Source organism: Bos javanicus, chromosome 12, assembly GCF_032452875.1.
Source record: "Bos javanicus breed banteng chromosome 12, ARS-OSU_banteng_1.0, whole genome shotgun sequence".
Taxonomy (NCBI): domain Eukaryota; kingdom Metazoa; phylum Chordata; class Mammalia; order Artiodactyla; family Bovidae; genus Bos; species Bos javanicus.
This window is the reverse complement of record NC_083879.1, coordinates 13425308-14578740: the sequence shown is the minus strand read 5'-3', so window position 1 is coordinate 14578740 and position 1153433 is coordinate 13425308. Positions and strand designations below refer to the sequence as shown.

At 42.7% G+C, this 1153433-nt stretch overlaps 4 protein-coding genes and 1 long non-coding RNA gene across 22 annotated transcripts; 3 read left to right on the top strand and 2 right to left on the bottom strand.

The window, feature by feature from the left end:
* The first annotated feature begins 34482 nt into the window (after positions 1 to 34482).
* On the top strand, positions 34483 to 52945 carry SMIM2 (small integral membrane protein 2). Its single transcript, XM_061434414.1, is given in 4 exon segments — positions 34483 to 34487; positions 52582 to 52612; positions 52615 to 52759; positions 52762 to 52945. Coding segments are annotated over 4 exon segments (327 nt in total). The 3' UTR covers positions 52908 to 52945.
* A 290461-nt stretch (positions 52946 to 343406) lies between these two features.
* LACC1 (laccase domain containing 1) lies at positions 343407 to 359995 on the bottom strand. Of its 3 annotated transcripts, none has more exons than XM_061434513.1 (7): positions 359908 to 359995; positions 357520 to 358124; positions 356691 to 356869; positions 353317 to 353482; positions 350795 to 351020; positions 350207 to 350367; positions 343407 to 349295 (listed from the first exon to the last, which is right to left on the bottom strand). In XM_061434513.1, exons 2-6 carry the CDS (start codon positions 358067 to 358069, stop codon positions 350208 to 350210), a joined length of 1281 nt encoding a protein of 426 aa, XP_061290497.1. In that variant the 5' UTR covers positions 358070 to 358124; positions 359908 to 359995; the 3' UTR covers positions 343407 to 349295; position 350207. The 3 variants fall into 3 exon arrangements, with proteins under 3 accessions (XP_061290497.1, XP_061290499.1, XP_061290498.1); XM_061434515.1 differs by lacking the exon at positions 359908 to 359995 and adding an exon at positions 359815 to 359897; XM_061434514.1 differs by lacking the exon at positions 359908 to 359995 and adding an exon at positions 359517 to 359681.
* Positions 359996 to 360378: 383 nt separating this feature from the next.
* CCDC122 (coiled-coil domain containing 122) lies at positions 360379 to 425714 on the top strand. Of its 3 annotated transcripts, XR_009739851.1 has the most exons (7): positions 360379 to 360457; positions 367935 to 368082; positions 368594 to 368709; positions 375701 to 376099; positions 376840 to 376956; positions 393460 to 393667; positions 425627 to 425714. XR_009739851.1 is itself a non-coding variant. In XM_061434516.1 (6 exons), the coding sequence occupies exons 2-6, from the start codon at positions 368040 to 368042 to the stop codon at positions 393607 to 393609; spliced, it is 825 nt and encodes a 274-aa protein (XP_061290500.1). In that variant the 5' UTR covers positions 360379 to 360457; positions 367935 to 368039; the 3' UTR covers positions 393610 to 394475. The 3 variants fall into 3 exon arrangements, 2 of the variants coding, with proteins under 2 accessions (XP_061290500.1, XP_061290501.1); XM_061434516.1 differs by lacking the exon at positions 425627 to 425714 and having other exon boundaries at positions 393460 to 394475; XM_061434517.1 differs by lacking the exons at positions 360379 to 360457; positions 425627 to 425714 and having other exon boundaries at positions 366961 to 368082; positions 393460 to 394475.
* Positions 425715 to 432618: 6904 nt separating this feature from the next.
* ENOX1 (ecto-NOX disulfide-thiol exchanger 1) lies at positions 432619 to 1112727 on the top strand. Of its 14 annotated transcripts, XM_061434501.1 has the most exons (21): positions 432625 to 432707; positions 450364 to 450488; positions 549183 to 549306; positions 551286 to 551361; positions 570951 to 571027; positions 769427 to 769570; positions 805708 to 805854; positions 858773 to 858916; positions 859922 to 860059; positions 924738 to 924911; positions 926140 to 926346; positions 930478 to 930711; positions 943656 to 943868; positions 967776 to 967882; positions 971806 to 971923; positions 999581 to 999765; positions 1038686 to 1038793; positions 1042629 to 1042685; positions 1074699 to 1074801; positions 1091135 to 1091220; positions 1111773 to 1112727. In XM_061434501.1, exons 7-21 carry the CDS (start codon positions 805767 to 805769, stop codon positions 1111902 to 1111904), a joined length of 2094 nt encoding a protein of 697 aa, XP_061290485.1. In that variant the 5' UTR covers positions 432625 to 432707; positions 450364 to 450488; positions 549183 to 549306; positions 551286 to 551361; positions 570951 to 571027; positions 769427 to 769570; positions 805708 to 805766; the 3' UTR covers positions 1111905 to 1112727. The 14 variants fall into 14 exon arrangements, with proteins under 14 accessions (XP_061290486.1, XP_061290482.1, XP_061290490.1 ...); XM_061434502.1 differs by lacking the exon at positions 450364 to 450488 and having other exon boundaries at positions 432619 to 432707; positions 570951 to 571016; XM_061434498.1 differs by lacking the exon at positions 450364 to 450488 and having other exon boundaries at positions 432619 to 432707.
* Positions 655198 to 661940, bottom strand: LOC133258188 (uncharacterized). Its single transcript, XR_009739852.1, has 3 exons — positions 661699 to 661940; positions 655596 to 655831; positions 655198 to 655318 (listed from the first exon to the last, which is right to left on the bottom strand). It is a non-coding gene; the product is annotated as an uncharacterized LOC133258188 (long non-coding RNA).
* Positions 1112728 to 1153433: the final 40706 nt, after the last annotated feature.

Below are 1153433 nucleotides of genomic sequence, written 5' to 3'. Positions count from 1 at the left end.
GGCTGTGAGGCAGAGTGCCTCTGCAGGTGGGTGCGGGTGGGGAGGCCCCGCGGCAGTGATGCAGGGCCCTGAATGCCGAGCCCAAGAGCAGACCTTACCCCGCGACCCTGGGGACAAGAAGGTCCTTAAGCAGGAGACTGACTTGATCAGATTTATACATCTACAAGGTCACTCAAGCTTCTGTGTGACTAAGGCAGGGAAAGCAGGTCAGAGACTATTAGAGAATTTAAAAGCCGAGACTCACGAGGACTTGAATGAGAGCAGTTGCCCTTGAGGATGAGAGAGGAGGGAAGATTTTGAGATAGTATTAAGTGAAACCCCTTCTGTGACAGCATTTGACCTGCTGTTGGTCACTGATAAAAGGGCTTATCACTAAAACTCAAACCTTTTGGTGGCTTGACATTGCAGATGCTTCCAGAGGTCTCAGAACATGACTGTCTGCATTTCTCAGTGGCCTGAGGTTTGCTATCTGTTAAATCAGTGTTTCCTTTGAGGTGAGACTGAGCAGAGTAAACCTAGCCAGCAGGCTGCGAGGGGACCTAACGGGCTGGGTGCTGACCCCTGAGCTGAATGACTTCAGAAATTGTGTGTGTCTCAACAAGAAAGCATGGGCCACGGACGGTCCTAGACCCGTGCAGACGTTACATGCTGACTTCAGATGCTCCCTTTCCACTCAGCTCCAGCAGATCTGAATCCACAGACTCCATCAGATGCTGCACACCCCACCCATTCTGCCTGTTCTGCTCTCTTCTGGGCACCTCTTGACCTGCTACCAAGACCCTCCGTTTTGGTGGAGGATCAGAGGAAATGGGAAATGTTCCCTCCTCCTGTTTCCAGACTCAGCCTTGGACAGATAATATCCAGCCAACCGTTCAAGGCTTATTCCCACATAGGCCCCTTGCTCCTGACCCTTGCCTTGGTTCCTGGGTATAAGAAATAGTCAGGACTGAGATAAGAGAAAAGAGAACAATACTGTGTTTGAATTTGTTCAGCAAAATATAAACGAGGGACATAAAACAAGACAGTTGACAATACATTTCAAATGGTATCATAGAAATCACGTATAACTAAATATTGGCAGTCACTGCCCTCTGAGTCATCTGTCTTTTGCCACGGCCCCTTGTCCTCAGTCCATCTGGGACAGGCTGGGACCTGGACCATTTGCTGCAGTGCTTGCACCTGGCCAAACATCTCCTCGAGCCACAAAATGCCAATAAACTATAAGGGACTAAGAATAACTGCGTGCATGCACCATTCATGTACCTTTGGGGCAATTTATGATACAAAAAGACCAAAAAAGTCCAACTGCCACTTTTGAAGAGCTGGGAGCAAAAACAAGGTGTTTGGAGCAAAACCAGGGTACTGCGCATACCCCCTGCACTCAACACTATCAAAGGAGTGGCAAAACACCCCAGCCATCCCTCCTAGCAGACTCCTGGACCTGCCCTGACCCTCACCCCATATAAGGAACAAGCTAGCGGCCCCTTGAGGATGGAGTGAGCAAGGGATATTGTTCTTGTTTCACCCTGCCCACTGCTGCAGCACAGGACCCAATAAATCCTTGCCTGAATTTCTTGTCTGGCCTCTGATCAATTTCTATTGATTAAGGAGGCCAAGAACCCTGATGGGTAACACACAGAGTCCGTATAGATATATGCTCCTGAGAGTGCTGTCCTGGGCTCTATTTTCTTTTCACTTTAATCATTATGCGGAGGGCTACCGTTTACTCCCTGATGGCATATATGATCCACATTCTGATGGTTCTCAAGTCTATTTCTAGCCCCAGGCTCTCTGCTGTGTTTCTGACCACTCAATTTAAATGTCCATTGATCAGTTCTAATAGCCTGTCTCACAGATACTGCAAACTTACCCCAAAGGTGCCCACCCACATGGCACCTCCTTCTCAGCTCCTGACTGCAACAATGGCCACACCTTCCAGACCCAAAACCAGAAACCTGGGCATCATCCTTGACTTCTGTGCTGAAATCCCACCAGCCACCAAATCTGTTGACTGCCTCCCAAATGCCCTTTTGAATGTGTTGACTTGTCTCCCTTCCCTTCTACAATGCCCTAGTTTACCATTCACTGCCCAAATTATGTAACCATTTCCTATCCATTCCCCTGGTCCAGTCTTTGCTGCCTCCAAATGATTGCCACCACCCTACAGCCGTAGCAATCTTTTGAAATCTGATGAACTGAACTGAATGTCCTTCCATTGTTTAAAACCTTTCGGTGCCTCCCCATTTGACTGCTTGGAATGACTTTCTGTAGTTACAAGGCTATTTGATTTGGCCCCTTCTCCAGCTGCTTCTTTTACCCTTTCTCCTTATACATTCTTCTGCAATTATATGAGCTTCATTTAGTACCAGGAATCCAGGAGGCTTAACTTTGTATTGGGATCTTCGCACATGCTATTTCCAGAAACGTTTTCACCACCATCACCCCCTTCTTTTTCTCTTTTCCTGGCTTATTCAGCTTAAATGTTATTTTCTCAAGAAGCCTTACCCCAGCTCCCCAGTGTGAGGTTAACTGCCTCTGTCATATACCCACTACAGTGGATTAAGTGATGACACTCCCCCACCCCCATCCCCCAAATATAAGTCCATATCCTAATTCCCAGAACTTGTGAATGTTATACCTTCACAAGAAAAAAAGAGTGTCTTTGCAGATGTAATTAAGGATCTTGAGATGAATCATTCTGGATTATCCAGGTAGACCTTAAATATGTGTGTGTGTTCAGTCACGTCTGACTCTTTGCAACCCCATGGACTAATAATAGCCCAACAGGCTCCTCTGTCCATGGAATTTCCCATGCAAGAATACTGGAATGGGTTGCCATTTCCTACTCCAGAGTATCTTCCTGACCCAGGGATCGAACCCTGCATAGACCTTAAATATTTGGTTGGCCAAAAGTTCATTCAGGTTTTGGCCAGCCCTATACAATGTCAAATGTCTTTACAAGAAACACAGAAAAGAGGGAAAGGCAGCATGAGGAAGGAGACAAAGATTGGTGTGATGCTGCCACAAGCTAAGGGATGCCGGGAGCCACTAGAAATGTCTTCTGGAGACTTCAGAGGCTCAGACAGCAGAGGCTCTGCTGACCCCTCGATTTCAGACTTCTAGCCTCCAGACTGTGAGAAAAGAAACTTCCGTAGCTAATAAACCACAAAGTTTATGGCAATTTGTTACAGCGGCCACAGGAAACAAACACAGCCTCCCCTCCTTTCACGAGACCTCTTATCACAGTGCTTCCAAGTGGCCTTTTTTACATGTTGGCTCTCCAGACTTGTGAAGTTTCATGAGGGTAGAAGTGTGGGTATGTTCACAGTTGTATCCCAAACACTGGCTCAGGCTATCAATAATCATCTGGTGCGTGAATAGTGCACTCTTGGCTGATAAGACACAGGATAAATTTGTGGAGGAGGTAGACTTGAGCTGGTGTGATAAATTGGGCAGGATTTGGGTAATACTGAAGAGGGGAGTGATTATTCCCAGCAACAGGAACTGTATTCGTGAAGGCCTGGAGATGAGAAGGAGAGTAAAGGACTCATAAATATTGGCATGATTGCAGACTGGGGTTCCTAAAACAAAGCCTGTACCATCTCAGCCAGCAGGAAAGCCCAAAACAAAGCCGGGTGAGCACTAAAGTGAACTAATAGAACCTTCTGCAGGACAGAGCTTTCCTAGAAGGTGAACTAGGCATCTTTGTGGTGCTATGAAAGGATCACAGTTTGCCCGATATCTGCTCTCCCCGGAATGGCTGACCAGGGTCTGGGGGTTCAAAGCAGCCCACTACAGCTTCCATATCTTATCAGGTTCTTTGTGTACCATGGCTTAAAAAGGGCAGGGAAATACTGCCAAAGTTAGGAACCATTAAAGCTTCTGGAAATTGAAACATGAATAGGACCAGCTACGTAATTTGTGGGCCCCAATTCGAGCCTACAATCCAAAAATCATGCAGAATTTCAAGATGGCCATAGCAGGGCATTAAACCAAGTGTGGGATCCTTCTAAATGTGCGGTCCTGGGTAATTGATTGCAAGAAGCCGACCTTGATCACAAAAGAAAGATTTGTTGAAAATGGATATGAAGTTGTTGTGTGAAATGGGCTGATTGGGTAGGGCAGGAGTCCCCAAGTTCCCGGATCTAATGCCTGATGATCAGAGGGGGAGCTGATGGAATAATAATAGAAACAAAGTGCACAATAAATGGAATGTACTTGAATCATTCCGAAGCCACTCCCCCACCTCAGTCCATGGAAAAATTGTCTTCCATGAAATTGACTTGTTGCTGTTCAGTCGCTCAGTCATGTCAGACTCTTTGCGACCCCATGGACTGCAGCACGCCAGGCCTCCCTGTCCTTCACCATCTCCCAGAGTTTGCTCACACTCACATCCATTGAGTCGATGATGCCATCCAACCATCTCATTGTCTGTCATCTCCTTCTCCTCCTGCTCTCAATCTTTCCCAGCATCAGGGTCTTTTCCAGGGAGTCAGCTCTTTGTATCAGGTGGCCAATGTATAGGAGCTTCAGCTTCAGCATCAGTCCTTCCAATCAATATTCAGGGTTGATTTCCTTTAGGACTGACTGGTTTGATCTCCTTGCTGTCCAAGGGACTCTCAAGAGTCTTCTCCAGTACCACAGCTTGAAAGCATCAATTCTTTGTCTTTCAGCTTTCTTTATGGTCCAACTCTCACATCAGTACATGACTACTGGAAAAACCACAGCTTCGACTACACGGACCTTTGTCAGCAAAGTGGTGTCTCTGCATTTTAACACGCTGTCTAGTTTTGTCATAGCTTTCCTTCCAAGGAGCAGCCGTCTTTTAATTTCATGGTTTCAGTCACTGTCCACAGTGATTTTGGAGCCCAAGAAAGTGATGTCTGTCACTGTTTCCATTTTTTCCCCATCTATTTGCCATGAAGTAATGAAACTGATACCTGATACCAAAAAGGTATCAGGGGACCACTGGGGTAAGGGTGTACCAGGCACATGAGGCAAGGGTTGATGGCGATAACCCAGGAGGTGGAAGTGAGGAGACCCCTGGCTAAGGTGGTTTCATGGCAGTGATAAAGGAGGAAACAGGCAAATCTAGGAAATGGTGTGTGCTCAAAGGCAGGGATGCCTCAGGGTCTTACTAGATTTAGAGCAAGGAGAGGCGTCAGGGAGCCCTGGAAGAATCTGGAACATCCTGTGTCATTGACATTGTCCTGGGAGCTGCATTGGCAGGAATGATTAGAACTAAACGGAGACCAGAGTGACCAGGACACTTATTCCACAAAGGAACCATATACAGCTGTCAGTCTGCAGCCTAGCAACTCGATGCCTCTAGTGAAGGTGATGGATGGAAAAGCTGTTGGGGGAGAGAACCCACCCTCAAATGCTGCCATACATGTTATGTGGGAGCACAGGGCCAGAATGGCCAGAGCTGCAGATTTTTAAAGAGAAGCTGGGGAACCCGAATTGTGAAATCTTCCATTCTTAAGTGTTGATAACTAAGTTAAATAGATAAATATTTTCCTATAAATACAGTAAGCCAAACTAAACACACCCACAGGCCAGATCTGGTTCCTGGGACTCAGCTTGCAGCCACTGTCCAGGGCGAAGAGGGTAAGAGTTGAGGGCAGGGACTCAAATTCTGCCTCTGCTGCTTCAGCAGCCAAGCCCATCTAAGCCTCACTTTTCCATATAATGGGGACAATTCTAGGATCTACCTCTGTGGCAGTAATGAGGAATAAATGTGTCTCTTAAGTAAAGCTCAGATGACAGTAACTGGTATGTAAAACTGTGCTGCACAGTTTATATATTCTACTGTATTTTAGGATTGATTCCCTGGTTGCTCAAATGGTAAAACGTCTGCCCACAGTGCGGGAGACCCGAGTTCGATCCCTGGGTCGGGAAGATCCCCTGGAGAAGGAAATGGCAACCCACTCCAGTATTCTTGCCTAGAAAATCCCATGGATGAAGGAGCCTGGTGGGCTACAGTCCATGGGGTTGCAAAGAGTCGGAAACGACTGAGCGACTTCACTTTCACTTTTCACTGTATTTTTAGGCTCACACCACACAGTCAAGTAAGGCTTATTACAAGAGACCCATTTCCTAGAGAAGGGTGGAAAGAAAGGCTGAGAAATATGAAGTCACTTGCCTCAAATCACTCACACCAAGTCTGAGCAAGCCTTCAAATCTCATTATTTCTGCTTCCAAACGTATTGTTTCTTAGCCCTGACATGCATACCTATCATGTGTAAAACAGATAACTAGTGAAAGCTGCTGTATAACATAGGAAACCCAGCCTGGCACTCTGTGGTGACCTAGAGGGGTGGGATGGGAGGCAGACTCAAGAGGAAGGGAATGCAGATATCATTATGACTGATTCACATTGTTGTATGGCAGAAACCAGCACAACACTGCAAAGCAATTATCCTTCAAATAACAATAAATAAATAAAAAGTCTCTCTTACCCTGTACTGACTCTTGTATTTTATTTCAGAGATTGCTAGAAAGAATATTCTAGCCAAGGGCATTTTTCAAGAAAATTTTAATAGCAAAACAAATTCCAAAAAGGGAAAAAAGTCTCTTCCTCCCCACCTCCCCCCTCCACACACACTCAGTCGTGTACACACATAATCAAAATAAAAGTAATGAAAGTTGGGCTCCCCTTGTGGCTCAGTGATAAAGAATCCACCTGCAATGCAGGAGACACAGGTTCAGTCCCTGATCCAGGAAGATCCCACATGCCGCAGAGCAACTAGGCCCGTGCACCACTGAGCCTGTGCTCTAGAGCCTGGGAGCCTCAACTAATGAAGCCTGAGTGCCCGAGAGCCCATGCTCTGAAACAAGAGAGGCCACCACAGTGAGAAGCCTGTGTACCACAAGGAAGACCCTACTTGCAACAACGAAGACCCCGTTTGGCCAAAAATAAATAAATAAAATTATAAAAAGAAAGTAATGAAAGCTGCCAGAACATCCCCCCTCCCCACCCCACCACCAATCCAGTGGACTCTTAGATAACGTTATTTGAGGGAGTACATTATTCTTTGTATTTTCTCAGTTTCTCAGGACAACCACGATAGTCCTCTGCTTCAATGTTTTAATTTTATACAATTTCTAAAAGTTACTTTCCATTTACAGTTACTGAGAAATATTGGCTATATTCCCCATATTGTGCGTTACATCCTTGAGCCTCTCTTATACTTAACAGTTTATACCAGCTACTTCCCCACCCCTGTATTGCCCCTCCCCCTTCCCACTGGTAACCGTTAGTTTGTTCTCTATATGGTATCTGTGAGTCTACTTCTGCTATGTTATTGTATTTACTAGTGGTAATTTTTTAGATTCCACATATGAGTGGTATCATACAGGCTGCAAACCTGTTCTGCCTCAGAAGGGCAGGAGCTGATAGTACAGCACCAGGGACCCACGCATAGGCCCTAAGGCAAGAGACTAACAGGCAGGACCCTAATGCCTTTCTTGAGGCAACTAGGCCCTTAGGTCCACTCAGCAGTGGTGACAGATATCAGCACCAAACACAGGGCCCTACCCTGGAAGGCAGTTAGACATTTGCTCAGTGGCCTGTCCTTCACGTACATCCTCCAGTCCCACAAACCGATCATTCCATCTCCTGTTTCTCCTCGGGGCGTTTATCCTCTGGAGCTGTCTACCCAGATCTTCCAGCAACCAGAACTTCCTTTCTTAAAAAGAGTAGATGAAAGAAAAGATCTGTCTTGTTCGTATGTCTGAAAGTAGCATGAATTTTAACCTGTTCCTGGAATAAATTCTGGAACATTCGAATTGGGAGTAGCACTGGGGTCAGGGTGGGGGAGGTCCCAGCTGGGAAAATCAGAGTGATAAAAGTCATAGCCAACAGCTCTGTTTGGTTCTTCTGAGCACGGCCCAGGCAGTGGGACTGACAGCACAATGTTCTCAATAACAGCCTTGACAATAACGTGATTTGTTTCCCTTTCGGAGCTGAAAAGGGCATCTCAGCCTGCAAAGGGGAGCTTTCTTCTGAACCCGTGTGATGGCAGAGCCGATGTCAGCCTCCAGACTAGGAAATGAAGACGTTAAGGAGGGTGGACTCGAATTGAAATACCATCCGGCCATCACACTCGCGCAAACAATACATATTTCATTTTGTATTCTGGAGGAACGTCTCTTCAGTGTTTTCACGGGTAGGATTTCAGACTAAGATGTTCATCTTTTCTAACCACCAGATTGAAACTGAATATTGCCTCAGTCCACAGGGGTACAATGGCTTTGTTTATTTCTGTAATTCACAGCAGAAACTAAGTCCTGAAGCCTGACCCAAGCCAGCTGACATTTTCAGGCCCCGGACTGAGACCTACCAAATGGTTTTCCTTTCTTCACGCTTTTCTGGATTCTTTTGGTGAATTGAGTGAATGTAAAGTAAGCCTCAGTGCTTTCTCAACAGAGAAAACTGAAAGCTAATAGGCATTTCTACCATTAAGATGAATAATGGCTCCAGTTAGCTAGCAGTTAATCATGATGGTAAGTGATTGCAGATCTTGAATGATACAGACAGAAACAAATGAGGGTTCTGATGCTTTCTCCATTGGTGAAAAGCACGGATCAAGCTCAACACTGGCCAAAGCCGGGCTCTAGTGCTGTAGGGAAACAGTGAGTCATCGAAGATGTGATCCCTGCCCCGACCGAAATTACAGGAATGCAAGAGCAGGGTGCCCACAGGCACACACATGCACACACCTGCAGTAGTAGCACAGTCTCCCAGGCATGCTTGGGAGTACACGTTCATTTACAAATCAATGGCTTGAATTCAGATTGCACTTGGCAAAGTAAATTAGACCCTGAAGGCTACATAAATTCTTGGGCTGACATATCTCACCGTCCCTTTGCTTCTTCAGACCACTGTAGGATTTGTCTGCCTTCTGCAACATTGTTTCTATGGACTAATGGATTGATCCCCATAGGCCTGATAACAAATTCCAGAAGCTTCATGTCACCACCCTGCTGGAGAGAATGTCCCTTCCTCTCTCCTTTTACTGGGATTCTGCTTTCTTAAGTGCTTCTGTGGGGGTGGGGCAATATACCTGACTGTCCGGGAGGTCTCCAGGGCATTCAGAGAGCACGGCATCTTTAGGAAGGGGTTTAGACCTTAGCTGTGGCACTTATTAGTCCTGGGGCCTTAGGCAACACCTTCTTTTTTTAAAATTTATTTTTAATTGGAGGATTATTGCTTTACAGTATAGCATTGATTTCTACCAAACATCAACATGAATCAGCCGTAGGTGTACCCATCTCCCCTTGCACTTGAACATCCCTTCTACCTCCCACCCCATCCCACCCCTCTAGGTCGTCACAGAGCCCTGGTGGTTGGAATTCCCTGAGTCATACAGCAAATTGGCTATCTATTTTGCATATGGTAATGTATGTTTCCATGTTATTCTCTCCATACCTCCCACCCTTTCCTTCTCCCCTCCCTGCGAGGCAGCAACACCTTCTTGATGAGTCCTTCAGCCCTCAGGGACCTTTTGACTCTCAGTTTCCACATCCAGAAAATGGGAACAATAGTAACACAGACGTTCCCTTTAGGGGGTTGTTGTGAAGATAAAAGCTGGGGTCTGAGAAAGCACCTAACGTGATGCGCTATCCCAAGGTGGGCATTCAGTAAACACTGAATTTGGATCTGTGAAAGGAAGGGATGGCATGTACAAAAGTTTAAACAAGTACAAATACATCGAATGCAATGTATCGGAGTTATGGGGAGATGAGGTCATTTGTGGACTGGCAGATAAATCTATCCGGGGAGATTCTGAAACTTCTGCATGGATGCCTCTCTCCAGGATGTGTCTCTTAGCAGGGCCTGGCTTTTGAGGTTCTTTGTAGTGATGTGGGCTTGGTCAGGACTTCCGTGTGAGGCTCTTGGCTCTGCTTCTGTTCCCACTGATAAGAAGGAGCTCAGCCCCACCCATGTAGGGCTGTAAGATTTATCAAGCAAGACTGCAGAATGCTCAGCTAAATGTGAATTTCAAATAGACAATACAAAATTGTTTAGTATAAGTATGTCCCATGCAATATTTGGGGGGTGCGTGAGCTCTCAGTGGTGTCCAACTCTTTGCAATCCTATGGACTGTAGCCTACAAGGCTCCATTGTCTATGGGATTCTCCAGGCAAGAATAAGGGTTGGAATTTCCTCCTCCAGGGGATCTTTCTGACCCAGAGATCAAACCTGCGTCTCCCGCATTGGCAGGCAGATTCTTTCCTACTGAGGCACCTGGGAAGTCCTATTTGGGATGTACTTTTACTTAAAAAAAAAATCCATTATTTATCTGAAATTGAAATTGAACTGAGTGACTTGTATTATATTTGGAGACCCTACCCCTGTCACCCAGAATCTCAAGGGACTAAGGGCAGAAGTCAACAGGATACTCCACACTGACCTGTTGGGGAAGAGAAATTAACTACACCCCGGGTAGTTGGATAGATTCAGGAAAAATGGTGAGAGCAGTGCTGAGGGACAGGAAGGATTTCTGTTGTCAAAAAAAGTATCGAGGACTTCCCGGGTGGTCCAATGACTAAGACTCCGAGATCCCAATGCAGGGGGCCCGGGTTTGATCCCTGACTAGAGAACTAAATCCTGCACGCCCCAGCTAAGAGTTCTCACGTCACAACTAAAAGATTCTGCATGCCACAATTAAATAAGACTCAGCGCAGCCAAATACATCGATAAGTATTAGGGAAAAAGGCTCTGTCACCTCCCCTCTGCTCGACTCTCCTCTTTGGATCAGGAACTCTCCGTGAATGAAAACCAAGATTGATGCCCCTGGACTGTGTAGCTTCGGGATTCAGCCCCAGAGGGAGAATGCTTGCCTGTCCCGGATACGGATCTGAGAGGAATTACATGTGGCCTGAGGCCAGGGTTTCTCTAGATGCTAATCAGTCCTCTGCCTCAGAGTCAGGCTTTAGAGCACGGAATCCACTGCTCCCCTCAGCACCCACCATCTTTATGCTTTCCTGCTGGAGACACAGGGTCCTGTGTTCTGAGGAGATGGAACTTGATAATTCTTAGGACAACAACATGGCTTGAAGAGAAAGATCTGAGGAGGCAAAGAAAACCTTGAAAATATAAAAATAATTACATTAACTGACAGAAGCTTGGAGGGAGGTGATCTTAGAAGAATGGAAAAGCACTAGCTTCTTAACCTTACATAGTGGGGAATGAATCAGTGCTATTGAAAGCTGGTGGAACAAGATTCAAGGACATAATTTTGAGTTATACACATAATTAACAGAAATATTTTAAAAAGAATAATAAAACTAACCAAACTCAAGAAATGGGAAGCAATGCGAGAAAGGCAGAGAGAGTAAAGAGGTATTTACTCTTTTTTTTTTTGGAATAGAAAGTTAAAAAAAAAACTGTTAAAAGTTTATAAATAAAGGCATATAACTGTATCAGTCAGCTTTCAGTCAGTTATAATGAGATAACAAATAATGGCTGAAACAATGGTTTATCATTTTGCTTTTATCTCATGACTGTGGCTGCCAGCCTCTGAAATGGCCTCGACCAGCCTTGGCTCTTGGTATGTATACCCTTCTGTAGTCCCCTCCCACTTGGTACTGAGAATTGGTCTATGTGACCAGTATAATACTAGAACAGTGATGAGATACAACTTCTGAAATTAGGTTATAAAAGACACTGTGACTTCCATCATGGGCACATGGCTTATATCACTCTTTCTTGGATCCCTTGCTTTGAAGGAAATCAGTTGCCATGCTGAACAGCCCCATAGAGAGGTGCCTGTAGTGAGGAGTGGAGACACGCCTCCTACAGATAGCCACATGAATTGGTCCTCTTGGGAGCAGATCCGCCAGCCCCACTCAAGTCTTCAGATTGCCCCACACCAACCTGGCTGCTTAACAGCTGCCTCATGAGACTGAACTGGTATCGCCCCACTAGATTGCTACCAGATTCCTGAACCTCAAAAATTTTGTGAGACAGTAATACCTACGTTGCTCTAACCCTCTGAGAAGGTGACTATACTTGAAGATAAGGTCTTTAGATTGCCATTGTTTAGTCGGTAAGTGGTGTCTGACTCTTTTGCCATCCCATGGACTGTAACCCTCCAGGTTCCTTTGTCTACAGGATTTTCCAGGGAAGAATACTCGAATGGTTGCCATTGCCTTCTCCAGAGGATCTTCCTGACCAAGGGATCCAACCCTTGTTTCCTGCATTGCAAGTGGATTCTTTACTGCTAAGCCACTAGGGAAGCCCTTTAAGTAGATACAGTACCTACTAAAAATACTTACTTGAAATGAAAATTTAAAGTGGGGAAGGGAGTGTAAGACTTCTATTTTGAAATAAGTCATTACTGGGGAGACAATTGGAGAATCACTAGTTATTTATGGAGAGTGAAGTGAGGGTAAGGCAGGAGAAGTGAGATGCTTAGATGTTTCATTTAGATCCTGTTAGGTACTTTTTAAAATAAGACAAACTTCTGCTTCCACTTTTGCCCCCTATTTCCTCGCCAAGGACAACTAAAATCCCTGGACATTATATTTAAAACAAAGATTAGATGATACTGAAAGATAGAGAGATGTAGACAGACTGGCTAGGCATCTAGGGACCCAAGAAGTGACATGGTCAGGAGTTCCCTGAATTCTCTTTTTACCTCATATACCCCAGACTTGGAGCTGAAGAAGCCAGTGACAGAAAAAATTTTCACTTATTGAGGTATGAACAGTTGTTCTGATTTATATGTGATTTGGCTTGAACATTATGCTAGCTGCAACAGCCTGTCTTTTGGCCTGTCAAATACACATTGTACATTGGCTTTAAGCATTAAAAAAAAGAATGTAGTTAAAAATCAAAATGGGGTAACTGTGGTTTGAGCATTCAAAGAGAAATTGGGTGGCCATTGTGGATGTGGTTTCAGGACACGTTCCTGCATCTCTGAGAACTTGACTCTTCTGAACTGTATCAGACTCAAGGACACCACCAACTGTTCTCAAAGCAATACCTGCTGGCAGCTACCAGCTGCCACCTTATGGTCACAAGTTCTCCCCTTGTAACTATGCCACCATTTCAGACCCCAACCAATTCTTACTGTTGAACAACACCCTTGCTTCTGCACCCTTACTTCTTGCAGTTGTCTACTCTTGAAAAGGGCTTCCCTGGTAGCTCAGTTGGTAAAGAATCTGCTTGCAATGCGGGAGATCCCAGTTCAATTCCTGGGCTGGGAAGATTTGCTAGAGAAGGGATAGACTACCCACTCCAGTGTTCTTGGGCTTCCCTTGTGGCTCAGCAGATAATGAATCTGCCTGCAATGCGGGAGACCTGGGTTCAATCCCTAGGTTGGGAAGATCCCCTGGAGAAGGGAAAGGCTACCCACTCCAGTATCCTGGCCTGGAGAATTCCATGGAGTATATAGTCCATGGGGTCAGAAAGAGTCAGACACGACTGAGTGACTTTCACTCCTGATAAACAACTCAAGTAACTAACTGTAACTTTGTGGGTTTTGGCTAAGTAAGCCTCCCCCATTTTGTAGTACAATGGAACATACAATTTAAACGTTTCTTGAATCTGTGTCTCACAGGCTACATCACCTTGCAACACAGGGGACTTGGGTTTGATCCCTGGTAGGGGTGGCTCAGAGGTTAAAGTGTCTGCCTCCCATGTGGGAGACCTGGGTTCAATCCCTGGGTCGGGAAGATCCCCTGGAGAAGGAAATGGTAACCCACTCCAGTATTCTTGCCTGGAGAATCCCATGGACAGAGGAAGCCTGGTAGGCTACAGTCCATGGGGTTGCAAAGAGTTGGACACAACTGAGCGACTTCACTTCACTAGGGGAACTAAGATCCCACATACCTCAGGGCAACTAAGCCCACACGCCCTAACTATGGAGCCCACACAGTCTGGAGCCCGCAGCAGCCAAATAATTATATAAATGTTTAAAAAAATACTCAATTTGGATCAAATAATTTTGATCCATCCAATATACATTAATACATTGAAGACTATCCAAATAGCAAATGTTCATTAAAATATAAATAACAGTACCTACAAACAGGTAGATATGATGGAATATTATATATATACACATATTAATATATAATATGGTCATATATTATATAATCATATATAATATATAATATAGTCATATTTAAAGATAATAAAATGAGCATATCTTCAGTTCAGTTGAGTTCAGTCTCACAGTCGTGTCTGACTCTTTGCGACCCCATGAATCGCAGCACACCAGACCTCCCTGTCCATCACCAACTCCCGGAGTTCACTCAGACTCACATCCATCAAGTCAGTGATGCCATCCAGCCATCTCATCCTCTGTCGTCCCCTTCTCCTCCTGCCCTCAATCCCTCCCAGCATCAGAGTCTTTCCCAATGAGTCAACTCTTCGCATGATGTGGCCAAAGTACTGGCCATATCTTAGTAAGTGGGTTACTTGTTAGTGCTTATTTTCTCCTTTATACCAAACTATTTTCAAAAGTCACACACTATTTTCATAGTCATAATACAGCAAGTCTATTTTAGGAGGATCCTGAGTAAATTAAACCTAGAAGATCAAGATAGCCCCAAGGAGATTCAGTGAAGCAATGAGAATGCAGAGTGTCACTTAGGAAAGTGGCCTTCACAGGATGTGGGAAATGATTCCAGCATTTAAGAATAACACCAGCACTGGGCCTACGTACCAGGCTGAAAAACACGGTCACCTTGCTGTTCTGTTTTCAGAGTGGCTCCTTGACAGCTAGAATATGTGAGGTATGTCCTTAATAGATTATAAAATGCCATGAACATGTTGGCTATCACTCTCAGCAGAAGTGGCCACTCCACACTGCTGAGATGGGATCTGAGGGTGGTTCTGGAATACCAGCAAGCCAGCTGGATCCTGGGGGATCGTGAATGGAGCACGCTGGTGCTCAGCTCACATCCAGCCCTTTGGCCAGCCTTGGGCTCTGCGCTGAAATGTCACGTGGTGTCCGGCCCAGAGCAAACATTTGGGCATTGTTAAGACATGGGATCAATTTCTGCTGACCCGTTCACATCAGGAAACTTGGGCAAATTGTTGCAATCCCTCTATCTGTTTTCTCCACTTAGAAGTGAAGAAAAGAATAACTCTCATGTCACAGGACTGTTCTGAAGTGCTGATGAAATGGGACAGGTGAAAGTGGTTTACAAATGCAATATTCTGCAAAGCTCAGGTACGCCCGTGGAAGAGGCATCATTGATACTAGGAAAGCATCGCTTTTGCAATATGAACCCAGAGTGGCCACCTGTGGTCATCTTACTTAAACTCTTTAATCTTCTGTTTCTTTATCTATAAAATAAAAATTATAATAACTTCCTTAGAGTGTTTTTTTATGCAAACTAAATGAGATGGTGATGTAGGGAGGGAAACACAGTTTTGAGCATCTGCTATGCTTCATGCCCACTGTAGGTGCTTTTTTAAATAGCAAGTTTTGAAAAAAAATAATTTTATTTCTGTATTTACTTATGGCTGTGTTGGGTCTTCGTTGCTGGGTGGACTTCTCTCCAGTTACAGCAAGTGGGGTCTACTCTTATTGCACCGTGCAGGCTTCTCATCACGGTGGCTTCTCTTGTTGCCGAGCACGGGCTCTAGGGTATGTGGGCTTCAGTAGTTTTGATACATGGGCTCAGTAGTTGTGGCTCCCAAACTCTAGAGCACAGGCTCAATAGTTGTAGCGCACGGCCTTAGTTGCTCCAAGGCATATGGGATCTTCCTGGATCAGAGACAGAATCTGTGTCTCCTGCATTGGCATGCGGATTCTTTACCACTGAGCCACCAGGAAAGCCCAGTAGGAGCTTTTTATATGATAGTAAATAAATGTAAGGCATATTTCCCTCCAAATTGCCCTTTGATATGAGAGTTGTGCCTTTCTTTCAGGTCCTTATAATTTTCCTTGTATTATGGGATGTTCTCTCATTTTATTTTTGAACAGCAAAGTACCATTTGAGAAGTAAACACTGACTTATCAAAATGACTCAATGGATGTTGGTTTTGAACACAGAGGTCATCGGACAGAATCTGTGAAACAAGGAAGTAACGTTCCAGGATGGTTAACCAGCACATGACATGCTTGATCGTGAGTCAGCATCTGCAGAGTGGTTATCTAGCATTCACCATCAGTCAGCTCAGTGCAGCCGCTCAGTCGTGTCTGACTCTTTGTGACCCCATGAATCGCAGCACGCCAGGCCTCCCTGTCCATCACCAACTCCCGGAGTTCACCCAAACTCATGTCCATCGAGTCGGTGATGCCATCAAACCATCTCATCCTCTGTTGTCCCCTTCTCCTCCTGCCCCCAATCCCTCCCAGCATCAGCTTTTCCAATGAGTCAACTCTTTGCATGAGGTGGCCAAAGTATTGGAGTTTCAGCTTTAGCATCAGTCCTTCCAGTGAACACCCAGGACTGGTCTCCTTTAGGATGGACTGGTTGGATCTCCTTGTAGTCCAAGGGACTCTGAAGAGTCTTCTCCAACACCACAGTTCAAAAGCATCAATTCTTCGGTGCTCAGCTTTCTTCACAGTCCAACTCTCACATCCATACATGGCTACTGGAAAAACCATAGCCTTGACTAGACAGACCTTTGTTGGCAAAGTAATGTCTCTGCTTTTGAATATGCTATCTAGGTTGGTCATAACTTTCCTTCCAAGGAGTAAGTGTCTTTTAATTTCATGGCTGCAATCACCATCTGCAGTGATTTTGGAGCCCCCAAAAATAAAGTCTGACAATGTTTCCACTGTTTCCCCATCTATTTCCCATGAAGTGATGGGACCAGATGCCATGATCTTTGTTTTCTGAATGTTGAGCTTTAAGCCAACTTGTTCACTCTTGCCTTTCACTTTCATCAAGAGGCTTTTTAGTTCCTCTTCACTTTCTGCCATAAGGGTGGTGTCATCTGCGTATCTGAGGTTATTGATATTTCTCCTGGCAATCTTGATTCCAGCTTGTGCTTCCTCCAGCCCAGTATTTCTCATGATGTACTCTGCATAGAAGTTAAATAAGCAGGGTGACAATATACAGCCCTGATGTACTCCTTTTCCTATTTGGAACCATTCTGTTCTTCCATGTCCAGTTCTAACTGTTGCTTCCTGACCTGCATATAGGTTTCTCAAGAGGCAGGTCAGGTGGTCTGGTATGCCCATCTCTTTCAGAATTTTCCACAGTTTATTGTGATCCACACAGTCAAAGGCTTTGGCATAGTCAATAAAGCAGAAATAGATGTTTTTCTGGAACTCTCTTGCTTTTTCCATGATCCAGCGGATGTTGGCAATTTGATCTCTGGTTCCTCTGTCTCTTCTAAAACCCGCTTGAACATCTGAAAGTTCACGGTTCACGTATTGCTGAAGCCTGGCTTGGAGAATTTTGAGCATTACTTTACTAGCGTGTTAGATGAGTGCAATTGTGCAGTAGTTTGAGCATTCTTTGGCATTGCCTTTCTTTGGGATTGGAATGAAAACTGCCCTTTTCCAGTCCTGTGGCCACTGCTGAGTTTTTCAAATTTGCTGGCATATTGAGTGCAGCACTTTCACAGCATCATCTTTCAGGATTTGAAAGAGCTCAACTGGAATTCCATCACCTCCACTAGCTTTGTTCATAGTGATGCTTCCTAAGGCCCGCTTGACTTCACATTCCAGGATGTCTGGCTCTAGGTGAGTGATCACACCATCGTGATTATCTGGGTGATGAAGATCTTTTTTGTACAGTTCTTCTGTGTATTCTTGCCACCTCTTCTTAATATCTTCTGCTTCTGTTAGGTCCATACCATTTCTATCCTTTATCTAGCCCATCTTTGCATGAAATGTTCCCTTGGTATCTCTAAGTTTCTTGAAGAGATCTCTAGTCTTTCCTATTCTGTTGTTTTCCTCTATTTCTTTGCATTGATCACTGAGGAAGGCTTTCTTATTTCTCCTTGCTATTCTTTGGAACTTTGCATTCAGATGCTTATATCTTTCCTTTTCTCCTTTGCTTTTTGCTTCTCTTCTTTTCACAGCTATTTGTAAGGCATCCTCAGACAGCCATTTTGCTTTTTTGCATTTCTTTTCCACTGGGATGGTCTTGATCCCTGTCTCCTGTAGAATGTCATGAACCTCGGTCCATAGTTCATCAGGTACTCTGTCTATCAGATCTAGTCCCTTAAAAATATTTCTGACTTCCACTGTATAATCATAAGGGATTTGATTTAGGTCATACCTGAAAGGCCTAGTGGTTTTCCCTATTTTCTTCAATTTAAGTCTGAATTTGGCAATAAGGAGTTTGTGATCTGAGCCACAGTCAGCTCCCGGTCTTGTTTTTGCTGACTGTATAGAGCTTCTCCATCTTTGGCTGCAAAGAATATAATCAATCTGATTTTGGTGTTGCCCATCTGGTGATGTCCATGTGTAGAGTCTTCTCTTGTGTTGTTGGAAGAGGGTGTTTGCTATGACCAGTGTGTTCTCTTGGCAAAACTCTATTAGCCTTTGCCCTGCTTCATTCCATATTCCAAGGCCAAATTTGCCTGTTATTCCAGGTCTTTCTTGACTTCCTACTTTTGCATTCCAGTCCCCTATAATGAAAAGGACATCTTTTTTGGGTGTTAGTTCTAAAAGGTCTTGTAGGTCTTCATAGAACCGTTCAACTTCAGCTTCTTCAGCATTACTCGTTGGGGCATTGGCTTGGATCACCGTGATATTGAATCGTTTGCCTTGGAAATGAACAGAGATCATCCTGTCGTTTTTGAGATTGCATCCAAGTACTGTATTTTGGACTCTTTTGTTGACCATGATGGCTACTCCATTTCTTATAAGGGATTCCTGCCCACAGTAGTAGATATAATGGTCATCTGAGTTAAATTCACCCATTCCAGTCCATTTTAGTTTGCTGTTTCCTAGAATGTTGACATTTACTCTTGCCATCTCCTGTTTGACCACTTCCAATTTGCCTTGATTCATGGACCTGACGTTCCAGGTTCCTATGCAATATTGCTCTTTACAGCGTTGGACCTTGCTTCTATGACCAGTCACATCAACAGCTGGGTATTGTTTTTGCTTTGGCTCCATCCCTTCACTCTTTCTGGAGTTATTTCTCCACTGATCTCCAGTAGCATATTGGGCACCTACCGACCAGGGGAGTTCCTCTTTTAGTATCCTATCATTTTGCCTTTTCATACTGTTCATGGGGTTTTCAAGGCAAGAATACTGAAGTGGTTTGCCATTCCCTTCTCCAGTGGGCCACATTCTGTCAGACCTCTCCACCATGACCCACCTGTCTTGGGTGGCCCCACACGGCATGGCTTAGTTTCATTGAGTTAGGCTGTGGTCCATGTGATCAGACTGGCTAGTTTTCTGTGATTATGGTTTTAGTGTATCTTCCCTCTGATGCTCTCTCACAACACCTACCGTCTCACTTGGGTTTCTCTTACCTTGGACATGGGGTATGTCTTCAGGGCTGCCCCAGCAAAGTGCAGCAACTGTTCCTTACCTTGGATGAGGTCGCCCTTCCTGACCTTGAACGTGGAGTAGCTCCTCTTGGCCTTCCTGCACCCGCACAGCCACTGCTCCTTGGATGTGGGGTTGCTCCTCTTGGACGTGGGACTTCCCTGGTAGCTTAGATGGTAAACGTCTGCCTACAATGCGGGAGACCCAGGTCCAATCCCTGGGATGGGAAGATCTCCTGGAGAAGGGAATGGCAACCCACTCCAGTATTCTTGCCCCCTCAGCCAAAAAAGAGGGGAGGCAGTTAGCATATCTTTAGTGAAATCACTTCTATGATACAAGAAATAGTGTCAAGACTAGTGATCGGTTAGGCATAATGTACAGGTTGCTCTCAGCCCCTGTCCTTTTATAAACAAGACATAAGAAAGTGGCAGATGTAGGCCTTCCAGCAGTCCCTTGGTCCTCTGTCCTTCCCTTCACTGGGGATCCTGTTTCCTGATCTGACCCAGACTGTCCAGTGTTCTCTAAGAACATTGCCGTGATCGCCCCACTGCCAGCCTTTCACGCCCAATGCTCACTGAGTAAGTTGAACTCCTTGTTTGCACTTGCTTGTCAGTACATGCCTGTTTGTCTGGTGGGGTTCAGTCCAACATTTTTGAGGTTGTGGGAGAGGGGACTTATAATTCCCCACATTCCCTTTATCTGGAAGAAGTTACCAGTAGTTACCAAAAGAAACTGATGCTTTCCGAATGACAAACTTTGCTTAAATCAGAAGGCAGTGTCCTTGTCTCTCTCCCCCAGACCATAAAGTCCTTTAAGGAAGAACTATGCCTCAAGATGCCTTGTGTAGTGCTTTCTGCCAAAATGATGCAGGAAGCGAACAGGTTATTTGGAGTAAAGCTACTTATGTTCAAATCCTGGCTCTTGCATACATTGAGAGTCTTTGGGGAAGTTACTTAATCTCATCACGCCTCAATTTCCTTTTCTGTAAAATAGAAAGGGCCACCGTGTCAACCACTCTGTAGGGCTCTTGTGCAGACTCAGGTAATAGATATGAAGAGTTCAGAAAAACACTTGATTTTCAATAAACATTAGCTCTTCTCATTAAGGAGGTGGAAAATGTTTGTTATGTGAAGTAGGAGTATAGGATTCTGGTATCTGCACTGAAATCTGCCCAGACCAGCTATGACTGTGTAATCAGTTGCTATAAATCTGCTAACCTTTCCAAGAAATACGTCAATGAATGAATCTACCTGCACTGCACTTGAAGCTGCCCCAGTAGGGCTGGAGGCAGGACACACGGCCAGACCCTCCATCACCCCATCCTGCTTCTCAGTACAAGCCCCCAGAACACTTTCTGAGAGGGCCTTTGGTTCTGAGACGAATCTAGTTCCAACTCGTCCCTAATGGGCCCTATTTTTTTTCCCACACTGAGTGCCCTTCCCATCACCATGTTGCCTCTGATAATTGGTAGATCTCCTCTTGGTTTCATTCCATCTCGTTACTTCATGCTTCTCCTTCCCCCCAGCGATGCTTCGTGGTTCCCAGAGGGTGAACTGGAATGAGAACAGAGCACTTGTCGAGTCTTGGAAAAGAACGGCTTTTCCCATCAGAGTTGGGTTTGGCAACTGTTCTGTGGTTAGGCTGACATGTGTAGTGCTTGTATGGTTTGCAGCAGCACATGAATCTCCACATGCGTGCCCGGAGCCACTAGCACTCGGATATGGATCTGCGTGAGGCTGTGCATGCACCCCATGTTCATTCACATGTGTTCATTCACAAGGCCCTCCCCTTCTTCGCACAGATTTCCCACTTATCCTGAAATGGCCTGGCCCGGGGAGAGAAGGGGGGAAGCAATCCACGTTCATCCTGTCATTATGTTTGCCAGATTCGTTGCTGTTGATGTTTTAGTCACTCAGTCGTGTCCAATTCTTTGCAACCCCATGGACTGTAGCCCGCCAGGCTCCTCTGTTCACAGGGTTTTCCAGGCAAGAGCACTGGAGTGGGCTGCCATTTCCTTCTGCAGGGGATCTTCCTGACCCAGGGATCGAACCTGCGTCTCCTGCATTAGCAGGCAGATAATTTACCACTGAACCACCTGTTTGCTCTGTTTGGCAGACAATTGTTTGGAATACTGGGCCCCTCCACTCACATTTATTCCTTTCTTCTCTGCCCTCTGGGTTTCATTCCCTGCCTCCTCCACCTAGAGAAGATTCCAGCTGGGTGGATAAAGCCCAGGTATATGAGCATGTGCTGTGCTCAAGGTGATGACTTGCTCTAAATGCAACTTTGCAGGCCCTTTATGTCCAACCAAGAGGAAGTCAGGACATTGTCCTACCATCCTGACTGTCCTCCCCGTTGGCCTTGGGACTGCGGTGGTAAGGACAGTCGTGGGGAATGGAGCATTCCAGATTTGAGGACTGAGATTCCATTGTCCCTGGGCTGACTTTCTATCTTGGTTGCTACTTCTCTCATGAGAATGTGCCCCTGGAATTCTGAAGCATTTACAGGCTGTTGCCACCCATTTCCTTGAGATGGTCCAGCTTATTCAGCAAATCCCTGGGTTCAGTTCACATCAAGCACCCTGGAACTGGCTTACATGGCGTGTCTTGCATACCAAGGGAGCGAACATGCCCGTGGCATCCCTCATGATGAGGACGTCCTCTCTTCCTCATGCAGGATGGTGACAACATGACCCAACCCCTCCCACACAATGGAGGCTATTTATAGCTAAGTGTGTGTCTATACATAGAACTTTCTAGAACAACCTTCCAAGTAAATTTATCTGTTTAAGGGACTTATCTGTCCCTTAAATAATATTGACTGATAGGGAGAGGCAAAGTTATATTAGCTTTCCACCAGCAAGCAGAAGGCATGGCTGATCAACCCGCCAGGTGAGATGTTAATGAGTTTGTGTAGGTGAACTCCCGGCCAGAGGGATGAGAGATAAATACCGTCTAAGAGATGTGAACTCTCACCCAGTACCTGTTTTTTTTGTGTGTGTGTGTTTTTCTCCACTAATTACGCCCTGGCTTCAGAAAAGAGAGTAGATAATGCAGGTAAAATGTGCTTGTATCCTGGTTGTCAGGGAGATGGGGAAATCTGTTTGCTTAAGTCTACACACAGGCAGACTTCGTAAGCACAGCCCAACATTTAGATTTCTGGATTTTTATCAAATCGCTGCATCTTTGCTTCAAAACTCTGTTGAGTTCAGTGACTTGTGGCATGTTCTTTTCCTTCCATGGTTTTCTTCTCTCTGCCTCTCCCTCAGCCAGGGAAACTACTGACATACAACAAATCTCCTGTGGAAGGGGAGCTTCGCCAGGCTTCCACGTCTGATGTCTTTGAGCCCCTAGGATGACAGAGCTGGGCAAGGTGTCCATCCGCAGCCCAACTCCCACACGCACTCCTCAGGACAGGGAAGTAGAGACCTTCTCAGCCTACTGACTGGTTGGTTCAAAGGACAGGTGATTGAAGTAGAGAAGTGTGATTTTGGAAGGCTGGAGTCAAAGGGGTTTGGAGCCAGAGAAGAACACACTGAGACACGAGGGCAAGAAAGCTGAACCACAGATTTTGTTGACCTGTTTCCATGTCAACCAACTGTTTCAGATCCAGGGGCTGGAATGACAGAGTTTTCCTGGCAGAATGGTGGGGAAGCTTGTGGGACCAGCCAGGCCAGGATGAGCTTTGCTGGCTGTTCTGGTTTTTTTCCTGGGATCGTTTCTTGGTAAGCCTGGTCCCCTTTGGTTCATCAGTGTTAAATCATTACAGAGCTACAACTGGGGTATGTGTGAAAACTCCCCATGTTCTTTAGCCTTGGACACAATTGAAATAGTCAGACTTTTAGGATCAAACTTTGCTCACTCAGCTGTGTCCCCCATGGGGCTTCCTTCAGTCCTTGCCTCTCCAGTCTCTCTGAGCATTCCGAGGCAATGTCTTATAGCCTCCATGGTCCATCTGTATGCAAACAGCAGCCTGTCACCTGTGAGCTGCTGTTTGAGGGGGTTCCCTGAAAATTTGTTGGAAGTTTAGGAGGTCAGGGTGAGCTGCGTCTGACCCTTTCACTTCCGGGCACATCCCTTACCACCAAAGGGGATGGTTGGGGTGAGTCCAGCAAAAGCCATCCATGCCTTTCACTCACATGGTTCTTCATCCCTGGGAAACATTCTCCTCAAGGAGGCAGCCACCCTTCCTGTGGTTTGCCTTCTTTTATCCTTGCCTCTCTCATTACAGTTCACCAGTCAAAGAGGCAAAGTTCAAAGAAGTAAATCATCTTTTTTGAAAATGAATGAATCAAAAAGGACAGATGAAAGTAAACTGATCTGATTGCAAGTGTGAGGAGGAGGGCCTGGGGGGACCAGGTGACGGGCAGCTACGGGAAGTGCCCTGGGAGAGGTGACTGGAGCCACGAGGGAGCTCAGAAATGGGATTATGCAGACATGGGGCAGGGGAGGGGGGAGGATGTTCCAAGTGCTTCCATAGCAACCGGGCTTTCCTTTGAATGGACTCCCACAATTATAGTGCCTTGTAATTGCTTTCTCCGTGTCTCTCCACTAATCTAGGAGCTTCAGAGACTGAAGCTTTAATCTCTGAATTCCCAGAACCCAGCTCAGTTCCTGATATATAACAGGTGTTCCAAACACAGAAGAATGGCTCAGGTAAAGATCTGGAGGGGAAGCAGGCGCACTGTGGCCCACAGCCGTAAACAAAACTGCTTGGTTTAAAATGATGGGTGTTGTAAATCGACTATACTTCAGTAAAATAAAATGTAGTTTGATTTTTTAAATTATGGATATATATAGGGAAATGACTCTTATAGTCAGCCTTGAGGACCTTGGTTTTATTTAACAATGAGTTGGAAGCTGAAATCAATCCCTGAGAGTGATCCCAACAAGGCTTGAGAATGAATTTACAGAAGTTAGGTGTAGAAAGGCTGGGGTTGAGGGAGAGGAGGAAAGAGGTTGTGGGCTGAGGGACTCACCTAGAAGGTGTTGTAGGTAGTCAGCCAGTGACCCGAGAGGGAGGAGCTGAAGGTCCATTTACTGGAAGACAGGGCTGAGCAACGGGGGAGGGGCACATTGGATGAGCAGGAATTAGGCTGGACCAAATGAAAGACTTCTTGGCACAGACTCATTCCTTTGCTCCTTTGTCCATTAACTCATAAGCTCGTGCAGGCTTCATTTAGCACTGGGTTGTTCCCTTGCCCTCGCTAAGCACTCCACTCTCTTCATGGTCAGATGACAGCTGTAGGTTTCACTGCAGTCAGGGTGACCTCACAGCAGAGTCTGGGCCCCGGATTCAGAGCATGCTGCTTCACATCTGGATTCTGCCTGCATGCGGTGACGGTTTAGTCGCTCAGTTGTGACTCTTGTGACCCCATGGACTCTAGCCTGTTAGACTCTTCTGTCCATGGGACTCTCCAGGCAAGAATACTGGAGTGGGTTTTGCCATTTCCTTCTGCAAGGGATCTTCCCGACCCAGGAATCGAACCTGGGTCTTCTGCATTGCAGGCAGATTCTTTACCAACTGAACCACCAGGAAAGCCTGCATGAGTCTCAGCAATTTATTCAACTTCTCTGAACTTCACTCTCCTCATCTGGGAAGGGGGAATAATGACCTACCTCAAAGTTATTGTGAGAGCATTGCTTGAGATGATACAACGCACTAACAAAGGCTAGCTGGCAGATGATAAGTGAATATTTCTTAAGCACCGTGGTATTGGGATATGGAGACAGATAGGATCCCATCTTGTCCTCTAGCACCCAAAGACAGCGTTGTGGGGGCGGGGTAGGGAAATTTGTAAACTGTCCTGTGTTGTCTAATATGATAACCGACCTAACAGAAGGATAATGTTAGGACCGTGGAATTCAGACAAAGAGATGAATGATGCCTGGGGAGTTGAGAGATGCCATGGAAGAAATGGTAATTGAACTGGGTTTTGAAAAGGAGTAGAAATTTGGAAGCTGAGAAGAGGAAGGAAGAAAAAGAACTTAAGGCAAAAGGAACAAATGGACAAAAGCACAAAGGGTAATGACACTCCTCTCTTGCAGTTGCTGCAGGATTGACTGAAGTGAAGTGAAAGTCTCAGTCGTGTCCGACTCTTTGCGACCCCATGGACTATACAGTCCATGGAATTCTCCAGGCCAGAATATGGGAGAGGGTAGCCTTTCCCTTCTCCAGGGGATCTTCCCAACCCAGGGATCGAACCCAGGTCTCCCGCATTGCAGTTAGATCCTTTACCAGCTGAGCCACCAGGGAAGCCCAGGTAAAAGGAGCAGAAACAACCGGCTTCATGTCACATAAGCTGAGGAAGGGCAAGTTAGGAATTGGGCCAACTATGTGGTCTGTAACGAGGGGTCAATAAAGGACTGACTGAAGCACCATCCACTCCCAGCACCAGGGTCTGTGAGGCCATAGCAAGACTAGATGCATCAACATTCATTCACTTCTTCCTGCCCTAGCTGAATCCCACCTGTCTCTTCTCTAGACAACTTGCAGCTAGACCGAGAAAACAGAGGAACATCTCAGAAAAGAGAGGAGAAAGAAGGTGGGGGTTCTAAGACCAAGGCTTTTATGACCAAGGCTAATGAATAAATGGAGAGAGTAAAATGAGAGTCTGCAAAGGAGGCTGACAGAGGTCAGTCTGGGTAAAAGGAGCAGGAACAACAGGGTTCATGTCACATAAGCTGAGGAAGGGCAAGTTAGGAATTGGGCCAACTATGTGGTCTGTAACGAGGGGTCAATAAAGGAAGAACATCTCCAGGGCCGTTTCCAGCGGTCGGCAGCATCCCCCTCAGAGGTTTCTATGGTAACAGCTGTGGCCACTCCGGGCTGGCTCTCCGGTGGCAGCCTGCAATTTCAAAAACATTTCTTCTTCCCTCCAGGTCCCTGTTGCCCTCTGTATCCCCCGCCACGCCAGATCCGCAGGTCACACAGATCCCAGTGAGGGGGAGCAGGAGGGCACAGGGCTCTACTGGGGGCCACTCTGCAGGCCACGCCACTGTCCCCGACAGCCCCGCCAACCCCCAAGCCTTCTGATGGTTATGGTTCTAGCAGGAGAGGCCTGCCGTCATGAAGGGCAGCTGCCTGTCAGCCTGGGGTGAGCCTCCAGGAGGAATTCAGTAAAGCTGAGATGAAGCAAAACAGACTTCCTGTGTCACTCTTGCAGCTGCGATTGGTCTGCAAACTACCTGCTGGTGTCATTCTCCCAGGAGATGACCTTAAAAGACTCAGACCTCAAATATTTAATGACAAACAAGTATGGTTGTCAAGATAAAGTCCTATGATACTGGATCATTCACAAACGCACTGGTAAGCAGTGAGGGCCACACTAAACTCTGCCAGCTGTTGCTGCTGCTAAGTCACGTCAGTCGTGTCCGACTCTGTGCAACCCCATAGACGGCAGCCCACCAGGCTCCCCTGTCCCTGGGATTCTCCAGGCAAGAACACTGGAGTGGGTTGCCATTTCCTTCTGCAATGCATGAAAGTGAAAAGTGAAAGTGAAGTTGCTCAGTCACATCTGACTCTTCGAGACCCCGTGACTGCAGCCTACCAGGCTCCTCCATCTATGGGATTTTCCAGGCAAGAGTACTGGAGTGGGGTGCCATTGCCTTCTCCGAAACTCTGCCAGAGGTCCAATCTATTCCAGCACCTAAAATAAAACTTGGGAAATGTGCAGTTCCTAAAAACAACAGATGAGTAGGCCCACCTTTGCTTGAACTGTATGCCAGTGAGTCCAGACATGGGTTCCCTTTGGTCTATTTATAGCTGAAACTTTGTCCAGTGGAATAAAATAGTACTTTCTCCTGAAAGAACAGTAATACAGTGGAGAAGACAAACATGGTAGGAGATTTCCTGTTTTCTCTTACCTCCTCTTTGCCTCATATTTTCTAAAACTTAGATTGTGAATGAAATCTGAAGAACTACCGTAAGACAGCAGGCTAAACTAACAGGGTTAAAGTTTAATTTGCTTTTGGTTGATCAGGACTTTAAAACTTTGAACAAACTGGACTTCACTAAAGATAGAAGGTGGAAGAAGACGTTAATACAATTTTGGGGTAGAAACAGGGCAAAAGCAAGTCATTAAGGAGGAACTAGTTTGTAAGGAAAAACAAGCCACATCCAGGGGTTGGTGAACAGAGTAGGGAGAGCCAAAATCTCTGCTTTATGTAAACGAAGCTCTTGCCTCTTCTTCAGGGACTGGGCTGTGTTCTCACTGTACCTCATTCTGCTGGACCTTCCTCACGTCATGCGCAGTCAAAACTTGCCAGTTGGTCACCAAATACCAATCTAGGACCTACTAATTGAATTGCTAAGCAGAATACTTAGCATAAGGGGGTATAGAAAGTAGTCCATGCAACCCCATGGACTGTAGCCCACCAGGTTCCTCTGTCCATGGAATTTTCCAGGCCAGAATACTGGAGTGGGTAGCCTTTCCTTTCTCCAGGGGATCTTCCCAACCCAGGGATGGAACCCAGGTCTCCTGCATTGCAGTCGGATTCTGTGCCATCTGAGCCACCAGGAAAAGCCCATAGAAAGAAGAATATTCTAAAATCTTCTTCATCATTTTTAAAAACTATTTTATCTTTTGGCCATGCTGTGTAGCACGTGGGGTCTTAGTTTCCCAACCAGGGATCAAAACCCACGCCCCCTACATTGGAAGCATGAAGTCTTAACCACTGGACCTCTGGGAAGTCCTAAAGCCCTCTTCATCTTCATCTACTTGAGATGACTCTGACCCCCGGACTAAGTGTGGGACCCCATCACATGTGTGTACAAAACCTCCACTTTCTCTTTCACTCCATCTCGTGTTTACTTGATGAGTTATCTGTCTCCCTACAAACTATAAGCCCCAAGAGGGCAGTGACTCTTGGGGAGCTGATCCCATCTGTATCTGGAACACCTAGCATAGTGCCTGACACAAAGGGTAGGTCTTAAACACATTATGAATGAATGAGTAAGCAATGGAAGGACAAGTACCATTCCTGTGCCATTGAGAGTATCAGTTCATCCTTCTTTTGGAACAGCCATGGAAGAACGCCATTCAAATATCAACTCACTCTCCCTCCCTTCTCTTTTCTCTTTCTGCCTCCCGGCTTACTGCTGCATGCTTCACTCCTCACCCCTCCTATCAGCCCCTCAAATATTGAAAGAACAACTTCAATACCCCAAAACGCATTCTGAGCCCCTGCCTCACCGAGGAGGTGGTGGTGCTGCTGTGGGCTGCGTGGACAAGCCCACGTCCTCAGCTGCGCTGCCTGGGGTTTTTATGTAACAGGAACATGTCGATTGGCACGCTCTCAGCGTGGAAAGAGAAACCATGCCTTGTTGTGGCTTTGAGTTCGGACCAATCTTTCTTCATCTTTGAAGATGAAGAGCCCTACAAGCCAAGCCAGTCAAAACGAGCCTGAATGCTTCAAGGCAGCAGGAAGAATGCTGTGCAGTGATATTGTTTAGAAAGACTTGGTAATTGCCGTGCTGGAGAGCCGACATTTGCAGAACTCAATTGTGTGGCGTCCGACTGAGTAAGTTAGCAAAATAAAGACAGATGGCAATGGATTAACTCCAACCCGCCCACCAGACAACAGCAGCCAACGTGGAGAACGGTGGAGGGCTCTCAAAAAGCGCTTTCTGGAAGAGTTTGCCAAGCGCCTCCAGGAGATGCCACCTAGCGACTCACCCAAGCATCGCATCCTGCACAATCCTATAGAGGAAACCGCTTAAGGGGACTGCGGCCCTTGGCTTTGTTTAACAGGAAAAGACAAGAGGGAGAGATACCAGGTCATGGAGGCCTTGAAAATGTATAGTAGTTTAATGCTCAGTTCAGTGAGAAGTAATGGCTGAATTCTGTATTTTGCCTTGTACGTTTAGGAAAAAAAAGAGATAAAGAGCACAAATCCTACAAAACAGGCAGAGATAAATGACCATCCAGAAATAAATGACCCAGAGGGAAATATAAGATACAGGATAGTTTATGCATTGGGGTGGGCTTCCTTGGTAGTTCGGATGGTAAACAATCTGCCTGCAAGGCAAGAAACCTGGTTTCCAGTCCCTGGGTCAGGAAGACCCCTTGGAAAAAGGAATGGCTACCCACTCCAGTATTCTTGCCTGGAGAATCACAGGGACAGAGGAGCCTGGGCAGGGCTACAGTTCATGGGTTGCAAAGAGTTGGACACAACTGAGCACACATGAGTGTATTGTGGGCTTGGATTTATACAACTAAAACCTAGGGTATGGATCATTCATTTCAAGTGCCAGCTTCAGTGGTCTAGCAGAAGCTCTTGGGAAGATGTGAGGGGGGCCCCATGCTCATGGTTGGGAACTTGTGGGTCCTTGAGGTTGTCTGCTGCAGCTGCAGGCAAGGGACTGGTAGTGTCTGGGTCTGCATTAGACAACCATATATATATCAGGCTGCCAAATACCCTAATTTTTTTTTTTTTTTTTAAGAAACTGTACTCCTGACTATCGGAAGAGAGGAACTGAAATGTACATAGAACATATAGAAAAGGTGGTGGTTTCCATGTAAAGGAGAGATGAACAAGTAACATTTGTAGTTTTGTTAATTTCTACAGAACTCGGGTTTCAGTGTGTTTGTCCTCCATTGGGGAAGGTGGTGTTTGAAGTGTAGTTTACACCCTGGCATATATAATTTAGGGCTTATAGCCCTTGAATGTGTGCCAAGAACTTGATGCTGAAACACTGATTATTCTTAACTGTAGATGTATTTTATGAGTGATGGTCTAGACAATTTCACTACAGGCTGACCTCAAAGATATCACAGGTTCAGTTCTAGACGACCACAATAAACGCAAATATTGCAGTAAAACAAGTCACATGAATTTTTTGGCTTCCCAGTGCATATAAAAGTTATGTCTATGTTATACAGTAGTCTGTTAAGTGTGCAAGAGCAGTCTGTCTATAAAACAAGGTACATGCATTCATTTCAGTTCAGTCAGTTCAGTCGCTCAGTCGTGTCTGACTCTTTGCGACCCCATGAATCGGCCAGATAATGGTCAGCAAGTTAAAATATTTTATTGTTAAAAATTGCTAACCATTATCTGAGACATAGTAGTTAACATCAGAGATCACCAATCACAAATTGCAGTAAAATATAACAATAATGACAAAGTTTGAAATATTTTGAGGATTACCAACCTGTGACACAGAAAGATGAAGTAAGCAAATGTTGTCAGAAAAATGTTGCCAATGGGCTTGCGGGATGCAGCCCAAACCTTCAATTTGTAAAAAAATGTGAAGTTTTATAAAATGATGTAGTCTATTCATTGTCACATGCAGCCAACTCACTGGAAGTGTCTAGAAGGGTAGCCCAAAGTGGTTGGTGAACACATCTTGTTCACTATTCTAGGGGTTCAGGGACACAGAGATGAAAAAGAACCACAACTTGTGCAGGAGAAGTTCGTGTTTTAGTGAAGAGACAGACATGCATAGATAAATCCCCAATATTATGAGAGATGCTATGACTGAGGTCATGGCTGAAGGATCTGAAAGCTCAGTGCAGAAGGTGAAAATTTATCTCGGTCTTGAAGGATAAGGTACAGTTGAACAGGCTGAAGATGACAGACTAGTATTTTCAAGGGCAAGGTCACTCAGAAGGGCAATGCGCAATTGGAAATAATAAGCTCCAAGCCAATCGAAACACAGGGCAACAAGAAGCCACTGCTAACAAAATCACAAAGGTTTTCATGTCTTCTCTGCTTTAACATGAGTTTCATGTCTGGAGTTTATTCTGTAGGCCAGCAGTCCCCGATATTCACTCTTAAGAACTTTTTTATACTTCCTTTCCAGTGGATCATAACTTCAGAGATTTCTTTTCAGAACTTCCCCAATCCTACAGTTCAGTTCAGTTCAGTCATTCGGTCATGTCCAACTCGACTCTTTGTGACTTTATGGACTTCAGCATGCCAGGCTTCCCTGTGCATCACCAACTCCTGGAGCTTACTCAAACTCATGTCCATCAAGTCAGTGATGCCATCCAACCATCTCATCCTCTGTCATCCCCTTCTCCTCCCACCTTCAATCTTTCTCAGCATCAGGGTCTTTTCCAATGAGTCAGTTCTTTGCATCAGGTGGTCAAAGTATTGAAGTTTCAGCTTCAACATCAGTCCTTCCAATGAATATTCAGGACTGATTTCCTTTAGGATGGACTAGTTGGATCTCCTTGCAGTCCAGGAGACTCTCAAGAGTCTTCTCCAACACCACAGTTCAAAAGCATCAATTCTTCAGTGCTTAGCTTTCTGTATGGTCTGACTTGTCACATCCATACATGACTACTGGAAAAACCATAGCTTTGACTAGACGGACCTTTGTCGGCAAAGTAATGTCTCTGCTTCTTAATATGCTATCTAGGTTGATCATAACTTTTCTTCCAAAGAGCAAGCATTTTTTAATTTCATGGCTGCAGTCACCATGTGCAGTGATTTTGGAGCCCAAGAAAATAGATTCTGTTTCCATTGTTTCCCCATCTGTTTGCCATGAAGTGGTGGAAACCCGTATGCCATGATCTTAGTTTTCTGAATGTTGAGCTTTAAGCCAACTTTTCACTCTTCTCCTTCACTTTCATCAAGAGGCTCTTTAGTTCGTCTTCGCTTTCTGCCATAAGGTTGGTTTCATCTGCATATCTGAGGTTATAGATATTTCTCCCAGCAATCTTGATTCCAGCTTGTGCTTCATCCAGCCTGGCATTTTGCATGATGTACTCTGCATAGAAGTTAAATAAGCAGGGTGACAATATACAGCCCTGATGTACTCCTTTCCCAATTTGGAACCAGTCTGTTGTTCTGTGTTCAGTTCTAACTGTTGCTTCTTGACCTGCATACAGATTTCTCAGGAGGCAGGTTAGGTGGTCTTGTATTCCCATCTCTTGAAGAATTTTCCACAGTTTGTTGTTATCAACACAGTCAAAGGCCTTGGCGTAGTCAATAAAGCAGAAGTAATGTTTTTCTGGAACTCTCTTGCTTTTTCGATGATCCAATGGATGTTGGCGATTTGATTTCTGGTGTCTCTGCCTTTTCTAAAACCAGCTTGAACATCTGGAAGTTCATGGTTTACGTACTGCTGAAGCCTGGCTTGGAGAATTTTGAGCATTACTTTGCTAGCGTGTGAGATGAGAGCCATGAAAGAGTTGGACACGACTGAGTGACTGAACTCAACTGAACTGAACTGAGATGAGTGCAACTGTGTGGTAGTTTGAGCATTCTTTGGCATTGCCTTTCTTTGGGATTGGAATGAAAATAGTCCTGTGGCCACTGCTGAGTTTTCCAAATTTGCTGGCATATTGAGTGCAGCACTTTCACAGCATTGTCTTTCAGGATTTGAAATAGCTCAACTGGAATTCCATCACCCCCACTAGCTTTGTTCATAGTGATGCTTCCTAAGGCCCACTTGACTTCACATTCCAGGATGTGGAATGAGCTCTAGATGAGTGATCACACCATCATGATTTTCTGGGTCATGAAGATCTTTTTTGTACAGTTCTTCTGTGTATTCTTGCCACCTCTTCTTAATACCTTCTGCTTCTGTTAGGTCCATACCATTTCTGTCCTTTATTGAGCCCATCTTTGCATGAAATGTTCCCTTGGTGTCTCTAATTTTCTTGAAGAGATCTCTAGTCTTTCCCATTCCATTGTTTTCCTCTATTTCTTTTCACTGATCACTGAGGAAGGCTTTTTTTTTTCTTTTTTTTAATCTCTCCTTGCTATTCTTTGGAACTCTGATAGAAAGTAAATAATTTGTTTCCTATTTCAAAAAAAGTCATCTAACCTCCGTGACATTTAGCAGATAACATGAGATAAAGGGACTTCCCTGGCCATCCAGTGGTTAAAACTTCACCTACCAAGGCAAGGGTGTAGGTTTGATCACTGGTTGGGCAGCTAAGATCCCACATGCCTCCAGGCCAAAAACCAAAACATAAAATAGAAGCAATACTATAACAAATCCAATAAGGACTTTAAAAATGGTCCACATCAAAAGAGAATCTAAAAAGAAAAACAGAAAACAAAAACTGAGTTGATAATATACCATTCAGGAGAACAGGCACTTTCTTATACAAAAAGCTATATGATGGCTCGTGTTGGTCATATATAGAACATTCGTTGCTGCCGTAGATAAGACCACCAAATCTCATTGTTTTAAGACACAGGGGTTATTCTGCTCAAGTGAGGGCCAGTGCATGTAAAAGCTGTGTCTACACTATACAATAGCCTCCCTTCATGTAACAGTAAAGCCACTGAGAACATTGTCTCCCAAGGTCCCTGCATCAGGGGAAGAGAGAGCCCAGAGGAGGCATCCTGTCTCAGCCTGTAGCTTGAGCCTGTAGGTGACCTTGTTACTTGTAGTCACCATTTATTGGATAACACTAGTCACACGCCAAGACACAGCATTAGTATTCTGGGTTTCTTAGTGGCTCAGTGGTAAAGAATCCACCTGACGGTGCAGGAGACACAAGTTTGATTCCTGGGTTGAGAAGATCCCCCATCAAAGGAAATGGCAAACACTCTAGTATTCTTGCCTGGGAAATCCCATAGACAGAGGAGCCTGGCTGGCTACAGTCCATGGAACCCTAAAGAGTCAGACACCACTTAGCGACTAAACAACAAGTCACATGCCCCAATCTAACCACAGGGGAGGGTAGAAGGCGTGGGAGTGAGCCATTTGCTCATCATTAACGGCCTCTGCCATGTGTCATGCATGTGTGAGTTTGCTCCTGGGTCTGTGGAGCTCAGAGGAACCTCCGGTTGAGAACCACAGCCATGGCAATAGGAAACAGGGGAGTACAGCATTGGTTTCTTTCTCAGAAAGCTCTCACAGGTGGGAGTTCAGTGAATGGACTCCAGTAAGTAGACTGGAGACAGGAAGACCAGTTTAGGAGGATGAGGGCCTGGCCCAAAGCAAGGGGTGGAGCTAGGGAATGGGTTCTAAAAATAGTCTCAGGGTAAGATTCCTCTGAGTTGGGGCCAGATATGATGCCTGAGGGAGTCGGAGGTGTCAGCATTGGTTCTCGGGCTTCTAGCCTGGGTGAGTCAGAGGCACCACGACAGCCATGGCGTGAGTCAGATGGGAAGTCGGGCCAGGGAGGCAGGATCCCCTTCTCCAAGGTTGCAGCATAATGGTTGCCAGTCATCCCCTTTTGCCTGCTGACCTAGTCATTTGTCCTACCCCTTCCCCACCCAAGAAAACACCAGGTTTGAGTCATCAGAGTTAGGGCAGGTGTGGCCGAAAGTTTCAGACTCCAGCCCAGGAAGTGAAGCCTTCCCAGCTCTTCCCATCCTTGCTTAGGTGCTCCCTTACGTGTTTGGGCCAAACAGCACTTAAAGCCACCACTATGGGGGACTTCCTTGGTGGTCAGCAGTTAAGACTCCGTGTTTCCACTGCAGGTGGTGCTGGTTCGATTCCGGGTCAGGGAACTAAGATCTCACATGTCCTATGGCACGGCCAACACATTAAAAAAGAAAAACAAAACAAACAAAAAACACAACTACTGCCATCGCTCAGTGCTCCTTCGTCTATACTTTTCCTTCATCAGATATTTTCCCTTCCAGATGCTTCTCGGTTACTCCAACCGACTTTGCCAATTTGTACCAAGAATTATAGCTCCCTGTTCATCACTCTGCAGACATTGTAATCAAATATACCATGCACTTCTTGTCCAGCCTGTCCTGTCTCCCGCTGGACAGTGACTTCCTCCATGGAGGAATCACACCTTCCCAATTGCTGTGAATGAGCAGAAAGGGGCAAACGCCACCGCTTTCAACAATGCAGCTACACTCTTTCATAAGTTGGCCTTCTGTGGACATCAGGGCCTTGAAGGCAAAAATCTATCTGTGTTCCCCTATTTGAAGCAGCACCTTCTTAGCAGAACCTACTGGAATATGGTTTCTTTAAACTTTATAAGGAGAATTGAAACAACCTTTTGAGAAGAACTGAAACTACATTTAGGGGAAAAACACTACGTTCTGTGTACTAAAAATCTGTTCTGTCTACTCAATACCATGAACTACCAATGAGTAAGGGGCTATTATCTGGAGAAGGAAATGGCAACCCACTCCAGTATTCTTGCCTGGAGAATCCCACGGACAGAGGAGCCTGGAGGGCTACAGTCCATGGGATCACAAACAGTTGGACACGACTGAGCGACTAGTACTACACTAAGGGGCTATTATGGTGGATAGCAGGAGAGAATGGGTTTAGCATCAGGGAGAACTTGGCATTGGGTTCTAAATTCCCTGATAGCTCAGTTGGTAAAACAATCTGCCTTCAATGCAAGAGACCCCGGTTCAATTCCTGGGTCAGGAAGATCTGCTGGCGAAGGGATAGGCTACCCACTCTTGGGCTGCCCTTAATGCTCAGCTGGTAAAGAATCTGCCGGAGAGCCTGGGTTCACTCCCTGGGTTGGGAAGATCCCCTGGAGAAGGGAAAGGCTACCCACTCCAGTATTCTGGCCTGGAGAATTCCATGGACTATATAGTTCAGAGGGTCGCAAAGAGTCGGATACAACTGAGCGACTTTTACTTTCACTTTCTAATTTACTGCATGTAGAGCTTAGCTCTCTTCATCTGCAAACAAGGGGTCATAAGAGGCAAAGGCAGTGCTGTTCTACGCCTTGAGTCATGCAGAGTACACATTGCAGCTTTGCACGATAAAAGCCACTCATTAAAGAGCAGCTGGTACCACACGATTACCATTCAGTTCCCATCCTATGACATTTGATGCTACAACCTGGAATGTTTCTGCTTTTTCCTTTCTTCCTTTTCTTTCTTATTTATTTTTGGCTGTCCTGAGTCTTCATCACTGAGCATGGGGTTTACTCTAGTTGCGGTGAGCGGAGACTGCTCTCTAGTTGCGGCACGCAGGCTTCTCATTGTAGTGATTTCTCTTGTTGCAGAGCATGGGCTCTACAGCACAGGCTCTGTAGCTGTGGCACACGGGTTTAGTTGCCCCTTAGCAAGGGGATCTTCCTGGACCAGGGATCGGTCCCATGTCCTCTGCATTGTCAGGCGGATTCTTTGTAGAGGATCATGTCATCTGCAAACAGTGAGAGTTTTACTTCTTCTTTTCCAATTTGGATTCCTTTTATTTCTTTTTCTGCTCTGATTACTGTGGCAAAACTTCCAAAACTATGTTGAAAAGTAATGGTGAAAGTGGGCACCCTTGTCTTGTTCCTGACTTTAGGGGAAATGCTTTCAATTTTTCACGATTGAGGATAATGTTTGCTGTGGTTTGTCATATATAGCTTTTATTATGTTGAGGTATGTTCCTTCTATTCCTTCTTTCTGGAGAGTTTTTATCATAAATGGATGTTGAATTTTGTCAAAGGCTTTTGCTTAGTCTACGGCCATACCACCCTGAACGCGCCGGATCTCATCTGATCTCGGAAGTCAGGCAGATTCTTAACCACCGCGTCATCAGGGGAAGTCTCCTCAGCCTTTTTTCTTGTCTAGGTCCCCTTTGCATTTTATCTTCCTGATCTTGGGTCATTCACTGAGCCTCATTCATGTATCACACAGAACCTTGCTGGGCTCATCCCTTCTTAGTCCTACTAATAGTATTAATTGTGAAAGGCGGTCAGTATTTTGTTTGCTTAAAAGTTGAACATAAAGTACTGAGTTTGCCTCCCCTGCTTTTATAAAGAGAGCCTGAACTATGGAAGTTTCCATTTGCTGTTCTATGGGACCATGCAAAGGCCACTGGACTTGCTTCTGATTCTCTGAGAGCTGCCTGGGAGTATCATCTTGTGGTCAGAGAAGGCAAGCCAGCCCCGATGCTCCTTCTGCCAGAAGTTCAAGAGGTCTCCTGTCCTTTCTGCTTGAGATGATTATACTGCTCAGAAGTTAATTACTTTGGGATCTGACCATTGTCTGACCATGAGTTTTCCCTCCTCGCTGCAGAAGCTGGGGTTCGAAACTGCACTGTTGCTGCCTGACCGTGGATTTGCTAGTCAAGCATGTCTCACCATCTGTGTGTGTGGTGGCAGCAAGTGCAAGGCTATGTGTACTCTGGGAAGTACTTTCTGTTTGACATGTCTGATGCATTCCTGATGTAGTTTGAGAGTTCAAAGCCACTTCACGTAACTCTTTTTTTTTTGCAACGTGGGCTCAGTAGTTGCAGCACCTAGGATTAGCTGTCCTGTGGCATGTGGGATCTTAGTTCCCATCAAGGGATCAAACCCACATCCGCTGCATTGGAAGACAGATTATTAACCACTGGACCATCAGGGAAATCCCTCCACGTAGCCTTTTGAGGAAAGGAGTTGTAAGAATACACCCAAACAAACAAACAAACAAAAACATATTAAATGGCATATTTTTCCATCTGGGCCTGCATTGAGTGTTAGGGCATCTTTAGGGTATCAGAGTGTTGGGGTTTCCTTCTACCTTTTGCAAATGTTTGACCAGAGCATGGAGGTAACCAAGGTGAAAATAAAGGGAAGAGGTTATAGCTTGGAAGAGGTCCTATGGCTGGAGAACGTAAGAGTGCATGGTAGAGGGGGAAGGAGTGGAAATATGCTGTTGTCTACTCAGCTGTGTTTCCCCCAAATCCATATGTTGGGGTCCTGACCCCTGAGAAGGTGACTATGTCTGGAGACAGGGTCTTTGAAGAGCTGTTGCTTAGTCACCAAGTCATGTCTGACTCTTTTGCGACCACATGGACTGTAGGCCTCCAGGCTCCTCTGTCCATGAGATTTCCCAGGCAAGAATACTGGAGTGGGTTGCCATTTCCTCCACCAGGGGAATCTTCCCAACCCAGATGGGATTGAATCCGTGTCTCCTGCATTGGCAGGCAGATTCTTTACCACTGAGCCACCTGAGAAGTGCCCTTTAAAGAGTTAATCAAGTTAACATGAGGTCACTAGAGTGGGCCCTAACACAATATGACTGTTGTCCTTGTAAGAAGAGGTCAGGACGCGGACACACATAGAGGGCAGACTACATGAAGACGTGAGGAGGAGAAGACGGTCATCTACAAGCCAAGAAGGAAGGGCTCCAAAGACGGCAACTCTGCTGACACCTTGGGCTCGGTCTTCCAGCTTTCAAAACTGTGAAAAAAGATATTTCTATTGTTTTATCCACCTAAGCTTGTCCTACTAGAAACAGCTGCATGCATGCTAAGCAGCTTCAGTCATATCTGACTCTTATGGAGTCAGAAAAGAGTAGCCCACCCAGAGGAGACCTATGAACCATAGCCGGCCAGGCCTCTCTGTCCTTGGGATTCTCCAAGCAAGAGTACTAGAGTGGGTTACCATGCCCCTCTCCTGGGATCTTCCTGACCCGGGGATTGAACCTGCGTCTCTTAAGTCTTTTACATTAGCAAGCAGGCTGTTTACCACTAGCAACACCTGGGAAACCCCCTAGAAATGGATAGGTTTGCCTTATTCATGCAGAGCAACAAATGAACATTTCACAAGTAAGGGAGTTTAGGAAAGCTGGGATAAAAGATTACATATCTCTAAAATATTGTGTATAGGTATGTTGGTATTTAAAGTTGCCCTATACCTCTTACTCCTGAAATGCTTGTTCAAGTTTAAATTGTTCAAGATCTTGGGGTCAATCTCGTTCAGAATCATACTCAAAACGCCTCCATTTAAAAGGACATTAAATGGGTAATATTCAAACTCTTCTATCTGGGTATTTCTAAAAACAAGTAAGAAGAGGTAGATCCAGGGACTTCTCTGGTGGTTCAGTGGCTCAGGATCCACCTGCCAGTGAAAGGGACAGTGTTTTAACCCCTGGTCTTGAAAGATCCCACGTGCCAGGAGGCAACTAAGCCCGAGGGCCATAACGACTGAAGCTGTGACCCACAACCAGAGAGTCTGTGCAACGCAACCAAAGATCCCGCATGGATCGTCCCTTTAAAAACCACACACCCAGGGGCCAGGGTTTGGGTGGGAGGCTCTTGCCAACCAGCCCTGTGGAAGCCTCTTGTTCCTGCTTCACTGCCTTGCAGGGTATACCGACAACAGACTAGTAAAATTCAGGGTTTGCAAGAGGGCTGTATATATGCTGATGACTCAGTTGGTTTACACTTATAACAGAAGCTCATATAATCTAAAATAAAGCTGCCTGTGTTAAAAAAAAAAAAAAGATCCCACATGGCACGGGGATATCCCGTGTGCCACAACTAAGACCTGACACAGCCAGATAAATACAGGATATATATATATATTTTAGGAGTAGATGCAGCAGTGAATTAGCCTGCACCAGGAGCCTGGAGTAACCTGATTTTTTTTAAAGTCAGGTTTATTAAGATGTGATTTACATAAAGTAAAATTCATCCTTTTAAATTGTAGAGCTAATTACGTTTTTACAAGTATATATAGTCATGTACAAAAAGATCTTCACGACCCAGATAATCATGATGGTGTGATCACTCACCTAGAGCCAGACATCCTGGAATGTGAAGTCAAGTAGGCCTTAGAAAGCATCACTATGAACAAAGCTAGTGGAGGTGATGGAATTCCAGTTGAGCTCTTTCAAATCCTGAAAGATGATGCTGTGAAAGTGCTGCACTCAATATGCCAGCAAATTTGGAAAACTCAGCAGTGGCCACAGGACTGGAAAAGGGCAGTTTTCATTCCAATCCCAAAGAAAGGCAATGCCAAAGAATGCTCAAACTACCGCACAATCGCACTCATCTCACACACTAGTAAAGTAATGCTCAAAATTCTCCAAGCCAGGCCTCAGCAATATGTGAACCGTGAACTTCCTGATGTTCAAGCTGGTTTTAGAAAAGGCAGAGGAACCAGAGATCAAATTGCCAACATCCGCTGGATCATCAAAAAAGCAAGAGAGTTTCAGAAAAACATCTATTTCTGCTTTATTGACTATGCCAAAGCCTTTGACTGTGTGGATCATAATAAACTGTGGAAAATTCTGAAAGAGATGGGCATACCAGACCACCTGACCTGCCTCTTGAGAAATTTATATGCAGGTCAGGAAGCAACAGTTAGAACCGGACATGGAACAACAGACTGGTTCCAAATAGGAAAAGGAGTACATCAGGGCTGTATATTGTCACCCTGCTTATTTAACTTATATGCAGAGTACATCATGAGAAATGCTGGACTGGAAGAAGCACAAGCTGGAATCAAGATTGCCGGGAGAAGTATCAATAACCTCAGATATGCAGATGACACCACCCTTATGGCAGAAAGTGATGAGGAACTAAAAAGCCTCTTGATGAAAGTGAAAGAGGAGAGTGAACAAGTTGGCTTAAAGCTCAACATTCAGAAAACGAAGATCATGGCATCTGGTCCTATCACTTCATGGGAAATAGATGGGGAAACAGTGGAAACTGTCAGACTTTATTTTTGGGGGCTCCAAAATCACTACAGATGGTGATTGCAGCCATGAAATTAAAAGACGCTTACTCCTTGGAAGGAAAGTTATGACCAACCTAGATAGCATATTCAAAAGCAGAGATATTACTTTGCCAACAAAGGTCCATCTAGTCAAGGCTATGGTTTTTCCAGTGGCCATGTATGGATGTGAGAGTTGGACTGTGAAGAAAGCTGAGCACCGAAGAATTGATGCTTTTGAACTGTGGTGTTGGAGAAGACTCTTGAGAGTCCCTTGGACTGCAAGGAGATCCAACCAGTCCATTCTAAAGGAGATCAGTCCTGGGTGTTCACTGGAAGGACTGATGTTGAAGCTGAAACTCCAATACTTTGGCCACCTGATGTGAAGAGTTGACTCATTGGAAAAGACCCTGATGCTGGGAGGGATTGGGGGCAGGAGGAGAAGGGGATGACAGAGGATGAGATGGCTGGATGTCATCACTGACTCGATGGACATGAGTTTGGATAAACTCCAGGAATTGGTGATGGACAGGGAGGCCTGGCATGCATGGGGTCGCAAAGAGTCGGACACGACTGAGCAACTGAACTGAACTGAACCATCATCACAATCAAGATATAGAACATTTTCAGCATCCCCAGATTTCCTTGTGTACCACTGCAATTTCCTTCCTCCGCTCCTAGCCCCTGGCAAGCACTGAAATGAATTTTATGCTTATAATCTTCTCTTTTTTAGAATGTCATGTAAGTGGATTCACATGTCTGGCCTCTTTCATTATTCTGGCCTATTTCATTATTCAATATTCCAATATTTAGGTTCTAAAATTTGTTTGAATTTTATATTCAATACTGATATACATGATATATACACATTTAACACATATATTTAAAATGCTGAATAATATATCCACATTTGTTTTAATACTGGGAAACATTTAAACCTACCTACACAGCTAGATTCCTTAAATGTAACCTGATAATAATTAGATAAAGTGAATACCCCATGAAGATGCCCCATTTTCTAATTTAAAAAATATCAGTTAATTATAAAGATGTTGGGTTACAAGAGACCTCCAAGAAAGTTCAAAGAGGTATTCATTAAATACTGAAAAAGTATGGAACAGGGAATAATGAGAGACAGCCTCCTCCCCTTCTGTCAGAGGCTGAGATCAGAAATGCCTTCTTGGGGTTTGAGAGAGAACACTTTTTATAGGTAAAATCAATGGAAAAAACCTTAATAAGAAAGATATCCAGTGGGCTTCCCTGGTGGTCCAGTGGTTAAGAATCTGCCTTCCCATGCTGGGGACGCAGGTTTGATCTTCGGTCGGGGAACTAAGATCACCTGTGCCAGGAGCAGCTAAGCCCCACGCACCACAACTACTCAGCCCATGCACTCTGGAGCCCATTCACCACAACCAGAGGGGAGCCCACACACTGGAGCAAAGGGCCTCCAGCCCACAACTTAGATCCTGCGTGCTGCAACTGAGATGCCGCCATGCAGCCAAAAACAAAGCAATTAAATAACTTTTTTAAAAAGAAAGATATAGAAGCAGGCCACCTGATAATCTCAATAGTGATGTATCATTGAAACATGCTGACACCCGAGAGTTCACCACTGCATGAACAGAAGTCGCTGTGGATGTGGGGTCCCTGCTCCCCACATCCAGAGGCTTTTCTGGTTGGTTGTTTCCCTGGGCCATGATGCATTTGTAGAACATGCTTGAGATCTGTCTTTAGATTTCTGATCAGAAAAAAGATCTTGTGCAGGGGCTCCCCTGGTGGTCTAGTGGTTAATAATCTGCCTGCCAACACAGAGGTCATGGGTTCAATCCTTGGTCTGGGAAGATCATACCTGCAGAGGGCTAACTAAGCCAGAGCACCACAATGACTGAAGCCCGAGCACCTAGAGCCTGTGCTCTGCAACAAGAGAAGCCCTTGCATCACAATGAAGAGTAGCACCCGCTGGCTACAAATAAAGTCCATATGCAATAAAGACCAAGTGCAGCTCCAAATAAAAATTAATTAATTGTTTTTAGAGAGAAATAGTTCTTGTGTTAAAAATAAAAGGTTCTTTTAATGCAAGGTCTAGGCTTTGGATAAGATCAACGCAGAGAAAGAGGAGAGGAAGAGGCTCCCACTCGGTCAGCTAGACAGTGTACTTTCTGGGCTGTCTTTCCATACTCTCCTTACTGAATTCTTCAAGATCCCACTCAAATACTTCCTCTTTTGTGCCCCCATCATGACCTGACCCCTAACGCAAGGCAGAATTGGACCTCTTATAACACTTGCACATAGAGTTACCACATTTTATGACAATTTGGTTTTTTAAAATATTTTATGTGTATATATCATATGTGATCTACCTGCAATGCGGGAAACCTGGGTTCACTCCCTGGGTTGGGAAGATTCCCCTGGAGGAGGACATAGCAACCTACTCCAGTATTCTTGCCTGGAGAATTCTTATGGACAGAGGAGCCTGGTGGGCTACAGTCCATGGGGTCACAACAAGTCGGACACGACTGAGCAGCAAAGCACAGCACATATCACGTGCTATGTCCTAACCCTTTATCCGTAGATCCTGACATTAAACCAAATGCTTGCCCCTTACAATATATGATATGCCACATGAAACAGACCTACCTCAATTAGACTTTGGAGAACCAAGCACTGGACTGTGCAGATGAAGAGCTAGTCTCCATTTTAATTTGTGTATCAGGCTTCATGTTTCCTACCAGTTTGCCAAGCTTTTGACCTAGATTCCTTCTCTGAGCCTATTTGCTTGGTCCAAGTGCAAACATAATTCCTGCTCTGACCCAGATCCACTGCTCCTACTTGTTTCAGCTCACCAGGGTCTCCTGCTTTGGCCTCATCTATGAAACCTGATGTGTGACTAAGGCAACCCTGGGGAAGAGCCAGGTGGGGCAGGCTGGCACTGCGAGGTCCCAGGGTGACATCCGACTCTCCTGGATGTCTGCAAGGCCACTGGGTGGGTCAACTGGAGTACACTTTCACGGGCTCCAGTATACACCATGCTGCCTGCAGCAAATCCTGAGGTAGGGAGCAGGTGCAGATGGGGGCCAGAGTGGAGCCTGGAAGGAGCTGATTGGTCGGTCAGGATGTCTTGCTTGCCCCTCTGTCTGTTAACATCCCATGAAAGAGGTCTGGATGAGACTAGAATAAGTGTGTAGGGGAAAGGAAAAGCAGATACATGTAGGTTCTAGCAAGGTTAAGGGATGAATTCTGTTTAGAACCAATTGCACGGGCATGTGTGCATTCTCAGTCACTTCATTCATGTCTGACTCTTTGCAAGCCCATGTGCTGTAGCCCCCCAGGCTCCTCTGTCCATGGGGAGTCTCCAGGCAAGAATGCTGGAGTGGGTTGCCATGACCTTCTCTAGGGGATCTTCCCAACCCAGGGATCGAACCCAGGTCTCTGATGTCTCCTGCATTGGCAGGTGAGTTCTTTACCACTAGCACTATCTGTGAAAGAGTTAGAACCCATTAGGGCTTTTTTATTTCTCCTAGTGGGTTGACAAGGCTGCCCCAAAAGATATATCTATGTCCTAACTCCTGTGAATTTGAACCTATTTGGAGAAAATTGTCTTTGCAGATATAATTAGGTTAAGGATCTCAGGATGAGGTCTTCCAGAATTTAGGGTGAATCTTAAGTCCTATGACAGGTGTCCTTAATAGACCTGGGTAGAGGAGGATTTGTGACAGAGATGCAGAGAGGGAGAAGGCCACATGAAGATGAATACAGAGACTGGAGTGATGCTGCCACAAGCCAAGGAATGCCTGGAGTCACCAGAAGGTGGAAGAGGCACAGAATTCTCCCCCAGAGTTTTCAGAGGGAGATGGCCCTGCCAGTACCTTGGTTTCAGACTTCTGATTCCAGAGCTGTAAGAGAACAACTTTCTATTGTGTTAAGCCACCACGTGCGGGGTACTTTGTACAGCAGTCCAGGAAAATTAATACACTCCTCCTTTGTTCACTTATGAGAGAAATAGACATGCATTTGAATGTTTAGGTCTATGAGGAAGGTTTTCAGAGCATTAAGGAAAGAAGACAAAGCACAAGGAAGAGACTGGCTCAGAATCACACAGAAAAAACTCCTTTTCTCCCCCAAACATCAGTAGAGACCCAAAGCATCCATTGGAAGAAAGTTTCTATTATTCCATTAAGTTCACCCTAAGAAAGTATTGAGTTGGCCAAAATGTTTGTTCAGGTCTTTCCATTACATCTTATGAAAAGCCCAAATGAACTTTTTGGCCAACCCAATTATCTTCCACTTACAAAGGAAGTGATGATAATAGAAATATTAATAATAATTACAGGGAGTATGCCATATGTTAGGCACTAAATCAAGTGTTCTGCATATATCCTTTTTTTTTTTTTTTTTTTTTCTGGTGAGGCTCGGGATAATTAGGTATACCTTTACATTGTACTTAGGGCTTCCCTGGTGGCTCAGTGATAAAGAATCTGCCTGTCCATGCAGGAGACACAGCCTCTATCCCTGGGTAGGGAAGATCCCCTGGAAAAGGAAATGGCAACCCACTCCAGTATTCCTGTCTGGGAAATCCCATGGAGAGAAGAGCCTGGAAGGTGACAGTCCATAGGGTCAAAAGAAGTCAGACACAACTGAGTGACTAACACTTTTCCTTTACATTGTACTTACTATATGCCAAGCCCTGTTCTAAGAATTTTACAATTATTAACTCATTCAGTCCTCATAATAACCCTGTGAAGGAGAAATTATTTCCATCTTACAGATGAGAAAAACCAAGGCCCAGAGGGAAAGCGTAGGAGCTAGAATTCAAATCCAGAAGTCTTGCCCCAAAGATTCTGCCCTTACCTAAAATTACCCGATGGCCATAGGTAAAGGAATGGCAAGTTCATTTGACCCAAATCCCATGTATATTCCATAGACTATACTGTATCTTAAGAAAAAGTGTGGAATCCCATTGTGAACAGTGGTCCTGTCCACATGACCAGCCCTGTCTGCCCTCTCAGTTACAGGTTCTGAAGCCAGAAAGGAATTCCTCCCTGTTGCTTACGTAATCCTGAGCACAACAGCCAATGTAGATGGAAGCTGAGACCTTCCTCCAGGCAGAGACTGGCACTGCCTTCAAGGGCCAGTCTCTGGGAGATTGGAGGAGAGCTCTAGCCACCTCCCCCCTTCCCCCTCCCCCATGCTGTCCTGGCCATGTTTACCCAGTTGTGTAACTGAAAATTGTACTGTTTCAACAAATATTTACCAGGCATTTACTGCATGGTCTGCAGTATGGCAGATGGGATAAAGGCCAAGACCTAGGCAAAGCATGCACGGTCTCCAACTCAGAATGACAGGTGCCGTCAAGGGAAAATAATAGTAACAGCCAATATTTGCAGAGTATTTGTTATGCTCTGGTCATTATATTGGGTTGCCCAGAAAGTTCGTTTGGGCTTTCCTATACGATGTTACAGAATATCCAAAAGAACTTCCTGGTCAATCTAATACAATCCTGGGCTTCCCAGGTGGCTCAGTGGTAACAAATCCGCCTGCAATGTTGGAGGCCTGGGTTTGATCCCTGGGTGGGGAAGATCCCCTGGAGAAGGAAATGGCAACCCACTCCAGTGTTCTGACCTGGGAAATCCCATGGACAGGGGAGCCTGGTGGGCTACAGTCCATGGAGTAGCAAAGAGTAGGACAAGACTTAGCAACTAAATAACAGCAACAGGGGAGAGTATGGTCGGTTCCGGAGGCGGTTATCTCTTTAAGCCTCTCAATTTTTCTCCGCTTGAGAGGCTATTTCATGGTCCAGGCATGAGGAAACAGTAGCTTGGGAGACACAGCAGTAAGGAAGAGACGTGGGGAGATTTGGTGTGAGGAGCCTCAGATCTTGGTGATGTTTTTATTTAGAGATTAGGAACAAGAAAGGGAGAACAAAGGGTCAAAGACAGGCACTGGGGGCTTCCCTAGTGGCTCAGTGGTAAAGAATCCAACTACCAATGCAGAAGACACTGGTTCAATCCCCGATCTAGGAAGATCCCGTGCACCACACCTATTGAGCCCGTGGTTTAGAGCCAGAAAGTCACAACTACTGAGCCCACGTGCTACAACTATTGAAGCCCAGGCACCTAGAGTCCGTGCTCTGCAACAAGAGGAGCCACTGCAATGAGAAGCCCACGCCCTGCAACTAGAGAGCATCCCCTGCTTGAAACAGCCAGAGAAAGCCCGAGCAGCAACGAAGACCCAGCACAACCAAAGGAAAAAAAAAAAAAAAGATGGGCGTGGGAGTTCTTCACACTTGTTGTAGTGATATCTGCACACCCTGCAGTTTTATCTTCAGCAGCTTAATGAAGAAAGTGTTAGCTGCTGTGTGTCCAACTCTTTGTGATCCCATGGACTCTTAGCAAGCCCACTAGGCTCCTCTGTCCATGGGATTCTCCAGGCAAGAATACTGGAGTGGGTTGCCATTCCCTTCTCCAGGGGATCTTCAGACCCAGGGATTGAACCCAGGTCTCCTCCATTGATGGCAGATTTCTTAATTGTGAGCCACCAGGGAAGCCCACTTTCTTTCTCTTTCACTATAGTTTCATTTAAATAGAGGCAAAAGAAAAATTTAGTTCCACTCTTTGCAGTGTCAAAAAGATGATGATGAAGAAGTTATAAAAAAGAGATTAATTTTGGGGGGAAAGAGGGGTGGGGTGGAGAAGGAAATGGCAACCCACTCCAGTATTCTTGCCTGGAGAATTCCATGGACAGATGAGCCTGGTGGGCTCCCGTCCATGGGGTCCAAAGAGTCGGACACGACTGAGCGACTATCACTTGGGGGAAAATCCCCCATCTCCACTCCACACATTCTTCCCTCTAAATATTGCTCTTTAGGTTAATTGATTGGCTTTGTTGAAATAACCACATTTAGGTATTAAAGGAAATATATATTTAGAGGCTTAGGAAATTACACCAAGGGATTTTTCCATGCTTTGGGCAATGGGAAGCATAGCCACCCGGCATGCTAAATTTTGCAAAAGGAACTTTGTGGCTGGTTTCACCTTGGCCCTACCTCTTCTAAACAGAGTCAGGAGATGGCAGCAGTCGGAAATGGTCCCACTTTCCTGTTGCTCTGATTGGCTGGCTCACAGTTCACCTCATATTCTTGGCATAATGACTGTGTTGTGGGATCTGACAGTTGCGACATCTAATCTGCCTCAAAGACTTTCCTCATGTCCAGGGAGTTCCACGGGACCTCCCTTAGTCTGCTGTAAGATCTAACCACAACCTTAATTAGTAGTCTTGGGAGAACCAGAGAGACGGTCTCCCACACCATGACTGTCCACGCAGCCCTGAATGAACAATTCAGCTCTTTACAGCTAACTCCCAAACAAGTGTCAAGCCCCAAGCATGAGTAAACTAATTCTGTGCTTTGCACAACACAGCCCAGGCATGCCACTCCTATTTTGCTTCTTAGGCAGTGTTTTACACTCATTTGCAGCCTGAGTAAAACTTTCTCTGGTACCTTCTCTGACTCACAAGAGCACCAACTTAATCCACAGTAATAATAGAGTTTTCTATTTAGCTGTACTTGTGGAAGAGGCAGCATCAAGGTTGCTTAGCAGCAGACATTGGTTTATTAAAAACAACTGTCTGTCTGGGAGGAAATCACCTCCTCATTTTCCTATGGATTCACGTCTTCCATGTGATTGTTAACTGAATTGCTAAAAAGAGTTTCTCTTTGGATGTGAAGGGAGTGGGGGGCGGGGGGGAACTGAAGAGCAAAATGGCCAGGAAAGACTCAACATTAGAAAGAAGTTGAGATGCCTTGAAGCAATTAGGGGGACTATATTTCCCCTGTCTAAAAAGTCAGAGGACCTCAGCACAGCTGTGTGTCCCGTGCTCTGCCATCGGGTTTCAAGTGAGCTCCAGCAGGAGGAGGGAAAATCTCAGAGAGGGAGAAGGGGCAGCTCAGCGGGGACTTGAGGAAATCAAGCTAGGAAAGGATGCAGACTTGAGTTATCACCTCTGACCCCAAGGACCAGAAATGCCAAACTCATTTTGTTGAACTTCTTAGACTAACAGTTAACAGTTACGCTCACGGGGCTGGGAAGGTATGGAAAATGGTAAAGCTACTTGTGTCAGGGGGTGGAGAGGGAGAACCATTGACATTTATTGGACGATTGTCATGAGCTAGCCACTTTTTAAAGCGCTTTTGGTACATAAAAATAATTGCTATTAGTTTAACATTGTCTTAAAAGATGAGAAACCAAGACTTTGAGAGGTTAAGTTCATGAATTTGGTACTTTGGCCACCTCATGCGAAGAGTTGACTCATTGGAAAAGACTCTGATGCTGGGAGGGATTGAGGGCAGGAGGAAAAGGGGACGAGAGAGGATGAGATGGCTGGATGGCATCACCGACTCGATGGATGTAAGTTTGAGTGAACTCCAGGAGTTGGTGATGGACAGGGAGGCCTGGCATGCTGTGATTCATGGGGTCGCAAAGAGTCGGACACGACTGAGTGACTGCACTGAACTGAACTGAACTGAAGGAGCAGGGATGGGATCTGAACCCTGACAACCAATATTCCTATCCACTTTACCAGGTAGGCCCTCAGTTATCAGATAATTGTGACCATGGTGTATATTGTGGTCCTCAACTGTCAGATCTTCCCATTTTTTCAAGCTTCTCTGAATTTATCAATGAGAAAATTCTGAATTTTTTAATTGTTGGAAATATCTTTTTAATGTTTTTGTAAAACTAATTTCAGGTTAGCAATTGAATGCAGATTGAATGGGATCAAGGATTACTTCCTGCCCAAATTCATTAGGTCATTGCTCACACTACAGCCCCATTTACATGCTGGGGAAGCCTGTACCAAGGAAGCAGAAATGGAAACAGGAACCTACACACTCCCGTCCCATTGCAGGAAGTGCCCTTTGGGGAAGCACTGAAACATTAAATCATCAGAGGGAGTTTATTCACCTAGGCTTTGCTAATTTCACCAGAAACCTAGGGGAATTGTGGATTTTAGATTTGCAATGGAGTAGAGTCTAGACCTGTGGTTTAGACCACACTGCCATGATCCCATAGTTCAAAGGGGTCAGAGAAAGCTGTGATGCTGACTAGGATGGATCAAGTCCTAGGACACTGAGAAACAGGTAGACCCATGATAGAGACAAAGGAAGTCTCACTTCCCGTATCAGAGGAAAACTTCTCATTATGGACAGTCACCATTTAGAAAACATTTTTACGTAGAACAACAGCTTGCAGATTGACATGCATTTGAACACAATAGTGTGGCATTTGAGCAGCCTTATGCAATCTTGGGAGGCAGGCATCAGAGTTCCTATTCTCTCCATTCTATAGATGAGAAAACTGAGCTTTCAAGTAGTTTAGGTCACAGAGCTGAGTCTTGGACTCTGTTCTCTTGAAAGTGAAAGTCGTTCAGTTGTGTCTGACTCTTTGCAACCCCAGGGACTATACAGTCCATGGAATTCTTGAGGCCAGAGTACTGGAGTGGATAGCCTTTCCATGAATCTCTGGAAACTCTACAGAGAGGGGGGGAAGGGGTGTCAGTGGGGTCTTATCACTGAGCAGCCATCTCAGAAGCTGGAGCCCTAGGCATGGAGCATTAGGGACCCCTGAAACATAGACTGGAGCAGAGGCCTGGGGTTGTGAATGCCATGAATGTTGGGGCACCAAAGAGGTACATTAAGGACTTGCCTAGTGGTCCAGTGGCTAAGACTCTGAGCTTTCAATGCTGGAGGCCCAGGGTTCAATCCCTGGTCAGGGAACTAGATACCACATGCTGCAACTAAGATGGAAGATCCTGAGTTCCACAATTAAGACCCAGAGTGGCCAAATGAAATAAATAAATACATACTTTTGAAAAAAGAGATACACTAGATTTGGGGCTTCCCTGGTGACTCAGACGCTAAAGAATCTGCCTGCAATTCAGGAGACCCAGGTTCTATCCCTGGGTGGGGAAGATCCCCTGGAGAAGGAAATGGCTATCCATTCCAGTATTCTTGTCTTGAGAATTCCATAGACAGAGGAGTCTGGCAGTCGGATCAGACAGGACTGAGCAACTAACACACTTTTCCAACACACACTAGATCTGAGGGTAATCTGTGTGTGTGCCCTCTGCTGGGGCTGTGTCCCTGTGGTCACATCTCCAATCTGATCACTGCTCGTCTCCCTCATCCTGATTATTCCCGGCTGGTGCTCTGGGATGCCATTGGAACAGAAATGATCTCAGAGTCCTGAGAGGACTCATAGTTTTCTGCTGTGTGCTACCACATGAAGCAGGATGATATTGTATCACTTTTGATGCTGTTTAGATGGCTTGTCCACTATAGATGTTTATTCCACGAGTAGACCTGTAATATATTCTTATACATCTGAATTTAATTAAGAACTTTTATCTCGCTGGCATGGGTGTGCGTTTACTGTTTCTGGCCAGTTCAGACAAAGAAGTTGGAAGACAGATTTTTGAATTGTGGGCTAATTTCCCCGATCTTTTAAACCTCGGGCCCCAGCTCTGAGATGGAGATTTATGATGTTGACAATGCTGTCTTCAACCACTCTCTGGTCACCAGGTAGAACAGAGAGCAACTGCTCCCAGGAGTCACAGTTGTCCCCTGCAACATCACCGGGATCCTCATGGGATTCAGAGGATGGCTTAACTTTGAATATTCAGAGGATCTGGGTGCCAGGATCACCCCAGCTTTTCTTAATCATCTCATGACTTGGGAGGGCTGGTGATGAGATTCAGCCTTCTGTACTGTGGTCCATTTCTGATGAGTTTGGTCTTTGGAGCTTCAAAGGGCATTGTGGGCTCTACTTTTTGTGTTCCAAAAGGACTCAGACCAGAAGCTCATGTATTGGGTTGGCCAATAATTTCGTTCCCATTTTTCCATTGAATCTAATAAAAAGCCCAAACGAACTTTTTGGCCAACCCAATACTATTTGTGCTGTAGTTTCTCTGTTTAGCAATACCTCATCTTTGATGCTGATACTGTTTAAAAATAAGTGAAGGTTCAGGAACACTGACAATGGTTACCAAGCGCACTTCTCACAGCCCTTGCCTCTCTGCATATGTGATGGCCACATCAGCTGCACCCTGTAATCGCCTTGCAAGTGCTCACCCCAGCTGTTGGCTCAGACTTAAACATCCAGGTTAGGGAACATTGCCTCTCTGGTGCCTGCAGTAATTAGGAGATTAGGGCTCTCTTGAGATTCTGGACTTCATTTAGGGTGGAGAGTTTGGGAAGCAGGGATGAGGGGACGGCAGCATCAATCTGTCCATCTCTTCACACATCAGTTCAGTCCTCTCTTACCTAGTGATTGGGTACCGTGTGTGTGCCATGTGCTAAGTTGGGTGCTGTGCATTCAGTGGTGAACAGAGAAGACCCCCATCTCAAGGAGCAGCTTCTGTTTCAGTAGAGCAGCCCGAGGAACTTCATCTGCTATTACTTCAGGTGTGTTCATTGCCAAGCGTCCGTAGGTGTCTAGGGACTTCATTAAAGTTTTGGACCTCAGTAAGCTCTGTATCCTCTCTGCTCCTTTGGAGCCCCGCCCTTGGGTGGGCTGGGCCCTCAACGTGCCACCGTCAGCACTTTCCAGATGGGGAGGGCCTCCAATGACTGTGTCATCCCCAGCTCTGGCCACAGAGGCTTCATCATAGAGGGAGGTTGAGCTGTGAACATGTTGCTAGGCTGTGGCTTTTTTTTTTTTATAAACGAGGCTTGGGCTTAATTTAGAAATCTGCTTTTGCTTTTTCTTTCTTTTTCCCCAGCATCATCTGGCTGTCTGGCACTGTCAGAGAATTGCATTTCTGACCCAAGTAGAGCTCCTGAGCGTATGGGGGCAGGAAAGAGTTTGGGGAGAGGACTGACGCCAGCCGAGGCTGCCTCACGGGGAGGTGGAAACACGTGGGCCTGCTATTAGCATCCTGTTCGGGTTTTGGACGAGTGTCATTTGTGACACCTACATAGTCCTCTCTTGGAACAAGAGGATTCAAAGCGGCCCTGGTGCGAGCGCCTCTTCTGCTAACCACACCCCGGCATACAGCGGAACAGAAGGCAAAGCTGCACGAAAGAGGGCCAGAGTCAGGTGCCAGAAGCAGACGACATCCAGACTTTCAGCTCTTTGGATGCAGCTATTTCAATAAAGTCACTTTTTGTGCAGCTATTTTAACATGAGGATATTTCGATTTGGCCTAAAAATTCAGCCAATAAATGTTAGTTTTTCAGCACAGGGAATATAGCCAATATTTTATAATACCTTTAAATGGAGTATAGTCAATAAAAGGTCTTCCCAGGTGGCTCATGGGTAAAGAATCTGCCTGCCAATGCAGGAGATGCAGAAGACGTGGGTTCAATCCCTGGGTTGGGAAGATCCCCCTGGAGTAGGAAATGGCAACCGATTCCAGTATTCTTGCCTGAAAAATTCCAGCAGGAATTTTTTGACAGGAAAAATTAGACAGAGAAGCCTGGCGGACTTCAATCCACAGGGTCACAAAGAGTCACTCACAAAATCTATAAAAATAATTGAATCAGTGTGTTGTACACCCGAAATTAATATGACATTGTAAATCAACTATACTTCAATAAGAAGTAAGTTTAAATAAATGATGAGTAAAATGGGCATTTTATACTCCATCGGTGAGTTTTACCCTAACCCTGAGATTTGCTCTATTGCCAATCCTACCTCTAGGCATTACGGTGTATGGATCTAGTACAGGTAAGGGAAAAGTGTGGTTGAAGTTCAAAGTGGGAGCAATATCAGGATCAGGTTATGGTCCAGGAAGGAGTGAATGTCAGGAATAAGGTGCCCGTAAGAACTGGAAGCAGATCAGGAGTAGAGAAGCATTGAGAGGTCTCTAAAGTCAATGAAAGGGTCAATCCAACTGAAATAGAAGAGTCAGAGGTTGAGTGAGGGCTGGGGAATTGTTTAGAAACATAAAATTCTGTGAGCTTGCATTTTGGCTTGCTTGTTTTGAGGCTGTGTTAGAACAGCTGCATGAAATTGTTGGGCAAGAAAATAGTTCACTTAGGATTCAGAACAGCTCATTTTGGCTCCTCCAAGGGAAGAGTCTGACTCATAAATGTCTATGCATTTCACTCAAGGGCTTGTTTGAACCTTAATTTCTCCATATACCAGGCAGGTGATTGTGTCTACCCTTCCTCTCTCCCCACCTGTGTTCTTCCTCCAAGAGACAGAACTCAGAATGAGCCAGCAGCTCGTAAACTCCTTCGAGGCATTTGGAGAAGATGCTTGCGTAACTAGTGGGCAGCTAGTCTGAATGAGTGCCCCATGAGTCAAGGGTTTCCGAGTCGGGCAAGCGTAGCCGTCCCTGCCGGGTGATTCATGTGGACACAACGATGCCTTTGGTTGGAATGTACACTGTTGGTGATGAATCTGTTCTTGCCAGTGCACAGAATTCCATCTTTATCCAGATGCTATCAGCGTGAGGCTTCCCAGGTGGCGAGTGGTAAAGAACCTGTCTGTCAATGCAGGAGACGTAGAGACGTAGGTTCCATCCCTGGGTCAGGAAGATCCCCTGGAAGAGGAAATGGCAGCCCACTCCAGTATTCTTGCCTGGGAAATCCCATGGACAGAGGAGCCTGGCAGGCTACAGTCCATAGGGTGGCAAAAAGAGTCGGCCGTGACTTAGGGATTTAACAACAAAATCAGCATGAGGAGTGTACACACGAGCACTCAGAGATTAGATGGGGGGAAGAGTTGAAAAGAATCTGACACTTGTTCCTGCCTCTAAACCTCCACTGTACAAAGAACCATGGCAGCATGTTTATGCCCAGCCATCAACTGCCCTTGGCCAGTGAAGAAATTTTTCCAAATTCTTCTGCCATTTGTCAAACTTGCCAAAGTCCCTGGAGGCAGATCTGGTGTAACTGAAGGTGGAGGGAAGAGAGGACTTTCTCTGCCAGGTTTCCCTAGTTCCTGTGTTGATCTTTTCACATCACACAGTGAAGCCTCACAGAGGTGGGGATGGTGTGTCCTTCCAGGATTGGCGCAAGCAGGCAGCAGGTCTGCGGCCTCAGCTGCCAGAAGCCTGACCTGGGGCCGCCACGTGGCTGGGCAGGGACCCTCCTCTGAGCCCTCAGAGTGGAGGCCAAGGGCAGGAAGAGCCCACGTGTCTCTGCATCTCGTTGACCCAGCCTTACCTCCAGGTGCTGGGTGCCCCATCCCTGCTCTAGGAGCCAAGACACCAACCATCTCCCTGGTACAGTTAATCTTCGTTCCTGCCACGAATCCATTTTTCTTTGTTACTACTCACCCTGCCCCTGGCTGCAGATTTCTGATGGATGCCTTTCTCAGGCGTTGTGTTTTGATTCTCTCCTCACATTTACTCCCAAGTGCCAAGAACAACTCTGTTCTGGCAGAAGGATGTTTTTGGCTTATAAACAAGAGGGAGCAGTAGTTTCTCCGCATGAGCATTCTTGGGATTTACGTGCAGATTAATTCTGGGCACTGTCTAGAGGCTCCTCCAGGTCTCCCCACTAAACAGCATGTTTCTGTTGCAGAGAATTACTTTGCGTTCACTGCTTGTAGCTGGAGGATGATAGGAGCTTTTCTTTCAGAGCCCAGTAGAAGGACTCAGCACCCCATACTACCCCCAGACCTTGGCTGAGTCCACACTGAACAACAGGATGTGTATTGTTACCATGGTTACAGCTCCACACCTCGTCCCTAGTATTTGTGAGCTAAACCTTGAGACCTCTTCTGAAACCCTTGGTTTTTCCAGCCCTGGGCGTGTGTGTGTGGCATCACCCCTTGGCGCTGCCCTCCCTGAGCCACTGACAAGCCCTCTCGGATATATAGCCAGAGTCAGGTCCAACTGACGCTAGATTCTCTGTTGTCTTCGAGTCAGACTTAATGACACTTGCTAAGCACAGTAGATGCCCTTCTCGATAGTCCCCATCGTGGTTTGGGAAAAGTTGTGTTGCCTGATCTGCCGCTTTGTACAGTAATTCAGGAATTTGCTGCTGTACATAGAACTAAATTTAGAGACAGGAGGGGTCATGCCTCACCCAGGCAGTATGCAAGCCTTCCTGCCCTATCCTGTCCCCAGATGGGGGACTGCAACCTCCGAGAGTGGCCAAGTCCTAGATTTGCTCTGCCTGGATCTCCTGCAAACAAAGGCCTCATCCCGTCTAGACCAGAAGACATTCTCCCCTCCCAGAACAAGGTGCTGCCCTTGGGGGTGAGGCTGTGAGAGGTCGGCCAGCAAGACTCCCTGCCTTGGGGGCTAAAACCAAGACATGACCACAAGGCTGAACAAGAGCCACCTTAAGTATGAAGGTGCTTCCAGGGACACAAATTGGCTCCTTTGAGTCCCAACACAGCTCTTGGAGGTAAACAAGGCAGGTGTTATTACTTCGATTTTACCGATGGGGAAACTAAGTTTCAGAAAGTTTCATTAACTTCCTTAGGGTCTATAAAGCAAATCACCGGTGGACTTGAGAAACCTCAAATTCCTGACATCTGCTCCAGTTTTTTCCATGACTCCATGCTGCACTTCAGCAGGGCTTCAGCAAGCATCAAACGGCGCAAGTTCTGGCCCTTCCAGCTGGGCAGGGGCTGGCTGGAAGCTGGCATGGGCTTCCATCGGTGGGGCCAGGGCCCCGGAGGCTGTCAGTGCAGCTTCCACTCGCTGTACAGTGAGGCGAGGCTGCCTGCCTTGGAGGGGCTGAGACCGTTTAGGTGCTTGCTGTTTATGAGGCTGTAGTGAGAGGGATGGAATTGAAAGAGAGAAAGGTGGACCAAGGAAGAGAGTGTGTGTGTGCACTTGTGTGTGTACACACACACACCACACGCACAGAGCCTGCATTCACAGGTGAAGAACAGCTGCTCTGCTGTGATGGCCGTTGAAGACAAGTGGAATAGATCCCCTTGGAGGTCATCTGCTGCTCCTGGAGGGCACACTGTGGCTTCTTGCCTCAGGCTTCGGCAGCCCCCGCCTGAAGGGCTTCCTCTGGCCATGGGAATTTGTTGGGGTAAAGAATTCACCTGCCAATGCAGGAGACTTAAGAGATGTAGGCTTGATTCCTGGGTTGGGAAGATCCCCTGGAGAAGGAAATGACAACCTACTGGAGAATCCCATGGACAGAGGAGCCTGGCATGCTGCAGGCCTTGGGGTGGAGAGTTGGACAAGACTGAGCGACTAAGCATGCAAGCACCTGAGTGGGGCAGCCTAAAAAAGCCCCAGAGCTAATGGTCCTTATTGTTGTGGTTAGTCGCTCGGTTGTGTCTGACTCTTTGCAACCCCATGGACTGCAGCACGCCAGACTTCCCTGTCCTTCACTATCTCCTAGAGCTTGCTCAAGCTCATGTCCATCGAGTCGGCGATGCCATCCAACCATCTTATCCTCTGTCACCCCCTTCTCCTCCTGCCTTCAATTTTTCCCAGAATCAGGGTCTTTTCTAAAGAATCGGCTCTATGCATCAGGCGGCCAAAGTATTGGAGCTTAAGCACCTATCCTTCCAATGAGTATTCAAGGAGTTGATTTCCTTTAGGATTGACTGGTTTCATCTCCTTGCAGTGCAAGGGACTCAAGAGTCTTCTCCAGCACCACGGGCACTGGTTAAGACCCAATGAGGAGGAGGAGCCAAGATGGTGGAGGAGTAGGACGGGGAGAACACTTTCTCCCCCACAAATTCATCAAAAGAGCATTTAAACGTCGAGTAAATTCCACAAAACAACTTCTGAATGCCGGCAGAGGACATCAGGCACCCAGAAAAGCAACCCAACTCTTCGAAAGGAGGTAGGAAAAAATATTAAAAACAAAAAAAAAGAGACAAAAGAGGGAGGGACGGAGTTCCGTCCCGGGAAGGGAATCTTAAAAAGAGAGAAGTTTCCAAACATCAGGAAACCTTCTCACTGCCGAATCTGTGCCGAGCTTTGGAAGCACAGAGGGCAACATAACAGGGAGAAAAAATAAATAAACAATTTAAAACTCGCAGATTGCGAGCCCTACGGTAACTCCCCCAGCAGAGAAGCAGCGCAGACGCCTGCATCCGCCATTAGCGAATCGGGGCTGGGCAGGGAGGCGCGGCGTGGGCTGCATCGCTGAGAGTAAGAATCTGGCCTGAATACCCTGAGCGCTATCTGAGCGAAATAATTTGGGCTAGCAAACCAGACTGTGGGATACCTACCACGCGAAAAGCCAGCCCTAACCTAAGACCGCCAGGCCCGCGCACGGAACAAAGGACTGAACAGAGATAGCCGGCTGCAGATCTTCCCTCCGGTGACAGGCAGCCAGAGCCGGAAGGGGGCAATCGCAGCCCCAGAGAGACATTATCTATAAAATTGTAAGCAGGCTTCTTTGCTAACTAAAACTTCTTGGGGGTCTGGACGGTCAACATCTGCCTGAGAAGGTGCGCCGGTTTTACATCCAGATAACCGAGTGGCGGGGAGGCGATAAGTCGCAGCATTGGCGCTCGCCTGGGAAGAGCAAATTGGCGCTCGGACCTGGGAAGAGTACAAAACGCAGGCCCAACTGAGTCTGCGCCTCTGAGGACTACCCGAGTGCCTGAACCTGAGCGGCTTGGACCTGGGAGGTGCATGCAGCCCAGGGCCAGCCTCGGATTGTTCCCGGCGGAACAACCTAGAGTCCGAGCAGTGTGGACAGGGAGGCTACACGCGCCGTGAGCGGGGGCAGACCCAGGGTGGCTGAGGCACTGCGAGCCCACGCCAGTGTTATTTGTTTGCACCCTCCCTCCCTCCCTCCCCACAGCGCGACTGAACAAGTAAGCCTAAAAAAAAAAAAAAAAAAGTGTCCTCCACCGTGCCCTTTGAGTCAGGGCGGAAACCAGATACTGAAGAGACTAGCAAACAGAAGAAGATATAACAGAGGGAAACGCCTTGGAAGCTACAGGCAATAGATCAAAACCCTGTGGTTACTACGGACTACATAGGAAGGGGCCTATAGATCTTGAGAAATATAAATCTGACCAAGGAACTAGCCAAAAATGAACTGAACCCACAACACCCACAAAAAAAGAAACAAAAAAGTCCTAGATATATTTTTATTATTTTTACGATCATTCTTTCTTTTTTTTTTTTTTTAAGAGAAAAAAAAAATTTTAAGTCCTCTATTGTTCCTTTAATTTTCACTTTTATAACCTATTACTTTGCAAAAAAAAAAAAAAAAAAGACCCTATTTTTTTCTTCTTCAGCAAACTTCATATATATATATTTTATAATTTTTTGACCTTGTTTTTTTTGTTGTTGGTTTTTGTTTTTTTCTTCTTTTCTTTAACATTATATTTTTGAAATTCCAAACTCTACTCTAGATTTTTAATTTTCGCTTTTTGGTATATGTTATCAATTTTGTACCTATAGTTTTTTTTTATATAATTTCTGTGATTTTTTTTTTTTCTTCTTCTTCTCTGTTTCTTTCTCTTCTTCTTTTATATAACATTGTATATCTGAAATTCCAAACTTTACTCTAGATTTTCAATTTATGCTTTTTGGTATTTGATATCAATTTTGTACCTGTATTTTCTTTATAATTTTTGTGACATTGTTCGTATTTGTTTGTTTGTTTTCTCTCTTTATTTTTCTTCTTCTTCTTTTTTTTTTTTTTAACATTGTATTTTTGAAATTCCAAACTCTACTCTAGATTTTTAATTTTTGCTTTCTGGTATTAGTTATCAATTTTGTACCTGTACTTTCTTTATAATTTTCACGACCTTGTTTGTTTTTGTTTGTTCATTTTTTTCTCTTTCTTTTCCTTCTTCTTTTCTTTAACATCGTATTTTTGAAATTCCAAACTATACTCTAGATTTTTAATTTTCGCTCTCTGGTATTAGTTATCAATTTTGTACCTGTACTTTCTTTATAATTTTTGCGACCTTGTTTGTTTTTGTTTGTTCGTTCTTTCTCTCTTTCTTTTCCTTCTTCTTTTCTTTAACATCGTATTTTTGAAATTCCAAACTCTACTCTAGATTTTTAATTTTTGCTTTTATGTATTTGTTACCAATTTTGTACCTTTAAGGACCCAATCTTCAGGACCCATTTTTCACTAGGGAGTGAGATTACTGGCTTGACTGCTCTCTCTCCCTTTGGACCCTCCTTTTTCTCCACCAGGTCGCCTGTGTCTCCTCCCTAACCTCTCTCTACTCTACCCAACTCTGTGAATTTCTGAGTGTTCCAGACGGTGGAGAACACTTAGGGAACTGATTACTGGCTGGATCTGTCTCCCTCCTTTTCATTCCCCCTTTTATCCTTCTGGCCACCTTTGTTACCTTCCTCCTTCTTCTCTTCTCTGTATAACCCCGTGAACATCTCTGAGTGGTCCAGTTGTGGAGTGCACATAAGGAAGTGACTACTGGCTAGCCCACTCTCTCCACTATTGATTCACCTCATCTCATGTGGGTCACCTCTAACTCCCTCCTCCCTCTTCTCTTCTCCATGTAACCCTGTGAACCTCTCTGAGTGACCCTCACTGTAGAGAAACTTATCATCTTTAATGTAGATGTTTTATCAATGGTGCTGTATAGAAGGAGAAGTTTTGAAACTACTGTAAAAATAAGACCGATAATCGGAAGCAGGAGACTTAAGTCCAAACCCTGACTCCAGGGAACTCCTGACTCCAAGGAACATTCATTGACAGGAGCTCATCAAATGCCTCCATACCGACACTGAAACCAAGCACCACACAAGGGCCAATAAGTTCCAGGGCAAGACATACCAAGCAAATTCTCCAGCAACAAAGGAACACAGTCCTGAGCTTCAAGATACAGGCTGCCCAAAGTCACCCCAAAACTATAGACATCTCATAACTCATTACTGGACATTTCATTGCACTCCAGAGAGAAGAAATACAGCTCCACCCACCAGAACACCGACACAAGCTTCCCTAACCAGGAAACCTTGACAAGCCACCTGTACAAACCCACACACAGTGAGGAAACGCCATAATAAAGAGAACTCCACAAACTGCCAGAATACAGAAAGGACACCCCAAACTCAGCAATTTAAACAAGATGAAGAGACAGAGGAATACTCAGCAGATAAAGGAACAGGATAAATGCCCACCAAACCAAACAAAAGAGGAAGAGATAGGGAATCTACCTGATAAAGAATTCCGAATAATGATAGTGAAATTGATCCAAAATCTTGAAACTAAAATGGAATCACAGATAAATAGCCTGGAGACAAGGATTGAGAAGATGCAAGAAAGGTTTAACAAGGACCTAGAAGAAATAAAAAAGAGTCAATATATAATGAATAATGCAATAAGTGAAATTAAAAACACTCTGGAGGCAACAAATAGTAGAATAACAGAGGCAGAAGACAGGATTAGTGAATTAGAAGATAGAATGGTAGAAATAAATGAATCAGAGAGGATAAAAGAAAAACGAATTAAAAGAAATGAGGACAATCTCAGAGACCTCCAGGACAATATTAAACGCTACAACATTCGAATCATAGGGGTTCCAGAAGAAGAAGACAAAAAGAAAGACCATGAGAAAATACTTGAGGAGATAATAGTGGAAAACTTCCCTAAAATGGGGAAGGAAATAATCACCCAAGTCCAAGAAACCCAGAGAGTACCAAACAGGATAAACCCAAGGAGAAACACCCCAAGACACATATTAATCAAATTAACAAAGATCAAACACAAAGAGCAAATATTAAAAGCAGCAAGGGAAAAACAACAAATAACACACAAGGGAATTTCCATAAGGATAACAGCTGATCTTTCAATAGAAACTCTTCAAGCCAGGAGGGAATGGCAAGACATACTTAAAATGATGAAAGAAAATAACCTACAGCCCAGATTATTGTACCCAGCAAGGATCTCATTCAAGTATGAAGGAGAAATCAAAAGCTTTTCAGACAAGCAAAAGCTGAGAGAATTCTGCACCACCAAACCAGCTCTCCAACAAATACTTAAGGATATTCTCTAGACAGGAAACACAAAAACGGTGTATAAACTCGAACCCAAAACAATAAAGTAAATGGCAACGGGAACATACTTATCAGTAATTACCTTAAATGTAAATGGGTTGAATGCCCCAACCAAAAGACAAAGACTGGCTGAATGGATACAAAAACAAGACCCCTACATATGTTGTCTACAAGAGACCCACCTCAAAACAGGGGACACATACAGACTGAAAGTGAAGGGCTGGAAAAAGATTTTCCATGCAAATAGGGACCAAAAGAAAGCAGGAGTAGCAATACTCATATCAGATAAAATAGACTTTAAAACAAAGGCGGTGAAAAGAGACAAAGAAGGTCACTACATAATGATCAAAGGATCAATCCAAGAAGAAGATATAACAATTATAAACATATATGCACCCAACACGGGAGCACCACAGTACGTAAGACAAATGCTAACAAGTATGAAAGGAGAAATTAACAATAACACAATAATAGTGGGAGACTTTAATACCCCACTTACACCTATGGATAGATCAACTAAACAGAAAATTAACAAGGAAACACAAACTTTAAACGATACAATAGACCAGTTAGACCTAATTGATATCTATAGGTCATTTCATCCCAAAACAATGAATTTCACCTTTTTCTCAAGCGCACATGGAACCTTCTCCAGGATAGATCACATCCTGGGCCATAAAGCTAGCCTTGGTAAATTCAAAAAAATAGAAATCATTCCAAGCATTTTTTCTGACCACAATGCAGTAAGATTAGATCTCAATTACAGGAGAAAAACTATTAAAAATTCCAACATATGGAGGCTGAACAACACGCTGCTGAATAACCAACAAATCACAGAAGAAATCAAAAAAGAAATCAAAATTTGCATAGAAACGAATGAAAATGAAAACACAACAACCCAAAACCTGTGGGACACGGTAAAAGCAGTCCTAAGGGGAAAGTTCATAGCAATACAGGCACACCTCAAGAAACAAGAAAAAAGTCAAATAAATAACCTAACTCTACACCTAAAGCAACTAGAAAAGGAAGAAATGAAGAACCCCAGGGTTAGTAGAAGGAAAGAAATCTTAAAAATTAGAGCAGAAATAAATGCAAAAGAAACAAAAGAGACCATAGCAAAAATCAACAAAACCAAAAGCTGGTTCTTTGAAAGGATAAATAAAATTGACAAACCATTAGCCAGACTCATCAAGAAACAAAGGGAGAAAAATCAAATCAACAAAATTAGAAACGAAAATGGAGAGATCACAACAGACAACACAGAAATACAAAGGATCATAAGAGACTACTATCAACAATTATATGCCAATAAAATGGACAACGTGGAAGAAATGGACAAATTCTTAGAAAAGTACAACTTTCCAAAACTGGACCAGGAAGAAATAGAAAATCTTAACAGACCCATCACAAGCATGGAAATTGAAAATGTAATCAAAAATCTTCCAGCAAACAAAAGCCCCGGTCCAGACGGCTTCACAGCTGAATTCTACCAAAAATTTAGAGAAGAGCTAACACCTATCCTGCTCAAACTCTTCCAGAAAATTGCAGAGGAAGGTAAACTTCCAAACTCATTCTATGAGGCCACCATCACCCTAATACCAAAACCTGACAAAGATCCCACAAAAAAAGAAAACTACAGGCCAATATCACTGATGAACATAGATGCAAAAATCCTTAACAAAATTCTAGCAATCAGAATCCAACAACACATTAAAAAGGTCATACACCATGATCAAGTGGGCTTTATCCCAGGGATGCAAGGATTCTTCAATATCCGCAAATCAATCAATGTAATACACCACATTAACAAATTGAAAAATAAAAACCATATGATTATCTCAATAGATGCAGAGAAAGCCTTTGACAAAATTCAACATCCATTTATGATAAAAACTCTCCAGAAAGCAGGAATAGAAGGAACATACCTCAACATAATAAAAGCCATATATGACAAACCCACTGCAAACATTATCCTCAATGGTGAAAAATTGAAAGCATTTCCTCTAAAGTCAGGAACAAGACAAGGGTGCCCACTTTCACCATTACTATTCAACATAGTTTTGGAAGTTTTGGCCACAGCAATCAGAGCAGAAAAAGAAATAAAAGGAATCCAAATTGGAAAAGAAGAAGTAAAACTCTCACTATTTGCAGATGACATGATCCTCTACATAGAAAACCCTAAAGAGTCCACCAGAAAATTACTAGAAATAATCAATGACTACAGTAAAGTTGCAGGATATAAAATCAACACACAGAAATCCCTTGCATTCCTATACACTAATAATGAGAAAACAGAAAGAGAAATTAAGGAAACAATTCCATTCACCATTGCAACGGAAAGAATAAAATACTTAGGAATATATCTACCTAAAGAAACTAAAGACCTATATATAGAAAACTATAAAACACTGGTGAAAGAAATCAAAGAGGACACTAATAGATGGAGAAATATACCATGTTCATGGATTGGAAGAATCAATATAGTGAAAATGAGTATACTACCCAAAGCAATTTATAGATTCAACGCAATCCCTATCAAGCTACCAACAGTATTCTTCACAGAGCTAGAACAAATAATTTCACAATTTGTATGGAAATACAAAAAACCTCGAATAGCCAAAGCGATCTTGAGAAAGAAGAATGGAACTGGAGGAATCAACTTACCTGACTTCAGGCTCTACTACAAAGCCACAGTTATCAAGACAGTATGGTACTGGCACAAAGACAGAAATATTGATCAATGGAATAAAATAGAAAGCCCAGAGATAAATCCACGCACATATGGACACCTTATCTTCGACAAAGGAGGCAAGAATATACAATGGATTAAAGACAATCTCTTTAACAAGTGGTGCTGGGAAATCTGGTCAACCACTTGTAAAAGAATGAAACTGGACCACTTTCTAACACCATACACAAAAATAAACTCAAAATGGATTAAAGATCTAAACGTAAGACCAGAAACTATAAAACTCCTAGAGGAGAACATAGGCAAAACACTCTCCGACATACATCACAGCAGGATCCTCTATGACCCACCTCCCAGAATATTGGAAATAAAAGCAAAAATAAACAAATGGGACCTAATTAACCTTAAAAGCTTCTGCACATCAAAGGAAACTATTAGCAAGGTGAAAAGACAGCCTTCAGAATGGGAGAAAATAATAGCAAATGAAGCAACCGACAAACAACTAATCTCAAAAATATACAAGCAACTCCTACAGCTCAACTCCAGAAAAATAAACGACCCAATCAAAAAATGGGCCAAAGAACTAAATAGACATTTCTCCAAAAAAGACATACAGATGGCTAACAAACACATGAAAAGATGCTCAACATCACTCATTATCAGAGAAATGCAAATCAAAACCACTATGAGGTACCATTTCACACCAGTCAGAATGGCTGCGATCCAAAAGTCTACAAATAATAAATGCTGGAGAGGGTGTGGAGAAAAGGGAACCCTCTTACACTGTTGGTGGGAATGCAAACTAGTACAGCCACTATGGAGAACAGTGTGGAGATTCCTTAAAAAACTGGAAATAGAACTGCCTTATGACCCAGCAATCCCACTGCTGGGCATACACACTGAGGAAACCAGAAGGGAAAGAGACACGTGTACTCCAATGTTCATCGCAGCACTGTTTATAATAGCCAAGACGTGGAAGCAACCTAGATGTCCATCAGCAGATGAATGGATAAGAAAGCTGTGGTACATATACACAATGGAGTATTACTCAGCCATTAAAAAGAATACATTTGAATCAGTTCTAATGAGGTGGATGAAACTGGAGCCTATTATACAGAGTGAAGTAAGCCAGAAGGAAAAACATAAATACAGTATACTAATGCATATATATGGAATTTAGAAAGATGGTAACAATAACCCGGTGTACGAGACAGCAAAAGAGACACTGATGTATAGAACAGTCTTATGGACTCTGTGGGAGAGGGAGAGGGTGGGAAGATGTGGGAGAATGGCAATGAAACATGTAAAATATCATGTAGGAAACGAGTTGCCAGTCCAGGTTCGATGCATGATGCTGGATGCTTGGGGCTGGTGCACTGGGATGGCCCAGAGGGATGGTGTGGGGAGGGAGGAGGGAGGAGGGTTCGGGATGGGGAACACATGTATACCTGTGGCGGATTCATTTTGATATTTGGCAAAACTAATACAATTATGTAAAGTTTAAAAATAAAATAAAATTGGAAGAATTAAAAAAAAAAAATACAAAAAAAAAAAAAGAAAGACCCAATGAGGAATGGAGTTGGGGGGAAATGTCCCCAATTCCTTGCCTGTTGATAAGACAATTGAGGTGTTTTCGAGAAGGATCCCAGTGGGAGTGAACCCTAGTGCTCTGAGCAGCAACTTGCTTATAATGTCAACTTTTTGGCTCTTCCCTCTTATATCTTGCTTCCCAATCCTTCACTGTGTTTCTAGGAATCATCTCCCCCAAAAGCTCTGTGCAACCAGATTCCTGTTTCAGGCCTGAAAACTAAGACCGTGGGCTCCTAACAAGCTTCTGCCTCCCAGAAGTACCTTGTATATAGTGGGCTTTCAGCACAGCCAGGATCCTGCTGGAAGTAGCAGTGTGCATTTCCTGGCGGGCACTGTTCCTTTTCAGTCATCAGATAGGCAGCCTGTGGTTCTGCTACAATGATGGAGTTCTTTAAGTTGGAAGAGTCTCTTTGCCTGTGTATCCAGGAAGGGCCCCTGAATCGGGGCTGTGTGGGGAAGAAACAGAGAACTGGGGTTGCAAAGAGTCGGACACGACTGAAATGACTTGGCATGAGTAGCGCCATAATCACTCCCTTTCCTGGGCAGGCCTGCGTCATCTTGCTCTTTGCATGCGTGTGTTCTCAGTTGCTCAGCCGTGTCCAACTCTTTTTGACTCTATGGACTGTAACCCGCTGGGCTTCCCTGTCCATGGAATTCTCCAGGCAAGAATACTGGAGTGGGTTGTCACACCCTTCTCTGGGGGAACTTCCTTACCCGGGGATTGAATCTGCATCATCTGTGGCTCCTGCATTGCTAGCAGATTCTTTACCACTGAGCCCCCGGGGAAGCTCCGCATTGCTCTCTAAATTCCTCTTAATGCAGCAGCAAATCTCGGTAGCGTGGGAGGCAGAGCCAGGGCTCTCCAAGGGGGAGCAGCTCCTGGATGCCACTGAACCATGTGTCCTTCTGGGTTCCAGCAGACAGTGGATCCCACTGGCAACCAGGCAGACACGCGAAAGCAAGCGTGCACTTCTAACATTTTGTAACGTGCCTCCCACAAAGCAGAAGGCACGCTTTCTCCTGCGTTGTTCCCTGCCTTGTTCTTGACATTTTTAATGTGCTGAGCTTACAGGCAACTCTGCATTCCTGCCACCACCCACTTGAATTGGCTCCTGGTCGCTCCAGGCCTGAGGATCCCAGCCATGTGCTACACCCCAGAGAACACTCTCCCACTCCCCAACCCCCTTTCTGGGCGAGCCTCCCTCCTCCTCACCTTGACATTTAGGGCCTGCTGCTTTTTCTCCTCTCCTCCTCCAATAAATCAGGGCCAGTCAAGTCTCACTGTACCCTTGGCAGGTCTAGGGCAGCTGCTGCTGGGATAAGGCGGCTTTGCTGCAAGCCTCTGATGAAAAGCAAACACAGCCCGTCTGCTCCTGTTGCCTGGCTTTGCAGCCGTGTGAAACCCGAAGCAGAAGGCCCAGCTTCCATTTCCAGGCCCTTGTCTGACCTGCCCAAAGCCGAGTGGAGCTTAAACCAGATCTAGCAATGCCGTCCCTCTCCTAGGTCCTTCCTAGTTTGCAGCCCAGATTGAGCTGCTGGTTGAGCTTGCTCACCCTCAGCAGGGCTGGCGTGGAGCAGTGTCCTCAGCAGCCTAAGGATCACAGAGGCTGGGCCATTTCTGCCTGTCCCCCACAATCTCCCAGGGCCACATTCAGGGTGGGGCTTTTGTTCAGCCTGTGAGTGAAAGGGAAGCCTTTTTAGCCCAAAGTGTCAGACACTAAGCAATGCCTGAGGGTATGTATGTACAAGATGATAAAGTCATCAAATAGGTTACCAGGATGTATTGTACAATGTGGGGAACATAGCCAATATTTTGTAGTAACTGCAAAAGGAAAGTGACCTTTAAAAATTGTATACAATTAAAAAAAAATAGGGCAAAAGGAGAAAAAGGGACACAGAGTAAATGGGAAAAAGATGGGAAAGGAGGAAAAGCAGTCTACAAAGTCAGAGTGATGCAGAGGAGGGGCTGAGCACCACCCACAAGGCTTTGAGTGGCACCAATGCCATCTGTCACCCATCCCTGCTTCAAAGTGGCATCAGGAGCTGGTGAGTACATTCACTGGCTCCATAGAAAACACACAGCTCTGATTGTAGAACCATGTTGCCTCCAAGGGTCCTTGGAGTGGGCACAAGTGTGAACTTCCTTACTCAACCACAAGACCTCTTAACCTAAGGACTTTAAAATGCTTCAGAAAACATGAAACCACTTGTGTAAATGCAAGATGGTATGTGTTTTCCTCTGATCTCACTTTAAGACCTGAACACATACTATGTGAGCACGCCTCAAGTTTCCTTTAAGAATACTTAGAAGATGGTTAAAGGCTTCGCTGGTGGCTCAGTTGGTAGAGAATCTGCCTGCAATACAGGAGACCTGGGATCAATCCTTGGGTTGGGAAGATTGCCTGGAGAAGGGAATGGCAACCCAATCCAGTATTCTTGCCTGGAGAATCCCATGGACAGAGAAGCCTGGTGGGCTATAATCCATGGGGTCGCAAAGAGTCAGACACGGCTGAGCCACTAACCCTTTCATTTTCAGGAGATTGTTAAAGGAGGAAACCATGACAGTTGTGTTGAACTGAGTGCCTGGCACATAGTAGGTGCTCAGTAGATGTCTGAAATCGAATGAGGGAAAGAATGAATATGAGAGACATACAAAGAAGACTATTTTAACAAGAAGATACTTGAATATTCAGCACTGACTCCTTTCCAACACATTTCAGGCCTTTCCTTCTGGGCCCCGAGGATCAAGGATAAGTGTGCGCTCTACATGAGTACTCACTGGTGAGAGCTGTGATCACACGTGTACACTGGATTGAGGTGTGGACAGGGCACAGGGATGGGGATGGTTGACACCACCCAGGAGATTCTGCAGAGGTGTCTACCTATGTGGGTTCTGAGCCTACCCAGGAGACCTCCGCAGACAGACCACTTGGAAGACAGAACATGAGCATAAAGGGATGAAACAGCCTAATGTGTCAGATACCTGCATATTGCTGGGCAAATGGAAGGGGTGTGTGTGTGTGTGAGAGAGAGAGAGAGTTGGGGTTGAGGGAAGGCAGGGGCAGCATAGAGAACCCTGAATGTCTCTGATAATCACCAGCTTCTGCGGATCACCAAAGATTTCAGAATGTCTTCCGTATGACCAACCACCAGCAACAGCAGTGCTGCTCTGGAGTGGCTAAGTCATGTCTGATTCTTTTGTGACCCTATGCACTGTAACCCGCCAGGCTCCCCTGTCTGTAGGGTTTTTCAGGCAAGAACACTGGAGTGGGTTGCTGTTTCCTTCTCCAGGGATCTTCCCGACCCAGGAATCGACTGCACTGGTAGATGGGTTCTTTACCACTGAACCACTTGGGAAGCCCCACTGGCAACAGTCGGTTTCACTTTTTCAAATCTTCCTGGGAAGCTGAAACTGCATGGATCAGCTGTTGCTTGCTCGCTGGGGGAGAGTGTGGGTGTCTCCATTCCTCCATAGGACAGCCCCCCCACCCAACCCAGCTGATGGTAGAGGGCTATGATCTCTGCCCTTCTAAGCACTCATGGTATTTGTGTGGTTTCTGGTCTGCATTCTCTGCACTGAACTACCTCTGGGCAAAATCTCCCTATTTTCTGAGTAGACTGAATACAACAGTGTTTTCCTGGAAGGATGGATGGATAAACAGATGGACAAGTGGATGCTGAGTCCTACAAAAGCCTTTAAGCCCCACCATTCTTCTTTAAGGGTAAAAAATTCATATTTCAATGACTACTTCTTTATTATTAACCCTGCAAGTCTCCCATGGGCCCAGAGCCCAGACAAAACCAGTCCAGAATGAAAACAGACAGAGTGGGAGTCTCCAAAGAACTTAGCGAGAAGCCAGATCAAGGCTTATCAGAAGAGTGGCCAGCACAGGCCCTGAGACCTGGGAGGAAGAGGACAGGCTGGGAGCCTCTGTGGTCACTCAGGCTCCTGGACCCCTGGCAGTGCCAGCAGAAGTGGGCCCAGTGCTGGAACACCATGAACGCTTCTGCTTCAGGATGCCCTGGAAGCAAGAGGATTCAATAAAGCCCAAAGCAGAGCAGATAAACAGCAATTCTGGGAGAGAACAAGATGGCGGAGGAGTAGGTGGACGTGGAACACATCTCTCTCCACGGATACATCAGGAATACACCTTCAGACACAGAGGTGCATGCAGAACACCAGCTGAGAGTGGACAGGAGTACCTGACCGGTGGAAAAGAATATATACAGACGCAAAACTCGGTAGGACGAAGGAACTAGGGGGAAAAACAGGAGTGTTAGTAGGACTGGACCTGCCCTCGGCAGGTGGGGGAACTGAAGCAGGAGTCTGATCCCCACATCGGCAATTGTCTGAGTCAGAGGAGAAACATTTAAGGCTGAGAGGGAAAGAGCTGAGCTGTGGCGGCCTAAATGGAGTGAGAATCAGACAGTCCTTGCCACAGCCATACATACCCTGGACAGGGACGCAGGTCCCCTGGAAGGTGCAGCAGCTGGGAGCTGGAGTTTAGGGATTGTGGAGCAATCCCAGGGAGAGGGCTGCTGTTGACTGCAGAGAGACGGATCAAGGGGATGTGAAGGAGGATATCATGCTGGAAAATGCCTGTGGAGCAGAGCTGGGCAGCCATGGAAGCAAGGCAATACTGCTGAGTCATGTGTAGCCATCACCATAGTGTCTCTCTCCCCACATGCCAGCATGGGCAGCTGAACAATAGAGGCTGGCCCATCAAACACCTGATGCACTGAACTACAGTGTAGAACCCCACACAGGGTGCCCCTATAAGTGCCTGACATGCTGATCTACAGCATAGGACCCCAGGTGGTGGCCCCTCTATGTGCCTGATGCCACAAACAACAGAGAAGGACCCAGGCAAGGAAGCCCTCTAAGTGCCTGAACAGGTGGAGCTGTGGAGAAAGACTGGCCAAAGAGATCTTCTGATCACCAGCTACAAGATGCTTGAAAATAGACCCTAACAGGGCCATAACTGTGGTGTTGGGGAAGACTCTTGAGAGTCCCTTGGACTTCAAGGAGGTCTAACCAGTCCATCCTAAAGGAGATCAGTCCTGGGTGTTCATTGGAAAGACTGATGCTGAAGCTGAAACTCCAATACTTTGGCCACCTGATGTGAAGAGTTGACTCATTGGAAAAGACCCTGATGCTGGGAGGGATTGGGGGCAGGAGAAGGGGACGACAGAGTTTGAGATGGCTGGATGACATCACTGATTTGATGGACATGAGTTTGAGTGAACTCCGGGAGTTGGTGATGGATAGGGAGGCCTGGCGTGCTGCGATTCATGGGGTCGCAAAGAGTCGGACATGACTGAGAGACTGAACTGAACTGAACTGAACTGAGGGCCATAACTCCTGTGGCGGAGGCAGTCTGTGTCCCCACACACTTGGCACCACCAGGGTCCCTCCAAGCTAAGCAATTGCGCCACCTTCACATTCAACTCTCACTGGGGCAGAGCTGCCACAGGCAAAAAAATCTTGCTTCTATGCACGCAGGGTCGCTTCGGTCATGTTCAGTTCTTTGCGACCCTGTAGACTGCAGCCTGCCAGGCTTCTCTGTCAGGGAGGGTGTTCCCCAGGCAAGAATCCTGGAGCATATTGGCCAATACTGGTTGCCATACCCTTCCAGAGCACTATATTTCCTGCTGCCCTAGCCGCCAACTCCCCTGAGTACCTGGTGCTGCCAGAACCCTTGTGACCCAAGCAGCTGCACCACCTCCACACCTGGCCCTCACAGGGGCAAGCCCAAGTCCTCCAGGGCAGCCTCAGGAGCAAACCCCAGTGAACAGCCCATATCCAGAGGTGGAAATAAAACCACAGTTGAAATCCAGGGGCAATGTGGCTAAGGAAGAAGACCCAAAACATTCCCACCAGCTGTACAAGCTACAGATTAAATCCACATGATCAACTAGGCAGACTCTGTGTCTATGGATTATATAAAAGGACATTGAGAGCTGCCACAAAAGAATGCACACTAGTTCTGATAGCTGTGGACATTGGAGGCAAGAACACACAGGAGTAGAAGCAGATTAGAATCTGAGCTGCCCCCACAACAGGTCCAGAGATCAGCATACTGTTAGAGGGCATCCTAGGGAGGTGAAGTGGACTGTGACTCCCAGTGAGGGAAAGGACTCTGACAACAGTGACTCAAGAAAAACATTTATTACTCTTATGTTGTGACTTGTTCTGTAGATTCTTTTGGATTTTTTTCTTTTTCCCCTCCTTTTTTCCACCTCTGTTGTAGTTGATTTTATTGGCACTATGAAATCTAATTAAGCTTTTGAGCTTTTTTTCTTTTTTCTCAGTCACATTTTTTATTGTTGTTATAAACCCCTGCCTCTATGTTGGGCTTCCGCAGTTTTGTGACGTTTTCTCTTTTTTTGTTTGTTTTTAATTTTAATTTTTAAACCTATTATTATTTTCTCTACATTTATTCATTTGTTTGCTTTTTCTGCTATTCTTTTCACCTTGCAGTTAATCTTTAATATATATTCCCGACTTGGCACCTTCCTTTCATTTTGCTTTCTGGTTTGTGCTTTAGTTAGTTTTGTCCTTAACAGGTAAAAGTAATCTTTTATTTCCTTTGTTCATCAGGTCAATCTATTGTACTTTATTTTAGTTGGACTGTTTTGACTTTGCATAAGGCTGTATATGTGTATATTGCACTATTTTAATTATTATTTGCCAGATTTAGTAACTGCCATTTCTCTGGGGTCCATCTTTGGTTTCTCCTTCTTGGGTATTTGTTTTAATCTCACTCAATGCCATTACAAGCCACTAGTGGAATTTTCATTCCTGACCAGAGATAAAGCCCTGAGCCTTCAGAATAGGGGCACTGACTCCAAGACCCTAGACCACCAGAGAACTAACCCTAGGGAGTATCAAATAGTGAGAACTCACGCAAAGGAAACCACTTGAAAACAAGACCTTGCATCACCCAACCACCAGTAGCACCTGTGCACCCTCATCTAAACAACAAACAAAACAACACAAACCAGTCATCAGCGGACAGGATACCACCTCACTCAGCCTGCCCATCAGAGGAAAACAAACAAACAAAAAACTCAACACAAATCTCACCCCATAGGAAGCTTACACAAACCACTGAACCAAACTTGGGAGGGCAGAAACCAAAAGGAAGAAAGAATTCAACCTTGAAGCCTGGGAAAAGGAAACCTCAAACACAATAAGTTAAAAAAAAAAAAAAAGAAAAGGTGGAAAAATACTACATAAATGAAGGAACAAATTAGAAACACAGAAGTCCAAATAAATGAAAAGGAAATGGGTAAACTACCTGGAAAAGAATTCAGAACATTGACAGTAAAGATGATCAAAAACCTTGAAAATAAAATGAAGAAAATGCAAAAATCAATTAACACAGACCTAGAAGAATTAAAGAATAAACATACAGACACAAACAACACAATTACTGAAATTAAAAGTACTCTGGAAGGAATCAATAGCAGAATATCTAAAGCAGAAGAACAAATCAGTGAGCTGGAGGATAAAATGGTGGAAATAACTTCTGAAGATCAGAATAAAGGAAAAAGAATGAAAAGAACTGAGGATAGTCTCAGAGACCACTGGGACAATATCAAATGCACCAACATTCGAATTATAGGGGTCCCAGAAGAAGAAGAGAAAAAGAAAGGGTATGAGAAAAATTTTTAAGAGATTATAGTTGAAAATTTCCCCAACATGGAAAAAGAAATAGTCAATCAAGTCCAAGAGGTTCAAAGAGACCCATACAGGATAAACTCAAGGAGAAACACACCAAGACACATACTAATCAAATTAACAAAGACTAAACACAAAGAAAGAATATTAAAAGCAGCAAGAGAGAAGCAACATATAACATATAAGGGAAACCCCATATGCTTAACAGCTGATCTTTCAGCAGAAACTCTGCAGGCCAGAAGGGAATGGCAGGATATATTTAAAGTACTGAAAGGGAAAAATCTACAATCAAGATTACTGTACCTGGTGAGGATCTCATTCAAAATTGATGGAGAAATCAAAAGCTTTTCAGACAAGCAAAAGTTAAGAGAATTCAGTACTACCAAACCAGCTTTACAACAAATGTTAAAGGGACGTCTATAGTCAAGAAATACAAGAGAAGACAAGAGATCTACAAAATCAACCCCAAACAATTAAGAAAATGGTTATAAAAACAAACATATCAATAATTACTTCAAATGTAAATGGATTAAATGCTCCAACCAAAAGACACAGACTGGCTGAATGGATAAAAATACACTACCCATATATACGCTGTCTACCAGAAATCCACTTCAGACCTCAAGACACATATAGACTGAAAGTGAGAGGATGGAAAAATACATTCCATGCAAATGGAAAGCAAAAGAAAGCTGGAGTAGCAATTCTCATATCAGATAAAATAGACCTTAAAATAAAGAAGATTACAAGAGATAAGGAAGGACACTACATACTGATCAAGGGATCAATCCAAGAGGAAGACATGACAGTTGTAAATATCTATGCACCAACATAGGAGCACCTCAATACATAAGACAAACACTAACAGACATAAAAGGAGAAACTGACAGTAACACAATAATAGTAGGAGACTTTAACACCCCACTCACACCAATGGACAGATCATCAAAACAGAAAATTAAAAAGGAAACACGTCTTAAATGATACATTAGATGAGATGGATCTCATTGATATCTTCAGGACATTCTATCCAAATGCAGAAGAATACACCTTCTTCTCAAGTGCACATGGAACATTCTCCAGGATAGACCACATCTTGGATCACAAATCTAACCTCAGTAAATTTATGAAAATTGAAATCCTATCAAGCATCTTCTCTGACCACAATGCTATGAGACCAGATATCAATTACAAGAAAAACTGTAAGAAACACAAACAAGGAGATTAGGCAATACATTTCTAAATAACCAACAGGTTACTGAAGAAATCAAAAGGGAAATAAAAAAATTTCTAGAAACAAATGACAATGTAAACACAACAACTCAAAACCTATGGGATGCAGCAAAAGCAGTCCCAAGAGGGAAGTTTATAGCAATACAATCCTATCTCAAGAAACAAGAAAAACATCAAATATACAGCCTAACTTTACACCTAAACAACTGGAAAAAGAAGAACAAAAAACCCCTCAAAATTAGTAGAAGGAAAGAAATCATAAAGACCTGAGCAGAAATAAATGAAAAAGAAATGATAGAAACAATAGTAAAGACTAAAAAAACTAAAAGCCAGTTATTTGAGAAGATAAACAAAATTGACAAACCCTTGGCCAGACTCATCAAGAAAGAAAGAAGAATCAAATCAACAAAATTAGAAATGAAAGAGGAGAGGTTACAACATACAATGCAGAAACACAAAGGATTATAAGAGACTATTATGAACAACTATATGGCAATAAAATGGATAACATGGAGGAAAGGGACAGATTCTTTAAAAAGTTCAATCTTCTAAGACTGAACCAAGAAGAAATAGAAATTATGAACAACCCAACTATAAGCACTGAAATTGAAGCTGTGATCAAAAATCTCCCAAAAAACAAAAGCCCAGAACCAGATGGCTTCACAGGATTACTATATCAAACATTTAGAGAAGAGCTAATGCCTATCCTTCGAAAACTCTTTCAAAAAATTGCAGGGGAAGGAACACTTCCAAACTCATTCTACAAGGCCAACATCACTGTGATGCCAAAACCAGACAAAGACAAAACAAAAAAAGAAAACTACAGGCCAATATCACTGATGAACATTGATGCAAAAATCCTCAACAAAATTTTAGCAAACAGAATTCAGCAACACATCTAAAAGCTCATACACCATGTTCAAGTTGGGTTTATTCCAGGGATGCAAGGATTCTTCAATATACACAAATCAATCGATGTGATACACCATATTAATAAATTGAAAGATAAAAGCCATATGATCATCTCAATAGATGCAGAAAAAGACTTGGATAAAATTCAACACCTAAGTGTGATTAAAACTCTTCAAAAAATGGGCGTAGAAGGAACCTACCTCAACATAGTAAAGTCCATATATGATAAGTTTACAGCAAACGTTATTCTCAATGGTAAAAAACTGAAAACATTCCCCCTAAGATCAGGAACAAGACAAGGGTGTCCACTTTCACCACTATCAGTCAACATAGTTCTGGAAGTCCTAGCTACAGCAATCAGAGAAGTAAAAGAAATAAAAGGAATCCAGACTGGAAAAGAAGAAATAAAGCTATCACTGTTTGCAGATAACATGATACTGTACATAGAAAACCTTAAAGATAGTATCAGAAAATTACTAGAGCTAATCAGTGAATTTAGCAAAGTTGCAGGATACAAAATCAATACACAGAAATCACTTGCATTTCTATACGCTAACAATGAAAAATCAGAAAGAAAAATTACGGAATCAATCCTATTCACCACTGCAACAAAAAGAATTAAACATCTAGGAATAAACTCACCTAAGGAGACAAAAGAACTGTATGCAGAAAATTATAAGATGCTAGTGAAAGAAATCAAAGACAACATATACAGATGGAGAGATAGTCCATGTTCCTGGGCAAGAGAATCAATATTGTTAAAATGACTATACTACCAAATGCAATCTACAGATTCAATTTGATCCCTATTAAATTACCAATGACATTGTTCACAGAACTGGAACAAAAAATTTCACAATTCATATGGAAACAGAAAAACCCCAAAGAGCCAAAGCAGTCTTGAGAAACAGGAATGGAGCGGGAGGAAGCAACCTTCCTAACTTCAGATTATACTATAAAACTACAGTCATCACACAGTATGGTACTGGCACAAAAACAGAAATATAGAGCAACGGCATAAGATAAAAGCCTAGAAATAAATCCATGCACCTATGGGTACCTTATTTTTGACAAAGGAGGCAAGAATGGGGCAACAATGGGGCAAAAACAGCCTCTTCAATAAGTGGTGCAGGGAAAACTGGACAGCTACATATAAAAGAATGAAATTAGAACACTTCCTAACATCATACACAAAGATAAACAAAATGGATTAAAGACCTAAATGTAAGACCAGAAACTATACAACTCTTAAGAGAAAAACAAAGGCAGAACACTTGATGACAAATCAAAGCAAGATCCTCTATGACCCACCTTCTAGAGTAATGGAAGTACAAACAAAAGTAAACAAGTGGGACCTGATTAACTTTGCTTTTGCACAGCCAAGGAAACTATAGGCAAGGTGAAAAGACAACCCTCAGAATGGGAGAAAATAATAGCAAATGAAACAACTGACAAAGGATTAATTTCCAAAATATACAAGCAGCTCATACAACTCAGAAAAACAAACAACCCAATCAAAAAGTGGGAAAAAGATCTAAACAGACATTTCTCCAAAGAAGACATACAGAAGGCTAACAAACACAGGAAAAGATGCTCCACATCACTCATTATTAGAGAAATGCAAATCAGTACAATGAGATATCACCTCATACCAGTGAAAATGGCCATCAACAAAAAGTCTACAAACAGTAAATGCTAGAGAGGGTGTGGAGAAATGGGAATGCTCTTGCACTGTTGGTGGGAATGTAAATTGATACAGCCACTATGGAAGATGGTATGGAGATTCCTTTAAAAACTAGGAATAAAAGCACCATATGACCTAGCAATCCCACTCCTAGGCATATACCCTGAGGAAACCAATATTGAAAAAGACACATGTATCCCACTGTTCATTTCAGCACTATTTACAATAGCTAGAACATGGAAGCAACCTAGATGTCCATCAACAGATGAATGGATAAAGAAGTTGTGGTACATACACGCAATAGAATATTCAGATCAGATCAGATCAGTCACTCAGTTGTGTCCGACTCTGCGACCCCATGAATCGCAGCACGCCAGGCCTCCCTGTCCCTCACCAACTCCCGGAGTTCACTCAGAGTCCATCGAGTCAGTGATGCCATCCAGCCATCTCATCCTCTGTCTTCGCCTTCTCCTCCTGCCCCCAATCCCTCCCAGCATCAGAGTCTTTCCCAATGAGTCAACTCTTCGAATGAGGTGGCCAAAGTACTGGAGTTTCAGCTTTACCATCATTCCTTCCAAAGAAATCCCAGGGCTGATCTCCTTCAGAATGGACTGGTTGGATCTCCTTGCAGTCCAAGGGACTCTCAAGAGTCTTCTCCAACACCACAGTTCAAAAGCATCAATTCTTCGGCGCTCAGCTTTCTTCACAGTCCAACTCTCACATCCATACATGACCACAGGAAAAACCATAACCTTGACTAGATGAACCTTTGTTGGCAAAGTAATGTCTCTGCTTTTAAATATGCTATCTATGTTGGTCATAACTTTCCTTCCAAGGAGTAAGCGTCTTTTAATTTCATGGCTGCAGTCACCATCTGCAGTGATTTTGGAGCCCCCAAAAATAAAGTCTGACACTGTTTCCACTGTTTCCCCATCTATTTCCCATGAAGTGATGGGACCAGATGCCATGATCTTCGTTTTCTGAATGTTGAGCTTTAAGCCAACTTTTTCACTCTCCACTTTCACTTTCATCAAGAGGCTTTTGAGTTCCTCTTCACTTTCTGCCATAAGGGTGGTGTCATCTGCATATCTGAGGTTACTGATATTTCTCCTGGCAATCTTGATTCCAGCTTGTGCTTCTTCCAGTCCAGCATTTCTCATGATGTACTCTGCATATAAGTTAAATAAGCAGGGTGACAATATACAGCCTTGACGAACTCCTTTTCCTATTTGGAACCATTCTGTTGTTCCATGTCCAGTTCTAACTGTTGCTTCCTGACCTGCATACAAATTTCTCAAGAGGCAGATCACGTGGTCTGGTATTCCCATCACTTGAAGAATTTTCCACAGTTTATTGTGATCCACACAGTCAAAGGCTTTGGCATAGTCAATAAAGCAGAAATAGATGTTTTTCTGGAACTCTCTTGCTTTTTCCATGATCCAGTGGATGTTGGCAATTTGATCTCTGGTTCCTCTGCCTTTTCTAAAACCAGCTTGAACATCAGGAAGTTCACGGTTCACATATTGCTGAAGTCTGGCTTGGAGAATTTTGAGCATTACTTTACTAGCGTGTGAGATGAGTGCAATTGTGCGGTAGTTTGAGCATTCTTTGGCATTGCCTTTCTTTGGGATTGGAATGAAAACTGACCTTTTATTACTCAGCTATAAAAAGGAACACATTTGAGTCGTTCCAATGAGGTGGATGAACCTAGAACCAACTATAGAGACTAAAGTAAGTCAGAAAGAGAAAGATAAATATCGTATTCTAATGCATACATATGGAAACGAGAAAAATGTCACTGAAGAATTATTTATTTACAGGGTGGCAATGGAGAAACAGACACAGAGAATAGACTTATGGGCATGGGGAGAGGGGAGGAGAGGGTGAGATGTACGAAAAGAGAGTAACATGGAAACTTACATTACCATATGTAAATTAGATAGCCAACAGGAATTTGCTACATGGCTCAAGAAACTCAAATAGGGGCTCTGTATCAACCTAGAGTGGTGGGATGGGCAGGAAGATGGAAGGGAAGTTCAAAAAGGAGGGGATATATGTATATCTACGGCTGATTCATGTTGAGGTTTGACAGAAAACAAAAAAATTCTGTAAAGCAATTATCCTTCAATAAAAAAATTAATTAATTTAAAAAAAGAGGAAACTGTGTTCCCATGGCCTGGGCTCCTGCCACCCTGAGGCTCCCTGGGAATATACTTGTGGCGTTTGGATGTTTTTCTTGCAAAGGCCTAGAGAAGAGAAACAGGCACTCAACATCTAATAAATTATCCACCGTGTCACAGCTTCAGCTGGCTGTGTTCTGACACTTCTCCCCTTCTGAGGGTAGACAATCACCCTTCTCTAATTTCTCAGTTCATCTTGCTCATGGAGCTACAGCAACAATGGTACACTTTCAGTCATTATTGTTTGTTCAGAATGATTTTTTTTTTTTACCATTTTTAATGTTTATTGAATTTGTTACAATATTGCTTCTGCTTGATGCTTTGTTTTTTGGCCCCAAGGCCTATGGGATCTTTGCTTCCTGACCAGGGATTGAACCTGTAACCCCTGCATTGGAAGATGAAATCTTAACCACTGGAGCACCAGGGAGGTCCCTAGTATGATTTTGAATGAAACCAAATTATGCCTCAGTTTAGGCATGATTCTATTCTGAAGAGCAGAACCCCTTCCCCTCACCCAACAAGACTTCTGTCTTGGCCCGAGGGCTGCACCTGTTTTCCAGGAGGTCACAAAACAGCCCCTCCCCATTTGGGACCTGGAAATGAGGTCCGCGTGTATCTGGGGGCCATGAGCCGGCAGTGGATGGAGAATAACTGCAGGAAGGCGGTGAGTTCATGGAGGTCCCTACCCCACTAATCAGTAGATTTCCCTGGAATTCAGACCAGCCTTAGATCCTGCCCATGCTTATCTTTTTTTTTTTTTTCAAAGCACAGAATTAAATGGCTGGAAAATAGGGCGAATTGTTGACTAAATGAAATAGTATTTATTAGCCATCCCATATTCATTTGCTTGGTGTTTTACAGTTTTGGGGAAGCTTACTTCCTGCACCGTGAGTACAGGTTATGCTCAGTAGCCATCATGAATATACAGAATATGTGGAAATCTGAGGCAACACAGCAGGGAGCGCTGATTCTTGGAGCAGCAGTGTGTGAAGAACGCGTGAGAGAAATACCTGAGTGCGAGCTGGACATCAGGCCTGGCGATCTAAGTTGCTTAAGTGATTACTTAATTCATTTGTCCAACCCCATGTATTGAAGACTGATTAAGTAACAGGTACCAAATGAGGCACTTAGAGTTTAAACAATAAACCACTGCCTGTAGCTTTGAGGAGTTCGTACTCTAGAGAGAATTGATAGGAAGGGCAGGGAAGCCTGGCGTGCGGCAGTCCATGGGGTCACAAAGAGTCGGACACGAATGAGCAACTGAACAACAACACACTATATAAGTAATTAGAGTACGTGGTACATAAAGAATAGAAATTATTGGGGAGGCATCAAGGAAGGATGAATGGACTCAGACCGAGGATATGGGATTCGGATTTGACTGGAACTTGTGGGGCTGCCTCTTGAGAAATCTGTATGCAGGTCAGGAAGCAACAATTAGAACTGGACATGGAACAACAGACTGGTTCCAAATAGGAAAAGGAGTACGTCAAGGCTGTATATTGTCACCCTGCTTATTTAACTTATATGCAGAGTACATCATGAGAAACGCTGGACTGGAAGAAACACAAGCTGGAATCAAGATTGCCTGGAGAAATATTAATAACCTCAGATATGCAGATGACACCACCCTTATGGCAGAAAGTGAAGAGGAACAAAAAGTCTCTTGATGAAGGTGAAAGTGGAGAGTGAAAAAGTTGGCTTAAAGCTCAACATTCAGAAAATGAAGATCATGGCAACTGGTCCCATCACTTCATGGGAAATAGATAGGGAAACAGTGGAAAGAGTGTCAGACTTTATTTTTCTGGGCTCCAAAATCACTGCAGATGGTGACTGCAGCCATGAAATTAAAAGACGCTTACTCCTTGGAAGAAAAGTTATGACCAACCTAGACAGCATATTCAAAAGCAGAAACATTACTTTGCCAACAAAGGTCCATCTAGTCAAGGCTATGGTTTTTCCAGTTCATGTATGGATGTGGGAGTTGGACTGTGAAGAAAGCTGAGCACCAAAGAATTGATGCTTTTGAACTGTGGTGTTGGAGAAGACTCTTGAGAGTCCTTTGGACTGCAAGGAGAATCCAACCAGTGCATTCTGAAGGAGATCAGCCCTGGGATTTCTTTGGAAGGAATGATGGTAAAGCTGAAACTCCAGTACTTTGGCCACCTCATGCAAAGAGTTGACTCATTGGAAAAGACTCTGATGCTGGGAGGGATTGGGGGCAGGAGGAGAAGGGGACGACAGAGGATGAGATGGCTGGATGGCATCACTGACCTGATGGACGTGAGTCTGGGTGAACTCCAGGAATTGGTGATGGACAGGGAGGCCTGGCGTGCTGCGATTCATGGGGCTGCAGAGTTGGACATGACTGAACGACTGAACTGAACTGAAACTGAACTGTGGGATTGGGGAGCTCCTGAAAGGTCTGTTGAGGGTATTTCAGGCCTGGAAACCAGAAGAACAGCAAGCAGTTAAAGGAATGTGAACAGTTGTTTGTGACCAAAGAATTCAAGGAGGGAATTTGAGGAGCTGGTGAGAAGATGATGCTAGTTCAGGAAGCTTCTGAGTGTCCTGGGAAGGATGTGGGCATTTACATCGAAGGCTTTAAGTGTGGAGAGGACATGAAAAGACTGAGTCTGCCAGCGTGGAAGGGAGTGGATAGAAGAGGGAGGGAAGGAAGCAGAGACACGTGAGGAAGTGACAGAATTAGTGGGGCTGGCTCAACATGGGGTCTATCTCAACCTCGTGCTTCCGTCTTTTCTCTTTTCAGTGCTTTTTGCGGCATTACTACACAGAGCTGTTTTATAATTTGACCATCTTAATCTGCGCATTCTGGAAGCATTTCCCCACATTTTTTCACGGGTCCTGAGATTTGTCCTTTATTTCTGCCAGTCAGGGTGCACAATATTTTCTGTCTTTGGTTAGGGCGCACACCTTAGGTTAATGGAAGTTTCACATCACAGGCTGGACTCAACTTGAAGTCTATGTTCTAAATAATTAATACATGTTTTCTCTTTTCAAGGTGATAAATTCTCACTAGAAGCTAGAGTTACCATGTGAAGACCTGGATCTTTCTCTACTTTCTCTATCAAGGGTGTTAGTAGTCCAGAGATCAAGTCTCAGCCAGCATTTGAACATGTATTTGTTAGACACCTGCTGTTTATACTCCACATCACTATTCCAGGGTGTGTTCAAGAAAGAGTCTGAGTGTTGTTCAATAGCCAAAGTTCCTCATGGTTCAGGCCATGGAGGAAGGTTCAGGCTAGGTTTTTAGGCAATAAGCAGCCCCGGCCTGGTGCTGAACTCGCCAACCTTGGGCTAATGGTGGATGTCTGTCCTTCTCCAGAGCCCTGTTTATTTGCTTGGTGTTACTAGGATGACTCAGCGTCCTGACTCCAGACGCACAAACATCTGCCTCCAGGGCAATCACCATAGTTGTTTCCAGTTCACTTCTGAGAAAGGTGATAAGTACAAGTGCTCTCTCGGTGGCCTTGAAAAGAGCTCTGTTCTAAACCTGTACCTCTCCTCACTTTCTCTACCAAGGGTGTAAATGATCCAAGGGTCAAGAGTCTGCCAACCTGTGGTCAAAGATTTACGGGATGCGTCCTGCTTATATATCACAAGCTATTTTAGATTGTGTCCAAGAAAGAGTCTAGACTCTGAGTCTCAGCAAAAGTCCCCTGTAATCCCTCCTACTGCCAGCAATGCTTGTGGCTGGCTTGGGGCAGGCTTCCCATGTGCTGTTGTGAAAACTAATCTCTGTAAAATACTTGCAAAGGCTTGATGCACATCAGTCATCTGGACTCCCAGCTTCCTACTGACAAGAGAAACAAGAGAAGAGCTAGTCTTTGGAATGCTCTCCAGACCATAAATCTCCAGCTATATTGAGGAAGCAGCCTCTCCCTTGTGTGTTAGTTGCTCAGTTGTGTCCAACTCTTTGTGACCCCATGGACTGTATCCCGCCAGCCTCCTCTGTCCATAAAGTTTCCCAGGCAAGAATACTGGAGTGGGTTGTCGTTTTCTCCTCTGGGGGATCTTCCCAACCCAGGGCTCAAACTCTGTTCTCCTGCATTGCAGTCAGATTCTTTACCATCTGAGCCACCAGTGAAGCTCAGCCTCTCCCTTGGAGATGGCAAATTGATTTGCCTAAAAACCAACCAACCCAACAAAACTGCATTTGTCTGAGCCTGTTTCTCATGTCCCAAAGAAAGCATATTCTGGAAGGGGAAGAAAAGGAAAATAAATAGATTTATTCAGCACCTCCCATATGTATAATCTCTGTTAGGCACCATTATAGGTACTATGTGTATGTATATAGTATCAGACTCTCAGTCATGTCAGACTCTTTTGACCCTATGGACTGTAGCCCACCAGGGTCCTCTGTTCATGGAATTCTTCAGGCAAGAACAATGGAGTGAGTAGCCATTCCCTTCTCCAGGGGATCTTCCTGACCCATGGATCCAACCCAGGTCTCCTGCATTATAAGCATATTCTTTACCATCTGAGCCACAAGGGAAGACCTACAGGTACTATAGGGTCACAGAAAAACTAAGGCTTGGCCTCTGACCTTGTGGAGTTTATATTCTACTTGGGGACATACAAATGAATACCTTTACAGGCTCTAACATGAAAAGATATGATCCCTACCACCCATGTACAGGTTAAAAAAAATTAAAAACCTATAGTGTAAAACACAAAACTTACGTGTAAAAATTCTGGGTTTTCTGGTGGCAAAATTTTGGACAAGTTGGTTGAATTTAAGAGGAACTTTTCTTAATGTTTTTGTGCTCTTGTTTTATTGGTTCCTTAAGCACAGTTTTCATCTGCCTACTAGTAACTAGACAGAGGGCCATAACTATACCAACAAGACGCAAGACTATACCCACTAGGCAGTATTAGAAGGAAAAAAAAAGACATGGTGGTTGGTTCCCTGTGTCATTCAGGGCTCTCAAGAGAAAAAGAGCCAGGAAATTGTATGTGTGTGTGTGTGCATGTGTGTGTGTGTGTGTGTATATATATATATATAGAGAGAGAGAGAGAGAAACACACACATACAGAATTATTTGAAGGAATTGACCTAAGTGATTATGGGGGCAGCTGGCAAGTCTGAAATCCATAAGGCAGGCCAGCGGCAGGCTGGAAACTCTCACATGGGAGCTGATGCTACAGTCAGCAGATGGAATTTATTCTTCCTCTGGAAAACTTCAGTTTTGCTCTAAAGGCCTTTCAACTGACTGGATGAAAGCCACCCAGATTATCAAAGATAGTCTTTACTTAAAATCAGTTTAAGTAAAAATGTTAAGTACATCTACAAAATGCCTCCCAAGTGACACTTAGACCAGTGTTTGGATAACGGCTATAGCCTGGCCAAGTCGACACATTACCCTGACAATCACAGTCCCTACAAAAGACAGAACCATAATCAGGGTGGGTCATCAGAAGAAGAAATCCCAGGATGTGAGAGCCAGAAGAGGATTTAGGGCTCGCCAAATTCAGTCTCTTCCATGCACAGGGAAGGGATCTTCAGTGTTTGGTTGTACATGATCTTGAAAACTGATTTTTCCAACCTAGCGATCTGTTGCAAGTAAAGAATTCAAGGGAATTGCTGTAGAGGCCTGGGGTTGACATCCTTTCTTGATTAAAGCTGGATGCAACAGAATGTGGGGACTTCCCAGGTGGTAAAGAACCTGCCTGCCAATGCAGAAGACACAAGAGATGCAGGTTTGATCCCTGGGTTGGGAAGATCCCCTGGAGGAGGACAAGAGTAACCCACTCCAGTATTTTTGCCTGGAGAATCCCATGGACAGAGGAGTTTGGCAGGCTATGGACCAAAGGGTCACAAAGAGTAAGGTCACGACTGAAGCGACCCTAGGGTGCATGCACAGAACAGAATGTACACAACAGGTGTTCTAAAATATTTTTTAGTTGCATCACAGGGGTATTGGAACTGGGCCTAAGGTGAGTCCTACTCTTTGAGAGCAGGGTCCAAGCCATTCAGTTCACTGATATGTCCCTAGCCCAGCCTAGCTATGCATGGCATGCAAAAGTTTCTCCAAAGCACTGGTAGGATTCATGAGTTGAATGAATGCATAGAATTCAGGCCAGTTGGATGTATAATATCCTGATTCTATCCATAAAAATGTAGACACCGAAAGGAAATATTCTAAGCATGAAGTATGGTGCTTTCTGAGTTTCTTCATCAGTCCAATGGAAATGGGACTAATAGGTGATGGTATAAAGCCTACCTAATAGCTATATTCCAAAGATTATATGAGCATATATATACATATATGTTTTATATGTATATATAGCATTTAGCACAGCATATGGCACATAGTAGGTGCTCGATAACTACGATCAGCATTATTTCACACTATCTATTTCCTGGAGACACTATTGGTATCACACCCATACTATTTTTTACCAGTCATGATATGTATGGTAAAAGTACCAGCTCTGAGTGTTGAGCACCAATGACCCACAGATGCCCCTGGAGAGGATTAATGTCTACTAAAACAAGATCTATTTCACTAGGCAGATAGGGTTTCTGGCCCTCAAGTGACAGCCCACAGCCAATGACTGACCCATAAAGAGAGACAAAGAGTTAGCCTCTTTGCCTTAAGGTGGGACCAACTCCAAAGCTCATGGTGATAAAGCTGCAGCTAGTCTCCAGCTGAGCTCACATCCTGGCATTTCCCCTGCTGCCTTCTGCTCCTCACACTCCCTTTCTCCAGGGAGAATGCCCTCACTAAAAAAAAATTTCTTGGATAGAGTCCTTGTCTCAGGATCTGCTTCAAGGGAACCCAACTTAAGACATGAGCATTTACTTGGAGAGAATGCCCCTTCGCTGCCTGTGCAATAATTTTGCTCATGGGATTCTGCTATTCAGATCCCCGGTGAGCCTCTGTCACATGCTGTTCCTAGCCAGAGGAGAAAAATGGCCTTGCTTCTGCAGCTGGCACCTGGCTCATCCATATCAGACCTCTCTAGGCTGGTGCACCGAGTCCTCTTTTTCTCACATTTTGCCTAATTCTTCCTGGCCAAGTCTATTCAATTAGTCTTTCCTGTTTAAACCAAATAATCACACTTTCAATCACTAAAGCTTGAATTTTAGGGAAAGCATTCACTCACCCACCCATCCAGCCAACCAACAATTATGTAGTATTGTCCTTGTAGCTGAGTGCTGTGTTAGGTGCTAGGGATGTGGCTACAAACATAAAGATACAGTACCTAGCCTCCAGGATTTTACAGTCTGGAGAGAAAAACGGACAAATAGGCAACCGCAATGGAGTTTGTGATCCACTAGAACAGAATGCTACAAGAACACAGAGAAGAGGCTCCCAAACCAGGCTATTGGTTCAAAACGGTTTGGTCTTCATCGTGATTGATCTAAACAGAAATATATAGAATGGATATCCCTTTAGCACACTGTAAATCAAAGTGGATTGCTTCAGAGAATAAGGTGTCATATGTAGAAAGATGTGCAGTTTTAAGCACAAAGAATGGTTGCCTAGTGATGGACAGAATAAAGAGTCATAAATGCAGAGGACTCTGCCTGCTGTGTTATTACTGCTATTGCTTTTCTCCCACTCAAATGGTCCCTTCCTGGGGACCCAAAGAAAGAGCAGCTGAATTAGATGTTTCTGCCTGGGGACTGGTGAGATCAGTGGCAATCAAAATTGAGTTCTTCCACTGTGTGTTCACCTGATGGCATGGCTGATCTCCCCAGGCATGGCCAGGACTCAGAGGTCTCACTGCACGCCTACCTTATTGCTGCTTAATCCTCCCAAGACATTCATCAATCTATTCCTGCAAGACATGTGTAGGTTGTAGCCTAACCATGAGGTTAGGAATGTTAATTGTTCTGGGCTGATATGAATGTGGCTGATGCTAATGGGAAAATAATTACTACTCTGTGCCTTTATGGGCATTTTCATTGCCCTCTGGTGGTTACACAGTTTGGCTATAGATGGTAATGGAGCTGTTATTGCTTCAGCTATACAACGGGGAGGTGAGGGCGGAGAAGGAAATGGCAACCCACTCCAGTATTCTTGTCTGGAGAATCCCAGGGATGGAGGAGCCTGGTGGGCTGCCGTCTATGGGGTTGCACAGAGCCAGACATGACTGAAGCGACTTAGCAGCAGCATACAACTGGGGAGGGTCAGATAGGAGGAGGTGTTTGAAGGGCTGGGACTTAATAAACAATTCATTCCTCTTGAGACTTTTTTTTTTTTTTTTTGCAGAGTTCTCTTTGCAAAATTTCTACTTAAAATTCTAAAAACACCTAACATCCTAAAAATCCAAAAAACTTGGTGATTCAAGAACCCCAGCATCCCATTCCTAAGTCAGCTCTGTTGGTGATTTTGTGCTGGAGTCTGATAAGGAGTATCCTTGTCTCTCTGGATGCCTCCTATTGCCTAGGTTCCTAAGTCACAAGCCTTGGGGTTGATCTAGATTCCTCCATCTCTCTTTTTCTTCTGTGCCTGCCTCCAGTCACTCTCAAAGCCCATCAGGTGCATCTCTTGAGCATCCCGCTCCTCTCACCTCTTCTCAGGTCCTAATCATGGCTCTGGTAGCAGGCCTGGGCATTTGTCTCTTCTTGGACTGACAACTGTCAATCCAACTCTTCTTGGATTGACAACTGCCGCCTTACTAGTCTCCCACCTCTGGTCTCAACCATTTCAGCCCACCAAGGATGCCACTTCCTTGTTCAAAATTCTCACTGACTACAGGATAAAATAAAAAGTTCTTTCTGGACTTCCTTGGTGGTTCATTGGTTGAGAATTTGCCTGCCAATGCAAGGAACATGTGTTCGATCCCTGATCCCGCCCGGGGAAGATTCCACATGCTCAGTTCCACAACCACTGAGTCTCACTCTAGAGCCCTCTAACTGCCAACTGCTGAAGCCTCTGTGCCCTAGAGTCTGTGCTCTGCAACAAAAGAAGCCATCACAAGGAATAGTCTACGCAACGCAACTACAGAAAGCCAGCACACAGCAGCGAAGACCCAGTGCTGCCAAAAATAAACTAAATAAACATTTAAAAATAAAAGTTCTTTCCAAGATGCTTCAAGATCTAACCTCTGCCCACCTCCTTTCACACTTTCTTCTCCTTCCCAGCCCTGTGTATGACTCCTGACTTGCTCTTCTCTGATTACATCACCTTCTCCTCCAATGCCACTCCGATGCTCTCATCCTTTGGAGGCTACTTTGTCTGAGAGCCTTCCTGCCTTGCCCAGGCAAACATGACCATACCTTCCCTGTGTCCTACAGGTGACACCTCTAGCACAGAAATGACCATCCTGTAACGTGGGTTGGCTCATCTGTTTTCTCAGAAGACTATGAGTTTCCAGAGTTTCACGAGGTTTTTCTCTCCTTCATGTTCAGAACCTCGCACAATTGCTACACATAGCAATTATTTAACATATGCTTAATAAATGAATGAAGTGGTTTTCCTCCTCATGAGGTAGGATCTTCTGGACTAAAATGACAGATAAATCAATTAGTCTTCAGGAGAATCGTATAAGATTATTATTATCAACTTATACTCACAGTCACACAGTCCCACCTGTTAGAAAGTGAGTCTCCGCTTCTTTATGTCCTAACATGTGCTGTTCTTAGAACATACTTTCTTCCTTGTCATGATTTCAGCTTGAATGTGTATTCCTTAAACAAGTTTACATTGAGCACCCTTCCAACGCCCATCAAACTAGGTTAGGCCCCCAGTTATATGTTCCCATGGCATCTGAATGTTGGTTTTCTGTTTTATTTACCCCAATTATTATTAGAAAATATTTGTTTGATAACTGTTTTATCTATTAAATATTAAGCTCTTTGAAGGGCAGGGGCCTTATTTGTCTTATTCATTGCTGTGTTCCTGGGCCTGGTATATCACCTTACCTACACAGAGTGTGTAATACAAATTCAAAATAAGGAACTGAAAAAGCTTCTAAAGCAAGACATTCTTTTGACATCTTCTTTATGCACAGATTAACAGGTTACATAATTGCACCTCTTCCCTGAGATAGGCTGAAATGCATGTTTTCTTGCAAAACATTTTAAGCAACAGGTTGAGATTTCATTAATTCAAACTAAGAAGAAGAGAGGAGAAGACAGGGTCTTTTGAATGTGCTGTTAATTTCAATTTCAGCTTTTTTTCCAGGTCAGTTTGGCTCAACATCTCCTGAGCACCTACTCTGTGCTAGGCACTATCTTGGACTCAACACCTGGTATACAAACATGAGTAAAACATACTCTCTGACTCTCCGATGCTTAACGTCCTTTGAGAAATGCCTTTCTGTAGATTTAATCAAATTTAATTCATTTTAAGCACAACCTGTTTCTTTGAATCATGTGGTCATCTCTCCCCAGTTCTGTCTGTAGTGTTGTTTACGGTCATAACCATTTGGTTAATCACTATTTCTCTCTCCTACATCAAAACTTTTGATTATGATCAAACTGCTCCTTCTTCAAAATCATTGCTCCTTCTCTGTGCTGCTCTGTTCTCCCAGGACTAGTCTTCATAACACCATCCACTGCATCGTCCTTACTCCTTCATTCCTATTCTGTGTGTGCCTGCAGGGCAGGAAGCATCACTTCATTCTGTTTCTAGCGCAGTGATTTAGATATAGGAGATGCTCGACAATTTTTTGGCCACCTGATGCAAAGAACTGACTCAATGGAAAAGACCTTGATGCTAGCAAAGATTGAAGGCAAAAGGAGAAGGTGGTGGCAGAGGATGAGATGGTTAGATAACATCACTGACTCAATGGACATGAATTTGAGCAAACTCCAGGAGATAGTGAAGGACAGAAGAGCCTGGAGGGCTACAGTCTACAATGTCACAAAGAGTTGGACATGACTTAGTGACTGAACAACAACAATGACTTTTGCTATTGTTACAATGAATGAATAAATGAATAAAACTCGTATTTTTAACTAGAGATAGTGCAAGACTCTTTCTAATGGATTGTTTGCAGTTAGTGATACTCACTCCTACAAAGACCTAAACAAAATTCCTGTTTTTTTCTCCCCTGCAGTCAAGTAAGTTAAATATCCCGTATCATATCCTATATCTCAGGATTCTGTAAGATTCAGTAATATGAAGCTACTGTTTCTGTGTATCAAAAACAATTGAATATCAGTACTTCACGTGGCTCAACCTAATACTTATCCGTTCATGAATGACGGTGCCAAGGTGAACATCAAAGTCTACATTTAAATGTTTCAGATTCCAAAAGAGAGGACTGTTTTCCTTATCTCATTCCAGATCTTCTCCCTGGCTTATGTCTCCAAAGTTATTCAGGAGTGTCTGCAAAGACCACTGCTTCTTCCATTTTCCCTGAGATTATAAATGTTTGGCACATGGTGCAGAAATAATCATTTTTAGGATCATTTAGAAAAGGTTAGCATTTATAGCCAATTAGCAAAAGCCCAACACAAAGTGTGTGTTACAATAAATGTCTCAGAACAAACACTGAGCAGCACAGTGGATATTATTCACATAATGATGAGAATGTCAAGGTGGTTGGGATGAAGGGCTTGATGGATAACGGTTTTGGTGAAGCCTCTTCTTTTCTGGAATGAGAGACACACTTTATGATTATTTGTTTCTGGGCCTTTAACCCACTGCCCTGCCCTCATCTCACGTGTCCAACACCCACAGAACAAAGCAATCCTCTGAACCGTCTAACCCACAGTGTCTACCTGAGACTCTATTGACCATTCCATGTTTTATTCCATTTCCTAAGCAAATGGCGTCATTGGCTCCCAGTATCTTGCCCCATCTCCTGTCTGTGTCTGTATGTTCACCACTAGAATCACACAACCAATATTTCTCTCCCAGAACTGCCCTAGATTTCCCTCTTTGATGGGCTTCCCTGGTGGCTCAGATGGTAAAGAATCTGCCTACAATGCAGGAGATCCAGGTTTCATTTCTGGGTCAGGAAGATCTCCTGGAGAAGGAAATGGCAACCCATTCCAGTACTCGTGCCTGAAGAATTCCATGGACAGAGAAGCCTAGCGGGCTATAGCCCATGGGGTTGCAAAGAATGGGACACGGCTAAATGACTAGCACTTTCACTTTCACTTCTTTCCCTCTTTGACAGAGGCTGCATTTTCTCTGGTCACTCTAAATGTCTTCTTAGGATACTAATGGAACCCTTGGGACCTAAGCCCCACACTATCCCTACTCCCTTCTCACACTCAGTATGTTCCAGGCTTACCTGAAAAGGCAGAGGAACAGAAGGCAGAAGAGAGAGGGGTGAAGCCCAAGAACCTGGGTACTTTTCTTGATCAAGAATCAGGACTGCTCTGGATTAACAGAGGCTGTGTAAGAAAGTGTGCTGTGTAGTTCAAGGCCACCAGAGTTACAGAGGTCAAAGTCACTTTAGCAGGAACCTTATCCTGGCTTCCAGGAAAATCTGCCTCCAGCTTTCCCTTACAGACATTAGCCCTTTTTGTCTGCCAGGCAAATAAATCCCTGCTCCCATCTTATAGTATTTAATCTTCAGTTTGAGTCCTTGGTCCCCTGAGGTCTACCAGCTCCCATGTCCTTCCCTGTCTTTCTTTTTCCCTTGTTTGGTGACATCTGTTGGATGAGGCACACAGGATTTGCAGTCACTGCAGCATACCTTGTGATTGTGAGGTAACTGGATGATATTATCACCTTCTCAGAAAGTCTTCAACACTATCACGGGGAAGTGAGGCATTGCTCTCCTGGCAGGTATCTGTGTGGTCAGTTAAGATAACCACTACATTCCATTACAATCACATCATTCAGCCATTTTTTTCCACAGTGGGCATGTCCACAGAGACACTGAGAGTCCAGAGCACTCAGCTAAAGTACAATTCCAGACACAGCACCCACACATGGGTTTCTAATTATCAGTCAGCAAATAGTCTCTCCATAACGCAGGACTTAGGTTCCACTCACTGTATTGTCTTTGTTTTTTTCCTCCTGCCCTTTGGGAATTTTAAAAAGTCAAAGGCATCTTAGAGATAGTAACAAAAGTATTCATTATCAAAGAGAGCTGTTTTATATAGCACAAATATTAATGTGTGTGACTTTACGAGCTAGATTGACTGGGTATAATCCAGCTCCAACAACGTTTAGCTTTTTAAACATGAGAGGTTACTTAAACACTCTGTGCCTCAATCACCTCACCTGTAAAAAGGGAATTATAATAGGATGCACCTCACAGGCCATTGCTAAGATTAAATGACATTGATTATAAAGTACTTAAAACAGTGCCCGAGAAGAGACTAACCCAAAGATGTACTGTTATATTAGTAGTAGCAGTCATAGAAATAGTGTTTAGCATCTGACTTGGAGGAATATGTTTTCCAGCAGTGTGTTTCTCCTATGTAAGAACTCACTGATGCCCTTGAGTATGTCCCTGGGCCAACCTGAGCTCTCTGGACTTCTGAGAATCATAGGTTTTCCATAAAGAGTCCCAGACTAGAAGTCAGACGACTTGAGAGGGTGCTGGGTGGGTTCAGTAGTTACCTATTTTCTATGTAATTCATTCATAGCCTACACGGACTAGTCCACATACCGGGTTCTTCTCTTGTTACTTTGTGTATTCTTCACACCAGTTCTGCATGAATAAGCTCAGATCTGTTTAACCACTGAGTCGATGCTATGGAAAACGCAGGCTCGAACCAGCACGTGGTTCTACGGAAAGTTTTTAAACCTTTGAGACCCTTTATTTCTCCTGCCTGTAAAACTGGAATCTCCCTCCCAGGTCCATCTCACAGGGTTAGACTCCAAAGGAAGTGTCTATGCATTGGAATCCTTACTCCAAATAGAAAGAAGCACTTGGAAGAAAGAACAAACGGAAAAAGTACGATAACACGGGGAGGGGACTCGACAGCCCATTTCCCGCCAGGCACTCAGATGAGTGGCAGGAATGTTGGCCAATAGCGCTGAAGGAGGCGGTAGGGGCGGGGTTGCCCCTCGGCCCTAAAAGGCTTTGTGGGAAAAGAAGCGGTCGCGCGCCTGCTGTGCCGGATGTCAGCTCTGAGGAAGCCAGAGGAGCTTAAAGGCCAAAGCGCTAGCTCCCGGCACTGAGAGGCCTGGCCTTAGTGTAAAGAGCCTGGCGAAACCTCATTAGGAAGAAGAGCAGGCTGCTGGCGAAGTTACTACATGCTGCGAATGGCCTCCTCTGCCCGGCTCTGGAATCCAGGCTTTGGGACAGTTGATTTCTGTGACCAAACCCCGGCCTACTGATTCCTCTCTCATTCCCCAATGTTCCAGGGGCAGGGAACAAGCAGAGGCTGGAGAAGGAGCAGGAGAAGGAGTAGGGACTGTTTTCCTACCAGAAACACATTTGCAGTAGTCCAAGAAGGAGCAGTTCAGAACAGTAGGATTCGAGGAAACAGTGACACCTTGGTTCACACATTTGGATGCGAGCCATTCACTTTGCTTCTTAGGCTGCCGCACGCGATCACGTGCTTTGTTGCCATCCTTCCGACTGGTTTCCTGCTTCAAGATTTTGCTGGTTTCTGCGGTGCCCACCGCAGCCCAGAGTGATTGCTGCCAAATGCTGAGGACATTCCCCTACATGAAACTCAAGAAATTTTCCATTACTCTCAGATAAAGACCTAACGCTGAACTTGGCTTTCAAGGCCATGGGGTGGTGGGTGACCTCTGATTACTGCCCCAGCCCCTGCTCTAGACACCTTCCACTGCCTTTCTTCAGTTAAGGGTTTGTGAAAGGAATACATACATAAATGAGTTATTTCTAGAATTTTCAACAGTATTATCAGAATAGAAGCCCTCCATAATCTGAGGTGAATGCTCAGTAATTGCTTCAGATTGGCAGTCAGCTCCACCTTGGAGTCCAGGAAACCTGAAGGCTACCTCTGGCCCCACTGCTGATTTTACTGTGTAATCTACCATACCTTGCTTCCAGTCTCTGTTCCTTATTTTAAAAATAGAGCCAGTGACCTAACACTTAGTTTTATATTTTTACCTTTTAAGCTTACTTTAATGATAAATATAATTGTACATGGAGAAGCACTCTACAAAGCATTATTAATACATGCCCCTTGTATCACGTTGGACACCTTAAAAATAGGCCATGTAGAACCTGTATTTTATATGCAGTATGTAATACCTAAGATTTATTTTTGTATCTGACATGGATTTAAAGCACCTCAGATTCCTTTTCCTATGGCTGTCTGAGGTATCCACCTCACTTGTAAGTCTTGCCTACTTCTGTTCACCAGTTATTGTACATTTTAGCAGAAGGGCCTTGAGAGAAGGTGAGATAAAAGATGTTAACTAGGGAGTCCTGCCTGAATTAATAAAACTGGCTCTGTCTTAAGGAGACCTTATAAGGCAACGTGTGTGTGTGTATATGTGTGTGTGTGTGTGTACCACATACAGTGATTGCCCTCAAAGGAACTGGAATAGCTTATAAAATAGAACATGGTATCATGGTATGTTGTACGTTCCTCCACATACCATGCTCTTAATTACCTCATTTTCTCTGTCTTCAATGCCCAGTCCCAGTCTGGAGTGCCTCTCTTCTTACCCCAAGCTGCAACAAACATATACTTTTCAATTCACTAAGTGAAGGTGTTAGTCACTCAGTCATGTCTGACTTTGCAACCCCATGGGCTGTAGCCCGCCAGGCTCTTCTGTCCATGGAATTCTCCAGGCAAGAATACTGGAGTGGGTTGCCATTCCCTTCTCCAGGGAATTTTTTTGACCCAGGGATTGAATCTGGGTCTCCTGCATTGCAGGCAGATTCTTTCCTGTCTGAGCCACCAGGAAATCTAATTCTTGGAAATACAACACATACTGCATGAAGAATGAAGAAATGAAAGGATTATAGATGGATTGATGTTTGGACACCATGGACATTAAGTCAGAAGAGCGGGATTCTTGTTTGGACAGGCACAATCATCTTGTAAAGTAAGTAGAGCAGAAATTACTGGCCCCATTTTACAAATGCTAAAATTGAAGTTCAAAAGGTTAAGTGATTTGGTTGAAGAGATACTGTTACAAAGTGACAGAACTGGCCCTTAACTCTTAGGAATTTTTCTTCCCACAACATCATAATTCTTGAAGTCAAGAAAGTCTTAATTTCCATATTTTAGGCCATGTTTAGAGAAAAGAACACTTATATGCCTGTCTCCTTCACCACCTCCTCCTCCCCTAAGCAAAGCATTTCAAGGCAAGCTAGTCCTTGGGTTAAGTTTAAAGACAGGTCGGGAAAGTGATGGCTATTAGGAACATGGTGAAGAACTAGACATTATGAGATTTTGGCTCATTTTTGCACAGACTTTTAATGGGTGACAGTACAGTTCTCTGCTTGTGAAAGGAGCCTGATTCCATAGCAAGGGTGGGACTGAGGGAGGAAAGAGAGAAACAGTAGAGAGTATTTTCTCAGAATCATTTCTCCAGATACAGTGAACAATTCAAAGGCAAGTGCAATTCACTGATGAGGAGTTTAGCAAGGGTGAGCTCTGAGAAGTAGAACAATTCTTTGGGTCTCACCCAAGTGACAAGATCAGTGAGAAATGTGGGCATAAAAATGCTTTATTGAGCACATGAGCCTGGCCTATTTCATTTTGTCTGGCTTCAGTTCAGTTGAGTTCAGTCGCTCAGTTGTGTCCGACTCTTTGAGACCCCATGAACTGCAGCACACCAGGCCTCCCTGTCTATCACCAACTCCTGGAGTCCACCCAAACCCATGTCCATTGAGTCGGTGATGCCATTCAACCATCTCATCCTCTGTTGTCCCCTTCTCTTCCTGCCCTCAATCCCTCCCAGCATCAGGGTTTTTTCAAATGAGTCAGCTCTTTGCATCAGGTGGCCAAAGTATTGGAGTTTCAGCTTCAACATCAGTCCTTCCAATGAACACCCAGGACTGATCTCCTTTAGGATGGACTGGTTGGATCTCCTTGCATTCCAAGGGACTCTCAAGAGTCTTCTCCAGCACCACAGTTCAAAAGCATCTGGCTTACATCTCTCCATATAGACTGAAGCTGGACATCCTGGGTTTTAAACCCCAGCTCTACCAGTAGCTAGAGTCTTAGGTATGATTCCTAAACTCTTTGTCTGTTCCCTTCTGTAAAATGGGGATAATAATAATTAACACCTCCTGTGTAGATTGTTGTGAGAATTAAATTAATTAGTTTATTCTAATACCCTTAGGTCAGTGTCTGGCACATAAATGCTGCTGTCATCATTACAGCTGCCTCTTGATAAATGAAGGAGGGCATATACATTAAGACAGTTATTTTCAATTAGGTCACAAAATAGAGGAAAGAAAAACAGAGAAAAAAGAGTAATGCGACCACCTGGGATATGTATACACTTTCTAACCCCCTTCTCCATCTCCCATCCCTAACCTTCTGGAAATCCAGACTCATTTGGTCTGGGAATAGACACAGGCATTGTGTTTTGAAAAGGCAGATGTAAAATGCTTTCTTTCATTCTCTTTCCAACCTTACACCCCAACAGAATTGGAACTTTAAGGGACTTCTCTAGAGGTTAAAAGGTATTTTTACTTTGTGAGGATTACAGCATAATATAAGCGTAGGCAAGGCATGCATGCATTATTAAGTCCATACAAACTTGATTGAAACCAACCCAGTTCAGAATTAAACTGTTTTTACATTGTGGATAAGCTGATGAGCCCTCCTCAGACTTACAAATGATGTTAATATGATACTCTTACTAAAGCCCTAGTAATTTAAAGCTGGATCATACAGTATTGTGTTTATTATACCTCAACTGACTTTTTTCACTTAATAACATGTGGACATACTTCCAAGTTCATGTATCTAGATCTAACTCATTCTTTTTAATAGCTGTATAATATTCCATAGTTTTTTCTCCCATTCATTCTTCAAGCATTTACTATTGTAGGAAATACAGATTGTCTGCCTAGATTTTTACCACTGAGCAACAAGCACCTTTGCACATAAATCCTTAAATACTAGGGCATTTTTTCTTTCTTCTTAGGATAGAATAACAAAAGTATAGTGGTCAGATCCGTATGTATATTCGTGATTTTAGACGATATCACTAACAAGGTTAAAACGCTTCACCACTGCCCCTCCCATGAGCTTCCCCAGAGCCTATTCTGTGTAATGTGGGAAAGGGTCAGGCTGACCTAGAATATCTTCAAGGAGATGCAGCTGTGAGTACAAGTCTATGATTCATGATTTGTAAAGTATTTTTGATTTTATGAGTCAGCTAAATTCTTATTAGGTAACATACCTAACATGCCACCTGCCCTTTTCAGAATATAACTGTGTCCTTGATATGGCCGAGCGTTTTACCCACCCTTGTTTGGCCACAAGTATCGATCTGCCTTCCATTACTGCTCCCAGTTTTGCATGGAACCTGCTTGAGGGAGAGCGGAAGTGGGCTGGAGTAGATGCAAACCAAGTACAGGGGGAAGTGAAAAGAATTGTTGGGGTGGGAATCATCATAAGTCAACTGAGAGACCAAAGGAGAGGTGTCAGGCAGCAGGATAGAATCTGTTTCCTTATTTCCATGCTCTCTCTCTGCTCAGAAACATTTTCCATGGAATAGCTGCTGACTTCTATAGCACTGTCCTGTAAACTCTTGAAAATCTAGTGGACTCTGTATTGTCGCACTTCATCAGCTGTGTTATAATTCCTAATAACTGGCACACAATTGACATCCTATCCCTGAAAAGCTGGCCCCAAATAAATGGCTTCCAAGGGCTTAATGATAAATCAGAGACGCTTTGAATGGATTCTGAACATTTTCTAAGTCAGGACAAATCCTCCCTAGAAGCCAATTTGGCTGCTTCATTACTGGTTCTGTCTCCTGCATGCAGAAAGATGATAAACAACATTGTAAAGATGTAGATGAGATTGGCTTTTGTGACCTAATGTTTCTGAAGAGAGAAGTACATATTGTTAAAATGGAAAAAATGCACACAACCCGCTGGCAACAGAATATTACAAGCTTCATTTTGAACAGGAATCTTTTGTGATTTTATTACTTTGGAGACAAAGACCTGACTGCTTCTGAATTTTATAGTGGTTTAATTAACCTTTGTGCACAGAGAACTAAAAAGCACTTAAAAAATTGAAAGTTGCCAGCTATTTCTTACAGACCCAGACCAAGATTTTACAGGGGTAGATACAGGAGTGATGAAATCAGGGACTAGACTGGTGGTCTAGTGGCTAAAACTCCACCCTTCCAATGCAGGGGGCCCGGGTTTGATCCCTGGTCCAGGAATTAGATCCCACATGTCAGAACTAAAGGTGCTGCGATGAAGATTGAAGATCTCTCATCCTGATGAAACCAAATAAATAAATAAGAAATGAAATAGGAATGATGAGGTCAAACCTTTCCAGGTCAGGCTCTGGGGGAGTTGAATTCCAACAAATGACTGAACTTCCCTGTGTCTCAGTTTCTTCATTTGGAAAATAGGCTAATAGCAGTTTGCACCTCATTTTTTAAAGTAGTGCTAAGAAGAACCAAGAAACAACCAAGAGAGGTGTATAGGCAAGGAGTGAAAGTTTAATTAGGAAATTTAGCCACAGAGAAATCATTAAAGACTGTTGGAGTTTGGCTGTTAACAAGTTTAGAGTATTTAACAAGTTTCAATGTAAGGTGTTGGGATTGACTGTATAGTACATATGTTGTTTCTGTTCATGACCTTTGGAATTAGACAGACCTGGGTTTATATCCTTGCTCTACCACATAGCAGCTGTGTGACCTCAGTTTCTTCATTTACCTTATGGGGAACAAATATCACAGAGTGCATAGCCAACACATTGTAAGGATACAGTACATGGCAGCTAAGATGATTATTATGCTCTTAACTATTGGCTGCCATGTGTTGATCCTTGTATTAACTTCCTGTTGCTGCTGTAACAAACTACCACAACTTTCATGACCTAAAAACAACAGAAATTTACTCTTTCACATTTCTGGAGGCCAGAAATCTGAAATCAAGGTGTCAGCCAGGCCACACTGGCAGCACAGGCTCCAGGGGAGAACTAGTTCTTTGCCTCTTCTAGCTTCTGGTGCTGCCAGCATTCCTGGTGTTCTTTGGTTGGAGGCTGCATCACTCTAATCCCCACCTCTGTCTTTCTATCACCCTCTCCTCTGTGCATGTCTAATCTCTTGAAAAGACACTTTTGGGTTTACAACCCACCCAGATAATTCTGGATAATCTCATCTCTAACTCTTTAAAGTAGTCACATCTGCTATAAAGTTATAAAATAACATCCACAGGTTCTACGGTGTAGGACTGATATCTTTGGGAGCACCACGAAGTCCACTGTAATCCCTTGCCATGTGTCAGGCTATCTTGGGTTTCTAGGAATGTTTCTCATTTCTAGCTGAGGAATTGAAAGCGAAGCAACCACAACTTTTTAAACTAGAATGCAGAGAGAAATAGGAAGTATTTATCAATTGAGGACAAAGTAAAAATTTTGTTTCTGTGTTACTGGGTCATCATTACTAACATAAATAATGATCTGCACAGGTGATAAACCTTAGAGATGGAGACCCTAGACCCTGGACCCGAACCAGCATTTCCTGCATTTCCAGCACTGCAGGCAGATTCTTTACCCCTGAGTCACCAGGGGAGTCCCTGATGGCTTATAGATTAGGTGTAACTTTGGGAAATTATGCCTCATTTTCCTTAGCTATAAGATGAGTTCAGTTAGGGTACCCACCTCAGGGAGGACTGAAAGGGGTCCAGCTTGCAGTAAATATTATGTGTTAGCTGTTATCATGCATTTCTGTGGATGTAGAGGAAAAAAAGATCTGGGACCATGTGGGACACATGCTACATTTCTAGGATTTGAAATCCCCACTATCAGCATTTTTTTTTTAATTCCAGTTTCATGACTTGCATCTGAGAGCCTTACGCCGAGAACATTCTGATTAATTAAGAATCAGACTTATCAGGCCCCTCATTAATTGAGATTTCCTTTGTAATTATCACATTGAACATGTGCAGTACATGAGGGCTGTGCTGTGCTTAGCTGCTCAGTCGTGTCCGGCTCCTGGCGACCCCATGAACTATAAGCTGCCAGGCTCTTCTGTCCATGGTAGATGTATGAAAAGGCAGATGCAGCTTTGTGGGCGCTGAAACTTAAAGAACATGGGGACCTTTTTGACGAAGAGGAACACAAAACCACAGATGCGAAATTAGGTACGAAAGTGAGTATTTGTTTACAATGAGAAGAGAAAACACAACAAATCAACAATTCATGCTGGTCACAGAAGGCAAAGAAATGCAGATTTCAGGGCCTGTGCATATGACTGTGATCTGGGTGGTTAAAAGCAGCAGCTCCAGAAGTGGTCTTGGCACAGTGGATAACTTGATTAACAGCCCTCCTCTCCCGGACCATGAATTAATAAAGTTAAATTCATTAATAAAGGAAATTTATTATATGTAAACTAAAGGCAATTTATTTTCCTTTTTTAGACTTCATAGGACAAATTGACATATATGTCTGAACCAACATTCCAATTCGGAATTAGGAAATTTGGTCCTGTGTTTCCTTTTATGTCCTTGGTCTTACTCTAGAAAAGAATCCTTCTTCAGATTCTAGGTCTTATTTGGATGGAGAAGGGTGTCTAGAAAAGAGGACCTGGGGCATTACCAAGGTCACAGTATCATCTGCAGCAACGTACTTTTGTTTTGATGTTCTCCTTCTCTGTTCTTTATACACACACACACACACACACATAAGTTTGTTTATTTATTTTTGGCTGTGCTGGGTCTTTGACGCTGCACTCTGGCTTTTCTTTCTGTGGTGAGCAGGGGCTACTCTTCTTTGCGGTGCGCAGGCTTCTCACGGTGTTGGCTTCTCTTGTTGCAGAGCACAGCCTCTAGGGTGCTCCGGCTTCAGCAGTGGCAGCTCCTGGGCCATATAGCACATGCTAAGTCGTCGTGGTGCATGGGCTTAGTTGCTCCTCAGCATGTGGCATCTTCCAAGCCTAGGGATCAAACCCATGTCTCCTGCATGGGCAGGCGGATTCTTTACCATTGAGCCATCAGGGAAGTCCTCTCTTATTTCTTCAGTACTTGAGTTTTCAGGTGCTGTGTGGCTGAGAGAGAAAGTATGTATTTAAGAATATGTGTTGTGAGGGACTTCCTTTGTGGTCCAGTAACTAAGACTCCGAGCCCCCAGGGCAGGGGGCCTGGGTTTGGTTCCTGGTCAGGGAACTAGATCCCACATGCTGCAACCAAGAGTTCACATGTCACAGCTGAAAAATCCCACATGCCTCAACAAAGATTGAGGGTCACACGTTCTGCAGTTAAGACTTGGTGCAGCCAAATAAATAAATAAATATATATTTTTTAAAGATGTGTTTTAAGTCCTGACCTGCTGGGCTTTTCAGTATTGTCTGTTTAACTTTGGAAGCACTAAGGGTATTCTGGAAAGTATCGCCCTGCACTGGGACCACGAGAAGAGACACCAAGTCTTTTTATATCTCCTTCCCATTTCTTTTTCTGTCTTCTTTACCTATCCCCCTGCCCCATATTGCAGAATCCTACACAGATACCAGGTAAAGAAAGCACTCAATAATTGGAATCCGAAATACTCAAAAGTATGAATAGCTAATGATGACAGAATTTTGGGTACTATGACAGGAAATGGAAAGCTCAGTGGGGAAGCTGTGGGATGAGAGGCTTCAGGCACTTGCCAGATGACTCAAATGCCATGCCCACTCAAATGCCCACTCTTCTGACTCACAGGCCATTGCTGCCCTTGGAGAGAAGCTGACCCCTATATAGTGGGCAGTGCAGCTGAGCCAGCTCTGCCAGGCCCAGTGACAGTGGCATGCCCACACCAACCTGTCCACACCTCCTCCTCAGCTAGAAGCCACAGGACATGGAGGAGTATTGTGGATTCCAGTGTGGGTCATCAGAGATTTCATGCTTCCTGAAGTCCAGGGTTCATCTACAGACCTCAGCGACGAACAGAAAGGTAAGAACAAAACCGGCATCAACCCCTTGATGATAAATGAGACTTGATTTTGTTGAGTGACTCAGGGTTCCATCCTGTTAACAGATATGTGTAGTAGTCAGTTATTCAAATATTCATTCAGCAAATACTTCTTAACACATGCCAGGCACAGGTCAAAGATACAAAGAAAAAGTTCACAAGTATAAAAACAGATATGAGTATACCAGAAATAATGTAGTGTAATGGGATAATTGCTATAATAGAAGATAAATAAAAGTTTAAGGAAACCAAGAAATAGGAATGATTAATTGTATATGTGTTTGTGTATGTGTGTGTGTGTGTGTGTGTGTGTGTGTGTGTGTGTGTAGGAGGTTGTCATCCAAACCAGAGAAATGTGGTTTGTTTTTTTTTTTAATATGTATGTTAACCAAGTTTCCTAGTGTCTCCTACCAGCACAGCCCTTTCCCCTGTAGGAAATAGCATTCCTTCTGCCTTCCTGTCAGGTTCACCTTCTTCAAATGTATTTTGAATGAAAAGGAGTCACATTGTGCCCATTCACGAGCTGGGATGGCCCATGCTTCAGCCTTCTCTCCACTGTAGCCTGTTCTTAATGGCCAGTCACAGCTCTTGCAATTGTTGACCTATCCTTCCTTCCCCTCACACTGGGCAACATCTCTTTTCATCCCCAAAGCACCCCTCAATCAAAGCTTTTGTGTGTAATAGACTTGCAGAGTGGTTGGAGGTTATAGGAGGCATCACAAGAAAATGAAAAACTATTTAAAATAGAAAATAAAAATGCCACTGTTCTGCAAAATGCTGTAGCCATTCTTGCCCCCAAGCAATTTTTCACAACCCTTGTTGAACCTTAAGGCCTGCTACCTTCTGTTATCTCTCCAGGAACCACTGCCTTTTCTTGGAGACTAAGACCCTATGGTGTCACTTGGCTTCCCTGAGGAAACTCAGATTTTTGGTAACTTTATGAAGCAGAAGTTTGGTGCTTCTATGTCCTGGTCTCTGTAAGTCAAACCAGGTCATTCTTGAGGTCACTTTTATGGATCAAGGCCATACCTTGGGGACTTCCCTGGTGGTCCAGTGGCTAAGACTCTGTACCCCCACTGCAGGGAGCCTGGGTTCGATCCCTGGTCAGGGAACTAGATCCCGCACGCCACAACTGAGTGTTCACATGCCGCAGCTGAAGTCTTACATGCTGCTATGAAGATTGAAGATCCCTTGTGGTACAACTGAGACCTGGTACAGCCAAATAAATAAAAATTTTAAAAACTGTCTAAGAAAAGAAAGCCGCACTCTGATGCCTTTTCCTCTGAGAAGCTTCTCCCCAACACAGAAGAGCAGCAGTCATTTTTGTTGTTGCTAAAGCATTTTGTTTTCATGCCCTTGAATATGAGAGGTGGAATAAAATGAAATCTTGTAGACTTGAGTCTTCCAATGGAGCCCCTTATCCAAGGAGGTGGGGTAGAGATGGTGGCCAGAGAGGCAGTTCCCAGAGAGGGATGGCCACTTGGGGTAAAGTTTTGCATCTCTGTCAGGAGTGTGTCCTGGACAGATTCCTTGAATCCTTCCACTCTTAAGCACTATGGATTTGATGTTTTCTCTGTTATTAATACTTCAGACTTGTGATTTGAAGTCATGAAAGGACCAAAACATTGCTATACTGACAGCAGCCTCTAGTTTTGGTGTGAATGGCAGCACAGGCACATGCTTGTCCCTCCCACACTGACTTGATCTGTTTGCCAGCTCAGCTCAACCAGGTAACCTGCTCAAAATAGGTCAGGTAACTCAAAGTGAGAATTAACGAGGAGAAAGGAAAACAAAAAACTTGCTTTGGTTTCAATGACCTAAGCAATGTAAAACAATTTTTAAATTAGATCATCCAGGAGGTTGGTCTTCTTGAATGGGCTCTAGGAATATTTTTTTCTTCCTGCTCTGATAGATCATTTAGCTTATTCCAAGGGCTATGAATTTGGCTCCAGCAACTGCTGCCAGTCAGGCTCCACAGTCATGCTTAGGCATCCACCCCTTTGCTTTCATTGTCTCCTCATGGCAGATCTTTGTGAAGCTTTATTGCTTTATTTCCCAGCACTTGGCAGGGAGGGGCTGTCCTCTGAGGCAATACTGGGGTCAGTCAGGCTCAGTGGTCCACTGGTTGCCTGTCTGGCAAGCATTACCACCATCACTCAAGGTCAGGGATCACACTGGGTTGGTTGCATGAACAAGAATGTTTATGGTCATGCTTAGCATCTGGACTGTAGTTTGCCATCCAAGATAAAAGATGAAACTGAGCAGAATGGAGTGTACATCTATGGAGACAGGATATGCCACACGTGGCCTCCAAGGGAAGAGGCCAGGGGGATATTGGGAGCAAGAATGTCGTCGCTTATGAGCTTTAAGAATTCAGAGGTAATTCCACGGGGGAGAAATGAGTGTAAAGAAGTCTAAATTAGCAAGAGGCAATGAACACAGAGACTGATAGACAGCATTTGCCAACTCCAAGCCCTGCCTCCAGTCTTCACCGATCTCCCCCTTTTCTGAACCCCTATCACGTGCTCCATCTTAATTACAGTTTGACATTTATACCATACTCTGTCTTATGTTGTTTCCCAACTGTGGCTTCATGTAGAAACATTATCTCTTCCCAACTTGACTATAAAGTCCTGGAGGGCAAGACCGTACTTGACAACTGGCAAAAGGTATGAATGAAACTAATTTTTAAAACTTGTGTATTTACTATGAGAGGCAATAAAATCGAGTTGCATTGTGCATGGAAGTTAATTAAATAATAATTACAGTAAAGAAGCATACCAGCACTATTAAAAAGCACTCTCTACCTAATTTCCACCATGCAAGGCCACCCAAGACAGATGGATCATAGTGGAAAGTTCTGATAAAAAGTGATCCACTGGAGAAAGGAATGGCAAACCACTCCAGTTTCCTTGCTGTGAGACGGCAAAAGGATATGACACTTGCAGATGAGCCTCCCAGGTCAGAAGGTGTTCAGTATGCTACTGGGGAAGAGCAGAGGGCAGTTACTAACAGCTCCAGAATGAATGAAGAGACTGGGCCAAAGCAGAAACTCTCAGTTGTGGATGTGTCTGGTGGTGAAAATAAAGAATCTGCCTGCAATGCAGGAGACCCAGCTTCCCTGGTTGAGGAGGAGCCTCTGGAGAAGGGAATTGTGCTCACTTCACCTGTTAATAAGGTTATACTCAAAATCCTTCAAGTGAGGCTTCAGCAGTAGATGAACTGAGAACTTCCAGATGTACAAGCTGGGTTTAGAAAAGACAGAGGAACCAGAGATCAAATTGCAACTTTTGTTGGATCATAAAGAAAGCAAAAGAATTCCAGAAAAACATCTACTTCTGTTCCATTGACTGTACTAAAGATTTTGATTGTGTGGATCACAATGAACTGTGGAAAATTCTTAAAGAAATGGGAATACCAGGCTACCTTACTTGTCTCCTGAGTAACCTGTATGCAGAACCAGACATGAAACAATGGACTGGTTCAAAATTGGGAAAGGAGTATATTAAGGCTGTATATTGTCACCCTGCTTGTTTAACTTCTATGCAGAGTACATCATGGGATATGCAGAACTGGGTGAATCACAAGCTGAAATCAAGATTGCCAGGAGAAATATCAATAACCTCAGATATGCAGATGATACCACTTTAATGGCAGAAAGTGTGTGCATGCATTCATGCTAAGTCGCTTCAGTTGTGTCTGACTCTTTGTAACTCCATGGACTGTAACCCACCAGGCTCCTCTGTCCCTGGGATTCTCCAGGCAAGAATACCGGAGTGGGTTGCCATGTCCTCCTCCAATGGCAGAAAGTGAAGAGAAACTAAAGAGCCTCTTGATGAAGGTGAAAGAAGAGAGTGAAAAAACCTAAAACTCAACATTCAAAAAACTAGAATCATGGCATCCAGTCCCATCACTTTATGGCAAATAGAAGGGGAAAATGTGGAAACAGTGACAGACTTTATTTTCTTGGGCTCCAAAATCATTGCGGGTGGTGCCTGCAGCCTTGAAATGAAAAGATGCTTGCTCCTTGGAAGGAAAGCTATGACAAACCTAGACAGCACATTAAAAAGCAGAGATATCACTTTGCTGACAAAGGTCCATGTAGTCAAAGCTATGGTTTTTCCAGTAGTCATGTTGGATGTGAGAGTTGGACCATAAAGAAGATTGAGCACCAAAGAATTGATTCTTTCAAATTGTGATTCTGGAGAAGACTCTTGAGGGTCCCTTGGACTGCAAGGAGAGCCAACCAGTCAATCCTAAAGGGAATCAACCCTGAAGAGTCATTGGAAGGACTGATGCTGAAGCTGAAGTACCAATACTTTGGCCACCTGGTGTGAGTAGCTGACTCATTGGAAAAGACCTTGATGTTGGGAGAGATTGAAGGCAAAAGGAGAAGGGGCTGCAGAGGAGGAAATGATTAGATAGATTCACCAACTCAATGGATGAGAGTTTGAGCAAACTCCAAAAGATAGAGAAGGACAAGGAAGCCTGTCATGCTGCACTCCATGGGATCACAAAGAGTCAGACACTACTTAATGACTGAACAACAGCAACCTAATTTCCTGGTCAAAAAATTATTTTAAAGGCTTTTAATAATTAAAAAGTTTAACATATTGTTATAGTAGGGAAAACAGTTTTATCCCCATATAACTATCACCTGGAGTCTAGAATTTTCAGGTTTTCACCACTGTTATTTCATTCTGTTTTTTAAAAAATCTGGGTTGATTTTACTTCTGTTATCATTTCCATAATTTCTATCTGTAGCATAATAGCTATTAGCATATTTCATCAATCCAGATTAGCAACAACAATAAAATTGAGGCAGACAAAGCCATTTTTACCTACGGTAATTAAAAAATTTTAATTACAAATCCCAGATATGTTATTTATCTCTATATAGTTAAAATACACCTCTAAAAAATATGGACATTTTATTTCATAACCATATGCATTCATCAAGCTGATTCAGTTCAGTTCAGTTGCTCAGTCGTGTCCGACTCTTTGCGACCCCATGAACTGCAGCTTGCCAGGCCTCCCTGTCCATCACCAACTCCTGGAGTTCACCCAAACTCATGTCCATCCAGTCGGTGATGCCATCCAGCCATCTCATCCTCTGTCGACCCCTTCTCTTCCTGCCCTCAATTCCTCCCAGCATCAGAGTCTTTTCCAATGAGTCAACTCTTCACATCAGGTGGCCAAAGTATTGGAGTTTCAGCTTTAGCATCAGTCCTTCCAATGAACACCCAGGACTGATCTCCTTTAGGATGGACTGGTTGGATCTTCTTGCAGTTCAAGGGACTCTCAAGAGTCTTCTCCAACACCACAGTTCAAAACCATTAATTCTTCGGCACTCAGGTTTCTTCACAATCCAACTTTCACATTCATACATGACCACTGGAAAAACCATAGCTTTGACCAGATGGACCTTTGTTGGCAAAGTAATGTCTCTGCTTTAGAATATGCTATCTAGGTTGGTCATAACTTTCCTTCCAAGGAGTAAGCATCTTTTAATTTCATGGCTGCAGTTACCATCTGCAGTGCTTTTGGAACCCCAAAAAATAAAGTCTGAGACTGTTTCTATTGTTTCCCCATCTATTTCCCATGAAGTGATGGGACCAGATGCCATGATCTTCTTTTTCTGAATGTTGAGCTTTAAGCCAACTTTTTCACTCTTCTTTTTGACTTTCATCAAGAGGCTTTTGAGTTCCTCTTCACTTTCTGCCATAAGGGTGGTGTCATCTGCATATCCGAGGTTATTGATATTTCTCCCGGCAATCTTGATTCCAGCTTATGCTTCCTCCAGCCCAGCGTTTCTCATGATGTACTCTGCACAGAAGTTAAATAAGCAGGGTGACAATATACAGCCTTGACGTACTCCTTTTGCTATTTGGAAGCAGTCTGTTTTTCCATGTCTGGTTCTAACTGTTGCTTCCTGACCTGCATATAGGTTTCTCAAGAGGCAGGTCAGGTGGTGTTGTATTCCCATCTCTTGAGGGATTTTCCACAGTTTATTGTGATCCACACAGTCAAAAGCTTTGGCATAGTCAATAAAGCAGAAATAGATGCTTTAAATAAATAGAATAGAAATAAATAAATAGAAATAGAAAAATCTGGAACTCTCTTCTTTTTCCATGATCCAGCGGATGTTGGTGATTTGATCTCTGGTTCCTCTGCCTCTTCTAAAACCAGCTTGAACATCTGGAAGTTCATGGTTCACGTATTGCTGAAGCCTGGCTTGGAGAATTTTGAGCATTACTTTGCTAGCGTGTGAGATGAGTGCAGTTGTGCAATAGTTTGAGCATTCTTTGGCATTGCCTTTCTTTGGGATTGGAATGAAAACTGCCCTTTTCCAGTCCTGTGGCCACTGCTGAGTTTTCCAAATTTGCTGGCATATTGAGTGCAGCACTTTCACAGCATCATCTTTCAGGATTTGAAATAGCTCAACTGGAATTCCATCACCTCCACTAGCTTTGTTCGTAGTGATGCTTCCTAAGGTCCACTTGACTAATCAAGCTGATTAGTGTCAACTTAAAATTAACAATAATTCCTGTAAATCATCTAAACTTCCCTAATTGTTTCCAAAGAGCAAGAACATCATTTAAAAGAAGGCCTTTTTCTCAACCTGTCACAGGGAGTCATGCTAGAAACTGACAAAAGGCAATGATTAAATTCAAGGTCAGTTCTTTTCTGCACGTAATAGCAAAGTCTGAGAATGACAGTCACAAGCTAGAGATGGGCTGCTCTCTAACAGAGAGGACTGGCCTGGAATCCATCTTTCTGGAGAGAGGATGTTGGGTTCTAGAGAACTAATGCTATCTCAAAGTGTGTGTGTATGTATTTAGATAAGGGCCATCTTTGGGGCACTGAAGTGGAAATAGATTGCAGGGAATTGTGTTGGAATTCAGGGGGAGCTATGAATTTAGATGGAGAAAAGGGATACGTCTTAAGATTTTATTATCCTTTAATGGAAATTCATAATTCTTTTTAATTATAAATATAGGCAGCAAAGCAGAGAAGGCAATGGCACCCCACTCCAGTACTCTTGCCTGGAAAATCCCATGGATGGAGGAGCCTGGAAGGCTGCAGTCCATGGGGTCGCTAAGAGTCGGACACGGCTGAGGGACTTCACTTTCACTTTTCACTTTCATGCATTGGAGAAGGAAATGGAAACCCACTCCAGTGTTCTTGCCTGGAGAATCCCAGGGCCAGGGGAGCCTGGTGGGCTGCTGTCTATGGGGTCGCACAGAGTTGAACATGACTGAAGCGACTTAGCAGCAGCAGCAGCAGGGGCAGCAAAGCACAGAAGTATTCGTATCTGTGGCTTTGTCACCAATGGAAATAAAAATACTTTAATATCACATTCAGTTGTCCCAGATATCTTCGAATATTGTGAAGATTCATTATTACTTTGAAATTATCTTCTTTTCCCACCTCTAAGTCTTATTATATGTCAATAAGGAAGTAAATACATTCAGTTCAGTTCGGTCGCTCAGTAGTGTCCGACTCTTTGCGACCCCATGAATCGCAGCACGCCAGGCCTCCCTGTCCATCACCATCTCCCGGAGTTTACTCAAACTCATGTCCATCAAGTTGGTGATGCCATCCAGCCATCTCATCCTCTGTCGTTCCCTTCTCCTCCTGCCCCCAATCCCTCCTAGCATCAGGGTCTTTTCCAGTGAGTCAACTCTTTGCATGAGGTGGCCAAAGTGTTGGAGTTTCAGCTTTAGCATCACTATATCATAAATCTAGTTTGTTTTGTTTTGCTATTTGGATAACAGTATTTTTTATGTACTTGATTTCCTTTGTAGTCCTGTGTATTTTATTTTACACATTTTAAAGCAGTAGTCTGAGAAAGAGTCCACAGACTTCACCAGACAGGCAAAGGAATCCATGGCATAGAAAGAATAAGCCCCTTGAAATAGCCTGTTGTAAATACACAGAAAGCTAAGATGCTGTGAGTGATGTTAGGGAAGAAAAGAGAATTTCCCCCTGACTAGTTCATCATATTTTTGAACCCTGAACATAATGGCTGGACATGAGAAATTAGCCCATATAAGGAGCCTGGAAGCCACCACAAGAGCCGTATGAAGGCTCATCTCCAAAGCCACATTTCTTCTAATGCTGGCATATGAGTCACAAGCTTTGGCTGGCTCTTCTAGAAGGATGCTCAAAGTCCTCTACAGCACAGCAGAGTACTATAAAAGTCTAAGGTATTAATAGAATTCCTCCCACCTCGAGGCTGTGGTTCTTCCCACGAGATCTTTGCAGCAACATACAGGGCACCTGCCAGGCTGACTGTGTGTGGGGCAGGGGCCTGCTGGAGACAGCTCTCAGCTCAGTCTAAAGTTGATATTGACTTGCTATCATAAATAGGACAAGAGGGAGGTGAAGTGATTTGCCTAAACTCCTTTTTCTGGAACATGCCACTTGCCACCTACTTAACAGTTTTAAGTTGATCAGCACAGTATATATGTTAAATCCTAGGAGTGTCACATTATCGTATCATGAAAAAGTTATCAAGTTTTGCTAAAGGCAGAGAGTAAAGATAACCGACTGTTGCCGAGATCATATCAACTCTTATTCTTTACCTCTAAATTCATCAATTTTGTTTTCTTCTCACTGGCTAATGACTTATTAGCAGTATACTGTGAATTGCACATAACTGCCTTGTACAGTAACCATACCTTTAAATTTTCCAAGCCCGGAAAAAGACCTTTCATAATTATTTTTGCTTCATATAGCCATGACGGACTTCCCTTAGATAGCTAGATTGGTAAAGACTCCACCTGCAATGCAGCAGACCCTGGTTCAATTCCTGGGCTGGGAAGATCCGCTGGAGAAGGGATAGGCTACCCACTCCAGTATTTTTGGGCTGCCCTTGTGACTCAGCTGGTAAAGAATCCACCTGTAATGCAGGAGTCCTGGGTTCTATCCCTGGGTTGGGAAGATCTCCTGGAGAAGGGAAAGGCTACCCACTCCAGCATTCTGGCCTGGAGAATTCCATGGACTGTATAGTCCATGGGGTCGAAAAGAGTTGGACACGACTAAGCGGCTTTCACTTCACTCACAGCCATGACAGTTTATCAGCTTTTGAGTTTCACATTCACATTTGGTGTGGCTTCTGGCAGGAGTATGTTAACAACAATCAGACATTTGAAATGGCTGGCAGCCATTCACTTTAGCTCCAAACTGGAAATGACCCAAATGTTCATCAACAGGAGAATGAATTGTTTGTGATGCATTCCTACAAGAGTGGACTCTACAGCATTCCCTGATGGCACAGTGGTTGAGGATCTGCGCACCAGTGCAGGGGATGGGGGTTGATCCCTGGTCTGAGAGGATTCCACATGCTGCAACTTCTGTAGCCCTTGAACCTAGATAGAGCCTATGCTCCACAACAAGAGAAGCCACTGCAGTGAGAAAGCTGAACACCACACACAGCAGTGAAGACCCAGAACAGCCAAAATATATATATAAATAAAATTTTATATATATATATATATATATACTGCTAAGTCACTTCAGTCGTGTCCGACTCTGTGTGACCCCATAGACGGCAGCCCACCAGGCTCCCCGTCCCTGGGATTCTCCAGGCAAGAACACTGGAGTGGGTTGCCATTTCCTTCTCCAATCCATGAAAGTGAAAAGTGAAGTCGATCAGTTGTGTCCGACTCTTAGCGACCCCATGGACTGCAGCCTACCAGGCTCCTCCATCCACGGGATTTTCCAGGCAAGAGTACTGGAATGGGTTGCCATTGCCTTCTCCTATATGTATGTATGTGTGTGTGTATATATATATATATGAAAGGATGAAGGAGCTATCGCCACTGGCAACAATCTGAATCAATATCACAAATGGAAGGTTAAGAGGAAGAAGCCAGACAGAAGAGAGTTCATGCTAAACGATTCCACTTACATAGAGTTCACAACGGAGAAGGCAATGGCACCCCACTCCAGTACTCTTGCCTGGAGAATCCCATGGATGGAGGAGCCTGGTGGGCTACAGTCCATGGGGTTGCTAAGAGTTGGACACGACTGAGCGACTTCACTTTCACTTTTCACTTTCATGCATTAGAGAAGGAAATGGCAACCCACTCCAGTATTCTTGCCTGGAGACTCCCAGGGACAGAGGAGCCTGTTGGGCTGCTGTCTATGGGGTCGCACAGAGTTGGACACGACTGATGCAACTTAGCAGTAGCAGTAGAGTTCACAAACATTCAAAGTGAGCCTCGGGCATTAGAAGTCAGAGTAGAGGTTGTTTGTAGATGGCAAGCAGTGACTAGAAGCCATGAAGGGGTCCCTGGGGTATTAGGACCAGGTCTGTTTATTGACTTGAGTGCTGGCTACTTGGATGTATTCATTTTGTGAAAATTTTTTGAGCTGTACACTTATAATTTGTGTAGTTTTCTGTGTATTTGTTATAGTTAAACAGAAATCCAGAATTAAAAAGTTTGACATGTACAGGGTCCCAATATGTTTTCTTTCTAATACACCCTCCTCCAGAATGCATTTCTTCTTAGAGAATTGGTGATATTTTAAAATAATGTTAAGAAGTCTGAAATTTTTAATTGGGGTTTATGGGAATATGCAAATAACCAGAAAATAAGCTATCCTGCCAGCCCTGCAATCCCTAATTGGGTTATAATTCTTTTTATTGACATATTTGTTCATCCTAAATGACAGATATCACAAAACCAACTGTGATCTGTTCTAATGATGTGTTAAAGTGACCTCAAGTACACTGAGCAATGGTGAGGACAGCCTTACCAGAAGCAGGCTCAAGGACAAGGACACCTTACCAAGCAGATGTAATAGCCACTGGGATCCCAATGCGGTGTGTGAAGCAGGAAGAAGGGCAAATGTCTTCTAATTGGCCAGTCCAGAGAGTGCATTGTTTTCTGATTGGTGGACCCAAAATGTGTACTGTTTTATAGAGAGGACTAGGTGCAGCCCTTCTTCTGTTCCCCTGGGGATGATTTCTTCTGCTCACCACTATTGATATAGATGGCGGTCCCTCCCTCCTTCCTAAAGAAGGTTGCCTACCTTCTTTCTTCCTTGTTTTTACATAGCAAGCCTTTGGGAACCATCTTCTTTCTTCCATGTTTCCTTTTCATCCCATTCCAATTCCAGAGCAGAGCTTAACTGTAAGTCCCTATGTTTCACTGTTAGCTTTGTAGGCATTAAAGATGGGAGCCCTGTTTACCAATCATTGAAATCCATCACTTGGCGTCTAAGAAGAATTTATTAAACATTTGTTTAAAGAAGGAACTGCAGATTCTTGGTTTTTAGGCATCCATTCTTCTATCTGTTCAGTGCAGTTCAGTTCAGTTGCTCAGTCGTGTCCAACTCTTTGCGACCCCATGAATCGCAGCACGATCACTGCAGATAGTGACTGCAGCCATGAAATTAAAAGATGCTTCCTCCTTGGAAGAAAAGTTATGACCAACCTAGATAGCGTATTGAAAAGCAGAGACATTACTTTGCCAACAAAAGTCCGTCTAGTCAAGGCTTCTATCTGTAGATACATATAATTCTTCTAAATTTATCTGATGTAATTATATAAAGTATTATATGTTTGCTATTATTATTAATCATAATGTTATAACTATGCATACCAAGAAATGTCTGCTATAAAATTTTAACCATATATGTATATAGAAGTGTTTATATTATGATCATTTCTAGGGATAGGATTTGGGGTAGGATTTTCAATTTCTTCTTTAATTTTTTTCTATATTGATTGAAATCTTCAACAGTGATTATCATTCATAAGAAACATTAAAATATTAAAAGACTTATAAACTAAAAAAAAAAACATAGACAAAATGGAAAACTATCAAATGCCAAAATTAGTATTAGAAATAGGGAACTTGAATAGACCAATACATTTGAAAGAGGTTAAATTGCAATTGAAAACCTCCACTCTCGGAAGACTATAGACTTAAATGGTTTTTCAGGTGAGTTTTACCAAACTCTTGAGGAATAATAAGTTTCCAAATTACTCCAGAAGAGACAAAAACAAAAGTTAATCAAGATCATTTCATATTGGTACAATCAGATGAACACATTATAAAAAAAAAAAAACTCTACCCTCTTTTAAAAAATATTTTGAAAGATGAAAAATCTTTGAAAATACTAACTAATTGATTCCAACAGTTTGCTTTAAAATAATACAGCTTGGTTAACGAATGGTTCATCATTAGGGATTCTGCCAACATAATTGGAGCATTAATAGACTAACATTTTTTTTAAATCCCATAATAATTTCAATTGATACAAAAAAAGCATTTGATAAGTTCTTTACTTATTTATGATAAATATCTTAGTAAGCCAAGAGTAAAAAGGACTTCTTTAATTCCCTTAGTGGATTAAGTGCCATTTAATCCGGAGAAGGTGATGGCACCCCACTCCAGTAATCTTGCCTGGAAAATCCCATGGACATAGGAGCCTGGTAGGCTGCAGTCCATGGGGTCTCGAAGACTTGGACACGACTGAGCAATTTCCCTTTCACTTTTCACTTTCATGTATTGGAGAAAGAAATGGCAACCCACTCCAGTGTTCTTGCCTGGAGAATCCCAGGGACGGGGGAGCCTGGTGAGCTGCTGTCTATGGGGTCGCACAGAGTCAGACACGACTGAAGCGACTTAGCAGCAGCAGCAGCAATCCCTTATTAATTAATTAATCAATTAATATTGTCATGTAATCCCTTAAATATACCAAAACCCTCAGTAGATTACTTATTGAAGAAATTTTAAGTACATTCCTATTAAGACTGGAAACAAATATTCTTAAGTTAAAAACCACTGTTATATTATAACCAATACTACAATATTGGAAATCTTGACCAACACTGAAGAAAAGAAAAAAATAAGCAGCTTGGAAAGGAAGAAATAAACCATTGGTTTTTTCAGGGTGATATACCTATTTACTTTGAATAACTGATAGAATCAACAGGTAAATTATAAGAACATGGTATATGTATGATCAAGTTATAAGTGCATTTCTAAGAGCAAACAACTAGAAAATATTATATAAAAAAGCAAGATACTATCATATAACAGCAACTAAAAACAGTCTGGTAATTAACTGAACCAAAACATATAAGGCTTTCTGGAGAAAATGTAAATATTATAATAAAGAACATAGAAAAAAATTTTTGAGTGATAAACAGATATTCCATGTTCTCAGAGGAGAACACTTAATAATATTGTAAAGATATCAGCTTTCCCCACATCTAGTACATGCAAAGTAATTCCACTAAAATTGTAGTTAGACTTTTGAGATACATGATACATGTATTTTAAAATGTATATACTGATGAGGCAGTATAAGACCTCTTAAGCAAGAACTTGAAAAATCATGTGGTGTATAGTTGATTATTGAATACATCAAAGTTAAGGATTTCTATTTTATAATAACAGGCATATGAGTAAAGTTAGAAACAAATTTCACAATGGGTGAAGAGCCTTTAAAATGTTGATAAAGGACTGACAAGTGGACATTGTTGACAAGTGGACAAAGGATTCCTATCTAGACTGTGGAAAAACACAAATCAAACAAGAAATCAAATCAACAAGAAATCAAATAATACAAATCAACAAGAAAAAGACAGTAATTCAATAGAAAAATGGGCAAAATATCAATAATTTATAGAAAATAAACTCAAAAGGCTAATAAATCATAAGTAACTCACCAAATTGACAAAACATTGAGATATAATTTTATACTTATTTCTCTGGAAAAAATTAGAAAGGTGAATCCATGCCTTGTGTTGGCTGGATATGGGAATAAGTCCTGCTGGTGGGAGTAAGGACAGACCCAGTCAATGAGAAGCACACTCTGTACTATTCAGACAAAGTAAGTAAACCTGTGTCTTATAAGATGGCCAGACTAAAAGCAGGGTAAGGAAATAAGAGGAGTAGAGAAAACAATAAGGTTTCTGGCTTAATCCCAGACTTGGTAGATTCAGGTGACAGTGCCCAGGAGAGAGAATGAAAAGGGAGGATGAGCTGCTTTGATGATAAAGTTGATGTTTTCTGTTTTGGACCTTTTAAGAATCATGAACTTATGAGACACCCTGATGGTACTCAGTTAATATTATAATCTTCTTCATCAAATAAAGTCCCTTTTTCTTCTGTGTTTAGAAAAGATTGAATCTTTTTTTTATTAGTTCTGTATTTTTTAAAATTTATTTGTTTATTGAAGGATAATTTATTTACAGAATTTTGTTGTTTTCTGTCAAACCTCAACATGAATCAGTCACAGGTATACATATTTCCCCTCCCTTTTGAACCTCCCTCTCATCTCCCTCCCCATTCCACTGCTCTAGGCTGATACAGAGCTCCTGTTTGAGTTTCCTGAGCCATACAGCAAATTCCTCTTGGCTATGTATTTTACTATGGTAATGTAAGTTTGGAGAAGGCAATGGCACCCCACTCCGGTACTCTTGCCTGGAAAATCCCATGGATGGAAGAGCCTGGAAGGCTGCAGTCCATGGGGTCGCTGAGGGTCGGACACGACTGAGTGACTTCACTTTCACTTTTCACTTTCATTCATTGGATAAGGAAATGGCAACCCACTCCATTGTTCTTGCCTGGAGAATCCCAGGGATGGGGGAGCCTAGTGGGCTACCGTCTATGGGGTCACACAGAGTGGACACGACTGAAGTGACTTAGCAGCAGTAGCAGCAGCAGAATATAAGTTTCCATGTTACTCTTTCCATACATCTCACCCTCTCCTCCCCTCTCCCCATGTCCATAAGTTTATTCTTATGTCTGTTTTTCATTGCTGCCCTGTAGATAAATTCTTCAGACCATTTTTCTAGATTCCATATATATGCCTTGCTGCTGCTAAGTTGCTTCAGTCATGTCTGACTCTGTGCGACCCCATAGACGGCAGCCCACCAGGCTCCCCCGTCCCTGGGATTCTCCAGGCAAGAACAATGGAGTGGGTTGCCATTTCCTTCTCCAATGCATGAATGTGAAAAGTGAAAGTGAAGTCGCTCAGTCGTGTCTGACCCTCAGCGACCCCATGGACTGCAGCCCACCAGGCTCCTCCATCCATGGGGTTTTCCAGGCAAGAGCACTGGAGTGGGGTGCCAGCACTTTCTCCGATATATATGCCTTAGAATATGATATTTATCTTTCTCTTTCTGACTTACTTCACTCTGGATAATAGATTCTAGATTCATCCACCTCATCAGAACTGATCAAATGCATTCCTTTTTATGGCTTATTAATATTCCATTGTGTATATGTACCAAACTTCTTTATCCATTCATCTGTCGATGGACATCTAGGTTGCTTCCAGTTCTGCTGCTGCTGCTAAGTTGCTTCAGTCGTGTCTGACTCTGTGCGACCCCATAGACAGCAGCCCACCAGGCTCCCCCATCCCTGGGACTCTCCAGGCAAGAACACTGGAGTGGGTTGTCATTTCCTCTCCAACACATGAAAGTGAAAAGTGAAAGTGAAGTCGATCAGTCATGTCTGACTCTTTGCCACCCCATGGACTGCAGCCTACCAGGCTCCTCCGCCCGTGGGATTTTCCAGGCAAGAGTACTGGAGTGGGGTGCCATTGGCTTCCAGTTCTAGCTATTGTAAATAGTGCTACAATGAACAATGGGATACATGTGTCTTTTTCAACCCTGGTTTCTTCAGGGTATATGCCTAGGTGTGGGATTGCTGGGTGATATCCTGGAAAATCCCATGGACAGAGGAGCCTGGTAGGCTGCAGTCCATGGGGTCGCTAAGACTCGGACACAACTGAGCGACTTCACTTTCACTTTTCACTTTCATTCATTGGAGAAGGAAATGGCAACCCACTCCAGTGTTGTTGCCTGGGGAATCCCAGGGACGGGGGAGCCTGGTGGGCTGCTGTCTATGGGGTCACAGAGTCGGAAATGACTGAAGTGACTTAGCAGCAGCAGCAGCAGCATGGTGGTTTTATTCCTAGTTTCTTAAGGAATCTCCATACCGTCTTCCATAATGGCTGTATCAATTTACATTCCCACCAACAGTGCAAGAGCGTCCCCTTTTCTCCACACCCTCTCCAGCATTTACTGTTTGTAGACTTTTTGATGATAGCCATTCTGACCAGTGTGAGGTGATATCTCATTGTAGTTTATATTTGCATTTCTCTAATAATGGGTGATCTTGAGCATCTTTTCATGTGTTTGTTAGCCATCTGTATGTCTTTGGAGAAATGTCTGTTTAGGTCTTTTTCCCACTTTTTGATTGGGTTGTTTGTTTTTCTGAGTTGTATGAGCTGCTTGTATAGTTTGGAAATTAATCCTTTGTCAGTTGTTTCATTTGCTATTATTTTCTCCCATTCTGAGGGTTGTTATTTTCACCTTTGCTTATAGTTTCCTTTGCTGTGCAAAAGCTTTTAAGTTTAATCAGGTTCCACTTGTTTACTTTTGTTTTTATTTCCATTACTCTAGGAGGTGGGTCATAGAGGATCTCGCTTTGATTTATGTCATTGAGTGTTCTTCCTATGTTTTCCTCTAAGAGTTTTATAGTTTCTGGTCTTACATTTAGGTCTTTAATCCCTTTTGAGTTTATCTTTGTGTATGGTGTTAGGAAGTGTTCTACATTATTTCTTTTACATGTACCTGTCCCGTTTTCCCAGCACCATTTATTGAAGAGGCTGTCTCTGCCCCGTTGCATATTCTTGCCTCCTTTGTCAAAAATAAGGTACCCATAGGTGCCTGGGCTTTGTAGTATAATCTGAAGTCAGGAAGGTTAATTCCTGCAGCTCCATTCATATTTCTCAAGACTGCTTTGGTTCTTCAGGGTCTTTTGTGTTTCCATTTAAATTGTGAAAATTTTTGTTATAGTTCTGTGAACAATGTCATTGGTAATTTGATAAAGACCAAATTGAATCTGTAGATTGCATTTGGTAGTATAGTCATTTTCACAATATTGATACTTCCTGCTAAGGAACATGGAGTATCTCTCCATCTGTATATGTTGTCTTTGACTTCTTTCTTTAGTGTCTTATAATTTTCTGTGTACAGTTCTTTTGTATCCTCAGATAAGTTTATTCCTAGATGTATTCTTTTTGTTGCAGTGAGGTGAATGGGATTGAGTCCTTAATTTCTCTTTCTGATTTTTCATTCATTGTTAGTATATAGAACTGCAAATGATTTCTGTGTATTTGATTTTGTATCCTGCAACTTTGCTAAATTCACTGATTAGCTCTAGTAATTTTCTGATACTATTTTTAAGGTTTTCTATGTAGACTATCATGTCATCTGCAAACAGTGAGAGCTTAACTTCTTTTCTGATCTGGATTCCTTTTATTTCTTTTTCTTCTCTGATTGCTGTAGCTAGGACTTCCAGAACTATGTTGAATAATAGTGGTGAAAGTGGACACCCTTGTCTTGTTCCTGATCTTAGTGGGAACGTTTTCAGTTTTTCACCATTGAGAATAATGTTTGCTGTAGATTTATCATATATGACTGTTACTATGTTGAGGTAGGTTCCTTCTATGTTCATTTTTTGAAGTGTTTTAATCATGCATGGGTGCTGAATTTTGTCAAAGGCTTTTTCTGCATCTATTGAGATGATTACATGGTTGAGATGATTATATGAATTGTCTTTCAATTTGTTAATATGGTGTATCACATTGATTGATTTGTGTATGTTGAAGAATCCTTGCATCCCTGGAATAAACCCAACTTGAACATGGTGTTCAAGAGTCCCTTGGACAGCAAGGAGATCCAACCAGTCCACCCTAAAGGAGATCAGTCCTAGGTATTCATTGGAAGGACTGATGTTGAAGCTGGAGCTCCAATACTTTGGCCACCTGATGCAAAGAGCTGACTCATTGGAAAAGACCCTGATGCTGGGAAAGATTGAGGGCAGGAGAAGGGGACAACAGCGGATGAGATGGTTGGATGGCATCACTGACTCTATGGACATGGGTTTGGATGGATTCCAGGAGTTGGTGCTGGACAGGGAGGCCGGGCGTGCTGCAGTAAATGGGGTCACAAAGAGTCGGACATGACTGAGCGACTGAACTGAACTGACTGACTGAACATGGTGTATGAGCTTTTTGATGTGTTGGTGAATTCTGTTTGCTAAAATTTTGTTGAGGATTTTTGCATCGATGTTCATCAGTGATATTGGCCTATAGTTTTCTTTTTTTGTTTTGTCTTTGTCTGGTTTTGGCATCACAGTTATGTTGGCCTTGTAGAATGAGTTTGGAAGTGTTCTTTCCTCTGCAATTTTTTGAAACAGTTTTAGAAGGGTAGGCATTAGCTCTTCTCTAAATGATAGGATTCTCCTGTGAAGCCATCTTGTCCTGGACTTTTGTTTTTAGGGAGATTTTTGATCACAGCTTCAGTTTCAGTGCTTGTAATTGGGTTGTTCATAATTTCTCTTTCTTTTGGGTTCAGCCTTGGAAGATTGAACTTTTCTAAGAATCTGTCCATTTCTTCCAGGTTAGCCATTTTATTGCTATATAGTTGTTCATAATAGTCTGTTATAATCCTTTCTATTTCTGCATTGTCTGTTGTAACCTCTCCTTTTTCACTCCTAATTTTGTTGATTTGATTCTTCTCTGTTTTTCTTGATGTGTCTGGATAAAGGTTTGTGAACTTTGTTTATCTTCTCAACGAACCAGCTTTTAGTTTTATTCATTTTTACAATTGCTTCTTCCATTTCTTTTTCATTTATTTCTGCTCAGGTCTTTATGGTTTCTTTCCTTCTACTAATTTTGGGGTCTTTTTGATATTCTTTTCCCAGTTGTTTTAGGTGTAAAGTTAGGCTGTCTATTCAATGTTTTTCTTGTTTCTTGATGTAGGATTGTATTGCTGTAAACTTCCCTCTTAGGACTGCTTTTGCTGCACCCCTTAGGTTTTGAGTTGTCGTGTTTACATTGTCATTTGTTTCTAGAAATTTTTTGATTTCCCTTTTGATTTCTTCAGTAACCTGTTGGTTATTTAGAAACGTGTTGTTTAATCTCCATGTGTTTGTGTTTCTTACAGTTTTTTTTTTTTTCTTATAATTGATATCTAGTCTCATAGCCTTGTGGTCAGAGAAGATGCTTGATAGGATTTCAATTTTCTTAAATTTACTGAGGTTAGATTTGTGACCCAAGATGTGGTCTATCCTGGAGAATGTTCTATGTGCACGTGAGAAGAAGGTGTATTCTTCTGCATTTGGATAAAATGTCCTGAAGATAGCAATGAGATCCATCTCATCTAATGTATCATTTAAGACTTGTATTTCCTTATTAATTTTCTGTTTTGATGATTGGTCCATTGGTGTGAGTGGCGTGTTAAAGTGTCCTATTATTATTGTGTCACTGTCAATTCCTCCTTTTATGTCTGTTAGTGTTTGTCTTATGTATTGAGGTGCTCCTATGTTGGGTGCATAGATATTTACAACTGTCATGTCTTCCTCTTGGGTTGATCCCTTGATCACTATGTAGTGTCCTTCCTTATCTCTTGTAATCTTCTTTATTTTAAGGTCTATTTTGTCTGATATGAGAATTGCTACTCCAGCTTTCTTTTGCTTCCAATTCGCATGGAATGTATTTTTCCATCCTCTCACTTTCAGTCTATATGTGTCTTGAGGTCTGAAGTGGGTTTCTTGTAGACAGCATATATATGGGTTGTGTATTTGTATCCATTCAGCTAGTCTGTGTCTTTTGGTTGGAATGTTTAATCCATTTACATTTGAAGTAATTATTGATATGTTTGTTTTTATAGCCATTTTCTTAATTGTTTGGGGTTGACTTTGTAGATCTCTTGTCTTCTCTTGTATTTCTTGACTATAGACGTCCCTTTAACATTTGTTGTAAAGCTGGTTTGGTGGTACTGAATTCTCTTAACTTTTGCTTGTCTGAAAAGCTTTTGATTTCTCCATCAATTTTGAATGAGATCCTTGCTGGGTACAGTAATCTTGGTTGTAGATTTTTCCCTTTCAGTACTTTAAGTATATCCTGCCATTCCCTTCTGGCCTGCAGAGTTTCTGCTGAAAGATCAGTTGTTAAGCATATGGGGTTTCCCTTATATGTTATATGTTGCTTCTCTCTTGCAGCTTTTAATATTCTTTCTTTGTTTTTAGTCTTTGTTAGTTTGATTAGTATGTGTCTTGGTGTGTTTCTCCTTGGGTTTATTCTGTATGGGACTCTTTGTGCCTCTTGGACTTGATTAACTATTTCCTTTTCCATGTTGGGGAAATTTTCAACTGTAATCTCTTAAAAATTTTTCTCATACCCTTTCTTTTTCTCTTCTTCTTCTGGGACCCCTATAATTCAAATTTGGTGTGTTTGATATTGTCCCAGTGGTCTCTGAGACTATCCTCAGTTCTTTTCATTTTTTTCCTTTATTCTGATCTTCAGAAGTTATTTCCACCATTTTATCTTGCAGCACACGGATTCATTCTTCTGCTTCAGATATTCTGCTATTGATTCCTTCTAGAGTATTTTAATTTCAGTAATTGCATTTTTGTCTCTGCATGCTTGTTCTTTAACTCTTCTAGGTCTTTGTTAATTGATTCTTGCATTTTCTCCATTTTGCTTTCAAGGTTTTTTTTTATCATCTTTACTATCATTTTTCTGAATTCTTTTTCAGGTAGTTAGCCTATTTCTTCTTCATTTACTTGAACTCCTGTGTTTCTAGTTTGTTCCTTAATTTGTAGTATTTCTCTGCCTTTTCATTTTTTAAAAAAACTTATTGTGTTTGAGGTCTCCTTTTCCCAGGCTTCAAGGTTGAATTCTTTCTTCCTTTTGGTTTCTGCACTCTAAGGTTGGTCCAGTGGTTTGTGTAAGCTTCTTATAGGGTGAGATTTGTGCTAAATTTATGTTTGTGGTTTGTTTTTCCTCTGATGGGCAAGGCTGAGTGAGGTGGTAATCCTGTCTGCTGATGATTGGGTTTGCATTTTTGTTTTTGTTTATTAGATGAGGTATCCTGCACAGGGTGCTACTGGTGGTTGGGTGATTCTGGGTCTTGTATTACAGTGGCTTCCTTTGTGTGAGTTCTCACTATTTGATACTCCCTAGGGTTACTTCTCTGGTAGTCTAGGGTCTTGGAGTCAGTGCTCCTAATCCAAAGGCTCAGGGCCTGATCTCTGGTCAGGAATGAAGATTCCACAAATGGTTTGTTAGGGCATTAAATGAGACTAAAACAAATATCCAAAAATGAGAAATCAAAGATGAACCCCAGACAAATGGCAGGTACAAAATCAGGCAAATAATAATTAAAATAATGGAATATACACATTTACATATACATCCATGAGCAAAGTCAAAACAGTCCAACAAAAATAAAGTACAGTAGATTGACCCAGTAAATGAAAGAAATCAAAATTTATGTTTACCAGTTAAGAACAAAACTAACTAAAGCACAAACTGGAAAACAAAATGAAAGCAAGATGCCAAGTGGGGAATAAAGCAATGAAAACAAAACTAAGAAATCTGTTGAGAGGAATGGGAAGAAAGAAAAGAAAGAATAGATATATTAACTTAAATAGAGGTAGATGAAGATTTATATACATTAAAGATTAACTTCAAGGGGAAAAGAACAGTAGGAGAGGCAATCAAAGGAATAAATGTAGAAAAAATATAATAGGTTTAAAGAAATTAAAGGTTAGAATTATAAAAAACAGAAAAGATAAAGGAAAAAAGGAAGAAGAAAGAAAAAAAAAAAAGGAAAACTCCACAGAACTGCAAAAGCACAACGTAGAGGCAGAAGTTTATAATAACAATAAAAATTGTGACTGAATATACACATATATGTATACACTGATAAGCAAAATCAAAACAGTCAACAAAAATATAGTACAATAGATTGACCCAGCAAACAAAGGAAACCTGAAATTATATCTACCAGAACAAAACTAACTAAAGTATAAACTGGAAAACAAAACTAAAGCAAAGTGTCTAGTGGGGAATAAAGCAATGAAAACAAAACTAACAAATCTGTTGAGAGGAAAGGAAAGAAAGAAAGAATAGATATGCAAAGTTAAATAAAGGTAGATAGAGAAGATTTATATACATTGAAGATTAACTGCCAGGGGAAAAGGACAGTAGGAAAGGCAAACAAAGGAATAAATGTAAAAAAAATAATATAGGTTTAAGAAAATTAAAAATTAAAATTATAAAATAGATAAAAGGAAAAAAAAAAGAAAGGAAGAAGAAAGAGAAAAGAAAAAAAGGAAAACTCCACAGAACTGTAAAGGCCCAATGTAGAGGCAGAAGTTTATAACCACAGTAAAATGTATATACATATACATATACGCCCATAAACAAAATCAAAACAGTCCAACAAAAATATAGTACAATAGATTGACCTGGCAAACAAAGGGAACCAGAAGTTATGTCTACCAGAATGAAACTAACTAAAGCACAAACTGGAAAACAAAACTAAAGTAAGGTGCCAATCGGGGTATAAAGCAATGAAAATAAAACTAACAAATATGTTGAGACTAAAGGAAAGAAAGAAAAGAAAGAAATCATAGATATGCAAAGTTAAATAGAGGTAGATAAAGAAGATTTATACATATTAAAGATTAACTGCAAGGCAAGGGGAAAAGAACAGTAGGAAAAGCAAGCAAAGGAATAAATGTAGAAAAAATAATAATAGGTTTAAAAATTAAAATTTAAAACAAAGAGAAAAGAAAAAAACAAAAACAACTCCCCAGAACTACAAAAGCCCAATATAGAGGCAGAGGTTTATAACAATAAAAAATGTGACCGAAGGAAAAAAAGAAAAAAAAAAGAAAGCTCAAAAGCTTGGTTAGATTTCATAGTGTCAATAAAATTGACAACTACAACAGAGCGGTTGGGTAGGGGGCATGGGGGAAGAAAGAAAAACCCCAAAGAATCTACAGAAGAAATCAAAACATAAGAATAATAAATGCTTTTCTTGAGTCACTGTTGTCAGAGTCCTTTCCCTCACTGGGAGTCACAGTCCACTTCACCTCCCTAGGATGCCCTTTCACACTGTGCTGATCTCTGGACCTTCTGCGGGGGCAGCTCAGATTCTAATCTGCTCCTACTCCTCTGTGTTCTTGCCTCCAATGTCTCTTTTCTTTAGTGGGAGCTCTCAGTGACCTTTATATATTCCACAGACACAGAGTCTGCCTAGTTGATCATGTGGATTTAATCTGTAGCTTGTACAGCTGGTGGGAAGGTTTTGGTTCTTCTTCCTTAGTCACACTGCCCCTGGGTTTCAATTGTGGTTTTATTTCCCCCTCTGAATATGGGCTGTCCACTGGGGTTTACTCCTGAGGTTGCCCGATGAGGGCCAGGTGTGGAGGTGGTGCAGCTGCTTGGGTCGGAGGGGTTCTGGCAGCACCAGGTACTCAGGGGAGTTGGTGGCTAGGGCAGCAGGAAATATAGTGCTCTGGGAGGGTATGGCAACCAGTATTGGCCAATATGCTCCAGTATTCTTGCCTGGAGAAGCCCCCAACAGAGAAGCCTGGTAGGCCACAGTCTACAGGGTCGCAACAAGTGGGACCTGTGCACCCAAGCGACCCTGTGCACATAGGCTCAAGAATTTTTTTGCCTGTGGCAGCTCTGCCTCAGTGAGAGTTGAGTGTGAAGGTAGCGCAGCTGCTTGGCTTGCGGGGACTCTGGCGGCGCCAAGTGTGTGGGGACATGGACTGCCTCTGCCACAGGAGTTATGGCCCTATCAGAGTCTTTTTCAAGCCTCTTGTAGCTGGCGATCAGAAGGCCTCTGGCCAGGCTTTCTCTACAGCCCCACCTGTTCAGGCACTTAGAGGGCTTCCTTGCCTGGGGTCCTTCTCTGTTGTTTGTGGCATCAGGCGCATAGAGGGGCCCCCTGCCTGGGGTCCTACTCTGTAGATCAGCATGTCAGGCACTTAAAGGGGCACCCTGTGTGGGGTCCTACTCTGTAGTTCAGTGTGTCAGGTGTTTGATGGGCCAGCCTCTATTGTTCAGCTGCAGATGCTGGCATGTGGGGAGAGAGACACTATGGTGATGGCTCCACCCCCTACACATGACTCAGCAGTATCGCCTTGCTTCCATGGCTGCCCAGCTTTCCTCCACAGGCATTTTCCAGCACGATATCCTCCTTCACATCCCCTTGATCCGTCTCTCTGCAGTCAACAGCAGCCCTTGCCCTGGAATTGCTCCACAGTCCCTAAACTCCAGCTCCCAGCCACATACATAGTAGTGTATGTATGGCTGTGGCAAGGACTGTTTTCGTCTCAGCCTTAGATGTTGCTCCTCTGACTCAGACAATTGCCTGGTGTGAGGATCAGACTCCTGCTTCAGTTCTCCCGCCCACTGAGGGCAGGTCCAGTCCTACTAATTCTCCTGTTTTTCCCCCTAGTTCCTTCGTCCTACTGAGTTTTGCGTGAGTCTATGTATTCTTTTCTGCTGATCAGGTATTCCTATCTGCTTTCAGCTGGTGTTCTGCATGGACTTTTGTGTCTCAAGGTGTATTCCTGATGTATCCACTGAGAGAGATGTATTCCATGTCCACCTACTCCTCCACCATCTTGCAATCCCAAGATTGAGTATCAATTTGCAATTTTCTTCAACTTAAATTCTGTTAACTTTTGTAGTTGAAGGACCAATATTTTTATTAACCCCTTCTCAATAATAAATAGATAATGCTGATTTTTTAGATCATCAAAACTTTTAAGCCAACGTTAGGAACCAAGTGAGAAGATACCCTTGTTTTTTCCAAGTCACTGAATGTTGACATTTTGGACATATTTTTTAAAGTGAAGTCACAAAGAGTCAGATACGACTGGGTGATAAACACACATACACACAAGGAATGCTTAAAAGACGTAATTCTAAAAACCTCATGGCAACCAAAAATCTACAAGTGATTAATACACAAAAAAGAAAAAAAAAATCCAAACATCACTAAAGGTAGACATCAAATCAAAAGAAAAGAAAGCAGAAGAGGATGGGAGGAAAAAAAGACCTTCAAAAATAAATCCAAAACAACTAACAAAATGGCAGTAAGAATATTCATATTGACAGTTACCTTAAATGTAACTGAATGAAGCAACAGTTAGAACTGTACATGGAACAAACTGGTTCCAAATAGGAAAAGGAGTACGTCAAGACTGTATATTGTCACCCTGCTTATTTAACTTCTATGCAGAGAGTACATCATGAGAAACTCTGGGCTGGAGGAAGCACAAACTGGAATCAAGATTGCTGGGAGAAATATCAGTAACCTCATATATGCAGATGACACCATCATTATGGCAGAAAGTGAAGAGGAAATAAAAAGCCTCTTGATGAAAGTGAAAGAGGACAGTGAAAAAATTGGCTTAAAGCTCAACATTCAGAAAATGAAGATCAGGGCATCTGGTCCCATCACTTCATGGGAAATAGATGGGGAAACAGTGGAAACAGTGGCTGACTTTATTTTTCTGGGCTCCAAAATCACTGCAGATGGTGACTGCAGCCATGAAATTAAAATACGCTTACTCCTTGGAAGGAAAGTTATGACCAACCTAGATAGCATATTAAAAAGCAAAGATATTGTTTTGCCAACAAAGGTCCATCTAGCAAGGCTATGGTTTTTCCAGTGGTCATGTATGAATGTGAAAGTTGGACTGTGAAAAAAGCTGAGAAGAATTGATACTTTTGAACTATGGTGTTGGAGAAGACTCTTGAGAGTCCCTTGGACTGCAAGAAGATCCAACCAGTCCATCCTAAAGGAGATCAGTCCTGGGTGTTCATTGGAAGGACTGATGCTGAGGCTGAAACTCCAATACTTTGGCCACCTGATGTGAAGAGTTGACTCATTGGAAAAGACCCTGATGTTGGGAGGGGTTGGGGGCAGGAGAAGAAGGGGATGGCAGAGGATGAGATGGCTGGATCACAGACTTGATGCATATGAGTTTGGGTGAATTCCGGGAGTTGGTGATGGATAGGGAGGCCTGGCGTGCTGCGGTTCATAGGGTCACAAAGAGTCAGACACGACTGAGCGACTGAACTGAACTGAAAGCGCTCCAACCAAAAGACATAGACTGCCTGAAGGGATACAAAATCAAGACCCATATATAAGATTTCTGCAAAAGACCCACTTCAGATCTAGGGAAACATACACAGTGAAAGTGAGGGGATGGAAAAAGGTATTCCATGCAAATGGAAATCAAAAGAAAGCTGGAGTAGCAATACTCATATCAGTCAAAATAGACTTTAAAATAAAGAATGTTCAAGAGACAAAGAAGGATACTGCGTAGTGATAAAGGGATCAATCGGATAAGACCCTTCTTTCAATTTTCTGTAGACCCTTACCTTCCATTTTTCTCTTACTAATTCTGCACAGAGTAGTCTACATTAGTACTGTCCATAAGAATATAATGCAAGTCATATTTGTTACTTAAAATGCTTAGTAGCCATATTAAGAAAATAAAAATAAACAGGTTAAATTGATTTTAACAATAGACTTTATTTAATGCAATATATACAGAATACAATTTCAACATGTGGCCAATATAAAAGTTATTAATAAGATATTTAAATCTTTTTTATTGTTTCAAAATATTATGTATATTTTATACTTAGAACATACCTCAATTCAGATGAGCCACATCAAATGCTTACTAACCACATGTAAGCGGTAGTGGCTGTCACTGAACACACATGTCTAGATACAGTGTTTAAAATCCTTTATTATTTAAACATTCTTTTTAAAATCATTAAGTTCCTCTCAATCATTCTCAGAAACTAAAAGTCTGTCTAAAAAACAATACAGCATTTTTTTCCCCACCCCAGTCATTGGAAACGAAGAGTTCTTTGAAACAGTCTTTAGGCCTTTAGTGCTTTTGGCAAGAAGGTCTTTGCAAATGCCCCCTCCTTTCCTCCACTCTCCGGAGCCAGGCTGAATGGGGCCTTGGAAGGAGCTCTTTGCAGGAGTCCACACCGCCGTTTTGGCTGCTTTATTGAGGGATTGCAGGTTTTCTGACTCTTCTCCTCAGCATTCAGAATATGAATTCTTTCTTTTTTAAATTGGTTATTTATTACACCTTGTGCTTATACAAAAGAAGCCAGAATATGAATTCTTAAACAAATGGTATTCCATCCCAGACCTGGGAAGATCCAAACCACACTAGCCATTAAACAAATGGGAAGAAGGAAGACGACTTTTTCCATTTGGGGCTCACTCACGTTCCAGTGCAGTCAAGCAGCTCTTTTGTTCTGTTTGGAATTGGTTTGGAATGAAACAGAGAAGAAAGAAACACATATTGCATAAGCTTATGGTAGCCACAAGTTGGGTAAGGCAAATATTAACAATACTTGAAGCAAATGAAAATGTTTTAAATTATTTCCTTTCTCTACCAAATCTAATACAATGTTCTGCTTTGGGTGGGAGGGTGACAAGATGACTTCTCTCAAACCCATTTTAAATCTCGTTTTGTCTACTTTTTAAAATAATTATGTAAAGATCAGGGTTTTTTTTTTTTTTTGGTGTGTGGGATAAAAACACATACCATGAACTTTACCCTTTTTTATCAATTATACAGTTTCGTAGTTTTAATATATTTACATCATTATGAAACAGATCTCCAGAACTTTTTCATCTTATAAATCTGAAACTCTATACACATTAAATAACAATTCCTTTTCCCCTTCTCCTCCCAGCTCCTGTTAACCACCATTCTAAGAGTTTGATTACTTTAGACACCTCATATAGATGGAATCGAACAGTATTTGTCTTCTTATGACTGGTTTATTTCACTTAGCTTAACGTCCTCAAGGTTCCTTCATGTTGTAGAAACATTTTTTTATAGTAAGATTTTTTAGAGTTTAGTATCCTAGATTCATCATAAAAAAAGCACATTCGATTTTTTTCACCAGACGTACTGAGCAACAACTGTATGCCGTACACATGAGGCTTATCTTCCTGTTGAGGAGCTAGAAAGCTCGTATCTTCAGTCTCAGGTTAGCAGAGCTGCGAATGGGACTTCCTTGAGACTCACTCCAGTAAGCTCTAAAGAACATGCTGGGGAATAGACAGCGTTATATCCAATTTAAATTCTACCCACACCCCTCAGCCAGGGACTTCATTACTCCACTTTTTTTCACTCTCCTAGGTGATGAGTCAGGTCCACAAACTATGGGGAATATAGGTAAAAGTAAGCATAGAATATGTGTGCAGCCTTGAATGAAGTGGAAATCAATCATAAGCTCGATATTTCATGCTCAGTGATTTGGGTGGGACACAGGCTGGTGATGGAGACGGTGGCCCATCGGAAAGAATCCCCCATCATCAAACTCTGTCTTTCCCATTCCCAACACTTTTGACTCCTCCAGAGCAGCAGGAAATTCAGTCCTGCCATGTGTATCTTAGGTCAAAGAGAAAAAGAATAGAGCTCCAATGTGTAATTTCCAGCCTGAAAGAAACCAAGTGTCTTCTGATAAACAACACTTGAGGTTTTTTTTCTTTTTAATGAAGGCACTAAACTGACCTTCTTTTAAAATGGCCTAGAAAGGATAAACAGGAGAGATCTTGTTTTCCCTTCATCCTGGAAAAATAACATTTCTCCCTTTCCAGCTCAGTACAGTTGACTGAATTGGAAAGGAATCTATTTTCTCTGGAAAGATTTATTTGCCCAACAGTCGTGTTTTTGTATATGTGTGTGTGTTGGCAAGAGGCGATAGATTTTCCAGAACAAGGGTCGTCTTGTTCACAGTTTAAAGGGGCCCAGAAGTTGACTAAGGAATTTAATGTTAAGGAAAGCTTTTGCTTTCCTTAATGCCATGTACAGACTCCAAAGCATCTCAAGTTGTCCTGGGCTTTAGGATGCAGAGGAGAGTGTGCTGGGGCATGGCTCAGTGCTACCACCCCACTCATTCGTGAACAGGTGAAAACATTTCCATTTTCCTCACCTCTATCTCAAGGCTTGTGACAATAAGGGTCTGTTAGGAAGCATCTGTGTTTCTGTTTTTCAAATAAATTGTTTCTCAAAAAGTTAAACAAGTTTTGAATAAAGCCATGTGGAAAAGCAAGGAGTGGCATTACCCTTTCTCCCCACAACCGGACTTCTTTTCCCACCTGGGGACACATGTTTTGAATCAAGGAAAGATGTAAATTCCTTTCTGGCCAAATTAGAGTGAAGACTTAAAGGGATTATTAAGGTGCTCCTATCTCCTCCTCTACTTAGCTTCACAAAGGACTGGCATCACATTAGAAATTTTAAAGCAAATCCTTTCTACTTTACAGGGAATTGTTTTCGCTACTTTTAGTTTTCTTGTATTGTAGGCTAGGCATGAATACAATATACAATAAACTTGGATACTTTTGGACATGTCCTTGAGAACATTTCTTTGAAGGTGAATGACCTACTTCTTGTCAAAAAAGTTGAACATATATTGTTTACACATGATACACATAATTAATTGTATATATTAGTTAATATATATATTCTAACACCAGAACTGCAATCTATCTTAAACTAAAGATTCTTTCCCCAGATTTTTTTGTTTCCAAGTCACTGCTTGCTGAGCTCAGCTGACAGCTCAGCTGGATTTTGCAGAAGTGACTTTTCACTAAGCTGGCCTTTGCCTTGCCAGGTGTGGCTGGCCAATGTAAAGGAAAGGAAAGGTGTTTTTCCTTTTAGCATGAATGTTAACACTTTTACCATATTTTCCATCGCCCAGTGTCTGTTTTCAAGGAAGCATGGATCTGCAGAAAACAGAGGCAGCTGAGATTTCTCCTTTGTAGATGTTGGCTCCCAGCCGCTTGGTGCATTTAATTTAGCAAAAGTCCATGTAATTAAATGAGGGGAAAATAGAATTTTTCTTTGATGGCAAAATGATTTCCATGAGGAGAAACTGGCTGATGGTGTTGACTCTGAAGTGTTGCTGGAAGGCTTCACAGCAGACAGGCACCCTCCTTCAGAGCCCAGACGGTACACACTCCCAAGGGCTGACTCTCCTGGGGCTGAACAGCTTTCTACTTAGGAAGTGTATGCCTTCTTGAGACATTTTTTACTTTTGTGTGCAAAGTCCATGTATTTGGCACAAATGGAAATTTTACCAATCCCTACATTGTCCTCTATTCCCCCAGTTTGAGGACAGATGGGACTACATCTGGGTGAAATGAGTTTCCCACTTGCTCTCAAGTATGGCTGCTGTAGATAAATCAGCTGTTGTCTTTGAGAAAGACCCCAGAAGCTTCCCAGGGCAGGGTCCAGGCTTTTCTTCTTAGTCTAATCTTCAAACATCTACCCTATGCTTGGTGTTAGATAAATATTAATTGGAAATGCTGACCCTGAGATAAAAGACATGGAGGAGGGAAGACAAAAATGGCAGCTTGCTGTCCATGACCAAAGGATAAAAGAAGGGTAATCACCCAGTAGACCCAGACCTGATTCTCAGTCTCCAACTTATTTTTGCAGGGCCCTCAGGCACCTGAGACTTCCAGGTCTTTCTCTGCCATGATCCCTTCTCTGATTTACCCCTGGTGGTACCCCCTAAACTCTGCTCATGCATCCTTCCATCAGCACCCTTATTTGCCACCCAGTGGTCCTGAGATCCCTTCAAGATGACACTTCTCTTGCATCACTTCCAATCTCTTCTTCTTCAGCCAATGGCCTCTGGAGTGGGGGGAGGGGGGAATTAAAAACAGCTTCACCAAAAATCAGTACCTCTGGGTTGGAATATTATGTCAGGTTGGATGGATCCCACTCTCCAGGCTTCTGCATGTAGGACAAGAGGCAGAAGGAGATTTGAGGTGGGATGTTAGAGAACTTGCCGCCTAATTGTCAAGGCTGGTTGTTCACAGAGATACATTTCTCACTCAGGTTGTGGGCAAGCTTAATGGAACAGAATGGGAACAGACTATCTTACCACCTGGCCTCAGAATTTCTCTTACCTTGGTGAGCCAGCCTGAAGTGAAAAGTTGAGCAGGAAAGTTTGGACCCAGGTAAGTTTTGAAAAGAAAAGATAGGAACAAAGAGAGGGCTGATTGCTCTGTATATATAAAGCATAATACTCTTTGCTAGTAAGAGTGAGGATAGGAAGGAGGGAATAATGTGATAGTTGGTCTCAATTGATAGAAATATATCGATATCATATCAATAGTAATGACTTTATTTGTTTGCATGGGTCTGATATAGATGCCTGTATTTAAGTCTTCAGTAAAGGGCATAAAGTACTTATAAACTATAATCAGTGTATATAAGACAGTGTGTGTGTGAGAGAGAGAAAATCAAGGGACCATTTTGGATTTTCGACATGTATATCCCCTTGTTAGAGAAAGCCCTCAATGAGGTGACCCACAGGTTGATGCACAGAGTCAGTGTTTCAATGGGAGGAACTGGAACTTGACCAGCAGTATCAAAAGGTGCACCTTCCTTATGCATCCAGAGTCCAGGAAGCACAAGAAGTGCAAAACCCTTCAAATGGGAGTGTAGGGCAGTTCATTTGAGATTCAAAAGGCAGATTTTCTCTCTGAAACTTTGGTTAAATTAAGAGCCAATTTAGCAAAGTTGGGGGAGGAGGGTAGACAGCTATTTACTGGCTTGATTTAGGTATACTAGTGTTACCTGGTAAAAGAAATCAGACCAAAAGAAATTTAAATGTCTAACATTTTGTATGGATCACAACAGACTGTGGACAATTCTTAAAGAGATGGGAATACAAGACCACCCTACCTGTCTCCTGAGAAAACTGTAATGCGGGTCAAGAAGCAACAGTTAGAACCCTACATGGAACAACCAACTGGTTCAAAATTGGGAAAGGAGTACATCAAGGCTGTGTACTGTCACCCTGCTTATTTAACTTCTATACAGAATATATCATGCAAAATGCCAGGCTGGATGAATCACAAACTGAAATCAAGATTTCCGGGAGAAATATCAATCACTTCAGATATGCATATGATACCATTCTAATGACAGAAAGTGAAGAGGAACAAAGAGCACCCTGATGAAGGTGAAAGAGGAGAGTGAAAAAGCTGGCTTGAAACTCAACATTAAAAAAAACTAAGATCATGGCATCTGGTCCCATAATTTCATGACAAATAGAAGGGGAAAAAGTGGAAGTAGTGACATATTTTATTTTCTTGGGCTCCAAAATCACTGCAGACGGTGGCTGCAGATGGTGACTGCAGCCATGAAATTAAAAGACACTTGCTCCTTAGGAGGAAAGCTACAAAAAACCTAGACAGTGTATTAAAAAGCAGAGACATCACGTTGCTGACAAAGGTTCATACAGTTAAAGCTATGATTTTTTCCAGTAGTCATGTATGGATGTGAGAGTTGGACCATAAAGAAGTCTGAGCACCAAAGAATTGATACTTTCAAACTGTGGTGCTGAAGAAGACTCTGAGAGTCCCTTGGACTGCAAGGAGATCCAACCAGTCAATCCTAAAGGAAATCAGTCCTGAATGTTCATTGGAAGGACTGATGGTGAAACTCCAATACTTTGGCCACTTGATGCAAAGAGTGGACTCATTGGAAAGACCCTGATGCTGGAAAAGATTGAAAGCAAAAGGAAAGGAGGAGACAGAAGATGAGACTGTTAGATAGCATCACTGACTCAGTGGACATGAATTTGAGCAAATGACAGGAAGTAGTGGAGAACAGGGGAGTTGGTGTGCTGGAGTCCATAGGGTCACAAAGACTCAGACACGACTTGGTGACTGAACAACAACAACAAACCAGCATTTTGATCTTTTTAAATAGAGATCGTCAACATTCTTTATGAAGATTTATGTATTACAGACATGAAATCACCCAAAATGTTAGTCATGAACCCAAATGTGGCAAGGGCCGTAGAGCATGCGAATCCAACCTCTGGTACCAATGATCGGGACTTGACCAAACTTACTTGTAAGCGACTTTATGCAAGTTCCTTAACCTCCCCGTGCCTCAGTTTCCTCTTCTGGGGATAATCTTAAATCATGAGATCCTCAAGAACATTAAGAGAGTTAGTGTGCATAAAGCATTTGGAAGAGTTCTGGCACATTCCGAACCTGAATTATTATCATCTTGCCTTATCATAGGAAGTTGGGAAGAGGAATATGCTAGGAAATTTATGTACTATTTCAATCCTCCCAGCAATGAATTTTCATAACAATGGGACATTATTAAAACTATTTTCTCAGCTGAAGACTTGAGGTCAAGAAAGAAAAGTAAATTTTCTAAGGTCACACAGCTGGTTAGAAGCAGATGTCTCTGTGGATCATTTGTTACACACATTTACACAGCAAAATTATAATGATTGATTCTAGCTTACACAGGGAATAGTGCAACACCTTATATAGTATTTACAGAAATGGAAGGTCTTCCCTGGTGGCTCAGACAGTAAGGAATCTGCCTGCAATGAAGGAGACCTGGGTTCGATCCCTAGGTCAGGAAGATCCCCTGGAGAAGGGTATAGCAAATAGAAATGGGAAACCAAATAGGAAATAGCTATGTTATGTGCATTTGGCTAGCCACACACCATTTTAAATGGGGAAGTGTGAAATGAAACCATTACAGTTTATCTCTGAGCAGAAAGTCCATCGGATCAGGAGCGTGGCTGTGGTAGCATGTCTGCTCAAGTCTTTATTCTCATGTTGTCTGGTCTGCAGTTGCTTAAATTTTTTAAAACAATATTAAAAGTTGATTTAGCTAACATCTCAAATATTAAAATATGTTCATATTAGTTGAAAGAGAAACAATTTTTCTCCTCAAAGTGGTATCTAAAGTCTCTTTTCCTCAGTTCAGGCAAACCCGGTTTACTGGCGGTGAGCTTTCATGTGCCCCCGCCTCATCTTCTGATGTGGATCCCAGTTCTGGGAGATGGGCTGGGAGGTCTGAGAGAGTCCTTTCTTCTTGAGCGCCTCCTATTGTTAGCACCGTGATGGAGACCTGGTATCCATCATCCCTTCCAGTCCCCACCGCCATCTTCTGAGGGTGGTACTCTCATCCTCTTTTTGGAGGAAACCGAGGCACAGAGAGCTTATTTATTACTTGTTCACTAAACACTGACACTACTTGGAGGAAAACAAAGGCTCTAATCTCAAAACAGTGCTTCTCTCGCTCTTCTTGTGTGAAAGAGGTGGTGTGTTTTGTTCTAATGAATGACATGCTCCCTTGGGCACATGCAGGGCTGTAAGAAATTTGCTACATCTACACTCTTTTCTTTTCCACTTCAGAAGGCCTATCAGAATGCAAGTTATTGGAATCATAACTTTGAAACTACACTCATTTATAAAAATAATATATATTTTGCTAACTTTAGCACACCTCCTCCATTATTGGTAGTAAACCATATGCAAGATACCAAAGAACTGATACTATGATTGTTTAAATCAAAATGAAGCAGGCACGGTAGGTATATGGGTCGGCACATTTCTGAAGGGACAGTTCTGCACTTTCCTCTCTTTCCTCCTTTCTTTTTCTGAGGATCCCTTCTGTGTTCCCTTTCCATCTATAGAACTAACTAGAGTCATCCAAACCGAGCCACTCAGGGCCATTTCAGTGCCTCCGTCACACTTCACTGTTTCCCTCGCATCTGTTGCTTTTCTCCATCCTTAGTCCAGGTAGTCACTGTACTACCTCTGGGCCATTGTTCCCTTGTTCCCTGCCTCTTTTCTCTTTCCCCCATAATCTTTTTATTTCATTGCTGCCAGGTGAGTGTTCCCAAAACACAATTTAAATCCTTTTAAATAATTTTATTGTAACGGAACCCTAAATAGCTTCTGAGATCCAGTGCAAACTCCTCTCCCATCCCCCAATAAACTTTGCCGTACGATCCCAAAAAGTTTTCCAGTTTTACCTTCTACTATCTACCCTATGGATAAGGCGATGGCACCCCACTCCAGTACTCTCGCCTGAGAATCCCACGGACAGAGGAGCCTGGAGGGCTGCAGTCCGTGGGATCGAGAAGAGTCAGACACGACTGAGCGAGTTCACTTTCACTTTTCACTTTCAAGCATTGGAGAAGGAAATGGCAACCCACTCCAGTGTTCTTGCCTGGAGAATCCCAGGGACGGGGAGCCTGGTGGGCTGCCGTCTATGGGGTCGCACAGAGTCAGACACGACTGAAGTGACTTAGCAGCAGCAGCAGCAGCAGCATCTACCCTATGCCCAAGCCAAAGTATAATAGATAACTAGTGCCTGTGTTTCTCTTTGCTCATCAATTCCTCATTTTTTTTTTTTTAATTAAAATGCTAGCCATCCTTCTAGGTCCTATTCATCCTTCTCCAAAGAAATCTCTCTCAATTCTCTCAGTCTGTCATCATTTTTCCTTTGAACCTGTCTGTCATAAAATGAGCAGACATTTCTGTATATTTTTATCTCTAGTTCTCGGGTCTCTTGTCCTCCACACTCCCCAACTACTCACAGACACACAGACACACACACACACACACACACACACACACACACACACTTGTCATTTCCTTGGCAGTTGGTACTTTGTGTCCCCTATAGTTCTAGTAGGGTCTTTCCCATGAAGTGGTATTTGCAGTCATAATGTTGTTAAGAAGAAAAAGAAGGAGGAGGAGGAGGGAAGAGGAGAAGAGGGTAAGAAACTGGGAGGAAAGGATGGTGGAGAATTCTTTCACTTCTCCAGCCATTGTGGTTGGACAACTCTAATTGTTGGAAAGTTTTTCCCTATATTCATCTGAAATCTGCCCCTTTGAAAAATTGAGTTCTATAAATATTTATTTATAGATAAATAATAACATATATATATGTTATTATATATATATATATATATAATAAATATAGGGGTCGCACAGAGTTGGACACGACTGATGCGACTTAGCAGCAGCAGCAAAAATCATGATTAAATCTTCAGATATGTGAAAATTACCATCCTATTTCCCAGAAACGTTCTTTGGAAATATTTATTTACTTTGGAAGCTGAGAGTGGAGGGATAGGTAAAGATTCTTAGTACAAATACCAGAAGAGGGGTTTAAAAGGGATGTACTTAGAAAGAGAACTTGTTCATTATTTTTACATTAGAGGGACAGGGAATGTTCTGAAAGTCAGACTATATGATTGTATCAGTTCTTGGTGGCACTCCTACATAGCTGGCAGAGAAATAGACATAACTTCAGTTTCATAGATTCATCATATGAATTAGACTTTGTTGTTTGTTTCTGTTTGGTCGCTAAGTCATGTCTGACTCTTTGTGACCCCAAGGACTGTAGCCCACCAGGCTCCTCTGTCCATGGGATTTCTCAGGCAAGAATATTGGAGTGAGCTGCCATTTCCTTCTCCAGGGGGTCTCCTGCATCTGCTGCATTAGTAGGCAGATTCTTTTACCTCTGAGCCAGCAAGGAAGCCCAGACTTTGTTGTAGGTAGTTACTGAGCAATGCATGATCTGATTTGACTCTTGGATCAGCCAAATCCACCAATGTGTTCCTTTCTATCACTGTTAGCATTACCCTCGTTGTCTATTTCCTGGACCATGTGATGACCTCTAGCCAGAATCCTTGTCTCCAGTTGCTCCTCTCTCCAAACCATCCCACACAACACAGTGTGGGCGATCTTGCTACAATGCAGCTCTAATCATGTCCCTGGCCCAGTAGTCTTGTTTTCTTAAATCTCAAACTTCATTGCCCCCTCCCACCGCATCCCTGGTGGTATTCCTAAGCTCCATATAGAGTTGACCACCGTACATTTTACCTTTCAGTCATAATACTTATGACCCTTTACTTCTTTATATCTCTCTCCTACTTCGAAGACTGTGACTTACCTTTGCATCCCCAACACCTCCCACAGTGCCAAGCACCCAGTGAGTGGCTAATATCTTGTCCTAAGGATGACAAACTTGGGCAAACTCTGGGAGATGGTGAGGGACAGAGAAGCCTGGCATGCTTCAGTTTATGGGGTAACAAAGTCAGATATGACTTGGCAACTGAACAACAGCAGGATGAATACAGGCATACTTCATTTTATTGGACTTTGAAGATGTTACATTTTTTAACAAATTGAAGGTTTGTGGCCACCCTGCATTGAGCAAGTCTACTGGCCCCATTTTTTCCAATAGAATTTGCTTACTTTGTGTCTTTGTGTCACATTTCAGTAATACTTGCAATATTTCAAATATTTCATAATTTTATATTTATTATGATGATCTGTGATCAGTGATCTTTGAGGTTGCTATTGCAAAATATTATCACTCACTAAAGAGTCAGATGATGGCTAGCATTTTCCAGCAAAAAAAATATTTTTTAATTGAGGTATAAGGCTATCGCACACTTAACAGACTACCCTATAGTGTAATCATAACTTTTATATGCACTGGGAAACCAAAAATTTTGTGAGACTCACCTTATTGCAATATTTGCTTCATTGGGGTGGCCTCAAACTGAACCTACAATATCTCCAAAGTCTGCTTATGTAGCATAAAATCCAGTCTCCTTGATACAGCACTCTAGGCCTTCTGTAACCTTGGCCTGTCCCCATTTGTCCAGTGTGCCTTTTCATGGCCCTATTCCATTATAAATCACAGAGCAAACCTTTCCCCGAACAAGGCTTGGATTTTCCCACTTTGATAGGGAAAGTATCCAGCTGTCCCATCTGGTGTTTTCACTTGACCGGCCCTTTTGCCTTTCTCTGCTTGTTGAAACCTACTCATTTTTTTTTTTTTTAAGACCATCCGGTTATCCCTTCTCCTTGAAGCCTCCACCTGCTCTGGTAACACCTGGTTAATCTGTCTTTGATAGCTTCAACCAAACACTTACGTCATGACCTTATCCTATTTCATTTTCACCACAGCATTTAGAATGGAGATTTGGTCAAATAGATGCTAAGAAAACTGGGTGGCATGGAAATAATACAACTGCCTATCTGCGGACTTTGCTGAGCACTCAGCCCTGCCCAGTGTGTGTACATCTCGCTACTAAACAAGTACTAGAAAATGGTACATCAGAGGCACAGGGGCGGTTAGAACACGATTAGACCAAAGTCTTTTCCTCTCTTAATCTTCTCTGGAGGAACAGCGAGCTGGGCTGCAGAACGTCGAGCTTCCCAGCCAGTGTTTCCCCAGCAATGGTTTACAGGTCTATGGAGAGAGATTCCTCTCACTCCTCAGGGTGGCAGGGCCACACTCAGAACCACCTAAACCCCTGGGCCAGTGGTCTGGCTGTTAGCCAGGTGTGCCTCACAGACACGGGAAATGGGCCCTGTTATAAACAGAGTTTGGGGACTCTGACCTTAGTCTAATTAGGACAAGACCACAAACGTGGGTGCACACACACTGCGGTGGAAAATGGCTCTGTTTGGGTTTAGCATCATCTCTGTGGGCACAACAGGAAATCTGCCCCTTTAGGTCTGGGTTGGTATAGATTCACAGATGACTCTGCTCATTCAAAAGAGAGAGCTAGGTCAAAAAAAAAAAAAAACCTTCTAAAGTCTCTCTTTCTGAACCTGGTGAGTAGTCAATAAAGGATGGTGGAACCTGAATGAATTACAGGATTCAGAATCAAGCCTTTTAGCTAAGCTCTGATTCCTTCTAAGAAACAAATTTTTAGATACTTTTAAATTCATGCTTTCTCCTGTGGTTTGTGCTTTATGAAGGTTTGGTTTTCCACATCAGGATTTTTTTCATTGGCATGGACATTCACCTGGATCTTGACCACAACAGAATTCTGCGTGCTGATTCAGAAACCAGTCCTTGAGGTCAGAATTCACTTACTGAATGAGGATGCCTTCTAGGTGCAAGGCATCTCCTTCACCATTCACAAGCATGATTTATTCACTCATTTCCACACTGGCTTCTGTCTCAATCCACAGAGTTAGTAAAAGGGGTCTTGATTGTATAAGGGCATTATAAGCTGAATCCATCCTTGCAAGGTCTCCTCCCTTGCCAGGGGAAGGACTCCCAGACACACTCTGTGTTGTATAAACCCACATTTTCATCACCTGGCACACCTCCTCCATTTACAACCTGTGAATTCCCTTCCTTTATTCTAATCTGGTAATGCTTCTTGCTTCACTTAAAAGTGTGATTGGGTTTCTGGGATCTTCTTTCTATTAATGCTCAAGCATGGTAAAGTCCTATGTAAATACAAGCTCATCCAAAGCCTTCACTGACCCCCACTGTGGAAATAAGCTCTCCTTTCTCTTGGCTCCTGACATTTTTTCGTAACTTTTCTACTTACATGTACCACTTTCTCAAGTGATATGGGATCTTCAGATCCCCAGCAGGCTGTGAGATGATTGAGGCATTTGCCTCAGATGCAGAATTTAAGCATTCCCCGCCCCCCAAACCAAATAACAATACATAACATCACAGTTTAAAAAAATAAAAATTAGTGCAAAAATCCACGATGAACAAATATCAAAATTTTCAATAAAGACTAGATCAGTATTTTTCCTTTTATTTTCATTTTGTTTTTCTTTCAGATTCTTCCTTTGGCCCCAGAATTCACTATGATCCAGCACTGTTACTGATTCTATCTTTTTTAGAAGTTTTGATATGTTGTTCATCATAGATTTTGGCATTAATTTTGATTTTTAAAAGAATATTGCATTCGTGTGTTATTTATCCTGATTCCCAAGTGTTATGGTGTCACTGAATGTTGTGCTTCAGGCCAGTGCTCATTTGCCTTTCTCTGGATTCTGGCTCTGATCACAGTAGCAACTAGCACAACCCACTGCCCATTGATAGGCACTCAATTTATATTTCAGGAATGAATGAATGAGTGAGTACTAGTAGAGATATTTTAGGTGTTCTTTCCCTTTTTTTTTCTTAAAGGCAAAATGACACCTTGCTCACAATCCAGCATCTGCCTGACATTTAGACAGACAGCTTCACAGATATGTTGTAGTAGTCTTAAGTTGCTGCATCTTGTGCCCGTCAGCTGTGCTCACCAACTAATATGCTTGATCCTGGACCTCTTTTGCTGTCACAGAGTGTCCCCTTCCAGTCTTGCTTTATCTCATAAACAATTTTCAAGAAGCTAAATAGCTGTGGATGTATAGAATCATCTTTTGCCTTCTTCTAGTAAATTGTACACCACTAACAACAAAAATAACCTGTTTGGAAGTCCAGAATCCTGGGGACAAGGGTTCTGTTGATGGTTTCTGCAGGAGCTTCAGTGGTTTCGTGGAGAGGAAGGAGGCAAAGGGCTGGAAGAACAAACATGATGGAATGGGGTCTGCCCCTCAAAATAATACCCAACGTGGAGGAAAGTAAAATGTTATTGCATTACAATGGCACGACGCAGAGGAGAGGTTCCCGTTTCGCAGGGGAAAAAGACACTGATCGCGGAAGTATTGAGTCTGAGTCTCACACATGCTCTAAAGTTGATTCCTCAGTAAAAAATAAATATGATCATTCACAAAATCCTGTCACAAAATCAGCTTTAGAAAGATGAGCCTGTAATAACAAAACTGTTTCTCTGCCCTGGTAGATGGCCTGTGATAATAATGTTTTTTATTTAGTTACAGGAATTCTGTTCAGCAAACAGTGCTGTTTAAGTGTTTTCTCTGGGTTCTGTCCACATAGTAGTCACTGTCCTGAAGTGGGGAAAATAGATCTTATTCTGTAATAGTGATTATGATTTATATTTTTTGTCCTGTCAAAATGATCATTAGCCTTTACCTATCCTCACTGCTTCTAACCTTAAGTAGTCCGAGGGTAAAAATGGATAACTACATTAACTTTCATAAAACTAGTGTTTCTTAGCAACTGCCTCTTTGTTTCACTGACAGTCTTCAAATCCCTTATTTTCCCATCTTGTTCTTTGCCGTTTCATTGTGATGTGACCAAAACTTCACTTTTGGTATGCCTCTGGAAATCTGGGGATCTGAGACCTGGAAATGTGCTCATTTTAACAAATTATCTTACAGGGAGAATATTTAGACACTTCTTAGACTATTAAGGAGACTCACTAACACTAGGTTAAGATTTCACTTTTCATGAGGGCCTATTGTGTGCCAGCCACCATGCTAGGCAGCTTTCCCATGTTATTTCATCAAACCCTTAGAAGAGTCTGGCAGGAGAGCAAGTATTGTCAGCCCATATTGAAGAAATAAAAACCAAGACTCCAACGGGCTGTGATGTGCTCAGGTCACAGGACTATGAGGAGCAAGTCTGAGGCTTGGCTCAGGTCTCGTGCTTGTTGTATTGCCTGCAACTGTCTGGTTATTGTTACAGGAGAAAATGTGTACCTCTTCTGCTTCAAGAGATGCTGAGAATATGTTTATCCAACCCAATTTGTCATATGGTTAGTTTCCAAGGTGAAATGAAATCAATCCTAAGGTTTCAGATATTATTTAAAACTGTATGAAGAGACAAGCACCCTGTGACCATGTCTCTAGGCCCTGTGTATATTTTCCCTGAAATTCCATATTTTTTTTCAGGGAAACTTCTCCCTTTTCAAAAAGGTCACCCTAGCTTCCAAAAAGACTCACAAGGAATAGGTTTTAGATCACCATGGAAGAATTGGTGAGGTATGGGAAAGATATGGACAGGAAAGAGAAAAATTTGATTCTATGAAATGAAAAATGCATCAGAGTTTATTGCCCTGAGTTTGGAGGGGTGTATGTGGGCATAGTTGTGTGTGTGCTGGGGGTTGGAAGAGAATGTATGTAACAGAAATTGAATGGTGCTGGAAAAGACATTACTCTGAACCATATTTTTGATGAAGAAACAATCAAGTATTCATGGCTACAACTCTAATGGATAAAATAACTCAAAAATAGCACAGGGAAGTAAGAATAGTACAGCACAGTGGTTAGAACTATAGGCTCTTAAAATCAGTTGCAGGAGTTTAGATCCCAGTTTTGCTACTTCCTGATTGTGTGACATTTGATAGGTCACTTAAAAACAAACAAGCAAACACCGCATGTTCAGTATTCTCATCTATACAGTGGACAGTAACAGTAAGTACACATCAGGATGTTGTAAAAATTAAACGAGAATGCCTATAAAGTATCTAACTCTTCATAAAAATGTGCTATTATCAAAAGGAGGGCATATCTAATATTTTTGAGCTCCTTGTAGTAGAACAGTCTACTTCTCAGGTTCAAGACATTGGAAAGAGTTAATCCGGACAGAAATTGTCACCAAGCTTAGCAATAGAGCAAGTGATTTTATTAGTGGAAGTGAATATGACCCCCAGTAACCAGGCCTACAAAACATGGGGAAGAGGACACCTGACCAACAAGTAGCAATAATCACAAGATTGTCGGCAGCTGAGCCCTCAGAACATCTGCATTCCTTTAATAATTAGTAAGCAAATAACCCTGCTCAGTGGCAGCAAATCTGTACCAAGCATACAAGCGGCGCCTGCAAAACTAGAAAAAACTAGCAGATGCCCCTTGCAGGAAATTTAATTAAAACGGAAAGGCCTCTAATAATGTTCCCATTGTGCTCTTGACTTCAGTTGGAGAAGGCAAACATTGTGCAAATTCTCCAGACCAGGAGGCTGGTGTGGAAACAGCCAGACCCGTGGGCCTCCTTGGCTCCCGCCAAGAGCCCTCGCGGCTGTGTCGATTGATAACCACTTCCCCAAAGTCACACAGTACTTTCAGATCAGCACAATTCTGGGTCACAAAATGGGTGGGAAGCCACAGAGTTCCAGGTCCTTTAAATAAAGTTAAAGATTACACCATTTGTGATGAAACACCTTTGTGTTTCCTCATGGCCTCAGTTCCTTAGTCACTGATAATACAATAAACTCAGATAATTCACGGAGCTGAGAAATGAAGCCTCACCCTCACGTTCTGAAGTTAGCCCTCACTCTGCCTCTTGGAAGGAGGATGGAACATCTAGTTACATCCTCAACCTGTGACATCTTCTTGCCAACGTGGAGACTCTCAAGTTGTTGGAGGCAGCACGCAACAAGCAGAGGGTACAGTAGGTGCCTGCCTGGAGCAGCAGTGTTCGCCTGCGCATGTGGCTCAGGGCACAGCTCTACGGCCCTGGGCAAATGGCTGCGTTCCCTGTGCTCCTCAGTTTCCTCATCCACAAAATGGCAGTAACGATAGCGCCTTACGCATAGTGTAGTTGTGCCGGGCACACTGTGTACTAAATAATTGTCAGCTATTATGCCCATTCTCAGGGAAGGCGATGGCACCCCACTCCAGTACTCTTGCCTGGAGAATCCCATGGGCGGAGGAGCCTGGTAGGCTGCAGTCCATGGGGTCTTGGAGGGTCAGACACGACTGAGCGAATTCACTCTCACTTTTCACTTTCATGCATTGGAGAAGGAAATGGCAACCCACTCCAGTGTTCTTGCCTGGAGAATCCCGGGGACAGGGGAGCCTGGTGGGCTACCCTCTATGGGGTCGCACAGAGTCGGACATGATTGAAGCGACTTAGCAGCAGGAGCATCGTGCCCATTCTTCTTAGTAGTTAACGATGGTCTCACCCTGTGAAAGTCTGGCAAAGAATTCTTTGAAGACAATTATAGTGACCAGTTAAATGAATCTTTTATAAAGTATCTTATTTTGAATCCATACCCTGAGGTGGGATTGCTGGATCATATAGTGGCTCTACGTACACTTTTCTGAGGAAGCTCTACACTGCTTTCAGTAGTGGCAGCCCTATTTTATACTCCCACCAGAAGTGCACAAGGGTCTTGATTTCTCCACATCCTTGAAAACACATGTCTTCTTTTTTTTTTTTTTTCAAGTAATAGCTATTCTAACTGGAGTGAGGTGATGTATATATCGTAATGATTTTGTTTTCTTTTTATCAATTATATTTCAACAAAGCTGTTTTTTAAAAATCTAACATTTTACCTTACATATTGTAGGCATGTCATACAAGAGCTCTTTGATTGCTATGTAGAATAATAACATGTGTTGCTTCTTCTCAAATTATATTCCGCTCCTTTGGCTTCTCCACTGCTTTGTCCTTTTCCGGTAAACCTGTTAAAGGATTACAAAGATCTGCATTTGGCAAGTCTTTACAGGGTTTATTTGAAATGCAAACACCCACTTGATGTTAAGAATAGAGAAGGAAGAGGCACAGACAGGAGTGTGGATAGGGTCCCTCCTTAACTGAACTTAAATTCTGGTTGAACAAGTGGTAACAACAAAACCTGAGAAGTGTTAGGATCAGAAACTCAGAGTGAGGGAATTATGTGTCAGGAACTCACAGGAGGAGGAAGGAAAGACTTCCTTAAGGAAATGAGAAGTGAAGGATTCTAGGCATAAGCTGCACTTGAGAAGGTGCTCCAGACAGGTGAAAGATTGTGGTTCCAAGATCTGGAAGGAAAAGAGCTGGTAGCGGGGAAAGATGGAAAGGTGGTTTGGTGGCCAGATTCTGAAGTCGGCTTGGAGGCCATGTCAAAGGGTGAGGCTTGATCCTGAGAATGATGGGGGATTTGCTGGAGGGTTTCAGGTAGGGAGGGGAAATGTTCCCATCTGAAATTAGGAAGCATCATTCTGACTGCTTTGTGAGGCAAGAGGGAGTGTGGGGTCCTGCTAAGAGGCATTAATGCATCATCTCTTGATGATTCTGGTCCCAACTTGGATGAAGGCAAAGAAATGGGTGGCTTTGAAAGAAATTTAAACAGTAGGCTTAAAACCCAAGCTAACCTCATCCCGCCACTCAGATAGGGACAGAACAGGTAAAAACCTTAACCTTCAGGCTGCTCTTCTGTAAGGAACACCCAGAACATATTTAGTCTGAAGAAAGACAGTAAACTTATATCCAAAGTGGAACTAGGGTCTGTCTACACATGTCAATTGTCTGCACTAATCTACTTGACCCATTGCTTCAGGTAATGAAGGGCTGCACGCCTGCCTTTCACCCTAATTATGCTTATCATCCAGGGCCCATAGATGCCAGGAATAACTCAACACCAGTCCCTCTAGCCAAACAATCAGCAAACAAAGATAAGTTTAAAGAGTGTCAAACCCAACTTTATGACTTCCGCGTAGGCACCAAGGGCACTGTCTCAATAGCCTAAGCCACCAGACAGGATGGCCCAGCGCTGCTTGTTAGTTGACCTGCCGGGACCAACTGTGACTCATCTGTTTACTGCAGAGCAAAGGTACCTTGGGATGTAAAAGTAGACAGCTGCCTGCCATTGCACCTGGAAACGAGGGCACTGGGCTCTTCAAATGGAAGTGTTTCCATTGGCACAGACCCAGGCTGGATGAAGCCTGCTGGGTGAGAAGTCACGCCATGGGATGTGTGGGAACGCATGCACATATTTTAAAGAATGTGGTCTTCACAGCTGACTGGCTGTTTCAGGTCACTTTCATTGTCTCATGGAGCAGCTTAGAGGCCAGTGATAATCACTTGTAAGTGTTTTTGTTCTTTACAATTTCAATATAACCAGAATTCTTTTCTTGGCAGAAGTAAGGTTATGAGCAGGAATAATGAAAGAGTAATAATAGTATTAATACTATTGGTATCATTTATTATTGTTTAGAAGGTGCTATGTCATTCAATCTAATGATAACAACCTGGGTACCCATGTGAACTACCTGGGGAACTTTAAAATATTGATACCTGGGCCCACCCGCCAAAGGTTCTGACTTCACTGATTCGTGAGAAGCCCAAGCATTGGCATTTTAAGGCTCCCCAGAGAATCCTGGGCTTCCCAGGTGGCTCATCAGTAAAGAATGCACCAGCCAATGCAGGAGATGAAGGAGATGTGGGTTTGATTCCTGGCTTGGGAAGATCCCCTAGAGGAGGAAATGGCAACACACTCCAGTATTCCTGCCTGAAAAATTCCATGGACAGAGGAGTCTGGCGGGCTACTGTCCATGGGGTTGCAAAGGGTTGGACACAGTTGGATTCTCACACACAGAGAAATCCTAATGTGCAGCCAGTGTTGAGAACTATGGCTTTAATGATGATGACAGCATGCAACATTGGGATGTTCAGCTTCATCTGATAGATGAGAAGGGGAAAAAGTAGAGACAGAGAGAAAAAGTAATTTGCATAATTGCAAGATCAGGCACTTGATCCTTAAGTCTGTCTAGTCACCAACCTCCCTCGAAATTATTTCCCATACTATTCAGTGGGTCCTTGATAAGGAGTGCACAGGGAGAGTGCACAGCGGAAGAAGGAAGCCCAGGGCCAAAGCACCACACAGGTACCTGAAACTCTGTGTAGGAGGCGCTGCCTTGCTCTGAGGCAGCTCTGCAGCCATAGATGAAGATTCATAAAGGAGAGAAGCCAAGTAGGCAGATAACCCACCCTGATGGTGGCAGCAGCTCCCGCCTCTGTCTAAGCCCCTGGGAATGGCTCTCAGGAGATACTTGGCACAAACTCAAAAAGGGCACAGCTGGCAGGCAGCCCCTTTGCCATAACAGCCTGCAATAAATATAATCAAGTAGGATTCTGAAACCGCATTCCTATTCCTTCCAGCTGGGAAGACAAGGACTAAATATTTGAGGAATAAAATATGGCAGAGGATGCTGTATCTGGAGCTAATTGAACATATCTGGGCTTCTCTTTGGAGAAGGCAGTGGCACCCCACTCCAGTACTCTTGCCTGGAAAATCCCATGGATGGAGGAGCCTGGTGGGCTGTAGTCCATGGGGTCGCTAAGAGTCAGACATGACTGAGCGACTTCTCTTTCACTTTTCATTTTCATGCGTTGGAGAAGGAACTGGCAACCCACTCCAGTGTTCTTGCCTGGAGAATCCCAGGGACAGGGGAGCCTGGTGGGCTGCCGTCTATGGGGTCGCACAGAGTCGGACACGACTGAAGTGACTTAGCAGCAGCAGCAGGGCTTCTCTTGTGGCTCAGCTGGTTAAAGAATCTGCCTTCAATGTGGGAGACCTGGGTTCAATTCCTGGGTTGGGAAGATCCTCTGGAGAAGGGAAAGGCTACTCACTCCAGTATTCTGGCCTGGAGAATTCCATGTACTGCTAGTCCATGGGGTCGCAAAGAGTCAGACACGACTGAGTGACTTTCACTCACTTCACAAGCATGGGCCTGTCATGTTTCCAAAAAAAAAAAAAAAAGATACAGAGTGAAGCATGGATACAAATGGCAAGTTCAGCTCCTTTATGTTCTCTCACTTGGGAGTGGCTGGGAAAGAATAACACTCTGAGGGAAGAAGAAAGGAGGGGAGATGGTTCTGGAATCTGGGTGGGAGGTATCTGGCCTGCTCAGTAATTCGCATCTGACTCCTACTGGTACACTCCCCACAAAGCTTTGGACTAGCCACCTTCATTCATGTATTTACTCATGTAAACAGTCATTAAGGGTTTAAAACTCTCGGGATTCTTAGAGGAATACGACCCATCCCTGACCTTGAGTAACTCACAGTTCAGTAGGGAAGGAGTCACAGGGGCCTGGAGGGGCAGCTTCTCATGTGGGCCGTCCTGACTGCCTCACGGGATGAGCCAGTGGAGAGAGGGGAGATGGTGTTCTCAGTGAAGCAGGCAGCTTCCACCGAGGGACAGAGATGCCCTCCTCTGCCTCAATAAAAGATGTGCCTTATTAAATAGCTACATAGGCTTCACTGCAGAAACTTCCTTCTCTAGATTTCAAAGACTTGGACTTCCTTCTCTCTGTTCAAGCCAAAGAGCTGAGTGTCCAAAGTGAGACTGAATTCCTTACTCAGATTTTTTTTTTTTTTTTAACAGAAGCACTCGATTCTGAAGGCCTGCCAGCCACACTAAAGAGCTTTTCTCAAGAAGGCATGGGCCAGGTAGAGGCGGCTTTGCAGGGGGGCGAGTGTTAGGTTTTGGACTAAAATAAAAATCCTATTCACATGAGGTTAACAGTACACAGAACACAGGCACTGCCTGAAGGAGTCATTTCTCCCCTTGGTAAACATTCTGTTTCATAACATCAAATGTCATAACAGGGCATAACGAGGGCAAACACACAGATCCTTGGAGGGAGGTATTCCTGGATTTCAGTCCCGACACTGCCATGTAAGATCATAGATGACCTCCTGCAGGTGTCTGAGCTCCACTGCTTCTCTGTATAAAATAGGGCTGTAGGGGTCCCCCCATCCACTCTGGTGGGGAGAATTAGGTGGCATGGCAGCAGAAGAGTCCTTGGGCTTGGCACAGAAGGGGTCTCAGCCAGTGGTAGCTATGCTTCCTGCCCTCCTGATGTGACCTCCTGTTTCCAGTCCCCCTCACCATACAGCCCCCTTTCAAGTCTCTAAACTCAGTCATCCCTGCTCTCAGAAATGTCTACCTTTTTCCAAAAGTGGATGATTCACTTTTTGATCCCTTTCTGCTCCTCAAAACAAGGCAACATAATCCCTCCTTAAGCTCTTCAGTTGGATATTCATAGATCCATCTGTGTTCAGTCAACTTATACTGAGGTCAGGATGGCAAGGGCTGGGCTATGGTTCCAGAATCAAGGGTTAAATGTGAAGGTTTCTCAGCCTTCCTCAGTGACTCAGTGGTAAAGAATCTGCCTGCAGTTCAAGAGCCACAGGAGACACGAGTTAGATCCCCAGGTTGGAAAGATCCCCTGGAGGAGCGCATGGCAACCCACTCTTCTTGCCTGGAGAATCCAATGGACAGAAGAGCCTGGTGGGCTACAGTCCATGGGGTTGCAAAGAATTGAACACGACTGAAGAAACTTATATGCAGAGTACATCATGAGAAATGCTGAGCTGGAAGAAGCACAAGCTGGAATCAAGATTGCCGGGAGAAATATCAATAACTTCAAATATGCAGATGACACCACCCTTATGGCAGAAAGTGAAGAAGAACTAAAGAGCCTCTTGATGAAAGTGAAAGAGGAGAGTGAAAAAGTTGGCTTAAAGCTCAACTTTCAGAAAACTAAGATCATGGCATCTGGTCCCATCACTTCATGGCAAATAGATGGGGAAACAGTGGCTGACTTTATTTTTGGGGCTCCAAAATCACTGCAGATGGTGACTGCAACCATGAAATTAAAAGATGCTTACTCCTTGAAAGGAAAATTATGACCAACCTAGACAGCATATTAAAAAGCAGAGACATTACTTTGTCAACAAAAGTCCGTCTAGCCAAGGCTATGGTTTTTCCAGTGGTCATGTATGGATATGAGAGTTAGACTGTGAAGAAAGCTGAGCGCTGAAGAATTAATGCTTTTGAACTATGGTGTTGGAGAAGACTCTTTAGAGTCCCTTGGACATCAAGGAGATCCAACCAGTCCATCCTAAAGGAGATCAGTCCTGGGTGTTCATTGGAAGGACTGATGTTGAAGCTGAAACTCTATTACTTTGGTCATCTGATGCGAAGAACTGACTCATTTGAAAAGACCCTGATGCTGGGAAAGATTGAGGGCAGGAGGAGAAAGGGACGACACAGGATGAGATGGTTGGATGGCATCACCGAGTCAATGCACATGGGTTTGGGTGGACTCCAGGAGTTGGTGATGGACAGGGAGGCCTGGCATGCTGTGGTTCAGGGGGTCTCAAACAGTCAGACACCACTGAGGAACTGAACTGAACTGAACTGAAGCTACTTAGTGCAAATGCATGAAGGTCTCCCAGCTCCATTTCTGTCTCCCTCTCCCCTGAGAGAGCCACCCCAAGTCAATTAATTTCTCCATCACATGATCTTCGCTTTGCCATTTTGGAACACTCACTTACCACTAATGCTCAGAAATGTTTTGTTTCTGCCTGTGCTGAGTCTGCCTATAAGGCAAATCATGATCTTTGTCATAGTTATGCTCTTTGCTTCCTGAGTGAAATAGTACCAGGTTTGATTATATTTTATTATTTACAATTAATTATATCCTATTATGTATCTCTCTTTGATGGTGAGTGGCAGAGGCATGCATTTTAGTTGCTCAGTTGTATCCTACTCTTGGCGACCCCATGGTCCGTAGCCCTCCAGGCTCCTCTGCCCATGAGGTTCTCCAGGCAACAATACTGGAGTGGGTACCCGCTTCCTTCTCCAGGGGGTCTTCCCAACCCAGGGATCAAACCTAGGCCTCCTGCAGGCAGATTCTTTACCAGCTGAGCCACCAGGGAAGCCCGTTAAAGGAGATGATCCACATACAAAGTCACCCACAGGTGTCAGTGGAGATGCCGCCAGATGGGAAAGGCCCCTGAGCCAGGTGCCCCTGAGGCCTGGGATGTTGGGGGTGACTTGGAAGGGGTCCGGCCTGCTCATTCCTGCCTCCACCTCACAGTCCAGGCTCCGCAACTCGCCCTGCGCCCCAAACAGCACCTGGAGCAGCCGGCTCTCCAGCTGGAACAGCCCGGGCCGCGCACCCAGCCTAAGCTCAGAGCCGGTGCGAGGAGCGCGTCACTGCTGTCCGGCGAGGGTAGGCGCAGCGACAGCACGGACGAGGAGACTGAGGACAGCAGGCCCAGGGTGAGGACCTCGCCGGGCACTTGGGCCACGCCGCTGCAGCGTGCCGAGTCCCTGGACCACCGCAGCACGCTGCATCTGCGGGCCCCGTGGCCGGCCGCCCTGCTGCCCACCAAGCTCCACGACTGCAACAGGCAGGCGCAGCCTTGCCCAGCGAGCTCTTCCTCCGCATTGAGTTTCACGACAACGGGTTTGCTGATTCATCCCATTCCAATATTTTATAAATAAGCTCTCAGAATCAAGACCATTTTATTATCTTCTTCTACTTGTAAATAGATTTTTTAATACTCATCAAGTTAAAAAAAAAAAGCATGTATAAATATCTATGCTGCTGCTGCTAAGTCGCTGCAGTCGTGTCCGACTCTGTGCGACCCCATAGACGGCAGCCCACCAAGCTCTGCCGTCCCTGGGATTCTCCAGGCAAGAACACTGGAGTGGGTTGCCATTTCCTTCTCCAATACATGAAAGTGAAAAGTGAAAGTGAAGTCGCTCAGTCGTGTCTGACTCTTAGCGACCCCATGGACTACAGCCCACCAGGCTCCTCCATCCATGGGAGTTTCCAGGCAAGGGTACTGGAGTGGGTCGCCATTGCCTTCTCCATATAAATATCTATAGTCTGTGATATAATGGCGAGAGGGGGAAATCTGAAACAAGAGGCCACAAGAATATTTTAGAAGACAGTGCTTGAACACAAATCCTTCCCTTCTCTTCCCATTGTTGCCAATGGGTGTGAGGCCTTGGTCAGCTCATACCAGAACTGTTACAGAACTGTCAAATTTATTCTGCAGCCTCCAGCCTCTTTCCCCTGCAGTCATTGCTGCCCAGGTACTTCAGTCCTAGTGTGACAGATCACTTGTTTCCTAATAGCTCCCAGTGATTGCAGGATAAATTCCATCCTCCTCAATGAGACATTCAAGGTGCTTTGCTTCTCCTGACTTTCCAAGGACCCCATTGCTGCCAAATGGATCTACGCATTGTCCTCTGATAGTCCTGAAACAGCTTCACTTGACCTTTGGAGATTAATATGATATCCCGGGGCAGAATGGTGCCCCTGAACCCCACTTTCCCTTTGACTTTTCCCTGGCAATTCCACTATCCATCAGCTTCTCTGCTCTGGCTGTTTCACAGTCCTCCTTCTTCACAAACCCAGAAATAATGTAATATCCCTAAGATATTGCTCTCTACTACAATCTATGTCCAAGCACATTTTTATATACTTTTGTCTTTCCCATTGTGCACCTGTCCTTCAAACACACCTGAGCAGGTAAGGAGAGAAAAGGAGAGAAATTCCTGATGTTTACTGTGGATCTACTGCACACGGAACATGAACACATTGGGATACATTTAAATTCACCTTCAAATTTCAAAAGGACTACCCTAGTGTCTCAGATAGTAAAGAATCTGCCTGCAATGCAGGAGACCTGAGTTCAATCCCCGGGTCGGGAAGACCCCCTGGAGGAAGGCATGGAAACCCACTCCAGTGTTCTTGCCTGGAGAATTCCATAAACAGAGGAGCCTGGAGGGCTACAGAATGTGGGGTCTCAAAGAGTCGGATATGAATGAGTGACTAACACTCAAACTTATATGGAGGTATTTTAGATTCACACTTTCCAGTGAAGAAACTGAAGCTGAGGAGGGGTTAATGACTTTCTCAAGGATAGTTATATGGTGCCAAAGAGAAAAAAAAAAAAAAAAAAAGAGTTGTGGAATGGAGCTCGTGAAGACAGGCTTCACAGATGTGGTGGGACCAGAGCCAGACCTTGGTGGGGTGGGCAGGAGGGGAGCGTACCATGAGTGTGAGCAGCATCTCAAAGACTCCAGACTCACCCTGACAGTGGGGTCATTTACAGCTTTTAGAGATTATACCTGATTTCCTTTAAGAAGGCAATATTAAAGTTAATTGCCTGATTTTGAGCACACAAACACTGAAATTCACTGGAAGAGCCAAAGTTCAGGGGTAAGTGAACTTTACTGCAGCACGTTGAGAACAGAATAAATGCTGATGAAAAGGCAGAGGTATTTTTAACTGCAGGTCAAAAGAGGGCTTTTAACACAAGATGGCTGAAATTGGGCAAACACACAATCCCAGGTGGTTTCATACAGCAGGATAAAAATGAATGAGTCTACATGGGTCCATGGGTAATAACAAACTGCGTGTATGTGTGTCTGAGTGTGTCTGTCTGTCTGTGGAGGGTATACTTTCTGCTCAGTTTTGCTTGGAACCTAAAACTACTCTAAAAAATAAAAAAGCCTATTTAATAAAATGAAATAACTTTAAACATTTTAAAATAAATGAGTCCAGATCCCAAAGCTGTCCTCTGAGACATAAAAGGAGGGGAGAATGTGCCCTCCTTTTGGTGCATTGGAGCACAGACTCCTGCTCAGTTGTTGTGTTCCATGGCCTTTTATTTTTCCATTTTTCTCCCCAGTGAAATGCTTATGAGCACTGAAGACTCGAAAAGCAAGATATGGAAATAAGAAAGAGGTGGAAGGGGGACAGCAAAGAGAAGGAATAGCTTACATATTGAAAATAGAAAACTGGCTGCATGTTTCAAAAGCATGATAATTAAGCATCCATGAAGAGTTTTACAGAACATCTATTATATGGTAACCCTGGGAGGCTGCTCACTTTTCTGATTGTCTTCTAATTTCTTCTCTGAATCAGGCATGACAATACTTGCTTTACATGATTATGATGAAGATTAAATAGCATAACGTGCTTTAAAGTCTTAGCCCCAAAACCTGCATTCATTCATTGAAAATAGTTGTTGAGTGCCTAATACGACCTAGATATCAAGGGGATAGAAACAGATGTGATTATTCTGGGCTCACTGCATTTACAGTCTAAAGGGGGAGACAGATGTCAAACAAGGAAACATAAAACTAATCAGTTACAGTTGTGGAGAATTCTACAAAGGGAAAAGCCAGGGTGCTATGCAAAAATAATATGGCCTCTGAGTAAATGATCAATAAATAGTAGTTAAAGACAGATATTACTCTGTAATAGGACACATTCATTTTTATCAGACAAACCTATCCACAAAGAATAATTGAGAGAAACTAGATAAAATATTTTTTTAAAAATCTGAAGGAATATAAGAGCTACCACAGCAGCAAGGTTAGACAGGATTCCAGAGAGAAGGCAAATACAAAGAAGTAAGATTAAAAAGCAGTTCTGCTTTTTCCTGGAAACATTTGCAAGATGGTAAATGGCTGAAGATAGTTTTCAGCAATCTCATGAAACAAAATTAAGAGTTCATGGCCCACTAAAGAAGAGGAACACTGTCAGTTTTCAATTTCAAACTCTAGAGGGCGATGCTGTGAGTAAGGGCAAAGTAAGTACAGATTGCTGCTACTGCTAAGTCACTTCAGTCGTGTCCAACTCTGTGTGACCCCATAGACGACAGCCCACCAGGCTCCCCGTCCCTGGGATTCTCCAGGCAAGAACACTGGAGTGGGTTGCCAGTTCCTTCTCCAATGCATGAAAGTGAAGTCACTCAGTCGTGTCCAACCCTCAGCGACCCCATGGACTGCAGCCCACCAGGCTCCTCCGTCCATGGGATTCTCCAGGCAAGAGTACTGGAGTGGGGTGCCATTGCCTTTTCCAAGTACAGATTAGCTCTCACAAAAACTAAAAGCAGCCTCGCCCTAGGTTGGATTATGATGATTTGCCTAGCTTAACCACCTAGGCCACCCTATGAGGAAAGATAATCACCCAGGGCCTCAAATTATCTCTATATTTTTTCATAGAATAGTGTCTAGTATTCAATTTAAAAAGTTCTAGTGTGCCAGGAGACAAGCCAATGACCAAAAATCATTTGAAGGCAATAGAAACAGATCCATGGTAGCTATAGATACTATATAGACACTGGAGTTATCAGACATACACTTTAAATACTATTAATTATATTAAAGAAAATCAATGACTAGATGGATTTCAACAGACAATTGGAATCTGTAAAAAGAGTAATAAGGAGGTCAGAGAACCAAAAGAAAATACAATAAATAAAATTTAAAATTCAATAAATGAATTAAGAGCACATTAGACACAGCTGAAGTTCACTATCTCCCAGAGTTTGCTCAAACTCATGTCCATTGAGCTGGTAATGCCATCCACCCATCTCATCCTCTGTCACCCCCTGCTCCTCCTGCCCTCAATCTTTCCCAGCATTTTTTTTTTTTCCCAGTGAGTCAGCTCTTCGCATCAAATGGCCAAAGTATTGGAGCTTCAGCTTCAGCATCTGTCCTTCCAATGAATAGTCAGGGTTTATTTCCTTTAGGATTAACTGGTTTGATCTCCTTGAAGTCCAAGAGAGTCTCAAGAGTCTTCTCCAGAACCACAATTCAAAAGCATCAATTCTTCAACTCTCAGACTTCTTTATGGTCCAACTCTCATATCTATACATGAGTACTGGAAAAACAATAGTTTTGACAATATTGACTTTGTCAGCAAAGTGATATCTTTGCTTTTTTAATACGCTGTCTGAGTTTGTCATACTTTTCTTCCAATGAGCAAGTGTTTTAATTTCATGACTGCAGTCACTGTCCACAGTGATTTTGGAGCCTAATATATAAAATCTATCACTGTTTCCACTTTTTCCCCATCTACTTGCCATGAGTGATGGGACCAGATGCCATGATCTTAGTTTTTTTAGATGTTGAATTTTAGGCCAACACTCCTCTTTCACTTTCATCAAGAGGCTCTTTTAGTTTCTCTTCGATTTTGGCCATTAGAATGGTATCATCTGCATATCTGAGGTTGCTGATATTTCTCCTGGCAATCTTGATTCCAGCTTGTGAGTCTTCCAGCTCAGCATTTCGCATGATGTATTCTGCACATAAGTTAAATAAACAGGGTGAAAATATATAGCCTTGACGTACTCCTTTCCCATTGTTCCATATCCAATTCTAACTGTTGCTTCTTGTCCTGTATACAAGCTTCTCAGGAGACAGGTAAGGTGGTCTGGTATTCCCATCTCTTTAAGAATTTCCAGTTTGTTGTGACCCATACAGTCAAAGCCCTTAGCATAGTCAATGAAGCAGAAATGGATGCTTTTTTTTAAATTCCCTTGATTTTTATGTAACCCAACAGATGCTGGCAATTTGATCTCTGGTTCCTCTGCCATTTCTAAATCCAGCTTGTACATCTGGAATTTCTTGGTTCACATACTGTTGAAGCCTAGATTGAAGGATTTTGAGCATTACTTTGCTAGCATGTGAAATGAGCTCAATTGTATGGTAGTTTGAGCATTCTTTGGTACTATCATTCTTTGGGATTGGAATGATTATCATATATAAACACGTAATTGTAGTGCCATGAAGAGAGAAAGAGAATGGGTAGGAACAATATTTGAGGAGAGTTTTCCAAAACTGGTGAATGACTCAAACCACATATGGAAATGGCTCTGTGAAACCCATGATGGACAAATACAAGTAAACTATGGCAAGACGTACCATAATAAATCTGCTGAAAATTGGAGAAAAGATAAAAATGTTAAAAGCCGCTAAAGGCTAAAAAGACACATTATCTTCAACCAGAACAATAAAACTGATAGCTGAAGTCTAAGAAAAATTAGGAAAACAAAGGACATTAGTATTCCATTCTAAGGTGAAAAATACCACCTTCAAACTGGATTTATAAAAATTATTTTTCAATATTGAAGATAGAATTTACTAATTTTAAATTTATTTCGATTTTGTATATTTTAATTATCAAATAACATATACATATGGAAAACACACAAAACAAAGGTATAGTTTTAGAAATTATTTTAAAAGTAATACCTTTGCAACCACCATAAAGAAATAAAACTTTGTCAGCTACTCAAAAACCTCGCTTTACGTGCTGTTCCAATCACAATGCACTATCTTCTCTAAGAGCAGCTCTTACCTTTGTATCAAACTTTAATTGTCATCTCTTTCTTGTGTTTATAGTTTTGTTATCCAATATGCCTCTCTCAACACTATAGTCTATTCTGGCCCACTAAAAAACTATGTTTGATATTTTAATCTAGTGGGGCTTCTCCATTCCTTTCTTCTGTAGGGACTTTAATCTGTTGAATATCTTGGCCTGTTGGACCTATAGAATTTCCCAAAGCCTGGATTTTGTTAAACTCATAATTATGGTGACTTTTAATAAGTCCCTCTCATCTCTGTTGTTCTTGAAAATTTTTAGCTGGATCCAGATACTTGAACACTGTATTTTCTGGAAGAATTTGTCACCAACACCTGCAGGGAAGGAAATATACAAGGGAGATCTTCAGGCAGAGGAAAAATGTTGCTAAGTGACAGTAAAAAATTACAAGATAGAGTAAATAGGAAAATATGTATATGTAAATCTAAGTAATATTGAATCTATAAAATATGAATGCTGTCATATGAGGTTTTAAATATTCATAGAATTAAAATATGTGACAATGATAGCATGAAAGTCAGAAAAAGATAATAAGTAAAGTCAAAGTGTTCAAAAGTCCTTTCATTGCACAGAAACTGCTTTTAAAAATACTACTTTATATTAAACTTTAATAAATCCAGGATTCATGTTAAATCTCTAAATAATCTCTGAAAGAATGCCAAAAGATTATATAAGTGCCAATATATGAAAAAATGGAGTATTAAAACTCCATTTAAATACTTGACTGACCCTAAAGAAGATAAAGAGAAAAAGGAACTTAGAATGAATGGGAGAAACTGGAAAAAATTAGTTACGATGGTAAATCTAAACTCAAGTGTTTCAACAATTATATTAAATATAAACAATTGTTAAATTTTGTACTGTCAGACTGTGTTAAAAATATCAAGACCAAATAGTACAATGTTTATAAGAGATGCATCTTAAATAAAAGGATATGGAAAGAATAAAACTAAAAGAATGAAGAAAGATAGACCATACAAGCCATAACCAAAAAAAGCTGACATAGTTATATTAGTACCAAGTTAAATTGTAAGACAAAGGATCGTATAAAAATGATAGAGGTCATTCCAGTCCAGTTCAGTTCAATTCAGTCACTCAGTCATGTCCGACTCTTTGCGACCCCATGAATTGCAACACACCAGGCCTCCCTGTCTATCACCAACTCCTGGAGTTCATTCAAACTCATGTCCATCAAGTTGATGATGCCATCCAGCCATCTCGTCCTCTCTCGTCCCCTTCTCCTCCTGCCCCTAATCCCCCCCAGCATCAGTCTTTTCCAATGAGTCAACTCTTCGCATGAGGTGGCCAAAGTATTGGAGCTTCAGCTTCAGCATCAATCCCTCCAATGAACACCTAGGACTGATCTCCTTTAGGATGGACTAGTTGGATCTCCTTTCAGTCAAGGGATTCTCAAGAGTCTTCTCCAACATCATAGTTCAAAAGCATCAATTCTTCGGCAGTCAGCTTTCTTCACAGTCCAACTCTCACATCCCTACATGACCACTGGAAAAACCATAGGCTTGACTAGATGGACCTTTGTTGGCAAAGTAATGTCTCTGCTTTAGAATATGCTGTCTAGGTTGGTCATAACTTTCCTTCCAAGGAGTAAGCATCTTTTAATTTCATGGCCACAATCGCCATCTGCAATGATTTGGAGCCCAAAAAAATAAAGTCTGACACTGTTTCCATTGTTTTCCCATCTATTTCCCATGAAGTGATGGGACCAGAAGCCATGATCTTAGTTTTCTGAATGTTGAGCTTTAAGCCAACTTTTTCACTCTTCTCTTTCACTTTCATCAAGAGGCTTTTTAGTTCCTCTTCACTTTCTGCCATAAGGGTGGTGTCATCTGCATATCTGAGGTTATTGATATTTCTCCCAGCAATCTTGTTTCCAGCTTGTGCTTCTTCCAGCTCAGTGTTTCTCACGATGTACTCTGCATAGAAGTTAAATAAGCAGGGTGACAATATACAGCCTTGACGGACTCCTTTTCCTATTTGGAACCAGTCTGTTGTTCCATGTCCAGTTCTAACTGTTTCTTTCTGACCTGCATATAGGTTTCTCAAGAGGCAGGTCAGGTGGTCTGGTATTCCCATCTCTTTCAGAATTTTCCACAGTTTATTGTGATCCACACAGTCAAAGGCTTTGGCATTGTCAATAAAGGAGAAAGAGATATTTTTCTGGAACTCTCTTGCTTTTTCGATGATCCAGTGGATGTTGGCAATTTGATCTCTGATTCATCTGCCTTTTCTAAAACCAGCTTAAACATCTGGAAGTTCATGGTTCATGTTTTGCTGAAGCCTAGCTTGGAGAATTTTGAGCATTACTTTACTCGCATGTGAGATGAGTGCAATTGTGCAGTAGTTTGAGCATTCTTTGGCATTGCCTTTCTTGTCAGTCCACTAGGATTTAAATTTGTAGTATTTAATAATTTAGCTTCAGAATATATGAAGAAAAAGTGATAGAATTAAAAGAGAAATGGACAAATGCCTCGTCACAGTGGAAGCTTTTAAACATAGTTCACTGAAACTGACAGAACAAAAAATAGAAGTTAGAAAAATCAGACACAGTCTCTGCCTATATTGAACTTGCACTAGAGTAAAGGATACATATAATAATCAAGTGAGCACATGAACAAATGTGAAATTGCGTTAGCTGAGTGCTCTTAAGGGAAGGAAGACAGTTTTATGACAATGAAGATGATTTCAGATAAAAAGATATGACACTGAAAGACGAACTTCCCAGGTCAGTAGGTGCCAATATGCTACTGGAGAAGAGTGGAGAGAAAACTCCAGAAAAAATGAAGAGACAGAGCCAAAGTGAAAACAATGCCCAGGTATGGATGTGACTAGTGATAGAAGTAAAGTCTGATACTGTAAAGAATAATATTGCATAGGAACCTGTAATGTTAGGTCCATGAATCAAGGTAAATTAGAAGTGGTCAAACAGGAGATGGCAAGAGTGAACATCAGCATTTTAGGAGTCAGCAAACTAAAATGGACTGGAATGGGTGCATTTACTTAAGATGACCATTATATCTACTACTGTGGGCAAGAATCCCTTAAAAGAAATGGAGTAAGCTTCATAGTCAACAGAAGAGTCTGAAATGCAGTACTTGGGTGCAATCTTAAAAATGACAGAATGATTTCTGTTCATTTCCAAGGCAAACCATTCAATATCACAGTAATCCAAGTCTATGCCCCAACCAATAATGCTGAAGAAGCTGAAGTTGAACAGTTTTATGAAGACCTACAAGACTTTCTAGAACTAACACCCAAAAAAGATGTCCCTTTCATTATAGGGGACTGGAATGCAAAAGTAGGAAGTCAAGCGATACTTGGAGTAACAGGCAAATTTGGCCTTGGAGTAGAGAATGAAGCAAGGCAAAGGCTAACAGAGTTTTGCCAAGAGAACGCACTGGTCATAGCAAACACCCTCTTCCAACAACACAAGAGAAGACTCTACACATGGACATCACCAGATGGTCAATACCAAAATCAGATTGATTATATTCCTTGCAGCCAAAGCATATACAGAAGAGAAGCTCTATACTGTCAGCAAAAACAAGACCGGGAGCTGACTGCAGCTCAGATCATGAACTCCTTATTGCTAAATTCAGACATAAATTGAAGAAAGTAGGGAAAACCACTAGACCATTCAGGTATGACCTAAATCAAATCCCTTACGATTATACAGTGGAAGTGACTAATAGATTCAAGGGATTAGATCTTATAGACAGAGTGCCTGAAGAACTATGGATGGAGGTTCGTGACATTGTACAGGAGGCAGTGATCAAGACCATCCCCATGAAAAAGAAATGCAAAAGGGCAAAATGATTGTTTGAGGAGGCCTTACAAATAGCTGAGAAAAGAAGAGAAGCAAAGAGCAAAGGAGAAAAGGATATACGCATTTGAATGCAGAGTTCCAAAGAGTAGCAAGGAGAGATAAGAAAGCCTTCCTCAGTGATCAATGCAAAGAAATAGAGGAAAATAATAGAATGTGAAAGACTAGAGATCTCTTCAAGAAAATTAGAGACATCAAGGGAACATTTCATGCAAAGATGGGCACAATAAAGGACAGAAATGGTATGGACCTAACAGAAGCATAAGATATTAAGAAGAGGTGGCAAGAATACACAGAAGATCTATACAAAAAAGATCTTCACGACCCAGATAATCATGATGGTGTGATCACTAACCTAGAGCCAGACACCCTGGAATGTGAAGTCAAGTGGGACTTAGGAGGCATCACTATGAACAAAGCTAGTGGAGGTGAAGGAATTCCAGTTGAGCTATTTCAAATCCTAAAAGATGATGCTGTGAAAGTGCTGCACTCAATATGCCAGCAAATTTGAAAAACTCAGCAGTGGCCACAGGACTGGAAAAGGGCAGTTTTCATTCCAATCCCAAAGAAGGCAATGCCAAAGAATGCTCAAACTACCGCACAATTGCACTCATCTCACACGCTAGTAAAGTAATGCTCAAAATTCTCCAAGCCAGGCTTCAACAGTACGTGAACTGTTAAGTTCCAGATGTTCAAGCCGGATTTAGAAAAGGCACATGAACCAGAGATCAAATTGCCAAAATCTGTTGGATCATCAAAAAAGCAAGAGAGTTTCAGAAAAACATCTATTTCTGTTTTATTGACTATGCCAAAGCCTTTGACTGTGTCAGTTCAGTTTAGTTCAGTAGCTCAGTTGTGTCCAACTCTTTGCGGCCCCATGGACTGCAGCACACCAAGCTTCCCTATGCATCACCAACTCCCAGAGCTTGCTCAAACTCATGTTTACTGTTTGGCTCACAACAAACTATAGAAAATTCTTCAAGAGATGGGAATACCATAACACCTTACCTGCCTCCTAAGAAATCTGTATGCAGGTCAAGAAGCAACAGTTAGAACCAGATATGGAACAACAAACTGGGTCCAAATTGGGAAAGGAGTTCATCAAGGCTGTTTATTGTCACCCTGCTTATTTAACTTCTATGCAGAGTACATCACGTGAAATCCTGGGCTGGATGAAGCACAAGCTGGAATCAAGATTGCCAAGAGAACAGATATGCAGATGACATCACGTTTATGGCAGAAAGTGAAGAGGAACTGAACAGCCTCTTGATGAAGGGGAAAGAAGAGAGTGAAAAAGCTGGTTAAAACTCAACATTCAAAAAACCAAGATCATCACATCCTGTCCCATAATTTCATGTCTAATAGATAGTGAAACAATGGAAACAGTGACAGACTTTATTCTGGGGGGCTCCAAAATCACTGCAGATGGTGACTGCAGCCATGAAATTAAAAGACATTTGCTCCTTGGATGAAAAGCTTTGACAAATCTAGACAGCTTATTAAAAAGCAGAGACATTACTTTGCCAACAAAGGTCTGTCTAGTCAAAGCTATGGTTTTTCCAGTAGTCATGTATGGGTGTGAGTGTTGGACTGTAAAAAAGCTGAATGCCAAAGAATTGATGTTTTTGAACTGTGGTGTTGGAGAAGACTCTGGGGAATCCCTTGGACTGCAAGAAGATAAAATGAGTCAATCGTAAAGGAAATCAGTCCTGAATATTCATTGGAAGCACTGATGATGAAGCTGAAGCTTCAATACTTTGGCCACCTGATGTGAAGAACTGACTCATTGGAAAAGACCCTGATGCTGGGAAAGATTGAAAGCAGGAGAAGAAGGGGATGACAGAGGATGAGATGGGTGTCTGGTATCACCCACTCAGTGGCCATGAGTTTGAGGAAGCTCTGGCAGTTGGTGATGGACAGGGAAGCCTGGCGTGCTGCAGTCCATGGGGTCGCAAAGAGTAGGACATGACTGAGTGACTGAACTGAACTGAGGCGGAGGAAATCAAGAAAGGCTTTCCTGAGAAAATGAAACTTGACCTCCGACTTGAAAGATCTCAGATCTTTCAGATCTGAAAGACAGTAGGGTTAATTAAAAGTTGAAAGTGGACACATAAAGCGAAGAGCATTAGATATTGGGCTTCATGACATCTGCAAAGATCCTGTGGTAGGAAGAAACATATGAGTTTAAGGAACTGGAAGGTCAGAGTAACCAAAGAACAGTGTATGAAGGAAAACTGCTCAGATCAAGCTGGAGAGAAGGGTAAAGCCAGAACATTGAGAATTTTGTGGGTTGTGTTAAGGATCTTGGGGTTTATCCAGAGCATAATGAATGGGAAGGCAATTGGAGCATTGAAGCAGCGTGTGGAGAAAAGGGAACTCTCCTTCACAGTTGATGGGAATGGAAACTGGTGAAGCCCCTATCCAAAACAGTATCCTGGTTCCTTAAAAAACTAAAAATCAAGTTGCCATACAATCCAGCAGTCCCACTCCTGGGCATACTTCTGGAAAAGATGAAAACTAACTCATAGAGACACAAGCACCCCATTGTTCAAAGCAGCACTATTGACAGTAGCCAAGAATGGATGCCGTCTTCAGTGTCCAACAGCAGATGAATAGAAAAAGAAGATGTGGTACGTATAAACAGTGGAATACTACTCAGCCATAAAAAAGAGTGAAATAATGTCATTTGCAGGAACATGGGTGGACCTAGAGAGTATTATACTAAGTGAAAAAAGTCAGACAAAAAAGATAAATATCATGATACTGCTTATATGTGGAATATAAAAGACCATACAAATGAACTTATTTATAAAACAGAAATAGACTCACAAACATAGAAAACAAATTTGTGGTTACAAAAAGGGAATGGTAGGAGGGGATAAATCAGTAATTTGAGATCAACAGATGCACACTATTATATATAAAATAAACAACAAGGACCTACTGAATAGCACAGGAAACTATATTCAATATCTTGTAATAACCTATAATGGAAAAGAATCTGAAAAGGAATATATACATTTGTGTATATATATTATATATATGTATATACATGTAAATTATATATATATATATGTATATATATATATATGTATATATGAATGCATGCTCAGTCACATCCAACTCTTTGCAACCCTATGGACTGTAGCCCCCCAGGCACCTCAGTCCATAGAATACTGGAGTGGGTTGCCATTTTCCTCTCCAGGGGATCTTCCTGACCCAGGGTTTGAACCCACACCTCCTGTGTCTCCTGCATTGCAGGCAGATTCTTTACCACTTGAGCCATTGAAGAAAGATTTCCCAGAGAAGGATGGCGACCCATTCCAGAATCATCTTTTCCAAACGGGTATACAACAAAGTGATTCAGTTTGTATAAGTTTTTTATATGTATACTGAATGTATATGTATGCTGAATCACTTTGTTGTATATTTGAAACATTGTAAATCAACTGCACTTCAATAAAAAAAAATGTTAAAATAGGTTTATATTGTTATTGGATTTATGTTTGGAAAAGATTATTCTAGCTGTGGCATGAGAATCAGTTGTAGAAGGTGAAGTGAGAGGAAGCTAAACCACCCAGCAGTTTTTAACCAGGGGAGATGATGGTGGTGGAGACAGTGGAGATGGAGAGGTGTCAGATTCAAGAGACATGTTAAAATCAGCAGGTCTTGGAGAAGGATTTTACATGGTGACTGAAGACAAGGGAGACATCAAGGGTGTCTTCTCAGGTCCTTGCTTGTGCAAATGGGTCTGACTGACAGTGATGCCATTCTCGGAGACAAGAAACACGGAAGAAGGCCAGGTTTTGGAAGGAAGATAATAAATTCAGTTTTGGGCACATTCAGATTGAGGATTTTTTTTTTTTTCTGTAAAAGCTTGTTCTATAGAATGTCTTTTCAAGATTCTTAATTGATTATTCTCTGTGGTGTTTGTTTTACTTATTTTTCTTACCTCCTCCAGTCTAACACTTGAAGAAATGCAATCACAAGTTCAGACCATGGCTGTTTATCATGTCTCTGCATCCAAATATTGATGCTTGCCTAATTTGAACCTTCCTGGGGAGTAATGAAAACAAGAGAGAAGATGGAAAATTTGTGGAGATTCCCCAGGAGTGCTTGCAGGATGTCAGACACTGACCCCAGTTAGACTCCAAATGTGTCAGGGAACTTTCCTGGCTCTGGCTATCAAAGGCCACCTATTGAGGCAAGATTGCTTTTCTTGAAGATGCTGCACAAGGATGAACAAGCCGAGTTTAGCAGACTTGGCTCTCAATACACAGGGCCGTTTCAGAGAAACACTAATGATCTTTTCCTTCATTGAAAATTAGATCTGTCAAGGATATGAATCAGGTGTCATGTGAAAGAGAAGCCAATCAGCTCTTTCAAAGCAATTTCCTGTTAGAGCTTCTGGATGGGAGATGCCATTTCCCTTGTTCCAGGCTGGTTGAGATCTGGTTGGCAAGTTGTCTTGAAATCCTTCCCATGACAAAGCACACAGTGCAGATGACAGGCTGTGCAAGTCAGTTACCATCCAGTGAAAGGGACTATGTAGTCATGATCTACACACACTCTCTCTCTGGCACTGACTGATACCTTATGAGGATATATTGGACCTTTTTTCAGCACATTTTTATTTTCTTCTGCCTGTATATATCCTTTAGTTGTGTTTGAGGCTTAAAAGATGAGATTGGATTTCTGTCTTTAGACATCTGATTTTGAAAAATTTGATTATGGTACATGATTAGAATGAGCTTTGTAGATTTTATGAGGATTAAATTATGTGTTATTCTTTAAGGCAGCTTAAATTAAAATTTAATTTTGCCCCAAATCATTATTATTAAGTTTGCCTAAAGTTTCAACCTGGGCTTCCCTGGTGGCTCAGTTGGTAAAGAATCTTCCTGCAATGCAGGAGACCCATGTTCAATCCCTAGGTCAGGAAGATCCCCTGGAGAAGGAAATGGCAACCCACTCCAGTATTCTTTCCTGAAAACTCCCATGGATTGAGGAGCCTGGCAGGCTATAGACCATGGGGTTGCATGAATCAGACATGACTTAGTGACTAAACCACAACCACCACAATTTCAATAGTTGGCAATTCTTTACTTGGAATAGAATTTTGAGTTTTGTAACTGTATGAAGAAGGAGGAGACAGATGATTTATACCTGTTTCGCAAGCTATGAACATAATTCAATTGTCAAAGAAAGAAATGTGGTAGATGTTCAGGAACTTGTTCTTCTATGTGATTTCTGTATTTCTGATTTGTTTGATTATCATCTTAGAAATTTATAAATGCTATATATAGTAGCCTGGGTCAAAGAGCCAGTTCTAACTTAGAACTTAATACCAGCCTTAACTGGCTTTAAGCATAACTTTGCTTAATACCAGTGCAAAAGTCCACATACTCAAAGCTATGGTTTTTCTAGTAATCATGTACGGATACGAGAGTTGGACCATAAAGAAGTCTGAGAGCTGAAGAATTGATGCTTTTGAGTTGTGGTGCTAGAGAAGACTCTTAAGAGTCCCTTGGACTGCAAGGAGATCAAACCAGTCAATCCTAAAGGAAATCAACCATGAATATCCATTGGAAAAACTGATGCTGAAGTTGAAGCTCCAATACTTTGGCCACCTGATGCAAAGAGCTGACTCAATGGAAAAGAGCCTGATGCTGGGAAAGATTGAGGATAGGAGAAGGGGGTGACAGAGAATGAGATGGTTAGATAGCATTACTGACTCAATGTGCATGAGTTTGAGCAAACCCCTGGAGATAGTGAAGGACAGGGAGCCTGGGGTCCCATGCTACAGTCCATGGGGTCTCAAAGAGTCAGACATGACTTAAGGACTAAACAACAGCAACAACTAATGAAAAACACCACAAAATATTTTTTTAATTAATTAATTTTTTATTGAAGGATAATTACATAATTTTGTTGTTTTCTGTCAAACCTCAACATGAATCAGCCATGCTATGCCATGCTAAGTCACTTCAGTCGTGTCCGTCTCTGTGCGACCCCATAGACGGCAGCCCACCAGGCTCCCCCGTCCCTGGGATTCTCCAGGCAAGAACACTGGAGTGGGTTGCCATTTCCTTTTCCAATGCATGAAAGTGAAAAGTGAAAGTGAAGTCACTCAGTTGTGTCCGACTCTTAGTGACCCCATAGATTGCAGCCTAACAGGCTCCTCCGTCCATGGGATTTTCCAAGCAAGAGTACTGGAGTGGGGTGCCGTAGGTATACATATATCCCCTCCCATTTGAACCTCCCTCCCATCTCCTTCCCCATTCCACCCCTCTAGATTGATACAGAACCCCTGTTAGAGTTTCCTGAGCCATATAGAAAATTCCCATTGGCTATCTATTTTACATATGGTAATTAAGTTTCCATGTTACTCTTTCCATACATCTCACCCTCTCCTCCCCTCTCCCCATGGCCATATGTCTGTTCTCAATGTCTGTTTCTCCATTGCTGCCCTGTAAATAAATTCTTCAGTACCATTTTTCTAGATTCCATAGATGTGCCTTAGAATACAATATTTATCTTTATCTTTCTGATTTACCACTTTGTATAATAGGTTCTAGGTATATCCACCTCATTAGAACTGACTAAAATGTGTTCCTTTTTATAGCTGAGTAATATTCCATTGTGTATATGTACCACAACTTCTTTATCCATTCATCTGTTGATGGACATCTAGGTTGCTTCCATGTTCTAGCTATTGTAAATAGTGCTGCAATGAACAATGGGATACCTGTGTCTTTTTCAATTTTGGTTTCCTCGGTGTATATGCCTAAGAGTGGGATTGTTGGTGATTTTATTCCTAGTTTTTTAAGGAATTTCCATACCATCTTCCATAGTGGCTGTATCAGTTTACATTCCCACCAACAGTGTAAGAGCGTCCCCTTTTCTCTACACTGTCTCCAGCATTTATTATTTGTAGACGTTTTGATGATGACCATTCTGACCAGTATGGGGTGATATCTCATTGTGGTTTTGATTTGTATTTCTCTAATCAGTGATGTTAGAGAAATAACAAGTCGAATCAAGGCTATGGTTTTTCCTGTGGTCATGTATGGATGGGAGAGTTGGACTGTGAAGAAGGCTGAGTGCCGAAGAATTGATGTTTTTGAATTGTGGTGTTGGAGAAGACTCTTGAGAGTCCCTTGGACTACAAGGAGATCCAACCAGTCCATTCTGAAGAAGATCAGCCCTGGGATTTCTTTGGAAGGAATGATGCTGAAACTGAAACTCCAGTACTTTGGCCACCTCATGCGAAGAGTTGACTCATTGGAAAAGACTCTGATGCTGGGAGAGATTGAGGGCAGGAGGAGAAGGGGATGACAAAGGATGCTTGATGGCATCACTGACTTGATGGACGTGAGTCTGAGTGAACTCCGGGAGTTGGTGATGGACAGGGAGGCCTGGCGTGCTGCGATTCATGGGGTCGCAAACAGTCGGACATGACTGAGCGACTGAACTGAACTGAACTGAATAAGTGATGTTGAGCATCTTTTCATCTGTTTGTTAGCCATCTGTATGTCTTCTTTGGAGAAATGTTTGTTTTAGGTCTTTTTCCCACTTTTTGATTGGGTTGTTTGTTTTCCTGGTATTGAGTTGTATGAGCTGCTTGTATATTTTGGAAATTAAACCTTTGTTGGTTATTTCATTTGCTATTATTTTCTCCCATTCTGAGGGTTGTTTTTTCACCTTTGCTTATAGTTTCCTTTGCTGTGCAAAAGCTTTTAAGTTTAATCAGGTCCTGCTTGTTTACTTTTGTTTTTATTTCCGTTACGGTCACACAGATTCGGACATGACTGAAGCAACTTAGCAGCAGCAGCAGCAGCAGGAGGTGTAACCGCAGATATGCAGATGATACCACCCTTATGGCAGAAAGTGAAGAGGAACTCAAAAGCCTCTTGATGAAAGTGAAAGAGGAGAGTGAAAAAGTTGGCTTAAAGCTCAACATTCAGAAAACTAAGATCATGGCATCTGATCCCATCACTTCATGGGAAATAGATGGGGAAACAGGGGAAACAGTGTCAGAGTTTATTTTGGGGGGCTCCAAAAATCACTGCAGATGGTGATTGTTGCTATGAAATTAAAAGACGCTTACTCCTTGGAAGGAAAGTTATGACTAACCTAGATAGCATATTCAAAAGCAGAGACATTACTTTGCCAACAAAGGTCCATCTAGTCAAGGCTATGGTTTTTCCAGTGGTCATGTATGGATGTGAGAGTAGGACTGTGAAGAAAGCTGAATGCCAAAGAATTGATGCTTTTGAACTGTGGTGTTGGAGAAGACTCTTGAGAGTCCCTTGGACTACAAGGAGATCCAACCAGTCCATTCTAAAGGAGATCAGTCCTGGGTGTTCTTTGGAAGGAATGATGGTAAAGCTGAAACTCCAGTACTTTGGCCACCTCATGCGAAGAGCTGACTAATTGGAAAAGACTCTGATGCTGGGAGGGATTGGGGCAGGAGGAGAAAGGGACAACAGAGGATGAGATGGCTGGATGGCATCACCGACTCGATGGACATGAGTTTGGGTATACTTCGGGAGTTGGTGATGGATAGGGAGGCGTTGCATGCTGAAATTCATGGACTCACAAAGGGTTGGACACAACTGAGTGACTGAATTCCTCAGTGACCTACCTGAGGAGGTAGGTCATAGAGGATCTTGCTTTGATTTATGTCATTGAGTGTTCTACCTGTGTTTTCCTCTAAGAGTTTTATAGTTTCTGGTCTTACACTTAGGTCTTTAATCCATTTTCAGTTTATCTTTGTGCATGGTGTTAGGAAGTGTTCTAATTTCATTCTTTTACATGTAGCTGTCCAGTTTTCCCAGCACCATTTATTGAAGAGGCTCTCTTTGCCCCATGTGTATTCTTGCCTCCTTTGTCAAAAAACAAGGTACCCATAGGTGCATGGGCTTATTTCTGGGCTTTCTATCTTGTTTGATTGGTCTATGTTTCTGTTTTTGCGCCAGTACCATACTGTCTTGAGGACTGTCACTTTATAGTATAATCTGAAGTCAGGAAGGTTGATTCCTCCAGCTCCATTCTTCTTCCTCAAGACTGCTTTGGCTATTTGGAGTCTTTTCTGTTTCCATATGAATTGTAAAATTTTTTGTTCTAGTTTTGTGAAAAAAAATGTTATTGGTAATTTGATAGGGATCACAGTGAATCTGTAGATTGCATTTGGTAGTATAGTCATTTTCACAATATTGATTCTTCCTGCCCAGGAACATGGAATATCTCTCCATCTGTTTATGTCATCTTTGATTTCTTTCATCAGGGTCTTACAATTTTCTGTGTACAGTTCTTTTGTCTCCTTAGGTAAGTTTATTCCTAGATATTTAATTCTTTTTGTTGCAATGGTGAATGGGATTGAGTCCTTAATTTCTCTTTGTGATTCTTCATTGTTAGTATATAGAAATGCAAGTGGTTTCTCTGTATTGATTTTGTATCCTGCAACTTTGCTAAATTCACTGATTAGCTCTAGTAATTTTCTGATACTATCTTTAGGGTTTTCTGTGTACACTATCTGGAGAAGGAAATGGCAACCCACTCCAGTATTCTTGCCTGGAAAACCCCATGGTTTTTCTATGTACACTATCATGTCATCTGCAAACAGTGAGAGCTTAACTTCTTCTTTTCTCATCTGGATACCTTTTATTTCTTTTTCTTCTCTGATTGCTGTAGGGAGAACTTCCAGAACTATGTTGAATAATAGTGGTGAAAGTGGACACCCTTGTCTTGTTCCTGATCTTAGTGGGAATGCTTTCAGTTTTTCACCATTGAGAATAATGTTTGCTGTAGATTTATCATATATGGCCTTCACTATGTTGAGGTAGGTTCCTTCTATGCCCATTTTTTGAAGAGTTTTAATCATACATGAGTGCTGAATTTTGTCAAAGGCTTTTTCTGCATCTATTGAGATGATCATATGGTTTTTATCTTTCAATTTGTTAATATGGTGTATCACATTGATTGATTTGCATGTAGTGAAGAATACTTGCATCCCTGGAATAAACCCAACTTGATCATGGTGTATGAACTTTTTGATAAAAACGCTACAAAATTTTGAAGTGGGGAAGATATTAAGCCATCAGGTAATCCAGGGCTCACTGGAGGGCTGCACTTAAGGATCCTTGTTTTAATCCTCCTACCTCTCAGTACCTACAGGGAAACAAAGTCTAAGGGGAAGTGACAAAGTCTAAGAGGGGAAGTGACAATAAAAATCATGTGATTTGTATCTCAGCATTCACCTTCTTATGAATTTTATTCAAAGAAAAGAACCAAGAACTTGAGCTAGTCTTTACTCTAACTGGGTGATGTGAAATATTACAAAGAAAAAATCTCAGATGATAGCACTAGAAGAACTATTTGACATGAAGTCCCTTTCCATGGGTTCTGCACTTTGAAGTGCTTAGGCCATTTTATTTCCATTTTGGATTCCTGCAAACCCTGCAATTAGGAGGAAGCCACTAGCTTCTTGCAGCTGAGTGGAATTGAGGGGAATGAGAAGAGGGATGCATCTCAGCGCATGTCTAAACTTACCCCTTACTTTGGATCCCTTCTGTACACAGAGTATGCCGCTCTTGAGCTGATAAACAAGGACCTTGAACAAGAGTGTTTTGCTTTCACATTCTCAAGCTTTCTGTTTGTTTCCTTTCCTCTAAGAGAACACTGGCTTACTCCCCATGTGGCCCCCAGTCACATATTGAGATATATAGGCCAAGTCTACCTTTTAATAATTTATCATGTTGCTTGTACTTAAACTTGATGGATAAAACAGATGACCCAGAGTTTGTGATTAATGGAACCCCATCTCCACTCCATCCCCTACTCATTAACCAAAGAATTCTACTTATGCCTCCCATATTAACAAATATGCCAGAGGTCTTAATTAAATCTGGAGCTAACCTGGTGACCTTAGATGTAATACTCTGATTCATTCTGAACAACCATTTGGTAGAATAACCTTGATTTTCCTATCTGTAAAATGAATTTTATGTTGGCAATGCTGGTGTTAACATAAAATAACTTTAGGAAAACTGCTGAAGGCTGTGACATATTGACCTGGTGTATTATCATTTATAAATGGAGAGTTCTAGCTACTAAAGAGAAGAGCTATCAGTTGCTCATGGCATTGCTGAAAATTTATTATTAATGATTTCTAAAAATTCCAGCACTGCAGGAAGCTTCAAGAATCATTACTGCATCACATTTTGCTTTCATGTTAATGGACAGCTATTTTTCATTGTCACTTTCATGAACAGCAAGAGAACACAGATTAACAATTTTAGCAAATGTGGACAGTTGAGAACATATTCCAGGCTTTGTCACTTATTAATAATTGAATGATCAATTTCAGCTTTACCAGAACTAAGAATTTCCTGGACACAAACAGCAACCCATATACCCTTACCAGTTCCCTTGCTATATCACACCCACTCAGAAGCAATGGTCAGGAAACACTGAATTCTGTTAGCACTTTTATACTTAAAGAGTTGAGAAATCCACATCATCGATTTTTTGCTTTTTCATAACTGAGAAGAAAAAAGTCATGGTATAATTTCAGGCAGTGGAAAAGCTTCTATTCAATTCAGCTTTATTGTAGATTAGAGGAAGGAAGCATTTTTGATGTCACCAAAGAGATCTTCTCCTTCCAGGAGGCTTTTAAAAATATGTCTCCCAGAGGGTTCTCTGGTTTGCAGTCATCTTATAGAGGTAAAGACTCTCTGCTTGCCCACAATCTGGAATAATCTAAGTCAAGCCCAGTTAGCATACTGTAGGAGCAAAACCATGCTAAACCCTGTCTAAATCACTATATATATACATTACTCCACATTTCCAGCTTGTAATCTTCACAATGTTTGTGTCCTTGGGATGGCTGTATCTGAAAGTGCTAACAGTCAGCAGGGACAAAGACATCAGGGCTCTTGTTCTGTCTCCTCCCTTCCATCCTGTCCTTTGATTAGTTGGTGCTGTGAAAACAAATTTACATGCTGAAGGGCACATTTTCAAAGGAATGAAGAATGCCAAGACAATAGCTATCTGCAAATGTGGTGCAACTGGCAGATGTGAAAGGTGGAGAAAGGAGATATTTAGCATGTTTACATTTATTAATAGCTTAGAGCTAAGCAATTACATATTTTGTTTTGATATCTTCTGACCTCATTCAGTTTTCCTTTATTCAGTCCAAGCATGTGCAATAAATACCTTCTCAGCCAGTTGCAGATACCAGTGTATTTTTTTTTCCCAATCAGGGTCCTTGGTTCTCTAGTAGCAGTCAGGAGAAACAAGGACATCAGGTGTCTTGTTCTTCTCTCCTTTTATTTTCCATGCCTGCTCTTTGTTGTTTGGCTTTAAGTAATTTGATGCCGAGTAACAGCTCTAGATGCATTATATTTTCCATCCATTAACCAATGCTAATCCAAAGTAGAATGGGGCATAGACAAGGCAGGTCTCTTTCCGTCCCTTAAAAAACAAGTCACTGTTTATTCTTGGAGTCTGTTCTAGACAAATTAAAGGACAAAGAGGCTGCACTATCCATTAAACATCATGACAAACTGGCTGTAAAACCCTACAATTTGTTCAGGGTCAGTAAATGGATATTGTGATATCTCTTATCTGAATAATGGGTTAGTAAAGTATTTCCTAAAGGGCATTTCACAGAAGAGAAGCACTTGGAGGTGCTTCAGAGAAGGGATTCTGGAGTTCATTAAGATTTGGAAGCGTTTCTTACAGGAATGCCCTCTTTGAAATTCACAATGCATAATAGGATTTTACAGCTCTGACAACTCATTCTGTTAAAAGACAAAACAAACAAAACTATTATACTTGGTATAACCCAGAACTTTTAAAATTCATTTGATCACAGAGCACATTTTAAAGCTTATTTTTTTGGAATGGGGTGGGGAATATATGAAAGCCATTAAGTGAAGCAAGTGATCTGTAAATTATAGTTTGAAAGCAGATCAGTACTTTTATTTAAAAGATAAAATTTCTAACTCAAGGTCTACAACTGATTTGTAATAAATCACAAATCACCATCATATCCTGCTATACCCCATCAATAACTTACTTTTAAGAGAGAATTTGTTAAGTTCTTATGATATGTCAGACACTATACTTAATGTGAAAGTGAAAGTCTCTCAGTCGTGTCTGACTCTTCGTGACCCCATGGACTATGGGACTTTGCGACTCCAATGCAATAAGATATGTATAAAGTATTAAAGTATTTGGGCTTCCCTAGTAGCTCAGCTGGTAAAGAATCCACTTGTAATGCTTTATATATCATATTTAATCTTTAAATCCGCCTGCAATGCAGGAGGCCCCAGTTCAATTCCTGGATCCGGAAGATCTGCTGGAGAAAGGATAGGCTACCCATTCCAGTATTCTTGGGCTTCCCTTGTGGCTTAGCTGGTAAAGAAACCACCTGCAATGTGAGAGACCTGGGTTTGATTCCTGGATTGGGATGATCCCAAGGAGAAGGGAATACTCCAGTATTCTGGCCTGGAGAATTCTGTGGACTGTATAGTCCTTGGGGTCACAAAGAGTCGGACACAACTGAGTGACTTTCACTTTCACTTTCAATCTTTAAACTTGTGTTATTTTCAAATAAACCTATATAGTGTAAGAATACATTCTCTTACAAAAAAACAGAAATGTAAAGAAAATTCCTTAATTTTAGCATGTAAATATACAAATATTTTTCTGTGCATTTATATTACTGGTGAATCTTTGCAAAGTATGTACATGTTTTATTATTTAGATAAAACCAATTATATTATGCATACTTAGAGAAGGAAATGGCAACCCACTCCAGTATTCTTGCCTGGAGAATCCCAGGGACAAAGGAGCGTGGTGGGCTGAGGTCTATGGGGTTGCACAGAGTCGGACACAACTAAAGGGACTTAGCAGCAGCAGCAGGAGGAGCATTATGCATACTGATGAGTGACTAGCTTTTTCATTTAAAAGTATATGTTAGAGATATTTCTGCGTTAGGGTATGTGCATCTACCACATTACTTTTAATGGCTTCATGACATTTATAGTGTATGAGAAGTGAAAGTATTAGTTGCTCGGTTGTGCCCGACTCTTTGTGACCACATGAACTGTAGTCTGCCAGGCCCCTCTGTCCATTCAATTCTCCAGGCAAGAATACTATATACTATATATACTTTATATACTCTTTATACTATATAAATAGGTGGGGAAACAGTGGAAACAGTGTCAGACTTTATTTTGGGGGGCTCCAAAATCACTGCAGATGGTGACTGCAGCCATGAAATTAAAAGACGCTTACTCCTTGGAAGGAAAGTTATGACCAATCTAGATAGCATATTGAAAAGCAGAGACGTTACTTTGCCAACAAAGGTCCATCTAGTCAAGGCTATGGTTTTTCCAGTGGTCATGTATGGATGTGAGAGTTGGACTGTGAATAAAGCTGAGTGCTGAAGAATTGATGCTTTTGTTTTTATTTATTTATTTATTTTTTTAGGGTTAATTGTTATTTTATTTTATTTTTTGAACTATGGTGTTGGAGAAGACTCTTGAGAGTCCATGAACTGCAAGGAGATCCAACCAGTCCATTCTAAAGGAGATCAGTCCTGGGTGTTCTTTGGAAGGACTGATGCTAAGGCCGAAACTCCGGTACTTTGGCCTCCTCATGCGAAGAGTTGACTCATTGGAAAAGACTCTGATGCTGGGAAGGATTGGGTGCAGGAGGAGAAGGGGATGACAGAGGATGAGATGGCTGGATGGCATCACCGACTCGATGGACGTGGGTTTGGGTGAACTCCAGGAGTTGGTGATGGACAGGGAGGCCTGGCGTGCTGCTATTCATGGGGTTGCAAAGAGTTGGACACGACTGAGTGACTGAACTGAACTGAACCATGAGGAGAGGGGAGTAGAAGGATGCTCAGATTAAGAAGGAATTTTGATTTCACAAAAAAAGCACATCTCTTTGAAAAATAAATATGAAATACAGAAATCTTTGTAGCTAGTTTTGGACAGGGCTTCCCTGACAGCTCAGTTGGTAAAGAATCCGCCTGCAATGCAGGATGCCCGGGTTTGATCCCTGGGTTGGAAAGATCCCCTGGAGAAGGGAAAGGCTACCTACTCCAGTATTCTGGGCTAGAGAATTCCATGGACTGTATAGTCCATGGGGTCGCAAAGAGTAGGACACGACTGAATGACTTTCCCTTCACTTTCCTTTCACTTTTGGATTGGATTGAGTCTGTTTCTGGTTTCCTGAATATCATTTAGATGAACCTTCTTCATCATATAAAACTGATACTCCCCATCAGATAAAACTGATTGGCCCCTTCAAGTCTCCAGTGCATTCTGTGTAATACCGAGTACACTTGGAGATATTGTGTTGAACAGTTATTGATGGAGCAGTTATTGATGGAAATAGAGAGCTGTAGTAGAGCTCAGTGTGCCTTAAAGTGCTTTCAGGAAGTCAAGATTTTCATCTTAATACAAATGTGATCTTTTGATTCTTTTGAGACTGTTTAAGAGTGTTGGCTCAAAGATACAGAAATCATTTAATGTAGAAGATTATATTGTCTGAAGATGTGTTGATATAAATATATCTGCTATAATTATGTCTTTCAAATAATTATTATATTCTTGGGCCTTTCTAATTTGAAATTTCTGTCTGGTTACATGTTTCATTACTCAATTTAATTAAATCAAGTACATGCAGGAAATATTTGAGGAGCAGCAAATATAGGCCTTTCATGTTCAAAACTAGAGAATAGAAAACTCCAGTGTGCTTTAAAATAGAAACTCTTTCGATTAAACCCACTCCCTCCTACTCAAGAAAATCCATCTAAATCAAATTTGATGACAGTACTTCCAACCTGTAATAAATGACTGTAAATAAGCAATCTAATTTTCAGTGCTTGCAACATGAAATGTAATTAACCTAGCATAAGTTTCATTATAATATCTGTCACATATTGAATCAAGGTTGTCAAAATGGCCATTATTTATAGTGACAGAAGCCATTCATTTCTGACTTTTGTTACTCCTGCATTTTAAACCAATGGTCCATTGTCTACAGATAAATTATATTTTAAAAGCAATAAAATAACGCAATATAATACTAGTTGCTGAAATACAGGATATGAAATGTATTATACATGAGAGAAGCTTAAATAACATAGCAACTGGATTCCATTTGAGAAATCTGTTATTCATTCATTGTGAGGCTTGGACACATACTTTACTACAAGAGTGCTTCTGTTCTTCTGTCTATAAAATAAACAGAGAAGAAATAGATGTTCACCCATCCAAATGAAGCATATTGGAATTAAATAAATAATATTTCAGTAGTCCTTGCTTAATTGCACACTAAAATATTACAGCAAAATGAACATTTTTGCCTGAAAAGTTTGGACCAATTTGCAACTAGTGTTAGAAGATGATGCTCAGAGCTTCACACAAAGATAATACTAACTTTGTTTATACAGAGGTTTTTTTTTTTTTTCTTATTCAGTGTATTTCTGGAAAAGGGGAGACAGCCAAGTAAATAGAAGTTCTTTGGAAGAATGCTGACGTTAATCGGATATGAGAAAATTGCTATCACTGAATCTGAGCACTCTTGTGTTCTGGGGACTGAATTGAAAGAATTGTTTATACTAAGAACCATACTAATTCTCACATCAGGTTAGAATCAATAACAGATTTACAAATAGAAAAATAATGAAAGCTATAGTTTTTTAATGCAAATATAAGGAGACATTTACAGATTTGATTTTTATTAATTGAAGTTCTGATTGGCATAAAATAATTGTAAGCCTCACTGCATTATACACACATTTCTTATTATATCGTATTTAAGAAATGATCTGGACAATCTGGATGATCAGTAGGGAGGAGAGACAGTCTTAGGACCCAAAGAACAGAAATAATCCCCTGTGTCTCCAGAGTCTCTTAGCAGTACAGGGTGTTCCTCCAAATGTCTCCACTGCCCTTCCCTGATATCAATCCATTTTTCCCCAAAATGTAAAGTGCAGCACTTCTTTTTTTTTAATGTCTTAACAAATTCACCAACAGTCTTGATCTGAAAGGTTTTTAACATAATTTGAAAATTATCTCCAATTTTTATAATGGTACAGATAATTTTTATTTATTTATGCTCTTCAGTTCACAAAATTCCACCTCAATCACTACCTATGAATCATATTTCACACCCACAGCTTACCCAACCTGATAATTTCAGCAACTTTTACTGTAGAATATAGTTCCCATTCCACTCGTATAAATATAAGTGCATGTAAGACAAGTTTCCTAAAATGCTGCTAGTATTATCCACTTAAGTAAGGAAATGTGAATAAGTAATTGACAAGTTGAATTTATATTAAGCAGTTTTTCCCTTATTGATTAAATAGGAAGAGTAGGCTTTCTGTGGCAAAAAAATCACAATTTTTTGAGAGATTAAATCAGTTGCTCCAGGGAAGGAGAACTGCATTAACACCGAGTTTCTATCCATGGTTCAGTTCAGTTCAGTCGCTCAGTCGTGTCCGACTCTTTGCGATCGCATGAATCGCAGCACGCCAGGCCTCCCTATCCATCACAGGTTCACTCAGACCATCAAGTCAGTGATGCCATCCAGCCATCTCATCCTCTGGCGTCCCCTTCTCCTCCTGCCCTCAATCCCTCCCAGCATCAGAGTCTTTTCCAATGAGTCAGCTTTTTGCATGAGGTGGCCAAAGTACTGGAGTTTCAGCTTTACCATCATTCCTTCCAAAGAAATCCCAGGGCTAATCTCCTTCAGAATGGACTGGTTGGATCTCCTTGCAGTCCAAGGGACTCTCAAGAGTCTTCTCCAACACCACAGTTCAAAAGCATCAATTCTTCGGCGCTCAGCCTTCTTGACAGTCCAACTCTCACATCCATACATGACCACAGGAAAAATCATAGCCTTGACTAGCCGGACCTTTGTTGGCAAAGTAATGTCTCTGCTTTTGAATATGCTATCTAGGTTGGTCATAACTTTCCTTCCAAGGAGTAAGCGTCTTTTAATTTCATGGCTGCAATCACTATCTGCAGTGATTTTGGAGCCCAGAAAAATAAAGTCTGACACTGTTTCCACTGTTTCCCCATCTATTTCCCATGAAGTGATGGGACCAGATGCCATGATCTTAGTTTTCTGAATGTTGAGTTTTAAGCCAACTTTTTCACTCTCCACTTTCACTTTCAAGAGGCTTTTTAGTTCCTCTTCACTTTCTGCCATAAGGGTGGTGTCATCTGCATATCTTAGGTTATTGATATTTCTCCTGGCATAGATAATTAATATTTGTTATCTCATTTAAATCTGGAAGTGTTAGTAAATACCTGACCCAAGGAAAACAAAGGTTGCCAAATAGTAGTCTGAAACAAAGCCAAATCTCTGCTTAGTTTCAGTTCAGTCGGACTCCTTGGGTAGAAAAGAAAAAGGCTAGATTGTGTTGTCTAATAGAAAAACAATCCAAGCCATATAGATAATTATTTCTAGTACCTACATTAAAAGGGTAAAAATGAAGGGAGTAAAATTAATGTTAGAAATATATTTTATTTAACTCAATATATTGAAACATCTCGATTTCAACATGTAAGCAATATAAAAATTATTAATGAAATATTTTGCCCCTTTTTTGGTACAAAGTCTTCAAATTCCATTGTGTGTATTATATACTGTGAACTGTCTCAGTCTGAACTAGCCCATTTCAAGTGCTCAAGAGTCATACATGGCCATTGGCCACCGTGTCAGACAGCATGGAGCTCTAGAACAAGCCAAATAAGAGAAGGACAAAGTTCAGTTTTCTGAACGGCTCATGAGATAAATTGTAAATGCTTCTCTGGAATTAGTTGTCTTCAGTGTTTGAGACACCAAAGCTGGGAAGCCTGGCTTCAAAGAGTCTGTACTAAGATTCTAGCCAGCCAAAGTCAATCTGTGGATGCACTTGGTTAAACACTGTTGAAACTTGGCAGCGATTTCTTTTTGACATCCAAACGAGTTTGCAATCTGCCACAGATGTGAACTGGACTTTTTTTATTGCTTCATCAACCACACTGATCTTCAGTTAGGATGACTGTAGATATTATCAATCATTAGATTGGGGATACTTTTTTAAAAAAGTTTATTGAAATATAGTTTATTTTTTTAAATAAGAGCTTGATTTATTATTATTATTTTCTTTTTTTTTTTACTTTACAATATTGTACTGAAATATAGTTGATTTACAATCTTGTGTTAATTTCTGCTGTACAGCAAAGTGATTCAGTTATGCATATATGTATTCTTTTCTTATTCTTTTCCATTATGGTTTATTATAAGATATTAAATGTGCTATATAGGAGTTGATAGACAGGGAAGTCTGGCATGCTGCAGTATGGGGTCACAAAGAGTCGGACACAACTGAGCAACTGAACTGAACTGTGCTGCTATACAATAGAACCTGGTTGTTTATCATCCTATATGCAATAGTTTGCATCTGCTAATTCCAAACTCTCAGTCCTTCCCTTCCCACCCTCCCTTCCTCTTGGCAAGCACAAGCCTATTCTCTGTGTCTGTGAGACTGTTTCTGACAAACAGGAATAGTTTTGAGAGAGAAAAGAGGTATTCTTAAAAATTGCCCTGGGACAATAGGCGTAATGCAAAGACTATCCCTCCTGGCAAATCAGGACACATGATTACTCTACCTTTTGTGAACATACCCCAAAGAAGTTGGGTTACTGCCTGTAGGTACGTGCATTCAGGATATATTCAACTCAATAAAGAGAAACTAGTGCCCACAAGAGCCCTGTACACAAAGCCCTAAACTCCTCCTATAGAGCTTAGTTCTTGTCCCAAGAGCCAGCATCATAAAGGGTCTTTTACTCCAATGTATAATAACATTACTTTGATGTAATTTGCAAGCTTCCTGTTTTGCAATTTTCCACTCTTGGTCATGCTTAAATTGGGGGTTTAATGAGAAATGGCTGTTGTCAGCTAGATGGAGCTTCTTGTTGGCAAGGTCTCCCAAGAAAGCTAGAGGACCAGTAAGCAAAGCTGTGTGTATGGGTGGCCAGGAGATGTCTTTTTTTGGGAGGGCAGGGTAGGTCCTTCTCTTTTAAAATTTCTTTTTCTCCTATGTAAAAAAAGAAAAGAAGTAGAACAATCGGCAGTGACAGCCGAGGGAAATGTTTCACAGGAAGTAACAGATGGCTCAAAGCCACCTTCATTTCTGAGTGAGAGAGAGTGCCTGTAGGCCTGGAAAATTGAAGGTTTGGAAACTAATTTTGTTTGACTCTTTAATCCATTTCAAACATAGGCTCCAAAATGGAAGATTAAAGGATTTCACTTTTGCTGCTGAGGACGTTCAGTTTAGAAGGGTGAAAAATACAAAAGTGGAGTGACTTCAGATGAAACAAGAGGAGACTGAACAGAAAGAGCTTATCTTCATTAGTCCCACGGTAGTTGAGTAAAATCCTCAAATTAGGATTTTGCTGTTATTGTTTTAGTTGTTTATGTTAAGACTGCAGTGTTTTATGAAACTAGAAAACACTGGGTCACCATGCAAGTTTATATTTTATGTATGAATCACAGGTCAGATTATTTAGAGCAAAAAGTCATAAGGTTAAGATTTGAAGGTTGGTTAATATGAGCATTCCAGCAAGGGTAATGAAAAGCACAAAGGACTCAAGCCCATTCATTCCTTTGTCTAGTATTTACTGAGCAGGCAGTGTTCTGTTTCAGGCTCTAGGATTACTCATGTATGAACCAGGTGTACAGTGTAACATACATTACAACAGCAAGACACTGACAACAAAGAAATAGATAGTAGTGTAATTTCAGAGGAATATGAGCACATGAAGAAATCTTAAAAGGGAGAAAGAACAGAATGGAACTGGAGTACTTTAATTAATGTGGTCAGGAAAGACTTCTCTGAGGACGTGTTATTTAACCTAAACATTGAATGGTAAGAAGGAGGCTTGGAGGTGGCAGAAATGAAGTGATAGTCACTCAGTTGTGTCCGAATCTTTGCGAGCCCATAGACTTTCCCAGGCAAGAATACTGGAGTGGGTTGCCGGGTTCAATCCTTGGGTAGGGAAGATCCCCTGGAGAAGGAAACGGCAAACCACCCCAGTATTCTTGCTGGAGAATTCCATGGACAGAGGAGCCTGGAGGGCTGCAGTCCATGGGTTGCTATAGTCAGACACGACTTAGCGACTAAACCACCACAGAGCTTATATTTTAGTGGGGCTGGAAAATAAATATGAGCTAAATAGAAAAACTTGGCTAGGAAGTACTCGTTCATGTTAGTCAGGAAAGGTGATCATGGCTTAGGGAAGGTTTCACTTGCTACCATTTCAGGCCTTGACTTTGAACAAGGACCTGTAGGAGATGGCTTCCCAAGGGGCTCAGTGGGTAACGAATCTGCCTGCAATGCCGGAGACACAGATTCCATCCCCGGGTGGGGAAGATCCCCTGGATGAGGGCATGGCAACTCTGAAGCAACTGAAGTGACTGAGAACACGCACACTGTAGGAATGAGCTATGCAAATTTATGGGAGAATGACAAGTTTTCTAGACAGAGGGAACAGTCAGTGCCAAAGTTTCAAAAAAAAAAGGATAGCTTATTTGAGTAACAGCAAAGAGGCCAATGTAGATACAGTTAATCCAGGAAAAGGACAAGAATAACTTATACTTACTACTAGAATATGGGGGTTGCTTGGTCAAAATTATAAGACTTCATGATTATCAATTATTAGCATGTTATTTAATCTTCAGGTCTTTAGGGGACTTCCAAATATCTTTCTGTTATTGATTTCTATTTTAATTCGTTGTGGGTAGAGAACAAACTTTGTATGACTTAAATTATTTTATAAATAATGAGATTTGGTTTATGGCATTCAATGTGGTCTTAGTGATTGTCCTGTGAAAAGAACACATGTTCTGTTATTGGGTGGAAGTTCTACTACCAATGTCAGTTATATCACGTGGATGATAGTGTTGTTCAATCTTGTATGCGTTTGAAGATTTTTCTATCTAGTTGTTTTCTACAAATTAGGGAGAGAAATGAGTCAGAATCTCCAGCTCATGTAACTGTGGATATGTTTATTTCTCTTTTGACTTCTATCAGCTATTTCCACTTCCTGAAAAATTATTTTAAATATTTATTATTGTGTAGTTTTGCTGGTACTTAATACTTCCAGATGTTCAAGCTGGTTTTAGGAAAGGCAGAGGAACCAGAGATCAAATTGCCAACATCTGCTGGATCATCGAAAAAGCAAGAGGGTTCCAGAAAAACATCTATTTCCGCTTTATTGACTATGCCAAAGCCTTTGACTGTGTGGATCACAATAAACTGTGGAAAATTCTGAAAGAGATGGGAATACCAGACCACCTGACTTGCCTCTTGAGAAACCTGTATGCAGGTCAGAAAGCAACAGTTAGAACTGAACATGGAACAACAGACTGGTTCCAAATAGGAAAAGGAGTACGTAAAGGCTGTATATTGTCACCCTGCTTATTTAACTTATATGCAGAGTACATCATGAGAAACGCTGAGCTGGAAGAAGCACAAGCTGGAATCAAGATTGCTGGGAGAATGATCAATAACCTCAGGTACGCAGATGACACCACCCTTATGGCAGAAAGTGAAGAGGAACTAAAAAGCCTCTTGATGAAAGTGAAAGGGGAGAGTGAAAAAGTTGGCTTAAAGCTCAACTTTCAGAAAACTAAGATCATGGCATAACAGTGGAAACAGTGTCAGACTTTATTTTTCTGGGCTCCAAAATCACTGCAGATGGTGATTGCAGCCATGAAGTTAAAAGACCCTTACTCCTTGGAAGGAAAGTTATGACCAACTTAGATAGCATATTAAGAAGCAGAGACATTACTTTGCCAACAAAGGTCCGTCTAGTCAAGGCTATGATTTTTCCAGTGGTCATGTATGGATGTGAGAGTTGGACTGTGAAGAAAGCTGAGCACCAAAGAATTGATGCTTTTGAACTGTGGTGTTGGAGAAGACTCTTGAGAGTCCCTTGGACTGCAAGGAGATCCAACCAGTCCATTCTAAAGGAGATCAGTCCTGGGTGTTCTTTGGAAGGACTGATGCTACAGCTGAAACTCCAATACTTTGACCACCTGATGCTAAGAGTTGACTCATTGGAAAAGACCCTGATGCTGGGAGGGATTAGGGGCAGGAGGAGAAGGGGACAACAGAGGATGAGATAGCTGGATGGCATCACTGACTTGATGGACATGAGTCTGGGTGAACTCCGGGAGTTGGTGATGGACAGGGAGGCCTGGCGTGCTGCAATTCATGGGGTTGCAAAGAGTCAGACATGACTGAATGACTGAACTGAAATCAACTGAATGCTCTAAGATTTTGTATGAAAATACACAGGGGGAAATTAAGATTTCCCCTTCCTTTTTTAAGAATATTTCATTCAATATAGAATTTTAGGTTGAGTGTTATTTTGTTTCAGATTATATATAGATGTGACCCCACTGTCTTTTGACTTCCGTTATTTCTATTGAGAAACCATCAATTTATAATTGTTACTTTGAAGGTATGAGTCTTTTTCTTTCAGCTGCTTTTAAATTGCTTTTGTTTTTAGTTTACAGCAGTTTGACTACATTGTGTCTGGGATTGGGTTTTTTTTTTTTTTTTTTGTATTTGATCTTTTTGGGTTCTTAGAGCTTCCTGAATGTGGATTGATATGTTTCTTCATGTTTTGGAAATTATCTCTTCAAATATTATTTCTTTCACAATTTTCTCTTCTCTAGGTCTGTAAATTCAATCTCAAATGTTTAGTCTTTTTTTTTTCTTTTTGTATTTCATATACTCTACTGTCTTTCTGTGTTTTTCATCCTCTTTTCTCTCTATGGTTCAATCTGAATTTTTATTCACTTACCAATCTTCTAGTTTGCTATTTCTCTCTTCTGCTCTAATTTTGTGTTAAACTCATTTATTGAGTTGTTAATCTAAAATACTGTAGTTTTCAATTCTAAAATTCCTATGTATTCTTTATTTAAAAGATACCAGTTTCCTATTCTCCAGCTTGTCATCAGTTTTCTCAGAAATATGGAGTGCAATTAATTTTAAGTTTTTTCCTGATAATTCCAATAACTGAGTCTCTTGTGGATCCATTTCTATTGTTTTCTTTCTATTTCTTGGTTTTCAATCATTTAGTCCTGTCTCCAGGAATACCTAATTTTCAATCAAAAAATGAGTACTACCTATGAAAAATTGTAGACTTTTGTGATATTATCTACTTCCATAAAGGGCTTATTTTCCTTCTAGTAGGCAGTTAGGGTATTCCCCGATGGCTCAGTGGTAAAGAATCTGCCCGCAATGCAGGAGACAGGAGATGCAGGTTGGATCCCTGGGTCAGAAAGATGCCCTAGAGAAGGAAATGGCAACCCACTCCAGTATTCTTGCCTGGAAAATCCCAGGGACAGAGGCGCCTGGCAGGCTACAGTCCATGGGGTCACAAAGAGTTAGATGCGACTGAGCACGCACACATACAGGCAGTTCGAGTAGGACCATGTAATCTTGATTCAATGAGGGACTAGGAGAAATTGACTTGAATTTCCATTCTTGTAAGGGCTTGTCTGTTTCCAGTTTGCCTTTACTGTCAGAATATAGTCAATTATTCATGGATCTCAACTAAGAGAATAGAATGTTGACCACTGCTCCTCCTCCTTGGTTGGAATTTAAACTCCAAGTTGTGTCTTCCCAGTATCATGATATCAACAGAAGTTTGCTAGGCTTTTTAACTTATTTTGTGTGCAATGACACTGGATTGTCATTGCAAAAATGCTTGTCTGCTACTCCAGTAGTCTCCAGCTTTTTTGGCACCAGGGACTTGTTTCATGGAAGACAGTTTTTCCACAGATCAGGATGTGGGGGATGGTTTCGGAATCTTTCAAGCAGATTGCATTTATTGTGCACTTTATTTCTATTATTATTATATTCTGATACATGAGGAAATAATTATACAGCTCACCATAATGCACAATGAGGGGGGAACCCTGAACTTGTTTTCCTGAGCTCAGGCAGTAATGTAAGCAATGGAGAGCAGCTGTAAATACAGGTGAAGCTTCATTCCCTAGCCTGTGCTCACCTCCTGCTGTGCACCCCGATTCTGCAGGTCAGGGAGTGGTAGAAATCTGTGGTCCAGGGGTTGTGCTAATCTTTTCACCCTACACAGTTTATCATTGGTAAAATGTCTCAAAGGGAAAAGCAACAGAGTGTCAGCTTGTCTCATGGTATTTTCTTTCTTTCCAGGTTATTTGTCCCCTCCCTCCTTACCCCCTTGATTATTCTCTAATGCCTTCGAATTGCTACATTTTAGTATTTGTCCAGCTTTCATTGATGTTATCAGAGAGTCAGCTGATTTGATATTATAAGTACTCTAGGATTCTTTAAAATGTAAATGAATTCAACTTTTACTTTTTTTTCTTTTACTTCTAAATATCATTTTGATGAAAAACATTTAAATATCAAAGAAGCGTTGCATTTCTTCTGTCATGTAAAATAACAAGCTGAAGTTAAGACACTGATTACTTGACAACCACATTTTTAATAGATGACTACACTGTAGTCATGCTGGAAACCAAGTGATAGGAGGAACAAAATAAACCATGAGATAATATTACCAGCAAGATATTAGTTGAAACCAAAGGGAATGGTACTGGAAAACAAGTTCTGCAATGTCAGTGTGGGTGTGTATAAGAGGAAGAGAACCATTAATAGCTCATTCATTTTTAGAAAGTAAGTGGGCTGTTATTTCATTCTAAAAATATGATCATTTATCTAGTAGCACCACCCTTATGGCAGAAAGTGAAGAAGAACTAAAGAGCCTCTTGATGAAAGTGAAAGAGGAGAGTAAAAAAGTTGGCTTAAAGCTCAACATTCAGAAAACTAAGATCATGACATCTGGTCCCATCACTTTATGGTAAATATATGGGGAAACAGTGGAAACAGTGGCTGACTTTATTTTTCTGGGCTCCAAAATCACTGCAGATGGTGATTGCAGCTATGAAATTAAAAGACGCTTACTCCTTGGAAGGAAAGTTATGACCAACCTAGACAGCATATTGAAAAGCAGAGACATTACTTTGCCAACAAAGGTCCATCTAGTCAAGGCTATGGTTTTTCCAGTAGTTGTGTATGGATGCGAGAGTTGGACATAAAGAAAGCTGAGTGCTGAAGAATTGAAGCTTTTGAACTGTGGTGTTGGAGAAGACTCTTGAGAGTCCCTTGGACTGCAAGGAGATCCAACCAGTCCATCCTAAAGGAGATCAGTCCTGGGTGTTCATTGGAAGGACTAATGCTGAAGCTGAAACTCCAATACTTTGGCCACCTGATGCTAAGAGCTGACTCATTGGAAAAGACCCTGATGCTGGGAAAGACTGAAGGCAGGAGGAGAAGGGGACGACAGAGGATGTGATGGTTGGATGGCATCACTGACTCGATGGACATGGGTTTGGGTGGACTCCGGGAGTTGGTGATGGACAGGGAGGCCTGGTGTGCTGCGATTCATGGGGTCGCAAAGAGTCAGTCACGACTGAGCGTCTGAACTGAACTGAACCATGATCTTTTAATGTAACATGATAAAAGAAGGTATGATTGAGAGGCAGGTACAATTAATCATTTTATACTGAAAATTTGAAAATAAGGTGGCAGAACTGAGTAGCCCCTTTTCCTCAGCTATTGAAAAGTCGCAGGTGCATCATTTATATGAGAGCACAACGTGGTAGCCTCGGGGGGAAAGCACCGTTCTGCGTACAGTCTATAATAAGTGGTCATGTCAAATGAGTGAATAAGGGAGGAAATGAACAAACACAACCACCTGACTGTTTACTTGGGTTATTGGCCTAAAGCAAACCACCCACCTGCCCTTCCACAGTAAAGATACCAACCCAGTAGACAGTGATGCTGTAATTCACCAAGCAGGTGGTACCAGAGAGTATATGGAAAAAACAAAGGAAGAGTGCAGGGGTGAGAAGGTGTCTTGAAGTCATGGCAACTAGGATTCAAATTCCCAGGTTCTGTCACTTCTCAGCCATGTGGTCTTAGCTATGTGGTTTGAGTCTCTGCTTCTTCATTTGTAAAATGAGGATTATAATGCCTAACTTGCAATGTTGTTGCACAGGTTAGAAATTTCCTGGCAAAATGATTGACATAAATAGGGTCTCAATAATTGGTATTCTTGTTATCTCTTTCTCAAGATCTCCAGGATAATCATGTGTATCTTGTTACATATTGTCATGTAATCATTTACATGGAAGACAATTTGCCTTAGAAATTCTCTCAAAACGAACGTTCAATGTCTGTATTAGAAGAGTTGTATGAAATTAGCAAAAGGGGGAGAAAATGCTTTCAATAAAAGAATTCATAATAATTGTCCCAGGAGCTATTAGTAGTTTCTCATGGGTAAATGAAACAATTAAACATTATAAGGTTGAGAAAAAAAGAAATCAAAATCAAATGGAGTGTGGTTTTTGTAATTATGACTTGTATTCCATTTATCATTTGAATGCAGTAAGACTTCAATGTAGCTTTAGTTCCTTGTCATTGTGATTAGAAATGCAGAATTAATTTGCGGCATAATGACCTGGACACAGATCAACAGGCTCTTTCTATCACAACTTTAAAGATTATTCACAAATGAGAATCTCTATTGTATAGACCTTACCTCCAATGTCACTGCCTCCATATCCTAAGTTACCTCACTGGATTTAGAATCCATGGCCCATCATTAGAATTGCCTGTCCCTTCCCTTCCCATCCTGAAGGCCTGGCAAAACACCAACCTTCTCACCCTCACCCCATTTCTCTTTATAGAAAACCTTGAGTTTTCTATGTGGTTCTTCCCACTCCCTCTCCACTCATTTTCACTTAAACTCATCCAGTTTGGCTCTTGTACACACCACTCCTCTTAAATTGTTTTTATCAAAGGCACCAACTGTCATCTTACTCAGCAAGTGGTAATTTCCTATTTTTGAGAAAACCTTCTTTAATTGGCTACAAAGACACATAATGTCCTGTCTGTTTCAGACTTTAGAGGCTACTACTCCTCAGTCCTCTCTGATGGATCCTTTCCTTTCCCTGATTTCAGAATGGTGGAGTGCACAAGGGCAAGTCATCAGACTCCTCTTTATCTATATTCACTCCCTTTTGATCTCATGCAGGCTATGGCTTTGAGTGACATCCACATATTTCATCAAGCCTAAGATTCTGAGCACAAGCTGGAATCAAGATTGCTGGGAAAAATATCAATAACCTCAGATATGCAAAAGACACCATGCTTATGGCAGAAAGTGAAGAGGAACTAGAGCCTTTTGATGAAAGTGAAAGAGGAGAGTGAAAAGCTGGTTTAAAATTCAACATGCAAAAAACTAAGATCAGGACATCTGGTCCTATCACTTCATGGCAAATTGATGGGCAGACAATGGAAACAATGTCAGACTTTATTTTGGGGGGCTCCAAAATCTCTGCAGATGGTGACTGTAACCATGAAATTAAAAGACACTTGCTCCTTGGAAGAAAAGCTATGACCAACCTAGCATATTAAAAAGCAGAGACATTACTTTGTCAACAAAGGTCCATCTAGTCAAAGCTATGGTTTTTCCAGTAGTCATGTATGGATATGAGAGTTGGACCATAAAGACAGCTGAGCGCCAAAGAACTGATGCTTTTGAACTGTTGTGTTGGAGAAGATTCTTGAGAGACCCTTGGACATCAAGGAGATCCAACCAGTCCATCCTAAAGGAGATCAGTCCTGAATATTCATTGGAAGAACTGATGCTGAAGCTGAAGCCCCAATACTTTGGCCACCTGATGCAAAGAGCTGACTCACTGGAGAAAACCCTGATGCTGAGAAAGATTGAGGGCAGGAGGAGAAGGGAACAACAGAGGATGAGATGGTTGGATGGCATCACTGACCCAGTGGGCGTGAATTAGAGCAAGCTCCGGGAGTTGGTGATGAACAGGGAAGCCTGGTATGCTGCAATCTATGGGGTCACAAACTGAACTGAACTGGACTGAAGATTCTGAGATAGGCTGAATATTGGCCCCCCAAAATATCCAGGGTCTAATCCTAGGAATTTGTAAATGTTCCCATATAAGCCAAAAAAGACTTTGCAAATGTGATTTAGAATCTTCAAGTGGGAAGATTGCCCAGGATATTCAGGTGGGCCCTAAATAAAATCACAAATATCCCTGTAAGATGGAGGCAAGTACAGCAGAAACCAGCACAACATTAGCTTTCCTCCAATTAAAAAATAAATGTAAAAAAGGAAAAGGAAAAAAATTGGAGGCTAGGGAGATTTGACTGTAGACACAGACGGTAATGTGATAATTGAAAGAAGACACTGCAGCTAAAGAAGGAGGAAGGGGCGACAAGCCAAGGAACATAAGGATTGCAGTTCTAAGAACTGAAAAAGGCAAGGAAATGAGTTCTCCCCTAGTGCCTCTGAAGGAATATGGTTTTGGTTTCAACCTCATAATACAACTTGGACCTAAATTTCTGATGTTTTAAGCCACCAAGTTTGTGGCAATTTATTACAATAATTGTTGGAAATGGACATAAGGAAAGGAAAGTGAAGTTGCTCGGTCATGTCTGACTCTTTGCAACCCCATGGACTATAGCTTACCAGACTCCTCTGTCCATGGGATTTTCCAGGCAAGAGTACTAGCTGCTAAGTCACATCAGTTGTATCCGACTCTGTGCGACCCCATAGACGGCAGCCCATCAGGCTCCCCTGTCCCTGGGATTCTCCAGGCAAGAACACTGGAATGGGTTGCCATTTCCTTCTCCAATGCATGAAAGTGAAAAGTGAAAGTGAAGTCACTCAGTCGTGTCCGACCCTCAGCAACCCCATGGACTGCAGCCTTCCAAGCTCCTCCGTCCATGGGATTTTCCAGGCAAGAGTACTGGAGTGGGTTGCAATTTCCTTCTCCAGGGGATCTTCATAACCCAGGGATCAAGCTGGGTCTCTGGCATTGCAGGTAGACGCTTTACCTTCTAAAGCACCAGGAAAACCTGGAAATGGAAATAGATAAATTTTTTCTTTACATTTTAACATCTTTGAGATTGGGATACATCTAACAATCATGTCATCTGAGAACTGTGACCTAGTTGGCATAGCTCAGTAGTGTAAGTACATTCACACTGTTGTGCAACTCATCTCTAGCACCCTTTTTAACCTGCAGAACTAAAACTGTCTGTCTATTAAACAACCATTCCTCATTGCCTCCCTCCCAGCCTTGGGCTACTACCCTTCTACTTTCTGTCTATGAATTGGACCACTCTGGGTACCTCATGTTAGTGGAATCACAGTGTTTGTCTTTTTGTGATTGACTTATTTCCCTGCTGGCTCAAACGGTAAAGAATCTGCCTGCAATGAAGGAGACCCAGGTTCAATCCCTGGGTCAGGGAGATCCCCTGGAGAAGGAAATGGCTACCCACTCCAGTATTCTTACCTGGAGAATTCCATGGACAGAGGAGCCTGGCAGGCTGCAGTCCATAGGATCACAGAGTCGGACACAACTGAGTGACTAACCTTCACTTTTATTTCGCTTAGCCAATAATGGTGATGATATCATCAAAGTTTATCCATGTCGTAGCATGTGCAAAAATGTCCTTCCTTTTAAAACCTGAATAATGTTGCATTGTATATATACCACACTTTGTATGTAATGTATACACCACATTTTGTTCATCCATTCATCTGTCTGTGGACACTTGGGTTGCTTCTCCCTTGACATTTTGTCATGCTTGGAATAAATCTGGAGTTCCTATACAGCTCGCATGGCCTTATATGATCTGATCTCTAGCCATCACTTTGGCTTCTTTGCATAATAAGCTCCTCTTCACTGCTCCGCAGCCACACAGTCCCGCATCATAAGGGGGCTTTCTTCTCTCTCTGCAGGACTCCAGGCCTTCTCTCTGAGTGGTCTTCTTGGCTTCTCTCTCACTTCCTCCCTCAGGGCCACCCTCACACATCCCTGCTGGGAGCACTTCCCTGACCACCAAATCTAACACACACGGCTTCTACCTCCCCTGCCTGTGCACTGTGCTGATCTATATCCCTCCATAACATTTACTGCCTGACATTATTTGAGTTTTTACGAATTGATTATCTGTTTCCCAACCAGAAAAAAAACTCCAAGAAGGCAGGGATTTTGTCTCTAACCATTGAGTCCTGAGTGTCTGAAATAGGAAATAGCATGCAGTGGAAATTCAATAAATGTCCTGGAATATTGAATAAAGTACAAGCGATCAAATTCAGCAATTAACCTTTGGAATATCTTAATTTTTTTTAACTAAAAGACTTTAGTTCTTAGAGCATTTTTAGGTTTACAGAAAAATTGCATAGAAAGTACAAAGCCCCCAATTATTCCCTTTCTTCCCTCCAGTTTCCCCTATTATTAACCTTTTTCATTGATTTGGTATATTTGTTATAATTGACGGACCAATATTAACACATTATTATTAACTAAAGTCTGTACCTTGGGTTCAATTTTTGTGTTGTACATTTCTGTGATTTTACAAATATGTAATGCCATGTATCCACATGAAATTATCATACATAATAGTTTCACTGCCTAAAAATTCCCTAAACTCCACTTGTTCATCCCTCTCTCCTTCCCAGCCCCTGGCAGCTACTGGAGTATTTTAATTTAATGTGACTACATGACTAGACTCTAGGACCGACAGAAGAAAACCCATGCTTGAGTTTTCCGTTGCTCCTGACATCCTGCCTTCATGTTTAATGTTCTAGCTTTTCAAAGCTATTAAGGAACCTGAGTACACTTCTGGGTTAAAAAAAGAAAAGAAAAAAAGTCGCCTAATAATGTTCCATCTTGTACTCCTTTCCGAATGATTGCTCGGTTCCTAATTATCACCCAGCCGTGGCCTCTGAGGCTGCCGCCTGAAAGCTGTGATTAATATGGGGGCTCACTGGGAAAGAGTTTCTCACATGGACTCATTTCCTCTTTCTAGGATTCTCCCCACACCCACTTTTCCCCCTTCTTGTCTTCATTTTCTAACAGCTCTGAGTTACTGCAATTTCTAAATTTGTTTTTGTGTAATGCCACTTTAATTAAGAAATGGCCACAAGCAAATTGATTTTTCCCATCAGTCACAGGGGAAAAGCTGTGCCTAAAAGCTTCCGAACGGCAGAGGCTCCGACACTGGGGGTCGGGTGGGGAATATGGAGCGCTACCAGGGGGCTGGGGGCCTTCCTGTGGGGATGGCAGGTGACTTCTTTCCTGGTAAGAAGAGGATCTATATCGTATATAATCCCTGATTATCTGTGAAGGCGGCTGAAAAGTGATAAGGGGAAGTGAAGCTTTGTGGCCTCAGTTTGGCTCCTGGGGGATTCCTCTTTCTTTTACTCATATGACCACTGGCGTTGGATCACTTATTCCCTTAGCCTTTAATTCTGCCTCCTTGGAGAATCTCATCAGTTACAAAATCACAGCTATTGCTAAATGCAGAGAAGTCAGCTCTAGGGAAGAAAATGTATTCGAGGTGTATACAATGTATGCAATATGTTTATTGTAGAGTTCATCAGTTCAGTTCAGTTCAGTTGCTCAGTCGTGTCCGACTCTTTGCGACCCCATGAATCACAGCAGGCCAGGCCTCCCTGTCCATCACCAACTCCCGGAGTTTATTCAAACTCATGTCCATTGAGTTAATAAGAATGGTCTATTTCACCAATATCTTGTTATTTCCCCGGCACACAGTTCTTTCTCTCACATGTTTTCCATGTGTTCATCCCCACATCAGTGTTACCTTTTCTTTCTCTCTCCCTCCTTACCCTCTGAGATGACCTCTCTGTGGCCCCCGGGGTGAGTCAATCACTCCTTGCTTGATCTTCCCATAGTTCTTTATACATAATTTTAATATAACACTCTTTACTCCTCTACTAAGTGACCAGTTGTTTCTTGAAGGCAAGAAGTTCATCTAGAGAACCGTAATTTATGGCTAGGTGCTCAAGAAACTGTGGACTGAAAGCCTGAACTCAGGTCTTTTCACCGTGGTGTGGCAGGAATCCTGGCTGAAGTGTGAGCTGTGGACCCAGTGGCCAGCATGCCTGGAGGGCTGATGGAATGAGCCCATGACAAGCTGTTTCTGTGAAGACTGAGACTCTCTGGAGAAAGAATTAGTACTATAAGACTGGTTCTTGGAAAGACTAATCTCTCCTGCCTCCGGGCCTCTACACATGCTTTGCACATGTTTTGCCTGAAACTCTCTATCCATGTATTTACTGAACTAACTTCACTTATATTTCAGAGCTGAGTTTAAATATCACTTCACCAGGAAGCCTTCACTGGAGCCCCTCAGATTGCCGGCTCCTTCTGTTCCTCCCTCCCTAAACCCTCTGATTTTCTACATCAATACCTACGTCATGTTAGTTAGTTGTTCAGTATCTGTTCTACTTGCTTGTAAATTTCATAAGGCCAAGACCACCGCTGTTTTGTTTATGGCTCTACTCCCAGAATCCAGCCCAGTTCCAAAGCACAACAGAGATTCCAAAATATTGTTAAATAAACAGATGTGTGTGTCTGTGTGTGTGTGTAATCCTTAAAGGGTTGTTTTTTTCTCTCCCTTTGGTTCTCAATGTAAATGTCATTTCCTGAATGAGGCCGCATCCTGGCAGTCCCATCAACTCTTATTCCTCATCACAGCACCGTGACTATTTCCTTCTCAGCACTTCATGTCGGTAATTGTCCATCTATTAGCTTGTTTGCTTGTTGGCTGTCAGTCTACACACAGGATGTAAACTCCATGATGCTTACTTGGCCGTAACTATACACCACGAGCCTACTTTGGGGCTCAGTAAATAATAGGTTTTCAATGAACACTGTGGACTGAAAGAATGGACAGTGGTTGAAGAAAGCTCATGTTCACTTCACGCCACTTCATGGCAAACAGATGGGCAAACAGTGGAAACTGCGACAGACCTTATTTTCTTGGGCTCCAAAATCACTGCAGATGGTGACTGTAACCATGAAACTAAAAGACTTGCTCCTTGGAAGAAAAACTATGACCAAACTAGACAGCATACTAAAAAGCACAGACATTACTTTGCTGACATAGGTCCATCTGGTCAAAGCTATGGTTTTTCCAGTAGTCATGTACGGATGTGAGAGTTGGACTATAAAGAAAGCTGAGAGCCTAAGAAATGATGTGTTTTAACTATGGCGTTGGATAAGACTCTTGAGAGTCCCTTGGACTGCAAGGAGATCCAGCCAGTCCATCCTAAAGGAGATCAGTCCTGGGTGTTCATTGGAAGGACTGATGTTGAAGCTCCAATACTTTGGTCACCTGATGCAGAGAGCTGACGCATTGGAAAAGACCCTGATGCTAGGGAAGATTGAGGACAGGAGGAGAAGGGGAGGACAGAGAATGATATGGTTGGATGGCATCACCAACTCGATGGACATGAGTTTGGGCAAGCTCAAACAGGAGTTGGTGAAGGACAGGGAAGCCTGGTATGCTGCAGTCCATGGGGTTGCAAAGAGTCAGACACGACTGAGCAACTGAACTGAACTGAACAAAGCTCAAGGGCAATGAGGTGGAGACAGAGCTGCTTTGAGGACAGTACAGGGTCTGTCATGACTGACAGCTGTGACCCAGATATTCATTCCTTTTACCTTGGTCACCGTCAGCCTCACTTTGGACATCTGGAACAGTCAGCCTCTCTGGTGGGCATTGAAGGCCAACCTCTTCCCTCAGGCAAAGAAGATACAGCACATGGAAGTCTGGGCACACTGGGGTCTCATAAGGGCCAAGAAGGTTAGTTGTTTGAACCCTTGGGATGCACCAAATGGGAAGAATTTGAGCCTTCTCTAAGACCCTCACTGGACGAATTTGAGGGGGTTGAAGACTCTACCGAGAGTGTATGAGGGTAGAGCTAGAAAAATGCCATTTTGTGAGGGTTGTGGCCAAGGACATGCAGATTTGAATTGCCTAAGTCTTTTAAGCCTTGTCTCTCAATTGGTAACTTATGTGGGTTTTGATTTTTATCTTTAAGACATTTAGAGTAGGCTGTATTAATAACCACTTAACATCAATAGTGATGGAAGATGGACTCAGGGAGTTAAACAAAGCCACAGTCCCACTGGTGGTAGTGGTTACAATTTTATGAAGTCACATTGGAAGTACATTAAAAAGCAGACACAAAAGATCTGTGAGCCATGTTCCAGCTGTTGTAGAAAACCCTTCAGGTATTTATGTCAATGAGTACATTAACAGTCTTAATAAGTCACAGGTGGCTGCCTTTTATTTTTTTTTAAAGCCTTCTTACAAGGCAATCCAGTTTAAGTATACATTTGGGCCAAATTCTCATCCTTTATGGCTCTATGGGGACATGAATTCATTAGTGAAAAGGCATAGAGTTCTTTAAAAGGAACAATTGTCTACCAGTTAGTGAGTTGGCCTAAAATCTTAGAAGCTCCATATCCTCTTTCTACTCTGTTCATTCTCAAATTATTTCCTTCAGTGGGGACTCTGGTTTTTCTCAGGGCTGATGTTTCTTCTTGTCATCCCCAAAGTGAGTTCTGGGTAAGGAAAATGAGATCACAGGAAAGCAACATGAATTAGTCTTGCCCAACATCCAGCCTCTCCAGGCTTCTCCCTCCATAGCTGAGGTTACTTATGTCCAGTTTCAGGCTCAACCTTCTGAGGTTTAAACAGCAACAAGAAGTTCCAGAACAGACCCTGAGCCTCTGCACAAAGTTACGTGTTTCCCAGTCCAGCTCTGCCCTTGTACATAGATCCTTCTATCTTACCCTAAGAGCTAGTCTCTACCTCAGGTGCCAGTTCTGAGAATTTGGTTTCTCCCTTGTCCCTAGTGTCTGAGTTCCTGCATTGGAAATCTTATGCTTTCTATATTAAAATGTTTTTTTCTTCTTTTAAAATGTTTTTGTTGCAGTAGACGTGACATATAATCTATCATTTTAATCATTTTTAAATGCACAGTATCTTCATATTGTGCATTCATTCACATTGTCGAGCAACCATCACCACATCTACCTTCAGAACTTTTTAATCATTCCAAACTGAATTTCTATACCCATGAAACACCAGCTCCCCATTTCCCCTTCTCCACCACCCCAGGCAGCTCGTGTTCTACTTGCTGGCCATTGTCTCTTGCACCATGCCCTGCCTTACTCTTGCCTGCCCACCTCTTTGTTCCCAAGCCACAAGGGTGAGTCAGAGACTAGAGTCTTGCTTTTGAACTTTGACATAGAAGGTGAAGCCCTGCTACTTGCTAAGAGATTCTTTATATTTTCTGCCTGCCTGGACTTCTCAGTATCCATCCCTTCATACTGCAATCTTCACAGAGTTCCTCTGCCTGTCTCTCATGACGCCCCTGCTCTTCTGCTTTGAGCTCCTCCTCTACAAGACAATCTTCCTGCTTCAAACGCCCCTGCCCATACCCATGGCTTATTTCCATATGCTCTGAGACAGCATTCCCTCTGTTAGGTTAACTTCTCAGCACTTGTAGGTGGACCCTTCTCCCTGCCTTCTCATTCTAAGTTTTTAGCCCTCCAAGGTTGTTCTTCCCCAGCTTACCTGGCAGCCTCTGAAGGCAAGAGAACATTGCCATTCAGTGCCTGGTCACATGGAGGCAAAAACCAGTGGCTCTACAGCCTTTAGAAGTATAAGACTCTCTCAGTCTTCCTAGGAGCATGTAGGCTCGAATTCAGAAGTAGAAGCCAGAAGTGATGAGAAGTGCCAAAGCATCTGGCAACACAGATGAGTTTTAATGGACTGGGGTGAACCAATACAAAATTTCATTTGATACATAGATTTAAAAGACTGACTTCAAAAGTCATCAGTTCCGTTTCCCAAGGCCCTCCACACTGTCATGTGATATGTGAGTCTCTTCCACAATAACCCCAACAAAGATAGGAACTATTAATAAACACATCTCATAATGCCTTCTACCTTAATAGGTTAGATTGTTAAAACCCAAGATCCCTTCCTAAAGAAAAGCTTGTTTTTCTAATGTACAGTATTATTTTTCTCCCCTGTTAAAGTCTGATTTGAAGAATTCATTTCTATGCCATTTTAATAGTATTTTTAAGGGTCAGTGAAATATTACTGTGAAACTGAAGATAATGACCCAATTCCTCATCTCCTTCAATAGAAGTGGCACATATTAAGACTTATCTCCCCGAAAAGAGAGATGAAGTAGAATTACATGTTCATAATAACTGTGAATTCTCAAGTACTTCATTTTTCAGTGAACTTTTAAAAATAGTACAGAGAGCCTATTTGAAATGGCCTTTGGGTCATCTCTAACAGTCTAATGCTCTTTGTCATGTATCACTCTTGGTCAGGACCAAGGCAAAACAGGGACAGAGACCAGTGTCTCAGTATCAGGCAAGTGAGTGAGAAATTCAAAGCCGAATTTTCTGCTGTAAGATAAATAAGATCTGAGGATCTAATGTAAAAGACGTGACTATAGTTGATAACACTACACTGCATAATTGACATTTGCTAAAAGAGTAGAACTTAAATGTTATCACCAAAAAAAAAAAAATAGGAACAAAATTTTAAAAAGAAAGCTAAATTATGGTATGAAGCAAGATCAAGTAAGGCATAGAGGGACTGCTTACCAGCTGAGCAGGAATAATGAGACCCAAAGATCAGATCAGACTCGTACAAGCAGCAGAGACAATGAGAGCCTTTGGGGAACAGGTTGAAAGAAGAAACTAAATGACTGAATTGAGACCGTGATAGGCAGAAAAAAATTTGAGGTTTGTACCCATGCCCACTTAGAAGGCCAAAGACCACCTGTGGTGTTCTCACTCAACAGATGACACTTTGTTCTAAATGCCTGGTATTTTCTAACATGTGCCAAAGGACAGAACAAAGGCTTTCTCAAAACACATTTTAGTTGTAGAAAGGGTATTAGGTGTTAATTCCAATTCCACTACCGTTTAGATGTATGGTGGTTTTGTCGCTAAGTGTCTCTGACTCTTGCAACTCCATGGATTGTAGCCACCAGGCTCATCTGTTTGTGGGATTTCCCAGGCAAGAATACTGGAGTGGGTTGTCATTTCCTTCTCCAGGGGATCTTCCTGACCCAGGGACTGAACCCTCATCTGCATTGCAGAAGGATTCTTTACCAGCTGAGCCACCAGGGAAGCCCACTGTTTAGATGTATAGTCTGTGCAAATTACTTACTGTCCCTGAATGTGTTTCTTCCTCTAAGTAATAACAAAACCCACTTCACAAAGTCCTTTTAGGCATCAAATGAATTAAGGAGCCTTTGAACATTGGACCGCATTCTACAGTTATTAAAGCTAGTTTCCTGAAAGAAACATCTTGCAGGCTCTACAAAGAAAAATCCAGCCATTTGTTCTTAGGAGATGTCAGCTGCATACAGAAAACAAAGTCGAGAGCGTTTGTATTTTCCTGTTTCAGTTCTGTTCAAGGGTTCCATGTCATGTTTTCTCAGCTGTTAATAGTGGAAATTTCTGCCCAATAAGTAATAGTGATCATTCTAACTCAGCCTTTTCTGGCTGCCACTTTAGCACTGAAGCAGTACAGAGCCGCAGGGAACACATTTTTTCTGGAATTTATCTGTATGCTATCAGTTCAGTTTATCCCAGACTCTTCTATATATTTCTCCCTTGATCAGTCTTATACTATCACAGAAAAAAGAGTAAATTTTTTGTAACTAATCTTTATTTTTAGAACAATTTTAGGTTTACCAAACACTTGTGAAGGTGGTTCAGAGAGTTCTCATATACCCACACTCACTTTCCTCTGTTAACGTCTTATATTAGAGTGGTGTATTTGCTGCAATTGATAAGCCAGTGTTGAAACATTATTATGAACTAGAGGCCATCATTTAGTTTTCTTAGTTTTTACCTAATTTCCTTTTTTCTGTTATAGAATCTCATCTGGGACACCACATTACATTTAGTCATCATGGCTCCTGAAGTTTCTTCTTAGCTGTGGCAGTTTTTTAGACTTTCCTTGTTATAGATGACAGTTTTGAGGAGACTTTGTCTGGTATTTCATAGAATGACTCTTAGTTGGAATTGGTCTGATTTTTTAAAATTTGTTTTTAATTGAAGGGTAATTGCTTTACAGTATCGTGTTGGTTTCTACCAAACATCAAGATGAATCAGCCGTGGGTTTACCCATGTCCCCTCCCTGAACATCCCTCCACCACTCTCCCCATCCTACCCCTCTAGGTTGTTACCAAGCAGGAATTGATCTGATTTTTCTCTCATGGTTAGATTGGGATTATGGTTTGAGAGAGGAAGACCAAAGAGATTAAGTACCATTTTTCATTACATTGTATTAAGAATCGTATCAACATAACATCACTGTTGTCATTAACCTTGGTCACCTGGCTGAGGTCATGTCTATCAGGCTTCTGCACTGCAAAGTCATTTTGTAAGTCCCTGTTTCATATTGTACTCCTCTGAAAAAAGGCACCATGTGTAGGCTATACAGCCACACTAAAAGTGTGGGAGAGATATGCCCCAATTCTTGAGGACAGAGTATCTACATAAATTATTTGGAATTCTTCTGCATAGGAGACACTTACCTTATACCCAGTAATTTATCCATTCAGTTCTTTATATCAATATGTGCTCACAGACATTTATTTTGCACTTTGAATTATAAGGCAATACTTCTTATCTGATTTTTCCCCCAAATGGTTTCAGCACTGGACATTGGGAGCTCTTTTAGTTGACTCCTACATCCTTTATTGTGGGGTTTTGTTTGTTTTGCTCTCATTTTCATTTTTAGGACACTTCCTTACCTTCCGGACTATAAGATGCTCTAGGATCATCTTGTTGACCTAGCCTTAGAATTAGCCATTTCTCCAAGGAGTTCTAGTTCCTTTTATTGGGAATGGTATTAGAAACCAAGATTTGCATACAAGGTGTGCTTATTGCTACCGGGGTGTTGGTGCTTCTGGAGCCTTTCAGCAGACAGAGCAAAGGAATCTATGCAAGTGTACTCATCTATGTATTTATACATATTTAAAATATTTTGTTATATAACTAACTGTATCTTTATTAAGCTAAACACGAGTTCATACTGATGTCACCAAACCTGATCCATTCATGGTTCATTGTGGCCTTCTCCCCTTGCTTGTCTGTTAACATCCGCTGTAATAGTGAGAAATCGCGCTCTCATTATCCATCATCCATTTACTTGCTTGGTCAACTCCAATATACATGTAGTAGTTTCCGAATCGTTAGTCCACGTCCCTATTAGAAACAACTTTACTAGTCAAGAGTACAGTGCTTATGTGCAAATTCTTTCTCCTTTAAGTCTTACAGACTCCACTCATTCCCTAAATTACTAAGGTCAGCACCTCTCCTTTGCTCTTAGTGAGGTTGTTTGATACACTGTGACATAGTTAGAGTCTCTTGTCATAGTTTGCATTACTCCTTGTATCCCCTGACATCTTAAATGATTTCTTAAAAAGTTTACATAAACCGAGTTTCATTCTTCATGGTTTAAAGTTCACTGGGTTTGGACAAAATGCATAGTGGTGTGTACCCACACTTTCAGCAACATACAGAATAGTTTTGCCACTTTAAAACATCCTCTGTGCTTCACTTATTCAATACTCCCCCACCACGACCTTGAACTCTTGGCAACCAGTGATTCTTTTCTGTTCAGTTGCTCAGTCACGTTCAACTCTTTGCGACCCCATGGACTGCAGCGTGCTTCCCTGTCCATCTTCCCTGTCCAGTGATTCTTTTACTATCTCTGTAACACTGACTTTTCACATGGTACATAGCTCTTTCAGCTTGGCTCCTTTTACATAGCTATATGCAGTTAAGATGCATCCATGTCTTTTTGTGTCTTGACAACACGTTTCTATTATGACTGAATGGTATTTTATCATATGGCTATACTGTAGTTTGTTTAGACATTTGCCTCTTAAAGAATATCTTGGTTGCTTCTAGTTTTGAGTTTTAAAAAAAGATGTTATGAACATTCAGAAGCATTCATTTTTAGCACATTTTCATCAATGAAAAAATTCCCTTGAACTATTTTCAGATAATCCCTGATATCTCCCTAGCCCCAAGCTTTTTTGTCTTTTTTAGAAATTATTTAAAATGTAATCATTATAGCTTAATGCATTTGGCTTCTTTTGTTTCCCATTACGTTTGTGAGGGCTTCCTCGGCGGCTCAGTGGTAATGAGTCTGCCTGCCAATGTGGGAGACATGGGTTCGCTCCCTGGGTCAGGAAGATCCCCTGGAGAAGGAACTGGCAACCTACTCCAGTATTCTTGCCTGGGAAATCCCATGGATGGAGCAGCCTGGTGGGCTGCAGTCAATTATGTCGCAAAATGTCGGACACAACTGAAGCGACTTAGCATATACGCGTGCATGCAATAAGTGTGTAGTTGTATCTTGAAGTTTTAATTTGCGTTCATTAATGACTGGTGGCATGGAACATATGTGTTTATTAATCATTTGTATGTCTTTCTTTAGAGAAATGTCTATTCAAATCATTTCTCATTTTTAATGGTTGTTTGTCTTATTGAATTGTAAAAGTTACTTGTTTATATGAAAGTCCTTTATCAGATGTTTTGAAACTATTTCCCTCTGTCTTGTCTTTTCATTTTCTTAGTAGTGTCTTGTGAAGATGTGCTTGTGATGTCACATCTAAGAAATATTTACTAATCTAAAATCACAAAGATTTTTCTCCTGTGTTCTCTTTGAATTTCAACTCTTCAATTTCTGTGATCAATTTAAAGTTATTATTATTTTTTTTGCCAATAGATATCCAATTATTTCAGGTCCACTTGTTGAAAAGACTATTTTTCTCCCTTTGAATTACCCTGGCACATTTGTTGAAAATAAATTGAACATATGTATGTGGTCTTATTTCTGGACTATTCTGAACCATTGATTTTTATGTTTGCCATTACCGACATCACACTGTCCCGCCTGCTATTGCTTTATGGAGAGCTTTGAAATCAGGTAGTGTTCTTTCAACTTTGTTCCTCTTTCTCAAAATTGTTCTGACTGTTCTATGTCCTTTGCTCTTACATATGGTTCCTAGGATCAACTAATTGAATATAATAAAAGACCCAGCCAGAATCTGGTAGAGATCATTTTTAATCTCTGGATCAATTTGTGGAAAGTTGACATCTTAATATCAAGTTACACAACCCATGAACATGACATATTTCTCATTCATTTAGGTCTTCTTTAATTTCTTTCAGCAATGTATTATAATTTTCAATGTAGAGGTCTTATCTTTTTAAAGAAATAGAAATTATTCCTAAGTATTATGTTCTCTTTTATATTGTGGTGAGTGGAATTCTTTTATTAATTGTATTTTTAGGTTGTTGCTAGTATATAAGAATACGTTGCTGTCTGTGTGTTCATCTTCATGTTACCTTGGTAAACACTCACCATTAGTTCTAACAGCTTTTTCTTAGATTCCTTAGGATTTTTTTTTATACAAGATCATTTCATCTGTGAACAAAACATTTTACATCTCCCTTTCTAAACTGTATAACTTTAGGTTTTTCCTTGCTTTACTTCACTGAATAGAGCGCCCAATATACAATTAATGTGCCAGTCTAAGGGAGAGAAAATTTAGTCTTTCACTAAGTATGATATCAACTGTAGGGTTGTTGTGTTTTCTCATAGATGCTCTTTATTAAATTAAGGAAGTTCTCTTTTCCTCCTTGTTTGTTGGGAATTTTAAACACTAATGGGTATTGTGCTTTTTCTAGTTCTTTTTCCTATATTTATTGAGATGTTTATATGGTTTTTGCCCTTTTTCCTAATATTGTGTATTACACAATACATTGATTTTTTTAACTTAAAACTACTCTCGCAAATACTGCTTTACATCATTTATAGTTCTTTTTTCTTACATCTGTGAATTTGATCTGCTAATGTTTTATAAATAAACTTTGTTATTATTCCATAGTTAAAACTAGTAAGTGACTGTTATTATTCCATAGTTTTATTTATTCACTTTTTTAATGATAACTGTCTTGCTTTGCCATCAAAGGAATGCTGGCCTCATTAAATAAGTGGATAAGTATTCCTTCCTTTATTTTCTGAGTGTGTGTAGAATTGGTGTTATTTCTTCCTTAGAAGAAATGACTTGATAGATTTTACCAGTAAAGTCATTTGGTCTCAGATTTTCTATATGGAAAGAGTTTTAATTGCTAATTCAATTTAATTACTTGATGTAGATCCATTCAGATTTATTATTTCTTTTAAAGTCAGTTTTAGTAATTTGTGTCTTTCTTGGAATTTGTCCATTTCATTTAAATTGTCTAGTTTGTTAAATAAAGCTATTCATAATATTCCCTTATAACTATTTTAATTTCTTCACAGTTTGTGTTAATGTATCTCTTTTGTTCCTATTTTGGCAATTTATGTCTACTTCCATCTTTCCTTGGTCAGGCTAAGTAAAGGTTTATGAATTTTGTTAATGTTTTCACAGAACCAAAATTTAGTGTAATTGAAATTGTTTTTCTGTTTTCTAATTTACTAATTTCCAACAACAGACTGGTTCCAAATAGGAAAAGGAGTATGTCAAGGCTGTATATTGTCACCCTGTTTATTTAACTTCTATACAGAGTACATTATGAGAAATGCTGGACTGGAAGAAACAAAAGTTGGAATCAAGATTGCCGGGAGAAATATCAATAACCTCAGATATGCAGATGACACCACCCTTATGGCAGAAAGTGAAGAGGAAGTAAAAAGCCTCTTGAGATGAAGGTGAAAGAGGAGAGTGAAAAAGTTGGCTTAAAGCTCAACATTCAGAAAATGAAGATCATGGCTTCTGGTCCCATCACTTCATGGGAAATAGATGGGGAAACAGTGGAAACAGTGTCAGACTTTATTTCTGGGGGCTCCAAAATCACTACAGATGGTGACTGCTGCCATGAAATTAAAAGACGCTTTACCCCTTGAAAGGAAAGTTATGACCAAACTAGATAGCATATTGAAAAGCAGAGACATTACTTTGCCAACAAAGGTTCGTCTAGTCAAGGCTATGGTTTTTCCTGTGGTCATGTATGGATGTGAGAGTTGGACTGTGAAGAAGGCTGAGTGCCGAAGAATTGATGCTTTTGAACTGTGGTGTTGGAGAAGACTCTTGAGAGTCCCTTGGACTGCAAGGAGATCCAACCAGTCCATTCTGAAGGAGATCAGCCCTGGGATTTCTTTGGAAGGAATGATGCTAAAGCTGAAACTGCAGTACTTTGGCCACCTCATGCGAAGAGTTGACTCATTGGAAAAGACTCTGATGCTGGGAGGGATTGAGGGCAGGAGGAGAAGGGGACGACAGAGAATGAGATGGCTAGATGGCATCGCTGACTTGATGGACGTGAGTCTGGGTGAACTCTGGGAGTTGGTGATGGACAGGGAGGCCTGGCGTGCTGCAATTCATGGGGTCGCAAAGAGTTGGACATGACTGAGCGACTGATTCAGCTTTTTATTATTTTCTCCTGCTCCCTTTGGGTTTGATTTACTTTTCTTTTCCAGCTTCTTATGATGGAAACTTAGATTAATGATTTTAGATCTTTCTTTTTAATTCTGTGTAAGTATTTATCACTAATTTTCCTCTAAGCACTATTTTAGCCATAGTGTACAGATTTTGATATGATTTGTTGTCATTTTTAATTAGCTCACAATATTTTCTAACTTGTTTTGTGACTTATTTTTATAATTAAATTTATTTATTTTTAATTGAAGGATAATTGCTCTATAATATTGCGTTGGTTTCTGCCAAACACCAACATAAATCAGCCATATATACCTATGTCCCCTCTCTCTTGAACTTCCCACCCACCTGCCTCCCCATCCCACCCCTCTTGGTTGTTACAGAGCCCGAGGTTGAGGAGGTTTGAGTCCCTGAGTCACACAGCAAACTCACATTGGCTTTCTGTTTTACTTATGGTAATAATGTTTCCATGTTCTTTTCTCCATACATTCCCACTCTCTCCTTCCTCCCTGGCCCCATGTTCATAAGTATGACTTCTTTTTTGAGACATGAGCTATTTAGAATTGTGCTGATTAATTTCCAAATTTTGAGTTCCCAGATTTTGTTTTGTGATTTAGTTTTTAATTTAGCTTCATTGTAGTCATAGAATTACTTAGTATAATTTTAATCCTATTAAATTTATTACTATTTGCTTTATGGAATTGTCATAATATCTATAATGGAAACTTCTCCACATCCACTTGAAAAGAATGTGCATTCTGCTGTCGGTGATGGAGTGCATTATATATGTCAACTAGGTCAATTTGGTTCACATTGTTCAAATCTTTCTTACTGATCTTTCTAATTCTGTCAGTTACTGAGAGAGGAGTATTTAAATCACCAACTGAAATTGTTGACTTGTGTATTGCTATGATCATTTTGTCAGTTTTTGTTCCATGCATTTTGGAGCAATCTCTGTTGTAAGGAGCATAATATACACTTAATGATTATTATATCTTCCTGTTATATGTTCTTGTTTCCTTTTATCATTACTAAATCCCCCCTTTTTTCTCTAAGAATATCCTTTGTCTTAAAGTCTATTTTGTCTGATGTTAGTGTAGCCACTCCAGCTTTCTTTTGGTTACTCTTTGCATAGTATATCTCTCTAAAATGTGTCCCTTGTAGCATAAACCTGCTCTAATTCACTTTTCATTTTCTCCATTGTTAGGTATCAGTGTTAAGCTCTGTTTTATAGATAGTTTCCTTCCAAACATTTAACTACTCCCTTAGAATAAGAAATTCACTTAGTTACCATTCTTCAAAAAAGAAATGTTTCAAGTTTTTTTTCATAGTTATATAGAGATTATTTTTATGCTTGGGAAATTACAAATTGATGACAGTAAAAATTATTTTTAATGGAATTGCACTATATGCTTTAAACTTATAATTTAACATAATTCTCAAATCAATCCAGTGATGTAGGTATTTTTATTCTTTTTACACCTGAATAACCTAAGGATCATAGAGAGCAAATAACTAGTTCAAGCATACAAAACAAGTGTTGAATGAAGGACCCAGAATTTGGATCCAGTCCTGTTAGACTCAATATGGTACTGTAGAGTTTTTTCCAACCCCTTCTCTCTCTTTTCTTCCCACCATGCTCTCCTCACTCACATAATTTTTCCTTCTAACATTCCCCATGCAGTTCATAGCAAAATCTATCTCTTCTGTCAAAACTCAGAGACTATGATAAACTCATTCACAGTTGTCAGTAATTAATTGTGAGCTGCTTTATATAAAGATATGGCCAAGTGTGAGAATTTTATCCTTTAAGAACATTATCTCTAATTTTATTGGTGGATGACCCATAAGAGAAACACAGATGAGGAATAAGGAGAGGGGAGTCATTTTCATTGTTGCTATTAATTGTGTGTGTGTGTGTATGTGTGTGTGGTATCCTATGTATTCTCAACTAGGTCTTCTGAAACTATCAAATCCTGTGTATCTAGGCTGAGGAACAATATCTCTTTGGGATATAAATTAACATTTATCACATATCACTTCACAAGAGTTTCTAGGAGGATAATCAAAACCGATGTTGAAATTACAGAAAGAATTGGCAAATAGATTGATGGCTGTAAAATCCTTATGTGAGTAACTGTAGAACAATATGGGGAAAGCAAAGAGAAATATAGTCCAAATGAGAATCACTGAAGAGATATAGATATAACCTCTCTATTCCATGCCAAAATAGCAATGACCTCTTCAGCATAAAATGTATCACTCAGCATTGATCCACATCAATAAATCCAAATCTTATGGTATCACCAAAAAATGTTCAAAAGTTATTTACCCTTTTGTATTCTGTGCCAAAAAAAAAAAAAAAACACGGAAAAGGCTGAACTTTAAATTTTCGCAGATTAGAAGTGCTTGAGGAATTTTATAAATGTTATAAGTAATTTTAGATCCATACAGTGTTATTCCATCTTAATACTTTCCCAGAGCCTCCATCTTTTTTTTTTTTTTAATCTTTCAAAGTGATATAATGATGATCTTTTAGAAATGTTTCTTTCTCCTAGAAAGAAGGCAGTCTGTCATGGAAACAGTAGCAAATATAAGATGTGTAGGCAATTACAATTTCCCACAGTAGTTAGAATTCTCAAGTTCTGTACTTATACTTTGTAATGGTGGGAGAACCTGGCAGAAGGCAGGATGAAGGGAGTGTTCACACAAAGAAGAATATCTAGAAAAGACTTCAGCACATTTCAAATCTCTGTATCTCATTGGGCTTATGCCTTATTGCTAAAGACAAAGAGTAAGATGTAGAATCAAAGAGGAGACTGCTAGTGGAAAGGTTAGCACTTCCCTGGGATTCTTATGTAAGGGATAATGTGGATGTGATAAGTTGCTCAATGGTGTCCGACTCTTTTCGACCCTATGGACTGTAGACCATCAGGCTGCTCTCTGTTCATGGGATTCTCTAGGCGAGACTACTGGAGTGGGTTGCCATGGGATCCCTGGGATCCCATATCCAATCCAGGGATCAAACCTGCAGCTCCTGCAACTCTTGCATTGCAGGTGGATTCTTTACTGCTGAGCCACCAGGGAAGTCCAGGATATAATATATACATGTACATATAGTGCATACGTACGTGCACACACCACATTGTTTTTTAACTGGAAAAGTCTAAGAGTGTTCAAAGTCCTAAAAGTTGGTCTTAGGTAACCGATAACAATGCCTATTCTTCTCCACTCGATACTAAAGAAATTTTGTTTACTTAGGGACCAGGAAAGTCTTTTATCTCTTTCTCCCACCTGCCTTCATACCCACACCCTTTATGCACATGGCTCTTTGGTTGCTGGCTTTTCCAAGTGATTGACCTGGACAGGGGTGGCCAGGCAGGTCAGGAGCAGAGACAGGGCTGGTGTTAACTGTATAGCAGTTGACTTCTCTCTTTCCCACTCTAGGGCCATGTTTTCTGGAATGTAAGATGTGTTGGCTTTTAATTCTGATTTCCCAAACCCAACTGGAAAATTTGAATGTAATTGTATCTCCCCTTTTTCTGGGTGTCTAGAGGGTTATCTGAGGGAGTCAGAAGTAGAATTGACTTACCAGAGACACTACACTCTCAATTCTTTACTTAATTCTCACGAGAATAATCAAATATTCAATATAAGGTGTTCTAGACCAGCATTTTACTTTTGCCGATGAGAAAACTGGTTGAGAGGTTGAGAGGTTTTTTCAGGTCTCACAGCAAATCTCCAACCATCTGGGACTTAAATTTGCTTCTCCGGCCTCTCAGGCCAACATTCTCCCTACTCTGCTATGCCACCTCCTTGATGGATGCTAGCAGAAGAACATTCTGATGAAAAGGACCTTAAATTTTTACAACAGCTGCTTAAATTTTTTTCTTTACCACCATGCAGTATTATGAGTTAGATTTTGTACTTAAATGTTACTTATATAAGTTATTTAGTATTAGTTACTTATTACTAATAATAAGTAACTAACTACTTATAGTTAGTTACTTATTACTGGTGGACTTGTATCTCGTTTTAGACATAAGAAAACTGAAGAGCTAGGTTGTAGCAACTCCCAAGGAGTCTGAAAAACACACCTGAGACAGCTTTTCACAGGGCAGGTGCTCAACACAGGCTTCCAAAACCAGAGGAGTGTGGCTCAATCAAGAGGCATGGCTGCCCATTCATGATGAGCCTAAGGGCACAGCATTCCTTCAACAGTCCAACCCCCCAAATAAATCAGGATCTAGCTTGCCAAAGGCATCCACAGGCGATGATGCTGAGACTGCCTGACACGAACACCACACTTTGATCACTCAATCGTATCCAAAAGCGTTTATTCAGCATCTGTGCGAGGCTCCCTGCTGGCCTTCACTTTGTGTCTGTGACGTTCACACTTCCCTGCTTCTCTCCCGTGGCTCTTCACCCTTGCCCAAAAACTCCCCAGTGCTCACTTGTCTCACTGCTGGTGTTACCCTTGTCACAGCAAGAGCAGGACCCCTTTTTGATTCCTTTCAAGATGCTACTCAAAGTCCAGGGCAGAACGGTGAGCATGGGTCCAGCCTTTATTCCACTGTAGAATCTATGCATCCCCCTGCTTTCACGGATTCTGTGTGAGAAGCACCCTAGACAGTAGTCAGAGCTTATCAGGGTGAATTTTCAGCATCTGTTTTCTTCTTTCAGAATGCAGAGTGAACACTTAGAAGGGTTTTTAGGAAAGCAATTTACAGCCAGGAATTGGAAGTGCTGAAGTGTTTTCGCAAGACCCGTGTCTCAGATTACAGGTTTATGATTTGTCTAAGAATAAATCATTTGTTTCAGAAAATAGACTTAGACTTTAGAAGGAAGAAAAATAAAGCCTTAGAATGATTTTCTTCAAGTTTCCCCGTGACATTCTTTACATCAGGAAGAGAGAAGGGAATCTAGAGAAAAGGGGAATCCAACACTATTTTTCTTCAGATCATTTATGAGATTACATTTTCCTACCATATACACTATTTCCATTTTATGACTCACTCAGACAATTTACTATGTTTAAGATTACATTAATCTCTTTTTGTAATGCTTAGGTCAAATATACATTCCGTGTGTATCACTGGAAATTCTACCTCATATATTCAGCTCTTAGTGTGGATGTTGTTTTTGTGTCTTTGTTGCTATGGTGACTAGAAAAGGTTAAAGCCAAAGTCTCAGAAAACAGAGCGGATGTGCAAAAAAAAAAAAAAGAAAGTATCATAAATATGTGTGTGCTTCTTAAAATATTCTTTGCAGATATGGATAAAAAAGAAAATCTCTGATCCACTGTCTTAAAATTAATTTTCCACTTCTAGCATGCAGCTTATTACCTGAAAAGAATATTCTCAAAACAATTTTTTTTACAACTCACCCCCTTTCTTTCTCAACTGTAACCTAATGGATGTTTATCTCAAAAGACAGATGGTGTAAATCATGAGAAATGCTGTCGGTGTTTGATATGGAGGAGAGTGAAGGGGAATGGCATTGTTTTCCAACTGAAGCACGCTGTCTTTTACAAATTCCCCCTTTTAAATCCATTTATACAGGAATAATAAAATATTTTCCCCAGTCTGTTTGAGAACTTGGTAAATAAACTTGGGCAACCCTTGACAGTGCCAAGATGTTAAACATTTACCGGCTGTAAGAATGCAGGCTCTTCTTTTTATTGGCTGATGGCCCTCGGGTCCCCAGCTAACCCCTTTTATTTCCTCATACATTTTAACTATCCAGTGAGATGGATTTTAAGGGTTTAGCTTCAAAAGTAACAGTAAATAGGAGTAGAAAATGTAATTCCTGTAAGACCTGGAGCCATTACAGTACTGGATAAATGAGCATTTCTCATATCCACTTGTCTTTCTTATTATATTTCCAAATGCAAAGGGAGAGTGGATGAACCCATTGACTCATTCTCCTGTCCCCAGTAGCCATTTCATCAGGATACCACAAAGAGGATTAATATATCCTTTGGTCTGTCATCCCTGGCTTAATTTGTCATCTCCAACCTAAATTCTAAGATTCACCTAAGTTCTCTACAGCCTTTTCTTCATTTCCAGATATTTCCATCTGCTGCTGCTGCTGCTAAGTCGCTTCAGTCGTGTCCGACTCTGTGCGACCCCATAGACGGCAGCCCACCAGGCTCCCCCATCCCTGGGATTCTCCAGGAAAGACTAGGACATATAATAAAAATAAAATCATAGCAATACATATCACAGTTTATTTCCTGCCTTTGGTACATCTCGTATTTAATAGCTAAGAATCAAAATTATCTCACGCTTAGTTTCCTGGCCCTTCTTCTGCCATCTGGTGGAGAAATAGGGAAGCAGTGAAATTAAGGTGTCTTCACTGAATCTGTAAATGCACGTCAGCAAATGTTTATCGGGCTGTTACTACTATGCATTCTTTTTATTCAAATAGTACTCTTCGAGGGAGGTACTTGATATCAGTAAGCCCAGTGCACTTCAAATAAGCCAGACTCTGTCCTTGGCCCCGGTGTGTGCTCAGTTGGTTCATCTGTGTCTGACTCTTTGTGACCCTATGGACTGTAATCTGCCAGACTGCTATGTCCATGGGATTTTCCTGGCAAGAATATTGGAGTGGGTTGCCATGGCCTCCTCCAGGGGATTGTCCTGACCCAGGAATCAAATCCCCATCTCCTGCATTGCAGGCAGATTTTTTTTTTTTTTTTTTTTGCTGAGCCACCAGGGAAGCCCTCCTTGGCCTCAGAAGGGCTATGAATTAAAATCTTCCCCACAGTTTAGTATTTTCCAGCAATCAGTTCAACACATATGACAAGGCAGAGACTCTTTAAGACACTGAGGTACCATTTAGCTCATTATAGTGGTAGTGTACTTTGTAATGATACTCTGACCCTGTGATACTCATGCTTTTCTGAGCATTTTCTAAAGAGAGAGAGAGAAAGAAAAAAAGAGGGTGAGAAACAGGGGACGGGGGTAGGTGGGGTGGAGAAACTCTCTTATGCCTTATGAAGCAAAAAATTAAGTTTGGCAACATTTTTCAGTAATCCATTTAAAAGTGCCTAAAAGAGAAAGAAAAATGAGAAAAAATAACATCTCTGTGAACTGTCTGCATTCTTACCCATTCCTAATTTACAGACTATGGAGAATAGAGATGTGATAGTAATCATACTGACACAGTCTCGAGGGAAGTGACAGCCTCCTCAAATTAGCATGACCAAAATGATGCCACAAGCCTGTTGAATTGGCCCATATATAGCCAAATATGAATTCCCTTCTTCCTGCCAAAACCCACAGAGAAGAGGTAGCCATAAATCATGCAGGAGATGCCATGGTTGTTACTAAATGTCCTGTGGATTTCAAGGAAATGTGGCTCTTTATGCTATGGGTTCTGGGGGAAGCCACTCAAGTCAGAAGGATCATTCCACTTTATGTTGAAAGAGGCTAAGGGCTTGGTTTGTTCCATATGCTCTTTGGTTTTGAAGGACATTGAAATCTAAGAAAGGTCCTTCATAGTATTCCAGAGTCATTACTATAGCATAGAGGAAAAAATAATGCTGATGTAACCAACATACTCAACTCAGATGGCCCTAGCAGGGGATGTGGGTGGAGCATAGTAATCTCCAACTCCTCTTTCCTACCTCCTCCATTCAGCATACTCTTGGACCAAACCTAGGATGAGCAGTCTGCCAGAAATTATCCTCCTGCTTAAACAGGGGATACAGGCATCCCTAGAGGTATACCTAGGACATGCCTACTTATAACTGTCAGTGGCTATAGTTTGAATACATATGGATATGGGATGGCTTTTCTAAACAAAATGAGAATTTATCTCATCCAAAAATATAAATATAAATACTTTAAAAATATACCGTCTGGAGTTTTAGTAGCTGCTTCTCTCCCATAACTCCCATCCTGCAATGCATCCTGATCTGCTGCAGCAACCTGAAAAGTCAATGTAGATTCATGATTGCCTCCCAGAAATTCTGCTCCCACTGGAGTGTCTACAAGAGGGCTAATCAGACATGTTGCTCAGAAAGGGAGACTCTGGAACCTGTGGAAGAGGAGCTGACAGTTACTGAGAGCCAGTGCAGTTCCTTAACATCAAGTTATATCAGTCTAAACTCATCTTTCATTGAAATTGTTTCTATAGTGTAAGTGCAGTGTACCTTGTTGACAGCAAATATCCCCGAAACCTTCCTTATGACAAAGATGAAGGAGAAAAATTAGCTGAATCTAAATACATTTGGATTAATACATATTGAGAGATAGATACCAAAAAAGGATGTTTCTGGAAGAAAGCTAAAATATTCTGTCCTTTTTTAACATTTTAATCAAAACTTGAAAACTATGAGGTATGTCTTTCAAGTTTGTCCAATAAACATTTACCTGAGTATGCTCTAAACATTCAACTGAGTATGCTCTAAACACCAGGCCTTATGCTAGGATTTGGGGAGATTGGACATGAGTGATGCAGAAAGCCTTACTTCTGGAAGGCTAAAGTCAGATTCATTGATTATGCTGTTAGTAGAAAGCTGGGGGAACTAAAAATTTAATGACATTGTCACAAGCAAAAAATCATGCTGACCTTCAATGGGCTTAATTTAGTATGGATATATGTGAAATTCTGAAGAATCAAAAAATATAATAACCTAGCAATGCCATTACAGAATGGGAAGACAGGGCTTAGCAGCTGCTTCATGAAAAAGACTTAATGGTTTGAGATGACTGACATAGGGTGACAATGTAGTGCAGCTCCCCCAGAGCCAGTACAATGTTGGGGCACATCATATAGATATAAAGATCCAGAAAAAGTTGGCAACTACCCACTTGCATTCTGTGATGGCTCTACAGATACCAGAGCATCCTACACTGGCTACTGAATGTTAGTTGAGCCGGAGGCAAACAAGAGATCCATTGAGATGGTGATGAGCTAGAAACTAGAAACTATTCCCCAGCAAATGTTTACTGAGTGCCTACTTTGTTTTTGTCACTGATTTTGGTGCTGGGAATAAATGGTGGGCAAAACACACAAGGTACCTGTTCACACAGAGGTTGACTATTTAATGAAAACGGAAGATAAACAACCATATGATTATCTCAATAGATGCAGAGAAAGCCTTTGACAAAATTCAACACCCATTTATGATAAAAACTCTCCAGAAAGCAGGAATAGAAGGAACATACCTCAACATAATTAAAGCTATATATGACAAATCCACAGCAAACATTATCCTCAATGGTGAAAAATTAAAAGCATTTCCCCTAAAGTCAGGAATAAGACAAGGGTGCCCACTCTCACCACTACTATTCAACATAGTTTTGGAAGTTTTGGCCACAGCAGTCAGAGCAGAAAAAGAAATAAAAGGAATCCAGATTGGAAAAGAGGAAGTAAAACTCTCACTGTTTGCAGATGATATGATCCTCTACATAGAAAACCCTAAAGACTCCACCAGAAAATTACTAGAGCTAATCAATGAATATAGTAAAGTGGCAGGATATAAAATCAACACACAGAAATCCCTTGCATTCCTATACACTAAAGATGAGAAAACAGAAAGAGAAATTAAGGGAACAATTCCATTCACTATTGCAATGAAAAGAATAAATGCTTAGGAATATATCTACCTAAAGAAACAAAAGACCTATATATAGAAAACTATAAAACACTGATGAAAGAAATCAAAGAGGACACAAATAGATGGAGAAATATACCATGTTCATGGATCGGAAGAATCAATATAGTGAAAATGAGTATACTACCCAAAGCAATCTATAGATTCAATGCAATCTCTATCAAGCTACCAATGGTATTTTTAACAGAACTAGAACAAATAATTTCACAATTTGTATGGAAATACAAAAATCCTCGACTAGCCAAAGCAATCTTGAGAAAGAAGAATGGAACTGGAGGAATCAACCTGCTGGACTTCAGGCTCTACTACAAAGCCACAGTCATCAGGACAGTATGGTACTGGCACAAAGACAGAAATATAGATCAATGGAACAAAACATAAAGCCCAGAGATAAATCTACACACCTATGGTCACCTTATCTTCGACAAAGGAGGCAAGAATACACAATGGAGAAAAGACAATCTCTTTAACAAGTGGTGCTGGGAAAACTGGTCAACCACTTGTAAAAGAATGAAAATAGAACACTTTCTAATACCATACACAAAATAAACTCAAAATGGATTAAAGATCTAAACATAAGACCAGAAACTATAAAACTCCTAGAGGAGAACATAGGCAAAACACTCTCCAACATAAATCACAGCAAAATCCTCTATGACCTACCTCTCAGAGAAACAGAAATAAAAGAAAAAATAAACAAATGGGACCTAATTAAAATTAAAAGCTTTTGCACAACAAAGGAAACTATAAGCAAGGTGAAAAGACAGCCTTCAGAATGGGAGAAAATAATAGCAAATTAAGCAACTGACAAAGAATTAATCTCAAAAATATACAAGCAACTTCTGCAGCTCAATTCCAGAAAAATACATGAACCAATCAAAAAATGGGCTAAAGAACTAAACAGACATTTCTCCAAAGAAGACATACATATGGCTAACAAACACATGAAAAGATGCTCAACATCACTCATTATTAGAGAAATGCAAATCAAAACCACAATGAGGTACCATTTCATGCCAGTCAGAATGGCTGCTATCCAAAAGTCTACAAGCAATAAATGCTGGAGAGGGTGTGGAGAAAAGGGAACCCCCTTACACTGTTGGTGGGAATGCAAACTAGTACAGTCACTAGGGAGAACAGTGTGGAGGTTCCTTAAAAAACTGGAAATAGAACTGCCATACAACCCAGCAATCCCACTGCTGGGCATACACACCGAGGAAACTAGAATTGAAAGAGACACGTGTACCCCAATGTTCATCGCAGCACTGTTTATAATAGCCAGGACATGGAAGCAACCTAGATGTCCATCAGCAGACGAATGGATAAGAAAGCTGTGGTACATATACACAATGGAATATTACTCAGCCATTGAAAAGAATACATTTGAATCAGTTCTAATGAGGTGGATGAAACTGGAGCCTATTATACAGAGTGAAGTAAGCCAGAAAGAAAAACACCAATACAGTATACTAATGCATATATATGGAATTTAGAAAGATGGTAACGATAACCCTATATGTGAGACAACAAAAGAGACACAGATGTATAGAACAGTCTTTTGGACTCCGTGGGAGAAGGCAAGGGTGGGATGGTTTGGGGGAATGGCATTGAAACATGTATATTATCATATTTGAAATGAATTGCCAGTCCAGGTTCGATGCATGATACAGGGTGCTCGGGGCTCATGCACTGGGATGACCCAGAGGGATGGGATGGGGAGGGAGGTGGGAGGGGTGTTCAGGATGGGGAACACATGTACACTCATGGTGGATTCAAGTCAATGTATGGCAAAACCACACTACAATATTGTAAAGTAATTAGCCTCCAATTAAAATAAATATATATTGAAAACAAAGAAGATAAACAAATAGTTGATAACATTACATACTGATAAGTGTTTTTTGTTTAGTTGCTAAGTTGAATCTGACTCTTTGCAAGCCCATAGATAGACTGAAGCCTGCCAGGCTCCTCTGTCCATGGAATTCTCCAGGCAAGAATACTGGAGTGGGTTGCCATTTCCTTCTCTGGGGGATATTCCGGCACAGGGATTGAACCTGCATCTCCTACATAGGCAGGTGGATTCTTTCCCACTGCGACACCTGGGAAGCCCATACCAATAAGTACCATTTTAAAAACCACCTAAACCAAGTCCCATCAAATACATTGGAAGGGAACTAGAGACATGATGTTTACATTGGAAAGGGGGAGATAAAAGAAATATGCAGCTTCCTTGAAGTGAAAGTGAAAGTCGCTCAGTCATGTCCAACTCTTTGCAACCCCATGAACTATACCATGGAATTCTCCAGGCCAGAATATTGGAGTAGCCTTTCCCTTCTCCAGGGGATCTTCCCAACCCAGGGATCGAACCCAGGTCTCCCACATTGCAGGTAGATTCTTTACCAGCTGAGCCACAAGGGAAGCCTTATTACAATGTAAAGAGGATTTTCTGTAAAAGAGAGACTAAATATATTCTATCAAGTTTGAACTGAACAAAGAACCAGGGCCAGTGAGCATGAAGACAAAATCAGCTCAACATAAAGTTAAACTCCTATAAATCTGGTCACTCCAAAGGAGATAGCGCCTCTTGAAAGAAGAAATGCTCTTCATCAATGTACTCACCAAAGCAGAAACTTCACAACCCCTAGTTGTGCCGGAGTTGGAGGCTCATGGCTGGTGTGTCCAACATATGTGATCCTCCAGCACTTTGTAGGTGCCTCTGTTAGTACTTTTCACACACTTTACTTCTCTATTACCTGAAGTTTCATTAACATCACTGAAACCATTCTCTCTAGCCTCAACTCAGGGTCTCGCCGTTTTTACCAGATTATCTTATTCAGGAAAAGCTAACCCCAGTTTGCTCAAGCAAAAAGTAACTTTTTGATGCATGTTGTTTCAACACAGCTGAATCTAGGTCCTAGATCCTAGGGGGCTCAAAGAATGTCAATAAACCTCTGTTTTCCCACCTTTTAATGTATTTTCATCTAACTGGCTTGATGATCAAAGGGACCTCTGTATGTAGCAGGAGAGGGGGCTTCTAGATATCAAAGCCTGCATCCTTTCATCAGGAAGGAAGGGAAAACAAAATAAAGAAAAAGAATTCTACATCCAGAAGTCCGTGTGTGAAGTTTCATGAGAGAAGCCTTCTGCTCTGTGCTGCTCAGATTAGGTGCCCATCCCCAAACCAATCATAATGAACCAGGACTAGGGTACCATAATGGGCTGGGTTTGGGTCCTATGTCCACTCCTATGAAGATGGGCCAAGGGTTGATAACCAGGCAGTTCTCTTCCAAAAAGCAGATGCTAGACAGAAAACAAATAAATGAAAAAAACATGTTAAATGTCTTCTGCTGCTGCTAAGTCGCTTCAGTCGTGTCCGACTCTGTGCGACCCCATAGACGGCAGCCCACCAGGATCCCCTGTCCCTGGGATTCTCCAGGCAAGAACACTGGAGTGGGTTGCCATTTCCTTCTCCAATGCATGGAAGTGAAAAGTGAAAGTGAAGTCGCTCAGTCGTGTCCGACTCTTAGCGACCCATGGACTGCAGTCTACCAGGCTCCTCCGTCCATGGGATTTTCCAGGCAAGAGTACTGGAGTGGGGTGCCATTGCCTTCTCCAAATGTCTTCTGTAGTCATATTATTTCAATAGCTTCCTAATTGCCCCATGTCCATGCTTTCCTTTGCTAGAAGAATAATCTTCCTAGATAGCAATTATAATTCTCTGCCTTCTTTCCTAGAAACCCTAAGTAGCTCCTATTTACCTGAAAAATAAAGCCAAAACTCATTAGAATCTGGACCCTGCCTACCTACCTCTGTCTTATTTCTCCCCTGGACTGCTCTCAAGGCATAGCTCCAGCCATTCTGAATTACTTGCAGTTCTCCAAACATTCAAGATCATTCTATGCCTTGAGTCTTTACTCACATTGTCCCCTCTACCACCCTAACCCAATCCCACTAATTTCCTTTCAAAAAGTCTCCCAAGCATCACTTTCTCTCCAAGCCAGTCCTGCTCTCCCTCAGGTAGCATTTATTTGCGTGGGCCTTGTGCATGCCTCTGTCTCTTTGCATGTGTGTGTGTTAGTTGCTCAGTCATGTCCAGCTCTTTGCAACCCCATGGACTGTAGCCTGCCAGGCTTCTCTGTCCATGGATTTCTCCAGGCAAGAATACTGGAGTAGGTAGCCATTCCCTTCTCCAGTGGATCTTACCAACCCAGGGATCGAACCTGGGTTTCCTGAATTGTAGGCAAATTCTTTACCATCTGAGCCACCAGGGAAGCCTGTATGTCTCTATCTTCCCTGTTTGCTTACATGCCATATCCCACTTGATAACCTGTAGGCTCCTTAGAGAAAATGTACTGAGCCTTTGACTCAAAAGCTAGAGCCTTTGAATGTGTGGATCAGAACAAACTATGGAAAATTCTTAAAGAGATGGGAATACCAGACCACCTTACCTGCCTCCTGAGAAATGTGTACGCAAGTCAAGAAGCAACAGTTAGAACCAGACATGGAACAACAGACTGGTCCCAAATTGGGAAAGGAGTATGCCAAGGCTACATATTGTCCCCTTGCTTATTTAACTTATATGCAGAGTACATCATGAAAAATTCCAGGCTAGATGAAACACAAGCTGGAACCAAGATTGCTGGGAGAAGTATCAATAATCTCAGATATGGCAGAAAGCAAAGAACTAAAGAGCCTCTTGATGAAACTGAAAGAGAGAGTGATAAAGCTGGCTTAAAACTCAACATTCAAAAAACGAAGATCATCACTTCATGGCAAATAGATGGGGAAACAATAGAAACCATGACAAACTTTATTTTCTTGGGCTCCAAAGTCACTGCAGATGGTGACTGTAACCACGAAATTAAAAGATGCTTACTTCTTGAAAGAAAAGTTATGACCAACCTATACAGCATATTACAAAGCAGAGACATTACTTTACTGACAAAGGTCTATACAATCAAAGTAATGGCTTTTCCAGTAGTCATGTATGGATGTGAGAGTTGGACCATAAAGAAAGTTGAGTGTCAAGGAATTGATGCTTTTGAACCATGGTATTGGAGAAGATTCTTGAGAGTCTCTTGGACTGCAAGGAGATCAAACAAGTCAATCCTAAAAGAGATCAGTTGTGAATATTCATTGGAAGGACTGATGCTGAAGCTGAAACTCCAATACTTTGGTCACCTGATGCGAAGAACTGACTCACTGGAAAAGACCCTGATGCTGGGAAAGACTGAGGGCAGGAGGAGAAGGGGACGACGGAGGATGAGATGGTTGGATGGCATCACCAACTCATTGGAGATGGACATGAGGTTGAGTAAGCTTCAGGAGTTGATGATGGACAGGGAAGCCTGGCATGCTGCAGTCCAAGGGGTCACAAAGAGTGAGACACGATTGAGTGACTGAACTAAACTGAACTGAACTACTGAGCCTTATTCATCCTCATCTTCCTGGTAATTGCCTGGCAGATAATGGCACTAATAATACACTTTTAAGACAAAAAAAATGGGGGAAGGAAAAGAGGAATAAAAAAAAGGAGAGGGAAAAGGACAGTCTTCAAGGACTTGTTTTTTCCTCCCAAATGACAAATTTTGAAAATTATACTCAAAACATCCTGACTTTTTTTTTTTTTTGTCTAAATTGAGTAAAGAATCATAGTGAGAATTTCAGGCTCAGCCACGGCAGAAGGTAGATGCAGGGAACATGGGAAGAAGGGATGAAAGGTCTTCATCATGTCCTTCCTGGATGCGGACCAGAATGGACCAGCCAATGATCCCACCCATGCCACCCACCCAGCACAGGTGTGGAGGCGTCATCCTCCGCGATGTGCCCTGCCTGCCCCATTTCTGGCTCACTTCTGACTGGCCACTCATGTGGAGAAATGAGAGTGAACAGAAAATTAAAAAGATGACCTGATTCTCTGCCGAAAGCATTTCCAATCATAAGTCTGAGTGTATTTTAATTATACCTGGACACAGGAGCCCTCATCCAGACATAACTGAAGTCCCAAGTGGACTGTCACTGTGGCTGTAAAGATTTGTCTAATCTCGTGGTTATCTCAAGGGCCTGACATCACACTGATCATTAAGCAACAGTGTGGAGGCGCAGCTGCACGTTACCATGGTAACCTCACTAGGCTCGCCTGCAGAGCTTGGCAACAAGAACATTTTATTATGGGTCATTAAGGGCAAAAGGCTTCATCTACATTATTTCCTGTAAAATCCTATTATTTCAGGTGTTGTACTCCATCTTCATCTATGCCGCTCTTGTGGTAGAAATTGTAAATGTGGGTTACTAGGTAGCGAAACTATTGCAAGCTTCTAGTAAACTGTAAACCAGTGTTTTGTAGATGAGAAAAGCATTTTGCCATAGGGATGTGGGGTAAAGAGGCATCCAGTGTTTCTGAAAGCAGAGAATTCTTCCTCTGAAAGGAGAAAGGTTTTTCTTTTCATTGTTGGTTCCCTCTGGCCTGAGTCATGCTTTAGACTGTCACTGATACCAATTCTTGGGTCCTGTAATCTGCTAAACTTGCAAGCTCAGTCACTCAGTCAGGTTTGACTTTTTGCAACCTTATGGACTGTAGCCCACCAGGCTTCTTCTGTCCATGGGATTTTTCAGGGAAGAATACTGGAGTAGGTTGCCATTCTCCTTCTCCAGGGGATCTTCCCAACCCAGGGAGCAAACCTGTGTCTCCTGCATTGCGGGCAGATTCTTTACCACTAAGTCATGAGGAAAATGAGTCTGATTCTGCTGTTGTTTTTTTTTTTTTAATTTTATTGTATTGTGGTAAAAACACATAATGTGAGATCCACCCTTTAACAGATGTTTAAGTGTACAATATAGCATGATGACTACAGGTAGAATGTTGGACAGATATCTAGAACTTACTCCTCTTATTTAACTGAAACTTTAAGCCCCTTGATGAACAGCTCCTCATCTCCTTCTCTCCCTGACCCTAGTAGCCACCATTCATTCCTTTCTTTGATTCCATGAATTTGACCTAGCCAATCTCTTTCTCATAGCCCAGGCCCCTAGCCCCATCACAGGCTGACCTGGAGCTGATGGACAGTGATTGCCTCTGAGCTGTGATGGCATTAAGTCTACTTGGGGGAGGGACCTTACAAGGTCATTCATTCACTCACTGTCCCATCTGCTGCCTATAATTAAGGATATCAATTCTACAAGGCAGAACCACAAATACCACAGCATATATTCTTCCTTCCAAATCCCTGTGACCCAGTGAGAGTACATTTAGGCTTTTCTGAATGTTCACTAGTCCTCTCATGAGCAAGACGACTCTGGGGTCTTGTATCCCATATGACGGCTGAGAACTAGAGATAAACAGCAAAGGATCTAATCATTACATTTATTTTCTGAATTAATTTAGAACAGCCAGGGGTATATAGAATGCTTCCCTGTTCTGAAAACTGCTTGCCTAAATGAGTGGAACAATGAGCATGTCATTGAATTAGTGCCTGATTTCACTGGCTTTTTCTACCATCCTCCAAGGATGGCAGTAATTGACTTCAGATGACCCAAGGCAGAGCAGGAGCCAGCAAATGGGTGATTGTTGATGCTTTGCTTTATAAGGAAGATGCTACAGATTTGCTGGATCATATTAAAAATAAAAAATTTAAAACCTGTTCCTTAATATTCACCAGAACTCTTAGAGCTAAAATAAGTTCTATTTCATGTGTGTGTCTCAAATTCCAATCTTTGAATTCTAGAATCAGAGTATCTCTGTTATGAACAGAGCAATTTCTTCTATTAGAATTGAGTGACACAAGGAAGAAGGCGGGTGAAGTAAGACAATATGATGGCTGTTCCAAGGTGTATATCCTGGTGTGATGAAGGAGACAGAGAGAGGAGTTTGGTGCAGACCTCATGTTGAGTTGTAAGCTAACACACAATCTTCAGCACACTTTCAAGCCCAGAAGATACTACTTGAGGGTTATGACAAAGAGATTATATTGCAAGTCGCTTTTCTTACCCCAGAAAAGGGGATTCATCTAGATTGCATTTGGAAAATTATGCTGTACTACACATATTTGTACAATATCAGGTATGTAAACACATCTTATATATAGAACAGAGGTGAGTATATGTCTTAACTGGTGTTTTTAATACCAGCAGTTATTACTTACTTCTAAAACAGTCACAGCTATTTGACACATCAAAGTCCCTCTAAAAAGATTTCAATTCAGAAAATGCCCTATTTGAGGAGGTGAATTTTCCTGTTCCCTAAATCAGTAAACATATAACTAGTTGGAGTTAAAAGGGGCAAAGCGCTGAGGACAAGGTTTCACAGAGAACTCCCAAAAACTGGATTAAGAGATTGGATTTAATCACAAATTATTGTCCCTTCTTCAGCTCTGATATATTTACATAAAATATATGTTTAAATATTATAAACAGAACTTATACAGATCAGTTTGAGGAGTGCACATATATTAGACAAGTAATGATAAAGACAAAAAGAGAGGAAAAAATTAAATGAAACTCAATTTTACAAAATGGAAAGGTTTTTCAAACTTAGTGGTGATCAGTTCAGTTCAGTCACTCAGTCGTGTCCAACTCTTTGCAACCCTGTGGACTGCAGCACACTGGGTTTCCCTGTCCATCACCAACTCCTGGAGCTTACTCAAATTCATGTCCATTGAGTCAGTGATGCCATCGAATCATCTCATCCTCTGTCATCGCTTTCTCCTCCCAACTTCAATCTTTCCCAGCATCAAGGTCTTTTCAAATGAGTCAGTTCTTCGCATCAAGTAGCCGAAGTATTGGAGTTTCAGCTTCAGCATCAGTCCTTCCAATGAACATTCAGGAGTGATTTTCTCTAGGATGGACTAGTTGAATCTCCTTGCAGTCTAAAGGACTCTCAAGAGTCTTCTCCAACACCACAGTTCAAAAGCATCAATTCTTCTGCACTCAGCTTTCTTTATAGTCCAACTCTCACATCTATACAGGACTACTGGAAAAACCATGGCTTTGACTAGATGGACCTTTGTTGGAAAAGTAATGTTTCTGCTTTTTAATATGCTGTCTAGGTTGGTCATAACTTTTCTTCCAAGGAGCAAGCATCTTTTAATTTCATGGCTGCAGTTACCATCTGCAGCGATTTTGGAACCCCCCAAAAAATAAAGTCTGTCACTGTTTCCACTGTTTCCCCATCTATTTGCCATGAAGTGATGGGACCACATGCCATGACCTTAGTTTTCTGAATGTTGAGTTTTAAGCCAACTTTTTCACTGTCCTCTTTCAACTTTCATCAAGAGGCTCTTTAGTTCTTCTTCACTTTCTGTCATTAGGGTGGTGTCATCTGCATATCTGAGGTTATTGATATTTCTCCCAGCAATCTTGATCCAGCTTGTGCTTCATCCAGCCCAGTGTTTCTCATGATGTACTCTGCATATAAGTTAAATAAGCAAGGTGACAATATAGAGCCTTGATGTACTCCTTTCCCTATTTGGGACTAGTCTGTTTTTCCAGGTCTAGTTCTTATGCTTTAGTTCTCTTATTATTTCTGAAGAAAATCATTATGACCCCCTTTTCAGGTTTGTGCTGTGCTGTGCTCAGTTGTGTCTGACTCTTTGCGACCCCATGGACTGCAGCCTTGCAGGCTCCTCTGTCTATGGAATTTACCAGGCAAGAATACTGGAGTGGGTTGCCATTTCCTGCTCCAGGATCTACTCCAACCCAGGGATCAAACCCGTGTCTCTTGTGTCCTTGTATTGGCAGATAGATTCTTTACCACTGAGCCACGTGGGGAGCCCCTTTTCAGGTCTGTCTGTAATTCCTAAAGAAATAATCACTTTATCCAGGTTTGAAAAGCTGTCATACTTGCTGTTTGACTCTGGATCTACCAAAAAAAAAAAAAAGCAAAAAGTGCTATTGAAAATGTAAGATATTGTTATTTTAATCTTTTGGCGTAGACAAAATAGCTTGAGTGATTTTCTATGTTTGGTTTTTTTAAAGGCATATCCATTTATGAGTGTAAATTTAAACTAACACCTGAACCTTGTTTGATGTTCCTTTTTGCACTTACTGCTACTTCAAAACTGATTCTATACCTCTTGCTAATATATTTGTCTAAATTATATGTGACTTCAATGTGAGACCTTCCATTCATTCTTTGATTGGATGAAATAGGCACAAGTGTCCACTTGTAAGACTTTTTTTTAGGCTAGTTGAGAATCAGCCACAGTCAGGCTCAAAGAGACTAAGTCATCGCTGTCTCCAGTGCTGGTTAACAAAGAGATCAATCATCAAAATTTTAAGATCTATTTTTTCAGAGTAATATTTGCATTGTTCATATAGAATCTGTCTCAAGAGTTTCAGGGACTTCACAGACAGCATCTCATTGCAGCATCTTGATAGGATAATGGGAGGCTGACATCCTGGCTCTGGAGCACAGGGGGTGATGCTGAGCCATTGTAGTAAGCATTGTGTTTATATTGTTAGTGCATTAAGTCATATTCTTTTTTCTTTGGTTTTTTTCTTCTTTCTTTTCTTCGCGTGGTCTCTGGTTCAGTGTGTGGGCTCTCTCTAGTTTTAGGGAGCGAGGGCTATACTCTCCGTTGCAGTGTGCCGGCTTCTCATTGCAGCGGCTTCTCTTGCTGCGAAGCACGGACTCTAGGGCACACAGGCTTCAGTGGTTGTGGCTCGCAGGCTTAGTTGCTCTAGCTGCTCCAGTGCCTGTGGGATATTCCGGGACCAGGTATCAAACCCATGTCCTCTACATTGGCAGGCAGATTTTTAACCACTGGACCACCAGGGAAGTCCCAAGTCATATTTCAGTTTTAAGGACCTCAGGTGCATAGGACTGAGATGATCGTACTCACATTATTAGTAGCCATCTGAGAGGTCTTTGTTTCATTACTTTCATTTTCCATCTCCAATCCCATTCCCCTTCTTGCTCTACTGGAAAAGTATGTAAAAGTATAAGCTGTCCTTTCAGGTCCATTATATGGAAACACATAAATTTATGACTCAGCAATTTCACACCTGAAAATATACCTGAGAGAAAAGCTTGTACCTTCCCAAGGAACAATGCACTTGTCTGCTGATCACAGAGTTATTTGGGAGAAGCAAAGAGATGCAAGCCACTATGTTTATCACTAAGTGAGCACATAAATAAAGTAAGTCTTATACGCATATCAAGACATCATGTAACTAACAGTCAAAACTAATGAAGCAGATTCTCATTTAGTAACATGAAAGATGAATGAAACAGAATGAGGTTAGAGTACAATGTCATTTATGTAAACTTTTAACATTTTAAACATTTATGTTTATTTTAAACATAAAATAATACTAAGTATTTCTCAGATACAGATTTATCTCAATTTTAAGGGAAAAATTTTGTAGTTGTTTAAGAATGAGAGGAAGAAGGAAAAGGAAAAAAATACAAGGGTAAGTGGAAAAATGAAATTCAACAAAGGGTCTATGGATCTAATTTATTAGACTTCCCTGGTGGCTCAGACGGTAAAGTGTCTGTCTATAATGCAGGAGACCTGGCTTCGATCCCTGGGTCAGGAAGATTCCCTGGAGAAGGAAATGGCAACCCACTCCAGTACTCTTGCCTGGGGAATCCCATGGATGGAGGAGCTTCGTGCCGGCTACTGTCCATGGGGTTGTAAAGAGTTGGTTGGGCACGACTGAGCGACTTCACTTTCACTTCCGTGAGATTGTTAAGCTCTTTAAACTAATTATCTTAGTCAAACACAATGCTAAACTCTTTACACTAGTTATCTTAGTCAAAGTTATAACAACCTTAGGAGGTAGGCACTGTTATTTTTGTGAGGCTTAGAAAGTCAATTGTCTCAACCAATGGTTCACATCAAGAAAGTGGCAGATTCCATTTACAAATGAAGGACGTCCAGCCCAAGAGTCATCAGGCAGTTATAAAATCACTCATATCTGAGAGCGGTGCTTTTGGTTAAGTCAAGCTCGTTCGTTAGGAATCTTCCCGTAGTCAGTTTTCTCTGTTACAATTCTACTCTCAGTTTTCAACTGTTGGTTGTTTTTGTTTTCCCAGATTCCAAGAAGTGAATATGAAAGTAAAAGAAACAGTTATAACAGACTCTGATAGATATATTCTGCTTTGCACAGATAAATACACTTACATCTGATTTATACTTTAGTGTCTCACTGATTTGGTTAGCATGACTTGGTATGGGGGCTCAGCTTGGTGCTCTGTGATGACCTAGATGAGTGGGATGGAAGAAGGGGAAGGAGGGCCATGAAGGAGGAAATCTACGTATCTGATTCACTTTGTTGTACAGCAGAAACTAACACGACATTGTGAAGAAGTTATACTCAAATTAAAAAAATTTATAGATGCATTTTTAGAATTTATTTTCTTGATGTGAAAAGGAAAGGAAGTGATTCCACATCGTGGTGGCCCCTCTGCTATCATCACTTTACCTGAAGACCTGACTTGACCTACAGATTATTTCTCTTTCCACTCCAAAGGCTGTTCTCAGTCGGTTATTAAGTTTTTGAGAGTATGTGTTCTGTTTATTCATAATCCAAACTATTCTATAGTCGGTCTTTAAAATATTACAGAAACATGTTCCTTCATGAGAATGATCAGTTGAATGTCCTTTCTGGAAATTTTATGTGCTGCTTCCAGTTTGCTAGAGGTTAAATTTACCAATGATGAAATGTCTTTAAAAATTTCCGAAATCCAGACCACACACCCATGACTGAGTTGACCCTTTACTTTCTCTGTAATTGCTTACTGGAAAATGTCTCTTGAGAGCTCTAGCAGAGATGACACAAAAGCTACATCTGATCAATGAAAGAAAAAGGGGAAGATGAGCCGGGTTCCACCATTGGCATCACTGAATAATGTCATGCTTTAGATTTTCACTTTTGTGTTAAGTATGCAAAAGCAGAGACATTACTTTGCCAACAAAGGTTCATCTAGTCAAGGCTATGGTTTTTCCTGTGGTCATGTATGGATGTGAGAGTTGGACTGTTAAGAAAGCTGAGCACCGAAGAATTGATGCTTTTGAACTGTGGTGTTGGAGAAGACTCTTGAGAGTCCCTTGGACTGCAAGGAGATCCAACCAGTCCATTCTGAAGGAGATCAGCCCTGGGATTTCTTTGGAAGGAATGATCCTAAAGCTGAAACTCCAGTACTTTGGCCACCTCATGTGAAGAGTTGACTCATTGGAAAAGACTCTGATACTGGGAGGGATTGGGGGCAGAAGGAGAAGGGGATGACAGAGGATGAGATGGCTGGATGGCATCACTGACTCGATGGAGTCTGAGTGAACTCTGGGAGTTGGTGATGGACAGGGAGGCCTGGCGTGCTGCAATTCATGGGGTCGCAAAGAGTTGGACATGACTGAGCGACTGATCTGATCTGATCTGATCTGATGCTCACTATGGACTTTCCCAGTGGCTCAGCGGTAAAGAATCTGCTGAAACACAGAAGACACAGGTTTGATCCCTGGGTCTGGAAGATCCCCTGGAGGAGGGCATGGCAATCCACCCCCATATTCTTGCCTGGAGAATCCCTTGGACAGAGGAGCCTGGTGGGCTACAGTCCATAGGGTTGGAAAGAGTCAGACATGACTGATGCCACTTAGCTTGCACACACAGACATGCTCACTACACAATGCAGAGAAAGAAGTAGAAAATTCAACTTGGAAGTTGCAATAAAAAGTATTGATAATCTCATATGAATCCTCAAAAGCTAGAAAAAAAAAGAAATTTAGGGGATGGCATGGGAGGGGAAATATTTGTCTTAGATGAACTTTGAGATTTATAGTTCTAGAAATAGAAAAATAATTGAATAGTCATGAAGAAGGACATACTTAATACTTTCTATTTCTTGGAAATTACGAATACCCATTGTAACAATCCTTATATTTTCACCAAGGAGAATATAATTAAAGAATTTCACATGAACTTCATTTTTTTATGCCTTGAACCTCTTTTTTTCATCTAGATATGATGAAAGTTATGGACCGTCTTCTTTTGAAATGCACATACATGCATCATTTTGAATAAAATTCCAAGAATTTGTAAATTAAAAACCCCAGAACTTATATTAGAGAGGTCAAATTGATAGGATATGTAGCAACTCAATCTAAATTTTTCCTGTAGTATTTTCATAAAGTTTGCCAAGAAACATCTTGACATTTGCCATTTTTGCAGGTGTTCACATATATAGAATGAAAACCAATCATCCTACATCAGGCCAAGTCCAATCTTAACATAATTAGATTTTGTTTATTTTACTGGAGCTGCCCTTGAATTCTTCAAATTGTAGACATCATAATTGCGGATCCAGGAGCTAGTGTCAAAGGAGGTAAAAAATATCTAGTTACCAAGGAGAAGGCTGGTGATGCCCTGTGCTTGGGGAAGGGAAGTGATATTAACCGGGGCCTACCTCAAACTAATAGATGAGAGCTGAGAACTTATCAAAGCTTATAGCTTTTTGAAAATAAATCTAGAAGAGTGCACCAGTGTATAGTTGACACTCAATTAAAATATTCTTGTCTAGCCCCCATGTTAGGTACATCATTAAGGTTTAATGCAGTCATGAGAGCAAATAGAAATGTTATTTCCCAGAAGCACTTATTCAAATCCAGAAGTGATATCAGTTTATCGTGTCTTGGGGTGTTCTACAGAGAAGCATCTACCCACTAGAGAAAGCTTTCGACCCTAAAGCTGTACCTACTATTCACCTGAATGCTCATCTCTGTTCCAAACCGAGGATGCAATGGTGACATTAGATTCTGTTCATTTAGCTAAGACATGACTAATGAAGGCTGTCATTTTGTATATTCAGATTTTTTTAGTTGCTACCATGTGCATGCATGCATGCTAAGTCACTTAAGTCATGTTCAGCTCTGTGACCCTATGGACTGTAGCCCTCCAGGCTCCTCTGTCACGGGACTCTCCAGGCAGGAATACTGGAGTGGGTGTCATGCCCTCCTCCAAGGGGTCTTCCTGACCCAAGGATTGAATCCATGTCTCTTACCTCTCCTGCATTGGCAGGTGGGTTCTTTTTACCACTAGCACCACCTGAGAAACCCTGTGTAGGTGTTTTATTTATAGCAACATGACAATTTTAAAGTAAAAGATAATGGGAGACAGGACTATTGTGAGGAAGCCTGGAATACAAAATCAGAAAGACTGGGTTTGAGCTCAGGGTCTACCACTTAGTAACTATATGTGTGTACAAGCTCTCTGGGCTTCAATTTTTTCCCATGTAAAATGAATATATAATATTTATCTGTTAAGGATTTTCTGGGTTTTCACTTCATTCATCATATTGAGGTATTTTTTTTTCTACATTCCAAATACACTTTAATTATAACTTTTATAATTATTAAATTATAATTATAAATTAATTGATACATATATAATTTAAAAACTCAATATTGCTACAAGTCTCAAAACAACAATAATGAAAAAAGCAGCGTTTTCTTTCCAAACTCCTGCTTCCCAGGGCCAACTACTATTAACTCTTTTTTAATTATTTATGTCCATTTTTATAACATGCTTTTATCATTTCTGAATGTTTTCTCACACTTAGATGGTGTGGGGTGGAATGTGCATGCTTAGCAATGTCCAATTCTTTGTGACCCCCATGGACTGAAGCCCACCAGGCTCCTCTGTTCATGGAATTTTCCAGGCAAGAAATACTGGAGTGGGTTGCCATTTCCTTCTCACACTTAGATAGTATATATTAAATTATTAAATTGAAAGATTAGAATTTACTTCTCCTGTTTCACCCTCCAGACTTTCCCCTCAGTCATCCTTCCATTGTAGCTTATTATGATTTGTGATTACATAAGGATTCAGTATTTATACTATTATGGCAGTAAACATCATCAGAGCTGAGCTATGCAATTTACTATGATTACATTCCTTTCTTAGTTAACTCCCTCCCCCCACCAATAAATAGAATTTATTCTATTTTCTATTTGGTTTTCATTCAAGTCTCCACCTGAACTCCCGAGTCTCTCAACATGATCGAATGCATCTGGTGACATCAGTTTCAATTTCTTTTTCCTACAACCTTCTCACAGCTCCTTGCCTTTCTGTTCCAGTCTTCACTGTTTCTAGGACTCTTAAGGTTTTACCCTTAGCAGAAGACTGGGAATTCCCTTTGCTTCTCTCCTGTAATAAAGCCTGTGTTTCCTGAATCCCTCTTCCTTGCCTCTTTCTCTCTTTTCTTTCTTTCTTTTTCTTAATTTATATAGAACACATTTTGTTGCTCCCTAAGAAACTGTGTGTGGCAAATCAACTCTTGACTACATCTGAAAATACTTAATTGGGTTGGGTATAGAAATCGAGGTTAGAAAATAGTTTCTTGACGAACGGAAGACTTTGTTCTATTGTATTTTAGCTTCTAGTGTTGTCCTTGAGGATACGGATGCCCCTCTAATTCCTAATCTATGCTGTGTGACCTATTTTTTCCTCTTGGATGCTTATGTTTTACTGTTCCTGAACGTCATAAAATTTCAGGACTATCATGAACCTTGTTGTGTCTTTCATTTTATTATGCTGCTGTGTATTTGAAGGGCCCTTTCCTCCAAATTCTTATGTTCTCCAGGGAAATTTTCTTGCATTATTTATGTAATAACTTCCTCCCTCTCTCCTTTCTGTTTCCTTTTCTAAGAACATTTCAAACAATCCTCCTGTTTTTGGTCTGATACTGCACTTACCCCTTGGAGAAAGTTGTTGTCTCCAAATCCCAATTCCTGGAAAGGAAAGATACAGCAATGCTGACTTCACAAAATGTCCTCATTCAGGGCAGTCAGCACTGTCAGCCACAGCCCTGAGCTCTCAGTCCGGTTGCAGGGATCAGGCCACTGCTCCTCACTTACACAATCAAGCAGAATCGGGATTCCCAGTCAACCCTCTCCTCTTTTTTCCTACTCTCCTTCCTCTTTCTCCCTCTCTTTTCTTCGTTTGTCTCCCTCATCCCTTTCCTCTACAACCATTTGATTCTCCTCTTCTTTCATCATCTTCCGTTTCCCCTAAACTTCACCATCTATCTGTATTCTAACCCTACCAACCATGACCCCCATTCAAGTCCATGTCCTCTCACCAGTTCTCTCTGTAGGCTTACTTGTCGTATCAGCTATGGATACAAACCCAGCGTTCTGGAACGGGACGGGTTCCATCCGCAGGTAGAAATCAGGCCTAGAGAGGCTGGGCTGACTCGTGAGTGGCAGCACCGGCACTCCAGTGCAAATCTGTTAACTCTGAATGCATCCCCCCTCCCGCTGCACAGCTGTTAAGGGGACCTCAAGCCCAAGAACACAGACCCCTGGGCCTCATGCCTACAAAGTTTGCAGTGGAAATTCCCCTGAAAAGGCAGTTAAGCCTTGTGTTTAACTATTAGAAAGTTGTCTCTGAACATTCCAAAGACAAAACAAAACAAAACAAATGAGAAAAGGGTTTCTAGTAATTGCCAACATAAACTGAACACTTACATGCCATTCATTTTGCATGTGTTACCTTATTTAAGGCATGTTGTAACTTTATGTAATAGACACTTTCACAAGCTTTGATTTCAGTATGATGAAATGTATGGAAATTAATTTTGTTACTCATAGAGACATTAGAGGGACTCCTTTACAAGTCTGACTGGTTTTCAAGTCTATGCTGTAAGCTAATTGCCTGTGTTGTTTCCTGACAAACATTAAGGCATTAACATAGCCTGCTAGACAAGCTCTGTAGTCCAGAGGCTTGCACACTTTTAAAACAGTCTTCGAGATGTACACACTCTCTGCCTGTTTAGCAATGCTTGTTTATTCCACCTCTTTGCAAATCTCAAGGTTTAGAGAAGGATGGTGTCTCTCTAGTCCCCTGTACATTGTTCCCCTGAGCCCTCCCACCCTCACAGAAAAATAGTAAATATAGCAAGAATAGAGTTTTCCAGATTGTTTCCAGTCTGGCTAACTTCTTTTCAAATAAGTCCACTTGGGAAAGTGATCTTTGAAAGGCTGCCATAATAGTTTTACTCAGCAAGCTTCTTAAAGTTTATTTAAATTGAGATGATTTCCATCAGCGCAAGTTCCTGGTCTGTTCTGCAGTTTCTTGTGACTGTCCTTTGTGAGCTGTAAATCCAGTTTGGCTAATGGAGGATAATAAGCAAAATATCCTTGCTTTCTCTCCAGTGTAATTCACTTGGAGACCATAGTACAAAATCGTGATTCTGCCTGTAAACATGTGTGACCAGTTTGTCGGAATTTCAGTTGACATTGTATATGAGGGTGGGTAGAACTTTAGATCTAACTGAATTTTTAAAAAAAATCTTTCTTTCAAGTTATTGTCCAAAATATTTGTTCAGGTTTACAGACACATCCCACAGAAAAACCTGAACAAATTTTTGGCCATCCCAATACTTCAAGCCCTTGAAAAAGTTACCAAGTATATGGCTGTCTATGAGAGCTATGTTTTGGCAAGCACAACTTAAAATTTGTTAGCTTTTTTTCATTAAGGAGTTTTTTTTTTTTTTTTTTTAAGCTATTTCTATCATCTGTTAAACTGATATGCTTTTTCTCTGATGTGATATAAACTTTTTGCCTTATTTTCAGGGCATTTTGCTATATCTTCAGGGCATTTTTTCTGTTAAAATATTGTTAATTGCTCAGTCATATCCAACTCTTTGTGACCCCATGGACTGTAGCCCACCAGGTTCCTTTGTCCACAGAACTGTCCAAGCAAGAATACTGGTGTTGGTTGCCATTTCTTCCTCCAAAGGATCTTCCCGACCAAGGGACGGAGCCCAGGTCTCTTGCATTGCAGGCAAATTCATTACCATCTGAGTCATCAGGGATGCCCACTTTAAAGTATAATTAACCATATGTCAAATGGTAAAATATGTGTTCACAGCTAGTTAAATCTATTACCTGTTTCATAACAAGCAGGGAGGAGAAGGCAATTGGAGAAGGAAATGGCAACCCACTCCAATATTCTTGCCTGGAGAATCCCAGGGTCAGGGGAGCCTGGTGGGTTGCTGTCTATGGGGTTGCACAGAGTCGAACACGACTGAAGCGACTTAGCAGCAGAAGCAGCAGCAGCAAGCAGGAGAATGAATAGTCTGATGCAGTCTCCTCAGTAAGGAATAGAACTTCATATTCAAATGGCTTCCAAGGTCTTTCTGAGCCCATTTGTTGCTCTAGGCACTGTCACCACCAGGAGACCCCATATGGTGAATTTCAGCAGAGAATGAGGGCCAGTAAGTCCCTAAGTACACTATATTGAATATTGTGCCCCCCTCCACCCCCCAAAAAATTTATGTCTTCCTGGAACCTCAGAATGTGACCTTACTTAGAAATAGGGTCTTTGCAGATATAACTCGTTAAAATTGGGGGCTTCCCTGGTGGCTCAGAGGTTGAAGCGTCTGCCTCCAATGCGGGAGACCCGGATTTGATCCCTGTGTTGGAAAGATCCCCTGGAGAAGGAAATGGCAATCCACTCCAGTACTCTTGCCTGGAGAATCCCATGGACAGAGGAGCCTGGTAGGCTACAGTCCACAGGGTCGCAAAGAGTCAGACACGACTGAGTGACTTCACTTCCCCTGGAGAAGGAAATGGCAACCCACTCCAGTACTCTTGCCTGGAGTACTGGATCCATAGTGGATAAGAGTGGGGGTTAAATCCAATGACTTTTGTCCTTATAAGAAGAAAGATAGAGATAGAGGGTAGATACAAGGCCTGGAGTGATGTACCTACAAGCTAAGGATTACTAGAAACCAAGAAGAGACATGGAAAGCTCTTGTCTAGCACTTTCAGAGGAAGCATGGCCCTGCCAATATCTTAATTTTGAACTTCTGGCCTGCAGTACTTTGGGAGAATATAGTTCTGTTATTTAAACCACCCAGGTTGGGGGTCATTTGTTGCAGTAGCCCAAGGAATGAATACACTGAGAAACTGGTGAATGACCTTACGAAGAGGAGTGATCACAGTTAACATTGTTCGATCGCTCATGTGTAGGACTTTAAACAGCTATACTGTGGGCAGTGGGTAAGAGGAATGACTGGGGAACTGGTGGCACAGTGATCAGAGATGGAATCAGCTCATTGCAAGTAAGAAAGTAACTGCTAAAGTAATGAGGAAAATCCAAGCTCAATGTGAGCCTTGGAATGCAGGGTTACAGCCGCAAATTAAGATTAGATTTTAGGAGAAAACTGGGAGGGAAGAAACTCAATAACCTGCCCAGCTTCACAGCTCTACCAGTGTTCATTGCTTTGGGAAATCCAGGCCCAGGACTAGACCCAAACCAGGACCACTCTGGGGAGCATCATTTCACATTGGGAAGCACATGGGCTTGGGCGTCAGGGAGACATGTGTTCACATCTTGGCCCCATGAGCTTCTGGATGCTTAGCTGTTGTATTTTAACAAAAAGCAGTGAGCCATGGTGTCCTCATTTAAAATGGGAAGAAAAAATACCTACTTTATAAAGTGGTTGTGAAAGTTAACTGAGATCCCTTCATCTCAGTTCATATGCACAGCAGCCGGCATACAGAAGGTGCTCATCAAAAGTTAGTTTAGTCCTTTTCACTCCTGGCATCCAGGGAACTAAACAGTAATTATTCTTTTTCCCTCTTTCACACTTGTATCCCTAAGAAACTAGACAGGGTATGATTTCCAAAGAAATGAGGAGACTATGTTTGGTCATTTATGCTTATATGATAGTGAAATTAATACACTACTTCTCTACTTGATAGTCAAGCATAATTTTTTTAAACCCACCATCTGTTTAATTAACACATCTGTCACATCACATATATATCTTTCTTTTTTGTTTTTTGATGAGAACAAAGTTTTACTCTCTTAACAAATTTCGATGATAATACAGTGTTATCAACTATAGTCACCAAGTTTTACATTATGTAAGTTATTAAAGTATAAATAATTTTTCATTTTGCCACTAATTTATAAGAGGCCTCCAGAAGGCATGGATTTAACTCAGAAGCAGACTTCAAATCCTGCTATGGTGAGAGACTATATTCTATGAGCTGCTTTGAGCTCCTTTTCTAGAATTTAAGTGCTGGCTTGTGAGGCTAGAAATTATAAATGACTGCTCTTACACACAGCTTGGGTTGGGCCAAGACAGAGATGTTCTACAGTAGGACAGAAAAGGTTAATAGTTAAAACTTTTTTCTAGTTCTGCAAAATCATAAATTCTTTCAAAGCTAGTATCTATTGACATAGACTTTTCTGGGCCCTAATTCTCAAGACCTTTAGCAAGTAATGATTTTCTAGTCTGGATTCAAATCCAGACTTAACGCCTTGAGTGTCTGCCAGGCCCGACCCACACAGTACCTCCCAGCATCTCCCCTGCACAAATCTCCTCCATTTCATCTCTCAAAAATCAGGGAAACTAGCCTGAAACCTTGTTTCTGAATTTTTGTCTGTTTAGTGTTTTGTTTTTTTCCAGAGAAAGTTACATTCATATCCTACAGTAATTAAATCATGAAGGAACAATGAAGAACATTTGCTTTGCTGGATGGGATAAAATGACAATATTCAATATCTTATAATAGCCTATACTGGAAAAGAATATAAAAAAGAATATATATCTGTCTTTCAGACAGAAGGGGCTATGCTAAGCATAATAGAAAAGTTACATATTTTAAACTGAGACAAAAGTTAGTACCCTCTAGCAACAACTTTGGCCTTTGTGATTCTTAGGTTTAGCAAGAAAAGGACTTGACCTTTAGGACTTCACAGTGGGATGGAGGGGAAAAGTATGCCAATTGAAGAAGCCTCGGCTGATTCTATCCCTGGTCAAACAGAAATCATCCTTCTTGGGAAAGAAGGGTGTGATTAGGCCTATTATTGGAGGGAAAATTAGCATCTGTGGCAAATCTGGTAGTGATATATACTTATGTCATATTTGTATGCAAAAATCAAGGCAATCAGTGAAAAATGATCAAGTCATAGCTCCTTGGTCGTTTGCCAACATCCCACAATTCCCACTGGAAAAGTGGTGACAATGAGAGTTTAATGACCTTCCTTTCATCCCACTCCTCACTTACACTCAACATTGTTATCTGGCTGTTCTTTCATCCCTCTTCACTCAGTACCAAAAGCAGTCACCCTTCACTGAGAAAACTCTGTTAGCTGCTGAGGGGCCTGTTGTGAAGATTTCAATATTGGATAAAATGGATTGTTGCCCAGTCCTGTGTCCTAGACGTTCAAATATTTGAAGTCATATATAATGACCAAGTATTATGAAAATTCCCCTGGTTTGCTTTGCAAAAGTAACCAGAGCCTTCCGAGGAATTGACTGGTGTGGTTGTTGCAGGAACTAAAATGACATTAATTTGGGAGTCTCCTGGGTGATTCCCTCCAGAGATATTCTCTGGCTATACCTACACACTTACTGCCCTAAACCCAGCCCTGGAAACTCACTGTGTGATGTTTTGCAAAGGTAGAGAAACCATTAGACTAGAACCTGGGTTTTAGTTTGCATAACTACACTCCTACCAACCTTCCCTCAAAGCTGTAACTGGCTGAAGCTTACTTTCTGAGCTGAATTACAGTATCTTGTTTACAGTATCTTGGTCTTCTTTCTCATTCCTCACTGATCATAGCTCAGTGATGAAATGACAGAGAACTTGGGAAACATTAATAATGGAAAATATCAGTTGTGAAAATATTGACTTAAGTGTCTTGAAATAGGGTTAAGACATTGTTTCTTTCTATTCACATTTCCTCTATGAAATGTCTTGCTGCTGCTGCTGCTGCTAAGTCGCTTAAGTCATGTCCGACTCTGCAACCCCATAGATGGCAGCCCACCAGGCTCCCCTGTCCCTGGGATTCTCCAGGCAAGATCACTGGAGTGGGTTGCCATTTCCTTCTCCAATGCATGAAAGTGAAAAGTGAAAATGAAGTCGCTCAGTCATGTCCGTCATGACCCTCAGCGACCCCATGGACTGTAGCCTACCAGGCTCCTCCGTCCATGGGATTTTCCAGGCAAGAGTACTGGAGTGGGGTGCCATTGCCTTCTCTGGTGAAATGTCTTAGTCTGACATAAATCACATATTATAAACAAACATTTCTCAAACATTAGCATGCTGCACTTCTCAAAATCACCTGGAGAACTCATTTAAATGCAATCGCTAGACCTCAATCTAGAGTTTCTGACCCAATAGGTCTGGGTTGTGACTCAAGGATTTGATTCCTACAGGTTTCCAGGTAAGGATCCCAGGTGGTGTTAAAAGGTCAGGTACTTTTGAGGTGAGGCTAGAATGACTGACCCATCTTGGTTTGCCTGGGAATTTCCCAGTTTCTATACTAAAAGTCCCACATCCCAGGGACTCCTTCAGTTCAGATCAAAGCAGGCAAGTTGGTCACCCTAAGTGAGGCCAAAAATATTTCTAGTTTGAATTAAAATGTTGTACTTCTTAACATTTCCCAGAACCATATTCCTGAATGCTGAATTAGAGCTTTATATTTAGGAGATCAAAAGGATTTTAAAATCACAAGATTTAAGATACTCCATCTATAAAGTATCCATATTTATAAAAATATGGATGCCCTCACAGTCTCCTGTATTAACAGTAATGAGCTCTTCTTGAGGCCCTAAGGTTCTGGAGGTGCTGTGTTTGCACTTGGTATGTATTATATATAATTCCTACAACTGTACACCTTGTTATAAATCATATATATTATAAATATATAAATCACCTGTTGCAGTGTGAAACAAAAATCTCAGAGGTTATAGGTGACATGGCTATTCACTTTGCAGCTGGAGTTTGAACCTGTGTCTCTCTGGCTCCATGGCTTGTATGCTTATATATATTTTTTCCCCACATGATGAACTGAGTGAGCATTTGTTTGTTCCTAGAGTTTAACATTTGCCATCAGTTAAAAAGTATAAATGCTTAAGGCCAGCCTTCCAGGGCCTGGTTATTTGTGCATTAAATCTGAAATGATTATGCACCACATAAGCACCAGTATCTCCTGAAGGGCTGGAGGGTCTGCAGACAGCTTTCTTTACTTAGGAAAAACTGCAGAAACAGGAAAATGCCTAGCTAGGATTTTTTTTTTTTTAATGTTTTCTAAAACAATTTCATTTTCAGAGTTAGCTATTTTACATATATAAGATATAATAAATTACAGAATAAAATTTGAAGGCATACCCTTAAGTATGTGATCTCCTTATCAGTCTCTTTGTCACACTCCAATATTGTCAGCCACTGCAAAAAAGACCAAGTCTTTCTTTTCCCTTCCTGGGGCACTTTTGATTCATCACAGGTGATCACTTATCACACTCAGGTCCCAGATCTTTATTGCATCTGTGGGACCTCCGGTAGCTAGGGATGAAATTCCCTCCACTGTTTCTTTTCCTGCCCTTCCTCCTAGAAAGCTACTGAGATTTCATTTTTTTCGCCTGTTGAGGATCAGGAAGAGCATCTTCTTTATGGAAGAAGAGCTAGTTACCCACCCGTTTTTTGTTCACTTGCTCAGTTGTGTCCAACTCTTTGCGACCCCATGGACTGCAGCACACCAGGCTTCCCTGTCCTCCTTCGCTGTCTCCTGGAACTCATCTCTTGTGAAGCTTCAGACTATTTTTTTTTCCTGTTCTGTGATCTCTCTTTTCGAGGCCAGACCATGGGAACAGAAAAAAAAAAAAAAAAACAACTTGGTCAAAATATGTCTCTTTTTTCCTAGGCTTCTTACCTCTGATAGTTTCCTCCCCAACAGGAAAAAGTCCTCATTGACTCACTAGACTCATATGATGAACTCTCTCCCTGCTCCTCCTTTAACGTCATACAGTAAGTGTAGAAACAGTTCTTTACTAAACCTGTCAAATTTGTAATGGATAAAGGGCACTCTTTATTTTTTCACTACTGTAAATATATTTGGGTTCATCAGAACGTTTTGTAGGACTTGCTTCTATTATTCCTTTATACAGAATATTCTCAATTCTGAGCATTCAGTTTATATGAATATTATGGTCTGTGCATGGTATGGAACAGACTTCTTAGTGACCTTTCTTTTTCCTTCCCTGATTTACATTAAACAGAATTACTTAAATTGTTTAGTTTTGTCCCTACCTTGAGAAAATAAAAATTCAGTTCAGTTCAGTTCAGTCGTTCAGTCACGTCCGACTCTTTGCAACCCCATGAATCGCAGCACGCCAGGCCTCCCTGTCCATCACCATCTCCCGGAGTTCACCCAAACCCATGTCCATCGAGTCAGTGATGCCATCCAGCCATCTCATCCTCTGTCGTCCCCTTCTCCTCCTGCCCCCAATCCCTCCCAGCATCAGAGTCTTTTCCAATGAGTCAACTCTTCGCACGAGGTGGCCAAAGTACTGGAGTTTCAGCTTTAGCATCATTCCTTCCGAAGAACACCCAGGGCTGATCTCCTTTAGAATGGACTAGTTGGATCTCCTTGCAGTCCAAGGGACTCTCAAGAGTCTTCTCCAACACCACAGTTCAAAAGCATCAATTCTTCGGCACTCAGCTTTCTTCACAGTCCAACTTTCACATCCATACATGACCACTGCAAATGTAAAATCTCACCAAGATTCCTAGAACTTGAATCTAGTACGTCCAGTCAGAGGCAGAGAACACCTCTGGTCTCCCACTCTCAGGATGTTTGCCTACCTAAGGTGGGCCCAGAGACACCTGCTCATAAAAAACCGAGAAGAGGCTGAAGGGCCAGCCCTGAGCAGAGTCTCGTGGGCGCTGGTGATCATTCATCATCACCTCAAACCTGTGGCCTCCCTGACCCTGGACCTTCTTCACCTACCTTGCTTCTGAATCTTGATCTTAAATATAATCTGTGTCTCTGGGCTTGGCCTGGTCAGTCTTTGCCAATAGTTTAAGATGTGAATCGGTTACTCTCTAACTTTTATTTTACTCCAAATGTTAGATAAAAGAAGAAGATGAAATGGTGCATGTAGTTATGCCCAAACATGAGGTACATGTTGGTGAAACATTTAAGGAGAAAGTGGCTGGGGAGGAGAATGGGTAGCAGGTAAGCAGGAGTACCAATGAGTTCAACTAACACTCATAGGGAATTTCTTCCTCCAAGCTCAACAAAGAGCAACCACATTCTCCTTCCTTTGGCCAACATTTAAAAGTCAAATATCTTGAACCAGACACAAAACAAAGAGACAACATTTGTTTCATTTTTTCATAATCAAACGAGGATTATTAACAGAAAACATATTAAGCATAAAAGCCCAACATCATAAGAGATTTTCACTTAACACATGTCAGCAACAAAACAAAATGTTCTACAAACATCTAGCATTTCATAAGATAATTGTAGAAACTGTAAGAAACCAACAGCTAACAGATTTTTGACAGTATTTTTCTCTCTTTCTTTTTTTTTCAAGGCAAAATGCCTTTTGCTATTTGCTCATAAAATCAAATTATCCCTCTGGGGCAATGACAGGGGGTTTTAATTTCTGAACTGAACCAGATCAAAGTTGTTGGTGGTTTCTTCCTCTTAAGGGTGTAGACTAGCAGAGCCCCTGCCAGGCCTTGGGTTTCCCTAGGTCCTGACCACATTTCCTGACCACAGAGCAAGCCTCACGAAGGGAGAGACCCAAGGCTACTTTGACATCTTTGATTCAGAGCATCCAGGGTACAGTCTTCCATTTGAGTTTCTAGTTGGCAGGTTCGAAGGAATGTGATCTTTTAGCCAATAATCCATTTTGATATTGTCTTAGGGTTGTAATAAGAGACACAAGTCAGTCAGTTAGGTTTGCACCAAGTACAAGTTCTCCCCCAACTCTCCTTTCTGAACCAGAGCTCTTTCCAGGAAGCAAGCAACTGCTACTGAGAAATTGTTCATTCCTAACCTGTGAGCAGCACGCAGAAACAGGATTTCAATTAAGATGCCAGTCTGGAGGTTTGTTCAGTCATTAACATGTTACATTTTCTGGATTGAATAGCTGAAGTTTACCCAGAAAGATAGGAAAGGAGCATTTGAACCTGAAACACAGGTTAGAGAATTAGATTAATTGATTATTTCATTTTCTAAACTATATTCAAAAGGTTTAGGATTATTTAATCTGATCTATGTTAAAGCTTGTATTTTACTGTCTGGGAAGAAGTGTCTGGCTAACAGTGTAATAAAATTATCTAGTGCATTTTAACCAATCAAAAAGAATAGGGTATAATTATTTTCTTTTTGTGTGTGTGTGTTTTATTTCTATAAAATTTGAGTGAGTGAAGGAAAATATATTTTGTTTAATAGAAGCTTTTATCTATTTCCTTATTTTTTGAATAGTGATTCATTCATGTAATTTTCTTATGTGACAATAAGAGGGTGAAGCAGTGTTTAGAAAAACAAACAGTACATTTCAGAAGACTCAAAAGTCTACCAGAAGCTTTTGTTTCGACATTTCACTTCTCAGTCTAGCTTTTTTATTTCTACATTTGAAAATTTATTTTTGTTACATTCAATCAGTGTGGATAGAATTATACCGTGAATGTAGGCAATTTGTTTAAAAAGGCATCACCTAGTACAACCAGGAATGACCTCACTGAGGCACACCCTGTCCTTTAATCAGCAGTGCTATATCAAGTTACTTCTCTGTATCGAAGACTGTCTTCTTTTTACAGTCCAATGGATATAATTTTCTTTTGGGGGAATCAAAAGCCAAATCAGAATTTTTCCCCAGGTTAAGCAGCAAGTTCCTTGGTATAGAGACCCAAGGTGTGAGGCAAGTGCCAGGTTGGAGAGACCAGGGACCTGGCAGCAGGTGGCAGCCAAGCAGCTCAGTGACCTGACACCAGGAACCCAGTGTATCTGGAAGGAGAAACCCAGCTGGTCTTCATTCCTACGGGCTTCCTTGTATCTGATCTAACCAAGAAAACACACAGAACAAGTATGAGTTGACTACAGGACAATCGTGTAATTTATTGTCCAGATTGTCACACTTGTGAGAGTGAAAGATGTTGTTAATAATTATGCCAAGACAAAAGGTGTAAACTAGGTCTATCCCAGGCAGAATAGAACTGACGTCACTCAGTTAGAAGCTATACAGTTTTCAGAGCCTAAAATCAGAGCAGAGGGAATCACCCACCAGTACGTTCATGTTTCAGGTGGAGCAGCAAACGTGCAGAGCTGTGAAGAGGACTTTCTCAAAGCTCGCCAGCAGTTACTGGCAGAATTAGGTTTAGAATAGGACTTCCTGCTCCCAGCTCAGTGTTTTCCTTTTGAATCACGTATTTTACAGTGTTTTGTTCTCTTCAAAGCATGATCACAACCTCATGTAGACCCAGGTCTCCCCAGGCCATCCCATTTCGGAATATAAACTAAAGTCATAGCAAAAACAACAAACTAGTTTCCTGGTTCTTTCTCTACTTGTGATTTTAGAAATTCTGGTTCTACTTAAAATTCCCATTAAGCAATTTCTAGGAACTTCCTCAGACCAACTTAAGTTTTGTTCACGAATAAAATCCTCCATACATTGTGGGGAATCCACCATTTCCCAGCATCCACTTTCATGCCAAAGTAATATCAGCATCATGAGCTGGAGATTCAGAGTCAGAACTAGGTTCTACTTCCTTGCCAGTATTAAAGCTTTGAACACAATATTGAACCTCTCTAGGCCTTTTTGTAAAATGTGACCTTTGTAGAATTGGTAGTTCAGTAGCTAAGTCAAGTCAGCATCTTTGCAACCCTATGGACTGTAGCCCGCCGGGCTCCCCTGTCCATGGGATTTCCCATGCAAGAATACTGGAGTGGGTTGCCATTTCCTTCTGGAAATGGGTAGGGGATCTTCCCTACCCAGAGATCAAACCCACGTCTCTTGAATTGCAGGTGAATTTTTTATTGCTGAGCCACCAGGGAATCCCCTTGTAGAATTAATTTCTGGAACCATGATTATTTAGTGAAATAATGTATAGTCAGTTCTCATTATTCATGGCAGTTATGGTCTATAGAGTCACCATGAACTAAATTAGAAAATACTGAACTATCACTAGGAGAGGAAATACAGATTTAGATTCCTGAGAGCCTCTGGTCACATTTTTCTCAACTAATCAAAACATAATCTTGTCTTGTGTGTGTTTCTGTTTAAAAACAACTTATTTAATATAGTGTTGGGACTTCCCTGGTGGTCCAGGGGTTAAGGGACAGCTTTGCAATGCAGGGGACACAAGTTTGATCCCTGGTCAGGGAACTAAGATCCCATATGCTGTGGAGCAGCTCAGAGAGCTCGGTGCTGCAATTATTGAGCCCAGGACACAACTAGAAAGTCCATGTGCTGCCACAAAAGACCCCTCATGACACAACTAAGACCGGAAACAGTCAAATAAATAAGTATACAAACCTGTGCTCTAGAGTCCCTGAGCCACAAGAGAAGCCACCTCAATGAGAAGCCCAACATCACAACGGGAGAGTAGCTCCCAGTCACCAAAACTAGAAAAACCCCAAGAGCAGCAATGATGGCCCAGCGCAGCCAACATTTTTAAAATAAATAAATAATTTTTAAAAAAGAAAGAATAAAAAATAATAATACATAGTGCTGATTCGTTAAGGTTAAACTCATGGCCAATAGCATCAGAACTCATGCTGAAACAAAGTTTATCTAATGTATACCTTTTTGTCTAAAAATATCACAGCCTTCTTGTGCTTAGCAATAATACTATAAGGCACTTGAGCATTATTACACTTGGGGCCCATATCAAACTGTGAAATCACCAACAAAAAGCACAAAGACTCCAAAAAGTTGGCTTGTTTACAGTATGAAAGTTGAAACAAGCAGAGCCACCCTGTGTGACCTCAGCTAGGAACACACATGCATGTCAGGGGACTCAGATTTTTCTGTGTGCCCTTGTCCCCAAATGACCACAACAGCTCTGTGAGTATTGATTTTGGAGTCACAAACACATTCTAGCAAATAAGCAAAAGTAGAATTCACAGATAATCAGGATGGACTGTCTATAAAGAGCTCAGCACAGCACATGACATGGACCTCCCCCATCCCCCACCGGTTAATGTTAACCATTGTTGTTCCTGTGTGAACGTAGTTAAAACAAGCCCCTGCCAAGGCCTAAGACGCAAGGAGGCCACCCCGCAGCAGTTGCTGGAGATCCCAGTGCTACCTGCTGCTGATGGCAACGAAAGGAAATATTTTCTGGTTCATTGATCAAGCCTTCTATACCAGATAGAGACTGTTGTGAGTTTTTCCCCAGTGGCTCCAGTGTCCACCAGGGAGTGGACTCCTAGTGAGCCCACCTTCCATGTTCTCTAGGGTCAAACGCTACTGACTCCTTGGGTGAGCATCATTTCCCCCATCTCCGGGGGGCCCCAGTTCTCTGCGTTGCATTTGCCTCTCACAAGGTGTTGATGTGTTACTTATGCAAATACATGGCACAGTGGCATGAATTAATGACCCAACATCAAATTCCACACACCCTTGAACACTTCCCAGGCTCTGGTACGAAAGGTACCCTCAGAGTTTCCGTTCGTCTCCTCCATTTATTTATTTTTTGCTTTGTTCCTCAAGTTCCTCCTTGAGCTCTCTGTGCGGCCTTGCCTATTCTCCTATTCTTGGAACCTGTTCTTGAAATGCATTTAACTCTGCTTTGACTGCCCTCAGGGTTTTCTCTTCCCCTCTCCTCTTTGACTCCTCAGTTTCTGGCTTATTCACTGTCTCAAATTCCAAAACTCCCTCCTGCAGCAGATCCTCTTCCTGCGGATCTTTCTATAATTGAGCTTGTTGTTCTCCTCTGGCCGTCTTCACTTCCGAGAACGGCCTCCTCCCTGCGCCCTTTCGTCCCCCGCGGCCCTTGGACAGGGTTGTTTTTCTCTGGAGCAGGCCCAGGCTGTCGCCTTATCTCAGCAGGGGATGGCTTCTTCCCCTTTCTTACTGTGCTCTTTGTGGAGCCCTAGCTGCATTCTGAGTTGGTTTCCCACTTCCCTTTTCTCTCTTATCTCTGAAATCCATCACTCTGGACTCATGAGATTTGTAGCTTTGGGTTTTGCAGAAAGCTGGATTGTCTTAAAATAGGTGGTACTGGAACAGGCTGTGTGTGCTGTCCTTCATAGCACAGCTCAATCTCACATGGATTTGCAGACAGTGCAGGTCACAGCCCGCCCTCTAGACTGCAGCTCCACACAGACCAGCCCATTGTGAATGCCAGCCCAGTGCGTGCCTTTGATTTGTCTTCCAAAACCGGCAGCATGAAGAGCAGATCCAGTTACTTGCAGATCTGGAGTTTTAAATATGCCCAAATGTAACTGAATTAGCTCTCTGACCTTGCTGCCTCCACTTCCTCTACCCTGCCCAGCCCCCAGTTACCATCCCCAAACTTCCCTCACTAGATCTGCCAAGAATTTCCCAAACATCAGTCTGAGGCAGGAGGCAGAATGGGCCCCCACCAGGATAAAGCCATTGGAGATTCATTCCCAATGGACCAAAACTCCAAGACCAGAACAGTACGACAATTAAGGGAGAAGGCTGGGCCCCGTGGAAGTAATTCAAACTACCACAAGGGCGCAACTCAGTGACTCTCTCAGTCTGCCTGTGCGCCTACCCGCACGTTCTGTATATACTCTTTGTCCTCTTAATAAACACTTTACTTCACTACTTTCTTTGTGGAAATTTTTTTCTGCAAAGCTGAAGGCCAGGACCCTTCTCACTGACCACTGGTCTAGTAGCTAGAATCTGTTCCTCCGCTGCGACCCTGTCTCAATCTCCTGCTGGGAACCCTGGCCCTGCTCCAAGCTGATGCAGCTGAGATCACCCAAGATCAAGTCCAGTGACCTTGCCCACTCCCCTGCGCTAGCCACCTTGTCCTCTCAGCTCTGTCCAATATGGTTCATTCTTTCCTTCAACAAATAGTCATTTGATATTTCTGTATACTTAAGGACTGTTGTAGGCACTCAGGAAAGGTGCCTTCATGATGTTTATATTTGATTAGACTGATATCAAACAGCATAAGCAATTATTATTTTGTAGACAAATGAGTAAGTAAATTATCCAGCATCAATATATTAAATGGCTTCCCTCATAGCTCAGTTGGTAAAGAATCCACCTATAATGCAGGAGACCCCGGTTCGATTCCTGGGTGGGGAAGATCCACTGGAGAAGGGATAGGCTACCCACTCCAGTACTCTTGGGCTTCCCTTGTGGCTCAGATGGTAAAGGATCTACCTGCAATGCAGGAGACCTGGGTTCAATCCCTGGGTTGGGAAGATCCCCTGGAGAAGGGAAAGGCTACCCACTCCAGTAATATTTGCTTCCCTGGTGGCTCAGATGGTAAAGTGTCTGCCTGCAATGTGGGAGACCTGGGTTCGATCCCTGGACCGGGAAGATCTTCTGGAAAAGGAAATGGAAACCCACTCCAGTACTCGTGCCTGGAAAATCCCATGGATGGAGGAGCCTGGTATGCCATAGTCAATGAGGTCACCAAGAGTCAGACACGACTGGGCACCTTCACTTTACTTTTCCTAATATATTAAGCGGTCCTAGGGAAAACAGGAAAGAGAGCAGGCAGACCACACTGAGAATGTGACAATCGAGCAGAGACCTGAAGGAAGTGACTGCCAATTGTGTGGACCTCCGGGGTGGGGGTGCTCCAGGCAGAGAGGCTGAGCAGGGCTAAGACCCCATGGTGGGGCCTACCTGCCTGCTCGAGGAATGGCAAGGGAGCCAGTGCACAGGAGAGGGGAGTGTTGAGGGGAGAGTCACAGAAGACAAGCCCCAGAGCTGTTAGAGCGCAGGCCATCTTGGCTGCTCACATTCCCCCCTGGCCTCTACAGCACCAAGCTCTGCACTGGTTCTGTCTTTAGTTTCTTCCTTTGCTTCCTCCACCGGAAGCTTATCCTCAGCTGATCTCCTCGGAGCTGGATTCTCCACATGCTATTTGATCTTCCTCTTCTTCTCCCTCACTTTCTCTCCCATTTCAATCATATCTGCTTCCTTGGCTTCTGCAATATGCTAATTACCAAAATTTCCTCCAGGTTTATACTTACTTCCCACGTGCTGTTTCTAACTTGGTGCTTTACCCACATCTCACACTTCATGTGTAATACATCAGCTTTCTCTCAAGCTAGTCATTTCTGGGGGCTTTCCCATTTCCATTAATGAAAATTCTATTTCCTTGGCCATTTGTATTTCAAAATTTCATAATTACCATCCTCTTCCTCATCAAATCAGTGTTAACATGCTGTTAAATCAGTCTCCAAAAGAGAAAACTTCACATGAAGGTCTAAGAGAAACGTAGTTTTAAACTAGGGTTTACCAAGTCACTTTTAGACCTTTATATTAATAATACTGTCAAACGTGCCTTCAGTTCAGTTCAGTCACTCAGTTGTGTCCAACTCTTTGCGACCCCATGAACCGCAGCGTGCCAGGCCTCCCTGTCCATCACCAACTCCCGGAGTTCACCCAAACCCATGTCCATCGAGTCGGTGATGCCATCCAACCATCTCATCCTCTGTCATCCCCTTCTCCTCCTGCCTCCAATCTTTCCCAGGAACAGGGCCTTTTCAAGTGTGCCTACTACAACTCAATACCATCACTATTTTTGTAGAGTCTAATGAATCAGGAATTGATTTTGTTTTATACTAGAATCATTCAAAAGGTAATAATAAAGGGCGATTCCAAGGTGTCAGCTAGACAAAGTAGCCATGGTTTTGTGAAAAACTGGCAGAATTGTAGGATCTAGGTTGCAAGCTCTGCTTCTGGTGCCAGAACACTCAGACCCTGCCCTCTCCTGGGCCTTCCCTCACATTTCTTTATCATTTTTGGCTGCTTTGCAGTTCCTGCTTGGCACTACCATTCAGTTGTTTAACACAGATCCACTCAGAAAAGAATTTAAGGAATGAGTAAAATTCCTGGAAGTAACCTGTCTATCCTCCAACCTGTTGAAAGATTGCACAACTACAAGCCTGCCTAACTCATTACTAGTTTCCACTGACACCATTCAGATTTTATGAGAACCCCATTGTTCACCCCAAGCCTGCCTTGAGTTTATAGGGTACAAGCTGCCTTATTTACTTTTCTCAAGGCATTGCTATTTTCTGTGGCACTTTTTTTGCAATAAGAAGATGAAGGGTTACCCTCTGCCCTGCCTGTCTCTCCCTCCCTCTCCTTCCTTCCTTCCCTCCCTTCCGTCTCTCCCTCCTGAGAAGCCACTACCCAGCCTGCCTTTGGATAGTTGGAGAGAGAGCCAGTAGAAGCATGGCTGCTCTCTCTTGACCAGTGAGTGTCATTTCTCGCTCTTAGGGGTACAGAACTTCTTGGAGCACAAAATGTGTTCTCCATTCCTGTTTGCACAACCTCCCACTCTTCTTCTTTTAAGGAGGAAGGGACTTCTCCAGGAAGGGGCTATGCTTCTTGCATGGGGTACAAACTCTGACTCTGTTGACAAAGATCCAAAACCACCATTAGAACAAGGTGGTGTTAGTGGTAGGGTCTTCAATTGGGTGCTGGTGAGGAAGCACAGGGGAGAGTGGTCCCGGCCCCACTGGACCAGCCGAAGGGCCCCATTGCAGAGACTGGCCACTCAGCAGACGCACCTGAGGGGTTTCTACAGGTCTTAACATCAGGATTTAGGAGTCCGATGACAGTTCTGAGACCCAGTGGAGAAAGGAAGGGGGTGAGGAAGAGAAGAGAAAGGCTTTGGGAAGAAATAGGCTGGAGGGTTAGCTCTCCTTGGGGCTGCAGCCGCCACACACAGACTTTCTCAGCTCACATGCCAGTTGATCCTCAGTCTAACAGTGAGACCAGGAACTGATGGCATCACTGAAGTTTCTAGCACATTCATGAAACACTTAGGCCCACAGTACTCTTTGCATGTCTGTGTGAAGAGTCCAGTGTGTTTGGACTGGGGTCTATAGGTTAGGAACTCCTAATGAGGTTTTGTTAGGGCCTCTGATCCTGAAGTCTGGTGCCACCACTGGCTGCATCTGCTGTGTGTGTCTGCTAAGTTGCTTCAGTCGAGTCTGACTGTTTGCGACCCAGTGGGTTCCTCTGTCCTTGGGATTCTCCAGGCAAGAATACTGGAGTGGGTTGCCATTGTAGTCACTCTCTAATTGCTCCTCCCACACCCATGTCTGAGGACTAAGAAGCTGCTGTAGAGCTTCTGTGAATTCCTGGCTCGAGGAATTCTCTTGAAGCCTCATGGTCTAAACTCTGACTCCATCTCTCCCGGGTTCCACTCAGCTTCTACTCCAGCAGGTGTCACAGTGTGACAGCCCCTTCCTGTGCTGTCCCTTTTGGAAATAATAATTGGGTTCTGAACATGTACTGCTGGTCTGCAATCCCTATAGAAAACTGACTTGCACACTTTTCTTTGGACTCCATTCTCTGTTCTCATGACACCAAGGACCATTGCCCAAGACACCAATGACCAGGCAAGGAAAGTAGACACATTGTATGTTCCCTAAACACAATGGAATCTGCTAATTGGCTGAGTGGCAGAAAAATGTCCAAGGGGGAGAGAAGCTTATACAAAATAGAAATTCATCTACATTCAAGGGGTATGCATTTCATAGTGGACAAAACCTTGAGAACGTACAGCTTAGACATCCTTCATGGGCCTAACATGTAGTGATACTGATTGAAATTCAGAAAGTTCTGAGGGAGAGGGATAGGGTGGGACGATTTGGGAGAATGGCATTGAAACATGTATAATATCATATAAGAAACGAGTCGCCAGTCCAGGTTCGATGCACGATACTGGATGTTTGAGGCTGGTGCACTGGGACAACCCAGAGGGATGGTACAGGGAGGAAGTAGGGAGGAGGGTTCAGGATGGGGAACACATGTATACCTGTGGCAGATTCATGTTGATATATGGCAAAACCAATACAATATTGTAAAGTTAAAAAATAAAATAAAATTTTAAAAAATTAAAAAAAAAAGAAATTCAGAAAGGCACATTGATCAATCTGATTAGCCAGTACCAACAAATTTGATGAAAAAGACTACTAATATCCAGTCAGAAACAAATGTATGCTTTATTGTAGATTTTATTAAATTATCTGGTCAGTTTGGTCAACACATTTAAACTGATTAAGTATATGGGCGTATTCTGGAAAGATCAATTTGGTTCTTCAGTTATCATCTCAGCCAAAGAGTATCCTAAGTTGTTTAGCTTCTGTCATTCATCACTGACCAGTTAGCCATTTAATTGTTCTTGTCTTATGAAGAAGGAGAATGATGGGAAGAGTACAAAGGGAGAAGTTTCTGGAAATGGTGTAAAACTTTGACGTAACTTCCCAAACCATCTCTTGTTCTTAGTGACCTGGTCTACAGAGTCAAGTGCATGCATATGTTTAGGAGGCCAGCAGTGCCAAGTCCCCTCAGCCTTGGAGATGGACATGTGGGTGATCCAATTCCTGCTGAGCTGAATCTGAGCTCACTGGCCAGCTGGTTGCAATAAAACCTTCCTTTCACATAAAAGAGAAACATTTCAAAACAGCCCTCCTCTGTATAATACTATTCCAGGCAAAGGTAAGAAAACAAATCTGAATCACTCATTTGAATCCAAAGTACTATTTTTAGTTGACTGTGTCAGCTGTTATTTGACACTGTGTCCTGAAGTCTGGGTCTCTTGGCTAGAGTTCGCATCATTTGCTGATCATTAATGGAGTGGGTGAGACATGACTTATTAATGAGTTTTGGTCTGAGGCTGTGAATTGGAGGCATCATGGTCTTGCCCCTTCTCTGCTGAATGATCAAAGTTCAGCTTCTTAGACTGTGACCAAGCCCAACAGCTCCCACCCACATCTTTCTCATCTCCACCCTTCCCCAAATAGGGTGTTATCAAAGAGCTTTCTTGTTTGATGCTTCTATGTGATTGTAACTTGGAAAAGGGAGCATTTTGAAATCCAAAAGGGAACATTTTAAAAAGAGCTTTGGTTAAAAAATATAAAGCTGGATTTCCCCTAGTGATGTATCACCCAGGCTTTCACAGCCTAAGCTTCTTATATATTCCCAGAAATTTGGCAAAATCTCCCGAGAGAGGGCCTCTGGAAAGCTCTCCTCCTTTGTTTAACCTCTCATTTATCCTCAGGCTATTCTGCAAGATCCTAGAACCTGGGGACCAGGGGAGGACCAGAAAGGTGGCAAGCATCCTGAGTTCTCCTAAAGGGGGCCAGGATTTAGGGCCCCCTGGGGTGCAAGGCAGGAGGAGGTGGGTCTTTCAGCCTCTCTCCCTGAGGGTATTTTACTGTCCTGAGCTGACTGCCCCTTATGTGTCCACCATGCCTGTTTGTTTATTTGGCGGATTAGCTTTCCTCTTGTTGGCTCTCATGTTTCTAGATCCCAGAATAATGAGCCTGCTAACTGCCAGGAAGTGTTTTTCACCCCAGGCTGACCAGTTAGGGCAGTAACCACAATCTAAGAACCAGAAAGATCCAACTGTACGTCTGAAGCAATTTATCTTAATAAATTTTCACAAAATGTAGTTAGGAAATGTGGAGGCCAGTTCTCCATTCCTTAGTCAATTCAAAATATGGACAAAAAACAATCAAATCCAGCTTTTACCCAAATGTATCAGGATGATTACTTAAGACTTTCCATTTTATCATGTTATTCAGATGTGTTTCATCAAATGCAAATGCTTTTGATCTCTCAGTACCTCATTATCATCAAACATTTGAGAGATCAAGAAAGCGATTTGGCAATATATGTCAAAAGCCATATAAACATGCATATCTTTGTGTAAGTGATTCCATTTCTTGAAAATTTTTTAAAATTGGTCCTCAGGGAATAAGCAACTACTGTGCATAAAAATTTAGACAACTGAAAATTCATCTCGAAACAGACAAAAAGTCCAACAAAGATTTAGAATAAGTAATGGCCAATCTGGGCTTCCCTGATAGCTTAGCTGGTAAAGAATACACCTGTAATGTGGGAGACCTGGGTTCGACCCTGGGTTGGGAAGATCCCCTGGAGGAGGGCATGGCAACCCACTCCAGGATTCTTGCCTGGAGAATCCCCATGGACAGAGAAGCCTGGTGGGCTACAGTCCATGGGGTTGCAAAGAGTCAGACACGACTGAGTGACTAAGCACAGCACAACACAGCACATGGATAATCCATGTTATAGAATATTATGCAGTCACTTAAAAGTTATATCTTTGAAGAATATAATGGCATGGGAAATATGTCGTATTAGAAAAGAAAGAGTATAGAGAGAGATACACAGAAGCAGAAGATTGGGACAAGAGGTGAAATGAGATTGAGAAACTGAGGGAAAACTGAATGTGAACTCAATAGTTTCTTTGTGTGGGACGGGAGGGCAGGGCTGAGCTGAGGGCCACCACGTGGGATGTTAGGATGAGCAGGTACAGACTCTTCTGAGGACCTGTATGCAAGCTTAGCTGATTGGGGTTGGAAATCATCCTAGAGAATTACCAAGGCATTAGAAGCAGGTTTGCAACATTACGAGCAAATGGAACTCACACACCCTCTGCTCAGACCAGGAAAACATCTCTCTTTACCAGCTTCGTTCCAGGACATTCTTAACATGCTAGGGCACACTCCTCTTTAATCAAAAAACAGTGCTAAGAGTCCCTAGTCAGTCCTGATGCTTTCTTACACCTACAGCACTCTGCCTCTTCTTCCCTGCCCAGGCACACTTCTTAACTGAAGAGAATCAAAATGTCAGCTTCCTTGTGGTCCATTCCCCCCTCAGCCCATAGAACATCACTGCCACCCACTGCACCACTGCCACCCACTGCACCACTGCCACCCACTGCACCACTGCCACCCACTGCATCACTGACATCCCACCACTGCCACGCACTGCACCACTGCCATCACTGCATCACTGACATCCCAGCACTGCCACCCACTGTACCACTGCCACCCACTGCATCACTGACATCCCACCACTGCTACCCACTGCACCACTGCCACCCACTGCATCACTGACATCCCACCACTGCCATCCACTGCACCACTGACACCCCACCACTGACACCCACTGCACCACTGACACCCCACCACTGACACCCACTGCACCACTGACACCCCACCACTGACACCCACTGCACCACTGACACCCCACCACTGACACCCACTGCACCACTGACACCCCACCACTGACACCCACTGCACCACATAGGGCTTCCCTTGTGGCTCAGCTGGTAAAGAATCCACCTTCAATATGGGAGACCTGGGTTCGATCCCTGGGTTGGGAAGATCCGCTGGAGAAGGGAAAGGCTACCCACTCCAGTATTCTGGCCTGGAGAATTCCATGGACTGTATAGACCATGGGGTCACAAACAGTCGACACTACTGAGTGACTTTCACTTGTAAAACACTGAGACCACAGTGGCAGAGGTCACCACGTGACTTCCTTATTGCTGAATCCAATAGACCCCTTTATGTTCTCATCTACTTGGACTTGTCACAGCACTTAACCATCCCTTGTTGAAATTTGCTCTAAACTCCCCAAAGCCACCATACTCATCTGATTCTCCTCCCACTCTTACCATTCTATCTTTGACTCTTTCACTGGCACCTCCCATGAGCCCTGGCCATTCCCACTGACCTGCTAAAAAAATCTCCCCTTATCTTTCAAGACTTGGCTCCAAGTTCCATATCGCTGTGATGTCTTTATTCACTCAGTCATGTTATCTACCTTCCTCCCCACAGGTGGATTTCCCTGGTGGCTCAGACGGTAAAGCGTCTGCCTGCAATGCAAGAGACCTGGGTTCGATTCCTGAGTCAGGAAGATCCCCTGGAGAAGGAAATGACAATCCACTCCAGCACTCTTGCCTGGAAAATCCCATGGACAGAAGAGCCTGATAGGCTACAGTCCACGGGGTCGCAAAGAATCGGACATGACTGAGCTACTAGCTAATAAAACTCAAGTGTCAGGACACTTCATTCGCAAAGGTCCTGTGGCCTTGTGCATTCATGAGGTCATAGATCTTTACAAAGTTTGCATATATGATCTATTTTAACTGCAGTGACTTAAGACCACTGTTTTCTGTCCCACTCTGACCGACCCCATCCCACTTTACATATGTTTCCTCATGTTAGGTAGTTTGGAAAGGCTGGGAGTATTTGAGGGATCCAGCTTAGAGAGAGTTGATATAGAGAGACATTTATTTGGATTTAATCAGGTGTATTTATGTGATTCATAAACACTTCCATGTATAGTTAAGTGACACTGGCTGTCCCAGTGTAGGAATGGCTTCCAGGAGCACGCCTCCTACCCACGGGGCTGACTCCCCCTGTACCGTGACACTCGGGAGCGAGGAGACGGGCGCTGCGCCTTTACAGGAACAGCTTGCCGCGCGAGGCACGAACCGTGAGGGCAGTGAGGTGAAGCAAGGCTTGCAACGTGCAAAGTGTCTTTCAATACATAAAATTGTTAAGTAAGTGATTCAGCCTTTAATCGTATCTAGTCAAAATGATCAATAATAAAAAAAAAATTCACTTGGAACTATGTGACCAGGAAGACTGAATTACATTTCTGTCTTTCTATGAAAAATAATCGTAAAACATCATATGTGTGCTTGTGGCTGATTGGCGTTGTTGTATGGGCAGAAAACAACACAGTATTGAGGAGCAATTATCCTCCAATTAAAAATAAATTTTTGAAAATCATTGTCATATGAAGAGGTGATCAAAGAATTTATAGTCAAAAAATACAGGGAAAAAAGTAATAGAAGTTTGTTATGCAGTTAGTTAATAAAAATACTATATATTTTTTCCTACCTAGATTTTATATTTGTGTTATTTGTCTGACTTTTATTTTGTTGGAATTTTTTTCTCACCCTAAACAAATAACACTTCCCTTTTATACTTAAATTTATATTTGTAAGTTGTTTTTTTTTTCTTCTTCTTAGAGAGAACCCTGCAAATCACAGAAACTTCAGGCTTTATAAGCCTGGCTGCCCCCTGGCCTCCCCTGCAGACCTATGTCACAGCCCTAGGTCTTCCTCTGGTATCTCCATTGTTTACACCAGATACAGATACTTACTACAGGCTTAATGTTTGTTGAAAAACATCCAACAGTTTCAGGATGCTACACTCAGAGTTTACTGTATCTTGATACAATCAGAGGGTGAGAAATAGGGTGTCAGAGCATCATAGAAAACCAACCCCAATTTAGATGGGCCACTTTCAACTCTTATGCTTCTCTGCTCACAGTGCTTCTAAATGCTACATCTCATTTCATCTTTACAATGTCCCCACTCCTGACAAATGGGGAACAGAGTAAAAGAAGAAGGTGCAGGAAGTCCTATAATTAACTCCAGGTGACTCAGAGCATACATGCAGCAAAAGAAGAAATTAAAGAAGAATAATGAAAAGTATCTGCCTAGGACACCTTGAAACACTGAGTCCCCCAAATTCCCCGCAGAGACTAGCCAATACACATTGTCAGGGCTCAAAACTCCTCTTCAGACATCAATCCTTGTACTTTGTTACTCTCCCTGGAGGAGGGCACAGCAATCCACTCCAGTACTCTTGCCTGGAGAACCCCATGAACAGAGGAGCCTGGTGGGCTACAGTCCATGGGATCCCAGAGAGTCAGACACAACTGAAGCGGCTTAAAACACACACAGACTTTGTTACTCTGCTCTGTCTGGGAGGCCTTGCTGTCTCAGGCAATGAATTCTACCCAAGGCCTAAATTGTAGGTATTCAGCCAGTGGCTAAGTCTGCAGGTCACACACCCAAGTCTGGCTTTTTCCATTTTCAAAATGCTTCTTGCCCCTGTTCTGGAGATAATTCTCTTTTTCTGTGGGACATCAGATACACTCTCCTTAGTTTGAATCTAATGTTAATCTCTTTCTGTATCATTGGTACCAATTTCCTCCATCTACTAGGTTTTATGTTTGAAACTCTATGACCTAACTTCCCCCTTGCCCTCCACCTCAGTTCAAATTCTTTCTTTCTTTGACGACTAGTCTTATCCCTTCTAGATTTTCATAACCATAGAGATACAGTTCTTTTCTGTTATCCTTTGTAGGTGTTCATCTGGCATCTTCATCACTGAGCCCTTAACCTCAGCATCCCCTTTCTCTACGGACACTGAAATAAAATTTCCTGGAAATAATTCACATTTGTGTGATGAATAGCTCCTGTGGTTTAATCCAGTTTATCCCCCCCCCGCCACCTGCATCCTGTAATCCTATCAATCAATTTTTTAATAGATATAGAACTGCATTCCTAACCCCATATCTACAGGTCACCCATCCACTCTATAGCTCCTGGCTGAAAGGAAGAGACAGAGAGAGAGCGAGAGGACACTAACCCAGGATTCATAAATAAAAGGGATGATCTGGATAATCCACTTTAGGAAGTGAATAAAAGTAAACACAAGACAGTCAGGAAAAACCAAAGAAAGAGAAGGACATGGAGAGGCTAGCCACGAAGAAGCTAGAACTCTCAATCCACATTCTAGATAAAATATAAAAGAAGATTTGGAAAACAAAGCTAACACTGTCTTCTAGAGAAAACTGAAAAATAACTCTAAAGCCTTGAAGCATAGGACAGATATTTGAAATAAGAAACAAAATTTTTAAAATGTAGAGTTTTATGTCCCAGTGGCAGAGAAACAGCCTTCTCTGCTCAAGAAGAATGACCAGCTAAACTGAAGATGCAATTTCTGGGCCTTATGGGACAACAATGAACACAGAGGAAAAGAAAACATAACCACCAAGACAGCAGGTGTTGTGGGCAGATTATATTCTTAACTTGAGGAAGAAAGTATAATGAACTGCATAGTTCATCTTTATGTGCTGCATTTTGAAATCTGATATTTAAAAGAGTAACAGCAGATTAAAATGGAAGTATATTAGCACAAGAAATGTATAAGGTTAAAAAGGGACACAATAGATTCCTTTATATGAGAATTCTTTGGAAGTAAATTCAAAGCATTTTCAAGTTTGAAGATAGAGGGACAATATATTTCAAAGGTAGTACGAATATTTGCTTCCTGTTTTTGAACAAATTTGGTATGACTCCAAGAACCAGTTGCTCATAATTATAGGTTTTTCAGAAGTATTAATTAAAAGCCAATTAACAATCATCTCAACCTAGATTTATTTCCAGTTTTGTTGACAAATTGACAGTGGGTGTTCCTTGAAAGGGAAATATAACAAAATTGTGTTCTGCCTGACATTCTTCCACCATCACACAAGGAAGTTTGTGATTTAGAAAAAAACAGTTTTTTCTAATAATGTTGGCATAAATTTGTGCTCAAAGAATAGAAGCTCCCAGGGGAGAGTCAAACATGAGAAAAGGGTAGGTAGGAAATAAAAATCTGCATTACCTGATCTTGGCCAAATCTAGGGGAATGGCGTTTTGCAAATACTGAGAGTGCTTCCCTGCACTTACACATTAGAGAAATTTTCCTGCTCAACATCCAGAAAACATGTACATTTTTGACAAATGAAAAGTTCCTTTTAGTAAAAGGAGAGTCTCTAGGATTTTACCCCTCTCAAGTCATGTAAATCTTGGAGTAGACAAAGGCCGGTGACAATATCCACATTGTTCTCTGTTCTCCTTTCTGCCTCCCACTAGGACCATGGTACTTCCAGGGACCAGGTGCCATGTACCAACCAAACACAGTGACTAGCACTGCTTCGTGTCATGAGGAAACCCTCCGCAGTCATCTCAGCAACAGAGAAACAGCAAGCAGAGTGAAATTAAAAGGTACTTTTATTTCTGTTATATCCTAGATCATGCTGGGTCGCCAAAGAGGATTTCCCACATCCATTGTACAGCTTTGCGTGGCAGATGAATATGCACATACCAGAGAGTCACATTAAACTTTTCTGATTATTACAAAGAAATGCACCCTTTTCTTTCCTACTCCCATGTCCACCCCACCATGTACTCCCCACTTGGCATCATTCTCTGGCAGAGGAACATAGATTGTGTGATCTCTGAAGTCTTTTCTCACGAGGAGATTCAACATTTCCAAAAGAGTTGTGTTTCCTGGGGATGCACTGAATGGCATCACTGTTTTCTCAGGAAGCTGTTTACATGTTCGCTTTGTATTTAACCAGTCACGCCCCCAAATAATTCAAGCAAAGAGGTACTGTAAAGCATTCACATCTGAAGTGTCTTGGACAATTTTCTGGCAAGAATTGAAGTGTTCCAAGTTAGGGTCTATTTTTCACAGAAGAAGAGTAGGCATCCTTTGGCTGACAAGTCTTTCAGCAAGCTCACCTCCCACTTCTCTAGCTGCAGGATAAGGGTACTATGGCCCAGAGAAAAATTCCAACGGAGTACAGTGACCAGGGCCACCTTGACATATGAGGGTTAGTTAGCACAGATGCCTGGGGGAATTTGTGCATGTTAGGATTGTTTCGGGGTTTCCCCAGTTGCTCGGTGGTAAAGAATCAGCCTGCAATGCAGGAGTCAAAGGAGACACAGGTTCAATCCCTGGGTCAGGAAGATCCCCTGGAGGAGGGCATGGCAACCCACTCTAGTATTCTTGCCTGGAGAATCCCACAGACAGAGGAGCCTGGCAGGCTGTAGTCCACAGGGTTGCAAAGAGTCATACACGACTGAAGTGACTTAACACACACGCAGGCACATACAGGATCGTTTCATTGAAGAAATAGAGTCAGATTTCTTGAATCAAAGGGAGATGTCTAATATTCTAAGGAGTTGAATTACTTCTGAGAGTCTTAGAAAATCGATATGATAACAATTCAGTGTTTCAGTAAAACTTCATTTATATGGGCAAGAGCCAAGACTGAGATCACTGTGGCATTTACAAACATTGCCATAAGTATTTCCTCTCTATAAATGTGGGCTTTATGACTGCTTGACTAATAGAATTCAGAAGTAAAGGCACTATGCTGGTTTCCATACACTGGCCTTAAAGACACTGGTTTTCACTTTCTCTCTCTCAGGATGCTTATATTTGAGAACCACCTACCATGCTATCAGGAAGCCCAAGCAACACATGAATCCTGTCAAGCTCACCCCAGCTGACCTCTAATTGAGCAAATGAGTTATCCCTGCTGAGCCCTGACAAATTTAAGATTCATGATCAAAATAAATTATTGTTGTTTTAAGTGAGTGAATTTTAGAGTGGATTATTAAGCAGCAGTGTATAACTAATACCATCAACTTGCCACAGGCGTAAAACAAATTTCTCCCTAATTAAATGTCAATTTTGAAATCTAAGAAAGCAGATTTGAGATGTGGTATTTTGCAGCAGACATGAATTTGATATCAGTGTTTTGTAGCAAGCTGTGTTAAATCAATATTCTGCATATTTAAGATTGAAAGCAGTAACATTGATAACAAAAATAGAGCACTGTTGGCCATTCAATTGATAATGCTATTCCTAACATAGGAGTCTTATTGTTGTTTCCTTTGACATTTTTGCCGTCAGCTTTGTATCACTCTGTGATGAACAATTTTGGTGTTTTGATATCCCTAGAACATTAGATTACATGGAGAGGATTATGATTATGTAAACATAAAGATGTTCAGCCTGAAACAGAAATACACCAACACAAAACCTTATGGAATTTAAAGTAGATGAAACTCTAGAGGACCAAATGAATTTACTAAAACACATCTCAATTACTTACAGTAAAGATACATTCACTTATTTATCATTCACTTGACAAAAACATGATGAGCCTTAACCATGCATTACACCAGGCATCTGCTAGTGGCTATACATAAAGATGAATAAGAAGGCATAGTGAAGAACAACCAACACCCAAGGTTCTCTTCTGAAAACCTTGTTCCTTTTTCAACTCATTTGGGTTCAGTCACTTCCCATTCTTGTCTAGAAAGCATTTTTACCTGCACACCTGGGGAAACCGGCACTTATGGATCACAAAACCAAACTAAATTCTGTCAATGTGATTAAAGATGTTAAGCTCTTGGCTTTGAGTCATCCAAATGAATCAACAGCATGGGTGGTTGTGGGTGGTCACTCTGACCACCGGATTGATTTGGGGTGAGCAGCGCCCCAATCAGAGCAAGGCTAATGAGGTGGGTTCTCTGGTGAAGGAAAGGAGGCCCTTTCTTGATCCCAGACATGAATGGGAGAACATATATTACAGTTTGTTGGGGTATTAATCACAATGTTGGGGGAACAAGCCACAGAAATCTGCATTTTTGGCTAGCTTACCCAGAAAGTTTACAAATCACAATACCAGACAGAGAGCAAGAACCTATACTCACATCAGGCACAGTCCAGATTCTGGAGAAGATATAGGTGTTTTAGCCAGGAATCAGGATAATTTTCAGTAAAGAAAGAAGATGGCCACAGAAAGTGCATGGTTTTAAGCCAGTGAACCCAAGTGGGCCCACAGAGGAAAACTACTTCTCTCTTGCAGGCACTGACTCGGGGGAGCGGGGAGGGGCTGCAGAGTCAAATGGAGACCACCCTGGGCACAGCAGGACCTACCTGGTGTGAACTTGTTAAACAGTAACTGGAAAAGGAGGAACGAAGGGTGGGTGAGACATGGTCCCCATCCTCCGCAGTCAAACGACTTCCAGTCTTGGGAGAGAAGCAGCCAGTGTCTGACCAGTCCTGCGGGGGTACCAGGAAGACACTGCCTGCCCTGCTGTGGGGCTCATGAATGGCTCTGGGAACCTGAGTCTGGAGAACCAGGGGACTCTTCTTCCTGGGTTGTTTGTGCTGTTTGTTTTATTTTGCTTTCATACTTTACCACATCCCCGAAAGGAATTAAAGCAATTTTCAATTGGGATGTTCCCAGCTGAGAAGTGCTTTGAGGGCAGAAAAAAAAGCAGGAAGTTAAGGAACAAAACAATGATAAATGAACACAAGCAGAGCACAGAGGGAGTGGAGTACAGTGACTAGACCGACTGGTTACAGTGGAGCCAATAGAAGATGACTCCACCAGGTGACCCATGATGACCTGGGCCAAGTCAGGCTCAGCGGACTTGGAAAAGTGCACTTGGAAAACGGGGGATCTATGTTGCAAAATCTGCAACCACTGAACACAAATGGAATATGGTGGGTTAAAGAAAAAAAGAACAGTGAAGTTTCTAGTTTGGCTCAGGTCAAATGGAAACATTATTAGCCAGGCTGAGATATATGGGATGAGTGAAGCAGAGAGACATCTGTGCAGCGATGAAGAGGTCAGTTCAGACCCAGCTGTTTGGAATTTTTAAAATATAGATTATGAACAAAATAGGTGAAAGGGATCAAATGTACAAAACTTCCAGTTACAAAGTAAGTAAGTCATGGGAATGTAATCTACAGCATGGTGACTAAGTTAATCGTACTGACTAAGTTAATCGTACTGCTTTGTGTATTTGAAGGTCACTGAGTGTCTTAAAAGTTCCCATCAAAGGCAAAAAATGTGTAAATATGTCTGGTGATAGATATTAACTAGACTTATTGTGACGACCATTTTACTATGTATACAAATATTGAATCATTATGTTGTACATTTAAAACTAATATAAAGTTACATGTTAATTCAATTTGGTAAATTTTTTAATTCAGGGGAAAAAATTCCATATAAAAGTGTTTTGAATATGTTCAGTTCAGTTTAGTCGCTCAATTGTGTCTGACTCTTTGCGACCCCATGAATCACAGCACGCCAGGCCTCCCTGTCCATCACTATCTCCCAGAGTTCACTCAAACTCATGTCCATTGAGTCGGTGATGCCATCCAACCATCTCATCCTCTGTCGTCCCCGTCTCCTTCTGCCCTCAATCTTTCCCAGCATCAGGGTCTTTTCCAATGAGTCAACTCTTCGCATGAGGTGGTCAAAGTATTGGAGTTTTAGCTTCAACATCAGTCCTTCCAATGAACACCCAGGACTGATCTCCTTCAGAATGGACTGGTTGGATCTCCTTGCAGTCCAAGGGACTCTCAAGAGTCTTCTCCAACACCACAGTCCAAAAGCATCAATTCTTCAGTGCTCAGCTTTGAATATATTAGGGTAGGTCAAATTATTAAATTGAGTTTTTATATCAAAAAGTCAGGAAAAAAGTTGCTTCTAAAGAAATAACAACAACAAATAGGTGATCTACAAAAATCTACCACAATTACCTCACTCAAGGAGAATAATTTTGATAAAATCATATTAGAAATATTTGATATAGTGGGTGCTACTTTAGTTCCAAGTACAAATGAAAGGGAAGAGATGATCCTACTATCATAAACAGTGTTAGTGATTTATTTGTAATAAATACTACATATGTGTAAATCGAGTAAAGCATAGTGCTGAATAAGAGAATTATGAGATAATTCTGAAGATAAACAAGTGATAAAAATAGAGAAGATCAATGACAGATAGATAGACAGACAGACAGATAATGTAGACAAAATAGTTGTCTACTATTTTGAAGAGCTACTAATCAGAGCTGGGAGCTTAAGCTCTAACCTCAAGGAAGGAACAGAACAAAATGAACAGAGATTGAAGTACAAGAGTTTCAAAAATAAGATGAAATCAGGATAGGGTCTCAATTTGCAACACCCTTAAGAGCTAAGGACTGATTACACAGATCCATCCACTTGATGTTTCAAGTTTTGTTGTGTTTTTGACTTTTTTTGTTGTGTTTGCTTTTGCCTAACAGAAAATACTCTGGAAAAGGATAGGGTACGAATAGGCTACAGGTCAGCAGTAGCAGCAGTGCATTCTCCTTTCAAAATTAGGAGTGGAGGGGGACAAGCAGATGGGAAATAATGACCATCACAGCTGCTTGCTGGAGCCCACAAGTCAGCCGAGGGGCCAAGAACTGACCCAACCTGCGAGACACCTGGTGAAAGGACTGTTAATCCAGACCTCTGCAGATCACACAGACTAAGCTCCCAAAAGGTATGAAAACAAACGGTGAGCCTGCCTTGGCTCTACTACTGAGCACATAAACTGCTCTAGAGAAAAACAGCACCGTTTTGTACAAGAAACTTGGCAAACCCAGAGCGTCGACAATGTGCTGAGAGTCAGTTGATGTTTGACCTCCGCAAGACTCAGCCCCTGAGTTTCCAGCCCCTCTTGACCTAGCTAAAACTTGACCATGAGCACATCTCACTAAGGCCTCTGATAATGAAAACCTTTTCTTTGCTATGTCCCCCAGCTGTCACTTGAACTTACTGGTAAAATTTCAGTGGACAATAGTGAGACTGTCAAATCAAACAGTAACTCTTTCAGTGATTCCAGCGAGGTCTCTGAATTTACTTGGATGTCAGGAGTCCAGTGTTGGCGGACAGGACACAGAGGAGGGACGGCAATGACTGGGGCAAGACGTGTCATCAGAAGGAGGCTCTCCTTTCTAGGGAGAAAGGGACACCTATGGGCGAGTGCCTCCCTGCTAAAGACATAAAGTCACGGTTTATATCTGTAAGATTCAATTACTTCACTAGCTTTATTGATCATACATCCAAGAGTTTGAAGCCTAGAGCAGGGTCCTAAAGCCATAAGAAAAGAGAAATGCATAAATGTTGAAAATAGCAGAATAATGGGAAATTATGAGGATGAGAAACATTCTAAGGAAAGAGGACACAACCCAGATTTTGGTGATCACAGAGCACTGACTTCAGATAACAGCATTAACCCTGGGAGAGCAGCCAAGTTGGCGAGAGCTGGGCCATGACCTGGTCAAGTGGGCTAGATTATTTCTCTCACCATCTCTGTCAATCCCAAACTTTTAGTGAGACAGGCAGCAGAGATATTGAAAATACCTAATGGACATCAAGGTCTGAGCAACAAGAACAGATGTGGGCTGGAGTGCTGGCAGAGGTACTGGAGACCTTCTGCCCAGCTGATCCCGGGGAGATCACAGAATTGGGCCCAGGCATCCAGGGTATCAGAGCAGCTTCTTAACAACCAAGACAGAACTCCTTCAACAGACTTCAAATTTGTGTGCACTCACAGCATGGACCTGCAATAACTGCCCTTTTTGGAACCCTGATCTTGTTCTCCTCCAAATAAAGACCGGGTATCCTTACACAGTACCCTATTTATCTAGTTTTATATCACCCCAGGTTTGGTTATCTGTTTACTTATCTATCTCCGCACTATTGTAAAATGCTGAAAAAGCAGTCCCGTTTTTCTCTGTGTTTTTGGTACCTAGTATAATAGTTAATGGACTTCCTTGGTGGCTCAGTGGTAAAGAATCCACCTGCAATGTAGGAGATGTGAGTTTGATCCCTGGATCAGGAAGATCCCCTGGAGGACGGCATGGCAACCTACTCCAGTATTCTTGCCTGGAGAATCCCATGGACAGAGGAGACTGGCAGGCTATGGTTCATGCATCAAAGAGAGTTAGACATGACTCAAACGACTTGGCATTCTGCATCCTCATAATACTTTGCCTCTATTTCAGATGGGAGTGTTGGAATCCTGGAAGAAGTAGAATCTGAGAGGAATTTGTGTGGGCTAAAATTCAGGCTTGCAGAGTGGGGAGAACTGGATTTGCAAGCTGAGGAAATGCAATAATAGAAGGCAGGAAGTGAGAAGGAAATGCTATTGCAGAAAGAGGAAGTACTGAAGCCTGGCTGCATGAACGAAGGCAGGAGTAGCGAGCAAGTCTGAAATCGTATTCTGAGACCAGACTGTCAGGTGACATCAATGATCAGCTCAAGGAAGTTGAAATGTATCTTGTAGACTGGAGAGAGAAGTGGAAAATTGTAGAGCACAGGCAAATCTTGACTGCAAGTATGTGACGTATTACATGGGAAAAAGTCCTGTTATAGGGTGGTTCAATAGTCAAGGCAGGAGGCAGGGTCAGAACTTGACCTTGGCAGTGAAGAACAGTGGGAATGGAGAGGACAACTTATATAGGGGAGGCATTATGGAGTATGATTACCAGCCCTTGATAAATGATCAGAAGTCCAAATAATGGGGGGCCACGATCAAAGATGATGGCAAAGTTGTGAGCCTTGATTCCAGAGAGAACGGTGCTGAGCTCAACACCATGAGTAACTGAGAGAAGTCCCAGGTTGAGATTGAACTGACAGGGGAAAAGAAGGGCTACAGTATGGACATTTGAATCTGATGGACTAGATGGAAAACCAAGGGGAGGGTTGTGAAAACTAAGGGGAGGGTTGCAAAAACCATCTCAAATGTTGAGTCAGAGTTAGGCGAGACCTCAGAGATGAAGTTAGGGAATTGGCTCAAGCAGACTCAAATTTTACTGAGCATGAAAAGACAAAGCTTAGTAGCTGGTAGACTGGGATCCTCATTGTGGTGCTCACTTCCTCTTTCCCTGAAACTCACTGCTCCTCTGTGTCTCTCAGAGGAAGGTGAAGGAGCGATTCCTGAGCTATCCAGCTGAATTGCTATCATGCATAGCTGATGTCCCAGAGGCAAGGAAGAGAGGAAGCAGCCTCAACCCAAAGTTTTATTCAACCTCGAAAGAATTATATTTATAAAAGCTTTCTAAGGGTGTATTATAAATCATTGGAAATGGAGAGAACTTTCTGGAACAAAAATTTATTCATGAGTAAAATGTATTAACCATGTTAAGAAATCCTAGATTGTTCAGAGGAGTTTTAATCTGGCCCAAGAGACCCAACATCTCTAAGGAATTGTTTTGCTTTTTCTCTAAGTACACAAGACAAGATGTATTGATCCCAAGCTGACATTGTCATTGTTACTGATAATAATAGCACAGATCTTAGCTCGTCAAATAAAATGTTCTTGTGTTCTGCTCTTACTGGGTTTCTTGTTGTTTTTCTTTAGTCGTTCAGTCGTGTTTGACTCTTATGATGCCATGGACTGTAGCTCACCAGGCTCCTCTGCCCATGGGATTACCCAGGCAAGAACACTGGAGTGGGTTGCCATTTCCTTCTCCAGAGGATCTTCACAACCCAGAGATCAAACCCACGTCTCCTGCATTGCCTGGTGGATTCTTTACCACTGAGCCACTGAGCCTTATAGGGTTTACATGTTAGTAAGTTTGCTTATCTATGCTGAGGGTTAATGTACTATTTTCTCTTTCTGAAAAGGATTTTTAATTTTTTTAAAACTAAATTATTGTAGGTTACTTCTCCAAAGAATAGCAAGGAGAGATAAGAAAGCCTTCCTCAGCGATCAATGCAAAAAAACAGAGGAAAACAATAGAATGGGAAAGACTAGAGATCTCTTCAACAAAATTAGAGATACCAAGGGAACATTTCATGAAAAGATGGGTTCAATAAAGGACAGAAATGGTATGGACCTAACAGAAGCAGAAGATATTAAGAAGAGGTGGCAGGAATACACAGAAGAACTGTACAAAAAAGATCTTCACAACCCAGATAATCACGATGATATGATCACTCACCTAGAGCCAGACATCCTGGATTGTGAAGTCAAGTGGGCCTTAGAAAACATCACTATGAGCAAAGCTAGTGGAGGTGATGAAATTCCAGTTGAGCTATTTCAAATCCTGAAAGATGATGCTGTGAAAGTGCTGCACTCAATATGCCAGCAAATTTGGAAAACTCAGCAGTGGCCACAGGTCAGTTTTCTTTCCAATCCCAAAGAAAGGCAATGCCAAAGAATGCTCAAACTACCACACAATTGCACTCATCTCACATACCAGGAAAGTAATGCTAAAAATTCTCCAAGCCAGGCTTCAACAGTAGGTGAACCATGAACTTCCAGATGTTTAAGCTGGTTTTAGAAAAGGCAGAGGAACCAGAAATCAAATTGCCAACATCTGCTGGATCATGGAAAAAGCAAGAGAGTTCCAGAAAAACATCTATTTCTGCTTTATTGACTATGCCAAAGCCTTTGACTGTGTGGATCACAAGAAACTGTGGGAAATTCTGAAAGAGATGGGAATACCAGACCACCTGACCTGCCTCTTGAGAAACCTATATGCAGGTCAGGAGCAACAGTTAGAACTGGACATGGAACAACAGACTGGTTCCAAATAGGAAAAGGAGTCCGTCAAGGCTATATATTGTCACCCTGCTTATTTAACTTCTATGCAGAGTACATCATGAGAAACACTGGGCTGGAAGAAGCACAAGCTGGAATCAAGATTGCTGGGAGAAATATCAATAACCTCAGATATGCAGATGACACCATCCTTATGGCAGAAAGTGAAGAACTAAGGAGCCTCTTGATGAAAGTGAAAGAGGAGAGTGAAAAAGTTGGCTTAAAGCTCAAGATTCAGAAAACTAAGATCATGGCATCTGGTCCCATCACTTCATGGCAAATAGATGGGGAAACAGTGGAATACTTAGTGGAAACAGTGGCAGACTTAATTTTCTTGGGCTCCAAAATCACTGCAAATGGTGACTGCAGCCATGAAATAAAAAGACGCTTACTCCTTGGAAGAGAAGTTATGACCAACCTAGACAGCATGTTAAAAAGCAGAGACATTACTTTGCCAACAAAGGTCTGTCTAGTCAAGGCTATGGTTTTTCCAGTAGTCATGTATGGATGTAAGAGTTGGACTATAAAGAAAGCTGAGCACAAAAGAATTGATGCTTTTGAACTGTGGTGTTGGAGAAGACTCTTGGGAGTCCCTTGGACAATGAGATCCAACCAGTCCATCTTAAAGGAAATCAGTCCTGACTATTCTTTGGAAGGACTGATGTTGAAGCTGAAACTCCAATACTTTGCCACCTGATGTGAAGAACTAACTCACTGGAAAAGACCCTGATGCTGGGAAAGATTGAAGGCAGGAGGAGAAGGGGATGACAGAGGATGAGATGGTTGGATGGCATCATTGACTCGATGGACATGAGCTTGAGCAAGCTCCAGGAGATAATGAAGGACAGGGAGGCCTGGCGTGCTGCAGTCCATGGGGTCTCAAAGAGTCAGACACAACTGAGCGATTGAAATGAACTGAACTGAACTTCTGGACCAAATATTTTGAAAGCTTAGCATTCAACAACCCCGTCCTCACATAAAAACGATTTTGATGTTTTAGTTTGTGTAACAGCACAGGCCCACAATTTATTAACCCTTTTGTTTCATGGAAACAATCATACCACACTGAGTTGGAAATTTTGCTTTTCTCCCAAGTTTACTTGTATTTCAAATAAAAAGGAAATTAAGAGAAAATGACCAAGAGTTTCCACTCTGGTGTCGTGCTTGCTCTGTTTGAATCCTGGGGTGGGCCCTGTGGTGGTTTCCTACAGCTGCTGTCACTTATCACCACAAACTGGATGGTCTAAGACAACAGAAAGGCACTTTCCCACCATTCTAGTCACTTCAAGTTCCTAAATCAAGCGGTCCGTGGGGCCTCGCTTCCTCTGAAGGCTTTAGGGACGACTCTTTCCTTGTCTCTTGCTCATTTCTGGTGGCCCCAGACATGTCCAGGCTTATGGCAGCATTTCTCCAGTCCCTGCTTCTATCTTCACATGGCCATTTCCCCTCTGTGTCTGTGTGTCCATCTGCCTTTTGTATGAGCATGCTCACATTACATGTAGGGCCCACCATAATCCAGGACAACCTTATCTCAAGATCTTCTGTTTAATTATATCTATGAAGACGCTTTTTCAAATAGTCACTTGCCCAAGTACAGAGGGTAGGACTGGGATATATTTCTTTTGCAGGGACAAAATTCAACCCACTATATTACCAGCTGTGTGACTTTGGGCGACTTATTATACCTCTCTGTGCCTTTGTTTCCTCATCTGGAAAAAAGAGATGGTAATAGTAACCAGTAATTATATAAATAAATAGTATATACAAACCACTTAGCACAGTGCTTGAAACATAAATAGTGGCTGTTATTATTTGCTTGGCATAATGCAAAAAGCAAACAAGGAACAAAAGACAAGATCAAGTTATGACTCTGCTCTTTACCATGCACTACACTTCATGTTTCTGTAGTATGTATTTTCCATTTTAAGTTTTATTCAGTATTTATCTCACTCCAGCCTCACCCAGGCTCTGTGAAATGAAGGTATTAAATATCATATCATACCTATTTTACAACTTCCCTGGTGGCTCAGATGGTGAAGAATCTGCATGCAATACAGGGGACCCAGATTTGATCCCTAGATTGGGAAGATCCCCTGGAGAAGGAAATGGCAACCCAAACTCCAGTATTCTTGCCTGGAAAATTCCATGAACAGATTAGCCTGGCAGGCTATAGTCCACGGGGTCACAAAGAGTCGGACACGACTGATCAACTAACACACACAACTATTTTACAACGAAATAAGCAGAGGTACTGTGTGGTTATGTGCAGTAGTTAATATCATCACTGGATCTGGAACTCTTGAAGACAGAATCCAACACTCTGTCTCTCTTAACAATGGAGACAGGCAAGTTATTTCATATTTTCATGAAAAATCATCCTTCCATGTCAAACACTTTATCTAGAAATAAAAGAGGGGTTGTGATAGAGATCTTGATTTGAAATATATCTATGATAATTAATATGAAAGAAAGGCAAAAAAAAAAGAGGAATTAGAAAAGGTGAAGAAAATATATTTACGAAGTGATGAAAAGGTCTTTATTTAGAATATCCTTTTCTTTCGGGTTTCATATTTAATATGTTGGTATGTTTGGTCTGGAACAGGTTAGCGATAGGCAACCTCTTTAGGCAAATTTCATCCAGTCTGTTCCTGTGGCCCCTGGGGTCACAGGGGGTTGGAGCTGCCAGCAGATGTCCCGGGAGAAGCTGTTCTTTGCTCCATCCTTGTTCTAATCATTCTCAGTGGCTCCAGCCCAGTCGTTAACACTTCAGGGAACACAGGGGCAGAAACAGGTAAGAAACAGGCAATTAAAGAGCAGTAAGAAGAAACCGTGATTTAATTCTTTGCCAACCATGGTGAGAACAAACCCGCTCTGTTTTTTTCTTCAAAAGGTATTCCTTGATGGGGAAAAAATTAGATGTATAGAAAGGAAAGTACATGAAGGAGGGATTCTGATGTTTTCATCTAGATCACTCAGCCTCTTGTTATTAAATTCCCCTGTGAGCTCTCGCTAGAAGCCAGAAAGTTACTTCTTAGAATAAAAAGAACAGAAATAAAAGAAGAAAGAGGGGATGAGATAATTAAGTGGGGACTCATTCTTACAAATTTTATTCTTGAAATATGGGGTGTGAATAATTACTTACGAAGATGAAATATGAGTAAATATGGGTATTATAACCTCCTTTGGAAATTGGACTCATGCTGTTTAAAGTCATTTTAATAATCTTGTGGTTTATTCTGTAATGTATTTTCCAAATTGCTCTAGAAAGCCTCAAGGCACGCGTACAATGAGATCATTCAGCAAAGCTCTTTAAACAATTGATAATAGTAATAAAATGAAGCAGCCTGCATCTAATCCTAACCCACATTAAGACAATTTTTTGTCCTTTTATGGCATCTGCCTTGAAGTGACTGACCTGTGGGTAAAAATTAATTAAATCCCACAACTGCAATGAGGGGGAAAATTCCAGACAAGAACAATTAAATCCTGTTATAAAGAAACTTTTTGATTCACAGGTTGGGTTACAACTGGGTCAGATTATGCCCTTGGTGTACAAGAGAATGTAAAAAGCATCTTTCACTCTATAACCTGAAGACTTATAACACAAGGTTATCTTTTGTCTAGGAGGATGATTAAATGACTGACTCAAGAACATCTTGCTTTTGTTTTCTTCCTTTATCCTATGCTGCCTCTCAACAATTAGTCCCCAGATGAACTCCATCTAATCCTACGTTTAAAGCATTACAGCATTTGAAACAATGATACAGTAATTAATTTCCCCAACTCAACTGCTTCTCATTTTTCCAATCTGTCTTCAATGAAGGAACTGAACAATATGTGTCCCACGTAGTGGAGGAAAAGCTATTTCAGCTAAACATTAGGAGACGGCTGTTTCTTCCTGCCTTCAGTACTGGATTTTATTTATTTATGTTGTATTTCTGAAAACTGTATTTTTTAAAAAGATGTAATTCCCCTCTAACTGGAACTTGCAGTCTGCAGGGCATATGTCTTCCAGGAACTGGACTGAGAACCCCAAGCAGGAAACAACCAAATATCCATCAGATGGTAAATGCATCGAGTCCCTGACTGATGCATCGAGTCCCTGCTGTTCTCTGTTATATTTGAACAGGAGCCCGTCAGTGGAGCGCAGTCCACTGGGATGGGATAACTCTGCCTTTTCTTCAGCCACCCTCAGGCCTTCATGTCTCATTTCCTCTCTGCCAAGTTCAGTCTGTCCACCCTTTTAGCTGATCAGTGAGACCCCATTAACATCATCTGTCACATGCCTGACGTGCCTCTCCGGATTATGACGAAGTCAAAGACCTTCCTTGCCCACCTGGGACAGATACCAAGTCTAACTTAAATGCAAACACAGGACCGCATGCAAATGATAAACAGAAATCACAGATATGGCTTCTTATGACTTCAAACCAGCTCTAGCTGAGCCAACCAAAGTGAAGAATTTAGAGAGTTTTCTGAAAAGTCTTCTAGGAGGCCAAAGGCTTGAGGACGTGTTTTAAATGTTAACATTTAAAAGCATGAAAAGATTGGCTCACAGAGAACAGAGTAAGCTAAGAGCAAGGAACAATTTTCAGAAACACATGAGCCTGAGGAGGGGAGCTGTCGTGGGCATGCAAAACTTTGTTAGGCCAGAAAAGAGAAAAATCCAAAACAGGCTTTCCCACGGCCTCTCCAGAGAGCTGATACGTGGATATCTCCTTGAAAGACTAGCTGCTTTTGTGTTGTGTTACATTTAGTGTAGCGGGTTATAGATTCTCAGACGCTTCTTCAGACTCAAATGATGAAAACAATAGATATTATTTCCACATTGCTAATCTCTAAAGAATGATGAGTTGCTAAGTGTTATGGTTTATCTGGTTTTTTACAGGGACCACAGAAGCAACTGGGTGTCCATGGAAGTTTGTAAGCAAGCAAGGAGCTATTGAGGAGACAGTTCCTGAAGGCCCGTACCTCCAGTGACATAGCTGGTCAGGAAGGAGCCACCTGATAGTCTCTGAAGGTTAGCTATTGGAAGAATCCTGTGTGTTATTACCAAACTTGAATTCATGTTTCTGGGCATGACTGTTGGCCCTACAGCCAGAGCAGAGATCCACTTCTCAGACTGAGCCCACAGAATTCTCCACTCGATGTACAGTGTACGGTTTTTATCATTTGCTCTTTCAAGATGTCTCTTAAACAACATGGCCAAATCCTGAGTGGAACTGAGAACTTTTTCTCCTTTGACTGCTGCCTTCTTCCCCGCCAGTGCTCTTGTTAAGGACGTCCAGGCTAGCAGAGCAGAGAGCCCAGGGTCCCAAGGAGCCTCCTTTCTGAGAGTTCTGATCCACTGCCCACACTTCAAAACCACGTCGTTATCAGTGGCCCTAGGAGCTCAGGGCTCTGCGGGAAGGCTTTGCTTCAGATCTCCTTGCTTGTTCTCCAGGACATAAAACAAATGCCTCGAGGCTTTCATCTCTGTCAGAGAATGTTCTCTTGGATTATCTTCACTCAGACTAAAAACGGGAGAGTGGAGGTGCCGCAGAAAAGTGAACGTGTTTTTTTATCCACTTTCTCACTGACTCAACAAACAGTTCAGTCCTTTCTCTGCACAGGTCAGGATGCTAGATTTTCCTGGGAGTGGGGAGTGAGGGCGTGGGTCTCTGGGAGGGCTGGGAGGCTGGCCATATGTGTGGAGACCATGCAGCTCCTCTGCTGACTGCTCTGGTCTGAGAGTTCTTTGGGTTAAGTTTGTGTAGAAAACAGGAGAACTTAGCATCCTCAGGGTCCAAGACCAAGGAATGAAGGGACTGCGTGGAAGGGGAGATTAAAGAAGCTACTTATAAGTCATTTATTATATCATGTTCCAAACAGGTGCTTTCCCCTCCTGATTTCAGACACAACTTACTCCAGATGACAGTGTCTGAGCAGACCACCACCTCGCCCAGTCCACTGTCCCTAGCTACACCTGAGCAGGTATAACTCCTACCCAGATACTAGCAGAAGTTGTTGAATCAATAGATGAGTGTTAAGTAAATAAACAGTAAATTTGTTGCTAAGTTGTTTCAGTCATGTCCGACTCTGTGCAGTCCCATAGACGGCAGCCCACCAGGCTCCCCGTCCCTGGGATTCTTCAGGCAAGAACACTGGAGTGGGTTGCCATTTCCTCCTCCAATGCATGAAAGTGAAAAGTGAAAGGGAAGTCCCTCGGTCGTGTCCGACTCTTAGCGACCCCATGGACTGCAGCCCACCAGGCTCCTCCGTCCATGGGATTTTCCAGGCAAGAGTACTGGAGTGGGGTGCCATTGCCTTCTCCGAAACAGTAAATAAGTGTTAAATAAATAGATAAAATGTTCCCACTAGCCCTTTATTAGACAGTATGTAATAAGCAAAAAGGAGAAATCAGAAGGTAGAAAAGCAGATGATCGTGTTCATTTGTTCTTGCTTTCCAAAAAGACGTGAGATGCACTGCTGTCTCTATTTCCTTAGAAAAGAAGTCAAAACTGAGTAGATAAGTGATATCACTTCTAAGAATGGTGCCAAGCCAGGTGAGAACCCACATCCCCTCTGAAGTATTGACTTGTGTGAATTCCTCATCCTTACCTTGAGGAAGGTTCTCTTTCCTTCTAAGCCCCCAGAGTAAGATAAGTTTGATCCCTGGTTTCTGCAAAGCATGTAGTCCTACAAACAACTGGTCATTAGAGTTTGGAGACCAGAAAGCAAGAGAAATTTTAAGTGAAAGTGTTAGTCCCTCAGTCGTGTCCGACTCTTTGTGACTCCATGGACTGTAGCCTTCCAGGCTCCTCTTTCCATGGAATTCTCCAAGCAAGAATACTGGAGTGGGTTGCCATTCCCTTCTCGAGGGGATCTTCCCAACCCTGGGATTGAATCCAGGTCTCCCACATTGCGGGTGGATTCTTACCATCTGAGGAACCAGGGAAGCCATGAGTTCCTTTAGAGGACGCAAAACTTACCTGTGTGCAAAAGAAAAACCACCAAATACCCCCCCAACCCCCACCCCAACACACACACACACATGCTCAGTATTGATGTTAGTACCTTTTCTGAGGAGACAGAAATGACTGAATCTATCTTTAGATTAGGTTAGAATTTATCTTTAGAGAAAAACAGATGGTTATATAATATGCTTTGTGAGTCAGAAGAATTCCTAGAAAGAAAAATAATAATTAATTTACAGTACAAATTAATCGTTGCCACTTACCGCCTTTTTTTTTTTTTTTTGAGGATAGAAGATAATTAAGATGACACCAGGATGAACTGCCTTGATTGTTGACAGAAGTCAGACCTAACAAATCATCAGTTTCTTCCCATGTAGACCTGTGCTCTCTCACCTCTCTTCCTCCATTTCCTCCAGCAGACTTTCCCAGACTGATGCTGAGTTATTTGTTGAGTCAGCCTGGCATGCCTTCCGTTTGAAAGTGAGTTGGCAGAGTTGATGGACTTTCGAGATTCATCCTATCTGTCAGCCTAAGAGGTTTCACCGGGCTAGACTTCAGTATCTGTAGCAGTACTTCCCCCAGGACCTCGGCACACCAGCCAGGCTACTATCAGAGAAAAGAAAAGACATCTATCTGCCAAACATTGCCCTGTGTCCTTACACACTCACATGCCTGAGTCCATAGGGAATGTTCCAGGCCTCCCATTGTAACCTGAAGGGTGCTAACTTCAGCTTGGTTCACATCTGTGAGTATACATGTATACACATAAAGGCACACACGTGTACACATAAAGGCACACACTTGCACATGTGTGCTCACAAGGCAGGCTTAGGGGGAAAAATCCATTTTACCTATCTCTCTTGTGGTGAGGTAAAGAATCCACCTGCCAAGGAAAGAGATGTAGGAGATATGGGTTTGATCCCTGGGTCGGGAAGATCCCCTGAAGAAGGAAATGGCAACCCACTCCAGTATTCTTGCCTGGAAAATCCCATGGACAGAGGAGCCTGGCGGGCTACAGTCCATGGGGTCCCTAAGAGTTGGACATTACTGAGCACCCACCCACTTGCCTTTTTATTTCTTCAGCAGAAATAAAAGATGATTAGTCTCTTTAGATGGAAGTTCCTATAGTACTCTCAGCACACCTTTTCTCTTTCAATCAATAGCACAGAAATGAAGTCTGCTTTTTGGGCTCAGACTTTCTGCACAAGATGAAAAGATGGCAATCACATGAAAGTGATCAGGAGAAATGTTTGGAGAAAAAATACTTTCTTCTAGTTTCAACTCACTGAATAGGCAGAAACACTGCAAATGTGGATTGGCATGACAGCTCATTGACTAGACCCTGTGAAATTGCCTCCCCACCCCACCTCCTACCCCTGGGTTTCAGATCTGCATTCCCACAAAATTCCTCCAGCCCAGCTGTTTGGAAGATGGAAGAATATTATTAAGACACAATTTAAAACTCAATCATTTGCTGAAAGGATTGATATTTGCTAAACTTGTTTTTGTGGAGAAGGACGTCAAACTTATTTTAACCCTGGATGGAAGCTGGAAAGCAGATTACTCCCCAGTGTTGATTGCCAGGAAAGAAATATTTGACATTTATTAAGGAGAGTACTGTGAAGAAGAAAATGCCACTTGCATGACCCAGATGTTAACCAATGGTAGCAAAGTTCACCACTTGACCCCTTGGCGCCTGGTTATTTTAAGTGCAAAGACTCCTGGTGCTTTTCTTGAGAAAGGCAAACACATCCACTGCAGAGTGTAGTCACTGAATTCAGCGGCCCCTCGATGGGGTCAATCAACAGGTGCTCGGTCTACATGCAGTGTTCCTCAATGCCATTCCTGATTCTAAAAGTGTGTGCCTGGAGTCCCAGGCACTTATATTTTTAACAAGCTTATATTTTTAGGAGTGTTTTCAGCTACTATGAATAAAGCTGCTGTAAAGAACATTACTTTACAGTCTTTTGATGGATAAACTTTTTATACTGCTTAGGTATATGCATAGGAATAGAATTGCTTTGCCATGAATAGGCGTACATAACACTATAGGAAACTGCCAATGAGTGCTCCAAAGTGATTATAGTCCCACCAGCTGGGTAGAAATGTTCCAGTGGTTTCTCCTTCTTGCCAACATTTGATGTCATACTTTTAGTCAGTCTAAGTAGCTCTAAAATTGCATCTCATTGTGGTTTCAATTTGCATTTCTCAGATAAAAATTGATGTTGAGCACAACGCCGTCTTCCTTGTCACTACCTTTTTGATTTTCAGTATTTGAGCTACAAGAAAGTTTGTACATATTTTTGGTTCATCTTTAGAGTCAGCTCAATCAGGGTCCTGGAATTCAGTTACCATGGGAACATAGGTTTTCTGTTATTTCCTCTCTACTTACCATCCTCCTCCTTTACTGTTGATTTCTCGGTAAAATTTGGTTTGGAAGGAGAATTATTGAGCCAGTTCTGTTCATCAAGGCTTCCGTGTAACCACTGCTCTTTGCTTGCCCCATGGAAAATTATGATTTAAATTTTTTATGGATCTTTCTTTTTGTTACCTATGGAAGCAAAAGGCTTTCACATGTCTCTAGATCCTAACTGGAAGCAAAGTTATTTTCCTTTTACCTTTTTCTAGTTCCTAATTAGTTGACCATAATTAAAAATTAGGGAAACCCAAAGACATATGCAGATTTCCAGCTTCTATTGAAGGTAGGCTCTCTTGAACCCTCTAGGCCTGTAGCCCTTACTTGCAGTGATTAGTGAGCCAAGCTATGGCTTCTCCTTTACTCAAGGTGGAAACCCCCAACTTCCACCCCGTTCTTCCTACTCCTGTCATCCAGCCCAAGTCACATGACCTGTAATTCCTGATCTTTTGAATATTCATCACCAGATCTTTCCATCAAGACTGAAGGAGAGTCCTTCAGCAGAGTTTTTAACCAAATTCTGATTTGTTTGAACCCAAGGGCAATAAATATTAAGTTAAAAAAACCTCTTGCATGACTGAGAATCTTTTCTGGTTCAAGTCTCCGATCAAATTTGGCAGCGAATTTATTTTCCAGACAAAAATTTCAGGAATAATTCCTGAGTTAGGATAGAATGTTCTGCTCTGAAAAGACAGAGAAACTTGGAGACTACAGAAACTATGTTAAATTTCCATGCTCTCAGCTGTATCACTCAGAGAAGGCGATGGCACCCACTCCAGTCCTCTTGCCTGGAGAATCCCATGGGTGGAGGAGCCTCGTGGGCTGCAGTCCATGGGGTCAGGAAGAGTTGGACATGCCTGAGGGACTTCACTTTCACTTTTCACTTTCATGCATTGGAGAAGGAAATGGCAACCCACTCCAGTGTTCTTGCCTGGAGAATCCCAGGGACGGGGGAGACTGGTGGGCTGCCGTCTATGGGGTCGCACAGAGTCAGACACGACTGAAGTGACTTAGCAGCAGCAGCAGCAGCAGCAGCAGCAGCAGCAGCTGTATCACTGAAGTATCATCTGTTGATAGGTGACAGTTAAACATACTAGGCACTATCTTTGACCTTTCTTTCAACACAACATCAATATATCTCTCAGAACCTTCTCAAACTTAGTTTACAAGTCACCATTATAGGAGCTTCTTGCCATAAAATTCCCTACTCCTAGGACTTTCAATTAGTATCAATTTCAAGCAAGAAGTCCCAGCCCAATTCTTATATGTATATTCTTTTCATCTTCTGAACTTGGGATACTCCTAAACTATGCCTAGGCTTAGTACTTTTAAATGAAGTCAAGCAGGATGAATTCTCTGAAAAAAATTCTTTAATCAAAATAGTGCATGCATACTAAGTCTCTTCAGTCATGTCCATATCTTTGCAAACCTATGGACTGTAGCCCACCAGGCTCTTCTGTCCATGGGATTCTCCAGGCAAAAATACTGGAGTGGGTTGCCATTCCTTTCTCCAGAGGATCTTTCTGATCCAGGGATCGAACCCACGTCTCCTGAGGCTCCTGCATGACAGGAAGGTTCTTTACTGCTGAGCCTCTAGGGAAGCCCCTAATCAAAATAGAAGTTTGCCTTACACTGGAAGATCACCAGCAAAGAAGTATCAGGAAAACAAAATTTAAAAGTCATAGTTAGGATGTAAATTTTGGTGCTTTAACTAGCACCAAAATTCATTCCTGTGACTAGACTATCAATTTGCATGACTGTTCTGCAACCAATCAAGAGCTTCCTAGAGACAGAGACTATATCTTACTCATTATATGACTTCAGCACCAAGCTCACTGCCAGGCATATAGTGGACGCTGAATAAATAGATGATAAGAAGTAGTCTTTTCTGGATTATGCTGGATGCAAGTTCAGAAAAAGTCAAGGAGCTCAAAAATTCACACTATTGCTGATTTCTGAAAGTCATGGATTAAAAGATTTCAAAACCATATGTGTGTTGTAATGAACCTAGAATGTCCTGGAATATGTTAAGATTTTGATCCTAGCAAAAGTTGTGTGGGGCAAGGGAGAACTCTGCCAAAAGAACCTTCTTATCCTTTGTTAACTATGAATCCAGAGCTCTCCAGGAACTGCTGCTGGTGCTGCTGCTGAGTCCCTTTAGTCGTGTCTGACTCTGTGCAACCCCATAGGCGGCAGCCCACCAGGCTCCGCCGTCCTTGGGATTCTCCAGGCAAGAACACTGGGTGCCATTTCCTTCTCCAAGGCATGAAAGTGAAAAGTGAAAGGGAAGTCGCTCAGTCGTGTCTGACCCTTAGCGACGCCATGGACTGCAGCCTACAAGGCTCCTCCACCCATGGGATTTTCCAGGCAAGAGTACTGGAGTGGGTTGCCATTGCCTTCTCTGTCTCCAGAAACTAGAGGCCCCTTAATAAAACTCAAGGTTCTAACTCAGAGGGCATTCACAGTCAGCCCATACTCTCTGGACAAGAACAGCAGGAAAGGGAATGCTGAGCTGATGTGTCCAGTATGCCTTAGGAATCCCAAGCCCTGAGAGATGACTATCTAGGCAGCTCGGTGGTAGCAGAAGCTGTGGGAAATGAACAAGTGGGCAAAATTACCGTGGGTTTTCAAGCAGTATTCAATTAATTTTTCATGGTGATGTTTTACAGCATGTGTTTTTTGCCTGAGTTGGAGCCACATTCAATTCACAGTAGCCCATTGTTGAAGCAGCATCTCTGCTTCCTATTCCTAAATTTTAAATACCTTGGTAAGGTCTGCACATTCTCTGCCCATGTTACACATAGATCTTTTTACTGGAGAGCCTGACATTTCTTAAGTAATGCCTGAGATGACAAATTAGCTCTAATTGATTCCATTTACCTGTTTTTATGTAATGTTGATTTCAATTTAACCATAAACTTTTTTAATTGGGAAAAAGATAACTAGAGAAGTCTGATTGAGAATTTTAACAATTAAATCAGATTATAAGTGGGTAGAAGATTGAGCTTGAAGGCAAATTTTGGCTGAGTAAGTTGGGTCACTTGCTGCCTTCCAGCTCAGTCTTCTATCCAATTATAATCTGATTTAATTGTTAAAATTCTCAATCAGGCTTCTCTAGTTATCTTTTTCTTTAGCAACTGTCAAAGAGTAAGATTGAACTTAAATAAAACACTGTTATTTTAGGCTTCAAACTAAAAAATGAGATTTTCTACCGGCCTTACATTTTTTAAATACATATTAAAGTTGAACATCTGTAAAGAAAATTATAAATTATAGTTCTCTTGCTTAAAGAATTATTACAAAAAGAATTCATCCATCTAAGAACCAATTTGATGAAGAAATCAAACATTCAGTTCAGTTCAGTCACTCAGTTGTGTTCGACTCTTTGCGACCCCATGAATCGCAGCACGCCAGGCCTCCCTGTCCATCACCAACTCCCAGAGTTCACTCAGACTCATGTCCATCGAGTCAGTGATGCCATCCAGCCATCTCATCCTCCGTCGTCCCCTTCTCCTCCTGACCCCAATCCCTCCCAGCATCAGAGTCTTTTCCAATGAGTCAACTCTTCGCATGAGGTGGCCAAAGTACTGGAGTTTCAGCTTTAGCATCATTCCTTCCAAAGAACACCCAGGACTGATCTCCTTCAGAACGGACTGGTTGGATCTCCTTGCAGTCCCAAGGACTCTCAAGAGTCTTCCCCAACACCACAGTTCAAAAGCATCAATTCTTCAGTGCTCAGCTTTCTTCACAGTCCAACTCTCACATCCATACATGACCACTGGAAAAACCATAGCCTTGACTAGATGGACCTTTGTTGGCAAAGTAATGTCTCTGCTTTTCAATATGCTATCTAGGCTGGTCATAACTTTCCTTCCAAGGAGTAAGCGTCTTTTAATTTCATGGCTGCAGTCACCATCTGCAGTGATTTTGGAGCCCAAAAATAAAGTCTGACACTGTTTCCACTGTTTCCCCATCTATTTCCCATGAAGTGATGGGACCAGATACCATGATCTTCGTTTTCTGAATGCTGAGCTTTAAGCCAACTTTTTCACTCTCCACTTTCACTTTCATCAAGAGGCTTTTTAGTTCCTCTTCATTTTCTGCCATAAGGGTGGTGTCATCTGCATATCTGAGGTTATTGATATTTCTCCCGGCAATCTTGATTCCAGCTTGTGCTTCTTCCAGTCCAGTGTTTCTCATGATGTACTCTGCATAGAAGTTAAATAAGCAGGGTGACAATATATAGCCTTGACGGACTCCTTTTCCTATTTGGAACCAGTCTGTTGTTCCATGTCCAGTCCTAACTGTTGCTTCCTGACCTGCATACAGATTTCTCAAGAGGCAGGTCAGGTGGTCTGGTATGCCCATCTCTTTCAGAATTTTCCAGTTTATCGTGATCCACACAGTCAAAGGCTTTGGCATAGTCAATAAAGCAGAAATAGATGTTTTTCTGGAACTCTCTTGCTTTTTCCATGATCCAGCAGATGTTGACAATTTGATCTCTGGTTCCTCTGCCTTTTCTAAATCCAGCTTGAACATCTGGAAGTTCACGGTTCACGTATTGCTGAAGCCTGGCTTGGAGAATTTTGAGCATTACTTTACTAGCATGTGAGATGAGTACAATTGTGCAGTAGTTTGAGCATTCTTTGGCATTGCTTTTCTTTGGGATTGGAATGAAAACTGCCCTTTTCCAGTCCTGTGGCCACTTCTGAGTTTTCCAAATTTGCTGGCATATTGAGTGCAGCACTTTCACAGCATCATCTTTCAGGATTTGAAATAGCTCAACTGGAATTCCATCACCTCCACTAGCTTTGTTCGTAGTGATGCTTACCAGCATTCGAAACCCTCCAAATGGTTCACCAAATCATGACCCTCTTGACACTCTTTAAACATAACCTCTGTCCTTATTTCCAACACCACAAATTACTTTGCTTTTGAACATTATAGATGTGAAATTATACCGTATATATTTTTATGTCTGTAAGCCATATACTGGTCTATAATTTGGTGATAATCAAAATTCAGGTTTATTAACTCTGGTAACCAGAGTATTGAGCCTTTGTTTCTGTACTTTTGTGTCATTCAGGATTATTCAGGAAGGCTAAAAAAATGACTATGCATTTTGAGTCGGGAGTTACTTAATATAGAAAACTAGAAAGATTTGGAAGAGTTGAGGGGGCAAAGGTCAAGAGTGCAGGCTAGGAGACCTGGAGATGCAGTGATGGCGGGAAACCGACGTCAGTGGCCTCACTGCTTATCTGACGGGCTGCCCCTCTGCCCAAACTCTGTATCCTAGGGAAGCTGTCAGCAGTGATCTTAGTTCCCTCCACGGGGCTATCACAGGAGAAAACACATTCTCCTCTTCTCCTTCCTAATCTCACCTGAGTTCTTATCATTGGCAGACTTAACCCAGAATTCTCCTGGAAAGGAATTCAGGAGAGTGACATTTTAGATTTCCCTCCTGTGATGCAGGAGAGAACATAGAAAGGGGCAATGACGATGCTGAGCTAAAAGCATCATTTGGCAGAAGTTTCATTCTAAATTAGCTAGCTGAAGGAGGAGGATAAGCCTCACCGGCTTGGCTCTCTGTCTTCAGGTCCATTTCTAACAAAAATCCTATAGCGCCCTCCTTAGGGATACTTGAAAGCCTGTATTTTACTTTTTTCAAGACCAATGAATTAGAAGGCCCTCTTCTCTTTCAGATTGCAGGGGCAGCTTTTGAAGATAAGCAGGCGAGTGGATACTTATCATAGGAGCCCCAGAATTAAAGCAGGATGCAGTTCATCATATTGAATGAGAACACTTCTCATTGACCATGTTTCTGGGATGGCAAGATCATCTCTTAGGGGCAGATATAGTTGAAAATATTTATTATTTATTATGATTTTCTCCCTTCACCTAGGTTTCCAACCATAGAGGTTGTCCTGTCCTCACAGAGGAATTACCGGCGAGGTAAGAGTTTTGTTTGCTGTTCTGTGCATTTAAGCATCCTGAAAATCTAATCTCCAGAAGGTCCCAGTAACTAGGCAACACAAGACACGCTCCAATTACAAAGTCTTCTATCCATTTTTTTTTTCTGTGCTATTCTTGTTCGAAATAAAATACCAAAGGCAGAACAGCAGAAATTAGATTTGAAGCTTTATTACTACAAGCAGATAACTGAACTGCAACCCGTCCCGTTCTTACAGAAGAGAAATTCTAAGATACGTGCTTTTAAAAAGATTTGAACAACAAATCTCACCTAAGAATAAGATCAGACCTAGTTCCCTGTTTTTCTTACAGAAAAAAAGAACATGGAAAGAGATAGCTTTGGTCTGGTGACAGTTTATTTTAACCCAGACACTTTCTCCATTTGTAATTTAGTCTCACTTGTGTTTTCACAAGTATTGCCAATTCAGATGGGTTTCTTGGGCAGGGACTAACAGACAAGGTTAAACACAGCTGCTCGGGTGACCGAAATCCGTAAGAATCAGGCAAGACCTGAGCTGGTAAAATAAACTCATAGAGGACCATCTGGAACCACTTTTCTAGAGACAAAATGAACATAAATAAGCATAAAATCAACAAGCCCCCTAGGCCGAGGTCAGAGGCAACCTGGGGATGTGAATTGATAGATGCAAATACTGTCTGTTAGTACATTTGCTACAGGACAGCACAGAATCAGATGTTCTGGCTTTGAATCATCAGGATATCACAAGGAAACATGGTCCAGATTGGCAATGACCCTGTCAGCACTTTTTGGTAATAAATACTTCATTTACTGGGAACTCGGCTATCAGGTTGCAAAAGATAAAAATGACACTGAGATGCAAGGTCAAAGCAGAGTGTTTATAGAGCTTCAGTTAGCTAAGCAGAGCTCTGACTGTGCCGAGGAAGGGGACAGTTGCTTTCGCAAGTGATGCCTCAGTCTCTAACAATGTACAAAGTACATGTTTAAAAAAGTGCGTTTATTTATTTTTGGCCGTGCCGGGTCTTCGTTGCTGCGTGTGGGCCTTCTCTAGTTGCAGAGTGGGGCTACTCTGCAGTTGTGGCGCGTGGGCCTCTCACTGCGGCGGCTTCTCTTGTCGCGGAGCGTAAGCTGTGCGTACCAGGGCTTCAGTAGTCGTGGCGCTCGGGCTTAGTTGCCCGTGACATGTGGGATCTTCCCGGATCAGGGATTAAGCCAGTGTTCCCTGCATTGCGAGGCAGATTCCTAACCACTGGACCACCAGGGAAGGCCCACGAAGTACTTTTATACACATCGTCTTATCACCATGGTGTGTACCCCGGTTACAGATGAGTTGAACTGAAAATAGTTTCATTCACCACTTTTCAGTATCTACCTTTCCCTTCTGGGCAGCGTTAGTGCCCCTTGAGGCCTAACAGATGTCACTGTCATTTGGCTTTTCCAGGCACAAGACACCTCTAGAGAGACCACCAGACTAGAGCGATTCAGTTCTAACATCTTAGATGAGAGTCCCTCAGTCTTCCTGGGTTTCAGCTTCTTCAGATGTATACTCTAGATATGTTGTCCAAATTGTGGCAGTTCTCACCTGCAAAGTATTAATAGATGATAAGAATGAGTTTGGGTGGCTATGGGACTTTTATACTCCATGGAGGTACAACTTAATGTGACTTGTTGTTGGCATTATGTAATAAAATTTTAAATGTAAAATATCATACCTAATAAATAGCCTATTTATTAGGTATAAATAGTCTATCCCAGTGAGATAGTCAACATAAATATGCCAGGATATATAAAGACTTTCATCATCATTAGAAACCTAAACATCCACCAACATGGGCCCGGTTTAGAAAGATGTGATATATTCCCCTCCAGAGACTCTGTGCCTCCACTTAAGAGAATCACAGAGATTCACATTTGTTGACTTGAGAAGAAGCACCATGACATTTTTGAGAGAAAAGGTATTACAAAGCAGCATAGTTGATATAATCCCATTTGTGTATAAATCAAATGAATCCCAGATCCCACTGTGATCCACTCACAGCTCCACAACCTTCACAGAAATGGCCCAGCTACCAAAAGACTTAACCAAGCCAGCAATTTCAGTCTTTGCTCTCACCTTCCAGAAAAAAGTAAAGAACATACAGCTCCTAACTCACAGCATCATATCTTAAAATATCTTCTGCACCCCACCTTTCTCATCCTGTTCTCTCACACTGTAATAGCTCCTTCCTGAATCCTCTCTCTCCCCAGCAGCTTTTGCAGTCTCAGCCACCAGCTTTGCTCCCAAATTGATCAACCCGTCTCTTCTTGCTTCTCTTCCCTCTTTCTTTCATAGTAATTACTGTAATCTGAATAACAAGGTAGAAGAAAATGATAAGTGAACAAAATCTCTTTCCTACAGAGTAGGAAAAAAAGATATTTATTGACTGTGTGTATACGGCAATGTCTCAACCTGGTAGCAAATACAAAATTATTATACCAGTATCTAATATATATATATGCTGTGCTGTGCTTAGTCGCTCATCATGTCTGACTCTTTGCAATCCCATGGACTGTATCCCACCAGGCTCCTCTGTCCATGGGGATTCTCCAGATAAGAGTACTGGAATGGGTTGCCATGCCCTCCTGCAGAGGATCTTCCAAACCCAGGAATTGAACCGGGGTCTCCTGCATTGCAAGCAGATTCTTTTACCAGCTGAGCTACCAAGGAAGCCTAGGTACACACACACACACACACACACACACACACACAGGCTGAAGTGTCTGTAAGGATGTTGACAAAATTCTTAACAGTAGTGATCTCAGTTGGGATTTCCCTGTGAATTTTGTTTTTAACTTAATATCTCTCCATCTCTTTAACTTATTCATGATAAAAGTGTTTTGTTTATAATGAGAAATAAACTCACATCAACATGTAAAAATGGATTGTCATGATGCTCATAGGATGTGAAATGCTAAATATACTAAGTACAAAATAAATGTACTTTAAGTGAACTGTCTCCCTGTTTTCAATATTAAGGAGCTTTATTAGTTTGGAATTATTTTAATTACTCCTACATGTTAGCAATGATAAGTTTCGTAACAGCTGAACATTTCCATTACTGGCTAATTTGTTCTTTTACCACCAATCTCTCTTGCTTAATTTGTGCATCCACTGCCTTGTGGCTTGTAGGGCGTCTAATGATTTAAACACCTCAAACTAACTGTGACCATTTTCCTCCATTTGCCCTGGAAGCCATTGTTTTCTCGGGGTCTTGTCAGTAAAGAGGAAGTTAGTATATATATATGTTTGCATCCATTTCAATCTCCCCACACTTAGACAGCTCTGTTTCTCTTTCAAAATACATCAGTCAGTTCAGTTCAGTCGCTCAGTCGTGTCCGACTCTTTGCGACCCCATGAATCGCAGCACGCCAGGCCTCCCTGTCCATCACCAACTCCCGGAGTTCACTCAGACTCACGTCCATCGAGTCAGTGATGCCATCCAGCCATCTCATCCTCTGTCGTCCCCTCTTCCTCCTGCCCCCAATCCCTCCCAGCATCAGAGTCTTTTCCAATGAGTCAACTCTTCGCATGAGGTGACCAAAGTACTGGAGTTTCAGCTTTAGCATCATTCCTTCCAAAGAAATCCCAGGGCTGATCTCCTTCAGAATGGACTGGTTGGATCTCCTTGCAGTCCAAGGGACTCTCAAGAGTCTTCTCCAACATAGCATTTATTTATTTTCATGATTTGTAAGCCAGACAAGTTTCTCTGAAATTTCAAGATGGCTTCCCACGCAGTTCCTAAAATCCTGCCTCATGAGTCTCTTCTTGGCTGGGGGAATTCTGAAGAGAGCTCTGTAACACATCACCAGGGTGGTCCAGTTCCACAGCTGCTAATAACTAGTGCCAGGCAACTGTCATTCCTGGTTCCTGAGAAAGGAGCTTGTTAGTCAGACTCTCCATCCAGAAATGCTAACTGGCACCTTTGCTTATGGCTGGAAATTCCATCCTGGGATTCCAGAAAGCAGAGGGCGTTGCTTGACACCTGCATTTACCTCCCAAAGTTCCTTCAGCTTGAAAGTCAAATAACTCAATCCATTTTCGTCAGAGACAGCTTAATGCAGGTCTCTTTGTGAGGAGAGAAATAGCTGCTGGTCAAAATCCCAAAGGACCTTGAAAAACTGGAAAAAAAAAAATGTTGGAAATGGGTTTTAATAGGCTGGCGACAGAACAAAACATTCAGAAGGAAAAAGTGCCCAAAGTAAGTGGAAAATGGCTGTCTTTTTAACTTCATAGATTCAGGTGTTAGGAAGGGACTGTACCCTTTAATAAGCAGAGCAGGGTATTTCTGCTTGCTGTCTTTAGTTGCTTATTTATTTCTGTCCTTCAGAGTTACTTGAGTGGCCCTCCGTTCTGTGACTACAGCTGCCTAAGTACCGTTGACCTAGAACTATGGTGTAACAGGACTCCTTTATTTCGCATTCTTTTAAAGTGACTTGGGAAATGTTGTTTCACTTTCTGGTAGGAAGTTCATCAACTTTGGCCAAAAGCCAGGCTGTTCTGAAAAAAGAACTCAGCAGAGTCATCTCCCCAGCAAAGCCCTCTCCAACTTTCCCTGCCAGAGGATTCTTCTTTTATGTGACCTCTCCTACCAGTCCATCATTGCCTTCTCACAGTGTGGCTTTGCGTTTTCCTGTTATTCCTTGTTTCATGCTTTAATCCTGCTCCCAGCTTCAAGTAACACGAGGGCAAGGGCCATGACTCTCTTTGTTCAGCATTATGTTTCTGGTGCCTCACATGGGACCTGATCCACACAAGCACTCAACACACACAGTACTTGTTGAAACAGTAAATGATATGAATGAACGAATAAGTTGGAATGATCTATCTAGGGTGTTACCAAGCAAGGTAGGGCTTCCTAGGTGGTGATAGTGGTAAAGAACTTGCCTGCCAATGCAGGAGACAGAAGAGATGAAGGTTCAATCCGTGTGTTGGGACGATTCCCTGGAGAAACCCACTTCCATGTTATTGTCTGGAGAATTCCCACGAGCAGAGGAGCCTGGTGGGCTGCAGTGCATGGGGTCGCAAAGAGCTGGACACCACTGAAGTGACTTAGCATGTACGCACAATCAAGGTAAGTGGCAGAGAGGATAAAAAAAAAGTCCAACATAAAGTTACCACAAAGGTAGAAAGAAATGGAGCCAGTGGAGTGGATTTGAGTTAGAAACAGAAAGGGAGATAATTGTTTAATTTCTATGATGTGACCAACACTAGAAATGGTCTTGATCCACCCTTCCTGGGAAGGCCTGTCTTAGGAACTGGCTAGGTACATAATGAAAGAACCAGTCTCTATGAATGGTATCAACATGGGGCTCAGACTTATTGTAGATTAAAGCTATCTCATCTGAGCAAGCGATAGGTAGTGACCTTCCCCCCGAAGCTTTTTGGGGTTGTTAGAATAGGTCTCTTTCAAAGCAGAGGACTTCACCCAGCCCCACTGCCACGTTCCTGGACAGCATACAGTATTTGCCAACAAGAGCAGACAATATTCTGGACCAAAGCAGCACACAAATGATGCATGACCTCCCTTCCTGCCTCTTCTGCTGGAGAGTTTCTGGGCCACCTCCCCTAACATGAAGTATTGCAAGTCCAGTGATTGGTCCTCCACTGGACTCTCATCCCCCCTACATTGACATGGTGGTTTTCATTTAAGCCTGTCCTGGAGGAGACTGGCACGCTGTGACCCTCACCAGCTGAAGGAATCAAAATCACTCTGAGTCAAAGAGCCCAGTCCATCTGCCAGGAGTCAATGCCACTGAGCACGACGCAGGCCACCCTCACGTGACAACTGCCAAACTCCCTGACACCCTTGATACCCTCAGGATGGGGATTGTCCAGCTCTGTATTCCAGAAAGGCCAACCCCTGCTGGGAGGTTTTCTTTCCTGCAACACTATCTGTCCACCTGCACGACTCAGGAAGAGCCTGAATTTCCCTTTTGCTAAGATACCCATAGACTCTTAATGGAGCTGGGACATGAAATGAGGGCGACTGCAGAGAGGAAAGAAGGGGCCGGAGTGTGTGGCCCTTCGTCTACTCTTAAAAGCCACATCGGGACTTATTCACTATACCCTAGGAACCTCCAGCGCAAAGTATTTCCATCCAAAATTAGATAAGGAGTATTTTCATACCATAAATAAAAACCAAAAGATAACTAGTTCGTAAACTCAGTCTGCCTCTCACCAGTGCCTATAATTTTCAATCCTGTCTCCCAAAAATACCAGTTGACTCTCACCACCCTTAGAGGTTAAAAATCTCCATGTGCTTCTCATTATCGACAGAATCAAATCCAGTCTCTCAACACACCTTTGTCTCATACCCCTCCACACTTCCTTATGTTTGTGTTAGCCATATCAGTTTTTTAATTTTCTTTTTAACATAAAATACTAAGTGTAAAATAATATATACTTTACCAAGTATAACATAATATGCACTCAAACAGTATAAAAGGCACAAAGAAAAAGTATTTTGTCTTTTTCTATCTCCACCCCTTTCTCAGAAGTAAGCTGTTTGCTTTGGCACATAGCCCTTTGGATCTTTTTCTCCAAATAAATCTTTACCTGTTGTAATTGTATTACAACCTACCAAACCGATGAATGCACGTGTTATAAAAATATGTAGAAATGGAGAAAATTACAAAGAGAAAGCAAGACAAGTAGAGAAATTCAGACTACATATTCTACTCCATGGAGCACAGAGCCTTAACAGAGCCTGTGGAATACAAGCCAGGACTCCACTCACCCTCCGGAGAGCTGCTTCCAGGCCTGTGGAGGGTGAACCTCAGCTGGGTGTGTTCCTAGCCCTCATAGATCCAGTTCTGACTGGAGTTGATTCTCAGCTGATGAATTCGCTCCAAGACCGAATCCCCTCATTGGATATGACTCTATTGTCTATATGAATATATATTTTCATTATTATGAGGGCGGGCTTCCCTGGTGGCTCAGTTGGTAAAGAATCTACATGCAATGCAGGAGACCCAGGTTCGATCCCTGAGTTGGGAACATCCCTTGGAGAAGGAAATTGCAACCCACTCCAGTATCCTTGCCTGGAGAATCCCATGGACAGAGGAGCCTGGTGGGCTACAGTCCATAGCGTCATAAGAGTCAGACATGACTGAGTGACTAAACCACACCACCAGTGAAGATGTAATACACTGCTTTGTAACCAGGGGCATTTTTTTTCAAGACCTTATCTGTTTGTACCACTGCCTGATATGCCATTGCTTAGATGTACTGTAGCAGTTCATTCAAACTGCCCCCTGTTTATGGGTGTTTCACTCCTGATTTTCACCAGTCTAGGTGATGGGCCAAACATTCTCGCACACCAGCCTTTGTGCTCTTGTTTGGTAGGATATGTACCTGGTACTAAAAATATTGGAATGAAAGGTAGGCACTTACACATTTTTGATAAATATTACCAAATGGTTATTGGAGAAGGAAATGGCAACCCACTCCAGTACTTTTGCCTGGGAAATCCTGTGGACAGAGGAGACTTGTGGGCTACAGTCCATGGTGTCACGAGAGTCAGACATAATTTAGCAATTAAATCACCACCACCACCAAATGGTTATATAGAATTTACAATTACTGATAATAGAGAATTGAAATATATAAATATCAAAACTAAAATGTGAAAAAAATCTACCTCTCCACAATCTCTTTTAAAGATAACAACCTTATGTTTCCCTTAAAATTTTTTGTATGCATGTAATAGCATTCTTACATGCAAATATATTATATAGATACTGTTTTAATAAAAAAGAATTATTATATACATGCAACTTTTCATTGTACTATTCTTTCCTTTGAAAAACTACATCTTTGAGATTCTTTCCATATCAGCATCCATAACCCTACCTGATTCTAGTGGCTTCATAGCATTCCATTTTATTGGTAATTATTTTATTTTATTGGTGATTATTTAATTAATCAGTGCCTTACTGATTGATACCTACAGTATTTCAAGTTTCATATTATTACAGATGATTCTTAACACATTCCTTATAAAAACACACCCATACTCTAACACATTCATTCTTAAAATTGAACATGACTCTTTATTCATATTTTATTATTAATACATACATGTAAGTGTAGTGTGATTATTTATACATGTCTTCCTCAAAAAAACTGTGAGCTTGAAGAAAAGAAACATGCTTTACTCTGTAGTAAATCCCCAGACCGAGTACATTGTTATCTGATAGGAGCTCATTAAATGTTCCATATATGAATAAAGGAATGAAAAAACAATGCTGCTAGTGAACATCTATCTTTTCCTAGTTTTAATGTGAATTGAAAATATGTATTTTATGGGTCCATTGATACAAGGGACATTTGTGAAGCATCTATTATGTGCTAGCCATTATGGCCCACATGACTGGGAATTACGGCAGGTCTATAAATAATGGTGATAAATGGAGACAAGGGCCTCAGAGCATCACCAGGGAAGAGCCACAGAACTCCCTCCAATAAGAGGGAGCCAGATAACATTTCTAGAAAGTAGTAAAATCAGAAACCATAGCCCTGGTAAATCAAATCCTGGGCTACTGGGTGGGTGAATGGGGGTTTTGATCTGTTCAGTTCAGTTCAGTTCAGTCACTCAGTCATGTCCGACTCTTTGCGACCCCATGAATTGCAGCATGCCAGGCCTCCCTGTCCATCACCAACTCCCAGAGTCTACTCAAACTCATGTCCATCGAGTCAGTGATGCTATCCAGCCATCTCATCCTCTGTCGTCCCCTTCTCCTCCTGACCCCAATCCCTCCCAGCATCAGGGTCTTTTCCAATGAGTCAACTCTTCGCATGAGGTGGCCAAAGTATTGGAGCTTCAGCTTTAGCATCATTCCTTCCAAAGACCACCCAGGACTGATCTCCTTTAGAATGGACTGGTTGGATCTCCTTGCAGTCCAAGGACTCTCAAGAGTCTTCTCCAACACCACAGTTCAAAAGCATCAATTCTTCAGCACTCAGCTTTCTTCACAGTCCAACTCTCTCATCCATACATGACCACAGGAGAAACCATAGCCTTGACTAGATGGACCTTTGTTGGCAAAGTAATGTCTCTGCTTTTTAACATGCTATCTAGGTTGGTCATAACTTTCCTTCCAAGGAGTAAGTGACTTTTAATTTCATGGCTGCAGTCACCATCTGCAGTGATTTTGGAGCTCCAAAAATAAAGTCTGACATTGTTTCCCCATCTATTTCCCATGAAGTGATAGGACCAGATGCCATGATCTTAGTTTTCTGAATGTTGAGCTTTAAGCCAACTTTTTCACTCTCCTCTTTCACTTTCATCAACAGGCTTTTTGGTTCCTCTTCACTTTCTGCCATAAGGGTGGTGTCATCTGCATATCTGAGGTTATTGATATTCTCCTGGCAGTCTTGATTCCAGCTTGTGCTTCTTCCAGCCCAGTGTTTCTCATGATGCACTCTGCATAGAAGTTAAATAAGCAGGATGACAATATACAGCCTTGACAGACTCCTTTTCCTATTAGGAACCAGTATGTTGTTCCATGTCCAGTTCTAACTGTTGCTTCCTGCATATAGGTTTCTCAAGAGGCAGGTCAGGTGGTCTGGTATGCCCATCTCTTTCAGAATTTTCCACAGTTGATTGTGATTCACACGGTCAAAGGCTTTGGCATAGTCAATAAAGCAGAAATAGATGTTTTTCTGGAACCCTCTTGCTTTTTCCATGATCCAGTGGATGTTGGCAATTTGATCTCTGGTTCCTCTGCCTTTTCTAAAACCAGCTGGAACATCAGGAAGTTCATGGTTCACATATTGCTGAAGCCTTGCTTGGAGAATTTTGAGCATTACTTTACTAGCGTGTGAGATGAGTACAATTGTGCAGTAGTTTGAGCATTCTTTGGATTGCCTTTCTTTGGGATTGGAATGAAAACTGACCTTTTCCAGTCCTGTGGCCACTGCTGAGTTTTCCAAATTTGCTGGGATATTGAGTGCAGCACTTTCACAGCATCACCTTTCAGGATTTGAAATAGCTCAACTGGAATTCCATCACCTCCACTAGCTTTGTTCGTAGTGATGTTTTCTAAGGCCCACTTGACTTCACATTCCAGGATGTCTGGGCCATTTCAAGCTACCAAAATATGTAACAGTCGATTCTCTTAAGTCAATACGACCTTCTCCAGCATAGCACTGAGTCGGGGCATACCAGCCAAGCTTCTGGGAACTCCCTTTCTCCTCCTGTCACCACGGCCTCCCAATACTGCATCATCGGAGTTATCGCCACCCCTCCCACGTACTCGACAGGTAAAACAAGGTATGCTTTGGAGATCTTAGCAAGAGAAGTGGAGGGTAGCGGGGTGGGAAATAGAGAACGACTTCTAACTGCCCTGTCTAGGTGTCTACACTTATTACCAAGTCTTGCTGGCCCTTTGAGCAGGGCGGGCACCCAGTCGTTATTTCGAGACCCTGAGCCGGGAGGTTAAAGGTCCAGCTCAGCCAATAGTCAGCTCCCAGTGGTCCTTGCCCCAGAGCATGTGGTAAGAGGTGGATTGAGGCCTTCGCTCTGGGCCAGGCAGGCCTCTGGCCTAGGCTGGTGGGTGAGCTGAGGGCCCCAGAAGAGACTGAGGGCTGTGTCTCTAGAGCTCCAGGGCCCTCTCCACGGCCACCCCTGGCCGGGCCCATGCCTTGAAGCAGCAGCAAACCTCTCCCCAGGCCCTCACTACGTGACCCATGGAGCACCCAGCAACTGGAGTATGTACAGACATGGCTATTAAGATAAGAGCTTCAACCAACCGCAGTCTCTCCATTCAAGTTTCAAAAACTCGTACAGCTTAGATCAGTTGTTGACGCCTAAGAGATAGCCGGAGGTCAGGGTTAAGTTGCAAGGGCATTGCACAGCATTACTTCAGGGCATTGCACAGCATTACTTCAGGCCCACCTCTGTGGCTGGGGCTGTTTTCTAAGAAAGGCAATTGTGAGCTGGGAATTGACCTGACTGTATTCCTAGTGATCCCATACAACTGATTCTCTGTGGTGTAAATGAAAAGCCTGAGGACGGACTATGTCTTGGGCTTCTGCCTGCCTCGGTGATGAGGCTGGGTAGGGTCTGGAGACCTGGCCCCGCCAGCTGAGATCTGCCTCCTCAGCCAGGCCCAGTGCTGGCGGGTGAACCCAGTCCCGGTGCTGGACGAATGCTCTCCAGGCAGGGTGACTGGCCTGCATAGAGACCCCTCCTCCACTTAGCCAAGGCCTGGACCTCGAAGGGTGAAAGTTGAGCTTTGGGACCTTGCCCAATCTTGTCATAACAGAGAAAAGCATTTGTTTTGGTGGTGATTTGAAGGAGTATCATGACCTGACCATGACCTAACCTCAAGAATACAGGATCTGATACCAAGAAGTTTGCAACAACTAGTCACACCTCACGCCCCCCGCCCCCCTTACCCGCCCCCCGCGACACACACCCTCACACACCTTTCCTAGAAAAGGGCTTGCCTGGAAAACATTTTGAGGAGTTCAGAGTTTTTAAGGCATAAGGCACCCAGCTCCTTGCGAGGCCCTGCAATAAACCTTTCTGTGCTCCAAACTCCAATGTTTTGGTATCGTTTGACCTCATTGTCGTGGGGCTCGATAACCTCCCCTCCTTTAAGGCCTCTTTCCCTCATTATACTGTCTAAACTGCTGAGTTCTTTGCTAAAGCTTCCAACTCCACCTTGTTAACTGAGCCAGAAGTCTCAGAAAGATAAGAAAAACAAATGGAGCTTGCAGATTATAAATAGGGCTCCCTGCTAACCAAGCTCACGTCCCCTGAGGCTTCAACATGTACTTAAATATCGAATTTATAGCAGGAATATAGGGCCTGGAGTTTGAGAGATGAGTCAGAATATATTTTAAGAGGTACTGGATACATGTTAAGATTATACTTTTCTTTGGAGCCAGGAAACAAAGTGTGTTAGCTGTGCCATGAGAAGTTATAATTTCACAATCCTGGCTTGGTTGTCTGAATTAGAATCTTACACAAGTTTCTAAAAGAGGGCCTTTACAGACATTAGTCAATCTTAGCCTGAAGTGTTTTCAGTATGATTATTTGGCTTTGGGCTTCACTCTTTATCAGAAATCTTGAAAACCAAAGTGAAAACAACCAACAGAAAAGTCACATCTACCTCTTTGGGAGTTTGAAATGTATTTTTCTGAATAGAACTTCAGTTTTTAATATTTTCATTCATCAGATCTAGGTAATACAAACCAGTGTGATATTCTAATTTTCCATTTAAAACCAGGATAACTAATATGTCAGAAGAAGTCCCTTGGAGAACTAAATAGTATCTTTGATGATCAAAATAAAATAGCATGGGGAATCAGAGAGAAGAAATTTAACCCAACCCAGTTAAAACCAATGAAGATGTATATATATATATTTTTGTTTATTTAAGAATATTCACATGCTATCCCTGAAAATTAGCCGTACCTTCATTCCTATGAATTTTCTATGGAAGAGTTCAGACATGAGGAATTGTTAAAGCTAATTACTAGCAAGAAAAAGAATGTGTTTTTAAATGAAGCACAAAACATCAAAAAACAGAGGCTGAAGCAGGAAATAACTTGGCACGGGAGGAAGACCCGCCAGCAGATGATGGCCAGGCTGCACAACCTTGAACACAGCGTTTCTAACCAAGGCCAGGTTCACGGGGATGCTACTGGTGCAGTCACAGTGTCGCATGCCCACAAGGGCCTTACGCTTGCGGTTAATGCCGTTGTCTTAAAACTCTTCAATTTATCTCCGACTTATGTTTTTAAAATGAAGTCTAGGAGTCAGTTGAGCATGTGCTGATGGCTCGGAGGCTTGGCCCACAGGAGGGCCCATGTCAGCTCCCCTCTCTCAGACAGGCTCTCAGCACCCACTCTCCCACTCCCTGGCACCTCAGGACATGCTCAGCCTCCTCTTCCTGCCCTCTCCCACCCAAAGGCTGGGATGTGCTCCACGCCACCTTCAGACAGGACATGCAGTCCGGGGTGGCATCCGGGCTGGCAGTACCAAGTGCAGTAGGCAGGTGACTCTGTGGGGAGTGAACCTCCCACCCACCCCTGACCCGGGTACTGAGTTTATCAGGGTGCAGAGGTCACAGCCCCTTGAGGATCACTTGTGGGAAGGGAGTTATCCTCCCTAGTTGGGTATGATTAGTAACTTTTATATGCCTGTTTTACTTTTTCTTCACTTAATTTTCTCTTTACAGAAGTTAATGTTTTTAGTTGTTAAATCATCTGCCTTTTAGCAGTTCTCTGCCCAAAATCTCGTCTCTCACTCTAGACCGAGGCTCAGAAAACGCCCCAGGAGAAAAACTGACACTGAAGTTGGTTCACTTCTCTGCCATTCCCTTTCCTTGGATCTTTATGTCTTGATTGCGTTGGCAAGGCTGCAACAAGTCTTCTTCTATTTTTTTTTTTTTAATGGTTCTTTGTTTTCCAGCAGAAACACAGGTATTTCATCATAGCTCGAAATTGATGACATAGTTTGATGTCATAAACTAGACAGCCGTTCCTATAAACAGAAAGAACAAATGAACATCAGCCATTCCAGAATCCTGTCATTTTGAGCTCAGAGATTCTGAATTTTAACTAGTTTGTATTAAATAGTATTTTACATTAGTTCTTTAAATTAGACTATATCTTTGATTTTTTTTTTTTTTAATAGCCATTTCAGGTGATGTTCATCACTTAATGGAACCATTTTCCAGTGAAAATTTTGTGGACATGTATTAACCCACAGTGCTTCTGGCATGAATTGCCTGTGTGTTCAGGTTAAATAATTAATTAGTTTCTGGGGAAGATCTTGGCCCTGCCTAAGGGTAACCCTGAGTGAAGTTGGGACTGCCACCGGGGCAGTCACATGTCCTGGTTAGACCCTTTATTATTCATAAAATGTCTAAAGAGATGTCAAACCTGCCCTTCTCTGTTTATTCTTAAAATGTATGTAGGAAACCGCTTTCTCAGTAACCTGAAAATTACGTTATAAACAGACTATATACTCTTCTTTGTGGAACTTTCTCAAATAAAAAACATAGTTGTAAAAAATGTCACTCAAAGAAGATTACATTAAGACTACAGGAGTCCACTCCTCCCCCTTGAATCTTAAAGAGCTAAGGGGAAAAAACATTGCTTTCGACTTTACTGCTTTGGCCCTTTGCTTACTATTAATAGCTATGCTTTGGCATTGTGCCTCTTTGACTTGCATACAGGAAGGTAAGAGGAGGAAGTCATTCTACGCTTGTCATTTTATTTATGGCAGAAACTATTGTTGAGGATGTTGATCTCCGTGGGAAATCACAGGAGAGGTTTCTCTCAATTCTCAATATCAAGAGCTGTGCATCTCTGAAAAAAAGGGATTTGTTTTCATTTTTAGACAGTCTACACGTTGTAATGAATTACATTTCATTTTACTTGGCAGCTAGGAAGTTCAGAGCCAAATCTGGATCCTCTTCAGGGAATATATTTCAAGGATTTTGTGTGTTAATCTTGTCTCTGATTTTGTTGTCTTTCGATTATACGGCACGTGTGTACAGCAGCACTGTACATATGTTTTCACATAGAGTCTTAAATAATTTTTAGAGTGAAACAAAGGATTGAAAACATAAATAAATGATCTTGAGAATGGAGATAGACTGTCCTTGTGTCTCCAGTGTTTTTATCTTTTGAATCTCCCCTCCGGGCGTGGGCAAAGCAAGTAGCTGCATCTCTCTGCCCTCCTATCCCTGTCCCTAAAGCAGCGATTCGCTGGGAACTTTCCACTGGCAATGTCAGGGTAAGAGATGAGAGGAACGCTGAAGAGGGCCACCTACCAAGTTCATCAGTAATCCGTAACAATTGATGGGTTAGAAATTGGTTTAAAATGTTTGTGACAATCCCTTCCAGCTCTAAACTTTTATTTGTTTCCTATAATTCTATGAGCAGTCATGAAACTTAAAGGTTAATTCTAGTTTTGTAAGTTTTGACATTCTTGTTACTACCTTCCAGGTTTATTGAAGCCCTTATCTTAAGAGTTCCTGGTGCTCAGACTCTTCCAGAAGGTTCTGTCCCACATTAAAATCTAAGTGAAGATCCCCTGTTCCTGCTCCCACCTTTCCACAATAAAAACGAGGTTAGCAGCACACTTGTGTCACACTTGTACGTTCCCGGCCCCCTAGAAGTGATTCTTGAAGTGGGTAGGAGCTGGACATTAAATGTATCTGCCCCTTTGAGAATCCTAAAGAATTAGGATTATATCAAAAAGATGTGATCAACTTTAGAATCCTTTGCTTCCTCTTAAAGTTTTCTGTGAATCTTTACTTGAGGCAAGGTAGGAATGAGTGAAAATACTGTCCTCTTTCACCAAACACATCTCACACTTCATACGATAAACCGTATGTGGAGGTTGGTATGAGAACATACTGGCTGTACCACAGACCAGTCACAGTGCTAAACTCCTGATGATAACTCCTGAAAGGAGCTGAGGGTCTGGGAGAAGGAGAAAGAGAGAAAACTAATGTCACTAATGATGCTGTAGTTAAAGGTCAGAGAAGACACAGTAATGCCTCAGAGGATGAACTTGGAGAGCATTATGCTAAGTGAAATAAGTCAGACAGAGAAAGCTAAATACTGTATTACATCATTTATATGTGGAATCTAAAAAAACAACAAACTGGTGAATATAATGAAAAAAGCAGCAGACTCACAGATAAAGAGATCAAACTAGGGATAGTGGTGAAGAGAGGGAAAAGGAGAGGGGCAATACAGGGGTAGGGGACTAAGGCACAAATGTGCATAAAATAAGGTAGAAGGTTAAATTGGACAATACAAGGGAACATAGCCAATATTTTATAATAACTATAAATGGAGTATAACCTTTAAAAATTGTGAAACACTATATTAGTACACTTGTAACTTACATAATATTATACATCAACTATACCTCAATTAAAAAAACCACCAGTGGGGAAAAAAAGAAGATAATGATTCCTGGTGAAGGATAAGTGGTAGTTTGCCCATAGAGAGGGCGAGGGGGCAACTCAGGCAGAGAAGACTGTAAGTGCAAAGATACAGCAGAAAAACAGGCTGGAGAACTTCCCAGAATGTGCTTTCTTTTTTTCCATAAAGACTGAGAAGAGACAAAGAAAAAAAATGGAAGAAAAAGGGAGGGAGGGAAGAAAGAAAGGAGAGAAAGGGAAGGAAGGAGCAAAGACTTAAAAAGCATCAAGATTGCTACCGATCTTGAGTTTCATATGGACTTGAACTCCGAGAGAAAACCAGAAGCTACATTTAAAAGAGGGGAAACTAATGTACAGATTTAGGGAGAAGCTGAATGGAAAACCTCATCTTTATAAAGCTACAAAATGCTTAAGGCTCTCTCTGTCTGAGCTGATAAGATCTAAACTCCTTTGGCGAAATGCATAGCTATTCATTCCCCATTGTGCATAGTCTTGGTGGAGTAACACATTAGAATGGAATTATTACCACAGCTTCTGAATCCCATCTCTTGGTATTTCAGAGCTACCTGAAATAGCTAGCCAAGCCTTTGTTCCGATCTGTGAGAACCACAATGCTCTTTTAATATCCTGTTATGTTCAGATAAGCCCAAGCAATAGATTTCAACCAAACATATCATTTTGACCAAGTATATCTATTTACAATTGCTGCTGCAGTGAATTATCAAAAACTTGGGGGCTTAAAGAATACTCAGTTATTGATGTTATCTTTACAGTTCTGTAGGTGAGAAGTCTGATAGGATTCTCACTGGGCTAAAGTTGGACTCTGCTGCTTTCTGGGGACTTCCTGGGAGATGCTATTTCTTCGCCTTTTCCGTCATCGTGAGGCTGTCTGCATTCCTCGGTTCCTGGCCTGTATTTCCAAAGCCAGCCATGGTGGATTGCCATCTCACACCATCATCTCTCTGGTTCTATATTGACTTAATGAAGTCTCTTCTCCCTGGTGGCTCAGACGGTAAAGAATCCACCTGCAATTTGGGAGACCTGGGTTCAGTCCCTGGGTTGGGAAGATCTCCTGGAGAAGGGAATGGCTACCCACTCCAGTATTTTTGCCTGGAGCCTGGCAGAATACAGTCCATGGGGTCGCAAAGAGTCGGACACAACTGAGCGACTTTCACATCTTTCTTTATAAAGGACTCATGTGATTAGATTGGACCCATTTGGAAAATCCAAGATAACCTTAGCAACTCAAAGTCTTTAACATTAAATACATCTGCCAAGTCTTTTCTGCCACCTAAGGTGAGATATTGCAGGTTCCTGGGGTTAGAGCTAGGACATCTTTGAAGGCCTCCCATAGAAGGTGATCAGTGTTTACATCACCATGGTGGAATGGGTCAGCATTATATTGTCTCCTGTGTGGTGCCCTGAGAAGAGCAGGGGTAGCATCGTTTCTGGGGGGTATTGCTTTCAAGAATGCATGGGCATTATTGTTTGAGCATGAGGAATCATTGCACAGACTCAAGTTGAAGGACATTATATAGAATGAAGATGGAACTAAATACAGATACAGAATTTAAAACATCAAGGCCATGGTAGACAGGGGAAGAATGAGAACTGCTCTAGAAAAAAGAGAACTAAATGTAACACATGATTCTGGATTGGATCTTGAATGAGATAGAGGAATAGACATTTCAGAGACAGTTGAAGGAATGTGAATGGCATCTGTGGATTGTGGATCAGAGAGTAGTGTTATCAGTAGTATGAGTGCCAGCTTCCTGATTGGCAAATGTGTATGGTAGAATGTAGAAAAGTGTCCTTGTTTGCGGAAAGGATGTGGAAAAATATACACCGAAGGATCCAGATATGATAGAGCATCATATTTGCAACTTCCCCTCATATGATTCAGAAAAAACTTAACACTGATGGGTATATCTGTATCCATATCCTTATCTATAAAGACAGAAAATGAAGGAGCAAATGTGGTAAAATGCCAGTAAGGGAGAATCTGGATGGGGGGATATGGTGTTCTTTAAGTTTGAAATTATATCTAGATAAAGTATTTTAAAAACCCATAGGATTTATGTATATTGAAATGCAAAATATGTCTATGATTTATTTGTGTAGATTATCCATATTTTTATATGTTAACAGGAGTAAATGTCTTCATCCAGCAGATTGGGAAGATAGGGAAGAGGCTAAGAGGGACTTTGTTCTCTCATAAACTTTATAAATAAGCATTTTCCCTCATTATAGGAAAATCCAGCTCATGGAAATTAACATACCATTTGCATATAGAAGGCAAAGAAGTCAATCCTTCTCTGAAATGGCTTATGCAAATAACAGTTAACTGAAAAATACAGAGTCCACCTCTGTTACTAATTCTGTTTTCTCACTGCTTAGATATCTCTGGATTGAGTGTTCTCCTGCTTTTTTGATGCTTTAGGTTGGTCATTAATTTAAGAGAACTAGTTCCACCAACATTCACATACACACACTGTCTTGTGCAGTGGATATCTGTAGGGCTTTTTATCTAGTACCTTTCTATCATTGGAAACTTCTGAAGAAACTTGTGTTTTTCCAACTCTCCTCAAAGATTTGCCCCCTCCTAACCACCTTCATGGATGCTGTAGAGTCCGCTCTGTTACCAGTGCTACCCTCCTCTGACGTAGTTGTTCACAGGATAAGACCTAACCCAAGCAGAGCCAACAAGCTTTTTCTTCCCGAGTTTTACACTTGGGTTGAGAGCATCACATTCTCTATCTCTGTATAAATGACTGAAGTTCTGAGGGCTTTCAGCAGCTGTCTTCTCTGTCAGGTAGATGGAACTGTTTTTTAAAAAAATAGTCTGGGGAGTCCGGGTTTTCAAAAACCTCACCCAGTTGTTCCAGAAGCCAAGCCGTCTTTCTGACCTTGATTTCCAGGAGACATCTATGCTTACAGTAAACACCCTTCTCCATTGCAGTGATTCAAGTTGTGTTTCTGTCGCTTGCCATCAAGGGAGTTTTACGTGGAAAAAGCACAGCATCTATGGAACCTGCTCTCCATTGAGGTCTCATGGCAGTTTGAGTGGCTTTTCTCAGACAAGGAGACGCTCACCTTAGGACACCAGGTGTGCCGCCTTCAAGCCACTCCAGGAGTACACTGTATGATGGAGAAAAACTCCAGAGCTAGGTTCTTATCCACCATCAAGAAACATATTTTTCTTCAACTCTCCAAGGAAAGATATTTACATACATAATTTCCTAGAGAGATTACCATTGTCTTAGACACCTGCCTGGTAGGTAGGCTTTCAGAGTCAACACTGCTAAAGTTTAGAAAAATATTGGTGGGGGGTGGGGGAGTACCTGGGTTTTAGAAGGCTAACAAGGAGCAAAAAAAAAAAAATGAAATCTGAAATGCTCAAGTTCTGATTTTCTCTCCCTCTTCTTCTCTCCAAAGTTACTTTGAGGAAGAAGTGTGGAAGCCTCTAAAAAAAGTTTGTTTTTTTTTCTGTGTTCCACTCTGCTTCTGTTCCATCAAGGCTAAAACTATCAGTTTTCTTCCTCTGTTGGCTTTTCCTTTATGAGGAACTTTTCCACATTTAAAATAGAGTAAAATAACCTCCTTATCCATATTCCCATTCAACTCTTGTTTCCTCTCATCCATTCTTCACATAGCAACCAAAAGGCTATTTTAAGACAAAATCAGAGCACCAAATCTCCTATCTGAAACACTCCATTTGTTCCTCGCCATACTTAGACCAAAAGCCAAATTTCTGACATGACATCCAAACCCTGTCTGATCTGTGCCCTGCATACTTCCTAGCCCCCAAGTCTCATCACCCTTCCCCTCACTGGCTCATGGCCACCCTAGTTCCTCTCAGGCTTGTAAAAGTGACTGGCCCAAAAAGTGCTATTCTAAACTAGACAAACTGTGCTTAGGGGAAGCAACCTACAAAATCCAAGTCTTCCAGAAGCTCTCAGAAGGGCTGATGTGCCAGCCAATAAGGCAAATACTACCCTGGAAAACAGAGATACATATGGTATCAAATCAACATTCATTATTCTACAGTCAATATATGAGAAAACTAAACAGGCAACTGCCTAATTTTCCCCTTGCTCTGAGTGCCGTGGGACCCCTGTCACCACTCAAGTGAGACTGCAAAGATAGAACCAGACTCCTGACAGTAGAGTGTCATGGTTAATAAGATGAGTTTGATTTAGACAACATTAAATTTGAATCTGCATTTAACCACTTAGTGCTTGTGTGACTTAGGCAAGTCACTTAATCTTACTGAACCTCAATTTTTATACATTATAATGTTATAATTATTTGACTTTGTGAAAATCAAAAAAGAAAAAGTACATACAGCCCTTTCTCATAGTAAGTGCTCAAGCACTGCCAACTCCTGAACAGTAACTAAACAGAATCATAGTCCTGGCTTTTAAGTTTGCTTTTACAAACTTCACAGGTGCAGAAGTTAGAGGTTGGTTAAACAGAGAAAGAACCAGTAAAGCAGTCAACTTATTGTTCATTCAGTTCAGTTCAGTCACTCAGTCGTGTCTGACTCTTTGCGACCCCATGGACTGCAGCATGCAAGGCCTCCCTGTGCATCACCAACTCCCAGAGTTTACCCAAACTCATGTCCATCGAGTCAGTGATGCCATCCAACCATCTCATCCTCTGTCATCCCCTTCTCCTCCCGCCTTCAATCTTTCCCAGCATCAGGGTCTTTACAAATTAGTCAGTTCTTCACATCAGGTGGCCAAAGTATTGGAGTTTCACCTTCAACATCAGTCCCTCCAATGAATATTCAGGACTGATTTCCTTTGGGATGGACCGGTTGGATCTCCTTGCCATCCAAGGGACTCTCAAGAGTCTTCTCCAACACCACAGTTCAAAAGCATCAATGCTTCAGCACTCAGCTTTCTTTATAGTCCAGCTCTCACATCCATACATGTCTTGTTCATTATGATCGTGTTAAACTTTACATGAAGCTTTGCAACACCTACTGCAGTCCTAGGTACACCATGGGGTGATGCTTCTCAAGTGAGGCCTGTAGAGCCCTGTATCAGGAACACTTGTCATACGTTACATTCCTCAAACCCACACAAAACCTCTCACTCAGAATCCCAGGGGTTGAGGGCTGAAATGGACATTGTAAACAAGCTTTCTAGATAATTATTACTGTACACATAGGTTGGCAGCATGGAACTGGTCCTCAAACCAAAACTAACTGATTTATTGAAGGATAGAATCTACAACTGTGACCCCAGATGCAAACAAATTCCATTTAGCTTTGAGTTTTTCAAAAAATCTTTTTCCAAACATAAGCAATATATTAGATTTTGTTTTAAAAGAAATGCAGTGAACAAAAGGTCAAGAGTTCCTGGGATATTTATTTCAGAGCCCTGGGACTTCCTCTTTGACATTCCAAAGGCCCTCGATAGGCCTGTAAATTGAATGTTATATAACTGCACGCTTATGAAAATCCATTCTTCCAGATACCTGCCTCCTACAATGCAGGTTCTATCAGGTGGAGGGTTATAGCTCATGTATAAAATATTGACAGCATTCATTTGGCACTTCCTACCTTATGTGTGCATTACAGTGAATCAGACTCCACTTTTGATGTCTGCTGACAACTTTCCAGCCACATTATTATTCCCCTTCTCCTTCTGCCCCACATCTGAACCAGCTAAAAAATAGCCTGGGTGCTCCCTCCTTTGGTACAGCAGGAAATTCAGATCACACAAGCCTCAGCACATGTGAGAGGACGCTCACTCCATCCCTATGCTCTCACCATCCTAAAAAGTCATGCCAGTCAGGCCTGCCTGCTCTCTCAAACCTTTAGATCTGCTTGGGAATTTGTCCTGTACTCCCTTAAAATCTCCATTGTGTGAGTAATAAAGCTTCTTGGACTCTATTTGTGTGTGGTGTCATCATTCTGGACCCCTGAATTGAATTTGGGATGGTGGCAAGCCCATCCCATTTCCCTGGAGGGACCTAAACAACCTGGGAAATGGCCATACCTTCTAAGCCATCTCAGTGTCTGAAGTTTTCTCTGTGCAGTCTGCACACAGCTGAAAGAGTCACCTTTCCAACATGCTGCTCTGATTTTTCACTTCTCCATTGAAAGTTAGAATTTAAATCTTTCAGTGGTTTCCCTGTAAAATCAAGTTCTTAAACCTTAGCCTGGCATCTAAGGCCCATAATTTTACCACAGTTTTTCTTTCTTAGGCCTATCTCCTCTACCCAGAAAGTGCGTTAGTTGCTCAGTTGTGTCCAACTCTTGGCAACCCCATGGACTGTAGCCCGCCAGGCTCTTCTGTCCATGGAATTCTCCAGGCAAGAATACTGGAGTGGGTTGCCATTCCCTTTTTCAAGGGATCTTTCTGACCCAGGGATGGAACTCGGGTCTCCTGCATTGCAGGCAGATTCTTTACCATCTGAGCCACTAGGGAAGTATACCATCTTCAGAAACTCTGTTCTTTAGCCAAATAGCTGAACTGCTGCTGCTGTTGCTGCTAAGTCACTTCAGTTGTGTTCGACCCTGTGTGACCCCATAGACGGCAGCCCACCAGGCTCCCTCGTCCCTGGGATTCTCCAGGCAAGAACAATGGAGTGGGTAATAGGTGAACTACTGATTTCCAAAGGAATTTTAATGTCTGACATATACTCACAGGTGGCCTTGTATGTGTTTTTCCATTGTTTTCTTTATTATATCTAATGATACTATTTAAACTTTCAGTTCTTAACTATGTTCTTCTACTAGATTTTAAGACAGGAATTTTTTTTCCTCCCATAAGACTTAAGGCAAGGCCTGACCCATCATATGTGTTTACTGAATATTTATTCTTCTGATTTTATAGAGTTACAAATCTACTCTAGGATTTCTCTAGGATGAAAAACTAAAGAATAATTTTTTATGTAGAATTTTGAACCATATTTTATATTTTAATTAAGCATGACTTAATGGATTGGGTTTGGGAAAGTATTCCTTAATATAAAAATGAAATGGATCTGCCCATTAGTCTGCTGTGATAAACAAATTTGGACTTTTCTCTCAATTATAAGTTATCAAGGATAAAATTTCCTTAGGCTGAATTAATAAATCAATTGGTTTGTTTCAGATTTACTGATTTTTACAGGAATTTTTCTAATTATAACTTTTAGTACATATTTTAGCCATTTAATTAGCACTAGGAGAAGGCGAGGAGAAGGCAATGGCACCCCACTCCAGTACTCTTGCCTGGAAAATCCCATGGACGGAGGAGGCTGGTAGGCTGCAGACCATGGGGTCGCAAAGAGTCGGACACGACTGAGCGACTTCACTTTCACTTTTCCCTTTCACGCATTGGAGAAGGAAATGGCAACCCACTCCAGTGTTCTTGCCTGGAGAATCCCAGGGACGGGGGATCCTGGTGGGCTGCCATCTGTGGGGTCGCACGGAGTCGGACACAACTGACGTGACTTAGCAGCAGCAGCAGCAGTAGGCACTTTGTTGCTAAGACAGGCAACATGGTAATTTTTTTTTCCATTGGATTGGTGTTCACATGGGCAAACACAACAGAGATTTGGGGCTCCTTCAAAAAAAACCTTTTTCTTCTTTAAACCAGTGTCTTTCCTGGATAGATAATAACTCAAGGAGAAAAACTTGGGGCATCACAGTTTTCTCAGTACAAGTCATCAATCCAGTAAAGCTTCTATCACAAAAACAGGCTATGCCATGGCAACCAATGGAATTCTGACTATTTGTGGGAGGGCCAAGAAACACAGGTGGATCATTTTTCCCTTAAACTTCATTAGATACAAAGAAAAGGATAGTCAGCAGAAAACCTGTAATCCAGAATCTACTTAACAATATTTATACCAATACCTTTCATGAAAACCTGCTGATAATATTGGAAACTCTGTTCTCATTTATTAGGCAATTTGCTAAATAATGACAGGTGAGTCAACAGCCCTGTGCACATAACATGCTGGGAACTGTGGGCTGCAGGTTAAAAAAGACTGTAGTTAAATATGCTTTGAGTCACATACCTGGGCTTCCTTGAATACTTTTGAGAAGCATATTAAAGCTTGGATTGCCCATTCTACTTTCATAAAGTGCTTTTGTAAAGTGACACAACTTAGGCGTTGGATCACATGCGTCACAGTTTCTAAGTAATACGTCAGCTCCAGACTCTCAATTCTACAGCACTTTCTCAGTTTTTCAGCTACATCAGCTGCCATTCACTAAGAGCTCACAGTTCATACACAACACACAAGATGCTGTCAGTGTCTAGGCTTATCCCACCCAACTCAGTGCACTTCTCGGGTCTCCTTCCTCTACTTAATCCTAATTCCCTTCATTCCATTTTCTCACCCCCAACTCCTGCCTACAGCCACACATGTCTGAAATAATTCCCATTCAGCTAGCTCCACATTCCTCTCCTTTAAATGCTCCATGTATTTAGAAGGTCTGAAAAATCTCAAAACTTCTGAAGTCTTTTAAAAGGAGTTTTATATCTACCCTATTACTTTGCTAGACTCAAACATACTTTCCATGTTTTCCTCCCATCATCTACTTTTTCTGGCCATATAATATTATAGCAGCAGCTAAGTCTGGCAGACTATCAAATTTTGATGCTAAATAAATCTTCATAATGATGGAGGCTAATAAAGCAATTATCTAAGATCAGACTCTGGCAGTCACTAATGATGGTGTGTGAGGAGAATGTCACTAAACTCCCTCAATTACAAGGATTTATTTCATTCTTTAAAAAAAATGTAGCCTGACTTTCCAGCTATACAAAACAGAATGGAAAAAAGAAACCACTATCACAAATTGGTATCAGGCTTCTTAACAAATGTGTGCTTGTTTTGTGATAGTGTTTTTTGTTTTTTTTAATATCCAGAATCATCACTGGTGACTAGTAACAGGAGGGATGTTTATCTGTAAAAATGGAAGTAATTCCATGAAGACCAAAAAGCATAAGTAGAATATATTTAGAATATGCTCATGTACTTGGAGGATTTCTGGTAGATAAAATTTGAATATTCCATTGAAATCTCACATTAGGTTTCTAGTCTTTGCATCAAATGAGTAAAATAATCATTCCTAATGATTGATAATTATTTTGATTATCAATGTTTGATAATTATTACATGTTTGATAATTGTTGCATTCTGTTGGGTTTTTTTTTGTTCTTTTCCTGTAATAATCAAGCCAAAATCCAGAACAACAGTTTTATATCATAATGTTGCCACCTTTCTGTGGGGATTTGATCCTAAATATGACCAGAAAAGTTAGTCCCAAAATGTCCCCTTGGCAATGATCTATTTCTTGATTCTCATTTCATTCTAAAACATTCCCCAAGGGGCATACCGAGTGTGGGTGCTTTTATTTGTCAATCTGCTCTTAGAACAACTGTGAAAAAGTAGCAATTCTTATTTATGTTTCAGAGACATCCAGAGATGATTTTAAATTCTTGCATATTGACTAACTGGCTTTCAGTTAAAATGTGGATTGAGCACAAACATGTACCATTTTTCCTCTAGAAACTTCAGTAGGGAGGCAGTAAAGGCAATAAAACATTTAAATCCACAAGTACACAGAGAATGCCATTGTAGTGATATTACTCCTCGACAGAAAAGAAAAATTGTTTGAGGGAGATCCTCCCCCATCCTCCAAGCTCCTTCACCTCCCTCACGCTTAAGTCTCCATTTCACAGCTGCGGATGATTTCCAGCACTCTCCCACCCACGGCCCCTGTGTGTCCTATTTACACTGGACGTCCAGACGGAAAGCTGGCTCCCAGTCGTTCAGCCCCTTGATTCTTCCAGTGGCAGCACCTTGTACATTCTCTTCGCGCAACCACCCAGAAATTAGAGTTTAACCATCTCAGCCTTAACCATCTCGTAAGTATATACTGTTCCAGACATCCTGGGCTTCCATCAGCCCTAAGTAAATTGTCCGCCTTGGGGAAAGTGCATAGACTATTTTTACGATTCCATGCTGTCATCTTACTCCACATTCTAGGCTTGCTGAAGTCCTCCTTCCTACCTCATGGCCCAGAAAAGAACAAAAGGAAGAAAAGAAGGAAAAAGATTAAGAAGAGGTGGCTCTGTAAATTTCTAATCTCCTTTCTTTCCCCTGCTAGCACAAATTTTATTTTAGTTTATTATAATTCTCATATTTTTTCTGCCTCTTCCTTTCCTTTACACTATTCTTATTACTTCTTTTTTCTCTACCTATACCTGCTATAGTTTAACAAGATGTTAGAAAAATGGAATCTTTTTGGAATGATTGACATTTTAAATTTTTTATTTTTTATTTTTTTAAATTTGTTGAACACTAGCATTTACTGAGTACTGGAAACCAATTTTAGCAGAGATCCAACGTGGTGGCCCATAGACTGTATCCACCTGAAGTTTTGTCTTCAAGTATTTGAATTTTTTTGTTTGTTTAAGTTTTTGACCATGCCACATAGCACGTGGGATCTTAGTTCCCTGACCAGGGGTGAAACCCATGTTCCCTGCAGTAGAAACATGGAGTCTTAAGCACTGGACTGCCAGGGAATGCTGAATTTTTTATTTAATATATTTGGTATGTAACATTGAAGCTGAAGCTTCAATACTTTGGCCACCTGATGCGAAGAGCTGACTCATCGGAAAAGACCCAACTCATTGGAAAAGACCCTGATGCTGGGAAAGACTGAAGGCAAAAGGAGAAGGGGGCGGCAGAGGATGAGATTGTAAGACAGCAACTTACTCAATGGACATGAAAATGAGTGAAGTCGGGGAAAAAGTAGAGGACAGAGGAGCCTGGCAGGCTGCAATCCATGGAGTCCTGGATTTGGACCCGACATAGTGACTGAATGACAACATTGTGTAAACTTAAGATGTACAAGGTGTTCTTTGATACACTTATGTATTGTAATATGATTACCATTGTAGTGATATTTACCACATTACATAATTATAGGACAATATTATTGTCTAGATTTAGAATGATTTTTTAAATTAATGTACTTCTTAGAGGAGTTTTAAGTTTATAGAAAAATTGAACAGAAAGTACGGAGTTCCCACATAGTCTCTTTCTAAGACATCCCACCTTTTGCCCACAGTTTTCCTATTATTAACACCTTGCATTGGTGTGGTACAATCAGTGGACCAATACTGACACATTATTATTAACTAAAGTTCACAGTTTTACACCAGGGTTCATTGTGTTGTACGGTTCTGTGGTTTTGATAAACGCATGGTCATATAGCCACTGTTATGGTATTATGCAGAATAGTTTTCTGCCCTAAAAATGCTCTGTGTGCCAGCTATTCATCTCCTTCCCCTACCCCACCAACCCCACTAACCCCCTGGCAACCTCTGATATTTCTACTCTGTCTGTAGATCTGTTTTCCAGAATGTCATAGAATCATACAGTATGAAGCCTTTCAGCCTGGCTTCTTTCATTTGCAATATGCACTGTTTCCTCCATGACTTTTTCACTAGCTCACTTCTTCCCATCACTAAGTAATTTTCCATTGTCTGAATGTACCACAATTTGCCTATCCATTCATCTATTGAATTACATCTTGGTTGCATACAATTTGGACAGGTTGAAGTAAGCGGCTATAAAAATGTGTGTGCAATGTTTTATGTGGACCTGAGTTTTGGCTCATTTGGGAGCATGATCGCTGGATCATATGGCAAGATTATGTTTAGCTTTGACACAGACTCACTTTTTTTAATATTTTAAAAATAAAGAAATGAGGCACTTCTAAATAGGACACGGGAAATAGCCTTCCTTCCATTGCTGCTCCAAACCTGCTCGAGAGTAGGTCTCGTAGTACTTAACATGTTAACCTTTTATCCTCTACATGTCTTCTCTTGAAGATCCTCTGTACCAATCAGAATCTTATAGACCTGGATGCTGACGGCAAGAACCAAAATGTCCTGGACAAGATTTCCTGCATAAGATCTTTTTCTGGGGTTAGTGAGATTTGAAAGGAGAAAGGTCAACTTTGACTCCAAGATCTGCTATTTATCAGCTCCTAATGGCAGCTACTTAGCCTCTCATAGCCTCAGCTTCCCATCCATAAAACAGTGATAGAAGTAAGAGCATAATGGCATTGGAAGGGATTTGATGAGACACCATGTGCAAAGCTCAAAGGACAGAGTCAGGGACTTGGGACACTCAACAAAAGTCTATTTCCCCGCTTTGATTAAGACCACTTGAATGCTGTGCTACATTTTTTTCTCCGCATTTCATTTCATTGGTGATGCCAGTGGTTAGCCTATCTCCACTCAGGAGACTAGGAAATCACTGATAAGACTTTTAACTGAATTCTTGAAAAAGTCTTGAAAAGCCTTCTAAGAATGAGTGACATTTTGAGGAATTCAGATAGAAATTGACCTTGGCCTTGGCTCTCTTGATAGCGTTTCTCTTAAGGATCTTTAATGCATTACCCTCCCTAGAGTATCTGCATTTTAAGCAAGGGTTCCAAAAGATAATGCAGAGGAATTAGTGTCCAATTGAATTTTAATTGATCTTGTAGTTTACTCTCTTTAACCTGCCCTAGGAAATACCAGTCTTTCTGCAACATAGCCTAACATGTCTACAGAATTCAACTCAGACTCTTCAAACAACCATGGCAAGTCCCACAAGGATTGCAAGGCTCAAATGAAAGGAACACCACAGTGTTGAGACTGACCAGGGCCTTGTGAAAATGTGACTGCTGTCTTGTTTTGTTTGTGGATGTAAATATATAAATTATTTTTTGTGGAAATAGATTTATCTTTAAGCATGTTTTAGCCCTAGCTAGCACAGGAAGGATCCAAAGTTAAGTAACTTTACAGAGATAGAAAGTGCTGAGATCTGCTGATCACTTTTAGGATGTATCTTATCTCTGAGAGTTAGCTCAGTGCTTTGAAAGTGAAAGTGGAAGTTGCTCAGTCGTGTCTGACTCTTTGAGACCCAATGGACTGTATAGTCCCTGGAATTCTCCAGGCCAGAATACTGGAGTGGATAGCCTCTCCCTTCTCCAGGGGATCTTCCCAATCCAGGGATTGAACCCAGGTCTCCCACATTGTAGGCGGATTCTTTACCAGCCGAGCCACAAGTGCTTTAGCATCATAAGAAATTATATCTCCCCTTTGTCTCTCTGAATGGTTACTGAGGGATTAGCCATTGTTTAAATGCACCTATATTATGAGCATCTGCCAGTTACAGACCCCAATATTATTTCCCAAGGACAATTTATCCTCCCGATTTTCAGGGTTATGTTATATTTGTATCATGGAGCCAGTGTTTTCCCTTCCTCAAAAGAGGGCATGTCTTATTTATCCCTGTATTTTGTGTATATGATGCTGAATATCTATTGACAATCACCATGATCTTAGTGTAAATCAGAAAATGAAAGATGCCAATTCTCTCTTTACAGTGTAACCCAATGGTTAACAATTTCCACTTCACAATTTACAAATTCCCCAGATCACAGATACCATTATAGCACAGAATTTTTTCCATAAGGTTCAGTCAGATATCGTTAAAAACTCTTAATTGACCCCCTAAGACCTTTATAATTCTATAAATAGAGGAGTAGACTCATTTATAAAGCAACTAATATGAATGCTGTCTGGAAAACTTATTGAAATAGTTTTTGAATTGCCTTTCCTTATTTCCTTACGGGACAAATAGTAAAAGCATTCATATCATGGCTCCAAGCCACCGCCAATGTGGCATTCCCACGCCACAAATTAGTCTAAACTCCTATTTTGCTGCTTAATCATCATTATTTCCTAGATTTCTTATTTTTGCTTCACTTTCATGCCAACACTCTGCATTGGTTGGTTTGAGTTATTTGTTGTTTTTCTGTCTGTGCCTTTGTTTAGCAGGAACATTTTCCATAAAATACAGAGGTTCTCTTGCTTCACAAAAGCTGCATGGATTAGGCCCTATGAACCAAGGACCCTGAAGTTAGGCTGAGATGAGGGCCTTGCACAGGTCTCACCCCAGGAACAGGACTCACCTGCCAGTGACCCTCCCCTCAGTGTGCAGAACTCAAAAGCGTAGCTCAGGCAAGTTCAAATGACTACGTTCTGTGGACCGCTGGAATTACTTAGCTGTAGTAGAAACTGCACAATTCTCTAAACTCCAGTGGTCTTATAATGATGTTTTAAATTTTAGTATAATTTGTGAATATACAGCTTGTTTGAGTCCAAACGAGAGGGAGACTAAATTAGTGCGCCCCAGTGTGAGTCAGGAGTTGGGCAGCTTGCTTTATGCTTGAGAGACATGACATCGTTTAATTCTCTCACTAACTTTATAAAGTAATTGTATTGTTCCCGTTTTAAAAGAAACGAAAGCTCTGAGATTTAAATTTTACCAGCTTTATACAGTTAATAATTGGCCAGGAAATAATTCAAAATGGGGTCTGTCTGACTGAAACCTTGATGCTCTGACCACAGCATCAGTGTTACCTGGGAGGTGGCTGAAAATGCAAAATCTCTGAGAAACTGCTACCAGTTTATAGGCAATTATAGACAGAGGGCTGACAAATGTCAAAATGCCTAGGAAAGAATGGAAAACTGGAAACTGAGGCAGAGAAGGATGGCAAAGATCAGCAAGGTTGAATTCACTACTTAATTAGGTAATTAAACTTTGAATCTATTCTTTTCTCTAGAACCTTATACCCTACCCTCAGATTGCTTTAGAGTTCCTCTCAAACATTCTCCTCTGTTGTATTGCTAGTCTTTCAGATCCCAGTTAGTGAAGTGGCCCTATATGCTGATGGCCTATCCTAGGGGTCATTTTTAATTCCTCTTTTTTCACTCTCCTACACCTAACCCATCACAACTTCTTTTAGATTCACCTCTGAAATAAATAGCAAAATCAGTCACACACCACCATCACCACGCTTGCCCCAAACACTGCATTTCTTTCCTGGGTGGTCTTATATCTCACCATCCTTCCCGATTCTCTTTTGAACATCAGCAAGTCATTCACTACGCTTGCAAAGTAGAAGTCAAAGTAATACTTTAAATTATCACTAATAATACTTTACCATATTTAGAATAAAGTTCAGACTCCATATGTGGCAGCTTTTTCTACCAGCCCATTTTTTGTTTATCACACTTGTGTTAACACTGGCCTTTTTGGGGAACATATCCAATTCATTCTTCCCTTAGGGTCTTCATACATCTGTCTGTCTGGAAGGCTGTCCCCCAGATCTTTCCATGCCCTTTTTCATCATTCACATATTAGCTCAAATATCAGCTCCTTGGAGGAGTCCTACCTGCCTGTCTTGAATAGAGCATCCCCTCCTGATTTGTGCTCATCTGTGTCCAATTCTTTTGCAACCCCATGAACTTTAGCCCATCAGGTTCCTCTGTCCATAGGTTTTTCTTTGACAAGAATACTGGAGCAGGTTGCCATTTCCTCCTCCAGGGCATTTTCCCAACCCAAGGATCGAACCTATATGCCCTGCATCTCCTGCATTGGCTTCTTCACCACTGAGCTACCTGGGAAGCCCAGCCCCTCCTGATATTTATTCCATTACCCTGTTTCACGTCTTTGTGACTCCATGGACCGTAGCATGCCAAGCTTCTCTGTCCTTCACTATCTCTAGGGGTTTGTGCAAATTCATAATCCATTGAGTCAGTGATGCCATCCAACCATCTCATCCTCTGAGTCAGAAACAACCTAGTGACTGAACAACAACAACCCTGTTTGGTTTTTTTCATAGCGCTGCTGCAAGTTAGGTTTCTCTGGAACCAGAAACTGAGGAGTAGTTTCCATGGAGGAAGTTCATTATTGGTTGTCTTGATCAACACCTGAGGAAGGGAAGGAAGACAAAAAGGGAGATATTAGGATACAAATGGCACCCCACTCCAGTACTCTTGCCTGGAAAATCCCATGGAAGGAGGAGCCTGGTAGGCTGCAGTCCATGGGGTTGTGAAGAGTCGGACACAACTGAGCGAGTTCACTTTCAGTTTTCACTTTCATGCATTGGAGAAGCAAATGGCAGCCCACTCCAGTGTTCTTGCCTGGAGAATCCCAGGGATGGGGGAGCCTGGTGGGCTGCCGTCTATGGGGTCGCACAGAGTCGGACACGACTGAAGTGACTTAGCAGCAGCAGCACAGTCTTAACAAAAACCTCAGCAAACCCCACAGTTGAGTTCTGAAGCTGCAAAGTACAGAGATAACTGTTTCAGCAAAAGGCAACAAGTCTGACATCCTCAGGTCAACCTGTTTCTGGATGCCAGTGGCTGTCTTCAGTTCAGACTATTCCAAACAAAGTTGACAGCCAAAGCTATCCATTTGCAGCACTCTCAGCAGCTTGGGGAATAAGCTTTTTGGTACTGAATGAGGATCTAGGCTGCACTTGACAGAGTTCACAAGTCCACCCTTTGAATATACTTTGTAGACATTCTGGAAGCAGTTTTGTTAAGATTAAGATGCTGGTGTATCCTTTCTCAAGTAAAACTTACTGAGGTTTCGGACATTAGGTACAGCCCCAGCTTAGCAGCCAGTCTTGGAGTCCCAAGGGAAACTCACTGTCTGCTCCTCCACCACCCATTCTATATTCTCCTCAATCTCATCTGGTACCTCCGCAGGGCTGGGTGTCTCACCTGCTGGCAAAAACCCACCCACCAGCAGAGTCCGAGCTCCCAGTCACCATGTTCTTCTCTGAGGAGGGTTTCTGAACTTGTCTATTACGGTTAAAAATGGGCAAAGCAGCACCAAGAGGCACCTAAAAAATATGGGTGTCAAATAGATTCTTCCCTGCCTGCACTGTATGACAGGCTCCCAGTCTCCTGATGCCAGGAGACATCCCCTTCTGGCCTGTCGGTCCCCTGGCACAAGGAACCCAGAGGGCCCAGCTGTCAACTACGGTTACAGGACTCAGCCGTGTCCTCTGGTGGAAGGACCAGAGGGAATCAGGGCCATTAAACCCACAGAACCTAGACATTGAAGGAGAGGAAGAGAAATTCTCCAAGAAGGTAACCGGGGTGATGGTAAGCAGGGCCAGTTCTGCCTCTACTAATTCTCGGAACTCTATTCTGCCCGCTGAGGATGCCACACCATATAACAGCCATTAATACCAAGTAGACACTGCACCCCGGATAAGGACCCGCACCTCTTTATGAGGTATGGTCTCAAAACTGATGCCTCAGCTGTGTCGTGAGTGTGGCGTTGTGTTGTGTGCCGAGTCAGGCTCTGCTGTGTTGTGAGTGTGGCGCTGCGGCGTGTGCAGAGCTGGTCTCTGCTGTGTTGTGAGTGTGGCGCTGCGGCGTGTGCGGAGCCGGGCTCTGCTGTGTTGTGAGTGTGGCACTGCGGCGTGTGTGGAGCCGGGCTCTGCTGTTGTGAGTGTGGCACTGCGGCGTGTGCGGAGCCGGGCTCTGCTGTGTCGTGAGTGTGGTGTCGTGAGTGTGGCATTGCGGCGTGTGCCGAGCTGGGCTCTGCTGTGTCGTGAGTGTGGCATTGTGCTGTGCGCCGAGCCGGACTCTGCTGGCGCAGTACATGGTAAGACCAGAGCATGTCACAGTCTTGGGCCCACTCCTGCGTTTTGGTGCGTCCATGTGGCATTCACCTGAGGGAGCAAGTTGCTCCCAGCATCCCTGCAGTGAAGCCTATGAGCACATCCCCTGTATCTGGAGCCATGATAGTTTTAACACCTAGAAGACTCACCTTTGTGAGGCGAGAGCTGGGACTAAGTCGCTTTCAGAACACATTTCGAAGTCAGTTCTTTCTTCAGCCTGGGGCAGAGTTGTAAGAGTGAAGGGGCAACCCTTTTAGGACTACCACAAGCTTCAGAATATCATAGAGAACCCCCCCCCACCCACCTCCCCCCACTCCCGCAAAAAACAGTCAGATTTTGATGACTGGAATTTCTGGATCAGTGTAGACCTCCAGGGCTAGGGTTCCAGCTACCGCAGGCTTATCCCATTAAAGTTTATGGAAGGTTTTGGGCCTCCACTGATATTCATTCTGTTTTATTCCAATCTCAAATTGCATGTTAAAGAAAACGAAAGGAGAAATCATATCCTTTAAATTCATTTATTAATTATGTGCATTTGCCAATTGGATGAAAAACAAGATGCCAACCTCTTGCCAAAAGCCAAGTGGAACCAAGGTTAAGTTATATTTACTTACCTAAAGAAAACTTCATATAAATACAGTTAATATTTTACATCTAGAACTATCTATCTATATGTGTGCTCAGTTGCTCAGTCGTGTCTCACTCTTTGCTGCCATATGGACTGTAGCCCACCAGGCTCCTCTGTCCATGGAATTTTCCAGATAAGAATACTAGAATGGGTTGCCATTTCCTACTCCAGGGGATCTGCCTGACTCAGGGATCAAACCCATGTCTCTTGCTTCTCTTGCGTTGGCAGGTAGATTCTTTACCACTGAACCATCAGGGAAGCCCATCTATCTGTATGTCTGTGTACATTTTTATGTCCTGATATATATATATATATAAGGACATAGCAGATGTCACCTGATTTCCAGATAGTGAACCTTGCAATATTTCATTACAAATGCACTCTTCAAAAGCATAATTTTTCACTTAATGACTAGGACCAGTCTATCCAAAATACACTGTTTGTAATAATATGAGATATGTGGGAAAGACAAGGAAGAAAAATCTGGGAAAACCACTAATGCTGAAATCGAACTGAAAATGCAAGACCTGCCAAGGTCATGCAAAGGGCGTGGTATGTGTCCATGGCCGCTGATGCGGTCAGCCAGGCTCCACGAAGCGGCTCTCAGCTCAACTGCAAAGACTAGTATAGGATTTTCTCACCCACCCTTCTTTCTACTTTGGTTTCTGCGTGAACCTAAATAAATACATTCTTCATCTGGAGGGGTCTGGTTATTGGCTTCAGAGAGAAACCAGAGTATTGAACTTGGCCATGGAAACCATGGTTTACGATGCCTGTGAGCCACGGTCCTGTTTATACAGGGAGAGGAGCTGGCTGCAGGGATCAGGTAGCTTCTTTTGCTGCTGAATTTCAATGAGCAGAATCGATCAACAGAATCGGGACATGGAAAGCCCTGGCAGGCTCCAGCCTCCTCTGGGATGAGGCCAGTGTGGGGACTTGAGCCTGACACAGAACTTTTACATTTAATATTAAAGACACCTGAGCAACAGCACATTCCCAGGAGGCTCTTTCTCTGAAGAGTCAGTGTCAAGGCTGTGTGGCCTTCTCCTTCCTGACCTATTGTCTGAGACCACGCAAATATAAAAGGCATCTTCTTTTGAAGAGAGTTAAGGAAACAATGCATAATAGTTGTTACCTAACTCTGGGAGTTGGTGATGGACAGGGAGGCCTCGCGTGCTGTGGTTCATGGGGTCGCAAAGAGTCAGACATGACTGAGCGACTGAACTGAATTGAACTGAAACATCTTACTGACATAATTAGCAGACAAATGCAAGCAAAAGGTTGTAAATTCAGTGAGTGAATTTAGAATTTCATTTTGTCCTTAGATTTCCCTTTCTCAAACCTGAGAGCCACAATAAATCAACTCCACACTCTGGAGGTGGGACAGGGAAGTCTTGAGTACAGTCACCAGGCAAGCAAGATTCAAGGATACTGGTGAGACCCCAGTGTGTTTCTGGTTTTATCTGGTTGTGCTTTGGTAGGAAAACATTTCACAGCAGCAACTCCTTCAATATTACTCCTTGTAGGGTGTCTCTGATTCCTCTTGACTTATTTCACTGACAAAAAGCATGTTTTTAATCTGCTTTGCATCACTGAGCCAACTGAGAAAATGGGTCCTGTTCCTCATGAATTATTGAAGCTCGTTGTCAGCAACTATAAACCCCAGAGGCAGATGACAGCCCCAGAAGCTGAGAGAAGACAGCCCAATCTGTGGAGCCCAGTGGGGGGAAAAAGGGAGAAAGAAAATCACTCTTGAATGGAAAATTGAAGAAACTCCTGTTTCGGTTTAGAATATGGATGTGAGGGAGCTCTTCACAACCAACCCAAATCAAAACTGATGTATAAGTCTTCTTGGATAAAGTTTTATGCTATTTCTCTTGTACTTGTGCTTTCCTTAACATATTACTTGGTTGGGATCAGAATCAATTAAAGTGATTAAAATGATAAGTTTCAGAGGTAAAGCTTGTGGGCACTTAACATACATATTGATTCAAAAAAGTTAGTATATAAAATAAAACAAGTCTGTTTCTCACCAGGTGGAACTAAAATGAAGAGCACTGAGTATTTTCAGGGGGTTCGTGTGAGTCCGGTTCTCCCTGTTGTCAGTTTTAATTCGTTATCTATTCATTCAGTATTTGCTGAAGTCTCTCAGTAACTTTCTCTCTGTTCTTTTTTTTAGCATTTACTTGGCCGCGTTGGGTCGGGTTGCGCGCACAGGGTCCTCGTTGCGGTGTGTGGGCTTCTCTCTAGTTGTGGTCTTTGGGCTCAGTAGTTGCGGTGCTGGTGGGCTTAGTTGTCCCAAGCCATGTGGGATCTTAGTTCCCAGACCAGGGGTCGAACCCATGTCCCCTGCCTTGGAAGGCAGATTCTTAACCACTGGACCACCAGGGAAGTTCCTCTCTGTTCTTCTCGAAGAAAATACTCTTAAGAAAGAACAGAGGCCATCGGGTATCAGGGCCACGTGCTCAGCCTTGTGTAGGGAGGTGCCTTCCCATTTCTGAGTCCCAGTGGCCTGCATCTGTATGACCCAAAGAGTGAATGCCCCCTTAATTCTGACACCCTTGGTACCTCACTCGCCCACCCTAGTCTAAGCCCTGCCTCCACAAAGTTCACTTTGGTGAATTTTATGACTCCAGAGACATCTTAGGTATAAAGATCTTGTCTCTACTCTGTCTCCTCATAGTGGAAAGCTAGTAAAAGTGTAAACAGCTCACCCTGACTCCAAGGTTAATTGCACCCCCAAGCCCAGCTGTAGTGGCTGCTTTCCAAAGGAGCTGCCCACATCGGGGGCAAGGAAGTGCCCTTGCACTGAGGGAGGTCACGAGGGCACTTGCTGAATGCTGACACTGGACATTCTTGCTCAGTGCTGATTGCTTCTTTGGTTCCTGTCTTGTGCTTTGGCTCTGAGCTTTGCTAACTGTGACTTTTGGCTCTGGTTCCTTTTGGGCTTCTGCCTGCTGGCCTCCATGTTTTCTCAGTAGCCGACCTTGCAGCTCTGACCATCAGCTGTGTCCTGGCTCTGGCTTGTTGCATTCATTCCCTTTAGGCCTCCTGCTCTCTTTTCTCCACAGTCCTGGGCTGAGGTCCTAAGGCCATGCCACAATCCAAGGTTTGGTCACTGACAGTGTGTCCTGGGAAGGAGAAGGGAGGCCAGAAACATTCGTTTTCTATTATTCTTCATGAAAAACAGACTAAAAAGAGTCTGCCCTTCTGGACTACATAGGTATGTTATAAAGATTAACATCCGTGAAGCCTGTGTGGATTAATGTAAAAAGCAGCCATGTAGAAGATTGCCAAGCTATTGCCTTGGCAACATCCCCACGTTAGGAAGAGACCTAAAACACAAGCTGTCATTATAAAGTAAGGAGGCTTGTTTTTTCCCCTACCAAACGCATCAAACTGTATACTTGTAGATAACTCTTGTCCCTTTCAAATTAATCATTGTGAGGAAATGGTCACTTATTACAGCAACTAATGCCCACTCAAAAAATTTTTTTGACTCAACTTTTGGTGTTTCCTTTAAGGACAGAGGCTTTTTATCTTTCCCTCAAATCTCCTTAGTGGTACAGTGTCTTTATTTTATCAAGGTTGTCCTGAATTTAAAACAACCAAATCTGGAAGGAAAGTCAGCCATGAGTCAGGGAAGCATTGGAGAGAGACAGATACACAGAGCGAAATTGATTGATTCCACCTGAAACTAAGAAGAAAAAAAGACTTGACTCTGTAGTAGTAAGGTGGATGTGCATGTCTGCAGGCATGCATGTGGATGGTGGAATGATTGTGTATAGGAAAGTCAGAGAGAAGAGCCTTGGTATTTCAATTTGTTGGTAGTGACTTTGCATCCCACTGAACAAAGAATGCAAATCGAACAGGCCATGCATGCTACAGCTTCCATCCCTGTCAGGACAATTTCTCAGCTTCAGTCTTGATTAGAAGCATAATTTTTTTTTTTTTTTTTTAAACAGACGATGCTGTCAGCTGGAAGGAAAAAGTCCCACAGGGCACATCACGGGAATGTCTCTCCACCCAGGGTTCACATAGCTTTGTCATCATATCTGATCTCTGCTGCCGCAGATAACAGGCCAACAGAACTGGACGTGCAGACTTGGGAAGGCTTTCAGTTGAATTTTTGAGTAAAAGGTTACTATACAGACTGGTCAGCTCCTTTTGTACCACTGCCGCTATTCTTTAGGTCCAGCATTTCTTCCCTCAGGCCTCTCTGTGCCTTTATAAAGATCAGCAATTATTTTCAGCTCCAAGCAGGATGCTGCCATGCAGGGGCTCCCCAGAGGCAATAAGTCTGGGAGAGAAGGTGGATGATTTACAGATCAACAGCTACCTGGTAGATACTGTGGGATACCTTGCTGTCAACACCAAAGGATTCATGAGCATAGCTTTGTGAGCCATAAAAAAAATCTGTAAGAAAAAAAAAAAAAAGGAATCAAAATCCTTTCTCCTCCTCTTGAAAAATCTGGTGGTTTCTTTCTTTGTCTTTGGAGGCTAATGCCATTTTTAGATTCCTATGAAAAAGAAACATTCTTGCTTTGTGAATTCTGGTATTTAAACTCATACTGTGTGTAATCTAGCCAACATTAACAGTGGAATGAATTCCCTGTGTTTGCAATATTTCCTGGATCCCCAGGGGGGTCTGCCTGTCGGATGCTACTGAGGACCACTTAAGGCTAAGTCAGGACGGAGGTGCTCAGCCCCCCATGCCTGCTATGACTCTCAGCTGTACCGTTCACCTCCCCACCCTGTAATGGGCATTTCTCCCTCACCAACCGGCCTGTACTATCCACTTGCCACATTTCAGGAGCTGAAATGCCAGAGTATCGTGAGGTCCCAGGTTCAGGTTTTTCTTTTTTTTCCTAGTTTTATCCCTCTGGTAGATGCCACATTATTTTAGAATGGATTGGCTGAATCTGTTTTGCCCTGTCACCTGAATTCAATTAAGCTTAACAATTACTTATGGAATCCTTGCTAAGGACAGATACTAAAGCTACAGAGGGTAAATGAAAATTGAAGACGTCATTCAGTATCTAATTGGGTGGATTTTCAAGCACAAAAAAAGCAATGTGTTAATAACACAAGGTAGAATGAGATAGGTGTCTTAGGATACATGAAACATCGTTCCTTGACCACTGTACTGCGAAATACTGGCCATCAGGAATGGGATACTACTGATGAGGAAAAGAGTGAAACACAGAAATCAGGAAGCCGCTGCATCAAACACTTGTGCAGTAAATCCTTTGCCTATGCTGGTAGTTTCTGAATGCTACTAGGTAGGTCAGTCTGTTTTCAGGGTATAAGTGCGACGAGGCTGTTATTTACTTTTTTAAATACATTACCTTTTAGAGCAGCTTTAGGTTTACAGCAAACTTGAAACGAAGGTACAGACATTTCCCCTATGTTCCTACCTCAACAAAGGGCCCTCACACCACAATGGAAATCTCCTACGTTCTACAGCTAAGACCCCATGCAACCAAAAATAAATGAATAAATAAATACTTTTTTAAACATTAGGAAGAAACCTCATAGGCCATCTGACCTAGCCCTCCAGAAAAGGCTGAATTCCTTCCTTCAACAGAAAACTTAATCAAAAGACACAGTCCAACATTTCTCTAAACAGACCCATAAGTGATTTATTCACTTCCTCATGACCCAGTAGTCTATTCTTTATTCAAACAACACTGCTCATTTTTCCCATATCAAGAGAAAGTCTGCTCCCCTGCAGTATCCCCCAGATGGCTTTATAAACCCTCCATTAGGAAAGCTCTCAGGTGTGGAAACAGGTATCATGACCCATTACCTCTCTATTGCCCACCTCACCCCTCCACACCATTCTCTTCTGCAGCCCAGCACTATCAAGTCCCTCAATAGGTATTCCCTCAATTATTTATTTTGTTAGAATGTAAAAATAATCAGTGACTATAGTAGAAAATGGGTTTCCCTGGTGGCTCAGATGGTAAAGAGTCTGCCTGCAATGAGGGAGACCTGGGTTTGATCCCTGGGTCAGGAAGATCCCTGGAGAAGGGAATGGCTACCCACTCCAGTATTCTTTCCTGGAGAATCCCATGGACAGAGAAGCCTCATGGGCTACAGTCCACGGGGTCGCAAAGAGTCAGACATGACTGAGTGACTAACACTTGCACTTAATTCACTTTTCATAGTAAAAATACACTAAAAAAGCGTAGAGTAACAACTCCAGATGCATGTGGTCTACTTAAAAAGATATGTGATATGGACACTATAAGAACACAAAAGAGGGACATCTGAATGAAATTGGGTGACAATGACACTGAGCTGACTGATGATGAATGAGTCGAAGGATAAGAAGATCATCTGAAAAAAATCTTATAATGTTCAAAGCTTGCACCACAGACCAGGGGTAGGAAAGTACACAATATTTAGATGGTGATAGGAGTTCTACTTGGTAAATGCTTTGTATGAAGGGCTGGTAAAAGACAAAAACTAAAGAGATGTCTGAAAATCAGATCATGCAGGGCCTTACATGCTAAGCAAAAAAAGAAAATGTTATTTTTGTCCTAAAAGTTAAAGGACTACATAACATGTGTTTAAGAAAGGGAGCATTTTTATTACTGAAATGTCACTCCACAGAGAGGTGTAAAAATCAAAAGGAGCAACGTAGAATCAGGATGAAATCAGTTAGGCTGTTGCAGAGAGAAGTGATGAAAACCAAAGTGGCAGCAGTGTTGGAAAGAAAGAGAAAAATATATATATATAAGAGATTAAATCAGTATTACTGGCGTTTGATTGAAATATAGTGGTGAAACTTCTGTTCAACATAGTATGGAAAGTCTTAAAGCAATTAGGCAAGGAAAAACAAAAGGCATCCAAATCAGAAAGGAAAAAGTAAAAGCATCTCTGTTTACAGATAATTTGCTCCTGCTGCTGCTGCTGCTAAGTCGCCTCAGTCGTGTCCGACTCTGTGTGACCCCATAGACGGCAGCCCACCAGGCTCCCCTGTCCCTGGGATTCTCCAGGCAAGAACACTGGAGTGGGTTGCCATTTCCTTCTCCAATGCATGAAAGTGAAAAGTGAAAGTGAAGTCGCTTAGTTGTGCCCGACTCTTAGCGACCCCATGGACTGGAGCCTACCAGGCTCCTCCACCCATGGGATTTTCCAGGCAAGAGTAATGGAGTGGGGTGCCATTGCCTTCTCTGAATTTGCTCCTATACACAGCAAATTCTAAAGATTTCACACACACACACAAGTCTTAGAACTAATTATGAATTCAGGAAACTTCAGGATAGAAAATCAACAGACAAAAACAAATTCCATATGGCCAAAATCACTACAATATTGTAAAGTAATTAGCCTCCAATTAAAATTAATTAATTAATTTAAAAAACAAGGTCCATTTCTATATATTAACTATGAAATATCCAAAAAGAAAATCAAGAAAACAGTCCCGTTTTCAGTAACATCAAAAGCATAAAATACTTAGGAATAAACTTAACCAAATAGTTGGAAAAACTTGTACACTGAAAACGGAACTACATCGAAGAAAGAAAGAAGGAAATAAAAATACAAATAAATGGAAAACACCCCATGTTTAGACTCAATATTGTTAAGATATCCATATTATCCAAAGCAATCTACAGGTTCAATACTATTTCCATCAAAATCCCAATGGTATCTTATTATAGAAAAAAAATCCTAAAATTCATATGAAGTCACAAAAGATCTTGAATAACCAAAGCTATTTTGATCCTGAGATCTTGAGAAAGAAGAATAAAGTGGAGGTATCCTAGTTTCAAAATATATTACAAAGCTACAGTGATTAAAATAGTATGATACTAGAAGAGCAAAACTATCTGAATAATGAGTAGGAAAAAAGTACAGAAAGGGAAAAGTCACAGAATAGATGCTGGTCTAAAGGAAAGAAAAGTCTAACCATCATAAAATAATCAAATTATTGGGTTTGCCAAAAAGCTCATCAGGTTTTTCCATAAGTTTATGGAAAACTAGCCTTTTGGCCAACCCAATATATCTAAAGATGTCTAAGTAAATTAGGAACACTCACCATAAGAAGAAGTTTCCTTCATAGGAAATTAATTTTAATTGGACAATTGGCTAAGCAGTTTGGTTTTACCAAAAGAAAGAAAAAAAATAGAAATGATCTTGGAAACTTTGGCCATTTCAACATTTTTTATAATGAGCCAAACAAATTACCTTCTAGCTAGAAGCAAATATATGAAATTCAGATGGAGAAAAGTCAAGTTGGTGTCATGGAAATGCTTAAATTGATCAATTCCAGCCCTTAAAAACAGGCTGAGGAAAATTTCAAACATAGTCATGAGGTAATATCCATTATTGGCAAAGAAACAGGCTGAGTGTTCCCATCTCAAATTGTTCTAACTTTTTAATTTACTCTTTCCCAAATAATTTGCTCCATGATAAGAGAATGTTTACCTTCTGATCCAAAGGAAGAGGGCCATATGTTTTTCCATCTACTTCTCTTTTAAAAAATAAGACAAAAGAAAAAATAAAACCAATAAAAAGAGAATAGACCCTAGTTGCTAGATAGTAATAATAAATAGATCCTAATAGATCTAGTTCCTTATACCAGGGGCTTGCTCACACAGGTTCATAGACAAACCATTCTAACCTTGCCTTTCTTTTATGTAAATAAATATCCTCTCCAGAGAGAGAAACATCTGAGATTCTGTTTCTATATCAAACACACACGTGGGAAGGGCTCCTAAAACTGTAAGGATATTTGCCCACTGTAAATAAAATATTCTGAATATCTAGACCTGCATTGGGTGATTTTTTTTTTCCTTGTCATTATTTTTTAGATTCCACCAGAGGTCTATTGAAAGTGTGTTCCAGCAGATTCAAGAGTGAAGGCTACCTGAACAACAGGCTCAACTTGGTTCCAATGCTCCGTCATCAAGGTGGGGAAGGCACACCTGCAGATTTGCCAGGGCCTTTGTTAACGAAGGGACTTCCAAGGTGGTTCTAGTGGTAAACAACCTGACTGCTGTTGCAGGAGATACAAGAGACGTGGGTTCGATCCCTGGGTCGGGAAAATCCCCTGGAGGAGGGCATGGCAACCCACTCCTGAGACAGACTTTTAATACTGAGTTTCCATGGAAGGGCTTGGGAATTCGGAAAGGAGGGGAGAATTGAAGTAACAGAATACTGGCATTCAGCATTATGCTAACTAGAACTGAAGTAAAACAAAATCCAGACCTCAAAGAGACAATACAAAACTCACTATAAGAAATGGACAAAATGCAAACATCTCCAGTGTAAAACAATGGCACAGAAACGTTGTCCTGATTGGTCAAGCTTTCCCGTCCTTCCTAGTTTTCATAATTATCCCAGTTCTTGCCGGAGCATTAAATGTGCTCATTAACTTTCTCTCCGATAGGCCACACAAAATTAAGTCTTAGTGGTCAGGTTTGTTTTTGTGCCCTTCATATTCCCCAAAAGTTTGTTTTAAAAACTAAAGTTCTATTAATCCAGGCTAGTAGTCACTAGAATTTTGTCCTACTTTGGACTTTTCCAATGATTTATTACTGTACCCAAGTGAAGTGCATATTTTGTTTTAAATTTACTATATATTTATTTTAAATAAACACTGATAATTGGTCTGTGCTTTTCATTCAGTTTATTTTTTTTTGGATTTTTATTATTTTTATTTTTTATTTTTTAACTTTACAATATTGTATTGGTTTTGCCATATATCAACATGAATCTGCCACAGGTATACACGTGTTCCCCATCCTGAACCCTCCTCCCTCCTCCCTCCCCGTACCATCCCTCTGGGTCGTCCCAGTGCACCAGCCCCAAGCATCCAGTATCGTGCATCGAACCTGGACCGGCGACTCGTTTCATATATGATATTATACATGTTTCAATGCCATTCTCCCAAATCATCCCACCCTCTCCCTTTCCCACAGAGTCCAAAAGACTGTTCTATACATGAAGTGCATATTTTTATTTCCTCCTCTAGTTGGATTTCTCTTTCTTAACACAGGAACAATAGTATGGTACCTACAATTTACCTTAACAGAGTTATGGTAAATGTTCTGCAAACATTTAGCTCATGGACATTTTTCTGAATGAATATGAAGAGCCATTTCATATTAAACTGTTATGGCACACTTACTAAATACTGATATAGGACATTATAGTAATAGCTCCATAGTGGCTAACAGAGCTGACAGTTGTAATTGTACATACACTCTAGCTCTCAGGATACCATATGACTGCCCACAATACTTCTTACTTCTCAGGAATGGAAGACCTAATGATCCATTCAGTTTTCCCTTTATCATCAAAATACTACCATCATTATATTAACAAAAATCCAACTCACTAAAAGGCTATGACCTATGACTCAGATATTTTGAAAACTGACCAACGTACCCTCCAGGGGACACCTCATATTTCTACTAGCCCAGGATAGGTATGCAAATCTAGCTCTCTACTTAATATTACAAATGCTAGTTTGATGGACAACCTGTCAATGGGTAAAAAGAATAGACTTATAAACCAAGACAAAGCATATGTAATCCTCCGTTTTACTTTCATCATCTATGACCAAATTCACCAAGACGTTGACTTTGTGCTGAAGGATGCAAGGATTCCAGCATCCAGAGAGGCACTGGGCTGGATCCCCTCTGCTCTCGCTTTCTGAGAAAGGTTGTATGGAACGACAGGTAGGGTTTAGGTGTTAACTCCCTATCTCCATGCTGGATTTCAGTTTTGTCTGTTGTACAACACTGAACAAATCATTTAATCCTGAGTCTTGGTGTCTCATGTATAAAGTGGGAGCAAGAGCAGCAAGCTTGGAGAGTTGTAAATGCTTTTGTTGCATTCATTCCCTGACATTTTGATTTGTTCACAGTTCTGTCCTGGGGCTTCTTGAAGTCAAGGCCCGTGTTTTATCCATCTCTAAATTTTGAATGCCCAACAAATACCCAACAAATGGAAGACACTCAATAAATGACCTGTGATCTCTCAATAACATTTGTCACAATAATAATAGTGACTTCCTGTTCAGGGGCAATACCTCTCTCTTTTTTTCATTTTTAACTTTTTGAGAAACCTCCACACTGTTTTACAAAGTGCCTGCACCAATTTACAGTTTCATCTGCAGTACACAAGAGTTCCCTTTTCCCACACTGTCGCCGATACCTGTTGTATCTCGTCTTTTTGATAATAGCCCTTCTGACAGTGTGGGTGATACCTCACTGAGGTTTTGATTTGTGTTTCTCTGATGATTAGAGATGTTGATTAGTGACGTCATTTTCCATTCCCTTCTCCTGCTTCTTGTTTTTTCACAGCACTTAACTCTTAAGCAGTGACTTTATATTATATATCTGTTAATGTATTTGTTTATTGTGCCCTTCCTGCTAGAATGTAAACTCCAGGAGGGCAGAAACTTGATCTTGTTTTTGGTTGTGTCTCCAGCACCTGGAAAAGGATCTGGTATCGTATGTATCAGGCTGTTGCTGTTGTTGTTGCTAATTTCAGTGAAAGTCACTCAGTCGTGTCCGACTCTTTGTGAGCCCATGGACTATACAGTCCATGGAATTTTCCAGGCCAGAATACTGGAGTGGGTAGCCTTTCCCTTCTCCAGGGGTTCTTCCTAACCCAGGGATCGAACCCAGGTCTCCTGCACTGCAGGCAGATTCTTTACCATCTGAGCCACTGTTGTTGCTAAATTGTGTCCAGCTCTTTGTGACCTCATGGACTGTCGCATGCCAGGCTCCTCTGTCCTCCACTATCTCCCAGAGTTTGCTCAAATTCATGTCCACTGAGTTGGTGATGCTATCTAACCACCTCATCCTCTGCTGCCCTCTTGTCCTTTAGCCTTCAATCTTTCCCTGCATCAGGGTCTTTTCCAGTAAGTCAGCTCTGCGCCTCAGGTAGCCAGAGTATTAGAGCTTTAGCAACAGTCCTTCCAATGAATATTTAGGGTTGATTTCCTTTAGGATTGACTGGTTTGATCTACTTGCAGTCCAAGGGACTCTCAAGAAGATCACCACAATTTGAAAACATCAGTTCTTCAGTGCTCAGCCTTCTTTATGGTCCTCCACTCACATCTGTACATGACTACTGGAAAAACCATAGTTTTGACTGTATGGACCTTTGTCAGCAAAATGATGTCTCTGCTATTTACTACACTGTATAATATATTAGGTACTCAATAAATACTAGTTGAGTGAATAATATCCACATTCACTCTTTCAAATTATTCAACACCCATTTATTTTATGTAACAGTGCCAGGCAAGCAATAGCTTTAGATCTCAGGGTGGGATTACACGGGCTGCTGTGTTATTTACTACTCAGGTTGCCTGAATGGAGGAGATTGAGCTGAGGGGCACCATTAAAAGAGGGCTGGTGAGTGGCAACAATTCTAAATTGCATCCAAACCAGAGAAAGGCAAACCCAGTGCAGTGCCCTGCAATTGTTGGTGTTAGGGTGGGGAAACAATGGGATGGGATAGCCCTATCATAAGGGCAGAGCTTCCCACTATCAGGAGAAGAGTAAAGACCACAGCACTCCAAACAGCACACAAGGTTAACTGGGGAAGCTGTCAGGTGTACTGGAGCAGAAGATTTGCAAAGCTCCCAAGAAATCTATCAGCTGATTGTGTGTTTCCTTAATTTCAGTGCAGGATCATGGCTGCCTGTTGGCTTGACTGATGCTCGGTCCAGTACCAGACATGGGGAGGGACTGGGCAAAGATAAATGAAGATTGTAAAAAGATAAAATCTATCTTCAAAGTGGTTGGAGACTTACAGGAAGAGAAGACACAGCTAATAGGACTAAGAGCATTACATAACATGTATGTGCTCAGTGGAGCCATGGAATCATAGCAAATTACATCTGTAAAGGAGGCTATTTCTGGACTGTGTTTAAATATAGAGCTAGTCTCTTGGGTACAAGAAGTACAATTTACCAGGCACAGATCTCTTCATCTGCTAAATTGTAAGCTTTAAATAGAATTCATTTTTCTGTGTCCCTTCAGTTCTAAATTGCTATCCTTATTGATTTACATACATGTAACCCTATATACATCTACATGCATATGTGGATAATAAAACCTCATTAATTGGACTTTGCCAATTTTGGATTTATGATCAACCATCAGAGTACGGCTAGCTGAATTTTAATTTTGGTCTATCGGATATATTAGTAGCTTGTCCAACACAAAGTGTCAGCAAATTATAAAAGGAATGTTCATCAACCTTAAAGAATGGACTGTTTTCAGAGTGTTCAGAACTCCCATTAGAGCACCGTAGCTGAAGTGGAGCCAGCCGCTTGGACTAATGTTTTGATATATTTCTAACAGATCCCTGAGCTAGGGACCCTGGAAAGAAGGGGGTTGACACTCAAGGCCTCTGACCCACACCTGCTCTCACAGCCTCGGGAGTCGGAGCTTGACTTAAGGAGAAGCCAGAGGAATCGTCTCAGAAGAAGTATGACCTCACCATGTATCTCTGGAGCCTCTACTGTATTTGTTGTTGTTCTGATGGTAAAAAGTGCTTTTGAAAAGTATATAACATGGGACTTCCCTGGTTCTCCAGTGGTTAAGAATCCACCTTCCAATGCAGAGGATGTGGGTTTGATCCCTGGTCAGGAAACTAAGATCCCACATGCCATGGGGCAACTATGCTGTATGTGGCAACTACTGAGACCCTGCACGCTGCAATGAAATAGGTAAATTTTTTTTAAGGTGTAGAGCAGAAAAGACGTATTCTTTTTTTAAATAGGTTATTACATAAGATTAATTCATTTACAAAGACTTATCAGATGCCTCTGTGCAGGAGTCACTATTACGTGTCTTCCTTACATTATGGATTTTTCAGTACCACACATTTATCTATCCATTATGCTAGAAGAATACCTCATTGTTATACAGTTAACTCTAATGGGAATTCCAGTAACACTGCCTCAAAAGACTGTGTGTATACCTCACAGGAAAACAGGAATCTTACCCAAAATAGAGACTAAGGTGACTAGGGAATCCTACAATCTAGCAAAAGCTTTTAGGACTCAGGTCAGAAAAGCTAAAATTCAGAATGAGATGCAAATGGGAAAAAGCCAGAAAGGGGATGACAAAAAGAAATCCTGGAATCCACACAACTAGAAATTTTCATTCTATCATAGAAAAATGATCACATATGAATCCTGCTGAGGAGATGGATATAGGAAGGCAGAAATAGGCGTCACAGCACCCAGCAGCCTCTCCTTGTGGCTGAGCCAAAAGACAAATCAAGAAAGGTCATGGTCCTCCATCTCCCTCGGACACGGTGAGGTCATTTCCAGTTTGGCTCCTTTCCTAAGGCGACTCTCCTCACTCAGGGTCAGACTTTCAGATACTGCTCAGCCTTCAGAGTTTTGCTGCAGTTCTAGCTTCTCCTCGGTGCAGCCCTCTCTGCCCCCAAAAACAGATGCTTTCTGTACACTACAGTTGATCACTAAATGGTTTCCCACTGGGTGTCGAATTCTTCCTCTGGACTAGGCTACAGATTCCTAACTAACAGGACTCAGATCTTAAACCTTTTAATTATTTATGGACTTACTTATGAGAACAGTCTTCACAAGAGATAAAAAGTTAAATCATATTAATTATACATTTAATGACCTGTGTTTATTAAAAAGAATAAAACTGTAGGAAGTAAAACTGTCTTGGAAAGTTTGGGATGTATGGTCCACAATACCCATTCCACTTAACCCCTAAAATACTTTTGACAGCATATTGATTGATTGATGAATGGCAGCAGGCGATTTTTCTCTATGGAATCTTTCATTCTAACCTGTGTATTAATAATGTATGAAGCTGATTAGTGCAAATAATTGGATAATATGTCCTCAAGTAGACTCAAGACGTTCATCATCACTACCTCCTAAAAATTGCTCAGCCTCCTGTATCCTCTATCCTGATTAATAACATCATCACTCACCCAGTGACCTAAATCAGGAAACTTGGTCACAAAACACTCTCTTTACTCTCAAGTCTGATTCCTCATCAAATTCTGTTGAATCTCTCAGATTCATCCCTGATCTCCTTCAGACAGCTTCTGGCTTCTACCCTGGCTCAGGCCTTCACTTCTCCACCCAGGCTCTATGCCCTTTTCCTAGCTGGTTGCCTCGTATCTGATCTCACCTCTCTCTAATATACGCCACACACAGTTGCAGATGACATTTCTAAAGTGAAAGTCTGTGTCATCCCCCCTTCTAAATATTTCAGTGACTCCAAGTGTCTAAAGCATAACATTCTCCCAACATAGGAGTGCCCAGTATGTAAGTCGTAACACTTCTTTGTGTGTAATTCAAAGGCCCTCAAAATCTCGTCCCTGTCTTTCTTCTTCACACCGCATTGGCCATTTGCCTATATACCTCCTACCTTCTATCCATTGTCAGACTTTGAAATACCATGCCTTTTCATCTCACTGTGTAAAACTATATTTGACTCTGTATCCAGTCCTAACCCAATGACCACGTTCTTTCTTGACCATCTCTACAAGGCCAGTAATTTGGCCACCATAGTTTCTGGCAAATGCTTTCAATCTATTTGTTTATAAAACCATTTTATCAACAAGATATTCTCTACCCTCAGAAGGGTAGGGAGGGACATAACAGTGTGAGGAGAGAGTATGTAGTTTAGGACTTTTTTATATTAGCATCACCTTAATGCCTACTTAAATGTTTGTTCAACATTGGTGAGTCAGTAATGAAAGAGTTTAGAGGGGGAATTTCAAGGAAAGAGAAAAGCAGAAGCAAGGTCCAGAAATGGCAGTGAACTGGCAGTAGGCTGAGACCAGCCCAGGTGTTTTTCCCCTGACACGGCCAAATTGGAGGCTTTTATGAACTACCTTGCCTGGAAAATCCCATGCACAGAGGAGCCTGGTAGGCTGCAATCCATGGGGTCGCTGAGGGTCGGACACGACTGAGCGACTTCACTTTCACTTTTCACCTTCATTCATTGGAGAAGGAAATGGCAACCCATTCTAGTGTTCTTGCCTGGAGACTCCCAGGGATGGGGGAGCCTGGTGGGCTGCCATCTATGGGGTCGCACAGAGTTGGACACGACTGAAGTGACTTAGCAGCAGCAGCAGCAGCGTGAACTACCTACAGGTGAGGGAAGGAGCCAATTTGAACAAGCAGTGACTCCATAAGTAAAATGTGAAGTGAAACAGAAAAGTAACTCAAAGATTTTGCTGGAAGGCTGGAAGATGTGTAGCACCTTCACAGAAAATGATGAACCTGGATAACACATTCAGACCAATTCTCACTGTCTGAATTTGAAAAAAAAAAAAAAAAGTCTGAAAGAAAAAGCTGAACTGGTTACCTATAAAATACTTCCAAATGTTCTTGCCAGTCTGAGGGTTTGTGCCACCTGGTGGAAGTTTATCTACTTTTAGATTCAATTCTTTTAAAGTGGTATAAACTCTCCAAAAATTTAAATACCTGCAAATCCTAGCAGAGTGACAAGTAAGGAGCAGTTACGCAGCTTATTTTTTGTTGTCGTTGTAGAACAAATGAATGAGTTGAATGCATAAGTCAGTTATTAAATGAGGCAAAGCTCTGTGGTGAAAAGAGCTCTGATCCGAAGGTCAAGAGAGTAGGCATCCAGTTCATTCTGCTAACTAGGGGGTGACCTAAGGAAGTCGCCGGATCTCTGGGCCTCAGTGTTGGCGTGTGTAGAATCGCTAATAGGGCCAGAAGAGAAGCTACATATCAGTCCTGAAAATACAAAAAGATTCATTGGGATGACTGAATTTTCTTTTTAATCAAAGTATAATTGATTTATAATATGATATTTGTTTCAAGTGCACAACACAGTAATTCAAAATTTTTATAGTTTTTACTCCCATTTAAAGTTATTATAAAAGATTGGCTATATTCCCTGTGTTGTATGATATATCCTGTATGATATATATATTTACTTTACACATAGTGGTTTATTTCTTAGTCCCCTACGTACATCTTTCCCCTCCTCCCTGCCCCTTCCCCACTGGTAACACTAGTTTGTTCTGTTTATCTGTGAGTCTGTTTCTGTTTTGTTATATTCATTCATACATTTTATTTTTTTAGTTTCACATGTGAGTAATATCATATATTTGTCTTTCTCTGCTTGACTTACTTCACTTAGTATGATAATCTCTGAGTCCATTCATGTTGCTGCAAATGGCAATTATTTCATTCTTGTTAATGGCTGAGTAGTATTCCATTGTATATATGTGCCACACCTTCTTCATCCATTCATCTGTCAATGGACATTTAGGTTGCTTCCATATTTCGGCCTTGTAACTAGTGCTATGTGAACATTGGGCTGCATGTTTCTTTTCAAATTAGTGTTTCTCTTTTCTTTTAATATAAATAATTGAATAGATAATAAAAGGAGAAGAGTAGACAAATCTCCTCTGCATAAATCTTCAAATAATTTATGTAGATTCTCTGCCTTCACAGAGGTGGAACATAACTCCCTACTCAGTAAGCATCAGTTCAGTTCAGTTCAGTTGCTCAGTCGTGTCTGACTCTTTGCGACCCCATGAACCGCAGCACGCCAGGCCTCCCTATCCATCACCAACTCCCGGAGTTTACTCAAACTCATGTCCATCGAGTCAGTGATGCCATCCAGCCATCTCATCCTCTGTTGTCCCCTTCTTCTCCTGCCCCCAATCCCTCCCAGGATCAGGGTCTTTTCCAATGAGTCAACTCTTTGCATGAGGTGGCCAAAGTACTGGAGTTTCAGCTTCAACATGAGTCCTTCCAATGAACACCCAGGACTAATCTCCTTTAGGATGGACTGGTTGGATCTCCTTGCAGTCCAAGGGACTCTCGAGAGTCTTCTCCAACACCACAGTTCAAAAGCATCAACTCTTCAGCGCTCAGCTTTCTTCACAGTCCAACCCTCACATCCATACAAGACCACTGGAAAAACCATAGCCTTGACTAGATGGATCTTTGTTGGCAAAGTAATGTCTCTGCTTTTCAATATGCTATCTAGGTTGGTCATAACTTTTCTTCCAAGGAGTAAGCGTCTTTTAATTTCATGGCTGCAATCACCATCTGCAGTGATTTTGGAGCCCCCAAAAATAAAGCCTGACACTGTTTCCACTGTTTCCCCATCTATTTCCTATGAAGTGATGGGACCAGATGCCATGATCTTCATTTTCTGAATGTTGAGCTTTAAGCCAACTTTTTCACTCTCCTCTTTCACTTTCATCAAGAGGCTTTTTAGTTCCTCTTTACTTTCTGCCATCAAGGTGTTGTCATCTGCATGTCTGAGGTTATTGATATTTCTCCCGGCAATCTTGATTCCAGCTTGTGCTTCTTCCAGCCCAGCGTTTCTCATGATGTACTCTGCATAGAAGTTAAATAAGCAGGGTGACAATATACAGCCTTGACGTACTCCTTTTCCTGTTTGGAACCAGCATAACTGTGCTCAGACCACCAAAGAGTAAAGCATGAACTGCAAAGAGTGACTTTACAATGGAGAAATCTAACAAACACTACCTCAGCCAGGTGACCAATGGTGCTAAGTCATGGGGATAGCACTTACCCATGAAATGACTTCACCTCTGTGGTCTTCTTCCCCCAAATCCATAATCTAAGTTTAATTAATAGAAAAACATCAGAGAAATACCAGTTGAGGGGCATTCTACAAAATACCTGACCAGTATTCCTCAAAGCTGCCAAAGTCATGAAAAATAAGGAAAGCCTAAGAAATTTTTGTAGCCAAGAGGAGCCTAAGGAGATATGACAACTAAATGCAATGGAGTGTCGTAGATGGGATCCTGGAACAGAAAAAGAACATGAAAACAAAGGACATCTGAATAAGGTTTGAACTTCAGTTAAAAATACTGTATCAGTATTGGTTCAGTAATTGCAATAAGTGTACCAAACTAATGTAAGATGTTAGTAATAGGGAAAAGTGGTTATGTTTTGGTTTGTCTTGTTTTTTACAATTCTCTGTAAGTCTAAAAGCTATTCTAAAATAAATCTTTAACAGGAAAAAAAAAAAAAAAAAAGCCTGAGCCAACCCTCCCAAAACACTCAGCACCTTGTGTTTGTGCAAGGAAATTTCAAAATATTATTAAGTACCATTTGGAAAATTAGATGGCAGGAGGATATACGAAAGAAAAAGGTTTTCAATCCAGGGCAGAGAAATAAATATGTTTTAGACACAGTTACATATAATTTTTTCTTTTGAAAAAAGTATGTGCTTAGTTGCTCAGTAGTGTCTGACTGTTTGTGAGCCCATGGACTGTAACCCGCCAGGCTCCTCTTTCCATGGGGGTTCTCCAGGCAAGAACACTGGAGTGGGTTGCCACTTCCTCCTCCAGGAAAAAAGTATAGTTCATTAAAATAAATAGAAAATATTAAAAAGATACAGAAAAACGGAAAGGAGAAATGAGTTTCCATAATTTCACCATCTAATGCAGCTACTATTACTATGATTTTATTTTCAATCATATATATACATATATATAAATTTTTGTGAGTTCTCTCATATTGCAATCAGACTTGACAAAAAATTTAATTTCTTGGAAGTTTTTCCCTTTCTTTTTTTTTTTTGTGTGAAAGTTTTAGAAACAGTAGAGACAAGGATGGCTTTATTTCAAAAATAAAACACTTTATAACAAAGTTGTCCCTTGCGTATCAGGATGGTAGTAGTGGTTGCTAATACGTTCTTGAATTGTTTTCTATGGTGAAGGCTCATATCTCGTCTCTTTCTCTCTTGAGAGAAGACATCACTGAGAGTGTTTTCCACTATGAATGTCAGAGTCTCATATTTTGCAGAAGAGTTTCTCTCATTGTAAAACTGGCCCATATGAATCCATAAGCTATAAACTTGACCTTAGTTAGGCCTCATTTGTGGAACTAAATTACAGTAGTATATAAAAATTACATTCTAAATCATATTGAGAAAGCTGCTTATGAGGTTTCCCTTTCTTATATTGAAAATAAATCTTACACGTTGTTGTTTAGTCACTAAGTCATGTCTGACTCTCTTGCAGCCCCATGAACTATATAGCCCACCAGGTTCCTCTGTCCATGGGATTCTCCAGGCAAGAATACTGGAGAGGGTTGCCTTTTCCTTCTCCAGGGGATCTTTCTGACCCAGGGATCAAACTCAGGTCTCCTCCTTTGCAGGCGGATTGTTTTACGTCTGAGCACCAATATCTAAATCCATGAGGCAAATATTAACAGACATAAAGGGTGAAATTGACAGTAACTTACAGAAATTGACTTTAACAGCCCACTTACTTCAGTGGACAGAAAGCCAATAAAGAAACACAGGCCTTAAATGACACATTAAACAAAATGGCTTAATATTAATAGAACACTCTATACAAAAGCAGCAGAATATACAATCTTTTCAAATATACATGGCACATTCTCCAGGATAGATCACATACTAGGCCAAGTGCTCGTCAATAGATGAATGGATAAGGAAGATGATATGTACATGTATAATGGAATATTGTTGTTTAGTCACTGATTTGTGTCCTACTCTTTTTGTGACCCCATGGGCTGTAGCCCGCCAGGCTCCTCTTTCCATGGGATTTCCCAGGCAACAATACTGGACTTGGTTGCCATTTCCTTCTCCAGGGGATTTTCCTGACTCAGGAACTGAACCTGCATCTCCTACCTTGGCAGGCAAATATTTTACTGCTGAGTCACCAGGGATGCCCGAAATCTTACATACAGCTAGTTAATTAGTCTCATTCTACATTTTGTACAGTTAAGTCAAGTGCAACTACATAACTTTCCAAGGCTGAATATCCTGAATCTGCTCTCCTTATCTAGGATGTAGTAAAGAACCAGAGTGGATATCTGTCAAGTTATATAGGAGCTTAATGATGTGTCTCTTGATTTCACTATGAAGGAGATGTGATATTTAAGAAACAAATTGGAAAAGAGGAAAATCCATTGTCAGGCACAAGCCACAGAAATGAGAGGTAGGGAAGTAAGAGTGTTGGGGTTGGAAAACAGTTTAGGGGAATACAGAAAGGGCATATGTGTGTTTAAGGAGTGAGGTATGAATAATTATAGAATGGCATGGACTGAGAAGAGCATGAGGGATCATCTGTTTTGCAAATGTGTGGTCTGTGAATATATTGGGAGGAGCATGTGGTTGAGAACAAATGGTCAGGTCAGTTCAGTCGCTGGGAGGAAGTATTAAAATTATTAAAGTCTCTGTAGGTAGAAGCTTGAATTCAGGTAATATTGTTTCATAAGGTTTGATACAAGGCCAGTTTTCCAAATAAAAACATCTGATGTCAAATTCAGTTAGATTGAGGGAATGAGAAACAGTAAATATCCCTGAGTACACATCGCCACCCAGCGGATGAATGTGTGTGATGCACAAATCATATGCAAAGAAGAAGACAAAGAATGTGAGCTTACCACAGGAAGCTTTTGTTAAAACTTTGTGTTCAGGGATATCATATGTGATGCAAACCTGAATCACACCACTCATGCAAAAGCCAGACTAGATTTTAATACATATTTTTCAAAGTATTCTGATAAATGAGAGGCTTTTAGCAGTGAAAGAAAAATATTATGAGTGTGCTTACCACATTACATACTAGAGTTTCACTAAGGCTAATAAAACTGAAGTTCATGAATTTCCAATAAGACAAACAAGAGACATTTAGCTTCTTATATGGCAGAAAGAGGGCTGCCAAGGCAGAGATTCGAGATTCAAGTCTTGACTCCTCAGGGTGCCAAAAGCTTTGATGAAAAGTCAGGGATGAATTAAATTTTGGCTCAATACTTTTTGAGTTTTCCTTCATCTGCTAGCAAATAAAGATTTATGAGATTAGGGATATGTAGGGACAGTGGGTGGAAGTTGGGTATTTAAAGATGCATTGAATCATGTTTATACAGGGATTTCCTAATGGTTCATCTTGGAGGGATACAGCAATATTCTCTTGGGATAACTCAATAAAAGTCTTCTGGTATTCTACAGAGAAGTCTAAACCTATATACTGTGTTCCCTAAAAAGAAAATTTACTCAAATGGAATGACATTAAAAGTCTAAGGAAAATTAGTGTGGGGCTTTAGTTTTTGCTATGTCTATGCAGTATTCTAACATAAAGGTTTGTGCATCCACTTTTGAACACCTTTCAACAGGGAACCCACTAACTAATGTGTTTTTCCTTTGTTGGGTCTGGTATTTATTTATCTAATCCTACTTATGAACTAATAAATTAGTCTATTACTGTTTCACCAGTGTTGGCAGAAGATGTGAGATGTCTGAGTCAGAGACAAAATTTTCCATTTTTCATAGTTAACAAGTAGGATAAACATCACATTTGAGTCAGTTTCCCTTATGGTCCAAGGTCAATGAAGGCACCAAAGAGGGGCCCAGGTATATTATATGCACACAGTAGGGTTTTGTCCTAGGTTAAGAACACTGAGCTTGGGGAATTAACCGCTTTTATAATAAGTAGTGAACAAGTCTGTCTTTTCTCCAAAGTGGGATCTCTAACTTATCCCTCAAAGGCTGCTTGCTTCAAACTATCCTGATAAATGGTCTGGCCGGGGGAGGGTGACAGGGAGGAAACAGCAGATGGGGCCTTGCTGGGGTACTTAAGGATTATGGCAGGTTGCCTTTCTATAATTTCCACTAATTTGTTGTTTTTTCTTTCTATCCCTTCAGCATTTTGTACATCAGATACCTGTAGTGTGTTTGAATTCCATTCAGACTTCTTTTCTCCAAACTAATCATTTCTAGTCCTTTGACCATGCCTCCCATAATATGGCTTTGAGTCCCCTCACCAGTCAGTTCACTTGCTCAGTTGTGTTCAACTCTTTGTGACCCCATGGACTGCAGCACACCAGCCTTCCCTGTCTGTCTCCAACTCCTGGAGCTTGCTCAAACTCATGTCCATTGAGTTGGTGATGCCATCCAACCATCTCATCCTCTGCTGTCCTCTTCTCCTCTTGCCTTCAATCTTTTCCAACATCAGGGTCTTTTCTAATGAGTCAGTTCTTCACATCAGGTGGCCAAAGTATTGGAGCTTCAGCTTCAACATCAGTCCTTCCAATGAACATTCAGGACTGATTTCTTTTAGGATTGACTGGTTTGATCTCCTTGCAGTCCAAGGGACTCTCAAGAGTCTTCTCCAACACCACAGTTCAAAAGCATCAATTCTTTGGCACTCAGCTTTCTCTATGGTCCAACTCTCACATCCATACATGACTATTGGAAAAACCATAGCTTTGACTAGATGGACCTTTGTCAGCAAAGTAATGTCTCTGCTTTTTAATATGCTGGCTAGGTTGGTCATAGCTTTTCTTCCAAGGAGCAAGTGTCTTTTAATTTCATGGCCGAAGTCACCACCTGCAGTGATTTTGGAGCCAAGAAAACAGTCTCACTGTTTCCATTGTTTCCCCATCTATTTGTTATGAAGTGATGGAACAGGATGCCATGATCTTCATTTTTTGAATGTTGAGTTTTAAGACAGCGTTTTCACTCTCATCAAGAGGCTCTTTAGTTCCTCTTTGCTCTTTGCCATAAGGGTGGTGTCATCTGTATTATCTTGAGGTTATTGATACTTCTCCTGGCAATCATGGTTCCAGCTTGTGCTTCATCCAGCCCGGCATTCCTCATGATGTACTCTGCATATAAGTTAAATAAGCAGGATGACAATATACAGCCTTGACATACTCCTTTCCCAATTTGGAACGAGTCCATTGTTCCATGTCTGGTTCTAACTGTTGCTTCTTGACCTGCATACAGATTTCTCAGAAGGAAGGTAAGGTGTTATGGTATTCCCATCTCTTGAAGAATTTTCCACAGTTTGTTGTGATCCACACAAAGGCTTTGGCATAGTCAATAAAGCAGAAGCAGATGTTTCTCTGACCCTTCTTTCTTTTTACCCACACCATTAGTATTGCTTTTCTTTGACCTTATACAAGGATTATTTCCCCAAATATAATGTTCCAAATATTGTCTAATCAATTTATTAGAAGAAAAAGACATTGCTTTGCATATTCTAGAAGTATACTTCTATATGGCAACCTGGGATCCCATGAGCTTTTTTGGCAGTCCCATTAATTCTCATTGGAAAACACTGACTTTTATCATAAACTCCTATTAAGCCATACATTTTTATTCTGTCCTAGTCTATTTTTATGCTAGAGGATAGACTCTTCATGTAGTTTTTCATTAAAGTAATCATTGTATCAACCAGATTCCATTTCATATAATAGAAAAGATGAAAGTAAGCTTATTATTTTAAGATAGCTGTTATTTAGCAGAAAAGGCAGTTCCTTGTTGTCTGATATTTTGTGAATTATTCCTCCTCTATATAAGAGAACAGTCATTTAATATAAATGACATACAACCCTCAAACTCTTCTTTTAAACAAGAGTTCAACCGATTTTTGCTATCTTCTTTCCACTCTCCACACCATGTATGTACAAGAATGAGTTGACATTGTTTATCTTCTGCTTTAAAAAAAACTGAAACACGTACATATTTTATGAAACAGAAATGTTACTTTAAATATTACTAGCAGGGCAAGAAATTATGGCTCAATTGAAAACATTCAGGAAAGCAGAGTAAATAGTACAATGCACCCCCAGATAACCATCATTCAGGTTCAACAATTATCAAGATACTGCCACACTTGCATCATATCCGTTTTATTATTAAAATATTTCATAGTAACTGGCATGTAACATATCAGTTTACTCCTACATAGTTCAATAAGGATCAACATAGACATTTTTAACAAGACTGCAATATCATTAACCCCTAGAAAAATTAAATGGCACCCCACTCCAGTACTCTTGCCTGGAAAATCCCATGGGTGGAGGAGCCTGGTGGGCTGCAGTCCATGGGGTCGCTAAGAGTCGGACATGACTGAGCGACTTCACTTTCACTTTTCACTTTCATGCATTGGAGAAGGAAATGGCAACCCACTCCAGTGTTCTTGCCTGGAGAGTCCCAGGGACGGGGAACCTGGTGGGCTGCCGTGTCTGGGGTTGCACAGAGTCAGACACGACTGAAGCGACTTAGCAGCAGCAGCAGAAAAATTAATAATTCCTTTCATTTAATACCTCAACCATATTTAAATTTTTCCCAATTGCCTCAAAAATGTAGGAACCGCTCATTACATGGGATTGTTAGGTCTAATAAACATACTTTTATCTAGAACAGTCTGCCTCCTTTTTTTGGTAAAATGGTATAGCCAATTTAGTTTTTAAAAAGTTTTACTGAAGTGTAGTTGACATCTTGGTTTTGGCTGTATCTCCTATCCTTTTTACAGTTCTTGACCAGTTGGAAACTGTGGATCACTTTTTTACTTCCTCGAATTTGTGGTATCAACTTAATCCTCTCTTCCACATATTTCTTATACACCGATAATTTAGCTTGAGAGCACTAACAGACTAAAACACGTGCTTAAGGAAAGTGAAGGAATAGGGAAGCACTGGTAAGATGTAAATGTAGTAATGAGTGATGCAGAAATAAGAAAATAAAGGATGAAAATGCAAAACTCAATTGTCACATAAATCAATCTAATTTACACTCAAATGTTTCTCATGAAATGAGTACCCTTTTTTATTGTTAGAAAGGACTGTAGTAGTTCGAGCTATTGAATCGGCTAGAAATTTTAATTGCTTAAGAAGATAGAGTAACTGGACACCCCAGTCTTCTGAGAATTAAAAAGCTTGCTCCAGATACAAAAAGTACATAGTTCACCTCAGGCCCCTGACACAAACACAGGGGGGATGTGACATAAGCATATCTTTTTCTACACAGAAAATGCATCTGTGGGGAGAGTATGAGAAGTTTGTCTCCACATAACTGACATGTGATCATTGAGTCCAAACTAAATTAAATCCAGAAAAAACAGTACTGGCAGATTTCCTCTTCCTTAGTTACAGGATGACCTAGCATGGAACAGTGCATTACTTACAGGAGCTGCCTCATCTTTGCCATCACAAGTAAAGTTTAAACCATTGCCTACAATGGAAACGGGCATGCTCTAGGCCAGAGTTCCCATAAACACTACAGTGAGCACAGGGACCACGTTTCCATCCTTTACTGCACGATTCACAAAATTTTTATACAGAGAAACCTGATCCACTGCATCCAGTGTATTTTGTGTGAATTTACACTAGCTAGGGCGAACAGGCTATGTATCTTACATGGCACATAGATATTTCTCATTTACTATTTAGCACACACACAGATCCACGTCTACACACACAAATACACAGATAACTGAGTGGACTTCTACAGATTGAAGGCATTCTCTAAAAGTTCACATAAAGAAGTAGGATGGATACATTGGAAGGATAACTTCAGGAAAACCAGGTGAAAAAAATGTAAAATCCCACTTTGAGATATAAAATGATGTAATTCATATGTCATTGTCCTCTTAGTTCCAGCTTATGAATCCATGGGTATTATCTGTTTGCCACGTGACACAGAGTAAGTTTCTCTGAATTTCCTCCCTCAAAATCTACTTACAGAAAAGCAGTTACTGGAGATTCTGTAGAAGTGAGACTCAGGGAGGTGAGGATTCCTAAATGTTTTTATCTACTTGAAAGTGTAAAGAAGTTGTATCTAAAATGAGAGCTTTACAAGTATTTTGTACAAACACATAGGTTAAGATTGGTTCAACTTTATACCAAGCAACAGAACAGAGCTACTTGTAGAAAGTAGCAGAGCTACTACCTCGTCATGGAAAGACCATTTTTTTGCATTGCTTTGTAAAGCAATGGAGTATAGCATAATTAGTCACTATGCTACCCCTTGGAATTTCAAATTACAATTAGATAAATTTTAGTTTGATAATTAGTACCTCTAAAAAATGATCTCCTGAACTCTGATTTAAAAAATTAATTTATCGTCTCACTAAAATGATAACTTGTATTTTCTATGTGCAGTTAGAAGCAGTACCGAGACTGAAAACAGAACAAAACTTACTAAAAGTCATCATTGTAGTTACACCCTGAAAGTCCCAGAAACCTACATATAAATGCTTAAACATGAGAGAGACTCTTGTAGAGGCAATAAGATATGACTATTTAACAGTAAAGCAATAAGATATGACTATTTAACAGTAACAGTCTGTTTCTGAGTTATTGAATCAATACTTCTCACTCAGTAAAATTGCAAGGAGACAACTTCTCTTTATATGCTTTGACACAGATAATCCAGTCATAAATAATCAAATGTAATTTTTTTCAAAAATAATTTTTTATTTGGCTTTGGAATATTTTGGTACATAAAGTAAAACATGGCTACCTAATACTCTGCATTCAACAGATTAATATAGAGTGACAAATTGGAAAATTACTCATTTTTCTCAGTGGAATTATTCTTTAATCTTATTATCGTGAAACAAGAGAGTATTTTGCATGAGTTTGAAATTGCTCTTATAATTTGTATTTAATGCCTTCCCTGAATTGGAAGACATGAGGTATTTTTTAAAATGTATTTATTTTTTAACTGAAGTATAATTGTTTTACAAAATGTTTTCTGCCAAATATCAACATGAATTAACCAGAGGTATACATATGTTCCCTCCGTCTTGAACCTTCTTCCCATCTCCCTCCCCAGCCCACCCCTCTAGGTTGTTACAGAGCCCCTGTTTGAGTTTCCTGAGACATACAGAAAATCCCCATTGGCTATCTATTTTACATATGGTAATGTAAGTTTCCATGTTACTCTCTCCATACATCTCACCCTCTCCTTCCTCCCCCAATCTGTCCATAAGTCTGTTCTTTATGTCTGTTTCTCCACTGCTGCCCTGCAAATAATTTCATCAGTACCATCTCTCTAGATTCCATATATATGCATTGAAAGTCAAAGTGAAGTCGTTCAGTCGTGTCCAACTCTTTGCGATCCCATGGACTGTAGCCTACCAAGCTCCTCTGTCCATGGGATTTTCCAGGCAATAGCACTGGAGTGGACTGCCATTTCCTTCTCCAGATATATGTGTTAGTACCCGACATTTATCTTGTCTTCCTTACTTTGAAATGAGATATTTTATATAAATTTCTCATGAGTTTCATAAAAGAATTAAACAAACAAGGTATCAGGTTGTCACAACCATACAACACATATCACAGTATTGAAATTGTTGTATTGATTGTCACCTTTCACTGGATATTAAAAAAACATGGGCTACAACTATATTTTTTAATCTACCCTAGCACCTCAACAAAATTTTGACTGAGTATAAGAATACTGACATTAACAAAAAGTTGTAAAATTTTAATTTAGATAGCTTTGATTAACTGTAAAATCTGAAATGAGATATGGGGTCACAAGACATATAGGTTCAAATCTTACTTTATCACAATTTATGTGATTTCAGTCTCTAACTCATCGAGGGTCATCTGAACAAAAGGAATAGCACCTGACTTATGTACTTTAGAGTACCTGTAGGGTAAAATGAGGTAATGGATGAGAAGTACCAAACAAACATAATTTTCTGCATATTCAGGTAAGAAATACATGTACGAAATAAGAAATCCTTTTAAGGTTCACTGTGACAAAATTCATGGTAAAAATAGGTACCATACCATTTCCCCAAGTGAAAACACCTTAACTTTTCTCTTCAGCCTACACATATGCTTAAAACTACTCACCCCCGCCCCTCCACACACACAGTATACATATACAGCCCTTGTGTCAAAATACAGCCCCCAGTGTTTTACATCCTCTGGACTTCCCTGGTAGCTCAGATGGTAAAACATCTGCCTACAGTGCGGGAGACTCGGGTTCAATCCCTGGGTCGGGAAGATCTCCTGGAGAAGGAAATGGCAACTCACTCCAGTATTCTTGCCTGGAAAATCTCATGGGCAGAGGAGCCTGCTGGGCTACAGTCCATGGGGTCGAAAAGTCAGACACACCTGAGCAACTTCACTTACTTCAATAAATACTAGCAAAGTAGTGTTGACACTGGTGCATCCTCTTCCTCAAAGCACTGAAATCCATCACCACAATGACCCATAGAACAGCCTCAACACAGTAATCTACTAGCTTCTTATTTATTTTTGTGTTTTGGCTGCAACCAGCGGCATGCAGGATGATCCCTCCCACCCCTGGCCAGGGATCAAATTCAGGCCTCCACGGTGGAAACACCAAATCCTAACCACTATGCCACCAGGAACTCCCTGAAGATTTCTTTTTGAGTACTTCTCATATTTATGCTGGCTTCTCTCCCCAAAATGACTGTATATATATTTTTTTCTAGATTAATCTTTTTTACTGGTTCAGTTTCTGGCTCTTCAAATGCAGGTGTGTAAGGTTTCATCCTTGGACCTCCTTTTTTCTCACTCTGTGTTTCTGTGAAGATGACTCAGCCTATTCTAGTAGACCCAGGCACTATCTCTGCACAGCCAACTCCCAAATCTCTCTTTATTCATGGCTCCTTCCCAGGTTCCAGGTCTCTATATCTAATTGTTGATCACATATTTCCATCTGGAAGCCCTTCAGTCTATGTGTCAAATTCATTATTCCTCCCGTGTCCCAAACCTCTTCCCCATCTTGGCTGCCCCTCCAGATAGTCATCAAGCAGAGACTGGAGAGTTATCAGGGATTTCCCCACTGGTCCTCACCTCTCACCTCCATGCTTTAGGAACAGGATCTGCAGATTCCGTCTCTGAAATGTCATACTATTTCATTTACTCTCAATTTTAATTTCCACTGCATTCGGGCTTCATTATTTCTTTTTTAAAGTATTCTGATTGTCTCTTAACTAATCTCTCTGCTTTAGTCTCTCACAAATCCATCATGTTAATATAATGCCAAGGACATAAAAACACTCTCCTACTTTCTATGCCTACTCTTTGCCTGGAAAATAAACTCCAAAATTCTTTGACATAGCAGTCAAGACCCTAATTTGTTTCTAACCTGTTTTTCCAGTAACTCCTACCCACACCCTCCTCTTTCTAGAACACTTTCAGTTTCATGCCCCAGTTTATGGTATTCCCTTAACCTGTTATGGTTGTTCTTTTTTTGTCAAAAGTCTGTATGTCTTTCAGATCCATGTGACAAGTCATTTTCTCTGCAATACCTTCTCCAGTCTGCATTCCAGATAGAATTAATCCTCCTTCTCCTGTACTCTTCTGCTGTTAAAATTAAACTTAAGTGTTAGAAGTGTTTATCTCTTTCACTACATTAGACTCAAAGGGAAAAAGTATTACTCATCTTGATTTCATCTATGATTCACGGAATGCTTGACAAATAGAGGCTACCCAATAAATACTAAACTGAATAGACTTATTCCTGATGTATGTAACAAATACAGAGGACAAACTTTAAGAATAATTCTTATCTGTATAACATACAAACTATATCATATTGATTTTGTGTCAGTTATTGTTAAAATCAATAAATCATTTGGCTTTGGATAATAATGAAAGTATATATGAAAGTTGAATTATTCATTGCAATCCTTTTGGTTTTAAGTATATCAAACAGCTACATTTCTTTCTTACAGTTGGTTTGGAAGGAAGCAGGAAATAGTTATGCAAAAATCCAGTCAAGTATCTGTAAAAATACATAGAAATCAAATATGAGACCGTTAGTAGTGCTATTAAAGGAATCACTAAATTTATTAAAGTCTTTTGTATATTAAAGAGTTAAAGACATTGTAAAGACTAAAAACAATATTCAGTTAAAATAACCTTAAGGAAAATCAGATATATGCTAAAGAGTTAGTGCCATATCACTGTCACAAAATTTTGTATAACCAAAAAAATCCATCTCTAAGAAATACTAATTTAGTGAAATTACACTCAATCCTGCTCTATGATTGTAGCTCAAGTGTCAGCAAACTATACCCTGTAGACCAAATCTGGCCCCTCACCTGTTTTTTTGTCAACAGAATTTTACTGAAGTACAGACATATTCATTCATTTCTGCTTCTGTCTGCTTTTGCTCTACAAAAGCAGACTTGTATAGCTGAACAGAGACGATGTGTCCCACAACACCTAAAATGTGTACTATCTAGATCTTTAAAAAAATTGACCAACTCCTGCTACAGATAACCAGTTGGAAGTTTGGTTGTAAAACTAGGCTGGTCTGTGTATGTATTATTACTCTAGAATTTAGGTTTTTTAGCAAGGATTTCTTCTTAAAACTCAAAAGAATTTAAAAAATTATAAAGATGTTATGATAAAAATAGAAGATGTTGAGCATATAGGAGAGTTAAATGGCATACAAAAAGGATTTAATGAAAATTTGTTTTACTTTTATACTCTTATATATACTTATACTTTCCTTTTATATTAGAGTACATCACTGAAAATGAACTGTTCTACCATTATTGTTTCACTAAAAAGTAGAAAATTAATTCTTCCTACAGGAATAAAGGAGTGAAGTTAAGTACAATTATTTTTCAAAATGAGGGGAGGGAAAGGTGGAAGCAGGGAGGAGAAGGGAGAGAGAAGCTACTGTACCTCATTCTCTAACTGAGATGAAGCCAATCTGTGTACCAAAGTTAGGGCCATCTCGGACATGGGAAAAATACTTGTCAGGATGACAAGATGTACAGAGGTTGAGATCCTGGTTCTGGTCCTGAATATTCTGTGGTAGAATTCCTCCCCGTTCTAGAAGAATCCTTAGGATAAAGATTTTTCGAAAAACAGAAACTTTACTTTACCAACAGACAAAGCAGCATGGAAAAAGCATTGATATTAGTGTAAAAGAACTCTGGAAAAGATCTGCTTGGAACAATGCAAGTTGTCATTCAGTTACAGAACAGGGACACAACAGGAAATGGTAGATTTCACCATTACAATTCTGGACTGAAATCAGTCGTTATTGTTGTTTAATCGCTAAGTCCTGTCTGACTCTTTTGTGATCCCATGGACTACAGCCTGCCAGGTTCCTCTGTCCATGATATTTCCCAGGCAAAAAAACTGGAGTGGGTTACCATTTCCTTCTCCAGGGAATCTTCCCAACCCAGCGATCAAACCCACATCTCCTGCATTGGTAGGCGAGTTCTTTACCACTAAACCAACAGGGTAGCCTGAAATCAAACATACCTAGTGGCTTTACGGATGTCAACATAGGGATTTGGTGAGTCCAACAGCCGTACACATCCAGGATCAAGATTATGAAATGCCTTTGCTGATTCCCTTGGAAGAGTAAAACAGCACGGTCCGACTGAAGGCCCCAATACAACAATAATGTCTTCCAAACTGCAGCCATATTCTGCTCTCATAGCGTTCACTGTAGCCATAGCAACACCTAACATGGTACCTCTCCAACCTAGTAAATAGGAAGAAAGAGAGCTAAGCAAAGTCCTAACATAACAAAATGCCATCTTAATTTATATCTAAGTTAAAAATGAGCAGGGTCAGTTTATGTATTTTTCCTAAGGGTCCTTTCACCTCTTAGTTATTGTGAATAATTTATGTTTTGAGCATAGGTGTGTAAATATCCTATTGACATCCTGCTTTAAATTCTTTGGATATATGTTCAGAAGTGGAACTGTTGGATAATATGAATTCTATTTAAAACTTTTTGAGGAATCATCACAGTTTTTCATGGCAGCTGCATCATTTTATACTCCCATCAATAGTGCATCATGGTTTCCATTTCTCTTCAACAAAACTTATTTTCATTTTTTAAAAAATATCAGCCATTCTAACGGATGTGAGGTGATATCCTGTGGTTTTTATTTGCTTTTTCCAAATTAGTGATGTTGGGCGTCTTTTCACATTTTTACTGACCATTTGTATATCATCTTTGGAGAAAGATCTACTAAAGTCCTTTACCCATTTTTCAATCAAATCTTTTAGTTTTTGTTGTTGTTGAACTGTAGGTATTCTTTTTGTATTTTGAATATTAACTCCTTATTAGATGTATGAACTGCAAATATTTACTCTCAATCTGTTGGGCTGACTTTTTACTTTGTTGATTGTGTTCTTTGATGCACAGAAATTTGTTTTTGATAAAATCCAACTTATCTATTTTTACTTCTGTTGCTTGTGCTTTTGGTATCATATCTAAGAAACCATTGCCTAATCCAAGATCACAAGGATTTACACTTAATCTTTCATTTTTAGAGTTTTAGCTCTTACATTTAGATCTTTGATCCACTTTGAGTTAGTTTTTATATATGACGTAAGGGTCCAACGTTGTTCTTTTGCATATGCCTATCCAGTTTCCCCAGTACCATCTGTTAAAGAAATTGTCCTTTCCCCATTGTATAGTCTAGGTACCTTGTCAAAAATCATCTGACCCTATTGCAAGGGTTTGTTTCTGGAATGTCTATTCCATTCCATTGCTCTATTGTCTTTATGCCAGTACTATACGTACTGTTTTGATTACTGTAGCTTTATAATGAGTTTTGAAATTAAGAAGTATGAGACATCTAACTTTGTTCCTTTTCAAGACTGTTTCATTTATCTTTCATAATTTTAAATTTAATGTTTCAAAACCCAGGAAGTAACAAATAATATTCACGTTTTATATCCAGGAACTAAGACTCATATTTTAAATAACTTTTGACAATGTTAAATAGTAAACCTGACTTCTAGTCATTCAATTCCATTACTTTAGTTAGATCAAAACAAACAAAAAACCACTTTATTTGTCTATAGTCTAAAATGCAAACAAAGTAGCCATAGATTTACAAGCACTCCTCATTTTACATAGACTCATTACCACTGGATAATCTAAATAGTATTTTTAAAAAACTTCCAACAAACAAAATTCCAAAACCTTAACAAACATAGCACCTAAAAATTCTTTGTTCTTATTTTCAGAGAATAGTTAAAGCTAATCAACTATAACATATTAAACTACATGCAATTTTCCAAACATATATTGTTTTTTATCTTTACACTTGCTGCTGCATTTCAAAAACACCTTCTATGACATGTCTAACCTTCCTATTCCCTATTACCTAGACTTCAAGGGTAGACTTCTCAAACCAGAGACAATACAACTCAGTACAACTCCCTGGGAATGTTTTGAAAAGCATAAAGGCTTTTCTTTTTGGTTATTACAACAAGTACAACTGGCATTAAGAATTTTGAAAGCCAAGCAAACTTAAGTCTGCAATGTAAGACTATCTTGCCCCAAATGTTAATAACACTCCTGCTGAGAAACATTGGTACCTAGCCAAATCCTACAAATCTCCCAGGAATCAGCCTAGGTAACTGGTTTCTTTAGGGATTATACTCTGAGTCACATAATTTGACGTAAGTACTCCTTGTATTTGCTCCTGACCTAAGAGTCTACTAGCCCTCTTCTATCTTTACTTATCACCATGGGTAGTAATTAACTATTTAAATGCTGGGAAAGACTGAGGGCAGGAAGAGAAGGGAATGACAGAGGATGAGATGGTTGAATGGCATCGTCGATTTAATGGCCATGAGTTTGAGCAAGCTCTGGGAGATGGTGAAGGACAGGGAAGCCTGGAGTGCTGCAGCCCATGAGGTCACAGAGAGTCAGACCATTACTTACAGAATGAACAAAAACAATGTCCATCAGAGAAAAATTATAACTTTCCCCCCAAATTGGTAAAAATCCTAGGTGCTTAACTAAGTACACTTACCAGAGTGAGCAACCCCACATGCTTTTTTGACAGGATCTGCAAAAACTATCGGAATACAGTCAGCACCAAGAGCTGCTATTGTGACTCCTCTTTGATTTGTGGTGATTCCATCATAAGATTCAGGCTCCTTCCTTCCCATAATCCAGACATCATTGGCATGATCAGTCTAATACCAAAGATGTGAAATAAAAATGTTTTTAAAATAGAATTTCTCATACCATAAGCTTTTCTGAAAGTATGTATTTTGTACAAAATTATATAACCAGTTTAAGGTTACTAGCATTCCTTAAATACATCAGGTCCATATATATATAATAACAAATTTATTTAACTCTATGATATGATAATCTCTATGTATTTTCCTCAAAGGAAAACAGACTTCAACATTTAAAAAAAAATCAAAATAGTACTGATGAACCTATTTGTAGTGCAGGAATAGACACGCATACAAGTGTAGTATTCACAAGTGTTCACAAGTGTAGTGAACAGACTTGTGGTCACAGCAGGAGGGCAGGGAAGAGAGGGTGGGATCAGTTGAGAGTAGTATTGACATATATACACTTCCATATGTAAAACAGATAGCCAATGGGAGGTTCAAAAGGGAGGAGATATATATATACTTGTGGCTGATTCACATTGTGGTACGGCAGAAACTAACACAACATTGTAAAGCAATTCAGTTCAGTTCAGTTCAGTTCAGTCGCTCAGTCGTGTCCAACTCTTTGCGACTCCATGAATCACAGCACGCCAGGCCTCCCTGTTCATCACCAACACCCGGAATTCACCCAAACTCATGTGCATCGAGTTGGTGATGCCATCCAGCCATCTCATCCTCTGTCATCCCCCTCTCCTCCTGCCCCCAATCCCTCCCAGCATCAGCTGACTTATCCAATGAATCAACTCTTCACATGCAGTGGCCAAAGTATTGGAGTTTAAGCCTCAGCATGAGTCCTTCCAATGAACACCCAGGACTGGTCTCCTTTAGGATGGACTGGCTGGATCTCCTTGCAGTCCAAGGGACTCTCAAGAGTCTTCTCCAACACCACAGTTCAAAAGCATCAATTCTTCGGCACTCAGCCTTCTTCACAGTCCAACTCTCACATCCATACATGACCACTGGAAAAACCATAGTCTTGACTAGACGGACCTTTGTTGGCAAAGTAATGTCTCTGCTTCTTAATACGCTATCTAGGCTGGTCATAACTTTCCTCCCAAGGAGTAAGCGTCTTTTAATTTCATGGCTGCAATCACCATCTGTAGTGATTTTGGAACCCCCAAAAATAAAGTCTGACACTGTTTCCACCATTTCCCCATCTATTTCCCATGAAGTGATGGGACCAGATGCCATGATCCTAGTTTTCTGAATCTTGAGCTTTAAGCCAACTTTTTCACTCTCCTCTTTCATTTTCATCAAGAGGCCCTTCAGTTCCTCTTCACTTTCTGCCTTAAGGATGTTGTCATCTGCATATCTGAGGTTATTGATATTTCTCCCAGCAATCTTGATTCCAGCTTGTGCTTCTTCCAGCCCAGCATTTCTCATGATGTACTCTGCATAGAAGTTAAATAAGGAGGGTGACAATATACAGCCTTGACGTACTCCTTTTCCTATTTGGAACCAGTCTGTTGTTCCATGTCCAGTTCTAACTGTTGCTTCCTGATCTGCATATAGGTTTCTCAAGAGGCAGGTCAGGTGGTCTGGTATGCCCATCTCTTTCAGAATTTTCCACAGTTTCTTGTGATCCACACAGTCAAAGGGTTTGGCATAGTCAATAAAGCAGAAATAGATGTTTTCTGGAACTCTCTTGCTTTTTTGATGATCCAGCAGATGTTGGCAATTTGGTCTCTGGTTCCTCTGCCTTTTCTAAAATCAGCTTGAACATCTGGAAGTTCACAGTTCACGTATTGCTGAAGCCTGGCTTGGAGAATTTTGAGCATTACTTTACTAGCGTGTGAGATGAGTGCAATTGTGCAGTTGTTTGAGCATTCTTTGGCACTGCCTTTCTTTGGGACTGGAATGAAAACTGATGTTTTCCAGTCCTGTGGCCACTGCTGAGTTTTCCAAATTTGCTGGCATATTGAGTGCAGCACTTTCACAGCATCATCTTTCAGGATTTTAAATAGCTCAACTGGAATTCCACCACCTCCACTAGCTTTGTTCGTAGTGATGCTTTCTAAGGTCCACTTGACTTCACATTCCAGGATGTCTGGCTCTAGGTGAGTGATCACACCATCACGATTATCTGGGTCTTGAAGATCTTTTTTGTACAGTTCTTCTGTGTATTCTTGCCATCTCTTAATATCTTCTGCTTCTGTTAGGTCCATACCATTTCTGTCATTTATTGAACCCATCTTTGCATGAAATTTTCCCTTGGTATCTCTAATTTTCCTGAAGAGATCTCCCCCAATTAAAAATAAATTTAAAAAAATTCGAAATAGTCCATCCATCACGAACAGCCCTCACTAGAGATCGGTAAATCTCTAACTGCAGTAGTTGTTTAGTCACTCAGTTGTGTCCGACTCTCTTTGATTTAATTGACGGCAGCACACCAGTCTTCTCTGTCCTTCATTATCTTGTGGAATTTGCCCAAACTCATGTCCATTGAGTTGATGATGTCATCCAACCATCTCATCCTCTGTCACCCTCTTCTCCTCCTGCCCTCAATCTTTGCCAGCATTAGGGTCTAAACCTAATAGCAGTACCTTCCACGAAGTACTAATTGACTGAAAGAAATTAAATTTCCAAGTCAATAATATTTTTACTTTTCCTGGAGTCAGAGAAATCTAGAATCCTGTAAGAAACAATTATCAGTTTTACCCTAGTTCCTCCTAGTGTTGATATAGAAAACAACGGCTTTTCTCTCCCACCATTCAGGAAACTTACCTCTAAATCAAAAAGGCAGTGGTACTATACTCTGGGGCTTTCCTCATGGTTCAGTGGTTAAAAAACAAACAAAAAAAACTCACCTACCAATGTAGGAGACTCAGGTTTGATCCCTGGGTCGGGAAGATACCCTGGAGAAGGAAATGGCAACCCACTCCAGTATTCTTGCCTGGGAAATCCCATAGACAGAGGAGCCAGTGGGCTACAGTCCATGGGGTCACAAGAATCGGACACAACTTAGTGAGTAAAAAACAACTATACTTTTAGATGTAAGGAGTTCCAGATGTGTGTGTGTATGTGTGTGTGTATTATATCACAGAATTGATCTTTAGAATATGATATGTATCTCTAAGAAAAATAATCACAAACATTATCCTAAGTTTTAGATAAAACATTAGATGTAAACATTAAATAGCTTATTTAAAGTCCATATAGTCATTGTCAGAGTCAAGAATATACTTTAAATCTTCCAAAATATGAAACAAAATTGTACCTTTATTTGGTAAAATTTATTCACATTAAATCCTGCAGCCTTCCCCAACCTACGCAGATTTTCTTGAACAACAGCCTTGGGATCTCTCCGTTTGGAACTACTGAAGAGATTGAATGAGCTAAGAGTTGGTATGTAAGATATCCCACCTGTTCTTGTAGTAAATCCATGTATGAAAGTATCTGTTGAGGATAAACAATGAAGATTAAAACCAGGCTGTACAAAAGACTATAAAGCCTTACAAAAACCCAGTCTCTCATTAAGACTTTCCCTAATAACCTCACCCTGCATTAGTTTATCCAGTTTCTAATTTCTACAGCTCTTTATAGCTTCATCTGTTCTTATGACACAATGTTTTGAGTTTGTTTTACCTTCTCCATGGGATTACTGCTCTTCAAAGGGTATCTTTTCCCCATTAGTTTTTGTTATCCCAATAGCATATAGCTCACAGTAAATATCCTTTTACTAATAAGTGAGATTGACTGTTTTAAATTTCACTCTTCTGTGAAGGCACTACGGAGTTAAGGTTTCAGAATTTCTAAGTAGGAAATGCTTAGGGTCATAAATCTCACCTAAAACCAAGGCTGGGGGACTTGTCTTAAAGCTGAATTTGCATAAAGCAAATTTATTTAGAGTGGCTTTGAAGGGACTATCCCTTCACACTCGTGACTCTATAAGGCTGTCCATGATACTCCCATGTTGTAACTGATGCTAAGGAACACATAATCTCACACCAGTCTACAAAAGAAGCAAGGTTAAAAGCAATGAACAACCTGTAAAGAAAGACTCGCTTTTCATATTCAAGTAAAACAACTGATAGTGTTTAACATACCTGGGATCAAAGGAGATGTGATAATGGTTAATTCTCCCTTCAGTGCCGGCAAACTTCTCAAATATGTTTCTATTTCATTCTGGATTGCTTCTAGTTCTTGAGATGTGATTATGTTTACTTCAGTAGACTGTTTCAAAAGACCTCCCTTCAAAGTCATCTGTAGATCTTCAAACTCAAAATTGTAAACATCAGTAAAGAGTTGATCAATGAAAGCCTTCATTAATGTCTTCCGGTGCACAGGCACAATTACCTTAATGCAACTCAAATTCCTTTCATCAACTTTTTGTTTAATTGTATACAAAGAGGCAGCCATGCTGGGATTGCTAACAATCTCAAATTCTCTCAAGAGAGCTGATAATCCATTGCCTGTTTCTAATTCACAGTTATCATGGTCACAGCTGATGTTACTACAACACATTATGCAAAAGAACTTGGCCTTGGCACCATGGTGATATCGGACTGCATTCAATATCTTTAATAATGTCTGATGACAGTTTTTCTGAGAGTTCAGTTTCAAACCAAAGAGATCAATCAACACTGCTTCTGCCATCCTTCAATTCTGTACAAAGTTCTTGAATGAAGTTTGTGTGTCCCCCAAAATTCACCTGTAAAGGAAAATTAGCATAAGTAAGAATGCAAAATTATATCAATATAGTTATAGTTACAACGGAAACTTGTGGATGGGTAAAAAGAAGAATTGCATTGATTTAAAAATGTAACCAGAATAGCGAGCCTGTACTCCTCCCAGAAAAGCTAATCCACTGTTTATCAGAAGAAAACCATGACAATGAAAGCAAAACCAGCTCTTAATTCATTTTGTGAGTGTACTTTACCTCTTTCCAGTAGAACAACAGGTTTGGTTTTGTTTTCAGATAATAAATTTTAAGCGAGGAATTACTTATTGACTTGGAGGAAGTCCTGTTTTTTAATTACAGGGTGTCAACGTATCATTGATATATCATTAATCCTGACATGATAGGCTTGTTAGGTCACATCCCTTCCTAAGAGATACCTGGGCCTTCAGTTCAGTTACTCAGTCATGTCTGACTCTTTGCAACCCCATGAATTGCAGCATGCCAGCCCTCCCTTTCCATCACCAAATCCCGGAGTTCACCCAAACTCATGTGCATTGAGTTGGTGATGCTATCCAGCCATTTCATCCTCCGTCATCCCCTTCTCCTCCTGCCCCCAATCCCTCCCAGCATCAGGGTCTTTTCCAATGAGTCAAGTCTTTGCATGAGGTGGCCAAAGTACTGGAGTTTCAGCTTTAGCATCAGTCCTTCCAATGAACACCCAGGACTGATCTCCTTTAGGAAGGACTGGTTTGGTTGGACCTCCTTGCAGTCCAGGGGACTCTCAAGAGTCTTCTCCAACACCACAGTTCAAAAGCATCAATTCTTCGGCGCTCAGATTTCTTCACACTCCAGCTTTCACATCCATACATGACCACTGGAAAAACCATAGCCTTGACTAGATGGACCTTTGTTGGCAAAGATATGTCTCTGCTTCTTAACATGCTATCTAGGTTGGTCATAATTTTCCTTCCAAGGAGTAAGCGTCTTTTAATTTCATGGCTGCAATCACCATCTGCAGTGATTTTGGAGCCCCCAAAAATAAAGTCTGACACTGTTTCCACTGTTTCCCCATCTATTTCCCATTAAGTGATAGGGCCAGATGCCATGTCTTAATACCTTGGCCTTAAGTTCAATAAAATTAAATGGAGTTGCATTTAAAATTAAAAAAGTTTTTTTTTTTTTTTCAGAAAAATTGTATTTCTGCCCACCCCCCGCCCCCCCCAAACAGACTCACAGGTATGAGCGGTTACCAGCAGGTTGAGGGAAGGCGGAGAGGGGCAAGATAGGGGTAAGGGGATTAAGATACAAACTACTATTTATAAAATAAATAAGCTACACGGGTATATTGTACCCCACAAAGAATACAGCCAGTATTTGCGAATAACCTTAAATGCCGTATAATTTATAAAAACGTTGACTCACCATGTTGAACCCAAAATTAATATTGTAAATTAACTGTACTTCAATTAAAAAAAAAAAAATCCGTTTTGAAGGTTAAGAGCAGAGATGACCGAGAGGTTTGCCTCCAGCATTCACGGGTATGGCAGCACCTCGTTACATTAGCACTTGGCACTCGGTCCCTTCCTAAGTCCAACGATCACGCAAGCAACTGCCATTTGGATCACGTGCGCACCCCCGACCCCGCCCGGCTCTCCTCACCCCTGCCCCCGCCCCAGCCCGGCTCTCCTCACTCCCCGACTACACGCACACGGTTTCTCACCCCAGCCCCTGCCGGCCCCTCCGGGCTGCCGCTCTGTCTCTGGTGACCCCTCCGGTGTCAGCCTCTGCCCCTCCTAACCCCCGTCCTCCGCACCGAGTAAAGCCGCACGACAGACGCCTCGGCCACCGCCCGGTAGACGCTCGGCCCCGTGGGTCGGCCGCTGCCCACATGCCGGGCCCTCGCCCCGACTCCTGCAGCCCCTGCGGGCCTTTCTGACGGTCCGGCGCACACTCGAGGCCGTCCTCCGTCACTTTCAGTTGCACGCTCGGCGGCGAGCTCGAGCTCTGAGGCGTCTGCCGGCCCCGGTCCTGAGCCTGAACGAGACCCAGAGGCCGCGAGCGTGCGCCCCCGCAGTCTTCAGCCGAGTGCCCGCCGCTGTGAGGGCGGCGCCCGTCCCGCCTCAGCCGCTGCACCAGCTCGATTGCGGACGGCGCACCCGCCCCGCTTCCACCCGACGGCTGCGGAGGCCGGGCCGGGGGGCCGGGGGACGGGGAGCGGGAGCGACCCGGGGGGCGGACGCGCTGGAGCGCCGGGAACCGTCAGCAGTTCCGGGTTCGGCGGCCGCCAGCCCGCACCCGCCGCGCGGCTCCAGGAGGAGGAACGGGAACCGAGCAGCGGCCGGGCCGAGGGGAGCTATAGGCAGGTCCGCGGGCGGGAGGCGGGGCGGGTGAGGGGCGGGCGGGCCGTGAGGCAGCGGGCCGGCCTCCTGACAGGGCGCGCGGCGGAGGGGGCGCGGCCGCCTCCCTCCCCGGGCGACGACGCCCTCTCCTGAGGCCGCGCTCTGCGCGCTCGGGACCCCCAGTTTCATCCTCAGAGCCCTGGCCCAAGAACCTCCTTACGTTAGCACTTGGCACTGTCTCGTCCAAGTTCACTTACTGCGCCTCCTGAGGCAGATTTTTTTTCTTTCATCTTTACTGTTTGGCTTTGTTTCCAGAAACAAGTTGGCGGAACCCTCCTTTCCCTTTTTTGCTGATCCCGGCTAACTTTCTGACTAGACTTCATAGCTCCTTCACGTGTGTGGATAAACCGATGTCCTTATAAAAATATGGGCCAAGCATAGAAAGTTAGAAGGCACTGACCTTAAGAGTTGTGATAAAAATGTAAATTAGCACCCCTTTCTCCCCTCAAAGAGCGTAACATTTGTTTATTTTAAAATACTGAACAGCTCCTACCTATGTAGATGGCAGATGCTAGGGCCAAAGGGAAACTATCTCCAACTGTCAAAGCGCAGGAGACAAGGTGCTTCCTGTGGCACTGGTTATGATGGAAGGAGGGGTCCCTTTTTTCTGACAGTTGCTCACATGAGAAGTTCTGAAGAATGTTTCCCTGAAAGAATCTCAGCAATCTGGGAGTTTAGAAGAGCACTGGGAACTGAGACTGCTGCTATTCTGTTTGAGTAGAGAATATGGTCCCCAATCCACCCACCAGTTAACCCACTCTTCAGTATCTGGCAGATTTTTTTTTTCCGAAAACTGTATTTTCATTATTTTTCTGGACATTAAGAGCACTGAGTGGTAGGTGTAGCAGCGGATCCCCTCTGCCCCAAGCTTGTTTTATGTTGAATATCACTGTAAACAAAATGGAGGTCTTTAGTTACAAAGCTGGGTTAAAACATTTATGTCTGGTTTTATAGACGATGGTGGGCATTTATGTCCTGTCATGCAACAGTAAACAAGTTAAAAAGAAATATTTCAAAATAGAGAAGCCGTCAGGGAAGAGAAAGTTTGTCATTATACTGTATTTACAAACCATTTCCTTTCACCATCCGGTCCAGGACTATGGCCTGATCTGACACTCATCTCATCCCCATTCCTCCACTCCAGTGGTTCTCAATCCTGGTGGCCCATCAGAACTACAAGTAGAACTTTAAAAAGCAGAAATGCAGGGACCACCCCCCTCTACCACCTCCAGATACACATTTGAATCTGAAACTCAAGGAGTCAAGTCTCAGCCTGTTTTGCTTTGCTTTTTGTTTTGTTTTCATCTCTACAGATGATTCAGATGCATAATTAGATTTGAAAAAATGACTTCCCTATTACCAAACCACTCAAACTAAAGGTTGTTTCTTGGAACACCATATGATTTCGTCCTTTATTTATTTATTTTTTTGATTTCATCCTTTACATAAACTATTTCTTCTACTTAGAACACTGTTCTCTATATATACTTTTTTTAAAAACAGCTACTTGTTCAAGACCCTCCAAGCTCAAATATAACCTTCCTTGAAGCCCCATCCCCTCACCAAGCACAATCAACTACTTCTTTGAGCATTTTGTTTGTACAGGAGAAGCTCATTCATAGATGCAGTCTGGATCCATAACCAAGCAATACATTGAAAAAGTCAATTAAAGATTAAATTGTATACTTCATAAATATGAACACGGTAGTATATAAATTATATCTAAATAAAACTGTTTCAAAGGAAAGTTAAACCAGTCATGAAAAAGTATAAAAAATATACCATAATACCTTAAAGTTTCTTTTTTTAACCTGAAACAGCTACATGCTTGTTTGCCAGTCTGTTGAGGGCACAGCCTTTTGCCACAGTCTGTACATGGCCTCCAGATTAGAGTTCTGCATCATATTGCTACCGTAAAGTACACTTCCCAACCATCAGCTAAGCTTTCTCAAAATTTCATTCTTTTAAGAGGAAAATGAGGCTTCCTGAGTGGCGCTAGCGGTAGAGAACCTACCTGCCAATACAGGAGAGACATAGGTTCTATGAATCCTTGGGCCAGGAAGATGCCCTGGAGAAAGGAATGGCAACCCACTCCAGTATTCTTGCCTGGAGAATCCCATGGACAGAGGAGTCTGGCGGGCTACAGTCCATGGGATCGCAAGGAGTTGGACACAACTGAAGCGACTTATCATGCACGCAAGAGACACTTGTGAAGCTATGGGAGTGCAAATTGCTTCTTTATAATCTTTTTATAGTTATCTCACTCATTCAAGCAACTCACCTTAATTGGGTCTTGAAAAATGTAAATGTAGCTTTTAAAGAACAAACTTTTTTTCCCACACTATTACATTGGTTTACTTAAGACTTAATTAAATTGTGAAAGCACAGTGACAGGTTCAACTGGCATAAACAGGTTTGAGAACAAACAAGTGACATTGTCAGATGTACAGTTTTCACTGGTAGCAGCAGGAGTGGGCAGACTCATTGGAGAATGGCTTTCTAACCCTTTAGCATTCAGCATGCACATTGAGCATGATGTGGAGATTTGCAGCTTATGATTTAAAAGGAAATAGAATGAGTTAATTGGTGAGAGGTTAAGTGTGGGTAGACTTAGAAAACACACACTGTACCTCTACATTTTCATTATTTGACTTTGCATCTACTTCACCCATAGAGACTTAAAAAGTCTTTGGGAGACAGAGATAGTGCCTGGCTGTTAAGGGGAACCATTGGGAAAATCACCAGGAATTGTTACATCACCATGTAAATCCTTATCTTGATAATTTTAAAACTGGTAACAGTTGTCTTTAAACCATTTACACTAGAGTTTATGAGTCCTTCCAGAAATGGACATAAAACATGCAAACTTCCTTGTGAAAAACTTATTAGTTTCCATAACAAATGACCAAACTGGATGGCTTAAAACAACAAAATGTGTTCTCTTGTAATAATGGAGGCAGAAATCTTTTAAAAAAATATTTATTTATGTATTTTAATTGGAGGATAATTGCTTTACAGTATTTTGATGGTTTTTGCCATACATCAGTATGAATCCATCATAGGACCTCTCCATGCTGAAGCCCCCTCCCACCTCCCTCTCCACCCTGTTCCTTCCTCCAGGTTATCACAGAGCATGGCTTTCTGTGCCCTGCTTCCTACACCAAACTCGCTCAGAGAAATCCCACCTTCGACTGAAAGCTATAAACAATGAATAATATATAAATATTCTCTACATTCTCTCTGAAAGGAACTTAAGGAACAGTACCAATGCTCTGGTTACTTTCTGTTTTCAGCAACCTGAAACTTTAATCTCATCGCCTAGCCACAGAAGAGAATAATCCCTAGTTTCAATAGATTCTAAGACTCTGCCATATAATAAGTATGATATTATAATAATTTTTTTAATTTTAATGATTCAATTAATTTATTCTTTTGGGATGACTCTGATGTTCTAGCTTCTCTTTAAAACCTGTGTTAGAAATAGTCTTTTTTACCTGAATTGTGTATTATTGATACTTACTAATATGTGCAGTATGTTATATTTTTTCCATGATGCCTCTTTAGTTTTTTGTTGGAACTGAGCCATCCAGAACTGATTCCATTTTTTTTTTTTTAGGTCTCAGTTTCCTGGAAAACTTCTATCTTTCCCCAGGTTAGTTTTCTAGCTTTCCCAGTTGAAATCAACTTGAGGTATTAAACTTCCTCTCCCACTTGGAAAACAAAACCAAAGGCAATTTCATAGCCATTTGAAAATTATCTACACAATTTTTCTCTCCTTGTTTTCTCATAAAATATTTGCTCTAAAAGAGGTGGGAGGAAATTATAAACTTAACTAAAACTACCTGGCAAGTCCACATAGCAGTATTTTCCATTCTGGATGAAAAATGATGTTTATGTGACATGGATGCACATGGATGGCTGCCTCTTAATTCTTTTAAGCCGGAAGCTCTCAAAACTCTGGGGTTGGGAGGGTGGGGGGAAGGATTTGACAGCCTTGCTTTATTTTGTTCATTAACTTAGAGGGAGGTACTAGATGATGAATTTCCAAAAGCTGGAAACGTGGCCTTTTAAAAATCTCCTCCCAAGGGCCAATTATAGGCACTTGCCTCTTGAATTCAAATGAGATGGTGCACAAATGTTGTTTATTACAATGCCTAAGTACATATTGAATACCTAATGTTAATTTGGATCCTAATTCAAATTTCATGCTTCCTACTTGGATGAAATTAGGCAAATTTCCTAATTTCTCCAAATTTTAGTTTCCTTATTTTCAAAATATAGGTAAAAATAATGTCTAGACTGTAGGACTGCTCTGAAGGATAAAATAGATAATCTATGTGAAAGTTGTTGCTTAGTCACTAAGTCATGTCTGGCTCTTTGCAACCCCATGGACTGTAGCCTGCCAGGCTCCTCTATCCATGGAATTTCCCAGGCAAGAAGACTGGAGCAGGTTGCCGTTTCCTCCTCCAGAGGATCTTCCCAACCCGGGAATCAAACCCATGTCTCCTGCATTGGCCAGTGGATTCTTTACCACTGAGCCACCAGGAATGACCCCACTATGTGGAAATACTTACAGGTAATTAATAAATATTGGCTATAGTTAATATTTGAAGGCAAAAGGAGAAGAGGGCAGAAGAGGATGAGATGGTAAGATGGCATCATCGACTCAATGGATGTGAATTTGAGCAAACTCTGGGAGATAGAGAAGGACAGGGAAGCCTGGTGTGCTGTAGTCCATGGGGTTTTAAAGAGTCAGACATGACTTAACGACTAAACAACAGTAGTTAATATAGGACATGGTGGTTTATTATAGTATTTCCATTGCATTGTTTTCTGTAAAGCTAGTTATTTAGTTGAAAGTGTTTTTCCTAAATGATTTTTTACATGTAATACTTGTCTATTATCAAATACTGTAGATATTATAAGGTTTTTATTTTTAAAATCAGAGTCACTTAATTCATATTTATATATCCCACAATGTTTTGTATATATATATATATATATATATATATATATATATGTACCCCATATGTGGCTTGAATGAAAGAATAACTGATATTGTCTAATCTCTAAACTCTTGTTTTCATTGATTTATGCAATTTTAAGGAATTATCAGTAGATGGCAGTAGTTTATTTTCATTTTTATTTTTTGTCCATTTTAGGGAGATCTGGAAAAAAAACAATTACTTTCTCAATTTTAAACTAGATATTCTTTCATGAATAGCTTGTTTAAAGAAACATCACCCAATAGTTCTTCAGTGTATGCTGCTTCAGGAGTAGAGATCCAAAAGTACCAATTACTTTATTTTTACTGTAAAAATCTAATTTTCTATTTTTTTTTTGGTTTCTTCATCAAATACTTTGTAGAGAATATGAAAATGAATAAGACACTGTATTTACTTTCCTGGAGCTTATAGTATAATAAGGAAATACAGTATAAAATACTGTAAATTCAGTAATAGGAATAGAAATAGTTGAGTGGCAGAAATTTGCTAAATACATTCATTATTTCACTTCATCCTCACAGTAATCTAATGAGGCTGCTACTATTATCGATAAGGAATCTGAGTCTCAGGTTGGAAAGAATTTACCTAGTAAACTAGCAGTTGCTCAACCTTGGTTCAAGATTAGCCCTTACTCCAAGACCTAGTAGTATCTACCTCATAGGGCTAAATAAGTTAATATTTATAAATCGAATATTTATAGAGTTCCCACACATAGCACAGAATCAGCAGTATATAATGTTCATTTTTAAAAAATCTAAAACATTTAGAACAGTGGGGCAAAAAACTAAAGCACTATTTAGTTGTTTATCTTTATAATCAAATGAGAGAACTCACTGAAAGTGTAAATGTAGACGGTATGCATTTTCAACATAGGTAACACTAAGAATAACATCTGTAACCATGAAACCCATACAAAAAAGCTAAAGAGCTTGGATTTATTGGCATTGATCTGGGGGCAGAAAAGACAGAGTAATGGCATGAGTGAATGGACTCAGTATCAGGGAAGACTTCGTGGAGGAGGCAGATCAGAAGTGAGGTTTGAAGAAAGGAAGTAATGTGAATAAACAGGAAAGAATCATATATTCTCAGAGGTGATTATGACACTGTTGAGTATTTCTCTCAGGACTTCTTTAGCTTAATAAGATATTTCTGGATAGATTTGAGTTTCCTGACTTAGGAAGTGATTTAACTTTGTTGTTTTTATCAGATTGCAATCTTTTAAAATTTTGTTTTTTAAAAACACTTATAACTAGTATACAAGTACTCTGTATCAATATTTAACCAATCTTTAGAAAGATATTTAGTGATTTTGCACACTTCCTTGTGGAAGCTTCCTTATATACATGCCTTACTGTTATGATAATATTTTACTTCTTTTGGCTGGCAAAGTCTATCATGACTTTAGTATGATTTGGAAAGATTCACAAGTTCTATAAAAAATCAACTAAGATTTTTTTTAAAAGATGTCACCTAAAAAGAAAAATCCAAATGTTCAAATGTTAAGCAGAAACATTACATTCCTTTTATTAATCATGCATAATTGTGTGATTTCTTCTGTACAGGAATGGACAGGTAAAATCAGATATGCTTTTTCCAAAAACTGGTAATGTCTTTAATTCTGCCAACTCAGCATTCATTCATTGCATTCATTCCCTGGTAGAGGAAAGAACTCTTTCTTTTCACCTTTCAAGATAGAAAAATATCTCCCCCTTCATCTCATCAGTTTCTCCTAAGTATAGAGGAGGTTGGTGATTTTAAACCTGTGTGAGGCTTACCCTGGCTGGCACTGGACAGGAATGCCATTGCTAATCCATCTTGTTACTGTTTTTCACATATTCTGGTTGTAGTTTTAGAATACACTTCACAATAGTACTGGAGATAATTATTTACTTAAGATATATGTCAGATACTGTGCTGAGTGTGTTACATACATTCATTATAGTGGGGCGCCACTGCCTTCTCTGATTGTGTGATCAGTCATGTCCAATTCATTGTGGCCCCATGGACAGTAGTCCACCAGGCTCCTCTGACCAGGAAATTTTCCAAACAAGAATACTAGAGTAGGTTGCCAGTTACTACTCCAAGGGATCTTCCCGACCCACTTCTGGGAACCCACATTCCCAGGTCTCTGGGAACCTCCGTCTCTTGTGGTTCCTGCATTGGCAGGTGAATTCTTTAGCACTAGCGCCACCTGGGGAAGCCCACATTCATTATTACACTAGCCCTGCGAAGTTTTACAGACGAGGACATTGATGATAAATAAATTAAGAAACTTCTCAGGGTCATAACAGCTAAAAAGCAGGACAAGCAAGTTCCATAGAAAGTTCTACTTTCTTCCCCCTTCTCTCACTCAATCATTGTATTTTAATTCTTGGAACTGATGATGAATGTCATTGCCATCCCTGTGACACATTTGACAGTTAATTTACTTTCAGGATCACTAATACATAACAACAACAAAAAATAAAAGTGAAAGATTATCAGCACTGATTATTTTGTATGAGAAAAGGTGAACTGAAAAGGTGGAAAGAGACACAAGAATGTCAGAAAACGAAAGGAAGAGTCAAAGAGTTCCCAAAGAAGGTAATGAAGCACTTTTCATAAATATAGAGCTGAAAGATGAGCAGTAACAGAAAAAGTAGTGTGATAGGAAAATTGGGTTAAAATTAGTAGCAAATTAGAGGAAAGCTGCCAGGAGGAAGCTTCTAGAGTGTTTAGAAAAGACATAACAACCTGAAAATGCAGGCCTATAATGAAAATTCATCAACTGTAATTGAGAAATAGTTGTTATGGTAGCACTATAATTATAGTATATGTGCAGATGGTCTGGATAGAAAATTTTAGGACAATCAAAATATTTATAATGTTCCATAAAGGAACAGGTGTAGTATTGCAGTAGGTGACTTTGAATTGTCTATTATCATGGCCTTTGATTTTAGTTTTGTTTATAGTCAGAAAGGGAAGAATATCAACCCTAAATTTAGTTTATTAATGAGAAAACATCACAATTTTCATGATTTGGGGTGATGAAACATAAGTTTCTTACAATGTTTGTGTTTAGATTTTTATTATGTACTTTATTCTTTTTGTCTAGCTCTGGCTAAACAAGACACATCGTCATTAACCGATGCTGTAGAACAAGTTGCAAAGCAACAACAATCACAAACATCAGAAATAGAAAGAAACAGAAAAGTTCTGTTCCATTTGCAGGTAACCTGTTTCACAAAGTCTTGTAAATGAGTTTTTGTGTTCTTCAAAACTATATTAAATTAGTAAGAGGGAAGTTATTAAGCAAACTTAATAACTTCTGAGGAAGCAATATAACATTTCTAATGTTCATATTTATACCTTCTAAATTATTCTTGTGTCCTTAAGTAAGGGCTTCACTGGTGTCTTAGATGGTAAATAATCCACCTGCAATGCAGGAGACCTGGGTTCGATCCCTGGGTTGGGAAGATCCCCTGGAGGAAGGCATAGCAATCCACTCCAGTATTCTTCACTGGAGAATTCCCATGGACAGAGGAGCCTGGTGGGCTATATCCATGGGGTCACAAAGAGTCGGACATGACTGAGTGACTAAGCACACATAACATCCTTAAGTAAAATCTACATGAATATTCCAGTTTTGAGGAACATTTTACCTATTCATTGGGCAGAGATTCAACAGTGTCATCATACTATAGATAAGCATATAGAACACAGTGGTCACATAGAATTATTTTAACTTTATTTGATAGTTTTTCCTAAAATGCTGAATTGAAGGAAGGTTAAGTTTTTAAGCCAGTATTTTTAAAGATGTGGCTTAGAAATTACTAGTTGCCAATGAACATTTCAGATAGATAAGGAACATTTCTGTGTTCCTTAAATTTTTCCTGGAGAAGGAAATGGCAGCCCACTTCCGTATTCTTGCCTGGAGAATCCCATGGACAGAGGAGCCTGGCAGGCTATAGTCCATGGGGTAACAAAGAGTCGGACACGACTGAGCGACTAACACCTAAATTTCAAAATATGTTCATAATTCCATCGCAGGAATCTGAAAGCCATACATGTTTTTGTATTCAGCATAGACATAATTATTCTGTTAATAAAGCGGAAGAAGGAAAAATGAAAACAGTGTTTTTACTTTTTAAAGATTTTTTAAATTAAATGTATCATTGATATGAAAAGAATATACTCTAGATCTGAATTGCCAGGAGATGATTTGCTACTTCTAGCTCCTTGATTTAATCTTTCCATGCTTCTGTTTTCTCATTTGTAAAATGGAGATAATAATAGGACCTATCTTTAAGGTTTTCATGATAATTAAATGAGAGAATACTTGTAAACATTACTTAAGGTATCCTTGCTGGGACGCTGGTGGGCAGTGTAGGACCAGATTTTGAATATGGTTTTAGGCATTAATGCATCAACAGATATGATAATAATTACACTATGTGGTAGTATAGATTTCTTGTAAATATTTGCATTGCATGAAATTAAAAAACACTTGCTCCTTGGAAGAAAAGTGATGACCAATCTCAACAGCATATTAAAAAGCAGAGACATTGCTTTGCTGACAAAGGTCTGTCTAGTGAAAACTATGGTTTTTCCAGTAGTCATGTATGGATGTGAGAGTTGGACTATAAAGAAAGCTGAGGGTGGAAGAATTGATGCTTTTGAACTGTGGTGTTGGAGGAGACTGTTAAGAGTCCCTTGGACTGCAAGGAAATCCAACCAGTCCATCCTAAAGGAGATCAGTCCTAAAGGAGATCAGTCCTAAAGGTGTTCATTGGAAGGACTGATGTTGAAGCTGAAACTCCAATTTGGCCACCTGATGTGAGGAACTGATGCACTGGAAAGGACCCTGATACTGTGAAAGATTGAAGGCAGGAGGAGAAGGGGATGACAGAGGATGAGATGGTTGGATGGCATCACTGACTCAATGGACATGAGTTTGAGCAAGCTCCAGGAGTTGGAGATGGACAGGGAGGCCTGGTGTGCTGCAGTCCATGGGGTGGCACAGAGTCAGACACAACTGAGCCACTGAACTGAACTAAGTCACTTTAGGAAAGAACACAAGTTGACAGTAGGATATAATATAAAAATAATAATGTCTTAGATTTCTATAAAGAATCATTCCATAAAACTTGTCAATCTTCAAGGAGTTTTAGAGATGTTATTTCATTTATATTGAGAACCTAATTTCTGTTAAACATTTTGCTGAACATTGTCCTCACTCTTAAGCTACTCACCATCTGTTGAAAATGAAAGTGAAAGTGTTAGTCAGTCATATCAGACTCTTTGTGACCCCATGAACTTTAGCCCACCAGGCTCCCCTGTCCATGGAATTCTCCAGGCAAGAATACTGGAGTCGGTTGCCATTCTCTTCTCCAGGGGATCTTCCTGACCCAGAGATGGAACCTGGGTCTCCTGCATTGCAAGTGTTTTCTTTTGCCATCTGAGCCACCAGAGAAGTCCTCACCATCTGTTGAAGAGGGAGACAAATAACTAAACAAATAATTACGTGCAGGGAAGTATGTCAACAATAGAGACATAAACACAGATTTAACATTGAAAAAGGAATGATCAGTTGAGTTTTAAAGAATAGCTGGAGTTCACTAGAATGATTGGGTGTATGGGATTGGTTTGAGGATTAAAGGGAAACGAGGATGTGATATTCTAGGCAAAAAAAAAAACAAACAGAAAATTCAGAGGCCTGAAATAGCATTGGTACATTCATAGAGCTATAAGTAGTTTGGTAGTGGAATAACATAGAGTGTATTTTGAGAAGCAATAAGAGATGTATAGCATGAAAAGAAGCTTAAATTTTATTTTAGAGTTGATGAGAGGGTTTTGATAGACTTCAAAAGAGTAAATGATTAAACTTATGTTTTAGAAAGAGAATTCTAGATGCATGAAAGATACTTGTTATAATCCAACATCAATTTAAGATAAAAACTACCAGCAAATTAGGAATAGAAGAAAGTTCTAGCCAACTAAAAGGGGCATCTACATAAATCCTACAGGCAACATACGTAATAGTGGAAGACTGAATATTTTTCTCCTAAGATCAGAGATAAGGCAAGCATATGTCTTCTTATCACATCTGCTCATTCTGTGGTACCGATAATTCAAGCCACTCCTTCATAGAAAAAGAAATAAAAGGTATCCCGATTGGAAAGGAGGGAGTAAAACTGTTTTTATTCACATACAGCATGATTTTTTTGAGTAAATCCTAAGGAATCTATTATTTTAAAATCTATTAGGACTAATAAGAATCCACCTGCAATGTGGGAGACCTGGGTTCAATCCCTGGGTTGGGAAGATCCCCTGGAGAAGGGAAAGGCTACCCACTCCAGTATTCTGGCCTGGAGAATTCCATGGATTTTATAGTCCATGGGGTCGCAAAGAGTCGGACATGACTGAGTGACTTTCACTTTCACTTTTTCAGGACTAATAAGGGAGTTTAGAAAGGTTGCAAGATAAGATTAATTATAAAAACCAGTTGTATTTCTACATTTTAAAAGAAACAATCAGAAATTGAAATTTAAAATGCATTGTTATTTACAGTGGCATCAAAATTATGAAATAGGGGTAAATTTAACAAAAGTATTGTATTATAGACTGAATGTTTGTATCACCCCCAAAATGCATATGCTGAAGCCATAAAAACCCATGTGATTGTGGTTGGAGATGAGGTTTTTGTCAGGTAATTAGGCTTAGATGATGTCATGAGGGTGGGATCCTGGTGGTAGGGTTAGTGGCCTTAGAAGAAAAGATACCAGAGAGCTTGCTCTTTGTTATGTAACGACACAGTGAGAAGTTGGCCCTCTGCAAGCCAGGAAGAATTCTGACCAGAACCTGACTATGCTAACACTCTGACCAACCTACAGAACTGTGAGAGATAAATTTGTGTTGTTTTAGCCACTAAGTCTATGATATTTTGTTATGGCTGTGCTATAGCAAACTAAGACAAGATGTAAGACCTGTGTACTAAAAACTGCAACACACTGTTGAGAGAAATTAAAGACCAAAATAGAGAGATACACCATTTTCATGAATCATAAGATTCAGTATTGTTAACACATCAGGTCTTTCTCTTCTATCTATTGTTTAAAAGCAGTTCTACCCAAAATTCCATCAGGCTTTTTTAGGGAACTTGACAGACTGATTCTAAAAGACCCATGGAAATGCAAAGAACCTATATAACCGGAACAACTTTGAAGAACAGTGTTGGAAGTTCTAGTTGAGGGAGAGGAAGAAGCATGGAAACAGGGAGATCGGTTAAGAGCTGGGCCATGCTACAAAGACTGGTCAGAAGTGAGTTGGGATTTTATTTTAGAGGCCCAGGCATCAAGGTTTGCTGTTAAATAGGTTGTGATGATAAGATAAAGGGAAGAATCAAGAATGGCTTCTAGGTCTTTTAGTATCCAAGGTGGAAAGTTTATTGAAATCAGAAAGTCTGAAAGAGGAACATATTGGGCTTGCAAATTAAAAGCTCTTTTAGGAGCACCGAAGTTTGATGCTTTTGAACTGTGGTGTTGGAGAAGACTCTTGAGAGTCCCTTGGACTGCAAGGAGATCCAACCAGTCCATTCTAAAGGAGATTAGTCCTGGGTGTTCCTTGGAAGGAATGATGCTAAAGCTGAAACTCCAGTACTTTGGCCACCTCATGCGAAGAGTTGGCTCATTGGAAAAGACTCTGATGCTGGGAGGGGTTGGGGGAAGGAGGAGAAGGGGACTACAGAGGATGAGATGGCTGGATGGCATCACGGACTCGATGGACGTGAGTCTGAGTGAACTCTGGGAGTTGGTGATGGACAGGGACGCTTGGCGTGCTGCGATTCATGGGGTCGCAAAGAGTCGGACACGACTGAGCAACTGAAATGAACTGAACTGAACTGAACTTCTGAACATGTGTATTGAGATGTCTGTTAGATATTCAAATAGAATGTCAGATGGGCATTTTAAAAATCAAAACTGGAGATAAAGATTGAAGTTCATCAGCATGTTGTATCTTTCAGTGTACTTCCCTCTCCTGTCTCTGTTAAGAAAAGGATAGGCTGGGTCTGCCTTCTTAGTGAAGTGCTTCCCTCCCATAATTATACATTTATTTAAAGAGGATGACCATACTGGATAGAAGAAAAAGAATAAAGGCCTATAGTTATACTGGTGGGAAAATCTACAGAATTTGATGAATAGTTAAATATAAAGAGGGCTTCCATGATCGCTCAGACAGTGAAGAATGTGCCTGCAATGCGGGAGACTCAGGTTTGATCCCTGGGTCAGGAAGATCCCCTGGAGAAGGGAACAGCTACCCACTCCAGTATTCTGGCCTGGAGAATTCCATGGACAGAGGAGCTTAGCGGGCTACGGGGTTGCAAAGAGTCGAACACGACTGAGCAACTAATGCTAAATATAAACAGAAGTGAGAAATTAAATATGGCTCCCAAAAGAATACCATTAACTAAGTTTGGGAATATAGAGGTGTGGTAATTTGCATTTTTGGTCCCAAATATTCATCCTTGTGTATATCCACACCCTTTACTATTTATCATTATAATGACCTCCCATAGTGGGTGGACACACTTTCTACCCCTCCACTGAGAAGTTTGATCACGTGACCAGATGAATGTTAGCAGATGTTATTCTAACAGAAGTTTGAAAAATTTTTTACATAATTGGGCTTCCATTATTTACATCTACTATAATCATGAGAAGGACATACCTGATTTGGCCCACTGGAGGAAAAGATATACGTGAAGCAAAGCCAAGACACCCAGGTCAGCCCAGTTGAAGCCAACCTAAACCATTTTATAGACTGCCGATCTCCAGACATTTGAACAAAACCACCTGAAGTTAACAGAACAAACTAGTTGGTAGCAATAAACACTAGTGTGTTACAGAGTTTTTGTGGTTCTGACAATTGGCAACTGATACAAGGGAGAACAGGATGGGCCACGGGAGGGGAGGTGTCGTCTGATTTTTGGACAGTGAATTTGAGATGCCCAGTGGTAGCTGGGCCTAGGACTTAATAGCCACTTACATTCTGTGAATCATCAGTATACATGTATCTCAAGATCTAAGTATGTGTAAGATTATCCAAGGAGTATAGATAGAATGAGAGAAGAAAATTATGACTGCACCCTGAGGAAAATCTATAAGGAACCAATGAGACAGAGAAGGAATGCTCAGAGGTATCTGAGAAACAGAGATGTGTGTTGGGTAGGTTCTAAAAAGCAGGTGCTGGTTAGAAATGTCAAATGCCCCAGAGAGGTAAGAGTTATGTGTGCTCTGTCATGTCCGACTCTTTGCAACCCTGTGGACTGTAGCCCACCAGGCTCCTCTATCCATGGGATTGTCCAGACAAGATCGTGGAAGTGGGTTGCCATTTCCCTCTCCAGGAGATCTCCTGACCCAGGAATCGAACCCACGTTTCCTGAACCTCCTACGTTGGCAGGCAGATTCTTTACCACTGTACCACATGGGAGGCAAAGATAAATATACTTTCATACTTATCTTACAAGTGAAGCAAGTGAGGCTTGAATAGGATAATTAAGTTTGCTAGTTGATCATGGGCTTCCCTGGTGGCTCAGATGGTTAAGAACCTGCCTGCAGTGCAGGAGACCTGGGTTTGATCCCTAGGTTGGGAAGATCCCTGGGAGGAGGGCATGGCAACACACTCCAGTACTCTTGCCTGGAGAATCTCCATGGACAGAGGAGCCTGGTAGGCTACAATCCATGGGGTCACAAAGAGTCTGACATGACTGAGCAACTGAGCACAGCAAGTATAATCACCCCAACTGGTAAACAGCAGTAAGGGCACTAGAACTTAGATCTTTTGTTCTTTTAACTCAGAGTTTTATCATTTTTATCATAAATTTTTCTTTAGTTTGTACTTCTGATGCCCATAAATATATTGTTAAAATTACTGTAAAGTATTTTTTATATATAAAATGTCAAGACAAATGATAAAATTTTAATAATGAGAATTAGATGAACATTAAAAAATAAGAAATATGTAACCCTGGGCTCTCTCTGATTACATGATAATTTCATTACTTTATTACATGTCTCCTACTATGCATCAATTTTTCTATATTTGATAAAAAATATTTTTTATGTTAAGTGATTTTTCTACACACACTGTGGATCAAAACAATGGCTTTTCTTTCATGTTGAATATCATGAATTAATAACAATAATGTTGAAATATCTTACAGAATGAACTTCATGAGCTTGAAACACAAATAGCATCTGTCTCTGCAGAAACTAAAGAAACAGAAAGGCAAATTTATCAGCAAGATGCTGCCATACAGAATACCAGACTTCAGTGTGGAGACCTGGAAAATCAAATCAAATCCTTACACGCGGAAAATGTGAAGCTTAAATCTGACATAGAAACAGCCCAAGAAAATTTTGAGGAACAAATGATAAAATATAATGAATACTATGCCAAGATAAAAGCACATAAAGATAGTTTGAGAGAGGTAGAGAACAAATGGTCATTCATGACTGAACTCAATGAGAAACGAGACCTTGTTAAAAAACTAAAGACAATGAAAGAGGAACTTAAGCTGGATCTCCAAAATCCAGAGGGAAACCTGATGAGACAAGCACAGGTTTGAAATGTCACTTATTAAAACATTTTCTAGTATTCCTTTTTTTGTGAGTACACTTACTCAGTGATAAATTATCATTAACTTGGTAAAATACCCATGAGTGCTCTAACTGGATTCACAGCTTTTAAAACCTTGTTTAGTGCATGAGTTATGTAACAACTATGTCAAAAGTACGAATGCATAAAGGAAACATCCCCAAATCCCTTGTGGACTAATAAAAATATGTGGTCCAACAAAATCAGATGAACAATTAATCCATTTGTTACAGAAAGTGTGACTCACAAAAATGTTAACTAGCTTCTAGTCTAATGGATCCAGACCAATTAAAATCTATTTAGTGTGCTTAATGCTGTTACACAAACAATGTGAATTAATAATTGCACCCTAAGCATCTTAATATTCTTTGAAGACTTTGGGAGATAAAAACTTAAAATATCTATTATTTCTTCCTAAGAATTAAAAAAATATCCATACAGCATTGCCAAACAGTTGCCGCTATGACTTGCGCTTTCCTTTGTGTCTTATTTTCATTTGGTTTTTACTTTTGTATCTTCAAATCTAAGGTTTGCTTGTTTGAATAATGCTTTCTCGTTCCTTATACCTATAGAAGTAACATTCTAATCGTATTAATCAAAATTAAATGTCATGGTTAATCTTAAATTATAGAAACACTGAAATCTTGGATTTATATTGGCGATTCATTGTTTGACATGTATATTTTAAATTTTATAAACATACAGGAAGATATTACAAAACTGAAGGATGAAATTACAAGTGTAGAAGAATCCATCAGTGAACAAACTTGTTTTCTTGAGGAAGAAATAAAGACACATGAAAAGTTAAGAAAAGAAATAGAGGTAAGTCTTAAATATCTGGATTTCAATGTTTTATGGGATCATTTTTAAACTTTTATTAATACTGTAGTCATAATTTGTGTAGTTTACTGTCAGTTCCCAAAACAGAGAACCAAAAAGAACTACGAAAAACAGTTGATACATCCAAACTATTAATAGATAAGTATAGATAACTCCCAAATATTCAGATATTTGAATGTATTCAAGAAAATTAAGTTCTTGGTCTTACTTCAGTCTGGCCTAGAGTTCTTCCAGGTCTCATTCCATCAGGTGGTGGTGGTGGTTTAGTCACTAAGTCATGTTCAACTCTTGCAACCCCAAGGACTGTAGCTCACCAGGCTCCTCTGGCCTTTGGATTACCCAGGCAAGAATACTGGAGTGGGTTGCCATTTCCTTCTCCACATTCCATCAGCTTTGTAACCAATTAATATGGATAGACAGCAGAGGCTATCCAGTCAAAAAGGACCATTCATAGACAGAAATTAAAGACTCTTCAAAGTAAAGACAATGGAAGTGTTGGTATTCTAAACCTCTGACTTCCTATCTGTAATTTTCAATAATCCAATTAGAAAGCAAACTGAATGATAAACTAAAAGTGAGACTAAATTTGAGATGCCACTGGTAGGCCTTACAGTCATTGTTTAGATGAGTGGAGAACAAAAAGGGAAAAGTGTATGTTGTTAAGGGCAAACAATTTTCACCCTTTAAAATTACTTTGGAAAATAAAAAGATGCATATTTTCAACTTGCTTGTGACTAATTTGACACAATGAAAAAGCAACAGGAATTTGAAGACAAAAGCCCTCACCTTTACAAAACATTCTCTTTAAAAAACACCATGATTTTATCTTCTATTTTACTAGCAATGTAAATAAATGGATATTTTTACCCTTCTAAATATCAAGATTTATTATAAATCTATATATGTGGCATAGAAATAGAAAAAATGATTAATGAAGCAGAAAAAAGGAATCTAGAAATAATCCATCATAAATGGAACAAACAAAATGTTAGTCATGTGAAAAAATTACAACAGTTTTGCAGTAAAATTAGATTCCTACCTCTGAACATGTACATACATAGACTTCCACAAGGATTAAAGATAATATGAGACAAAATTACTTTGCATTTGCATTACAGAAGTATTTATTTTAAAAGACACAGACATATATCCAAACTGCATGATTAAATACTACTTTTGGCTATATCATAAATTTCTAGATTATTGAGATGCAGCATAACAATAAAGAAGACTAGACTCGTTTTGAGAGGATGTATTTGTAACATACATAAGTGACTAAGTGATAAGAAAATTTTGAACAAGCCATAGAACCTTGGGAATATGGTTTGAAAAGTCTTACTTTTTAAAACATAAATATATATATATAAAAAGATAAAACCCAATGGAAATTATGACCAACCTCATTAACAGTAGATCAGATCAGATCAGATCAGTCTCTCAGTCCTGTCCGACTCTTTGAGACCCCATGAATCGCAGCACGCCAGGCCTCCCTGTCCATCATCAACTCCCGGAGTTCACTGAGACTCACATCCATCGAGTCAGTGATGCCATCCAGCCATCTCATCCTCTGTCGTCCCCTTCTCCTCCTGCCCCCAATCCCTCCCAGCATCAGAGTCTTTTCCAATGAGTCAACTCTTCGCATGAGGTGGCCAAAGTACTGGAGTTTCAGCTTTAGCATCATTCCTTCCAAAGAAATCCCAGGACTGATCTCCTTCAGAATGGACTGGTTGGATCGCCTTGCAGTCCAAGGGACTCTCAAGAGTCTTCTCCAACACCACAGTTCAAAAGCATCAATTCTTCGGCACTCAGCCTTCTTCACAGTCCAACTCTCACATCCATACACGACCACAGGAAAAACCATAGCCTTGACTAGATGAAACTTTGTTGGCAAAGTAACGTCTCTGCTTTTGAATATGCTATCTAGGTTGGTCATAACTTTCCTTCCAAGGAGTAAGCGTCTTTTAATTTCATGGCTGCAGCCACCATCTTCAGTGATTTTGGAGCCCCCCAAAATAAAGTCTGACACTGTTTCCACTGTTTCCCCATCTATTTCCCATGAAGTGATGGGACCGGATGCCATGATCTTCGTTTTCTGAATGTTGAGCTTTAAGCCAACTTTTTCACTTTCACTTTCATCAAGAGGCTTTTGAGTTCCTCTTCACTTTCTGCCATAAGGGTGGTATCATCTGCGTATGTGAGGTTATTGATATTTCTCCCAGCAATCTTGATTCCAGCTTGTGTTTCTTCCAGTCCAGTGTTTCTCATGATGTATTCTGCATGTAAGTTAAATAAGGGATTGATAAATCAAGCCCCAAAATAAGGCCCCAAATTTGGCCTGTCAATTATCAATATTAACAGTTTGTAAGATGTGGACCACCTGAATTCTAAAATACTATTGGTATGAGTATAAACTGGTAAAAGCATTTTGGAAAGAAATTTGAGATTCTTAATAATTTTTATTAAAGTATAGCTGTCATAAGAGTAGGTACATTATTTGTAAGGCTTTAGCTTGTTTCGGAGAAGGCACTGGTGACCCACTCTAGTACTCTTGCCTGGAAACTCCCATGGATGGAGGAGCCTGGTGGGCTGCAGTCTATGGGATCTCTAAGAGTCGGACACAACTGAGTGACTTCACTTTCACTTTTCACTTTCATGCATTGGAGAAGGAAATGGCAACCCACTCCAGTGTTCTTGCCTGGAGAATCCCAGGGGTGGAGGAGCCTGGTGGGCTGCTGTCTATGGGGTCGCACGGAGTCGGACAGGACTGATGTGACTTAGCAGCAGCAGCAGCTTGTTTAATTTTGACAATTTATACCTGTGTTACAATGACTGAACAAGATATAAAACTTCTGCATCTCTTGTCCCTTTTTCTCAGGCTACCATGATTCTGATTTTTAAAACAGCTTTACTGAGTAATAAATCACATAACATATAATTCACTCATTTAAAATGCATAATTAAATAGTTTTTTAATATGAATACAGGTATTGAACCCACGTCTCATGTATCTCCTGCGCTGCAGGCAGACTCTTTACCACCGAGCCACCAAGGAAGCCCTTGTAACCATTACCATAGTCAATTTTTAAATTTTTCATCACTTCAAAAGAAACCTGATACCCTTTAGCTATGCCCTTTCCATCTATTGTATTTATCTGTATTTTTGCTCCACCATATTCTTTCTTCCTCCCTGATGTTCTAAGATTTCCTCCTTTATTGTTTTATTTCTCTTTCAAGCTTCTAAATTCATTCTTTTAGGAGAGGTCAGCTGGTGCCAGTCTTGGGATTTTTTTTCTTTTTTTTCATCTGAAAATGTCTTCGTTCCCCTTTCATCTTTGAAAGATGTTTTTGCTGGATATATATTTCTGGGTTAACTGTTCTTTTTAGTTGAAAAATGCTGTCCCACTTCTTTCTGGTCTCCGTAATTTCTAATGGGAAATTCACTGTCATTTGAATTGAATTGTTTTCCTCTCAGACATTTGTTTCTCGAAGCTTTCAAGCTTTGCTGTCTTTGAGTGAAGTCTGACTCTCAGTGACCCCATGGACTGTAGCCTACCAGGCTTCTCCATCCATGGGATTTTCCAGGCAAGAGTACTGGAGTGGGTTTTTTTCTGGAATTAATTTCTTTGGATTTATCTGATTTTGAAAATTCTTAACTTCTCAGTTCTGTAGGCTTATGTCTTTTGCTAAATTTTGGAAATTTTCAGTTCGAGTTTATTTGAAACTTTTGCAGGTCTGCCCTCTTTCTCCTATTCTTCCAGAACTCTCATGGCAGAAATTATAGGTCTTTTTTTGATGGAGTCCCATGGGTCCCTGAGGCTCTCTTCATTTCTTTTTTTTAAGTCTTTTGTCTCTCTGTTTGGTCATATTGCATACACCTTAGTGTTCTATCTTACATTCACTGATTCTGTCCTTTATCCCCTCCATTCTGCTATTGAACCATCCCACTAAGTTTTTTATTTCAGTTATTGTGTCGTTTCCATTTAGTTTTCTGAATATTTTATTCCTTTTCTGAGACTTTTAATATTTTTATTTGTTTCAGGCACATTCCTTAATTACTCATTGAAACATTTTTATGATGATGGCTTTAAAATGCCCGCCAGATAATTCTAACCTCTGCATTTTCTCGGTGTTGGCACATGTTGATTGTTATTTCTTATTTAGTTTGAGAGTTTCCTGGTTCTTGCTTTGGTGAGTGATTTTCTGTTGAACTCTGGACATGTTGGGTATTATGTTGTAAGAGTCTGTTTCATTGTTACTTCCACATAGTAGTGGAAGTTCAGAGACTCCATGAACACTGGTGGAGGGAATAAGGACTTCCTGTTACTGCTGGTCAGAAATGGGAGTCCTGGCTGCCTGCTAGGCTTCTGCTGATAAGCCCCTGGCTGGGCGGTGCAGGAGCACCTCATTACTGCTCCCACAAAGATGCGGCCTTGCTACTGCTGAATGATGGTAAAAAACCTCGACTCTCCACTAGGCCTCCTCTGACACTCTCCCAGTGGGAAGGGGGAGAGTGCCTTGTTAGCCACTAGATGGAGCAGAAGTCTAGCCTCCCCAAAGGGGCTCCCCTCACGCCAGAGGATGTGGTGGTTACTTTCCAGAGGGAGTGAAGAGTCCTGTCTCCCCACTCAGCCTTCTCGGACAGCAGCCCAGCAGGAGGACTGGGGCCCTGTTATAGCCCAGCAATGGTGAAAGTTTAGGCTTTCACTCAGTGTTTGCTGGTGTGGGTGGTGGCGGAGCCATTGATGTTTTTTCCGTGGTGTTTGTCTTCAGTAGAGTAGCTGCTACCTCAAAATTTTCAGTCTTAGGCTGCCCTTTTCCTGGTCCTTTGATTAGAGAGCAGGCTTTTCCTGGATTTGTTTTGTTTTGTTGTTGTCTGCATCTGTTGGCATTTTGAGCTTTCTTTCTTCCTTCCTCTTATCTGTGATATATGAGGCCAAATGAAAACCCAGGGAGCTATTACCAAGTCGTTCCTTGAATCCTAAGGCCTCCAGTCAGTTTGCCTTCTTCTCTCCACCTTTCAGAACTTCTTATGTTAATATTATATCCAATGTCCAGGGTTTTTAGTTGTACTTGGCATGAGGAGTACTTATATGAAATACTTATACTTTATTTTGACAGAAGCAGAAGTGTACATGGGTATATTTAGTGGTAAAGGGTGATGTAAGTGACTACTAATGTTAGATTTAGATGGAATGTCACTGAGCTTGATATTCAGTTTTTAATGTTTTCATCATTATACTTATTATGCTGAAATTTAATAAACTCTTTTTAAGCTTTCATAATAGGGTTACTAATTTTAAGCTTTCATAATAGGGTTACTAAAGACTCTTTTAGACTTTTTAATCTTAGTTTTATTAACTCTAATGTATTAAAAATAGTCCTCAATTCTATTACTATATTATGGTTGAAAAATGAAATGAAAAAATGAAAATCTAAGAAATCAGAGATTATCTATAATAAACTATCACATTGAAGGACAAATGCCACAGCATTGCCTTGAAACACTGCATGTTTTTTTTTTCCCCAACAATTTCTCTTATTGCTTGATGAGAATTTATCATTGATCCAAGTAACCTCTTTCTCAAAACAAGCAGTTTTTTGAGAGGATAAATTTGAACAGATTTTTATTACTTTTTTCTTTTTCGATTCTTTTTTTTTTTTCTTCCCCTTCTGGATGTATTTGGCTGTGGCCTTGGTGCAGTTCTTGGTCATCTTTTACCTAGGTCATAGCATTCTTTTGTTCTAATGTTTAACTCTTTCAAACATTTTGTGCTTTGCATGTTTAATCTTCATATTAATGCTACTCCTCACATTTTTGATTAAGAAAAAATGAAAATGGTTTTTGGATTTTACATTTTTTTAAATAAAGTAAATGTGTTTGGTTGTTTTAGGCCATGTCTGAGTGAAGGAAGTATTTCAAATACTTACCCCCAAATGCCTTTTTTCCCCTGTCTACTGTCTGTCTTTAAATACATTGTAGAAGAAAGGAACTAGAGATAAGAGAGAGAAAACAAAGATAAGTTATGAGTCACTGACGAAAAAATTAGGAAGCAAAATTCAAAGCATACAAACACAAAGCTTCTAATACAAAGCATTAGGCAACGATCAGTAATTTTTAGTTCAAGGTTTAAGAACATGTTATTTGCCAAATCTAAGCATTTTCAGGAAGGAGAAACTAGAGCATTTAAGACGTTCTTAGCAAATGATGAGTGCTGCAAGTAACATTTTGTGATAATAGGTATTATGTAAAGCACCTTAAGATTCATTGCTGGTTACTCTTGCCTAAATTTTGTTCAATTTGAGCTCCAAATTTAAAGTACAGGAAAAATTTAAGAGTGCTTTCGGAGCTACTAGGGAGCAGGAACAAAACACATTTAACTTGTTACAGTACAGCATACAACTTACACAATTAACTAATCCATTCACTTACTGAGGTCAGCCACAGAAATGACTGCACTACTAGAAAGCCTGTCCTAGGTGAAAACCCCAAAGAAACAAAGGTAGAAAGGTAAACTAAAGGCAAGGTAAGAATGATTCAGATAGCTAGATGACATAGTAACAAAAATACGGGGAGAAATGTTCAGTATTATTAAATCAGTTGTTGTTTATTGATTGCCTGGTATTTTTCAAGTACTTTTTGTTTATTTATTTATTTTTTTAACTTTACAATATTGTATTGGTTTTGCCATACATCAACATGCATCCGCCACAGGTGTACACGTGTTCCCCATCCTGAACCCCCCTCCCACCTCCCTCCCCATACCATCACTCTGGGTCATCCCAGTGCACCAGCCCCAAGCTTCCTGTATCCTGCATTGAACCTGGACTGGCGATTCGTTTCTTACATGATATTATACATGTTTCAATGCCATTCTCCCAAATCATCCCTCCCCTCCCTCTCCCACAGAGTCCAAAAGACTGTTCTATACATCTGTGTCTCTTTTGCTGTCTCGCATACAGGGTTATTGTTATCATCTTTCTAAATTCCATATACATGCGTTAGTACACTGTATTGGTGTTTTTCTTTCTGGCTTACTTCACTCTGTATAATAGGCTCAAGTTTCATCCACCTCATTAGAACTGATTCAAATGTATTCTTTTTAATGGCTGAGTAATACTCCATGTGTATATGTACCACTGCTTTCTTTATCCATTCATCTGCTGATGGACATCTAGGTTGCTTCCATGTCTTGGCTATTATAAACAGTGCTGCAATGAACATTGGGGTACACGTGTCTCTTTCACTTCTGGTTTCCTCAGTGTGTATGCCCAGCAGTGGGATTGCTGGGTCATAAGGCAGTTCTATTTCCAGTTTTTTAAGGAATCTCCACACTGTTCTCCATAGTGGCTGTACTAGTTTGCATTCCCACCAACAGTGTAAGAGGGTTCCCTTTTCTCCACACCCTCTCCAGCATTTACTGCTTATAGACTTTTGGATAGCAGCCATTCTGACTGGAGTGAGATGGTACCTCATTGTGGTTTTGATTTGCATTTCTCTGATAATGAATGATGTTGAGCATCTTTTCATGTGTTTGTTAGCCATCTGTATGTTTTCTTTGGAAAAATGTCTATTTAGTTCTTTGGCCTATTTTTTGATTGGGTCGTTTATTTTTCTGGAATTGAGCTGCAGGAGTTGCTTGTATATTTTTGAGATTAGTTGTTTGTCAGTTGCTTCATTTGCTATTATTTTCTCCCATTCTGAAGGCTGTCTTTTCACCTTGCTTATAGTTTCTTTTGTTGTGCAGAAGCTTTTAATTTTAATTAGGTCCCATTTGTTTACTTTTGCTTTTATTTCCAATATTCTGGGAGGTGGGTCATAGGGGATCCTGCTGTGATGTATGTGGGAGAGTGTTTTGCCTATGTTCTCCTCTAAGAGTTTTATAGTTTCTGGTCTTATGTTTAGATCTTTAATCCATTTTGAGTTTATTTTTTTGTGTATGGTGTTAGAAAGTGTTCTAGTTTCATCATTTTATAAGTGGTTGACCAGTTTTCCCAGCACCACTTGTTAAAGAGATTGTCTTTTCTCCACTGTATATTCTTGCCTCCTTTGTCAAAGATAAGGTGTCCATAGGTGCGTGGGTTTATCTGTGGGCTTTCTATTTTGTTCCATTGATCTATATTTCTGTCTTTGTGCCAGTACCATACTGTCTTGATGACTGTGGCTTTGTTGTAGACCCTGAAGTCAGGCAGGTTGATTCCTCCACTTCCATTCTTCTTTCTCAAGATTGCTTTGGCTATTCGAGGTTTTTTGTATTTCCATACAAATTGTGAAATTATTTGTTATAGCTCTGTGAAAAATACCGTTGGTAGCTCGATAGGGATTGCATTGAATCTATAGATTGCTTTGGGTAGTATACTCATTTTCACTATACTGATTCTTCCAATCCATGAACATGGTATATTTCTCCATCTATTAGTGTCCTCTTTGATTTCTTTCACCAGTGTTTTATAGTTTTCTATATACAGGTCTTTAGTTTCTTTAGGTAGATATATTCCTAAGTATTTTATTCTTTTCGTTGCAATGGTGAATGGAATTGTTTCCTTAATTTCTCTTTCTATTTTCTCATTATTAGTGTATAGGAATGCAAGGGATTTCTGTGTGTTGATTTTATATCCTGCCACTTTACTATATTCATTGATTAGCTCTAGTAATTTTCTGGTGGAGTCTTTAGGGTTTTCTATGTAGAGGATCATGTCATCTGCAAACAGTGAGAGTTTTACTTCTTCTTTTCCAATTTGGATTCCTTTTATTTCTTTTTCTGCTCTGATTGCTGTGGCCAAAACTTCCAAAACTATGCTGAATAGTAGTGGTGAGAGTGGGCACCCTTGTCTTATTCCTGACTTTAGGGGAAATGCTTTCAATTTTTCACCATTGAGGATAATGTTTGCTGTGTGTTTGTCATATATAGCTTTTATTATATTGAGGTATGTTCCTTCTATTCCTGCTTTCTGGAGAGTTTTTATTATAAATGGATGTTGAATTTTATCAAAGGCTTTCTCTGCATCTATTGAGATAATCATATGGCTTTTATTTTTCAATTTGTTAATGTGGTGTATTACATTGATTGATTTGTGGATATTGAAGAATCCTTGCATCCCTGGGATAAAGCCCACTTGGTCATGGTGTATGATCTTTTTAATGTATTGTTGGATTCTGATTTCTAGAATTTTATTAAGGATTTTTTCATCTATGTTCATCAGTGATATTGGCCTGTAGTTTTCTTTTTTTGTGGCATCTTTGTCAGGTTTTGGTATTGGGGTGATGGTGGCCTCGTAGAATGAGTTTGGATCAAGTACTTTTTAAAAGCTATCCCATTTAAATTCTCATAGTAACATATTTTACAGAATTTCAGAAAATTTAAATAACTTGTATAATTTTATATAGCTAGTGATAAGAGACAGAATAGAATATAAGTCTACGTCTTTTGGACTCTACTCCCAATCTTTTTACCTTCTGAGCAACCAGGGAAGCCCTGAAAGTCTCTCAGTTGTGTCCAGCTCTTTGTGACCCTGTGGACTGTAGCCTGCCAGGCTTCTCTGTACATGGAATTTCCCAGGCAAGAATACTGGAGTGGGCTGCCAGTCCCTTCTCCAGGGAATCTTCCCAACCCAGGGATTGAACCCAGGTCTCGGGCCCAATCTTTTCTAAAAATGGTTCTACTGTCTCCATGGTTTCACCTTTTCCAGACTGTCATATAGTTAGAATCATATACTTTGTGGCCTTTTCAGATTGGCTTCTTTCACTGAGTAATTGCATTTGAAGTTCCTTGTGTCATTTCATGGCTTGATAGCTCATTTTTTCTTTTATTTATTTATCTTTTTATTGCTAAATAATATTCCATTGTCTGGATATCAATTCAGTTCAGTTCAGTGGCTCAGTCGTGTCTGACTCTGCGACCCCATGGACTGCAGCACGCTTCCCTGACCATCACCAACTCCCGGAGTTTGCTCAAACTCATGTCCATTGAGTTGGTGATGCCATCCAACCATCTCATCCTCTGTCATCCCCTTCTCCTCCTGCCTTCAATCTTCCCAAGCATCAGGGTCTTTTCCAATGAATTAGTTCTTCGCATCAGGTGGCCAAAGTATTGGAGTTTCAGCTTCAGCATCAGTCCTTCCAATGAATAGTCAGTACTGATTTCCTTTAGGATTGACTGGTTTGATCTCCTTGCAGTCCAAGGGACTCTCAAGAGTCTTATCCAGTACCACAGTTTAAAAGCATCAATTCTTCAGCAGTCAGCTTTCTTTAGGGTCCAAATCTCACATCCATACATGACTACTGGAAAAACCATAGTTTTGACTAGATGGACATTTGTCAGCAAAGTAATGTCTCTGCTTTTTAATATGCTGTCGAGATTGGTCATTGCTTTTCTTCCAAGGAGCAAGCGTCTTTTGATTTCATGGCTGCAGTCACCATCTGCAGTGATTTTGGAGCCTCCCAAAATAAAGTCTGTTACTGTTTCTATTGTTTCCCTGTCTATTTGCCATGAAGTGATGGGACCGAATGCCAAGATCTTAGTTTTCTGAATGTTGAATTTTTAGCCAACTTTTTCACTCCTCTTTCACTTTCATCAAGAGGCTCTTTAGTTACTCTTTACTTTCACCAGTGTGGTGTCATCTGTGTATCTGAGGTTATTGATATTTCTCCTGGCAATCTTGATTCCAGCTTGTGCTTCATCCAGCCTGGCATTTCTAATGATGTATTCTGCATATAAGTTAAATAAGCAGGGTGACAATATACAGCCTTGACATACTCCTTTCCCAATTTGGAACCAGCCTGTCTGGATATACAACAGTTTATTTTTCACCTACTGAAGGGCATCTTGGTTGCTTCCAAGTTTGAGAAATTATGAATAAAGCTGCTATAAACATATGTTTTTGTGTAAACATCAGTTTTCAACTTGCTTGAATTGAATTGGTTTAGTTGATCAGTTGTATCCAGCTCTTTGTGAACCTATGGACTGTACTGCTAGGCTCATCTGTCCATGGGATTTTCCAGGCAAGAATACTGGAGTGGGTTGCCATTTCCTTCTCCAGAGGAACTTCCTGACCCAGGGATCAAATTGGTCTCCTGTATTGCAGGCAGTCTCCTACATTTGCAGGCAGATTCTTTACCACTGAGACACCAGGGAAGCACTTTGGGTAAATGCCAAAGATTATGATTGCTAGATCATGTGGTAGAATATGGTTAGTTTTGTAGGAAATTGCCAAATTGTCTCCCAAAGTGGCTGGACCATTTCTCATGCCCACTAGCAATGAAGGAGAGAGTTCCCATTGCTCACAATCCTCACTAGCATTTGATGTTGTCGGTGTTCCAGATTTTGGCCTTTCCAATAGATGTGTAGTGATATCTTGTTTTGATTTTCATTTCCCTAATGACATTTCTTGTTGGGCATATTTTCATATACTTATTTACCATTTGTTTGTCTTCTTTGATATGGTGTTTGTTCAGGTTTCTGGCCTATTTTTTAATCTGGTTATTTTTTTTCTTATTGTTGTGTTTTAAGAATTTGTTGTGCATTTTGAATAGCAGTTATCAGATGCGTCTTTTAGAAATATTTTCTCCCAGTCTGTGTCTTGTTTTATTCTCTTGACAGTATCTTTTATAGAGCAGAAGGCTTAATGAGGTCCAGCTTATCAATTATTTCTTTCATGAATTATGTCTTCAGTGTTGTATGTAAAAAAACATCACCAAACCCAAGGTCATCTAGGTTTCTCCTGTGTTATCTCCTAGGAGATCTGTGGTTTTGCATTCTGTATTTAAGCCTGTGATCCACTCTGAAGAGAGAAAATAAGTAAGAAATAAAAAAGACAAAAGAGACTAATAGAACACAGATATTGAAATGGTAGACTTAAATCCAAGCATACCATTAGTTACATCAAATGTAAATGGACTAAAAAATCCAATTAAAAGGGGAAAATTTTCAGATTGGATTGAAAAAACAGCTTGGTAATGTAACTTTTTCATAAGAGATACATTTTGAATATAAACACATGATTTGAAAGATGGAAAAAGATAAACTATGAAGACATCAATCTTAAGAAAGCTGGTCATGACTATATTAATATCAAGTAGATTCTAAGGTATGGACTACCCCCAAAGTTGAAGAGACCCAGTCAGTTTGTCAGAAATGAATAATAATAATGAACTGAACTGAACTGAATAAATATAAATTTACCTAATCACAGTGCTTCAAAATACAGAAGTAGAAATGGACAAAATTAAAAAGAAAAAGACACAAATCTACAGTCATACTAGAGAGCTTAACTTTTTTGAGTAATTGATAGAACAATATACAAAATCAATAAGCAAGCATATAGAAAATTTGAACAACTAATCTACCAACTAAACTTAATTACCACTTATAAAATACTCTACCTAGCAACTATTGATTATACTTTGTTTTCAAATGTACATGAAACTTTCACCAAGATAGACAGTATACTGGATGATAAATTTCAAAGAATTATATGTTCTTTAATCACAACAGAATTCAGTTAGAAGTCAGTAACAGTTCCAAAGCTAGAAAATACGTCAACATTTTGAAATTAAGCATCACAATTATAAATAATCCTTGAGTCAAAGAAGAAATCACAAGAATTATTAGAAAATATTTTAAATTTAATGATAATGAAAACAGCATATAAATATTGTGAGGTACAATTAAAGCAGTATTTAGAGGAAAACTTACAGCTTTAAATGTGTATATTAGAAACGAAAAAGGTTTAGAAACAATTGTCTAAGCTTCTATCATAGGGCACTAGAAAAATAAGCCAATAGCAAATAGGGAGAAATGACATAATAAATAGTAGAAATGAAAGAAACAGAAAATGGAAAAACAGAAAAATTGACAAAGCCAAAAGACTGATAAAATCGATAAACCGTAACAATACTGATCAGAAAAAGGAGGATAGTGGGGCTACTACTTTAGGTCCTATAGACTTAAAAAGGTGATAAAAGCCTCTTTTAAACAACTTCATGTCAATAAATTTGACAGCTTAGATGAGATGGGCAAATTCCTTGAAAAATACACATATCATCAACACAGGAAGAAGTTACTTTTATGTTTAGCTCTATGATCCATTTCAAATTAGGCTATATAAATGGTATGAATTAGAAATCAATGAAATTGAGCTCATAATTAAAACCCTTCCCATAAGGAAAGCTTAAGATTGACATAACCTCACTGGTAAATTCTACCACATATTTAAGGAAGAAATAATATCTAGATTATACAAAATCTTTCAGAAAATTGAGGTGGGAACTCTTCCAAGCTTATTTTGGGAGGCCAGCCTAACCCTGACACACAAAATGAACAGGAACATTATCAGAAAAGTAATTACAGACCAGTGTTCCTCATGAACATAGATGCAAAATATTTTCAAATTTACTATACCTGGTATATATAAAAAAGTTAATACCTCATGATCAGGCAAAGTTTATCTCAGGAATCAGAGTATGTTCAACTTTCAGAACACAATGTAAAGAAGTGATGGAGCTAGTCATGAAAGTCTGAGGAATAGTTTTTCAGGCAAAGGAAAAAAACAGGTGCAGAGGTCTTAAGATGAGAACATACCTGGACTCAGATTCTGGAAGTGAAGTATGTCTAGAGCGAAGGGAATGAAGAGGCAGTTCTTGTTACCCCTGTGTTCTGTGGGCACCACCCCTGCTTCATTATTATTCTCATTTCTGCTGCAAGGGTAACAATAAGTAAATAAGAATAGTAATGTATCCATTTCCTAGAGGCAAAAAAAAGCTATATTTTCTACAGAACCACTACATCCTTAGGTGTATAATGGTATTCAAGTTTAAGTATTGACACTTACCAAAGTCAGAATTATACCTATAGAGGCTGAACAATTGGCTGGCCTCCAAGAAAGCTCCCAATGTGACCTTCACCTTTACGAAGTCACTTCTCGGCCAAAACTGCCTTTTAGCCTTATTAGCTTAGAAACTTGACCTTGTAAGTATCCCAGGATTGGGGAGATATAAAGAAGTGTTACTAGAGTTCACAAATAGCAACTATATAAAACTCAAATGCCAGTTTATTAATTTACAAGAATGCACAAAACTCTAAAGGAAATCAGAAAACTTGTATCGGTCATTAGTGCTTCTTCTCCTTGTAAGGAAATGACACTGGAAGCCAAATAATCATAAAGCTAGTTACTGAGCATGGGAATCAAGTCCATCACTTGAGTTTGAGTGCTCTTGACCTCTGGCTCTGGACACTCAAGGAGCCAATCTCCATAACAGTGTCATTCTTATCAGAGCGTCACTGAGTGGGAACTATCTTCACTTGCCCATTTTTATGCTGTGTTCTTCACATAATCCCTTCTGATGGATTATTCTTTCTTTAGTTTATATTATAACCCACCATGCTCCTCTGCCCATGGACTTTTCCAGGCAAGAATATTGGAGTGAGGTGCCATTTCCTACTCCAGGAGATCTTCCTAACCCAGGGATCAAACCAACATCCCTTAAGTCTCCCGCATTGGCAGGTGGATTCTTTACTGCTAGCACCACCTAGGAAGCCCAACTTGATATATATCCCTTTGAATATATTTGATATATTAAAATCTTCTTTTGAATATAGTTTCATTACCTAATATGATAATGTTTCTGTTTACTAATTTATTTATAATTCTTTTAAAGTCAGTTTCTGTTTTGCCAACATATCAGGAGGCCTAGTTCACCAGTTTGAATGAACTATCTGAATTTTCAGAATTAAAAAAACTGAAAACTTCAAAAGATATATAAAGTTTTTAGTTATTTATGTGAAGACTTAGTTGATGAGTTTTTATATCAGTATTTTGGAATACCTAGAGTGTCTCTGTCCTAGTTCCCCTGATGCTCTGCAGAACTGTGTTTCCATATAATTGATTTCTTTTGTAATCCCGTGTATTATATTGTATACATTTAAAAGCATTCTAAGAAGGAGTTCGTGGTCCTTGCTATACTATCAAAATGAGCCATGGCATGATAAAGGTAAAGAAACTCTGAGCTCACTAAGGGAGGAGCTCTGAGAGAGAGGGGGGCGCTCCTCTGAGGGTCCCAGGAAGAAGGGCCCCAGTAGAAAGGAAAGCTGAGTTACAGAGAGAAGGGGAGACAGCTTGGGGCAGAGTCTTAAGGCCCCAGAAACCCAGAGTCTTGTCTCTCTACAGCCATCTTAAGCTATAAGCTTTTTTGGCAAATTAGTTACTTTGATAAATGTGGCCTGGTGTTCTGACAAATTGATTCTTTTTTGTATTGACCTAGAGGAGGAGCCTGGTAGGTTGCAGTCCATGGGGTCGCTAAGAGTAGGACACGACTAAGTGACTTCACTTTGACTTTTCACTTTCATGCACTGGAGAAGGAAATGGCAAGCCACTCCAGTGTTCTTGCCTGGGGAATCCCAGGGACGGGGGAGCCTGCTGGGCTGCCGTCTATGGGGTCGCACAGAGTTGGACACGACTGAAGCGACTTAGCAGCAGCAGCAGCACCTTCCTGATTGACTAGAGCTCTCTCTTAATCAGATATGAGAATGAAGGGGTAATTTCGCAGTCCCGTTATTCTATTAATATTATTCTATCAGTTCATTTAAAAAGGACATTTTACCACAACACCACTGTTACACTCAAAGGAAATACCACATCATACCATCATAAGATGGCCCTGATTATGACCAGAAAGGCAGATAGTATAAAGTACTTTCAGTATGTGTAGAAATGGAACCCTCCTCCATGCTGGTGAGAATGTAAACTAGTACAACCAGAGTAGAAAACAGCATGGCAATTCCTCAAAATAGAATTATTAAACGATCCAACAGTTCTACTTCAGGGTATATGCCCCCCAAAATTGAAAACAGTCTCTCAAAGGAATATTCATACACCCACATTCATCGCAGCATTAGTCCCAATAGCCAGAAATAGGAACAACCCAAATGTCCTTAGATGGATGAACGGATAAACAAAATGTGGTATATGTACTGTGTCATGTATAAATACTGACCTACTGGCAGGAAAATGGCCTACATTATTTCCCAGATCTTTTAGATCAGTTGGGTCTATATTTCAGTGAACCACTTGATACAGGAAAAAAAAATATATCTCTTAACTGGAAACTACTTTGATAAGTAGAAGGCCTTCCATCACAAATGCTTGCCTTGGGTTCAAATCCCAAACACCATCATTTACCAGCTGTGAAACCTTGAGTGTGTGACTTAAACTCTTTGACCTTCAGTTTATACAAAAATAGGAATAATAATCTTTACCTCATAAGGAATTACGAGGGTTTAATCATATGTAAAAAGCTCTCATCACAGTATCTAACATGTAGTAAGCATTGAATAAATAGTTATAATTACTATTTATTTTTTATTAACATTATTATGTATTAAGTAATTTTTAATTGAGTGCTTTCCTATTTAGAGTAGTCAAAATATCCTTTATGGCTGCTTCCTATTTTTCTTTCTCAAGCCCTGTTGATATGTGCTCTTCTTTTAATAGGTACAACATAAAAGATACGGTGCAATTGTTAAGCGTTTGCACTGTCAGGTAAATAAGCTTCACTCAAATAGAAGACAATGGCAATGGAACATCCAACAGCTGGAAAAAACCGCTGCTGAACTGAGAAAACGTATTGGAATGAAAGACTAGCATGGCTATAGGGTGTTGTAGGGCCTGGACTATGCCACAAAAATTATGGGATAGAAAGGTGAGAATATCCTTTGGGTCTTAACAACAGCATCCACTATCAAGGGGTTGTCTTAAGGACAGATATATTTTCTCCTATTTTGAATCAGTCATCTCTTTGTTAAAGTTCCTTCCAACACTATAATTGATAGCAATAGAGAGACAGTAGGAAGGCTCACAGAATAGTGAAAGACTCTGTATGAATATTTTGAGTGTATAAGATGTCCTGAACTCATCAATGCCTATTTATAAACATGTTGCCTTCACTATTATATGAAGCAAAGATTTAGAAGAAAGAAGCACTTGCATTTTCAATGATTTGAATTTTTAAGGTATTTTAAATGGTTGTCTGTTTCAGACAACCTGCTCTTTTACCTTGGCTTCAAAGAAGTCCATAAATATTGACATTTATTATAATGTTATGTATTCAAGGCTTTCGATATTTACTTAGTTTTCTCCTTTATCCAGAAGGTAACAATCATTTTTTCTTTGCTGTTGGATAAATGTATTTTAGAGCTTTGCAATGTATACAATCTTTTGTTCACTTTTCTGTCTATACATTCTTACTATTTTATAACTAAATTCAAGTTATAGCATCATGTAAGACAAACATACTACCTCTTGAAAAATGAATGTTAGCCAATGTAGAATAGCATGTATTTTTTCTCATGTATGTCCACAGCCACAAATCAATACTTAATTTGTCACTTCTAGAGTAAAAGCATTCCTTCTTGTGGCTCCACTGAGTCAAATTTTTAGAAGCAGAAATAAATTATTAATTATTTAAGATATGATTTTAAAATGCTCTCTTTTAGGATTTAATGAGTCCAAAGCAATAACATTAAACAAGTATCTCAGGTCTATTTTGTCCTTACTTATCTATGTGCAAAGACTCAGTTAGATTATAGCTGATTTAAAACCTGATATTAATAATCTTATTATGCCTAATAATTGTAGTCCTATTAGGAATTTGCATGGCTAATCACGGCTAACACTTCAAGTGGCTTATGTTGTAACACAGTCAGCTTTGGTCCATGACTCAGAACTAGATTTTTTTTTTTTTTCTTGCTACTTTTTTAGGACTAGGGTTAAGGTTACTAGATCACAGACATAACTTCAAAATGCAAGATTATTAAACTGATAGAAGATACATAGGAGAAAACCTAGATGACCATCGACATAGGGATGTCCTTCTTAGATACAACACCAAAGGCACAACTCATGAAAGAAATAATTGAAGAGCTAGACATCATTAAAATTAAAAATGTTTGCTCTGTAATAGACACTGTCAAGAGAGTGATAAGACGAGCCATTGACTGAAAGAAAATATTTGCAAAAGACAAACCTGGTAAAGAACCATTATTTAAAATATAAAGTAAAATTTTAAAACTCAGCAATAAGAAAACAAATAACCAGATTAAAAAATGGGCCAGAGACCTTAACAGATGCCTCACCAGAGAAGATATACAGATGGCAAATAAGCACATGAAAAGATGCTCCACATGAAATGTCATCAGGGAAATGAGAAATAAATCAATGTGGTACTGCCATATACCTATTAGAATGGCCAAAAGCTGGAACACCAGCACCGCCAAATGTTGATGAGAATGCGGAGCAACAGAGACTTCATTTATTGCTGCTGGGAAGGCAAGTCATTTTAGAAGACTCTTTGGCAGTTTCTTACAAAACTAATCATACTCTTAAGATATGGTCCTGCAGTCACACTCTTTGGTATTTATCCAAAGGAGTATAGAAAACCAATGTCCACACCAAATCACATGATTATGATGATTATGGCAGCTTTTTTTCATAATTGCCAAAACTTGGAAGCAGCCAAGATGACCTTCAGTAGGTGAATGAGTAAATAAGCTGTTTTACAGGCAAATAATGGAATATTATTCAGGGCTTAAGAAAGAAATATTATCAAGCAATGAAAAGATATGACAAAACTTCAGTGTATATTACTAAGTGAAAGAAGCCAATCTGAAAAGGTTACCTAAGTTCAACTATATGACATTCTGGAAAAGGCAAAACTAAGGAGACAGCAAAAAGACCAGGGGTTGCCAGGGTCACTAGGGGGTGAGGGGTTAGAGGAGAGATGATTAGGCAGAACATAAAGAATTTTTGGGGAGGCATTGAAAATATTTTGTATGATACCATAATGATGGATATATGTCATTATACATTTGTCCAAATGCATAGAATGTACAATACCAAGGGTGAATCCTAAGGTAAACTGTGGCCTTTGGGTGATTTTGAGGTAGGTTTACCCTTGGTTTAAAAAAATGTGCCATTCTGGTGAGTAATGTTAATAAATGGGGGGCCTACACATGTGTGGGAACAGGAAGTATATGGGAAACCTCTTTCTCTCAATTTTGTTGTAAACCTACAACTGTTATAAAAATGTCTTTTTTTTTAAAGCACTTAGATCCATAGATAACAGTGCATGCAAGTTAGTATTAGTAAAGCATTTTGCAAGGGAAGTGAAATTCTACTTATAAAGGTTGTTTTGGAACCTTGTAAAGTTCACAAGAAAAGTGTTAGTTGCTCAGTCGTGTTGTCCACCAGGCTCCTCTGTCCTTGGAATTCTCCAGGCAAGAGTACTGGAGTGGGTAGCTGTTTCCTTCTGCAGGGTATCTTCCCAACCCAGGGATTGAACCCGAGTCTCCTGCATTGCAGAGAGATTGTTTACTGTGTGAGCCATATAGGGTATAGCAGTTAACATGCAAAGTTCCTATATCATTTTCATTGATTGAACTTGGAATCTTTTATTCATCCATAAAAATAATTAAGGCCTCCATCAATACTGTGGAAATTTAGGACTATTTTTTGGTAGGGAGAGTCAGTAGATTAAGAAAAACTTGTGGTTTTTCAACTAAAAACTATCTGATTTATTAGTTGCTCATGTTTTCAGTACTATAAATATTTTATTTTTCAAAAATTAAGCTAATGATTAGTAAAGCTAATGATCAGAAAAAGTTATATGCCTGTCATAAATAACTTATCCTGTATTTGTTTACTTAAATTTATAATGTATTTCTAAGGGAAGGATTTTTTCTTTTACTTTTCTGATAAATTTGGCAGGTAAGTAATGCGTCTTCTATATCACATTAGCTTACCATATAGCACTTTCTCCTGAACGTTACTGAACTATGACCGAAACAAGGAAAAATAAACTGAAATAGATACTAAAATAGCAGAATAGATTTATTCAATACATAGCTAAGAATGGGATGCTTCAAATTGCTTTTTCTCCCCTGTAATGTTCTATTTAAATGATGACTGTGAGGTCTAGATCTTGAGAAACATAAAAATAGCATATGATTTAGTAATGACAGAGTTGCTGCTGACATAACCCAGTAAAGACAGACATGAAGTAATGAAACTTCAATCTCTTAATTAATTAGATGATGTATTCCAAAAGCAAAACCAGAGTTAACGTGATAAATAGTTTTAAAAAGCTCTCTGGCATAACAACCATGTAAGAATCAGAATAAAACACTTAAATTACAGATATTTGCAGTATTGCTCAGTCACGTAGCACAGGGTAATTTAGAGGCAATGATGATGCGCTGCCCATCTAAGATACATTTTCAAATTTCTCTTGTCCAAAACATTTATGTCGAGACATACCATCCCCCTCATCTACTTATTACTCTCTGTGACATTGTTTTATGTAGAATAGAAATTTGTAATGCCTGTGCCCATATCGGAGAAGCTTCCTCAAGGTGCTCTCAAGACTTATTTTTCCTTGATTGCGTAGTGCCTCATTGTGTGTGTGATGTGAGAGAAAGCCAACAATCCTGCAGAACCGAGTTGTTTTGTCTTTAGAGACTGCTGCTGCTGCTGCTGCTGCTAAGTGGCTTCAGTCCTGTCTGTGCGACCCCATAGTGTTAACTAATTCACGCCCAGTGAGCCAGCCAGATGTATCCCTGGGCTGAAAACATCACATAGCTCTCTTCTCAGCCATCTTTCCACGCGGACAGTGCACAGCCATTGTCAAGTGTCTGTTGCTCCTTAGAGGGATGCTGCTTTGAGGACGCCTCCATCCATTGGATGTGATATTGACTTGGTTGGGAAGTTAGAAAATGTTGCTATTTTATCTGTGGTTCATACAAGTTTATATAAAGCACTCAATTCTCAAAAGAGTCCATTCTTTTTCTAATCTTTCACCAATTTAGATTATTCATCCTCTATGCCTTTCAATCTCAATTAATCTGTCAATGTAATTACTCATGCACAGTTTCCTAATAATTAGTCTAATTCTCCCACTTTTCTTTTTCTTTCCATCAAAAAATAGCATTTCCACCTTCAGAGCTTTCCTTTTCTCACTCCCTGAACAGCTCCAGTTGTATGATCTTTAAGCTCCAGTTCCCATTTTTGTTGTAACTCAAAGTTTAATTCACTGGCCTAAATACAGATCCTGAACACTGAAGACAATCTTTAATTTGCAACTGTCTTATGCAGGAAGCTCCATCTTTACTTCGAAATGCGTCACAAAGATAAATTTTATGCAAAACACTACACAGTCAGTGCTCTGCCCAGATCCTCTCAGATCTTTTTTTAAAATCCTGTTGAGCACCCCTCTCCCGAGTGAGCCATAATTTTACTTCCACTAGCTCTCACCTAATACTGTCTGTGGGAGGTTTGCTACCCTCAGAAGGACTTTGCCCAATACAACAGCCTCACTTGGCTTCTTCTTTCCATTCTTGCATCCCTTACTCTCCCAGAACTTCACTCTCCCAGGAGAAACTGGGATAAACTACTTTCTCAGAGTCTGCTTCTGGGGATCCCAAACTAAGTCACCTTGCAAAAATAATTACACACCAAAATCTCTATTTTCAAGAGATGAGTATTACTTTACTCCTGTTCCTCATTGCAGATCCATTCTGCTTCCAGCTGCAGCAGCAACAGAAAATAAAAATAATTTTTTAAAAAGCAAGAAACTTAGCACCTTTGAAATCCAATCACTATTCCATTTCAGTTCAGTTCAGTTCAGTGGCTCAGTCGCGTCCGACTCTTTGCGACCCCATGAATCGCAGCACACCAGGCCTCCCTGTCCATCACCAACTCCCGGAGTTCACTCAGACTCACGTCCATCGAGGCAGTGATGCCATCCAGCCATCTCATCCTCTGTCGTCCCCTTCTCCTCCTGTCCCCAATCCCTCCCAGCATCAGACTCTTTTCCAATGAGTCAACTCTTCGCATGAGATGGCCAAAGTACTGGAGTTTCAGCTTCAGCATCATTCCCTCCAAAGAAATCCCAGGGCTGATTTCTTTCAGAATGGACTGGTTGGATATCCTTGCAGTCCAAGGGACTCTCAAGAGTCTTCTCCAACACCACAGTTCAAAAGCATCAATTCTTCGGCACTCAGCCTTCTTCACAGTCCAACTCTCTCATCCATACATGACCACTGGAAAAACCATAGCCTTGACTAGACGGACCTTTGTTGACAAAGTAATGTCTCTGCTTTTGAATACGCTATCTAGGTTGGTCATAACTTTCCTTCCAAGGAGTAAGTGTCTTTTAATTTCATGGCTGCAATCACCATCTGCAGTGATTTTGGAGCCCAAAAAAATACAGTCTGACACTGTTTCCACTGTTTCCCCATCTATTTCCCATGAAGTGATGGGACCAGATGCCATGATCTTCGTTTTCTAAATGTTGAGCTTTAAGCCAACTTTTTCACTCTCCACTTTCACTTTCATCAAGAGGCTTTTTAGTTCCTCTTCACTTTCTGCCATAAGGGTGGTGTCATCTGCATATCTGAGGTTATTGATATTTCTCCTGGCAATCTTGATTCCAGCTTGTGTTTCTTCCAGTCCAGTGTTTCTCATGATGTACTCTGCATATAAGTTAAATAAGCAGGGTGATAATATACAGCCTTGACGTACTCCTTTTCCTATTTGGAACCAGTCTGCTGTTCCATGTCCAGTTCTAACTGTTGCTTCCTGACCTGCATACAGATTTCTCAAGAGGCAGGTCAGGTGGTCTGGTATTCCCATCTCTTTCAGAATTTTCCACAGTTTATTGTGATCCACACAGTCAAAGGCTTTGGCATAGTCAATAAAGCAGAAATAGATGTTTTTCTGGAACTCCCTTGCTTTTTCATTTAGTATAATTTTAATATTTGTGTTTAAGTTAAAAAGGCAAGCCAAAAGGCACAAACTTTACTCCCGATATTTAGTACAACAGTAAAAATACTATGAGCCTTCAAGTATACTCAATCAGTTACTGTTTTGTACAGTCACCCTGTTTCTTTTTTCTTTCAACGATCCTTCCTAATCTTATCCATTTCTTAAAATTAGCTGTTCTCCCTTTTAATCATTCATTATTTCACTACAGCTCAAAATACTACAGTAACAGCCTGCTGCAGATCAAGAGTAATTAGCTCAGAATATTACAAAGAAATGCGGGTCTAGAAGACAGAATATTGTAAAGAGTCAGAGTCATAGCACCTGTCATCATGGCTTCAGAAAATTTACAGTCATTGTAAAAGTATTTATTGCTAAGGGTATTTTATAATATCTTTATGATTTTTTTTTACTTTAGAAACACTGAAAAATGTAAAATTAGTAACAGTTACGAAAAACCATTATTACTGTTGTGAAAATGGTTTTAACCTAGGCTAAATTAAATTTTAGACTTTTTGCTCTAGGCCTTCAAACACTTAAAAACATTAATATTGCTAGTCCTCAAAACTTTAAGCTGATGTAAATAATTTAAAACTCTGAAAAATGTCAGATATTTATGGAAGTAGGGCCCAGTGGTATGAACAAAATTTGAACAATGGCTTTCATTTTGTAACATAATATTAAAAAAAAGCTGACTGGTATGAGTTAGAACCAGCTGATGATGACAAAGAAAAAATTTTATGTTCTACCTTCTCTGTTCAGTGAATATGACATGGTTCTTTCTATCTAGATCAATTTAGTTGGCAAGATATATATATATATAGATATAGATATATATATATATATGTATGTATGTATGTGTGTGTGTGTGTAAGGGTCAAATACAACATAAAACATCTGTAATAGAAACATAAACCAAGCCCTGTGGAAACACAAAATAAGGTGCAATTATTTCCAGACGAGGGTGGGAGAGTTTAAAAGAAGAGGTGATGTTTGAGATGGACTACAAAGCAGTTATTAAGTTCTCATGATTGTTTTCACTCATCACACTCTGAAAGTTTCTATTTTATTCTGTTTTTTCATTTCCATTAGCAAGCAAATATCTGGCCTGCATAATAGATGCTCAGCTTTACGTTGAATGAATTAGTGAATAAAATGATCGACCATTACTCTTGTGATCAATATCTCCCAATACCCCTATTTTCAGTCGCTCCCACCTCTAATCTTATTGTTAATGTTAGTGCTTGAGTTATCGTCTTTGAGTAAAAACTGAGCATGAAACACTTTTTCTGAAAAAAAGAAAACGTTTCCAAAACACAAAATCCACTTTAGGACTAAACAGTAAACACTTAAAAATCTGTCCCAACCTGCCTATTAATCCACTTGTCAATTTTTGTTTTCTGCTCTGCTTAACAATGAACCCTGTATTCCAGCGAAAGCAAAATTCTAACTCTTCTGTAGGCACATATTTTCACATATTCCCTTTGCCTCAAGTTCTGTCACCTACGAGTCAATACTAATACAGCATCAGAACCAAGTTCAGCTACTATAAAGCTTGAACTACATTTAAACACATGTTCACTCATGGCTGATTCATGTGAATGTATGGCAAAAACCTACCAAAATATTGTGAAGTAATTAGCCTCCAACTAAAATAAATTAAAAAAGGAAAATAAAATCAAATGCCTTCGTTTCTCTGTAATGAACTTAGAAGTATTTCTCTATAATAGCTTAGAAGTACTAAGAAATCTACATCATGAATTTTGACTCAAAATAGATATTGGTTTACAATTTAGAGAACTTATGTAGAGTTCCTTGTTTAAAATAGGTTAAAATAACTTTAAGCTTTTAAATGTTTGGCTTAATTATGGAGAGTCCAGCATGGAATCATTTGACTGACATTGAATGATTCCAAATAACAGATAATTCATTTATAATTTATAAAAGAACATGAAGATTACTTCCAAAATTTACTTTTATGGTTTTAAGCCAAAATATGTGAATATTTATTAAGACCAAAACTTTTCTTTAAACAGTTTTCTAGAAAATGAAATGAAACTTTTAGGTAACCCTAATGAAAATAAACATGTCTAACAAGCCACAAGAAATATGCTTTTGTGTTCTTCAATTATAAACAGTTTGCACCATGCTTTTTAAAAGAGTTTTATGTATTGAAAAACTGTATAAAATACTCTATATTTTAAAGACGAAATCTATAAAAGTTTCATGAAAATATAAACAAGGGGCCTGTATGGAAATAGAAAGAAAATCTTTCTTAAAAATGGAAACCATAACATTTCTCTGAATGGCATATCATATATTACTCATAAATATAATGCCTATTCAGGATGATTTGGGGCAATTTCACTTTGTTTTATTGTTTCTCTATGGGTTATGCATAATTATGGAGTTTAACCATATTTCTAATATATTTTTTCAATGACACACTTTATAGCTTTCCTAATTACATCTGTAGCACAATCATTTTCAAAAAACCAGCTTTCCATGTCTATTATATTATTCTTTATATCAAAATAGCCTCTCTTTTAATCATTTTCAAATAGTTTTTGCTTTTTCCTCCTTGAATGGCGATCTTCCACAAGCTGATGGCATGGGAGTTTTGAGTGCTTTTCAGTTTTGGCATCAGAAGTATCCTTAACCATGCTTATTAGGCCTTTAAGAGTGCTAATTTTCTTGTAGAAAGGGGGTTTTGAGCCTTCATTAGGATGCTTCCCAGATACTTTCATTTCAGCTATAGCTTAGTATAATTATGGCTGCTTTAACCAGGGCTGTTTGAGAATAGCACTGAGTAGCTGATAAATAAATGACAATGGTAACATAGTTTAACATCCCATATACAAAAGGACAATGTGTATTCTGTGATATTAACTATTGTAATTGCTAATACATCACAATTTAGGTGAATAAATTCAAAGAAAACCAAAGTCCTTGAAATTGTAAGCATTCTTTGAATCTGAATAAAAATTGCAGCACTATTTAATATGATGGACCCTGGAATGGAGTGAATAAAAAAAATGAAAAGCCAAATATACCTTATTAAAAACAATGATAAAAATACCTTATTAATATGAATATTACTGAGTATAAATTTGCTGAATGAATTAAGAGGAAAAGTAGATTGTAAAAATTAGGAGATATATATTTTAATTACGTAGTTTTTAAAGTGGCTATGAACTTGGTTTCAAAGAGCTGGGAATATGTAGCTCATGTCTAGCCCAAGAATTGTTTTCTCTGAGCTAAATATTCCCAGTTCTTTTGTAGCAACTCATGTGACTTTAGTTTGTGCTCCTCCACCATCGTAGTCACATCCCTCTGGATGTCCTCTGCCCTGACATTGTCCTCTGAAAGATGCAAAGCAGAAAATGACACTTAAGGTGTAGTCTGACCAGTCCTTGTAGAAGAGACCTATTTCATCCCATTCTTGGGGCTCAGTTTTCTGTTAATGCAACTTAAGTGTACAGAGGCTTTTATGGTAGCCATATATTATATCGATCACTTACGCTGAACTCATTCCCAAACCTGAGAGACAGCAATGCACACTCATTCCAATTTCTCAACATCGTACCAACTCATATTTTGTTTTTATAATTAGATATAAAGTGATGGATATAAAATGATAGATACAAATTGATATCTCACTTTGGTTTTGAGATGTGCTTCCCTAATGATGAGTGGTGTAGAGCATCATTTCATTTGGTTATTGGCCATTTGTATATCTTCTTTGGAGAAATGTGTACTCAAAACCTTTCTCCATTTTTAAGTGGGCTTTTATTTTTGTCATTTATATATTCTAGATAGTAATTGTTTATCATATATGTATTTACAAATATTTTCCCACTCCATGAATTTCCTTTCTGCTCTGTTGAGTACATCCTTTGATATGCAGAAAATTTTGATGAAAGCCTTTTATTTAGTTTTTCTTTTTGATTGTGCTTTTGTATCATACCCCTAAAATTCTTGCCAAATCCAGTGTCATGAAGCTTTTCCTTTTTGTTTTTTTCTAAGAGTTTTATTGTTTGGATTCTTACATTTAGGTCTTTCATCTGTTTTGAGTTAATTTTGTGCATAATAAAAGGTACGGGTCCAACATCATTCTTTTGTGTGTGGATATCTGGAGTTCTAGCTTTATGTGCTGAATAGACTGTCCTCTCCCCATTGGATGGTCTTGGCACTCTTGTCAAGAATTGTTTGACCACACATGGGAGGGTTTATTTCTGGGCTCTGTATTTTATTTCATTGCTCAACACATCTATCTCGATGACAGAAGAATCTTTTATTTGTGATACAATTAGCAAATATTTATTCCAGTTTGTTGCTTGTCCTTTTTTAAAAATTAATTAATTTATTTTAATTGGAGGCTAATTACAATATCGCAGTGGTTTTTGCCAAACATTGACATGAATCAGCTGCGGGTGCACATGTGTTCCCCACCCGGAACCCCCATCCCTCCCCATCCCATTCCTCAGGGTCATCCCAGTGCACCAGCCCTGAGCTTGTCTTTTTACTTTGCTTATAGTACATTTTTCCATGCAAACATCATTTCATTTTTATGTAGTTAAATTTATCAATTTTTTTTATTACTTCTATATTTGGTGTCACAGGACAGTTTTCACTGTACCTAACTTATAAAGGAACATACCTATGTTTTCTTCTAGTACATGAATAACACTATAACATTTTCAGAGAAAAAGACTGACTCCTTTCCTCAAATGATATAAAAACAAGTTGAGAAAAGACTACACAAAGACTGTTGTCCAAGTTAGAATGTAATCCTTTGTTCAATAATAACGATGACAACACCATCATGATGATGCCAGCTGACTATCTAATGGCTTCATATTCTGTATGAGGCCCTGTAGAAGATTTTTACATACAGTTAAGTATAGGGAAAGTAGAAAAATACAGTGGTTAAGAGCTTTAACTTTACAGTTATATAAACTTGAGTTCTGATACCTGTTTTACTAGATTTTACTAGTCCAAACTATTATCCATTTGTGGTGTGATTAGGGGCAAGTTTCTATATTTATTAAGTCTCAGTTTTAAAATCTGTAGAATGGGAATAATAATACTATTTGCTTCAGGAAGTTGTTGTAGATTACATAAGATAATGCATATAAAGTCCTTAGTGATTAGAATGAAATATTCAGTACATACTAACTACTGTTAATATAATTAGTATTACTATTACTTAATAAAATTCTCAATTTATGAATGAAATTACTGAAGCAGTGGAAAGTTAGATGAAGTCATTTAACTAGTATGTGTCAGATTTTGGACTCAAATGTAACCTGTGATCTGACTTTACTCCAGAGCTCCCATTCCTCACTACATCAGTAGGAATGTTAATTTTAGAGGACCTTAGTTATGAAGAGAGATCCCTTCTGATTGGAAACATTGGTGATCATATAAGAAGCAGTATACAAAACCGTATTGCATGACCCCATGACCTTTGTCTCTTTTTCCACAGTCAGATGGGAAGTGATCAGAATTTTAGAGCTGAGAATTTGAGACTGGGAAGGTGTCACTGGATTGAGTAGTTACAGTCTTACAGTTGATCTTTGAGCCAGAAAATGGCATATAGGGTTAAGGAGTGAGTGTATTCCAGCAGCCGCAGGGCTCCCATGATGGCTAAGATTAGAGGCTTTCTGGCACAGAGGAGCAGTTAGGAGAAGCCTTAGCAAGGAGGCAGAGGATGGATAGTGTAGAACATTTATTCCCCATGACTCATATTTCCATAAAGGGAAGAGAATGTCCAATCTACTCTCCAGGAATGGAAAATTATGGTAGGAATGTTTTCAGCTAATCTCTGATCTTCCACTTGTCCCAGTAGATGAGTGACTTACCTTTTGTTGATTTGGAATCATGCTTAGCCTCTGATCCTTTTTCTTGTAAGCCAGACTGCAAAGCAAGTGCACAAAGGGTGCATTCTAGTCTGCTCTTACAGGAGAAAATCCAATTTAATAAAATTATTAGCCTAAATATCTAAGATACATTTACCAATTAGCTTTATCAATAGTAAAGTCAACGTTCTGAGGTCTGTCCAAATGTGAAGCGGGAAGAAAAGAATGTATTGGGAGTTAGTAGTAGGCAGAAATTGAAGCCAGTAGGTGGCTAGCTTCTGTAAGTTCTAGTAGCAGTGACAACAGGCAGCATCTTGGCTTCCCAGGAGGCTCGGTGGTAAAGAATCTGCCTGCAAAGTAGGAACCACAGGAGATGTGGATTCGATTCCTGGATTGATCAGGACTATCCTCTGGAGGAGGGCGTGGCAGCCCACTCCAGTATTCTTGCCTGGAGCATCCTTTGCACAGAGGAGCCTGGCAGGCTACAGTCCATAGGGCTGCAAAGAGTCAGACGTTACTGAGTGAGGTGACTGAGTGTGCACACACGCAGGCAGCATCTAGTTCTGGTAGGAGCGCCTGACCTAGAGATTCAAAACTAAATCTAAGGGGTGACAGTTGCTCCCTTGTCACTAGTTTTGTCATAGAATCTCAGCACAAGCTTACTACCCCTTAGGACTGGGATTTGTGGCCCTAGGTATGAGGACCAGAGGGACGCCACACATCCAACTCAAGAAGTGGGTAAATTGAGATAGCATATATTGACCGTTCTATAGAAATGCAAGATGACTTACAGGGTAAATAAAAGGGTGACCAGGCTTGCAGGGCTCTTGAAAAGGGCAGCATTGAAGATATAAGAGAGTGAAAGCTGATTCATGGATGCTGCTCCTGGACGCCAGGAGGGGACAGGTTCCAGGGCAGAAAGGAAGGGAGTAGCCTTGAGAAGAAAGAGCACTCCTGAATCAGGATGGAAAAAAAAATGAATAAAGGAATAGGACAACTGAAATAAAATGGGAAATCAAAGGAGTTCTTGATTATTAGAGGGTAAGGAAACAGCTGAGGGTGAGAGTGTAGTGTTAGCGCATAGAGGAAAAGGGGAATTATGTGAGCCGCCACAAAGCTAGAAAAGAAAGGGATGGGACCATTAAAATGATCTAAATGGTGCTGATTAGAGTAAATCCATGGTTGGTGTAAATCCGTGGTGAACCTACTAATTTCAACTTTGCAGTGTTTATTCAGCGAAGTTCTCTTGTCCAGGGTCAGCAAGCATAGCAAAAGATGGGATGGAAATTGGATTAAATAACTTCAGTGTGTCAAACACTTTTTAATTTTCTTAAAAAATTATGGACTTTTACCAGAGGGAAGTCATTTTAAATGTCTGTTCTCTCCATTTGCTAGTATGGCGGTAAATATAAAAGTTGTAAAAAAGAAGGTTGAACTCATACCTGGGAAGTAGTTTGCGTGACTTGTTGGTTTATTTTAAAATTAAATTTGACATCTCAGATTACAAGTGGAGTGCTAATATTTATGAGATACCTAAGAAATGCTCAATATTTGCTAGGGCACCACACAAATATGTAACTTGATTTAATTAAGCATTCCAAGGTTCTGGATCATTTATTCAAGAATTGTACATCTACTAACTGCATCTCTCTGCAATGTAATATAAAGTACAATGCATAATCCTTTTTCTCCTTTATCTTATACCCAAGTGTGCCTTCCAATAAGATATGAAACAGATGAATCAGTTCAGCAACACTGGAAGAGTAATTATAATGAACTACCAACATATTTTACAAATTTTCAGAGGAATGAACAATATGAACTATCTTTGTGATGATGGATAGGATTTGGATGAAAAGGAAAGGGAAAAAAATTGGATATTTCAAACTACAGCCATTGTGTGCTGGGATACCCATAGCACACAGGTCTAGTTACTATGTGGGAGAGAGTGAAAGAACATATTTGAATCAGATATACTGACTTTGAGGCCGGGTAGGGTTGGGAGGGCTGCTTCATGGAGGGAGAGAAGAGAACCACATCTCTGAGCATGTATCTACATCACTGGCTTCTCTGCTGGATCTAAGTCTCTAGGTTGTTTTGGCTGTGGAGTCATTACTATGGTATGTTATCCACATAGTGTTCTGTAAATATTATAACTTACCATAAATCCAGCATAATGATTTTCAAAACATGAAGTTTATATATGTCAGTGTTCTCTGTCATCATTAAGTAAGTCCCTCTCCTGCAAGCAGTCCTCAGCTAACCAACTCAGTAGTCTAAGTTAAATTGGAAACTAACAATTTTGGAGCAAGCCACAAGGCCTTTAAGCAACCTACACTTTTTTCTTTTTAAAGTCTCAAAATATACCAAATAAATACGAAGAGGTAGCAGTTTAAATTTTCTGATTTCTCCTTTAAAGTAAAAAACTAAGCCCAGATGTTTTTCTTCGTTATAGCTCTAAAACCAGCTAGTAGGTTGATGCCATTTTATCCTATCTCTGCAAAGTAAATTGTTTATATGATATCACTTATATGTGGAATCTAAAAATAATACAAGTAAACTTATTTACAAAACAGAAACAGACTCACAGATGTTAGAAAACAAACTTACAGTTACCAAAGGGGTAAAAGACAGGGGAGGGATGAACTTGAAGAGTAGGATTAACAGATAAACAACACTATATATAACCGAGATAAACAAAAAGGATTTATTGTATAGCACAGGGAACTACATTCAATATATTGTAAAAGTCTATAATGGAAAGAATCAGAAAAAAATATGTGTAACTGAATTACTTTGCTATACACCTGAAACTAACACAATATTATAAATCGACTATACTTCCATTTTTAAAAGAAAGTAAATTTTTATTTTAACAAATACTTGAACAAAACTTGCTGGAATATATCCTATAACTCCCAAACCTATAGCAGATCATATATAACACCAGGTTGACTCTGAATCAGAAAGCCCAGACAGTTGTGTGAATTCTAAGGTATCTCAGGAGTCAGTTTAGTTACAGAACTCATAACTGAGCAGGGCAGTTCAGTTCAGTCACTCAGTTGTGTCCAACTCTTTGCAACCCTATGGACTACAGCACAGCAGACCTTTCTGTCCATTACCAATTCCCAGAGTTTACTCAAACTCATGTCCATTGAGTTGATGATGCCATCCAACCATCTCTTCCTCTGTTGTCCCCTTCTGCTCCCACCTTCAATCTTTCCCAGCATCAGGGTCTTTTCCAATGAGTCAGTTCTTCGCATCAGGTGGCCAAAGTATTGGAGTTTCAGCTTCAACATCAGTCCTTGCAATGAATATTCAGGACTGATCTCCTTTAGGATGGACTGGTTGGATCTCCTTGCAGTCCAAGGGACTCTCAAGAGTCTTCTCCAACACCACAGTCAAAAGCATCAATTCTTTGGTGCTCAGCTTTCTTTATAGTCCAACTCTCACATCCATACATGACTACTGGAAAAACCATAGCCTTGACTAGACAGACCTTTGTTGGCAAAGTAATGTCTCTGCTTTTTAATATGCCATCTAGGTTGGTCATAACTTTCCTTCCAAGGAGACAAGACTGTCTTTTCAAATCAAAATTAAAAGACAGTCCTGTCTTCAGGCAGGCATAAATGTAACTCTAATTCCCTGCTTACAATAAGACTTCTCTTCTCTCAGCTGAGGTCTGACTCCTGCTTTTGTTTGGGTGCCAGGATTAAGAAGTGCAGGCTGCTTCTACTGCCGTCTTCTTCCAATCTCCAACTCGCAACACCACGACCTCCTTTCCACACCCCAAGGTCAAGGAGGAGGGCTGAGAGGGAAGAGCAAAAGCCTATGTACTTAGCTTTGCCGTTTGTCTTCTGTCAGATGTAGACTCTCTGTCTAGGTGTTTGTGCTTGTGATTTAAATCCCTCCCAGTCAGGGAACTCTAGTCTGCACCGTTCTCTCATAGAATACCTTCCATATGGCCTCCTACCATCCCCTGCAGCTCCCAGCCTCTGTCGTGCACCCACAGTCTCCTTATGCTGGGATCCTTCCACTTCAATGGGCAGTCTCAGGAGCTGGCTCAAACCTGGCATCTCTCTGGTGTCCACTGGTTGGGATGTGCAAAGTCCAGGAATGATGAGACATTTGGGGGGCCAAGGAGGCTTCCAAGAGAAGCAGGAAATTAAGATTTCCTCCAGGCAGGAGTGATAGGAAGTCTGGAGTCAGAAATTAAGGTGCATTTTAGAAAGTAAATAGATATTTTTCGCACAGTTGTGTTTGTGATTTGAAAGTCATACCTGCTAAATCAGTAAGTATCCTCTAGAATATTGTTCCTGGATTTATGTGTCACATGGCCCTGTGCTGGGCTTAGTTGCTCAGCTGTGTCTGACTCTGAGACTCTATGGACTGTAGCCCACCAGGCTCCTCTGTCCATAGGGATTCTCCAGGCAAGAATACTGGAGTGGGTTGCCATGCCCTCCTCCATGGGATTTTCCAAACCCAGGGATTGAATCCAGATCTCCTGCATTGCAGGCGGATTCTTTACCATCTGAGCCACCAGGGAAGCCCAAGAACACTGGAGTGGGTAGCCTATCCCTTCTCCAGGGGATCTTCCTGACTCAGGAATCAAACCGGGGTCTCCTGCACTGCAGGCAGATTCTTTACCAGCTGAGCTACCAGGGAAGCAATGATCTACTAATGTAGGCCAGGTTTTTGCTCATTGAAACAAATTTTCTTGGAATGGTTGAAGAGGAGGTGAAGTCAACTGCCATTATCATATAGGAGGCTGAAGGAATGATTTGCTCTGTAATCAATGTGTAACCGTGTAAATCATGGTATCCAATGAGGAGTGCCTTCTGGTTTCTAATTCAAAATTTTACAAACATTGATAGTTTTCTTTAGTAGAACAATGTGAAGAAGACATTCCTTTCTCTCCTCTCTTCCCCTTCACCCTCCCTCTTTCTTCTTTTGTCAGTTGATCAATAGTAGCCAAAAGCCACAAGTCACTGCTAATTGCTAATTGTCACAAAGTTGGCTTCTTTTCACTCTCTCCTTTCTAGATTTTAGCTTGTCCTTGTTGTGGCAGCAGGGGACCATCATGTTCTGACAATTTGCTATTCTATTGATCTTCTCTGTTAATGTCTAAGATAGCAAAAATATTCATTACCTGGGCATTTATCCAATGTTAATAATCATTCTAAAAGGACATATTTCATACTTAAAAATATGTGATGCTACTGTGTCACTAGATTCCACTTTACTTCTACAAAGCTTTTAGATGCTGCTGGGTCAACTTTGACATGCTTAGTTAACGAGTAAAACAGAACAAAGAAAATAAACCTACATAATGGGTCTGCAGTTAAAAAAAGGAGGCAGCATGGTTGGGGGGCTGTCAGGTATTGCACACCTGTGTGTTCTGCTTCTTCTCAGTCTGGCTTTCTGACTTGTCAAGTCTTTTGATTTTTCAATTACGCATCTCTGAACCCAAACGTAGAAAAATCTGTTAAAGTTCTTTAAAAAGAAACAGAAACGGCTGTTTTCAGCTCACAGAACAGAATATGTTTTTGGAAGGATGGCATGGTTTCATAACAATCTCAGTACCCTTCTAAGGCTCATCCCTCAATTGGTTGTGAATTCTTTCATAATTTTCCTTGGAGTTCCCATATACCCATAAATACCTATTCAGCAAAATTGGCAGATTAAAAATACTCTCATTCTTCAAATGTGTTCAAAAACACACTTTATAAATGAATTATGTATTTCAGATCAGCTAATATTTGCTGATAAAATAGATGGTTAGACATGCAGACTTTATACCATTGTCATCTCCATTGGTTACTGACAGAAAGAGTAGGGATCTAATAATGTGGCTGCTGCTGCTGCTGCTGCTAAGTCGCTTCAGTCGTGTCCGACTCTGTGCGACCCCATAGATGGCAGCCCAAAATAATGTGGAATGCAGTTAAATAAAACAATTTCAAATGGATGGAGGAGGGCATTTTGTCCTAATGTGAATCATTCTATTTTAGTGAAACCTATTACACACATATATTTATTAGCCATTCACATATCCCCTGGATACTGACGTGCCATGCAAAACATAGAGATGGGTTGAGAAGTATCCTGTGCTATTGTCCTCAAAGGTAATTAACAAATAAATCCTGGAAACAGTGCACTGAGTGGGCAGTAAACCGGGTTAGATACGATGGCTGGCAACATCATCTACTGGGCAGCACATTTGAGTGGGAGTCGTGTTTCTAAATTCCATTCAAGGCAGTCCTTAAAGCAAACATACCTCTCAACCCTTTAATTTCTCCAGCACTAAAGAGAAATGCTTGGGAAGAGAGAACACTGGTGAAGATTTCCAAGGTCTTATTTTACCAGAGCTTTCCATTTCATACCCATTTATAATTAATATATTAACTCGGTGGTTCTTAAACACATTTGGGAGAATCCCTAGCCTTAAAACCTTTAAAATATCTGAGGATTTTAGTTAGCTACATAAGCTGATGGAAATAAGGTAGAGTACAACACTTCAAATACATTGTATTTATACAATTATATTCAGATTTATACAGTGTATACCACTGTCTGCCTACTTTCTGTAAATGTCAATATTTTCATATGTTAATTTTAATAGTTACATCTTAAGTCAGGAATTTTGACTTAAATTTGATGAGAAAGACAGAATAGGAGCTTCCTAGCTGAGCATAAGAAAAGTAGTGTTCTCAATTCTCATATTAAAATCACCTGAAAGTGAAAATGTTAGTCGCTCAGTAGTGTCTGACTCTGCAACCCATGGACTGTAGCCCTCCAGGCTCCTCTGTCCGTGGAATTCTCCAGGCAAGAATACTGGAATGGGTTGCCATTCCCTTCTCCAGGGGATCTTCCCGACCCAGGGATCAAACCCAGGTCTCCTGCATTCCAGGCAGATTCTTTACCATCAGAGCAACCAGGAAAGCTCCGTAAAAATCACCTCAGAGATTTTTTAAAATACTGACCCCTTGAGTCCACTCCAAACCAATGAAATCAGACTTGCTTAAGAGACCTGGGCATCAGCATTTGACAGAGTTATTCCAATGTTTCTGATTTGTTGCCAAAGTTAAGATCCTCTGGAAAAGGATAACCAACAACCAGTAAGAAGAGGAAGTGTTTTATGGCTATGGAAGTGTCTGGGGAAACAGGGCAAAAGTTGTGCTTAGAGCATAATGGAATTGCACTGGGAGGAGTTCTGCATGAAGAGACAAGCTGGAGAGCCCATTAGAGCTGGATGAAATGAAATAAGTAGACTTCTAAGGTCACCACGTGAAGAAGGAATTGGTATGGAAGAGACTGAATCAAAATTTCATGACAGTGATTTTCAGAGGGTCTCAACCTCAGACATAATTCTACTCTGTTGACTGTAACCTCCAATCTGCTGAATACTCAGCAAGTCCTGCATTAAAGGAGCTTTTGAACACTTCAAAAATTGCTATTTGCATCTTAGCCCCTAGGACAGGTAGGAAAGAAAAAGTTACATTAAATGAGCCACTATTTAATGAGATAGGAGATACTATGAGCGTGATATCAAAGATAATAAATACATGGTCCCTGCCTCTTATGAGAATATTTTCAAGAATTGTAACACCAATACCCATGCTCCACATTATTGCAAATGTTCACTTTCAAATCATCTTTCTTCAAGGCCTTCTTCAACACAACTGAAGTATTTTAAACCAGTGACTAGTTGTCACGGAGAGTGTCGAGCTGTAAGTGCTGTGGCTTTAAACAAGAAGAGATCACTGCAGACAGAGCTGACCTAGAAGACTTCACAGGGGGGCTCGAACCCGAGCTGGGTTTGATGGCTGAACTGGCTGTAGTTAACTGACACGAGGGTGTTGTCAGTCCTGGGGTTGCATTTCCCTGGTGTCACTGTTGTCCTCAGGGAGAGTGAGAGAAGGTCTGATTTACTGACAGTCAGGTGGCCTTACTGCACCAGCATGTCCAGGAGAGGTGACACCACACATGAGCCGACTTCCACAAAAGGCCAGGTGAGTGAACCCCTGTCTACACTGCCACACACTTCACACACTCTGTGGACCACACACATGTGTCACCATCACATCAGAGAGCCTTTACCAGGCCAAAGTGTTTGACACCTGATCTGAAGAAGGAGCACCAATCTGAGGACATAGTTGGGAAAAGAATAAATAATCTATTGATATCCTGTTACAGTGTATGACAAAGTAATATTTTATGTTTATAGGCCACCTGCTGAGCACTGAAGTTCATTAGAAGTTAATGTTCTGGGAGAGGTAAATTGCCATTAGTGAGACTGATAAAGAATGGGATAAATGAAAGGAATCTGAGTGTCGGGAGTAAGAGAGGAGCAGCCCACATGGAGAGACAGGTGCCAAGGCGAAGGAGGGGACATTCCCAAAGCAGCAGGAGACGGCCAGCAGGTGCTTCCCGTCTGCTCCAAAGTTTTCCTGAAGACTGCCTTTGTTGGGGTAGGCCTGGAGTCTCCCCAGAGCTGCACCTTACCAAGACTGGCTGTACATTGGTGTGACCTAGGGAGACACCCAGTTAATCGAGATCACTGAGCTAGGACCCAAGAATGGATAATTTCTTAAAATGTATTTCAAGTAAATCTATGTTGTGAAAGACTTTTTTTGTATGCCTTCAGCAACTTTTTTATTGAAATATACTTGATTTACAAGATTTCAGGTGTACAGCAAAGTGTTTCGGTTATATATATCCTTTTTCATTGTAAGTTATTACAAGATATTGAATATAGTTCCCTGTGCTATACAGTAGGTCTTGATCCATTATTTTTAAGGAGAGCGCATCTGTTAATCCCAAATTCCCAATTCATCCTCTCCCCTGCTTTCTTTGATAACTGTAAGATTGTTTTTTATGTCTGTGAGTCTTTCTGTTTTGTAGATAAGTTCATTTAAAAGTTTTTGAATTCCACATATAAGTGATACATGATATCTGTCTTTCTCCTGCTTACTTCACTTAGTCTCATAAACCCTAGGTCCATCCATGTTGCTGCAGATGGCATAATTTCATTCTTTTTTATGGGTGAATGATGCACAGCTTTTTAAATGCCACAGATGGTGCTAATGTGCAGACACACAGTGTTCCAGAACAGCCCAATCGGGGAAGGCCTAGATGGATGCTTGGAGGCCTACCCGCCTGCAGTGTGGTCTTAGGCACCACAGAGGCTACAGAGTCAAGAATCCCAAGGTGCTGGACTGTGGTCATCAAACCTCAACATGCATAAGCACATCTTGTTAAATGAAAATGTCTGGGTGCCGGAACCAGGGGTTTATGATTAAGCACATCTTAGGTTCAGACTGGGAACCTCAGTCTTTTGCAAGCTCCCCAGGTAATTCCTATGTGGGTGGTTTGAGGACCTCAGTTTGTGAAACACTGTGCAGGATGTTGCCAGGCGGTAGATCACGAACCACCTTGCACACTGACTGGTATGGAAGCCAGGTGACGCAGTGCCCTGAGTCCTCCTGGGAAGAGATAGGACAACACTTCCAGCCATCTTTTCCCACCATATGGGAAGCATAGAACCAGCATCGTGCACACCACATAGGCCCTGGTCTCCTTCCCAGGATAAGTTATTTTATTCCTCCTCTTCTCTGTAGAGAAGGTAATATGTTAGCCTCTGAGGTAGATCAGACTGAGGTTGGAGAGTTGTCAGCTGAGCAGAGGAGATGGGTTATCTCATAACCTGTGGAGGTTTCACTCAAATTTTACCTGATGATGCTTCTGTGTAGGGTAATTTAAGTTTCTTTCTAGAAAGATCTTTTTAAACATCACAGTGCCTTGTGTGCCCAGCCACTCAGTCATGTCTGACTCTTCATGACCCCATGGACTGTAGCCCACCAGGCTCCCCTGTCCATGGGATTTCCCAGGCAAGAATACTGGAGTAGGTTGCCATTTCCTCCTCCAGGGGATCTTCCCAACCCAGGGATCAAACCCACATCTCTTGCATTTCCCACATTGGCAGGTGGATTCTTCACTACTGTACCACCTGGGAATCCCTATTATCAAAATAGATTTCTGTTTTTATTGAATATTTCTGTTAATACCATTAGTAAAGTAACCTAGAATGTATTCATAAACAAACAAACAGCCACTTTAAAATATCTTCATGACAGGTAACACATTTTTTCTTATTTTATTGTTTTATTTATCTTGTGTATGTATATTGAATATACATGTCCTAGAGTGGGATGCCATTGCCTTCTCTGATACATGTACACAGCTGTTAGAAAAACTTCTGACAAACAGAAAATTAAAGCCCAGTAGATGGCACTGTCTGCTACTTTTTACAAATTAATTCAGCAAGGAAACATTCCCCTTGCCCCCAAATCTATTTGTTTTTACAATAATATAAATCCAAGCTCTGTTTTAAAAAAAGCGTTCCTTACAAGAAGCCCAATCATTATGTCCTCTTCTGGACCTACACTGAGTAACTCTGTCACAATTTATTAAATAGAAAAGTACTTAAGGATTATTAATCTTGTCTGAGCGTAGAATGCATTTAGCTTGTCCCTTTTCCTTCAGTGCTGCTGAGGCAGATGTATTTCTCCTCTGCCACCCACCCCCATCCACTCTACAGATGCTCCCTCTTCAAAAAAGATGTAGGCTCAAAATCAATTTTAGGCCAGAACTGCACTTGTGCTAAAATGAAATTGTTTGTATTGGGATTATACTTTGCTGTTCTCGAACATCATTTTTAAAAAAATGCTATAATACATTTATGAACAAACCTCTCGTTGTGTCTCTTGATGAGACAAACAAGGTGTAATCCTTGTGGGTAGGTCACTGAGACCAGATGGAGCACTGGTGTGAGCTCTGGGGGTTCCAGCCCCAGCTCTAATCATAGGACCCTGGGTCCAGTATTTAACTTGTCTGAGCATCATTTTTACCGTGTGTATAATTGTGATAGCAATGCCTATTCCATAAGGATACTATGAAAATGAAACCAGATAGTATAAGCATCCATACAGTGCAGCATCCACAGCAGATAATCAAATAGTGCTATCTGTTGTTTATGCTGTTATATCAAACTTAATCTCCCAGAATCAGTCAAGCTTGATACAAAACTTTCTAAAAACTTCAGAAAAATAAATTCCATAATTTCTATCAGCAGTATATTTAGTTGTAACCGTCCTCCAACCTGCTGCTGCTGCTGCTGCTAAGTCGCGTCAGTCGTGTCCGACTCTGTGCGACCCCATAGACGGCAGCCCACCAGGCTCCCCCATCCCTGGGATTCTCCAGGCAAGAACACTGGAGTGGGTTGCCATTTCCTTCTCCAATGCATGAAAGTGAAAAGTGAAAGTGAAGTCACTCAGTCATGTCCGACTCTTTGCGACCCCATGGACTGCAGCCCACCAGGCTCCTCCTTCCATGGGATTTTCCAGGCAAGAGTACTGGACTGGGGTGCCATTGCCTTCTCCCCTCCCCCAACCTACAGGATACTAATTTACTGTGTTTTCTCATCATTAGCATCAAGCCTATATTTTTAAGCTTCTTGGGCTTTAGAGGCAGGCACACAGAGGCAATTCAGCAAGCATCATTTACTGTTGAAGGTTAAAGCAGCTGTACCCTGTAATCTCCTACTCAGCTGCCAATACTAATTTAATGCAGAGAGGTGAACACATGGCTGAAACGTTTAGTATAGTATCTATTTTTCCCCATCCTGGTTTAAGATTATGAAAATTATATATTGTCTACAAAAGCTAGTATTTCTAGTTAGTGATAGTTTCCCAACATCAGAGCACTAAATACATCAAAGTGCCAAGGTATTCTCCTGCGAATTAAAATTTGATGTCTGTCTGTATTCAATTTGATTAAAACTCAGAAGCCAAGCAGAAAAATACTAACAAATTGAAACTGGAATGTTCAGAGGGAAGAAAAATACCAACTAGTAAAGAGGTAAGAGGGGGATCACCTTAGAAACATTTTGAATTTTATTTATCCATGTGTATTTGCTCTACTTGGTTGTCAATTTTAATTGGTTGGCAACATGGTGGGGGTTCTAATGTATTCAGAATTTCAGTTGTTATTTCGGCCACCTATTATAGTATCCCCAAATGCAGTCTATTCTTGGTGAATAATAAGAGTCTCTCTCTTTATAGAAATAAATAGCTTATTAAATTTGCTGTTAGTCTTTATACCTGGTGACACAACTGTTTAGAAGTGCAGAAAATGGCAAAGTATCTCCCTCACAAACCATATTTACTAAAAGCAAGGTTGATTCCTCAAGGTTGGTCCAGTGTTAATTAAGACTTTGGACATGGGGATGGGGAGGAGAGGTGCGATGTATGGAGAGAGTAACATGGAAACTTATATCACCATATTTAAAATGGATAGCCAATGGGAATTTGCTGTATGGCTCAGGGAACTCAAACAGGGGCTCTGTATGTACTTAGAGGGGTGGGATGGGGAGGGAGATGGGAGGGAAGTTCAAAAGGGAGGAGATATATGTACACCTATGGCTGATTCATGTTGCAGTTTGACAGAAAACAAAAAGATTCTGTAAAGCAATTATCCTTCAATTAAAAAAAAAAATTTTTATCCAGGTTAAAGCCAAGGCAGGTATATACCAAGATGTCAGAAGTTCACTACTGATACTCATGTCTTTTCAGTGCAGTTGTTTTTTGGATGTCAAGATTATTTTTAAAAAAGAGAGAATCCTGCTCTTCTTGTGTGTATTTTTGTGTTGTTGTATCTATATAAACCTTGGTGGTTCTGAGATTTGAGAAACCATATGATATACTGAAAAGAACACAGGCCTTGGAGAAAGACAGATCTGGATTCATAGATAGATGCTGCTGCTACTGCTAAGTCGCTTCAGTCGTGTTGGACTCTATGCGACCCCATAGACGGCAGCCCACCAGGCTGCCCCGTCCCTGGGATTCTCCAGGCAAGAACACTGGAGTGGGTTGCCATTTCCTTCTCCAGTGCATGAAAGTGAAAAGTGAAAGTGAAGTCTCTCAGTCATGTCCGACTCTATTTATTTGTTTTCTTACCTTGAGAACTTATTTAACCTTTCTGAAGCAGAACTTGTCATCTATAAAAAATGAGGATAATAATACATGCCCCATAGGAAGTGATTGCAGTATTTTGTCACAGTGCCTGAAATATAGGAGTAGCTCAATATTTGCTTAAAAATTAACTCAGAGCATAGGTGGACCCTTAAATAATTGGATATATGAAAACCTGGATTTGCAACTACAAAAAATTAGTTTGTTGATAATTATTTTTAAACAATTTTAAAAGTAAATAATAATAGAATTACCATAAAAAGCATCTATTAGTTCATTTAAAATTTAACAAAAATGACACTGTAAAAATGTTATTAAGTACAGTGAAATTGTGGAATAACAGGACACCAAAAGGAAGACACTGTTGTTTCTAAGTCATTCATTTGTTGACTCCTATTAATGGAAATTAGCTTCCCTACTTGAAGAGTAGGGAAACACCCGACAAGTATTTGTCTATAGTTTAATTTAAATAGGAGGACTGGTTGATATTTAGATGTTTAGGTTTGCTAACTTAGATATTTTCTGTGTGTGTGTGTATTATTTTGTGATATTCAGAGATATTCGTTAATATGTGCCTAGTCAGGATGTGAAAAGGTTAAGCAAAATGAACATAAAGAAGACATAAGGATCAAGAAATAGGGAGTTTGGACCCACTCTCCTCTGTCCTTTTCTCTGTGTGTCTCTCAGATCTCTCATTTGATATAAAAAGTTGAAAAAGTACTTAAAATCTCAGATGGTTTTATGGAAGGGATATTAAAATTGAACTACCACATGATATTGGCGCTCAAGAATCCAGGGTTATATATTCTACAATTTCTCAAAATGTTATTAGAACATTTTATCATAAGGTCTTCATTTTAAATAAGATTTTCTTCCAAGAGAAATAGTTTGATGGATGTTTTGTCAGTTTACTAGAAATTGAAAAACTGGACTGAGGATGCAGAGTTAGCTGAATTCACCAATATGTCTGTCTAACAAAGGCTGTGTGGGTGAGAAAGTGTTGGCAGTCTCTTGGATTGTAATCAGAATTGATTATGATTAAAAGAAAATAAGTTCAACCACTGACTTCCTTGAACCATTTTGAAAAGATAATTAGGCCAAATGCTACTAACACACTAAAATGCTTCTGCAAAACGAAAGCATACATAGAAAGGTGGTGGAGGATGTCGACTTTGTCCCTACACTAGTGCACATTCAAACACTTGCCTTGTCTTTGATTCTGGTACCACCAAGGGTTGATGATCACGCTAGCAACTAACGTGTGAGCAACCAGCCCCTTCAGCTCAGTCTCATCTAGGTGAGAAGATCCCTCACTGTTTCTAGCACATCTAAGAAAAGCATTGCTGGGAAATGGAAAGCCATTCTCATAGCCTTCCCTTCCTTACTCTCTACAGTCCCCAGCTCCCTTATTGCACAACCCAGCTTGCATGCCCAGCACTTTCCAGCGCTCAGTCTAAGCACCAATGTCTCAGAACTCTTGTATGCCACTAGCACAAACAGAGGACCTTCATAGCAGATACTCGGTCACATGTGTCCTGGTATCAGTGTCTGACTTCTGGACAACACAGAAGATTCTGGCAGTAACAAGTCACACATTTTCTTAATGAGAAGTGAAACTTTTAAGGGCTCTTCTAATGTGTTTTATAGGTTATAGTTGAGTCTATCAGAGTGATGGCTGTATGACTGGGCTACTGAACAGGGGTATCAACTTGTTGAGAGAACGATATGACTGGAAAGTGGGATTGACAACTGGCCTCACAAGTTGCCCTAAACGAAACAGAAAATTAGAAATATATCATGATTTTCTGTGGGCTGAGCAACAGCCTTGATGGCAGAGATACAGGCCTCACTATGGATTCAATAATTATTTCTTGAATCTTGCCGACAGGACATCCATAGTATTAATTAATTAATCAAACAACTGTTTATTGAGCACTTGCTGTGGGCCCCAGTCAGAGTTCAGTGCTGAGTTTCAAAGGAAAGAGGATAGATATGCTTCCTGATGTGTTCACAGACAGCCCCAGTGACAGCTGTGAAGTTCCTGGGGTATCAGTTAAGAGGAGCATGGGCAGAGGTTCTGCCCTGGCTGTGCTGCTGACTTGCCAAGGAACCTGAGAGCGGGCACTTAACCTTTTAGTCTCACTCTCTGCTTTCACACATGGAGGCCAACAGTCAACGTGCCCCATCCAGCTTCTTCACAGTGTCGGTATGATGGACAAACCAGGCAATCGATAGGAGAATGCTTTGAAAATTGTAAAGTGCCCATTTTCACCGTGCAATAGACAGAAATAATAATTTCCACCTATTCACCTCACATGCATGCTGTTGCTTTGTGGCATTTATCGAACAACAATGCTCGCTCCCTGGTTTACAGACAGAATTAGAGTTCCTGCCCTGTGATTTTAAACTAGGCAGACATGCGTGACAGAACGATGAGAAAACATTCAAGGTAGACAGTATTGTGTGATGATCATTAACATGTTTATAAAAGGCCTGTGAATTTCTTAGATGGCAAGGGTTAACGGCATTTTTGCATAGCCCTTAGGATATTTGTTTCCTGTGAAAAAATAATCCACATAATGCAAAATAAAAAGAAAGCTATAGGAGGACTGAAAAGAAATTGAGTAAAAAGTAGGGAATAAGTCAGACAAAGACAAACATCATATGATACCACATATATGTGGAGTCTAAAACTATGAAACAAATGAACTTATTTACAGAACAAAAATAGACTCATAGAGATTAAAAAAAAAAACAAAAAAAACTTAGTTACCAAAGTGGAAAGAGTTAAGTAGGAGGAGGGATAAATGAGGAACTTGGGATTAACAGATACATACTACTATATATAAAACAGATAAACAATGAGGACCTACTGTACAGCACAAGGAACTATTTTCAGTATCTTGTAATGACTTAAAATGGAAAAGAATGTGAAAAAGATACACATATTCATATACAACTGCATCACCTTGCTGTACACTTGAAATTTTGTAAATCAACTATATGTCAATTTAAAAAAAGATTATATGTCGATTAAAAAAAAAGAAAGGAATAAATAACATGGGGCAGTTGAATCCAACAAGATGCTCTATGCTTTATACTACTTTGAGCCCTCAATGGGGGAAACATCGATGTTGGTATGCAATGTACATCAAGGAGATTCTTTATTTTGCTCTAGAAACTATACTAACTAGTTAAACTCAGTTGACTGTGATCCTACAGTTAGCTTTGAAAATATTAGTATTTTTAAGTAGTAACAATTGTAATACTACTCCCCCAGGTATTTTAGTATCTATATGATGCCTTAGGTTTTACAAATATTTTACATGAACAATTAAATTTAATCTTCATAATAACTTCATGAGATGGGCATCACCATTATCTCTAATTTACAGATGAAAAAGCTGGGAAGGAGTTGTTAAAATAATTTACTGGAAGTAAGACAGTAAGAGAGAGACTCGTGGCTTGAACCCAGATTTTCTGACTCTTAGATGTGTTTTCCATCTTCATGTCACATAAAAATAAGTCAACATTCTAAAATAAGTTGCTGTTAAAATGTGCTGGAAAAAGAAAGAAACCTGGTAAATAAATTTAAAAGGAAACTTAAAGCATGGCTTGAACTTGGAAGCCTTGTACTTTTTACACTCATCTTATTCCATCTGTAGGATTTACAAGTCCATTCCATTGGTTTCTAGAGTAATGCAGTTATTAGTAGAATTTCATGAAATGGTTGTTTGGGGCAAACTCTGCCTTAAGGAATGCCACTGTGAAGATTTAATTGTGGATTGTGGTTCTGCATAGTTTTATGACATTTTCCTTTATAACATGGTTAGAATTCTCCAAAAAAAGCAAAAGAGCCCTGATGTGAGATTCACCAAAAAAGTTTAAAGCATAAAGCATTTAGTTTATTTTCATTAGTTACAGGTAGTCTATGTAACATGAAATCTAAAAAGAGAGTGAAAATAGCTTTAGAGAAACATAACCCAAATATAGTCATAATTGACATCTCTTTTCTAAAGAATGAAATAAGATTCTAGTTAAATGTCTAATTAATGAGAAGACTGTATAAGTAAAACACATACACAATCACATAATTATGCATGGTTGTAGCAAAACTTTAATGATTTCCTGGAAATCCTAATAGTCTTCTAGTACAAGAACAGATTACAGCATGGCCCCTTTGCCAAAGTTGGGGTAAAAGACAACCACCACTACAGTAACTCCTGAGGTAGTGCTATAGTTAAGGCTCATATAACAGAATACCACAGACTTGGTGACTTAAACAAAAACATTTATTTGCACAGTTATGAAGGCTGGAAGGTCCACGATCAAGGTGTTGGTAGATCCAGGGTCTTGTGAAGACTCCCTTCATGGCTTGCAGATGGCTATCTTCTTGTCTTAGTCTCACATGGCAAAGAACAAGTTCTCTTGTCTCTTCTTGTAAGGGCACTAATCCCATTCATGAGGGCTCCATCCTCATGACCTAATTACCTCCCAAAGGCCCCATCTCCTAATACCAATACTATCAATTTGGGGATTAGTCTTCCACATATGAATTTTTGGGGGGACGCAAACATTCAGTCCATAGCAGGTAGCTTAGGTCTCTCTCTCTCTCCCACAAACACACATACAATAAAAACAAAATCTTTAACTAAAGATCTTTTATCACAATAAAAAAAATCTTGTTTCTTCTCTCCCAGACTGTTGTCTCCATTTCAGAAATCTGAAATAAAAATTGTCTTACTAAAACACATGCTGAAGGCCAATTTCCCTTTCTTTTAATTTTTCCTTCTATAATTGTCATGTAATAAAACTATCGAAACATATCATCCTACTCTGAATTTTCTGTTCTATAGTATCAGAGAATCATATGACTAGAAGAGTACTTGGTTGATTATCAGTGTCTGCCTTTAGGAAGTACTGTGTATAAATACTTTCATTTAGACCTATTTAGATGGTAAAGCATCTGTCTACAATGCAGGAGACCCGGGTTCGATCCCTGGGTCGGGAAGATCCCCTGGAGAAGGAAATGGCAAAACTCCAGTACTATTGCCTGGAAAATCCCATGAACAAAGGAGCCTGGTAGGCAAACAGTCCATGGGGTTGCAAAGAGTCGGACACGACTGAGCAACTTCACTTTCACTTTAAGAGTTTCAGAGAGGACAATCCCATCATCTTTCTTAACTGAATTACAATGCAATCACTTTCTTTGTCTCAAAACTCTCCTTTATACTGATTTAATCCCTTACCACAGATTAAGAAATATAGAGACTGAATATTTGCATTTGAAAATTTGACTCTTGGACTATCTTAAATATAGAAAAGAACTTAAGTTAATTTACTTCCAAAAACTTGTGATTTTTATGATATGAAAATCACTGAATGTTTCAGGCTGGATCACACATGTTGTGACTCTTAATGAAATTTTCATGGTCTGGGCCTCGGTCCACAGTTTTACAGTTTCAATAAATTGAGGAGTGGTCTGGCCCTGAGCAAATGATTCATGCTAGCTGATCAGATCAGATCAGATCAGATCAGATCAGTTGCTCAGTCGTGTCCCACTCTTTTCGACTCCATGGACTGTAGCCCGCCAGGTTCCTCTGTCCATGTGGATCTCCAGGCAAAATGCTGGAGTGGGTTGCCATCCTCCTCCAGGAGATCTTCGTGACCCCAGGACTGAACATATATATATATATATATATATATATATATACACACACACACACACACACACACACACACATATACACACATACATATATACACACACATATGCATATGTAGGTATATATGTGTGTGTGTATATATATCTGAATCACTTTGCTGTACACTTGAAACTCATACATTTTATTTATTTTTTTTTAAAAACTCATGTCCGCCGTCATTTTCCTTAGAGTAGAAGCCTGTGATTGTAGACAGGCGCGGCCATGACAGTTTCCCCGCGAACTCAACTCATACATTTTAAATCAGTTGATTATATTCCAATTTTTTAAAAAGTTCATTTTACTGATCTTGAAAAAAAAAAAAACCTGAAAAACTCACCCATATTCACTCAGAGAGTGACAGAAGTATGATTTAAATTTAGCTCAATCTGATCTTAAATCCTATAATATTTTTACTGTTCTATGCTCTTTATCTTACTATTAAATATTATATTTATACCACTGATTTTAATTTGTGAAGATTAAAGGATATACAATATAGTATATTTTAGCATAATTCTATAAAGTATTTACTAATTAAATTAAAAAATATTTTGGTACTTAACTTTTCTTAATTATTCTGGTCAAATATGGCCTTGTTATATTAGTTGAAATAAAGGCTGACTTCTGAGAATTGGGGTCAAAAGAAATCAAAGTGGAGCACATTGACCCCTTCGCGCTTTAACCAAGCCAAGTCCCACACACGAGACGCATCCCCTGGCTACCCAGTTCTCATGGACTTGGTTCCAGAGCAGCAGCCGCGTCCTGTCTCCAGGTTTCAGACTTGCTGTTTCTTCTCTCACCTCACCTTTCAGAGTCAGTGCTGTACACATGGTACCTTTTCCTGCCTAAGACAACTTCTGAGTCCAAGGTGGATCTATAGACATAAACTTGCAGCATCTAGGACAGGAAAGAAGCAGGATAAATGATCCTGCACAACTCAAGTATACCTTTCCAGTTGCTGAAATTCTCTGATTTTCCAAACATGGTGGCTCTGATGAATGCCAGAGACATGTTATCAATTCTCTAAAACTTTTTAATGCATACTGCTATGCCATGTATGCAATTTCTAAGATTTTAGCTTATCTCATATGTTGCATTTTATTATCTCATTATTTTCTTATATGAGTTGCACATAGAGGGTGGTAACTTACTTAAAACTTTCATAATTCACAGTATAGAGTGTATATTCCTTAGAAAGCTCCTATAGATAATTAATCTCACCTTGTTTTCTTTCCTTCCTTCTTCTTGTCAGTTCTTTAGATTTCAAGAGTGATGCCAGATGTCCTGGTCTCTTGGATTGGCAGAGTGGGATAGGCTGAGTTGGAGTTGTTTTACTTTGGGAACTTGTGCTCTGTACAATTAACAAATCAGCAAAATTATAAGCATTGTTACATGTTTCATTAACAATGATAGCTTCCTAGGTAAAATAATGAGTATGCTCAGTTGCAAAAGCAGGAGATTCTTTTGGAATTACAGTCAGCATTTGTGTCTTGAAGGACTGTTTATGGACCCTGAAAACAAAATAAAACATACTTCCCAAATTTTGCCTGCAGCAGTTGACGCAAAACATGAACTCAAATAATTTACCTCCTGGCCAACCTTCTGTATAACTAGTAGATGGTCACTCCAGTGAACATTTTGGTTACTTATTGAAATCAAGAATCTTTCCTGTTCCATCAGGGAATTCAGTACCAGATCCAAGGTCAGTGCTGGACCACATCTTGGGGGTGGGGGTTAAGTAATGCAAAGCATCCACAGAATGGCTAGAGGCCAAGGAGCAGGGCTTGTGACTCCAGAATACGTCAGCTCAAGGTGAGATGAAGTTTTTAAAGGGTCACTAAAAAGTGCTCATTGTTAGATGTGTTCAAAGTGGGGAAGTACAAAGGAAAGGTTTCAAGGATGACTTGGTAAAATCCCATTTAAAGGACTTGCTGAGCAAAGAAACCATCCTGATAAGAAAGGGTATGAAAGGAAGAAAAAAATATGAAAACACTTTTGAACCTTTTTGTGAAAGAGTCTAATTATTTTTGCTAAAATGCTGGTGGCATATATTTAAGTGGCTGATATGTTGACTTGAATGACATTTTAAAAGAATAAAATGATGCAAAGAAAATGTCTGGAAGGATCCACACCAAAGTAGGAATGTTGGTTGTTCCCTGAGAAGGCATGTTAAACAACAATTGTTTTCTTCTTTATACATTTCTGTATTGCCCTTTTTCCCCCAGTGAGCACACACACTGCTTTCACAATTAAGGAGGGATAAACAGTGAATTATTTTTGTTTAAAAACAAAAGAAATTTTATGGTTGGCCTTAATCTGTAAAATAAACGTTCCTATAGCTAAGTTAGCTACTCAGAGCACCACTGGAGAAGCAGGATCTATGTGGCAGGAAAAACAGAGACTAATTAAAAACAAATGAACACAAAAGCTTGGGTTTTGCAACAGCAGCAGAATTTATAGAATTACAGCACCTCTAGAATTATGGAGCCCACAATTTCCTGCAATGTGTCTGTTTCTGCCAACTTCTGGTTGTCTGTGGTTTTCTTAAAATATCCTTGGAAGGGACTCCAAGAAATCATCAAATCAGTTCAACGTTCTCTAAGTTATAGTCTTACAAAGGCTCCAGCATTTCTATGGGAGCTGCCCATTCATGTACATGTTCCAATTTTCTGCCACACACTTGATTTAGATCCAAGACTGTGCAAGAGTTACTAAGCTCCTACATGAGAAACCCTTTCTCACGTTGTAATGTTCTTAACCAATGAGGTAGTTATTATTGTCCGGATTACACAGCAAGGTCAACTGAAGCTTAGAAAGTGAGTTGCCAAGGTCTCCCGGCACCTTTAAAAAGGTTAAAACTAGGCTGGGATTGACCTTGGATCATACACTTGGTGCTCAGTGCCATTTTTATATGACATCAAGACTACCGCTGGAAAAGTAAAAAGATGTGACTGGTAGTCCTGGTACTTGGTGAGGCAGGTTATCTAAATGGTCAACACATGGATGGGTGAGCTTTCCACAGCTCTAATCACATTTTGAACTCTGGTGTTGGAGAAGACTCTTGAGAGTTCCTTGGACTTCAAGGAGATCCAACCAGTCCATCCGAAAGGAAATCAGTCCTGAATAGTCATTGGAAGGACTGATGCTGAAGCTGTCCAATACTTTGGCCACCTGATGCAAAGAACTGACTCCTTGGAAAAGACCCTGATGCTGGGAAAGATTGAAGGCAGGAAGAGAAGGGGACGACAGAGGATGAGATGGTTGGATGGCATCACCGACTCAATGGACATGAGTTTGAGGAAGCTCCGGGAGTTGGTGATGGACAGGGAAGCCTGGCATGCTGCAGTCCATGGGGTTGCAAAGAGGTGGACATGACTGAGCGAGTGAACTGAACTGAATCACATGTCTGATTTTATGTTTGTGCCACCCTGTAAGTGGCAGGGGACTTCCCCTTAACATTGCCTTCACCTGAAAGCTTCTTGTTTCCTTGGATTATTGCTTTTCCTATTTATAAGTTTTTCATGAATTGAGTGAAGAGTTGTAGTTTCAAAAGCTCTATTAGCCAAAACTAAGTCGTGTTGGAGGGGACCTAGGTATACTTATGACTGATTCATGTTGATGTGTGGCAGAAACCAACACAATATTGTAAAGCAGTTATCCTCCAATTAAAATTAAATAAATTTTTAAAAATCCTGTTAATAAGTGAAAAGAACATAGGGCAAAACTAAGAAATTTTAAGGAGAGTGATAATAAAGTATTATAATAACATTATCCAAGAATAGACTAAAGGGTCTTTGTAGATATGGAAACTTCAAAATACATGGGTAGCCCTACTAACTTATGAATCAGTTGAAATATAAAGTCTATAAAATTGATTAGCATATTCTAATCAATTCAATTCTGCCCAAGGATCCCCAATGATAGGCAATTCACAGCTGCCGTTGCCAATATGGTTGATTTTTTCTTGTCCTTAATTTTCTTCTTGTCCCCAATTTAAAATTCAGAATTCAGCATCAGATGAGCTTTTCACCTTATACATCATGTGATAATCTAAGTGATCACTACTAGGAAATATGAATATGAAATATGTATATATACCTTGGCCACTAATCAGTTTTCAGTTGGTTTATTTACTTAACCAGTGGCTCACTAAGTCACATTGGTGATTCAAGTTTAAGTTTGTTGTCAAGTGATAAAGTATGCTTATGTTTACTTTTTTGTTTCCAAGAATAATGATAGCTGGATTGTAGGCTCCTTAGAGGCAGTGATAGATTGCATTTTATACTTTATTGGTAACAATCATGGCGTGAGGAGTAGTACTGATTATGAAGTAGGTTAAGACCCTGATGCTGGGAAAGACTGAAGACAAGGAGAAGAGGACAACAGAGGATGAGATGGTTGGATGGCATCACTGACTTGATAGGCCTGAGTTTGGGCAAGTTCCGGGAGTTGGTGATGGACAGGGAAGCCTGGCGTGCTGCCATCCATGGGGTCGCCAAGAGTCGGACTCGGCTGAGCGACAGAACTGAACTGAACTGATGAAGTAGGTACTCAATAGTGACTTGTGGGGTTTACTGATTTTCTTCTGCACCTTCTTGGCTTTGGCAGTTAAATAACTTATTAGATTAAAAACAGATGTAAGGATAGTAGTGTATCTACCAATTCAGTTCCCTTTAGCCATAAATATCAATGTGTAAAGGATCTATGTTATATGGGGGTTCTTACCCTGAGCTTCAGAGGGTGTTCCCTTAACTCTCTGAAATTTTATTCAGTTTTTTTTTTGTGTTCATATGTTCACTTAGCTGGGGAGAGGATCTAGAATGTTCTTCACTCCCAGGAAATCCATCATTCCATAAACTATTAAGAACAAGTGGTATTTAATATTTTCTCCTGCATCTCGAATATCAGCACTGATAACTCTGGAGGCCCATCTACACTTGCTTGGAATACACTATAACCTTTTTTTCTGATCTTTTACTTTCCTAAACATGCCTGATCTCCAGTTAGAATTAAGTTGCCCTAAGCATTTAATAATATCTGGAATAAACCAGTGTATAAAGCATGAAGACAGGGTAATTGAAACTTCTTCTTGTTCCCAGGCTGCACTCTTTACTGAGCTGGCATTTGGGTCCATGTGCAGGTCAAGGTATTTTTTATTATTTAAAACTCTAATGCACGAAGTGATCTGCGACCTAATTATGGGGGAAATTACCTGTATCCTTATGCACGCTCACACCACTAAACTCAACAGCGGCCTTTCAGCTAACGGTCCCTGTCTTCTCACTTGAAAGAATTTGGGGCAATCGGCTCCCAGCATGAGGAGTTGATTTTCGAATTCATGGTACATCTCACAGCCTAAATTTACCAGTCTTCAGAGGTAGAAAGCTTTTGTTGTTTCTGTAGATGGACAGAATAGGTTAGTTAGTTGTGGTCAAATCAGTTTAAAGTGTTTCTCTACACACTCTACCCTTTTCCAGTCCTGTATTTCTAAGTTAACGTTTAACTCGGTTTATTGCACCGCTGCGAATTTTTTAAAAAGGCAGTTATGTTAAGGAGCATTCCCTTTTAAGGAAGAAAAATCAAACCTTTATAATTATGCTATTAATTCTCAGTTTAACTGATAATAACATATGAAAATGGATCTTTCAGTAGAACATTTTATTATTATTTAGTGTTTAGCTAGCATGAAGAGCCATGGTTTATAGCATTTTAATCCTAGCTCCTCCTCCAAACGTTAAGTGGGTCAGAAGCACTTTTAACTCTTATGTTGTGATTTTTTTCTATTGTTTATCTTTTAAATTAACATTTATTAGGACTGCTGCAAGCCTACATTCTTGTTTTTAAATTTTGGCTTCTTGTAAATGTTTTTGTTTTTACAAGGCCAAGTCTGTTCCCTTTGGTGCTCATCAGAGAAGTTATGGCTTTGTTCCATTCTTCCATCCTACCAAATGAGCAAGCTCTTGGGAAGCTGTTGAATGAAACCCTTAAGGCATCTTTCTAAGCAAAATAAAGCTTTACAATTACACTGGAAGACTTTGACTCATACCCATTTTAAAGGTTGGCTGTCAAGAGTCCATTTGGAGTGTCAGAGATTTTCTGCTCCTGCAAGTTCTAGAGCTTCCTTTCAAGTAAAAAATTTAAATATCCACGCTTTTAACTTAACAAAAAAGCACATGAATTCCATAGCACAACAAATGGCTTCCAAAATGATTGTAAATTGAGTGACAGAAGACAAGTCATTTAAAGGGACTCCCACTAGAGAACACAAGGCAGCACCCAAATAAATCCATTTTAATTTTCACTTTATTTCCGTTCTGCTTCAAAGCTGTGATATCATGAGTGGAGAGAGAAGCAGCTCATAGAACAGCCCGAGTTCAAACGCACTGAAATTTAGTATGCAATGTAAAATCGAGGACTTCTGCTTCTCAGAGGATAATTGTGGAAATACCAGCGTGGAACTGTGTGGGCTCGGTGCTACAGCAGAATTAGAAATCTGAGATGACCCTGCATAGATTGGCAAGTAGCCATGAAGTAATGCTTTTTACAAGAAAAAGCTTGTACCTGACAAGCTATTAGAAGCGTGCATTTCTCTTAAAATTCTCTTCCTGTCCTGCACGAAAAAAAAGACATTATAAACTGCTAATGAAATGTGACTTTCCGATTGAGAGACCGGATTCCCCCAGGACTGAAATGAAGCACTCTTTAGCCTTCTCACCCGGGGTGTCCTCTGGGGTTCCCTGCAGAGTGCACTCTACCTGCACCTTGGCGAGACAGCACTAAGGGTCAGTATTCTCTGCTATCTTTCTTTGCATTGGGGCTCAGGCCGCCAGAGGGGAAATAGTCACACACACACAGGGTAATGGCCTAAGTGAAAATCAAGCAAGCCTGGTGGGGTGGTAATGACTTTCCCAGCATCCAAGCCTTTGCCTTCAGGACATGTGAAGCTAGAAAACAATGTCATTCATTTAATGTTTATAGAGAACACACAGAGTGCTCGGTGCTGGGCTCAGTACTGGAGGACATGCAAAAGTACTCGGAACACAACCCCTGCCGGCGGACTCAGACGGGTTATTTCAAGTATCAAACACACCTTATGACCTTTTAAGAAATTCTTGAGTGAATAACAGTGCACTCCGAATTTAAAATAAGCAGGGAAAAGAATACCGCTAGGACGACAAATCTTTTAGGAGAAAAGGCATGTAAATGTACTGGGACATTTTATTTCTGTGATATAAAGTGTAGCCTGGATGAGTGAGAGAGTAGCGGTTTAAAAGGTTTAAGAGGCGCCAGGCTGGCTGGTTCTTGGAGAAGCCGGACTTCAAAGCAGCAGTGTTCAGATGCCTTACACAGTAAGCTGGCTCCGAACAAAGAGGAACCCAGCACTTTTACCTGGGCAGTGGATAACTTTGAGGAAAAGTGCCCCCCGAAGGGGAAAACAGGCAACGTTCCGCCCGGAGCGGAAGCCCCCCACAACCCTCGACTCTGCCTGCCGACCGCACCCTGGACCGACCTCACCCCCGCTCCCCCGCCCGGCTTCCTCCACCCAGCGGAGGCGGCGGGCCGCGCCGCCCGGGGTCCACCGCCCACCGCACGCCTGGAGCCCTTGCGCACGCCGGCTGCAGCCGGTAATCGGCCACGTGCGCCCGGGTTCCCCGGCTCGGCCCGGGGCGCTTCCACGGTCGAGGTGGCAGCGGTGGGGGTCTCGATCCCTGGCCTCCGCGCCCAGCCAAGAAGTGCGGACGGCGGCGGCGGGAGCGAGCGGCCCGGCCCCTCCCCAGAGCGGGCAGCGCGACCGTGGGCTGCGGGCGCCGCCTCCGCTGCGTCCGTGGCTGCGCGTCCCGCTCGGTTCAGCCCCGCTCGGATCCGGAACCTGCGCGTCCGGCGCGGCCGCCCCCTCCTCCTCGGCGTCGCCCGGCGGGCAGCTCCTCCCCGCGGCGAGACGCGCGTTCGAGCCTCCTTCCCCGGTTTACGGATTCCCGAGGCAGGAGAATTTTGCCTCGGTCCCTACGAGCATCTCTCGGCCTCTTCCCCCCTCCCCGTGGGCGCGCGCGCGCACACTCACACACACTCTCACACTCGCCGGCGCGCGTGCGCACGGCCGCGCGCCCGGAGCCGCGGAATCTCCGGCGCCGCTACTCACACGGGCTTCCAGCCGCCACTGGGCGTCCTCTGTCTGCGGCAGCGGCGGCCGAGGCGACGGCGGGGAAGGCGGCTGCAGCCCGGCCCGGTCTCAGAGCTCGGCGCCCAGGACAGAGTCCGGGGAGAAGCGGAGAAGGAGGGCGCGGAGGCGAGGAGGAGCCGCGCCGCGCCCGCTCCTGGTGCCGCGGCCCCAGGTAAGCAGCTCCGGGGGGCCCGCAGCATCCCTGGGGCGTCCGGGCTTAGAGCGGGGGTTTCGCGGTCCCGCCCCCGCCGCGGTACCGGGATCGAGGCACGGAGAGGAGTGGGCTCGGGGCGGGGGAAGGGGAGAAAGGAAAGGAGCTCGAGGTGCGGCCGGGAGGGAGGGGTGCAGGGGAGCGTGAGGGGCTTCGGCGCAGCCGCCCGCGCCCTTCCCTTTCCTGTCTCAGCTCCACTAGGCTCACTTTTACAAGCCTGGGTGGCGGGGTGGGGGGGGGGGTGGGTGGTGCCTGGCGCCCCCGGACAGCCGTTCCGAGCTCTCTCCCCCGCCGCCGCCAGCCAGTGTTGGCTCCGGGATCCGCGCCCGCCGCGCGCCCACCACCTCCCGTACACCTTGGACAGCGCACCCCGCCGCTAGCGTCCCCCAAGCACCGCGCCCCGGTCCGCGCCCGGCTCGCGCAGCCCTCCCGCTGCCCTCTGCTTTCCAGGTCGTCACCCTCCCGCCCAGCCTCCGTCCTCCTCCCAGCCCTGGAGGACTTCGTCGGGTGCGGGCCTGAAACTTTCCTCCCGGTCTTGTCTGAGCCGGGTACTACTGTTATCTGTGACTGTCCCCTTACTCGGGGGCGGGGTGGGGGGGAAGTCCGACGTTGTGGACTGGTCTTTTTTTTTTTTTTCGGCGGGAGCATGTCCCGCCCGAACGGGCCAAGGCAAAAGAGGAACTGGGCAGCGGGACTCGGGGGATGCCGGGGTGCAGAGCCCACGCCTCGGGACCCGGACGCCCGCCGCCTCGCAGCCTCCCCGCCTCCCCGGACCCGACACGTGCGCGCCTCCCACGGACGCGGCCCCTCCCCGACCACCCTGCGTCCTCCCCCGGCATGGCCAGGGCCACCCCATAGGTTGGACACCCGGGGCTTGCGGGTTCTGATTGGCCGAAGGCGTAACCCCGCCCCCTTTCCGGAGGGGGTGGTCCGGGAGTGTTGTGGTTGTCAGCGGCGGTGCGCACATGGGGGAAGTGGGGTCGACAGGTAGGGGAAGCGAGGCCCCTTGAGTCCCCGCGACCCACTGTGCAGAGCTACACTCCCACCCGCTTTCCTCCAAGTACACGCCTGCATGTCTCCTTTCTGTCTTTTTTCCCCCCAACATTTTGCTCCTATGACATTAAAAAATCAACTGGCTTGTAGCCTTTCTTTTATTAATATTGTATTTGTTCGGTGGCGGAGATTTTTAAAGCAGATCTAGAAGAATCGGGAAGACAAGTGTTTATGGGGAGGTTCGTGGCAAACTGCAGGTTTGAGTCCGGTGGTTTGCAGAAAGTAATGAGTGTCTAAGGAATACGGAAAAGGTGGAGAAAGTGGGGAGAGCATATTTCTTAGTGAGGTCGGGATACAGGTGAACAAGCTTGAGAAGCTGCGGGAGAAGGAAGTGGGTCATGTGTGGGGTGAGACCTGAAGGAGAAGCCTGGATTGGGCGCTCCCTCCCAGGAGCGGTCTGCTGAGGATGGTTCTGTCCGGAAAAGTGATCATTTGACTAGTATTCAGTTAATTATTTAACACACTCTGTTTCTGTTTTGCTAAAGTTGCCCTTTTGATAGCAGATTTTACAGTAATAACGTCAACCCACGTAATGAGTTTTGCTTATTACCAGTTTCTTACAACGTGTAGATTTACAAGTTGTGGTGAATTTCAAAAGGTGAATTTCAAAGGCTTGTTTAGAGAATTGAACTAAATAGTTAAAGTGGTTTGGAAATATTGTGAAGGAAGATGGATGAGCGTTGCATAAAATGCAAAGACTGTTCTGGCATTATTTAGGGTCTTTGCAGAAATATATGCGTGTGCATAAGTGATACTGATTTCTCTTCATTTCAAAGCATGATTGCCTCTAGCAGTTTCCAGCTTTAATTCCTTCAGGCTGTTTTGATGTTGTGTCTGTACATCTAAGAATATTGTAATTCTTATCTTTAGAAGCCTTGTCAATGGAAAACAAACAGCAACTGATGCAAGCGAATGTTGACAGCTTTATATTGAGTACACTGCGTTATTTTATTTGTAAGCTAGTGAAATATGCAAGAGTAACATAGCATGACTGCTATTCCTGAGGGACCAATATGAGAACAAAGTGGGGAATCACATGAGGCTATTCCAGAGAGAACAATTCAATTATTTTAAAAGTGAATATATGTTAATATTCTTGGGTGTAAAGAAAAACAGAATTTTCCCATTTGAATTATTATCTTTGTACACAGGGGTAGCAGATGATGACATGAAGTAAAACAACAAATGATCAGTGATTCCAAAGTAGATAGTAAAGGCATTCCATTTATTATTTTTATATCAGTAGAATTGCTTTCCTGACTGGAGAACTTTGTATTCAAGAGACAGAATTTGATACATCTGGCAAGTTGGAAGTTATTGCTGTTGTTGAGAAAATAATTCTGACTGTGTTTTCGTCTCTCCAGGTCATGCTTTAATTTGCCCTCTGGGATTTAGATCTAGTTTTTGGCCTATTCAATTTAGATGAGTTTGGAGGTAGGTAGGAGGAGAATGTATAATAAATAGTCACACACACACATACATACACATGCAAAACGTATGTATGCATATCCGCACACAGCTGTATGTTTATAAACATAATTTAGGGATACCTTCATTGTGTTTGCTTATATATATGTTTATTGTTCTTAGAATTTTTTCGCCTTTCTTCTTGTCTAAAAGGTGGCCCTATTTTAAACTGTGGAAAGCATTATCACCAGTAGAATTGGCCAATAGATCATGGAAACAGACAATAGTATTTTGTTGCTTGGCAACCACCTACTGTGAATGAAAAACAAAGCGGTGACAGCTGCTTCCACATCCTGACACTCACACTGTAGCTCGGGCATTGCAGCCCTCCGGAGGAGACAGCTCTACCAAGTTGCATTTGAGGAAGGTGAAGCTGTTTCCTTTGGAGGGGGATGTTTTTAAAAAGAACATTTCAACATTTTGTTACAATCAGAATTACATTGTTATTGTGGGATGAAATGAAGCATCTAATTTCAATTGCCCTCTTAAGCCCTGTAGAAACTGAAAAATGCAAGGCTGGGAGGATTGTTTAGACCCTCCTCATTCTCCCCTTTGTAAACACCATGAGCACATTTTCCGCCGCTCTCAGATGCTCTTAGGATTTTACAAACACTTGAGTTCTCTCTGATATCTAAATAGGTGACTGGGTTTTACTGCCAGGAGGGAGTTAGAGATGGATGCTGTGGCCTAAGCCTTTAGTTTTAAGGGACACTGAGGCCCAGGGAAATGTTGTGACTCAGACCTGGTGACCGAGCCCTCTCCAGGAGGTCTTGCCTTGGGTCACACTTGAAAATCCGCCCCCCAACCCCGTTTCCTCCCCCAAATCATTCTTTCTTTGTTCTTTATTTACACATAATTTATAATCAGGATTTTTACCCTGATAAAGATCATTAGAAGAACACAGTAGTATTTGGGAGTCAAAATTCAGTGTTGACACCAGTCTCTGTTTGGTTTTAGATACCTTGTGTACAGCCTTCAGTCTCAGAAAGTCCTGGGACTCCCACCTCTTTCCTCAAACTGGGGATGCCCTTTCGCTTGCTTTGTTAATTGTTTACATCTTTGGAGAGTTTTTAATGTTCTCCTTTTCTCTATATGAATTTAAAATGGGGATCAGATTGAGGATTGTGTTGGTCAGCGGGTATACCTGTAAGAGTTTAACCATTACAGCTAATTAATCACTCGTGGTCTTCTGTCTGCAAGGGATAGACATATTGTTGGTCTAATGATCAGGGCTTCAAAAAAAAAAAAAACTTATTTAGAAAACAGACACAGACTCACAGACTTAGAGAACTGAATTTATGGTTACCCGGGGGATGAGTTGGTGAGAGGCAAGATTGGGGATTGGGATTGACATGTACACATGCTATATTTAAAACAGTTAGCCAACAAGGACCTACTGTGTAGCACAGGGAATGCTGCTCGATATTCTGTAATAAGCTAAATGGGAAAATGATTTGAAAAAGAATAGATGCACGTGTATGTATAACTGAGTCACTTTGCTGTACACCTGACTCTAATACAACATTGTTAATCAGCTGTGCTCCAGTATAGAATTAAAAAATTTTTTTAAATAAAGTACCCAGGACAGACTATGTTGCTGCATAACCCTACTTTTGGTCCTTTTCAAAACTGTTTTGCCAAAGGTGTCACCTGAAGCCTGCTTGTGGAGGATAGTCATCTATCTGTGAGAGATGACAATGGCATAGATTGTTTCTGAACCCTGAGATGCTAATGAATGGAGTATTGGATGGGAACGTGAATCACATGTGCTTTATTAAGCCTTCTTTTAAGCTTAGACATGTATTGCATGGGCGATACATTTTGAGTTTCCTTCTGCCATAAATACTTTGAAGATCTGTGTTCTGTCGTTTCTTATTTATGACAAAGGTAGGCATTTAACTTTAATACACCTTAACTGGAAGAAGAACTTGGATCGGACTGGTTGGAGAAACAACATAGTGACAGTATTAAGTATCATTGAAGAATCATTTTCACCAGAAAAGCATGCACTTTAGCAGATTGGTCGGGGGGAATAAATTGATTTACAGCGAGTTTCACCTAGTGTTAGAAGCCTGGTGTTAACTTGTTCTAGCTAGAAGGATTTCCAAGCAGAATAATTTGGCAGATTTCAAGTGAACTTGGCTGATTTTTAGAGTTATTTTTCATAGTCTGTAGTTCAGGACAAGCACTTGCTCCGGGTCTTCTAGGAGTAATCTAAAATTTAAAGTTATTATTATTTAAAAAAATCAGAACTGTCTTTTTGTGGCATGGTGTTAAATATTCTGTAGTTCATACATTTAATTTAGTCCACTGGAATCTTGAAATTTAATTAACCTCCTTCTTCTATCTTCATGTTCAAGATAATGTGTGTGTATGCATACATATGTGTTGGCATTTTTTTCCCCTTTTTGTTGTTTTTGTCCTAACAATAGAATGCCAAAGGGCCTGATTTGTATTTTTTTTTCATACAGTAAAGAGAATCTTTAAGCAAGAGATATTTATGTTTTCTACTTCCTTATGTCAGCTTCTGCTATTATAAGCTGTAAACTCTCACCCACACAAATAGGATGATTGCTAAAAACAAGCAAACAAATAAATATTTATCTAAACAGCATCCCATTTGCTGCCCTACAGGCTGGCCAAGAAAGCATATTTTCTCATTCTTTGACACATATACACTTCCACACACACCCACATACTGAGTTTAAGGTCTTACATATTCTTCTTTAGGTGGTTCTAATTTTAAGGGTGGACAGAAATAGTATTGAATGGGGCTACCTGTGTTTGATAGATTTTAAGCGAAGTCGATGGATTCAGATTTTCAGAAATGCAGCAGAAGAGGAAGAATTAAATTGAATTATTCCCCTTGGAAAAATGTCACGTTTGTGCTGACCGCATAACCTGTGGCCCCTCCGTCAGCACCCGGTACCTGCAGCAGCGCTTGGCTTGCAGCAGACTGTGTTTTGTGAAGTATGCACCTGCCACCTCCTTTTTGTGATGTTGCACATATTTTGGTCTGTATCTTCATGAACAGCAAAAGCCTGGCAAATGGAGAAGAAATACTTTTCGAATTGTTTCCAGCCCTGTATAAAAGCATATCAAAAGCACTAATGTAGCCAGTGATGTTTTGGAACGTACTTCTTGTCGGTGTAGAAAGTTATACCAGGGGTGTTGATTTTTCACACACACAGCCATCCTAAGTACAGAAGAACTCTTTAATAGCCCACAGCAGCTTAACAAAGGTTAGGGCAGCTGGTCTGAAGGAATACTTTATTTAGCTGCAGCGGGAGGGGGAAGTCTGCTAGCCCCAGCCTGCTTATCCAGACTGGAGCGTGGCCACCGCGCTGTGGTTTAACATCCCAGACCGGGGAGAAAAGCCACCGATGAGGTCTGTAGTGACTCCGAGTGCCCAGGCCTCTGCTTTGGTCTCATTTGCGAGAGAGGTCCTTGAAAATCGCAGAAACTGTTGTGCCTCTGAGGGTGGAGCCCAGAGTTCCTATCGAGGCCCCAGCTACCAAATTTCTGGTCTTCGGAAGAAGCCTTCATCCTGAGACATCAGTGCCTGCTGCTGAAATACGACTTTCCTCTTCATCCCGCTCCATCTCTGTGAAGTAGGAGGAGGGCGACCGTGTTTCTGGGGACAACCCCGGCAGAATGACCAGGTAGGGTCAAGCCCAAAGGCTTCCAGTTCCTTGGAAAGCATCCTTCACCTTCCTACCATGACCTCAGTCTTTTGTCTGCCTTGTAGGGATTAATTCACCGTTTTGTGTTATAGCAGCAAGTCTCTGTTAACATGCACACGGATCAGCAGTTATGGAGCATCTCAGGAGGAACTCCTGAGTGTCTTGCATAGATTAGCTGCTCGATAGTATTTTTTTCATTTTACTACTATTTTGAGAGATTTGGAAGATAGTTTTGTTCAGGGAGCCGAGGTACCTAGTACCATACTGTTTCTTTTCAGGGTAGTTTCATCAATACACATTTATTGAGCATTTACTGTATGACTGGTATTTGGCTCTGGGGATCACAGACATTCTTACAGCACATTTCCTGCTTGTAGAAGAGTATGCTGCCTAAAGGAAGACTTGTGGAAAGGGCACAAGTTCCGTGTGGTTTACAGGTGACTGCTGGGAGCTGCTACTGAAGGTTTTGCACTTCATGATATGGGTCAGTGTTTCACAATCTGCCTGTGCAAAAGAGTCCCACTCATTGCCATGGGGTCACTAAGAGTCGGACACGACTGAGCGACTTCCCTTTCACTTTTCACTTTCATGCATTGGAGAAGGAAATGGCAACCCACTCCAGTATTCTTGCCTGGAGAATCCCAGGGATGGCGGAGCCTGGTGGGCTGCCATCATGGGGTTGCACAGAGTCGGACACGACTGAAGCGACTTAGCAGCAGCAGCAGCAGCAGCAGTGCTTGCCACAGCGCTGATTCCTGGGTCCCACCCCCCAGCCTCCCGAATCAGAATCTTCAGGGACATGGCCAGGTCAGGTAGATGCATTCATACACCCAGACACTCACGCTCTTGTACACTTCTGCAGAATTCTTCTGCAAGCATCTACTGTTCTCCACCTGAGGGCTTTCTCTCTGACTTGTGGGGCAGCCGTGGGACAGCAAAGCTAAGTGACCCCAGAAGTGGACCTCAGCTGATGACCAAAGAGAGCAGGGAGGCAGTGCCCTGGCCTCCTGACCCAGCCCATGCAGAGACTGACCGGTGTCCTGCACAATGTCCTAGGATCCCCTAGTGAGACTGACGGTGCTGCCCGTGGTGGCCGTCTCCTGCAGCATATGGGCTTACTTGGCTTCCTTCCTCCCCAGGAACTAGTCCTGCCCAGGATCCTCTCTCAGTTGAATAACTTGCATTTAAGAGACCTCTGTCTCAAGGTCTGTTTCAAGAGAAACCCAACATAAGACACTGAAGAATCTGCTTGATTTATTTATTTTAAAAGTAATGCCCCCCACTGGCTCAGCAGTAAAGAATCTGCCTGCAGTGCAGGAGACTTGAGTGTGATTCCTGATCTGGGAGGGAAGATCCCCTGAAGAAGGAAATGGCAACCCACTCTAGTATTCTTGCCTGGGAAATCCCATGGACAGAGGAGCCTGGCGGGCTACAGTCCATGGGGTTGCAAGAGTCGGACATGATTTAGTGACTGAATCACTACCACACAGGTTTCACTAATGAGGGAGATTTGGGAGCTCTGGCTTCAGGTGATAGAGAGCTGCTAAAGAATTGTGATGATGGCATTGTTACTCTTGATAACAGGTGTTGGGGGGGAGGGATTGATAGAATTGGGGGCATGGAGACCAGCTCCGAGGTGGTGCTGCCCAGACAAATAGTGAAGATAGTAGCTGGGGGGCTGGAGATGGGGACGGGATACAAGATGGATTTGGATGGAAAGCTGGCTGGAAAAGTCAGCGTGATGCAAAGGCCTGAGACGTGGGCTCACTTAGCACGTCCCTAGACCGAGACCTTGGTCCCCTCCCCACAGCTCCGCCTGCTCTGTCCCTCCGGCTCAGTGACCCCCTAAAGGGCTGGGTTGCCTCTGCCTTGCTTGCAGTCCTGGTCAGGCTGTCTTGGAGTTAAGTAGTACAATTCTGGGCATAAATAAAAGAAGACAGAAAGATAAATTGAAGCATATAAATAATTCACCACCAGATCATTAAAGGAAGAAAGTTATATTTCACAGGCAGGATTTGTGGAGTGGTAGAGAAGGAGAGTTGGGGAGATGTCCGTGGTGTGTGTCCATTTTGTGATGAATAGTGATTTTTTCCCCCCCACCCTCATACTCTTGGCTAAGAAGGGATTTTCATCCAGCATCAGTTTCCGGAAGACCTAGCATGCACTTCTGTCTATTGTTTTCCCTGCTTCTCCCGGAGCCTGTATTTTAGCTAAGTGGATGAGTGGTGGCTGGGGTGGGCTGGCTCTTGCCTCTTGATCTGTCAAAGTGCCAGGCTCTCCCAACGCAGCTTCTCCCACTGGTTCTTAGGCCGCCAGCTCTCACAGGAGACCAGAGGGTGCGGGAAGGAAAGCATGCATTCCAGAAAGAGAGCAGTTTTGAAATGAATACTTCATTGTGAAATGAGCAGGTTAAGGCTTGTTAGCTAATCTGTACTAAGATCAGGCAGCCTCCTAATTGTCCTGTGCGTGAATACTAATGTCCTGGCTTCCGTCTGCAGTCAGAAAGGCCAAGGCTGAAGAATCAAACACGAGTAAGCGACACCATCATATTTCTGCAAAAGTAGCCCTGAGCCAATAACACAGAATAGACAGAATTTGGAGGAGCTGCAGATGGGGCCAGCTCAGACCTTCCTGAGCCTCGCTGCACAGGCAGATCAGAGTCCTGAGAGCAGAGATGCTGTGCTTGTGAGTATACAAACTGGGGACACTTATGGGGGAAACACGGTGGAAAGGAAGAAGGCTTAATAATTGAGAAGAGCTGCAGGTATGTCTGAGCTTCCCAGGTGGCGCTAGTGGTAAAGTACCTGCCTGCCAATGCAGGAGACAGATGAGGTTCAATCCCTGGGTTGGGGAAGATCCCCCGGAGAAAGGAATGCACCCACTCCAGTATTGTTGCCTGGAACATTCCATGGACAGAGGAGCCTGGCTGGCTACAGTCCATGGGATCTCAAAAGTTGGACACGACTGAAATGAATTAGCATGCATGCACATACTTATGATATTTTTTAATTAAAATTTTAATTTGGAGATGGTTATAGATTCTTGTGCAGTTGTAAGAAGTAACGCAGAACCTCTGTACTTTTTTTTTTTTTTAATGTGTAAATCAGTTTGAAACTTTTCAAGTTGTACACTTAATTTTTTTGGCTGGGTGGCATGCCAGGATCTTAGTTCCCGACCAGAGATCGAACCCAAGCTCTCTCTATTGGACGTGTGGCCTTCCAATAGACTTCCAAAGACTGCCGGGAAGTCGTGAGCCTGTGTCTGGTAACATTTCCCACCCCACCCCCACCCCCTGCCCCTGGTAACATCTTTCAGACCTGTATGTAGGACGGCATCATGACCAACCTGGATGGCTGCAGGCCAGTCTTCCTCAGATTTCCCGTTTCACTTGGACTTATTTGGAGGTGTGCGCTCAGCCTTGCTCATGTATATTTTCTCCTATTCGATACCTATATTTTTTCAAAGAGCCTTTTTTCCCCCTAGGATTTTGGGGGGGAAATGCGCTTGTTAAGACTAGTCCCGGAGTAATTGTAACTGAAGAAAGGGTATTATATAAATTATAGAATAAACTATAAAGGATAGAATAAATTCCCCAACCTTTGTTACTCAGTTTGGCTCGCGCTCGGTCATTGTCGCTGCGCCGGCCTTTCTCTAGTCGCGGTGAGCGGGGCCTGCTCTCGTTTCGGTGCTTGGGCTCCTCCTTGCAGGGGCTCCTTTGGCTGCGGACCACGGGCTCTAGGGCACGGGCTTCAAGTGGTTGCAGAGTTCGAACCCCTGTCTCCAGTGGTTGCAGAGTCCGAACCTGTGTCTCCTGCGCTGGCAGACGGATTCTGTACCCCGAGCCACCAGGGAGGCCCCGGTAAGGGACTCTTTTAAAAGTGCGCCTGTTGGAAGGGAAGCTTGTCTGCTACAGCGCGCGGCCCCTCCAGCGTCCCAGCGCTCCTGGTCTCCCCCTCCCCTCCGGGTCCTGGGGGCTCACCCTTGCAGGCTGCTCTCTGAGGTTTCTGGGTCTTCTGGCTTTTGCTGTCCTCAGCCCTCTGGAGGCACGTAGGAGGCAGCAGGGAGAAGGGCCCAGCCAGGGAGGGTATATTTTTTCTTTCCTCCAGCTTCCTGGGGCAGCCCTGGCAGTGGGAGTCCCTCCCCGTAGCACCACTCATGCCTGACGGGACTTCTGTGGTTCCAGCTGCTCACAAGTGACCTTGGACGCCTGCAGCCCTACCTCCTCCTCTTGTCTGTTGTCCCCTGTCAGCCCAGGGGAGGCGGCAGCTTCCTGCTTTGAGCTAGTCTCTGGATTATCTAACTAGACCGGTGTAGGCACTCTGCTCCTCCCATCACCCGAGTCACCGAGTCTCGCCTGTACATTTCCTCTGTGAAATATACTTGTAGAGATTCCTGTTTCCTTAGTTAGACAGTCCCCAGGTCCTCAAAGCGTGGGAATGATAAACATCTGATGAGATTTTCCTCTTTGTGACATGCTGGCTTCTTCCACCGCAAGAATCTGGCCAGCTCCAGTCCTGGCAGAAAGTACCTGCATTTTTAATGTCACCGCCTCCCACTAGGAGTCTCCTTCCTTTTAGTGACTATTCATCTTCTCCTAGGCTCTGGTTTCCGAAGCGCTAATTTCTCTTTGTCAAATATATTCTGCATTTTGGCAACCTCCCCTGATGTCCTTGTAATCTGTCCTTGAGCTTCTCTTTGTCTAACCATCCCTGCATTATTTTCTGCAAGTGGTTTTTCTGGCTGGCTCCATCTCCTGTGTGTAATGTCCTTATAGCCTGTATTAGTGTGTTGGTCTCACGACTCACTCCTGATTGTGCTTGGTTTACAGTTGTATCTATGCTGGACTTCCCTGGTGGCTCAGTGGTAAAGAATCTGCCTGCAATGCAGCAGACTCAGGTTCTATCCCTGGGTCAGGAAGATCCCCTGGAGAAGGGAATGGCAACCCACTCCAGTATTCTTGCCTGGTGAATCCCATGGACAGAGGAGCCTGACAGGCTACAGTCCATGGGGTCACAAAAGAGTTGGACATGACTTAGCGACTAAACAACAACCCTGGGTTTGCAGGCACTTCACTTTCCCATACTGAGATGCTTTCAAAATGTGTTACCAGGCTCCTCACCCCCTCATCTCCTGTAGAAGTGTATGTGGTTTTGTAGTAAACCATTGGTAAGAACGTTAATAAGGATGCTTTGGGAAGAAGGAGGTAGGACTCAAGTGGCATCTTCCAGTATAAAGCTAACTTAGGAGCTGCATCAGAGGAAGCCATGCTGGTGGCCAGCTGGCACGGTCGTCTTGTGCTTCTGCCATAAGGACTGTGCCCAGGCTCCTCTCCTGCTGGAGGGCAAGTCTTGTTGGTTGCTTCCATAAAGGGCCCATAGTTGGCCACAGGGGCAGCTCTGTCCCTTCTCCAGGGGGTCTCCAGTTGAGCACAGAGAGCTGGGAATTGGAGCGAGGAGAAAGCCTTCAAGTTGTCTTCGACCAAGAGGTCCAAGAGCTTGCACACACAGCCCAGTTGTAGGTGCCCCATCCTCAGGTGCCCGGAGCAGAACCTTTTGGCGTTGCAGCACACAAGTGTTCAGCTGTCTGACTCTTGGCAACCCCATGGACTATAGCCCTCAGGCTCCTCTGTCCATGGGATTCTCCAGGCAAGACCTGACTGGAGTGAGTTGCCATTCCCTTCTCCAAGGGATCTTCCTGACCCAAGGATCGGACTGCCTCTCTTGCGTCTCTTGTATTAGCAGGTGGATTCTTGACTACTGAGCAACATGGGGAGCCCTCAGTATACAGGGAGATACCCTAAATTCCCAGTCATGCAAATCACCACCAGGTCTAAGGACTGGGGCTTAGGGAAGTCAAGAGCTTTGGCTAAAGGACAATTTAAGTATTGAGAAATAACTGATGACATGGGTAGTAAATGTCTGATGTTCTCCTGCCGTTGTGGGGGGAACAGAGCTCATGCAGAGTTTTGCACAGATGGGTCTACTTGGAGCTGGGTCACTTGCTAGTCTCTGCTCTCCACGGTGAGCTCAAGTGGTGAGAGCTGGGCCCAAGGACTGTGGATTAGAGGCTCTGAGTGAGCCAACAATGGAAAAGAAATAAGCTTGTTTTCAATGGGCAGAAGCTTTGAAGGAAGTTAATTAAGACACACTTACAAATTAGGGTTCTAGTTAATACAAATGCAAGATTGAAAAGAAGAAGTCAGTTGCACACCTATAATCACCAAAGAACAATTTGTTTAGTAACAAAACACCAATTATGTCTGCTCTTATGTGAGTTTCTCCTCTATTTCTCTTGCAAAGAAATATCCCTCAGAACAGACTGACTTCAGCATCCTCTCTTCCCAGGTCAGGCTCTCCGCAGTTTCCTTTGAGGAATTGGTACCCACGAGAGAGCCAGCCCACGGGTTCCCCTGACATCCTTCCGAAGGTTGGTCTTGCACCTGGCTCAGGTGTATCTCTCTGCAGAGATACAGTCTCTGTTTCTTCCCGTATTCCTCAGCGATGGGCAGTGGCACGAGGAGACAGTCTGGATCTGGAGTTTTCTTGGGCATCAGGGACTTGACACTGCCCAGAAACAAAGCAGGTGCTGCAGAAGGCAGAGAGCTTGCTTTCTGCGCCAGGTGGGTGTCTCTGTACTGTGCTGAGTCGGCCCTCAGTGGTCTGTGACGTTTCTCATCTAGTTATTTATAATGTTGACATGTATATTTTAAATCTCCCGTCATATTGTGACCCAGCTCTCTACTCTGTTTGTAGCAAAGGGTTAATGGTTTTGGAGGAAGGCACGCTACACAAACGTTGGTGCCAAATGATTTTATGGTTGCCAGGTTCCCACTGGGTGCTGGGAACACAGGAGCGGACAGAAAGTCCCGGTCCTGTCCTCCAGGGAGTCCATAGTTTACTGGAAAGAATATCAAGTAAAACAAAAAGCATGATGTAACTGAAGCTTATGAGAAGTTCTTGGAAAAGACCAGGTTTCTCTGAAAAGATACCGTGAGGGTGGTTAGGGAAGGCCTGTGTGGGAGAGTCATTCAAGACCTGGAGATTGGTTGGGGTTGTTGCAGGGCGCGGTGGTGGGGAGGGTCTGTGTGTGAGCGGGAGTCCCTGGAAGAGGCGGTGTGGCTTCAGGGCAGAATGAGGGTGACCGTGGCTGGCATGAGGCTGCTGAGGGTAGGCTGGGGTCTGGTGGTGCAGGACCTGCCAGGCCAAGCTGAGAACTTTGGATTTTAGCCCAAACACCCTGGGGCATCACTGAAAAGGTTTTTGTTTTGTTTTTCTTTCTTTCTTTTTAATCGGGGTGAAATTTATACAACACAAGCCGAAGCATTTTAAAGTGAACAAATCGGCGTTTTGTGTGTTCACAGCGTTGTGCAGTTGCCACCCATGTCCATCCTAAAACATTTTCACCACCCGGAATGGAAACCCCCGACCCACGCAGCAGTCGTGGGTTTTAGGGAGTCACGTGGTGCGATTTTATTGCGTAACATCTTTCTGGCAAGCTTTTGGAGACGGAATTAGAGAGGGCAAGAGTGGAAGCAAGACAAGCAACTGGGAAATTAGAGTCGACTGCAGGGAGAGGTGGTGGCGTGGCTTCCTGGACCAGGGGGGCCAGAGGAGTCACCCGAGATGTGGAGAAGGGTGCGGTGAGCCGCATGAGCTTCGGACCGTCACGTGCGATGATCTGCAAGTGGCTTGGTCACCTTGTAATAGCCTACGTCAGTGTTTCCCAAAGGGTGATCCACACCCCGTTGAGACATGTGGAGGATGCTTGTTGGAGGTACAGCTTCTTAAGCCCACCCCCAGATACCGAAGCAGAAGGAATGAGGCGGGTTCCCTAAGGGATTCTTACGGGAACTGCGGTTTGAGAACCACTTACTGTCTTCTCATTCCGATGCCCTTTCAGGTTGAAGGTCGCCAGCAGTCCATCCAAGAGGGATGAATCAGAACGAGACACAGGATAGACAAACGGATTGCCTAGCGCGTGCTTGTGACTGAGTGGGAGAGATGCTTTTCCGAGATGTATCTTTGACTTAATCCTGAAGGCGGACTGGGATGTGTAATGTAGATAATTCTATGGGTGGTGTTTGTTTTTGATTCTTTTCCCTTGGGGAGTATCCTGCCTTTCCCCGAGTGACTTGTGAGCAATGGCATTATCATGAAATACAGTGTAGGTACTGTGTAGTAATTTATCGTGTTGATGTTTAGTCGCTAAATCACGTCTGACTCTTGTGACCACATGGGCTGTAGCCCGCCGGGCTCCTGTGTCTATGGGATTCTCCTGGCAAGAACCATGGAGTGAGTTGCCATTTCCTTCTGCAGAGATCTGCCCAACCTGGGGATCGAACCAGCATCTCCTGCTTGGCAGGCAGATTCTTTACCACTGAGCCACCTGGGAAGCCTAATTTATTGTTAAAAAAAAAAAAAAAAAAGCCAACAACTGCAGGAAATTAACTTGTAAAGAAAACCATCTTGGTATTTTTGGAGTTACCTTCTAGTTACAAGATTCTTACAACTTTAAAGAGATATGTCCTCAAAATAACTGACTTTAGAGCCAAAGTTTTTGAGACTTCATAGTCAGAAAATCCTACAAGCTGTAGTAAAAATCACCAACAAAGAGATGGAGATTTTTGTCTTTGACTTCTCTTTTCCACTTGCCTTTGGTATGTTTTTCTAACCCAGTGCTACCTCTTACAGACAGAATTTCCCGCCACGTCTAAGCCACTCAGATGATTCTGTCCTAATGGTGTTTGGATCTTTCAAATAATCCTCTTCCTCCCAACAGTTTAGATAATACGTTTGGTTGAATTATACCTTTAGAACTGAGATAGCTCATGGAGAGCATCTAGCTTTCTAGTCTGCTTGAAGCGATCACCTTTGGAGAGCTTGAAGGGACTGTCACAGTCCTTGCTGCTGGGGAGTGGGGTTAGGTTTGCTGGGGGAACTGTCCCCATGAGAAAAGGGTGCGGCTGTCCGCCAGCAGCCAAGGGGTTAAGCTGTCTGCACCCCAGCATGGCAGCATCCCACAGCAGCCCGCCCTGTGCCCTTTTCCTGCCCACTGGCACTGCTCTTTCTGGAAGCAGCTGTGGGTTGCCCTCTCTCTGCCCCCCTGCCCTCCCCCACTCCCGCTTTCCCTTTTGGGAAAATGAGGTGCTCAGCTTCTTTAAGAAGATGTTTCATTTTGATTAATATTATTTCCACTCTCCTAGAAAGACGCTTAGGCACCTCGGGCTGTGTTTCTTTTTCAGCAGTGTACAAACTCAGATCTTAAAGTGGTTTCACTGCTTCATCATGGAATTTTATAAAGAAATAATATTTTGAGTGTCTGGCTAGCATCTTCATTTTTTTAAATCTTGAAATACTTCGGATTTGTGAGGGATAGGAGGTAAAACTGTCCACTTATTTTACGCTCAAGATACACAGAATCAGTAAATAACTTTCCTTAAAGCTTGATTTTTCTGTGCCCTGCCCAAATACATGTTGTTATATGAGAGCAAACACTTTAGAAGAATACAAAGAGGAAGGTTAAAGTCTTCAGAAATATTGGAGCTAACCTTTGCTGACATTTTAGTAAAGTTCTTCCAGGCATATCTCTCTGTCTCTGTCTCTCTCTCTCTCTCTCTATATATATATATATGTATGTATCTGCACATGTACATGTATACATGATATACAGATGAAATTCTAAATAAAAGGGATTTTGCTATGCATGCTATTCTGTAATCTACTCTGTTGTTCTACTGACGTGTGCTGGGCATCCTTCCATGTCAACAAATATATCTTATCTTTTTAATGACTGAATAGTTGTACTGGATGCTTTTCATTGTGAGTAATGCAAATCCCAGGGCAAACTAGCTTAAATAATAGAACATACTGAAAAATCCTGTGGGCTGGGGCTGCAGGCATGATTTAATCAGGATTCAGGATTTCTTTCTTTAGAACTTGCTTTTTTCCTTGCTCCTCATGATGGCAAAACAGTTGAAGTTCTAGGGATCCATTCACTGTCCAGTGAAAGATAGCTGCTCTTAATCATCAAATAAACAAATCATCATCGTCATCAAAAAAAAAAAAACCAAAAAACGGAAATCCTGGCTTCCTTCTGCTTGAACCATCATAGGTAAAGCTACCAGGGAAGTGGCATGCACTGATTGCTTCAGATTTGGGTAGAAGTTTGTGCTAATCTGACCCAATCTCAGTGCACACACACATCCAGAGTTCTGCTAGAAAATACCGGAAACAGCTTGCTGAGGAGGCAGCTTGCTGAGGAGGCAGCTAATGCCGTCTCTTAGGCTTGACTCCAGACTTTGTTGTTGTTTAGTCACTCAGCCGTGTCTCACTCTTTTGTGACCCTTTTGTAGCCCTCCAGGCTCCTCTGTCCATGGGATTCTCCAGGCAAGAATACTGGAGTGGGTTGCCATTTCCTTCTCAAAGGGATCTTCCTGACCCAGGGACTGAACCCACATTACCTGCTTGGCAGGCGGATTTTTACCGCTGAGCCGCCTGGGAAGCCCCTACTCCAGGCTTTACTGATGGACGTTTAAGTTGTTTCTGATTTTTCTATTGAAAAATCATTGCCACTCTAAGCATGCTTGTATGTACACCATTTTACACCTGCGCAGTGACCTCACTGGGGTAAATTCTTATTAGAAGAGTTGCTGGATCAAAAAGTATGTCCACTTTCCATCTAATAGCCGTTAGCCACCCACCATCCAAGCTCTAAAACCACCCTTTTGCCAGTTACATGTTGAAATCCCTCAACTGCCTGTTGGGAGCCTTTTTTTTTTTTTTTTAAGTTTTTGAATCATTAAGCAGAGACTTCAGATTTACAGCAGAATTTCAGATGTCACAATTTTTCTGAGCAAGACAAATTTGATGTGACAGAATTTAAGATTAATCAAAGCTTCTGTGGTGTAAAAATGTTTCACCAGGCAGGCAAAAAGGACAGATTCTGCCAGCTGCAAGTCTCGTGCTTGGTGGGCGGCGGCTCAGGGATGGCTCTTTGGGTGCCCTGAGTGGCCACCTGCAAATTGCCATCAGCACGTGCTCTGCATCCACTTTGTTGCTGTCGACTCCCGTCTCAGGGTGGTATGAAGACAGGCCAGATGGGATTGGAAACGCCAGGAGAGGATGGCCATTCATGCATGTACCCTGCAGTTTCAACTGTAGTACGTTGGAACGTCTTGCAGTTGAATTTTGTAGAAAAAAGCTTGGAAACCAGTGATCTTTGGGATGACAGGATCTCGTGTGCTGTGGTCATCCTTTGGAGGAAGTGAGTGGCGAGGCTCCTGCGAAGACACGCTTTGAGGGACCCAAGGGTGCAGGGGTGCTGTTTGCGGGATCACCTTTGCTGGTGTGAATGACAGTTGCGTGAGCGGGGACCCAGCAGGAGGATTGCAGTTGGCGTCTCTTGTGTATTTGCAGGCACAGTTGACATGCCGTCCAGTTTAATCCTCATGGCACCCTTTTCTTATGTCAGTAACCAGAGGAAAGCAAAGCTCCAGAAGATTGAGCACCTGGTCCACTGTCACAGCCGGTAGGAGGAAGAGGTAGGAAGTTTGAACCCTGTCTTCCACCACACTGTGTTTTGAGGCTCCTTTTCTGCCCAGTGGAAATGATTAATGGCATTGTGCTTTGTTTTCTCTGATGATGCCAAGGAATGAATGTAATGTCTAGTATTAAAATTAAGATATGGCAGTGAGGAGAGTCACCGGAGAATTGTAAATGATAAAAGGGACTGAAAGTGCTAATGGCACAAATGAGGTGTGTGACCCAGAAAGCTGCAGTGACATCCACTGTTGTTGCGTCGGCAGTGACAAAGAGGACAGAGTTCCCTGTGGGACATGACTACATGGTGGCAGTTTCATGAGCAGGAGCCTGGTGGAAAGGGGCCAGGTGGGGAAAAGTAGCTAAGATGAAGCATAGGCTTCCCTGGTGGCTCAGATGGTAAAGAATCTGCCTGCAGTGCAGGAGCTCTGGGTTCGATCCCTGGGTCAGGAGGGAAGGCGATGGCACCCTACTCCAGTATTCTTGCCTGGAGAATCCCATGGACAGAGAAGCCTGGTGGGCTACACTCTGTTGGGTTACTAAGAGTCAGGACACAATTGAGTGACTAACACTTTCACACTTTCTCTTTCATAATATATGTGAGCATGTTTCAAAGCTATGCATGTGCTACAGAAATATAAATTATTATTGCTAAATTAGAAATGTTTATCGTGGAAGCATATTTCCATGAGAGCTATTTTATCACCAATAGAGAAGTTGCAGAGTTCTGGAGACGTGTGAACCTCGCTGCTCCGTTGTTGATATGGGTTCAGCACGCTCGAAGGCTACAGCTCGGTGAAGTCAAACAATATCCTCATCAAGAGAAAGAAGCAAAAGGGCAACTTCCAAATAAAGCACAGCTGTGTCGGAGTGAAAAATACCTTTATAGGGGAAAAGAGAATGTCAGGGTGTAGCGTGCCTCCTGGAGAAAAAGAAGGGCTTGAAGTCTCAGGAATGGGATTACGTAACACACGGTCAGTTCTTCTGACCTTGAGAGTAAGGGAGAGTCCTTTCGATTGTGGGTCAGAAAGATCGTGGGTCTCAGGGTCTCTGCCCACTGCACCCCTCTCCCAAGCCCCCCAACTGCTGAAGGCCACGTGGAGCAGGAGGATGGGGGAAGCACCAGCAGGTTGAGTGATCCCAGCAAGTCCCCTCCTGCATCCGGGAACCTGTGCATTGCTGTCCGCTGCCGGGCGCAGCCCTTGTCCGCGGCGTCTGCCGGCGGGCAGGCGATTTGGGCCCCGGGGGTGCGTTGCAGGACTTCAGTCAGTGCCCAGCTGCACACAGCAGCCCCCGGGCATCCTGAGTGCTTTACTGGGAGCTGAGCGCCTCCTGACCCACGGATGCTCGCATGCAGCCATCGTGGACTGTCTGCTAGGCTGGCTCCTCTGTCTCCTTTCCTGGGAATCACTGCATCGCCCAGCTGCACCGATCATTAACAACTTCTTGAAGCGTGCAGCCCCAGCTCACTTCCCCTAGGCTCCAGGCAGTCGCGGCTTGCCCTATTTGGCAGTCGCCTGAGTAGCTATGAGCACTAGTGATGTTATTGGCCGAGGAGTTGAACAGGAGCTGAATAAAGTTTGGCTCTGTGCATCCTTCAGGGCACAGCTCCTGGTCCCGGGGTGGAAAAACAACAGAAACGGGCCCCTGAACGTGTTCTCGAGCGGCACACACTGTGACTGGGCTTCGACCATCCGCGCCTCCGCCCGACCCGGAGCTGGAGACTTGTGCTCCCGTCTCTTTGGTCTCCAAATCTTAGCGTGAAATATTGAGTACCCTAGGAAAGCTAAATTAATGGTGAGTCAAAGTAATTAAGGCAAAGTAAATAATCTCCGAGGTTCTCATTCCCCGTGAAACTAATTTCATATCTTATCCTTCATGTGTTAAAAATAGTTCTCTGCTAATTCAAGATGCCCGTCCTCTGTGTTGGTGAAGTGCACTTCAGTTCTATTGAAAGGATGCAGATTAGAGAGTTATTTTCAAATGGGCGATTTTTTTTTTTTTTTTTTGACGAGAGACATTTATTTTGGCACCACGAGAGCGTGAATCTCTTTGGGTGAGCTGAGCGGTGCATACAGCTGTAGCGGGCAGCTGATGATCAAGTCGCTTATGATCACTTGCAGCTGGGACAGGCTTTTCATCCATCCCTTTAGTGAGGACTCTAATGTTCCCAGCCTCCCAGCCAATGATGAGATTTGTTTAGCTGTTTTGCAGGATTTTGACTAGCCGTAGCTTGACCTTGAATATATCTGCATGTTTAGAAACTATGTCTGTTTCATTCTTCTTCTTTTGATGTGGGCTATTTTTTTTAAATTGTGTATTTATTTTTTATTGATTTATTTTTGGCCACACTGGGCGCTCTTTGCTACACAAGGACTTTCTCTAGTTGTGGCGTGTGGGCTTCTCATCGCAGTGGCTTCCCTTGCTGCCGAGGGCAGGCTTGTGTTCGGACTTCAGCAGTTGTGACACAGGGGCTTAGTTGCCCCGGTCATGAGGGAGCTTCCCAGACCAGGGATCGAGCTGGGGTTCCCTGCATTGCAAGGCGGATTCTTAACCACTGGACCACCAGGGATGCCCTGATGTGGACCATTTTTAAAGTCTTGACTGAATTTGTTGCAGTATTGCCCCTGTTGTTTCTTTTCTGGCTTTTTGGCCAGGAGGCATGCAGGACCCCAGTTCCCCTGGACCAGGGATCAGCCCCGCAGCCGCTGCGTTGGAAGGTGACGTCTCAACCTCTGGGCCCCCAGGGAAGTCCCCATTCAGTTCTTCTGTAGGAAGGGAGCAGTGGACTGTAAACGTCATTTTAGAGTTTTTTTTGTCACCTTAAAACGATGACAAATCCATAATGGGACAGTTGGGAGCGTACGGGCTTTGAGGCGTCATTGTATCAAGCCCGTCCTTCTGCCACTGAAACGTTGCGAAGACAATGCCCTGTTGTCCTGGGGCCTCAGAGGGCGTGGTTGTGGCTTGGATGAGGCTAGGATGCTGTGCTTCCTCAAGCTCAGAGAACTGCTTTAGGATTTCCTACTGTGCAGCGGTGGTCTTGATCAACTGAGAGAATTCTTTCTGTTTCTGTGACAAGGGAGCATTTTGGTTAGGAAGAGCAGAGGTATTTGAAGAGAAACCTTGAGCACACAGTCCTCAGTTCCCACCAGCTGAAGAGTGACATCATCTCTCGGTTTGCTTTGCCTCTTCAGAGAGCTGCCCCAGTCCTCCAGGATGTTGTGGAGCTGTGCTTCTAGAGAGGTGCCGTTTTGCTTTTGAGGTGACAGCCTGATGGCGGAATCTGCAGGATTTGGTGGCATCTGTAGTCACACACCTGCACAGAAAATTGTGGCTAATTAAAGGGAAGAGTTGTTGCTCTTCAGCCACAGTCGTGTCCAACTCTTTGCAACGCTATGGACTGCAGCCCCCCAGGCTCCTCTGTCCATGGGGATTTTCCAGGATGCCATGCCCTCCTCCAGGGGATCTTCATGACTCAGGGATCAAACCTGGGTCTCCTGCATTGGCAAGTGGATTCTTTACCATCTGAGCCACCAGGGAAGCCCTTGAATGGGAGGAGAAGTGCATGTAAAGTGACTTTAATGATTCTCTGACTTTTAAATATTTAGTTTCAGTGTCAGAAGAACATTTTTTTAAAGACAGTGAAGTGTGCTCTTCTGCTAAATTTTTAATTTCTCTTTCTGATTAGGCTTCCCTGATGGCTCAGTTGGTAAAGAATCCGCCAGCAATTCAGGAGACCCCAGTTTGGTTCCTGGGTTCAGCAGATCCATTGGAGAAGGGATAGGCTACCCACTCCAGGATTCTCGGGCTTCCCTGGTGGCTCAGCTGGTAAAGAATCCGTCTGCAATGCAGGAGACCTGGGTTCGATCCCTGGGTTGGGAAGATCTCCTGGAGAAGAGAAAGGCTACCCACTCTAGTGTTCTGGCCTGGAGAATTCCATGGGCTGTATATATATAAGTCCATGGGGTTGCGAAGAGTTGGATATGACTGAGCGATTTTCACTTTTGGGAAAAGAATATGGAAATCGAGCATAGGCATGTGGTGCACATGGGGAATAATAACATTTTTGCTGCATGTGGAGATATTATATTTGTACACTGAGATATTAATCATTACTTGCATTTATACAGCATCTAATAGTGTGCAAAGTACCATCTTATCTTTTGATCATTGTGACTTCTGAATGAACTGGGTAATTATTATTGTCCCAGTTTTAAAGGTGAGGAAACAAATTCAGTGAGAGTGTCAGTCACTCAGTCATGTCCGACTCTTTGCAACCCCATGGACTGTAGCCACCAGGCTCCTCTGTCCACAGGATTCTCCAGGCAAGAATACTGGAGTGAGTTGCCATTTCCTTCTCCAGGGGATCTTCCCAACCCAGGATTTGAACCCGCCAGGCAGGCTCTCTACCACTGAGCCACGAGGGAAGCTCTTAGGCTAGATTCTTTGTAGCATTAGCACCCCCTACACAAGCCACGTTAAAGCAAATGACAAATGGGGATTTCACTTGACAAGGTTATCTCATGTAGCTAGCAATGTAGCTTGCATTTTGGGCAACGTATGAATCTGTGTGCATTCCTGTATATGAGCTGGGGTGACTGGGGGCCAAGGCCCAGACGTTCTGGGTTAAATGTTCCGACAGGTGAAGCAATTGCCACTCCATCAACGATCAGACACCCTTTCTTTACCTGCCTGACCTCGGCCCTAGTTTAGAGGTCTCCCAGGCTATGTATATTTGGCACTTGGAAATCTAAAAGCTTTTAGTAATTATTCTGAAGGGGATCTTTCTTTTAAAGCTGTTTCTCCTGCTGAAATGACTTTTTGGTCACAGAGCTGAGTGAGTGCTAGCAATAATTGAAAATGACTTGAAGAAGGGGAGGGTAAAGTGGAAGCAAGGCGTATTAGCTGCTGGCTGATATTATTGCCTGAAAGCAGGTGGTTTTGTTAGACTCAGTACACTGTATGTGATGTAAAGAACAAACCTTTCCATTTTTTTTTCCTGAGAACCATGATGCTATCTCAGTAATTGAAAATAATCTTCTAAAGTTGCTCCTTAACTAGATTTACACAATCCCCTTTCAAATCAGCTGTTATCTGCCCTTACATTTCACAGTTAATGTTGCTGTCTGCACAGCCCCTGCTAACAAGAAGATCAAGTGTAACTCTTTTCATGATTTGAAATAAAGTGTTTCTATTGTAATTATCCCGGCGCCTGGTTGTGTGGTTACAAGTGGGCTCATTTCTCAGCTGGGTTTATGAGAATGTTTCCTTGTGGAACATAAGACCTTCTGTTCCAGCAGTGTTCTTGTTCACAGACCTCTCAAGGATTTCTCGAACTCTCTCGTGTTCACTTTTTTTGTACGTTTAGAAATGTTTGCATAGATGTTTTGGGGTGTGGGCTGGGACTGGGAGAGGTAGGTTGAGGCACCTTTTCCTCTGTAGCACCGACACGTGAGCGGCACCGTATCCCCTTGTTTATGTTGTCAGCGACCTCATTTTGGCAGATTTAGGAAAAAAACACACACCTATTCAATGACAGTTGTTTAGTCACTAAGTCCTGTCCAACTCTTGTGACCCCATGGACTGTAGCCCACCAGGCTCCTCTGTTCATGGAATTTCCCAGTCAAGAAGACTAGAGTGGGTTGCCGTTTCCTCCTCCAGGGGATCTTCCCACCCCAGGGATCAAACCTGGGTCTCCTGCTCCTGAGTCTCTTGCATTGCAGGCGGATTCTCTACCATCTGAGCCACCAGGGAAGCCCCATTAAATTGCAGTAGGCAGGTTTTAGGGACTTCCCAGGTGGCACTAGTGGTAAAGAACCTGCCTGCCAGTGCAGCAAACATGAGACCTGGGTTTGATCCCTGGGTCAGAAAGATCCTCTGGAGGAATGTTTGGTGGCCCACTCCAGTATTCTTTCCTGGAGAATCCCAGGGACAGAGGAGCCTGGTGGGCTATAGCCTATGGAGTCACAGAGAGTTGGACATGGCTAACGCGACTCAGCCACTCATGGATGCAGGCAGCTTTGAAATTGGTGTCTCATTCCTGATGGTGCTGAGAGAGGCAGACGGGAGCATGTGCTGCCAGGGAAGGTTGTGGGAAGTCTGGAGTCGCCTTCAGAATTCTTCTGGAATAGGCTACATCCTCACGTGTTGAGGATCCAGATGCTCTGTGAGTCTTCCGTCTCCATGCGGATGCATGTAACTCTATTTCCAGCCTGCGCTCACATTTTATTTTTAAGTAAGTTGCTATGTTACCCCTCTTGCATAATTGATCTACAGAAGCCTTTTGCTGCTTCCAGGCTAGCAAAAATTTCAATGATCCATTTTTAAAATCAAAATTGCTAATTGCTTATTTCCTCGAGGAAGATGTCAATCCATAGCCATGGCATGATGGAAGGACATTAAGTCCTATGTATGCTGGAGTATTAAATCCATCTGAAACTTGTACTGAGGAGGTTCTCAGTAGGTGGTATTTGTTACTAGTATTTTGGGAAGTCTACTAAGGATGGGGCTGGAGGTGAAAGACACTAACTGAAGCAACTAGTTGTTTTTAAGACTTCTTTTAAAATATAGGCCACAGGGCTCTACGGCACAGTGTCAGTTGCCATGGTTACACTGAGCCCCGCCCCACCTTCCGTTTACAGTGGTGGTGCCTTCAGCATTTTAAGCCAGGTTTCCCTTGTGTGCAAAAGAAGGTTGAACAGAATGACCCTCTAAGAGTCCCAAGCACTGTGAATTGATGAATTCTATTAAACCTGAAGAATATTCAACGCACCCATCTACCAATAATAAAGAGACGGGATTTATGAGCCATCATTAAACTTCGTGGGCTGCCATTTCAGGCTCTCCAACTGTATTGATCCACTCCATTAGTAGGAATAATTGAGAATTGATTGAATCATTTAGACATCCTCTTAATTACATTAACAAAAAATGTAAATAGTCCATAAATATGGGCTTCATATAGCGTGACCCCCTTTTTTTTTTCTTAAAATACTTTCTGATTTCAGGTAGAATAAGTATTGTTTTGCATGATGAAAAGTAAGAGAAAATATCCTGCCTAACTTTCACAGTTGGCTATCCCAAGTGCCTTTCCTTGGGACTGTAGGATCCAAGTGAACGAGTGTCCCAGATTCTTGACGTCTTCCTGGTGAACATGGGTACCACTGGCTGACTCTTCTTGGAGGCAAGAGATCCAGCTTCTTCTTTTCTTTCTATATTTTGTTTTGTCTAGTTCAGTACTTAACTGGTAGCAGTACCGCTTAGAGCAGCAGTCCCCAACCTTTTCGGTACCATGGGACGGGTTTTGTGGAAGACAGTTTTTCCACAGACCAGGGATTAGGGGATGGTTTTGTGATGATTCAAATGCATTACATTTAGTGTGCACTTTATTTCTATTATTATTACATCAGCTCCACCTCAGGTCATCAGGCACTAGATCCTGGAGGCTGGGGACCTGACTTAAAAGACATACAGCAGCAGTTGTAGGGAGTTAAATTCAAATTTTATCCCCTGGTTGAGTAAACAGCAGAGGAAGTTGATAAGGAAGAAACTCCAATTGGAGCATTAAAAGGGAGGTAACTTCCCAATTATCGCAGAGAACGGAGGCCTGGCTTTCCGCATAGAGTAAATAACGACGCCCTACCTGCACAGCTTTGCTTCTCTCTTCTCAACGTCAGGCTGGGGAGGAAGGGGAAGGTTGGAAGGATGTCTGCACAGAAGGACTGGCAGTGGCCACACCCTGAGCTCACCCTTATCTGGGAGCTGCAAACAGAAGGGGCAGTGTGGAAGGAGACCAGGCTGGTAACAGAGTTTAAACTGCCCCCGGGCGGCTTTAATTTATGAGCCTCTCGCCTGATGGAGATGTTGTCAGAGGAATTCTGCGGACTCCCTCCAGTGCTGAGCTGTCCCTCAAGACGCATCTCGGCGGTCCTAGCCGCCTCACGCTCACCTGGGCTCTTTAAACGTGATTCCTCTATGCCCGCTAGTTGTTGTTGTTTAATCTCGAAGTCGTGCCAGACTCTTAGTGTAGTGTGCCAGGCTCCTCTGCCCACGGGATTTCCCAGGCAAGGGTACTGGAGTGGGAGGTCCAGCTTTATTTGACATCTGGTGCAGAAAAAGTGAAGGAGGAGGATGTGCAGTGATTAGATTTACAGGAGGAGGCAGCAGTGACCTCAAGAAGGACACAGACTCACGCTTTTATTTTACCATTTTTGTTTCTCTTCCTGATGTGCTGCTGACTGCCCGGAATGCTATTTCCAACTCCTCTGCTGTAGAAGTTGGTAGTATTTTACTCATTGAGGCTGGGAAGTGACACAAATTTGGCTTAAAGCAACGAGACCATTGTGAACACTTATATCATATAACAAGCATCCTGGGAGATTCCGCAGACACTAATGAGGAGAAAGAAGAGGCGCCAGAGTCCCTCTAGTTGAATAGCCAGTAGAGGTGGGTCCCTACAGTGAAATTCATCTGAAAACAATCCAGTCTAGTGCTGTGTAGCCTGAGAGGACAGCCAAAGAGAGTGGGCGTGTGGTTAATATTTGTAACTTTCTAATGCAAAGTCTTGTGAAAGTGTGTAGTTTTACATGCTGTCATAGCATGCTGCTGCTTTTTTTTTTTTCACTGTATGACAAGTACTCTGAGAGTTTTTGCATTTATCTCAGCAGTTTCAAAGTGACAAGTCCATCTGATGGTGTAGAAAAATGAGTATTTTCCTATAAGTTTTAGGTACTATCCATAAATCTTTGTGTGAAATAATGGTGGTTTTCATGATTGAAAACATCTATTAGAAAAATTTACTGATCTTAGTTTTGAGGAACTTCCTTTTTTTTTTTTTTTTAATTCCAGTGTCTCTATATCTGAGCAGAAAATCAGGTATCTTGTGGGCAGCTCGTCTCTGGAAGCCTTGGGAAACATTGTTTTTTGGGATGAAAATGAAGACCACGAGGCAGGAAGACCCTCAGGTCTCTTCCTGTGACTTTGGACAACTCACAGTCTTGATTACCACAACCTCCCTCTCAAAGTATTAATAGCTGTACTTGGTTTTTTTCTGTATCTCATGCATTTGGGGAAAATAAGCAAGATAATAGTACAAAGCTCCTCTGAGGGAAAAATGCTGTAGTAATATGAATTGACATAGTTCTCACTGCCAGGCAGGTGGTGTTTCTTTCTTTGTTTTCTTCCACTTTTCTGCTCTGGGATAGCTGTGATTCTGAAGCAAAGGCAGGAAAGCACAGTATCCCTCAGCACCCTCCTCCGACACACACACACCCCAAAAAGACTTTTCACAAATCCCATGCATTTGAATTCTGTTGTAGGCAAAGGGTTTTCTTACTTTAAATTTGAATACTGTGCCTGCTGTTTGGGTTCCCTTGGAAATTTTCATTTTTGATCTAGCTTAGAAAATACAAGGAGAATAAAAGCTGAAGAAAGCAGGTGAGAAGTGAGGAGTGGTGGTAGAGGCAGGTGGCAGGGACTCATGCCCCTGGAGTGAGTGGGCTGTACGGGAGACAGACCACGGCGCTGCCCTGGCTGTGTGATGCGGCCCAATACTGATGTCCTCCTGGAGAGGCGGTAGGCAGGTCTGGGCAGACAGCAGGCCAGAGGTCCAGTCCTCTTGGGCAGAATTCTCAGTGTCACCATCGAAAGGAGAGTAAATTCCAGTTGCCTGTGCAGTGTACTGATACAGAAGTGTGAATAACTTGTTGCATTGTAGAAGGATTGTAGTTTTTTAGGCTTCGCTGGTGGCTCAGACGGTAAAGGGTCCGCCTGCAGTGCAGGAGACTTGGGTTCGATCCCTGGGTCGGGAAGATCCCCTGGAAAAGGGAATGGCAGCCCACTCCAATACTCTTGCCTGGAAAATCCCATGGATGGAGGAGCCCTGTAGGCTACAGTCCATGGGATCGCAAAAGAGTCGGACACGAGTGAGCAACTTCACTGGGTCACTGGTAGTTTTTTGAAATTTTAAGTAAAATGTTTATAGCTTTCTAGAAAATTCACTCAGCCAGACCAGAATACTCTTTGATAATGGCAGGCAAAATGAAGTATTTGTTTTCATTACTTAAATGGCAAAAAAAAAAAAAAAATTGAGCTATTTTTACATTGTGTGGAAGAGATCAACTTACTGTTGATGATAACTTTTCAGATGAGTAGATTCTTCTGCATCCGGTGATGTCTTAAGCCCCTCTGTAATCCCCATTATTGTACGTTTTGTTATCAACAAATAATTAAGCTCCTCTCCTACTTACAGACTTCGAGAACAAACTTATGGTTGCCCCCCAGGAAGGGATAGTTAGGGAGTTTGGGACGGGCATGTACACACTGCTGTATTCAAAATGGATAACAACAAGGACCTACTGGATAGCACATGGAACTCTGTATTGCGTGGCAGCCTGGGTGGCAGGGGGTGTTGGGGAAGAGTGGATACCTGTGGATGTATGGCTGAGTCCTTTTGCTGTTCACCTGAAATGATCACAGCATTGTCAATTGGCTATACTCCAACACAAAATAAAATGTTTGAAAAGAAAGAAAAAAAAATTAAGTTCCTCGCCTCGTGGAATAGAAGTCTCATGAAGGCAGAGATCATGTCACCCTTGCTCACAGTTGTAGCTGCAGCATCTGATGTGGTACCTAACACAAGGAGATGCCTGGTGATTACCTGTTGAATGAATGGATGGATGAATGGATGCCCTTAAACGCAGTGCAGCTTGATGAGCCTGAACCTTGGCTGGATTCAGATGCCATCAAAGAAGTAAGTGTCTTAAACTGTTGCCTTTATCTACACCCAGAATTGACATCACTCTCTATCATTCCAAGGTGATAGAAGATGGAGGCCATTAATTCTCATTTTCAAAATGCTTATCCCGATGACTCTGATGTGCAGCTTGGGATGCCTACACCAAGCTCTGATTTAGAGTGTTACAGTTAACGTTCAACTCTGAAAGATACTGGCTGGTCAGCATCTCCTTTACTTTTTTTTTAAACGAAGATACTTTCTCATTAGGCATTGTGGAGCATAGCTTGAGGGGTTGAAAGTTTAAAAGGAAATAAGTTTGACTGCAAGATCTTGTGACTCTCGGGATATGTGTTTAATTACATCTCTTTAGGTGTATTATAGCGACTTATCCATTTCCAGCCTAGGTTTTCATTTACCCAGCTGTTTGACACACATTTTCTTTGTTCCATTCTACAGCTTTTCTAAATGGAGTTAGCTAAGTTTCCTGGTCCTTGAGCAGATAAGGTCTCTTTTCCCTTGCTGTAGGCTCTGTTCACTAGTGAGCGCCTTGACCACATGAATTGATGTGTGCCAAGAGTTTGTTACGTCTTATAGTTGGAGCAGGAAATGGCAACCCACTCCAATATTCTTGCCTGGGAAAATCCCATGGATGGAGGAGCCTGGCAGGCTACAGCTACAGTCCATGGGGTCGCACAAAGTTGGACACAACTGAAGCGACTTAGCACACTCGTTGTTGAGGAGCAGTCCAGTTTTTTAAGCATGTTAAAAAACTGGACTGCTTTTAAGCATGTTAAAAAACGGTTGTTTCAGGTTTTCAGCTGCTAAGAATAAAATTGCTGTGGATGTGTGTGTAGGTTTTTTGTTTTGAACATATTACTTCTCTAGGATGAATGCCCAAGAATATGAGTGGTGGGTAGTTTCATTTTTTTTTTTAAGGATTTTTTTCAAGTTTTATTTATTTTAATTTTTGGCCATACCCTGCAGCATGTGGGATCTTAATTTCCTGATCAGGGATTGAACCTTCACCCCCTTCAATAGTAGGCAGCCTCCCAAACACCAGACCACTAGGGAATTCCCTCGTGTTTCTTTTTATAGCGGAAAATGAAAGTATTAGTCACTCAGACATGTCTGACTCTTTGTGACCCTAGGGACTGTAGCCCACCAGGCTCCCCTGTCCATGGGATTCTCTAGGCCAGAATACTGGAGTGGGTTGCCATTTCCTTCTTCAGGGAATCTTCCTGACCCAAGAATCGAACCTGCATCTCCCACATTGCAAGCAGATTCTTTACCATCTGAGCCTTCGTTTTATAAGAAACTGCCAAACTATTTTCCACAATGGCTATCCCATTTCACACCCTCACCAGCGACAATTGTGTGATCCAGTTTCGCTGCCTCCTTACCAACACGTGGTGTGATCCTTATTTTTTATTTAGCCACCTTGGTGGGTTTTTAGTGTTATCTCAGGGTGGGTTTCATCTGCCTCTGTCTGCACATTGCCACATGGCTCAGGCCTGGGCAGCCCCAAGTCTGGTGGTCGGCTGTCTGTTGGCAGGAGTGATGGGGCCACATCCCTCTTGTCTGCCTTCATCCAACAGGCCAGTCTGGTGACCGGGCAGGGTTCTGAGAGAGTGGAGGTCCTCCAGGTCTTTTGAGTCATAAGTCTAAGCTCCAATACTTTACCACCTGATGCGAACAGCCGACTCTTTGGGAAAGGCCCTGATGCTGGGAAAGATTGAAGGCAGAAGGAGAAGAGGGCGCCAGAGGATGAGATGGTTGGATGGCATCATCAACTCAATGGACATGAGTTTGAGCAAGCTCTGGGAGATGGTGAAGGACAGGGAGGCCTGACATGCTGCAGTCCATGAGGTCACAAAGAGTCAGACGTGACTTAGCTACTGAACAACAAGACAACAACTTGGACCTGGCACACCTTCACTTCCCTTGTATTATATTAATCACAGCAAGTCACAAGGCCAGCCATGACTCGAGAAGCAAGAAAATAGACCATCTACCTCTTGAAGGGAGAAATTGCAAAATCAAATATCCAAGAGTATGGATACAGAGAGTAACAGAGAATTGAGGGCCATTTTGCAATTAACATACCACATCAGGTATCTTGTATAATTATCTTCCACCCATTTTTATTTTCGGTTCAGTTCAGTTGCTCATTCATGTCTGAATCTTTGCAACCCCATGGACTGTAGCATGCCAGGCTTCCCTGTCCATCAACAACTCCCCAGAGCTTGCTCAAACTCATATCCATTGAGTTGGTGATGCCATCCAACCACCTCATCCTCTGTCATCCCCTTCACCTGGTGCCTTTAGTCTTTCACAGCATCAGGGTCTTTTCCAAGATTCAGTTCTTCGCATCAGGTGGCCAAAGCATTGGAGCTTCAACTTCAGAATCAGTCCTTCCAATGACTAATCAGGGCTGATTTCCTTTAGGATGGACTGGTTTGATCTCCTTGCAGTCCAAGGGACTCTCAAGAGTCTTCTCCAGCACCACAGTTTGAAAGCATCAGTTCTTCAGTTCTCAGCCTTCTTTATGGTCCAACTCTCATTTTTATTTTATAATACACAAGTAGTGTACTTGTGAAAGTATATTTGACTAGTCATCATGCTAAGTCGCTCAGTTGTGTCTGACTCTTTGTGACCCCATGGACTGTTGCCTGCCAGGCTCTTCTGTCCATGGGATTTTCCAGGCAAGAATACTGGAGTGGGTTGCCATTTCCTTCCCCAGGGGATCTTCCCAACACCGGAATCAAATGCGAGTCTCCTGCATTCGCAGGTGGATTCTTTACCACCGAGCCACTTGGGAAGCCCTGTATATTTGCCTAGGAGTTGGAAAACCTGTGTGTGTGTGTGTGTATGTGTGTGTTAAGAAATTGGATTAAAGATGCCTAGGGCCTTAATTTTATCCAGCTTATTTATAAGCATTTACCTTTAACACATGCAGGGTTGACTTCTGCCAAAATCAGAATGGGACAGTTATAATTAAAGAAGATTATATCTTCATCTTTTTTTGTAGTATGTTTTGTAGGCTAATTTCTTCCCTTCCAGTTTTAACTCAGCTGCTTCTAGGGCAGTCCTAAATTCATCTAGCAAATCTTAACTAAGGGCCACGCATGGGGGATACAAAAAAGACGATTAATATACCTGCTAAGGGGACTTCCCCAGCATTCCAGTGGTTAAGACTTGGTGCTTGCACTGCCAGGGACTTGGATCCCCTCCTTGGTTAGGGAACTAAGCTCCTGCATGCTAAGGGGTATAGCCAAATATATGTATACACTTCATATATGAAAAGTGTATATATATACACACACCTGCTGAGGACTTCCAGCCCAGTGAGAGAAATGGGTGTACAGAACAGTGCCAAGTAGCAGCTTGTATCTCCCACTTCATATACACTTTTTTTTTTTGGGGTCTCTTGCATTTATTAAATTTCTTTCCTTCTCAGCAGCAGCGACATGGCCCTCATCTTTTCCCCATTTCCCGCCCCCCAGTGTGCGGTCCTACGCACCCGGGCTGTCCAGAGCTCTGTCTGTGCTACCTGGCTGAGTGACAGTGTTCCGAGTACGGTGTTCTAATTAGTGAGGGATTTCTCCATTTGCTAGTTAATTCTGCTCATTTTAGTAATGAACTACAGGCGGCCGGAGGGAGTACAGGCGTCACACCATAATTATTTTACGGCTTTTGTTGGAGGTTTTAACACTCTCTGTGACGTTTACTTCTCTCGGTAAAATCGCAGCAAAAAATAATCAACATGTGTTCCTGCCATGCTTACCTCCTCAACAACTTAGAAGATCACTGTGGATAGCTTTCTGATTTCATTTGTTTTGAAAATGTTGTAACAAGGAAGAAAAGTCTGAGAGAGTATATACCAGATATTAGGAGTGGTGATTTCTTGCTGGCTAGTTTAATGATGATTTGTTTTCTTATTTTGGCTTCATTGTGTTTTGTAATTTATACTGTAAAGTGTATGATGGTTGTACAAAGTTTGTTTTTTTTTTAATATGAGAGAAATTCATGGCCCACAGGTAATGCTTTATAACCAGAAAAAGAGAATGGGAGGGACAGGCATTAGAGCTTCCCAGGTATGCGAGACCCTGATTAAGACAGCAGCAGAGGCCTCCTGAATAACTGTTACATTAACGCAGAAAGATAGGAAGCAGGTTGAGGGAGTTTTGACCAGATTTCGTTCTTTGATGTTAATTCTGTATGTTTCTCCCCAGGCGTCTCCATTGAACTCTGGTGTTCATAGCTTGTGCCATTCATACTCAAGGGTGCTGCTTCTGACAGTGATAGCCATCTGGAGACGTGAATGTAGCTGGAGATGCTTGCATTCTAGCCCTGATCCTTTCAGTTCAGGAGCATGCTTTGACGTTCCCTGTGCAGTGTGGGATGGAGAAGTGGTTTTGTGTTCTGGGGTTTGTAACAATGGTGTCCTTTCTTTTATGCCCCAAGCAGATAGAATTCTGGGGATGTGAAGGATGGTGGAACACGTGACCTCAGAATTTTCTCTTGTGGAGAATCAATGCAGCAAACAGGATATGTTGCACTGGGAAGCAGGCATCCTATTTATGGATGCGGGGTCAATAAGCACGTAAGTGGATTCAGTTACACAGGCTGTAGACGTGTATTCATACGTAGAATTCAGAATCAGGAACTCAAGACTAATCATTCATCATGCAAGTAGATTCATAGAGGAAAACCTCCAATTTATGGCCCAGTTCTGAAATGGAAGGGCTAGATTCCCACTGAGAAAACCTGGTCATAAAAGGGTGAGGAAAAGAGCAGAAACCACTCTGAAGGAATCAGGGCCAATAGGTTGGTGAAGCTCTACTATTACGGGCTCCCTGGAGTTCCTTTTCTGTGCTGAGGGATTATACTGTTGCTCATTTCAGAAACAGTTTAGGAAGGACCATGTGCATTTAATCTTAGAACTTTTTCCGAAGCACTTGGCTCGTGATCTCAAGGACTCATTCGAACCATCTAGGTCAGAAATATAGAAACAGGAACGTTGAGGAGATATTTGACTTCCTTTATTTTCCCCTAGGAAATATATCTCCACAGCATACAGTTTCCTGAATGTGGTTGTGATCAACTTTCTTTCTCCCCTGAGGCATTGAGATGGCAACTTAATTCCAGTGATCAAGATTCTAGGATACAATATCAATACATAAAAATAGTTGTTTTATACTAACACTGAGCAATCAGAAATTGAAATAAATGCCATTTACAATAGCATCAAAGACAGAAATTCTTATGAATAAACCTGATGAAAGATGTGCAAAACCTAGACGCTAAAAATGCACACGTTGTTACTGAGAAAAACTAAAGAAGACCTAAATAAATGGAGAGGTGTGTTTTTGTACATGGTCAGAAGTCTCAATATTGTTACGATGTCCGTTTTCCCCAAACTGATCTGTAGATTCACCCACAATCAAAATGCTGGTAGTTTTTGAAATTGCAAAGATGAACTTAAAAAGTCACAGAGAAATGCAGAGATACTAGACTAGCTAGCCAAAACAACTCTGGAAGAGATGAGCAAAACTGAAAGACAAAAACTAGGTGATTTAATGACTTATAAAGCTTAGTAACCGAGAGTGTGGTGCTGTTAATTTAGTAAACGTATAGAGTGCTAGAACAGCAGAAAGAGACAGAAAGAGTTACACGTGTATACAGACAAAGGTGCATGTGTATTATAGACAAAGGAATCCTAGATTCATTCACTGACTCTAGGATTGTTTCTTCAACAAATGACTCTGAAACCATTCAGCATCCAAAAGCGAAAAAATGAACGCTGAAGAATGCCTTGTAGTATGTATTAAAATGAACACAGAATAGATTATAGACATATGAGGAGAACATAAAACTATAAATCTTATAGAAGAAAGCATAGGGAAAAGTCTTTGTGACATTGGGTTCGACAAAGATTTCTTAGATTTTATGGATGTTAGTTAAACCTATTGTCATCATTTCATAATACATGTAAATCAAACCATTGTGCTATACACATTAAACTTAATACAGTCATGAAAAAAACAAAAAGATTTCTTAGCTCTTAGATCAGAAACTACAATCCATAAAAGAACAAATTGATAAATTAGACTTCATCTAAAATTAAAAATTCTGCTCTTCAAAAGATACTGTTAAGAAAATGCAACAGATTGGGAGAAAATATTTCCAAATACATATGATAATGGACTTGTATCCAGAATATATGAATTATTCTCAAAACTTAATAATAAGAAAATAAGCAACCGACTAAAATAATGGACATGTGACACGAACAGATATTTCACCAAGGAAGAAATAGAAATAAATACATGGAAAGATGCTCAACATCATGAATCACGAGGAAAGTGCAAATTAAAACTCCAATGAAATAACACAAAGACATATTAGAATGGCTATAATTAAAACAGCTAACCATATCAAATGTCCATGAGGCTTTGGAGGAAATGAACTTTCATACTTTGTTCCTGGGAATATAAAATGGAATAGCCACTAGGGAAAATAGTTTGGCGGTTCCTTAAAATAGTTCCTTAAGAAAATTAAACATCTTGCGTATGATTCATCCATTCCCACTTCTAAATGTTTACTCAAGAGAAAAAAATAACAACATGTGTATGCTCAGAGACTTATGGATGAATGGTTCATAGCAGTGGAGTTTGCAATAGCCAAAATGTTGAAACAACTCAAATGGTCATCAGTAGGTGAGAGAGCAGGCTCACTGTAGCACAGCCCTTTGTTCCTGCTGCTGTTCAGTAGCCAAGTTGTGTCTGACTCTTTTGTGACCCCAGGGAGTCTAGCCCTCCAGGCTCCTCTGTCATGGGATTTCCCAGGCAAGAATACTGGAGTAGTGGGTTGCCATTTCCTTCTCCAGGGAATCTTCCCGTCCCAGGGATCGAATCTGGGTCTCCCTATCTGTGCTGAAATGACGCAGGAATAAAAGGTCATGAACTATTGATTCGTGCAACAGCATGGATGAATCTCAGTGTAATTATGCTGAATGAAAGGAACAAGTCCTCTGTCCTCAACTGAAAGAATACATACCGTATAGTTCCGTATATTTAAAACTGTTAAAAATGAGAGTGAATTTATAGTGTCTGAAAGCAAATCAGTTTTTCCTGAGGATGAGAAAAGGCCAGGAGCGGGTGACAGGGAGAGATGGCAGCAGGGCGTGAAAAGCTTTTGAAGCTAGTGTGGGCTATGTTCATGATCTTGATTGCGGTCATATTTTCACAGGTACAGCCTATGCTAAACCTTACGAAACTGTACACTTAAAATGTGCAGTGAATTTGAGTTACTCCTCCATAAAACTAGGAAGAACCAGTGTAGTGCAGGGCTGTGGCAGGCAGGAGGTTACAGGGCATGGCGTGGGTGCGAAGAAAGGGGTGGTCAGTCTTTCCCGGGAAGGTGATCTTCGCCGAGCTGGGAAAGGTGGATATGCATTTGTCAGAAATGCTGCAAAGACAGAACAGAGTACAGAAGCTCAGTGAGGGCTGGGAGGTGTGAAGGAGCGCGGCAGAAGTTTTGAGGACTCACAGGGAGGTTTAGCATCCTGGCAGCCTGGAGGTAAAGGCGGTGCAGAGAAGTAGATAGGGACCAGACCATAGAGGTCTTGCTCATCATTCTGCAGTGTTAGGATTTTTAGCTCCTAGGTACAGGAAAGCCACCAAAGCTGTTTAATCTGGGCAGTAATAGGCCATGTGTTTTTTTTAATGAATTTTATTGGAGTGTAGTTGCTTTACAATGTTATGTTAGTCTTCTTGCTGTATGAATACATATATCCCCTCTTTTTTAGATTTCCTTCCCATTTAGGGCAGGAGGGAGGAGGAGGCTGTGTTTAAGGAAGATTATTTTTACCCTAGAATGAATGCTTAACTCTGATAATTAAGGATATGCAGGATTTTAGCTAAATAAGAAAAATTTCCATTGATGAAGGTCCCATATGATCACTTCCTGGGATAGGTATTGTGTTTTGAATGGCCCCCACCCCAAAACGGGGTCCTGTGGAAAATTTGGCACTTAATGCCAACTCTGCAGACACATACCCGTGGACGTCCATTCCTGGATTTCTCTCCTGTCTTCCCCTCACCCCATCTGTTGACAGTGCACATGTGCCAGTCTTGGTCCAAGGCTGCTTTGTCAGAAGATTCCAGATCCGAGAAGTTGCCTTAATCCTCATTGTGAACCTGCTCTGCCGCAGAATCGCATCAGCCCGGAGCTGAGAACCAAACTCAGCAGCCTGGAGATTTGGAAAGCATCTCGGTGTGATTGAGCTCCAGTGGTCCAGGCGCTGAAGCCCAGACTTGCGTCTCCCTGGGTGCTTGGCAGCGCCCCTGCAGTGCTGAAAGCCAGCATGGAAAGGGCACTGTTAATCCCTCAGTTGGAATGTTTTACTGTGGCTCCTGTTAAGGGATGCTGGAAATAATAATACTGGCACGACTTGAGCCCAAAGAGGAGAGCCCTCTAATTACCAACTGACCCCGATTCCATTGTAAATATTTTTACTCCCCGATAACCTTTGGCCACTGAGCCCAGAGTATGCCAAATTTTGCTTTCCTGGTATGAAAAGCTTCTTGTTTTCCTTCCTTCTTGGTGTGGACCTTTAGCTATATGTGTTGGAAAACTCAATCTCCAGGGAATACCGCTGCATGCAGCTGGGGAAAACCTAAAGATTTCCTGCTTCTGACTTTCAAACTGGTGACTTAGGAATCTTTTAATTGTTATTTTATAATAAAAAGCAGATCCAACCCTTGCATTTTTGTGGCATACTGGGGAGAGCGATGAGCATTCATTTTATCATCTATCAGGATTATGGTACTTACGTATCATCATTTGATTTTAATATTTACTCCCTATATGCCGAGAGTGTTAATATTACAGACAGCAGAGAACCCTGAATTCCTAAAGCTTATGAGTAAAAGTTTTTGATTTTTATGAATAAAAAGCAAGGAAATACAGTGATGGTGAGGATAGTTTTGTTTCCTGATTTTGCCGTGATGGTGAATTGCTGGGTTACTGATTACTCAGCTCCCTTAAAAGATGAGGAGAAGTGAATGTGTTTATTATCATCATGATTATTGTTTTTACTGTGACCCTCAGTTCAGAAAACAGCCTCAGTCCCATTCTGAGAGATGAGTGGTAGGTGCAGGTTTTAAATTAAGCCAAACCCTCCTAATTGCGGGGTGAGGAGTAGGGCCGGCCCCCTGCTGAGCACAGGTGCACCTCTGTCCCGTGATGCTGACGTGGCCCTCGATGTCACTGAGCCCCGCGTCTCCATGGCTCCTTTCTCCAAGGTGAGCTCCAGCCCGGGCCACAGAGGCCCCCTCGGTGCCTATTTAAAGGAACAGAAGCAGAGTTGTGCTTGTCCCTCTTCGACACAGATCTGTGGTCATGAGGGAAGCATTTCTTTTTTAAGTATCTTTCTATGTGAGCTTGGCCTTGGTTACAAAGCCCTGAGAAGTGGGGCCTTTCTAATCCCTCCTAGGAAATAACTGCAGCTGAATTTCCTCCCTGCCTTGTTCTTATTAGCATCCAAATATATTCATGTAAATGTGTTAGTCTCAGTCGCATCCGACTCTTTGTGACCCTGCGGACTGCAGCCCTCCAGGTTTACAGCTGAATTCCTCTGTCCATGCAATTCTTCAGGCAAGAATACTGGATTGGCTTGCTATTCCCTTCTCCAGGAAATAGTTTTGTTGAAATGGGACTTCTCCACTTCATTTATGGTCATTCATCACTGAAATGAAGATGAGAGGAAGAAGAAAGAGTTCTGTGTCGCCTGTTGTGAAACCATTATATAATGACTATTGATGATGTAGCAATAGCTGATGATCACCAAGTATTTACCGTTTGCCAGGCGCTTTGTCGGAGAAGGCAATGGCACCCCACTCCAGTACTCTTGCCTGGAAAATCCCACAGACGGAGGAGCCTGGTAGGCTGCAGTCCATGGGGTCGCTCAGAGTCGGGCACGACTGAGCGACTTCACTTTCACTTTTCACTTTCATGCATTGGAGGAGGAAATGGCAACCCACTCCAGTGTTCTTGCCTGGAGAATCCCAGGGACGGCGGAGCCTGGTGGGCTGCCGTCTATGGGGTCACACAGAGTCGGACACGACTGAAGTGACTTAGCAGCAGCAGCAGGCGCTTTGTAGTGGGCTTCGCATATGGCTGTAACTTGGCCTTTGTAACAATCCTATGAAGCGGATATGACCATTTTCCCTATTTTACAGATCTAGAAACTCAATCTCAAACAAACTGAGGTGCTTACTCAGAGTTACACAGCTTGTAAGTGGTGGAGGAGCATTCAAACGCGAGCAGTCTATCTTTAGAGTCTGTGTTCTGAGGCAGTGTATTATATTGCCTCTTGATTGTATAATCTTTTAAAGAAATCATCTTAAGTCTCAATATAAGTTATGATTCAAATGCCATTAATGACAAAGCAGTGATATTGCTCTGATTTATTGAGTACTTACTATGTGAGGTACTGTGTTAAGTACTTTGCATGTATTATTTAGTGTTTTGCATGTATTATTTAATCCTCTTAATAATGCTTTGAGACAGGTATTATCATTCACATTTTATAGATGAGAAAAAATGAGGCTTAGAGAGGTTTACTGGCTTGCCCAAGGCCAGACAGTAAATTTGAGATAGAATTCAAAGCCAAGTGCTTGACTCAGATGCTTGTTTTTTTTTTTAACCCAAAGGGAAAAAGGTTATAAAAAGAACTCAGATTGGACTGTCTCATGCATGGGCTGCTCTATTATGTAAGTCTTGTCATCAATTTCGAACTTTCTCGTCAACATAAGCAACTCACGCATCTCAGAATAATTACAGGTCTCAGACGTTTCCACCTTTGCATTTGCATCGTTTTAAGCCTGCATGGTGTTTGCAGTTGTTGGGCGGTGCAGTCCAGGGCTCCTTATACTTTTTCAGTGTCATGGACATCTTTGGTAGTACGGCAGAATTTATTTTTGCTTCTCAGAGCAAAGTATGTAAAGACATAAGAGGAAATACATAGAATAATAAGGAACCAATTATGTTAATTATAGTTATCAAGTATTAAGTCAAATCTGTTTTGTAGTAATATCACATGTGCTCTTTGCTTATATTAGATCTGGCAGAGGGAATAGTAACTGCTGTAATTTCAAGCTGATTGTAAATGTACATGATGTTTTCAGGTATCAGTGTCAGTTACAATGAGATCTGAAAACATTGATGGCTTCCGTTGGTGACAAATGTACAAGTCCCATTAATGCTACTGTGATTTGTTGCCTAGATCCATAATTGAAGCAAATGCTTAATTTCAATTGGATATTGGTAAGAAAAAATAAAAAATGCTTCCCAGGTGGCTCAGTGGTAAAGAATCCGCCTGCCAATGCAGGAGACATGGATTCAGTCCCTGGGTCAGAAAGATCCCCTGGAGAAGGAAATGGTAACCCACTCCAGTATTCTTGCCTGGAAATCCCATGGATGGAGGAACCTGGCAGACTGTATAGTCCATGGGGTCGCTAAAGAGTCAGCCGAAGCTTAGCGGCTAATCAATTGTTTGTTGTTTATTTTGGCAAAAATAAAGATCTGACTTTTTTCCCCAGTTGAGTATCAGCACCTCTGTGAATTCCATCTGTGAGTCCCTTCAGAATCCAAGGATCTAGAGTTAACAACCCGTAACCTAGAGAGTATTGCTTAATCCTAATGCCCTTCAAGTGAAAGGTACCCCGTTTGATGTGCTCTGAAGACTGCCTCACCTCAGCGTTGCCAAAGGATCTGGGGTCCCCTTCACTGCCACCACATAAACCTTTGCACCGTAGGGTCCGCCCTGGGCCTGAGGAAGGCTTGGACATGCATACTTCTCTGTGTGGCTTTATAATGTTTGTTGGTAATTTGCCTGCTCATGAATCCTGAAGTCACATCCCTCGCCATCTGAGATCTTACGGTTCTAAAGAGGAAAGCCAAAAAGCACAGAAATAATCCTTTGCAATGTTGAGGATGTGTTATAAATGCCCAGGAAGGGCAGTAACAGTAGTAGAAGCAGTAGATGGGAGACTTGGATGTTAAAAGGAAGTGACTTGTCCTTACTTCAGTAAGAGAGAATTCACTAGAACGTTACCCTTTCCCATACCTTTGTTTTACGCAAGATAATAGTACCTGTAGCACCAAGCTACCTTGGTTCCTGTGTTCATTCAGTAACATTTGAGTGTTGTGCTATGTCCAGGACACTGAGTTATCATTTTTCTATCATTTGAATCTCACAATTCTGTGTACCCATTTTTCAGACTGGGAGCCTGAGGCACCTGGTGGTTTAGATGTGCCTGTGAGAGGTAGAGCCGAGCCTATCATTTTACTGTTTATACTGAGGGATGCTGCTTCCTCTTGTCAGCTCTCCTCGCCTACTGGATGGGAGGGCTTGGTAACTGAACAAATTAGCTGTTTCGATTCCTAGGAACATCTGGGACATGGTGACACGGACTAACAGGATCTGTAAGGAACAGTGATTTTCAGCTGAAATTTGCTGAACTTGTTAAGGGCAGACAAACTGCATTTTGAAGTTCTGATTGCTTTTTGAAAGCAAGAAAGACGATTTCAGGTTCATGGGTTTGCAGCCAGCTTACTGGGTGCCTGACCAGCTTTTGGTAAATCAGCCATATGTTATGAGTCCCCGCATAAATTCTGTTTCCTCGCCTCTTGATATTCTTTTGTGCTGTTTTACTCACTGTTACCCAGTCATTCTCAGCCTTGCTTTTTCCATGTTTTTGCCACCTCCTTCAGCATTTCAGAAATTCCCTGTCATTTTTTTCCCTCGGGACTCTGTGAATGGTCAGTGGATCTTCGTACCCTGTGAAGTACCTTCTCCTTTGGTTCAGGGGGTTTTCTCGTTCCTCCTACCCTTCAACTCAGGGCAACTGGTTAGCTCCCTGCCCAGGTCAGAGCTCAGTGTGACCACCGCTTTTCATTCCCTTAGTTACACTGCCTCTCTGTACCCTGCGCCACCGCAGCCCTACCCACCCTCTGCTCTTCAAAGCTGTGCTTAGATTTTACCACTTATTACCCTGGGATAGACTTCTTTTTTTTCTTTTTTTAAGAAATTTATATCTTTGTTATTTATTTATTTATTTGGCTGCATCGGGGCTTAGTTGCAGCACGTGGGATCTTTGCTGCATGATGTGAGATCTTAGCACATGGACTCTCAAGTTGCAGTGAAAAGTGTTAGTTGCTCAGTCGTGTCCTACTCCTCGTGACCCCATGGACTGTAGCCCGCCAGCTCCTCTGTCCATGGGGATTCTCCAGGCAAGAATACTGGGGTGGGTTGCCATTTCCTTCTCCAAGGGATCTTCCTGACCCAGGGATCGAACCTGCATCTCCTGTGTCTCCTGAATTGCAGGCAGATTCTTTAACATTGAACCACAAGGGAAACCCACAGATGCTAGTCGCTGTCAAAAATTTTGGTTCAGTTTTCACTCTTTAAAACTGTGACCCATATAAGTTTATATTGTACAAAATTCAAGCATCAGCTGCTGCTGCTGCTGCTAAGTCACCTCAGTCGTGTCCGACTCTGTGCGACCCCATAGACGGCAGCCCACCAGGCTCCCCCATCTCTGGGATTCTCCAGGCAAGAACACTGGAGTGGGTTGCCATTTCCTTCTCCAATGCATGAAAGTGAAAAGTGAAAGCATCAGAGACATACATTAATGTAGGAAATGAAAACATGCAGTCCCGTAATTTTCCCTGCATTTATGTCTGTTACTCCAAACTCTTTCTTTCCTGTATATATACCAGCATATACTAATGCAGTTATTTATTTTAATAAAAATATTATTATATCATGCATCTTTTTCTGCATCTTGCCTTTTAAAAATTTTACTTGGCTGTATCTCACAGACTTAGCTGCATGTCAGTACAGACAGATATACCTCTGTTTTTAAGTGGCATAGGAAGTCATTTTCTGTATATGCCAGAATTTATTTGATCTGTCCCTGATAGACGGATGTTTGAATCGCTTCCCATTTTTTAAACCATTACAGGCCTGCAGTGAATATTTACGTACACTCTAATTGCCTATAAAAATATGGTGAGTGTATACACATGTGTCTTTACCATAAGATTAGAAGTCATTTTAAAAGAAAACTGATTTGTCCATAATTCTACCACTGTCGTTTGGTCGTTTTGAATTTTCTATTGATAGATTCCCGTCCACCTTTCAACCTTTTGTATACGTGATTGCAACCATAGTGCATTCACTGTTTTATATCTTGCTTTTCTCATTTAACGTTATTTTAGAAGCACTTTTCCGTGTGGATGCATTTTCTTGGTGGTTCTAATGGAAATGCCATTTTCCATGAGATTGACATTCTGGTTGATGTTTTTTGTCTTCTTTCACTCTTGCTTCCTGTTACCTGTCTCACGACGCTTTACCAGTTTGAGCTTTTCCTTGCAATTACCTCTGCTCTTGCAACTTCTTCTTCCTCCACCGTTGTGAAGCTTTCTGACCAGAGGCTGCTGCAGTCTTGCCACCTCCTTGGTGGGGCTCCAACCCCAGCACACTCTTGTGTGTGTTTGGGCTTCCTGGTGGCTCAGACGGTAAAGAATCTGCCTGCAATGCAGGAGACCCAGGTTCAATCCCTGGGTTGGGAAGATCCCCTGGAGACAGGAACAGCTACCCTCTCCAGTATTCTTGCCTGGAGAATTCCATGGACAGAGGAGCCTGGCGGGCTACAGTCCCTGGGGTCGCAAAGAGTTGGACATGACTGAGCACTCCTCAGTTCAGTTCAGTTCCGTTGCTCAGTTGTGTCCGACTCTTTGCAACCCCATGGACTGCAGCACTCCAGGCCTCCCTGTCTGTCACCAACTCCTCAAGTCGGTGATGCCATCCAACCATCTGCTGTCCCCTTCTCCTCCCACTTTCAATCTTTTCCAGCATCAGGGTCTTTTCTGATGAGTCAGTTCTTTGCATCAGGTGGCCAAAGTATTGGAGCTTCAGCTTCAGCATCAGCCCTTACAATGTGTATTCAGGACTGATCTCCTTTAGGATGGACTGGTTTGATGTCCTTGCAGTCCAAGGGACTCTCAAGAGTCTTAGTGTTCAGTACATACATGATCATCTTCTGCCAGGGAACGTCTTCCCAGTTATCTCCCCAAGGATTTTGTCTACATCCAAGTGCCTCTACAAACACTGGATTCTGGAAAACCCTGTTGGTAAGATGACTTGTAGTTGTAATTTATATTCATAGGCATGTATGCAGTGCATTATTTAGGCAGTTCAGCACCAAGGAGAGTGACTGTTTGTTGTAGCTTGGGTTCAAGGTCAGTGGGGGATTTACTGTGCTCAGGCCCCTGTAGTGCTGTGGGCAAGATGTAATTTTTCCATAATAGATGAAAAGCCAAACCCTGTGTAAACACACTTTAATAATGGTGAAGGCACTGGCAGAGTGGTGCACGGAGGCAATAGGAAAGTTCACACTCCTGTAGCTTAGACTTAATTGAAGCAAACAGTCTTCATATTTACATTTGGGTTGTTTGTTTTAACGTCAGTCTTGGAGGGGTCCATCGAAAGCCTCCCGTGCATCTGTAACGAACTGCTTAACAACCTCCTCTCCGATTCCATTTGGTCTTTGTCTTGTCTCCAGGCCCGGGGACAGATTTACATTTTCCTTTGTGTGCCTTGGAAATCCTTGACGTGCTAGCCTGGCCTCCTTCCCTCTGAGTGTGTCTAGTGCTGAGAGGCACTGCTTGCTCATTAGCTGTTGCTTCACTGACAAGGAATGACTTGAGGGACTTATTAGGGTCCTGAACAGAGGCTCTTTGTCTGTCTGTAGAGCAGGTTCTCAGATCTAGTTCAAGGTTGTCCAGAGCCGGTTTTCAGAGATGCCTCCCAGCCTTCCCTTGAAAGCAGCACTAGCTCTTCCCCGTGCCCTCCGGACTCCATAGAGTTTCACTGAAATGGAAACCTTGGCTAGGCTAGAGGGGAGAGGAGGGATGCTAAATCCAGAAGAAAATCACCTTTTTTTTTTTTTTTAATAAGAACGTGCATGCGTGCTAAGTCACTTTAGTCGTGTCTGACTCTGTGACCCCATGGACTGTAGCCCGACAGGCTCCTCTGTCCATGGAATTGTCCAGGCAAGAATGCTGGCGTGGGTTCCCATTCCCTTCTTCAGTGATCTTCCCGACCAGGGCTCGAACCCAGGTCTCCTGCGTCTTCTGCATGGCAGGTGGATTCTTTACCGCTGAGCCCCCGGAGAATCCCCTTTATGAGGAAAGAGGTGATTTAAATGCCCCTGCTCCCTCCCTGCGTGTCACATCCTTGTCCTGCTTGACCTGCTGCTCCAGAGGCCAGGGCGGGGAGATCAAGTCCCTTTAAGGAACGCTAGAGATGTGCTGCTTATTTTCACCAGTGTGGAGACGTGAGCTGTGTGAGTTGTGCCTTGACCATCTTCTCAAGGGGCTTTCATAGAACTTGAAGATTAATGCCTGAGAACCCGCAGGGCTAGGCCTATTAGCAGGTCTGCTACAAGAGCTGCTTGAGTTAATAGGAAATGAAACTCTCCTGTCTTCCAGTGGATACCTTCTGCAGGAGTGTGACTTGAAGGATGCCTAAAAATCCCTTCTAGCCTGTACCGTCTTCTGCATTGCCCCATGGTGAGAGTTGTAGTTCTCAGAACTAATTATTTGTCAGAGGTCAGTCACTGTGTCTCTAGGAAGGACTAGGGACAATTCAGATAAATCCTTAAAGAGGGATTATCACGGTAGCCTTCTGAATGGTCCATCTGCTCTCATCCGGAACAGGGGCATTTAAGCCACCTCTTTTCTCATAAAGGGGCTTCCCCGGGGGCTCAGCAGTAAAGAATCCACCTGTGATGCAGAAGATGCAGGACACCCGGGTTCTGTCCTTAGTGTGGAAGATCCCCTGGAGAAGGGAATGGCAGCCCTCTCCAGCATTCTTGCCCAGAGAATTCCATGGCCAGAGGAGCCTGGATGATCATGTGACTCTTTTCCAAACCAGAATTACAGTCTGTGTGACATCAAGGCAAACGTATTGGAGCTGACTTTAAGTCCTCTTTTCCTTTTGCACCCACATCCAATCCCTAAGCAAGTCTCATCAGCTCAATTTTCAAAACGTATCCAGAATTTGACCACTTCTCAGCATTGCCATGTCACCCTCCTTGTTGAGCCACCATCATCTCTTACCTGGCCAATTTAAGGGCAACAGACAAATCCTGTTAAAGTATAGTTTAGTTTGACATGGGAGCCAGTAATTAAGTGGAGAACCAACAGTCTTTTCAAAAGATGCTGAAACAAACGTGGTTTCTACATACAAAAGAATAAAGTTAGACACCCTTCTCTCACACGGTATACAAAAATTAATTAAAGATGTAAAAATAAGAGCTAAAATGATAAATCTCTGAGAAAGAGACAAAAGTATAAAAATTCACAATCTTGGATTAAGCAATGGGGTCATCTGAGATATGACCCCCCCAAAGCACAAGAAAATAAAAGAAAAAATAGATAATTTGAATTTCATCAAAATTAAAAACTCTAATGTTTTATGGCAAATCATAAAAAAATGAAATGACAGCTTACAAAAATGATAGGAAATATTTGCAAACCATATATTTGATGAGGGACCTTTATCTAGAATATGTAGTGAACTCTCACAACTCAGTAATAAAAAGACTTTCCCTATTAAAAAAAAAAAAAACAATGGAGGATCTGAATATGCATTTTCCAAAGAGGATGTACAAATGACCTGTAAGAAGAAAAAGATGCTCAATATTATTGGCCATCTGTGAAATGCAAATCAAAACCACAATGAGATGCTACTTTATACCAGCTTAGGTGGCTGTGATCAAAAAGACAGGTACAATTACAAGTGTTGAGAATATGGAGAAGTTGGAACTCTCACACACTACTGGTAGAAAGTAAAAATATTTCAACCACTTTGGAAAACAGCTTTGCAGTTCCTCAAAAGGTTAAGCATATGACCCAGCAAGTGTACTTTTAGGCATTATATTTACCCAAGATAGCTGACAATGCATGTCTGTATAAAACTGGCAGAGGGCATGGCAGCCCACTCCAGTATTCTTGCCTGGAGATACCATGGACAGAGGAGCCTGGCGGGCTCATGCCATAGCTTTTTGAAGAGTCAAACACAACTGAAGTGACTTAGCACACACACACATCTGTATAAAAACTATAATACAAATGTTCTTAAAAGCATTATTTGTGACAGTTACCCAATGGAAGCAACCCAAATGTCCGTCAACTGATGACTGGATAAACCATGTGTGGTATATCCATTTAATGGAATGCTATTTCGCAGTGAAAAGAAATGAAGTACTGGTATATGCTACAACCAGAGCGACCCTTAAAAACATTATGCTAAGTGAAAGAAGCCAGTGACAAAAGAGCACGTGTTGCATGATGCCATTTATATGATGTGTCTGGAATAGGCAAGTCTACGGAGGAGTTGCCTAGGCTAGGAGCTTGAGGCTTGGGGAGTGCTGCTGAGGGGCATGGCGTTTCTTTTTGGAGTGATGCAAATGTTCTAGGGTTGATTGTGGTGATGGTTTCATAATTCCATGAATATACTAAAGACCAGTGAATTGTACACTTTACAAATGGAAGAACATATGGTTTGTCAGTTGTATCTCAATACAGTAAGTTCCCCGCATACAAGCGAGTTCCATTCCGAGAGCACATTTGTTAAATCCAGTTTGTTTGTAAGTCCAGCAGTGTTAGCCTAGGTACCCAACTAATGCACTCAACGTATCATTCTGTTCTATAATAGGTTTATAATACTTCCCATACAAATAATACATAAAAACAAACATAGAAATAAAGAAAATGTGTTTAATCTGACAGTGCGGTGCCTTGAAAAGTACAGTTGTGCAGGACAGCAGCCGGCATCCAGGTGCTGGCCCTGAGGGAACAGGCAAGAGCTTCTGGGTGGAGGTGAGAGAGGCAGCTGGAGATGATACAGCTGAGAGTCGTCAGTGATAGACCCGGAGGGCGAGCGGCAGTCTCATCCCGCCGGACGTTGACGGAACACAGGTCTGCATCCTTGAAAGCTCGTGACTTGAAGGTTCGTATGTCGGGGACTTCCTGTATAGATGTTTTGAAAATAGTAAGTGATGGTATTCCTTTGCTGAGAACCCTCCAGTAGCTTCCCTCCCCGTTCAGAGTAAAAGCAGAGTCTTTACAGCGGTCCTTGGTGCCTGCCCTGACTACACTTCGCCTCATGTACCCCAGTTGAGACACATTGGCCTCCTTTCTGTTGCTCAGAAATATTAGACTTGATACTTAGGAATCTGCTGTCCTCTACCTGGAACGATTTCCCCATGTCCCTCCACGGGACTTTCTCCCCTCTTCAGGCCTTTATGCAGCTAATCGCCTGTGTAACCATCTTATTTAAAATGCAGTCCCACAACCACAGCTCTTCTTTTATGTTCTTTTCCTTTATTTCTCTGAGAAACATCTAACGGAATATATATATACATACCTACATCTATCTTTATTATCAGTTAATTCGCATATGTATTGTGTTAGCCTCTCATGAAGGTGAACGTCCTGATCTGATCCCACCCATCGATATACCCCTAGCACCTAGAAGAATGCTGACACATAGTTGGTGCTCAGTGGACACTTGTTGAATGAATGGATCAGTACAAGATTCTTAGTGAAAAATTGCCATCAATCTGGTTAGATGGTTGGAACCTAGGAAATGGTAGCGGACAGAAGAAAGGAGACAAAGGATAGGTTAGAAACTGTGCCTTTGCAGATTGGCCAGATTTGGGAATGCTGTCCCTAAAGAGGCTACCCTATGAAGTCATGAATAGTTGAGGGTGAGGGTCTCGGCTGCTAGTTGAGAAGATTCAGCAAAGACATGGTATGGGATGACCTCCAGAGCACAAAAGGACTGGGTTAAAGAAAGTGCCTCTTCTGCAGCTTTAGTTAGGGTGGTGTTGGGCCTTCGTAAGAATGAGTTGCTGATTAGCAAAGGCTTCCCCAGTAGCTCAGCGGTGAAGAATCCACCTGCGATGTAGGAGACACAGGTGATGTGGGTTTGATTCCTGGCTCAGGAAGATCCCTTGGAGAAGGAAATGGCAACCCACTCCTCTATTCTTGCCTGAAAAATCCCCATAGACAGAGGAGCTTGGCGGGCTGCGGTCTGTGGGGTTGCAAAGAGTGAGACACGACTGAGCAACTGAACAACAAAAAGCTAGTATGAGTAAATGAGATGGTTTCAGAGTTTTTTAGGCAAAAATTGTTAATCTATGCTTAGGATGCTTGTTATGGTCAGGTAACAGGAAAAGGGACTGAGCAAATATAACCCAAGAGGAATCAGTTGCCATCTTGGTATGCCTATTAGACATTAACTGTCTTTATTATTTTTTTGAAACATCTCTAATGATATGCCATTAAAGGATTATTATTTGGAAGGCACTTCTTTTTGAAAAGCAGCAAATGAAAGCACTGTTTCTATTTAAATGTGGATGAGAGATGGACCATTTAAATAGAATGGGTTAATATTATCTTTACCAATTAACCTTTTTAATTGATAACTTAAGAACTAATTCCATTGTAATTCTATACATTGCACTAGAGAAAGGCAGTTAACCATAGAATGAATGTTTTTGGTGTAAGATCTTTTTGTTTTTTTCACTTAATGTCACAGAGCTTTTCCTTAAATTACTAGATTGTTTGACTGTAAAAACTACATTTTGTTATGTTGAAAAACTGATTAGAGATTCTTATATTTAAAAAACTATGATCTAGTTTATAAAATTCTTTTCCTCTAGGTTTTATCATATACTGTGTGCTCTTTGATCCTGGATAAAAAGGGCTTTTGAAAGTTTTCATATTACAAAATAAAAAATATGGCATTTCCAATGCTTTATAATATTTGGACAATACCATCTTATGAATAATAATATTTTCCTACACATTTTAATTCAAAAATCCTGAAGATTTTCAAGGGAACGAATTACAGTTATGGATGTAGGTTTAATTTAAAGTAAGAATTCTGCAGAAAATAAAAGAGGAAAATGGCCTAAAATCACAGCCCCTGTTCTGTCAGAATTGGTTCAAGTGAGGTTGATCCCCTGTGTGGGATGTGGGGCTGCATAAGAATTAGATCCCATATTATTAGTTCTATTTGCCATGTGAGGGCCCGTTGTGTGTTCAGTGAGATTGGCAAATTAGCTATACATGAATTTTAAATAATAAACGTCAAGGTATAGTCGCGATGTTCACAAATTACGCCTTGCTCAATAGCACTGGTATTTGTGAATACCAGGCCTTAAATCAGGTGGGCCTCTCTGGAAGGTCAGGCCTCGTCTCCTTCCTTGTTTGACTATGTTATTCTGCTGTGCACTGTTGATATATAAGTGCATTAACTAGGCGTTCTGGGCAACGTGTATAACTTGCACAGGTTTGGGTGGTGTCCTTGGTCAGTGAGATCAGTGCTGGGGAAGAGCTCCCATCTATCCAGAAGAACTCAGTGAAGATCTGAACCACACGGAAGAAGCATGTCATGCTCGGGAACGGGGAGCGTGGGAGACAGTGGAGCCTGTCAGCCTGTTCACGTGTTCAGTTCACTGCCGCTGCTGAGACAGGCAGAGATTTCCCAGAGATCGTTTGCTGGAGGAAATCTGCATCAGGCACCAGACGCATGCCCAGGCTGTCTGGTAGTTACCAGAAGAACTTCAGGATATGTGTCACAGTTGTTCAGTAGTTCTGTCGGACTCTTTTGCAACTCCATGAACTGTAGCCCTCCAGGCTCCTCTCTCTATGGAACTTCGCAGGCAAGAATACTGAAATGGGTTGCCATTTCCTCCTCCAGAGGATCTTCTCAAGCCAGGGAGCGAACCCGAATCTCCTGCATTAGCAGGTGGATTCTTTACCACTGAGCCAGCCCAGAAACCTCAAGATATGTAGACCCTCTGTTAATATTAATGACCAGTCAGGCCAGAATGGAGAAGGCAATGGCACCCTACTCCAGTACTCTTGCCTGGAAAATCCCATGGACGGAGGAGCCTGGTGGGCTGCAGTCCATGGGGTCGCTAAGAGTCGGACACGACTGAGTGAGTTCACTTTCACTTTTCACTTTCATGCGTTGGAGAAGGAAATGGCAACCCACTCCAGTGTTCTTGCCTGGAGAATCCCGGGGACGGGGAAGCCTGGTGGGCTGCCGTCTATGGGGTCATACAGAGTCGGACACGACTGAAGCGACTTAGCAGCAGAAGTAGCAGGAATATTTCTAGAAATTAAAAAAAAAAAAAAAAAGACATTTCCATCCAAATGAGTTGTTCAGTCAGTCTTAGGTAATTTTGACTTTAGAAAAAAAAAATTCTTAGTGACAGCATCTCTAAGACATAACCCAAGGTAAGCAAAGCACAGTGCTTCATTTGTTGAATATTTTTGATGATTTTCTTGCCCTCACTTGAGAAAATAAAAAATATTTGCAGTAAGGCTCTTGTCAGGTTGTTTGGCCTCCATTACCAATTAAAAGATCAATAAAGGCACTGTAGCAGAAGTTTCTACACACGTATAAATGTGTACGATCGAATCAATAGGTGCATTAAATGGTGTTCCCTGCAACCAAGCTGCCTGGGAGAGTGCAAAGTAGGCTTAAAAAAAAATCAATAAAAGGAGGAAAACGGAAGGAGTTAGTCCTGAAGATGGGTTTTGGTCGTCATTGTGTTTTGCTCACTTTTCCTTCTACTGCTGCCCTTTTATGGGAAATCTGAGGAAGCGTGGCATCTTCCCATCATTGTGCTGTGGTCAGTGCTGAATGGGAGGCCCGGGTTGTTTTAAGCCTTCACCTTGACCAGCCTTCTGGTCTGATGCGATCTGTGTGTGTTAACCGTCCTTAGCTTTTGACTTATTTTTCTCCGTGGCCTTTCGTCTTTCACATTTGATTTTTTTTGCTCCACATTTGCCTTTTTCATTCGCCTTCCTAATTCTCCGAGTACTTTGTGTGGTTGAAGAAGAGTGGTAATAAATATCACCTGTTTCAATTTGGTAAATACTGTAATGTGGTTTATTGATTACATTATTATTATTATTTTTTAACATGTAGCAGAAAGGACTTTTTTTTTAATGTCTGTTCAGAAAAGCCAAGTTGTAATTGTGATCTTTAAAGCCCCAACTGCTAGATTATTACCTTAAATGTCATGCTTTCTGATATGTTTAAACACTGAGAATTTTGATTAACACTTACTGTATAGGAATATCTTTTCCATTTTCCCAAATCCACTTTCCACTTAAAAATATTAAGAGTTTTTGCCTTTTTTTTTGTGGGCACAGAATTGGCTTTAACTGGGGCATCTAAAATGGTACCGATGAACCTATTTGCAGGCAGGAGTAGAGACACAGACGTCGAGGACTGACTTGTGGACCCAGCAGGGGAAGGAGAGGGTGGGGCAGACTGAGAGAGCAGTGCTGACATATGTAGGCTACCATGTAGAGGACAGACAGCAGGTGGGAGGTTGCTATATAACAGGTACGCCAGCCTGGTGCTCTGTATTGACCTGGTGGGAGGGGACTGGAGAGAGGGGACACACACACACACACACGTGTATATGTAAACATACACACGTGTATATGTAAATATATACACATGTGTATGTAAATATATACACACGTGTATATGTAAACACACACGTGTATATGTAAACACACGTGCATATGTAAATATATACACACATGTATATATAAATATACACACAAACACATATGCAAATACACACACACGTGTATATGTAAATATGTATACACACGTGTATATGTAAATATGTATACACACGTGTATATGTAAATACACACACACACACTTATGGCTGATTTGCATTGTTGTCTAGCAGAAACGGCACATCACTGTAAAGCAATTATCTTCCAACTTAAAAGAAACCAAAGCATATGTTTGAGGCTTTAAAAAACTCAAAAGGAGGGGGAAAAAAAAGGCACATTATGGAGAGACATCATCACCCCCCTGCAAAAAAAAAGACATCATCGCCCCACTCTTTGGAGATTGAGAAGCAGACAGACAGTAGTCTGGCACAAGGCCTGCCTAGGGTTGGCAGTGGAGTCCTCAAGATGTGTCTTGAGCGTGGTTTTTCTCGTCTGTAAAATTACAGGATGCGACCTCTAAAAGCATAACTGGCTCTTGTAGTGAGTTCTCTGCTTCTGTGTCTCTGGAGCTGTCCTCTGTCCTAATGAATACATCCCACATGCCTTTGTTCCACACAGAGCAAACTGGCATCCCCTTCATATCACACAGTATTACCGTCTCTTCAACACGAGTGCTCAGTCTTCCCGTTTGCTAGTGTTACACGCTGTGATCTCATTAAATAATCCAGGGCTGTCATCCTCTATGTGCTCATACCTGTGGCTGTTAAAACATCAGGTTGCTAGGGGCTCTTTAGAGCTGGGTGTTCTGAAGAAGCAAATGACAGGTGAGAAGTTGATTGCCGGATCTGCTTCATCGCCTGGTCCAGGATGAGTCCCCTGGGGATAGGAAGGCAGGGTGACCTCAGCAGTTTCCAAAGATTCTTTCAGGCTTGAAGGTGGCAGCTTGCAGCAAGTTTCTCTCTTAGTTACAGACACGAATTTCTAGTGTCAGGGGGTTTTATCCACTGGTATAGGTTATGGAGCTCCCCTGGTGGCCCAGGTGGTAAAGAATCTGCCGGCAATCTGGGAGACCTGGGTTCGATCCCTGAGCTGGGAAGATCTCCTGGAGAAGGGATCAGCTGCCCACTCCAGGATCCTTGTCTGGAGAATTCCATGGACAGCGGAGCCTGGTGAGTCGGAAACAGTTGGTCGGACACGACTGAGCGACTAACACTTGCGTAGGTTATGGAGGGAGCTTCTATGGGCTCGACTTAGACCCCTATCAGGATTAATTTTCATGAAGTCCTGCTTGGGAGGTAAAAGAAAGATGTGCCTTGTGGTAGCTTCCGAGGGTTGCCATAAGAAAGTGCCACAAACAGTATCACTTAAATCAACACAAATTTGTTGGCTCCTAGTTCTGAAGTCCGGAAGTCTGAAATTAAAGTTTTGGCAGGGCCATGCTCCCCCCACATCTCAGGTGCCAGGGCTGGGGGGTTGTGGCCCTTCCTTGTCCCTTCTTGGTTTCCGGCGGCTTGCTGGCAACAGCGGAAGGCAGACCTTGGCGCCCCTTAGCCTGGGTTGCGGCACTTCAGTCTCTGCCTTGGTCCTCAGGGGACACTTGTGTGTCAATATCTGTTCTCTTCTTCCTATAAAGGTATCTATCAGTCAGATCGGATTAGGACTCACCGTAATGGTCTCATCTTCACTTGATTACATCTATTTCCAAATAAGTTTGGATCCACAAATACTGGATTTGAGGCTTCAGTGTCCCATTTTGGGGGACACAGTTCCCCCCAACATAACCCTAAAGCTCTTTTTTTCCTTCCATGTCTAAGATGCAGGGAGCCTCTTGAGGGGTTGAACCTGCAGGTCAGCAATCTGAACGATGTGTTTAGAAAACAAGTCTCTGGTACAAAGAGAGATGAAAAAGCTTTTTAAAGGACATTGCTTTTGGTATATTGAGAAACTGGGTCTTGGTTTTACTTGGGAGCATTGAGACAAAGTCTAAGGATAAATTGCCACGTTGGATGTGGCTTACGTTAATGCCTTTTGATGCTTCCGACATGTTTGTAAAGCCCCGGATTCGTTTGTGCATAGAGGTTATTATCTTCCAGTTCTTTGTGTGGGAAATAACTGAGCTGATGCTGTTCTTCACATGTTTATGGGGCCTTTCACATAGCAATTACCACTTTGTCTTTTCTCTTGCTGTAGAAGGTATTTTATGTACCATTTATATAAAATACAGTGTTGTGTCTGTTTGTTACTGTTCCCCAATAAGAATCATATAAGATTATTTGTTGCTTAATCGCTAAGTCGTGTCTGACTCTTCGCAACCCCAGGGACTGCCCCACACTGGTTTCCCTGTCCTTCACTATCTCCCTGAGTTTGCTCAAACTCACGTCCATTTAATCAATAATGCTATTCAACCATCTCATCCTCTGTTGCCCGCTTCTCTTTGCTCTCAGTGTTTCCCAGCATCAGGGTCTTTTCCAGTGAATCGGCTTTTCACATCAGGTGGTCAAAGTATTGGAGCTTCAGCTTTGCCATCAGTCCTCCCAGTGAATATTCAGGGTTGATTTCCTTTAGGATTGACTTTGGATACGTAAAATCCTTATATTTTTATTCCCCATCGCCCATGATACATACACTTTTTGTGAGAAATGGGGCCTGAACATCCAGGTGGGAAGGCATGTCCTGGATAGAGTTTTACCCTCCACACCAGGGATGGAGGGAAGGTTCCAGGAAAGGGACTGATAACACTGAGCTGCCTCTTAGGACAGGCCTGGCCTCTCAGACACGGGCTGTCTTTTACTTTGTGCGTGTGCCCCTGAGCGATTAGTTGTAATTTGTGTCTGTGGTGTGAGCCGTCACCGTGTACAGCCTGGCCTCTGTCGCACCCGGAGCAGTCTGATGGGCAGGTGGAGAGCTTGCTTTGTCTTGCTTCCCTGGGGGGGACCGAAAGGCCAGAGAGAATGTGGTGAGTGAGCCCAAAGCGTTCATAGGTAGTGATGCCCAAATCGTGCTCCACTGTCTGAGCTTTTAGAATCTGCCAACTTAATGCTTGTGGGGATTCTCATTTAGGAAAATCTTGGAGCAAGGTTTAAGAGACATGTATCTTATTACTCTTTCACTTACTAGCACTTTGCCTTTTTTTCACTTTTTTTTTTAAACTCCATTCATTAGTTCTTCAGTATGGAGCAGATAGTTCACTTAAAAGCATGTTTTTAAATAGTAGGAGGCTGACAGGGCCTGATTCTTGATTTGGCATGTGTATTTCAGTGACTTGGTAGAAGATATAGCTAATTTTTATGAGGACAGAAGTGTATTCTAGAAGCCTAAGTTGTTTATGTGTGCTTGCTAAGTCGCTTCAGTCGTGTCTGGCTCTCTGCGACCCCTACGGCCCGCCAGGCTCCTCTGTCCATGGGATTCTCCAGGCAAGAATACTGGAGTGGGTCACCATGTCCACCTCCAGGGGATCTTCCTGACCCCGGGGTTCGAACCCAAGTCTCTTATGTCTCCTGCAGGTGGGTTCTTTACCACTAGCACCACTTGGGAAGCCCTGGATTGTTTATACATCAATTTCAAATGGTCTTTGGTTAAAAGGAATTGAGGGTGCATACATAAAAATAACTATGGTGTATCTCTTCATCCCATATTCCTGTCTTGCCCCTCTCTGCTTCTCTCTACCTGTTAGTAACCACTAGTTTGTTTTATAACCACTAGTTTGGTTTTTTGTTTGAGAAGGAAATGGCAACCCACTCCAGTGTTCTTGCCTGGAGAATCCCAGGGACGGGGGAGCCTCGTGGGCTGCCATCTATGGGGTCGCACAAACACGACTGAATCGACTTAGCAGCAGCAGCAGTTTGTTTTCTCTGTCTGTGAGTCTGTCTGTTCTATTCCGTTACATACATTCGTTTTACTTTTTAGATTCCATATGTAAGTGATAATATGGAGTATTTGTTTTTCTCTGACTTACTTCCCTGGGTGTAATATCCTCTAGGTCCATCCATATTGTTGCAAATGACAAAATTTGATTTTTTATGTTAAGTAATATCCCATGTGCGTATATCCCACATCTTCTTTATCCATTCATCTGTCGGTAGACTCTCAGGTTACATCCATCTCTTGTCTGTTGTAAGCAGTGCGACTGTGAACATTGAGGTACATGTGTGGAATAGATAAGCAACAAGGATCCTTGCATAGAACAAGGAAATATAGACTTTACTTTTAATAACTTTAAATGGAGTATAATTAATCTATAAAAATATTGAATCATATGTCATATACCTATAGCTAATATACTATAAATCAACTATACTTCAATTTAAAAAAAAGAGGATAAATGCGGTGTGTGATAAATCTAGGTTCAGTGTATTTTCTGTCATCAGATACTTTTAAGGAGTACATGTGTACTTAGTCATTCAGTTGTGTCTGACTCTCTGTGATTCTATGGACTGTAGCCTGCCAGGTTCCTCTATCCATGGAATTTTCCAGGTAAAAATACTGGAGTGGGTTTCCATTTCCTCCTCCAGGAGATCTTCCAGATTCAGGGATCAAACCTTTGATCTCCTGAATTGGCAGGTGGATTCTTTACCACTGCCCGACCTGGGATGCCTAGTCATAAAGGGAAGACAAAAGAGAGAAGAGTCAGTCATAAAACAGGAATGAGTCCCTGGAATTCATCTGATCCATCTGGTGTCTCTTGACAGGTCTGCCATTGGCTTCGTGAGGCTGAATCAACCACACGTATGCTGTTTTTAAGGGTTGGCTGAGTAGGGGCAGGAGGAGGGGGTATCAGATAGGGCTTGGTGATGTCTTTTCAGTTATACTCACATTACAGATGCCTCCTATAAGGTTGGAAGTGATTTTTGATTCTCTTAATATTGATTTTATTTTTCTTTCCCTTTTCCTCCTTTGCTTGGGATAAAATGTTAATTAACTTTAACCTGTGAAACTTGTGTGGCTCATATTGTGTTTTTAATTTACATTTCAAGCCCATGGGTCAAGCTCTGTTCTTTCCTCTGCAGAGCCAAGGACCCCAATGGCAGAAGTGTTTATTTTTATTATGTATTATAATAATCATGATGTTCTGCTAAAATACTATGCTGATTGCCTTCACTCAGAAGTGATAGCTTTAGTCCTTTTTTAACTGAAAAGTATTTTATTTTGCTTTAAGCTGGTTAGACGGTGATTTCATCAGGAAGAGTAAGCTGGATACTAAATTGAAAGGTAGTTGGAATGCATTTTTGAATTATGTTGGTTATTCTGAGCCAAAAGCAGTTACACCTTCAATGTAAAGTATGTTTTAATCATTTTAAATCTCCTCTCACTCCAGAATGGCTAAATGGGTTTTTTTTTCCCCCTCAAATTATTCCCAAAGAAAGAAAAAAAAAAATAGGACTGGGACCAAGCTTAAATAAGTTTGGCTGAGGAAGGGAGTTATGATTGAGTGAAAACAGGTGGCTCTAATATTCTGCCTAGAAATATCCTCAACACAAACTTTGAAAAAATTGTAAACTCTGTCATTTCTTATAGAAGGCTCCATCCATGAAAAGTGACAGAGAACTGGGGCACACGTCAGAATAATTCAGTCCAAAAAGCTCTTTATGAAGCATCTCAACAGATAAAACTTCATTAGTTAAGACTAGCTTGGAAAGGCCAGCCAGGTTAGTGACGTTTATATTGGAGTTCTCTCTTGTGTATGGCAAATTGATATGACTTACCATGGCTCTTACCTAGAGCTTGGCCATGGTTCTTAGAGGTGGGCGGGAACTCAGGGACAAGGTCGGGTGAGTGGGTCTGTGCTTGTCATGGCTGCTTATGGTGTGGGCATGTCCTTGGTCGCCTCTTACGTAATCGGCACGGTGCTCGGAACTTGGTTGTTGCTGTTGTTCATTTGCTAAGTCATGGCCAACTCTCCGTGACGTCACGGACTGCAGCACACCAGGCTCCCCTTCCTTCGCTGTCTCCTGGAGTTTGCTCAGATTCATATCCATTGAGTCAGTGGTGCTATCTAACCATCTCATCTTCAGCTGCCCGCTTCTGCTTTCGCCTTCAATCTTTCCCAGCATCAGGGTTTTTTCCAGTGAGTCGGCTCTTCATATCAAGTGGCCAAAGTATGGGAGCTTCAGCTTCATGATCAGTCCTCACACTGAGTATTAGGGTTTTTTTCCTTTAGGACTGACTGGTTTGATCTCCTCACTGTCCAAGGGACTCTCAAGAGTCTTCTCTAACACCACAGTTCAAAAGCATCAATTCTTTGACACTCAGCCTTCTTTATGGTCCAATTCTCACATCTGTACATGACTATTGGAAAAACTATAGCTTTAACTATACAGACCTTTATCACAAAGTAATGTCTCTGCTTTTTAATATGCTGTCTAGGTTGGTCATAGTTTTCCTTTCAAGAAGCAAGTGCCTTTTAATTTCATGGCTGCAGTCATCATTCCCAGTGATGTTGGAGCCCAGGAAAATAAAATCTGTCATTGTGTCCACTTTTTCCCCATCTATTTGCCATAAAGTGATGGGACCCGATGCCATGATCTCAGTTTTTTGAATGTTGAGTTTTAAGCCAGCTTTTTCACTCTCTTCTTTCACCCTCGTTAAGAGGCTCTTTACTTCCTCTTCACTTTCTGCCATTAAAGTGGCATCATCCACATATCTGAGGTTGTTGATATTTCTCCCTGAAATCTTGATTCCAGCTTGTAATTTATCCAGCTCAGCTTTTTGCATGATGTACTCTGCATAAGTTAAATAAGCAGGGTGACAGTATACAGAGGTACTACATTGCTTCTGCCCTCAAGGACGAGACACACCCTCAAGGAAGAGTAAGGGGACTTCCCTGGTGGTCCTGTGGTTAAGACTTCGCCTTCCAGTGCTTGGGGTGCAGGTTTGATTCCTGGTCAGTGAGCTAAGGTCCTATATAACTCTTAGCCAGCAAACCAAAACACAAAACAGGAGCAATATAGTAACTAGGGCTTCCCTGGTGGCTCAGTGGTAAAGAATCCATCTGCCAGTGCAGGAGACCCAGGTTTGATCTCTGGGTCAGGAAGATCCCCTGGAGGAGGAAATGGCAACCCACTATAGTATTCTTTTTTTTGTTGTTCCTATTTCACATATGGCAATATACGTTTCAGTGCTATTCTCTCAAATCATCCCACCCTTGCCTTTTCCCACAGAGTCCAAAAGTCTGTTCTTTACATCTGTGTCTCTTTTGCTGTCTTGCGTATAGGGTCATCATCACCATCTTTCTAAATTCCATATATATGTGTTAATACACTGTAATATATATACTGTTAATATACTGGCGTTTCTCTTTCTGACTTACTTCACTCTGTATAGTAGGCTCCAGTTTCATTCAACTCATTAAAACTGATTCAAATGTATTCTTTTTAATAGTTGAGTAATACTCCATTGTGTATATGTACCACAGCTTTCTTGTCCATTCGTCTGCTGATGGACATCTAGGTTGCTTCCATGTCCTGGCTATTATAAACAGTGCTGCAATGAACATTGGGGTACACGTGTCTCTTTCAGTTCTGGTTTCCTCGATGTGTATGCCCAGCAGTGGGATTGCTGGGTCATATGGCAGTTCTATTTCCAGTTTTTTAAGGAATCTCCACACTGTTCTCCACAGTGGCTGTACTAGTTTGCATTCCCACCAACAGTGTAAGAGGGTTCCCTTTGCTCCACACCCTCTCCAGCATGTATTGTTTGTAGACTTTTGGATCGCAGCCATTCTGACCAGCGTGAGATGGTACCTCAGTGTGGTTTTGATTTGTCTTTCTCTGATAATGAGTGATGTTGAGTGATTTTCATGTGTTTGTTAGCCATCTGTATGTCTTTTTTGGAGAAATGTCTGTTTACTTCTTTGGCCCATTTTTTGATTGGGTTGTTTATTTTTTTGGTATTGAGCTGCATGATCTGCTAGTGTATTTTTGAGATTAATTCTTTGTCAGTTGCTTTGTTTGCTATTATTTTCTCCCATTCTGAAGGCTGTCTTTTCACCTTGCTTAAAGTTTGCTTCATTGAGCAAAAGCTTTTAAGTTTAATTAGATCCCATTTGTTTATTTTTGCTTTTATTTCCATTACTCTGGGAGGTGGGTCATAGAGGATCCTGCTGTGATTTATGTCAGAGGGTGTTCTGCCTATGTTTTCCTCTAGGAGTTTTATAGTTTCTGGTCTTACATTTAGATCTTTAATCCATTTTGAGTTTATTTTTGTGTATGGTGTTAGAAAGTGTTCTAGTTTCATTCTTTTACAGGCATTTGACCAGTTTTCCCAGCACCATTTGTTAAAGAGATTGTCTTTTCTCCATTGTATATTTTTGCCTTCTTTATCAAAGATAAGGTGTCCATAGGTATGTGGATTTATCTCTGGGCTTTCTGTTTTGTTCCATTCATCTATATTTCTGCCTCTGTGCCAGTACCATACTGTCTTGATGACTGTAGCTTTGTAGTGTAGTCTGAAGTCAGGCACATTGATTCCTCTAGTTCCATTCTTCTTTCTCAAGATTGCTTTGGCTATTCGAGGATTTTTTGTATTTCCATACAAATTGCAAAATTGTTTGTTCTAGTTCTGTGAAAAATACCGTTGGTAGCTTGATAGGGATTGCATTGAATCTATAGATTGCTTTGGGTAGTATACTAATTTTCCCACTCTAGTATTCTTGCCTGGCAAATCCCATGGACAGAGGAGCCTGGCAGGCTGCAGTCCATGGGGTCACAAAGAATCAGTCAGACATGACTGAGCAACTAACATTTTTACTTTCACGTCTAAAAAAGTTATTTATTTTAATTATAAGATAATTACTTTTTCCCACAGTAACCAATTCAGTGAAGACTTTAGAAATGGTCCAGATTTAAAAACACTTAAAAATAAATATATCAGCTATACTTCAGTTTAAAATAAATATATAAGTAAGAGTGAGGCAGCCTATGAAGGTAGCAGGTTACAGAGTATCACAGAAGTACTGGGAATGGATCGCCAGACTCGCTGGGGCCAGGGAAGGCTTCCTGGAGGAGAGGGTGCCTGAGCTGAATACTTTAGGGTGAAGCTGAGGATGAGGGAACAGCATGGACAGAAGTACCAAGGTCAGAAATAACTCAGGCACAGCAGGAAGTCAGGAGCAGTTTCCAGACCACGTGAAGTACGGGCCCCTGATGGTGAGGCTGGGCGTTGGGCAGAGGCTACATGGGAGCCTGAGTTAGGGAGTTTGGGCTTTGGCCTCTAGATGATACGGTGCTGATGAAGGGTTTTGATTACAGATGTGATGGAGACAGGGTTTCCCAGGGGGCGCTAGTGGTGAAGAACCTGCCTGCCCATGCAGGAGGCGTTAGAGACTCAGGTTCAGTCCCTGGGTCAGGAGGATCCCCTGGAGAGTGAGCTGGCAACCCACTCCAGAAGTCTCGCCTGGAGAATCCCATGGACAGAGGAGCCTGGCGGGCTACAGGGTTGCGAAGAGTCAGACACGACTGAAGTGACTGAGCACACACACTTGATGGAGTCGGTTTTGTGTTTCACCAGGTTCTCTGGGGATGGGTTTGAGGGTGGAACATGGCCAGAGGCATGCACACTATTTAAAGGGAGATTTTTGGGGGTTATCCAGGCTAAAAGGGAGAATTGGAATCTTGTTGGTAAAAGCAGCCCAGCTTGGAGTTTAACTGGATGGAAGGTTCTGAGGGCAACGGTGGAAACTAGAATGAGTCTGAGATTTCTTCTTTGGGCAGCTAGAGGAGTGCTGGCATCTACAGAGGAAACTGGGAGCAGAAGTGGAGGATCAGGTTTATGGAGAAGGAAGAGGCAAGGCCCGATTTGATGTTCCATGGGACAGGAACAGTTTCTCTGCTGCACGGCCAGCCCTGGAGAGTCCACTCTTCTCTCCTTTTGTCTCCCTGTTTTTTTTTTTTTTTTTTTTTCCTTTCTTTTCTTCTCTTTGCTTCAGAAGTGTTTAAGGTGGCTAACTCTAGTTATCAATTTTGGATCCATTAGCATACAGCTCTTCCCTGATGGATCAGCAGGTAAAGAATCCGCCTGCAATGCAGGAGACAGAAGAGACACGGGTTCAATCCCTGGGTCAGGAAGATCCCCTGAAAAAGGAAAATGGCAACCCACACCAGTATTCTTGCTTGGAAAATCCTATGGACAGAGGAAATTGGTGGGCTACAGTCCAAAGGGTTGCAAAGAATTGGGCATGACTGAGTGAGTAAACACATGGCATACGGATGGTAGGTAAAATTGTGAGAGTGGAAAAGATTCCCTACTCCCGTGGATAGAGGGGACCGCAAATTCAGGGAAGGGGAGGGACTTCCCTGGTGGTCTAGTGGCTAAGACCCTGTACTCCCACTGCAGGAGGCCCAGGTTCAGTCCCTTTTGGGGGAACTGGACCCCACATCCTACTACTAAAGAGAAAAATAAAAAAGGATCCCCCATGCCACAACTAAGAATGAATAAAGCTGAGAGAGGGACTCAGGTTTGCGTTGGAAGGTAACTGGGTGCACAGCTTACCTGACCAAAGAAAGGGCAGAAACTTGCTCTCCACCCTCCTCTCCCAGGCACTCAGGTTCTTGGTATCCACACACCTCCAGCTGCTGTTTACGAACTTAGGCAAACCATTTTGTAAATATGTATGATTGGGTTGCAAATATGTAGTCCATTTTCTACCTTCTACTTATGTTTTATAGAACATTGATTAGTGACATGTAACCCCAAGAAGAGGCTTCCCAGGTGGCACTAGTCATAAAGAACCCACTTGCCAATGCAGGTGTTGTAAAAGATGCAGGTTCGATCCCTGGGTTGGGAAGATCCCCTGGAGGAGAGCATGGAAACCCACCCCAGTATTCTTGCCTAGAGAATCCCATGGACAGAGGAGCCTGGCGGGCTACAGTTCATAAGGTTACAAAGAGTCAGACACGACTAGGCAACTTAGCACACATGCAGCCCCGAGGAGTTTTAGTGGCCAGGTAAGTCTTGGGAAATATGGCTCACTGTATCTCTCGCTTAGCAATTCCCACTGCGTCTCACATTCTGCAGCAAGTTCTGCTGTGAGCAAATGTGTTGAAGTTTTTCTTTTTATCCCCCTTAACCCAGTACTCATGTTCTCAAACGAATGTATTAAATTCTTATTTTACTCAGCCTCTGTTACCATCCCAGAGAGCCCTTGATCTCAGTGCACTTTATGGGAAAAAATGATGCATTTGCCCAAGCTCTCCAGATGTCCACTGAAGGGACAGAGTGTTAAATGCTGGAGAGATGAGCCACTACACTAGACCCAGATGGATGTCGCCACCTCATGAAGTCTTGCGATCTAAGATGGCCTGGCAAATAGCTACAGGAAGAAATAAGCAAAATGCTTTTGACCCCCTCAAAGTCTTTAACTTGACAAATGATACTAGTTTGTTCAGACTGTATTTTGTCATTGTTGTTCAGTCGCTGAGTCATGTCCGACTCTTTGCAACCCCATGAACTGCAGCACGCCAGGCCTCCCTGTCCTTTGCTATCTCCTGGAGTTTGCCCAAGTTCATATCCATTGAGTCGGTGATACCATCCAACCATCTCATCCTCTGTCGCCCCCTTCTCCTCTTGCCCTCAGTCTTTCCCAGCATCAGGGTCTTTCCCAGTGAGTCAGCCATTCGCATCAGGTGGCCAAAATATTGGAGCTTCAGCTTTAGTGTTAGTCCTTCCAATGAGTATTCAGGGTTAATTTCCCTTAGGATTGTATTTAATTCCACATTAAGCAATAGCATTGAACTGAAACTTACGAATTTGAGGTTTTCCCTTTTTTCTTTTATTCTGAGGACTACCCGAGGAAAAGAATGTGCTCTTGACTCGTGAAATCCAGTCTGGTTTGATTCATAGGTCTCTTGCCCCATCCCCACCTCATTTTTGTCTCTTCATACCTCTTCAAGGAAGAAGAAAAAAAAGATCAAAAGAAAAAAGTAAAGGGAAATAAAAGGAGGGGAAATTGGTTTTATGAAAGCCCAAGGGGTACTAAATTCGCACAGCTGGTTGCAGGGCCTTGACTATTTTAGACTATTGTACATTTCCTGTGATAGAAAGGAGGCTAACCGGGGGCTTTTGTTTTAAATCTAGAATGATTTCTTGCTGTGGATTGGTGATACTAGTGTCTATACCAGATGTGCAAAAATGCCTAATTTGTACCTACAGCTTACCTGAAAATTTGTTTTTCTTTAAAATGAAAGAATTTCTTTAAAATGAAAGAATCAGTAATCAAATGCCTAATAGTAAGGGTAATGATTTTAGCATTAAACAAACCTTCAAAATTGATACTGTTTTTCAGATGGCTCCGTACATTTGATTAAAGGGTGGGGTGGGGAGGAGGGGGAGGGAGGCTGTTGAATCCTGCCTTTCCCTTGGCTGTGCCGAACAGCGTTTAATTCAGATCAGCGCTTCTGCACACTTCTGCCTGGTCTCTTCTCCCTCCCCTCTTCCTCCGCGGCAGCCACACGTGGACTCCACCACCATCTTTCACCGTCCCTGTGGTGAGCCCCCTGACTTCAGGGAACCCCATGCCTAACACAAACTTTCTAGAACCACTGTTTAATGACAGTCTACTTAGGTTGCCTGCCAGCCAAGGATAGAAAAGGACGTAGATTGAAGTAATTTTAATTTACATCTACATTGTCTACCAAGAGTGAGGGAAGCAAAATTCTGGGGCTTCCGTGGTGGCTCAGATGGTATAGAATCCACCTGCAGTGCTCGAGACCTGGGTTCGATCCCTGGGTAAGGAAGATCCCCTCAAGAAGGAAATAGCAGCCCACTCCAGTATTCTTGCCTGGAGATTTCCATGGACAGGGGAGACTGGTGGGCCACAGTCCATGGGGTCGCAAAGCTAGCCATGAACACACTTGCAAAGCAGGACCTGTACTGGTTGTGTGTGTGCAGGGGGATGATTGCTGGATCTGAAGGTGGGTGTTACTCCTTTACTTCCATCCAGTTGAACATGTGTAGTGAGAAATTAGCCACAGAATGATCATAAAAAGCCGTGTAACTTGAGTTTGTTAAAGTAGCTGGTGAGAACATACTGTGGAGCACAGGGAGCCCAGTGTGATGCTCTGTGATGACCTGGAGGGAGGGGATATATGTGTCATTATGGCTGATTCGCTTTGTTGTATGGCAGAAACCAGCACAACATTGTCAAGATTAACGACAGCAACAACACAAAGTGCTCTGGGGGACTTCAGCCTGTACTCTGGAGTCTGAGATGGCAAGAAGGACCCCAGGAAAGAGATGGGGTGTCAGTATCAGTAGTCGTGTATGGCTGTAGGAATTGGACCATAAAGAAGGCTGAGAGCCAAAGAGTAGATGCTTTAGAACTGTGGTGCTGGAGAAGACTCTGGAGGGTCCCTTGGACAGCGAGGAGGTCAAACTCGTCAAGGCTAAAGGAAGTCAAGCGTGAGTATTCATTGGAAGGACTGATGCTGAAGCTGAAGCACCAATCCTTTGGCCACCTGATGTGAAGAGCCAGCTCACTAGAAGAGACTCTGATGCTGGGAAAGATTGAGGGCAGTAGGAGAAAGGGGCGACAGAGGATGAGATGGTTGGATGGCATTGCCAACTCAATGGATGCTGCTGCTGCTGCTGCTAAGTCACTTCAGTCGTGTCTGACTCTTCGCGACCCCATGGATGGCAGCCTACCAGGCTCCTCCGTCTGTGGGATTTTCCAGGCAAGAGTACTGGAGGGGGTTGCCATTGCCTTCTCTGCAGTGCACATGAGTTTGAGCAAACTCCGGGAGATAGTGAAGGACAGGGAATCCTGGTGTGCTGCAGTTCGTGGGGTTGCAAAGAGTCAGATACAACTTAGTGACTCAACAGCAACAACAACCAACATTTGCACAGAGGAAAGAAAGGACTGAGACAATATTCAGGATGTTCTTGGTGTAAGACTTTGCCCTTGAGGCCAAAGTTCCAATGCTTTTGCCTAAAAGAAGCAATATGTTTTCTTTAGTCTCTTTGGAGCTGAATTCTGACCAGAGGAGAATTTCTACTTCCTCCATTAAGGCTGGTCTTCGCCTTGTCCTTGATTGTTTAAAGCATAAGAATATTTTTTGGGGGCGGATTCTAGTGTTCGCTAGTAGTTCATTTTTTAATCTCATGCGGATGATGGGATGGTCACTGGATGAGTAAAGTTGGAACCGTGAGTTGCATAATGAAAGGTAGAGTTAAAAGCTTGAGATCTTCTCTGTCCTTCTGTGTGTGCCTTTCTGTGGTTTTACATTTTTTTTTCAGTTGCATGACCATTTTTTTTCCGTTCCCTTGTTGTGTAAATACGTGGCTTGCTTTGAAAACTAATATGTCATCATGCCCTCTTTGGATCATGTCTGGTTACCAAAAAAGTTAGGAGCATCAAAACTATCTTTAAGTGGCTCATAGGTGGCCCGGAGCAGAAGGTGGCTGTAAAAATATGCAGCAACAGTGACCAGCAGTTACTGCTCCTGCAGACATTTCTTACTGGTGGAAAGTAAACCTGACCTTGGAGACAAAGAGTCTGGCCTGGTCTCAGGGAGAGAAGCGTGACTTTGACTGCCGATGTGTTAGCTCTTCTGATTGGGACACGTCAGAGCAAGAGAAGAGCATCTCTAGTTGGTGAGCCTCCATATACTTCACTTATTATTACTATTATCATTTATATGTTTTATTTATTTATTTTTTTAATTTTATTTTTAAACTTTACATAATTGTATTAGTTTTGCCAAATATCAAAATGAATCCGCCACAGGTATACATGTGTTCCCCATCCTGAACCCTCCTCCCTCCCCATACCATCCCTCTGGGTCGTCCCAGTGCACCAGCCCCAAGCATCCAGTATCGTGCATCGAACCTGGACTGGCAACTCGTTTCTTACATGATATTTTACATGTTCATCACGGGGCTTTCCTGATGGCTCAGTGGCAAAGGATCCACCTGCAGTGCAGGAGACGAGAGAGACCCAGATTTGAGCCCTGGGTCAGGAAGATCCCCTGAAGGAGGAAATGGCAACCCTCTCCAGTATTCTTGCCTGGAAACCCCCATGGACAGAGGAGCCTGGTGGGCTACAGTCCAAAGGGTTCCAAAGAGTTGGACAGGACTTAGGGACTGAGCACAGCACTGCATACACAGTGTTTTAGTTTGATGCCTGTATGTAGTGCCAGGCGATCACTGTCATCAGTCTAGTTGCTGTTCATCACAACACAGCTTTCCTCCTATCCCAGTTTTTACCCACAGCCAGCCCCTTCCCCTCTGGCAACCAGTAACCTGATCTCTGTACCTGTACATGATCTCTGTACCTGATCTCTTCTTTTCTTTTGTTTGTTAATGTGTTTTTTTGTTGTTGTTGTTAGATTTCACATATGAATGAAATCACATGGTATTTGTCTTTCTCTGTGTGACTTATTTCATATAGCATACCTTTGTCCAGGTTATCGCAAATGTCAGGGTTTCGTTCTTTTTACGGCTAAGTAATATTCCATTGTGTCCATGTCTGTCTCACATTTTCTTTATCCATTTGTCTGTTGATGGGCACTCAGGTTATTTCCATATATCGGTTACTGTAAATAATGCTGCAGTGAGCATAGGGGTGCAGATATCGTTTTGAGTTAATGTTTACATATTCTTTGGGTAGATACATTGGCCATGTGGTAGTTCTAGTCTTAATGTTTTTGATGATCCTCCATACTGTTTTCCAGTGGCTGTATCAATATACAGTCACACCAGTGGTGTATGATGGGTCCCTTTTCTCCACATTATTTTGTTATTGTCTTCTTGATAATAACCATTTTAGCAGGTGTGATCTCATTGTAGTTTTGATTTGCATTTTCCTTATAATTAGTGATGTGGAATACCTTTTCCTCTGCCTGTTGTTCATCCATAGGTCTTCTTTGGAAATATGTGTATTCAAATCCCCTGCCTGTTTTTAATGTGGTTTTAGTTTTTTTTACTGTTGAGTTATATGAGTTCTTCACATATGTTGGATATTAACCCCATACTGGATATATAGTTTGAGAATTTCTTCTCACATTCCATAGTTTCCTTTTCATTTTGATATCTTCCTTCACTGTGCAGAAGCTTTTTAGTTTGATATAGTACTATTTGTTTTTGTTTCCCTGGTCCTCAGAGTTAGATCCACAAAAGCATCACTAAGGTTGATGACAGTGAGGTTACTACCTATGTTTTCTTCTGACACCTGTGGTTTCAGGTCTTACATTGAAGTGTTTCATTTTGAGTTAATTTTTGTGCATGGTATATGATAGTGGTCTAGATTCATTTTTTGCATGTGGCTGTCCACTTTTCCCAGAACTATATTTTGAAGAAACTATCCATTCTTCATTATATGTTCTTTGCTCTTTTATCATAAATCCTTTGTCCATATATGTGTGAGTTTATTTCTGGGCTCTAAATTCTGTTCCACTGATCTGTATGTCCACTTTTGTGCTAGTACTATACTATTTTCATTATCATAGTTTTGTGCTATGGTTTGAAATCAGGAAATGTGACTTCAGATTTGTTCTTTCTTAAATAGTTTTGACTATTTGGGGTCATTGGCATTTCCATACAAATTTTAGAATTATGTGTTTTAGTTTTGTGGAATATGCCATTAGATTTTTGATATGGATTGTATTGGATTGCTTTGTTTTGGGTACTAGGGACATTTTAACAATATTCTTTCAGTCCATGAACATAGAACATCTTTCCATTTATTTGTATCTTCTTCAGTTTCTATCATCAGTGTCTTACAGTTTTCAAAGTATATGTCCTTCACCTCCTTGGTTAAATTTATTCCCAGATATTTTATTCTTTTCAATGTAATTGAAAATGAGATTGTTTTCTTAATTTCTCTTTCTGCTAGTTTGTTATTGGTGTGTAGTAACATCATAGGTTACTTTGTATTAATTTTGTATCCTGGACTTCCCTGGTAGCTCAGATGGTAAAAGCGTCTGCCTACAATATGGAAGACCCGGGTTCAATCCCTGGGTCAGGAAGATCCTCTGGAGAAGGCAATGGCAACCCACTCCAGTACTCTTGCCTAGAAAATTCCATGGACGGAGAAGCCTAGTAGGCTACAGTCCATGGGGTCCCAAAGAGTCGGACACGACTGAGAGACATCACTCACTCGTCACTCACTCAGAAACATCACAGTTTACTCCGTATTAATTTTTTATCCTGTTACTTTACTGAATTCATTTATTATTTCTAACAGTTTTTGATGAAATCTTTGGGGTTTTATATATACAGTATCAGGTCATCTGCAATTAGTGATAGTTTTATTTCTTCCTTTCCAATTTGAATGCCTACTATTTTTTTCTTGTCTAATTGTTGTGGTTAGGAATCCCAATACAATATTCAATAAAACTGAATGGGCATCCTTGTCTTCTTCCTGATCTTAGAGGAAAAGCTTTAAGCTTTTCACTGTTGAGTATGATGTTAACTATGGGCTTATCACATATGGCCTTTATTATATTGAGGTACATTCTGCTCTATACCTGCACTGTTGGGAATTTTTATCATAAATGGATGTTGAATTTTCTTTAAAGCTTCTTATGCACCTCTTGAGATAATCTTATGATTTTTATCTTTCTTTTTGTTAATGTGATAATATCATATTGATTGATTTGTGTATATTGAACCATCTTCACATTTCTCTAATAAATACTACATGATCATGATATATGATCCTTTTAAAATATTGTTATATCCAGTTTACTAATATTTTGTTGAAAATTTTTGTGTCTTACTTTCATTAGGAATATTGCCTATAATTCTCTGTTCTTACATTGTCCTTGTCTGATTTGGTATCAGGAAAATTCTGGTTCATGAAATGTTTGGAAGGCTTCATTCCTCTTCAATTTTTTGAAGAGTTTGAAAATGATCTGTAGAGTGATCCATAGATGATCTTTGAGTGATCTGTAGAATTCAAAAGTGAATCCATCTAGTCCTGGCATTTGTTTGTTGGGAGATTTTGGGGTCTTAAGCTCCTTGCTAGTATTCAGTCTATTCAGATTTTTTATTTCTTCCTGATTCATTCTTGGAAGATTGTACATTTGTAGAACTTTAACCATTTTTATTGGTTGTCTGTTTTGTTTGTGTACAATTATTTGTTGTAGTCTCTTATGATCCTTTGTATTTTTGTGTTATCTGTTATACATTTTTTCTTTGATTTCTGATTTTTGAGTCCTCTTTGATTCTTTTTCTTGGTTAGTCTAGCCAAAGTTTTGTTGATTTAATTTCTTTTCAAAGAAGCAGCTCTTAGTTTCATCAGTCTTTTCTGTTGCCTCTATTTATTTCCTCTCTAATGTTTATTATCTACTTTCTCTTGATTAGTTTTACACTGCATTTGTTCTTCTGTTTCTTGGTGTTTTAAGTATGAAGTTAGATTGTTTATTTGGGATTTTTTGTTAATTTTTTTTTGAGGTAGGCCTGTGTCTCTGTGAATATCTATCTTAGAAAAGACTTCACTACATCCTATAATTTTTTGTATGTTGTACTTCATTTCTGTTTTCATTTCTCATTAGGTATTTTAAAAGTTTCTCTTTCTTATATGGCTCACTGGTTGTTCAGTAGAATGTTGTTTAATCTCCATACTTTTGTGCTTTTTCCTGTTTTTTCCTCGTGGATGATTTTTAGTTTTCGTACCTTTGTAGCTGGAGAGGATGGCATTGTTTCAGTTTTCCTGAATTGACTGAGACTTGTTTTGTGTCCCAGCATGCAGCCTATCTAGGAGACTATTTCCTGTGCACTTGAGAAGAATGTCTTTTCTATCAATTTTGCATGGAATGTTCTGTATATATCTGTTAAATCTATCCAACCTAATGTGTCATTTAAGGCCAGTGTTTCCTTATTGATTTTATGTCTGGATGATCTATCCATTTATGTAAGTGGGATGTTGAAATCCCATTAAGGTATTGCTTTCAACTTCTCCCTTTCAGTTCACTAACAATTACTTTATATGTCTTGGCACTCCTATGCTGGGTGCATGTACATTTATAAGCATTCTATCTTCTTGCTGGATTCCTCTTATTATCATTTATGTAATGCCCTTCTTTGTCTTCTGTACAGTCCTTGCTTTAAAATCTTTTTTCTCTGATATGAATATAGATACTCCAGCCTTCTTTTCATTTCCATTTGAATGGTGTGTCTTTTTTAACCCCATTCACTTTCAGTCTGTGTTTTTTTTCTCCTGAAATAAGCTTCTTGTAGGCAGATATATATGGATCTTGTTTTTGTATCCATTGAGCCACTCTGTGTCTTGTGATTGGTGAATATGGTCCATTTACTTTGATTATTGATAGGTATATGCTTGTTGCTAGTATGTTAATTGTTTTCTAGGCATTTTTGTAATTCCTGTTTTTCTTTTCTTTCTCTCCTCCCTTGTTTTCTAATGATTTTATTTAGTGTCATCTTTAGATTCCTTTCTCATTGTCTTTTGTGATTTACTATAAGTTTTTCTCTTGTGGTTAGTGTGAGGTTCAAATATAGCATCCTATGTAAATAGCAGGGTGTTTTAAGTTGGTAGCAAATTAAATTTGAACACATTCCAAAACTTGATCTTACTACCTTTTGCCATCACTCTCAGCAAAACTTTGTGGGCCAGAAGGCACTGGCATTAAATATTCAAAGTGCTAAAAGAAGAAAAAAAAAGTCTTCCAACTAAGAATTCTCTACCCAGCAAAGATAACCACTCAAAATGCAGGAGAGATCAAGATTTGCTCAAATAAGCAAAAGATAGAGAGGTTCATCATCACTAAACCATCACTACAAGAAATGTTAATTGGACTTACCTAAATTGTCACCCTGCTTTTTAACTTATTTGTGGAGCACATCATGTGAAATGCCGGACTGGATGAAGCATAAGCTGGAATCAAGATTGCTGGGAAAAATATCAATAACCTCAGATATGCAAAAGACACCACCTTATGGCAAAAAGAGAAGAAGAACTAAAAAGGCTCTTGATGAAAATGAAAGAGGAGAGTGAAAAAGTTGGCTTAAAACTCAGTATTCAGAAAACTAAGATCATGGCATTCGGTTCCATCACTTCCTGGTAAATAGATGGAAAAACAATGGAAACAGTGAGAGATTATTTGCTGGGCTCCAAAATCACTGCAGATGGTGGCTGCAGCCATGAAATTAAAAGATACTTGCTCCTTGGAAGAAAATCTATGACCAAGCTAGACAGGATGCTAAAAGCCAAAGACATTACTTTGCCAGCAAAGGTCCGTCTAGTCAGAGCTGTGGTTTTTGCAGTGGTCGTGTATGGATGTGAGAGTTGGACTGTGAAGAAAGCTGAGCGCTGAAGAATTGATGCTTTTGAACTGTGTTGTTGGAGAAGACTCTTGAGAGTCCCTTGGACTGCACGGAGATCCAATCAGTCCATCCTAAAGGAAATCAGTCCTGAATATTCATTGGAAGGACTGATGCTGAAGCTGATACTCCAATATTTTGGCCACCTGCTCCAAGCCAAGCTTCAGCAATACGTGAACCATGAACTTCCTGATGTTCAAGCTGGTTTTAGAAAAGGCAAAGGAGCCAGAGATCAAATTGCCAACATCTGCTGGATCATGGAAAAAGCAAGAGAGTTCCAGAAAAACACCTATTTCTGCTTCATTGACTATGCCAAAGCCTTTGACTGTGTGGATCACAATAAACTGTGGAAAATTCTGAAAGAGATGGGAATACCAGACCACCTGACCTGCCTCTTGAGAAATCTGTATTCAGGTCAGGAAGCAACAGTTAGAACTGGACATGGAACAACAGACTGGTTCCAAATAGGGAAAGGAGTACATCAAGGCTGTATATTGTCACCCTGCTTATTTAACTTCTATGCAGAGTACATCATAAGAAACGCTGGGCTGGAAGAAGCACAAGGTGGAATCAAGATTGCCGGGAGAAATATCAATAACCTCAGATATGCAGATGACACCACCCTTATGGCAGAAAGTGAAGAGGAACTCAAAAGCCTCTTGATGAAAGTGAAAGTGGAGAGTGAAAAAGTTGGCTTAAAGCTCAACATTCAGAAAATGAAGATCATGGCATCTGGTTCCATCACTTCATGGGAAATAGATGGGGAAACAGTGGAAACAGTGTCAGACTTTATTTTTGGGGGCTCCAAAATCACTGCAGATGGTGACTGCAGCCATGAAATGAAAAGACGCTTACTCCTTGGAAGGAAAGTTATGACCAACCTAGATAGCATATTCAAAAGCAGAGACATTACTTTGCCAACAAAGGTCCAGCTAGTCAAGGCTATGGTTTTTCCTGTGGTCATGTATGGATGTGAGAGTTGGACTGTGAAGAAGGCTGAGCACTGAAGAATTGATGCTTTTGAACTGTGGTATTGGAGAAGACTCTTGAGAGTCCCTTGGACTGCAAGGAGATCCAACCAGTCCATTCTGAAGGAGATCAGCCCTGGGATTCCTTTGGAAGGAATGATGCTAAAGCTGAAAGTCCAGTACTTTGGCCACCTCATGCGAAGAGTTGACTCATTGGAAAAGACTCTGATGCTGGGAGGGATTGGGGGCAGGAGGAGAAGGGGACGACAGAGGATGAGATGTCTGGATGGCATCACTGACTCGATGGACATGAGTCTGAGTGAACTCCGGGAGTTGGTGATGGACAGGGAGGCCTGGAGTGCTGCAATTCATGGGGTTGCAAAGAGTCGGACACAACTGAGCGACTGAACTGAACTGACTGATGCTAAGAACTGACTCATTGGAAAAGATCCTGATGCTGAAAAAGATTGAAGGTGAGAAGAGGAGGGGACGACAATGACAGAGGATGAGATGGTTGGATGGCATCACTGACTGGATGGACATGAGTTTGAATAAGCTCCGGGAGTTTGTGATGGACAGGAAAGCCTGGCGTGCTGCAGTCCATGAGGTCGCAAAGAGCTGAACATGAGTGAGCGACTGAACTGAAACTGAAAAATTGCCACTATTTAATAATAATAAAACATACAAAATTAAAAATTTATCTGGAAAAGGAAATATGTAATAAATATAGTGGATCAGTCACTTATAAAGCAAGTATGAAGTTTAAAAGATAAAGGTACCATAATTAATTAACTAAAATAACAATGATTTGTTAAGGTATGTATAAAACTTAAAAATGTAAAACGTCATCAAAAGTATAAAACGTAGGGGAAAGGAGTAAAAAAGTACCTTTGTGATCCCTCCCAATTGTGAATCACCATGGCTGGTGTGTGTTTCCCTTTGATAAGACTCTCTCTCTTCCTCTGCTCCCCATCTCAATGTCCTTCTACTCTTCATTTGGAGGTTGTTTTTATTGGAAGTAAATGCTATGGCTCAGGTGGTAGAGAATCTGCCTGTAAAGCAGAGGACCTGGGTTCGATCCCTGCGGTTGGGGGAAGATCCCCTGGAGTAGGAAACGGCAACCCAGTCCAGTATTCTTGCTTGGAGAATTCCATGGACAGAGGAGCCTGGTGAGCTACAGTCCATGTATTGTCAAACAGTTGGACAAAACTGAGTGACTGACACTTTTACCTTCTTTTCATCCAGTCTTCAGGTTCATTTCCATAGGGTTTATTCTATATATAGTTGTAGATTTATTGTGTCCATTGGAGGAGGTAAGCTCAGGATCTTCTGACATCATCATTTTCTCCTTACTCTTTAGATTTCTGGTAATTATAAAGGCCCAATTAATCATACCCTCACCTCTTAACATTCAAGCATTTTAGGGAAGTAACGGCATTTACAGTCAACTTTTCAGGCTCAGAGTGATTGGCTGATGATTGCTTAATCAGTGGGAAAGGAGCTCCTGTTTGGTTTCCTCATAAAAACAAAATTGAAAATGCACTCATCACTCCTTCTTAATGGCAGTCAAGAAAATCTTTGCTTATCCTCTCCTGCCAAGGTCAGATGCTTTAGAATTACAACCTAATAATCAAGGAAGTTGGAACATACATTCCATGTAATAATGCTTGAATTCCTGACATGCAAGAAATGTTACCTTCACTTTGTCCTGCTAAATAGCAGAGCATTCAATGCTGCCAGCCATGCTCTGGCCTTCCCTTTCTCTCAATGGCCCTGTGCTCTCATGATGAGAATAATAGAGTCAGATAATTTTTATTTTGTCATTATCTCATATATGCTGCTTTCACAGCAAGAGGAAGCAGGGTAACTGAATAATATAAAAGTATATTTCTTGATAGGTCTAAATAGAAGCTGGGTGTGTGAAACAGAGAGATGGGGAAGGGGAAGGACAGAAAAGGAGGGGATGGAGAGAAAGAGAAAATGTGTTCTTTTGAGGAAGGGTGAATTAGTCGAATACGGATTGGAAGCCATCCAGAATCTTGAAGTTCATTTTACTCTTTAGTTGAATTTCCTCCAAAACCTGTTACCAGGGTTATAATTCAAAGGGAGACTTGACTGGTCTTTGTTTAATCTTTACATATGCATTTGGTGTTGACTGAGTTTCCACTATTGTGCTAGTCAAGGAAAGTACGCAAGTGAATAAAATTGTCCTTGCGCCCAGGTTCAGACAGTAGATTATTTCCTCCATGTGGTACATTCGTGCTGCCAAGGAGAGAGGGAGGCGTGGATGCTGTGGGAATTCCCTCTCCTGCCCTTTCCTTCCCTGAGTTGGATGTCTGGGTAAATCAGGTGTCAAAAGGAGCACGGAAGGAGAAGCAGGAATCAGACTCATCAGGAGGGGTAGCGCGAAGATAGACTCGGTGTTTATGAACTCAGCCTTCTGGGTCTTGCGGAGGATGGATGTGGCGTTCCTATTTGTATGGCAGCATTTGGTACCTTTCACACATGGAAAGTTCTTTGTACACATTTGATTTCTTGAATTGAAAGGAACTGGTAGAGAGGCAAAGTAAGCACCTCCATTTGGGCAGTAGCAAAAAGAACATGAAAAATGGACCCCTAGAATCTTTTCCTGGTGTTCACAGCATTATTTAAAAGTCCTAATGTGATGTCATGTGTGATTTATGCTGTGTAGGTACTTTTCTACTGTGGTTTGAAGCAGATAGGTATTACAGTGTAATATATTGCGTAGTTTCAGATATAAAAACAGCCTAGTGATGTGAAGAGATAAGGTGTTGTACTGCTGATTAGATAGCACAGACTAACTTTTCAGTGGCAGAGCGGGTATGTGGACATTTTTATCCTAATGAAACATTCAGGTGTCTCGTTTCCCCTTTTCCTGCTTGTAGCTTGAGGATATGGTCCAAGACTTCTTTCTTTCATATACATTTTTCTTTCTTTTTTTGTCTTTTTTCTTTCAAGCATTTGTATAGGTTTTTAAAATGCTACCACCGATTTGATGGAGAGCAACACCTGGATAGAAAGAATCTTGGATCCCATTTCAGCTATGTTGTCAACTCACTTCTAAACCTGAGTGTTTTCAGTGACTCTCGTTGTGGGCTTTCCCTTTTTGCAGAAGTACACCAGAAATGCACTTGTACTCATAGTGAAGTGAAGTGAAAGTCGCTCAGTCATGTCAGATTCTTTGTGATCCCATGGAGGATACAGTCCATGCAGTCCTCCAGGCCAGAATACTGGAGTGGGTAGCCTTTCCCTTCTCCAGGGGATCTTCCCAACCCAGGGACTGAACCCAGGTCTCCCACATGGCAGGCAGAGTCTTTACCAGCTGAGCCACCAGGGAAGCCCATAGAGTGCTTTGTTAACTACCAAAAATGAATATAAGAAGATTAGGAGTTCAAAGTCCTTTTAAGAATAGCAGATAGAGTAGGCTGTTTTCCACTTCTGAATTTTCAGTTAAAATTTGGGGTGATGTCATTTCAAAACAATCCTAACAGGTAGAATCCAGAACACTTTCATGGCTCCTGAGTCACGTTTTGGAAAGGGAAGCATTTAAATGAGCATCCCCGCTTTGCTTTCAACAGATGTTGGTTTCAACCACGTTCTGGGCTTTCGTGGTAGGAAACAAGGCGGATAAAGTGAATTATGTCCCACAAAGTGGTAATTTCACACCTGCTAGACTACCATGTACCCAAACACCCAAATATGGCTTTCCGAGGGTGATTTTCAAGATGTGTGAGTATAAAAAGCTGCAGCACATATCTTAAAATGGGACAAAGCTGCTTTCTGGCAGACCTGCGCTCTCACTTGCTCTGCAGATGGAGGCTGAGGACAACGTTGGGAATCGTATGTGTAGTGATAGAGCTCCAGAAACTCAGCTGTTTTGGTAGATGGAGCAACAGTTTGGGGCAGGCTGGAAACTCAGTAACTCTGTGGATGTTCAGGGAAGAAAACGCCTTCTGGCTCCTTGATGTTTTTGAAGCTCTGCTTGAGAATGATGTAATTCTCCTTGACGGTTTCTTGCATCTTGTAGGTTCCCTCATAATGATTCAGATGGGTGCTGTCATATTGGTGTGACATTGAGGGTACCATCTGGGGAGTCTTTCACATTCAGACACAGGATTTGTAATCATTCTTATTTCATTTAGCATGTGGGTGAATGTTGTCCAGTGTTTTGGAGTCTCAGAATTAGAATTCGGTGGTAAGTGGCTGTCTTCATAATATACTAGCTTGGTGAACTTGAATAAATTAATTAAATTTTCTTATTTATCCTCTAAGAATAACAGTAATAAGAGGAATATTGCCTACCTCGTGGATTGCTTGTTATGATTCACTAAGGTAATATGTGTAAAGCACCTCTTGTAGCGTCTGGCACTTAGAATCTGCCGGGAAACCACGTCTACTGTAATCATTGTTACTATTTTCTGTCCTATGCTATGCTATGCTAAGTCACTTCAGTCGTGTCCGACTCTGTGCGACCCCATAGACGGCAGCCCACCAGGCTCCCCCGTCCCTGGGATTCTCCAGGCAAGAACACTGGAGTGGGCTGCCATTTCCTTCTCCAGTGCATGAAAGTGAAAAGTGAAAGTGAAGTTGCTCAGTCATGTCCGACTCTTAGCGACCCCATGGATTGCAGCCTACCAGGCTCCTCCATCCATGGGATTTTCCAAGCAAGAGGTACTGGAGTGGGGTGCCATTGCCTTCTCTGATTTTCTGTCCTAGTCTTTATCTGATATTGCACGCTTCTTAAAACTTTGTCAAGTACTCCTCTCCTCTCTCAAAGGACAAGGAAGTTACTGTATCCCCAGGCAGGCTCATGTTTGCCTTCGTAAATTCTTCATATTGGTTTTATGCCTTCTTAGAAGCTTCTTTCCGTTGGCTTCTACTGGGCTCTTACACGTCACTCTTAAACCTTCTGTTTTCTCAGTAGCAGACGTTCAGTGGTTAGGAGTCAGCGGTTGTGTTCCCCTCTTATCTTTTTAAAAACACCTTATTATCCTTATTTTGCAAAAGAGAAAACTGATGCTGCCAACGGTTAATTAATTTTCCTTTGGTTCATGCAGGTAATATGTTACCAAAGTTAATTGCTCAGTGGTGTCTGACTCTTAGCGACCCTGTGTACCTTAGTACCTACGTACCTTAGTAGCCCGCCAGGCTCCTCTGTCCGTGGAATTCTCCAGGCCAGAATACTGGAGTGGGTTGCAGTTTCCTTCTCCAGGGGATCTTCCCAACCCAGGGATTGAACCCTGGTCTCCAGCATCACAGGCAGATCCCTTCACATGTGACCCCTGGAACTGGGCTTAACATCCCAGGTGTGTTCTGTCCTGCTCAGAGCAGAGAGCCAGATTATTGTTATCCTAGTTTGGGACCCTGTGGTCTTTTTTCTTTATTATACCCACCATATTCCAGATCCAACAGATACTTACTGAACTCAAAAGTAGGGGCCGAGGTACTGCAGTCATACAGCCATGGATAAAGAAAAGTCATTGCCCTCTGAGAACGTAAAGTTTTAGAGGCAGGGCTGGCTGTGGGGTCCAGAGCAACTGAAAATGAGGGGCCGCTTGTTCAAAAACAGGGGAAAAAGAAGCCATTAAAGGTATGAAATATAACTTTTTTGCTCTCTTTTGTGGTTTCTTTCTTTCTTTTTTACTTGCTATTTAATGTCATTCTACGTAAGGAACAATTGAAAATGTAAATTATTCGGTTCAGTTCAGTTGCTCAGTCATGTCCGACTCTTTGTGACCCCATGAACCGCAGCATGCCAGGCCTCCGCTGTCCATCACCAACTCCCAGAGTCCACCCAAACCCATGGCCATCGAGTCAGTGATGCCATCCAACCATCTCATCCTCTGTCGTCCCCTTCTCCTCCTGCCCTCAATCTTTCCCAGTATCAGGGTCTTTTCAGATGAATCAGCTCTTCGCATCAGGTGGCCAAAGTATTGGAGTTTCAGCTTTAACATCAGTCCTTCCAAAGAACACCCAGGACTGATCTCCTTTAGGATGGACTGGTTGGATCTCCTTGCAGTCCAAGGGACTCTCAAGAGTCTTCTCCAACACCACAGTTCAAAAGCATCAATTCTTCGACACTCAGCATGAACTTTACCATTCATTTTTTGGTGATGCAATGCAGGTTGTAACTATAAATGTAAGGGCACTAAACTTGTATGTGGAATCACTGAAAGTACAGAAGTCCTGTGTGTCTCATTCTTACCGGAACAGTGGAAACGCTGCACAAAACGACCTCAGTTGCTTATTTTGCTTCTCATGTGCATATTCTACCTAACACTCTTTCTACCTTTTCTTACTGATAAATAAGGAAGTCCTGAGAGGAAACCAGACTATGGATTACCCTCTCATTCTTTTTCTCTCTGTGGCATTATTTTCAGCATAAATGGTTGACTAATGTTTAGACCTGTTGCCTTCTTTCTGCAGTCAGATCAGGTTCTGGTTCCAATGAAAAGCATGGCCTTTGGGGACGTTCAGTGCCTCTACCTACTCGCTACTCAGTGATAAATGTACTTATCTTGGGCTTTGAGCCTTGTCAAACTCCCACACTTCATGGGTCCCCTAGGGACCCCATGAAGCCAGCCCTTCCCAGTGAAGAAACAGGTCAGTTGAATGCAAGGCTGAGTGGTAATTAGGACAGCCTATGGGCTTGGGCGCCTGGCAGGAAAGTTTCAAGGGGAAGATAAAGTTGAGTAGCTGTTGGAGAAAGCGGTTGATAAAGATAAGCAGTGACTGTAGTTTATGATGCTGTATTGCATCTTTGAAAGCTGCTAAGACAGTGAAAATGTTGGTCACTCAGTCGTGTCCGACTCTTTAAGGCCCCATGGACTGTAGCCCACCAGGCTCCTCTGTCCATGGAATTCTCCTGGCAAGAACACTGGAGTGGGTTGCCAGTTCCTTCTCCAGGGGATCTTCCTAATCTAGGGGTTGAACCCCGGTCTCCTGCATTGGTAGGCGAGTCTGTTACCATCTGACCCACCAGGGGAGTAGACAGTAGTAGATCTTAAAAGTTCTCATCGCAAGAGAAAAGCTGTAATACTGAACCATTATGTTGTATCCCTGAATATAATACAATGTTACATGTCAGTTATATCTCAATTTAAAAAAAGAGAGTCATTGAAAGGATTTCTACATGAGGGAAAACCTGTGCCAAGGCATGGAAGATGGGGTAAGGGACCCATTAGGTGTAGGAACAGCTATGGTCCAGGGTGGTCTGGGCAAGGACATCGTGGTAGGTTTATAGAACGTTTACTCTGTGTGGCATGAGAAAAAGTGAATAAGATCCTGGCTTCCTTATTCTCATTTATATTGCATAGGATCTATAAATCTGCAAATATCATCCTGAGAGAAACATCAGATTTATATATGTGATTTTTCAATAATAATGTAAGTAATTTATATTAGCTTTAGACAATTTCCCCTCAAAATGAAACACTATTAATTCTCTGTCTTGCTTTTAAAATGACTACAGTTAGAGATATAAATCTTGAACTTTTTTTCCAAGTATATGTACTTGAAGAAAGGATTAGGTGAACAGGCTGTAAGTTCTTTTCCTTATATGTGAAAATCCCAGTGAATTTAAAGACTTTGCCCTAATCATGTCTCAGAGATAGCCTGTGGGTTCTGATACCTTCTCCGGTAACCTGAGACAGGAGGCCAGAATTGGGCAAGATACCCATTCATCTGGACAGGCTAGGGGTTAGGAGGTGATGCGGTCCATTTGGTCCATGGTCAAAGGGTTTGCTGCTGCTCCTTAGTCACTTCAGTTGTGTCTGACTCTTTGTGACCCCTTGGACTGTAGCCTACCAGGCTCCTCTGTCCATGGGATTCTTCAGGCAAGAATACTGGAGTGGGTTGCCATGCCCTCCTCCAGAGCATCTTCCCGACCCAGGAATCAAACCTACAATCTCTTATATTTCCTGCATCAGCAGGCAAATTCTTTACCCCTAGCGCCACCTGGGAAGCCTGGCCATAGTGTAGTAAACCCTTTTAGTTTTCTGGCTGGTCTCTCAGAGTTCTGGCTGCTCCACTGCGTGTTCCAAGGCTGGCCATACTTGGTGAGCGGCATTTGGGTTCTCTGGTGGGTGCTGCTTTTGATTCCTTATGTTGAGATGAAGTTTTGAATCATGTGTCTTGCCTATGAATGCCTTAGGACTTGGAGCATTTCTAGTTTCCATTCCTTTCACCTGTAATCTCCTTATCTCACAGTTTCCCAGCCACTGGTTGTTTCCATTGGTTTGGGGAGGATTCAGGGGGAGGCGGAATGCTCAGTCACTGCATGAACAATTCAGCTTCCAGACAGAGAGGCAGCCTAGAGCAGACAAAGCCATGGAAACCAGTGCTCACACCTAACTCTGAGCATGTGAACATGGATGCATGTGTGTGCATGTGTACGTGAATGAGTGTGTGCACCTGTGTGCACCAGTGTTCAGTTCAGTTCAGTTGCTCAGTCGTGTGTGACTCTTTGCAACCCCATGGACTGCAGCATACCAGGTTTCCCTGTCCTTCACTAACTCCTGGGGCTTGCTCAAACTCATGTCCATCGAGTCGGTGATGCCATCCAACCATCCCATCCTCTGTCATCCCCTTCTCCTCCCACCTTCAATCATTCCCAGCATCAGGGTCTTTTCAAATGAGTCAGTTCTTCGCATCAGGTGGCCAAAGTATTGGAGTTTCAGCTAATGTTTACTTTAGGGTATTTGCATCTATGTTAATTAATAAGATTTTCTTGCATTGTCCTTATCAAGATTTATGATTAAGATACCACTGTTCTCATCCAGTATATTAGACAGCTGTTCTTCTTTTCCTGTATACTAGTCAGAGTATGAGATCAGTTCAGTTCAGTTGCTCAGTCATGTTTGACTCTTTGCGACCCCGTGAATTGCAGCATGCCAGGCCTCCCTGTCCATCACCAACTCCCAGAGTTCACCCAGACTCACGTCCATCGAGTCAGTGATGCCATCCAGCCATCTCATCCTCTGTCGTCCCCTTCTCCTCCTGCCCCCAATCCCTCCCAGCATCAGAGGCTTTTCCAGTGAGTCAACTCTTCGCATGAGGTGGCCAAAGTACTGGAGTTTCAGCTTTAGCATCATTCCTTGCAAAGAAATCCCAGGGCTGATCTCCTTCAGAATGGACTGGTTGGATCTCCTTGCAGTCCAAGGGACTCTCAAGAGTCTTCTCCAACACCACAGTTGAAAAGCATCAACTCTTCGGCACTCAGCTTTCTTCCCAGTTCAACTCTTAGATCCATACATGACTACTGGAAAAACCATAGCCTTGACTAGATGGACCTTTGTTGGCAAAGAGTATGAAATAGGGATTTTCTATTCCTTAAAAGTACAGCTTGATGGTAACATGATCTGAGACTGATCTTTTTTGTTGTGGAAGAGATTTTGTAAATTACTGTGGGACTTCCTTGGCCCTCCAGTGGTTAAGACTCTTAAGCTTCCAGGGCAAGGGGTGTGGGTTCAGTGCCTGGTCAGGGAACAAAGATCCCACATGTTGTGCACCCAAAATAAAACAATCATTATTATAGTTTCTATTTTTTATACATTATACGATTTCTAATTTTTTGTGTTTAATGAAGGTTCGTACTTCATCTTAATTCTGATATTTAATGTTTTTTGGAATGTTTAATGGTTATTCTTTTCTCATTTAAAATTTTATGTTTGTAATTGTATCTGGTTTTATTTTTTAACTAATATTTATTTATTGAAGTGTAACTGACATATAACATTATGTTAGTTTCAGATGTACAATGTAATGACTTGATATTTCTATATATTATGAAATGATCACCCAATTAGTTTGGTTAACACTTGCCACCACACATAATTACAAAATATTTTTCTTGTAATGAGAACTTTTAAGTTTTAGTCTCATAGCAAATTTCAACATAATAAATACTATATGATACTGCTATAGATAATAGTATTATTTATGGTAAACATGTTATACATTACATCCCCATGAGTTATTTATTTCATAACTTTTCAGTTATAAATTTGTAATTTTCATTCCCTTTACACACTTGGCCCACATCCCCCCACCCCCGGTCTTTGTTCTTGTGGTATGGTATGATGCTTTCCAACTGTGGTGCTGCTGGATAAGACTCTAGACTAGAGTCCCTTGGACTGCAAGGAGATCCAGTCGGTCCATCCTAAGGGAAGTCAGTCCTGGGTGTTCATTGGAGGGACTGCTGAAGCTGAAGCTCCAATACTTTGGCCACCTGATTTGAAGAGTCGACTCATTGGAAAAGATCCTGATGATGGGAAAGATGGAAGGCAGGAGGAGAAGGGGGCAACAGAGAACGAGATGGTTGGATGGCATCACCGACTCAATGGACCTGAGGTTGAGCAAGCTCCGGGAGTTGGTGAAGGACAGGGAAGCCTGGTGTGCTGCAGTCCATGGGGTTGCAAAGAGTCGAACACGACTGAGCGACTGAACAACAATGTATTTTCCAGACACAGGTCCTTTTTGTTGTTGATTAGCTTCCCTGTTGTGATCGGTTTCTGAGTTTATTATGTATTATAATCGTAGGACATTTTTTTCAATGGACATTTTCTATATCACTTTTTTTTGGCCCCGTTGCAGAGCGTGGGATCTTAGTTCTCTGACCATAGTGATCCCATGCCCCCAGGAGTGGAAGTGCGGAGTCCTAACCACTGGACCACTAGGAAGTCCCTCTATATGATGTCGATTCTTTGGAATTTATTGTTTCTTATGGCCTGTTACATCATCATTTTTCAGGAGTGTTCTAAGCACATTTCTCTCCTTCATGCAAAGTCTTATCTAAAGCTACTAGTTTCAGTTTATTCGCTGTGTTATTATATTCTATTGTTTTGCTACTTTATTGTCTTCGTGATCCATCAGTTTCCAAGAGTGTACGTTAATATCATAATTACAATTTTAGATATATCCACTTGTCTCCTTATTCTGAGACAAGATTGTTAGGTGCATTTATGTACATGATAGATTTATATTCTCAAATTCCTCTTCTATTTGTTAACATGTGATTTCTTTGTCCCTTATGATTTTTCCTTGAATTCTATTTTTTGTCACTTATTAAGAATGCTATGCTAGGTCTCTGCTGGTTCATTCATATCTGATATATAAATATTCTTATCCTTTTGTTTCTGTACTTATATATCCCTTTTGAAATGTTATTTTTGTTAACAAGATATTGCTTGCATTTTAGAATCATTTAGGAAATATGTATCTTTTGGGCGGGGACAGTATAACTGACATGTATAAATTGCACTGATTTTAACTGTATGGTTTGATGAAGTTGTCAAATGTATATACCTATGTAACTACCACTCCAAGCAAAGGATGGAAATTTTGATCTCCCAGATTAAGCCCTCTTACCTTTTTCTAGTCACTTTCCTTATCCTTCTCTGAAGCACAAATACAATTGCTTTTCTGATGTTTGTCAATGCATCTTGGTTTGACCTGTTGTAGGAATTTATAGAAATTAAATTATCCATTATATCGGGAAAGGAGTACGTCAAGGGTGAATATTGTCACTCTGCTTATTCAACTTATATGCAAAGTACATCATGAGAAATGCTCAGCTGGATGAAGCACAAGCTGTAATCAACATTGCTGGGGGAAATATCAATAATCTCAGATATGCAGATGACACCACCCTTATGGCAGAAAGCAAAGAAGAACTCAAGAGCCTCTTAATGAAAGTGGAAGAGGAGAATGAAAAAGTTGGCTTAAAACTCAGATTCAGAGAACTGAGGCATCCGGTCCCATCACTTCATGGGAAATAGATGGGGAAACAGTGGAAACAATGACAGATTATTTTCGGGGGCTCCAAAATCACTGCAGATGGTGGCCGCTGCCATGAAATTAAAAGACGCTTGCTCCTTGGAAGAAAAGTTGTGACCAACCTAGACAGCATATTAAAAAGCAGAGACATTACCTTGCCAACAATGGTCCCTCTCGTCAAGGCTATGGTTTTAATCATGTGTGGATATGAGAGTTGGACTATAAAGAAAGCTGAGCACCAAAGAATTGATGCTTTTGAACTGTGGTGTTGGAGAAGACTCTTGAGAGTCCCTTGGACTGCAAGGAGATCCAACCAGTCCATCCTAAAGGAAATCAGTCCTGAATATTCATTGGAAGGACTGATGTTGAACCTGAACCTCCAGTTCTTTGGCCACCTGATGTGAAGAACTGACTCACTGGAAAAGACTCTGATGCTGGGAAAGATTGAAGGCAGGAGGAGAAAGGGATGACAGAGGATGAGATGGTTGGATGGCATCACTGACTCAATGGACATCAGTTTGGGTAAACTCTGGGAGATGGTGATGGACAGGGAAGCCTGGTGTGCTGCGGTCCATGGGGTCGCAAAGAGTCAGACGTGACTGAGTGACTGGACTGAACTGATACATTATATACTCATGTCTGGTGTCTTCAGCATAGCATGATATTAAAAATTTCCTTCAGATTGTTGTCAATATCAGCAGCTTATTTCTTTTATTGCCGTCCCTAATTTTGTTGTATGGATACCCCGCACTTTGTTTATCCATCAAGCAGCTGATGGGATTTTTAGTTGTTTTGATTAATTGACTAGTATATATACAGCTGCTATAAACATTTGTGTCCAATACCTTTCTTGGTGGATTAGGGGACAGAAAGTGTAAATACCTGGGAATGGAATTATTACATCACTGGATAGATACACGAAAATCTGCCAGTGCTTCTCTAAAGCAGTCTTATCATTTTATGTTCCCGTTAGTGATGTCTGAGAGCTCTCGATGCTCCACATTCTCATCTTTTTGGTCACCATTCCAATAGGTAGGTCTCATTCTGGTTTTAATTTTCTGTTTCCTAGATAACTAGTGATGTCTAATTGAACATCCTTACATGTGCTAATTGACCATTTGTATCTTCTTGTGTGAAGGTCCTATTTAACGCTTGTTTATTTTTTATTTTATTTTCTATTTCTTTATTATTAGATTATAGAATAAAAGTATTGTGAATACAAGTCCTTTGTCAGGTATGTATCTTTCAAATATTTTCTTCCTATTTATGTCTTTTCATTTTCTAAACAATGTCTTTGAAGAGCAGAAGTTTTAATTTTGGCAAATGATATCAGGGTTTTTTTTTTGGCCTAGCCCTTAGTGGGTTTGTGTGCAGAAAGATCTTTGCCATCTTTAGGACAGAAAGGCATTTTCCTATGTTTTCATCTAGCTGCTTGACAGTTTCAGTTTTTATGTTCAGGCCTGTGAACCATCTTGGGTTACTTTTTCTGTCTGCTTTGAGGCACACATTTTATCATTAAAGATTTGCAGTTGTTTCAGCATCATTTGTTTAAAAGATTATACTTTCTCTAGTGGATTATTTTTGTGCCTTTTTTGAAAATTAGTTGGTCATATATGTCCATACATATTTCCCATTTCTTTTTTCTAGTCCCTTGATTTATTCATCTGTTATATCAGTATTTATTTTCTTGATTACTGTATTTTTGTAAAATTTAAAACCAGCTTTTGTCTTTCCATTTTGTTCTTCTTTTTAAAGATTATTTGGTGATACTACAGTGTGGTTTTGATTTACATTTCCCTGAGGATTCATTATGCTGAAAACCTTTTAATGTACCATATAAACTTTGACTCTTAAAAAATTCCATGAAAAATGCCATTGGAATTTTGATAGGGGTTGCCCTGAATCTATAGAATGCTTTGGGTATATGGATATTTTAACAATATTATTTCTTCCATTCCATGAGCTTGGAATATCTTACCATGTATTTGTATCTTCTTCAGTTTCTTTAATGAATATCTTGTGCTTTTCAGTGTAGGTATCTTTCATCTCCTTGGTGAAGTCTATTTCTAAGTATTTTATTTGTTCTATAAATGACGTTGTTTTCTTAATTTATCTTTCTGGTATTTTGTTGTTACTGTATAGAAAGGCCACTGATTTTATGTATTGATTTTGTATCCTGGAAATTTGCTGAATTTGCTTTTTTAGTTCTAACAGTTTTGTGGTAGAATCCTTAGTTTTTTAATATATAATATTACATCACCTGCAGACGGAGGCATTTTTACTTCTTCCTTTCCAATTTGAATGCCTTTTATTTTTCTTCTTCCTTAATTGTTCTCTCTAGGACTTCCAGTAAAATTTTGAATAGAAATGGTAAGAGTGAGCATCCTTGTCTTGTACATAATCTTATAGGAAAAGCTTGAAGCTCTTCACTGTTGACTATAATGTTAGCTTTAGGCTCATTGTATATAGCCTTTATTATACTGTGATATGAGATGCAGGTTTGACCCCTGGGTCAGGAATGTCTCCTATTCTTGCCCAGAGAATCCCATAGACAGAGGAGCCTGGCGGGCTACAGTCCATGGGGTCACAAAGAGTCAGACATGACTGAAGCTATTTAGCACACATAACACATACTGAGATACACTCAGTTTGTTTAAAGTTTTTGTTTTTTTAATCATGAAAGGATATTAAATTTTGTCAACAGGTTTTTCTGCACCTACTGAGATGATCATATGATTTTTATCCTTCATTTTGTCAGTGTGATGTATGGCATTGTTTTGCAGATATTGAACCACCATTTTAACCTGGAATGAATCCCTCTTGATCATTTTGTATAGAATATTTCTAATACAGTGTTGAATTTAGTTTGCTAACATATCACTGAAGATCTTTGCATCTGTGTGCATCAGGGTTAATAGTATTAGTTGCTCAGTTATGCCTCACTCTTTGTGACCCCATGGACTGCAGCCCTCCAGGCCCCTCTGTCCATGGGATTCTCCAGGCAAGAATACTGGAGTGGGTTGCCATGTCCTTCTCCAGGAGATCTTCTTGACCCAGAGATTGAACCAGGATTTGCAGGCAGATTCTTCGCCATCTGAGCCTCAGGGAAGTCCATGCATCAGGCACACTGGCTTTTAATTTTTTTCCGGTAGTGTCCTTGTCTGGTTTGGTGTCAGGATAATGCTTGCCTTGTGAAGTCAGTTTGGCAGTGTTTCTTCCTCTTCTATTTTTTGGAAAGGTTTGGAAAATTGATATTAATTTTTCTTTGTATATTTGATAGAATTCACAGTGAAATTGGTCTTGAACTTTAGTTTTGGGGGAAGCTTTGTTTACTGATTGAATCTTCTTCCTAGTAATTGGTCTATTTAGATTTTCTGTATCTTCTTTATTCAGTCTTGGTAGGTTGTCTTTCTAGGAATTTATCCATTTCTTCTAGGTTTTTCAATTTATTCACATATAATTTTACATAGTAGTCTCTTACAACACTTTTATTTGTGTGGTATTGGTTATAGTATCTCCTCTATCATGTATTTGAGTCCTTTTTCTTTTTGATGAGTCTAGCTAAAGTGTTGTCTATTTTGCTTAATTTTTTTCAAAAAACCAGCTTTTAGTTTCATTGATCTTTTCTATTGATTTTTTAGTCTCTATTTCATTTATTTCCTCTCTGATCTTTGTTATGTCCTTTCTTTTATTAACTTTGGGCTTCATTTGTTCTTTTTTTCTAGTTCCTTGAGGTGTAAAACTATGTTGTTTATTTGAGGTTTTTATGAACTTCCTGCATAAACCTAGTTCTGTTATGTTCCATAAATTTTGGTCTATTGTTTCTATTTTTGTTTGTCTGAAGATTTTTTTGATTCCCCTTTTGATTTTTTCTTTAACTCTTTGTTCAGTAGCATTTTGTCTAATTACAGATTTGTGAATGTTCCATTCTTATAACTGATTTCTAGTTTTATACTGTAGTGCTTGGAAAAGGTGTTTGATATATATCAGCCTTCTTAAACTTATTAGAACTTTCTTTTTAATGTTTAATGACATTTTAGAAATTGAAGTGTAGTTGATTTACAGTGTTGTGTTAATTTCAGGTATATGGTGATTCAGTTAAACATATGTAACCATATATGTATATGTGTGCATATGTATGGGTGTGTTTTCTTTTTTGCTCCTCTGAGGTATCCAATTATAAGTATGTTAGACTACCTTGTAACATCCTTCAGTTTATTGAGACTCTATAATGATAGTAAATTTGACTATTTCTCTGATTTTTATGCTTTAGTTTGGATGCTTTCTGTTGACCTCACTTCAAGTTTACTGATTCTTTTTTGTAGCCAATATGCTGATTGTTTCAGTCATTAAAATTTCCAATTTCAAATAATGTATTCTGTTTAGGATTTACATGTGTCCAATTTTACAGTTTCTATACCTTTCCTAAAATCCCCTAGCTAATCATTCTTTAGACCAAATTTCTCATATAGATTTTATAACATCTTTACCATAATTTTGTTTGCTAATGCCAACATCAGAGTTGTTTCTATTGCCTGAATTTTCTCTTGTTTATGTGTCCCATTTTCCTATTTTTATATCTAGTGAACTTCTAGTGCATGCTGATATTGTGGATAATATGTTGTAGATGCTTTAGATTATCTTTGCTCTGAATATATTTGTGTTGTGTTGTAGCAGCTAGTTGTGCTATGTCGTGATCACATTAAACTTGTGGAGGCTTGGCGTAAGGCTTCATTAATGTAGGCCTGTTTTGGTTTTGACTTTAGTCCTAGCATGAATAGTCTTTTAACACAGTCTTTTCACTATTAAGAAAAGTACAAGAGTACATCTCTCTTTGGTGTCATTCCTTATCTGTGACGTTTGGGTGTGTTAGAATTTTAGTTCTTTTTTATTAAGGATATTTTCTTCAAATTATATATATATATAATATATATATATATATATATATATATGTATATATATAAAACTGAATCATTTTGCTGTACCCCAGAAACTAACACAATATTGTAAATCAACTATACTTGATTTTTTAAAAAGGGATATTTCTCCAGATTTTTGCCCGAGTAAGAGATACAGCAACCTGTTCTAGTTTGCCGTTTTGCCATCCATCACATGTAATTTTAAAAAATAAAATATATTCCATTAGATACAAGGTTGTTTCTTTAAAATGTTAAACTTGAGACACTAATAAGGAAATAGCTTCTTAAGGAAGACTGCTACAGAATTGGTAAATATAGCATATTTTTTATAGTTAGCCATTTCTTGTGAAAAAACATAAGGGGAAAACAAAACAGACACAGTTTTCATTCAGAATTTATGCTAAGTTCTCTGAACTCCTACTGTATTGCCTTTTGGTTATCCATTTCGCCTTGAATGTTTCAGCTCCTGAGTGAAAATCCACTGTTGAGAAATAGTGTTGAGATAGTCTGTAGTGCCATAGTCCCCAGCCTTTTTGGCACCAGGAACTGATTTCATGGAAGACAGTTTTTCCACAGACCAGGGATTAGGGGATGGTTTTGTGATGATTCAAATGCATTACATTTAGTGTGCACTTTGTTTCTATTATTATTATATCAGCTCCACCTCAGATTATCAGGCATTAGATCTCAGAGGCTGGGGACCCCAGTATAGAACTAATTTAGAAATAGGCTCATCCCTGGGCCTTTCGATCATAGGAGGAGGATAGATGTGTGACATTCCCAGAGGTCCTAAAAGAGGTAGCTGAAAATGCCGCCTGAAGCTGCCTAGATTTATAGTCTTGAAAACTAGTCCCTGCTTAGGGAGATGGTCACATTTCTGGTTACCCATAAATGAAGGGGATAAGCAAAAAAAGATTGTGAATGGGACAAGAGAAGAAAGCTAAATTGTTGGGTGGAATAATTATTCCATAATCTTTGTGTTTCTGTGGGGGAGAGAAAATGTGAATGCTACACCCGAGGAAGGAAGCATATGGAAGGAACACTTCCTATTTCACTGTGTCTCCTCAGCCTCTGGAGTGTCTGAACTTCCTTGAGAGAGGAGTTGGGGAATAGGAAGTGAGCTTGCCCCCAACTTTCTGATCCGTCTACCGGTGGTTTTCCAGCTTATGCCAGTGAAGAAGTTTAATCCTGCAGTAGAATGTTAGCCAGTGCTTTTGGCTGCAGATAAAAAGCCACATTCTCCAATCAGATTGAACAGTAATACACTGATATCTCTGGCCCTGAATGACTGCTTCATTTGCTTTCTTATTTTGTTTGGAACATGAGAGGAGTATTATTTATTGATCCAGTAAAATCCACCATTATATTTTTGAGCCCAGTCAATTTGTACGATGATGAAAATGCTAGCAATATTTCAGAGCACCAAAAGGGTGCAAGCAAGCTATTAACACATGCAACATCTTGGATAGATCTAAAGGGCATTATGCTGAGTAGGAAAAAAGGCAATCTCAAGAGATTTCATAATATGTGATTCCATAATGTATAACATTCTTGAAATGACAGAGTTCTAGAGATGAAGTACACATTAGTGGTAACCAAGGACAGGGATGGGATGCAGGGAGTAGCATGAAAGAATTCCTGGTAAGAGAGGTTCTCGTTTGAAATGGTTGTTACCTGAATCTGTATAGGGGATACAATTACATAGAAGTGCATACATGTGTGTGGACACACAGACACAGACGTGAATGCATGTAAAAGTGGTAAAATCTGAATAAAGCCTGTAGTTTTTATAAGAGTATTGTACCAATATCGTTTCCTGGATTAATGTATATATATATATTTTTTTTTGGTCTCTTTGATTTTATTTATTTATTTATTTATTTTTTTTATTAAGTTTGTAATTTTAAAAATAAAACAGATATACACTGTGATTTCTGCCCAGTGCTCTGAATGTCAAAGTGAAGAAATTTAATGTATATTTTTAAAAATTTTATTGGTTTATTGTTTCTTTTTGTGTGTGCTGGATCTTAGTTGCTGCAAGTGGGCTTTCTCTAGATGCAACAAATGGGGGCTACTTTCTATTTGCAGTACGTGGGCTTCTCATTGTGGTGGCTCTTCGTGTTGCAGAGTGTGGGCTCTAGGGCATTTGGGCTTCAGTAGTTACGGCACATGGGCTCAGTAGTTATGGTCCATGGGCTTATTAGTTGCCCCTGGGCATGTGGAATCTTCCTGAACTGGAATTGAACCCTGGTCCTGCATTGGCAAGTGGATTCTAAACCACTGGATCACCAGGAAATCTGATTTGATGTTGTATTATAATGTAACATGTTACCATTTGGGGGAACCTGGGCTAAAAGTACACAGAACTCTGTAATATTTTTTTTTAATTTTCTGTGAGTCCATAACTATTTCAAAGTAAACAGTTAAAAAAAAAAAGTTATGTAAACATTTTCATTTAATCTTAGCAACTTCTCCCCTGAAAGATAACAAGTAGCTGCATAGAGCTTATAAAGCTGGGAACGCTATGAGAACTTTTGCAGTAATACATTTTATGCCAGCTAAAGTCATGGTACCAATAATCTTGAAAATCCCCTCCAAATATCCTAGTAAATAATGAAATTTTAAAGGCCATTTATCTCTTCCTGAAAATTGTTTTTTTTTTAAAGTCAAAAGCAGATTTTTTTCTGCCCTTACTGAATGAGAGTGTTGACTGCCTTGCTGCTTGATTTAAAATCCAAGACTTGTGAAGCTCAAACTCATTTGTTGGATGTGCAAATACATTTCATTTACTAATGTACTGTTGGCTCTAATAAAAATCAAGATGCTTTTAAAAAACAAATTGTTATTTGGGGGGAAAGAAACTTGGGAGCAATGAATGGTTTGGGTAATTATTATTCACTGCACAGGTATTAACCAGTGTTCACTCTTTAGCAGTAATATATATTTCAAGCCCCTAAATATTCAAAACATGCACTAATTTTTCTTCATTATTGAAATCTCTCTATGCAAACCTGGTAGTATTTGAAAGCTAATCTCCCTATGTGCTGGAGTAATTACAGCAAAGTAAATAATCTCCAGTGTTCTTATTCCCTATAGAAATGGTTTAATATCTTATCTTCTAAAACTGGTTTTTCAGCTCACTCAAAAAGCATGGGAAAAGTTATTTAGTATTCAGAAAAGGAGTCACTTTAAGAAAGCTCTGGAAACTGTCATCCCTCAAGCAGTTGCTATTGGACCAGAGCAGTTGCTCCATCCGAGAATGAGAACGAATCTCTTTATTGCTTTTCCCTAACAGGGGAGTGGATATGTTCCTCTGTAGAGCCCCGGATCAGAACCCTGAATGGGAAGCCACAGCATGTAAATAAGAAGTGGTCTGTATGGCTTGTTGATCATTCCATAGGTGGCATGCCTCCATCAAGTCATTCTACACTGCAGGCACAGCGTGGTATTAGGGGTCCCCAAGCTTTTCCCTCATAGCTCAGTTGGTAAAGAATCTGCCAGCAATGCAGGAGAACCTGGTTTGATTCCTAGGTTGGGAAGATCCACTGGAGAAGGGATAGGCTACCCACTCTAGCATTCTTGGGCTTTCCCTTGTGGCTCAGCTGGTAAAGAATCTGCCTGTAATGCGGGAGACCTGGGTTCAATCCCTGGGTTGGGAAGATACCCTGGAGAAGGGAAAGGCTACCCAATCCAGTATTCTGGCCTGGAGAATTCCATGGACTATATAGTCCCTGGTGTTGCAAAGAGTTGGACATGACTGAGCGACTTTCATTTCACAAGCTTTTCCTTGAGCTGCTTCATGGAGGGCCTAAGTCGCCATGCTGGTTTATTATCCACTGAGCTTTTTTTTTGTTGTTTTTTAATCCTTCAAGCTTTGCTGTGTTGGTCCCAGCGTCCATACAGGTTTCAGAATGAGTCGTTGTACAATTGTTTCTCAAATTGTAAGGCAGTCATGAACTGGAATGAGTTCTTCACTTCTATGTCTGCAGTGTTGGGTATCAGGCCTCAAACTGCCAAAGCAATTCTTGCTTTTTAAAACTGTGAAATTGTTCTTCACAGGCTCCTTCAGTTTCCAGTGGATGGGCTGGAAGCTCTGCATTTTTTTTTTTTTTCTCCCCCAAAAGGTTAAAACTGTGACGAGAGTTTCTCAGCATATATGACTCATGTTTCTTCTACAGCGGGATCACTGGGAGACATTTTGTTTTGAATAAATACATCTTTAGTGAAGTGTACAAAAGATCTGACATGTGCTGCTGGCAGTTTTCAGCCTGTTGTAATTTTGTGAAAAGTGCAGCAGTGTTGATTGAAATTCTCTATTTTTTGATCTTGGTGTTAAGATGATTTTTGTTTTACTTTTTGCCTCCATAAAAGAGGAGGGGAAAAAAACAACTATTCAATTTTTGTGAGTTTTTGTTTGTATTAAAACTACCATCTTTTAAATTTCCAAAAGATCCTTTTTAGAATATAATTTAATTGTTTACATTTTAGTTCACCATCTATCTATTCTATCACCATCTATCACCACTGAATTTTACATTTTGTCATTTCTGCCATGACTTGGCATTCTGCAGCATTTCTTACATTTTTCTGGTACTCTAGGGATGAGAGCTTTTGGAGGCCCATAGTTCCAATTTATATTCTTGATTTTTCCTTCTGCTTTTGGGAGAGTTTCTAGATCAAGATTGGATATGTTCACTAAAAGGTGTGTATATAGGAGTTGCTACTCTTACATATCAGTTGCCAAAAACCAAAAAGAGAGCTTTAATAAATGGCCCGACACAGCATTATTTGTGGTAGCACATCACTAATGGATACAGTGCAGTGAACATTTTTGTGAAAACCAGGGGATCCAGAGGGTTCCCTGGTGAGCCACTCATTTCTGCTGAGTCTTCTCCTCTGCCTCTGACTTTACTGACTTCTCTCCTGCGTCAGTCTCAGTCTCACTAAGGTGCAGAGTGTCCTTTGAATGTCTTCTCTGCCTCATCATTTTTCTCCCTCTTCCTTCTTTGCCCCAACAAATACAGATGTTCTGTATAGCCCTGTCCCTTTCTTCCTCAGCCCTGGTTCCGGAGTAGCTGAAGGTCTGGCTTCACTGGGTTTCTGGATGTTTCCTGAGAAGGTCAGAAAGCCCCATGGAAGTCATTGACAATAGCATGTTGGGTTCCCGTCTGAGTGAGGAGGCAGGCTGAGGCTTGGCACCCCACTCCATGGCATCTGTCCATCCTGTGTGAAGCAGAGCCGTTGTGCAGCCCATCCTTTCAGATGGAACTTGGACATTCTGCTCAGCTCTTGCTTGTCCTGGGAGGCTGGACACTGCCCTTCACCTCTTCAGTCAGTGCAGGAGGTAGCTCAGAAATCTCTTACTTCTCTGATGGGGAATTCCTACTGCTAGGCCTGACTTTAGCGGATTAAATCCCCCAGATGTCAGCCCTGGTCTGGTTAAGCCTGAGTCTGCCGTGGCCTTTAGACCCTCGTGCTTGAAATGCTGACCGCCTGCCTTGAGGCTTAGTCCTAAAGTTGGGTCAGTTTCCCAAATCCTGACCCAGCATAGTCCTGATTTCCTTGGCTTTCCCAGAGGACTGATTTCCTGTTTGGGTAGAAGCTGAGACAGGCCGTTTTTTCTTCTCTTATTACGTCCTCTGAGGGCTTCAGCAATGACTTCAATGAGGAAATATTTCCTAAGCCCCATTTCTATGTTTTCCTTTGACCGGTAGACCCCACCTACATGTGTTCTCCTGGACTTTTTTTTTTTCTTTCCCAAGATTTTTTTTTTTTTAATGTGAACCATTTTTTAAAGTCTTTATTGAATTTGTTAAAGTTTTGTTTCTGTTTTATGTTTTGGTTTTTTGGTCTAGAGGCCTTTGGGATCTCAGCTCCCTAACCAGAGATCAAACCCTCGGCCCCTGCATTGGAAGGCTAAATCGTAACCACTGGACCACCAGGGAAGGTCCCTCCTCTGGACTTTAAACTCTGTAGGTTTCTGGAAAGGAACTGACTCATTGCTTCCCTCTTATGCAAGGTCTTCTAGCCTTTGCCATTATTTATGTTACTGGCATCTGGAATACCAGACCACCTGATCTGCCCCTTGAGAAATCTGTATTCAGGTCAGGAAGCAACAGTCAGAACTGGACATGGAACAACAGACTGGTTCCAAATAGGAAAAGGAGTCCGTCAGGGCTGTATATTGTCACCCTGTTTATTTAACTTATATGCAGAGTACATCATGAGAAACAATGGACTGGAAGAAACACAAGCTGGAACCAAGATTGCCGGGAGAAATATCAATAATCTCAGATATGTAGATGACACCACCCTTATGGCAGAAAGTGAAGAGGAACTAAAAAGCCTCTTGATGAAAGTGAAGGTGGAGAGTGAAAAAGTTGGCTTAAAGCTCAACATTCAGAAAACGAAGATCATGGCATCCATCTATTTCCCATCACTTCATGGGAAATAGATGGGGAAACAGTGGAAACAGTGTCAGGCTTTATTTTTTGGGGCTCCAAAATCACTGCAGATGGTGACTGCAGCCATGAAATTAAAAGACGCTTACTCCTTGGAAGGAAAGTTATGACCAACCTAGATAGCATATTCAAAAGCAGAGACATTACTTTGCCAACAAAGGTCCAGCTAGTCAAGGCTATGGTTTTTCCTGTGGTCATGTATGGATGTGAGAGTTGGACTGTGAAGAAGGCTGAGCGCTGAAGAATTGATGCTTTTGAACTGTGGTGTTGGAGAAGACTTTTGAGAGTCCCTTGGACTGCAAGGAGATCCAACTAGTCCATTCTGAAGGAGATCAGCCCTGGGATTTCTTTGGAAGGACTGATGCTAAAGCTGAAACTCCAGTACTTTGGCCACCTCATGGGAAGAGTTGACTCATTGGAAAAGACTCTGATGCTGGGGGGGGGGGTGGATTGGGGGCAGGAGGAGAAGGGGACGACAGAGGATGAGATGGCTGGATGGCATCACTGACTCGATGGACGTGAGTCTGAGTGAACTCCAGGAGTAGGTGATGGACAGGGAGGCCTGGAGTGCTGCGATTCATGAGGTCGCAAAGAGTCGGACACGACTGAGCGACTGATCTGATCTGATCTGACTGTCTCAGCCCCAAATCTGGGAGGCATCTTTATTCTACTTTGGGCCTCACTTGGCACATTCGGTCAGTTGCCAGAATGTCAGTTCTTCCTTGTTTCTCCTCTGTTTTCCTAATCCCCCCTCTCATTCATACCTTCACTAGGTACGTTTACTTACATAATTCCTTCTGAGATTTGTTCCTCTTCATAAAATTTAAGCCTTTAAGAGCCAGGAAAGATGGTCTCTGCTCCAAAATAATCTTCCCTAATGTGCACAGCAGGAATTGTTCTCTCACATGTTAGGTTTCTTTAAAACCGTATTTTGTCATTATATACATTCCTGTTGTATTGTTGCAGTTATACTGTAAGTCCTTGAAATAAAGATGCAGGTATACTTACATTTGTGTAGTGTATTGTTATAAATCTAGGGCCTAGAAATTTAAGCCATCCTGAACCCCCCTCAGAACTTCCTGAATTGGCCCCTGAACTCCAAGCGCCACTGCTGTCCTACGTGGATGACCTGTCTGTGTGCGCCACTTGTGCGTCTTGTGCGTCTATGTGCGTCTTGTGCGTCTATATGCGTTTTGTGCGTCTGTGTGCGTCTGTGTGCGTCTTGTGCGTCCATGTCAGCCACCTTGTGTGTTTTCTCCACATAGGCGTTCTTGCACAGTGGCTCAGTCGTGTTTGACTCTTTGCAACCCTATGGACTGTAACCCACTAGGCTCCTTTGTCCATGGAGTTTTCCAGTCAAGGATGCTGGAGTGAGTTTCCATTTCCTCCTCCAGGGGATCTTCCTGACCCAGTGATCCAACCTGCATCTCTGGCGTCTCCTGCATTGGCAGGTGTATTCTTTACCACTGAGCCACCTGGGGAGCCCTTTCTCTACCTATAGTGGCTAAAAATGACTCTTTCTGTAGGAAACACCTTTACAAAAACCCTAGTTACTTCCCAGATGAGACTGAACAACCGGAAAGCAGACACAGAAGGAACCCGAAGGACAAAAGCAAAGAGGATGGTATGACGACTATGGAAAACAGTTTGGCATTTCCTCCAAAGGTTAGACATAGAGGGACCTCATGACCCTGGAATTCTCTTGGATGTATACCCTGGAGAACTGACAGTATGTTACGTCCATAGTGTTCAGATCAGATTCAGATCAGTCGCTCGGTCGTGTCCGTATGCAAATATTCATGACAGCATTATTCATGTTAGCTAAACATGTCCATCAACCGATGAATGGATAAGGGAAATATCTTATATCCCGACAATGAAATGTGCTTCAGCTATAAAAAGGAATGAAGTGCTGATGCATGCTGCAATATGGATGAGCCTAGAAGGCATCTAGGCAAATCCATAAAAACAGAAAGTAGATTAGTGGTTGTGATGGAGAGATGGGGAGTGACTGCTAATGGATATGGGCTTTCCTTTCTGGGATAACGAACATGTTATGAGATTACATGGCGGTAGTAGTTGCACAACTCTGAATACACTAAAAACCACTGAATTATCCACTTTAAAGGGCTTCTCTGGTGACTCAGGTGGTAAAGAATCCACCTGCAATGCGTGACACCTGGGTTGGGAAGATCCTCTGGAGAAGGGCATGGCAACCCACTCCAATTATTCTTGCCTGGAGAATCTGCATCGACAGAGGAGCCTGGTGGGCTGCAGACCATGGGGTTGCGAAGAGTTGGACACAACTGAGCAGCTAAGCACACCACAGCACATCAATTTGAAAAGGGTGAATTTTTATGGTATGTGAATGGCATCTCCACAGAATTGTTAATTTTAAAAAAGCCAAGAAATGATTAGAGAATTTAAAGGTAAACAGGGAAGGAATTTGAATGTTTCATTGAACCAGGGTGGGCCCTCTGACTCTGGGAGGCTGGTGAAAGCACTTTTACAGAGGAGAAATTTAAGGCTCAGACAAGTTAAGTAACCCTCGTAGGACCCTGCAGTGAGTAGTCAGGGTGGAGCAAGGCACCTTTCCTTGAAACACGTACTTACTCCACTAATTATGTTTCCTTCTCAGAGGGCCTTAGTGCGCATATCGGGTGTGTCTTGTGAACATGTGGCTCTGTGATGCCTGTCAGCTGAGCCAGCTGAGTGAGTTTGAGGTCAGGACCCCCCAGGATAAAGACCCACCCTGCCACATGTGCCTTCCTGCGCCTGGACTAAGGGGGGCTGTGGACTGTGTTCTGAGTGCCCTGCCTCCTGTTCCTCTGTTCCTCGGGTTTTCCAGCCTCCCAAGAAATAGAGCGCTTGTCCATCCTCCTGCGAAGAGAGTGGCTGGGGCTTACACTGAATGGTGGCTCTTCATTTCTTACATTAACCGTGTGGGAGACCAAATGCACCGAACAATTAAGGAGGGGGTTTTACTCCCGTGGTTAAAAGGGAGAGAATGTTCATGAATGAGGACTGTCTCGAAGAGGGAGAGAAATTGGGCTTCTTATACAAGGAAGGCGCTGACTAAGGTGGAAGTGGGTCCTATCTCGGAATCAGAGAAGCGAGGTGGTCCTTGCAGGTGGCTGCGGCGTCAGTCACTTGTTCCAGAACCCCAACAATAACTGAAATAATGGACGCTTCCACTAGGATTATAAAGATGGAAATAACCTTGAAGTGTCTGTCCAGAGAATGTATTGGCCCATTTTTACCCAATTGAGATGAGACCCACTTACCTACTGGGGATCAGTTTTAAAGAAAACTAAAGAGGCTTAAGGAGAGTCAAAGAAAGGGAAGGACTGACTTGTGTGAACCAAGTTCAGTAGGTAAATAAGTGTCCTGGCAAAGTGACCTCCAAGCCACAGCCACTGCTGGCTGGGGAAAAGCGTACACTCAGCAGGAGAGGAACTCAGCGTAGTAAAGTGATGGAATGCTTTTCCATAAAGGCTGATGGAGTTATTTTTGAACATAAGTGTTTAAAAAAAAAAATTCCAGGTTTGAGTTTTTTTAAATTGGAATATAATTGCTTTACAATGTTGTGTTAGTTTCTGCTGTTCCATGAACAGAATCAGCCATATGCTTACATGTATCCCCTCCCTCTTGGGTCTCCCTCCCACCCCTCTAGGTCATTGCAGAGCACTGAGCGGAGCTTCCTGCGCTTTATAGCGTCTTCTTCCCACTAGCTGTTTTCACCCATGGTAGTGTATAGATGTCAGTCCGCATCTCCCAATTCATCCCACCCTCCACTTCCCCGCCCGTCCCACCCCCCCATGTCCACATGCCTGCTCTTTACATCTGCCTGCCTTGGGAATAGGTTCATCTGTACCATTTCTCTAGATTGCACACGTATGTGTTAAACTACCATGAGGTATCACCTCACCCAGGTCAGAATGGCCATCATCAAAATTACCTACAAACAATAAATGCTGTAGAGCGTATGGAGAAAAGGGAACCCTCTTGCACTGTTGGTGGGAATGTAAATTGATACGGCCACCATGGATAACAGTATGGAGGCTCCTGATAAAGCGAAACATAGAATTACCCTAGACCCAGCAACCCCACTACTGGGCATATGCCCTGCTGCTGCTGCGTCGCTTCAGTCGTGTCCGACTCTGTGCGATCCTATGGACAGCAGCCCACCAGGCTCTGCCGTCCTTGGGATTCTCCAGGCAAGAACACTGGAGTGGGTTGCCATTTCCTTCTCCAATGCATTAAAGTGAAAAGTGAAGTCGCTCAGTCGTGTCCGACTCTTAGCGAACGCATGGACTGCAGCCTACCAGGCTCCTCCGTCCATGGGATTTTCCAGGCAAGAGTACTGGAGTGGGGTGCCATTGCCTTCTCCAGGCATATGCCCTGAGAATATCATAATTCCAAAGGACACATGTACCCGTGTTCACTGCAGCACTATTTACAATAGCCAGGACACAGAAGCAACTGAAATGTCCAACAACACATCAGTGAATAAAGATTTGAAATTGTTAAGACTGATTTTGTTCCAACCCAGACTAGCAGCTCAATAACAAATTAGCCTTTCTTAGTGTTTTTTTTTTTTTTCCCCCGCTGTAAGTCTAATTTCCATGATTTTACCATATGGGAACTATGACTTTTTAAAAGACCTTGCTCCACTAAGCAAGCTTGGTGTATTTTTCAAATGTTTCCTGACATGAACAGCTCTATTTCTCAATTAGCAAAGGGAATAAAGTTGATTATGCATATCCATGGAGTGACAATTTACATCTGATTAGCCAGCTCAAAGGTAAACATTCAAAGGTCACTATAAATAGCTTTTACTTCTTTTGTCTTCAGAAAGACCAATCACTGAGTCTTGGCTTTCCCCTACTCCCCATGGTTGAAACGCCCTATTTTTAAACAATGGACTTAAAATTATATTGGGTAATAAAATGCATAGAATTTAAAGTTTAGTTAGTTGACATCTGGTTTGTTGTTCTTCTAACCATATTCTGATACCCATCTGTTTTTGTGGTAAGTATTAGCTAATCATAGGAATTTAAAAAAAAAATTGTGTGTAGACTTACATGTCCTGCTAACCTATTCATAGATTTATCCGTAGAATTGAAGTCTTCCAACTTTTTTTTTTTTCCTGTCTGAAACTAGCCAAAGTGTCATAATGAGGGAAGGAGGATATTAGCTTTATTTACTCTGTTATGAAAAAGAACAGTTAATCATTGTTTTATGCTCAGTGAGATCAGAGTATCTGTTGATCATCTCATATAGGAGAGAGATTCTGAAAAGTAAATTCATGATGTAAATTGTTCAGGTATTAGTTCAGGTGGCCCTGTTGCAAGAAGGGGGATCCCTTCCAGGGCCCAAAACTGGGCTCTTGTCAAACACTCAGAAATGAATTGTCCGAGGAGACACACATGCTGATGAAGCAGGAGGTTTAATTGGGAAGGGGCTCCCTGGCAGAGAGCAGTAGGGTAAGGGAACCCAGAAGGACTGCTCTGCCATGTGGCTCGCAGTCTCGGGTTTTATGGTAATGGGATTAGCTTCCGGGTTGGCTTTAGCCAGTCATTCTGACTCAGAGTCTTTCCTGGTGGTGCACGCCTTGTTCAGCCAAGATGGATGCCAGCAAGAAGGATTCTGGGAGCTGGTTGGACACGTGGTGTCTCCTTTTGACCTTTCCTGAGCTCCCCCTGTTGGTGGTGGCCTATTAGTTCCGTGTTCCTTACCAGGACCTCCTGTCGAAACAGCTTATGCGAATGGTTGCTATGGTGCCTGGCCAGGGCGGGTGGCTTCCGTCAGTGTGCGTCCCCTGGCACTCCTGTTGTGTTGTGCCAGTGGGGTTTGGCACCCCGGTAGAAGATGAACTTCATCACTATCCCCTGTTCCTGGTTGGCATAATTCAGTTAAAACGACAGCTCTTTTAGTCTCTTTCAGAGACTCTGGGCTCTCTCAATCTATTTGTATGAAGACTGATTTTGTCTTCTTTCTCCATTTTATTCATCCTTTTTAAATAGTGGTAATAGTTTTATTGTTGGTAATTGAATGATAAAAGTATACATACACTTGGTTAAAAAAATCAGATAATATGAAAAGGTATGAAAAAGAAGGAAAGAAGATATAAAGAAGGAATTCAGATTCTCATCTTTCAGAGATCATGATGATTTACGTTTTGGTAAATGTCCTTCCAAATTCTTTTTTTTCCTGTGCAAATATACAGACATATCTTAAAATAGGATGTTTTTGGTTGTTTTTAAATCAATTAAAAAAATTGACATATCAAGCATAGCTTTTTGTGTATGTATCTTTGTGTGTGTGTGTGCATATATCTTTTTGTGTATATATCTTTTTTTGTGTGCATATATCTTGAATTTTGATGGGTATATGATAATAGTGCCATGCTGCTGCTGCTGCTAAGTCGCTTCAGTCGTGTCCGACTCTGTGCGACCCCATAGACGGCAGCCCACCAGGCTCCCCCGTCCCTGGGATTCTCCAGGCAAGAACACTGGAGTGAAGGAGATATTGTATTTTATTAAGAACCCTCCCCCCTCCCCTGCGGTGCTGGATGTTTAGATTGTTCTGCAGGATAAATTCTGGGAAAAATTCAGGGTCAGAGTTTTTGAGACTCATTGTCAAACTGCTTCCTAGACCTTTCTTCTCAGCAGTATTTAACAGTGCCCCTGTCTCATACTTTCAATAATCCAGAGTATTTTTTTTAATCTTTGCTGTTCTTACATGCAAAATATCACTGAAAAATTGAATTTCTCTGACTTAAGAGTTTGAAAACTTTACATGGATTGAGAAGCAATTTGTGTGTCTGTTTATATTATTTGTTTTGCTTTGTCTAATAGAAGGTTTATCTTTTTCTATTGGTTCTCAAGAATTCTTTACATACTATGGAGATTAACTTTCTTCCATTTGAATCAGTTTATTCAAACTAGGCAATATACCCACTAGGCATTTTTCTGAATTTGTTGATTGTCTTTTCCCTTGGACTACAGTACTTTTCTGCAATTAAAAAGCTACTTATTTATGTATTTAGTTATATATATCAATCTTTATAGTTTCTGGTTTTTAACATCATGCTTGGAAAAGTCTTTCCTTTGTGTTACAGATATTGTCTCATGAATTTTCTTTTAATTCTTCTGTGATTTTTTTTTTTTTTTGGACATTTGAATACTTAATCTAACTGGAATTAATTTGGGGGTAAGATAACTGGCTGAGTATCCAAAATGGTCATTTCTACATTTTTAACCCATTATCTGGGCACCATTATTTGAGAGTCCATAGCTTTTCCACTTTCATCATACACAAAATTCTCATGGGTTTGGATATAATTCTGTTATTGTACTCTGTAGATAACTGTGCTGTTAACTCAGAGATACAAAAATGTGTTGTTGAATGGCAATTTTAGCTTCCACTCGAAGAGTTGGATAGAGAGTACGTGGAGAGCGCTGAGAAGGCGTCCTGAGTTGGCCAAGAGCAGAGGTGGTCCCTGCTGCAAACGTGTACTGGGAGGAGCCACGTGAGGGTCAGGAACAAGGAATGCATTCTGGGCAGCGACTTTAGTGTGAGTGGTTTATGAGGTGGGGACTAGAAGGGCAGGTGTGTGTGTGTATGTGTGTGTATCACTAGAAGGGCAGGTGTGTGTGTGGTGTGTGTGTGTATATCACTAGAAGGGCAGGTGTGTGTGTGTGTGTGTGTGTGTATGTATGTGTATCAGAGAGAGAAATAGGCAGACAACATGAGAAATGAGGTTGTAGCTGTGGTCTGGTGCCTGATGTTTGGGGTTCTTACTGCCTTTTAAAAAGTTTAGATTTATTTTCAGAGGGTGTTTTTCATGAAAGTGTTTTAAGCAGAGACTGTTTACTTTTTGAATTCTGTTTTAGGTAGGTTTTGTTTGCTTTCCATGAGCTGAATCCATTGTACAGAAATTGAGCCTGGCAAGGAGATCACGAGTCATTTCTGCGCTGGTCCAAGTAAAGGGTGACAGGACCTAAACCAAGGTGGTGGAGGGAGAGACGGGGGTGATGGGCAGCCCTCTGGTGATGGCTCACGAAGGATGATTGATGAGCTGGTGGGAGAACACGGCGGGGGGCCCAGGGTTCCCAGCGTGGCTGAATGGCCTTTACTTTCTAGACTGGGAGGAAACGAGACCATCTAGTGAAGAGGAAGAGGCAGCTGAGTTGGCTTGGTGATTTTAGAATGACAGAGATAGGAGGAGAATCTGACCAAGGAAAATCAATGGGCTTTCCAGCCCAGCAGCCATTTGAAGCATCAGATAATAGAGGTTCAAATTGTGAATTCACATTTGCATAATCTTTTTGAACAACTGCCTGTGACATTTGTATACCTCATGTTGGTGAACTCCTGCCCATCTCTTACAGCTCCCCCCAAAACAGCTGAAAGAGTCTAGAATCTTTTTTTAAAACTTACATATTTGATCTGGCCGGTGGGAAACAAGTTGCAGTCTCTCAGTTTCATACATTATCTGCATCAGCAGCCAAATTTCTCCATGTGTGCTCTGCAGATGATATTTGAAGCGAGCTGACTTTGAATAATGATGCCCCTATAAAAGTAGCAATAAGAAAGCCTTGTTGGAGCTGACAGAACATCTCATCACAGAAGTCAGGGCAGAAATGCTGCTTGCAAAGTTTTTCCTTGCTTGTAAACACGGGCTGGTCTCTCTCAAATCAAAGGAAGAATTAATTTTGCTAATTGGGAGGCTTTTTCTAGTAGTTAGACCTGATGTGAGTTACAAGATGAGGAGCAGTGAAGGGAAAATAAAATGCATATGATTTGTGCCACTGAGCTGCCACCTGCGTGTCATTAAGGAAATATGGGGAACATTGTCACCATCAGCAAGTCATATTTATTGAACCCCACGGTGTTCGAGGTCAGGCTTATAAATAGTCACTTGGTCGGATTGAGTACATAATAATTTATGCTGGGCAAGTAGAAGAGGTTACTAATTTTACTTTCTTTACCATCTGTGTACTTCCTGGGCAGATCATTTTTTAAAAAGCTACTTGTCTTTTTTAAACGTATTTATAAGCAAGGCTGGCTGATTTTCTGCTGAAGAGTGTTCCAGATTCAAAACCCTTGGAAGCCCCTTCTGTACCCTAAAGATTTCACATTCTAAAAGTGGGAAGGTTGGTAGACACAACTCTGCTCGATCTCAGATTTTTTTCTCTTTTCTCAGCTGAGGTCTCCTGGGCTCAGAATAGCTGAAGACAGGAGCTTAGGTGTTCTGGCCTTGATTTTCTTGTTTCAGCAACAGGCTCTGTTGTATTTTGTAATAATGAAGCAGTGCTTCAAGTGTTATCAGGGTGGAATACAACTTTTTTTTCTTGGTCTTCTCATTGGGAGCAAGGACTAAATGTGGGTTGGATGGGAGGTGGAAGGGCCTTGAACAAAGCACAGAGTATGGAAAATTGCCAAAAACTAGAAGTGAAAAAGAAATGTAGGAATGTAGTGAAAACGCATTGTAGGAATGAATTGCCAAAAACTAGAAGTGAAAAAGAAATGTAGGAATGTAGTGAAAATGCATTGTAGGAATGAACTCGGGGAGTGCTGAGTCAGTGCGTGTATACAGACAGGCATATATTTATATTAGTATGTTCACAATGTGTATAAGACCAAATAACATTTTTGATACAGAAAACACATTTTATCTATATACATTGACTTATGGACACAAAAGTGAATGGAAACAAAATGATTGCCCTACATAGCCCTATAGCAGTCCATCTAAATGGTAAGGGAAACCTAGAATTTTTGGAGGAGCTGATTTGCCTTTTTTTCTTAAAGGCAGTTTGGCTCCTTTCTCATCTAAATAGAGGCTTCCCAGGTGGTGCTAGTGGTAAAGAACCCGCCTGTCACTGCAGGAGACACAAGAGATGCGGGTTGATCTCTGGGTCGGGAAGATCCCTTGGAGAAGGGAATGGTAACCCATTCCAGTATTCTTTCCTGGAAAATCCCATGGGCAGAGGAGCCTGGCGGGCTACAGTCCAAGGGACTGCAAAGAGTTGGACACGACTGAGCGTCTGAGCACACACTCATCTAAATACCAGAGATACCAAATATGTGTCAGCTTGTCAAAGATGTGCTTGATGCTTAACGACTAAATTTGTGCTCATGTCTGCATATGTTCATTAAATCTCTCACACACTCTCCCAGCTTTCTTTTCCCCCTGTCATTCCTCTCCTTGGCTGGATTGTTCGGGGATGAATCTTCTCTGTTCATCTCGTATCAGTGTCCTTCTGGGCCATGAACTTGGTCTCACTCGTCACGTTATCTGAATCTCTCTTATTCACCCTCAAGCCTTCTAGCCTGTAGGTCGTTTTGACTCCGGTGGTCCATCCTGGTGACCTCCCCCCCACATCCACTCTACCCTTGATCCTAGACATTCTGGGACTCAACTCCACCGCGTCCCCAGCCTTTCTTGCAGTTCCATGGCCGTGTGGGTGACGTCTCTCCAGTGGGTGGTGGGCAGACATGATGCCGTCTTCCGACCTGACCCCCAGAGGGCTCCTGCCAGTGCTCCTCCCTGAACTGTCATCCTTGTGGGTGGTAACGAGGCACTGCTACCCGACAGGATCCTGGAATGATTGTCCCCGCTTCCCCCTCGGAGTGTCTGGCATCACCATCTGAGAACCTTATTATTACTGAAGCTGCAGACTTGTGGTTATCTGCTTGTAACATTGAGTCTGCTCCCCCAAGACAACTCCCAGATCCCCATGTGTCCTGTATCTAGGATCTGAGCGGTGTCTCTCAGGTCTCTTGAACTCAGCTTGTCTAAAAACTGGCCACACCTCCCCATCTCTGATGCTGCTCTGTCCCCAGCATCCCTTTGTCTGTGAACAGCAAGCCGGGTTGGTGGCGGTGGGGAGGGTGCTTTCCTGGTGGTCCAGTGGTTAAGAATCCATGTGCCAGTGCAGAGGACACAGGTTCCAGGGAGATTCCACATGGCACGAGGTGACTAAGCCAGTGCGCTCAACTACCGAAGCCCGAGCGCCTGGAGTCCGCGAGCCGCAGCCCGGGAAGCCGCTGCAGTGAGCCGTCTGTGTACCCCAACAAGGAGGAAGCCCTGCTCACGCAGCTAGAGAAAGCCCATGTGCAACAGTGAAGATCCAGCATGGCCAGTAAATCAATATTTTTGAAAATAGTAAGCTAGCCATCCAGGGGCTCATGCCCCATGCTTGGGACCGTTTTTTCATACTCTTCCTGCTTCATCCCTCACTTAGTCCAGGGGTCTGCAGGCATCAGCCCTGGGCTAAATTTGGCCTGTTGACATGTTTTTTTGGTAAGGGAAATTTTACTGGAACACAGGTACAGTGTGGATGTTGGATATTGTCTATGTCTACTCTCTCAACCAAAACAGCAGAGTTGAGTCATTATGACCGAAATTTTATGGTTGGCAAAGCCTAATTTCTTCCTCTCTGGCCCTTTAAGGAAACCTGTGCCCTCCCCTGACCTAAGATTGTCACAGTCTGTTAATTCTGTCTTCTTAATCTTCTCTTGCACCCATCCACTTCTCTCCATCTCCATCATGGCCATTAGCACCCTCATCTGGACGACTGCAACAGCATCCTAAGTGGCTTCTGTGTATCTAGTCTTGCAGTTTTATAATCCATTCTCCATATGGCAGCCAAGTAATCGTGCTAAAAGGAAAATGTTGAAGATCTATTTATTGCTGCACGTAGCCTACTCTAATGGTACAACTGCAAATCTAGACGTCTTTCTCTACAACCCCAGTCTCTCTGCTGAAACTCACATCCAAATGTCACCATCTTGGTTAAAATCCTTCAGTGTTCTTGATTGCCCTGAGAATAGAGTAGCTGGGGCTCGAGCCGTTTCCTGACTTAAATCCCAGCCATTCTTTAAGTGGGCTTCCCTGGTGGCTCAGTGGTAAGAATCCAGCTGCCAGTGCAGGAGATGCAGGTCTCATCCCTGGCTCCGGAAGGTCCCCTGGAGAAAGAAATGGGAACCCACTCCAGTATTCTTGCCTGGGACAGAGGAGCCTGGCAAGCTATAGTCCATGGGGTCACAAAGAGTCTGGCATGACTGAGCGAATAAATGGAACGACAGCATTCTGTAAGTTCTTTCACATGCTGTGCTCTCCCCTGTCTCTGGGTCTTCCCCTCCTCTTTCCCACAGTCCTGTTGCACTTGGATAAGTCTTGGTTATTTCTCAGGTCAAAACTTGAAAGGACTTTGTCTAGGGGGCCCTTCCGGATTTCCAGATTAGCTTTGATCTCTTTCCTCTGCGCTCTTGTAACACCCTATGTTTCCATTGTCATTGTTAGTATGCTTTACTCACCTTATTATCTCTTTCGACCACTGACTGTAAATTCTGCAAGAGGAGTGGCCATGTCTGTATTGAGTCTTGCTGAAACTCTAGCATCCATCATACTTGGAGCTCAGCTGGCGTGTTGCGGGCAGCTCTGTGAGGTGGTTCCAAGTCACATTTTCTACCCTTTCCTCTCTCTGGAGTCTTATAGTAAGAAGGAGAATACCATTTTAGATTAAGGATTTTACTTGAATTAAGTCCAAAGAAATACGTGATTAAGGGAGAAAATTATGAGATAGGCAAGCTTGGTGGATACAAAGTGGAAGTGATGAATTCTGCAGAGGAAAATGCAAAATATTTGGTTGGCCAAAAAAAGTCTATTCTAGTTTTTCTGTAGCATCTTTCAAAAAACCCAAATGAACTTTTTGGCCAGCCAAAAAGCTGCATGGTTATACATGCACACATAACCACACATGAAACTCATTCATTAAGTGCCCAAACATCCTGGACGTCTAACACTACAAATGCGCATGATCTACCCCTTGCCAAGTGTGACAGCGTCAGCCATCTTCAGTCATAAGCAATAGAGCACATTTCTTGTTGCCCCAGTTAGCCTGAGCCTGGGAGCAAGTTGCAAACAAACCTTGTGCGCACCAGGACCCAGGGACTCCACAGAGACGGAGACAGAACTGTGAGCGTCTCCTGTGGAGCTATGGGTCAGCAGTGGTCTGCCACAGGGACAGGGGCTCTGGGTACGGGTATGGCATACGTCCTCTTGGAGGAAGTCACCATTAACCCCACTATAGAGCTGCCAGAACTTACACGGGACTGGGAAATAGACTCTTGCAGGGCACCAATCATGGCATCCAGTCCCATCACTTCATGGCAAATAGATGGGGAAACAGTGGAAACAGTGACAGATTTTATTTTGGGGGGCTCCAAAGTCAAGTCACTGCAGCTGGTAACTGCAGCCATGAAATAAAAAGACTTACTCCTTGGAAGAAAAGTTATGACCAATCTAGACAGCATATTAAAAAGCCAAGACATTACTTTGCCAACAAAGGTCCATCTAGTCAAGACTATGGTTTTTCCAGTGGTCATGTATGGATGGGAGAGTTGGATTATAAAGAAAGCTGAGCACCGAAGAATTGATGATTTTGAACTATGGTGTTGGAGAAGACTCTTGAGAGTCCCTTGGACTGCAAGGAGATCCAACCAGTCCATCCTAAAGGAGATCAGTCCTGAATGTTCATTGGAAGGAATGATGTTGAAGCTGAAACTCCAATACTTTGACCACCTGATGCAAAGAGCTGACTCATTTGAAAAGACCCTGATGCTGGGAATGATTGAGGGCAGGAGGAGAAGGGGATGACAGAGGATGAGATGGTTGGCTGGCATCACCGACTCAATGGACATGAGTTTGAGTAAGCTCCAGAAGTTGGTGATGGACAGGGAGGCCTGGTGTGCTGCAGTCCATGGGGTTGCAAAGAGTCGGACACGACTGAGTGGCTGAGCTGAGCTGAACTGGGAGCAAGTTGTCCTTCACTCATCATTACATTCAATCTTACATTGGTTTGTTAACAGTGTTTGTTACACATGATATCAGATGAATGGGACTCAGATATTCAGGGGATAAGAGGAGCTGTTACCTAAGTGGAAAGTTGTTGCTTAGTCGATGAGTCATGTCCAACTTTTTGCGACCCGTGGACTGTAGCCCAGCAGGCTCCTCTGGCCATGGGATTTCCCAGGCAAGAATACTGGAGTGGTTTGCCGTTTCCTTCTCCAGGGGATCTTCCCAACTCAGGGATCAAACCCGCATCTCCAGCGTTGGCGGGTGGATTCTTTCCCGCTGAGCCACCTGGGAAGCCACACAGGTGGAGTAGACGGCAGGACAGTCTGGTAAGGTCTGTAACTTAGCAGTTGGTCTAACGTAGAATGAGAGCACAGAGCAGGAAGGAAGCCGATTGTCTTGTCCCATTTTCGGCAAGAGGAACATGCAGATGTGTGTACACGTTTTTATGGGGGGAGTGAAGGAGGCGGGTCAAGGTCGCCTCTCTCTGGTGGTTCGGGTTTGCCTGAGTAACTTCTCATGGCTGCCTTGCCCACTTTTTCGTGGAACTGGGATAGAGGTAGCCTGCTGTTTTCCATGGACTTTGCTGGGCAAATCGAATCATTCATGCATTGCTCTGGGGCCAGCAAGAGTAGCGTTTCTTTGACATGTTCGGTTGAGTCATAGCGGAGAAGACAGACACTGTTCCCATGATGTCACCAGCCCTCCCCTGCCTCTCCAAGGAGGAGACTCAGTTGGAAAACTCAGCTCCTGGGCGTTGACCTCTTGAAATAGCCACAGATGACTGGTGGGGACAGATCGCTGGTGAATAAGAGCAACCCCGTGTGAGTGAGGTCTGAGTCTACACTGGAAACTGTGTTTAACAGACAATTTGCTTGGCTATGAACAAGCCCCAGTCTTTGTGGGCAAATGTTCACATCGTCCGACTTTAGAATTTCCTCCTGCCTCATTAAGCCAGGTAACAGAAATGAACTGACAATATGGCAGAGAAATTCTGTTTTCTTCTAGTTGTTTCTTTTTATTCTCAGCTTTTTTTTTTCCCCAAGAATTCTTATTTTTCTTGCTTACCCCTTTCCTTCATCCTACAAAATTTCTTGGAAACAGGCTAATTCTTATTTAAAAAATCTCCTTGGCCACTGACAGTGTAAGTAATTGATAGCATGTGGGAGCTTCCCTGGTGGTTCACATGGTAAAGAAACTGCCTGCAATTCAGGAAACCCAGGCTTGATCCCTGGGTCGGAAAGATCCCCTGGAGGAGGGCATGGCAACCAGTATTCTTGCCTAGAGAATCCCATGGACAGAGGAGCCTGGTGGGAGACAGTTCATGGGGTCACAAAGAGTCGGACCTGAGGAGTGACTAACACTTTCACTTTCATTTAAATCCCATCAGATTGGGGAAATATGGATGATTTACTTAAGCTCATAAGCTTCAGTTTCTTCATCTTAAAAATGGGAATTCAATACTATAAATAATATTGTTGGATTGGCCAAAAGGTTTATTTGGGTTTTCCCATGAGAGATTAAAATCCAGATGAACTTTTTGGCCAGCTCAGTATACCACCATCTGCCTCAAAGATTGTTATGAGGATTCAGTGAGGTAATACAAATAAGATCCTGGCATTCCTAAGAGCTCATTAAGGTTATCTTTTGTTGAGTCCCAAACTCTACTGCTGCTAAGTCACTTCAGTCGTGTCCGACTCTGTGTGACCCCATAGACGGCAGCCCACCAGGCTCCCCCATCCCTGGGATTCTCTAGGCAAGAACACTGGAGTGGGTTGCCATTGCCTTCTCCAGTGCATGAAAGTGAAAAGTGAAAGGGAAGTCGCTCTAAGCCTTGCCTATTGCCTCTTCTCTGTTTAGAAGGTCAAGAGACTTTCATTTGCCATTTTAGCCATGACCATGGCAAGAGCTTGCCGAAAGGTTATCTCTGCTAAGGTCTCACCTGTGACTTTTGACTCCTTGATTGGTTTATGTTAGCCAAGACTTTATATTATGAGACATCTCATTGTTTTAAACCGTGTAGTTGTTTATCCATTCCATGCATTACCAGTTTGCACCCAGGATCCAGAACTCCCAATTCAACCCTCTCCCGTCTCCTCTACCCTTGACAACTGCCAGTCTGTTCTCTAAGTCCCTGGTTCTATTTCTGTTTCCTGGGTAGGTTCATTTCTGTCATATTTTCATTCCACATACAAGTGATGGCATATGGTATTTGTCTTTCGTACTTCACTTAGTGTGATCATCTCGAGTTGTATCCGTGTTGCTGCAAGTGGCATTATTTCATTCATGGTCCTACTGTATCTCACAGGGAACTGAATTCAATAACCTGTATAAATCATAATGGAAAAGACTAGAAAAAGAATACACACACACACACACACACACATACATATATAACTGAGTCACTTTGCTATACAGCAGTAATTAACACAACATTGCAATTCGACTAGACTTCAATTTAAAAAAAATCCCGTGGTGAGTTTTGCCCTGGGTCTTCTAAAAGGCCGGGAGGCATTTTCAGTTCCCGAGGAGGTTGAATCTGCTCCATAACGGGTCTGGGCTCAGCAGGTCAAGGTGCTCTCATTCCCCAGGATGCCCAGGGCTGACCCAAGCCGGGCTCAACCTGGAGCCAGCAGTCATCTAAAAGCCCAGAAAGCTGAAAACAGCAGAAGAATACAAATGTCTATCACTTAATAGCCTTTCTTCCCCACTACCAGCACCTTAAAGAAAAAAAAAAAATGTCACCATGTCACCATTTGATACTTGTCTTTCAGAATTCCCTTTTGAATTGAGGCCTCCCATAGCTCAGGTCTGAATTGCCAAGTACACTGACTCATTTCTTCATTATGTAAGCCATTAACAGGTTACCGCTCCGAAGTGGGAGTCTATGCTCTAGGCTACAAGCGAGGCACCGTGATGACTCTCAGCTGAGCCTTTACACTTGCGCTCACCTGCGCTCCCCAGAGAACTACCAGCCCAGCTCCTAGCCATTAGCTGTGAGTCCTGCAGAGTAGCTTCATTAGATCAAAAAGCTCCTCCTCCCTGCTGCCTTCTGGGCAGCTGCCTACCCAGGGAAATAGGTGGAAAATGTGCAAGAGGTAGGTTGCAGCTCCTGGGAAGTGAAACTTTTATGCAGAAAATGACTAGATTTGGATGGAGGTAAATAGGAAGAGACCCAGTGTGTGAAAGTGTCATCCAAGTGAACTTCAGAGCTGGGGTGGGATCTTTGGCACCAAGTTGTCTTTAAAGCAGACAGCCTTAGAGAATGACCCTGAGGATCTTGGAAAAGTGAGGAAAAACAGAATGATTTGTACAATGGGGCCAGAAAGAAAGCAAATGCTGAAGGAACACTTATTTCTAAAAGGTATTAGCTCTAAAAAGAGATTCTAAATTTCTTTGAAAGTAATTGCAAGGCTGAAATATTTATATTGATGCTGTTTAGTTACTCATTTGAAAAGACCCTGATGCTGGGAAAGATTGAAGGCAGGAGAAGAAAGGGACGACAGAGGATGAGCTGGTTGGATGGCATCACCGACTCAATGGATGTGAGTTTATGTAAACTCCGGGAGTTGGTGATGGACAGGGAGGCCTGGTGTGCTACAGTCCATGGGGTTGCAAAGAGTCAGACATAACTGAGCAACTGAACTGAATTGAACTGAGACAATGTATGTAGTCCCATGTTGTAATTATCCAAGAAAATATTGGTTCAAAAAGTATATGAAGAGACATAACTTGTCACTGATCGTGATTGGCAGGCATGCTGGGCACGAGGGAGCATTGGCTTAATTAAGCTCTTAATCCTTTCTTGTTACCATAGAGGTCATATTTTTCAACATGGTTAATGCAGCCTGGGAATTCAATTGTTTCTGAAAATGCTCTGCAGGCGGATGGTCCTCAGAGGCATTCCAGGGCCTCAAAAACAAAGATGTTATTATCCTCTAGTGATTCCTGTCATTGGTATGGATTAGGAGCACCATCATGTGAATGATGTTCCCATCTTAAAAGGACCTTTCGGTGTCTTTCTTGGCCTTCTCCAGGGGAATCTTCCCTACTCAAGGATCGAACCCACATCTCTTGCATTGCCCGTGGTCTCCTGCATTGCAGGCAGATTCTTTACCAACCAACCCACATGGAAAGCCTTTTGACATACTATTAGAAGTTACTAGACTTTAAATGGTCTTCCCTGATGGCTTATGTGGTGAAGAATCCACTGTAATTCGGGAGACATGGGTTTAATCCCTGGGTCAGGAAGATCCCCTGGAGGAGGGCATGGCAACCCAGTCCAGTATTCGTGCCTGGAGAATCCCATGGACAGAGGAGCCTGGCGGGCTATAGTCCATGGGGTCGGAAAGTGTCAGACATGACTGAGAGACTAAGCAGAGCAGAGCATACAGACTTTAAATGAATATGTTAGGTGACATCCCAGGACCTCAGGCTTATCTTCTTCCTTAATTTTGGATCTGCTCCTTTCTTCCTTTGACAGTTTAACTCTGGTGTCCTATTAAGTGTAACTCGGTAAAGTCCTCCCTGACCACTTGGATCCCTCAATAGCTGTCTCTACCACATAGTCAAGAATCTTATGTTCATTATATTTCATTCTTTCCACTCAGTAAAATATCCTTGTTCAAAGAACTTAAGGGGCAATAAGACAATTACATACATAGCTAAACTCAAGTGAAGAAGATGTTATTTCCGGTTAGGGCATTAGAACAACCTCACGGAATAGGTTATATTTAAGGTAGAACTTGAGAAAGACGAAGTGCTGACTCGTGAGTTGCTTCTTGCATAGATACTGGCATCTTCATCTTTGGATAAAGTTCACGTTTAGTCACGTGGGCTTCTCTGGTGACTCAGTGGTAAAGAATCTTTCTGCCAATGCAGGAGACACAGGGGATGCGAGTTCTGTCCCTGAGTTGGGAAGATCCCTTGGAGGAGGAAATGGCAACCAGCTCCAGTGTTCTTGCCTGGAAAATTCCATGGACAGAGGGCCCTGGTGGGCTACATTCCATGTGGTTGCACAGAGGTGGACATGACCCAGCACACACACACACACACACACGTCTTCAAACACATGATGGGACAAAAGCATGTCCTTGCCCAGGAGCCCTGCAATATTTTCTTGAGGGCATGTTTCCTTTTTACCTCTTTGTTCACGTCTTGGACCCAGTTCCTTTGATGGCATACTAAAGACAGGGTGAAGGAGTGAGTGAGGGTCTGATGGAGTCTGGTTGCTTTTTACAAAACCATCTTTGGAGATGGATCTGGGGCCATTTCATCCTGGAGTGAAGATAAACCATCTCAGAAACCCAACTGAAGTTGATTATGTATAAGTCTTACTGGCTTTTTGCCTCATTCTGTTGTCTTTGACACATCTGCTGTACATCTAATGAGGAAATACAGCTAGCCATGGAATTAGTATGGTGAGCTCTGCAGAGATGCAGGAGGCACGGCACACCAGGTCCCTGGGTCCCACCAGAAGCTGAAACCCAGACCTGCTTCTGCACCTGGCGACACCCTCACTGGCCTTTATGAAGTTGCTTCTCTTCCCTGTCTCACCTTCTGCCATCATCATTTGTCAAAGGATAGCTGAGGAACTTGTATTGGGGGTGTGAGATCTAGAAGTCCTCTTTCCTGATAGCACTGTCCCATCGTGCCTTTGCGGGACGGTTGTAGGAAGCTCAGAGCATCACCCAGCCAGCTCTTGGAGGAGAACTTTTCTGCGATTACCTGCCACCGCCCTTGGCCTAATTGGTCATGTTTTAGCTGATATTCCAAAGACGAAGGATGAGGTACCTATCAGATTTGTTGGGCCACCTTCCTCTTGCTCTGAAGCAGTTTGTTTTCCTCACCAGTGATTCTATTCTGTTACATGAAAAACTCGAGGTTTATTTTATAAACATGACAACTAGTCATTATCTGAGTATTATTCCACAGGCCCTAAGCAGAATATGTAAAATGTCATTTCAAGTGCCAGGTTGGGATTTTTTGTGTGTTTTTATTTTTCTGATTTTTTTTCCTTTTTTTTTTTTTTAACAGAATTTAGAAAACGGCTTAAATCTAATTGGCTCCCTAAGGATCTCAGTTCCTGTTACTTGTGAGGTGTTTTTTTTCTGAGAGGCATCTGGAGAGAGTGAACTGCCTCTGCTAGTTGGCAGGCAGGGTAGGAAGATGCGGCAGCTTTTTTTTTTTTTTTCCATAGAAACTTTCAGATTTTGGCTCAGGTCTTCCTGAGTCTCAGTGTTTGATTTTTGCAGTTGTTTTGGCAATGCCACATTCTTCTGCTTCTCCTGTAATTGAATTTCATATGAATGAGAACAGCAGCCACAGCTACCACCAGCCTATCTCGACTGTGCAAGAAAAAGAAAGAGAATAAGAAAAACAAAATAAATCGTTGTCATAGAGTGTAATCCATGTAAACACCACTTCACCGAGCGCAGTTCTAATAAATAGGCTCTATGTGGCTGTAGTCTACTAAAAGTAAACACCTATTTAGGCAACAGAACTGAGTTATTTTTAGTGGCCCAGATTCACATGTTCCTCTAGTCTAAGCAATGTGAGAAGAGAGCCCAAATTTTAATCACAGGGAGGACGCATCCACATGGCTTCCTAGGTGGCTCAGTGGTAAAGAATTTGCCTGCCAATGCAGGAGACACAGGAGACTGGGGTTCAGTCCCAGGGTGGGGAAGATCCCCTGGAGGAGGAAATGGCAGCGCACTCCAGTATCCTTGCCTGGGAAATCCCGTGGACAGAGGAGCCTGGTGGGCTACAGTCCATGGGGTCGCAAAGCATCGGGCAGGACTGAGGAACAGAGCACACACCCAACTACCCTGAGAGCAGGGAAGGGAAGGGGGCGGGCATCAGCAAACAAGTGGCTTCTTCTCACGTTAAAATGTTTGTTTTAACCAGATGCTTACCCATAAGGATCTGAGCTAAAACCACAGTGCAAAAACATACTTACTGTGTTTATTTTTATAGGATTTTTTTAAAACAAGTCTTTGTTGAATTTGTTACCATATTATTTCTGTTTAATTTGGGGTTATTTGGCCATGAGACTTGTGGGATCTGATCTCCCCAAACAGGGATCAAACCCATACCCTTTGCTTTGGAAGGGGCAGTCTTAACCACTGGACCACCACAGAATTCTCTGTTTCTAAATATATTGTTAAAACGCATCAAAAGCTCTGTTTTCAGAGCCTCCCTCTTCCACTGTAGAATTGAAAACTAGGAAGAAGGAAAGTTAAAAGTCTTCAGGAGACTACTGATCTGGTTTTGCCCAAACAGACCAAGGACTCACAGAGAAGACAGAGTCAAAAGCTTGTGGAGGAGTCCTTTGGGGAGGCTGCCTTTTGTTGTTGGGTTAGAAATAGGAAGCAGTAGCAAGAAACATTCCTACTTTGGAGAATGAGTAATTTGGAGAGAGCCTTATTCAGAGAGCCTTATCTTATTATATTTGATACCTGCTTCTTAAATACAGGCCAGAAGAATGACAGCAAGAATGGGCTTAAATTGTGTTTTGATTAAGTGCCTCTTTGAGGGGTGTGTGTGTGTGTGTGTGTGTGTGTAGCCCAAGAGTGAGTATCTGTTTAATTGAAATCTGATTGTTGTGTTATTGGTTAGGCAGGACCTACCCAAGCATAGGAAAACCTAATTTCAGGCTTAGCAGGCAATGAAGTTAATAATAAAACATGTTTATTGAATTAAAAACAGTAAGCTTCTTGTTAATTCATTTAAAAATATTTCTCAAGATTTTCTTCCCAAGATAAAAACTTACATACCTGACTGTATAAGGGCCAGTCAGACTCCACTTGGGTAAATGGCTTCCCTCATAGCTCAGTTGGTAAAGAATCAGCCTGCAATACAGGAGACCCCAGTTCAATTCCTGGGTCAGGACGGTCCACTGGAGAAGGGATAGGCTACCCACTCCAGTATTCTTGGGCTTCCCTTGTGGCTTAGCTGGTGAAGCATCCACCTGCCATGCAGGAGATCTGGGTTTGATCCCTGGGTTGGGAGGATCCCACGGAGACAGGAAAGGGTACCCACGCCAGTATTCTGTCCTGGAGAATTTCATGGACTGTGTAGTCCATGGGGTCACAAAGAGGCACTGAGTGACTCATTTTCACCCAATTTATTGCCCTAAAGGAGACAGCACAGATCTGGGGCACTGGGAGTCCAGCGTGCATGTTGTCTCTGCCACTGTGGAGCTATCTAGCCCCACGTTAATGATTTGGTCTCTTTGGCCCTCAGTGTTGAGTCTCGTTGCCCTCAGTGTTTGGTCTCGTTGGCCCTCAGTGTTTGGTCTCATTGGCCCTCAGTTTTTGGTCTCGTCAGCCCTCAGTTTTTGGTCTTGTTGCCCTCAGTGTTTAGTCTCGTTGGCCTCAGTGTTTAGTCTCGTTGGCCCTCAGTGTTTAGTCTCGTTGCCCTCAGTGTTTAGTCTCGTTGGCCTCAGTGTTTAGTCTCGTTGCCCTCAGTGTTTAGTCTCGTTGGCCTCAGTGTTTAGTCTCATTGGCCCTCAGTGTTTAGTCTCGTTGCCCTCAGTGTTTAGTCTCGTTGCCCTCAGTGTTTAGTCTCGTTGCCCTCAGTGTTTAGTCTCGTTGGCCTCAGTGTTTAGTCTCATTGGCCCTCAGTGTTTAGTCTCGTTGCCCTCAGTGTTTAGTCTCGTTGCCCTCAGTGTTCGGTCTCGTTGCCCTCAGTGTTCAGTCTCGTTGGCCTCAGTGTTTAGTCTCGTTGGCCCTCAGTGTTTAGTCTCGTTGCCCTCAGTGTTTAGTCTCGTTGCCCTCAGTGTTTAGTCTGTTGCCCTCAGTGTTTAGTCTCGTTGCCCTCAGTGTTTAGTCTGTTGCCCTCAGTGTTCGGTCTTGTTGGCCCTCAGTGTTTAGTCTGTTGCCCTCAGTGTTTAGTCTCTTGCCCTCAGTGTTTGGTCTCGTTGCCCTCAGTGTTCGGTCTCGTTGCCCTCAGTGTTTAGTCTCGTTGGCCTCAGTGTTTAGTCTCATTGGCCCTCAGTGTTTAGTCTCGTTGCCCTCAGTGTTTAGTCTCGTTGCCCTCAGTGTTTAGTCTGTTGCCCTCAGTGTTCGGTCTTGTTGGCCCTCAGTGTTTAGTCTGTTGCCCTCAGTGTTTAGTCTCTTGCCCTCAGTGTTTGGTCTCGTTGCCCTCAGTGTTCGGTCTCGTTGCCCTCAGTGTTTAGTCTCGTTGGCCTCAGTGTTTAGTCTCGTTGCCCTCAGTGTTTAGTCTCGTTGCCCTCAGTGTTTAGTCTCGTTGCCCTCAGTGTTCGGTCTCGTTGCCCTCAGTGTTTAGTCTCGTTGGCCTCAGTGTTTAGTCTCGTTGGCCCTCAGTGTTTAGTCTCGTTGCCCTCAGTGTTTAGTCTCGTTGCCCTCAGTGTTTAGTCTCGTTGCCCTCAGTGTTTAGTCTGTTGCCCTCAGTGTTTAGTCTCGTTGCCCTCAGTGTTTAGTCTGTTGCCCTCAGTGTTCGGTCTTGTTGGCCCTCAGTGTTTAGTCTGTTGCCCTCAGTGTTTAGTCTCTTGCCCTCAGTGTTTGGTCTCGTTGCCCTCAGTGTTTGGTCTCGTTGCCCTCAGTGTTTAGTCTCGTTGCCCTCAGTGTTTAGTCTCGTTGCCCTCAGTGTTTGGTCTTGTTGGCCCTCAGTATTTAGTCTGTTGCCCTCAGTGTTCGGTCTCGTTGCCCTCAGTGTTTAGTCTCGTTGCCCTCAGTGTTTGGTCTCGTTGGCCCTCAGTGTTTGGTCTCATTGGCCCTCAGTTTTTGGTCTCGTCAGCCCTCAGTTTTTGGTCTTGTTGCCCTTCAAATTTTTCCCATGTGTGAAATAGGGAGCTGCATTGGGTGACCTCTGAGAGTCTTTATGGGTTTCCCTGGTGCCTCAGTGGTAAAGAATCCACCTGCCAATGCAGGAGACCTGGGTTTGATCCTTGGGTTGGAAAGATCCCCTGGAGAAGGGAATGGCTACCCACTCCAGTGTTCTTGCCTGGAGAGTCCCATGGACAGAGGAGCCTGGCCATCTGCAGGCCATGGGGCCACAAAGAGTGAGACAGGGCTGAATGACTAAGCAGCAACAACAAGGTTCTTTCTGTATCTCATATTCTGTAAAACAGAGGTGTCAACAGTGGAAAGAAAAACACAGAGTTTTAAGGAGAAGTGTGGTAGCTTAGTGCTTGAGGAAGGATTTTCTGGGCAGAGGAGCAAACAAATCAGGGCAAGGCTGCCACAAAGGTTATCTCTAGCTTAGTTCACCTCCTGTCTACCTGATGGTTCAGCTAGCTCAGAAATGTGCCTCCTGCCTGCTCTCCCTCCTTTTCCTCTCCTTTTCTTTCTGTCCCATAATTGTTTACATTTTTCTCTACATTCCTACCGACCACCATCTTTACATCACTCTGAGGATAGATGTTGTTAAGATTCATTAGGAAGACAGAAGAATAATGAAATTTGTTGGAAAGTATTAGGTTGACCAAAAAGTTTGTTCCAGTTATTCCTATCTTATGGAAAAATCCAAACAATTTTTTGGCCAACCTAATAGTTTTCCAATCAGTCCATCCTAAAGGAAATCAGTCCTGAATATTAACTGAAAGGACTGATGTTGAAGCTGAAGCTCCCAATACTTTGGCCACCTTATGTGAAAAGCTGACTCTTTTGAAAAGACCCCAGTGCTGGAAAAGATTGAAGGCAGAAACCAGAATTGAAAGAGACACGTGTACCCCAGTGTTCATCACAGCACTGTTTATAATAGCCAGGACATGGAAGCAACCTAGATGTCCATCAGCAGATGAATGGATAAGAAAGCTGTGGTACATATACACAATGGAGTATTACTCAGCCATTAAAAAGAATACATTTGAATCAGTTCTAATGAGGTGGATGAAACTGGAGCCTATTATACAGAGTGAAGTAAGCCAGAAAGGAAAACACCAATACAGTATACTAACTCATATATATGGAATTTAGAAAGATGGTAACAATAACCCTGTATACGAGACAGCAAAAGAGACACAGATGTATAGAACAGTCTTTTGGACTCTGTGGGAGAGGGAGAGGGTGGGATGATTTGGGAGAATGGCATTGAAATATGTATAATATCATATATGAAACGAGTCGCCAGTCCAGGTTCGATGCACGATACTGGATGCTTGGGGTTGGTGCACTGGGATGACCCAGAGGGATGGTATGAGGAGGGAGGAGGGAGGAGAGTTCAGGATGGGGAACACATGTATACCTGTGGCGGATTCATTTTGCTATATGGCAAAACCAATACAATATTGTAAAGATTGAAGGCAGGAGGAGAAGGGGATGACAGAGGATGAGATAATTGGATGGCATCACCGACTCGATGGACATGAGCTTGGTAAACTCCAGGAGTTGGTGATGGACAGGGAGGCCTGGCGTCCATGGGGTTGCAAAGAGTCGGACATGACTGAGCAACTGAACTGAATGGAATAGTTTTCCAGGTTGTCTGTTTTTTTTTTTTTTTTTAATTCCTTTTATTTCCTAGAATCTGTTATAATTTTACTCAGTAGGACAATGAAAAATTTAAAATCATGGGTTGTGTGTTCATATAGATGATGATCATGATGCAGGAACCAGCTCTTAATGCCATCAGGGAAGTTACTCAGCTGTCCCTATAGCAGCACTAACTAGGTCCTGTCATTAGCACCACTGTGCTGATGAAGATGCTGGATCAGAAAGGTTAAGTAACTTGTCCAAGGTCTCTGGCTGATTACGGTTAAGCCAGCTTGCGTCCTCAGGCAGTTGTTTTCCAGTGTCGCTGCTTTTATCCTCTTGGCCTTGCTGCGTCTCCTCTGAGGCAGAGATGATGTTTTATTCATTTTCTGCATCCCCTTGAGAGTTTGATACAGTGCTTGAGGAAGGTATACATCGAATTTGTGCAGGATGGAATTAAAGGGGCTCAATCCTACCTAGAGAAAGCTATGAGAGGGATCCACTGTCTCCAGGGGAGAAACTGTGCCCATAAGTGGCCTCCCAGCTGTGCAGAGAATTGGGTTGACAGACCTTTAACCTGGTGTTTGAAAGTGTCTACTTCCTGTCTGTATAAACGCTTTTAATTTAGAAGTTTCCACTTTAAGAAAGACTGGTTTCAAGGAGTTGAATTATACTTCTGTACAAACAGTGTAACTACAGTTATCATTTAAACAAATGTAGCTGAGAAGTTAATATATGAACCGAGAAATAGCTGGGCACATAGGGTCAGTGAAAGCGCTAGATTTAGTTGTTAGGAAAAAAATTTTTTTCCTTTAAAGTTTTATTGGCCTGAATGCAGTTGACTTCTTTGGAGACAGACTAGTTTTTCATTTATGAACACTTGGCACGGGGAAAAAAATGGATCGATATGTTTACATCCCAAGGTCAGTCTTTCTCCTGTTACGTATGATGTTAGGGATGAGAGAAAGAAATAAGAGAGCTCATTTTTTCTGTATTTGTTGCCGTGGTATAAGGATAATATCTCCTTGTGAGGACGTCTGGATTAGAGGGTGAAGGATGCATTGTTTATTCATTATGTCTCTAAGATCTCAGTTACCTAGTGATCGGATTTCCAAACTCTGGAACATGCACAGGTAGACAGGAGTATAGGATCATGGAAGATGAATGTTGAACGTGATCTTAGAGATCCCTTACCCAACTGTTTGATTTTGCAGATGAGATATTACAGCCTCAAACAAGTAAGGGGCCTAGTCGTGGATTAGAATAAAGTCTTCAGATAGAAAATGGTGAGGACAAAGGTTGCGTACTATTTACTCTGTTCATTCACTTTATAGGTATTTGTTGAGTGCCTTCTATGTGGAAGGCATTAGGGATAGAGCAGTACTCCTTGGTCTAGGAAAGCTGTGGGCCCTCCTTCAAGCTCTTAGCAAACATACGTGTCATGAAGCAGAAACAGATGAGAAATCTCTTGAGAATGAGGTCTGGTAAACTCTTTGAAGATGACGAGGACTTTCTCTTAATTCCCCAATGTCTCATGCCTTCCAGGGGATGAAGCCCCTGACCACAGAAAGAAATGAAAACCATGGTCAAAATGTCAAAATCTGGGAAAATTTAGTGTGAGTAAGCTTCCCAGGTGGCTCAGATGGTAAAGAATCTGCCTGCAATGTGGGAGACCCATGTTTGATCCTTGGGTTGGGAAGATCCCCTGGAGAAGCAAACGGCTGCCCACGCCAATATTCTTGCCTGGAGAATTGCTTGGACAGTGTAGTCCATGGGGTCACAAAGAGTTGGACACAGCTAAGCAACTAACTGGAGAAGGCAGTGGCACCCCACTCCAGTACTTTTGCCTGGAAAATCCCATGGACAGGGGAGCCTGGTAGGCTGCAGTCCGTGGGGTCGCTAGAGTCGGACACGACTGAGCGACTTCACTTTCACTTTTACTTTCATGCACTGGAGAAGGAAATGGCAACTCACTCCAGTGTTCTTGCCTGGAGAATCCCAGGGACGGGGAAGCCTGGTGGGCTGCCATCTATGGGATCGCACAGAGTCAGACATGACTGAAGCGACTTAGCAGCAGCAGCAGCAGAGCAACTAACACTTTCAGTTTCAATGTGAGCAAATCAACCAATGTAAAAAGACTACAAGGAATTAAAAATTCCCATTCCAGTGCTAAAACTTACATTTATGTTGACAACCCCAAGTCAAGAAAAAATTAAAGTTCCTTTAACCTGTTCTTTTAGCCAAGTGGTTAAGTGTACATTACATTTTAGAAAGTTTTCAAATATAAAAAGTATTGATGAGCTTCACTTCTCTGAGACATTTACTCATTTAGTCTGCAAAATATTTAGTCAAAGAAATCTGTTGAACACCTGTTATGTACAACAACTTGTCTCTAGACCATGAATAGATGAGTCTGATGTTAGTGGAGGGGAGATGGACCATCACTGTAAATAAATTTGATATTTACCACAGGGTTTTTTGTACTGAAGCACCATAATAAAGGTTGGTATGAAAGGGGATTGGGCTTCCCAGATGGTGCTAGTGGTCAAGAATCTGCCTGCCAATGCTGGAGATAGGAGAGATGTTGGTTCGATCTCTGGGTCAGGACGATGAAAGAGGGACACACTAAATGTGGAAGACAGAAGGGGAGATAAATAAGCTACCGCAACTTCTGCAACCCAGGCAGTGTGTCAAGTCTATGATGTCATTTGATCCTCAGCCAGTTCTGTGTGGTACTCAGTGGTGTCCGTTTAGCTGATGAGGAAACTCAGACTCAAGGAGTGAATTAATTTGCCCACAATGACACAGCTGGCAAACAGAATTCCAATCTGTATCCATGTGACTCGGCCCTTTGTCCTTGAAGCAAGTAGCATTTCCCTCTTCAGTTAGCATGGAGAGTCGCCTGATGGACACTTGTATTCATTTGCTTGTGTATCTGTCCATCCATTCAACAGATATTTGGAGATCAGCTTTAAAATACCAAACTCTTTAAGGAGACGCAGATATGAATTGATAGAAATTTGAACTACAGGGTAATGTAATAAATAGTAAAATTACTCGACAAAACCGTATGACTGGGGTGGTTTTGATTTTAGCCTCTAGACTCAGTGGGGGCTTCCCAGGTAGGTCAGTGATAAAGAATCTGTCTGCTAATGCAGGAGACCAGGGTTTGATCCCTGATTTGGGAAGATACCCTGGGGGTGGAAATGGCAACCCACTCCAGTATTCTTGTCTGGGAAATATCATGGACAGAGGAGCCTGGTGGGCTATACAATCCATGGGGTTTTGAAGCATCGAACACAATTGAGCAACTGAGCATGCGTCCACCATCGTAGACCCAGTATTATTACTTTCAGATCATATTTCTCATATTTGGGGGGATATTTTTTAATTAAAAATATTGCTTAGCCACAAAACAAATCACTTGTAGTTAGCAAATTAATTTTTTAATTGCATAGTGGTATGAATTCGGTGCTCTAAGGCCTCATGACTAAGCAAAAGCAAGCTTTGTTTTTCTCCTCCTTTAGACTGGTAGCTTCCCCCTTTGGCACCCTGTATGAAATTGGGTGCATATTTGTCATAGCATCTCCTGGATTCCAAGTAAGTGGGGTATCACTTGATGATGGTTATTGCCTCAGAAATTCTGAAGTAGTGAAGCCTGTGTTTAGTCAGTCATGTCTGACTCTTTGTGACCCCATGGACTGTAGCCTGCCAGACCCCTCTGTCCATGGAATTCTCCAGGCAAGAATACTGGAGTGGTTTGCCATTCCCTTCTCCAGAGATCTTCTGGGCTCGAACCTGCATCTCCCGTGTGTGCTGTATTGCAGGCACCTTCTTTACCCATGAGCTATTGGGAAAGCCCAGCCAAACCGAGATGAGTAAAATTTACAGCACATAGAGGTAAAGAACAAGAAATATAGTAACAGCATCTTCTAGAAAGCATAGGATCTCAAGTCACAAGACCTGGGTTTGAGAGAAGGCTCTTTCCCTTGGGGTGGAAATGGGCACAATTTTAAATCTCTTTGAACCTGGATTCATTGATTTAATAGTGCTCATGTCACTTGGTGCTTCTCAGGTGGCTCAGTGGTAAAGAATCCCCCTGCCAATGCAATGGACACAGGAGACATGGGTTTGATCCTTAGGTGGGGACGATCCCCTGGGTTAGTGCATGGCAACCCACTTCAGTATTCTTGCCTGGAAAATCCCGTGGACAGAGGAGCCTGGCTGGCCACAGTCCATTGGGTCGCAGAGTTGGACATGACTGAGTACCCAAACATGCATGTCACCTAGTGCGGTGAGAATTAAATGACATAATAGATGTGAGAAGTGATTGGCAGAAAAGCTGTAGCGTCTAATTGTGTAGAGATAGGATCATCACTCTAATAATTGGCAGGCCGGGTCTCAGGTGTCTTATGAGGATAAAAGAGCATTTGGCATCAGGCTCAAGCTGTGACAGAAAGACAAGAAATAGAGCTGTTGAGGGAGGTTGCTTTGACTCTTAGGAAGATGAGCGTGAGCATTTGCCTTATTACGTACTGTGTTCCTCGCCGTCTCCTGTGTCAGGGACCCCTGGCCTCCTGTAGCCTTCTGCTTCTAGCCTCCAAAGTTGCCTCTAAGGTGTCCCACAGGGGTGTCGAAAGCCCACTGTCTTGAATGCCACCCCTGGTATCTCACCCACTTGTTTTCAGTCATTCCTACTTGTGTCCCCGTCTGCTCCCCAGGCCTCCCCCCATCAGCCCATCTTGACCACCAGCTTGGGCTTTTCCTAGGCTCAGACCGTCTGAATTGAGTCCTTCTGAATTATCCCCAGTTTGCCTTCACTCTCGCCATCTGTCTTTTCTGAACTCTCTTTGCAAATCTCAATCACCACAGCATCAAAAAAAAAAAAAAAAAGGCAAGAAAACTTCACTGATATGAGAAAATGGAGTTAAGAAAATGACGTGTCCAGGCATTCCCTGGATGGTGAAGAATCCGTCCTAGGATCTGTCCCCTCAGATGGTAAAGAATCTGCCTGCAGTGTTGGAGACTCGGGTTCAATCCCTGGGTCGGGACAGTCCTGTGGAGACGGGAATGGCTACCCACTCCAGTCTCCTTGCCTGGAGAATCCCATGGACAAAGGAGCCTGGCGGGCTGCAGTCCATCGGGTTGCAAAGAGTTGGACACGACTGAGCGACTAACACTTTCACTTTCAGGCAGGACAAAGGGTTCTGCAGGACAGAGAGGGGTTCACAGCGTGATGGGGCCCGGTGGAGGAACTTGATGGGAATGGAGCCGTGGTGGGAACCAGCGGGGAGTTTCAGACAGGGAGCCGCCTGAGCATCTGTCTAACAATAGAGCGAGTGTCCACCCTCCTTTGGTGTGTGCGGAGAGCCTGTCGGTCCTGCGTGCCTTCGTGAAAGCTTTGGAAAGAAAGCCGGTATTGAAGGGGGAGGGAATCCCATTGTGCCATGTGGTTTTAACCCTGACAGATGAATTTCTAAATCTCCAGCTTGGAGGACAGGACGTTGCTGACCAAGCATCTCAAACTGCTTTCCCCCAAATCTCCTTCTCTGCGTGTTCTCAGTCTGGCTAGGGTGTGCCCATTCACAGTGGCCCTGTTGTCTGTTAGCAGGGCTTTGCCTACCATGCAGGGGTCCTTCGGAAACACATTAGTAGACAGAAGCCATGGAGAGGAAGCCTGCAAATCAACAAGACACAAACAAGCCACATTCAGTAAGAGCAGGGAGTGTGCGACTCACAGCAAGAAACACAGAAGCAGACGCCCCTCACCATTTCCCTTTCGGACTTCAAAACAGCGAGGTGGGAGACCTCATAGCTTCAAGGGAGCCTGGTGGATGATGGACAGCCCAGTAGATGGAAAAAGGAGAGACATTTTTATTTTGGCTGCACCCCACATGGCATCTTAGTTCTCCAGCCAAAGATTGGACCTGTGCCCCCTGCAGTGGAAGCACAGTCTTTTGTTGTTGTTGTTGTTAATGTGAACCAATTTTAATGTTTGGGCTTTCCTGGTGGCCCAGCAGTAAGGAATCTGCCTGCAATGCAGGAGACACAGGGGACGCGGGTTCAATCCCTGGGTCAGGATGATCCCCTGGAGGAGGGCATGGCAACCCACTCCAGTATTCTTGCCTGGGAAATCTCATGGACAGAGGAGCCTGGAAGGCTATGGTCCATGGGGTCGCAAAGAGTCAGATAGGACCGAAGTGACTGAGCAAACATTGAATTTGCTACAATATTGCTTCTGTCTTATGTTTTAGTTTCTGGCACCAGGCATGTGGGATCTCAGCTCCCCAGCCAGGGATTGAACTTTCACACTCTACATTGGAAGGCGCAGTCTTGTCCACTGGACCAACAGGAAAGAGGCCCAGCAGAGACTGTTTGGAACTCCTGTGAGGTGGTATGCAGATGAGAGAGCGTGCCCAGCCCTCCCAGGCCTGCCCCCATCTTCTTCAGATATGATCAGAATGATTTTAGGGTGATTCCATCTCGTTGAATTTTCCTCCTTTAAATGATACTGCAAAAAACCCCAACCTGCCAATGCTTCACTTTTTCCTCTTTCTCAAATGTGTTCAGTGCTTCTGGTGTTCTTGGGGAAACCTAAGACACAGGGGAGGAAGTCCTGGAGAGGTGGTATCAGGCCAGCTTCTTTAGTTTCTGAGGACGCTCCGTGTGTGGCACCCCAAGGAGGTTTCTGCAGGGCGTGTTCATAATTAAAACCTCTGTTGAAAAATCGGCGTCACGTTGCACTTGAATATTTAATTTGCTCTCTGAGAGGTCGGCTTGCATGGTATTGATTTTCTGTAGTTTGTCAGCCTTGCCGTAGCGATGGTTTCAATAGCGTCCAGACAGGATGAGCTAAAGGAAAGGACCACGACACCCCCACCCTTCCTTCACCCCGGGAGTGTGTTCCCACACGGAGAGTGGGGCTCATGGGTGCCCTGCATATTCCGGATGATCTACAGAGAGTGTGACAGGTGGTGTGAATTCCTTCAAGGAGACCTGGTTCCTAGTGTGAGCTCTGCTGATCCCTGGCTGTGTGACTGCCGCCAAGACGCTTCACCTCAATTGTCCTCAGCTGCCTTGCACGCTAATGGAAAAAACGACAACAGTAACACAACTCCTACGCTTTATCTCAATTGTTGAAACGATTTCAGATTTGCTTTGAATGGCAAAGCCCATCTCTTAAGCACGATGCATGTTTGCACATATCCATATCTGTGAGTGCGGGTATCACATGCACACACACATCTGCCCTTCACATTATGGCAGAGGTCAAGCAAGTTGACCTGGAGTTCCCTCGGCGAGCCTGAAGCCCCAGTACTTCATCTGGGCTTCACATGCTCCTTGTGTGGTCTTCAGAGGTAGTTTCCCAAGGGTCTTCCCCATCTCTGTGAATGGGCGCTCCTCCCATTCAGAAATCATCTCTGGTTTCTCTTTCTCCCTCACCTCCCGTTTCCAGTATATCCGTCACCGATTCTGCCAGTTCTTCTTTCACAGCATATTTCCGATCCACCCCCTGCTACCGCTGCCGCCCTTGACCACTCTCATCAGCCTCTGTTGATTCCTCGCTGTCACCCATCCATCTTCCACACGGGAGCCCGAGTGATTCTTCAGAAACAGAAAGCACCTGATGACAGGGCCGGCTTCAGACTAGCCAGTGGCTCCTGACGCTTCTAGAATGAAATCCACACTTCTAACCATGACCTCCTTGGCTTCCTTGGTGGCCTCCTTCTTCCTGCCTGGTTTACCGTGCTCTAGCGAAGCTTTACCCCTTTTCATTCTTCAACACCCCACACTTGCTTATTGTAACGATTTTGAAATTTATATTTATTTTAATATTTTTAAAGTTTTATTTACTTGTTTTTCTACTCCTGGTCTTAGTTGTGGCACCCGGTATCTAGTTCCCTGACTAGGAATCAAACCTGGGCCCCCAGCATGGGGAGCACAGAGTCTTAGCCACTGGACCACCAGGAAAATCCCAAAGGATTCTTTAAACCATAGGTTTTATCTTTTTAGAGCAATCTTAGGTTTACAGCAAAATCGAGGAGGAAGTACAGAGCATTCTCATATATCTCCCGCCCACATTATACGGTCTTTGCCACTATGGACACCCCCTACCAGAGCGATACATTTATTACAACTGATGAGCCTCCACTGACATGTGACCATCACCCAAGGTCTGTAGTTAACCTTCAGGTTCACTCTTGGTGTCGCACATTCATTCTATGGATTTTGAAAAATGGATGATGACGCGTGTCTACCATTATATACTTGGTTGGCCAAAAACTTCATTAGGGTTTTTCCATTACATCTTATGGAAAAAACCCAAATGAACCTAATGGCCAACGCAGTAGTATCATACAGAAGTTTCACTGCCCTAATAATCCTCTGAGTGCCTCCTGTTTATCTCACCCTCTTCGCATCCCCAGCAACCACTGATCTTTTTATTGTCTCCATTCTAATTTTGCCTTTTCTAGAATGTCATATAGTTGGAATCATACAGTGGGTAGCCTTTTCAGATTAGCTTCTTTCACTTAGTGCTATGCCTTTAAGATTCCCTTGCGTCTTTTGCTATAGCTTTTCACTCTGCTTGCCTTTTCCTGTCCACCCTACTTAACTAGCCTCTCGTGTCACATCACCCTCTGTATGTTCTTCCTAGCACTTGTTACCTTCTGACATTTTCTTTTCTTGTTTACTGCCTGTCTCTCCCACAGGATCTCAAGTTTTGTGGGAGTGGAGGTCTTGTCTGCCTTACTTCTGGCTGCAGCTGAGTATCTAGAACAGGCCAGTGCATAGAAGATGCTCAGTAAATGTTGGAAGGATTGAAGGCATCAGCGACCCGCATACATGAGCCCCCGTTAGCTTCACTCCTCCCCCGTAGTTGGTCTTTGAGGTGACACACTCTTTCATTCGCACGGCTCCAGGTTTTTTTTTGGAGGAAGAGGCAGACATTCGTGTTAAGTCCCTGAGTCTGAGAGTTATTTCTCGTTCACCTTTTGCACGTGAAGCTCTCTCGGATGTCTGCCGAATTTAATGGGCCTCCAGGCAAGCGGCAGTTGGGAGCCTTAGTGGGAATCAGTCACATCGCAAAGGAGCACAGAGGCGGTAGAAAAATGATTAAGGGAGAATAGCAGAAAAGTATGATTGAACATTTATTGAGTCGCACATTGTACTCCAAGCTGTGTATAACATAAAAAGCGAATTAGGGGACAAGTCAGATATAAAATGAGTGAGCACACACAAGCGCACGGATGCTGCAGAGGAGAAGGTATTTCTCCAGATGCCTTCTCTCATTCGCCAAACTGTAGCCTTATCAGAATATGTGGGCTCTTTCAGGAGAGTCACTGTGCAGCCAGTGTTCGTAGCCCAGGCTTCCCTCGGGGCTGGAGGCGGTGGAACAGAGAACCTGCAATTTCATTACCGCTTCCTAAAGAAACTTTCTCCAAGGCTAACAGACTTTCTAGGGAGGCCAAACCAAGTGCAGCTGAGTTTAATGTTCTCATTAAAATGTTAAAGAGGCTTTATTCATGAATGACTGAAGCTGTAATTGCTTTATCCTCGTAAACTATGGAAATATGTGGTCATCTCTTACAGTGGTGTTCACCCAACCCTCCCTCAGGAAGATCTGTTTAATGGAGGGCTTGGCAGGATCTAGAGACTCAGTTTAGTTCAGTTCAGTCACTCAGTCGTGTCTGACTCTTTGCAACCCCATGGACTGCAGCAAGCCAGGCTTCCCTGTCCATCACCAACTCCCGGAGCTTGCTCAAAGTCATGTCCATTGAGTCAGTGATGCCATCCAGCCATCTCATCTTCTGTCGTCCTGTTCTCTTCCCTCTTCAATCTTTCCCAGCATCAGGGTTTTTTCTAGTGAGTCAGTTCTTCTCATTAGGTGGCCAAAGTATTGGAGTTTCAGCTTCAGTCCTTCCAATGAATATTCAGGACTAATTTCCTTTAGGATAAACTGGTTGGATCTCCTTGCTGTTCAAGGGATCTTGGGACTGGGAGGGGGTTAGCTGAATTATATCTTTCAAAGATGTAGTAGAAGTGATGGGCAGGGTTCCCCCTTCCTTGATCAGTCTTCATGCTGTAGTTCTTTTTGCATATGCATTATTTTGTCTACTTGATCTAGAGTTCTAACTTGGAAATCGTATGAGAGATGAACACTCAAATACACACAGGCCCACAAATGTGGAAGGAAGTGGGTTTTTATCCTCCCACAAGCAGTAGCTTATTGAGGTGAGATTAGAAGAAATGCACACATGTTGAGATGCTGGTCAACTGAACAGGGAGTTGATCTGGAAAAGAAAGGCTGTTAATCAGAAGGGGAGACTGCACTGAGAACTGGCTGTGGGCGATCATAGATTCATGCCCCCTCCCTTTGCCATCCTTAAGGGCCCAGCGCAACACATTGCAGTAAACCTTTAGGGGGAAGGCTTCCCAGCTGGCACTAGTGGTAAAGAACCCACCTGCCAGTGCAGAAGACACGAAAGACTGGGTTTGATCCCTGGGTCGGGAAGATCCCCTAGAGGAGGGCATGGCAACCCACTCCAGTCTTCTCGCCTGGAGAATCCCCATGGACAGAGGAACCTGGAGAGCTACAGTTCATGAGGTCGCAAAGAGCTGGACACAACTGAAGCGACTTAGGATACACGCACTTGCACACCTTTAGGGAGTGGACGCAGATGGCAAATACAACTATTATTTTTTCCTCAAAATATTTACAGTGATGTATAGTTGATACTGAAATTGTAGAGCTGTGGGCTTTATATAGGTAGGAAACTATATTGCTTGAAACCTCAAAATTACATTTAGGAGGAGAAAGCGTTAAATCATGGTGTCTTTTCCTCAGTTCCTTACTATTAGAAAGCACTCTTTGTTGAATGGTAACAAATCTAGGTCTCATGATATGCAGATGTAGTGATATATATCATATCTAGGGATTATTTTGGAGAAGGCAATGGCGCCCCACTCCAGTACTCTTGTCTGGAAAATCCCATGGACAGAGGAGCTTGGTAGGCTGAAGTCCATGGGGTCGCTAAGAGTCGGACACGACTGAGCGACTTCACTTTTCACTTTTCACTTTCATGCATTGGAGAAGGAAATGGCAGCCCACTCCAGTGTTCTTGCCTGGAGAATCCCAGGGACGGGGGAGCCTGGTGGGCTGCCGTCTATGGGGTTGCACAGAGTCGGACACAACTGAAGCGACTTAGCAGCAGCAGCAGCAGGGATTATTTTAAGATATTTTCTTCTTTTTTCTATTGATGGGTCATTGAGGTACTTTACTCTGGGTCAGATGTAAATGAAAATACATTCATTCTAGCTAGAGTTGTCAAAGTTTCTTCCTTACGAGGTCACATCCTTCTTTTCAGAATGCAGGGCATTTGTTAAAACTGTTTCGGGTCGGAGGGGCAGTGGAGTTGAAAGTTAACATAGGAGGCTCTTTCTACAGGATAATTGGATGGGTTTCTGGAGAGGTGACCATCTCAGCTCAGTCACTTTAATGGTGTTAATGCTGCTAATGGTATGACCAACCTAGACAGAATATTAAAAAGCAGAGACATTACTTTGCCAACAAAGGTCCGTCTAGTCAAACCTTTGGTTTTTCCAGTAGTCATGTATGGATATGAGAGTTGAACTATAAAGAAAGCTGAGTGCTGAAGAATTGATGCTTTTGAACTGTGATGTTGGAGAAGACTCTTGAGAGGCCCTTGGACAGCAAGGAGATCAAACCAGTCAATCCTAAAAGAAATTAGTCCTGAATATTCATTGGAAGAACTGATGCTGAAGCTGAAATTCCAATACTTTGGCCACCTGATGTGAAGAACTGACTCCTTGGAAAAGACCCCGAGGCTGGGAAAGATTGAAGGCAGGAAGAGAAGCGGACGACAGAGGATGAGATAGTTGGATGGCATCACCAACTCGATGGACATAAGTTTGAGCAAGCTCTGGGAGTTGGTGATGGACAGGGAAGCCTGGTGTGCTGCAGTCCACGCGGTCACAGAGAGTCAGACACGACTGAGCAACTGAACTGAATGCTGCTAGTGTTCAAAAGAACCACTTGTGATTTTTGAACATGAAGAAAGTGCATGCTGACTTTGGGAAGAGTGTTGATTATTTATAATGAAATACACTGAGAGAGTCAGAGCCAGATATAACAAAAACACTGCCGATGAGGCTGGCTCTTCTGTAACTCTTGTTGGTTGATATGCAGTGACTTCCTAATTCTCATGTGAATCCAGAGAGGTGGGACGTTTTGGACTAGTTTAGACCTAGTTCAATCTGTCATGTCTCTCTTCGCCTTCTCTAAGATAGGATTGCAATGCCTTTCCTGGTCTGCAGAGCGAATCCATTCTGGAGCCTTCTTGACTCGCCTAGGAAATCTTGGTGACCAATGGCCAGGTCCTCACTGCTAGCCTGACTCAGACACTGTTGAAGGCGTGAAAAAGTGTGATGAGAGCATCACTGATTATAGAGCAGGGGCATAGCATCATGCAGGGATACATGGAGGGCTTGACTCATTTATCCTGGGCTACGTTATTATTATTTTTTTTTTTTTTGAGAACTTTTGTCAGTTCTATAGAGTTTTTTTCTATCTGCCCCTTTGCTGTTAGAATGGCAGTTGTCACATCTGACCATTCTATCCCTCCACAGTCAGTCCCTCTGCCCCTTTGACTTTTTGGAGGTGAGTTACACCCACTGCGCTAGGCTGACTTTATGATTAGGGCCAATGGAAAAAGCCCGGGGTAGATCTTCAAAGTACACCCGTGTGCCATAGTGTTTCCCTCCGGCTGCTTAATTGTGTCGTGTCTTGGGCTGATATTGATTGATCAGTTGATTCTTCAGTTAATTAACTCATTCCTCAGATATTTGGGCAGCATATACTCTATGCCAGGGACACATACTACGTCTGCTCTCTGAAACAAAAGGGTGAACTGAGCAGAGTTGTCTGGAGCTTTGCTGAGGGTTCACAGGGGTGAAAATAAGAGTGAAATATATAAAGGAAACCAAATGGCTTTTCTGCAATTCAGAGAGTACGTGTGAGATTACCGTATCACAGCCTACTCTGCGGAGTACTCCCTGAGTGCATTTCATGCAGGAAGTGGTGCTACCAGACAATTTCTGTATTATAATAATCTTCATATATTTTTTAAGCTGTAACTGGTAAGGCTTCCTGACGGGGTGTTCACGGAGCCTTTTTGTCTGCTGCGCTGTGTCTTTGTCGGGAAGCACTCTGGGAACTCCAGCCTGTGACAAGGCAGGTTTCAGTCATTCCTGGAAGGTTTGGGGGATCGGCACAGAGAGGGGTCAGGCGACACTAGGGAAAGGGTTGGAGTCATGGCAGGTTGAAGGGAGTGTCCTTAGGAAAAACCAGTGGTAGAATGAAACCCTTTTACCGGGTATATTTTACGTCTGTGTACCCTTTGAGCACAGCAGCTGAATAGTTCAGCATTGTTCGACATTTTAAAGACTGCTAAGAAAATGCTAGCTTACTGCATTTTTAAAGTGTGGGTTTTTTTTTTCTTTTCTCAACTGTTGATCTGGCAGCTGGTTGGGAGAACGTGCGGACTTCAAGTGTGATGATACGACAGCAGAGGAGTCCAGCCATCGTGCTGTTACTTCCAAGCTCTATGCCTGGGATGCCTGGGCGTACACTCATGACAGGTTCAACACTAGGAGAAGAGATAACACGGCAGAGGGGAAAGACAAAAAAATCTGCAGAGATGTGGATGAACCTAGCGCCTGTTATACCGAGTGAAACAAGTCAGAAAGAGAAAGGCAGATATCGTTTAGGAATGCATATATGTGGAGTCCAGAAAGACGGTACTGATGAGCCTGTTTGCAGGGCAGCATTGGAGATGCAGACGCGGCGAATGGACGTGTGGACACAGGTTGGGGGGAGGGTGGGACAAACTGGGAGAGGCCCATGGACATGTTTACACTACCATGTGTGCAGTAGCCTATAAGAGAGAGTCAGCTGTAGCTGCTCTGCAGCACAGGGAGCTCAGCCTGAAGCTCTGTGATGACCGAGATGGGGAGGATGGGGGGAGTGGAGAGTGAGGTCCCAGAGCGGGGAGACACGTGCGTGCATATAGCAGATTCATGTTGTTGTACAACAGAGACTAATGCGATATTGTAAAGCAATTAGACTCCAATTAAACGAAGAAAGAAGAGGGAAAAGAAGTGTGGGAATGTTAGCAGAGAAAAGGGAAGCAAGGTCAAGGTGGGCAAGGGATAAAGATGCTCCGTCATCCTCGCTTCTCTTCCTCATCTCCTTCATCTCTTAGCAGGAGGGGGTGAGAAAGCAGGCAGATTGAAAAGGGGGAAAAGAGAGTGAGATGAGAGGTGGGAGGGCACTTGGAGGTGGTAAGAGAGAAGGAGAATGAGTCAGAGGAAGCGGAAGCCAGGGGGAAGGAGACAGAATGAGAACGATTTAAATGCGGAGAGAGGAGCCAGGCACAGAGAAAGGTGTGTACATGGTGGTCTCCCTAAGAGCCTTCAGTTGCTCCCAGCAGTGCACCTGGCAAACAGCCAGGGTCCCTCCCAGCAGACAGTTCCCTGACTTTTGTGTTAACTTCAGTGCCATTCTGTTTATGGCCCCCCGTGTCGCTGGTTGTGATTGCATTGACACTCTGTGTGATCAGAGAGCCGACATGGAGACCCGGCTCTGTTTTCCCTGCCACCTCGCAGTGTTGGGCAGACTTCTGAGTCAGGGCTGCTTGCATTTGATGTCTGCCATCCTTCCTTGTGTACAGGTAGGAGAGTTGAAAGGGAAAAACTCTTCCTGAGGGTTCCTGCATTTAGAGCTCATGCATACAAATATTCAAAGCGGTTGGGAAAAACAATCTATACAGTCCCAAACCAATATTTTTCTCTTAAGTAAGGTAGTTGACTTGTTCGTTGCTGGGCTGGGGACTTGCCCTAATCCAGCGCCACACTCACTGTGCCTGAAGGTGGGCAGGAAGCCTTCACGATGTTCCAGGTCTGGGCAGGTTCTCTCTAAAGTGAGCACCCCTGTCTTCCTCTACACCCTGGCTTCTGGTCCTGACCCTTCCTGATTAGAGCTCCCATTCCTATTGTAATTCCTATCCTTCTGCACATTCTGGACTCTTTGCCCATGCTGGTTATTATTGTTGTTGTTTAGTCACGAAGTCACGTTCGATTCTTTGGAACCCCATGGCCTGTAGCCCGCCAGGCTCCTCTGTCCATGGGATTCTCCAGACAAGAATACTGGAGTGGGTTGCCACTTCCTTCTCCAAGGGATCTTCCCAACCCAGGGATGGAACCCGCATCTCCTGCATTGGCAGGGAGAGTCTTTACTGCTGAGCCACCAGGGAAGCCTGTGTTAGTTATTATGGAGCATCTGAATAGATGTTCACTAACTGCTTATGGAATAAATGAATGGCTATGGTGGTTGTCTTATGAGTATAAAAGCAAATTCTTCTAGAATGAGCTATGCTTTTACGTATGTGTACCATTAGCCTATCTGTTCTGAAAAGGAAAAGTTGATTTAGCCAGCAGTAAGGAGCTTCTGGGGAGTTTATTCAACTATAATTAATGGATTATGAGTCCATTCACTCCTGGACACCAGAGGATGGTCTTGAAGTTTCTGGCAGCCTGTTTCTTGTGAGTCTTGTAATTGCAGGCCATATGCATGAGGCACTTCAGAGCCATGCTTCTCAGACATGAGTATGCATAGGACTTAACGTGAGGATCTTGTGAAAATGCTGATGCTGTTTCAGGAGTTTTGAGCATTTCACATTCCCTGGGGATGCTGAGGTTGCTGGTCGGTAGACCCGACTTGAGTAACAGGATTTTTAAAATGGTTCTAGTAAATAAAGTTGGGATTTATTCTATGCAAATACCTAGATGCATTTTTATAGTCTGCAGAACAGCAGACTTCCTAGGAGGAAACTTATAAGTATCTAACTCTTATTTCAGCTTGCAAATTTGTGAGAAATCTTTCCCACACTTAAACAGAGAAACCCTAGACTGATCAGCCCCCAAAACTGCTTTCAAATGATCCTCTAGGTTGTACTCCTTTTAATATACAGCTTTATTTATTTAGGCTTTTCCAGATTTGGGAGGCCCTGGCCCTGGTGTAGCTACTTTAGCAATAGGGATGACTTTAAAGCAGAAATATTCTTTGGAAGATCAGCAGTTCAAGGGCTGTGTTTATGAGACCTTCACATTTATTGATTGTGACCAAGCAGAGAAGTTCTCCAAGGATAGTCAGTTAGAATGGCAGCAAGTAGGAAGAGGCAATGTTCAGCTTGAATTTTGCAAGAGAAACCTCGCCTCTGCTTACATGTGTTCCAACAGATCTCTGAGTTCGAAGTTGGAAGTCTTCTCTAACAAGGTGGCCTTTATTTTCCAGGTCATCCGCAGCCAGTATGATGCCATCTTTATAATCCCTGGAGGAGAATGTGCTCATCATGAGCAGGTGAAGGAGTGGTGAGTCCCACAGGCCACGGGCATGACCAGCGGCAGGTTGCCTGTCACTGTTTGAGACAACATTCAGTTTACATCATTCTCTTGTGTGTGTTCTACTCACTGATAACCAGCGTGCAGAGGGCCAGTCATGGGTGGTCTCACTGAATTAATGCACATTTTGGAAGCATCTCAGACTCCCTACAACCAGGGACAAAACAGGACTGGTCACCAGAAATCTCTCTCCATCTTCTACAGAGTTAACATAGACTTCTTATGATTGTTCATCTTTATTACCTTATCAGAAGGCTTTTATCTTTTCAACATTGATGTAAATGGGTGAACACCAAAGACTCTTCTAATTAAAGTCTTATCTCTGTCCCCTTATCTGAAGTTGCCCTTCTATAGAGTGTCTTTGCGTTTTCCTTTTAAATACATGTATGTCCCACAACTTTGATTTGCCCAAATAGGTCACCAGGATTAATTTTCCATTAACCTTTATTGCTTCTTTCTTTCTGATCATCTTTTTAGAGGATTAAACAGTTCCCATTGGGTCAATCTCTGTGTAGGATATAAACCATCTTTATTCTTTGGTGGTCTTTGTGGAACTGAGGTCGATGGTGGTAACCTCTGGTCCAGTACGGAACGCGGCCCCATTAACTATCTGTGGATAGACCCCACAGGAGTTCTGTTGACCATGGCAATTTTGTTATTGGTATCACTCTTTCGTAACTCAGTCTGTATTCATTTTCTCTGGCAGCTGTAACGAAGTGACAAGGGCTGGATGGCTCAAACAACAGACACTTGTCATCTGGAAGCCAGAAATCTGAAATCAAAGTGTCAGCAGGCTTCGTTCCTTCTGGAAGTTGTAAGGGAGAATGTGGTCCTTGCCTGTCCCAGCTTCTGGTATCTCAGGTGTTCCCTGGCCTATGAATGGCCATCTTCTTGCTGTGTCTTTGAATTGTCTATCTCCATGTTCAAATTTCCCCCCTTCTAAAGACACCTATCATATTGAATTAGAGACGCCTTTAATGACTTCTCTCGTAATTTAACCATCTGCATAGATTCTATGTCTAAATGAGGCCACATTTAATTAAGACTTTCATATCTTTTGGGGATACATAAATTCAACCCATAACATTGTCTAAGGAAAGGCAAATTCATTCATTTTGGTTTGCCCTGAAGAAACTAGAACCAAGCTTGTTGCTTAATATTGGTTGAATGAGCGAATGGCAGAGACCGTAATGACCATTGTCAAATTCAGTTGGCAAAAGTAAAGCTCAGTGACCAGGAGTGGACAGGACTTCTACTCTGTTGTCCTCAGCACGCTCTAACTTTTGGGAGAGTCCAAGTTCAACAACATCCTAAATGGGATAAGAGTTGTCCCTTTAAAAGTAAGAGCAGGTAGACAATTTCTAAAAGGTAGCACTCTGCATGAGCCCGGCCCGCTTTCTCTGTCGCATCTCAGGCTGAGCTGCCAGTTGGCACACTACCTCTATCAGAACATCAACGTATCTTTCCAGCTAATTCAATACCATTTAAATCATACTTAGCTGGGCTGTTCTTTCTTTCCAGCTGTATCACTTTGCACTTATTAAATTTAACATTCTGTTCCAGAGCTCTCATCTCTAAATGCGCTCCTGAAACAGACCTGCCCCTGTTGTGTCTTCTCTCTTCTCTGTGCTTCCTCGGCTCAGACTATTAGCTGCAGCCTTTTGTGTGTTTAGATTTGATAACATTATTAGGATGCTGGTCTCCAGATAGCAGTTAAAGGATACATTTCTCAGAGATGTTTATTTAGAGAACCCTTATTTCCTGCAAGGGTGGAGCTTTCTGGATGTGTCTACTGTGACTTCCAGGAAAGAAAGTCTTACAGAACGGCTTACCTTTCTGTCCCCAAAGGAAGCCTCCTGCTGAGCGAAGTCCAAGGCCATGGGAACCTGGTCCGAGGAATGAAGCAGGCATCTTTAGGGATCCTGTGAATTGATGTCAGCCCCTGGGCTAGTCCTGTGGACCACGGGGTTCCAGCTTGACTTCCCCAAGACTGCACAGCAGGCAGGCTGGGGTAATGGACTTCCAGGCTTCTCAACCCCACGGAGGCTGTCCTATGGCCAAATAATAGCGTTGGTCCAGATAGCACTGGATTTGTAAGATGATGACAGGCAGGAGAAAGTGAAAATGAAAATAAGTCATTTTAGCATTTTTATGTTGACACTAGTCCTAAGGAAATTGGTAAATTACATATTTACAGGGTATGCAATGCTTGCAGGCAGAGTTCCAGCAAATGCCACCGTATATGGTTGTATAACTTCATCTTCATGCCTCCTGTGTTTACTTTCTTTTCCATTTTATCGAAGTGCATAGTACTCTCTATTACAAGCCTTCTGTAACTTACTATGTGAATCTCCTCATTTGGTATGTGAGAATGTCAACAGGCATAAATTAAAACAATTGATTTTGGTCACACAATGATCATATCAGAGTAATGGTGGAAGAACTCTTTGATAGTGATGTGTCAGGTTCAATGAGCAATTGCATCTTGATCATTAAACTGTTTGTTGTTTAGTCGCTAAGTCGTGTCCAACTCTTTTGTGACCCCATAGACTGTAGCCCACCATGCTCCTCTGTCCATGGGATTTCCCAAGCAAGAGTACTAGAGTGAGTTGCCATTTCCTTCTCCAGGGGATGTTCTAGACCCAAGGATCGATCCCGTGTCTCCTGCATTGAAGGCAGATTCTTTACCACTAAGCAAACAGCTTGCTTAGTGGCATCTGGTCCCATCACTTCATGGGAAATAGATGGGGAAACAGTGGAAACAGTGTCAGACTTTATTTTGGGGAGCTCCCAAATCACTGCAAATGGTGACTGCAGCCATGAAATTAAAAGACGCTTACTCCTTGGAAGGAAAGTTATGACCAACTAGATAGCATATTCAAAAGCAGAGACATTACTTTGCCAACAAAGGTCCATCTAGTCAAGGCTATGGTTTTCCTGTGGTCATGTATGGATGTGAGAGTTGGACTGTGAAGAAAGCTGAATGCAGAAGAATTGATGCTTTTGAACTGTGGTGTTGGAGAAGACTCTTGAGAGTCCCTTGGACTGCAAGGAGATCCAACCAGTCCATCCTAAAGGAGATCAGTCCTGGGTGTTCATTGGAAGGACTGATGCTAAAGCTGAAACTCCAGTACTTTGGCCACCTCATGCGAAGAGTTGACTCATTTGAAAAGACCCTGATGCTGGGAGGGATTGGGGGCAGGAGGAGAAGGGGATGACAGAGGATGAGATGTCTGGATGGCATCACCAACTTGATAGACATGAGTTTGAGTGAACTCTGGGAGTTGGTGATGGACAGGGAGGCCTGGTGTGCTGCGATTCATGGGGTCACAAAGAGTCGGACACGACTGAGGAACTGAACTGAGTGCCTAAATTATGCATTGGTATAATTTTTGTTATAATAAATCTTACTTTAATAACTAGGTTATTTTGTGTGTACCTAACACTTCTCTACCATTAAAGAGAAATACACCAGAAATAAAACCTTAAGTGCCTTGAAAACTAGAAACAAATTTACTATTGCTAAGTATTTTCCTCTATTTGCATTTTATACTCTAATTTCAGTAATCTGAGATTTCTGAAAATTCAGATATATGCGTTTCGTGGAACTGATAATAATACACATAGTCATTATGAAACTCGGATCTTTAAACAAAGGGGAAATTATTTTATTTTTTTTTTGTTAGTAATTAACAGTAGTTTTTTTAAAGACCTCTGAAATTTTAGAGTGTATTTATGATACATGCGAAGTATTTTAATTAAAGAACTTGTGCTTTGAATCAAGATTCTATCAGACTTTCTCCGAAGATGTTTGCACATGGGTAAGTTAAGATACAAATCTTAGTGTTTGTTCTCCTTGGCTTCTTTTTCTGCCTCTGTCTCCTGACAGTTCCTTTTTTGTTTCTTTTAAATCCGTGCATTAATACTCAGTGCTTTTAAGCTGATAATAAAAAAGTCATGGAGAGGAGTGGAGCCTGGCGCAGAGCTCAGAAGCTTGGCATGCCCCTCCATCACTTGCTCCCCGGACATTTAGCTCTCAGGAAGCTTTGTCAAATTTTCTATAATTCTTTCATATTTTTGCTTTCCTTTCCCCTTTGCGTCCATGACCACCTTTTCCTAAGTTTTTCGTTCCCTCTTCTATTGTGTGTTCATAGGACCCTTCCGTTTCTTCATTTGTTCATTCAGGCAAATATTGTCCTTCTCACGCGTGCCAAAAGTGTCCCTGGTGGGGGGTCACAGGAAGAGGGTTACAATCTAGGTGGGAGACGATCATGCAGAGATGGCTGCGCTGCTGGCGCTCTGGGCTGTGGGCTCCTCACACACAGGAAAAAGAGCAGTGGAGCTGGCTCGGGGGGCCTCAGGAAATGCTTTACGGAGAAGGTCTGAATCTGAGTGGAGGTTGGAAGAAAGAGAACCGTGCCAGAGGGACCAGTGTGGTGGAGAGAAAGTCCGAAAGGAGGCAGGGGTGGGGGGAGGGGGTGGAGATGGGAGGCGGCTCCGCAGGGCCGCGTGCGGGGCAGGGGTGCGGCGTGGGGGGGAGGGGTGCGGCGTGGGGGGGAGGGGTGCGGCGTGGGGGGGAGGGGTGCGGTGTGTGGGGGGGAGGGGTGTGGCGTGAGGCGGGGCAGGGTGAGGCGTGGGGGAGCTGGGGTGCGGCGAGGGGGAGGGCAGGGAGGGGCAGGGAGGGGCGTGGTGGGGGCGGGCAGGGTGCGGCGCGTGGTCCTCGCTGCGTGGCTAATGCTGCTGGAGCGCGAGCTGGCTGAGGCTCCGCGGGAGGGTGGGAGCAGCCCCGTCTCCCCAGGCCACTGTGAGTGGGAAATGAGATGATGGTTTCAAGATGACAAGCACGGGTCGCACAGAGTCGGACACGACTGAAGCGACTTAGCAGCAGCAGTAGCAGCAGCACAGGGCCTGGCATATTATTAAATAAGCATGACATCGTCATTGCTCTCAGTGTTTAATGAACAGAGCAGAGAGGACCATGGCCCCCAGGAGCTGTGTTGCACACTGTGAGCCCTCCTCTCATCTCAGGTCTGCAGCCTGTACTTGCCTCCGTTCTGCCCACAGCAGCGAGGCTGCCCGTGCCAGCAGGCTCACCCCCTGCCACACTTCCCCGCCTCGCTGCTGCTAAGAGGAAGTCAGGCCTTCCTAAGCCGGTGCTTGATGACCTCAGTGCCCTGACTAGGTTGGTCAAAACGTTCGTTTGGGTTTTTCGTACCGTCTCACGAAATACCCAGACGAACCTTTTGGCCACCACAGTATTCACTCTGTCAGTCAGTCCTGGCTACATTCGCCTACTTTGGATTCTCACCCACAGTTTATTCTTTCCCATTCAAGCTCCATCTTCAGAACGTCCCCCGCCACCATCCTTCAGGACCTCACTTAAATTCATCTCCTCTATGAAAACTTTTCTCCATTCATAATTTACCTTTTCTTCATTCCAGGGGAACTTTCAACAAGCTCTTCACATCACGGGTTGACACCTGCCTCTGTGATGTCACGACTCAGTTCATTAACACCCTGGGAAGGGCTGGCAGGTGCTTAGGGAAAGGGCCATGTACTTATTACATGTCCTGTTTGTGCTCAAAGCACAGCTTCTTGCAAACAGTGAACGCTGCATTGATGTGTGTGAGGAGTGGAGGGAAGACAGAGTTCCCGTAATTTGTAAGGCTGCTACAGAGGTGGAACCGAGGGATTGATTACTTGCCATCTGGGAGAAGCAGTGGTTAAAGTAGGATCCAGATGACCTCTCTCAGGGCAGAATGATTGTCAGCAAAGGGAGGAGGGTTGCATTAGACAAAAAGCTGGAACGTCCACTCTGAAAGCTAGTTTATCCACCCTAAGGCTGGGACGCGCGAAGAAGAGACTTAGAAAGCCATGAAGCCGTATAGGCCCCATCTTGACAGTGAATGACAAATGACATAACAGGTAAGAGCACCTCTATTGCATTAAGAAGAAGCTCTGCATCTCTCCAGGAGATGGCCCTGGAAGACTTGATTCAATTTAAGACTTCGCCGCCGCAGATCTGGAGATAATCACAAATGCAGAAATATATTTATGAAAGTCTGTTGCCACTGAGCTCAAAAGACCATAATCCTATTACTTGTGAGTTTGAAAAGGGTAAACATGAATAACCGAAAGGGAATATCGATTACAGGAGTAATATGAACAGGAATAATGGAATTAAAGTAATTGAGGCAATATTGGATCTAATGGACCTTGTTTCTCTTAATGCCTCTCTTCTGCTCTTCACATTGACTTGGCCCTAAAGTCGATTGGACTCTGTGCACCGAGAGAGAAGAACATAATGGAAGAATTAGTATTGCTGTCTATAAAAAAAATCAATCTGTTGTTCTTACAGAAGAACATCAATCAGTCTGTGAAATCAATTAGCTGGAATTTTTTACATTCAGCTCATAAGGTTACGGGACAAAGTGATGAGCAAAGCTGGTCTGCCTCGCACATAGTAGATACTCAGGAAAGGTTTCTTGAGTTAAAAGCCAGAGGAGACCACGGATTTTTCTTGAAACGCAACTTCAGTGTAAGTCCTTCCGTGGGTACTGATGCAGTCCCGCCCCTTCTCCTTGCTGGACTGCGTCCGTCATGCTGTAAGTGGAGTCGGCTCCATCGCACTGACCTCTGCAGTGAGTTCTCTCTCACGTTGCTGCCTGGCCTTGCAGGCCAGTCTTGGTGACCTCGGGTCTCTGTGTTATTTAAGGTCTGACCTGTTTCCTGTGACTAAGTTTTCTGCCCTGTAGAGCACTAGCAAATTACATTTCGCGGGAAATATCCCTTTGATGACATTACTGCCTCTCCAGAAAGCTTGCGTCTCCCCTTTGTCTCCCAAGTTACAGGCTCTTTGTACTTTACACCCTTCCGCAGCCCGTGGCTCTGAAGAGCTTCTGCGTTTAGACTTCTCCCACTGTCTGTCCACACTCAACTCCCACTGGCCCTACCTGGGCCCGATGGAAGGCACATGGATCTCTGCAGGGCATCATCCCGTTTTCAAACAGGCAGGATGCTCTCCTTGGAAGTCTTCTTCTCATATCTATATCCCTCCAATTAGAGTCCATCTGGCCAAGGCAAACGTGATCTTCCTTAAAACTGTGTGTTATCAAGAACTGTGTCGTGAAGACGTTTATTTCAGTGAGATAAATGGTATGAGGAACTAAAGCATTGCAGGCACACAGTAACAGAATTGTTCTACCAGAAGTTGGGCTTTCCAGGTGGCTCAGTGGTAAAGAATCCGCCTGCCAAGGCAGGAGACACAGAAGATGTGGTTTCAGTCCTTGGGTGGGGAAGATCCCTTGGAGGAGGAAATGGCAACCCACGCCAGTATTCTTGCCTGGGAAATCACATGAACAGAGGAACCTGGTGGGCTACAGTCCATGGGATTGCAAAGAGTCAGGCAGGACTTAGTGACTGAGCATATTTCAGTGATAATGGGGTTTTCAATGTCTATAGGAGTGTGACTTTAAATCTGAAGATCCCTGAAAAGTATAACATGGCACTGTATCTCTTTTCACAGGTTTGTTGTGAACTAAACTGGAATTTTAAAAAACAATTTCAACATTTTAAGGACCCACAATGGTGAAAAGCTAAGAGTAAAGACTTAAAGCAGCTGTATTTTAAGTAGAAGAGCTTTTTCTCCATTCTCCCAGCAGTCTTGGTCTGCATTAAATAAATCTTATTTCTCAATCAATTGATCGCTTTGTATCTAATACACAGTTTGCAGACTCTACAGTAGAAATGTTTCTGATGTTTGTTCTTCAAAACTGAGTTTAAGTCCTTTTTCCTCCATTGGCTTTGCTTCTTATCATTCAGCTCTTCTGTGTGGTGGTTTTTCCCCCTGCAGATACCTTTTTTAAGGCTCGTGATCCATTTAAGGACATTTTAAAATATTTAACCTTTTTGAGAATTTTTAGATGCTATTCTGAAATAGGGATATATTTTAATTTCCCACAATGCCCAATACATTGTTAGAGCAGCATGACATATTGATTTATAAAAATATACAATTATTAGGTTCAGTTTCACCTAAATTCCCAAGCTGCTCTTTTTCCTGCTTTCTATTTCATCTAAGGGCTTTGCTGGTAGCTTAGTGGTAAAGAATCCACCTGCCAAAGCAGGAGACTTGGATTCTATCCTTAGGTTGGGAAGATCCCTTGGAGGAGGAAATGGCAAGTATTTCCTCTCCAGTATTCTTGCCTGGAGAATCCCATGGACAGAGGAACCTGGCGGGCTATAGTCTAAGGGGTCACAAAGAGTTGGACACCACTTAGTGACTGAACAACAATAAATTCCATGTGAACACTGGAGTTGGTCTGAACGGTTTAAAATTTTTTTAAAAAAGCTGAATAATCCCCATTTCAATGTCAATGTGGAAAGATGAAGAGTGAGATAGGTTTCCAGTTATAGATGATACATGTTTTAGTTTCTGGTACTTTTCAAGACACCATTAAAATGACATTTAAGTCATCTATCTGAAAAAACAATCACTCACCTAAAAGAACAAAGAAATGGGGCAATTACCATAGCATTTTGGAATCTGTGAATGATTGGTAGCTTATTGAGCAGAGGAGAAATGAAGAAGTAGCCTTCTTCGTTGTGTAAAGAAGTGTAAAGAAGAATTTACAGTGTAAAGAAGAATTTACACTGATGGATTCTACAGCAGCTCAGGAATTTTCAGCAACAAGAACCCCTTGTAAATGAGCCTGAAGATAGGACTAAAATCAGGATTATTGATGAACGTTTAGATCTGCTCCCCAACTTCACACAAGCAGGTAGCTGCCCCCCTTCCATTCTAACATAGGAATGGAGTTTTTCATTTATTTGTTTTTTCTGTAGAGATGATAAAATAGAGGCTTCTGCATCGGAATGCTAAGTCACGTCAGTCGTGTCCGACTCTGTGCGACCCCATAGACGGCAGCCCGCCAGGCTCCTCCATCCCTGGGATTCTCCAGGGAAGAACACTGGAACACTGGAGTGGGTTGCCATTTCCTTCTCCAATGCATGAAAGTGGAAAGTGAAAGGGAAGTCGCTCAGTCGTGTCCAACTCCTAGCGACCCCATGGACTGCAGCCTACCAGGCTCCTCCGTCCATGGGATTCGGAAGGTGTCAGGAAAAGTAAAAAGTGGTATTATCCATACATAGTGTTGAAATCAGGGTGATTGCATTGATTTACCAATTACAGTTACCGTCTTCTCCCTGCCCTCTAGCCTGAGGACACAGGGTGATAACCTGCCTACATGAGACCCCAGGAGACTTCCCTGGGATTCTGACCTAAAAATATAACACAAGGGTGCTGAATCAGGGGTTCCCCAAAGAACAGGCCTAACTAGAACAATCCTAAAGTGAATCCCAAGTCAACTCTCCTTCCACCCCACCCCTCTCCCCACCATACAACCCTTTCTATTGGCTTTCTTTAATTATCAGCAGACAGCCAAGGAACATGAGATATTTAAGAAAAGTTTCTCTTATGAGAGACAGACACTAAAACGTGCAAACAGGAAAAAATAAAGCAACTTAGAGGAAACAGAACCTTTGCAAGAAGTAAGAAATCTTAAAAAAAGAAATCACTTGTATCTTCAGAGACATAAGGTGTGATATTACAGCTGGGACACAGAAAAGAATTTGTAAGACTTGGGAGATTAAAGTTAAGGAAATTTCTCAGAATGTGAAGTAAAAAGGAAAAATACGAAGTAATATAGAAAAAAAAAAAGACAAGAAATTTATAGGATTGGCCCATGAGGTCCAATGTCCAAAAATAGTACCACCCAGCTTGAGAGAATATAGAAAGCAGAGGACAGAAAACCATCAAAGGACTAATTCAACGGAATTCCCCAACCAAAGACAGGAGTTTCCCAATTAAAAGATAGTACCAGTGCTCATCATGAAATGTGACAGCATGCTAGCAAATGACAGGGCCAGTCAGCCAGTTCAGTCCCTCAGTCGTGTCTGACGCTCTGTAATTCCATGGATTGCAGCACACCAGGCTTGCCTTGTCCAGCATCACCTCCCACAGCTTGCTCAAACTCATTGTCCATTGAGTCAGTAATGTCATCCTCTGTCATCGCCTTCTCCTCCTGCCTTCAATCTTTCCTAGCACCAGGGTCTTTTCCAGTGAGTTAGTTCCTCGCATCAGATGTCCAAAGTTTTGGAGCTTCAGCTTCAGCATCAGTCCTTCCAATGAATATTCGGGACTGATTTCCTTTAGGATTGACTGGTATGATCTCCTTGCAGTCCAAGGGACTCCAAAGAGTCTTCTCCAAACACAACAGTTCAAAAGCATCAATTCTTCAGCACTCAGCTTTCTTTATAGTCCAACTCTCATATCTGTACATGACTTCTGGAAAAACCATAGCTTTGACTAGACAGACCTTTGTCAGCAAAGTAATGTCTCTGCTTTTTAATACTCTGTCTAGGTTGATCATAGCTTTTCTTCCAAGGAGCAAGCATCTTTTAATTTAATGGCTGCAATCACCACCTGCAGTGATTTTGGAGCCCAAGAAAATAAATAAAATCTGCCACTGTCTCCACTTTTTTCACCATATATTTGCCATGAAGTGACGGGACCAGACGCTATGAACTTTGTTTTTTGAGTGTTGAGTTTTAAGCCAGCTTTTTCACTCTTCTTCTCTTCACTTTCATCAAGAGGCTCTTTAGTTCATCTTCCCTCTCTGCCATAAGGGTAGTGCCATCTGCCTATCTGAGGTTATTGATATTTCTCTCAGCACTCTTGATTCTATCTTGTGCTTCATCCAGCCTGGCATTTTGCATGATGTACTCTGCAAATGAGTTAAATAAGCAGGGTGATAATATACAGCCTTGACGTACTCCTTTCCCAGTTTGGAACCAGTCCGTTGTTCCATGTCCAGTTCTAACTGTTGCTTCTTGACCTACATACAGATTTATCAGGAGGCATGTAAGGTGGTCTGGTATTATTCCCATCTCTTGAAGAATTTTCCAGAGTTTGTTGTGATCCACACAGTTGAGGTTTGGCATAGTCAATAAAGCAGAAGTAGATGTTTTTCTGGAATTCTCTTGCTTCTTCTATGATCCAGTTGACATTGTTAATTTGATCTTTGGTTCCTCTGCCTTTTCTAAAACCAGCTTGAACATCTGGAAGTTCTCGGTTCCCATACTGTTGAAGCCTGGCTTGGAGAATTGTGAGCATTATTTTGCTAGCGTGTGAGATAAGTGAAATTGTACGGTAGTTTGAACATTCTTTGGCATTGCCTTTCTTTGGGATTAAATGAAAACTGACCTTTTCCAGTCCTGTGGCCACTGCTGAGTTTTCCAAATTTGCTAGCATATTGTGTGTAGCACTTTCACAGCATCATTTTTTTAGGATTCGAAATAGCTCAGCTGGAATTTCATCACCTCCACTAGCTTTGTCTGTAGTGATGGTTCCTAAGGCCTACTTGACTTCGCATTCCAGGATGTCTGGCTCTAGGTGAGTGATCATACTATTGTGGTTATCTGGGTCATAAAGATCTTTCTTGATAGTCCTTCTGTGTATTCTTGCCACCTCTTCCTAATATCTTCTGCTTCTGTTAGGTCCATATCGTTTCTATCCTTTATTGTGCCCATTTTTGCATGAAATGTTTCCTTGCTATCTCTAATTTTCTTGAAGAGCTCTCTAGTCTTCCCTATTCTATTGTTTTCCTCTGTTTCTTTGCATTGATCACTGAGGAAGGCTTTCTTCTCTCTCCTTGCTATTCTTTGGAACTCTGCATTCCAATGGGTATATCTTTCCTTTTCTCCTTTGCCTTTCAGTTCTCTTCTTTTCACAGCTATTTGTAAGGCCTCCTCAGACAGCCATTTTGCCTTTTTACATTTTTTTTTCCTTAGGGATGGTTTCGATCACCACCTCCTGTACAATGTCATGAACCTCCGTCCATAGTTCTTCAGGCAATCTGTATATCAGGTTGAATCCCTTGAATCTATTTCTCACTTCCATGGTATAATCATAAGGGATTTGATTTAGGTCATATCTGAATGGTCTAGAAGTTTTCCCTACTTTCTTCAATTTAAGTCTGAATTTGGCAATAGGGAGTTCATGATCTGAGCTACAGTCAGCTCCTGGTCTTGTTTTTGCTGACTGTATAGAGCTTCTCCATCTTCAATTGCAAAGAATACAATCAGTCTGATTTCTGTATTGATCCTCTGGTAATGTCCATGTGTAGAGTCTTCTCTTGTGTTGTTGGAAGAGGGTGTTTGCTATGACCAGTGTGTTCTCTTGGCAAAACTGTTAGCCTTTGTCCTGCTTCATTTTGTACTCCAAGGCAACATTGGAGTACAAACAGGCAGCATTGCCTGTTACTCCAGGTATCTCTTGACTTCCTACTTTTTCATTCCACTCCCCATCAAGAGAAAATTGGATTAAAGATTTACTGGGCATGGCCCTGCCCATCAGAACAAGACCCAGATTCCCCCACAGCCAGTCCCTACCATCAGGAAGCTTCTACAAGCCTCTTATCCTTCTCCATCAGAGGGCATACAGGATGAAAGCCACAATCACAGAAAGCTAACCAAACTGATCACACGGACCACAGCCTTGTCTAACTCAGTGAAACTATGAGCCATGCCATGTAGGGTCATGGTGGAGAGTTCTGACAAAACATGGTCCACTGGAGAAGGGAATGGCAAACCACTTCAGTATTCTTGCCTTGAGAACCCCATGAACAGTATGAAAAGGCAAATGGATATGACACTGGAAGATGAACTCCCAAGGTTGGTAGGTGCCCAATATGCTACCAGAGGTAAGTGAAGCAATAGCTCCAGAAAGAATGAAGAGGCTGAGACAAAGTGGAAACCACGCCCAGCTGTGGATATGACTGGTGGTGAAAGTAAAGTCCAATGCTGTAAAGAACAATATTGCATAGGAACCTGGAATTTTAGGTCCATGAATCAAGGTAAATTGGAAGTGGTCAAATAGGGGATGGCAAGAGTGAACATCGACATTTTAGAAATCAATGAACTAAAATAGCCTGGAGTGGGCGAACTTAATTCAGATGATCATTATATCTACTACTGTGGGCAAGCATCCCTTGGAAGAAATGGAGTAGCCCTCATAGTCAACAAGAGTCTGAAATGCAGTACTTGGATGCACTCTCAAAAATGATAGAATGACCTCTGTTCGTTTCCTGGGCAAACCATTCAATAACACAGTAATCCAAGTCTATGCCCCAACCACTAATGCCGAAGAAGCTGAAGCCGAATGGTTCTATGAAGACTTACAAGACCTTCTAGAATTAACACCCCCAAAAGATGTCCTTTTCGTGATAGGGGACTGGAATGCAAAATGATAGCATAAACCAGTTGGGGGGTGGGGGAGAAAGAAGGCCCCAGATCCCAGAGACAGGACAACAGAAGAGCCAGGCATGGAGAGGGACAAGTGTCCCGCTGATCTCAACAGGAGTAAGCTGGGGGCTACAGGAAAGACCTCTTGAAGATGATGACATTGATAAAATGTAAAGAAGTTTACAGAACTGGGGGAGGCTTTGGGGATAACCTCATGGTAGATATATAAGGAAAGTAACCTGAATGCAACAGAGATTAACTCCAGGAAGAAGAAGAAGTAATGTTGAAAAGGAAATATAATCATTGAGTAGCATTAATAATACATGTGTGCTTGGTGCGCTCAGCTGTGTCTGACTCTCTGCGAGCCCATGGACTGTAGCCCGCCAGGCTCATCTGTCCATGGGGTTTCCCAGCAAGAATACTGGAGTGGGCTGCCATTTGCTCCTCCAGGAGATCTTCCCGACCCAGGGAATGAACCCGCATCTCCTTTGGCTCCTGCATTTGCAGGTAGATTCTTTCCCACTGAGCCACCTGGGAAGCCCGTGAAAAATACCTGACTCAGACATTAAGAGTGTCTGTAGTTACAATGATATAAAAATGGGTATTTAACATAACCACACTTGTGCTAGAAATCTGACAGGACAGGAACATGGGACAAGTATATGTGGAGGAAACAAAGGAACCCTCATCTTCCTCTTTGAGAGGTCAGTTGCTGCTGCTAAGTTGCGTCAGTCGTGTCCGACTCTGTGCGACCCCATAGACGGCAGCCCACCAGGCTCCCCCGTCCCTGGGATTCTCCAGGCAAGAACACTGGAGTGGGTTGCCATTTCCTTCTCCAATGCAGGAAAGTGAAAAGTCAAAGTGAAGTCGCTCAGTCATGCCCAATCTTAGCGACCCCATGGACTGCAGCCTACCAGGCTCCCCGTCCATGGGATTTTCCAGGCAAGAGTACTGGAGTGGGTTGCCATTGCCTTCTCCGTGAGAGGTCAGTAGATAATACCTAAAATTGAAAATGCCAGAGGTGCTAACATAAGCACATTATTTAAATCATCCCTCAATTTCACCTCATGGTGGTGCACATAGTTGAGGACATCCATTTGGGATTACTGCATAGATAAGAAACTTCCAAATAAAATGTTCTCAAATTTCTAATAAGAAACTTGAATTTGTTTTCATGAATGTAACTTTGTTTCATATTGCTTATTTGCCTGAAATAGTCTTATAGAATTCTTGATCAAGATGTCAGTGATTCTTCTCCTGGCATTCGTGTTCGTCACTGTCAGATACTATACAGGCAGCAATTACGAAATATTCGAGCTGTTTCCACACTATTCCAAATTTTACAACAATATTTTTGAAAGTTTGTATTTAAAAAATTCAGTTGCTTTAATACTTCTCTTTGCTCTGTACATGCGATACTCTGATACTGCCCATTGTATTTTTTTTTTTTTTTGGTCTATAAAGTAATTAAAAATAATGGTAGGGCCCTAATTTGTAAAATGCATGTTCATTGTCAGAGCAGTTACCCCATAGGTTGCTTGGATGCCAAGGAAAGGGTGCATTAGCCCCCAGCAGAAAGAAGTTTCTGAAATCCATAAAGAGAGAATTTGGGGAGCTGATACCTGTAGCTTTGCCCAGCAGTTCTCTCTCCCCAACTTCCTAGAGCAACACCTACGTCCAGATGTTCCTTGCACATCTGAAATGCAAACAGCTCCCTCCAGCTGCATCGGCCACTTCTCCAGAAGGGCAGTGGTGCCTTGTACAGCAGCATGTCGATGTGGGTGTCATGGCCCAGTGGTGTCAGGACCTCACAGCAGATCTGGAGCCAGTTCAAAGCACAGCAGTGTGCTGAGACCTACCACTTGGGATGCACTGACTTCTGGATGTGGAAGCAGAGGCCCGTGAAAGGACTGCAAGAGTCGCAAGCAGTTAACCCATGGGCCTATCCCTACTTAACTGGTGAGACTGCGTCATGAACAAATTAGTATAAATACAAGCTGATTCTTTAGGAATATCTCTCATGTGTTCACATTAGATCTTCCAGACCTTTTACCTCATCCAAGGATTGGAAGGAGCTGCTTTGACTCCATTTCCATGAGATTAGACAAGCAAATGTAGATAATTGTGGAATACGGCTCACTTCTTAAATTCAGAGTTTCTTTAGTTTCTGCATTATCCACATGCTGTATTTTCCATTTTGTCTCAAGTATTGGGCTTCCCTGATGGCTCAGATGGTAAAGAATCTGCCAGCAGTGTGGGAGACCTCAGTTCCATCCTTGCATCGGGAAGTTGCTCTGGAGGAGGGCACAGCAACCCACTCCAGTATTCTTGCCTGGAGAATCCCCAGGGACAGAGGAGCCTGGCGGGCTACAGTCCATGGAGTCACAACAAGTTGGACTCTTCAGTTTGTGGATTATCCACATGCTGTATTTTCCACTCTGTTTCAAGTATTACAATAAAGAACAGAACATCTGAAGATAATAAACAGTACCTTTGACTAAAAGGAAGAAAAGTTGAAATGAATGGGGAATAGAGCTTGTGTTGTTTTGAATCTCCAATTGTTAATTTTCTCACTATCCCTTTAATGTGGTCCTAGGGAAGTTAGTAATAATGTTTCAAAAGAGGTAGGAAATGGATAGCACTCTTTCACTAAATTAGCTGGAAAAGAAGAAAGGTACTTCAGTATACAGAGTAGTGACTGCTCACTGTCCTTCTACATTAGGGAAGGAGAATGTGGTCCATTTGGCGCCCTCCATATTCAAGGCTGAAATTGGAAACAATGACGCTTTAATTCACTGCTGAGTTAATGGGCCTGCTGATTTGTCTTCATTTTTCAGGACTCTAAAATGTCCTTAAAACCCTCTCAAGGGTTTTATACTTTTAACCCAAGGTCTCTGTGCTTCATTTTTCCTTTTGTTCTTCAAACACTCTCGTTGCCTCTCTCTGTTTCATCTTCTGAGAGGTTTGGAATAATGCATGATATGTATTGAATGATTTGGATGGAGTTTGTGACATGTCTTGCTGATGTTAAGCCATTCAAAATCCTAGGGAATAGTCCCAGCTTGCATTAGCAGTAGATTAATGCAGGTGAACTTCAGAGTCTTAATTTTAAAGAATTTACATTTTTACCAGTGATGATTGAAAACCACTGGCATTCTTTCTGCCCAAATTACTGATTACAATTGCAAATTCTTGCAAAAAGTGCTAGAATGACTTCTCACTGTTCCATAAGGCGCAGAGTATTATTTTACCTGTTTAATGGCTATTAAATATTTAAAAAACAATTTTCCAAAAATACATCCATAACTGTAGGTAATGTGCATAAATCACAATGGGAAATGCATTCTGGTATGCATGCCTAATAATACTTGTGTAGACCAGTTTCCTGTCTAAGAGAATTTGCAGAGAGGAAAGGTTAAATTTGGGGGAGGTTTTTCATTTGTGATTTTATTAGGAGATTGAAACAAGTAGGCGTGCTTTCAGATGAGATCAAGAGCGTTATTACTCAGGTGGTTACTGACTTTTTGCTCCAGGATTTCCTGGATGTGAGCTGTGAGTCCCAACTTCAGGATCTGAATCAGGAATGGTGGATAACCATGTTGACTTAATTATTTGGGATATGGGATCCAGGAAGCCCATCAGCTCTTGAATGTTCCCTGTGAAAACTGAGCAGGAATTAGTTTTATAAAGTTAAGGGACTTCTGTTCCAAGCAAAGATTCAAAAGAAGATTCTAGAAAGAGGGCAAGTAAAGAACCTGCCTGCCAGTGCAAGACTCATGAAAGATGTGGGTTCGATCCCTGGTCGGGAAGATCCCCTGGAGAAGAGAATGGCTTCCCACTCTTAGTATTCTTCCCTGGAGAATTCCATGGACAGTCTATCGGGTCACAAAAGGTTGGACATGGCTAAAGGGACTGAGCATGCACGCACGCATGCATGCAGGGGAGAGAAGGGTTAGCATCACCATCTGGAGAGCAGAGAAGGGACTGGGCAGGGCTGGAACCAGGGAGTGGGGGCGGGGTCAGAGTTCGGGGGTGGGGCTAGAAAAGAGGAGTAGGAGGAAAGCAGGGAGTCATCTGGTGGGTTTGAGATCTGGGATGGAAATTTAATTTTCTTGAAGAAACATTTGGAACTCTTGGCAACAAGTGACATGATCAAAATGACATTTAGGGGAGGTGATGCTTGTGGGCTATACAGAAACTCAAAAGAAGAGGAAAGAGGCAGGCATTTGGTGAGAAGGGCTGCAGTGAAGAATGGAGAAAGAGAAGAGGTTTTCCTCGGCTGCCTTGGAGAACTCCTCCCATCCCTACAGGTCCAAAAAAAAAAAAAAGGTGTTGGGGTTATCCAAAAGATTATGCATCAAATGTCCAGATGCCTTCCAGAATAGGTCAGTTCTCTTCCCAGCTTACAAGTCATGGAACCGTGGCAAAGGATCAGTTTGCAAAAGATAGAAATTTGTTAAATTGATTGATTATCCTTTGGACATGGTAGGACCCTTCCCCTCATTCTTCCTGCCCCCAGGAGATCCTGCAGTTGGCAATAAATAAAAGGATGTGAGAAGAGTTATCGGTCCAGGAAAGGAAACACAAGCCTGGGTTGGGCTGTGTACACACAGTAATTGGATCCGGGTGTGGGGATAAGCATTCCATGTTGCAGAGGAGACAGTAAGAGCCGAGGCGGGAGTGCACACACAGTAAGCTGCTTTGGTGAGGCCAAGGGAGAAAGGAGACAGAGAAGGAGCGATCAGAGTGGCATTAAACCCGTGAAATTGTTTGATCTGAACTTGACACGGATATTTGCTTTATTAGAGCTGATGGCATGATCTTTGCTTTTAGGTCATAAATGTTGCGGGGGGGGGGGGGGGTGGGCAATCTTATTCCCCAAGACTTAGCATCTACAAAGAATTCACAATATAAATACAAACAAGGTGAGCTCCAGACCAGTATTGCTAACCGGATGTTCAGCCACCCAAGAGATTTTCACGAGCTCCCTTTACAAATACAGTTCCCCATTATTCTTCCTAGAGTCAGCCTATTGGAGTGAAAAGTCTTTAAATGAGTATCAGGAAGGCAATTTTCAAGATAGGTTTGCATTCTGAAGTGGTGGAGCTTTTTGAAAAAGGAGCAAAAGTGTCAAAAGGTACAGACTAATAGTTATAAAATCAGTAAGTCATTGCCATGTACTGTAGAGCGTGGTGACTGTAATACTGTGTTATACATTCGGACCTTGCTGAGAGACTAGATACTAAAACTTCTCATCCCAAGAAAAAAGTTTGTAGTTATGGGTGGTGATTGACAATAACCTGACTTCTTATGGTAATTGTTTTGCAATATATACATATATTGAATCATTATGTTGTACATGTGAAATTGATGTAGTGTTATATGTCTCAAAGTAAATTAAAAAAAGAATACATTAATTTTTACATTGTAATCAAAATCAAGCAACATTCACCCAGCCTCCAGGATGGATTATAATACTGGACACTTTGTTCTAAATGGGAAATCCTTTTGAATCTCGTATCACTCAGGGTTTTCCAGACAAATAGAATCAATAGATATCGTGCATATATATATGTATGTGTGTGTATATACATGTGTATGTGTGTGTATATGTGTTACGTGTGTATGTGTGTGTGTATGTGTGTGTGTATAGTTTGTTTATTTTAAGTAATTGTTTCACACAGTTGCGTGAAGCAGGCAAGTCTGACACTCACTGGGCTGGCCAGCAGACAGGAGTTGATGTTGTAGCCTTGAATCTGGAATCTTTAGGGCAAGTCAACAGGTTAAAAACATAGGCCAGATTTCTGTAGTTTTTAGGCAGAATTCTCTTTCCGCCTGGAAACTCAGTTTCTGCTCTTAAGACCTCCAGCTTATCGTATGAGGCCCACTCAGACTGTCCAGGGTGGCCTCTTTCACTGAAAGGTAACAGATGGATAATGCCAGTCACACGTACAGAAGTACCTTTACAGCCACATCTAGACTATTGTTGGATCAAATTACTGGGCACCACAGCTGACCAAGCTGACATGTAAAATTTTACCATCGCAAATCTCTGCTTTTTCCTTTAGTGGAAGAGCAGAGTCAGCTGTTTTCTGCCCCATTTCCTCAGTGTTTAAATCTTTACAAGGCAGAAAGGTTCTCTTAGTGATTCAAAGGTGGCAGTCTTAGTGGAACATTTTTTTCCTATCAAATTATTAAAAAAAACAAACTTTGAAAAGCTGAGCAGTATCAATACCCGACCACTGCCTCACACGATGCCAAATGGTCTTGTGAGCTCTACCTGGTTGGTGGATGGGCATAACTGATAAAAGTTATATTCTTCCTGAACTCTACACTGAGGCTGCTCCACGGACTACAGTAATCACATGGGATGAGGCGAGTTAATTTTTTTTCTGGGAAGAATTTCAGTGTTAGAATTTACTGTCTTTTGCACATATAAATTTGAAGCGTTAATGTTACACTCTTCTGGTTATTTGCATTTAATATGCATGCAAATTCACAATGTATACTATGTACCAAGCACGTAATTTATAAATCGGTACTTTCCCTGGTTGTTAGCAATTTTGGCCGCTTTAAAAATTAATACTTTGAAGAAATATATGATTTTAAATTTATATGTAGTATCTTTAGTTTCCAGAGGAAAATATGAAGTACATTCTCTGCTGGGAAAAGTAGATCTCTGCTGTAACATTCTCTGTGTTTAAAGAAGTTATGGGTAATGCTAAAGGTTAGAATGCTGTTCTTTTTCTTTCCTGTGATTGGCTTCAGCTTCGTTGTTGCAGACATTTGTTTCCACTAACGACGCTGAGAAATATGTGTTTCTGAATCGTGATTGATTGTAACCTGCGAGTTGTTTCAGGTGATAAACATACCTCATGCAACAAGAGTAGCACATTGTACGTGTAAGTGGGAGAAGATCAGGTCTGCAAGGCATAACCCAGATGCAGATGGACCCCAGAGAGGGAGTCTGGGGCCTCTCAGGCTGTTACTTAGGCTCGTTGTCTTGGCAACCAAAACACAGCCGTCAGTCTGCCTGGGCCAGGCACTTCCGCCAGCCCTGACTGCCCGACCTTTCCTCCTTCCCTTCCCATCTGTCACTGGTGCTCTCCCTGGCCTCTTACAGGCAGTTTCAGGTTTTCCATTTTCCTCCTGGTGCAGCTCCAGGCACCACCTGTGTCTCTTCCTTCTCCTCTGAGCGGCTGAAACCACATCACTGACCCCCAGCTTCTCTGCTGTGTTCCTCTTCTGTCAGCCCAGACAAGGCCTCCCAAACCTTCCCGCTACTGAGGAAAGTGCTCTTTCAGTGTAGACCTCCCGGCATTCGGCATCTTCCGTGGGGACAGGCCTCCATCCTCAGCTCCAGCAGTCAGCTCTGGTGTCTTAGTTGGGCTAATTTTTTTTTTTTTTTTTTTACCCTTCTTCTTTCTGATCATCTTCATGGCTGTTAGTCACCCTCCTCCTACAACTTATCAGTTCTCTGGATGGCTTCACCCTCTCCATCTCTACGTTGTCTCCAGCCCTCTCAAAGTCAGCCCTCCTTAAGTGACAATGAGCAAAGGCTTTCTGGCTGACCAGTTGGTAACGGCACCACCATCACCACCATCAACGCCATGAATATTATCACCGGCTTCCATGTCAGCTTAGTGCCAGTTGCTTAGAAGATGGACTGAATTCATCGCGTCTGTGGACATGGACTCGCAGCCCATGTCATGACCTCTGCGTGGTGTTGTGCAGCTTGTCAAAGACAAGAATCAGGATGAGAACCCGCCCTCATGGGTGTCCTTGGGCACAGCTGGATCTTCCAGGGTCAGAGGGGACTTCCATCCCCCATTCGTGCCCCGAGAGAGGCACCTTCAGGTGACTGATCTATGCTGAGACACAGAGATGAAGGGGCCCTGTTTTCTGGCTCCTTTGTGGGTTGAGGGGACTCACTTACTGATTTGTAGCTGAGCACACATGGGAACGGAGAAGGCAATGGCAAGCCACTCCAGTACTCTTGCCTAGAAAATCCCATGGATGGAGGAGCCTGGTAGGCTGCAGTCCATGGGGTCGATACAAGTCGGACGCGACTGAGCGACTTCACTTTCACTTTTCACTTTCACACATTGGAGAAGGCAATGGCAGCCCACTCCAGTGTTCTTGCCTGGAGAATCCCAGGGATGGCAGAGCCTGGTGGGCTGCCATCTATGGGGTCGCAGAGTTGGACATGACTGAAGCGACTTAGCAGCAGCAGCAGTAGCAGCACACATGGGAAGGCCTTGACTTACGGCATGTGTGTGAAAATCAAGAAGAATCAAAGTGAAGTTATCTATTAAGAAGGGGAGATGTTCATTGAGGACCAAATCTACTCTCTCCTTTCAGTCAGTTCAGTCGCTCAGTCGTGTCCGACTCTTTGCGACCCACACGTCAGGCCTCCCTGCCATCACCAACTCCCAGAGCTTACTCAAACTCATATCCATTGAGTCGGTGATGCCATCCAACCATCACATCCTCTGTCGTCTCCTTCTGCTCCTGCCTTCAATCTTTCCCAGCATCAGGGTCTTTTCAAGTGAGTCAGCTCTTCGCATCAGGTGGCCAAAATATTGGAGTTTCAGCTTCAGCATCAATCCTTCCAGTGAATATTCAGGACTGATTTCCCTTAGGATGAACTGGTTGGATCTCCTTGCAGTCCCAGCGACTCTCAAGAGTATTCTCCAACACTACAGTTCAAAAACATCAATTCTTCTGTGCTCAGCTTTCTTTATAGTCCAACTCTCACATCCATACATGCCCACTGGAAAAACCATAGCTTTGACTAGACGGACCTTTGTTGGCAAAGTAATGTCTCTGCTTTTTAATATGCTGTCTAGGTTGGTCATAGCTTTTCTTCCAAGGAGTAAGCATCTTTTAATTTCAGGGCTGCAGTCACCATCTGCAGTGATTTTGGAGCCCCCAAAAGTAGTCTGTCACTGTTTCCACTGTTTCCCCATCTATTTGCCAGAAAGTGCTGGGACCAGATGCCATGATCTTAGTTTTCTGAATGTTGAGATTTAAGCCAACTTTTTCGCTCTCCTCTTTCACTTTCATCAAGAGGCTCTTTAGTTCTTCTTCACTTTCTGCCATAAGGGTGGTGTCACCTGCATGTCCGAGATTATTGATATTTCTCCCAGCAATCTTGATTCCAGCTTGCCCGGCATTTTGTATGATGCATATAAGTTAAATAAACAGGGTGACAATATACAGCCTTGGCGTACTCCTTTCCCAATTTGGAACCAGTCTGTTGTTCCATGTCCAGTTCTAACTGTTGCTTCTTGACCTGCATACAGATTTCTCAGGAGGCATTTAAGGTGGTCTGGTATTCCCATCTCTTTAAGAATCTTCCATAGTTTGTTGTGATCCACACAGTCAAAGGCTTTGGCATAGTCAGTAAAGCAGAACTAGATGTTTTTCTGGAACTCTTGTGCTTTATCGATGATCCAGTGGGTGTTGGCAATTTGATCTCTGGTTTCTCTGCCTTTTCTAAATCCAGCTTGAATATCTGGAAGTTCACGGTTCACATACTGTTGAAGCCTGGCTTGAAGAATTTGAGCATTACTTGGCTAGCGTGTGAGATGAGTGCAATTGTGCGGTGGTTTGAACATTCTTTGGCCTTGCCATCGATGATGAGGAGTCTCACTTTTGCTTTTGGATAATGTGACAGTGTTTGATAAATTTGCTCTAAGTATCAGGTGAAAATGGCTCTGTGGTTATAATGACATCCAAATGAAATATTCTGCAGTGGTTTCTCTTCCTTTCCTTTCCCTCATCTCCCTTTTTCCTTCTCCTCTCCTCCCCCCGCTTCCTTTATGATAATAAGCATAGCATCTTATGGAGAAGTAAATGGCAACCCACTCCATTATTCTCGCCTGGAAAATATCATGGACAGAGGAGCCTGTAAAGCTATAGTCCGTGGGGTCGCAAATAACTTAGTGACTCCTGTCCTGTCCATAGCAGCTTATAAATGTCTAAGATACTCTAGGTGGCCCAGTGATGCCTTTTTGCCGAGCTGGATGGTATCATAGGTAACTGCAGCCCGCAGCTTCCATCCGTGTGCTGCGGCCAGAGTGGCCTTCTAACTGCCATAGAATGTCCAGGAGGCATGGAAGCCACATGCTTGCTTTACAGGAGCACTGAGTGTGAGAAATTGAGCCTAACTCACTTCTGGAGCTCAGACACGGACTGCTTTCTCCCATGGCTCAGGATTTCTCAAAAGAGGCCAGATTGAGAGAGGGAAGAAGTCTGCGAGTGGAACTAGGCTGAGCAACAGCCTGGGTAGCCAAGATAACAGAGACTCAAGGTACCTCTCCTGACTTAACTAGCGTCCCCTCAACTCCCCTTCAGAGAAGGCGACGGCACCCCACTCCAGCACTCTTGGAAAATCCCATGGACGGAGGAGCCTGGTGGGCTGCAGTCCATGGGGTCGCAAAGAGTCGGACACGACTGAGCGACTTCACTTTATTTTTTCCCTTTCATGCATTGGAGAAGGAAGTGGCAACCCACTCCAGTGTTCTTGCCTGGAGAATCCCAGGGACGGGGAGCCTGGTGGGCTGCCATCTATGGGGTCGCACAGAGTCGGACATGACTGAAGCGACTTAGCAGCAGCAGCAGCATTGTTTTCATATATGTTCCAGGTAGGAAGCCTTTACATGTACAGATAAAGATCCAGAAACTAAACTCATTCAGAGGTATAAACTGACTACATTTACAGCTGAAGAAAGAGAGATCTATTGTGCATTTAATATGACCACAGTTTTCTCACTAAATCTTCACAACTCTAAAAGATATCTGCTTTAATTTCTAAGATTTAAATTATTTAAAAATATGTACTTATTATCTATGGTTTAGAAGCTAAGTTGTGTCCGACTCCTGCAACCCTATGGACTGTAGCCCACCAGGCTCCGCTTTCTATGGGATTCTCCAGGCAAGAATACTAGGGTGGGTTGCCATTTCCTTCTCCAGGGGATCTTCCCAACCCAGGAATCAAAGCTGGGTCTCCTGCATTGCAGGCAGATTCATTACTGAGTAAGCTACTTATTATCTGTAGTACTGTTCATAAGTAAATCAAAGATTCGTTATGTTAAAAATTTTAATTCTATGATCCTAAATATCCCTGGTGATGAGAGCTCCCATCTAAAAGAAAACAGTATTGAGAGCTTCTAAAGTGCATAATGTTAATTTCTATTAAGGTCAAAAGGGAATCCAGAGATTCAAGAGAAAAATTTAAAGATTTTAGAAACTCACCTTTTAAATTATCAAAGTGCACCCAAGAAGCAGACTCTACCTTTTTTGGTTCCCACATGGCAGCAGCAGACATAACATAACACCACACAGCCCAACATGCCCTCAAGGGCTTTCCAGGTGGAGCTTATGTATGCTCACAGAACAGAAGTAGCCCATGGCCAAGCACGTAGCTCTGAGGTGTATGTGCGGTGCTATAAGTGAGCTCAGCTGCTACAAAATCATTACTTACAAGACATGGGGGGAGAGCGAGAGGGCATGGGGCGAGAGAGCCTGACCACTGCCGCTTTGGCTAATTTGCTCCTTCCCACCAACCTCATTTTGAGGTTGTGAGAACCCTCGGAACAGGTGAAAGGGCATTTCTTTCAACCTCAATCAATAGAGAAGAAAGAATTGATACTTGATCAGAGGTGTGTCCTGTTTAAGGTCATATAGTTGTTATTTTGTGGAGTTGGAAATCAGACTCAGATATTCTGGCTCTAAAATCTGATCACCACCCTCGGGGTCAGTGATCCACAGTGTTAACCTTGCACCCCAACTCCCCAACACAGAAGCCTTCCCACTCAATAGTAAGTCTATGTGTTGTTATTGTTCAGTCATTAAGTTGCATCCGACTCTTTGTGACCCCATAAACTGCAGCACACCAGGCTTCCCCATCCTTCACTATCTCCTGGAATCAGTGATGCCATCCAGTCATGGCATCCTCTGTCGTCACCTTCTCCTGCCTTCAGTCTTTCCCAGAATCAGGGTCTTTCCCAGTCAGTCAGTTCTTTGCATCAAATGGTCAAATTATTGGAGCTTTATCTTTAGCATCATTCTTTCCAATGAATATTAAGGGTTGATTTCCTTTAGGATTGACTGGTTTGATCTCCTTGCAGTCCAAGGGATTCTAAAGAATCTTCTCCAGCATCACAGTTCAAAAGCATAAATTCTTCAGTTATCAGCCTTGTTTATGGTCTAACTATCGCATGCATCCATGACCACTGGAAAAACCATAATTCTGACTATTTGGACCTTTGTTAGCAAAGTGATGTCTCTGTTTTTTAATATGCTGGCTAGGTTTGTCATAGCTTTTCTTCCAAGATGCAAGCATCTTTTAATTTCATGGCTGAAATGAAATTTTAATTTCTATATGTTTATTATATTAACATATAAGGAATGGGTAGCATATCTCTAGAAACTGACTCATTTGTGTATCTCAGCTTTGTCCCCTTCTCACATGGGAAGGTGTATGTGGAAGAAACCCTTAGCAAGTGTGCAAGGCGGTGTGCACTGCTCTGAATTGTGTGTGTATGTCTGGTAATGCTGACTCGTGGCAGATTCCTTGGATATTCTAGTTTGACCTTCATAAAGGACCTAAGAGAGAAGCAGTTGTGAAAGGTATTAATGACACTGTAGCAGTCTTACTAAAAATTGGAGTTGTTTTCACCAGCTTACCATAGTTGTCAGAGCAAGTTGCCCTTTAATAGATAAATCAAGTGGTTTATCCTGTGTATGTATGTTTTGATTGACAGCAGCCATCATTCCTCCCTGACAGGACAGGAGAGAGAATCTTACACGTTTCCTCACCATCTACAGACTTTGATATTTTTTCCTCCTAATTAAGCGTACAGGATGAGCCAGCGGGGTCTGCATCAGCTCTGGTTCTCCATCTGAGTCTGAACCCTGAGCAAGGAATTTGGTCCTGGAGCCAGTGTCACTGAGAGAGGCATCAGCCACCGGGGAATCCGTCACAAGTAAGAGCAATCTAGCTGTCCCAGGAACCTAACCACGTCCATATTCAGATAAGGAGAGCACCAAGTGATCTCACGAAGAGTGGTTATCAGGGGCTTGGCGGGTAGTGGTGCCTTTACCCTGCTTCTTGCTGCTGCTGCTAAGTCGCTTCAGTCGTGTCTGACTCTGTGCGACCCCATAGACGGCAGCCCACCAGTCTTCCCCGTCCCTGGGATTCTCCAGGCAAGAACACTGGAGTGGGTTGCCGTTTCCTTCTCCAATGCATGAAAGTGAAAAGTGAAAGTGAAGTCGCTCAGTCGTGTCCGACTGTTATCGACCCCATGGACTGCAGCCTACCAGGCTCCTCCATCCATGGGATTTTCCAGGCAAGGGTACTGGAGTGGGGTGCCATTGCCTTCTCCGACCCTGCTCCTTAAGTATGTTAAAAAATAGAGCCTTGGAAGTCATGGTTGTGAAGAGGGAGGACAGGAAAATGAGCAGAACAGCTCACATGGTGCACTTGTCTTTGGAGCAGCGATTCACACGGTGCATTTTTCTTCGGAGCAAGAAGTCGTGTCAGTTTCTCAGAGTGGCTATTTCATCTCTTACAGTCTCAGTAAGAATGTCTTGGTCAGCCGCGGGTTAGCAGCTCGGGAGCTGACTTAGATCTTTGCCTTGCTGACTCCTTGTAGCTTTTTGATTTCAGCTCAAATGTCATTTCTTAGAGAGCCTTCTTCCCACCCAGTCTGGGATTTCCTTCCCCCCAGCTCTGCTCCCTGTGTTCTCTGTCTCATCATTCTGTTTCATTTTCTTCACAGCACCTACCACGGTTTGAAATGGTTTTATTTCTTTATTGGCCTGTTTAGTGTCTCTCTCTCTGTTACCTCTGGGACATAAGCTCCATGCAGCAGAAGCCAACCGTGCCTCCCTGGTCTACTGTTGTTCTTCCTAAGACATAGAATGGTGCCTGGCTTATGGCAAGTGCTTCATAATTCAAATTCGATTGACTCAGTGAAAGAATGAATTAGTGAGGAAGTATGTGCTTTTCTGTTGCTCAATCCCACAGTAATATAGTACCCATATTACTGGCTTGTGGTCTTTCCCTATGAGGGGAATCCAGAGGGACTCCATTAGCTTTCTATTGTTGCAGCAACAAGTTACCACAAACTTAGCAACTTGATAGGGATTTGTTATCTTAAAGTTCTAGAGATCAGAAGCCCACACAGGTCTCACTGGGTTAACGCCAAGGTGTTAGCTGGTCTGTGTCCTTTCTGGAGGCTCCAGGGGGAATCCATTTTCTTGCCTATTTCAGCTTCTTGAAGCCACACACATTCCTTGATTTGCACCCCTTTCAAGGTTTTTAAAGCCAGCCGTGATGAGTTGACTCTTTCTTGGGTTGCCATCTCTCTAATTCACTGCAGCTGGGGTGCTTTCTCTGCTTTAAGGATTCATGTGATTAGATTGGGTTCACTTAGATAAACTAGGAAAACCTGCCATCTCAGTGTCCTTGTTACTCAAGTCTGCAAAGTCCTTTGGTCAGGTAAGATAATATACTCATAGGCTCCAGGAGAAGTTCATGGATGTCTTGTGAGGGGCGTGGAGGGGGATTATTTTTCTTCCTACTATGTGAATTTACTCAAAGAGCAGGCAGAGGATGATCTAGCCCAGAGTTTCATTTCTCTTTCAGAATATATATCGTAGAGGACAGAGTTGCTCAGTGCATTTATTCATTCAATGATAAAGATTTCTGGAGCTTGTCATGTTGTCTTTGACAATTACGTTTCTGATGGCAGAGTGGGCTAGGCTAGCTGTGGATGTGACGACCCTGGAAAAGTTCACCTGCAGGTCCAGGCCTGACAATGAGAAATTGAGGTGCTAACCGAAAATGGGATCCGTGTGTCCAGTGGGGACTCAGAGTGGTTGTACTAGTAGTGGTGACAGATACATTTGCTGAGTACAGGCCTGCTTGGAGTAATTAATTCATGCCATACTGTAACAGGTAGTTATTATCCCCATTATATGGATGATGAAACTAAGGCACAGAGAAGTTAAATAAGTCACCTGAGATCATACAACTAATATGAAATTGAGCTGGAGTTCTAAACCCCATGTCTTCTGGCTCTAGGTCCTGCTCTGTAATGGCTCTCCTGCCTTGCCGCTCGTGGGGCCATTTTGAGAGTAGCTGAAAAGAGCTAAAGGGGCTTCCCAGGTGGCGCTTTTGGTAAAGAACCCTCCTGCCAACGCGGGAGACAGGGGTTCAATTCCTGGGCGGGGAAGATTCCCTGGCGAAGGAATTGGCAACCCACTCCAGTGTTCTTGCCTGGGAGAATCCTTTGGACAGAGGAGCCTGGCGGGCTGCGGTCCATAGGGCCGCAAAGAAGTCAGGTTGACTGCGGCGATTTAGCACGAAGGAGCTTTGAGAGAGCCTCGGTGTCTTGCAGGTGTGTGTGGGAACGGGTGGGTGATGGGACCTGGGGTCTCCAGGAAGCGGAGGCACGAGGCGCTGTGCGCAGGCGCAGCCCCGCGGTTGGGCGGGCGCGGGAGATGCTGCTAGGAGGCTGGACCATGCGACCCGCGGGCGCATCGCGTCCGGGGCCGGCGGAGCGGGCGCGGGCTGAGCCCTTCACTGAACCGGAGACTGAAACCATTACAGGGGAAAGGCTCGGAAGCCCCGAGCTGACACGTCTGCTGCATCAGTTACCAGACCTGGGTTCTGGGGCAGCAGTTGGATTTGCTGAGCCTCCTGTGAAGAGAGCCTACAAATCGTCGGCATCTCCAGGTGGGACAAGGATCAAATGGTTGTTGAGAAGGGCCCTGTAAATCTTCGTTATTACTGTCCACATGCCAGACTGGCAAGGTGGGGGAACGGAACCAAGTAGGGGCACCTCCGCGCCTCAAAAACCTGAGCAAAAAACGGGAGCAAGACAGGAGCTTTTCTTCCCGTGAAACTGATTGATGGCGGGGATTTACAGGTCAGCCTGGGGAAGCATGTAATCCATCAGGGCATTAGAAGGATGTCTTGTTTTGGGCGTGCAGATCCATGGTCACAAAGGTACTAATAAGCGGACAGTGGACAAGCCGCCTCCGCTTTTTCTGCAACCTCCTCATTTTACTAGCTGACAGGTGGCCAGGTCTTGCAGGAAGGTGGTTTTCTTCAGTGGGTTTGCCGTAATTGTGTGAACGCACGTGGTGGCTGTGAGTTTCAGGCTTCAGAAGGGAGGTGCAGAAACTTACCTTGGAGTTAAGAGCCTCTGCAAATACTTAATCATGCATAACTGTGGAGAGCAGTAAAGGCTCTGAGATTTTACCTTGCCTGTGAACTCTGCGCCTGACCCAGTTCTATACCGGTTGGAAATAGACAGGAAAATCCTGGGTCAGACACACAGGATTTTATTTCCTCATGGCCCAGCCGGCAGTGGGAGCTTCCAGTTTGCCTTAGTTTCTCTTGGCCTTCAACTCCCAGAGGGGCAGGGCCTAGCGACCCCAGTGGGTGCTTCACCCAGGAGGGTCTGTGTCACAGCTGAGGTGGGCAGAGCTTAAGAAGCCATCATTCTTATAAAGCAGGGGTCGCCGGCCTCCAGGCTTTGGACCAATACCTCCTTGTGAGATCAGCAGCGGCATCAGATTAGAAATAAAGTACACAATAAATGTAATGTACTTGAATTATCCTGAAACCATCCCCTCACCCCCACTCGCCCTCTGGTGCTTGGAAAAATTGTCTTCCACGGAAACTGGTTCCTGGTGCCGAAACAGTTGGGGACCACTGTTATAAAGGACTGCTGGCAAACATATCCAGCCTTTAATATCCTGGTCAGGTAACCAGTCTATCATTTGTCCTGGAGGGAGACACTGTCTTCATCCTTCTAAGCTGTTCACTTTACAGACATCCTTGTAAAGATAGTCTGGGACAAATGCTGTCACAAGACGTGTAATGAAGTTTCCCACTAGAACCTAATGCATAATTAGCAGAAATTCCTAATAATGACCTATCAGAGGTGTTTTTGTTTAAGTAGCCAGAATTGTACCAGTGAGTTGGTATAATCTGAATTCACTTTGGGGGAAAAAAATCCATTTCTAATTCTGTTCACTTAGTGAGTTCTCAATACTTTTGGATGGTGATTCTGCCAAACTTGTTGCTTAAATACTTAATTACTATGGAGTTTCGAACTTCTAATGAATTGGTAATTGAAAGATACATAGATTAAAAGTGGTTTACCTGGAGCATGCAGGGGGTGTGTGGTTGACACACAGCTTTGTTACAGGTGTGACAAAGTTTAAGACTTTAATACTTTGTCAGTGGATGATACTGATAGAAACTTAAAGATTTTTGCTTAGAACAATACACACTTTGATTTCCACGATAAACTTACTAGGCAAATTCTATTAAGAAAATTATTATTTGAGGTACAAGTTTCTTCAAATTCCACAGATATGTTAAATCTTTACGTAAGATCATGGTTGAAAATTGTAGCCCTACCATTTCCTGCTCAGTATGTAATCAGTGATAAATTGAAGCCAAAAGTCTTGGATAATCCATGAAATAAATGAACTTTGAATATTTTTTAGGTTTAAACTTGATACACAAGTCCATATGCTATGTGCTAAGCCGCTTCATTCACGTCCGACTCTTTGTGACCCTATGGACTATAGCCTGCTAACCTCCTCTGTCCATGGGATTCTTCAGGCAAGAATACTGGAGTGGGTTGTTATGCCCTCCTTCAGGGGATCTTCCTTGACCCAGGGATCCAACATGTGTCTCTTAGGTCTCCTGCATTAGCAGCCGGGTTCTTTATCACTGGTGCCACCTGGGAAGCCCCGCAAAAGGATCCACATGGTGCCTGTGGTAAATGTCAGGAAGTTCAAGAACTCACTTTATGCCTTATGCCTGGGGGTTGGTGAGCGCTGTGAAGGTGGCTGATCTAGATTGAATGCAGCTGGATCTGGACTGAATTTAAGATCTGCTAATTCCTAAGTCTGTAACTTGCCTAAAATATCTGAGCCTTAATCTCCTCATACAACTGTTGTAGATAATGACTACTGCGTCATAGAATAGTTGTGCAGCCTAAATGGAGTAAGTTATTCAAAGCTGGTACATTCCTTTTATAATGTCAAGGGAATACTGAAGTCAGATCAGGACCATTATAAAGTTTCTTTGATTACTTTCAGCTTGGGTGAAGCTTTAAATTCTTAGTTAAATTCCTTCTCTAAAGCACTCATTTATTGTCTTATTATTTTCCTAGTTATCTGGGTACACTGGGGAATTAAAATCATCCTCTAAAAATCATCCCATGGATATCAAAAGCTCATAAATTGTGAAATGCTAATAGGAAAGTCAAGATCTGCTCCAGCTTATTATTACTGGAGTGCACAGAGCTATCTTGGGAAAAGCAAGAGTTGGCTTGATTTCCCAGCATTAGATGCTTTGCAGATTTCAAAATATGTCACTCACTGTAAAAACAATTCAGTTATTTACCAGCCACACACATGCTAATCAGAGTTGAAAACATAAAGACCAGGGGGAAGAAATGGACTGTTACATTTCTGTTACCAGCACTGGTGTTAAGAAATAACCAGAGCTCGCATGAGCCTATGCCTTCAGTTTTATCAGGAATCAGGAACTGAATATTTAGAAACTAATTACAGTTCATTAAGATGACTAAAAGAGCTATGGCAGTTTGGGGTTCTATTTTTATCAGTTTAATCGATCTCTCCAATGAAAAGTAGGAAACAGGTTTTCAGTTTTGACAAATAAGGTGAAAGCTTTGCAGTGGGAACAGAATGAGACGTGTTGGGAGCAGCTGTGAGGTTCTAGACTTTTTTAAAATAAGCAGCTACTGTGTTCTGAATTTAGCACTTCCCAGGTGGTACTTGCCTGGAGAATCCCAGGGACGGCAGGGCCTTGTGGGCTGCCGTCTATGGGGTCGCACAGAGTCGGACACGACTGAAGTGACTTAGCAGCAGCAGCAGGTGGTACTAGGGGTAAAGAACCCACCTGCCAGTGCTGGAGATGCAAGAAATGCAGGCTCAATCCCTGGGTCAGGAAGATCCCCCGGAGGAGGGCATGGCAGCCCACTCCAGTATTCTGGCTTGGAGAATCCCATGGACGGAGGAGCCTGGTGGGCTACAGTCCAAGGGGTCTCAGAGTCGAATACGGCTGAAGTGACTTAGCATGCGCGCATCCTGAATATGAGGGCATTCGTGACTGAGGAGGTGGAGGTGGAGAGGAAAGTTGATGTATTTTGGCAGATGGGCTGACGAAAGATAAATGGTAAGGTGTCTGCCTCCTGATGTGTAAATCTCTATTCACTGTTACCAAATAGAAAACAGCACTCTTACGATGAGAACAGCTTTTATTCCAAATGTGTGTTTGTGTATATATGTATTTTTGTATATGTCTTCAGATTGTATGCAAAATGTTAATGGCTTTACTTAGTAGAGATTGGGTTAAATATTTACTTCCAGCTAAGTATAACCATATGCCTACACTTTAAAAATAGTAACAATTCTAAAGAGAGTAAAGCAAATGAACAATTTAGAAAATACCAAAGCTCGCCTAGATTGGTTGCTAGTGGAGGTAACTGGATAACACTGACATTATTTCCGTTTAGTCCAGCTCATGTTAAATAGGCCCCTCCCCTGGGCAGGGTTCTGTCTGGGTGTGTAGTGACAAACCTGGCCACGTCATCAGCAAATCAGCTCAGCTCCCTTACAACCAGAGAGTACCCAGTGGGAGCACAGCCACCATGGCCCCAGCCTCGGCATCGTCCCATGTGAGAAGGGAGGTTTCTTGAATTTACCCATGCCCTTTAGAGCCTTATAATACAGAAGAGAAGCTTGCACGTTGGTGAGACAGGACACACATATACATATAGATCAGTTTGCTTACATCAACAATTTTCCTTTGTAAGTAAAAAACGATGGGAGTTAATTTTTTACAGGAATTTTTTTCCTACCTAACTGTAGTTGTTTTATTTTGCAAGACAGTGAAAGAAATGTCTCTTCCTTTTCATTTTCTACTTGTATTTTTCTTTGCCTTGGACTGTACGTGGTCACAGAGACAAATATTGCACACCTAGCACAAATGCAGCCATAGCAGAGATAAAGCAGTAGAAAGTCAGCTCAAGTGAAGGAGCTTCAAACTCTGGGCTCTATTAGACAGGGAAATGGATATTTCAATAAAGAGAGTTGTTGAGGCCACAGCAGGCATCTGCCCAAAGCTGCAGGGTCAGCATTTTTTTCGGATAGTATCATGGATGAGTAGTTAAGTAAGTAAAGATATTCAGTCCCAGCAGGATCTTGGGGAAATGAGGTCTGTGTTTTCTGCTCCTTGGACAGGGGGCAAATCAGTCTGGATTCTGCTGTGGCCTTCTCTTGAGTGCCGCCTCCCTAGGTTCTGCTTCTGTTACTTTGAAAATCATTTTGTTGAAATGACCTTTGTATGAGCAATACCCTTAGGATAAATTTAAATGCTTTTCTTTAAAAAAATTTTTTTTTTTTAATGTGGACCATTTTTAAAGTCTTTATTGAACTTGTTACAAGATTGCTTCTATTTTAAGTTTTGGTTTTTTGGCCATGAGGCATGTGAGATCTTAGCTCCCCAGCCAGGGATCGAACCCATACCACTTGTGTTGCAGGGGAGTCTTTAACTACTGGACCACCAGGGAGTCCCTAAATGCTTTTCTAAAAATACAATTTTCTCCAATAATTCCTTCAGTTCAGAAAGTATGAGGTGTTGGAAACTTTCTTGGTAAACACTTCCTATTCTTTACCTTATTGATTTATTTTTTTCACCACAAAGGGCCCTTTCCAAATGGGTAATATTTCTCTCAGCTTTGAGCTCCTAGCTTGCTTTCCTGATACTGATTTAATTTGGGGACAGTCAAAGCAAACAGACCCACCAGTTCAGTTCAGTCGCTCAGTCGTGTCCGACTCTTTGCGACCCCATGAACTGCAGCACCCCAGGCCTCCCTGTCCATCACCAACTCCCGGAGTCCACCCAAACCCATGTCCATTGTGTTGGTGATGCCATCCAACCATCTCATCCCCTGTCGTCCCCTTCTCCTCCTGCCCTCAATCTTTCCCAGCATTAGAGTCTTTTCAAATGAGTCAGCTCTCCACATCAGGTTGCCAAAAGTATTGGAGTTTCAGCTTCAACATCAGTCCTTCCAATGAACACCAAGGACTGATCTCCTTTAGGATGGATTGGTTGGATCTCCTTGCAGTCCAAGGGACTCTCAAGGTCTTCTCCAACACCACAATTCAAAAGCATCAATTCTTCTGCACTCAGCTTTCTTTATAGTCCAGCTCTCACATCCATACATGACCACTGGAAAAACCATAGCCTTGACTAGATGAACCTTTGTTGGCAAAGTAATGTCTCTGCTTTTGAATATGCTATCTAGGTTGCTCATAACTTTCCTTCCAAGGAGAAAGTCTCTTTTAATTTCCTGGTTGCAATCACCATCCGCAGCCACTGTTTCCCCATCTATTTCCCATGAAATGATGGGACTGGATGACATGATCTTAGTTTTCTGAATGTTGAGCTTTAAGCCAACTTTTTCACTCTCTTCTTTCCCTTTCATCAAGAGGCTCTTTAGTTGTTCATTTTCTGCCATAAGGGTGGTGTCATCTGCATATCTGAGGTTATTGATATTTCTCCCAGCAATCTTGATTCCAGCTTGTGCTTCCTCCAGCCCAGCATTTCTCATGATGTATTCTGCGTAGAAGTTAAAAAAGAAGGGTGATAATGTACAGCCTCGATGTGCTCCTTTCCCAATTTGGAACCAGTCTGTTGTTCCATGTCCAGTTCTAACTGTTGCTTCCTGACCTGCATACGGATTTCTCAAGAGGCAGGTCAGGTGGTCTGGTATTCCCATCTCTTTCAGAATTTTCCACAGTTTATTGTGATCCGCACAGTCAAAGGCTTTGGCATAGTCAGTAAGGCAGACATAGATGTTTTTCTGGAAAAACAGACCTATAGAGACAGATAAAACTCTGTACACGTGAGTAGCAGAACTGTTATCCTTTTTTAAAGAACTTACAGATTGAGGGCAGGATCTTTTGAAATTGGAGGCTGCATTGTGTAGTGGTTATTAGCATACATAAATTTGGACAGGTTATTAAGTCTGTAAGCTTTTTTAATTCATTTTTTAAAATTATAATAGTATCTAATGTGTATTAGAAATTGGAAAGCATTTAAAATAACGCCTATTACATTGTGCTCAGTAATAAATGGTTATCGTTGTGGCCATGATCAATCTGGATATTTTTATTTTGATTAGTATATATTTTAGGGTTTTGTCGGATGGAAAGCTTCAAAAATCGAATTTGAGATATCTTAAGAGGCAAATGAGACTATAAAATTTTTCTATGATAATGTCTCTGATTTCCATTGAGTTGATATAAATCACACAAAAGTCACAGGGACTCAAGGGCCTTGAGAGCAGGGGCATGTTAGAGCTTTAGTCAGAGTAGGTGCTCGGCAAATTTGGACAGAGTTCTGGGTTCTGGGTTTCTTTCTTTTAAAAAAAAAAAAATAATTTTGGGCTGTGCTGGATCCTCATCACTGCATGCGGTCTTTCCCTTTTGCAGCGAGTAGGGACGACTCCTCACTGTGGTGCCTGGGCTTCTCATCTCTGTGGGTTCTCTTGTTGTGACGCATGGGTTTAGTTGCTCTGCAACAAGTGGCATATTCTCAGACCAGGGATCTAACCTGTGTCTCCTGCATTGGCAGGTGGATTCTTTACCGCTGATCCACCAGGGAAGCCTTGTTTGCAGAATTTTAGCAGGCAGTGACTGCTGGTTACAAGATAGATGAGCGGTTCTAGGCAGGCTTTCTTTGGGTGGGTGAGTGAGTGGGTAGGCAGTGGGACAGGCTTCTTCCTACCTCAGAGTGCTGTTTTTATATTGCGCTTGTTATATGAAGGATTGCATGATGAAATTTGATTTGACTGGCGCATATTACCCCGGTAACATTTTAGCTTTCTAAAGAAATTGGCTTCTAAGGAATTGGCCGATTGCCCTGAGGCATTCGCCTCTGGCTTAGCCAGTTAGGAAAGGCATGGTTTGGGTTGAGTTATTTTAACCTCTCTGAGCCTTCGTACCATTATCCTTAAAGCGTAAGGCGGGATGGACGGAAAGAGCAGGGGTCACACCAGCAATGTCTCTCTTCCTAGGACAGCTGCTTCTCTGCTTTCTTCCCATTGGCCAGAAGTGAATCACGTGACCCCCGCTTGCGGCACAGGGAACCGGAGAAGTACCCGGTTCACTGTTCTATTATTTCTGGTGGCTCTCGGTGCCACCCTTTTCCTTTCTTTCAAGCAGAACAGCGATTGATTGTGGGCATTAGGCTGCCTCTAGGGACTGTGTGTGAGAAGTACTGTTCTATTAAGCATATAGCAGAACCTACATGCCTAGTCAGTAGTAGGCATGTGAAAAATCATGTGTTTTCTCATGTCTCTTTCACTGTGGATTGCTGGATGCATTAAAAGTGTTTTAGGAGATAAAGAATAAACCCATATTTAATATAGATTTTATCTTAGGATGTATCTCATTTTCAAAAATGTTAAAATGTAGGAAAAAAATTGGATATAGTGGAATTAAGGAGCTATGAAAGTAGATAGGATGAGCCTGAAATTTTAATTATTTTTTTTTCTTTTAAAGCAGGGCATAAACATTGCTTGGCTTCAATTACTCAGATAAAAGAGATGTTCATTTTGAGGGATATGTATACTCTGCTTTCAATGCAATAATTTGGGGGAATTATTTTAAAACTAATTTTGTAAGGCTGCCAAAATACATATTTTTATATAATGATAGCAAGAATAACAATAAAAGCTTTATTTAATAAAAAGAGTATTGAAAATTTTCTAAATAAATCACTCACAGATGCAAAGGGCATTTTTCAAGACCTTTAAAAAAAAAAAAATCATGCTGAGTCAGACTCCTGATCTATCATAGGATGTATTATGGGAGGGTATTGTTGTCAGCTCCGAGTGTCCTGATCGATGCTGTTATTTTTATTTCAATTCAGTTAATGAGTCACATAGGGTGTTGGTGATCTAAGACTAAGGTCAAGGTATTGTCTGTATAAATGTCCTTAAGAAAATATTAGGTTCTTATTTTTATGCAATAGCCAGTTTTTTCATTGTTAACTAATTTTACTTAATTTCTCAGATTTTTTTTCTCTTAATGTAGTTTGTATGCATCATATTTCTTGTAGTGTTTGTGTTAATGTCATGCCAGCCGGATGTTGTTTATAGTTCCTAAAGAGGTGTTAATACTTCTAAAACAACAGAAAACTAAAACTGAAAAATCCAGATTTGTGGAGAGTTATATTCTGAGCTGGAAGCCTCAGTGAATTAATTGCATAATTTTAATAAAATAATGCTATCAGCAGTGGTTTTAAAATCCAGTATTCAGATATATGTGCAATATGCAGCATCCTTTATCAGTGATTTTCTCAGTCTAAATTTGTGCCAATTTGTTCATATTCACACCCACACATACACACACATGCATATACACACATAAACACATGTACAGACATGTAAACATATAAACATACTTTTCAAATATATAAATTATATATTTTATATAAAAGTATATTTTAGCAGATTATGAAATGGCCTTAGAGAAGCAAATATGTATCCATAAAAAAAGGCATGGTTAAGCAATCCTGCTGGGAAATGTACGATTCCAAAAAAATAGATATTTGGTTCTATTATTGCTGTGTGTTTCACAGATAGAAACTCTTTGGTTTAGTTGGCAAAGAAGTTTACTAGGTTAGAAATCAGTTCCTTAAATTACAGTCTTTGCTAAAGTGCAATGCATTTAAAGAAACTTTCTCAGAATTAGAGGGTCAAATACTACAGTTTTCTGAAAAAGACCCTGGACAGTTATGATGGTAGGGTGAGTTAATTGTTTCCCTGGGTGAAGTCTCACTGTGAGGACACAATACACCACTTTGGCTGAGATGCAATTTCTAATAAATTATGAAAATTATTGCTTCCAGTGCTGGGCTCTGTAAATCTCATGGGAAATAACTTGAAACTATGTGACAGATTTGAAATTAATTCCTATCACCCTCCCTTGCCCCCGCCACCACTTCCCTGAAGTAACCAGTCTCTGTTTACAAGATGTACCATTATTTCTTGGCCATCAAGAAAGGCAAGCCAATGTAGTCGTATTTTGCAGAATGACACTGTTGTGATAAAAATCTCGTCCGTACATGGTTGTTAGGGTTGAACTTCCCTGGAGAATCCCAGAAACGGGGGAGCCTGGTGGGCTGCCATCTATGGGGTTGCACAGTCAGACACGACTGAAGCGACTTAGCAGCAGCAGCAGGGCTGAACTGAATACAGCAAGCTCTGATTTTGGGAGTTGGACAGAGTGGCCTGTGCTTCTTTCAGAAGCTAAAGAGTTGCTCTTTGACCCTTTCTCCTGGTCCTTGTCTTTCTCTGGCTTCCTCTAGTGATGCTCAGCAAAGAATGTGATGATTGGGATTTTTCCCTTTGCCAGATGAGGTGAGTTTTGTAATGAAGAGTTTCAAATTAAACCCCTGTTCTCAACCGTGCGAAATCCTGGTAGGACAAAGGTGAAACATGCCTGCCATTTACAGACTTAACTGGTTGAGGAAATGGAGAGTAACTCATTATGCTTCTAAACCAGACTTGGGGTCCACTCGCCTATCTGCTGCCTCTGGCTTTTGGTGAAGGAAAGTGCAGTGTTTATTGTGAGGCAGCAGACAAGGAGCCCGGGAAGCTAATGCTCAAAATACCCCTGAACTCCCTGGATGGGTTTCAGCAAAGAATTTTTAAAGACAAGGGTGAGGAAACAGAGTCATGCGGCAGGGTTATGCGATCAGCTTGAGCACAGTTCTCTGATTGGTCGACGGTGGGATAACAGAGGAGTAGCAGGCCATCTGGGGGCTGTGTGCTCACAACCATCACATTAGTCTTCTCTCTGATGGAGATTTTAGCATCTATAAAACAACTCAGGAAAGGCGAATCAGATAAGGTTGTCTGGGAACTTCAGAGATGGGGGAGGCTTTGTCCCCGAAGGCCCCACAGCGTCCCGCCCCTTTGCAGTTCTATTGCACATGTTGGGAAAGACTGTTCTTAAAAGTGGGGCAAGACAGGAGGTGCGTGTTTTGGAAATCTCTGTGGATAAAGCAGAGACGCTCAGCGTTTATGAAGGCCGTGCTTTTTGTTCGTTTCTTGAATCATTTTTATTTTATCATTTGTGTGTTTCTGGCCGCACTGGGTTTTCGGTGCTGCTCGTGGGCCTCCTCTACTTTGGCTACTGGCAGGGGCTACTCTCTAGTTGCAGAGCACGGGCTCCTCATCGCGGTCAAGAGTATAGACTCTAGGGTGCTTGGGCTTTAGTAGTGATCTGCTGGCTCAGCTGCTCTGAGGCATATGGGATCCTCCCGGACTAGGAATCAAACAGATGTCCCCGGCACTGGCAGGTGGACCCTCGACCACTGGACCACCGGGTAAGTCCCTATGAGGGCCATTCTTAAAGGATTTGAATTCGAATGTGGCAGCTACCCTCTGAGATCAGAAACACCTAACCTGTGCATGCTCTGAATTCACCTCCTGCTTCGTGAGTATCTGTCTGCGACTAGGGAGGGGTGTGGGTAGGCCTGGCCTCTGCTGGCTCTCCGTAGGCTGCGAGGCTTCACTGGGGTAAGGGCTGTCTTGTTCAGTGCCTAAGTCATGTCTGACTCTGTGACCTCGTGGACTGCAGCGTGCCGGGCTCCTCTGTCCTCCAGTGTTTCCCGGAGTTTGCTCAAATTCATGTTCATTGAGTCAGTGATGCTGTCTAACAGTCTCATCCTCTGCCACCCCCTTCTCCGTTTGCCCTCAATCTTTCCCGGCATCACAGTCTTTTCCTGTGAGTCATCTCTCTGCATCAGGTGGCCAAAGGGTTGGCGCTTCAGCATCAGTCCTTCCAATGAATATTCAGGGTTGATTTCCTTGAGGATTGACTGGTTTGATCTCCTTGCTGTCTAAGGGACTCTTCGAGAGTCTTCTCCAGCACCAGTTTGAAAGCATCAATTCTTTGGTGCTCAGCCTTCTTTGTGGTCCAGCTCTCACATCTGTACATGACTACTGGAAAAACCGTAGCTTTGCCTGTATAGACTTGTGCTAGTGACCTTCTTTTTCTCCTTTTGGGACCGATTTTTCCAAGCATCCTCCTTAACTTTGTGTATTACCTGTGGTAGATTGTTCTCTTTCAGTTGTGCTTCAGTGGTTGAAAAAGACGTAAGCGTTTAACCCTGCTTTGTTCATTTCTAACCAAATAACAGGGAATTTTGTAAAGATGTAGCAGATTAATAAAAACAAATGTGTGTGTGCGATCCTTGGAGCTCTTGGAAAGTTGGTTCTGAATACTTTTAATCCTAACATGGGGATGGTGCCCAGACTGGAATTCTAGGAAAGGGGAGACACTGTGAGCTGAGTCCCCTGGGATTTCCATGCAGCCCCCATAGAAAGCTTATGCTATTCTCCATAAAGTTAGAGTCATAGAAAAGTGTTTGTTTGTTTGTTTTTCCTCTCCTCCAGCCCTTTCTTTTCTTTCTAGTCTTCCTCCTCTGGTGCCAAGATGAGTCAGACCTGGGAGGTCCCCATGTCCTAATAGCTGTCCAGGCCACTATGGGCCTAGGAGGAGCTCTGGATGTCAGCTCCTCACTTATGCTTGGAGTAAGGCTCATCTGAATGCGGCCCTCCATGGAGAACTGGGGGTGTTACTGAACTCAGTTGCTCACCACTCAGAAATCAGTACTCGAGAGAGGGGGCAGATGCTGGCAGAAAGGAAATTTGCCTTTAATCAGAATGCCGGCAGTCTGGGCAGATGCTGGCCTCATTGTCCTGCAAAAACTGGTTCCAAAGATTCTGCTCAGCTATGAAAGTTTTTGAAGGGGAAAGGGAAGTCATCTCATCTAATCATTGAGATGGGGGGTCAGTGTCATTTCCACCGCTTAGCGTGTGCAGGCTTGCTGACTTCTTGTGATCCTTCCCGAGATGCTCACCTTGTTCATAGTTTGTTCATGAGATTACTGAAGGGGAAGCCAGGGAAGAGAGCAGGTCATCTGCTGATTACTTAGTCTCCAGTTGTACTTGTACAGAAAGAACCAACGGGTTAGGCAGAGCATTGTGTGATCAGCAGTTTGAAAGGTGTGCTTGAGCTCGAGATGAGTAGAGCAAGGGTGCGTGCCAAGACACAGGAGGTGCCTCCTGCCACAAGCTGCTTCCGAGGGCACCTTTTACTAGGAGCCCGGGGTCTTGCTGGGGCGTCTTCCTGATTGGATTGGGCTGGGGACACCTGTGGCCCTTATACCCAGCCCCCACCCCGCTTCCTATGTGTGGCCGTGACCAGCCCTTCTCCTTCCTGCCTCCTAATGAAACCTGATGTCACTCAGCTCCCCAGTCCACAGAGGGCAGCCAGGACCCACAGACCCCCAGCTTCTGAAGGACAAAGACAGTCCCAACACACCAGCCCCTGTCCCTGGAAAGACAGAGCTGGGCACACACGGGTGAGGGAGACTGTGCTCACCCGCAATGAACGTGATTTACTTCATTGTCAGTCCTACACGGTGTTGGTGGGCTTGTTAGCATGTCCGCTTTTCCAAGGATTTGAGTGAAGGAACCTAGACTGCTCTGACCCATTTTGAAGTGTTACTATTCCCTTTATTTTTTTTTTATAATGGATTTAAAAGAATATTTATTTGACTGTCTGGTCTTAGTTGCAGCACACAGGCTCTTCCTTGTGTCACGTGGGGCCTTTCGTTCTGGTGCACGATCTCTGGTTGTGACACGGGCTCTCTAGTTGTGGTGCATGGGCTTAGTTGCCCCCCTGGCATGTGGGATCCTAGTTCCCCGATCAGAGATCAAGCCCACCTCCTCACCATTGCAAGGCAGATTCTTCATCACTGCACCATCAGGAAAGTCCCTGGTTATCCTCTTTAGATGTGTCAAATTAGTAGGAAAAGGCCACACTATAGGACCCTTTTTGCTAAGATTCTACTTGTTAATAAGAGCCTCATCACAAAAGTTCATGAGCTTTCCAGAGTCTCCAGAGGTGTTCATAGAGACTGCTGGGATGAGAAAACCAAAGCCAAGCAGCAAGTTACCCTGGAGCTTGGGCAGCCTGAGCCAATGGTCCACCTGCTCTTCCAGAGTCAGCATCCTGTGATTCCAGGAAGGCTGTTAACTGCAGACTTCAAGGGAAGATTCCGTCATTTGAAATGGGATGTTTTGTGATGCTACTCTCACTATAAATAGGAGATCCTTTTGTAGTCTTTGCAGTGTCATGAGCACTTATGTGGCCCTGGGTGTGGTTCCGAGTCCCCCTGACACATCGGCAGTCCATTCGATGTTAACCCTTGGTGATGCTTGGTGTGCTGCATCCATAGGGTCGCAAAGGGTCGGACAAGACTGAGCAGCTGAACAAGAGCAGCTTCTTGATGCCTCTTCAGTTCAGTTCAGTCATGTCCAACTCTTTGCAACCCCATGAACTGCAGCACACCAGGCCTCCCTGTCCATCATCAACTCCAAGAGTCTGTCCAAACCCATGTCCATTGAGTCGGTGATGCCATCCAGCCATCTCATCCTCTGTCGTCCCCTTCTTCTCTTGCCCTCAATCTTTTCAGCATCTGGGTCTTTTCAAATGAGTCAGTTCTTCGCATCAGGTGGCCAAAGTATTGGAGTTTCAGCTTCAACATCAGTCCTTCCAATGAACACCCAGGACTGAGCTCCTTTAGGATGGACTGGTTGGATCTCCTTGCAGTCCAGGGGACTCTCAGGAGTCTTCTCCAACACCACAGTTCAAAAGCATCAATTCTTCAGTGCTCAGCTTTCTTCACAGTCCAACTCTCACATCCATACATGACCACTGGAAAAACCATAGCCTTGACTAGACAGATGTTTGTTGGCAAAGTAATTAATGTCTCTGTTTTTCAATATGCTGTCTAGGTTGGCTTCTTATTAAACAGCAAACCTTCTGTGCCCCGATTTCCTGAACTCAGTTGACTTGAATGTGGTCCAGGTCAGAACTCTCTTCTTATTCCGTCATTTGTAGGATTGAGGCCCAACTCACTCCACTGTCTGCATCAGTGGCTGTGCTGGGAAGTCCAGCCCAGGGACACAGGGCCTTGCTGCTTCCCTGTTGACAGCCTGCTGACCATGCAGGACGGCCTCCAAGGACTGCATATGGCCCTGGATCCTGGGACTCCCTAGTTTTCTTTTGCCCTGAATGGAGGTCACAGCATTATGCTTTGTCCACCCTGAGCAGGCACAGCTAGCTCCAACAGCAAGTCTAGCGCAAGTCCTGGCCCCTCCTTTGCCGTCTGATTGCCCTAGAGTAGCTGACGAGGTCCAGCAGAATACTGATGTACATCATATTTTACTGATGCTGGATAACTTGAAGTGTGTTATCCCCTCTCATGTGGAAATTACAGGAGGTATATAGATTGAACATACATTTCCACATTTAAGCTAAAGAGTGGCAGATATCCTCCTTAGCATATCCTTCTTAGTTTATCTTTGTCGAAAGACCAACAATTATCGAATGGTCAGTATTTTTTATATTTTTGGAAGGTTTTTTTAAATTATTATTACAGGGAACATCACTGGAAGCCAAGTTGTTAATTTGATGGCGACTTGGTTTTTAAGAGTGGGCATTTGTTCAAACAAAGAAATGCTTATCAGTGGATATGATCACTGTGATAAATTGCCTTTGCTTTCCTGCTTACCCGCTGTTTCCTGGTGGCACAAAATCCCAGTTTTAAGTCTGAAAAAAATTAGACTGAAGATCTTTTCCAGCAGAGCTTCCATTTCCCACTGACAGTATACAGGGTTTTTCTCTGGGACCCGGTCTAGGACTCTGTCCTCTCTCATCACTTCACAGGTATTAATCCCCCTTTTATCCTCCACTGTCTGTCTGTATTTCCACTCAGATTTCAGTCTCCCTGTATTGTTATGCTGCTTTTCATTCCTTTCTGTCCCTTTGGTCCTGATCTTTCAGAGCAGCTGTCATAGAAACGTTTTCTCTTCTCTGCACACATACACCATAAATGGGAATTTGGTCCTCGGGAGAATTAGTGCCCTGGGGAGCCGCCATGATTGATTAGTAAGTAGTGGGTACACCACCATGATACAGAAAAGGTCTTAACGGTTGTGTTTGTCCACGTACGCCTTTTGTGTTTATGGCCCCTTTTGTCCATTGATGATGTGTTGTATTTGGGGCTTGACTTTTATTTGCAGAAGACCACGTTTCCAGTGTCATCTGGCTGATGAGCCCTGATGCAGCCTCTCCCAGCTTTCCGCTTAAGTACCCCTGGCGACACAGCAAAGGATAAAGACATGTAGTGTACCCGTGGAAAATAGGACCGACAGCCTCTTGCAGGATTCCTGGAGGAATTTCTACTGATGGTTAGGTTGATAGAGCTGAATTGAGACTGAAAGTTGTTGGCCACTGCTGGATTTCTGTACCAAAAGAAAGTCCGAGCAGTGTTCTCCTGTGGGCCATGTGCTTTTTTTGACGTGTTCAAAATATTGTAGCACATGGACGTTCCCTGGTGGTCCAGTGGTTGGAGCTCGATGCCTTTACTGCTGGGGCCCGAGTTCAACCCCTGACTGGGGAAATGAGATCCTGCAAGCTGTGCGGCACAGCCAAAAAAAAAAAAAATTATTGTAACAGAGTTTCTCCTCTGCACCAAGGTTTTTTATGTCCGTGTAGACTACAGTTCCTAGAAGTTTATTCTCCTTGTCTAGTGGGTGGTGCAGGAGGTGGGGAATAAAATCCATGCAGTGGTAAGGTCCCCTCCCCCACATAACACACTCAGACTGCTTTATGTGGAGACAGACGAAGCTCACTGATCCTGTGGATTGTAGCTTTTCTCTTTGTTTGCTGGGACTTGGGGTGGCGGGGTGGGGAGGGTAGAAAAATTTGCAGTGAGAAAAAAGAAATCTCACCCCAGTCATTTAGGGTAGTCCAAAATGAATGCTGGCTAAACCCTAGAAGTTTCCAGGCTAACTTGGACCTTAGGATAGAAACCAGAGGGGGTTCAGAAACTAGTACCCAAGCAGCATGGCCAGCCGGGATTCACACTTTATTTATTGGTTGGCCAACTCCAAGTATGAATAACTTTCTTCCAGTTAGAGAGTAAATAAACATGTAGAAACCCAAAATGGTGGTCCAGGAAAAGATAAGTAGTGACTAGGCATTGCTTTTAAATTTTTAAATTTAAAACATGGAAGTTGTATATGAACACAACATTATAGCAGAAAAGTAATGTACAAAATACTTAGATTAACTGTTAGTCTTCCTTTCTACTCTCTTAATTTCACTTACTCCCCAGAAGTAAATAAAATTACCCTTTTAGTGTCTGCCCTTCGCAATATTTTTACACCTGCTACCCCTCAGGGGCTTCCTAGGTGGCCCTGGTGGTCAAGAACTCACCCACCAATGCGGAAGACATGAGACTTGGGTTTAGTCCCTGGGTGGGGAAGATTCCCCTGGAGGAGGGTATGAAAACCCACTCCAGTATGCTTGCCTGGAGAATCCCATGGACAGAGGAGTGTCCATAGTGTCACAAAGGGTCAGACATGACTGAAGTGGCTTAGCACAGCACAACTACCTCTCAACACATGAAGACAGATGTTTTAAGTATAAATAGCGTTGTGTTGGTCATATTGTTCGGAAACTAATTTTTTATTTAATAGTATGTGGTAGTTCCCCTTATCTATAGGGGAGATGTCCCAAGGCCCCCACTGGATGCCTGAAACCCTGCATAGTACTGAACTCTGTATATATACTGTTTTTTTCCTATGCATACATATCTGTGATAAAGTTTACTTAATGGATTAGGCCCAGTAAGAGACTAAATATAATAATAACAAAATAGAACAATTATGACAATACACTGTAATTAAAGTTGTATGAATATGTGTCTGTCTCTCAAACCATCTTTTAAATATTCTTTTCCAGTATGGTTCATCATAGGATGCTAACTGTCGTTCTCTGTGCTCTATAGTAGGGCCTTGTGCTCTATAGTAGGACTGCCAGTTTGTTTCACAGGTAGGTTCATGGAATCATAGGTTTAGATGCCACATGTAAGTGATATCATGTGTTGTTTGCTTTTCTCTTCCTGACGTACTTCATATGATAATCCTAGTTGCGTGCATGTTGCTGCAGATGACATTATTTTTATGGCTGAGGAGTGTTCCATAGTATGTATGTACCACATGTTCTTTATCCATTCATCCGCCAATGGACATGTCTTGGCTCTTGTGAACAGGGCTGCAGTGAATGCTGAGGGCATATATCCTTTTGAATGATAGTTTTGTCTACATAAATGCACAGGCGTGGAATTACTGGATCATGTGGTCATTCTGGTGTTTTTTGTTTCCTTTTCTGAGGAATCTCCATCCTGTTTTCCACCATGGCTGCACCCCCTTGCATTCCCACCAACAATGCAGGAGGGTTCCCTTCTATCCACGCCCTCTCCAGCATTTGTTATTTGCAGACTTTCTAATCATGGCCATTCTGTCCAGTGTGAGGTGGTGAATCATTGTAGTTTTGATTTCTCAAAATATCTTATTGTACATGTTTCATGCCTTTTCCATCTTAAGTAAATGCTTGATCATGCCCTAGGGCTGTAACTTTTACTGCTGAGATGCAGCAGCAAAGTTAGCACGGATTTCTTCTTCCTTCTTCACAGTTTGGCGACAGAAGATTTGTTCTTAATGTGGATCTTAGCAACCTCAGTGTATGACTCCCCCCCCCCCCCTTATTAAGAACTTTCACCTTTTCAGTTAAATGAAGCATTTTCCTTCTTGGCTTTGACACATCCCAAATTGCCAGAATCACTACTCTTGTACTTTAGGGCCATTATTAAGTTAAAAAAAAGGGGGTGACTTGGATACAAGCACTGAGATATCTAGACAGTTGATCTGATGACTGAGACAGCTGCTGAGTGACTGGCAGGTGGGATATGCTGGTCAAAAGGATGGTTCTCATCCCACGTGGGACAGGTGAGGACAGCATGAGATTTCATCTCACTACTTAGAATGACGTGCAGCTTAAATCTCAGGACTCGTTTATTACTGAAATTTTCCATTTAGTATTTTCAGACTGTATCGACCATGGGTAACTGAAATCTCAGAAAGCAAAGCAGCAATTAAGGGGGGACTACTGTATGTTAGAGGTTTTTGTTCCACATAGATCATTACAAATAGATCTGCTTCGTTCTGTTTAAGAGCTGTACAATATTCTACTGTATGGACACTCTATATTTTATCATTCCCCTAAAGTGGTTTTTTAATCTGGATTCCGTTACAGGCTAATTGCAAACGATGGTGCAGGGAGTGAGTGACCTGCCTTGTATCCTTATGTACATGTGTAAAAATATTTGTGAGACAGAGTCCTAGAAGGGGGATTGTTGGATAAAATGGTACATGCATTTTATATTTTCTTGGATATGAAAAACTTCCTCTAAAATAACTACCAATTTCCTTTGTCATCAGTGGTCTTTGAAAGTGCTAATTTCCCCAATATTTATACCACCCCAAACATTATCAAGCTTTAAAATTTCTACCTACTTTTAGATGGCAAATAACTTGTGCTATGATTAGTAGTGAAATTAAATGCCTTTTTGCATGCTTACTGGTGTAACCATCTTTAATAATCAAAACTTAAATCTTATGTTTAAAATCTAAGAGAATTTTTATATTGAAACTATTGACTATGAAATTCATTTGGATTAATGAATGGATGAGCTAGTTAAATTTTTGAGGAAAAGGTAAATGTAGTGGAGGAAAGAATATTTGCCTTCCAAAATATTCAATATACCCCCCAGTAAACAGTATGAGAATAATCAGATAACACAGTAGTACAAATGCAAGGGCTTTAAAAGATCCAGTAGGTGAAATAATTTATTATATGATAAAAATGATATCAAAATCATAATAAAACTAGAAGAAAACATAGCTTAGTATGTATGTGATTTGGGACTTGGGAAAGTGTCCTAACTGTGCAAAAGAAAAAATGCTGAAGTAAAAGACATATTTTAATGTCCTAAAGTTAAACATTTCTGAAATCATATTCAGAATCAAATGCCTCTGAAAACTGAGGGAAAATTTTGCAACTAATATGACAGACTTAGAGTTAATATCATCAATACTTAAAGGAATTTCCTAAATTCATAAGAAAAAGAAACCTTAACACCTCAATAGAAAAATGAGCAAAGAACATGAATAAATAAAATGTAAATTATCCCCTGCTAAGGCTGCTCCTAGGGAGAGCAAACAGCTGATGGAAATTGGGTGTTTTAAAGTAAGTTGACAGATGAGTTCTTTTGTGTAAAGATACTCCTGTTTGTCTTGACAGCAATGGAAAATATTCTTGTTTTAAAGGGTATAAGGAGGTAGTATACAGTTTTACAATTAAATAACATATATTCTATTAAAAGAAAATAGCTTGAAAGTGCTTTATTAAGAGCATTGTGTAATTGGAGATTGGAGAAGGAAATGGCAACCCACTCCAGTGTTCTTGCCTGAAGAATCCCGGGGATGGGGGAGCCTGGTGGGCTGCTATCTATGGGGTCGCACAGAGTCGGACACGACTGAAGCGACTTAGCAGCAGTAATGCAGTCACACAGTGTAATGAAACTAGTGTCCTAAATTTTGGCAATAGATAAATAGAAATATATTTACATATAGGTATTGTGTTCCTAGTTTTCTTTTTCTATTTTGTTTTATAATTGTATTTGCTTACTTTTGACTGCACTGGATTTGCTGCCGTGCATGAACTTTCTCTCGTTGTGACAGGGGCTACTGTGTAGTTGGCCTGGCTTCTCTTGTTGCAGAACACAGGCTCTAAAGTAGACCTAGTCAGTTGCAGCACACGGGGTCAGTGGCTTTCCCATGTGGGCTCAGTTGCCCTCTCCCCCCCGCCAGCATGTGGCATCTTCTTGGGCTGGGAGTTAAACGTGCGTTCCCTGCATTGGCAGGCAGATTCTTAACCACTGGACCACCAGGGAAGTTACCGATTTTGTTTTAAATGGACTGATACTGTAACCCTTTTATTTGTCCTGAAATAAATTAACAAGTAAGGCTTCTGCAAAAAGAACCGTTCTGCTGACTCATACCCTGCCCTTGGCCCTCACAGTTCCAGAGGTGAAAAGAAGTGGGATGCAAACTAGAGGAAGCGCACACATGACTCAGTTTCCCTGGTTCCCAGCAGCAGCTTTAAGGAGCACAGGAAGCCAGTAGATCTTGGCGTAAGCAGGAGGAGCGTCAGGCTTGCCTGGCCACATGGTGTGCCCTGAGCAAGTACTCTGAAGACAACCCCGGCCTTGTGTTGCTGGAAGGATGCAGAATCTGCAGACTCCTTTCAGGCCCATGGGCAAGAGGGAGCCAAGTCCTGACCCACAGTAGTACTTCCCACTCTAGAATGGAGCCTGGCGTTACTGGTAACTGCAATCCGGTAATCCAAATTCTAGCAGTCTGCCCTAAGAAAGAAATAGATCAAAGATTTATGGTAAAGGGTATGCATTGCAATATCATTAAAAACAGCAAAAGTGTGGAAACATAGCCTCAAATAGAAGAACATTTAAATAAATTATGGCACCTTCATAAGGTAGAATATTACTATAGCCATTAAAGACTCATGTTTTTAAAGACCATTTAACCAAATGGGAAAACACATTATTTAATGTTAAGTGAATAAAGCAGGGTTCCAAATGATGTTTATAGTATCAGCCCATTTTATAAAAAGAAGGAAAAAAAAATGCATGGAAGAAACTAGAGTGGACCATTCCAAAGAAAATGTATGAAGAGTTTATAGCTAGATGGTATTATGTTGAGTTATATTTGTATGCATTTCTTTTCCCCCAAAGTATTCCAGTGAGCAAATATTATCAGAAGTGTGTACACACACACACACACACACACACACACACACACCCTTTTATGTAATACACTGAGGTCCCCAAGGAGTTAATCCTTTTCTGTTAATGTGTTTCTTTGCAGAGAAAAGCAGGAAGTTCAGCTTTTGAATTAAAATAAGCAAAGCCTGTTTTGGGGACCATGTAATAATGGCAGTAAGGTTTAACTGAGGGAGGTGTTTTAATTGTATTCCTGTTTTAAAGGATATTTTGTTGTTGCTTGGAATATTCTGTTCCCACTACTGTTGAAGTAGCACTTAAGGACTATGAGGCCAAAATGTCTGGAAAATAAAGGTGTGAGATAATAAAGTACAAGGGCTCCACACGTGAAAATGGATACTCAGGTAACAAAATTCTGCACTTCTGTGTCAGTGGAGGCCCATTAGGGAACCCGGACTTCTACTTTCACTTAGCAATAATGAGGTAGTGTCATCCCTGTCAGGGAAAGCCTTGTTAAGGTGAGTTTAAATAAGATCAGTGTCTCGGCGCATAATACAAAAATGTTCAGAGTTTAATTGAAAATCACACTTCATACCAAGAACTGGGAATATCTCAGGATACCTTTTTTAACAAACAGTGCTGGAGCAATGTGACATTTATAGGTGAAAAATGAACCTTATTTTAACAAAAAATAACTCACAATAGATCATGGACTTAAGTACAAAACTGTTAGGAGAAAATAGGATGAAATCTTCGGTGTGTAGGCACAAAGAGTTTTTAACTTGATGCCAAAAGCATGATCCACAAAAGAAAACATTTTCAGAACTTGTTCATATGAAGTTGTGTTGCTCTGCCAAAGACTGTTGGGAGGATAAAAATGTACGCTACAGACTGGGAGAAAATATTTGCAAACCATTAATCTGTGAAAGAGCTAGTGCCCTAGAATGCATAAAGAACTCTCAAAAGTGCACGCAGAAAAGCAGTCTAGTTAGAGAATGGGGAAAAGAGAGGAAGAATTTCATCGAAGGTTATATATAGTGGCCAATAAGCATGTGAAAACATGTTGGTGTCCTTAGCCATCATGGAAATGCATATTAAAATCACAGTGCGAAATCACTGTACATCTATCACAATAGCTGAATTAAAACTGGTAACAAGAGCAAACGCTGGCAGGGAAGCAGAGAGACTAGATCACTGATCTATTGTTGATAGGAATGTGTAATTATACAGCCAACTTGGAAAATGGTTTGGCAGTTTCTTAAAAAACTAAGGAGGCAACTAGGGAAACTTTTATTATCACTCAGAAATGTTCCTTAAGTGCAATTTTAATCACCCAAAAATATTCATTGTGAAGTGTAAGGCTTAATGTTTCTTTGCAAAGAGAATGATCGATGATGAGAAATGCAATTTATTGTATTGCGTTTATGGAACAAAGTCCTGGGCTGTAGTGGAAGGCACAGGTCATAATGCTACTGATTTATTTTGAGAGTCATAAAAGTCTTGGTGGGAAAAATACTGAGGATAATTTATGATAATTAACTGGTTATTAGATTAATTTTTAATACAAGTTCCCTTGGGGAAAAAAAAACATTAATTTTTAAGTCACCTTATAGGAATTCTTGGGTCAAAGCTTTCCAAAAGTCATAAAGTCTGCTCTCTTTTTACTCTTTGGGAAAGAACCTATAATTCTATTCCTTTGTCTTTAGCAAAAAAAAAAAACCTGCCCTTTGTAATTGATGACAGCTGGGATGGCAGCAAAGCTGTTGCTTCTATCCATTTAGAACTATTTGTTGGTGATAATCCAGTTCCCTTCCAGATCTTTCTCAACCTTCAGATATGCTGCTCTTGACTAGTGACTCACAAGGCGATGAACGTCATCCATACGGGATATGGCTGTGTTTTCTCATTTCCAACATGTTCTGCTACCATCGAATGGGCTGGTCACTGGGAAATACACTCTGTCTGCTCTTCCTTGATGTAATACCCACCGTCTTATTAGAAATGATCCTGCCTTGGGCATTAATCTCTTCTCTCAGACTGCTTCTCAGAGGTCAGCTTTTCGTAGTGGAAATGATTTTCCTTTGGCTTGCTTGCTTATGATCGTGTGTGTGTGTTCAGTTGCTCAGTCGTGTCCAACTCTCTGCAGTCTCATGGACCGTAGCTGGCCAGGCTCCTCTGTCTGTGGGATTTCCCAGGCAGGCATATGGAGTGGGTTGCCATTTCCTTCTCCAGGGGATCTTCCCGACCCAGGGATTAAACCTGGATCTCCTGCTTTGACAGGCGGATTCTTTACCACTGAGCCACCAGGGTGAACCGCCCCCCCACCTTTCAGTTATTCCCACCAAACAAGTTACCAAGAATTATTTAATATACAGTATTAATATTCATATATGAAGATGACTGTTGATAGTGATTGACTGGAAAAGCATGTAGAATTTGCCAAAAGGGAAAGAAAGTGTCTACGCTGAAGGTAGTATCAGTGTCTTGGAGAGTGCTTAGGGGGTCTGTGTTTGAGGCCTGTGCCTTCGTAGGCTGGGAAGCAGTGTGGTATTGCTGAAACTGATGAAGAAGAGTACCATCCCAGGGGCAAGCCCAGGCTCCGGGGCAAAGCTTCCAACTGCCAGGAGGTTGACATGTTTTGCAGACCCTACATGTAATTTGTTGTTACATCACATTCGATGATTGTTGTAACTACTGTGCAGAGTGGCTTTACAAAAGAAGCATTGCTAGAATGCGTTAGAAACGGTGATTTAAGATTAAACTGGCTCTGTTGAAATAACCTAAATTACATGCTGCAACACTGTTTTTCCCAAGTGGCTCAAATCCCTGACTTAAGATATTTAAAATGTCAGAAACGTATATTCTTAATGAGACTGGGGAGTCAGCCATACTTCAGGGGGCATCATAGGTCTTTGTCGTCACCTAAGTAGACCTCTGAGACTGCGTGGGTTGTGCCTTGAGTTCTCTCATTATAAGTTAATCCGAAATGACTGATGCATTCCGACATCTGGACAGGGCCGCACCGGATGTGTGACTGAGTCAGGTTTGCAAGTTCCTTGCTTCAGATCCTGCGACGTAATTTAGCATATAACATTTAAATGTTTAGACTGAGAATTAGTCTTCCAAGTATCAGTGTCATTCTTGACGTCTGATAGATGGATCCAGGGATACAAGTATGTGCCTTGGTAAACAGATCTGAATTAAGGAAAGGCAGAGTCTTCAGGCACCAGTACTGATAGAGGATCATCAGTTAATAGGAAATGTGTTACGTATTAACCCACATTTCCACATGTAACTCTTCGGCAACTGACAAGACAAAATTTATTCCAACCTCCTCACAGGGGTGTGGGGGCAAGATAACCATAAGAATGGTTGGCTGACAGTTGCTGAACTGCCTCTATTGAATATTTTCATAACTATAATAATCGTTGGCATTGCTGAACTGTATTGGATATTTTGTGCTATGTTACAGCCAGACTCACCACTATTGTGATCACCGGAATTGGGAAATGCAGTCGCTTGAAATTCTTATACCGAGTAGTATTATATATAGGCCTGTTTATTGGAAATAAGTGATTTGTTTATTTTTTAAATTTATGTTCTTTTATTGACATAAAATTGACATTTAACATTATATCAGTTTTTGGTGTGCAACATAATGATTTGAAATATGTATATATTGTAAAATGATCAACCACAGTGAGTCTAGTTAACATCCATCACCACACACAGTTAGTTTTTCTTTCTTGTGATGAAAACTTTTCAGATTTATGTTCTTAGCTTTCAAATATATATTACAGTATTAACTATTGTCACCATGCTGTACATTTATTTTGTTGTCTGTGTGCTTTCCAAGAGTTTGCTTGGTTTTGACATATCGTAAAGGAAGATTGAGCTGGGAAAAAGGACCAGGGAAAAGCGGAAAATGTTTTTGACAACACGAACAGAAACCAAAGAACTTTGCAATCCGTGTTGTAGCTCAATATATGTAGGTTACTGCTGCCCTCATGAGTGTGAATAACTAATTTTAGCCAGTAATGAGCCAAAAAAATGTGAAAAAGATTGACGCAAGAGAAAGTGATACATTCATTCAGCGCGTCAGCTAGGCCTGCGAACTAACCATGAAGAGATACACACTTTTCTTAATAAAAGAAGTTTCCCCCAATTCCAGCTAATAAAGGTTGAGTAAATACTTTAGAAATATCAGTTTGAATGGATACCAAGCTAGAATTCATTTACCACCTGAAAATACCACGAAAACATTACGTAAGTCCCAAGAGCACTTTGGTGTTTGGACACTGTCTTGACGACCAGGGCAGATGGTTGTTGCGTGGGAGGGATGAGCACTTTGTAAGTCCCAGCTTGGAACCCTGCCATGTAAATTTCAAATAGGTTGACGTGAAACACTCAGAATTTTCATATACTCATGAGAGGTTCGGTTCAGTTCAATTCAGTTGCTCAGTTGTGTCCGACTCTTTGTGACCCCACGAATCGCAGCACGCCAGGCCTCCCTGTCCATCACCATCTCCTGGAGTTCAAACTCTCGTCCATCGAGTCGGTGATGCCATCCAGCCATCTCATCCTCTGTCATCCCCTTTTCCTCCTGCCCCCAATCCCTCCCAGCATCAGAGTTTTTTCCAATGAGTCAACTCTTTGCATGAGGTGGCCAAAGTACTAGAGTTTCAGCTTTAGCATCAGTCCTTCCAAAGAACACCCAGGGCTGAGAGGTGCAAATTTTCAAAACTGGGGCAATCATAAGGAAGTTATTCTCTGAGAAAACAACCCTATTAGTAAAAATAAGTTTAGATCCGGGACTGTCATTTATCTGGCTCTCGTCTGGATGAATAAGAAGGAGATAGGAATAATTCTTACCTAAATGAAACCCCTAAGAGTATAGTGGAGTCATGTTCTTCGTACATTCATAATAGTTATTTTAAAATTTGCCCTGACGCACCTTACATTAATTCTTATGCCACAATAATGTAATGGTTATCACTTTTCAATTCAATTATAATATGTGCTAGCTTTAATGAGAGCCTGCAAGGAGATTAAAATAAAATTAGGATTCCATGACATTGTTTTTATGTTACAAAAGAAGACAAGACCATTTTTTTTTTTTTTGAATTGCAAGTGTGAGGTTACCTGGAGAGAAATAATCAGATGCTGCGTGTGCCATACTTTATAGTTGCTTTGTCTGTTAGCTGCAAGCCTTAGACTTTCATCTCATCTATAGGTTTGCCATCATTAGATGAGAGGGAGCAGCCTCGGAATGATGGTGATGCTTCTAGAAAACTTGAGTTGTGCGTCCATGATATAGACTCAGACCCAGAATTATGTTATAACTGAAATACAAACTGTTTGTAAAAATATAAATAAAGCCAAAGTGACTATTTTATTAAAAAGAACCACCAAGTGGAGAAAATTTATGAAAATACTAAGGAGCTTTTAAGCTATCAGACTGTACCATTAAGATTGAGTTGTGGCAAGCATAATGAATGTCTTGTGCAGAGGTGAAGGAGAAAAGAAAACTTTGTTCACGTGTGTGCTAAGTCACTTCAGGGCTGTCTGACTCTGTGCAACCCTGTGGGCTGTGGCCCACTAGGCTCCTCTGTCCATGAGATTCTCCAGGCAAGCATACTGGGGTGGGCTGCCATGCCCTCCTCCAGGGAACCTTCCCCACCCGGGGAGTGAACCCGAGTCTCTTCTGTCTCCTGCATCGGCAGGTGGGTTCTTCACCACGAGGGCCGCCGGGGAAGCCCGAACTTTGTTCCCAGATGCACACAAATAAAAAGTGACGTGTTGTGATGTCTGGGTTTGCTGACCACAGAGCAGTATCTGTATGAGTCCACCCGATGGCGTGAAAGATGCCGAGACCAGGGCGAGGGTCACATCAAAGACTGGCCTTTCTCCAGCACCTGCTCTCCGATTACTCTCTGCTAGGCATGTCAGGCACAGTGTCATTGGAGGACAACAGAGTGAAGCGTTGCAGGGTACTTGGCAGAGATTTGGAGGGGCGGTGCCAACATTGTGGACATTCAAGTGACTGCAGGGAGATGGGTGACATCAGAGAAGGTCTCAGTGATAAGAAGTGACCTTCAGGGAAACTCTGGGGACTCAACAGGGTGCTCAGCAGAAGAGTTTAGCCCTGGAGAGCCTCAGTGAAGACTTAAGACAGTTGTGTGCATGTTCAAAGCACATTTGTCATGCAGCATGTCTTTGGCTCATGTACAGCATGAGAAGAATGGGAAAAGACCAGGGAGCAGAAGGATACGTGTATCTGTCTTGCCAGCCAGCCAGCCAGTTCCAGAAGGCAGACGACAAGCTCTTGGTTAACCCCCGTGATCAGTAGCCCTTAGTGCCAGAGTATGCTCATTTCTAACTACAGCTGTGCCCACTCTTGTTGCCAGGACAACAGCGGATATTTATAACGATGCCCTAAGCCACCAAGGAAAAGTTGTACGATATTATTCTTAAGAAGGTAGGCACATGTAAATTCTATTCTAGAAAGATTCCCATCTTTTCATTAGATCAATGATTCCTCGAGGGAAGAAATCATCTCTTATTCATCTCTGTATCTTTTGACACCCAGCACAATGTTCTTTGCATAGGAGATAAAAATATTTGTGACACTGAACAGAATAGACATAATTTAAGTTTTTTGGGGAAAAAAATATGTTGTTTAAAAGTCAGTCCTTTTATTATCGAGAGTTTCAACCCGAAATAATACATCGCTCTTCCCACACTCCTACTCGTTCTTAGCCCTCAATAAGAGGATGTTTTCATGTATTAAAGATGCAGTTACTGAAATGTCTTTAGTGATGCAGAGGATGTGTTTCTGAAACTTTCTTCCCGGGAACATTTAACAGAGGAAGATACTGTACAGTTGGTGTCACATGAAGGAGTCATTCCCTGCCATTCTGCATCCTAGACACCAGGAAGCGATCCCCGGCAGCTCAGTGACTTGGGTGTCACTAGCTGTAAGCCTTTGGCTTCCCTGGTGGCTCTGTGGTAAAGGACCTGCCTGCCAATGCAGGAGACGTGGGTTTGATCCCTGGGTCGAGAAGATGCCCTGGAGGAGGAGATGGCAACCCACTCCAGTATTCTTGCCTGGGAAATGTCATGGACTGTGGATCCTTGGCGGGCTGCAGTCTGTAGGGGTCACAAAAGTGTCAGACCCAACTTGGTGAATAAGCAACAACAGCCATAAGCTTGGTGCAGTACCCTTAACTGCACAAGATGGGATTTAGGCAGATAAGAACCAGGGATCTGGGACTTCCAGTGGCTAAGAATCAGGGGAAATCCCACATGCCATGGGGCTACTAAGCCCGTACACTCTAGAGCCCATGCTCTGCAAAAAGGCACCACAATGAGAAACCCACAAATGCTGCAACTGGAAAATAGCCCCCACTCACTGCAAGTGGAGAAAGCCCACATACAGCGGCAAAGACCCAGTACAGTCAAAAATTAAAAAAAAAAGAAAAAGCAAAACTCTGGAATCAGGACTATAGAGTGTCCATAAGATGTCTACCTGAGGCTTGGCTCAGGTGTCCTCACAGATACCCAGGCCCAGCACATCTCCGAAGAGACTAAATTTTCTTCCAGTAGAATCTTCATCATGTGGTAGAAAGAGCAGTAGGTTCTTGGGTCTGTGGTCTGGGATTTGAGTGTCCGTATTTGCCCTAACTGGTAAGCTATAACCTCCTTGGGCGTAGATTTTCATAATTATAGCATGAGGATTGTCACACCCACCCTACAGAATTATTGGTAAGTCATGTGAAATAGGGCTTCTCAGGTGGCGCTAGTGGTAAAGAACCTGCCTGCCAGTGCAGCGGATGTGAGGGATGCAGGTTTGATCCCTGGGTTGGGAAGATCCCCTGGAGAAGGTCACGGCAACCCACTCCAGTATTCTTGCCTGGAGAATCCCATGGGCACAGCCTGGTGGGCTACAGTCCATAGGTTGCAAAGAGTTGAAACTGACTGAAGCGACTTGGCACTCATGTGCATATAAGAGTCTGTAAGATTATAGCTGATATAAAACCTGGGATTCAGAATTTTGTTATGCCTATCAGCAGTAGTTCTATTAGGAGTTTTTATAGCTTATCACAGCTAACACTTCCAGTGGTTTATGCTGTAACGTAATCAGCTTTGGTCCATGACTCAGAACTAGGTTTTTTTTTTCATGCTGATTTTTTTTTTAGGATTGTGCTCAGTCACTTCAGTGTCCAACTAAAGCAACCTAGCAAGCACATGTGTGAAATGACGTGTCATTGCTTTGGGGGAATTGAGAGCTCTAGAGACATACCAGCCCAGGGTTCCTCTGTGACCAGACCAGCCTTTAGGTAACATTGCTGCCAAGGAATTAACTTACTGCCCACTGATAATGGTTGAAAATAAGGAAAATCAGAAGGAACTTTTTACTAATAAGTTACGCAGGTATAAATGAGTTATTTGGGATATATTGGCAACGCCTACATAAGGAAAACTAGAAAGTGTGGTTTATGAAAAATGAGCCTCTCTGCACACTAAGCTACAGGCTACGTACTCATGGCCCAGTTCCCCAGGGCTGTGAGTCTATTGGCTCTGTCAGAGCCTCTTCCAGCTTCCCCACAGCATTCTGACCGCCTCCACGCACTTCAGCAGGCGCACTAACACTCAACTGTTTTCACTTAAATCTAGTTAGGATGCCATTAACACTTTTCAGGGGGTCATCAGTGTTCTTTCTCTGGAACCACGCCACTTACCACAGGACTCTCCTTAGAGTAAGTGGAGGAATACTAACTCTCCAGGTCCTTGTCAGCTTGGTGCTGCCTTCAGAGCTTCTGTTAAACTACTTCTTGAATTTTTAGGGAAAAAAAAAAAAGAAGTTTCACATTCTGGGACTTTCTGGTGGGCCAGTGGTTAAGAATCTGCCTTGCCGTGCAGGGGACACAGGTTCGGGTCCTGGTCAGAGAACTAAGGTCCCATGTGCGGCGGAGCAACTGACTCACTTTAACCACAACTAGACCTGCAGGTGACCAAACACATGAGAAGATGCTGAACATCAACGAACATCAGGGGATGCAAATCAAAACCACAACGAGGTATCACCTTGCTGCTGCTGCTGCTAAGTTGCTTCAGTCGTGTCCGACTCTGTGCGACCCCATAGACGGCAGCCCACCAGGCTCCTCCATCCCTGGGATTCTCCAGGCAAGAACGCTGGAGTGGGTTGCCATTTCCTTCTCCAATGCATGAAAGGGAAAAGGGAAAGTGACACGACTCTTAGCGACCCCATGGACTGCAGCCTACTAGACTCCTCCATCCATGGGATTTTCCAGGCAAGAGTACTGGAGTGGGGTGCCAGTGCCTTCTCCAGGTATCACCTCACACCTGTCAAAATCCCGCGGAGCGCAGCTGAGACCCAACACAGCCAAATAATAAATAAATATTTATAATAATAAATATAATACAAATTTAAATAATACATAAATAAAATAATACATATTTTAAAGAGAAGCAGGAATAAAGCTTTCAGAAGAAAGTGGTTTCACATTCTAAATAATGCATTTTAAAGGAGCCCAGACCCTGTCCTCCGGTTTTATACATAGCACTCCATATTGCCTATAGTTTAACTTTTTGTTTTTAACAAGTTACAGTAAAAGTGAAAAACGGCCATGTCATGCTTTTTTTTTTTTTTTTTTTGCAGATTTACTGTTTGCCCTTCTTCGGTTGGAGATATTTCCAGAGACTGAGTTTCATGGCAGGCCTTGCACCTGCTGGGCACAAAGCATGCCGGCACCCCTTTGTGGGCAGATGAAGTAGGCCAGGGAAAGGGCCAGGCTGTCTGAACCATAGGGTGTGCTTACACTAGTTTGCAATGGAGGATTGGAGTTTTGGCTCTTTCAGTGTGCTTGAGTATAGGAGACACGGCAGAATATGAATTCATTCAACAAATATTTGCCAAGCCTTATAGGCCCCAGGTGGCGCTGGTGATAAAGAACCTGCCTGCCGATGCAGGAGATGTGAGAGACTCAGGGTTTGACCCCTGGGTCAGGAAGATCCCCTGGAGAAGGAAATGGCAACCCACTCCAGTATTCTTGCCTGGGAAATCCCATAGACAGAGGAGCCTGGCGGGCTGCAGTCCCTGGGGTCCCAAAGAGTCGGACACGAGCGAAGCAGACTTAGCACGCGCATCCACGTAGGCACTATAGGTCTTGTGGAAAACATTGTTTAAAATAGACAAAAACGACTTGTTTTTGTCTAAATACGCTTTCATGAAGCATATTTTCTTGTGGGGAGGGTGATATATATTTTTAGGAGGAAAGTGCTATGCCGGTTACTTGACTCTCAGGGAGTAAAGAGGCCTAATTTTTAGCATTTTCCAAGCCTGGCTGATTTTAGGACACCAGAGTGATTGGGAGCTGTGTATAACCAGCAGTCTGGTGTGTTGAAGGGTCCGCTTTTCTCCACGTCTTCTCCGAAAGTCTTGTTGACTGTTGTTTCATGATACCCATTTTGACAGGTGTGAGGTGATACCTCATTGTGGTTTTGATTTGCGTCTTCTGATGTCTGTTGATGTTCATTTTTTCGAGCGTTTGGTCATCTGTAGCTCTTTGGAAAGCATGTCTCCCCACGTGCTCTGTGTATTTTGTTCATTTATTACTTATTTGACTGCACAGGGCCTTAGTTGTAGCACGTAGCGTCTTTGTTGCGTCTCACAGACTCTCCAGCTGCAGCACATGGACTTAGTCGCTCCGCTGCATGTGGGATCTTAGTTCCCTGGTCAGGGATCAAACCCACATGCCTTGCGTGGCAAGATGGATTCTTAACCACTAAACCACCAGCACGTGTGTGTGCTAAGTCGCTTCAGTCCTGTCCACCTCTTTTTGACCCTATGGACTGTAGCCTGCCAGGTTCCTCTGTCCATGGGATTATCCAGGCGAGAATACTGGAATGATTTGCCATGCTCCTCTCCAGGGGATCTTCCCGATCCATAGATCGAGCCCATGTCTCTTATGTCTTCTGCATCAGCAGACAGGTACTTTACCACTAACTCCACCTGGAAAGCCTATCTAAACCACCAGGGAAGCCCCCAGCCTACTTTCTCTGCGTGACTGCGACTAGAAAGAATTTGTCCATAGTAATAAACAACAGGAATAAGAGATATGCTCTAGGAACTGACTTCTTACATGTAAGTATTAGTTACCATGATGATCGCTGTTTTAAAATGGTGCCTACTGTGGGCTTTTTGAATAAAAACGAAAGGCCTGCAGTGGTGTTAGAAGTAGATAAGCAGAGACTACACTCAGTTGTCATGGTAGCCAAAAGCTCCCAAACAGATCCTCTCCCCTGCCCAGATGTTTAATGTCTATAATCGCCTAGATGGTGACAGAGCCAGATGTGAATGTATACTACCATTTTTTTTTTTTTATCCTTGACAGTTTAGAAAATCTTTTTAAACCTCAGTGATGAATTTAGCTGGAAGTAAGCAAGTGAGAATTTGGTAGAACATCTGTGTTTCTGAAGTTTGTAGCTTTTAAGCTGTGTATGAATTCTTAGCTGCCTTTTTAGATGAATGCATTAATTCCACACATTTTGAAGAGAAATTCATAAAACCAACTAATAAGAGCATATCTGGGAATTGAGGCTATGGAATTTAAAGCTGTTGATATGAATCTTTTATTTTCTCATGTTATGGTTTAGGTACCAATTCAGGCTAATAACTAGTAAATAACAGAACAGATATTAGTTTGCAGGTAGCTCCTAAGGTAGACTGTTTTAAAAGAAGAGCTTTGTGTTGACTACAGCTTTACAGTAAGTGAGATTGTATATACATATTTTATAAGTGTGTTTGATTTTGCAAGAGATTTTTTTAAAATTTTATACAAGAAAGCTAATGTTGGCCAACATTTCCCTGCAAAAATACCCCTGATAAAGGTAAAAAGGGTAACCTCGTCTCGTCACTGACTCTGTGACCCAGTGAAAGAAGGTTAATGGAGGGTCACAATACATATTTAAAGGACAGTTAGCTCTTCTTTTTTGTGTATTGGAGTGTAATCACTTTACAATGGTGTGTTGGTTTCTGCTGTACAACACAGAGAACCAGCTGTATGTACACATCTGTGCCTCCCTCTTGGGTCTCCTGCCCCGGCACCCCACCCCTCTAGGTCGTCACGGAGCACTGAGCTGAGCTCCCTCTGCTGAATAGCAGCTTCCCACCAGCTGTTTTACACATGGTGGTGTGTATATATGTCGATTTCAATCTCTCGATTAACTCTCTTTGAGAAAAAAAAAATTTAATGTTAAACTGCATGAAGACTAGTGAGTGTAAAAGTCTAATACATAAAAGAAACAAAATATTGTTTCTCCCTGGTGACTGGAGGGTGGAGGCAAACGAGGGCCAATTAAGATTTTTCGTGAGGAGTTTAGAGTCAGGCGATCAAAGAGAAAGAAGAGCGTAGGAGAAACTGGTGAAGAAACACACGTCACCAGCGCCTACCTGGTCTTACCCACAGACCCTCGCCGCCTCTGGGCCCTAGTTTCCCATCTCTCTCAGGAGCCACATAAAACCCTGCCCGCTGCACCCCATTCTGACCTCGGTTTGCCACTCTTCCCTCCCTGAGACGCCCTTTCTTCTCCGCAGCCCTGCTGCCAGCCCCAGAGAGGCAGAGTGGCTCTGAGTCACGTGCGCTCCGTGCCTGCCCCCTTCCTGCGGGCCACCCACCTTGCTTCACCTCCCACAGCCTTCCCTGCGTCTGCAGGGTCTCCTGAGATGACTGTCTGAAGGGGAGGCGCCTCTCAGGTCAGGCTTTCTCACTGCTGCTTCTTGATATGTGCACATTGCAGTCTGATGGTCTCTCCAGGCAGAAGTTGTCTTTCCCGTTGCTGTTGTTCAGTCGCTAAGTTATGTCTGATTCTCTTCTCTGCAACCCCATGGACTGTAGCTTGCCAGCCTCGTCTCTTTCTAAGGGATTTCCCAGACAAGAGTACTGGAGTGGGCTGCCATTTGCTTCTCCAGGGGATCTTCCCGACCGGCATCTCCTACATTGGGAGCTGGATTCTTTACCACTGTCACCTGAGAAGGCTTGTCTTTTAAGGGCAATGCAGTTTAGTACAACTTTCTGCAGTAGCAGAAATGTCCTGTATCTGTACCATCCAGTCTGGTAGCCAGTAGCCTCTTGGAGCTACTTAGATTTAAATCAATTAAAAGGAAGTTAAGTGTTTATCTCCTTAGTCACACTGCCCACATTTGAGGTGCTCAGTTATCACCTGCTGCTAGTGCCTACCAAACTGGGTGGCACAGCTTTAGAGGAGCCCCAGGTCTGGCCTGAATGGGCCAGTTATGCTACCTCACTGTGCTCAGACACAGGCAGAGAAAAGTCTTCTGGAATTGTGGTCTCGCAGGAAAGCCACCGTGGATGGAAAGGTCCAGCACCTATCTGTTGGCCAGGCTCCCTGCAGCAGGCTCGTGTTCTCTTTGTAAAATGTTTGTTTGTTTATTTGGCTGTTCTGGGTCCTATTGTGGCATGCAGGATCCTCAGTCTTAGTTGCGGCATGTGGGATCTAGTTCCCTGACTAGGCCCTTGGGCCGCCTGCATTGGGAGTGCGGAGTCTTAGCCCCCAGATCACCGGGAGAGTCCCTTCTGTGGGCTCTCTTGAAGGGACACTGGAGCAGGTCACCTCCACGGCCTCCACACGCCCCAGCTCCCAGGAAACAGTGGTGTAGCCTCAAGGGTGGAATTTGGAGTCAGGCCTGGGTCTGTTGGAATGTTGGCTCCACCAACAATTAGCTTTGGGGGCTGCAAAAAGTTATGTACATTCACTCAAGCTCTGTTTCTTCACTTTTGTAAGATCAGGGTAATAACTCCTGCTTGCCTGCCAGGGTTGCAGGGAGAGTTCAGTGAGATGATGCATGAAAGGCCCCGCAATGCCTGGCATGTCCTCACTGCCTAGTCTGTCCACCAGCAGTTAGATCTGCAGGTCCCCTGTCAGCCTGAGCCCCCTCTCCCTCCAGCTGAAACAAAATACTAATTAGCCTTTTGAACTGAAGTCCTAAACAAGAGAATAACGCAGGAATTGTTGTTACATTGTCCGTAATCTTCAAACATATTGTTTTGTAAAAATATAGCTCTCCTCATATGAAGATGCTGTTTTGAGGAATTGTGTGTGTGTGTGTGTGTACAGACTAATGTTTATTCCACCGTTACACCAGACAGGCGCTAGTGACAGTGCCCATGGAAAGATGTCCTTGACCTCTGTTTGTAGACCCAAGTCAGTTGCTATTTTCATCCCAGCCATTCATACTTGCTCACGATCAAAATCATCTCTTCCAGGGATTGTACTCACCCCCAGGGACCACTTCCCAGGTTGCCAAGGGAGGAGAAACATTTTAAGGGGCAGATTATCTGCACATCTTGGGAATCCCTTCTGCCTTCTTTCCTTGCAATTCTGCCCACTTTCACCCACCCAAGAGCAAATGGGATTGTGTTGATGGGGCTCTGTAAGAGAAAACCTTGCAGAGAGCACGCTAGAACTTGGTGGTAAGAGGATGGGACCCTAGTCCAAAAACTCGGATGGATGCAATTGCCTGAACGTGTAGTTTTGGTGTGCCTCCAGACTCCATCGCTCAGCTTCTGTGCAAAACCAACCATATATTTTGACACTCGGAGAAGAGACGTAGTTCAAATAACTCATGTTTACTGAGCATCCTCACTGTGAACTGAGTTTTAAATAGTCCAGATCTTCCCCTGGAGAAAGGCTGATGAATTGTTTGGAAAGAGGTGCTAGTGTGTTCTGGGCTAGGGGTAGGGGGACAGCAGTAGAATTATTCATACAAATCCAAATGGATCCTCAAGGATGAGGCTTCCTCCCCTCAAACACCCCCCTACCCTGCCAGACTCCTGCTAAGCAGGAAACTCTCTCTGTAGCTCCACTCAGTTGACTTCACCTTCCAGATAAGCTTTAAAGGTTTTGAAGGGCTGCCTTTTTAATTTTAGGGACTCTAACCCCTCTCCTGAAATCTGGCTGTCTTGTGATTGCCTCAACTAAAAGAGTACATCTGCTGAGAGGAAAGAGATGTTTCTGGTGTATTTATTTATCTTCAAGGTTTCATTACAGGCAGGGTAACTAACGAAAGGCAGTTGGGGAAGTTGCAGCCCTGGAAGGGCTGTCCTGTAAGGGTCTCCCAGACTCTCTCCGCTCACCCCATCCCCAGACAGTTATATTTCTTATCCATCGATTGGTAAGGCTGTGGGCTTGTTTCTTTATTTTGGTTGTTTTCCCTGGAACTATGTGGACCTGAAGATGCATTCTGGGCAAAACAGTGGAATCCCTTGGTTGTCTGCCAAACAGTCGATCCACCCAACCCTGCAGGAAGTTAAGTAGATGGGAAAGTCACTCCAGGCAGCAATCTGGACCAGACCCTAGACCGCAGCTCTCCTCTAAAACCATTGTTAGCAAAAATTTTAAACAGAGTGTACTAGCAGTGATGGGAATTCATTGGCATTTATTCTGTTAATACTGGAAACACTAACCAAATATTGTTACTGAATAATTATTATGAGAGGTACTAATATTTTTGAGAACATCAATGATGCTGGAATATCAAGTGGAATTTTAAGAATTTCTGAAATTGTATAGTTTTGCAGCCAAGGAATACTTACTAGCGACGTGCTGCTGCTGCTAAGTCACTTCACTCGAGTCCGACTCTATGCGACCCCATAGACAGCAGCCCACTGGGCTTCTCTGTCCCTGGGGTTCTCTAGGCAAGAACACTGGAGGGGGTTGCCAGTTCATTCTCCAGTGCATGCAAGTGAAAAGTGAAAGTGAAGTCGCTTAGTCGTGTCCGACTCTTAGCGACGCCATGGACTATAGGCTACCAGGCTCCTCCATCCATGGGGTTTTCCAGGCAAGAGTACTGGAGTGGGGTGCCATTGCCTTCAGCAACGTGCTAGAGGTTGATTTTTCAGAGTGCTCGAGTATTTAGCACCGACTGTATCAGATCCAAATTTGACTTTAGGAGAGTGTATGATGGCTTAGTGTTAAAGAATCTGCCTGCCTATAGTACAGGAGACCCGGGTTTGTTCCCTGGGTTGGGAAGATCCCTAGAGAAGGGAATGGTTACCCACTCTGTATTCTTGCCTGGAGAATTCCATGGACAGAGGAGTCTGGCAAGTATAGTCCTTGGGGTTGCAGAGTGGGACATGACTAACACTTTGACTTTACATGATAAACATTAGCTGTTTGGGGACCTTTTATCTGCAGAGAAGGATATTAATCGGGCAAACATCAGCATACCTTAAAGTGGGTTAGTTGAATCATGTAGGCTCTCTTTAGCAAAAGTTTGATTCCTTTCTTCTTTCCTTCTTTTCTCCCTCCCTTTTTTTCTTTCTTCTATAATATATTTCATTAAGATTGTGTTTTCAGCATAAAAGAATATATACCAATAGCATTGCATACTGTTGAAAAAATTTTTAAATCCAACCAAACTAATTTTGAGGAATTAACTTAAATCACATACTAGTAGATATATTAATGTTCTATCACTTACAAGAGTAGATCAGAGTAAGTCAAATCGCCTTGCACTTACTGTTTCTTCCTAGGATTTTGTTTTTCATTTTGTGTGTGTTTTTATTAAAACAGCGATAGTATTTTTAATCACCTGTGAATGAAACCACATGAATGTTCCCACAAGTTATTTAGTCACCCATCTTTCCCTGTCTCAGACCCTCAAGATTTTAAATCACGACAATTGTACTAAGTTATCTTTATAAGGACTGAATGTTTTAGGAAACACCGGGGAGCAGACATACAGCCACAAAAGTCTGAAATCTGAAAGTCACTTGCGTTTAAATAGATATCTAATTACAAGATGTTGTCCTGGTACATTTTCTTGGATTCCTTTCACCTTCATCTCTAGTCCAAAAGGTGTTCAAATGATTTTTTCCCCCTGTAAGATGAATGATTAAAAACTTGCCAGCCATATACTGTGAAAATACATACAGAGCATGGTGATAATTAGGAGTAATTAGTCTAGAAGAGACTCCAGGAAGCTTTTTGAAGTGGCCTACAGGTGGCCCTGGTCACCTCCGTTGAGGAGCTACTGGGCAGTGGTGGGGGGGTTTTCTACCAGGAGAAGGTGACGCCTGCAGACATGGGGGTTACCAGGAGGACTTCAAAGCCAAAGCTGGTCTTTTGACTTGAAAGGTTCCTTGGAAAGTATTAGCTCAAACTTTTATTAGCCCAAACCTTGATTATCCTTCGGCCGGATTTGTGGGTGGAACCTGCAAGGTGTACCTTTAAGTCTGAGAAACGACACAGGTGGGAGAGAACCAAAGACGTACCTGGCCGAGCCCTCAGTCCTACTCAGGTTCATTGTTTCCTTTCCTCGGTGCTCTTTTTAGAATTGTATTGGAATATTTTATACATACAGTGAAAAATACTTAACATGTTAATATATTGTAAGGACTAGTAAAACAGCAGCTGTGTGTCACACAGCTTAAGAAATAGACCTTAGGAATAAAGCAGATGGCTCCTGTCTCCTCTCTGATTTTATCCTCTCTCCTCTGTCTCCCAGCAAACCACTTTGCTTCAGTGATCATGCTCTGTCTTAGGGTTTTACTACACATGTATATATCTGTAGGGGCTTCCCTGGTGGCTCAGTGGCAAAGAATCTGCCTGCCAATGCAGGAGACACGGGTTTGATCCTTGATCCCGGAAGATTCCGTGAAGAAGGAAATGGCAACCCATTCCAGTAATCTTGCCTGGGAAATCCCATAAACAGAGAAGTCTGGCGGGCCACAGTCCATGGGGTCGTGAAGAGTTGGAAATGACCTAGCAACTGAACAGCGGCAGCAGTGTATTTGTAGACAATGTATTCTTTTATATGCTTTTGAAGTTTATGTAGAGTGAGACTGTTTTGCCTTTTTTATTTTTAAAACTCAGCATGGTTTTCTGAGATTTATTGTGTTGATCAGTATAGCTATACTTCATTAATTTTCACTGCTCCGAAATATTCTATTATATGACTCTTCCAGAAGTTTTTAATGATCTGTTGATGGGCATGATTCGAGTTGCTTATAGTTAGATTTTTTCCCACTATTACAAACCATGCTGTCAAGACCTTTGAGCTTTCTCGGGTCCCTGTTTCATGGGTGCGTGTGTTTCTTTGGGGAATATATTTAATCATTGAAGTGATTAGTCAAGGGGTGTGCATCTCCAGATAAGATGCTAAATTACTTTCTGAAGTGGTTGGGCAGATTTAATATTCTACCGGTTCTCAGTGTTCTGAGTTCTTGTTAACATTTGGAACTACAAGTTTTTTTTTTTTAATTTTTCCAAATCTTGGGTGTTAAATGGTAAATTTCTCTGGATATTTGAGTTTCCATTCATAACTGTATTGAGCATTCATGCTTTCGTCTTCTCCTATATTCTGTATAACATCCTTTGTTGGTATCACTTTCACCACATTTGTGGATTAGCTCTTCACTTTCTTTACAGTGTCTTTTGATAAAGACAACTTCAATTATAATACATTTCTTGTCATTTCTATTGTCTTTGTCTCATAGCCACTTTCCCACATTTTCCATTTTCTTTGTCACTTTATGTGATAATCTGGTTTATATGTCTTGGTCTGTCTTCTGGTTCACTGAGGTTTTTTTTTCTTAATTATTTATTAACTTTTGGCCGTGCTGGGTCTTTGTTGCTACGTGGGCTTTTTCTCTAGTTGCCCTGAGCCGGGGCTACTCTCCAGTTGCAGTGGGTGGGCTTCTCACTGCGGTGGCTTCTCTTGCTGTGGGCACACAGGCTTCGGTAGTTTCAGCTTCCAGGCTCTTGAGCCCCGGCTCCATAGTTATGACGCTCGGGCTTAGTTGCTCCAAGGCGTGTGGGATGGTCCCGGCCCAGGGACTGAACCCCTGTCTCCGCCACTGGCAGGCGGCTTCTTTACCACTGAGCCACCTGGCAAGACCCTCAGGTGTGTTCTAATATGTGTAACGTTCAATTTCAGTTTCAAAAAATTTCTTTTTATTTTCCAAACATCTGTTTTATCATCTAAGTCTTTTTTTTTGATAGTTTTATATTTTTGTGTATTAAAATTGTTCTCTTTTTTATTTCTTTAGCTATTTGGAACGTGACTGTTTTATATTCTGCTTTGTGTAATGCTAATATTTGAGGGCATTGAGGCTTTGAATCTGACTTTTTCCAGTCCTATGGCCTTAAGACAAGGAATAAGTGTTAGTTTGATTACTGATTATTTTTACTTAAAAAAAGAAATAGAGATCTAGAGGCAAAATGTGACTTTTTTGGTTTGATGGTGCATGAATGAGCTAAGTCCGTGATCCATACCTTTCCTCTCCAAATTCACTCACTTATACATCTTGTTTCAATGATATAATATTAAATCTATGTTTATTGTATGTCAAAACATTTCTTTCTAATATTCATGCTTCAAGTTTTTCAGGTCAGTGTGAGAAAGTGTAATGAACTTAACTTACTTAAATTAACAGAAATTTACTTAATCTAGATTGAGATTTTTTCCCCAGAATTGAATTAGAAATAACATTTTTTTGTTTATTTTCTTTCATTTCAGTTCAGAAACATAATGTGGGTCTTTGTTTCCATTGCTTTATCAGAAAAAAAAATTTTTTTTTAAAGTTTTCTGCTCTCAACACTGTCTTTCTCATTGTAGATTTAAACAAACAAACAAAAATACACAGAGATGAGTGAAATCAGAGGATAACTCCTAGGACTGTCTTCACATGGTCTGTCTAAATCATCATTCTGGTGTTTTAGGGCTTCTGAAATGAACTTACTTAAATTAACAGCAATTTACTTAATCTAGATTGAGGTTTGTATCAACTGGTAGTTAAAAAATAAGTGCATTTATTTTTTACTTGGAGTTGAATTGTTACCCACACAAATATGTAACATATATTTAAAAGTGAAGAGGACTGCTAGAGAACTTTGTGAGGCTCCGATTTGAACCTGATGGTTGCAATCATTGAGAGGAACATCAAATCAAGGTGAACTATACTGTCAGCGCATCAGACAGTTCTTAGCTAATGTGTGAGTTTTTCTTTTTTCTTATTCTAGAAAAGGAAAATACTGGTAAATTATCCTAGCCATCATATAGAGTGGGATTGGCACATACGTATTCTGCAGATAAAAAGTCATTCTCACCCTGTCACTCAGGGATATGAGTCCGCAATATAGGACTGTTAGCAAAAAGGCAGACATACACGATATGGGTTGAGTTAACCAGAACATAATCCACCAGAATCATGAAATACTTCACTCACTGTGTTAAACATTGATAAAGCCCATATTAGAGTTTCATTTTCATTTCTGTATTTTGCACACAATATTCAGAAATTGGATATGGGCCAGAGAAAAGGAATGGAGATTATTTGAAAGTACAAAAAAAATTTATCTACGCTGCAAATGGGAAGAAAGTGGAATTCTTTATGACCAAGGAGGGAAAGAGAGTAGGTGGTGCAAGAAGAGCTCTGAATGAGTCTTGTCTGCAGCAGAACTCAGACTGACAGGGGTCTCTTGTCCTAAATCTGTCTTTTAAGGTGGAGTTCTTCACCCTAGAAGAAGTGGCCCTGATCCCAGGGTGGGTTGTTGTTGGATCACTTCTCAAATCTAGCACCTGCTGTTTGAGAATACAGGGGTATGAGGGCATGGTGTCTTACAGAGTTAATTCTCAAGGTAATTCCGAAGCCAAATATGAGCCAGACTGCCCTAAGGTAGGGCAGGCATAGGCCAGAGGTCACGAGAAGGAAAGGCTTGTCCCGTCTCCTTGTTCAGCACGAGGGCTGGGCTAGCACTGAGAAGGAGATGGACCGAGGTTCCAGCCTTCAAGGAGGTCACAGTCAAGAGCTTGCCAACACACAGGCAGTTTGGAATTGAACTCTATGTAGAAACTGGCCACAGAAAAGTAGTGAAGAGACAGAATAGAGCGGAAGTACCAAATACGATGGGAATGCAGTGTGGAGCACCGAGTTTATAGACAGAGGACAGAGATTAAAATTGGGTGGGTGTCAATCTATGAAAATGCTATTTCAGGTAAAAGAAACATATTATCAGTCTTTTGTCAGTAGTGAGGCATTTGGTTTGCACCTTGATCAGATTTGTGCCTTGTGGAGATCCCCTGGGGAAAGTTTGAAGACTGACCTTGCCCAGATTGGGGTTGGGGGAGGGAGTATTCTAAGCAGGTTCAGGGAGACCAGTAAGCATTCTGGGATGTAGATCTGTCTCTGAGAGTAGCCGTGGACATATGAACAGATGTTGGAAGGGAACATGACGAATTGATGAGGCAGAGTCAGTAGTTCCTGGCAAGGCATATGGGAGAGTGATAATCTAGAGCGATTAATGAATCTGAGGATGCTTCAGGATGGTGCCATGGACTCTGAATTTCAATGGCTGCTGTAATAAATTACCACAAAATTAATGGTTTGCAGCAGGGTAAAATTGTTATAATTCTGGAGATCAGAAGTCTGAATGGGTTTCACTGGGCTAACATCAAGATGTCAGCATGGCTGTACTCTCTTCAGACACTCTAAGGAAGGACCCTTCCGTGCTTCTTCCAACTTCTAGAAGCTGTTTCCATTCTTTGTTTCACGGCTGCCATTTTACTTTTTTGGCTTTTGTCATGCCATGTATCACGTGGGGTCTTAGTTCCCTGACCAGGGATTGAACCCACGGCCCTTGCGTTGGAAGCGCAGACTCTTAACCACCGGGACCACCTGGGCAGTCAGGTCATTCCCACATTCAATTACTGTAACGCTGATTCTCCTGCCTCATTCTCCTTGGCACTTTTGTGACTATATTGAGCCCAGCCAGATAACCGCAGTGTGTGTAACCAAATCACCTCTATGAAATTCCTTTTGCCATGTGAAGTACCATATTCAGAGATTCTGGGGATAAGGACATGGACATCTTTGGGGGGCCATCATTTAGACTCTCTTGGTTGGGTTGGACAAGGTGAGTTCAGTTTATGCACGTGCAGCTGGCAACATATTGGGGACCATTGGGTACAAGATTCTTATCTGAGAAAGACATGTAAAAAATTTTTTTTATTGGAGGATATGAAGTAAGCCAGAAAAAGAAAGCCAAATACTGTATATTAACGCACACATATGGAATCTAGAAATACGGTACTGATGAACCTGTTTACAGGGGAGCAGTGGAATCGCAGACAGAACAGGCTTGTGAACACGGCGGGGGGAAGGAGAAGGTGGGAATGGAGAGGCTGGCATAGAGATATATACATTGCCATATGTAAGGTAGATAGCTAGTGGGAATTTGCTGTGTGAGATAGAGATGTTGTTCATGACTATTGCTGCTGCTGCTAAGGTGCTTCAGTCGTGTTCGACTCTGTGCGACCCCATAGACGGCAGCCCACCAGGCTCCTCCGTCCCTGGGATTATCCAGGCAAGAACACTGGAGTGGGTTGCCATTTCCTTCTCCGATTTAATCACTAAGTCATGTCTAACTCTTTGCGACCCCATGGACCACAGCCCACCAGGCACCTCTGTGAATGGGATTTCCCAGACAAGAATACCGGAATGGGTTGCCATTTCCTTCTCCTTGTTCATGACATAAGACTTCAATTTTAGTTTGGGGTTGAGACCGTGAACAGTAGTGAGCTCGGAAATGGCAGAATGTGCGGTGTGACATGGGATGAGGACTGAATATAGAGGCTGGGGACCCCTGAAATATAAGGGAAGGTGGGAAAAGATGAGGGAGCCTGAGAGAAGTAGGACGAATACCAAGAGAGGGCATCTCGAATATCTCAGAAGGGCACATTCTGTGGAAGGGATGGATCAACAGGAGGGGCAGGCCAAAAAAGAGAAGTCATCACTCCACTTCCCTACTAGGAAAGTGCTAGGTATGTCAACTTCTGCATTTGATATGGTCTTAAACTGTAACTCCTATATCCAGAATGAGCCAGAACGTTTTCATTGCTTTTGAAATAGCACCTGGAAACAACATAATAGGTTTAGGTTGAAAGTCCAGTTCTCAGAAAGTGTATCAGCAGTTGTTGGAACGTGGCCTTTTGGTCCTTCCTGACCTAGTGTCGATGTCTCATATTATACCACGTCATCTCCACTCTGTTTAATATTCTGCTCTCGGCAAAGCTCCCAGTGTCATTCTGGTAGGACTGCTGACCCCACCATGCATAACAAATTGCGCACACATGTTGAAACTCGACATTATGACTGTCTCACAAGCTTACACATTTCCAGTGAAATTTGAGAGCACAGGTTAATATCTGGAGCTGCGTGAAAATGTGAAGAGGATGACTGTGCCTAACAGGTGTGCTAAGGTGGGCGTGAGAAGTACCTGCTTCCATATCGACACTCTAATGAAACCAACTGTTCCATCCTGACTTCTTCACTCATTCCCCCACTCCCCTCCCGTGCCTTGAGTCAATGCTTCTAGCCATTTTTGGGCTTCTGCAGTTAGTCGTTGCTGTCAGCTTACTGGCTGGTGGAAGGTATTGTGATTAGGGTTTCCTGGTCAGGAGCTTGAGCCTGTGTCATGCTGCCCTGATTGCAGGTGTGGGGTGAGAGTGGGGCTTGCATGGCTACTGCAAGATGCTAACTTTTCCTTCTGTGCACATGCAGTAACATTTTAAGGACAGCATTGCTCACAAGTCTGCAGCTCGCTTTTTGCCTTTAAGGTCTTGATTTCTGTGTGTCTGTGCTCCAAAGCAAGCAAGTATGGAAGGATTGGTACTTGGGAAGATTGGCAGACAGCAGCATCTAAGACATGGTATATCCTGTAGACATGGCGTGGAGTGTCTGTTTCTATCGCTCAGTCGTGTCTGACTCTTTCCGACCCCATGGACTGTAGCCCACCAGGCTCCTCAGTCCATGGAATTTTCCAGGCAACAATACTGGAACCTGTTGCCATTTCCTCTTTCAGGAGATCTTCCCCATACAGGGATTGAATCTGCGTCTCTTGTGTCTCCTGCATTGGTAGGTGGATTCTTTACCACTGCGCCACCTGGAAAGCTCAAGACAGGGCCCTTAACCTCAAAAAGTTTCCAGTCTGATAGGAGAAGTCATGTCTTACAGGTACTGATACCTACTCTACAGGGTTAAATACATGTGCCGTGAGAGAAGGACGGAAGAAGGAAGGGACAGAGAGAGAAATGGAGCTCTTCAGTGGTCAGCATAAGAAGAGAGGTTTCTGATTGTGGGAGAATCAAGGAAGCTTTTCTAATAGGTTAACATTTAGATGCAAGTTTTTTGAAATTTATTTTGTTTATTTGGCTGCACCAGCCCCCTGCATTGGGAGTGCAGAGTCTTAGCCACTGGACCACCAGGGAAGTCCCTTAAATTGCGGTTTTGATGAGTGAATAGAATATTTAGAAACGGGAAGAAGTTGGAACTCATGACATTTCAAACAGAGATACAAAATTAGGAGAGGTCAAGAGATAGGAAATAACATTAAGTACATGGAAGGCTGAATGACATAGGATGACTGTCGCTGGAGTGATGGGATTAACATGGAGAGGGAAATCATTCATGAACTGAGTGCCCTCAGTTGAGTTGCTCAGTCATACCCGACTCTTTGCGACCCCACTGCGTCCCCACTGCAGGACGGGAAGCCAGGCTTGCCTGTCCATCACTGGCTCCCAGAGCTTGCTCAAACTCACATCCATCAAGTCGGTGATGCCATCCAGCCATCTCATCCTCTGTCGTCCCCTTTTCCTCCTGCCCTCAGTCTTTCCCAGCATCAGGGTCTTTCCCAAGGAGTCAGGTCTTCACACCATGTGGCCAGTGTGTTGGAGTTTCAGCTTCAGCATTAATCCTTCCAATGAATATTCAGGACTAATTTCCTTTAGGATTGAGTAGTTGGATCTCCTTGCAGTCCAAGGGACTCCAAAGAGTCGTCTCCAACACCACAGTTTCAAAGCATCAATTCTTTGGCACTCAGTTTCTTTATAGTCCAACTCTGGAATCCATACATGACCACTGGAAAAACCATAGCTTTGACTAGATGGACCTTTGTCAGCAAAGCAATGCCTCTGCTTTTTAATATGCTGTCTAGGTTGGTCATAGCTTTTCTTCCAAGGAGCAAGCATCTTTTAATGTCATGACTGCAGTCACCATCTGCAGTGATTTTGGAGCCCAAGAAAATAAAGTCAGTCACTGTTTCCATTGTTTCTCCATCTATTTGCCATGAAATGATGGGACTGGATGCCATGATCTTAGTTTTTTAAATGTTGAGTTTTAAGCCAACTTTTTCACTTTCCTTTCACTTTGATCAAGAAGCTCTTAGGTTAGGTTTGCTTTCTGCCATAAGGGTGGTGTCATCTACATATCTGAGGTTTTTGATATTTCTCCTGGAAATCTTGATTCCAGTTTGTGCTTCATCCAGCCTGGCATTTTGCCTGATGTACTCTGCATATAAGTTAAATAAGTAGAGTGACAATATACAGCCTTGACGTACTCCTTTCCTAATTTCGAACCAGTCTGTTGTTCCATGTCTGGTTCTAATTGTTATACACATTTCTCAGGAGTCAGGTCAGGTGGTCTGGTATTCCCATCTCTTGAAGAATTTTCCACAGTTTGTTGTTATCCACACAGTCAAAGGCTTTGAGGAATTTGATGTTGACAGATTTATTCCTAAGTTTTTTTAATTCTTTACATTCCTGAAATGAATTCCATCTGGCCATGCATATTGTTTTATTCGCTACTGGGTTCTGTTTGTCACTGTTTGGTTTCAAATTTCCACACAGCTATCCCTAAGTGAGTTTGCACTATAATTTTCTCTTTGGTGTAGGCTGCCAGATTTTGGTATCAACGTTACTATTGCTTTGTACAAAGAACTTGGAAATCACCTTTGTCTTTTTTCCCTGGTGCTCTAGAAGAGTCTAAATGATATTCGAATTATGTATTATTTTAAAGTTCTGGCAAATTACACTGTGAAATCGTCTAGGCCTTGTGTGTGTGTGTGTGTGTGTGTGTGTCCAGTTTTGGGAATAACCATTTATTTCCTTTATTTGCATGATAATTGGTCTAAATCTTTTTTTCCTGGAGCCAGTTTGGCATACCATATGTTCTATAAAATTACGTCTTTCATCCAAGTTTTGAAATTTATTTGTATAGAGTTCAGCAAGAAATCTGTTTGTTTCTTTTTAATCTTCTATATCAGTGTAGTATACCTCTTACTGTTTCTTATTTTGATTGTGTCAGCCTCCTTATTCCCCTTGACTTGGTCATCCCCCTTGACTTGGTTAGCTAACAGTTTAAGCCTTTAGATTTATTTATCAATCCTCTACTCTTTTTTTTTTCTTATAATTAACTTACACTTATCTACATTCCCTTTTCTGTCTCCTATAGTTTTTATTTACTTTAACACCCTATCTTGAGTGCTTATTTTATTTTTTATTCCTTTCTGTTTATTAAATAAGCTGTTACGAGTTTTTCTTTGGGCACTGCTTTAACTATGTCATGGAATTTTTTTCCATATAGTTGTTTTCTAGATATTACTTTTTTGGACCCCCAAATTATGAGAGGTTTAAAATTTTCAGATGATACAGTTTACCTTTTTCTAATTTTGTTAGTAATTGACAGATTTATTACATCATGAGAAAAGAATATTTTCTATACTATTCTATTTAGTGAAATTTATTGATGTTTTATTTTTGGTGTAATACATTGTCAAATTTTGTGCCCATTTGACAGATGCTGGAAAAGATTATTTTCTCTGTTTTCAGAATGTGGATATGATCTGTACTAATTAGATCTGCTGTTTAAATTATGGCTTTCAGATATTATAAATCATTACCGTTTTTTGTATACTTGTTTTATCATGAATGGAAAGAGAAAAGTAGTTTTCTGCTCCTCACTTGTTTCTGTGCTTCTTACCTTGTTGACATGTTAGGTGGAGACAGTTCTTGTTTGTGACTGTCTCTCCTGTGTGTTGCAGGATTTTACCTTCCCTGGCTTCCATGCAGTTTAGGCCAGTAAGCTTCACTGGTTTATTTGACAATGAAAAATACCCTCTAGATGGTTACCATTTGTAACTTTGAATCACTTGTGGTTGGAAACTGTTTTTAAACTTTTTTTCCCCTGCTCATTTATATGATAGTTTTATGTCTTACAAGAAAATTCAAGATTTTTAAAGAAATTATTTAAAATTATATATGAAGAAATTTTTTTCTTTCCCTCTCTTGAGGATCTGATGAAATCAATTAAATAGTGATGGCAGAAGGAGCCAGTTGGAATCAGAGATAACTAAAATTGCTTGAGTCAGACCCTTCCCCTTCCAATATTTTGCTCTTGTTAGGGTGCAAGAGACTACCAGAAAGGTCTCCCAAATAATCTAACTCTTCCAATAGCCTTAAAATAAGTCAATGTATCATATTTCAACAGAGTCCTAACTTTTATTACCATCTGCTGCAATTTAATCTCCCCAAGGGCAAGCTGTATAAAATTGATGAGTTCTTGAATGTAAATATGGCATACTACACAATATTCATACGTGAAATTTGAAAACTTTTTTAGTTCTAAAATAAATTTCTAAAGACTCAAGCCAATTTATGTACATATAGCACAGAAAAAAATCAGATTTCCATTGAAAAAAGGTGGGACCTTATCTATAAAAATAAATCCTGAAGTTCTTAGAACGTGAGATGAGCTTACTAAAAATCACAAGCATGGAAATTGAAACTGTAATCAGAAATCTTCCAGCAAACAAAAGCCCAGGTCCAGACAGCTTCATAGCTGAATTCTACCAAAAATTTACAGAAGAGCTAACACCTATCCTACTCAAACTCTTCCAGAAAATTGCAGAGGAAGGAAACTTCCAAACTCATTCTGTGAGGCTACCATCACTCTAAAACCAAAACCTGACAAAGATGCCACAAAAAAAGAAACATTCAGAAAATGAAGATCATGGCATCCAGTCCCATCACTTCATGGGAAATAGATGGAGAAACAGTGGAAACAGTGTCAGACTTTATTTTTGGGGGCTCCAAACTCAGTGCAGATGGTGACTGCAGCCATGAAATTAAAAGACGCTTACTCCTTGGAAGGAAAGTTATGACCAACCTAGATAGCATATTCAAAAGCAAAGACATTACTTTGCCAACAAAAGTTCGTCTAGTCAAGGCTATGGTTTTTCCTGTGGTCATGTATGGATGTGAGAGTTGAACTGTGAAGAAGGCTGAGCACCGAAGAATTGATGCTTTTGAACTGTGGTGTTGGAGAAGACTCTTGAGAGTCCCTTGGACTGCAAGAAGATCCAACCAGTCCATTCTGAAGGAGATCAGCCCTGAGATTTCTTTGGAAGGAATGATGCTAAAACTGAAACTCCAGTACTTTGGCCACCTCATGCGAAGAGTTGACTCATTGGAAAAGACTCTGATGCTGGGACAGATTGGGGGCAGGAGGAGAAGGGGACGACAGAGGATGAGATGGCTGGATGGCATCACTGACTCGATGGACGTGAGTCTGGGTGAACTCCAGGAGTTGGTGATGGACAGGGAGGCCTGGGGAGCTGCGATTCATGGGGTCACAAAGAGTTGGACACGACTGAGCGACTGATCTGATCTGATCTGATCACTGATGAACATAGATGCAAAAATCCTTAACAAAATTCTAGCAATCAGGATCCAACAACACATTAAAAAGATCATACACCATGACCAAGTGGGCTTTATCCCAGGGATGCAAGGATTCTTCAATATCCACAAATCAATCAATGTAATATACCACATTAACAAATTGAAAAATAAAAACTGTATGATTATCTCAATAGATGTATAGAAAGCCTTTGACAAAATTCAACATCCATTTATGATAAAAACTCTCCAGAAAGCAGGAATAGAAGGAACATACCTCAACATAATAAAAGCTATATATGACAAACCCACAGCAAACATTATCCTCAATGGTGAAAAATTGAAAGCATTTCCCCTAACGTCAGGAACAAGACAAGGGTGCCCACTCTCACCACTACTATTCAGCATAGTTTTGGAAATTTTGGCGACAGCAATCAGAGCAGAAAAAGAAATGAATCCAAATTGGAAAATAAGAAATAAAACTCTCACAGTTTGCAGATGACATGATCCTCTACATAGAAAACCCTAAAGAGTCCACCAGAAAATTACTAGAGCTAATCAGTGAATATAGTAAAGTTGCAGGATATAAAATCAACACACAAAAATTCCTTGCATTCCTATACACTAATAATGAGAAAATAGAGAAATTAAGGAAACAATTCAATTCACCATTGCAACGAAAAGAATAAAATACTTAGGAATATATCTACCTAAAGAAACTAAAGACCTATATATAGAAAACTATAAAACACTGGTGAAAGAAATCAAAGAGGACACAAATAGATGGAGAAACATACTGTGTTCATGGATTGGAAGAATCAATATAGTGAAAATGAGTATACTACCCAAAGCAATCTATAGATTCAATGCAATCCCTATCAAGCTACCAATGGTATTTTTCACAGAGCTAGAACAAATAATTTCACAATTTGTATGGAAATACCAAAATCCTCGAATAGCCAAAGCAATCTTGAGAAAGAAGAATGGAACTGGAGGAATCAACCTGTCTGACTTCTGGCTCTACTACAAAGCCACAGTCATCAAGACAGTATGGTACTGGCACAAAGACAGAAATATAGATCAATGGAACAAAATAGAAAGCCCAAAGATAAATCCACGCACCTACGGACACCTTATCTTTGACAAAGGAGGCAAAAATATACAATGGAGAAAAGATAATCTCTTTAACAAGTGGTGCTGGTCAACCACTTGTAAAAGAATGAAACTAGAACACTTTCTAACACCACACACAAAAATAAACTCAAAATGGATTAAAGATCTAAACGTAAGACCAGAAACTATAAAACTCTTAGAGGAGAACATAGGCAAAACACTCCCTGATATAAATCACAGCAGGATCCTCTGTGATCCACCTCCTAGAATATTGGAAATAAAAGCAAAAGTAAACAAATCGGACCTAATTAAAATCAAAAGCTTCTGCACAACAAAGGAAACTATAAGCAAGGTGAAAAGACAGCCTTCAGAACAGGAGAAAATAATAGCAAATGAAGCAACTGACAAACAACTAATCTCAAAAATATACAAGCAACTCCTACAGCTCAATTCCAGAAAAATAAACGACCCAGTCAAAAAATGGGCCAAAGAACTAAATAGACATTTCTCCAAAGAGGACATACAGATGGCTAACAAACCCATGAAAAGATGCTCAACATCACTCATTATCAGAGAAATGCAAATCAAAACCACAATGAGGTACCATTTCACGCCAGTCAGAATGGCTGCGATCCAAAAGTCTACAAGCAATAAATGCTGGAGAGGGTGTGGAGAAAAGGGAACCCTCTTACACTGTTGGTGGGAATGCAAACTAGTACAGCCACTATGGAGAACAGTGTGGAGTTTCCTTAAAAACCTGGAAATAGAATTGCCTTATGACCCATCAATCCCACTGCTGGGCATACACACCGAGGAAACCAGAACTGAAAGAGACATGTGTACCCCAATGTTCATCACAGCACTGTTTATAATAGCCAGGACATGGAAGTAACCTAGATGTCCATCAGCAGATGAATGGATAAGAAAGCTTTGGTACATATACACAATGGAGTATCACTTAGCCATTAAAAAGAATACATTTGAATGTATTTTAATGAGGTGGATGAAACTGGAGCCTATTATACAGGTGAAGTAAGCCAGAAAGAAAAACACCAATACAGTGTACTAACGCATGTATATGGAATTTAGAAAGATGGTAATGATAACCCTGTATGCGAGACAGCAAAAGAGACACAGATGTATAGAACAGTCTTTTGGACTCTGTGGGAGAGGGAGAGGGTGGGATGATTTGGGAGAATGGCATTGAAACATGTATAATATCATATAAGAAACAAATCGCCAGTCCAGGCTTGATGCAGGATACAGGATGCTTGGGGCTGGTGCACTTGGATGTCCCAGAGGGATGGTACGGGGAGGGAGGTGGGAGGGGGGTTCAGTATGGGGAACACGTGTACACCCGTGGCGGATTCATGTTGATGCATGGCAAAACCAATTCAATATTGTAAAGTAATTAGCCTCTAATTAAAATAAATTTAAAAATTTGTATGCAAACAGTGTGGAGGGGGTATAGCAATTTCAAAGTAACTTTTGGTTAACTCACCAATTTGAAAGAATCTTCCCAAATGTGTGGGTAGGATTTGAAACAGCTTAGCTGAAGCTAACACACACTGACATCAAAGTCTTTTGTAGGGTGGTTGAAAATGACTTTGACTGCTATAGAAAGGAGAATAAGTGGGTATTTTTAGGTATTCACCTGAGCATACAGACTGTTCTTAGTGCAGAGCTATTCTGGTCAGCCCTTGAAAATACCTCACAGGGAAGCTGCTCCAAATCGGCCACTGGTTAGAATTAAGGTATGATATGTCTGCGAATGCTCATACCATTACTTATTGGTACTAAAAGGTCCATTATTGTTTACAGGAACAAAAGACTGAAGGTCGGCTGACTCAGCATGCTCAGGTCGTTAATTTGCAGTGTATGTAGTATCATAAAACTTGATCTAATACAGGGGGAGAGGAGGGAGGGGGTGAGGTGAGTGGGGAGAGCAGCATGGACACACAGACACTAACATACGGAAACAGACAGCCAGTGGGGATCTGCTGTATGACTCGGAACTCACGTGAGACTCTAATAACCTAGAGGGGTGGGAAAGGCCGGGAGGTCAGAGGGAGGTTCAAGATGGGGGGACATGTGTATACCTATCCTTAATTCATGTTGATGTATGACAGAAATCAAACCAATATTATAAACTCAATTTAAAAAAATCCTTCTCTTAGTTAAAAAAAAAGGTATGTCAGATCAGTGCAGTTAAACTGGACCATTCAATAAATGGTGCTTCAGTGACAATAAGCAAAAAATAAATAAAGTAAAATGAGACCACATGTGTAAGATGGGGAAAAAAAAAAAAAACTCACCTAATGTGAAAATGAACTCAGAATGCCATTTAATGGTCTTTCCTGGTGTTGCAGGTGACGTCGGATTTTGTGTTTCTCACAGACTCGAGTGTCCCAGGTTATGTCTCTCCTTATCACCAGTTAGAACCCACTGATAACGTTCGTTCATGCTGAACCTAGATTTCAGGTCTCACCCTCTTTTAAAAAGACTCGCTATGAGCTGTTGCGTCTTGATGAACTCCCCATGCACATCGCCCTTCCTGCCCAGCCTGTCCCTCCAATGGTTGTCTTTTTGGCCCCAGAACTCCCCAAGCCTGCTCTTTGCTACCTCGGGCCTCTTGGGGAGAGGCTGGCTTGTTCCCAGTTTCCTATCCCTCTCTCTGTAGTAAGATATGGATTTCTTTAAATGTGAATATATTTAAATTCTTCCTTTCCCATTAAGAACTATGTGTTTTTGTCTGGGTTTTTTTTTTTTTTTTGGCTCATTTGCAGATCTCAGCATCTTTATAATTTCTTCCCTCCACATTCCTTTTAGTTTTCTTTATTGTAAGCCTTCTAAGTAAGTCTAACTTTTAGTATCTCCAAGAACACATGTACCCCAGTCCCTATGTTCATCTACCCCTCACTCCTTGTGAGGAGGTCAGGAAAGACCGACACTGGTGGTCAGACGTCAGCAGGAAGTTCCTCACATACGAAAAGACATCAACTCTCTTATGAAAATCTGGAGCCTAAAATGCTCTTTGCTTTTGCACTTGGAAGCTGTGCTGTCTCCTTCTTAGCTTCAGTTCACTGTGTTAGTCATTACCATAAGAGCTAAAGGTTTCAGGAACAGGAAGGGGGATGTTAAGAGTTACCTTTGTCAATGGCTTTCTGCTGCATGAATCTTTCTCCCAGTATGTCCAATGACTGGGCATTAAGTCTCTGTTTGAATACCTCTGGGTATAGAAAACTCATTCCTGAAACCATCTAAGGACAGAAAATTCCACATTTTGTTAAGCCACCACTCTTTCTTCTGTGACTTCCACCCATTATGGAAAGTGAAAGAAAGTGAAGTCGCTCATCATGTCCGACTCTTTGCAACCCCATGGACTGTAACCTACCAGGTTCCTCCATCCATAGGATTCTTAGGTAAGAACTAGAGTGGGTTGCCATTTCCTTTTCCAGGGTATTTTCCCCACGCAGATAATGATCCCAAGTCTCCCGCACTGCAGGCAGACTCTTTACCATCTGAGCCACCAGGGAAGTCTCCATCCATTATGGAGTTTCTATTAGTGCTTAGTAGGTTCCAGACACTATTTTAGACGCTTAGTCTTCAACCATGTGATATAACTTGATTTTTACTGATGAGGAAACCCAAGTCAGAGAAAGGTTAAGTAGCTTACCCAAGGTCATATCCTAGAAGAAAAAAAATAAGGAATGAGAATTCCTATCTAGGCAGTAGGGTTTCTGGTGTTATGCTCTTAAATGATCCTATATTTTTGTTGTTCAGTCACTCAGTTGTGTCCAACTCTTTGAGACCCCATGTCCTGCAGCACTCCAGGCTTCCCTGGCCTTCACCATCTCCTGGAGCTTGCTTAAACTCATGTCCATCGAGTCGGTGATGCCATCCAACCATCTCATCCTCTGTCATTCCCTTCTCCTCCTGGCTTCAGTCTTTCCCAGCATCAGGGTCTTTTCCAGTAAGTCAGTTGTTCACATCAAGTGGCCAAAGTATTGGAGCTTCAGCCTCAGCATCAGTCCTTCCAATGAATACTCAGGACTGATTTACTTTAGGGTTGACTGGTTGGATCTCCTTGCTGTCCAAGGGACTCTCAAGAGTCTTCTCCAGCACCGCAGTTTGAAAGCATCAATTCTTTGTCCCTCAGGTTTCCTTATGGTCAAACTCTCACATCCCTACTTATACTCAATTAGTCGAGTATGACCTCTAGACTAGATACAAAATTAATGTCTTTCAGTTATAAAGTTTTATAAACCATTGGGAGGAGATGGGATGTGGAATTAAGTCAGGTAATAATAAATTTGAATTTCTTGTTTATTCGTTCAGCAAAGTTACCTTCAAAGACTTGGCACTCTCAAATGCTGTGGATGAAACAGTGGACGAGAAATACCATTTGTGCTCAAATCAAGCTGACCTTCTAGAAAGAGGAAAGCAGGAGCAAACAGATAGTGAACAGGAAAGTATCAGATAGTGATCTAATAAAAATAAAGCAAGAGGTGACTTTTTATAATTATTGAGTGATTCTCCTTTTGATAGGAAGTCCTTTCAGAAGAAGTAGCATTTGGATTGAGAATTAATATTTGTGTTTTCATTCATCATTATTAAGAATTAGAAATAAAAGTTTTCATATGTGTCAAAACTTTTGGAAACACTATAGAATCCTGTTCAATCAAAATATATTTTCTCAAACTTACCGTTTCCTCTTTGTTTACACTAAAGTTGAGCTTGAGTCAGCTCTTAGTTGAGATCGTTTTTATTAATATTTCCAGGTGGTGTTTAAGCCTTTCCCGACTGGAAGAGCAGCCAAATGTTCTTAGCTGCCTTGTTGTCTGTCCTGTGACTCTGATGACCTCCTGGTGTTCCTCCCAAGTTGTGTTTAGGTCTCTCCATCTTGGTTGTATCAGCAGCCAGATGGCTTCAAATGACTGTCCTGCGTAGTCAAAAAAATTCAGAGCAAAACTGGTTTTATTTTATTTTATTTTTCCTTCTTTCTCTCTGATTATACATTGCATGCCCATTTTATTGCATCGCCCATAGAATCGATCAAGTCTGTGGTTCCCATTTCCCGTTCTCTAGTTTCCCATTTTAAACAACTCTTAACCCCAAAGGTTCTGTGTTTGTGAGTAATTATCATAGCTGTGACTTTAAGGACTCTGGCTTTCCCGTATAAGGACTGAATCAGACTAGAGACATACAAGCAGACAGAGACTGATAGAGAAAGCCAAGAGTTTGAGAAGTCACTTAGGGTTGCTATGAATGTTTGAGCTTTCTCTGTGGAATTAGTCGTCCTTTTACTTTCGCAAGGTTTAAAAAGAAAAAAAAAATCATATTTAGGAAAATTTAGGAAGATTTAGGAAAAACAGCTGCCATTCCCTTTTCAGGCTTTTCCTGACACCTGTTTTTTTTACCCAGGCACATTCTCTGCACCCGGCCATGGATCCCCTGTAAGCAGCTGTGACCTGGATACGGCTCTGGCATAGGTCTCTAGTGTGTTATGGCACACACATGTTCATGTACATACCACTCTGAGCTACACTGAGACCCCTGAAGTCAGGGACCAGGGACAGTGCCATCTTCCTGTTTTATTAGTTTTTATTGACATGAAATTCACATAATAAAAAATTAACCATTTTAAAGTGAACAGTTCAGTGACATTTAGTACCTTCACAGAGTTATGCAGTCGCCGCTGCCATCAAGCTCCAAAGCAGTTTCATCCTCCTCAGAGGAAACCCTATACCCATCATGCAGTTACTCCCATCTCTCTTCCCCTCTGAGCCCCTGGCAACCACTTCTTGTTTATTTCTGTGTCCTCGGGGCCTTTCACAGTACCTGGCTTAGAGTAATGAGTGGATTGCAAATTTTAGAATAGAATAGAATGTTTATCAGAGTAATGAGTGGATTACAGATTTCTGAAAGGAGAGGAACTCTATTTAAATTGCTCCCTTCATTCCTGCTCTTTTGAACTAGCTAGCTTGAGCCAGAGTGTGTGATGGGGCAAGGCAGGGAGCCGTGACCTCTTGGAGCTTATAACTGACCCCAGTTCCATCTGGTGGCTCAGACGGTTAAGAGTCTCCCTGCAGTGCAGGAGACCCAGGTTCAATCCCTGGGTCGGGAAGATCCCCTGGAGAAGGAAATGGCAACCCACTCTAGTACTCTTGCCTGGAAAATCCCAAGGACAGAGGAACCTGGTAGGCTACAGTTCATGGGGTCACAAAGAGTCAGACACGACTGAGTGACTTGACTTTTGCTTTCCATCCAGCAGAAATACTATGTAATCCATATAGGTCCACCTTCTAGCAGCCACAGTGGGTTTAAAACAACCCACATGTCTTCTCTAATAGAACCAAAGGTCAGAGGATTTAATGGAGTGCACTCAAATCGAGGTGTCAGCCAGGCTGCATCCTTCTAGCAGAATTCACATAATGCCTTCCAAATCCAATCAACGTGTATCTTACATGAAAGTGCATCTCCATTTGAACTCACTGCATTTCAAGTCTCAGTAGCCACGCGTGAACTAGGGCCTACGATACTGGACAGCTCAGATCCAGGGGGGTCGAGAGATGTGGAAAAATAAGTGCAGGTGTGATTTATATCAAGAAAAAGCACAGAGGCCTGTGAGATCACCCTGCATGGAACCTAAGCCCATTTGGTGTGGGAAGATTCCCTGAAGAAAGGAGAGACGTGAATGATGGGTGGGTCAGGTCTTAAAAGCAGGAGAGATGAGCTACTCCACTTCACTCCGTTTAAACCATCCAGACAGCTTCTGGTGTCTTATGGCAAGAGTTCCTGTTAAGGATTTGGGGCCAGTCTAAGTGGGAAAGTGGTGGGACTGGCTATGCCTTTGTTAGGCAGCGGTGTGCTGTGCTAAGTCACTTCAGTCACGTCTGACTCTCTTGCGACCCCGTGGACTGTAGCCCCCCAGGCTCCTCTCTCCATGGGAATCTCCAGGCAAAACTACTGAGTGGGTTACCATTTCCTCCTCCAGGGGATCTTCCTGACCCAGGGATTGAACCTGCATCTCCTACATCGGTGGGGTGGGGGGGGGTGGGGGTTCTTTTACCATTAGTGTCATCTGGGAAGCAGATTTAGGCAGCTATTCTGCCTGCTTTTTAAGATCTCATTTTCTTCATTCTCAACAATTCTCCCTGAGTTGTCTTTTTAATTGAAGAAAATATTTTTATTTTCATTATCTCCTCTCACAAGTTTCTCATTAGACTACGAAGTTGATACTTCACAACAGAATGTAAATTATTTCATGTTTTTTTTTCTTTTCAGTCTTTAGGAACTTACATATTGCAATGTAGTTCTAGAATGTCCTTCCCAGGGATTTAGCCCTATAGATAAACTCATGGTGCACATGTTCATCCCTTGTAACTAGGAGAAGGTCATGGCACATTGATTTTACAAAGGAGAACCTGGTATAAAATCCTGAAATCCCAGGCAGACGTTTTATTGGGTGAAGAGGACTTCAGCCAGCACTTTGCTGAATGACTGAGGAATCTGTGTCTTACTCTTCTGATGACAGTCCTGGTCCCGCTGTTCTGAGGCACCAGGATAAACAGTCATTGGGTGATAACTGCAGTATAAAAGCATTGTGTAACACAAGACTCTCGAGAAAAGCCCAAGGTTTGCTGGGTCAGCATGAAGGCTGGGCACTTCTTCAGTTCACTTCAGTCACTCAGTCGTGTCTGACTCTCTGTGACCCCATGGACTGCAGCACACCAAGCCTCCCTGTCCATCACCAACTCCCGGAGTTCACCCAAACTCATGTCCATCAAGTCGGTGATGCCATCCAGCCATCTCATCCTCTGTCGTCCCCTTCTCTTTGCATCTTCACTCTTTCCCAGCATCAGGGTCTTTTCAAATGAGTCAGTTCTTTGCACCAAGTGGCCAAAGTATTGGAGTTTCAGCTTCAGCAGCAGTCCTTCCAATGAACACTCAGGACTGATCTCCTTTAGGATGGACTGGTTGGATCTCCTTGCAGTCCAAAGGACTCTCAAGAGCCTTCTCCAACACCACAGTTCAAAAGCATCAGCTCTTCGGTGCTCTGCTTTCTTCATAGTCCAGCTCCCACCTCCACTTCTTAGGAATACTGTACCAACACTGCTTTTAGGTGCTTGGAAGATACAGCCTGAAGGCCGACTCCTGAAGTCTCCTGTGTCACTTACCTCTGTCCAGAGAGGAGCTGATGTGTTTTCCGCTCGTCAGAGGCAGGTGTGGATGGCTGCGAGAGCATGGTGTCAGGGCCTCCTGAGACGGGCCTGGCTGGTCGCAGGAAACCCCTCACTTTGGCAGGCTTTCCTCGCAGCTCTCACCCATCAGCAGGCAGCTCTTGCTTCCAAGGGGGCCTCGGAGATGGAAAGTGTCAGGTGGGAGTCAAGCTCCCTTGGAGTTCTCATTATAAGCCGAAATGAGAGGGCCATACGCTGGCCTGTCTCCTTTCAGGAGGTCTTTTATACTGATGTGTATTCTCAGTAAAGTGATATATCAGAGGACCAGGTGATTCACTCCATACCTGACACCTGCACTTTTTCTTTCAAAGTCAAAACTATTCTTTAGTTATAGGTACTTAAAAGAAATTTAAAATTCAGTTTGGGCACTCTCAGTCGTGTCTGACTCTTTGTGAGCCCATGGACTGTAGCCCACCAGGCCCCTCTGTCCATGGGATTCTCCAGGCAAGAATACTGGAGTGGGTGATCATTTTCTTCTCCAGGGGATCTTCCCGACCCAGGGGTCGAACCTGAGTCGGTTTAGATGAACTTTATTCACTTTTATTTTCGGCTGCACTGGGTCTTTGTCGCTGCCCATGGGCTTTCTCTAGTTACGGCCAGCGGGGACTCTTACTGTCTAGTTGTGATGCATGGGCTCCTTATCGCAGAGGCTTTTCTTGTTGTGGAGCATAAGCTGCAGGCACGCAGGCTTCAGTAGTCATGGCGCATGGGCTTAGTTGCTCCCTGTCACCTGGAATCTTCCCCGACCAGGGATTGAGCCCCTGTTCCCTGCACTGACCGATGGACTCTGAACCCCTGGTCAAGTCCTAGGTGAACTTGAGCCCAAACCTTGTAAAGCAGTGAGCTGGCTCTTCCCTGTGCCCTCCTCCAGGAATCCTGTTCTCCCTGTTGTTACTGCCCCCGCACCCGCTTTGCCTACCTCTCAACCGGCCAAAAAGAGCTCCTCTTGAGTCTTCCTGGTCCTGTTTGTCTTCTGTATTCCACAGCCTTGTATATCGTCTTAGTCTCGTCTGTGTTTTCAGACCTTATTTTGCAGAAACTTCCACGAGGGAAGGCGCGAGAACATCCGGCTTTCGTTAGTCCGTTTCCCTCTCCATCCCATTTCAGTCTGATGCTTAGTTCCTAGAGCATCCGGCAGGTCCAGGCATGGTGCCATTGACAGTACCCGGTCCTGATGTCAGTCACTGTGGCAGCATCCTGAGTGTCCTGGATCTTCCGCGCCTCGTGTCTCAGCAGCAAATTGGTGTAAATATCTGTGTCATGGTTCTCAAGCAAGGAATCCCCTACGATGATAAAGTGTGTTTTTTGGAAACCTGTGGTTCCTCTTGATGGATAATTCAAGCATGACAGGTGTTGAGACGGTACAGATGCTCTGGCTGGGATTAAAGTGGAAAACGAAGCGTCTATTTTGATCAGCAGTGGAAGCGCCAGCATTCTATGTGTCCGCCCGTGTCTCACAGTGAATTACCATGATGGGAAACTTAGGAAGTGGTATGCGTGGCTCACTCATCAAACCATTTCCATCAGTGTCTTCCAAGCTCTGATTTCAACCCACATGATTAATTTTAGTAGAAATTGATGGATTGTGCCATGGAGGTCAAGGTACCCGAGTGGTACATGCCGCAAGGGCTCAGGCTGAAAGAACTCTTTGCTTTGCAAAATCAGCTCACCGCACCACACTTTGACTAAGCGGCTGGGAGTAGCCTTTCTGTGGTTCACTTTCCTGATTGGCATCTTTATACCTTTCTAAGACCCCACGCAGGGGATTCCCTGGTGGCTCCAAAGGAAAAAACTCTGCTTGTAATGCAGGGACCTGGGTTTGGAAGATCCCCTGGAGAAGGGAATGGCAACCCACTGCAGTATTCTTGCCTGGAGAATTCCATGGACAGAGGAGCCTGGCGGGCTACAGACTAACACACACACACAACCCTGTCCCTATCTGAAAAACCTCTCCCGTGGGCCCTTGTTCTCTCCTATCAGATGGACACATGTATTACATTTTAAATAGAACTCGCTCTGCCATACGAAGTACTAGCCTTGAAGATCTGCAGTCCATGTTGTAATTTTGAAGAAGGAAATTGGTGAAATGACAGGAGAAATATGGCAATTCACACACAAAATTCTTTCTCAGTTTCGTTCTCTCTTCTCCTTATTTGTATCCCTGGCAGTAACCTCATTAGGTCAAGGGCTTCAGGCATTTCATACAGAATTGGTGGATGTTTTCGGCGACAGTGGTACATGTTTTAGCATCTGGACAGTGATTTTCCCTCCTGTTTGTGGTGAGGGGAGCAGTAGTTTCCATATGTCTGTAATTTTTAAATTGAAAAGTTAACATTACATGGTGCATTTTGCCCAAGGGAAGCCTTTCAAGCAGGAGACTGAAGTTTGTTTCATTTTTCCCATCAGTCAGGAAACTCCTCCGACAGTCACCAGCAGCTCTTAGAGACCACGCAATGGAGTTAACCTCAGTGGTGAGACTGATCTGGGAGGATGCTGTTCTTTCATTTGTCTTCAGGTTATCTCAGGCGGGCTTCCTAGGTGGTGCAGTGGTAAAGAGTCTGCCTACCTATGCAGGAGACGTGAGTTCCATCCCTGGGTTGGGACGATCTGCTGGAGGAGGAAGTGGCAACTCAGCTCTGGTTTTCTTGCCTGGGAAATCCCATGGACAGCAGAGCCTGGCGGGTCACAGTCTATGAGGTCACAAAGAGTTGGACACAACTGAGCAAGCATGCACGCAGATTATTTGAGGCCTCTGAGGTAAACGAGAATCAGACCCTTGATTCTCTCAGGAAGGTTCTTTTATTAGAATAACAATGGGAAAAAATGCGTCAGGTCCGTGTTGAATGTGGACTGTGGCATGGAACATGTGTAGCGCTCCGTGGGCGTCTGGGTAACGCACTTGCTGGGCCGTGCTGCCCCCCCGCCCCACACACACACATCTGGAAGAGCTCATCAACACCGGCCAGATGCTGGTGTGAAATAGGTCATTGTCGCAGGCGAGCACCACAACACACAGATCCCTTTTTTCTCCTGGTGACAGCCGTTGCATTTTCCTCATGCTAATTAAGAACATGGCACACCCTCTCTGAAATAGGAACAGCCACGTGTTCGCGGGCCTGGGTGGCACCAAGGGGTAAAAATCAAACTAGCTCCGGAGGATCCCTACCCGTCTCCAGGGTACAGATGGAGGACTCTCGGTATCAAGGAGTGGCGTGGGGGGAAGGGCTGGCAAAGGCACGCAGAGGGTTTGAATGCAGGCCCTGCTGAGTGCCCTCGTGGTCACCGATGCCCAGAAGGATGCTCACTCCTGGGGCTGCATCAGTTGTGGAGATGTCGCTGAGATAAGGACAACAAGCAGCGTGAGGACAGGAAGCAGTGACATTCAACGAGTCCTTGTCACCAGCCGTCATTAGCATGCAAGCCTGCTGTTAGTTTCTCATGCTTTATGCAATTTTCTTGACCATGCAGGGAGCCTCTGGAGCAGTTAATATCATACAAGTTATTGTTTCTTTCTGAAACGCCATATATATGTGTATATATATATATATGTATATGTATATATATGCCAATGAGATCCTTCTCTGTCCCCCTGTGCCTCTCAAATTTTAAGGAGACTCAAAGAATGCATAATTTATATCTGTCCCAGAGGTAACAGAGTGACTCAGTGATAGCTACGAAGGGATGATTTTAAATTTCATGTCTTATGCAAGAGGTGATTTTTATGTGAAAGCTGTAAGAACTGGCCTCGGGGATAACCAGACAATTATCCCTGGAACAGCAGGGAGAGATTCCGGGGGGGATTATAGCTGAAAGCCCGGGTGGATCGGCTTTGCCCTCGTGGATCGCGGTTGCCACAATGAAACACATAGCAACCAATTTCTCTGCATGGACCGCATCTCACCTGGGCCTCTGGAGGGTGCCCGCCAGAGACCTGCGTCTCAGAAGGCAGGTGAGCAGAGATTTCCTGTGCAAGAATTCAGGACAGAGCTCACTGAGATTTCTGTTTACAGCAGCTGGAAAAAAAAAAAAAAAAAGCTTTCTTCCCCTCTGTTCCCAGAGGTGCTCACTGATGAATTGGATGAAATGCATTGGTCCTCAGGCCATGAGTGCCTTGACCTGACCCAGATCATCACGGTCCCCATGGCGCTCACAGCCTGGAACCCCTCCTCACCTACGCCCCTGGCATATGGAATCTTGGAACTGAAAAGGTCTCAGAGCTTCCAAGGGACAAGAGAGCAAAATAACATTCTACCGTCCTCAGCTCAGTTAAAAGTCTCTGTTTTGGTCTTTGAGCCAAACAGTCCTTAGCATTTTCCTTTAAGCATTTTGTGGCTGTTTCGTTCCCCGCCCCCCTGGGAAAATTTAGATGCAGAGGCACCAAGTTTTGTAATCTAGTGAGGGAACAGGCTTATATAAGCATAGATTTCTCTTCAATGGAATGGGGAGGAATTTTTTTTCCAGGTGGATGCTTTGTTTCTTTGGTTTGCCTGTGTCATTTCCTCTATGTCTGTAGGCGTGTATATACGTTCTTGTTTATGTACAGTGGTCTTCATTCTTTTGATCCGTTTTTCTCTTGGAGATTGCTCTTGATAAGGTACCCACCCTCTGATCTCTCAATCTGCCTTCATCCCAGGAGGCTTTTCTGCTGAACTACCTGGTTACCTGCCTGCTTCTACTTGAAATCTTTACTTCCTTTTGCTCCTCGGATGTCTCTGACTCCTGATTCCCCCTGCTTATATCTTATGCGCTTGTATACAAGAACACACGAATGTTTAGAGATGGATGAAAGGAATTTGAGGGCTTCCCACGTGGCACAGTGGTAAAGAATCTGCCTGCCATTGCAGGAGGCACAAAAGATGCGGGTTTGATCCCTGAGTCAGGAAGATCCCCTAGAGGAGGAAATGGCAACCCACTCCAGTGTTCTTGCCTTTAAAGTCCCGTGGAGAGAGGAGCCTGGCGGGTTACAGTCCAGAGGGGTGCAAAGAGTCAGACACGACTGAGCGCGTGCGCACACACAAAGGATTTTAGGTATTAGTCACTCTCACCCTTTTAACTGGCAGATGAGAACTGGAGACCTTATATTTCTGTGTCTCTAACAGTCTCCTTGGAGAAGGCAATGGCAACCCACTCCAGTACTCTTGCCTGGAAAATCACATGGGTGGAGGAGCCTGGTAGGCTGCAGTCCATGGGGTCGTGAAGAGTCGGACACGACTGAGCGATTTCACTTTTGCTTTTCACATTACTTTGCCAACAAAGGTTCGTCTAGTCAAGGCTATGGTTTTTCCTGTGGTCATGTATGGATGTGAGAGTTGGACTGTGAAGAAGGCTAAGTGCCGAAGAATTGATGCTTTTGAACTGTGGTGTTGGAGAAGGCTCTTGAGAGTCCCTTGGACTGTAAGGAGATCCAACCAGTCCATTCTACAGGAGATCAGCCCTGGGTGTTCTTTGGAAGGAATGATGCTAAAGCTGAAACTCCAGTACTTTGGCCACCTCATGCGAAGAGTTGACTCATTGGAAAAGACGCTGATCCTGGGAGGGATTGGGGGCAAGAGGAGAAGGGGACAACAGAGGATGAGATGGCTGGATGGCATCACTGACTCGATAGACGTGAGTCTGAGTGAACTCCGGGAGTTGGTGATGGACAGGGAGGCCTGGCGTGCTGTGATTCATGGGGTCGCAAAGAGTCGGACACGACTGAGCGACTTATCTGATCTGATCCATGCACTGGAGAAGGAAATGGCAACCCACTCCAGTGTTCTTGCCTGGAGAATCCCAGGGACAGGGGAGCCTGGTGGGCTGCCGTCTATGGGGTCGCACAGAGTCGGACACGACTGAAGCGACTTGGCAGTAGCAGCAACAGTATCCTTGAAAGTTAGCTTTAAGGTGGTTGTAATTAAATACACATCCTCCCCCTTGAATTCCAGTCTAGTTGAAAGGCAAACAGGGGAGTCAGACACGTGATGCACATACCGTATGCCTTACTATCAGTAGGACTGAACCGGAGAACATGAGCTGGTTGGTTCTCATTTGAGTTTGTCAACCAAATTGGTTTACATCTGTGACCACGTGGGTTTCCTAATACAGCCCCTTGGATATAATCCGGCCCTTCAGCTACAGGCAGAGCTCGACAGCCCAGTCTTCCCCAGCTGTGGCGGGCTATTGAAAATGAAAAGGAGGTTCTGTGCCGCCTCTGATTCTATGGGAGGAAGGTGATGAGGTCGACATGCTCATTAACTTTCCCCAAACATAAAAATCAGATAAATTGCTTCTTCTCAAGGAGAAGTAACGGGGAATGCAGCGACTTGCCCCTTCTTGGGAAGCTGATGTTCTCTTACCTCTGCAGAAACATGAGGAAGGGAGGGGCGGGGTAAACATTTGTCCCCAATAGGAATCATGGAAGCACTTTCCCAGGGACATCTTGCCCCAAATGTAAAGTAAAAGGTTGCAGTGGGCAGAGGAGCATCCTTCCTGCTTTGCTCATTTGCTGATGCCTTCTCATCATACCTCCCCATCACGCCTTCCTTCACTCCCCACTTAGGCAGCCACTGAAGGCTTCCTGCTGAAGCCATCTTCCATCCACGCACACCATCTCAGTGATGAGTCAGGATGAAAGATACTCGTTCACTCTCAGCAGCCACAGTCTGTTTTGTCCTGGTCCTTTCCCTCCACTGAATTTGCTCTCAGTGGCGTCTTACTTTTCTCTGCACTTCATTTCCCCAAGGTGTAAAATCCATCATCTCCATTTAACGTCCATCCCACATGAGCGTTGTGGGACACTCACATGGCTGATGCACCTTCTAATGTTAACTTTTTAACACCTTTGGCCTCTTAAGTTCTCTAGGTTCTTTCCCATGTTATTTCCCAGAGCTTTTCTGTAAGGTTCTTCTCTTGTCTTTTATCAGATCCTCTTTATCCACCCATACCTTCCACTGCCGCCTATGTAAAAACTCCCAAATGACTGTCTTTAGCCCTAACCCCTTTCCCCAGCTGTACACCCAGCTTTCCCAACTTTCTGGTTCCCTTTGGGGCACATCTTACTGGAAGTTTGAAATTTGAGCATCTCTAAATGAAACAACCCTTATGGCAGAAAGTGAAGAGGAACTAAAAAGCCTCTTGATGAAAGTGAAAGTGGAGAGTGAAAAAGTTGGCTTAAAGCTCAACATTCAGAAAACGAAGATCATGGCATCCAGTCCCATCACTTCATGGGAAATAGATGGGGAAACAGTGGAAACAGTGTCATACTTTATTTTTTGGGTTCCAAAATCACTGCAGATGGTGACTGCAGCCGTGAAATTAAAAGACGCTTACTCCTTGGAAGGAAAGTTATGACCAACCTAGATAGCATATTGGAAAGCAGAGACATTACTTTGCCAACAAAGGTCCATCTAGTCAAGGCTATGGTTTTTCAAGTGGTCATGTATGGATGTGAGAGTTGGACTGTGAAGAAGGCTGAGCACCGAAGAATTGATGCTTTTGAACTGTGGTGTTAGAGAAGGGTCTTGAGAGTCCCTTGGACTGCAAGGAGATCCAACCAGTCCATTCTGGAGATCAGCCCTAGGATTTCTTTGGAAGGAATGATGCTAAAGCTGAAACTCCAGTACTTTGGCCACCTCATGCGAAGAGTTGACTCATTGGAAAAGACTCTGATGCTGGGAGGGATTGGGGGCAGGAGGAGAAGGGAACGACAGAGGATGAGATGGCTGGATGGCATCACTGACTCGATGGACATGAGTCTGGGTGAACTCGATGGACGTGAGTCTGGGTGAACTCCAGGAGTTGGTGATGGACAGGGAGGCCTGGCGTGCTGCTATTCATGGGGTTGCAAAGAGTCAGACACAACTGAGTGACTGAACTGAACTGAAATGAAACAAATTACGTCACACAAAACAGGCAGTTTTTATTTCTTATCTCATCTCTTGGTTAACGTAGTCACTATTCCCTTTGCCTTGTAACTTGACAACATCCGAAGCTACCCCAGTGTGTCCAAACTGTGCTGGGTGCTAAGAGAACAGAAACAAATTAAGACAAAGTTCCTGCTCTCAGATATTAATTTAAACTCATAGACAGGACATGTGATTGGTGCAGTTATATTTATGGGAGAGTTAACAGAGCTAATCTAGAGAAGGGAATAACCAACTTTTCCCAGGGTGTGACATGGGATAATTTATAAACTGGATGTTCAGAACCATGTTGGAATTTATCAAGCAAGCAGAAAAGCAAAACCATCATGTGAAAAGACATGGAAGTAGACGTATCATGATATGGTTGGGGAGCTACCAGGGGCTTATCCTTGGGGAATGAGAATTAGTGATAGATGAAGCTGATTGAAAACAGCAGAGGCCAGATGGAGAAAGACAAGGTTTGCAAGCTAAGGAGCTCGGCCTGAATAAAGAGGCGTTGTCTCAATCTGCTTCTCCACGCAGGAATCCTAGGGGACTCTTTTGAGAGTCTCTCTGGGGGAGTGTCGGAGTGTCTTTCACCCAAGCCTAGGGGTTACAGTGAAATCAAAGCTTTTGTGAAGGCCTGTGAGCCAAAGCAAAGGGCTCAGAGAACAGAAAAAGTATTCTCCAGATAACTGATAAATTGGTTAATGAAGATATCCTGGGTGAATATCTGGGGTCTATCTTAAGATCTTTCTCTGTTTCCCTCTTTATGTCTGTTCATTGATTCAACAAACCAGCCAGCATCCCAGCTTGCCTCCCGCCCTCCCATCCATCCATCCTTCCAATCTGTTTATCTGCCTGCCACGGTCGGTTTTTATAATCTGTGTACCATGTTTCTTCAGTTCAGTTCAGTTCAGTCGCTCAGTCGTGTCCGACTCTTTGCAACCCCATGAATCGCAGCACGCCAGGCCTCCCTGTCTATCACCAACTCCTGGAGTTCACCCAGACTCACGTCCATCGAATCAGTGATGCCATCCAGCCATCTCATCCTCTGTCGTCCCCTTCTCCTCCTGCCCCCAATCCCTCCCAGCATCAGAGTCTTTTCCAATGAGTCAACTCTTCGCATGAGGTGGCCAAAGTACTGGAGTTTCAGCTTTAGCATCATTCCTTCCAAAGAAATCCCAGGGCTGATCTCCTTCAGAATGGAGTGGTTAGATCTCCTTGCAGTCCAAGGGATTCTCAAGAGCCTTCTCCAACACCACAGTTCAAAAGCATCAATTCTTCGGTGCTCAGCCTTCTTCACAGTCCAACTCTCACATCCATACATGACCACAGGAAAAACCATAACCTTGACTAGAGGAACCTTTGTTGCAAAGTAATGTCTTTGCTTTTGAATATGCTATCTAGGTTGGTCATAGCTTTCCTTCCGAGGAGTAAGCATCTTTTAATTTCATGGCTGCAGTCACCATCTGCAGGGATTTTGGAGCCCAGAAAATAAAGTCTGACACTGTTTCCACTGTTTCCCCACCTATTTCCCATGAAGTGATAAACGAGCCCAATAAGAATGCAGAACCTGGGGTGAGAAGGGCAGATGTGATCCAACATAGTATAGAGAAGGTCATTTTAATAGCAATGTGCTTCGGAAAAGGCTGAGAGGATGGAGGCAGGAAGACCCTTTTAAGAACTCTGGAAGTATGCCAGATGAAGCTTGAGTGTGTGGAAGTGCGTGGATTCATAAATCAAGGCATATCTAAGGGAATACAACTATTTACTGTTTGTTACCTATTTCTTTTTTAAAGGCCCTCTTGCAAAGAGACCTCAGCCATATTGCATGAACTGATTATTTTAATGTTTATTGATTACCTTACCTGTGTTGTAAGCCCTGGAGATTCAACAGGTCAGCACCCTTAATGTACAGCATGAAATCAGTCAGTCACACTTTTCTGTTGTGCTCGGCCTCCATGTGCTTCTCACTCCTGACCCCTAGGCAGCCAACTATGAATAGATTAAAATTCGTTTTGGAAATGAAGTCGGTTTGCTTTCCTCTGTCTAATTTCATTAATAAAATGAGTTTTGTAAGTTTAATGATTGTGATGAAAAAATAATAATTATTCTAATAATGGGCCTAAGTCAACAAATTCATGTAGCAGCTTAAATTTTGGCAGACCCAGGAAAATGCAGTTCTGTAGTTTTGGGGTCTGTTCCGGGTGACGACGTGGACGAAGCTGAAACTGATGACCATGTGTGGATGTGCTGTTTCCGTCGCTTGGTTCTTTCTCATTTGTGCTGCCCTCTCCTCTCCACGTGTGATCCAGCTTGACCCTTAGAACTTCAGGAGGAGCAGGCTAATTTGACAACACGTGCTGGGTTGATGGGGAAAGTGTGATTTGTCTCTTTCTTAGGGACAGAAATGGCCGGAGGGATGTCTGACTTCCTTCCAAAGGCACCCTGATGTGTTTGTTGAGGACAGCTCTTCGTTGTCAAAAGCTGACGTGTTAACTCAGATTTTGGGTATTCTTAAGGTGTTAGCGTTTCACAAGGACAGTGCACTGCCTGCCGGCTGTTCTGGAAGGTTCCATGCGCATCAGGGAAGGCGGAACATGGTTTCTGGGTTATCCTTTTGAGGCAAAGCATTTATCTCACACCTTTGAGCTAAGTATTGAAGGCGATGGCACCCCACTCCAGTACTCCTGCCTGGAAAATCCCGTGGATGGAGGAGCCTGGTAGGCTGCAGTCAATGGGGTCGCTAAGAGTCGGACACGACTGAGCGACTTCACTTTCACTTTTCGCTTTCATGCATAGGAGGAGGAAATGGCAACCCACTCCGGTGTTCTTGCCTGGAGAATCCCAGGGACGGCGGGGTCTGGTGGGCTGCCGTCTATGGGGTCGCACAGAGTCGGACACGACTGAAGCGACTTAGCAGCAGCAGCAGCAGCATTGTGGCTATGGCTATCTACTATTTGATTTAACTCATTTATAAATAATAGTGCTGTTGGTCAAAGAATCGGGGGTTGGGGAGACTGTTAGTCTATCACAAAGAAAAACCCAGCACCTAGGAATTTTTCATATTTTGTTTTGTGAGAGTACAACCGATCAGCATTTTTACAGCGAAGGAGCATTTTCTGTGATTTTGAGAGACCCAAAGCAAACTTTTTTTTTTTTTTAATGACTAAATTCTTTGAAACCTACAATACATTTGGATTACATCTGCTAATCATTCTACTCTGTTGCACAGTAGAGACTTTGGAGTTATACGAAGAGCAAAAATTTTGCTTGTGCTTTTAAACTCTTCTAAGAAACTACATCCTCACTGATACAAAGAGGGATGACACAGAAAGTCCTCGTGATCCAATATTACTGCTAACTCTGAGGCTTTTTCTCCTTTTTTTTTTTTTTATTTAAAATCATATAAAATTTAGCTTACAAAAAGGATCCCATATGTTCTTGTGGAACTCAAAGTAAACATTTTTAAGTGTCAGAAAGCTTTAAAACCCAAACAAGCTGTAGTCTCATTAGAGAGCACACTGGCTAGAATTCACCAATCAAAATATCCTATAAATATTTATTGTAAACTTGTAAACAAGAGAGCAAGGAAAGGCATGTGTGTAATTCAATAAATATCAAGCTCTGGATTTCTAGCTTGTTAAATTCCAAGATGTTTGAAGTTACATAAGCATACCCTGACTCGTGTTATCAGGATTTATGAAATCTCCCTTGTAAATTCAGTTTCTCTTCCTTGCAGCTTTGATTATGGGAAAGGAGCACAGTGGAGTTGTGGGTTAAGCACCGATCCCTTCTCAACAAGGTGCTTATTTCTCTGAACCTCAGTTTTCTCCTCTAAATTAGGGATGTCTTGATTCTCATTTTACTTCTTATAAATCTATGAAGATTAATCATTTACTGTATGAAATTAACTTTGGGAGTTATATTTGTCATTTCAAGCAATTTTAATTTTTTTTTAAAGGAAACAAAGTAACTCTTGGCAAGTCATTTATTTACTGGATATAATTTTATCCATTTTAAACCATCTTAGACATTTAAAACTATTACAGAAAGGTTACATGAAAATGATAGAACTCATTGGACTGAAGAGTAAATACTTTTTAAAATAGTAATGGAGGTTAAAGTATTAAAAATTAATGCTCACAGGAAGAAAAATCCCCTGATGCTGATTTTATATTAAAATGTGTTATATTTGGCAAAACTAATACAATTATGTAAAATTTAAAAATAAAATTTAAAAAAATAAAAATAAAATGTGTTACTTTGCTGACTCTTCAGAGTTAAGTGTAAGGGATACGCCCTGATACTGACCTTCCTATCGAGGACCTGGTTATGACATGGTTTTCATTCTAAGCTTCCAGGCCGCTAATTACACGATAGGGTTTTCGTTGTATCTTTTTTTGCTTCATCCGTTCTGGTGAATTTAAAAAAGAGCTTGGAAAAACCAATCAGAATTGACTCAGAGGAAGGTACTTCATTCAGATTATGAATCAACACATTCATTTCGTGGATGGAATAAATTTTTCTTAAAAAAAAATTATTTTGGCTGCACTGGGCGTGTGTTGCAGCATGCAGGCTTTTTGTTCTGTGGCGCGTGGACTTTGTCTTGTGGCCACGGGCTCTGGAGCGCACAGGTTCAGTTGCTGCAGCACACGTGCTCTCTAGTTACTGCATGGGCTTAGTTGCATGCGGAATCTTAGTTCCCCAACCAGGGATCAAACCCACATCCCCTGTGCTGGAAGGTGGATTCTTAACCACTGGACCACCAGGGAAGTCCCCGGAATACCTTTTTCCATTAGCTGTTTCTACTTCTAGGGGATCAGATGCTTCCGCTCATTTTTATTTTAAATGACCTGTGCCTGGTCAGTGAAAAAAATAATTATGGACAGGGCTTCAGTGATAATAAATGGCAGAATAAATCGACTCCAGTAATAATGACATGCACTTACATTTTGCAGTATTTTATAATTTGCAAAACAGTTTCACCCACTTTTACCACATTTTATGCAGAATATGTGTATAGATTAGTACATTATTAAATTTTCAAAGATCTATACCTTTTCTTCCAAGAGTGGAAGCAATGTCTTTTAATTATTCTTCTATCAAATGATAACAGTCCAAATAACACTAAGTTCTTAGCTTCTAGTTTTAGCTCTTTGTCTTTCAGAAATAATGCTTTATTCTTTTTATTCATATAACCAAAATTCCTTCTCTATTGCTGTACATAGAACTTGAACAAAAAGTCACATTCTAACGGAATATAGAGATGCTGTTGCCATTGAGGATAACAATGTGTGTATCCCATATCCAGAAATCAAGTACATTTATTCAATTTAGGTGTTCATCTTCTTTAGAATTATTGAAGTGAAGTGATAAATCACTCAGTTGTGTCTGGCTCTTTGGGACCCCATAGACTTTCCCAGGCAAGAATACTGGAGTGGGTTGCCATTTCCTACTCCAGGGGAATTTTCCCTACCCAGGGATCGAACCCAGGTCTTCTGCTTTGCAGGCAGATTCTTTACCATCTGAGCCACCAGGGAAGCCCTTTAGAACTATTAGTAGAGTAGAATTCATGTGATATAATAAGCATAAAATTCTTCCACCCATGCATTGATGGTTTGCCCAAAAATGACTATACCTGAAATGTTCAAAATGCCTAACCTTTGGTGACAAGTTCATTGAGTTTTATTCTTTGTGACTGTGGAACAAACATTCTTTTTAAGAAAGCAGTCAAATTCGGTCTTACTATTTTAAGAGTAAAGAAGTGTGGTGTCAGATATAAACTAGCCTATTAATCCTTGCTGATAAATGGCAAGTGGGGAAAAAGTGTTAACTGTAGCTCTTCAGAGCAACTTACTTATATTCAACATTTCTGTAGGAAAGCATGATTTTAGTAGAAATCATTTACTTGAAACAGAGCTTAGAAAAACAGGCACTTCTTAAATTTTCTGTTCTTAATTATCAGTCACAAGTTATTTTGATACTGTAATATTCATGGTGATTATAGAGAGTAGGCATTTTGAAAAGATGCCAGCAGGTAGAAAAACTGCTTTAAAAATCATCCTACTATGTGAGATTCACTTCCACCATCAGTGGTTTGGTTTTGCTTCTCAGGGTCATCCTTAGGGACATTTACTAGGACCGCATTTTGTTTTGTTTTAGTATTTACGTGAATCCCAAAAGGTTAGTGATACGTCAGCAGTTGTCTCCTTTCCCTGGTCTTGGTTTGCACATAGGACTCCCTTGGAATTCTGCTCTTCCCAGTTGATTTTTGTCCAAAGTGCTAATTTGGAAGCTCACAGGCAAACTAAGGGGTGGAGGGGGAGGCATGTATCTTTCCTTTAAGTCAGACGAAAATTCTCTGAAGGTGGGTTGAAATCCACCCTCCCCCCTTATATATAATATCCAGGGTGACTTTTCTGGGTACTGGAGCCATGAGTACCTTGTTACCCTTCACTCACTCAAGCATTTCACTTTCCTTCCATCCTTGGAATCCCAAGGCCCCCTGCTGGATCCCTCCGTGAGACCCGCTGGCCTTGGGCCCTTCTGAAGACCTGGCCTCACGCATTCTGTGTCAGCAGCTAAGGAGCTGCTAAACCCCTGGTGCGTGCCAAGTTGCTTTGTCTTTGCAACCCTATGGACTGTAGCCCACCAGGCTCCTCTGTCCATGGGATTCTCCAGGCAAGAATACTGGAGTGGGTTGCCATGCCCTCCTCCAGGGGATCTTCCCGACCCAGAGATCAAACACGTATCTCTTAGGTCTCTTGCATTGACAGGCAGGTTCTTTACCACTAGCACCAAATCTCTGGCAGGCACTGCCAATGAAGACCTTGGCAGAGGGAGGGGGACATGTGGGCATGATATATGAAGGTGGAACATGGAGTCACGTTCTGTTTAGGAAGCATGGCCCCTGGCACTTTCCCCTTTGCTGGGCTCCAGCCTCGCTGGCTTTTTTTTTGTGCCGGGAACACACTGGGCGTTTCCCAGTCTCCACTGCTTTGCTCTGATTTTTGCTTTTTTCTGCCCAGAACTTCCTGCTGCTGATCTGTCTCTTCATTCAGGTGTCATCTGGTGCTGCTTCCTCAAAGTGACCTTCCACCCCAGGATGGGGCTTGCCTTTACCTTCCCCACGGCACTTTTCCTGTCTGATGGCACCTCCTTCATCCATTTGTTTACTCTTCTGCTCTGTGGCCCTCGCTCTTCCCACTTCTCACCTCCCTCCCCGCCACACACACACGCACTGAACAAACCCCAGAGTGTGGACACCTTGTGTGTCTGCCCACGACCGCCACTCCTCTCTTAGAGCCGTGCCCAGGTGGTAGGCAGACATCAAATATCAAACGAATGACTGAGCCAGGTAGGCTTCCAGCCCTGCCTTAGCAGCGTTTATCAGCCGGGGCTGCAGGGGCCAACCTAGAAATTCTCCTTCCCATAAGCCTGGAATCTGTCCGCCAGCGCAGGAGGTGCAAGAGATGCGGGTTCGACGCCTGGGTCAGGAAGACCCCCTGGAGGAGGAAATGGCAACCCTTCCAGTATCCTTCTCTGGGAAACCCCGTGGACAGAGGAGCCTGGGGGGTTACAGCCCAGGGGTCGCACAGAGTTGAACACGGCCAAGCACACAGCACACACAGAAGCCTTACGGTGTAAGGCAGGGCTTCTGTGGGAAAGGTGCTTCTCTTTGCAAACATTTGCCAGAGAGAGAAACTTTGGGAAGGCAGCTTTCCTCTCTTCTGTTCCGGGTTAGCTCTCTTTCTGAGATAACAGCTGATCCAGTTTATTCCTTGAGAGCAAAGAGTAAGTAAACATTTTCGTCTCCAAACAAACAGAGTGCAGCTGCCTGAGAGGTTAACTCCTGGGCGGTCTCCCTTTCCTCCTCCTGTCTCAGTGCTGCTTTGGTTGTGCCCACCCTGCTTTACTCAGGGTCTGGGGGAAGTGGTGTCTTTAAGGCTCCTCCCAGCCTCGCCTTCGGAATGCACACAGCACTGGTCTTTGCTTATCTTAGTCCTCCTTCTCACGTCCTGCCTTTTCCTTGCTGCATTTCTTCACAGACCCCGCAGGGCTCCCTTTTCTGCGGTCACCTAGTGCTGGAGTAAGGCTGGTTGGATTTTATCACACTCTTAATTTACATTGCTCTCTGGTCTCATTATCATTAATGAACCATGTTTATTTAGGGCTTCCCTCATGGCTCAGTAGGTAAAGAATCCACCTGCAATGCAGGAGACCCAGGTTCAATTCCTGGGTTGGGAAGATTCCCCCTGGAGAAGGGAATGGCAGCCCACTCCAGTATTCTTGCCTGGAGAATCCCATGGACAGAGGAGCTTGGCAGGCTATAGTCCCTGGGATCGCAAGAGTTGGACATGATTTAGCGACTAAATCACACCACGTGTTTATTTAAAACCTTGCCATGTGCCAGGCGCTGCTCTATGTAAAAATTCCTTTTACCATATAGGAATCCTATGATATGAAGTGTGTTAGTTGCTCAGTCGTGTCCAACTCTTTGCCACTCCATGGACTGTAGCCCACCAGTCACACCTGTCCGTGGAATTTTCCAGGCAAGAATACTGGAGTGGGTTGCCATGCCCTTCTCCAGGGCATCTTCCTGACCCAGGTATCAAACCCGGGTCTCCTGTATTGCAAGCAGATATAGGAGTCCTCTTATGTAGCTACTTTTATTATTCGGACACCCTGTATTTATCTGTATCTCATAGTTGAGGATTCTGAGCCTTGGAGCTCTGGGCAATACCGTGAACAAGTTGGGGGTGAGGATTTGGCCTTTGTCACCGTCTCCCACCTGCAGAAGTACAGGCGAGCTCTCTGTTGGCTGGACTCCTGCCCTGTCATTCTGTGCGTGCCAGTGGCAAGTCCGGCCAGTGCCCTACAGGGGGCACAGCCTGATGACCCATGTCACCGGTGACGATGAGGGACAGGGTGCAGAACCCTGGAGTATAAGATTCGGGCTAATCACTGGGAGGATGGAAACGGAATCCTAGGAAGTGGCCAAATTTATTTTATCAAATGAATTCTTTTCTTCCTGACTCTCCCCAAAATTTTGGGCAAGGAACGAGGGGGAACAAATAAAACAAATATTTACTGGCTTCTGAGCAACCTCTAGATAAAAGGAACAGGCACTTTTGAGTCAGGATCCTGTCTGAGGATAAGGCAAGAAAAGCTGGGTGAGAGTGACCCCACGGTCAGAGCCTACTAGAAGGGCTTTCCGTCAATGAGTTCTGGTGACCTTGCATTCAATACAGCTGCTGACATATTGTTTAATAATACCTAACTTTCTAGAAGACTGCCTCCCACTCTGAAACAAAACTTTAGTCAACAGACAAATGAAAATCAGGAAAAGGATTTGTAATACGTATGACAGTCGATGGGCTAATTTCCTTGCTAGGCGAGGGGCTCCTATGTTTGCGTCATTAAACAATAACAACCCGGTAGAAGAAAATAAGTAAAGAATATGAATGGTTAATTCTGAGAAAAATACAGTAGCCAAGAAACATGACCTCATTAGTGATGAAAGAAAAAAAATAGTTAAAATGAGGTGGCATTTTTCACTTGTCAATTAAAAACAATTTAAGCTCTGATATTATCTAGTGATGGTGAAAACTTTTCACAGTGTTGGAAGGAGTGTAGATGGGCAAGGTGGTTTTCTGGAGGAATTTTAGGTCTATTTGTACAAGATAGGCAGCTCTCACTGCAGGAAAGCATATTGCATCTTCTTTTGTAACAGTTAAAACTTGGAAGTAACCTCAAAGTATGTGCATAGTGAAACCATTTACCTTAGATTGGGACTCTAACCCACACGTCTGGGACTCGAACCCGGCCAAAGCCCTGCCTGAGACTCAAACCCACGATCTTTTAATTAAAATCACTCACCTGGTGTTTGGACTTACTGAGGATCAGGTTCTTTGTGTCTCATGGCAGAAGGAATTCAGTGGGAGACAAAGTGATAGGTAAGAAGTGGATTTTATTCAGAAGGAAACACACTCCACAGAGTGTGGGCCATCGCAGAGGGCAAGTGGAAGCCGCGAAATGTGCTGTGATTAGCTTCTATGGGCCGGGTAATTTCATAAGCTAACGAGTGGGAGGATTATTCCAAATGTTTTGGGGAAGCGGCTGAGATTTCCAGGGAACGGGCCACCGCCCACTTTCTGGTCTCTGATGGTCGACCTTGGAGCTGTCATGGCACCTCTGGGTGCGTCATTTAGCTTGCTGACGTGTTTGCAGGGAGCTTATTCTGAGCATTAAGGCCTAGTCGAGTTGACGTGTCTGCCATCTTGGACCCATTTGGTTCCCATCGGTTGATATTGTGCCCTAGGCCCGTGTCATTCTTCAAAGGTCGTGCCCTGCCCCCTTCCCTCCTGTTTCAGTAGGAATATCAGTGTTTATGATAACCTGTTCAGTAAGATACAAAGTAGCTGTCAAAAAAGGGTAAGTCAATCCATGGCAATGATGCAACCAGTACTGTAGGAATTTTATATATAGTTGAGCACATCTGAAGAAAATAGCCAGTTTCCATATAGATTAAGCATGTACCAGAAAATATGCACATATGTAAATATATGGATATATATGCTTTTATATGCATGAACTGTACTTGAAACTGTAGGGTTATTATCTAGAAAGTGAGACTCCGTTTGTAGGGAAGCCTTTATTTCTTGGTTAGTCTTTTGAACCAGCTGAAACTTTGACTTTAATCATATATTCGTTTTGAAGAAAACCCCCAGTTAGAGTGTATTGAAAGCCCTTTATTAAAGAAGAATATATTTATGCATTTTTTATGTTACCCCAAAGAACTAGGTATTTTTCCTTGTGGTCCATGCTCCTGTTAAAAGTTAAGGTTTTCTTTGTTATACATTATGTACATTTTGCTGATCTTTGTGGCTGTCATTCCCACCACTGTTCTGGACGATTCCTTTCCTACTGTATTACCTTTGGCTACTGACTTGCAGGAGGAAATTCCACGTATTCTCTGCAGTTAGGATTCTTATTCTCCTGTTCACTTTTTTTTTCTTTTTTTTAATATACTTATGATTTGTGATAACTTAGTTAAACCTCAGGAACCATAGAGGAAGCCTATTTAAATAGGCATTTCTTTTCAGAAGCGGTTTGAACTGCCTAAGAGACAGTGAGATCTAAATCTTACAGAATCCACAGTGGGTTTCGGGTCCACAGATTTGAAATCTCCCTGAGTCTGTACTTTCTCCCATGTCATGAGGAAAGTAAGGTTGTGCTCAGGATTCTGGATTCCAGTGAGGTTTATAAGCAGCCAGAGGACAAAAATGGTTTTTATTAAAGGAGAGAATCAAGCACTGAAAAATGAGAGAGAAAAAAAAAAAACAAACTATGAAAACACCAAGTAAGGTTGCATGTGTTGGAGGAGGCGTTTTTGTGGCCTGTGACCTTTGCACATTTGAGGGATCAGCAGGCCAGAGGGATGGTCTCAGTCTCAGCACTGCTTCTCTGGACTGCTGTTGCTAAGTTGCTTCAGTTGTGTCCGACTCTGTGCAACCCCATAGACGGCAGCCCACCAGACTCCTCTGTCCACAGGATTCTCCAGGCAAGAGTACTGGAGTGGGTTGCCATCTCCTTCTGTGGACTGGCACAGCTGAATCCCACCAAGACTTGCCAGGGGGCCAGATGTGGCCGAGTTTGCCAGGTTAGCTGAGCGAGTAGTGCAGTGAACTGAGGACGCATCCCTGGTAACACATTTCTGTTCCGTTTGTGGCACCTTTTTTTGTAATGTCCACGTGGTTCAGAGAAGAGGGGCAAGGGCTAGGGAGGCTGAAAACAAGTTTCCTCGTGTTGCTTTCATCCTCTTTAGAAAGGGACAAAGTGTGGTTAGTGGAGAGAAGTAGATCATGTCGCAGAAAAGAAATGCACTTTCATAAGAAAGATAGCTCAGTCCCCAAGACCGGCTGGTAAAAGGAAGTTCTGCTACATGAAAACATTTTTTTTTAATTCAATATTTTTTTTTACACAAATCTACTTCTCTTTAATCTTTTTGTTTTTTATTCATTAGCATCTATAATTTGCCATAACGATCCATTTTCCCCTTTACCTGAAAGAGTGGGAAAAACAATGAAAAAATAATTAATTGCCCAATCTATTTAATATTGAAAGGTGGGAGTGTCTCCTTGTCACAGAGGCAAAAATAAATAAAGCTTGTCAGAGCAACGAAGGCAAATCAGTGACTAATTCACTGTGATCCACAATAGAAACGCTGGACTTGCCCTGTCGCCCATACAAACAAACCCTGGGAGCGGCATCCTGACTCCTTGAGTGCGATGCCAGAGCCTAAGTCCGGCTGGATCGCCTGTCCTGCCTCGCTCAGCCTCACGCAGATGAACAAACAGCTAATTGTTCTCAGATCCACTGCTGCTTGATCAAGGACACCAGATGAACAAGTCACACTGGTGACCTCAGGGCAGAATTCTCCCAACCAGTCAAGCCCCGACACTGACCCAACAGCTGAGGGCCTTTCTCCTGAAACGCTGAAAGCCGTCAGAAAGTTGCTTGTGGAGCCGCAAGGGCAGCTTCCAGCTCAGAGTCTGGCAGAAGCATTCCCCCGGAGGCACCCGAAGTAGCAGACGCTGCCTTGTTGATAGCCCACCACCACGTTGGTTCCCAGCCCTCAGCCTGCACCACAGACCCAGTCTTCCAAGCAGCACTGGCCCAAGGGGCACGGCTCTCACAGCCAGGACCCCTCCACCTCTTCTCTTTGATGCAGTTTCCCTCAGTGGGTCGCTGTGCCTGGACTTTCTGGAACTTCATAAGGCAAGGGATTTGGGTGGAAGATTGACCGTTCTAGTGAACGCTCTAGGCCCCATCCTAACCAACATGTTTCTCCCCATTCCTGTTTTTTCTACTTCATCCACAAAGTGAATCTTCTGCTTCCAGCCCAGCTCTTTCAGCTGTTGGAACGGGGCTGGTTGAGATGTAAAGATCATCTCTTAGGAGATGATTCTTGCCAGTGACAGGCGAGGCTGAAGGAAGGTGCTATTTCTATCACGGAGCAGAGCCCTAGAACCTGTGACACCAGATTGCATTCAAAGTCCCTGTGCTTCTCATCTCTGCCACCTTTGTCCCTCCTGTCTCAGAAACCATCCAGGCAGGGGTTCCTCTCACATACCCTCACTTGTATTCCCATCAAGGAGTTCCTTCTGCAAGAACCATGCCCCCAGCACCCCTTCTCTGAACTTGTGGCTTGCCCCTGCGTCTCCTGAAAGCTCTGACTTCCTTCTGCAACTCTGGCCATACGTGAAACGTGCCTATCATGTAGAGAGGGTATCTTCTTCCTTTGCGGTTTCTACACCCCAGACGCTCCTGGACTTGGAGATTGTCGGAGCATCTCGAGACTCTCCGTCTCTTCTCCCATCATAAACTTTCCTCACCTGGAGTTTCAGGCGGTCCTGCCCCTTCCCTTCCTGGTCGTTCGGGTGGACTTTTCTGCCCTTGCTTGCTCTGATCTGCCGCGTGAACCTTCAGCCTCGCAGTGGACTCTGTGCTGTCACTGGCTTCTCTTGCTTTTCCTTCAGGAGTATTTTAGTGTTCTTTTTCACCCACTCAAATCCTGTCTCACTCGGCTGTGTTACCTTTTCCCCTAGTCCTTTCCCTGAAGACTCCTGCCAGTAGAGATTTCTATTTAAGTTTTGCTGTAGCCCCTCCTTAGCTCATGATTACATGCAGTGCTTGTGACAGTTGAGCATTACTTTGTGTTATAACTTAAATCCGGTAATGTTGTGTAACTTTCTGATGTGTGCCTGCCATGTGCCCGTTTAGATGGTCGCTGTCTTTGAGGATGGAACCTTCTGGGAACTTTGCTTTGATATAATTCTTATCAAACTTATATTTAAACATCTGATAAATGTTTGTGAAATGAATTCATCAATCATGAAGTATATCTTAAGCTGTTAGGGAGCCTGGCTTTCTTTTATTGCTGGTTTGACAGCTATAGCCTTTTCTAAACAAATTTCCTGCTGTGACCTCTTAGTTCTCAGCTTTCATTTGCTGCATGATTTGAGAGACCTACAGTAAAGTCATTTGTGATTATAAGAAAAAAAAATTTTTTAATTAAGCATTGTAGCACAAAGAAAAAGTCGTAGTGGAATCAAAGTAGTGTCTATATTCACTATCTGTATTAAAAAAAAAAAGGAGATACAGTGTCCTTAATAGAAAGCCTAATGTTCCCTGTGTTGATCACTGCAAAATGTTTCTTTTGTCTTTGGGTACTTATTAGAAAAGAAAAACAATTAGTTCTATGGTTAAAATAATTGGACAGCTAGGCCTAGTAACTATTTTTAATTGCTTGTTTTCTTGTAAACATCAAAGAGAACAGGGGAGGTTAGGAGTTTATAAAACAGATGCAATTATTTTTGTTGTTGTTCAGTCACTCAGTCATGTCTGACTCTTTGCGACTGTTCGGACTGCAGCACGCCAGGCTTCCCTGTCCTTCACTGTGTCCCGGAGTTTGCTCAAACTCATGTCCATTGAGTTGATGAAGCCATCCAGCCATCTCATTCTCTGTCCCTCCCTTCTCCCCCTGCCCTCAATCTTTGCCAGCATCAGGGTTTTGCCAGTGAGTCAGTTCTTCGCACTCGGTACTCTTGCCTGGAAAATCCCATGGACAGAGGAGCCTGGTGGGCTGCAGTCCATGCTAAGGGTCGGACACGACTGAGCGACTTCACTTTGACTTTTCACTTTCCTGCATTGGAGAAGGAAATGGCAACCCACTCCAGTGTTCTTGCCTGGAGAATCCCAGGGACGGGGGAGCCTGGTGGGCTGCCATCTATGGGGTCGCACAGAGTCGGACACGACTGAAGTGACTTAGCAGCAGCAGCAGCAGTTCTTCACATCTGGTGGCCAACTCACTGGAGCTTCAGCATCAGTCCTTCCAAAGAATATATAGGTTAATTTCCTTTAGGATTGACTGTTGTTTACACCTTGTGATATAGTTAGAGCTGAGCGTGGGACACTTGGCTATGCTTTGAATGTCCATTGGCATCAAAATACTTTTCATATTAAGAAACCATTCTCAAAGGAGAGTATTTAAGTAAGAGGAGATTCAGGAAGTTTGAGGACTGTTAAGTGTGGGGGACGTGGGTTATAGCCACTGAGCTTCCCACCAGGCTTCCTCTGCTCTGTGCTGTCTCTTTGGAGCTGTCTGTCACGCCGAACTAGTGGAGCAGATTCATACATATTTACCAGTTGCAAATTGTAAATGTGCAGCCTGGAGAGTAGCAGCGTTCTTTGTCTTTCTGCCTTTCTTCCCCCACTAATAATTTAAAAACTCCAAACATACTCAGAACCCGGAGGCCGTCACCTGTCATTTCCTTTGTGTGCCAGTTAAGTCTTTGTAGTTTAAATGGAATTTTATTTTCCAGTTTAGAAGCCTCCACATAGGTAGACTGAGGTCTCCATCCTCTGTCGGGGCTCTGATGCAATGATTTATTAAGGTGCTAGGAGAAATATTGATCCTGCTAATAGCTTCTGTCTCGCCACATAATGTTGTCCATTGTCCTCAGCTGAAAGACCATACTCCCTCTCTCATCATCTGATTGACCATAAAGGCTTTGGCCTTTCCCCCGGAATTATCTCGCTTACCAAAGCGGTGGGTAAAGGTCCAATATTTATAGACTAATTAGTGGAGTCAACGGGCCTAAATAGAGTACTTTAAATAACACAAAGAAGTATTGTCCGGTACTGTGAAATTAGCAAAGTTGGGTCCAAGGCAGAGAAACAAGGGCTGAGAGCATGGACGGTGGAGGACGCACGGAACGCCGGTGGCAGCTGCCCTTCCTGCAGTGAGTAGGACGCGGCCAAGGTGGTGCCATCATAGCTCTCTTCTCCATAGCTTCTCTCCTTGATCCTAACTTCTTTTTACTTTTGAAAGATTTGGGATGTTCTGAGTTTGGTGTTGATTTATATTTTAGAGTTTAGTATCCAAGGATACCTATGGACAGGAATGTATCATTCAACACTCGAACTCTTGGGTATAAAGACATGTTAAAAATGCAAGTATCACTTTGTTATAGATAAAGCTTCTTTGTACTTTCAAAATGTCTTGGAAGTCTTAATTATTTCCAAGGTATAATTAGCCCAATTTGGAAAATTTTTAAAGGTGCTGGAAAATAAACAAATGGGACTGTGTCAAATTAAAAGCTTCTCCCTGGTGAAGGAAACCATCAATGAAACGGTAGCCTACTGAATGGGAGAAGATATTCACAAATCATATGTCCAATAACAGGTTTATATCCCAGATCAATAATAACAGCAAAATAATAACCTGATTTAAAATATATATATAGAGAGAGGACCTGAATAGACATTGTTCCAAAGAAGGCATTCAGATGGCCAACAGGTGTATGAAAAGATGTTCAACATTACTAAATATTAAGGAAATGCAAATCACAACCACCATGAGATGTCATTTCACACCTGTTAGAATGGCTATTACAAAAAAAAAGACAAAAAATGGCAAATGTTGGAGAAGATGGAGAGAACACACACACACACACACACACACACAAGTCGCTCAGTCGTGTCCGACTCTTTGCGACCCCATGGATTGTAGCCCACCAGTCTCCTCAGTCCATGGGATTTTCCAGGCATGAATACTGGAGTGGGTTGCCGTTTCCTTCTCCAATGGAGAGAACAGGGAACCGTTATACACTGTTGGTGAGACTGGAAATTGGCACAGCCGTTATGGAAGACTATATGGAGAGTCCTCCAAAAATTAAGTTATGGGTCCTCCATATGGTCCAGTTACTCTAATTCTCTGTATTGATATGAAGAATACGAAAACACTAACTGAAAATCATGTATACACCTCTGTGTTCATTGCAACAGTTATTTACAATTGCCGAGATAGGAAAACAACATAAAGTTTGCATTGATGGATGAATGGATAAAGATGATGCAGTACAAATACAGTGAACTACTACTCGGCCATGAAAAGAATGAAATCCTGCCATCTGAGACAACATGGATGGACTTTGAAGGTGTTATGCTGAGTGGGATAAATCAGGTGGCAAAAAACAGATACCACATGTCCTGAAATGAAAGTGAAGTCACTCAGTCGTGTCCGACTCTTTGCAACCCCATGGACCGTAGCCTACCATGCTCCTCCATCCATGGCATTCTCCAGGCAAGAGTACTGGAGTGGGGGGCCATTTCCTTCTCCAGAGGATCTTCCCCTCCCAGGGATCAAACCCAAGTCTCCTGCATTGTAGGTCTGAGCCACCAGGGAAGCCCGTATGTTCTAACTCATATGTATAATTTTAAAAACCAAAGCAAATTAACAAAAAAGATAAAAGCAAACTCATAGACACAGAGAGTAGATGAGTGGTTACCAGAGGGGAAGGCAGTTGGGCAGTGAGAGAAATGGGTAAGGTGGGTGGTGTCAACCGTATGCTGACGGACGGGAACTCGCAGTAGCTACAGCAGCTTGCAGTAGCGATCACTTTGTAGTGTATACAGATGTTGGGTTTATAGTGCTGTACTCTGGAAATTGATGTAAGTAAAGAAAAGGAAAATTTTGGTAATGCAACAGGAAGTATATTGGGCTGGAAGACCAGCTTTGGTTCTCGGTTTTATGACCAGTAGCTGTGTATCCTTATAGTGGTCACACTAGTCCTTTGGGGACCAATTTCATCATTTTAGAATGAGAGCTTCAAAAAAAACTATAAACATGACAGGAGATTATGAATGTAAAGTGCTGTAAATTATGCAGCACTTACACATATGTAACTCCCTCCCTTCCCCCCAACTTTATTGCGATGTTATTGACATATATGTAAGTTCAGGGTATACAGTGTGGTGATTTGATGCACGTACATATTGTGAAATGGTTGCCATAATATGATTAGTTAACATCTCTGTCCCCTCACATAATTACCATTTTTGATGGTGATAATATTTAAGATCGACTCTCTTAACAACATTCATATATGTATATGTGTGTGTGTATAATTCAGTGCTGTTAACTATAGTTGCCATGCTGTGCATTGACTCCCCCAGAATGTGTCTTACAGTTGGAAGTTTGTGCCCTTTGACCTGGCATCTCTCCGTTTTCCCCACCCCTCAGTCCCTGATGACCACCATTCTACTTTCTGTTTCTGTGATGTCAGCTTTTTCAGATTCCACATGTAAGTGGGAACACACAGTGCTTATCTTTTCCTGTCCGATTTATTTCACTTAGCGTGCGACCCTTAGGTCCTTCTATGTTATCACGAAAGTCAGGATTTCTACCTTTCTTGTGGCTAAATTAATATTCCACACTATATGTACACATTACTTTGTTTATTCCCTCAGTGATGGGCATCAGGTCGTTCCCGCCTCTTACCTGTTGTGAATAATGCTGCAGTGAGCATGGAGGTGCAGATCTCTCTTTGAGACAGAGATTTAACTTGGCTGTACACCCAGAAATGGGATAGATGGGTCATACTATATATAGTTCTAGTTTTAATGTTCTGAGGAAGCTCCATTCTGTTTTCTGTAGTGGCTGCACCACTTTACATTCCCATAAACATCTATTTCTGCTTTATTGACCATGCCAAAGCCTTTGACTGTGTGGATCACAATAAACTGTGGAAAATTCTGAAAGAGATAGGAATACCAGACCACCTGACCTGCCTCTTGAGAAATCTGTATGCAGATCAGGAAGCAACAGTTAGAACTGGACATGGAACAACAGACAAAAAGCAAGAGAGTTCCAGAAAAACATCTATTTCTGCTTTATTGACTATGCCAAAGCCTTTGACTGTGTGGATCACAACAAACTGTGGAAAATTCTGAAAGAGATGGGAATACCAGAACACCTGATCTGCCTCTTGAGAAATTTGTATGCAGGTCAGGAAGCAACAGTTAGAACTGGACATGGAACAACAGACTGGTTCCAAATAGGAAAAGGAGTACGTCAAGGCTGCATATTGTCACCCTGCTTATTTAACTTATACGCAGAGTACATCATGAGAAACACTGGACTGGAAGAAACACAAGCTGGAATCAAGATTGCCAGGAGAAATATCAATAATCTCAGATATGCAGATGACACCACCCTTATGGCAGAAAGTGAAGAGGAACTAAAAAGCCTCTTGATGAAAGTGAAAGCGGAGAGTGAAAAAGTTGGCTTAAAGCTCAGCATTCAGAAAATGAAGATCATGGCATCTGGTCCCATCACTTCATGGGAAATAGATGGGGAAACAGTGGAAACAGTGTCAGACTTCATTTTTCTGGGCTCCAAAATCACTGCAGATGGTGACTGCAGCCATGAAATTAAAAGACACTTACTCCTTGGAAGGAAGGTTATGACCAACCTAGATAGCATATTCAAAAGCAGAGACATTACTTTGCCAACAAAGGTTCGTCTAGTCAAGGCTATGGTTTTTCCTGTGGTCATGTATGGATGTGAGATTTGGACTGTGAAGAAGGCTGAGTGCCGAAGAATTGATGCTTTTGAACTGTGGTGTTGGAGAAGACTCTTGCAAGTCCCTTGGATTGCAAGGAGATCCAACCAGACCATCCTAAAGGAGATCAGCCCTGGGATTTCTTTGGAAGGAATGATGCTAAAGCTGAAACTCCAGTACTTTGGCCACCTCATGCAAAGAGTTGACTCATTGGAAAAGACTCTGATGCTGGGAGGGATTGGGGGCAGGAGGAGAAGGGGACGACAGAGGATGAGATGGCTGGATGGCATCACTGACTCGATGGATGTGAGTCTGAGTGAACTCCGGGAGTTGGTGATGGACAGGGAGGCCTGGTGTGCTGCGATTCATGGGGTTGCAAAGAGTCGGACACGACTGATCGACTGAACTGAACTGAAAGAGTTCCCCAGGGGAGGAGTGGGACGGGGTGGGAGGTATGAGGGAGATTCAAGAGCTCAGTTCAGTCACTCAGTCATGTTCGACTCTCTGTGACCCCACGGACTGCAGCACGCCAGACTTTCCTGTCCATCACCAACTCCCGGAGCTTACTCAAACTCATGTCCATTGAGTCGGTGATGCCATCCAGCCATCTCATCCTCTGTTGTCCCCTTCTCCTGCCCCCAATCCCTCCCAGCATCAGGGTCTTTTCCAAAGAGTCAGTTCTTGTCATCAGGTGGCCAAAGTATTGGAGTTTCAGCTTCAGCGTCAGTCCTTCTAATGAATATTTGGGACTGATTTCCTTTAGGATGGACTGGTTGGATCTCCTTGCAGTCCACGGGACTCTCAAGAGTCTTCTCCAACTCCACAAAAGCATCAGTTCTTCGGTGCTCAGCTTTCTTTATAGTCCAACTCTCACATCCATACACGACTACTGGAAAAACCATAGCTTTGACAAGACGGACCTTTGTTGGCAAAGTAATGTCTCTGTTTTTTAATATGCTGTCTAGGTTGGTCATAGCCTTTCTTGTTAGGATCAAGCGTCTGTTAATTTCATGGCTGCAGTCACCATCTGCAGTGATTTTGGAGCCCAAGAAAATAAGTCTGTCACTGTTTCCATTGTTTCCCCACATATTTGCCATGAAGTGATGGGACTGGATGCCATGGCCTTAGTTTTTTGAATGTTGAGTTTTAAGCCAGCTTTTTCACTCTCCTCTTTCACTTTCATCAAGAGGCTCTTTAGGTTTAAGAGGGAGGGAACATATATATATACCTGTGACTGACTCATGTTGATGTATGGCAGTAACCACCACAAAGTTGTAAAATAATTATTCTCCGACGTAAGTAAGTTTAAAAAAAAGAAGTGCAGTGGGATTTCTTTTTCTCTGTATCATTGTTAACGTGTTATTTCTTGGCTTTTCTGCTAACTGCAGTTTTAAGAAGTGTGAGGTGATAGCTCGTTGTGGTTTTGGTTTGCATTTCCGTAATGCTTAGTGATGTTTGAGCATCTTTTCCCGTCCTGTTGGCCATGTTTTGAATTCAGGAAGTGTGAGACTTCTTACTTTGTGCTTTGTTGAGATTGCTTTGACTGTTTAGAGTCCCCTGTGAATCTTAGGGTGGATTTTTAATTTTTTTTTTTTTTGGTAGGGATTGCATTAAATCCATAGTTCACTTTTTGGTAGTATTGACTATAATACTAAGTCTTCCAATGCATGAACTTGGAATTTCTTTCCATTTATTTTTATCTGCTTCAGTTTCTTTCATCAGTGTCATAATTTTCAACATATAGATCTTTCACCCCCTTGGTTAAATTTATTCCTAAATATTTTGTTATTTTTGATCCTATTGTAATGTCTATGGGATTCTTTATTTCTTCTTAAGATAGAACATTTTTAAGATATTTCTTTTTTTAGTGTATCAAAACACAACTTATTTTTATATGTTGACTTTGTACCCTTTATGAATTAGTTTATTAATTCTAACAATCTTCTGATATGTCATATGGGCCACTGAGGGATTTCTTTTGAAATAAATGTAGGCAGAAATGGGATTTCAATTAGGACTACTGCTAAGTCAGTAATATTGCACCCTGTTTTGTCCATGTGGTTTCTACTGATGTATAGATGCATCTTTATGTCCACCTACTTTTTTGTATCTTGTATACATCTTGGAAGGGATGGGAAAATCTCTTTAGAATTTCCAAAGGAGATTGTGGAATCTCTTTGGACATGAGGAATGCCTTGTATACTTATTATATTATTGCAGGAACCTACCTGTCATTATTTATATTTTTCCCAGTAGCATTAGTATTCTTGAAAAGATAACTTTGTGCTTTCTCACAGCATTCTGGGCTTAGAAGGGAAACAGTAACAAAAACAAGTCAGTACTTTAGCGTGTCTACCTTAGGTAAACATCGCCATGTGCCTGATTTATGCTGGGCTTTCTGCTTCATCATTCTGCATTTCCTTTAATCCCTCCACTTGTCATTATCTACTTGGGAACTAACAATTTGTAAAACCAGAAACCAAAGCAAAATCAAATCATACAAATGAAATAAAAAAGGAAGTAGGCAGATATGTTTTAGTGAGGCAGTTCTGAGGAACTGTGAGTATTTGACCCCAGTAAAGTATGAGTTTTCTTTTCAGACTTAGTCATCACGGCAGCCAAAGGTCAAGCCCAGTCTGTCTTCAGTTCAGTTCAGTTGAGTCGCTCAGTCATGTCCGACTCTTGCGACCCATGAATCATAGCACGTCAGGCCTCCCTGTCCATCACCAACTCCTGGAGTTCACTCAGACTCACGTCCATCGAGTCAGTGATGCCATCCAGCCATCTCATCCTCTGTCGTTCCCTTCTCCTCCTGCCCCCAATCCCTCCCAGCATCAGAGTCTTTTCCAGTGAGTCAACTCTTCACATGAGGTGGCCAAAGTACTGGAGTTTCAGCTTTAGCATCATTCCTTCTGAAGAAATCCCAGGGCTGATCTCCTTCAGAATGGACTGGTTGGATCTCCTTGCAGTCCAAGGGACTCTCAAGAGTCTTCTCCAACACCACAGTTCAAAAGCATCAATTCTTCAGCGCTCAGCCTTCTTCACAGTCCAACTCTCACATCCATACATGACCACGGGAAAAACCATAGCCTTGACTAGCTGGACCTTTGTTGGCAAAGTAATGTCTCTGCTTTGGAATATGCTATCTAGGTTGGTCATAACTTTCCTTCCAAGGAGTAAGCGTCTGTCTTATGGAGCAGTTTTTGTTTGTTTGTTTGTTTTGGAAAATTAAAATACTTGTCGAATGGTGGTAGTCCTGCGTTCACCATTGACTTGTCATGGACCACTCAGTGCAGGCTCTGCGAGGCTCAGCAGCAGCATAATGCTAATCCAATGGTAACAGTGATGCTCATGTTCTGTGCTGTTGCCGTCTCTCCTTTCTCTTACCTTTCCCATCTCCTGGTGTCCTCTCTTACCTTCAGGTGCCCATTGTGTCCGTAGCTTGCCCCTGCCCAAAGTGCCCGTTTTGTTCCAAGACCTCTCAACCTTCCACCTGCCCACGTACAGAATAGCCCGGCCTCCAAAATTATTGCACCTTTGCCCTCTCAGTGTCATTACAAAATCTCATTTTTCTCCTCCAATTCTGGCTGACTGAATTAGGGAAAAGTACTTTGATGAAACAGTTCATAATAAGGTCTTTGTGACCAAAGAAAGTTCCTTCCTTAATTCTCCTATGGGTGTGTTTCCATTTTAAAAGAGAATGATGGCCTTCAAGTATGTTATTTATCAGATAAACAATTTATCCATTTATTCAATAGAAACTGAGCACCTAGTTTCATTGTCATGTGCTAAGACAGACAAAGGACTATGCAGTCAGGTAGGTCCTTTCGGGTGGCTTGGTCCTGAACCTCAAATTATGACATGGCCTAAACCCTTATGCTGGGCTTCTCAGGTCGCTCTGTGGTAAATCATCCACCTGCTAATGCAGGAGATGTGAGTTCTATCCCTGGGCTGGAAAGATCCCTTGGAGGAGGAAATGGCAGCCCACTCTAGCATGGACACTCCACTCGCATAGACACAGAAGCCTGGCGGGCTGCAGTCCTTGGGGTCGCAGAGAGTCAGGCACAACTGAGCACACATCACGCACAAACCCTTATGGGACCTCAGGGCTGTCTGAGTCCTGCTGTTCATCCCAGGAGGGCAGCATCCTGCCTCTGCCTACCCTGTAGGCCGCAGGGATCTCAGAGCAAGCGGGAGCAGGGAGGAAGGGTGCAGGAAGCATGCAGGGGCAGGGAGACAAAGTGGAAACAAAGGGAGGAGAAAGTATACAGCCACGGGAGCTGAATGATTTAACCATCAGTCTCTCCTGACCCTAAAATTCTGTGTTTATGAGAAAGAAAAAAGAGGAAAGAAGAATGAAAAGGGAAGGAGGAAGGTTCTTGGAATACAGTCAAAGCTGCATTTCTTTAACTAAGAGCCTCAGGTTAATAGATATATTACGATGCTCTGTTTGCCTCCCAGAGCAGAGGTGGGCCCTCTTTTGTAGCTTCTAGGAATTTCAAAGCTAGGTTGGCACATGGCACGCTTCCGTGACATCAGAAAATGTCTCCCACCGAGAGGTGGGGGCTGTCAGTAAATACTTAAGCATTTTCTTTCCTAAATCAGAACCCTCAAAGAGGCCTGGTTAGACATGAGAAATCTCTCAGAGGATCCTGGCTACAGGTCGCTTGCTCCTTCCTGGCAGAGGTTGGGGAGAGGACGTGGGCACGGAGCATCAGGCAGCGATCAGGCCGGCTAAGAACCAAGTCCAGCTTCCTTATAGAGTGGCTGCTCACTCAGCTGAAAAAGTGCGGTGGAGGGTTTTTTGAAGAAAATTTAAAAAGACACTAAGTGGAAGTCGCTCAAGTCGTGTCCGACTCTGTGGCCCCATGGACTATACGGTCCATGGAATTCTCCGGGCCAGAATACTGGAGTGGGTAGCCTTTCCCTTCTCCAGGTGATCTTCCCAACCCAGGGATCAAACCCAGGTCTCCCGCATTGTAGGCGGATTCTCCATTAGCTGAGACACCGGGACTCTAGGCTCACTGCTACACGTGTTAAGTCCGGTCTCAACGCGGCTGGGCTGTTGCACATGCGCAGTTACACTGGGCCGTCTTCCCGTTGCCGTGGGCAGGTGTGGCCTTGGAAGGAAGCCTGCAGGAGCTGGGAGGCTAGTAACAGCCTAGTGGGAGATTGGGTCATCATGATGTAATGTGTGATTTATGTGGGTTAAGATAGCAAATGTTCTTTTGCTTTGCCGTCCAACAGAATCAGTGATGGTTGCAATTTATTAAACCTACAACTATTAAATTTGACCAAATTATAATGTACCTTTTAAGATTTAAAAAAAAATGTTTCGGGTATATAAAAATGCTTTGTTTTCTTTAAAAGGTCAGCAGTTTCTTGGAGCAGAAATACGCCATGTGATTCTTTTTAGACGATAAGCAGTCCCCCAGACTTGATTTAATCACCCCATTCTGAGCCCTCACGTCAAATGTCAGCTCCTTCTGTGTTCCGCGGGTGTGTGGTGCTTGGAGGAGGATCTGAGAAAGCATGTCTTGAGGGGATGGCATCTGTGATTTTGATTTTATTTTACAAAGCCAAGCGAAATTAAATTTAGGATTGTGTGTGTTTCTGAGAGTTCTCTAAAGTTACTTAAAAAAAAAAGTCTCTTGGGTTATTAGAGTACTTGAAGGATGTTGCTGGGATAAGAAACAAATACATTAGGGATTTACTCTCTAAATATGGGTTGTTTATAGTCTAAACTTTTCAACAGTTGAGGCATATTTTGTCATATGAAACCCTTGCTTTAATAGCATAAAATGGTGATTTAGGTTTCTTTTGTAATATCTGAAAAGGTTCATCCAAGATTAACTCTCTTATTAACATTAAGTGCAGCTCCTTTGCCAAGAATAAGTATCCTGAAGATAACCCTTAGAATCTTTGGAAGGAGAAGGAGAATTGGGGTCTTGGAGCACATTATTGTGGGAAAGTTACTTCACTTCTCTTAGGTTTCATTTTCTCATGTAGCAACCAGGCCAGTGATAGTTCTCTCTCTGTGTCTCCGTGGTAGTTGATTCTCTGAAGAGTGGAATTTCATCTTATTTCAAGAAGGGAGAGATGCACCTTGTCTGCAATCAAGTAGAAGAAGAGAAAGATGTGTGGGCAAAACAATTTGAAATGGCCCTAAGTTGCCCATAAGGAATGGCAAATGTAGTTCTCTGCTCGCCTGCACCATCTCTTGAGAAGTCCTGCTCAGGCCATTTTTCCCTCCAGAAACTAGGTGATGATGAGCTCTGAAGGAAGATCCCATGTTGCATGAAAACTTGCGGATGGTGGGACACCCACCATGTGTGCGTAAGATACCCAACCCCAGATCTTCCCTAGCTAGTATTGGTTTCTCTTCCCCTTGCTCCTAGGACCTCAGCATCAGTCTTTCCTGAACCGACAGGACCTTGATGTGGGGTTCAGTACAGCTTTTAGGGCTTGATCATGGACTTCCACTTGAAGTGGACGGTTCTAAACTGAGAACCGGGTTCTTGTGAGATAATCCTCATTTTATTCTGACGCTGAGGAGGAGACAGATGTGAGTGAGGCTCAGAGCTTGTGTATGTTTGCAGGATGCCCGAGCAGCATCCTCTAGATTCCACTTATACTGTTCATATTTTAAGTGGTAGTCAATTTAAGCAGTGTTTAAAATGCCATCATCTGAAAAAGCATGTATTATTGATCTATAGCTATTTTGACATGAAATGTCTTTGGTCATTGTGAACCACAGAACTTCTATTTTTGTAAAGTCAACACTGTAAGCTGAAAACATAAAATGGAATTAAAGTTGCATTAAAGTTATTTTGCTAGGTTGAACAGAAGGGTGAGCACTTCCTAATGAATTATTTTAAAATATTTTAAAATAGCAGTTAATGTTTTGCTATGCTTGTCTGAGTTGGGCTTTCGAGACTAGGTAACAACTCATTTCTCAGCGACTGAATTTTCAAATTTCCATTTACAAGATAGAGGCATTAAGATGCAAGGTCTTCTGGAGACTGTTTCATTGCTCTCCCTTAGTAAATTCAGTATGACCGATCTTACAACAGACTCACTGATACATTATAAGACAGAACTGTCTCTCTCAACCACAAATATTTGCTGTTTTTATGCCAAGGATGGTCCTAGGTGGCAAGGATGAAAAGCCTTGGGGAATTTGTTATATTTAATATGAATACATAAGCAGAGAGTTTCAAAAAGTGTATGGACTTCGGCTGCAAAGGGAAGCACAAGAGTCAGTGGGAGAACCAGGAAGGGGTCTGAAACCAATGGGTGAGAGTCTGAAAAAAGATTTTCTTTTTAATTAACCACTTTGAAGTGAGCAATCCAGTGGACTTTGGTGGGGGGAGGGTTGCTAGAGGGTGTAGCTGAAATTAATTTGGATAGGATTTTGATGAAAAAAGGAGGAAACAGGTGAATGGAGGGAACAGTAGATATCATACAGTAAATGTCTCTTGGTCTTATGTGATGGCGTGTATTCCTTTCCTTGTAACAAGATCCCAGGTTTTCCTTAGGAGCCTTAGGTCTAAGGTTGCCTTAGGTCTCTTGATAACTTGAGGAATTCAAATGGTGCGGACACCATCCTACTCAGAGTATTATTCCCTCACCCTGCTTGCAGCCCACAGAGCTAGCATGTGAAGCAAGCCAGGTTCATGAGACCAATCTTAAAATATTTCTTGAACTCATGGAAGAATTTTGCTTTATTTTTGTTTTAAGCTTGAGGTGGTTATATGATACAGCAGAAATCTAGACTTATGGTAATTATTTTGGTTCTATTAACGATAACCTGCTTAAAAACAAAACCATAGCTAAGGCTTTAACTGAATGAAGGAGAAAGTTTCTGATAATATAATTTAAGCACCTAGATCTAGCCATACCTGAATATGTTATCCTTTGGACTTTTCTGTTAAGCGTGCCAATAAATTTTCCTTTTTTCTTTAGTTACTTTGGATTGGGTTTCTGTCATTTGAAACTGGGATAGTTCTAAATAAATTGTTTTGGGTTTTTTTGTGGTTTCTTTTTAAAGCAGAATTTTGTTACTTTTGATTTAAAAAGAATCCGTGGCAGTTCCCCAATATTTCCTCTGAAAGGGAAGCTTATATCCTGTTTTCACATGTATTTATCAGAAATTTAAGCTTAGTTTCTTAAAGCCTTATTTCAGAACAGCACTTTATATCAATTACACACAAAAGGAAAGTAGCCTTTCACCAAATTTTAGACATAGAAAATCATTAATTTTTTATAAAACTTTATTTTGTTTTTATAGTAATATATTCTCCAACTACCCTCTCGGTGGAGAGGACTTAGGTTTCTGGACATCAATGCCCTTGGCATTTGGGGAAGTTAAACCCGCACACCATTTTTGTATCTGCACCTGCCTTACCTGACCGCACTTGGGATCTCAGACCCCTCTCTCTTCTAGGGTTTGCAGTGGTATCTCAGCACTAGAGAGTCCCACTTTCCAGAAGAGCCTCTGAAGAGCTGTCCCTGGTTTAGTCTCCCTTGCAGATTTTTGGAGCTGTCTGAACATATGCAGATGTATTGGGGCAGAACTTTTTTTTTTTTTTTTTTGTAGTGGCGCTAGTGATAAAGAATCTATCTGCCAATCCAGGAGACTTAAGAGATGCAGGTTCAATCCCTGGGTGGGGAAGATCCCCTGGAGGAGTGCATAGCAACCCACTCCAGTATTCTTGCCTGGAGAGTCCCTTGGACAGAGGAGCCTGGTGGGCTATGGCCCATGGGGTCGCACAGAGTCAGACATGACTGAAGCAGCTTAGCACGCATGACCATCCATTGTTAACTCAAACTAGTCATTCCAAATTGTAAAACTTCCTGCGTGGTTTGCTCACCAGTATTTCAAAATGAAAGCATCCTCTTGGGATCTACAAGACGAAAGCAAAGCCAGATTGCACCTCTGTCTGTCTCATCTGGTGATTATTTAGCAAGTGCACTTCCAGAGCATTCTCTTTGATGTCTTTTATCAGTTACCTTTTCAGCCAGAGATAACTTTCATCTTCACACACCATTAATGAATTTTTTAAAGCGTTTGCTCCCCTTACGCACATATCTTGTCATTTATCTAGGGGTACAAATTAAGTTAATGTGTTCTTCTATGGATTCTCTGCCTCTTTGAAGCCATTTCACTTCCGTACTCTTGTCTCTGGTTTGTTTTCATTTAAGGAAACTAAAGCAGGTGTAGACTAAGGAACGTTAACTTGACAAAAGTAGTTGATCGTATTACAGGACTCTTCCTTCAGGAAAATGCAATTCAGACTTTGCTAAAGAGCCTGTTCTCCAGTTGGTCTTTGGACCGAGGGCCGGGTTCTTGGAGAAGTGATCCAGTTCGGAGGCAAGAGGATGGGCCAGGTCCATCTCTCCTATGATTTAATGGTCGGCTGAGCCAGCTTAGCAAACAGTGAGCTTGCATGCCTTGTTGAAACAATAATCCTCAATTGGTCCGAAGGGAGATGCTGACAACACATGTGGGAAGAGAGCTATTTAGTCCAGCCCGCATTGTTTGTATCTGAGATACTGCGCAGAAGACACTCGCTTCCAGGGAATTCAGTCTGACATCAAGGCCGGGCAAATCAAGCTGAGGGATTTGTGAGAAGGATGATTTGGAGTAATTTGTACTTTTCTGACTGTTTTCTGGGGCTTCCCTGGAGGCTCAGTGGTAAAAGAATCCTTCTGCTAATGCAGGAAATATGGGTCTGATCCCCTGGAGAAGGAAATGGCAACCCATACCAGTATTCTTGGCTGTAGGACCCCATGGACAGAGGAGCCTGGTGGGCTAGAGTCCATGGGGTCACGAAAGAGTCAGACACGACTGAGCATGCACGCACACACAACTGTTTTCTAGTTCTGTGTCTTGCTGTTGAAGCCGTTCTGAAACACCCAAGAATGGTGAGACTGGTGGTAGGTAAAAGATCTCTCTCTCCTCCTTTTTTTTTTTTTTTTTTACCTTTTGACCACACCCCTCAGCATGTGGATCTTAGTGCCCTGACCAGGGAACAGACCCGTACCCTCTGCATGGGAAGTGCAGAGTCTTAACCACTAGACCACCAGGGAAGTCCCATAAAAGGCTCTTTGAATGATAGATTTGCTAAGTCGCTTCAGTCGTGTCAGACTTTGTGCGACCCCATAGACGGAAGCCCACCAGGCTCCCCGTCCCTGGGATTCTCCAGGCAAGAACACTGGAGCGGGTTGCCATTTCCTTCTCCAATGCGTGAAAGTGAAAAGTGAAAGGGATGTCGCTCAGTCGTGTCCGACTCTTAACGACCCCATGGACTACAGCCTACCAGGCTCCTCCATCCATGGGATTTTCCAGGCAAGAGTACTGGAGAGGGATGCCATTGCCTTCTCCAGAATGATAGGTTTATTTAGATGTAAACAGTTTATCATCATAGTTCAGTATTTTTATTTATTTTAAAACTGTATTTGGCTGCCCCTGATCTTAGTCGTGGCCCACAGGATCTTCCGTCTTCCCTACAGCATGTGAGATCCTTAGTTGCGTCCTGTGGGATCTTGTTCCCTGACCCAGAATCAAAACCAGGCCCCCTGTGTTGGGATCTCAGAGTCTTAGCCACTGGACCACTAGGGAAGTCCTCAAAAGTTCAGTCTTGATTAAGTATTTTTCACAAATAATAGTAAAAAAATGCAGAAATTGGGGGTGCAGGGCCCACACCTCTGTGCCCTGGAAATCTGCAGTCTTGGGAGGCATGGATCCATAGAAGGCACTGAGCTGGAGACACGCAGTGAGAAGGTAAAGGGACTTTATTTCTTTTGATTTAGGTCCCTTGCAGTGGCTCCCCTTTGCTGTGAAAGTGACATGGGAACTCCTCACTGTCCACAGGCCCCCATGGGATCTGGCCCTCCTGCCCCGTGACCTTTCCTTGTGCCACTTGCTCAGTGTTTAGCAGACCCCAGGTGTCCAGGTCAGACTTCCCCTCCACGTGGCCACAGGGCATTTGCATCTGCTGCCTGTGCTGCTCTTGACCAGAACCAGAGCTTGGTGACTTTTTCTGATCCTTAAGCTTTCAGCTTGAATACCAGCTCTTCCTAGAAAGTGAAAGTGTGGTCGCTTAGTTATGTCTGATTCTCTGCGATTCCATGGACTGTAGACCACCAGACTCTTCTATCCATGGGATTCTCCAGGCAAGAATACTGGAATGGGTAACCATTCCCTTCTTCTCCAGGGGATCTTCCTGACCCAGGGATCGAACCCAGGTCTCCTGCATTGCAGGCAGATTCTTTACCATCTGAACCCCAGGAAAAGGCACTCCTCCTAGACGCCTTCTTTAAACCTTCCTAACACCACTCCATATCCAGTCACTCCATCCACTGACCGCATTTTACCTCCTTCACAGCACAACACTTTGAAATTGCTTTTAGCTTGTCTCTTTCCTGTTACCACTAGAATTCATGGACTAGCATAATTACATATGCTTTGTTTCCTTTTGTGTGCCATAACTTCCACGCACTTTGTCTTTGTGTTTCCTTTTAAAACAGTTTAGCCAAACAGTGCACTGTGATCACTGGAGAAGGCAATGGCACCCACTCCAGTACTCTTGCTTGGAAAATCCCATGGACAGAGGAGCCTGGTGGGCTGCAGTCCACGGGGTCGCTAAGAGTCGGACACGACTGAGCGACTTCACTTTCACTTTTCCCTTTCATGCATTGGAGAAGGAAATGGCAACCCACTCCAGTGTTCTTGCCTGGAGAATCCCAGGGGCGGGGAGCCTGGTGGGCTGCCGTCTATGGGGTCGCACAGAGTCGGACACGACTGAAGCGACTTAGCAGCAGCAGCAGCAGCACTGTGATCACATTTTCTTCCTTGAGGTTCTGATTGTTTGTTTGTTGTGCCTGGAGCACATTTTTTGGGGGGCCACATTTTTTCATTTACTTAATTTTTCTTGGCTTTCAGGCAAACTTTCAAGGCCTAAGTAAAATGCCACTTAATAAAATTGTTCTTGCAATTTTAAAAAATACACTTTCCATGAGGATGGGGACCTTATTCACCACTGTCTTCTCAGCATTTAGTTATCATCGGGCACTATATAGGGCCTCAGTTAATATGAACATCTAAATTTTCTAGACCTGTTCAAATGCTGATCCACTATTATAAATGGATCAGATAGAAGGCAGTAGTTCAATTGCCCCTTGCCATTACCAGGAAAACTTCAACCAGTGGACACAGCACCCCCACCACATCCCTCCCTGTACCTATCAGAGGTCCATGTGGCTCAGACCAGGTTGTTATTGTTCAGTCGCTAAGTCGTGTCCAACTGTCTGTGACCCCATGGACTGCAGCACGCCAGGCTTCCCTATCTTTCACTGTCTCCCTGAGTTTCCTCAAACTCATGTCCATTAAGCTGGTAATGCCATCCAGCCATCTCTCCTCTCTCACTCCCTTCTTCTGCCTTCAATCTTTCCCAGCGTCAGGGTCTTTTCCAGTAAGTTGGCTGTTTGCATCAAGTGGCCAAAGTATTGGAGCTTCAGCATCAGTCTGTCCAACAAATAATCAGGGTTGATTTCCTCCAGGATTGACTGTTTTGATCTCTTTGTAGTCCAGGGGACTGTCAAGAGTCTTCTCCAGCACCACAGTTCAAAGGCATCAGTTCTTCAGCTCTCAGCGTTCTTTGTAGTTCAACTCTCACATCCGTACATGACTACCTTGGCTGAAAGAGAAGAGAGAACAGGGGATGTCAGACTTTCTATGGTTTGTTCTGGAGGAGACATCTTCCTCTGAAACATCCTTCTGACACAGACGCCCCCAGGGAACACGCACACTGCCACACAGCGTGGATGTCAACTTTCGAAAATCCACAAGTCCCTGAAAGTTCCTTGTCATTTTTCCACATGTGACCTTTGGCTTTGCTTTATGGAATGTGTAACCCTGGCGCCCGGCAGAAAAACAGAGGGAGAAGCAGGAAGGCCCAGCATTCTCAGCCGACCTTTCGTAGAGACCAGGGGGCCGCAGACCAGGCCTCCGACTGACGCCATCTGTGGGATTCTGTTCCATCCTCCTGACCCTCCCATCTCCTCCTCCTCTGGGCCTCTTATTTGTGTGTGTAAGAGAGGACACAGAAAGAAATCTGATACAAAGATCGTTTCTGTGAAGCAGTTTAAAGGCAGAAGAGAAAGCAGGTGCCACCCTCGGGTCAGCAGGAAAGGCTAGATGACCAAGAACTGTATTTTCATTGTTGCTTTGAAGATGGAAGGATGAGAACACTTCGCACCTTCATACACCCCGGGGTCCTTTAGAGATGACCGATTGTTTACGGAGACACACGTGGCCTGTTTTATTTGGTGGCACAGACATTTTGCGTTAACAATATCTGGATTTCCTCTGAGACAGCAGAGAGACCTCAGACCCAGGCTCCCCTCCAGCCTCAGATGAAGCTCTGTGGTCACAAGAGAGCGGGGCTCGGGTGAGGTTGGTTTGGACAAGTGCTCAGAGAGGCCTTGCCACCTGAGGGACTGGGGTTGGGAAGACAGCTCAGTGCATGCAGATTTAGGGGTGTGAGGTGTGTGTGTAGAGATGGGAGCAGAATAAAGTTTGGAAGAGAAAATAAGGATTGGTTTCTATTCAGTACGGGCTTCCCTGGTGGCTCAGATGGTAAAGAATCTGCTTGTAATGCAGGAGACCCGGGTTGGATCCATGGGTCGGGAAGATTGCTTGTAGAAGAGAATGGCAACCCACTCCAGTATTTCTTGCCTGGAAGATTCCATGGACAGAGGAGCCTGGTGGGCTACAGTCCACGGGGTCACAAAGCATCGGACCCGATTGAATTACTAACACTTTCACACTTTCCTATTCAATATAGTCTGTCACGGGCTTGTTTCTGAGCAAAACAACTGTTCTCTCTTATCAACCCAGTCTCTGCTTTTGAAGATAAGCAAAAATACCACTTTCTCCTCAGTCCAAGTGCAAGGCTCATCTTGACCCCCGGGTGCTTTCAATTACTGGGTTTTTTTTTTTTTTTTTTGGAGCAGAGAGAAGCATTAACTTCCTGTCAGGGCAGATGTGGCTCACCTGATGGAGCTTGACTTCGTTTGTTGTCAGACCATTTGGGCAGTCGGTGTTTCCCATTGGGGTTACACTCCTAGTCCACAGAAAGCCCAGTAAGCTAATATGGGCATAAAGACTGGCCCTCATAATTGCTTTGGCAGTAGGGACACTCTGTTATCAAGAAAACACAACAGCACCTTTTTTTTTTTTTTTTAATTCAATTCTGTCAACTTTTATCAAGCATCTACTGGATGTCAGGCCCTGCGTTGCACTCGGGATGAAAAGAGATGAAAAGTGCTCATCATGAGGGTAGGAAGCAAGATGCCTGCTCATACAGAAGAGGGATAAGAAGCAGTTGTGTGCTTGGGTTCTTGGGTTATTATAGTTCAAAATAGTCATTTCTCAAATGCCTGACTTTTGTTGGGCACTTTGTAGGAATCATCTCCACTCCTTGCAACAATCTGGCTTCAGAGGTAGTATTAACTTTAATTTATAGCCAAAGAAACTAAGGCTCAGAGAAGATGAATAATTTCCCAAGTTTATACAGCATTGAAGTGATTTTGATTCATTGCATCCTTTTTTTTTCCCCTCCTTTTCAGTTGGACAATAGTTTAGATAGGAATGTACTTTCAAATAAAGCCAGCTCATATGCCAGTTTTTAAGACCCTCTAACAAACAGATACCCAACCGAGAAAGGATCTTCCTAATCTTTGAAAGCCCAGTGATCTAGTGTGGCTAAAGGATTTGAGGACAACTTAAGGAGAATCACCGTGTGACACAGAGTGAGACAAGGCAGGGATAACTTCTGAAACTTCGGAAGCAAGATTTTCTTCTCTGTTCTGTGACCAGGAACAGGGCTAAAGCGAAACCTCAGTGTCTTATTTTGAAGTTAAGAAGTCCAAGTAAAAAATGAGCAAAAGATATTTAACAGACAGTCCTTTCCTGGTAGAAGAAGGGGGCGGGGAACCTTAACTGCTGTAGCTCAGACTCACTTTTTATGGCAGACCACAGAGTTAAAAGGGCTTCCCGGGTCGCTCAGTGGTAAAGAATCTGCTGCCAATGCAGGAGACACAGGAGACACTGGTTTGATTCCAGGGTCGGGAAGATTCCCTGGAGTAGTAAGTGGCAACCCACTCCAGAGTTCTTGCCTGGAAAATTCCATAAACAGAGGAGCCTGGCGGGCGACAGTCAGTCCGTGGGGTCACAAAGAGTCAGACATAGCTGAGTGGCTGAGCACACACCCATAGAGTTAAAAGCATTTTATGTGAGAAATCAATAATACACATTTACACATTCTCACAAAGTATATTCATACATATATGAAACCTTTCATAAAATATTACCTCTATTCATATGATGTACTCTGATACCTTCTATTCTAGCTCATAAATTCTGGTCACAAACCATTCATTAATGGCTCACTACATAGTGTTTGAAAAACAAGGTTCTGTCTAATCCATCAACTGTGTTTTCTCTTCTCTCTTTATTCCTTAACCCCAGGAGAAGCATCTCTATTGAAAGCAAAAGAAACCCCAACACCCCTCCTCCTCTTTCACCCCCTTCCTTGTTCCACATTCCCATGTATTGGGTTGGCCAAAATGTTCATTTCCATAGGACGTTATGGAAAAACTTGAAAGAACTTTTTTGGCGAATCTAACACACATGCCTGTGCTTTATTATTATTTTTTAATACTTTTTAATTTTATTTATGTATTTTATTTTGGCTATGCTGAAGCTTCATTGCTGTGCAGGTTTTTCTCTCGCTGTGGCGAGCGGGGGCTACCCTCTAGGTGCGGTGAATGGGCTTCTCGTTGCGGTGGCCTCTCTCGTTGCAGAGCAGGGGTTCTGGGCATCAGCAGTTGTGGCATGGGCTCTAGAGCACAGGCTCAGTCATTTGGGGTGCATGGGCTTAGTTGTTCCATGGTGTGTGGGATCTTCCTGGACCAGGGATCAAACCCACGTCTTCTGTATCGGCAGGCAGATTTTCTTTATTAGCCACCAGGGAAGCCCACATGCCTGTTCTTTACATTCCAGGGACCTCTGGTGTCTGTATCACTTGGTTTTTGCAGCTGAGGGATGTGTATTATTTTTTACTGGTGCTTTGCAGTTTATGATTGTTGAGGGTGGTTTGCCCCCCCACCTCCTATAAATGAAGCTTCTCTAATGTTCAGAAAATATTCTTTCTTTTGGATGTTTTTTGGCGTCATTTTATAACTGGGGGAAAGAAAAGAAGAACTTTGTTATTCACCAGTCTTACAATTCCATTAGGGACTTTATCATTTTCTTTTCGAGAAAGAGGTCAAAACTTGAAAACCTCAATGAAAGGCAGGCCCAGTAAATGTTTTGAGGGTGATCACTTCAGCAAGAAACATGATGGTTTCTACAATAGAAATGCTTCTTTTGGAAGTAGTGGTGCTGAGGCTTTGTGTTAGGGGGAAGCAAATTGTCGTTCAGCAGAATCGTCTACTTTAATTTTGCTTTCTTGTGAGAAGTGCAAGGGAACAAAAGTTTTGCATTTTAATTTTTTTAGAGTCAGTGTTAACCTGATATGAACCACTGAGAGGGTTTCCGACCAAACCTTATAATGTCTTTTGTGAGAAGAATAATATTGGGTAGTATGTAGGGTACCATTCAGTTTTCTTTGAAATAATTTTTAACACAAACACTGCAAAGGAAAAACATTAGAGATTGGTGTTTGTCGAACCGTGAGAGGTTTTCATAAGCTTGCAATTTGGAAAGTTTATTAAGTAATGAAAATAAGATAATGATAAGCTAATCAGTAAGTTTGATAAATGGCCTATAATTATTAGACTTCATTGTAGATAAAAATTCCTTACTAACACTTCACATCCGTGTTGTGTGGCTGGAATGACGATGCCATCATTAACAGCACACTGTCCCTTGCTTCCCATGTGAGTCATTGTTAATTATCTCCTAATGATTCCAGCCTGAGAGATACTTTGAATTCCACCTGCTTCTGTCAGGTAGGAGACATGGCTTTGGCAGGGAGATGTCTCTTGGAGTCTGAAATGGCTAACCTTACCGTCCACCCACTTCCATTCTTGCCTTTTCTCATCAGCTTTTACTAGAGCTGCCCGGGTAAACTATTAAAAACATAAATCATACCGTGGCATTGCCCTCTATACTGGGAAGTGGGTTTCTAACACAGTCAACAACCCCACAAAGCTCTGAGGGTCTAGCATGTGCCCGTCTCACTAATCTTACCACTTCTTGCCACACATGCCGTCTCCTCCTCAAATGCACCAAGGCTCTCTCCTTCCCAGAGCCATCCTGTGTACCTTCTGACCCCAAGCATCATGAGCTGTTTCTCCCACAGGGGTCCTCTCAGGAGATTGTGCATATGTCCTTATGATGCTGTCATCACTTGCTGTATTTTTTAAAATTTTTTCTGAAATATTGTTGATTTACAATGTCATGTTAGTTTCAAGAGTATAGCAAAGTGATTCAGTTACAGATAGGTAGGTAAATGGAGATACAGGTCAAACGTTCTCTTCCATTGCAGGTTATTACAAAATATTGAGTATTTTTCCTGGTGCTACGTACTTGATATATTTTTTAATACATCTCTGTAACTGCATTCACAGGCCTGCATTGCAGAGATTTTCCTCGTTTGTTTTTAAATCTTGAAGAATACTTACTGATGCAAAGTTTGATTTAGGATATTTTAATTTTCCTAAAACCCGCAATTGAAGTTGATACTGATCCTCAGAAAGCTAAGTATATGATAATATAGTAGACTTCAGTCTAAATATATTAGCAATTGTATTAACTGTAAATAGAACATATTGTAAGTAGTCATGATGTTCTAATTAAAGGGCAGAAGTTGTTAAATTGGATAAAATCCAACTTAATGCTATGCACACACATGCATGCACACATACAATACAAGGCTATAAAGATGTTAGAAGTTAAAAAATTGGGAAAAAACCATAAAATGCAGATGCCAATGTTGTCCCTCCATCCCTGCCTAAAGGTAGTTTTAACTGTATTAATACTAAGATGATTTTTAAAGAAAAAATATTACAGGATATAAAGATGATATTTTACAATGGTTAAAGCTTTAATTCACTTGAAAGTTATAATAATTGTTAAGTATTAGCCACTTAATAATAAGAGCTAATTAAAGCAAAAAATGGTGAAACTAAGAGAAAAAAAAAATTTTTTTGAATAACAGATAGTAAGAGATTTTGATTATCTTCTTCAGTAATAGAACAGACAAAGTTAGTGTTTAGAAGGTTTGAATACTATAACGAACTTTAGACACGGACACATAAAGAGAATTGAACACACAGCAAATCCAGAAAATCATCTTTTTCTAATATACATGGGATATACCAAACTTGACCAGATCAGAAGTCAAGTCTCAAAATATTTGAAAGGATTAAAATCTTACAAATGATTAAAAGCTGATCATTACTCATTTAAGCTGTATCAGTGACAAGACAGTGATCTAAACAACACTAAAATCTTGAGTATTTTTATACTAAAAAGTTAACAATTCTTCTACATAATGAAATATGTCAAAGAAGAAATAACAATGGTATTTAGAAAGTATTTTTACCTGAATGATAATGAAATTTTGACATCTCAGAATTTCATGTATAAAATGCAACTAAATCTGTCTTTATGGAAATTTTTAGCGTTAAGTGCGTATGTTAGAATAAAGTCTGAAAATTGATTAACTGAATATCCATCTCAAAAAGATTTAAAAAAACTGAAAGAAATTAGTGGGAAGGAAGAAAATAAAGAGAAGAGAAGAAAATAAAGAGAAGAGCAGAAAATAGTGACTATTTCCAAACAAATATATAGCAGACACCATCATCCAAGCCACTTTGTTCTTTGAATAGTCTGTTAGAAATGACAAGGTCAAACAAGGAAAAGAGAATACAGTAGTCAGAGATGAAAAAAGGTATCATTATAGTTCCTTACAGATACTGAAAAATACTATCAACAACTTTAATAGGTATAAAATTTCTGAAGAAAGTATTAGCAAGTTAATTAATATATAAAAATGTTACCACATGAACAATTGAGTTTAAGGTATAGCACAATATTGATTTAATATAATTTTCTGTTCTATTTTTTTTATAAAAGAGGAACATTGTGTGATTATTTTGTTATAAGTCAAGAAAGTATTGATTGAAATTAAAAATTAGCCCATGATAGTAACGGCACCCCACTCCAGTACTCTTGCCTGGAAAATCCCATGGACAGAGGAGCCTGGTGGGCTGCAGTCCATGGGGTTGCTGAGAGTTGAACACGACTGAGTGACTTCACTTTCACTTTTCCCTTTCATGCGTTGGAGAAGGAAATGGCAACCCACTCCAGTGTTCTTGCCTGGAGAATCCCAGGGACGGGGGAGCCTGGTGGGCTGCCGTCTATGGGGTCACAGAATCGGACATGACTGAAGTGACTTAGCAGCAGCAGCATAATAGTAACTCTTAGGATGCCAGGAAGAAAAGGAAATTGTCTTAATTTGAAAAGAGTATGCACTCCAAAGTCAATGTTATATGTTACATCCGTGCCCCCTAGATCTATAATTAAAGCCTGTGTCCTGTCGGAGGTCATTCTGGCCTCTTCCAGGCCTGTGCTGTGCCATTGGACATTTAATCGCTCATCTTCTCTATGATTTCATTTCATTGGAATTGATGAAATAAAAGAAAAATGAAGGGGATACTCTTTATGTTTGATGTCATATAGAATGCCTAGAAAGATGTTAAGAGGAGGTTAAAGTGAGTGAAAGTCACTCAGTCATGTCTGACTCTTTGTGACCCCATGAAATAGTCCATGGAATTCTCCAGGCCATAATGCTGGAGTGGGTAGCTGTTCCCATCTCCGGGGGAACTTCCCAACCCAGGGATCAAACCCAGGTCTTCCACATTGCAGGCAGATGCTTTACCAGCTGAGCCCCCAGAGGAGCCCAAGAATACTGGAGTGAGTAGCCAATCCCTTCTCCAGTGGATCTTCCTGACCCAGGAATCAAACCGGGGTCTTCTGCATTTCAGGCAGATTCTTTACCAGCTACTGGGGAAGCCCACGAGGAGTTTAAGTATTATGATTTCAAGTTAGACATTGCCTGGAAGAATACCCATATTGAGAGGCATGCAGAAGTGGAAGGCATGGCCAGATCCAGAAGACAGGTCAGGGGCAAGATCTGGGACGAGCTGTCATAGGCCCAAGGAGGCTCTGTCCAAGGGCCCCGGAAATGCAAGTTCACTTAGAGGTGGGGCTGTTACTTGTTTGGAGGACAGAGGCTGAGTACTAGCCTCGAGAATGCCTTCTGTTGCCTCGTATCTTTGAGAACTCTCCCTGGTGGGTGTCGACTGTGGTGCCAGGGGTACCCCAAGTCATCTTCCAATTTCTCGGTTTCAGTCAGTAATATGGCGAGAAAGTTTTCATGTTTGTGCTTTGTCATCATGAGAGGGTAGAAGAAACTCTGATTTTCAGCAGTTCCCTCCCTCCCCACCCCGGCCCCAGCTCAATGCTTCTGGATATTGTGTCTCATACCACAGGATCTTTTATAATTTAACTTGACATCTTATTAATTTCCAGTGAAATAGTTCGATGCAGTTGTCCTGATTCACAGAAATGATGCCGAGAACTATGCAGAAAAATAAAGTAGCTATTATCGCAGTCACCATGATTACTTCCACATGGTTCCTGTATATCCTGAGCCGCTTCATCCTGGGAATAAAAACAAATCACAGGAACAGTTACAAAACAGCGTTTCTTTGGCTCTCGATAATAGCGCTGTCAGATTCCTCCCTAGTACTTCAGAATCTCCAGTGAATGTCTCACTTACATTCTGCAAGCGAGTCCTTTTGATCACTGCTGATCACCAGCAAGTTCATTCTGCTCCCACCCCGGGGAGGGCTTCCAGTGGCTGTGCCTCCACATGCGGTCCCTATGGGCTGCTTGGAGTTGTGATTTCTACCCATGCCCATTCGAGGGTGACAGAGCCTCACATCTCGGGCGCTTAGCTGCAGCTCAGGAGTGAGAGCTATCTTCTGTACACTGATACATGCTGCTGGGTAAACGCTACTCACATGTTGCATTTCTAGTACCCCACTGAGGTTTCAGATCAACTGCTCTTCTTTGTTGGCACTGCATTCATTGTCATTTCTCTACCGAGGACTCTTGCTCACCTGCTCCAACAGTCCCTCTGTATTCAGAGGGGATACTTTGTTATTCTCAGCATCAGTTCTTTCTACGAGTAGCATTGTCCCTTGTCTTAGAAGATCCTTCTTGATCCTTTTCCTTCCATCCTTAGCTTAGGAGGCTCCTTGGTTCCTCTTGTCTACGTGGACAAGTCCACGGATGATCCTCCACATGCCAGGGGACACCTGACTTCAGGGACACATGGGGCTTCAATTTGGGACATAAATAAGTACATGCCTGGGACCGCCCCAGCAAAAGGGGGGACACGTTAGTGCTTATCACAATTAGATCTTAAAAATATTACTTCCCAAACATGTAAGATTATGAGTGACCAGAATAATAGACAAGTGTTACGGGAGGTGTTATGGCACCACTGACTCAATGGACATGAATTTGAGCAAACTCGGTGGGTTAGTGAAGGACAGGGAAGCTTGGCATGCTGTTGTCCGTGGGGTTGCAAAGAGTCAAACATGACTTAGTGACTCAACAAAGCAGTGTTATGGGAAGTGATGACGTACTTTGAAGGAGAAAGCTTGTCATGAAGGCACTTCTCTGCCCTCTCTATCATTCTGGTCTGGGATGTGTATTTTTCTTGAAGAAAGGTTTATAGAGTTGAGAACCTATGAAGTTCTTTTTTTTTTAAGTGAAACTTTTTTTAATGAAAAAAGTGAAAGTGCCAGTCAGTCAGTCGTATCCGACTCTTCACGACCCCATAGACCGTAGCCCACCAGACTCCTCTGAATTCTCCAGGCAAGAATACTGGAGTGGGTAGCCATTCCCTTCTCCAGGAGATCTTCCCAACCCAGGGATCGAACCTGAGTCTCCTGCATTGCAGGTAGATTCTTTACGGTCTAGGCCACAAGAGAAGCCTAGCCCCAAAACTAATTATCTTATATCCTCTTATGGTTTGAAGCCTTTGAGAAAATTAGAGGATTTCTGTATTACATGCAAGTAAATCAGCAATACATTTCTTCAAGGCAAAGACTGTAAATTTTCCTATGTGAGAGGACCAGGTTTCTGAAATGCAAGGCGAGTTACCTGCCTCATTAAGAAACATGAGTGCAAACTAATTTTATGAAAAAATTATGGAATGCAATTGGCTGGAGAGTGATTATAGAGGTTAATCTGTGTACTAATTGGCTTGTTTAGGACTTACCACCAAACCAGATTCACCAATCATTTCTAGTGTAAATAAATGATACAGCATTATGTCAATTAAAACGTGATTCATTTTTCCAGTGTTTCCACATTAACCGAAAAATAATCATTTGGGTTTAATCCAAATCCACAAAAAATATGCACCATCTAAATGGAGCTTTTACCTTTCAAGTAATTTTTTGGGCTGCTGAATGTGTAGAATGATGCAAGACAGAACTTCTTTTCTGAGCTGGAGGGCTTAAAGGATACTGTCGTTAGACATATGCTTTCCTTCCATACCCTATTTATTTATGCTCCAGGTTGTTATTTCTAGTGAATGTGACACTGTAGTCGTTCATACAGTTACAGATTCTAATGTGCATGTGCAGATTATAACTTTCTTGCACAGAGCAAGGAATTAAGGTGCACCTGATGGTGTAAGAGGGATAAGTAAAAGTCACTTGATACAATAAAATTCTGAAGAGGTTTTTTAACTGGGGGAATTTTTTTTTTCCTTGAAAGATGCTTTTTTCTGCTAAATTAAGAGTTTCTAGCTCATGCCACGCCAAAAATGCCACGAGGAGCAGTAGATTGATGGTACATGCTGACCACAAGCTCCTCCTGGGCTGAACCTTTGACCCCTGGATTTTCAGCATGGTGATAGGGTCAGCCCTCCTCCTTTCTGCGATCCACGGGAAGTCATGCCACTTACACACTGTTTTCTCTTTGCTGTGAGAGTAACTCTTCACTACAAAAGGCCTGAGGTCCAGAACCAAAGAACCCGATGTTATAATGGGAGGAAGAGGTCACAGGGAAGCAGAGCGTGAGAAGACCCGGTTAGGATAAGCATAGGACCCTGTGATGCCGGAGGAGATGCATCTCGTTGAAGACGCAGAGGGCTCATAAGTGTGTCTCTTGCTTTGGGAAAATCCTCTACAATTTCAGAACTGCAGGCTGTGGCTCCTAATTACATTTTGGCTTAGCTGTGTGTTTCCGTGAGCTCCTTGAGCGTACGTTCCAAGTGTTTTTTTTTTTTTTTCCATTAGTGTATTTTCATGTCCAAACACAGCACCAGGCTCCTGGTAGTCATTAAATATTTGGCGGTGATCATAATGGTGGTGACGGGATGGTGTTGGCAGTAGGTGCTAACATTTACTCACTGAGCATGTATTTTATATGTGTTTCTAATGTAACACTATGACAGTTGTCTTGAAGGTGTTATTGTTGTGTGTGTGTGTGTTTTTTTCCATTCGTTGATGAGGCATAAGGTTTCAGTGCCTTGCCCAAGACTCCGCAGCTAGTAGGTAGGTGTTAGACCTGGAGACCAGATCACGCTGACAATGCACACAGTGCAAAAATGCAAAGAGTTGAATGAACTATTGAGAACTGCAAGCCGTGTTTCCATTTATATCCATGAATCCAGAATCTGCACGTCTTGCATTAGATGGGGGCAGAGTTTCTCAACCTTTTGATGTTTTGTGCCAGGTAATGCCTTGCTGTGAGGGCCCTCCCATGTGTGTAGGATGGTTAACAGCATTCCCACCTTCTACCTGGTGGTTCAGCTGGTAAGGAATCCACCTGCAATGCAGGAGACCCCAGTTCTATTCCTGGGCCAGGAAGTTCCCCTGGTGAAGGGATAGGCCACCCACTCCAGTATTCTTGGGCTTCTCTGGTGGCTCATATGGTAAAGAATCCACCTGCAATGCAGGAGACGTGGGTTCAGTCCCTGGGTTGGGAAGATCCCCTGGAGAAGGGCATGGCAACCCACTCCAGTATTCTTGCTGGAGAATCCCATGGATGGAGGAGCCTGGCGGGCTGCAGTCCACAGGTCAAAGAAAGTCAGACACGACTGAAGCGACTAAGCACTACCTTCTACCCACTGGATGCCAGGGGCACACAGTCCCCCACTCCCGCTCTCCCAGTTCTGACAACCACAGGCGTCTCTGGAGGGCATAATCGTTGCTGGTGGAAAAGTACCTGAGTGAGAAGGCCACTTGAGACATCTGCCTCCAAAAGCACGGATTCCTGCTGTGCTCACCTGGGAATGACTGTACCTTCCAGAGACCAACCGCATCACCGTCTACAACCCTGGAAAAGCGAATTGAGGTGCATTTTCCTTCCTTGGTGATGCGTTACTGTCTTTACCCCTCTAGGACTTAGGGGATGAGGGAGGGAGCAGTATTTAGTTTTTATAATTTTTGTATGTTTTCTCCTCCTGTTATAGGAGGGAAAGAAGGCAACATCATTATCCCTGGAAAATGACAAGAAAATAATAATAATAACAAATAAATCCAAAATAATAATAATAATAAATCACTTTCTAACCCTGGGAGAAAAAAAAGGTAGACCTATAGGAGCAGGGCCATGGGTGAATTGTAGAGGTAAGGAAAAGCTTCGTTCAGTGGTTGAAGCGACGGTGGGCCTCACCTTGAGAACATAAGACCAGAGCGAATGCCGGTAACCCAGGCCTGGACCACACTGGGAGGAGACTCCCAGTGGGCTGTTTTGTACCCTACCCTTAGACTCCTTGAGAATCTCTGTTTATTGAGGACCTGCAGTCTGTCTGTGATTGACTGGTAAAATGGAAGGGATCAGTTGCACAGAAGGGAGTGGATTGGTATAAAATAGAAAGGGGTCAGGATACGATTGCAGAGGCAAAACTCAACATTCACGTTTGAAAATCCCTGGTAAAAATTTCTCACACTCCATTCTGAACTACAGAAAGTATCTGCTGCTCCTATGTTCACAGTTTGAGAACCTCACATGTCTGTAGTGTCCTTTAGTTCTAGGCTCTTTAACCTTCCTGCATGGATATCAGACTAAATGGGTACGCAAGTGCCTCTATTACAATGAAAATGCCCAGGTACTGCAGAATACATTTTAGGGAGTATAGTCATGTTTAAGGTGACTTAGGCAAGCTCCCCGGAGACCATTTGAGATTAATGAGGTTAACTGTGTATATATTTAATTCATTAAAAGTAATATTAATGCATGAGAGAATGGCATTTTATGGAATTTTTATGCTTTAGGACTCTGAACAGACTCTCTTTTTCATTCTACTAGATTAATTAAAAAAAAATAAAAAATCATCCTGATTTAAGAATATCCGAATTTGCAAAATAAGTAATCTGGGCCACGAGTTCTTAGTACTCCTTTGTATATTCTTAACATTTTTTTAAAAAAAGGCTGATTTAAATAATTCTAATTCATTAAGGGCCATTCACATCTCTGGTATTTGACTGAGAGGCGATGAAGATGGGAAGGGAGTGAGAAAACTAAGGTGCTCAGGACACAACCGGACTGAGGTTGAAATTAAAAAAAAAAAAATGAAGATATCAGAAGTATAAGGTGAGCTCAAGGAAAGCATCATGTGGCTTACTGAAATAAATTTGTGTTTCACCTTCTTTGAACATTATTTCTGTGGAAATCCTAGAAAAATTAGACAAAATATAGAGAAGAGAGAAAAAGCTAAGCAGAAGAGTGAGCATGGCTGTGCCCAAACAGCCAAGGGGAGTCTGGCCTTTGCTCCTGGTCTTGCGTCCGCCCCACCTCTGGGGGAAGGGCCTGGAATGCCAGGAGCTATAGCTCACTCTCCAGGCCCTTTAGGTAGTTTTTGCTTTCAAGAACTGTATATTCTAGTGTTAAATACATTAAGGCATGCCCATTAAAAAGACTTTGGGCTTCCCAGGTAGCACTAGTGGTAAAGAACCCACCTTCCAAGTCAGGAGATGCAAGACATGCAGGTTCAATCACTGGGTTGGGAAGATTCCCTGGAGTGGGCAGTGGCAATCCACTCCAGTATCCTTGCCTGGAAAATCCCGTGGACAGAGGAGCCTGGTGGGCTACAGTCCATGGGGCCGCAAAGAGTTGGACATGACTGAGTGACTGAGCATACACACACACATTAAAAAGACCACTATTTTTTTGATAAAAGTCCTTTCTTGGGACTTTCCTGGCAGGCCAGTGGCTAAGACCTAACACTCCCACTGCAGGAGGCCACAGGTTCCATCCCTGATCAGGAACTAAAATCCCATATGCCATGTGGTCTGCCCAAAACATAGAAAATCCTTTCCCAAACTTTGTGGTCTCCGGGCTTGTTTACACCCTTAAAAATGACTGAAGATGCCAAAGACCCTTAATTCATGTGATTTATATCTATCAATATTTACTGTATTAGAAATTAAATAGAAAAATATTAATATATCTCTATTTATATATTTAAAAACAACATTAAACATATTACCTTTACCTGTTAACATAAATCACATACTTTTTGGAATACAAGTTTTCAAGAACAAAAATTTTAGTGAAAACAGTAAGTGGTCTTTTCAGTTTTCACAAATCTCTTTAATGTCTTCAGTCAGTTTAGTTCAGTTCAGTCACTCAGTTGTGTCCAACTCTGCGACCCCATGAATCACAGCATGCCAGCCCTACCTGTCCATCACCAACTCCCAGAGTTCACTCAGACTCACGCTCTTCGAGTAGGTGATGCCATCCAGCCATCTCATCCTCTGTTGTCCCCCTTCTGCTCCTGCCCCCAATCCCTCCCAGTGTCAGAGTCTTTTCCAATGAGTCAACTCTTCGCATGAGGTGGTCAAAGTACTGGAGTTTCAGCTTTAGCATCATTCCTTCCAAAGAAATTCCAGGGCTGATCTCCTTCAGAATGGACTGGTTGGATCTCCTTGTAGTCCAAGGGACTCTCGAGTCTTCTCCAACACCACAGTTCAAAAGCATCAATTCTTCAGCACTCAGCCTTCTTCACAGTTCAACTCTCACATCCATACATGACCACAGGAAAAACCATAGCCTTGACTAGACGGACCTTTGTTGGCAAAGTAATATCTCTGCTTTTAAATATACTCTCTAGGTTTCTTTCCTATAACTTTCCTTCCAAGGAGTAAGCATCTTTTAATTTCATGGCTGCAGTCACCATCTGCAGTGATTTTGGAGCCCAATAAAATAAAGTCTGACACTGTTTCCACTGTTTCCCCATCTGTCTCCCATGAAGTAATGGGACCAGAGGCCATGATCTTCGTTTTCTGAATGTTGAGCTTTAAGCCAACTTTTTCAGTCTCCACTTTCACTTTCATCAAGAGGCTTTTGAGTTCCTCTTCACATTCTGCCATAAGGGTGGTGTCATCTGCATATCTGAGGTTATTGATATTTCTCCCGGCAATCTTGATTCCGGCTTGTGTTTCTTCCAGCCCAGCATTTCTCATGATGTACTCTGCATATAAGTTAAATAAGCAGGGTGACAATATACAGCCTTGACGGACTCCTTTTCCTATTTGGAAATTCTATTTCCTGTTTTAATTTAATATTTAATTTCCTATTTTAATGTCTTACTGACTGGCAAATATCTGGATTCTCATACCTACTTCACTGTTCAATCTGTGAATGATATGTTTCAGTGGAAGAATATAAAGAAAATTCCATCTCACAGATAAATGGGAGGAGTATTTCAGTAGCCCTTTCAAATAATTCTGAATGTTGTCTTTTGATACCGTTCCATACTCAGAAACTGCCTTGAAGGCTATAGCGGTTTTACTCGTGCTGGCCTTTGCCCCATCAGCGCAAAGATCAACTTGGTGAAAAAGGCAAACCGCATTTTAGTGTTGTCATGAAAACATAATAGGTTTGACTTCGCAGATCCAAACAAAGACAGTCAGGGAACACTTAGGAGTCTGCAGACCATCCTTTGAGAACTACTGTTAGGGAAAAACATTTTAAAATGTGGGGGAAAAGTCCATAGCATGTCAATAATAAAGGGGCAGAAAAATTGCCCAACATTTGAAAATATTTCTTCTAGTAAAGAGAAAAACTGAAAAGTATATAGCAAACTGGTGTGTGTGTGTGTGTGTGTGTGTGTGGTCTATTTGTTGTGCTTGGTCGTGTCCTGCTCTTTGCGACCCCATGGATCAGAGCCCTCCAGGCTCTTCTGTCCATGGAATTTTCCAGTAAGAGTACTGGAGTGGCTGGCCATTTCCTCCTCCAGGGGATCTTCTGGACAAAGGGATGGATCCCACACCTCTTGTGCATCTCCTGCATTGTCAGGTGGATTCTTTACCGCTGTGGCACCTGGGAAGCCCCATATCCAACTGTTAAACAATGGTAATATCGCAGGATAAAAGAATTAGTGGTCCTTTTATTTTCTTCATTTTGTTTATTTTACAGAGTTTCCCACTGATAATATTTGGTACCAGTATAGTTATTGTTTCCATCTTTAACATGTTAGAAATGAAATATTTTGACATTTTTAGCAAAATAAGAAACCTCTTATACTCCCATAACCCTAAGGGGATTATTTTTATTCCTGTAAAAAATTTTTTATTGTTGTGTGTGAACTCATAAGATCTACGCTCTTAAATTTTTTATTTTATTTTTGTAAGTTTTGTATTGAATTATTTATTTATGTTTTGCAGACTAATTACTTTACAATATTGTATTGGTTTTGCCATACATTGACATGAATCTGCCACGGGTGTACATGTGTTCCCTATCCTGGACCTCCCTCCCCATCCCATCCCTCTGGGTCATCCCAGTGCACCAGCCCCGAGCACCCTGTCTCATGCATTGAACCTGGACTGGCGATCTGTTTCACATTTGATAATATACATGTTTCAATGCCATTCTCCCAAACCATCCCACCCTCTCCCTCTCCCACACAGTCCAAGAGACTGTTCTATACATCTGTGTCTCTTTTAATGTCTCGCATAGAGGGTTATCGTTGCCATCTTTCTAAATTCCATATATATGCGTTAGTATAATGTATTGGTGTTTTTCTTTCTGGCTTACTTCACTCTGTATAATAGGCTCCAGTTTCATCCACCTCACTAAAACTGATTCAAATATATTCTTTTTAATGGCTGAGTGATATTCCATTGAGTATATGTACCACAGCTTTCTTATCCATTCATCTGCTGATGGACATCTAGGTTGCTTCCATGTCCTGGCTATTATAAACAGTGCTGCGATGAACATTGGGATACATGTGTCTCTCAATTCTGGTTTCCTTGGTCTGTATGCCCAGCAGTGGGATTGCTGGGTCATATGACAGTTCTATCTCCAGTTTTTTAAGGAATCTCCACACTGTTCTCCATAGTGGCTGTACTAGTTTGCATCCCCACCAACAGTGTAAGAGGGTTCCCTTTGCTCCACACCCTCTCCAGCATTTGTTGCTTATAGACTTTTGGACTGCAGCCATTCTGACTGGCGTGAAATGGTACCTCATTGTGGTTTTGATTTGCATTTCTCTGATAATGAGTGATGTTGAACATCTTTTCATGTGTATGTTAGCCATATGTATGTCTTCTTTGGAGAAATGTCTGTTTAGTTTTTGGCCCATTTTTTGATTGGGTCATTTATTTTTCTGGAATTGAGCTGCAGAAGTTGCTTGTATATTTTTGAGATTAATTCTTTGTCAGTTGCTTCGTTTGCTATTATTTTCTCCCATTCTGAAGCTGTCTTTTCACCTTGCTTACAGTTTCCTATGTTGTGCAAAAGCTTTTAATTTTAATTAGGTGCCATTTGTTTAGTTTTGCTTTTATTTCCAATATTCTGGGAGGTGGGTCATAGAGGATCCTGCTGTGATGTATGTCGGAGAGTGTTTTGCCTATGTTCTCCTCTAGGAGTTTTATAGTTTCTGGTCTTACATTTAGATCTTTAATCCATTTTGAGTTTATTTTTGTGTATTGTGTTAGAAAGTGTTCTGGTTTCATTTTTTTTTTTTTTACAAGTCATTGACCAGTTTTCCCAGCACCACTTGTTAAAGAGATTGTCTTTTCTCCATTTGTATGTTCTTGCCTCCTTTGTCAAAGCTAAGGTGTCCATAAGTGCATGGATTTATATCTGGGCTTTCTATTTTGTTCCGTTGATCTATATTTCTGTCTTTGTGCCAGTACCATACTGTCTTGATGACTGTGGCTTTGTAGTAGAGCCTGAAATCAAGTAGGTTGATTCCTCCAGTTCCATTCTTCTTTTTCAAGATTACTTTGGCTATTCGAGGTTTTTTGTATTTCCATACAAATTGTGAAATTATTTGTTCTAGCTCTGTGAAAAATACCGTTGGTAGCTTGATAGGGATTGCATTGAATCTATAGATTGCTTTGTGTAGTATACTCATTTTCACTATATTGATTCTTCCGATCCATGAACAGGGTATCTTTCTCCGTCTGTTTTGTGTCCTCTGATAAAATCAACACACATAAATCCCTTGCATTCCTATACACTAACAATGAGAAAATTGTTTCCTTAATCTCTCTTCCTGTTTTCTCATTGTTAGTGTATAGAATGCAAGAGATTTCTGTGTGTTGATTTTATATCCTGCAACTGTACTATATTCATTGATTAGCTCTAGTAATTTTCTGGTGGAGTCTTTAGGGTTTTCTATGCAGAGGATCATGTCATCTGCAAACAGTGAGAGTTTTACTTCTTTTCCAATCTGGATTCCTTTTATTTCTTTTTCTGCTTTGATTGCTGTCGCCAAAACTTCCAAAACTATGTTGAATAGTAGTGGTGAGAGTGGGCACTCTTGTCTTGTTCCTGACTTTAGGGGAAATGCTTTCAATTTTTCACCATTGAGGATAATGTTTGCTGTGAGTTTGTCATATATAGCTTTTATTATGTTGAGGTATGTTCTTTCTATTCCTGCTTTCTGGAGGGTTTTTATCATAAATGGATATTGAATTTTGTCAAAGGCTTTCTCTGCATCTATTGAGATAATCATATGGCTTTTATTTTTCAATTTGTTAATGTGGTGTATTACAGTGATTGATTTGCAGATATTGAAGAATCCTTGCATCCCTGGGATAAAGCCCACTTGGTCATGATGTATGATCTTTTTAATATGTTGTTGGATTCTGTTTGCTAGAATTTTGTTAAGGATTTTTGCATCTGTGTTCATCAGTGATATTAGCCTGTAGTTTTCTTTTTTTGTGGGATCTTTGTCAGGTTTTGGTATTAGGGTGATGGTGGTCTCATAGAATGAGTTTGGAAATTTACCTTCCTCTGCAATTTTTTGGAAGAGTTTGAGTAGGATAGGTGTTAGCTCTTCTCTAAACTTTTTGTAGAATTCAGCTGTGAAGCCATCTGGTCCTGGGCTTTTGTTTGCTGGAAGATTTCTGATTACAGTTTCAATTTCTGTGCTTGTGATAGGTCTGTTAAGATTTTCCATTTCTTCCTGGTTCAGTTTTGGAAAGTTATACTTTTCTAAGAACTTGTCCATTTCTTCCAGGTTGTCCATTTTATTGGCATATAGTTGCTGATCAGATCAGATCAGTCACTCAGTCGTGTCCGACTCTGTGCGACCCCATGAATCGCAGCACACCAGGCCTCCCTGTCCATCACCAGCTCCCGGAGTTCACTGAGACTCACGTCCATCGAGTCAGTGATGCCATCCAGCCATCTCATCCTCTGTCGTCCCCTTCTCCTCCTGCCCCCAATCCCTCCCAGCATCAGAGTCTTTTCCAATGAGTCAACTCTTCGCATGAGGTGGCCAAAGTACTGGAGTTTCAGCTGTAGCATCATTCCTTCCAAAGAAATCTCAGGGCTGATCTCCTTGAGAATGGACTGGTTGGATCGCCTTGCAGTCCAAGGGACTCTCAAGAGTCTTCTCCAACACTACAGTTCAAAAGCATCAATTCTTCGGTGCTCAGCCTTCTTCACAGTCCAACTCTTACATCCATACATGACCCCAGGAAAAACTATAGCCTTGACTAGACAAACCTTTGTTGGCAAAATAATGTCTCTGCTTTTGAATATGCTATCTAGGTTGGTCATAACTTTCCTTCCAAGGAGTAAGCGTCTTTTAATTTCATGGCTGCAGTCACCATCTGTAGTGATTTTGGAGCCCAATAAAATAAAGTCTGACACTGTTTCCACTGTTTGCCCATCTATTTCCCATGAAGTGATGGGACCAATGCCATGATCTTCATTTTCTGAATGTTGAGCTTTAAGCCAACTTTTTCACTCTCCACTTTCACTTTCATCAAGAGGCTTTTGAGTTCCTCTTCACTTTCTGCCATAAGGGTGGTGTCATCTGCATATCTGAGGTTATTGATATTTCTCCCGGCAATCTTGATTCCAGCTTGTGTTTCTTCCAGTCCAGCGTTTCTCATGATGTACTCTGCATATAAGTTAAATAAACAGGGTGACAATATGTAGCCTTGACGAAGTCCTTTTCCTATTTGGAACCAGTCTGTTGTTCCATGTCCAGTTCTAACTGTTACTTCCTGACCTGCATACAAATTTCTCAAGAGGCAGATCAGGTGTTCTGGTATTCCCAACTCTTTCAGAATTTTCCACAGTTTCTTGTGATCCACACAGTCAAAGGCTTTGGCATAGTCAATAAAGCAGAAATAGATGTTTTTCTGGAACTCTCTTGCTTTTTCCATGATCCAGCAGATGTTGGCAATTTGATCTCTGGTTCCTCTGCCTTTTCTAAAACCAGCTTGAACATCAGGAAGTTCATAGTTCACATAGTGCTGAAGCCTGGCTTGGAGAATTTTCAGCATTACTTTACTAGTGTGTGAGATGAGTGCAATTGTGTGGTAGTTTGAGCATTCTTTGGCATTGCCTTTCTTTGGGATTGGAATGCAAACTGACCTTTTCCAGTCCTGTGGCCACTGCTGAGTTTTCCAAATTTGCTGGCATATTGAATGCAGCACTTTCACAGCATCATCTATCAGGATTTGGAATAGCTCAATTGGAATTCCATCACCTCCACTAGCTTTGTTCGTAGTGATGCTTTCTAAGGCCCACTTGACTTCACATTCCAGGATGTCTGGCTCTAGGTCAGTGATCACACCATCGTGATTATCTGGGTCATGAAGCTCTTTTTTGTACAGTTCTTCTGTGTATTCTTGCCATCTCTTCTTAATATCTTCTGCTTCTGTTAGGTCCATACCATTTCTGTCCTTTATCGAGCTCATTTTTGCATGAAATATTCCTTTGGTATCTCTGATTTTCTTGAAGAGATCACTAGTTTTTCGCATTCTGTTGTTTTCCTCTATTTCTTTGCACTGATCGCTGAAGAGGGCTTTCTTATCTCTTCTTGCTATTCTCTGGAACTCTGCATTCAGATGCTTATATCTTTCCTTTTCTCCTTTGCTTTTCGCTTCTCTTCTTTTCATAGCTATTTGTAGGGCCTCCCCAACAGCCATTTTGTTTTTTTTGCATTTCTTTTCTATGGGAATGGTCTTGATCCCTGTCTCCTGTACAATGTCACGAACCTCATTCCATAGTTCATCAGGCACTCTATCTATCAGATCTAGGCCCTTAAATCTATTTCTCACTTCCACTGTATAATCATAAGGGATTTGATTTAGGTCATACCTGAATAGTCTAGTGGTTTTCCCTACTTTCTTCAATTTAAGTCTGAATTTGGCAATAAGGAGTTCATGGTCTGAGCCACACTCAGCTCCTAGTCTTGTTTTTGCTGACTGTATAGAGCTTGTCCATCTTTGGCTGCAAAGAATATAATCAATCTGATTTCGTGTTGACCATCTGGTGATGTCCATGTATAGAGTCTTCTCTTGTGTTGTTGGAAGAGGGTGTTTGTTATGACCAGTGCATTTTCTTGGCAAAACTCTATTAGTCTTTGCCCTGCTTCATTCCATATTCCAAGGCCAAATTTGCCTGTTACTCCAGGTGTTTCTTGACTTCCTACTTTTGCATTCCAGTCCCCTATAATCAAAAGGACATCCTTTTTGGGTGTTAGTTCTAAAAGGTCTTGTAGGTCTTAATAGAACCATTCAACTTCAGCTTCTTCAGCATTACTGGTTGGGGCATAGACTTGGATTACTGTGATATTGAATGGTTTGCCTTGGAAACGAACAGAGATCATTCTGTTGTTTTTGAGATTGCATCCAAGTACTGCATTTCGGACTCTTTTGTTGACCACGATGGCCACTCCATTTCTTCTGAGGGATTCCTGTCCGCAGTAGTAAATATAATGGTTATCTGAGTTAAATTCACTCATTCCAGTCCATTTCAGTTCGCTGATTCCTAGAATGTCGAGATTCACCCTTGCCATCTCTTGTTTGACCACTTCCGATTTGCCTTGATTCATGGACCTGACATTCCAGGTTCCTATGCAATATTGCTCTTTATAGCATCGGACCTTGCTTCTATCACCAGTCACATCCACAGCTGGGTATTGTTTTTGCTTTAGCTCCATCCCTTCATTCTTTCTGGAGTTATTTCTCCACTGATCTCCAGTAGCATATTGGGCACCTACTGACCTTGGGAGTTCCTCTTTCAGTATCCTATCATTTTGCCTTTTCATACTGTTCATGGGGTTCTCAAGGCAAGAATACTGAAGTGGTTTGCTATTCCCTTCTCTAGTGGACCACATTCTGTCAAATCTGTCCACCATGACCTACCCGTCTTGGGTTGCCCCATGGGCATGGCTTAGTTTCATTGAGTTAGACAAGGCTGTGGTCCTAGTGCGATTAGACTGACTAGTTTTCTGTGAGTATGGTTTCAGTGTGTTTGCCCTCTGATGCCCTCTTGTAACACCTACCGTCTTACTTGGGTTTCTCTTACCTTGGGCGTGGGGTATCTCTTCACGGCTGTTCTAGCAAAGCGCAGCTGCTGCTCCTTACCTTGGACGAGGGGTATCTCCTCACCGCCACCCTTCCTGACCTTCAATGTGGGGTAGCTCCTCTAGGCCCTCCTGCGCCCGCGCAGCCACAGCTCCTTAGACGTGGGGTTGGTCCTCCTGGCCACCGCCCCTGGCCTCAGGCATGGGGTTGCTCCTTCCACCTGCCGCCCCTGGCCTCGGGCGTGGGGCATGGGGTATCTCCTCCCAGCCACCGCCCCTGACCTCTAACATGGGGTAACTCCTCTCGTCGCCACCCCTGACCTCGGACTCTCGGTATTTCCTCTCAGCCGCCCCCTGATCTCGGACGCGGGGTAGCTCCTCTCAGCCCTTCCTGCGCCGTGGCAGTCTGGTACTCTCGGCCGCTGCCCCTGATATTGGACGTGGGGTAACTCCTCTTGGCCACCACCCTTCGGGCATAGGGTCCTCCCGGCTTTTGCCCCTGACCTCGGACGTGGGGTGGCTCCTGTCCGCCGCGCTTTGGCGCGCCTGTCGCAGCTGCCTTGCTGATAGTAGTCTCTTATGATCCTTTGTATTTCTGTGTTGTCTGCAGCGATCTCTCCATTTTCATTTCTAATTTTGTTGATGTGATTTTTCTCCCTTTGTTTCTAGATGAGTCTGGCTAATGGTTTGTCAATTTTATTTATCTTCTCAAAGAACTAGCTTTTAGCTTTGTTGATTTTTGCTATGGTCTCTTTTGTTTCTTTTGCATTTATTTCTGCCCTAGTTTTTAAGATTTCTTTCCTTCTCCTAACCCTGAGGTTCTTCATTTCTTCCTTTTATAGTTGCTTTAGGTTTAGAGTTAGGTTATTTATTTGACTTTTTTCTTGTTTCTTGATGTATGCCTGTATTTCTATGAACCTTCCCCTTAGCACTGCTTTTACAGTTTCCCATAGGTTTTGGGTTGTTGTGTTTTCATTTTCATTTGTTTCTATGCATATTTGATTTCTTTTTTGATTTCTTCTGTGATTTGTTGGTTATTCAGCAGCGTGTTGTTCAGCCTCCATATGTTGGAATTTTTAATAGTTTTTCTCCTGTAATTGACATCTAATCTTACTTCATTGTGGTCAGAAAAGATGCTTGGAATGATTTCATTTTTTTTGAATTTACCAAGACTAGATTTATGGCCCAGGATGTGATCTATCCTGGAGAAGGTTCCATGTGCACTTGAGAAAAAGGTGAACTTCATTGTTTTGGGGTGAAATGTCCTATAGATATCAATTAGGTGTAACTGGTCTGTTGTATCATTTAAAGTTTGTGTCTCCTTGTTAATTTTCCGTTTAGTTGATCTATCCATAGGTGTGAGTGGGGTATTGAAGTCTCCCACTATAATTGTGTTATTATTAATTTCCCCTTTTTTACTTGTTAGCATTTGTCTTACATATTGTGGTGCTCCTATGTTGGGTGCATAATTTTTTTAAAAATTTATTTGTTTTTGGCTGTGCTGGGTCTTCATTGCTGTGTGTAGGTTTTGTTTGGTTTTGGCGAGCAGGGTGCCCTCTTAACTTTCCAAGTGTACAGTACAGAATTGTTAACTACAGGTGCAGTGTGGTGCAAACGATCGCTAGAATTTGTTTTTACAACTGTTTATTTTAGGTTTTATTCATTTGTATGCATATTTTGAATAGAGTAGTAGAAAATTCCTTTTTCTACGTACTATTATATATCACCATGAGTTTTCATCCTAATTTAATTTTAATATTTAATTTCATATAAAATATTAGCATTCATATTACTCATAGAAATTTTGGCTCATACTGAGATGAAGTGTCTAAAGGGTACCCAATGATCTTAGTTAATGCAATTGCTTCCTCCCAAGAAGTAACAGTGATTTTTCATTAACTGAGTTTACAGAAATGTCATCATTGCATTAACACTCTAATAATTTTAGATCCTAAATTATGCTAATTTGATTTTAATGATTTAGCGATTTCCTGTTTGTTCTTAAAGATTTAAAAATAGCCAGCAGTGCTTTAGTTGAGGCAGTTTTGTTTAATGTTATTGTCACGGAAACTACACCCTCTTAACTTTTAATCATTCTCAACCTGGTTGATTCCACACACCACTTAGGGCTAATGTGGAAAGATAACTGTATTCAGATTCTGATGATGCCTTATCTGCACAGAAGAGATTTCTGCTGGTTGGCACTCAGCTGCAGCCATTTTCCAAGTCCTGTCATTTTCATTTCTCAGCATCACCTGTATGATGCTCCCTAGCAGAGGGCATTTGGACACAGGTAGGCTCTGCGGGGTCACTCCCAGGGGACTTTCTATCAGAAACGATAAGGAAGAAATAATTGAATGGCAGCACCTCTCCTTTGCGCCACTTTGGTTCTTTTGGAGAAATTGTACTCTTTCCGTCTATCAAAGTAAACCCCCCAAACAACTTGTCTCCTCTGATTATATACTTCAGGTCTTAAAAATATCAGCGTCAAGCTTGTTACCTCCACTGCAGCAGATGATTTATGAGAGCTGATAGGTATTGTTTGAAATACTGTGAACAGAGGATGCTTTGTTAGTTACTTCCTGTCTGCTCTAAGATCGCCTTTGCTCACAGGCCTCCTGGAACATGAGATGGATATTAAAATGTCATAGATGCCCAGGAGAGTGTTCCTAGCTTCAGTGGTTGATTCAGAGGGATCCTGACTCAGAAGCATTGTTGGCATCTAAACTCTAGACTATCCAGGTTGCACTGCTTAGCACGACAGCTGCATTAATTGTCTGTTTGTTGTTTTAATAGTTGTGCAAACAACGGTTAGACTATTGACTTTTTTAATTGAGTGGATGCTAGAGATACTCTGCCTGGGATCAAACCTGACTCCTCTACTTCTCTGGTAGTATTTGGTATCACCAGAAATGATACAACAATACTACTAGTAGTATTGCTAGTAATTACTAGCAATAATAATTACTAGTAGCAATTATGGAGAAGGAAATGGCACCCCACTCCAGTACTCTTGCCTGGAAAATCCCATGGACGGAGGAGCCTGGCAGGCTTCAGTCCATGGGGTAGCAAAGAGTCGGACGCGACTGCGCGACTTCACTTTCACTTTTCACTTTCATGCATTGGAGGAGGAAATGGCAACCTACTCCAGTACTCTTCCCTGGAGAATCCCAGGGATGGGGGAGCCTGGTGGGCTGCCGTCTATGGGGTCGCACAGAGTTGGACATGACTGAAGCGACTTAGCAGCAGCAGCAGCAGCAGCAATTAGCCACTTTCTATCAATGTTTTTTTTTTTTTTTTTTTTTCTGTAAAATAGTAACAGAGTTTCTCTAATGATTAAATGAGCTTGTCAGATACTTTAAAAAGCAGGAAATTTGCAACATATATTAACTACCGTTATTGTTAGTAGCATATAATTCACTGTTTAGTTATGCACACAATAGTGTTATGGGATTCTCCCCCAATTTCTGCATTAAGCAACCTAACTGAAATGTTGTATTGAGGCACATGCAGTTTGGGAGTCAAATTTTGTACATGCTAACCTCATGAAAGTGTGTTTCAAGTGTAGAGGAACATGATACTGCTTCAGTTTAAAAATTAAAAAATGCAAATCATAGAATCGGAACCAGAAAGAGATCCCAGTCTTCAAATGAAAAAAATCAATGGAATGGCTGAATAATGGAATGAAAATGCTGAATGCCAGAATAGTGATTTGGAATCTGAAAGCCTCCTCCCCAAACGCAAAGCCAATGAGTCACAAAATGAAAGCACAAGAGAGATGCGGGGGCATGAAAAATCAATCCACGAGGTCAAGCGTCTGCTGACTACGAATTCTAGAAGCGAGCGGAGAAATAGGTAAGAAAATAATCAAAGAAATTATCAGAGAAATAGCCAGAAGATAATTCCTCTAAGTTGGAGATAGACTTGTGCCTTGAGATTAAAATGATTTGACCAATTTCCAGCAAAATGAAAGAAAAACAGCCTATACCTATGTGCCCCGTGATGAAATTTCAGAACTCTTAGAATAGGATAAAGAAAAAAATTCTGTTCCCAAGGATGAAAAAGAAAGTTACCTAAGAAGAAAGGAAGCATTATGTTAGCAGACTTCTTTTGGCTATCCTAAATTTTGTAATACAGTGAAGTATAAAACCTTTAAATGTTCACGGAAGATTATTTTGAGCCCAGAAAGTCTCAAACATGAAGGTACAATAAAGATATCTTTAGAGGTGCAGAACCTTCTAAAACTAACTTCTAGATCTTCCACAACGAAATGAAAAGCAAATGAGAAGCAAATGAAAAGCAATTGAGAATTTGAAGAAGATTTAACTCATTTTGATAGCATTAAAAAAAGTGAGCAATAAAATATCCAAACTCATAACACTGATGAAAGTTTATGTTAAAATAACAGAGAAGGAATTTTTATCCAGCAAATTGATAATATTTAGTGTTGATGAATATAGAGAATAGATACACTCTTGTGTATAGGTGGAATGATAGTAATTTTTGCAGTCATTTTATAAGTTAGTGTGTCAATATATATCTTTGACTATTTAAAATCTGCATCCCGTTTGATCCAACAATTCTAGGTGTCAGTAGTAAGACAATAGTCCTGGGTACTAAGAGATCATATACCAGAGGGTACAGTATGCAAGGGGTAGAACTGGCAGGGGAATGGATCAAAGAAGATCAACTCATTAGTCTTTTGTGCCATTTACAGGATGGAATTAATTAAGTGCTCAAGGATTCAGGAGAAAGGGGATCTGGCAGAAGCTATGTCAACAAAATGAGGTGAAACCCTGGTCTACTTTTATAGAAAACAAACTCATGATCAGCGGAGAAAAGGTGGAGTTAAATCTTCTTCAAATTCTCATGAATTAAAACATTCAGGTTTGAGCCAAAACCGAGCTTAGAAAGTTTTGACCCCAGAGGAAACCCTTTGGGAAAATTATGATGGAGTGAAAATTGGATTATAATGGAAGCCTATCTACTCTATAATTTTATGGTTTTCCAAACAGTATATCATCTCAGTTTACATTGTGTTTACTTAATTAGATGTTTGAAATATGGAAAATAATATTTAGAAGAAAGCAGAAACATGGACTTAATGAGACTCAAACAGCATAAACAGAAAAGAGAAATTCAGGTGTCCTTATATTTTAATCATAACCAATAATAATTCTAGTTGTTGAAACTTCACCGCCTCACTCAGATTCTTTATTGCATATGTCTTATGCATTGTTTTTCCTTCCTGCAAGATGTGCTCAGGCATATCTGATCTTTGGGACACCATGGACTGCAGCCCGCCAGGCTCCACTGTCCATGGAATTTTCCCAGCAAGAATACTGGGGTGGGTTGCCATTCCCTACTCCAGAGGATCTTCCAGACCCAGGGATTGAACCTGCGTCTCTTACATCTCCTACATTGGCAGGTGGATTCTTTACCACTAGTGCCACCTTGGAAGCCTGCTTGCAAGATGCATGCAACTGAATTGAGTGGGAGAGGATGAAACTCAAAAATATATTGCTTCTAGACTTCTTCCCAGCTGAGCTGAAACAAGTTTAATAAACTCTACTTATACAAAAGGATTGAGAAACGGGGGTCCCCAAAAATCAAGATAAAAACACCAAGTCCCTTCTCTTTTTCCTTCAGTAGCATGCAGTAGAATTTTTAGAGGAGAGAAAGGCTATATATATATATATCAACTGGGGTTGATGGGAAGAAATACGGAATTGAGTGTAGTATAGTGTGGCTGTTAGAAAGTGATGACAGCAGCCCCTGGAGTTGTGACATCACAGCTTGGAGCACACAGCACAGGGCCTGGCACATAATACACCACAAACCCTAGCTAATGTATTTAAATTGTTAGTTTACTTAACAGACTTGTATTGAGTGTGTGCTGTATGTCAGGTACTGTGCAAGGCACTCATGCATGGGTCTTTGGGAGGGGAAGAGACCCACATTGAGGGAGGCTGTGGCTTGCCCTGCTGTTTAATTTCGGAGCAGATTCCAAGTTAGAAAGTAGAGTAAGCTGTGTTTAACTGGGTGATTTTCTGCTTCAGGACTTGGAACTGGTATCCCTGACCTGTAATATGGGGTTGACCAAAAAGTTCATTCGGGTTTTTTCGTTACATCTTTACTTTTTGGCCAACCCAGTATGGTTAGTGTGAGTATGGAGTTTGGGAGAAATTGTTTATGAACGTAAAGTTATTTTAGACTACAAAAAATTTAAATCCAAACTGTTCTGCTAACTGCTGCTTTTCTTTTTGTCTCTTTGGCCTTCTAGTTCGAAGAACGTGAAAATCTTACTTTTTAACTGATATTTTAGAAAACTATGCCTTTCTATTATTACAGAGCATGAAGAAGTCGTTTAGAAATGTCTGTGATTTTTTAACATTTTCATCTTGTTTTTACAAGGCCAGAATAAAGGATGAAAATAATGGATAAGAAACAAAGACTTTTAAGTGCAAGATGTAAAGGATGATGAAAAAGTGACTAGTCCTCCAAATCTTTAATAAAGCTAGTTAATTCTCCACTAATGCTGTAGGAATTATGCTCTAGTGAGCTGGGACATTTTATTCATAATCAGGCAACATTATGTGCTTTTAATTAACAGTTATACTCTTATTTGCCAACCAAATAGAAAAAAAAGTGATTGAAAGAAAAGTGATACCAAATAATATCCTACATTGTTTCAAAGTCATCATCAAAAACATGAGGCATTGAACCTGTGTAGAGCATTGCTTGCTAAGAATTTCACGGATCAGACTAACAGGCTCATCTCTCTTCTGTAGGAGTACACCATCCAAAATAAATTATGGAAAGGTTAAGACATCAGCCAAAAATATATTAAAATCCAAGTAATTAAAAAATATACCACTTAGTAACCCACTGAAGGACAGAAAATATTTGCATATATCTGATAAGGGATTAATATCCAGAATTTATAGAGAACCCCTACAAAGATAACAGCAACAGCAACAAAACTCAATTTAAAAATGGGCAAAGCCCTTGAACAGAGTTTTCTTCAAAAAAGACATACAAGTGGCCAGCAGGTGTATTAAAAGATGCTCCCACAATCGTTAGGGAAATGCAGATCAAAACCACAGTGGGCTATCTCCTCACACCCTTTAGAATGACTACTATAAAAATTAAAAAAAAAAAAAAAGCAAAACAGAAAATAGCAAGCATTGATGAGGATGTGGAGAAATGGAAGACGCTGTGAGTAATGGATTTGAAAAGTTCAGGGTTAGGGTCTTCTCATTGGTGGTGTTTGTGTTGGGCTGTGCCCGCCATTCTTCTGCACATGAATCCCTGGTCAAGAAGAAGAATCAGGTGGTGGGCTGTATTTTCTGTGCTAACTATAGTTGAGCCAACGGCACCGGTTGATGTTTGATGCTTGATGGTTAGATTTACCTTCTCCGGAGCCAGACTGACACCTCAGAGCTGGGGTAGTTCTGCTCTCTTCTGGGTTAGGGGGCTTCAGAGGCCACCTGGAGGGTGGAAGGTGTCCGAGAGAGTGGGCTCAAGGGACAGGTCCCTGGTCACTTCTGCCAGAGCAACTCAGCATCTGTCAAAAGATTTTTTTTTTTTTTAATCCTTGAAAGATTCTGCTTAAAAATAGCTTACCTGTGAAGAGTTGAGCAGGGTGGGTTAAAAAGTCAATGATCCCGGTCACAGTCTTTGTCAAAGGAGAAAACAGCAGCTGTGAGAATAAGTGATGTTCTCGTTATTCTGGTCCTCCCTGGTCCTGCCCTCCTTTTCATGGTCTCCTTTTTAGTTATCTCCTAGTTAGTGCAGAGTCGCAAAGGAATTCCATCCTTGAAATCCACACTGGTCTCCATCAGGATGAACAGATAAGACACAGCGCCACCGGCAAAAGAAGAGCCCAGGTTTACTGCCTCCTGACCCGCGTCTCTGAGAACTGGATCTCATTTTCTGAGAGCCTCATCTAGGGCAGGGCCAAGGAACAGGGGTTTTTAATCTGCACCTCAGATGTTGCTTTTGTAGGTGGTCCCGAGGCCACATTTTGAGAATAAGCAGACTCAATTTTTTGTGAAGGAAGAACCCCTGAAGTATGTGGGTCGGGAATTATTACTGAATTTTAACAGACAGAAACGCGGAGGACGAAACAGCTCAGTCAGGGGTACTGTGCTACTGGGATGTGGTTGAGACACCTAGATACTGTGTTTTCCCCACAAAATCATCACTTATCAAATGCAGGTCTACAGAACATTCCTTTCCATGTTTTTTCCCCTCTGTGATCCGTAGTGAAATGAGAAAAATGTAGGACAGTATTGTGTTTTATCAAGAATCTCAATTTATTCTGAGATTGTTTAATACTAAATGTTTTTACTAACAAAATAGACTTTTTTATGGCATGATGATAATTTTTTTTTTAGTATTTTTTTCAACAGCATGAAATCCGTAAATCTGGTACTAAACCACTGAAAACCCAGGGAGTCTACTTGCCAAGAAGGCACGAGGAGGCAAGCTGTGGGACTCTGTCCTCCAGGTCTCCAGTGCCCCATTCCTGGGTGCCTGGAGGGCTCCACGGAGCACTGTTAGGGAACCACTTAGGTGGCGGAAAGTGTACCAGACAAGGAGTTGGGAGACCACAATTCCGATCTTGTCTCCATCATTAATTAGGTATGTGACTCCAGCAAATCACTTAATTTCTCTGAGCCTGGATCATCATCCAGGATTCTGTGTGCTTAGGGATAAATTTCTGTATTTTGAAATAAGGGAATTATTAAAATGGATTAGGAGTTATTTTCCTTCATTATGAGTAATTCATCAACTCTACCATATTTGTATGAAACAACTAATATAATTTTTTATTAAGCCCAGTACACAGAAAGCTCATTAAGCTAACACTGGCTTACCCAGAGTGGTATTTAATTCAAAGCAATTGCTATTCCCTAGTAATCTAGATCTCTGTGGTTTAGTAGTAAAATATTGAATTATCTGAATCTCGTTAATTTTTTTTTCAATTTCCATATTTTTAAATAGGATTTTTTCCTCCTAATTCAAGAATGTTGATATATATGCCATTGAACATCAGCCTCTGATTTGTCAGAAGGTGACCCCACCTTGATAACCACATTCTCTCTCAAATGCTCTCACCCACAAATAAATCATCAGATACTTAGGGTTTGATTCTATTCCTGACTCTACTAATCATTCTCCATGGTGTCTTATAAATACTTAAATGCCACATCAGCTTTGAAATCCGTATTTCATTTGGGGCAACTCTGTTGCCTTGTAGCACTAATTTTTTCGTGTATTTGACAAGCATGTAACGAGCTCACTCTATCTGCCAGACTGAGCTAGGCCTTGAGGATATAGTCCCAGACCTCAGGGAGCTCTGAGTCCAGTAGAGGAGTTAGTCTTACAAATAAATGATTAAAATATGGTAGAAATACAGTATTGAACAATTTATACTTTCAGTCTTTTTGTTCAAACTTCAATTCATGATTGTCCCAACCAGTGTCCCTTTAGGGCAGAGTATCTTTGGGTGTAAAGCTGGGTGTTGAGAACACTGTGGTACTGACCCCTCCTCCCCAGCTTGATCAAGTACAGAGGCTGTTCAGGGCTTACGTCCTCTGCTCTCCTTCCTTTTAAGGAGGAGGGATGCGAGAGTGGCCTTGTAAGGCTCAGGGACAAAGAACTACTTGGATGCCAAAGGACTGGACTTGTATGCAAGATGTAGAAGGTACAGGGAGATTGTAGCCTTCCTCGTGGGTAAGTGTAGTCACTGGTCTCACAGGAAAGAGAACTCGGCCACAGCCCTTCCTCCTGTGGGAGCCAGGTACCAGAGCAGGATCTGTTGTTCCACAAACTGGGCTGAGCCTCCGGCTCAGTCTTTGGATGATCCTGCTTTCTCTCTCTACAGGGTCTTAGAGTATCCTGCATAGCATGCATCATCACCCTGCATGTGTGCATGTGTGCTTAGTCGTGTCCAGCTCTTTGCAGCCTCACGGCCTGTGGCCCACCAGGCTCCTCTGTCCAAGTAATTTTCCAGGCAAGAATACTGGAGTGGGTTGCCATTTCCTACTCTAGTCATCACATTGAGTTGTATCCAGACATGTCTAATGAGAGTGGATATCTCCTTGGTCTAAAATTAATGCTAAGTCTGTTATTATTCAACTGGTCATGTCAGTAAAACATTAGAGTTTATCAATTTGTGCCTTTCATCATATACCTATAAAACTTAATTGTTTTCTTATAGAAAAAAAAACGAATTTCTAGACACAAGAGGTCAGTGTACCTCATGCAAAGGGTCTGGACACAAGTCAAATTCTATTGACTTTTTCACAAGCTCCAAATGAGAGCTAATGGTCTAAAGCACGCTTTTCTCTTGTTTGGAAAATAGTGCTGTGTCCTCAGGCATGCCACGTTAGGGAAAACCGTTTCCAGTAAAGCATACACACAGCGTTTATACCACGTGAATTTCTGACAAATTCCTTAAAGTTAGTGCGTAAGAGTTTTCCTCCTGTCTTTGGTTCGTTCTTCTCCCCTCCCTCCTTCCCTTTAGCTGAGCTGGAAGGAATCATATTGTTTATTTACATGTGGGTTAAAACATGGACCTCCTAGTTCATCCCTTTCTGTTTTTGCCTGGGCTGGGAGTATTAGGGGTGGTGGCTGGAAGGGACCTTGGAGTGCTCGGAAACCATGTTCCTGTCTTCTCTGGACTTGCAGGGTGATGAGTACAGATCACATTCTGCGTTTGACTCTGTGTTGGAATGTTTGTTGTTTATCAGTCTTCCTCTGCAATATTATAGTCCCTTAATCGCATGTATCTTCTACCCTGACCAGTGAACTATTGTTCATGTAACTGGGGATCAGTCACTGGCGTGAGAATGAACAAATGGGGTCTTCTGATGGAAACCCACCTTCTGTTCTCATCTGCCAGCCCAGGGTGGTCTTCAAATAGCCAGATCATCTACATAATTGTGTTTCTTTACAGTGAGATACTTGACATGAAATTCTATTTTTAAAAACCTAGAATTTGATAGGCATAATTATAGCCTATGGCTAGTCACTGTCTTTTGATTCACTGAACTCCACGTATCTGTGCAAGCATCTCTTTCTCCCCAACCCATTCATTCGAGCCCCATTTGGCCTCTCTTGTCCCTACCCAGTCGTCATGAGTGTTGGCATCACAGTTCACTCTGCTCAGCGGTCGGGCCAGAGGGTGAAACAGTGTCTTAGCACACCGTATCCTCCCTTGCCTACCCTCCTGCATCATTCACTGAACATAGAGTGTTTACTTGTGCACAAAGACGCAAGAGCTTTTGGACTCAGGTTTTGAGTCCCAGCTCTACCCCTTATTAGCTTCATGGCCTTGGATAAATTGCTCTTCTAAACTCACTTCCATCATCAATGAAAATGAAGGTAATTAAACTTGCTTCACAGGGTTGTGGAAGTTGAATAAGGTAACCAGTTAAGTGTTGGTTTTTCCCGTCTTTACTCTCGGCCGATTTGATTATATGTGAAAGAGAATGACTGCATTTTTCTATAGTGTATTAGATTGGGCAAAAAGTTCATTTAGGTTTTTCCAGAAGATCTTACAGAAAAACCCGAGTGAAATTTTTGACCAACCCAATAATTAGCAATAGTTGGCACAGGTTTTATGTCTCACCTCTCTGAGTAATGTCATATTTTTTGGCAAGTACAGGCAATTTCCTGTTGAACTTACAGAGTTGATGCTAAGTCCTCTGCAGATAATGAAGAGAAGGGTAGTTTTCTACATTGGAGAAAGTCACTGTAGCCTCATTTTGATTCATTTATGGCATTCTGCTAGTATTTTATAATGTGCCTGTGAAAAGAAGTACAGTAGTTTCGAATTCCTTTGCTAGACCTTTGAAATTAAACTTGTAAAGAATGGGGCTCCTCCTGGGTTTATGAAGTTAAGTGCAGTTAGAGGTGAACTTCGCAGATGCAAGAAGCTCTGCCATGTTGTCGTGCCCTCCAGCTCCTCGTGTGGCTGTTTTAATTGCCCGTCTCCTGAGGTGTTTGCTAAAACCATTGGTCATTTGGTGCGCCTCTGGTGATCGTAGCAACCCTGCTTTTCTCTGTCAGGTCACTTTTTCTCTTTTCATCCCGTACAAATAAGCCACACTGAAAAGTTTTCAGCAGCCTCAATTATTTGCTAGCTGCTTAGTTTAGCAAATTGTGTTCTCTTTCAGTCCTGACATCTCACAGGGATGAGAGAGTTCAGGAGAGGATGGCTCTTAAAGAGCGATGGTCACCGCGGGTGGTGGTCGGGGCCCAGGGTGAGCCTGCTGCCGTGATCACGAGGGTCCTGACGCAGAGCCTGCCGTGCTCCTGGTGTGCTGTCGAGGCTTCTTCCTGCCAGGGTTCTTGCAAAGCGTCCTGAGACCTGAATCTGCTTGCTGTTACTTCCCTGACCCTTACGTGCTCACATTGTGCTTCCGTCACGGCGCCACCTTCTCTCCAAACGCGCATCTGACTGACGGCCGCCGCAGTCAAGTCCTCCAGTGCTGTGTCTGCAGAGCTCATTTGGCAGTGATTTCCCTGGCAACTTAGTGCTACAGAATCTGCCTGCAATGCAGGAGACTTGGGTTTGATCCCTGGGTCAGGAAGATCCCCTGGAGGAGGAAATGGCACCCCACTCCAGGATTCTTGCCTGGGAAATCCCTTGGACAGAGGAGCCTGGTAGGCTACAGTCCATGGGGTCGCAAAGAATCAGACACAACTGAGTGACTCTCACTTTCACTTTCTTTCACTTTTCTTTGTGGGGACAAACCATGTCTCCCCATGTTAGATAAAAAGCCTCGTGAGTAAAAAAGATGGTGTTTTATTTTCTGGACCTAACCCAACCAGCCTATTTTCTTGCATGTAGTAGGAGATAAGTCAGTATTTATTAGTAGTTATCTTAGTCCAGTCAAGGGACTCGACTGGTGGCTCAGATGTGAAAGAATCTGCCTACAGTGCAGGAGACCCAGTTCAATCCCTGGGTTGGGAAGGTCCCCTGGAGAAAGGAATGACTGCCTACTCCAATATTCTTGCCTGGAGAATCCCATGGACAGAGAAGCCTGGCAGGCCACAGTCCACGGGTTTGCAAAGAACTGGACACGACTGAGCAACTAACACTTTCACGTTTTTACATCTTAGTCTATCAGACTAATAAATGCCATAAATTGAGTGGCTTATAAACAACAGCAGTGTATTTCTTAAGGTTCTGGAGGCTACAAAGGTCAGCATCAAGGTGTGAGCAAATTCTGTGTCCCATGAAGGCCCATTTCCTGGTGTCTTTTCTCTGTAACCTCACAGGACGGGCGAGGTATTGGATCTTTCTCAAGCCTGTTTTATGAAGACACTCATCCTACCTATGAGGGCTTTACCTTCATGAGCTAAACACTCCCCAAAGGCCCCCATCTTCTAATACCATCACACTGGGTTTTAATGTATGAATTTGCAGGGGGCGGGGGCACAAACATTCAGACCCATAGCAGTGATATTAGACAGTTTTTAAGAATTTAAATAAAATATAGTTCTGAAATTAAAAAAAAAAACTTGCCATTTACTTTAGAGAACTTGTTAGTAAAATAATGAGAACATCAAGATACCTATGTGTGCAGGGTTATTTTTATCCTTCAGGGAATATAAGGAAGGACCAGGGGCAGTACCCGTAGAGTCCATGCCAACAGGGGTTGCTGGGGAAGGCGCTTTAGGACTGGCTTCTGACCTGCTGTGGGAGAGAGAGCAAAAGAAGGGGCACTGCCCAGGGTCATTGTGATGAAACCTGCTCACCGAGCCAGCGGAGCAGCCTGTCAGCAGGCCCTGCCACATTTCTGGAGTTCATGTGTTTATTCAATTATTTGATGAACATTTTGCAGAGCGTTTTCTACTGGCCAATTGCTCTGCTGGGTTCTGGGCACACTTAAGATGAATGAGGCCCAGGCTCGTTCACGAAGCTCAGGGCCCAGACACATCCGTGGACTCTTAGAAAGTGGTGTAAATGTTCAGGGATGGGGAAGTCATATGTAACAGTGGGGGTCTATTAGCAGCAGGGACTCTGAGCCCATTGGAAGTCTGGATCCATTTCCTTAGTCTAAGACAGGGCAGCAGAGACAAGGGCTTTGAGTGTGAGCCTGGGACTGCCGAGAGGGGGATTGTGAGAGAAGATCACGTGGGATAAAGAGTTCTGAGCACTTGCTGTGTTTGGTTCTGCCTCTTCTTGCTGACCAACTCCCTGCTCCCCCCACGGCCGGCTCCTGGGCTCCGTGATATGGGATGTCCTGGTCCTCACTCTCCTGGGCCCACTTTGGCTGTTGACCACATACTCAGTATAGACTTTCTCCCGGGTGCTCTAGGCAAACTGAGGTGAACTCATCACAGTCTCAGAACTGGTTAGAGGGAGATCCTACCCTAGGGGGGTGTGTGGAAAGGCATATCAGATGCTGGGAACAGTTTGAGCTGAAACCCAGAGGCAGGAAATGGGAAGAAATGGTCCAGGTGGTGGCCAGGTAGGCTGTAGACATAGGTTAAAGTTTCATTCTTTGAATAGAGAATCTGTTCCTTATTCATTCCTTATTAGTAGGCAGAGAAGTTCTTTTGTTGTTGGCTTTTTGTTTGTTTTTGTTTTCTTTTTCCCAGACCAGCGTGTGATTAATGCAGTGCTACAGGCTGTGGGCCGAAGGTGGTATATACCGTGGATGGTGAATTTGTTGCAATTTGATGTGAATTAATATGCGTTTCAGTTGCCCTGACAGTAACTCTGGAGGAAACTGTTGCACAGAGATTCCTAACCAGAAGGTACCACATGGTAATTTGCATTGGAACCAGCACCCAGGCTGTTCATGTCCTCCATCCATGCTGTCTTTAGGTTACCAGGTCTTTCATACACTGTGGAAAGGAAGTAAGGTTTGGCAGGAATTTCTGACGTGAGTAGGAGAGAGAGAGTTTTATCATGTATTGCCTAGAATTATTCATTTCAATCTTAAATTTAATGAAAGAGTGTTAAGATGAATGGATAACCTGCTTGGTTATGTTTTCTATAATTTACTTTTAAATTCTTCATTGTAGACGTAGTGGGGTGTAGTGTGTGTGTGTGTGTGTGTGTGTGTGTGCTGTATGTAAGTTAATCTGCATCTCAGTGATGGATATATATAATTCCTAACAGACTACTGAGTTCAGGTTTTTTGCTAGTATTTGGAAGATTCATGAGATGATTACAATAAATGTTTCAGTGATCTTTGGATCTGATCAATGAGGAGGATTTGGATGTGAGAGTTGGACTATAAAGAAAGCTGAGCACCGAAGAATTGATGCTTTTGAACTGTGGTGTTGGAGAAGACTCTTGAGAGTCCCTTGGACTGCAAGGAGATCCACCCAGTCCATCCTAAAAGAGATCAGTCCTGGGTGTTCATTGGAAGGACTGATGTTGAAGCTGAAACTCCAGTACTTTGGCCACCTGATGTGAAGAGCTGACTCGTTGGAAAAGACCCTGATGCTGGGAAAGATTGACGGCAGGAGGAGAAGGGGATGACAGAGGATGAGTTGATTGGATGGCATCACCGACTCAATGGACATGGGTTTGGGTGGACTCTGGGAGTTGGTGATGGACAGAGAGGCCTGGCGTGCTGCAGTTCATGGGGTCGCAAAGAGTCGGACACGACTAGCAACTGAACTGAGCTGAAGTGAAGAATTTACTCCCGAACAGTGAAATGAAGGGATTCAAGATTTGTGGATAAATAGGATGTTAGAATCTAGTGAACCAAATATGGGAAAGCCAGTCACCTTTTGAACATGACCGGTCAGTTGGTAGTGCAGCCCTGTCTTATATGTAAGACTATCCTTAACTAACTAAAAGAGTTAGCTGAATGGTGCATTAGAATATCATGATACCTGCCTGCATTGAACTTTTGATCCAAAATGTTGTTGGAACACCAAAAAGAACAGAGAGAGATTTCTCATGGAATTGAGTACGTGCCTGTTGTTGTGCCCGCTTGCCAGTAGATGGTTGCATACGTGGCAGCATTTGGTGCCAGGTTGTGGGAGAGAAAACATAGTCTCACCTATCAGAGGAAATCTAGTATCAGTGAATGATTAAACACTTGGATGAGTTCTCACAGTGCATCTCTCCTGAGGATGAACTGAAAGGAGGAGGTGGGGTATCTAAAGGAGAGACGCTGATGCTGGGAGAGATTGAGGACAGAAGAAGAAGGGGGCGACAGAGGAGGAGCTGGTTGGATGGCATCAACGACTCCATGAACCTGAGTCTGAGCGAACTCCAGGAGGATGGGGAAGCCTGGCGTGCTGCAGTTCCTGGGGTCTCTTAGCGACCGAACAACAACAAGCCTTATTGATATGGTTAATGAGTTCTTCCTGGTGAGGAATGCATTCTTTAGATTGGTTTTGTTTCTTTGATCAGCCATCAGGGCTCCCTGACTTGTCTCCTAGGCTCTGTTAGGAAGGAAAATAATAGTGCATTCCTTGACTTCAGGGCAGAGCCAAGATAATTAGCCCACACCAGAGTCCATCCGTCCTACAACCAAGGCAGAGGGCACTGACTCCTGGACTTTTGTTCAAAGACATTGGGCTTTATTTCCATAAGTAATGGAAGTCACAGAACTGTAATGTTTCACATGGAACTTAGAGAAACTTGAAGACTTGAGGGCATTTCTCTTAAATCACCAGGCCAAAAGCTTCATAAATATATTTTCCACCATAAAATATAATTGTGAGGTACAGTCTATAGTCTGTTTTATCTGAAACACATTGTTTATTTGTGTCGCAATCTGAGCTCTCCATCACTGAATTAGCATAATAGCTTTAGCCTATTTTCGTCCTAGGGTATTGTTTAGAAGGAAAAATTAATACGGTCTGTTTCTACTAATCACAAATTCCATTTTGTGTTTCTTTGATATTCTTTCTTTGATGTGAGGGAAAAGACTAAATCTCTTTTAAAGGAAGGAAAAAAAAAGTGTCAGTGAGTCTGTTCAGCATGTATGCAATCTCAAGAATTTAGTAAGCCACGTAAGATGGGGAGGCTAATGTTCTGTATTTGGGGCCGCTTTGCTTGTTTGAGGAATTTGATTACAATTCGGGTGGCTTTCTAGGCATGTAAACTATTCTTACCCTATGACTATAGAATGTTTTGCAACTCTTCTGTTTGATGTACTAGGCCGCTGAGAGACAAGTTAGATAAACACCAAGCAGACTTTTCTAGAAGCAGGAGCCAAGGGAACTAAGCCGTCCCCATTGTCCTCTGTGTTCTTCTTCTGTAGAACAATGTTGTTTTCCCTAGATGGCTTCAGCGGTCATTGCCGGGCGGGGAAACTTGATCCTGCAGTAGTAGCCAGGAGAGCGGGAGCTCTCAAAATTTCTGGCTCCTGCCAGCTGGAGAGGGAAGGACCGCGTTCACAAGCCAAGCTTCACTACCCCCATCTGCTTGCACATTTTCAGCACCCAAACCAGCATGCACTAATGGGTACAGGCGCTTCCCTGAAAACCAGTGGTTCATTTCGCCATTTTCACAGGTCCACAGAAGATTTCCCACTGACTTAAATCATAGTTTCAGAGACATTTTATCGGAAATTTGGATTGATCTCTAGTTGGCACTGGCTTTCGCTTACTATTATTCAGGCTTGCTGTCCAGAAATTAATGATATGTAAATGAGCACAGGGGTTTAGAAACCTTGGGTAAATTTTATTACTGAAAATAAAACGAATGACCGTTCCTTACTTTGCAAACAACCAGTCGTCTATGCCCTGAATATCTCTGGCGCTCTGGCTCACCTCCAGACAGCTGGGCAGATAATAATCAAGGCTCGATGTCCACCCTGAGGGGTTTAGAGTCTCCCGGTGGAGGACGGGAGTAGGTCTGCAGGTGTGCTCAGTGTGACTGGTGTCAGGAGGCCAGTGTGCTCCGGGGCCTAGAGGCAAAGCAGAGGGGACCATCACGTGTCCTGGACATCTGGGTGTTGTGTCCAGGTTTTGCCAGATGAGAAGGCATTAGCCGTGTGAAGAGAGGTTGGGGGGGGGGGCGGTGCGTACAGGGCATGCTGGCAAAGAGAACCAAATACAGGAGGCAACGCACGTGGAGCAGGGGCGCTTTGGATGACCCTAAGCTGATTCAGTAGGCTCAGGCCGAAGGTGGCTGTGAGCAGAGCTCCCCCAGCACTGCTCAGGGCAGTTACAAATCTTGGTTTGAAGCTGCGAGTCTAGCCTAGTGCAATAGCTAAACACGAACTTGAGCCAGAGAGTCCGAGCTCCTGTCTTGAGTGCGATTTGAGGCAAGTCCCTTTAACCTCTCTGTGTATGCATTTACTCCTCTGTAACATGAGTATAATGACAATGTCAGCTACTGTGAGGTTGTGGTGAGAAGTTAATCAAGTAACAGGGCCTAGCAAGTAGTAAATACTCTATGAGCATTTGTTAACACATTATCGACTGGGGGACTTTTGCAGACGCTAATGCCTGGAGTTGTAATATGTCTCTGGTCAATAATGTGTTAATATATGTGACCGGGAAGGTCAGGGTGTGGTGGCTTATTCATAAAAGACACTCAATTGATGGATAAAAAAAATCCCAGAAATGTTCCTAATGACAAGCTCCTCCAAAGTTTAGAGATGGAAGAAAAGATGTAGTGCGGCAGTCCTCCAAGCCCACTGTGAGCAAGGATTACCCAGACAGATTGTTAAAATGCAGACTCTTGGCCCTACCCTCCAGAGAATCTAATTACTTACTCTTGACTGGGATCCAGAAATGCACATTTAAAAAACCACCCCAGTGATCAGTGATTTTCACACACATAGTCCCAGACTCTTTTTGAGACATTGCCTGAGCGTTTGCCCTTTAGAAGCAGGTGACCTCTAGGGACTCAGAAGGACTGTATTCTGGTCCCAGCTCTGCCACATCCTAGTCGTGTAACCCTGGGCATGTCGCTTAATATTGTGAAGAGTTAGCTGCTCATTCGTATCCGACTCTTTGCTGCCCCATGGACTATGGCCGGTCAGTCTCCTCTGTCCATGGGATTTCTCAGGCAAGAATACTGGAGTTGGTAGCCATTCCCTTCTCCTGGAGATCTTCCGGACCCAGGGATCAAACCGGGGTCTCCTGCAGTGCAGGCAAGATTCTTTGCTGTTTGAACCACCAAGGAAGCAACTTCACTGTGAGCATCTCCTGTATTCGTCCGGGAATACTGTCCTGGCTCTGCTGTGAAGATGAAAGGAGACTAGCTTCTGAAAGGCACTAATGAATTGACCGTTGTAAAGTGGTCTCGTGACTGGAAGGGAGGGAGCCTCAACCCACATTTGGGCTAGCAGAAAGCCTCACCCCTGAGGACACAGCTGTTTCAGGATTGGGAAGGGTGAGGGTGTGGAAACTGGACCTGTGCCCACGTTTTTCCATGGAATCCACCTGTCTCTTCTCTAGTATCTCATTTGATTATCCAGCTAATATTCCAGTGCTCAGCAGATAAAGATAAAGGAAGTTCCTGTTAACACAAGTTCACGTGCTCCATGCACAGTGAGGCCGAGCACTGAAATGTTGGAGTCTGGAGCAAAGAAAGGCTTATTGCAGGGCCCTGCAGAGAGACAAGGTGGTTCATACCCTAAAAAGCCCTGAGCTCCCCAAGGGTTTTGGCAAAGCATTTTTACAGGTCAGGTGAAGGAGCTGGGAGTCGCAGGTTGTGCACAGTCCTTCGCCCATGGTGGGGTGGCAGGGTACTGTCACAGGTGTTCACATCATCAGTCCTTAGGCTCCAGGAGGCCTGAGGCTGTGTGCTCATGGGCCTTAAGTAGTCACCATCTTCCTTTTGTTGGACAGGGGGAGGTTTTTAACACCTGCAAAACAACTCAGGATATGTGCATCAAAAACCGCTTAAAAAAAAAAAAAAAACGCTTATTGTTGTTGTATAAGTCAGTCAGTCGTGTCCCACTCTTTGTGACTCTATGGACTGCAGCCTGCCAGGCTCTTCCATTCATAGGATTCTCCAGGCAAGAATCCTGGAGTGGGTTGCCATTTCCTGCTCCAGGGGACCTTCCCAACCCAAGGATCGAACCTGCGTTGGCAAGCAGTCAAATACTGTTACCTAAGCACTTCAGAGAGGAGCTAAAGCAGAGGATGTGGAGCAGGTCTGTCCCAGGAAGGCCCCGTAGAGTCCTGTTCAGTTACATTACTATTTTATAGGACAAATAGTCCCATTGTTAGACAGCTCTGGTTACAAGAAAGTGCCACAGATTAAGCCCAAGTAGGCCTGCTGTTTGCTGGGCTAGATTTCAGTGTATCGTGTGGGACAGCTGAACAACTGAATGTGGAAGGGTTAATCAGAATAGGCTAACCGAACAGCATGGGGCCAGAACCCAGCACTTGGGTGGGGAGCACACAGAGGATTGTTGGCCGGCAGATTCTGCTCATTTTTCCCTTCCAGCTGTTGAAGTGAACACTCTCTCTTGACCAATGTGTTTGGCTACAGCCGCAAGTTCCCATGCCAACGTGAAGAGAGAATTTAGAAAAAAACAGAAGGCTAGAAGAGATCTTTTTTTTTTAATTTATAAAGATAAAAACATATTAGGTGTTAAGATATAAACCCTCTTCCTGAAATATAGTTGCTTCTGGTTTAGGAATTTAGCAGCTACCCATAGGGACTTACTGTGATGCAAATAACTAGTTAGAATTAAAAACAAAAAAACTCTCAGTTGGAAATTTAGGACATATAAAACTAATTTGAGTTTTTTTTTAATTCCACTTTAATTGTAATAGAATCCAACAAAAAAGGTGAAATCCAAAATTACCTCTTTTGTCTCTAGAGGTGACTATGAAATAGATACCACAAGAATAAAAGCTAATTATTACTGCTCCTCTCCCTGCCAGCTAAGACAGAAATAGATCCACAGACAAATGTGTCCCTAAGTGTGTCAGTATGTAAATAAGCATTGCTTTAATATATGCATTTCATGGTTAAAGATTTTGATGTATTCTAGGAAAACAATTGTGCTCATATAATAATGCAAAATTGTAGTGTTGAGATTCTTATTTTTCCTTGAAAACTTGTTTTGCAAATTATGTGATCAACAGCTAAGGGAGAATCGTTACTTAAAGTTGAACTTTAGCTCAAAGTTTACTTGAAGGAGCACTTGTGATTTTTATCAATTTTAAATGTAGTTGTTCCTTTTGTGTTTTTTCCCTCATTATAGTAAGTCTCATAAAAGAAATGTAAATCACAGTTGAAGATGTGATCATGATACTTGCTATTTAAGAGCTCCCGCAGATTTTCTAGGGGAGTAGATGGATAGTGCTTGTATTTCGACAATTCACTGGATTGCAAGATGAGGTTTGTGCTAAGAATAATGGAATAATACTTAAATTCTTTATTATTACTTCAGGTTGTATCTTCAGCATTTACCCTGTCTAGTGTTGATTAAAACAGTAAATAATAAGAGAAAGGAAAAAAACGAATCATAGAAGAATAGGAAGGGTCCCAACCTGTGCCCATATTTCCAGTCTCATTACTTGCCACTAAAGAGTTCTTTACACACCAGCCCCTCCTTCTTTGAGGTTTCTTTGTTTTTAATGTTCCACTCCCTCCATGGTGCTGTTCCCTCTGGCCCCCGCAAGTCCCTTCATTTTTTTCTGACCTAGTACTACTTATTCTTAAGGCCTCAGGATAAATGCCATTTCTTTAGGACTCCTTTATGACCTTCCTGTTTCCCATCTAGCATTCTGTTCTGCCTCCATCCCAGGACCTTTATTCTTTCTTTAATTTCTTTATCCCAAATTAAAATTATTATTCCTTTCACTAAGAGTCTTCCCAGCTATCCTGTAAATCCATGGTGGCAGGAACTCTGTCTTGTTCATCATTAAGTCTCTGGCAACCGCACAATGCTTGCTGCAGCTTAGATACTTGGCGAGTATTTGTTAGAAAAATGGATAGATAGATGATGGATGACTAGATGGATGCATGGTTGGGTGGGTGGACGAATGGGAGAATATAACACTTACAAGAAAGGGTAGATTCTGACCTCATGAGTCAGGATCTTAACTGATAGCATTTTGAGCCAAGAAATTTGTACTTCTTACATTCTTAGGGTGATTGACTTGCTGCTGCTGCTAAGTCACTTCAGTCGTGTCCAACTCTGTGCGACCCCATGGACTGCAGCCTACAGGCTTCTCCGTCCCTGGGATTCTCCAGGCAAGAACACTGGAGTGGGTTGCCATTTCCTTCTCCAATGTATGAAAGTGGAAAGTGAAAGTGAAGTCGCTCAGTTGTGTCTGACTTGACTGCCATGCAAAAATGTAAATGATAGGCAGCAAGTAAAGTATGAACATGAAAATATTAAACTAGATAATATCGCAGTTATTTCCTTGGCCATAAATGGGAGGGGAAACACTGGTTTTGAAAGCTCTCTAAAAATGCATTTTTAACATTTAACTTTCTTTGTAAATGATTTTCTTTATTATGTAGTATGTTAGACATCTCTAAAACAGTGCTGGCAAGGCTTTCAGTCAATTATATGCTCACTGGCAAAGGCTTTCAAAATGTTATGGTAAACTTTGGAGCAGTGTGCCATTCAGCAACTCACATGACATTTCTGTGTCAGGAAGTTGCTCTTCTGTTGCATTTTGTTCGCTTATCACTTGAAGTACTTCTTGCCAGCTTTTGTTCTCAGGATGGATTAGGTTTGAATTTGGGGATGAAAATGTGCAAAATGGTAAAAATGCCTCAAACAGTGTGTATTATCACAAGTGTACAGCACACTCAGAAGGACCGTAAGTTAGAATTCATTTTCTGAGTCTTTCCTTCTGGAAAGATTTTTGTATAACTGCTTGTAGTGGTTTAAATCCAAATAGCCATCTTTGGACTTCCTAGTAATAGAAAAGCTCAAACTGATCTTGTTGTTTAGTTGCTAAGTCGTATATGTCTCTTTTGTGAGCCCATGACTATAGCTCGCCAGGCTCCCCTGTCCCTGGGATTTCCCAGGCAAAAATACTGGAATGGGTTGCCATTGCCTACTCCAGGGGATCTTCCCAACCCAAGGATCCAACCCGGGTCTCCTGAATTAGCAGGCGATTCTTTACTACTGAACCACCAGGGAAACCTGATCTTATAAAATATAAATCAGTCAGTCAATCACACACGCTTCTAGGCTTACACGAAGGTATTGCCATGGTCACCCCAGGGAAGGAAATTTCTGGGGATTTCTTAGTTCTCTTAGAACGAACCTGCAAAATTATCATAGTTTGAAGCAGGAGCTGGCTGGTGACAGTTTTTTCTTCTACAAGGAGATGAAATGAGGCAGACCACCACTGGTCTGACATTTCTCAAACCACTATACAAGAATAACTCAGAATCAGTGAAATGGCATATTGCATTATGCTTTATTTTGGAAATTTTAGAATTTCTTTGGCAAACTACTGCTCCCTGCCCTCCTCCAAGAGAATCCCTTGACCTAGATTTAGTTAAGTTCTAACTGAAAGGTCTCGCCCACCGCACAGAGTGTGGCTCACAAATGGTGTGTGGTTTCACTTGGGATTTTTCCTTTTAAGTCTCTGGAAGAATTCGGGTCAGTCTGATATGTGTGCGATGAAGTAAACTGGCATCTGGATTTCAATACTAATGGAGCGCAGCGTCAATATAAACAGCAGCACCGCCTCCACCGTGTGCACACTAATCATAAACTAAGCTCTTCTGAATGAAACCGCTGTCAGAAAACGTGTCAGCTTACCAACTCCAAGGACATCTCGAAAGCAGATCTCAGTAAAAATTAAAATAGTTGTATGTTTAAAACGATTGCAATGTCTGTGTCACTTTAACCAATACAATATTGTAAAGTCAAAAAATAAAATAAAAAAAAACTAAATAAATAAATAAAATAGAAAAAAAATAAAAGGCCTTCACGAAAAAGAAATCACAGCAACGTGCTTTGAAAAACATGCACAGCTGCATGAAGTTCCCTCCGTGATTTCATGCCTCAGCTGATATCCTAGTTTTATCTGAAACCTGTAACTTGCCAAACTGTAGTTCCACTGGGTTCTTGAAGGAGCTAAATATATAGAAAAATAGGGCATTAAGTTGAATATTCAGAGGAATTCAGGAATATAAACCCTATGCTTAAATTTGTATGGCACTGGTAAAAAAAAAATTTTTTTAAAACAAGCAGTATGGAGATGACTGAATTTCTTTTATGTTTTTTCCTGCTTCCCTGTAGTAATAGGAGTAGCAGCATCAGCACTCAGAAGCTTTTTCAATGAGTTACTTATCAGTTCAGTTCAGTCACTCAGTTGTGTCCAACTCTTTGTGACCCCATGGACTGCAGCACACCAGGCTTCCCTGTCCAAATCAACTCCGGGAGTTTACTCAAACTCCTGTCCATCAAGTCTGTGATACCATCCAGCCACCTCATCCTTTATCGTCCCCTTTTCCTCCTGCCTTCAATCTTTCCCAGCATCAGGGTCTTTTCCAGTGAGTCCATTCTTCACATCTGGTGGCCAAAGTATTGGAGTTTCAGCTTCAGCATCAGTCCTTCCAATGAATATTCAGGACTGATTTCCTTTACGGTGGACTGGTTGGATCTCCTTGCAGTCATTTTCAACAATTGCCATGTAAGTTAGGCAGCATTATCTCCCAGTTGACAGATAAGCCAGTGAAGCATAGAAAAAGTGAAATTGTTAGTTGCTAAGCCCTGTCTGACTCTTTGTGACCCTATGGACTGTAGCCCACCAGGCTCCTCTGTCCATGGGATTTCCCAGACAAGAATACTGGAGTGGGTTGCCAACAGAGGTGAAAAAACTCACCACAGTTTGGCCGGCTGATGCAAAGAGTAGACTCATTGGAAAAGACCCTGATACGGGGAAAAAATTAAGGGCAAGAGGAGAAGGGGACAACAGAGGATGAGGTGTTTGGATGGCATCACCGTCTCAATGGACATGAGTCTGAGCAAGCTCTGGGAGATAGCGAAGGACAGGGAAGCCTGACGTGCTGTAGTCCATGGGGTACCAGAGTCAGACATGACTTAGTGGCTGAACAACAAGGTCATATAGCCAGAAAGTGTGCCATTGAGTGGAATTTGATCGCAGGCAGCCTGACTCCAGGGTTTATGCTCTGAGCAGCTGTGCGGGTCTGCCTCTCGCCTCTGTGCCTGCCTGTGCGCTTGCTTGTGTCTGACTCTTTTCGACCCCATGGACTATAAGCCACCAGATGCCTTTGTCTATGGGATTCCCCAGGCAAGAATACTGGAGTGGGCTGCCATTTCCTTCTCCAGGGGAGGATCGAACCCATGTCTCCTGCGTTGGCAGGCAGATTCTTTACCACTGAGCCACCAGGGAAGCCCTCTTACCTCTGCAGGTGCTTTTAATTATATACCCTGGTATTAGACTTAAAAATGCAGGCAACAGCTTTGTCAGAGCCCTTAGGAACTGTCCCCAGCAGGGAACTGGATTATGCAGAATAGCAACAGCCATCACTAAAATCTTAGAGTGTTTGAGAATTCGCAAAGCATTTTCGTCTCTCCTTGCTCCTTTGTTCTGTACAATGAAATAAGGTTGCTATTCAGGTTCAAAATTGACAAAGTCCCTATTATATGTCAGGCTCTGTTCCAGACAGTGGGATACAGTAGTAAGTGAGACATGGAACTCACTGTCATGAATCTTACCTACTTAAAAGGATTGCATAGTAACTATAACGTTAGTGGCAACAATTGCCACATGTGAATGCCTCAGAAATGGCAGTGCAGGCAGGCAGGGGAGCAACTTCTTGTTCTTTCCAGATTCTAGAAGGCTTATGAATTTCACATGCTGTTATCTTAAGACTCTTAAAGCTCTGATTTCATTCGTAAGGAAGAGAATCCTATAACATTTATGAATTACTTACTTTTTTGGGTGGTTATTTATTTCATTGCAGAAACAGTTTGGTGACTTCTCTCTTCTAGTTTTATATGTATATAGACACAGACATATAGATACATACACAAATACCCAGGCTTTTCCCGTAAACACTTCCAACAGAGATCTGAAGTCCATTACCACTTGCCAGTCTTTCTGAGCCCTAATTTTTGCTGCAAAGGAATGTTTACTAGTAGGACTATCCAACCCTGAGAACATAAAGTCTGGAAACTCAGCAACAGCTGGAAAATTCTCATTCAAGAAGGGGTGGGGGGCTAGAAGCCTGCATTTTTTTTTCTTTAGGAAAAGCAAGCCAGCATTCATTTTTAAAGCATCCTACAAGATGAAACTATTTAAAGTCTGCTGCTGAGTTTCAGATGTTTGCCTCTATCAAATGACACTGGAAAAACTCTTTATTTGAAATATTTAAACACAGAGCAAAAGAAATTTGAAGATGAATGAGAATACCATCCACAGACTCTACCGTCTTTCTTATTCTGACATTTGTCTCCTCTGAAGATTTTCCACTTCATTTTCACTTTTTCCAAATCCATATCACAGAGCAGTTTATTATAACCAGAAAATTCAAATTCATGCCACATCAGGTACATCCCAAATTTCAAGTGACATAAATTCTGTGGTGTCCTGCTCTGCCTGTCATTCGAGCTTCATCGTGTTTGATAGAGAAGGTATTGTCACCTAGACATGAAGGCTGGGGATGTGCTCCACAGACCGGATTCTGATGGACAGTTTGTGGTCTAGCTTATTGGGAACCACACAGGACATAAATGACGGACTCTGGGGGTTTAAGGATGCTCCAGCCTAAGGAGTTGTTTGTTGTTGTATTGGTCAGCTAGAGATCAGCGTGCCCCCTTTTCTCTGACACCTGTCAGATGCCATCACGGAGAGTCATGAAGGACAGGCATTTACTTACCTCCTGTATTTTTCATAAATACTGTAATCACATCAGTTTTAAATTTCATCAGCACTTTTTGGGCCATTAGGATTTGTAGAAGACCAAGTCTCTATTTGAGACTTTAAAATGTACTGTTTTAATTTATGAAATACCAAGACCTTATTTAAATCTTGAAGGCTACACTATGAAGCGTAGTCTAGTGGGATGATTTCCAGATAAATTTTTAAAGTGTTAATATTTCACATTCGAAATGTTAAATATTTCAAAAATACTTATTTTTATTGATAAAATGCATATATATAGACATATACATATATACATGCATTTTATTGATAATATATATAAGTATGTATAAAAGTGTACATATTTGTACACTTTTTGAAAAAAAAAAAGCCATGGGCTTATAATGCAAAGCTATTGTCCTAGACCTCACCCCCAGCACAGAGAAAAATTTACAATTCTTTTATATGTTCCTATGTTTACAATTTTTGCATTTATAGCTCTAAATATATTTGTAATATTGGCTGTCTTGAGTGTCTGTCTGTATGTGCAGTATATTAACCATTATTGATTTGTTAAATTTAGATATTGTTAATATTATGATAAAGATCTAGCTTATTTGTACTACAGCCATCCCACTTTCAATATGCTACCATTTTTAGTTTTTTTGTTGCCTACATACCTTTAAATAATATGCTTATTTCTATCTTATTAACTGTGCTTATTTCTATTTTATTAACCATGTGTGTGTGCTAAGTCACTTCGGTCATGTTCAACTCTGTACGACCCTATGGACTGTAGCCTGCCAGGCGCCTCTGTCCATGGGATTCTCCAGGCAAGAGTACTGGAGTGGGTTGCCGTGACCTTCTCCAGGAGATATTCCCAAACCAGGGATTGAACCCGTGTCTCTTACATCTCCTGCATTAGCAGGAAGCTTCTTTACCACTAGTGCCACCTGGGAAGCCTCTTATTAACTGCAGAAAGAAAGAAGAAAGCGAAGTCACTCATTCATGTCCGACTCTTTGTGACCCCATGGACTGTGGCCTACCAAGCTCTTCCATCTGTGGGATTTTCCAGGCAAGAGTACTGGAGTGGATTGCCATTTCCTTCTCCAGGAGATCTTCCTGACCCAGGGACTGAACCCAGGTCTCCCACATTGTAGGCAGACACTTTACCATCTGAGCCACCAGGAAAGTCATAGTCAATAGTTAATATAGTTATTCCTTAGTTTATAAGATGAGATTATTACTCTTTCCATAACTTCTGGCTTTAATATTTTCTAGTGTCTCTCACTTGGACTTTGAATTTTACACTATTAAAGCTAATTTCATTTATACCTAGTTTTAGTCATCTGAAGGTCTTAATGTTATGTTAGTAGGTTGACTCTGAAGGTTAAAAAATTCAACAAAAACTATTATGAGTATCTAAGCATTGTTACCGGAGAAGGCAATGGCACCCCACTCCAGTACTCTTGCCTGGAAAATCCCATGGACAGAGGAGCTTGGTAAGCTGCAGTCCATGGGGTCACTAAGAGTCGGACACGACTGAGCGACTTCACTTTCACTTTTCACTTTCATGCATTGGAGAAGGAAATGGCAACCCACTCCAGTGTTCTTGCCTGGAGAATCCCAGGGACAGGGGAGCCTGGTGGCCTTCTGTCTATGGGGTCGCACAGAGTTGAACATGACTGAAGCGACTTAGCAGCAGCAGCAGCAGCAGCAGCAGCAGCAGCAAGCATTGTTACTGCCAATTGAAGTAGTGTATTGTGATTACTTTGCCTTTTGTAATTTTTTGTTTTCCCTTGAGTTTCTGATAGTTTGTATTTTCCCCCATAATCTGTCTTTATGGAATCCTTAAGTCCTTTCAGCTTCTTTGCAATACCCCCTTTTCTTATATACTTTATGCTGTCCGCAGCCTGGAGCAACTGTAGTCTAGGCATCTCGTCTTCCACTAAGCTTCCTTGGATCCGTCTTTCTCACTTTAATTCCATGGACTGCTGAAGCTACTTCAGGGACCCTCCTACAGAGGGTATGTGTTGTTGTTGCTGTTTGGTCACTAAGCTGTGTCCGCCTCTTTGTTACTCTTAGGTCTGTAGCCCACCAGGCTCCTCTGTCCATGGGATTTCCCAGCAAGAATCCTGGAGTGGGTTGCCATTTCTTTATTGAGGGGATCTTCCTGACCCAGGGACTGAACCCAGATCTCCTGTTTTGCAGGCAGATTCTTTACTGTTGAACCACCAGAAAGGGTATATAAGAGGTAAATATTCTCAATTTCTGTGTATCTGTAAATGATTAGTGTTTTGGCTAGGTCAAGAATTATAGGTTAGTAAGTTTTTCTTGGGAACTTGGAAGACATTGCCCTATTTTTTAGCATTTAGTAATGCTGGTAAGAAATATGATTCTTGCCTCTTTGAAAGTTAGTTTTTTCCTCCCTTCAATTTTTAGAAACTGACTTTTATGATCTCTTACCAAAACTTATCTGATTGTGGTTCTTTTCTTCATGTGCTTTTTTGATGGCCTTCTTGATGGGCCCTTTCATTTTGAAGAGTTGTGACCTATAGGTGTGGGAATTCTTTTAAATTATTTCTTTGATCATTCCCTTTCCTCTGTTTTCCTGCTTTAGAATTCTTTAAAAAATCTGTATTAGTGGGAACTTCTGGTTGGCTTCTGTACATTTTTTTTTTTTCCTCTTGGACTTTTTCTGTCTTAGTTTTTTTGCCTAACTTTCAGGGGGACTTATTCAAAATTGTTTCCTTACCTTATATTGTTGTGTTTTTTTTTTTTAATTTTTGACTGTTATACTTTAAATTTTCTAATACCCTTTCTTATTCTGAGTGTTCCTTTTTAAAACAGAATTGTGTTCTTATTTCTCAATGTTTTCAAGTACTGTTCCTCAAATTATTCAGGTTTTCTCAAAGATCATTTTTGTTTGGTTGGATTTTGCTTATTGAAGATATTTTCCTTTATCTTTCAATACAAATGTCTGTCAACAGTTGTTGTCCAAATATACTTAAGAATATGTCCAAATAATTTATGTCCAAATGTATTTAAGAATGAAAATTTGGGGACTGAATCATCAGAGATTGTATGTCCTGTCGTCCTGCTTTTTCTAGGGTGTTTATGGGAAACCTGGCTGTTTCCTTGCAGGATCCTCCCAAGTTTCTGTATTGTCATGGTCATCCTTCCTTCTTAAGTGTTTTCAGGTTATAACTTTGTCTGCTTTCTGATCAACTCCATCGTCTAGAATTTTGCTGGACTGTTTCATCCATTCCTCTTTTCTTTGGTTTTGTAGATTTGTGCCTACTTGGTTTCTTGACCTGAATATTAATGAGAACCTGGGGAGGCATGGGATAAACTGACATGATCAGTTTGCCATTTGAGCTGGAAGCAAGTACAACCAGTATAAATCTTGTCTCTTTTTACGGTTGATTGAGAAGCTAAAATGTGAAATAATTTGGCACTGCCTCATCAAAGGATACCTGTTAGGTTCTTTTGTTCCCTAAGAAGATCAGTGTTATCTCAGTGATTTTTGAAGTGAGAGTAGTTATGGAATTGGCCTTTATTACTTCCTTCTCTTAATGGTACCCTGTGTCATCTTAGGAATAGTTGTAGCTATTCCTAATAGTCATAATGTTAGTAATAAGCTAAAATGTTTCTAATAAATTGCTCTTGTTTATCCTGTTTCATAAACTTTGTGTAATTATAAATCCAAACTACCCTATGTTTCAGAAAAAGGAGTATAAGTCCAATGATTAATATAAACACAAAGAGCACAAAATTCCAGTGTTCCCAAACATCAGTGTATGGAGTGATGTAATAGATTTTTTAAATTAAAAAGCCTTGGCCTTCCCTAGTAGTCCAGTGGTTGAGACCATGCTTCCGCTGCAGGCGGAGGGGTTGGGGGCGGGGGTTGGCGCAAGTTTGATCCCTGCCTAGGAAGCTAAGATGCAGGCAGCCAAACAAATGAGAAAGGCTTTCCTTACTGGCCTACTCATTTTAGTTGTCATGTTGGCAGCTTTTGATTTTATTGTGATCTTTTAAAGGTTAATTCTCAGTATAAGTGAAGGCTGGAGGAAACCTGGATTCACATTCTTTATGGGACTGTTTTTTTTTTTTTTTTCCCCTCTCTGTTTATAAGCCACCCAGTCTGTGGTATTCTGTTGGTGGTGGTGGTTTAGTCACTGAGTCCTTTCTGACTCTCTGTGACCCCACGCTCTGTAGCCCACCAGGCTCCTCTGTCCATGGGATTTCCCAGGCAAGAATAGTGGAGTGGGTTGCCCTTTCCTTCTCCAGGGGACCTCCCAGCCCAGGGATGGAACCTGGATCCCCTGCACTGCGAGTGGATTCTTTGCTGGCTCAGCCACCAGGGAAGCCTCTGCATATTGACAGTATCTCAGTGCCTTGTCAAAGCTCAGGAATGGGCACGTGACACAACCTGATCTAGAGGAAAGCTTGGGGCTTTTGTTTGAGGGTTGGGGAAGATGTGCTCTTCCTCTGAGCATGAAAGAGAGAAAATGTATCCCCAGGAATTGTTGGCAGCCATTTGGTATCTATGAGAAAAGGAGGCTCTTAACCAAAGTAGGCAGAGCAGAGGACAGAAAGAAGCAGGAGATAACACTGTCGAGTTACTGGAGGGAAGCAAGCTTTGTGACCTGAGTTATCTGTGGACTGTATGAGAGCCATTAAAAAACCTTTATTATATTTTAAGATATTTAAATGTTGATTGGGTTTTTAAATTTCCTTTAATAGCAATTGAAGCCACTATAATTGATACATATCAAAAGCCTTAACATTTTGAATTTGATGAAGCAATTCCAATACAAGGTTTTGTTTTGTTTGGTTTTTAATAATGATGTAATTAGAGAATGTAGCACTTTGTTTTAAAAAGTAAAACAGTGTTTAAAAAACTTGAAACTAATGCAACATTGTAAATTAACTATATTCCCAATATTTTTTTTTAAACAGCAGAAAAAAAAAAAAACAAACCTTTTCCTTTCGAAATAATTTTAAGTTTACCAAAGAGTTGGAAAAACAATTCAGAGAGTTCTTCTGTACTCTTCACCCAGCTTCCCATAAAGAATACCAAACTATGGTATACCCATCGAAACTAATAAATTAGCATTGATGAAATGCAGTTATCTACACTTCATATTGCAGCCAGACTCTACCAGACCTTCAGATCTGTCCTTTCTTCTGTCCCAGGGTCCAGTCTAGGATGCCAGGGGACCCTGTCCCGCTTAGTGCCCTCCAGGCTCTAACAGTTTCAGTTTTATTTTTTATCTTTCACGACTCTGACAGCTTTGAATTGTACTGGTCAGACATTTTGTAGAATATTCTTCAGTTTTTTTTTTTTCATGATGTTTTGTGTTGACTAGATGAGAGTTTGGGATTATAGGGAAGAATACCACAGTGGTGAAGCGCACTTCTCACCATATAAAAGGTATATGATATCAACATGTCTTACCCTGGTAGTATGAACCTTGGTCAGTTGATTAAGGTAGTATCTACCAGGTTTCTTCACAGTTGGCCATTTTATTTTTCCATGTTATATCCATTTCAAGCAAGTCACTGAGTCGGGCACACAGTCAAAGGGAGAGAAGTTGTTGCATATCCCAGATAGGAGACTATCAAAGAATTGGGGGCATGCGTTAAATCGACTGCAGTAATTAATAAATATTTTAGGGTGGGCTACTTTAAGGTTATTTAACTGTTCCTCCTTAAAACGTTCCCAACTAATTTCAATATTCATCGTTAGATCATATCCGTAGCATTTCCTGCTGGGTTTCTAATTGTTTTATCTCTCCCTCCTTCCCTCTGCATTTTCTACCTAAAATTCTGTAAGGAAGAAGAGCCTTTTTTCTCCCATTTATTTGTTTGTTCATTAATTTATTTATATTACTATGAACTCATGCTGTTTATTTTATTCTTTGGATTATATGGTCGGGTACTGTAATTATTTGCTTTGTTTCTCAAATTGTTCCAGTTTTGGCCATTGGGAGCTCTTTCAGGTTGGCTCCTATGCCTTTTAGTGTGCCTGATACTAGTTTCTTATTACTATCATTAATTTTAACTCTCCATGCTTCCTGGCACTATGTAAGGTGCTCCAAACTCATCCACAGTAGATGTTTAAACTAACCCACAGTGGACAAATCAATAATCTCATAAATATTTATTTAATGTTAAATGACTATGCTAGTTGCTATGGGGAACAATGAAGTTTAAGGTATAATTTCTGCCTTCAAGAATTCTATAATCTATTTTCAGAGATAAAATAAACTAATAAAAGAAAATGGAAAATATAAGACAGTACGCGATTGAATTAGTAAGGACTGGAGAAGCTCACAGAAGAGAGAAACAGTAACATCAATCTGAATATGTCAAGAAAGGAAGCCTGGAGAGATGGATCTAGCTCAGCAAGTGAAGTGGCAAGGGAAAAAATAAGTGCAGGAATTGTTATTGGAGGCTGTGAGAAGTAGTGAGGGATAAAGTCATCGTAGAGGAAATTGACAAAATTTCTTGTTTTATAAGATACAAATCCAGCTAAAACTGATACAAGAAAAAATGGAAGGTAGAAACAGCTCTGGATTTGTTTAATTAAATTTAACATTCCCATAACAACAACCAAAATCCCCCCAGATCCAGATGGTATTATTAATGAATTTCTTCAAATATTTGAGGAAGGAATGACACTAATCTTAAGTAAATAACAGAAAATAGAGTGGAACACTTCCTAAGTCATTTTCTGCGATATATACTACTTTAATACCAAGTCCTGACACAGTTTAAAAAATACACACTAATATCTGTCATGACCATAGATGCAAAAATATCTAATTCACAATTAGGAATAGAATGCGGTGATATAGAAAAAGGATTATAGTTGCAGGATACAAAATTAGTAGTACAGAAATCTGATGCTTTTCTGTACATCAGTAATGAACTATCAGAAATAGAAAGTAAAAAAGCAGTCCTGTTTAAATTTGCATCAGAAAGAAAAATAAGCTTAACCAAGGAGGTAAAAGTCCTATGCTCTATAAACTATAACAATATTGATTAAAGGAATTGAAGATGATACAAAGAAATGGACAAGATATTCCATGCTCTTGGACTGGGAGAGTTCATATTGTTAAAATGGCCATACCACCCAGAGCAGTCTGTAGATTTAATGTAGTCCCTGTCAGATTACCCATGACCTATTTTTACAGAACTGGAACAAATAATTCTAGAATTTGTTGGAATTACTGGTAAAAAGGATTCTGAATTTCCAAAGCAATATTGAGCAAAAAGAACAGAGCTGAACGAAGGTATCACCTTCCCAGACTTCAGACTATGACAAAGGTACAGCAATCAAGAAAGCATGACATTGGCACGAAAACGGACATAAGGTCAATGCAACAGAACAGAGAGCCCAGAAACACACCCATTCATCTGTGGTCAATTAGCCTGCAGTGAAAGAGGCAAAGATATACAGTGACGAAAAGACCATCCATCTCTTCAGTAAGTGATGCTGAGAAAACTGTCCAAGCTGCCTGTAAAAGAGTGAGATTAGAGCATTTCCTCACGCCAGAGACAAAAATTAAACTCGATTAAAGATAAAATGTATCAATGACCTAAGTAGGACCTGAAACCATACATCTAGAAAAGAGCATAGACAGAACAGTCTGACATTGTAGCAGTACATTTCTGAATCTAAGGCAAAAGAAATAAAAGCAAAAATTAAAAAAAAAAAAAAGTCACCTAGTTAAACTTAAAATGTTTTCTCAGCAAAGGAAATCATCAACAAAACAAAAGGCAACCTGTGGAATGGGAGAAAATATTTGCAAATGATGTAACAGGTGGCTAATAGCCAAAATATATAAATAGCACACGTAACTCAATATCTAAAAAAAAAACCAACCTGATTAAAAATTGGACGGAAGACCCGACAAAAGACTTCTCTTTTTTCCAGAGAAGACATACATATGGCTAATAGGCACATGAAAAGATGCTCAGCATCACTGATTATTAGAGAAATGCAAATCAAAAGAAAAAGATATTACCTCATGCCTGTCAGACTAGCTATTATCAAAAAGCCTAGAAATAACAAACGTTGCTGAAGATCTGGAGAAAAGAGAATCTTCATACACTGTTGGTGGGGATGTAAATTGGTGCAGCCACTATGAAAACCAGTGTGGAGCGTCCTTCAAAAACCTGAAAATAAAACTACCCTATTGATCCAACAGTTCCTCTCCTGGGTATATATCTGGAAAACATGAAAACTATATTTGATAAGATTCATGCACCACAGTGTTCATAGCACTAGCTACAATACCCAAGACGGGGAAGCAACCCACGTACACATCAGTACCATCAATAGACAACTGGATTAAGGGGTGTGTGTGTGTGTGTGTGTAGTGGAATATTATTTATCCATAAGAAAAGAATGAAATGTTGCCATTTGTAACAATGTGCATGGCCCTAGATAATATTATGCTTAGTGAAATAAGTCAAAGACACATACACAAAGATATCACACATATCACTCCCTGTGTGATATCACTTAGAAGTGGAATTTAAAAGTTAAACTGACAGATGTATATAGCAAAACAAACAGATTCACAAATTCAGAAAACAGACTAGTGATTACCAGTGAGGAGAGGGAATGAGGTAAGGACAGATTGAGGTTAAGAGACACAAGCCACTAGGTATACAGTAGATGAGCAGCACAGATACAGCGCACAGCACAGGCAGTCTAGCTGTCATAATGACATTTAATGTAGCATACTCTGTAAAGGTTCTGAGTCACGATACTGTACACCTGACACCAATATAATATTGTAAACCAACTATGCTTCCAAAAATAAAAAGCTGAAGCAATGAATTCTTTCCTCCTAAATCAAGAAGGCGGCATGCATGTCCACTCTCACTGGTTCTGTTTAACGTTGAACTCGAGGTTCTAGCCAATGAAATAGGATTAGCTACTAAAAGAAATTTTAGAAGTTAACAGATTGGAAAGGAAGACGTGATTGAACTGTCTCTGTTTGCAAATGGTATGACTGCATATCTGGAAAATTCTAAGAAATCTAAAAAGATCTATTTGAACTTGGCAGAAATCTATTCAATTTATCAAGGCCTCAGGATACAAGGTCATTGTAAAATATCAATTGTATTTCTATACATGAAAATATAATTAGAAAATGAAATTTAAAAACACCACCACTTAAAATAATATCAATACCATAAGATAGTGATATATTTAAATGAAAAACATAATACCTAAATACTGAAAATTAGAAAATATTTCTGATAAAAATTAAAGATGACCTAGGTGGAAAATATATATATATTATATATGTAATGGAAGAATCAGTATTTTTAAGATGTTGGTTTTCCCCAAAAAGTATATAGAAATTGACAATTTCTAAAATCTATATGAAAATACAGGGGCTTACAAGAATCAAAACATTTTCTTCCTCTTTTTTAAAAAACTGAGTCAAACTTTTTTTTCTCTCTTTTTTTTTTTTTAACTTTTCTGGCTGTGCCATGCGGCATACAGGGTCTTCCCTAACCAGGAATCAAACCCATGCCCGCTGTGTTGGGAGCATGGAGTCTCACCACTGGACTGCCAGGGAAGTCCAAGTCAAACATTTTTTTAAAAATGAATGACAGTGTGGGGGAACCCTTACTTCCTGATTTTAAGACTTACTCTAAAAGCATCAATAATTAAGAAAATCTAATATTAGACAAAAGATAGAGAAACAGATCAGTGAAACAGAATCAGAAGTAAACAACTATATAGTTAATTGATTTTCAACAAAGATATCAAAGCAGTTTAGTGGAATAAAGGAACAGTCCATCAACAGATGGTGCTGGAACCATTCAAACTGTGTTGAAACACAGTGAAACTTAATGCCCACCTCACTCCAGTATTCCTGGGCTTCTCTTGTGGCTCAGCTGGTAAAGAATCTGCCTGCAACGCGAGAGGCCTGGGTTCAATCCCTGGGTTGCGAAGATACCCTGGAGAATGAAGCAGCTACCCACTCCAGTATTCTGGCCTGGAAAATTGCATGGAGTGTATAGTCCATGGGATCACAAAGAGTTGGACACGACTGAATGACTTTCACTTTCACACAGGAAGTAATTCAGGATGTATCATAGATCTCCATGTGAAAGCAAAAGCAGTAAAGCTTCTAGAAAAAAATGTAAGCCAGTGTCTTAGAAAGATGGCAACTATTTTTTAGAATACCGAAAGCGCTAACACTATAGGGGAAACAAATTAATTGGACTTGGCCAAAATGAAGAACTTCCATTCGTAAACAGGCGAACATTAATAACAGGTTATTAATAGAGATACCACAGACAGGGAAAATACTGTGTAATACATACTTCTGACCGAGAAATTGCATCCAGAATCTCTACAGAACCTTTACAACTCACTTTAAGAAGACAGAAAACACCCTTTCCCCAAAGGGGCAAAGTTTCTTGAACAGAACCTTCACAAAAGAAGGTATCAGAGCGTCCAGTAAATATTTGAGGATCAATAATGACATCGGTAGTCGTGAGGGAAATGCAAAGTTATATACCACTTCACAGCTACTAGACTTGGCTACAAATAAAAGCAGCGATGATGCGGAATGTTGGTCAGGACTTCGGGAGCTCGCAGTCAGTCAGTACTGGTGGCGATGCAAAATATTACAGCCGTTTTTGGAAAACTAGTGGCTCCTTAGAGTGAACCTGCCCTGGGCCCCATCAGCCTCGATCTACTTGTTTACTTAAGAGAAATGAGAGCGTATATTTAGAAAAAGCCTTGTATCAGAGTGTTTGTAATAACTTTATAGTGGCTGAAAACTGGATCAACCTCAATGTCTATCAACCGGAGAGTGGGTAAGAAGCTATGGTGTTTTCCTACCATGGAATGATACTCATTTAAACAATATTTTTTATACACTAATGCTCATGAATTAACTGAATAGACTTAACAACAAGAATAAAGTATAGTCACTGTGGTGCAAAGGAAGCCAGACGAAAAATAACATATAATCTGTGATTCTGTATATATGAAGTTCAAGTACAGACCAAGCCGTTGACAGAGATGGAAACCAGAGCTCCCCTTTTGGAAGGGCTTGACAGAAAGGCACTTTCTGGAGTGATGAAAAGGCTGTTTATCTTAACTAGTGTTTGGTTACATTTGGTTACATTTGCGGATGCTCCGCACTGAAGTACATGCCTAAAATCTGTGCATTTTACTGTATGTAAATTATATGCCACTTGAAAGAAACTGTAGACATACTCTGTATTCTGCACTGATCTTTGGGGGAAGATTTATTATATCAGTAGTCATGAACATGGAAAGGAATATGACTTCTAAAGCTTAGAGCAGCGTGGATTGTCCCATTCCACTCTCCTGGGCCTGTGCTCACACACCAGGTCCCCCTCTTGAATTCCCACATTCGGTCAGTGTTCTTAAAATTTTCCTCAAACCCAGGCTTAAAATATTCTTGCAGCTTTGATTATTTCTTCTATTTTATCATGACTTCCATCTAATTTGTGGAATTTCCTCTATTCTCTGCTTTTTTTTCCTTCCATCTAGGCCTTCCTTTATACTTTCACAACTATATTTCTATTTCACCTCTTAGCAATAGTCCTCTCCTTTATTCTTTTTTTAATTATTCAGAACACTGATGCCACATTTATCCTCAAAAAAACACTCCTGGTCAAAATCCATCTGAAACAAGAACACTTCAGTAGCTCTAAGCCGGTTGACAAAATTTCAAATTTGTTATTCTGGAATTCACACCCTAGTCTTATTCTCCAGCTCCATAAATTCTCTCCAGTCTCCAAATATGTCACAGCCTCTCTCATCTCTACAGTAAAGCAATATATGTGTCATTTAAAATTTTTCACATTGATTAGTACCCCTTTTGAAGGAACCTGTACTTATATACAGTAACAATTTTAGTTCCAGAATTGTCTCATTGTTTTTTGTTTTGTTTTGCATCTTTTTTTATTTTTTGTAATATGAAGACGCTGCTGTGAAAGCTTTATCACTTACTTGTTTATTTAACAAATATGTATTGGGCCCCAGCCATATACCAGACACAATACTGAGAGCTGTAGATGTGGTTGCAAGCATGGTGAACATGATGCCTGCCTTAACAGAACTTGAAGCCCTAATTAGAGAGGAATTTAAAAAGCAATTATAATTCAATGTGGTTAGTGCTATGGAGGGGGAGGAGTCTCATATTAGTCATGTATTGCTGCTTAACAAATTACCCTGAAACTTAAGTATTTCCCCAGAGAAATACCACCAACAGGGTGCATGTGTGTAGAGTATGAATACACACACACGCGTGCACGTGCATGCATATTGTTGTTCAGTTAAGTCGTGTCTGACTCTCTGTGACCCCTTGGACGATAGCCCGCCAGGCTCCTCTGTCCCTTACTATCTCCTGGAGTTTGCTGAAATTCGTGTCAGTTGAGTCGATGATGTTATCTAACCATCTTATTATCTGCTGCCCCCTTCTCCTTTTGCCTTCTATCTTTCCTAGCATCAGGGTCTTTTCCAGTGAGCTGGCTTTTCGCATCAGGTGGCCAAAGTATTGGAATTTCAGCATCAGATCAGTCATTCTGTAGAATATACAGGGTTGGTTTCCTTTAGGATGGACTGGTTGGATCTCCTTGCAGTGCAAGGGGCTCTCAAGAGTCTCGTCCAGCACCACAGTTCAAAAGCATCAATTCTTGGACACTCAACCTTTTTCCTCTATACACACACATACACAAATATATAGAGATACACGCATATATATATCAGTATCTTTACCTATTTGTAGAGAACTTTATTTCAGAGAATTACCTCATGTGATTATGGGGGCTGGCAAGTTCAAAATCTGCAGGGCAGACTGGAGATCTGAGGAAGTGTTGTTTCAGCTCAAGTCCAGAGGCGGTCTGTATGCATTATACCTCTTTCTCAGGAGACCTCAGATGGTTCTCTTTTAAGGCCTTCATCTGATTGGATGAGACCCACCAGCACTGCATAGGTTAGTCTGCTTTACTCAGCATCTACTGATTTAAATGTTAATTTCATATAAAAAAATCCTTTCACAGCATCATTCACACTGGTGTTGAACTAAATATCTGAGTACTGTGGCCTCGCCAAACGACACATAATACTAACTATCACAGTCAGGAATCTGCATGGCCCAGGGCAGTCCTCCGGCTCATGGTCCCTCACCTGGCTTCAGTCAGGGTGTCGGTCAGATGCACAGTTATCCCAGTTGGGGCTGAATGCAGTTCCCCTGGCTCAACCGTACCAGGATCCATTTCCAAGCTCACCCAGTGATCATTGGCAGGGCTCAGTTCCCTGACAGCTGGATGGACTGAGGGCCTCAGACCCTTGCCAGTGGGCCTCTCCAGAGAGCACTGCCAGCATGGCAGCTGGCATCATTAGGGTCAGAGGGCAAGAGAGAGGTCACTTCCCATCTCTTTTGCCATACTTTGTTCGTCAGAAGACTAGGTCTCACCCACACTCAAGGTGGGGAAGGAGAGGGGATTACCTAAGTGTGTGAATACTGGAATAGAGTCAGTCAAGAGAATCAGCGGAAGATCCTTTCTAGTTTGAAATGTTTTAACTCTATGATAAGGAACTAGAGAAAGGATGGAATACTGCTGTGGCTTGGGAAGTCTCACTTAAAAGGGGAGGCTTCCCTGAGCTGTGCTAGGTGGGTTCATACACCAAGAGGAAGAGAAGCAGCAGCAGTGGTTCCTCACAAGCCGTGTACATCTGAGCATCTGTGGAGCATTTGGAAAATGCATGTGGTGACAGCTTTCCTCTGGTGATTGCAGTTTAGTTGACATGGGTAACTTTGACGCATCCCTAGTTAAGATTCACTGTAATATAATGAGCAGACAGTTTTTAGTTGACCCAAGGATTTGGATCAGAAATAGTATGTTTTAAGGTTAGAGAGAATGGTGGAAACAGGTATTCATAATGAGGACGTAGATCCGATCCTTAAGAAAATAGGGAGACATTGTAAGTGACTCGGTTGTTGTTGAGTTGCTCAGTCATGTCCGACTTTTGCAACCCCATGGACTGCAGCATGCCAGGCTTCCCTGTCCTCTGTTTCCCAGAGTTTGCTCAGACTCATGTCCCTTGAGTCAGTGATATCATCCAACCATCTCATCCTCTGTCGTCCCCTTCTCCTCCTACCTTCAGTCTTTTCCAGCATCAGGGTCTTTTCCAGTGAGTCAGTTCTTTGCATCAGGTAGCCAAAGTACTGGAGCTTCAGCATCAGTCCTTCCAGTGAATATTCAGGGTTGATTTCCTTTAGGATTGACTGGTTTGATCTCCTTGATGTGTCCAAAGGACTCTCAAGAATCTTCTCCAACACCACAGTTCAAAGGCATCAATTTTTCAGTGCTCAGCCTTCTTTATGGTTTAACTCTCACATCTGTACCTGACCACTGGAAAAAGCATATTTTTGACTAGTCGGACCTTCATCGGCAAAAATGATGTCTCTGCTTTTTAATAGGCTGTCTAGGATTGTCAGAGCTTTTCTTGCAAGGAGCAAGCATCTTTTAATTTCATAGAAAGTTACTGAGTAGTGCATGAATATATAGTTACGTTAAAATTTTTTCATTTATATATTCATGCCTTCATTTTTTTTCAAATACTTCCTTATCGCCACTGTAGACTGAGATACAAGATATTTTTGACTGTAGGATGAACTACAAGAAGGAACACCAGCAAAAAGCTTATTGTGGTATATGAGGTGTGATGTCATGAGTTGGGTGAATGGGAAGAGGAGTTAACAGGATTCTATAATTCAGTAGAAGAAATAAAGAAGGGTGAGGAGGGAATGATGACACCACGTCTTTTAAAGTCCACCCTCCTTCAGCAGACCTCCCAGGGCTGGGAAGCAGAGAAGGTGTTGGGGAATTTGAGTTACCGTGTGCTTCAGCTCTTCTGTTCAGTAAAATATTCTATGGGTCTGACAAGGACAGAGTAGCGTGGCTCAGTAAGCCCTTGAAAGGGGGATTTATTCAGAGGCACTGTATTTTAAATCCACAAATGATGAGATTCCTGCCAAGCTTCTTTTGAATTAAATAAAGTCCAGAATATAGGGGAAATAGGAATGTTCATTAATGCGATAAGACAGCATTTCTACATGAAGGATACAAAATCAAATAGAGTCTTTGTTTTCGTTGCTTCTAGAGAGTCAAAGTCGGAGTCCTTTTGCGGCTCTGTGCCTGTAACAATGTGGGGCATCTTTTCATCATACTTGCGGGAATGAAAGGGCATATAGTTTCTCTGCACGATGACAGGCATGTTTCCTTGAACAATGCCCTGTAAAGGTCACGTTGGAGATTTGAGTCACAAGCCTTGTGACTTCAATTTGAGGCTAAGTTTAGAAATGGTGTGTCCAGAGCGTGCCAAGTTCCATTAAAAGCCCTGGTGTCGTGTTGGATTACAGTTGAATAGAATAGGACCCAGTGGGTCATTGTATCTTTCTTCGTAGCAATACATAGATTCTCCTTTGTATTATTCCCTGGTCGGGTGGTTATGATAGATGCCTACTTCCACACCAGATCCTGGAAAATAATGTCTAATTTCATGGACCTTTTTTTTTTTCTCAAGTAGCATATTTTCTAACTTTTCAATTATCATTAGAGGATTTCTGTAAAAGCTGAATTATTTGTGTGTGTTCAGTTATGGTTGATCTTAAATGCTACCTTCCTCACTGACACTTTGACTATTCCCCTCGTCCCCAAGAAAGAGGATCTCCAGTCCTTCCCAAGCTTCAGAGCACTTCTTCCCTCACTGACGTCATTGTGGTCTGTTATATAACAGTACTACTTCTCCTCACTACCAACTGATGCGTTCTTACTGTGCTCCTCTTATTGTGCCGAGCACTTTATATCATTTGCTGTTTACTTGTTTAGTCGCTAAGTCATGTCCGACTCTTATATAACTCTTTACATAGGTTATCTTACTTAATGCTCACAGCAACTTATATGGGAAGTATATCATTTCTGCATTTTGCTGAGGAGGAAGCCAGGGTTAAAGAGTCTTAGGTGCCTTTGCCTAAGATCACACAGCTAGTAACTGATGAAACAAGAACACCCCCAGGCAGTCTGGTCCAGACCCGATTCTTTCAGCCACGTACTAGCACCTCCTTCTTAAATTTTGGACATCCAAGTAGCATCCCATTCCAAACCAGTAAGATGCTTGAGGGAAGAACTATGTTGCCTTTTTTTTCAGTATTCTTGGAATTCTCCGACATGTTGATGACTCAGAAGTATGCACTGTGATATTTGTCTTTCTCTGTCTGGCTTGGAGAAAGACAGATATCATATGATAACACTTATATGAGAGATCTAAAAAATGATACAAATAAGCTTAATTACAAAACAGAAATAGATTCATAGATACAGAAAACAAACTTATAGTTACCATAGAGGAAAGCAGGCGAGGGGTAAATTAAGAGCTTGGGATTAAAATATACACACTATTATATACAAAATGGGACTTCCCTGGTGGCTCAGTGGTACAGAATCTACCTACCAGTGCAGGAAACCCCAGTTTGATCCCTGGGTCAAGAAGATCCCCTGAAGAAGGAAATGCCAACCCACTCCAGCATTCTTGCCTGGGAAATCCCATGGACAGAGGAGCCTAGTGGGCTGTAGTCCATGGGGTCGCAAAAGAGTCGGGCATGACTCAAAAACAGCAGCACATAAAAAATAGTAACCAACAAAGACTTACTGTGTAGCACAGGGAGCTTTGCTCAGTATCTTGTAATAACCTTTAATGGAAGAGAATGTAAAAAGGAATCTATGTTTATGTACATATATATTTATATACATATACATTAAATCATGCTGCTGTATATCTGAAACTAACATAACATTTGAAAATCAATTATGTTTCAAAAAAATTTAAAAAGTCTGCAGTGAATTGTGGCTGAGTGACTGCTTGGAAGGCACCATCAATATTTTATGGAAAACACAATCTATAAGTTGAGGCATTCCACCTGAAACTTTGTTTTTAAGCAGTGTGAAGAAATGAGAATGCTAGTCTGTGAAGTTTTAAGAACAGTTGCTGTTTATTTTGTATTCTTGTCATTTAGCTTAGATCCTGTGGTCCAGATACTTCCATTCCCTGTTCCTTCTCAAGCTCTTCTTCCTTCTTTTATGCAAAGATAAACTGGCTGTTTGGCTCGGTTGTTTTTTCTTTTGGCCCCATGTAGTAATCCTAGGCTCCACGTCTGCCGAGCTCTGAAAATGCTGTCAATCATTCTTCCTTATTTCTTTATTCATGCCTTAAGCTTTTGTTGCCTAAAATAAAATGAAAAGTTTTTAAAGTTTCACGTGACCTTCCTCATCCTTCCCTAGCCTTTCTGTAAAGCTTCCCAGCCTCAGTGTGGATATGAGCTAAAAGTTCCAAGGCTTGTACAGAAGACAATGCCATTAAAAGCTGGCACTTTGAGGGGAATTTTGAAGTGATTGACTACAAGGTAATAAATACAAAACACGCCACAAACATGGATGCTAGGAAAACTGATGGAGGGTCAGCTCTTGGCACCGGAACAACCCAAAACATGTAGGTACTTGACTGAAAATAAGAGAATAAATCTATCAATAGATGGAGCTCTGCCGAGACCTGTCGGTTGGCCCTCATAGATGGACACAGCTACAAGGAGATACAGTCCTGTCACTCAGAGATAGCCACAGGGATGCAGGCTCCATCCCTGCGTCAGGGACACGGTTCTCCTTAGGCAAAGGTGATGTCCTCTTTCCCCTGGCCAACGAAGGAACTGTGGGCCACATGGAGGTGCCAGAGGAAGATGCGGCCTTCGCCTTGGTATCGCTGATGTCCCAGGGCACGCACAAACCTCCCCACCACACCAGGAGACCCCTGGGGCTCCAGAGGGCTCTCTCTGCATCAGGAAGAAGGTGGGAGAGAAAGTGCACCGTGTAGAGCTGGGTGTCTGCATTTCCATGACTCCTGACTCAGTGAGACAATGTCTGATATAAAACTAAAGCAAATTAGAAGAGGAATTTTCTTGATCAATTTAGTAATATGTGAGTTCATTTGGTATATTGCAGTATAACCTGTTCCCCTGTCAAAATTCTGTTTATTAAATATTTTTCGTTTTTTTTAAAGTGTCAGATCAGATCAGTCGCTCAGTCGTGTCCGACTCTTTGCGACCCCATGAATCGCAGCATGCCAGGCCTCCCTGTCCATCACCAACTCTCGGAGTTCACTCAGACTCACGTCCATCGAGTCAGTGATGCCATCCAGCCATCTCATCCTCCGTCGTCCCCTTCTCCTCCTGCCCCCAATCCCTCTCAGCATCAGAGTCTTTTCCAGTGAGTCAACTCTTCGCATGAGGTGGCCAAAGTACTGGAGTTTCAGCTTTAGCATCATTCCTTCCAAAGAAATCCCAAGGTTGATCTCCAGAATGGACTGGTTGGATCTCCTTGCAGTCCAAGGGACTCTCAAGAGTCTTCTCCAACACCACAGTTCAAAAGCATCAATTCTTCGGCGCTCAGCCTTCTTCACAGTCCAACTCTCATGTCCATACATGACCACAGGAAAAACCATAGCCTTGACTAGACAAACCTTTGTTGGCAAAGTAATGTGTCGGCTTTTCAATACGCTATCTAGGTTGGTCATAACTTTCCTTCCAAGGAGTAAGCGTCTTTTATTTTCATGGCTGCAGTCACCATCTGTAGTGATTTTGGAGCCCAGAAAAATAATGTCTGACACTGTTTCCACTGTTTCCCCATCTATTTCCCATGAAGTGATGGGACCGGATGCCATGATCTTCGTTTTCTGAATGTTGAGTTTTAAGCCAACTTTTTCACTCTCCACTTTCACTTTCATCAAGAGGCTTTTGAGTTCCTCTTCACTTTCTGCCATAAGGGTGGTGTCATCTGCATATCTGAGGTTATTGATATTTCTCCTGGCAATCTTGATTCCAGCTTGTGTTTCTTCCAGCCCAGCATTTCTCATGATGTACTCTGCATATAAGTTACATAAACAGGGTGACAGTATACAGCCTTGACAAACTCCTTTTCCTATTTGGAACCAGTCTGTTGTTCCATGTCCAGTTCTAACTGCTGCTTCCTGACCTGCATACAAATTTCTCAAGAGGCAGATCAGGTGGTCCGGTATTCCCATCTCTTTCAGAATTTTCCACAGTTTGTTGTGATCCACACAGTCAAAGGCTTTGGCATAGTCAATAAAGCAGAAATAGATGTTTTTCTGGAACTCTCTTGCTTTTTCCATGATCCAGCAGATGTTGGCAATTTGATCTCTGGTTCCTCTGCCTTTTCTAAAACCAGCTTGAACATCAGGAAGTTCACAGTTCTTGCTGAAGCCTGGCTTGGAGAATTTTGAACATTACTTTACTTGTGTGTGAGATGAGTGCAATTGTGTGGTAGTTTGAGCATTCTTTGGCATTGCCTTTCTTTGGGATTGGAATGCAAACTGACCTTTTCCAGTCCTGTGGCCACTGCTGAGTTTTCCAAATTTGCTGGCATATTGAGTGCAGCACTTTCACAGCATCATCTTTCAGGATTTGAAATAGCTCAACTGGAATTCCATCACCTCCACTAGCTTTGTTTGTAGTGATGCTTTCTAAGGTCCACTTGACTTCACATTCCAGGATGTCTGGCTCTAGGTGAGTGATCACACCATAGTGATTATCTGGGTCATGAAGCTCTTTTTTGTACAGTTCTTCTGTGTATTCTTGCCACCTCTTCTTAATATCTTCTGCTTCTGTTAGGTCCATACCATTTCTGTCCTTTATCAAGCTCATCTTTGCATGAAATGTTCCTTTGGTATCTCTGATTTTCTTGAAGAGATCCCTAGTCTTTCCCATTCTGTTGTTTTCCTCTATTTCTTTGCATTGATCGCTGAAGAAGGTTTTCTTATCTCTTCTTGCTATTCTTTGGAACTCTGCATTCAGATGCTTATATCTTTCCTTTTCTCCTTTGCTTTTTGCTTCTCTTCTTTTCACAGCTATTTGTAAGGCCTCCCCAGACAGCCATTTTGCTTTTTTGCGTTTCTTTTCTGTGGGAATGGTCTTGATCCCTGTCTCCTGTACAGTGTCACGAACCTCATTCCATAGTTCATCAGGCACTCTATCTATCAGATCTAGGCCCTTAAATATGTAGTTGATTTACAATAATGTGTTAGTTTCTGGTATATAGTAGAGTGGTCCCGTTTTATATATATATATATATATATATATTTCAGATCTTTTCCATTTTAGGTTATTCCAGGATATTGAATATAGTTCCCTGTGCTGTACAGCAGATCCTTGTTGTTTATATAATTTTGCATATAGTAGTTTGTATCTGTTAATCCCATTCACCTAATTTGTCCCCCTCCTCCACGCTTCCCCCCTTGGTAACCATGTTTGTTCTCTATGTCTGTAAGTCTTTTTCTGTTTTGTATCGCTCTTCTGTATCATTTTTTTTATTCCACATCTAAATGATATCATACGGTATTTGTCTTTCTCTGTCTGACTGACTTCACTTAATACGATACTCTCTAGGTACACCCATGTTGCTGCAAATGGCATTATTTCATTCTTTTTTATGTCTGAGTAATACTCCACATCTTCTCATCCATTCATCTGTTGATGGACACTTAGGTTGCTTCCATATCTTGACTCTTGTAAATAGTGCTGCTGTGGCCATTGGGCTGCAGAGTTGCCTTATTTTCTGGATATATGCCCAGGGGTGGGATTGTGGGATCATATGGTAACTCTCTGTAGTTTTTTTTTTTTTTTTTTTTTAAGGACGCTCCATACTGTTCTCCATAGCAACTGTGCCTGGTGAACTAGTTTTCTAAAGCACACAGACCACAGAGTGAAGTGAGGGAAGAGGCCTTTGGGCTTTGATGCCCTGGTTTTCAGCCTGATCAGGAACCTGTGCCTTCGTTTTCTTATCTGGGAAATGGCGCCAGTGCCTTCCGGTGGCAGGGCCATTCCTCAAATCAGAGAGCCTGTGCCCGGGGTCTCACAGCTGGTGGGCTCTCGGTGAAGATCAGTGTTGCTACCTTCATGTTGAGAACTGTCCTTCAACCCTCATCTGGTGAAAGAAGGAGAAAAGCAGATTCACTTAAGTATAAAGTGCTGCTGGCCCTTGGTCATTTCTAGAGACCGTGCTGAAAAGGTTCCCATCCCACCCTGCCATTTATGAATATGACGATCTGGGAGTGCAAAATTAATAGCAATTAATACTTTTAACAGTAGTGGTAGATGCTATTCCAGCATGTTCTGACTACAGTGGCCGGTTCTGACAGTCACAATACTTTGGACGTGTCCTAATGGAGTGCTTTTTTCTCCTTACAGGAGCATCTGGCATGTCGAAGCTCCACTGTCTTCCATGGGACTGCCTTTGTGAACAGCTTCCATTTAAAAGAGTTTTGTGAATAAGTGGTTTCAGTCAAGTCCCCAGTGAACACGTTTGTCTTCTCGTCTCCTGGAGCTCTTAAGGTTTGTGTTAAGTTTTCCATTTGTCTCATGAAGTTATTCCTAATTTTCAACGTTATTTTTTAAATGGGTAATAGTCTTACTCTATTGCAATAAGAACTCTGGAAGTAGATTATGTACAGATTGTAATCCTTTGATTTCACTGGGAGACAGATAGAAATGAGAAGAAATTTGATATGCTGTTTCTCATGTTTATTATTATATACTCTGTGGGATGTTACAAGGATATTAGAAATAACATATCCCCCACGTTGGCTTAAACAAGTTTTATTTCTGTGTTCATAAATTCTAACTGAATAGATTCAATGAATTTATGTTGAGTGTCTACATATATCAGATTTTGTTAAGTACTTTCAATTAGCTAAGACTTTGCAGATAAATTATGCTTTGAAACATTGAAAATCAAAACTGCATTTGTCAATATCAACTAGTGTTATCATTTTGACATTTTTCAACTTATACAGTCTCAGTAGTCAGAATGTTTTCATTTAGCCGTAACAAGGGGTACTCACTGTATGATTTGCTGTGGTAGAACAGGGTCGTTGTTTAATGCGTGTGTGTTAACAGCTTAAAAGATTACTAACTATATTGTTGGTTACTTAAGGACAAAGCTTGCTAGCACAACAGGCATTTTATTTCAGAAATGCGTGTTCTGCTGTTGAGATGGTACCAAGTAAATCACTTTTATTTTGAAAGTACTTTCTGATAAAAGACCCACCTAAAGGCTGAAGTTAATCCCCGCCTCTTTCATAGATGAAAAAATGATCAAGCTCACAAATAAAGCTTTGTACACTGAGTGCACAGAAGCTAAACAGAGCATGGAAGAAGGAACGTAGTTCTTCCGGAATGGCATGTCTTTTTCCACAGGCGTTTATTTCATTTGGTTGGACTTTCATTCTGTCCACGGTGACAAATGTTTTCTCCCCTAAATAGCTCTCTACTCTGTTTTTTTTTTTTTTTTTTTTTTAATTTCTTTTATTGCTACTGAGAAATCAAAGTGGATTTCACTGCCCTGCCGGGCTAGACTCCAGTTTTCCCACTGTAGCCTTCATTGCTGGGCCCCATGATTGACTTTCTTTGAAGGATGAGGCGTGTGGGGGGGCGGGGTGGGGAGATGGGAAGTTGTGTTTCCACCTTAACTCTCCAGTCTGGTAGGACACTGTGGTGTGCAGAGACGTAACAAAGAGTATCTGTATTAAATAGAGGCACTGGGAAGAACTTGACAAGTGACCCAAATGTTCTTCCCTACTCGGCAAGCAGGACCCCACTTGAACCATCTGAAACCAACAAGAATCTGTCTTCAGACCTTCATTCTACGTATCCACTTTCCTTTTGAATCCTAATACAGATTCTCCTTTCTTAGAGCCTCCTTGTCTAAAAGCCTCAGGGATTCTTGACCTCCTCACGCAGCAGTTTATTTCTGCTGCCACGGAGACAGGGAATGTGTTGGTCAGAGTCCCCCTGCATCATTACAGACTCAAGTCTCAAGTCATCCTTTTCCTCTTCAGGAGAGAGAAACACGTTTTTCTGAACCTTTCCTATGAGATCATACAACCCACAAATTTCTTTACCCTCACAGTTTTGTTCTCAGTCTCTTAAATTCTCTACATTCTGCTTAAGTTTAACAATACAGACATGTTACTGGAGCATTAAAAATCATCTATTGGTGTTCCTCTGTGGGGCTTCTATTGACGTTTTGAAGGGAGTGCTTCTTTTTTTTTTTTTTTAATTTTTTTTTTCTTGACATGGCACGTGGGATCTTAATTCCTTGACCAGTGATCGAACCTGCCCTGCTTGCATTGGAAGTGCAGAATCTTAACCACTGGCCCACCGGGGAAGTCCCAGGGGATTTTTTTCTTTATGCTGTAAGATCAGCCCATGGAGTTTAGAAAGGTTAGTAGCCCTGCCTTCCAGGAACTGCAGACCAGCAGCACCCCTGCCCCCAACCCCTGGTTGGTGCAGTATAACCAGATTCAAACCTCCTCACATCCCTATTAAGGAGGACCGGGACTGCCCAGACCACAGAGTCTTCAGCAAGAACTGAACATGCTGAAACGGGCAGAGCTGAGCAAATGGTGAGGTTGGCCCGGACCCCATTTTAACTCTGGGTGCCATCCTCTTCCCATCCTATCGTTCTGAAAACTCTGGGCTTGCATTGATTTTTCAGCTGTCTAGAAACGCACCAATATGTGTATATGGATGCTTTTTTGAGAACCAGACTTTCTGATTTGGTGTCTAGAGGAGGTCACTGTTGTTTGCTACAGGAACATGGATGGATCTGGGGATGATAATCTCAGAACTCAATGCAGGAAAATAGGAGAGAGTGGAGAGCTCTGGGGACCTACAGAAAGGAGAGGGCCCAGACCACAGTGGAAGTGGTGGGGCGGGTGTGTCACTGTTGTGACACCCGCTCATTCACGGAGAGAGGGAAGGGGCAGAGCAGCTGAAATCCGAGGGGAGACTGGAAAAGGTAAGGAGCAAAGGAGTAGTTTTTCACTTGCGTCTGTGGCACGCATCACAGTTTCAGCTCTCTGCCCCGTGTCATAGGCTGACTTCAGGGATCAGGGTATAAGGACTTCAACCAGTCCTTTACTGCAGCCCAAACTCTCTCTCCCATCAGACCCGATACTCCTTCCTCACCCACCTTCCATCCACATTTCTGTCTTGTTCCTCACTTACCTTCTGGCATCCCCTCCACCCCCTTTCATTCTTCATGCATGCAGAGAATGGGGTCATGACTTAATGCCTTTTATTTCTCTGGATTCTTCCAAAACCTCAAGTGAGGCTCTCCATGAAAAGGAAAGGGCATAGAAACAATGGATTTCGGGAAATGTTTCCCATAAAAGCTTTGTTAAGGCTCTGATCTTTTGAGACATTTACCGTTAATACAGGCACAACCTTTCCATAGGAAAACAAATTCTCATTTGCTACTATTTTCTTTAACACAAGGAATCACTGAATTCCCTAGTACAGAGTTTTGTTGTTGCTGAGTCACTGCATTGTGGCTCTCTTTTGTGACCCTATGGATTGTCACCCACCGGGCTCCTCTGTCCATGGGATCTCCCAGGCAAGAGTACAGGAATGGATTGCCTTTCCTTCTCCGGGGGATCTTCCTGACACAGGGATTGGACCTGTGTCCCCTACATTGGCAGGTGGATTCTTTACCACTGAGTCACCAGGGGAGCTTGTCGTATAGTTTACTTAATAAGAAGATGAGGGTAATTCGTGACTTAAAAATACAGTTAGGGGTATCTTGGTTGTTATGTGGGTTACACGTACCGTCTGCCTTGGCTTGCACAAAATACACACAGCAAGTGCAGAGTTGCGCATGGGAACTAGACTAAAGGACTCTTTTTCTTTGCTTTCTGCTAAAATGAAGACTCCTGCATAAGATTTATCATCTATAAAAAAAGACTACTATTATAGAGACAGGAATTAACACCAAAGGCTTCCCTTAGCTTGTGTTGTTGAATTATTTAAAGCTTTATAGCTGAGTTTCTGGTCCTGATTTTTTTAAACATGGCGGTTTTCCTGTCCTCCCTTCTTGGGTGTTCAGGACACCGAGTTCTATTTGGCTTCTTGGAGTTTCTCATTTCCTGAAGTGTACCACTAGCTCTATAAACATGGAAGAATAAATATTAGCTTTATGAGACCATGTTCCTCTACTAGTTGAAAAATAGCATATAATAAAAAATACAAGGATGTAATATTGAAAATTATAGGTCAATATGCTCTCTTATGGTGGGTATATATCTGATGCTCATGCATGGAGACTGTGTTTTCAGAAGAATGGTGTGCTGTGTAATACCACTTGTGTCTGTGATATATTTTCACCCCTCATGTTTAACAATATATCTCAAGTAAGTCTCGCCTCACTAGTGAAATGTTTCTAACTTATTTACCACTATGATTTAAAAACCCAGGAAACGCTCTGACTCTTGCTGTTAATTCTAAAAATTACATATGATCCAAAGTTAAAATGTTTGTGGCTTCCTTTCTTGCTGGAGACCCCCAGCACACAACCAGCTCCTTGGAATTACATTAGAAAATGTCTAATGGCAATTTTCAATCTAAAAGAAGTTTTGTGAGGGATTTAAAATAAAAAGTCAGTTGTGGTCTTGCACAGCTAGTCCATACTTTATGCATGCTGTCGCTCAGTCGTGTCCGATTCTTTGAGACCCCATGAACTGTAACTCACCAGGTTCCTCTGTCCATGGAATTTTCTAGGCAAGAATACTGGAGCGGGTTGCCATTTCTTCCTCCAGGGGAATCTTCCCAACCCAGGATTCGAACCCACATCTTTTGTGTCTCCTGCATTGACAGGCAGATTCTTTACCACTGACAATTGTTACTGTGAAATCCAGACTCTAATTATGCATGTTTAACAGCAATGAAAATGTACAATCCATTGATCATGCCCCTAAAGCTTCATATTCATACCCAGTAAGGAAGAAAAAGAGTAACCTTCATGGATAATGTGTGAGTTGAAACACTCTTGAAGGTACAGGATTCAATGTAATTACTAATATGCTCAGATAATTCACTTCCTTCTGGAAATGACTATCCATTTGCCAAAAGTGGCAGTGATTTATATCAAGGCCAGTTTCTTCTCTTATATTAATATTCCATTGTTCCTCTTGATAAAGATGGAAAATAATCAGCCTTGTATAGTCCAGGCTCAACAATAAGAAAATTGAACCTATTGGAATAGTTCCTTCTAATTGCCTGAATTTCTACTGGATGCTTCTTTTAAACCACAAAATTTAAAAATACATTAAATTTTATTATGAAGTAATTTAAGCCTACAGAAAATAATACAGTCTATTTACTGCCATGTTTTATTTTATTATTTTTATTTTTAGTGAATTTGTTTTTGTTTTCTTTCCAATTTTATACACAATACATGTTGATGACATAAAACTAGCAATACATAAAACATAAGGTAAAAATTTAAAACTGCCAAAGATACCTACCCCCAGAGATACCCATCATTATTAGCATTTTTATGTGTTTCTTCCAAGTGTTCAGAGTGTTTTTAACATTGAGGTATAACTGGCCTATATCATTATGCAAATTCCAGGTGGATAAGATAGTGATTCCGTATTTCTGTACATTACAATATTATCACCATGATATGTCTAATTACCATCTGTCAACAGACAAAGATATTAGAATATAACTAATTATATTTCCCACGCTGGACATTTCCTCCCCGAGGCTCACTTTTTCTTTTCTTTTTTGTAATTGGAAGGTTGTACCTCTTAATCTTCCTCAACTATTTCACTCTTCCCTCAACCCCTTCCCCTCTGGTAACTACCTGTTTTGTTCTCTATATCTGTTGAGTCTGCTCTTTTATATCTGTTCATTTGTTTTGGTTTTTAGATTCCATATATGAATGAAATCATACAGCATTTGTCTCTCTTTGTCTAACCGAGTTCACTGCCGATAATACCCCCCAATCCACCCATGTTGTCATCAATGGCAAGATTTCATTCTCTTTTATGACTTATATTCCAATTGAATATATGCACCACTTCCTTAATCCATTTATCTATTGATAGACATTTAACTTGTTTCCATATCTTGCCTATTGTAAATAGCACTGCATTGAATATAGGGGTACATATATCTTTGCAAATCACTGTTTTTGTCAGAGCAACACCCAGAGGTGGAAGTGCTGGATCATATGGTAGTTCTGTTTTATGAGAAACCTCCATATTACTTTCCAGAGAGACTGTACCAATTTGCATTCTCACCAACAGTTTTCCAGGGCTTCTTTTTCTCCACATCCTCACCAGCACTTGTCTTTTTGGTAATAACCATTCTAACAGGTGTGAGGTGATAGCTCATTGTGATTTTACTTTGCATTTCCCTGATGACTGGTAATGTTGAGCATTTTTCATGTGTCTTCTTTAAAAAAAAAAAAAAAGTGTTCAGGTTCTCTGCCCAGTTTTTGGTCAGTAGTTCATTTTTTGATGTTGAGTTATATGAGTTTTATATATTTGGGATATTAACCCCATATCAGAGATTCATTTGCAAATATCTTCTCCCATTCACTAGGCAGCCTCTTCATCTTGTTAACAGTTTCCTTCATCGTGCAAAAGTCTTTTAGCTTGATGCAGTCCCAGTTTTAAAATTTTACTCTTGTCTCCCTTTCCTAAGGAGACATAGCCAGAAAGTTATTGCCAAGGCCAATGTCAAAGAGAATACGGCCTATGTTTTCTCCGAGGAGTTCTGTGGTGTCAGGTTATTTAAGTTTCAGTCCTTTTTAAGTTTGTTTTTTATGTGGTGTGAAAGGTATCCAGTTTGGTTCTTTGCATGCCGTCTAGTTTTCCCAACACCGTTTATTGAAGACGCTGTCTTATCCCTGTTTGTATTGTTGCCCCGTTTGTCATCGACTGATTGCCCACATAGGCATAGGTTTACTCCTGGGCTCCGTATTCTGTTCCTTTTATCTAGGTTTTTGCTTTTGTGCCGGCACCATACTGTTTTGATGACTGTAGCTTTGTGTAATCGCTTGAAACCAGGAAGCCTGATACTGCCAGCTTTATCGTATGTTTGCTTTTACCAATGAGATTTTTCCTTTTATAGTTTTCGTATTTCTAGGTGTGCCATTTTGCTTAAAGAAGTTCTTTCAACATTTTTTAGAAAGCCTGTTTCTGGGGCTCTCCAGGTGGCACAGTCGTAAAGAATCCTCCTGCCAGTGCAGGAGATGCTAGAGACACTGGTTCTATCTCTGGGTTGGGAAGATCCCTTGGAATAGGAAATGGCAACTCAATCCAGCATTCTTCCCTGGAAAATTCCACAGGCAGTGGAGCCTAGTCCGTGGGGTCACAAAGAGTCGGCCACAACTCAGCACACACATGCACATAAAGCCGGGTTAGTGGTCCTGGACTCCTTTAGCTTTGGCTTGTCTCTGAAACTCTTCGTCCCTCCTCCAAACCTGAATTATGGCCTTGCTGAGTACAGTATTTTTAATTGTGTGTGTTTTTCCTTTCATCCCTCTGAAAATATAGTGCCATTCTTCTGACCTGCAGAATTTCTGCTGAAATGTCAGCTGATAGCCTTTTGTGAGTTCCCTTGTATGTAAATAATTGCTTTTCTCTTGTTGCTGTTAATATTTTCTCTTTATCTGTTGCCATTTTAATTTTAATATATCTTGGTGTCAGCCTCTTTGGGTTCACCTTGTTTGATATTCTCTGAGCTTCCCAGATTTGGATGTCCATTGCCTTTCTCAGTTAGGGAAATTTTTAGGTGTTATGTCTTCAAATCGGTTCTCTACCCCTTTCTTTCTTTTTTGGGGGGGGACCCTTAGAATATTAGTACACCTGACGTTGTCCCATAGATCTCTTGATGTAGCCTCAGTTTTGAAATCTTTTTTTTCTTTTTTTGTTCAACTTGAGTGATTGCCACTACTCTGTCTTCCAGCTTGCCGATCCTTTCCTCTGTATCACGAAATCTACTGTACTTTCCTTCTTTTTTATTTCAGTCATTGTATTCTTCATCTCCGCTTATTTCTTCTTTTTATTTTGTAAGTCTCTCTTAAACATTTTACCGTGTTCACCCATTCTTCACCCAAGTTCATCGAGCATCTTTATGATCATTGCCTTGAACTCTTTACTGGGTAGACTACTTGTCTCTACTTTGCTTAGCCTTTCTAAGATTTTACCTTGTTCCTTCATTTTGAGCCTGTTCCCCTCTTGCCTTATTTTGCCTATTCTCTGTTTTTGTTTATGGAAGTTAGGTAGGTCAGTTGCATGTCCTGATCTTGGAAATTCGACCTTTTTATGTAGGAGACATCTATGGGGCCCAGATGCACACTCCCTTCTGTTCACCTGAGCTAAATGATCTAGGAGTTCCTCCCCATTGTGGGCTGCTTGGGCCCTTCTGTGGGGGCGGGGGGCTGATTACTGTGGGTATACTGATGTGACAGGTCCCCAGCCTGTTGGGTTTAAGACTCTGCCTAGTGCAGAGGCTGCTGGCCACTGGTGGGTGGAGCTGTGTCCTGGCATAGCTGCCTGCGTAACCCAGGAAGTCCAGGGCCTGGTGCTAGCCTGATGGTGGGTGAGGCTATGTCCCTGCAAGGCTGGCTGCTTAGTGTAGGGCATCCCGGGACTGATGCTGCAAAGTTGACTAGTGAGGCCAGGTCCGGGCACCAGTAAACTAGAGGAGGGGCTCCAGCGTGGTGTCTGTCAGCACTGGTGTTCTCATGGTAGAATAAGCTCCTAAGAACGGCCGCCTCCAGTGTCTCTGTCAGCAGGGGAAGTGCCAGTAGGCTCTTGCCTCTCTGGAAGGCTCTCCAAGACCAGCAGATGTGTCTGAATCAGGCTCCTTTCCAATTGCTTTTTATTTGGAATGTGCCCTTTAAGAGAAGAGTCTCTGTTTCCTGTAGCCTCTGGTTCTCCTGAATGCAAGCTCTGCTGTCCTTCAAAGCCAGAAACTCTGGCTCATGTTCCTGATGCAGGACCCCCCAGGCTTTTGAGCCCAAGGTTAGGCTCAGACTCCTTGCTCCTTGAGGGAAGTCTCTGCAGCTGTGATTATTCTCCTATATGTGGGCTACCTACCTTCGGATGCGGGTCTTGACTATATGGCATCTCTGCCTCTCCTACTGATCTTATTGTGGGTTCCTTATTTATATCTTCTGTTGGAGAAGATCTTTTTAAAAAAATTGGAGTATAGTTACTTTACAGTGTTAGTTTCTGTTGTATGATGAAGTGAATCAGCTGTACATATACATGTATCTTCTCCCTCTTGGACCCCCCCCACCCACCCCACCCAGTCCCACCCGTCTAGGTCATCGCAGATTCCCACTCACCATCTGTTTTACACACAGTGCTGTATATATGTGACTCCTAATCGTACCATGCATCCCCCCCTCCCCCCACCCCCATGTCCACACGTCCATTCCCTACATCAGCATCTCTCCTCCTGCCCTGCAAATAGGTTCACCTGTTCCATTTTTCCACTTTCTATATGTTTTTCTATTGTATATTAATACAGCATTTGTTTTTCTCTTTGACTTTGTGTGACAGACTCTAGGTCCATCCACATCACTGCAAATGACCCAGTTGGGCTCCTTTTCATGGCTGAGTATTGTCCAATGCAGATATGTACACATCCTCTTTATCCATTCCTCTGCTGGTGGACATCTAGGTTGCTTCCATGTACTGAGTTTTGTAAATAGTGCTGCAGTGAACATTGGTGTGCATGTGTCTTTTGAAAGTATGATTTTTTTCAGGGTATATGCCCCGTAGTAGAATTGCTGGGTCATATGGTAGTTCTGTTTTTAGTTTTTTAAGGAACCTTCATAATGTTTGCCATAGTGCCTGCATCAATCTAAGTAGGCATCATGGTCGACAAAAGAGTCCGAAATGCAATACTTGGATACAATCTCAAAAATGACAGAATGATCTCTGTTCGTTTCCAAGGCAAACCATTCAATATCACAGTAATCCAAGTCTATGCCCCAACCAGTAACGCTGAAGAAGCTAAAGCTGAACAGTTCTATGAAGACCTACGAGACCTTTTAGAACGAACACCCAAAAAAGATGTCCTTTTCATTATAGGGGACTGGAATGCAAAAGTAGGAAGTCAAGAAACACCTGGAGTAACAGGCAAATTTGGCCTTGGAATACGGAATGAAGCAGGGCAAAGACTAATAGAGTTTTGCCAAGAAAATGCACTGGTCATAACAAACACCCTCTTCCAACAACACAAGAGAAGACTCTATACATGGACATCACCAGATGGTCAACACTGAAATCAGACTGATTATATTCTTTGCAGCCAAAGATGGAGAAGCTCTATACAGTCAACAAAAACAGGACCAGGAGCTGACGGTGGCTCAGATCATGAACTCCTTATTACCAAATTCAGACTTAAATTGAAGAAAGTAGGGAAAACCACTAGACCATTCAGGTATGACCTAAATCAAATCCCTTATGATTATACAGTGGAAGTGAGAAATAGACTTAAGGGCCTAGATCTGATAGATAGAGTGCTTGATGAACTATGGAATGAGGTTCATGACATTGTACAGGAGACAGGGATCAAGACCATCCCCATGGAAAAGAAATGCAAAAAAGCAAAATGGCTCTCTCAGGAGGCCTTACAAATAGCTGTGAAAAGAAGAGAAGTGAAAAGCAAAGGAGAAAGGAAAGATATAAGCATCTGAATGCAGAGTTCCAAAGAATAGCAAGAAGACGTAAGAAAGCCTTCCTCAGCGATCAATGCAAAGAAATAGAGGAAAACAACAGAATGGGAAAGACTAGAGATCTCTTCAAGAAAATTTGAGATACCAAGGGAACATTTCATGCAAAGATGAGCTCGATAAAGGACAGAAATGGTATGGACCTAACAGAAGCAGAAGATATTAAGAAGAGGTGGCAAGAATACACAGAAGAACTGTACAAAAAAGTTCTTCACGACCCAGATAATCACTATGGTGTGATCACTCACCTAGAGCCAGACATCCTGGAATGTGAAGTCAAGTGGACTTTAGAAAGCATCACTACGAACAAAGCTAGTTGAGGTAATGGAATTCCAGTTGAGCTATTTCAAATCCTGAAAGATGATGCTGTGAAAGTGCTGCACTCAATATGTCAGAAAATTTGGAAAACTCAGCAGTGGCCACAGGACTGGAAAAGGTCAGTTTTCATTCCAATCCCAAAGAAAGGCAGTGCCAAAGAATGCTCAAACTACCACACAATTGCACTCATCTCACACACTAGTAAAATAATGCTCAAAATTCTCCAAGCCAGGCTTTAGCAATACGTGAACTGTGAACTTCCTGATGTTCAAATTGGTTTTAGAAAAGGCAGAGGAACCAGAGATCAAATTGCCAACATCCATTGGATCATGTTTTGAAAAAGTAAGAGAGTTCCAGAAAAACATCTATTTCTGCTTTATTGACTATGCCAAAGCCTTTGACTGCATGGATCACAATACACTGTGGAAAATTCTGAAAGAGATGGGAATACCAGACCACCCAACCTGCCTCTTAAGAAATCTGTATGCAGGTCAGGAAGCAACAGTTAGACCTGGACATGGAACAACAGACTGGTTCCAAATACGAAAAGGAGAACGTCAAGGCTGTATATTGCCACCCTGCTTATTTAACTTCTATGCAGAGTACATCATGAGAAACACTGGACTGGAAGAAACACAAGCTGGAATCAAGATTGCCGGGAGAAATATCAATAACCTTAGATATGCAGATGACACCACCCTTATGGCAGAAAGTGAAGAGGAACTCAAAAGTCTCTTGGTGAAAGTGAAAGTGGAGACTGAAAAAGTTGGCTTAAAGCTCAACATTCAGAAAACGAAGATTATGGCATCCGGTCCCATCACTTCATGGGAAATAGATGGGGAAACAGTGGAAACAGTATCAGACTTTATTTTGGGGGGCTCCAAAATCACTGCAGATGGTGACTGCAGCAATGAAATTAAAAGACGCTTACTCCTTGGAAGGAAAGTTATGACCAACCCAGATAGCATATTCATAAGCAGAGACATTACTTTGCCAACAAATGTTCGTCTAGTCAAGGCTATGGTTTTTCCCATGGTCATGTATGGATGTGAGAGTTGGACTGTGAAGAAGGCTGAGCGCCGAAGAATTGATGCTTTTGAACTGTGGTGTTGGAGAAGACTCTTGAGAGTCCCTTGGACTGCAAGGGATCCAACCAGTCCATTCTAAAGGATCAGCCCTGGAATTTCTTTGGAGGGAATGATGCTAAAGCTGAAACTCCAGTACTTTGGCCATCTCATGTGAAGAGTTGACTCATTGGAAAAGACTCTGATGCTGGGAGGGATTGGGGGCAGGAGGAAAGGGGACGACAGAGGATGAGATGGCTGGATGGCATCACTGACTCGATGGACGTGAGTCTGAGTGAACTCCAGGAGTTGGTGATGGACAGGGAGGCCTGGCGTGCTGCGATTCATGGGGTCACAAAGAGTCAGACACGACTGAGCAACTGAACTGACTGACTAATAGTACAAGAGGGTTTCCTTTTCTCCACCTCTTCTCCAGCATTTATTGTTTGTTGATTGTTTGATGATGGCCATTCTGACCTATGTGACGTAATAACTCTTTGTAGAGCAAGTCTTTGATCTACATTTCTCTAGTAATTAGCAGTGGCACCCCACTCCGGTACTTTTGCCTGGAAAATCCCGTGGACGGAGGAGCCTGATAGGCTGCAGTCCATGGGGTCGCTAAGAGTCAGACACGACTGATCGACTTCACTTTCACTTTTCACTTTCATGCATTGGAGAAGGAAATGGCAACCCACTCCAGTGTTCTTGCCTGGAGAATCCAAGGGATGGGGAGCCTGGTGGGCTGCCATCCTTGGGGTTGCACAGGGTCAAACACGACTGAAGTGACTTAGCTGCAGTAGCAGCAGCAGCATATTTTCATGTGCCTCTTGGCCATTTCTGTGTCTGCTGTGGAGAAGTGTCCATTTAGGTCTTCCATGCTTTTATTTTTTTTATTTTTTTATATTGAGCAGCAAGAGCTGTTCGTATTTTTTGGAGGTTAATCCGTTATCAGTGCCTCCTTTGAAAAATAAACTCAAAATGGATTAAAGAAGTAAATGTAAGACCGGACACTCTAAAACTCTTAGAGGAAAACATAGGAAGAGCGCTGTGATGTAAATCACAACTAGATCTTCTTTGACCCACCTGCTGCAGTAGTGAAAATAAAAACAAAGGGGCCTTTTAAACTAAAAGGCCGAATTAAAGCGAAAAGCTTTTGCATAGCAAAGGAAACCATAAACAAGATGAAAATATAACCCTCCAAACGGGAGGAAATGTTTGCAACTGAAAAAAATCTTTTCAGCTAGTCTTCAGATCATTCTCATCGAGAGTTGCTCTGTGTTCTAATTTTAGTTCTCTGTGGGAGGATGTGAGCCCAGGTCCACCTACTCACCGTTTTGGCCTCCATCTCCACCGCCATAGCTTAAAATGTTAATTCTGCCAAAGTTCTGGATATCTGTTTTTTAAAGTGAAAAAAAAGTACCATTCTTTCTAATATTTAAACATCCCATAGATAATATCACTTATAAGATTTTGTATTTTATTCCATTTGTGTTATATGTTCCATTTCCTTACTAGTTATGTCTGTGTCAATGGATGTGGAATATTTCTTTCAAGTTTTCATAGATGAGATCATACTGAATTTATACCTTCCAATTTGTTTTTCCTTAACAGTTTTTTTGGGGGAAGTGGAGGGCAGGCCGTGTGGCTTGTGGAATCCTGGTTCCCTGATCAAGGGTTGACCCCAGACCCTTGGCTGTGAGAGCGTGGAGTCCTAATCACAGGACTGCCAGGGAATTCCAGCCGTTGGTTTCGTTCTGGATCTGGTAATACATGGACATTTGACTCGTTCATCGTAATTGATCGTTGTATGTACTTCCCTTCTCATAATGGAACATTTACAGGTCGTCTTTTTTTTCTGGACAGCCGCCTTCCTGCACCCCTCATTCATCCATCATTCACTAGACGGGGAGACATGTAGCTGTGGGTTCAGTGTTTGGTAATGCAGGGCCCTCCTTGCCATTGAATAGGCACTTGAGAGCTAGTTATTCTTTATACTAGAAAACCTTTTTATTTCCTTTCTGTCAACAAAGTTTTCTGTTTTGTCTTGTTGCTGTTTGCCGTGCCTCTGCCCTTTTCTACTGATTTTTTTCTGGGAGCAGTTTCTAATGTGGCTTTATTATTCCATAGAAATCAAGTATAATTATGTCTGAACCACGAGAAAAGACAAAAGAAATAAAGCAAAGACTTAACAAGAGAGAATTTTAAAGAAAGAAGGGATTATGTCTAATTTTTAGCCTCTGAGATTCAATTGGTGTTTCTCAGAGATACATTTTAAAGGGCATTTGCACAGTTTCTTATTTTCCATCTCAGAGATTAGCTAGTTTGGGAGGCCTTTCTCTCCCATTAAACTAATCAAATACTTCCTTAGTTTCATAATCACATTAGGAAAATATGCATTATTTCTTTCAAAGTTAGATATAATGTTTCAAGATCTATCTCAAATTAAGTGTCTTTTAATTTCTGGTACCTCAAAAAATGGGAGCTATCAAAAATCTTCAAATGAATCTATATTTGTACTTTTTAATAGATTTTAGAGTTTTGTATTTTGCCTAGTATGTTCTGAATAAATATTTGGTGAATGGTTGAATAAATGAACAAAGTAATATTTATAAAGGTAACAGTAATAAATATTTGTAGAAGTTATATGGTCATTTGACTTGGAGACATTTTAATGTTCCTGGTAATAGTCTTCCATCTACTAAAACACTGAACTTCAGCATTTATATCTCCTGTGACTGGAAACTGAGATCTAAAAACAAGGACCGGAGTTACCTGAGAATACAAAATGTTATTATTCCCAAAATTATTAAAATCAAAGTCTCTATTTAGGGTTACCAGATTATTTAGGGCTCTAAAACAAATGTCTACTCTCTCAAAATTTTGAGAGCTGTGTATCTCAGTGTTTAGATGGGCCTGAAACTCTGTTATTCTAAAAATTTAAGGTTGTTTTAGTCCATTATATTTTTATATATGACTGTGGGATGAGCCAGTTGACATCACTAAAAAAATGAAACTTTGAAAAATTGAAGAGTAAACCAATTATTTTTAGAACTGACAGAGCCTTTCTGAGGCTCAATTCTTGTTCTTTTTACTTATTCCTTTCAAGGTACTGGAAATTATTGGACTGTAAGTGATCTTAGCACTTGCCAAAGTAATTTTCTATATAAAAAGATCAGTAAGTATTGAGAATTTCCTTTGGTTTCCCTTGCACACAATGCTCTAGTCTCTTCTGAAAGTCAAGTTTATAGGGTTTTCCCCTACGCTTAATCCTTATTTTTGCTGCATTTGATGGAGTTCTACTAACCTAAGATCTGTGCCAAGTTTAGTCTCCAGCAGACATTTGTCACTGAGTATAAGTCTTCAGAAAATAGGATTTCAGCCAGAAATTCTTGCCCACATTACCTAGAGCTGCTCTGCTGGCCATACTATTTAGGTCTTCCTGTATATCTGAAATCTGCAAGGAAATGCCTTTAAATCTTAACTCACATATGGTTTTATGTAGAATTTGTTCTGGTAGAACCAATGTCCCCATTATGAGATTATTAGTGCTATTTTATAACAGTAAATGTATGATTTTTTAATCAGTATCCATCATAATGACAGATCTGCAGATGACTTTGGGTTCTCATTTGGCATACTTGTTAATAAGTGTGCTGGAATCCCCACAAATTGCACACTGTTAATTTCTGGTGGATTTCACTTTAGGAAATGAAGTTGCTGCTCTGGCCATCTGTCTGCCTCCAAGTTGGGGCCTGGGGACTCAGCTCAAATTACCACCAGGTCTGCAGCCTTCCCTGCCTTCCTCCCCTTTTCTCTGCAGGTCCATCCTCTCAGGAGTTGGGGTGGAGCCCCTGGGTTCTGACACTGTCCAAGGAGATGAAGCTGCAGAGGGAAATGAGGAAATGTGTCCAGTAACAGGCCTACCATCGTCCTTCTGCATTTCCTTTTCTTTTTCTTTATATCACAGTCCACAGAACTTTAGAAAAATAAAAAGAATTAGGCCACCAATGCTTGGTGGAAAGATTGGTCATGACGCTGGATTATAAAATTTTCAAGAAGTATCTGTTCAAGTTTGAAACGTAAAGGAGAAGAATGAAAAAATTAGTAAGTGTGGTTTTAACTCACGACTGAGCGACTTCACTTTCACTTTCCACTTTCATGCGTTGGAGAAGGAAATGGCAACCCACTCCAGTGTTCTTGCCTGGAGAATCCCAGGGACGGGGGAGCCTGGCGGGCTGCCGTCTATGGGGTCGCACAGAGTCGGACACGACTGAAGCGACTAAGCAGCAGCAGCAGAGGATCATCAAATTCATACTGAGCAAACTAAAACGTGAATTTTGGGGGTCCTGAATGTAGAAAGAGCTATGCAGAATTTAAAAACAAGCAGTGTGTTATCCCCCGAAGTGTTGAAGACAAAATTAGGTTAACAGGTCTAGGCAGAAAACAAAGCTAATAAGTGTTAGGAATTTAGAAAAATTGTAAATTTCAAGTGTGCTCTTAATACCTGAAACACAGTCATAAGTAATTCAGAATAAAGAACCTCAAGGATGCTTGTGAAAGAGACAAAATGAATACAGGGAAGCCTTCCTAATTTGGGTGAGCTAGACAGAGCACACTTGTTAGAATCATGTGATGTTTCATTTCAAGGCAGTTAGGCACTCTCAATAAATGCAGTCGTATGAGCTTGTGGTTAATAAAAATCCCAATAACAAGAACAATAGCAAAAAAACCCTCTCTGTCTTGCCTTATGAATCCCTAATTTCTCCATAATAATTTACTCTGAGATGATCTGCATGGGGAGGAACTAACAAAAGTTTGCCTTTGATCATTCTAAGCAACAGGTATTGATTTAGAAAACAGTGGATTCACCTGAAGTCAGTGGAGAGATTTATTTGAATGTTGTTGCTGTTGTTCCTTAGTTACTAAGTCATGTCCGGCTTCTTTAGCAACCCCATGGACTGCAGCCCACCAGCCTCCTCTGTCCATGGGATTCTCCAGGCAAGAATCCTGGATCAGGTTGCCATATCCTTTTCAAGGGGATCTTCTTGACCCAGGGATCAAACCCGCATCTCCTACAATGCCCAGCAGATTCTTTACCACTGGGCCCCCAGGGAAGCCCCTTATTTGCATATAGGGCTCTTAATGTACTTCTGTGACAAATTCATTATTATTTAAATTGAAAGAATGTTTTTTAACATCATAGATGTATCGGTGCTGAAACCCAGAAAGATGATTTCCAAGTGACTGAGTAGTTTCATTGGCACAGAACATTTCATTTCCTCTTAACAGTTAAGGTTTCACTCAAGAGGAAGAAGAATAAGACTTTAAAGTGCGGGGCACCCGACTCACAGCTTGTGTCTCCCCTCAGAAAAAAGGTCACAGACATCCCCAGCCTGGGAGAGATAAGTGGGAGGAAAAGATCAGGGCTAGGAGAGGTGATTGCTGACCGGCTTTCTGTTCTCTCTTATCCCAGAATTTGGCATGCAGTCAGTGTTTCTTTAATTTTATCTTTTGCTTCTATTGATAGCACAGGGCCTGTATGTTGTGTCGTGTAGGGAGGAGAGAGAGAGAGTTCCTTTATAAATAGACACAAGAGAATGACTTCTTTTCATGAGAAAGACATTTTTCTGAATCCTTCCCTGAAAATATGGACAATATTTGAATAAATACTATAGGCGAAAGTTTTCCAGATAAAATGTCTAAGACCATTTCCATTCATTTGAAAATGTTCACACACACAAAGGTCTGGTATTTGCTGAACAATGCCATCCCTGTTAGAACTTCCATCCTAAATTTTAGCACAGAACGTATAATCCCAAAATAAAGATGAGTCAGGGGAACAGGATGTACTTTTCTTTTCATTTAAAAGAATTTTTTGTTGTTGTTTTTTAAAATTCTGGGTAAAAATTCATCAATATCAGCTTCTTAGAATTATCACAAGTGTATATATTTGAAAACTGAAAGGACAGTGTTCATCATAGACTGAGTCAATTTTCAACATTCTAGAGCCCAGTTTTCTTCTCAGAAGCATTTACTAAATTAAAAGTCAAAGATATCACATTAAGAAATCCTACTTGGGTTTACAATATCTATTTATAAAAACGATAATACAAGCACTGAAGGAAATACAATTTACAAAAATGTATTTCTACTTACGCATTTCTCAGCAAAGTAAGACATAACTCACATAACACATCCTCCTGTCTCTTTTCCTGAGCATCCCTGTCATTTATGAAAATATGTGGCTGCTTAATCTATTGATTGAAAATGTTAAAAAGTGCATTTTTAGAATAAATATTGAAAAAGGATGTGGCAGGTGCAAATAGGACTAACCTCTCATTATACTGCACTTAGAACTTTTTTTCTTCCTAAAATTACCTCACTCAGCTTCATTTTGCTTATGTCCTGGGGGGCATGCATAGAATGCTGCTCATGGTAGGCTGTGATTTAAATGTTTGCTAAACAAATAAATAAGAAAATTAATTAAAGGTGACCTACAAAAGTGAATTTCCAAAAGCCCCCATCCTTTCAGTGGGCTAAATATCAGATGGTGAGGGCGTTGGAACCATAGTGTTACATGCTCTCATTTCCATTTCTTCTCTGAAGCCCCACTCTGTTTATTGCTGTGGCATCTGGCAGGCTTTCTTTTCTGGGCCCAGCAGGCTCCACGCAGTGTGTTCTTATTTTCCTGGAACGAAAAGTCAAGGAAATACCATTTCTAAAAATATGCTTTATGAGTTTTTTTAAAATAATATTTCCATTCTCCTGGCTCATTCACTTAGGGGTCTTGATCAGTGACACAGTGCCCAGAAAAAAAGAAATCACAGCAAGTCTAATGTCACCTGTGCAGCAAACGTGACAGCTCCCTCCAGTGTGCACACAGTATCCCCTCTTCTGTTTCTGAGACATCTTATTTTTATGGGTTTATGGCCACGGGCACCCCATGCTCACCAGAAATAGTGGCTGAGACATTTACTCCGTGCTTATTTATATCAAGAATCTTCTTTACATATATTAGCAAGTGTAGCCCTTTAAGGATCCTGTGCAGATGGTGCTGGGCTTCCCTGATGGCTCAGGTGGTAAAGAATCTGCCTGCCAGGCAGGAGACCTGGGTTCGATCCCTGGGTCAGGAAGATCCCCTGGAGAAGAGAATGGCTATCCAGTCCAGTATTCTCACGGTATTCTTGTCTGGAAAATTCCATGGACAGAGGAACCTGGCAGGCTGCAGTCCATGGGGTCTCAAAGAGCCAGAGACTAAGTGACTAGTATATACACATAGAAGGTATTATTTATCATTTTAACTTTACAGATAAGGAAATTTAGACATAGACTTTTTATTTAAAAGCTTTGTCAAGTTCACATGGCTAATAACTTAAGAAGTTGGGATTGCTTTCTTTTTTTTTTTTTCCTTTGAACTTTTTCCTTTTATTTATTGGACTTTCCCTGGTGGCTCAGATGGTAAAGCATCTGCCTAAAGTGCAGGAAACATGGGTTTGATCCCTGGGTCAGGAAGACTGCCTGGAGAAGGCAATGACTACCCACTCCAGTATTCTTGTCTGGAGAATCCCATGGACAGAGAGCCTGGCAGGCTGCAGTCCATGGAGTCAAAAAGAGTTGGACATGACTGAACGACTATTGCTTTCTTTTTTTTTCTTTGAACTTTCTCTTTTCTTTTTTAATTTATTTGTTATTTACTATGAAAGACTCAGTTTTTAAGGATTTTTTTCCTTTGGCAACATTTTATTAGAGAAATATTTAACCGTACAGAAAAGTCAAAAGAAATTTACAGTGGTCACTCAGATGCTTACCTCTACACATTTCTCTCTTCATCCATGAATCCACCATATTATTGGACACATTTCTCAGTAAGTGGTAGATATCTCTACAGTTCAGTTCAGTCCAGTTCAGTCCAGTCACTCAGTCGTGTCCGACTCTTTGCGACCCCATGAATCACAGCACGCCAGGCCTCCCTGTCCATCACCATCTCCCGGAGTTCACTCAGACCCACGTCCATTGAGTCAGTGATGCCATCCAGCCATCTCATCCTCTGTCGTCCCCTTCTCCTCCTGCCCCCAATCCCTCCCAGCATCAGAGTCTTTTCCAATGAGTCACCTCTTCCCATGAGGTGGCCAAAGTACTGGAGTTTCAGCTTTAGCATCATTCCCTCCAAAGAAATCCCAGGGCTGATCTCCAGACATCTCTACAGTTATCCCAAATACTTGGGCATATGTACCATTAGTAGAATTCAAAGTTTATAATTTTTTTACATGATTCTTATTTTTTAAGTAAAATTGTTAGGTTAAAATTTGCCTATTTACGTAAAATGCATAGATCTACAGTGTCTATTTCCATGAGTTCTAACAAATACATAGACCTGTGCTATCCAGGTATGTATCACCCCCAGAGAGTTCCCTCATACTCCTTCCCAGCACATCTCGCCCTCCACCCACTTCCCAGAGTAAATCAATTCTAATTCCGTGCGTGCTCTGTCACTTTAGTCATGACCCACTCTTTAAGACACAATTCCATGAACAGAGGAGCTTGGCATGCTGTATTGTCCACGGGGTCTCAAAGAGTAAGAAGCGACTGAGCTGCTAACACTTTCACTAGTTCCAGAACTCCGCATAAATCGATCCATATACTGATGCTCTTCTGTGTCAGGCTTCTTTTCCATAGTATGCTTTTGAGATTGTTCTTGGGTCTATCAGCGGTTCACTTCTGTCTCCTGCTTAGTGACGTCTGGTTGTGTGACTGTTTCACGGTTTGTTTATCCATTGTTCTATGGATGGACACCTGTGCTCTTCTCAGGCTCCAACTGCTATGAATGAAGTTGCCATGCACATTCTCAACCAAGTCTTTTGTGACCCTAGGGATTCATTTCTATTAGGTCCGTATCTGAAAGTGGAATTTTAATCATAGTAGGTATAGTTTTAGAAGAAGTCTTTGTCCAAAGTTAGCTGCACCCTTTTGTATCCACACCACCACTAGATGATGGCTTTAGTTGTTACATACCCTTAGCCATCTGGTCTTGTCAGTCTCTTTAATTTTAGCCATTCTGGTAAGCTAGAATTCGGTTTGTAGTGATATTTCATTGTGATGTAATATGCAATTTTGATAACTAATATGTTGACGTCTTCATGTGCTTACGAGCTATTCATATATCTTTAAAGTTTTTTTTTTTTTTACATTATTACATTATTACATTATTTGCACATCGTTCTGTGTTGGGTTGTTTGCATGTATTTTTATTTTTGAGGTATAAGATATATGTCTCTAGTATTTTATTAATGTATACATTGCAACTATTTCCTTCCAATTCTAATCTATGGATTGCCTACTAATTCTCTTAATGATGTTTTTTTGTTGATCAGAGGTTTTAACTTAGAGGGTATAATTTATTAGAATCTTTTCATAAATTCTGAAATTTTTTTCATACATTTCAAAATCTAGTCATAAGTACTGTTATCTGTATCCTAAAACAGCTTTACGCTCAAGTCAAAAAAAATTCTGTGGTTTCTTTGAGAAATTTTATAGTTTAAGCTTTTATGCTTAGATTTATGATCCTTATTGAAGTTTTGTATGTTATAAGAGGTCAGGGTAGGGCTTATTATTTTCTTTATAGGATATTTAGTTTTTCTAACAGTATTTTTGAAAAGCCTTTGCTTTCCTTGTTGGAATGCCTAAGTGATATTTGCAAAAATCAAGTGACCAGATAAATGTGCACCTACTTCTAGCTCTCTATGCTGTTCCACTGATTTTATTGCTTCTTATGCTTGGGCCGTACTGTATTGATTACTGTAGCTTTACAGTAAGACGTCAAGCCAGATATGTAAGCCCTCCATCTTTGTTGTTCTTTTGTAATATTGGCTTAGATATTTATTCTGAGAATTTATATAAATTTTAAAATTAGCTAGTCAGTTTCTAAAAGTAATCAGTTTAGTCAGATTGCAGTTGAGAATATGTTAAATTTAAGTCTCAGTTTGGAAAGAATTGACATCAGTATTGAGCCTTTCAATCCATAAATATATGTTGTCTCTTCATTAATATTTCTCAGCAGTGTTTTATAGTTTTTAGTGTGTAATTTGTGCATACCTCTTGGTTCATTTATCACTAAGAATTTAATGTAGTTTTAATAATTTCAGTTCATTTCAGTCGCTCAGTTGTGTCTGACTCTTTGCGACCCCATGAATCGCAGCACACCAGGCCTCCCTGTCCATCACCAACTCCCAGAGTTCACTCAGACTCACGTCCATTGAGTCAGTGATGCCATCCAGCCATCTCATCCTCTGTCGTCCCCTTCTCCTCCTGCCCCCAATCCCTCCCAGCATCAGAGTCTTTTCCAATGAGTCAACTCTTCGCATGAGGTGGCCAAAGTACTGGAGTTTCAGCTTTAGCATCATTCCTTCCAAAGAAATCCCAGGGCTGATCTTAATAATTTAGGTGTAATTTAAATTTTTTATCTTCCAATTCTTTCCTGCTAATATGTAAAACTGCAGTTGTGCTATTTTCCTGATACCAAAATCAAACAAATGTACAGACCAATATTATAAATGTAGACTCAAAAATATTCAATAAAATTCTAGCAAATCAAATGCAACAACATGTAGAGAGGATTCTACACCATGACTAAGTGGGATTTGTCTCAGGAATGCAAGGTTAGTTCAACATTCAAAAATTTATCAATGTAAGACTCCATATTAATAGAAGAAAAGACAAAAGCCTTATGACTATCTCAACCAATGCAGGAAGAGCATTTGTCAAAATACCTTTCATTAAAAAACACTCGGGCATCCCTGGTGGCTCAGTGATAAAGAGTCCACTTGCCAATTCAGGAGACACGGGTTTGATCCCTGACCCAGGAAGATCCCCCATGCCACAGAGAAACTGCGGCTGTGCGTCACAACTATTGAACCTGTGTTCCAGAGCCCTGGGGCTGCAACCGCTAAAGCCTGTGCACCTTAGAGCCCGTGCTGCACGATGAAAGAAGCCGCCTCAAAGAGGACTAGAGCTGCCCCCACATGCTGCAGCCAGAGAAAAGCCCACACAGCAAGGAAGACCCAGCACAGCCAGAAATAAATAAGTCATTAAAAAAAAAAGCCTCAGCAAACTAAGAATCTAGAGAAACTTTCTCAACCTGATAATGAAATATCTGTGAGCATCCATGGTGAAAGACCGAAAGTTTCCTACTTGAGATTAAAAAAAAACAACAAAAAAAGTTGTCTGCTCTTGCCACTTTTATTCGTTATATTTTGGAGATTCTAACAAAAGCAGGCAAGTAAAATAAAAGGCATCTGGATTGAAAAGGGACAAACAAAACAGGGCTTTCCTGATAGCTCAGTTGGTAAAGAATCTGCCTGCAACGTGGGAGACCTGGGTTCGACCCCTGGGTTGGGAAGATCCCCTGGAGAAGGGAACAGCTACCCACTCCAGGATTCTGGCCTGGAGAATTCCATAGACTCTATAGTTCATGGGCTCGCAAAGAGTCGGACATGACTTTTACTTTCACTTTCAAACAAAACAAACTCTGTGTGTAGATGACACAGTCTTATATATATGAAATCCTAAGGAATTCACCCAAAAACTGTAGATCTAGGAAATGAGTTCAGCAGACTTGCAGGATTAGAAGATGAGTATATTAAAAACTACTTACATTTCTTTACAGCAGCAATGAATGATCTAGAAAGCATTTCAATTTAAAATGGTATCAAAAAAAAAAACTTAGGACAAGATTTAATAATGGAAGTACAAGACATATACAATGAAAACTACAAAGCATGTTTAAAGAAATTAAAGATGATCTAAATCAATGGAGAGATAGTACATGTTCCTGTATTCAACATGTATTTTTCAGTATTATTGTTGTGTAGGCTGTCGTCCCTTACCTTCTATTTCTATTCATTTTATTTTTCTGGCCTTTTTATTTGGCCCCAAGATTTTCTATCTTCCTTTTTAGGTTTAAGATCCTGAAATTTATTTTACAGCTTAGAACTCTCTTAAAATCCTGACCCTCATTTCAGGAGGTCTTTGATGCATGTCCACATGGATATTCCATTTTAAATTCCCCAGACTCAATTATTTTCTTCCCAAATCCTTTCCCCCCGTGTATTTTTTTAAAACTGAGATAAAAAGACACTGTTCACCCCATTACTTAATCCACATTTATTTCTAGCTTCTCTCACTTTCCACATCCAATCACTTAAGTTCTGTGAATTAATCTTATAAAATACCTCTCAAACTGATTTGTGTTTGTTTTCAAGTTTTTTTTTTCTATTATTTTAAAGTAATAGAATTTCATTTTCAAAAGAAGGTTCGAATACTGGAGTCAAATACATAAGTAAATGGATGGATGGTGAGAGCCAGGTTCTCTCTGTCAGGGCTTTTGCAGATAAGCAGGGAGGGAAAACCAAAATGAACCATTTAGTACTGGGGTATAGTTGGACATATTAGTATGAATTCATGTTTAGTGTAATATATATACTGATTAATGATTATAGAAGCAATTTATATATATATATATATATATATATAGCTGTTGCTGCTGCTAAGTCACTTCAGTCATGTCCGACTCTGTGTGACCCCATAGACAGCAGCCCACCAGGCTCCCCCGCCCCTGGGATTCTCCAGGCAAGAACACTGGAATGGGTTGCCATCTCCTTCTCCAACGCATGAAAGTGAAGTCGCTGAGTCGTGTCTGACTCTTAGGGACCCCATGGACTGCAAGCCTACCAGGCTCCTCCATCCATGGGAGTCTCCAGGCGAGAGTACTGGAGTGAGGTGCCATTGCCTTCTCCGATATATATAGCTATAATTGTTATATTATACTATATATATATATTTATATGTATATACACACACACAGATACACATACATTTCCTCACTTTCTGCTGAGAGGGCCTGGGAGCAGTGATACCCCAGAAGCATCTAGCACACCCATACCCAGATACTAGTTTCTAAATATCATCTTCCATAAAAAAAAAAAAAAAAAAAGACAAGGGATCTTTGGAAAAATGGCTGGTTCTGGAGCTATGGTAGTGAGAGTACAATGTAAGACTGGATTATCTGGATTCCCTAAAACAGTAAAAGTGCTCAGAAAACAACAGGATGGGGGCCCGTCAGAAGAATGTGAGAGACAACCTAAAAACAGTCACCAGCAGCCAAAGCTGGAATAGTTTGTGCAATGGAATAGGTAATGTGGTGTTTATTGGATTATAATCTAAAATATAAATATGCATGAGTTCACTGTAATATAAAGGGTTGAACCAGTGAGTAATGGCAGTAGGAGGAACAAATCTTCCTTGTAGAAGAATTCCAAATAATGTGGGTAGATACAGCCCCCTCCAGAAAGTGAAGCTTACCCTCGTCCGTCAGTGTGGCCCGGGGAGACCGGCTTCCAAATAAGAGTGTATGTGAAGAGGGAAAGTGGTGAGTTCACAGCAGAGAAACCCAACAAACACCACCTAGCCAAGTGTTCAAGGTTAGCGTGGCAATTGCCAAGACTTGTTGATGATATATGCCCCCTGATATGACAAAATGAAAAATGTACCTCACCTCTGTGGTATTCTTCCCCAAACCCATAACCCTGGTCTAGTCATGAGGAAAACATCTGACAAACACAGAGTGAGAACAAAAATACCTGGCTCCTATTTCTTAAGACTGTCAAGGTCATGAGTTAACAAGGAAAAAAAACCGAAAAACTGTCACACATGAAAAGAGACGAAAGAGACACGGTGACTCAATGCAGTGTGATGTCTTGGCATGGACTATGGAACAGAGAAGGTACGCGTGTGGAAATACTGGTGAAATGTGATTGGAGCCCAGAGTTAACAGCGCTGTGCAAGGGCTGGCTTCTCGGCTGTGACAACTGGGCTGTGGTAACATGAAGAGGTTAATGTCAAGGGAAACTGGGTGAGGTGTTTAAGGGGAACTCTTTGTATTAGCTTTGCAACTGTTGTAAATCTCAAACTTTTCCAAACTCAAAACACATATTTTAAAAATTTAGAAGGCCCGATAGGAGATAGACATTGGCCAAGCTACTGGAATTGAAGCAGAGTTTGAGGGCCTGGCGTCCTGACTGGCCGGCCGCTTCCTTACTCTTGACTCCTCCCCAGTCTGCCTCCCTCCCTTCCTGTGACCCGAGGGTCCCCCCGTCCTGTGTGTTGCAAACAACTGCCCCACAGAATGAAATGCCACATCCTGGACCTGTCTTCTGGGGCCCTGCACAGCCTCACCCTTGCCTGGCCTTCACCATCATCTGTTGACCTTCTGGTGGTGCTGGTTTAGTCGCCAAGTCCGTGTCCAACTCTTGCGACCCTATAGACTGTAGCCCACCAGGCTCCTGTGTCTATAGGATTTTCCAGGCAAGAATACTGGAGTGGGTTGCCATTTCTTTCTCTGGTTGACTTTCTGGCCTCTTGTATTTATTTCCTTCATATACTCTGAAGGCGATTTCTTTTTCTCATTCAGACCACAGCCTTCTTCTTGATTTTGCATATGCTTGCCTCTCATTTTCCAAGGCTTTTTTTCTCAAGCCTCTTCAGCCACAAAAACTCTTCATTTTGTACCCTTTTGACCTGGTCCTAAAATGCAGCTCCAGACTCACCTCCTCTCTGAAGTCTCCAAGGAAAGGGAAGGTACTCTGAAATGATTCCTACAAGAACATGTAGAAATTGGCTGTGTGCGTGCAGCTTTCCTCCAAGAGTTGACAGTCTCCCTAAGGAACTGTCATTCATCCCTCTCTGTCTCTCTCTCTGCCAAATATCAAGCAGTACCTAGCACATAGTAGGTATTCAGTAAATATAGAATGGATGTATGAATGCAGAATGGATGGATGGATGAATAACAGCAAGTTTATTTAAAATAAAGGTATTTTTTGAAGTTTTATTTATTTGAATCTAGTTGTTATAAAGCTGCAATTCGACATTTTAGTCAGCAAGTTGATCCCAGTTTGCCAACTTAAAAAGAGAAGTGTTGGGTTTTCAAGAGTAAATAACAATGTGAATTCAACCAGTGCTTTGTGTTCATGCTAAGTCACTTTAGTCGTGTCTGACTCTTTGCAAACCTGTGGACTGTAGCCCGCCAGGCTCTTCTATCTATGGGATTCTCCCAGCAAGAATACTGCAGTGGGTTGCCTTGCCCTCCCCCAGGGGATCTTCCTGACCCACAGTTCAAACCCACATCTCTTGTGTCTCCTGCATTGGCAGGAGGATTCTCTACCACTAGCACCGCCTGGGAAGTCCAATTCAATCAGTATGTATGTACAAAATGTTGCAGGTGGTTAGGTTTTATTCCTTTAAATCAGCAGTCCCTAACCTTTTTGGCACCAGAGACAGGTTTCGTGGAACACAATCTTTCCACAGACGGGAGGGAGGTGGGGGATAGTTTGGGGATGATTCAAGCACATTATGTTTATCGAGTACTTTATTTCCTGCCTCAGATTCTCAGGCATCGGATCCCGGAGTTGGGGACCCCTGCTTTGAAATGAAAAATCTGCAGTGTGCTTACCTTTACTGTAAATGAAGTAGGTAGTGTAGTGTGCCTTTTCAGGCTGCTGGAGTTGTCAGTAAAGCATACATTTGTCTTCATTAGTCATTCCAAGGAGATGCTTTCTGATGCAGGTGGCCCAGCTATTCTCAGGCAGTTTAATTTCCCAATTACTATACCCATGGCTAAGAACAGATAGTGATTAGTTTCACATTTTGCTCACTGGGCAGCTTAATGTTCTTGTCACCTTACATTGAGTTTTAAATGTGCAAAGCGCAAGGAGTGTCAAACATTTTTCTCAGACTTGGTGGGTTGGCAGGGGGAGGGGGGCTCATTCCTAGCAACTTGAATTGCTTCTGGATACAGAAATTGAAGGGCCTGGTTGATTAATGAAAGAACAAGGTAATATGGCAGAAGTACATCCAGGAAGGTAATGTGTGTATATATGTGTGTGTACATTACCTTCCTTGATGTATCTTTTCATCCTTTAGATGTCTCTTTTTCTTTTCTTTCACAGAGCCACCACTTCCTGGTCTGTGCAATCAGAGTGCTAGTTTGATGGCTTAGATTACTACCATTCAAGGAAACACAGGATGGGAGGATGTTATTTACAAAAGATCATTCAACTTTAGTAATTTCCTTCTTTGAATATTCTCAGGCATAACAGGCTCCCCAAAACACAGAATGAGATACATCATTTTTAACCTAATGGATATTCACCACCTTATATTTTGGACAGTTTTGCTCCAGCTTGACTTACTAATGCCTTCTTTCTAAAATTTGGGGCAGAAAGGTAGAAAAGTTTCCTTTGGAGAAAACCAAAACCACACTGGCAGTTTCCCCTGCTGTTCTTTTGCTTAATAGCCTGGGAGGGAAGTTGACTCATTTGTGGAGACTTAACCCAGTGCCATTATTAGCAGAAAAGATTATTTAACGTTATAAGGAGGCATGGGGAAATGTCAGGCACACAGCATCCCAAACATAAACTTTATTTGCTGTCCTCTGGAAGAATTTGTTTGCGTATAATGTTGTTCACACCACTGATAACAGAAAATGTATTTAATAACTACTCAGAATTAATATGCTATAGTATGCATGGCTGCCTAATTTAATTTATCTCTGATTAAGCCTATTATGTTTGAGATCACTTTACAGAAGAGATTTTTTTTTTTTTTTTGCCAGCTGTAAGCTTATTTGAATTGTAATATAAGTTAATAATGTGTGAAATAACCAGTGGTGCCTACTTCTAAATGTTCTTGCCAGCTGACTTCCTGGGATGATGCAGACCCAGATCGTTTATTGGCATTTAGTTACTGTCTTGCCCGAAGACCAGATATTGGAATATCTGGTTTTCTAGGTTGAAAACATCTTAGTTTTCTAAGATGAAAACTAACTATTTTAGGGGGCAGGGACAAATTCAAGTGGTACTTGAATTCTGAAATCCAGAGAGAAAGCCATTGCATTAGAAAAGTGGTTGAAAATCAGTGATTGACCATCACATAATGTAAAAGTCAACACATAACTTTTGGACGATTTTTGTCCTGAATATATTCCTTCAACATTAGATAGTCATGCGATCGTGTAGAGTGGGAACCTCAAGGCTTTGGCGATGCTCTGGGCAGCTTTTGCCTTGATGCCTGGGTAATTAGGTCTCTTCTGTGGGCCCAGCGTGAGAGAGGGAAGGACCCTGTACCGTGTGAGGCTGCTGTTCTGTGGCTTGTTCTCTGAGTTATATGCCAAGCTTGTCTTTTTGCTTCAGCTGAACCAGCTGTTTCATCTGCCAGTTTAATTCTTCTTTTCGATGTCAAGAGTGGTTATCTCCAAAAAAAAAAAAGTGACTGAGCTCATTATGTCTCTTTGCTCAGCAGTTGGCTTCATATAGTTCGCATTTCTCAGAATATGAACTTTATTATTTGTGTATATATTTAAATTTGGTAGTCTGATTGCATCGTACCCACTTCCTCCTTGGAAGGTCTTTGCTTCTTTTTAAAATTAATTAATTTGGCCACGTCGGGACTCAGTTGTGGCACGTGGAATCCTCATTGCAGGATGCGGGACCCTTCACCGTGGTGCATAGACTGTGGTTGCAGCACTGGGTCTCTGGAGCGCAGGGGGCAGAGCATATGGGCTCAGTAGTTGTGGTTCCCAGGAAGGCTTAGTTGCTCCGCAGCTCATGGGATCTTAGTTACTGGACCAGGGATCAAACCCATGTTCCCTGCATTGCAAGACAGATTCCTAATCGCTGGACCACCAGGGAAGTCCCAGGCCTTTTCTAATTAGAATGCTAGCCAGTCCTCCAAGGCCTTCTTCAAGTCCTACCTCCTCTGTGCAGAATTCCTGACCATCTCAGGCTACAGCTATTTCCTTCTTTGAGTCTCCTCTGTGAGGTCATTTGCTTTATCATCTAGTCACCTTTTCCTGTGTGAGCTCCCCGAAGGCAGAAACCTTGGGTTTGAAATCACTGTAGCCCCACAGTACCTACCTAAAACATTTTCCTGTGCAAAAAAAAAAAAAAAAAGCAAAAAACGAAACTCAGTGGATGGTGGTGATTGATAATCAGAATGAAAACACAAGGGAGAAACATATCATGAACCCTAGTAGTGTTAGTCGCTCAGTCGTGTCCGACTCTTTGCCACCCCACGGACTGTAGCCCTCCAGGTTCCTCTGTCCGTGGGATTCTCCAGGCAGGAATATTGGAGTGGGTTGCCATTCCCTTCTCCAGAGGATCTTCCCGACCCAGGGATTGAATCTGGGTCTCCTGCATTGCAGGCAGATTCTTTACCGTTTGAGCTACATTTAAAGTCGGTTTGTGGTTCTCATTTGTTTTAAATGTGAAGTGGAAACGTGCATGCAATCTTTTAAAAGTCAGAGATAATAAAGTAGCTTTCTCCTTGCTTTTGAATGACTCTTGCTAGACCTGTAGTTTGAATCCCAGAATGGATGCCAAGCAGTGTTTCTTCACCCTGGATAACGTTAGAATAAGCTCTGAAATTTTAGACATCTATGTTGATGACCAGGGCTAAACTTCAGTTCAGGTAAGTCAGGGAATGGTATCATTAAAAAAAAAAAAAAGCTTACCAGATGATTTTAGTGAGAAGCCAAGACTGAGAACCACTGGTGTAAGGGAAAGTTAAAGGTCATTAAATGTGCTCCTCTATCTGCTGTTAGATGGCGTTCTACAGCTGGTTAGTGATGAAAGAGGGGTGCTTCTAATGAGAGGATTAACGTGGCAACTTTCTGATGCAGGCAGCCTTTGCCACTTGCAATCCTCCTCTCAAGCTACCAACAAAGGTGGCCCACAGTCTTCATTTGTCAGGGGCTTGTGCTGGTTTGGGGCTCCCCTGGTGGCTCTGGAGGTAAAGAGTCTGCAACACAGCAGACCTGGGTTTGGTCCCTAGGTTGGGAAGATCCCCTGGAGATGGGAATGGCAGCCCACTCCAGTATTCTTGCCTAGAGAAATCTATGGACAGAGGAATACAGAAAGCCCTACACAAAAACCTCTCAGTTGGTCACTCTACTACTAAAGCTCAGCATTTGGATCCTACAGAACTGATGAACTTTATTTTGACAGAATTGATTAACTTCCTCTTGAGAAGAAGGAAATGTATTTTGGGGGTGGGAATAGAGTATTCAATGAAAACATAGACATAATTAGAACCTTAGCAATCTTGAGGGGTGGGAGACATATCAAGAGAGAACGAAAAGAACATTACAACAGGTTTTGATAGAATTCTTGCAATTAAGGTGAAATGGGGAGAGGGGAGCTTCGTTGTATTGGGGATTGGCCCAGAAGTTCGTTTGAGGTTTTCTTTTCATCTTACAGAAAAACCCAAATGAATTTTTGTCCAGCTCAATGGCTAACTAAAGAACATTGAAATATTTGTTCACTTTTATCTCCACTACGTAGCAGAATTAAAAATGATTTTGTAACGTAAGAAGGCATGAAATGGAAACCCCAAATGTGTAAATATAATCAGCTAAATTATAAGCTACTTGAGGTTAGTTATTTTTAAAAGAAAACAAAGACTTACTGAAGGCTCCATGGAAAGTTACAGAGCATCTGGCTCCTGGCTCTTTTCTCTGGTAAGGTTCTTGGGCCTCCTTCCTACTAAATGCTTCCATTCCCAGCAAACAGCACTGTCTTTTCCTTTTAGATAAAAATGAATGTTGGTAGATTGATAGAAAAAGTGAACATATTTTTCTACTAGAAATACCTTAATTGTTTGAATTGGTAATTGTACCTGAAAGTATATTCATCCTGAATACCGATTTGAGGTGTATTCTGGAATAATGGTACAGTCCTGCCGTGTAAGGATTAATTTATCCCACAGTTATTTTCCATTCCGGTCATGTTGATCACTGAGCAGCCAGTCCAATTACTCCACGGTTGATTCATTTCATTCACCGTCTGCCAAAATCGCCAGATGTGTCCCAGTAATATGTCTATCTTCATAACCAAATTAAATCCACTGACTTGGCAGCAGTTCAACCAATGCTTTGGTGATCACCTGCCCAAGACATGGATGGTGCCATAGCTAAAATGTTAAACTAAGAAATAGCTGGTTTCACTGAAATTATGAAAGATATTTTTTTCTCCCACTCTAAAAGTTATATGCTGCTATAGGAGAAAGCACCAATAAATAAAGCTCCCGACACATCACATTTATCCTTTTTTTCCTTAACCAAACATTTAGGTGAAGTAGTAAAACTCAGAGAAACATATTTTAGGATGAGAAACTGCAGATCAGCTCATCCATCCTTTCTAGAATATGCTAATACGTAGTACCTGGGTGGGGAGGGGAAATGTGGAAAGGATTTGTAGGCTGTCCCTGGTGGCTCAGATGGTAAAGCATCTGCCTGCAATGCAGGAGACCCCGGTTCAGTCCCTGGGTCAGGAAGATTCCCTGAAGAAGGAAATGCAACCTACTCTAGCATTCTTGCCTAGGAAATCGATGGACAGAGGAGCCTAGCAGACTACACCCATGGAGTCACAAAGAGTCAGACACATGGAGTGACTAACACTCTCAGATTTGTAATATTCCAGGTAAAAGAAAATCAAGCTACTGCCTTAAATGGGGGAGGGGACAGGCATGACATGAAGACTCATATTCCAAAATTATCCAACCACAGAACTCTTCATTGTGAGTATCTGGAGGGACTTCATCCAACTTCCTAATTTTGTAGATAGATAAACTACAGGTTAAGGAACTGACCCAAAATAAAGTAATTTTCTTCCAGGCCTTCTCCCCACCCCCACTTTCACACAGCCTTCCCTCGTTGCCTGTAAGTACTCCCCTCTTGCTCTTCCGTGACTGACAAGCTGCTTCCCGTTGACCAGCCTGCCAGTGATCTGGGGCTTCCCTGGTGGTGCTCGTGGTAAAGAACCTGAATTTTTCAAGAGTCAAGGTTTCAATATCTTCTCATGTTCTGATTTTAATAGATTTAATTTATTGAACACCTATAATATGTCAAGTTCTTTATATGCATTTTATGATTTCATCCATGTAACAGCCTGCAAAATGGATAATAGTATGTCCATTTTCCTCTTGGAGAGATTATTTAGCTCCCTAAAGGTCCAGGAGTTGGTGATGGACAGGGAGGCCTGGCGTGCTGCGATTCATGGGGTCGCAAAGAGTCGGACACGACTGAGCGACTGAACTGAACTGAACTGAAAGGTCAGACATTCAGTAAGTAGAAGTGAAATTGAAAACAAGGTCAATCTGACTACAGAGTTTTTCATCTTATCAAACTCAGAGATGGAGATGTGGTTTCAGCTACATTAGGATCATTCTTGTTGACAACGTGAATACCTCTTTAAAAACTAATTGGCCCATAGTTGAGTATAGCAGAGAGTAGAAAGAATTGCATATTACTTTGCCAACAAAGGTCCGTCTAGTCAAGGCTATGGTTTTTCCAGTGGTCATGTATGGATGTGAGAGTTGGACTATAAATAAAACTGAGCACCGAAGAATTGATGCTTTTGAACTGTGGTGTTAGAGAAGACTCTTGAGAGTCCCTTGGACTGCAAGGAGATCCAACCAGTCCATCCTAGAGGAGATCAGTCCTGGGTGTTCATTGGAAGGACTGATGTTGAAGCTGAAACTCCAGTACTTTGGCTACCTGATGCGAAGAGCTAACTCATTTGAGAAGACTCTGATGCTGGGAGGGATTGGGGGCAGGAGGAGAAGGGGACGACAGAGGATGAGATGGCTGGATGGCATCACCAACTCAATGGACATGGGTTTGGGTAGACTCCAGGAGTTGGTGATGGATAGGGAGGCCTGGCGTACCGTGATTCATGGGGTCACAAAGAATCAGATACGACTGAGCGACTGAAATGAACTGAAGTAGAGAAATTTGTAGGAAATGTACTTAGGAAAATAAAAATACATTGAAGTAATATATTAAAAGAACAACCAGCAAGCTGTCTTAAGGGGGATGAGGTGAGGAATACCTACATATATACATTAATATACATATGTGTGTGTATGTACATATACATTTAGGCAATAAAAGGGTGAGTACATAATTGGAAGGTGATCTCGCAACTATTTGCAAGAATCTCATATGTATATAATTTCTAGCTGGATAATGGTGATTTTTTTATATGAATTCTGAAGGCCAGCTGTTGAATGAGTAACCGGAGTTTCACAGCTAACATTGGGTGGTAGGAGTTAAGCAACTGCCTTCCAAGTGAGTGCTCATTTAGTTATCTTAAAGTCAGGTTGTTTTCTGCTGTCTCCCTTCTTATTTAATAAACTTACATAGCTTTTCTTAAAATAGTATTTGTTGGACCAGCCCCCTTACTGTTCTGTTTTTAAATCATTTTCTTGACGTCTGTTTCTTTTTTTCCTGCCTGCTTCCCTCCATCTCTCCCTTCATCTCTCCCTCCTCCCTTTCCACCTCCCTCCTCTCCTTCCTTCCTTCTTATTTGAAAATGGATGTGGCATCTACTTCAAATTGACCTTTGGTCCAAACTTCTAGAACCAGGATAATGATGAGATGCTGTAAAGATAAATTTGTAAGAGTCCAGCTCACTTTGAACTTGTACTCTGTAGAAAATCACCGAGAATTAAAGTGATTTTGACAATACCCTACCTGAAAGTAGTTGTTAGGTAGTTAGCAATTGGTTTAGGGTAACACCTAAGGTTCTCTGGATAAACTGTCTAGACTAGGGTGACGTACATAGTAAGCGCACAGATGACAAAGTAAAATTCATAAGACTGGGAGCTTGTGGTTCTGTCAGATTGAACACATGCATTTAAATCTTCTTATTGCAAAAATCTCCCTAAAATTTTGGCAAAGAATAAGAAAAAAAATACTATACAGAGATAGAGACTGAGAGAGAGCAGAGAAGCAGGTGGTACTAAACAGGAGATATGAGCAAACTTTGGGAAGCTGGCCCTGTGATGGGGGCACTGGTGAGGGGTCCCGAGAGAAGCCTGCAGATCTATTCTGCAGGATCCTGGGGAGGCTTAGAATGGGCGTGCGGGTGAGCCTGGAGGAGGCTGACAGTGGTTGCAGAGTGATCAATAATACTTGGTGAAAGAGTGCATGCGCGAACTTGGCCCTGTTCCTCTCCCACCCTCACACAGCCGCTCCCAAACCTGTGTCCCTGATGGAGGCTTGGGGCGTAGTCTTGGGCTCCGAGATGTTCCACACTCAGGAAACTGAAGCCTAGGATAGAGAGGGGAAACCAGGGGAATTCAATGCAACCCCGTAGAGTGAACAGGTAGGTGAGACCCGCCCGGACTGTCCTACAGCTGAGCCCCGAGAGCATTTGTAGCAACGACAGGCTCCGTAGACAGGAGATTAAAGGATTCTTATCTAGAGAAACTAAATGACCGGACTGGCATTTGGAGTCCCACCCAGTTACCTCGGGGGACGCCTGCCGGATAAGCGTACCAGCCCCCAGTCAGTGTTTCCAATTCATTGTGTGAGGACTCACCATCCCTAAATATAAATAAATTCTTTGTATTACTTATGTATAATACATATGATGACTATCACATATAGATGTGAGTATGGCTCCCAATAGAAAATACAGAATAAAATATTGAGATCAAAATAGAAATGGGTTAGAGGGTTTGGGGAAAATATTGACAATTCAAGAAGCAAAAGAAGAGCTTTTAAAAACCTATAGTATCTTCAGAAAGATGGGAGACAATATGACATCCGTGAAATAAAAGGTAAATTCTATGAAAAAAAGAAACAATCAGAAAATGAGAAAAAGATCTTGGAAATTAAACTCATAGTTAAAAACAAAATTATTCAGAGGTGTAAAAGGTCATGTCATGCAAAGTTTCTAGAAAGTAGATTAACAGGCAGCAGTTATAGCAGGGTAGGGGAAAGAAGGTTAAAAAATGGATTGAATCAGCCCACCAGCTTCAGCATTTTACCTTAGCTATTCCCCAAAGGAAAGATAGAAAAAAAAAAAATGATGTATTATATCAAAGAATAATACAGGAAAAATTTCAAACCAGAATAGGAATTTCCAGTTTTAAAGGGGAGAAAGTGCCCAGAACAATGGATAAGTAAAGAAGTTTCATTAAGGTTCTTTACTCTGAGGTTTCAGCATCCCAGGGACTTAAAAGATTCCTAAATCTTCCAGCGAAACAAACCAGGTCACAGATGAAAGGTCAAGAGAACAAGTGGCCTTCAGACTTCTCAACCGCAGCACTGGACGCTAGAAGACAGTGAAACTCAGCCTTCAGAGTTCTAAAGGGAAATGACTTTTACTTAGAATTAAGCCTCATTGGAAAAGACTTTGATGGTGGGAGGGATTGGGGGCAGGAGGAGAAGGGGACGACAGAGGATGAGATGGCTGGATGGCATCACTGACTTGATGGACGTGAGTCTGAGTGAACTCCGGGAGTTGGTGATGGACAGGGAGGCCTGGCGTGCTGCGATTCATGGGGTCGCGAAGAGTCGGACACGACTGAGTGACTGAACTGAACTGAACTGAGAAAACTTAATAAGCAGGCAAGCGTGAGAGTAGAAGTTAAGACGTTTTTCAGACACACAAGAAAGGTCTCAACAAATTTACCTCCCGTGTACCTTTTCTCAGGAAGCTACTAGAGAATGAGCTCCACAAAAATGAGGCTGTAAACCAAGAAAGAGGCAACCATGGGATCCAGGAGGCGGGGGACCCAGCACAGGCGAGAGGCACAGGGATTTCGCCAGATGGTGTTAAAAAGAAGCCCCAGGACAACAGGTGGGCAGCTGGCCTGGGGAACCACTAGCCTGGACGGACTGAATGGGAGGCCTGTGGAGGGACAAACAGGTCTGAGAGGGTCACTGATGGAGTTGCTCACGTCAGAAAGGGTGGTAGTAGGGCTTTTATAGTTCCTCTGCAAAGTTGAAGGCTGTTAGTAATAAATACACACGAAAAGGAAGAAAAAAGACAGCACAAATGAAAAAGATGGAATAAGCTAGGAAGTGTGTTCTTGTAGGGCGTGACTTAAAAGTGAACGATATTGCATGGCATAACAATGCAAACAAAGAATATTGATTTAACCCCAGATTCCAGTTAGCCAACTGGAAAGATGAGAGAAGAATGCTCTTTGGAAGGTGGTGATGGTATAAGAGTGTCGAGTGTTCCTCATTTTACAGAGTAGTAAGACATTAGGTAAGCTCTACAAATGATCATTTAAGAAATATCAGTGTACATGTATCACTTAAATATATGGAATCAGATATCAGAATTGAAAGTTAAAAGTGGTGTCCTTTTCCACGACAGGATTCAACCTCCTTGAGGTGGGGAGGGCTGGGTTAGATTTACTGGTTAGGCTTCCTGCCCTGGGCCAGCCCATAGGTATAACCATACTGAAAGGAACCAGTTGAGGCAAAAGTCTCACCTGTATCAGAGGCTGCTTGCTTAGGCAAAGCATCATCTTTCATAATAAAAGCAAACCAGACTCTGTGGGAGAAGTTGAGGGTGGGATGATTTGAGAGAATAGCATTGAAACGTGTATAATATCATATGTGAAACAGATCGCCAGTCCAGGTTCAATGCATGAGACAGGGTGCTCAGGGCTGGTGCACTGGGATGACCCAGAGGGATGGGATGGGGAGGGAGGTGGGAGGGGAGTTCAGGACGGGGACACATGTATACCCATGGCTGATTCATGTCAATGTATGGCAAAAACCACTACAATATTGTACAGTAATTAGCCTCCAATTAAAATAAATAAATTAAAAAAAAAAAAGTAAACCACACACACACACACACACGTGCTTTCGGAGGAGAAGGAGGGGTGGCAGGGATAAGTGGGGTCGGGGGGCTGATTTGGGTTCTAGGCCTCTTATACCCTGCTTGCCTTTTTAAGCTCTAGGCATGTGTGACTTTGAAAGGTTTTAAGTTGGTTTTTAAATCTACTGGAATCAGAAACAGAGGCTATGAAAGCAAAGCACACAGTACCCCTCTCCCAGAAAAAGCAAACACAGTGCAAGAAGAGGTCGGTGGTGCTTTTCTCGATCTCTTTCAGGACTCGTTTATCTGTCTCATGTCTAACAACAAAATAGGGGCCTGAGAACTGTCTACCAGTCTCACTCCAGCTGACATCTCCTGTCATCTGCAACCACCCCCATATTCTGTGTTTAAACTCTACTGGGGCACTTCCTGTTCCCTTTATAATGCCTGTATTTTCCCTCACCTCAGCCTTTGCTTATATAATTGGTGCAGTGGTAAATAATTCACCTGCCAATGCAGGAGACAGTGGGTTCAATCCTTGGGTCAGGAAGATCCTTGGAGGAGGAAATGAAAACTCACTCCAGTATTCTTGCCTAAAAAATTCCAGGGACAAAGGATCCTAGCGGGCTGCAGTCCATGGGGTCACAAAAATATAAAACATAGTTATATTCACCTTCCTTTCATATCTATCCCCCCAAGACACATACACATCCCTTCCCCAAATCCCCTGGTTCCACCTGCATCTCTTCCTGTTTGTATCTCAGCCAGGACCCCCTCTCTGGATCACAGCATCCTCCTCTTTTCTTTAATTCCTCTTGCTTTATCCTTGGCACCACTGACCACACATGGCTTTCAGTCAGTCCTTTTTTTCTTTTTTTTTCCCTTGTCGAGTCTATTCAGAGTTAGCAGGTAGCAAGGGTAGGAACCATATTGCACAGATATTTATTCCTCTTCCAGAGGCTGGCAGAGTGCGGACATAATACAGGTACTGCCTCAGATAATAATTAAATGAATAAATGAATCTTCCATTACATTTGAAATCTGTTCAGTCATATGGCCTGATGCTAAACATCTGTATCTGTATAAATAAATATTACTGGAAGGAAAGGAATTTATGTGCCTTTTTGTTTTAAGGAAGCTGATGTGTTTTCTCCTAAAAGAGGAAGATCATACTCAGAGCCCAGAGGGTTAGCTGCTCCCTAAAACTTTTGCTTGTGTTTCCTTTGTGGAGAATGTGGAAAAGTGTCGCCCAGGGGGTTTATATTTGACTCTCCAGGGATTATAGGGTAGCTTGGAATTGAGCAAAACATCAGTAGAATGTTGCCTTGGTCTCAGGGTAGAGAAGCTTTTAGATATCTCCCTGTACGTGGTGGATATAGCCCTGTCTAAGATGTAGCATAAAAGGATAAAGCGCTAATATAAAGCAGTGCGTGGGTGCTCAATCCATTTAGTTGTGTCCAACTCTGTGCGACCGTATAGACTGTAGCCTGCCAGGCTTCTCTGCCCGTAGCATTCCTCAGGCAAGGCAAGAATACCAGAGTGGGTTGCCAGGCCCTCCTCCAGGAGATTTTCTCAACCCAGGGATCAAACCTATGTCTTTTATGTCTCCTGCATTGGCAGGCAGGTTCTTTACCATTAGGGCTACCTGGGAAACCAATATGAAGCAGATTTTCAGGAAATAGTCAGTAATAACACAGTCATCTGGTTGACCAGGCACTAGGATTTCCAACCCCAGCTTTGCACCTAATTGCTCTTTCTACTCCATCAGGCTTTACACCACACTGCTCACATCTCCTTATAACCACTCAGATGATCCCCTAACAAATTAAATCACAAGATGAATGTAAAATGTTTCCTTTGTGAAGATAACAGAATATGCCCATCTGTGTTATGGTGTATGTGAACAGCGGAGTAACTATGAAGCCATTAGCAAGAATGAGGTAGATCTCTATGTTCTGATACAGCAAGGGCTTTAATATATATTGCTAAAGGGGAAAAGTAAATGTGGAATAAGTTGGCCTTCTTCATGTCTACTCAGATACCATCTTTTCCATGAAGCCCTCCTTAACCACTCCATTTATATTTGCAAACACGTGCCCTCCACTGCTGGCTTTTTCTTCATTACCAGTTATTCCCATTTGACATAATGTGTATTTGTTTGTGATGTAGCTCACCCACTCGAATGTCAGGTGATGAGGGATGTTGCATGTTTTATTTACTGCTTCTCCCCCTGGAAAAATAAATGACTGGAATGAATGAATTTGTGTGGGAAAGCTGATTATTTGCATAGGAGGTTACTATTTGCATAGAATTTCTAGAAACGGACAGAGAGGTAACAGTAGTTCTCTCTATACAACATAGGGCACGTGGGAGGAAGGCAGACTCTTACTGTTTCTGTCTTCACCGTGGACGTGCATCACTTTCTAAAATAAAGACACAAGTGTAATAGAGAATCCATCTAAAATGTTTCTCCACTGGCTATAGTAAAATATAAGTTATTTAGTCAGCACTGTTTATTTCTGTTCCTGAGATAATGGACACCAGTCAGAATTTCTCTTCTTTCCAGAAGTCAAGTTGTATATGGACCAGCATTCAAGTCCACAGTCTATATTTTATGAAGCCTTTACCAACAGACACTTTTTATTTTCCATCACAGAAACCATCTGTACTTAGGTTGTGGTGAGGAAAAATTGGGTTTCTAGGTCAGATGTATTTATATCTTCTGAGTCTCAGCTAACTGACCTGTGGCAGGTTACTTAACCATCCTGAGTCTTAGTTCCCTTCCCTATAATATTGGGATAATTCTTCTTAAAAGCAAAGGATATTGTCCAAGCAAAACAAGGTGAAATGTGTGTATTCAGGGCCTCGCGGTATCTAGTGCAAAGCAGGGCTCAGTAAATGTTAAGTTCTTCTGTTTTCCCTGCAGAAGCTGACCCAGGAATATTCTTATCCCTAATGACTCAAAGCATCATCAAGGTCCCAGCATCACTGAGGACTTTATTAGAAATGCAAAGTTTCAAGTCCCAGTTGATCCAATGAATCAGAATTAGATGTTGCCATTTAACAAAATACCCAAGTGAATCCTAGGCACAATAAAGTTTGAGAAGCTCTGTTTTTATGTTTCTTATAGCAGTGTTCCAGACAGGCTCGTATTAGTCTTGTTTTTTATGTTCGGTATTTTGTGAGATGTATTTTGAGGTCTCAGAGTCTTCCAGATGCCGGGGAGGCACTGCTCTTACCCAGAGTTAGCTAATTCCTAGGGCTTCCTTTGTGGTTCAGCTGGTAAAGAATCCACCTCCAATCTGGGAGACCTGGGTTTGATCCCTGGGTTGGGAAGATCCCCTGGAGAAGGGAAAGGCTACCCACTCCAGTATTCTGGCCTGGAGAATCCCATGGACTGTATAGTCCATGGGGTCACAGAGTTGCACACAACTGAGCGACTTCCACACACTCACACAGAGATAGCAAACAGCTTGCCTGGGATCACACCATTGGTTTGCAGGTGAACCAGTCCTGAGGCTGTGTCACACCTGACCCTTTTTATCAGGCTCTTGTTATCCAGAGCACTATCCCCCTGCCCCAGATTATACCAGGGCCAGCTGCTGGACAGTCGTCCCAGTGCCTTAGAACACGCTGAAAATATTTAAGCTGCCGAATTCAGAACCTTCTTACCTTGCAGAAACCACAGGAGAGACTTTTGTCCACACTTTCCCCTTATTTCCTCTGCTCGTGGGCTATCCTGGTGCCTCTCCACGTGGCCTTGCCCGTGCGTGGCCCGTTGTGGCACTGCACACCCCTCCTCTTGGGAACTATAGGCAACAAACTGTCTTTTCAGTGACACGTGTCTCCCAATCTGCTAGCCGTGTCATTGTTCAGTCACCAAGTCATGTCCGACTCTTTGCAACCCCATGGAACTGTAGCCTGCCTGGCTCCTCTGTCCATGGGATTTCCCAGGCAAGAATCCTGGAGTGAGTTGCCTTTTCCTTTTCCAGGGGATCTTCCCGACCCAGGGATCTAACCCACATCTCCTGCATTGGTGGGCGGGCTCTTTACCACCGAGCCGCCTGGGCAACCGCAGCCCTGGATACGTTTGAAAACAAGCCGCCCCCGTGAAGCTTTCTTTCCTAGTGAAGTGCCACCTGCCAGTCCTGCCCATTCACCTTGGCACCTGGAGTTTCATTTAGAGAAGTGGTGAAGGGTACACAGCAGAGCCAGGCGTTCTGGTGGGCATGGCTAACAGGCTGAAACACAGGCAGACTCTTAAGCCACCTCGTCAGGCTGAACTTACTTTTAAATAAAGACGATCAAGGAGAGCCGTGAACAGGGTTGTAAATCTGCTTAACGCAGTCTGACTGCATTGAATGCCAGTAATGCTCCTTAAGCATAAGCTTTGCATACTCCAGAAACTGCTATTACAAATGCTTAGGCCCTCCAAGATAATGGAACCATTTGAATCGAAACACACTTATTTACAGTAGTCTGAGACATCCAGGAAACAAGTGAAAACCGGCCACCCACATCCATTCATTTCTTCTCTGTGGTTTCTTAATACCGTGTGTATGTTTTAGGTAGAGATCACTCCTACCAGGGAGTGGCTTTCAGGTCACCCAGCAGCTTCCCTCGCCACATTTGCATTTACCTCTTGGGCTTCCCTGGTGTCTCAATGGTAAAGAATTCGCCTGCCAATGCAGGAGTCACAGGAGACACAGGTTCAATTCCTGGGTTGGGAAGATTCCCTAGAGAAGGAAATGGCAACCCACCCCAGTATTCTTGCCTGGGAAATCCTATGGACAGAGGAGCTTGGCGGGCTACAGTCCATGGGGTCGCAAAGAGTTGGACATAACTGAAACGACTTGAGTTTTTCTTATTCCTTTTTCTTCTCTTCTGCTTTGAAAAGAATCTTGATGTATGGAAGTGAGCTAACTGAAGCTGAAGTTCATAGAAGCAAATATTAAAAGAGTATAAAATGGATTTTTCTCCCTAAGACTCAAAGAAAAAAATACAGTAAGGAATATCTATTTCAGAAATATTCCACATATGTTAGGTAAGATGATGAAAATGGAAGATAATAATTTCATGGTAGCTTTTCCCTTATAAAAATTTTTGCTACAGTTTTATTAAGGAAATAGGATTTGGTTAGCAGCTTTTAATTAGAAATATTAGATAAGGAAAATTTTCATTATTTTATGACTATCAGTTGTGCTTCCATAAAAAAATAAACCCTTGTCACTGACCACTCCCACACACACACAAGGTGATGGGTATGTTAACTGCTTTATTGTGGTCATTTCACAATATAATGTGTGTTGATAAAAAAAAATTAATCAATAATAAATCTAAGAAAGAAGTGTAAATTTTATTCAAGCCAACCTGGGGATTATAACCTGAAAGACAGTTGAGAACTTTGAGAGCTGTTCCAAAGAGGTAAAGTGGGGAGGTTGATGTATATGTGACTTTTGGAGAAGGGGGTGCATGCAATTAAGCAAGCATTTTGGTAGAAGGTTACTGCTGGTTGCAAGGAAGAGAAGTGTTTCATGGTTTTAGGGCTTTTCTACATTCAGAGGATACAAGGATCTGAGAGCTGATAAAATTTTCTCCTAAAATGTCTAGTGATCTTAGGGTCAATTTTGCCAGTTTTCCTAGAGCACGAAGTAACTGCATCCTAATCGTTGCCCCGAATTCCTTTGAGGGTTTATTGTAGGTCAGCAATTGCAGTGGTTAATGACTTGAGTCTTGTAGAACTGGATGGTGAACAACCTTCTTTATTTTACAGTCCCTCCTTTTCAGTCTTAATTTCACCCACGGTTTTGGAGGCATACCAGGACCAATTTGTCCCACTGTGCTAGGAATGTTCATTTCCAGGTCAGGCAAGGATTTCGTTGATAGGCTTCTCAATGTGCTGTTAACTCACTAGGTCTCATTAACAGTAGCCAAAAGCCCAGTTTTATAGGTAAGGGAACCAAGACTCTGTTATGGTTCAGGAGCTGGTTTTCTCTAATCCACATCTAGAGTTTTCTCTTCTCACATCTAGAGTTACACTTGCTATCATGGATGTTAATAGAACTCTGTGTTTGGTATATTGTTTCAAGTCACCTGGTCATTTTTTTTTTTATCACTTTACCATTTATCATCGTATTTGATAGTACGAGAAACAATAATCTTGTAAAATAGAATACAAGTAGTATAATACAAGAATGCAAGTAATAACAGCTAGTAAGATTAGCAAGGTCGTAAATATTTAAGCTAAGAACTTCCATTAGTGCAGCCCAGGATCTCCTCGATCTTTTGATCAGTCTCTTCTGCACCAGTCACTATCTTTAAGGGGAATAATATATTGGCTCTGTATGTGCAGAGATGTGTATACATACAAGGCCAGTGGTGGGTCATCATGACCCCTTACAGGACTGAGAAAGGAATGCTTCTCTTCCAAGGAGTTACATGGCTGGTGCCAGAAGAGAAATCGATCTTTATGGTTGAACTGGCCTTTTTGCCGTTTGGGAGGTCTGGTTAACATATGAACCAGCTTCACGGTGCACACTCGAGGGGAGGGAGGAGGCCCAAACAGGCAGAGGGAAACAAAAAATCTGTGTTTATGTTTTTTTTCGTTTTGCCTTCAATTATGAATTGTTATTTGATCATGTGTATTGGGTTGACCAAAAAGTTCCTTCGAGTTTTCCCATAAGATGTTATGAAAAAGCCCAAACGAACATTGTGTTTGGTCAGCCCAGTATATCAAATCATCATGTTTATACAAATGTCATACAAATTTATTTGTCAGTTATACTTTGATCAGCCTGGGGGTGGGGGGACTTATTTGTCATGACTGCAAAAGGAAACTTGGGCTGCGGATAGCAGGATTTTGCTTAACATTCGTGGCCCAATCAGATTCAACATTACTGCCTGAACAGTCTCTAAAATTTGACTTGTAGTCAAGTTTTTTTGGCCTACCAAAAAAAAAAAAAAAAATGACAGCATCCCCTGAAGCCACAGGCTTGTTGGTGGTAGGTATTTTGTTTCATTGCTCCCTGACCCTATTCTAAGAAACCTAATTCGCCCAAGGGAGTCTCACACAGGAAAGGAGTGTTTGCATCTGTTTAGGGAAATGTGCCCAAAATGACTTAAAATAATGACTTACTTAGAACGCGGAACCCAATGGAATGGAATGGATTGATAAGCCAGTTTGAGCAAGCTGAGAGCCACCCAGGCCTCGCTGTTATAAAAGGAGCCCTGCAGCAATGCATTTTGCCCATACCATCTGCCAAGCCCCATCCCCATTCAAGTAACGTTCTCTCTCTCAGCTCTGTTCAAAACTCCGACTCTTCCAAACGCCTCAAGGTACGAGATCTCCTCTTAAGTTGCACTTAGACAGATTCTAAGATGGTGCGGATTTCTCGGTTCAGCCGTGCAGACCCCAGGGTAGAAATTGCTCTCCGAGGTATGTTACCCATTTTAAACTTCCTCGAGCCCTTCTGGTGACCGTAGCAAGCTGGGTGGTGGGGGTAGGGCTCTGCCCAGAAGGTAAAGCCTGCTCTAGGTGGCCAGGAGAGGTGGTGGGTGTGAACAAAGCCTGTCTTCCCTCCAGGGAGAGCCGGGCTCAGCTTCTTTCTCCCTTATTGAACTTAAAATGAACTGGGCAGGCAGAAGTAAGGGGCTGACACCTCATCTAGCAGAATGAAGGATGAATTGAGGCAAAGAAAAAGGAAGGAAAGAAAACACTGCCCTGCCAGGTTCTTTTGTGCTGCTTCATTTCCCGTTTCTGTGGCTTTGTCTTTTTCTCTCTTCACTTGTCTGCCAAGGAAATATAGTTGATTTGTTTATATAACCCTAGCCTCAAGGTTGGCAGCAGCTCTGAAGGGTTAGCTGCTGCTGCTGCTGCTGCTAAGTCGCTTCAGTCGTGTCCGACTCTGTGCGACCCCTGAGACGGCAGCCCACCAGGCTCCCCCGTCCCTGGGATTCTCCAGGCAAGAACACTGGAGTGGGTTGCCATTTCCTTCTCCAATGCATGAAAGTGAAGGGTCAGAGGTGACAACAAAAGCTTCCTAAAATATATTTTGAAAATCTGCAGCTAGATTAATTTCTTTCCTTCTTAATCTTTCTCCGTATTTAATATATATATATAAAAAAAGAGCTCAACCTTTGACCATGATTTAGTTAGCAAGTTTGAACTGAAACTTCTGTTCTTGCAGGGTGGTAATGACAGTTTCCGTTTTTTAAAAAATTTAGATCCGTCTTTGCACAATTAGCGAATTATTATATGACCTTTCCTTCAGAGTCTGCAAGCACTTGCTTGTTTCCACTAATAAGAGAACATGTTTTACAAGGTTCACGTTGATTAATTGACAAATGCTGATAAAATCAAAGTAGGGCTAAAATGCAGCGCACCAGCTGCAGTGTAATTTACTTTTGGTCAATAATGTTTCAAGTGCCTATACGTTTATGGTTTCACCTTTCAATAAATATTACTGTCATAAGTAATTGAAACATCCATTGTGGAAATGTATCTCTGAGGACGACTGTCAGGAACCCTAGCTAGGATGAAACATTTATGTGTCTGTATATGTTTTTTCTGCTCAATTAAAAGCACCAGTTGCTGTGAGCATTTTAAAGATGGATCCTTTCTATTTTATGTGAAATGAACACTAACCTCTTTTAATATATTTTGAAAATCATGTTCCCTTGATTAACCTAAGTATAGAGTCCCAAACATTCATGGAGTTCTTAAGCCATAAAAATAAGTACCTAAATGCTCTAAGCTACTAGGCTTACTTACACCATTCACTAGAAGCCTGATCGTCTTAGCTCCTTGCCATCTAACTGGGCAGCTCTGCTGTGCTCCATTAGAGGCCTATAGCTGACTGCTTACTCTCGATGTGTTTCAGGCATCAGAGATGCTGGGCCAAACCCACATTCCTGCTTTTGCTTATGAGTAAGTAGCTGTCCATCTCCTGCATCCCAGGTCAGACCTGAAGGTGCCAAGGATCCCAGAAGAAGGGAAATGCATGCAGGGTCACAGACTGTCCTGCGGAGTCCCCACTCCTGTCTTGTGGTGGTCCACGCTCACCGGACAGACTCACAGTCTCTCATGCTCAGGAACACCCTAGCGTGTATTGATAGATTCAGGACTCCCACCCATCTGATAGTTGTGTTTTGTATATCTTCAGAAGTCCGGCCTCATCCACATTCCTGGGACATTAGATATCCTTCAAAGGTAGCTTGACATGCTCTTATCAACAAAGTCATTCTAACTCAGCAAATATTTGCCAGTTCTACTAAATGCCAGGTCCTGCCCTGGTCCTGAGGATGGATATAAACCCAGACTCTCTACCCTGAGGGAACTTAGAGTATCTGATCATAACTCTCAATATTTGTGGTTTGTTATCTGAAAGATGTCTTTACGTAGTTTGCCAAATTTTGAAGGATCCCCATAGTGTGCCTGCCACTGTTCTAGGTGTTCAGGAAATACTCCATATGTTTTCTTTCTCGAGTAATTTGCAGAGACCCCTATGTCCTGGTGGCTCCCTAAGGCAAATCTCATTTGTGAGTGTTCTGTGGGAGCTGCCTCAGTTGTTGGTTGGGTAACAGCTGTTCCCAAGGGTACCACAGCTGCCGGTTCTGAATGGATGTCAGTGGAACTGAGCTGAGACCATCACTCCTTGTCATTGTTCAGTCTCTAAGTCGTGTCCAACTCTGCGACCCCGTGGACTGCAGCACGCCAGGCTTCACTGGCCTTCACTGTCTCCCAGAGCTTGCTCAAAGTCATATCCGTCGAGTCAGTGATGCCATCCAACCATCTCATCCTCTGTTGTCTCCTTCTCCTCCTGCCTTCAGTCTTTCTCAGCATCGGGGTCTTTTCCAATGAGTCGGCTCTTCGCATAAAGTGGCCAAAGTATTGGAGCTTCAACTTCAGCATCAGTCCTTCCAATGAATATTCAGGGTTGATTTCCTTTAGGATGGACTGGTTGGATCTCCTTGCTGTCCAAGGGACTCTCAAGAGTCTTCTCCAGCACCACAGTTCAAAAGCATCACTCTAAATTCAGGCAGAGGATGCATCGCCTTCAGGATGGGCTTGAAGATCCTGGGGAATGAGGGAGTTGAGGACAATATGGGCCACTTAGAATCAAGCTGATTTTGGAATGTCGAGGCACGTTAACCTGACAAGCCAGGGCTGAGGGCTGGGCAGAAGTCACAATTCAGTGACTGACCAGAAGGTAAGACTAGAAGGCAGAGTAGTGGAGGCCACCAGTTGGAAGAGATCAGAGCAGGTGAGTCTTTGGAAGCGTCAGCCCAGCCAGCTTGTGTGCATTCCGGAAGCTCAGCCCCTGCTGGTGGGGTGGATCCAGCCATCACGGGAATGAGGCTTGAGGATGGTAACCCTCTGGCACTGAACTTGGTCACAGAAAGTAAAATGTGCCTCTAGTCACCTAGGTCACAGGCTGAGAGCACACTGGGAAGGAAGCATGACAGAGAATTTCTGAGCGTGGGCTCAACATGTTCTCTCAGCCCAGACGTCATTAAGACGGTGTCTGGCCCGAGGTAGACACTGTTCGGCCGAACTGACCTGCATCCAAAGAGGGAGGCAGGTTCCAAAATGAAGCAGTTTGTACGCAGCAATATAAAAATTAAATTGCCCTGGCACTTAATGGAGACACACACACAGAAAAATCCAGAGGAGTGTCAAACACATAAGGGGGAGGATCATGTCTCAATGACACATGTGTTGCCCCCGTGCGGGTATCATCCCCTCCCTTGGCTTCTTTCCTGTGGGGCCCACTTAGCGAGGGGAGGGCAGAGCTGCACAGAACCTGGGAAGTTGGAAATGTGTGTGGTTAGCTGTCAGCTGGCTGGAGCGGTTTTTGTTGCTGGAGCATTTGGAAAGAAAGAAGGGAGGAAGGAAGGGTAGAGGATCAAAGCCCCGCAGAAGTCCCCGGTGTAAGTCCAGGAGGCCAGAACTGGGAGGCTTGCTGGCAGCTCTCCCAGCGTCTTTCGGGCTCTTCCCTTGGGAAGGTGCTGCCTGCCTGTCTCCATCCCCCAGGGGCTCTCTCAGGTTGATGGTGATGGCTGCCAGTGAGAGTGGGAAAGGTGATTCCAGGAGACCTTTTTTAAAAAATGTCCCACATCACCAAGTTGGGCATGGGGGACAAGAGAAAGACCACCCCCTCCCCCTAAGCAGGCATCTGTCATGCCCCCTGCCATTCTGAGCCCTGAAGCCATGAAGGGCCTGCTCATACTCCTGAGTCAGTATTCCCTGTTCTGACACTAGGTGGGGCATTGTTATTATTACAGGGGCTCTAACACGTGCAAATATGAAACCCAGAAGGATGATAACATTTCTTTAGAACATCACGTTGTGCTGTTAAATCAGAGGACACTGGGGGAGGAAGGCCACTGCCAAGTGTATAATCCACGCCCTGGCCTTTCCTCTCCGCCCGGGAGAGCCACGACCAGCCCAAGCTCAGGCAGTGAGTCAGCAGCAGACCTGGAGCCGCAGGCAGCCCACATACCCGCCTGCGGAGGAGGGGGACCCATGGATTCCAGGGAGACACACGCTCAGCTCTCTGAAGCCGCCTTCTTTTACAAGGGGAATAATAAGAGGGTTAATCCCCAAGGCTCATCTTCCTAAATCCATTCTCCCTACAGCTTGGCTCTGCTTGTCTGTGGCTCAAAGTAAACACTGCACACAGTCCGGATACTTGGTTTATCTTTTTAACTTCTCTTGGACACACACACACACACACCCACACTTACACATATGCGTACACCTCTTTGAAAAAAATACCAATATGAATGAATTAACTTCATTTTGTAAAATGTGAAGAAGCAAATGTATAACCCTATTATAGTTAGGTTCCAGCTGCCTTCAGATCAGTTCAGTTCAGCCGCTCAGTCGTGTCCGACTCTTTGCGACCCCATGAATCGCAGCACGCCAGGCCTCCCTGTCTATCACCAACTCCTGGAGTTCACTCAAACTCATGTCCATCGAGTCAGTGATGCCATCCAGCCATCTCATCCTCTGTCATCCACTTCTCCTCCTGCCCCCAATCCCTCCCAACATCAGGGTCTTTTTCAAAGAGTCAACTCTTCACATGAGGTGGCCAAAGTATTGGAGTTTCAGCTTTAGCATCAGTCCTTCCAATGAACAAACAGGTCTAATCTCCTTTAGAATGGACTGGTTGGATCTCCTTGCAGTCCAAGGGACTCTTAAGAGTCTTCTCCAGCACCACGGTTCAAAAGCATCAGTTCTTCATGGCTCAGCTTTCCTTATAGTCCAACTCTCACATCCATACATGACCACTGAAAAAACCATAGCCTTGACTAGACGGACCTTTGTTGGCAAAGTAATGTCTCTGCTTTTGAATATGCTATCTAGGTTGGTCATAACTTTCCTTCCAAGGAGTAAGCGTCTTTTAATTTCATGGCTGCAGTCACCATCTGCAGTGATTTTGGAGCCCAGAAAAATAAAAGTCTGACACTGTTTCCCCAGCTATTTCTCATGAAGTGATGGGACCAGATGCCATGATCTTAGTTTTCTGAATGTTGAGCTTTAAGCCAACTTTTTCACTCTCCTCTTTCACTTTCATCAAGAGGCTTTTTAGTTCCTCTTCACTTTCTGCCATATGGGTGGTATCATCTGCATATCTGAGGTTATTGATATTTCTCCTGGCAATCTTGATTCCAGCTTGTGCTTCTTCCAGTCCAGCGTTTTTCATGATGTACTCTGCATATAAGTTAAATAAGCAGGGTGACAATCTACAGCCTTGATGTACTCCTTTTCCTATTTGGAACCAGTCTGTTGTTCCATGTCCAGTTCTAACTGTTGCTTCCTGACCTGCATATAGGTTTCTCAAGAGGCAGGTCAGGTGGTCTGGGATTCCCATCTCTTTCAGAATTTTCCACAGTTTGTTGTGATCCACACAGTCAAAGGCTTTGGCATAGTCAATAAAGCAGAAATAGATGTTTTTCTGGAACTCTTCTTTTTTGATTATCCAGCAGATGTTGGCAATTTGATCTCTGGTTCCTCTGCCTTTTCTAAAACCAGCTTGAACATCTGGAAGTTCATGGTTCACATATTGCTGAAGCCTGGCTTGGAGAATTTTGAGCATTACTTTACTAGCATGTGAGATGACCGCAATTGTGCGGTAGTTTGAGCATTCTTTGGCATTGCCTTTCTTTGGGATTGGAATGAAAATTGACCTTTTCCAGTCCTTAAATTTCCTTCAGGCTTTTAACTCCACTATCGTTAGCATATAGCAACTGTGAAAACCCAGTAAACTCCTGTCCTTCTGTTGGTCTCAGCCTCTCAGCACCATCTTCACTTGGGCATTAGAACCTAATGCTTCCTCCATCCAGGTCTTCCCAGGGGACCTTGCTTCCCTCTTCCTTGTCCCTCTGAGGCAGGAGAGGGACGCAATACGAAACATGAAGGCTGCAGTCCAGCCCTCGTCTCCATTTGGGAGACTGATGGGATTAAATGGGAGCAATTGATCAGTTTCTCCTTGCTGTCTTCCCTTCCAAAGCAAAATTCTTACACACTCGAGTTAATAGCTCTTGGCAGACTTTTTTCTTAGCAGACCCTCTTTCTTTCAATTTAACTTATGTTTGAAACAGACCAAAAGGTGTGATGAGTGCAGTATGCTTTTCCGAATGGCGGTGGTAGCACTTCTCAGTTGCAAACATCTGCAGTGCTAATTCCATCTATTGTTTCAGTTATGGACACATTCTCACTTTCTCTGTTCCTGGTGGGGTACCGTATTTAACATATATAGATGCATTTCCTCAGTTGGCGGTGCCAGGTCTTAGCAGCAGCATGCGGGCTCATTTTTGGTTGTGACACGCTGGATCTTTTTATTTGTGGCATGAGAACTCTTAGATGGGATCTAGTCCCCTGACCAGGGATTGATCCCAGGCTCCTACATTGGGAGTGCAGGGCCATTGAACCATCAGGGAAGTAAGTCCCTCCACCAAGATAACTTTAAATCCTCTCTTTCTTGTGACGTATACTTCCGAAATGTCTAGGCTGCTTGTGAGAAGGCCAGGCCAGTGAGAAAGAAACCATATCGTTCGTGATTTTTATTTCACGTTAAGACTTCACAAAACTGAGTCTTTTGAAGGAAATTTTAAACATCCAGTAATAAGCACTTGGGGTAGATGGGCTGGTGTGATTTTTCCCCTGGCTTGGAATGCTCTCGCCTGCCTTCCCTAATCTTCATCCTTTAAGACCCAGCTCCAATGTCATCTCCTCCGCTGAGCATCAGCCCTTCCTGCTCTCATGTCCTGTTCCAGAATCCTTGGTCTTCTGCTCCATCAGAGCGTTTGACTCATTCCATGAGAATATAGTTCCAGCACATTCGAACCAGTTACATGTTATCTGTGCTACCAACCCAGTCGTGGGCTCCCCGAAGGCAGGACCAGCAGACGGTTCCTGACACGTCTCCCATCACCTGCCTCCCTGCTCAGAGCACAGAAGATGAGGTGCCCTGGGAGCTCTGTACATATTTATGTGGTCGACTCATTGTATCAGCACCAGCTCTTTTTAATATAAAGGTTCTGAGTTTGGGAAAAGTATATCAAGTAAAGGTATAATTTTAAAACCATGGTCTTCTGGAATTTTCTGAAGAAACTGTTTTATATTCTTATCTTGAAAGGGAAAGTTGTACATAGGACTTTGCATATATTATTGCCATGCATCTGGGGATACTGGTCATGTGTTTGCTGCCCACATCTTAACAGGAAAGAAGTTTTGGTCACCAGTTCACTTTGCCTTATGCCAAAGATATATGCTAGAAAAGTTGTGTGTAAATCTGATGTCTATAAATCAAATTATGTATTAAAATGCACCAAGGCAGCAGTTTAAAAAATACTTTTCCAAGTGAAAGGGTATCATTTTCTAAATGAAAATGGATCATTTTTGAACTTATCAAGAGAATTTGCCTGTTGTAGAACTGTATTTTTCCTAGAATGATAAAGGCTCTCCTGCATTCCAGATTCACTTGGCATAAGCTTCATGCTTTTCCATAGTCTATTTAAAACATCGGACTTATTCCTAAGATTTTTAATTTGTACAACAGATATTCTTGGCTTACTAAAAGTGAATAACTCTTCTGTGTCGTAAAATTGGTATGCATTATGTATTATTTCTGGTTCAGTTAATAAAAAAATTGCTCGTGTGGGCATTTAATGATTTTAACACAAATCTTACTGGAAACAGCCAGTATGTTATACTCATGGTTTGCAAGTAGAACTGGCTGACGAGGGCTGATGTGAAAGCCTTATTCACCAAAGAACCAAAGAGACTGTGCTTGGAACTGAAGTTTTATATAAGTTCTATTTAAATGTTTCCATTTGCCTTTTTTTCTTTTTTTTTTTTTAGATTGGCCAAAAGAGAATTGACGAGGGGGCGGCGGAGTGTGAGTTGGGGTTGTTGCCGTTAGAGTTTATAGTGCATGACTTCGTCATTGTCCCCTTGCATTCAGAATGTGAGGCTTCTGCCCCCTCTTCTCCCCACCCCGTGTTGGGCACAGCAAAAGTCCTTTAATAATGCATTCACTGAGTCGAAGAGACAATGTTCTTGACTCTGGAACTATGCGTTTAAAACACCCTCAGCAAATGCCACGAGGCAGACCTGGTGCTTTTAGACTGAGGTTCTGCTGTGCATCAATAAAACACACGGGTGTTGGCCTTTTCCAGTAAGCACTACGAGAAATGTTGAGTACCCTTGAAATTAAACTGCAGCTTTTAAAACCTGCTCTCATTTTTCATGGACAGCTGAGGCCTGCCTATGCCAATATCCAGCTGATCTTAGGTCTGCAGAAAGCTTGGGAGTCAGTCACCCTCCGTTCATCTTGGTTTGTTTTAGCCCCACATGTGGACGCCTTCTCTGTTCAATTCTCCCTACACTTAGGCGTTCTGATTTCCTGGGAGATCTTTCTCGTGTCTGTGCGTTTGTCTCATCAGCATCACATTTGGACCAGCATTTGTGCCGCCACCCAATTTTAATTAAGTAGTAAAGCTGATCTTTATTTATGAGAATTTCATTTCAAACATGGATATTCTCCCCCCTCCCACCTCCATTAAAAAAAAAAAATGTTTATTGGCTGTGTCTCTTCTCACTCCTAAAAAACATCTAAGAAGAAGCCCCCTACCTCACTGCGCGATCCCTTCCCTTTTATTGCGGGTCTTTGGGAGGAGAACACGCAGTCACGTGGTGGCCTGGAGGTAGCAGTTACCCAGTGAGAACATTACTAGCAGACCTGCAGTACTGCCTTGGGGCAGGTTGGTCCAGGGACGGGCCTCCAGGTGGGAGAGCAGCACCTGACCTATTCAGCTGGATTAAAAATTAAAATCTGTTTAGGAGTGAGTGCTCACTTCTAGCCTGGAGCTTCTAGCAGTACTCCCAGGTTAACGAGTGTGTTTCAAGGGAAAAATGTTTCCTTCCTCCTTGCTTCAGTGTCCCCCACCCTCTTTTGGTTTGACTTCTCCTGTCTGCCTGCTCTCCTGTTTGGACAGTGGCAACACCCGTCATAACTCTAATCATCTCGGCTGAGATACTGATTGAGAAAGATACACAGCCTTTGTAAGAAATGACATGTAGATTGAGCTTAGCATAATGTAATTCTCAATCAGTTAACTGAAATCTCTAGTTGTTGTTGTTTTTTTTTTTTTAAATAGCTGTTTGGGGAAAATTGCAAATGATATGAAAATAAGCTTGCATCACAGAATTTAGCTAATACCCTGGGTGTGATATGGAATTAATCCAGTTTTTTAAACCTACATTTATACAGCCAATACTGTGCACTGACTACTGAGCTTCAGAAAGATGATCTGAATACATCAGAGATATAAAATGAATAGGACATCTCTACATTCTTTCTCTTTTTTTGGTATTCTTTCTTTGTCTTTCCTGTTTATGATGTTTTTGAAGAGTACTGGTTAGATGTCTTTGATCTGAGTTCATCTCAGGTTCTCTCATGATTTAATTGAGGTTATGCAGTTTTGGCAAGGATATCTCAGAAGTGCTGTTACCTTTCTTGGTGTGTTATGGGCACATGATGTCCATATATCATATCACTAATCTTAAGATCTTTTTGATAACATCAACTGAAACAGTATTATTTTCTGTTTATTAAGCCAAATTATATCATTAATTAGAGCATAGTATTCTTCTAGCATTCTGATAAAGTCTACATTTACCATTTTAATATTAATAAAATATGCTTTTATAAGTATACTCTATATTTTTCATTTGGATTAGCATGATACTTAAGTGATTTTTAAATTTTAATTGACACTTTTTTTTTCAACAGTATTTCAGTTTTCGGCATACATCTGAGATTACTCTGATTTTTTTGTTTCCTGATCTATAAAGTTGTTGTGAGAAATCAGATGAGATCATAAATGTGAAAAGTGGTTGCATATAATAGGTGCCTGGCAAATTTTAGGAAAAGTAGAATGCTGGTAATTTTTGTGTTAAAAAAAATAAACACCTCAAATTAGCTCTCGGGATAGTAAAATGTTTTGAAATGTCTTGAGTTAATTAAATATCATAGCAACTACTGTTGGTCATTGTTTTTTGCTTTTGTTTTTTCTATTTTTTGGTTATGCCCTGTGGTGTGTAGGACCTCCGTTCACCAACCAGAGATCAAACCCTTGTCCCCTGCAGTGGAAGCATGGCGTCTTAACAGATGGACTGCCAGGGAAGTCCTGGCAAATGTTTGATCAAACATATAGAAGCACACCGATCACAATATAAAAATGTTTAATGTTTTTGGCTCTTGAAGTTAGCCCTTTTTCTGTTTCTTTAATTATTCTGCTAGTATTAACTGTGAGTTTTTTCCCCATTAGCTCACCCTTTCGTTTGTTTTGTACCTAATCATTAGACTGATCGTTACCACAGATGATATGAAAGCCCCAAGTTCATCAGACTTTTGAGGGTACGACTTCCTAGGTCTCGATGAGGAACAATACCAGAGCTTAAGCTGTATTTTTTAGGCAAAACATCTGTCCCTATTTCACCCTTTTATTTATTCCCCATTTTAAAATTTGACTTATTTTATCTACGGAGCTATCTTATAGAACATCAGAGTTCTTGGAACCAAAATGTTTTCTCGAGGAAGAAGGTCTAAAAATATCTTGTCTGCAGCTGTATGTAATTTCAACACTTCTGAAACTGTTTCCTGGGTCTGTAAGACCCTCCTGGATGAATCTGTAGGCATACTGAAAGTAACGCAGAGTGGCCGAAACATTTTCATGAGAAAAATCTGACTCATTGCTCATTTATTCACTGAGCACCTGTGTTTTCCTCGGTAGGTGCTAGATACACAGCCATGAGCAAAAGAAACAGAAGGCCTGCCTATATGAAACTTCAGTCTAGTAGAAGAGACAGGCATAGGAAGAAAAGCAAATGGATAAAAATATGTATTTACAAATATACAAAATGTTATCAAGTTAAAGGACAGCTTGCCGTAAGAGGTCATTAATAATGTCAGAGATATAAGAGTCTTCAGGTCGAGCCAGGAATCACTCAGCTGGCGCACTGTCTGGAAGGGTAGAATCCGGGGTTTCTGTAACAGCATGATCTTGAACCCTTGAGATTGAAAGATCTGAAAGGGCACTGTGCAGACTTGACAGCCAACACCATGCTGTTGAGTATAGAAGGTCAACCAGCTGCTGATTCAAAAACTGCAGGAAGCCTTCTCCTTCTCCCTCTCTTCTTTTGAAATTAATCTGTTGTTTATCAGCTCTGTGTTCCAGTGGCTGTCAAATTTTGACACACATAAGAATCTTCTATTGGAGCTTTTTTTTTTTTTTTTTTAATGCCTGGCCCTCACATTGAACCCACCAAGGGCTTAAAAATCTGAGGGTGGAAACCAGCATGCATGCACATGTGCTAAGTCGCTTCAGCTGTATCCAACTCTTTGCGGCCCCATGGACTGTAAACCTGCCAGGCTCCTCCATCATGGGATTTTCCAGGCAAGAATACTGGAGTGGTTTGCCACGCCCTCTTCCAGGGGATCTTCCCAACTCAGGGATTGAACCCGCATCTCCTGTGGCTCCTACGTTGCAGGCAGATTCTTTATCAGTGAGCCACTGAGGAAGCCTGGAAACCAGCATGTGCACTTGTAAAAACCTTCTTAAGTGACTCCGGTGTCCATCAAAGGCTGAGAACCTCTGTGCTAGACGCAGAGGCTAGTTTAGTGGCTACTCAGAGAAGCCCAGGAACAAGCATGTCTCTCTATATTATTATTAGTTCAGGAATGGAAGCATTTAATTGCTCTATGGAAAACTCACGTTTTCCTCCTTTTGAACTAAACTTAATACTTTACCTGTTCCTGGTGCCCTGGAAATCTCCTGCTTTTATTCACCAATCCCCTGAGCCAGAAACCTGGGAATAGTTTTTGAACATGACCTTCTTGCACCATCACATATGTATTCCAACTGCCCTTCCAGTCCTAGCTCTCTGTCTCCAGGAAAGAAAGAAAGAAAGTGAAGTCGCTCAGTCGTGTCTGACTCTTTGTGACCCCATGGACTGTAGCCTACCTGGTTCCTCCATCCATGGGATTTTCCAGGCAAGAATACTGAAGTGGGTTGCCGTTTCCTTCTCCAGGAGATCTTCCCGGCCCAGGGATTGAACCCCGGTCTCCCGCTACAATGCGGCAGATGCTTTGCCATTTGAGCCATCAGGAAAATCCAGGTGGACTCCTGTCTCCAGGATTCTCTCTTGAATCTGGTCCCCTCTCCATCTCTGCTGCCACGATCTCATCTTGCCTGGTCTGTAGGAACTATTTTGAAATTAGCCTCGCCAAGTTTCCCTCCCTGTGAGGAGACCCTTACTTTACTCTGAGAAGGTTTCTAAGCTACGAATGTAATCCTGTCACTCCCGGTGTAGAACACTCTGCTTGGCCCTCATTTCCTGTGGAGATCAGACCCTCCAGCTTGGCCCTCCACCTGTATTTTCAGCACCATTCCGCGCCATTTCACCATTTGCCCTACAGTCCCAGGCAGACAGAAACACTCATTTCTATACCATACCATGCACATTTCCATTCATGGTCTGTGCTCATAGTGTGACCAATGCCTGAAACACTCTTTATTCCAGTTTTCACCTTCATTCATCCTTCAAGAAAATCTAAAATTGCTTCCAAAGGTAGTTTGACTGGTTCGTTCTTTCTCTCTGTTCTTTATATTAACCTATGTTTTAATTAATGCACCCATTTATCTATGTGCTTACTTATATCCTGGGCTTCCCAGGTAGCGCTAGTGGTCAAGAACCTACCTCCCAATTCAGGAGGCACAAGAGACTCAGGTTCTATCCCTGTGTCGGGAAGATCCACTAGAGGAGGAAATGGCAACCCACTCCAATACTCTTGCCTGGGAAATCCCATGGAGAGAGAAGCCTGGTGGGCTACAGTCCATGAGGTTGCAGAGTCAGACACGACAGAAGTGACTAATTACATATATCCATATACTGACGTATCTATCTGGGGCAGCCTTCTTTGGAATGAGGTTTTTTGGTTTTTTATTTGCCTCAAACTTGTGCTACACACAATAGGAGTTAACTGAATACTCACTGACTGAGGGAAGAAGAATAAATGAGGGAAAAAGAATAAATGAACCTGAAGCTGGTTTCCTGTATCCTCTCCTACAGGTCTGAATTCCATTTTTCTGGTGTATTGCTTAGCTAATCCAGTCCATTTTATATGTCTGCTTTCCTTCTAATATATGAAGATTCCTCTCATCCTTTGTCCTTTTCCCATAGACACAGAGCTAATAAGTTTTCATTTTAAAACTGATGCTAACTCCTTAGAATTCTAGTAGTCACTACGGGCAGTGTCAAAGTTGCACTAAGCTCTCAAAGTCAAATGACCTAATCCTGATAAACTTGATGCAAGCTCAGGTTTTTTGTGAGAGAGTAAAGTGGGTAGCATTTAACCTGTATTATACCGCATTCGCTTCAAGATTGCTGCTGATCTCTTAAGTTCAAATGCATTTTAACCATCCTGCATTTTTACTCCCCTCCATTGTAGGCCATTACAAGATACTGTTATTTGTAAAACTTTTGATCTCCATAAAATCTGAAGGAGAGCCTTGCTAGGTAGAGGATTTTTGGTTGTAGGTTTTCCCTTTTCATGGCTTTAAATTTAGAGTGCCACTCATTTCTGGTCTGCAGAATTTCTTAGCTGATAGCCTTATGGGTGCTCCCTTGTATATAACTTGTTGCTTTCCTTTTGATGCTTTTATCTCTTTAATTTTTGCCATTTGAATTACAACATGTCTTGGTGTGGACCTATTTGGGTTTATCCTGTTTGGGACTCTGTGATTCCTGGACCTGGATATCTGTTTTATTTCCTAGGTTAGGAAAGGTTTTCAGATACTGTGTCCCCAGGTATATTCTCAGCCCCTTTCTCTCTGTCTTCTCCTTCTGGGACCCTACGGTATGAATGTTGGTACACATAAAGTTGGCCCAAAAGCCTCTCATACTGTGCTCATTTTTCTGTTCACAGTCCACTACTGTGATTTCCAGCTTGACGATCTGTTCCTCTGTATCTTCTCACTTTCTGTTGGTTCCTTCTTATGTATTTTTTATTCAAATTACTGGATTCTTCATCTCAGTTTAGTTCTTCATATTTTTTGCCTCTTTGTTGAAGACTTCTGGCTTCTCACTCTGTCCATCCAGTCTTCTCCTGAGTTCCTTGAACGTCCTTATGATCATTACCTCGAGCTCTTTATTGGGTCGATTGCTTAGCTCCACTCCCCTTAGTTCTACGGTTTTCTCTTGTTCCAAAATAAAGAACATATTCCTCTGTCACTTCATTTTGCCTGATTTCCTGGTTTTATTTCTTTGTGTTTGGTGGTGGTGGTGGTTTAGTTGCTGAGTCATGTCTGATTCTCTGTGACCCCATGGACTGTAGACTTCCAGGCTCCTCTGTCCATTTGATTCTCCAGGCAAGAATACTGGAGTGGGTTACCATTTCCTTCTCCAGGGGATCTTCCCAACCCAGGAATCGAAGCCAGGTTGCCTGAATTACAGGCAGAATCTTTACTGACTGAGCTACGAGGGAAGCCTCTCATAGGTTTGGTGGGTTGGTTATATTTCCCAACATTGGGGAAGTGGCCTTTTGTAGGCGAGGTCCTGTGTGTCCTGGCAGTGCCATCCCCGCTGATCACCAGAGTGATCCGTGTACTCTAGGAGTTCCCCTTTTATCAGCTGCAGCGTCCTTCACTAGTGATGCGCTGACTCCCGTGGGCAGTCTGCCAGGCTGGCTCCCAGTCCTGATGGTTGCCACGCCCTGCCTGGTGTGGAGGCTGCTAGCCTACTGTGCAGAGGTTGGCAGAGCCAGGTTCTGGAGTGGGTCATTGTGGGACCAGGGATCCCAGATCTGCTCTCAGCCTGCTGGAGGGTCGAATCGGTTTCTGACACAGCTGGAGTCTGGGATGTCCCAGCGTTGGTGTTGACTTGCAGGGGAGTACGACTGGACCAGGGTGGCTGAATGAGGGGTCCCCCAAGCTGTCTCAGAACTGGTGCTGGCCTGCTAGTGGGCAGAGCTTGGCCCAGGGGGTCCTGGGGCTGATCCCTGGGCTATTGCTGGCCCACTGGTGGGTGGAGCTGGATCTCAGGGTCTTTGGCTCCTAGGCCCTGGTGTTCCTGGTGGGTAGGTCCAGACTCTGAGCGTTCTGGCTGTTGAGGCCAAGTTCTGGGAAGGCGTGGGCTCAGGGGTCTTTAGGCAGCCTGTCTGCTGGTGGGTGGAGCCGTGTCCCTTCCCAGCTGCTGCTTGGCCTGAGGCATCCTAGTGCTGGTGCCTGCAGACTGCTGGGTGGGGCCAGGGTTGGATGCTGAGGCTAGTAAGCTGGAGGGAGAATGCCAAAATGCTGCTTGCTGGTATCAGTGTCCTTGTGGGAATGAGCTTTCAAAAATCCCTGCCACCAGCGTCTGTATCCCCAGGTCGAGTTCCAGTTGCCTTCTGCCTCTTGGGAGGCTCTCCAGGATCAGCAGGGGGGGTCTGACCTAGGCTCCTGTCGAATGGCCACTTCTGCCCTGATCCTGGAGCTCGAGAGACTTTATGCGCGCTTCTTTTAGAGTGGCGTCTCAGTTTCCCACAGCCCTCCAGCTCTCCCAAATGTAAGCCCCACTAGCCTCCCAAGCCAAGCGTTCTGGGGGCTTATCTTTCCAGCACAGGAACCCTGGGCTAGGGAGCCCAGTGTGGGGCTCAGACCCCTCGCTCCTTGGGGAGAACCTCTGCGGTTGTAATTACCCTCAAGTTTGTGGGTCATCCACTGGGGAACTTGGGTCTTGCCTGTGCTGGGTCTCTGCTCTCCCTGCTTCTTGTCTTGTTGTGGTTCCTTCCTCATGTCTTTAGTTGTAGAAGATCTCTTGTGCTGGTCTTCTGGGCTTTCTCTTCAGTAGTTTCTCTGTAAATAGTCATGATTCTGATGTGTCCATGAGAAGAGGTGAGGTCAGGAGCTTCCTAATCTACCATCTGCAATCCAGTCTACCATCTGCAATCCAATCTACCATCTTGGCCACTCTCCTCCCGGGATGAAGTTTTACTCTTGCTTCTTATTTTGAGAACATCCTTTGCTCACCTAATGCTTTCCCTCTCCTCACTCCCACCACCTCCTCAGGCAGACGTCCCATGCTTGTGTTGTTTATTACACCTTCCCAATTTATGGACTATTTTGTTTGCATGCGTGGTTTATTTTGCTTGCAGAGGGAAATGTACAAAAGGGGAATTGTGACAGTCCTGTGAACGTTGCTGTTTATTGTTAATGACCTTCCTCCAAAAGATTTTAATTTTTCCTTGTTCCTTCTCTTCAGATATTTTAAAACATACTCTGAGTACCACCTCTGGTAGTTTTTCAAAATGTTCAATCCCAGTCCTTCTGGATTTAGGCCTCTGCAATGTTCTCCTAAGGGTTCTTCCAACCCCTTTATGATGATCTCTGTGTGTCACTGCTTCCATTTATTTCATCCTGGTAGAATCAGAATTCATCAGAGTTCTTGTACAGACACGGTCAGTTCCATAGTAGCATCCCCTTTTCTTTTACTAGGATTATGACTGTGTAGGTATATGATCAAAATCTTCTTTTTCAGAGTCTCTTTTAAATTATAACTAGTATCTCTGTGTTCCTTTTATACGTATCTTTTTGCTGATGTTTTAAAATGTTTTTCCTAAGTCAGTGCTGTGGATCTGATTAGAATTAACGTTCTCTCTCCTCACTATTACAGAATCCAGACTGGTACAATAACTTCCATCTAAGAGTCCAATCACCTTCATGTTGTTATTGACTTTTTTTTTTTTTTTTTTGCAGCTAGTCAATATAATAACTAGGCTGTTATTTAGTTCTTCCGTGTCCTCAAAGCTTGGGAAGAGACTCCTGCCATTCCTAACCTAGTTTAGTCAAACCATTGTAAATCTGCCCTCTGTGACTTTATTTAAAACTCTCTTAAAATATGTAATATTTAGTGTATTTTTTCACTCTTTTGGTTAAATGAAGTCTGAGATTACTTTCTATGCTGTTAAAAAATGGACATTATTTTCTCTCTACTAAAAGGATCTCTCATGCTTTTGAGCAGTAAAACCCTAGTTTTCATATTGCATGGGTTGGTGACTAAATGCTTGTTTACATTATCGAGACTTTCCTAATCTCTTCAGTCTATTTTTTATGGAAAAAAAAAGAAGGTGAGTTTCATTTTCTGTTTGATTAACTGGCATCTTTATGTAGGAAAGTGTTTTACTTAGGAAGCATGCCTTTATATCCCTTGACATTTTCCTCAGAGCAACACTTTAGAGAATAAAAGCCATCCCTGTCTTTATATGGATATGGAGACCCCTGTAGTCTGAGTGACTTCACTTCGGGGTACAGTGGGGGAGAGAGAGCTATGTCCTTTCAGGGGCCCCTCCCACTCTGGATTTCAAGCATCAGGGGTTACCATTCCCTTCCTGAGCCATAGGCTCGCTTTCCCTCTCTTTTCCTACTGAGGTATTTTTTATCCTTCAAGACTCAGCCCATATTTTTCTTCTCTGTGGTGCTTCCCTGACACCCCAGAAGAAAATAGCATCTTTTCTGTCTCCTCACCACCCATTTCTACAATAAAAAAGTTTTTTCCTCTAATATTATCGCTTGCAGCATCTAGTGACCGACCTCCTAGGTGCTATGGAGACATGTCATTCTCTGCATTGCTGTGAAGACTGGTTAGGATTTTTTTTTTTTAACACTGGATTTAATATAAAAGCTGAGTTATAAGAGCTTTCAGAATATCAACTGTGCAAAATATTTTATATGTTTAAAAAAGAAATGACATATAGAAGCTATCCAAGTGACATGAATGATTTAAAGCATGGGAGTCATAATTAGCCCCACACATTTTGAAAGAGTCAGGCATCATTTTTTTTTTAACGTATTGAGGATAATTGATTTATAATGTTGTGTTAGTTTCCAGTGTACAGCAAAGTGAATCAGTTATACATGTAAACACTCTTTTTTTAAAATTCTTGGCCCATATAGGCCATTACAGAGTACTGAGTAGAGTTCCTTGTGCTGCACAGCAGGTCCTTCCTAGTTACCTATTTTATGTATAGCAGTGTGTACCTATCCGGAGAAGGTGATGGCACCCCACTCCAGTACTCTTGCCTGGAAAATCCCATGGATGGAGGAGCCTGGTGGGCTGCAGTCCATGGGGTCGCGAAGAGTCCGGCACGACTGAGCAACTTCACTTTCACTTTTCACTTTCCTGCATTGGAGAAGGAAATGGCAACCCACTCCAGTGTTCTTGCCTGGAGAATCCCAGGGACGGGGGAGCCTGGTGGGCTGCCATCTATGGAGTCTCACAAAGTCGGACACGACTGAAGTGACTTAGCAGCAGCAGCAGCAGCAGCAGCAGCGTACCTATCAGTCCCAGTCTTCCAATTTATTCCTTTGCCCCCTTTCCTGCCTAGTAACCGTAAGTTTGTTTTCTACATCTGTGACTCTCTGTTTTATTTATAAGGTAATTTGTACCATTTTTTTATATTCCTCATATAAAAGATATCATATGATGTTTGTCTTTCTCTGTCTGACTTCACTCACTGTGACAATCTCTGGGCCCTTCCATGTTGCTGCAATTACAGGCATCATTTTATGCGAGACAGCAGGAGAGACATACATGTATAGAATAGTCTTTTGGACTCTGTGGGAGAGGGCGAGGGTGGGATGATCTGAGAGAATAGCATTGAAACATGTGTATTACCATATGTGAAACAGATCGCCAGTCCAGGTTCGATGCATGAGACAGGGTGCTCAGGGCTGGTGCACTGGGATGACCCAGAGGGACGGGATGGGGAGGGAGGTGGGAAGGGGGTTCAGGACGGGGGACACATGTACATCTGTGGCGGGTTCATGTCAATGTATGGCAAAAACCACCACATATTGTAAAGTAATTAGCCTCCAATTAAAATAAATAAATTAAAAAAAATAAAAGAATAAAACTCTTCAGAGAATTTTGAAACTGCAAAAAAATAAATAAATAGATAAAGGACAGTGTTTAATCGAGCCCGGGCTTCCCTGGTAGCTCAGATGGTTAAAAAAAAAAAAAAAATCACCTGCAATGCAGGAGGGTTGGGAAGATCCCCTTGCAGGGGGGCATGGCAACCCACTCCAGTATTCTTGCCTGGAGAATTCCATGGACAGAGGAGCCTGGTGGGCTACAGTCCGTGGGGTCGCAAAGAGTCGGACAAGGCTGAGGAACTTTGACTTTCTTTTACACTTTGATGCTGGTTGCAGTGCTCAGTAGCTGGATGGAGGCCGGGGGTCAGGTGCCAGGAGGCTGTCCCAGGAGGAGCTAGCTTCTTGAAGTCTCTCCTCTCCCACCTGCTCGCGGCCCTGCCCACTGGGACTGAGGAGCAGAGGGAACTGTGCGTACTGTTCCGCTGAATAGAGTGAGTCCAGGTGGTCAACCCATGTTCTGTCCAGCAGACCACAGTGCCTCCTAATACTTCTTGGCAGTTTCTAACAAGCAGTGCTACTAAGAGTCCTGAGTGGTAAATTGCTCCAGGTCTCAGCCCTCCTGACCAGAACAGCGTGGCCCATCAGTTTCTGGCTTTGGAATAATAAGAAGGAAAACAAACAATGCTTCCTGGTGAGAGAGCATCATCGTAGCGACCAGGTCCCCCTCCTGGGTTTGTCTGCTGTGCACAAGGTCCTGCACTAAGAGGTTCACCATTCACCCTGCTCGCTGCCTTTGCCTGCCTGGGGAACTGCTGCTGCTGCTGCTAAGTCACTTCAGTCGTGTCCGACTCTGTGCGACCCCATGGACTGCAGCCTACCAGGCTTCTCTGTCCATGGGATTCTCCAGGCAAGAACACTGGAGTGGGTTGCCATTTCCTTCTCCAAACTAGTTGGAGAGAAAACCTAAGCACAGATAAGCAAAGAAAATAGCCACGCACGCAAAACCCCCAGGCAGGTTAAATGGCCAGAGGGGCATATGGAACACTGGTTGTCAAAATGCATTTGTTCTGCTGTCCTGCCGTTTGATGGTGGATACCAGCTTAACAACTTTTGTTGTTTCTGTGTCGGCAGAAGCATTTATTTACTTCTTTATACGTGACTCAAAAAAGTACCTAGTTGGACTATAAAGAAAGCTGAGCACCGAAGAATTGATGCTTTTGAACTGTGGTGTTGGTGAAGACTCTTGAGAGCCCCTTGGACTGCAAGGAGATCCAACCAGTCCATCCTAAAGGAGATCAGTCCTGGGTGTTCATTGGAAGGACTGATGCTGAAGCTGAAACTCCAATACTTTGGCCACCTCATGCGAAGAGCTGACTCATTGGAAAAGACCCTGATGCTGGGAAAGATTGAGGGCAGGAGGAGAAGGGGATGACAGAGGATTAGATGGTTGGATGGCATCACTAACTCGATAGACATGGGTTTGGGTGAACTCCGGGTGTTGGTGATGGACAGGGAGGCCTGGCATGCTTCGATTCATGGGGTCGCAAAGAGTTGGACATGACTGAGCAACTGAACTGAACTGAAACCTCTTCCTAAGAAATAATACCTAAAAAAAATAAAAAAGAAAAAAAAAGAAATAATACCTGCAAAATTGTATGGTTTTCTTTTAATACATTTTTTTTATTCCTGACACATATTAGGTTGAACTGTATGAAACTGCCAATATTTGACCTTTTAAAAAAAAAATCCTCAAAGATATCCGTTTCATGTGGCTTAAAGTAAACATAACTATTAAAAATCAGAATGAGGGTTTCATGGCTCACATTGAATCCCTGGATATAATAACAGAGGAACATGTCACCCTGGAGGAGGTCTGGAGTTGGAGGGAGCAAGCCATAAACAGTGGGTCTTGTGAGATTCCTCAGAGGAGGGGGGCCAGGCTGCAAGCCTGGAAGGAAGGAGGCACAGAGAAGAGAGAGAGGAGCACGGCTCTCCGGGGAGCAACCATCTGTGAGGATGGCTAGGGGGCCAAGCGGAAAAGGAGAGCCAGTGGACTGGAGGGAGCGCTGTGGACTCCTCTGCTGTAAATTATTAATCCCTGCATTTGTTTGTTTGTTTCTGATGCAGTTGTTGCATTTTTTAATGGGAGGCTACTTGCTTTGCAATGTTGTGTTAGTTTCTGCAGTACCACAACATGAATCAGCTACATGTATACATACATCCCCTCCCTGTTGAGCCCTCCCACCCACCCCTCCCGGTCATCACAGAGCACTGAGCTGAGCTCCTTGTGCTATAGGGAAGCTCCCCACTAGCTTGCTATTTTGCCCACGGCAGTATATGTATATGTCAATCCTACTTTCCCGCTTTCCCAATCCATCTCACCCTCCCCTTCCCCTCCTGGTGCACATGTCCGCTCTCTGCCTCTGTTCTCTGTTCCTGCCCCACAAACAGGCTCATCTGCACCATCTTTCTAGATTCCAAACATCTGTGTTAATACACGATCCCTAAGCCATAAAAAGGAGTAAAATTGGGTCATTGGTCACGATGTGGTTGAACCTAGAGTCTGTCTTGCAGGGTAAAGTAACTCGCATGTATTTGGAAAGCACGTTTTCAAAGCACACGAGCACAGTTTTCTGACCTTTCTGGAGTTTTGTGAAGGTTCCTCTGTTTCGATGACCAACACCTCACGCAGGTCAAGTAGCATTTCTGATAGGAAGTGTGCGGTTGTCTGCAGGGTGACCACGATTAGGAATGGCTGTGTGGTGCAAATACAGGAGGCATAAACTTGCAAGCAGACAGCTTCAGAGAGTGGGAGGCTCCGTTGGCTACTCCCCCTGAGAGAGTCAGGCTTCCCAGGCTCTCAAACCCCAGCGAGGTCTTTCCTGCCAAAGACAGCAACTGGCAGGGTTAAAGCTGCCTCCAGTTCATTCCAGAAACTCCCCCGGCCATTCCTGTGGATGTCTCTCTCTCTTTCTGGCCCATCCCTACTGTGCTGAAGATGCCAGCCCCCGGCTCTCGTCCTCACCAGGTGCATGTAACGGGTAACACCCCCGACATTCCCCGGCACTTACTGTGAGGGTGACTCCAAGGTCAGCTTCCCAGGATCCTTTTCCACAGCTGCCATGCCTGCAGGCCCAGTCTGGCCCTGCCCGAGGTATATGTTCCAGCAGAGAACATCCAGGCGTCTGAGCAGTGGGCCCTGGAACAGCATGAACTACATTTTCTTGGAATAAAAAGAGAACACCTGTGTTCTCATGTGCTAGGAAAGCTAACCAAGGGCTTTTGTTGAAGAAATGTGTCCCCATTGGTTTGAAAGCTCGCTGTATTTAGAAAAGTTTGAGTAGGACTTCTTATTTTATTGCATGTATAGAGAATAAACTTGTATGTGTTTTACTGACAATTAACTGGTGTTTGATGTCCAGGGTTTATTATTTGTGTCCATGGCAGAAAGAACAAGGAAAGCTGCTCCTATTCACTGATGGGCTCTAGACTACCTCCTACCCCAAAAAAGCTGGAAGGTCAAATAGAAAACCAGCAATAATAACCTTAGAAAACAATCCATTTATAAATTATTCTCAGAACCAAGATGAAGGCCAGATTACCTATACATCTTTAAAATAGCTTCCCTGGTGGCTCAGACAGTAAAGAACCTGCCTGTAATACAGGAGACCTTGGTTTGATCCCTGGGTCAGGAAGATCCCCTGGAGGAGGAAATGGCAACCCACTCCAGTATTCTTGCCTGGAGAAGCCCATGGACAGAAGAGCCTGGAGGGCTCCAGTCCAAAAGGGTTGAGTTGCAAGGAGTCAGACATGACTGAGCGACTTTCTCTTTGCTTTACTTTAAAATGGTACAGTTATTTTATTTATTGTGAGTCCAAAGATACCATAACTCCTGGTGATGATTATATATCATATTCCTTGAATATACAGAGGACTCAGTGGCATTCCTTGAGTCATTCAGCAGATTTGTATGATGAATTATAAAACGTAGATTTTAGTATTACCCAGCTATGGTGAAGCCAAAGGTCAGAAGCAGACTCCCATCGATGAGGTCATGTGTCACTCACAGATCCTAAGAAGATAAAGCATGCCACCCTGGGTCAGGGTCAGGGTCAGGATGCAGACTGAACAAGGGGAGAGAGTGAGCAATAGGTCCTGGTAGTTTCTGAAAGAAAGAACAGGTAAAGCAGGGCAGGTCGGTTTAGGATTGGCTAGTTTGAATCACTTCAGCAGGTTATGAGGTACAGGGCTGTTTCTAGTTGTTGGGTGCCTAGTCCTGGGGTGGTTAGGGCAGGGGCTTAGTGGAGTGGATTGAAGATACGAGCTCTCAATTGATTGGCTTGCATTTGAAGAATATGCTCCTATGGTTGACTATCTTTAGCCAACAATCCTTGGCAATCCCTCCAGGGTCCAGAAGGGCCCAGATGTTAAAGCATCAGAAAAATAGAAAAAAAATGGAAAAAAACACAATGCACTATGTATGTATATGAATGTACATGTACACACACACGCGCGCGTACACAGACCTACTCGTTCTGTGTGTTCGGTGCTTTTGTGTGGGGGGAGGGGAGTGTGCATGTTCTGCTGCATTCCAGATGCTGTTTTGGTTGATGATGGGTTAGCAGGAACCATGTAAACAGTTTTTGAAAGGCAGCCTGCCCTTAGGCAAAGACCCAACTTATCAAAGAAATAGTTATATAATATAACCTCAAATACTGAGAAATCCTCTGGGGAAAAATCCAGCTGGTGGAAGGACGGAAGGGAGCTGAAGTTGCTCTTTTTGGCAGGTCAGGCATGGCCTGTCTGCAGAGGGTGATGGTTCAGCAGAGGCGAGGCTGAGGGAGAGGACAGGGCCAGTGTCCAGGTGTCTGGAGGAACCACAGGTGCCGAGTCACGGGTAGGATTCTGCTTGGCAGGCTCAGGGAACAGTAGCAAAGCTTGTGGGCTGGAAGCCCTGGGGAAAAAGGGGGCTATAGGAAATGAGACAGCAGGGGTGATGAGAAGGCAGAATCTCAGACCTCAGCGGGCAATAAGAAGCTCTGTATGTTTCTGTGAAGCTAGAAACCCAAGCCATATGAAGATGAGAGGTAAGCTTTAGCCTCAAAATGCAAATTAAGTAGCTACTGCTTCATGCTCTTTTCTTATCTTCTGTCCATGAAATTCTCTAGGCAAGAATATTGGAGTAGGTTGGCATGCCCTTCTCCAGGGGATCTTCCCAACCCAGGGATCGAACCTGGGTCTCCTGCACTGTGGGCAGATTCTTTACTATCTCAGCCACCAGGGAATCCAGGTTGAAAGTTTCTGGTAAATCACTCTTATCGTCTACACTATTAAATTTTTTCAGTATTTATTTGAGACGGCTTTTTTTTTAATGTCTTTCTCCCCCAAAGTTCGACATTTGGATTTTTTTTTTTTTTTTTTTACAGTTGAAAACAAACAACTTCTCTATAAAATGCAAAAGCATAGCTTTGGGTTAGAAATGTTGGAAAACGACTTTCTGTACCATTGAGTTCCTTGGCATATATGTGGCATTTAAATAAAATGAAATACAATTGGAAAACTGCCACACTTCTGAAAATCTACAAGAAAAAAGATTTGAGAACAATCAACAATTTGCTTTTATTTTCTGTTGCATTGTGATTTTTTTTTTGCACTTGGTATCGTTTACTGAATATAAAGTAAAATCCACTCACACTCCACTTACCATAAGCGCGCCCACAAAGAAAACCTCATTTCAAATATAATTGTGAATATTGTTCCTTTGTTAAAAATTCATGGGGTTTATAAACGTCTCACATAAGTACTGGAGTCTCCGTTATTTCCCCAGCTCTTTTCCTACTGCCAATTCTGATCAGAATTTTAAAACACCCCATGTCTATGAAGGTGTTCTCCAGAGCGCAGAAAGGAGGGGAGGAAATTATGAATATAACTAGGAAGACCTTCTGACCACATAGGCTGCAGTTTCCTGATTTAGTTTCAGTAGAAGGTAGATGAATGGACAGGGGGCACACTGGCTTCTATCAACCTCAACATCTTGTTACTGCTATTTTTTAGATAACTTTAATTATTCATTTAGAGTGTGCTGGGGCTTCACTGCTGTGCCGGCTTGTCTCCAGTTGTGACGAGTAGGGGCTGCTGTTGAGTTGCGATTCACCGGCTTCCCACTGCCCTGGCTCCTCCTGTTGCAGAGCACGAGCTCTGGTGTGCACAGGCTTCAGGAGTTGGGGCGCGTGGGCTCAGTTGCTCCGTGGCATGTGGGATCTTCCTGGACTAGGGATCGAACCTTGTCTCCCGCATTGGCAGGCAGATGCCCTTGTTACTGCTATTAAGTTTTTCTCTTGGGAAACTTCAAATGTGGTGCGAACTAAAAGCTGGTTGGGGTTTTGGCGGTTTTATTTTTGGTAAATGGAGGAAGCTAAAGAGTAGGCTGTTGGCCTAGCTTCTCCTCTGTTCTGGTTCTAACACCCTCCACCACCCCCACTTAGTGAGAGTGAAGTCATGTTCCACTTCTTAATACCAGGCATGGTGTTTGCTGCAGTGGGCAAGACAAGCAGTGCCATGCAGTTCAGTGTCTTGGTCCATCTCCATATGGAGACCCCGTTGCTTATATTTCATACGCTTTCATTGATTTGGGTCAAGAATATTCACGTACGAGAAAACTAGTGGCTGGGAATTCCCTGGGGGTCCCGTGGTTAGGACTTGGTGTGTTCAGTGTCATGGGCCTAGGTTCAGTCCCCGATTGGGGAACTGAGATCCCCCAAAACTGCGAGGCATTGCCAAAGAAAGAAAAAAGAAATCTAGTAGAGTATAAAATAAGACTGCGATCATGTGGCGTGAAGAAAGAAAAACACTTTTCTGGATTTCATGTATAAATTTACAGCCATTATATATTATACTTAATATATTTCAGAAATCACCTTTTCTCCTCATATAAACTTATTTTTGCAGTTTAACTCAGCAAGGAGATTGCAAATTCAGAAACAATTTGAGCTCAGTAAACTCTCAGAAAGGATCCAATTATAACCTCTCTTTTCTTCTGCATCGCATTTCAGGATTAGCTCACATTTCCTTTTTAATTGGCTGCTCTGCCTAAAATGGCCTGTTCATCTCTTTGGTTCCTGAGTGTGTGAGCCAGTGGCAAGTAATGTAGTCAAATGATCCATGCTGCTGTTGGCTGCTGTTCTGAACTTGGTTTAATGGATTAAGTCATCAAGGTGGGCACTCCAAGCCTTTCCCATGTTTGATCTCCTGGACCACAGGAGTTCACAGATCAAGACTGTGATGCTGCTGCCAAGCCCTGCCACTCACAGCCTCAAGCCATCTAGCTTATCATTCTGGTGTCGTGTGAACCAACAATGAATCAAGCCAAAATACTGATAGAAAAAAAAAAAAAAAAAAAAACCCAGAGAGTCCAGAATATGTACTTTTCAGAGGGGAAAGTTGGTGTAAATATGCACTCATGAAATTGTCCCTTGTGGAAGTTTTGCTGCTGTTTTATAATCAAAAGAATTCCTCTGTGAGAACCTCTATAAAGGGATCTAGATTTTAACCATCAAAATGTCTCACAGCATTGACAGCAATGCTTCATTTCTTTTAGTTCCTCCAAAAGGCGTTAGGCATTAGCCCCTCAAATAACTCGTGAGATGAGATCTGAAGGTACATCAAGTGGAGAAGCTCAGGGAACTGGCCCAGGGGGGACTTGTGATGGGAGCTCTCCTGTGATGTACAAATTGTGCTGCTAAACTGCTGTGCTTGGTTTTATAGGAGAGGCAGAAATGGGGTCCCCAGATCAGCTCTCAGTGTGTAAGGTCATCTTCACTGTAAGGGGAGACGTAGTTGGCACAGGGTAGCCATCCTGATAAACAGGCAGTGGGACTTGGATTCATGTGTGGGTCACACACTAACAGATCCTGTGCTGGCAGCACCGCCAGGATGTCAGCAGCCCCGGAGGACAGAAGGTGGTGTTTCTGGTTCACTCAGCTCCCAGCTTTCCCCTGCCCTGATACCTCCACTTCCTGTAGCTCTTGTTCATGGTGGAAGGCAGAAAGGAGACTTGAACTCCAGGTCAGCCTTGTAGCCAGCTACCAGCGGAATGAGATAGCTTGTGAAGGAAGAGAAGTAGGCAGGAAGGAGCGCTAGTACAGAAGGGGTGAGGGGAACAGTAACCCAACTTTACCTCCCAGCCCTCCCACTCAGGTGGCCCCGACCAGCCTGTGTATCTTGGCAGCCTTCTCTCTCACTGTCCTCTTTGTGTTGGTGATGGTGATACGGTGAGTTGGAGATGACAGTAGAAGCTTTCTACACAGGGATAACAGTTCTTGGCGATCCCTGATGGTAATGATACTTGCAACAAGCTCTCAGCTCAAATCACAGATTTACTCTCATTTTTCCTGTGGTCATGTATGGATGTGAGAGTTGGACTGTGAAGAAGGCTGAGCGCCGAAGAATTGATGCTTTTGAACTGTGGTGTTGGAGAAGACTCTTGAGAGTCCCTTGGACTGCAAGGAGATCCAACCAGTCTATTCTGAAGGAGATCAGCCCTGGGATTTCTTTGGAAGGAATGATGCTAAAGCTGAAACTCCAATACTTTGGCCACCTCATTCGAAGAGTTGACTCCTTGGAAAAGACTCTGATGCTGGGAGGGATTGGGGGCTGGAGGAGAAGGGGACGACAGAGAATGAGATGGCTGGATGGCATCACTGACTTGATGGACGTGAGTCTGAGTGAACTCCGGGAGTTGGTGATGGACAGAGAGGCCTGGCATGCTGTGATTCATGGGGTCACACAGAGTCGGACACGACTGAGTGACTGATCTGATGTGATCTGAAGCCCTACATACAACCTTCAAGTTGCAAAATATTCAACTGGCGTACTACATTATTTTACTTTTCAAGGTACTGTACTGTTGGATTTTAAATGTTTGTATGTGTCTCTGTGTGTTTGTTTTTTATATATGTATTATTTATGTGAGAAGTGTTATAGACCTAATACAGTACAGCACTATATAGCCCAATCCCAAAGAAAGGCTAACGCCTAAGAATGTTCAAACTACCGCACAATTGCAGTCATCTCACACGCTAGCAAAGGAATGCTCAAAATTCTCCAAGCCAGGCTTCAACAACATATGAATTGGGAACTTCCAGATGTCCAAGCTGGATTTAGAAAAGTCAGAGGAACCAGAGATCAAATTGCCAACATCCATCGGATCATTGAAAAAACAAGAGAGTTCCAAAAAAAACATCTACTTCTGATTTATTGACTATGCCAAAGTCTTTGACTTTATAGATCACAACAAACTGTGGAAAATTCTTCAAGAGATGGGAATACCAGACCACCTTACCTGCATGCTGAGAAACCTGTATGCAGGTCGAGAAGCAACAGATAGAACTGGACATGGAACAACGGACAGGTTCCAAATTGGGAAAGGAGTACATCAAGGCTATATATTGTCACCCTGCTTATTTAACTTATATGCAGAGTACATCATGAGAAATGCAGGGCTGCATGAAGTACAGGGTGGAATCAAGATTGCTGGGAGAAATATCGATAACCTCAGATATGCAGAAGACACCACCCTTATGGCAGAAAGCAAAGAAGAACTAAAGAGTATCTTGATGAAAGTGAAAGAGGAGAGTGAAAATGCTGGCTTAAAACTCAACATTCAAAAAACGAATATCATTGCATCCGGTCCCATCACTTCATGGCAAATAGATGGGGAAAAAATTGCCAACAGTGACAGACTTTATTTTCTTGGGCTCCCAAATCACTATACATGGTGTCTGCAGCCATGAAATTAAAAGATGCTTGTTCCTTGGAAGAAAAGCTATGACAAACCTAGTTCAGTTCAATTCAGTTGCTCATTTGTGTCTAACTCTTTGTGACCCCATGAACCACAGCAGGCCAGGCCTCCCTGTCCATCACCAACTCCTGGAGTTTACCCAAACTCATGTCTATTGAGCTGGTGATGTCATCCAATCATCTCATCCTTTGTTGCCCCCTTCTCCTGCCATCAGTCTTTCCCAGCATCAGGGTCTTTTCCAATGAGTCATTTCTTCACATCAGGTGGCCAAAGTATTGGAGTTTCAGCTTCAACATCAGCCCTTCCAATGAACACCCAGGACTGATCTCCTTTAGGATGGACTGGTTGGATCTCCTTGCAGTCTAAGGGACTCTCAAGAGTCTTCTCCAACACCACAGTTCAAAAGCATCAATTCTTTGGCGTTCAGCTTTCCTTATAGTCCAACTCTCACATCCATACATGACCACTGGAAAAACCATAGCCTTGACTAGATGGACCTTTGTTGGCAAAGTAATGTCTCTGCTTTTGAATATGCTATCTAGGTTGGTCATAACTTTCCTTCCAAGGAGTAAGCGTCTTTTAGTTTCATGGCTGCAATCATCATCTGCAGGTATTTTGGAGCCCAAAAAAATAAAGTCAGCCACTGTTTCCCCATCTATTTGCCATAAAGTGATAGGACCAGATGCCATGATCTTAGTTTTCTGAACATTGAGCTTTAAGCCAACTTTTTCACTCTCCTCTTTCACTTTCATCAAGAGGCTCATTAGGTCTTCTTCACTTCCTGCCATAAAGGTGGTGTCATCTGCATATCTGAGGTTATTGATATTTCTCCTGGGATTCTTGATTCCAGCTTGTGCTTCTTCAAGCCCAGTGTTTCTCATGATGTGCTCTGCACATAAGTTAAATAAGCAGGGTGACAGTGTACAGCCTTGACGTACTCCTTTTCCTATGACAAACCTAGACAGCATATTAAAAAGCAGAGACATTACTTTGCCAACAAAGGTCTGTCTAGTCAAAGCTATTTTCCAGTAGTCATGTATGGATGGGAGAGTTGGACCATAAAGAAAGCTGAGCACTGAAGAATTGATGCTTTTGAACTGTGGTGTTAGAGAAGACTCTTGAGAGTCCCTTGGACTACAAGGAAATCAAGCCAGTCAACCCTAAGGGAAATCAGTCCTGAATATTCATTAGAAGGAATGAAGCTGAAGCTCCAGTACTTTGGCCACCTGATGTGTGAAGAACTGACTCACAGGTAAAGACCCTGATGCTGGGAAAGATTGAAGGCAGAAGAAGGGGACGACAGAGGATGAGATGGTTGGACGGCATCAGCGACTTGATGGACATGAGTTTGAGCAAGCTCTGGGAGCAGTTGCTGGACAGGGAAGCCTGGCATGCTGCAGTCCATGGGGTCTTAAAGAGTCGAACATGACTGAGTGACTGAACTGAACTGACTATATAGCCAGTGGTTTTAGTTGGGTACCTAGGCTAACTTTGTTGGACTTCATGAACAAGTTGGACTTAAGAACACACTGTTGGTATGGAACTTGTTCATATGTCGGGGGCTTACTGCATTTGAACAGAGTTAAGCCCAGTGTGGGCAAAGGCATCTGTGAGGCTTTCTGATAAGACCCAGCCCATTAAAACCCTCAGCCTGCAGATCAACCCTAGATAGATGTCTTACACATTTCCTCTCCACCTCTTTTTCTCTAGACACACAATCAATATTCTAAGAAAAAATGTACTTCTCCCTAAAGAATGGGTCTTGAAATGTTCTCCAGCAGTGATTTCTGCTGATTTGCTCATGTTTTATCCCCCTGTCTACTTTATACCTGAAGTAGAAGGGTCAAGGTGGATGACTGGGACTGGAGGGAGGACCATGCAAAGATGCAAAAGGTTTCCAAGTCAACAAGGGATGCTGGCTCCGCCTCACCAGGACAGGCTGTCATCTGACACAAAGCCAGTGCTGGCATTTCCCTCCGAAAAATCTAGCTTCATGTTTATTTACTGCTCCAGCAGCTTCTGGTTTCAGCCCACTTGTCTTTCTCATTTTGCGGGGAGAGGGTAGGAGGGAGGTGGGTGGGGAGGGAAGAATCTTAGTGACTTCCCTTCCTTTCTTCAAGATTAACAATATGTTAAAACGTGGTTACATCCAGAATCTAGCTGTGTTGCTGTTTTGTTATAATCAGTTCAGATCAGTTGCTCAGTCGTGTCCGACACTGTGACCCCATGGACTGCAGCATACCAGGCCTCCCTGTCCATCACCAACTCCCGGAGCTTGCTCAAACTCATGTCCATCGGGTCAGTGATGCCATGCAGCCATCTCATCTTCTGTCTTCCCCTTCTCCTCCTGCCTGCAGTCTTTCCCAGCATCAGGGTCTTTTCCAGTGAATCGGCTCTTCGCATCAGGTGGCCAAAGAACTGGAGCTTCAGCATCAGTACTTCCAATGACTATTCAGGGTTGATTTCCTTTAGGATTGACTTGTTTGATTTCCTTGCTTTTCATGGGACTCTCATGAATCTTCTGCAACACCACAGTTCAAAAGCATCAGTTCTTCAGCGCTCAGCCTTCTTTATGGTCCAACTCTCACATCCATTCATAACTCCTGGAGAAACCATTGCTTTGACTAGACAGACCTTTGTTGGCAAAGTAATGTCTCTGCTTTTTAATATGCTGTCTAGGTTTGTCATCTGCTTTTCTTCCAAGGAGCGTCTTTTTATTTCAGGGCTGCAGTCACAGTCCACAGTGATTTGGAAGCCCCAAAAAATAAAGTCTGTCACTGTTGGCATTTTTTCCCCCATCTATTTGCCATGAAGTGATGGGACCAGATTATAATTTCAGGTATATAACATATATATACCTGAATTGATTCAATATATTTGTACATTATACTCCATATAGTTATTATAAACCATTGGCTGTATTTTCTGTGTTATACATCATATCCTGGTATATTATTTATTTTATATTTAGTGGTTTGTACCTCTTGGGCTTCCCTGGTCCCTCAGACAGTAAAGAATCTGCCTGCAATGCGGGAGACCTGGGTTCGATCCCTGGGTTGGGAAGATTCCCCTGGGGAAGGGAATGGCTACCCACTCACATATTCTTGCCTGGAGAATTCCATGGAAAGAGTAGCCTGACGGGCTTCAGTCCATGGGGTTGCAAAGAGTCAGACACGACTGAGAGACTAACATTTGTACCTCTAAGTCCCCTTCGCTCTTCCCATTGGTAACCACTAGTGTATTCTCTGCATCTGTGAGTCTCTATTTTGTTGTATTCATTCATCTACTGGTGCCTCTTAGTTTGCAGACTCCTTGAAGATGGGGTCTGTCTTGTTCACCATATTCCTGCTTTCAAACACAGGGACCTGCATATAGGAAGCTTTTAATAAAGATCTACTGAGTGACTGCATCCCTAGGTGATGTAACTAACCCTTTTCCCCCAGATTCCTCTGTCTTCAGAATCAGTCAAAACCAAAAGGGACCTCTTACTCTGGCTCTTTCTTAGAGAAAAGTTCCTCAAGTCTGTAACAACAGAGGTCCAGGCTAAGACAGATTGAACCCTGGGCTCTGCCAGTCATTAACCTTGTGACCCAAGGTACATGAGTCAGTTTTAATTTTCTGAAACTTAAGTTTTCTTCTATTGCAAAAACATAAGTGCTAATAACAACTGTCTCACGGGTTGTTGGGAGTTTTCATGAAATGAAGGATATAGACGTTACATAGTAAGCTAATTTCCTGCTGTGTACCTCATGGAAAGCGCTTAGGAAATGACATTTTCCTTTCACTTTATGGACTTCAGCTTTAAAAAAAAAAAAATTCAGGCCTAGTTAGTGTTAGTAAAAATGCCTTTAAAATAAAAGTGTCCGCATAAGAACATTAGTTTCCATCTACCTGACATACAGTGATGTTATGGGGAGAAATTATGTCACTGCTTTTTCATGCAAATTTCACTGCTCAAAGAAAGGGTGATTGAATTAGCTGATGAATAGGAATGGTAGCAAGAGTTTGGGAAGCCTGTTTGCATGAAGATGGTGTCCTCTATTAAAGAAAGAGACTAATGTTAAGAGATTTTCCTGTGGGCAGTCTGGAAATAATGCTACCTTTAGTTTTCATGTTGATTGTGTGTCTCACAGTTATATCCACCTTACTTTTAGCTAATTAATTATGAAAAAAAGCTCTTTGTATTGTAGAGATTGTGTCAGGTTGATATGCTGGATAAGTGCATGAACACATGTCTGCTTCATCGTGCGAGTAATGAAATCATTATCCTGATTGCATTAATGGGCCTAGGCCTGGATTATGTTTGGAGTTGAGAGCTACAAGGTTCTTAAGTGCCGTCAACTCATTCCCTGCATGGCTCAACCACCGCTCATTGCTTCTTATTTTCTTAGTCATCATTTTACAGTAAGCGTTATCTCATATAATAAATCATAAAATTTAGAAATGCACAAGAGTAAGAACATCAGAGTCCTTGAAGAACAGACAGTTTTTTGCAGTAAGACTAAAAAGGGGGAAGTGACAGTGCTAGTGGGAATTCTTTTAAAATATTTGTTTAGGTTGGGCTTAAGCCATCTAGCTGTGAAAATAATAAACCGTGGCAGCAATAGCAATACACTGTAATTCACGCTAAGCACATTCAGCATAATTTCTTTTTTTATAAATAATAAAACCATAAATAAATATGATTACTCTCAGCTAACATGAAATTACATTCAGCACGTGGAGCCAGATGTTTTCCTCTCAGATCTGTGTTCTTTCGGGTCAGTTTTCGCTTACTCCCCTGCCGGTAATTTGTAAGTAATCCGTGAATAAATAACTGGGGATGGCATTTGATCTTGACCCGACTTTGGTGAATTTGAGGGGAGACGGAGCTTTGTTTATCTCATGTGCCGGAGGAAAGAAGGGGCCGGGTGGTGCCTCAAAACAGCCACTTAAAACTTCACAGGCTCCAGGCACCCACAGCCTTCTTCTGGAGGCCTCATCCCACATTGTATCAAACATATGAAATGCACTCACGCATGACATTCAGTATGACCTTGTCTACATGACTTTTGAGCAGGACTTTTTTCTTTTCTCCCTTGGCCACTGTACATCATGTGGGACCTTTTTTTTTTTTTTTTAATATAAATTATTTATTTTTTAATTGCTTTACAGAATTGTGTTGGTTTCTGCCAAACATCAACAGCATGTGGGATCTTAGTTCCCTGGTCAGGGATCTGACCTGTACCCCCTGCAGTTGAACCATGGAGTCCTAACCACTGGATCACCAGGGAAGTACCAGGCAGGGTCTTTGTAATTCTGCTTTTGAAATTACTTGCCTTCACGTTACTCATTTCATCTACAACCAACTCTGATTTTTCTATAACTGTGCAAGCTCAGGGTGTTGTTTTTTTTTGCAATGTGAGTAAGCCTTGCTTACAGATGACTTTTAACTCTAATGAGATCTAAATTTGCTAATTAGAGACGTTGTCATAATACAGAATGCACCGGTATTTCATTAAACGACTATTTGCTTTTGGTTGTGCATGTTTCATTACAGGTTAACACAAGCCATTTTCAGCTCTCCCACATTATCCTAGACATTGGTGCCTTTAGTGCCTCATTGTTAACAGAGTCCTACTTAAAGAAATAGGCTACTTTGCCCGGGCCGATGGGTTCTTAATCTGGAAGATAGGAGTAGAGAAAGAGATTCCATTTGAGGAGCTTAGTCCTCCAAATGCCATCCCCTTGTACGGAAGGAAGATTTTCTTTAAGACATGCTGAAGAGGCGAATTGCATCTCCTGCTGGCACTGACAGGGAGAATGAGTGTTCATGGGAGAAGGTGGGGTAGGGGGCAGCATATTTAAACCTTTGGATTAGATTCTGTTACTGAGAGGGGGATAGGGGAGAGGTGGGGAGAGAAAGGGGAAGGGAGGCAAAGGATGGAATTATGCTCAAATAGCAGCAGCATTTTACACTGACCTTCAACATTGTCTTCAATGCTGGAACCTTATCATCATTTATCCCACCCCCTGTTTTTGAGAGTCTTCCCAAGTGGCTCAGTGGTAAAGAATCCACCTGCCCATTCAAGAGATGTGGGTTCGATCCCTGGGTTGGGAAGAACCCCTGGAGAAGGAAATGGCAACCCACTGCAGTATTCTTGCCTGGAAAATCCCATGGACAGAGGAGCCTGTCGGGCTACAGTCCAAGGGGTCACAAAAGAGTCAGACACAACTTAGCTACTGAATAACAGCAACAGCTCTTTTTGAATGTTGCCAAGCACGGCCAGTAGCAACCAAGGTTTGACCCATTTCCTCAGGATGCTCCCTGCCAGCCTTGAACTTTCCAGTTGGAAATCTCACTGCACGGGCGTTTGCACTGTGCCTTGGGGGCCCCTCCCAACCAGCCCAGCCCCTTGTCTCCACCTGTGACTCCCCAAAGAGTAAAAAGGATCATCCCCGGGAGCCCAGGGCCTCCAGACTCCTGCCTACTGGTTACAGAGCATCAGCAAGGGCTGTGGGTGCTCATTTAGGGAAGAGAAAACAAGGTCTCCAGCCCCAGTAACACGCTGGAGGTGAGGTGTCCTGCTCCTCGGGCGATCATGGCTGTGGGGCTAATGCTTTATTCATCGTGTTGCAATGGCATCATTAAGAGCACATTAGTTTAAAGAGTAACTAACATGTTCTTGTTGACCCTCCAAGGAGAGAGATTAAACAGGATGAGCAGCCAGCTCACGCCAGTCACAGCCCCATCCAGGTTTTATTGCAGGTGGATTTCCATAGATTAAAGAGCTCTGCTCAAGGCTTTTTGGAGAACAGGTAACTCATTTACCAGAGTTTGCAGCCGTTTAAGGGTCACTTTTTTCACCCTCTACCATTAAAGTGTTCCACTCTGTAGCTTAATATATTTTCCATGGTTGGGTCAAGGTGTGATATGAGAGTGTAATGAAAAAAAAAAGAAAACAACCAGCTGAGTACCAGACAGCACAAATTGTAGAGTTAAATGTCCTTTGCTTTCCCTTACATAAGAAGATGCTTCCAGAAATCACTTTCAGTGCATAAGTATGGTTCAAAATGATCAGTTTATGACCAATATGCCTTTCTACAACTGTGCATTCCATTAAAAAAAAAAAGTTCTTTGATCTGTGGGACTGCCTATGGTTTATAGAGATAAAAAAAAAAAAGCAAAACAAGTTTTTGTTTTATATTGGGGTGTAGCCGATTAACCAACAGTGTGTGACAGTTTCAGGTGAGCAGCGAGGGGCCTCAGGCGTTCATGTACATGCATTCTCGCTCAACCTAGATGGTGGCTGGGTCTTTGAAGCCAGAAGTCGACCTAAAGCCTCTTCGGGAGGTGTTACCATCTTTCTCCAAAGGACTCTTGTTCTCTCTGCTTTCTCCATCGGCCTCCCATAGTTTTCAAGAGAAGTTTTTAGGTAGCTCCAGCCTTCTGCTTACATTGTCTGTTCTGTAGAACTTTTTCAATGGGAAAGAAAGCGAACAGAGAGGTGCCTGCAGAAAAAGCTAGTCTGTTGAGGGGAAGCAAGAATTCCCTGATATGGCCTTGTTTACTTTTTCTCTTTTCCTTATTTGTGGCCGCACTGGGTCTTCGTTGCCGTGTCCTCCAGTTGCGCAGAGGGCGGGGTGCTCTCTAGTTGCGCTGCGGTGGCTCCCCTTTTTGTGGAGTACAGGCTCTAAGGTGCGTGTGCTCAGTAGTTGCGGCTCAGGGGCTCAGTCATCCCACAGCATGTGGGATCTCCCCAGGCCACGGATCAAACCAGCGTCCCCTGCACTGCAAGGCGGATTCTCACCCACTGGACCACCAGGGGATGCCTGTCCTTAATTTCCTTTTATAAACTTGTCCGTGACTGACTAATTTGGCAGATATTGAGTTATGCCTCCATATCCCTAGGGAGGGGCTGGAAGAGTCACTTGCCCAAGGCCGCACGTCACTGTAGAGGCAGGACTGAAAGAGCTCAGATATCTTGTTTTCCAGATAAGACCTCTGCTGAAGGGAGATTCTAAGGCTGTCCTGAGATTGTTGCCTGTCAGCAACATTTTGGGGACTTTTGTATCTGGGTGAAGTTACACGTGATGAACTCTCAGGTTAGAATATTGATATTCTATGAACTTGGGTGAGTTTGTCTCCATTGGTAGGTAGCCATTAGTGAGGGGACTTAACTGACCTATTACATGATTCATAAACAGTTTTCAAGTATAATATTGCCCTTTTCAGAAAATCTGAACTATCCTAAGTATGGAAGGTGTCTCTGCAAATACTTTGAAATATATATTATCATATAGCATCCAGTTCTATTTTCTTTTCATTTCTGTTTTTAATGGAAAGAGAAGTACTTTATTCCTGTGGTCTCGAGCTTTCTCATTTATTACTTTGTTCAGTTTAGAAATATAAAGTGTAATTTTTTTAAAAGCAAAGAGCTCCTGAAAACAAAATAATTTTACCTCTGTCATTTCTCTACACTTAGGTAAGTAATGCCAAATAGTATTTTTCTTTGTGTCAAAAGATAATTGGCTTTATCTGCTGTCCTGCCATGCTGGTTGGGTTATCTCTTTGGCAAAGTTGGTTCTTTTGTTTGATCACATCATTTCAGAGGGAGACCTGTCTCTCTCATATTCAGTCCCCACTCCCCTCTCTCAGCATCCAGTTCTTCAGAAATAGATATGTCGTGGGCAAAACTTCATCCTCCCTTCAGTAACCATTTCCTCCCCTCGGCTGGAAGGATGATGATTTGTAGTTTAAAATTGGCTACTCGACAAAGTAGAAAGATGGAGGATATAATCACAGACCCTTAATGGCATTCTGTGTTTGAGAAATGGCCAGACCTGCTTTTTATCCTCTGCGGTGCCTGCCAAATGGAAACTTTCCCTTTCTTACCCTGATTTCACGTCTTTACCACTATACCTATATGCCTTTGTTACACTAATGTACTGCTTAATGGACCTGGAGATGCCATTATTTATGGATTTCGGCTCCTCCAGAATAGCTGGGAAGAAGTCTCACAAAAGGAGGACATGACAGTCACGTGCTTATGACCCTGTGTTGGTTACCAGGGAGGTGTGGGGTCTTAGCTCTTGGAGAGTGACTTGTTAATTGCACCAAGACATCTGGAAAAATCTAACATTTTAAAAAATTGTCTTTGATATTTTAAATTTCATCTTGTGTTCTAGTTTTCAATTGCAGTTTTCCCTTTTTTCTTTAGCTTTCAAACCTCCAGCCTTTGAGATTGGACCCTGGAACTGAATTCTGTCTTTTTGTTCTCTTATTACTTCCTTGTCTCCCTCTGTTATTTTCCTTTTTACTTTCTTTCCTTCCTTTTATGCCTGAATTTTCTTGAAAAACATATATATAATGTGTAATTTATACATAAGGATTTAAATGTATAGACTTATAAACAATTTTATATGTATACTGAGCATCTGTCATAATTCTAGGTACTGTACTTGCTTGCTGCAGAGTATGCAAAAATGGTCAGTTTCCATGATCATTCTAAGTATGCTGTTTATCAGAGATGTAGACATAAACAGCTAATTAGAGTATGAAGTTCCGAGTGCTGGTGTATAGAACACAGCGCTGTGGGAACACAGAGGAGGGAATACACATCTCTTTTGTCTTCTTGCCTTAAAAGAAAGTGAAAGCCGCTCAGTCATGTCTGACTCTTTGTGACCCCATGGACTATACAGTCCGTGGAATTCTCCAGGCCAGAATAGAGTGGGTAGCCTTTCCCCTCTCCAGGGGATCTTCCCAACCCAGGGATTGAACCCAGGTCTTCCGCATTGCAGGTGGATTCTTTACCAGCTGAGCCACAAAGGACAAGCTAAAAATTACTCAGCACAGAAGTGGCATTTTTCTCCTTGGGTGCACCGGGCTGTGAGACATGTCACATCATGGCCCCTTTGAAAAGAGTCTAGTGACTTCATGAACATACCAATACAAAACTAAAGGTTATAGGTCAGGTTTTATTAAAAAAGCCCTGTCGATTTCACGGATTCGATAGAAAGTACTACAGGGTTCAACCCTGCCTGAGTCGACCCCAGCCCAGTTCATCCTCTGCCAAGAGGTGGCTTTTTCTCTTCCATTACCAAGTAGGACCTTTCTAGCTTTAGTTGATGTAGTATTCCTACCCTGCAATTCTCTCATCAGAAATTCCCCCCACAAAATCTCATGCCTCATAAACTTTAATATAACCGAAATCTCTTCTCCAAACGTTAATCCTTTTATTCCACACTAATCAGGAGACATTGATCATTAATATCCAACATCCTCTATGTTTAACAGATATGAAAACTTCATCGTGTGTTATCACGTAGTACCCGAGTTGTCTCTGTCATCAACTGCCTCCTTATTATCCTCTTCAGGCTCTTGCCTCTAAAGGGTATCCACCATCCAAGAATTACTCCCGCATAAAAACTATTAGTAAGATGTAATGTAGTCTTTACTGACATTTCCTTAGAGGGCACAGGGGCAAGATCTACGCTGTATATTTCCCAGTAGTCTGGATTTGGTCATTTCTCTTCTCTGAAGTCCCCTTTTCTCATGAGTGACCCCCAAAGATCCCTTCTTTTCTTCCCCTCCTCAAAGTATTTAGCCTTGGTGTTCTTTTTCTTTTTAACCACATTTTGCAGAGCAACTCCACTCTGCCTTGAAACTTAACAGGTTGCACCCAGATCCTAGATCAGTTAAGAGGACCTGTTCTCCTTAGAAGCCTGTTTAGTAATCCTCTTCAATAATTTAACCATGTCTTTGTGATCCTTTTGTGTTTGAAGAGATAACAGTGAGAATTTTATAAAACTGATGAAAGATACTAGGCTCTTCTGGTTGTTCCTCAGTGGAAAAATTACTGAGTTACTGTTTATCATTATAGGAAGCAGAAATGTCTCCTTTATTCCTAAATAGTTGCTTAAAAATCATGGAGTTAAAACATAAGTAATGTCAATTTAACAATATTCTGTGTTGTTTTAAACTGTGAGCATTTCCATAACCTCCAGAGAGCATCCTACTGACTACATGGAGATCAAAGTGAGAATATTTTCTTAGTAATAGAAGTAGAAAGTAGAGCTTTGGGAATGCATTTTTCTTTTTTCTATAAAAGTAACCCATGATAATGCTACGACTATTTCCTGTAAATTAAAAAAATTTCAGATGTCCTATGAGATAGGTTTCCTTTGGAATCAACTCTCAACAAGAAACTAATAAAACTGACTTCCTCAGTATAATTATTCTTCTATTAAAGTAGGCATGAAACTAAGGACTTAGGTCATTCTTTTAAAAAAGAAAAAAATTTAGTGCTCAGCATTTTTTAATAGGAATCTGTTTTGTGGACAGTTATAGATGGATTTTTATTACTCACAGTGTGTGGGATTTTTATTACTCACAGAGTGTGCATGTGTGTATGCTTGGGACCTGCAAGAGTTGGACAGGTGCAAAGAGTTGTGTTAGAGCAGGAGAAGCCTGTGTCTTTCTTTTAGGCCAAGCAATATTTTCTTAGGCTTCAGTTCAGTTCAGTTGCTCAGTCGTGTCCGGCTCTTTGCGACCCCATGAACCGCAACACGCCAGGCCTCCTTGTCCATCGCCAACTCCCAGAGTCCACCCAAACCCATGTCCATCAAGTTGGTGATGCCATCCAACCATCTCATCCTCTGTCATCCCCTTCTCCTCCTGCCTTCAATCTTTTCCAGCATCAGGGTCTTTTCCAATGAGTCAGCTCTCCACATCAGGTGGCCAAAGTATTGGAGTTTCAGCTTCAACATCAGCCCTTCCAATGAACACCCAGGACTGATCTCCTTTAGGATGGACTGGTTGGATCTCCTTGCAGTCCAAGGGACTCTCAAGAGTCTTCTCCAACACCACAGTTCAAAAGCATCAATTATTCTGCACTCAGCTTTCTTTATAGTCCAACTCTCACATCCATACATGACCACTAGAAAAACCATAGCCTTGACTAGACGGACATTTGTTGGCAAAATAATGTCTCTGCTTTTGAATATGCTGTCTAGGTTGGTCATAACTTTCCTTCCAGGGAGTAAGTGTCTTTTAATTTCATGGCTGCAGTCACCATCTGCAGTGATTTTGGAGCCCAAAAAAATAAAGTCAGCCACTGTTTCCACTGTTTCCCCATCTATTTGCCATGAAGTGATGGGACCAGATGCCATGATCTTAGTTTCTGAATGTTGAGCTTTAAGCCAACTTTTTCACTCTCCTCTTTCACTTTCATCAAGAGGCTGTTTAGTTCTTCTTCACTTTCTACCATAAGGGTGGTGTCCTCTGCATATCTGAGGTTATTGGTATTTCTCCCAGCAATCTTGATTCCAGCTTGTACTTCCTCCAGCGTTTCTCATGATGTACTCTGCATATAAGTTAAATAAGCAGGGTGACAATATACAGCCTGATGTACTCCTTTTCCTATTTGGAACCAGTCTGTTGTTCCATGTCCAGTTCTAACTTGCTTCCTGACCTGCATACAGGTTTGTCTAGAGGCAGATCAGGTGGTCTGGTATTCCCATCTCTTTCAGAATTTTCCACAGTTTACTGTGATCCACACAGTCAAAGCGTTGGTGAGTTTCAAAGCTATTTGCTCCATTGATACAGCCCAGTAAAATCCTGAGTATAAATATATTGTATTGAACAATTATGAAATTGGGTGTGAGATTTTGTACTTGAATGAAACTTAACAAAGAACAGGTTAGATTTCCATTGAACCTTGGACAAAACTGTATTGTTATCCTAGGCATTTTATACATTGGGAATTTGGGAATTCCCAATTCCTGATTGTTTGGGAATAATCTTACCTCACTAATAGCTGTAAATAGAAACTGCCAGTTTCACAATTGATCATGAATCTCTTGAAGGCTTTTGTAGTTTCATAGCTTGGAAAAAAAAAAAAAAACCTAGAGAGAAACATTTGTACATTTTTTAAATTACATTATTTTACAAAGGAACAGTGGAAAAGGAAGAAATATTCTGGTACAATTTAGATGTGACACAGAAAACTAGGGCAGCCCTTACTTTTAGAAATATTGAGTGTTACTAACTGTTTTAAAATTAATTACATAATTATCCAGTGGAACACCAAGATCCCAGGGTACCTTAATGTCAAGCTACACTTCCAAATAAAATAATAATAATTAATACCTGCTTTATTCCAAGTGCTTTATTAGCTGTAATTTTTAACTCCCCACATGTCTGTGTGTAAATAAACATCATTAAGAATATCAGTCTTTTGTTTCGTTTAGAAATAAGAAAACTAAGGCAGAGAAATTGATTAGAATGATAAATTAGGTATTATGGCCTTGAATCATTTAGAGAGGCAGGTACTCAATAGGAACAATAGAAGTTAGTAGAGTATAAAAATCACTGTTGCAACTATTCATAAATTCCAGAATAATAATTAAGTCTCATTAGGGGCAACTTTAGGTTTACAAAGCACAACTTGCCAAGGAAACAATAGTTTTTTTGGTGAAACAGTAGCAGTTTGTTAGTGTTTTTTCTCCATGAAACAGTAGTTTATTAAGATGGTGATGCAAAGTGTAGGTAGAAGCTATGGGCCACCAGGACACTTGATGCCCCTTTGTAAGACCGCAGTCATTAAAGTGAAAACGAACACTGGAACAGACAGTTAAAAAGCCAAGAAGACTAACACCACCCCTAAAACACTACAGCGAAAAAGGCAAAGTGAAACATGGCCGGTCAGGTGCAAGTCATAAAGCCTACACAACAGAGGGATGTTCTCTGATATAGTGTTCCAGAACTGCAGACTCATTGGACAGGAAAAAGTTGTGATTAATGCCCATTTGGGGAGAACTTGAGCTAGAAAAGAAAAAAGCAAGCCAACTAAACTTCAGTGGGGCGATAAGTAAGACAAACAGTGGCCTTGCAGTGATCCGATCTGCCTCTACTTCTGGGCCATTTGAGCAAAAGAATGAACACATTCTAGCCTGTCTCTGCTTTGGTGTTCTGAAATAGGTGGATGTGGAGAGAAGAAAATTGCTTTAAGGTTCCACCATAGAAATGTCGCTAGTGAGTGTACAGCGAGAGGGCAGGCATTTGGTTACTTATGCCTTGATGTTACTGGCTTTATTTTACATGGTGAGAATCTCTTTGATGGCATTCATTGCCTAAGATAATGGAGGCATGTAAGACATAAACACATTCTGAATTCATTTAGGTGGAAGAGTCTAATTGCGCGGTATAAAACATTTGTCCTGAGTACAGTTTGCTCCCAAAATTGGAATCATTTCACTGCTTCTTTTTTTTTAATTTTATTTTATTTTTAAACTTTACAATATTGTATTAGTTTTGCAAATATCGAAATGAATCCGCCACAGGTATACCTGTGTTCTCCATCCTGAACCCCTCCCTCCCCATGCCCTCCCTCTGGGTCGTCCCAGTGCACCAGCCCCAAGCATCCAGTATCGTGCATCAAACCTGGACTGCTTCTTGATGAAAAGGTTTCATCTTCCTGATAGACTATGGAAAACAATTCCCTACCATTTCTCATGTCCCTGTGCTGAGGGCTAGGGATTCATGGAGACCAAAGAAACAATTTGCTCAATACCTACCTATCCTTGAGATATTGAAACCTGAGCTTCCATTTGAATGAAACTTACACTCACCTGGAAAATTTATTTATTTATTGAGAGTAGTGTTCAAAGGGATCACTGATTCTCCCACCTAAGAATCAAAGAAATCAAAGGGCCAATCTTCATACTAGATATACTAACACACAGACTGTAACACTAATTCTAAAATACCTATTAAAAGAAGCACATGTAATAAAAATTTCTAAATGGATACCTAAATAAAAATAAATACTTTGCATTCAGTTGTTTTACCCGTCTATGTAAAATTCAAGTGATATATTTTATCTTCTAGTCTCAAGCTGGTGAAAGTGCACTTAACATGTACATAGGAAGGGTATGTTTTTGCATTTTTAAGGATGGAGAGAAAGCATAGCATTGTAAAAATAGTGAAGTCTGGAGGGGCCCTTTGCAACTTTTTGTAATGTTTTATTGTGGGTTTTTTTGGTTAGAAAAGTGCTTTGAAAAGGCTTATAAAAATACGTTTATATATAAGCTGTTCAGTTCTCAGGAAAACTCAGACCAAGCAAGGTACAGCCAGTTAATCATATCTTGTCATAGAAATAAAAAAAAGCAAGTGCTTTTCCTCGGTGGCCCCATCACGCTCTGCACTTCTTCGACGGGCAGGCGGCATGCCATTCTTCCCTTTCACCTTTTCGCACGATTGTATTTTGGGCACGTCCTTTACCAATCTCACCGTGAATAGCTTATTGCTTTTTTCCTCCTTTTCCCCACTTTTTCTCCCTGTCTGAATACGTTTCACAGATGACTGTCTTCGAAAATAACATCAATTAATTTTTGAACTTAAAAAAACCACATGTGCCGCGAGTCTGCCCTCTCCATTGATGTGCCGTGTGTGGAGGAGGCTGTGCGGGGCCTGATAAGCTCCGTTTGTGAAGTCTGTTCAGCTGGAGGCCAGGTACTAGCCGCTCCACAGAGGGGCTGTTTATTCAGCCAGCCCTGCTCCAGGTGGTCGCCGGTTGACCCTCACGTCTCCCGGCCGCTGAAACTGAGACTCTACAAGGAGGCGACTTCGCTTCTGTGCGTGCCACTGCAAATTGCCATTGTTTGTTTGCTGTTGTTGTTTGGAGTAGACGACAGATTTGCCCCAGAAGTCTTTCTCACCCCACTGCTCTCCCCCTTTTGCAGAATCCGATGATGTCCGCGGGGACCCTGCACTCAGCCATCAAAGCGCTCCTGCCGCTCAGGATGCTCGTAATTCAGTCGTAGATGCAGGTGGCGTTGAGAGCATCACCCAGTGTTCCCAGCAGCTTCCTCAGATGATGGCTGCAGGTAAATGTCGGTGGCCAGCACAGGACACAAGGCGGGCATTTTGCATCATAGTGGAAAGGCTCCCCAGCCATGGAAACATGTGTCGAAGCAGGAGCCTGGGCTCCTCAAACAAGCCAGGCCGTGGAACTAGTGAACGTCACAGTTAACTCAGACTGCGCTGGTGGGCTGGTGGTTAAGACTTTGCCTTCCAGTGTAGAGAGTGTGGTTTAGATCCCTCCATCAGGGAGCTTAGATCCCACATGCCTCCAGGCCAAAAAACCAAAGCATAAGACGGAAGCAAAAATTGTAACAAACTCAATAAAGACTTTAACCAAAGATAATTGAGAAAATAAATTTCTTTAAAACAAAAAAGAGCATCAAGTCCAGTTTGATATATTTTGCTGTCTTCTTTTTTAGCTCTGTGCTATTTGTTTTCAATATTATTTATTTTGTCTTAATAAAAGTCTGTGCTTGTAAGAAATATTTTGGGAGTCACTTCAGACAGGCACCTGCATTTCATGTACGAATGTTCCTTATTTGTTAAGGATGGAATGTGTTATAAGGTAAGTCTTAATAAATTCAATCAGGACTGCTTTCAGTGCTCGACAACTGAATTTGGAGATTTGTATTAGATAGTTAGAGGGTGTACCTGCTTCAGAATTACACTCACAAACAGACAAATTTATTCTTACCCAATTGACTTGTTTTACCCAAAGAGTCCTCTTCACTGGGGAACTTAACTAATGTTTCCCTGGGAAAAGGAAGTGATTCTTCATTTTTTTCCCCCCTAGAGGTGCGTCCTTAATGGCACGCTGAGTATGATATAAACTGCATGTCATTAAGTTTCCTCCCAGAATGTGTTCCGTCATGTTGACGTCTGGAGAAAGTGTTGGTGTCAATTACAGTGCCGTATTTTTTTGTGATTTGGGAATGTGCTTAAAGGAAGCCTCACGTCTCCAGAAACGCAATTTGTTTTCAGACACCCTCGCCGGTGGAATCTAAGTCGGTTTGCTTTCCCACCCGCAGCGGCCGATGGTTTGGGGAGCATCGCAATAGACGCGACCCAGCTAAACATGTCGGTGACAGACCCCACCGCCTGGGCCACCGCCATGAATAACTTGGGCATGGTTCCCGTGGGGTTGCCTGGACAGCAGCTCGTGTCAGGTAAGCCCTCTCTGGGGTTGGAAGATGTCTGCAGCCGCGCCGGCAGGCTTGGGTGCTTGGCACCTCGTAATCTTTCCACACACAAATGTTGAGCCTGGCCTGGGATTTATGCCCAGGGCATGTTTGGCAGGCCATGTGCCTGAGTGTCTTGTCCTCGTCACTTCGCTCTTCTGCCGAACAGCCGTTCCCAGAAAAAAACTCACATGCAGTATCTCTCACTGATGGCATTGCAACATGAATTTTGTATTTTAAAAAGGTAAATAGTAGAGCTAATATTTGCTTTCCAATTTGCAAAGCTCTTCCACGGATGTTACAGCATTTGATTCCAGTCTTCTCTTTGAGACAGGTAGGTCCTAATGGTGGTTGCGGCTAAGGTTCGTGTTCCCATGTTAAAAATAGGGGAAGAGGGGCCTGGAGTTTGGGTGGGTGGCTTTTCCAGCACTGAAATGGCAGGGCTTAGAAGCCCGAGTCAACTGACATTATGTTCCATGGTTTCTTTCCATCATATTTTGGAATTGTCATAATAGTAATGCATTTGAGAGAGAAAATGTTTGGAGACGTCACAAAGTAGGAAGTCTTTGGAAAGAGTTCATCATTGAATTTAACAAGTTTGTTGCTGATTTTCCATGTGCTCTGTAACAAATGCTTTGGGAAATAGAATAAATATATACCTATGTAAGTGTCCTTGAGGATTCAGGGAGCATGTCTCCCCGAATTAAAAAACATAGTGATTAAAAACCAGCAAAAAAAAAAAAAAAAAATGATGGGTAGAATCATGGGCTAAGAGGTGGTTCAGACTAGTACTATAGTAATTTCCAGAAGGATCAATGCCTGGGGTCTGAGGAAAGATGTCATCAGTGAGATGGGATTTGTGCTGCCTGGAAAGATGCTCAGGTCTCCTGTATCCACTTTAGTCAACTTATTCACTCACTTAACACACGTTTTTTGAGGCACTGTCCTGGTGCAGAGGTGGTCCCTGCCTCTCTGCCTTTCCAGAATTTTCAATGGAAAACTGACAGTTATTATGCCATGTTGCTATTGTGGTTTAGTCCTGAAGTTGTGTTCAACTCTTGCAACCACACGGACTGTAGCCCACCAGGCTCCTCTGTCCATGAGATTCTCCAGGCAAGAATACTGGAGTGGGTTGCCATTCCATTCTCCAGGGGATGTTCCTGACCCAGGGATCAAACCCAGGTCTCAGTCACTAAGTCGTGTCCAACTCTTTGCAACCCCGTAGACTGCAGCACACCAGGCTTCCCTGTCCTTCACTATCTCCCGGAGTTTATTCAAACTCATGTCCATCGAGTTGGTGATGCCATCCAACCATCTCATACTCTGTCATCCTCTTCTCCTCCTGCCTTCAATGTTTCCCAGCATCAGGGTCTTTTCCAATGAGTCAGTTCTTCACATCAGGTGATCAAAATATTGGAACTTCAGCTTCAGTTATCAGTCCTTCCAATGAATATTCAGGACTGATTTCCTTTAGAATTGACTAATTTGAGCTCCGTACTCTCCTGGGGACTCTTGACTGTTTTCTAGCACCACAGTTCAAAAGCATCAATTCTTTAACACTCAACCTTCTTTATGGTTCAACTCACATCCATGCTTGACTACTGGAAAAACCATAGCTTTGACTAGATGGACTTTTGTCAGCAAAGTAATGTCTCTGCTTTTTAATATGCCATCAAGGTTTCTTGTAGCTTTTCTTCCAAGGAGCAAGCATCTTTTAATTTTATGCCTGCAGTCATCATCTGCAGTGATTTTGGAGCCCAAGAAAATAAATTCTGTCACTGTTTCCATTTTTTCCCCATCTATTTGCCATGAAGTTATGGGACCGGATGGTATGATCTTAGTTTTTTGAATGTTGTTTTAAGCCATGTTTTTCCCTCTCCTCTTTCACCCTCATCAAGAGGCTCTTTAGTTCCTCTTCACTTTCTGCCAGTAGAGTGATATCATCTGCATATCTGAGGTATTAATATTTCTCCCTGAAATCTTGACTCCAGCTTGTGATTCCTCCAGCCCAGCATTTCACATGATATACTCTGCATAGAAGTTAAATAAGCAGGGTGACAATACACAGCCTTGATGTACTCCTTTCCCAATTTTGAGCCAGTCTGTTGTTCCATGTCCGGTTCTAACTGTTGCTCGTTGCCCTGCATGCAAGTTTCTCAGGGAGACAGATTAAGTGGTCTGGTATTCCCATCTCTTGAAGAATTTTCCACAGTTTGTTATGATCCACACAGTCAAAGGCTTTAACATTGTCAATGAAGTAGAAGTAGATGTTTTTCTGGAATCTCTTGCTTTTTCTGTGATCCAGCAGATGTTGCCAGTTTGATCTCTGGTTCCTCTGCCTTTTCGAAATCCAGTTTGTGTATCTTGGTTCATGTATTGCTGAAGCCTAGCTTGAAGGATGTTGAGCATTACCTTGCCAGCATGTGAAATGAGTATAGTTGTGCAGTAGATTCGGCATTCTTTGGCATTGCCCTTCTTTGGGATTGGAATTACACTATGGTCATTCTTATATGTCAGAAGAACAACTCACTTTTGCACATCAAGTTGTATTAGAGTAGACAGGATACATTAAGTATAAACCTATTGCCTTTGGAGAGTTACTAAGTTTCACACCCATATATGTGAGGACTTTGAGCTGAGTTGAGCAAGCATTTGATTTTTTGTTGTTTTTGTTTTGTCAATAGGGCAGTACATGTAAGAGTCTAAACTAGCTGTAGTGAGTTATACGTACTGCGTGTGGCAGTGTGTACACGAATACAAGCGTGTATGTAATGCCCTTTCTTCTATAACAACAAAGGAGAAGAGAGGACAGGAAGCAAAGGAAGGTGGGAGACAGGAAAAGGAAAGTCAGATATTAATATTACAAAACATTATGCTTAGGCTATTTATAAAATTCCCCAAAATGTTGTAAAATAAATGCAGTAGAGGCTTAGTCTGCTATGGGATGTGTGTGTATGCACATAAATGACATTTTCTATCATTTGAACATGTGTTTATCCAGACCCCTTTTCCCTAAAGCTAATCTAGACAAATACTTCCTCCTAATAACTTGAGAGTACAGATTTATATGTTTCTGTCCCAAATTTTCCCAGCTGTCTAATTGAAATATTCATACAGCAGAAATCACTTTACTCTTGTCTCCACCTCCACTCCTCTCAGAAAGTGTTGTATGACTTCCAGGGTAAGCCACAACCTCAATAATTCATTATTTTTTTCTTATGATTTTGAGTCTTCTGACATTTTAACCATGACCGATTTATGATTTTCCCAGCAACTTACCATGAAAAGAATTACAGCCCTACTCGTTGTAGAAGATTTACCGTATCTGCCCTGAATTACATTCTCCATCTCCTATATTAGCCAAAGTGCTTAAGCTGCGTCTGAGCCTTTCGGGGTCTTGTGGAGCATCCTGCGTCATCCCTCCCCACCCATCAGGGGAACTGCACTTGGCTTTGTTCTCGTGGCGGCCTGCAGACTTCCTTTGTCGAGACTCTCTCAGGGTAAAGTTCTGTTGTGCTTGGTTACTGTGTATATATTGTCTTCCAGTCTTTTCTCTATGAAGTATGTGAGTACTATTAAATATAGAAATCTCTATTACGTATTTTTATTAACACCTTATCCTAAATTATTTTTTTTCCATTTTATAGTTTTATATTAAAATTTTAGAATAGTTCTTTGAATAAATCTTCACCAGTTTTTCTGTATTTGCACTTAAGCTGTTTCCTTTTTTATTTTTTTTTAATTTTATTTTACTCTTCCTAGCCAAGTTTCTGGAGAACTTAATCTCTTTGAGTTTAAGTATTTTACCTTTTCTTTAAAATGATAATTGTATCTATTTCATGAGACAGTTGTAAGATTGAAATATGATAACTTATGACATACACTAACTGCATAGTACCTACACATAGTAAGCATGCATTAAACATTAACTCTTACTCCTCCCTTTCTTCCTTGTGATGTTTTTTAACGATATTATGGTGAACCTTTTTTATGCATAGAAGTTTTTGGCAATTAGAATTATTTCCCTTGGATTGACTCCTACATGTAGAATTAGTCGGTCAAAAGAAATGAACATTTTAAAGTTTCTTGTTAAATACTGGACAATTAATTTCCAAAATATAAATGCATATTTAATATTTACTGACTTGATATGCAAAGGTGGCATCCTGTTCTTTTGCCTTAAATTATTTTATAACTACTCTTTTTAAATTGTGGCATTTTCCTTCATTTATTTTTTCACTCATATTTCCTCTTTTGTAAATAGATTACTTTCATGCTATATCCACTTATCACATAGGATTTGGGCTGACTTTTTTATTGGCTTGTATTTGGTCATTGCTTTTAAGCATTTTAAGGGGCTTCCCAGGTGGCGCAGTTGGTCAGGAATCTGCCTGCCAGTGCAGGAGACATAAGAGGTGTGGGTTAGATCCCTGGGTTGGGAAGATCCCCCGGAGGAGGAAATGGCAACCCACCCCAGCATTCTTACCTGGAAAATTATTTTAATCTTGCAGTTCATATTCTCTAAAAATATTTATCTAGTCTGTTTTTCACCTCTTTAATATTATTTCTTTTTTAAAAAAAGAAAGTTTACCATTTCCTTTATGAGTCCTTTTTGAGTATTCCATTTCTAAATGCAGAAAGGTTTTGCCCACTCTCCACAGTTGATACATAGTCCTAATTGTCCATGCCTCCATGGATATACTTTCTTCTTTTATCAGAAGTTCACTTGTGCACATTTAATCTATTTCTAAAGTATCTGTTCTGTACTACCAACCTCTCTTTTTTCCCGCCTCCACATCATTTCAGTTCTTACAGCTCTGTTGTATATTTACATGAAGTACCTAATGGGTGGTGCTGTTTCTTCCCCCCATAATCATAGAGCTGAAGAATGTTGCCCCTCACCCAGTTTTCATGCTAGCACCTGTCTGAGGCAACTTTTAACTGTACGCTTCCTTCCAAGAAATCTCCTCTAAATTGTCTCTGACAGGATGACAGAGAGGTTAGATTTTATGAGCACTTGGCCTTCTCCCAAAGTTTCTGGTATTTCTAAATGACCAACTACTCTTTCCTTGCTTATTCAAATCAAATTGACACTGAATCCCATTCCTTACTACTTTTTCCCTGTTTATTGGGAAATATGAATTATCAACAAAGCAGGACACATATTTTTCATATCCTCTGATTTTATCAAAAGGATTTCCCAGGAAATCAAATGCATTTATGGTTGCTGTATCATGCCATTCTGATGGGTCATTGTGAGCTCCCACGATTACACCTCTTTAATGTTCCTCCCCTTTCATCATCACCACAGTCCCCTTCCCACTTTCATGAACTTCCTCATCTACCTTCTTTATATGTCGTGCTACTCAAGATCATTTCATCCAATTTGCGTATTTTATCCCAAATGAACCATTCTACTGGTAAGTGCTTGCATGCTCAGTCACTTCAGTCATGTCCAGCTCTGTGCGACCCCATGGACTATAGGCCACCCAGCTCCTCTGTCCATGGAATTCTCCAGGCAAGAAGACTGGAGTGTGTTGCCATCCCCTCCTCCAGGGGATCTTCCTGACCCAGGGATCAAACCTGCGTCTCGTATGTCTCCTGCATTGGCTGGCGGGTTCTTTACCACTAGCACCGCCTGTACTCCGGCCCTAAATCCCATACTCAAAGTCTTGGTTTATCATGAGATAATATTTGCCTCCTTATAGTATTGGACACTTATTTTATTCCACATATTTTTAGTTTTGAGGAATTTTCAAATTTTTGTTATTATTGATTTGTTTCTATTATCCATACCTTGTGCCTTAGTATAGATCCAGATTTTCTAAACTGGCCTGATGGAACATCAGTGTCTTACAGTTGTTAGGTGGGTGGATGTCGTGTAAGTATTTATGTGGCCTAATAACCATGGTAGATTCTGGGTTTAACATAGTTCAGTTCAGTTGCTCAGTCGTGTCCGACTGTTTGTGACCCCACGGATTATGGTCTTCCAGGTCTCCTGTCCTCCACCATCTCCCAGAGCTTGCTCAAACTCATGTGCATTGAGTCGGTGATGCCATCCAGCCGTCTCACCCTTCTCCACTGATCTCGAGATAGGGCACCTACTGACCTGGGGAGTTCATCTTTCAGTGTCCTATCTTTTTGCCTTTCCATACTGTTCATGGGGTTCTCAAGGCAAGAATACTGAAGTGGTTTGCCATTCCCTTCTCCAGTGGATGTTTTGTCAGAACTCTCCACCATGACCCATCCATCCTGGGTGGCCCCACACGGCATGGCTCATAGTTTCATTGAGTTAGACGAGGCTGTGATGATTGCTTTCTCTGTGGGTTTCCTCAGAGCCTTGACTCTGCTAATGTGCAGTTTGAAAGAGTAGTGGCGTGTATCTTGGATTCCCCAAACATAACTTAGCCTTTAACAAATATCTGTTAACATCTCACGAGACATTAGAATACTGCCATCAAACCAGATTTTCCCTCCAGCTATGGAGATCCCAGGCCACGGCCATCCATCCATCTTTTGTTGCCCTCTCTGGTATGCTCCCTGTGATCTGGTTTACAGTTGTGTGTGTGTGTGTGTGTGTGTGTGTGTGTGTATGTGTGTGTGTGTGTGTGTTTGTGTTTTTACTGAGCAGTGTCACTTCCTAATCTCAGGTTTCAAAATAATCCTCATGTGGTCTGGTGTTGCCTGTGATACACAGTGTCACTTCCCAGGAGCGCCCCCATCTCTGGTGTCATTGATTGAAACTGAGAATATCAAATCCCAAGCTTCACACCATCTGTGCAACCAGCTGCCCCCTTCTCTGTATATCCTGGCTTCTCCTCCAGAGTCATAGCCATCAACTGAAAAGGTTGGAAAGCAGCAGCTGAGTTGACCAGGTGTTAAGTTGCCTGCCCAGGCCCGCCTGGGAGCTGGTAATATTTCCTGGATGTTCTCTGGACATGAGTTTATACCTTGCTTTGCTCTAAACTTTTTGAAGTTTTCTTGCCTAACATCAGCAATCTCTCCTTAGCTGTTATTGACTTGTTGTGTGTTAGTCGCACAGTCGTGTCTGACTCTTTGCAACCCCATGGACTGTAGCCCTCCAGGCTCCTCTGTCCATGGAATTCTCCAGGCAAGAACACGGGAGTGGGTAGCCATTCCCTTCTCCAGGGGATCTTCCCAACGCAGGGATCGAACCCAGGTCTCCCGCATTGGCAGGTGGTTTCTTCATCATCCGAGCCTCCAGGGAAGCCCTGTTATTGACTTAAAGTGGACATATATCTCTTACCTCAGGTTTCTTAGTGTGACATTTGTTGTGTTTCAAATACGTGTTCAGAAAAGGCATCACAACTCCCCATTAGCTGTGGAAGTGCCACCTGCCTTACCATGGCTTAAATCTCACAGGTATCAGAGTTCGTCCTCGGTTCCTACCTTGCAGTTCCTTCTGAAGCTCTGAGTTCACTCTCCGCACCGCTGTTCCCTGCCACTCTGAGAAGAGCTTAGCTTCACAGCTCATGGGGACATGAGCTGTCCTCCTCCTCTCTCACTCATGGATGCCTGCACTCATTTTAATTCCACTCTGCTTCCTCTGAATATTTTTTGTCTAGCTTCCTTGTTGGGTTGTTTAATCCTCCCAGGAACACCTTTATCCTCTTCAATATGCCCAGATATGAAGAGGCATTTGTTAAATCCTTTCATCTCCTGAAGCATCTCTCTTTTAACTTGGATTTATCAAGCCAGATGTGGTGATGAATACTGGGATTACAATACATAGACCTCACTCTCCTATATGAGAGCCTAGTGGGAGAAATAGAGAGGCGGGGATAAACAAATACAAATCAGCATGGTGAGTAGCAATGACACTAACAAATAAAGGACGCTATAGGATATGGCTGAAGAGTGGTAAGCTGGGGAGTCCTATGATTAGAGCTCTAGTTTTTTACTTGTGTGTGTGTGTTTGTGGGGTTATTTTGTCATTTTTATTGGTGTATGCTGGATTTACAATACTGTACGCTTTTCAGGTGTATAGGAAAGTGAATCAGTTTTACAACCACATACATCCACTCTTTTTTAGGTTCTTTTCCCATGTAGACCACTACAGAGTATTAAGTAGAGCTCCCTGTACTACACTGCTGCTGCTGCTGCTGAGTCGCTTCAGTCGTGTCCGACTCTGTGCAACCCCATAGACAGCAGCCCACCAGGCTCCTGTCCCTGGGATTCTCCAGGCAAGAACACTGGAGTGAGTTGCCATTTCCTTCTCCAATGCATGAGAGTGAAAAGTGAAAGTGAAGTCGCTCAGTCTTGTCTGACTCCTAGCAACCCCATGGACTGCAGCCTACCAGGCTCCTCCGTCCATGGGATTTTCCAGGCAAGAGTACTGGAGTGGGGTGCCATCGCCTTCTCCGCTATGCAGTAGGTCCTTATTAGTTATCTGTTTTATAAATGGTAGTGTGTATATGTCAGTGCCAATCTCTCAATTTATCCCTCCCCTAGAGATTGTCATACTAAGTGAAGTAAGTCAGACAGACAAAGATAAGTTTCACGTGATATCACTTACATGTGGAATGTAGATCTGTAGTTCCACAGAGCACTTGTGTTAAGTCCTGCAGAGAACTGATGGGAGTGGGGAAAGGCTGGTGGCAAAGAAATCTGGTGAGAGGGTGTAGTGGTTACCCAGCCATGAGATAATAATGGCAATTATTGTCACAGTGGGGAGAGAAGTGAAGGGAACATTTAATTAAAGAAAAAAAAAAGAAGGAATTGATAACTGAGTCCATGTGAAATGCACGGAAAGTGAATAATCAACAGTAAACCCATTAATCCTGGGCTTCTGGCTTTGGAAATTGTGTAAGTGCTGTGGTCATTGACTGAGAACAGGGAAGGGAGAAGGGGGCTGGGGAGAAGAGGGTGTGTTCCTTTTTGGATGTGTGGAATACAAAGAGGCTGTTGAAGGAAGCACGTGGTGATCAGTCACATGTAAGGGTCTCACGCTCATGAGAGAAGCAGGGGTGGAGACGTTGCTTTGGTGCGCATGGACGGCCACTGACTCCTGTCTCTGCTAGTCACGCTTTTGCTCTGAAATTAACATAGGCCCTCAGCTACTCATGCAGGGATCAGCCTAGGCTCCAATTGCATCTCCAGATAACTCCTTCATCTTCTCCTTTCTTTGACCCGCTTGATTTCTATTGTTGCTGGATTCCAAGGTCTGAAATAAGAGAAGTCATCAGAGACTTTAAAAATGTAACCTGGAGATCTATAACCAAAGCTTTCTCACCAGCTCACAGAGATACTCAGACTATCTGATGGTAAACTATTCCACACACTTGTTTTTAAATGAAAGTTATACTCCACCCAGCAAACGTCCTTTTTCTTAGTCCCTCTCGATACTAATGATGGCACCGGCATGATTAAGGGATGCGGATAGCCTGGGGGCTTAGTGGTTGGACTCTCCAGAAGATGATGTTCAGTCCTCTTTTGTTTTCATTTCCCATCGTGTCGGAAGACTTCTCATTATCAAGTGCCAGAAAATAAGTAGGCCCTCGAATTAACGTTTCACAATTATATACCTGATTTCATGTCTCCTTGACAGTTCTACTTTCCATGGTTATTTACCCTTTTTTTTTCTCAGGACAGCAGGGTGGTACATTGGTGTATTCATTCATTCACCGCACCATCACTGAAGGTTCATAATGCCCTGCGTATTTTACAAGACACTAGAGAAACAGCAGTTTACACGACAGACAGGTGATGCTCCTATGGAGAGACACATTTCTAAAGAAGCAGATGTTTTCCAAATAGCTGTGCAGGTGATCATATAATTACAATCGTGGGCTGTTACCAAAGAGAGCTGGAAGCCTGACTCGCCTCGGAGCAATTGGAGGGTGTTCAGATAAGGTACCCTTGAAGAAGTTATATTCATGCCAAGACCCCAAGGATAGATTAAAATTATTCCAGTAGCAGGAGGGAAGAACAGGAAGAAAAGGCGAGTTTGGGAAGATGAGAAAATTCTAAAAACAGAAAAAGCCCCGTGGAAAGGCCTGAGGTGGTAAGAACCTGGCTCTTGAAAGGAAATGAAAGGTGTGTATGGTTGGGCAGGAGAAGGAAATTGGCATGGGGTGGGTTGTCAGGCTGGTCCTTAATGTGTGTTTGGAGAGGTTGGCTGGGCCAGATTGTGCCTGCCAAAGTGAGGAGTACAGATGTTATTTGAAGAGCAAGCTATTGAAGGATTTCAAGCAGGGAAGCAACCTCTGACTCATGTTTAAAAGAGGGGGGAAAAAAAAATCACCCAAGTTGTTTTGTAGGGACTGCACTGAAGGGTGGTAGAAGGCATCTGGCCCCACATCCGGAGGCTTTTGGGAATCCCTAAAGAGATGAGTGGTAGACTGGAGCACTGTGCACCCGCTGTGTGTCAGGCATTGCCACAGGCGCTGCAAATTCACACGCACTCCTGGAGCTGGTGTTCTAGTGCTTTGTTAGCGATGTGTGTGAGTCTACAGTATTTCTAGAGGGAAGAGAACCTGCGGGAAGTTTTTTCAGAAGCTGTTTGCTCCTTCCTGTACGAGGTACCGTGTACAGTAACTGATGTCACTCCAGACAAATCAAGGCTTGTCCTCCAATAACTCCCCACCAGTGACAATGGCGCATGTCCTCGTTGGCTAGAGATGCTGTAAAATGGAAGCCCTTTCCAAGTGCTTGTGTAACACGATAGTTATTTGAAATACTGTCATTTTTTTTCCTCTTTCATGGAATGAAGCACATAATTATTACTTGCTGTGTAAAATTACTTCTTTGTAGACTGACTTCTTTTTTTTTTTTTCAGTGTTACAGCTCCATTTTATTTATAAGATAGCAGGAGAATCCAAGACTCGAAGAGAAGAGAGTGGAGGAGTGTGTGGGGAGGGAGAAAGAGAGAGAGAGAGAGAGCGCACGCATGCACGCGGGAGAGAGAGTCCGAGAGCGAGAGGGCAAGAGCGAGAGAGAGAGAGAGAGAGAGAGAGAGAGAGAGAGAGAGAGTGAGCGGGTGCCCGCACGCACGTGGGAGAGAGAGTTTGTGAGAAAGCGCTTTGGCTTCTCCTTTTATATGTTTTTTCCTTCACCTGGGCCTGCCCTATGCAAATTGGGCTTAGCCAGGAGTGCTGTTTGTTCTGTTTGTTCTGCCTGAAGTCTTCACTCTGGTCCTCGGACCTTCCTTGTCTTTTAGCCACCGTCATTTTGGACTCCTTTTCCCTATTCTACCTACCTAACATTCCCCCCTCAAGAGATGGGAGGCCCAATTCTTTGGGAATAGGGGCGTCGAGGTCTTTCTGGCTACTTCCTGCTGAACTAGGACGGCGAGGGGTATTGGGCCTCCCCCTTTTGCTAGGCTCAATCCTCAGAGTCGTTATAGCGGTGTCCAAGGGTGTGTGATATTTTCCGTGGTCAGCTGTAGTTTTATATCTTTGTTGAACTGGCATTGCATGTTGTAGCTGGTTGACCTCCTTTCGAAGAGTTGGGTTGCTTTTCTGGGTGCCTGGTATCCTCTGCCGGCATTCAGAAGTTGTTTTGTAGAATTTACTTGACATTTAAATGCTCTTTTGATGAATTTGTGGGGGAGAAAGTGTTCTCCCCGTCCTACTCCTCCGCCATCTTGGCTCCTCCCCCTAGACTGACTTCTTTTGAATTCAGTTCAGTCACTTAGTCGTGTCCGACTCTTTGCGACCCCATGAATCACAGCACGCCGGGCCTCCCTGTTCATCACCAACTCCCAGAGTTCACCCAAACTCATGTCCATCGAGTCGGTGATGCTATCCAGCCATCTCATCCTCTGTCGTCCCCTTCTCCTCCTGTCCCCAACCACCCCCCCCACCCCCCAGCATCAGGGTCTTTTCCAGTGAGTCAACTCTTCACATGAGATGGCCAAAGTGCTGGAGTTTCAGCTTTAGCATCATTCCTTCCAAAGAAATCCCAGGGCTGATCTCCTTTAGAATGGACTGGTTGGATCTCCTTGCAGTCCAAGGGACTCTCAAGAGTCTTCTCCAACACCACAGTTCAAAAGCATCACTTTTTCGTCACTCAGCCTTCTTCACAGTCCAATTCTCACATCCATACACGACCACTGGAAAAACCATAACCTTGACTAGATGGACCTTTGTTGGCAAAGTAATGTCTCTGCTTTTGAATATGCTATCTAGGTTGGTCATAACTTTCCTTCCAAGGAGTAAGCGTCTTTTAATTTCATGGCTGCTATCACCATCTGCAGTGATTTTGGAGCCCCCAAAAATAAAGTCTGACACTGTTTCCACTGTTTCCCCATCTATTTCCCATGAAATGATGGGACCAGATGCCATGATCTTCGTTTTCTGAATGTTGAGCTTTAAGCCAACTTTTTCACTCTCCTCTTTCACTTTCATCAAGAGGCTTTTTAGTTCCTCTTCACTTTCTTTTGAATTATCAATGTGTAATTTTTTTCTTCTTGTGTATGCCCTAACAATTAAAAAAAAATTTTTTTTTAAGCTGGTGTCCATCTCTTGATTAGCTTAGTCTTTGATCTGTCATACCCGGGTATATGCACTATTCAACTAGCCTTTTGAATTAGGCAAGTCACTTTCTTACTCACTAGGCTAAAACTAGAGAAAATACAGTCATAGAATTGTATGTATATTTCTGTATGGATGGATATATTTAAGTATACACATGTTGCATAGAAATATATCATGCATGTACACATGCGTACAGGCTTCCCAAGTGACTCAGTGGTAGAGAATCCACCTGTCATGAAGGAGACGTGGGTTCCATCCCTCGGTTGGAAAGATCCCCTGGAGAAGGAAATGGCAACCCACTCCAGCATTCTTGCCTTGAGAATCCCATGGACAGAGGAGCCTGGTGGGCTACAGACCATGGGGTTATAAAGAGTGGATACAACTTAAAACTAAACAGCAATGGCACATGCATATACATCACAGACACACACATCCCCTAGTTTTCTTGGTTTCCTTTTCTTCCCCTGGGATGGAGAAGCTTTGATATTTTTGACAGCAACATGAACTGAAGGGAAATATTTGCATTTCATAATGGAAAATTGTATCCTGGCCTCATAGTAGACATTAATGCGTCTGGGAACAGAAAGAAAAAAACCAAACAGTTAAATTCCTGTATTAAAATCAGCTTGTGCATTTCTATCCCATATGTGCACATGCACAGATGCACGTTACTGTATATTAGGTTTTTGTTTTGAATTAATTTCAGAGCTTTTTACTTGTAAAAATGGAATAATTGTATGTATTTTTCTGTATCTCATTTCTTTTTATTTTCTCTTATTTCACAGCCTGATCATTTTCTGTGTTAGATGTTGTGTTTTTGAGTTGTAGTTGAGTTATGCCTTTTATAATTAGACTATCATTTATTGAACAGATTGCTGGACTGTACACTTATACAAGCAAGAACCGTGTCTAATTCAGCTTTCTATTTCTTCATCATCAAACACAGAGCTGAGTGCTCAATAACTACATAGATGAAAGAATGTATGATTTGACTTTTTATATAATTAGTTATATAAAATGTATTAATTTTGGAAAAGTCACTTTTGTACCTGATACTCGGAATAGTATAGCTTTTATGTCGTTAATCGAGGTTAGCAATAGCTGTCATCCTCCTTATTTGATGTCTGTGAGATTATTTCCTTTTTCTTTTTATCCTTTTTTTTTTCTTTTTCCTTTTTCTTTTGTATCTTTCCCATCTCTTTTTCTTATGCTTAGGCTTTCATTTACCTTCTAGAACATACGGAGTCTATTTACAATAGCTGTTTTTGTGTGGTGCTCAGATGCTCAGTCATGTCTGACTTTCTGCAATTCCATGAACTGTAGCTCTCCAGGCTCCTCTGTCCATGGGATTTCCCAGGCAGGAATTCTGGTGTGAGTTGCCATTTCCTTCTCTAGGGGATCTTCCCAAACCAGAGATTGAACCATGTCTCATGTCTCCTGCATTGGCAGGCAGATTCTTTACCACTGAGCCACCCAGGAAGCCTTCATCGACCAATTCTGTTATATGTGATGTCTCGAAGTGTCCTTCTTTAGGTTAGTTTTTCTCCCCTTGTTGGGCTATATTTTTCTACTGCTTTGTGTGCCTAGTAATTCTTTGATGGATGCCAGACATTGTGAATTTTACATTATTAGGTGGTAGAATTTTTTTTGTTTTCCTTTCAATATTTTAAAAACAGTTTACTTCATTCTAAGACTTTGTTTGAATCTTGGGTAATTGGGTCTCGAGCAGCCTTTGGCCTGGAGATAATTTTATCCTCCTTCTGAATCAATACCCTGCTGGACCTTTACTCAAGTACATTGCAGGGTTTCCTCTGTCTGGGTATTGGAAATCTGATCTGTTCCCAGAGCTTTGCGAGCTTCAGAAATGGTTCCACCTACTTCTCCTCTCCCATGGTTTTTGCCTCAGCCTTAGTACTTCCCTCACATGCCTGATCAAAACTCATCCAGAGTCTTGAGGGGAGCCATCCAAAGGTCTCCAGAGCACCCTCTCTCTGATTAGCTCCTTCCTCCCCAGTGCTCAGCCCTGTAATTTCCAGCTATGGACTTCACTTTCATTTTCACTTTCATGCATTGGAGAAGGAAATGGCAACCCACTCCAGTGTTCTTGCCTGGAGAATCCCAGGGACGGGGGAGCCTGGTGGGCTGCCGTCTATGGGGTTGCACAGAGTCGGACATGACTGAAGTGACTTAGCAGCAGCAGCGGCAGCCTCCTCAGACACTGAACTCAGGTACCCCCTTAGGCTCTGAGTTTCTCTTCCCTGAGGTAAATCCCTGAAACCTCCTAGACAGCAGACTGGGGCGATCAATATTTTTCACTTTATCTGTCTCCGTTCTCTCAGTAATCACTGTCTTCTACTTCCCATTGTCCAGTGCCTGAAAACTGTCATTCATGTGTTTTGTCTTTTTTGAACACTTATTTTTGTTTATTTATTTACTTGTCTCTGCTGGATCTTAGCTGCAGCATGTGGGATCTCATCACCCCACCACGGATCGAACCTGGGCCCCCTGCCTTGGGAGCGAGGAGTCTTAGCCACTGGACTGCCAGGAAAGTCTCTCACCTTTCAGTTGCTTGAGGCAGAAGGTTTGATTCTATCCCTGTTGCTTCCTCATGACTAGAAACAGAAGTTTTCAAGTCTTTTTAAAAAAGTGTGCCTGCGTGCTTTCTCTAAAGACATACTCAGTATAAATCTGAGGCTATGGTATGAATGACTTTACTAGGAACATTGAAAAGAATAGTAATATGCCCACCAATTATTGAGCACCTGCTGCTGCTAAGTCACTTCAGTCGTGTCTGACTCTGTGCGACCCCATAGATGGCAGCCCACCAGGCTCCCCCGTCCCTGGGATTCTCCAGGCAAGAACACTGGAGTGGGTTGCCATTTCCTTCTCCAATGCATGAAAGGGAAAAGTGAAAGTGAAATCGCTCAGTCGTGTCCGACTCCTAGTGACCCCATGGACTGCAGCCTACCAGGCTCCTCCATCCATGGGATTTTCCAGGCAAGAGTACTGGAGTAGGGTGCCATTGCCTTCTCCAATTGAACACCTAATGTGTACCAAATACTCTAAATACTTTCAATTACTTTTCTGCTAGCTAAATATTATTTACTTGGTATTAGAGACAAGGGAACTGAGCCTGGGTGATGTTTGTTAACTTACTCAGAAGGAGGCAGTGCTGGAATTGAAATCCAGTTCTGGCTGCCTAAACTATTTCTATTCTATTGGGAACTGGGAAGGAATGATTCAAGCAAAATCTTCTACATTTTTACCTCAAGCTAGCCCTATCTTTACACTTTTATTTTTTAAGATAAATACCTTAGGTGGAAATATATCTTGGAGATTGGGGAGAAGTGATGATTGTAGAGATTTATTTTTGTATTGCATTGAAGTTTAAAAGATTTCAGTTGTTTAATTTTTATGCATATCATTGTGCTTGAAATCTGGAGATTTCTATTAAACCTTACGATTTTAAGACTTGAGGTCCAGTGATCTAAGATCTGTACTACAATTTAACCAGGAATAGTTTAGTAATATAAAGTTGGCTGCTATGAATAAAATCATGGTGGTCATGCTGTCTGGTTAATATCCTAACCAGAAACGATGATGAAATAAGGTGAATATGTACATTTCAGTCTGAAAATAAGAAAGTGCTCCCAAAGGATAAAAGAAACTGAATTTTTCAGTGATTAATGCTCATGAGATGAACTTTGTTGTTCAGTTGCTAAATAGTGTCCAACTCTTTGTGACCCCCATGGACTTCAGCATGTCAGGCTTCCCTGTCCTTCATTGTCTCCCAGAGTTTGCTCAAACTCGTGGCTGTTGTGTCAGTGACGCTATCTAAACATCTCATCCTCTTGCCCTCAGTCTTTCCCAGCATCAGGGTCTTTTCTATTGAGTTGGCTCTTCGCATCAGGTGGCCAAAGGATTGGACCTTCAGCCTCAGCATCAGTCCTTCCAGTGAGTATTCAGGGTTGATTTCCTTTAGGATAGACTGGTTTGATCTCCTTGTCATCCAAGGGACTAGCAAGATGTACTTGGATCAGCTTAAATATTCACTCTTCGGATGGTCCTGAATCCAGAGCAAGGGTGTGACTTGCGGATTTGGTGAACACAGGTGGAAGGAGTTCTTGGCTGAAGGATTCTGCATTCTCAGAAAAGTAGGAGGCAAAGCTATCTGGTGAGGTTAGGTGGGCTGATGAGGAATGAAAGGTCTGAGAAGGGAGAGCCCTTGAAGGTAATCACTGGAGAAGCAGGAAGAAACTGAATGTGGAAGTTTAGGGAGATTGAAGAAAACTCACTGGGAGCTCACATGGTTTCCCTGAGCAATGGGGCATGTTCCCAGTGGGTGGGCATGGAGAAGGAGGGTGGCCTTTGTCCTGGTTGGGTTTTAGAAGGAGGCTGGAGGAAAAGGACAAGGGTCCAAAGAGGATAGGATAAGCATCACAGGAGAGTCGTCATGGAGCCTGACCATGCAGTCCTACAGCAGACTGGAGACAGAGCAGCAAAACGGGGAGGACCCGTGTCAGAGAATATGGAGGGGTCGCTGGATGGAGGAAGCCCATGAGGGCAAGCAGGGGGTCAGCAGGGTCGGGAGGCGTGAGGAAGCAAGGGGGAGTTAGCCAGTAGCAGCAGTAAAGGAGGACCCTTCCTGTGGTCTTTGCAGAAAAAGAATCCTTTTCCTTACAAATTGACGAGCTCTCTATGAGAAGCAGATGGTGGCCTGAGGTCTTGGGTTTGAATCCAGGCTCTTTCCCTTAACTGTATATCCTGGGGCAGTGGATTTCATTTCCCTGAGTCCGTCTGCCTGTAAAAGGGCCATAATAATACCAGCATTATTACCAGAGGACTGTTGCAGTTCCTGCAAGGGGTGACGTGAAGTGTGGGAAACAGTGCGGAGATCCAAAACGTGCCCTTCCTGTACGCTCATTGGAGGGCAGTGTGGGGGGACGTAGGAAGTGGGGAAGAGCCTTCTTGGGTGACTCTCTGTGTGAAGGGAATGAGAAGAGAAGACTTGGCCCCTCTGAATAAGGACTCTCGTTCTGAATGTTCTCCTCTTCTAGGAGCAGTGACGGCTCTTCTCCTGTGCACTAGCTCTTGTTGTTCGGTCGCTGTGTTGTGTCTGACTCTCTGCGATCCCATGGACAGCAGCACGCCAGTGCACACCCATAAATGGTACCTCTGTGACAGTATTACCCAAAGTAATTTCCAGAAGTCACTTGTGCCAGCATTCCCTGGAATGTAGATTCCCAGTCCTATTTCAGACCTCCTAAGACCCAGAAATGACAACGGAAGACTTGAGAACACAACTCCTTGAGGTACTTCAGAGCCTGAGCTGTTGGGAAGCAAACAAAATTACCCGACTCGGTCTGGGAATAGGTAGAGAAACTTGTCTGATACTACATTTCTTAACTATACCATAATTTTACTAGTGGTGTGTGTGTGAGTGTGTGAAAGTGCCTGAGCCAAAAAGTAGCTAACAAGGAACTGCTGATGTAAGGCTAAAAATCCGATGAAAGTGCAAGTGTGGCTTGCTCAGACATGTCCGACTTATTGCAACCCCATGGACTGTAGCCAGCCAGATTCCTCTGTCCATGGGGTTCTCCAGACAAGGATCCTGGAGTGGGTAGTCATGGCCTCCTCCATGGAATCTTCCTGACCCAGGGATTGAACCCGAGTCTCCTGCATTGCAGGCAGTTTCTTTACCGTCTGAGCCACCAGGGAATTTACTATGTTTAAGCACTGTGTATAATCTCATCTAAAAACAGATTTTATCTTTAAAAAAAAAAAAAATCTCAAGCATCAAGACACACATCCCCAGACTATAATAAACTATATTTTCCTCCTCATCAAGGACAGTTACTTGCTCTCATAGAAAGCACAGCTTTGACCTTGAAGCTTGACTTCTGAAAGTTTATGCCTGTAGGCAAAGAGACACTTAATCCTTAAGCTGAAGGAGAAATACTGTAGTCTTCAAGTTCACTAAGACTTTACGGCCACGAGGGCATCTTTAAAGAAATATTCCTCAGTTCACTGGCTGGAACTCTGGTGACCTCCATCAGTTAATGCTTCCTAGATATTTATTCCATCTCAGCAGGAAAAATCTGCCTCACCACCCTTATGCGAGGCAGCTCAAGTCTCTGCAGGGGACCCTCGCTCAGAGTGAATCACTGCAGAAGAGCTTCTAACCAGAGACATTTTCATGAGCCAGGCAATCACTCAAAAATGTTCATTGGCTGTTTCCAAAACTCTGTGGCCTCTCTCTCTCGGAAACCATGCATTTGAGAACATCTCTTTGAATTTGCTCATCCCCAGCTGTGAGAAAATACTGCCTCGTCATGGGTAGGGAAAAAAGCAATTTAGGGAAATAATAGAGGAAGACGGTGATGTCATCCATGTCTGGTTTTCTGTGTCATCCTCTCTGGGGCTGGGCCAGGTGAAGGGCAGGCGAGAGGCTCCACAGGGGCCAGAGAAGGTCCTAACTGACCCGAGAAGACTGGGGGCACACACAGGGGCCAGAAACGCCAGGCAGCCTCAGGTAGGGAAGTGGAGCGCCTCGGGGCCAGGGTGTGAGCCCCCTCTGCAGTCCCATGAGGGCTAAGCGACCGCCAGCCAAGTTGCACAGATTCTGAGGGCCCTCTTCTGCCCACCTGTCTAAGGAGGGTGTCCAGATTCCACTAAGGCTCTGAAATTTCGAGATTTAGGAAAATCCTCATGTCTAGAATATAAGTCTCTTACTTACTACGCACAGTGACAGGCATCCAGGTAACATCTTGAGGAAGTAAAGCAGGATGGTAACTTTTAATGAGAACCACAGGATGAGTAGCTCTGTAATTAAGGTAATCTTTCTGGTGGTGGTGATGGTGGTTTTTGTTTGTTTTTGTTTATTTATTTGTTCTTCAGTGGACCGAGAGAGCCCCTGCAAAGTTAATCGCAGACATGGCCTTGGGAATGCTGTGGGAGAATCACTGTAAGGAACTCCATAATCTTTCTAGGCTTTGAAGAAGCAACTTCAGGAGAGGGAAGGACTTGACTCCCACCAGTTTCAAGCCGTTTGCCTTATTGGCATCTGCTGAATATCCAATAACCAATGGCAAATGTGGAGGTGAGGGTCACATAGATTCTAGAAACTGGAGACTGTCAGTTCAAGTCATTTTGGCAAGAGTGTGAGCAGGGCCTTCTGTATCTATCTCAGCCTTTCTTGTCAGCTAAAGCTAATAGGGTACAGACCATCTTGTTTAGTCTCTCAGGCGTGTCCAACTATCTATGACCCCATGCTGTAGCCCGCCAGGCTCCTCTGCCCATGAGATTCTCCAGGCAAGAATACTGGAGTTGGTTACCATTTCCTCCTCTAGGGGATCTTCCCTACCCAGGGATTGAATTCACCACATCTTCTGCATTGGCTGGCTGATTCTTTACCACAGAGCCAGCAGGAAAGTCCATAGACCAGAGAAAATCCTAACCAAGCAGCCTGGCTTGCTCTTATTATGTAATTGCTTTTCATCATGGCTAGATCTGACTTATGAATTGACAGTTCCTTAAAGAAAATTAGGAACTTAGTGAAAACCTGAGCAGGAAGGAAGCAGAAGTGTACTTTTTTGTTTTCTCGCTGACCTCGCTTCACAAAGCTCCGGCTGCGCCTGAACCCGGGCTCAAACCAAGGCAGGGAGCCAGCGCAGCATCTGTGCGGCCCATCGCGTGTCCATGTGGGACAGGCTCCTTCTCTGAGTCATTCAACCCTGTGTTCTGTGTCCAGTGGCTTCTCCCTGGGTCCTGGGCTTAGGAAGGAAAAGGAAATGAGGCCAGACCTGCTCTAATCATGTTCATGAGAACCAGAAAGCAAGACTTGGGGCAAAAATACAAATGAAGTCTAAATCATTATTATGAATTATTAAGAATCACCAATAAGGATCATTAAGAATTTATTGTAATATAGTATCCCTTGTATGGAAAGCTAAGAGCACCAACTTAGGCAAAATAGTAAGATTTGGAAGTTAGAAGGGACTTTAGATAGTCGTTTCTTATATTGGTATTTAGGGTTCAATTTTTCAGAGAGGTTTCAGGTACCATATTTCATTTACACCTTAGTGATCCACTCCACAGTGACACGTGTTTCTTATACTATCCCCATGCTTATAGCAGATGCTTATAACCTATCAGGACCCTCTTGCCTACTAAAGTTGTTATTATTGTTTAGCTGCTCAGTCATGTCCGATTCCTTGCAACCCCATAAACTGTAGCATAACAGGCTTCCTTGTCCTTCATTATCCCTGGGAGTTTGTTCAAACTCATGTCCATTGAATCAGTGATGCCATCCAACCATCTCATCCTCTGTCGTCCCCTTCTCCTCCTGCCTTCAATCTTTTCCCAGCATGGGGATCTTTTCCAATGAGTCAGTTCTTCGCATCAAGTGGGCCAAAGTATTGGAGTTTCAGCTTCAGCATGGGTCCTTCCAATGAATATTCAGGGGTGATTTCTTTTAGAATTGATGGGCTTGATCTCCTTGCTGTCCAGGGGACTCTCAATAGTCTTCTCCAGCACCACAGTTGAAAAGCATCAATTCTCCTAAAGTAGAATGTGTTTTATATCTTGATGCTCTAGGCAGCCAACACCAGAATAGATGTGAAGAAAACCTCTGGCTGACCCAGACCTTGCATTTCATGGATGAGGAGCTAGAGATCAGGATAGGGTCTAGTTCAGTTCTGTCGAATACTGTATCTTGACTGTTTCCTCCATCTTTGGTAGGTGGAGAGGATCACCCAGGCGCTCTTGCCTGTTCCCTTCCACGCCTGCTAAAGAGCGTGCCAGGTCTGAGACTGCCACTGTCACTGAAGGAAACTGTAAAGCAACAACTAATCTCTAACCTTGATTTCCTGAGCACAAGAGTTAATCAACAGGAGACCACATTTTTCATTCATTCACTATGAGAGTCTTGTGTACAGTAAAATAAAGGGAAGGTCTGTTGATATTTCCCAAGGCAACGGAGATACAGATAAAATTAATGAAGCGTGTTCATTTCTCCACATTTATAATCGGAGTCTCTTTAACTCTTCCTCGTTAAATTTTGCATACTGGTTACTTTCTTTTCCCCAGGAGACCAGGCTTGGCCATTCGTCTTTTTTTCATGCTGCACCTGTGAATGTATCCATCTGCCCATCTATCCGTCCACCCCTCCTTCCATCCAGTCTGTATCTTCTGCTTGATGCTAAGCCTTTTAAGGGACACTGCATTTTATTCATCTTTGTGCCCCCACACCTCCCAGCACAGGGCATGCTCAGTGAATGATTATAAACAGAATCTTTTGTCTGTGTTTTCTTGCCCGTTTACCCACTTTCTCTTTGTATTGTTGTTGTTCGGTTGCCCGTTCGTGTCTAACTCTTCAGTCCCATGAACTGCAGCATGCCAGGCTTCCCTGTCCTTCACCATCTCCCGGAGTTTGCTCACACTCATGTCTGTTGAGTTTGATGCCATCCAACCATCTCATCCTCTGTCATCCCCTTCTCCTTCTGCCTTCAATCTCTCCCAACATCAGGGTCTTTTCCAATGAGTCAACTCTTCACATCAGGTGGCCAAAGTATTGGAGTTTCAGCTTCAGCATCAGTCCTTCCAATGAATATCCAGGACTGATCTCCTTTAGGATGGGCTGGTTGGATCTCCTTGCAGTCCAAGAGACTCTCAAGAGTCTTGTCTAACACCACAGTTTGAAAGCATCCCCCCCCGCCCCCGCACCGGCCCGTGCTTTTTCTCCTATTTGAAAAAAATAAATTAAACAGTACCTTCCGTAAGGGCTTCTGGTTACCCTTCATCAGGTTGTGGGCCTGAGTACTCACAGCGGGCAGCCACATGACTGTGTAGGATTCTTGTTGCACCTCACTTCTACTTCCAGCAGCTCCACAGCCAAAGGGCGAAGCCCTATTATGTTCTGGCTGACAATGAATTTCCTCCCAGCAGCAATTCAAAAGCATACAGTGCTTCATACTCTTTCCTCATATTATTTGTGGTTCACCTCTTTTATATGAATTATTTATAACTAATGCTAAGTGGATAGTGAAAAAGTTGGCTTAAAGCTCAACATTCAGAAAACGAAGATCATGGCATCCGGTCCCATCACTTCATGGGAAATAGATGGGGAAACAGTGGAAACACTGTCAGACTTTATTTTGGGGGGCTCCAAAATCACTGCAGATGGTGATTGCAGCCATGAAATTAAAAGACACTTACTCCTTGGAAGGAAAGTTATGACCAACCTAGATAGCATTTTCAAAAGCAGAGACATTACTTTGCCAACAAAGGTCCATCTAGTCAAGGCTATGATTTTTCTTGTGGTCGTGTATGGATGTGAGAGTTGGACCGTGAAGAAGGCTGAGCACAGAAGAATTGATGCTTTTGAACTGTGGTGCTGGAGAAGACTCTTGAGAATCCCTTGGACTGCAAGGAAATCCAACCAGTCCATTCTAAAGGAGATCAGCCCTGGGATTTCTTTGGAAGGAATGATGCTAAAGCTGAAACTCCAGTACTTTGGCCACCTGATGCGAAGAGTTGACTCATTGGAAAAGACTCTGATGCTGGGAGGGATTGGGGGCAGGAGGAGAAGGGAACAACAGAGGATGAGATGACTGGATGGCATCACTGACTCGATGGACGGGAGTTGGTGATGGACAGGGAGGCTTGGCATGCTGTGATTCATTGGGTCGCAGAGTTGGACACGACTAAGCGACTGAACTGAACTGAACTGAATGCAATATCAGAAATATCTACAGAACTGTACCTGGCTTTGCCTCAGACTCCTTGGTACTAACTTAGAATGATCAAGACAAGGGATCTGCCCCACTCCAGCAGCAGCCTCGCTCCTCACACCTTCTGTTTTTGTTTGTTTGTTTGGGCTAAGGACAGAGAAAAGAAAGCAGAGAAGGGATTCCTTTTAAAGACCTGTCAGAAGAGTCATGCTTTTCATGCTTTGGCTAAAAAAAACAAAACAAAACAAATTTGTACAGAAACTGGTAGCTTTTAAGGAAAAAAAAATTTTTTTAATGTGTATGTAAAAATAAAGCCAAAATATGCAGAAAGTGTTGAAACTAAAATTTTATTCTCACGAATATGAATTTTTGGATTAATATGGCCACTTTCCAGTTTTAAGGATTCTATACTCTTTCTGATTTCATATAACTTGACGATATCTATCCGTTTTCCCTTCCTCTGCCCGTGCTTCCCTCCCTCCATCCCCTTTTCATCCCTCCCTTCCTTCCATCCCTCTGTCCCTCATTGCCTTCTTTACTTGTCCACTTTTCAGAACTAAAGTTATTTCTGCCCTCATGGAGCTATTGTCTGATGCTGGAAACAGATAGTAAGCAGGCAAACAAATTCACGAGCGCATCATTACAAGTCATAACGATTGCTAGGAAGGAGAGAACAGGGTGCTGCAATGGTAGTGCCCAAAGGAGGGACTCGACCGTAGATCTTTATGGAATCAGCTCAGCATTTAGCCCGAGATCCTGAAGGATAGGGAGGAGTCTACTGTGGAAAGTGTGGAAGGAAGCGGGTATGAGGGACCCTCAAGGCAGAAGGAGCTTGACTTGCTTGAAGAACTACCAGAGGGCCAGTTTAGGGGATGGAGTGGAGGCTGTTATGGGAAGAGTTATAGAGGTGGTTCGAGGCTCCCTGCATCCTGAGAAAGGGTCTGGACTTAATTCTGAGACTACGTGCGTGCTAAGTTGCTTCAGCCGTGTGCGACTCTTTGCGACCCCACGTACTGTAGCTCGGTAGGTTCCTCTGTCCATGGGATTCTCTAGGCAAGAATACTTGGAGTGGTTACCATGCCCTCCTCAAGTCTGAGATTAACTGACGGTTATTCTATTCATTCATTCATTCTATCATTCATTCATTCACTCAACGAAGAGACTCCATAATTAAATTTGAATGGTAAAGGAGAATGGGTTTCAGTGCTGGGGTGGGGATGGACATGCGGGAATTAGCCAAGAAACTTCGTGAGTCCCAGTCAGAGGATTAGAGTGAGTGTGGCTTCCCCTGGGGGTGGGAGGGTGGGAGTGAAGTCGGAGAGATAAGGATGGGCCTGTGATTGATTTTTGAGGGTGAGAGCTCAGGACTTTGTGATTAGATGAGAGGAGAATGGGAGAAAAAGTGGAATCAAGATGGACCCCTCGTTTCTAGCTCAAGAAACAGAGTAAATGGTGGAGACATTTCATAAAATGAGTAAAGGAGGAACAAATAGGGGAAGAACTGTGTATTCATATCTGTACATCCTCAGTGTGAGCTCTTGTGAGAAAATCTAAGTGGAATGAAGTAGGCAGAGGGAAATGAGAGTGCGGAGTGGGAGACACAGGGGGGCAGACGTGTCCACACATAGAAAGACCTGTATCCATCGCAAAGGGAGACAGGCTGGAGCGGACAGAGGGAGGGGAGGAGAGCAGGCCTTGAAAATCCACAGCATTTAATGTTCAGGAGGAAGAGGTGAGTCAGTTAAGGAGATCGAGAAGGAGCACCCAGAAGATTAGGAGGAGACAGACGCATGACCTTCTGGGGGCCAAGTCACGTTTCTCAGCCGTGGAGCAGCCACAGGACTGATACTGTCTGAGAGGTGAAGTGGAAAGGCCATAGAGGGGAGGTCACTGGGGACCTGAACGAGAGTCACTGCTGCTGGTGCAAATAGAAACCAGGTTGGTGGGTTAAAGATGGAACAGAGGGCCTTCACTGGAGGTTCCATCCAGGACTGCACGCTTCCACTGCAGGGGGCGGGGAGGAGGTTTCAATCCCTGGTCAGGAACTAAGATCCCACATGCCATGCAGTGCAGCCTAAAAAATATGTATTTTTTTAATTAAAAAAAAAAAATGGGTATAGGTATATATATAACTGGTTCACTTTGCTGTGCAACAGAAACTAAGACAACATTGTAAATCGACTATCTGCCAATAAAATTAATTTTTTAAAAAGATATAAACAAACAAACGAAGGACTCTTTGAAGGTTTTTGTCTGCAAAGAGGGCAGGTAAATTTAAAGGTAACGAGGGAGATACAAGATCAAGAGAAAATTAAAATGAACTCAGACGTAACAGTTCACTTTTGGAAATGACCCCTTAGGTAGGAAGAAGTGTGAGATTCAGGACAGAGGGGCTCGTGCAAAAAGCAGAGTCCTTGGGAAGAAAGAGCCCCAAAGCCCTTGGTCTGAGCTAAGCATTTCAGTCCATAGTGTAGATGGTAAAACTGAGGCATAGAGAAATAGTGAATCCTTGGTCTAGAATCCGGCTGTTGAGTGGGAGGATTTTAAAACTCAAAATGAAACACATTCTCAACTGATGCGGTCCTGTCACTGGCAAACCCTGTGTGTACTGACTGAATTTTTGCAGACGTTTTCCTTGATAAGTAACAGAACAATAATGCCATGTGTCCACTGAAGTTATTACCGGCCATCTGGTGCAACACCACGGCCCCTTTTTGTGTAATCTCTCCTTCCAGAGAGCGCGTTTACATGTCTGAAGCTCATTTGCATGCCTTGATATCATCGTTTTGTGCTGTAACTCCTTCTAAATATTTACTTTGGTTAATTAATTGATTATTGTGAAATCCATTGTAGTCCACACGGCTTTTAGAAGCAATAAGGATTATTACTTCTCCTGCTGTGAAATAATAAGACCTCACCTCCCTGTTGGAATCTGCTCTCCAAGTATATGCAGCAATTGTGAATAATAGATTTCATAATCCTCACCTCCACTTAAGCATTCACACAGCATCTTATATTTGCATATAAGTTATTTCTGTGTGTTCTTTCTCATGGGCTAGGTTAGAGGACCAACAGCCTCACGCTTCTTCTACCTAAGGGGACATTTCTCTTTCCCTCCCTGCCACTGTCTCTCTCCTCCCCCCAACAACACTGCCCCCCTGCAGAATATAGTGGGAGCAGTGTTACCCATTATTCCACAGAAAGTACAGAATTAGCCCCCAGATCCTTGGGGTTTGCCTCCGTGAAATGGAGTTCTGTGGCTAAACAAAGAGATGTTTGACATAAACAAGATGACTGTATTTTTAGCCTTATAAAATTTCCACCATTTGCATCATGGGACACTAGAAACATGAGTAAAGGATTTGACTTGTACTTGCTAGGCATATGAATTTAGGGCTAGTAGGGATAAGGATGAGTTACAAGCTGGAATCAAGATTACTGGGAGAAATATCAACAACCTCAGATATGCAGATGATACCCCTCTAATGGCAGAAAACAAAGAGGAACTAAGGAGCCTCTTGATGAGGATTAAAGAGGAGAGTGAAAAAGCTGGCTTAAAACTCAACATTCAGAAAATGAAGATTTTGGCATTTGGTCCCATCACTTCATGGCAAATAGAAGGGGAAAAAGTGGAAGTGGTGACAGATTCTCACTGGTTGGGCTCCAAAATCACTGCAGATGGTGACTGCAATCATGAATTAGAAGACGCTTGCTCCTTCGAAGGAAGGCTATGACAAACCTAGACAGCATATTAAAAAGCAAAGACATCACTTTGCCAATAGAGGTCCGTCTAGTCAAAGCTGTGGTTTTCCAGTAGTCATGTATGGATGTGAGAATTGAACTATAAAGAAGGCTAAGTCTTGAAGAATTGATGGTTTTGAACTGTGGTGCTGGAGAAGAATTTTGAGAGTCCCTTGGACCGAAAGGAGATCAAACCACTCAATCCTAAGGGTAATCAGTCCTGAATATTCATTGGAATGACTCATGCTGAAGCTCCTACTTTGCCACCTGGTGTGAAAAGATGACTCATTGGAAAAGACCCTGGTACTGGGGAAGATGGAAGGCAAAAGGAAAAGAGGGTGGCAGAGGATGAGATGGCTGGATGGCATCACTGATTCAATGGACATGAATTTGGGCAAACTGGGAGATGGTGAGGGACAGGGAGGCCTGGAGTGCTGCGGTCCATGGGGTCTCGAAGATTCGGATACAACTTAGCAACTGAACAACAACAAGGATGAATCCCTTAATCTCTGTGACCTTCATGTTCCTCATTAGAAAATGGGCCTATCAACAGTATCTATCATGGACTTCCATGGAGGCCCAGGGGTTAAGACTTGATCTTCCAGTGCAGGGGGCACAGGTTCCATCCCTGGTTGGAAGAAAAGATCCCCATGCCACATGGCATGGCCAAAAGATAACATAATAGTAATAATAACAGTATCTATCATGACATCCTTTTTTTAGGGATTAAAGGTATTGTGTATTACATAATTTTGAAAGGAAATTAGCAGATGCCTTGGAATTTAGTGAAGTCCTTTACACACCTTAAGTACTGGATAGTTGGTAGTCAAAAGACTAAATTTCTAGAATTGACTTAGAGGAGTGAATATTTTAAGTTTAGATGTTGCCAAATTGTCGTTTCCAAAAATTTCACCCATTTTACCCTCACACCTGTTTTTCTTCTTGTTGCTAAGTTGTGTCCGACTCTTTGAGATCCCATGGACTACAGCACACCAGGCTTCCCTGTCCTTCACTATCTTCCTACTTGTGTTTTCACTAAGTTCTTAATTTTCTTTAAGGAACTGTCAATTCATAAATCAGATCTAGCCATGAGGAAAAGCAATTACAGTAAGAACCAACAAGGCTGCTTGGTTAGGATTTTCTCTAGTCTGTGAGCTTCCCTGGTGGCTCAGTGGTAAAAGAATCGGCCTGCCAATGCAGGAGACGTGGTGAGGTCAATCCCAGCACCTGATGCAAAGAGCTGACATACTGGAAAAGACACTGATGCTGGGAAAGACAGAGGGCTGGAGGAGGAGAAGGTGACAGAGGGTGAGATAGTTGGTTGGATGGCACCACTGACTCAATGGACACGAGTTTGAGCAAGCTTCCTGAGATAATGAAGGACAAGGAAGCCTGGCGTGCTGCAGTCCATGGGGTCACAAGAGAGTCAGACACGTCTGACCGACTGAACAACAACAACTTTAGCAGGAAAGAGGGTCCTGACAGGTTATAAACATCTACTAGAAGCATGGGGATAGTATAAGAAACACATGCCACCGTGGAGTGGATCACGAAGGTGTAAATGAAATACGGTACCCAAAACCTCTCTGAAAAGTTAAACCCTAAATACCAATATGAGAAATGACTATCTAAAGTCCCTTCTAACTTCCAAATCTTACTATTTCGCCTAAATTGGTGCTCTTAGCTTTCCATACAAGGGGTACTATATTACAATAAATTCTTAATGATCCTTATTAGTGACTCTTAATTCATAATAGGAGATCAGTCCTGGGTGTTCATTGGAAGAATTGATGTTGAAGCTGAAACTCTAATACTTTGGCCACCTGATGCGAAGAGCTGACTCATTGGAAAAGACCCTGATGCTGGGAAAGATTGAGGGCAGGAAGAGAAGGGGATAACAGAGGATGAGATGGTTGGATGGCATCACCAACTCAATGGACATGGGTTTGGGTGGACTCCGGGAGTTGGTGATGGACAGGGAGGCCTGGTGTGCTGCGGTTCATGGGGTCACAAGGAGTCAGACATGACTTCGTGACTGAACTGAACTGAATAATTCATAATAATGATGTAGACTTCATTTACATATTTGCCCCAAGTCTTGCTTTCTGGTTCTCATGAACATGATTAGAGCAGGTCTGGCCTCATTTCCTTTTCCTTCCTAAGCCCAGGACCCAGGGAGAAGCCACTGGACATAGAACACAGGGTTGATTGACTCAGAGAAGGAGCCTGTCCCACATGGACATGCAATGGGCTGCACAGATGCTACACTGGCTCCCTTCCTTGGTTGAGCCCGGGCTTAGGCACAGCCGGAGCTTTGTGAAGCGAGGTTGACGGGAAAACGAAAATGTACCCTTCTGCTTCCTTCACTGTCTCCTGGAGTTTGCTCCAATTCATGTTCATTGAGTTGGTGATGCTGTCTAACCGTCTCATCTGCCACCCTCTCCTCCTCCTGCCTTCGGTCTTTCTCATCAGCAGAGTCGGTACCAGTGAGTCAGCTCTTTGCATCAGGTGGCCAAAGTATTGGAGTTTCAGCTTCAGCATCCGTCCTTTCAGTGAACATTCAGGGTTGATTTCCTTAGGATGGACTGGTTGGATCTCCTTGCGTCCAAGGGACTCTTCAAGAGTCTTCTCCAGCACCACATTTCAAAAGCATCAATTCTTTGGCACTCAGCCTTCCTTATGGTCCAACTCTCACAGTGATGGATATTTAAAAACATTTTAAACTTTCTCCTTGGGTGAAAAAGATCTCACACATTGATTGATTTGCATTGCTTTGACTACTCTGTTGGTGGTCTTTGAGATGTTTCCAGTTTTCAGATAGTATAAGTAACTCTGCAGTTGGTATCTTGGACTTTTTATTTCCCATTTGGAATATTTCTTTAAGGTCAGTTTCCAGGTCAGAAAATAATGATCATTGCAGTTACTCTGGAGACATCACAAAATTACTTTTGAAAGGGCTTTACAATTTATACCTTCATCAGAAATGCCTGAATGTTTTCTTTTTAGCATCCTTGCTCACCCAGGGTGTTACTGAAATTATTTTTGCTAATTTAGTGAGCACAAGTTCTGCTTTCTTTGTTTGCCCAAGAGTCATAATTTAAAGGGCCTCCTAATGGTCCTGCAGCCAGATGGAAGCCCACAGTAACACCAGGGGTTTGTTTTCTGTGCTTTCACCTGCTAGTTAATAATCCGACAATATTTCTAGGCTCACAGTTGGATCAGATTGAACCACTCTTGCTGAGCTGTTAATGATTCAGGAACACCTTCCCCTAGTTTCTCACCCACCTAAAGTCTGCCAGCTCCTCCGAGGGTACCTCCAGCTCCACTCTGTTCAGGTAGCCTCCCCTGGTAGCTTGGGGCAAGCCCAGTGATGCCCTTCCCTGTCCACACCAAGGCAGTGATGGCTTTGATGATGCGGTGTGACCCTGGGCCGTCTGTTTCCATTATTTACTCTGCTGGTCGGGTTTTGTACAATGGAGACACTCCACGTGCCAGGGGATGTTCACAGCAGGCCTCTTTTCTTTAGTGTGCTTTCCTCTCTGTGAGCAGAGACAGTGCCAGGCACGCATGGGTGCATAACTGATGTGGGTCAGGGGTGTTGAACTGAAGCCCTGTCAGACAGTTTACTCCAGAGAGTGATGGAGTGTAAGAAACACTGTCCTCTCCCCTGTCAACTCATTTCCAGAACTCTGGGCAAGCAAAGAAAATTTACTGTTATACTTCATTCGCCAACATTATTGTTTTTGTGTCATTCTGATTTGCTTTAAAAAAAAAAAATGTTTTGGCCGTGCCATGCAGCATGCAGAATCCTAGCTCCCTGATCAGGGATCGAACCCATTCGACCTACAGTGGAAGCATGGAGTCCTAACCACTGGACCACCAGGAGATTCCCCCTGAATTGCCTTTTAGGTACCATCCTTCATGGCCTTTTCTTGCTTAGACTTCTGATTGTTTCCAGTGAGCAAGATTAGTTTCTCTTCAAACAAAATAGCTGAAGCATTCTCACACATGGGTTGAATTTCTTCTCTATTTAGATCAAATTTCTTAAATGACACCCATCTGCTTAATTCTGGCAGCCTTCATTGTTATTATTGACTCCATCTCTAATGTTAGTGTTTTCCCACTCTGTTTTCAGAATATACCTGTCCGTGTCATTCATGTGTCTTATTAGTCATCTCTGGTTTCACTGGCATCCTGAGCTGCTCTCTCTGGCGGGGGAAAGCGGCCACCCACCTGTGGCTGACTCTGCTTCAGGCTCTTCCAAATCGTGCTCATTCAAGTTTGCCTCTTCTGCCAAGATTTTTAAGCCACTGTTTCTCTAGAGCGGGGGTCCCCATCCTCTGGATTCTAACACCTGATGATCTGAGATGGTGCTGATGTGATAATAATAGAAATAAAGTGCACAATAGCTGTAATGTGCTTTGATCATCCCGAAACCATTGCCCCCTGCCCCACCCTGCAGTCTGTGGACAAATTGTCTTCCACCAAACAGGCCCTTGGTGCTGAAAAGGTTGGGGACCGCTGCCTAGGCTGAATCTCTGGCAAATACCAGCATATAAGTGTGTGTGTGTGTATACATGTTAATACATATGTATATATGTTTATAAACGTACATATGTTTATACAATCACATACACATTATATATACATATATGCGTGTGTATCTCTGTGTGTGCATGCTCTATCATGCCTGACTCTTTACAATCCTGTGAATTGTATGTAGCCCACTAGCTCCTCTGTCCATAACCTCTAGCAATTAGAATAGAATTAAAACAACCAAAGTTTTCAAATCTTCCTTTTTAAAGTGAAAATACTAATGAATGATCACTGAAGCAGAAAGTCATAAAACGTAGTGATTATCCAGTTGAAGAGTAGGGACAGGGAGGTTCTTGGGAGCAGTTTGCAAAATGCATAATCTGTCTTCACTGTACCCATTGCCCACCAGGCTGCATCCACTCTGGCTTCCTTGTATGCCTGGTTCTGCTATGCGCTAAGCTTATTCTTGCCTTCAGGCCTTTGCCCCTTCCATTCCCTCTGCCTAGCATCTCCTCACCTAGAGCTTCCCACCTCTCACAGCCAGACTCCTTGTTGTTCTGAGCTCAAATCAAAAGTGACGTGACCAGCAAGCGCCTCCTTCACCAGCCACGGGGCTTCCTGCCTCCTCTTTACCTCCAGGTAACATCCCTCGCTGGGCACTGACCACTGCCTGAAGGTAGCTTCTTGCTCTATGGTTTATGTTCCATCAATTCCCCACCAGGAGGTAAGATTCAGGAGAGGGTGGGCAGGTCTGTCTTAAAAGGCACTTACTAGTATTTGCTGGGGGAAGAGTCTATTGATGAAGCAGAGGACTTCATCTTACAGAGCACTCAACATCTTTCAGAAAGTTTTCTTCTCTCATTTCTAAATCCAGTAGGGTTTATTTTTTAACCTTCCAATTTTAAAAACTGTGTTTCACAAGCTTTTTCTGTAGTTAATGTTATCAGGTCAAGTTTTGATATTTGAAGTCTGATTGCTGGTAGGAATTTGAAAGCCTGTGGTCAAAGGCTACTAGGAAGAATAAACTAAAATGTGTTAAAAACCAGTTGTAACCATTTTAAAAGAGCACCTGAAGAGAATTTTTACTTATTAAAGTATTAAGTAAAATTTCAAAGTTCATTTCCCAAAAGGAACCATCCTGTTCATGTAACGCTTAAATTATAGTGCCCCAAAGTAATTTTATTTCTAGTTTTTTGTTTGTAAATTAAGTAAAAAGTTTAAATTTTTATACCTAAGTAAACAATGAGGGAGTAAACAATGGTTTATTAATATACTATTTGGTAAGCAGTAGTTTTTATCAACTTTTCTCCCAGTTGTAGATTTGCTGAGTGCAAAGCAGCTAGCAAGCATATCATTTACTTGGAACAAAATAATAATGTGTTAATACTGTACCGTCATTTGTGTTCTCTTCATCCCTGCTGAACTGGACTTCCAGTTCTAAAAAATGATTTTACGTAAAGTTACATTTTCCAACAGACCTACGCATCCAATCTTAAATAATCCTTTTGGGAAAACAACACCAGTACTATTACAAAGGAACTGTATACATTATCAGCGTGTCTCAATGACAATAGGAGGGATGTGTAACATGAATCTTGTCTCATCCAGTTTCTATCAAAGATAGAGATTTTCTTTTTTTAGAGGAACTTGGAATATGCAGAGAAAAATTTTATGGCATAATTTTACTGTAAAAATTCTGTTGTCTTTAGAAGAAAAATATTGTAATCTAAAGGCTCAGAGTTCCCACAACTTACATTGATGTATTTCCTTCCAGTCACTTTTTCTACAAAAGTATAACCAAGTGTATTTGATACTAAAAATATGGTATCCTTTCAGATACATGACTGCTTATCACTTTTTCATACCAGGGAGGAAGAAGACAGTTTTCTCATGTCAGTGAAAAGTCTTTGGATTCATAATAATTGACTTAGCCACTTGTAATGCTGGCCCATCTCTCAAATCCTTGCTAAAACTGCTATGATTGTAATTTAAATCTTTGCTGATGAGTGAAAAGAATCTTGCTTTTATTTGAACCTTTTCAAATCTTTTTAATTTCCAGTTTAAGACACAGCTGACATTCAGCATTATGTAAGTTTAAGGTGTACAACACAATGATTTAACTTCTGTATCATGAAATGATGGTCACAGTAACTATAGTTAATATCCACCATCTCATTAAGATAGAAATTTTTTTTTTCCTATCTTAAGAACTCTTGGGATTTAGTCTCTTAACAGCTTTACTGTATAACACTCAGTAGTGTTCAGTGCAGCCAGCATGTAGTTCATGACTTATTCACCTAGTAACTGGAAGTTCATACCTTTGACCACCTTCATCCGACTCCTTTCCCCACCTCTCACCTCTGGCAACCACAAATCCTGTCTCTATTTCTGTTAAGCCTGAACCTTTTCAAATCTTGACAGACTGTATGTATCTATGTCTTCTCTCGTAAATTACCTGTTTGTTTCCTACTGAAACATTTTCCTTTTTAAAAAAATTATTAGTGTTCTTTATATGCTAGAGGTTTTGCCTTTTATCTGTCATACATATTGCAAGTATTTTTAGTAGTTGCAATTTGAATTTAATGTAAGCGACTATGTTTTCATAGAATTGTCACTTTATATACAAGTTAATCATTATATGGTTTCTTGAGAATCTTGAGAATATTTTCATAGCTATGAGCTTACCGATAGTATAAGATAAAATTTTCTTCTGCTTATAATTACTTTGTAATTTTTATTCATGAAATCCTCCAAATATACATTAAAATGCATCAGTCAGAGACTGTTTCCCTCCCCCTGGGAAACAGGAAGCTCTGCTCTGGATCTTGATGCCCCAGGTCCTTCCAGCTCTCACAAGACCGTATGCCACCATGCCACACATTTCTTTGCTCTGTGCTATCTGCATAATATCCTTCCCTGAGGAAGAAAACTGAACAGCCTGATTTGAATTGCGGTACCAGGTAGGGACAAAGGAAAAAGCAGGGGAAAAAAAAAGTCATTATCATTTCAAGTATATTCTCTTGAAACACAGAAATGGCTCAGCAACGATGATGTTACCTCCTCATTCAGATGTGATGAGGAAGGTATGGTTCACCCAGCAGTATGTGAGACCATCCTTCTTTTAATAATTTCAAAAGACTATGACCTCTTGGAAACTCTGCCTGTTGAAAGATTTGTTTCCCTTCTGAACAGCTTTGCTCAAAGCACAACAGCACTTGGTCTGTTGAAAAATCACATGGCATCGTGGCAAAAGCATGTTCTAAAGAGCAGGCCCTGCCAGGCTCTGTGCAGAAATGCTCCTACCAGCCATGTGAGCTGAGGCAAAGCATTCAACTTCTTCAGGCCTGAGTTTCCCTGTCTGGAAAATGGGAGTGCTGTTGTCTGCTTCTTGGGATTGTGGTGGGAATTAATAATATAGTGTATGTGATGCCTTTGCATTGTATTCAAAGATACTCAACAACTGATGGTATTCAGTTCAGTCGATCAGTCGTGTCCGACTCTTTGTGACCCCATGAATCGCAGCACGCCAGGCCTCCCTGTCTATCACCAACTCCCAGAGTTCACTCAGACTCATGTCCATCGAGTCAGTGATGCCACCCAGCCATGTCATCCTCTGTCATCCCCTTCTCCTCCTGCCTCCAAGCCCTCCCAGCATCAGAGTCTTTTCCAGTGAGTCAACTCTTCGCATGAGGTGGCCAAAGTACTGGAGTTTCAGATTTAGCATCAGTCCTTCCAAAGAAATCCCAGGGCTGATCTCCTTCAGAATGGACTGGTTGGATCTCCTTGCAGTCCAAGGGACTCTCAAAAGTCTTCTCCAACACCACAGTTCAAAAGCATCAATTTTTCGTTGCTCAGCCTTCTTCACAGTCCAACTCTCACATCCATACATGACCACAGGAAAAACCATAGCCTTGACTAGACGGACCTTTGTTGGCAAAGTAATGTCTCTGCTTTTGAATATGCTATCTAGGTTGGTCATAACTTTCCTTCCAAGGAGTAAGCAAGTAAGCATTTCCTTCCAAGTAAGTAAGTGTTTTAATTTCATGGCTGCAGTCACCATCTGCAGTGATCTTGGAGCCTAGAAAAATGAAGTCTGACACTGTTTCCACTGTTTCCCCATCTATTTCCCATGAAGTGAAGGTATTAGTATCGTTATTATTTGATAGAGTGGTTTTGTACAGCACTTTTTCATGGAAGATTTTGCTGCATCATTAGGAGGAAGTACTTCTCTGTCTTATTCCTCCTGTGCTTGTCAGGAGGAGGCAGTTTAGAGATGCTTCAGTCATCCATTCTCCACAACTATGGTTGTGTCTGCGAAGCTGTGTTAATAGTAATAATTGCTTACATTCATTGTGTATGTGCCAGGCATTTTGTCAAGCATCTTACAGTTATTATCTAATCCTTATGTAATGAAAGAGGTGCTAATCGTAGCTCATTTTTACAAGTAAGTGCCCCTAAGGCTCAGAGGGGCTGAGGGATCTGTCCTGAGTCACGCTTCCAGGGAATGGCACAACCAGAAAATGCGCACAAGTCACCTGGCTCCCCTGCCCATCAGCCTCCTGCATTTTCCTAGGAGTGGCAGCCTTCCCTTTCTGAGACTTTTACCCAGAAAGATGCTGAAAGAGAAGGGGGATGCTCAGAGTTGAGCATCATCAACCTGAAGGGTAGGCTTCTCTGGTGGCTCAGACAGGAAAGAATCTGCCTACAATGCAGGAGACCAAGGTTCCATCCCTGTGTCGGGAAGATCCCCTGGAGGAGGAAATGGCAACCCACTCCAGTATTCTTGCCTGGAGAATCCCATGGGCAGAGCTACAGTTCATGGGGTTGCAAAGAGTCGGACATGACTGAGCGGCTAACACACACACACACACACACACACACACACACACACACACACAAAACACAACCTGCACGGTGGTGTCCAGAACACACACACACACACACACACACACCCCACACACACAAAACACAACCTGCAGGGTGGTGTCCAGAACACACACACACACACACACATACAACCTGCAGGGTGGTGTCTAGAACACACACACACACACCCCCCCCACACACACACAACACAACCTGCACGGTGGTGTCCAGAACACACACACACACACACACACACACCCCACACACAAAACACAACCTGCAGGGTGGTGTCCAGAACACACACACACACACACACATACAACCTGCAGGGTGGTGTCTAGAACACACACACACACACCACACACACACAACACAACCTGCACGGTGGTGTCCAGAACACACACACACACACACACACAAAACACAACCTGCAGGGTGGTGTCCAGAACACACACACACACACACATACAACCTGCAGGGTGGTATCTAGAAACAGCAAAGCCGCTGCCAAACGAACTCTATGTCTGCCAACAACAGACTGTCTTTGTCTTGCTTTCAATAGAGAGTCTCCACAGTGCTGGGGGAATTCCTGTTGATGGTAATGGTGTCATTTCTTCTTTCCCAAGAACCCTTTTCTGTAATTGCAGCCCCATAAACAGCAGCAGCAGGAGACCACAAGGGAAGCCTGTGTTGATAGTACCGTAGGGTCTGTTGCCTTTGAATAAATAAGTAGACTTTATTTATTAAGCATGTAGAATTTGTTTAAAATACTAATGCTGAGGGAAGCAGTGGAAGGGTGTATGGATTTCGCATGGATTGCAAACTGAAAGGAATCATGTTGCAATATTAGCAAGATCTAAACTTGCTTTGCCTCAATACTCACTCTAGCATCCGGGATAATGATGTTGCTTTCCTCAATTCTATTTTAAAATCTGAAATACAAACAGCTTAAGCTGTGCTTGCCTTGAATCATTATTACAGTGAGGTTGAACCATCTGTGTTTTTCTTATTCTGCTCATGGCTCCAAGGAGAAGTCTTGAAATTTAACAAGTCGGGAGAGGAATTTGAGCTAATACAGTTGGGTGGAAATTCAGATACACTGCTGCTAAGTCGCTTCAGTCGTGTCCGACTCTGTGTGACCCCATAGACGGCAGCCCACCAGGCTCCCTCGTCCCTGGGATTCTCCAGGCAAGAACACTGGAGTGGGTTGCCCTTTCCTTCTCCAGTGCATGAAAGTGAAAAGTGAAAGTGAAGTCGCTCAGTTGTGTCCAACTGGCAGCGACCCCATGGACTGCAGCCCACCAGGCTCCTCCGTCCATGGGAGTTTCCAGGCAAGAGTACTGGAGTGGGGTGCCATTGCCTTCTCCCAGCCTCTACAGTTGGGTGGAAATTCAGATACACAGTGACATCTAAAACCCTGCAAGTTGTTAATGTTACTTGGGAGACTTTGTCACTCTTGGATTGAGTTGAGAATGAGAATTAATCTCACCCTGTGCTGTGCTTAGTCGGTCAGTGGTGTCCAACTCTTTTGCGACCCCATGGACTGTAGCCCACCAGATTGTTCTTCCATGGGGATTTTCCAGGAAAAAATACTTGAGTGGGTTACCATTTCCTTCTCCAAGGAATCTTCCCCACCCAGGAAATGAACCCAGGTCTCCCACATTGCAGGTGGATTCTTTACGTCTCACCAGGGAAGCCCAAGAATACCGGAGTGGGTAGCCTATCCTTTCTCCAGGGGAACTTCCTGACTCAGGAATCCAACCAGGGTCTCCCGTATTGCAGGTGGATTCTTCACCAGCTGAGCTACCTGGGAAGCCCTACCAAGTCATCTATAATTTTCAAAACTGCCTGAGATCAGGAACCATGCCAAATTTTGCTGAGTTCATCTATAATTTCCTGCATGTTTCTTGTTGACTTCTGAAATGATAGAATTAGCATAATAGTGGGCTGTTTGTTTTTAAATTTTACTTCATATACGTATGAAGTATAATTGATGCACAATAAGCTATATGTATTTAAATTGTATAACCTGATAAGCTTTGGCATGTGAATATACTTGTGAAATCACCATTACAATCAAAATAATGAACATATTTGTCACAGCTCAAAGCTTCCTTGTTCTTTTTGTAAATACTCTCCCTCCCTATTCAAACCCACTGCCCCCCACACCTCAATACCCAGGCAATCATGAATCTTCTGTTTGTCTCTATAAATTATTTTGCATTTTCCATAATTTTATATACATGTATCATGCAGAATGTACTCAAATTCTGGCTTCTTTCACTAGGTATAATCCTCCTGAAAATCTTCTCTGTTGTCATATATATTGAAGGATGAATATAAATGCTAAGAGTGGATATCCTTGCCTTGTTCCTGATGTTATAAAGAAAAGACAGTTAAGTATGAGGATGTCTGTAGATTTTAAGTTTGTCATCTTTACTAAGTTGAGAGAGTCGGATGTTGGGTTTTTTCAGATGCTTTTTCTGCTTCTGTGGAGATAATTGTGAGTTTGGTTTTTTTTTTCTTTTTCCGCCTGCTACTTTGGTAAATTACATTGATTTTTTTTTGTTTGTTTTTTTAGTGTAAGTCACCTTTGCATTCCTGGAATAAACCCTACTTTGTTGTAATGTGTTATCCTTTATACAGGTCACTAGATTAAATTTCCTAAAATTTTTCATCAAAGATCACGACTGATATTACCTATGTTTTTCTTTTCTTCTATTATTTCTTTTCTTCTTTGCCTGGTTTTGGTATTAGTGTAATGTTGGCATCATAAAATAAATTGAAAAGTATTGCCTTCTCTTCAGTTTTCTGAGTTTATAGAGAAATTAATATCATGTTTTATTTAGTATTTAATTTATGCTAGGGTACGATTCTCTAGTGAAGTCATCTTGGACTGGAGTTTCCTTGTAAGAATGATTTAATTATGAATTCAGTTCCTGTAATAGATATTGAACTATATAGATTATTTACATTTACTTTAGTGAGTTTCACTAATATGTGTCTTTCAAGAAATCTGTTCCATCCAAGTGGTACAATTTATTGACATAAATTTGTTCACAGTATCAAGTTATACTTACTAGGATCTGTAATTATGTAGCTCTCTCATGCCTAATATCTGTATGTTGTATCTTCTGTCTTTTTTGCTTCCTAATCCCGGCTAAAGGTTTATCAATTTCACTGATTTTCACAAAGAATTAGCATTTGGTTTCATTGATTTTTCTCTGTAATTTTAATGTTTTATATTTGATTCCTGTTTTTATCTGTTTTTGCTGTTTATGTTATGCTTAATTTACTCATCATTTTTTCCAGACTTTTCAGATGGAGGTCAGTTTCACTGATTTGAGACTCTTTTCTAATTGGGCAGTATTGTGCCGTAAATATCCCTCTTAAGTATTGCTGTAGCCACATCTCATGAAGTTTGGTTTGTTGTATATATTTTCATTTAATTTAAAATATTTTAAAATTTCTCTTTTGATTTCTGACCCTACAAGTTATTCAGAAATACATTATTTTCCAAATATTTGATTGTCCAAGTGCTTTTCTGTCATTACTTTCTGATTTTATTTTATTGTGGTTGGAGAATATGCTTTTTATGACTTGTATCTTTGTAATTTTATTGAGATTTGCTTTACGCTCAGAATATGGTCTATTTGGTAAATGCATTGTGTACAATTGAAAAGAATGTTTTCTCGTATTGTTAAGAGAAGTGTTCTACAGATGTGAGTAGGTCACATTGATTGATAGTGTTTGAGCTTTCTGTGTTCTTACTGGTTTGCTGCCTACTTGCTCTGGCAAGTTGCTGCTGCTGCTGCTGCTGCTAAGTCGCTTCAGTCGTGTCCGACTCTGTGCGACCCCATAGACGGCAGCCCACCAGGCTCCCCGTCCCTGGGGTTCTCCAGGCAAGAACACTGGAGTGGGTTGCCATTTCCTTCTCCAATGCATGAAAGTGAAAAGTCAAAGTGAAGTCGCTCAGTCGTGTTCGACTCTTAGCGACCCCATGGACTGTGGCCCACCAGGCTCCTCTGTCCATGGGATTTTCCAGGCAAGAGTACTGGAGTGGGTTGCCATTGCCTTCTCTGAAGTTGTTACTAGGGAGTTATTGAAATCTCTGTTATGGATTTTTCTACATCATCTTTCCATTCTGTCAATGTTTATGTCAGGTATTTTAAAGTCCTCTTATTCAGTGCAGAAATGTTTTGGGATCATTATGTTCTCTTAATTATTTGACTCCTTTATTATGTTGAAGTGATCCCTGTATACCTGATAATTTTTTGTTCTAATATCCATTTTGTCTGGTACTAATAATAGCTTTCTTCCCCAGTTTCCTTTTGACTAGTATTAGCATGGTATAGAATTTAAATACTTTTAACCTATTTATGGTTTCAAATTTAACATGAGTTACTTGTAGGCAGCATATAGTTGAGCCTTGCCTTTTTAATCCAATCTAACAATCTCTGCCTTTTAATTAGGGTATTTGGGCTGCTTACCTTTAATATGATTATCAGTTGGGTTAAAATCAATCTGACTGATGGGTTTTATTTATCTGTTCTGATCTTTATGCCAGCCTTTCTGTTTTTCTCTGTTCTTTTCAATTGAGTATCTTTTACAATTCCAATTTTCTCTCTTGTTGACTTATCACTTCATGTATAGTACAAGAACCATAAACAATATAATTTTATTTCCCTCTCTTGTTTTATGTGCTATTTGCTTTTATACATTTTACTTCTACATTTGCTATGAACCCAAAATACATTGCTAGTATTTTTGCTTTTTCAATTATCTTTTAAAGAAATATAAAAATCTGTTTTACACGGAATTACGTACTTACCATTTCCCTTTTTCATCTTCCCTTTGTGTAGAATAAGGCTAAAATTTACATTTCCTTTCACTTTTTTACTGTCTTTTTGTAGTTCAGTGGCTCAGGCATGTCCAACTCTTTGCAACCCCGTGGACTACAGCACGCCAGGCTTCCCTGTCCTTCACCATCTCCCAGAGCTTGCTCACGTTCATGTCCATTGAGTCAGTGATGGCATCCAACCATCCCATCCTCTGTTGCCTACTTCTCCTGCCCTCCATCTTTCCAAGCATCGGGGGCTTTTCCAATGAGCTGGCTCTTTGCTCGCATCAGGTGGCCAAGGCACTGGAGTTTCAGCATCAGAATCAGTCCTTCCAGTGAATATTCAGGGTTGATTTCCTTTAGTACTGACTAATTTGATCTCTTTGCTGTCCAGAGGACTCTCAAGAGTCTTCTCCAGCACCACAATTTGAAAGCATCAGTTCTTCAGTGCTCAGTCTTGTTTCTGGTCCAACTCTCGCATCCGTACACGACTACTGGAAAAACTGTAACTTCGACTCTGTGAACCTTTGCTGACAAAGTGACACCTCTGCTTTTTAATACTCCGTCTAGGTTTGCCATAGCTTCTCTTCCAAAGAAAATGAGGTCTATCATTCCTTCCATTGTCCCCATGTATTTGCCGTGAAGTGACGGGACCAGGTGCCATGGTCTTAGTTTTGTTTAATCTTGAATCTTAAGCCAGCTTTTTTACTCTCCTCTTTCACCTTCATCAAGAAGTCCTTTAGTTCCTCTTCGCTTTCTTCCATTAGCTTGGTGTCATCTGCATGTCTGAGGTTATTGATATTTCTCCTGGCCGTCTTGATTCCAGGTTGTGATTCCTCCAGTGTGGCATGTCACATGATGTACTCTGCATAGAAGTTAAATAAGCAGGGAGACAATATACAGTCTTGATGTACTCCTTTCCCAATTTGAAACCAGTCCATTGTTCCATGTCCTGTTCTGTTGCTTCTTGACCTGCATACAGGTTTCTTGAGAGACAGGTAAGGTAATCCGGTATTCCCATCTCTTTAAGAGTTTTCCACATTTTTTTGTGATCCACACAGTCAAAGATTTTAGCATAGTCAATGAAGCACAAGTAGATGTTTTTCTGGAATTCCTTTTCTTTCTCTATATTCCAAATGATGCTGGCAATTTGATTCCAGTTCCTTTGCCTTTTCTAAATTCAGCTTTTACATCTGGAAGTTCTCAGTCCATGTACTGCTAAAGTCTAGCTTGAAGGATTTTGAGCATTACCTTGCCAGCATGTGAAATGAGTACAGTTTTGCAGTAGTTCTTGGCATTGCCCTTCTTTGGGATTGGAATGAAAACTGACCTTTTCCAGTCCTGTGGCCACTGCTGAGTTTTCCAAATTTGCTGGCATATTGAGTGCAACACTTCCACAGCATCGTCTTTTAGGATATGAAATAGCTCAGCTGGAATTCCATCACCTCCACTAGCTTGATTCGTAGTAATGTTTCCTAAGACCTACTTAACCTCACACTCCAGGATGTCTGGTTCTAGGTGAGTGACCACACCATCGTGGTTATTTGGGTCATTAAGAACTTTTTGTACAGTTCTTCTTGCCACCTCTTTATCTCTTCTGCTTCTGTTAGGTCCATACAGTTTCTGTCCTTTATTGAGCCCATCTTTGCATGAAATGTTCCCTTGGGATCTCTAATTTTCTTGAAGAGATCTCTAGTCTTTGCCATTCTATTGTTTTCCTTTATTTCTTTGCATTGTTCATTTAAGAAGACTTTCTTATCTCTCCTTGCTGTTCTTTGGAACTCTGCATTCAGTTGGGTATATCTTTCCCTTTCTCCTTTACCTTTCACTTCTCTTCTTTCCTCAGCTGTTTATAAAGCTTCTTCAGACAACCATGTCTTTTTCTTTGGGATGGTTTTGGTCACTGCCTCCTGTACAGTGTTTCAAACCTTCTTCTGTAGTTATTCAGGCACTCTATCAGGTCTAATCCCTTGAATCTATTTGTCACTTCTACTGTATAATCATAGGGGATTTGACTTAGATCATACCTGAATGACCTAGTGGTTTTTCCTACTTCAGTGTAAGTCTGAATTTTGCAGTTTTCAGACTTAATTTTGCAATTTTACTGCCTAAAGGACTTTATTTAATATTACCATAGTGTAGATCGACTGTGTGGATTCTTTGCTTTTATGTCCCGAAATGTCAATATGTTGCTTTCATTTTTGAAAGATTTTTTTTGTTACAGAATTCTATGTTGACAATTTTTTTGTACAATTCTTTAAAGGTATCATTTCAATCATTTCGCTTGAATTTTTTTCAATAAGAAATCTGTTCTCATTGTTATCTTTATTCCTCTGTATATAACATATCTGTTTTTCTCTGGATGCCTTTAATAATTTTTCTTTATCCCTGGTTTTAAACAACTTGATTATGATGTATCTTGATATACTTTTCTTCATTTTTTTTTTACCATGTATTCCTTAGCTTCTTGGATTTCTGAGTTTATGGTTTTTATCAAATTTAGAGAATCTTCAGCCATCAGATATTGTTCTGGCTCAATTACCTTCTTTCAGAGAAAGTAATTACAAGTATATTAGGCCGTTTGTCATTGTACCACAGCTCTTTTTATGTTCTGTTTATATTTTTCTTATTTTTACCCCTGTGTTTCATTTTTAGGTGGTTCCTATTACTATTGTCTGCAAATTCACTATCTGTAATTTAATTTTTTTATCTGCTGTTAATTTTATGCATTGTATTTTCATGCCATGCATTATAGTTGTCACCTCTAGAAGTTCAATTGGATTTACTTTTAATTAAGTTCAACTTGTATTTTTTAAATCTTCCAAGTCTATATAATGTGTTCAGTCTTCTGTATTCTATCTCCTTGAACACAATGAGCACAGTTGTAACCATTTTAATTTTCTCATCTACTAATGGTGTCTCATAAATAATTAATGTTATTTATGTTATTGTTTCTACTGATATGTGTTTCTCTTTATTGTAGGTCACATTTTCTTCTTTATGTGCTTGGTGTATTTCTTTCTTTTGCTGTAACTAGTTACCACAAACTTAGAGGCTTAAAACAACACAGTTTATCAGTGTACACTTCGGTAGGTTAGAAGGCCTTGTTAGGCTCAAATCAACATGTCATCAACTCTGCATTCCTTTCTGGAGGCTCCAGAGGAGAAACTGCTTCCTTGCCTTTTCCAGCTTCTCAGTGTTGCCTGCATTCCTTGGCTTATGGCCCCCGTCCGTCTTCAAAGCCTTGTAATGTGGGTTGAATCCTTCTCACATCAAATCATTTTAACTTTTTCTTCTGCCCCCCTCTTCCCCATTTAAGGACGCTTATGATTATATTGGGCCCCCTAAATCATCCAGGGTCATCTCTCTTAAGGTCAGCTGTTTTGCAACCTTCATGCCATCTGCAGCCTTAATATCCCTTAACCATGTAAAATAACATATTCACAGATTTGTGTTAGCCTATCACATGTGGAAGTAATTTTTCATTGGTTGCCAAACATGAATTTCACCTTATTAGGTGTTGGATATGTTTTTATTCCTCTAAATATCCTTGAGGTTTATTCCAGGAGACCTTTAAGTTAATTGGAAATAGTCTCAACCTTTTAAGTCTTGCTTTGAAGCTGGCTCAGCTGGTAAAGAATCCACCTGCAATGTGGGAGACCAGGGTTCAATCCTTGGGCTGGGACAATCCCCTGGAGAAAGGAAAGGCTACCCACTCCAGTATTCTGGTCTAGAGAATGCCATGGACTGTATAGTCCATGGGGCCGCAGAGTTGGACACGACTGAGCGACTTGCACTTGAAGCTTTATTAATCTAGGGTTAATTTTGCCCTACCAATGAGGCCATACTATTCAGGGTATTCTACCCAATACCTTGAGAATTGTGAGACTTTTCTGCTGTGACTGATGAGGGCACGAACTCTCCCCAGCTTTGTGATCACTAGGGATTAGTTCTTCCAGTCCTTTTCAGTGGTTCTTCTCTCGGCCTTGAATAGTGTCCTCATATGCATTTATCACCAGTCCTCAGCGGAAGTCTTGAAGTAGGTCCTCTTAAGTCTGGGAGCTGTGTGTTTATGGGCGTGTGTGTACATACACATGTGTCTGTAGTTCTTTTCTCCAGCACCCTGCCCTGCAAGCTCTGATGGACTTGACCTCCCCAGACTGCCTATTATGTCTTCACTCGAGGAAGCTGCAGGGCTCCTCCTCCCTGTGCTGCGTCCTGAAAACCCTCTCTTGGAAGTACCCCGGGAGTCATGTGGCTCGCCTTGTTTGTTTCCCTGTCTCTTAGGAATGATTGTCTTATACTGCCTGATGTCCATTATCTGAAAACCACGTTTGATCTATTTTATCTGGCTTTTTCATTGTTTCAGGTGGGAGAGCATTTTCAGTCTCTGTTACTCTCATCTCACCAGAAGCAGAAGTTTAAACATTTGCCACATATTTCATTTGAGTAAGGGCAACAATGATATCCAAATATTTAACAACTGTTAGGTCTTGGGCACTGACCAAACAACAGATGCTGGCCTGAAATGGTGATATGGCCATCCTGGTGTTTATCAGCTAAAGGTCAGTCCTGTGTAGTGATGAAACCCCATAATCCATCCAGTTCACTGGCTTGTCATTGACAGTCCTGAAGTCACAAAAGGAGTTTTGCAGTAAGATTGATCTAGCTTTGCCTTCTGACTCAGCCATTGCTAAGTGACCACCTGACTTAAATTTCTTCCCTTCCTTAATTTCTCATGTACTGCTGTAGAAAAGGTTAATTTCTACAACTTGGATCAAGGTTGCTAAGGTCGCTAGCATCTTGCCATGCCCCTGGGATACTCAGTAAAAGTGAGTACCCTTCCAGACCCTAACCAAACCTTCCTCCATGGTCCACATGTGTTCTTCAAGGCCAGCCACAACTCAGAGGGCGATTCGTCCAAAAAGAAAGTGGGGATTATACCCAGGAGCTCTTAGTGGAGGGAAGAGGCATGAAAGAGATGGTAAAGAAGCAGAAAATTGGGTAGTGATCACCATAACTCAGGAAACCTCCCAGTCATGCTGGTATAAAGTCAGTCCATGGGGGAGCTGATGTCCATGGCCACCGGAGAGGTCAGTGGTATCAGGGCCAGGTGTGGAAGTGTAACGCAAGGGGAGAGGTACCTGAACTCAGTTCTGAAAGCTTGGCAGGGGTCTGACCTGCATCCTCCCAGTGCATCCTTCTCTGCTTCTTAAGGTGATAGCATTTCAGAGCCATCCTAGCAGAGCCCCTTGACAGATGGGGGCCAAGAAGAATAGTGTGAGGGACACCTTGTGGGACTGGGTTTCTCTGGCATCATTCTCAGGGTTTGGGATTTCCTGCTCACGTGCGTGGCTCTCTTTTTCACTCTCCACTGTCAATGAATCAGGTAACGTCACCTGTACCATCAGCCCTTTCATTTCCTTTTGAGATGCTTTTCAACACACGAAGGCCCTTTGTATCTGTCACTTTTATTCTCCCTGGAAGTTTCTGTCCCGTTGGAACCATGAAGCCTAAACCCTTGTTTTCAACCTTTTTGTGTCCCCAGCACCCAACTCAAGCTTTGTGGACAAGTGCGTGGTGATGACGGTGTTTGATAAGTGTGTCACAGGGTTCTCTGTTCAAGCCCTCGAGTAAGGGTTGTTGCTGTTGTTAGTCGCTAAGTCCTGTCCAACTCCTGCGAGCCCGTGGACTGTAGCCTGCCAGGCTCCTCTGTCCATGGGGTTTCCCAGGCAAGAATACTGGAGTGGGTTGCCATTTCTTTCCCAGGAAGTCTTCTCAACCTTGAGACCAAACAAACCCACATCTGCATGGGCAGGTGGATTCTTTCCCACTGAGCCACCTGGGAAACCCCAAGTAAGGTCCCAGAATCAAACTGCATGATTCACACTTGATACATCCTCCCAGTTCACTCTGTGATTTTAGCTCAACTTAGCTCTGTTTGTGCAATAGACACTTTATGCAGAAATTATTCCTTTCCCTCACACCTCTGTCCCATCACTGCATGATGGAAGAAAGAAAAATACCTGTGATCAAGGTTTCAGATCCTTTTGACTGAAATACCCCGTGTTTAAAAAAACAAAAAAAGTGTTACGATCTGTTTTTGTTACAGTCAAAAGAAAAAAACCATAATTGAATAAGGGTCTGAATGCCCGAGCTAGCATTTCTACTCTGGCATTTCTGACAGATGGAGATTCCCCGTCCGGTTTCAACCAGCAGCTGTAGGTTAGCAGAGCCTCAGACTCTGTCCCTGACAGATCTGTACCTCCATCCTCCACTCCAGGGATGCTTCTGATATAAACTCAGCCTGATGGAGGCCTGTTGATCCAGAATATCCCCAGAACTAAGACGAAGAGAAAGATATATAGTAACACAGATAAAGAAACAAAACACCAGACAGTCCTCTGCCCTCAAAGAGTCATTTGATAAATGTGGCAAAAATGACCACGGTCGTAAGTGCAGCTCCAGCCCCGGGGGGCAGCCGCTGTCTGACTTGGGAATGTATTTACAGAAGTCGGTGCTCAGGCTCAGGGACCCAGTGGCTCAGCTGGGCAGATACTTGCAGTGAGAAGGCTCCTTGTCCTTCAGAGTGTGGACCGGCTCTTTTCAAGGGGATGGCGCGGATGCTGTGTAGGCCAGCATCCTCCCGAATTTTGCTGCCTCTTTCTTATGTGGCTATGTGCCCACGCATCTGTGTCACAGTGTACTGAGCGCCACAGAGCCTGGGCTCCTGGCTTATCTCTGCTCCCCCAGCCATTAGCACATGACTTAACATCCTTGTAGATAAGGAATGAGCAGAGATCTCAGAGGGACCCAGGACAGTAGATTTCTCAGCTCCTCAGTGTTCCAGCTGTAAAACTGAGTGATGGCCCTAACGTGGAGAGTGGCATGGTTGTGTTGGCACCATGGGTTATAGTGAGAAGAAAGAGGATATACGACACACACACAAACACACACACACACATATATCATGCCCCTCTCCCCTCCCTCTCCTCCTTCCTGCCGTGCTCCTGTCTGCTCTTTAAAGCACAGTAATATACAAAATAATATATTGGATTCTCTTTCTGCACAGGAGAAGCACTTAGCACCATTGTGGAGCCCTAGAGGTCTCTGAAGTGGAAAAATCCTAACTATAATTTACATTTGGATGTTGCTTTCGGGTTTGTAAATGGCCGGCATATAAATGTCCATCATGACATCTGGCATCCGCAGTGACAGTGGGAACTAGGCAGGGCAGGCGGGCGCCTCAGGTCTGCAGTGAGGAGCCTGAGGGGGACGTGGGGCTGAGCCCTGCATGTCGAGCATCCTGGCTCTCCCCCTGTGCCCTGGGTTTCCTGGAAGACTATAGGCGAACAGACCCTCACCACAGCCAGGAACGGATGGCCCACCATCTGCCTGTCCTCCGAGTCCAGTGATGCTGTGGGCAAATGTCTTTAGTCTCCCAAAGCCCAGCCTCCTCACTCATGTTTAAAGGGGGAATGATCTCGGAAAGATGTAATGAGGACTAGCTCATTAAATGATGGAGAAAGGATGTGGGAAAGATAGTGTTGTATAAAGGCTTAGTGACAGTTCAAAGCCAGAGGCCTCTGGGAATGAGCGAGAGGCAGGAGATGTGGACCCCCAAATGAAGAACAAAAACATTCTGTGGATTTACCACTGGACAGAAAGTAATTTCAAATGAAGATCTGTGGACTAATCTCTGCTCCTCACCCTGAACTCTCCAGGAAAAAAAAAAAAAATTACAATCTATTTTTCATGCCAGGCATGAATTCTCTGAGTTTTTCATGTTGAGGGATTGACACCCTGGAGGAGGACTTGACCAAAACATGTTGTTTGGAAATGTTCCTCAAAGTCTAATACCACATTCGGCCCAAAAGGCTGAATTCATTTTAAATGGCAATTTCTTAGCAAAATCATTCCACCTTAGTTTCCTTCTCTGAAAAAAAATCAGCCACTGAGATTTCTCAAAGTATAGCTAGAAATGACAGGCTATCAGAGAGTATGGTTTGGCATTTTCTAAATTAAAATTCATATTAACATGTAAATAATTAAATCTGGCCAGAGCATCAGATGTAACAAAGTATTTTTAAAGTCTGGCACTGCTCAGTTTTAATTTATTTAAAGACTGTGTGTGTATGTATAAAGAAGCTTAATAACATAGACATGTTCATTTAAGTTAATAAAACAGGATTACAAAGGGAAAAACTAAATTTAAGGAGAAAGCAGACATGCCAGATATGTGAATAGCATGGTGTGTTTGGGTATAGCACCTAATATTCCTGCAGAAAAAGCTGAGTGTAAACAGCTCTGAATTCTCTAATTCTCATTTCCAGGCACAGAAAAATATCCTGGACCCTCGGGGGCAGAGAGGAGTTTTTCTCTGGTGCTAAACTTACAGAGAAACGTTGCCTGTGGGAACCTGTACAGCTCTACCCGCTCTGTTTACCTAGAAAAGACCCTCTGATTTCCACCTAAAGAATTACTTCTTGGAATTTAGATAGATAACAGAACATTAACTTAGAAACAGACTGCAGGAGGCCTTTTTTTTTTTTTTTAAGGAAGGACACCAGGGCGATATTGTACCATGTACAAGTGTGGCACACACACGTGTGCTCCACACCTGCGGTTCTCACCCATCTCAGCACCAGGGACCGGTTTCGTGGAAGACAATTTTTCCAGGGATCAGGGAGAGGGGGGCAGTTTAGGATGATTCAAGCCGTTACATTTATTGTGTTCTTTATTTCTCTGATTATTACATTGTGATATATAATGAAATAACTGTACAGCTCACCACAATGCTGAATCGGATCATCAGGCAATAGATTTTCGTAAAGAGAGCGCAACCTGGATCCGTGGCATGCGCAGTTCACAGGAGGGTTCGCGCTCCTATGAGAATCTAAGCCACCGCTGATCTAATGGGAGCCAGAGCTCAGGACGCGATGTGAGCAATGGGGAGTGGCTGTAAATACAGATGAAGCTTGGCTCGCCCGCTCACCACTCAGCCTCCTGCTGGGCAAGCCAGTTCCTAACAGGCATGGACTGGCATCAGTCCGTGGCCCAGGGATTGGCCCTGCTCTGCACACTCAAATATACATAATACTCATCATCGAAGTGATTAGCTAATATGTATCAAGCATTTCTTATATTCCAGGCACTCTTCCAAGCCCTTTATGTGTTTTATGGTCATTATCATGACCACCCTATCAAGTGGTCATTTTTATTCCTCTTTCTACAGATGAAGTATGGAGATAGGCTAGTTTGCTGGACAGGAGGGCAGGCCCGCCCTTGAATTCAGGACTCAGACCATTCCTTAATCCATTGCAGCCTTTCTGTTTGATTTCTCTTTCCTTTCCATCTTCAGCTCTTATTTTCCCCCTTATTTCCTGATTCCTACCCAGAGTCTACATTTCCTTTCGTTCCCCCTCCATCTTTATTTTCCCCCATCTTTATTTTTCCCTTAATTGAACATAATGTAAAATCAGAGACAGTGTGTATTAAATATGGCTTGTGCTCCCTATGTAAAATGTTAGCAGTAGTCGAATCTGGATTTTATTTCTACCTCTTTTGTAAGCCTGCTTTCATAAAGTGACTCTGACTTATGCCATTAGATTCTAGCATTCATACTTTGGCATCAAAGTAAGTTGTAGTTAAAAAAAAAAATGGTACCCATTCCTGTCCTGAATTTTTGAAGTGCACCCAAGCAAAATTGTCTTTGTACGAATTTAGATGATACCGTACCACCCTCCTGCCTCTCCGTCCCATGGCTGTAGGATCAGGTCTGTGTTTTGCAGCCATGAGCTGGCAGGAAGGTGTTAAATGCAACACGGACGAGCGCTGAGACCTGTCCTGTAGTGTCCTCTGTGGTCTTGAGCACCCCCTCGCTCCTCTGCCTCTCAGACTCATTATCGGTAACATGTGAGTAACAATCACAATCACATCATTTTCCAATGATATGAAGAGGAATGACTGGCAGAAACCCTCATCGCTCTCACTGTTCAGTTAATAAGCTAAATATCAGTATAAAGAACACCAGATATCATTTGCTCTAGAATCTTCCATGCATCTGTGCAGTGACCCTACGGTTCTAACCGCCGTGCATTGCCTTGTCTTGTCCCCTTAGTAGGAACTCTTGTCCCCTTAGTAGGAACTCTTGTCAATTCTGTGAATTTTGCAGTTTCTTTTATTCACTTCACAAATATTTCTTGAGGGTGACACCAGGTGCCAGGGACTGTATTAGACCCGAGAGTTAAGGTGATATTTCCACAGTGGAAAAATTAAATTAATATTAGATTAGTCTGTGATTTAAATACAATACACGATTTGAAGTTTCCTTTAGAAGTGTGAAGTGTTTACTTTAAAATAGGCTCTATTTTCTCTCCAAGTCCACAGCCCTGTGCTGATCTTATTGAAAGAGACCAACTATGTGTTCCTTGAGCCCCATCAAACAGTAAGTTTAAATCGAAACCTACATAAATTGTTTAAGATAATATGCCGTGAATGTTTTCTGTGATGCTACACATTGAATATGCTTTCCTTTGTTCCTGTTTAAATTTATGAGATGTTACCTATCTCCCAGATGCCTTTGCAACTGAAACTAAGGTTGATAAATAAAATGAAAAGGTTAGGTCCTGTATATTACCTTGGAAAGATGTAGGTTTCACAGGTAAGATCTCTATAAAGACGTTTCGAGGCTGTGAAATACCACCTCTGCATCTGATGCAAAGAGGCAACCCATTGAAAAAGACCCTGATGCTGGGTAAGATTGAAGGTGGGGGAGAAGGGGACGACACAGGATGAGATGGTTGGATGGCATCTCTGACTCAATGGATATGAGTTTGAGTAAACTTCAGGAGTTGGTGATGGACAGGGAAGCCTGGTGTACTGCAGTCTATGGGGTCACAGAGAGTCGGACACTACTGAGCGACTGAACTGAACAGCGGGCTTTATATCAATATCACGCCTGGCAATTACCCTGACTTTGAAGAAGAGGAAACGTCTCTGCAGAATGAAGAGGCATTGAATGCCAGAAACAAATATGTGGACATAAACTCTCTAGCCCTCCCACGTACACGTGGAGCGTGCCTACTTCTTGGAAAGTTGGGCAGATAAACAGATAAAGGTGTCGCTGGTGGCTCAGAGGTTAAAGTGCCTGGAATGTGGGACACCCGGGTTCGATCCCTGGGTCGGGAAGATCCCCTGGAGAAGGAAATGGCAACCCACTCCAGTACTCTTGCCTGGAGAATCCCATGGAGGGAAGAGCCTGGTAGGCCACAGTCCATGGGGTCGCAAAGTCGGATACGACTCAGCGACTTCACTTTCACTTCACTAATCAGATAAATAAATGGGTAAAAATTGAAAACCGCTTCTTACGTGTTTGACTGAAGAGTCAAAAATATTTCTCAGCGTTCAACAGCGTTTCACCTCTACTTTCTGCTCCCTCGCCATAAGCGTGTCAGTGAGGACAAAGCCGAGAACACCACAAGCCTATTCAGTCCTTTCCCCCCATCATTATGTAACAGTCCTGGTGTACAAAGTCACTTAACATCGTACAGAGAGAAAATTAATCATCGGCTAATGAGATAGGGATGTGAAAAGTTTGAAAGAAGCAATTTAGAGGCCCCAATTAGGGTCTATTCTTGAGGGCCTCCTGTGAGCATCACTGGCTGATCCCAGGTCCAGGAGGGTGAGAAGGGGATGAAGGGGGAGAGAGCAGGGGTCGGGGAGGGCAGGAGAAGAGGGAGGAAGGGAAAAGAAGCTTCTGGGCAGACAAAGAGGCTTTCACAGCGCTCCAGATGAGAGCTACTGCTGCTGCTGCTGCTGCTAAGTCTCTTCAGTAGTGTCCGACTCTGTGCGACCCCAGAGACGGCAGCCCACCAGGCTCCCCCGTCCCTGGGATTCTCCAGGCAAGAACACTGGAGTGGGTTGCTATTTCCTTCTCCAATGCATGAAAGTGAAAGGGAAGTCACTCAGTTGTGTCCGACTCTAGCGACCCCATGGACTGGAGCCCACCAGACTTCTCCATCCATGGGATTTTCCAGGCAAGAGTACCGGAGTGGGGTGCCATTTCCTTCTCCGGGATGAGAGCTAATGTGAGCCTAAATAGCCATGGGGAGGGAAAAAGATGGCATAGAAAACCCTTTAAGGGTAGGTCTGTCTAAAAGGCCTACCCTGGATATTTGCCCACAAGAGGTTACAAACTGGAAACTGAGAGGAAGGGCAGGTACCAGTGAAATAAATAGGAAAGGGGTTTCCCTGGGGGTCCAGTGGTGAAGACTCCACACTTCAAATGCAGGGGACATGGGTTTGATCTCTGGTCAAGAAACTAGGAGATCCCACATGCCACGTGATGTGGCCCCCAAAAAACGGAAAACCCTAAAGTTACTTCATCTGCTCAAGAACATCTCGGCGGACTGGAGTAGGGTGGATGTCCTATACACTGTAAATAGTTTGCCGTGGAGAACATTCAGCTAAGACACAGAAACAAGCGGGAGAGGGCCAGGAGGCTGCAGAGCAGGGGAAAGAACTCAGTGCGGTCCCATCGCCTCCTGGCAAATAGACGGGGAAACAGTGGAGACAGTGGCTGACTTTACTTTCTTGGGCTCCAAAATCACTGCAGATGGTGACTGCAGCCATGAAATTAAAACACTTGCTCCTTGGAAGAAAAGCTATGACAAACCTAGACAGCATATTAAAAAGCAGAGACATTACTTTGCCAACAAAGGTCTGTCTAGTCAAAGCTATGGTTTTTCCAGTAGTCGTGTATGGATGTGAGAGTTGGACCATAAAGAGGACTGAGCACCGAAGAATTGATGCTTTTGAACTGTGGTGTTGGAGAAGACTCTTGAGAGTCCCTTGGACTTCAGAGAGATCCAAATAGTCAATCCTAAAGGAAATCAGTCCTGAATATTCATTGGAAGGACTGATGCTGAAGCTGAAGCTCCAATACTTTGGCCACCTGATGCAAAGAGCCAACTCATTGAAAAAGACCCTGATGCTGGGTAAGATTGAAGTTGGGGGAGAAGAGCATGACAGAGGATGAGATGGTTAGATGGCATCACCAACTTGATGGACATGAATTTGAGTAAAGTCCAGGAGTTGGTGAAGGACAGGGAAGCCTGGCTTGCTGCAGTCCAGGGGTCACAAAGAGTCAGACATGACTGAGTGACTGAACTGAACTGATAAGTTCCCAACACAAGGAAATAGGGGTCACCCTGTATGCCAGGAGACTTGGCAATGGCCCTCAAAACTGGAGCCAATGAACAACAAAGCTTTCAGAAGAAATAAACATTAAGGGGAAGGCAACTAAATGGGATATGTCTAAGGGCGTCTTGTCTCCTGTGGCCAAGCATGACCTGCAAAGAGAAATTTGCTGGGGAATTGGATGGGGCAGGAACTTACTGAAAGACTTGTCCTGCTTTCGTATAAGACGCTGAAGGCCCAGGAGGGAACATTCAGGACAGGAGGAGAACCTAAAAAACACAGATCAGGGCAATTCAGTGCAGAATGCAGAATTGTCTGTTTTGTTTCACAGTACCAACTGCGTGCTGCACGACAGCACCCTGAGGAGACCAGATGCGTGTTCCAGTTGATTGGGGTCCTTCGATGGATGTCACCTTTGTGACGGAACTGCCAGAAAGACCCAAATCATGAACAGACATGAAGCTGTGGGCACCGCCTGGCACAGAGCGGGCACTCCAACCTGACCACTGTCTTTCAGTCACGATGCACCCAGTCAGCAAAACCACAGAGTTTAGAATTCAGAAAGGGAGCAAGCACTCCTGATCAGAGAGGCCAGTGTCTGCATGGCTTGTTTCTAGAGAAAACCCCTAGACCTCAGGAAAGCGGGTCTTCGAGGACAGTCACACATAGAAGGACTATGGGAGCAGGATGCCCAGGGCGGCTGAGAGGAAACTCAGGTGTTCCTGTGACCATTCTCCATAGGTTTGAGCAGTAAAGGTGGGAGAGAACTCGACCTGGGAATAGTCCAGGAGTCCAGGCCAAAGACAGCAGATAGATAGCTGTTGTTCAGTCGTGTCCAACCCTTTTCGACCCCACGGACTGCAGCACGCCAGACTCCTCTGTCCTGTCCTTCACCATCTCCCAGAGTTTGCTCACACTCTGTCCATTGAGTTGGTGACACCATCCAACCATCTCATCTTCTGCTGCCACCTTCTCCTCCTGCCCTCGATCTTTCCCAACATCAGGGTCTTTTCCAGTGAGTCAGTTCTGTGCCTCAGGTGACCAAAGTATTAGAGCTTCTGCATCAGTCCTTCCAATGAATGTTCAGGGTTAATTTCCTCTAGGATTCACTGGTTTTATCTCCTTGCTGTCTAAGGGACTCTCGAGAGTCTTCTCCAGCCCCACAGTTCGAAAGCATCAATTCTTCTCCGTGTATCAGTCAGTATCTCACAGTGAAAACCATTAGAGGGACTTTCTTAGTGGCCCAGGGGTTAAGACTCAGCTTCCGGTGCTCAGGGGGTATGGGTTCAATCTCTGATGGAAGAGCTAAGATCCCACATGCCTCCAGGCCAAAAAACTGAAACACAAAACAGAAGCAATATTGTAACAAATTCAATAAAGACTTTAGAAAATGATCTACATCAAGAAATTTAAAAAGTTGGACAACAGAATGGGTTATCCTGGGAGGCAGCAAATACAGAGGTGGTTGTCATTAGGTGTATCCCAATAAAGGCAGGATGCAGAGGCGTTGGAGACTGCAAACACACAATGACCAAGCCCAGGACTTTCGATTCCAGTTCCAGCTGTATGCCTCTTCAGCTCTGTTGCTTTGGGCAAGTCACTTCACCTCTCTGGGTTTTCTCATCTCCAAATTGAGATGGTAGGACTAGGAAATGCCCGAGTCCCCTGCAGCTCTGAAATGTGATGGTCTGTGATAATGCCCAGTCGCCTTTGCTTCCTTCTCTGATCGAGCCCATCCTGCCTGGCAGGCACCGTCCACCATCTTTATGCCTCACTGGTGAGGCCATTGTGTCTGAGGAGTGTGTTCCGCAAGCCCAGGGGACACAGAGCGGCTCCCTTGGAGTGTGACAGCTCGGGCCTCTGTACCCAAACTGCCCTGGCAGAAAATTCAAATCCCCCGGCCCTCAGGGTGAATGAATTTCCCAGAACCTTTGATGGGCATTTACCTCCCACTCCATCAGAACGTGTCTGGTTCCCACATGCACGTTAGAAAAATCTGACAGAGCCCTTTCCAGCCGTCAGTTCTTCCCTGCACCAGTTTGGGTCAGAAGTTCTGAAAAATCCCGTTCACTTGGCGTCATGTCATATTTACAGACACGGGCACAGATCTTCTGTCTCAAGTTAGCTGTTGACAGCTGCGTGTCCTCTAACTGCCAGCATTGCATCTGCCATAGGAGACAGAGGGCTTTACTGATGGGATGAGGTCTTTGTAAGGCGTGCACAGCCGGGCGGGGCTCCAGGAGCTTACTTGGGATATGCACCTTGGGATTAAATGGCACACACCTCTGCGCCTCCCAGTCTCTTCGGGAAGATCACAGCAGCATTTTCAATTTTGCTTTCCTCAAGATTCTGCTAGTTTGTGTGCATGCATGCTAAGTCACTTCAGTTGTGTCCGACTCTTTGTGACCCCATGGACTGTAGCCCGCCAGGCTCCTGTGTCTGTGGGATTCTCCAGGCAAGAATACTGGAGGGGTTTACTGTGCCTTCCTCCAAGGGATCTTCCCAACCCAGGGATCGAACCTGTGTCTCTTACATTTACCTGCATAGCCAGGCAGGTTCTTTACCACTAGTGTCATCTGGGAAGCCTCACGTAACTGTTTAAAAGTACACAATTACATTAACATACAGTCTTTGTGATCAGATTGTTCTCAACAAATATATGGCAGTCTTCTAGGATTGTATTTCCACAGAGGAAAAACTGAAGGGCTGTTCTGCCCACAGGGGGCTGGCTTTGAACCCTTCTTCTAAGAGAATATTTAGAACTATCTTTATGTTTCTGATCCTGATAAGGATGTTGTGGAAATACCTTTTTTATATGCCCGGTGCGTATGTAGAAGCCATCCTTTTTAAGACTCAGGTCAGCTGTCACCCCCGCCCCCCTTCTTGGGTTCCTTCAATGATGCTATCCCTCTGGATCAGTCTCCTAGGGCTGTCGTAACAGAGAACAGAGTGGGAGGGCTTAAAGCAGAAATGTCTTCTCTCATGGTTTTGGAGGCAAGAAGTCTGGAATCAAGGTGTTGCCTGGGCTGTCTTATCTCCGAAGGATCTAGAGGAGAACCTGTTTCGCACCTTTCTCCTAGCTGCTGGTTTTCGTCAGTGCTCCGCTGGACTCCTTGGCTTGCAGCCTCCTCCTCTCAGTCATTGCTTCCATCTTCTCTGTGTGTCTGTCTGTGTCTTTCCTCTTCTTATAAGGACCCCATTCCTGTTAGATAGGGCCCACCCTAAGCAGAGTATGACCTCACCTTAACTTGATCACATCCGCAAAGACCCATTTCTAAATAAAGTCACATTCTCAGCTTCCTAGGGGAATTAGGAATTCAACACACCTGTTTGGGGGACACAGTTTAAGCCATGACAACCCCTGCCCCAAACGGGTTCCGATGCCCCCTTCTCTGTATTTCCATAGCACCTCTTGGTTAAATGTTCTTCAACAGTTCTCCCACGGTATTGTCATTTTCTGTATAGCTGTTTCTGCCACTAGACTATTGATTTCACTAAGAAAGGACTTCCATCTTTGTCTTTGCAGGCCAAGTACCTAGCCAAAGTCCAGCATTCAAATGTTAGTCAAATGAAATTTACCATCATCATGATTTTTTAAAGATAATTTTATGTATTTATTTATTTTTGGCTGTGCCTGGGTCATGGAGAAGGAAATGGCATCCCACTCCAGTGTTCTTGCCTGGAGAATCCTGTGGATCGAGGAACCTGGCAGGCTATATAGTCCATGGGGTCGCAGAGAGTCGGACGTGACTCAGCTAACACTACAGCGCTGCTGTGCGGGCTTGTCTCTAGTTCTGGCGAGCAGTGGCTGATCTCCGTCGAAGTGCATGAGCTTCCCATTGCAGCAGCTTCTCTTGTTGCAGAGCATAGGCTCTAGAATGCATGGGCTTCAGTTTTTTTTGTGGCCCATGGGCTCCGTAGATGTGGTTTCCAGGCTCCAGAGCACAGGCTCAGTAGTTGTGACGCATGGGCTTAGATGTTGTTCAGTCTCTAAGTCATGTCCGACTCTTTGCAATCTCCACTATCTCCTCCACTATCTCCCAGAGTTTGCTCAAATTCATGTCCATTGAGTCAGTGATGCCATCCAACCATCTCATCCTCAATCACCCCCCTTCTTCTCCTTCCTTCAGTCTTTCCCAACATCAGGGTTTTTTCTAATGAGTTTGCTCTTTGCATCAGGTGGCTGAAATATTGGAGCTTCAGCATCAGTCCTTCCAATGAATATTCAGGGTCAATTTCCTTCAGTTCCTCTGAGGCATGTGGAATTTTCCCACATGAGGGATGGAATCCATGTCTCCTGCTTTGGCAGGTGGATTGTTTACCACTGAAACACCAGGGGAGCCCCATGGTGATGTTTTATGTGTCTGCAGTGTTGATAACATACTTATTTAAGGTTACATTAAGTAGATGTGAAAATCCATACTAATGTCGTAGGCAACCGTTACCGTTTGTCGACCATATGTTAGATGTTATGTTAAACACTTTGGGTTTTTATTTAATCCTGTTTAATCCACCCAAGAATATTAAGGTTGAAATATGATTATCCCCATTTTATGGCTATTATAAGTGAGATTTAACACGGTTAGTTCAGTTTCCTGAGGTCACACAGCCAGTATGTGGGAGACCCAGGGGCCTGCCCATAGGCCATCTGACTGCAGACGCAGGCACTTACAGGTCTGTACCCGATTGTCCTGAAGACTGTCCTCTCTGATGCTCCCGTTTTGTGGATGTAGTGTGTTCAGTGTTCATGTTCGCCTTTACCTAATGAAGATGCTGAAGCTGAGAGGAGTTGAGGAACTTAACTTCTGTTCACCTGGCTGTGCCCACATCTGTCTACTTCAAGGTCACCCTTTTTAGCATCTGCTTTTCCCTGTTGATCATAAAATGATTTTTAAGGCTATTAAAGGAAAGGCAGACCTGGATTGGAAAAAAGCATTGCCTTAATAATCCATAAGCTTAACTGATCTTACGGAAGCAAGACTTGTCAATTGCAGTGAGAAACCCTTGTGAAAAACAGCATCACCATCCTCAACTCCAAGAAAAAGAATGTCCCCATATATCCCATTGTTTTGAGTCAGCACTTCTTGAGAAAGGAGGGGAGTTACTGCACGTCTCTTGGGACCCCTCCTGCCTGTCTCTGCCTGTACATGCCCTGGGCCCTGAACCCCATGCCTGGCAGCTCCCTGGGCTTCCTCTGGTAGGAGGAAGGGGACCCCAGCACCCTGCTTCTGGGACTCAGCATCCCGCTGGGTTGACCTGGCAGTGCCCTGCCCCGTACTCCGGGACCTATAACCAGAGTGTTTGCTTCCTCCTGCAAACCCCAGGCGTCACTCCTGGCATCTCGGAGTGTCTTACTTCTCCAGCCTGAGTCTCCACTCAGGTAACCTGCCCGATTGCGTAGTTTTTCTTGACCTGTGACCCCATAGTGTTGTTGCCAAACTCCAGTTTCCCCTGGAATGAGTCAGAGCCGTGGACCAGGGTGGCTCAGGCTTTGTGACCTGCTGACAGTGTCTCCTGGCAAAGTCGGCCAGCCTGGCTTCGTGTTTTGTCTGCTGCTCACGATCTCTCGCCATCACCAGACCTCAAGTGCTACCAGTTGGCCTGATTCCCACCTTTTTTTCTCTTTTCTTCTCTTGGGGCGCTGTGTCCTGCCTCCTGTGCTGCCCTTGTTCTTGGCACTGACAGCATATGTCCGTCCACTCGGCCACAGTCCAGCCCACACCTAACTCAGTTCTGTCCAGCCTTGACCATACTATGCATTGCCTTTCTTTCAAATGGGATCTAGTGCTCACCTTAAATATGAGATTCTTTACTGAGGCAATGCCTAGAAGGACAGAAAAGGGGAAAGCCACTGCTCGGGGCAGCAGTTGAAGAGAGCAGGAGGGATGGAGGGCAGCACAGAACCCGGCTCAGGGCCTCTGGCCTGGCAGAGGGCACACCTGGCCTTCAGTGGCCACCATCCGGTGGTGCCACACTGGCTCGAACGGCAAGATCCCCTCATCACATCACGGCCACACCGTCACGTGCGCCCTGTACTGTGGCCTCAGGATTATTCGGACTTCTCCTATCAGGCTCCCCCTGGCTGGCCCCTTCCTGGACGACTCTTAGCCCTTTGCACCTCCGTTCACATGTCTCAGCTCTTCTGCTGAGGGTGGTCCTCATCCTTCCTGCTCTCTTCAAACTCGGTGATTTCTCCCAAGTGGGGAATGTGTTGCTGTTACCTGCGTAACTCCAGATCCTGGCAATTGTATGTGCTCAGCATGTGTCAAATGAATGGATGGATGGATGGATTCGACTGCCATACCTCAAAAGCTTGCAACACAAACCGCAAGTCGCCCTCTGAAAAATGGTCATCTGGTTGATAAAACACTAAACCGATTCAACAGGATTTTTGTTTCTGTTTTTGTCTTGTCCAATTGGGGAAAGACAATTAAAATATTTTCTGAGCTACAGCCTTGCTGTCTCTGTGATCGCAGCTAGCCATACAGAGAGCAGCTGGACCTGGCTGCAAACTTGGCAATAAGTGATGCTTCCTCTTGCTTAAGTATAGTTTCTAAAGAAAAAAACTGTAGAAGAAATTTCTATTATATACTTGTCATGTTCATTCACTCAGTCGTGTCTGACTCTTGGCAACCCAGTGGACGGTAGCATGCCAGGCTCCTCTGTCCTTCACTGTCTCCCAGAGTTTGCTCAAACTCATGTACACTGAGTTGATGATGCCATCCAACCATCTCATCCTCTGCTACCCCCTTCTTCTACCCTCAACCTTTGCCAGCATCAGGGTCTTTTCCTGTGAGTTGGCTCTTCATATCACGTGGCCAAAGTATTGGAGTTTCAGCTTCAGCATCAGGCCTTTCCGTTGAATATTCAGGATTGATTTTCTTTAGGATAGATTGGTTTAATTTCTTTGCCATCCAAGGGACTCTGAAGAGTCTTCTCCAGCACCACAATTCAAAAGCATCAGTTCTTCGGCACTCAGCCTTCCTTATGGTCCAACTCTCACATCTGTACATGACTACTGGAAAAACCATAGCGTGGACTATGTGGACCTTTGTCGGCAAAGTGATGTCTCTGCTTTTTAATACGATCTCCAGGTTTGCCATAGCTGAATCGAATTATTTCTTGCTGCAGTTTCCCACCTCCTCCCTCTTTTCCCTGAGTGGAATTAGAGCTCACCGTCTCTCAAGTTCAAAGCAAGACGAGGAACTGACTCTAAGAGCATCCATTGTCTCCTCACCTTTGTCTTGTTATGCATGTGTCTCTCACACCTTCAAAACTTGTGCGTTTTCTTTAATGCATCCGTCCAAAATACACTCCTGTGCTGTTTGAGAAAACAGTTTTCATGTGTTCATATATTGTTAAAAAGTAATGGGTTCATAATTTTTTAAGTCTAATCTTTCTTACCTTTTCCCCTCAAATACAGAATCTCAGATTCTTTGAGGTCCAACATAATTTAAGCACTAATTCCTTGCGAAGTGCTTTGCAGACTACTGCACTCACCATGCGGATTTCATTAAGCCCTCCCCAATCTCTTTGTATTCACATCTCAGAAAAAGCAAAGTAACTCTTGCTGTGTATTCAGATTTTTACTCAAGAGTTGTTAATCTTTTGTTTCTATTTCTGAAGATGTCTTTATTTATTTGGCCTTCAAAAAGAAAACAGAAGTCTGCCACAACTAAAAGAGAAGTCAAGGGCTGGACCCCTCGTCTCATTTGGGGAAACATCTGGTTATTGCCATTCACGGAGCCCTCATTTCAGGGTTTGCCGTCCTGAGTGGTTTCAGCCGTAAATCACCCTGTGTTGGCAAACAATAGTAAGAGCCAGGCCAGGAAAGAAACAGACAAATCTCATGTATGGAACGAGATTAAATAAAGGCATCACCATGCCAATATTCCCCTTGGCAATATGTCTATTTCTAATATGTTCTCCTTAGCAGCCAATAAGTTATGTCAGTGATGATGACATTGGAAGCCGTTCTATTCTGGACCTTCTCCTTTAGAACTGGCATCTGGATCAGAAGGCTGTATCTTGATTTTTTTTTTTTTTTTAAAGAGTAGAGTACATTTGTAGTAGTGGCACGCATTATGTGAATGATAGTGTTGGGTCATTCTCAGTGGAAACTTTCAAGTGGTTATAAAAAGAGATGTATTTAAAACCAGGGCCAGAGACCTGGGCCCTAGTTCTGACTCTGCCATTCATTTGCTCTATGATGTTGGAAATCTGACTTTCCGGCTTTAAGCCTTGATTAGTTTATCTGTGAAATGGGAATAAGACTGAAACTTCATGAAAATTTCAAGTGAATAAGCAGAGTGTTAGACCTGTCTCTGTCACTTCCAAATTTTGATATTTGTACCTCACTTTGTTTTGAGCAGTTATCAGTGCAGAATCCTGGAGTCCTCAGAGGTTCGTGCTCGCAGAGACTGTCCACTCAAAGCCCCATGTGAGACACAAAGATACTGAGGGCCATGATTATATAGAAGAAGGGCCTAGGATGTCAGGGCCACTGCTTTGAAAGACAATGCTTCTTTGGCATTTACATGGAGGGTTTCTTTAAAAAAAAAAAAAAAAAAAGGCAAAAACCAAACCCAAAACCCCACCTCCTTTTACTGAAGTGAGGCTGGTATGCAGTCAGATTAAATGAATCTCCTCATAAATGGGCCAGTGGTCCTCTTGGGGTCATAAAGCAGGATCACCCTGCTGCTTCCGTTCAGCCCAGAAGAGAAGCGGAAACACCCGAAGTAGCTAGAAGAAAGCTCTAACAGGCTTCTTCCGGGAAAGGAAAAGTTGATGCTGGGCCTCTGTCCTGGCCTGTCTTAGCAAACAGAGCCTGGAGTTGTCCCTTCCTCACCTGCCTCTGGGCATAGCTGACCTGTCAGCTCAGCCAAGCAAAGAGTGAGGCCTCCCAAGGGCCTGAGGCACCAGCTGGACATGAGCACCCCAAAGGAGAGGGGGCAGGAGGGAAGGAGGGGAATGCGCTAGAATAATGGCGGAAAAAAGAGAAATTAGAGAAGAAAACTTCATTCTGGTTGTGGAGGGTCGCCAGCGGTGTCTGAGCTGCTGATCTGTCTGCCTGGGAGCAGTACCACACCGCCAGGGAAAGTATTTGTTATCTGAAAATGGAAGAATCCTCAGGAGAGAAATCTCCTTGCAGCTACTCACAGACACAGTGCACTGTAACAATCCCCACCCTTAGAAAGGCCTTACTAATTAAAAAAAAAAAAAAACTTTTATATCCCTTTGAAATGACTTATTTTATTATCACACTAAAAAAAAAAAAAATTCAGTGTTTATATTGGAAAACCCATCGTTTTTGTGCCCTTCCATTTTTATTGCAGGGCATAAAGCTGTATTTTTTATATTCCACAAATAAAGATTTCAGAAGGGCAGTCAATTATTTGCTGATTGAATTAGAGGAAGAATGTGTGATTATCCCACAGATCTCAGAAATGTATATAGCTAATTTTATGCCCACATGTATCTAACCCATGGGCTTCCCAGGTGTCTTGGTGTTAAAGAATCCACCCACCAGTGCAGGAGCCGCAGGAGATGTGGGTTTTATCCCTGGGTCAGGAAGATTCCCTGGGGAAGGAAATGACTACCCATTCCGGTATTCTTGCCTGGAGAATCCCACAGACAGAGGAGCCTTGCGTGCTATAGTCCATGGGATTGCAAAGAATCAGATTCGACTGAGTATGCAGATAATGTATCTAACCCAGCCTTTGTAATTATAATCACTCTTTGTTTTTCATTTCCCGGTGGAAATAGGAGAGGTTGGACCTGAATGCATCATTATAAAGTATGCACGTCTAAATTGAACTTTTCTTAAATCTAGGTCATTTGGATAAGAAGCCTCTTTTGATAAAACCAGGTTGACAATTGGATTCACTGGGCACTTCAGTGTTAAATATATTCTTCCCACCTCCTTGGTCATAAGCCAGTCACATCTGCATTGGAAGTTAAGAAACAGAAAATAGAGTTGACAATAATAGCAGAGCTTCCTGGTTCATGGTTTTGCACTCTAATATGCTATCTTCTGTCCTGCTGTGTTAACATTTTAAATAACATATCTTCTTTTCCATGAAGCATTAAGTTCATCTTTACTCGTTACCTTTCTGTATTGCTATATTTATGCCAATGAGAAATTCCTAAAAAACAGAAAGCCGAAAGTCAAATCACCTTTGCGGGAAAACAGCAAAGTAACCACAGAAACTGATCTAAGATCCACCAGCCAAAATGATATTTTATGTACTTTACAGACTCGATCTGTGTACCAGGCTTTGATCCGGGCCTCAACATGATGACTGGGATCACCCCTATTAATCCGATGATACCAGGCCTGGGGCTGGTACCACCCCCACCGCCAACAGAAGTGGCTGTCGTCAAAGAAATAATCCACTGCAAAAGCTGTACTCTTTTCCCTCAAAATCCAAGTAAGTGGCAACTGTAAGCAGTATTTGATCATCAAGTTTTAATTTCTTTGTCTTTTTTAAATATAGTATTCATTTTCCGAATATGACTCAAAGTTCTCCCACTTTGGTACGCAGAGTGGGGATCATGCTACAGAAGTCCTTTGTCTCTAGAACAGAAAAAATCTGTGGGTCCCTGTGTCTTTCCAGGAGCTGAATCGACACCATGAAGGGCACACGTGTGATTGGGGATGTATAAACAGCATTAAGAATCTTTTTTTCGCACAATGAAGTCTAGCATTTGCTGCGGATCAGAGTGTGAAATATGTGCACACTTCCATCCATCTTCACAAATGCAGGAGAGAAACCCTGAAATGTGTTTTGCTAGATGGAAAACGGAATTAATTTGGCAGTTAGCAATTTTGGTGGGGGGAGCCCACATCTGCGAGCTCCTGGGCCAGATTGCCTTCACTTGAAGGAAACATAGATTTGATGAAATGAATAGGCCAGTTTTTTTTTTTTTTTTTTAATTTAACTTCTGATGCTAAGTTTATGGGCTTAAATAGCTGAATTTTTTTTTTATTCGTATTAATCAGTGTTGCCTTTTTAAAGTGGACCTTCTAGAAGATTGCTTTAGTAATCTACATATAAACTAGGTAAAATGTTGTGACAGTGTACATTTTATCTTTTTATACAGCCTCCCTCAAATTTGGGAGTTTGCTCATTTAAATGTGAATAATTTTTTTTGAAAGCGTATTTTTTTCAGGCCCGCTGTTTCCCAGCCAAGTAAGTACCGTGCCCGCTTTCCGGCTGTTTCCCGTTCTGCCTCGTCGCTCCATTATACCCCAGAAAGACAAAGCAGATAACCAGCCTCAGGTTTCCAGCATGTTGTCATTTCATCATGCTTTGTAGTTTCTGAAGGCTTCCCCCCCAGCCCCCGCCGGTTCTCAGGGCCTCTGTATTATGAAGGAGAAATGAAATTATGCTCACATTTGCTTTATCTCTGTTCGTGGACAGGCATAGCCACTCTGTAGAAAGGAGCAGAGAGGAACAGAGAGGTGGGAAGGAGGCAGGCACTGGAAACCTGACACCCCCATCCATATCTGTCGCTGTAGACATTCATCATTGCTCAAAATAGAGAAACTCTGCGAGTGTGACTTTTGCCAGGTGAACCAGAGAAAAGAAAAATAAAATAAAATAGAGCAAAAATAAGTAAAAGGCAAAACACCCTGTGTTTGGTTGTGATTCTCAGATCTCCCACCCCCCTCCACAAGAGAACGACCTCCCGGGTGTAAGACTGTCTTTGTCGGAGGCTTACCGGAAAACGCCACCGAGGAGATCATCCAGGAAGTCTTTGAGCAGTGCGGTGACATCACAGCAATTCGGAAAAGCAAGAAGAATTTCTGTCACATCCGCTTCGCCGAGGAGTTCATGGTTGATAAAGCCATTTACCTTTCTGGTACTTTGCATTACATAAGGGATTTCTTTCCCCCCGGCGCTTTGGTGATGTTTTGTGATATTAATATGAGTGCATTCCCTTTGGCCTTAATGTGCAATAAAAGCGCTCACAATTTGGGGCTGGAGAGGAGGAATTCTGCCTTTTCCCCCAGGTGCCAGAACCTCGAAGTCTGTGAGCGCACCTCTAGGCTGCAGGCGTGGGTTTCCTATCATCCAGGCTTTAGGGATTCCATTGGCTTTCTAATCAGTGCCCTCAAATGCTTATTAGCTGTGAAGCAATATTATGACTACCAAGGACCGCTGTTATTATCAGATGTAATTCTCGGGGGGAATATAGCCCTCTCTCAGCGTAATTTCAGTTTTTCAGAAGTGGTTCACTTTCTAGACAACAGGGCACCGGTTTAAGATCAGTGCCTTACAGGAGGTGGTCGTGGCTGAGGGCAGGCCCAGTCTCCCTCCGTTGGCTTGCGCACTTAGCCTCTAAGCCCACCCACCAGCCCTGCTTCTCTGGTGCCATTTACAGGCGGTTTTTACAGATGTGGAAACTAGGAATGTAAGGCTGCCTTCCATCAGGTGGGTGTTGGAGCAAGTGTTCCCAGTGAATTTAAGGTTCTCCCTCCATCGCGAAAGAATTTGGAGACAAAGTGATAGGTACGAAGTAGATTTATTTAGAGAGAAACACACTCCGCAGACAGAATGAGGCCATCTCAGAAGGTGAAAGAGAGCCCTGAAATATGGCATGGTTCATTTTTAGGAGCTGTTATTTTATAGGCTAATGAGTGGGAGGATTATTCGAACGATTTTAGGGAAGGCGTGGAGATTTCCAGGTATTGGGCCACTGCCCACTTTTTGACCTTTTATGGTTGCCTCAGAATTGCCCCAGTGCTGGTGGGGTGTCATTTAGCATACACTAGTATATTACACTGAGCATATGATAAGGCTCGAGGTCATGTCATTCTTTAAGGGTTGTGCCCTACTCTCTTCCCATCCTGTTTTATACGGAGCCTGTCAATAAGGTCTTTGCCAAGTCTAAGAATCGCAGAGCATTGAAGGACATCTTTTTGGATTTAATTCACTGCAATTCCTTCCCTCTCTTTCTTCATCTGCACCTTTCAGTCTGTCACTCTGCATACCACCTCCCTCTTCCTGAAGCAAAGCCAGTGAGGAAAGGTGAGAAAATAATAGGAAAAAAAATCTGAACATTACTACCAGGTTTTCTTAACTTCTGCAGTAAGCCCCTGCTGCTGCTGCTACTGCTAAGTCGCTTCAGTCATGTCCAACTCTTTGACCCCATAGATGGCAGCCCACCAGGCTTCCTCGTCCCTGGGATTCTCCAGGCAAGAACACTGGAGTGGGTTGCCATTTCCTTCTCCAATGCATGAAGAAAGTGAAAGTGAAGTCGCTCAGTTGGGTCAGACTCTTAGCGACCTCATGGACTGCAGCCTACCAGGCTCCTCCGTCCATGGGATTTTCCAGGCAAGAGTACTGGAGTGGGGTGCCATTGCCTTCTCTGCCGTCAGCCCCTATGGCCATCAAATTCTTTTGCAAACCCCAGAAGCCTTGGGGTTATTCCAACACTGCAGAGATATCCCTGTGCTAAATAGTGACCTGGGGAATTTTAAAACCTTTATTCCAAAAAAACATGACAAACTGGGGCAAAAACCTAACAGTATTCCAAAATGGAGATGGAAGACAAAACATAGAAATATTGTACAGCACACATGTTTCTTGCAACTCTTGAGCTACAGCATCAGAGTAATCTATTAGACAACCAGGAGTTCTGTTGAGTGCTTGGCACTGGGTTTCACATGCCTCGGGCAAGATAACCTCTCTCGGAGCCTCTGTTTTCTCATCTGCAAAATTGAGACAGTAACAGTGCTACTTCATCAGATGATTACAAGGAATAAATCCAAATAATGGGAATAATGGATATTAAGCACCTAGCAGGACATATGCAGCATGGGTACCATTCAGTAAGTGGTTGTTTTTAACACAAATATCCTGATGATGATAAAGTAGGACTGGTTTCTCAGGAGCCTTGCCCTGGGAATTCAGATTCTAATCACAGCTCTACCAATATAACTGTGACTTTATCCCACCTTATTAAATGAAGGAGTTAGAATAAATCAGAGGTGCTTTTCAACACCAACATAGCACAATGTTTAGACCCAATCAGAAACCTCATAGTACACTGCCAGAGATGAATAGTCCCGAATTTAGGCACTTGAAAGTCCCAAATTTATGCCTTGATGCTACATATTTTTTTTTTCAAGCTCTGATCTGGGCCCCCTCCTGACTGCCCCTTGGCAGCAGAAGGAGCCCACAGCAAAGGCCTCACCTCCAGCGTCCCCTGCCTGGGTGCAGCATCGTCCCGGGAAGATCTGAAGGGCTGATTGGGAGGGGCAGGAAGGCAGACAGGCTGCCCCTCCCGTGTGCAAGCTTTACTGCAAGCCGGAGCCCAGCTGGATGGCCTGTCTAATTTTAGGACCGTAATCACATCTGAAGGCCAAGTTAAATTTAGACTCGGCCTCATCATAGGCTCTTTTAAGAGCCTTAATGATGGTGTTTGGGTGAAAGAGACAGTGCTTTCTGGAACCATAAACATCTGAAAAGTGATGTTCTGGACCCGAGCAGGGGAAAGTTTCTTGGCCATTTGGGACAGCTGGCCAGTCTTAGGCCATTCTGCCTGCTCAGCTGTTAGGTATATATTACCACAGCCTGCTGGTTAAGTTCTCCACGGCCCACAGCCAAGATACACTCTGCTTTAGCATTAATACTGCTCCTCTGTGATCAGTATTGATAGGTATTGTTATGTCTTCCCATTTTGGGAGAATATCCTTTAAACTTGGAAGGGAGATGGTCATAACAGGAATCAGATGTGAGATCAATTTCACGTTTGTAACTTTTCAAAGATGTGAAGTGCCCTCCTGGGGAGGCGCCAGGCTGTCTTGGGATTTTTGGCTCAGTTTCAACCCCAGGTACTAAGACAATCCTCTGAAATTCACCATGAGAGCGCGCGCATCAGTGCTGTGCTGCCCGGCATCTCGCAGTGGTGGCTCATGTGCGCAGTCCCCACACGGCAAAAGCGCTTCTTCTGCTCTCTCTTCTGGCGGCCCCCAACAGCCAGGATCCTGCTGGGACCTGAATTTATGTTTCTAAAATCCGAGCACCCCAAACTAAAGAGCAACCTCAAAGCCAGGCCTCCTCCATTTGAAGTTAGGCTGGCGGTCCGGTTGCAGTTACGTGTGTATTGATGTCTCAGCTCCAGTTGCGGCTCATAATCTCTGTAAGTTGTGTAGCTCACAGCAAATCCCCCAGAGACCTCCGGGCCCTTTTTTCTTTTTTTGGTCTAGCTTTGGGTTCTCACACGGGTTCCTGTGGCCTTCAGAGATTGCACACAAACAATTTGTGCAGTGCTGTGTGCCAGATGAGGTGCTGGAGGGCTGTAAGGAAGGCCTCTTGATTGAAGGTAAAATATTCTCCTGCGTGCCCCAGAGGATAAGTGGAAATAAAACAGCATTGCCAAATTGCCGTGGTAGTTGTGGCTTTTGCAGCTGCCAAGACAGAGAACGGAGTGGCAGAATGAAGCAACAGGAGAATGAAGCAATAGCCTGTGAGTGAGGTGTGGTAGAATTTACTACTTAGACCTTTTTAAATATCATAGATATTCTTTCTTTACTCACACTCCACCACTTTCTGAAAAGAATGTAAGTGAGCTTATGAGGTAGAGTTATAGTATGTTGAAAATAGAAAATTGAGGCCATAAAAAGCAGAGGGGTGTAGAAAAAAAGCTGCCTGCTCCGTTTGTTTGTGAGCTTCCTGGAAGCCAGAGGGAAGAAGGAGTTAGGATAGGTGTCCTGGTTCTTGAGATCATCTTGGTAACACTGGTTTGGAGATCACTTCCCAGCGAAGAGTTTAGCTGCCCGTCTGTAACAGATACATCTTGGCCCCGTTCCAAATCACAGAGGACGGCAGCTTCCCACCTCCCCTGGGAAGGATGTCCTTCGTAAGGGAAAAAGAGGTCAGCGAGAGCTCCCAGGCTCACCTTGAATGGCCTGGACCCGACTGTCGACAGCGGCACGGGACCATGTCGTGACCCTGTCATGTGACCGGACTCCCCCATTGGTTTCAGGTTACCGGATGCGCTTAGGGTCCAGCACGGACAAAAAGGATTCGGGCCGCCTGCACGTGGACTTCGCCCAGGCGCGCGACGACTTCTACGAGTGGGAGTGCAAGCAGCGGATGCGCGCCCGCGAGGAGCGGCACCGGCGCAAGCTGGAGGAGGACCGCCTGCGGCCGCCCTCGCCACCGCCCATCATGCACTACTCGGAGCACGAGGCCGCCCTGCTGGCCGAGAAGCTCAAAGGTAGGAGCCTGGCACCGGCTTCCTCTGCGTCCGCGCATGCCAGCGCCCTCCCCAGGCGCCGAGGCCCCGGGCGTCTCTCCTGGCCCTTTGCATCCTGATCTCATAGAGCTGGCGTTACCCACCTGGGCTTCCTCATGTTCCCTGGACAGAGCCCGGCCCTCGTCCCTGAGTTCTCCCTTATTGGGTGCCTTCATCACTCAACAAAATTCGTGCAAAGACAGGCAGGAGAGCTCCTGTACAACTGCAAAGCAGGCTACCAGGTTCCCACAGTGTGAATGAGCCCGTGTCTCCTCCTGTGGGGCTGGGTGGTCCCAGGGCTCCTGCTGATCTGTATGGTCTGCACCTCCACTGGGCTCTTAACCAAGCTTCCCCAGAGGCTCATCAGAAACCAAGCTGGGACCCATGCAGGACAGAAGAGAAATGTAGAAGAGGGCCCCTCTGTCTTCAGAGCCGGAGTGGAAGGGACCCTGCTAACACCTGCAGAAGAATGAGGTTTAGAAGTGAGAGCGTTTCATTTCTTTGAATGTTTGCTGTGCTCCTCTCCCGGGTTTGAGACCCTGGGAGAGACAGACAGACAGAGGCTTTAGTACCTGCCACAGTGAACCACAGATGGTTGGGAACGGTCCAGATTTTGAAGGTAGGAGGACATGTGTGTGAGTTCTGTTTCCTTCTTGATCAGAGTTGTTGACCCCAGCAACATGGGTGCCCTGTACAGGCAAGTGGCGGTCAGTCCCTCCTCAGTTATCCGGCATGTCAGGTTTTAAAGAGAGAACACAGGTCGTGGTCGCTGGCCACACACAAGTGTCTACAAGGAAACGACGCACTGTGACAAAGCCAGTGACACAGTGGTCCATCAGGATGTGAGCAGCACACTTGGGAACTCAGGGACACGTGTGCGTGATTTGAGGAAGGTGTCAAGAAAGCTTTCACAGAGGAGGCAGAGCTTGAACATTGCAAAAGAAACAAGAATTCTCCCCCACCAGGGGAAGAAAGGGTCCAAAGACATTCTTGTCAGAGGCGGGAGCCCTAGGAAAAAAGACACAGGGAAGCAGATGGGGAATTGGGCACAGAAAGAGAGAGGCACGTTGCCTCCTCTGGGGAACGTGAGAGCTGCTTGGAAGCTCACAGGAGTGAAGCTGATGCTGGGAACCCAGTGTGGGGCCAGACGGGGGAGCCCCGAGGGCTGCCGCTGGATCTGGGTTTTGCTCCATAAACAGTGCAGAAGTCATGAAGGGCTCTTAGGAGAGGAGAGATGTGATTTATCCTTGGGAGTGTTTTAGAGCCTAGCTGGCAGTGTTCAAAGTGGATTGTGTGTTTTCACTAAAGGAAACTTGAAAAGCTGCCCCAGACCTATTTTCGGAAGATAAAAATTTGACATTCTATTTTTTTTTTAAAGAATTTTTAAAAATCATTTATTTATTCATTTATCTTTGGCTTCCCTGAGTCTTTGTCGCCGCACGTAGGCTTTCTCTAGTTGCGATGAGTGGTCGCTACTCTGCACTTGCTGTGCGCAGGCTTCTCGTTGCTGTGGTTTCTCTTGTTGCAGAGCTCAGGCTCTAGGGTGGGCTTAGTTGCTCCACAACCTGTAGAATCTTCCCAGATCAGAGATTGAACCCGCGTCCCTTGCACTGACAGGTAGATTCTTAACCACTGGGCCACCAAGGAAGTCCTAAAAAAGAATTTAAAAAAAAAAAAAAAAAAGACTTCTGCTTCTAGTCTTCATCCTCTCCTCTGGCCTTGGGGACCCTTAATCAGATGTAATTGCCACTGAAATGCCCCTCTGAAACTGTGGACCTGGAAAATTTTTTGAAAAACGCACCTTGTGAGAGTTGAGTTTATTTGGTGTCTTACTGAGGACTGCAGCTCAGAAGACAGCCTCTCAAGATGGCTTTGAGGAGCTTTTCCAGAGTTACAGGTAAAGGAGGAAGTGTATGCGTGATTTTGGTGAAGGGGCTACCTGCCACCAAGCAGGCATCTCAGCAGAAGGTTGCTGCTAGTCACGAGGAACAGACATCTTGGTAAACGGTTTTAGTACTTTTCTCCGTCAGGGACAAGGCAAGAACCTGGACTCATGAAACTTCCTCCCAAAAATATCTGCCTATCTGGAGGTCCGTTCTGCCGGTGTTCCCAGAGCACAGAGTGCCGCATGCCAGTCCCTGCTCTGAATTCCTTTCAGGCTGTGTTGAAAGTCAGCAGCTGTGGTGCCCAATGACTTAGTCCTTGTGGAACCTTCTTTAGTTGACATAACCATGGAGTCCTTCTTACCAATGCCCCTTGGCATGTGCTCTGGCTCTCCACAAAGGCAAGCCCTGCCATCATGAATACATAGGCTGTGGCTGTCCCTTTAATAAAAAGCATATAAAATGCAAAAAAAGCATATAAAATGCAAATGTAGACACCCTCTCACTTTTCTGTTCAGACCAGAATCCATAAGGAGTGGGCAGAGTGAGAAAAAACACCCTTCTCAAGCAGGAATGTTGATCTCGGAACAAATAATTTTTCCTTTACTATCCAGCACATTGTCTTCCTGTAGCTCAGACAAGTGAAGAATCTGCCTGCAACACAGGAGATCTGGGTTTGATCCCTGGATCAGAAAGATCCCCTGGAGAAGGGAATGGCAACCCACTCCAGTATTCTTGCCTGGAAAATCCCATGGACAGAAGAGCCTGGCAGGCTACAGTCATGGAGTCTCAAAGAGATGGACACGACTGAGTGACTAACACTACTGTCTCGAGCACTTTGTGTATATCAGCTAAACGTACTACATCAGCTATCCCGCATTCGATCGTGTCCACACCAAGAAGTGACAGAAACGTGCACCCTGGCACGGTGACCCCGTGGAGGAATTTCAGGAAAGCTTGGCATCTGCATTAATGTTCTTTTTAAGAAGCCAGCGCCAGAGTGTCTGCACGTAGAAGCCACACGGCGTGGCCTTTCCTGTAAGAGGATAGCAGACTGGGGTATCCGTTTGGTAAAGTCATTTACAAACCCTGCCATTTCAGAAATATATATTTATATAGAAGAGCATAATATGCAGAATTTAGAAGCGGCACCTTTGCCAAGTACTGTGTGATCCCTTGAGGAGAGAACAGATTGGAAATTTTAATAGATGGCAGTTACAGTAGAATGAACTAGCCTGGGTTCTTAGGCAACAGTCAGGTAGTATCAAGTTTGACAGTTTCAACCAGAGCACAGAGTTTGGAACATAAACAGCATTTAATTGCTTAGGAAATTGGCTGCCTCAGAGAGGAAATCCACTCCATGCTTCTTGTAACACTGAAAAGCCAGACAGGAGGAGCCAAGGAAACTGTTTCCCTGAAGATGATTTTCCTTGATATGGGGATATAAATGCCATCAAGACCTCAGGTAAAATAAGCCTGGGTCAGAAAGGAAATGGAAATGCAATCTGAAAATACCTAATTGGATTTGATTTTTTTTTTCTTCCCATGAGAAATCTTGCTATCTCAGGTTTATTACAAGCATTTTTTCCCCTCTTTTATATCATACTTGTTTATCCTTACAATTTTCTTGTGGAAAATCAGCTTTATCCAGCAAAATCTGTCCTACCTGAATCTTTTTTAAAAAGCTTTTATTTTGTATTGAGGTATAGCCGATCAACAGTGTTGCGGTCATTTCAGGTGAATAGCAAAGGGACTCAGCCATACCTATACATGTATCCATTCCCCCCAGACTTCCCTCCCATCCAGGCTGCCCGTAACAGTAGAGTTCCCAGTACTATACACCAGGTCCTTGCTGGTTTTCCATTTTAAATATAGCAGTATGTACACGTCCATCCCAAACTCCCTAACTATCCCTTCCCCTCAACCTTCCCCTCTGGCCAAGTCTTGACCACACAAGTTATGACCCACAAGGCCCTCCATGTCCTGCCCAGTGTTAAAACTATGCTTAATAGTAGATGCTCAGTAGGTTATTCCATTTCTCTCTTCCTTCGCTGTTGGGAGCGTGTGAGCGTGTTGCATTTCCGGCCGCAACGCCAGGAATGAAAGCGTGGGGAGGGCATGGGGACATGCCCTCAGCCATCATTCATTCACTCCACATGCATCCCTGAGTGCTCTGCTGGACCCTGACACTGTGAGGCCAGGGGAACACAAAGCCCCTGCCTCACCGAGTTTGCGTTTAGTTTTGGATTACTAAAGCACTGTTCTGGGATGAGAGATGGACAACCTCCTGGGACCAGGTAGCCCCGATCCAGTGACCCCCAGGCCTTCTGAAGTCAGATGAGACACTGAGTTGCAATTGTGTAGTGTCTAAGACACCAAACGCCCAACGTCTGTTAAGCTTAATGCAGATTCTAACAAAGAAAATTAGTGGGCACCCCACGGATTAAATAGACATTGTTCTGAGACAATTCCACTTAATGAAGACTGACTGGAAAGTAACTTCTCACAGATGCAGAGTTTATAGCACGGCTTTGAGAAAGTGAGAAGGGGCTCAATACCAGCATAATTGCACTTTATTGGAGACGGTAGCACCCGGCAGATGAGATAATGAATTTCTGCCTTTCTAAGACAGACCATCCACCCCGGGAGGAGCCTCGTGTTTGGACTGTGGAAGGAAGAGATTGATTAGACAGTGAGGAGAGATGATTTCCTGATTCATGGGGGGATTTCTCCTGGCAAGAGCATTTCAAAGTTTTTGTGTCCTTTTCCCCCTTTGAGAAAACTTGGCATAATCTTTCACCATGTGATGAAAGAATGGTTTCTCTCGGCCTCAGGTGAAGTTTTACAAGCTTTACAAGCAGTGTCCTTGGGACTCCCTGTTTCCTATGTGTTATCCAGGATACAGTCTTCCTGGGATCAGCATTCCTAATTTCCAAGGACTTGTCTCTGATTTGCATACGGAATGGCTCCGAAACAGCCTAGCAGAGGAAGAAAGGGTGGAAGAGGTTGCCAGCATCTTACTGAGATGGTTGTCAACATTATGGTTCTAAGAAAGAAAGAATCAATAATGCTATGAGCCAAGTGGAAATTCCATTAGCTGAAAGCCAGACTTCTTTCTCAGGACACAGGAGATGTGAAGCATGGGAGCCTGTTTGAGAATCACTTCTTTGGCATTACTGACCTTCACAGAGGCGAGATGGGCCATTTCATCTATTCACATTTTGCCTGATCCAAAAGCAGGAATAATCAGTGCACGTTCGTGTGCTAAATATGAGAGTTTGTGTGTGTGAGAGAGAGAGTGAGCTTATAGGGTAGGGTTCTTGTTATTTAGTCACTAAATTGTGTCTGACTCTCTGACTCTTTGTGACCCCATGAACTATGGCCTGCCAGGCTCCTCTGTCCATGGAATTCTCCAGGCAAGAATACTGGAGTGGGTTGCCATTTCCCTCCTCCAAGGGATCTTCTGAACCCAGGGATCGAACCTGCGTCTCCTGCATTGCAGACAGATTCTTTAGCGCTGAGCCACCGGGTAGGGGGGAAAGTATTAATCATTTCTGTAGCTTTTCATGCTATCCGTGATCTGCAGGGTAGGTGAGGTACCACCCCTTCTGATGGTTAATTGAGCAACCAGAGATGGAGCTTTGTTTTGGGATGTCCATGTTTTAGGAACACATAGTAAAATTTGGGGGATGTTGTAGTGCCATCCTGAAATAGCCATTCTGCCTGGATCAATATGTAGACCGTAAGTTATCTCTACCTATCAAGCCAGAAACCAGGGACAATTTTATAGACACATCATTCAGTATGTTTGTGTGTGTGTCCACCCCTATTTCTTTGAAAAGCATTGTAGAATGTCTTAACTTTTTTCCTCTCATTCTTGAGACATTTTGTTCAAATGTGAACTCTCCCTTCCTATCATTCCTTTCTGGACCCGCCAGAAATCAGGTTCCACTAACGCATTTCAGTTTTCATATTCAGGGTTCATTGTTTTGGCTCTTGTCCTGCCTGTGTATATAATTAATTTATTTATTTTAATTAAAGGATGATTACTTTACAGTATTGTGATGGCTTTTTGCCATACATCAGTGTGAATCGGCCAGAGCTATACATGTGCCCACCCCCCCAATCCTGAACCCACCCTCCCTCCCCACCCCATCCCTCTGGGTGGTCCCAGAGCCCCAGCTTTGGATGCCCTGCTTCATGCATCAAACTTGCACTGGTCATCTGTTTTACATATGGTAATGTACATATTTCAGGGCTCTTCTCTCAAGTCATCCCGCCCTTGCCTTCTGAAGTTCAGGGCCAGATCTCCTCTGCCCACAAAGAGGGAGAAGAAACTGCTTACCGGTTTGATTCCTTTTCCCCTTCATTGTCTGCACATCCATTTCATTAAAGGTCACCGAGTGCCCACCTGTTGGGCCCTGGGCTCTGTGCCCTGCCTGGGGTTTCAGATACGACCATGGCATGGGCCCTGCCTCCGAGGAGCTTACAATCAGTGGTTGCTCGAGGATGCTGTGACAATGGAATCATGACTGTCTTACAAATATGAAATGAACATGTGTCAGTGATTTTATTTAAGGCATTAATTAATGAGAGAACAAGATGTTAAAACTGGTTCAAAAGAGAGTTTGCTTTGTAAAGACTTTTCTTTTGGACAAAAATTCATTTACATTATTACAGAGAAGAATTATTTACATTATTAGTTTTCACAATTTACGTTCTGTCCCTAAAGTATGGTAAAATAGCCTAGTCAATGACAGTTGGAGATTCACACCCCGGCAAAATCAGAAAATCCCAGAGGGTCCTCCAGTCCGGCATTCCATCGAAAAAATCTGCTGCCCTCTCAGTGCCCATTTCCAAGACTTTGACTTATCTTTCACATTCTTTTTCTGGCATAAGGATGACTGATGTTTAAGCCGCTGTTCTTTAAGTGGGAGTGGAGGGTTTGCGGACAGAGATTCATAAATCTCACAGGAGTCACGTGAAGGTCTTTCAGTATTCTCCACTCTCTCAGATGCCCCTTTCCATTTCCGGTTTTCATGATCTTTTTAAGTTAGGTAAGCTCCTAACCAGTTTCCCTGGTTTTTATTGAGTGATTTATTCCAGGTCTTCTCCAGTTTCAATGTGCATAGGAAACACTTGGATGAGGATGCAGATTCTGAGTCAGGAGGCCTGAGTAAGGGTGAGACTGTACTTTCAGCACGCCCCAGAATGAGACTCATGCTTATGGTCTTGGAATAGGAGAGATGTATCCCATATGTGAGCTTCCCAGGTGGCGCTAGTGGTAAGGAACCCACCTACCAGTGTAGAAAACAGCTGATCCCTGGCTCTGAAAGATCCCCCTTGAGAAGGACATGGCAACCCACCCAGTATTCTTGTCTGGAGAATCCCATGGACAGAGGAGCCTGGTGGGCTACAGTCCATAGGGTCACAAAGAGTCAGACACAACTGAAGCAACTTAGAATGCATGCATGTATCCCAAATGCAATTTTTAAAATGCCTACTGCGTGCCTCATGCTGAATAAACATGAGAAAGGGGGATAGGGAGAGAGGTTGACAAATTCTGAAGTAACTAGAAATAAAATGAACTGGGTATGGATTCAGGTAGCGATATTGAAGTGTGACCATCATTATAATATTCTTTAGTCCTCACAAAGCTAAATCATTCCCTTCCCAGAATTAAAAAGCTAAATACAAGGTTAAATGTAAAGGTTATTACTTTTCCAGAATTAAAAAAAAAAAAAAAAAAAAACGTTCAAAAGATTTTTAAGTCATTGGATAAGCTGGTTAGCTTACTGTGGAAGACTTCTGTGTAATTTTCTGAGATCACTCTTAACTTTCATTGCTAATGGAAATAACCTCAGAGGCCTGAAGGATAAAAGGACCAGCCAGCCTAAGTGCCATGAGAACATTTATCTCTGGTGGACAACGTGAAAATACTCTTCAACATGAAATTAAAATGTTTATTATCAACTCTTGACCATTGGACTTGCTGTAACTTTCCAGTACTAATGCACTGCAAATCTATTAGACACAGAGTGTAATGAAATAAAGTACAAAGGGAAAAACTCAGAGTGAACAGAAGGTTGAAATATGTCTTGGAAATTTTCTTCTCATCCTAACCCCTCAGAGCTTTAGAAGGCCAGTTGGTACATGAACCAACAATTATTGTACAGAATGACTAATATTTTAATAGCAGGATATGTAAGGAATTATAGGAACATTAGCAAAGGGATCCTTGATTCATGTTAGGGTTAGAGGAAAGCTTCCTTTATGAAAGGCACTTAGGCTGACTCTTGAGGGAAGCAGACCAGTTAGCTGGGTCGACCAGGATCTCCAGGGACCCTAGGATGAGTACATAGCACATGCAGAATTAGGGAGGCAAGGGCGGGGTGCTTAACTCATTATTAACTGGGTTTTTTTTTTTTTTTTTTTTTTTTGCAGAAACTAATATCTGAGGCTGGCTATTTTTATTTTGACCGGCCAAAAAAATAATTCTGTTATTTTATTAACACTTGGCGGGTTATTATATGCAATAGTTACACCTGGCACACCCGTGTAAAGTCTTCTAATTTTCATGAAATGTTGTCTTCAATCCACTCTTCTGTAGAAGCAAAGGAAGTTCAGCACCGTGACTTTCATTTTCACTTTTTGTGTCAGAATCAATCACTAAGGTTTTTTGTCTTTTTGTTGTTCTAATGTTCACATTGTCTGAATCAGAACTATATTCTGAAGAACTGGCATCTTCTGAAACACTAGTACATATGTCACGTGGACAATCAAGGTATCTGCATAAGATTCACTGAAAAATTCTTTTTTTTTCATTCAAAGTTTCACAATGCGTCATTTTTGAAAATTTTGCATTTATAATATACACAAGGCTGAAACAGAAACCTAGTGGAGCAAAATATGAAAGATAATGACAATCATAATTTGTACAGTGAACCCTTGATCAGTTTTAAGCTCTCACAACTTCACCTGGTGATGTTCACGGGATCACTCTCTGAAAACGTATTGAAAAGTCTCCAGTCCATACTGTTCAGGTAACAAAAGAGATATTAATATATCTCTGGTCAAAACTGTGTTAACAAAGAGGAGCATGACAAAGGAACAGCGAATGGATTGAAAGGGGAAATGCCAATCAAGGGAGGCCATGGAACAAATGATTGCAGTAATCCAGGTGTGACATTGCAAAGTCCCTGATTAGTCAACATTGGAGAATTTTTAGTGAGCAAATAAATGGCCCATGTGAAAGTGAAAGTCGCTCAGTTGTGTCCGACTCTTTGCAACCCCATGGGCAGTAAGTAGCCCGTCAGGCTCCTCTGTCATGGAATTCTCCAGGCAAGAACACTTGGAGTGGGTTGCCATTCCCTTATCCAGGGGATCTTCCTGACCCAAGGATTGAACCCAGGTCTTGTGCATTGCAGGCAGATTCTTTACGGTCTTATCCACTAGGGAAGACCAGATGGTCCATAGTCACTCCATAATATGCAGACTTTCCCGGTTCTTAGTATGAAGAAGATGTGTTTGCCCATTCTGTTTTCTAAAGGGCACTAATGTTCAGAGTTAAGTCCAAGCATGTTCACAAAAAGTGTTTGGAATTTTTCTAATTGCATCTTGGATGTGATTTTTATGAGCTGTATTAATTTCTTTCCACATAAATAGCTGTAATAGTGCTGCAACCTATGGCCTGTTTAAATTAGTTTATATTGTTTCCTGTTTTCTTAGTGATCTTTCCCCGAAGGCAGAATTGAATTTTCATTCGGATATTGAAAATGACCACTCCCAACACACTCATGTAGCCATTCAGAAGGAGCTGCCGGCTTAGCCTTAATTAATATAAATTCACTTCTTGCATGGCAACAAATATTGACTAGACTTAACCAATCACATGTTAACTAATGTTTTCATGATTAATTTAAATGTAGTGCATCAGTCATCCATGAGCCTGCTACAGAAAGTTCAGAAATGATGAAACTGGAAGTTTTCAAAACTATATACTAAGCCATATGTACATATGTATATGATATATCTAATATATAATATGTATTTTATTTTATTCACATATATTGAGAATGGAATCTGCCTACTATTGCTTGTTACGATAGTAGCAAGTCTCTTGCCTACTTACTTTTTCATTGCTTTTTCGTTGTGAATTTTTAATTGCTTAATCCTAAAATTGCTCTCTCTCTGAAAACTATGTATTAACTATAATCTACTGGCGAACTTACACTTTAGGTCTAAGAGTGAAGAGCAATAAAAATTGGCTTTTAGATCATTTGAGCAAACATCTGTTTTTAAAATTTAAGTGTGTTCTTCCTGACACTAAGGGTATTTATGATCTGTGTAACCACAAGCAAGAGAAGAAAAACCGTGCCCATTCATGGGTGAAAGGAAGATGGGGCCCCATTGTTTGTGCGTGCTCTCTCGCTCTCTCTCTCGTTCTCTCTCTCTCTTGCTCTCTCTCTGTCTCTCTTTCGTTTAGGATTTTTCTTTGTGTTACACAGAGATGAAAAAGTCACAGCAAAGGGGGAGAATGGTCCATGAAGTCAATAGTTCCCTTTTCTGTTGTTATCTTTTAAGAAGCCGGGGGGCAGGTAGAAAAGATTTCTTAAAGGCATCAGGTAGATTTCTGCTGTCTTTTCAGAGGCCCATTCTCTTAACATACATAGGCAGGGAGAGAGGCAGAGAGTGGAAGGGAGGCAGAGTTTATTCTGACTGTAAGTGTTGCAGTGGGGCTCCCACAAGCATCATGCTAAATTATGGGCCTCTCCTCGGGCTGAACACGGTGTTAAGTTGTATGATGGACTCTGTACTAGCCCGCTCCGATCCATGAAATGAGATAAGAAACTCGTGCAGCTGAAGTTCACTGAGGGTTGAACTCAGACTGAAATCCCAGAGTTAACAGAACTGCGTGGGCCAGCCGTGACGCTGAACACGTGCACACACTCGCTCAGCGGCAGGTTGAAATTGGCAAGGAAACTTGAGTCCTTCCTGTGCAGGCTGCCCCGTGGGCCTTCCTCAGGCCAGTTATCTCCTCAGATCAAAGCGTGAGGGCCCCGGGGGCAGGTTTGCTCAGGAATAAAGCTTTGATCCCCAAGCCCAGACAGGCACCACCTGGGCGGGAGAGGACTAGAGATGGTGGCCCATCAGCAGCGCGATTTCCAGCCTGGAGAGGGCAGAACCCGCTCCATGGGCACGGGGCAGGCTAGCCTGCCTGCGTACAGTGCACGTACTTCTGGGGCAGGCAGCAGCCGCGGCCGTGAAGTCGTGCCCCGGTCTGGGAGGGGATGCCTGGGAGAAAAGGGATGAAGGGTTTTTCTGTAGCGCTCTGCAAAATTCAGAAAGCACTCTGCAAATGCACGCTTCGTATGGGGTGTAAAATACTAACAGTGCCTGATTAGAAAATATCTGGGTAGTAAAATAAAATAAGATCCCTTTACTAAATATGAATCACCCTCTATCTGTTCATCTGGAGTGTGTGTGCGTATATGTATGTATGTATGTGTGTGTGTGAATATGGATTTGTGTGTATGTATATATGACCAATATATAATATATAAACAATAACGCACACACATACACAGCGTATAAGGATGTCTCTGGTGTTCCACTAATGGAAGGAACATAGTAGCCGCTCTGTATTTGTCAAATAAATGAGTAAGTATCTGAATCTTTTAGTCTTAATTTTCCTTCTGATATTTAGGACCCTGACTCCGTTTCCTTGGAAAATGCAGGATATTTTTGTTTTCTTTATTTTTACAATAATTCTTATTGGAGTATAATTAATTTATAATGTGTTCGCTTCTAGGATATTTTTCATAAATTATGTTTTTAGAGGCTAGAAAAATACAAAAATGAAAGACTTCTCAAGTTTAGAAAACAAGCCCAGCGCTTGCAGCAGTAGGATTGATTTATGTTGTAATAACTGACATACAACTTCCGGTTCCAATTAATCACCTCCAAACTTGCTTTTTTCCCATGTCTAAGCCGTACAACAGAGATCTGCTCCAGTAACTGTTTGCAAACAGGCAAGTCTATTTGCTTTCTTTTGAAATGAACTTTATCACTTACTTACAGGTGGAACCTCCTGGCCCCTACCCCAAGCCCCATACTCCTAAATCAAACACAAATGGATTTCTAGCAGCCTTCCCCAACACACACACTGACCCCCACGCCCCCCAGGAAGAGGTCCTCTTTTGTTGAAAGCATGGAAATGGTCTAGTTTTCACCATAATCAAATATGTTATAGTAAACCTAAAGTAAACCTAAAGTGAAATTGGTTTTGAACTGCAGCAGAACAAGAATTGACCTATTGCTACTACCAGCTTGGGAACAATATCTTACATCATGACTACTTTTAAAAGTAATTTCACCCGTCATCCACATCCTGCCCATAACTCAGTAGATTCTAAGTCAGAAAACTGATATTGCTGTATGCCGTTACCAATAAAAGAATAAGGAAATGAACTGGAGGCCAAACAGGTAACAGTTTTTTTAGCCAGTCTTGAGAAAGAGAAATCTGGGTTTGGTGGAGAATGCAGTTGTGTCATATTTCAAAGGATCCCCAGAACAGATCTTCTGAAACTGGGCTCACCAAGTTGGTAATCTGAGGGTAAGCCACTCTTTGTTTCTTGGGTGGCTTTGTAGTGCCATGCAGTCAGATGAGGAAAGAGAAGCTAAGTGATGATGGAACCATTAGTTGCAGGAAAGCTCACAAGGTCAAGTTGTGGCCATTAGTGGCTCAGAGGGTGAAGAATCTGCCTGCAATGCGGGAGACCTGGCTTAGATCCCTGGGTTGGGAAGATCTCCTGGAGAAGGGAATAGCTACCCACTCCGGTATTCTGGCCTGGAGAATTCCATGGACAGAGGAGCCTGGCGGGCTACAGTCCATGGGGTCTCAAAGAGTCGGACACGATTCAGCAACTAACACACACTCACATATACACAGGATGGACTGTGCTATGCCTTTGGAGAGGACCTGAAGTGAAAACCAAGACCTTGCCTTGGCATGATTTGAACTTGGTGGTCTTCCATTTGCAGACGACAGCAAGTTTTCAGAGGCCATCACGGTGCTGCTGTCCTGGATCGAGCGAGGGGAGGTGAACCGGCGGTCCGCAAACCACTTCTACTCCATGGTGCAGTCAGCCAACAGCCACGTGCGCCGGCTGATGAACGAGAAGGCCACCCACGAGCAGGAGATGGAGGAGGCCAAGGAGAACTTCAAAAACGCCTTAACCGGCATCCTCACTCAATGTAAGTAAGACTTCTGGGGGCCATCTCTTTTTGTCGTGATGTTGCCTTTTCTTGTGTACTCATTTTTTTTTTTCCCATTTGGGGGTAAGTAGTCCCATAGTTTCCCATCTTACTCCATACCGAATGGCCAAACCTCATAACCAGTTTCATGTTCTGTGGCATCTTGGAGGAACACGGACCCCGCCCTGAGAGCTTACTTCTCAAGGTGAGCAACGTTTCTGTAGCTTTTCCGCAGAACACCCCGTCCGGGCCTCAGGGCGGGGTGGACAGATGCTCCCATGCCTGCTGGACCCTCCGCAGTCCACACCACCCCTCAGGGCAGCCACCGTCCCCCATAGGCTGGGTACACAGAGCCCACATCCTCCCTGCACTGAGAGTAGAAGCAGCCCCAGAACACACTGTCCTCGTTATCCTTGGGCTCTGTTTAGGAGGAAGGTCAGACAGATTCCTCCTCAGGATCCTTTTCATGTGGGGTGAGCCTTGGCTGTGAACACGGGCAACTCAGGAGCAGAGATCTTTCAGTGCTATTATTTATTTTTTTTTTTGGTCCTTTCTTCATTGAAAAAGCAAATTGCCTTCACCGCTTAATGCCGGTGATCGTTCCCATCTAGATCCTAAACTGATGAAATGGTGTAAACAGGGCTTTCTCATAGAACAATGGTTAGGGTAATTACCCAGGGCTCTATTCAAAAAAAGGACGGATTTTTTTTTTTATTTTTATGGGCGTGCTCTCTGTGTCTGTGGCCGCATGCATCACAGCTGCTGATGTGCCCTCGCCTGGTAAAAGCCACTGAATGGCACTGTGACAATGCCACGCTCCATTCCACACCAGGTGCAAGGTCCCACACAGGACGGTGACACATGCAATTTACATACTCATTCTGAGGATAAGTATTATTTTCAATGATACACTATGCCAAAATACCCATCACCTCTTTCATCAGTATAAACTCCAGCAATAATGTGCCTGATAGGATGGAAAGAGAAAAGGGAAGGAAAAACCAGAAGCCTCGCTGTAAATGTGTTTTATTTGACTTTGTTGTCAAAAGGCCATTTTTGCTGCAGTGTCAAATAACTCCCAAACATAAACTCTGATAAGTGACCAGATATCCAGCATGACACCAACCTAGGACACCTGTCTTTACAGGAACAATAGAACTGGTATATCTCATAAACGTCACCGTCAGACTGCCTTCCCTAGATTCCCTAGTGGTGAGCAATGACCTTTTACCTGGCTGTGTATGCCCAGCAGTTCTGAAGTTTGGGTTACTAGAGCTAGGATAAATACACTAACACCCAGACCACCTATAAAGGAGAGAAACAGAGAATGGATTTAGTAGGTGGAGGAGGGGTAGGGTGGGTTGGTAGCAGAGACCGGGAAAGGCCACACCAATTCTAATAATACAACCTCTGCAAAGTTGAGGCAAGAAGCCAGCTGTCTGAACAATAGAATGATCACCGATTACCCTTTGCATACTAGCATCAGTTTTAAATAAATCCTCATTCCTATGCAGTTTATCGTCCCACTGGGCAGGGAAGATTCGATCCTTAACTCTCACAAGGAATATAGGAAGGCGTTAGAATAGGGGAGGGCTTTCGTTTTTTCTGGCAGTATCTTTTCCAAGAAGCCCCTGTTAAAAACAAGCACGCAATCATGTGGCTGAGTGAACAGGACATGTCCAACCTTACACAGGTAGAAGTGGGCCGAGGTGTGAAACCACTGAGAGACAGACAGACAGGTGTAGCATGTGGGGATACCAACACCAGCTTGTTACTCCTGATCAAGGCTGAACCGGATCACGGGACTGAGATCTGCAGCCGTGGTGGGCTCCCCAATGCTGACCTGGGGGTTGAGCTTCCAGCCACAGGCAGTGCTGAGGACCACAGGCTTCTTCCTGCGGAGCCTGTATCTGTATGCGCCACATCACATGTGGAGAAGCTGATGGGAATGAGTACAGGTGACCCTCGAGTGATGTACATGTGATGAAAAATCCGAGTGTAGCTTTGCAGCCGGCCCTCCCTGTCTGGGGTTCCATATCTAAGCATGGATGATGCCATATTGTAGTACAGTATATGTGAGTGGACCCACACAGCTCAAACCCGTGTTAGTCAAGGGTTCACTGTATTCTGTCCAGGCAAGCGGATTTACTTTCTCCCTCCCTGCAAAGGAGAGAATGAAGGGCCAGAGCAAGGCCAGAGATTTTGGAGGAAGATCCCGTCTCATGGAAATCATAGAAATGGAGATTACTCTCATAGACACCGCTTAGGCACCTCACCTGTACATATCAAAAGTTCAGTTCTTGCTTTTAATCTTCAAACCTGCCCCTCTTTGGGTTTTTCCTTCCCATTTTACTAATTCTCCGACTCAGATCCTGTTGAGTACTTTTCACACCCACCATCTCCCACCACCAAAATCCATCTAGGCTATCAGGAAATCCCATTGTTTCAGCATTCAAATTGGCCCACTTTTCTTCATTTTCACTATAGCCTTTCAAGTGCAGGCTGCCTGAACGATGATGGTGTCTGGGAGTAATAGAAACCCCCCACCAAAGTTGATCTTAACAAATGGAGAGTTTTCGTTCTCCATACGGTGAAACCCAGAGTGTTGGCACTGGTTTGGTAGTTGAAAAGCGCCAGGCCTGAGGTTTCCGTGATGTTATTAGCTTTCTTAGATAGTTGTCTAAGAGGTCTGCTGTTTCTCCTGCCATCACTTCTTTTTTTACTAGCTGGAATCACAGAAGAAAAAGGAGAGGAGGAAAGAAAGAGGAAAGGGCTGTACCTTTAAAACAGAAAAGCAGAACTTGCCAAAAAGTCCCCAACAGGCTTCTATTTATGTCTTGTGCAGAAGTATTACATGCGGCCATGCCAAGCTATTTATACAAGGAAAATGGGAAATAGACTCTTTTGACTGGACCCATTTCCCTCCAGAATAAATCTGGAGTTCAGGTAAGGAAGGAGGGGAGAATGGCTGCAGGCAGACATTTTGCAGTTTCTGCCATGTGTGATTCTTCCCTTTCCACCTTACTCCAGCTCAATCTATTTTTCACACATCATCTGACATAATTCAGAGCACATCTTCTCCACTGAAATCCCTTGAGTAGATTCCCATTGCACTTAAAATAACATTCATCTTCCCAAGCTCACTGTGCTTGCCTCTTCTGCTTCAGCTTTCGCTCGACTCACGAGGCGTCATCTCCATTGGCCTTTTTCCTGCTGAGCCCATCAAAGCTCCCTCCCATCTCTGAGCCTCTACACATCCATTCCCTCTGTCTGATGTTCTCGTCCTTGCAGTCTGCAATCTTGAATCCTTCTCATCCTTTCAGTCCTAGCTGTAAGACCATCCTATCAGAGAGGCCTTCCTGATCTCCCCTCTCCTAGCAGGCTCACCATTCATATTTCATCAGTCCCTCAGAGCACTTATCCAAATGGGTGCATGCTAAGTCACTTCAGTCGTGTCTGACTCTTTGTGACCCTGTGGACTGTAGCCTACTGGGCTCCTCTGTCCATGGGATTCACCAGGCAAGAATACTGGAGTGGGTTGCCATGCCGTCCTCCAGGGGGATATTCCCGACCCAGAGATGAAACCTGCATCTCATGTCTCCTGTGTTGGCGGTTGGGTTCTTTACCCCTAGCACCACCTGGGAAGCCCATCTAAATGGGTATAATTTGATAAATTGTCTGGTTATGATTATTATAAGTGTCACAAAGGAAAATGTATGTGTCTCTTAGTCACCGATGTGTATCAGGCGCCTGGGATGTGGAAATATGCAAGAAATAAATATTCCATGGGTGAGGGAGTGAGTGAATGAATGAGTGCATTGCAAGGAAGACAGGAAGTAAGCCTGAAACAGTGAGCTAAGACGTTTCTAGGAACCTCCCAGAAGAGTTTTTCATCAGTGTTAGTCCTGTCTGTAGAGTTTTCACCTTGCATGTATAATCAAACAAACTGAATGGAGAGCTCACCAGCTGTGCTTTTGTTGGAGATCGTTATATTTTACCAGACTTGGTTGCAGGCCAGAGGATAAAAGGAGAGTTGAGGTAGCGAAATAAACACCAAAGTTCACATTGACATCTCCCACTTGTCACCGTCTGACAGCCTGTGCATTCCCCATCTCCCTGTTAGTATTTAAGAGATTCCTCCATAACCCTGTATTTTGATCCTGGAAGTATTTCGGCAGCCAACAGAGACGGTGAAAAGCCCAGGTGAACTTGACGGCCCCCAGGGCTGTCCAAGGGCTACACGCCTCAGCCGGAAGCCCTGAGAGGCCTTCGAGTGAATCATCAATAGCCAGGACCCTTGAGGGTAACTTGAAAATATGCAGATCCTTTCAATGTGAGCCTCAGCTGGAGTTAGACCTCTGAGATAGAACAGGCATTGCACAGCTCACTGAACAACTGGAATTTTCCGTTCATTCTGTGTGCTGTTACAAAGATGACAATTCCCCAGATGCAAAAGGGATCCAGATTCTAACATGAAATTCGTCATGAAAATGTTAGTGGTAACCTGGCTAACGTGGTAGGTATGTGTACATTTCATCCGCCTTTGAATTTTGAAACAGATCTTGTTTCAGGTCTGGTGGAGTTAATGTTTCTCGGTCTCCACCACATTTTCTGCTTCCCCAGCTGGCTTCAGGCTGAGTTTGGTATCCATAGAGCTGCCTGTAAAGTAATAGCTGCTGAAGTCCACAGCAGTCTTCATACTTGTCAAATTTTCCAAAAGCAGAACCAGTCAAACCCCCCATTTGTCGGCTTTAATATTCCTGGCAGACACTGTGAGAGTCACATTTGGCTTTGTCCTTTAGAATTAGATTAAGATTGTAAAGCACTAAGATTCAGGAATGACATCTCAGCTTTGACTCTGCAAAGTGGCTGGAAATCTGCTGGTTACTTGGCAGTGTCTTCCTCCCACTTAAAAGATCCCCACAATTGTTCTAGCGTCCCATGGGAGCCTTTCTATTAGAAAGCCAAGTCTCAGGGAGTTGTTCATAGGTAGTTTGGGAGCAGGTCTATTGTTGAACTAACTTGTTACAGTAAGTGGGGTTGGCCTGGCATTGAAGGCGGTGTCCATCTAACAACTTCCAGGAAAATTCAGGTATATTCCAAAGTCCAAGTGCAGTTAAAGTGTGAATGCCTATATAGATTTTGTTGAACAGGGAAAGGGAAATTGCATGAAATGTTAGTCCATTAAGCTGGGTTGAATGCATGTATCTCCTTGCTTTGCGGATCACATTTGTCCTTGTTTTCATATTTGAACAAATAGCATTTGCTCAAAGGGGAAACAAAATCAAGAGCCATGAATAATAATATAAAGTTGTGATTTATTTCAAGGTCTGCATCAGAGGCCAGCAGTTACCTTCTAGCTTTGTTGGTATTCAGTTCCGCCAACATTTATTTAAGTTCTGACTTTCTTCCTGTCTCCAGCCTTCACCCCAGGGTGGGCTATGTAATTATAATCCAATGGGCATTGTTTCCATGTGGGCCCTGGTGTAGCATGTCAAAGGGCAGCAGCTAAACCCAACCAAGAGTTTGGGGAGTACAGCATCCACTCGTATTTTGGATCATTTTCCACCTCTGACCATGAATGTGCAGTTTTCCAAGATGTTTAGGTGAGAGCCTCCTTTATCCTGCTGGGGCCCTGGGTCTTTCCCTTTCTTTCAAGGCCAGCTGGATAGATTCTCATTTACTAGATATAAAGAAAGGGAAAAAGACAATTCAGTGCAGGTGAATCATCTCATCCTTATGCCATTTTATTCTCACATCATCCTTTTTTCATCTTTATGTCATCTCTTAACCTGCCCATTGAGCAGAAACTCCTCCTGGTTTCCCAAGTGAGAGACTTTCAGGTTTTGATCTTCTTCGCTTTTTAAACATTAATACCTCCAAGGAAACTCCCCATAGGCCTGCCTGAGTTCAGTTTTTCAGTTATGAGCAAAGCTTGTCATTTCAAAGCTCAGAGAGAAACTGTTTATCAAGTTGAGGAAGCATGTTCTACGGCTCTCAATTATTAATATGCATGCCAAGATGATCAATTGGGCATGCCTTGTTACAACACGCACACACGTCTGATGAAAATTTAAACACTCCGTGATCATGCCACTCTGGGACTTTCCCAGCACACTCCTTGGTGAGAGAGGAGACGGGGAAGGGAGGAAGGTGTGGAAAAGGCAAACAGGAAGCAGATGGTGATGGAGAAGGGCCTAGTGATACTAAGAATATGTGCCATCACGGAGGGCTTCCCTGGTGACTCAGTGGTAAAAAAGCTGCCCGTCATGCAGGAGAACTCTGCTCCATGTTATGTGGCAGCCTGAGTGGGAGAGGAGTTTGGGGGAGAATGGATACATGTGTATATGTGGCTGAGTCCCCTCACCTTTCAGCTGAAACTGGCACAGCATTGCTAATTGGCTCTGTGCACGTGCTCAGTTGCTCAGTTGTGTCTGACTCTTGGCGGCCCCTTGGACCGTAGCCCCCCAGGCTCCTCTGTCCGTGGGGTTTTCTAGGCAAGAATACTGGAGTGGGCTGCCATGCCCTCCTCCAGGGGATCTTCCCAACCCAGAAGTCGAACCCAGGTTTCCCACATGGCAGGTGGAATCTTTACCATATGAGCCACCAGGGAAGCCCAAGAATACTGGAGTGGGTAGCCTATCCGTTCTCTAGGGGATCTTTCTGACTCAGTAATCAAACCGGGGTCTCCTGCATTGCAGGTGGATTCTTTACTAACTGAGCTATCTGGGAAGCCCCTAACTGGCTCTACCCTAATACAAAGTAAAGTTTTTTAAAAAAAGAGTACATGCCATAAATATTAACGAGCAGAACAGAAAAGTAGAAATTGTTGAGTGTCAGACCTGGAGGGGGGACTTCAGACACTTGTGAGCCCAAACCTTCTCACTTTAGAGAAGAGAAAACTGAGGTTCTGAGACCAGACCTCTTGGGCCCCCACCATTTAGCAGTCTGTGGGTAGCTTAGAAACCAAGACTCAGCTTCTCAGACAGTTCACTTTCTTTGTGTGATGTGTGTTCGTGAAAGCTGAAAATGATGAGAGGAGGATGTTATAAATATGAATTTATAGTTTGCAGGTGGGGGTAAAGAAGTGTGCTGGCATCACACCGAATAGAAATGCTACAACATGGTTAGAAAAGGAAGTCTTTGCCTGTAGCACAACCCTCTCTCTCACCTCCACGCTTGGACCTCCTCCCTGTCTCTTGTCCGATAAGAACCAAAGCTCCTATCGCACCTCCTCGGTGAACTTTTCCTGTCTTTTCTACACATAACCACCACCCTCTCTCCTCCCTTCTGTGGCGCTTGTTAATACTGTCCGCTTGAGCATTTGATGATTTTCTAAGCATCAGGTTTTGGGGGTTTGGCTTGTTCCTCTAGCACGATTTTAGGCTAACCAAAGACAGAGTCCATCTGCTGTTCTCTCTTCTCACCTCGCTGTACCACTTTCAGACGTGATACTTGTAAGCACCTCAGTACAAGTGTTGGTTGTTGATCAGATATGGTAGACGAAACTGAAGATTGGAAATTGCAATGGAACCTGTTAACCTAAAACTCATTCTCAGTGTTGGATTTTGAGGTAAGCCATGATCTCATCTGACTTTGCTCTAATATACCCTTCCCCTTAAAAGTGAAATACACAGAGTGTACTGTAGTTGAGAATTTTGTAGAAGTAGTATTGTAGCACTGTTATTAATACTGTTTTAACCTGCCGATTGGAAAGGTTAGAACCATCATGCAAATTTGCTTTGTACCTTTATGATAGGGAATGGCATCAACCTCGTCTTAGATCTCAAAAACAGTGGAAAGACTTTCAACCAGGCACCAGGAGATCCTGATTTTAGTCCCAGCTTGATCATAAGTTAGGCAGGTCACTTTAGGAAAGATCCTGAAGCTCCTTGAGTCTTGTTTCATCATCTCTATGGGGAAAGTGTTCGACCAGACAATCCCGTAGGATTGTATCTTCCCACTCTGGAAGTACCCCCTGTCCTTATCCTATCAGCCGGCTTCCCAGGTGACTCAGTGCTAAAGAATCCTCCTGCCAGTGCAGTGGACAGGGGAGGAGGGGTTCGATCCCTGGGCCAGGAAGATCGCCTGGAGTAGGAAATGGCAACCCACTCCAGTATTCCTGCCTGGGAATCCCTGTGGACAGCGGGGGCTGGCGGTCTACATTCCACGGCGTCACAAAGTCGGGCACAACTGACCACACACGCATGCATGTATTGTATCAACAGCTTCAGCCCCTGAACATCCCTGAATGTCTGCACACGGCCAGCACCTGCCAGGACCCAGCCAGGATGTCAGTGGCTCCTGAGCTGATCACAGAACAGAGGATCGGCGGGTGCCCCCGACCCATGCCTGTCCCCACTCTGCCCCACTGCGGGTTACAGCTCCAGGTGGCACTGTGAGCTTTAAGCCACGTTTGCCCCCTGAGATCATGTGTGACTACTGATCGGCCAAAATTCATATCAGAGAGGCTGCACCTTGCATCTCCTCTGGCACGTCCTCATCTGTTTTCTTGACTGAAATCGTAAAAGCCTCTGGTGTCTGAATGAATGATGACACCCATCCACGATATTTACAGGGTCCCTATTAAGTGCCAGGTAGCGCGCAGAGGGCTGGAGTGAAATGTGAGGGGTGTCTGATCTCCCTCTAAACCCCAACCCCCCCCTTTCAGGCAGATTGGCATCCTTGTTCACATTTCTCCCGCCTAAAAGGCTTTCTCTGAAATCATTTCCTCCTTAGGAACTTCTGAGCCAAACTTTTCAGTTTATTATTAGTATTTTTTTAAATTTCCACCAAGGGAAATTTGGCTCCCATGTCCCTGCTGTCGGGAAAAAAAGAGTTTTATGAAGTGTTAAAATGTTTTCCCATGTCTGTGGTCGTCATCGCTGTTGTACATCCTTGGGAAGGAAGTTCCCCATGACTGCCTTAGCCACTCGCCAGGTTTTCTGCTTTTCCTCTAAATTACACAGATGGCTATATTTTCTAGTGTTGTCAGTGCTGCAAATGAAAGTTTCATTAAAAAAAAAAAATCTCTTGCCTCTAGGGGAAAAAATATCCAGAGACAATATCTTTTGTAATAACTTGCCAGTCAATGATGAGCACAGTTTTCTGTTCCATAGGACAGCAAAGCAGATAGCAGAAGTTTCTAGAAATTTGGCAGAACTGAGTTGAGCCTTTTTGGTATCGCCTCCGTCTGTCTGTCTGTCCTTCTATGCGTGCTCGGTCATGTCCAACTTTGTGACCCCCATGTAGCCCGCCAGGCTCCTCTGTCCACAGGATTCTCCAGGCAAGAATAGCGGAGTGGGTTGCCATTTTCCTTCTCCAGGGGTTCTTCCTTGACCCAGGGATAGAACCCAGGTCTCCTGTGTCTCCTGCATTGGCAGGCGGATTCTTCACTGCACCACCCGAGGAGGCATACCTGTACCTATATATATGGTTGGTTAAGTAATACACTATGATATTGGCCTTTCTTTTAAAATGTAAGGATAGCAAAAGATGAGAGAGAAGTTACGTGTCACACTCTGGAACAATGAAGAATTTTAGAGGGCTCTATTTTAAGAATTAACATACAAATGTTGCATGAAACACAGAACTTCAGGAAATATTAGATCTAACTCTCGGGCGCTAAGGATGAAAGCCTTTCCCCTGTTGATCCGAGCCCAGTTTCAGGGTCTGGGAAAGAAACCACTTCCCAGGGCAAGGGGGAGGGGAAGAGGAGGAGAAACGGGGCCAGGGGTCTCCTGTGAGGAAACAGCCTCTGAGCTACTTTGGAAAGAATCACAAGTTTAAAAGAAATATCTTTTACCAAAGACCCTTTAAAGCCACAGGACCTTCACATTAGATCTGAGGGAAAGTGAAGGGCCAGGAAAGTTCCTTGAAGGCCGACGCGTCTGTAACTCTCTGTGCAACTGAGAAGGGAGTACAGGTTAGTATGTGTGCTCAAAGAAAGGACACCGTCCCGTGCAGCTGGTGAGAGCACAGCCACAGACGGCGGGAGAGCTCTGTTGGAGGAGCCAGGAGGCTCAGGTGGGCCTGCCCCGCTCAAGCAGGTCGGCATGTGAGCTGAGAAGCCATTTGTCCCTTCACAAGAAGTTTGTGGGTGTCTATGTGGTGGGACGACAGGGATAGGAAGGATGCACGGGGCTGACTGGTCCACCTCTCTTGACCAAGGGATTCAAACCGGGGTAGGTTTCTGCAGGCTGCATGGCTGCTGAGAGGTGGAGCCGCAGCCTCAGCCACGCAGCCTCGCTGCCCCTCCCCGCTCTCCCAGGGTACCCCGAAGCCCTCCGCCACTCCTAGACCCCTAAAAGCTCTCACCCAGCCCTGCCTTGAGCTTTCCCGGCCGAGGCATTTTGTTCAACAACAGTGACAAACAGAAGCAGGACAGATTTTCTTAACAGATGAAAGCACGTGCTGGCAGACAGGCAAGCAGGGGCCCACTTTCCAGACTCTCAGACTTCCTTGGTGTCTTTCAGATTGGAGAGGGCTCAATGCAGTTTCTTGTCCCATCTCGTTGTTCGGTCGCTCAGTCATGTCTGACTCTTTGCCACCCCATGGACCACAGCACACCAGGCCTCCCTGTCTGTCACCAACTTCTGGAGTTTGCTCAAACTCACGTCCATTGAGTCGGTGGTGCCATCCAGCCATGTCATCCTCTGTCATCCCCTTCTCCTCCTGCCTTCAATCTTTCCCAGCATCAGAGGCTTTTCTGATGACTTAGAAAGAACTAATGACTTAGTTCTTCACAACAGGTCGCTGAAGTATTGGAGCTTCAGCTTCAGCATCAGTCCTTCTCACATCCATACATGACTACTGGAAAAACCATAGCTTGTACTGGATAGATCTTTGTGGGCAAAGTAATGTATCTGCTTTTTAATATGCTGTCTAGGTTTGTGAGAGCTTTTCTTCCAAGGAGCAGGCATCTTTTAATTTCATGGCTGAAGTCACCGTCCACAGTGATTTTGGAGCCCAAGAAAATAAAGTCTGTCACTATTTCCATTGTTTCTCCATCTATTTGCCATGAAATGATGGGACCGAATGCCATGATCTTTGTTGTTTGGATGTTGATTTTCAAGCCAGCTTTGTCACTCTCCTCCTTCACTTTCATCAGGAGGCTCTTTAGTTCTTCACTTTCTGCCACAAGGGTGGTGTCATCTGCATATCTGAGGTTATTGATGTTTCTCCCAGAAATCTTGATTCCAAACTTGTGCTTCATCCAGCCCAGCGTTTCTCATGATGTACTTGCATAGAAGTTAAATAAGCAGGGTGACAGTATACAGCCTTGACGTACTCCTTTCCCAATTTGGAACCAGTCTATCGTTCCATGTCCGCTTCTAACTGTTGTTTCTTGACCTGAGTACAGGTTTCCTATCAGGCAGGTCAGGTGGTCTGATATTCCCATCCCTTTAAGAATCTTCCGTATTATGTTGTGATCCACACGGTTGAAGGCTTTAGCATAGTAAATGAAGCAGAAGTAGATGTTTTCCTGGGATTCTCTTGCTTTTTCTGTGATCCAGTGGATGTTGGCAATTTGATCTCTGGTTCCTCTGCCTTTTCTAAATCCAGCTTGAACATCTGGATGTTTTCGGTTCACATACTATTGAAGCCTGGCTTGGAGAATTTTGAGCATTACTTTGCTAGCGTGTGAGATGAGCGCAGTTGTGCAGTAGTTTGAGCATTCTTTGGCATTGACTTTCTTTGAGATTGGAATGAAAACTGACCTTTTCCCGTCCTGTGGCCACTGCTGAGTTTTCAAAATTTGCTGGCACATTGAGTGCACCACTTTCACAGCATCATCTTTTAGGATTGGAAATAGCTGGAATCCAGATCAGCTGAAATTCCATGACCTCCAGTAGCTTTGTTCTCGTAGTGATGCTTCCTAAAGGCCTGTTTGACGTTGGACTCCAGGATGTCTGGCTCTGCTGCTGCTGCTGCTGCTGCTGCTAAGTCGCTTCAGTCGTGTCCGACTCTGTGCGACCCCATAGACGGCAGCCCACCAGGCTCCCCCATCCCTGGGATTCTCCAGGCAAGAACACTGGAGTGGGTTGCCATTTCCTTCTCCAATGCAGGAAAGTGAAAAGTGAAAGTGAAGTCGCTCAGTCGTGTCCGACTCTTAGCGGCCCCATGGACTGCAGCCCACCAGGCTCCTCTGTCCATGGGATTTTCCAGGCAAGAGTACTGGAGTGGGGTGCCATTGCCTTCTCCGATGTTTGGCTCTAGGTGAGTGATCACACTATCGTGGTTATCTGGGTCATGAAGCTCTTTTTTGTACAGTTCTTCTGTGTATTCTTGCCGCCTCTTCTTAATATCTTCTGTTTCTATTAGGTTCATATGTTTCTGTCCTTTATTGTGCATAAACACAAATATTTGGCTTCTTTGTGTTAGAAAATTCTACTTACTTAAAGCTTTTCTCCAGCTGTTGTTAAAGTCGTTCCCGCCTCCTTTGACGTTTTGTGCCACCTCCGTTCCAGCAGTTTTCATACTGGGGTTCCTTGGGGCTGTAGCAGTATCTTTGGCGTTTTTTGTCTTCAGTGCCTTGTAAAAGGTCTGGCACTCCCCAGTGTTCATAAGACTTGGGCTTATAGTAGAGATCCACATACAAATGGTTATAAATGCATGATGTGAAGTTGCCCAGATGCTGTTTCCATTTCCAACTTTACCACTTGTCAAGTATGTGACTGGTAACGACACCTCTCTGTGAATCTCGTTTCTTTGTCAGTGAAACAGGCATAACGATAACTCTTGCCTCAGAGAGTTATGGTTGTTCATCGCTCAGTCATATCCAACTCTTTGCAACCCAATGGACTGCAGCACACCAGGCTTTTCTATACTTCACTGTCTCCCAGAGTCTGCTCAGACTCAGGTCCATTGAGTCGATGATGCCATCCAACCACCTCATCCTCTGTTGCCCCCTTCTCTTCCTGCCCTCAGTCTTTACCAGCATCAGAGTCTTTGCCAGTGAGTCGGCTCCTCACATCAGGTGGCCAAAGTTTTGGAGCTTCAGCTTCAGCATCAGTACTTCCAGTGGATATTCAGGCTTGATTTCCTTTAGGATTGACTGGTTTGGTCTCCTTGCTGTCCAAGGGACTCTCAAGAGTCTTCTCCAACACCACAGTTTGAAAGCATCAATTCTTTTGTGCTCAGCCTTCTCTATGGTCCAACTCTCACATCCATACATGACTACTAGAAAAACCATAGTGTTCAATATATGGAGAGTTGTTGGGAAATTTAAATGAGATAATATTTTTAAATCAGAGATTCTCAAACTTTTATTATGTGTGAGTATGATCTGGAGACCTTAGAAAAGAGCATTTGCTAGACTGGTGGTTGCCAGAGACAGAAGGTGGAGGTGCAGGAAAGTGATGAAGGCAGTCAAAAGGCACAAACTTCTAGTTATAAATAATTCCTAGGGATGGAATGTACAGCATGGCAACAATAGTTAACAATACTGTATTGCATACTTTAAAGTTTCTAAGACAGTAAATCTTAAATATTTTTCATCACAAGAAAAAAATATGATACCCAGGTGAGATGATGGATGTTAAGTAACCTTGGGGTAATCATTTCACAATATCTACCTATAGGAAATCATTATGTTGTACACCTTAAATTTACATAATGTCAATTACATCTCAGTGAAACTGGGAAAGTGTTTTCAGAAGAAGAATTTGCTGGGCCCCACCCCTAGAGTTTCTAATCAGTAAGTGTAGGGGCTCCTTGCATTTTAATAAGTTTTCAAGTGATGCTTATGGTACTGGTCCAGGATCCACATTTTGAAAACCACTGTTTAAAATCAAGTGTAGTGTCTGCCCAGTTAAGTCTAAGTAAGTAGAAATAGCCAACAACTGTTGTCTGATTTTCCTAGCACCACTCATGGAGTTGATGGTGACCCAGAGGAAGGCAGGGTCACCATTTTGAAGGTCACAAAGAAGAAGGGACACCCAGAAACTGTATCTCTCCCCTTCCTGATGAATGATAGACAAGCCGACCACTGACAAAGGGGCTGTTTTGACAAATCTGTAGGCATCTTTCTATGATTCATAATGGAAACTGCAAACGTAGATAGCTCAGATTCAGAGCATTGGTCATCATGTCCTTCAAGCCTTTTCTCATTGATCAGGAATGGCAGAATTTAAACACTTGATTACCAGCTGTTGACATGGGATAGGAAAAGAATCTGGAAAACACTTAGTGGGCAGAAAATTGTAATGAAACTTGGTGATAGCACTTAAAAATTCAGATGTTCTTTATCTTTTTCCCACTGCTAAGAATCTCTTATAAGTATACCTGTGGCGGATTCATTTTGATATTTGGCAAAACTAATACAATTTGTAAAGTTTAAAAATAAAATTAAAAAAAGATATTTACGTAAGAATGTGCCAGAAGTTAGGTCTGAGGGTGTCCACTGTGGCCTTGTTAATTATGCACATAAGGCTAGATTTCCAAATACGACCCTGTGGAATTCTCCAGGCAAAAATACTGCGGTGGATTGCCATTCCCTTCTCCAGGGGATCTTCCCAATCCAGGGATCGAATGCAGGTCTCCTGCATTGCAGGCAGATTCTTTACCATCTGAGCCACCAGGAAAGCTCAGATATAGCACAGTGTATATAATAGCACTTCTATGTAAGTTTAAAAAGGTTGCGCATAGAAAAATACAAGTGTGTACTCTGTGTATAACATTTTCTCTGGAGGGATAGGCTCTTAACAGTAGTTTAAAGAGAGACACAGAACTTACTGAACAACACAGAGCTCAGCCACATGTTCTGTGATGACCTAGAGGAGAGGGATGGAGGGAGGTTCCATGCATATACAAGCAGGAAGCTGGTATATGTATACATATAATTGATTCAGACGGAGGGAGGTTCAAGCAGGAGGCTGTATATGTATACACATAATTGATTCAGATGGAGGGAGGTTCAAGCAGGAGGCTGTATATGTATACACATAATTGATTCAGATGGAGGGAGGTTCAAGCAGGAGGCTGTATATGTATACACATAATTGATTCAGATGGAGGGAGGTTCAAGCAGGAGGCTGTATATGTATACACATAACTGATTCACTTTGTCATACAGCAGAAACTAACACAACGTTGTACAGCAATTATCCTCCAGTTAAAAAATATAAGTAAAGAAATAAAAAGAGACACTGAGTGGGAAGTAGTCAGGATGGGGAGATAGACTTTGACTTTTCAATTTATTCCTTTTTTCGTATATACATATATTACTTTCATTTAGTCCAAAGGGATAATCTAGACAGGGTGATTTATTGGATCTTAAAAAGCCTAATGAGTTCTATATATTGTAAGGAACCATTAAAATTATAATAGTCTCATGGATTTTTGTTATGTTACTTCCCTGAATCTTTGAATAGATGCATTAAATAAAGGCATCTACAGTTCTCTGAAATGTAGTGGGATTTATATACAGCTTAAAAAGTCACTGTCCAATATCCTAGCATTTATTTGAACAGTGTCACCATTTCTTGCTTGCTTAAAATTTGCTAAAAGGATCCTTTTCTTTTTCCTTTTTTTTTTTTTTTTTACAATTTGATCAGTATGTGTTTCTTCCTAGCCCCATCCCATTCCCCCCCAAAATCGGATTTTTTACCTCATCCAGACAGGAAGTTCAGAACCGTGGCACCTGCTGGTGATGTTTGGGCTGCAGGTGGCTCAGATGGTAAAGAATCTGCCTATAGAGCTGGAGACGTAAGAGACATGAGTTTGATCCCTGGGTCGGGCAGATCCCCTGGAGAAGGAAATGGCAACCCACTCCAGTGTTCTTGCCTGGCAAATCCCATGGACAGAGGAGCCTGGCAGGCTATGGTCCAGAGGGTCGAAGAGAGTCAGACATGACTGAAGTGGCCTAGCACGTACCCACACTGCAGAAGACCCGAGTTTGATTCCTGGATGGGGAAGATCCCCTGGAAAAGGGAATGGCAACCCACTCCAGTGTTCTTGCCTGGAGAATTCCATGGCCAGAAGAGCCTGGTGGACTACAGTCCATGGGGTCACGAAGTGTGGGACACAACTGAGCGACTATCACTTTTACTTTTTAACAAGGCTGTCATGGATCTCACAGGGTTACACAGCCTGATTCGTTTGACTCGTCTCAAGACAGAACCCAGAAGGCCGTTTTTCCTCCTCGACTTGAAATTCCAGCCCATGCCTCCTTAATGTATGGGTTTGGCCGAGTTAATTCCGTTTCCTGGGCTTCCCGCCAGACTGGCTCCTGAGCTGAGGACCCAGAACCAGAGTAAGGGCACAGGAATCTCTGGGAGCCACTCTAGCAGCCGCCCATGCTGTGTTCGACACTAACTGCTCCTCCCTCTGGCTTTGTCTCGCTCCTCTGGGCATCCCAGAAGCCCTGGATCACTTACTGCTTTCTCTGTTCTAATTCTTCAATCCAAGGCCAAGGCTCATCCATCCCACCCCGGCTTTTAGTATTTAATAACAGCACTGATGAGCCAGGGTGGGGAAACTCCCCTCTTTCACTTGTTATATGCCTTTGAAAATCTCTCAAAGCCATTAGCAGAGAATTTGGGAAAATGTTAGCCCTTAAAGGGAAATTAAATTTCCTCTGAAACCCACAGAGTTTAAGGTTCTATCAGGAACCTAGGTAAGTTTTAAGAACAAACATTCTGCCTGGAAGATTTGTTTGAGGTGCTCTAGGTAAGCAGGCCTACTGCCTATGAGGACTTCATCAATTTCTCCAGGTATCAGCCTTTCCTAGTGGCTCAGTCAAAATCTGCTTGCAGTGCAGGAGAGCTGGGTTTGATCCGTGGGTTGGGAACATCCCCTGGAGAAGGGAATGGCAGTTCGCTCCAGTATTCTTGCCTGCAGAATTCCATGGACAGAGGAGCCTGGCAAGCTACAGTCCATGGGGCCCCAAGAGTCAGACACAGACAGCGATTAAACCACCACCGCCAAATGGATGGGAGGCTCTGTCACAGCTGTTTGGTGGGAACAGAAGATGCAGGAGGTTCAGAGACTCAAACGTAAGCTCAGGAGGATATGGAGGAGGAGGTCTGTGTTTGTTCTCTAGAGGAGCCTAACTTTCTCTTTGACTGCTTCCAATGCTTTTCTGTCTAGAGCTCAAAAACCAGGAGCCTGGGGCGGCCCAGAAGTCTGGTGCCTGGCTCCTTCCCCAGAAATGTATTGGAGTGGGATCTGTCCTGGGTGTTTACCCAGAACGCCCTGTTCTGAGCTTGTCTTTTCTGAGAAGACTGAAGTCAAGTGCTTCTCAAGAGGATTTGTAAAGTTCTCTCTCATGTAAGAAGTCTGTTCTGAAGTCAACAGAGGTCCAGTTTGAAGTGAGGGTGAAATACTGGGGAAATGTATTAAATTACTTAGTCTTAGGATTTTTTTGAAGTTCTGAGGAATTTATACACATACATGTGCATGTTATGTGTATAAGAGAATGGATAGTCACTCACTAGTAGACTGTTCAGTTCTCTTATACACTCGACATACACGCCTATGTGTATAAATTCTTCAGAATTAAAAAATCCTAACAAGTATGTGTGCCTGTTACGTGTATAAGAGAACGAATAATCACTGGTAAGGTGTTCAGTTGGGCTTCCCAGCAGCACAGCAGCAAAGACTTCACTTGCCAATGCAGGACTTGCAAGATACGTGGGTTCGATCACTGAGTCAGGAGGATCCCTGGAGTAGGAAATGGCAACCCACTCCAATGTTCTTGCCCGGAAAAGTCCATGGACAGAGGGGCCTGGCGGGGCTAGAGTCCAGGGGATTACAAAAAGCCGGACACACACACACACACACACTCACACACTCACACGCACTCACACTCACTCTTAAACGTAGAGGCCATTAGGCTGAAGAAGCTCTCAGGCCATGGTGGGGCTGGAAACCAAACCCTCTGCCTGCACATGCCTCAAGGTTAAGAGAAACCTGAGGGCAGCCGCTCGCAAATAAGCAGCCGGAGTCTGAGCACCAGCGAGTCAGCAGTACCCTTGCTCAGCCTCTGCCTGCTCGCGGGGAGTCTCCCCGGCTCCCGTCAGCGGAGCACTCCTGGCCACTTCCGGTTCCCTCCTGCTCGGTTGGAATCCACTTTCGCTGAAATAAGCTTCACAAAGTTTAGTATACTTCAGTTTATCCTTTCGCAAGAGTTTCTTCAAAGGGTGATGAGCCATTTCCTCTCTTCGTCCTTCCTTTATGTTCCTTCATACCTGCCAGATGTGTCCTCGGGGACTCGACTGTCACCCCGAAGACGGACATTCAAGCATCCTTTTGAAAAAAATCAGTCTCTCTCATTCTTTTATTGAGGATAATTGTTTTGGGGTTCGATCCCTGGGTCAGGAGGATTCTTTGGAGCAGGAAACGGCACCCAACTCCAGTATTTTTGCCTGGAGGATTCCATGGGCAGAGGAGCCCGATGGGCTGCAGAGAGCCTGACACCACTGAGCGCGCACACACGTAATTGCCTCACAGGGTTGTGTTAGTTTCTGCTGTACAAGGAAGTGAATCAGTTCTATGTACCCAGATACGCGCTCCCTCTTGGACTTCCTTCCCGCCCCCATCCCACGCTCCAGGTCAGCGCAGAGCCCCGCGCTGAGCTCCCGGTGGTTTACGGCAGCTTCCCACTAGCTAGCTTCTTCGCGCGTGGCGGTGTTTATACGTCAGTCCTCCTGCCCCAGTTCGTCTCACCCTTCCCTTGCCCCTCTGTGTCCCCATCGTCTGTTCTCTGCGTCTGTATCTCTATTCCTGCCCTGCAGACAGGCTCCTCTGTACCATTTTTCTAGATTTCACATGTATGCATTATAATAATAGCTGCTAAGTCACTTCAGTCGTGTCCGACTCTGTGTGACCCCATAGACGGCAGCCCACCAGGCTCCCTCGTCCCTGGGATTCTCCAGGCAAAAACATTGGAGTGGGTTGCCATTTCCTTCTCCAGTGCATGAAAGTGAAAAGTGAAAGTGAAGTCGCTCAGTCATGCCCAACCTTCAGCAACCACATGGACTACAGCCCACCAGGCTCCTCCGTCCATGGGATTTTCCAGGCAAGAGTACTGGAGTGGGGTGCCATTACCCTCTCCGATATATAATAATATATAATATAGTAATATATATTATTATAATAATATAAAATATCACATATATGTTTTTCCCTTTCTGACCTACTTCACTCTGTATGACAGACTCTGGTGCATCCACATCCACCACAAATGACCCAACTTCATTTCCTCTTATGGCCATCACTTTTAATTTTTTTCATTTTTCTCAAATAACCTAAATTTAGGCAAACCTAATATGTAGAAACACATGGCATCACCGACTCAATGGATGTGAGCTTGAACAAGCTCCGGGAGTTGGTGATGGACAGGGAGGCGTGACATGCTGCCATCCATGGGGTTGCAAAGAGCTGGACACGACAGAGTGGCTGAACTGGACTAAATACATAGAGTGGGAGGGGAGATTTGCAAAGTATGAAGAGTACATATTAATTCTCTTACTGAGAGCTCTTTCTATTGATAATGCTTCCAAAAATGCTGAGGTGTTCTAACCGCTGTAAGCTGGTGTGGGGCCTCCAGCCACCACTCTGCAGATCCCTGGGTGGTGAAGGCCCCGTGGGGGTTGACGTGAGTTTATTCTGCTCACAGCTCAACTTCTGCACGCTGTCTTTGTGAACTCAGGCCAGCACCGTCTTGTGTACTATTTCTCTGTCTCAGCATTGAAGTAGAGTGTTGAAGATCCCACGTTAGCAACTACTTGTAGTTTTGCCTTATAGAATATGTTGTATAAATCATACTGGGGAAGTGGTGAGTGGTAGTCAAATTCACCAACTTGCTCTTTGGTGTGTCCTGCTGGAGACAATGAAGACTGAATGGTCTTTCCCTGGGACATCAATCCTAGCAGTCATCCTGATTTATGATTTAAAAAAATACACTGTCTTGGAATCCCATCCATGAGGGCATACTCTTTGAGATAGTGTTTCCCTAATGAGGATGAATCCATGCCGAGCCAAGCATTCTTCTGAGTCCTTTCGTGCACTTTTCATTTGAAAGACACAGCTGGTTCACAGTTAGTCTGCACCAAAATGAGAGGAGTCAGCTGGACCTCAGAAATACTGTGCAAGTTATTTTTTAAACCTAAGCCAAGTTACCCAGTTTGGGGGTTTTAGTTTTGAGGTTTTTTTAACTTGTTAATATGTGGGGTGGGGTAGGGAGTATAAAACTTAATAAGAAATAAAGATAATCATTTTAGTTAATGTGCAATTGAACAGAATACAATTAATTACATGAAGTTGAAAATGGCCCAGAAAATTCAAGATAAATCTCTGAATTCTTACTTTTTTCCCCAAACCTCCAATGTGTGTTAATGTTTTGGCTCCATCTGGATGACCTTCAGGTATCTCAGATTCAGCCTGTCCAGAAGTCAGCTCCTGATCTCCTCTCGCAGACCTCCACTGTGCTCATCCTCTTGGTCTCTGGTGTACTCCCCAAGCTTGAGCCATTCTGTTCTCCCTTCTGTCCAACCTTACAGCAAGTCAGCCACTGTGTCCTATTGACTCCTTGCTCCTCTCTCCACCCAGCACCCTGTGTTAATCCCAAGCCTTCATCATCTCTCCCCAACAAATCCTGCTTGCTGGTGCCTCCTCTGGTCTACAGTATACAGTCACACTCTGGCTTGTAACATATACAGTCCCTCCTGAGTCATCCTCACCCAGATTCAGCCCCATCCCCACCAGCTACTTTCACACAAAGTCCTTTCACAGCTCCATGCCCACCTTTGAACCAGTCGCCCCTGCCTTCTCTACTGGGCAAGCCACTGATTCATCATTTAAGACTTAGCAGATGTGGCCTTCTTTAGGGATGTTCCATCTGATTTCTGCCTAACTGAGTTAGTTACTGTGTCCCCATCAGTTCAGTTCAGTTCAGTCACTCAGTCATGTCCAACTCTTTGCGACCCCATGAATCACAGCACACCAGGCCTCCCTGTCCCTCACCAACTCCCGGAGTTCACTCAGACTCACGTCCATCCAGTTGGTGATGCCATCCAGCCATCTCATCCTCTGTTGTCCCCTTCTCCTCCTGCCCCCAATCCCTCCCAGCATCAGAGTCTTTTCCAGTGAGTCAACTCTTTGCATGAAGTGGCCAAAGTACTGGAGTTTCAGCTTTAGCATCATTCCTTCCAAAGAACACCCAGGGCTGATCTCCTTTAGAATGGACTGGTAGCTGTCATCAATACCTCTCTTGTGTAGGGTAATTACCTGCTTGTCTTTATTTCTCCCTAGAGACAGTGATCTCATCAAGGGCATGAGCTCTGTCTTAATTGTGTGTTTCTAGCAATCAGTCAAATGCTTGTTCATTCGGAGGATCTTCTATGTTTGCTGAATGAATGAATGAATTGAACTTATGCCCTGAGATGTGGTAATAACATGTACTAAATAATTGAGGCATTTAACCTCATTCAAGAGTACTGGGCTTCAGTAGATACCCAGGAGTCTGTTTTAACCCTTGAACCTGCGCAGTCTTTTCTCTACATGCCTTGCCTTCTGTACACCTCCACATGCATTAATGATCCCTCTTACTTTCCTGCCACTCCACACACACACATGTGACTTCACCATTTTCACTGTTGTATATCCCCTCTATTAACAGCCTTCCCTCACTGCTAGCAGAATGTTGACTTGCACCCCCCAGATACTCCGTCTCAACCTGTCCTGTGCTTTGTCCTCAGGCCTGGTGTCAGGACACCCACCATTCAGGACACCGTCATCTAACCATGATGCTGGTTAGAGTTCTACTATTAAAAGCAATGGAGCCCTTTACTCTCTAACAATCCCACGATCACCACCCCGGACAGATAATCTTATTAGACGGTGGATCCCACCATGGCCTTTTGGGCCGGCTGCTCTGTGTTGCCCGTGCAGCAGGCAGCTTGAAGCCCCAGATTCTCGCAGCCTCCCCGCAGACAAAGCAACAGGAAACCCAGGCTGCGGAAGCCGAACCAGTTCTCCACCAGCCGCGCAGCTGAGCGGAGCCCTGGGGGTGGGTGATCAGGGGAAAGTCAGCACTGGGGGTGGCTTGGCGGGACTGGCCTGGAAGTGTTCCTTCCTCTAGGTGAGGTGGGAGAGGGGAACCGAGTATACTCAAGGTGGGGGAGAGCTTAGCTGCCCAGCGATCCTCCTGTTCCAAGTAAGTGCAACAAATTCATCAGGTGACCGGAGGATGAAGTTTGATGAGATTTGGAGTTGGGATTCCCTTGAGGCAGAAAACAGTCCACGGGAGAGCCCCTGTGAAAATCACCCACAGAGTGAGAAGTAGTTGCTCGTTAATATTAGAAGATATTTACCATGTAGTAGGGCTTCCCGGGTGGCTCAGTTGTGAAGAACCCACCTGCCAATACAGGAGACATGAGAGACGCAGGTTCGATCCCTGGGTCGGGAAGATCCCCTGGAGGAAGGCATGGCAACCCACTCCAGTAATCTTGGCTTAGAAAATCCCCATGGATAGAGGAGCCTGGTGGGCTACAGTCCATAGGGTCGTGAAGAGTCAGACACGACTGCAGCAACTTAGCCAGCACCGTGTAGTCAGTGAAGGAAATCCGCTTTCTTCCTCTCCTCCATCACACACTTGTTTGTTTTGTGGGCTCACTTTTGAAATCAGGGCACCAGGTGCTGCTCTTCTGCGGACATTATTCTATTTCTCTTTGACATTCTTTGGACACCTGGAAGATTGGGAAGAGCTTTGATGTCCTTTTTTATAATAGAGCCCTGGGAAATCACTTAAGAAAGATTTATGTTAAGCAGAGCGTTAGCATCCATAAGAAGCTCATTTTACCTGTGCTTTCCTAACATTTCCTAAATGTTTAGAAGTTCGGGTTTAATCATATGGTTCATTCAGTGCCACGATTTCCTTAATCCCGTGCTTAGTAGATTGATAACCGCTTGAGCAAAATTAAATCTGCAGTCGGTTGGCCCCACCTCTGAGCTCCACTGCTAAGAGTCCTTTCCTTTCCCTGGAGAGCTTTGTTCACCACCCCTCAGCACTGACCATGGACACAGCACCTCGCCTGGAAGCCACAGAAGTGCTGTGTTAAGTCAAAGTGATAGAAGTAGACCTTCAAGGGTGTTGGGAGCCTGAGGGGGGAGGGGAGCTTTATGAAAGTGAAAACGGAGTCACCGAGAATGGTCGTGGCCGTGCTGAATCCGTGGAGGGCGCCATATGGTGTTGCATTAAGATCTGCATGCAGTGTGCTGCTGGTTGGGTGAGAGCCTTGGTCTGTCTTGAAGTGGAGGCAGTGGCTCCTGTTTACTGCCAGAGGGCTGGAGAGCTGGCTGCAGTGGGTGCCACAGGGGAGAAAGGGGGACCAACGAGTAAAAATGGCCTTGAGATCGAGGGGAAATGTGACACCACTACTCACTGCCCCACCTTGGAACTTGGACACGGTAATGTCTTCAGAGGGCGGCAACACGGCCCTTGAGATGGAGGCCAGCAGAGGGAAAGATGGATGTTTGCCACTTCCTCGTTCAGCCGCTCCACCCCGGCTTCACTTCTCAGGCCCCAACCCCAGGCATTCCTGGATTTGTAGATCTGTATCTGTATGCCACCACCAGTGCCTGGATATCTATAGATCTACATTGACAGATCCACCAAGTCATGTTTTTAGACACGAGCTAAAGAAGGCTTGGGTGCCAATGTCCATGCCCTTTTCCCAGCCGTATTTAGAACTTGTGTTAACCTAAAGTTGTGGAGACAGACTTGAAGGGAGACCTCCCCAACCTTGCTAACATGTAAGTACGAAAAGGCACGAATCGGATGGATATGGATGATGTCATTTCTACTGTGACATCATCTATAGACTCTTAGTGCCTTTGCTTTGCTTCCCTGGAGTGATCACAACATAAATTACTTGTCTTGTTTGACTTCCTTGTTCACCAAAGTTGAGCAGATTGTGGCCGTTTTCAACGCTTCTACCAGACAAAAAGCTTGGGACCATTTCTCGAAAGCTCAGCGCAAGAACATAGACATTTGGCGAAAGCACTCTGAGGTTGGTGATTTTATTATTACTTTCTAACCACCGTCACACAGCTGGATTGGCAGGGAAGAGTGTGGCTACAGCCATGATGGTTTCTGTTATAGCGGGCAGTCCACCGGCCCGTGTCCTGTCTCACTGTCAGCCCCACATCCAGCTCAGATTGGTCCCCTGGTCCATAAAAGCAGCTGACCTGATGCTTGGAGGACGGAGAGCTTTTCTTTCCTGCAGAGAAAAGCATCTCTCCCATTCATAGTAAAGAGCTCGGAAATAAGCCCTTGGCGTAATCATTGTGCCGAAAAAGTGTAACGTAAAATAGAAAACTGGTCTTGACTGAGTTGGTTTTTTCCAGTGTTCTGCGGCACCATGGTTGCCATTTGCCCCTTGGCTAGAAAGGGCAAGTGTGCCTTTCAGCCACGTCTTCTCATCTTAAGCCATGCTGTAGTCTCCTGTGCCAGCCGAGGGGCCCCGTCAGATCTCTCCCCAGAGCAGATGTCCCCAGGTAGTGAATGTCCCGGCTAGCACTATCCACCTTTCTGCATCAGTGCATGTGTGAAGTGTGAGTATCTACCCCGAGGCAAGAGCTCAGACCTCGACCTTCCCTGCCACCTACAAGAACCAGAATGTGTCATGAGTCATTGCTCGTCCAGCTGTTATTTTTAACCCTGCAGTGTAGTGTTCGCTTTGAACCTGTAATTTGAAAGTAAGTATACTGTCTTTGTTTGCTTCTTCCTTTTTTTTTATTTAACGAGAGAATGTCTTTCATTTGGATGCTTCTCCATCTCTAGCATGTTAATATTAAAGCTCTCTAAATGATAACCCCCTCTTTCCAAATCCCAAACTTATAGAAGGTAAGGTTTATTTATTTAATGATTTTGGCTACACTTGGAAAATAAGTGTTTTATGTAGAGTTTGAGGAACCACAAAGTGCCGGGGAATCAATCATCTGGGTAGCATTTTAAGTGCCCATTAACTAATGCTAAATTACAGTTGAATACCAATGGCGCTGGATGTAGCATCCACATGCATACCAAATGAATTCTTTATTATCACTGTTATTATGGTGAATACTGAATGACTTCACAATAATGGGACACTTAAAACGCTAGTGCAATTTATTATGAAGAAGGACATTTTTTATTTTGTTCACAAATTCGGAGAATGTGGCTGGTGACTGATACAATTCTGTTCCTCTGCCCAGGATGATGGATAAGGAGGAGGTGGGGTTTCTCTTCAATGTTGGGGAAAAGGGGGGCAGAAAACCAACAGGAGCTCATCTCAGGCTCTCGCAGACACTGACTGACTCAGGACCCACGTCAGTGTTGATTTTCAGGAGGAAAGAGTCCCGGAAATCAGTGATGAAATATCCAAGATGAGTGTTCTGAGACACTCATTGGAATCCACAAAGCACGATTCAGGTGTGGGAATGATCTGCCTATGAATTGTTTGCTTTTTTGGCTTCACACAAAACCAGACATACTAGGAGAAATGTTAAGAGAAGGGCAGGTGGCTTAACTCTGGATAAATCCAGACCTACCAAATCTGGCATTAATACGTGAGTGTCAGCAACTCATTGATCCATCAGGCTTCCTGCCATGTCTGATCCTGCTCCCCTAGCCCTGCCGCCGCCTCCTGTGCAGGGCCATCCTCTCCTTTGCTGAACGGGACACACAAAGGGTTCTGGCTTTGTCCCAAGGAACCCTGCTTGCTTCACTCCCTCCCGGGAGGCAGAAACGGAAGCAGTCCAGAGAGATGCTCCTGGAAAGGGTCTTTGCGTCTCCTTGCCGCTCCCACCGCCTCTTTTGATACACCAGGAAATAGAATTCTAAATTACCTTTGATTTTCTCTCCTCCGTGTCGCCTAACTGATTAAATACCAGTTGGCAGTTTAACATTGTGGATGATTTCTCAGTTGCATATAAGCTTGATAATTGGCTTGATTTTTTCCACGTTCCCGTGAACAGCATCTGTTAATTATCGGCAACACCTTTACAGATTTATTAGAGTGTACTAGTGATTTACTGCTGAACCAGAGGCACCCTGTGGAAACACCCACCGCTTTTTGTTCCCCCTTCAATTTTTTTTTCCTTTCCATCACCCTTCCGAGAACAGCTACTGTATGACAGTTTGTCATTAATTGTAAAGACTAAACAACAGACCCTTTCAGCCTCCTTTATTCTTTCCACCTGAAGTTTCTTTGTTTCGAGTATTTTCAGGCCACCTCCTGGGGAAGTGGGCTCCTTGTCAGTGGAAAAATTAGCTGTCCACAATCTAAAAACCTCCCCACTAATCACATGTGACAACCACCTCTGAGCTCCGATGGTGTTATTAAGGCGGAATTGGAACCTCTCTCTGCTGGGTGGCACGGTCAAATAAGGGAACACTGCCTTCATCCTATGCCGCTTAGGACTGCCCGGTGACGGGTGGTCCTGTCCCAGGGACGTCCCTTCTACCTCTCCTTCTCCCTGTCTTGTGACTTCCCTGTTTCTGCAGTAGTGGTTCCTGGGGTTCAGAGCTGACCGTGCGAGTGTGATTGGCAAAACATTAATTCCCCATCCATCGTGCTTCAGTTAAAATGTGTGCATTATGGAGAGAGGAGAATTGAGAGGACCTATAACAGAATAATACAGACACATCCATCCATTGAAAGGGCACTTTGCGTTTAAAGTCATGCCACTGACACGTTAGTGCTGTGATTTAGTTTTATTGTGAGTCATAGAGTCATTTATTATAAAATGAAATTATTTTAACTGTTTGACTTTTATTTAGAGACCTTGGTTTAAATGGGGAGAAAAATAATAATGCAACCCTGCTCTTATTTTTTTTTCCCTCTTTAAGACCAGAACATATAAGAGAACAGAATAGATAAGAATTTACAAATATATAATATCCAGCTTGATGCAAAATAGTAATATAGTAATTTAATGTAAACCATTACAGTGTCCTGATTTTTAGGCACAGTAGTAAACAATTTATTATCTAAGTCTTTATTTTCAAAAATGAATTTTAACATAACACTTTTCCATTCAAACAGCCTTGTATTACTACTATCTCGTTTATGTGTGAGTAGACTGAGACTCAAAGAAATTAAATGCCTTGATTACAGTCACTTCTCTAGGAAACAGAGAAAGATACAATCCTTAGATCTTAAAGGGATGCTAAAACAACCATTACATCACAAACAATAAACCCCTGTGATAATGTGAAATGCCAGAAAAGAAGGCATCTGCTTTTATTTTGTCCTGGAACACCTTTGGATATCTGAAGTGTGTGTGTGTGTGTGTGTGTGTGTGTGTGAGAGAGAGAGAGAGAGAGAGATCACATGTGAGCACATACATACATGTGCAGGGACACTATTACGCATGAACTTAATTTTCAACTTAATGAACCAAATCTCACATGATGCTAAGAATGTCACATGCATTAACTTGTTTATCCTCAAAACTCTTATTGTTACACTATCTCAGTGAATGTATTGACCCTAAGAAAGATGAAGTATCCCTAAAGTGACCCCAGTGGTTCAGGGGTAGATGAGGCCTTTTTAAAAATCCTCCTGTGTGTATTTCTAATCACTAGCTGAGCCCCTCCTGCGTGCCATTCCTGGTAATAGACATTTCTGTGGGAGCCTCAAAACAGCCCTGCCAGGGTGGATGTTATTGCCCCCATTTTTACCAAAGAAGAAATTAAGACTCAAAAGATTGAATATCTTGCTTACAAGCCCTTGACTCACCTTTGGTGAGCAGGGGTTTCTCGCGAATCGGATGCCGAACCCCTCGGTCTGTCCGCACCACAGACCCCGCAGAACTCCCCTCTGGGTTAGGTGGGGCAGTGTTTGGGAGGTGAAGACATGTCTGTATCAGTCTTAATACCCCGAGAGACCACTGAGAAAGCAGTGTCACGTGTCTGCAACTCTGACGCCCGTGGGTCCTCTGCTTCCAGGAACTTCGGAATGCTCAGAGTGAGCAGCTTATGGGCATCCGTCGCGAAGAAGAGATGGAAATGTCGGACGATGAGAACTGTGACAGCCCCACTAAAAAAATGAGAGTCGATGAATCAGGTAATGCTGATCACCACCGCACCCCTGTGAGCTGCCGTAATGATCTTCCTAATCTTAGCTGGGGCCTACATATCGGCTGGTGGTCACATCACTCACTTTTATTTGAGTTATGCTAAACTTTTCATCTTTGAGTGACTCTGCCTTTTATTAATATAACTTGAAATTCCTTTTTGGAAACATAATGATTTAAATTGTCCCATTTGTTTCTTATGTGCCTAAGTCTGGGGCTGTTAAGACATTTTTTTTTCGGGGACATTTGCCTGTTCCCATAAAAATCCTCTTCCAGAGTGTGGCAGCCACTGCTGATGCTGAAATACAGATAAAATTTGGTTTCAGTCAGTGTACTTCTTTCATGGGAAATGTTTAATCCCTAAAGAAGGTTTCTAGCCTCCAAAGCAACATGCTTGGAGAATTAGATTTTTTTCCAATAAATTTTAGTTCCTAACCTATGATCAAAGGGATGGCCCTATTCAGTACCAAGAAAGGGGCATCAATCCTTGAGTTATAAAAAGGAGAGAGGCTTAGAGAAAACCTTGCTTTATATGCTCTGACTAATCTGAGAGGCCGACTTAAAACTCTTTTTCTCAAATTGTGTGTAATTCCCTCGGTGTTGTATCAATAAAAGCACGCAGGGGAAATGCTCACTCAGAGGTAGGAGACACCCAGGGAGACTGCTTGTCTGAGGGGAGGAGTGTTGCCTAAAGGGCCTGGGACAACCACCCTTGCCACCATTGCCAAAAAGGGGATAAAATAGTCCCCTCTCCTAGGCCTTTTAACCGGAAGACTGAGGTGACCAGGAACAACAGATTTTTATGAATTTGTTAGTAGAGGCCAAAATGAGGATTACAAAATGATCAGGTCATCAGGATTTCAAAGTTGTCAGTTAGGCTGCTTCTGTGTCTTGGCTCTGTTGTCAGGAGCGCTGCTATGAACGTAGGTTATGTGTATCTTTCTGAATTAGAGTTTTGTCCAGGTATATGCCTAGCAGTGGGATTGCTGGGTCATACGGTAGTTCTGTTTTTAGTTTCCTGAGGGACTTCCAGGCTGTTCTCTACAGCGGTTGTTCCAGCTTATATTCCCACCAACAGTGTCGGGGGGTTCCCCTTTCCCCAAATCCTCTCCAGTGTGTATTGTTCGTAAACTTTTTTAATGATGGCTGTTCTGATCGGTGTTTTGATTTGCATTTCTCTAACAGTGATACTGAGCATCTTCTCATGTGCCTACTTGCCATGTGTATGTCTTCTTTGGAAAAATGTCTATTAAGGTCTTCTGTCCATTTTTAAATAGGGTTGGTTGTTTTCTGTTGTTGTTTATTTGTATGAGCTATTTGTATATTTTGGAGATTAAGCCTTTGCCAGTCACATCTTATTTTCTTCCAGTCCGTAGATTGTCTCTTTGTCTTTTTTTTTTTTATGGTTTCCTTTACTGTGCAAAACCTTGTAAGTTTGATTAGGTCCCATGTATTAATTTTTTAAATTTCTATTGCCTTGGGAGACTGACCTAAGAAAATATTGGTATGATTTAGGTCAGAGAATGATTTTCCTGTTTTCTCTTCTAGAAGTTCTGTGTTGTCATGTCTTATGTTTAAGTCTTTAAACCATTTTGAGTTTACTTTTGTGCATGACATGAGCGTGTGTTCTAATGTCGTCGATCTACATGCAGTTGTACAGCTTTCTCAGCACCATTTGATGAAGTTATTGTCTTTTCCCCATTGTATATTCTTAGTTCCTTTGACAGAGAGTAATTGACCGTAGGTGTGTGGATTTATTTCTGGACTCTGTTCTATTCCATTGGTCAATATGTCTGTTGTTGTTCAGATAACCACACTGTTTTGATTACTGCAGCTTTGTAGTATTTTCTGAAGTCTGGGAGAGTTATGCCTCCCGGAGACAACCTAAGTGTCCATCGACACACGAATGGATAAAGAGGATGTGGTGCATATACACAATGGAATACTACTCAGCCATAAAAAAGAGTGAAATAATGCCATTTGCAGCAACATGGATGCAGCTAGAGATGATCATACTAAGTGAAGTGAGTCAGAGAAAGCACGGTATCATTTATATGTGGAGTCTAAAATATGGCAAAATGAACCTGTCCACAAAACAGAGATAGGCTCACAGACACGGAGAATAGACTTGTTGTTGCCAAAGGGCAGCGGGGGAAGGAGAGGGATGGACTAGGAATTCGGGATTGGCAAATGTAAGCTATTACATTTAGACCAGATAAACAGCAAGGTCCTACTGCACAGCACAGGCAACTATAATAAGTCCAGTCTCCTGGGATACATAGTGGAAAAGAATGTGTGTGTATAACTGAATCATAGCAGAGAGTGGCACGGCAATGTAAATCAACTATACTTCTATTTTTTAAACTAATTAATTAAAAAAAATTTTAAGCTGTCAGAACACTCTGTTTCTGCAGTGCTTTAGGAGAGAATACCTGAAGCATATGATGATCACAAGAAAAAGCTCCTGCACAGAAGTATACAGAGGGGAGTTTCGTTTCCTTAGAGCAGTGGTTCTTGAAAACATTGTTCCCCAGTCCAGCAATATTAGCATCACCTAGGACCTTATTCAAAATGTTAACTTCTTGGGTCTTACTCAGGACTTACTGAGTCAGAAACTCCAGGGGATGGAAGAGGAGGGTTGTGAGATCCAAAGATCTGTGATTTAAAAAAGCCTGTGGGGAATCCCAATGCAGGCTCAAGTTTGAGAGCCAGGCCTTAGAAAATTTCCCTTTCATCCTCAAATTCCATTCATTTAAATCTTTTAAAGCCTAGCGTAAAAGCAGGCACCACAGCGCTGTGTTTTGAAGCCATATATCTTTTGTCTGGAAAATGAACCAAACACTTATGTGACACATGTAATGTCTCTTATTAAACTGATGTCACGTTTCTCAGGACTGCTCGATTATTGGGTTTGGATTTGCTTATGTGAGGAAAGCACCTTCTGCACAGCATTTCTATTCTGCACACTTTCATATATCAGAAGAAGAGAGTGAGTTTGGGTGTGATTTTTCTTAAATTCAACAAGCTCTTCCAATAAATTAGTAATTTTTTTCCTCAAAAAAGGTTTTCATCATTTTTGAAGTTTCTAGATGTGGGCCAAGTTTGCACAAAACTTGGATCCTTAACAACCTTATAAGGTAGGTAGAGAAGAAAAGACTAGGCTCAATCAGGAATTCTGATTGAAACTGTAAGTTTTTTTCCTATTTGAGGGGTGGTGACATTTCTTTTTAAACAACCTACCAATTTCTCAAGTAAGAAATATGTATAATTTCATAGCCTACTCGGGAGCAGACAAGAATAATAATAAGCCACAGAGAAAAATCTTACAGACTGTGGTAGTAAGCATGTTCCTATAGAATGACCTGCAATCTCTGCTCGAGAAGAATCCTCAAGATACCAAGGACCTCTCTTCTCAGTCAGGACCACAAAGATGCTCCCAGGAGGTTTGACCGAAGAGCCCTTCCCAGACTGCTATGACTTTTTTCCCCCAGGCACCTCATAAGAGCCTGAAATAGGACCTGAACTTGCAGAATGTTCTCTAGGCTTGTTCCTTTGGTCAGCAGAATTAATGAACTCAACCAGTACATGATCCACACCAGGTGCAAAGAGCAGAGATGAAAGAACCAGAGAGCAAATGCCAGGCCCTGAGGAGTTCAGAGTCTTTCTTGTGCTTTTCCAGACGAGATGGACCAGAGAACGTGGCATGTGGTTTATGGGGAAAGTGCAGGACTGATGAGATGGAAGGGAAAGCCACCCTTGTTCCACCGGGCCCTCAAGACCCTGCCAAAAGACAGGTGGTGGTTCTCTCAGCCCTGCCTATTCCGGGGGCACAGCCTGAGAGCAGGAATCCCCTTGATCTTTGGCCAAGCCTCAGACAAAAGATCCCTGTGAACTACTGAAAGTGGGTCAGGTCCAGCTGCCTGAGCCGCAGCCTGAGGGAAACGGGTCTTTCAGAGGCATCTCTTTAGGTAACAGGCCACTCATTTTTTTTTTAGGTACAAATTTGCATGTCTAGTCACCTCTTAGCAGGCCTCTGAAGACAGCACTTTACTGCACTGAAGGGAAATTGCCAGACTCACGATAGAAGTAAGCTTCTGCATCTTTTGCAGTGATTCCCGACCTTTTTGACACCAGAGGCTGGATTCATGGAAGAGAATTTTTCCATGGACTGAGGGGTGGGCGTACCGTTTCAGGATGATTCAAGCACATTGCATGTATTGTGCACTTTATTTCTATTATTATTACATCAGCTCCACCTCAGGTCATCAGGCATCAGATCCCAGACGTTGGGGTTCCCTGCTCCAAGGAATCCTCTGGCCCTTCCTCTTCTCTGAAATCTTGAGATTTTGCCTCAGACCTTTCTGGCAGCAGCTGACCCAGAAATTCTTAGAAATGCCAGGGAGGAATCCCCTCCTGGGAGCCTCCTACCAGCCCTGCTGTCCCAGAACAAAAACCCAACCTCCACAGGTTTTATTTCTGATGGGGAGAGAATGGACTTTGGTTTTCAGAAAAGGAAGGATTTCTATGATACCTTGAGTTTAATCTTTTCCTTTAATCACAGTTTTTCAGGCCATCTCTGCTCTTCTGATCAAGAAGAGTGCTTCCTTGTACTTTGGCTGTTGACCGCTCCTGGTAATTTACAGAGTGTCTTTGGCCAGAGTTTGCCCAGACCAGCTGTCCCTTCCAGATCACTCTGGGCAGGCTGGTCACTGAGGCTCAGCAGGTGACTCTTAAAGAGGGGAAAGGGGGTTGCCGGAGCCAAACTGAAATGCTAATGAAAATGAAAATGAGTTTTGTTAATACATTTGAAAATCAAGACAGACGAATCAAAAGCGTTCGTTCAGGAAGACTGGCATCCTGCTCCAAAACCCCTGAAGATAATTTCTGATAAAAATTCAAATGTATTGTTGCACAGTCTGCCTCCTGCTGCAATCAAGCCAAACTTTTGAAGCCAAGTCTATTCCTACTTCCCTCCCTCTCTCCCGCCCACTCCCTCTCCCTCCCTCTCCCTGGTTTGCTTCTCCCTCCCCCTTTCTCCTTCCTCCCTCCAGATCACCAGTGGAGGGGGCGCAGGAGTGCACTGGAAGGAAGGGAAGGAGTGAGGAAGTCTGTCCTAAAGCGTAAGGCCTCCTTTGGCAGAACCTGATCAGCATCAGTGTTGAGAGAGTTCAGTGAGTCAGTGCGTCTTGGGACGCCCATCCAGCTAGCACATGACCAGTAACTCAGTGCCTGTTAACTTTGCCTCTTATCTTAATCATCCTCCAACACCTGGTCCTGGGCCTTTCACCAAGTAAGTGCTCAATAAACATTGGTTGACTTCAGTCTTCTTCCTGTCTGTTTTGGATGGTGCCGTCCCGTAAGTCAACCAGAGGATGGTAGCCCTAAGAACACTTGCTCCGGTTAAACTGCAACGTCAGGCATTATGTGACGTGTTCAAACAGGGATGGTTGATTTCTCCGCAACATTCAGAACTTCTGCATACCCGGAATTCCCGTGCCACATGCTAAAGAGGCCATGAACCAGAGAGCTGAAACTCAGTGTTAACCTAATGATCAGCAAGCATCTATCAGTCACCTTCTTGTGTTCAAGGCACTATGGACCCAGGAGTACGGGGAGAGTTCAGACACAGTCTACCTTGCCCTCCAGGCTATAAGATACTTTTTGAAGAGAAATATGAACACTTTTTTAAGTTAATAGAAATGCAGTGCCTGAAGCCAAATATGTTTTAAGCCATTAATTTAAATTTCATATAAAACAAAATGAGCATCGCTTCCAGTGTGTGTACCTCACGCAGTATTTGGTGAGTATACATTATATGTTGAACACAGATTTGAGAAAAGTAAAACTAAAATAGCCCTTGCTTAATACACAACCCTTAAACCATTTCATAATGTACAGACACTCTTGGATTTTAACTACACCTCATTTAAACTCGGAGTTCTTTGTAGGGACCAATACTCTTAATTATGAAGAGTGTTGTCCAGGTTGTCGATTTTCCATGGAGACTCAACCACAGCATAGATACAGACTTCTTTTTAATTCCAATAAGAAGTTAAACAAAGATTTTTGACAACTGAGTCACGTTAGGGACTCATAATTGGGTCATCAGTATTCAGTATGTCTAAAGTTTCACATACAGCCGGAAGTCAGGTTAAAAGATTAATAATCATAAAGCTCTCTGGCTATCCCTGATCTCTTTGAACACCAGGACTGCCTTCATTTTTCTGATTCAGTTTATTTCCTGGAAGGAAGTGCTTTTGAGAGCCATGAAGGAGACCCAACAGAGGCATTCCGATTAGACACCAGCCCCAGAGGCTCACCTAAGGTGTTTGTAGACTTCCTGTTTTCACATGCGATGGTATCCCAAAAGAGAGATAAGAATGGTGATGTGTGTCCATCAGTCGCCACCGAGTTAAACATGAGCATTTAATTACCACAACTGAATGTCTTCTGGGACCTCCAGGGCCAGACAAGGAGATGTGATCAGCTACAATTACATGTCTTCAAGATGAGGAAATCAGTCTTCAGAAGTGTGCTGAGCAGCCAGCTTCGCTCCTGATCTCTTGACATGGAGCTTCATTTGCAAGCAGTCCAGGTTTTTCCTCTGTTTCTTCCTTTGTATTTTAATCTTGCTAATCTTGCCAAAGGAAATCAAATCGATGTTTATTTGGGACAGATTTTTCAGTTCCCTGGTGATTTCACGTGCAGCTGCAGTTCTCATCTCATGATGGATGTATTTCTGAAAAGTGTATAAATCATTCTTTACCTTTTATATGTAAGAGGTGTGCGTCGTGCGTGCTAAGTCGCTTCTGTCGTGTCTAACTCTGTGCGACCCTGTGGACTGTAGCCCTCCAGGCTTCTCTGTCCATGGGATTCTCCAGGCAAGAATACTGGAGTGGGTTGCCATGCCCTCCTCCAGAGGATCTTCCTCACCCAGGGGTCAAACCCACATCTCTTGTATCCCCTGCATTGGCAGGTGGGTTCTTTACCACTGCTGCCACCCGGAAAGTCCCAGCCCTGTGGTGGAGGGTTGCTTGTCACAGCAACACACCTGTCCCACCAGACCGTGCTTATCTGTTGTGTAAATTCACATTTGGAGCTTCAACTCTCTTTAAGCCAAATCCCTTTATAATCTTGTTTTTCTGTAGCACACAACAATGCCGTATTCCCAATATTGCTCTCATATATGCACAAATTTTCCATAATCGTGTGTTTCGTGTCGAATCAGTTCATATTGCTGAAATTGTGCTGTGTCTCAGAGACCATGGATTTTTCCCTAATGCTTCAGCCACTTACCTGTGTGGCCCCTCCAGAGAACCCAGGCGAGCCCTGGCGGAGAGTCTCTGGCCATCCCCGCCTGGTCCATCCTAGCTTGGAGCCCAGCGGGTTCTCTGCTTGGTTTCCTGGGTGACAGCCCAGCACGTGCTTCTAGCCCCGCTGCATTTGCTCTCTGAAACCCTGGCTTCCTGCCTGGTGACTGGAGCCCCCAGAGTGTGGTGAAGAGCACCTGGGCGGATGGACAGATGGCAGGCAGTGGAGAAAAATGGGGAACTTACCAAGCAATGTTTAGGAAGGAAGAGGTGCAGAGACCTTGACCCAGAGGGAGTGTAGACAAGTGACTGGTGGGCAGCTTGAGGTCACAGCACAGCTGCCCCTGACCCGCCTGTGGTACTCAGATGCCTTTGAGCTGCCAGGAGCACTGCGATCTACATTACAGTTTATTGTGTTTTCTGGGCATTTCATTCTGATAAGGTTTGATTGCGGGATCATTACGTTGGGGAGTAGATTTAATCCTGTTTTCTTAGCAGGCTCTAAGGACACTGAGGGAATATTTATGTAATAAGATGCAAAGTTGCTATGGAAAGTACTATAGCAACCTAGCATCTTCCCAGAGCCAGGCAGCCACTTGTAACAGCAATCTAAATTTACATTTATTTTAGTGTCATTTTATCGACACTCTTAGTATCTCATTCTGACAGGATGTTAAAATATGTTTTCAGCTTGCATTTGAGCAAAATTAACACAGTGTTGTTGGAATTTAACTGGGGTTTGCACAACTTCTGGAAAAAAACAGCAGAGTATTTTCATGCGAGTTTAGATGACAGAATCTGGGTAAGTTTGTGACTCTTTCCTTTTTCTCTTCTAAATGTAAAAAAGAATTCTTTAGCAGCATTTATTCCTAATTTTTCCTCTTAGTTTGTAACTAAAAGTCGAAATTTCTGATTACAAAATGAGAATTATTCTTTTCAAACTTGAGGTAATGTTTCAAGTGCCCACCTATGTTTCTAGTTGGTGCTTATAGAAAATGCTTTTAGTAGATCAATCCATTGCCCTCCAGCAGGCTGTAGCACTTCAAAAATGAAATTACTTTTTATATAAATAATACTTGTTAATTTTTGAGAATCTAATTATTGCCAATAGTAAAAGATAAAACTGTGTTAATTATAACGCAACAAAAGACTTTAGTTTTTAATTCTGTTTCTTCTGCACAGCCTAACTATATAAGAATCTTTGTATATATTTTTAAAGCTCAGAAACAATTCTCTATGATTTTGCTTTCAGTCAGATCAGTTTGTATGGCAAGTGAAGTTTTTTAAAGCTTTTTTTATATGTTAATGAAACAGAAAATATAGAGCAAATGCATGTGTATCCTTTCTGGGTCATAGACTCCTTCCTGTGAACCTTTTATGATTTAAAGCTGTAGTCTTTGAGGTGGTCAGAGTAGATACCTAAGGTTATTAAAGCTTGAAAATTGGGCCAGCCTTCCCCATAGCGTCTTTCAGGTCCCTTAAATGTGAGCATGGCGGAAAACCATACAGATATGTAGCTGGTTGGTCGTGGAAAGATAGCATCTATTGATTTTCTTCTCTACCTTTCCATCTGAAATCTTCAAGTGTGACTATACCACTGTTAAAGCAGGACATTGGCCAAAAGAATCGATACCAGACCATATTAAAACATATGCTACTACCAGCTTCTTAGCCCTAATGTACTGTTCATGAACAGTATATTGGAATCCTCCTAATTCTTCCTTATTCTGTGCTTTTATACTGCATTGTTCAAGACAGCGATATGTAGTGAGTGTACCTTGACTTTTAACAGTGTTGCCCATAGGCTGCTTTCATTGCTGGTTTTGCTGGTTTAATAAGAGAACAACAAAAAAAGTTTACATAAAGAGTTGCTTACATAGTTGTTTTATTGCGAGAAGGCCAAACACAAAGCAAAATTAGACTTCATCATATGATCAGAGTTAAGATTAATCTATCTCTATTCACTGAGTTTTATTTAAAAAACATCAAAAGAGGATTTAGTCAGTTACGTCAATAGGCTATGAGCATTAAGAAGGATATCCGGTGCTCTTATGCAGTACTTTGGTGTTTTTTCATTGATCTTGATATATTGTTACAAGAGAAGAAAGGAATGCATTTTATATGTAGACTAGTTATTCAAAAGAAGACCAAAGAGGGGCCAGGGAGGAACATGTGTCTGGAACCAGATCTAATGTGTACTCCGGATATATCCAAATATTGTCAAAATAAAGGAGGAGAACTCTGGGTTCCTCCCCACTTTGGCTAAGTACACATACAAAATTTACATGGAGAAATTCTTTAGACAAATTTGTAAATAATCTATTTCATGCCTAGTTATATACAGAAATCAATAAATGAATCACTAGACATTATAACTCAGAAAAAATCATGTGAACTGGTGAGAATATGCCGTAAAATAAAGATCTACATTTATCCAATGCTGCACAAGTGAGGTCCATTATAAGCAATCACCAAGTTGTTAGATTTATGGATAGGGAGTATGTAGACACGTATTCGGAGACGGCAATGGCACCCCACTCCAGTACTTTTGCCTAGAGAATCCCATGGATGGAGGAGCCTGGTAGGCTGCAGTCCATGGGGTTGCGAAGAGTCGGACACGACTGAGCAACTTCACTTTCACTTTTCACTTTCATGCATTGGAGAAGGAAATGGCAACCGACTCCAGTGTTCTTGCCTGGAGAATCCCAGGGATGGGGGAGCCTGGTGGGCTGCCGTCTATGGGGTGGCACAGAGTCGGACACGACTGAAACGACTTAGCAGCAGCAGCAGCATACACATTTAAGTGCCATAGAACTAATGGAAAAGTAATTTAAAGGAGTAGCAGTAATTATTTCTTCCCTTTCTTAGAAAGTCCACCTGCTATTTATGATACTTGGGCACCCTGGACAGGGAAAGTAAAAGTGAAAGTCACTCAGTCCTACTCTTTGCGACTCCATGGACTATACAGTCCATGGCATTCTCCAGGCCAGAATACTGGAGTGGGTAGCCTTTCTCTTCTCCAGGGGATCTTCCCAACCCAGGGATCAAACCCAGGTCTTCCGCACTGCATGTTAGATACTTTATCAGCTGAGTCACAAGGAAAGCCCAAGAATACTGGAGTAGGTAACCTATCCCCTCTCCAGTGGATCTTCCTGACCCAGGAATCGAACCGGGGTCTCCTGCATTGCAGGCAGATTCTTTACCAACTGAACTATCAGGAAAACCCAAACGGAATTATCACATTTAATTTTCTGTATTTTACAGCTTCCTAGACCATATTGTCTTGCAGTTTCCTATTCTGAGTATGATCATATTTGCATAGCTACTAAACTAAAGATCTAAGAAATCATTCAAGTTCGAATCTAGGCAGACATGTGAAGTTCTTTTTTTTTAATATTTATTTGGCTGAGCTGGTCTTCGTTACTGCGCACGGGCTTTCTCTCGCTGCGGTGTGCGATCTCTTTGTTGTGGAGCACGGGCTCTAGGCACACGGGCATCAGTAGCTGAAGCCCAGGCTCTGTAGTTGTGGTTCACTGGCTTAGTTGCTTGGGTCTGGGGTCTTCCCAGGCCAAGGATCGAATCAGGGTCCCCTTTGCACTGCAAGGTGGTTTCTTACTGCTGGACCACCAGCGAAGCTTCTCATCACAAGGAGATTGGCAATGACGAGTCTCTTCATCAGATGTGGAAGAAACGCTGAGAAATCATTTTGTTTTCCCGCCTCTGCACAGATAGGAGTGTGCAGCTCTACGTTGAGAAGTTATGTTATTTGCCCAAGATAGTAAGTAGAAGGTCCTGAACTCAGTACTAGTTCCCTTCTTTCCAGGTTGATGATCTTGCTGTGGCACCGCTCCGTGCGTGTTAGACGGGGAAAGGCTCCAGAATATCCCTCAGACGCCTTGAGTGGCATCAACAGAGTCAGTGAAATCCGCCAAGGACATTGAGTGCCTGCCTCGTGCATGGCGCCATGAGGCCGTTGGGAGGCAGAGGTAGACGGGGTATGTTCGTTACCTGAAAGTGCTCATCCTGACCAAACTCATTGCGGCTTTCTCTTGGTCTTCCCATTACTCTCGGGATTTTCTGCTGACTAGAAAGAAGTTAGCTTCAGCATACGCAGTGCATGCGGCAAACTGTTCTGTAGCTCATGCCAGCAGAAATGCCAGCTTCTAAAAATATTCAGGAAACTGGCACAATCCCTTTTCAAGTCGAGTGATATTTATTTCCTCAAAAACAGCCTGTTCTGTGGCTTTGAGCAAGAAGAAGACATGCTGTGAAGAACTGAAGTATGTACATCGGGGAGGAATCATGCCATGTCATGTATGCCTTTGATAAACCAGATAGATACACTGTCTTCCAATGGAAGCCCAAGTGTTCCATTCCCTGACTCTCCAAAAAGCCAAAGAGGAAAATAGAACTCCCCTAAATGCAAGCGCAGATGTGATGATTGATCAAGAGTGATCCGAGCTACAGTATTAGTTCTTTGATTTCCCATCTCATGTTTTCTCTGCATGCCCAGGGACTGGGAGAGCCTACCTGAAACTCATTGACTTCCCATCTAATTTCAAGACCTGTTGAAGCATTCCCCCTCCTTCCTTGCTCCTGAGGCTTCTTCTTTATGAGATGTACCCCTCAATCAATCTGGAAAATATATGTCTGAAGGAGAGCATCTACAGTAGTAATCTTATTGAGATACACAGACTCGGGCATGTTTTGATTGTAAAGAGATCCTAGAAGTATTATGTCCTTTCCTTTCTTACCCTATATCCAAAATTATAATGACAAAAATGTAGTTTTTACCCCCAACAATAAGTAGCTGGAATGCTGAATAAATTCTGCAAGTTTGTATTAGTGATTTTTTGTAATTACAAGTTTTTAGGCAAAACTTAAGTGGTAATACGAGTTTAGCAAATCTCTTGGAAGCAGGATAAGAGATTTAATTCTTTTTTTTTAATTGAAGGATAATTGCTTCACAGAATTTTGTTATTCTTTTCTTTAGTGATTTACCAGTCAGTTGTTTAAGAAATGTCTCCACTTGCCATTCTAGACTTTTCTTCTAGTTATATAATCTGAAAGTTGTAAAGCTAGCCATTTCTCTATCCTCAGCCCTTTGTTTCTATGAAATTGTCTTAAGCAATGCCATAATACAAAGCAATGATAAAACAAATATTTAGTGAACTCTTACTTGCAACGCATATGGGACCATGATATCATGTCTTGCGGTGCCGTATTAAGGAGGAAAAGTAGCAAAGTCTTGTAAGACTGTTTGAGACAGTCTTTGAACTGAGCATGTTGTTTTCCTACTCTGAAAAATCCCAGTAGCTACCAGAGATCTCCTTTCCTTGGAATAACACTGGATCATAGGTCCATCCTGCACCTGCTCTCCACACCCTCAGAAGTCAAAGCCAAGACTAACAGATAAACTCTCACAGGCAGAGCCGTGAATGCTGCGAGGATCTGAAAAGAAGGGTAAATCTATTCAGCTGAATTCTGTCATCCTGGAGAAAGTTTGCCTGGTTTTTGTTTGTTTTTTTGTTTGTTTAAGTAAATAATGGTGAGATGGAAGACTTTCCACCCATCTACTCCTTCAGGACTAGGTCAGGATCTTTTAACCTCCCAGAATGGCCAGCACCTTGCAGGGTACATAGTCAATGGACAAGAATTTGTTAACCAAATGGATTGGAAATAAAAACTAGGAAGAACCAATTCAACTAATTTTTTAATCTGTTGAAGGATATTTTTTCAGCTTAGACCAAAAAAAAAAATTTGTTATCTGTTTGATCCTCACAGTACTGACCATGTTTTTCAGATGAGAACCCTGAGGTCTAATGGAGGTTGACTAATTGCCCCCAAGTCTCATAACGCATATAGCTGTAAATCCCCTTCTCTCTTCCTAACACTGCTCTGCCTCTCTCTTGCATATTGTATAATCTGTGTCTGCACGACTCTTTGAGGTTGACAAGGGCAGACGCTGGGATGCAGAACAGCCCACCCAGTGTCCTCTTAGAACCGCTGCCGCTCAGATGCACGCGGTGGTCCCTGAATCACCACCTGTGTCCTGTCCCTCCTCACTTCTCTGTGGGAGCCTCTTCCAGAATTATGCAGAGACATCTGCATGTTACTGTTTAGAGCAGGAAGACGGGTGTGTTCTTTCAGGTCATTAAAAGATGGGAGACTTGGCAAGGTGACGGATGGAGCTAAAAGGGAAAACAACAAAGAAATATGTCAGGTAATGTTTGAAACCATTTTTCTCCTGGAACTAGGTTGAGATGATTGCAAATGGAAAAATAGAGCTTTTTTTTTTTTCGTTTGGTAGTAAGAGAAAGTTGTTAGGTCCTTGAGCTTTTGAAATAGAAATCAAAACTTAGATTGAACATTTTGCCCATTCTATATAACATTTAGGCTCCAAAGGAATAGTGTAATTGATGCCAGGCCATCAACACCATGTTAACAAAGCACTTGATATAAAACCACCTTCTCTCCCGAGTTCAATAAAAAGCTAGTAAGCAGAGAACTGCTTTCTCGGGGGAATTCTTTTCACCTTTCAGAAACAAAATATTTCATGCTAATTCCTGCTTAATTGGAGGGAAGTCATTTCTTTAAAATCATTGAATATGAGCTTGAAGTCTGTTCTGTCCCTGACCTTTCTAATTCAATCAAGGTCACCTTCTCAACTTGCCCAAACAGCACTACTTCTCAATTAGAAAAAGGGGCAGTGCTGTTTTAAAGCATTTAGCATCTGATTAATTGTGCTGAACTGGGGCTTCAGCACTTGCAGAGGGATCCTAAGGCGTCACCAGTAAGAATAAAACATTGCTACCTGAAAAATTATCCCCATCAGAAACATCATTTTAATAAGCAAAGCAAGAACTGCTATTTGTGGGGATGTGAGAAGCATGATCATACTCGATATATAGTGGGTTTTAATATCCTAACAACTCTCTCTCAGGAAAAAATATGCTATAATTTAGCCATCCAGTCAGTTTATGAAACACACGCACTTTTCCCTGCCCAAGGACTCCAAGAAGATGAATGCCGAGGTTGTTAAAGCAGAATTTCGTCACACTCAAGCTCTAGGGATGAAAAGAAGTAATGGAAAGAGGTGTCCAGCTGAAGCCGTCTGGCTGGAGGATGAGTTTTGGAAATAAGTTTTTTGTTTGTTTGGCCACACCTCGTGGAATGTGGGATCTTCGTTCCCCGACGAGGGATCGAGCCTGCTGCAGTGGAAGCACAGAGTCCTAACCACTGGACCACCAGGGAGGTCCCTGAAGATAAGTGTTTGAGAGGCTGCATCTCACATTTCCTTCCCATTTTCTGGGCCTGATTGAGGGATGCCAACCTCACGCTGATGCTCTTTTGAAGACCACCTCACCTGGGTGGTCAAACCATTAGAAGAGCTCTGAGAAAGTGGCCCACATGAGTGAGAATTGGTGTTGCTGGAAGAGAGATGTTAGATTCACCACAGAGTTCAGAAATAACTTTGAACCAGACAAGGTAAGAGGCTCCCAGAGGAAGTTTTGAGTTGTTTCCAGTGTGGCTCAGCCAGTGATATCCCTTCTCCAAGCCTCAGCATTCTCAGTAGTAATATAAGGTTCATCCTAAGAGGGTTTCCTCAACTTTGTAAGAAATAACCAACTAAGGGTTTCCAAGGCATTTTGCAAGTGGTACCGTGACAAGGTGGAGAACAGATACCGCTGAACAATCACAGAAAGTGAAATGAGCGGTTCCCAGCCCTGGCTGTGAGCGGGAAGACCTGGGAAGCTTTGCACAACACCAGTGCCCAGAGGTTAATGCCCAGGTACATCTGTTATTACAGTACTCCTCAGGCAGGTCTGATGTACAAAGGATTGGAAACCACTGGCCCTTGACAGGAGAATTGGTGGCTGTCAATTATAGGTGGAAAAGAAGGTAAAAAGAGAGATTGTAAGGTAACAAACAGGGAGCTATACTCAGGGCTCTGTGGGGACATAGAGGGGTAGCATGAAGAGTAGGAGGTAGGGAGGTCCAAGAGGGAGGGGGATATATGTAAATGTATAACTGAGTCACTTGGTTGTACAGCAGAAACTAGCACAACTTTGTAAAGCAACTATACCCCAACTAAAAAGAAGAAGAGAATGAAAATGAAGTAGAAGATAAAAATGTTTAGTCAAGAGGAAGCAACTGAGATAGGCAACAATAAAGGGCCAAAGAGAGAAGAAAGGGAGGTAGTTTATTTAAGTATGGCATGCATGATCCAGGTGGAGAATTCCCCCCATAGCTGTGTGCGATGCACCCTAATAGCCCTCAGTTAATTGGGAAAAAAGACTAGCTGGGAGGAAAAATGAAAGTAGCCTGATGCAGAAAGATGGGATGAGAGCCAAAGACAGAGTTCTTGCTCTTCTCTGATGCTGGGAGAATAGCCAGGGACTGTTTTCTCATCCATCAGCGGTGAGAGAAGAAAGCAGGGGTGTCTGGGCGTTGGCCAAAGAGAAGGGCCTCGCAGGACCTACCGACCGGTCTGGGGAGAGCTCGCACGCAGGAAGGGTCTCCACTCCTCCCGTGAGAGGCTGGTCCAAGGGCCCTCGGTCAAGGGCGATTAGTGCCGCCCCTGCCCCACCGGCGAGCACGAGGGTGCAGCCCAGCCTCTCCTGGGTGCAGGCTGCAAACCCACTGCAGCCGCGATCTCTCCAGAAATATGCCCGCAAGAAAAAGTAATAGACAACCACATCTAGTAGATCAGAGAAATGTGTTTTGGAGACACTGCCTGGAGGATTTATGAAAGCATTCAGTCACAATATCATCACGGGAAGGGCAGTAAGCAGCGTTCAGAGGAGCAGGGAGATAGATGAGTGAAGTGTGAGAAGGCAGAACAGAAGGCAGAAAATCCTGGAAAGCCATGCTGGATGGTACAAGCCTGAGAGGGGAAAATTCCTTTCAGTAACAGAAGCCGTTAGGAAAAGGCTGAGAGAAAGCAGGTGTCAAAAAATAATGAAAGAAGCACAAGCCTGAAAGCACGTTATGGAGAAACCAGGGATCTGGTCCCTAAAGGCTAGTGAAGTGGTCCCAAAACTTTGGCATTAGAGTCACCCTCGAAGCTTGCTGAAATGCACAACCTCAGACCCCGTGTCAGAAGCTCAGATTCCGGCGGGGCTGGGGTGGGTCCAGGAACTCCCTTTCACGAGACACCGAGGTAGGACAGGTGGCGGCTGTGTGTGGAGCAAACTTGGACTGCTGGCTGGGCGACAGGTCATTCTGTGCTCCCCTGGTGGCTCAGCGGTAGAGAATCTGCCTGCAGCACGGAAGACACGGGTTCAATCCCTGGGTCGGGAAGATCCCCTGGAGAAGGAAACTGCAACCCTCTCCAGTATTCTTGCCTGGAGAATCCGTGGATGGAGGAGGCTGGCGGGCTACAGTCCATGTGATCGCACAGAGTCAGACACGACTTAGTGGCACAGGGGTGCCAGTGTCATTCCACCTTGGTTATGTGTCTAGAGAAGGCGGTAGTCTCTTGCCCCGGTGCCAGACACAACATGTGGGCTTCAGCCGGTTTCAGCATTGGTGACGAGGCTCGTGTGGAGGGGATTCGCTGCCCACCGCTTCCCAGCAGCCTTGGTTCCTGTTCCTCAGACTGGGTTTATGCTCCGCACAAAACCCGAGGGGAGCCAGAGGCTTTCTTTTTAGCTCATCTGTGTTACCCCAGGTATTTGGTGTTTTAATAACCTTTTTGTGGAAAAGGCCACTGTTTCTTGTGAAGGATGGTGTCTAGGACTGAGCACACGCTTCACGTGGGCTGACCTCCACATTTCAGAGTGGGGTGTGTCTTGTGTGGTAGAAACCATCCATATAGAAAGAGTGTGTGTATGTGTGTGCGCGCGTGTGTATGTGCAGGGGGTTAGAACAAGTAGAAAAACATCACTCCTTGAGGGAAAGGTTTCTTGAAGAAAATTGGAAGTGACTGTTGGTTAAAAGGGAAAGAAATCTGAGGGTTGGGAGGAGAGCGAGGCGAGGAAGGGAGAGCAGTGAATGCCTTCAGGGAAAGGCTTGCTGTTTGAAGCTGTTCTCTCTGGAGAGACCAGCTGCGAGCGAGGGCGGAGCACCGTCCCCGGAGAGGGTGCCTAGGAGGTGAGGACATGGCCAGGGTGGGGCCCTTGTTCCCGAAAACCTGCGTCCTTCTGGGACGGATATCGGTCTTAAGTCTGACGGCCTTAAAAAAGAAACCTTAAAGCTTTCAGAGATGGGGGGTGGTAAAAAGGTAGCTGTGTGTCTTGGAAATCGAAATAGAGACCGAAGGTGGAAAAGCAAACTGAAGTCTGATTTTAAAAGGGAGAGTTGGTGGAAATGCCACTCTTGATGTGTCCGCTGTGGTGACTGCAGACGGGGCCCTCGGCAGCCCAGCCTCCTCCCCTCCCCGTGTCCATCTCGCCCTGTCGCCGGCACCGGCTCCTTGAGTCCCCGGTGAACGTGATCCTCACGACAGCGGCCCGCTCCCGAGTCCTGCAGCCTTTGGCAGCGTGAGCCTGCCTTCAAGGTCCAACCCGCCCCCCAGCAGCCCTCCTTTCCCAGCCTCTCCCTCCGTCCGACCACCACAGCACGGGGAGGGGAGAGCGGGTGAGGGACCATCCATGGCCATGGATGGACTACCCAGGCCCATCCATGCCTGTCTCATGTCCCCATCGCTGGGCACCGAGCCCCCGAGGTCAGGCAGGTGTGCTCGCCTAGCGCAGGTGAGGAGCTGAGCTTTGCTGGACTCTATGCCTCCCCAAGGACCCTTTTAAATGGCAGACTCACCCTGCTCCCTGCTCGTAGAAGAAACAGGCGTGCCTCTTTCTTTCACTTACTTCCCTCCAGGACAGTGAATGGGAGAGTTGGGGGTGGGGGGGTATCAGATACAGTAACGTTGATGGAAAAGCAGTAAGGTGTGAGGTCAGTTCTCAGCAGCGTCAGTGACCCAGGGGCACAGCGTAGTCACGGCCACCAGCAGATCATGTCCTTAGGCGGAGCTCCGTGAACAGGGTCTTGGAAGATTGTTTTTTTTCTTTTCCCGAGTCACCTGCTGCCAGGTGTGCCTGCAGACTCGCACAAGCCATTATAATAACAGGATCCAGCTTACCTGCACTCTTCAAATTACCCTTATTCCACTGACCTCACACAAAGATGGAAATAGACACTGCATTGTGCTTCTGGTGAGCTCTCCCTAATCACCGCTAATGCACAGACGCTGCAAACAGAAAATGTTATGTCAATGCTAAGTTGTAATGATAATAATCCTGAAAAACTGTAACAGAAGGAATTTCCGCCAGCAGTTGAAAGAAGATTGCTGCTTCGGTGGCGATACAGGTGTTGCTGGAAAACAGATCGATTTTAGTTTGTTGGGAGCAGGAGAGGCTGTCTAGCAGGAGACTAGCTGCAAGGCAGGCGTCTGATGCTCCCCAGCCCTGTGCCAGGATGCTGGGAGGCGTGCCGTGACACCAGCCCGAGGAGCCAGGGCTTTGTCCTGTCATCTGAGGGCCATCTGGTCCTTGTCCTGGACCTTTCTGAGCCCATTCAGACCAGGGGAATCTGTGGGAAGAGGGGTTTCTACCACCTTTCCTTCAGCTGAAGACACTTAGAAAGGCACAGCATAGGGGCGTTCAGATGGGTACGGGGTGCACTGGAACATCCTTCAGGACCGCAAGAGCAGCCTGAGCCCTTGGACCTGGCTGTCTTCATAGAGCCTTTTATTTAAAAAAAAAAAAATTGTATTGAAATACAGTTGGTTTACCATGTTCTAGTTTCAGGTGTGCAAAAAGTGATTCAGTTATATATACATACATATATATATTGGAGAAGGGCATGGCAACCCATTCCAGTATTCTTGCCTGGAGAATCCCATGGACAGAGGAGCCTGGCAGGCTGTGGTCCATAGGGTAGCAAAGAGTCAGACACGACTGAAGCGACTTAGCACACACACAAGCGTGTGTGTGTCTGTGTGTATTCTTTTTTAGATTATTTTCCATTATAGGTTATTACAAGATAGTGAATATTGTTCTTTGAGCTATACAGTAGGTCCTTGTTAGTTATCTATTTTCTGTATATTGGTGTACATGTTTTAATCCTAAACTCATAATTTATCTCTCACCATCTCCCCTTTGGTAACCATAGCTTTTCTATGTCTGTGAGTCTATTTTGTAAATAAGCTTACTTTTTTTAAGATTCCGTATATAAGTGATACCTTATGATGTTGTCTCTGGCTTACTTAATTTACTGTGATAACTCTAGGTCCATGCGTGTTGTTGCAAATGGCCATATTTCCTTCTTTTTTATGGTGGAGTAGTATTGCATTGTGTGTATATACCACATCTTCCTTATCCATTCATTTGTGATGGATGCTTAAGTTGCTTCCATGTCTTAGCTGTTGTAAGTAGTGCTGCTATGAACATTGGGTGCGTGTATCTTTTCAAATTAGAGTTTTCTGTGAGAGAAGAGTGGAGCTTAAGGAATCAGACCTCATCACTTAAGGCTATACTACAAAGCTACAATCATCCAAATAGTATGGCCTGGCACAAAAATAGACATATAGCACAATGGAACACCCCAGAGGCTCAGAAATAAAGCCATACACTTGTGGTCAAGTCAGGGAGCCTCACTAACTGGCCAAAACCCAGATGCTCAGTGGTTGGCAGCCTCAGTGCTGCTGTTTCATAGAAGAGGGACACAGCACAGAAGACAGGATCCCTGCCGAGTGGATCAAATCAAGCCTCAAGACTCTAGAATCCTTAGTTTAACTTCCACATGGCTTATTCCCAAACAACTCCTGCAGAAGATCCGTGGGTGTTTGTTTTAAAACAGTCTCATCCCCTCTGCCTCCATAACAGAGCCCCATTCCTGCGGAACAGTCACCAAGCGGAGCCAGCAAAGCAGTGTTCGCCTCTGTTAGGAACAGAGCAGGCCCTGCAGCAGGGCCCCTGGTTTCCTTTTGCTCTCAAGCTGCAGCACTCGCTGTGCGAGGCCACCCCAGTGGCGTTACTTTGGGAGGTGCAGATGCTGGAGTTCCCCCTGCCGAGGATAAACCCTGCACCTCCAGCCAGCTGTGTAACCTCCACGTCTCTCAAATTTAGTCCTATCTCCTGGAAAAAAGAAATAATAGTCATATTTACTATGTCATGTTTCCACGAGGGCAGAAGGAGATTGTGTAAATCATCGGCTTAGGCATGTAACATCCTTAGCTATTACTACTGCTATTACTGTTTTCATTACTACTGCTATGCCTGCTGGTACTGTTGGTGAAAAAACCAGGGACAGGAAAGTGGTGGTGACTGTATCTTCTGCTCAGATCTCCCCGTTTTTATAAGGAGGTAGCTGGGGCATGGGGACAGGGCTGGGACAGGACTGCCTACCCTGGTGCAGAGCATGGGGCTGGGGCTCATTCAGAAGGTCAAGGAATGAAACCAGAAGGCCAGGCTGAGCCTGTGGTGCCCTCAGAAGTATTTGTCCAAACAAGCTAACTGTAGCCGCAGTTCAGAAGCCAAGGAGTAGATGGAGCCGTGGTCTGAGCTGCTGCTCTCCAATGTGGTCTCAGCCCCAGCAACATCAGCATCACGGGGAACTTGGAGGAATGCAGATTCTCAAGCCACATCCTTGACATAATCCCATTGGAAACTCTGGGGGGAGGACCAAGAAATAACGTGTTAAACACACCTACTGGGAGTTTCTGATCCAAGCCAGTGTTTGGGAAACTGGGGTAGAATAGTGTCAGCTGCTCTACAGTTAAGTCCCAAAACTTCAAAGAAAAAAAAAGCTTGTTTCTTGGGCACAGTTCAGTTCAGTCTCTCAGTTATGTCTGAGTCTTTGCCACCCCATGAATCACAGCACACCAGGCCTCCCTGTCCATCACCAACTCCCGGAGTTCACTCAAACTCATGTCCATCGAGTCAGTGATGCCATCCAGCCATCTCATCCTCTGTCGTCCCCTTCTGCCCCCAGTCATTCCCAGCATTAGGGTCTTCTCCAATGAGTCAACTCTTCACATGAGGTGGCCAAAGTATTGGAGTTTCAGCTTCAGCATCAGTCCTTCCAATGAACACCCAGGACTGATCTTCTTTAGGATGGACTGGTTGGATCTTCTTGCAGTCCAAGGGACTCTCAAGAGTCTTCTCCAACATCACAGTTCAAAAGCATCAATTCTCCGGTGCTCAGCTTTCTTCACCGTCCAACTCTCAACATCCGTACACGACCACTGGAAAAACCATAGCCTTGACTAGACAGACCTTTGTTGACAAAGTAATGTCTCTGCTTTTGAATATGCTATCTAGGTTGGTCATAACTTTTCTTCCAAGGAGTAAGTGTCTTAATTTCATGGATGCAATCACCATCCGCAGTGATTTTGGAGCCTAGTAGAATCCAAAGCAGGTATTCTTGGTCCCTGGGCACCTTTCCTCTATGCAGTGATTCAGAGACCCAGGCCTGTTTCAGCAGCAAGAAGAGAATGAGGGATTGAGCAGAAGGCACATCTCACACCCCTCATGCTGCATCCGTGAAAACCAGTCAGATGGCAGTGCCTGGCCCGGTCACCCCTCAAGAATGAGCTTCACCAAGCAGAGAAAAGCATGACATAGCGTGGTATCTGTGCCACAGCAGAGCAACTGGACACCCCAGGCGCCCTTCAAGAAGAAGAGCAGACGCAGAGAGGCAGATGGAGCCTGGTCCCTAGGTGCCCAGGTCTGTGGGAGCTGGAAGGCAAACAAATACGGCAGCCATATCTTCCAGGTCTCAGACCCATCCCGTCATCCTGGGCTCTGGACCTGTTAGCACAAGTGCTTGTATCAGTCGCAGCTGATGAAATCCTTGGAAGCGATGCTCTTTGCACACGAGGAGGCGATGCACAGCTCAGCAGCGTCCTCCTGCCATTCCAGGAGGACAGCTGGCAGAGGGGAGGGAGGGACATTAAACACAGAGTCCCCCAGTGACACCAAGTTCTCAAGAAATCCAGATATTGTTAGAAACAATATGTTATAGTGTTTGATTATTTAGTTACATCTTGCCTGAGCAGGAAAAAGATATTAACATACTGTCAGCTTACTGGGACATAACCCAAAATAACTTACATATTTCCATAGAGTGCTAATTATTTTTCTGAGGCTGGCTCAGGCTGCTAAGAGAGAGATTTCAAGGCTTTCACCAGATTATTTACTTAAAGAAGTTAAGCATGCCATTATCTGTTCCCATGGAAACACAGTAAGTAATAGAGGAGTCGGAAGAGGAGGTCACTCTGACCATAATTAATATGAAGAATACTGGTTTGTATAGGATCTAGTCAAGGGTGCAGGGAGGTGCTGTAATGCCTTTAAGCCTCGTTTACAGTGATGCAATTCAATCTTTGGATCAACTTTGATACGCTTTGGTTAATTTTAGTAGTCTAGTGCTAATTTTTGAAATGGAATTTAATTTTGTTTAACAGGGTTTTTCCAGTGTCTTTATTTCTGTTTTGATCCAACCAGAAAATCCCTGTAACAGAATTTTCCTAAGGTCCTGAGCAAGGATAAGCTGATGCCTGCATTGGCTTTACCCTTGTGGAGGTCACAGCTCCCTGCATGTGGCTTCACACAGCTGATTGGTGAATGAATGAATGATGATCTGAGACACCCTTGGATACAGCAGTGCTTTTCCCTGGTGTCTCAGCTGGTAAAAAATTCACCTGTAACGCAGGAGACCTGGGTTCAATTCCTGGGTCAGGAAGATCCGCTAGAGAAGGGATAGGATACCCACTCCAATGTTCTTGGGCTTCCCTTGTGGCTCAGATGGTAAATAATCTGCCTGCAACACAGGAGACCTGGGTTCGATCCCTGGGTTGGGAAGATACCCTTGAGAAGAGAACGGCTACCCACTCCAGTATTCTGGTCTGGAGAATTCCATGGACTGTGTAGTCCATGGGGTCGCAAAGAATCGGACACGACTGAGCAACTTTCACTTAAACTCACCAAAGCAAAATTCAGTTATGTTCAGAATAGTTTACATTTAAAGTGTCTCACTGTATTCTTTTTCTTTAAATTTTATTGAAAGTCAGTAATCCAAATGTTCAATATTCTATTTGTTGCAACACAGTGCATACGCCACAGGAATTCCTACAAAAAGATGCCTAGTGTCATTTTATTTTTAATCCTGCTTATTTGAATGGTAGGTTTGTTGCCATTTGTATTGTAATCGAATGTAATTCAAGGGTAAATTTTATCCTGGAAGCTTCATTATACATTTTCAAAACTGTTTAATGCAGTATCCTAGAAAAAAAAAGAGAGGAAAAGGTAGACCTTTCAAGTTTCTGCATTTTAAATATACCGAGAAATGATATTAACTTAGAAATGATTAGGATTTTTTGTTTCCTTTGGAGCCCTGGTCCAAGAAACATAATCTAACTTCTTCCAGGAAGCCTCATCTGAGGGGCGGATCCATGCAGCATGATGCTGAAATATGTTTACAAACAGGTGGCCATAAGTTAAGTGGAGTCAATAGACAATTTCTCACCCTTTATAAAATAACCACTTTGCAGCCACATGAGAAACCAAGATTTTTTTTGCAGATATCAGGCTTGAAATCACTTAATAAGGAATGTAAATCAGTTATATGCCCCAATTATATAAATGTTGATGGGGTTGGCTATGGTATTGATTTGGGGGGAGGGGAGCGGGGGATGAGAGTGGATAGTTACACCTGCTGGATTTTTTTTTCATCTTTTTTAATATGATGATATCACATGCCTATTCCAGAAATGCTAACAACGTTGTATCCTACTTGGCAGGAGCAGTGGTCACTCAGCTCAAGCCAAGAGTAAGAGCTGTCAGCTGTGCCATTCTAAGAGAAGTCCTAAAATAATGGATGGTGCACTTCCCTCTATGTATTTATGTTCAGACAATTTATTTAAATAACGTTGCTGGCACATGCTTTATAGCTGCTTGCATTTTGCTACCCAGATTTCAGCATATCTTGCAGACTCGGCAATTCATTTGGAAAATGTAATTTCCATCTCTGCATACTAATCGATTTCTTCACGAACACCTGCTATCAGTTATGATAATAAAAATGCCACTCTGAACTGAGAAGGGGCAAATGGAGCTTCCTAAGGAAATGACTTAAGTGTCTTTGAATGCTACTAAATGTAGTAACGTGCTTCTGTAGCGCCAACACTTTTTCTGTCATTTGCGTTTTCTCTAATTTTGCCCTATTACAACATCCCTCTCTTAAATGATGCCTAGTAACCATTTCCCTAGGGTTGGTAAACTGAGTTGTCAGGGTGTGTGTCAGGGTGTGGACAGGACCTGAGGCGGTATAGTGTTGGGCCGCACCATGTTTAAAAAACCACCAGCTCGTACTCTGGGCTCCCCTGGTGGTGGCTCAGCAGTAAAGAATCTGCCTGCAATGCAGGAGTCACAGGTTCCATCCCTGGATCGGGAAGATCCCCTGGAGGAGGGCATGGCAACCCGCTCCAGTATTCTTGCCTGGAGAGTCCCATGGACAGAGGAGCCTGGGGGGCCACGGTCCAGAGAGTTGCAGAGTCAGACACGGCTGAAGCGACTTAGCACACATGCACACACTCAGCCCATACTCCAACGTAGACCCTGGGTCATTTCTGATTTATGAGTCAGTCCCTGAAAACTGTAAAACTGGCAGTTTCTGGGGTTTGCACATACATATACAGCAAATAAAATTTCCTTTACTCATCCTCTTCAGCCTCCAGTTCATTCCATGCACCATTGCCAAACCAATCTTCCTAAATCACCAATTTCGTCACATCTTCCACTGCCAGGCACCTTCAGCAGTGCTCAACTGGCCGCCCCGTTGGCCCAGCGGTCCAGCTGGCCTCCATCCCCTCTCATCATGCAGCACGGCTCACCTTTCTCTCACTGCTTCCAGACGGACTCTTGCACTTTTGGTCAAGCTTCTCTGCTTCCTGCCCGGAGTAGTCTGCCTTCCCATCTCTGGGTTTTGCTTCAACTCTTGTTCCTGACTGAGACGCCCTTCACCAGTTCATGGGCTTTCAGCCTTCAAAGCCCTCCTTTATTATTCCCATCTGCTTTTTCCTTTCTCTCCTCTGAATTCCTGTAGAATGGATTCCCCTGTCATACACCCTGACACTAAGTTGGTCGCTCATGTATTTATCCAACCAGTATTTTTTGAGTGCCTACAGTGGGCTTCCCAGATGGCACTGGTGGTATAGAACCCACCTGCCAATACAGGAGATGTAAGAGACGTGGGTTCAGTCCCTAGGTGGGGAAGATCCCCTGGAGGAGGGCATGGCAACCCACTCCAGTATTCTTGCCTAGAGAATCCCATGGACAGAGGAGCCTGGTGGGCTACAGTCCGTGGGTTTGCAAAGAGTCAGACACAACTGAGCAACTTAGCACATAGCATACATGTCAGGCATTAGCCTCTTCTCTCTTCCTTTGAGTACATTCCTTTCACACTTGTACGTATCTGTTGTATGTCAAGCTCTTTGAGAGGAGAGACATACTCTGTCTCCTTATTTTGTGATCCAAGAGGCCCAGACAGGCTCCGGCACAGAGTGCATATGCAGTGAATGCTCGTTGACTGACTAGTTGATCCCTGATGGTTTGAGGTAGGGAATTTTCTGGTTAATTGCATGTTCTATTTGATTAGTCTTTCAGTGTGTACTATATACATCATCAATTTTACAAAGTAGAATGCCATAAAACACTCAACTATTAAACCACTATTGATGTGATTTGATGGTGGTTATTTGAGGAGAGAGCTCAGTGGGTTTTCAGAACAACTCTGTTCACATCTGTCACCTCTTCATGGTGGAACTGTGACCTGAGAGGCTGACCTTGATCTGGCTTTGGAACTGGGGGATTGTTGGGGAGGGGGTGGAAATGATCCTCGACCAAGAACCTGCTGGAGCGAGGTTCCACACCATGTCCTTACAAACCAGAAGTCACGTCTTTAAAGAAGCTTCTGATAACAGACTTTTGAAATATCTCCCCTTTTATCTTGCTTACAAAAGTAGTGAATGGATTTTCTGAAGGAGGCAGAGAAAGTATGGGAGACTGGTAAAAAAAAGAGAGAATTGGGGGTTCTTTTAAAATAATCTGTTCAGAACTAAACCCATTGGGCTGGCAGAATAGCCCAGTGACTGGGAGCAGAGACTCTGGAGCCTGACCTGGGTTTGAAGGCTGTTGATGGTACTTTCTCTGTGAAATCAGACAAGTTCTGTAACATCCATGTACCTCATTTTTTCTCATCTGTAAAGCGGAGTAATAAGAACAGCACCCACATCAGAAGCTGATGGGGGAGATGGAGTGAGTGAGTGTGTGGTCCAGCGTCTGTTACATTGTGAGAGCTCAGAAAGCTATTGTGATTGCTGCGGAGACCACCAAGTAGTCAGCTAGAGACGAAGGAAGGGAGTCCCCATCCTCAGTTTTCCTTGGTCCCATTCACTCTTCTGTATTCCACTTCAGTTACTTTTGGAGTCGTGAGATGTGTAAGGCCCTGAATTACCCGTCCTGGTTTCTCCATCGGGTAGGGAGGTGAGTGAGCTCTGAGCCCCCTACTTGGAGAGTTTCAGGTTTCAGGAAGGAGTACAGTAGGAGACTGTTGGTGAAACATATGAAACCAAGTCTCCGTCCTGAGAGGAGTTAGAAGGAGCTAACAGGCTTGTGCAGTCTGTCCTGGCAGTTCAGCGGGAAGGAACGGTGTGTGGATCCATCCCCGCCACCTTCCCCTGGGTGGCTGTGGCTGCATGCCTCCACCTGGGGACCACGAATGACGTGAACATGGCCCTCCAGGGAGCTGAGCCATCCTGCCAAAAGGGAGAGGGCAGTCACAAGGCAGACAGAGTGTCTGCCTGGAATTCTGAGCGCTTTCATCACCACCAACCCAGATCAGTTTTTAAGAGGGAGCCTAGGGTCAGGGCAGGGGTCAGGAGACAAGAATTCAGAAGGAATTCATCCTGTACCCACAGGCACCCATAAGATGGGACAGACAGAATAGCTAACACATTCCCAAAGAAGTGAGCTGCAAAATAAGGCAGCACCAGCCATAAAATGAAGCAGCGCCCCACGGTAGGGCATTTAAGTTTGGCACAAAGGTGACGAATCAGAGTGAGGGGGGACTCCCCTGGCCATCCAGTGCCGGAGGTGTGAGTTCGATCCCTGGTGGGGGAGCTTAGATCCCACATGCCTTGCACCAAAAAACCAAAACATAAGACAGAAGCAATACTGTAACCAATTCCATAAAGACTTTTAAAATGGTCCACATCAACAACAACAACAAAAATTAGAAAATAAAAAATTGGGGTGCAAGGCTCCCTTTAGCACCGAAGGCCCTCCATCTCAGCGAGACGGTTACTCACTTGAACTCGTTCTGTCTGCCCCGCAGCCCTGGCCGCCCAGGCCTACGCACTTAAAGAGGAGAATGACAGCCTCCGATGGCAGCTGGACGCCTACAGGAACGAGGTAGAGCTGCTGAAGCAGGAGAAGGAGCAGCTGTTTCGGACGGAGGAAAACCTGACCAAGGACCAGCAGGTGCAGTTCCTGCAGCAGACGATGCAAGGCATGCAGCAGGTACCTGCGCCTCTGCTCAGAGAGCAAGGGGCACGTGTGCTCAGGGGACGGGGGTGGCGGGAAGCTGGAGGAGAAAAAAGGACAGCAGAAAAGCTGAGTGGTGGGATCAGGAAAGTCCCGATGATGTTTTGTGGGAGGAGAGGGTCTGGGGAGAAGCCACACAAAGAAATAGGTTGCAGTATCAATAACTACACCCTCCAGGTGGCAAACAAAGAGAATCTAAGGCATTGAAAGCTCCACACGGGAAATGTAGCCCCCTGGCAAATGGTTAGAAAATCCGTGCCCATCACGACACCAGCGTTGTGTAATCTTAGAACGTCTCCACTTAGAAGCAAGCAGACTGATTTTTATAAAAGCGTGGCGAGTTTGTTTTCAAGATCGATGAACGTGTAAACTGTTTTTATTTCCTCTTCTCCCGGGTGATACTTAAGATGTAGACCGGTTCTTTGGAAACACTCTGTATTTCAGAAATGTTTGCTGTCGGGTTGGATGAAAGACTGGAATTCAGGGCGATGGGCAGCTTCAGAAAGAGGCCAACATCTCTGCTTTTTGTTAAAGAGCCACGGGCTTCAGTTTGGCACATTCAGATTAAATCTGGATCTTTCCAGCTAGTGTAAGAAAGAAACAGAAGTGATGGGCTCTGTAGGAAGGAGAAGGAACATGAACTATGGGGAACGAGGGCTCAAGGGCTGGGATAACCCGGGCACTGGCTGCAGAGGGTCAAAGAGTCATATCTAGATTTATATCTGGAAACATTGATTGATGTGTGACGCACTTAAGGGGTTTGGGCCTTTGAGTTATCTTAGAATAAATATAGCTGAAATTATCATCATACAAGTGTACTTGTGTTACTCCTGAATATATCAATTTAACCTCTCCTTTCTAGGGGGGAGGAATAAAGATTGTTTTTCGTTAAATGGGGGAAATACAAGCAGGCTGATAGAAAATGATGGAGTGAGTAGGATATTTTTTCAAATTCCCCCATCTGTATTGACTGCTGTCTAAGAGCAGGAGCTTGAATTGCCTACAGAAGTGTCTTAAAGATGAGAGGTAACTGCTGCTGAAACCTTCGCCAAAAACAGGTTGCAGTATCAAGGGAGGGAAAAAATAATTGAGAGGAAGGGATGTGAGAGAGAAGCGCAGATCGGGATGTAAACAAGTTAATGACCAAGTCACAGAAATCCTGTCTTAAGCATCTCCTGCCATTTAAAAGCAGTTCTGCCGTCTTGGCTTTGAGTCCTGACTCGCTGATGTTCACAGTGTGTGTTAGACAAATCAGCGAGATTCAGAGGTCAGAGCCAGCCAGGAAAATGTTATTACAGGCGGGGCTCAGGCCCCCGCACTTGAAAATCGGTGTAACAGCTGCCACGCGGGGCTCCTGGGGTTGTCCATCTGTCCCCATCGGGGGGTGTGTGATGCCTTTGCCAAGAGGAGCGTCTGGCCGTTTCTCCGAGGACCATGACGCCAGATCTAGCCGGCAAGCTACTATCTCGTATCTCCTGCAACGGGCCCTCTTTTCCTCCCAAGAAAGGTGACCCTGGTTGCTTGAAAAGTGGATCAAAACCTTGAAGGCGGCTGAAGTTTCAAACGTGAGAGAAGTCAGGAGGCAGGGTGGGCTGGCCCATCAGGAAGAAGCATGCTCTGGTCCACACTGGTCCACTGTGCTGGGCATCCTCACTGAGCTCCAGCCCCTTAAAGGGACAGTTCTCCTCTTGCAGCCTCTTACACGTTCGCAGAATCTCCTTGTCCATAGAAAGCGTCCTTTCCTATGTTTGTGTTGTTTGGGGGGCAGGGGAGTTTTGTTTGGAGGTCTGTCTTGGTTTCTTCTGATTTGGTCTAAATCACAGAAAGTTATGGTCATAGTTGTAGGCCTAGAAGTGCACGACCAGGTTGCTGGCAAAGTTGGTTCCCTGTGGGACCCAAGGGAGTGTCTGCTCTCTTCTCTCCCCTGGCTTCTGTGGGTTTGCTGGCAAGCTTTGTGCTTCCTCGGCTTGTAGACGCATCACCCCGCTCTCTGCCTTCATCTTCACATGACCTTCTCCTTGTGTGTGTGCCGGGGTCACAATCTGTACAGGGTTAAGGGGCCCACACTATTAAAATATGACTTCATCTTAACTCATAACACCTGCACGGATTCTGTTTCCATAAGTTTGCATTCTGAAGTACAGATGTTTGGGACATCACCATATAGATTTGGTGGTGGTGGTTGTTCAGTCGCCAAGTCACATCCGACTCTTTGCAGCCTCCTGGACTGCAGCACCCCAGGCTTTCCTGTCCCTCACCATCTCCCAGAGTTTACTCAAGTTCATGTCCATTAAATTGGTGATGCCATCCAACCACCTCATCCTCTGCCACCCACTTCTTCTTCTGCCTTCAATCTTTGCCAGCGTCAGGGTCTTTTCCAATGAGTCAGGTCTTCACATCAGGTGGCCAAAGTATTGGAGCTTCAGCTTTGGCGTCAGTCCTTCCAAAGAGTATTCAGGGTTGATTTCCTTTAAGGTTGACTGGTTTGATCTCCTTGCTTTCCGAGGGATTCTCAAGACTCTTCTTTAGCACCACAATTTGAAACCATCAGTTTTCAGCACTTTTCCTTCTTTATTGTCCAGCTCTCACATCTGTACGTGACTCTAAATTTGGAGGGGGGCACAATTCCATCAGCAGCACACACAGAGGAGATGTCAAAATTTGTTGAATGGAAGAATGAAGGGACAGAGCTACAGGGGCAAGAACTAGCCCAGTGCCTCTGGGGGACTCTGGGATCTTGGAAAGAGCAGGGCAGGGTGTGGGGAGAACTGATGCCCCAGGGGTCCATGTAGCACCTCCTTAGCATGTGAGACGCACTAGGTCAGTGGCAGCAGGTACAGTTTTCATTCTCACTGGCCCTTAGGTGGACCCATGGTGATTATTGTGGAACACATCTTTAATAGAGTCTTTAAATGTATGTGCTTCTTAAGAGTCATCTTCCTACCTTACTCACTTTGAATGAATTCCCACAACCTGTCGATTTGAGCCCCACTGTGAAGAATTCTCCTAAGTTTAAAACCCACCCTCAGTCTGCCTGCTGTCCACTTTATAAATCGGAAAATAATCACCTCCCAGGAAAGTCAGCAGATAGAGGAGGGCGTTGGTCTCTCACGTGTCACTGTCTTAGCAATCCATCTAGGGAAAATTATTCTGCAATAAACAAAACAATATAAACAGCCTTACTAGCCTTAGGACTAGCGTACAGTTTTTTAGAACTGCCTTCAAGTTTAGCTGGAAAGTTGCTTACCTTTCTTCTTTCCATCCCTGAAGGATGTGTTCACTGACTTCACATAGTTTCTCATGAGTTCATGCAGGAAATACGGGCAGGGTTTGTAAAAGTGAAAAAAAGCCTCAGGTGAATTTCTCTGGGTGTTTCTCAGTCTTCCTCCTGCCCTGCATGTGAGTCACAGTTTCGTATTAGAGGTTTCACACAAAATGAAGTAATAGTTGGTATCCATGGCAACACGATAGCCTTTACCTGATCTGAAGCTGGTGACAAAGTTAACCGGTCTCTGCCATGGGGAGAGTGAGGTTGTGGGCTTTTGTTTGTATCTTTAGGTATCCAAGGAAAGCATATCCCTACTTGAAATTCTTACTTATCTTCAGGTTACCACACTGAAGTGTTTTCTTGGGTTTATCGAAGTAAAATTTACGCACAGTGAAAAAGACTATTTTCAGGGTTCTGTGAGTCACTGCCACAATCAGTATATGAAACAATTCTATCACCACCAGCACCCCCAAATTCTCTCATGCCCCTTTTTAGTCCACCCCACTCCTCGGAACCACTGACTTGTTTTCTGCCTTGCTGGTTCTGTCCTTTCAAGGAAGTCATATAAGTGGAGTCATGGTGTATATACTTCCCAGGGGCACTAGTGGTAAGGAGCTCACCTGCCAATACAGGCTGATGTAAGAGACGCTCGATCCCTGCGTCGATCCCCAGGTTCGATCCCTGGCTCGGGAAGATCCCCTGGAGAAGGAAATGGAAACCCACTCCAGTATGCTTGCCCCAGAAATCCCATGGACAGAGGAGCCCAGCAGGCTACAGTCCAGAGGGCCGCACAGAGCTGGACACAACCGAAGTAGCTGAGCACTTGGACAGGATGTACAGCCTCTTGAGTCTGGCTCCTGTTCCTCAGCATGATGGATTTGTGAGGCATCCATATTGCTGGCTGTGTCTGCTGTTCATTCTCTCTATGCTGAATGGTATTCCATTGTGATGAAGGGCCGTACTTGGTTTGTCTAGTCACCAGTTAATGGACATTCGGACGGTGTCCTGTTTGAAGCCAATGTGAATAAATCTGTTATAAACATTCTGTTTACAGGCTTTTTGTTTGGACATAATTTTTTCATCTCACTTGGGTAAATATAGAATTGCTGGGTCATATGGTGTGTTTGACTTTTTAAGAAACTGCTAAACTGTTTTCCAGAATGTCTTTCCTGATGTGCATTCCCGAAAGATTACATGAGAATTCCAGCGTCCTTGTCAGCCAGCACTTGGAGTGGCCAGTTAGTTTTGTTTTATTCTTTTTTTAGTCACTATAAGCAGTGTATAGCTCTATACAGTCAACAAAAACAAGACCGGGAGCTGACTGTGGCTCAGATCATGAACTCCTTATTACCAAATTCAGACTTAAATTGAAGAAAGTAGGGAAAACCACTAGACCATTCAGGTATGACCTAAATCAAATCCCTTATGATTATACAGTGGAAGTGAGAAATAGATTTAAGGGCCTAGATCTGATAGATAGAGTGCCTGATGAACTATGGACTGAGGTTCGTGACATTGTACAGGAGACAGGGATCAAGACCATCCCCATGGAAAAGAAATGCAAAAAAGCAAAATGGCTCTCTCAGGAGGCCTTACAAATAGCTGTGAAAAGAAGAGAAGCAAAAAGCAAAGGAGAAAAGGAAAGATATAAGCATCTGAATGCAGAGCTCCAAAGAATAGCAAGGAGAGATAAGAAAGCCTTCCTCAGTGATCAATGCAAAGAAATAGAGGAAAACAACAGAATGGGAAAGACTAGAAATCTCTTCAAGAAAATTAGAGATACCAAGGGAACCTTTCATGCAAAGGTGGGCACAATAAAGGACAGAAGTGGTATGGACCTAACAGAAGCAGAAGATATTAAGAAGAGGTGGCAAGAATACACAGAAGAACTGTACAAAAAAGATCTTCATGACCCAGATGATCACGATGATGTGATCACTGACCTAGAGCCAGACATCCTGGAATGTGAAGTCAAGTGGGCCTTAGAAAGCATCACTATGAACAAAGCTAGTGGAGGTGATGGAATTCCAGTTGAGCTATTCCAAATCCTGAAAGATGATGCTGTGAAAGTGCTGCACTCAATATGCCAGCAAATTTGGAAAACTCAGCAGTGGCCACAGGACTGGAAAAGGTCAGTTTTCATTCCAATCCCAAAGAAAGGCAATGCCAAAGAATGCTCAGACTACTGCACAATTGCACTCATCTCACATGCTAGTAAAGTAATGCTCAAAATTCTCCAAGCCAGGCTTCAGCAATATGTGAACCGTGAACTTCCTGATGTTCAAGCTGGTTTTAGAAGAGGCAAAGGAACCAGAGGTCAAATTGCCAACATCCACTGGATCATGGAAAAAGCAAGAGAGTTCCAGAAAAACATCTATTTCTGCTTTATTGACTATGCCAAAGCCTTTGACTGTGTAGATCACAAGAAACTGTGGAAAATTCTGGAAGAGATGAGAATACCAGACCACCTGACCTGCCTCTTGAGAACTCTGTATGCAGGTCAGGAAGCAACAATTAGAACTGGACATGGAACAACAGACTGGTTTCAAATAGGAAAAGGAGTTCGTCAAGGCTGTATATTGTCACCCTGCTTATTTAACTTATATGCAGAGTACATCATGAGAAATGCTGGATTGGAAGAAGCACAAGCTGGAATCAAGATTGCTGGGAGAAATATCAATAACCTCAGATATGCAGATGACACCACCCTTATGGCAGAAAGCGAAGAGGAACTCAAAAGCCTCCTGATGAAAGTGAAAGTGGAGAGTGAAAAAATTGGCTTAAAGCTCAACATTCAGAAAACTAAGATCATGGCATCTGGTCCGATCACTTCATGGGAAATAGATGGGGAAACAGTGGAAACAGTGTCAGACTTTATTTTTGGGGGCTCCAAAATCACTGCAGATGGTGACTGCAGCCATGAAATTAAAGACGCTTACTCCTTGGAAGGAAAGTTATGACCAACCTAGATAGCATATTCAAAAGCAGAGACATTACTTTGTCAACAAAGGTTCGTCTAGTCAAGGCTATGGTTTTTCCAGTGGTCATGTATGGATGTGAGAGTTGGACTGTGAAGAAGGCTGAGTGCCAAAGAATTGATGCTTTTGAACTGTGGTATTGGAGAAGACTCTTGAGAGTCCCTTGGACTGCAAGGAGATCCAACCAGTCCATTCTGAAGGAGATCAGCCCTGGGATTTCGTTGGAAAGAATGATGTTGAAGCTGAAACTCCAGTACTTTGGCCAGCCCATGGGAAGAGTTGACTCATTGGAAAAGACTCTGATGCTGGGAGGGATTGGGGACAGGAGGAGAAGGGGACAGCAGAGGATGAGATGGCTGGATGGCATCACTGACTCGATGGACATGAGTCTGAGTGAACTCTGGGAGTTGGTGATGGACAGGAAGGCCTGGCGTGCTGCGATTCATGGGGTCGCAAAGAGTCGGACACGACTGAGCGACTGAACTGACTGACTGACTGAAGCAGTGTATAGTAGTATCTTTTTATGGTTTTAACCACAGCTTCATTAAGTAGGATTTGTGTTCTACTTCATGAGAATAAGTCAGTTTTTCATATTTCTAAATAAGCAACTTAATGAGAATTCTTTTTGAAGCCATGTGTAAGTCCTATAGGATGGTAAATATTTAGATAACAACAGGATACCATTATAAGCTGCCGGTCCTAAAACTGTGAGTGACTGCTGCTGCTGCTGCTAAGTCGCTTCAGTCGTGTCCAACTCTGTGTGACCCCAGAGATGGCAGCCCACCAGGCTCCGCCGTCCCTGGGATTCTCCAGGCAAGAACACTGGGGTGGGTTGCCATTTCCTTCTCCAGTGCATGAAAGTGAAAAGTGAAAGTGAAGTCTCTCAGTTGTGTCCGACTCCTAGCGACCCCATGGACTACAGCCTACCAGGCTCCTCCATCCATGGGATTTTCCAGGCAAGAGTACTGGAGTGGGTTGCCATTGCCTTCTCCATGTGAGTGACTAATGACGGTTATATCAGAAGGCTCCCTCATACACACTGAATTTCAGCCAATGCTCTTTAATACTGTTAACAAATGTCATTGAAGACCAGCTGTCTTAAGGCCAATGGTTTATTGGCCCACATAGAACTCTCTTACGCTTTTGGCTTGACATTGGTAAAGACCAGGGCTAGTCAGCTGTCTTGACAGCTTTCAGCAAAAGAGACCGGGGGGCGGGGGGAATTGGGAAAAGAGTCCTATTACGATCAACACTATTTCAGAAATTAAATAACAATTTTTTCCCCACTTTATGCTTAAAGAGGAGCATATGTGGAATTCTCTGTATATGTATTACAACTCCTAATCTAGACTAATCGTGCAGAAGAGGGCAAAGAAATACAATAACGTCACTCTCCTAAAATACAACGTAATCCCAGCGAGTTTTGCCAAATCATCAAGGATTGGTTTGTGGGATATGTATTATAAATTAAATGAAAAATGTGTTGAAATGAGAACACCAGTGAGTGCATCTGACCACTATAAGGAAAGTTAGGCATCTCTTCTGAAATCTTCTTTAAACTATTCAGTTGTCTAAGAAAGTACTTTTTTTTTTTAAGAGATAGTGAAAAGTTTGTGTTTGCTTTGCCTTCCCAGACTCACGTGTCAGGAGGTCTGGCATGCACAGGTCACAGGTAGGGTCGTTGTTATGGCAGCAGGAGTCATGTCCAGGGCTGCTGTGATGATGAGTGTGTGAGGATGCTGGTTGTGCTGGGCTGGGGGTGTTTTTGATCATTAGAAGATTTTAGAGGAAGACAAGTAAAATGAACTTACCCAAGACAACTTCAGATAACTTCTTTTTAAATTTGGGGGGAAAAAAAGAGCATCTCCCTTAAACATTGTGAAAATCCTATGAAGGCCAGCAGCCCCATTGCTCCCAGTGGCCTTCAAAGACGGCGCTACAAGGAACATGGGTGAGATTCTGCAGGCAGAGAACACGGACAGATGCAACAGGTGTCTCTGTTCTCTCACAACTGTTCACTTCTGATTTGCATTTGTATTTGCTTTCTGAAAATGCCCAGCAGTCAGATAATGGACCTACGAAGCCAGTGCTCTCTGTCCATTATCCTTTTTCTCATATGATCTGTTTAAACTTTATCTTTTATCCTTTCTGCTGAAGTTTCTATTTGATCATCACATTACTTTATTTGCACATGTTATTTCTGTTCTTTGTTTATTATCTTTTCATGCAGTGCTATTTTTCGGTTACCGTCTCTTCTCAATCTTTTTGAGAATACCAATTAGAATTCTTTTTTTAAGTTCTTTTTGGTCCTGAACCATTTCTGTTTATTCCAGGACTGCTTGCTTCATTTCTGTGTCTCCATCTGTCTCCTTCGTGCTCCGGGTTTCTTCTCCTGGGAGGTCATGCTTAGTAGCCTGTTTGTATCTGGGATGAAGGGCTGGAGGCCGCCGTTCCGGGATGCTGTGTGGTTTGCCAATGGCTGAGTCCAGGTCTCCCCATAGCGGAGTCTCCCTTTCAGCGGCTCACTGACTGGCAGGTTCATTTTGAGGAGAGTTGGGGATTCCCCAAACGCCAGAGTCTGTCCTACATGGAGAACTCCCTGGCGTTTCCCTTGTATTCGCATTGCTCTTAAGTTTATTCACTGACATACATTTCAGTTGTCTGTGGAGGAGAGAAAAACCAAAACCAAACACCCATGGACTGGGTCTGACATTTTGAACAAGAACCTGTTTCAGGAGCTCTTGGTTTTAATCCAGTCCTTGAACGAATCCTGGGTTAGTATGGTGCCTGGAGAGTGGAAGGGGAACGGAGCTTGGGGGGAACATTCCACGTTATTCTGGCTTTGCAGAAACAAGAGAAGAAGAGAGAGCACGTTTTCTAAACATCTAGGAGGTAGGAACATAGGAACTTAAGGCCGCGTATTTTAGAATAAAGATGGATGCTTCAGGATGAGGAAGGCAGATACACAAATTAGGGGCATTTAGGGGAGGAGAAAAGGGAGATGAATAGTCTGAACAAGGTGACGGGAAGTTGGATTTTTAAGTTGATTCTTTTTATTATTAATTAATTATGACTGTATAATCAATTTATATAATTATAATTGATTAATTAATTATAACTCATAATTTGTTACCGCACAGGCTTTTCTCTCGTTGCATCAAGCAGGGGCTCTTCTCTGTTTGCAGCGCACGGACTCTTCGCTGCAGTGGCTTCTCTTGTTGTGGAGCACCCAGGCACTCGGGCTTCGGTAGCTGCAGCATTCTGGCTCGGTAGCTGCAGCTCTCAGGCCCTAGAGCATGCAGCTTTGAGTGGTTGTGGTGCACGGGCTTAGTCGCTCCGTGGCACATGGAATCTTCCTGGACCAGGGATGGAACCCACGTCCCCTGCATTGGCAGGTGGATTCCTACCCACTGTGCCGCTACGGAAGCCCTTCAGGTGGCTCTTTAAAAATGTGACTCATGGACTTATCCTCATGAATGAAAATAGAAATACTGCTTAACGGGGTGACTTTTCTCCAGTCTATGTTGGCTGGCTGCCCTCGAAGAGAGAAAGAGGCACAGAACTGAGAAAAACAAATGATATGGAGGAAGGCAAGCCTCAGCCTCAGTGGGCCTGTGAAGAGTAGGTTAGAAGATGCTGGAGGTAGAGAAAGGAGAAGGATGCGTGGAGACACTGGAGAGGCAGCAGAAGGATACATCTTCCTCCAGGAGAAGGATGCGTGGAGACACTGGAGAGGCAGCAGAAGGACACATCTTCCTCCAGGAGAAGGATGCGTGGAGACACTGGAGAGGCAGCAGAAGGACACATCTTCCTCCGGAGTTAAAAACACAGTGATGCGGACATTAACACAGAAGAAAGAGAAGAGGAGAAAGTTCTCTAAAAGAAGGGATTCACCACTTTTATAATGGCAGGTTAACTTTTAAGAGCTTTTGTCAAATATATAGATCAGTGAACTCGGTGCAGGCTGGGCAAAACTAAAGACTGATTCGTTGGGAATTTAAGTTGCAGTTTATTATGAGGATTTTCTTCCTAGGGAGGACTCATGAACCTCAAAATTGCTCAGTTGAAGAAGTATCCTGGGAATTTTGGTTGTTTACTCATCCATATCTTTACTGTATGAAAATATTTTACATCAGTGCAGAAAATACTTCGGTATCACTGGTCAAGGCAAGAAAATTGCATTATTACAGTGTAGAGAAAGGGTCTGGGCAATCTTTATGGGCAAGTAATAAAACATTCTGTAGTCTTAAAAAGTTCAAAAAAATATTTCTGTGCATAAAGACATACACACACACATCTGGAATTTTTACAAGCTGTGGCTGCGGAGACATAGGCATGTTTATTCTATTTAAGCTACCCAGATGCAGTCTCTTTCTTTCTGAATCAAAAAACAACTCATAAGACGTTTCCCACATTCATATCAAAGATTTTTGACATTTTGCTAAAATCAGAACAATCATAAAAACATGTACATCTCTCAAAGTGTGGCTTGACATAAGTTCCAAGGCAAGACATCAGGTTTCACAACAGCTGCTGAGTCCGGGGTCCACCGTGGTCATCGTTCCTTTTCACGTAACTACCCCAGAGTTTGTCGTTTCATTTTCTGCCTATTCTTCAACCATTACCTTGGGATTTGCTGTTGTTCAGTCGCTAAGTCGTGTCTGACTCTGTGACCCATGTACTATAGCCCACCAGGCTCCTCTCTCCATGAGATTTCCTGGGCCAGAATAGTGGAACAGGTGGCCATTTCCTCCTCCGGGGGATCTTCCCACCCAGGGATCGAACCTACGTCTCCTGCTTGGCAGATGGATTCTCTACCACTGAGCCACCTGGGAAGCCAAAGGAGTTGGACTGTGGGATGGTGCATTGTAATAGCAGCCTGCGTGATGGTGATGATACCCTCATTTATAATTCGGCACCTCTTACCTTCAGCTAAATATCAGTTGTCCTGCTGGCAGCATGTCCGTTTTCTAGCACTTGCAGATCACATTCCCTGGCACTTCTAAAGGACGTCTGGTACCCACTGCTGAGTGAGACTCTTGAAGGGATGGTTGGGGACATTTGGTACCAGAAGTGGAAACCAGTGCACAGGTCCTTGGCTCGTTCCCATTGCATTTGAAATGGTCCCACCTGACATCTGTTGAAGGGGTTGGGAGTGGTGAAGGCACTTGCCCATTTAAATCTGGACAAGATACAAAGGACTAAAAGTGATGTGCGTGGAGAGGAAACTGCTGTTTTTAGTAGTTTCAGACGGGGGCAGGCCACGGGGCATCGTACCGTTTTCACCGGACATAGAGACCATCTGATGAGAAAGGAGATAGGCCGCCTTCGTGGATGTGAGGGACACTGAGCCTTTCACAAGAAGAGGAAGACACCGAACCGGTGGGACGGAGAGGGTGTCCAGCCTGGCCGTCTCCTGCACAACACTGCATAAGTCAGCCTGTCTGAACCTTAGGTTCTTAACCTGGAAAACGGGCCCTGCTCACCTCCATCAGGGTTTGCGACCATGAAATGAGGCCATGTACGTGAACGCGTTTGGAAAAGCCGTTCCACAGATGCCAGCTGCGATCGCTGCATTCTCGGGGCCAGCATGAAGAAGTGCGGAGGTTTAAGAGAAGACTCGGGGCTTCCCTGGTGGCACTCGTGGTAAAGAACCTGCCTGCCAATGCAGGAGACACAAGAGACACAGATTTGAGCCCTGGGTCGGGAAGATGCCCTGGAAAGTCAGACACGACTGAAGTGACTTGGCACAAGCATGCAGGAGAAGACCCAGGACTCACAGAGTAAGTCTGGAGACATGCGGTTCCCGACCCTTCGGTGGCTTGTTCTGTTGTTCTTACACCCCTTTATGGCTGGGGGACCCGCTCCCCTCAGTTATGCCCCAGAAACCCCTTCATTCCTCTTCTCGGCGCTCATACCTCAGGATCATGTGCTCACTGTGGTTTCTCGGGGGAAAACCTGAGACCTGGAGATGGCCAGTGACTTGCCCAGGGTCCTGACGCAGCAGAGTCAGAATTCCAGGCCAGTCCTGCCAGACCACGGTCTCTGCATTCTCTGTCTCCCTGTAACTCCCCACAGTGGACCCTGCAGAGAAGTGGGGCTTCAGAGCTGCGGTAACCAGGGGCCCAGGACACCTTCCAGAGCTCCTCACTCATTAGAAATACTTTTGGCCAAAATCCACTGACTGTTTGCTGACTCTGTGTCCCAGCCCTTGATTTTTACCTGGGCAGAGTAAGAACCAGCAAGAAGAAAATAACACACATGCGGCTTTTATTTATTAGATTTGAACTGTGAAAATAATTCTCTTCATTTCTGGGACAAGAAAGAGAAGCCCTAATAAAGTTTAACTCTGGGAGGTTTCAGTTGACCCTGAGTGCTCCTGCTCTGCCAGTAATTAATTTGATCATCAAATGCATCCTCATTAGTAATCATCTCTTCTAAAAATTAATGAGACTAGCGGACAGATCAGTGCGGAAGCCAGGGGTAGACATAATGGCATCGCCCTGCAGACCATTAAAATCTCTCAGCTTCTACCTTTTGCCACTTTCCCCGACGTCTGCACTGGGAAATATGGACTGTTGGTAGATTCGCAGCCATTCCCAGGATAAAAGAACTTGGCTTTTCCCCCGACACTGTCAGCCATAGTTGGTGGATGACCTTTAAATGACCTTCCCCTCCACCACCTCTTTTAGAAATTGCCTCCTGACGTATGGGCCATATACCAGGCCAGGAGTCCCAGATTTACAGCGCCATGGATCTTTTCTTAAATGCAGTAAATCAGAATGGACTCTGGCTGCAGACACGTACTGCTTGACCACTGTCGGGTCTCCCCTGCAGCCGTGAACGCTGAAATGAATCCCTGTGTCCTGGCCTTGACTCTCTTTCTTCAGCATCTGCCAATGCAAAGAGACAGGCTCATCCACACCAAAGCCCTGGGCCCGGACGCACACATGGCCGCCTGCGTACAGCAGGTGTCACGCTCGCAGCCAGACCGATGTAATTAATCCATCTCTCCAATTGGGCTGCCGTTGGGAGGGAATTGTGCTCTGGGGCTTTCTCCATGCAGCTGGTTAGGAGAGGAAACATGAGGATTAGCAAGGGCAGCCAATTTCCTCCTCATCAGAAATGAGGGCTGTGAAGAGAAAGCAGGGAGAAGTGTGGCGGGGGTGAAAGAAGACCGCGTGGAAACAAAGGAGAAAGAATGACTCAGAGGGGGAAGGAATCTTCAGCTGAGTAAGAGAATAAACACAGGGGAGGAGAAGCGTGGGTGGGAGCTGCAGTTTTTCTGGGTCTAGGTTTGTCTTGTTAATTTTTGTTTTATTTTCCATCTTACAAAACAGTGTGTGCTCAGTGCGGAAAACTGGGAAACCTAAAAGAAGCATATAAAAGGAAACACATCATTCAGGGTGTCGCTTCCCAGATATCACTGTGGGTAACATTTACATATATTGTTTCAGTCTCTTTCTCTCTGTGCTCATAAACATGCAGCGTTATCATTTTTAAATATCGACCAGTGGACTAGCCGAACGCAGTCAGTTCACGTTTCTGGAATTGTAGCCAAAGAGTGGAGCTGGGAATTCAGTACCAAGATGTTGGAATGGTTAGTTAAAGACTACGTTTTCTCCTCTGTTTAACAAAGCACCCAGAATAGTCACCAAGGGAAGCTTAAACAAAGTTAGTGCCCAATCTGGCCCTCCCTTTATAAACCACCCACTTCACTCAATTGATCGCTGAAAAGACCCTGCCTCATGAAGTTCTTAACTCGATGCAGCTTCTTCAGTCTGGTGATCACCTCTCCGGTTTCTGTTCCCTCTCTGTGTGTCGCTGGGTCAGTCTGTCTGTCTCACCCACTCTGTGTCTCACATACACACACACAGACACAGACACACATGTGACACACACTTAGTAAATGGCCAGAGCAGCTTTATTTTCTGGAAGATATAAAAGGAGAAAGTATATTAGCACTCTGGTTATAGGTTTCCAAGGAATGGGCATTACAAACGGTACTTATAAATGAGAGATGAGCAGAATGCACTTCATGCCTTTATTTTCACTTTTTCCCTTCTTTCGTTTGTTCTGTAATTTATTGTGGTTACACATGTAGTTCATTCTGCTGTCCCCTCCACGCACACACAGTTCATGTTTCTATGTCCTCCTCCACCACCACTTTATTTTAAGCTGGTATCACTCATGTATTCCAGTCACAAGACTTTCATTGGCAAGCCCCGGGGCTCTCGTTCCCGGTGTTAGAGATATATGTTTTCACCCGTGATTTACATTTTTCCCAAAGTCATTTCCTGAACCAGTGCATTATACATTTTTCAATAATTTAAACACAGAGTAGTGCCCTGCAATTTTGTCCTTCGCTAATTCTCTGTGTATCTTGTCTTCTTTTCTCCTGGGTTTATATTTCTTCCCTGCTGCTGCTAAGTTGCTTCAGTCGTGTCCGACTCTGTGCAACCCCATAGACGGCAGCCCACCAGGCTCCCCCGTCCCTGGGATTCTCCAGGCAAGAACACTGGAGTGGGTTGCCATGTCCTTCTCCAATATTTCTTCCCTTGTGGCATGTATTTCTCATCTCCAGTGCTACTCACAGTTTATTTCAGGAAAATCTTGGTAATGATGTAACTGTAAAGTCCATAAAAAGGGTGTTGTGCCGAGTTTCTCTTTACAAAATGATTTTCCCCAGGTGGTCCTCTTAGTTATCATTTAGGGAGAAGGAGAAAAGGAGTGTTCTGGATGAAGTTTCACCCCTCTACACAGGATATCATGAGCTCAGATTTCCGAGAATCACCGGATCACTTAAGGAGCACTCTCAAGTCTGATCTTTCCCTCCTGAACCCTTGGATCTTAACTGATTAGGCTGGCCTTTTTAGTCTGCTTTTTCTGCCCAGCTCGTGATAGATATGCTTGATTTTAGGTTCACAGTTTTCTTGTCATTTCTCATGGCCCACCCACAGTATAAAAAACAAGCTAGCATATGATGATAATGGGAATTCTGCTTTCGATATAAATTTTGGACTGGGCATGGGCTCAACTGCAGCACGGCAATAGATTGTTACCACCACGGTTACCCCAAGAGAACTGCGAAACACAGACTGTGAAAGCTAAGAGGGGCATTGCTGAGCCCCTAATCCAGCCCACTTATTTCCTAATTTTAATCAAATAGAGTTGAAGTCACTGAGCTAAGCCCTACCCCCAAACCCCAAGCTCACCTCCTGCTCCTCACGGCTCCTGGTTCTCGGTCCTTGGCTCCTTGCTCCGCCTGCTCATGCTTGCATTCTGAGAATCTTTTCCTTTTACGCTCATTCATATTGGTCTCCTACCCCCTGGAAAATGAATTGAGACACAGGGGGCTATGACCCTTCCCCCAACATGTCAAATAACTGTCAGTCTCTTTTTTCTTCTGATAATGGATAGAGATTAATCCTGGCGCCTAAGGTCCATCTTTAAAGGCTAATTTTTATTTTTTGTATATCCAGCAACTCTCTGAGTAAAGAATGGATGAAGTAAAGAACAAATTGTTGAGTCACCACACATGTTTTAGTCTCGGCTACTAAAACCTGTGAACCAGCTTCCCTGATTCTTAATATCCGCTGCTTCTCCTAGTCATGCCCAAATACATAACAACCTCATCTCACTGATTGAATAGAACCCACTTTCTGACAAGTCTTTGTTGAAGTGTAAGGGTTTTTTGAGCACTTCTGTCTTTAGAAGTCATGGATGCCCTCTGCTGCTATTAGATGCTAAGGAACTTATTAGTCGCTGACCTCATTAGGTACTACAGGCATGGCCCCAGGGCTCTGAAAGAATGACTGCAGCCTCGGGAAACAGCCGTTCTGTCTTCACTCGCACTGAGTGTGTGTACATACAGTCATATATGTTTCTGTTCAGACTGTCTTCTACCGTCCAGATGTTTTGAGAACCTTGCATCCTGAGAGCTGACATGTACATCATGCGTATCAAGGAACCAAGGCTTAGAAAGAGTAGTAAGAAAGCTCCAATCCAGGTAGCACGGTGCTTAAAATTTCTTCCTAATTATTTTTCCTAATCTTTTGAAAGTGAGGTTATATCACACATTGAGACTTTAAAGGACAATGGCGACATGCCAAGCCCACTCTTAGTGAAAGACCTTAAAAGATGACAGGGAATAAGGACACTTTTTAAAGCAGCTCTGCTCTTCCCTTCCTCTTGCTCTTCCTGCTGATGTTTGCAGTTGATGAAGCATTTCCATAGCATTCAGCTTCTACACTCTTTTTAAAAATGTATTTATTTTTAATTGGAGGATAATTGCTTTACAATATTGTGTTGATTCCTACACTGTTGATTAGCAGGACCTGTTCAGAAAACTGTACTTTTCAAATATTTCTGGAATATTTACAAAAATTAATTCCATAGTAGACCTTAAGGCAAATCTCAATAAATTTCAAAGTGGTGCTATTGTATTTTCTGACCACATTAAAATTATTAAGAATCAATGTCACAGAGGATGACTAAAATAAATTCTGTATACTTAGAAAATTTAAAACACACATATAAATCCACATAAAAAGAAATCAGGATTGTAATTTTAAAATACTTGATAATTGATAATTAAAATACAGCATATCAAAACTTGTGGGATGCAGCTAAAACAGAACCTAGAGGAAAAATTTTAGACTTTTAAATGTCTGTTTTCGGAAAAAAGAAAATTGGAAACAGAAGTAAGCATTGAATTCTTATTTTAAAAGAATAAACACAAAGAAGGAAAGATAAGTAAAGATAAGCATTGCTGCTGCTGCTGCTAAGTCGCTTCAGTCACGTCCAACTCTGTGCGACCCCATGGACTGCAGCCTACCAGTCTCCTCCGTCCATGGTATTTTCCAGGCCAGAGTGCTGGAGTGGGTGCCATTGCCTTCTCCAAAAGATAAGCACAGAACTTACTAAAGTAGCAGAGTCATACTCTGCAGAAGATTAGCAAAGGCAGTTGTTGCCTATTTGAAAAGACTGATATAATAGAAATATTTGGCAACAGTGATCATAAAGAGAATAAACTAATAAATAACATGTTTTAAATGAGTTACAACTTTAGATATGACAGAGATTACAGAGCTATGAAAAAATCAGGACTAGCTTTACGACAGGTTTTTAAACTCAGGTGATATGTAAAGATTGCTAAAGGAAAAAAATGTGTTAAAATTAAATCAGGGAAAAATCAAAAGCCTGGATGATCTCATTTTAAAAACTGGAGGTAGTAACTGAAAAACCTCACATCAAAGCAACGGATCCAAAATGGATTTACAGAAAAGTTCTACCAAATATTCAATGAAAATTATGACAATCTTTTACAGAATTGTTCAGATAATAGGAGAGGAGGAAAAGCTTTCCAACTAACTCATAAGGCTGGCATAAATAGTACACTTGATACCAAAACAGGACAAAGGCAGTAAAAAAGAAGGGTGGAGGAATTACAGGTCTGTCTCACTTATGAACTTAGATTTAAAATTCCTTTTGAAAACTTAATTTAATCTAGTATTTTATAAACCACCCTATTGGATTTATTCCAGGAATTCAAGGTTGGTTCAATATTATAAAAGTCTATTAATATAATGTAACCCCATTAACAGGTTAAGTCAGAATAATATCTTTTTAACAGCTACTGAATATCCATTCATAATATTAATATAAAACTAAGTAAAAAAATGAAGATTGTAACAACTTGGAATAAAATAAAACCTTCATTTCTTGTTAAAACATTATCCACAGTGAACTCAGTGGCAAAACAAGTGATTTTTTTTTTTAACCTTCCCAGTGTAATCCTTACATAATCCTTCTTAATCCTGATATAATCACTTGGACTAGAATGTAACTGCTTTATGTCACTTGCCTGTATCATGATTTACATTTTCAAATTGTCCTTTGGAAGCAAAAATCATTGCCACGCAAAGTCTATTGGCAGACCCTAAAAATGTGGTTTCTTTTTAGTTTCTTTTAGAAAAAAAGTCATCTTGGTGTTGATTTTCCTATTTCTAGAATGCTTGTTAACTGGCTGTATATCACAGATGCTGATCATCCTTGCTAGATGGTGCTCTTTCTGCTGACTTCGGCAAAGCCTGTGGCTCAAATTTTCAGTCAAAGGACATAGGTAGAATTCCCACCCGCAGGGTTCCATTGCATGCAGTCTCTGATCTCTAGTTGAGGGATTGCTGAGGCTGGAGGAAGACATCATCACAGGGTAGATTGATATTGATACTAAGTGTGGAACTACAACTTTAATTTCTCTTAATTTTTATACCTTGGGAGCCTTTTTTGCTGTTATCATTCACGGCCATGCTGACACCGTTTATTGTAAAGGGTCTGAGAGATTCAGCTCACTTCTTTAATGCTTCCTATGTTTAATGTTTCAGAAGCAGAGAAAATTGGTTTAAAATGGTAATTTTCTGTCTGCGTCCTTGAGATCTATGCAAAATGGGTGGTACCGTATTTCATTTTACCCGATAGATCTCAGCCCCAGATATTAAGAACATGTGGCACATTTCACAGTGGCAGTCTCTGTTGAGCTTTTCTGTTGCAGCTGCTGCTACTCTTGCTGGGGTTTTGTCTGTTTTTTTTTCTTTTTTTCCTGTATGACAGTCTACAGTTCAGAGACTAGCAAGCCTCAGGTAGTCCAGAGGCTAAGTAGCTGCCTCCGAGGATGCCTGCAGGTGGTTAAAGCGCCTCAGGGAAACTGCTCCTTTTGAAATATATATATATATATATATATATATATATATAAAAATATATATATATTTATATATTTTCTAATTTATTCACTTTTAATCGAAGGATAATTGTTTTCCAACATTGCATTGGTTTCTGCCATACATCATGAATCAATCATATTTATACGTATGTCCCCACCCGCCCACCTCCTTGCCCATCCCACTCCTCTAGGTTATTACCGAGCCCCAGTTTAAGTTCCTTGAGTCATACAGCAAGTTCCCATTGACTGCTTTATGCATGGCCGTGTATATGCGTCCATGCTCCTCTCTCCATCCGCCCCCCTTCCTCCCCGCCCCACCACGTTCACAAGTCTGTTGTCTATGACTGCATCTTCACTGCTGCTCTACAAATAGATTGATCAGCACCATCTTTCTAGACTCCATATATATGCATTAATATATGATATTTGTTTTTCTCTTTCTGACTTACTTCACTCTGTATAATAGACTTCTAGATTCATCCACCTCATTAGAACTGACTCAAATGTGTTCCTTTTTATGTCTGAGTAATATCCCATTACTAAGGAGAAAATGGAAAATGGAATATTACTAAGTAATACTCCATTCCAAAGGAGAAAAGGAAAGATATACCCATCTGAATGCACGGTTCCAAAGAATAGCAAGGAGAGATAGGAAAGCCTTCCACAGTGATCAATGCAAAGAAATAGAGGAAAACAACAGAATGGGAAAGACTAGAGATCTCTTCAAGAAAATTAGAGATACCAAGGGAACATGTCATGCAAAGATGGGCTCGATAAAGGACAGAAATGGTATGGACCTCACAGAAGCAGAAGATATTCACAAGAGGTGGCAAGAATACACAGAAGATCCATACAAAAAAGATCTTCATGACCCAGATAACCACAATGGTGTGATCACCCACCTAGAGCCAGATATCCTGGAATGTGAAGTTAAGTGGGCCTTGGGAAACATCACTATGAACAAAGCTAGTGGAGGTGATGGAATTCCAGTTGAGCTATTTCAAATCCTCAAAGATGATGCTGTTAAGGTGATGCACTCAATATGCCAGCAAATTTGGAAAACTCCACTCACAGGACTAGAAAACGTCAGTTTTCATCCCAGTCCCAAAGAAAGGCAATACCAAAGAATGTTCAAACTACTGAACAATTGCACTCATCTCCCATGCTAGCAAAGGAATGCTCAAAATTCTCCAAGCCAGGCTTTATCAGTACGTGAACCATGAACTTCCAGATGTTCAAGCTGGATTTAGAGAAGGCAGAGGAACCAGATATCAAATTGCCAACATCAATTGGATCATTGAGAAGAGAGTTCCAGAAAAACATCTACTTTTGCTTTACTGACTACACCAAAGCCTTTGACTGTATGGATCACAACAAACTGTGGAAAATTCTTCAAGACATGGGAGTACCAGACTACTTTACCTGCTTCCTGAGAAATCTGTATGTAGGTCAAGAAGCAACAGTTAGAACTGGACATGGAACAACAGACTGGTTCCAAATCAGGGAAGGAGTATGTCAAAGCTGTATATTGTCACCCTGCTTATTTAACTTATATGCAGAGTACATCATGTGAAATGCCAGGCTGCAAGAAGCACAAGCTGGAATCAAGATTGCCGGGAGAAATATCAATAACCTCAGATATGCAGATGACACCACCCTTATGGCAGAAAGTGAAGAAGAACTAAAGAGCCTCTTGATGAAAGTGAAAGAGGAGAGTGAAAAAGTTTGCTTAAAACTCAACATTGAGAAAACTAAAATCATGGCATCCAGTCCCATCACTTCATGGCAAATAGATGGGGAAACAATGGAAAGAGTGACAGACTTTATTTTGGGGGCTCCAAAATCACGCAGATGGTGACTGCAGCCATGAAATTAGGATACTTGCTTCTTGGAAGGAAAGTTATGACCAACCTAGACAGCATATTGGAAAGCAGAGACATTACTTTGCCAACAAAGGTCCGTCTAGTCAAGGCTATGGTTTTTCCAGTGGTCACGTATGGATGTGAGAGTTGGACTGTGAAGAGGGCTGAGCGCCGAAGAAGTGATGCCTTTGAACTGTGGTGTTGGAGAAGACTCTTGAGAGTCCCTTGGACTGCAAGGAGATCCAACCAGTCCATCCTAAAGGAAATCAGTCCTGGGTGTTCATTGGAAGGACTGATGCTGAAGCTGAAACTCCAATACTTTGGCCACTTGATGCGAAGAACTAACTCCCTGGAAAAAACCCTGATGCTGGGAAAGATTGAAGGCGGGAGGAGAAGGGGACGACAGAGGATGAGATGGTTGGATGGCATCACTGACTTAGTGGACATGAGTTTGAGCAAGCTCTGGGAGATGGTGAAGGACAGGGAACGCTGGTGTACTGCGAATGATGGGTTCACAAAGAGTCAGACACTACTGATCATCTGAACTGAACTGAATATTCCACTGTGTATATGTACCACGGCTTCTTTATCCATTCATCTATCGATGAACAGCTAGGTTGCTTCCATGTGCTAGCTATTGTAAATAGTGCTGCAGTGAACACTGGGGTACATGTGTCTTTCAGTTTTGGTTTCCTCAGGGTGTATGCCTAGTAGTGGGATTGCTGGTTCGTGTAGTAGTTTTATTCCTAGTTTTTTAAGGAATCTCCATTCTGTCTTCCATAGTGGCTGTATCAATTTACATTCCTTCCAACAGTGCAAGGGGGTTCCCTTTTCTTCACACCCTCAAGCACTTGTTTGTAGGTTTTTTGATGATGTGCATTCTGACCAACATGAGGTGATAACTCATTGTAGTTTTGGGTTGCCTTTTTCTAATAATGAGCAATGTTGAGCATCTTGTCATGTGTTTATTAGCAAGCTGTTTGTCTGCTTGGAGAAATGGCTGTTTCGGTCTTTTGCCCACTTTTTGGTTGGGTTGTTTGTTTTTCTGGTATATGAGCTGCTTGTGGCTGTGCTGGGTCTTTATTGCTATGTATGGGCTTTCTTTTTTTTTTTTTTATAGCAAGTAGTTCATTTATTTTTTTTTTCTTTCTTTTTTTTTAATTTTTAGGCTTTCTTTTTTAATTCAAATGTATTTATTTGTAACTGGAGAATATTTGCTTTACAGTATTGTGTTGGCTCTGTTGATCTGATTCATGGTCAGCATGAATCAGCTGTAGGTATACATGTGCCCCCTCCCTCTCGAACCTCCCTCTCACCATCCACCCCATCCCACCCCTCTAGATTGTCACAGAGCACCAGCTTTGAGCTCCCTACATCAAACAGCAAATCCCCATTGGCTATCCAATTTTACATAGAGTAATACATACATCATGAGAAACACTGGACTGGAAGAAGCACAAGCTGGAATCAAGATTGCCAGAAGAAATATCAATAACTTCAGATATGCAGATGACACCACCCTTATGGCAGAAAGTGAAGAACTAAAAAGCCTCTTGATGAAAGTGAAAGAGGAGAGTGAAAAAGTTGGCTTAAAGCTCAACATTCAGAAAACTAAGATCATGGCATTGGATCCCATCACTTCATGGGAAATTGCCGGGGACCAGCCCCGGCTGATCCAGGGTATTCGAAGGAGAGACGGCGTAGGCGAAGATCAGGAAACAATTGCTTAATTAAACGTTAATTAAGGATATAAAGAGTAATAGAATGAGGATAGCTCAGTGAGGAAATTTAGTGGAGAAAAGCAGCTGAAATAAGGATAGCTCAGTAGGAAAATTCAGTGAAGAAAAGAGGCTGAATAAAATTCCAAAGCAGGGAATTAACATCACCTACGAAGGCCGCAGGCGTCCTCCCGTTCTCCCGAAGGAGAGGAGACACTAAAGCCTCCCCGGTCGGATCTTAGAAGCCCAGGCAAAATTAGTAGGCTTGACGAGCTTCCCCGCCTCAGAGGAAAAATTCAGCCAGAAGGTGAAAGAAAGAACGACATGGGGAGACCAAATTTCGGTGAACAAAAAGGAGTGTACTTTATTTTTCAAAGTAGTTTATACCTTAAGTTGTGCATAGAGGATAATGGGGGAAGGGGTGGAGTCATGCAAGGACAGCAGTTCCTGGTTCTAATCGAAGCCAGGCTTTCAAACTTATCATATGCAAAAGTTCAGGTGATTTACATCATCTTCTGGCCAGGAGGCCTGTTACCATTTTAAGAAACTTATTTTTCTCTAAAGGTGATTATTCCAAAGTCAGGCGATTATTCTAAAGTCAGGCACCAGCCTCCAAAAAGCATTGGATAGAGTTGCATTCCTATAGGGCAAAGGTGAGGTGGGCTCAATCAAGAAAAGAATTAACTCAAGCGTCCAAGGTTACAAACATTGAGGCTACTACTTACATTTCTATACACCCATTATATCAATCAGTATACTGCCAAGGACACAGTAGGTAAGGGGTATGGAGACTTAGCAGCAAACACTGGCCCAATAAGTGAAAAACCCTTCACCAATACAATTTCTAATCAATCTTTTAACTACTCAAAAGAATCTGTGTTTAGACAATTTAGAACATCTCCTGCCTCTCACAGTTGGGAGGCTCTGAACAATCACGTGTGGCCGGAAAAAACCTATTCAGGCAGGCTAGAGGACTTCCAAAGGAGTTTGTAGGTTGAAACACTGTCACACCCAGGAATTATTAACTGGAGCTGTAAGCTAACTCTTTTTTCAGAGAGAGGTAGTGGGGGACAGCCCCTGGTAAAGTCAGAGGTGTAGGTGAAAGCACAAAGCAGAAAGTAGGCAGACTCTGGTTTTGGGGGTAGATTGCTCGAGAATTTCCGGGGAGACTCCTGAGGCTTGATCCCGCCTTTGCGTATGCCGAGCCTCCTTCCTCATGACCTTTGCCAGGGACGGAGCTCGCTCCCCGCAGGAAATAGATGGGAAAACAGTGGAAACAGTGTCAGACTTTATTTTGGGGAGCCCCAAAATCACTGCAGATGGTGATTGCAGCCATGAAATTAAAAGACGCTTGCTCCTTGGAAGGAAAGTTATGACCAACCTAGATAGCATATTCAAAAGCAGAGACATTACTTTGCCAACAAAAGTCCGTCTAGTCAAGGCTATGGTTTTTCCGGTAGTCATGTATGAATGTGAGAGTTGGACTGTGAAGAAAGCTGAGCGCCAAAGAATTGATGCTTTTGAGCTGTGATGTTGGAGAAGACTCTTGAGAGTCCCTTGGACTGCAAGAGATGCAACCAGTCCATTCTAAGGGAGCTCAGTCCTGGGTGTTCTTTGGGAGGATTGATGCTGAAGCTGAAACTCCAGTACTTTGGCCACCTCATGTGAAGAGTTGACTCATTGGAAAAGACCCTGATCCTGGGAGGGATTGGGGGCAGAAGGAGAAGGGGACGACAGAGGATGAGATGGCTGGATGGCATCACCGACTCAATGGACATGAGTCTGAGTGAACTCCGGGAGTTGGTGATGGACAGGGAGGCCTGGCGTGCTGCGATTCATGGGGTCGCAAAGAGACACGACTGAGCGACTGAACTGAACTGAATATATATGTTCCAGTGCTACTCTCTGTTTGTCCCGCCCCTCTCCCCGCCGTGTCTGCAAGTCTGTTCTCTGTGTCTGCATCTCCGTTGCTGCCCCTTAGCTGTGGCAGGCGGGAGCTACTCTCTGTGGTGCCGGCTTCTCACTGCAGTGGCTTCCCTTGTTGCACAGCATGCGCTCAGTTGCCTCACGGCATGTGGAATCGTCCCAGACCAGGAATCAAACCATGTCCCCTGTGCTGACAGGTGGATTCTTAACCACTGGACCACCAGGGAAGTCCAGGGAAACTGTTCTTATCTGGTGAGGCCCTCACCTATCTCCCCAGGACATGGCCCTGGAGCCAGAAACCAGTGAAGCTTGGAGACTTCCAGAAGGTTCCAGTTACTCTGAGACTGCTCATGTGGGGTTCCAGACCAGCCCCAGTGTATTAAAGTAACGTGGAAACTTCGGGGGATGAGCAGACGTCCTCTGCCTCCCACGTCTTCTGTGACAGGTGAATGTGCCCAGTATTTACAAACCTTGTTGCAGGGTTGAAGTCCTCAGTTCAGGGGCACTTCTCACCCTCCTCTCACCCTGCCCCTGGATGTGTGAGTCTCCTAGCCGTAAAAACATTAACTTGTGTTAACAAAGGAAAATTGAGAATACTGTTGTCATTGAGTTGGCTTCCCTGAAGTTCTTCCATTAATTGGGAGTTAAGTGACGTAGGTGATGACCCATGTCCATCCTTTGTCAGATATCTGTGGCTGATGTAGAGAGAAAACTGTCAGCTGTTTTTTTCTCTCATTTATATGCAGCACATGTTAGATCATGACAGCTTTCTCACCAATTGGGACTCAACTAAAACCTCTCAAAACCACAACTTGCATTCTTAGTGTTAACCATTAATTCAAAATGGGCATTCCTTGGAGAGTGTAGCATGGAAACATATACACTAGCTTATGTAAAATAGGTAGCCAGTGGGAATTTGCTGTATAACTCAGGGAACTCAAATCAGGGCTCTGTGACAACCTAGAGTGGGAGGTGGGAGGGAAGCTCAAGAGAGAGGGGACGTATGTATTCCTGTGGCTGATCCATGTGGATGTATGGCAGAAAGCAACATAGTACTGTGATTATCCTTCAATTAATAACAAATTTAAAAATAATTTTTTTAAATGTTCATTTCTAAAACTGCAGCCCAGGTGGCCAGTGATGATGGTAGTATCTTTTGTTGATACTACAGCGAGCACGCTTTGCTCTCCGTGGGCTGTTCTGAATGAGGCCCAGATCACTTTGCATCAGTCACCTTCAGAGATGGCCACAGAATTTTGGTCACAAGTCATCGATAAAAGGATTTTCTAGCTACAAGCTTGCTCATGACTGGGTTATAAACTCTGCAGACAAAGAACAAATCTCTGTTGGCCCTTGGGGCGCGATTCGAGACCCAGCTGTGCAATTCTGTGCTTGTTTGAAGTAAATGGGCCAACCTGGCTGGAAAGCATGTTAATATTTTAAATTTCTACATTAACAGCTGTACATGTGCCCAGAGGCTGCGGTGATGACCACCTTATATAATTACCCCCCCCAAAAAAAGTGATAAGAATAAATAAATCCCAGCAAATTGGATTATCATTTGCAGCAGAATTGCCAGCAGAGGCAACAGAGAGAGCATCACCGATCTGTATTCCTACTCTGGCAAAGCAGTTGACACCTTCTCTTGGGAATTGCATGAATGGTGTTAATTCATGTTGGCTGGCCCTGTGTTTTGAAAATTGGCTGAAGGAGGACAACTGGCCTGACTAGGACAGGCCTGAACAGCAGACCTTGCCTCTGAATATTAATCCCCAAGAGTGCCCACTCGTGGAAGTTAAAAGTCACTTGACCTTAGTCTCTCCATTTTTGCAGAGAGGATTGTGACAGCGCTTTCATTTAACTTGGTACCCTTTGCCATTCAAGGAGCCTTCTGTACTTAATGGATATTCTTTAGTCTCATAATATCCCTCTCGTAAGTACTGTCATCTTTGTGTAACATGTGAGGAAAGTGGAAGATAGGAGGTTAAAACGACCCTGCAAATTACACTATTGAAAAATCATCTGAAGAAGAGAAAGCAGATTTTAGAGTCTTCCAAACCCTTTTTGTTATCTTCATGAGTCCGGTAAGCAGGACATTAATTGATGTGTTGCTTTGCACATGATACATCATTCCTCATGAGACAGTTGCGAGGGAGAGAGGAGACCAGAGCAGTAACGTGGCTTGCTCAAGGCCACACAGCACGTCAGCCTCAGAGCTGACCATATTAACCTTGGAATGATGATCTGGGGCCTCTTTTTTTTTTTTTTGGCCTTTTCGCCAAACCTTGGCTGGACTTCTTTTCATAATGTTGCCTGATCGGGGTATCATGTATCTTGGTAAGTAACTACTGGATTGTACAAATGCCAGAAAGTATCTTGTCTTTCACACAAGGCCCTCCCAAGAGGATATCCAAGTAGCGGAAATGGTCTCTAAAACTCTGTCTGATGACACAGTCCTCCACCCCAAGGTCATGATCTCCTCTCCTGCCCAGACAGTGGGCTGCCTGCCAGCAGTGTGCCTGGTGTAACTTGACACTCAGGGAGGATCTGATTTTAAACATCCTCCTCCTCTATGTGACAGGCTTATTTTCAGTAATAATCAGCTTATTTTCAGTAATAATCATGAAATGAAACAAGTAATAATAATGGCCAAGAAATACAATGAAATTTTTCTGATATTGAATTTCACATATATGATGCCTACAAAATTTTAATAAAATAGTAAAATGAAAAGGGAGAAAAATCACACCTATTAAATCTTTTTTTTAGCTCACTTAGCAGTTTGAACTTTGATATTTTGATTATAGTTAATATATTACAGTATGTCTCTATAAAGAAAACTGAGCACCAAAGAATTGATGCTTTTGAACTGTGGTGTTGGAGAGGACTCTTGAGAGTCCCTTGGACTGCAAAGAGATCCAACCAGTCCATTCTCAAGGAGATCAGCCCTGGGATTTCTTTGCAAGGAATGATGCTAAAGCTGAAACCCCAGTACTTTGGCCACCTCATGCGAAGAGTTGACTCATTGCAAAAGACTCTGATGCTGGGAGGGATTGGGGGCAGGAGGAGAAGGGGACGACAGAGGATGAGATGGCTGGATGGCATCACTGACTCGATGGACGTGAGTCTGGGTGAACTCCAGGAGTTGATGATGGACTGGGAGGCCTGGCATGCTGCGATTCATGGGGTCGCAAAGAGTCGGACACAACTGATCGACTGAACTAAACTGAACTGAATATATTACAGTACATAAATGGCCAGTAAATATGTGGATCTTTGAATGTTTGTTGTTGTTCAGTTGCCCAGTCATGACTCTTTGCTGTAGACTCGTGGACTGTAGCAAACCAGGCTTCCCTATGCTTCAGTATATCCCAGAGTTCACTCAAACTCATATCCATCAAGTCAATGATGCCATCCAACCATCTCATCCTCTGTCACCCGCTTCTCCTCCTGCCTGTGAATCTTAACAAAACCAAATGCAAAGGGTACAGTTTAGACAACTGCTGTTAGTGTCACTGACGTAACGTTTTCTTGATTTGTCCTTTAGTTTTAAGGCAAACATTTAACAATTTTGAAAGAATTTATTTCGGCTTGTAAAATATGAAAATTCAGTAAAAATATTTCACATAAGAAATCAATTCTGCACTCAACAATAAATGGTTCGTAGTTCTCACCACATTTCACTGTTTCCAATTTTTGACATAAAATTTCTTTAAGGGGTCTTGTGAGATGAAATAGAGTAACTCAGTTCTAGTTCTTAGTCTTGGCAACAACTGTGTTCTCATTGTTTATTTTGAATCTGCTGTAGAAATCTAGGAATTTGTGTAGTGCTGCAGGGGTTGGGGACACTGTGTGTCTTAGATGAGCTCTGCTGCTGCTACTAAGTCACTTCAGTCGTGTCCGACTCTATGCGACCCCATAGACGGCAGCCCACCAGGCTCCCCGTCCCTGTGATTCTCCACGCAAGAATACTGGAGTGGGTTGCCATTTCCTTCTCCAATGCATGAAAGTGAAAAGTGAAAGTGAAGTCGCTCAGTTGTGTCCGACTCCTAGCGACCCCATGGACTGCAGCCTACCAGGCTCCTCCGTCCATGGGATTTAGATGAGCTCAAGTGCTTTTAAGCCCCAAAACTGGGCTTAGCTGAGTCCTGTGTGAGTCTGTGGGGGTGGGGGAGGGTTGGCGGGGAGCAGACTGTGACACCAACATTTTCCAAATTAGTTTCTACATAAAGTATGTTTATTAGAGGGTAAGAGATGGAACAGTACTCATTTGAAGCTTACATATACGTTGAATCTTAACAGCAAAGGCAGCAACTGTTTAGGTTTTAGGTCAACAAAGGATTTTTATCAGGATGGAGTGTTTTGTCCGATTTTGTTCGAATTGCTGGTGCACTGATAGTCAATAGATGGACCTTTGGCTAGTTTAATTTTTGTTCAGTTCTGTGCAGTTGCACTTGCTTATTACCTGTACCGAGTCTGACAGCGCCTAGAGCCCCACTGTGGGAACCCTACCACTGCATACTTAGGCCCCCAAATCCTCATCTCAGTAGTTCCCCGTGTTTCCCACACTCTTGAAGTCTTAACATTCATCGTTCCTGCTCCCCTCTGGAAATTCTGCACAGCTCACAGAATTCGTGGATTTTTTTTCCCTTTCCTTGCAACCAGGGAGATCCCAGTGTTAGGGACCAGCCCCGGGGAACCTGGAAACATTCCCGCTCCAAACCCTTGCCCTCTGGATTTCACGCTTCCCCTCCAAAGAATCCACAAGCCTCTCCTTCCCTTCACCCACTTCCTGAGATCTTACTCTGATATATGCATGCTGTGTGTATCTTGGGTCAGACACATACATTCAGAGAAGCAGACCCCCATCAGCACACTGCCCTGGGTGGGTGGCAGGGTGCCCATGTTTCACAGGACCCCCCCCCCAAGGATCCACACCCCTGAAAACACTTTCTGCCTTCTCCCCAGTCTCCCAGAGCTGTCCCAGAGCACCCACAGACATAACCCCAGGGTTCCTGGTCTCGACCTCTCAGAGGACCAGCCTGGTCAGACCTGCCCTTCAGCTGTTTGGTTCCGGCCGACATCAGGATTTGTGACAGCGGGGTCAGGGAACAGCACCAGACTCCAAGCATCTCTCAGTTGTAAATGAAACCTGATCCCATCATGAGCAAGAGATTGCCTTTCTGCCTAGCAATGAGATTGGCATTTAAAATTCAATATCAGAAAAGATATTGACGAGATTAAGGGCCTGAAGGAATTGATTTATGAGGAAAGACCCAAGGAATTAAATATGTATAGCCTGGTGTAATAGGATATTAGGCTCGGAGCACAATTTCATTTCTGTGATCCAGTAGTCCTGTTATCAGTCATCTGAATGGTGGGGCTCTCTCCGAGAGATGTTTCTCCCCTAGGGGTCACCGAGCCAGAGGTGGAGAGGGAGGTGCCTGGGTGGGTATACCCAGCCACAGTCTTCATCACCCTCAGGTCTTAAGGTAAATTGAAGTGCACTTTCATCCGCAGGGAGAAGCAGATGACATTTTTTAAATTTATTTATTTTTTATTTTTGACTGTTCTGGGTCTCTGAGGCTGCCCAGGCTTTCTCTAGCTGCGGCTAGCAGGGACTGCTCTTTTTTGTGGTGTGCAGGCTTCTCATTGCAGAGGCTTCTCTTGTGGAGCCCAGGCTCTAGGGTGCGCAGGTCACTAGATGTGGCGCCCGGGCTTTGCTGCTCCATGGCAAGTGTGATCTTCCCAGACCAGGGACTGAACCCATGTCCCCCGCCTTGCCGGCGGATTCTCACCCAGTGTACCACCAGGGAAGTCCAAAGCCAGTGACATTTTAAACTAGAATAAATTTTGAGTAGTCTTATGTCAGAGAAGGCAATGGCACCCCACTCCAGTACGTTTGCCTGGAAAATCCCATGGATGGAGGAGCCTGGTGGGCTGCAGTCCATGGGGTCACTAAGAGTCGGACACGACTGAGCGACTTCACTTTGACTTTTCACTTTCATGCATTGGAGAAGGAAATGGCAACCCACTCCAGTGTTCTTGCCTGGAGAATCCCAGGGACGGGGGAGCCTAGTGGGCTGCCGTCTATGGGGTCACACAGAGTCAGACACGACTGAAGTGACTTAGCAGCAGCATCTCATGTGACCCCCAAAATTCAAGCTAGTTCAATTCCATCCTTTTTTTTTCTTCTCCCAAGGAGAAAAGTGAACGTTATAGGTGCCAGGTGGTAAATGACTGTCCTTCCCCTGAGCGGGGTTTCTCTCTTGTCAGGAATACTGTTAGCTGTGTCTACCTTCAGGCAGAGCCTTGTGTGTGATTGGCGGTCACTGTCAGTGTGTATCTACCTCGTGGCATAAGTTCATGTGACTTTGCCACCACTGTAAATTTAGAAAGTGCTCCACCACCACCATGAAAGACACAAAATCAGTATTCCATTAGGGATCCTCTCGTTTTCATGCCAACCACCACCTCCATGCCCCAGCAGCTCACCAGTCCTGCCAAAGATTCCTGAGGTATCACAGTTCTGTGAGCGTCACCTTATCATTCAACTCATTGGAAAAGACCCCGATGCTGGGAAATATTGAGGGCGGGAGGAGAAGGGGGCGACAGAGGATGAGATGGTTGGATGGCATCATCGACCCAATGGACGTGAGTTTGAGCAAACTCCAGGACATAGAGGACAGGGGAGCCTGGTGTGCTGCAGACCATGGGGTCGCAAAGTGTCAGACACGACTGAGTGAGTCAACAAACAACAGCTCATCATCAGACGTTGCTGGTGTACTTCCTACCGTGAATTTGCACCATAGTCCATGATTTTCATGGGATCTAACTTTATACTATCTTTTAGTTATATAGACTTCACTTTAGTGACGAAAGTATAAAACGTAAGCAAAAAAGACAAGGAGAGAGTTACAGTTTTTAAAGGAAAGTGAAATTTACCATACTGCTCACAAAGGGTACATGAAAAACATGTCCCATGAGGTACAAAAACAGCCTCACTCGTAAGTGGAAAATGGTGAAAGCCTAGGTGGAAGGCCTTGCTGCTGCTGCTGCTGCTAAGTCGCTTCAGTCGTGTCCAACTCTATGCGACCCCATAGATGGAAGCCCACCAGGCTCCCCCGTCCCTGGGATTCTCCAGGCAAGAACACTGGAGTGGGGTGCCATTGCCTTCTCCGGGAAGTCCTTGCTAGGAGGGTTTTAAACCTCGCATGTCCTCATTTCCCTCTCATATTGAGGGTTTGATGTGGTTGCCAGGGTAGAAAGTGCAGTTTGAAGCAGGGAAATTGAGTTGGGCAAGCGGTAGGTCTTTGCGAGACGCCATGGCTTCAGGTCCATAACTTAACCTTTGGGCGCCCATGATTCGCCCATCTATAAAAATGGAAATGTGACCTCACTTATTCTGGGGCTCCAAATAACATTTGTAATGCACTTTGAATTTGTCAGAGAGAAAGACCCATTACACACCGAAGTCTACATCCCCAAAGAGCATTACAAATGATCCTATTAAATCAGTGGCCTGGAAACATCAAGATGTGTCAGGTACTGCATTTATTTACCTGTTATTGTCCGCCCAAGTGTTTGCACTTGATTGGCATATGGATAATTGTCTAATTGGAACAGAGTCAGTTGTAACCACCAAAAGATGTAATAGTGCATCTGTTTAATGCCACACTCTCCACTGTTAAATTAAAATTATGCTGCAGTCAGCCAGTCCAACCGAAAGGCTCTTCTGATTAAGTTCTTGCTACCTGTGAACTTCTGTAATTGAGGCACTTTGGTACTTAAAAATTCAAACCGGAAAGAACATTATACAGTTTCATAAATTTGAAGAGAAAAAAGACCCAGAAAGCCTGACTTAAATTATCTAGTTGCAGGCTATCTCATTGTTTTTATAGGGCATCTAGTCAAATATGGAATAGCAGTTCTGAATTACCACTGTTTTGAATACATAAATATTAGGTTCATGAGTTGATGTTTGGTAAACAAAAGAAACGGTTTGAAAGAATGCAGACAGTACTCTAGGGGTGTGTTGATTTTGTTTTTCCTAGTGGCGGTTTTGGTTTATTTGTTTGCTTTCCTGTGGGACATGGGGAAGAAATTACATAATTATAAATTCACTGATTGGGCTTCCTTAGACTTTGAAGAAATATTCCCCTATAGCTTCAGGACAGCATCTATTACTTCCAGAGTAATGAATCAGAATGCCTTTCATGGAACTGCTGTTTCCCTCTGAAGCTTTCATATATCCATATGTCTGGAACAATAAGTTACCCAGTGATAGATCAAGTAGTTTTTGTTACTGAGCTTGTTTTAGTTTGGTGTGTGGGTGTGTGTGTGGTTTTTTCCTTTGTTTTGTTTTTTGCTAGATTATGGCTTAATCTCATAGAATTGGGGGAACCAGAGCAAATATTCATTTACCTCTTTACTCATTCATTCATTCAGCACCTACTATATGTTAGAGGTAACCCAGTTATGGCTTCTACCCTTGGTGGATGTAGTCTAGCTGGGGAGATTCCTATGAACTGTAATATGTCATATAAAAGTGCTTTGGGAAGATGAAAGAAAACTAGCTTTGCTCGGATGAATGGAGGGGGTCTTTATTGAGGAGGAACCCAAAACTGCTGCAAATAGTTGTGCAAGCTTTGCCCCGAGCAGGACAGCAGGCCAGATGGGTGAATGGGGATGAGAATAAGCCCTGCTCCACTGTCCAACCCTGTGCCTTAGTGAGGGGCCCTGTCTGGCTAGAGGGTGCAGCTCTTTTCTACATTATAAGTCATCAAATGATTTGATTTTAGCCTGAAAGCATGCTTTAAGTTGACTTAAATGTTCATTGCAACACTGTTTACAATAGGCAGGACATGGAAGCAACCTTAATGTTCGTCAACAGATGAATGGATGAAGAAGTTGTGGTACATATACACAATGGAATACTACTCAGTCATGAAAAGGAACAAAATTGGGTCATTTGTAGTGATGTGGATGAACCTAGAGTCTGTAATTCAGAGTGAAGTAAGTCAGAAGAAAGAAAATATCATATATTACTGCACATATATGGAATCCGCAAAAACGGGTCAGTTCAGTCCAGTCCAGTCACTCCGTCGTGTCTGACTCTATGCTACCCCATTGCCTGCAGCACTCCAGGCTTCCAGTCCATCACCAACTCCCAGAGCCTACACGAACTCATGTCCATCGAATCAGTGATGCCATCCAACCATCTCATCCTCTGTCGTCCCCTTCTCCTCCCACCTTCAAACTTTCCCAGCTTCAGGGTCTTTTCCAATGAGTCAGTTCTTCCCATCAGGTAGCCAAAGTATTGGAGTTTCAGCTTCAGCAGTCCTTCCAATGAATATTCATGACTGATTTCCTTTAGGATGGACCGGTTGGATCTCCTTGCAGTCCAAGGGACTCTCAAGAGTCTTCTCCAACACCACAGTGCAAAAGCATCAATTCTTTGGCGCTCAGCTTTCTTTATGGTCCAACTCTCACATCCATACACGACTACTGGAAAAACCATAGCTTTGACTAGACGGACCTTTGTCGGCAAAGTAATGTCTCTGATTTTTATGAAGAATGGTACAGATGAACCTCTGTGTGTGGCAGGAATAGAGACGCAGCCGTAGAGAACAGACGTGTGGTCCCAGGCGGGGGAGGGGAGGCTGGGGCAAACTTAGAGACTAGCATTGACGTATGCACACTGTGTGTGTGTGTGTGTTCAATCAGTAAGTCGTGTCCAAGTCTTTGAGACCTCATGGGCTGCAGCATACCAGGCTTCCCTGTCCTTCCCCATCTCCTGGAGTTTGCTTAAATTTATGTCCATTGAATCAGTGATGCTATCTAACCATCACATCCTCTGCTGCCCTCTTCTCCTTTTGCCTTCAATCTTCCCCAGCATCAGGGTCTTTTCCAGTGAGTCGGCTCTTCGGATCAGGTGGCCAAAGTATTAGAACTTCAGGATCAGTTCTTCCAGTGAATACTTAGGGTTGATTTCCTTTGGAATTGACTGGTTAGATCTCCTTGCAGTCCAAGGGACCTTCAAGAGTCTGCTCCAGCACCAAAAGCATCAGTTCTTCAGAGCTTTATATCTGTCAGCTTGTCATATCCATCTTTATGGCCCATCAATTCTTCAGCCTTCTTTATGGTCCAACTGTCGCATCCATACATGACCACTGGAAAAACCATAGCTTTGGCTATATGGATCTTTGTCAGCAAAGTGATGTCTCTGCTTTTTAATATGCTGTCTAGGTTTGCCATAGCTTTCCTTCCAAGGAGCAGGCATGTTTTAATTTCAGGGCTGCAGTCACCATCTGCAGTGATTTTGGAGCCCAAGAAAATAAAATCTGTCACTGTTTCTACTTTTTCCCCTTCTGTTTGCCATGTACTGATGGGACCAGATGTCATGATCTTAGTTTTTTGAACGTTGAGTTTTAAGCCAGCTTTTTCACTCTCCTCTTTCACCTTCATCAAGAGGCTCTTTAGTTTGTATTCACTTTCTGCCATTAGAATAGTATCATCTGCATATCTGAGGTTGTTGATATTTCTCCCAGAAGTCCTGATTCCAGCTTGAGATTCATCCAGTGCAGCATTTTGCATCATGTACTCTGCATGTAAGTTAAATAAACAGGGTGACAATATACAGCCTGGTCATACTCCTTTCCCAGTTTTGAAGCAGTCCATTGTTCCATGTCTGGTTCTAACTCTTGCTTCTCGACCCTCACACAGGTTTCTGAGGAGACAGGTAAGGTGGTCTGATACTTCCATCTATTTAAAAATTTTCCACAGTTGTGATCCATGCAAAGACTTTTGCATAGTCAATGAAGCAAAAGTAGATGTTTTTCTGGAATTCTCTGGCTTTTTCTGTGATCCAACACATGTTGGCAATTTGATCTCTGGTTTTTCTGCCTTTTCTAAACCCAGGTTATACATGTGGAAGTAAAGCCTAAAATCACAGGGGACCAGAGAAAGTATGAGATGATTTTAAAAGATGAAGAATCTTGATATTATTAGACTGACAGATGTTAGAAAGCTAGGTAATGTGAAGTGTGGACACAGTAACTCATCCAGCACTGGTGAGTGGGCAGACTGTATAGCCAATCTGTAAAGCCGCTTTGGCAGTGAAATCCTCAAGCGTGTCCTGTGAACCAGCAGATCCACTGCTGGATACACACCAAGGAAAGTCTCCCACAGGTCCGGAGGGACAAGCACCAGAATCTCCCACTGTAGCCCTGACAGGGGGCAAGAAATGGGGTAATCTGAGTGGGCTTCACTGGGAGAGCGAAATAGGTATAACTGGGTGGACATGCCCCATAGACTATTACGCAGCCACCAGAGGCAGTAGTTAGAGATATATGCATATCAACATGGTTATCTTAAAAGAATAGCGCTTTGTAAAAAACATAGTAAACAAGAAATATGGCACAGCCACTTACATGCAATTGCATACTCACACGACAACAGTATATATTTTGGAAAAACACATTCAAATAAAAGAGAAACCATTGAAAACGGTTGCCTGCATATGAGAAGAGAAGGAAATGCAGATGATTCCTTGGAATCACACTTTTTGATTTAAAGAATTAAATTGGAATTACAATTTAAATTAAAAAGCGTGATTCCACGTAAGAGTGAGATAAGATAGATGCTAACCTGGGAAGTGAGGTCCAAGGAAGGGAGTGTGTGTGTGTGCGCGCGTGCACGCGTGCACACACAGTCATGTTTTGAATGAAGCAGTGTTGTAACGTGTGGCTGAAATGGCAGACTCCAGTAGGGTTCTCGCTTGCCCTCTGATTTATTCACAGTGTTGGTAATGATAACTGAGAGTTGTGTCTGGGTAGTTTTCCTCTTTGTTGTTTCCTCAACCTTATTTAAGTTCATTTGCTTTTTTTTTTTTCTTATTATTACTACAGCAGTGTCTGCTCCTTACAGACTTCCCAGAAAATTATAAGCCAGACTAACAGAAGGATCCACGAACCTACTCACCCGCAGACTCTATCCAGATCCTTTTCTGTTTTGCAAAATTCAGTGAACCCCTCATGCAGGGAACAGTATGTTGAGTTTCTCCTGTGTCCAGAGATACTTGTGTAACTTCATTTTTAATGGCTGCCTGGTTTTCCATTGTCCAGGGGCGCCATCCTTAGCGTGGCCAGCCCCCTTCAGCCAGACATCAGTTGTTTCTCTAAGTTTTGCTGCTTCGCTTACAGCAGTGAGTGAACAGGAGCTGTTGAAGATAATTCCCTGTCCTCTATTCGGCTCATTTTGAAAGGAGGTTTCAGGATTGGATTCGAAATTGTCTAATGACACAAAAAATCCACTCAGCATCATGGAAGTCAGAGCACTAGATCCCTTCAGAACCATTCTGGGGCTGGTCGTGAATGAAAATAAGGAAACAGGATCATTCCCCACCGTTTGGAAAGGGCCATTTTCGTTACCTGTCATGGTGCCAAAGTACAATACGGCCCTCTGGTTTCTGCGCTGTAATCAATTGGTACCCATTAAACCACATCACGTCTAAAGGGAGCCCGCGTGGGCTGTGTGTATTGCCTCATATGGGCAGTGTATGATAGGGGCAGGTGGTGAAATAAGAGGCACTGAGTGTTTTCAAAACTGCAGGGAAATCACTGTTTATGTTTAAATCTATACCCCACACCAGGTGAGGGGCCAGGACAAGCAAGCCCGGGGGTTAAGACACAGTGTGTTTTTCTGAGCACTTCCTGTCTTCAACATACCCCCTAAACTAGCGGATTTGAAGATTTGATTTAATCCTTCCAGTTGGTAGGTTTAAGCACCGGGAATCCAGTGCCATTGTTTATTCCAGCCTTGGTAGTTCAGAACTGGCCAGGCAGCTCTGCAGCCAGCTTGTCAAGCCCCAGAAGCAGCAGCCTTGGCATGGAGATGGCTACGCACTGACATTTCCATGTCATTAGGGCACCACTTGTTTTGTGCGGGAGCAGAAGAAACACACATTTGTCTTTGCAAACTAGCCCTCTGTTGTCAAGAAGCTCTGAATAGACACACTGTTTCCAGGGCCTGTTTGGAAGCTCTTGAATGTGTTCTCCAGCCTGTGTCTGTATTAACAGAGAACCGCGTTACAGAGAATTAGCGCTGGGTAGCCGCATCCTCCTGGCAGGCCAGGTGAGCCTCTGCGTGAGTTACAGTTGATGGGGGCAAGGACCGCTCAAGCTTCCAGCAATACCATCAGTGCCTTGCTTCCAAATAGCAGTGCAGGCCATAGCTGAGTGTTTTGACAGCTTATATCAGCAGTTTTCTCTGCTGATATATTGATTGCCGTTTGGACCTGAGTCCTGCTGATCTAATAAAACATCACCGTCATAACAGAGAAAGTAAAAGTCTCGTTTGTGGTCCCAGCCACCTGGCGAAACAGCTTTACAGAGCTACTCTAAAACTAGCTGTAGGGTCCAGTGTAAACTGATGTAACCTTGGACATGGACTAATTATTTTAAGTGTTGTGTTTTTTTTTAATCTCTTCAGCTATCAATATTTTTCTTTCTTACCATGATTCTGCATTTCGTTTCCTCGCTTCTTGTTGCAACAAACGTTTGGAACAATTGACTAAAGGGTTTAAAACAACAGACAAGTTACAGCCCAAGGAAACAGAAGTTTTATTAGACAGATAGTCCCCAAGACACAGACAGGAGTCATAGTCCTCTCACAATACCTCCTGCCTTCCCCCTTTTTATACTTCCTGTCTCCTTTGCTTGTGCCGTGTGCAAAATAGGGCTTGTACCAACCACCAGTCAATGAAAGGGAATGCAAATAGGCAGAGGCTCAAGGCTGATGGACACTCTCAAGTTATGTAACAGCAGGTTCTGTTGTGTATGTCTTCTCATAACTGAGTCTGTTACAATCAGATGCATATATGTGTAGAATATTCATGAGCCCTTAATGGGCTCCTAGCTGCCTAAGGTTACTAGAGGAGGCCCCTGTGGTTAGTTTGTGTCCCCTGTGTGCTAGGGCACATGTTCAGGAGGTGGAAAAGTCTCTGTGGTAATTTTGTAGCACGTCTGTGAGCTCTCCTGGTGGCCTCTGGGATGGGGTTTAGAGATCAGCTTTCATCCTTTCCTGCTAGGGCACCCCTGGTTGCTCATGCCTAACTTCCTACCTAACATGCATTATTTTTATAAATGTGCATCTGTTCAAAGGCAAACAAAGGTGCCTTCACAGACACTGACACAAGCATTGTGCATCAGTGTCACCAACGGCCTGAGACTGTGGCATTAACTGCATGCTCGTTACCCTATGTAGGGGGTGAAATGCGCATTTTAAAAAGTCAACTGAAGTCCAGATTACACTTTAAGGCATGTACAAAATTTTTTTCTTGTGTTTTGGAATGGATATTCTGATTATCTTAAAATATTCCAGTTGGCCTTCTATCTTATTGTAAACATCCTTTAATTTCACAGCAATTGCTGACCATCCAGGAGGAGTTGAACAACAAAAAGTCAGAACTGGAGCAAGCAAAGGAAGAGCAGTCACACACACAAGCATTACTCAAAGTTCTCCAGGAACAAGTAAGTGAAAGCCACAGCTCCGACCCGCGAATCAGTTCAAACACAGACACGCACTTCCCCGTGTTTGACGCATACACAAACATTGGATGAAGTTAATCTGCAGTAGGATTATCCTGGACCATCCCAACCTCCCAGCTTTGCTGCGTGGGATTTTTAATCTTATCTCCAGTGTCTCTGTTCTCACTTTGGTACCTCTTAGGCCATCCAAGCCTTCCAGCGATCTGTGAAACTTTCTTCCAGAAGACAAATGAATTTTGATTAAATTTTAAAACATTGGAGATGCAGATAAATTTCAGAGCAAGCAGCTAGTTTCATCTTAAGTCTAATCGTGAGGAAAATGAGTTTAGCATAGCCTATGGTCCTCCTGCAGACATCTGAATAAAAAGGAATGATTCATAGCAACATTAAAAAAAAAACCCACAAAACTCTCCCCTGTACATCAGGACACTTATCTAGCCAGGGTGAGCAACAGACCTTTTATCCGAAGTTTGTAAATCTGATCATTTCATCCTGGCTTTCTCTGATACTAAAGTGTGGCCTGACATTGATAAGTGGATTTGAAAGTATTGTCTTACAGCAGGGTAAGATGGATTGCTTGGCAGCTGAGTGAAATCTAAGCCCCGTTATCTACACAGGAGAAGCCAGGCAAGTTCCTGAAATACTTTCCTATTTCTGGCCTTCACAGGCTGCCCATGAAGTAATGAATGGCAAATGGAAGGGGAAAAAAAATCACATGTAGTAGCCCCAACCCTTTGGGGGTAGTCAAATTTAGATTGCTTTAAAATTTTCACTTACCATGATATATGAGGAGGTCCTTTGTACAACATAAATCACTTCAAAAGTGATTTAAAAAAAAAAACCTATGAAGTTGGGGAAGTATGACCTAGCCCACTGTGACTCAGTCACTGTACAAATGATTTTTTAATGGTTTGAAACCAAGAAAATACATTTTCAGTCACTTTCCTCTACAAGTATCAGTGAATTGTGAGAGAACCTTGAAGGTGTTGGATAGTTTATAAGCTTTTTTAGCTTGGGAGGAAAATCCTTTCTTAAACTAATCATTATCTTTATATGATTAAGACAATAACAGACTGAGTCTGACTGTGTATGATTTTGGAGAAGTTAGATTGAACTGGGAAATATTGATGACTAAATTCACAGTGACCTGCTGTCTAAGAGACCTGCAGTCTTTCTTCTGTCCTGTTCTTTCTTCCTTTGCATTATGAAAAAGCTTCCAACAAATTGGAGCACATTTGGTCCAGATTTGCACCTGATCAAACATGCACGTTCCTGAGCTTTGTTGTTTTGTGTTTTCTCTCTCTGTCTCTTTGATTTACTGGGATGAGGGGGGGTGAATTCCTCTTCCTCTAAAGGACTCCAATCCTTTATGTTGATGTGAAGTCCAAACCCCAGTCATAAAAATAGACGCTAAGTTTTGCAGATCACATTGCTATATCCTTGTCATGACACGCATTTTTAAAGAGCAGTGAGCACACAGAAGCTGTGGTGAAGCATCACACTTCATTCTCCATTCCTTAAAAAAAAAAAAGATAAATGGGTAACATGAAAGAGATTCAGAACAACTGAAATCATTGAAGACCTAGGAAGTATGACTGGAGAGGAAGCATTTTAAAATCTGCTGTGCTAATGGGATGGCTCTTTTTCAAGCAAAGACCCCAAGAATACATAAGTCTAAGAGGGCCCATCGGCTGCTGTTTTCCCAAGAGCCCCTCAGCTGGTGCCCCCATCTGTCATCTTAGAGACGAGAGCAGGCAGTGGACATATTCCTTCTGCCATACTCCGTATCGCCACCACCACACACCCACACACGCACGTACGATTAGAAGCACACCTACCTCTGCATGGGCTTCCCTGGTGGCTCAGATGGTAAAGAATCTGCCTGCGATGCAGGAGACCCGGGTTCAGTCCCTGGGTTGGGAAGATCCTCTGGAGAAGGTCATGGCAACCCACTCCAGTATTCTTGCCTGGAGAATTCCATGGACAGCAGAGCCTGGAAGGCTACAGTCCACGAGGTCACAAAGAGCTGGACACGATTGAGCAACTAACACTCACTTTTCGACACCCTGTACTTAAGCCCAGGTGTCCTCGGACACGATGCCAACCTCTCCGTCTCGAGGGGAGCAGCAGCTCCAGAGGGGACAGAGGGTAGGCTGGTGAGGACGGAGAGGCCAGCCCACCGCCCCAGGCAAGGAGGACACATGTGGATCCCACAGCAGAGAGCAGGCAAATGGGGAGTGAGATCTCACACACACACGGCAGAGTGAGGGTAACACAAAGCAGGACAATGGAATTTATTTAAACAGAAGAAGGAGAGCAATGGGTATGTTTGTGCTGGGAAACATGTGAAGGTGGGACGGGGCTTTAAATAGAGTCCATTCCTTGCACTGAAAAACAGCAAAACCTTCTTCTGAGCCAGCCCCACTCTTAACTCCCGGAAGCGTGAGTTGCAAGGCGGGAGAAGCAGTGAGGGAGATGGTGAGGGTCGCCCATGGAAAGAAAACTCTCAGATCGGAAAGCAGGGGTTTTGAAGTCCCTTCGTGCCCTGACCAGTTGGGCTTCCTGTTGCCAAGGTACACTTGGCTTCTCACGTTTGACACACGTTGCCCGCACTCCCTCATCCTGGTGTGCAGAAACATCCGTGGTGCCACCCTGAGGACCCCTGGACAGAATGTCTCTTTCTCAAGTGCGATGATGTGGAAGTGAGCCTTCTTTGGCTCCACGGGTCCGCAGTCTGCTGCCCCGTCCTCAGCCCCTTCATGTCGCCACGGCTTTGGCAGAGCCCTGCTCTTGGCTTGGAGAGCGGGTGCCTTTCTTGCTGAGAGTTTGAGATCGCCTTGCAAAAACCAAAAAAGCTTTCCTTCTGACATGTACATAGAACCCAAAAGAACCAACATCTGAGTCACACGTTGGTGGTGCATTTATTTTCTTTCAAACTTCAAGCATTTATATCGCACCGTGAGTGCTTTATTTTAGGCATTTAAAAAAGAGAGTGCTGAAGATGCTGCTTCCTAAGCGCAATAAGCCAGGAAGAAATGCCAGCAGACAGCTGCAAGGCTGCTCACCTCTGCCCTTGTTCTTTGTCTCCACGTGTTTGCTTCAAGTCAGGCTGGAATAAAAACGCCAATTAAAGATTTCCGGGAAATCTCCCGGTAACTGATTACTCCTAAGCCTTCTGAGAGAGAACAGAGAGAAGGGCATTTTCAGATGTGCACTGTTAAAAGTCTCAGCTTTGCTTCTAATGCCTCGGTGACCAAGGAGCCGAGGTCCCATTTCTTCCTTTCCAAAAAGCAGCAGAGCATCTTCCTCTAGGCCTCCAGAAATCACGTCAGTCATTCGAATAGGTTCTCTAGGAGGACGAGTACAGTAGCGCTGCAGCGCATTAAAGCGACTGAAAATACATCACTCTCGAATAATCATTAGTATAACATCATTTAGCTGGCGGCAACTTGCAAACACTGCAGGGTTTAAATTAATAGCAATACAACGAGGAAATGAAATCATTTATTATTCTTAAGAACCAATTTTATACATTTTATGCCTATGAAACTGCTTTCTAATCTTATTATTTAAAAAGAATGGCCAAGGCCCGTTTATTTTTTTGCCAGCCATCAAGTTTCATAAAATATTGGCCTCAAACTGGTTTCAGTAAGACTCGTTAGAATTATGTGCTCCTTCTGTTTTTTTTCTTGTTGGAAGTTTTCTGAAGTGTAGCTTCAGATAAATCAGGGTCAACAGGATGTTATGCACTTAATAGATATGCTTGCTTATTCATTTGGGTTTTTGTTCTGTTTTTGTTTTCTCTTTAAACCTGCAGTTGAAGGGTACCAAGGAGTTGGTCGAGACCAATGGCCACAGCCACGAGGACACAAATGTAGGTACCCCGAATCTGACGTTTGCTTTTTTTGCTTGGTGTTGATTAAATGCTCATGAGAAGGTGGCACTTTTTAACACAAAGGAAGTCAGAAACCCTGCCTCTCAGTAGCTTATGAAGATGACCCGTGTGTGGTTTGGCAATAAAATAGGGTAAGTCCTATTAGCTTAGGTTACCAAATGTCAGCGTAGAAGTACTTGAGCTGATCTGTGTCATAAAAGTTCCAATCTCAATGAATTCATTCGAGCCCTTTATGTTTTGAAAGCTGTAAACTAATGTGGTGTTGGGATGGCAAATGGAATGAGACCCAGCAGGATAATAAGTTGTATATTGCATGTGTATTTGTTAGGTTTGCCTGGCTGTGAAGATGGTAGTGAAATGATTGTGATAGCCATCACAGTGAAATGCTTGCTGTGCTAAAGAGGGTTCAAAGCAAACTCCTTCTCCCAGAAAAACCCCTGAATGTGTACCTCCCTCTGTCTCTGACCCAGATCAGTAGCGTGGTGCCGTCCTTCCTCTTGAGAGAGGCTAATGGTACCCGATCCCACTTGGCACCCAGCTTCTCTCTCCTTAGTAGTCAAATACTCTCTTTACCTTGTAAGTTCTTTAGTCTCAGATGAGGCAGTACGCCATGGAGATCATTGTCTCTCCACATGTTTGATGATTTTGTTTGTGCCTTTTCTGAAATCTCTTTGATGTCTGTCTGTATCTGACTGGCCTCATCACAGAACATGCTTACTGAGCAGTTCTCTTCACGTAACAGAGAGTCAGACATGGTAATGAATGCCTGATTAAGCTGGAGCTGGGAGAAATTACACATCTCGTGTTCACTCTTGTTTTAATTATATACAGCAGAGAGCCTGACATTCAGAGTACCAAAGAGTCCCTCTTGATAACTTCTGTTACTCCCAAACAGATATTTGACATATGATGCTTTTTGAGAACCTACTGTGTGCGTGGGGCTCTGCTCAGTCCCGGAGGGGTGGTTACAAAGAAATATAAGGCTTGCCGTCTGCCCTCAAAAAACTACAACAAAAGACTGATGAGCTAAGGAATACGCGGGCAGGCAACACACAAGATGAGACACGTGTGCAGGAAGGTGAGGTGGACGTGATGTGATGTGGTTTGAAATCCCGACTTTGCTGCTTACTCGCTATGTCAGCTTAACCTGTTCCTAAACCCTTCATTTGCGAAATTATCTACAAAGCCTACCTCAAAAAACTCACAATGATACAATAAGCTAAGGCACATGGGAACCTTATGATGTGGTTGTTATGGCTTCTCCGTAATGGATAATCAAGCATGACCTCCTGGAAAGTTAGGGAAGGAAGCCGTTCACCCAGAGCTCTCCACAGGCAACAGTGAGGCCTAAGCAGCGTTTGTCTTCACCCTCCAGTGTCTGATTACTCCATCCCTACCTGAAAACCCTTTTTCAGGATCCTGTCTTCCAGGGACACATTGCTGCTATGTTTCAGAATTTTTGCGTGCACCGCTCCCTGACTCCCCAGAGTCAGCCCCTCCGTGCCTTTCGAGGAAGCTGCTGTCTAATCCAATAAGCCAGGCAAAGTGGCAGTGTGCCTCACCCTCCTGATCTGTAAAATGGGATGATAGCACCTCCCTCTCCTTCCTTAAGGTTTACTGTGGGAAGCAAATGCGATACTTGATACGGAATCACTAAGTGACTGTGAGGTTCTAACCTCACACTAGGACGTTGTTAAGATTCTGAACTCATCTGCTGATGGCATTAAACAGGATGATGCATGGGAAGACAGGCCTGACACAATGTCTAGTCTGTAAGCTCTTTCTTACGATATGTCTAAAGACGTTTATTATTGAATGGAAAGAGTGAAAAGAGATCATCTTTAGGGTCTGATGTCCTCTCTAAAGGAAAGTTTTAATGTTTAAAAGTACCTCTAGGTACTTCCCTGGCAGTCCAGTCGTTAAGACTCTGTGCTTCCAATACAGGGAGTGCATGTTTGATCCCTGGTCAGGGAATTAAGATCCCACATGCCATGAGGCATGGCCAAAAAATAAAAAAAATTATGAAAAAAAAAATTTTTTAAACCTCTCTAGAATCCATGACACGTGCTTTGTAATCAACCACCAAAAACCACCATTGAGAGATGTTATTCGTGCACGCCGAGTAGGAGGGAGGAGCAGGACCTTGCTGGGGGGAGACGGGGGAGAGATTCGCAGACCGATGGAGCTGGTAGCAATGGCTTGCCTTCTCTGTCACTGGGCAGAGGGCTAGGCTGGTTTCTGCAGCCCTAAGAATTGCCTGTTTACTCAGGTGTCTCCCTGTAGGTGGATTGTTCCCTTGCCTTTCTCTTTTCCGTCATGCTGTCTCCTTTAGGCAGCTTCTCCAGCACCTCTTCCAGGCTGTGGTGCAAGATGAGAAACAAAACGTAGTTATTTGGGCCACACATTCAGAGCACTAGCAAAATAGTTTAAGTTGTTTTTTTTTTTTAATATCTGTGTGTCATCTGAAGTTTTCACCCTGTGGTCAGACTGAGAAGGTGTGCATCCACTTTGATCACTGACTAGCCATGTGACCAGAACCAGTAATTTGACCTCTTAGAACTTCACCTTCCTCGTCTAGAAGTGACCTATGCAAAACGCTATAGATAAACACCCGGCCCAGCGTACCTTCTCAACAGGTATCAATTCCCGTTTCATGCATCAGTATCAGCAGTATTTAATACAGTAGGCAGTGCTTTGACATGCTGAATTTTAATGTGGATCATGAGGTTTACAGCTTCTGGCCCAGAGGTTATTGACTAAGGCATATAGATTTTTTTTTTCAACCATCATTATTCACATGCAAGGACAAGAACTTTGTACATTTATCATTTATTAATAATATATAGTAGACTGGCACTGGCTTTGCTGGATATTCTTGTGAGATCAACAGTTGCTTCCTTAAAACAATATATTTTATTAGAAAAGGAGCTTTGTATGAAACTGGAAAATCACAGAAAAGAATACAGAGGTAGGTAGTGAGGCTTCCCTGGTGGCTCAGTGGTAAAGAATCCACCTGCCAAGCAGGAAACAGGGGTTCAGTCTCTGGGTTGGGAAGATCCCCTGGAGAAGGAAATGGCAATCCACTTCTGTATTCTTGTCTGGGAAATCCCATGGACAGAGGAGCCCGGTGGACTGCAGTCCATGGAGTCGAAAAAAAGTTGGACACGAGAGAGTGACTAGACAACACACAGAGGTTAGAGAAAAAGATCTCATTACTCAGAGATAGTCACTATCAGTATTTTATTTTAGTTCTTCTCAATCACATGCATGTATATGATCAGAGGGGAAAAACCATTAAAAAAAGGAATAAGAAATAAATATGATTTCATAGTGTCTTGTGTTTTATACCTTTCTGATTTCTCATTATACCATGAATATTTTTCATGTCAACAAATGTTCCTCAAAAGCATGGTTCTTAATGGCTGTAGAATGGAGACATGAACTAATTGAACTGCATGCCTAATGTGTTAGGCTTTTAACTTCTCATTTTTTTAACATTATTTTTTTAACATTATAAAAAATGCCATGATTTACACGTCCATAAATCTTGGTCTGCATTGCTCCTGTTTGTTTCTGGAGGATTCTGTACATTAGAAGTCTGGCAGGGAGATTCAGACCTCATAGAACTGCTGGGCATTCAGAATGTTAGGGTGGGAGCTTCCCTCGTGGCTCAGTGGTAAAGAATCTGCCTGCCAGTGTGAGAGACATGGGTTCAGTCCCTGGTCTGGGAAGATCCCATATACTGCAGGGCAACTAAGCACCACAACTATTGAGCCTGTGCTCTAGGGTCCAGGAGCCTAGAGATACTGTGCTGCTGAGGCCCTGGCAGCCTGGAGCCCATGCTCCCCAACAAGAGAAGCCCGCACGCCGCAACTGGGTGAAAGCTGAGCAGCAATGAAGACCCAGCACAGCCAAAACTAAATAAATAAGTAACATTATTTTTTTTTAATCGAAAGAATATTAGCTTGGCAGGTGCACATGGATCATATCCATCAGTCATCCTAAAGGGATCCACTCAAAGATACGTGGAATCTTAACGATTTAATAACTCATTGGCCAGTTTAACCTCAAGAGCCAAGCTTATGGGACACTGGCTGCATGTCGAGTCAGGCAGTCACTTATACTTTTCTGTCGTTTTCGCGTCTTCTGGAGCAACGACAGTATCTGCCTGACACCTCATTCAGTATTCTTGAAGTCCCCAAGCAGAGGTACCCTTGCAAAGCCGACCCTTGTCCCACACACAAGACCTTCTGTAGGCTTGTGCCCACAAGAAAAAAGATTCTGACAACTAATCCACAAGCATTAGCGCCAGAAACAGATCGATTGCCAAGGCTTTTTCTCTAAGAGGACTGCATTTGGGATTTGAAATAGGTTTTTCCCTATATTTGAAACTGGATTTGTATAAGTACACCGAAGTTTAAAACTAGCCTTTAGCACAGATCCTTTAGAGATTTCAGTTATTCCAGAACCAATTTTCTTTCCTAAAAGCCCAAGCTATGATTTTTTTTTTCCTCTCAGCTCTCTCTTAATTCCTAGGATTGCTGAATAACTAACCTGGTCCCAGCTCACTTATATGTGACAGATATTAAAATATCACTTTAAAAATAGAATCTCAAATTAAAGTATTACTGTTAATTTATTGAATTAAAAGAATTTAATATCTGTCCTCATCTTGCATCTTTTTTAACAACCTTCCTCCCAAATGCCTCCCAGAGGTATCCCATCGCCAGCTATGACCCTTACGTACATACATTTGGTAGAAGGGAAGAGAGAGAGAAAGGCTGTGAGAGTAAGAGGGATTGAATAAAGCGGCTACTTAAGCCAGCAATGTATACAGAACAATTTATTCTCAAGGTGTTCCATGAACTTTGTTTTTGTTTGGCCACACCACATAGCTTGTGGGATCTCGGTTCCCTGACTAGGGATCGAACCTGCGCCTCCTACTTTGGACACACAGGGTCTTAACCACTGGACAGCCAGGAGAGTCCCTTCCCATGGATTTTTTTTCTCCTCCCTCTTTGCGTCTACTCCAGGCAAGCTGCTGCTCCCAACCTCTGTTTGCCTACTTCAGGCTCACACACTGGAGATAGAGAAACCATTGGCAATCTGCAAAGAGTTTGAATTTGTGGTGTTGAAGGTTACCCCCATCCCGTGGAATACCTTTCCCATCCCCAAAAATAAAAAACACAAAAGAGAAAATATTTTTCAGCTTTTCACGTTGTGTCTACAAGAAAGTGAATCCTCAGTGTGTCCATAGATGTGAGGCATCTATGAAAGAGCTGCAGTGTGAAGGCCTTCTTCAGGTTTAGCATGTCGCAGCAGACAGCCACCGTTCACCAGGTATCCTAACGGTGTGTACTGCATGCGGGGAGCTTTGCTGGTGCCGAGTTCTGGGCCCGGTTTTAGGGTGTGCTCTCGTCTTTCAGGTGCATAAGCACGAGACAGAAGCATACATATTCATGTATTTAACAAGGCAAAAGAGAAAAAACCCACAGGAAACTGGGACCCTAGTCTCAAAGGGCGGAGACAACCCAGGCTCTGCCCTTTCCTCCCGTAACAACTTCCTGCCCGCTCGTGGGGGCGGGGGTGGGGGGGGCGGCAGCGCCTGCTCTTGAACCAGAAGAGGAATAGACAAGACAGGAAGGAGCCCCTCAGCCCCCTTCCACCCCGTTGCACAGGCTCCGTGGGCGGGAGCTGGGGCACCAGCCCAGGGAGCATGTGCCTGGCAGACCCCAGCGGTGAGACTGCAGACAGACATCACGGTCCTTCCAGCCCCTGCATGTCCTTCTTCTCACCCTGAGCTGTACAGAGTCCCTCAGTTTGTGTTCCAACACAGGCTTCCATCCCTTAAAAAAAAAAAAAATTATTGTAGTGTAGTTGGTTTACTTGGAGAAGGAAATGGCGACCCACTCCAGTATTCTTGCCTGGAGAATCCCAGGGACAGAGGAGCCTGGTGGGGTGCCGTCTGTGGTGTCGCACAGAGTCAGACACGACTGAAGCGAATAGCAGTTGGTTGACTAACATTGTGTTAGTTTCAGGAGTGCAACAAACTGATTCAGTTTTCCATATACACGTCTTCATTCTCTTTTAGATTCTTTTCACATACAGGTCATCAGAAAACATTGAGTAGAGTTCCCTGTATTATATAGATCCTTGTTGGTTATCCATCTTACATATGGTGGTATGTACATTCAGGGCTCCCCAGCGGGGTCAGTGGTAAAAGAATCTGCCTGCCAGTGCAGGAGATGCCGGAGACATGGGTTTGATCCCTGGATTGGGAAGATCCCTGGAGGAGGAAATGGCAACCCACTCCAGGATTCTTGCCTGGAGAATCCATGGACAGAGGAGCCTGGAAGGCTCCACTCCATGGGGTTGCAAAGAGTCGAACTCAACTGAGTGCAGGCACGATGTATGTTCAGCCCAAGCTCCTGATTTATACCCACCATGTTTTCCCTTTGATAACCCATAAGTTTGCTTTCAATATCTGTAAGTCTATTTCTGTTTTGTAAATAAGTTCATTTGTATCATATTTTAAAGAAAAAATTAGATTCCCCATATGAGTGATCATATTATGTTTGTCTGACTTCACCTTCCACCCCTTTTTGACTCAGTAAACCCAAGTATTCATTGAAGGAGGCAGGAGAGTGTGGAGGTTAGGAGCAGAGCTGGGTGCCAAGCAGCCTGGCTTTAGTCCTGGTTCTGTCATTTACTGTCTGGTAGACCCTGAGCCATGCATGGCGCCCTGCACCACCATTTAATTCACATGGAAGATGAAGGTACTGATCGAAGCTACCTCGCAGGGTTCCTGTGAGCATTGCTTAGCAGTGCTGATGTGGCCAGGAAGTACTGGCTATTATTACTGCCCCGTCCTTCCACGTGTCAGGTGTGATGCTGGGTTTTGGAGATCCATAGGTAACTGCTATGGACCTTGTTTCTGCCCTACTTGGAGCTGATGCTGTCATCATGCCCTGCTCTTACCAAAACTCACTTTCTGTCTCATTCCATCGAGACTTACTCTCCACCTTCAGGTCGATTGTTGTCGTTCAGTCGCTCAGTCATGTCCGACTCTTTGTGACCCCATGGACTGCAGCACACCAGGCTTCCCTGTCCTTCGCCTTCTCCTGGAACTTGCTTAAACTCATGTGCATTGAGTCAGTGATGCCATCCAGCCATCTCGTCATCTGTTGTCCCCTTCTCCTCCTGCGTTCAGGTTGATACCACAGTGCAAATAATGAACGGGCTTGAGGTAGCTAGTTGGCATGTTTTCATAAACTCTCTGGAGATAAGACCTTTCTTGGAAGGATTGGGTCCACAGGGAGGAGACGCTGGTGGGCATAGGGCACCATGCGTGAATATATAGGGGGCTTTGAAACCCCTGAAAAGCTCAACTGGAAAATCAGTAGCTACTTTGTCTTCCTTCAGGGAGAGATGGGCCCACAGCTGTAGCTGCCTGAGGTCACCCTTGCTCTGGACGTGCGTGCATGCTAAGTTGCTTCATTTATGTCCGACTTTGCAGCTTTATGAACCGCAGCCCACCAGGCCCCTCTGTCCATGGGATTCTCCAGGCAAGAATACTGGAGTGGGTTGCCAGGCCCCTCCTCCGGGGGTTCTTCCCGACCCAGGGATCAAACCCACATCTCTCATGTCTCCTGCATTGGCAGGCGGGTTTTTTACCACTGGTGCCACTGGGAAGCCTAATATTTCCTTTATCCTACAAGATATGTTCCTGTTCACATATTAAATGTTCACACCCAAAGTCCAGTCTCTTCCTCCAGTCACAGCCTCTGAAATGTAGCTTTTTTCCTGCTGCTGCTAACTTTCCCACCGCAACCCCCCTCTACTCTCCTGCCCGCATGCAGCTAGTTGACGATGTTTTGTTTTGGTGAATTAGCTTTCTGCCATGCCATTTGCTGTGAAATCCAAAATTCCTTCTGAAAAAACCTACACCCATCCCGACCCAGCCCTCTTGGAAAGAATTGATGGTGGGAGGAGACTCTATTTGTACACCCACTCCCCAACACCTGCAGAGCTCCAGGGAAGGATGAGAAAGGGAGCTGCTGTCAGGATAGACCAAAGCTGACTTCAGGGTTCGTGCTTTTGTTTCTGGCAAACACTCGAGAGGTTCCTTACCAGGAGCCTTCCTGCCAAGTACACCCTGTTTTTCTGCAGCTGGAGCCGGTGCTGCAGTTGGTCCTTTTTGTCAGGGACAGGAGCTCTGAGGACCTGCCTGGCCATTAGAGGATTTGGAGCATGTAATAGGATTGGCGGTGGTGGTGTTCAGTTATTAGGTCGTGTCCGACTCTTTGGGACCCCCTGGATTGCAGCACACGCCAGGCCTCCCTGTCACTCACTATCTCCCGGAGTTTGCCCAAGTTCATCTCCATTGAATCGGTGATGCCATCCAACTATCTCATCCTCTGCCGCTGCCTTCTCCTTTTGCCTTCAATCTTTCCCAGCATCAGAGTCTCTTCCAATGAGTCAACTCTAATAGGATTGGCACATGTTTAATAAAGCTGACAGGTTGGATTTGGAGAAGTGAAAACACTTTCTCCCCCAGGTCAAGTTAGAAACAGCCAAAGGAGACATAAATTTCAGTACTGAGTGAAATGGTCTGACACAGACATGATAGTTTTATACCTGATGCCAAGATCTGAAACCAAAGTTTTCCATTTTGGAAACCAATACTTTTCCCCCCAAAGGTTAATGATAATCCTATGTGATGTAGAAGCAAAAGCAATTGTTTACAGTGAAAGGTTAGTAACTTTTATAGATCCAATACACACACACACACGTTGTTAACTTAAAAGAGCATTTCTTTTTGTAGAAAATGTGGAAAGTGCAAGAAAATACAGAGAATACAACCACCTGCAATCTTACGACTCAGAAATGAGTGTTCACACTTCTTTGTGTTTCCTTCAGCTTTGTCCGTGTACACACATACACACTTTTACCAGATTTACAGTTTACCATATGGGCAGTTTTACAGCCTACATTTATTTTTCATGGTGAATCATGAGCATTCTCCCATGTTATCAAAGAGATTTTCTTAATGTGACATTTCTATGTTTTTAATTTATTATACTTTTAATTGGAGGATAATTGCTTTGCAACGCTGTGTTGGTTTTGCTATTCATCAACATGAGTCAGCCATGGTGTACATAGGCCCCTCCTTCTGAGCCTCCCTCCCACCTCCCTCCCCTCTAGGTTGGCACAGAGCGCTAGTTGGGTTCCCTGAGTCACACGGCAAATTCCCGCTGGCTGTGTATTTTGCACGTGGTGATGCACACCTTCCAGCGCTGCTCTCTCAGCTCGTCCCCCCTCTCCTTCCCCCACTGTGTGCACAAGTCTGTTCCCTGTGTCTGCGTCTCCACTGCTGCTCTGCAAATAGGTTCATCAGGAGCATCTTTCTCAGTTCAGTTCAGTCACTCAGTCATGTCCGACACTTTGCAGCCTCATGGACTGCAGGCCTCCCTGTCCATCATGAACTCCCAGAGCTTGCTTAAACCCATGTACATTGAGTCGGTGATGCCATCCAACCATCTCATCCTCTGTCATCCCCTTCTCCTACCTTCAGTCTTTCCCAGCATGAGGGTCTTTTCCAATGAGTCAGCTCTTTGCATCAGGTGGCCAAACTCAGCTTCAGCATCAGTCCTTCCAATGAGTATTCAGGACTGACCTCCTTTAGAATGGACTGGTTGGATCTCCTTGCAGTCCAAGGGACTCTCAAGAGTCTTTTCCAACACCACAGTTCAAAAGCATCAATTCTTTGGTGCTCATCTTTCTTTATAGTCCAACTCTCACGCTATACAGGACTACTGGAAAAACCATAGGTTTGACTAGATGTACCTTTGTTGGCAAAGTAATGTCTCTGCTTTCTAGAGACATCTAGATTCCATATATATGTGTTAATACATGACACTTGATTTTCTCTTTCTTTTAATGACTGCTTACATACTTCATGCCGTAGGTGTCCTGTAGGTTACTTAATGTGCCTCCTGTGGGACTTTAAAATGTTGTCTTTGCTGTCATAGATAGTGTGCAGTGACTAGTCTTTAACAGTGCATTAGTTAATTCGTCCACCATTTAAGCACTTTTGAAATGGGCAAGCTTTTCCACTTAATTGGGATTTAGTGATAGATCCCTTATGATTATACAGTAGAAGTGACAAATAGATTCAAGGGATTAGATCTGATAGACACAGTGCCTAAAGAACTATGGACAGAGGTTCCTGACATTGTACAGGAGGCAGTGATCAAGACCATCCCCAAGAAAAAGAAATGTAAAAATGCAAAATGGTTGTCTGAGGAGGCCTTAAAAATAGCTATGGAAAGAAGAGAAGCGAAAGGCAAAGGAGAAAAGGGAAGATATATCCATTTGTATGGAGAGTTCGAAACAATAGAAAGGAGAGATAAGAAAGCCTTCCTCAGTGATCAGTGCAAAGAAACAGAGGAAAACAATAGAATGGGAAAGACTGGAGATCTCTTCAAGAAAATTAGAATTACCAAGGGAACATTACATGCCAAGAAGGGAACAATAAAGGACAGAAATTGTATGGACCTAACAGAAGCAGAAGATATTAAGAAGAGTTGGCAAGAATACACAGAAAAACTATACAAAAAAGATCTTCACGACCCAATCACAATGGTGTGATCACTCACCTAGAGCCATACATCCTGGAATGTGAAGTCAAGTGGGCCTTAGGAAGCATCACTACAAACAAAGCTAGTGGAGATGATGGAATTCCAGTTGAGCTATTTCAAATCCTAAAACATGATTCTGTGAAAGCGCAGCACTCAATATGCCAGCAAATTTGGAAAACTCAGCAGTGGCCACAGGACTGGAAAAGGTCAATTTTCATTCCAATCCCAAAGAAGGGCAATGCCAAAGAATGTTCAAACTACCGCACAATTGCACCCATCTCACACGCTAGCAAAGGAATGCTCAAAATTCTCCAAGCCAGGCTTCAGCAATACATGAACCGTGAACTTCCTGATGTTCAAGCTGGTTTCAGAAAAGGCAGAGGAACCAGAGATCAAATTGCCAACATCCGCTGGATCATGGAAAAAGGAAGAGAGTTCCAGAAAAACATCTATTTCTGCTTTATTGACTATGCCAAAGCCTTTGACTGTGTGGACCACAACAAACTGTGGAAAATTCTGAAAGAGATGGGAATACCAGACCGCCTGACCTGTCTCCTGAGAAATCTATATGCAGGTCAGGAAGCAACAGTTAGAACTGGACATGGAACAACAGACTGGTTCCAAATAGGAAAAGGAGTACGTCAAGGCTGTATATTGTCACCCTGCTTATTTAACTTATATGCAGAGTACATCATGAGAAATGCTGGACTGGATGAAGTACAAACTGGAATCAAGATTGCCAGAAGAAATATCAATAACCTCAGATATGCAGATGATACTGTCCTTATGGCAGAAAGTGAAGAAGAACTAAAGAGCCTCTTGATGAAAGTGAAAGAGGAGAGTGAAAAAGTTGGCTTAAAATTCAACATTCAGAAAACTGAGATCATGGTATCTGGTCCCATCGCTTCATGGCAAATAGATGAGAAAACAGTGGCTGACTTTATTTTGGGGGGCTCCAAAATCACTGCAGATGGTGACTGTAGCCATGAAATTAAAAGATGCTTACTCCTTGGAAGGGAAGTTATGACCAACCTAGACAGCATATTAAAAAGCAGAGACATTACTTTGTCAACAAAGGTCCATCTAGTCAAGGCTGTGGTTTTTCCAGTAGTCATGTATGGATGTGAGAGTTGGACTACAAAGAAAGCTGAGCACCAAAGAATTGATGCTTTTGAACTGTGGTGTTAGGGAAGACTCTTGAGAGTCCTTTGGACTGCAATGAGATCCATCCTAAAGGAAATCATTGGAATATTCATTGGAAGGACTGATGTTGAAGCTGAAACACCAGTACTTTGGCCACCTGATGGAAAGAGCTGACTCATTGGAAAAGACCCTGATGCTAGGGAAGATTGAAGGCAGGAGGAGAAGGGAACGACAGAGGCTGAGATGGGTGGATGGCATCACCGACTCAATGGACATGAGTTTGAGCAAACTCCAGGAACTGGCGATGGACAGGGAGGCCTGGCGTGCTGCAGTCCATGGGGTCGCAAAGAGTCGGACACGACTGAACTAAACTGAACTGTTAGAGGAAGATCCACTGATTCTTTGTTTTTGTTTTTTTTTACTTTTTATTTTGTATTGAAGTATAGCTGATTAACAATGTTGGAATAGTTTCAAGTGGACAGCAAAGGGACTCAGCCATATATATACATGTATCCTATCTCCCCAAACTCCTCTCTGATTCTTTAGAAAGATTAAACCTCATCGCCTACATGGTAAGTGATGAAGTAAACAACAGATAATAATGTCTGGTTGTTACCACATCGAGGGAATTCCACAGTGGCTCAACAGTAAAGAATCTGCCTGCAACAGGACATGCAGGAGATACGTTAGATCCCTGTATTGGGAAGAACCTCTGGAGGAGGGCATGGCAACCCACTCACTATTCTTGCCTGGAGAATCTCATGAACAGAGGAGCCTGGTGGGCTACAATGCATGGGGTCGCACAGAAGTGGGACTTGACTGATGCAGCTGGAAAGATAGAGAGTTACCACAGAGAGTGGGTACTGAGTTCTCAATTGGAAAGGGAAACAGCTCCCAAGAATGCGTACATTCTGGGACTTCCCTGGTGATCCAGTGGTTAAGACTCTGCACTTGCAATGCCGGGGGCGTGCGTTTGATCCCTGGTCAGTCAGGGAACTAAGATCCCACATACTGTGCAGTGTGTCCCCCATAAAAGGCATGAAAAAAGTCTGCATTCTGAAGATACAGGCAAACTGTATAGCCTTCATAAATGATTTAGAAGAACAAGGCAGAGACATGTTATTGGAGGAATTTGTGCTGTGAACTAGAGGGCCATCTTCCTGGTGGCCTGGGGGAGGGCAGAGTCTGTTCTCTGTGTGGACCTCAGACCCAGACCACCCCTGTACAAACGAGGCTAGTCCACTGTCTCAGGAGGATACATGCAGTTGAGAAGAAGGTTTCAAGTAAAAGGATGGAAAGAGTTCCAAGTCCAAATAGAAAATTCACTTTTCTTTTCTAAGATGGCCCAGCAGATACATGGAAACTCCAAACCATCAGCAAGAGACGCAGACAGAAACACACAGACCTGAGTTGAGTGCAGGCAGTATCACTCTGAAGTGTAATAAACCCAGAGAGCACAATCCCTTTCTCCCAGGAGATCCTGCTTATCCCTGCAAGGTGTGCTGCTCAGAACAGAACAGGAAGAAGGCTGAGGAGCATTTATGAAAAAAGCCAGGGGCCCAGAAGGTGGACGGAAGCGGTTGTGGGGCCTCCGGAAGATGGTAGGGGAACGCGGGGCACCTTCTTCTCTGAGGCTGCTTCCGTTCTTCCGCCGGGGAACAGGGGTTCACCAGGGGGTGGGCATCCTCTCTTGTTAGTCCTTGTGTTTCTTAGGAGCCATAGGGCTTCCTAGACATTTGTTTTTTCTTTTTTAATCTTTGGCCGTACTGGGTCTTCATTGCCATGTGCAGACTTTCTCTAGTTGCGGCGAGCAGGGGCTCCTCTCTGGTTGCGGTACGGTGGCTTCTCTTGCTGCAGGACTCTCGGCCTGCGGGCTTCGGTATTTGCGGCCCGTGGGCTTGGTAGTTGCAGCCCCCGGACTCTAGAGCACAAGCTCAGTAGTCGTGGCCCACGGGCCTAGTCACCCCACCACAGGCAGGATCCTCCCGGACCAGGGATCGAACACGGGTCCTTGCCTGCATGGCAAGGCGGATCCTTAAGCCCTGGACCACTGGGAAGCCCCGTTGTTGTTTTTAGAATATTAAACGTCGTGCAGTGATTTCCACAGTCCTCGTTTCTTCCCACCATGGGGCCCAGGAGAAAGGGAAGTAAGAGATGCCTCTTCCCAGGCTGGGGCCAGTGTCGCCCGGCTCACCACCCGTGACACTGGTCTCGCTCAGGGATTTCCTGCTCGGCGCTTCCTGGGGTCTCAAGAGGTTTCTAGAACTCTGTGCAGGGCGGTCAGCCTCTCTCTCTCCACACACACTGCTCATCTCCAGACCTCGTCCATCACAGTGGCACATAACTCACTAGACTGTGGCGTTTCTTCAAGGAAATGTGTAGGAAAGTGACAAAGAAGAAAAGTAGGTGGAAAGAAGAAAAAAAGGGGAGGTGGGGCAGAACAGATTGCCACAGGAAGAGTTTTGCCAAGTTTCCATCACTTTCTGCAGCCACCAGCACTTGTAAAGCCACAGGCAGAAGAGCAAGGGCTGCCAACCACCACACCTGTCCCTGCCAGCTCAAGTTGGCCAAACTGCCTTCACCAAAGGTGTACGTTGTCATACAAATATGCCCATGTCATGGAAACTTTACCCCAAAATAAGTTTACCCTGGAATTCCAGGCCAAAAAAAAAAAAAAAAGAACAACAACAAACCCAGATGCTAATCTGCAGCTGCAATCCTGGCGGACTTCCTGGAGGGGGTTGTAAAGGTCAGACTTGGAAATTTCAGACGACCTGCCAGCACCTGAAGTGCATTCCAGTCCTTCAGCCTCACAAGCCCTTCTTGCTCTGATAGAGGCTCCTCTTTTCCCCCGCCCCTGCACCCCACCCTGTTGAGGGCCTGACAGGTGAGAATCGTGCCCCCAGCCATGAGTTCATGGCCAAATGAGCACCCCCTCCCTCCTTCCCAGCCTGCCCACCCTGCCCAGAGGGCCACCCGCCCACCCTGCGCTCCCAGGCACCGGACATCCTGTCTGTAGCTATCTGGAACAGGGCAGCGTAACCACACCTTCAGGAAGGCCGCGCAGCTCCTGCTTGTGGCTTTAAACCTGACTTGCTGCTGCTGCTGCTGCTGCTGCTAAGTCGCTTCAGTCGTGTCCTCTGTGCGACCCCATAGACGGCAGCCCAACAGACTCCACCGTTCCTGGGATTCTCCAGGCAAGAATACTGGAGTGGCTTGCCATTTCTTTCTCTAGTGCGTGAAAGTGGAAAGTGAAAAGTGAAAGTGAAGTCGCTCAGTCGTGTCCAACTCTTAGCGACCCCACGGACTGCAGCCTACTAGGCTCCTCCATCCATGGGATTCTCCAGGCAAGAGTCCTGGAGTGGGGTGCCATTGCCTTCTCCGAAACCTGACTTACGGCCTCACAAAATTTCAGAACTTCTGCCCACCAACCTCTGCGTCGCCCTCCTCCATGTTTTCCCGATCCAGGCAGAGCAGACTGTTGAGCTGGGAAGGAAAGCTTCCAGCCACTCCTGCTGATGGGAGAGGCCTTCACATTTTATGTTCTCTCTAGAGAGACTCACAGCCTCAGAACACTTAATAGGTTTTGTTTGTCATTGTTGTTTTAAGATTTCTGTTCCTTTTCTTCCCCCCAAGAAAATCCTCTAAGCCTCAGCCTTTCCAGCCCTGAAACTGCCCTTGTAGGAGAGATTTGTGGCCATGATGCTCAGCATCGCCGTCATTTTTATTGTTAGGTCAGCTTCCCTGTGAGATCTCAGAGTGCCTTTCTTTGTCTGGACAGTTTCCAAACTGTTCAGCATATGCTCATAAGCTGCTTATGTTCATGAGACTTTCAGAATCTGCACAATTTCTTTCCATGCCAGCTTTGAGAAGGAGGACTTGAAGCTAGGGCAGAAGTCTTCAAGCATGACCTGTGTAAAGCTCCCACACCTGTGCGGGTGTAATTTCCTGCTCCTGTCACCACATGTATACACACACAGACACACGTGTGCAGAAGTATGGCATGTCGCACCGCTGTAAGCTTGGGTGTGGTTCCTGGACATTTTACATTTTACAAGGGGACCAATTCTCAGGTTGGTCCCCTTGGTCGGAACAGAAATGACTATTGGCCTGCTACTGGGAGTAACTGTTGACCCGGTCTCCTAAATAAATGACTTTAGTCAACAGGTCAAAGTTCAGTTCAGTTCAGTCACTCAGTCGTGTCCAACTCTTTGCAAACCCATGAACCGCAGCATGCCAGGCCTCCTTGTCCGTCACCAGCTGCTGGAGTTCACCCAAACCCATGTCCATTGAGTCAGTGATGCCATCCAGTCATCTCATCCTCTGTCATCCCCTTCTCCTCCTGCCCTCAATCTTTCCCAGCACCATTCACTAAAAACTCTAAATAGGTAGACTTTTTTAATTGGTAACTCAGTTTTCCTCCATCTTTCGTGTCACGCTTTGGGTCCGCAATGCAAATTCTACTGTGTTTAAGCCCAGCTGAGTTCCCACTTCTTGGGATCAGCCCAAGTTAATGACCATCTTCTTCTTATTCCCACAGAATTTATCATTGTCTCAAACATTATGAACCACCCAGATATGATAGGCTCCACAACTCAGGTTTAAGTGCCCTAAGGGCCCATAATATGTGGGTATGCGTTCCAGAACCTAACATAGTGATGAGCCTATGTACGTAGGCACATCTGTAATATAATAAATTTCTAATACTTATTGATTGATGGACATAATTCAGACAGCTCTGTGAATCTCTTTGGCCTGATTAGGTGATTCCTTCTATATATTATCTGCAGCTGATCTCAGAGATTAAGCTCATTTCATTGCACAGAAGTCTTGCCAGCTGTGAAAGTTAGAATTGAAGTAGCAGAGATTGCTCATCCACCTTTCTTATTTTACAGATTTGATTTGGTGTAAGTTTTCTTGCCTGATGGTTAGCGCCTCTGTGAATTTTATACTCTCTACGGTGGTGCTACTCAAACTTTAGTAAGCAACAGAATCAAAAGGAGAGCAGAATTCTTAAAGCACAGGTTGTTGGGCCCTGCTTAGAGATTGGGAAGGTTTGGGCTGAGGTCTGAGAACTTGCACTTGATGAAGCTCCCAGTGCCATCACTCTGCAGGCCACACTTTGAGTAGCTGCTGCCTACTGTCCAGTCCAGATTAAGCCGCTGCGGGCTTCCACAGCCCCTAAAGCCAGCGCTTGTCAGAGTTACATCACACTGTGTTTTAATGTAGTTTATGTGTCTGTCCATCCTCTAGACTCTTAAGTTCTTTCAGAGTAGGAAGCACTATTAGCCATCTTTGAATCTTATCTAGCAGGAAACCAACCATATAGTACATACTCAATACATATTTGATGGATAAGAGAGTGGTGGAGGTTCAGTGGGTTGGATTATACTGAACTGATGTGTCCAGAGACTTAAGTCTAAAGGTTGAACTTTGCTGTGATTCAATGCCAAAAGGAGAATATACAGCTAGGAATCACCAGATTCTGGTTTATAAGAAATCACAGTCATTTGGGGACTACTCACAACCAGATGCTCCTGTGTCCACCCAAGTCCACGTGATGGGCAGGGTAGTGTCCTAGACACAGTGCTGTGTATTGGGAGCATGTGTGACTACAGCTCAGTCCCCATTCTCAGAGAGCCCATGGCCTATTGTGGAGACAGCAGATGCTGAAAAGGGAAATCCCCAAACACGTGCTTCAGTCCTCTCAGCAAGGAAGGGACTTGGGCTGGGATTATAGACTTGAGCAAAGTCCAGAAGCTGTGATTCCCTGGGAAGTACCTTGCACAAGGGCGGTATAGACTCTTGTCTATACCTGTCAGACTCTGTCAGCTCGACGGGCTGACTCCCTGGAGCCGGGTCTTAGAGCCACCACTTTATGGGTATGTGAGCTTAGGAAACTAACTTATTTATGCCTCGATTTTATCATCTGTAAAGTGGGGAGGCTAGCAGGGCTGGATCCTGGCAGCTACCAAGCACTCAGCAAGGGCTGACTATCAGTGCCATTATTTTTTTAGTTCAGAGGACTCCAAATTCTACATCCATCATGCACCATACATCAGCAATCCAGACCACTTCATTCTTGGAGTATTTCTCAGAGCTGGCGTATGCCGGAAGGCCGTGAGGAGAGAGAATTGGATTTTGGTGCATGGGGGAGGAGAGACGCTTTAATGTTTACTGAGATCTCAGTATGGCGGGCAAGCCCTGTGGAATTTGATCTTACCTTAATCATAATTAAATGTCTCTCTTTCCCATTTATCAGATTGCATCCCATCTATTCTCATGACCTAATTTACCTCTATAAAGGTCAAAAAAAAACTCTGAATTTTTAATATTATCATTAGTAATGTAAACTCAGCAGGTGAAAATTATGATAGTGGGTGCTTTGTAGCGGAGAAAAATAAGAAATGTCATACTGAGAAATGGACTGGGAAAATAACATGCCAAGAGCGCCATAATACAATTAATCTTTACCGGCAATAGAGTCAGTATCATACAAGATGAATCAAACTGACTAATTCTGGATGCACGTACATACATTTAGAAGTATTTCGCTTTAGTTTCTTCTATTTGCTGCTCCATTTTTATTGGTTAGGGAGATTTTTCATGTCAGTACTTTTTCAGCCTATGAAGGGTATGGACTTGGGTAGATACAGTAGTAGGGGTCACATTTTTATGTACTGAAGAGAAATACACAACTGTTTCTGAGATCAAGGGTATTTTTTTTTTCATTTGGCAACATCTGTAGTGGCATACAGGAAAACAAAATACTGCAACCCGCGCTTCACTGAATGGAGCTAAAGGAAGACAAAAGAGTGATTTTTCTTACATTTACTTCAGTTTTATTTAATGTGGCTGCCGCAAAACTATGCCAGAAAAGAAAGTCATCTAATCACCAGCTTGAGACCACAGTTTAAGCTTGGTGTGAACTGTGATAGCCGTAATTAAGCTGTGATCCAGGCAGCAGTATGCTCTTAGTATTTAACGGAAAACATCACAAAATTGAAATTGCTCTTCCCTATCAGAGTTTTCTTATTAAAAGTATTTGTGGGATAATCCCATACCTGTGGCCGATTCATGTTGATGTTTGACAGAAAACAGTGAAATTCTGTAAAGCAATTATCCTTCAATTAAAAAATAGATTAAAAAAAGAATTGAACTATATATACACACATACAGCTGTATATATGCATTCATGTGTGTATGTATATTATATAATATAAATATATGTGTGCATGTATGTGGGAGGAGAGTTATATGTAAAATATGAAAGGTAAGATAACTGAATGTTAATAGTGCTTATAACTGGGTAGTAGAATTCCAGTTATTTTTTAAAATCTATATTCTGTCAATGTTCTATATTAAAAATATATGTTTATTTATAAATACATATTTATTTGTAATGAGAAAGCCAAGAAATGTTTTAAAAATTAAAGTGAACTCGAGAATTGTCTTAAGTTTTAAAAAGAAAGAAAAGAGTTATAAGCTTATAATGTGACGTCCCCAAAAATGTTAATACTTTAAAACATATTGAAAGCAATAACGACAGATACAAACTCAACTGAATCTAAACTAGTAAAGAAATTATTTTACTTTAAAATGATGCCACAACAAATACATTTAGGGCCCAAAGGATGTCAAATACCCAGAGCAACTGCATTGTTTATTTTCTCTTTTCATTACACGTCGTCCTCCTAGACTTCCAGTCTAGGACAGGAGTTTGAGCAAACTCTGGGAGATAGTGAAGGACAGAGAAGCCTGGCGAGCTGCAGTCCATGGGGTCACAAAGAGTCAGCCACAACTTAGCAACTGAACAACAGACTCCTGGTAAATCACTCCTGGCCGGGGCTACTGACCTGATCCTATGACTGCCAGTCAGTTTTGTCTACAAAATTTATGCCTCTCCATGTAATAACAGACGCGCTTGATTTAATTCAACAAAGATTACCGAGTCTACTTACTATTTATTCTTTTAAAAAAATATATTGGTTGCAGATTTAGCTGTGTGCAGAGGACTGTGTAGCCCCTGAGGACATTGTGTCCGTGTAGAGAAATGCCTGCAGGTGGCATGGTCCCGCGAGTCCTGGTAGAGACACCAGAGGATGGTGGTGGTACAGCAGGTAGCAGCTGTCACCTGCGGGAGGCGGAGACAGAGGGTGGCTGGAGAGCCGCTCCCAGCCCAGATGCTGTCCTGAGGTCAGGACCCATACTTTCAGCTACCTGCCCAAGATTCGGACAGAGTTAAACAACAGTACAGAGTTAATTTCGAGTATTTATTATGAGTGCTTTCGTTATGTGTTTAAGTGTTAACTTTCCAGCTGCCTCCAATATTTCTCAACTGCTGGGGCCAGTCCTTCTCGTTCTTTGTGACCTCTGATTCTGGAGTCATTATTCTGCTAGTTGTCCAGACTTTCTGCTTCACACACACACAATCTGTTCATTCTTTATTTTTTCTTTTTTTTTGTATTTTCTTGGCCACAAGGCATGGCATGTGGGATGTTAGTTCCTTGACCAAGGATCGAACCCATGTCCCTTACATTGGAAGCACAAAGTCTTAACCACTGGACCACCAGGGAAGTCCCCGTTCTTCCTCTAGAATGGCTCTGAATCCCCTGATTTTCTGTCTTCTCCCATCACCTCAACTTACCTGGAGTGTGGCTGGGGCTCCCCCGTGTTCCCCCTGCCCGAGCCTCTTCCCTCTCTCAGCCAGACCCACCCACGGCCCTCCCTTGGTCTTTGGAGCATGCCCTGACCCCAGCTTTCCCCCACACACATCTTCAAAACCAGGAGGGCATGCATGCAGCATCTTCTTCCTCCTCACTGGCCCCAGCATCCTGCCTTTGAAACCCTTCCCTGTTGCATGGACCATGGTTACAACAAGTCACACTTGTCCAAAGGATAGGGAGTCACCACGTAATAGCAGCAGAGAGCCAGGCCCGTCCCTGCTAACCCTGCTCCCGAGCCAGGCCCCTGCTGGCTCAGGCAGGGCGAACCCTGGACCACGACTCTCCTCCCTGCTCCCCTCTGCGTTTGCAGCTGCCCCCGAGCCACCACTCATCAGTCAGCCTGGAGCCCCTGCTGACTCCCCGGTGGGCCAGGACTGATGACAGAGGGGGCCCAGGACTCAACAGGCATTCTGCAATTTACAAGGGCCAGAGAGGGAGCCCAGCACAGTGGTTAAGACTCTAGAGGGAGACAGCACAGGTTCACGTCCACAGTCTGCTCCTTACTGGTTCTGTAATCTCATGCAAGTGCTCAGCCGCTCCAGTCCTCGCTTGCCTCGTCTGTAAAATGGCAGTGCAGCAGTGCTGACCGCCTAGGGCTCAGTCTTCCTGAGGAGGATTGCATGAGTTCGTGTGTGATTGCATGAGTTCGTACGTGTAAAGTTCTTTGTTCAGTTACTTATTTCTGTATTTGGCTGTGCTGGGTCTTAGTCGTGGCACACGGGATCTTCTGTCTTCACTGTGGATTGTGGGATCATTTTAGTTATAGCATGTGGGATCTAGTTCCCCGACCAGGGACTGAGCCTGGGAGCGCAGAGTCTTACCCACTGGGCCACCAGGGAAGTCCCCATAAGGTTCTTATAATACTGCCTACACAGAGTAAGCACTGTCTGTGTTTATTAAATAAATATCACCAAGGATGATCTAGAAAGAAAGCCACCGGGAGAAATGCTTTATCTCAGGTAACTAAACTACCCTGAGTTTTCTCTTTCTTAATCAGTCAGTTCAGTTCAGTCACAGTCATGTCTGACTCTTTGCAACCCCATGGACTGCAGCACGCCAGGTCTCCCTGTCCATCACCAACTCCCAGAGTCTACCCAAACTCATTGAGTCAGTGATCCCATCCAACCATCTCATCCTCTGTCATCCCCTTCTCCTCCCTCCTTCAATCTTTCCCAGCCTCAGGGTCTTTTCAGAATGAGTCAGTTCTTCACATCCGGTGGCCAAAGTAGTGGAGTTGCAGCTGATTTCTTAATCGGTTCTCACCCGTTTTAATCTTTGTGATTGGAAATCTTAGAAAATCTTTTAGGTGTCTTAGGACATGATGCATGCCCTCTGGGTCTAAGTCCAGGCATTGAAACTCAATGAGGTGGAACATCCCAGCACAGAAAATGAGCTAGTGCTGTGATGAATCCCTGCCTCTTGGCTGAGGGCAGGAGCCACACGTCTGCTCTCAGACGGTCTCTCTGAGGCTCCCCTCTGCAGACCCTGGACATCAAAGGCTGCTGAGCAAAGGTGGGTGGAGTGCCCTGACCCTCAGGACTGGTGGTACCGAGCTTCAGCAACTGGTAAGATTAGTGGGTCCTTGGAACTTCTAAGCCACAGAAAATCCCTGCCATCATGTTCACTCTTGGGGATTGATCCATTCTTACATTCCCTTAAACCTTAAGGAATCTTGAAGCTTACTCAGCTACTCATTCTCGACAATCCTTTTCCCATCCATTTGCTTTTTAAATGTTTTTTTTTTTCTTCCCTCTTCCTTTTCTTTTCTCTCTAATTTTTATTGGCACTGAAATGCAGGGTAAGTATATATCGTCAGTGCCAAGCTGGCTGTCTTACTTGGATGGAAGCACCAAGTCAGGGAAAACAGCACATAGCAGAGATGAAATCCGGGGGCAAGAAGAGACTATAGGACTCATCCGCTACCAAGCCCACTTTTAACAAAGAGGGATAATGAAATGAGGGCCCACAGCAAGTGAGTTGGCGCTTAGGACCAGTCTTCTGTGTCTAAATCCACCGTTTTCCCACCGTTCTGTGTGTGTGCTCAGTCACGGCCAACTCTTTGCAACCCCGTGGATGTAGCCCACTAGGCTCCTCTGCCCGTGGGATTTTCCAGGCAAGAACACTGGAGTGGGTTGCCATTTCAGCCTCCAGGGAATCTTCCCGACCCAGGGATGGAACCTCTGTCTCTATGTGCCCGGCATTGGTGGGTGGATTCTTTTACCACTGTGCCACCTGGGAATATCCTTTCACTATTCCAGGCCGTTGTTTATGGGTCATCCTTCATTTATCAGCCTTCATTTATTGTCCTTCATTTATCAGGGGTACCTGCCGTATAACCAACTTAGTCACTGGCTCATAAAGAAAAGCAGGAGAAGAATCCATTCTTCCTCCCCGACTGTGGTTCTAATCTTGTGCAGACTAGCTGAAGGCTACTAGAGACTGCTATGGCGCTTGATGGATTGCTTTGGTATCTTGAAAAAGTGTTAAGTAAAGGCTGCTGAAGTAGCTGATGGGCATCTTGACGGTTGTCTGCAGGGCCCCTGGCTTCATGGAGTGTGATGTCTAGGATTAAGGCCTGGGCACAAACAAAGGAGGCAGAGAAGGAACCAGAGTCTCACGGCGTGGTGTTGGCAGTGGGGAGGTGACACGGTGAATCTTGACCAAGCGAATCTTGACGACTCTCTCACTCACCTTGTACTAGTAGCCCTTGGAGGGCCACAGGGTGGAGGTCTCCTTATCTCAGATGTGTGTGGCGGGGGCGTGGGGATGTCGTTTGGTGTGTTATTCAGTAATCAGCTACCGAGTGTGCTTACGTACAGCTCTTCAGAACGGCGTCTTTTTATTTCTTTCTAAATCAGAGGATAGCAGGATAGTAAGAGTGCCACGGAGCATTAAGAAAACAGACTATGCACAGTTCGAACCCTGCTGCAGTTTGTCCCTTTTGCACACGTGGTTTTGTGTGACCGTAGCCAGGGTCTTACACAAAACTCTCCCGTAGGTAGAGTACCCCCCCCCCCAAGTATGTATATGCACCTGTTCTGTACCCGGTCGGTCTTGAGAATAATAAAAGGAAATAATGATCTTAATAACGGTGATGGCACAGTATTCCTAGAAGTTATAGTCTTCAAAAGCACCATTTCACGGATGACGTTTGGTCTTCACAGCACCCCAGAGGGATAGGCATACGTTGTTCTCCATGGTTTATGTAAGACAGTTCAGAGACTCCCTGCCTGAAGTTATCCAGTACGTAAATAATGGGGACAGAATCGGAACACAGGTCCCACCTGGCCAGGCTGCCTCACTTGCTGGGATATGTGAGTGCCCTGCAGGAGCTGGCAGTTTTGCAGAAGCAAACACAGGTGATCCTTGGTTTATGCCAGATGTGCAAGTGGGCAACTGCCACACTAAGTGACATAGGAAATGTGTTGAGATAAGGGAGGCTTACAGATAGGCTGGAATCAGTGCTGCTAAGAGATACGGGATTTGTACTGTGTGTGAAAATACATGTAGGAGGTGGTGAAGAAAAGAGGAGAGGGTCTTCTAAGAATGTATCTGGACCTACCATCTAAAGAAGAGAGGCTGTAAGGGGAGGACTGAATCCGAAATGCCAGGCTCAATCTGGCATTTTTCCACGGGTTATCAAAAAGCATCCAAAGTGGTGGTGGTGTTGTTTTTTAATTTTTGTTTTTATGTGGCTGCACTGGGTCTCAGTTCCACCATGTGGGATCTAGTTCCCCGACCAGGGATAGAACCCAGCATTTGGAGCCGAGTCTTAGCCACTGAGCCACCAGGGAAGTCCCCAGGCATCTGAGTTTTAAAGTGGAGACGGACAAGATGAAAGTGGCGTTTTAGAAAACCGATCTGGTAATACCATATAAGGTCGACTTGAAGAGGGAGAAGCCAGATGCAGAGACAAAGCAGGAGGTCCCTGCTGTGGTCCAAGGAAGAAATGAAGCGGACTGAGAGTGGAGCACTGGGAGTGGCGATGGGAGAGAAGCAGGAGAGAGATTTCACAGATCCTCGATGGGATCCTGATCTAGAAAAGTCTTTGGGGGCAGGAGAGGATGAACCAAAGGCCTGCCAGTGAAAGGATGATGGTGCTACTAGTGAAAGAGAAAAGTTAGAAGAAAATGCAGCCCTGACAGGTGAGGTGAACTGGACATTTTAGAATGTGGGCATTATAGAATTTTAGAAGAAGCACCACATCAGGAGGGACCTGGATGCACACATTTTTTAAATAAGGACATTCCACTCATTCCAAAGGATGCAGTCTTTTATTTTTAATTAATTTTTTAATTAGACGATAATTGCTCTACATTGCTGTATTGGTTTTTGCTATACAGAAAGGAGAATTAGCTATCCGTATACAACTAGACTAGATACATATATCACCCCCCTCGGGAGCCTCCCTCCCTGCTTCCATCCCATCCCTCGAGGTCGTCACAGAGTGCCGGGCTGGGCTCCCTGTGTTACGGAGCAACTTCCCACTAGTTAGCTGCTCGACACGTGGTTGTGTATATTATACGCCAGTGCCTCTTTCTCAGTTAATCCTGCCCTCTTCCTCTGCTGTGTCCGCAAGTCCTCCTCTGGGTCTGCAACTCCATTTCTTTTCTGTAAATAGGTTCGTCAGTCCTGTTTTTCAGATTCCATATACATGTGTTACTGTACGGTATTTGTTCTTCTCTTTCTGATTGACTTCACTCTGTGTAACAGGTTCTAGGTTCACCCACCTCACTACAGCTGACTCACATTCTTTGCTCTTTATGTCTGAGTGATAGTCCATTGGGTATATGTACCACTACTTCCTTATCCATTCACCTGTCAGCGGGCACCTCGGGTGCTTCCATGTCCTGGCTATTGTAAATAGTACAGCAATGAACATCGGGGTACATGTATCTTTTAGAATTGTGATTTTGTCAGGGTGTATGCCCAGTAGTGGGATTGTGGGTCATAGAGTAGTTTTACTCCTAGTTTGTTAAGGAATCTCCATACTGCTCTTCAGAGTGGCTGTGCCAATTTACACTCCCAGCAACACTGCAGTAGGGTTCCCTTTTCTCCACATCCTCTCTTGCATTTACTGTTTATAGTTGTTTTTTTTTTGATGATGGCCATTCTGACTGGTGTGAGGTGAGAATACTGACTTTTATTCCAGACTAAATAATTAGAGAGGAACATCATAATGTAACTGAAGCATACCTTGCTCTAATACACTGAAAAATTTTATATTTTGTAGTTACTATTATCTGTTGAATTTACTTTGCTTTCACTTATTTAAAGAAATATTATGTCTTATAAATTTTGAACTTTGTTTTCCTCCTAATGAATGTATTTTGTCATATACTGTTACTTTCTTACCCTCTAAAGTCACAGTCTGCACATATTTTAAACTTTTTTGAACCCTTTTTGTACTGTTTTTTTTATTATTTGTTTTATTTGTTTTTATTTTTTAACTTTACAGTATTGTATTGGTTTTGCCATATATCAACATGAATCAGCCACAGGTATACACGTGTTCCCCATCCTGAACCCTCCTCCCTCCTCCCTCGGCAAATACTTATTAAGGTATTACTTTAAATAATAAGTAAATAAGTATTTAACTCCTATCCTGACCCCCACCCCTGACACACGCTCCTCCGCAGAGTTTTAACAGATGGTTAAGTACAGACAGTATACCGGGGGTAAGAATTGCACCTTAAAGAAAGCCTCTTTTTTTCTATTCTGAAATCATGTTGTTTTGCAGAGAATATGCATTTACATTAATTTTTAAGACAGTAATGGACTTTATAAAGAATAATCACATGTACACCCGTGGCGGATTCATGTTGATGTATGGCAAAACCAATACAATATTGTGAAGTAACTAGCCTCTAATTAAAATAAATAAATTTACATTAAAAAAAGAATAATCAAAAATGTTTTAATAAAAATGAGGACATCCCTTTAAATGAAGCTTTAAATAGAAGTCCTATATTATAAAACAGAAGAAAGAAGTAATAGACCGGGAATTCTAGAGATCTGCTCCTAGTTAATTTTAGAGATGGGGTTCCATGACGCATACATTCAAAGATGATGAACCCTCTCCAGCACCCTCATTTTTAGACTATTGATCCGAGGCTTGAAGATGTTGTTTTCCTTACCCAAGGTCAACTCATTGTTCGTAGAGGAGCCAAGGCAAAACTTAAGCATATAGGGTGCCTTCTGCCACCTCACGACCAGCTCTCATTTTTGTGAATTTATTTATTTTTCTTTATTTATTTGGTTGTACTGGGTCTTTGTTGCTGCACTCAGGCTTTCTCTAGTTGCGGCAAGTAGGGGCTACTCCTCCTTGCAGGGCAGCGGCTTCTCACTGCCCTGGCCTCTCTTGTTGTGGAGCACGGCCTCTAGGTGCACGGGCCTTATTAGTTGCTGCACGCGGGCTCAGCAGTTGCAGCGTGCGGCTCTCAGGGCACCCAGGGTCAGCAGTTGCAGCGTGCGGCTCTCAGGGCACGCAGGGTCAGCAGTTGCAGCGTGCGGCTCTCAGGGCACGCGGGGTCAGCAGTTGTGGCAACAGGCTAGTTGCTCCATGGCGTGTGAAATGTTCCTGGACCCAGGATTGAATCCATGTCCCTGGCATTGGCAGGTGGATTCCTATCCACTGTGTCACCGGGGGAGCCCCCCACCTTTCATTTTGAATTTGAAATGGGAAGTGATAAAGCAAGCAAGCCCAGGGGTCGATTGATGATAAGGAACAGAAGGTAAAGCGTGAACTGTGATGATAGATGAACCCAGAAGAATGAAAGAACTCTTATCAAAGGAAATAGAGGAGAAAAAGTGGTGACTGAGCTTTGGCAAAAGTACCCCAGTTAAGAGTATAAGAAAGTTACTATTTTATCCATGTGTACTGGGCCAGCAGTGTGTTAGTTGCTCAGTCGTGTCCGACTCTTTGTGACCCCATGGACTGTAGCCCACCAGGCTTCTCTGTGTATGGAATTCTCCAGGAAAGAATACTGGACTGAGTTGCCATTCCCTTCTCCAGGGGATGTTCCCGACCCAGGGATTGAACCCAGGTCTCCTGCATTGCAGACAGATTTTTTACCATCTGAGCCACCAGGGAAGCCCCTGGGGCAACAGAGGGAATAAAAAAGCCAATGAAGATGAAATTAAAAATTAGGAGGAAAAAGACCAGGACTTCTTATGTAACAGAAGCAAGTGAGGCAGAGGGTTTAAGAAGGGATGAGTGAGTGATGTCAAATATCACATGGTACAAAGACTGAGAAAAATATAAGCAGTTCAAAGGATAGTTTCAGGGGGTGAAAAATGAGGAAGCTGAGTTTCCAGGTGGTGAGCCAGTAGCCACAGTGGGTATACACCATGTATTCGAGAAACTTTGTGGTGGAAAGAAATTAGCATGAAAGTTAAGGAGGTCCCAGGAATAATGAAAGGAGTAAACGAGGATTTTATAAGGCTAGAGAAGTCATGTACTTGGTTCTTAGGGGCTTGGTAGGTGGAGGAGAACAAAAACAAAACAACAAAGCGCGAACCTAGCTCAGTAAATTATTGAAAAACAGCTTCTCTAAATGGATAAATTACTTTGGCCATCTCTTAAAGTAATTGACAAGGACTCTTAAAGGAGAAATGTCTGCCTTTGAGTAGCTAACCTTTCAGAAGTCTGAAAAAACCCTCCATGGCATCTGTGGTTTCCAGTTATTGAAAACCTCTTCTTCCAGGCCTTTCATGATTCCCTGTAAGTGTCACAGAAATTAGAGTTAAAAGGTAGATGGCGAAAAGATTTATTAGATAATCTTGCTCATTCTCCTGCCAAGTGCAGGATTGTTACTTATTGTGCATTTTCTAGTCTGGAGTGCTTTTCGACCATGTCAAGTGAATGGTGTTCTTGCCACTGCCCTTGGAATACTATTTCATAATCCTATTGATCTCACGGTGAAGAAACCCTTGATCCCCATCCTAATGTTTCCTTCCTAGTGTGTACTTTGTACACTATTAGCAATTTGTCCTTGATAACCTCTCTTACTTCCTAACCCAACCTGCACTTACTGTATCCAGTTTTCAGTCTCTTAAGCACCTGGACACCTTCACTAGTAGACATGTCATTCTTAAGGGCATGTTACATCTATCAGGGCAAAGAATTTGTATGGGATAAAAGATACAAATTCTATTTTCCACTTCATGGCAAATAAGGAAACAATGGAAACGGTGAGAGACTATTTTCTTGGGCTCCAAAATCACTGTAGACAGTGACTACAGCCATGAAATTGAAAGATGCCTGCTCCTTGGAAGAAAAGCTATGACAAACCTAGACAGCATATTAAAATGCAGAGACGTTACTTTGCCAACAAAGGTCCAGCTAGTCAAAGCTATGGTTTTTCCAGTAGTTATGTATGAATGTGAGAGTTGGACCATATAGAAGGCTGAATGCTGAAGAATTTATGATGTTTTTGAACTGTGGTGCTGGAGAAGACCCTTGAGAGTCCCTTGGACTGCAAGGAGATCCAACCAGTCCGTCCTAAAGGAAATCAATCCTGAATATGCATTGGAGGGGCTGATGGTGAGGCTGAAGCTCCAATACTTTGGCCACCTGGTACAAAGAGCTAACTCATTGGAAAAGACCCTGATGCTGGAGAAGATTGAAGGCGGGAGGAGAAGGGGACAACAGAGGCTGAGATGGTTGGATGGCATCACCGACTCAATGGGCATGAGTTTGAGCAAGCTCCAGGAGATGGTGAAGGACAGGGAAGCCTCGTGTGCTGCAGTCCACGTGGTCGCAAAGAGTCAGACAGGACTGAACGACTCAACAACAATTTTATGCTTCTGATGGTGAAAGTTCCTTCTATATTCCATAGATTTGGTGGGGGGGGGAGGGATGAACAGTTAATTTTTTTTTAAGAAATGGGCCTAAGTCTTTCTAACCTGTGATCCAGTGTCGTAGTAAAAGATGTTCCCCAGATAAGTTGTAACATCCTAAGTAGAGAATATGAAACCCTTAAGGTCGGACTAGGATTTAGACTTAAACCATGGATTTTATACTAAGAGCAGAGCATAGGCTGTCATTTTCAGTCTGAAAAAATACTTCCACAGAAAGCTGCTCCCAGGACTTTCAATTTTCCAATCATCAAAGCAACAGTCACTGGTGAGGCACGTCTGAGTCCTTGTTGACTGAGCCACATTTAGTGGAGGCTGCTCAAAGTCCCTTTCTTTTATGACTTCAGCTTTGGACATGAGGACGGGTGCCTTACAGCACTCTTGACTGGCCTTGGTCTGGCCTGCCCTTCCTCTTCTTGCTGGTTTCTGACCTGCTGCCTGCCCTCTGTGATCCATATTCCCCCAACAACCCGGATCCTCAGCTATGCAATGCCCCAGGACACCACTCAGTTTTGGCAGCTAATGTGGGTCTGTTATCTGCTAAACTCTGCTCGTGATCTCATTTGGCCCCCGTCATCATCCTGGCTGTTAACAGAGCACCCCTTCTCAGAGATACTGTTTCTACTCAGCCCTGAAGTTCATTATTTATATTTCTCTTAAATAACACTGTCATCATCCTGGTTAATGTTGATCCGTCCTCTTTCTTGATACATCTCTGCTGCTGCTGCTGCTGCTGCTGTTAAGTTGCTTCAGTCGTGTCCGACTCTGTGCGACCCCATAGACGGCAGCCCACCAGGCTCCTCTGTCCCTGGGATTCTCCAGGCAAGAACACTGGAGTGGGTTGCCATTTCCTTCTCCAATGCATGAAAGTGAAAAGCAAAAGTGAAGTCGCTCAGTCGTGCCCGACTCTGTGCAACCCCACGGACTGCAGCCTACCAGGCTCCTTCGTCCATGGGATTTCCCAGGCAAGAGTACTGGAGTGGGGTGCCATTGCCTTCTCTACTAGCCCTTAAAACACTTCATCACAGAAGGAATTGCTTGTGACTCTTCTTTATCAGGTGTTCTCATCTCATCTACATAAACCTTTGGGTTTATTGTTTTCAAGTTCTGAATTGTGTTTCTGCTGGGACTGGTTTCCAAGATCCCTTCTGTGCAAGTATAAGAGCATCTTTCATTCTCATGACCTTTTGTGTCTAACAGGCTCCAGACTTGCCCCGATCATTCTTAATTTGAATGCTTTCAGGTTGGGGTGTGCTCTTTACAGACTCAACACGCTTCTAACAATTTCCTATATTCTTTTATCTGGCCAGCTTTGTTAATGTGTAAAGGTTAGCTAAATATCTGTGCTGTAACCAGCTCCAATCCTGGGATCACTGGCCAAACCATCTAAGTTGTCCTCTGTCCCTGCCTCCCTACCCTCTGTCCTTCTGACAGAATCCATCCGCTAATGGAAACAGTGTCCTTAATTCTTTTTTTTTTAAGATGACAGTTTTGTTTTTTTGCTTTGTTTTTTGCCGTGCTGTGTCTTCATTGCTGAATGGGCTTCCCTCCAGTTGTGCAGAGTGAGGACTACTTTCTAGTCGCCGTGAGCGGGCTTCTCATTACAGTGACTTCTCTTGCTGTGGGGTGCAGGCTCAGCATTCGCAGCTCCAGGGTTCTAGATCACAGGCTCAATAGTTGTGGCACACAAGCTTAAGTGCTCCACAGCATGTGGATCCTCCCAGACCAGGGCTCGAACCCATGTCTCCTGCATTGGCAGGTGGAATTTTTTTTTTTTTTTTTTTTTTTTTACCACTGAGCCACCAGGGAAGCCCCTATCCTTAATTCTTTATCAGTGGGCTAGTCCTTCTTTGAGACGTATTTTTCAGCGAGAAATTGCCCTCCAACTACACTAATGATTCTGCCATCCCATATATACAGGTCTCCGATCATTAAACTTGATTTTCTATTAAATTATTCCCATTATGAGTCCTAATATCAAGTCTGGGACAATATGAGTTAAATCTTTTTCTCTTTTTCAATTAAAAAGACCATATAAAAAACTAAAAATAGTCCAGCCTCCCATACCAACTTGTTGTACAATTCTTCATTTTTAGTTTTCAAAGAAAAGAATTTCCCAACCTTTGCTTTATCTTCCTTTTGCAGTTGTGTATAAGGATATACTTACTCCACTTAAACACTCCTACCAGTTCTATCTGACCTTCCCACAGGCCTGTGTCCTCATACACTGACACAGATTACTCACATAATATTGTAAATTAGTCTGCATATGCTTTTCAGAAAAATTTTTCATACTTCAAAACTTCTTAAAGTTAGCTATGGTCATTTTATTTTTTTTTTTTTTTTGCTAACAGAGTTTTATCAAAACGTGGAAAAAGTAACACAGTTTGCACAAAATGTGCCACTTTTTCAGTTATTTAGTACTTAGTTCACTAGAAGCAGTAGCTGGGAACCTAAGTTTTAGAATTACTTTTCTACTCTTGGGTAAGTAGGCCAGCCAGTTATAAAAGTTGATCTTCGGCTATAAATAGAAGCAGTGACCTCTCTTATAGACTTTAAAAGACCTCGTTGCTTTTGTCGGAATGCACAAAAAACCTACATGTTTTTGTTTTTTGACTTCATAGGAAATCAATGTATTGACAGTCGCACTGGTCAACCAAGACCGAGAGAACAACACTGAGAAAAGAAGCCAAGGCTTAAAATCAGAGAAAGAAGCTCTGCTGATTGGTAAGGAAATTCTGTTTTCCTCATCTGTTCTCTCATTAGTAATAATTCACTTAAGCAGTATTTTTATGTTATTCACCTCTAACGTGTTGATGATTTAAAAGCTTTGTCTTCTCGTCAAAGATAGGATTAACTACATCAAGGCTATATTACACACATTACAAATCAGGGGCAGACCAGCCCCTGAGTTGCTCTTGGGCTTCCCTTGTGGCTCAGCTGGTAAAGAATCTGTTTGCAGTGCGGGAGACCTGGGTTCGATCCCTGAGTTCCATCCCTGGTTTGGGAAGATCCCCTGGAGAAAGGAAAGGCTACCCACTCCAGTGTTCTGGCCCGGAGAATTCCATGGAATATATAGTCCATGAGGTCACAAAGAGTCAGACACGACTGAGCAACTTTCACTTTCACTTTCCAACCATGTATAGTCGTTGGTTATCCAACATAAAACTGAATACAAGAAAAACAGATTAACTTGCAAGTCACATGTTACAAATCTCGATTTCAAGATGTGGCCACAACTGGAGGCTGGGTTGGATTCAGTCCAAAGGGGATCTTCTACCCGAAACCAGATCTCCAGACTCAGGAGCAGCCATGCCCTGAGGTCAGCTCCAAGGCCAGACCTGCAGCACTAATGATACAGGGCCATCTAGACCACAGAGCTGGCTAGGCTAGGACAGCTGACCAGGATTCCCTGCCCGAGTTTGGATTCATTTATCCAAGGTAAATGAAACGAGATGCTCACGAAAGAAGAGAAAGAAGGAAGAAAGTTGGTGTTTGCCTAAAACATATTCAAGTTGCCCCCAAAAATATATCAAGGTTGGCTTTTTCTTGGCCAGGCCCAGAGAAAGCTCTAAATGTTCTTTTTAAAATTATTTTTATTGAAATACAGCTGAATTACAATGTTGTGTTAATTACCGGTCTACAGCTAAGTGGCCCAGTTATACAGACAGACACACACACACACACTCTTTTTTGTTTGTTTAATCTTTAAAATTATTTAAGTATGATAACACATTTGCAGGAGACTTGGAAAATACAGAACAAAGTTACATATAGTTCCATGATATATTAGTTATTTTTTAAGTAGATAAATGAAGATTTTTAGTTGGAGTTTCAATATCAAACTCTGAAAAATTAATAGAGCGGATAGACAGAGAAGTAGAAGGATATATATGTATCCATTCTTTTTCATACTCTTCCGCTGTGGTTTAGTACAGGACACTGAGTATAGCTCCCTGTCCTCGACAGTAGGACCTTGTTGCCTGTCCATTCTGTATCTACCAGGTTGCATCTGCTAAACCCAAACCCCCAATCCATCAGCATATACAAAGGTATCACTCAGTCTCATAAGGAAGTGTTCCTGATGGTGATGTGTTGGTAGCACGCCGGGGACCCCACCTTGGTAGCCCGTATATTTCAGGCTGTTCCCAAAGTCGTCAGATCCAGAGGAGGCGAAGCCAGCAGCCTCACTCACTGATGCACAGCGCCGACCCAGCCACACCTCGGCACTGAGCCCGATGTCAGGTCCCAAGGTTAGCCGGGCTCCCCCTCGGCGTGGTTAGGAGTGAGGAATGAGGCTGTGGTCCACGTGAGACAAACTGTTCTGTAGTTCGTTATCTGGCAGGAGTAGCACGTGGCTGCATTTTCTAAATACTGCAGGCACTCACCTCAGAACTACAGGTACCTCAGGTCCTGGAGAATCTGGCACGGGAGGAATTTAAACTCAAAAGACAGTCCAGACTTCATCCATCACATATAGATTTTTCAACTACAGGGTTATTGAATATGACATCAACTTAGAGATACTCCAAGGAAAACCAATTATTTTTTTTTTCTGTGATGATATACAGCCGTGCATGAGTTTCATAAGACATGCTGATGTGTTGTTGGTTCCAGGAGCCCAAAATGAACCCACATGTAGTTGGCAACTGGATTTTTCTTTTACTGGAAAATGTCAGACTCTTGACAACAGTTTCTCTTTTGCTCAGTGTGGCAAAGTTGTGGTTTCTCCCACAGTGCTTTTAGGGTATGACTGGAGTACATAATTAATGATCAACAGTAAACGCTCCCTCTTTACGTCTGAGTAATATAGACCACTTGGCAGGTTTTAAAAAATGGGAACAGTGTCCATTTTCTTTACTTCTTTCCTGTCAGTATAGATTGCTGCTGCTTTATGTTCTACTTGGAGAACACAGTTCATTTACAATATCAGCTACATAATTACTATATAGCAGCTGCTGCTGCTGCTGCTAAGTCACTTCAGTCGTGTCCGACTCTCTGCGACCCCATGGACTGCAGCCCACCAGGCTCCTCCGTCCATGGGATTTTCCAGGCAAGAATATTGGAGTGGGGTGCCATTGCCTTCTCCAACTATATAGCTAGCTAGCTAGATTTTTTATATATATTATAATATATAATAATATATAATATAATATATATATAAAATATATAAAAAATCTAGCTAGCTAGCTATATACACACACATACATACATACATATATATGCATATTTATATATACACATACACTGAAGTCGCTCAGTTATGTCCAACTCTTTGGGATCCCATGGACTGTAGCCTGCTAGGCTCCTCTATCCATGGAATTCTCCAGGCCAGAATACTGGAGTGGGTTGCCATTTCCTCCTCCAGAGGATCTTTCTGACCCAGGGATTGAACCCAGGTCTACTGCATTGCAGGCAGATTCTTTAACATGTGAGCCACCAGGGAAGCCCCTATATTTACACACACAGTTTTTATTTTACATATATAAATTTATTTTGCAGCATTTATATTACACATACACACACACAGATCTTCCTCAGTTTATGATGGGGTTACATGCCAATAAACTCATCTTAAGTTGAAAATACCTAAGTCAAAAATGGATCTAATATACCTAACTTCCCTAGTGGCTCAAACACTAAAGAATCTGCCTGCAATGCAGGAGACCCAGGTTCCATCCCTGGGTCTGGAAGAATCCCCTGGAGAAGGGAATGGCCACCATTGCAGTATTCTTGCCCGGAGAATTCCATGGACAGAGGAGCCGGGCCGTCAATGGAGTCTCAAAGAGTCAGATACAAACTGAGTGACTAATACTTTCACTTTTCTTTCACTCACCAAATGTCATACCTTAGCCCAGCCTACCTCAGAACGCTTACATGAGCTAACAGGCAACCATCTAACACAAAGTCTACTTATAATAAAGTGCTGAATATCTCATGTAGCTTATTGACTACAGTATTGAAACTTTAAGACAGAGCTGGCTGTAGGGTGCAGAGTAGTTCTCAGCGTGTTGGCTGTTCCCCTCACAGTCGCGTGGCTGACAGGGAGCCGCGGCTCGATACGGCTGTCCAGTGTCACGGGGGGTGTCGTGGCACTAGCCCAGGAAAAGCCAAAATTCAAACTACGGTTCTTACTAAATGCACACTGCTCTCACACTATCATAAAGTCGAGAAGTCATTAAGTGGAACCACTGTAAGTCAGGGACTGTCCATATAGACACACACACCACACACCATTTTTTTCAGTCAGCCACCTCTGAAGTTTAGAAATGCTTTACACAATGTAGGTGAATGGGAGGAAACGGGAGGGTTACATTTAAAACATGTCAACTCGACTGAGGTCTCTAATCTTAGGGGGAAAAAAACTTAAAAATGGGTAAATTCATGTCTGTTTAGAAGAATAAATTTTGTAAATCAGGATCTTCAATAAAAATTAGGTACAACCAACTTCAAATTTTCCAGAACTTTTCCTTCACTTTTGATCTTTCAAAGTGGTCTCTCATATTAGCATTTGCAGTTCAGGGCTGGGCTAAAAAAAAAAAGGATGTGAAACTTATTTTGAATCAATATATGAGGCTGTTTAACGAGAAGTAAGATTCGAGATTTAGAGTTTGATTAAATTTGGGAGTTTAATTTTCCCTTCATTTCTCCACTACCTCTCCACCTCAGTATTTTATTTAACTTTATTTAATGGAAGTTTGATTACAGATGTGACTTCCTGCCCAAACCCTACCCAAAATACCTAGGTACTTACACCATTTTGTACTCAGAGAGAGAGTAATCATCCAAAAGAACGGCCAAAAGTAGAGAGAAGTTCCTTTTTTCTTTTTTTCGTTTCTTTTTTTTTATTATTTTATTTTTGACCACACCACGTGGCATGTGGAATCTCAGTTCCCCAACCAGGGATTGAATTTCCACTCCCGTGTTAGAAGCGCAGAATCGTAACCACTGGACCACCAGGTACGTTCCAGAGAAAGAGTTTCTAAGATTGGTGAAATGGATCTTGCAGTTGCCCCCTGAATTAAATGTGCCGCTCTACTAGTTGAGTTTGGCCATTCATATTTTGTGGACACCCAAATGTTGGGGCCATAGAGAGCTCTCCTGCAGCTTCTGGAATCTGGATAAGGACTGTGATAGAGACAGAATGACAGACTGCGGGTTCAGAACTGCTTTGGAGCAAGCTAGAGAGAGGGGGGAGATTCTAGTTCTTTTCTGAAGAACACTTGTAGGCAGAATGATTTTGGGAGTCCCCTGGACTTGTGATACATCTGGAGGGGTCAGCAGTACTCTGGAATTTCCCTGGAATCTGCCCTTGGAAAAACTAAACCCATATCAAGGATACAGTAGGCCTGCCCTAAGTCACTCCACAAGGCTAGGAGCACAGCAGAAAATCTCCCTTGTATTAGAAATGCTTATTAACAAAACCTTCATCATATCTAGGCGCCTATAGTATATGCTGCATGCAAATATATTCAGTTAAAACCCTCTTGGGACATACAAATTTTATATAAAAATGCAAAGTGGAACAAGCCTTGATTGCCTGGAAGAGAGGAGTGAGAGATAAGCTACTCAAATGAATTTTATCTACAGAAAACTTAAAACTGAGGCTGGCACTTCCTAAACAATGCGTAGTCCTTGTGTGTGACTTTAATTTGTGACATGAATTTATCTGGGCCAAAGTGTGTATTCTTTCTAGGCATTCTCATGACCATTTTATAAAAGTGGTGTCTTTAAGGCATATAGATTATGTGTACATTAAAGAAGATCAGTGGGATTTCATCTGTAACACTACTTGGATCTTTGTAGATTTCCATCCTGAGTCTCTTGGGAGTTCCACCGTTCTGCCAAACTTTCCACTTCACAATTAATGGGCATTGAGTGCTATGTTCCAACTCAACCAAAGAAGCTAGGCCCTTGGAAAGCACGTTAGTATTTTGATTGCTGGAATCAATTGATTCTTGTGAAGACAGGTTGGCATATAATTGAACCTAACAGAATTACATTTTTATGGAAGTTTGGGAAGGTAGCATTTTATATCTCAAAACTATATAGTAACCACACATTAGGTCAGCTTGACATTGCCCAGTGTCTGTGCCAGAACTCCTGGTTCATTTCACATGTGCCCTACATGTTGGATTTGGCATGCGTTGAATTCATGTGGGAGAGCATGAGTCAATACTTGTGGTTTAGAACCAAAGCTTTGGAGCTAGGTTCAGTTGGAAACCCCTGACTATTGTTAGGAAGGAGAATGGATCAACATTTTTTATTGATAAGCAGATAGCTCTGAGGAGATGCTGACAGTCTAACTCTGCATCACTCCATCTTCTCCTGCTTAATTAATTCTAACACAATAGATTTCCATTCCCAGCAGCCTTGATCAGCACCCCAGCAGTGCTAGTCATCATTGTAAATCCCATCCAAATACAGCCCAAACCTTCTCAACAACTCTGTTTATGAAGCTGTTATTCAAAACTTACCCGTATCCCTGAGAACCATCCTCACATTCTTAATGATCAGGCAGGCTTCTTTACATATCACTGTGGCCTGTGGCCCCTCTGTGGGTCACGACACACATTTTATGCATAACCAAGATGACTGTTCACATCAAGCCCCACCCCTCCTACTGTGACCACCGTATCCATCGCTCTCACTATGTAACCCACCTGCTCACAGCCAGTCTGCATCTGAATTGGAATGTTCCCCCTAACGCATGGGTATTAGAAAGCAGATGAAGGAACTGTAGATAAAAACACTTATAGAAGGTTGAGTGGCAACTTTTTGGTGTTTTCAGTGAAAAGAGTTAAGGCTTTATTTAGGCTTCACCTGAGAAAAGTAATCTAGGGAGTGTGTTCTTGTCTGAAAGCTACTGACCATAAAGAATGAGTCATTGACCTAAATCTTGTTTCCATAACACAAATGTCCGTATCAATAAACCAACAAACTTTTGTCAAAAGCCTGCATAAAAATTACCAGGCTTCATTGTGGAAAAGGGCTTCCCTGGTGGCTCAGACGGTAAAGAATCTGCCTGCAATGCAGGAGACCTGGGTTCGATCCCTGGGTTGGGAAGATCCCCTGGAAAAGGGAATGGCAACCCACCCCAGGATTCTTGCCTGAAAAATTCCATGGACAGGGGAGCCTAGTGGGCTACAGTCCATGGGATCACGAAGAGTCACACACAACTGAGCAACTAACCTTTTGTACTGTGGAAAAGAATCATCTGAGCAGCCTGTTTAATTGGCAGAGTCTTTGTCCTTAGGCACAGAGGTTCGGTTTATTGAGAGACTAACATCTGAGGTGATACTGAAGAGGGCACCTCTGGGTCTGTTTCAGGAACTAGCGGCCTACCATGTGCCAAGACGTGTGTTAGCTGATGGTGCTGATGAGACGAGCTCTCCCTTCGAGAACTTTATAGACTAACGAGAAAGAAAGTAGTCAGTGACGATGAAAGTCAAATCAGAAACACAGTGAAGGAGCTGCTTCTGCTGCAGATGCCTTTTGGGATGAAAGGACAGTTGAGGGCGTCCTGCAGGATGGATAGAGTTCCTCTGGATAGATGGGGAGTTTCCAAGGCCATTTCAGATACAAGGAGCAACTTACTGAAAGAGCCAAGTGCGGTCTCAGCAGTTTAGTTAAAAATAAGATAGACATGTATACTATCGATGCTATATATAAAACAGATAACTAATGAGAATATATTGTACAGTGTGAAAAGTGTTAGTCGCTCAGTCGTGTCCAAGTCTTTGTGACCCTGTGGACTATAGCCCACCAGGCTCTTCTGTCCGTGGAATTCTTCAGGCAAGAATACTAGAGTGGGTTGCCATTCCCTTCTCCAGGGGATCTTCACAACCCCAGGGATCAAACCCGGGTCTCCTGCATTGCAGGCAGATTCTTGACTGTCGGAGCCACACCGCAATAATATTGTACAGCATAAGAAAGTCTGCTTAATGCACTTCGGTGACCTGAATGGAAAGGAAGTCCAAAAAGGAGGGAATGTATGTATACGTGGGGCTGATTCATTTTGCTGTACAGCAGAAACACAACATTGTAAAGCGACTATACTCCAATAAAAATTAATTTTAAAATTAAGAGAAAAAGACACAGTTTTACAAAGCTGTGCGAGATCCAGTATTTACAATCAACAAATAAGTGGGAAAACCTACTTTTTGGACAATTAAAGGTTTTTAAAATCCCAGGGCACTGAGAAACATTAGACCAAAGCACAGAAGTGTTTGATCAGCCTTCTGCCACCCACTCCCAGTCTTGCCTGTCTCCACTTCTCATAAATGCTCTGTCCTCTGCAGCCGCCCACAGGCAGCTGTCCCCAGCGGCTTAGGGGGAGACCCAGATTTCACATAACCTCTCCCTGCTGACTCTCCAGACTCCTGGTTAGGCCTCTACTGATTTCCAGCAAGATATGACTGCGTCTAAGGACAGCTATTCTTCTGCAGAGCTAAGCCTTCTAGAGACAGATATAAAAGAATATTGCAGCAATTTACATCAAAGAGCGTCCTGCCTATGTTTTCCTCTAGTTTTATCGTACCCAGTCTTAAATTTAGTCTTTAATCCATCTTGAGTTTATTTTTGTGTATGATGTTGGAGAACGTTCTAATTTCACCCTTTTACATGTAGGTGTTCCAGTTTTCCCAGCATCACTTGTTAAAGAGACTATCTTTATTCCATTGTATACTCGTGTCTCGCTTGTTGCAGATTAATTGGCTATGAGTGTGTAGGTTTCTTTCTGGGCTTTCTATTCTGTCCCATTGATCTATATGTTTGTTTTGGTACCAGTATCAGTACAATTTTGAAAAATAGGAGTCCATAAGAGAAAAGCTTCCTAGTGGCTCAGACGGTAAAGCATTTGCCTGCAGTGCAAGAGACCCAGGTTCAATCCCTGGGTCAGGAAGATCCCCTGGAGAAGGGAATGGCAACCCACTCCAGTATTCTTGCCTGGAAAATTCCATGGACAGAGGAGCCTGATAGGCTACAGTCCTTGGGGTCACAAAGAGTCGGACACGACTGAGCAACTTCACTTTCTTTCACTTTCCAAGAGAAAAAAAAAATCCATGTACTACGTTGAGGTATGTTCCCTCTGTACCCACTTTCTAGAGTTTTTATCATGAATGGATGTTGAATTTTATCAAAAGCTTTTTCCTGCATCTATTGTAGTCTTTGTTAATGTGGTATATCACGCTGATTGATTTTCAGATACTGAAATCTCCTTGCATCCCTGGGATTAATCCCACTTGATCATGGTGTATGATATTTTTAATATATTGTTAGAGTTGGTTTGCTAGTATTTTGTTGAGAATTTTTGTATCTATGCTCATGAGTGATATTGGCCTGTAGTTTTCTTATCTTGTAGTATCTTTGTCTGGTTTTGGTATCAGAGTGATTCTGACTTCGTAGAATGAGTTTGGAAGTGTTAGGTCCTCTGCAGTTTCTTTTTAATAGTTTCAGAAGGCTAACTGTTAACTCTTCCCTAAATGGTAGAACTTACCTGTGAAGCCATCTGGCCTGGACTTTTGTTTGCTAGGAGTTTAATTCTAACTCAGTTACAGTACTGGTAATTGACCTCTTAACATTTTCTGTTTCTCCCTGGTTTGGTCTTGGGAGATTGTACTTTTAGTTCTAAGAATTTGTCCATTTCTTCTAGGTTTTCCATTTTATTGGTATATATAGCTGCTCATAGTAGTCTCTTACAATCCTTGGTATTTATGTGGTGAAGGCTGTAACTTTTCCTCTCTCATATCTTATTTTATTGACTTGTACCCTCTTTTTTTCTTGCTGAGTGGCTCATGGTTTATCAGTTTTGTTTATCTTTTCGAAGAGCCAGCTTTTTGTTGTTGTTAAGTCTCTATTTCATTTATTTCTGCTCTGATCTTTATGATTTTTCTCCTTCTACTAACCCTGGGTTTTGTTTATTATTCTTGCTCTAGTTGCTTTGGGTGTAAGTTTAGGTTATTTGAGAGTTCTTTGTTTCCTGAAGTAAACCTGCATCACTATAAAATTCCCTCTTAGAACTGTCTGTGCTGCATCCCATAGGTTTTGGAGCATCGTGTTTTCGTTTTCATTTGTCTCCAGGTATCTTTTTAAATTCATTCTGTGATTTCTTCAGTGATCCAGTGGTTGTTGCAAACGCTTCTAATTTGCCTGCCAGTTTCCTTTTGTCTGTTTGCTGTGCAGCCGCTCGAATGAAATTTTTAAAACGTGATTCAGTTCACATCATGTCCCTGCTTAGAACCTTCCACTAGTTTCCTGCCGTATTTAGAGCTCAATCCAGCCTCCTGAAGCGGGGGCCCTGTGTGGTCTGGCCCCCCACCTACCTCTGAGTGCACGCTGTCGCTCCCCAGCCGCACGTGTTCCTGCCACCCTGTTCCTACCTCAGGCCCTTTGCACGTGCTGTGGCCGCTCCCCGAGCCATCGCCCCTGGCTCACTGTGGCTGACTCCTCAGCTGCCCTCGGGCAGCTTGCCTCCACTGGCCTCCTGCAAAGCAGCCTCCTCCGCGCTTGGGGCCGCTCCCAGTGCTGTCCTGTCACCTGCTTTCTTTTCCGCACTGTGTTCACCATCTGAAAGCATCTCCTTTTGTTTTATAATTTTATTTTTGGCTGTGCTGGGTCTTTGTTGCTGTACGTGGACCAGCTGCAGCGAGCGGAGCTGCTCTCCAGCTGTGGAGCGCAGGCTCCTCTCTGTGCTGGTGTCTCTTGGTTTTGGAGCGGGCCCTAGGGTGCAGGGGCCTCAGCAGTTGCAGCATGAGGGTTTAGCAGTCGTGGCTCACGGGCTTAGCTGCTCCGAGGCATGCGGAATCTTTCCGGGCCAGGGATTGAACTCATGTCCCCTGCACTGGCAGGCAGATTCCCAAGCACTGGACCACAAGGGAAGTCCTCGTTTTATTTTTAATCTTTGTGTTTATCGTCTGTGTTGCTTACCTAGAAAATTAGTTCTTCCAGAGCATTGTCTTCTTCAAGAACCTTGTCTGTGTGTGCAATGCAATACTCCCTAGGACTTAGTACCCAAATGCTGCTAAGGAGATGAATCCGTACAAATCTAATTGAAATGCTGCTCCCTTGGTCTTAGTGAGGTCTGAAATCAAGAATGGGCTAGATGACTTTGATGGGAAAAGCTAAAAATGTCTTAATGTGCCTGTTTAAATGGGTCTTCCTAGTGAGGGATTTACCACAAGGTGTATAGAGCTGGCTTGTGTTTCTTTATAAACTAGGCCCTGAGCTGTGTTGCAAATCCAAGAGTACTGACAGCCTCCTCTGTTTCTTCTTTATTTTCTTAATTTAGCTAATTTAGAGTTGTATTTTCCACTGTTGGGAAATCCAGTCTTAAACATGGAGACCTTGCTTCTCCATGGATCGAACCAAGACCAGCTGTTGAATCCATCCCTTTGGAGATCCATCAGTTCAGTAATGGCTGAGTTCTCCACCCTCAGTTCCTTGTGTTTCTTTTATCAAGCCTTTATGGTCTTTATGGTCTTCCAGAGAACCATAAATAGTTTCCATTTCTGGGTTTATAGATTAGATTTTGAGTTATACCTATCATTTTTTTTTTCCAGCCTCAGGAAATCTCCCAGTTCCTTTAAAGGAGGGCTTCCCAGGTGATGGTAGCGGTAAAGAACCCACCTGCCAATGCAGAAGACCTAAGAGACATGAGTTCTATCCCTGGGTGGGGAAGATCCCCATGGCAACTCACTCCAGTATTCTTGCCTGGAGAATCCCCATGGACAGAGGAGCCTGGTGGGCTACAGTCCATAGGGTCACAAATAGTCGGACACGACTAAAGCAATGTAGCAAGAAGCTTTAGTTGATTATTTAGAAAGCTTCCCTAAAATGAACTGGTCCAGAACCAGGGCCTGGACACTACATGTTCTCAGATGGCATGACTGATGCTTCTGGCGATGCTGCTGGGATGGGCAAGGGAGGAGGGAGGAGGGGGTGCAGGACTTGCCAGAGATGATGACTCGCGTTTCCCATTTCTACTGTGTCTCTAGCAATACTGAATAACTTGGTTCCCATCCAGAGGTAAAGCTTGGAGAACCTTTATTTAACTTCCTGCTTTGGCCCCACAGGTATCTAGTGACAACTCCTTAAACTTTTATAAAGAAAAGCTAATGGCTTGTTAATATCAGCTATCACTAAGATGGTTCTAAATACTGTCCTAGGGAAAAAGACTCATGTCTGGATTAGGGTTTCTAATCTGACCTTAGAGACATATCTAGAAATCACATGAGCATTTTCCCCTTAGCTTTATGAGCAAAATAGTTTCAGTAAGAAGTTTCTGCACCCAAAATATCTAGGTTACTCTCTTGAATCCGTAGAGCATGAGCAAAGGTCAGGAATCACTGATGAATAGTACTTCAAAGTTAACCTGCTTTTGAGAAAGTATGATATCATTAGTGAGTACTGGTTCCAATTTTTAAGGTTCTTATTTCTCCTCATTTATCAATAACAGAACAGTAGAAATGTCAAAGAAGTATACTAGCTATTCTCAGTTCTAGAGGATAAATTCATTCAAGGTACATTTGATGCTGGGACAGATAGAGGGCAAGAGGAGAAGGGGACAACAGAGGATGAGATGGATGGATGACATCATCAACTCAATGGACGTGAGTCTGAGCAAACTCCAGGAGACAGTGAAGGACAGGGAAGCCTGGTGTGTTGCAGTTCACAGGGTCACAAAGAGCCGGATGACTTAGCCACTGAACAACGTTGTTTTTTTTTTAACTTGTTTCTTTGGCTGCCCCGGGTCTTTTAGTTCTAGCATGTGAGATCTTCGATCTTTGAGGCAGCACACTGGATCTAGTTCCCTGAGCAGGGATGGAACCCGGGCCCCTTGCATTGGGAGTTCGCAGTCTTAGCCACTGTACCACCAGGAAGGCCCCTCAACATACATTTACTGTAAATGTATACTATACTCCTGCTGCTGAACCTGAACACACAAATATTGTCTAAGGGAAGAGTTCCTTGGGGGTAGAGACCCAAGATTGTGGCTCAGGGACTGTAAGGAGGAGGGATGCCAGCATCACAGAGGCAAGAAAAGCGGCCACTCCAGGTCCTCCTGTCTCCGGTATCCCTAAATTTCCTCCTTCATATCTTCCTCTCTTTAGGCCCAGAGTTGTCAGTCACTCCCCCTCGGCCCCACCCCACTCTCTTCTAAACCATACTGTCCATCCTGTTGGGCGCATTTAACTTCATGGCACACCCCCAAGGGTATTCAGAGGAGAAGCTGGGTTACCCAAGAGATGCTGATGATTCTTTGTCCCATAGGGATATTAATGTGAAAAATGTTGTTTTCTCTATTTGCTGGAGCCCCTGCGACACCTGTAAGACTGCTCAAGCCCGTCCACCTTCTGAGATGCCCCCATGTCCCATGGGACGCTTACAGTCCTGTCACCCACAGGCTGCCGCGCCACACCACTCCCCGTCTCAGCCCCACCGTCTCCCCTGTGCTCGGCTCACAGCAAAGCCGGATCAGTCAGTCTGCTGCCTAAGTGGATGTCCCACCAGGGAAAGGAATGCCCGTCCCCCTCTTGCAGGACCCCTCCAGTCTCTCCAGGCTGCTCTCTTGAGGTGCCTCCTCCCTCCCTGGAAGCATCCCACTTGAGAGGAAAAGCAAAGAGCTTCTCACTGGGAACACCCTCGCCTTCCCACAAAGCCAGCACTGGCTGCCCCTCCCTTCCCTGTCCACCGCCTTTCCCCCTTACAGGGGCTGGGGGTCTGTCCACCATTTGTCGGAAGCTCTTCTCTGGAAAGCAGTGGACACTGAACCACTCGTCCTCAGCCTGGGACAGCAGAGAAGCACCACTCACCATCCTGAAATAGAAGCAATTCCCCATGAGAATTCTGCCCCCTCTCTCCCACCTAAGGAATGCAAATCAAAGTATTATTTTTTTTAAAGACTTCTAATTTACTTTCTAAGTAAATCATTCACAAGCTTCTATACTGGTGACAGAATTACAGTGCCACCTCACCAGATTTGAGAATTTCAGGCACAGGGAAATAGTTCAAACACAAAGTAGCAAATGAAGCAGTAGGAGAGGGACAAAACAATTCCACTTAAGTATATTAAAAATGGCTGTTTGCCATTAAAAAAAAGAATGAGAGAGTGCCATCTGCAGCAACATGGGTGGATCTAGAGCTTGTCACACTAAGGGAGTGTGAAGGAGAAATATCGTATGACATCCCTTATATGTGGCATCTAAAAAGAAATTATACACATGAACTTGCAACACAGAAAGAGACTCACATACTTAGAGAATGAACTTATGGTTGCCTGTACACACTGCTCTATGTAAAATGGATAATCAGCAAGGACCGCTGTAGAGCACATGGAACTCTGCTCAGTATTATGTGGCAGCCTGGATGGGACGGAAGTTAGGGGGAGGATGGGTACAGATATATATAAATGTCTGAATCCCTTTGCTGTTCACCTGAAACTATCACAACATGTTTAATCACCTGAACCCCAATACAAAATAAAAAGTTTTTAAAAATGGCTGTTTGCCACTTAGATTAAAACTACCATTGCTACCTGCTATCTGAAACTGCTCGGTGGCGTTCAGAGGGCTCCGGAGCTCTAGTCCTTTATGTCTCAGCACAGAAAGAATTCAGCAAGAGGCAAAGTGATGGGTAAGAAGTGATTCACTAGAATACTTCCCATGGGAGGCTTACAAGCAGGTGGGCAAGAGGTTTCGAGCCCCAAGAACTTAGAGAGCTACGGTTTTAAAGGAAAAGTAGGGAGCGGGAAAGGACTACCTTCTTCCTCATTCTTGAGTAGACATTACGCTTCCGTCATCAGTTCCTCCTCTATGTTGGTGGAGAGGGGGGACATCTCCTTGTACCTCATGATCCAAGGAGGTTACTGTCGTGGCAGTATGGAAAAAATTATTTCAGGTCTCAGTACAGTGAGGATCTTTCACTTTGAAATGACGCCTTTCCATAAATTATTTTTTAGGTGTGCAGAGAGCATAGATGTCCTAGAGGTCATTAATTTATAGCGGTCTCCCATACTTTTTCCTTTGTCTACAGTCCCCTAGTGGGATTAACTATTTAATCAACTGTTCTGTCCCTTTACTCCATCCCTAACTTATCATCACCATTATTTCAGAGAAGGACATTTTTTTTTTTTTGAGGATTTAATTAATTTTATTTTATTTTTGAACTTTACATAATTGTATTAGTTTTGCCAAATATCAAAATGAATCCACCACAGGTATACATGTGCTCCCCATCCTGAACCCTCCTCCCTCCTCCCTCCCCATACCATCCCTCTGGGTCGTCCCAGTGCACCAGCCCCAAGCATCCAGCATCGCGCATTGAACCTGGACTGGCATCTCGTTTCATACATGATATTTTACATGTTTCAATGCCATTCTCCCAAATCTTCCCACCCTCTCCCTCTCCCACAAAGTCCATAAGACTGTTCTATACGTCAGTGTCTCTTTTGCTGTCTCGTATACAGGGTTATCGTTACCATCTTTCTAAATTCCATATATATGCGTTAGTATACTGTATTGGTGTTTTTCCTTCTGGCTTACTTCACTCTGTATAATAGGCTCCAGTTTCATCCACCTCATTAGAACTGATTCAAATGTATTCTTTTTAATGGCTGAGTAATACTCCATTGTGTATATGTACCATAGCTTTCTTATCCATTCATCTGCTATAGGACATCTAGGTTGCTTCCATGTCCTGGCTATTATAAACAGTGCTGCGATGAACATCGGGGTACATGTGTCAGAAGAAGAAGAACATAATATCAGAATAAAACAGTAGCTCTTTTTATTTCAGGGAAAAGGTCAATCTCTGAAAACTGAGATTTTAGCTTTATGGAAAAGTGTTTCTATGTTCCCCATTTCACTGTCCAAGAAAGCACCCACTAAAGTGCTCTGAGGACCAGTCTTAAGAGTATTTGTGTAGACCTCTTGGTTCTCTGTTCTCAGCCTAAGGATAAACTGGGAAATTTTTCTTTAAAAACTGACACTCATCCGGAGCATTCCAAGCATCTCACGGGAGCCCAGGGGGCCATGAGATCCTGTCCCAGGGCAGTCCCAGGACACCCTGTAGTCGATACGATGACCATGACCAGTTGCATACCAGTGTGGGTCTTTCCTTTGACCTTTGGCTCTCAAGCACCAAAGCGTCACAATAAACAGAACATCAGGGGCCTCATCCACAAACGTGATTCATCTCAAAGCCTGTTCCAAAGAGAAGCCAAAAACGTCAGTCTGAACATGGTTTCTTAAAAACAGGAGTATACAGCCCGTGGGGTCAACATTCTCATTTTCACTGTTTTAATTTTGGATGTAGGAGCAGGGAGGTAGGAGGGTGATGCTTTTCCTTCAGCCCTAACACCGACATTCAGCTTTTCATTTGTCAGTGCAATGTTGACAGTTGAATTTCACAATGGAAAAAGCCCTCTGATTTATAATCAGACTCCAGCCAAACCATCCATTCCCAGGCCTTTTAAAATGATCTTGTAAATTACAGCAGAGAGGGGAGAGCGGGCTGGCTCCCTTGAAACAACAGCAACAGCCAGGGGGAAATAGCAGAGGATTTGTGCTTCCTTCAGTGGCAGTGAGGGAAAAGAGGGACTAAATATTTCCTGTAACTAGCATTGGTAATTATCAGGGGAATTGGAGGCAGCGTGCTCTCTGGCACAGCCGCAGGAGCCATTTTCATATTTCGAAGTCCACCGAGGGGGAGGAAGGGGATCACTTGATCCTTCCAATAACTACAATTTTATATTGGTAAATCAAGCATAAAATTGGTAGTTGAAATGCTGCCAGAAGCCTCTGTTTGGAAATACCTTTATTCATCTGTGTATTTTCTCAGTCTTGCTTTTCTAACTACGGTCTTTCCAGGAGACAATGTTCTGTTGGCCACGCTACTATTACTGTCTTCAAAACAGGCTATTACTGAATGCTTGCCGAGCACGGATACAAGGGGCAAGACCAAGACTCGGCCCTGACAAAGCTGTCACTGGGGTCAGATGACAATATTCGCCTGAGATTTTTACTTGCCTCTCAATAACATCCGTTTGCCCTCTTCATTTCAGGCATCATATCCACGTTTCTTCACGTCCATCCTTTCGGAGCCAATATAGAATATCTCTGGTCGTACATGCAGCAGCTGGACTCCAAGGTAAGTCCTTTTTCTCAACTGGCATTGCGAAAACTTAGGACGTTGGTTGCTGGCTGCAGGTTGAACCCGTGTGATCTGTGTTAGGGATGTAACAGCGGATGGAGGTCTGTCTGTATTTCTTCACAAGAACTCAGTTTCTGGCAGAGAATGTCTTCTTTTCCTTGCTTTTGTCACTTTGGAAAGAAAAGCCGTTATCGAAAATGACGCTGACTTTAAGCAGACATCAAATGACTTTGAGCAGCATATGAGGGATTTGAGAGTGCAGTTTGGTTTGAAAGTCCGCACAAGGGAGATACAAGGTCAGGGCGGCTAATGGGGCATTACCCTTCGGCCGCGTCCTCCCAGAACTCTATGCTAAGGGCTCAACACAATAGAGGAAAATCACCTCAAATTACCTAAAGATCTGATACAACTCTCAAGAAAACTGTGTTAGCAGTGGTATTTAGCATCATTCCCCAAATGGAAAAAAAATGACTACAAAAGTTCTCAGCTATGCACCTCGAGAGGCACACCCAGGTCAGGACATTACTCCTCTCTTCTCAGAGGCTAGTTTTCCTCCTCTGCAGACAGCTGCGCTCCTAGCCCATAGAGGCATTTGTGCGCCAAAAAAGAAGAGACAAAAAGCTCAGTATAAGTATCAGATCCCGGTGAAGGGTGAGAGGGGCCTCTGTTGAAATAAGTTCAGTTCAGTCGCTCAGTCATGTCTGACTCTTTGCGACCCCATGGACTGCAGCACACTAGGCCTCCCTATCCATCACCAACTCCCGGAGTTCACTCAAACTCATATGCATTGAGTTAGTGATGCCATCCAACCATCTCATCCTCTGTCATCCTCTTCTCCTCCTGCCTTCAGTCTTTCCCAGCATAAGGGTCTTTTCAAATGAGTCAGCTCTTTGCATCAGGTGGCCAAAGTATTGGAGCTTCAGCTTCAACATCAGTCCTTCCAATGAACACCCAGGACTGATCTCCTTTAGGATGGACTGGTTGGATTTCCTTGCTGTCCAAGGGACTCTCAAGAGTCTTCTCCAACACCACAGTTCAAAAGCATCAATTCTTCTGCACTCAGCTTTCTTTATAGTCCAACTCTCACATCCACGCACGACTACTGAAAAAGCCATAGCTTTGACTAGACAGACCTTTGTCGGCAAAGTAATGTCTGTGCTTTTGAATATGCTGTCTAGGTTGGTCATAACTTTTCTTCCAAGGAGCAAGCGTCTTTTAATTTCATGGCTGCAGTCACCATCTGCAGTGATTTTGGAGTGATTTTGAAGTGATTTATTCACTGTCGAAATAAAGTAGTAGCATTAACCAGGACTGCCTCAGGCAGCCCTGGAAGGGACAGAGATGCTGGGCCTGTCACTGGGCAGCCTGCTAAGTGTCCTTCTGGGAAGGCCAATGGAAATAAGCAGGTCTTACATTGAGGGCAGTAAGGTTCATGGGGTGTACAGGACTGGGTCCATGGCCTGCAGCTCTCTGACCTCAGTACACGTCAGTCATCCTGACTCTTCAGTTTCAGTGGCCAGGATCGACTGTAGGGTTGCATTGTCATCTTCTCTTGATGCAGATGATCAAACCATTGCACGATCCCACAAACGATTGACCTTTCTCACGGGGCCTTACACTTCACCTTCAAGAGAAATCAGCTGGAGCAAAAGGTGGTTTGCAGTCATAGAGATCCATGCCCTCTTGAGTCTCCTGCAGCTGAGGACAGGGTGGACCGGCCCTGTGGAAGGAGGGGATTGTAAGGGTCTTTCTGTAACTTTTTTAAAAAAATGATTTCGTTTTGGCGGTGCTGGGTCTTCGCTGCTGCATGGGCTTTGTCTAGCTGGCGGCAAGTGGGGGCCACCCTTTGCTGCCGTGTTGAGTCCTCTCACTGTTGAAGCTTCTCTTACTACAGAGCGTGGGCTCTCAGGTGCATGGGCTTCAGTAACTGCGGTTCCCGGACCCTAGAGCACAGGCTCAGTAGTTACGGCACACGGGCTTAGTCGCTCTGCAGCATTTGGGATCTCCCGGGTCCAGAGATCAAACTCACATCTCCTGCGCTCGCAGGTGGATTCTTTACCACCGAGCCACCAGGGAAGTCTGGTGATTGGAAGAGTCTCGATATTCAGAATCATGGCACTGCCCTCCCTGTGGTCTCCCCTCACTTGGAAGGGGTTGGGCTCGAGGTACAGAAAACACTCTTGTGAATTCAGAAGAGAGGAGGAGGAGCCATACAACGTTCCTTTGTTGAAAGCAGCCTTTGAAGGGCTTCTTGGCTGTGCTTTCCTTCTCCAGTGTCATCCTTCCTGATATCACCACTACCTTTGTCTGGAGGAGTAAATGAAATACCGCCCGCACCAGTGTTCTTGGCATAGAATGAGCCCTCAAGAAATGATTCCTGTTGTTGCTATCATCCTTCCCTCGGACTGTTGACATTTCTCTCCTTCCCTTTCTAGAAACCCCAAGCGGGAAGCCTTTTGAGAAAGCAGTGGTCGTTTCACTAGGAACCCATTTGTTAGCTGTGTAATCACGGCAGGGCGCTAGTCTGACGTGCATGCCCATGAGGCGTGGGTGAGCGCGCACGTGGACGTCCGGGTATAGTCACTTACATGATGGCGAGCAGCTCAGGAGTTCTTGTTCCACTCTCACCCTCAAGGCAGGGTCCATCACCCCCTTGCTCAGCTGAGATCTGTGTGGTCTCCCTCACTGAGGAGAGAAGTCATACACCTGGTCTCTGGCCCTTGGATGGTGGACTTTTCCAGAAGGGGAATTCCATTTCCTCTCAGACTCATAGTTTCATTTTAGAAGACAGCGTTACCCTCACAGAGAAAACACATGGCATCTCCTCCAGACAGCCCTCCATCTCCTGGCTCAAATGCTTAGTGGGACTGTCAAATTCTTTACTCATGTCTAAGGTAAAAAGTATCTATCTATCTATCTATATAAACATTCAGTTCAGTTCAGTCCAGTCGCTCAGTCGTGTCCGACTCTTTGCAACCCCCTGGACTGCAGCACGCCAGGCCTCCCTGTCCATCACCAACTCCCAAAGTTCACTCAAACTCATGTGCATCGAGTCAGTGATGCCATTCAGCCATCTCATCCTCTGTCATCCCCTTCTCCTCCTGCCCCCAAGCCCTCCCAGCATCAGGGTCTTTTCCAGTGAGTCAACTCTTCGCATGAGGTGGCCAAAGTATTGGAGTTTCAGCTTCGACATCAGTCCTTCCAATGAATACCCAGGGCTGATCTCCTTCAGAATGGACTGGTTGGATCTCCTTGCAGTCCAAGGGACTCTCAAGAGTCTTCTCCAACACCACAGTTCAAAAGCATCAATTCTTCGGAGCTCACCTTTCTTCACAGTCCAACTCTCACATCCATACATGACCACTGGAAAAACCATAGCCTTGACTAGACGAACCTTTGTTGGCAAAGTAATGTCTCTGCTTTTGAATATGCTATCTAGGTTGGTCATAACTTTCCTTCCAAGGAGTAAGCGTCTTTTAATTTCATGGCTACAGTCACCATCTGCAGTGATTTTGGAGCCCCCAAAAATAAAGTCTGACACTGTTTCCACTGTTTCCCCATCTATTTCCCATGAAGTGATGGGACCGGATGCCATGATCTTAGTTTTCTGAATGTTGAGCTTTAAGCAAACTTTTTCACTCTCCTATATATAAACATGTATTTATATAAATATAATATACATATTATATAAATATTTATACATATATTAATGTACATAAATATTAAAATAAATCCATACATAGATATTATAATATATAAATATTTATACATAAATATTAAAAACAAAGTATTTATACATAAATACAAAACAAAATATTTATACATAAATATAAAACATAAAATATACATAAGTATAAACAAATATTTATACATAAATATAAAACATCTTAATATTTATATATAAAATTTAAATATGGCACCCCACTCCAGTATTCTTGCCTGGAAAATCCCATGGACAGAGGAGCCTGGTAGGCTACAGTCCATGGAGTCACAAAGAGTCAAACACGACTGAGTGACTTCACTTTATATTAAAAAAAAGTGTTCTGACTAAAACTCCTGGGTGCCAAGGACTGGACCAAATATTCTTTCTAACCCAGTGAGGCTGAGAGGATATTTAAGACTTTTAATCCAGAGAGCAGATTATGGCTTTAGACTGGAATCCCACAGCCCCAGAATCTCAGCAGATAGTAAATCGAGGAGTGGTTTGTCCTCTAAGTGTCCTCCAGGGCCCTGTCGTCGCATCTGCTACCAGGAGGCTCAAGACCCTGCAGGGCCGCGGCCCTGCCGCTGACATTCTCCTGCACAGTGGCCTGGTTAATCCTGCTAGTTAATCCTGGTTAGCTCCCGGCGCCCACTCTGGTTAATCAGGACAAGCTGAGTGTCACAGTTCCCCCCACCCACTCCAGAGTTTTGGTGAATGTTGCATGAAGATGGGGAATTCAGCCTGGCTTCCACAGCTCGGGACGTTTGCTGACTCTGCTGAGAGGGCTCCTGCTTTTTACTATTTGTTCGTTTGGTTGTTCACCTGGCTGCGTTGAGTCTCAGCTGCAGCACACAGGATCTTCGCTGCATCGTGCAGAATCTCTTGCTGGCGGCACATGAACTCTCTAGTCGTGGCATTTGGGCTCGGAAGTTGCAGCACTTGGGTTTAGTTGCTCTGTGGCATGTGGGATCTTAATTCCCTGACCAGGGATTGAACCCAAGTCCCCTGCATGACAAGGTGGATTTTTTAACCACTAGACCACCAAGGGAAGTCCTGAGAGGGCTTTGTAGAAATTCTACTTAGCACAGTATTGTTTCCTTGAGATCAGACAGAGTCACCATCACCACTGCTGTTAAGATAACATTTCGATTCTGCCTTGCCCTGTTTTGATGGGCTTTCCTGGTGGCTCAGATGGTAAAGAAGGCACTTGCAATAATGCAAGATATCTGGGTTAGATCCCTAGGTCAGGAAGATCCCTGGAGAAGGAAATGGCAACTCGCTCCCATATTCTTGCCTGGAGAATCCCATGGACGGAGGAGCCTGGTGGGCTACAATCCATGGGGTCACAAAGAGTCAGACACGACTGAGTGACTCAGCACACACATGCAGACAGGAACAAGGAAAGCAGCTTCCGTCCAGCCTGTAGCAGAGCTGTTTTTCTTAGGAGTTCCCTGAAGGCCACAGATGAGGATATGGATGGTCAGAAATGGAAGGAGAGACAGGAATTAATTTAAGTTAGGATGGGCATGTACATTGCACAGGGGTCCCTAAAACTGTGTATCCCCAAATAGTCCATTTTCCGGTTAAATACTTTTTCTGCCCTTTTTTTTTTTTTTTTTCTTTCCTGCCTCTTCTAAACCACTCACTCTCATTTGCTCAGCTCTCTTATGTCACAAACATATGACCAAGTCAGAAAGATGCATTCAGAGGAAGACAGTGCCAGAGTGGTTGGGGGGAGATGGCTTCCTGAAGCTTTACTGAGTCAAAACTCATGCCCCGGGCACAGGCAGGTAATCTTTTCCAAACGGGCAACACTATCTTGAAAATGCTTTATGATCAATACCTAGAATGTCTCATATCAGCCCAGAGCCTTTTGAGCTCACTGGCTTATCCTAAGCCTTGCAGATGTCACATCTGAGCATCAGCAGATGAATATTTTCTGTCTAACAGTGAAGAGGGGGGAAACCTCTGATCTTCCCCCAGTACTGTCTAAGAGATTCAGACCCAGTTCTCCAAGTGTCTCTGGCTCCCCACCTACATGCCAGCAGCCTCTTCCTAAAACTCATAAAGTGAACAATTTGATTCTGAGACCAGACTCGATATAATGGGGCCACAGAGGCTAATTTTTTTTAGAAAGAGCTGCCATTTGGGACATGACACCATGTTTGGTAACAGACTTGGGTGCTCATGACATGTTCCTTTCCCACCAGAGGGGAAAACCATTTGCATCTGTGTACTGGAAGCATTCCTGTGAAATAGATAAAATATCTTGTCAGTTCCAAGGAGGTGCAAAATAGACCTTAATTGGAGAGCATTCTTCCCTAGATGATAGCTGGACGGTAAGGTTGGAGAAAATGTTCCAAATAGTGTTTGTGAGATTGCCTACCTGAATAATCTTTTTTTTTTTTTTGTAGATTTTTTTCACTGTGGACCATTTTTAAAGTCTTTATTGAAAATTGTTGCAATATTGCTTCTGTTTTATGTTTTGGGTTTTTTTCAGCCGCAAAGCATGTGGAATCTCAGGTGGTTCAGATGTAAAGAATCTGCCTGCAGTGCGGGAGACCTGGGTTCAATCCCTGGGTCGGGAAGAGCCCCTGGAGGAGGGCGTGGCAGCCCACTCCAGTATTCTTGCCTGGGGAATCCCATGGACAGAGGAGCCTTGCGGGCTACAGTCCATGGGGTTGCAAAGAGTCAGACACGACTCAGCAACTGACCCTTTCACATGGGATCTTAACTCCCCAACCGGGGCTTGAACCTAGTACCCCCTGCACTGGAAGGTGAAGTCTTCACCACTGGGCCACCGGGGAAGTCCCCCTACCTGAATAATCTTTAATATTACGTATATTCTGGTGTTCTCCTGAGTAGCCACCTGAGTGAATGAGTGTTCTGTTGCTTAGACAGGCTATCATGAATGTGTTTTCCAGACGTCACAGCGCCTCTAGAAAGCATGTGGCATAGGAAGGTTTGGAGGTAAGGAGACTTCCATCTGGCCGCATGAAAAGCAGAAAGGGAGTTATAACTGAAGAGGGTACCAGGGACCCAGTGACTACTTGGTTAAGTCACTGCTTTTTTTTTTTTTTTACAAACTGTGTTTCCTATGGACAAGGCAGAACGGGGAGTGGCCAGGGTACAAAAGAAATCTAAGAAAGGACGCTGCTCTCAAAAAGCTCGTAGTCTCAATGAGCAAATGGTGTATTTATGAAGGAACTTGAGAGTCAGAGGTGAACTAATGAGATGTTCGCTCGGTAGGGTGGGCAGACAGGGAGCGCAACAGGGGTTGGAGAAGAGCAAAGTGCGTGCGGATCATGACCAGCAGGGGCGCCCGCGAGTCCGTGCTGGTTCTCATGGCTCCTCTGGAGCGCCTGAGCGGTCCTCACCATCTCTCTCCCCTTTCTCCCCTCCTTCCTCTCTCCATTTCCCTCCAGAACTTTCCTCTTCTCCTTCTGGTTCTTTCCTTCTGTTCTCTTCTTCCTGCTTTCCTGTGCTTTTCCTCACACCTCCTCACCTTCCTCCCTGATCCTCTGCCTCCCAGCCCTTTCCTTCTCTTTCCCCCAGGTCCTCACTTCCGTTTATCGTCTTTCCCTTTTCCCCTCTCCCGTTTCTTCCTGTGTCCTGCCTGCCTCCCCACCCACACTCTGCATGTCTCTCTGCGGATATTCGCTGCAAGGCGTCTGTGTGGCGTGTAGCGACACCTTGCCCTGCCCAGGGATGTGAAGGATGAGTAAGATCTCAACGTGCAGGAAAGGCTAACAGTCAGTTCATTCCACAAAAAGAAAAAAGATTTTTGCAGTTGGCTTCTCTTGACTCTCCAGCCTTGACAAAGCCTATGTGGGTGTCTCTTCAGTCCCCCAAAATGAAAACCCCTTCTCCACTGGCCTCCCTTGGCTGACTGATATGGGACACGGAGCCAACCATCCCCGATGATAAAATTTATTTATGCCTTCCTGTGTCCGTGTATACATGTGCTTAGTGGCCTGGCAAGGAGGCAGTGGGCTTGAACCAGAGTCAGCAAACCAGAAAACAAAGCAAGTACATCTTACAGATGACCTCTGCCTCTCACAAACCACCATCACGCAAGCCCCTTGGTTAGAGCCTTTATTCCTTCTCATCCTTTCTTTTCCTTCTAATTAGAGCAAATCAATCCTTTCTCAAAGAATAAACGTTAGAAAATTTTAAACAGAAGTGAGGGGGAGCCACTGACATCGAAGAATAAAAAGACACACAGACCCCCAGTTTCCCGGAATAAAAGCCAGCTGGGTAAGAGGAAATAAAAGCATCATGTTTATGACAACCCTCCCCAGTTGCCAGAGCACCAACATGTGGTGTATGGGAAAATGAGATTTCACAGTCACAGCACGTTTCTGACCTATATCATAACGCCGCACGGGATTCTCTTAGCTTCGTGTATCTGATTCGTCTCATAGTATCCTTGTGAGAAAGCGAATGCGGTGCTGGAAAGCCGGGCTGGATGCAGCATCAGGAGCCCAGCGCGGAGCTCCAGCCTCTCCACGTACCAGCTGGGCCGGCAGCAGCCCTGCCCTGGACCCCAGGGTTCCATCCGTGACCCACAGGTGCTCAGGGAGAATCCCCGGCCTCAGAAGGGGTCTGGGGAAGGGAATCCTGCACACCTGGCCGGGAGATGGGTCCCTCTGGCTCTGATCGCAGCCAGTGAGCGCTGAGTGCTGTGTCTTTGTGATGATTCCATGACGCTTCCAGTTCTGAAGACCACGAAATGACTGAGAGGAAGAGAAAGGATACTGTGAAAACAGGATCATAACGGCTGACATGTTTTAATAAGGAAGAGAAGAAAAAAAGAATTAAAGTGAAGAAATTTGTAGGTTAACATTCTTCTTCAGCCATACACTAAAACAGAAGGACAAATTGAATTTTCTCTTGAATTTGTCTTGAAAATCCCCAAATGTCACATGTCATATAGGTTGTTTTATCAGGAAGGGAAAAGGTTTAAAAACCATCAAAATAATAACATGAAGCAGTTTCTCCTTGCTGTTTCTTCTCACATGAGATATAAACATCTTTAAGGGAATGGCTCTAGAATCTAGCTGAGCACCTTATTAGTAAATGAATTTTTTTTCCCTGGCATCAGGCTCCTTTTAATTGCTTCCCCAATACTGTTGTCCTTTGGTATCTGCAGGCGACTGGCTCAAAGAAACCCTGTGGTTACCAAAATCCACAGATGCTCAAATCCTTTATATTCACATAAAATGACTTGGTCTTTGCAAGTAACATACACAGCAACGTCCTTGCCCTATTTATTTTGTTGTGCCCAGTCTTAGCTGAGGCATGTGGGATCTTCGATCTTCGCTGCAGCACACAGGATCTTTAGTTGTGATATGTGGGATCTGGTTCCCTGACCAAGGCTCGAACCCAGGCTCCCTGCATCAGGAGCTCGGAGTCTTAGCCGCTGGACCACCAGGGAAGCCCTGATCCTCTCTGTACTTTTAACTATCTCTAGATTATTCACAATAATATCTCACTGTGGTTTTTTTTTTTTCTCTTGATTAGTGATGTTAAACACCTTTTCATGTATCTGTTGGCCATCTGTATGTCATCTTTGGAAAACGTTCAGATCCTCACTCATTTTTTCGATTGGATTCCTAGGTTTTTTGCTACTGATTTTGTGAGTTCTTTGTACATTGTGAATATTAACCCTTTATCAGACATATGACTTGCAGTATTTTTCCTATTCGGTAGATTGCCTTTTCATTTTGCAGAGCTTTTTATTTTTTAATGGGTATTTTAGATAAGATTTCATTTGAGGTGCCTGTGCTGTAATTGTATCCCTGTCCATATTATAATATTTACACCGTCCTGGCTGAATCAGGCCGTTACCTTGCAGTATCAACAGCAACTGGCAGTTAACTACTTCTTTTTTTTTTTTTTATAAGTTAGTCTTTCCCCTAGTTGTACTATTTTCTCACCACCCTAGACTCTTTACCTACTTTTCTTTTTTTTTTTTAATAGCATTTACTGCTCAGATATATTTTATTTTATTTTGTTTTTTAAATTTTATTTTATTTTTAAAATTTACAATATTGTATTAGTTTTGCCAAATATTGAAATGAATCCACCACAGGTATACCTGTGTTCCCCATCCTGAACCCTCCTCCCTTCTCCCTCCCCATACCCTCCGTCTGGGTCGTCCCAGTGCACCAGCCCCAAGCATCCAGTATCGTGCATAGTTAACTACTTCTGAAGACACCAATGGTTGTTATAATCGTTTCTGGCTAACTGGTTATTCCAGCTAAGTAATCATGAGAATTTCAAATGCCAGTTTCACTACTATTTAGATGTGTGACTTCAGACAACTCACTTAACATCTCTGTACCTTAGCTTCACTGCCTATAGAATGGGTTTTTTATGTGTATTAAATGGCTTAATAGATGAAAAGCATTTACAGCAGTATCTGGCACATAGTAAGTGCTGCCTAGTGTTGGCTGCCATTTGTTTTGAGCTTAAAAGTGCGCAAAAGACCTATCACATTCTCTCAGTTTGAGATCTCCGCCACAACCTCGTGGACAGGTGAATTTTAAAGGCCTGCCCAAAACCCAGTGTTAGCGTGTGCTGGGGCAACACTGCAGCAGAAGTCCTTAGAGCATCCGATGAGTTTCCTTCCAATTCCTTTCCTGCGAGTGAGAAAATGCCCAAAGACACTTGGTGACTTAGGCAAGATGGTGGCGGTGGTTGTTCAGTCGCTCGGTCACGTCTGACTCTTTTTGCAACCCCATGGACTGTAGCCCACCAGGCTCCTCTGTCCATGGGATTCTCCAGGCAAGAATCCTGAAGTCAAGTGACAGTTCCTTCTCCAGGGGATCTTCTTGATCCCAAGATCGAACTGACATCTCCTGCTTGGCAGGGAGAATCTTTACCGTTGAGCCACCCTGGAAGCCAGGCAAGATGGTAAAGCAGGTTAATGGTCATTCGTGACTGGAAAGTGAACTTCTGCGTCTGCATTTCTTCCTTCTAGCAAGTGAACGGCTTATTTGCCTGTTTAGATAACTTTTTGATGAGACAGTGCACTTGAAGCACGGACCCAGTCTCAGGATGTGGTGCCGCCTCTCCACTGCCTCTTGCCGACCTCTGCTTCCTTTGTGGTTGAAGTCTAGGCTCAGGTCAGAAGCTACCATAGGAGACGACGTGTTGCTGCTTTTCAGCACAGAGTTTGACCCACCAATCACCGAAGACCTGATGTGAGCATGCAGGATTCGATCAGCATTGCTGAAATAGGGATAGAGAGAGAAATTGAACCTGTGCCAGGCCCTGTGTTACATTTTACACACAATCCTAATAATAACACTACTCTCCACAGTGGCTGTACCAACTTACATTCCCATCAGCAGCGTGGGAGGGCTCCCTTCTGTCCGCACCTTCTCCAGCATTTGTTATTTGTAGTTTTTTGAATCATGGCCATTCTGACCAGTGTGAGGTGATACTTCATTGTAACTTTGATTTGCATTTCTCTAATTAGTGATGTTGAGCGTCTTTCCATATACCAATTGTCCATCTGTACTTCTTCTTTGGAGAAATAATCTGTTTAGACCTTCTGCCCATGTTCCGATTGGGTTGTTGTTTACTACTATTAGATGAGCTGTTTGTGTCTTTTCTGAATTAAGCCCTTGTCGGTCACATTGTTTGCAAATATTTTCTCCCATTCTGTATGTAGTCTTTTCATTTTGTTTATAGTTTCCTTTGCTGTACAAAAGCTTTTAAGTTTAATTAGGTCCCACTTGTTTATTTTTGCTTTTATTTCTATTGTATTGAGAGATTAAGCTAAGAAAACATTGATATAATTTATGTCAGAAAATGTTTTGCCTGTATTCTTCCTAGGATTTTTATGGTGTCATTTTGAGTTTATTTTTGCATACGGTGTGAGAGAGGTGTGAGGGAGTGATCTGACTTCATGGATTTATATGCAGCTGTCCAGCTTTCCCAACACCACTTGCTGAAGAAACTGTCTTTCCTCCCTTACAGTCTTGCCTCCTTTGTCGAAAATTGACCATAGGTGTGTGGGTTTATTTCTGGGCTGTTATCCATGTCTGTTTTTGTTTATCCATGTCTATTTCTGTTATCCATGTCTACCATACCATTTTGATTATTGAAGCTTTCTATTGTTGTCTTGGGCAAACTGCAGGAGATGGTGAGGAACAGGGAGGCCTGGCATGCTACAGTCTGTGGGGCTGCAAAGAGCAGGACACAACCTGTCGATGAACAGCTACTGCTGTCTGAAATCTAGGAGGGTTATGCTTCCTGCTTTGTTCTTTTCCCCAAGGTTGCTTTGGCAATTCCGAGTCTTTCATGGTTCCATATAAACTTTAGGATTCTTTGTTCTGTGGGTAATTTGACAGGGATCATATTAAATCTGCAGATTGTCTTAGACAGTATGCCTTTTTAATCATCCTGATTATTAATAACACCCTAGAGCATGCGGTATCTTTCTATTTCTTTGAATCATCTTCAATTGTCTCATTATTCTCAGCATGTAAATCTTTCACCTCCTAAGTCAGGTTTATTCGTAAGTATTTTTTATATGATTTTTTCAAAGGGATTTTTGTTTTTTTACTTTCCCTTTCTGATATTTCATTGTTAGTGCAAAGTTAAAAAATGCAACAGATTTCTGTACATCAATTTGTATTCTGCTGCTGCTAAGTCACTTCAGTTGTGTCCGACTCTGTGCGACCCCATAGATGGCAGCCCACCAGGCTCCCCCGTCCCTGGGATTCTCCACACAAGAACGCTGGAGTGGGTTGCCATTTCCTTCTCCAGTGTGTGAAAGTGAAAAGTGAAAGTGAAGTCGCTCGGTCGTGTCCAACTCTTAGTGACCCCATGGACTGGCAGCCCACCAGGCTCCTCCATCCATGGGATTTTCCAGGCAAGAGTACTGGAGTAGGGTGCCATTGCCTTCTCCTGTATTCTGCTACTTTATTGTATTATTTTATTAATTTTAGTCATTTTTGTGTGGTCTTTAGGGTTTTCTATATATAGCATCATGTCATATGCATATAGTGACAATTTGACATCTTTTCTCCCAATTTAGATACATTTTATTTCTTTTGTCTGTTGTGGCCTTGGAAGGAAAGTTATGACCAACCTATACAGCATATTAAAAACCAGAGATATTTCTTTGTCAACAAAGGTCCATCTAGTCAAGGCTATGTTTTTTCCAGTAGTCATGTATGGATGTGAGAGTTGGACTATAAAGAAAGCTGAGTGCAGAAGAATTGATGCTTTTGAACTGTGGTGTTGGAGAAGACTCTTGAGAGTCCCTTGGACTGCAAGGAGATCCAACCAGTCCATTCTGAAGGAGATCAGTCCTGGGTGTTCATTGGAAAGACTGATATTGAAGTTGAAACTCCAATATTTTGGCCACCTGATGCGAAGAGCTGACTCATTTGAAAAGACCCTGATGTTGGGAAAGATTGAGGGCAGGAGGAGAAGGGGACGACAGAGGATGAGATGGTTCGATGGCATCACCAACTCAATGGACATGGGTTTGGGTGAACTCTGGGAATTGATGATGGACAGGGAGGCCTGGCATGCTGTAGTTCATGGGGTTGCAAAGAGTTGGACACGACTGAGCGGCTGAACTGAACTGAACTGTGGCTAGAACTTACAAAACTATGTTGAATAGAAGTGGTGAGACTGTATATATCCTCCTTGTCTTGTTCCTGATCTGAGAGGAAATGCTTTCAAGAGTTTCACCACTGAGTATGATGTTAGCCGTGGGTTTGTCATAAATGGCCTTTATTATGTTGAAGCATGTTCCGTCTGTGCCCACTTTCTGGAGAGTTTTTATCATAAAAGAAGGCTGAATTTTTTCAAAATGTTTTTCTGCACTTATTGATATCATGTGGTTTGTATTCTTCAATTTGTTAATAAGTTATTGACCACAGACATATTATTACACAACGTTATTGAGATATTTTAATGTTCATTTGCATAACAATCACCAGCAACAGGTGTTAGTCCCTGCAAAAATCCCCCAGGCAATAATGTATTAATATGGTATATCATACTCATCCACACTGTGGATATTGAAAAACCCTTGCATCCCTGGGATAAATCCCATTTGATCATAGTGTATGATCCTTTTAATGTACTGTTGGAGTTGGTTTGCTAGTATTTTCTTGAGGATGTTTCCATCTCTGTTCATCGGTGATACTGGCCTATAATCTTCTCTTCTGTGGTATCTTTGTCTAACTCTGGTATCAGGTTGATAGTGGCCTTGTAGAATGAGTTCAAGAGTGTTCCCTTCTTGAAATTCTTTGGACAAGTTTCAGAAGAACAGGTATTAACTCTTCCAAAGTGTCTGAAAATAGTCTGTGAAGCCACCTGCTGCTGGACTTTTGTTGTTGAGAATTTTTAAATTACTGATTCAATTTCAGTAGTGGTAATTGGTCCATTATTTTCTATTTCATCCTGGTTCAGTCTTCGGAGATTTTCTTTTGACTTTCTATGAATTTGTCCATTTCTTCTAGTCTGTACATTTTACAGGTGTAGGGCTTCGAAGGTGGCTCAGCTGGTCAAGGACCCACCTGCCAATGCAGGAGACGTAAGATACAAAGGTTCGGTCCCTGGGTTGAGAAGATCCCCTGGAGAAGGGCACGGCAACCTACTCCACTATTCTTGCTTGGAGAATCCCATGGACAGAGGAGCCTGGGTGGGCTACAGCCCTTAGGGTCACACAGAGTCACACATGACCAAGGTGACTTCGCACACAGTAACTTGCAACAGTCGTTTATGACCGTCTGTATTTCTGTGCTGACAGTCTGACTTCTCCTTTTTCATCTCTGATGTTATTGACCTGCGTGCCCTCTCTTTTTTTCTTGATGAGTCTGCCAAAAGGTTTATCAATTTTGTTTATTCAAAGAACCAGCTTTTAGTTTGATCTTTTCTGTTGTTTTTGTAGTCTCTATTTCATTTATTTCTGATCTTATTTCTTTCCTCCTACTAGTTTTAGGTTTTGTTTGTTCTTCTTGCTTCCTGATGTAAGACTGTATTGCTATAAACGTCCCTCTTAGAACGGCTTTTGCTGTGTCCCATAGGTTTTGAATCATCGTGCTTTTGTTTTCATTTGTATCTAGGTATTCTATTTCTTTTTTGATTTCTTCAGTGATCCATTGCTTGTTTAGAAGCATCTTGTTTAGCCTCCACATGATTGTGTTTCCAGCTTCTTCTTTTTGGTAATTGATTCTAATCTCATAGTGCTGTGCTCAGAAAAGATGCTTGATATGATTGCAATTTTCTTAAATTTACTGAGGCTTACTTTGTGCCCAGCCTGTGATCAGTCCTAGAGAATGTTCCATGTGCACTTGAGAAGAATGTGCATTCGATTGCTTTTGAATGAAATGCTCTTTAAATATCAACTAAGTCCAATTGGTATAAACGTGTCCTTTAAGGCCTGTACTTCCTTATTGATTTTCTATCTGGATGATCTGTCCAGTGATGAAACTGGGGTGTTAAAAGCCCCCAGCCATTATTATGTTGCTATCAGTTTCTCCTTTTATGTCTGTGAACATTTGCTTTATATACTGAGGTACTCCTATGTTGGGTGCGTATATATATGGTTACAACTGTTGTATCTTCTCTTGGATTGATCCCTTGATTGTTATGTAGTGTCCTTCTTTGTCTCTTGTAACATGCCTTTTATTTTAAAGTCTATTTTGTGCAATATGAGTATTCCTACTCTAGCTTTCTTTTGATTTCCATTTGCATGGAATATCTTTTTCCATCCCCTGACAGTCTGCATGTGTCTCTAGGTCTGAAGTGGGTCTCTTATAGACAGCATATATATGGGTCTTGTTGTTGTTTTTAGCCAGTCTGTATCTTTTGGTTGGATCCTTTTATCTATTTACATTTAAGGTAGTTATTGATATGTATGTTCTTACTGCCATTTTGTTAATTGTTTTGGATTTGTTTTTGTAGGTCTTTTTCCTTCTTTTATTCTCTTATCCTATGATTTGATGGATATCTTTGCTGTTGTGTTGGGATTCATTTTTCTTTTTTGCCTAAAAATATATATTATAGTTTTTTTACTGGCAGTTACCATGAGGTTTTGATATATAGCATTCTGTGTACACACACACACATGTATATATACATACACATGATTATTTTAAATTGCTGATCTCTTAACTTCAAATGCATTTCAAATATCCTGCATTTGTACTCTCCTCTCCTGTTACTAGTTTAGATATAGTTGTGTGTGGATGATTTCCTACCTTCACCGTTGTCTGCCTTTACTGGTGAGCGTTCCCATTTCATAATTTTCTTGTTTCTAGTTGTGGCCTTTTCCTTTCTACCTACTGGAGTTCTTCTGGCATTTCGTGTAGAGCTGGTTTGGTGGTGCTGAGTTCTCTTGGCATCTGCCTGTCTGTACAGCTTTGGATTCCTCTGTCAAATCTGAATGAGTGCCTTGCTAGGTAGAGTTTTCTCAGTTGTAGCTTTTTCCATTCATCACTTTAATTATATCATGCCACTCCCTTCTGACCTGGAGTTTCTGCTGAAAAAAATTAGCTGATAACCTTATGGGGATTCCTGTGTATGTTATCTGTTGCTTTTCTCTTGTTGACTTAATATTTTTGTCAGTTTGATTAGTATACATCTTGGTATGTTGTTCCTCCTCGGGTTTATCCTGCCTGGGACTTTCTTACTGGATTTGGGTGACTGTTTCCTTCCCCATGTTAAGGAAGTTTTCAACTAATCTCTTTTTGAATATCTTCTCAGGCCCTAAGCCTTCTGGAACCCGCATCATGCAAACATTAGTACATTTGATGTTGTCCCAGAGATCTCTTAAACTGTCCTCTTTTCATTATCTTTTTTTTTTTTCTTTATTCTATTCTGTGGCAGTGAGTTCCATGACTTTCTTCCAGCTCACTTATCCATTCTTTTGCCTCGTTTTTTTCTGCTATTGATTCTACTTTTTTCATCTCAGTTACTGTATTCATCGACTCTTGTTCTTTATATTTTCTAGCTCTTTATTAAAAATTTGTAACTTCTCACTCTGCATTCATTCTTTCCCTGAGTTCTTGGGTCATCCCTACCGTCATTACTCTGAACTCTTTCTTGGGTGGATTGCCTATCTCCAGGTCACTTAGTTGTCCTTCTATGGTTTTATCTTGTTTCTTCATCTGAAACATATTCCTCTACCATCTCACGTCTCAATTTCTAACTGTATGCTGTAACAACAACTCAGTCACTCAGTCATGTCCGACTCTTTGTGACCCCATGGACTGCAGCACACCAGGCTTCCCTGTTCTTCGTCATCTCCCTGAGTTTACTGAAACTCATGTCCATCGAGTCAGTGATGCCATCCAACCATCTCATCCTCTCACCCCTTTCTGTCCTCAGTCTTGCCCAGCATCAAGGTCTTTTTCCAGTGAGTTGGCTTTTCACAGCAGGTGGCCAAATATTGGAGCTCCAGTTTAGCAGCACATTTTTATGTAAGTGGAAAGTTATGTTTCTCGACTTTGGAGAAGTGGCATTGTACAGGGGCTGTCCTTCGTGTCCTAGCAGTACACACTCCCTCTTGTCCAAGGGCCAGGGACCAGCTGGTCCCAGGGTAGGCGCTGGTCTGCATTTGCTGACTGAGTTTCACGTGTTGCTGGATTGTAGTTCTCTTGCTTCTGGGTGTCTTGCCCCGAAGGTGAGGCTGGTCTAGAGGTTTATCCAGGCTTCCTGATGGAAGGGCTGGTACACACCCACTGGTGGGTGGGGCTGTGGCAAGCAAGGGGCATGTCTAAAGGTGGCTGTGGGCTCAGGAAGTCTTTAGGCAGCCAGTCTGCTGATGGGAGGGGCTGTGTTCCCACCTTGGTGGTGGTTTGGCCTGAGGTGTCCCAGCACCAGAGCCTACAGGCTTTTGGGTGGGGCCAGGTCTTGGTTCCAAAATGGCAGCCTCCAGGAGAGCTCGCACAGATGAACTGTCCCCAGCACTTCTGCCACCAGTGTCTGTGTCCCCACAGTGAGCCCCACCACCCCCTGCCTCCCCCAGGAGACCCTCCAAGACCAGCAGGTAGGTCTGGCCCAGGCTCTTACAAAGTCACTGCTTTGGCCCTGGCTCTTGGTGTACACAAGACATTGTGTAGCCCCCCAAGAGCGGACTTGCTGTTTAGCCCAGTCCTGCGGAACTTCTGTGCTCAAGCACTAGTGGCTTTCATAACCAAATGCTCTGGGCATGCCGCCTCCTAACGCCAGAACCCAAGGCTAAGGAGTCTGACTCAGAATTCTCACTCTTGTGGGAGACCTTCTGCTGTGTATTTCTTCTCCAGTTTGTGGGTCACCCACCCAGGGGGCAGTGGGATTCGACTATATCACACGTGCACCCCTCTTACTTTTTTGTTGAGTTTCTTCTTTACATCTTTGGATTAGAATATCTTTTTTGGTAGGTTCAAGTCTTTTTTTTTTTCTTTTTATCAGTGGTGGTTCAGCAATGGGTTGGGATTTTGGTGTGCTTATGTGAGGAAGTGAGCTGAAGTTCCTTCTTTTCTGCCATCAGCATGATGAATAAACTCTTAATTAAACCCGTGCCATATCAATAGGCACAACAGCACCCCTTCACAGTGATGATAATGAAGTCTAATTGTACATCCATTACAGAACTGCCTTCAGCACTAACAGGGCAACTTCTGGGGCTCTGAGTGATGCAGGATGCCCCAGCAACACTGGCAGGGGTCCTTGTCCAGGTTCTAGAAGCTGTCTGTGTTCCCTGAATTATGGCTCTCTACCTCTCTCGACTTCCCTGGTGACTCAGATGGTAAAGTGTCTGTCTACAATGAGGGAGACCCGGGTTCAATCCCTGGGTCGGGAAGATCCCCTGGAGAAGGAAATGGCACCCCACTCGAGTACTATTGCCTGGAAAATCCCATGGACAGAGGAGCCTGGTAGGCTACAGTCCATGGGGTCACAAAGAGTCAGACACGACTGAGCGACTTCACGTTCACTTTTACCTCTCTCTTCAAAGTCAGCCATGGCAAGATGGACTTCCTACTAACCGTGCATCCATCTAGTTTGATCCAATATTTTGTGTTAAATTTTGTATCTGTTATTCATCAAAGATATGTGCTCAGACGCTAAGTTGTGTCTGACTCTTTGCAACCCCATGGCCTGCAGCCCACCAGGCTCCTCTGTCCATGAGATTCTCAGCAAGAATACTAGAGTGGGGTGCCCTTTCATTCTCCAGGGAGTCTTCCCAACCCAGGGACCGAACTTGCATCTCTTACGTCTCCTACACTGCCAGGGAGATTTACCACTGGCACCACATAGGAAGCCCCACATAGTGGCCTATCATTTTTTTGACATTGTCTTTGTCTGATTTTGGTATCAGGTGATGGTGGCTTCCTATAACAACTTTGGGAATATTCCTTCTTCCGTCTGTTGGAAGAGTTTGAGAAGAATCCGTGTAGTTCCTTTGTGTGTTTGGTCCTGGACTTTTGTTTGCAGGGAGTTTGTTTTTTGTTTTTTTTTTTAAATTACAGATTCTATTTCACTTCTAGTGATCTATCTGTTCAAAATATCTATTTCTTCTTGATTCAGTTTTGGTGGGTTGTATAGTTTCTAGAAACGTATCCATTTCTTATAGGTTGTCCAACTTGTTGGCATATGATTATTCCTAGTATCCTCTTACACTTTTGTATTCTGTGATATCAGTCGTTTGGTCTCTCTTAATTGTTAACTGGGAAGTATCCAAGGTGGCACTACTGGTAAAGAACCCACCTACCAATGCAGGAGACATGAGGAGGCGGGTTCAATCCCTGGGCCAGCAAGATCCCCTGGAGAGTCCCCATGGGCAGAGGAAGCTGGCAGACTACAGTCCACCAGGTCACAAAGAAGCTGGGCACAACTGAAGCAACTTAGGACACACAGAGTATCTGTACAGTGATTGCACCATGAAAAAAGAATGTCTTATTTGCCGAGCATTTCTGAATGTCCAAAGCTGTGCTAAGCCTGTAGTCTGCACACATCTTTACTGAATGTTGTTATTCCCCCTTTCTGTGACTTACGAAGACTATCTTGGTAGGGCCATTTTTAGCTCATAACAATAGTATGATACAAAATTTAAACAAATTCAGGATCCCAGTCAACTTTCTATCTGAGATCCCAATATATATATATGGCATGGATTAGGATGCAAACACAGGAAAATAAGAGCAATGGCTGTGTTAGAGTAGAAAGATTGTGGGTTGTCCCAATCTTTAAGAAAAAATGAATTATTGGTATAAAAATATATGTAATAAAAATTGGGAGAAGAAAAAAAAATTGCATTTAAAAAACCTACCTGGGTTTTATGACTAGACATTGAGACTTTTATTGCTGTGGGTGCTGAGTTTCATTTTTATTCCTAAAGCTATGTGGTCTTCTGGTCCCTGTGAAAGTTAAGAGAAGGAAGTTAGGGTGACGGGACATCTACCCACCGGTTCTCTGGTCCTCACTGAGCCAGACAGCAGAGCTGCCCTTTGGATCAGAGGACTGTGGTTCTCCAGAAGTGGTGATCAGTTTGCGCTGAGCTATCTTAAATCTCCCCCCATCTCCTTTTTAGATCAAGGCAGGGCTGCTCAGACATCACGCTGCCAGTAAGGCAGTCATCCATATGAAGAGTGAACCTGGAACTTTCCACCTGCTTATCCCATGCCCCTCTCCTAACAGCTGCCCAGGAAACGATGCAGCGAATCACTCTCAGCCCTTTATCTCGCGCTCCTTCTGTAAAGACCTTACTTAACAGCCAAGCGGAAAACCGCACGCTTGTCTCATTTGGGAAAGCGCGTCCTTACTCAGCCCCCTGCCTCCTGTAAGATGAGTTCCCCTCCCAAAAGTGACTTTTCTTCCTTTCTAACAGATATCTGCAAACGAAATCGAAATGCTTTTGATGAGGTTGCCACGCATGTTTAAGCAGGAATTCACAGGCGTGGGAGCAACGCTGGAAAAAAGGTGGAAGTTGTGTGCCTTCGAAGGAATTAAAACTACCTAACTGTGAAGAGCGATGAAATCTCTGGATGAAACCGCCTGAACCCGGCCAGGGCTGTGCCGCGTGAGCCCAGGAGGTTTGGGGCAGGTCCGACAAGGGACCTTTATGGAGCCGGCAGAGCCTGACTGTAGTTACATCTGTGGCGTTCTCTTGTGAGTGGAAATGTAATTGTGTACCAGTTCCCTAAAACAAAGCTTCATACTGTGACAGATCTGTTTGCTATGAAAACCAATGATTCCACAGTCATAGTGATGGCAGAACCCTAAAATATGCTACATTTGAGACTAGCTCACCAAGGAGACTATTTAAATAATGGTGTAGCAATGGTCGTTGCTAGGCTACAAAGCTGCATATGTAATGTATAGCTGAAATCATTCAATGACATTTTCCTGAAAGTCTTTGTTTTAGTAAAAAAAAAGAAGAAGAAAGAAAAAAAGTAATTTTACAGTAAGGAAAAAAAATCATACCAAAAGAAAACTTGAATATGTGTCTGAACAGTTACTGCATTTTGTAAATTAAGTTATATGCTGTTCTAGGGACTTTTTTGCCTTATTGAAGAGGCAGAAAATGTGATGGGACTCCTTGAGAATGCTTTACCAAGAATATTATTTTTCTAATGTAACAATCCTCCATCATACATTCTTTTAACATGGACTACATAACGATTTTCATAAAATGTAAATAAAAGATGAACTAGTGCTCCTGTGTTGTACTTGGTATGTAACATTCAGGTTTATGCATCAAAATAAACATTCAGTAAATATTGCTGTTACAAATTTTATAGCAAAGATATTAATTTTTTTCAATAAATATGACTTCTACCATATTTGTTTTGCAAATTATTCTTTGATATATTTTAAGAAATATTGGTCACATTATTCAATCCCATCTCATAGCCCATTATTTTTAAATGACTAAATAAATGCGTAAGTGACATGAAGAGACAAAACATTTCAGACAGCAATATATAAAAATCATAAAGTAGAAAGTACTCAGAAAAGATTCTATAGCGTTAAAATGGGTATTATTTGAAAATACCAAGATATGACAGCCAAATATAATCAACATGAATTTTATGTTTGTTTTGTGTCCTCATGCATAGAAACAAAGTAGCCAGTTACTTACTATTATTAATTCCTGGGTTTATTTGTATGTTTTCCAGAAAACATACAAGTTAGAAAAAGAATTAAAAAATTCACACGTCAACAATTTAGGTTTCCCTTCTTTAAATGTAAGTAGAATAGAGCTTTCAATTGTGTTTCCCTCCTGTTTCCTTACATGAGAATCACAAAAAAACAAGTATTCAAGATACTGATTGATTTTAAATGAAACATTTTTTAGGAAGACAGCTGAACAGTGAATGTTATTTAAAATTCCAAAAAGACATTCATAATTTCCTACTGGACATTATTGTCCTCCGGCTCTTTTTATTGAGTCCTGATAAATGAAGATTCTTATTCATGCCTCGCATAAATATCTACACATATGTTATATTCAGGCTTAGTGCTAACACCATGAATATGCAGCTGAATAAGAAAGGAACCCCTCACCACCCCAATGAACTCAGAGTTCAATGGGGAAAATAAATTTTCCCAAAAGTGTCTATATGATGCGAACCATGTGACAGGAAAGATTTGATAATAGAGCCATGATCCAACCTAAATATCAATGTCATATCAATGCCGAAACACTTGAGGTCTCTTCACTGCCATCTGTGAATGCCCACCACCACCGTCATCCTGACATGTTTAGGTCAGGAGGCAAATAAGGATACAGCAATCCGAAAGGGGACCTCCTTATTTACAGATAAGGTTACCATAAAATAGAGGACCTAAGAGGCTCACCTGAAAAAGAATTAGAAGAGACGAATTCAGTCAAGTGGCAGTTAAAGACAACTTCTAGCAGGGGCCCAAAGGAAAGTACCATAACCTAGACCGTCTGCAAGCTGAAACCTGGTCAACATCTCCAAGTGTGCATTCATACTTTCAAGTGTTGCCCACAGTCACTTTAGCCTGAGGATACACTGCACAGGGCAGACCCCAACTTAGGGCTTCTGCTCAGGAGAAGGAGTTGGCATGACCTTATATTAGATCTGAGATAAGACACTGCTTTCTAACTTCAATTATGTGAATAACTTATTTTTGCCAGAAAAAAAAACTTCTGAATTATTTCACATGCATGCTGGTTTCAGACAGGACTTTAGAGGTCACCTGGGGAAGGAAATGGCGTTGGTACCGGCATCTTCCTGTCACCCCATCCTCCCTAATCCTCAGGATAATCCTATTAAAAAGGACAGTGTTATTGTCCTCATTTGTCACACAAGGAGAAGGAGGCTCACACGTGCTAACAATCTGGCCAAATTTGCATGGTTAGACAATTCTGAATACAGGGTTTGAAACCAGGACCCAGTGACTCCAAAACACATTGTTCTTTTTACCATGCCACGCTTCTCTGTCCGTCCCCACTCCTCCCATGAGCTCAGTGCTCACCCAGGGCCTTCAGACCTCCGCTTTTGCTCTCCTTTATTCTCCATCCCCTGTACATGCATACAGGTGGGAAGACCTTTATCCCCTAAACCCACCCAGTAACAAATCATCATTCTTGGATTCTGAGAAGCAGCAAAATGTTGAAAGTTTGGAAATCCTGTTACCTGGGCCCGATGGGTCTTTCTGGATTGCTTTCTCACTGCTCCCCTAAATAAGACTAATAAGTTTTTGTCTATCGGCTTTTGTTCATATCTATCTATCCAAAGAGAAATACTTTACCTGAACCTGCCTTCCAATACAGGAGACGTAAGAGACTCAGGTTTGATCCCTTGGTCAGGAAGATCCCCTGGAGAATGAAATGGCAACCCACTCCAGTATTCTTGCCTGGAGAATCCCGTGGACAGAGGAGCCTGGCGGGCTACCGTCCAGGGGGTCGCAAAGAGATGGATACAACTGAAGTGGCTGAGTCTGTATGCATGCACTACTCGTCACAATTCTACACAGCTTTAAGAGGAAACACAAAGCCTCTCTCCTCAGCCGTGAAACTTTTCTCCATCCCCCAGAAGTCTGCCTCTGCATGACCATTATCCATGTGGACGATTTCTTCAGGCACTGACTCCCCAGCAGTCTTTGCCTCATCTCCCCATTAGATCACAGGCTCTTTGAGGGATCCAAGCCTGTCTCATTTACTTTGAATATTTCTCAGAGTGATGTTACTTATAAACATTTAGAACGCAAGACAGAGAAAGAACCAAGATGTTTTTCTGCCTCCAGAGATCAGTTTGCTTAGACACAAAAGAAAAAAATTACAAAATATTTTAAAAGGCTGCAAATATTTTAGATCCGAGATTCCAAGACAGAAAATGTGAGCAATAATATACTGTATGCTATGGAAATACAAGAAGCAACCCAATTCCTTCTTAAGGTTGAAACCCAGATCGATTAGCAACTCTTCGATGAAGCCCTGGTCTCCAGGATCCTCTTCCAGTTCCCACCACTACTGCAGTAAGTTCCCACTGCGGCCTGAGTTCTGTATTGTAACCCTTCATGGACGGAGCTGTCTCTCCCACGTCCTGCTGGCTGGAGACCTCCCTTACTCAACCCTCTATGAGTAAGGGTTGACACAGACCGCAGACTGACATGACACACCATGAGTTTTAGGCATTTATTGACTGAACGGACCCAACGAATGAAAGAAAAGCCCACACAGGAATTTTCTGAATTTGTTGAATCAAATCATATTGAGGTATTAGGCCCAATAAAGAATAAAGGCCAGAACTTTCTTCTTCTCAGCTGTAAGATCCTGGCAGAAGTCTTCTTTTTTAACACATTATTGACCAGAGACATTTTAATACATCTTTTGGTACACCTGAATGTTACTGACTGTACACATTTAAATATTCACTTACATAACAAATTACCGCAGGCATTAGTTTCTGCAAAAATCCCCTGTACCTGCATACATGTAATATGGCAGGAGTATGTTAAAATTTTTTATTGTGGGAAAATACACACAACGTTTATACTTTTAACCATTCATAATTGTATAAATCAGTGGCATTAAACACATTCACAGTGGTGACACAGCTAGTCACCACTGTATAACTTTTTCATCATCCTCAACAAAAACTGTAATACACCCATTAAACAATAACTCCCTATCCCCCCCCTTCCAGCCCCTGGTAGCCTCTATCCTACGTTATGTCTCTTTGAATGTATAGTCTCACGTATTTCACCTAGCTGAATGTCTTCCAGATTCATCCATAGCATGTGTCAGAATTTCATTCCTTTCTGAAGCTGAATAATACTTTGTTGTATGAGAACTCTTCTTGCTGGCTTAAGTACCTGTTATCTACTGCAGCAAGGAAAAGTCCCTTGTCTACGTTTGAAAGTACTTAAGTACTTTTAGTAAATACCACATCAAAAACAACATTTGCAAGTGTAGAGAAGTTTGCTTCCATCTAGATAAACCTCATTTTCATTGAGGGTAATAAAAATGAAATGACAAAAGTAGAAAATGTTGGCAGTAATTGTGTAGAAAAAGACTGTTTCAACAAATATCCATGCAACAAATATGATATGTGACGAGTTATTTTCTCTTGGTAAGGGTTGGAGATGTTTCACTTTGAGGGTTTGTTTTTTTTTTTAATCCATTTTCTAAAAATGGATGCTGTGTTTGTTTCACTCAATAAAAGACATTTTATCCCAAAACCGTAAGAACTATTTTACCATCATACTCATAGTTTCTCCTCATAAACTGAGAAAATAAAGAGATGTTAGAGTCCTAAAATCTTATAGCTTGGCTCACTTTATATCAACATGGTAAAAGGTTCACATGTATATTCAATCAGTCTGTCATTAGTATCTGAATAAACTACAACTTTCACAAGCAGCATACCAAACATAAACATTTCAGAGTTAAACAACTTACTATGAATGTGTTTCTATATTAGATCACTAAAAAGTTTGTGTTTCTTGTTCCACCAACTCCAGTTCCCCTCTTCTGCTCTCAGAAAGTGGATCTTCTTTGAAAAATGTCTGGGCTTCAAACACCTGACCGTTTCTCATACTAGGAGAGTGTTGAGTCTGTGTGGAGTTGAGTCCAGCCCCAGCTACGTTACTTAACCCCAGGGAGGTGCTAGCCCACATTCGTGATACAGTAATGTTAACACCTATGTCAGAGGATCACGGTGATTGATTCAGTAAGACAGCATGCATAAAGCACCCAGATCGGAGCCAGGGAGACTGAAGTCACTGGTTTCTTCAAAAACTGAACTTCAGGGTGACCCTGTGGCTCAGTGGTAAAGAATCCGCCTGCCAATGCAGGAGCCACGGGTTCGATCTCTGATCAGGCAAGATTCCACACGCCGTGGAGCAACTAAGCCCGTGGGCCACAACTACTGAGTCTGTTCTCCAGAGGCCAGGAGCCACAACTACTAAGCCTGTGTGCTGCTGCTACTGCAGCCTGCACGCCCTGGAGCCTGTCCTCGCAACAAAAGAAGCCACTGCAACGTGAAGCCTGCACACCGCAGCTAGAGAGTAGCCCCCAGTTGCTGCAAGTAGAGAGAAGCCCACACAGCAGCGAAGACCCAGATCAGATCAGATCAGTTCAGTCACTCAGTCGTGTCCGACTCTGCGACCCCATGAATCGCAGCACACCAGGCCTCTCTGTCCATCACCAACTCCCGGAGTTCACTGAGATTCACGTCCATCGAGTCAGTGATGCCATCCAGCCATCTCATCCTCTGTCATACCCAGCACAGCCTAAATACATTTAAAAATTTTTTTAAAAACTTACCCCAGTTTAAAACACAGAACACAGAAACTTTACATACATCATCCCAAGCAAAGTAGGCAAGCCCCTTTCCCTGCTATTTGTCTATTCCTGCCCTTAGGGATAACCAGCCAATAATATATTTCTAAATATAAGAATAAAATAAGACAAATAATAGTATAAAACAGATATAGTCATCATCCCCACAAATAGTCTATTAAATATGTACAAATGTAAAATCAACATAAGGAAAATAATTGGAACTCTGGGATTCTCCAGTACTCTTGCCTGGAAAATCCCATGGACAGAGGAGCCTCGTAGGCTGTAGTCCACGGGGTCGCAAAGAGTCAGACACGACTAAGTGACTTCACTTTCACTTTTCACTTTCATGCATTAGAGAAGGAAATGGCAACCCACTCCAGTGTTCTTGCCTGGAGAATCCCAGGTACAGAGGAGCCTGGTGGGCTGCTGTCTGTGGGGTCGCAGAGTCAGACACGACTGAAGTGACTTGGCAGCAGCAGCCTACAAAGAAAGGAGGTCAGTCACATTCTCAACTCTTTGTGACCTCATGGACTGTATCCCATATCAGGTTCCTCAGTCCATGGAAGTCTCTGGGCAAGAATACTGGAGTGTGTAGCCACTCCCTTCTCCAGGGGATCTTACTGACCCCGGGATCAAACCCAAGTCTCCTGCATTGCAGGCAGATTTTATACCATCTGAACAACCAGGGAAGCCCCCTAACCTGCCAAGACTTTGCAATGCTTATATGCAAATAGGCAGTCATCATCACAGTGACCCTCAGCCAGGAGAAAATCTAGAACCAGAATTCTTTGTAGCAACTCCCTTTTTACTTATTTGGTTTATTTCCAACAAACAGTAATCAGGGTCATATACATTCAACTGTGAAGACATTGTATGGCTCTGGACAACTGCCATTTTGAACGATGATCAACTAGGTATACAGTATGCAAGGATTAAATAAAGTATTAATTATGTTCTCTTTAACCCAGCAGAAACATGGTCAAGAAAAATTATAGCTGTAGCTGGAACATGCCATAGTATTATTTTAAGAGAACATACACATCTATTATAGTTGCTGAGAGAGTCAAAGTAAAGGACTCCAGTAAATCTAGTAATTACAGACGAGTTGTGTTAATAAAATTAGCTGTTCGGGTCCAGAATTTTAACTCTCTTTGCCTGCTCTCAGAACCATGGAGATACACAAACAATAAAGCTCAGACGTTTCAACTGCCCATTTCACCTCTTACATAATGTACATTTATCGTACAGAGCTATGTAATGGAACGTTCTTACTTCGTGGGAAAAACAGACTCATAAAAAGAAATTGCAAACATTTTACAGTAGAAAATGGTACTTTTCTAGACAAAGCAAGAAAGTGGTTAATGTACAACAGAAAGTGCATTGCAGGGAATGAAATGCATTTTTTTGTCTAGCAAATGTATTTATTGTGTGTTGAAAATTGTAATATCTTCCCCTGCACGAAGAAATTCCTATATAAAGCTCATTTGTTGTTGTAGGGAGTAAAAACTCTTTTTCTTGTTTACTAAAGCAGTCTATCTTAATATCAAACCCCAGACTGTCAAGTTCACTTAAGAAGAGGTACGTGTAGATAAGAATAGGACTGAAGCAGAAACCAGAATATTCCATTTCATCTGCTTTTCATATCTGAGTGAGTGCTATGCAACCCACAACATCTGGAAGCAATCTCTTTTCAGGAAGCATTCTTCTCTTCAAAAGAAAAAGCTAAAAATTGGTCAATTTGAGGCGCTCATCAATAAATAAGTCTTTTGCCTTTGAATATGTTTTTGCATAAGTGAGGGTTTGTCTCTTGTATTTTTTTGAGATAGAATGTGAAATATGGGCTGGCAAGTCAAACACTGTCTTCAGATGGTGATAATATATGAACGCCATTGTGGGTCGTTTATTAAACAGACATTGATTGTTAAGTCAAATCAACATATCATGTATCATTTTTATGACTTACAATCACAGTAAATCAAGTTTCAAATAGGAAGTGCTATGAATTCTTAGGATAATTGTTACTTCCTAAGGCTGGGCAAGCAGCTGTGAAGGACTTTGCACCTCAGTATCTGTTCCTTGGGGGCTCCCCCAATGGCTCAGTGGTAAAAGAATCTGCTTGCATTGCAGGAGACGTGGGTTCAATCCCTGGGTTGGGAAGATCCACTGGAGAAAGGAAATGAGAACCCAATTCCAGTATTCTTGCCTGGAAAATTCCAATCCATGGGGTTCACAAAAGAGTCAGACACAGATGGGTGACTAACCACCACCAACAGCTGTTCCTTAAGCAGATAAAGGGAACTTCGGTTCAACATCTGCCAAGAAAAGGCTGTGTGGTGCTATATGCAAGCAAACTGGGTGGCAGAGAACAGACAGCGAGATCTAGACGATGCCAACCTAGAGTCAAGTATTTTATACCGCTTACTTCTACGGGCTGATAAAGGAGGAGCCTCCAGTTTTTTGCTCATGGAAGGGGTGGCTCACCTGGTCAGAAGCAGTACAGTGAGATTCCATTTTTCTGGAATCATTTCAAGTGAGTGATCACAGGAGCGTGACTTGATCTCTGAAATGGGGATGATAGGAACAAACTGTCTCATAGTCTTCCTGTAATTCTTCCCATTATCCGGGACTTACTAGTCATCTAAGCTCACAGGACTTAGCAGCCGTTTTCCATCTCAGGGCCTCCGCAGTCCACTGCCAGTTGGAAAGAATCTCCCCCAGAGGTCACCACTAACACATCAAGTGGCTTCAGCTTCCTGATTCCTCCCTGGAATAACAAATGCCTTCACACAGCATAACAGGAAATCTCCTGCGGTCCCAAGAGCCTGGTGGACTGCGAGGAGCTACATCTCGGCCTTCTGAAGGACTCCGCATTCCCGTGGTCTCACTGGGAGGTTTTAGGGACTCTAGAAATCAACGAAGAACCGGTAAAGTTCCTAACTCAAACCAGACCTCTTGGAAGGCAGTCTTGGCGAAGACAAACCTGCTGTGTTTTTTCAAACATAAAATATTCCAAAGGAAACAGGACAACATCCCGATCTTGGGGCTGAGAAAGGACTGGATGTCTTATCCCTGGTCCTTGACCTCCAATAAGAAGGGGACATTTTGGTGGGAGAATCAGAGGAATAAAATCTCTCTTGTGCTTCTCTGCTTCATATCACTTTATATAATGGCAAAAGGGATGTTTTAGCTCCTATTTCTCCAGCATCCAGGTTTAAGGGACAACGTGGAGGAGGTGGGGAGAAGGAGTAAGGAAACGTTCATTACTGCCGGAAGATTCTCAAACTTGGAGGCACTCAACTCCCGCTTTGTTCTCATTAACCCTTTGGACTCCTGTTTCCTTTTTTCCCATAAGACTTTGTCCTGTCACTGTCTCATGATTTATCAGATCAAATACAGTGGTATTTTTTTTAATAAGCTGGGAAGGAGCACCCACCACTGTGCATATATACAGGCACAAATGCACATGTGCACAGATGTATATTAGTCGCATACTAATAAAACTTCACACAGATATGCACACATCATACAAATGCATCTTTATGTAGCCACATTTACACACATACACTGACACTCAAACATCTCTGCTACTGGTCATCATTTTTGCCCCCTCAAGTGCTTCCCTCTTCTATCAGCTATTCACTCTTCCCAGGAGGAGGATGCACTTAGAGGACAAATAAGAGAAGGTGCCACTAACCCCTCTGCTGCTGCCAAGTCATTTCAGTCGTGTCCAACTCTGTGCGACCCCATAGACGGCAGCCCACCAGGCTCCGCCATCCCTGGGATTCTCCAGGCAAGAACACTGGAGTGGGTTGCCATTTCCTTCTCCAATGTGTGAAAGTGAAGTCGCTCAGTCGTGTCCGACTCTTAGCGACCCCATGGACTGCAGCCCACCAGGCTCCTCCGTCCATGGGATTCTCCAGGCAAGAGTACTACAGTGGGCCGCCACTGCCTTCTTCAACTAACCCCTCTAGATAATATTAGTAAGTATATGAAACATGCCTTTAAAAGATGATACTGGCCAAAAAAAATAATAATAATAATAATGTAGGTGGGTTTACAAAAAAAATTTACAAAAGAGTCAGAAAAGGCAAGAAAACTGAGCTAGCTAACCCATGAGGACATCAATGAGCTCTGCTCCAGAGAGGCAATGGAGCAAGGTTCTTATATATACTGCAACAATTCCTATAGCAAATGAAGACTATCAACAGCCCTATTCAATGGCTCTCCTGTATCTACCCCTCCTTCCTTGTAATTTTGTAATCTCCTCCCACTTCAACTCTGGACTTGGTCATTTTGCCCTGCTTTTTGGCCGAAGAAATATTAGCAGAAGCTTGACCAGCACCTGCACATCTCTGCCTGCTCTCTTGCCACGGCTATGAGAACACAGGGGGCTAGCTAGAACACAGGATGAATAATCTAAGTAATCAAGAGAACGTATCAGAGACAAGTACACTTCAGCCTTAATGTGAATCAGCAGATTTGCAAGCTAATTAAATGGCTGTTTTAAGCCACTGAATTTTGGGGTGACTTGTTATGCAGCATTATTTGTGGCAACAGATAACTGACAGAGAAACTGTGATTTAGAATTAGGGTGCTGTTATAACAAAAGAGTAAAAAAATGAGACAGTGTCTTTGAGACCAAGAAATGGGCAGAAGTGGGAAAAGTAATAAGAAAACTGCTATAGAAGGATGGAAAAAATAGCAACATTGGTTATGCAGTAGCCAAAAAAACTGGTAATATCGCCATTTGTTAATTCAGAAGAGAAGAAATGTACCTACTGAACTTGGGGATTTGAGTAATAACATATCTAGGCAGAACCCTGAAAGTACCAGTGGCTCTCGCTACCCACGTATCAATGAGGTTCCTATGAGAAATCAGAAGGGTTTGAGAAATAATCGAGGGACTTCCCTGGTGGTGCAGTGGTTAAGAATCCAGCTGCCAATGCAGGGAACACAGGTTCGACCCCTGGTCCAAGAAGATCCCACAGGCCACAGAGCAACTAAGCCCGTGTACCACAACCACTGAGCCTGCGTCCTGCACCGAAGCCCGTGTGCGCGTGCCTAGCCTGGGCTTCGCTGTAAGAGAAGCCACCTCAGTAAGGAGCCCGCCCACCGCAGAGGAGAGTAGCCCGTGTGCGCGTGCCTAGCCTGGGCTTCGCTGTAAGAGAAGCCACCTCAGTGAGGAGCCTGCCCACCGCAGAGGAGAGTATATCCCACTCACCACAGCTAGAGAAAGCCCGTGCCCAGCAAAAAAGACCCAGCATGGCCAGAAAAATAAACAAGTTTAAAGGGGCTACAGAAGAAAGGTAACTTCTTGGTTGGAAAACAATCTCTTGTCTCTTCAGTCAGCAAAAGATTCTCAAAGTAAAATAACACCTGGGGCAAGGAGCCAAACAAACATTTAAGACCTTTTATTATGACATCTGAAAGAAACAAAGAAGAACCTAGAAGAACCTCTAAACTAGACAAAAGGACTGGTAGGAGCCTTCAAAGCACTGCCCCCACAGAAACCTCACTTGCCCAAACAGTAATTATGTCTAGACAGAGCTCTAGCTCTAAAAGAATTGTAGGTATTGCTTTCAGCTCATCAGATTTGTAAGAAACCCACAAAAACACTGAGGGCACTATATTGGCAAGAGTTCTACCAATTTATCCTAAAAAAACCGGACTGTTGAAAAAGTAACAAAATCCCTAGGTTCCTCATTTTCACAAGGAAAAAGCAGGGCGAGAAAACTGTTCAAAGCACAAAGAGGTAACCAAGGAGAGAGGGCCAGCAAGCCATCCCAGACAGTAGCGCAGAGAGCCACAGAAGACGACAGACCGCAGAGGCGCTCTCGGAGCAGCGCTGAGGCCCAGTCAAGGAACGTTCGCCTCCTCTGGGACAGGCGCTCCTGGCAGCATTCACAGGACTGGATTTCAGAACTGGTGTGAACTGCTGCCTCATGTAATTTCCATTCATCTTGTGAATGGGATTGTCTGCTATAACTACCCTGTCCTTCCTTACCCTAGTGTATAAGATTTGGGATAAAATAGCTTACCCTTTTCATTCATAGGCCTTTTTGTCACAAAGAATTTATATCCAGGAGCCACATTTGAACATGTTATTCATTTTGAGACCCTGGAACTTGAGCCTGATGCTGTGATTAAATGACATCATCAGGGCTCTTGGGAGGAAGGGGTAAGTGTATTGTGCACGTATGAATAAAGTGAGCAGTTGAGATCAGTGTAGACATTTCACTTCTGTACCAGTTTCCATTCCAATTTCCATGTCAGTTTTCTCCTGTCACACATTAATGGTGATCACAGGTCTGCAGGTGTGTGATTTAAGTTGGGAATTTCTCCTGATCTTGACTGGGCTCACTTGCTTTTTTGGGGGGTGCGGTTGGGGGCGGGAAGCTGTGCCACGCACACAGTTTGTGGGATCTTAGTTCCCCAACCAGTGATTGATTCCCCAGGTTTCTAGTAGTGGAAGCATGGCGTCCTAACCACCGGACCACCAGGGAATTCCCTGACTTGCATGTTTTTTTAAGTCAGCTAGCTAATGGCTGGGATCATGTTTCTGGTGGTAATTGGCTTGAAGCAAACATGTCTCAATGACCTCAGCTGTGACAAATCCACTCTCCATAAGTCTCATCCTTCCATCAGAGCAGCCCTAGCATACACTCACGATGTCAAAGAAGCAAGAGAAGAGTGTGACCAATGTCTTCATTATAAAGAGCAGCAAGACACAAAGCCTGAATGCACAAGGACTTTCCAGGTCTCTTATGTTCATCACACTTCAGTTCAGTGGCTCAGTCATGTCCGAATCTTTGCAACCCCATGGACTGCAGCACGCCAGGCTTCCCTGTCCACCACCAACTCCCAGAGTTTGCTCAAACTCATGTCCATTGAGTTGGTGGTGCCATCCAACCATCTCATCCTCTGTCGTCCCCTTCTCCTCCTGCCTTCAATCTTTCCCAGCATCAGGGTCTTTTCCAATGAGTCAGTTCTTCACATCAGGTGGCCAAAGTATTGGAGTTTCAGATTCAGCGTCAGTCCTTCCGATGAATATTCAGGACTGATTTCCTTTACTAAACACCAGTTGGCCAAAATAAGTCATATGACTGAGCCCAGAAACCAGGGGTGGGGGAGCAATGCAATCAACCTACCATAACTCCAAAACTATCTTCCATAAAAACTAGTGTTCCAGAAGATGTTATGAGATATTCCACTAAAAAGAAAGACTTCTATGTTCGCAAATTTGTGAAATGCTATTTATTATATCCTTTTGGTGAGTCACTGTACTTACTAACCTATAAAAGGCTCTGAGAATTCCTATGTCTGTTTACCTTGGTTTAACTGGTGTCTCACACATACATTTAGCCAGGAAACACATTAATGAGAGAAAAATTGCTGAAGATACCTTGCAGACCAAGTGTTTCTCAAATCACATTCTGAGAAGCACTGGTCTAAGTTATGAAAATCTATAATGATGAAAATCTGTAATGACTGCATTACAAGAGCGAGCTTTAGGAGACCTGGAAGCAGCTTTCATGGGACAGATTAATGAACTGCTTGTGGTAATTATTTTCTTTACTCCCACATGAGAACTCAAGAGTCAGGAAAGCTAACCAAGCCTCACAGAATGGGAGCGTCAAGCTGGAACGCATGTCCACATTGGCCTGACCAAACACCTACCATCTTTTCATCTCCTCACCTGTCAGTGGTAGAACATCAGGCATCACGACAGAAGGCAGGTGAAACAGCACAGGATGTCAGTCTTGTGGTCAAGAAACTGTTTTAGTCCTGGCTTTGCCATGGAGCTGTCTTAAAGCCGTCATACCCTCCTAAGCACAATAGGTTGGAAACACTGTTCTTTCTGTTCCCTTGAAACTTGAAGTCTGTAAAAACATTTTGATGAATGCCTCTTTGAGACATAAGAATCCTCTTGTGCTTCCTATCTGCCACCATAAAAATGGCCTAAAACTAACTGCCCTGTTATTAATCTGGTCCTGAATATAACAAGTTCATTTTTTAATTTGCTTATTTCAATCACTTAAGATATTCAAACTATCCTTCCAGCCTGAAACTCTTCCCGTGTGCTTGCTAATTTCCCAGAGAAATCTCCATGATATACTCCAGGGAGGGCATATTAATATTCTAAGGAAATACACTACCTGTACTGCAGACTCTAATTTTAGAACATTCATCACTGAGGGTGGTTTTCTTCTTCCTGTCCTAATTTTTTTTTTCAGGTTGTCAGCCTGTTGGACTACATTAAGCTGAATGGTGACTTTCCTTTATTAAACATTTCCTTCCTGAGGGCCTGCCCTTTGTGAGGAATGGCAGAAGGCCCGGGAAAGGGGAGAGAATCCATAGCCCTTGGCAACTCAGAGTTTGCCATCTAACTGGGGAGATAAAGCCTGCAGCAGGAGGAGACGGCACAGGAAGTATCGAAAAGGGCAGAAACAAAGTCCCTTTGTCAGGGAAGCTATTGTTCCATCATGAAATCCATCCTGGCTTTACCTCACCATTGCGATGAGGCAGTGAGGTGAACTGGTCTCAAATCACTTCATCCAATATCTGGTTGTGCTGTGGTAGCGTCTGTAGCACAGAACTCGGCATTAAATGAACTCCTTTGTCTTGGAGGAAACATCCAAAATACGTTTCAGTCTCCTGTTCTCCTGCAGGGCTTCCCTGGTGGCTCAGATAGTAAAGAATCTGCCTGCAGCGCAGGACACTTGGGTTCAATCCCTGGCCCTGAGGGGGGCATGGCAACCCACTCCAGTGTTCCTTCCTGCAGAATCCATGGACAGAGGAGCTATGACTCTAGGCCTCTCCAGCCAGCAGTCTGACAGCACAGACCTGGGCGGCCTCCCCTTCCCAGAGGCCTCTAGAGCAGGGCGTCTCCACCTCGTTGCTATTCATGTTTTGAGTCACATACTTTGTTCTGAGGCTGCCTTTTGCTCTGGGGGATGCTGGAGACACCCCTGCTCAATCACTCAGCCGTGTCCAACTCTGTGTGACCCCATGGACTGTAGCCTGCCAGGCTCCTCTGTCCATGGGGATTCTCCAGGCAAGAATGCTGCAGTGGGTTGCCATTTCCTCCTCCAGGAGATCCTCCTGACCCAGGATCGAACCCACATCTCCTGCACGTCCTGCACAGGCAGGTGCCTTCTTTACCACTAGTGCCACCCGGGAAGCCCTAGATGCCCCTGGATGACAACAGCACCCCTCACCCCCTACTCCGGAAATGGCAATCAGAACAGACTCTGCTGCTGCTGCTGCTGCTAAGTCGCTTCAGTCGTGCCCGACTCTGTGCGACCCCATAGACGGCAGCCCACCAGGCTTCCCTGTCCCTGGGATTCTCCAGGCAAGAACACTGACTCTAGATATTGTCAAAGGGCCCCTGAAGGGCAACATCTCTATTGGCTAAGAACCACTGTTCTAGACTATGAGAAAAACGAAATCGCAATTTTATTTTTTCATTTTGTTTTTGGCCGCACCATGCAGCCTGGATGTGGGATCTTAGTTCCATGACCAAAGAGTGAACCTGTGCCCCCTGCGATGGAAGTTTGGAGTCCCAACCTCTGGACAGCCAGGGAATTCCCTGTTGTTGTTACTGAAATGGAGACCACCCCACTATCACCAGGTAACGTCCCTGGGAGCCAAGCTTCCTTCCAAGCCCGCAGCCTTGCGTGTAGCTGAGACTTCTCACGGCTGTTCACCTGAAACACCCTCATTTGGTAGCTGGTCTGATCTCGTCCCCATTTATCCTCTACCTCTAATAACTTCTGCTGTGCCACTCACCAGGTTTTAAAGCTCTTTATCAGGCTTCCAATATGTCTACAACCATCATTCTTGACCAAACTGGGACAAACTTAGGGGCTAAACTATTGAAGATTCCAGTAGCATGACAGGGTATCACGTTCAGAAAGCCTGCTTCTCAATGGTGGTCAGCTTCGGTGATTCACCAAAGCGTGCATCGTCTCACAGTGAGTTCTCTGTGGATTCCTAAGTAAATCTCCCAAGACCTCCACCCCATCAAGCTGAGGTCCAATTAAGAGTCTTAAAAAGCCTAGGGTCCAGTCTCTTCAGCAAGTGATGTTGGGGAAATTGGACGCCCACATGTAAAGAGATGAAGTTAGAAACCCCCCTTCTCACCATACACAAAAATAAACTCAAAATGGATAAAGACTTATGCAAAAGACATGAAATCATAAAACTCCTAGAAGAGACCACAGGGAAAACACTCTCTGACATACATCGCACCAGTGTTTTCTTAGGTCAGTCTCCCGAGGCAATAGAACTAAAAACAAAAATAAACGTGGGGCCTAATCAAACTCACAAGCTATTGCACAAGAAAAGAAACCATTTTTACAAGACGAAAGGACAACCTAAAACGGGAGAAAATATCTGCAAACAGTGCAACCAACAAGGGCTTGATTTCCAAAACATACAAACAGCTCACACAGCTCACCACCACCACCAAAAAACAACCCAATTTAAAAATAAAAGCCCTAACCATACAGATCTCAGACGAAGAAATACAGTGGCCAACAGGCACATGAAAACATGCTCAACATCGCTAATTATTAGAAAAATGCAAATGGAAACTACCATGAGATACCACCTCACATTGATCAGAATGGTCATCATTTAAAACTCCACAAATAACAAATGCTGGCAAGGATATAAAGAAAAGAGAACCTTCCTATACTGTTGCTGGGAATATGTAAGTTGTTACAGCCACTATGGAAAACAGTATGGAGGTTCCTCAGAAAACTAAAAATCGAGCTACCATATGATCCAGAAATCCCATTCCTGGGCACACGCATGTGTGCTAAATCATTGCAGACATGTCCAACTCTCTGTGACCCTGTGGATGGTAGCCCATTAGGTCCTCTGTCCACGGGATTCTCCAGGCAAGAATACAGGAATGGGTTGCCACACCCTCCTCCAGGGGGATCCTTCTCGACCCAGGGATTGAACTTGAGTCTCTTACGTCTCCTGTGTTGACAGGCAGGTTCTTTACTACTAGTGCCACCCAGGAAGCACCATTTCCTGGGCATATATCCAGACAAAACTCTAATCCAAAAGGATACGTGCACACCAGTGTTAACAGCAGCACCACTCACAACAGCCAGGACACGGAAGCCTCAATGTCCACTGATACACATGAATGGATAAAGAAGATGTGCACATATACATGACGGAATGTTACTCAGCCATAAACGGGAACACATTGGGGCCAATTCTAATGCGGTGGATGAACCTAGAGCCTATTATACAGAGTGAAGTAAGTCGGCAAGAGAAAGATAAATATATACTAATGCATATGTATGGAATCTAGAAAGATGGTACCAATGAATTTATTTGCAAGGCAGCAATGGAGAAACATAGAGAACAGACTTATGGACATGGGGAGAGGAGAGGAGAGGGTGAGATATGTGGAGAGATTAACATGGACACTTACATTACCATATGTAAAATAGATAGCCAATGGGAATTTGCTGTATGGCTCAGGAAACTCAAACAGGGGCTCTGTATCAACCTAGAGGGGTGGGATGGGGAGGGAGGTGGGAAGGAGGTTCAAAAGGGAGGGGATATATGTACACCTCTGGCTGATCCATGTTGATGTTTGACAGAAAACAACAGAATTCTGTAAAGCAATTATCCTTCAATTAAAAAAATATTAAAAAAAAAAGAAGTGGTATATATATACAATGGAATATTACTCAGCCATTAAAAAAATAATAATAATAATGCCATCTGCAGCAACATGGACGGACCTCGAGATTATCATCCAGATTGAAGTCAGTCAGAAAGAGAAAGACAAATACCGTATGACATCATTTACATGTGAAAGCTAAAACATGGCACAGACGAATGTGTCTATAAAACAGAAATAGACTCAAAGACAGAGAATAACGCTGTGGCTGCCAGGGCCAGGTGGGGGGGTGGGGTGGACTGGGAGTTTGGAAATAGCAGATGCAAACAATTAGTATATAGAAGGGATAAACGACACGCTCCTGCTGCTGTGTATACAGCACAGGGAGCTATATTCAGTATGCTATGATAAACCCTAATGGAGAAGAATATTTTAAAAGAAGGTGTGTGTGTGTATATATATATGTATAACTGAATCAATCTGCTGTACAGCAGAAATTAACATTGTAAATTAACTATACTTCAATGTTTTTAAATAAGTCTGAAATCTCAAAAAGGTAATATCACTTGCTGTAAATCATACCGCGTGCAGATGGGAGAGAGAGGTTTGAAGGTGGCTGGATCTACCTCCAAATGTTCCTGCTCTTTCCTTTACTACCACACCAACCACGTGCCTCCAGAAAAACTAGAAACAGAGATTTGGGAACACCATGAAGAGCACTGCGTGGTTTTCTCCACCTCTCCTCACATGAGCGTACATACATGGACATCTTCTTATGCGTACAGCATCAGAGCAATAGACGGATACTAGGTTAATTTAATAAACACACAGCATTCACTGTGTGGCAAGTCCACCCTCATTTAATCCTCATAATACTCCACAGCAAATACTACCAATTCACTTTTTTGGTCACGCTTACTTCCGTCTCTGTTGAAGAGTCAGCGGAAGAACACTTTAGACCACTCAGCGGTGGTCCTGACCGTCCAGTGGCCTGAGCACGGGCGCACAGCCAGCCCAGTTGTGGGGAGCACCCAGGCCCACAGACCAGCCTGTGACCTCAGACTGACCAGCAATAAACTCGGGACCTGGAGCAGCCTGCCCGCTCTGACACTCCTCCTCGGGCACAGCCTCTCCAGCAGTGGCCCGTCTTCCTCTTCAACAGACCAGATGAGGCCCACCTACCTTATGAGGGTAATCTGCTTTACTCAAGGTCTACCAATTTAAATGTCAGCCACATCTAAAAAGTACCTTCACAGCAATATCTCAGCTACCAAACAGCTGGGTGCCATACCTATCCCAGTTGACTCTTAAAGTCAACCATCACCCCAGGGAACAAGAGTAAGGCAGAAGTCGGCACCTCCCTGGTGGTCTGGTGGTTTAGAATCAGCCTTCTAATGCCGGGGCTGTGGGTTTGATCCCTGGTGGGGTAACTAAGATCCCACGAGTCATGGGAGCAACTAAGTCCACATGCCACAATTACTGAAGCCTGAGTCCACGTGCTGCAAAGAAAGCTCCCTCATGACACAAAGAAGACCCTGCGTGCCACAACTGAGGCCCGACACAGCCAAATAAGTAAAAAAAAAAATTAAATAAGACAGAAGGGTTTACCTTGACACCCACTGACTATTCAAAGACAAGCTGGCCTTTTCAATTCTGGCTGGAAGGAGGTGGCGTGCCCAATGTATTGGGGGAAAAAAAAAAATGAAGCAGTGGGAAGGCCACAAAGAGGACTGACAAGGAGACTGGAGGGAATGTGTCGATGCCAAGCACTTCCCTCAGAGAAAGGTGGACGGAAGTGAAGCTGGTGACAGCCCTGGATGCTGCAAGGATGAGCACAAGAGCTACCTGCCTTCCCTGAAGTCCACGCCTGCAGGTCAGATCAGGCTTGTCTCAGGTTAAGTCTCCATGTTAACAGATAAGGCATGCCAGCGCCATGGAAATAAGGAAACTTCCAAGAGCTCTGAAAACCTGTTTGCACCTCGAAGTGTTAGGCGCTCAGTCATGTCCAACTCATCATGACCCCATGGAGCCCACCAGGCTCCTTGTCCATGGGATTCTCTAGGTGAGAGTACTGGCTGCTGCAGCTGCTAAGTCGCGTCAGTCGTGTCCAACTCTGTGCCACCCCATAGACAGCAGCCCACCAGGCTCCCCCGTCCCTGGGGTTCTCCAGGCAAGAACACTGGAATGGGTTGCCATTTCCTTCTCCAATGCATGAAAGTGAAAAGTGAAAGAGAAGACGCTCAGTCGTATCCAACTCTTAGTGACCCCATGGACTGCAGCCTACCAGGCTCCTCCGAGAGTACCTGAGTGGATAGCAATTCCCTTCTCCAGGGGATCTTCCCTCCCCAGGGATCGAACCCCGGTCTTCTGCATTGCAGACAGATTCTTTACCATCTAAGCTACCAGGTTCGCCACCTAAAACTCTTCTTCTCTCACCCAGAATGGCTTTTAAGGGTGCTCACTGATGGGAAGCATAGGAAAATACACTCTGAGCTCTTGCAAACGATTCCATCCAGAGACAAGCACATGGAAACAGAGCCTAAGTTACCAAGCTTCCTTTGCAAGAGGAGTTCCCACTGCCTACAATCCCATCTGCATCCTTGGCTTGGTTTCAGAGGTTTTTATGTTGTTGCGGTTTTTTGGGTTTTGTTTAATATGTTCCTCAACTCTAATAAAAAATGATTAGTGCAGAGAGGTCTCCAGTGCTGCAAGGAGAAACACCGTAGGATGTTATGTATTAAAAACTGGCTTAGGATCCAGGTGTCAGCTTCTTACAACTCAGCCCAGAGCTGCCAGTTCTCTCTGCTATTTTCATACCAGTCTCTGGAGAAGGAAAAAAAAGTCCATGTGTAGCAGTTTTGTGAAATGTTTAAATAGTACCAAAAAAAAAATTTAAAAAACATGGTTAAAGGGAGACAGCTCCATTGTTTAAGAGGGAGATAATTCCAAGACACATTCCAATTTTTCCTCCTTTGCTATCTGACCTTGGAAAGGTAACCACTCTATGCCTCAGTTTATCCACCAGCATCTCTGAAGTGGTGACAACATTTGTCTGCCTTCTTCGTACCTAATAAGTTATAAATCAGGACCTTGGAACACTCTGTAATCTTAAAGTATATAAATCAAGCAGAGCAAAACATAGAAACCATCAATACCACCACCTTGGGTCAAAAACAAGATTTAAATTCCAGGCTCCAGCGATGAAAGGCTAGTGGGTGGAAATGCTGTCAGCCCGGCCCATCGCTCTTGTCTCCACATTGAACACGGTCGCCTTCGGATCAAGGAGTTGTCCGTGAAAGGCGGCCTCATGGCACAGTAGCACTGTTATAATAGCAGATTGACAAAAATGGAGACAGATGGCTGCTCAGCGGCAGGGTTTTCAAATGAATTTACTGTTCATGAAATGTGCAGGATGGATGGCGCCAGGGACTGAGTCTGCAGCGTACAGGGGGAGATCAATCGAGGGGCACCAGGACGATGGCGTGGGCTGCCTCTCCCCAGTTCCCCCCAGCGCAAAGCCAGGCAGGAGGCTTGGACCAGCTGCCAAGCCCCCAAAAGGAAAGCTGCATCTGGACTCACGGCAACACTCACTGTGGAACAAGAGGGCAGATTCAGCACCGTTAATGCCTCACGTTGGCAGAGAAAATCCCAATGAGTGCCAGTGCGAGGCTGGGGGCGAGAGGGGGGCTCTATTCCTCAGCCAATAAAAAGAATGAGATAATGCCATTTGCAGCAACATGGAAGGGCCTAGAGGGGGTCATATGGAGTGAAGTAAGACAGAGAAGCAGAAATAGCGTATGACATCCCTTATACGTGGAATCTAAAAAGAAAGGCTACAAATGAACTTACAAGACAGAAAGAGACTCTCAGACTTGGAGAACGGACTTATGCTTGCCTGTACACACTGCTATATTGAAGAGAGAAAGGACCTACTGTGAGGCACAGGGAACTCTGCTCCATGATATGTGGCAGCCTCGATGGGGGGTGGGGGGGGGGGAGAATGGATACATGTGTATGTATGGCTGAGTCCCTTCGCTGGTCATCTGAGACTCACAATACCATTCACCAGCTATATTCCAATATAAAACAAAAAGTTTACAAAAAGAAAAGAGTGGGACTCTTCCTGGTGATTGTCTTGAGTGCGTTTCTTGGGAAACAGCATGAGGCAGGGGCGGGATGAAGATAACACAGTCACCCCCTGAATCACGGTCATGCAGCTACTTGATAAGGTGGTGCCTGTTCGCCTCAAATCCCCTGGAGTCTGGCAAGCTCCAGCCCTGACTTCTCCCAATTCCAGAGAATCTTCAGTCAGTGCTCCCAGGCTGCAGGGAGTTTTACGATGTCATTCTTTCATAACGTCAAAAGATTCCTGCCAATCCCTGATGGCCTAACGCCATTTTCTGAACCATTTTCTTGAAGGAAACTCAAAGGCTGGGAAGACACTGCCAGTGTGATACTGTCCCTTGGCACTTCTGAGACACCCCCAGCACCTTTTCTCAGTCATTCGAGTCAATGACATAGAAAGGAATCACAGCCGAGCAGAAGTGACCGTGAACCAGGCCATGTCTCTATGACTTGCAAGCACCCAGCGGGGCCTAGAGCTTCGAGGGTGCTCCCTCTACCGGCTGACTTGCTCCACTGTCCTCTCCCTGACTGTTTCAGTGCCAGCCTGGGTTTATTTAAACCATAACAGTATTGCTGGCACAGCGGCACTGAATGGGGTCAGTGCTGAACGGGACAGACTGTAACCTTAGGAACACTGAGGTCTGATGCTCAAGGGACAGCAGCAGCCCTCACAAGCAAAGGCCAGGCTCTGGGAGGACTCCGGGGGAGCCTTGAACACCTGCCCCCGCCTGGCACCCGTCTAAGGGCCTCCCCATAGACAAGGCTCTGTCTGGCGCAAGGGCTCTGCAGCATGCAGCAGCCCACTAGGTCCCCCTAGAAAAGCCGGAGAGCAGGGCCCACGGAGAGAGGCCGTCGGGAGGGAGGGACCCTGGAAGCTGAGGGCCACTCTAACACCAAGCAGGAGCCAGGGGCTGGGGGTCAGCAGGAAGTCAAGTCAGCTGGAGCCAAAAAAAAGGCAGAGCAAAGCTGCCGGCACCACCACGCTGGAACAGGGGACCGAGGAACGATCTCTCCGAAGCTGAGGGTCCTGACATGCGGCCGTGCTCTGCGGAAGCTGGCTTTCCCCAAGTAATTGATGTGTTTTAGCTGGCTGGGTCTAATCTGCTCCCGTTTCCTGCATCTCACACAGAGCCTAACACAGGTGGTATCTCACTCTACCATGGTCAGCTGAGTGTGAGGGCCAGGGCACCCACCTCAGGGTAGATCTATAATGGCTCCTTTTAGCACCAGGATGAGTCTCTAAGTCAGCCTGCAGTGAAAGGAGGCTTTATTTATGCCCTTCTTTGGGGCATGCGGGCTTCCCTAGTGGCTCAAACAGTAAAAAATCTGCCTGCAATGCAGGAGACGCTAGTTTAATTCCTGGGTCGGGAAGATCTGCTGGAGAAGGGATAGGATAACCACTCCAGTATTCTTGGGCTTTCCTTGTGGTTCAGCTGGTAAAGAATCCACCTGTAATGAGGGTAGACCTGGGTTCAATCCCTGGGTTGGGAAGATCCTCTCGAGAAGGGAATGGCCACCCACTCCAGTATTCTTGCCTGGAGAATCCCATGGACAGAGGAGCTGGCAGGCTACAGTCCATGGGGTCGCAAAGAGTCAGACACGACTGAGCGACTAACACTTTTGGGGCATGCGGCAGTCTTGATGAATACCTATCCTGTGCCAGCCAAACAACTTGCCGGGCACTATAGACACAAAGCAAAGTTAGAAATGACCGTAACTTCAAGAGAATTCCAAGAACTTGAAATTCCAAGTCCGCAGCTGTCTGACTTCTAACATCTTGCAAAGACAGCCCCCATCCTCAATATGTCCCGTGAGAGGCTACGGAACTAACACCGCTGTTAAATAAACACCACCGCTGCCCATGGATCAACAAGAGCTTAAGAGGGTTTAAACAGACAACTGAGAAGAGAAATTCAGAGTTAAACATCTAAGGCACGCGACTGAAAGGTTAGCTCTTCCACGCAAAAGAGCTCCAACAAAATTAAAGGATCAGCAGAAAAAAGATGAAAGCACAAGAATACTGCAGAAAGACATGTTTAATGGTATGTTGCTGATGCAAAGGCAATTCTAACCCACTCAGATTTGGTCAGCAGGTGAGAGAAGGAGGGGAAAGGAGGTTCCTCTTGATAGTTTGAGGAAGCCTGGGTCAAGCAGAAAAATAGACCATGACTGTCTCCCCTGGGAGTATTCTCAGGAAGGAAACAGCGGCTGTTAGCCCCCCAAAATCCTTTTTTGTAAAGTAGAAAAAGATGCTTCCTCTGGGTAGGCAAAACCCCATGCCCGAGCTTATGCCTTAGCGAGCAGAGTGGAGGCTGGGTTTCAGCCCTCATTTCTCATCTTGGCAAGGCATCCTTGTGCAGTTAAACACCTACACACCCTTCCGTGGCACAGAGAAGGGGGAGAGGAGAGAGAAGCAGACAAAGAAGAATAAGAAAAACCACACAAAGAGGCAGAAACGGAGAAAGAGAATGAGACCGAGAGGGAAGGTGGAAGAAAGAATGCGAGAGAGGGAAAGATGGAAGCGAAACTCACACAACAAAAGGGAAAAAATGGAAAGGGGCCAGATGCTTTGGACTGGTTTCTCCACAGCCAGTCCCTGGCTGCTGGTGATGGGGAGGCCGGGTCACTGCTCTAACACGTTCAGTTCGGAGACCAACACACCCTGTCCTGAGGACAAGCATGTGATGATGCCCCGTGGCTGAGGCTCTGGACACAGACCTGAGCAACAGGCTTCCTATGCTACATGGCCTGCTGCCTGCTGGGGGGTGCGCAGAATGAAATGAAATGTCTACCAACCGCTCTGGGAGCACCAAGGCCCTGGGGGGTTGATTCTGACCAGAAAGACCCACTTCTGACGAGGTAAGGGAGTCTCGTGACTTTGTTAGTCAATTAGAAAGTCAAGCCCTGGAACTTCCTTGGTGGTCCAGTGGTTAAGAATCCACCTTCTCATGCAGGAGACCCTGGTTCAATTCCTGGGTCGGGAAGATCCACTGGAGAAGGGATAGGCTACCCACTCAAGTGTTCTTCGGCTTCCCTTGTGGCTCAGCTGGTAAAGAATCCGCCTGCAAGGCAGGAGACCTGGGTTGGATCCCTGGGTTGGGAAGATCCCCTGGAGAAGGGAAAGGCTACCCACTCCAGTATTCTGGCCTGGAGAATTCCATGGACTACAGTCCATGGGATCATAGAGTCAGACACGACTGAGAGACTTTCACTTTCTTTCTTTCTAATGCAAGGGACACTGGTTCGATCCCTGGTCAGGGAACTATGATCCCACATGCCTCAGAGCAACTAAGCCTGTGCTCTGCAGCTCCTGAGTCTGCACGCCCTGGAGCCCTCATGCTGCAACTGGACAGCCCGTGTGCCGCAACAAGATACCACCTGCCGCAATGAAAACCTGACCACAGCCAGATAAATAAAAACAATCGAATGCAAGAAAGGCAAGCCTTGACCAGAAGAAAACAACTAACCACCCACCAAACCTCCCACAATTAACCAACGAGCAGAGCCCTTGCCTGTAAGGCCCATATTTTTGAGGTGCATAGCTTTTCTAGAGGCTTAATAAAAATGCCAGATCTCTTGCGGACATTTTTGACTAACACAGCTTCTGTTAAAAACAAAAACAGTTGCTTGATCCATCTTCCTACACATCACCACCACAAAAAAATTTCCCTCCCACCTCTCCCATCTGCCATGCGGCCTAATTTCAGAGTCTCAAGAGAAGCTCCTCACGGAACATGACATTTCCTAGATCAGCACCTTGGTTACCAATTTAGAATCCTCCCAGCACCTGGGACCTAGAAACACACTGTGAAGATTCTCCAACAACAGCTTAAAATAGCCCTGGTCATTGTCAGCTCAGTTTCTTAACTGGGGAAATACCCAACAGCCAGCTGAGAGTTAAGTCAGGCCTATGCGCATGAACTCAGAATTGGTGGAAGTCTACAGGATAAGAGATGCTACCAGAGGGAGAAGGCATACTGAAAACCAGGCCCATCTGCAGCATGCTTCCATCACAGCCATGCTCCAAAGGCCACGCTCTGGTGTTTTGATTCTTTCTTTCATTGCACACATGGTCTCTGGGCCCCTGCCTGAGAGTTAAACACTGAGTCAGGCTTTGCAGATACAGACATGAAGAAGAAAGGAAATGGCTACCCACTCCACTTGAGGGCAGCTAAGCCCTGCCCTCAAGGAACTTAAAACCTTATTAAGCAACGAGCTCCACAATTACTCACTTAGTAAAGCATCACTAAAAAAGCAACTACCAGGGTAACTGAGACCAAGTCCAGGGCTCCAGGCAGGCGTGTAACTGGGGCATCTGATCAGGCCTGCAGGGCGTGACACTCACACTGAGATCTGACGACTGAACTGCAGGTAGCCAGACAAAGAGGAAGGAAAGCGCAGACCAGAAGAGAGAAGAACCATACAGAAAGCTTTGAGATCAAGTGGCTCCCACCTGGTCAGGAGCAGTGGCGGGGAACAAGTCAGAGCTGTATCACCGGGCTCTGGAAGGTAACCTCATAAAGTGTTACTGTCACATAACCTGTTACTGGTTTTTAGACTGAGTCATGGTTTTCCTCTTCGACTCAACTGTCTAATCTAGAAATACCTGATTTCTTGTGTGTGAGCTGGCTGTGCAGTATAGATCCATCCTTAAGAAGTCTATATAAAGAAGTTAAAGACACAGACTCAAAGAGAACAGATTTGTGGTTGCCAGAGGCAGTGGTGGGGCAGGGACGGACCGAGAGCTTGGCATTGGTGGTGGTTCAGGCGCGTCCAACTCTGCAACCCTATGGACTGGAGCCCACCAGGCTCCTCTGTCCATGGGATTTCCCAGGCAAGGATACTGCAGTGGGTAGCCATTTCCTTCTCCAGGGGATCTTCCCCTCCCAGGGATTGAATCTGGGTCTCCTGCATTACAGGTGGATTCTCTACTGATGGAGCCACCAGGCAAGTTTGGGACTAGCAGATACAAACAATTATGTGTGTGTGTGTGTACATGCAAATAGGGATAATGGATAAACAACAAAGTCTTGCTGTATAGCACAGGAAATCATATTCAATAATAGACCACAGTGGAAAGGAATATAAAAAAAACACATATATACACACATATAACTGAATCGCTTTTTTTTTTTTTTTGTACACCAGAAATTAACACAACATGGTAAATCAACTACACTTCAATAAAAATGTTTTAACAACTAACCTCAAGGCCACAAAAGGCTCCAGTAGCCCCCATATATTCCTACTTCTGAAGAGAGCTTCTGCGCCACCCGAGACCCCTGTGCCTCTCATGGCGACAGCTCGCACAGCCTTCAGTAACTTCCACTAGCGTGGGCATCCCAACAGCTCTCTAAGCCTGCTCTGCTTGTCCGTGCGAACAGGGCACTGCCTCTTAATGTGAACATCGCGAGCTCTAAGAAGGTTAAATAGCACAAATGGCTCTGCTACATCCTCTATGGGTCTATATCCCTGCCATCTAATCATTTTAATTCCTTTTCCATTCATTAGAAAAGGGGAACACTCACAGAAGAGGATCCCTGAATTCATATAAGTCTGAGTAATAGCCCTTAAAAAATGTATAAAAGATTTCAATTCTCCTCACTTTCTCTTCTCAGTCAGATTCAACTAATGGTACATAATAGAGGGAGTCAACGTCTTCCTTTAACAGTTACAATATGCAATTTTGCAGCTAGAGTAAGAAAGAAGTAGAAATTTTCTGTCTCTGGCATGGCTGGGATTTGTGGTATAATGTAGCTGAGGGATAGGAGGTGAGTTCTGTCCTGGATTTCCACTGTTTTATCGGCAGTGGCGGTCAGTCTGGATGAGTCCAAGGCTCACCAGGAGGTCTATGTGGTCAGTCAGTGCTGGGGCACGCGCAGGTATGCCCAGCACAGCAAGTCTGCCACTCGCTTCCCACCCTTGGCACAGTGCTTTAGAGAATTCAGGGGCTTTAAAAAATGTTTTAGCCTTATTTTTGGCCATGCTGGGTCTTTTTTGCTGCACATGGACTTTCTCTGGTTGTGGCGAGCAGGAGCTACTACTCTTCATTGTTGCGCTTGGGCTTCTCACTGCGGTGGCCACTCTTGCTGGAGAGCCCTGGCTCTGGGGTGCAAGTTTCAGTAACACCAGCACACAGACTTAGTTGCCCCCTAGCATGTGGAATCTTCCTAGGCCAGGAATCGAACCCACGTCCCTTGCACTGGCAGGCAGATTCTTAACCACTGGACCACCAGGGAAGTTCAGAGAACTCAATGGGCTTTAGAGCTTGACCTGGCTTAGCTGCTTACCAGGTTGTCGTTTAGTCGCTAAGTCGTGTCCGATTCTTGCAACCCTGTGGACTGTAGCCCGCCAGGCTCCTCCATCCATGGAATTGCCCAGGCAAGAATACTGGAGTGGGTTGCCATTTCCTCCTCCAGAGGATCTTCTTGACTCAGGGATTGAACTCACGTCTCCTACACCGGCAGGCAGATTCTTTACCAACTGAGCCAGCAGGGAAGCCCCACTTACCAGGTTAAGATCTTGAGCTGAAAGACCACAGATCTTCAAGACCTCAGACTAAGTTGCTAACATCCGCTCTCACAGGGGCAAATTTCATCAGTCCTCACTTTCTTATACACAAACATCTCACCTGAACAGTAATGACTCACATTTGATTCGTCGGTGGCCCCCATCTGCTGCTATAGGATCACCGACCCTTTGAAAAGTCTTTGTTTCTCACGGCTTTCTGCAGTTCTCTACCAGGCATCTCTCACGGGTCCATAAACAGTCTATTCCTGCCAGTGCCACTGGTCTGCCAAGCCACAAGGGCAGCGCCTCTCCCAGAAGCATCCCATTTCCCTCCAGAATTCCCCAGGGCTGAACAGGAGTCCCACTATTTGTCTCACAAATACAGTGGGTTCCACTGCCTCTCATCAGGTATCATTTCTGATGCCCGGGACCCTCTCAGAACCCAACTGTGCTGTGATGTGCAGTGAGCTGAGTTAGGTAGAATTCTAAGAACCATCCGCTGTGACCCTCGCTTCGTGCCCCTTCCCTTGGGAGTATGGGTCGAATCCACAAACATCATGGGATGTCACTCCTATGGTTATGTTACTTTTTAGGGCAAAGGAAAGAGGATCCAGCTGGGCCTCACTCAAACTGAATGAGCCCTTTAGAAGCAGAGCTTTCCGCAGCCCATGGAAGAGAGAGAAGTCAGAGAAATATGCAGCAGAAGGATCTGATGTATCACTGCTGCCTTGAAGACCGAGGGCCAATGCAGAAAGAAATGCAGATGCCCTCTGGCAGCTGATACCGGCCCCTGACTGACAGTCAGAAAGGAGACAAGGACCTCAGTCCTTTGGCCACAGGAGGTGAACCCTGTCAACAACCTCAATGACTTTGGAAGCAGGATCCTCCCCAGAGGCTCCAGGGAAGAGCCTGCCTGACCGACACCACGACTTTGGCCTGCGAGACACTAGGCAGAGAGCCCAGCCAGGACTTCTGACTCACAGATCTATGCGAGAACGAGTGGGTCCTGTTTCAACCTGCCAAGTGTCGGCCGTGCGTGTCACAGACACAGGAACCAACACCAGGAGAAAAGAGAAGAACATTCCCTCCCACACCAGCGCTGGTTTGGGCGCCCAGGTTTTCCAGTCCGGCGAAATGGAATGGATCTTTCTGATGTTATGTAAAGTCCTCCTGTCTTTCAAAGACCCCAAAATGTGTCCAATGGGTACTGGACCTGACAGTCATGACTCAGTCTTTAGAACAACCCTCCTTGGCACTGGGTTAACTCTCTCACGTGCCTCATTTCATGATGACAAGCTCTTGCAGGAGGCGTCCCAGTCCCACCTTGAAGAGATGTAGGCTATCATCTACATCCCTTCTCTCCTTCATCAGCGAACACCAATCACATGTCAAGCTCTGTCCCAGGTTCTGGTGATACGGAAGGAACACATCAGAGTCCTCTCTCCCTCTCTTACATGTTCCTTAGACAAATACATATCTATGTCAAGAGATGCCAGGTGCAGTGAAGAGAAACAGAGCAGAGTAAGGGGATTGAGAGCGACCCAGGAGTGGAGAGTATTTATATACCACGCTTGTTAGTGTCCATAGCTCAGTGGTGTCTGACTCTCTGCAACCCGATGGACTGTAGTCTGCCAGGCTCCTCGGTGAATGGGTTTCTCTAGGCTAGAATACTGAAATGCATAGCCATTCCTTTCTCCGGGGATCTTCCCAACCCAGGGATCGAACCCAGGTCTTCCGCATTGCAGGTGGATTCTTTACCATCTAGCCAGCCGGCCCAGATACCAGGGTTATCAAGGACCTGTTGACAAGGGGGCTTATTTGAGAGGTTAAAGTCAGTCATGTGAATGTACAGGGAAGATCACCGAAGGCAGAGGGTTGTGTGTGGGGGGGTGCTGAGGTGGGAGGGTGGTCTGGCAGGTTTGAGAGCTGCCACGATTACTGCAGAAGAATGAACAAGGAGGAGAGATGGAGGAAATGAGGTCAGTGAAGTATTCTGTGGGTGCCCCAGGGCCACCAAAGAGCTTTGAATCTTACCCTGAGCGAGCTGGAAATACCGGAGGGATTTAAACAGGGCAGTTTCATCACCTGACTTGCAGTTCAGTGGTGAAGGAGCTAGAAGGAAGGGGATATCAGCTGGCGAGCCAGCGCACTGGTGTTGTGTGGGGACGTAGCCATTGAGACCTCCCTGGCTGGCTTCTCATTAGGGCTTCCCTGGTAGCTCAGCGGTAAAGAACCCGCCTGCCAATGCAGGAGAGGTGGGCCTGATCCCTGGTCTGGGAAGATCCCCTGGAGAAGGAAATGGCAACCCACTCCAGTATTCTTGCCTGGGAAATCCCACGGATAGAGGAGCCTGGCGGGCTACAGTCCATGGGGTCACAGAGAGTCAGACACGACTGAGCGACTGAATAACAGCAGCCATGGAGACAATGAGAAGATGCTGGATTCTGGATATATAGAAGGTGGTGTTGACAAGAGGTTAGATACAGAATGTGAAGAGAGGCTGGATACAGAATGTGAAGCAAAGAGAACAGTCAAAAAAAGAAAAAATGCACGCCCACGTCTGAGCTCCAGCAGTGGACGGGGTTACGCTCTTTCCCAGGAGATGCTGTCAGCTCTGTCTGTAAGTTCTCCACGTCGCCCCCAGACATTCCTGAAGCCCAGTGGTTGTGAGGCCCAGGCTTCAGCCGGGCACTTTGCTTTGGTAAATAAAATTCGAGACATGGCCAAGTTTCTGTTGGGTGGCAAGAAAAGCCAGGTGGGGCCAAATCTTCCAAGCAATAAAGATCTCTGATTCAGCAAGCAGCCAGTGTCCTTGTTACCATGAAAGGGCAGGGGGTGCGTGGCACTGGTTCCCCAGCCCCTAATTCCAACAGACTTACACATTTTTGCCCATCTCCTGAGTATGATGGCAAAACGTGAACATGAGCGTGAGGTCTGGAAGGCAACTCAAGACATCCTGAGGCCCCGCTGGAGAATTGGTCCAAGCTGTATTTCATGGGTTCTACAGCATTTCAGTCTAATCACTGCTCCTGTCTATGAGCAGAGAATAAATCCTGGAGTTCTTCTGGCATGAAAAACCACATATGGTCCCTGAATGTAGGGCATTATTTTATAAATAAGTGAAGAAGTATGAATAAAATAAAACCTTTTATACAGCTAAGAAAGCCGGTTCAGACAAGAGGGGTGGGGGCCCATCCTCCTGACTCATCTGCACTAAACACAAGAATAAAAACTGGGAACAGCACAGCAGGCACCAAAGGAGAGCAAGATGTGATAAGAAGAAAGCCGGCTGCTTTGGGACCGGAGGAGCAACACAGTGGGAGGGCATCTTGCACCCCCCGACACCCAAAAAGGAAGGCCACCCAGACATGGAACCCCCAACCTCCAACTAAGCAATAGCAGGCATCCAGGTTGTTCCTCCCTGGATAAGACAGGAGACCCTCTTACATCAAAGGAGGGCCTGGACTCCCCTGGTGGTCCAGTGGCTAAGAACGCGCTTGCCAATGCAGGGGACTTGGGTTGGACCCCTGGGCCGAGAAGATTCCACGTGCAACTCCACCTGGGAGTCACAGCGCTGAGTGCACATCCTGCAATACTGAAGCCCTCGTGCCCAGAGCCCGTGCTCCTCCATAAGAAGCTAAACATATAAAATGCTAAACAATAAAATTCTGTAAAGCAATTATCATTCAATTAAAAAAAAATCAGAGAAGCTGCTGTAACGAGAAGCCTGTGCGCTGCAATGAAGAGCAGCCCCTGCTTGTCACAACTAGAGAAAAGCTGGATGAAGACCCAGCGGGGCCAAAAATAAAGTAAGTAAACAAACATTAATTTAAAAAAAAGATTCATCAGAGCCCGGCCGTAGAAGTCCAGGAGAGGCATTCTCCTTCTCTATCACCTTCACGCCCTTTTTCCACCAGGAGGTACAAAGTCCTAGGGCCAAGGGACCAGCAGCAGAGGCCAGCTACAGTGGGTGGCCAGTCCCAAAGCCTCTCTGTCCCCAAGTCCGAGACTCTCCTCCCCCAGGCTAATGGAAATAACGTGGAAAAGGTCCAGAAAACTAAAAGGCTAAAACAAACTTTAGCTCGTAAATGATTCTGATATTTTTGTAGCCAAGGATTAATAAGATAAACTGGCATATTTAGTAGGGTTGAGCTGTGGGGCTAATAAAACGGTCTCTGTGAGATTGTATCTCGAAACTGAGATGTCCAGGTGGGGTTGTTAGCAGTAAAATTCTTAACCTTAGCTTTATATTTTAAACACAGGCAGATTGCGGTTAAAATGAAATACACAATTTTACTGGTATACAGAAAGCAAGAAAGAGACATTGGTCTGTATAAAGCTCCAGACATATTAGATTTTCAACTAAGATGCTTTGGGGGATACACATAAAAAAGCTTTCAAATAAAACTGAAATATGTTTTGAGCAATAGTCCAGGGTGGCAGAACTCTTAGTTGTATCAAGATGGCCTTACTCTTGCAGACCAGTTTAAATATTAAAACAGGCCATTTCATTGAATTAGGGAAGAATTCAGGGTCCTGGGACTATCAGCAAAATGTTTAGCCAAAAAGACCAATAAAAACCTTTAGAAAGTTCCCAGAGTATCCATATGTGAATCAATATATAAAATAAGTTTGCTAGGTTTCTGAAACTCAAGGAAGAAAGAGGGGGAAGGGGATGGAGGGGGAAAAAAAATCAGTTAATCAACATTTGAAAGAAAACAAAAGTCAGATGTTATAGAATGAATGTCTGTGTTCCCCCAAAATTCATAAGTTAACATCCTTAGCCCCCAGTGTGATATATCAGGAGGTGGGGCCTTTGGGAGTGATTAGGTCATGAGGGTGGAACCCACACGAATCAGTGCCCCCGTAAGAGAGACCCTGGAGGGTCCCCTTGCCTTCTTCGACCATGCTGGGTTATAACGAGAAGGCAGCAGGCTATGAACGAGGAAGTGAGTTCTCACCAAACACCAAATCTGCCAGCATCTTGATCTCAGAGCTGCTAGCCTCCAGAACAGTAAGAAATAAGTATTTGTCTTTTAAACACCCAGTCTAGGGACTTCCCTGGTGATCCAGTGGTTAAGAAGCTGCCTGCCAGTGCAGGGGACACGCTTTTGGTCCCTGGTCCAGGAAGACTGCACACGCTGCAGGGCAGCTGACGCTGTGCTCCGCAGCAGCCGAAGCCTGAGCCTAGAGCCCGCGCTCCACAGTGAGAGAAGCCACCACAGGGGAACGGAGCCCGCGCTCACCACAACCAGAGAAAGCCCGTGCACGGCAACGAAGACACGGCACAGCCAAAAATTCATTTGTGAAAAGCACCCAGTCTGTATTTTTGTTAGAGCAGCCCAAATGGAACAGGACTGCTATTCCAAATGGAATCAGATATGGGAAATCAGCTAACGATTAATTCAAGAATGTAAAATAAAACATCCCATACGGAAAAGCTGTGTAATCAGTCAAGAAACCAAACTGCCCCTCTTCAGCCTTCCTTTGAAGATCCATCTACAAATGACCTGCTCTATAAAAAAAAAAGGGAGTGGAGGGGTGGAAATTGGCTCTTATGAAAGCTAATTAGAAAGTTCAAGAAGAGAATTCCCTTAATACTACTTAGATGCTTTTAAACCAAAATTTTTAGTTAATAGAATCCAATTGGATAGATTCTTGTCATAATGAAAAAGGCTTTTTAAAAAATCCATTCTACTTTTTGTAGATAAAGAAGTATTAATTCAATCAATAAAACTGAAGACGACCAAGGCCGCAAGGGCTAAAACCGCTGTCAACTACAGAAAAGACAACTACAGCCACGGAGCAGACTGCTCCCTGGAGCAGCGCAAAGACGCTCGGTCTCACCGTGCCAGGAGCCTCCTATGTGGCTTCCCCCAAGCTCTTGTCTTCTTAGTGTGAAATATAGGAACTAAATTGTTTAAAAATACAAAGAATCTCTAGCTTGCTAAAGACTTTGTGTTATCAGCCACAAGAAAGAACAAAATTTTGCCATTTGTAACAACACAGATGGATCTGGAGGTATTTATGCTCAATGAAATAAGTCAAAGAGAGAAAGACAAATACTGCACGTTATCACTTATACGCGTAATCTGAAAAACAAAGTAAATGAATATAACAAAACAGAAACAGACTCATCGATTCAGAGAACAAATTAGTGGTCACCAGTGGGGAGAGGAAGGAGGGAGGAGCAATACGAGGAGGAGATTAAGAGGCGCAAACTATTACGATACAAGGATCTATCACACACCACAGGAAACACAGTCAATACTTATAATAACTTTAGAATATAATCTATAAAAATACTCGATCCCTATGGTGTACACCTTAAACTAATATAGTATCACAAATCAACTGTACTTTAATTGAAAAAAAGATGGTGTTTTAATCCTTCAGAACTGGATTCACACAATCCATTGGATTAAGGTGAGCCATGGGTTTACTTTATGACTCTTTCTAGATTATAAAATAGTACATATTCAATATAAAAAGGTTTTGAAAACACAAAAACTACAAAGAAGAAAGTAAAATAAAAAACCCTATAAAACAGTACATATTCAATATAAAAAGGTTTTGAAAACACAAAAGCTACAAAGAAGAAAGTAAAATAAAAAACAACCCTTGGGATGTAATGTACAACCTGAAAACTACTGTTAACACTGCTTTATAGTATATTTGAAAGTTGTTCAATTAGATCCTTTTTCTGTAAAGGGCCGGGTGTATTATTATTATTTTAGCCTTGGCAGGCCTGTGGTCTCTGTGCAGCTCTATTTGGCATTGTAGAGTGAAAGCGGCCATAGACAATAAATGACTAGGTGTGGCTGTGTGTCAATAAAACTTTATTGACAAAAACAGACTCAAGGTTAGATGTGGCCCAAGTCTGTAACTGACCAGCCTGAACAAGATGAGCCCAGAGAAGCTATGTGTATGAAAAAGAGAAGGAGGGACACAGAGACAGAGGGAACACAACCAACCAAAATTAAGAATGAAAAAAGTAACACCTTACAGATCCTATATTGGAAAAATCATAAGAGCTTACTATGAACAATTTTGAGCCAATTAATTTAAATTTTTAGATGGAATCTACCCTAGGGAAAGCTCAACTTACCCAAACCAAATAGTTCTACATCTGAATAGTTCTACATCTATTAAAGGACCAAACCCATAATCTAAAGCCTTGGCCTCAATGAAAATCTGAAATCCAGAGGAATTCACCACTTTCATCAAATATTTGACAACTAAAAACTGTTGCTTGCCATCTGCCTCTATAAGGATGAAGTCATTGGCCAATGACCTTCAACACACTCTGAAGAGAGTCTAGGGTAGAGATCAGGAATGAGGCACTCTGTGCTTAGGAAAAACTGGCAGAACAGGCCTTCAGATAAAATCTTTTCCTGAAAAATATCTATGAACCGGAAGTGAGTTCTCACCAGACACAAAATCTGCTGGCATTTTGATCTTGGACTTTCCAGCCTCCAGAACAGTGAGGCACAAATATTTGTTTAAAATACCCAGTCTACAGTCTTGTTTGTTATAGCAGCCCAAATGGAATAAGACATTGATATAAGAAATCAGTTAAAAACGAATTCATGAATGTGAAGTAAAACATCCCATATGGGAGGGGAGGGAACAAGACGGAGTAGAAGAACGCGAGCTCACCTCTTACAAAAACACCAAAATCACAACTCATGAATAACAACCCACATAAAAATGCTGGAACCTACCCCCCAAACTAGCCTACATCCAAAAACAAAGCAGCAGCTACGACACGACAGTGGACTGCTGCAACTGCTTATAAAATCAAATCCCGCGCCCACAAGGTCGGTGACCCATAAACTGCAAAATGTATCACAGAAGTGTTCCCACAGACGTGAAAGTTCTGAGTGCCGGGACAGCATCCCCAGCCTTGAGGTCTGGCAACAGGGGTAGAAGCCCCCAGAGAACCTAGCTTTGAAGGCTAGCAGCCTTTGATTGCAGGAATTCCACAGGACTTGCAGAAACAGAAACTCCACTCTTGGAATGTGCACACAAGCTCTCATGCATATCAGGACCCAGGGGGGGAAAAGCAATGACCTCATAAGAACCTGGGTCAGACCCACCTGTTGGTACTGAGCATCTACTATGGAGGCGGGGTTAGCTGTGGCTCATCGCTGGGACAGACACTGAAGTAGCAGTTTTGGGGAGAAGTCACCGGTATGAGCCCTCCTGGGGTCCACCACTCTCTCACCAAGATGGGGCCTCCTCCAACAGCCTATAGGCTCCAATGCTGGGATGCCTCAGGCCAGCCAACCAACAGGACAGGGATACACCTGCACCTATCAACATACAGGTAGCGTGAAGTCTTCCTGAGTACACAGTCGCCCACTCAACACACCCCCTGAAATGGCCTTGCCCACCAGAGACACAAGACCCTGCTCTACCACCAGTGGGCAAGAACCAGTCCCTCCCCCCAGAAAGCCTGCCCAGGCCTCTTAGCCTCATCCACCAGGAGGGCAGACAACAGAAGCAAGAAGAACTACAACCCTGCCACCTGCAGAATGGAAATAACAATTATAGAAAGTTAGACAGAATGAGATGGTAGAGGAATATGTCCCAGATGAAGGAGATAGAACCCCAGGAGAAGAACGAAGTGAAGTGGAGACTGGTGGTCTACCTGAAAAAAATTCAAAATAATGACTGTCAAGATGATCCATGATCTCAGAAAAAGAATGGAGGCACAGATTGAGAAGATACAAGAAATGTCTAACACAGACCTAGAAGAACTAAAGAACAAAAGCTGGACAGTACAGTAACTGCAATATGAAAAATACACTAGAAGGAATCAACTGAAAAAGTGAGGCAGACGAACAAATAAGTGAGCTGAAAGACAGAATGGTGGAAATCAGTCACAGAACAAAAGAAAGAAAAGAGAGTGAAAGAAATGCCGCCGCTGCTGCTAAGTCGCTTGAGTCGTGTCCGACTCTCTGCGACCCCACAGACGGCAGCCCACCAGGCTCCACCATCCCTGGGATTCTCCAGGCAAGAACACTGGAGTGGGTTGCCATTTCCATGAAAGAAATGAAGACGGTCTAAAAGATGTCTGGGACAACATTAAACACACCAACATTCACATTATAGGGGTCCCAGAAGCAGAAGTGAGAGAGAAAGGACCCAAGAAGATATTTGAAAAAGATAATAGCTGTAAACTTCCTTAACATGCAAAAGGAAACAGTCACTCAAGTCCAGGAAGCACAGAGAGTCCCAGGCAGGACGAGCCCAAGGAGGAACAGCCCAAGACACATGGTAACCATACTGACAAAAATTAAAGACACAGAAGAAGCATTAAGAGCATAAGAGAAAAGCAACAAATAATATACAAGCAAAGTCCCACTAAAGATAGGTTATGAGCTGATTTCTTAGCAGAAACTCACGCAGGCCAGACAGAAGTGACATGATATATTTAAAGTTATGAAAGGGAAGAAGCTACAACCAAGAATACTCTACCCAACAAGGCTCTCATTCAGATTTGATGGAGAAATTAAAAGCTTTCAGTTCAGTTCAGTCACTCAGTTGTGTCCTACTCTTTGCGACCCCATGAATCGCAGCATGCCAGGCCTCCCTGTCCGAGTTTACCCAAACTCATGTCCATCAAGTCGGTGATACCATCCAGCCATCTCATCCTCTGTTGTCCCCTTCTTCTCCCACCCTCAATCTTTCCCAGCATCAGGGTCTTTTCCAGTGAGTCAGCTCTTTGCATCAGGTGGCCAAAGTACTGGAGTTTCAGCTTCAGCATCAGTCCTTCCAATGAACGTCCAGGACTGATCTCCTTTAGAATGGACTGGTTGGATTTCTTTGCGGTCCAAGGGACTCTCAAGAGTCTTCTCCAACACCACAGTTCAAAAGCATCAATTCTTTGGCGCTCAGCTTTCTTCACAATCCAACTCTCACATCCATACATGACCACTGGAAAAACCATAGACAGACAAGCAAAAGCTAAGAGAATTCAGCACCACCAGACAAGCTTTGCAACAAATGCTAAAGAAACTTTTCTAGGTGCAAAAGAAAAGGCCAGGACTAGAAACAAGGAAATTACAAATGGAAAAGCTCACTGGTAAAAGCAAACAGTGAAATTAAAAGACACTTATTCCTTGGAAGAAAAGTTATGACCAACCTAGATAGCATATTGAAAAGCAGAGACATTACTTTGACAACAAAGGTCCGTCTAGTCAAGGCTATGGTTTTTCCAGTGGTCATGTATGGATGTGAGAGTTGGACTGTGAAGAAAGCTGAGTGCCGAAGAATTGATGCTTTTGAACTGTGGTGTTGGAGAAGACTCTTGAGAGTCCCTTGGACTGCAAGGAGATCCAACCAGTCCATTCTGAAGGAGATCAGCCCTGGGATTTCATTGGAAGGAATGATGCTAAAGCTGAAACTCCAATACTTTGGCCACCTCATGCAAAGAGTTGACTCATTGGAAAAGACTCTGATGCTGGGAGGGATTGGGAGCAAGAGGAGAAGGGGACGACAGAGGATGAGATGGCTGGATGGCTTCATTGACTCGATGGACGTGAGTTTGAGTGAACTCTGGGAGTTGGTGATGGACAGGGAGGCCTGGCGTGCTGTAATTCATGGGTTGTCAAAGAGTCGGACACGACTGAGCAACTGAACTGAAGTGAAAGGTAGGAAATCATACAAACAGAACTAAGATATCTAAACTAGGAATCATGAGAAAATACTACAAATGCAAAACATTGTAAATGCCTTTGAAGTTAAAAGGCCAGAAACTTAAAACAATTCTGCTTACATATAGACTGCTATACCAAAACACATGGTCACCACAAACAACAAAAAAATCTATAATCTATGTACAGACAAAAAAAGAAAAAGGAATCCAAACACAACACTAAAGACAGTCATCAAATCACAAGAGAACAAGAGAGGAAGGGAAGAAAAGAAGACCTACAAAAATAAATGCAAAACAATTAACAAAATGGCAGTTAAGAATATACATATTGTTAATTACCTTAAATGTAAGCAGATTAAATGCCCCAACCAAAAGACACAGACTGGGTGGAAGGATACAAAATCAAGACCTGTAGAGACTTCCCTGGTGGTCTAGTGGCTAAGAGTCCATGCTCCCAATGCAAGGGGGCTGGGTTCAATCCCTGGTCAAGGACCTAGAGTTTGTATGCTACAACTAAAAATCCCACATATTTCAACTAAAGATCCTGAAAGCTGCAACTAAGACCTCACACAGCCAAATAAAATTTAAAATATATTTTTTAAAAAAGACCCTTATATATGCTGTCTATAAGAGACCCACTTCAGATATAACGACACATACAGACGGAAAGTGGGGGGACATAAAAAGGTATTCCATGCAAGTGGAAATCAAAGGAAAGCCAGTGTATCAATACTCATGGAAGACAAAATAAAGTTTAAAACAAAAGACTGTTAAGAGACAGGGGAGACTACATAATGATCAATGGATCAAGCGAAGAAGAAGACGACTACACATTCTTCTCAGGTGCACAAGAAACGTTCTCTAGGACTGATCACACGCTGGGCCACAAAGTGAGCCTCAGTAAATTTAAGAAAATTAAAATATCAAGCATCTTTTCCAACTACAACACTATGACATTTGAAATCCACTATTAGATCTGCAGAAAACACAAACCCATGGATGCTAAACAACAGGCTACTGAACAACCAATGAATCGCTGAAGAAATCAAAGAGAAAATCAAACAGCATCTACAGACAAAAAAAAAAGGCATGAGGACCTCAACCCTACAGGACACAGCAAAAGCAGTTCTAAGAGGGAAGTTTATTGCACTATGATAGCAAAAGTGTTGGTCACTCAGTCATGTCTGACTCTTTGCAACTCATGGACTGGGGCCCACCAGACTCCTCTCTGTCCAAAGAATTCTCCAGGCAAGAATACTGGAGTGGGTTGCCATGTCCTCCTCCAGGAGATCCTCCTGACCCAAGGATTGAACCCAGGTCTCCTGCATTGCAGGTAGATTCATTACCATCTGAGCCACCAGAGAAGCCCCATACAATATTACCTCAGGAAACAGAAATCTCAAATAAAAAGCCTAACCTTGTACCTAAAGCAACTAGAGAAGGAGGAAAAACCAAAACCCAAAGTTAGCAAAAGGAAAGAAATCGTAAGGATCAGTACAGAATAAATAAACTAGACACTACAAAAGCAATAGAAAAGGTCAATTAAACTAAAAGCTATTTCTCTGAGAAGATAAACATAATTAATAAAACTTTAGCCAGACTCATCAAGAAAAAGAGAGAGAGGGTGCGGGTCAATAAAATCAAATAAAAAAGAAGTTACAACCTTCACCAAAGAAATAAAAAGGATAAGAGACTACTATGAGTAACTAAATACCGATAAAATACACAAGCTAGAAGAAATGAATAAATTCTTAGAAATGTACAACCACCCAAGGCTGAACCAGGAAGAAACTGAAAATATGAACCAACCAATTACTATTACTGAAATTGAATCAGTAACTTAAAAACTCTCAACAAACAAAAGTCCAAAAGCAGACGGCTTCACAGAGAAATTACACCAAACATTTAGAGAAGGAACATTTAGTATCCTTCTGAAACTATTCCAAAGAATTGCAGAAGAAACACTCCTGAACTCATTCTATGAGGCCACCACTACCTTGATACCAAAATCAGGCCAGGATCACTAAGAAACATATACACAAAAACCCTCAACACAATACTAGCAAACAGAATCCAACAATACATTAAAAGGACTATATACGATGATAAAATGGAATTTATCCCAGGGATGGAAAGATTATTCAATATCCATAAACCAGTAAGTGTTGGATACACCACATAAACAAACTGAAGAATAAAAATCATGTGATCATCTCAAAAAATGCAGAAAAAGCTTTTGAAAAAATTCAACACTCACTTATAATAAAAACTCTCCAGAAAGAGGGCTTAGAGAGAACATTCCTCCACATAATATTGCCCATATATGACAATCCTACAGCTAACATCGTACTCAATAGTGAAAAGCTGAATGCATTTCCTCTAAGTTCAGGAGCAAGACAAGGATGTCCACTCTCACCACTTCTATTCAAAATAGTTCTGAAAGTCCTAGTCATGGCAATCAGAGAAGAAAAAGATATAAAAGGAATCCAAATTGGAAAATAAGAAGTGAAACTGTCAATATCTTCAGATAATGTAATACTAATACATAATACATAGAAAATCCTAAAGATGCTACTAGAAAACTACTAGATATCATCCATAAATTGGTAAAGTCAGAATACAAAATTAATGCACAGGAATCTGTTGCATTTCTATATACGAACAATAAAAGATCAGAAAGAGAAATTAGGGAAACAATCCCACTTACCATCACATTAAAAAGAATGAAATACCTTGGAATGAACCTACCTACAGAAGCAAAAGACGTGTACTCTGAAAACTA

What these genes read in the sequence shown, in the direction of transcription:
- CCDC122 (XM_061434516.1), top strand. Translation starts at nt 368,040, where the DNA reads ATGTCAGAAAACGAAAGGAAGAGTCAAAGAGTTCCCAAAGAAG. An exon ending in ACCTGATGAGACAAGCACAG is followed by an intron (nt 376,100 to 376,839) that starts GTTTGAAATGTC and finishes ATAAACATACAG; the next exon opens with GAAGATATTACAAAACTGAA. An exon ending in AGTTAAGAAAAGAAATAGAG is followed by an intron (nt 376,957 to 393,459) that starts GTAAGTCTTAAA and finishes TTCTTTTAATAG; the next exon opens with GTACAACATAAAAGATACGG.
- ENOX1 (XM_061434507.1), top strand. Translation starts at nt 805,767, where the DNA reads ATGGGATCCAGGAGGCGGGGGACCCAGCACAGGCGAGAGGCACAGGGA. An exon ending in TCCTCAGATGATGGCTGCAG is followed by an intron (nt 858,917 to 859,921) that starts GTAAATGTCGGT and finishes TCCCACCCGCAG; the next exon opens with CGGCCGATGGTTTGGGGAGC. An exon ending in AACCGGCATCCTCACTCAAT is followed by an intron (nt 943,869 to 967,775) that starts GTAAGTAAGACT and finishes TGTTCACCAAAG; the next exon opens with TTGAGCAGATTGTGGCCGTT.
- LACC1 (XM_061434513.1), bottom strand. Translation starts at nt 358,069, where the DNA reads ATGGCAGAAGCAGTGTTGATTGATCTCTTTGGTTTGAAACTGAACTCT. An exon ending in CACATCTCCTTTGATCCCAG is followed by an intron (nt 356,870 to 357,519) that starts GTATGTTAAACA and finishes TATCCTCAACAG; the next exon opens with ATACTTTCATACATGGATTT. An exon ending in ATGTGGGGTTGCTCACTCTG is followed by an intron (nt 351,021 to 353,316) that starts GTAAGTGTACTT and finishes CCTATTTACTAG; the next exon opens with GTTGGAGAGGTACCATGTTA.